Consider the following 1,002,285-nt stretch of genomic DNA (forward strand, 5'->3'; position numbering starts at 1 on the left):
CCTTCACAGACGCCTGTAACGGCAATCCAGCCGTAGTATGAGCGTGCTGAATCGTACCTCTGATCCAATGCGCAATAGTCTGCTTGGAAGCAGGACACCCAATCTTGTTGGGAGCATACAGGACAAACAAAGACTCTGTTTTCCGTATTCGAGCTGTTCCTAGCGACATAAATCTTCAAAGCCCTAACCACATCTAGAGACTTTGACTCAGTGAACGTGTCAGTAACTACTGGCACCACAATAGGTTGGTTTATGTGGAAAGATGAAACCACCTTTGGAAGAAAATGTTGACGAGTCCTCAACTCTGCCCTATCTTCATGGAAGATCAGGTAAGGGCTCTTGTGAGACAAGGCCCCCAATTCAGACACCTGCCGTGCGGATGCCAAAAGCATCACCACTTTCCAAGTGAGAACCTTCAACTCTCTCTTGTAGAGGCTCAAACCAATCCGATTTAAGGAACTGCAACACCACGTTAAGGTCCCATGGTGCCACTGGAGGCACAAATGGAGGCTGGATGTGCAAAACCCCTTTCACGAAGGTCTGAACAACTGGGAGATAGGCCAATTGTTTTTGGAAGAACACTGACAAGGCCGAAATCTGGACCTAGATTGATCCCAATCGGAGGCCCGCCTCCACACCAGCCTGCAGAAAATGGAGAAAATGTCCCAAATGAAACTCTTCCGTAGGAGCCTTCTTGGATTCACACCAAGACACATATTTTTTCCAAATACGGTGGCAATGTTTTGACGTTACTCCTTTCCTGGCCTGAATAAGGGTGGGGATGACTTCCTTGGGAATAGCCTTTTGGGCTAAGATCTGGCGCTCAACAGCCATGCCGTCAAACGTAGCCGCGGTAAGTCTTGATACACGCACAGCCCCTGCTGCAGCAGGTCCTCGCAAAAAGGAAGAGGCCGAGGATCTTCTATGAGCAACTCCTGAAGATCTGGGTACCAAGCCCTCCTTGGCCAGTCTGGGGCAATAAAGATTGCTCGAACTGTTGTTCTTCTTATGATCCTGAGCACTTTTGGGATCAGCGGAAGTGGAGGGAAGCCATACACCGACCGGAACACTCACTGGGCCACTAGCGCATCCACTGCTATTGCTTGAGGGTCTCTCGACCTGAAACAATATTTTTGAAGCTTCTTGTTGAGATGAGATGCCATCATGCCTACATGAGAAACTCCCCAAAGACTTGTCACCTCTGCGAAGACTTCTTGGTGGAGACCCCACTCTCCTGGATGGAGATCGTGTCTGCTGAGGAAGTCTGCTTCCCAGTTGTCTACTCCCGGAATGAAAAATTGCCGACAGAGCCTTTACATGTCTTTCTGCCCAGAGGAGGATCTTTGTCACCTCTGCCATTGCCGCTCTGCTTTTCGTTCCGCCCTGCCTGTTTATGTACGCGACTGCTGTTATATTGTCCGACTGGATCTGCACGGGATGATCTTGAAGAAGATGTACCGCTTGTTGAAGGCCGTTGTAAATGGCTCTCAATTCCAGCACGTTTATGTGAAGGCAGGCTTCCTGACCATTTTCCTTGGAAGCTTTCTCCCTGAGTGACAGCTCCCCAGCCTCGGAGACTTGCATCCGTGGTTACCAGGAGCCAGTCCTGAATCCCGAACCTGCATCCCTCTAGTAGGTGAGAACTGTGTAACCACCACAGGAGCGAAATCCTGGCTTTTGACGACAGGATTATCTTCCGGTGCATGTGTAGGTGGGATCCCAACCACTTGTCCAATAGGTCCCACTGGAATACTCTGGCATGGAACCTGCCAAACTGTATGGCCTCGTAGGCCGCCACCATCTTCCCCAACAACCGAATGCACTGATGGATCGACACATGATGGGTTCAATATTTGTATTACCATTTTCAGGATTTCCAGAGCCTTTTCCACCGGAAGAAATACTCTCTGAACTTCTGTGTCCAGAATCATCCAGAGAAAAGACAATCTTGTTGTCGGTTCCAACTGTGACTTTGGATAATTTATGATCCAACCGTGTTGTTGGAGTATTGACAGGGAGAGTGTGATGTTTTGTAACAACTGCTCCCTGGATCTCGCCTTTATCAGGAGATCGTCTAGATAAGGAATTATATTGACTCCTTTTTGACGCAGGAGAACCATCTCCGCCATCACCTTGGTGAATACCCTCGGCGCCGTGGAGAGACCGAAAGGTAACGTCTGGAATTGGTAATGGCAATCCTGAACCGCGAATCTCAGATAAGCCTGGTGAGGATAAATGGGAACATGCAGGTAAGCATCCTTTATGTCTACAGACACCATGTAGTCCCCCTCCTCCAGACTGGAAATCACTGCCCTCAGTGATTCCATTTTGAACTTGAATCGTTTCATGTAGAGATTCAGATTTTTTAGGTTTAGGATCGGTCTGACCGAGCCATCCGGCTTCGGAACTACAAAAAGGCTTGAATAAAACCCCTCCCCTTTTTGTGACAAAGGTACCAGGACTATGACCTGATCTTGACATAATTTTTGGATTGCCGCTGTTACTGCTTCCCTTTCTGGAAGAGAAGCTGGCAAGGTCAATTTGAAAAATCGGCATGGGGGAACGTCCTGAAACTCCAGCTTGTATCCCTGGGACACTATTTGTAACACCCAGGAATCCAGGCCAGACAGAATCCAACCTTGGCTGAACAGTTTGAGACGTGCCCCCACCCGAGCGGCCTCCCGCAAAGGAGCCCCAGCGTCATGCTGAAGATTTGGCAGAAGTAGGGGAAGACTTCTGCTCCTGGGAACCTGAAGCCGCTGTGGACTTCTTTCCCTTTCCCCTACCTGCAAAGAAGGGGGAACCTCTCGCTTTTTTGTATTTATTAGGCAGAAAGGACTGCATGTGCAGGTGATATCAAGAAAATAATTTATCAACAGGATAAACGATCGGGCGCTTATATGTGCTGTTGCTCAAAGCTGCTGCTATAAAATTGGGAAAGTCACACCCAAAAACAAATATAGACAAAGAAAACCAACTAGCAGCGCTAATAAAGAAATTAGTTGAATAGAAGGATTGAGTACTAATTAATGATATTTAATCAAACATAAAAACAATTCACTAACATAATCATCTACATAGATATAAAATCAAACATTACTAAAAAGGGGGTCACATTTATGGCTGCCTAATTTGTGTGTAGTCCGTTCCTGATTGGTATAGACCGGATAGCAGATAGATGAATAGTTGTCCCTGGACTGACAGCGCAGTCATAGGGTTGAAGGTTATTAACCACAATTAGCCGCTGGAGGTAATAGTCCCTTAAAATTGTAATTGCGGGTCCTCACTGCATCGCGGTATCCTCCTTGATTAGAAAGGGATAGTGGTAGTCCTGTTGTTAACAGTCAGCACAACGATTTTGCTCAGCACAATGTCCAGTCCTGGTCCGGACACACTAAGGCAGCAATTCTCATAAAGGTGGTGACCCCAATGGCTTGCTTGCTGACGCGTTTCGCTGCAGGTCCTGCTCCCGCCAGCCGCGCTGTACCTCAGCCGTCACTTTTCTTGATAGAAGATCTGTCTTCTACTCACCTGTCTTCTGGCTCTGTGAGGGGGGTGACGGCGTGCTGTGGGAGTGAGCATCTAGACACAGCTAGCGTTCAGTACCCTTCAGGAGCTAATGGTGTCCTGTCAGCCAGAAGCAGAGCCATGAAACTCTTCAGGAAGTTGGTTCCTACTTCTGCCCCCTCAGTCCCACGAAGCAGGGAGACTGTTGCCAGCAGTTCTCCCTGAAAATAAAAAAACCTAACAAGTCTTTTCAGAGAAACTCAGTAGAGCTCCTCAGAGTGCATCCAGTCTGCCTGGGCACATTTCTAAAACTGAGGTCTGGAGGAGGGGCATAGTGGGAGGAGCCAGTTCACACCCATTGAAAAGTCTTAAGAGTGCCCATAGCTCCTGCAGAACCGTCTATACCCCATGGTCATGAAGTGGAGCCCAGCATCCTCTAGGGCGTATGAGAAAAGGAGGTGATAGGCTGCCTCCCTGCATGATGTCACCAGCCTGAACCCGGAAACAACAGGCAGCATTTTGTAAACAGTAGGTGAGCTTTTATACAGTATTCACAGTGCTTTTAAAATATGGAAACCTGGAGTGATAATGAAGTTAGGGAGTTGTTGAGAATTAGAGGGGAGGCTGAAATCGCCAAGCAAATGACAGGCACTGTAAAGGATGCAATAACCTATAAAACACAGCTGAGACTATCACAAAGTCTCTACAGACATGTGCTCTGTCGGCCATTATTGCTGGGTAGATGCCAGAATCAAGTGGGCTAAGGGACCTTTTCCGTCAGGGGGAGGAGTCACGACACAAGGGGGAGGGGCTATGCCAGCAGGATAGTTCCTCTACTATCCACGCCACCAACTATTACCTTTAGTAATCAGGTGGCGAGCGAAGCGGAGCGAGCCACCGAGTGTACTTTTCGGGTACCCTGTTCGCACGTAGCTCCTCCCCCTGGTGACGTGTCTCCTCCACTAGGTATGTCAGAAGGTCCCTTCTCCCACTCCGATATAGAATCAACCATTGTTGCTGCACTGCTCAGAGCACTCCCCAGCCCCTCCTTTCACTGTGAAACGTCATATGTGAGACAGAAAAGTCCATTTAAAGTGACATCACCTGTTTTAAATGGGTGAACCTGGTAATAACCTGGCTCCAAAATGCAATGTGAAAGGTGTATAGCTTGTTCAGACCCGGGTCGGACGCGTGTTCAAAAGCCGTGTCCTTACCGGGTTTGCTATGTGAAAGCAGTATAACAGTCCAGGTTTTAAAGATATTTATGTGTACAGATGGTATAATCACACTGACTAAGACAAAATTATCTGCGCACTAGCAGGGATATCTTTAAAACCTGGACTGTTAGATATTTTGCTAACCACTGATATAAAAGACTTGATTAGTAGCTTATCTAATAGTTATAATAATCCTGTAAATTTGGTTAATCAAACTCTATTTTTTTTTTTTTTTTTATAAATTTCATCTAGATTGTAGTTGTTTTCTATTTTCCATGAGCATACCCTCCAACTGTACCTTCTTGGCATGTACAGTACCTTTTTTTTATGGTCTGTACCGATTTTTGGCTCTCCACACTTCCATTGAAAGTATAGGAAAATGGGCGTGGCCACGCCCCATTTTCGAATTTGTAGCGATTTATATGTATAAAATGTTGGAGGGTATCCATGAGTAGTCCTTGTAAGAGAGACTGGGGTACAGGTGCCCCTAGACTCGTGCCACTTTCAAATGCTGATAACCAGCCCATGGCTCTGAAATATTACAGCATGGGTTTTGTGCTACCTAATACAGAAGTGCATGTCCTTGTAGTTTACAGTCACAGCAGTTTGCTGTGCACGTGTACAGCCCACATCCAACTTCATCTATTGACCCTCCTCCACTGGCTTCCTCTATTGGTGCATCTTATTTGTGTTCTAAAAAAGTATTCCTAGATATAAACTTAAAGTGATAATGTGTACAAAATATGAGCAGACACTGTAGGCCTTATTCTAAATTGCATGTGGAATGATATAGCTTTTTTTAACATGCATATGCATCTTAAAGTACTGACAAGCCATTCTGATTCATATGCATCTCAGTCACTTTTCAATTGTGGCTGGCTGTGCATTACAGTATACAGGGCCGTAACTACGTGTCCACAGCAGCGCCGGGCAGCCAATACGGAAGGAGAGGGGACAGCTGCAGCGGCGCTTACTACCAATGAAATAGCGCTGCTGCGGCTCCAGTCCCCCTCCCTCCTCCTCCTTCTCCGCTGCCTCCGGAGCTGCCAGCACGAGGAGCCTGACTGCCAGAGGGAGAGATGGTAAGTATCTCTCTCTCTCTCTCTCTCTCTCTCTCTCTCTCTCTCTGTCTCTCTCTATCTTGTCTGCCTTTATGTGTAAAAAGGGGGACTGTGCCTGCCGCCATGTGTAAAAAGGGGGACTGGCTGCCATTATGTGTAAAAAGGGGGACTGTACCTGCCGCAATGTGTAAAAAGGGGGACTGGCTGCCGTTACGTTTAAAAAGGGGGACGCTGTCTGCCGCAATGTGTAAAAAGGGGGACTGGCTGCCGTTATGTGTAAAAAGGGGGACTGTGCCTGCCGCAATGTGTAAAAAGGGCGACTGGCTGCCGTTATGTGTAAAATGGGGGACTGTGCCTGCCGCAATGTGTAACAAGGGGGACTGGCTGCCGCTACGTTTGAAAAGGGGGACGCTGTCTGCCGCAATGTGTAAAAAGGGGGACTGGCTGCCGTTATGTGTAAAAAGGGGGACTGTGCCTGCCGCAATGTGTAAAAAGTAGTGATGTGCACCGGACATTTTTCGGGTTTTGTGTTTTGGTTTTGGATTCGGTTCCGCGGCCGTGTTTTGGATTCGGACGCGTTTTGGCAAAAACCTCCCTGAAAATTTTTTGTCGGATTCGGGTGTGTTTTGGATTAGTTTTTTTTTTACAAAAAACCCTCAAAAACAGCTTAAATCATAGAATTTGGGGGTCATTTTGATCCCATAGTATTATTAACCTCAATAACCATAATTTCCACTCATTTTCAGTCTATTCTGAACACCTCACACCTCACAATATTATTTTTAGTCCTAAAATTTGCACCGAGGTCGCTGGATGGCTAAGCTAAGCGACCCAAGTGGCCGACACAAACACCTGGCCCATCTAGGAGTGGCACTGCAGTGTCAGGCAGGATGGCACTTCAAAAAAATACTCCCCAAACAGCACATGATGCAAAGAAAAAAAGAGGCGCACCAAGGTCGCTGTGTGACTAAGCTAAGCGACCCAAGTGGCCGACACAAACACCTAGCCCATCTAGGAGTGGCACTGCAGTGTCAGGCAGAATGGCACTTCCAAAAAATTGTCCCCAAACAGCACATGATGCAAAGAAAAAAAGAGGCGCACCAAGGTCGCTGTGTGACTAAGCTAAGCGACACAAGTGGCCGACACAAACACCTGGCCCATCTAGGAGTGGCACTGCAGTGTCAGGCAGGATGGCACTTCAAAAAAATTGTCCCCAAACAGCACATGATGCAAAGAAAAAAAGAGGCGCACCAAGGTCGCTGTGTGACTAAGCTAAGCGACACAAGTGGTCGACACAAACACCTGGCCCATCTAGGAGTGGCACTGCAGTGTCAGGCAGGATGGCACTTCAAAAAAATTATCCCCAAACAGCACATGATGCAAAGAAAAATGAAAGAAAAAAGAGGTGCAAGATGGAATTGTCCTTGGGCCCTCCCACCCACCCTTATGCTGTATAAACAGGACATGCACACTTTAACGAACCCATCATTTCAGCGACAGGGTCTGCCACACGACTGTGACTGAAATGACTGGTTGGTTTGGGCCCCCACCAAAAAAAGAAGCAATCAATCTCTCCTTGCACAAACTGGCTCTACAGAGGCAAGATGTCCACCTCATCATCATCCTCCGATTCCTCACCCCTTTCACTGTGTACATCCCCCTCCTCACAGATTATTAATTCGTCCCCACTGGAATCCACCATCTCAGGTCCCTGTGTACTTTCTGGAGGCAATTGCTGCTGGTGAATGTCTCCACTGAGGAATTGATTATAATTCATTTTGATGAACATCATCTTCTCCACATTTTCTGGAAGTAACCTCGTACGCCGATTGCTGACAAGGTGAGCGGCTGCACTAAACACTCTTTCGGAGTACACACTGGAGGGAGGGCAACTTAGGTAGAATAAAGCCAGTTTCTGCAAGGTCCTCCAAATTGCCTCTTTTTCCTGCCAGTATACGTACGGACTGTCTGACGTGCCTACTTGGATGCGGTCTCTCATATAATCCTCCACCATTCTTTCAATGTTGAGAGAATCATATGCAGTGACAGTAGACGACATGTCAGTAATCGTTGGCAGGTCCTTCAGTCCGGATCAGATGTCAGCACTCGCTCCAGACTGCCCTGCATCACCGCCAGCGGGTGGGCTCGGAATTCTTAGCCTTTTCCTCGCACCCCCAGTTGCGGGAGAATGTGAAGGAGGAGATGTTGACGGGTCACGTTCCGCTTGACTTGACAATTTTCTCACCAGCAGGTCTTTGAACCTCTGCAGACTTGTGTCTGCCGGAAAGAGAGATACAACGTAGGTTTTAAATCTAGGATCGAGCACGGTGGCCAAAATGTAGTGCTCTGATTTTAACAGATTAACCACCCGTGAATCCTGGTTAAGCGAAATAAGGGCTCCATTCACAAGTCCCACATGCCTAACGGAATCGCTCTGTTTTAGCTCCTCCTTCAATGTCTCCAGCTGCTTCTGCAAAAGCCTGATGAGGGGAATGACCTGACTCAGGCTGGCAGTGTCTGAACTGACTTCACGTGTGGCAAGTTCAAAGGGTTGCAGAACCTTGCACAACGTTGAAATCATTCTCCACTGCGCTTGAGTCAGCTGCATTCCCCCTCCTTTGCCTATATCGTGGGCAGATGTATAGGCTTGAATGGCCTTTTGCTGCTCTTCCATCCTCTGAAGCATATAGAGGGTTGAATTCCACCTCGTTACCACCTCTTGCTTCAGATGATGGCAGGGCAGGTTCAGGAATGTTTGGTGGTGCTCCAGTCTTCGGCACGCGGTGGCTAAATGCCGAAAGTGGCCCGCAATTCTTCGGGCCACCGACAGCATCTCTTGCACGCCCCTGTCGTTTTTTAAATAATTCTGCACCACCAAATTCAATGTATGTGCAAAACATGGGACGTGCTGGAATTTGCCCACATGTAATGCACGCACAATATTGCTGGCGTTGTCCGATGTCACAAATCCCCAGGAGAGTCCAATTGGGGTAAGCCATTCTGCGATGATCTTCCTCAGTTTCTGTAAGAGGTTGTCAGCTGTGTGCCTCTTCTGGAAAGCGGTGATACAAAGCGTAGCCTGCCTAGGAACGAGTTGGCGTTTGCGAGATGCTGCTACTGGTGCCGCCGCTGCTGTTCTTGCTGCGGGAGGCAATACATCTACCCAGTGGGCTGTCACAGTCATATAGTCCTGAGTCTGCCCTGCTCCACTTGTCCACATGTCCGTGGTTAAGTGGACATTGGGTACAACTGCATTTTTTTGGACACTGGTGACTCTTTTTCTGAGGTCTGTGTACATTTTCGGTATCGCCTGCCTAGAGAAATGGATCCTAGATGGTATTTGGTACTGGGGACACAGTACCTCAATCAAGTCTCTAGTTGCCTCTGAATTAACGGTGGATACCGGAACCACGTTTCTCACCGCCCAGGCTGCCAAGGCCTGAGTTATCTGCTTTGCAGCAGGATGACTGCTGTGATATTTCATCTTCCTCGCAAAGGACTGTTGGACAGTCAATTGCTTACTGGAAGTAATACAAGTGGTCTTCCGACTTCCCCTCTGGGATGACGATCGACTCCCAGCAGCAACAACAGCAGCGCCAGCAGCAGTAGGCGTTACACTCAAGGATGCATCGGAGGAATCCCAGGCAGGAGAGGACTCGTCAGACTTGACAGTGACATGGCCTACAGGACAATTGGCTTTCCTGGGTAAGGAGGAAATTGACACTGAGGGAGTTGGTGGTGTGGTTTGCAGGAGCTTGGTTACAAGAGGAAGGGATTTAGTTGTCAGTGGACTCCTTCCGCTGTCACCCAAAGTTTTTGAACTTGTCACTGACTTCTGATGAATGCAGTCCAGGTGACGTATAAGGGAGGATGTTCCTAGGTGGTTAACGTCCTTACCCCTACTTATTACAGCTTGACAAAGGCAACACACGGCTTGATACCTGTTGTCCGCATTTGTGTTGAAATAATTCCACACCGAAGAGCTGATTTTTTTTTTGTATTTTGACCAGGCATGTCAATGGCCATATTCGTCCCACGGACAACAGGTGTCACCCCGGGTGCCTGACTTAAACAAACCACCTCACCATCAGAAACCTCCTTGTCAATTTCCTCCCCAGCGCCAGCAACACCCATATCCTCATCCTGGTGTACTTCAACAGTGACATCTTCAATTTGACTATCAGGAACTGAACTGCGGGTGCTCCTTCCAGCACTTGCAGGGGGCGTGCAAATGGTGGAAGGTGCTAGCTCTTCCCGTCCAGTGTTGGGAAGGTCAGGCATCGCAACCGACACAATTGGACTCTCCTTGGGTATTTGTGATTTAGAAGAACGCACAATTCTTTGCTGTGCTTTTGCCAGCTTAAGTCTTTTAATTTTTCTAGCGAGAGGATGAGTGCTTCCATCCTCATGTGAATCTGAACCACTAGCCATGAACATAGGCCAGGGCCTCAGCCGTTCCTTGCCACTCCGTGTCGTAAATGGCATATTGGCAAGTTTACGCTTCTCATCAGACGCTTTCAATTTAGATTTTTGGGTCATTTTACTGAACTTTTTTTGGGGGGATTTTACATGCTCTGTACTATGACATTGGGCATCGGCCTTGGCAGACGACGTTGATGGCATTTCATCGTCTCGGCCATGACTTGTGGCAGCAGCTTCAGCACGAGGTGGAAGTGGATCTTGATCTTTCCCTATTTTAACCTCCACATTTTTGTTCTCCATTTTTTAATGTGTGGAATTATATGCCAGTATCAATAGCAATGGCCTACTACTATATATACTGCGCACAACTGAAATGCACCACAGGTATTGATGGATAGTATACTTGACGACACAGAGGTAGGTAGAGCAGTGGCCTACTGTACCGTACTGCTATATATTATATACTGGTGGTCAGCAAACTGTGCAAAACTGAAATACACCACAGGTATGGATGGATAGTATACTTGACGACACAGAGGTAGGTACAGCAGTGGCCTACTGTACCGTAATGCTATATATTATATACTGGTGGTCAGCAAACTGTGCAAAAATGAAATGCACCACAGGTATGGATGGATAGTATACTTGACGACACAGAGGTAGGTACAGCAGTGGCCTACTGTACCGTAATGCTATATATTTTATACTGGTGGTCAGCAAACTGTGCAAAAATGAAATGCACCACAGGTATGGATGGATAGTATACTTGACGACACGGAGGTAGGTACAGCAGTGGCCTACTGTACCGTACTGCTATATATTATATACTGGTGGTCAGCAAACTGTGCAAAAATAAAATGCACCACAGGTATGGATGGATAGTATACTTGACGACACAGAGGTAGGTACAGCAGTGGCCTACTGTACCGTACAGCTATATATTATATACTGGTGGTCAGCAAACTGTGCAAAAATTAAATGCACCACAGGTATGGATGGATAGTATACTTGACGACACAGAGGTAGGTACAGCAGTGGCCTACTGTACCGTACTGCTATATATTATATACTGGTGGTCAGCAAACTGTGCAAAAATGAAATGCACCACAGGTATGGATGGATAGTATACTTGACGACACAGAGGTAGGTACAGCAGTGGCCTACTGTACCGTACTGCTATATATTATATACTGGTGGTCAGCAAACTGTGCAAAAATGAAATGCACCACAGGTATGGATGGATAGTATACTTGACGACACAGAGGTAGGTACAGCAGTGGCCTACTGTACCGTAATGCTATATATTATATACTGGTGGTCAGCAAACTGTGCAAAAATGAAATGCACCACAGGTATGGATGGATAGTATACTTGACGACACAGAGGTAGGTACAGCAGTGGCCTACTGTACCGTACTGCTATATATTATATACTGGTGGTCAGCAAACTGTGCAAAAATGAAATGCACCACAGGTATGTATGGATAGTAAACTTGACGACACAGAGGTAGGTACAGCAGTGGCCTACTGTACCGTACTGCTATATATTATATACTGGTGGTCAGCAAACTGTGCAAAAATGAAATGCACCACAGGTATGGATGGATAGTATACTTGACGACACAGAGGTAGGCACAGCAGTGGCCTTCTGTACAGTACTCCTATATATTATATACTGGTGGTCAGCAAAATTATGCACTGTACTCCTACTATATACTGTCTACAATGCAGCACAGATATGGAGTGTTTTTCAGGCAGACAACGTATACTGGTGGTCACTGGTCAGCAAAACTCTGCACTGTACTACTCCTCCTATATAATATTATACTGGTGGTCCCCAGTCCCCACAATAAAGCAGCACACTGAGCACAGATATGGAGTGTTTTTCAGGCAGACAACGTATACTGGTGGTCACTGTCAGCAAAACTCTGCACTGTACTCCTGCTATATATTCAGCTGCTCCCCAGTCCCCACAATTAAGCAGTGTGAGCACAGATATATGCAGCACACTGAGCACAGATAAGGAGCGTTTTTTTTCAGGCAGAGAACGGATAAAACTGGTGGTCACTGATCAGCAAAACTCTGCACTGTACTCCTCCTATATTATACAGCTGCTCCCCAGTCCTCCCCACAATTAAGCAATAAAGCACAATCAATCAAGTTCAACAATAAACGGAGAGGACGCCAGCCATGTCCTCTCCCTAACATTTCCAATGCACGAGTGAAAATGGCGGCGACGCGCGGCTGCTTATATAGAATCCGAATCTCGCGAGAATCCGACAGCGGGATGATGACGTTCGGGTGCGCTCAGGTTAACCGAGCCATACGGGAGAATCCGAGTATGCCTGGGACCAGTGTAAAATGGGTGAAGTTCGGGTGGGTTCTGTCAAAGTCAGAAAAATATCACGCTGCACGTTGCCATATATGCACTTCATGCGTGTGCACGCTGCATATTTAATCAAAATAATGTATTTTATAAGTTAATATTCCCCTGAGTTCAACAGGTATCAGTGGGTCTCAAGATGGCTCTTAGACCTTAGAGATTCCCCTTTGCATGTTAAAAGGGCTTCACATGTTCTTATGCATAGTTAAGCACAGGAATAGTAATTGAAGATTAATTGTATTCCGAATAAATTACACCTAAGAATAGTCAGTTTCTGTCCCGCAGACGGAATACAATAGCCTTTAATAACACTAAGCTTTGAGATTCAATGAGGAGGGCCAACACCTGTGTTTACGAATGGGGCTGGATTTGTCTCCAGAAGAATGATTGCTGGGATGTCATTGTCTCAACTGAAAGTGGACAGTGAGACAGTATTCGCCAAACAATAGCTTCCCACAAGACAGGAATTTGAAACAAGTGCATAACCAAGATCACATGGTCAGCTCTGCTCACTGATACAGCTAGCCCACATGCTGTGAAAGACACACACTTCCTGTGGTTGACACACCCCCACAGCTGGAATGCAGGTATGATATTATCCACTGGAAATCACAGGGCTCACTGACTCACTCAGAACCAAGCAAGCATCCAGAAGCATGGCTTGCTTATCACCAGGCTCCAAGCGAAAGGCTAAGTATTGTATACTCATGGCTTAATGGCATAGAATAGTTTAAATATGTGTTTGTGGTAAAGTAGTTGTGAAATGATTGGCATAGAATAGTTAGTTTGGAGATACAAATGGCTTAAGGTTAATGATGCTTGTGCAGTTGTGTGATTGTTGGGTGTTTGGGATGATACTCTATGAAATCTGTAATGAATTGGAACAGTAGACAATCTGTAGCATAGCATCTCTGGTATACATTTATGGATGGTGATTTATAACAGATTATAGTAGTTTTACATGATACATCATGCTGAAGGTTAGAAGTCAAAACATACTTCCTTTTGTTACTGTAGTCATGTGCTTGTAGCAATAGCAGGCCGATTCTGGAAGGATAGCATAGTCAGCATACCATATGCTCTGGTTATTGAGATACTGTGTTGGCTTGAAATTGTGAAAGGTGATTTAGATGGTTTGGAATTGTAAAATCAGAACATATGCATTGTGTTGAGGCTTGGACATTTTGGAATATAGTGGAGTCTTGTGTCTTCTGCTATGTGATTGTGGTGTAGCAGAGAGTGCCATGTGTTTGGACTTGCAAATCTAAAATGGCTGCTAGCATTCCCTTTTAAATCATATGTTACAGACTTTGGAATCATGGGAGTTTTTCCCAAAATGGAGTCTAGCATCTGTCCCATGCGGTATTGTAGGGACCATTGTGTTGTTGCTGGGTGTTGTGTATATAGGGACAGCCAGCCTGGGTGAGCTCAATTTTTCTCTCCACATAGGGTCTCAGCATTGACTAACTGCGCAGCGATTGTCTCTCACATGTGTAAATTCTCTGCAGACATATTGTCTCTTATTTAATGTTATAAGCCATTCTCTCTCTCCTTCCCCCTTAAATGTAATTGTATCTTTATTGTATTTTATGTGTAGTGATTCGGTTAGGTATTTTATGTTATCTTGGTAGTGTATAACTTGTATTGTATTATTCTTTTGCAATTGAACGTTCATTCATTTCCTTAAAAGGCGTTAGACCCTTAGACCGGTATTTGACTGTTTATTATATTGCTAAGGGGTTCTCTGAGCGTCACATACGCTCATACAGCTTTTAAACTAACAAGGTTACACTGTGTTGCATTTACACCTTATCACTGCACAAGGGTTTACAGTATAAGTACATTGTTTATGGTATAGTTATAAAGGTTTAACATTGTGAGCGTCAGCGCCGCTTGTGATCTCCTCGTGGTCCCGAGCGTCCGCTACGCTGATAGCGTATCATTACGTTAATCGGCAGCCCATAGCGTGCTTGCCTGTACGCACTAAGCCGTGAGCGAACGTGCCGCTCGTGCGTCTCATCCACGGCTAAGCGTTCGTTACGCTACGTGCGTACTCTTACGGTATTCCATACGCCAATTGCGTACTGTGTTCTTTAACCTTTTAGCGTGTTTTATACAAGGTATAGAATAGGCATTGTCAATTGAGGGCTCCTCCGGTCTTCACATATCTGCACTAGATAACTTTAGCAGACATTATCGATCAGCAAAAGGCGGGAAGGTGCTATCCCTCGCAGTGCTGACCAGATAAGCGTCTGCTTCACTTGGTAAGGAGTGCTGAGGGAATTCGGGAACTGGAAGGTAGGAACAGTACGTTATTGTCTTTGTAAATCTGGTTTTTATTTCTATTTGGTGCCAACTACACACGCAGATTGGATGGTGTCTGTTTAAATAGGTTTAAAAATGATTTTTAATCGCTCTGCATAGCGTGATACTAAAAGGAGCTGGCATAATGATTTTCTTTGTGACAAAAGGTCTGTCCCCCATTTTGTGTAACCCTCATGGAGGTGGAAAGGGGGAGGAGCAGCGGCCATTTTGGGAAGGTCAAATTTTTTTTTTCTAAAATGGCTGATTTTCAGGAAATAATCAGCCATCCATTGTCAAAAAGAAATCATCATTTAATGAGTTTTTTTTTATGCATTCGTTTAGTCCATATCATAGTCAATCATAAGTGGTTCAGATAGAGTTTAATAAAAAAAAAAAATTAATAATACATTAAATATTTGATTTAAGAAATACACAAATAAAACAAAGTAGTTTTTTTTTTTGGTCACTGTCTCTCTTCAAGAACCTGTTTTAACTCTGCTACTTGTAGGATGGCCATTGAAATGCAAATGAACCTGTGTGACTGATTTGTTGTTTTTTTTCTCTCCCAGCAGTGAAAGAAATCGCCTTTCATATGCAAATTAGAAGCACTGAATAAGGTCTCACATAAGTAATAATGATTGGTACATATATGTAATATCTATATGCGTGTGCTTACATCAATGTATGTTATTAGATTAAATTTAGAATTGCATTTTCATCTGTGTATTTTCACATCTCATTCTCCTGATTGCCACATAATTGATAACGTGCTGAGAAAGATTTGTTGCTATTGGTAGTTAAAGAGTAAAAATAATACATTAAGGGGTAATTTGTAAAACACACACACAGCTTTGCCTAAAATACAAGGAGAGACCTGTGTGGTGCTCGGTAGATGATTACAGTTAAAAATCATCTTCATTGATAAACGTGCTAATTGTATTTCTGTGAACATATCTGGCCAGCGCACACGTGTCTCTAACAAAAGGGTGAGACTAGCATGCGCGACGCAAGGGTCGACGCACGGAGCGTATATTACGCAACGGAGCGTCTGGGTACGCCCACCGAAACTCAAATCGCACAATAGCATTGTTTTAGTGGGGGCGGTATAGTATAGCCACGCGATAATAGCACAAATTGATTTCAGTTTCCAAAACTTAGTTTAAATACCTTACTTTACTGTAATGCCTCTGGGAGAGCTATCAGATTACGGGAAATGATTTTTCTGATCAGAAAACTATAAAATGATAGTGGGTTGAAAACGGTATGAGTGTATTGAACTCCTCTTGGTGAAGTCTTGGTGAAATCTTGGTGAAGTAAATCTTGGTGAAGTAAATCTTGGTGAAGTAAGTCTTGGTGAATCACGGTTGAATACGTGATGAGCACGGTCTAGGTGAAAACGTGCGACGGAGTGTGATAAAGTTTTCGTTGTATTACGCTCTGGCTGTTTTGGAGCACAGCAGGGAGACTCCAATGATCCTACAATTTATAGGCAACAAGTGTCTATAAGTGGTACGATTGGACCGCACGGTTGTATGTGTGACCAATAACGCAACATGATATGAGGTCATATATTAAATTGCCCCCATGCGTGTTGTAGGGAGCACATGCAAGTGTGATTTGTGTAGAAATAAGGAATTTTCGCTGGTAGGGCCTGCAACGATTACGTGGGTCTGCAAAAAGGGGCGGATTCGTTGTACTCGGAGCAGAAGAAGCTGGTGGTAGAGCTTGGAGAACTTCCACCGTAGACTTCTGTGTTTGGTGCATTTTAGGAAGTTTTTCTGTGTTAAAAAGGTCCACAATGGCAGCCAAGTGCACAACACAGGGACGTTCAGCAGTCAGGGTTCAGACTGAAGAGGCTCGCAGACCCCGAGGGTCTGCTCGGTTAGTAATGTGGGGGAGGTATGGTCCCCACACTGAGACCTTTTGTGACGAATGGACACGAATGACTGTGGGGGATAAAGCACCATTTCCTGGGATAGGTAGTTTTGACTCAGAGGTATTGCATAATTTAAGGTGAAGGATCTGTCTCATAAAATCCTGGAAACAACGAATTAGACATTATGATTGTTTACAGTTATGGCAACAGGAAAGTGAAATGCAAAGAAATTTAACTTACATATCTGACTCTCATCTTGGGAGGAGAGACATGGCAATGGAGAGGATTATGGCTGCAGAGAATGGCACGATGGGGTATGATAAACAGGCACTTAGCAACTGTATTATAGAGGATAAGACTAATTGTAATAAACGTAACGATGATAATTGTAATACTGTTAAATGTACAACTATTAACCCATGCAAGTTGCACCCCATGTTAAACTTCCCTCAGGATTACAAACAAGAAAGTGAGCCCAGCACGATGTCGGTACCTCTTCCAGAAGCCATCCTACAAGACATCCAGGTGGACGCGACCAAATCGGTAAAGGCAGTAATCAAACCCCCTAACGGAGGGTCAGGTGAGGTCGTGTCCACAGGTACGTATGGTGTTATACATCACGCACAAACAAATGTACCTCATATTGCAGAACCAACTCAGAATGACGTTATTGGACTTAATCCTGTCAGGGTAATTGCAGTACTAAATGGGAAAACTGACACTTCAGGAGTCACTCCTGTCAGGAACATCGCCATGCACTGCCCCTTTTCCCGAACAGAATTAAGAACAATTTTGTCTGAATTTCCTGACCCTAGGAAAGACTTAGTTGCATGTCAAAAGTATATTAGAGAGCTAGGAAATTCTGCAGAGCCAAATAACAAAGATTGGAGGACAGTTTTGAGGGCATGTTTACCCCCCGATGTCGACTCAGTGAAATTTATCGCTGACTGTAAACTAGATGAAGAAATACCACTAACAGACGAGTATAATCAGGATAATGTAAAGAGAATCAACTTACAGTTAGGAGTATATTTCCCTACAGTGGTAAAGTGGAATAAAATTTTTACAATAAGACAAAAAGAAGGTGAATCCACACCAGAGTATTTTCACCGGGCTCTGCAGGATATGGCTAGGTACACTGGTATAGATGACATTAAAACTAATGTACACCACAGAGAGGTAGCTGTGTCCGTATTAATGGACGGCTTAAAAGACACACTAAGAATCAGGGTACAAACCTCTCTACCTCACTGGAGAGGTATCTCGGTGGCTGCATTAAGAGAGTCCGCTATCGAGCATGACCGTAATATCCAAAGAACCAGGGAAGCACAGGGAGAGCGGTTGATGGTAATGAGCATCCAAGCACTAGAGGAGGCATCAAGTTGACCGAAACCCCAGGCCACTAGCACATGGAGGAAGCCAAGGATTTGTTATCTTTGTAAAAGAGAAGGGCATTATGCCAGCAACTGTAACAGCCCACATAAAGTCAGACCCCCTAGACAAGAACACGAGCAAAGTTATGACACATCAAATTATAATCAGGGATCATATAGGAAGAATTTTGGGCCACACCCATGATATGTAGTCAGGAAAGGTGATCATTAGGACTGAGGTAACGGTTAATAAATTGGGAGGTCATTCCCTGAAGACACAGGAATGACCGGGAAAAATTTGTAATGTATCTGTAAATGTTCTTTTCCCCATCTCTGACGGTCATCGGTAGGACTCAAACATTGCATAGCTACTTGGTCTTTGCAGAAGTCTACCAAACCCCAGCATGACCTACCCGCATCAATGTATCCTGGCCAGATACAAAGGGTGGAGTATGGAGGTGCTGGTGGGAGGGACTGAGCAAGGATACCATTGGACATGTAGATATGACAGCCTGATGATGAACGGCAGATCTGACAATGTTTTAAAATTTTTGAAAAAAATGTTGTTTTTTTCCTGTTGTTGTTTATTGTTGGTTTATGTAATATATATATGTATATGAATTGTTCTCTCTCTCTTTTGTTTTTTTTGTTTTCTCTCTTCTCACTCATGTTTTCATGTTTTAAAGATGGTATGTCACACATTAGTTGGACAAATGGTAATGCAAGATTTTTTGCTCCTTACAGAAAGATCGCTGGTTTGGAAGAAATATTGTATCACCGGAGTGTTCGGTTGGAAGACTGAGAGACAGCACCTTTGAGATGACAGCAGAACAAGAAGAACAACAAGACTAGAGAACTAATTATCGTAACAAGTTTCTCTCCCCCCCCCAAACTGTTTTTTTCTGTACCCCCATTACAAATTTCTCCTTTTCTCCTCCTGTAAGATGGACTTGCCCCAAGAGACTGTGATATGGATTTTCCTGTTGACCATGATGTTGACCAGAGCAGTCTGTTTCGGTGAGAGTACCAGTGAGGTCGAGAAAGGATCCAGAATGGGTTTCTGATGACTGAGACGGAGGTGTAAATTTCCAATAGCAACACAATCACCAAGCAAAGGCGAGTACCGGAAACGATCCAGCAGCCATGTTATTTATAGACATTGTGAAGGATTGTTAGCTGAAAAGAACTGTATCTGTAGACACTGTGACAGTAGAGTTGAGGATGGGTGCATCAAGAAATGTCAGTCCAGTTTTAACATTAACATGGACCGGCATCCATTGGGTGACTATCACTCATTAGTGGGTAAGGTGTTAAACCAAACAGACTGTTGGGTATGCTCTCAAGTACCTCAAGGCCATAGCAAATCAGGATTAGTACCATTCCCTTTAACTATAGGAGAGGTACTTGAGTTAAGTGGTGGGAGACCGGTGGACAAGAGATTTAATATCTCTAGTCCTCCTAGTTTGAAGCTCCACCAATATCATGTGGATAGATCCCTAGTATGTTTTAACATTTCCAATCCCCGAAAGCCGGGAAATTGGGAAGTGTCATGGAATAACCAAACCATGACCTTTTCATACAGAGCCGATAGAATGCCTACAGATACAGAACTTATACGCCACATAGCCGGTAGTGGAAAATATTTCCGATATAGGTATACCCTAGGAAGTAGGACCATGAGAGTTGGAGAGGTATCACCAGGATACTGTGCACATATCGTACAAACTGATACGTGTACTAAACAGATGGGAGAATTAGGGTTAGGAGATTTCATATGGAAAATGTGTAATCTGGTAATGTCCTACTCCGTCCCATATGTTCTCCCCGATGATGCATATTTCATATGCGGGAGGAAGGCGTATAAGTGGCTTGCCCCAAACTCAGAAGGGCTATGTTATATTGGAAAAGTACTGCCTGAGTAAATGACCGTATCCCACACTAAAATGAAGGACATTCACCGCAGTGCCCAAGCTCCTTATACTCACACTCATTACGAGCACATCGTTAAACGTCACATAATAGAAAGAACAGAGCATCCAGCCTCTGACCTGATCCATGAATCCACCGGGATTCAGGTTCTACTCGCGTTAGACATCACTTGCACCGCCAGAGGAGTGTTGAATTATAAATACATATAAGCGCTTGCAAATTTATTAGACAATATCACTGAAATGTATGATGACACATTCAGGTATACTGGGAGAGAGTTACAAGCCTACAAAACAGAACTGGTTCAGCATAGGATGATTCTCAATTATCTCACAGCTGTGACAGGCGGGTATTGTGTTACCGTAGCGACTCAGTATGGAATAAAGTGCTGCACATATATTACAAACAGCACCGAGGACCCGGTCGAGGTCATAGACAAAAAGATGGATGACATTTTGCAATTAAAATGGGAGTTCCGAAGGAAACACAATCTCACCCTTGCCGCTGTGGGTAATGAGCTGACCAGTTGGGTGTCATGGTTGAACCCACGAAATTGGTTCTCTGGTTTAGGAGAATGGGCTCAAGGAATTATAATGGATGTAGGGAAATTTCTTCTGTGTATCTTGGGTGTTGTCATATCGATTGGTTTGATATTCAGATGCGTTCGGGCTTTAACGAAGTGTAAACGAAGTACTAAGGTGATGAGTTTAAGGAGTGAGGACATTATAATTCCAATGGATTTGATTTATGACCCAACGATAGAGACAATGTTGTGATGAAAATGTGATTCCACGGTGCGTTTCTTTCACCCGTTTCTCCTTTGTTTCTCTCCAAGGTAAAAAGACATCCGCTTGGAAGAAGAATTTGACAACATTTTACACAGACAACTGATGGACTATGCCATAGACCAGGGATGGGGAACCTTCGGTCCTCCAGCTGTTGTTGAACTACACATCCCAGCATGCCCTGCAACAGTTTTAGCATGGCCGAATAGCAAAACTGTAGCAAGGCACGCTGGTATGTGTAGTTCAACAACAGCTGGAGGGCCGAAGGTTCCCCATCCCTGCCATAGACCCCCATATCCCTAGTACCTTTAATTTTACGCTAGCCCAACACTTTTGTAAGTCTATGGACATTGAGAAAGCTTTTTGCTTGCATTTTGGCAAAAGCCCAAAGAGACTACAGTCAACATGTACATCAAGACAAGACACCAGACAAGACTTCAATCAACAAATGTATATTAAACTCACATAGTTTATGACTGCATTTACCATAATTGTTCTTTATCTTCATCTCTACAACCTTCAGGTAATAACACACATAGTCGATAGGGAATATAGGCACAGATATCAGCACTCACATATTCCCCCATTCATGTATCATCAACTAAAATGTGCTCCCCCATTTTGTTGCAACCAAAAGCCGAAGAGAGCTCGGTAAAGTTTGACAGCCCATCCACAGACCCGTACCACGGGATAAGAAGGAATTCAAATGTATACTTCGCAATACCTCGAAGCTTGATTTTAAAACACATACGGCACGATGATACATGACCCCCCAAACATGGATTCATACACACATGCTTCTGCTATCTCACTAGGTCATACCCTTTTCCCACCTTCTTCTCTTCTCCCTTACCCAATCATAGAAATGTATTTACATATGACATATATTTTTCTCTTTTTGAAATGTTTTAGGAAGTGGCAGTTATTGGTGACTGCCAAAGGGTGGACTGTCAAAGTCAGAAAAATATCACGCTGCACGTTGCCATATATGCACTTCATGCATGTGCACGCTGCATATTTAATCAAAATAATGTATTTTATAAGTTAATATTCCCCTGAGTTCAACAGGTATCAGTGGGTCTCAAGATGGCTCTTAGACCTTAGAGATTCCCCTTTGCATGTTAAAAGGGCTTCACATGTTCTTATGCATAGTTAAGCACAGGAATAGTAATTGAAGATTAATTGTATTCCGAATAAATTACACCTAAGAATAGTCAGTTTCTGTCCCGCAGACGGAATACAATAGCCTTTAATTACACTAAGCTTTGAGATTCAATGAGGAGGGCCAACACCTGTGTTTACGAATGGGGCTGGATTTGTCTCCAGAAGAATGATTGCTGGGATGTCATTGTCTCAACTGAAAGTGGACAGTGAGACAGTATTCGCCAAACAATAGCTTCCCACAAGACAGGAATTTGAAACAAGTGCATAACCAAGATCACATGGTCAGCTCTGCTCACTGATACAGCTAGCCCACATGCTGTGAAAGACACACACTTCCTGTGGTTGACACACCCCCACAGCTGGAATGCAGGTATGATATTATCCACTGGAAATCACAGGGCTCACTGACTCACTCAGAACCAAGCAAGCATCCAGAAGCATGGCTTGCTTATCACCAGGCTCCAAGCGAAAGGCTAAGTATTGTATACTCATGGCTTAATGGCATAGAATAGTTTAAATATGTGTTTGTGGTAAAGTAGTTGTGAAATGATTGGCATAGAATAGTTAGTTTGGAGATACAAATGGCTTAAGGTTAATGATGCTTGTGCAGTTGTGTGATTGTTGGGTGTTTGGGATGATACTCTATGAAATCTGTAATGAATTGGAACAGTAGACAATCTGTAGCATAGCATCTCTGGTATACATTTATGGATGGTGATTTATAACAGATTATAGTAGTTTTACATGATACATCATGCTGAAGGTTAGAAGTCAAAACATACTTCCTTTTGTTACTGTAGTCATGTGCTTGTAGCAATAGCAGGCTGATTCTGGAAGGATAGCATAGTCAGCATACCATATGCTCTGGTTATTGAGATACTGTGTTGGCTTGAAATTGTGAAAGGTGATTTAGATGGTTTGGAATTGTAAAATCAGAACATATGCATTGTGTTGAGGCTTGGACATTTTGGAATATAGTGGAGTCTTGTGTCTTCTGCTATGTGATTGTGGTGTAGCAGAGAGTGCCATGTGTTTGGACTTGCAAATCTAAAATGGCTGCTAGCATTCCCTTTTAAATCATATGTTACAGACTTTGGAATCATGGGAGTTTTTCCCAAAATGGAGTCTAGCATCTGTCCCATGCGGTATTGTAGGGACCATTGTGTTGTTGCTGGGTGTTGTGTATATAGGGACAGCCAGCCTGGGTGAGCTCAATTTTTCTCTCCACATAGGGTCTCAGCATTGACTAACTGCGCAGCGATTGTCTCTCACATGTGTAAATTCTCTGCAGACATATTGTCTCTTATTTAATGTTATAAGCCATTCTCTCTCTCCTTCCCCCTTAAATGTAATTGTATCTTTATTGTATTTTATGTGTAGTGATTCGGTTAGGTATTTTATGTTATCTTGGTAGTGTATAACTTGTATTGTATTATTCTTTTGCAATTGAACGTTCATTCATTTCCTTAAAAGGCGTTAGACCCTTAGACCGGTATTTGACTGTTTATTATATTGCTAAGGGGTTCTCTGAGCGTCACATACGCTCATACAGCTTTTAAACTAACAAGGTTACACTGTGTTGCATTTACACCTTATCACTGCACAAGGGTTTACAGTATAAGTACATTGTTTATGGTATAGTTATAAAGGTTTAACATTGTGAGCGTCAGCGCCGCTTGTGATCTCCTCGTGGTCCCGAGCGTCCGCTACGCTGATAGCGTATCATTACGTTAATCGGCAGCCCATAGCGTGCTTGCCTGTACGCACTAAGCCGTGAGCGAACGTGCCGCTCGTGCGTCTCATCCACGGCTAAGCGTTCGTTACGCTACGTGCGTACTCTTACGGTATTCCATACGCCAATTGCGTACTGTGTTCTTTAACCTTTTAGCGTGTTTTATACAAGGTATAGAATAGGCATTGTCAGTTCGGTTTCCGAGGAACCGAACCCGCTCATCACTAGTAAAAAAGGGGACTGGCTGCCGTTATGTGTAAAAAGGGGATGCTGTCTGCCGTAATGTGTAAAAAGGGGACGCTGTCTGCCGTAATGTGTAAAAAAAGGGGACGCTGTCTGCCGTAATGTGTAAAAAGGGGGGGCGCTGTCTGCCATAATGTGTAAAAAGGGGATGCTGTCTGCCGCCATGTGTAAAAAGGGGGACTGGCTGCCGTTATGTGTAAAAAGGGGGACTTTGCCTGCCGCAATGTGTAAAAAGGGGGACAGGCTGCCGTTATGTGTAAAAAGGGGGACTGTGCCTGCCGCAATGTGTAAAAAGGGGGACTGGCTGCCGTTATGTGTAAAAAGGGGGACTGTGCCTGCCGTAATGTGTAAAAAGGGGGACGCTGTCTGCCGTAATGTGTAAAAATAGGATTTTGGTACTTACCAATAAATCCTTTTCTCCTAGTCCGTAGAGGATGCTGGGGACTCCAAAAGGACCATGGGGTATAGACGGGATCCGCAGGAGCTTGGGCACACTAAAAAGACTTAATCTGGGTGTGAACTGGCTCCTCCCTCTATGCCCCTCCTCCAGACCCCAGTTATAGGAACTGTGCCCAGGAGAGATGGACATTTCGAGGAAAGATTTTTGTTTAAACTAAGGGCTACAAAACTACCAGCCCACACCACAAACATACCGTACAACCGGAGTAGTGATGTGCACCGGAAATTTTTCGGGTTTTGGTTTTGGGTTCGGTTCCGCTGCCGTGTTTTGGATTCGGACGCGTTTTGGCAAAACCTTACCGAAAATTTTTTGTCGGATTCGGGTGTGTTTTGGATTCGGGTGTTTTTTTCAAAAAACCCTCAAAAACAGCTTAAATCATAGAATTTGGGGGTCATTTTGATCCCATAGTATTATTAACCTCAATAACCATAATTTCCACTCATTTTCAGTCTATTCTGAACACCTCACACCTCACAATATTATTTTTAGTCCTAAAATTTGCCCCGAGGTCGCTGGATGGCTAAGCTAAGCGACCCAAGTGGCCGACACAAACACCTGGCCCATCTAGGAGTGGCACTGCAGTGTCAGGCAGGATGGCCCTTCCAAAAAATACTCCCCAAACAGCACATGATGCAAAGAAAAAAAGAGGCGCACCAAGGTCGCTGTGTGACTAAGCTAAGCGACCCAAGTGGCCGACACAAACACCTGGCCCATCTAGGAGTGGCACTGCAGTGTCAGGCAGGATGGCCCTTCCAAAAAATACTCCCCAAACAGCACATGATGCAAAGAAAAAAAGAGGCGCACCAAGGTGGCTGTGTGACTAAGCTAAGCGACACAAGTGGCCGACACAAACACCTGGCCCATCTAGGAGTGGCACTGCAGTGTCAATCAAGACAGGATGGCCCTTCCAAAAAATACTCCCCAAACAGCACATGATGCAAAGAAAAAAAGAGGCGCACCAAGGTGGCTGTGTGACTAAGCTAAGCGACACAAGTGGCCGACACAAACACCTGGCCCATCTAGGAGTGGCACTGCAGTGTCAATCAAGACAGGATGGCCCTTCCAAAAAATACTCCCCAAACAGCACATGATGCAAAGAAAAAAAGAGGCGCACCAAGGTGGCTGTGTGACTAAGCTAAGCGACCCAAGTGGCCGACACAAACACCTGGCCCATCTAGGACCTGGTGGACACTGTCAGCGAACTGCTAAACTAGTCTAAAAAAAAGGCACCACAGGTATACAATGTAGATGGATGGATACTAGTATACTTTATGGATGACGAGTGACGACACAGAGGTAGGTACACAGCTGTGGCCTACCGTACTGCTATATACAGTATACTGGACCTGGTGGACACTGTCAGCGAACTGCTTTACTAGTCTAAAAAAAAGGCACCACAGGTATACAATGTAGATGGATGGATACTAGTATACTTTATGGATGACGAGTGACGACACAGAGGTAGGTACACAGCAGTGGCCTACCGTACTGCTATATACAGTATACTGGACCTGGTGGACACTGTCAGCGAACTGCTAAACTAGTCTAAAAAAAAGGCACCACAGGTATACAATGTAGATGGATGGATACTAGTATACTTTATGGATGACGAGTGACGACACAGAGGTAGGTACACAGCAGTGGCCTACCGTACTGCTATATACAGTATACTGGACCTGGTGGACACTGTCAGCGAACTGCTAAACTAGTCTAAAAAAAGGCACCACAGGTATACAATGTAGATGGATGGATACTAGTATACTTTATGGATGACGAGTGACGACACAGAGGTAGGTACACAGCAGTGGCCTACCGTACTGCTATATACAGTATATACTGGACCTGGTGGACACTGTCAGCAAACTGCTAAACTAAAATGCACCACAGGTATAGGAATGTAGATGGATAGTATACTTAATGGATGACGACACAGAGGTAGGTACAGCAGTGCACTCTGCACTGTACTCCTCCTATATATAATATTAATTATACTGGTGGTCCCCAGTCCCCACAATAAAGCAGCACACTGTGAACACAGATATGGAGTGTTTTTCAGGCAGACAAACGTATACTGGTGGTCACTGTCAGCAAAACTCTGCAATGTACTCCTGCTATAGCTGCTCCCCAGTCCCCACAATTAAGCAGTGTGAGCACTCAGCACAGATATATCATGCAGCACACTGAGCACAGATATGGTATGGAGCGTTTTTTTTTCAGGCAGAGAACGGATAAAAAAAAACTAAACTCTGCACTGTACTCCTCCTAACAGCTGCACCCCAATCCTCCCCACAATTATAGTAATAAACAAGCACAAGCAATCAAATCAACTGTCTTCTGAATTCTACTAAACGGAGAGGACGCCAGGCACGTCCTCTCCCTATCATCTCCAATGCACGTGTGAAAATGGCGGCGACGCGCGGCTGCTTATAGAATCCGAATCTCGCGAGAATCCGACAGCGGGATGATGACGTTCGGGCGCTCGGGTTAGCCGAGCAAGGTGGGAGGATCCGAGTCTGCTCGGACCCGTGTAAAAAAGGTAAAGCTCGGGGGGGTTCGGTTTCTCGGAAACCGAACCCGCTCATCACTGAACCGGAGTAACTTTAAACCAGATAACAGTATGCATTAACACCAGCAACAAGCTGCAACAAACAATACACAACCCGTGTATAGACCAATTTAACCAGCAAGAAAAACACTGCAAGTAATAGTCCGCACCGGGACGGGCGCCCAGCATCATCTACGGACTAGGAGAAAAGGATTTATCGGTAAGTACCAAAATCCTATTTGCTCTTACGTCCTAGAGGATGCTGGGGACTCCAAAAGGACCATGGGGATTATACCAAAGCTCCAGAACGGGTGGGAGAGTGCGGACGACTCTGCAGCACCGACTGAGCAAACGCCAGGTCCTCATCGGCCAGGGTATCAAACTTATAGAACTTAGCAAATGTGTTAGACCCCGACCAAGTAGCCGTTGTAGTAGTAGTTGTAACGCCGAAACGCCTCGGGTATCCGCCCAAGATGAGCCCACCTTCCTGGTAGAATGGGCTTTTACTGACTTTGGCACCGGTAGTCCGACCGAAGAGTGAGCCTGCTGGATCGTACTACAAATCCAGCGTGCAATAGTCTGTTTTGAAGCGGGATGTGACTGTACCAGGACAGGATGACCCTGAAGAAGGCTTCTTGCTTGTAGCAGGCCGTTGTAAATGGCTCTTAACTCGAGAATATTTATGTTTATTCATCTGTTGTCAGAAGTACCCAATCCTGGATACCGAATCGGCGTCCCCCTAGGAGGTGATGACCTTGTAGCCACCACAGGAGAGAAATTCTGGCTTCGGGAGATAAACTTATCTTCCGCTGAATGTGCAGGTGAGACCCGGACCATTTGCTCAGCAAGTCCCACTGAAACACCCGGGCGTGAAACCTGCCAAATGATATGGCTTCGTACGCCGCAACCATCTTCCCCAGAACCCGAGTACAATGATGGATCGACACACTCGTCGGCCTCAGAAGTTCCCTGACCATCGTCTGCAGTTCCAGAGCCTTTTCTTCTGGAAGAAATACCTTCTGTAAATCCGTGTCCAGAATCATGCCCAGAAAAGGAAGCCGAGTGGTCGGAATCAACTGGGATTTTGGCAAATTGAGTACCCAACCGTGCTGTCGCAGAACCGACAGTGACAACTCTACACTTCTCAGCAACCGTTCCTTGGACCTCGCCTTTATCAGGAGATCGTCCAAGTACGGGATAATTGAAACCCCTTGTTTGCGAAGAAGAACCATCATTTCCGCCATGACTTTGGAGAAAATCCTCGGAGCCGTGGAAAGCCCAAACGGCAACGTCTGAAATTGGTAATGAGAATCCTGTATCGCAAACCTGAGAAAAGCCTGATGAGGAGGATATATCGGCACATGTAAGTAGGCATCCTTTATGTCGACTGACGCCATAAAATCCCCCCCCTCCAGGCTGGCAATCACCGTTCGAAGGGATTCCATCTTGAACTTGAACACTTTCAAGTATGGATTGAGGGATTTTAGATTTAGAATTGGTCTGACCGAACCGTCCGGTTTCGGCACCACAAAGAGGCTCGAGTAGAACCCCTCCCCCCGCTGGGACGAGGGAACGGGAATAATGACATTCTGTAGACACAATTTTTGAATCGCTGCTAGCACCACCTCCCTGTCCGGAAGAACTACTGGTAATGCCGAAATGAAGAACCGGTGAGGGGGCATCTCCTGAAACTCCAGTTTGTATCCTTGAGACACGATCTCTAACACCCAAGTATCCAGGTCTGACTGAATCCAGACCTGACTGAATATCCGAAGACGGCCCCCCACCGGTCCGGACTACCCCAGGGAAGCCCCAGCGTCATGCGGTGGACTTGGTAGCAGCAGGGGAGGACTTTTGGTCCTGTGCGCCTGAGCCTGCAGGAGGTTTCCTTCCCCTTCCTCTACCCTTTGAAGCGAGGAAGGACTAACCTTTTCCACGCCTGTTTTTATTGTGACGAAAGGACTGCATTTGCTGATGTGGTGCCCTTTTCTGTTGTGTGGGCACATAAGGAAGAAAAGAGGACTTACCCGCAGTCGCGGTCGAGACCAGGTCCTCCAAGCCGTCCCCAAACAAGACAGTACCTTTGAAGGGTAGTGCTTCCATAGACCTCTTGGAGTCGGCATCAGCGTTCCATTGATGGATCCACAGGGCCCTCCTGGCAGATATCGACATGGCATTGGTTCTTGAACCCAAGAGACAGACATCCCTCGCCGTGTCCTTTAGGTAATCTGCAGCGTCCTTAATATAACCGAGAGTTAAAAGGACATTATCTTTGTCAAGGGTATCCATATCACTAGCTAAATTCTCAGCCCATTTAGCAATAGCACTACTCACCCATACCGACGCCACAGCGGGTCTGAGCAAAGCCCCCGAATTAGCGAAAAATGGACTTCAGACACGTCTCCAACTTGCGATCCGCCGGATCTTTGAGAGCTGCCGTGTCAGGAGACGGAAGTGCCACCTTCTTAGACAAACGGGATAGAGCTTTATCAACATTTGGAGATGTCTCCCATTTTTCCGTCATCAGAGGGGAAAGGATACGCCATGTAAATCCTCTTGGGAATCTGCCATTTCTTATCCGGCGACTCCCAAGCCTTTTCACAAAGAGTATTCATTTCATGAGAGGGGGGAAACTTCACCTCAGGTTTTTTTTCCTTGAACAAGCAAATCCTTGTTTCCTGTACCGCAGGTTCATCAGAAATGTGTAAAACATCTTTTATAGCCACAATCATGTACTGAATACTCTTAACTAACCGTGGATGTAAAACTGCCTCAGTGAAATCGACCTCGGAATCAGAGTCCGTGTCAGTATCTGTATCTACCACTTGAGTAAATGGCCTCTTATGGGACCGGGTGGGGTCTGTACCTGAGACAAAGCCTCTTCCATGGACTTTTTCCACACCTGCGTCTGTGACTCAGACTTATCTAACCTCTTTGATAAGGAAGCTGCATTGGAATTAATCGTATTGAGCAGTGCTAGCAAATCAGGTGTCGGCTGCGTCGACAGTCCCAATTCTAGCCCCGCATCCACACCCCCAATAACCTCCTCTGGTGAATAACATTCAGCCTCAGACATGCCGACACGTAGTACCGACACACCCCAACACACAGAACGTCCCAGCTAGGTGACAGGCCCACAATGAAGCCCAGAGAGAGGACACAGAGGGAGTATGCCAGCCCACACCCCAGCGCCCATATATCGACACAAACGATATATGTACCCAGCGCTGCCTTTGTTAAATTCAAGCACCACACTACGGCCCCCCTTTGGAAATGCCCTCCGTTACTTTGTAGAGAAGCGTGGAGGTCCCGGCAGCGTCTATCCCTCAGCCGTGTGTAGGGAGAAAATGGCGCCCGTGAGCTGTGGGATGAAGCTCTGCCCCCTTCCCGGCGGGCTTCGGCCCGCCAATTTCAAAATTGAAAGAAAATGCCGGCGGGGGTCTGTAAAGGGTGCCGAGGCACCTACAATCTCTTTATGCCGCCCTCAACTCCAGTAACATGCCACCCAGGGCGCCCCCCAGCGCCCTGCACCCAGTGAAATACCGTTGGTGATGTGTGTGGGGGCATGGAGCACAGCGTTGCCGCTGTGCTGTACCTTTACTGAAGTCTTCTGCCGTCCTGAAGTCTTCTGTTCTTCTCATACTCACCCGACTTCTGGCTTCCGGCTTCTGTGAGGGGGCGACGGCGTGGCTCCGGGAACAAGCAGCTAGGCGCACCATGTGATCGAACCCTCTGGAGCTAATGGTGTCCAGTAGCCGAGAAACAGAGCTCTTAAACTAAGAAGAAGTAGGTCTGCTTCTCTCCCCTCACTCCCACGCTGCAGGGAGCCTGTAGCCAGCAGGTCTCCCTGAAAATAAAAAACCTAACAAAAGTCTTTTTCTAGAGAAACTCAGTAGAGCTCCCCTAGTGTGCATCCAGTCACTCCTGGGCACAAAGTCTAACTGGGGTCTGGAGGAGGGGCATAGAGGGAGGAGCCAGTTCACACCCAGATTAAGTCTTTTTAGTGTGCCCAAGCTCCTGCGGATCCCGTCTATACCCCATGGTCCTTTTGGAGTCCCCAGCATCCTCTAGGACGTAAGAGAAAAGGGGACGCTCTCTGCCGTAATGTGTAAAAAGGGGGACTGTCTACTGTAATGTGTAAAAGGGGCTCTACCGGGTGTAGTAGCGCTACTGTGCAGAGTAATTTGAATAATGGAAACTACTGTGCACCGTAGTATGGATTGATATTATTTTGTGGCCACGCCCCTTCCCCATGAAGCCACGCCCTATATATTTTCCGCGCGCCTACGACGCTCACTGCCCCTATCTTGCATGGGGGGGCGCCAATGTCGTTTCTTGCACACAGCGCTAAAATGCCTAGTTACGGCACTGACAGTATAGTACAATATACTGTATATATCTCATATATAATTGCCCAGATCTGTCACTCTGTGACTGTGTGGCTAACACTGGGCAGAGTCACAACGCTGGGCGGAGTCAGAGTCACAGATCTGGACACATACTGTAGATGGGTAAATGAACAACCAGCCCAGGAACCACTTTCTCTGGCAGTAATCAAACAAAACATTAAGCAAACATTTTTTGTTTTCAGGTCAGACTAATTGGGTAACCCATCCAGGATCAGCAGAGTCCTCCCTGGGAGAGCATGTCTGTGAGGACTGCATCCAGTGCTGGCTTTCTGTCGGTCCCTGCTGTCGCTATCGGGGGGCTTAGGGCACCCATGGTGCCGCCCCTCGCAGAGGACAGGAAAACTCTGTCTTACGACGGAGATCCCTGTCCTCTTCCAACCACCGGCAGTGACGCGCCTCTGTTTTCACAAACGGAGGTCGTCCCACCCCCTCCCTGCCTCCAGAGGGCAGCACACTGTCAATCACTGACAGTCTGTTTGTTCCGCGGGACCGGGTCGCGCACGTGCAGAAGGGGTCCTGCTCGTGCGTTAAGTACCGAAAATAAATTGGTACTTTGCAAGGACGGGGACGCGGCTCCAACCACACGCCCTATACTGTATGTAAAGATAAGTAGATAGGTAGAATAGAGATTGCCATATATAGCAACCTACTGTGTATCGACCTATCTGATGGTCCAAACTAACGCATGGGAAAACCGAACGACCGCGGGGATGCGCATCACTCACCGTCGGTCCCTGCAACGCTAAATGATGCGAACGATAGATGGTTCTTTCTGTCTTAGCTACCTATAACTCTATATCTTCCTATATATCTACAATTAGCTATCGATATCTATCTATCTATCTATCTATCTATCTATCTATCTATCTATCTACCTACCTACCTTATAAAAATATATGTATTTATCTATTCTATCTTATTTATTTATTTATATCTTATTTATTTCTCTATTCTATCTTATAAAAATATTAATCTATTCTACCTAAACCTATAGTGCCTACCCGTGACCTCCCCGCTGCGCTGCCGAAACCTAAACCCCGCCGCCCGCCTCCCCCCTCTCCATAGCCTAATCCTAACCTCCCACTGCAGCCTAACCCTTCTCGTGGGTAAGTAAGAGGTGGTTTAAGCTTGCTATCACTGCCGCTTCCTTGGAAGCAGCAGGGATAGCTCCGCATGGTGATGCAGCAGGAGGTCCTGCTGTCACCATCGGGGGGCTTAGGGCACCCATGGTGCCGCTGAAGCCGCCCTCCCGCCGAGGACAGGAAAACTCCGTCTCACGACGGAGATCCCTGTCCTCTTCCCACCACCGGCGGTGACGCGCCTCTGTTTTCACAAATGGAGGTCGTCCCCACCCCCTCCCTGCCTCCAGAGGGCAGCAGACTGTCAATCACTGACAGTCTGTTTATTTGTTCCGCGGGACCGGGTCGCGCACGTGCAGAAGGGGTCCTGCTTGTGCGTTAAGTACCGAAAAATAAATCGGTACTTTGCAAGGACGGGGACGCGGCTCCAACCACATGCCCTATACTGTATGTAAAGATAAGTAGATAGGTAGAATAGAGATTGCCATCTATAGCAACCTACTGTGTATCGACCTATCTGATGGTCCAAACTAAAGCATGGGAAAACCGAACGACCGCGGGGACGCGCATCACTCACCGTCGGTGCCTGCAACGCTAAACGATGCGAACGATAGATGGTTCTTTCTGTCTTAGCTACCTATAACTCTATATCTTCCGATATATCTACAATTAGCTATCGATATCTATCTATCTATCTATCTACCTACCTAATAAAAATATATGTATTTTTCTATTCTATCTTATTTATTTCTCTATTCTATCTTATAAAAATATTAATCTATTCTACCTAAACCTATAGTGCCTACCCGTGACCTTCAGGCGGCGCTGCCGAAACCTAAACCCAGCCGCGCGCCTCCCTCCTACCCACAGCCTAACCCTAACCTCCCACTGCAGCCTAACCCTTCTCGTGGGTAAGTAAGAGGTGGTTGGAGTTGAGAGCCATTTACAACGGCCTTCTACAAGCAGTGCATCTTCTTCAAGATCAACCCGTACAGATCGAGTCGGATAAACCGTCAGGGTGGAACGAAAAGCAGAGCGGCGATGGCAGAGGTGACAAAGATCCTCCTCTGGGCAGAAAGACATGCAAGAGCTCTGTCGGCGATTTACATTCCGGGAGTGGACAACTGGGAAGCAGACTTCCTCAGCAGACACGAACTCCATCCAGGAGAATGGGGCCTCCACCAAGAAGTCTTCGTAGAGGTGACAAGTCTTTGGGGGGTTCCACAAGTAGACAGGATGGCATCTCGTCTCAACAAGAAGCTTCAGAGATATTGTTCCAGGTCGAGAGACCCGCAAGCAATAGCAGTGGATGCACTAGTGACCCAGTGGGTGTTTCGGTCGGTGTATGTTTTCCCTCCACTTCCACTAATTCCAAAAGTTCTCAAGATCATAAGAAGAACAAGGGTTCGAGCGATCCTCATTGTCCCAGACTGGCCAAGGAGGGCTTGGTATCCAGATCTTCAGGAGTTGCTTATAGAAGATCCTCGACCTCTTCCTCTTTGCGAGGACCTGCTGCAGCAGGGGCCGTGCGTGTATCAAGACTTACCGCGTCTACGTTTGACGGCATGGCTGTTGAGCGCCGGATCCTAGCCTGAAAGGGTATTCCCAAAGAAGTCATCCCCACTCTTTTTCAGGCCAGGAAAGGAGTAACGTCTAGACATTACCACCGTATTTGGAGAAAATATGTGTCTTGGTGTGAATCCAAGAAGGCTCCAATGGTGGAGTTTCAGTTAGGACGTTTTCTCCATTTTCTCCAGGCGGGTGTGGATGCGGGCCTAAGATTGGGTACAATCAAGGTCCAGATTTCGGCCTTGTCCGTTTTCTTTCAGAAACAATTGGCCTCCCTTCCAGAAGTTCAGACGTTCGTGAAAGGGGTTCTGCACATCCAACCTCCATTTGTGCCTCCGGTGGCACCATGGGATCTTAACGTGGTGTTGCAGTTCCTTTAATCCGATTGGTTTGAACCTCTCCTGGAGATAGAGTTGACGTTTCTCACTTGGAAAGTGGTCATGCTGTTGGCCTTGGCATCCGCAAGGAGGTTGTCTGAGTTAGGAGCCTTGTCTCACAAGAGCCCGTACTTGATCTTCCATGAAGATAGGGCTGAGTTAAGAACTCGTCAGCAATTTCTTCCAAAGGTGGTTTCTTCTTTCCATATTAACCAATCTATTGTAGTGCCAGTGGCTACTGACACATTTACTGGTTCAAAATCTCTGGATGTTGTCAGAGCTTTGAGAATTTATGTTGCAAGAACAGCTCGGATACGGAAAACAGAGGCTCTGTTTGTCCTGTATGCTCCGAACAAGATTGGGTGTCCTGCGTCTAAGCAGACTATTGCGCGCTGGATCAGAGGTACGATTCAACACGCTCATTCCACGGCAGGTTTGCCGGTACCGAATTCGGTGAATGCCCATTCTACAAGAAAGATGGGCTCATCCTGGGCGGCTGCCCAGGGGGTCTTGGCATTACAGCTTTTCCGAGCAGCTACTTGGTCAGGGTCAAAAACGTTTGCTAAATTTTACAAGTTTGACACCTTGGCCGATGAAGACCTAAAGTTTGGTCAATCGGTGCTGCAGGGTCATCCGCACTCTCCCGCCCGTACTGGAGCTTTGGTATAACCCCATGGTACTGAAGTGGACCCCAGCATCCTCTAGGACGTATGAGAAAACAGGATTTTAATACCTACTGGTAAATCCTTTTCTCCTAGTCCGTAGAGGATGCTAGGCACCCAGCCCAGTGCGTACTTTAACTGCAGTAATTCATTTATTATAGTTACACAGGTGTTGTGTTAAATTTATTTTCAGCATGTTGCTGCAATAGTTTATGCCCGTTGGCATGTCTTATGTTGAATGCCATGTTCTGCGGCATGGTTTAAGTGTGAGCTGGTATGAATCTCACCGTTGGCTTAAAAGTAAATCCTTTTCTCGAAATGTCCGTCTCCCTGGGCACAGTTCCTATACTGAGGTCTGGAGGAGGGGCATAGAGGGAGGAGCCAGTTCACACTCTGGAAAAGTCTTAAAGTGCCCATGGTCCCGCGGAACAGTCTATACCCCATGGTACTGAAGTGGACCCCAGCATCCTCTACGGACTAGGAGAAAAGGATTTACCGGTAGGTATTAAATCCTGTTTTTCCTATCCTTTCCCCGCAGACAGCAGGAAACGATATAAGATCTCTCCATTTGTATACCCCTCAATATATCGGTGGTCCAAGAATCTGCCGGCTCCTGGTGCAACCTTGCTAAAGGAGTCATCTGAGAGTAATAGGCGGCAGCAGGGGTTCTGCCTTGCCCGGCGCAGGTAGGTTGTTGTATACCGGTATTTCCGTGCCCCTTCCAGGTTTCGTGTCCACGACAGGGGCGGTAAATCCGTCACCAAGGGATCTCGAAGTTAGAGGTAGAGGTTCACCATCCTGGGATCAGTCTGATTGTAGGTCCTCCAACACACCCACCGCAGGTCGGTCCTCCCTCCCACCTGGGAGATCACAGGGTGGGCACGTCTGTGGTTTTTCTGGGAGGCCTGGGTATGCTTGGGTTAGGCTTCTCATCAATGTAGAGCCACTGTGGCTCATCTCTTTAATAGCAAGCACATCTAAGCACTGAGGCTTGGGTTCATATCCTGCTAGCGATCAATTTTCACCACGGGTTTGCCGGTTTCTGACGTCAAGAAAGTCGTACTGCAGGCAGCGTTCCAGATGCTTCTATCGTTCGGACTCTCTTCTGCCCCAACAGTGTTCATGAAGGTCACAGGATGGCCCTACTTCAGAGGCAGGGAGTGACGTTTGTTCCCTAGCTGGACAATCTACTGCTGAAGACCCTCCCTGCAGATCGGTTGTTTCTGAATATCCGGATGATCCAGTATCTTCTGATTCAACAAGGGTCTCCTTTATGCTCCTCGTACAGTTTCTGTTTTTAGGACTCAATACGGTCCATCAGAGGATTTTTCCTTCCTCAGGACCAGTCCCTCTCTCTTTAGTCACGTGCGGCGCTGAGAGAGGTCACCTACATCCTCCACTGAGCAGAGGACAAAAGTCTTCATTCCAGGGGTAGTCATACCACCAGGTCGGGCTCCCGGGTGAGTGGACATTCCTGGGAGTTTCGTCAGCTGATCGCTGTAGGTAGAAACCTCGGTTCGACCTCATGGCATTCCGACTGACTCTTCAACTGCCCCTTTACTACTCTCAATGAGAGTCCTGGCGGCAGTAGCCGGGGATGCCCTCACGGCTCCTTGAAACTTCTGGTTAGTCTATCTTTCCGCCTTTTCCTGTTACTGCCTCAATTTTCTGCAACGCATAAAGGGAGAATGTGCTCTAGTCCTCCCGGTGTCTCCAGTTTGGCCGCGCAGGACTTGGAAATCCACCCTGCACCTGTTGTCAGTAGAGGAGCCTTGGCTCCTACCTCTGCGGGACTGTCTACTTCAACATCAGTCTTACACAGGTTTCGTTTAACGGTTTGGCTGTTCACGAGACCTTCTCAGAAGGAAGGAGTTCCCTCGTTCAGTTTTACCTACTAGGCTCCAAATTCGGAAATCAGTTTCCTCGCCTCGCTATTACCACTTTTGGAAACTTTATGTGGCCTGGTGGGAATGACGAGGGTTTTTCCCTTCGGTTTTTCATTTAGCCACCTTCTTTGGTTTCTCCAGGTGGTTTTCTCGGCTGCGCTTCGACTAGGTTTACCTGAGTTTCAGGTCTCTGCTCTTTCGGTTTTCTTCCAAGGTAAATTAGCCTGGCTGACGGAAGTTCGGATTTTCTGTCAGGGAGTTCTCTAACTGCAGCCTCCCTTTCACCCTCCAGCGACACCAGGGGACCTCATACTGGTTCTCACTTTTTTACAGTCTCTGGGTTTTTTTTTTTGAATTTCCGGAGTCGGTGGAGAGGTTTTAGCTCACCTGGAAGGTGGTCCTTCTCCTGACTCTGACTTTGGCCAGATGGGTGTCGAAGCTTGGGTCTCTCTCTCTATCTCTCTTTCCCTCTTGTCGGCCTTCTTGCCTAATATTACATGAGGATACGGCAGAGCCACTTGTGTTTTCGGCCCTCTCGGCGGATTCACCGGATTCATGACCTTTTGATGTTGTCAGGGCGCTCAGACTCTGTTCAGAGGACTTCGGCTGTTCAACATTCTGCTTTCTTCTTTGTTCTGTACGATGCTCCCGTCCTGGATGGCCGGGGTCCCAGCAGATGTTGGCCCGTTGGATACATCTGACTACCGGACAGGCTTGTTTGGTGGTTGCTCGAGAGCCTCTGTCTTCCATTTCGGCGCACTCCACGCGCTCTGGGGGACCTTCGGGGGCGGCCGCCCACGGGGTTTCCGTGACTACTTTAAATTGCGATGCCGCTTGGTCGGGCCATCATACGTTTGTCACGTTTTACAAATTTGACACTTTTGTGGCCTCTGTGTCAGTTTGGCCGAATGGTTTTGCAGGACTCTCAGCGCTCTCCCTCCCGTCTTGGGAGCTCTGGGACGTCCCCATTGTATTTGCACTCCAGTGGCCCCTAGTGGATGAAGGAGAAATCCGGATTTTGGTACTTACCGATAAATCCCTTTCTCCGATTCCACAGGGGCCACTGGATGCCCACCCAGCGCTGTTTCCTCCTACTTCACTTATCGGGTTGCATGTCACTGTGTGATTGCGCGTATTGTTCATGTTCCCCTCTCACTATATTTACAGGTTTCCTTGGTGTTTTCCTGTTTAGTTGGCTTAGCGAACCTCCTCTACTTTAACGTTGGTCTTTTCCAGCTCTCCTCAGGCACAGTTTTAACTAGACTGGCTTGGAGGGGTGACATAGTAGGGGAGGAGCTAGTCACATGGTTATAAATATAAAGTGCCAGCTCCCAGTTACTGCCTACTATATCCCATTGTAGCTGAACTCCAGTGGCCCCTGTAGAATCGGAGAAAGGGATTTATCGGTAAGTACCAAAATCCTGATATTTTTACATACAATATAGGGCATGTGGTTGGAGCTGCACCCCCGTCCTTGCAAAGTACCGATTTATTTTCGGTACTTAACGCATGAGCAGGACCCCTTCTGCACTTGCGCGACCGGGTCCCGTGGAACAAACAGACTGTCAGTGTTTGACAGTCTGCTGCCCTCTGGAGGCAGGGAGGGGGTGGGGACGACCTCTGTTTGTGAAAACAGGCTCGTCACCGCCAGTGGTGGGAAGAGGACAGGGATCACTGTCGTAAGACTGAGTTTTCCTGTCCCCTGTGAGGGGCGGCTTCAGCGGCACCATGGGTGCCCTAAGCCCCCCGATGGTGACAGCAGGAGGCATTTGCTTGTAGCAGACGCCTCCTGCTGCATCACCATGCGGAGCTATCCCTGCTGCTTCCAAGGAAGTAGCACTGATAACAAACTCCAACCACCTCTTGCTTACCCACGAGAAGGGTTAGGCTGCGGTGGGAGATTAGGGTTAGGCTGCGGAGAGGGGGAAGGCGGGAGGCGGGGTTTAGGTTTCATCAGTGCCGCAGGGAGGTCAAGGTTAGGCACTAGGTTTAGGTAGAATAGATAAATATTTCTCCTTCATGCACTAGGGGACACTGGAGCACAGTTACAATGGATATAGTAGGCAGTAACTGGGAGCTGGCACTTTAAAACTCTAACACTGTGGCTAGCTCCTCCACTACTATGTCTCCCCTCCAAGCCAGTATTTGTTTTGTGCCCAAGGGAGCTGGTCACTCTTGGGTTTTTCTCTTAAGAATTTTTTTTGTTTTTTTGTTTTCTTTTCTTCACAGACTGGCAGCTCTGCCTCTGCCAGTCTGCACCGCGGGAATTGCCGCGGGGTCCCATTGCAGCTGCGTGCGGCTCGGAATGGGCCCTGGCTGAAGGAGACACTGAGCTCTCCGGAGCTGGCCGGACACCGCTGCGTGCTGCGCGTGTCGGGGCCGCTCTGTAGGCAGAAGATTCTGGCAGCACAGCAGCGGTAAGTATATGTGGCCGGACACCGCTGCGTGTGGCGCGTGTCGGGGCCACTCCAACAAGAACAGCAGCAGCAACGGTGAGTAACAAAGCTGTTCTTTATTCTTAGCACTCTGGTGGCTTTTATATTTTGTTTTGCTCATCAGACCGCACAGCTTCAAATGCACAGATGGGCTACCTTAATATACATTTTAGACATGTATGCAGGGCCCCCCTGCTCTTAGCTCTGGTCCCGGCGGCCGCGATTCACACACCCCGCTCGGATCCCTGCTCATCGCTGCTCACAAAGTCGACACGGGGATACCGCGGGAGGCGCAGAGCAAGTTTGAATCTGGCGCCTTTACGGGGACGGGGGGGGGGTGTAGCTTAGTCCCACTCAGCTTCACTTTACAAGGCTGCAGCGCGGAAAAGAGACGCAGAGGCTTCGTTTGTCCGGTCACAGTGAAAGAGTTACAGTGGGGACTGGGTGCACCTATGCTTTATTAGTGCTGCCTTACACTGCACAGTAGCGTGCAGGATAGATAGGGCTGATGTGGCTGCGCTTCTCCCTGCTCCCCCCCCCCCGCCTATTGCTGTGTTTGTGTGGGGGAGGGTGACTGGTGTTAGGTCCTGCCATGTGAGGATGGTGGGCCAGAGCCTTCTGCTCAGCCCTCATTAGAGCCTCAGAACACTCCTGCATGGACAACACAGCTCACAAAGGTTATGTCCCTGTTGACTGGGGAACTGAAGGCCTCTCGGGAAGATAGAGCGGCGGCCCGGTTCCGACAGCTTGTACCGGAGCCGGAACCAGCATGGGCTGTTTCCCTGGCAAAATCAGTTGAAGGGCTCTCTAGGGCTGTAATCCCTTCCCAAGCCCCGTCCTTTAGTCCCCCCCATCCCCACAGGCTTCTAAACAGAGATTGCTAGCCTCTGTGTTCCAGGATTCTGACGATGATATGCCTCAATTAGATGAGGCGGTGGTGGATATACAGGATACTGATGACGATCAGGTGTATGAGGACTCTGAACCAGTAGCTCAGGGTATAGAGGCTCTTATTACTGCTATTCGCTCAGTATTACAGGTGGAAGATACGGAGCAGGACGCCGTACGCCCTTCAAGGTTTGGCACCAACCAATGCTTGCCGGTGACCTTTCCAGTTTCGGAGGAGCTAGATGCTCTCATAACGGCAGCCTGGAAACATCCAGACGCGAAGTTTCAGATATCAAGGAAAATTTTGTCTTCCTATCCTTTTCCCGCATATAGCAGGAAGCGTTATGAGACCTTTCCGATTGTGGATCCTTCGGGGTCTCATCTGTCCAAGAAGACGGTTCTGCCGGTTCCTGGAGTGACTTCGCTTAAGGAGGTGTTGGATAGGAAGTTGGAATCCACCTTGAAGACTATTTACTTGGCGGCGGGGGTATTACATCGCCCGGCGCAAGTAGGTTGTTGGGTCAACAGGGCAATGGAAGCTTGGGCGGAGCAATTGTCTTCTGGAATTCGTGACGATTTGCCAGCGGATCAAATGATACAGTTGGCGGAACACATCCGTGAATCAGCCCTTTATCTTTGTGAGGCTTCCAAGGACATCTGTATTCTCTGAGCTAGGATTTCCGCTTTAGCAATTTCGGCCCGCAGAGCTCTCTGGCTGCGACAGTGGCAGGCGGATACAGAGTCCAAAAGGGCAGCAGAAGCATTGCCCTTTACGTAAAAGGTCCTGTTCGGTCTGGATGCCTGTATTTCTCAGGCCACTGGAGGTAAGTCGACTTATCTTCCTTCTGCTGCTCCAGCCCCTCGCAGGCCATATAGGGATCCCTCCTTTCGATCCTTTCGTGCCCCTTCCAGGTTTCGAGGCAAGGGGAGGAGCTTCCGCCTCCCGTGGCCATAGGGGTAGAGGCAGAGGTTCCACAGCCTCAACCCAGTCAGAGGTTAAGTCCTCCACCACTACTACCGCATGACGGGCTTCCCTCCCATCTGGGAGACCACATGGTGGGAGCTCGTCTGTGGGATTTCAGGGAGGTCTGGGTACAGATGCTTGGGTCAGGGATCTCATCATTGCGGTTACAAGCTCAATTTTCAGGCCCGACCGCCCCAGCGTTTTTTTACCACGGGTTTACCAGTTTCCGACAACAGAAGAGTTGCCTTGCAGGCAGCGGTCCAGAAGCTTCTATCCACAAAGGTACTGATCCCTGTTCCCTTTCATCATCGCAAACAGGGCTATTATTCAAGCCTGTTTCTTGTACCGAAGCCGGACGGCTCGGTCAGGCGAATCCTGAACTTGAAGGATCTCAATCCGTATTTGAGGGTATTCAAGTTCAAGATGGAGTCCCTCCAGTCTGTTATTGCATGGTTGGAACAAGACGAGTTTCTGGTGTCTTTAGACATCAAGGATGCATACTTACATGTTCCCATTTGGCCTTCTCATCAGGCTTTCCGTTTCCAGTTCCAGGCCCTTCCGTTCGGTCTCTCTTCTGCTCCCAGAGTGTTCACAAAGGTTATGGCGGACATGATGGCCCTACTTCGGAAGCAGGGTGTGATGATTGTCCCCTATCTGGACAATCTGCTCATAAAGGCACGCTCGGCAGACCTGTTACTTCAGAATATCCGGATAACGCTGGACCTTCTGATTCGGCACGGGTGGATCCTGAACTTCCCGAAGTCTCACTTATGCCCCTCACAATGGTTGCTGTTTTTGGGGATGATTCTCAACACGGTCCATCAGAGAACAAGATCCTGTCTCTGCAGATGCTGGTAAGGTTGGTACTCTGACACCGTCGGGTGTCTGTGTATCTGCATTCGCCTTCTGGGAAGGATGGTAGCGGCGTTCGAAGCTCTTCCGTACGGTCGCTTTCACTCTCGACCGTTCCAGCTGTGTCTTCTACATCAGTGGTCGGGATCTCATCTGTTCCTTCATCAGCGGGTGATGCTATCTCCAAAGGCACGGTCGTGGCTCCAGTCGGCGCATCTGTTGGAAGGAAGGCGGTTCGGCGTTTGGGATTGGACTCTCATCACCACAGACGCAAGTCTGCGAGGCTGGGGAGCAGTAACCCTTGAACATCGGTTTCAGGGGCGCTGGTCGATTCACGAATCCGCTCTCCCCATAAACATTCTCGAACTGCGGGCGGTATACAACGCTCTACTTCAAGCACATCACCTGCTGCGCGGTCGAGCGATCAGAGTTCATTCCAACAACGCCACGACGGTAGCATACACCAACCGTCAGGGCGGCACTCGCAGCCGTGCAGCGATGAGGGAGGTCACCAACATCCTTCTCTGGACGGAGGAGTATGCTCTGTCCTTCTCGGCGATATTCATTCCGGGAGTGGACAATAGGGAAGCCGATTACCTCAGTCGGCAGGACATCCACCCAAAAGAGCGGTCACTCCATCCCCAGGTGTTTTGTCAGCTGGTCCGCCGATGGGGAAGACCACAAATCGACCTCATGGCATCCCGCCTGACCATCCGCTGCCTCTGTATTACTCTCGAACAAGGGCCCCGGCGGCGGCGGGCGTGGATGCCCTCACGGCTCCTTGGAATTTCCGGTTCGTTTACCTCTTTCCTCCTTTCTCGTTGTTGCCTCGGGTTCTACAACGCATCAAGAGAGAAAACGCTCTGGTCCTCCTGGTGGCTCCAGATTGGCCTTACAGGGCTTGGCCCTACACCTGTTGTCAGTAGCTGAGCCTTGGCCCCTGCCACTACGGGACGATCTGCTACAACAGGGTCCTTTTCTTTATCCCGATTTATGCAGGCTACGTTTGACGGAGTGGGTGTTGAAAAGGCCATCTTGAAAAGGAAGGGGATTCCTCATACGGTTATACCTACTATGCTTTGGGATAGAAAGTCAGTCACATCGTCTCACTACTACCGCATTTGGAAGGCTTATGTAGCCTGGTGTGAACGTCGAGAGTTTTCTCCTTCAGTTTTTCGCTTGGCCCGCCTTCTCAGTTTTTTGCAGGCGGGTTTCTCGGCAGGACTATGACTGGGTTCACTAAAGGTGCAGGTCTCTGCTCTTTCAGTTTTCTTCCAGAAGAAATTATCTTTGCTGCCAGAGGTTCAGACTTTCTTTCAGGGGGTTCTACGGATACAGCCTCCTTTTCGCCCTCCAACAGCACCATGGGACCTCAATCTGGTCCTCTCTTTTCTGCAGTCTTCGTTGTTTGAGCCTCTGGAATTGGTGGAGATGAAATATCTCACATGGAAGGTGGTCCTTCTCCTGGCTCTGGCTTCAGCCAGACGGGTGTCGGAACTTGGGGCTCTCTCTTGTCGACCTCCTGTCCTGGTGTTTCAAGCAGATAGGGCCGAGCTCCGTACTCGCATGTCTTTTCTACCTAAGTTGGTGTCCGATTTTCACATCAATCAGCCACTTGTGGTTCCGGCCCCCTCGGTGGACTCTCCGGATTCGAGATCGTTGGACGTTGTCAGGACGCTCAAGATCTATGTGGATAGGACTTCGGCTGTTCGGAAGTCAGACTCATTATTTGTTCTACACAATGCTGCCCGCCATGGTTGGCCGGCTTCTAAGTAGGGATGTGCACCTGAAATTTTTCGGGTTTTGTGTTTTGGTTTTGGGTTCGGTTCCGTGGCCGTGTTTTGGGTTCGAACGCGTTTTGGCAAAACCTCACCGATTTTTTTTTTGTCGGATTCGGGTGTGTTTTGGATTCGGATGTTTTTTTCAAAAAACCCTAAAAAACAGCTTAAATCATAGAATTTGGGGGTCATTTTGATCCCATAGTATTATTAACCTCAATAACCATAATTTCCACTCATTTTCAGTCTATTCTGAACACCTCACACCTCACAATATTATTTTTAGTCCTAAAATTTGCACCGAGGTCGCTGGATGGCTAAGCTAAGTGACCCAAGTGGCCGACACAAACACCTGGCCCATCTAGGAGTGGCACTGCAGTGTCAGGCAGGATGACCCTTCCAAAAAATACTCCCCAAACAGCACATGACGCAAAGAAAAAAAGAGGCGCAATGAGGTAGCTGTGTGAGTAAGCTAAGCGACCCTAGTGGCCCGACACTAACACCTGGCCCATCTAGGAGTGGCATGCAGTGTCACGCAGGATGGCCCTTCTAAAAAATACTCCCCAAACAGCACATGACGCAAAGAAAAAAAAAAAGAGGCGCAATGAGGTAGCTGTGTGAGTAAGCTAAGCGACCCAAGTGGCCGACACAAACACCTGGCCCATCTAGGAGTGGCACTGCAGTGTCAGGCAGGATGACCCTTCCAAAAAATACTCCCCAAACAGCACATGACGCAAAGAAAAAAAGAGGCGCAATGAGGTAGCTGTGTGAGTAAGCTAAGCGACCCTAGTGGCCCGACACTAACACCTGGCCCATCTAGGAGTGGCATGCAGTGTCACGCAGGATGGCCCTTCCAAAAAATACTCCCCAAACAGCACATGACGCAAAGAAGAAAAAAAAGAGGCGCAATGAGGTAGCTGTGTGAGTAAGCTAAGCGACCCAAGTGGCCAACACAAACACCTGGCCCATCTAGGAGTGGCACTGCAGTGTCAGGCAGGATGACCCTTCCAAAAAATACTCCCCAAACAGCACATGACGCAAAGAAAAAAAGAGGCGCAATGAGGTAGCTGTGTGAGTAAGCTAAGCGACCCTAGTGGCCGACACAAACACCTGGCCCATCTAGGAGTGGCATGAAGTGTCACGCAGGATGGCCCTTCCAAAAAATACTCCCCAAACAGCACATGACGCAAAGAAGAAAAAAAAGAGGCGCAATGAGGTAGCTGTGTGAGTAAGCTAAGCGACCCTAGTGGCCGACACAAACACCTGGCCCATCTAGGAGTGGCACTGCAGTGTCACGCAGGATGGTCCTTCCAAAAAATACTCCCCAAACAGCACATGACGCAAAGAAGAAAAAAAAGAGGCGCAATGAGGTAGCTGTGTGAGTAAGCTAAGCGACCCTAGTGGCCGACACAAACACCTGGCCCATCTAGGAGTGGCACTGCAGTGTCACGCAGGATGGCCCTTCCAAAAAATACTCCCCAAACAGCACATGACGCAAAGAAGAAAAAAAAGAGGCGCAATGAGGTAGCTGTGTGAGTAAGCTAAGCGACCCTAGTGGCCGACAAAAACACCTGGCCCATCTAGGAGTGGCACTGCAGTGTCAGGCAGGATGGTCCTTCCAAAAAATACTCCCCAAACAGCACATGACGCAAAGAAGGAAAAAAGAGGTGCAAGATGGAATTGTCCTTGGGCCCTCCCACCCACCCTTATGTTGTATAAACAGGACATGCACACTTTAACCAACCCATCATTTCAGCGACAGGGTCTGCCACACGACTGTGACTGAAATGACTGGTTGGTTTGGGCCCCCACCAAAAAAGAAGCAATCAATCTCTCCTTGCACAAACTGGCTCTACAGAGGCAAGATGTCCACCTCATCATCATCGTCCGATTCATCACCCCTTTCACTGTGTACATCCCCCTCCTCACAGATTATTAATTCGTCCCCACTGGAATCCACCATCTAAGATCCCCGTGTACTTTCTGGAGGCAATTGCTGCTGGTGAATGTCTCCATGGAGTAATTGATTATAATTCATTTTAATGAACATCATCTTCTCCACATTTTCTGGAAGTAACCTCGTACGCCGATTGCTGACAAGGTGAGCGGCGGCACTAAACACTCTTTCGGAGTACACACTGGAGGGAGGGCAACTTAGGTAGAATAAAGCCAGTTTGTGCAAGGGCCTCCAAATTGCCTCTTTTCCCTGCCAGTATACGTACGGACTGTCTGACTTACCTACTTGGATGCGGTCACTCATATAATCCTCCACCATTCTTTCAATGGTGAGAGAATCATATGCAGTGACAGTAGACGACATGTCAGTAATCGTTGGCAGGTCCTTCAGTCCGGACCAGATGTCAGCATCAGCAGTCGCTCCAGACTGCCCTGCATCACCGCCAGCGGGTGGGCTCGGAATTCGTAGCCTTTTCCTCGCACCCCCAGTTGCGGGAGAATGTGAAGGAGGAGATGTTGACAGGTCGTGTTCCGCTTGACTTGACAATTTTCTCACCAGCAGTTCTTTGAACCCCTGCAGACTTGTGTCTGCCGGAAAGAGAGATCCAATGTAGGTTTTAAATCTAGGATCGAGCACGGTGGCCAAAATGTAGTGCTCTGATTTCAACAGATTGACCACACGTGAAACCTGGTTAAGCGAATGAAGGGCTCCATCCACAAGTCCCACATGCCTAGCGGAATCGCTCTGTTTTAGCTCCTCCTTCAATGCCTCCAGCTTCTTCTGCAAAAGCCTGATGAGGGGAATGACCTGACTCAGGCTGGCAGTGTCTGAACTGACTTCACGTGTGGCAAGTTCAAAGGGCAGCAGAACCTTGCACAACGTTGAAATCATTCTCCACTGCGCTTGAGACAGGTGCATTCCACCTCCTTTGCCTATATCGTGGGCAGATGTATAGGCTTGAATGGCCTTTTGCTGCTCCTCCATCCTCTGAAGCATATAGAGGGTTGAATTCCACCTCGTTACCACCTCTTGCTTCAGATGATGGCAGGGCAGGTTCAGGTTTTTTTGGTGGTGCTCCAGTCTTCTGTACGCAGTGCCTGCGCGCCGAAAGTGGCCCGCAATTCTTCTGGCCACCGACAGCATCTCTTGCACGCCCCTGTCGTTTTTTAAATAATTCTGCACCACCAAATTCAAGGTATGTGCAAAACATGGGACGTGCTGGAATTTGCCCAGATGTAATGCACGCACAATATTGCTGGCGTTGTCCGATGCCACAAATCCCCAGGAGAGTCCAATTGGGGTAAGCCATTCTGCGATGATCTTCCTCAGTTGCCGTAAGAGGTTTTCAGCTGTGTGCGTATTCTGGAAAGCGGTGATACAAAGCGTAGCCTGCCTAGGAACGAGTTGGCGTTTGCGAGATGCTGCTACTGGTGCCGCCGCTGCTGTTCTTGCAGCGGGAGGCAATACATCTACCCAGTGGGCTGTCACAGTCATGTAGTCCTGAGTCTGCCCTGCTCCACTTGTCCACATGTCCGTGGTTAAGTGGACATTGGGTACAACTGCATTTTTTAGGACACTGTGGAGTCTTTTTCTGACGTCCGTGTACATTCTCGGTATCAAAACAAAAAACTGCAACAAACGAGCGCCTAATCATCAAAATAAAAAGTGAAAACCAATACGTGTTTCATAGAATTAAATAATCACAATTTTATGTTCCTGATAGTCTGCGCTTGCCGGAATACTATGTGTAGTATTGTGGTGATAGCATAGAAAAAGAACAAACGGCTGCGCTGAATATCAGGAACGAAACATAATGTACAGAGAGCCAACGTAAAAAATAACAATGTTTATTAATAAAACATATAAAAAGATTAATTATCAAATAACCGGTGAATAATATATATAAATATATATAAGAACAATCACTAGACGTGAACTAGTGGTATATTGTAATAACTCAGCTTATTGGGGTGAAAAGTTCCGTGATTCACTTGTTAGATAGTTGATAAATACCAGGTGTGTTGGTAGGATCCTAATGAATTAAAAGTCCCTCAGTTGAAATTGATATTCAATACCTTTCCCAAATGGGCTGGTAAGAGCCGAGCGTCCTCGGCTTCAATGTCCTGCAATGCCCATATACGCTGTGCAGCGGAAAGGAATGGACCGTCTCTCTCACAACCCGGTCGTGGCGGCGTGTGCGCTGAAGCCGCTGAAGTCGGATGCTGTAGACGGAGGGTGCAGCGGGGACCAAGGAACACCTGGAAGATTTCACCTGAGCTGAGTGTGGATAGGGGCGGGTCCTAATTAATCTTTTTATATGTTTTATTAATAAACATTGTTATTTTTTACGTTGGCTCTCTGTACATTATGTTTCGTTCCTGATATTCAGCGCAGCCGTTTGTTCTTTTTTTACATTCTCGGTATCGCCTGCCTAGAGAAGTGGAACCTAGATGGTATTTGGTAATGGGGGCACACTACCTCAAGAAATTGTCTAGTTCCCTGTGAACTAACGGCGGATACCGGACGCACGTCTAACACCAACATAGTTGTCAAGGCCTCAGTTATCCGCTTTGCAACAGGATGACTGCTGTGATATTTCATCTTCCTCGCAAAGGACTGTTGGACAGTCAATTGCTTACTGGAAGTAGTACAAGTGGTCTTCCGACTTCCCCTCTGGGATGACGATCGACTCCCAGCAGCAACAACAGCAGCGCCAGCAGCAGTAGGCGTTACACTCAAGGATGCATCGGAGGAATCCCAGGCAGGAGAGGACTCGTCAGACTTGCCAGTGACATGGCCTGCAGGACTATTGGCTTTCCTGGGTAAGGAGGAAATTGACACTGAGGGAGTTGGTGGTGTGGTTTGCGCGAGCTTGGTTACAAGAGGAAGGGATTTACTGGTCAGTGGACTGCTACCGCTGTCGCCCAAAGTTTTTGAACTTGTCACTGACTTATTATGAATGCGCTGCAGGTGACGTATAAGGGAGGATGTTCCGAGGTGGTTAACGTCCTTACCCCTACTTATTACAGCTTGACAAAGGCAACACATGGCTTGACACCTGTTGTCCGCATTTCTGTTGAAATACTTCCACACTGAAGAGCTGATTTTTTTGGTATTTTCACCAGGCATGTCAATGGCCATATTCCTCCCACGGACAACAGGTGTCTCCCCGGGTGCCTGACTTAAACAAACCACCTCACCATCAGAATCCTCCTTGTCAATTTCCTCCCCAGCGCCAGCAACACCCATATCCTCATCCTGGTGTACTTCAACACTGACATCTTCAATTTCACTATCAGGAACTGGACTGCGGGTGCTCCTTTCAACACTTGCAGGGGGCGTGCAAATGGTGGAAGGCGCAAGCTCTTCCCGTCCAGTGTTGGGAAGGTCAGGCATCGCAACCGACACAATTGGACTCTCCTTTGGGATTTGTGATTTCGAAGAACGCACAGTTCTTTGCTGTGCTTTTGCCGCAAGTCTTTTTTTTTTCTAGCGAGAGGATGAGTGCTTCCATCCTCATGTGAAGCTGAACCACTAGCCATGAACATAGGCCAGGGCCTCAGCCGTTCCTTGCCACTCCGTGTCGTAAATGGCATATTGGCAAGTTTACGCTTCTCCTCAGACGCTTTTAATTTTGATTTTTGGGTCATTTTTTTACTGATCTTTTGTGTTTTGGATTTTACATGCTCTGTACTATGACATTGGGCATCGGCCTTGGCAGACGACGTTGATGGCATTTCATCGTCTCGGCCATGACTAGTGGCAGCAGCTTCAGCACGAGGTGGAAGTGGATCTTGATCTTTCCCTATTTTTTTAACCTCCACATTTTTGTTCTCTATATTTTGCGCACAACTAAAAGCCACCACAGGTATACAATGTAGATGGATGGATAGTATAGTATTACTTATACTTATGGACGACGAGTGACGACACAGAGGTAGGTACAGCCGTGGCCTACCGTACTGCTGCTTAGTGCTTATATATAAATATAATATACTGTATAACGGACCTGGTGGACAGTGTCAGCAGCAGACTGCTAAACTAGTATGAAGAAAGAAAAAAAAAAACACCACAGGTATACAATGTAGATGGATGGATAGTATTACTTATACTTATGGACGACGAGTGACGAGTCGACACAGAGGTAGGTACAGCCGTGGCCTACCGTACTGCTGCTTAGTGCTTAATTATATATATAATATACTGTATAACGGACCTGGTGGACACTGCAGTGTCAGCAGACTGCTAAACAAACTAGCATGAAGAAAGAAAAAAAAAACACCACAGTGTTTTTCAGGCAGACAAACGTATACTGGACTGGTGGTCACTGTCAGCAAAACTGTGCACTGTACTCCTGCTATAACTGCTCCCCAGTCCCCACAATTAGGCAGTGTGAGCAGTGCACTCAGCACAGATATATCATGCAGCAGTGCAGCACACTGAGTGAGCACAGATATGGTGGAGCGTTTTTTTTCAGGCAGAGAAACAACGGATTAAACTCAAAACCCTGCACTGTACTCCCTAACAGCTGCTCCCCGTCCCCAATCCTCCCCACAATTATAACTAACTAAGTTCTAATATAATACAACGGACTCGGAGAGGACGCCAGCCACGTCTACTCCCTATCAATCTCAATGCACGTGTGAAAATGGCGGCGACGCGCGGCTCCTTATATAGAATCCGAGTCTCGCGAGAATCCGACAGCGGGATGATGACGTTCGGGCGCGCTCGGGTTAACCGAGCAAGGCGGGAGGATCCGAGTCGCTCGGACCCGTGTAAAAAAAAGGTGAAGTTCGGGCGGGTTCGGATTCCGAGGAACCGAACCCGCTCATCACTACTTCTAAGCAGACTTTGTCCCGATGGATTCGGCTGACCATCAGACAGGCTTATTTGGCAGCTTCTCAGGAACCTCCGTCTTCAATTTTGGCGCACTCTATGCGTTCTGTGGGGCCCTCGTGGGTGGCTGCCCGCAGGGTCTCCATGACTACTCATTGTTGGGCGGCTACTTGGTCGGGCCGACATACGTTTGTCAAATTCTACAGGTTTGACACTTTTGCAGTCTCTGCATCGCAGTTTGGCCGAGCGGTCTTACTGGACTCTCAGCGCTCTACCTCCCATCTTGGGAGCTCTGGGACGTCCCCATTGTAACTGCGCTCCAGTGTCCCCTACTGGATGAAGGAGAAATCAGGATTTTGGTACTTACCGATAAATCCCTTTCTCCGATTCCACAGGGGACACTGGATTCCACAGGGGACACCCACAGGGGACCCACAGGGGACACCCACCCACAGGGGACACCCAGCGCTGTTTCCTCCTTTTTCGCTTCACGGTTTGCAGATCACTAGGTGACTGCTTGGTTGTTTCAGGTTAACCTTTTGTTTGGTTAGGTTTCCAGGTTTGTTTCGTGTTATCCTGGTTTACATGGCGGCGTTAACCTCCTCTACTTTAACGTTGGTTTATTCCAGCTCTCCTCGGGCACAGTTTTACGTAGACTGGCTTGGAGGGGGGACATAGTAGGGGTGGAGCTAGCCACAGTGTAAGAGTTTTAAAGTGCCAGCTCCCAATTACTGCCTACTATATCCATTGTAACTGTGCTCCAGTGTCCCCTAGTGGATGAAGGAGAAATATTTATCTATTCTACCTAAACCTAGTGCCTAACCTTGACCTCCCTGCAGCACTGCCGAAACCTAAACCCCGTCACCCGCCTCCCCCCTCTCCGCAGCCTAACCCTACTATATCCATTGTAACTGCGCTCCAGTGTCCCCTCTGGAATCGGAGAAAGGGATTTATCGGTAAGTACCAAAATCCTGATTTTTATAAGATAGAATAGATAAATAAATAAGATAGAAATAAATAAGATAGAATAGATAAATACATATATTTTTATAAGATAGGTAGGTAGATAGATTGATATCGATAGCTAATTGTAGATATATAGGAAGATATAGAGTTATAGGTAGCTAAGATAGAAAGAACCATATATCGTTTGCATTGTTTAGCGTTGCAGGCACCGACGGTGAGTGATGCGCATCCCCCCGGTCATTCGGTTTTCCGATGCATTAGTTTGGACCATCAGATAGGTAGATATACAGTAGGTTGCTATAGATAACACTCTCTATTCTACCTATCTACTTATCTTTAAATACAATAAAGGGCATGTGGTTGGAGCTGCGCCCGTACATATGGCTGCTGCCAGATAAGTCCACTGCAAGCGTTTTGTTTGTACATTGGTGTAAGATGTCTGTCCCAGCATGGCTGCAGGCACGGGGGGCTGAGGCACAGCGCTCTCCCTGGCCGGTGGTCAGCCCGGGGCACAGCTCTTCAGGCGCAGCCCCTCTCTGTGCAGCATGCTGAATTGGGGACTGCTCAGCTGCGTTACCTGGGGATCAGGAACCTGCGCCAGCCCGCTGACCCCGCAGCACACCACCCCTGCAGCAGCCGGGCACCGTACACCCTGTGTGGGGACAGCACCACCCCGGCTACCTACCTTCATGTCTTCCGCTCTTCAGTCCAACACCCAGAGCAGGTCTGAGGCGCAGCAGCTGAGAACATTACATGGTTCAAGCCATGGACCAGAGGTATGGACAACCCCGCACCCGCACCCGCCACTCCCCCACCCGCAGCACCCCCGCACCTGCCCCTCCCCCACCCACAGAACCCCCGCCCCCTTCACCATCGGACGCCCTTTCGTCGTGCAATATTTGGCCATTAACAAAACTAGAAATGCAGGTAATACTCCATATAATACAAATATTGAACACCAGAAATGCGTGCAGGGGTTAAAACGGCGTAGCCCTTTGCGAAGGTGTGAAGAGCACCCATAGGGCGCGATGAAGCACCTAGTAATACAATATAAGCTGCTACTATGTTCACCTTCCGTTCACATGCAGAGAGATCTGATGGGAGGCCCTGTCCCCTCCTCTCAAAGCTCTCAGTGGCTGCCTGATGCAGACACAGCTTCTCTTCTCCCACAGCGCTGTATGGATGTACGGGTCTGTACTCCCCTATCAGTGCCCACCCCCAAAAAACTCATACTGTACTGTACTCAGGCAAAACAGCCCTTCACTTTGATAAATCAACATAGTATAAGGATAGGCAGATGTTCATAGGCCAGTGTTGTGTGCTACTCTCCAAGATAGAATTTGCCAGCCAGCTCTTGAATCCTCACAGCATTGCCCGGGAAGCTGAGCAAATTTTATACTAAACTTTTTTGATAGTTTTTTTTTTTATCGCTATGATAATTTCGGTCAGTTGGGTTACTATACAGTATAGAACTGATTATGCTTTGTTTATTTAAACTGTTATCTACCATAGATTCACTACTGTAATCCACTCTAACAGAAATAGGACAGGTTATTACAAGTCATGACAACAACATGAAGGGACAGTATGTGTCCTTTCAATCATACATGGGTTGTCACTGCATGCTGCATTCATGGCTTATATTAACTCATGATTTAAAGACCTGAAGATTGGGGACTGCTCACTGAAACATAATTGTGCTGATTATTGTGGTGATGCAATGTGTATAACAGCCACCAGATGGCAATCTACAACTATAAAAAAACACCTATCAATAGCATTCTTTTACAGTAACGACATGTAGAGTAAAATGGGAGTCATTTACAAATACAAAAATGCTCTGGCACAGGCGTATATTTTGGCCTAATTCAGACCTGATCGTAGCATCAAATTTGTTAGCAGTTGGGCAAAACCATTTGCACTGCAGGTGTGGCAGATATAACATTTTCAGAGAGAGTTAGATTTGGGTGGGGTGTGTTCAAACTGAAATCTAAATTGCAGTGTAAAAATAAAGCAGCCAGTATTTACCCTGCACAGAAACAAAATACCCCCCCCCCCCAAAATCTAACTCTCTGCAAATGTTATATCTGCCCCCCCCCCCCCCCCCCCCCCCCTGCAGTGCACATGGTTTTACCCAACTGCTAACAAATTTGATGCTGTGATCAACTCGGAATTACCCCCCATGTGCACTGAAGGGGGGGGGGGGGGTTGATATAACGTGCAGAGAGAGTAAAGGTGTGTACACACGGTGAGATCCTTACTATGGCTGATTTTCACTTGCGATTTCCCCTGAACTCCCTGGAGCCCAGTTAGCACAGATTTTGACTAACTTTTCTTGAGATATGGACTATGTGTGCTTACGATTTTGGCTTATGGGGGTAATTCCAAGTTGATCGCAGCAGGAATTTTGTTAGCAGTTGGGCAAAACCATGTGCTCTGCAGGGGGGGCAGATATAACATGCGCAGAGAGAGTTAATTGTGCTGATTATTGTGGTGATGCAATGTGTATAATAGCCACCAGATGGCAATCTACAACTATAAAAAAACACCTATCAATAGCATTCTTTTACAGTAACGACATGTAGAGTAAAATGGGAGTCATTTACAAATACAAAAATGCTCTGGCACAGGCGTATATGTTGGCCTAATTCAGACCTGATCGTAGCATCAAATTTGTTAGCAGTTGGGCAAAACCATTTGCACTGCAGGTGTGGCAGATATAACATTTTCAGAGAGAGTTAGATTTGGGTGTGGTGTGTTCAATCTGCAATCTAAATTGCAGTGTAAAAATAAAGCAGCCAGTATTTACCCTGCACAGAAACAAAATAACCCACCCAAATTTTACTCTCTCTGCACATGTTATATCTGCCTCCCCTGCAGTGCACATGGTTTTGCCCAACTGCTAACAAAATTCCTGCTGCGATCAACTTGGAATTACCCCCTATGTGCGATTTTGGCTTATGTGAGATTTTGACTAAACTCATTATAATAGTGGGATGACATTACTGGGTTGGGGAAGTGTCTTTTTCTGTCAGCTAAATACTGTCAGCCATTTTAAAACAGTGCATTTTTGCTCTGTGGCTAGCAGTGCTTAAAGTGGTCCTAGAGAGGTGGTGGAACTCACCCCCCTTCCCACGGTGGCAATTCAACAAAGGTATTCCGCGCGCCGTAGACGCGCGCCGCAAAAAGGGGCGTGGTCTCAAAAAAGGGGCGTGTTACACAATAGTAATAACGCCCACAGTAGTAGCACCCCATAATACACATAATGCCTACAGCAGTAGCGCCTCTTATACAATGCCCACAGTGGTAGCGCCCCTTATATAGAGCCCATAGTAGTGGTGCCCCTTATGCAATGCTCGCAATAGCAGTGCCCCTTATGACCCCAGGAGTGATGCCCCTTATGAAGTGCCCCCTTTACAATGCCCTCATTAGTAGTGCCCCCAGTAGTAATGCCCTTAATGGTAATGCCCCAGTCGTTTAGCCCCTGTAGTTATGCCCCCTTGTAGTTTAGCCCCCAGTAGTAATGCCTCCAAGTAGTAATGCCCCCAGTAGTTTAACCCCTGTAGTTACGCCCCCAGTAGTAATGCCACTGTAGTTATGCCCCCAGTAGTAATGCCCTCCTGTATTTTGCCCCCTGTAGTTTGCACCCAGTAGTAATGTCTCCCAGTAGTAATGCCCCCAGTAGATGCCCCTCTGTAGTTTGCCCCCCAGTAGTAATGCCCCCCCAGTAGTAATGCCCTCCTGTAGTAATGTCCCCCAGTAGTAATGCTCCTCAGTAGTTTGCCCCCCAGTAGTAATGTCCCCCAGTAAATGCCCCCCAGTAGATGCCCCTCAGTAGCTTGCCCCCCAGTAGTAATGCCCTCCTGTAGTTTGCCCCCTTGTAGTAATGTCCCCCAGTAGTACTGCCCCTCGGTAGTCTGTCCCCCAGTAGTAATGCCCTTCTGTAGTTTGCCCCCTTGTAGTTTGCCCCCAGTAGTAATGTCCCCCAGTAAATGCCCCCCAGTAGTAATGACCCCAGTAGATGCCCCTCAGTAGTTTGCCCCCCAGTAGTAATGCCTTCGTAGTAATGACCTCTCAGTAGTTTGCCCCCCAGCTGCTACACAAATAAAAAAAATAAAAAAACACAGCACACACCATACTTACCAAGCCCCGCTCCGTGTCCGGCCACTGCAGTCCTCTCGCCGCCCGCTCCTCTGCACTATGAGAGAGACGTCATGACGTCTCTCCCATAGCGCGCACTGACTGAGCCGGAAGGCGGAGCTCAGTACTGAGCTCCTGCCTCCGGCTGCCGCTGTGCGGGAAGACGGGCGCCCGCTGGTAACACACTCTCAGTGGGCGCCCGTCATCTCCCTGCAGCGACGGGGACACATCGCCGGGTTAGGTGAGCCAGAGGAGGCGGAACTGCGTTCCGTCTCCAAGTGGAACTGACGGAACGCAGTTCCGCCCCGTTCCGGCTCACTTTAACCCCTGGTGGCTAGTTTAGTGAGGTTTACCTACTAAACGCTTCACATTGCTAGTGTGCTTTTCTTTATATCTTGCCTTGCCAGAACAAAGTGTTTTTGGACATGGATCACTACCAGCGTGTCAGAATCTTATATGCTCAGGCTGTGGCTGTGTGTGACATGGATAGAGTGCAGAGGAGGGAGAAGAGACGTGCTCGTCGATTCTGTTGGACCAAGCAGTGGCTGTTGCAGAGGGAATCTCTCTCACATGCCATTGTTGAGACAGATTCAGGAGAATAACACCGAGGACCACCGCAACTACCTGCGGATGGATGAGGAGATGTTCCAGGAGCTGCTGCGACTGGTGACACCCCTCATTCAGAAGCAGGATACCAACATGCGGCAGGCCATATCTGTGCAAGACCTGCTGGTGGCTACCCTGCGCTATGTGGCTACCAGGAGATCGCTGCAGGACCTGAAGTTCAGTACCCTGATCTCCCCGCAGGCTATGGGGCTCATCATTCCAGAGACCTGTTAGGCCTTATACACTGTCCTTAAAAAGGACTACTTTAAGGTAAGAACATGCTGTTTTTTTGTGTTTTAGTGTGGAATATATTCATTTGGCACTGTGAGGGCATATGTATAAGTGGCATTATACTGGGGCATATGTGTAACTGCCACTATACTGGGGCATATGTGTAACTGGCACTGTATCGTGGGCATGTGTAACTGGCACTGTACTGGGGCATATGTGTAACTGGCACTATACCGTGGGCATATGTGTAACTGGCACTGTATCGTGGGCATGTGTAACTGGCACTATACTGGGGCATATGTGGAACTGGCACTATACCGTGGGCATATGTGTAACTGGCACTATATCGTGGGCATATGTGTAACTGGCACTGTATCATGGGCATGTGTAACTGGCACTATACTGGGGCATATGTGGAACTGGCACTATACCGTGGGCATATGTGTAACTGACACTGTATCGTGGGCATATGAGTAACTGGCACTGTATCGTGGGCATCTGTAACTGGCACTATAATGGGGCATATGTGGAACTGACACTATACCGTGGGCATATGAGTAACTGGCACTGTATCGTGGGCATATGTGTAACTGGCACTGTATCGTGGGCATATGTGTAACTGGCAGTGCACTATTTGCCAGGATCCTGCACCACCAGTATTGTTACATCATCACTTATACACAAATTAGATAGTATTGTGTAACCCATACGTGTTCATGTGTTTGTGCTAAAAAGAAATGTACTTTGGAAAAAAAACTTTTTTTTTTCTCTAGTTTCCGACTAGGACTACGGAGGACTATTGGAAAGGAATTCCATGAGCAGTGGAACTTCCCCAGTTGTGGAGGTGCAATTGACGGGAAACATGTGCGCATCACACCTCCAAGCAAAATTGGATCCCTTTACTTTAACTATAAAGGGTACTTTAGTATGGTCTTAATGGCAATAGTAAATGCCGATTATGAATTCATTTATATTGATGTGGGGAAGAATGGCCAAGCCTCAGATGGGGGCTCCTTAAAGGACACCATATTTTATGAAAGGCTCTTATCCAATCAGCTGCATTTACCTGAGGCGGAGTCTTACAAAAACGGGATGAACTTTGTTTTCGTTGCTGATGAAGCCTTTGCTCTTCATGAGCATATCCTAAAGCCCTTCCGCAAAGAAGCCTCACCCATGAGAAGCGGATCTTTAACTATTGCCTGTCTCGGGCCCGGCGCATAGTGGAGAATGCATTCGGGATCCTGAGCAGGCGATTTCGAATCTTTAACTCTGCAAAAGATTTGTGGGTGGACAAGATTACCTGGGTTGTGTATGACTGTTGTGCTTTGCACAATTATCTTTGGCGAAAAAAAAACAATCAAGGCCTCAACCTGTTGCTGTTCCTGGTGGCAATCCACAGAACACAGGCTCTCTCATGTGGGATGGCATGGAAACTCCAGCTGGACACACCACCCAATCTTCCAATGCCAAGGCCAAAAAGGTCCGAGAAGAATACTTGGCCTATTTTAAAGGAGTGGGGACAGTGGACTGGCAGGAAGATGAAATTTAATAAATGTTCTTTTGAGATTAATGTCTGAATAAATTGTGTCTGCTACAAATGTTTTGTGGAGGTGTTTTATATTTGTAGATATAAATGTGGGATGTTGCCTATTAGTAATAAGTTAACCCTTGAACAAGGTATAGGGAATAAGGGGGATATTTACTAGTTTTGGAAAGAAATCCAAATGATGAAGCTCAAGTAACAGCCTTACAGCACAGACACAACCATGTCACAGGTTGATGACCAAAAATGAGTTATCTTTTTGGCTGGTACTTTATCTTCATCCCTTTAGGTAAGTGTAGCTAGAAGTTTGGGCAGCATATATTATGATACAGGGGGGTAAATTTACTAAGATTCGTATTTTCCCGTTTGAGGTCAAAGTTCAATCACGAATGACATCGAAAGTGTAAATATGCAACTTTTTGAATTGATTACGACTAATTTACTAAGCTGCCGTATTCTGCATTTTCGGGTTTTCCGATGTCGATGTCATTCGTTTTTTTTGGCAGTGTTTTACGTGAGTGACTTGTAAAACACTGCCGACTTTAATACAATGAATCTCGGCCGGATCTGAGAGATCCGTGCTGGGCTTCATTGTGCACCTTGTAAAAAAAAAAAAAAAAAAATGTTTAAATGTAAAAAAAAAATTGCGTGGGGTCCCCCCTCCTAAGGCAAACCAGCCTCGGGCTCTTTGAGCCGATCCTGGTTGCAGAAATATGGGGGAAAAATGGACAGGGGTTCCCCCATATTTAAACAACCAGCATCGGACTCTGCGCCTGGTCCTGGTTCCAAAAATACGGGGGACAAAAAGCGTAGGGTTCCCCGTATTTTTGAAACCAGCACCGGGCTCTACTAGCTGGACTAGTGAAGCCCAAGGCTGTCCCCCCCCATGTGTATATGGTGGTGTGTATGTATGTATTAAAGTTATACTTTCAAGGTGTGTGTGTATTGTCTTTATTGGGGTATTTTTTTAGTAGTAGTACTACAGGTACCAGCGGGCCTGGTTTTCCGCCGCATGCTGGTACTTGTGGTTCTCCAAGTACCAGCTTGCGGAGGAGGCTTGCTGGGACTTGTAGTACTGCTACTAAAAACAATATCATTCACTTTGAACAAAGGCTATCAGCCCCCCATCCGCAGCCCATTGGATGGGGGGGACAGCCTCGGGCTTCACCCCTGGCCCTTGGGTGGCTGGGGGGGGGACCCCTTGATTGAAGGGGTCCCCACTCCCCCAGGGTACCCCGGCCAGGGGTGACTAGTTGGATATTTGATGCCACGGCCGCAAGGCACTGTATAAAAGTGACCCCCGGCTGTGGCATTATCTGTCCAGCTAGTGGAGCCCGGTGCTGGTTTCAAAAATACGGGGGACCCCTACGCTTTTTGTCCCCCGTATTTTTGGAACCAGGACCAGGCGCAGAGCCCGGTGCTGGTTGCTTAAATATGGGGGAAACCCCTGTCAATTTTTTTCCCATATTTTTGCAACCAGGGCCGGCTCAAAGAGCCCGAGGCTGGTTTGGTTAAGGAGGGGGGACCCCACGCAATTTTTTTTGGAAAAATTATAACATTTCCCACCCCTTCCCACTGATAAACATGCACGGATCTCATGGATCCGTGCATGCCTATACAAACACGGGATAAAAAAGAAGGTCTGTTTTTTTTTAGCACTTTTTCACGATTTGTATTTTAGCACGGCAGTGTTTGGCTATTGTCGGCAGTGTTTGTGTTTTGCACTTTTTAGTAAATGACCGATTTCTAGCAAATTGCAGGCGTATTTGACCGATGGTGTATTGATTCATGATTTTTTCCTAGGACTTCCAAAATATTACGAATGCCCTCATCACTGCCGAGATTTTAGCTTAGTAAATTACCGAGATGACACTTTGAAGAAAAAACGGCATCTCGGTCAAAATCGGGACCTTAGTAAATATACCCCAGGGTGTATATTATACACACACAAATATATATATATATATATATATACATACATACATACACACACATACTGCCGGCATTCACTATTATGTGACAACCTGCTCCGGTGCCATATCAGTTTTTCAATATATCCATATAATGAAGACACTCATTGTTAATGCAAAATCCAGCGTATTAAGAACGATTACTTTCGGGGACTGCACCCCGTCATCAGGACCACACCAGTACAAGAGACTGTCTCATGTGCTGGTGTGGTCCTGATGACGGGGCGCAGACCTCGATATTATGCAACCTTAATACACAGGATTTTGCTTTCCCAATGTCTCCTGAGTGCCTCCATTATATGGAGTTATAGATAGATATAAAGTAGCTTATGGTCCTGTACTCCCATTAAACCCAAAAACTGTGCATGGTGCCTCCACAAACTATAATCATAGCATATCCAAAACTGTTTGGCACTCCCGGCTATAGAAATTGACACTTGACAGTGATAACTGATATCAATTGATTGAAACGTTGATACCAGATACCACAGTGTCAAGTGTCTTTTTTCTTTATCTGGGAGAGCAGCAAGGTGTTGGATATGATTTTATATATATATATATATATATATATATGTGTGGACAGGGAATGAGGTAATGAGGGCGACCACTGGTGCCAAATAATATAAAAAAAAAGTCAGGCAGTTTAGATTTAAAAAAGGAACAACATTTATTTATGAGATACTAAAACAAAACTCGGTACTAAAAAGGTGGGAGTCAATATAAGAAAAAACATACATAACAAACGTGTAAAACGCTCATAAAAAAGCTTCAATAAAAAAGGAGCATAAAAAATAGGACATAAAATCTATAGGAATAAAAGCAATTGAATTTAAAAGTAAAGAGGAGTAAATATCTTAACTTAGTGTTTGAGGTTAGATCAAGGTAGCACCCAACGCGTTTCGTCCTGTGTGGACTTCATCAAGGGGTGATTTGAGACTAGAGACAGTACTGCTATATATACTCAGTTTGTAGAGGAAGTGGTGCTTACATCACTTCCTGTGGTTAATTAGTTAACATATTCAAAAAACGGCTAAAAACAAGCTAGGACAGCAACAAATACTTATACACATCAGGGCAACATATCTTATGTGATATTGTTTAAAAAATATAAAGAAAACATGTGTAAGGCATGAAATACATCATACAGCCGTGACTTCCGGTCCGGGCACTGTATGACCTCACATCCGCCCCACTTCCGGTATCTAGTTCTGTAGAGTGCGCATGCGCACGTTCCTCGCAGCGGGACGCGTCCGTTCTAATGATGGTAGTCTTGGTTACGTTGGACCAGTTCAGCAGAGTGCGCCTGCGCGCGCTCCGTGTGGCGCGACGAGTCCGTTCTCATGCAGGGGATCCTTAATGCGGTGGACCCTATTCCTTTCATACTTGAAGCAGGAAACAACAACCTCCGTCTGTTAGTTCCTGCTAGTTATTGTTCCTATATGTTCTAAATTCATCGCAGCCATGTTGTTGAAGTCAGGATGCATTACTTGTGATACTTCACCCGGGTATATTTCATTCTATGATTTTAGTTCTCGGCTTTCGGATTGTCACAGCTCCATATTCAAGCATGGATGTATATAAGATAATAATAAAAGGTAGAATCAGCAGATATGGCACAATAAAACAGGGGGGATAAATATACAATGGATATAAGATGGATAAATAAATAAATAAATATAGGAGCACCACACATTACTAAGGGATCCTATCTATATATCACTTAGCTGGATGTCCAATATTTGTAATATATGGACCAATTAGAAGCTTCTACAGGTGGTCAGGAAGAAAAAAGAGACACAGAACAGAGGCTTAATTAAAATGCAAAAATATGCCCAAGGCTATTTTTTGGGGTAGAGAGCCCCAATAATAAACGTGTGGAAACAAGTGACATGTGAGCCAAATATGCAAATAAAGAACCAGGCGGAGTCCGTCATACCAGTATGTATACATAGCATGTAGAGCATCATTCCAAATACGTTCCAACATCTATATATTTACAACACCCGATGTTCTAAGGAGGTCTCCCATCCTTATACTGGCCGGGCCCAGCCTTGCTTAGCTTCCAAGATCGGACGGTGTCGGGCGTGCCCAAGGTGGTATGATTGTAATGGTGATGTGGAATGCTTTAAGATATGGGCTCAAACGTAGCCGTGTATACAAAGGGGGTACATTCAGTATCCCGCTCTGGATATATTTAGTAAGCTAGTAAGGAACCAGAGTTATAGACCATGTTTGTAGACACCAGATCGTGCTAACATACAGACGTAAAAGTCATTCCCGGAGAAAAAGGGGGAGGGAACTGGAAAATAATAGGGTAGGAGTATATGGTAAAGAACTTGAACCTTTTTTTTTGAGCGCGTCACTGGAACCCCTGATCTCCCCTGGAGGTCTCCCCGCCAGGTACTAGTCAGGTCCAAAAACACTGCTTGGCTTCCAAAGTAGGACGGGGTTGGGCATGTCCAGTGTGGTGTGATTGTGACATACTCAAAAAGACAGGGATATAAAATGAGAGGTGAGGGAGACGAGTAATCAAAGGCTGCTTACATTATAAGAAGGGTGCAATTTCGTATCCGTCATTGAATCCGTTTGGGTGTAGGGTGTTCAATTCATAGATCCAGAACATCTCCCTCCTAGAAAGGAGGTTCGAGAGATCACCGCCTCTTTCTCCCAGGGATACCATTTCAATGCCTTTATAAGTTAGTGACTCCGGGTCAGAATTGTGGCATTGATGGAAGTGCCTTGATACAGCGTGTGTTAAGACTTTGTTCCTTACATTTCTAATGTGTTCTTGGATGCGAAGTTTCAATGGCCTCTTAGTTTTCCCAACGTACTTCATTTTACACGGGCACTCAAGGAGATAAATCACTGATGTAGTGTTGCAGTTTATAAATTGTTTGATCCGGTATTCTTTGTTGGTGTTATTGTTGGAAAAGGATTTTCTATTCTGGTGGAGGTACCTGCAAATAGTACCATGCTAAAATGTGTGGGCAGTTTCAAGTGTGGCAGATGCAATATTTGCAGGTACCTCCACCAGAATAGAAAATCCTTTTCCAACAATAACACCAGCATCCAAGAACACATTAGAAATGTAAGGAACAAAGTCTTAACACACGATAGGATTTGGTTCCCTTTACCAAAGGTTGGAGGATATGGTCAAGATAACAGGACAAGTTGGATAGGCAGGAATTTGTTCCCGCCACTATCGGGCGCCCTGGGGGGCATTTACTATTCTTATGTATCTTTGGCAAGGCATACAAAACAGGTATTGCAGGATATTCTATAATCATGTATAAGTGTTCCTCCTCTGTGATGATACCCTTCGTTAAGTATAATGCCAAAAACACTTCTAACTTCTTTATTATACTCATACTTGGATTCCCTCGCAATTTTTGGTAAGTTTCCTTATCCATTAACTGACGTAATATTTCTCTATTGTAGTCCTCCAAGTTTAAAATCACAATGCTTCCCCCCTTATCCGCGGGTTTTATGACTATTTCTTTATTTCCGCGTAAGGTTTGGATGGCTTTCCTCTCATCTTTGGATAAATTATTTTTTCTATTAGGTTTGAACGTTACTTTTTCTAAATCTGCTTTCACTAGTTTCTCAAAAGACTCTATAAAGCTGCCCTTCTTATGTTTAGGGTAAAAGGTTGACTTTCTTTTAAATTTATGTCCTTCATTGATCCCTGTGCCGCTATCTTTTGGTTTTTCATCAAAAAACCTTTTTAATGTAAGCCGTCTTATAAATCTCTCTACATCTATAAAGACTTCAAACTTGTCGCACCTATTTGCCGGGGCAAACTTAAGGCCCTTTTCCAGAACAGATCTCTCATGTACATTCAATTCATATTTACTCAGATTGTGTATACTTGTAGTCTTCATACCTATCTCACATTCCTTATTACCTCTGTCTACCTCCTCCTGAGATAGGTATGAAGACTACAAGTATACACAATCTGAGTAAATATGAATTGAATGTACATGAGAGATCTGTTCTGGAAAAGGGCCTTAAGTTTGCCCCGGCAAATAGGTGCGACAAGTTTGAAGTCTTTATAGATGTAGAGAGATTTATAAGACGGCTTACATTAAAAAGGTTTTTTGATGAAAAACCAAAAGATAGCGGCACAGGGATCAATGAAGGACATAAATTTAAAAGAAAGTCAACCTTTTACCCTAAACATAAGAAGGGCAGCTTTATAGAGTCTTTTGAGAAACTAGTGAAAGCAGATTTAGAAAAAGTAACGTTCAAACCTAATAGAAAAAATAATTTATCCAAAGATGAGAGGAAAGCCATCCAAACCTTACGCGGAAATAAAGAAATAGTCATAAAACCCGCGGATAAGGGGGGAAGCATTGTGATTTTAAACTTGGAGGACTACAATAGAGAAATATTACGTCAGTTAATGGATAAGGAAACTTACCAAAAATTGCGAGGGAATCCAAGTATGAGTATAATAAAGAAGTTAGAAGTGTTTTTGGCATTATACTTAACGAAGGGTATCATCACAGAGGAGGAACACTTATACATGATGATAGAATATCCTGCAATACCTGTTTTGTATGCCTTGCCAAAGATACATAAGAATAGTAAATGCCCCCCAGGGCGCCCGATAGTGGCGGGAACAAATTCCTGCCTATCCAACTTGTCCTGTTATCTTGACCATATCCTCCAACCTTTGGTAAAGGGAACCAAATCCTATCTAAAGGACACTATATCAATCATTAATAGACTTATGACGGTTGACTGGCAACCTGGCTTTTTATTGGTGACAGCAGACGTGACGTCTCTGTACACTATTATAGATCATAAATTAGGACTAGAGGCTTTATCATTTTTCATGGAGAGGAGTAGAATGCCAGAGGAGAAGAGGAATTTTGTGTTGGAGGGAACATCACTCATCCTCCATAATAATTTCTTTTGGTACGATGATTCCTTCTATATGCAACAGACCGGTACGGCAATGGGTACCATGCTGGCTCCCAGTTATACGAATTTATTCATGGCCCATTGGGAGGAACAACAAGTATGGAATGGTCATGAACTGGGAGCCAGTCTGGTAGCCTGGAACCGGTATATAGATGACATAATTTTTGTCTGGAGTGGAGATCGGACTTCATTGGATACCTTCTGTAAACACCTTAATAATAATGTATCCAAGATAGAACTCACGTTCAATATTAGTGAAGTTGAAGTAAACTTTTTGGATCTAAGGGTGTATATTGAGGAAGATAGGATTAAAACGAGTAATTACACAAAAAGTACTGATTGTAACTCGTTTATCGATTTTTCCAGTAACCATCACAGAAACTGGCTTAAGAGTATCCCAATGAGCCAGTTCCATAGAATAAGGAGAAACTGTTCAGATGTAGAGGTTTATTGGGAACAAGCACGCATATTAGGTGATCAGTTTGAAGCAAAAGGTTATAACAAAGAAGTAATAGAAGTGGCTATGACTAAGAGTGGTGAAAGTAATCGGGCAGATATGCTTGAACAAACACCTAGAGACATAAACGCTTTTGAGACCAATGTTCCATTTATAACAGGATACAATAGTCAATACAGACAGGTGGAACAGATCATTAGGCGACATTGGTCTATCCTCAGTAAAGATGTTACATTGAAAAATTATGTATCTGATATTCCAAAATTTGTTTACAGAAGGGCTAAGAACGTGAAGGAAAATGTGGTAAGGAGTGTTAGTGTCCCTCCGAAGATGCTCACTAGAAACATTTCTAAGGGTTTCTTTAGGTGCGGCACATGTATTATGTGCCGCACGTGTGCGAGCAAGCAAAGTAAGATTGTCCAGTATAAATCAAATCAAACCGGGGCAATGTATACCATCAATGATTTCATTACCTGCAACACAAAAAATTGTGTATATTTGCTCGAATGCTCATGTGGTGATCAGTATGTGGGTCGTACAACCCGAATGCTGAAAACCCATTTGGCGGAGCATGTACGCAATATAAAAAAAGGGATGGAGACCCACAATGTGTCTTTACACTTTAAGAAAACCCATGAGTGCAACATTAAACATTTAGTTAATTTTTGTGGAATAAAAAGTGTAGTTCCGAGTTGGAGAACAAATGATGGTGAAATCAAACTGGCTAAGATAGAAATGCGTACTATATATGAAATGCAAACTTTAGACCCAAAAGGCCTAAATATCGATTTCGAAATGAAATGGTTTTTGCATTAAAACATTTTACATATATATTGATGTCAGAAAATATATCTGGATTTCATCTACTTTAATACTAACTAACTTTGTTTCCATTTTTTATGTGAATTCGTTGTACTGTTATGGAGATATAATGGAACAGAGAAACACTGGATCTCACATTAAGAAATATGGCTTCCGGTATTTGCGTTCCATACACATGGACGAAGTGACCCGCACTTCCGGGAGAAACGGAAGTCACGTGATATGCGGTTCACAGACACGCTGCGTCTCACCTAACAGGAAGGAGAACTCCGCAGCGCGTCCAGTAAGGAATCCATGTGCGGACCAGAAAGATACAAATAAAGCTTGTTGAACTCCGCATGGACCTGTGGGTAATGGAAGTGGGGTGGAAAGAGTCCATTTGAAAAGAAGGACATTAAATCCGGATTCGAACTATGGACAATATATGGAATAATGTGCAATCACTGATCCAGTTCTAGTTTTTGTTTTTATCAATTAATATGTAAAGTCATTTTTAGTAGTGTTTTCTTTAATAAGGAGGACGATGAATGTATATGAACCCATCTAGTGAAGGCGTATGTTAGATATGTGGAAAATATTTTAGATTTTGAGGCCAGGGTGTAAGTGTATGCACCAAAATAAGGGGATTGGCCAATACAGCGGGGAGTGGCAAGCAGGGGGTATAAATATCTGACTGTTGAGCCTTGTAGAACACCTTGAGGAAGGATCTAGAATCCGAAACGCGTCGGTGTGGTATTAGGGTATCCCAGGTCGCAAGGGCTCCTCCATTTACCTCCTACTGCCAAATGGGACCAACACTTGGTTTCATTGAAAACCTTTTTCTTTGCACAGAGCGGAAGTGTTTGGGACCTTGAGGTACTTGGAGGTGTGAGTAATTCCCAGCAGACCAAGGGAACTTTTTATTATTTTATTGTTTTTAGTATTTTTTCTGTTTTGTTTTGTATTTTATCTTTTTTAACGCTGTATGGATATATCTATATATGATACAATAAATTTGTGTACTTTTTGGATATCCACTGCTTTTATTTTCCACATATCTGCATAATACTGGTGTCTACCAGTGGAAATCTGTGGTCCCACCAACAGCAAAGAAACCTTTCAAGGAACATAGGGCGTTTTTGGAAGGTGAGTGCCCTTTTTGAGGGACGGGGATGTGATGTATCTTGATCCTGTGAAATAAATGCATACGAGGAGAATATTTAAAGAAACCTTTTGAGGAATATACCCCACCCTAAGGAGGTTAGTCAAAAGGTGCGAACCTTTGAACAACCGTGTGGTGGGAGAAGTCGGGTAACCGTTGCGACCTGAGAAGTCTGAATATAACCATTACGATCGGGATAAATTAATGGTTATTGATTGGTGACTTGTAGCGCTTGTGAACCACCCCACTTTCTGTGTTGTAGATTCCCAAAAGGAATCTTATGGCGTATCCTGTCCCGATCAAGGACAGGATACGGTGGGAATCCTCCCCAAGGGTGGACAAAGCGTTGACGCGCCTTTCCAAAAAGGTGGCGCTGCCGTCTCAGGATACCGCTGCCCTCAGGGATCCTGCTGATCGCAAGCAGGAAACTACCTTGAAGTCAATTTACACACATACCGGTACATAACTCAGGCCGGCAATAGCGTCGGCTTGGGTTTGTAGCACTGTAATAGCGTGGACCGATATCTTATCTGCTGATATGAATACGATGGATAAGGAAACTATTTTATTGACCCTGGGCCATATTAAGGATGCAGTCCTTTATATGAGAGAGGCTCAGAGGGATGTGGGCATACTGGGGTCCAGAGCGAACGCTATGGCGATTTCTGCCTGGCGAGCATTGTGGACCCGACAGTGGACGGGTGAGGCCGACTCGAAGCGGCATATGGAGGTTTTGCCTTACAAGGGTGAGGAATTGTTTGGGGAAGGTCTCGCGGACCTAGTTTCCACGGCTACTGCAGGTAAATCAACCTTTTTACCTTATGTTTCCTCACAGCCTAAGAAAGCGCCACATTATCAGATGCAGTCCTTTCGGTCGCATAAATCCAAGAGAGCTCGGGGATCTTCCTTTCTTGCCAGAGGTAAGGGCAAAGGGAAAAAGCTGCCAGCTACAGCCAGTTCCCAGGAACAAAAGTCCTCCCCAGCTTCTACTAAATCCACCGCATGACGCTGGGGCTCCGCGGGGGAAGTCCGCTCCTGTGGGGGCACGTCTTCGTCTTTTCAGCCAAGTCTGGGTTCACTCTCAGGTGGATCCCTGTGCAATAGACATTGTTTCCCAGGGGTACAAGCTGGAATTCGAATCGGTGCCTCCTCGCCGGTTTTTCAAATCGGCACTGCCGACTTCTTCCCCAGAGAGGGAGGTAGTTTTGGCAGCAATTCAAAAGTTGTGCCTTCAACAAGTGGTGGTCAAAGTTCCCCTGCTGCAGCAGGGGATGGGCTATTACTCAACCCTGTTTGTGGTCCCGAAACCGGACGGCTCGGTCAGACCCATTCTGAATTTAAAATCCTTAAACCTATACTTAAAGAGGTTCAAGTTCAAGATGGAATCGCTCAGAGCGGTCATCGCAAGTCTGGAAGGAGGAGATTATATGGTGTCCCTAGACATAAAGGATGCATACCTTCATGTTCCCATATATCAACCTCATCAGGGGTTCCTGAGGTTTGTGGTGCAGGATTGTCATTACCAATTTCAGACGTTGCCGTTTGGGCTTTCCACGGCCCCGAGGATTTTTACCAAATTAATGGCAGAGATGATGGTGCTCCTGCGCAAGCAGGGTGTCACAATTATCCCATACTTGAACGATCTCCTGATACAAGCGAGATCGAGAGAACAGTTGCTGGACAGAGTATCTCTCTCCCTGAGGGTGTTGCAACAACATGGTTGGATTCTCAATCTACCGAATTCACAGTTAGTTCCAACGACCCGACTGCCTTTATTAGGCATGATTCTGGACACGGAACAAAAGAGGGTCTTTCTCCCGATGGAAAAGGCCCAGGAACATCAGAGCTTGGTCAGGGACCTGTTAAAGCCAGACAGGGTGTCGGTACATCACTGCACTCGAGTTCTGGGAAAGATGGTGGCGTCTTACGAGGCCATTCCATTCGGCAGGTTCCATGCCAGGACTTTGCAGTGGGACCTTCTGGACAAGTGGTCCGGGTCACATCTACAGATTCATCAGATGATCCGCCTGTCCCCCAGGGCCAGGGTATCTCTCTTGTGGTGGCTGCAGAGTGCTCACCTTCTAGAGGGTCGCAGGTTCGGCATTCAGGACTGGGTTCTGGTGACCACGGATGCGAGCCTCCGAGGATGGGGAGCAGTCACACAGGGAAGAAACTTCCAAGGTCTGTGGTCAAGCCAGGAGACTTGTCTACACATCAACGTACTGGAATTAAGGCCCATATACAACGGCCTTCGTCAAGCGGAGACCTTACTTCGAGGTCTACCGGTTCTGATTCAGTCAGACAACATCACAGCAGTGGCTCATGTAAACCGCCAAGGCGGCACAAGGAGCAGAGTGGCAATGGCAGAAGCCTCAAAGATTCTTCGATGGGCGGAGAGTCATGTAAGCGCTCTGTCAGCAGTCTTCATTCCGGGAGTTGACAACTGGGAGGCAGACTTCCTAAGCAGACACGATCTGCATCCAGGAGAGTGGGGACTTCACCAGGAAGTCTTCGCAGAGATTGCAGGTCAGTGGGGACTGTCTCAAATAGACATGATGGCTTTACGCCTCAACAAGAAACTTCTGAGATATTGTGCCAGGTCAAGGGACCCTCAGACGGTGGCAGTGGATGCACTGGTGACACCGTGGGTGTTTCAGTCGGTCTATGTGTTCCCTCCTCTTCCTCTCATCTCAAAGATACTGAGAATCATAAGACGAAGAGGGATTCAGACAATTCTCATTGTTCCAGATTGGCCTCGAAGGTCCTGGTATCCGGTCCTGCAGGAAAGGCTCTTCCTCTCAGGGAAGACCTGTTACAACAAGGGCCCTGTCTGTTCCAGGACTTACCGCGACTGCGTTTGACGGCATGGCGGTTGAACACAGGATCCTAGCAGAAAAGGGCATTCCAGATGAGGTCATTCCTACTCTGATAAAGACAAGGAAGGAGGTGACATTGAAACATTATCACCGTATCTGGAGGAAGTATGTATCTTGGTGCGAAGCCAAGACTGCTCCTCCGGAAGAATTCCATCTGGGCCGTTTTCTCCACTTCCTGCAAACTGGAGTGAATATGGGCCTAAAGTTAGGCTCCATTAAGGTTCAGATTTCGGCCCTATCCATTTTCTTTCAAAAGGAATTGGCTTCTCTTCCAGAAGTCCAGACTTTCGTGAAAGGGGTGGTGCATATCCAGCCTCCTTTTGTGCCTCCGGTGGCACCATGGGACCTTAACATGGTGTTACGGTTTCTTAAGTCTCACTGGTTTGAACCTCTTACAGTTGAATTGAAGTATCTCAATTGGAAAGTGGTCATGTTATTGGCTTTGGCTTCGGCGCGGCGAGTGTCGGAGTTCACGGCTTGTCTCACAAAAGCCCTTATCTGATTTTTCATGTGGATAGAGCTGGGTTGCGGACTCGTCCTCAGTTTTTGCCTAAGGTGGTTTCTTATGAACCAACCGATTGTGGTGCCAGTGGCTACTAGGGACGTGGAGGATTCCGAGTCCCTGGATGTGGTCAGGGCATTGAAAATTTATGTGGCCAGAACGGCTCGGGTTAGGAAAACAGAGGCCCTGTTTATCCTGTATGCAGCCAACAAAGTTGGCGCTCCTGCGTCTAAGCAGACTATTGCTCGCTGGATCTGTAACACGATTCAGCAGGCTCATTCTACGGCTGGATTGCCGTTACCGAATTTGGTAAAGGCCCATTCCACAAGGAAGGTGGGCTCTTCTTTGGCGGCTGCCCGAGGCATCTCGGCATTACAACTTTGCCGAGCGGCGACTTGGTCGGGTTGAAACACTTTTGCAAAATTCTACAAGTTTGATACCCTGCAAGACTTGTATATAGTTGTTGCTTACATAAGGGTTACTGTTGACTGGTTCATGTATCCCATGTTATACGGTGTGGCTGGTATGAATCTTGCCCTTGGATTTCCAAAATCCTTTCCTCGTACTGTCCCGTCTCCTCTGGGCACAGTTTTTCTAACTGAGGTCTGGAGGAGGGGCATAGAGGGAGGAGCCAGTACACACCCATACCTAAAGTTCTTTTTTAGTGCCCATGTCTCCTGCGGAGCCCGTCTTTTCCCCAGCATCCTCTACGGACTAGGAGAAAAAGATTTACCGGTAGGTTTAAATCTTATTTTTCCATGTACAGTATAATGCACATGGGAGTAATGTAGCACACAGTGTATATGTGCTGGCGGGATGGTATCGAAATCCCGGCAGTCAGCATCCCGCTGCTCAAAATCCTGACAGGTCCCGGTATGTATTTTAACCATAACCCTAACCCACCCCTCGTGCAGCCTAACCCTGTCTCCCTCCCAGAACCTGACACTAATCTTGCCCCCTTCCTTCCACGCAGTCAAATCCTAACCCCAGTACTTATTTTTGGGATCCGTCGGGATTCCCTTGTTGGTTTTCTGACTTTAAGGATCCCGACTGATGGGAACCTGACTGCATCCCGTGTTGGCTGCTTGTGTCATTGGCACTGCTCCAGTCACAGGATCACATACTGGGTGTCTGCACTTTTAAATTCACCGCCATAAGCTTTCCCTGCAGTGATGGCTTTCACAGCCACCTCTGGCACAACACACACAGACCTGATTACACTTTTCAGTAAGTGTGGTGCCAGCGATAGTAACCTAAAGCTATGCCCATCACCCAGCCCCAGACTACCCCCAGGCACCCCCTGTAATATTGATACATTCTAAATACAGAAAGAAGCGAGAGAGATAGATAGATAGATAGATAGATAGATAGATAGATAGATAGATAGATAGATAGGGCTGAAAGTGATGAAGGGCCTTTTGTGTGATCAGTACTGTGGAAGTAAGCATGGGAGCCAGGGGACAGTTGGACGGAACAAGGTAGAGCATAGAAGGACTTACTGTAGCAAAGGAGGGGGGTAGGCAGAAGGAGCAACAGATCAGAACAGCAGACGGGGTGGTGCAGGCCAGAGCAAGGGCAGAATGAGGCAGAGTGGGGGGGGGGGGGGGGTGATGTGACTTAGATGTATAACATTTTATACATATATATACACAGATGTAGCCATGCTCAACTATCTTCCATGTGGCATGTAGTGTGAAAACTAGTTGCATTACATTTGCCTGCGCCTTGTCGCAGTGTGGTGTATTCAGTCACAGTGTAATGAATTAAGTCTTTGTAGGGTGCAATACTGGTGTTCGTCCACCATGTGTCACTTTTGAAAACCTTAATTGCGCATGTGTGAAGTCTCCATTGTAAAGTCAAAATATGTTTGTAGTTTAAGAACTACTTTTTTAGATGATCTCTACATTAATTAGAAATTTGAACACAGAAAATAATTGACTCAGCATCTCCAATGAACAGAAAGAAAAGCACGATCAGCGATAGAGTTGGGACACAGCACTATAAAATAAATTACAATGAGCAACATCACTATGTCACTGCAGGTGTCCATCACCTGTCTCCATAGCTCTGTTGGCATAGTGGTATCAACAATGGTTACCATGCCTGTGAGCTAGGGTTCAATTTCCACAAATTACATACTTGTATTGTATATCTGTGTAAAAATTAGCATCCACAGTTTTTTTCTAATTTTCCCAAAACAAGTTCTGTCATTCTGTGTATACAGACTCAGATATGCAACCAGATATACAGTCAAAATTAGAAAAAAAAAGTAGGTGCTACTTTTAACACAAATATGCAGTACAATTGTGACTTTACAAATTACGAGAGTCTTATCTTTATGAGACTGAGTTTACTGTACTTCTTCCTGGGCTCCATTGCTTTAATAGACAGCCTTCCCAATCCCACCCACCTGAGACTTGTGATTTCATGGTTTGGGTGTACTGCTTAGTACACCCAGAGCTGGTGTTACTGACATCTTTAAATGCAGAAAATCAGGCAAAGTTGGTGTGCAGAGGTGGAATGCGTTTTGCCTCCAATTACAACTGACAGAACGCAGTTCCGTTCCATTCCAACACACTATAACTCCTGGGCATGTGTGTGTGTGTGTGTGTGTGTGTGTGTGTGTGTGTGTGTGTTTCATTCACCCAGCACCTATCCACAGGAGAGACAAAATGAAGGACCCTGCACTTATCACCATCTTGACCACCTGGCCATGAACTATGTATACTCAGTACAATTTTTCTGGAAAAATAGGCTCAGAAACCATGGGTCTGGGGATTGAGCTATTAAAGGTGTGGAGCTATTAAAAAAAAGTGATATAGATAGACAGATAGATCGTTTTTAGAAAAGAAGGCATTTAAATTGGACTTTAAAATAAAACTTATCCTATGGAAAATACATTATGGCCCAAGACAGGTTCAGGAACCCAGCTCCTGATTATGTCATAGTTAACAAGAGGATCAGAAACCTCTCATTTCCTGCTGAAAAATAGCACTGTGTATACTAGCTGCTGTCCCCAGAGCTACCTAGGTTTTTTTTCTCACTCCCTCTCATTTTTTCTCCTGTATCTCCATTTTCTACTCTCTACCTTCAGCCCCCCCCCCCCCCCCCGTTATCCCTTCATCTCTTATTCCATTTCTCACTTCCCCTTTTTCTGCCTATTTCTTTCTCCCTCTGACACCCTTCTCCCTTTTGACTTATTCCAAACCCCTCATACTTTCTCTATCAATACTCTGCCTCTCTCTTTATCAGCAGTTGATTTTATATATATACTGTACTAGCTGAATACCCGTGATTTGCTACAGAATTTCAAGTATAATCACAAAGATTTTATTGTAAGAGACTCTGTAGTCTGTGTCTTATTTTCAGAACGGGATATACCTAAAGTAAACTGGTTAGATTATCACAGAAGATCAGCAATTAGACTTAAACAAGACATGCTCCGCCTGCCACTGCCAATCTGTCAAAAGGCTGCCACCGAGGAGAATAATCCGCCTCCTTTTCAGCCCCGTCCCGCCTCTGATGCTGCCCTGCTTACAAAGTGCTGTAAATGCTGGGTGACAGACTAAGCTCCGCCCACTGTATGTTAGATATGTGAGGTCTCCTTGCTTAGCTTCTCGCTCTCCTTATGGCTCCTCCTTTGAGGTAAACAGGTAAAAGATTTTTCCACAACACTTAAGGTCACTGGGACATTTTATTTTTCACCCCTTCTCACCCCCATGCTGTTGGGGGCTGAACTTGTACTGACACGGATCGGGAGTGTCCCTATTCATCTCAGAGACCCCTAAAACTATGGATTTTTATGTCACCCCATTCCCACCCCTAGGGGTGCTAGGAATGTCTTACCCCCACTGTATGTTTTTCCAGATTGTAAGTTATATGTGTACCAAGTTCTGTGTAAATTGCTCCAGGCTTTTCAGAGTTATGCTAGAACATACAATCAGCTTAGCGACCCGAAAACTATAGATTTAACACTAATGTCGGTCATGTTGGACATTTTATTTTTCACCCCCTCTCACACCCCATGCTGATGGGGGCTGAACTTGGCCTGAAAGGCATCAGTAGTGTCATTATTCATCTCAGTTACCACGAAAACTATGAATTTTTACATATCACCCCCTTCCCACCCTCACCCCTAGGGGTGCTAGTGGTGTCTTACCCCCACAGTATTTTTTCCCAGATTGTAAATCACATGTATACCAAGTTTGGTGTAAATTGCTCTAGGCATTACAGAGCTATGCTGGAACATATGTAACCCTACCCTCAATAACTTGAACGAGAGCTGTCTATGTATTCTATTAAGGGATGGTTACCTAATAGCTGTGCCTCCACTCAAGCTATGTGTAGTATTTAACTACCGTTAAGGCTTGCTTGAGAAAGCCTGATCTCTATCCTTAGGGGATGATTCCCTTATATCATAGATATATTATCTAATATACCTGTCTCTTTCTTCCAGGATCTTCAGATCAACTTCCAGACGGACCAGACACACATGGAAAGTATAACACTTTAATGACCAGTACCAAATGGATTAAGTATACATTAACATTTCATCAATTACACATTCCCCTTTAAGTCATTAATCCATGCTAACCCCCTGTCAATTAGGCCTATACACAGTACCTGCATGCAATACAACAAATCCTTTTTCTTTTCAAGACACCCTTAGGTGTTAGAGTGACCCGGGTACTCTTAATATGATAGTGCACTATAAGGGCCCATAACTTCCAAAAAATAACAGCAGTTAATACAGAATGTCTGACACTATGTTTTAGTATCAACTATCAGTTCTCCCTTCAGTTAAAGAGAAAGATGTTTGGCTCAGTCTACTTATGGTAGCGATTACTTTCTCCTATAAGGTTACTTATAGTTCCTCCTTGGCAGATAACAGAAAGTATCTATTTAGCTCATAAATAGTAACATCAACAGTTGATTACCAAGGAATCTGTATCCTTTCCTCAGTAAAAATGTTACCGTAGTTGTCCAGTATTAAACTAAACTCCTAAGAAGCTGGTATGATAAACCTTTGTTATGCTGCGTCCTTGTGTCCATTTGAAGTAGCTGATGCTTTCTATATTTCAGAGCATATATAGCTTTTCGATTCCTGCATGCCTCAAATTATTGTTGTCTCTTAGGATGAGTCTATATTAAATATATCTGCAAGAGATGGTTTCTCTTATCATAGTCACAGCGAGCTCAAATCCTTTAACTTTAAAACTAATAGTCTCTTACGTGTCAGTCCTTCTTACCGGTTCACGAATATACATATAACACAGTTGTATTAAAGTGCCACAAGCTAGTCCTTGAATCGGCATGATATTCTAATCCTTTGTGGCTAAGAGGCTTTAACATCCATCCAATGTCACTGTAGTATGGCTACCTTTAATGTCCTTGACTCTAATTCTGCTAATTCAGGGGCATAAATACACACATTAGGTGGCAGCTTTAGGGTGTTACTTTCTATTTAGCGCTGCGGAACAATGTCTCTGGCTCTCCTTTGACTGATGTGATGCTGATATATGGGGGAGCTTTAAAACTATTTATGAAGCGTTAAACAGTTCAAGTTTCACTCCACTCCTCCTGTTACCAGGGGCGGAACTGTGGGAGGCAGTGGAGTCGGCTGCCGCCGGGCTCCTGGCCACAAGGGGGCGCATCTCCTCCACTGTCTCCCGCAGCCTGAGAACTGCGCTGCTATTGCAGATGGAGGAGCTGTGTCAGTGACACGGAAGCTGCCTCCTGTAGAGAGAGATGGCACTGGCTGCAGCTAGGGGGAGCTCCAGAGCACAGCTCCTCCCGGGCCCTTAGTAAGCCAGCCGAGGGAAGCTCAGAACTCTCTGCTCCTCCATGCTCTGGATGATAGCCAAAGGTAGGCACTGTGTGGGGGGTGGGGGAGAGGTGTATTTGGGGGGGAAGTACTGTGTTTTGTGTGTGCTTGTTTTTAAGTGAGGTGTGTGTGTTTTTAAGGAAAGTTGTACATTCAAGTAAAAGAGGCATGTGTGATGTGTGTGTGAGAGTGGCATGTGTGTGAGAGGCATGTATGTGTATGTAAGTGAGAGGCATATGTGTGTGTGTGTGAGGCATGTGTATGTAAGTGGGAGGCATGTGTATGTAAGTGAGAGGCATGTGTGTGTGTGTGTGTGTGAGAGGCATGTGTATGTAAGGGGCCCTACACACTAGGCGATGCGCCACCAAGGTGCCCGACGGCCGATACGGCCGACGAGCGACCCGGCGGCGGGGGGGCAGTGACGGGGGGAGTGAAGTTTCTTCACTCCCCCCGTCACTCGGCTCCGTAGACTTGCAGGCAAATATGGACGATCTCGTCCATATTGGCCTGCATGCACAGCCGACATGGCCCCAGCGATGAACGAGCGCGGGGCCGCACATCGTTCATCGCTGGGGACTCCACACTGCACGATATGAACGATATCTCGTTCATTAATGAACAAGATCGTTCATATCGTGCAGTGAAATCGCTATGTGTGTAGGGCCTATAAGTGAGAGGCATGTGTATGTAAGTGAGAGGCATGTGTATATGAGAGGCACGTGTATGTGAGAGGCACTTGTGTGAGAGGTGTGTGTAAGTGAGAGGCACGTGTGTGAGAGGTGTGTGTAAGTGAGAGGCATGTGTATGTAAGTGAGAGGCGTGTGTGTTTAAGTGAGACGTGTGTGAGTGTTTAAGTGAATGAGGCGTTTGTGTTTTTTTTAATATATATCTAGTGTTCACGCTAGGTGTCTGCCCCTTTTTTAGACAGCTGAATCCCGCCCTGCCCGTTTTTGTGCGCCCTGCCGCCCCGCCGTTTGCTGCCTGCCGGACCCCTCCACGTCGGCCAGCCGTGCGCCGCCAGACCCGGTACGTACATGAGAGTCCCCCTGGGCTAAATTAACCTTGTTAGTATTTTGCAGCTGTAAACATTAATCTCAGTGCTCTCTACCTGGTGCAATGTATCTCAGTGCTCTCTACCTGGTGCAGTGTGCCTCAGTGCTCTCTACCTGGTGCAGTGTGCCTCAGTGCTCCCTACCTGGTGCAGTGTGCCTCAGTGCTCCCTACCTGGTGCAGTGTTCCTGAGTGCTCTCTACCTGGTGTAGTGTGCCTCAGTGCTCTCTACCTGGTGCAGTGTGCCTCAGTGCTCTCTACCTGGTGCAGTGTGCCTCAGTGCTCCCTACCTGGTGCAGTGTGCCTCAGTGCTCCCTACCTGGTGCAGTGTGCCTGAGTGCTCTCTACCTGGTGCAGTGTGCCTCAGTGCTATCTACCTGGTGTAGTGTGCCTCAGTGCTCTCTACCTGGTGCAGTGTGCCTCAGTGCTCTCTACCTGGTGCAGTGTGCCTCAGTGCTCCCTACCTGGTGCAGTGTGCCTCAGTGCTCCCTACCTGGTGCAGTGTGCCTCAGTGCTCCCTACCTGGTGCAGTGTGCCTCAGTGCTCCCTACCTGGTGCAGTGTGCCTGAGTGCTCTCTACCTGGTGCAGTGTGCCTCAGTGCTCTTTACCTGGTGCAGTGTGCCTCAGTGCTCTCTGCCTGGTGCAGTGTGCCTCAGTGCTCTCTACCTGGTGCAGTGTGCCTCAGTGCTCTCTACCTGGTGCAGTGTGCCTCAGTGCTCTCTACCTGGTGCAGTGTGCCTCAGTGCTCTTTACCTGGTGCAGTGTGCCTCAGTGCTCTCTGCCTGGTGCAGTGTGCCTCAGTGCTCTCTACCTGGTGCAGTGTGCCTCAGTGCTCTCTACCTGGTGCAGTGTGCCTCAGTGCTCTCTACCTGGTGCAGTGTGCCTCAGTGCTCTCTACCTGGTGCAGTGTGCCTCAGTGCTCTCTACCTGGTGCAGTGTGCCTCAGTGCTCTCTACCTGGTGCAGTGTGCCTCAGTGCTCTCTACCTGGTGCAATGTGTCTCAGTGCTCTCTACCTGGTGCAATGTATCTCAGTGCTCTCTACCTGGTGCATTGTGCCTCAGTGCTCTTTACCTGGTGCAATGTGTCTCAGTGCTCTCTACCTGGTGCAATGTGCCTCAGTGCTCCCTACCTGACGCAATGTGTATAATGTGCTCTATCTGACGCAATGTGTATAATGTGCTCTATCTGGCGCAATATGTATAACGTGCTCTACCTGGCGCAGTGTGTATAGGAGGTTCTAACTGGTGCAATGTGTATTAGGGGCACTACCTTCCCCACGAAACAACGCCCCTAGATTTTTGCTGCGCACCTTCGGTGCGCACTGTCCATGTTTTGGCCATAGGAATGGGAGCACCAAGCATTATAGTATGTACCTAAGTTTGCCCATCTAACTTAAAAATGTGCCCTCCCGAATGAAAAATGTGCCCTCCCCGTGATCAGCACCCTGCCCTAAAAAAAAATACCACAGTGAACACTAATTATATTGGCACACCGCTGCGCCAAAGCATCTCCATGGAGACCTGGCGGGTGAGGGAGCACTGTAGGTGTACTATAATGGTATGCTGGTGTCTGTTTTATTGTAATGACTGACTTGGAGTGCGTCCACTTTCTATGTGTATCTATATTACTATTGGGAAAGGTACCTGAGCACGCTGCTACTGTTCACCCTGGGTGCCGGATAGCTACATATGGTATGTGTGTGTATGTGTAGGGGGGCACCAAAATGTATCATGCCTCCGGGCGACTAGGACGAACTTACGCCACTGCCTGTTACATATATATACCCAGTGCTTTCTACCTTCTCCTTAGCACTATGATTAAGCCATACATGGAACTGTAATTATAGGTCACTCTGACTACTGTGACCCATTACTATCCTCCTGCTTAATAGCCATTATTGCGGCCTAGCCCTGGAGTCCTTAGTCCCAATATGAAATTGACTATGTACCATAGTCACCTATGGCTTGCTGTGCTTAGTGTAGGTGTAATATAAATGGCTGGATTATGCACTCACACTTCTACGATCTAGTGATGCTGCAGCAGGATGCTCCCCCGACTCCTCCCTTACACTTACAGCCACACAGAATGGAGCCTCTGCTGCTGGTCCTGGCTTCTTTGTTGTGGCTGTCAGAGTCTGTGCCGGTAATAGGTAGGAAGGAACCCTCTCTGTCTCCCTGTCATAGGTGCACCCTTCCAATACTGCTGGGTGAGTTGACTAGCGCTAATGCCGGGTTCTATGAACAGTGCTGAGTCTCAATGCTGCTGTCACCACCTTTACAGTAAGGAAGCCCTGTTCTGGCTACACACACTAAGCCCCCTCCGGCCGCCGCAATGTATACCGCTCAGCTCTAATGCGGGCGACGGCCGGAGCAGCAAAAAACTATGTCCTCTCACCAAGGGATATGCAGTCTCTCCCTCAGCTATACTCACAGCACCTCTCCACCCCTCTCTAGTAGTCACATGACCCACTCTGAGGTGATGCCCCGCCCACTGGCAATCACCCCACTAGGTGATTGACAGTTAGGAGCACAAGGACATTAACCCTTTAGATACACTGTGAAACCATAAAATAAGCCTTAATTGTATTCACCACTACATTTACATCAATGTACATACAATTACATATATGTGAACTGTATTATTTACCTCAAAACATGCATACAGTATTACAACATCCATTAACTTTTATATGAATAATATATATGCTTATACTCCATTTTAGTCACCATATTATAACTACCTCAGCATAAGTGTTGTTTAAACCCTAAATCAGGGTTACACATACATACACACATACATCCATTTTTACCTTCCACCCCCACCCCTAGGGGTATCTTTCCCCCTCAGTGTTTCTTTCAAGATTGTAAGTCATATGTGTACCAGGTTTGTAGTAAATTGCTCCAGACATTCCAGAGTTATGCTGGAACATACATACACACATCTGATTTTATATAGATACATATATATATATATATATATATATTATTTATATATATATATATATATATATATATATATATATATATATACATACACACATATATAGGACAGGGCACAACAGTTCGGGTGTCCCGGGCTAAAATGACCTGGGTTTAGTACTGGACAAAGAGGAAGCCCAGGGAGGTGTTGGGACACAGCAGGTTGTCATTCGGCCTTAGCACGACCGTTTTGGGACCCTGGGGTTTGGATGGAAGAGAGAGAGTGAGCGGGCTCCCATCCGTGCAGGTCCGGTTCATGTTTTGGAGCAGGTGCTCCCAGCAATCAGGCACACCTGTGCCACACTTTTATAAAGCTCATTAGGGCATGGGCTCAGGGCTCCTGATGCCAACAAGTGGCCAGGCGATAGAGGGCGGGCCAGTGGGTTAGAGACTGGGAGCCTGAGATTTTTGTACATGCTGTTTGTGGACTGGTGCCTGGTTAAGGTACCCTGCAAACTTGCTATGATAAAGACCTGTTTGCTGTGCTGTGAAAGTAAACAGATTGCTTTCCCATACAACTGTGTCAGCATCTTGTCTGGTGGAAGGTTGCTTTGTTACAAGATAGATAGATACACTAGATAGACTAGATAGTGTGTGCAGTATTCTTACACATGTTACATCCGCTGTGGTACTGGCTCAATGATGCTCAATGTTCCCAACATGAAGGGCCGCATTCACAGACTTGTAAAAGGATATTTATACTCTGCAAGGACAAAAGGTCACAAGTCACAGAGTAATTTCCGAAGTTTCATGTCCATTTATCACATTTATTCAAGGAACAAACAATCAAAGAAACAGTACATACCTATATAGTGTTGATCACCAAAGTGCTTACGATCGCGGCCACCCCCTCCCGTGAAGTGGTGTGATGACATCACTCAGGTACGCCGAAGCACTGACGTCGGAAATTCCTCCGTATCTTTTGACTTTTTGTCCTTGCCTGCTATAGCTATCCATATGTAAGTCTGTGAGCACTGCCCTGCATGTTGGGAATATATATACATACACACGATTGAGTCACATTATTATGACCACCAGCTAATAGACCACCGTGTGCAGCATGGACAGCAGCTAGATAGGCTGAACTGTAATTTTAGACACATCTCTGGTAGTCCCCTGGTTCATTTTGATGGTGAGCTTCTCCACTGTAGCGTGTCGGTCGTCCCACATGCACTTTCGTACCCAATGTTCACCTCTCACATCAATGGCACGTGGTGCTCCACAGTTTCATGACAGCAACAAGTGATATGTGTGCAGATTATATCTAAATTGAGAGTCAACTGACCTTAAGGCACCCCAAGATTTTCCAAATGTCACTATAAGAAACCAGCATGTCCTCCAAATACTGGTCCTATCCATGCCTCTCAGAACAGTAATATAAAATGGTGAATGTTTAATCAATTTTAATAGTCCTTTACAGGTGCATGAAAGGGAGGAGTTATTCTAGACAAAAAAATAGTATCCCCCCCCCCCCACCAGCACTTTGAAAAGGATCAGCAATAAGATTTGAATACTACATGATAATAGAAATACAGAGATTTCAGTTTGCATGTATTTGATAGTGTCTCTGTTCTGATGGTCCCTAGCGCTACATAGCACTCACTCTGAGTCATATAATTGCTTAGTGTTATACAAGGTGATAATAGCACATACGTAAATATATATAAACTGAGAGGTATTGTATCAAGTAATAAAATATACTATTTGTCTACTGATTCTCTTATTATATTTACTCTGAAATCCTTCCATTTGAGTTCCTTGACACGCTCATCTAGTTATCATCTAGTATCATATTGTCTTTTAAGGACCGTCTCTTATGATTCAAGCCTCCTGTTTATACTCCTCTCTAAACTTGCTATGATTTCTTTAAACTGAGCAGTATGGATGGTGTAATGGTTAACATTACTGCCTCACAGCACTGATGTCATGGGCTCAATTTCCACACTAACTGTGTGAGTTTACATATTTTCATCGTGCTTGCGTTGGTTTCCTCCTGGTCCCCGGTTTCCTCCCACAATCCAAAAATACAGTATACTTGTAGGTTAATTGGCTCCCCCAAAAAAAATGAACCCTAGTGTGTAAGTGTGTGCATGCACATGTGTTTAAAACAGACTAGATGGCGAAGTGGTTCTTTTCTGCCATCAAATTCTTTGTTTCTGTGTTTCCATCTGACCGCATGATATGTTGGAGATTCTTTTAGCATAATAGTTTCTGCTGGCATCATGATAAGCATTACAGTCAACTCATGTATGGTAATTTCTTATATGATACTTCACTCTTTAGCGTCCAGGAACTCGGTTACTCTGGATTTAAAATTATAACTTGTTATCATTCATCCCATACTATAAGAATGTCATCTATTTATCTTTATATTTCATTAGATGACCCATGAAGGGTCTATTATTCCATATGCAGTTCTCTTTCCATAGCTCCATAAAAAAGATTTTCATACAGTACTATGGGGGAAATTAAGTACCCATAGCAGTTCCTTTAGTCTTTAGGTAACATGCACTCTTGAATATAAAATTGTTTTTGTTAATCTAAAATCTATAAAAAAAAATGTGTTCTGTTTTTAGGATATGAAATTGTGGCAATTCAAAAAGTATTATTTAGCAACAATGCCAACAATGGGAATTATTACATTATTTTTTTTAATTTGTAAAATATGGAAGGTACAGTAGCTCTAATAGAAACTTTTAGAAGAATGACCATAGATTGTAGTACCATTTATACATACTGTACATATTGCTACTGAGTGATTTTTCTGCCACTAAAGTTTCTGCCACTATAGCTCTTACTGCAATTTATACAATGTTTGTGAATCTTAGGACAATAACAAAATATATGTAAAATTGGATTTTTAATATCTAAAAAATTAATTCCTTATCAGATATTATATTGCCATCTTAAGAAGAACTAAAAATGTCTTAAATCCCATTAGTAAATCCAGTGGTTGAATAATCTACCAAACTACAATACATGGAGTCATCCTTCAGTAACCACCAGGGTATATTTACTAAGCTCCCGATTTTGTTAGATTTTTTTTTTTTTTTTTAAGTGTCATCTCGGGAATTTACTAAACACAAATCTCGGCAGTGATGAGGGTTTTCGGAATGTATTTCACGACAGAGTTTAAAAATACGAATGAATACACCATCAGCCAAACACAGCTGTTTAGGTATTGAACACAGTAATTTACCAAGAATTCGTATTTGTGATTACCACCGTGAAAGGACCATTGCGTTTGTGAAAAATAGAGATTCGTAAAAAAAAATATGAAAATAAAGTAGACCTGCTTTTGAAAAGCGTGTTTAGATGTGTTTCATCTTAAACATAAATGACCCCTACGTTTTTGGCAATATAAAAACGAACATAAGCACATGATTACAATTCCACCCTCACAAATGCCTGTTGGCCTGTATTTATGTAAATGTATGTGTTCAGATGTATTCCTGACACTGCTCCATCATTTTCACATAAACCAGGGACATGAAACAGACGATGGTCAGCAGGTTGAATAGGCTCGGTGGATACTGCGCAGGCCTTTTTTGTTTATGTGGTATATTAACAGGCCATACAGTTGATCCAGACTACATATAATACCTATTAACCGTGTGTCTGACCTTTACAATTTGGACTTACATTCTGAAACAACACACTATCACTCTGTCTTAGGCTTGACCACACTCCTATGTTCAAGTTACCTTAAAATGGCAGCTTTCAGGCTGTGTGTCGATATCCTTTAAATCGCACAGACCACCTTTGCCAAAAGTGTAATTTGTTGAAGTGTAACAAATATACTCCTGTTTTTGAAAATATTACATGTGTAATGTGACTTAACATATTTTTTAAAATAATAGTACTGACCTCACTCACGTTATTGGTAAAAATATACACACATGTGTTGTCTGCATTGCAAAGCAACCTAGATTGAGCAATATGGTGGCAGAACCAGGAGTGTCAGTGGCATACAGTCATGTAAGCATTCTATGGGCTTGGTGGCATGCCCAATGTGCACAGGTGAGAGAGTTTTATCACACGTTGAGCATAATCCACCTAGGGCCAGACAGTATATTTGGAGTCATAGAGACTTATTCTAGCAAATAAGTAGGATGATGCTGATAAGGTACTTAATATTTTATGGCTAGAATTGGTACAACATATGTGGCCTATTCTAGGCAAGCCATTATGTAAAGACAGTAATTTTTGAATTTTGTGTGAGCAACATTGTCTAAATAATGACCTAAACAAAATATTATCTTTATAACTATATTTCCGTCGGACACAAATCAGGTAAGTCATGTTTAAACAAATCTGTTTATTAACTTTGTAAAACAAACACCGAATAGTTCTGTCAACCTGACATTGTTTACCCCCCTAAGCAGATTACACCTGCAGCAGCATACTTTATTTTTTTGTGACCCCTTTGAGCCGGCAGAGTCGAGGCCAGGCACATTAGACCTTCTTCTGCCTGATCTCCTTACTGGGGAGGTAACTGGCGTATTTATAGGGGTGGTTGTTCCTGAGCTGGTGCTCGCTTGTTGTGTATTTAATAAAGTTATATTGTGGCTGAGGTTAGTAAGTGTTATTGTGGCTGAGGTTAGTAAGTGTGGCGTTAAGTTGAGTATTGGAGGCCCTGTTGTTCTCAATTATTCTTCCTATGGTTACAGTAAGCCTATTGTTGGTTTCCAGCAGATTGAGGTAGTTTTGGTGCTGCCTCATTTGGTGATCCATAATACGGGCCCAAGTGTTCATCATGTGGCTGTTGTCAGCCCGCATTTGCTCCATACAAGTAGCTATTCTACTCATCTCTGTATTTTGTCTGCTCATAGTGCGACTGGTTCTAGGCAGGTAATGTGGCAGACTTGAGAGTTGTTAAGTTTGTCTGCGAAGACACTCTAAATTGTTCGACAGTTGTGTTGCCCAACTGTCCCAAAATGCCTGTTCTGGGTTTTGAGCCTGTGGTGTGGCTGGGCTCATTTGTGGTTGCGGAGGAGTTTGCAAATCTTATTTTTAAGTTTTGCCTAATTGTTTTTGGTAGAACAACATGCCAGAAATGGGTGTAGTATGGTATGCTGGCGGCCGGGCTCCCGGTGATCAGCATACCGGCGCTGGAAGCCCGACCGCCGGCATACCGACAGCGTGGCGAGCACAAATGAGCCCCTTGCGGGCACGGTGGCGCGCTACGTGCACCACGCTATCTATTCTCCCTCCAGGGGGATCGTGGACCCCCAAGAGGGAGAAAAAGTGTTGGTATGCCGGCTGTCAGGATTCCGGTGCCGGTATGCTGTGCGCCGGGATCCCAACAGCCGGCAACCTGAAGCCCACTCGCCAGAAACGTATTGATAACAATTCTTTATCTACATAAGCCACAATTCAACCTTACCATTACGGCATACCATATGTTGTATTTTGTTTGTGGTTTAGCTTGTGTAAAAAACAATAACCAAACAGGAAGCTATATTTTATTAAAAAAAAGAGCAATCCCTGTGGAAGTCAGATTACGCATAAATCACTATGTGGCTAGGTTATACTACATATATGATGGCAATACAGTGTGTAATCTTGTCTATCGGATTAGTTTGCATACTTGAGATAAATGTGATAGTGTACGCTTCAAATGTACACACATAAAAATAGCTAGATTTATTAAGGTGGTTTAAAGGCCTGGACATTTCCAAACCATCCTTCTTTTTTTTTTATGTAATTGGATTAACTGTGTGTGTGTGTGTGTGTGTGTGTGTGTGTGTGTGTGTGTGTGTGTGTGTGTGTGTGTGTGTGTTTATTAGCTAATTATGTGTAATGATCAGTGTGTTATTATGTGTTGCAATGTACATTTTTTAGGACTCACCAGCAAGATGAGGGAACTGTGGTTCCCGTGTTTGTGAAGAAGCCAACAAATCGAGCGGTGGCCTTGATGAGACTGTTGATATGCGTCACGTTGGCGGAGATGCAGTTTGTGGCGTCGGCAAATCTGGACGGTGTCTTTTATGTGCCACGTGTTTCCACGTGGCTGTTACGTGGCTTGTGCGCATTTGCGCAGTCGGGTGAGGGCGGGATGATCCTATGTGAAAAAATGTGTTATTAGTTTCTTTTTTCAGCCAATAAAGTGTAATTTCAAGATTACTTTACCTGCAACACCAGCAGCCTCATGTGCGATATTTGTGCTAGTAGTGTGGCGTGGTCTTTTTGATGCCACTGTAAAAAAAAAAAAAAAAAAAAGATTGAGGTTTGTACACACAAATATAATTGAAAATAACATAACAAACATTCACCATTTGTACATAATGAATGTCAAACACATACTGTACCTAACCCAAAACCAACACGGATATTACATTATGTCTATATTGTGTAATGCCACTTCTGCAAAATCTACAGAAACCACTGCAACACACATGGACACACGTGCATAGCTAACAATGACACACAGATGATTGTTACAATCACAATTTGGCGCACATACAATTAAAATACAATAACAGACTACATACCAAATGCAACATTCATTATCCAAATATGTATTTAGGTACACTAACACTATTATTAAAATAGCCAACCTGCACAAACAATAACCTCTTAGTACAAAACTTTACCAACATATTAAGCACATGGGCCCTCATTCCGAGGTGTTCACTCGCTAGCTGCTTTTAGCAGCTTTGCACACGCTAAGCCGCCGCCCTACTGGGAGTGTATTTTAGCATAGCAGAATTGCGAACGAAAGATTCGCAGAATTGCGAATAGAAATTTTTTAGTAGTTTCTGAGTAGCTCGAGACTTACTCTGCCACTGCGATCAGTTCAGTCAGTTTCGTTCCTGGTTTGACATCACAAACACACCCAGCGTTCGCCCAGACACTCCCCCGTTTCTCCAGACACTCCCGCGTTTTTGCCAGAAACGGCTGCGTTTTTTCGCACACACCCATAAAACGGCTAGTTTCCGCCCAGAAACACCCACTTCCTGTCAATCACACTCCGATCACCAGAACGAAGAGATTTCTTCGTTAAGCCGTGAGTAAAATACCAAACTTTTTAGCAAATTTACTTGGCGCAGGTGCACTGCGAACGTTGCGCATGCGCAGTTTGCGACTAATCGCACTGATGCGAAGAAAAATAACGAGCGAACAACTCGGAATGAGGGCCATAGTACATAAATGGGCAAAGTACATCACCTGGATAATTTTACAAATAACCTTCCCAAATCACGTATCTGATGAGGAATTGTTACTAAAGCAAATGGAAAGAGCAGCAGGAGTAGGAGACATAGTAGTGATGGGAGATTTTAACTATCCAGAGATAAACTGGAAAAATGATTCATGTGATACTGCTAGGGGCAATAAGTTTTTAAACACACTTAATGATAACTACTTAGTTCAACTAATTGAGGAACCAACTAGGTACAATGCAATCTTAGACCTGGTATTAACAAACAATGGGGATTTGGTATCAGGTATTATAGTAGGGGAAGCCCATAGGAAACAGCGACCACAATATGGTCACATTCAATATCAGTTTTCATAAACAGCCCTATACTGGCTCAACTAGGACTCTAAACTTTAGCAAAGCGTATTTTGAAAAGATGAGGGTATTTTTCAGGGATATTGAATGGGAAGGTTTGTTTTTAGGAAAAAATACTACTGAGAAATGGGAGGTACTAAAATTCCTGCTAGCTAAAAATACACTCAAATTTATTCCTACGAGCAGCAAAAAAAGGAATAAAAATCATAAACCGATGTGGCTTAACAAAAAGATAAAGGAACTTATGGGCAAGAAAAGGCGAGCATTTAAAAAATACAAATCTGACGGGGAAGCAGAGTCATTTCAGCACTATAAGGAATGTAACAAAATACGCAAAAAGGAAATAAGAGCGGCTAAAGTAGAAACTGAAAAACTAGTAGCAAAGGAAAGCAAAGCGAATCTCAAAAAATTCTTTAAATACATTAATAGCAAGAGATTAAAGAAGGAGAGTATAGGCCCTTTAAAAGACAAGTTGGGAGTCTTAAGCAAAAATGATAATGACATAGCGGACACACTAAATGAGTTTTTTTCAACAGTATTTACTAGAGAGGGCCCAATTCAGGGACTAACACATAATCTCAATAATGAGAATATCCCACTGATAGGTACTTATTTAATTATTTAGGAAGTAGTCTGTGACTGATTAAAACATTTAAAGATTAATAAGTCACCAGGTCCCGATGGTATTCACCCAAGGGTTCTAATGGAGCTTCACTCTGAACTTGCAAAACCGCTATTTTTGATCTTTAAGGATTCATTAATATCAGGTATGGTTCCCAAAGACTGGCGTATAGCGGAAGTAGTGCCTATATTCAAAAAGGGAAGTAAAGCTGAACCAGGTAATTATAGACCAGTTAGTCTTACATCTATAGTGGGGAAAGTATTGGAAGGTATTCTAAGAGATAGTATTCAGAAGTTCCTTGAAGTCAATAAGGTCATTAAAAGGAATCAACATGGGTTTATGAAGGACAGAACCTGTCAAACCAACTTACTTGGCTTTTCTGACACAGTAAGCGCAAACCTAGATCAGGGTAAAGAGGTGGATGTAATCTTTTTAGATTTTGCCAAAGCATTCGACACTGTACCACACATGAGACTTATCTACAAGCTACAAGAATCAGGGCTAGGAAGCACAATATGCACTTGGGTCAAAAACTGGTTAGATAATAGGGAGCAGCGCGTTGTGGTTAATGGATCTTTTTCATCTTTGTCAACTTGGACTGAAGTGCTAAGTGGTGTGCCGCAAGGCTCAGTATTAGGACTGCTATTGTTCAATATTTTCATTAACGACCTAACAGAAGGTCTAGAGAGCATGGTGTCAATTTTTCCTGGAGCTACAAAAGGTTCAAAGGCGGGCGACCAAACTAATTAAGGGTATGGAGACGCTGGAATACGAGGAAAGGCTTGCAAGACTAGGCATGTTTACACTGGAAAAGAGGAGATTAAGAGGGGACATGATCAACATTTACAAATATATAAGGGGACAATATACAGATCTTGCGCAGGACCTGTTTTTGGTTAGATCAACACAGAGAACTCGTGGACACTCGCTCAGGTTAGAAGAGAGGAGATTCCGCACAATACTTCGTAAAGGCTTTTTTACGGTAAGGACGATACGTGTTTGGAATTCCCTGCCTGAGGGAGTTGTAATGGCCGACTCAGTCAACACCTTTAAGAATGGGTTAGATAAATTCCTAATGGATAAGAATATACAGGGTTACGGGGCATAGTCACGCGCTATGGTTATTATAAAAAGAGGGGTAAAACGTAACGGCAGTCATCAACTTCAGTCAAAATTTTATACAAAATAATCGTGCATACGAGACCACAAATAGGTTGAACTCGATGGACAATTGTCTTTTTTCAACCTTAGATACTATGTTACTATGTTACATCCAGCAAAAAATACAAAAAAAATATATACATCATGTGCCCTTTATACAAAAAGGAAAACACATCTTTCTAAAGCAATTAAAGAGAAATGGTCCCCATGATCCACACCAAACATAGCAAAATAAGGTCCATTTCACAAGCAAAACAAACAAGCAAAGAACCTATTTTGCAGCATACATTCTAAACGTACTGGAACATTTACACAAACAATACTGATAGGCAGAGGTGTATCTAGGGGTCCGGGCGCCCCTGGCAAAGTAAGAGACTGGCGCCCCCATGTTTGAAAAAGGGAAGGATCATGTGCAAAAAGGGGCATGAGCTTGTGGGAAAGGGACATGACCACACAATAGTACTCCCAATTAAAATTACGTTTCACAGTAGTACAGTAGTAATCCTTGTCACACTGTGGAGAAATCAGCAGTGCCTGGCGCGACCGAGGGGCACCGCCCGGCAATGCCACCCGAAGCCAGGGGGTATAATCAAATATTAATGGCAATGAAAAGGTATCTATGCTCACTACCTAGTAGTGGTAATATAGTGATATATTAAGGATAGTATTCTAGTAGTTTATTTTGAGTTTCTTCACTGTGGTGCATTGCAGTGCCGAACACCGGTGCCAGCTCCTGGCTGTTGTGTGAACCACCCGCCCTGGCACTGCCACTACTAAGTGATTCCACCCCCTGACAAGGGTGGCAACACCAGAAAGCACCCCCTTCCTCAGCCAGTACACCTGGTGAGTGCCATCCTGGCCAATGGGTACTGTAGGTAACCTCCTGTCCCGAGCACATAGCCGTAGTCCCCATTCCCCTCCCAGCACATGGCCGTGGTCTCCATTCTGTTCCCAGCACACAGAAGTAGTCCCCATCCCCCTTCCAGCACATAGCCGTAGTCTCCAACCCCCTTCCAGCACATAGCCGTAGTCTCCGTCCCCCTTCCAGCAAATAGCTGTAGTCTCCATCCCTCTCTCAGCACATAGCCATAGTCTCCATCCATCTCCCAGCACACAGCCGTAGTCTCCATCCCCCTTCCCGCACATAGCCGTAGTCTCAGTCCCCTTCCAGCAAATAGCTGTAGTCTCCATCCCTCTCTCAGCACATAGCCATAGTCTCCCCTAGCACATAGCCATAGCCCCCATTCCAGCACATAGACATAGCACCTATCAACCTCCCTGCACATAGGCATAGTCTCCCCCCTCCCTGTACATAGCCATAGTCTCCCCCCTCCCTGCACATAGGCATAGTCTCCCCCCTCCCTGTACATAGCCATAGTCTCCCCCCTCCCTGCACATAGGCATAGTCTCCCCCCTCCCTGTACATAGCCATCGTCTCCCCCCTCCCTGCACATAGGCATAGTCTCCCTCCTCCCTTCACATAGGCATAGTCTTCCCCCTGCACATATACATTCTTCCTCCCTGCACATAGCCTTAGTCTCCCCTCCCTGCACATACTGTAGGCATAGTCTCCGCCCTCCGTGCACATAGACATAGTACCCCTCCTGCACATAGACATAGTCTCCCCCATCCCTGCACATATCCATAGTCTCCCCCCCTGCACATAGGCATAGTCTCTCCACTCACTGCACATAGCCATAGTCTCCCCCCTGCACATAGGCATAGTCTCCCCACTCCCTGCACATATCCACTTTCTCCCCCCCTGCACATAGGCATAGTCTCCCCCCTCCCTGCACATAACCATAGTCTCCCCTCCCTGCACATAGGCATAGTCTCCCCCCTCCCTGCACATAGGCATAGTCTCCCCCCTCCCTGCACATATCCATAGTCTCCCCTCCTGCACATAGGCATAGTCTCCCCTCCTGCACATAGGCATAGTCTCCCCACTCTCTGCACGCAGCTATAGTCTACCCTCCTGCACATAGGCATAGTCTCCCCTCCTGCACATAGGCATAGTCTCCCCACTCTCTGCACGCAGCTATAGTCTACCCTCCTGCACATAGGCATAGTCTCCCCTCCTGCACATAGGCATAGTCTCCCCACTCTCTGCACGCAGCTATAGTCTACCCTCCTGCACATAGGCATAGTCTCCCCTCCTGCACATAGGCATAGTCTCCCCTCCTGCACATAGGCATAGTCTCCCCTCCTGCACATAGGCATAGTCTCCCCACTCTCTGCACGCAGCTATAGTCTACCCTCCTGCACATAGGCATAGTCTCCCCTCCTGCACATAGGCATAGTCTCCCCACTCTCTGCACGCAGCTATAGTCTACCCTCCTGCACATAGGCATAGTCTCCCCCCTACCTGCACATATCCATAGTCTCCCCTCCTGCACATAGGCATAGTCTCCCCTCCTGCACATAGGCATAGTCTCCCCCCTACCTGCACATATCCATAGTCTCCCCCTCCTGCACATAGGCATAGTCTTACCCCTCCCTGCACATAGCCATAGTCTCCCCTCCCTGCACATAGCCATAGTCTCCCCCCTGCACATAGGCATAGTCTCCCCCCTACCTGCACATATCCATAGTCTCCCCCTTCTGCACATAGGCATAGTCTTACCCCTCCCTGCACATAGCCATAGTCTCCCCTCCCTGCACATAGGCATAGTCTCGTCTCCCCCCCTCCCTGCACATATCCATAGTCTCCCCCCCTGCACATAGGCATAGTCTCCCCACTCTCTGCACATAGCCATAGTATCCCCTCCTGCACATAGACATAGTCTCCCCCCTCCCTGCACATAGGCATAGTGTCCCCCCTCCCTGCACATATCCATAGTCTCCCCACCCTCACATAGGCATAGTCTCCCCACTCTCTGCACATATCGATAGTCTCCCCTCCTGCACATAGGCATAGTCTCCCCCCTCCCTACACATATCCATAGTCTCTCCCCCTGCACATAGGCATAGTTTCCTCTCCTGCACATAGGCATAGTCTCCCCACTCTCTGCACATAGCCACAGTCTCCCCTCCTGCACATAGGCATAGTCTCCCCCCTCCCTGCACATAGGCATAGTCTCCCCCCTCCCTTCACATAGGCATAGTCTCCCCCCTCCCTTCACATAGGCATAGTCTCCACCCTCCCTGCCCAATGTCTTCCCCCTCCCTGCATATAGTCCTCTCCCCTCAAAGAACATATCCGTAATATGTATACCTAGTGTGATGAGCTGGGCATCACCTGGGGTGAAGGATCGCACAGAAGGCAGGAACACCACACTTCCGAAAGTGAAAGTAAACTACAGCTCCCAGCAACCCTTGCTTGCAGGAGCTCCCAACAGCAAGGGTTGCTGGTAAGTGTAGTTTATTTTCACTTTCTTCACTAGTGCATTGCGGTGCTGAACACCGGTGCTTGTTCCTGAATACTGTGCGATCCTCCAGCACAGGAGATGCCACTACTAAGTGATTCCTCCCATTGGCTGAGGGTAGCACTGCCAGGCGGCGCCCCCTCCTTGGCTGACGCCCCTGGCGAGTGCCATCCTGGCCAATGGGTAGATACACCCCTGCTGATAGGCCCAATATTAAAAAATACACACAAAACAAGCATATGCAAAATATTCTGCTAAACAGTACTTTACTGATTTTAAATTTAAACATTTAATGAAAACAAAAGTTTGTTTTTAATATTTTACACAACTCACCATCCTGCCTGGGCCGATCTGAATCTCGTACATAAGTGGCACCAACCACTTCGGAAGGAATTAAGGTCTACACGGGCTCCTCCCACTCAGCATATGTTGCTATAAACGGATGGCCTCCCCCGGTTTGGTGGGCAGATTTTGCCTCCTTGGACATCTTTGACTTGAAACGACGCTTTATGTCGTAAAAGCGCTTACGACACGTGTCCTCGGTCCTTCTCATTACACCCTCACTGTTCACAGCTGCAACAACTTTCCCCCAAAGAACACTCTTTCTGCGAGATGTAACTTGGAGGATTCACAGCCAAAGAGCTGGCGATGATGGCGCATCAGCTCACGCACCAACGCAACATTTTCTGCGTAACTAAATTTAACATTGTGTCCCGTCTTCGTAGTGGTGCGTGGCTGCGGAGCAACAGCAACATCACTGTCACTCTCACTAGAGGCCGCAGCAGCAACCTCACCCTCCTTCTCAACCTCACTCTTCCCCTCCGCCTCACTAACCTCCTCCCTCTCACTAACACCCTCAGCCTCACTCACCTCCTCTCTCTCACTCACCCCCTCTGTCTCACTCAGCAACTCCACCTCACTCACCTCCTCCACCTCAGTGACCTCTGACTGTGACATATTAGACACAAACAACAATTAACAGTAAGAAAAAAAAACACTCCTCCACTACCACTACACACCACACACCAACCACACACAAACAAGGACAATAGACTGAAAAAAATTAGTGATGAGCGGATTCGGTTTTACTCGGTTTTACTCGGTTTTACTCGGTTCTCAAAACAGCATCTTATTGGCTCACGGATGTCACGTGTTTTGGATAGCCAATAAGATGCCGTTTTGAGAACCGAGTAAAACCGAGTAAAACCGAGTAAAACCGAACCTCGCTCATCACTAAAAAAAATATACAACCACAAAAAAGTAGACAAACTTTGAAAAAACCACACAACAATAATTACAAGATGACTTACAAACACAATACAGCACTCACCAATCAATTAAAGTCACCAAAACCACTATCCAACTCACCAACAGCACACACCACTACCTCTCACCTCTCCACTAGCTAAACCCACGAGGTCCGTCCGGTTTGGGGCATATTTATACTAAGCAGCAAAGACACTCCTCCATCACAAACCCAACCAATCACGTTCGAGTGACAAAAACGAAAGAAATTAAAAATACGCCCGTGAAAGTAAAACAAACACTGCCATGAATGCTAAGTATGAATCCGTAATAAAAATCTGGAAATTATGAACGAAAAGACACAAATCAGCCGTAAAAGCCATGTGTAAAATACGATTTTCATCGACATCGGAAAATACGAATAATCACACCTCGGCAGCTTAGTAAATTACATGCACTTTATTCAAAAAGTTGAAAAAAAGCACGACCGATAAAATTTGTGATGAAACTCCCTCCAGATCGTCACAAATACGAATCTTAGTAAATATACCCCCAGGCTTCTTTCACATAATGCTACCAATTCTGAATTACAAAATATCCCACCCTTTTCAGCTGCTCTTATATTGATCCCTTTATTTCTAACGCCCGAATTCTCATTTCGCAAATAGACTAATCCTCATTATTGATGTTCCTATAAAATAAAGGGCCTAATTCAGACCTGATCACAGCAGGAACATTTTTCTCTAATAGGCCAAACCATATGTAGTGCAGGTGGGGCAGATGTAACATGTGCAGAGAGAGTTTGATTTGGGTGGGTTGTGTTCAACCTGAAACCTAAATTGCAGTGTAAAAATAAAGCAGCCAGTATTTACCCTGCAGAGAAACAAAATAACCCACCCAAATCGAACTCTCTCTGCACGTGTTATATCTGCCCCACCTGCACTGCACATGGTTTTGCCCATTAGGAAAAACTTTGCTGCTGCGATCAGATCTGAATTAGGCCAAAAGCACTTAAATATGTAGTGACCTTTAGAAAAAAAAGTTTTAATATATTCTATTCTGCGCTGAGTAAAAATGACTTATTCACCACAACAATACAAATAAAAACACATTGATATAAATAACTCCCATATCATTCCTAAAAAAATGCATAAATTGTGTTCAAACTTACAGGAATTAAAATATATAAACAGTTTAAATTTATTTGGTCTAGATGCCAACACAAAGGTAAGACCAATTTGTAGTAACTTGTGCGGCGGGCTTCATGGGACAGGGCGTGGCTTCATATGATTGGGGCGTAGTCTCCTGGGGCCGGGCTAGCCATCCTGACCCCTGTTTTCATCATGCCGGAGGTCCGGGAGGAGCGGGCTGCACCCGGGGAGTGCTCCTGCTGCAGTGCCGGCTCCTACACAGTCACGGGAACCACATTGCTGCACTGTAATGTTACAGAGCAGCACCCAGCTCTTGTCACTAAACAGCAGTCGGCACTTTTGTGTCACCCCTCGGCGCACCCCCTTGTGACGCCACTGGTAACCGATACATTTTAGTTTTTAATTTGACTATTGATATGTTGAACATGTTATTGGCTACTTTCCAAGCATCTTCCATTTTTTAAGAAGTTCCAAACACTTGTTTGGGGAGGCTGCCTGCAAATACTAAGGATCCCCAGTGGCAAACGCAGGATTTGCATGGGGGGGTTTCCAGAACTGGGCGGAGCCAATCACAGGGGTGGGGACTGAGGTGACCCAGTATATGCTGGGTCCGTAAAACTAGTGTGTCTGTGTGTGTGTGTGTGTGTGTGTGTGTGTATATATATATATATATATATATACATACATATATCTACACGTATATATATATACATACATACATACACACACACACACACACACACACACACATACATATACACATATACATAGCATATTAAACATGCATATATATATATATATATATGTACACACATATATATACACATGTGTATATATATCATGTGTGTGTGTGTGTGTTTATATGTATGTATGTAAATACACGTGTATATATGTATGCACATGGATATATATGTACTATAATTAAAATAAAGTAAACTTTTATTGCACTTACAAGTGCCACCAGGAAGACAGCATGCTACAGAGGACGCTAGACAGTCATTAATAATACTCATGCAGCTAAAAAAAAAAAAAAAAAATTTTTTTTTTTGTGGAGGGGGGTTTCTGGGTGCTCGGAAACCCCCCCTGGGTGCGCCACTGATCCCCGCATTTTCAATTGCAAAAGTAGCCCCCATAGGTTTCGATTGGTGCTGCTAAATGCTGTTGGCCCCAGGAAACCAATGCCAGGTAACGTTAGATATTATAGCCTATGGGCTACACTTTGTAAAACTTCCTGGACCCTGGCACTGGTGGCTCGCACATGCCCACTCTGCAGACCTCGCATGCACAGTAGTGCAGACAGGTCAGGAAATTGGAAGTACAGTGATTGCATTAGCAATTATTTTACTTCTTACACATTGCAGGGGTGAGCTCTTAGCACAACCGCTGTCCTTGCATGGGATTTTCATATATCCCAGTGATCCTTCATTTCTTAAGCAGTGATAAAAATGATAATTATCAGGATAAATTCACAATAATTAATAAATATGCCCATATAAGAGTATATTCCATGCACCTTGCAGTTCACAGTGTGGATCAGCAGGTACACATTGTATATAACCCCATCGATCGAGTGCTATTAATATTCTCTAATTAAATACTACAAAATATACAGGTAACTGTTCAATTTTAATAATATTATTTGCCCTAAAAAGATGTTTTTATGCATTCGAAATACATTTTAATATTCAAGGAATTAGAAATAGATTTTTTTTCAGGCAGAGAGCGAAGAATTACTGAGCAGCAATTTCTGTATTATGTATTTTTTTTATATGAATTATCTAGGCGCTTCAGGGCTGGCAGAACTGTCACACTGGCGCTTCCACACTGTGGGAAATCTCAGTTAAACAACAGAGAGGACAAACACAATTGTTCAGTTATGAAAATATAGCTCCAGGGTGATGCAGCAAGATAAGTATTTAAACCGTCGTTCTGCAATATTGTTCAAGTTTTCCAAAGCAAATAAATTATAAAAATAGAAGAGAAAGTAGTTGCTGTCTGTAGATCTGCATATTCATAAAGTGTTACTGTCATTAACACCATGGAAGCAGCCATTTTGTCAGCAGCACCAAAATTCATCTAATCATTGGAGGGGATTTAATTGTTTTATCACACAGCTCCTGTCTAAAGTGACGCGTGCTATTCAATTGTGTGTGCCATTCTGAGTGAGCAGGGCCAGCTCCAGCTTTTTTTAATTTTTATTTATAAGCAAAGATCAATATTGGCGCCCCGTGATGGGATAAATTGTTCAAAGGGGCAGCGCGCCAAAGGAGCATGCCGCAAAAAGGGATGTGGCCCCACAAGATAGGGGCATAGACATACAATTGTACCCCCCTGTGTACAGGGAGATAGTGGGTGACTGAGGCAGGGATGACAGGGAGATAGTGGGTGACTGAGGCAGCAGTGACAGAGATAGTGGCTGATTGAGGCAGGGGTGACAGGGAGATAGTGGGTGACTGAGGCAAAGGTGACAGGTAGTGTGTGACTAAGGTAGGGGTGACAGGGAGATACTGGATGACTGAGGCAAGGGTGACAGGTAGTGGGTGACTAAGGTAGGGGTGACAGGGAGATAGTGGGTGACTGAGGCAAGGGTGACAGGTAGTGTGTGACTAAGGTAGGGGTGACAGGGAGATAGTGGATGACTGAGGTAAGGGTGACAGGTAGTAGGTGACTAAGGTAGAGGTGACAGGGAGATAGTGGGTGACTGAGGCAGGGATGACAGGGAGATAGTGGGTGACTGAGGCCAAGGTGACAGGTAGTGTGTGACTAAGGTAGGGGTGACAGGGAGATAGTGCGTGACTGTGGCAAAGGTGACAGGTAGTGTGTGACTAAGGTAGGGGTGACAGGGAGATACTGGATGACTGAGGCAAGGGTGACAGGTAGTGGGTGACTAAGGTAGGGGTGACATGGAGATAGTGGGTGACTGAGGCAAGGGTGACAGGTAGTGTGTGACTAAGGTAGGGGTGACAGGGAGATAGTGGATGACTGAGGCAAGGGTGACAGGTAGTGGGTGACTAAGGTAGGGGGTGACAGGGAGATAGTGGGTGACCCAGTGCCACTTAGCAGCATTAAACCCATACACTCCGGGTGCATGTGTCCTCACCTCAATGGATCCTACCCAGTTAATGGATGCTGCCCTGCCATGGGTCCTCATGCAATGCTCCTCAGCCCTGTGAGTGGAGAGTGCCCAGTGTCTATTCTGCCATTGGTGTCTAGGGAGTAGGGGAGCCGCCAGTGTCCTGTGAGTGGGGTTGCCGGTGCCCGGCGATTTACTGGGAGCGGCATTGCAGCGGTGTCCATGGAGTTGGATTGTGACAGTGCCCTTCGAGAATGTGCACCCTCCACAGTGTGGCCTCCTACGCGGCTGCGTACTCTTCGTAATGATAAGGCCGGCCCTGGGTGTGAGTACTGTGAGTAGAGATTTTGGGTGCCTCACCTGCATTGTCTTTTGGTCACCCTACTGCCTCTTTATGTGGCTAATCACCTGCAGTTTGGTGCGACATCTGCTATAAGCAATGAGCGCCCACAGCACTCGCACCCAGTTGCACAAAGAGTTAAATCACTTCCCTCACTTTAGACAGGAGCTGTGACCACAATGAAACAATTAAATCCCCCTCCACACACACACCTTCCCTCCAGCAACATGATAGCTTTATGCATTATGTCTTTGACACTAATTGCTGTGGCACACGCCTAAGACCGGGGGGGTGGGGGGATTTCTGAGTACCTAGAACACCCCTGATGTGCTGGATTTATTTTAGAGCTGAAGAGAACTGTGCCTCCATCTTAGACAAACCGTGATCCCCATCACAGCTGCAATTGCAGATCTGTCGCCGTTACAGAGTGTTCTGATCAACTCTTCATACAGAATGTCCAGGTTGAGCAGCTTCTGTGTATACTCTGTCACACCAGCTTCCGCCATCCTCATGGTGACGCCAGTCTGCTCTTAGGCCTGGGTATGTGTTTATGTATTGTAAAACGGGTACTGGAAATAAGGACTCTTAAGGCAGGTCTTCCGATTAAACAGTGTCTTTACTGGCATCAGACACTGTGCAAAGCATAGTATACACACAGGTACATACAGAAAGTAAATCAACAAACATAATAAGTCCTAGCACTCCTTCTGCTCAGCAATCCATCCGCCATGCTCTCCTGGCACAGCCAAAGTCATCAGTTTCTGCCACTATAAAGCGGCAGCCTACTACATCAGTGCACTGTGTAGTGAATTAATGGGACTTTTAAACCCTTCTCCTGCTTATGGCTTCCTGCTGGCTCTGGGTGAGAAGATGTAAGACTTGCAGCTGTATTTCCAAAAAGCCTGCAGTTCCAAATTATTAATGCAGGTGCAGAATGTGCAGGTCATGTTTTCCTCTCTCTTGAAGGGAGCTGATTCCACAGAAATGTGGGCACTTCTGGTGAGACACAAGCCCTCTCACCATAGTATGCAAGTATGTATTTTTGTGTCTATGTATGCCAACTTCCCCTAAAAAAATAGTTCTGCCTACCCAAACCTCCCAGTCCTTCTGTCCCAGTGGTCAAATCTAAAAAGGGCTTTTTAAAAAAGTGGTAATTGTTTCTGTTTTGTTCATATGTTTGTAAATCCAGTCATAAGGATACAGAGACATGTGAGTTCACTGCTGTGCTGTTTATTCCATCACCAACTCCAGACACACTGCACACTGGACCACCCACTTCCCAGCATCCCCCTGGTCCTAGGGACCATCACTGAAGATTCAGGCTTACACAGATTAGTAAGGGAGTGTCTACAAATATTAAGCATTCTAATACACTAACATCACATCCTCTTTTCTTTAAAGATAAGCCCTATACGCTTCAATGCAACAATTAACAACGTCATATTAAGAACATCATCTAACACGTTTCAATGAGTCTCTCAGGTCTGCGTATTTCCCTTTTGGGTCTTTCATACACAGTCTGTGTTTCATCGTCCATGTTGGACCTTTCTAGAATCGTGGTTGGTTCACCATTATCAGGATCATCATCAATGTCAGATGAAGGATATTCTTCAGTCATGTTGTCTTCATTATGGTTAGGTTGAGATCTTAAATCCACCCGATTTCTTATTACTTCCGTTCCACGCTCTGTACGTATAGTATAAGATCTTGGTGCTACTTGTGCTTGCACAATACCTTTCTGCACCCAAATACCTTTCTCGTGATCTCTGAGACGGACTTGGTCACCCGATTTTAGATCAGATAAGCTTTTTGTTCGTCTGTCATGGAACAGTTTCTGTTTCACCTGTTGACGTTCCTTACTCAGTCTGACCAACGCTGAGTTATGTGTATTAAGCAGTTCATCATGTATTGGGAGATTTGCTTTAATCCTCCTTCCCATCAGCATTTGTGCAGGAGAAAGTCCATTCTGTAAAGGTGTACTGCGGTAGATCAAAAGACTTTTGTAGAAATCTTCTTTACCTTCTTGAGCTTTTTTCATGAGACTCTTTACAGTTTTTACTGAACTTTCCATCAACTCATTTGAGCGTGTATAGTGGGGACTTGACGTAGTTTGGACAAATTCCCACTCATCTGCAAATTGTCTAAATTCAGCACTGGAAAACTGAGGACCATTGTCAGTGAACACTTCCATAGGAACACCATGCCTTGCAAAGATTGACTTCATGCAATTGATTACGGCTATACTAGTAGTTGTATGTCGTGTCTTCACCTCAGGGTAGTTAGAGTAATAATCAGTCACGACAATGTACGTTTTCCCATTACAATCAAACAAATCTGCGCCAACTTTCTGGTACAGTCTCTCTGGCACTGCGTGAGGACTCAGTGGCTCGACTTGTTGTTTCGGTCTATACGTAAGACATAATTCCCATGTAGCTGTAGTCTGTGCTATGTCTTGGTTCATTCTTGGCCAATACATAACTTCACGTGCTCTCCGCTTACATTTTTTCTTCTCCTAAGTGGCCTTCATGTATCTTGCACAGCATAGTTTTTCTTAGTCGTGCAAGTATGACAAACCTATTGCCTTTGTAAATAATACCATCGACAACTGTAAGGTCACTGCGGTACATCCAATAATCATGGATAGACAGCGGGCACGCATGTTTTTCTGCTGGCCAACCTTTCAGAATGATATCTTTCAACACTTTCATTGTGTCATCTGTCTCAGTTTCTTTCCTTATCTGTTCTTGTCTTGCAAGAGACACTGGTAGAGAAGCTACGATCAAATTAACATAGACTTCTATCTCTTCATCCAACAGACTTTTGGAACCTTCACTTTTGTCCACAGCACGAGAAAGTGTATCAGCAATGTACATGTATTTGCCGGGACAGTACAGCAAGTGTACATCATATTTATGTAGTCTGATAAGCATTTGTTGAATTCTCATGGGACAGTCATGTAATGATTTAGTCATGATAGCTACCAATGGCTTGTGGTCAGTTTCCACTGTTAATGTTTGACCATACACAAACTGATGAAATCACTCACATGCATATGTGATCGCTAGAAGTTCTTTTTCTATCTGAGCATACCTTGTTTCAGCACTTGTCAGTGCTCTTGATGCATAGATTACTGGTTGCCATGTATCCTCATGTTCTTGTAACAGCACTGAGCCTAGGCCAAATTGCGAAGCATCTGCTGAAATTCTTATTCTTTTCGCAGGATCAAAGAATTTTAGCACTGGTTGCTCTGTAATGATCTGTTTCAAGTTTTGCCAACTTTCTTCTTGTTCATGTGACCACATCCACTCGTTATCTTTGTCCAACAACCATCTAAGAGAGGCTGTTCATTCAGACAGTTGAAAAATAAACTTTCCTAAGTAAGTAATCATTCCTACGAATCTTATGACGTCGTCTTTGTTGTTAGGACGTTCCATATGGCTGATATTTTCCTTGGGTCTGGTTTTAAACCTTGATCCGAGACCACGTCGCCCATAAGAGTAAGTGTATTCACGCCAAAATCACATTTGTCCTTGTTTAGCTTTAGATTCACTTTCTTGACAAGTTCCATTACTTGTCTCAATCTAGAATCATGTTCTTCCTTTGTAGATCCCCAGACAATAATGTCATCCATCATTGTTTCAACACCTGGAATATGTTCAAAAATCATGTGTATCTTTTTGTGATATACTTCTGGAGCAGACAATATTCCATATGGTAGTTGAAGAAATCTGTATCGACCTTCTGGTGCATTAAATCAGGGCCGGCTCCAGGCCTACTAGCACCCTGTGCGAGAAAATGTAAAAGCGCCCCCTCCCATACTGTATGCGCGCGCTCCCGGAAAAGTGGGCGTGGTCTCTGAAAAAGTGGGCGGGGCCTCACAACTTCATATTATCACACTATAAATAAATATATTTTCACACCCCCTCTACGCACACAATTAGCAGCATTACACATAACAGCTACAGTAGTGTTCCTTACACACAATGTCTCCAGTATAGTGCCAGCTACACATAATGTCTACAGTAGTGCAGTGCCAGATAGACATGACATGCCCCGCAGCAGTGCCAGCTACACATGACATGCCCCCAGCAGTGCCAGCTACACGACATGCCCCCCAGCAGTGCCAGATAGACATGATATACCCCCAGCAGTGCCAGATAGACAGGACATGCCCTGCTGCAGTGCCATCTACACATGACATGCCCCCCAGCAGTGTCAGCTACACATGATAGTGTTCACTCTAGGATTTTTTTAGGGCAGGGGTGCTGATCACGGGAAGGGCACATTTTGCATTTGGGAGGGCACATATTTAAGTTAGAAGGGAAAAATTCTGTACATACTGTAATGCTTGTTGCTCCGTTCAAAATCATGGACCTTGCGCACCGAAGGCGCGCATCAAAAATTTAGGGGCGTTGCTTCGTGGGGAAGGGGCGCGGCCACATAATAGTGGCAATTCGCATTACACCACACAGTAGTGCAGCTGATACACATTGCACCAGGTAGAACCTCCTATACACACTGCGACAGGTAGAGCACGTTAAGACACTTTGTACCAGGCAGAGCACGTTAGACACTTTGCACCAGGCAGAGCACGTTAGACACTTTGCGCCAGGCAGAGCACGTTAGACACTTTGCGCCAGGCAGAGCACGTTAGACACTTTGCGCCAGGCAGAGCACGTTAGACACTTTGCACCAGGCAGAGCACGTTAGACACTTTGCGCCAGGTATTGCACTGAGACATGGGAACACTACATGATATGCCCCCCAGCCGTGCCAGCTAGACACGACATGCCCCCCAGCCGTGCCAGATGCACATGACATGCCCCCAGCAGTGCCAAATGCACATGACATGCCCCCCCAGCAGTGCCAAATGCACATGACATGCCCCCCCAGCAGTGCGAGAAACATAATTGCCCCCACAGTGCCAGATACATAAATGCCCCCCACAGTGCCAGATACATAAATGCCCCCCACAGTGCCAGATACATAAATGCCCCGCCCCCCACAGTGCCAGATACATAGATGCCCCCCACAGTGCCAGATACATAAATACCCCCCACAGTGCCAGATATATAAATGCCCCCCCACAGTGCCAGATATGCCCCCACAGTCCCAGATAGATAAATGACCCCACAGTGCCAGATACATTAATGCCCCCTCACAGTGCCAGATAAATGCCCCCACAGTGCCAGATACATTAATGCCCCCTCACAGTGCCAGATAAATGCCGCCATAGTGCCAGATACATCAATGCCCCCCCCCCCAGTGCCAGATATGCCCCCACAGACCCAGATAGATACATGACCCCACAGTGCCAGATACATTAATGCCCCCTCACAGTGCACAGATAAATGCCCCCACAGTGTCAGATAAATGCCCCCCCACAGTGCCAGATACATTAATGCCCCCCCACAGTGCCAGATAAATGAATGCCCCCCACAGTGCGAGATAAATGCCCCCCAGTGCCAGATAAATGTCCCCCACAGTGCCAGATACATTAATGCAACCCCCCCAGTGCTAGATATGCCCCCACAGTCCCAGATAGATACATGACCCCACAGTGCCAGAAATGCCCCCACAGTGCCAGATACATTAATGCCCCCTCACAGTGCACAGATAAATGCCCCCACAGTGCCAGCTAAATGCCCCCCCCCACAGTGCCAGATAAATGCCCCCCACTGTGCCACATATGCCCCCAGGCACCCCAGTACCTGCTGTGCCGAGGGAGGTGGAGTGCTGCTGTGCGCGCCGCTGTCTGACTGTGCGCGATGTGCGGCGCCGGTGTCTGACATCAGACGCCGGCGCCGCATAGCGCACACAGCGGGAGGACAGCAGAGGAGATCAGGGCCGGCTCCAGGCTCCGACATGGCGGCGCCCTTTAAGGGTGGCGCCCTGCGCGGCCGCTCGAGTCGAACATGCCTCGAGCCGGCCCTGCATTAAATGTACAAAGCTTTGAGCTGGCCTCATCTAGCTTCATTTGCCAGAATCCTGAAGATGCGTCCAATTTACTGAACCATTTTACTCCCGCAAATTGCGACATGATTTCATCTCTGGTTGGTAGTTTGAAATGTTCTCGTTTAATAGCTTTGTTTAAATCTCTGGGGTCTAGACATATTCTGAGTTGTCCATTTTTCTTTTCAACAATTACTAAGGAGCTTACCCATTCAGTAGGCTCATCAACTTTCTGTATCACACCCAAGGCTTCCATGCGATTTAACTCTTGTATCAGTTTTTCTCTCAGCGCAAACGGCACTTTTCTACAGGGGTGTGTCACTGAAGAAACTTGCATGTCTATATTTATTTTATGCTCTCCAGGCAAACAACATAGAATTTCAAACAAGTCTCTGTATTCTGTAAACATCGATTTGCAGTCATCTTCTACTTGTGATGTCACCATAAAACTTTATTTAGCAAGCTTAGTTTCTCACAGGAACTTAATCCTAAAATCGGTTGCACATTTTTATCCACAATCAGTAGAGATGTTTTAAACGGGTGTAGTATGGCTGACCGGCGGTCTCCTGACCGCCGGTCAGCTTACCGATGCCGGGATCCCGGCAGCATACCAACGCCGGGATCCCGGTGAGGAAGGGCGAGTGCAGCAAGCCCCTTGCGGTCTCGGTGGCGACCTACGGTCACCACGGGTTCTATTCCCACTCTATGGGTGTCGTGGACACCCATGAGTGGAAATAGTCCCTGTTGGTCGGCATGCCGACCATCGGGATAGTGGGGGTCGGGATGCTGGAGGAGGTCATGTGACCGTCGGTCTCCCGACCGTCGGTCACATGAATACCACCCATTTTAAACTGTTGTCCCTTATATTTCAGTGTCACTAAGCATGTACCTTTCACAGGAATTTCCTCCCCAGTGTACCCTGTAACTTTCACTTTGGCTGGATGAATTTTAGGTTTTACTCTAAAAGTCTTATAGTCTTGAAACGATATTAATTTAACCTGCGCACCAGTATCAAGCTTAAAGGGAATGGCAATCTCGTTCACAGTTAAAGGGACAATCGATTCTTTCTTATCTGCACTGCAAAGTTCAATGCAATCCACAAAGAATTCCTCTGTTTGTTTAACAGCATGCACATTGGTTGTTTCCCTTTTCATTTTACAGCATTTGGCAAAGTGATTAAGTTTACCACATTTCATGCAGGTTTTACCATAAGCAGGGCACATTTTAGGATTGTGAGCATTTCCACATCTACTACACATTTACTTATTAGCTTGTGGCTTAGACGGCTTCATTCTTGAGAATGGAGGTTTGCTTGGCTCTGTTGTCTGCACTACATGTACATCAGCATCAGCTTCCTTGTGTAACGTTTTGGCTTGAAATCTAGTTATTTCTGCAGATCTTCTAGAGCAGAGGTTCTCAAACTCGGTCCTCGGGAGCCCACACAGTGCATGTTTTGCAGGTCTCCTCACAGAATCGCAAGTGAAATAATTAGCTCCACCTGTGGACCTTTTAAAATGTGTCAGTGAGTAATTAATACACTTGTGCACCTGCTGGGTTACCTGCAAAACATGCACTGTGTGGGCTCCCGAGGACCGAGTTTGAGAACCTCTGTTCTAGAGAGACACTTCTCTGCAGCAGTTGTTAATTTTATGCCCTATAATAGTGACCTACAGTACTGTAGTTCATTTTCTGAACCATATTTAACCTTATTTCTCATACGTCCTAGAGGATGCTGGGGTCCACTTTAGTACCATGGGGTATAGACGGTTCCGCAGGAGCCATGGGCACTTTAAGACTTTTTCAGAGTGTGAACTGGCTCCTCCCTCTATGCCCATCCTCCAGACCTCAGTTTAGAAAATGTGCCCAGGCAGACTGGTCGCACTCTAGTGGAGCTCTACTGAGTTCTGCTGAAAGACTTTATTTAGGTTTTTTTATTTTACAGGGAGACTGCTGGCAACAGTCTCCCTGCTTCGTGGAACTTAGGGGGAAGAAGTAGGAACCAACTTCCTAAATAGTTTCATGGCTCTGCTTCTGCTGACAGGACACCATTAGCTCCTGAAGGGTTCTGAACACTAGCTGCGGCTATGCACTCACTCCCACAGCACGCCATCACCCCCCTAACAGAGCCAGAAGTCAGAAGACTGGTGAGTAGTGTTACCGGAGATCTGCAGAAAGGGACCTCCGGTCATCATGATGGCTTAAGGTACTGTGCAGCGAGCGGGAACGCTGCGCGAGCATGCTATCCATAACACAGAGCCCAGCAGGGCGCGGGGGGGGGGGGGGGGCACCCTGGGCAGCATGAAACCTACTCTCATTGGCAAAAGGTAGCATACGATGTTGTGGCACAGTCCTACACCCCCGCCAGTATAAAGATTAGAAATTAGCTCTATGGGGAAATGCGCCATTACAGGGGACGGAGCTTCTTCCTCAGGCAGCCAGCACACTGCTCAGCGCCATTTCTCCCACCTGCTGCAGGGAAAGAAACGCTGATCCTTCTCTCCACTTCTGAATCAAGTATCAGGGTGCAAAAAGGGGGGGAGAGTGTGTAATTCGGGTGCTCAGTCATATTATTGGCATTATATAAGCGCTTAAGGTCCCTGTGTACAAAGTATATGACACAGGGATTTGTTTCCTGGGCGCTGAGTTGTGAGCTGCCAATTCCCATTCTGTGTCCTTCTGACAGATTTTACTGTGGGTCTGTCCCCAATAAGCCCCGGAGTGTCTGTGGTGTGATTGTGCACGTGTGTGACATGTCTGAGGCAGGGAGCTCTTCCCCTGAGGGAGCCATTTTAGGGACACAGAGTTGTAATGTGGTGGCGCTAAAGAATTACGTGATAGTGTGAATCATATCAGTAAGAGATTGGATAAGTCTTAGTCTCATGCAGAAAACTGGAGAAAATCAGTGGAAGGGGATCAGTACTAAATGCCGCCGGCCAGAATCCTGGCGGTCGAAATACCGACGCCGGAATCCCGACCACACAATCCCGACAGGGGTGGCGAGCGGACCGCAGCCCCTTGCGGGGTCGCTTCGCTCGCCACTCTGCGGGCACGGTGCCTCGCTACGCTCGGCACACTATTATATTCTCCCTCTATGGGTGTCGTGGACACCCACGGAGGGAGAATATGTCGGGATTGTGGCGGTCAGGATTGTGGAGGTCGGGATTCCGGTGTCGGTATTTCGACCGCTGGGGTTCCGTCCGGCGACATCTTGACCGCATCCCAGTGGAAGATGTGATTTTTAATAGTTCTGCCTTTTCAACCACAGGGGACCCCTCTGGTTTACAAAAAAGATCTTTTGCACAAGTAGTACAAACTGATACCAACACGGACTCTGATTCCTTTGTTGACACTAGTGATTCCAGGGGAATAGATCCAAAGTTAGCGAAAAACATTCAATACATGTTTGTTGCTATAAAGGAGGTGTTAGAAGTTACGGAGCCCCCTCCTCTACCACAGGAGAAGGCTTATTTTAATAAAGAGAAGAAAATTAATGTAACTTTCCCTCCATCTCATGAGCTGAACAATCTCTTTGAGGGAGTCTGGACTAACCCTGAAAAGAAATCTCAGATTCCAAAAAGAATTCAGGCAGCTTACCCTTTTCCTGCAGAGGACAGGAAAAGGTGGGAATCACCCCCCATTTTAGACAGTGCCCTGTCACAGTTGACAAAAAAGGTGATTCTCCCTGCGCCTGGAACAAGCCGTTCACTAAAGGAGCCGGCAGACCGCAAGTTAGAGACTACGTTAAAATCTATTTTTGTGACCAATGGGACTCTACTCAGGCCTACCATTGCCTGTGCGTGGGTGAGTAGTGCTATTGAAAAGTGGTCAGAAAACTTGTCATCAGGCATTGACACAATAGATAGAGACGAGATACTCCTAACATTAGGTCATATCAAAGACGCTGCTGCATATATGCTGGAAGCCATGAAAGATATTGGCTTCTTGGGATCAAGAGCCGCTACCATGGCAATTTCGGCACGTAGGGCATTGTGGATTCGCCAATGGAATGCTGACGCAGATTCCAAAAGGAATATTGAGGCTCTCCCGTATAAAGGCGAGGCCTTGTTTGGAGATGGGCTGGATGCTTCAGTTTCTGCGGCTACCGCAGGTAAGTCAACATTTTGCCTAATGCTCCTGCGCCGGCGAAAAAGACACATCACTCTCAGATGCAGTCCTTTCGGCCCAATAAATACAAAAAGGGTAAAGGTTCCCCTTTCTGTGCGGATAAAGGAAGGGGAAAAGGTAAAAAGTCCACAGCGTCTCCAGGATCACAGGAGCAGAAATCAGTCTCTGCTTCTGCCAAAACTTTGGCATGACGCTGGGGCTCCCTTGCGGGAGTCCGCTCAAGTGGGGGCACGTCTGAAACTCTTCAGTCAGATTTGGGTGCAATCTGGCCTGGACCCGTGGGTCTTACAAATAGTGTCCCACGGGTACAAGCTGGAGCTTCAAGACATTCCCCCATGCCGATTTTTCAAATCGGCCTTACCAGTTTCTATCCCAGACAGGGAAGTGGTATCCGCAGCAATACAAAAATTGTGTCAGGATCAAGTGACTATCCTGGTTCCTTTGTCGCAACAGAGAGAAGGGTTTTATTCAAGCCTTTTCGTAGTTCTGAAGCCGGACGGCTCGGTCAGATCGATTCTAAATCTGAAAACACTGAATCTTTACCCTCAAAGTTTCAAATTCAAGATGGAATCTCTGCGGGCAGTGATTTCCAGTCTGGAGGAAAGGGACTTCATGGTGTCAGTGGACATAAAAGATGCCTACTTACATGTTCCTATTTATCCTCCGCATCAAGCTTATCTGAGATTTTCAGTGCAGGATTGTCATTACCAATTTCAGACGTTGCCGTTCGGACTCTCCACGGCACTGAGGGTGTTCACCAAGGTGATGGCGGAGATGATGGTCCTCCTTCGACAGCAAGGAGTCAATATAATTCCTTACCTGGATGATCTCCTGATAAAAGCGAGGTCCAGGGAAAGGTTGGTGCAAAATATTGCACTCTCCCTGACAGTACTTCAACAACACGGTTGGATCAGAAATTTTCCAAAGTCACAAATAGAACCGACGACAAGATTATCGTTTCTGGCGATGATACTGGATACAGAAGTACAGAGGGTATTTCTTCCAGTAGAAAAGGCTCTGGAAATCCAGAGAATGGTCAAACAAATTCCGAAACCAACAAGAGTGTCGATTCATCAATGCATTTGGTTGTTGGGGAAGATGGTAGTGGCCTACGAGGCCATACAGTTTGGCCGATTCCATGCCAGAGTATTCCAGTGGGACCTGTTGGATAAGTGGTCCGGATCCCATCTACACATGCATCAGAGGATAATCCTGTCATCCAAAGCCAGAATTTCACTCCTTTGGTGGCTGCACAGTTCTTACCTCCTGGAGGGATGCAGGTTCGGGATTCAGGACTGGGTCCTGGTAACCACGGATGCAAGTCTCCGAGGCTGGAGTCACACAGGGGGAAGGCTTCCAAGGAAGATGGTCAAGTCAAAAAGCCTGTCTTCACATAAACTTTCTGGAGTTGAGAGCCATTTACAACGGCCTTCTACAAGTGGTGCATCTTCTTCAAGATCTACCCATACAGATCCAGTCAGACAATGTAACAGCAGTTGCGTACATAAACCGTCAGGGCGGAACGAAAAGCAGAGCGGCAATGGCAGAGGTGACATGCAAGAGCTCTGTCGGCAATTTTCAATTGTCTTCCTCAGCAGACACGATCACCATCCAGGAGAATGGGGCCTCCACCAAGAAGTCTTCACAGAGGTGACAGGTCTTTGGGGAGTTCCTCAAGTAGACATGATGGCATCTCGTCTCAACAAGAAGCTTCAGAGATATTGTTCCAGGTCGAGAGACCCTCAAGCAATAGCAGTGGATGCATTGGTGACCCAGTGGGTGTTTCGGTCGGTGTATGTCTTCCCTCTGCTTCCACTGATAACAAAAGTTCTCAAAATCATAAGAAGAACAGGGGTTCGAGCGATCCTCATTGTCCCAGACTGGCCAAGGAGGGCTTGGTATCCAGATCTTCAGGAGTTGCTCATAGAAGATCCTTGGCCTCTTCCTCTTCACGAGGACCTGCTGCAGCAGGGGCCGTGCGTGTATAAAGACTTCCAGCGGCTATGTTTGACGGCATGGCTGTTGAGCGCCAGATCCTAGCCTGAAAGGGTATTCCCAAAGAAGTCATTCCCACTCTTATTCAGGCCAGGAAAGGGGTAACGTCTAAACATTACCACCGTATTTGGAGAAAATATGTGTCTTGGCGTGAAACCAAGAAGGCTCCAACGGAAGAGTTTCAGTTAGGACGTTTTCTCCATTTTCTTCAGGCGGGTGTGGATGCTGGCCTACGATTGGGTTCAATCAAGGTCCAGATTTAGGCCTTGTCCGTTTTCTTTCAGAAACAATTGGCTTCCCTTCCAGAAGTTCAGACGTTCGTGAAAGGGGTTCTGCACATCCAACCTCCATTTGTGCCTCCTGCGGTACCATGGGATCTTAACGTGGTGTTGCAGTTCCTTCAATCAGATTGGTTTGAACCTCTCCAGGAGATGGAGTTGAAGTTTCTCACTTGGAAAGTGGTCATGCTGTTGGCCTTGGCATCTGCAAGGAGGGTGTCTGAGTTAGGGGCCTTGTCCCACAAGAGCCCTTACTTGATATTCCATGAAGATAGAGCTAAGAACTCATCAGCAATTTCTTCCAAAGGTGGTTTCTTCTTTCTATGTAAACCAACCTATTGTGGTGCCAGTGGCTACTGACACCTTCGCTGGTTCGAAGTCTCTGGATGTGGTCAGAGCTTTGAGAATTTATGTCACAAGAACGGCTCAGATACGGAAAACAGAAGCTCTGTTTGTCCTGTATGCTCCGAACAAGATTGAGTGTCCTGCTTTTAAGCAGACGATTGTGCGCTGGATCAGAGGTACGATTCAACACGCTCATTCCACGGCAGGATTGCCAATGCCGAATTTGGTGAATGCCCATTCTACAAGAAAGGTGGGCGCATCCTGGGCAGCTGCCCCGGGGATCTTGGCATTACAACTTTGCCGAGCAGCTACTTGGTCAGGGACAAACACGTTTGTTAAGTTTTACAAGTTTGACACCTTGGCCGCTGATGACCTAAAGTTTGGTCAATCGGTTCTGCAGGGACATCCGCACTCTCCCGCCCGTACTGGAGCTTTAGTATAACCCCATGGTACTAAAGTGGACCCCAGCATCCTCTAGGACGTATGAGAAAACAGGATTTTTATACCTACCGGTAAATCCTTTTCTCCTAGTCCGTAGAGGATGCTGGGCACCCAGCCCAGTGCGTACTTTACCTGCAGTACTTATTTTGTTATAGTTTTACAAAGGTGTTGTGTTAAAATTGTTTTCAGCACATTGCTGTACTGTTCATGCTGGTTAGCATGTGTTGGGTTGAATGCCATGTTGTGCGGCATGGTTGAAGTGTGAGCTGGTGTGAATCTCACCATTAACTTAAAAGTAAATCCTTTTCTCGAATTGTCCGTCTCCCTGGGCACAGTTCCTATACTGAGGTCTGGAGGAGGGGCATAGAGGGAGGAGCCAGTTCACACTCGGAAAAAGTCTTAAAGTGCCCATGGCTCCTGCGGAACCGTCAATACCCCATGGCACTAAAGTGGACCCCAGCATCCTCTACGGACTAGGTGAAAAGGATTTACCGGTAGGTATAAAAATCCTGTTTTATTAGCCTTATTTAATGTTATGCCCCATAGTAGTGCCCTAGTTTCTTTTATGAATCGTAGTAGAGAATAAGTTCACCCTACAGTACTGAATGTCACATTTCAGAGCTGCCAGTACACATTATGCCACACAGTACCCCCAATTCACATTATTATATATAATGCTCCCCGTTCATATTGTGCCTCATTACAGTGCATCGGTTTACATTATATAACATTAAAATGCCCTACAGTTCATTTTATACCACACTACAATGAGCAGGTTCAGGGGCATACCTATATACAGTATATTACAGGCCCCAAGGAAAAAGTTTGTAAGGACCCCTACATACCACCCAATGGCGAAAAATGTATATACAGTAACACATGTAACTTTGACAGGGAAGATGGGCCCCTCTCAGCTCTGGGCCCCGTAGCAGCTGTACTGCCTGCACCTTTGGTACCTTGAGTATACTTACCTACCCCCTGTCGGGATTCTCAACATCGGGATGCCCGCTGGCATCCTGAACTCCAGTAAATTGTATGTATCCCCTTTACACAACACTTTGGCTTTATAATGGCCAATTAACTTTGGCTTAATGAGATTAGTTTTTTAAGGCATGTCAAAATAGTTCTCTTTTCACAATCAGAATATACATCAATTCAAAGAAAGTGAATGGTGACTGCACCTTAGGTAAAAGCATGGGCCCTCATTCCGAGTTGTTCGCTCGGTAAAAATCTTCGCATCGCAGCGATTTTCCGCTTAATGCGCATGCGCAATGTCCGCACTGCGACTGCGCCAAGTAAATTTGCTATGCACTTAGTAATTTTACTCACGGCTTTTTCATCGGTCTGGCGATCGTAATGTGATTGACAGGAAATGGGTGTTACTGGGCGGAAACAGGCCGTTTTATGGGCATGTGGGAAAAAACGCTACCGTTTCCGGAAAAAACGCAGGAGTGACCGGAGAAACGGAGGAGTGTCTGGGCGAACGCTGGGAGTGTTTGTGACGTCAAACCAGGAACGACAAGCACTGAACTGATCGCAGATGCCGAGTAAGTCTGAAGCTACTCAGAAACTGCTACGAGGTGTGTAATCGCAATATTGCGAATACATCGTTCGCAATTTTAAGATGCTAAGATTCACTCCCAGTAGGCGGCGGCTTAGCGTGAGCAACTCTGCTAAAATCGCCTTGCGAGCGAACAACTCGGAATGACCCCCATTGGGTTTAAATATTTAGGAAGTGTGTGAATAGTGGTAATGTCATATATGTACAGTACAGTGCAGATCAGTGATTGCATTGCAGTGTGTGTTTCTATTGCTGTGTGTGACGTACTCTAGGGAAATAATGTATAGTGTAGTCCGGATCAGTGATTACATTTCTGTATATGTATTTATTATAGTGTATAGGATATAATAGTGATAGGCAGGGCCATAACTAGCGGTGTGTGACCGGTGTGCAGCTGCGCAGAATGCAGGGCTCTGTGGGCGGCAACATCGCCACTCCGCGACTCTTGCTTCTGGCTAATAGTGTGCTTGGAATTGCACCCTGTGCCGCTGCAATACTACCTGTAGGGTGCCATTCCAAGCACCCTGCTAGACAGAAGCAAGGGTTGCGGAGTAGTGACGGTGCCATCCATATAGCCCTGCACTCTGTGCAGCCACACTGGTCACTCAGCCCTAGTTACGGCCCTACATATTGTTATTATATCCCATACATTGTAATAAACTGATGGAGGAGAGTGTCTGGCTCAGTCAAAAGTGCCATGTTCTCCCAGTGGCCCAACCTACCCCTGCCAGGTTATATATTACTGGCTAAAGCCCCTACATAGGTAGCTGGTTTTACACAAAGCACATGGTTGCTGTATTAAAGAAATGTTTTATTAAACATATTGCACCAATCCAATATGAAGACACATTACTCAGTTTTTCACATCCATGCTCCCAGAAGACATTGCAAAAACTGGACCCGCATCAAAATGATGGCTTACACTGGCTCTTCATGTTACTTAAGAATCCATATAGGTCTCAGGTTAAAGCATAGAAACATAGAATTTGACGAAGGATAAGAACCACTTGGCCCATCTAGTCTGCCCCTTTTTTTTTTTTACCATATTTTTTTCCTCAAATCTAATTTGATCCTCATTTCTTTGTAAGGATCTCCTTATGTCTATCCCATGCATATTTGAATTGCATTTGCTATAATGTCATAGCCTCTACCACGTCTGTTGGGAGGCTATTCTACTTGTCCACTACCCTTTCTGTGAAGTAATTTTTTCTCAAATTTCCCCTGAAACCCCCCCCCCCCCTCCCCTCCAGTGCATGTCCTCGTGTCCTATTGCTTCTCTTCATTTGGAGAATGCTCCGCTCCTGGACTTTGTAAAAACCTTTGATTTATTTGAAAGTTTCTATTATGTCCCCCCTTTCCCTTCTCTGCTCCAAACTGTACATATTGAGACTTCTCAGTCTTTGTGATGTAGGCCATGCACCATTTTAGTTGCTCTTCTTTGTACAGACTTTAATGTATTAATTTCCTTTTGAAGACGTGGCCTCCAGAATTGAACACAGTATTCTAGATGAGGCCGTACCAATGACCTATACAGTGGCATTATTACTTCTTTCTTTCTGCTGCTGATTCCTCTCCCAATGCAGCCAAGCATTTGAATAGCCTACCTCATTGCTTTGTTACATTGCTTACCTGCCTTTAAGTCACTTGAAATAGTGACACCTAGATCCCTTTCCTTCTCAGTAGTTTCCAGTATAGTGCTATTAATACAATATTTAGCCTTTGGATTTTTGAGACCCAAGTGCATGATTTTAATTTTTTTGGCATTAAATTGTAATTGCCACACTCTTGACCATTCCTCTAGTCTACCTAGATCCATACTTGCCTACTCTCCCGGAATGGCCGGGAGGCTCCCGAAAATCGTGTGACCCTCCCGGCCCCACGGAAGAGCAGGCAAGTCTCCCGGTTTTTCAGTACTCCCCTGCCCGGCCGCCCACTTTGAGAGTAAAGTGGGCGGTCCGGACAGTAGATGACGCGATTCTTGTTGAATCGCGTCATCATAGTCACGCCCCCTGCTGTAAAATGCCGGTTATAGCGGCATTACAGAGTGGGGGCGTGGCTTAAGCAGTGTCCCGCTGTAACCCCGCCCTCATTCTGCCTCTGCCCCTCCTCCACCACACCCCGTTACGCCTCCTCCTCTCATCATTGTTCAGCCCAGCCCCTCCACTGAGCCGTCCTGGCAGCTCTCTCCCGGAGAGAGCTGCCAAAAAGTAGGTAAGCATGCCTAGATCCTTAATCATTTGTTTTACCCCACCTGGTGTGTTGCATACCTTTGTGTCATCTGCAAAAAGACATACTTTCCCTTTAATGCCATATGCAATAAAGATATTAAAAAGCACTGGTCCAAGTACAGATCCCTGGGGTACTCCACTAGTAACATTTCCCTCCTGTGAATGCACTCCATTTACCACAACTCTGGCCCTCATTCCGAGTTGTTCACTCGCTAGCTACTTTTAGCAGCATTGCACACGCTAGGCCGCCGCCGTCTGGGAGTGTATCTTAGCTTAGCAGAATAGCGAACGAAAGAGTAGCAGAATTGTGATTAAATAATTATTAGCAGTTTCTGAGTAGCTCGAGACTTACTCCTACACTGCGATCAGCTCAGCCCGTTTCGTTCATGGTTTGACGTCACAAACACGCCCTGCGTTCGGCCAGCCACTCCCCCGTTTCTCCAGACACTCCCGCGTTTTATCCTGGCACGCCTGCGTTTTTCCGCACACTCCCAGAAAATGGTCAGTTTCCGCCCAGAAACACCCACTTCCTGTCAATCACACTCCGATCACTTCAACGATGAAAATTCTTTATTCGGACGTGAGTAAATCTACTAAGTTTTGTGCTAAAATACTTAGCGCACGCGCACTGCGTACCATGCGCATTCGCATTTTTGCCTTAATCGCTCCGTTGCGAAAATCAGCAACGAGCGAACAACTCGTAATGACCCCCTCTGTTTTCTATCCTGCAACCAAGATCCTATCCATTCAATAATCCTAGTATCCAATCCCAACCTTTCAAGTTTATTTAGCAGTCTGCGATGTGGAACAGTGTCAAAAGCCTTACTAAAGTCTAGATAAGCTACATCCACGGCTCCACCTTTATCCATCACTTTAGTATACTTTAGCATGATGAAGGCAGCGAGTCTCAGTTCTTCTCCCACTACGTCGGTTTCAGGAAAATAGAATCTCATCTTGCTTGGTCTTCCCACATTGGTATCTTCTAAGCTTTGCCTCCTTATTCTGGTGAGGGAGTGCTTCGTATAAACTTAACGTGGTAATACTTGTTATCACTCATCTGGACCTAAGAGGTAGAGATAGTTACTATATAGCAGGACTACTATCTCTGGTTGTTCAAGTCAAAGCCATATTTAATAGTCAAAGTGCTGCCTGACAGCAGTATGAGTAGCAAGTGGGGATATGTGAAGTGATTGCACGTTACTAGAAAATGGCTACCCCCAGCGGCGGATTGGCATGCCCGGACGCCGGACCGGATTCCATTTGGCCGGTCCGGTCATCCCCTCATTGGCTGCCCGCCACCCCAATGCAGGCCACCACCTGCTAGCCGTGATCGCGCCAGTGTTCACTGAAAGCTTCTGAGCATGCGCAGAAGCTCAGTGAAGCACTTTGAAAATGGGCGCCATCTGTGCTTCTGCGCATGCGCAACAACCCCTCTTCCCCATAATGCATAGTATTCAGAGCCATCAGTCACTACTGAAGGCTCCGCCTCCCGTAGAGCCACACCACGTGTCCCGCCACCCCTCCAGCCCGGGCCGTCACAGCAAGGAGCAAGCACAATTGACTCCTGGCTGCTACAGCTAGCACTGCAGGCACAGCACGAGTCAGCAACCAGCCAATTCTGGCTGCGTCACACACCAGTTGTGTGACAGTAAGTAAGTAATGTACAACTAACTGGTGCAATATGTATAACAACTAACTGGTGCAATGTGTATAATGTACTTTACCTGGTGCAATGTGTATAATGGGCTCTACCTGGTGCAATGTGTATAATGTGCTCTGGCTGGTGCAATATGTATAATGTGCTTTACCTGGTGCAATGTGTATAATGTGCTCTGCCTGGTGCAATATGTATAATGTGCTTTACCTGGTACAATGTGTATAATGTGCTTTACCTGGTGCAATGTGTATAATGTGCTTTACCTGGTGCAATGTGTATAATGTGCTCTGCCTGGCGCAAAGTATATAACGTGCTCTACCTGGTGCAATGTGTATAATGTGCTCTGCCTGGTGCAACGTTTATAATGTGCTCTGCCTGGCGCAAAGTGTATAATGTGCTCTGCCTGGCGCAAAGTGTATGTAGTGCTCTGCCTGGCGCAAAGTGTATAATGAATGTGCTTTACCTGGTGCAATGTGTATAATGTGCTCTGCCTGGTGCAATATGTATAATATGCTTTACCTGGTGCAATGTGTATAATGTGCTCTGCCTGGTGCAATATGTATAATATGCTTTACCTGGTGCAATGTGTATAATGTGCTCTGCCTGGTGCAATGTGTATAATGTGCTTTACTTGGTACAATGTGTATAATGTGCTTTACCTGGTGCAATGTGTATAATGTGTTTTACCTGGTCCAATGTGTATAATGTGCTCTGCCTGGCGCAAAGTATATAACGTGCTCTACCTGGTGCAATGTGTATAATGTGCTCTGCCTGGTGCAACATTTATAATGTGCTCTGCCTGGCGCAAAGTGTATAATGTGCTCTGCCTGGCGCAAAGTGTATGTAGTGCTCTGCCTGGCGCAAAGTGTATGTAGTGCTCTGCCTGGCGCAAAGTGTATAATGAATGTGCTTTACCTGGTGCAATGTGTATAATATGCTCTGCCTGGCGCAATGTGTATAATGTGCTCTGCCTGCCGCAAAGTGTATAACGTGCTATACCTGGCACAAAGTGTAAAACGTGCTCTATTTGGCGCAATATGTACAACATGCTCTAGCTGGCGCAGTGTGTATAAAATGTTCTACCTGGTGCAGTGTGTATAAGTGGAACCACTGTGTGGTGTAATGTGAATTGGCACTATTATATGGCCATGCCCCATCTCCATGAAGCCATGCCCCTAAAGGTTTCTGCGTGCCTAAAGCGCGCACTTTACATACGTGCCTATAATCAGGCCGTCTGAGCAGTAATCCTGCCCACTTGACAGACCCCACTCCCTCAACAGATCCCTCCCCCATTAGGGCTGCTTCCTTAAATTTCCAGGGCTGGTTTTCAATCCCAATCCACCCCTGGCAACCCCACATCTCTTAAGTAACCTCTTCTTACCCGCTGGAGATCTTAAATTCTGTATCAGGTCTTCCTTGTTTCCCACCCTCGACCTGAATCCTGGGAGTGTTGCTGGGTGATGGGTGTTCTATCAGGAGCTCTAGATGTCCCTAACTCATACTCTTCCCCCAATGCCTGTATTCTATTGTGTGTGTGAAATGCACATGTGGGAAACCCAGATAGATGGGCAGGGAGACATGGAACAGAGGCAAAAGCACCACAGCAGGCAGGTATCTGGAGCAGGGCTGGAGAGGCACCCTCAGTGGTGGAATGGGGGGACAAAGAGGAATGCATGTGGCAGAAGGCTGCTCACTCCTGCTACTTTTCTAGTTCCAGAAACAGGGAGAGAGCCTTTTCTGAGTATTGGTGTTTTTTCACAGCAAAAAAGTGCTGCAAGGCAGTTGGTCCATCTTGTTTAAAGCAAGTTTTGCAATATGAGGTCATTATGATGGGTATACTTTTTGACTTTTTTTCAGTTTACAGCAGGTGTGCAGACCGAGTTTATCTTCATGTGTTATTTACCATTACAGTTAGGGAGGCTAATCCCAGGATCGGCGGGATCCCAGGATTTAGGGCCAAATATGGCCGGGATTCAATCCCGGGATTGAAAGCTCCAATCCCGGGGATTGAGGAATCAGCGTTGGGCATCCTCAGGACATTCAGAGACGCTCCCTGGCTTCCACCTCCCGCCTCCTCAGCACATTGTGAGAGGTCACGCTGCGCCTTCACATGCCGCTGTGAGCTGCCAGGAGAGAGCAGAGGATGTTCCCCACCTGCCTGCCCCTGGTGTATGGTAAGTTATGTGTGCGTGGTGGGCGGGGCGAGGGGAGTGGCCACACAGGGAAACACCAATCTTGGGGATCCCGGGAATCCCGGGATTTACAGTTTTTCAATCCCGATGCCGAGATTGAAAAAATGGCCCGGGATTGGCCTCCCTAATTACAGTGATATATGACTTATAAAAGACACATTAGGAAATAAGCAGAGGTTTTTATCTTTTTAACAAAAATTAAACAGTCCAGGACAGACTCCTCCCTGTTCAGCAGCTGAAACCACAGCATCTGTGATGGCTGTAGGTGGTTTTGTAACCAAACCTTGTTTCCACACCTGCAAGTCTAATCAGCCATGACCATGCCCTAGGAAATAGAAAGGACTATTACTCTGGAGAATGAATAGTTTGGTTTGTCAGTATTTTCAATGTGCTTAAGAGACAAAAACATAGTGAACAATGCATTAAACCGGGGAATAGTACTTGTGGTTCATGTTTTTATTAGATCGGCCATATACTGTATAATGGGGATGTAGTTATGTGACCGGCACAATACCTCCCCCACGCAAACCTAACCCGTGTAATGTGTATGCGTTTTGCAGACCAATTCATAATTGATGCTGCTTGCAAAGCCAAACCTCCGTAATTATTATATTACTGTTTTTTGACTGAAAACTCAGTCTGAGTGAGATGTGTAGAGGCATGAAAAGTCCCAACTGCTTGCAGCTCAGAACAAACCACTGGTTTTCACATCAAACATCAAACCGCACAGCAAGAATCTGAATGGCAATTGTCTCACCTCTTAATTTTGTAGATGTCTGTATTCTTGTATTTTACACTGAATGGATTAAGAATTTAAAATCATTCTTTGACAGTGTAACTTAAACTTGAAAAGTATTAACCTGCACACACCCAGGAAAATGAACAGGGAAAACAGATAAATGTTTAAATTTTTTGAAACAATTCGATTTCTTAAGCAGTTCTTTTGCTTTTGAATACATCCTGAGGATCTACGAGTGTGTCTTCTCATAGCAGCTACAAATAGAAAAACTTCCTACTGTATAGTAGGCTTAATATACTATATGCAGAAATGTTGTAATTTCTTAAATAAGTATAGAAATGCAGTAAGCTTAAGTTTATCATCTCTAATACAGTATATGGAAGGACTCCAGATACTACAGATCCCCAGTAACAATAAGGGGGGTAATTCCAAGTTGATCGCAGCAAGAATTTTGTTAGCAGTTGGGCAAAACCATGTGCACTGCAGGGGAGATTAACAGATATAACATGTGCAGAAAGAGTTAGATTTGGGTGGGTTATTTTGTTTCTGTGCAGGGTAAATACTGGCTGCTTTATTTTTACACTGCAAATTAGATTGCAGATTGAACACACCCCACCCAAATCTAACTCTCTCTGCACATGTTATATCTGCCCCCCCTGCAGTGCACATGGTTTTGCCCAACTGCTAACAAAAATTCCTGCTGCGATCAACTTGGAATTACCCCCCATGTTTCCTTTTATAGGCATCATACTGCCATGACATGCAGTTGGAGCTATCTTGCCTGTCAGAACCACATCAGAAATGTATACAGTAACACACCTCCCAACAGCTTTTTTTGGGACTATCCCACTGTCCCACTCACGGGCCGCAGTGTCCTGCGGTGGGAGGGGGGGCCAGTTGGGAAGCACCTGTCACTTGCTGCTTGGCTGTAGAGCGGCGGTGAATAGACGCTGTGTGCATGCACAGAGAGACTGGGGGTGTACCAGCAGCTCACAGAGCGCTGGTCATGACCCCACAGTGATGGAAAAGGGTGGTGTGGCTCGTGATCCTGGCACTGTCACATAGCCACATCCCCTTTTGCGAGGCCACTGCTTTGACGCGCAGAATCCGTGGAGCATTACCCACCCAGCAATTAAACTGTGTATTGCATGGAGTGGATTTTCTTGCGCTGTACAGTTTGCCATCGCATGCTGTGACTGGGATCCCATGCTCATACATGCTGACACCCTGGCTGCCCCCTTCAGGAGGAGGCAGCCAGGTCGAGACAGTAGGCAGTAAGGCATGGTGGATGATGTAATGACTAATAGGGGCATAACTAGGGGCAGGATTGCATCGCCCACCCCTGCTATATAATGCAGAGGTTACCGGTATTAGAGGCAGGGCCGCAATGATACGATTTGTATCATCAGACCCCCAGATCGTGACAAATGCGGGAGGGTATGCTGCCGAATGCAGTGGGCTGCTGGGGTGGTACGGTTGGATGACACCTGGCCGGGAGTTTTTTTCACCACCTGATTTTCGGGAGAGTAGGCAAGTATGCTACAACAGCAATTTACATACTGCAACTGGTACGCCTGAATGCCGCACTATGAGCAAAGATGTACGAGGACACATCTGTACACAGGCTGCTCGATAACAAGTTATCAAAGTAGTGAGTTTCTAGGATCCACCATCAGGTAATCACCTTGCTGTTTGTCAACGGCTGGAGGCCTGCAGAGTGCAGACCAGAGGCGTCAATATGCTCCTTGACACCCGGTGTGGCGGGTAAAAAGGGGCTTCATGGGACAGGGGGGTGTCTTAAAGGGATGGGGGTGTGGCCTCTCATGGTGGGGGCGGGGGTTGCCGTCCTGACCCCCATTTTCATTATGCCAGAGGAGGAGCAGGCTGCCCCCAGGGAGTGCTCCTGCTGCAGTGCCTACACATTGACAGGAGCCGGGTTGCTGTACTGCCACTGAGCAGGAGACATCACTTTGGTGTCACCCTACGGCGCACTTAATATTTTAAAGTTGCAAAAAAGCAAAAGATAAAATTATTTATCTTACGTCCTAGAGGATGCTGGGGACTCCAAAAGGACCATGGGGTATAGACGGGATCCGCAGGAGACATGGGCACACTAAAAAGACTTTGACTGGGTGTGAACTGGCTCCTCCCTCTATGCCCCTCCTCCAGACCTCAGTTAGATTCTGTGCCCAGGAGTGACTGGACACACACTAGGGGAGCTCTACTTAGCTTCTCTGGAAAAGACTTATGTTAGGCTTTTTTATTTTCAGGGAGACCTGCTGGCTACAGGCTCCCTGCATCGTGGGACTGAGGGGAGAGAAGTCAGACCTACTTCTTCTTAGTTAAGGGCTCTGCTTCATAGGCTACTGGACACCATTAGCTCCAGAGAGTTCGATCACTTGGTGCGCCTAGCTGCTTGTTCCTGGAGCTGCGCCGTCACCCCCCTCACAGAAGCCAGAAGAAAGAAGCCCGGTGAGTATTAGAAGAACAGAAGACATCAGACGGCAGAAGACTTCAGTAACGGAGGTACAGCGCAGCCGTAGCGCTGCGCTCCATGCTCCCACACACATCACCAACGGCACTCGCAGGGTGCAGGGCGCGGGGGGGAGCGCCCTGGGCAGCAGTTACTGAGGGTCAATTTAACTGGCAGAAGGCATATTCGGTGCCCGGGCACCGTATACAATACCCCCGCCAGTATAATAACTTCAAATTTGAGAGGGACTACAGCGCGCCGGGAAGGGGCGGGGCTTAGCCGCACAGCTCACCAGCACCATTTTCTCTCTCCACAGCCGCTGCAGAGACGCTGGCCCGGACCTCCAAGCTCCTTCCAAGTAACAAGGGAGCAAAACGGGGGGGGGGGGGGCACAGGCAATTTGGTGCTTTATATGTGTTTATCTTACAGCGCCAACAACATATATTATCTGTTTGTAGTATATGGGCGCTGGGGTGTGAGCTGGCATACTCCCTCTGTGTTCTCTCTACAGTCTTCCCTGTGGGTCTGTCCCCTTTTTTTGTGGCCGGTGTGAGTGTGGGTGTGTCGGTACTGCGTGTCGACATGTCTGAGGCTGAGTGTTCCTCCCCGGAGGAAGTTACTGGGGGCGCAGAAAAAGATTTGGGAATGACTCTGTCGGCACAGCCGACTGCTGATTGGGCTAATATGTTGAGTACACTGAATGCAAATGTGGCATTATTGTCTAAGAGGCTAGATAAATCTGATTCTCAGACACAAGCATGGAGGAAATCCATGGAGGATGCTCTGTCTCAGGTACAGACCCCCTCAGGGTCACAAAAACGTTCATTTACCCAGATGACAGATACCGACACAGACTCTGATTCCAGTGTCGATTTCAATGAGGCTACTTTACATTCAAAGGTAGTTAAGAGTATTCAGTACATGATTGTGGCTATTAAAGATGTTTTGCACATTTCTGAGGAGCCCCCTGTTCCAGATAAGAGGGTTTGTTTGTATAATGGAAAAAAGCCTGAGGTGACGTTTCCCCCCTCTCATGAACTGAACGCTCTTTGTGAGAAGGCTTGGGAGTCGCCTGACAAAAGGTGGCAGATTCCCAAGATAATTTTTATGGCATATCCTTTCTCCTCTGACGACAGGGAGAAATGGGAGTCGTCTCCCAATGTGGACAAGGCTCTATCCCAATTGTCCAAAAAGGTGGTGCTCCGTCTCCTGACAAGGCTGCCCTCAAGGATCCAGCGGATCGCAAGCAGGAGACGACATTGAAGGCCATTTTCATTACTACTGGTGCCTTACTCAGACCTACTGTGGCGTTGGCATGGGTGAGTAGTGCTATTGCTAAGTGGGCTGATAATTTAGCTTCTGATATGGATACCCTTGATAAGGATAACATTCTTTTGGCTCTTGGTTATATCAAGGATGCTGCAGATTACCTAAAGGATGCCGCGAGGGATATTGGCCTCTTGGTATCAAGAGCCAATGCCATGGCGGTCTTGGCCAGGAGGGCGCTGTGGATTCATCAATGGAATGCTGATGCCGACTCCAAGAAAGCTATGGAAGCTCTTCCTTTTAAAGGTAGTGTCTTGTTTGGTGATGGCCTTGCTGACCTGGTGTCTACCGCTACTGCGGGTAAGTCATCTTTTCTTCCTTATGTTCCCACACAACAGAAAAAGGCACCCCATTATCAGATGCAGTCCTTTCGGCCTAATAAATACAAAAAAGGAAAGGGCTCGTCCTTCCTCGCTTCAAAGGGTAGAGGAAGGGGAAAGAGGTCACCTGCCGTGCCTGGCACCCAGGACCAAAAGTCCTCCCCCGCCTCTACCAAGTCCACCGCATGACGCTGGGGCTCCCCTGCGGGAGTCTGTGCCGGTGGGGGGCCGTCTCCGATTCTTCAGTCAGGTCTGGGTTCAATCGGCCCTGGATCCTTGGGTTTTAGACATAGTCTCCCAAGGGTACAAACTGGAGTTTCAGGAGATACCCCCCCCACGCTTTTTCATGTCGGCCTTGCCAGTTTCTCTTCCAGAAAGGGAAGTTGTAAATGCTGCAATACAAAAGCTGTGTCAACAGAGGGTCATTGTACCGGTTTCCCCGTCCCAACGGGGGGAAGGGTTCTATTCGAGCCTCTTTGTCGTGCCGAAGCCGGACGGCACGGGCAGACTGATTCTGAACCTAAAATCCCTCAATCCATACTTGAAAACTTTCAAGTTCAAGATGGAATCTCTTCGAGCTGTGATCTCCAGCCAAGAAGGGGGGATTTTATGGCGTCAGTCGACATAAAGGATGCCTACTTACACGTCCCGATATTTCCTCCTCATCAGACCTTCCTAAGATTTGCGGTGCAGGATTGTCATTACCAATTTCAGACGTTGCCGTTTGGGCTTTCCACGGCCCGAGGGTTTTTACCAAGGTAATGGCGGAAATGATGGTACTCCTTCGCAAGCAGGGGGTCATAATTATCCCGTACTTGGACGATCTCCTGATAAAGGCGAGATCAAAGGAATAGCTGCTAAGAAATGTGGAACTCTCCCTGTCGGTCCTGCGAAATCACGGTTGGAGTCTAAATTTGCCAAAGTCTCAGCTGATCCCCACAACTCGGCTGCCCTTCTTGGGCATGATCCTAGACACGGAACTACAGAGAGTATTTCTTCCGGCGTACAAAGCTCTGGAAATACAGACCATGGTCAAGGAGCTTCTGAGACTTCCAAGAGTGTCAATCCATCAATGCACTCGTGTGCTAGGGAAGATGGTTGCGGCTTACAAAGTCATTCCGTTTGGCAGGTTTCATGCCCGGGTGTTTCAGTGGGATCTGCTGAACAAATGGTCCGGGTCTCACCTGCACATGCACCGGAAAAAAAGTCTATCTTCCAGGGCCAGGATTTCTCTCCTGTGGTGGCTGCAAGGTTCTCACCTTCTAGAGGGACGCCGATTCGCAATCCAGGACTGGGTTCTGCTGACCACAGATGCAAGTCTCCGAGGCTGGGGTGCAGTCACACAAGGAAGAAATTTCCAGGGGAAATGGTCAAGCCAGGAATCTTGTCTCCACATAACTGTTCTCGAGTTAAGAGCCATTTACAACGGCCTCCTGCAAGCGAAGAACCTTCTTCAGGGTCTCCCTGTCCTGATCCAGTCGGACAACATAACAGCGGTGGTGTACGTAAACCGCCAAGGCGGAACAAGGAGCAGGGCGGCAATGGCGGAGGCCACAACAGTTCTCCGCTGGGCGGAACAGCACGTGAGCGCACTGTCAGCAGTCTTCCTTCTGGGCGTGGACAACTGGGAAGCAGACTTCCTCAGCAGACATGATCTCCATCCAGGAGAGTGGGCTCTTCATCAAGAGAAGTGACAAGGAGTTGGGGAATTCCTCAAATAGACATGATGGCGTCTCGCCTCAACAAGAAGCTTCCGAGGTATTGTTCCAGGTCAAGGGACGCCCTGGTAACTCCGTGGGTGTTTCAGTTGGTGTATGTGTTCCCTCCTCTTCATCTCATTCCAAGAGTGTTGAAGATTTTAAGACGAACAAGGATTCAGGGAATACTCGTTGTTCCAGATTGGCCACGGAGGGCCTGGTATCCGGATCTTCAGGAGTTACTAGTAGAAGATCCTTGGCCGCTTCCTCTAAGAGAGGACCTGTTCCTGCAGGGGCCATGCGTGTTTCCGGACTTATGGGGTAATTCCAAGTTGATCGCAGCAGGATTTTTGATAGCAATTGGGCAAAACCATGGGCACTGCAGGGGAGGCAGATATAACATGTGCAGAAAGAGTTAGAATTGGGTGGGTTATTTTATTTCTGTGCAAGGTAAATACTGGCTGCTTTATTTTACACTGCAATTTAGATTGCAGATTGAACACACCCCACCCAAATCTAACTCTCTCTGCACATGTTATATCTGCCTCCCCTGCAGTGCACATGGTTTTGCCCAATTGTTAACAAAAATCCTGCTGCGATCAACTTGGAATTACCCCCTTACCACGGCTGCGTTTGACGGCATGGAGGTTGAACACCAAATCCTAGCTCGTAAAGGTATTCCCGGGGAAGTCATCCCCACTTTCCTTAAGGCTAGAAAGGAGGTCACGGTGAAACATTATCACCGTATTTGGAGAAAATATGTGTTTGTGGTGTGAAACCAAAACAGCTCCTGCGGAGGAGTTTCATTTGGGTAATTTCCTCCATTTTTTGCAGGCAGGCGTGGATGCAGGCCTCAAATTGGGTTCCATCATAGTGCAGATTTCGGCTTTATCTATTTTCTTTCAAAAAGAGTTGGCCGCCCTTCCAGAGGTTCAGACTTTCGTGAAGGGAGTGCTGCATATCCATCCTCCGTTTGTGCCAGGCACCCATGGCACCGTGGGATCTTGAAGTGGTGTTACAGTTTCTTATGTCTCACTGGTTTGAACCTTTGCAAAAGGTTGAGTTAAAGTTTCTCACTTGGAAAGTGGTCATGCTTTGTCTCACAAGAGCCCATATTTGATTTTTCATTTGGATAGAGCGGAATTGAGGATTCGTCAATAATTTCTGCCGAAGGTGGTTTCTTCGTTTCACATAAATCAACCTATTGTGGTACCTGTGGCTACGGATGCTGTGGCAGTCCCGAAATCTCTTGATGTCGTAAGGGCTTTAAAGATTTATGTTGCCAGAACGGCTCCTGTTAGGAAAACGGAGGCTCTGTTTGTCCTGTATGCTTCCAACAAGATTGGAAATCCTGCTTCCAAGCAGACTATTACACGCTGGATTTGTAATACGATTCAGCACGCTCATTCTTCGGCTGGGTTGCCGTTGCCGAAGTCAGTAAAAGCCCATTCTACCATGAAGGTGGGCTCATCTTGGGCGGCTGCCGAGGGGTCTCGGCACTTCAACTTTGCCGAGCAGCTACGTGGTCGGGTTCAAACACTTTTGCTAAGTTCTATAAGTTTGATACCCTGGCTGAGGAGGACCTCATGTTTGCTCAATCGGTGCTGCAGAGTCGTCCGCACTCTCCCGCTGATTAGTAAAAAAAAAAGAGTCAAATTGTTGATTCCTAGACAGTCCTTAATTGCACTAAACTACACTGTACTAATACAGAATTTGTTACAGGTCACACCTTGGACCATACAAAATGTGTAGTTAAGTTCACATAACATAATTATGTACCAATTAGTACATTTCTCCAAACATAACACATGCAAAGTATTCATCACCTTGGCCAAGATATTACGTTAAAATTCACTCAGATCACAGCAGGGACGTGTGTTGAGGTAAATAGCTGAGGAGGCACTGGCTAGTACTAGAGCTGTTAGGATATTGGCCTTCATTCCGAGTTGTTCGCTCGCTAGCTGCTTTTAGCAGCATTGCACATGCTAGGCCGCCGCCCTCTGGGAGTGTATCTTAGCTTAGCAGAAGTGCGAACGAAAGATTAGCAGAACTGCTACTAAATAATTCTTAGCAGTTTCTGAGTAGCTCCGGACCTACTCACAGATTGCGATCAGCTCAGTCCGTTTAGTTCCTGGTTTGACGTCACAAACACGCCCTGCGTTCGGCCAGCCACTCCCCCGTTTCTCCAGACACTCCCGCATTTTTCCCTGACACGCCTGCGTTTTTTAGCTAACACCGGGAAAACGCTGAGTTGCCGCCCAGAAATGCCCCTTTCCTGTCAATCATTTACCGAACAGCAGTGCGACTGAAAAGCGCCGCAGAAGCCACAGCAAAACAGCTAAGTTTTGTGTTAAATAACTAAGCGCATGCGCCCTGCGTGCCTTACGCATGCGCAGTTTGCAACAAATCGCAGCATAGCGAAAATCGGCAACGAGCGAACAACTCGGAATGACCCCCATGGTGCACTCTGTGCCTGTCTCCTTCTACACAGCAGTATATGGGTGCATCCCCTAGTGTTAATTCCCTAGTGCCAAGAGTAACTCGGAGGCGGAGCTTTGTGATGTAATCCCTGCTCCTCCATCTTAGAGTGAGTGAGTAAGAGAGACTGAGTCCTGGTGTGTGCAAGCATGCAGAGCTGAGACTGGGAGCGGATCTCAGCTAGAGAGACTCACAACGTTCCATTGCATGTATCGCAGCTCCGAAAGTGATGCTGAGCTGGGCGCCGCATCTTCTCTACAGTGGAAGTCAGACTGCACAGCTGTGCAGTTCTCCATCCCTCACCACCGGAGACAACTCCTAATAAGTACCGCTACCACTGCTGTTACCTAGTATGAGATAAGGACCCGTAATTGCCATTATCAATATTACATCTGAGTCACCTGTGTTCACTGAATAAACCTGCTTTACTGTTTAAGTAATTAAGTGTGTGGACTGATGTCACTGCACCAGGGAATCCAATACACTCTGCCAACAGGTTATGGGCCCAGTCCTGCGCCCCAAACCCAATTGTGCCTGAAGATTAACCCCCTGAGTGCTTTTGAGTAATCACACAAAGTTTAAAGTGATATTTTATACAAATGCAGAAAGGATGTATAGCACAGGACACAGCATGAACTTTACTAAGCAGAAAGGTTCAGAGAACTATGCTACATGGAAGTTTGCCATGGAGATGCAGCTTAAGCAGAAAAAGTTGTGGAAGGTTACTATAGACCCAGGAGCAGGTCCAAACCCAGATGACGTAGACAGAGCCATCGGGACAATAGATTTAACTGTGGAGCATCATGTCTATTCAATAGTCAGTGGGAAAGTGTCAGCTGAGGACATGTAAACAGCCCTGCAAAATGCATTTGAAGATTAAGGTCTAATGAGAAGGATAAGTTTAAGACACATGCTATATGGAACGAAACTGAGTGCCTGCAAGGACATGAATTATTACATTGATAAGTTATTGTCGATAGCTCAGCAGTTGGCATCTGTGGGGCACAGGTGGACGAGGAGAAAGTGGCAATGGCTATGCTACAGAATCTGATGCCAGAATTTGATTTTTTGGTGGTTGTGTTAGACTCAAATGACACTAAACTGACAATGGAGATTGTACTGGCCAAGTTGCTGCAGTTCCAAGAACGTATTCCAGTGAAGACCATAGCTGAGGGTTCTGCCTTGATCAGAAAGGGCACAAAAAGCACAAATTAAAATGTTTTGTATGTCACAAGATAGGACATAAAGCTTCAGATTGCAGAATGAGAAATTCCAGTGGTGCGCAGAAGCAGCGTAACAAGCCAAATGAGTCAGCTCTGAATGCAGCAGACAGTCACAGGAAGGATTGCTAGTACATGGACTCAGGGGCCACTAGACATTTCAGTTGCAATAAGCATTGGTTCAATTCTTTAACACCGTGTGTTACCACTACAGTTACAGGGATTGGAAATAAGGTCCTTACTACATTACAACCTGGGACAATCACATTACGTTTAAGAATTGGAGGAGAGACAGTTGTTACAGATATCTAATATGTGTTGTACGTGCCTGATTTAGGAAGTAATCTCAATGCTATCAGTGTCCTAGAGAAAAAAGGCTATAAAGTCCAATTTCAGAAGGGCAAGAGTATGGTGCAGAATAAAAGAGAGACTGTTATTGCTTCATCAACCCGGTGCAAGCAACTATATGTCCTGGACACTGAGGAGTGTACTGCAATGATGGCTACTGATGAAATACAGTCAGTGCAGCTGTGGCACAAACGTTTGGGTCATCTATAATATGGCAACATCCAGGAACTGCTAGACAGAATAGTAACAGGGATCACCGTGAGCAACACTGAAAGACCCATGTAAAAGGTAAGCAAACTCGCAACCCATTTCCAAGGTCAGTTAATAGAGCAAAGACACCGTTAGCTCAAGTGCACACAGATGTGTGTGGTCCAATGGAGAAAGAATCAATCAGTGACTACAGGTATTTCCTGATTCTCATTGATGACGCCACAAGAATGACAAACGTGTACTTCCTTAAAGTGAAGTGAGCGACCCGCTAGATTGGCCTGCATGCAGGCCAATCTAGCACCAGCGATAGCGATGCGCGGGGCTGCGCATCGCTATCACTGTGAGGGGTACACACGGAGAGATCACTGCTTAAAATCTAAGCAATCTAGTCAGATTGCTTACATTTTAAGCAGCGATTGCTCCGTGAGTACCCCCCTATAGCCGTATTCCTTAGGAAATATGGCATAAAGCATCAGCTAACAATTGCTTACACACTGGAACAGAATGGCGTGAGTGGGCAAACCGCACAATTGTTGAAAGAGCGCTGACTATGCTAAGTGATGCTGGCCTGGAAAAGAAGTTTTGGGCAGAAGCAGTATCTACTGCAGTATAAAGAGTCGTGCACCTACAGTGGCCATCAAAGGTAAAACGCCACTGGAGGCGTGGTCCAGGAAAAAACCAAGTGTCAGATATCTTTGTGTCTTCAGGAGCAAAGCTTTTGCACATACAGATAGATCCACAGTAATCTTGACTTCTTTGCTGTGCTTAGGCACACCATGGTTTATTTACATAAACCCTTCATCTATTGTTCTCAACTGCAATACAATACAGAGAACAATACAGCAGGGGGGATTCAGTCATTACAGCAGAGGATTAAGTCCGACTGCCCAGTTTTAGTTAATCCTATTATTATTATTATTACATTTTATTTATAAGGCGCCACAAGTGTTTCGCAGCGCCGTACAAAGGACAGTACATGGAGACAAAACTTAGATTACAGTAAATAAATAACATAAATAGAGGAGCACCACACATTCTCAAGACATAATACAGCTAAGATGTAAGTATTGAGGGAGTGATCAACCTACTACTAGTGGCTGGTGGCCATAGATGGAGATGAGCCGTTAACAGCAGGAGAAAAAGTGGGTAAAGATGGTCGTTGAGTAGGGGAGAGCTGCGAGTGAAATGTGTTGAGACGAGGGCTTAGATAACAAAAGGAAAGAGGGCCCTGCTCTGAAGAGCTACCAATCTAGTAGGAAGGGTCGACAGACAGATAACAAGAGGTGCAAGCAAGCGGGAGGTAGCCTGATGGCAGTATGCAAGCAAAGCTAAGATGTTCACGGCATGAGGCAGGGGGATGGAGGTGCGGCCTCAGGACTGGGTTATGCATCGGGAGGGTATGCTTTGATGGTGGGTTTTTAGTGCCCATTTGAAGCTTTGCAAGGTTGGGGAGAGTCTAATGGAGCGGCGGAGTGCGTTCCACTGAAGGGGTGCAACACGGGCATAGTCTTGAACACGAGCATTTGAAGCAGTGACCAGGACGGTGGAGAGGCAACGGTCATTGGTCGACTGTAGGGGGCGGGAGGGAGTATGAAGGGAGAGGAGGTTGGAGATGTAGGGAGCAGTGGAATTAGAGATGGCCTTGTATGTGAGGGTGAGGTGTTTGAAGAGGATTCTGTAGGGGAATGGGAGCCATTGTAGATTTTGTCGAAGGGGAGTGGCAGATGTGGTGCAGCCAAGATAAACATGGACCCATCTGTATACCAAAGGAGAAAAGAAGAAAGCTAGATCAAAATCCATAGAATGTATAATGCTCGGATACTGCAAAGGATACAGACTTTGGGATGTTACAAGTAAACGTCTTCTTAAATCCAGAGATGAGGTATTCTATGAGACAGCACCACTAACTGGAGCAGTGGAGCAACAAAAAATATATCTTTGGATGTACAGGCAGAAAGCATGTCTGAATCTGACAGTGTCAAAGCAGACAACAAGTCAGGGAACAGAAGTTCCATGAGGAGCAACAAAGGTGTTCCAGCCAAGAAATACAGTGAGGAGTATGCAAACATAGCTTACTGTGAACCCCAAAACATACAGGGAGCAAAGTCAAGCAGTGATTTGACAGAGTGGAAGTCAGAAATTGATACAGAACTGCCAGCACTAAATGATAACAGTACATGGACTATGGTTGATAGACCAAGCGACTGTAAAACAATTTAAAACAAGTGAGTTTTCTGCAAGAAGCTGAACACAGATGGGACAGTAGCTCGTTACAAAGCCCATCTTGTTGCCAAGAGATATACCCAGAAGTATGGAATCGATTATGGAGAGATCTACTCACCAGTTGCAAGGTATAGCACCTTAAGGTTAGTGATTGCTATTACTACACTACTTGATCTACTGTTATATCAGCTAGACTTTGATTCTGCATTCCTGAATGGAGAGTTAGTTGAGGAAATGTATATGGAGCTGCCTGAACTCTATGAAATGGATATATTCCAAACTGGGAAAGTTTGTCTCTTGAAGAAGTCACTATACGGCCTTAAGCAAAGTGGTCATTGCTGGTATGTAAAGTTGGATGCAGCGTTACTAGAAATGAACTTTGTTAGGTCAGAGACTCATCACTGCCTATAGCACAAAACTAAGAAAAGTTTTTCATCATAGTTGTCTATGTGGATTATTTACTTTTGGCAGGTCAAGAAGATCACATCACTGATATCAAGCACCAGCTTAAACAAAGATTCAAATTAAAAGATCTAGGCCCTGAAAATCATCTATTAGGTATGAAAATTGTACAAAACCTGCAAGAGGGAACTGTCACAATTGACCAACAAACATACATTGAGGCAATAATTTCCAAATACGGAATGACTGATGCAAAACCAGTAAGTAATCCCATTGACAAAAGTACAAAGATGCTCAAGGCCATGTCACCAGGTAGCAAGAGGTAGATAGAGGAAATGCAAGAAATCCCTTATCAAAATGCTATTGGTAGTGTGTGATGTATGCAAGCATTGGGACACGACCTGACATCACAAATGCAGTGAGTCGGGCAAGCCAGTTCGCAAATAATCCTGGGAGACAACACTGTTTTGCAGTAAAGAGAATACTAAGGTACCTCAAAGGTACAAGTTCACTAAAGTTGAAATTTACAGACTTAAAGGTATTCTGTGATGCCGACTGGGGATCAGATGAGGATGATAGACATTTTTATACTGGATACCTGTTTGCACTGGCAGGTGCAGTCGTAAACTGGGCAAGTTGAAAACAACCCACAGTTGCTCTTTCTACAACAGAGGCAGAGTACATGGCCCTCACAGAAACTTCAAAAGAAGTGCTTTGGATAAGAGAGACTTTATGTGAATTAGGACTTCTTTACCACAGTGAGATCATCAACATAAAGTGTGATAATAAGGGAGCAATTGATCTTTCTTGTAGTACAAAGCATCATGGACGGCCTAAGCACATTGCTATAAGACATCACTTCATCCGTGAGTTGGTGGAAAACAAGACCCTCAATGTGGAATATGTTGCGAGTGAAGAATATTGCCAACATGTTGACAAAAGGACTGTCATCACACTTGTTACATGCATTCCTGATGGAATGTGAACTAAAATATGGTTACACAGTTACATAGTCAGTGAGGTTGAAAAGAGGCAAAATGCCCATCGGGTTCAACCTGTATTCTGCGTTAATCTGTTCATATTATAATGCGCCTGCTGAAGTAATGGTTTATTACCAATTGACAGTTATGATTCTTACCACTCCCAGATACTTCCAATTCCTCATTTTACCTGATACAATCTCAAGCATACATTTTAGCTTAGTATTTCCCTTGACGATTTGTTTTAATGGTGTCTTATCTATATTTACAAGTGCCTTTCTAGAATTACTCTTACTGACTGTTAATCTCCTCCCTCCCTTTCCACCCCATCATACTTAATACAGCCTTCCTCACTACTATCACTATTTGACCTAATAAGACTTTCTATACCCCTCCCCCTAATGTTAGTATCTTCCCTTATGCTATGGACATCATTTTCTATATACGTATTGCTGTGCAGTAATCATCAGTAGGTAATAAATTTGGAATATCTTGGGCAATACCCGTGTCAGTAATTCTGGCGTCAATACCCATGCAGATACCCTTGCCGGCTGATCTTTTGCTCCCCCCTACTCCTCCCCCAAATTGTTCACTACCCCCATCCTTACTGTTCTCTCTGTTTGTCCCATAGCTTCTAGCTAAACTCTCCCCCCAGGCTCCTAGTTTAAAAGCTCCTCCAACCTTCTAACCATCCTACCCCCAGCACCGCAGCCCCCTCCTCATTCAGGTGCAATCTATCACAACAAAAAAGATGGCGCCTGACTGAGAAGCCCGCCCAGTGTTCCAAGAACACAAACCCCTCCTTCCTACACCAGTCTCTAAGGCACACATTTACCTTCCTAATCTCCCTCTGCCTCCCTGGGCTAGCGCGTGGCACGGGTAATATTTCAGAGAATATTACCCTAGATGTCCTTGCCTTAATTTTCTTGCCTAATTCCCTATAGTCTTTCTTAAGGACATCCCACCTACCACTAACTTTGTCATTGGTGCCAACATGCACCAAGACCGCTGGGTCTCTTCCAGCCCCTCCCAACAATCTATCTACCCAGTTTGTGATGTGCCGTACCCGAGCACCCGGAAGACAACAGACTGTACGGTGATCACGGTCCCGGTAGCAGATTGACCTGTCTGTCCTCCTGATAATAGAATCCCCTACCACCACAATCTGACTATGTACCTCACTATCTTTTTTCCCATCAGTACCGGGGGGACCGCTCCTGTTTTTGCTAGTCTCCCCCTCCCCCTCTTCTTTCTTCTAACTGTGACCTGATCCTTCTCATCTACCAGTGTTCCTCCCTGCAACTCCTCCACCATTCTATCTAAACTTTTCTCAAGATTGTGAATGTCCCTCAGTCGCTTAACGGACTGCTCTAGATCAGTTACCTGGGCTTCCAGGGCAGCCGTTCTCTCACATTTCGCACAGATGTACCCGCACTCAGACTGTTGTGCCAGGTGCACATACAGTACATCATGTTGATTTATTCTTACTGTTTTGCTTCACATTATGTTTTCGGTTACAGGAATGACTTTATTGATTTGTTTGATAAAATGTCATGTTCTTTAAATTTGTGACCGGAGACAGTCCTAAGCGAGGGGGAGTGATAGGATATGGTGCGCTTTGTGCCTGTCTCCTTTTACACAGCAGTCTATGGGTGTATCCCCTAGTGTTAATTCCCTAGTGCCAAGAGTCACTCAGAGGCAGAGCTATGTGATGTAATCCCTGCTCCTGCATCTTAGAGTGAGTAAGAGAGATATTGGGGTAATTCAGACCCGATCGCTGCTGTGCATTTTCGCACAGCGGGCGATCAGGTCAGAACTGCGCATGCGTATGCAATGCAATTCACAGGCACGTCGGTCCGCAGTGAAGGGGAGCACCGGGCAGCGACGGGATAGTGCGAACAAAGCAACCGCACAGGTGATCGCAAGGTGACTGACAGGAAGAGGCCATTTGTGGGTGGCAACTGGCCGTTGTAGAGGAGTGTCCAGAAAAATGCTGGAGGATCCAGGCATTTGGAGGGAGGGTTTCAGACATCAGCTCTGGCCCCGATCATTGCAGCGGCTGAGTAAGTCCTGGGCTGTGCAGAGACTGCACAAACTTTTGTTTGTGCAGCTCCCTGCACATGCGATCGCACACCTGCACAGCGAATTCCCCCTACCCATGTAGGCGGTGACTACCTGATTGCAGGGATGCAAAAAATGCACCCTAGCGATCAGGTCTGAATTACCCCCCGAGTCCTGGAGTGTGTAAGCATGCAGAGCTGAGACCGGGAGTGGATCTCAGCTACAGAGACTCAGAGCGTTCCATTACATGTATCGTGACTCCGGAGCTGATGCTGAGCTGGGCTCAGCATTTTCTCTACAGTGGAAGTCAGACTGCACGGCTGTGCAGTCTGCCATCCCTCACCACCGGAGACAACTCCTGATAAGTACCGCTACCACTGCTGTTACCTTGTATGAGATAAGGGCCCCTAATTGCCTATATCAGTATTACATCTGAGTCACCTGTGTTCACTAAATAAATCTGCATTATTATTTAAGTAATTAAGTGTGTGGACTGACGTCACTGCACCAGGGAATCAAATACACTCTGCCAACAAGAGCCAGATTTACACAGAATATATGAGCCCAAGGGTTCACGTGGGCATTATACACATGTGCAGCAGCATGTCACTGAGTCACAGATGTACTATAATACAATTGCTAAATATATTATACACATATTATACCTCCCAAATGTCCTGATTTTGGTGGGACAGTCCCGTTTTTCTGGTGGTGGGGGCAGTTGGGAGACCCTCTGTCACTCACTACTTAGCAGAGCAGTAGAGAATAAATGCTGAGCACATACGCACAACTTCTATTCACTCGGAGAGAGGGACAGGGTGCATGCCAGCAGCTCATAGAGTGCTGGGCATCCCCCACAGTGGCAAAAACGTGGCCATGGCCTAGCGAGAAGTACCACTATCGTGGGCCACGTCCCCTAGCCGAGAGGCTATGCCCCCTAAATTTCGGCACAAAATTGTCCCTCCTCCCAGCCAGAAAATGTTGGGAGGCATGATATACATATAAATGAAGCAATGTAAATGAGTGGATTGTCCAATGATACATGGAGCCAAATGCATCAATCTACTTGGTTCACACAGGTAGGGATTCCCCAGATAGAACCTGCAGACTTCCCTTTCATCACTTTCATATGTTGGCATATCACTACTACAATTGATGACCCAAAAGTGCATGACAGTAAGGAACCACCCAATCTTAACAAAGGGAAGCTGTATTAAGCCTGGAGAAGTGATAAAGTGGAAGGTAATAACACACCAGCCAATCAGCTCATAACTGTCATTTTTCTTACCCAGGCTGTAACTTAACAGTTAGGAGCTGGTTGGCTGGCGCATTATCACCTTCCACTTTCCCAGGCTTAACACATCTTTGTGCCATCATAACGCCAGGCTATTGCATTCATTGATGCCAGGTATTAGACTTCCTTGCTCAGTGAAATTCATGGACTGGGGAAGCACTGGAGGGGGAAGTGATATATGATACACTGGGCAGGTTGGGAAGGAAGGGCAGTGAGATGGGATGAGAAGGGGAACACTAGGTTGGAGAAGGGGGGACACTGGGCTGAATGGGGGCACACTGTGACTGGTCTGACTGGGGGGTTCTATGTGTGGGGGGGGGGGGCACAGGCAGGGAGATGTGCCAGTGGGCTAGTTAGGGAGGGAAGGGGGTACACACTGGGATGGGAGGGGTGTAAGTGAGATGATGGGGCACACTAGGCTGGAGAATGGGAAGACATTGGAATGGGGGTGGTCAGTGAGGGGAGAGACCACTGGGGGGTGGGGGTGCACTGGGATAGGGAGATAGGAACATTGACCTGGTGCTGCTAATGCAGTAAATAGTTTACCTCCTTATAATCCCCCCAGGTCCAACAGGGGAGGGAGTCTCGTGGAGATCCAGCTGGTGTCACAGGCGGATCTCAGTGAGGGCAGCAAATCACAACCTACAGTATATTAGCATGGGAATTACATGTTTTCATGCAGAAAAAAATAGTCAAGATGAATACCTCTGCAAGTAGGGGTGTGCCATGCAGATAGCATTAGTGATGGCTGCCCTATAGATCAGCTCCTAATTATCCCTTTAACAAAATTGTAAAGGCAGTGGGCAATGTTATAGCAGTGATGAGGCGTGTAACTGGGGGTAGAGTAGTCATTTAGAAGATCTACTGGACACCATCTAAGCTAAGTGCTAGACTCTAGCATGATGGAAAAGAAAACATTGGACTACACACACTCTCCACACACCTGCAATTTGGCAGATTACTAGCTAAGTGCCAATAAAGCGGAAAGGAGGGAAGTTGCTAAGTGAAGGTAAATGGGGGCCAGTTATGTTTGAAATCAGGTCTAAGATTTTTACACTGACTAGTTCTTATTTCATGTATCCATTTTCTAATGTTTGTTGTTATTACACTACCATAGGTTCCCCGTGCCTCTTACAGTGTAATTGTAACTGGTCAATGTCATCTTTACCTCCTATTTAATATAAATGTGTTTAATTTGTGATCTCCTTAATGTACAGTGCTGTATAATATGTCATTGCTTTAGAAATAAAGTATAATAGTGACAATAAGTAACAGAATATATATATATATATATATATATAATCATAAATACTTTTAACCATTTTAAAAATATTGATGTAAAGCAATTGTAATGATATCTTATTAGTATTGTGCATTCAACATCGCCTTTAGAAAAAGGTCTGGAGACTGAGTATAAAACAATCACTTGTTTCAGTGACATCACTCCTATATATGAAGAACAGAAGAGGATACTGATCATAGGGATTAGCAGGCATGTCAGGCTCAATAAAAATATTATTGGTCCTATAGCCAGGTCCACCAAGACTTTTTTGTGGGTCCAGGTGTCCGCTGGAGAGGTCTTGGATAAGGCTGCTTGTTGCACATACACAACCATGACATACAGTATCATAAAGCAGGGGCATGATCGTAGCACTGTGAGAGGGCCTACAGAGGCCTGGGTACCACACCAGTTTTGCCCCAGCTGTATGCATGAATTCAGCTGAACTGTGTATTTAAGACAAAACATTTGGTCACACATTTCCGTGAACCTGTCACCGTTTCCTACACGTCCTACCATTCCTATCACTGCCTACTCACCGGTTGTCTCCACCCTGTTCTTAGGTATAGATGGCAACCTCGGCAAGATGGGTTGTATCAGACTCCCGTAGTTTATGGGAGTTCTGTGGTGTTAATGACATAATGGTCAACTAAGCTGGTGCAAAACATAAAGTAGTTGTTCAGCCCCCTGGCCTAGCCTGCCTCTATTTCAGCCTCAAGTGGGTTCCTACAATGCATGTTGCAAATATCAAAGATCAATAAAATATAGTCAGCTCTATCTGAACTCGTGGATAGAATCCCACTATACTGCTATTCAGAGGATTTCCCAAAAGCCTTCTCCAACCCAAAATTAGGGAAGTGCTAACTCTCTGTAAAAGGTAATGGAGTAGTACTGTATATGCAGTTTTACGTTCTGTTCTGTCCATTGTGTTATATATTATCGAGATGATTCAGAGTTGTACGTAAATCTGTTTTGTGGATAGATCTTATGGTTTCATGGGCAGCACATGCTCCATAACCTGGCTTACGTAACACTTAGCAACTATGGGGTGGGCAGTACGCATCACAGCAGCATCTCTCTGCTGGAGAGCAATGAGGCCTGGCCCATCGCTGAGAACATCAGAGCTCCTGGGGGGGTAGGGGTCGAGGGTGTAGAAGCACTGGGACCAGGTAGCAATCGTCATCTTGCTGCATGCAGGACCCTCATCACCATACCTGCCTTTTTTTGCCTCTGCCACCGGTCCCCCTGGAGCTGCGCTGGAGGAGAGTACCAGTTGGACCACCAATTGCCCTGTTTATCACTTTCCCATCACTGCCTATATGCTGTTTGCTGAATATGCTGTTCATTGTTTTGTACCATATGTTTTGGGGGTTTTCTCATACGTCCTAGAGGATACTGGGGTCCACTTCAGTACCATGGGGGTATAGATGGTTCCGCAGAAGCCATGGGCACTTTAAGACTTTTCAAAGGGTGTGAACTGGCTCCTCCCTCTATGCCCCTCCTCCAGACCTCAGTTTTAGAAATGTGCCCAGGCAGACTGGATGCACTCCAGGGGAGCTCTACTGAGTTTCTCTGAAAAGACTTATGTTAGGTTTTTTATTTTCAGGGAGAACTGCTGGCAACAGTCTCCCTGCTTTGTGGGACTGAGGGGGCAGAAGTAGGAACCAACTTCCTAAAGAGTTTCATGGCTCTGCTTCTGGCTGACAGGACACCATTAGCTCCTGAAGAGTACTGAACGCTAGTCGTGCCTAGATGCTCACTCCCACAGCACGTCGTCACCCCCCTTGCAGAGCCTGAAGACAGGTGAGTGTTAGAAGATAGATCTTCAATCAAGGTGACGGATAAAGGTACCGCGCGGCTGGTGGGAGCATAGCGTGCCATGCTGCCAACACAACACAGGCAATGCAGGGTGGGGGTGGGGTGCCCTGGGCAGCATGAGACCTTATTAAACTGGTATAAAGGGCATAAGATGCAATGGCACAGGCCTCCCCCTGCCAGTATAAATAATATTGTAAAAATCGCTGAGGAGAAACGCGCCATTGCGGGAGCGGAGCTTCCTCCTCAGTCAGCCAGCACACTGCTCAGCGCCATTTTCTCTCTCTCCTCAGGCTGCAGAGACAACGCTGGTCCTCCTCCACTACTGAATACAAGTATCAGGGTGCAAAACAGGGGGGGGCACAGTGAAATTGGTGCTTTACATTGTGTATTTACATATAAAAAAAGCGCTGTATGTAGGTGGGCATTTTATGTTTCACAGGCATTGTGTTACTGGCGCTGGGTTTGTGGGCTGGCTGCTCCTATCTGTGTCCTTCTGACAGATTTTACTGTGGCGGGTCTGTCTCCTATAAGTCCCAGAGTATCTGTGGTGTGTGTGTACACATGTGTGACATGTCTGAGGCAGGGAGTTCTTCCCCTGAGGGAGCCATTTTAGGGACACAGAGTTGTAATGTGGTGGCGCTGCCGACACACCACAAGCCTACATGGAGGAAAGAAATACGTGATAGTGTGAATCATATCAGTAGGAGATTAGATAAGTCTGAGTCTCATGCAGAAAGCTGGAGAAAATCTGTTGAAGATGTGATTTTTCAAGGTTCTGCTATCTCATCTGCAGGCGACCCCTCTGGGTCACATAAAAGACTGTTTGCAAACAGTGTACATACTGATACCGACACGGACTCTGATTCTTGTGTCGACGATAGTGATTCCAGGGAGGTAGATCCTAAGTTAGCAAAAAACATACAATATATGATTGTTGCTATAAAGGAGGTTTTAGAAGTTACGGAAGCTCCTGCTGTACCTCAAGAGAAGGCTTATTTCTATAAGGAAAAGAAATGTAAGGTAACTTTCCCTCCTTCCCACGAGCTCAATACCCTTTTTGAAGCAGTGTGGGTGAATCCTGAAAATAAATTTCGTATTCCCAAAAGGATTCAAATGGCTTATCCCTTTCCTTTAGAGGACAGGAAAAGATGGGAGTCACCCCCGGCGTTAGACAGTGCACTGTCAAGGGGGGTCATTCCGAGTTGTTCGCTCGTTATTTTTTTTTCGCAACGGAGCGATTAGTCGCGAATGTGCATGCGCAATGTCCGCAGTGCGACTGCGCCAAGTAAATTTGCTACGCAGTTAGGTATTTTACTCATGGTTTTTTCTTCGTTCTGGTGATCGTAATGTGATTGACAGGAAGTGGGTGTTTCTGGGCGGAAACTGGCCGTTTTATGGGTGTGTGCGAAAAAACGCTACCGTTTCTGGGAAAAACGCGGGAGTGGCTGAAGAAACGGAGGAGTGTCTGGGCGAACGCTGGGTGTGTTTGTGACGTCAAACCAGGAACGACAAGCACTGAACTGATCGCAGATGCCGAGTAAGTCTGAAGCTACTCAGAAACTGCTAAGAGGTGTGTAATCGCAATTTTGAGAATCTTTCGTTCGCAATTTTACTATGCTAAGATTCACTCCCAGTAGGCGGCGGCTTAGCGTGTTCAAAGCTGCTAAAAGCAGCTTGCGAGCGAACAACTCGGAATGACCCCCAAGGTTAACAAAAAAGATGATTCTCCCTGCACCTGGGACGGCTTCACTAAAGGAGCTGGCAGACCGCAAAATGGAGACCACGTTAAAATCTATTTATGTGGCCAATGGTACGCTGCTCAGACCCACAATTGCTTGCCCGTGGGTGAGTCGTGCTATTGAAAAATTGTCTGATAACTTGTCATCAGAAATTGACATGATTGATAGAGACGAGATACTCCTAACGTTAGGTAATATCAAAGACGCTGCAGCATATATGCTGGAAGCTATGAAGGAAATTGGACTCTTGGGTTCAACAGCCACTACCATGGCAGTATCGGCTCGGGGGGCGTTGTGGATTCGCCAGTGGAATGCTGATGCAGATTCCAAAAGAAATATGGAGGCTCTCCCGTATAAAGGTGAGGCCTTATTTGGTGATGGGCTGGATGCGTTAGTCTCGGCAGCTACCGTAGGTAAGTCGACATTCTTGCCTTATGCTCCTGCACCGGCGAAAAAGACACATCACTCTCACATGCAGTCCTTTTGGCCCAACAAATACAAAAAGGCCAAAGGTTCCCCCTTCTTTGCAGGTAGGGGAAGGGGAAAAGGAAAGAAATCCGCAGCGTCTCCAGGATCCCAGGAGCAGAAGTCAACCCCTACTTCTGCCAAATCTACAGCATGACGCTGGGGCTCCCTTGCGGGAGTCCGCTCGGGTGGGAGCATGTCTGAAACTCTTCAGTCAAATTTGGATTCAATCTGGCCTGGACCCTTGGGTCTTACAAATAGTATCCCAAGGGTACAAACTGGAGTTTCAAGACGTCCCCCCATGCCGATTTTTCAAATCGACCTTGCCAGCTTCTCTTCCAGAAAGAGAGGCGGTAACAACAGCAATTCAAAAACTATGTCAGGATCAGGTCATTATCCTGGTACCTTTGTCACAAAGAGGAGAAGGTTTTTATTCAAGCCTCTTCGTAGTTCCGAAGCCGGACGGCTCGGTCAGACGGATTTTAAACTAATAAATCTGAATCTCTACCTGAAAAGGTTCAAGTTCAAGATGGAATCCCTGAGGGCAGTGATTTCCAGTCTGGAGGAGGGGGACTTCATGGTGTCAGTAGACATAAAGGATGCTTACTTGCTTGTTCCCATTTATCCTCCTCACCAAACTTATCTGAGATTTGCAGTACAGGATTGCCATTACCAGTTCAAGACGTTGACGTTCGGTCTGTCCACGGCACCAAGGGTATTCATCAAGGTGATGGCGGAGATGATGGTCCTCCTTCGTCAAAAAGGAGTCAATATAATTCCTTATCTGGACGATCTCCTGATAAAAGCGAGATCCAGGGAACAGTTGGTGCGGAACATAGCACTCTCCCTGTCAATACTCCAACAACATGGTTGGATCAGAAATTTTCCAAAGTCGCAGTTGGAACCAACTACAAGATTGTCCTTTTTAGGGATGATTCAGACACAGAAGTACAGAGATTATTTCTTCCAGTGGAAAAGGCTCTGGAAATCCAGAAAATGGTCAAACAAATATTGAAACCAACAAGAGTGTTGATCCATCAATGCATTCGGTTGTTGGGGAAAATGGTAGCGGCCTACGAGGCCATACAGTTTGGCCGATTTCATGCCAGAGTATTCCAGTGGGACCTGTTGGACAAGTGGTCCAGATCACACCTACACATGCACCGGAAGATAATCCTGTCCTCCAAAGCCAGGATTTCGCTCCTGTGGTGGCTACACAGTTCTCACCTACTAGAGGGACGCAGGTGCGGGAATCAGGACTGGGTCCTGGTAACCACGGATGCAAGTCTCCGAGGCTGGGGAGCAGTCACACAGGGGGAAAGCTTCCAAAGAAAATGGTCAAGTCAGGAAGCCTGCCTTCACATAAACGTTCTGGAATTGAGAGCCATTTACAACGGCCTTGTACAAGCGGTACATCTTCTTCAAGATCATCCCATGCAGATCCAGTCGGACAATGTAACGGCAGTCGCATACATAAACAGGCAAGGCGGAACGAAAAGCAGAGCGGCAATGGCAGAGGTGACAAGGATTCTCCTCTGGGCAGAAAGACATGTAAGAGCTTTGTAGCTCTGTCAGCAATTTTCATTCCGGGAGTGGACAACTGCGAAGCAGACTTCCTCAGCAGACACGATCTCCATCCAAGAGAGTGGGGCCTCCACCAAGAAGTCTTCGCAGAGGTGACAAGTGTTTGGGGAGTTTATCAAGTAGACATGATGGCATCTCATCTAAACAAGAAGCTTCAGAGATATTGTTCCACGTCGAGAGACCCTTAAGCAATAGCAGTGGATGCACTGGTGACCCAGCGGGTGTTTCGGTCGGTATATGTGTTCCCTCCACTTCCACTGATTCCAAAAGTTCTCAAAATATTAATAAGAACAAGAGTTTGAGCAATCTTCATTGCCCCAGACTGGCCAGGGAGAGCTTGGTATCCAGATCTTCAGGAGTTGCTCATAGAAGATCCTCGACCTCTTCCTCCTCGAGAGGACCTACTACAGCAGGGGCCGTGTGTGTATCAGGACTTACCGCGACTATGTTTGACGGCATGGCTGTTGAGCGCCGGATCCTAGCCCAAAAGGGTATTCCCAAGGAAGTCATTCCCACTCTTATTCAGGCCAGGAAAGGAGTAACGCCCAAACATTACCACCGTATTTGGAGAAAATATGTGTCTTGGTGTGAATCCAAGAAGGCTCCTACGGAAGAGTTTGAATTGTGACATTTTCTCCATTTTCTCCAGGCTGGTGTGGATGCGGGCCTTAGATTGGGGTCAATCAAAGTCCAAATTTCGGCCTTATCAGTTTTATTTCAAAAACAATTGGCCTCCTTTCCAGAAGTTCAGACGTTCATGAAAGGGGTTCTGCACATCCAACCTCCATTTGTACTTCCAGTGGCACCATGGGACCTAAATGTGGTGTTGCAGTTCCTTCAATCGGATTGGTTTGAGCCTCTGCAGGAGATAGAATTGAAGTTTCTCACTTGGAAAGTGGTGATGCTTTTGGCATTGGCATCCGCAAGGCGGGTGTCTGAGTTGGGGGCCTTGTCTCACAAGAGCCCTTACCTGATCTTCCATGAAGATAGGACGGAGTTGAGAACTCACCAACATTTTCTTCCAAGGGTGGTTTCATCTTTCCACATAAACCAACCTATTGTGGTGCCAGTAGCTACTGACACTTTCGCTGAGTCAAAGTCTCTAGATGTGGTTAGTGCTTTGAAGATTTATGTCGCAAGAACAGCTCGGATGCGGAAAACAGAGTCTCTGTTTGTACTGTATGCTCCCAACAAGATTGGGTGTCCTGCTTCTAAGCAGACTATTCGCGCTGGATCAGAGGTACGATTCAGCACGCTCATTCTACGGATTGCCGATACCGAAGTCGGTGAAGGCCCATTCTACTAGGAAAGTGGGCTCATCCTGCCCGGGGGGTCTCGGCTGTACAACTTTGCCGAGCAGCTACTTGGTCAGAGTCAAACACATTTGCTAAATTTTATAAGTTTGACACTTTGGCCGATGGGGACCTCAAGTTTGGTCAATCGGTGCTGCAGGGTCATCCGCACTCTCCCGCCCATACTGGAGCTTTTGTATAACCCCATGGTCCATGGTACTGAAGTGGACCCCAGCATCCTCTAGGACGTATGAGAAAATAGGATTTTACTACCTACCGGTAAATCCTTTTCTCCTAGTCCGTAGAGGATGCTGGGCACCTGACCCAGTGCGTACTTTACCTGCAGTTTTGTTTATTATAGTTACACAAGTTGTGTTTCATTTGGTTTCAGCATGTTGCTGCAAATGGTTCATGCCTGTTGGCGTGTGTTATGTTGTATGCCATGTTGTGCGGTAGGTTTAGGTGTGAGCTGGTATGAATCTCACCATTAGTTTAAAAGTAAATCCTTTCCTCGAAATGTCCGTCTCCCTGGGCACAGTTCCTTTAACTGAGGTCTGGGGGAGGGGCATAGAGGGAGGAGCCATATCACACCCTTTGAAAAGTCTTAAAGTGCCCATGGCTCCTGCGGAACCATCTATACCCCATGGTACTGAAGAGGACCACAGCATCCTCTACGGACTAGAATTTACCGGTAGGTATTAAAATCCTATTTTTTGTTTTCTTTTTTTCAGTGTAATTCCACCCCACTGTATTGCTAGACCTGTGTGCAGGTTCTTTATCCAAGGTATATCAAACAAATACATGCATGCCATTTTTCCCATATGTGCCTTGGATCCTCCCACAGTGTAACCTTCGTAGTGCACCCTACATGGCTGCCCCACCTGGTACGCTCGTGGATGGGATGAAATACATGGACCTGACTGTTATGTTGGGATCCTACTCCTAGCATTTGGATGCTGCAACCACCCATTTTGTATAATCTGTTCAACCTTTTCCACCCTGGGTAATCCTACTTAGTGCGCCCAAGATGGCTGCCTCACCTGGTTCTTTGTGTGGGTGGGATTGACAACCTGTGGAAGTTATTACCCAAATTGTCTGTGCCAAACCCTGCAATTATGCTTATTGTGCTTTTTTATTCTTTTTATTGTTCTTAATTATTTCTGTGTAGTTTTATACTTGTAATTCTAAATCCTCTGTATTATGTATCAGGTTTTTTGATGTCTATAAAGCAACTTTAAGTCCTATGGAAAAAAGCTCTATATAAATACAACTATTTAATCAAGTGAGGGACGTATAGGAGCAAACGCATATAAGCGTCGCTTGGTTTGTGATATTGTTGAAATAGTTAGAGCTGTTGCTAGGCAAATTATTTTTCCCTGGGGAGGGTCAGTGTTGGGGTTAAGCCTATCAGAGTATATGAGGAGGTAACATTGGTAGGGTATATATACGTGATTTGAATATTCTATCTTCCTCTTTTGTCCTCGGAAGCCCACTCACCCTTTCCTTTTTTTTGGTCATCTTTGATTCAGCTGATCATTAGATTCTGATTTAAATTCATACTTCGGCGGGAGGGCGCTCTTGACCAGCGGCTACATGGGACATATGTGGTCGTTGAGGAGCACCTACCCTTTCCAAGGACGGCTGACGAGTCCTGCCCATTCGATGGCCATTTCTGGAGGAATGGTAACGCCATGCCATAGTGAGAGGTTCTGGTGCTTTCCCAATGCAGATTATGCCCCTAGTAGTGTAATACACAGTCTGATTACTGTGTTTTCTAGTGAAATGGATTTTATAACTATATGCTGTTAATCTCACCTTTGTACCTCTTACGTATGCTCTCTCTTAATTAAGCGAGGTGATAATGTCCAGACATATACAGCTAATCGAAGTACGGGTTGAAAACAGACTTTTCCATTTAATTTTTATAACAACAGCATGTAAATATACCTTCCAGTATTACTCATCACAACATTTAGACACTTTACAATTAATTAATTCAGAATTTGCATCACCATGTTATTTCGTAAATAAAGTAAAATAATAAAATTTTTATTTTACAGCAATGGTCGATCTCTTCAAAACTCCATCCTATTCCGGAAGAAAAGTTAGATTATGGACAGCACAAATATCAACAGTTAATAATTCCTTATAACTACAATTATGGTAAATAAATTAATTACCAGTAAATATTGTAATCAACAAAACTTCTCAATGTTTTCAGCTATATATTTTGTATCTTGAGTCTAGATCACCCCATATGACTGGTTTCTTAAATATCTATACTGTGTGATATCTACTGGCCATAACGTTGGTGCACATGAAGTCTCTTATTGATTATGCTTTGAAGAAGAAGGCTATTAGCAACAAATTCTCTTTTTAAAGTAGGACTATTCCAAATCCGCGTTCTGCTATCTTCCATCAGAATCTCTCTACTTAGGAATAAATGAGTGCCAACAAATAAACAAGACCAGCATGACGACTGAAACGTAGTCCAGATTAGTTGGCTTGTCACTTTCTCTCCTAGTATCTGTACTTTGTCTCCAGTTAACACTCTGACTTCTCAAAAGGTGCAATTAAAACAGAAATGTAAAATAACCTTTTATTTATTTTTGTTATCCACCTCAGGTGAATGAAGTTTCTGGGAGTAAACAGTAGAAGAAACTGACCGGAGAAACTCCACTTCTGATCACTAATTTCTGTGCTGACCCTGAGTCATAGGTAAGTATTTCTCAGTGTAGAGATAAAGTATTAATCTTTACTGACTGGATGTTATTTATTATAGAAGTGTAGAATCCAGTGTTGACAGTCAATTACAGTATAATTATACTTTCAATGTCACTTTATATTGCTCCCCTCTTGAACCCTGACGTTTAGCACTGGAACATAGTCCCTTCAAAGTGCCGCTCTTGCTTTCAGGAAAGCCCTTTATAACCTCTTCCTTTCTTATTAATACTGCCTTGCTCAGTGTCTTGCCTGACTCACTCAGCCTGTCACTGCTTACTATTCATTCCCCAAGCTGGGGTTTCAGAGGTGGCTCCGCCTAGGCTTTCTCACACGGGACCGGAGTCAGTCACTCACCCGCTTCACCTGCCCTCTGGGTGGGACTTCAGTCACACTCCTCTCTCCTTTCACTGAGGAGGATTGGCATAGAGCATCCTGTCACTCACGGTTTAGCCGCCTCCTCTCCCCCTTCACGTCACTGCTGAGCTCCGTTATGACTGCCAGTGTCGCAGTTCCCGCCGCTCCGTCTCCTCTGCTCCGCTTCACTCGATGGGTCTGCCAGCGGCCAGTCTCTCACGGCTTTCCAGCCGAACTCCGGTCTGTTTGTGCGGCTCCGTCTCTCTCCTGTCAGCAGCACCTTCACGTTACGAGACTACCTCAGCTCAGCCCAACGGTCTGTCTGTCATGCTCTTATATATGCTCCCAGGTTAGTACCCGGATCAGTCCCGCCACTTTCTCTCCGCACGCGCTGGCTCCCGTGTCCAGGATCATAGGGGACCAGAGCTCCCCCTCAGTAGTGCTTTTACAGTTCTTGGAGCCGCGAGCCCGTCCGACTCCTGGACTACCAACTGCTCTGTCTATCCCATTTATCCTCCATGAGGGTTAAAAATTGCTTCACATGTCTTTTGCCCTCTGTGAGGGTAACATAACCTTTTAATAAATTTAGTACAATACATTTTAATCACATAAAATGGTCATTTAATGAATTTAGTACAATACATTTTAATCACACGAACTGGTCATTAACTTCTCATATTACTTTACTAACAACAGGGTATTACAGTAGCATGAGGCATTTCAGTCGCCTCATGTTACATATAGTTCGGGCAATTACAGTCGCCACCATTTAAGTTGGGACATTTAAGTCGCCGCCATTGTTATGAAGTTATTTAGCAGGAGCTGGTCATCAAACATTTCTCCTTGCCATGCCTTACCTATAAGGGTCATTCCACTTAATAAATGCTTAATGACCTTTTAAACTTAAGCAGTGGTTATCCGTGTCATTATTGTGTTTGTGTCTTTTATTTAGTAATAAGCTGGCTTAGGTATGTTTATGCAAAGGTTAACCGCAATAAATAAATAGACGACTTATTATCTCCACTTGTGGCTGAGAGGATGTGACTGGGGGTAACTGGGTGTTTGCATGTAGGAAAACTGAGGCTGCATCTAGGCAAATACTGTAGGAGTGGTTGGGGTTTATTCATAGGTTAGCGTACACAGACATCTGGCTGATTTTCGATGGCTCTCTGGCACACGGGTTGGGGCTAATGCCACTGATAGTGACGCTTTCACAAGCGGATGGATGGCGGCAGGCAGACACATAGATGTATGCAACTCTAAATACAAATAGAGAACTGCATTTATTTCAGAGCATGCGGCCACATCGGTATATCTGCAGATTTTAGATGGCTCTCTGGCACACAGGGCATATCTGCTGCTGACTTGTGTTGTGTGCAGCTCAGATTCAGCCATATATGTATAGCTTATTTAGCAAAGGTCATCTTTTACACACAATAAAATTATTTCTTCCCTCAGTTGTGCAGCATCTCTTCTGTAATAAAGCCGAATAGTAATGCAGAATGGAAACACATTTGCTGTCTCCAGGGTGTGTGGGGGACACATTAGACACATAAGCAAGAAATTGGAAGAATGGCTGAATTGGTCATTGGGGTATACGGAAATTGATACATCATTTATTCACTAGTGGTTGTGTCTGCTTTAATGAAGTCATCTATTTATTCCATCTCTTGCTCATTTATGTGCCACACTGCATGTATCAAATTGATTGCGAACATGCTAATTGCTTGAAAACAAAATCAAATCAGTTTATTTCTATGATCATGGGGTTTCTTTGTATTCTGGGGTGAGAAATAATTGCATTACAATTATTAGCTGTTTTGCATGAGCTGATTGAATTGATGCATTTCTTTATAATACAGGGCATTAATCATACTTTGTGAAACTGCATGTACTCCCGAGTATAAAGACACAGTGTGCAATGTACGTCACATTATCTTACTGTATGTTATTGAGACATAATTATGAATATGTTGTGTCTGCAATTAGTGAGTGATTGGATATCTCTATTATTTCTGATACAAAATATGACAAAAATGACAGCACTCTATGTCAATAACGATAAGCTCAGGTGCAGGGTCCTGGTAATTGATACAAACACTCACTTCTTCCATAATAGAAAAAAGAATTAGACCAGCACTCACGTTTAGTAGGTGAAAAAAAAGGGTTTTTTTTATTCCTGACAAACCATCTGGAAATACCCACTGCTACAGTCCGCCCAACAGCTGTTTCAACGCTTCATGGTTTTCATCAGGGGCAATTGTCACCCTGCTCGGAGTCCTTTTAAGTAGCAGAGAGAGCGCCGAGAGTTTTGAAACCGGAAGTCCGTCACCGTGAGGCAGCGCGTCATAGCAGCTGCCTGATTGGCTACTTCCGCGCACGTGGGTTGCGTTGCCATAATCAACAAACCCGGCTTTCTCCTTAGTAACCCGCTCCGGCAGCGTGACGTAAGTGTAGTTCAGGCAGATCAGTATTCAGCGTACAGTGGCAGACAGGTGGAGTTGCTGCTGTCTAAGTCTCCAGCCATAGGCTTGTCCGTGGAGTAATTAACCCCACAGTGCGCCAACAGCATGGAGAAAAGACAGTTCAGAAATATAGATCAATAATCAATATAGATAAATTAAATAAAGGTGGACAAACTGTATTAACTTGCACAGCAAGGGTGTACCAGCACTCAGGGGATATAGTGCCTCAATCTCTATATGAAGTACAATGCCATTGCCTAATGAATCACAACAGTAAAAGTGGATGGTCACAAATATTATAATAATATAAATATTATAATAAGCCAACGTGAGAGACAATAATAATGAGTGCCGTGTAGTATCAAGAGCATAGAAGGAACGTCACCTGTGGGTCAAGAATTGTCCCTTGGTACAATACCCAGTATTCCCATGTTGTCTCCATGCATGGTACTAACTGGGCCCAACACTGCTTAATTGCCAAGTTCGGATGGGATCGGATGGTTTCCAGTGTGGTATGATTGTATCAGACAAATGTGCCCCTATGTAATTAATACACAGTGTGAAAGTGCCATCCCTCATCTCTCAATTATATCACGTCACAGTCCCGTGTAATAATGGACACCACCATTAATGCCAGTGTCTGGGAGACAGTAGGGAGGGGTGGGGAAGGCACACCAAGTTCCTTGATACAACATCCAGTATTCCCACCTTGTCTTCAAGTGTGGTACTGACTAGGCCCATCACTGCTTAATTGCCAAGATCAGACGGGATCGGATGGGATCCAGTGTGGTATGGTAGTATCAATCTCCATGGTATGTGGGATAGGAGTGCATTGAGAATTAGGAACCACTTGTTGTACGGAGAGATACAGGACAATCAAGGATCAGCAAGTGACAATTGATGAAGACATGTCATTAGTGATACAACATGACACACGGCGGTGTCTCTGAAAAATAAACCAAAAAGATTAGACTCTATACAGTAATGTGCAGAGTCAGAGGAAGCATCCTAGGCGGAATTCTTCATTGAGCCCATTGGGGGCCAATGTTTGTAATCTATCAATCCATTGATGTTCTCTCTGTAGTAGAATTTTATTGCGGTCACCACCCCTTTGGAGCGGTGGGATTTGGTCCAAAATGCAACACTTGAGTTGGTTGATAGTGTGTTTTGCTTCCCTAAAGTGTCTTGCCACAGGTAAATTTGAGAAGTCACTTGAGGCCCCACCTAGGGTGATGCTCTTCTTGATTGTGGAACGATGTTGGCTTAAGCGCTCCTTTAGCATTCTGCTAGTCTTTCCAACATAAAGCAGGTTGCACGGACATTTCAACACATAGACCACAAATTTACTGTTGCAGTCAAGTCTATGTTTAATGGTATAAGTCTTGTTATCCTGAGGGTTAATAAACCGATTGCCAAGTAGCAAGAAAGGACAGTTTGGACAACCTGTGCATTTATAAACCCCTGTTTTGGTAGTCAACCAGTGAGAAGGTGTATTCTTTTTTCTCTTAGAGAAATCTGTTACAACAAGCATGTCTTTCAAGTTAGGTCCTCGTTTATATGCAAATCGTGGTGGTTGCGTGATGGCTTTTGCCAGACTTGGATCTGTGCTAATAAGATGCCAATGTTCATGGATCTTGTTGCGAATGAATTTAGAGGCAGTGGTATACATACTGACAAAATTAAATCTGTCGTTGTCCCAGTTGGGGGAAGTGTCTTTACTAGATAGGAGTTCCTCTCTCCTTATCTGGCCAATCTTTGTAGTTAAAAGGGTACAGTAGCTCAGGAATTATATAAACTTGCCTGAACTGGAGTGTTTTCAGGGAATGCTTGAAGGTTTGGGGGCTAGAATATAGGTGGAGATGTACTAGGCAGTGAAAAGAGTGGAGAAGTGAGCCAGTGGAGAAGTTACCCATGGCAACCAATCAGCATTGAAATAACATTTATGTGGTGAAGTCAGCATACCAAAAGTCGGGATCCCGGCTGTGGCAATACCGATGCCGGGATCCCGACAGGGCCACCATACAGCCGCCAGTATACCAGCGAGGTAGGTGATTCCCCCTCTATGGGTGTCCACAACACCCATAGAGGGAGAATAGAACCTGTGGCGAGCATAGCTCACCACCAACACTGCAGCGTGGCAAGTGCAGCGAGCCCGCAAGGGGCTTCATTGTGCTTGCCCCCCTGCCGGCATGCCGACGCTCGGGATGCTGATGTCGGGATCCTGACGTTCAGCTTCCCGGCCGGTGGGATCTCATACTGATCCCACATTTATAATTTGCATACTATGAAATTATACAGAGCAGCTGATTGGTTACCATGGGCAACTTCTCCACTTGCTCACTTCTCCACTTATTACTGCTTAGTACATTCCCCTCTTAAGGTGCATACACATGGTGTAACCTTACGATTTTGACTATATAGTTAAAATCGTATGGAAAGTTAGTGCAAATCACACCGTTTGTACACAGCTTGCGATACCAATGCGTGCTCCCGTAGTGTCAGTATCGCAAGAAAAGATTGTGTACAATCTAGTACATAGTATAGTCAAAATTGTCACTTAGTCAAAATCTCAAGTAAAGATAGGCAACATCGGTGGTTCAGGGCTCAGGGGAGTTCAGGGGAAATCGCAAAGTCAAAATCGTAGACAATCAATATCTTACTGTGTGTATGCACCTTTAGGGCAGGATGTACTAACCTCTCCTGCTGCGGTATCAGGGGTATCTCTGCGATCCCCACCACTCCCCATTGTTTTCTCCTCTCACTGCGGTCCCTCTCATCACCGCTGCGTCCACTCAGTCCTGTGCTCTCCGTAGCACTTGTTCAGCAATGCGCTCCCCCTGTCCCTTCGCTGGCCCCGTATGCTCTAACGTACGGAGCCAGTAACCTCCCTGCGCGCAGGCAGGGAACAGGATCCGGCTTCCCACATGCCAGTGTGCGCATGTCAGGAAGCAGAGACTACTGCGCATGCACAACTGACAGTGGGAGCGCAGCGCTGAACAACCACTACAGAGAGATCAGTGGCCTCGGCGGACCGCAGTGACGCCTAGTGTGACGCTGAAACTGCAGGGAGTGTTGGGGAGTGCAGGGCAGTAGAAGGAAATCAGCACGTTGGGGAGCGCTACGGAGGGCGCAGGACTGAGTGGCAGCAGCGGTGATCAGGCGGACCGCAGTGAGAGGAGAAAACAACGGGGAGCGGTGGGGAGAGCCGGGCAGTGGGAGGAGATCAGTAACTGCCGAGAACACACAGGGAGCGCAGAGATAACACTGATACCGCAGCGGGAGAGGTTAGTACAACCCGTCCTTAATCTTGTTATGTGAGGGAGGACATTCAACAGATTGGGTGCAGGCTGAAAAAGTTCTGCAACTAGTAATCTTATCAGGTAATGTGTAGGCTATGCAACACAGAAGCAGATCTTGTGTCAGGGTGCAGAGGTATTCCTGGCGGTATGCGGTTTGCATACCGATGGACAGGATCCCGGCTGTCACAATACCGCCACTGGGATCCCGGCAGGGGCACCATACCGCCGCGGGAAAACCGGCGAGGTAGGTGATTCCCCCTCTGTGTGTGTCCACGACACCCACAGAGGGAGAATAGAACCTGTGGTAAGCGCAGCTAGCCTGCAAGGGGCTTCATTGTGCTCATCCCCCCTGCCGATGTTCTAATGACCGAGATCCCGACATCGGTATAATGACCGCCGGGATCCCGGTCCCCAGGATCACATACTGATCCCTTCCTGGTATGTGGGATGGTATCCCGTCTCTAGGTCTACCACTACTGGTCGACATGCATTAGGTCGACATAGTTTCTAGGTTGACATGGTTACTAGGTCGACATGCCAAAAAGGTTGACATTAGATTTTCACAATTTTTTATATTTTATTAACTTTTTCATACTTTACGATCCACGTGGACTACAGTTGGGAATAGTAACTTGTGCCGAGCGCAGTGGTAGCGGAGCCAGGCACCTTGCCTGAAGCATGCCAAGCGAAATGAGCCAAGCGAGGGGACACAGTGCACTAATTGGGGTTCCAAGTCACTGTACGGAGAAAACAACACCAATTTTTTATTAAAAAACTCATGTCGACCTTGCTCATGTCGACCTAATGCTTGTGTCAACCTATTTCAGGTGTCAACTTAGTTACTGTCGACCAATAGTGGTCGACCTAGACACTGTCGACCTAAGTGTGGTCGACCCTATGATCCACACCCTATGGGATTTGCTTCTCCTCCTTAATGAACCACATATTTCTTCCCCTTCTGTTCCTCAGACTTCTTTTGCTTCTATTCTCTATTATTTATCTCTGTCCTCTCTGCTCCATTACCCTCCTGCTTCTTCCTTTCCACTCTCATCCTCTCCTTTAGAGGCTCAATTATTAACATTATTTTTACTAAAATAATGTGAAAAAGGGTGTTTTCACACCCTTTTCACATTATTTTAGTATCACTCCAATGTATTAAAGGGCATTTGGATCCTGAAAAACTGCTCCAAACCTTTAATTCACTTTTATTTTAGTAATCCACATCACATTCCCCATACTTATGGAAGTCATTCAGACTCTATCGCACGCTGCCTTTTTTTGCAGCCGTGCGATCGGGTTTGAACAGCGCATGCGCGTGGATCGCAATGCGCAGGCGCTTCAGTCGCCAGCAACAGCCGTTTCCACAGAGCGATGGAACTAACGAAGAAAGCCTTTGCAGCGGCGAATGCAAGAAGATTGATAGGAAGAGTCCGTCCGGGGGAGTCAACTCACCGTTTTCAAGGAGTGTCCAGGAAAACACAGGTGTGCCCGGCTGTTTTCAGGGAGGGTTCCTGAGGTCAGCTTCTTCCAGGATCATCGCAGCGGCTGAGTAAGTCCTGGGCTGTGCAGAAACTGCACAAACTTTTGTTTGTGCAGCTGAATGCACAGCCGACCGCACCCCTGTACAGCGATTACCCCCTCCCCTGTAGGCGGGGATTACCTGGTCGCAGCAGTACAAAAAATAACCTCTGTGCGACCAGGTCTGAATTAGGCCTTATAATGGGAAATGCAATGTGGCCAAATTTACTAAAAAGGAATGTGAAAAAACACAGCAGTGTGCCCTGAGATAAGAAGGCTTTTGCGATAGGCAGGCATTTGCCCAGCTTTCTCTGCTGAGCGAGGACCCGGCTCCAGTGATCAGCTCTGTAATCAGAGTGTAAAAAGAAAAAAAAAGTTACATTTAAAAAAAAAAAACATATTACCAGTCCAGGGAGCCGGTGTCCGCTGCTCCGCTGGGCGTTGTCAGGCACCGGCCTGTCCTCCAAATGCTGCGCTCTGGCCTTGGTGCAGTAAAGTGATTCTGCAAAGTGGCAGTGCAATTTACAGCACTCGGAATCACTGCAGCGCACAGGATCCGGCGCCCGGCAGCCCAGCAGTGGCAGCGTGGACCAGCTTCCTGGAATGGTAAGTATATTATCCTGTGGGGAGGCGTGGTGCAGGGGGAAGAGTCGCGATGGGGGGGTCGACCGGCGGTAGGGGCGATGTCAGCGGGGGCAGCACATGCGCAGCAGGACATCGGGGTATTTTTTACGAAAAATACCCCGATAATGCTGCGGAGTGCAATCGCAGGGACAGAGCTTGCTCGCAATCTCTGTGCCTGCATGCGATAATTGATACATCCCTGCGATGTAATCAATTAATGCAAGGCGAGTTTGGGCGATTTTATCACTTAGGATGCGGATGATGATAAATAGGCCCCTTAGTCTCATTCGCTCTTATTTGTCCCTTTTTATTCTCTGCCTCCCTAATGTGAGACAGCTTTCTTTCCCAGTGAGACTCAGTATGATATACCAGCGGCTGGGATGCCGGCTGTCAGTATACCGAATAGCGGCATCTGTGCCACCAGTATGCCAGCAGCGGGATGAACGCTAGAAAGCCCCTTGTGGGCTCACTATACTCACCATGCTGCAGACACCCAAATCTTACTCTCTCTGCACATGTTACATCTGCCCCACCTGCAGTGCACATGATTTTGCCCAGTTGCTAACTTTTTTGGTTTGATAACAAACCTGAATTAGGCTCTATGTGTAGTGGGTCTATCAAAATAATGGGTGGTAGGTGGGGATTACTACTATAATACAGGGCTAAATGTGAGAGGTGTGGGGGCTATTAATGTAATATAAGGGTTTTACTATAACTTAGATTGAATATTAATGTAATGTGATTGTGGAATGTCCAGTTGGGTCTGCCCTCAGGTCCCGGCGTCACCAAGTGTGCCCACATGGTGTGGCACATCATCACAGGGCAATGTGACAGGCCAGTGAGGGCCCACTGCATCATCAATCCCAGAATACTATGTGGTGACTTATTTAACCCACCGCGTGTGGCCTGGAGAGGAGTAGTATTCCAGCTCCACCAGAGTAGGGGTTCCCTGCATCCAGAAGGAGCGGACAACGGAAGAGGCCCTGCCTTGGAGTCGTGGACATCCCATCAGAAGAGGAGGATATAGGTGTAAATGGCTGACCAGGTAAACACTCAGTGAGGCCCTTTTCTGTTTCATCTTACGTGGATTGTCAGAGCTAGGACATGGGGCATTGTTAGATTTGGTGATAGGCCTTGGGGCATTGGTACATTTCAGTGTAAGGCCAGTTAGGACCCAGTTAGAACCCTGATTTATGCATGAGCAGCCAGGTATTTGTGGGTAACACATTCTATGGTAGAGGGTTTTGCAGCCATGTTATTGGGCTGTTATCATTGTGTTTATTTATAGGTGCTGACTTCTGGACCATTCGACCCAGGACCATTGATCGGAATCGATGACCTGAAGGTGAGAGCAAGGGGATGCATTCAATATCCAGGCACCAGGATCACGACCGCCGGGATACCGACACCTATTCTTCTTCTCACGGCTGGGTTGCAAACTTGGAGGGGTATTCTTTTTTCAGGAGGGACAGGGCAAGCAAAAGAGGAGGAGGTGTACTGTATGTCTTTATGTTAAACCATCTCTTAAACCATACTTAAAGGAGGTTATTTATGAGGGGACTGGTGATAATGTGGAGTCACTATGAGTTGAAATCTCAAGTTGGGTTTTGATACAAAAAAAATGGTCATAGGCACGTGCTACAAACAGCTGGATTTTAGCATACATGAGGAAGAACAATTCTTGCAGCAAATTGAAAAGGCTGCGGGACTGGGGGACATCCTAGAGATTGGGGATTTTAATTATCCTGATATAAATTGGAGTAATGATTCATGTGTTAAAGCTAGGGACAACATGTTCTTAAATATGTTAAAGGATCACTACTTGTCTCAATTAGTTAACTAGAGGTAAAACTTCTCTGGATCTAGTAATTACAAATAATGTGGACAATATATCAAACACTAAAGTTGGGGAGACTTTGGGTAACAGTGATCACTATATGATTACATTTGACATCAGTTTCAAGAAACATAGCTATAAGGGTTCAACCAAAACATTTAACTTTAGGAAGGCTAACTTCAGTATGCTGAGATGTGCACTAAATGAAATTGACTGGGAAGTATTGTTTCACAGCAAGAACACTTTGGAAATATAGGATGCTTTAAAAGGGTTACTAGTTAGCAATATTCACAAATTGATTCCCATGGGCAGTAAACGCAGGTGTACCAAACTCAAACCAATGTGGCTTAATAAGATGGTAAAGGAAGAAATGGATAAAAAGAAGCATGCTTTCAAAGCATTTAAATCTAATGTAAAGAAGGAGTCATTCCAGTACTACAAGGAATGCAATAAAAGATGCAAAAAATCAATAAGAGCAGCTAAAATTTAAACAAAAAGCAAATCACTAAAGAGAGTAAAACCAATCCTAAAAAGTTTTTTAAATACATAAACAGTAAAAGATTAAAAAAGGAGAACATAGGTCCAATAAAAAATGGATTTGGAGTGTTGATAAATGATGACGAAATAAAAGCAGAAATACTGAACAAATTTTTTTCATCAGTGTTCACAAGAGAAGAACTGATGGTGGGAGTAGTGCATAATGATAGTGACTGCAATGATTTGTGGTTAGATACTTGTTTAAGTGAAGAAGAAGTAGTCTGGGAGAGACTAAGCAAAATTAAGATTAATAAATCACCAGTCCCTGATGGACTTCACCCGAGGGTTCTTATGGAGTTTAGGTCACAACTAGCAAGATCCCTATACTTGATTTTCAATTGTACAATTAGATCAGACATGGTACCAAAGGATTGGCGTATAGCTGAGGTAGTGCCATTATTTAAAAAAGGATCTAAAAATCATCCGGGTGACTACAGACCTGTTAGTTTGACATCTATAGTGGGTAAAATATTGGAAGGAATTCTAAGGGATAGCATACAGGAGTATCTGCAGACTGCTAAGATTATTAGCAAAAAGCAGCATGGGTTTGTGAGGGACAGATAATTTCAAACTAACTTATGTAGTTTCTATGAGGAAGTGAGCGACAATCTTGACCAGGGAAAAGCAGTGGATGTGGTCTACTTAGATTTTGCAAAAACCTTTGTTTTTTTGCCTCACAGGAGACTGATCATCAAATTAAGGGGTCTATTTACTAGAGATGAGCGGGTTCGGTTTCTTTGAATCCGAACCCGCACGAACTTCACTTTTTTTTTCACGGGTCCGAGCGACTCGGATCTTCCCGCCTTGCTCGGTTAACCCGAGCGCGCCCGAACGTCATCATGACGCTGTCGGATTCTCGCGAGACTCGGATTCTATATAAGGAGCCGCGCGTCGCCGCCATTTTCACACGTGCATTGAGATTGATAGGGAGAGGACGTGGCTGGCGTCCTCTCCATTAGAATAGATTAGAAGAGAGAGAGAGAGAGATTGTGCAGACAGAGTTTACCACAGTGACCAGTGCAGTTGTTGTTAAGTTAACTTTTATTTAATATATCCGTTCTCTGCTATATCCGTTCTCTGCCTGAAAAAAACGATACACAGCAGTCACACAGTGTGACTCAGTCTGTGTGCACTCAGCTCAGCCCAGTGTGCTGCACATCAATGTATAAAAGCTTATAATAATTGTGGGGGAGACTGGGGAGCACTGCAGGTTGTTATAGCAGGAGCCAGGAGTACATAATATTATATTAATTTAAAATTAAACAGTGCACACTTTTGCTGCAGGAGTGCCACTGCCAGTGTGACTAGTGGTGACCAGTGCCTGACCACCAGTATAGTAGTATATTGTTGTATACTATCTCTTTATCAACCAGTCTATATTAGCAGCAGACACAGTACAGTGCGGTAGTTCACTGCTGTGGCTACCTCTGTGTCGGCACTCGGCACTCGGCAGGCAGTCCGTCCATCCATAATTGTATAATTATATACCACCTAACCGTGGTATTTTTTTTTCTTTCTTTATACCGTCGTCATAGTCATACTAGTTGTTACGAGTATACTACTATCTCTTTATCAACCAGTGTACAGTGCGGTAGTTCACGGCTGTGGCTACCTCTGTGTCGGCAGTCGGCAGGCAGTCCGTCCATCCATAATTGTATTATAATATATACCACCTAACCGTGGTTTTTTTTTCATTCTTTATACCGTCATAGTCAGTCATACTAGTTGTTACGAGTATACTACTATCTCTTTATCAACCAGTGTACAGTGCGGTAGTTCACGGCTGTGGCTACCTCTGTGTCGGCAGTCGGCAGGCAGTCCGTCCATCCATAATTGTATTATAATATATACCACCTAACCGTGGTTTTTTTTTCATTCTTTATACCGTCATAGTGTCATACTAGTTGTTACGAGTATACTACTATCTCTTTATCAACCAGTGTACAGTGCGGTAGTTCACGGCTGTGGCTACCTCTGTGTCGGCAGTCGGCAGGCAGTCCGTCCATCCATAATTGTATTATAATATATACCACCTAACCGTGGTTTTTTTTTCATTCTTTATACCGTCATAGTCAGTCATACTAGTTGTTACGAGTATACTACTATCTCTTTATCAACCAGTGTACAGTGCGGTAGTTCACGGCTGTGGCTACCTCTGTGTCGGAACTCGGCAGGCAGTCCGTCCATCCATAATTGTATTACAATATATACCACCTAACCGTGGTTTTTTTTTCATTCTTTATACCGTCATAGTCAGTCATACTAGTTGTTACGAGTATACTACTATCTCTTTATCAACCAGTGTACAGTGCGGTAGTTCACGGCTGTGGCTACCTCTGTGTCGGCACTCGGCAGGCAGTCCGTCCAACCATAATTGTATTATAATATATACCACCTAACCGTGGTTTTTTTTTCATTCTTTATACCGTCGTCATACTAGTTGTTACGAGTATACTACTATCTCTTTATCAACCAGTGTACAGTGCGGTAGTTCACGGCTGTGGCTACCTCTGTGTCGGCACTCGGCAGGCAGTCCGTCCATCCATAATTGTATTATATACCACCTAACCGTGGTTTTTTTATACCACCTAACCGTGGCAGTCCGTCCATAATTGTATACTAGTATCCAATCCATCCATCTCCATTGTTTACCTGAGGTGCCTTTTAGTTCTGCCTATAAAATATGGAGAACAAAAAAGTTGAGGTTCCAAAATTAGGGAAAGATCAAGATCCACTTCCACCTCGTGCTGAAGCTGCTGCCACTAGTCATGGCCGAGACGATGAAATGCCAGCAACGTCGTCTGCCAAGGCCGATGCCCAATGTCATAGTACAGAGCATGTCAAATCCAAAACACCAAATATCAGAAAAAAAAGGACTCCAAAACCTAAAATAAAATTGTCGGAGGAGAAGCGTAAACTTGCCAATATGCCATTTACCACACGGAGTGGCAAGGAACGGCTGAGGCCCTGGCCTATGTTCATGGCTAGTGGTTCAGCTTCACATGAGGATGGAAGCACTCAGCCTCTCGCTAGAAAACTGAAAAGACTCAAGCTGGCAAAAGCACCGCAAAGAACTGTGCGTTCTTTGAAATCCCAAATCCACAAGGAGAGTCCAATTGTGTCGTTTGCGATGCCTGACCTTCCCAACACTGGACGTGAAGAGCATGCGCCTTCCACTATTTGCATGCCCCCTGCAAGTGCTGGAAGGAGCACCCGCAGTCCAGTTCCTGATAGTCAGATTGAAGATGTCAGTGTTGAAGTACACCAGGATGAGGAGGATATGGGTGTTGCTGGCGCTGGGGAGGAAATTGACCAGGAGGATTCTGATGGTGAGGTGGTTTGTTTAAGTCAGGCACCCGGGGAGACACCTGTTGTCCGTGGGAGGAATATGGCCGTTGACATGCCAGGTGAAAATACCAAAAAAATCAGCTCTTCGGTGTGGAGGTATTTCACCAGAAATGCGGACAACAGGTGTCAAGCCGTGTGTTCCCTTTGTCAAGCTGTAATAAGTAGGGGTAAGGACGTTAACCACCTCGGAACATCCTCCCTTATACGTCACCTGCAGCGCATTCATAATAAGTCAGTGACAAGTTCAAAAACTTTGGGTGACAGCGGAAGCAGTCCACTGACCAGTAAATCCCTTCCTCTTGTAACCAAGCTCACGCAAACCACCCCACCAACTCCCTCAGTGTCAATTTCCTCCTTCCCCAGGAATGCCAATAGTCCTGCAGGCCATGTCACTGGCAAGTCTGACGAGTCCTCTCCTGCCTGGGATTCCTCCGATGCATCCTTGCGTGTAACGCCTACTGCTGCTGGCGCTGCTGTTGTTGCCGCTGGGAGTCGATGGTCATCCCAGAGGGGAAGTCGTAAGCCCACTTGTACTACTTCCAGTAAGCAATTGACTGTTCAACAGTCCTTTGCGAGGAAGATGAAATATCACAGCAGTCATCCTACTGCAAAGCGGATAACTGAGTCCTTGACAACTATGTTGGTGTTAGACGTGCGTCCGGTATCCGCCGTTAGTTCACAGGGAACTAGGCAATTTATTGAGGCAGTGTGCCCCCGTTACCAAATACCATCTAGGTTCCACTTCTCTAGGCAGGCGATACCGAGAATGTACACGGACGTCAGAAAAAGACTCACCAGTGTCCTAAAAAATGCAGTTGTACCCAATGTCCACTTAACCACGGACATGTGGACAAGTGGAGCAGGGCAGGGTCAGGACTATATGACTGTGACAGCCCACTGGGTAGATGTATGGACTCCCGCCGCAAGAACAGCAGCGGCGGCACCAGTAGCAGCATCTCGCAAACGCCAACTCTTTCCTAGGCAGGCTACGCTTTGTATCACCGCTTTCCAGAATACGCACACAGCTGAAAACCTCTTACGGCAACTGAGGAAGATCATCGCGGAATGGCTTACCCCAATTGGACTCTCCTGTGGATTTGTGGCATCGGACAACGCCAGCAATATTGTGTGTGCATTAAATATGGGCAAATTCCAGCACGTCCCATGTTTTGCACATACCTTGAATTTGGTGGTGCAGAATTTTTTAAAAAACGACAGGGGCGTGCAAGAGATGCTGTCGGTGGCCAGAAAAATTGCGGGACACTTTCGGCGTACAGGCACCACGTACAGAAGACTGGAGCACCACCAAAAACTACTGAACCTGCCCTGCCATCATCTGAAGCAAGAAGTGGTAACGAGGTGGAATTCAACCCTCTATATGCTTCAGAGGTTGGAGGAGCAGCAAAAGGCCATTCAAGCCTATACAATTGAGCACGATATAGGAGATGGAATGCACCTGTCTCAAGTGCAGTGGAGAATGATTTCAACGTTGTGCAAGGTTCTGATGCCCTTTGAACTTGCCACACGTGAAGTCAGTTCAGACACTGCCAGCCTGAGTCAGGTCATTCCCCTCATCAGGCTTTTGCAGAAGAAGCTGGAGGCATTGAAGAAGGAGCTAACACGGAGCGATTCCGCTAGGCATGTGGGACTTGTGGATGCAGCCCTTAATTCGCTTAACAAGGATTCACGGGTGGTCAATCTGTTGAAATCAGAGCACTACATTTTGGCCACCGTGCTCGATCCTAGATTTAAAGCCTACCTTGGATCTCTCTTTCCGGCAGACACAAGTCTGCTGGGGTTGAAAGACCTGCTGGTGACAAAATTGTCAAGTCAAGCGGAACGCGACCTGTCAACATCTCCTCCTTCACATTCTCCCGCAACTGGGGGTGCGAGGAAAAGGCTCAGAATTCCGAGCCCACCCGCTGGCGGTGATGCAGGGCAGTCTGGAGCGACTGCTGATGCTGACATCTGGTCCGGACTGAAGGACCTGACAACGATTACGGACATGTCGTCTACTGTCACTGCATATGATTCTCTCAACATTGATAGAATGGTGGAGGATTATATGAGTGACCGCATCCAAGTAGGCACGTCACACAGTCCGTACTTATACTGGCAGGAAAAAGAGGCAATTTGGAGGCCCTTGCACAAACTGGCTTTATTCTACCTAAGTTGCCCTCCCACAAGTGTGTACTCCGAAAGAGTGTTTAGTGCCGCCGCTCACCTTGTCAGCAATCGGCGTACGAGGTTACATCCAGAAAATGTGGAGAAGATGATGTTCATTAAAATTAATTATAATCAATTCCTCCGCGGAGACATTGACCAGCAGCAATTGCCTCCACAAAGTACACAGGGAGCTGAGATGGTGGATTCCAGTGGGGACGAATTGATAATCTGTGAGGAGGGGGATGTACACGGTGATATATCGGAGGGTGAAGATGAGGTGGACATCTTGCCTCTGTAGAGCCAGTTTGTGCAAGGAGAGATTAATTGCTTCTTTTTTGGGGGGGGTCCAAACCAACCCGTCATATCAGTCACAGTCGTGTGGCAGACCCTGTCACTGAAATGATGGGTTGGTTAAAGTGTGCATGTCCTGTTTTGTTTATACAACATAAGGGTGGGTGGGAGGGCCCAAGGATAATTCCATCTTGCACCTCTTTTTTCTTTTCTTTTTCTTTGCATCATGTGCTGATTGGGGAGGGTTTTTTGGAAGGGACATCCTGCGTGACACTGCAGTGCCACTCCTAGATGGGCCCGGTGTTTGTGTCGGCCACTAGGGTCGCTAATCTTACTCACACAGCTACCTCATTGCGCCTCTTTTTTTCTTTGCGTCATGTGCTGTTTGGGGAGGGTTTTTTGGAAGGGACATCCTGCGTGACACTGCAGTGCCACTCCTAGATGTGCCCGGTGTTTGTGTCGGCCACTAGGGTCGCTAATCTTACTCACACAGTCAGCTACCTCATTGCGCCTCTTTTTTTCTTTGCGTCATGTGCTGTTTGGGGAGGGTTTTTTGGAAGGGCCATCCTGCGTGACACTGCAGTGCCACTCCTAGATGGGCCCGGTGTTTGTGTCGGCCACTAGGGTCGCTAATCTTACTCACACAGCTACCTCATTGCGCCTCTTTTTTTCTTTGCGTCATGTGCTGTTTGGGGAGGGTTTTTTGGAAGGGACATCCTGCGTGACACTGCAGTGCCACTCCTAGATGGGCCCGGTGTTTGTGTCGGCCACTAGGGTCGCTTATCTTACTCACACAGCGACCTCGGTGCAAATTTTAGGACTAAAAATAATATTGTGAGGTGTGAGGTATTCAGAATAGACTGAAAATGAGTGGAAATTATGGTTTTTGAGGTTAATAATACTTTGGGATCAAAATGACCCCCAAATTCTATGATTTAAGCTGTTTTTTAGTGTTTTTGGAAAAAAACACCCGAATCCAAAACACACCCGAATCCGACAAAAAAAATTCGGTGAGGTTTTGCCAAAACGCGTTCGAACCCAAAACACGGCCGCGGAACCGAACCCAAAACCAAAACACAAAACCCGAAAAATTTCAGGCGCTCATCTCTACTATTTACTAAGCCTTGGATGGAGATAAAGTCAACGGAGATAAAGTACCAGCCAATAAGCTCCTAACTGTCATTTTTCAAACCCAGTCTGTGACATGTCAGTTAGAAGCGGATTGGCTCGTACTTTATCTACATGGACTTTATCTCCATCTAAGGCTTAGTAAATAGACCCCTAAAGGAGCTTGGCCTAGGAAAAACTGTTTGTACATGGATAAGAAACTGGCTGGATAACAGGGTACAGTGAGTAGTGGTTAACGAGAAGTTCTCAAGTTGGGCAACAGTAGTCAGGGAATACCACAAGAGTCCGTACTCGGGTCACTACTGTTCAACATATTTATCAATGACCTGGAAATAGGCATGGAAAGTACAGTGTCAATCTTTGCAGATGATACTAAACTGTGTAGGGTAATTCATTCGGAAATAGATGTGGAGTCTCTACAGAATGACTTATCTAAACTTGAAATCTGGGCGTCTGAATGGAGAATGAGGTTCAATATAGAAAAATGCAAATTTATGCATTTTGGGACTAAAAACAAACTTGCATCCTACATATTAAATGGGGAAAGTCTAGGGGTAACTATATTGGAAAAAGATTTGGAGGTACTCATTGATTATAGGCTTAATAACCATTATACAATGTCAAAGCGCAGTAAAGAAGGCAAGTAAGGTGCTAGCATGCATAAAACGGGGAATTGAGACAAGGGATGAGAGTGTAATCCTGCCGCTGTACAAATCATTGGTACGTCCGCACCTGGAATATTGTGTTCAGTTTTGGGCACCACATTTTAAAAAAGATATCGGTGAACTCAAAAGGGTTCAAAGGTGAGCTACTAAACTGATTAAAGGGCTTCAGTGACTGGATTACGGAGAAAGGCTTACTAGGTTGAATATGTATACACTGGAAAAGAGGCGTCTAAGATGAGAAATTATTAATATCTTCAAATATGTAAAGGGACATTTTATCAGAGGAATTGTTTATTAAAAGAACTCTGTATAGGACACAAGGGCACTCGCTGTGGCTAGAGGAGAGAAAATGCCATACGCAACGTAGGAAAGGGTTCTTCACTGTTAGGGCAATAAGGATTTGGAATTCCCTGCCAGAGAAGGTGGTAATGGCGGACTCTGTAAATGCATTTAAAAACGGATTGGCTAAATTTCTGATTGAAAAAGATATCCAAGGTTATAACATTTAAAATATTGACATTGATAATCCAGGTGGAACATGATTTATAGTTGTTAAATAGACATAAAACATTACTTCAGCAGTTACATTATAATGAACTCAGCTTAATACAGAACACAGGTTGAACACGATGGATGTTTTGCGTCTATTCAACCTCACTTACTATGTCACTATGTTACTATGTTCCTCTTGGGGTGTCCACGACACCCTTGGAGGGAGAATAAATAGTGTCCGTGCATGCAGCATGGCGAGCGCAGCGAGCCCGCAAGGAGCTCTTTTACGCTCGCCCTGCTGCCAGCATTCCTGCGCCCAGCATCCCGTTGACAGGATTCTGAATGCCGGGATGACGGCTGCTGGTATATAGATACCAAGCCAAGAGGAAATAGTGTAAGAGGTAGTTACCCGACTACACCTGCATGGCAGCATGGGAATAATTTTCGCTCTCTTTCAGAAACACCAGAATCTCCACTGAGCTCCTATCTGGTGGAATACAATTCTCCTGAGACAGAAGTTTTGTCCATTTCCAACAGGTCCTCTGACTAATCCTTTGTTCCTCTTGCAGGACACCATAGTTCTACTTATAACCCCCTCCTGTGTATGATTTGATAATGATGCAATCAATGATAGCACAGTCCTTTATTATTAAAAATTGTTGTCTACTATTGTTGTCCAAATAGGGCAGCGAACTGTAGGCAGTGTGGGCACAGCCTCAGAGTGACAGGAGCCTCTCACACCACACACAGTGACTGTGCAGCACAAGTGTGCGCCCACTCTTCCGGATCCAGCTCTGTTGCAGGCAGTTCGGGACATGGCAGCAGCTCTGCTGGCCAGGATTCCCATGCCCTGCGCTTGCGTCCTCTGGTGGGGTGTGACGACCCTTGGGAGCGTGCATCGGCCATCGCTAGCAGCACACACACTGGGCGATATTGTAAACAATATCGCTCAGGAGGGTAAAAATTTGGGATTTTGTTTCCTGCATTCCCCTTTCTGATTACAGGATCCATATCCCAAGATACAGTAACTTTTGACTTTCCATGGTGGTCTGTAACAACACAGGATGCAACATGCATGTGGTTCTTGCCTAAAAGGAGTTCTCCCTGTCCCCTTCCTCAGAGCTAGTTCTGGCAAAAGAGATAGCAATGCCACCTGCGAAGAGGCTTTCATGGGCTCGTCTTTCAACTTTTCCTGCTTTTCAGTCTGCAGGGAGCATAGGAAAATATCTGATTTCCAACCATTTGGTCCAAGATTCTCAGAGTGTGTACACAGCAGCCAAATCAACAATCATTACAAAACCAGTGGGATTTGTTTCTCTGATGTGACCTGCTGCATGACATTTATTGGTCTCGATGAGCAATTTTCCTGCTGAAAATGTGTATATGGATTTAAAATAATCTGTCTCACATTATTGACAATAGATCTTGTTAACAAGTCACCTTTTTGGGCATGCGTATTTAAATCAGCATTGACTTGACATCTCTTGTGTCATCTGAACAGTGGCGGAACTACCACCAGTTGAAGCGGTGACTTGTACTGGGGCCTGCCACTGTCAAGGGGCCCAAAGCCAGCACGGTATGTAATGAGTCAAACTGATTCATTACATGCTGCTGTTGTGTGCTGCGGGCCACTGCCGCCTGTCGAGAAGAGCACAGGAACGCAGCAGCCGTAATGTGTAAAAAAGGGGACTCTGTCTGCCATAATGTGTAAAAAGAGGACGTTGTCTGCCGTAATGTGTAAAAAGGGGACGCTGTCTGCCGTAATGTGTAAAAAAAGGGGACTCTCTCTGCCATAATGTGTAAAAGGGGGCGCTGTCTGCCGTAATGTGTAAAAATAGGATGCTGTCTGCTGTTATGTGTAAAAAAGGGGACGCTGTCTGCCGTTATGTGTAAAAAAGGGGACTCTGTCTGCTGTAATGTGTAAAAAGGGGACACTGTCTGCCGTAATGTGTAAAAATGGGGACTGTCTGTTGTAATGTGTAAAAATGGGGACTCTGTCTGCCGTAATGTGTAAAAGGTGGACTCTGCCATAATGTTTAAAAAGGGGACGCTGTCTGCCGTAATGTGTAAAAAGGGGAATCTGTCCGCTGTAAGGTTTAAAAGGGGCTCTACCTGGTGTAGTGGCGCTACTGTGCTGCGTAATTTGAATAATGGAGACTACTGTGCACCGTTACATGAATTGGTATTATTTTGTGGCCACATCCCTTCCCCATGAAGCCACGCCCCTATATATTAGCGCGCGCCTACGACGCGCACTGCTACTCAGAACCTGCTAAGAATTTACTATTCGCAATTCTGCTAATCTTTCGTTCGCAATTCTGCTAAGCTAAGATACACTCCCAGAGGGCGGCAACCTAGCGTGTGCAATGCTGCTAAAATCTGCTAGCGAGCGAACAACTCGGAATGACCCCCATTGAGTAGCTCAAGACTTACTCCTACACTGCGATCAGCTCAGCGCGTTTCGTTCCTGATTTGTCTTCACAAACACGCCCTGCGTTCGGCCAGCCACTCCCCCGTTTCTCCAGACACTCCCGCGTTTTATCCTGGCACGCCTGCGTTTTTCCGCACACTCCCAGAAAACGGTCAGTTTCCGCCCAGAAACACCCACTTCCTGTCAATCACACTCCGATGACTTCAACGATGGAAATTCTTCATTCGGACGTGAGTAAATCCACTAAGTTTTGAGCTAAAATACTTAGCGCATGCGCACTGCGTACCATGCGCATGCGCATTTTCGCCTTAATCGCTCTGTTGCGAAAATCAGCAACGAGCGAAGAACTCGGAATGACCCCCTATGTGTGAAGTAATTAATGCTCAGATTTGTCAAGCTTTGGAGAGTTATAAATAGCACAGTGATAAAGTGCCAACCAATCAGCTCCTAACTGTCATTTTTCAAACACAGCCTGTAACATGGCAGTTAGGAGCTGATTGGATGGTACTTTATCACCGTGCTAGTTAACATTGTCCAAAGCTTGATAAATGGGCTCCTAAGGGCCTGATTTTGAGGTGGACGGATGTAGAACATCGGAAGCAAGTGCCCCATGTTCTACATCTGCGCATGCATTTAGACGCAATGTGCATGTGTCCTGATGCTTACCATTGGCTGACACGGCCTAATTCAGCATGGATCGCTGAACTGCAAAAATGCAAATTGGCCGATTATCGGAAGACTGAGCATACACTGCCAATGCATTTCATCTGCACGAAGGACGAATTGCGATTGCAATTGATTGACAGGAAGTGACTGTTTGTAGGAGGGTACATGGCATTTATAGGGAGTGGTTGGGAAAAGCAGGTGTGTCATGGCCGTTTCTGTGGCACATATCTGACGTCAGCTGCGATCGTTTGCAATTAAAAACATGGCGCAGGTGCGACTGCATCCACATTATTCTGACTAGCCATGAGACAACTGTCGATGGTACTCGGTTTCTGTGTATGGATCGCAATTCTGCAGCTGCATATGTGGACTTACAATTGCATTGGTGGGCGTCTTTTACCATTTCAGGGCAGCTCTTCACATTCGATTTTTAGCAGTAGCAGTTTTGAGATGATCACAATTTCGGTCTCAATAGCAATCCATGCTGAATTAGGCCCATAGATCAAATTTGCATGTCCCATAGGCATTCCTGGGTGGCGATGGGAGTGGGTAGCTGGTGTCGGCAGGTGTGTCAGGAGCATGCCAGTGTCAGGGACTGCATTAGACGCAGCACAGATCACTAATACAAGCAGGATGCATCTACTTATATCAGTTGCCTCCTGCTGCATTACCATATTTGTCACATTGCTGCTGCTTCCAGCAGCATTGCCATCTCTGTCCACATCTGAATAAGGCCCAATCATTTCATGACAATACACTTGAAATGTGACAAGATAGTGAGAGTTTATATTTATATTAAATGGTTAATAATATTATGTGAGAGTTTATATTTATATTAAATGGTTTTTAACATTATAATAAAAAAAAACCTTGGGTACTGCACTTTAAAACACTAATATAGCCTTAATATTATTTTTATAACTGTACAAATACTGTACAAATGCATCAAAGGTCTTTAAAAATACATTTTGAAGTTTACAACTGGAAGGTGCAATGTAGCACTGGTTTAAACACCACAACCTAACTTAACCAGAATGTGTATCACAAAATTACCAGTTTCATATAAATACAAGGTAATACAGATGGCGTTGCAACTTAATGATCGATATAATATATAAGACAGGTGCCTCTTTCTGAAAAATGTAATAGCAAACACATGCAAAATACATATAACAGATAAATGACAGCTGTTGTATATGAAACTTTAAAACAGAACCAAGTAATCAAGTTTAAAGTCGTACACAGATTAACCAGGACAATCATATGTGGCAAAAAAATTCTCTCCTGGGGCTTAAACATAAACTATCACAATTACCAACAAGTAGTGCTGGGATATGGGTGTAGCACGGTATACCGACGCTCGGGATCCCAGGCCCGGGATGGCAACCGCCGGAATGCCGGCAGCGGGATGAGCGAAAAAGAGCCCCTTGTGGGCTCGCTGTGCTCACCATGCTGCGGGCACGGTGGCATGCTATGCACGCCACGCTATTTATTCTCCCTCCAGGGGTGTCATGGACACCCCGAGAGGGAGAATAGTTGTCTGTATACAGGCTGTCAGGATCCCGGCACTGGTATGCTGAGTGCCGGGATCCCAACAGCCAATATATCGAGTGCCACCCCTGGGATACTGTGCTCAGTGGAGTCTGTATTGGAAGAGTGGGGGTAATTCAGCGTGTGTTCAAACTAAAATCTAAATTGCAGTGTAAAAATAAAGCAGCCAGTATTTACCCTGCACAGAAACAATATAACCCACCCAAATCTAAAGGGCCCTACACATTTAAAGATCCACCGCTGAGCTGCCCGATGGCGGATACGGCCGACGGGCGACCCGGCGGCGGGGGCGGGGGCAGTGAAGGGGGGAGTGAAGTTACTTCACTCCCCCTGTCACACGGCTCCATAGAAGTGCAGGCAAATATGGACGAGATCGTCCATATTGGCCTGCATGCACAGCCGACGGAGCGCGGGGCCGCGCATCGTTCATCGCTGGTTCCTCCACACTCAAAGATATGAACGTTGGGGGTAATTCCAAGTTGATCGCAGCAGGAATTTTGTTAGAAGTTGGGCAAAACCACGTGCACTGCAGGGGAAGCAGATATAACATGTGCAGAGTGAGTTAGATTTGGGTGGGTTATTTTGTTTCTGTGCAGGGTAAATACTGGCTGCTTTATTTTTACATTGCAAATTAGATTGCAGATTGAACACACCACACCCAAATCTAACTCTCTCTGCACATGTTAAATCTGCCTCCCCTGCAGTGCACATGGGGGGTCATTCCGAGTTGTTCGCTCGCTAGCAGATTTTAGCAGCATTGCACACGCTAGGCCACCGCTCTCTGGGAGTGTATCTTAGCTTAGCAGAATTGCGAATGAAAGATTAGCAGAACTGCGAATAGAAAATTCTTAGCAGTTTCTGAGTAGCTCGAGACTTACTCCTACACTGCGATCAGCTCAGCCCGTTTCGTTCCTGGTTTGACGTCACAAACACGCCCTGCGTTCGGCCAGCCACTCCCCCATTTCTCCAGACACTCCTACATTTTATCCTGGCACGCCTGCGTTTTTCCGCACACTCCCAGAAAACGGTCAGTTTCCGCCCAGAAACACCCACTTCCTGTCAATCACACTCCGATCACTTCAACGATGAAAATTCTTAGTTCAGACGTGAGTAAATCTACTAAGGGTGTGTACACACGGTGAGATAAATCTGTGAGATTTTGACTATATAGTCAAAATCTTATAAAAAGTTAGTGCATATCTCATGGTGCTAGGCAGCTTGCGATACAGAGTCGATCCCGATGCGCGCTCCCGTGGGGTCGGTATCGTAAGACTAGATAGACTGTGCAGGCAAGTCAATCTTGACTATCTAGTGTACTATCTAGTACAAAGTATAGTCAAAATTGGCACTTAGTCAAAATCGTACATAGACAAAATCTCAAGCACAGATAGTCAAAATCTGTACTACAGTATCTGTGCTATCTGGGCTCTGGGGGAGTTCAAGGGAAATCGCATAGTCAAAATCGAACATAGTAGGGATCTCACCATGTGTACACACCCTAAGTTTTGTGCTAAATTACTTAGCGCATGCCCAACTGCTAACACATTTGCTGCTGCGATCAACTCTGAATTACCCCCAATATGCACTTATTTCTTAATTAGTTATTTCTGTAACTCATAAAATAAGGTCTCTTACTCAGTTTAATTAATTATAGGTGCCTAATTGAGCAGTGATTCACACACTGCCAGCACTGAGAGAATATAATTATATGGTTAATGAGACCTGGATATCAACATTCAGTGAAAAATAAAATCACAGGCATAGCATATGCACTAGCTACAAATAACTCCAGTTGATACAAATGTAACTGATTTAATATTTGAAGGAGTGTAGTGTAGCAAATAATTTGTTACAACATTTGAAACACTTTGAATAGAGTGATAAAAGTTAACAGTTGAATTAATAAAAGCTATATTTTATAACTAGTGGTCAACTATCAAATTGGTATTTGACTAGAAGTAAATTTAGTATTGTCCGTGTGTGCCCGCAATAGGGAATACTTCCTCTCTTATACCACGTTCACACTGCCTTGAAAAATCCGAGTTATTGCATGTGAACGCGCAGTAATCCGGGTTTATGTGCAGTGTGAACGGGGATCCTGACAAATTCCCGGGTCGTCTGACCTGGTATTTCAACCCGGGAATAAAGAAGGGTTATTCCCGGGTCAATACTGGGTCAGGCGCAAGTGTGAACGGTGTTAAGTGTTCCCGTGTCTATGCGATCCGGGACACTTCAACACTATTGGAGCAGGCGGTGCTTGTAGATCATCTGATCTCCAAGCGCCAACCCGCATGTGACCCGGTGACGTCATCGACACAGCTGTATGCCGTGTCGGGGCTGCCAGTCTGAACGGGGCCTCAAGCGGGTTGCACCTGGGAAGGTCTCGTGCACGAGTCCCGGGTGCAACCCGCCATTTGACAGTGTGAACATGTATAGGATACACAGGTATATGATATGTTCAAACTTTATTCCTGGAGCACCTCCCGAATGATATATATTAAAAGATAATAAATAATTGGAAAGGATTTATGCACGATATAAAGAGCATATATTAAGACTGAAGGTGTCTGTGCAACCTCTTCTATCCCCACTATAATGTCTAACAAGAAAGAAAGTAAGTCTGTGGACGCTCCTGCATCATGCAGAGCATTCGCCAAAGATTTACCAGAGGGGGAAGCTGTGTATGATGGTCTGTGTACTATGGGGGTAATTCCAAGTTGATCGCAGCAGGATTTTTTTTAGCAGTTGGGCAAAATCATGTGCACTGCAGGGGAGGCAGATATAACATGTGCAGAGAGAGTTAGATTTGGGTGTGGTGTGTTCAATCTGCAATCTAATTTGCAGTGTAAAAATAAAGCAGCCAGTATTTACCCTGCACAGAAATAAAATAACCCACCCAAATCTAACTCTCTCTGCACATGTTATATCTGCCCCCCCTGCAGAGCACATGGTTTTGCCCAACTGCTAAAAAAATTCCTGCTGCGATCAACTTGGAATTACCCCCTATGTATCATACATCTCCCAATCAGTCCACAGCTCCTGTAACCAATCAGGAGCCACCCTGGGCTGCGTTCACAAACCTACTGGGTTCTCTGGTGGAACGCCTTACGCCCCCTATGGTTAATCCACCTTGGGCAGAAAATTTTATCAATCCTTGGTCAGACAAAAATCTACTCCAGGTCACTCTAGTGTCTCTGGATCATATAAGTGGGCTGCATCCTCCTCACAATCCACGAATCTCTCAGATGTTTCATCTGAAGAGGAGGGGTAGCATACTGTCCTGTGAGAGTCTGAATAAGGTGTTTCTGACAAGGATTCTCCATTGCAAATTGATGTTCCTGCCCTTGTGGCTGCTATTAAGCAAATCCTACAAATCATTGATGCTAAGGATTCCACTACTGTGGCTAAGAAAACTGATATGTTTAAATGGCAGAAGGTGATCTAAAATCTATTGCCCCATTCTGACCATTTGGTGGACATCATGCAGGAATCCTGGGATGGAAATCCCTTTGTCTAAATGGGCCTTGGCTCGCTATCCACTCCCTGCAGAGTTATGTAACATGTGGGAAAATTCACCACCGGTGGATTCTCATGTCACCCGCCTAGTGGTATCATCCACTCTGTCTGTCACCACTGTCACTTCCCTGAAGGAACCAACAAATAAGCGTGTGGAGGGATGCCTGAAATCTATTTACTCCCTTACAGGTGCTGTACATAGACCCACTATTGTGGCCTCTTGGGCTGCAAAAGGAATTAAAGCATGGGTTCAGGCATTAGAGGAAAAGCTGGCTGAGGATATACCTGACAATGCCAGACAATACCTGTCTCACATTACCACCGCCGCCTATTACGTTCAGGAGGCGTCCTCTGAGGCAGGTGTGTTGGCAGCCAAGGCATTGACTACGTGTGTCCTGGCTCGCTGTATTCTGTGGTTGAGGTAATGGAAAGTGGACCTAGACTCCAAAAAAACCTTGGAGGTACTCCCCTTTAAGGGGGACATTTTGTTTGGGGAAGACCTAACTAAAATTGTGTCTGAATTGATGGCTGCTATGACTGCCTTTCTCCTAAATGCTAATCCTTCTGCACAGAAGGCTAAAGGTACCACTTTTCAGCCTCAAGGGAAAGCAAAAGGTCAGGCATACCTGAGACAATCTTGTGCTCCCAAACCTCTAAGCCCAAGGCAAAAAAGTCCCAGGCTGCATGTCAGCCTGCTTCTAAACAAGACAAGCCTGCCACATGATGGCACGGGCCTCCCCCTGGGGGACCCCAGGGTGGAAAGTCGACTTCTGCAGTTCACCCAGGTCTGGTTAATGACCACTTTAGATGCATGGGTGTGAGAAGTCTCTCACAGGTATGCAGTCTTCTTCAAGAGACGTCCCCCTCGCCAGTTTTTCACCACGGTTATCCCTTCGGATCCAATAAAGGTGAAAGCTTTGCAAAAGGTTGTGAGTTCTCTACTGAAAAAATGATTGGTAGTGCCGGTTCCTCTGGCCCAGAGAGGCAGAGGTTACTACTAGACCCTGTTTCTAGTTCTGAAACCCAAATGGGTCTTTCCGGCCTGTACTCAACTTCAAATCACTGAACAAGTTTGTGACAGTGTCCAAGTTCTGTATGGAAACACTGCGCTCAATTATGCAGGCTATGGAACCCGTAGACTATACGCTTTCCCTGGATATACAGGATGCTTACCAGCATATACCTATTGTCACATCAGAGGTATCTGCGGTTTGCTATTGGCAACCTCCACTATCAGTTCCAGTTTGGACTGGCTACGGCTCCTTGGACCTTCACCAAGGTCATGGCCGTAATGACGACCCATCTCCGCCACCAGGGAGTCAGGATCTTGCCATATCTGATTCTGGCAAACTTCCACGATGTCCTCCTCAGTCATCTACAACTGACTCTAAGCTTCCTAGAAGCCCACGGGTGGCTCATTAATTGGAAGAAATCCTCGCTGGTCCCAGCTCAGAGCATGGTGCACCTGGGGGGCTCCTGTTTCTGTCTCCAGAAAAAGTCCTGAGACTTCAAGACAGGATAAGATGCTTGCTTTGTCACCTCAGAGTGTCGATACACTAGGCGATGCAAGTTCTTGGCCTGATGGTGTCGGCATTCAACATGGTAGATTATGCTGAATTTCATTCTCGGCCTCTGCAGAGGTTAATCCTTTTCAAGTTGGATGGCCTACCTCATCGGATCAGATCTCATATGATCACTTTGACTCTAGAGGTTCGTCTGTCACTGACCTGGTGGTTACAGGACCAGCAATTGAGCAGGGGCCGTTCCTTCTGGATCTCTGACTGGGTCCTGCTGACAATGGATGCCAGTCTGAGGGGCTGGGGTGCGGTGTTGGAGCAACACTGTTTTCAGGGTCACTGGACCAAGAAGGAGTCATTCCTCCCAATAAACATTATGGAGTTGCGGGCAGTGTTCAATGCAGTGACTCTTGAACTGCCTCTAGTACAGAACAGGCCAGTTCAAGTACGGTCAGACAATGCCACTATGGTGGCATACATAAACCATCAAGGCGACACTCGAAGCCGCATGGCTATGATGGAAGTGTCAAAAATCCTTCGTTGGGCATAACGCCATCTGCCAGCAATATCGGCAGTGTTCATTCTGGGCATCCTAAACTGGGAAGCGGACTTCCTCAGTCACCAGGACATGCACGCCAGAGAGTGGAGTCTTTATCCAGAAGTCTTTCATCTCCTAGTGGACAAGTGAGGCCTACCAGACGTAGACCGGATGGCGACTCGACACAATCACAAGGTTCTGGTCTTTGGATCAAGGACCAGGGATCGTCAAGCAGCGTTCGTGAACGCACTGGCAATTCAATGGAGCTTTCGGCTGCCCTACGTGTTCCCTCCAGTGTCACTCCTGCCCCGGGTCCTGCAGAAGTTCAAACAAGAAGGAGGATTTCTACTTCTAGTTGCTCCAGCATGGCCCAAACAGCATTGGTTCTCAGACCTGCAGAGTCTATCAACAGAGCATCCTCTTCTACTTCCTCAGCACCCAGACCTCCTCATACAGGGCCCTTGTCTTTATCCAGACCTGGCCAGGCTGGCTTTGATGGCGTGGCTCTGAGGCATCACTCCAGAAAGCCAAAGGATTCTCTGAGGCGGTCATACAAACTAAAATTTGTTACAAGCCCACAAACCGGCATCTACTCGGATTTATTACAGGGTCTGGAATTCTTACTTCACCTGGTGTACTGATAAGAATTATGATGCATACAGATTCAGAACTTCCAGAATTCTGGCTTTTCTGTAAAGAGTCCTGGACTTAGGCCTTTGTCTGGCCTCCCTCAAGGTTCACATATCTGCCTTGTCGGTATGGTTTCAGAGAAAAATTGTGTCTTTACCTGACGTTCATACATTCTCTCAGGGTGTCTTACGGATTCAGCCTCCCTATGTCCCTCCTGTGTCTCCATGGGATCTGTCTGTTGTCCTGAATGCCCTGCAAGAGTCTCCATTTGAACCTCTTGAGACGGTGAGCTTTAAATGGCTCACGGCCAAGGTCTTTTTTTTTACTGGCTATTGCCTCTACAAGAAGGGTGTCAGACTTAGGCGCATTGTCCTGTCGTCCACCCTTTCTAATATTTCATTGTGAACAGGCAGTTCTTAGAACTCGCCCAAGTTATTTACTTAAGGTGGTGTCATCTTTTCACCTTAACCAAGAGATTGTGGTTCCGGCCTTTATCTCTTTGGATTTGTCCTCTAAAGAGCGGTCTTTGGATGTGGTACAGGCTCTATGTATACATGTGGACAGGACTGCCCCTATCAAGAGTTCAGATTCCCTTTTTGTTTGGTTTGGTTTTCACAACTGTGGCTGGCCTGCGATTAAGCAAACCTTGGCCAGGGATTAGAATGGTGATTGCACGAGCTTATGCGCAGGCTGGTCTCCCAGCTCCTGCTGCTATTAATGCCCATTCTACTCGGTCTGTTGGACCTTTTTGGATGGCCTGTCATGGCACGTCTGCAGAACAATTGTGCAAGGCGGCTACATGGTTCTCTGTGGACATGTTTATTAGGTTCTATGCCTTTGATACTGTACTTTCGCCTCCCAGGGTGCTTCCTTTGGACGCCGGGTTCTCATACCCACTAAGGTGTGTCCCCTCCCTTGAGGAACTGCTTTAGAACATCCCCGATGTTTCCCTGTGAAAACCAATGTAACCTGCTGCAGAAAAGGAGAGTTATGGTAGACGTACCATTGTTAACTCTCTTTCTGCGAGGTACATTAGGTTCCACAGGGCATCCACCCTTATGCACCTAGCTTCTATGGGTTTGTATGGCATTAGCTGCTGGTCCCTTCTCCTGTCGTGAGAATGTGGTTCTATGTGACTAACATCTGCCTTCTCTCTTACCTGCTCCTGCATTGGACTGGTTAACGAAACTGAGCTCACAGTGCTTGGAGGTGGGGTTATAGAGGAGGACCCAATGCATCCTGGGACAGCCTAAAGCTTTAGCCTGTTGGTGCCTCTGGATCAAGAACCACTCTACACCCCCAATGTTTCCCTGTGGAACCCAATTAACTTCTCAGAAAGAGAGTTAACAATGGTAAGTCTGCCATAACTCTCTTTATGTATGTATTTTCATTTTAGATGTAAGAATTTCTTAAAATGTAATTGAATACTGTAGATGTAATCATGTTTAATATTACAGATATACTATTGTAACTGTGGAGGCATAGCTCTAATTGGGGATTACTAGAGCCCATAAAAAAGGAGAGGTTCTACGGTGCCCAGGCACCCAGCTTTCACAGCAGCAGAAAGTGGGCGGAGTGATACAGCTCAGGGTGATTTGTCCTGTCAGAGAAAAAGAGGGAAGGAGTGAAAAAAAGCATGTGGTGAGAACTAGGGAAGATAACTTAAGTGACAATTTTTACCTTCAAACCCATTCATATATAGTTGTTTTAAAAGAAAAAATTTAAATATTTTTAAAGTATTTAAATAATTATTTATTATGCACATCTGCAGAACGGATCTCCTAGTCAAAACACAGTGGTTAAACCAGAGGCAGGTCAGATAAGAGTTCAGGCAGCTGTTAGCATCCTCAATGACACTCTGCAGTAAATGAGCTTCCCAATATCGTCACCCAGAGACTGAAAGTTTATGCAGGCAGCATGCAGCATCACCTCCCATTCCACATGCAATCAGGTCTGAACTAGGCCCAGAGTCCGATGCCGCCCTGATTTCTACAACACTTGGGCCAATATTTACTAAGAATTCGAGTTTGTCCGATTTGTGTTTTTTTTTTCTAAGTCCCAATCCGGGAATTCACTAAGCACCAATCTCGGCAGTGTTTGGACTATTCGTAATGGTTTGATTTGCAAAGTTCAGAAATACGAATGAATAGACCATCGGTCAAATGCGGCTGTTATTTCATACAATACGGCCATTCACTATTCATTCGTATTTGGGTGTTAGTTTCTGAGTGCTCAAGTGCGGGGCTGTTTTTTTTCGAATCGTTAAAAAAAGTAGCAAAAAAATAGACCTGCTTTTTCCAGTCGAGTTTGGATAACCATGCACGGATCAGTGAGATCTGTGCATGGTTATCTATGGGAAAGGGTCTGTTTAGTGTAAAAACAGAAAAAAAAATTGCTTGGGGTCCCCCCTCCTAAGCATAACCAGCCTCGGGTTCTTTGAGCCGGTCCTGGTTGAAAAAATATGGGGGGGAAAATGACAGGGGTTCCCCCATATTTCTTCAACCAGCACCGGGCTCTGTGCCTGGTCCAGGTTCCAAAAATACGGGGGACAAAAAGCGTAGGGGTCCCCCGTATTTTTGAAACCAGCACCGGGCTCCACTAGCCAGGTACATAATGCCACAGCCGGGGGACACTTTTATACTGGTCCCTGCGGCCCTGGCATTACATACCCAACTAGTCACCCCTGGCCGGGGTACCCTGGAGGAGTGGGAACCCCTTAAATCAAGGGGTCCCCCCTCCAGCCACCCAAGGGCCAGGGGTGAAGCCCGAGGCTGTCCCCCCCATCCAAGGGCGGCGGATGGGGGGCTGATAGCCTTTTGAAAAAAATGTGAATATTGTTTTTAGTAGCAGTACTACAAGTCCCAGCAAGCCTCCCCCGCAAGCTGGTACTTGGAGAACCACAAGTACCAGCATGCGGTGCAAAATCGGGCCTGCTGGTACCTGTAGTACTACTACTAAAAAATACCCGAAAAAAACAGGACGCACACACCGTGAAAGTATAAGTTTATTACATACATGCACACCTCCATACATACATACTTATCTATGTTCCTACGAGGCTCAGTCCTCTTCTCCATGTAGAATCCTTGGGGTACCTGTGAATAAAATTATACTCACATAATTCAGGGAATCTTGTATTCTTTGTATAATCCACGTACTTGGCAAAACAAAAAAAACGGAAACCCGACCACGCACTGAAAGGGGCCCCATGTTTACACATGGGACCCCTTTCCCCAACTGCCAGGACCCCCCCTGACTCCTGTCAAAGAGGGTCCCTTCTGCCAATCAGGGAGCGCCACGTCGTAGCACCCTCCTGATTGGCTGTGTGCTCCTGTAGTGTCTGTCAGGCAGCACACGGCAGTGATACAATGTAGCGCCTATGCGCTCCATTGTAGCCAATGGTGGGAACTTTGCGGTTCTTTGTGACCGCAAAGTTCCCACCATTGGCTACAATGGAGCGCATAGGCGCTACATTGTATCTCTGCCGTGTGCTGCCTGACAGACACTACAGGAGCACACAGCCAATCAGGAGAGTGCCACGACGTGGCGCTCCCTGATTGGCAGAAGGGACCCTCTTTGACAGGAGTCAGGGGGGGGTCCTGGCAGTCGGGGAAAGGGGTCCCATGTGTAAACATGGGACCCCTTTCAGTGCGTGGTCGGGTTTCCGTTTTTTTGTTTTGCCAAGTACGTGGATTATTACAAAAGGACACGACACACAGGATTTAGCTGAGTATAATTTTATTTTCAGGTACCCTGGAATCGCCGTTGAGACGTGGGCCGAGTCGGCATGTGAACATAGGTAAGTATATGTGTGTCGGAATGTATGTAATAAAGTTGTACTTTCAAGGTGTGTGTGTCCTGTTTTTATTTGGGTATTTTTTTGCAGAAGAACTATAGGTACCAGTGGGCCCGTTTAACCCCCGCATGCTGGTACTTGTGGTTCTCCAAGTACCAGCTTGTGGGAGAGGCTTGCAGGGACTTGTAGTTCTTGTGCAAAAAACAATATTCTTTTTTTTTACACTTGGCTATCAGCCCCCAATCCGCTGCCCATGGATGGGGGGACAGCCTCGGGCTTCACCCCTGGCCCTTGGGTGGCTGGAGGGGGGGACCCCTTGATTTAAGGGGTCCCCACTCCTCCAGGGTACCCCGGCCAGAGGTGACTAGTTAGTGATTTAATGCCAGGGCCGCAGGGACCTATATAAAAGTGTCCCCCGGCTGTGGCATTATCTCTCTGACTAGTGGACCCCGGTGCTGGTTCAAAAAATATGGGGGACCCCTACTCTTTGTCCCCCGTATTTTTTGCACTAGGACCAGGCGCAGAGCCCGGTGCTGGTTGATCAAATATGGGGGAACCCCTGTCAATTTTTTCCCCATATTTTTTCAACCAGGACCGACTCAAAGAGCCCGAGGCTGTTATGCTTAGGAGGGGGAACCCCACGCAATTTTTTCCAGATTATTAAATACTTTAAAAAATTTTTTAAGGTACACAATGAAGCCCTGCACGGATCTCACAGATCCGGCTGGGATTCCTTGTGTTTTGTCAGGCAATGTTTTACTCATCACTCCCGTAAAACACTGCCTGATATTACGAAGCACATCGACATCGGAAAAAACGATTGTGCAAAACTCGGCAGCTTAGTGAATGATCGTATCAGGATTCAAAAAGTTGCAGTAAAATGCACCCGATACCATTCGAGTTCAAACACCCTTCAAAACGGCCAAAACACAAATCTTTGTAAATACAGTATATCCCCAGGTCTCCCATCCAGGTACTAACCAAGCCCTCTGTTCCTAACACTAACAGCAGATCCACCCTCTGTAACTTTCTTCCTGACAATGGGGTAATTCAGACCTGATCATAGCAGCAAATTTGTTAGCAGTGGGGCAAAACCACGTGCACTGCAGGGGGGGGCGCCGATATAACATTTGCAGAGGGAGTAGATTTGGGTGGGGTGTGTTCAAACTGAAATCTAAAATACAGTGTAAAAATAAAGCATCCAGTATTTACTCACATGGTTTTGCCCAGCTTCTAACAAATTTGCTGCTTGCTCCAAATTTTTCTACTTTGGAATCCATTGAATCTATCAACATGTCATCCAGCCATTAGTAGATACATCTGGTGTAATTTGACAATAAACGTGTAGTTGACCAGGAGACGGACTGGGCCTAGAGTTTGGCATGATATTTATCGTCCGATAAATTTTTATACTATTATACATGTCATTGTCGATTATAAGAATTTATCATTTTCACGCTGGCTCTGCTATATATTTTTACCAATTTTTGTGAACAATTTGTAGTTATATTGATACCACTTCCAGGTATACATTTTTCCTAGGGTATATCTGCACATAGGCGGTCATTCCGAGTTGATCGCTCGCTGCCGTTTTTCGCAGCATAGCGATCAGGATAAAAAATGGCTGTTCTGCGCATGTGTATGGGCCGCAGGGCGCATGCGCAAAGTAATTTCACACAAAACTAAGCAAATTTACACAGGGCCGAGCAACGCTTTTCAGTCGCTCTGATGATCGGTGAGTGATTGACAGGAAGTGGGTGTTTCTGGGCGGAAACTGACCGCTTTCCGGGAGTGTGCTAAAAAACGCAGGCGTGTCAGGCTAAAACGCAGGATTGGCTGGGGAAACGGGGGAGTGGCTGGCCAAACGCAGGGCGTGTTTGTTACGTCAAAGCAGGAACTAAACGGACAGAGGTGATCGCAATCTAGGAGTAGGTCTGGAGCTATTCTGAAACTGCAGGAAAAGATTTTCGAGCAGTTCTGCTAATCTTTCATTTGCACTTCTGCTAAGCTATGATACACTCCCAGAGGGCGGCGGCCTAGCGTGTGCACTGCTGCTAAAAGCAGCTAGCAAGCGATCAACTCAGAATGAGGGCCATTATTAATAACAAAAGTTAAATTTTATCTGTATTTTCTCAATATTTTTTCATTCAAGAGTGCGCCCAAAAGTGTCGTCTTCTTCTTGTTTTTCCTATTCAGCTTTATCACCATGCAATTTATCACATTCCAAGGCTTGATAAATCTGGTCTTAAATTTATTCTCCTCATGAGACCTTATTATGCTGCCTGTATTACTGTCCACATGTCTTTAGCTGACATCTTCCCATGTATAGTAATGTATGTAATGCATAGTTAATGCATAATGAGTAAAAGTATTTTTATACATATCTCCAGTCAGCGCTGTCATATTTATATGTGCTAAGTGACTCTGTGGATAGGCTGTGGGTGATGCTGGGGAGATGCTGTGGGTGACACTCGGGACTCGGGAGATGCAGTGGGTGACAGGCAGTGAGTGACACTTGGGAGAGGCAGTGGGCGACAAACAGTGGGTGATCCTGGGAGAGACAGTGGGTGATGCTGGGAAGAGGCAGTGTGTGACAGGCAGTGGGTGATCCTGGGAGAGACATTGGGTGATGCTGGGGAGAGGCAGTGGGTGATGCTGGGGAGAGCCGGTGGGTGATGCTGGGGAGGGGCAGTAGGTGATCCTGGGGAAAGGCAGTGGGTGATAGGCAGTAGGTGACACTGGTTATAGGCATTGGGTGACACTGAGGACAGGCAGTGGATGATGCTGGGAAAAAGCAGTGGGTGATCGGCATTGGATGACGCTGGGGAGAGGCAGTGGATGATGCTGGGGAGAGGCAGTGGGTGATGCTGGGGAGAGGTGGTGGGTGACACTGGGGAAAGGCAGTGGATAATAATGGGGAAAGGCAGTGGGTGACACTGGGGAGAAGCAGTGGGTGACAGACAGTAGGTGACACTGGGGAGAGTCAGTGTGTGACAGGCAGTGGGTAACACTGTGGAGAGTCAGTGGGTGACAGGCAATAGGTGACACTAGGGAGAGGTAGTGGGTGACACTGGGGAGAGGCAGTGTGTGATACTGGGGAGAAGCAGTAGGTGACACTGGGCAGAGGCAGTGGGTGATGCTGGGGAGAGGCAATGGGTGATGCTGGGGAGAGGTGGGGGGTGATGCTGGGGAGAGGAAATGGGTAATGCTGAGGAAAGGCTGTGGGTGATGCTGGGGAGAGGCAGTAGGTGACACTGGGGAGAAGCAGTGGGTGACAAACAGTAGGTCACACTGGGGAGAGGCAGTGGGTGACAGGCAGTGAGTGTCACTGGGCAGGAGTGGGTGACCCTGGGGAAAGGCAGTGGGTGACAGACAGTGGGTAACACTTGGGAGAGGCAGTGGGTGACAGGCAGTAGGCAACACTAGCGAGAGGTAGTGGGTGACACTGGGGAGAGGCAGTGGGTGACACTGGGGAGAAGCAGTGGATGATAGGCAGTGGGTGACACTGGAGAGAGGCAATGGGTGACAGGGAGTAGGTAACACTGGGGTGTAGCAGTGGGTGACATGCAGTGGATGACACTGGGGAGAGGCAGTGGATGACAGACAGTGGGTGACACTGGGAAGAGGCAGTGAGTGACATGCAGTGGGTGACACTGAGGATAGGCAGTGGGTAACATACAGTTGGTGATGTTGGGGAGAGGCAGTGGGTAATTACAGTACCTCTATTATTTATTCCAACAACTACCAACCTTTTTTGACTTAAGGCCATTCAGTCTGCTGGGTCTCCATGGATCCACCCCTGGTAGATTTCCAGGCTCCTTAGTGTCTGTGAGTGTGTATATATCCTTGCCTGTGGCTAGGTTACTGTACACCCCCCCCCCCCCCCCCCCCCCCCGCATAATTGCAAAAATCTGCTGCTGCCTCTGCTGCTTATTACACACACTGACTCAAAACACAAATACATAAAAGCAGCTGTCAACCTCCCCCAACTGCCCCACCGCCATGCTGCCAGCCTAGTCTGTGAGCTGCAGAGCCTGTCTGCCCGGAAAGACTGGAGAGACCATAGCCTGGCTAAACTCCTCCCCTATAACATCAGCTGACACTGGAGGCCCGCTCCCCACAGCCAGCTACCTGCAGCCTACAGCCAACTGGTCAGTCAACAGCTGATCACTGCCCGGCCACGCAAAGCAGCTGCAGTTACCATAGTGCCTGTGGTGGCCTAATGATATGTGTTAGGCCCTGCCCCCATGCAGAAGAGGGCATGGCTATAAATCACCGTGGTCCACCAGTAACTCCAGCACAACAGTCCGAGCCTGGTTCTGGGAAAAAAACAAAGATAGTTGTATTTGATGCAGAGAGAAAGCGTTATTGGAAGAAATCTCCCTGTCTTATTAATTTTGGGTGTGTGCAGTTACCTGTGCTAGGCAAAAGCTGTGTCTGTCTGTAGCCAAGGTAAATCTTATTAAAGTGGCTTATCAGGGTGTGTTAAGCTAGGCCAAAGTTTCTTACGCCATATCCTCAGATAGTAAAATGAAGGGAATCTTCTGGATTTTCACAGCAATGGTGGAGGCCCAGGTGGAAATCAACAAGTTGTTGCGGACAGAGCTAAGTCAGCTCCAACTGGGTGAATTGCCTTGGTACAGAAGATGACACCTTCAGATGATGTTGAGGTGTGTTTGTTGACAGCAACTCGGCTTAAGTGGCCACTAAAGGATTGTGTGGAAAAATTGTCTCCTTGTGTGATGGGCAAAGCACAGTGGGCCTATTTGGATATGCCCGAAGCCCAGGTGGCCAATTATCAGCAGCTAAAAGCCTCAATACTGGCCAGGACTGAGGCCCAGGTGGAACGCAACAGGATGTTGTGACCAGAGCTCAGTCAGCTCCAATAGCGTGTATCAGAGCTTGCTATAGCTGTTGACCAATATTATGCTCTGGGAAATGTTGCTCAGACCAGGGCTGTCTTAACAGCAGTGTAGGCCCCTGGGCACAACAATGGAGGTCATTCCGAGTTGTTCGCTCGCAAGGCGATTTTAGCAGAGTTGCTCACGCTAAGCCGCCGCCTACTGGGAGTGAATCTTAGCATCTTAAAATTGCGAACGACGTATTCGCAATATTGCGATTACACACCTCGTAGCAGTTTCTGAGTAGCTTCAGACTTACTCGGCATCTGCGATCAGTTCAGTGCTTGTCGTTCCTGGTTTGACGTCACAAACACACCCAGCCTTCGCCCAGACACTCCTCCGTTTCTCCAGCCACTCCTGCGTTTTTTCCGGAAACGGTAGCGTTTTTTCCCACACGCCCATAAAACGGCCTGTTTCCGCCCAGAAACACCCATTTCCTGTCAATCACATTACGATCGCCTGAGCGAAGAAAAAGACGTGAGTAAAAATCCTACCTTCATAGCAAATTTACTTGGCGCAGTCGCAGTGCGGACATTGCGCATGCGCACTAAGCGGAAAAACGCTGCGATGCGAAGAAATTTTCAGAGTGAACGACTCGGAATGACCTCCAATGCACTGGGCCCCCTACCCATCCTCCAGCGGAAGGGGTGGGGGGTGCTATCAGCGTAGTTTTGATGTCCCGCGGGCGGTAAAGGGTGTACTATCTTCCGCTCAGCGTGTAGAACCTGGAACAGTAATTTATGCTAATTACTCTTTTACTGCACAGATGGAGATAAACTGTAGAAGGGGGCATTGGGCTGAATTAAGAAGCCCTGGTACATGATTCCAGGGTGGTATGGGGTGTTTAATACGTTGGGGAGGGGTGGATAATGGAGTGGGCTTAATATTTATAATTATCCGGTGGGAGAGTAGCTTGCTTGACTGCAGACATCTCAGGTTCCTGAAAATATATTTCTTAGCTTTGAATGGGATAAAAAACTAGAGAGTCCCACCTTTCAGATGGTTCTGGGGACTTGGGGATCAGAGTTCAGGAGCCAAAGCAATTCACCAATGAAAATCTAAAACTACATATTAGGCGTGTGGAGCTGGAGCAGGGACCAGTTGCTTGAAGGCTGATATCTCTGGTTCTGGGCATAGTAGAGACAAACTGCCAGTGTCCACTAAAAGGGGAGAGTCACAGCTTTTGGCTTATACCCTCAGAAATACTTTAAGTCAGACAAAATCCTAGATATCAGGCTGGGAAGAACAATTAACAGGCTTGGTTGGGGACCACTGCTTTCAAGTCAGATATCTCCGGTTCCACAGGGCGAAATTTCAAAAATCAGATACCCCTGGAAAGAGGGGACCCTCAGCTATCAGCTTAGGGCCCTTATACTCCTGGGGCCCTTGGGCAAGAGCCCATTGAGCCCATACGAAAAGACGGCCCTGGCTCAGACAGAGGGAAAAGTTGTCAAGCCAGTCATTAGACCAAAACCTGCGATAAGTGTTGGCACAGACTGCAAGGTGACCCCAGAAGTGTGCTGTGAGTGTGGTGATCTTGGGCACTGTTGGAGGAATTGTCCAAAGGGCCAGGAACTGAAGGATGGTTCGGTGGGGCAACTAGGCCCATGTTCTCTGTGTGATCATATCTTCATCCATGGGTAGCACACAGCTGTTCCAGGTGTCTGTTTTGATGGGCAAAAGGCTGTGTGGACGGTGATGGATTCAGGCAGTGAAGTCACCACTGTATCCAGCACTATAGTTCCGGAAGACCTAACAGTGAGGCTGCCACCAGTAAAAGTTCTATATGTCAACAGGTACACTGAGGAGTATGACCATGTTTGTCTTCCTGATACAGAGAGGGAACAAACCGTGCAAGTAGTTACAGCAATAGCTCCAAAGCTGTCATACCCCCTTTATTCTGGGGCAAGACTTTCCCTGACCCGGGAAATTCTACTCAATTAGATTGGTCCGGATATGCCGTCAACTGAATTACCAGCCGTATGTCCAACCCTCCATGATTCTGTCACTCACACCCCGGTACCAGAGTGAGAAGTCAGAAAGCAGCAATATCTAGAGCCTGGGTGAAAGGCATTGGCAGCAATCAGACCATTGTTGCGTTCCAAACGATGGGAGGAAGAAGGCCTGGTCAGAGAAGACTGGAAGGAAATAGAGACCTTGCCAGCTAGTGAAGATGAATAGTCTCCTGTATTCAGTGCATTGGGGAATGCTTACAGATATGTTGTGAGAGTGAATGGAGTACGGGCGGCTGAGAGTACCAGCTAAGAGGCAACCATCATTTGTAATGGAAAGGGACCTGTTATATAGAGTAGCAGTGGTACAAGAGAAGATAGTTAAGCAGCTCTTGGTGCCACAGGTACATGTTACATTGTGTTGACAGTGGCCCATATATACTCTAACAGAGGGCATTTGAGAGAGGAGAAGACTCTCAAATGGGTGCTCCAGTGGTTTTACTGGCTGGGCATTCACATGGCTGTCAAGAGATACTGCAAAGCGTGCATAGTCTGCCAACCGACAGTTCCTAAATCCGATTACCGACATTCACGGGTATCTCTTCCTATAATACCAAGTCCTTTAGTGAGACAGGGATAGCAAAAGAGGAGTTACAGTACTTGAGCCTCCACATGCACACCCTATATTCAGTTGATAAGCTGCTTGTGCAATTACCCACCTGAGGGTGAATTGTGTGCACATGGGCAAGGCCCTTATGGGGTAATAGAGGTGTAGGACCAGTAAGTTGTCAAGTACGGTACTCAGGTAGGCTACAAACAGACATAGTTTGTCACCTTAACCGGTTAAAACCATGGGTGACTGGTTAACATGACCTTATATACACCAGTGCCGGAGGAGAGAGGTGTGTGCCTGTCACCCGGAAGTTGCGTTCCCAGTAAGTCAGCACAATGATGCCCATAGTTGCTAGTGCAACTGGGAATGGTTCCTCCTGCTTAGCTAGGAGCAGGAGGCAGCATTCCCGATTGCCATGGCAACCGCTGACAGCATTGTGATGACGTCACCAGGATTGTGACTTCCGGGTGATGGGTTACACACTCTTTTCACTTTCAATGATTGTTAGCTTTTGAATGTAATATTGACGACTATGAGGATTAGGATGCATAATGAGTTTAGCACGTATGCTCATTATATAAAAGCTTTTCTTAAATCAAAATTACTGTAGTGCCGTGCTTTATACTGGACTTGGGACCTGATGCAGATATGGACACAGATTGCTGCATTCGCATTTGTGACAGGCTGTCTCCCGATGCGTGCATAATTAGATTGTGGACGCATCGAACTAAGGTTGAGGCTGTGATGTAAAAAACACTCCTGGAATGCGCACCCCCCTCCCCCCAATGCCGCATCGCCGCCCCACAAATGCCCACAGCTGTCAATCACACTGTGTCAGCATCCTCCCTGGATGCAGCAGCAATGTGTAAGGTCACGCACACGCACTGCAGCCAGTGTGCGTGCGCAAACCACCTGAATGCAGCCGCTGCATACAGGCGCGGTCTGGCATTGTGGTTCTATCTATCTATCTATCTATATATTTATAGGGGTGTAGTATGTTATGCCGGCGGTCGGGCTTCCGGCGACCAGCATACCGGCACCGGAATCCCAACCGCTGGCATACCGACAGCTGAGCGAGTGCAAATGAGCCCCCTGCGGGCTCGCTGCGCTCACCACACTGCAGGCACGGTGGCGCTCTACGCGCGCCTCACTATCTATTCTCCCTCTAGGGGGGTCGTGGACCCCCAAGAGGGAGAAGAACTGTCGGTATGCTGGCGGTCGGGATTCTGGCGCCAGTATGCTGGTCGCCAAGAGCCCAACCGCCAGCAAAGTGAAGACCACCCTCTTTATAGCTGTGAGGCAGCACTCAAATCGCCTTGTAAATAATGACAAGATCCCCTGCTATAGCGTATCAATGTTTCAGAATCATTATTCTTTCTGAAACGTCTGAAATTATAATGATTCTGAAACATTGATAAGCTACAGTGGAGCATTTTGTCATTATTTACAAGGTGTTTAGAGTGTTGCCTCACAGCTATATGCATTTTTACTCTACTGCCAAGAGGTAACTTGAGGGCACCAAACACAGTATTCAGTTCATAGCAGGGGAGTGCCTGCTCAGTAATCTCTCTCTCTCTCTCTCTCTCTCTCTCTCTCTCTCTCGCTCTTTCTATACAATATGTACATCTATACAGTATATCTATATATTACTTAGTTGAAGGCTCAGACACTCCCTTTGACTTTTGTTTTGCATGCTAGAAGCAATTTGCTCTAAAACAGTTGCGATCTTTTCTCAATTATTTTTTTTTTACACATTGCCAGAATTGACATTTCAAGGTTAAAGTGTAGAAATTATTGAGAAGCAAATCACTGTTTCATTGTGAATAATAATATGGTTTTAATTGTAATCACTCCTTACATCAAAATAACTGGTATTCCTCCTTCTCCCTGCAGATTAGAATTTCATGCCTACTGAATTGTTTCTTGAATGAATGGACACATACAAGAAATCACTGGGGCATTCCAATATTTAAACGACATTATACACAGTACATGAAATAAGAGCATTGGTATGGAAAATGTATCCAGCATACAGATGGTAAAACATTTCCTTTAAAAGCGTTGTCCTATAAGGTCATTATGCCAAGAACAATTGCAGTGTCTCGCTAGTATTATGGCTCCTGGAAATCTCATATTTTTGTACTTCTTTCAGTCAGTAGCTCAGAGATTACTATTTAACCCTGGGGTAGAGCAATACTGTAGCTGGGATTAGTTTTAAAAATCATAAAGCATTGTGACCTGTAACTCCAATAGGCTCATTGCTTAACATGTGCCATGTGGAGAGTGTCTTTTATAAGTAACAATTGATACCAAACAATCATTTTTTCACTTGAAAGGGTCAATGTACATCAAATAGACATGCTTGCCCTGTAGGACAGGTTGTACTTAAAGTAAAAATTTAGCTAATGTGTACAATTATTTGCAGCTATGGCATATGGAATAACTGGCTTTCATATACGGAGGCCTTTATAAATACTAGAAACAGTAACTTGGAAATTGAATTCCATATTAGAAAGTGGTTTTGTTGCAGCTGCTGTCGCCTCACTGCACATTGAGCATATAGCTTATTCAGGTCCATTGCAAAGTTTCTCCAGCCATGGGCAAAGCTTAAGCCTACCACTCCCTCATTCCCACTTCCCAGCACCTCACACACTTTACTTTTGTATAATAAAAATTGTAATTCTTACCTGCTCCATTTCAGAAGCATGGATGTCTGATAAAGTGTTTTGTCCCTTTAAAATGCTGGGACTTCCTCAGGGGTCATGACCCCTGAGGAAGTCCCAGCATTTTAAAGGGACGAAACGCGTTGGAGAAATCACTGGTTCTCCGCTCTCCCATGTGATTCAGATAAGCATATATACTTTTATCAAATTATACGAGTCCACTCTGTATTTGTTTTTTGTCTCATTAAATGTGTAAAAAGATCTTACACTATCAGAAGTTTTTTTTCCCCCTTGGGAACGTTTGGTTTTAAGATACTCTGGTCCAATGGAGGGTGTTATGGATTCCATCTGGTAATACTGCACTTTGAAAAATGTGAGTTCTGCTTCAGAGTCTCATTAACAAAACCATACCCGGTGCTGCACCCCCCTTTTTTTGGTAAATAAGCACATTACTGGGTAGGGAGACATTCCTAGCCCCCCTGTTTTTCCATATTTTTGAACATAGCACAACAGCACTTTTATGCATGATTTTTGCACCTTCTTGCATGTAAGCACAGTGTCACTTTGAATTACAAACAGTGCACTTTATTGATACATTTATCTCCATCCTCCACATACGTATAACGTCACGTAACGTCTGACGATTATAAGAGGAGGAGAACACTGAGGAGAAGAAAACTGCTTTAAAGATATCTCTTACAAGCCATTATTTCCAGTTGATTCTGGTACGCATATTTGGTTGCTATTTAAGGATACTTTGAACAGATTTGATTTTGAACACTGAAGGTGCAGCTGATTTACCATCAAAAATATTTAATCTTAGTAGAAATTGGACTACCATTATTATATACTCGATTATAAGTCGACCCGAATATAAGCAGAGGCACCTAATTTTACCACAAAAAAATGGGAAAACTAATTGACTCGAGTATAAGCCTAGGGTGGGAAATGCTGGGTTTCAAGTTTGTTGATAGGGTCGTGCTCCCAGTGCCAGATATTCCCCCACAGTGCCAGGTACACACATGCCCCCAGTGCCAAACATGCCCCCCCAGTGCCAGGTACACATATACCCCCAGTGCCAGGTACACATATACATCCCAGTGCCAAAATGCTCCCCCAGTGCCAGGTAGAACTTCCCCTCCCCGATCCCCCGCTGTTTTGTGAAGGAGGGACACGGAGGGCACAGCGCGCGCCTCTCCTGTGTCCCTCGTGCGTTTCCGGCGGCAGCGGTGGGTCTGTTAAATGAAGTGCCGGTCGTGAGCCAATCAGAGCTCACGAACAGGTACTTCATTTAATAGACCCGCCGCTGCCGCCGGGGACGCAGGAGGGACACAGGAGAGGTGCATGCTGTGCCCTCCGTGTCCCTCCTTCCCAGGCAGCAGAGATCAGTGGCGGCTAGGGCGCCCCGCAGCCCTGCGCTCCACCAAGCGATCGCAGGGGCTGCGGGCACCTAGTTACGCCACTGGGTCCTAGAGCATCACTCGAGTATAAGCCGAGGGGGGGGCTTTTTCAGCACAAAAAATATGCTGAAAAACTCGGCTTATACTCGAGTATATACGGTAATTTGAAATCTGATTGCTGCCACTGTATAGAATTGGATTGTTTTTTTGCTTAATTTAGCCACGAGGTTTTAATGGTTATTAATCACACTTGAGTTCTTTTGAATATAAGGTTAGCGCTATTTGCACTTTATACACACACACACATATATATATATATATATACATATATACACACACACACACAGTGGGGCAAAAAAGTATTTGGACAGCCACCGATTGTGCAAGTTGACCCACTTAAAAAGATGAGAGAGGTCTGTAATTTCCATCATAGGTACATTTCAACTGTGAGAGAGAGAATCTGAAAAAAACCCCACAGGAAATCACATTGTATGATTTTTAAACAATTTACATGTATATTCTTGTGGAAAATAAATATTTGGACACCTACCAAGCAGCAAGATTTCTGTCTCTCATAGACCTGTTACTTCTTCTTTAAGAAGCTTTTCTATCCTCCACTTGTTACCTGTATTCATGGCACCTGTTTGAACTGATTATCTGTAATAAAGACACCTGTCCACACCCTCAAACAGTCAGGCTGCTACCTCTCCACCATGGCCAAGACGAGAGAGCTGTCTAAGGACACCAGGGACAATAATGTAGAGCTGCAAAAGGCTGGGATGAGCAATAGGCAAGCAGCTTGGTGAGAAGAGATCAACTGTTGGCGCAATTATTAAAAAATGGAAAAAATACAAGATCACTGACAATCTCCCTCGACCTGGGGCTCCATGCAAGATCTCACCTTGTGGGGTTTCAATGATCCCGAGAATGGTGAGGAATCAGCCCAGAACTACAAAGGGGGGACCTGGTCAATGACCTCAAGAGAGCTGGGACCACAGTCACAAAGATTACTATTAGTAACACACTACGTCGTCATGGATTGAAATCCTACAGCGCCCGAAAGGTCCCTAGCTTAAGCCAGCACATGTCCAGGACCGTCTAAAGTTTGCCAGTGACCATCTGGATGATCCAGAGGAGGATTGGGAGAACATAATGTGGTCAGATGAGAGCAAAATTGAACTTTTTGGTATAAACTCCACTCGCCTTGTTTGGAGAAGGAAGAATGATGAATGGCATCCCAAGAACACCATACCCACTGTGAAGCATGGGGGGTGGAAACATCATGCTTTGGTGCTGCTTTTCTGCAAAGGGGACAGGACGACTGATCTGTATTAAGGAGAGGATGAATGGGGCCATGTATCGTGAGAGTTTGGGCAAAAACCTCCTTCCCTCATTAAGAGCATTGAAGATGGAACGTGGCTGGGTCTTCCAGCATGACAATTATCCAAAACACCCCGCCCGGGCAACTAAGGAGTGGCTCCTTAAGAAGCATTTCAAGGTACTGGAGTGGCCTATCCAGTCTCCAGACCTCAATCCAATAGAAAATCTGTGGAGGAAGTTGAGAGTCCGTGTTGCCCGGCGACAGCCCCAAAACATGACAGATCTAGAGAAGAGTGGGCCAAAGAAGAGTGGAAGAGTGGGCCAAAATACCTACTACAGTGTGTGCAAACCTGGTCAAGAACTACAGGAAACGTTTGACCTCTGTAATTGCCAACTGAGGTTATATTACAAAGTATTTAGTTAAACTTTTTGATTGTCCAAATATTTATTTCAACTTGCACAATCAGTGGCTGTCCAAATACTTTTTTGCACCCCTGTATGTATATACAGTATATATATATATATATATATATATATATATATATACCAATTCTACTGTAACTATGGGTCTAATTCAGGTTGGATCACAAACCGTGATCTAACTGGAATTTGTGCATTCGCCCAGCAGGCGCATGCACATTGTTATGATTCCAGCACTCTGGTCTGAGGAGATTTTATAACAAGGACCTGAGCACTGGAACGAAATGCTGGGAAAGGAAGCGGGAATGGAAAATAGCCCCTGGCGCCCTAACTCCGTTGTCTCGCCCGTGCTGTCAGAAATCCCTTGCGAGACTATGGTTGCTTGAGCCCATGGCAGCCGCGTTTGAAGGGCGGATTACGTCTGCCCAACTCCGATGCCCCCTCAGGTCTTAATGGGAGACAAAGGGAAATCCGAGACAGGGTGATAACAAGGGGCCCTCTAACTCAGCAACAAGGCCAGGGGCTACAAGCTAACTTAAACTAGAATATGTGCGGAAAAAACGCCAGGGAAAAGGACAACCAAAATACCCACTTGTCCACTCTCCTACCCGGCACCGCCGAGTTCCGGAGAGGACTTGTGGAAGCGGAACCCTCCGCAAATGCTCCGAAAACAGAATAAAACAATAAAGCGGGCTGAGCCGCAGCACACGGCAGAGCCGCAACTCACGAACACCACACGAGATTCTCTGGCGACCGTGGCGGACACTAGAGGACCAGAGACTCCTTGGGATGAGATGACTACTCCACGATTCAGGAACTCTGAAGACAGGAATGACCGGACACAGCAGGACTGGAACAGACGTTCAGCAAACCTAAGCAGCATGCAGGAAGCTATTACCGGCATCTGTGTGAAGCACTGAGAAAGTATTTAACAAGGAGTCCTCCAATCAGATGTTTCCAAGCCGTATTATCAAACATGCCGTGCAGCTGCCAGGCTGCACGAGCAGACACAAGTGTGTGTGTGATTGATTAGATTGACCCTGCAACGGGGAACGCGGTCCGCCCGTGGCGTCCCCATTGCTAGGGTCCGGGGGGCTCAGCACGCCTGGCGTCCCTGCGTTGCTAGGGGGCCGGCGGCTAAGCGCGCATGGCGTCCCAGCGTTGCTAGGGACCCGGCGGCTAGCCCGCCCTGCGTCCCTAGTAGCTAGGCGCCGGGCCGCGGGGACATCGCGGACCCCGGCACCTAACACACATGGCCTGTCCTGTGCATGCGCGCGCATTTACTGTGGGTGCCCCGCAGTATTTGTCAATGCCTCTGCCTGATTGATGTCAATGCCTTTGCCTGACTGTCAGGCAGAGGCATTCACAGGGTGGCACGGCTCTGTTTCCAAGGCATTGCGGGGGCATTGAGGAGGCTGCGGCTTCTGAACTAGGGTGTGGCAGCGATGCGGGGATGGCGGCTTCAAAACGGCAGGAGGCTTCCCTAATTTCTGGGACTGCACACTAATTGCAGAGCGATCACAATTAGTGCAGGTCACAGATGGGGAGGCGGCGGTTTGCATATTGGGCGGCCTTGTCCTGCAATGGGCGGCCCCCAGCATGCGAGGCAAAAAATTGAAAATTCTGATAAAAAGCAGAATTTCCAATCCTTACAGAATAGGGTCCTATAGCCATACATCTAAATTGTTTTTTGTTTACATTTTTTATCATCTGACAATTTATTGGTACATTTCTTTTTAAACTCAAGTGAAAAAATGAATTTGTGGCTAAACAGTTTTGCTTACTGTATGGAGTATGCTTTACAAAGAGATATCTGTAAAATCTTTAGTGTAAGAAGACTGGACTGGCCATATGGCAAATGCCAGAAGGTTCAATGACCTGATGGGCCCGTCCGGCCTAGAAGCCTGCAGAGCAGCTTTGCTCGACCACACTGCACACAGAGTGCCAGGGGTTGGCCGAGCACCTCCACCTCCCGGAGCTCTGCTTGGCCGCCTGGCATACACAGACAAACCGGCGTGTTGCAAGGCCATGCTGAGACCACACCCCCTGTTATTCGCCCCTGTGGCATCTGAAATGCCAGGGCTCCTTTAGAGACTCTGTCACTAAATAAGGGTGCCATATTGTAAATCCATTTGCATTTCTCTTGTGTTACTTTGCTGCTGTGGTTATCATTTCTCCATGGGATTGAAAGTTGGCCTGTTGAAGTAAGACTTGTTGGGTCGTTTCTGTGTTTTGTCCTGAATTGTTCTGAAACACTGCAACCACCTCTGTGTCTATGTACGCAGCCGCTGAATCTCAATACTTTACCAAGTGCCAGCAGCAGCATTAGCATATTGTAGCTGTGTACAGATTTGCAGCTGTAAAAGCGTATATATCTGAATTAGGACCAATGTAAGACAAATGTAACCCATGTATGGTATAGTAACTGGAAATGGCATAAAGGATGAAATCTTGGAATTTGGGAATAGGCATGAAGACTCTGACAGATCTAGTGATAAAGAAAGGGAGTTGGTCGTATTCTTCTTTGAATCTGTCAGTGCTAAGTGTAGACACAGGGGTCTCTGGAACTCTCACAGGTGGGTCACAAACAGATTCTCTGTCCGTGATATTGGGCTCACTTCCAAGTGCTGCAGGTGATGGAGCCGGTGAGACTACAGGTTCAGGCACTCCCAGCAACTGGCATTTGTTGTGTTTATATAAAGCATCATTAGAATATGCAGAGATTAGACAGGATATTATTGACAAAGATGGTGAGAATATCATAGTTTCAGTAGCTAAAACACATTTACTAACAGGCATTTTTTTTATATCCATTTTTAAAAGTTAATAAATGTGTGAGTTAGTCCCTGAAGCACAATATTGATTTAGAATTATTTAAAATAGATTGAAATAGACCTTTAGAAAATGTACCCCATAGAGTTTTTGTAAGTATACACCAATGCCAATAACCCTTTTTCAATTTGTGCATATCTGGAATAAGTCTCAGTGAGAGCTCGAGGGGCAAATCAGGCTTTTTGTGTTGGATAGAGACTGCATCAACTGTGCTGAAAGGCATTAGCCAATATCATGACTGGAAGGTGTACATCAAAACAAGCAAAATATACGGGTTGGGTATAATATACCTGTGGTCGGAGTGACGGCAGTCAGAATACCGACCGCAGCATCCCGATGATTTAAATCTTGACAGGGGAAGGTAAGTATAACCAGATCTTACTTGCAACACTATCTGGTAGACCAAGTAGCGGCTTGACATCAAAGTGCACTACATGAAATTGCAACTAAAACTTGTAGAGTTAATCATGGCCACACCAATTGTCTTAATCCTCCGACTACCAAAAGCAATAAGATTCACCGTGTGGGTGTGGTTTACTTGTTGTTCAGGTTTCTACAGTGGAGATAGTCCTTTGACATGATGTTACACTTGGCACCAGTGTCAGTTTTGATTATGATGGCATTATGGATCTCTTTGTCAGGGATCGTTTTGGTAATTTCCCTATTCTTGGTTCTGAGGTCTACAATTTCACAACATTGTGGCTGGCGCAGTGTCTGGTGCAGACTCTATGGTGCTGACTCTGTGTTGTGGGCTATTTGGCTGTGGAATGCTGTCATCATTACTGGGGGGGGGGGTTGTGCACCATTTTGATAAATGGTTTGATTTGACACAAGTATTGCAGTGTTTGCTATATGCTGGACATTTGTGACACTCATAAGAATGGCATCCGCCACAATTCATAGATAGTTGTAATTGATGAGGGTGACTCTAGAGGTCTCTAGTTTATTCTTGGCCATCCTTTCCAAATACTTGTACTCCTAAATCTCTTTTAGTGGGTTAAGATTTTCACTGATTCATTTCTCTCATTCAGTGCTGGATAGTGATTGATGTCTATCATCAGTAAAGAGTTCCATTAGTTTTGTGGAACAGTAGAACAGTAGGCTTATACTACATTCCATTTCATAATGAAACTCTTATCCTTCCTGATAAAAGAGGGATGTTTAGAAAGTCTAAGGCCTCTTGGTTGAGTGTTTGATATAAATATATTTCTTATGTGATCATAGTTTGATCACCAAAGTAATGAGCTTCTCCAGTCTTAAGTATGATGTACAGAACGTGTCCTCCAATGTGCCTGGTTCTTCATATTCATCATCTTCTGTAAATAGTGAATCTAGCCTTTTTATGTGTTTTTTCCTGTGGTGTACATCCTGCCAATATAGGTATGCTGGGGCCACAAACTTAAGGCCAGCTACACATCAGCAAAAATGTCAATCACAGAGATTTCTCTTCACCTTGGACCAAGCCAGATTTCCAGTACATGCCAGGAAGATTTAATTAACAACGGAGTGATCACTGTTCCGTACTTCATTAATATGCATGGCGCTGCATGTTATGTCGTCCAGTTGGCTGTGCAGTGCCAACTGAAAGATGTTGCATGCGACCCGTAGGAGCAGCCAATTGCACATACACATCAGAGGATATGCATGATGTCAGCCTGATGAGTACCTACCCATAGGCATACAGTAACTGTAGCCAGGGTTGGACTGGCCCACAGGGGTACAGGGGAAACCACCAGTGGGCCCAACTGCCTGGGGGCCCACCCCCTCCTCTAGGGATCAGGTTCCAGACTGTGCTGTTACTAATCTAGTACTTTATCATGCATGCACTACAGTATTTACTGTTTATATTTATCTAGAGGACCAACCCATGCAAAATGGTTAGGCAAACCAATATGGCGGCTGGGCACACCACCTCTAGAGACTGGCCACACCCCTAAAAAAGGCCTCTATGGCTGTATTCCCCCGGTGGGCCCTACATGCCTCAGTCCGACCCTGACTGTAGCATATGCTCTAACGGTCTGTGCTTCCCCCCTTAATCGAGTTGTCATAGCTCAGGCTCTTATGCTGCCAAGTAAGAAGTGTGTATTACAATCCCAGTAAGTAATCAATCCATCTCAGTATTGCACTGGAGTGGATGATATTGTGAGTCATGAGAAGGAAGGAATTAGTGAGGAGTAGAAGCCACCGTTTCATATCATTTCTGTCTTTATTAGACAAGTAACAGCTAAAGAATATAAGAACATGTTATACTTCATCATAAAAACATTGTACCTTTGGTGTATGTAACCATCAATAAAGGAAAACACAATGGATTTTAAGAAGCATTCTGTAAACACTTAAGTTAGTCCTGTGAAAGCCATGGGCAGAACTGGTAAGTACAAGTATCATGCCAATAACAGCATTTCATGACATTTTCTGTAACAGTGTCAAGCTGAAAGTTGCTGACCACTGGGTTAAGAAGTTATTCAACTTTGTATATTTGTTGAGTCTCAACACATACCCTTTACTCTAAATTAACCTCCCTCAGTTTAAATATTATGCTATTCCTTCCTTTTTCTGCCTGTTTTGAACGAGGAGCCCTTCCATAGACCCTTACATCTTGCACCCATATGTCAGGTTATATTGTCTTTTCTCAAATTGTACTAACATCTGTGTCTGAAATTATGAAATATTCTGACTTTCCTTTGTACCCCACCCATTTCTTTGTAACCCAAACTTCAGTTTTGAAAAATCTCAGCAAAAATGTAATAAAAAAAAAAAGTTACTGACCATTCTGCTGCTAATGTTTGACTAAGGAGACTGTATGGCTGTATGCTTGCATTTCTGCACCTTTTGGCGAGCAAGGCTGACTAGAATGAGCGCTAACATTCAGTATATTTGTTCATGTATTGTATGCACTGTATAACATGTATCTGTACCACTCAGAAGACTAGAACATTCATACAGGGGGAAATATTAAGGTGATGATGACAGAGTGACAAGGCCCTGGCTAGTGCTAACGGTATCCGGACTCCAGGTCGACACCAAAAAGGTCGACACACCTGAGCTCGACACCAATTGGTCGACACACCTTAGGTCGACATAGACAAAAGGCTTTTTGGTGTCAACCTGGAGTCCCAGACCCTACCTAACACTACCATCTTCTCACTAGTGGGTATATTTGCTAAAAGTCGATTTTGATCAAATTAAAATCGATCAAAATCAATGTTGTACTTCCAGGGCTAAAACATACATGTATTAATATTTATAATTAATATAACAAAATCAGCTGATAGCAAATGTGTGTTTCAGACCCTGGAACCTAAAATCGATTGATATCGATTTGCTTCAATTTTCACAGATTTTAAAGCAATCAAACCCGAACTTAATAGTAAATATACCCCTAGCTGTCTGTAGGAATGGATGTAAAAAGACAAATAACATATGCACAGCATAAGTCATCAGGGGCAAACCCTGGATTTCTGGAAGGGGGTTTCCAAATGTTTGATTTTAGAGCGACTGTTGCCAGCCAGTGAAGGATGCATAATTAGCATGTAACAAGATATGGGCCCTCATTCCGAGTTGATCGGTCGCAAGGCGAATTTAGCAGAGTTACACACGCTAAGCCGCCGCCTACTGGGAGTGAATCTTAGCTTCTTAAAATTGCGACCGATGTATTCGCAATAATGCGATTACTAACTACTTAGCAGTTTCAGAGTAGCTCCAGACTTACTCTGCCTGTGCGATCATTTCAGTGCTTGTCGTTCCTGGTTGACGTCACAAACACACCCAGCGTTCGCCCAGGCACTCCCACCGTTTCTCTGGCCACTCCTGCGTTTTTTCCGGAAACGGTAGCGTTTTCAGCCACACGCCCCTGAAACGCCGTGTTTCCGCCCAGTAACACCCATTTCCTGTCAATCACATTACGATCGCCGGAGCGAAGAAAAAGCCGTGAGTAAAAATACTTTCTTCATAGTAAAGTTACTTGGCGCAGTCGCAGTGCGAACATTGCGCATGCGTACTAAGCGGATTTTCACTGCGATGCGATGAAAAATACCGAGCGAACAACTCGGAATGAGGGCCATAGTGTGCCCCAAATACAGTGCAGATTATGTAATACAGTACTTCAGACATATGCAGGCCCAATGATCATGGTAAGCCACTTACCAGAGTCTTTTATGATGATGGAGCACTGAGAACCACAGACAAACACACACAGCATACTTGTTATGGAAATATACAGCAGCTCTATTCCGCCCTTTATACTTCACGTAGTGGCCGCTGGCCAGGCTCTGGGAAGGAGGGTTTCCATGCAACTGGAAACCCCCCTGCGTTTGTCTATGGTCATGGAGTAAGGTGGTAAATTATAGCTAGAGTCCTGTGGTGGTCTTTTGGCTGCTGCCTACAGGTGACAAGGGGAGATAATCACGAGACCGCCTGTTGGGATCCCGGCGGTCAAAATGCCAATGCCGGAATCCCGACAGGCGGTGAAATGCTGCTGCAGGAATCCCAGTGCCACAGGCTTTTCTCCCTTTGTGGGGGTCCACGACACCCATAGAGGGAGAATATATCCAGTGGCGAGTGCAGCAAGCCATCGTGCCCGCAGTGTGGCGAGCGCAGCGAGCCCGCAACATGCTTTGTAGCACTAGCCTCACTGTCGTTATACTGGTGGCCGGGATTCCGCTGTCGGGATCATGATGCTGGCCGCCGGTAAAAGGTATGTATTCCGTGACAGGAGATGCTTTTTAGGAGAAACAAAACTTTTTGATTTGTGTTACTATTTAACTAAACTGTTCGGCTGCCATCAGAATTGTCAAAGACCTGGGAACATCGGTCTAACATGCCAAAAAGCTTGATTTTTATTATTAGAGAACCCTAAGTTGTGTTCAGTTTCATTTCCATGTGCAAACCATTCAGAATGCATACGTATATATACAAAGATCCATGTAAAATACATATAATGTTAAATGTTGCAGACGCTCACCTTACTTGTAGAGCCACCAGAACAAATACTACTGCTTTATTCCATTTCCAAATGAATATGTATGTATGTATGTATGTATTTATTCCATCTAACACTGCATGCTGTGCATAAAGGAAGGAATAAAGCAAATAATCAGAACACCTGAGCATCAGCTCTGCTTACACAGATGCAAATGATCATGCCTGGATCTTTAGGGGATTGTTTTGTTAAACTGCCAGGAAATAAAATGTTTTACAGTAAACTGAAGTGACTGTTGATTAAAGTCCTCAGTGTATTCATGTGAAAAGAGTAACCGTCAGAACACATTGCTGCTGGGGTTTCCTGCAGAGCTGCCTATCAGAAGGGGCACCATGGGCAGTGAGAACACTGGGAAATGGTACTGCTGCATAACTAGTGCAAAATAGTCCTCGCTCCTCTGTAAGTGGGACATCTCTAATTACTATGAATTTCTATTATGAAATCTGGTTTGTTAATATGTTCTATTTTTGTTCTCTTTATGCATTTCTGGATGTCTATTAAACACCTTAACTGGAAGTCATTTTCAACAAGCAACAGCCTGCTCAAGAGAATAAAGTTTATCACTAAATGTCTCAGATTAAAATATTTCAGATATTTCTATTTCCATCTAATGCTTGGCATACACAGGCAGATATCGTAGGCAGACACTGTGATATTGTATATTGGCCTTGATATCGGTGCTCCGCCCCCCGGGGAGGAAACATTTCCCTATCCCTTCCCATGTGAAGGAACATTGACCGATGCGGCTGACATGACACTTTCAACATATTGAATCGGAAGTACGTGATGGACGATCCAGCATGTCTGACCAATCCATATTACTGGTCACCCGCATACATGCTGCAATTATTTAGCTGTTCTGCTGATATTGGGCGGATCAGCCAGATAATTGTACTGTAGCTTGTATGCCCAACATTTGTTCTATTATTTATGTTTTATTATACATTTATTATATTAAAATTACCTGCAAGAAACTAATTATTTACTAAATGACTGGACAATGTAAAAATTTTATGGTTTTCCAGCAGGGTCAGGCTTGCTATCTGGCACTTCAGGCAAATGTCAGAAATGCTGATGGGTTAGTCTATCCACACAGAGAGACCGGGCTGACCAAGCAGCTCAGCCTCCTGGCACTCTGCTTGGCTGTCCAGCTCTCATAGACAGGGCTGGCCAAGCAGCTCCACCTCCCGATGCTCTGCTCGAGAAATGGAGGCGTGCCACAAGGCCAGGTATCCGTGACTCGTGGCAAATCCCCGTAAGCCGTAACCGCCCCCCCCCCCCCCCCCTTTTCTGACGCATGTGCCACAGCTGTAGTGCTTCCCTGGTTTCCAGCAGTAGACATCTGCAATCACCAATAGATGTAAGAAGATGGACTCTTATAATGTGGAAAAAAAATTTGCACAGATTGTATCACAAACCTAGATCAAAGATACTCCAGTCTCTAACCATTGTTAGAGGAGACCTTTTCCCCATTCCTTCCCATGTGAAGGAGCAGGGAAAATGTCCGTACGTCGGCTGCAACAGGGTTTCCAGCAGTAGATATCTGCTATCACCAATAGATGTAAAAGGATGGACTATAATAATGTAGAATATTTTTTTGCACAGATTGCATCACAAACCCAGTTCAGAGATAATCTAGTCTCTAAACATTGCGTGTAACTTTGTCAAGGTCAGCACTCACTTGGTCTGCCTATCAAAATGATTGCACCTCTCAGTATAAATCCCACTCAGTATTAATTTATAGCTTATGCCACCAGTTAGGGATGATTCAGGAGCTACATGCTCCAAAATGGAAGCCTTAAGTCCTCCTTACAACAACAATTAAGTACCAGTTATTATTGCCTAAATAATAACTTGTAGTACAAATGCAATATGTAGCAATACTTCCCAAACTTGTCCTCAAGGCACCCCAACAGTCCAGGTTTTAAGGATATCCATGCTGTGTGCACAAATGGTACAATCAAACTGACTGAGATGCTATTAAGTTACCTGTGCTTATCCTTAAAACCTGGACTGTTTCGGTGCCCGGAGGACGATGTTTGGGAATGTGGATTAGCCAAATCCACAGGCAAAATGGATCCAATAAGAATCACAGAGACCAATTTTATTAAATTAACATTAATATAAGAAAGATACTTGCAATGCTTAAAGTATATGCAAAAACAATTAATTAGAATAATATACAAAAATAATAATAATCATTTTATTTATATAGCGCTTTCTCTCCAAACAGGACTCAAGGTGCTTAGTCTCAGGCAAATGATTTTCTTATAAACAAAAAACATTAACAGTCTAAATTACATGAGTTAGCATGCGGGGAGACATAAGATGGAGCAATTGCCAATGTCAGATTGGTACCCAAGAATTGTACAAAGTTGCATATATGGTGTGTGCCCCCCCCCCCCCCCCCTTTTTTTTTTTTTTTTTTGCTTTGCTTTCTATGTCAATGTAAATTTGCCAAGAGACTGCTTGTCAACTCAACATTGTTTTGGTGGTGCTGGTAGTGGTGGTGGGGTATGGTTTCACTCAGCAGGCCAACCTCATGTTGATGAGAGCAGCAAGCCCGGAATGTATAAAAACCCATCATTTTACAATTATATATCTGTTGGATCATTTGCTAGCAGTCCTAATGGGCTATACATAAATCTTCCAGCCTCCACCTTACCAGGCGAAGGGGGATATTCAGTTTGCCCCAAAGAGACATCGGGAGTCTAACCCTGCAGCTGTACATTACGCATCATGGGCCAATCACAGGTCACACTGCTATTAATTACAAGAAGCACATGTAATAAACATAAATGGTTACATGGTGCCTAATATTTCACGATTAATAACATAATCATGACAGATTTATATTTAGATATGAGGGGATTGAACACCTTGTATATAACAAGATAACAATAATTATGTGCATAGCCCTGATGTAGAGTTGTGTGCAAGTCAGACGTAACTGCTCCCACATTGCATGCAGAACTAAATGCTGACATATATTCACCTGTATGCGAGTTGTACACATTTTGCATGTGCACTGCCCCGATCTGTACGCTTTGTTTGATAGCTCATCATCAGGGCACTTGGTGCAAATGATATGCCAGGAAATAGGTTCCTTTACACTTCTGTCCATTTCAGCAAAGTCTGCAATTCAATGGGCACACCTTTATTGCTTATGTGAGACTGCCCTGTTACAGTCCAGTTACACTCAGTGGGCGGAATTCAATTCTTTTCACCCCCCTTCCACACTCATTCTGTTTCTGCTGATAGGTGTGGTATAATCATTTCAGCTTGCTACCCCCATGGTAGCAAGGACGCCTAAACCTGATTACTATGGGTGTGATATGTGCGATAACCGTGGTTACTTTAGAAAGGAATTTTTTAATTGCTAAAAGTATATATCTTTATGTGGCCTGGGATATTCTTTTTCGTTTTGTCAACGCATATAATACAAACCACTGCATTATTCTCTCAAGTAAACCAATCGTATAAAAACTTAAAGGATCCGGTCTTTAGGTCAACAGTAAGTAGGTCGACACTGTCTAGGTCGACCACTATTGGTCAACAGTAAGTATGTCAACATGGTTTCTAGGTCGAGAGGGACTCTAGGTCAACATGTTCTATGTCAACATGACATAATGTCGACATGAGTTTTTCACTTTGTTTTCATTTTTAGAATTTTTTCATACTTTACGATCCACGTGGACTACAATTGGGAACGGTAACCTGCCTGAAGTGCGAGCCATGCGAGGGGACACAGTGCAGTAAGTGGAGTTCCCGATCACTGTACGGAGAAAACGACACCAAAAAAAAGTTTTAAAAAACCTCATGTCGACCTTTTTCATGTCGACCTAGTACATGTCGACCTAGAGTCCCTGTCGACCTAATTACTGTTGACCAATAGTGGTCGACCCAAACACTGTCGACCTAAATCTTATCTACAGTACCTAACATACCACACCCCTTTTGAGTTTACCTTAATCTAACTCTCCTGGCTGTGCAAAAGTCCAGCCAGAGGAAAAACAGTTGCTTTATTACCAGCCTGCCCCATTTTCACTTAATTAGCCATGCAAGCTCACAAACAGCTGTCAGTCTTCACTGCCTGACCGTCATACGGTCAGATGACCACAGGGAGGAACATGGAGTGGGGCAATGACATCGTAGGCTTCCTCTGACGGAGTCCTACAGTGATATAGCATACCCTCCAACATGACCCGCCCCACTAGGTACAAAATGCTCTGTTTCTGGACTTCCCTCTTAATTTATTATTGCCATCACCTGTGAAGAAACAGCTTTCTTATCATTTAACTAGTTCAACACAGGTGATGGAAATCATAAATTAAGAGGGAAGTCCAGAAACAGAGCATTTTGTACCTAGTGGGGCGGGTCATGTTGGAGGGTCTGATATAGCAGCCTCATGGTTAGTAAAACAAGTAGAGACAGAGGTAGTCCCAGTTATAAGAGGCAGCACCTGAGATGATATTTTCACTGTACATCCAAAATAAGTTACAGGTGGACCATGGGATTGCTCTCTGGAATGCAAATTTATTTATCAACTCTGCAAAAAACAGCAGGGTGCCATGCACTATATATTTCGTTTCATAAAAGACATCAGAATTTCTAATGGTTCTCATATAAGTCAATGTATTTTACTCAGCAAGTGCTTTAAAATATTTTGTGCTACATAGTAACATAGTTGCTGAGGTTGAATAAGGACAATTTGTCCATCGAGCTCAACCTGTTAGTGATCTCCTACACTGTGATATTTTTTAGAATAATTATAACTGTGGTGAATGTTTAGCCATTATGTCACTTCCTCCAACTTTTTTTTTTTTTACATTTATTTATGGGGGGGGGGGGTTGTTTAATTTTATTACTTTACCCACCATAACCCTGTATAGCCTTATCCATTAGGAATTTATCTATCCCATTCTTAAAATTAGTGACATTGGGGCAGATGTATTAACCTGGAGAAGGCATAAGGAAGTGATAAACCAGTGATATGTGCAAGGTGATACAGGCATCAGCCAATCAGATCCCAGGGCCGAAACTAGGGGGGGGCTAGGGGGGCAGGCGACCTGGGCGCCAGATTGGAGGGGGCGCCAAGACCCCCTAACACCCGCCGCGGCAATTACTTTTAAACCCCCTTCTCCCGAGTGCCCAGCTCGGGGGGCGGGGTTTCGCGGAATGACGCGATTGCGTCGTGACGTCACGGCGCAAACGCGTCATTCCACGAAACCCCGCCGGAGGAGGGAGAAGGGGGAGCCCGGAGCCGCGCAGACGAGGAGGGAGAGGCGGCTGAAGAGCGGCGAGAACCGCTTCAAATGTTAGTCAGCCCCTCTCCCTTCCTCTCTCTCCCTCCACCACCTGCCGCAATGTGTAAAATGGGGACCTGTGCCTGCCGCTATGTATAAAATGGGGACCTGTGCCTGCCGCTATGTGTAAAATGGGGACCTGTGCCTGCCGCTATGTGTAAAATGGGGACACTTGCCAGCGTACTGTGTAAAATGGGGACCTGTGCCTGCCGCTATGTGTAAAATGGGGACACTTGCCAGCGTACTGTGTAAAATGGGGACCTGTGCCTGCCGCTATGTGTAAAATGGGGACACTTGCCAGCGTACTGTGTAAAATGGGGACCTGTGCCTGCCGCAATGTGTAAAATGGGGACACTTGCCAGCGTACTGTGTAAAATGGGGACCTGTGCCTGCCGCAATGTGTAAAATGGGGACCTGTGCCTGCCGCAATGTGTAAAATGGGGACACTTGCCAGCGTACTGTGTAAAATGGGGACCTGTGCCTGCCGCAATGTGTAAAATGGGGACACTTGCCAGCGTACTGTGTAAAATGGGGACCTGTGCCTGCCGCTATGTGTAAAATGGGGACACTTGCCAGCGTACTGTGTAAAATGGGGACCTGTGCCTGCCGCTATGTGTAAAATGGGGACACTTGCCAGCGTACTGTGTAAAATGGGGACCTGTGCCTGCCGCAATGTGTAAAATGGGGACACTTGCCAGCGTACTGTGTAAAATGGGGACCTGTGCCTGCCGCTATGTGTAAAATGGGGACACTTGCCAGCGTACTGTGTAAAATGGGGACCTGTGCCTGCCGCAATGTGTAAAATGGGGACACTTGCCAGCGTACTGTGTAAAATGGGGACCTGTGCCTGCCGCAATGTGTAAAATGGGGACACTTGCCAGCGTACTGTGTAAAATGGGGACCTGTGCCTGCCGCTATGTGTAAAATGGGGACACTTGCCAGCGTACTGTGTAAAATGGGGACCCGTGCCTGCCGCAATGTGTAAAATGGGGACACTTGCCAGCGTACTGTGTAAAATGGGGACCTGTGCCTGCCGCTATGTGTAAAATGGGGACACTTGCCAGCGTACTGTGTAAAATGGGGACCTGTGCCTGCCGCAATGTGTAAAATGGGGACACTTTTTCCTGCCGCAATGTGTAAAATGGGGACACTTTTTCCTGCCGCAATGTGTAAAATGGGGACACCTGTCTGCCGCAATGTGTAAAATGGGGAATGGGGACACTTGCCTGTCGTACTGTGTAAAATGGGGACACTTTTTCCTGGATATGAAATTTATGTTAGAAAAGGCAGTTTTTCAGGTAAAAAAGTTCTGAAAAAGATATATATATATATATATATATATATATATAATACTTTTATTCATTTATTTTTTTAATTTTATTTTATTATTTTTATTTATTTATTGTAAAATGTTTTATTTATTTTTTTGCGGGGGGGGGCAGTGTCAAATGACTACTTTGCCCCGGGTGACAAAAATCCTAGTTTCGGCCCTGCTGATCCTAACTGTTAATTTACATATTAGAGCTGATTGGCTGGTGCCTTTATCACCTTGCACATATCACTGGTTTATCACTTCCTTATGCCTTCTCCAGGTTAATACATCTGCCCCTGAGTCCTCCATTACTACTCTCTCCGTTACGATTTTGTTACAAACATAGGGCCTAGTTCAGACCAAATTTGTTCTCTAATGTGTAAAACCATGGGGGTCATTTCGACGTCATTGCATGCTAGGATTTTTTGCTGTGCTGCGATCAGGTCAGAAATGTGCATGCGTATGCACCGCAATACACAGGCGTGTCATACGGGTACAAAGCGGATCATTGCTGAGTGATGGGTTTTACGAAGAATCCATTCGCACACGTGCTGATTGCAAAGAGATTGACAGGAAGAGGGCGTTTGTGGGTGGCAACTGACCGTTTTTTGGGAGTGGTTGGAAAAACACAGGCGTGTCCAAGCGTTTGCAGGGCGGGTGTCTGACATCAATTTCGGGCAAGAACAGGCTGAAGTGATTGCAGTGACTGAGTAAGTCCTGAGCTACTCTGAAACTGCACAAAACTTTTTTGTACCGCTCGGCTGCACATCCGATCGCACACTTGCAAGGTAAAAATACACTCTCCTATAGGCGGGGACTATCTGTTCGCAGCGCTGCAAAAAATACCTAGCGAGCGATCAACTCGAATGACCCCCCATGTGCGCTGCAGGGGAGGCAGATATAACATGTGCAGAGAGAGTTAGATTTAGGTGTGTTCAAACTGAAATCTAAATTGCAGTGTAAAAATAAAGCAGCCAGTATTTACTCTGCACAGAAACAAAATAACCCACTGAAATCTAATTCTCTCTGCACATGTTATATCTGCCTCCCCTGCAGTTTTCGCCCAACTGCTAACAAATTTCCTGCTATGATCAGGTCTGAACTACAAACCCCCCCCCCCCCCCCCCCCCCCAAGGTTTTGCCCATTACAGAACAATTTTGATGCTGCGATTAGGTCTGAATTAGGCCCATATTTTGAAATGTTATAAGAAGTCTTTTATTTTTGAAACGTGCTCTCCTTTGTGGCTATATTAAGGGTCAGTTACAAAGATACAAAAGTACTAGGCACTAATGTAAACCATATATTGTAGCAAGGCCGGATTAAGCCTTTGGGGTGCCCGGGGTACTTTAGACAGGGGGGCCCAGTGGAAGGAGCTGTATATAATTGTGCCCACACACTGAGTGATTTTACTGTCAATTTGGATGAAAACGATAAATCATAATGATTTATTGTAAAGTGCAAATCGTATATGTTCTCTTCTATCGATAACAATCTGATGCGTGTCCCCGCAGCTCGTATGATATATCCTCTGATCTTACCTGCTGCAGTCAAGATCTGCAATGTCGGTAAATGTCTGTAGAGATCGTACGATAAATCGTTCGTTAAAAAACACTATTTTCCAAAATTGTGAGTCGGGGCTGCCAGGGAGCTCCCAGGGCGATTTCAAGGAAAATCACAAACAATATTGCATCGTTTGTGAATTGCTCAGTGTGTGGGAACCATAAGATTGTGCTTACCACCAAACATGACCCATTCCAGCAGGGATACAATGATCTTTACATGGACTTCCCTCTTAATATATGATTGTAGTCACCTGTGTTGAACTATTTAATTGATAAGAAAGGTGTTTCAACACAGGTGATTGCAATCATAACTTAAGAAAAAGTCCAGGTAGAGAGCATTTTGTCCCTCCTGGAATGGGTCATGTTGGGATGTATGGATTGTGTATATTAAATTTAGCCCAATGGTGTATTTTTGATTTAAACTAAACACCTAATTAAAAGACAACTATTTTATAAAATGTAGTGGAAAAACGACAACTTAAGCAACCTTAAAATACACATAGAATTAAATTAAATCTAGAATTTATCTTGTCACATGCAAAATAACAGCAGCCTCTGTACTACTTACACACTGGGACAGGACTCAGGAGGACTCTGTGTGTCTCTCTCTTTCTCTCTAGACCCGCATTAGATAACAAGTTACACAGGATTCAGACACCAGGTGTGAAGAGTGCTGTAAGTGACACAGGGATCCCACCCTGTGTCACTTACAGCTCTATCCACCCTTGTATCTCTCCTCTGGTTGGGAAGACCAGTTTATGAAATAAACTTCATGAAAGATACTGTAGTTCATGAATTCTGATACTCCTGTGTCTCTGCCTGCACTGCATACTGTCCCACTCACATTCTGGTTGTCTGATTCTGCTGCTGCATAAGAAAGAAAACTAGTGATGTCAGTGTGCTCTGGGGGGGGGGGGCCTGACAGAGGGGGCCCCGGGGTACAGTATGCCCTGCATCCCCCCCTTAATTTGGCTGTGTATTGTAGAGTTACCCTTGTTAGCCCACCACAGTAGCTGTATGCCACTGGAGTAGTAACTAAATTGCTTAAGCACTCTATTGGTTTATTCCTATTTAACCCATTAACACCTTAAAATACTAACCCGGATTCAAACCATAAAGCATAATAAACCTAGCAGCACGTACCGCTTTAAAATAGCTTTACCAAATAAATGAACCAGATTAATTAACATACACATTATATATAGTTATAACTGAAATAAAGACACGGACACAGTAACAGATTGGTTTAAAGGTCACAGCTTTTTATTCAATAAAAATATATAATGAACCTAATAGGAAAGGTGGCCAGGAGACACTGCAATCTCAGTTCCAGCCTGATCCGTTTTCCTAAGCCCTAGGGGACAACTAAAGCGTCCCCCTACTGATGCACTTATGCGTCATGGACACTCACCTCCCGGACACTGTTTGAACGCTCCTGCACTAGAAGCGCCCAGGTAACCTGCACAGAGCAGGACAAACTTATCGAGTCATTTAGAGGGTAGGTGCCCCACAACAATGCCTTGTATCACAGAAAACCACTGAGATGCAGTGCTCTCCTGTCTTGCTGCGCCTCCCCTGAATGGGAAAAAAAGGAATAACAAAGCAGTGACGGACAAGGTTTCGGGTGGGAGGGCGAAACTCCAAACAACTGTGAAAAACAGAGGCTGTCTGCACAGGCCTTTTAAATAACCTTAATTAACAATTCACGCCCACTTAGCCCTAACTGCCTCAATAAAACGATTGACAGCCCTCCAGGAACAACTAATCTGCCTAGTAACAAACACTCAGCCAATCAGAAAAAAATAGGATTCTTATCTAGCCTCATGTCTATTCAGCTTTCATCTGCTTAACTCCACATAGTAAAACAAAACTCAGAAAAAGGACAAAGCTCTCTGGCAAGTGGTTAATTTAGCGTAGCCGTTGAAGTGTTTCATCTTTTATACTTTATCAAAGCCTTTTAGATAAAGTCTAGTAGATGAAACACATCAAAGGTCATGCTTAATGGGATTGCAATTGCTGGGACATGTCTCTGACTAAAGGGGGGTACTCACGGAGCGATCACTGCCTAGATTGCTTAGATTTTAAGCAGCGATCACTTCGTGTGTACCCCTCACAGCGATAGCGATGCGCAGCCCCGCACATCACTATCGCTGGTGCTAGATTGGCCTACATGCAGGCCAATCTAGCAGGTTGCTCACTTCACCCGCTGGGTGAAATGAGCCCCCCCCCCCCATCACCCCCCGCATGCTCAGCACACATTGCGCTGTACTGAGCACGGGCGAGAGATGTGTGCTGAGCAAACCGCTCAGCACACATCTCTCCCCAAATCGGCCTGTGAATACGGCCATTAAGGCTAAAGGCAGTACTGACGGGAAAGATGTGTGCTGAGCGATCTTAACACAGACCGCTCAGCACACATCTCTACCCCCACTCAGCACAGCGCGATGTGCTGAGCGAGGGGGGACGACAACGGCGGGCCACTCACTTCACACAGCGCTGAAGTGTGCAACCCGCTAGATTGAGCCTGCATGCAGGCTCAATCTAGCAGCGGTGATAGCGATGCGCAGGGCCATGCATCACTATCGTTGGGGGGCATACATATGACAGATCCGTACTTAAAATCTAAGCAATCTAGTCAAATTGCTTAGATTTTAAACACGGATCTCTCCGTGTGTACCCCCATTAACTTTCCCTCTCATCCTCACTGCAATTTGGAGCTTGAAGACTACAAATCTGTTGTGCTGGTCTCCAGCTGGACATCACTTTAGTGGGAGCTCACCTTGGGGTAGATGTATTGGGATCGGTATGGTATCCTGCTGCACGGGATACCAATGGTCAGTATACCGACATCGGCATCCTGAGTGGTGGAATCCCGGCAGGGGGCCAGCGCAACAAAGTCACTTGCGAGCTAAGTGGCGAGCTCACCACAGGTTCTATTCTGCCTATGGGTGTCGTGGACTTTATAACACAGTATGCTGATTGATGTCATGTGCAATAATTATTACTACCAGGGATTCTTTTATTTCTTATTGGCTATATTTTCTGTTGACTTACAGGTTCTCCTGTATGTGTCTCCATTTGAAATACATTTTACATCACTATTTCTGATTTAACTACAGTATCTGTCTGAGCTTTATGTCCATTTTCGGTGCGCTCCTGAACTATCACACTACACATACATACTGGGCACGACGACACAGTGATGCCTGACCTCCAGTCTGATGTACTACTGCACATGTGTTGCAGCCATCTTTTAGATCTTTCCTTAGTATAGAGGTACTGGCGGTCATTCCAACCCGTACGCACGCAGCGTTTTTTCCAGTGGTACTGCCGTATAATTCCAGTGATACTGCCGTATAATTCCAGTAGTACTGCCGTATAAGTCCAGTCCAGTGGTGCTGTCCTGTACTGTATATTATTTACTCCAAATAAAGGGGTTATTAATATTCAATCCAAATAATTTTCACAGGGTTGCCCTGTGTGGTGTAAAGGTACGCTCTCCTGTACAGCATATGCAAAAAAATAATGGAGAGAAAAAATTTGGAGGATAAAAATAGGGAAAGATCAAGAACCACTTCCTCCTAGTGTTTAAGCTGCTGCCACTAGTCATAACATAGAAAATGAAATGCCATCAACATCGTCTGCCAAGGCCGATGACCAACATCATAGTAGAGGGCATGTAAAATCCAAAAAGCCAAAGTTCAGTAAAAAGACACAAAAAACAAAATTTAAACGGTCTGAGGAGACACGTAAAACTGTCAATATGCTATTTACGACACTGAGCGGCAAGGAACGGCTAAGGCCCTGGCCTATGTTCAAGACTAGTGGTTCAGCTTCACATGACGATGGAAGCCCTCATCTTCCCGCTAGAAATATGAAAAGAGTTAAGCTGGCAAAAGCACAGCAAAGAACTGTGCGTTCTAAGATGGTATCATAAATCCCCAATATCATAAGTCCAAGTGTGTCTGCGGTTGCGATGCCTGACCTTCCCAACACTGGACGGGAAGAGGTGGCTCCTTCCACCATTTGCATGCCCTTTACAAGTGCTGGAAGTAGCACCCACAGTCCAGATTCTGATATTCAAATTGAAGATGTCACTGTTGAAATACACCAGGATGAGGATGTAGGTGTTGCTGGCGCTGAGGAGGAAGTTGATGATGAGGGTTCTGATGGTGAGGTGGTTTGTTTAAATCAGGCACTGGGGGAGACACCTGTTGTCCGTGGGATGAATAATCTCATTGTGATGCCTGGGCAAAATACCAAAAAAGCCACCTCTTCGGTGTGGAATTATTTCTCCACAAATCCGTACAACAGGTGTCAAGCCGTGTGTTGCCTCTGTCAATCTGTAATAAGTAGGGGTAAGGACGCTAACCACCTGGGAACATCCTCCCTTATACATCACCTGCTGCGTATTCATCAGAAGTCAGTGTCAAGTTGTGAAACTTTGGGTAAGAGCGTAAGCAGTCCACTGACACCTAAATCCCTTCTTCCTCTTGTACCCAAGCTCCTGCAAGCCACACCACCAACTCCCTCAACGTCAACTTCCTCCTCAGTCAGGAACGTCAGTAGTCCTGCAGGCCATGTCACTGGCAAGACTGAGGAGTCCTCTCCTAACCGGGATTCCTCCGGAGGATCCTTGAGTGGTACCCCTACTGCTGCTGTTGCTGCCGCTGCTGTTGTTGCTGCTGGGAGTCAATCGTCATTCGAGAGGGGAAGTCAGAAGACCACTTGTACTACTTCCAGTAAGCAATTGACTGTCCAACAGTCCTTTGTGAGGAAGATGAAATATGACAGCAGTCATCCTGTTGCAAAGCAGGTAACTGAGGCCTTGGCAGCTATGTTGGTGTTAGACATGCGTCCGGTATCTGCCATTAGTTCAGTAAGACTTAGAGAATTGATGGAGGTAGTGACCCCCGGTACCAAATTTCATCTAGGTTCCACTTCATTAGGCAGGAGATACCGAGAATGTACAGAGACGTCAGAAAAAGTGTCCTCTTTGTCCTAAAAAATGCAGTTGTACCCACTGTCCACTTAACCACGGACATGTGGAGAAGAGGAACAGGGCAGACTAAGGACTATATGACTGTGACAGCCCACTGCGTAGATGTATTGCCTCCCGCCTGAGCCGGCCCTAACCAATATGATGCTCTAGGCAAGATTTTGGCTGGTGCCCCCTAGCACCACAGCTGGTTCCGCCTCTGACCTTGCACCTCTTTCCCAGCACCATCACCACTCACCCATAGCAGTCCTTATTTTGGTGTTTGTACCCCCTATATTTTAAAAAGGAACATTTCGCACATTTGGCGCACAGCCCAAAAAGGGGTGTGTTTTTGCTGGCAAGGGGCATGGCCACATAATAGTAACCCCAATTCCAATTACACCACACAGTACTGCAACTTTATTCACATTTGATCATGCGATAGTGTCCATAATTCATATTACATCCCACAGTAGTATCACTTTACCTTATAAACATTACTCCTCACAGTAGAGCCCCTTATTCACATTACATCACACTGAATTGCTCCTTATTCACATTACACCACACCTTATTGCTCTTTATTCACATTAGACGACACAGTAGTGCCCTTTCTATATGCAATGCTACATAGTAGAGCACCTTATATACATAATGCCACACATTAGTAATTCATTTATACACATAATTCCACACAGTAATGCCCCTTACACATATGAGACACATTATTAATGTCCTTATAAACATAATGTGCCTTTCACATTATGACAACCTTTATTAATGCCCTTTTACACATAATGTCCCTTACACATATGCCGCACATTATTTATGCCCTTATACACATAATGACACACATAGTGCCCCTTACACATATGTTGCACATTATTAGTGCATTTTTGCATGACACACATAATGCTCCTTACACATATTCTGAACACTACTGCACAACCAACCCACTCACATGCACACAGCACTCACATAGCCACTAACACTGTGACCTCTGCCTCTGCTTGGATACAGATGTGTCATAAATCTTGCCTCAATGCTAACGCTGGGCACTTTTTTTTATGAAAATGCATCTTATTTGCATTGCTATGTGGCTAGGATGTACAAGCAGCTTCTGCCGATTAAAATGATATGCAGCATGCCTATATACTGTGTGAAACTGTGGCTGTATCTGCATATGAAATGCTACACAGAATATAGGCATGCTGCATATCATTTTAATCAGCAGAAGCTGCTGATGCCCCTAGGCATATCAAATGCCCTAAGCAATTGCCTAGTTTGCCTATGCCTATGGCCGGCTCTGCCTCCCGCAGCAACAACAGCAGCGGCACCAATAGCAGCATCTCGCAAATGCCAACTCGTTCCTAGGCAGGCTACGCTATGTATCACAGTTTTCCATAAGAGGCACACCGCTGACAACCTATTATGGAAACTTAGGGACATCATAGCACAATGGCTTACCCCAATTAGACTCTCCTGGGGATTTGTGACACTGGACAACTCCACCAATATTGTGCGTGCATTACATCTGGGCAAATTCCAGCACGTCCCATGTTTTGCACATACAATTAATTTTGTGGTGCATAATTTTTTGAAAAATGACAAGGACATGCAGGAGATGCTGTCGGTGGCCCGAAAAATTGCGGGCCACTTTCGACATTCACCCACTGCGTGCTGAAGACTGGAGCGCCAGCAAATACTCCTGAACCTGCCCTGCCATCACCTGAAGCAAGAGGTGGAATTCAACACTCTATATACTTCAGAGGATGGAGGAGCAGCAAAAGGCCATTCAAGCCTATAGATCCACCTACAATATAGGCAAAGGAGGGGGAATGCACCTGACTCAAGCGCAGCGGAGAATTATTTCTGTCTTGTGCAAGGTTCTCCAACCCTTCGAACTTGCCACACGTGAAGTCAGTTCAGACACTGCCAGCTTGAGTCAGGTCATTTTCCTCATCAGGCTTTTTCAGAAGCAGCTGGAGAAATTAAAGAAGGAGCTAAGACGGAGCGATTCCGCAAAGTATGTTGGACTTGTGGATGGAGCCCTTCATTCACTTTGCCAGGATTCAAGGGTAGTCAACCTGTTGAAATCAGAGCACTACATTTTAGCCACTGTGCTCGATCCTAGGCTTAAAGCCTACATTGTATCTCTCTTTCTGGCAGACACAAGTCTGCAGAAGTTCAAAGACCTGCTGGTGAGAAAATTGTCAACTCAAGCGGAACGTGACCTGTCAACAGCTCCTCCTTCATTTTCTCCCGCCACTGGGGCTGCGAAGAAAAGGATAAGATTTCCTACCCCAACCGCTGGTGATGCAGGGCAGTCAGAAGCCAGTGCTGACATCTGATCCAGACTGAAGGACCTGCCAACGATTACTGACATAGCAAGACACAGGCCCTCATTCCGAGTTGTTCGCTCGCAAGCTGCTTTTAGCAGCTTTGCACACGCTAAGCCGCCGCCTACTGGGAGTGAATCTTAGCTTATCAAAATTGTGATGAAAGATTCGCAATATTGCGGAAAGACTTCTCTGTGCAGTTTCTGAGTAGCTCGAGACTTACTCTTCCAGTGCGATCAGTTCAGTGCTTGTCGTTCCTGGTTTGACGTCACAAACACACCCAGCGTTCGCCCAGACACTCCTCCGTTTCTCCAGCCACTCCTGCGTTTTTCCCAGAAACGGTAGCGTTTTTTCAAACACTCCCATAAAACGGCCTGTTTCCGCCCAGAAACACCCACTTCCTGTCAATCACATTACGATCACCAGAACGAAGAAAAAACCTTGTAATTCCATGAGTAAAATACCTAACTGCATAGAAAATTTACTTGGCGCAGTCGCAGTGCGAACATTGCGCATGCGCAGTTAGCGGAAAATCGCTGCGATGCGAAGAAAATTACCGAGCGAACAACTCGGAATGACCACCACAGGGCGATCGGGCACAGGTCATAGGAATACAATCATGTGTATAAGAGAAAAACCAAAATTGGACAATTAATTACCCTTAGTAATGGGAAAGAGAAAATGTATAATATTTTCTCTTATTAGGTGCTGTCCTAGTTGGTGGTGCGCCCAGAGCCAGAAAGTACACAGACTGACAATGGGAGAAAAAGAAGGCTCTTGTGTGGGCGCACTCTTGTACATGGAAAAAATTCCTATAATGTATATTGAGGAATATTTAAACCATAACTTTTATTGATAATGTTTAAAACATAATTACCCATCTAAATGATCCATGAAAAATAAAGAATTGAAAAATGTTAAAATGTTTTGGTCTCTTTTTTCAAAGAGTAATTGGAAAGGTTGTAGACACTGGATAGTCATACCCCCATTTCCCCTGACCACAGTGGCGTAACTACTGCCCCCGCAGCCCTCGCGGTGGCATGGGGGCGCAGGGCTGCGGGGGCGCCGCCACTGATTTAGCGCAGATTGACATGCGGACGAGCGTCCGCATGTCAATCTGCGGTCTCCTCTCCCTCCTTCCCTCCGCTGCTGCCTGCTGTGATGGAGGGACACGGCGGGCACAGCGCGCGCCTCACCTGTTTCCCTCCTAGGTCTCCGGCGGGTCTAATAAAGGAAGTGCCGTTCGTGAGCTCTGATTGGCTCATGAACCGGCACTTCCTTTAACAGACCTGCCGGAGACCCAGGAGGGACACAGGAGAGGCGCGCTGTGCCCTCCGTGTCCCTCCATCACAAAACAGTGGGGGAGCGCGGGGGGGGGGGGGGGCGGCACTGGGGGAGCATATGCGGCACAGGGGGAGGGGGGCATATGTGGCACTGAGGGGGCATATGTGGCACTGGGGGGGTATTTGTGTACCTGGCATATGGGGGGGGCTATATTTGGCACTGGGGGCACGTGAGTACCTGGCACTGTGGGGGAATATCTGGCACTGGGGGCATATGTGGCACTAGGGGGGTATTTGTGTACCTGGCACATGGGGGGGCTATATTTGGCACTGTGGGCATGTGAGTACCTGGCACTGTGGGAGAATATCTGGCACTGGGGGCATATGTGGCACTGGGGGGGTATATGTGTACCTGGCACATGGGGGGTGGGGGTGGCTATATTTGGCACTGGGGGCATGTGAGTACCTGGCACTGTGGGGGAATATCTGGCACTGGGGCCATATGTGGTACTGGGAGCACAGCCCTAGCAACAAGCACTACCCCCTAGCAACGAGCATGACACCCAGTGCATGAAACCCCTGGCAACGAGCATGACACCCAGTGCATGAAACACCTGGCAACGAGCATGACACCCAGGGCATGAAACCCCTGGCAACGAGCATGACACCCTGAGCATGAAAACCCCTGGCACCGTGCATGGAACCAAGAGCATGAAAACCCTGGCAACGAGCAGGTAATTTAAAAGTAATTAGAAGCCTTACTGTAGGGCTTAATGTGTAATGGGCATTACGGTGTGTGGCATAATGTATCACGGACATTGCGGTGTGTGTCATAATGTGTCACAAGCATTACGGTGTGTGGCATACTATATCACGGGCATTGTGGTATGTGGTATAATGTCTCAGGGGCATTGCAGTGTGGCATAATGTATAACGGGCATTGCAGTGTGTGGCATAAGGTATAACGGGCATTGCGGTATGTGTCACAGGCATTACGGTGTATGGTATACTATATCACGGGCATTGTGATATGTGGTATAATGTCTCAGGGTATTGCAGTGTGTGGCATAATGTATCACGGACATTGCAGTGTGTGTCATAATGTGTCAGGCATTACGGTGTGTTGTATACTATATCACGGGCATTGTGGTATGTGGTATAATGTCTCAGGGTCATTGCAGTGTGTGTCATAATGTGTCACAGGCATTGTATGTGCTATAATGTATCAGGGGCATTGCAGTGTGTGGCATAATGTATCATGGACATTGCGGTGTGTGTCATAATGTGTCACAGACATTGTATGTGCTATAATGTATCAGGGGCAATGCAGTGTGTAGCATAATGTATAACGGGCGTTGCGATTCCTGTCATAATTTGTCACAGGCATTACGGTGTGTGGCATAATGTGTCGGGGGCATTACGGTGTGAGCATATTGTGTCATGTGCATTATTGTGTGTGGCATAATGTCTGAGGGCCATTACAGTATGTGGCATAATGTATACTGGGCATTACTATAAGGAGGAAAAATGACAAATAATGTAAGGGGCATGAATCAGGATTATTTTTCTTTCCTGTGGTGGCTAACGTCTGGGCGTGCAGGTTGCAAAACTGGGGTATAAGGTAGTCTTTTCCTGCAATGCCACTCCCCTTTATGCGAAGCAACTCCCATTTCAATTAAGCCACGCCCCTTTTTGCGCCGCATGCATGTTTGTCCCTTTACTAGTGCCAATTATGGGGGATAAGGGATTTGGGGGGAAGGGGGGGGCGCCGAAGAATTTTTTGGCTTGGGGGAGAAAAATTTCTAGTTACGCCACTGCCTGACCAGTACAGAATTTCTGTATTGATGGGACCGAGGAGTGGTCAAAAAATGTTATAAATACGTATTTATAACAATTTTTGACCACTCCTCGGTCCCATCAATACAGAAATTCTGTACTAGTCAGGGGTAATGGGGGTATGACAATCCAGTGTCTACAACCTTTCCAATTACTCTTTGAAAAAAGAGACCAGAACATTTTGACATTTTTCAATTCTTTATTTCTTATGGATCATTTAGATGGGTAATTATGTTTTAAACATTATCAATAAAAGTTATGTTTTAAATATTCCTCAATATACATTATAGGAATTTTTTCCTTGTACAAGAGTGCGCCCACACAAGAGCCTTCTTTTTCTCCCATTGTCAGCCAACGATTGCTGACATGTATACTGTCACTGCATATGATTCTGTCACCATTGAAAGAATGGTGGAGGATTATATGAGTGACAGCATCCAAGTAGGCATGTCAGACTGTCCGTATGTATCAGTGACGTGCGGTGAGGTCAGGGGCTGGGGAGGCACTGCAACCAACCCCCCCCCCCCCCCCCCCCCGCAAAAAAAAAAAAAATGCAGTTTCCCCCCCACCGCTAAAACCAGCACCAGGCAGAACCAGCTGGGGGGGGTAATGCCATAGCAGGGGAGACACTCAGTGTGGGGTCCCCCTGCCATGCCATTATACACCCCCCAGCCAGTCAGACCAGTGTTGGCATTCCTCGGAAAGTGGGGCCCCCAAAAAATGAAAATGGGGTCCCCCCTCCCGAGCAATAACCAGCACTGGGCTGATAGCCCAGTGCTATGCCCCGCACCCCTGGTGGCGGTGGGTGCGGGGTTCATTGTATGCTCTGTTCTTTACAGGTGGCCTACAGGTCCCAGCAAGCCTGCCCCAGCATGCTGGCACTTGGAGAACCACAAGTGCCAGCATGCCCGGACATAAATGGCCTGCTGGCACCTGCAGTCCACCTGTAAAGAATAGTAATATTGTTCATTACAGGTGACCTACAGGTCCCAGCAAGCCTGCCCCAGCATGCTGGCACTTGGAGGACCACAAGTGCCAGCATGCCCGGACATAAAGGGCCCGCTGGCACCCATAGTCCACCTGTAAAGAAAATATAAAAAAAAAACACAACACATACTTTAGAAAAAAACTTTATTAAACAGGGTCTTCACCTGGGGGCGGCGGCCTTTAAGCTCTTTTGCGTGGCCGCCGCCTTCCCAGGGCTTCTGGCATCTTCACCTGGGGGGGCGCCACCTCCCCAGGGCTTCTGGCGTCTACCTCCGGCGTCTTCACCTGGGAGGCGGCGGCCTGTAAGCTCTTTTGCATGGCCGCCGCCTTCCCAGGACTTCCAGCATCTTCACCTGGTGGGCGGCGGCTGCTAAGCTCTTTTGCATAGCTGCCGCCCATCCAGGACTTCCGGCGTCTTCGGTCTTCAGGAGCTCTTCTCAGCTCCTCCTCCGCCGTCGGACTGACAGCCGCTGCCTCGCGCTGACTTATATAAGTCAGCGGAGGGGGCAGGGCGATGACGCGGCGAGCCATGATTGGCTCGCGGCGGCCATCTTGAATTTCAAAAATGCTGCTGAGGCGCCATTTTTGAAATGGGTACCGCTTCCGCTGCCAAACTCTGCTGAACTGTAGGTAATGACGCCGCCGCTACCGTCGTCCGCATCACCGCCGCCAGCACCTCCGCCGCATCCCGCACCTCCGCCGCCCGCACCTCCGCCGCCACCGAGGCCCACACAGTGATTGACAGCGGATCCAGTGACGGATACGCTGGCCAATCACTGTGGCCTCACTGACAGGGAACGTGCTTTCATAGGTTGAAAGCACGTCCCTGTAGGAAAGCGGCACCACTAATGGTGCCGCTTTCCCATACAATTTCAATGGGCTTTTCCTGCCCATTGTTAGGCCCCACCCGCACCCGCCCCCCGCTCCCATATCTTTTATCAATCGGTACGGGAGGCACCACGATCGGTGCCTCCCAAACTGATTTAATCATGAGTAAAATAATAAAGAAGATACTTATGTGTCATAAGTATCTTCTTTGTATTATTTTACTCATTAATGACAGGGGAGGCACTGCCTCCCCTGACTGCACGTCCCTGGTATGTATACTGGCAGGAAAAAGAGGCAATTTGGAGGCCCCTGCACAAACTGGCTTTATTTTACCTAAGTTGCTCCCACTCCAGTGTGTATTCCGAAAGAGTGTTTAGTGCAGCCGGTCACCTTGTCAGCGATCGGCGTACGAGGTTACTTCAACAAAATGTGGAGAAGATAATGTACATCAAAATGAATTATAAATTCCTCCAGGAAGACCTTTACCAGCAATTGCCTCCAGAAAGTACACAGGGACCTGTGATGGTGGATTCCAGTGGGGACGAATTAATAATCTGTGAGGAGGATATATACACTGGAAGGGATGAGGAATCGGAGGATGAGGTCGACATCTTGCCTCAGTAGAGCCAGTTTGTGCAAGGAGAGATTGATTGCTTCATTTTTGAAGGGGGCCCAAACAAACCAGTCATTTCAGTCACAGTCATGTGGCAGACCCAGTCGCTGAAATGATTGGTTTGTTAAAGTGTGCATGTCCTGTTTATACAACATAAGGGTAGGTGGGAGGGCCCAAGGATAATTCCATCTTGCACCTATTTTTCTTCTTTGTATTATGTGCTGTTTGGGGACTAGTTTTTTAAAGTGCCATCCTGTCTGACACTGCCGTACAAGTCCAGGGGTACTGCCGTATAAGTCCAGGGGTACTTCTGTATAAGTCCAGTCCAGTGGTGCTGTCTTGTGTTGCATCAGTCCAGTGGTGGTGTCTTGTGCTGCCATAAGTCCAGTGGTGGTGTCCTGTGCTGCATATTATTTACTCCAAATAAAAGGGTTATATACATTACTTATATTTTTATTCAAATTAATTTTACAGGGTTTGCCCTGTGTGGTGTAGGGGTACGCAGTGGCAAACTCAGGATTTGCATGGGGGGGGGGGGGTGTTTCCAGAACTGGGTGGAGCCAAGCACTGGGGTGGGGACTGAGGTGACCCAGTATATGCTGGGTCCGTAAAACTAGTGTGTCTGTGTGTGTGTGTGTGTGTGTATATATATATATATATATATATCTACACACATATATATATATATATATACCGTATATATACACACACACACACATATATATATATATATATATATATACACATAGCATATTAAACATGCATACATATATATATATATATACATACATACAGTACACGTATATACGCATGTATATATATCATATGTGTGTGTGTTTATATGTATGTATATTAGTGATGTGCACCGGACATTTTTCGGGTTTTGTGTTTTGGTTTTGGATTCGGTTCCGCGGCCGTGTTTTGGATTCGGACGCGTTTTGGCAAAACCTCACCGAAATTTTTTTGTCGGATTCGGGTGTGTTTTGGATTCGGGTGTTTTTTTACAAAAAAACCTAAAAAAAACAGCTTAAATCATAGAATTTGGGGGTCATTTTGATCCCATAATTGTATTAACCTCAATAACCATAATTTCCACTCATTTCCAGTCTATTCTGAACACCTCACACCTCACAATATTATTTTTAGTCCTAAAATTTGCACCGAGGTCGCTGGATGCCTAAGCTAAGCGACACAAGTGGCCGACACAAACACCTGGCCCATCTAGGAGTGGCACAGCAGTGTCAGGCAGGATGGCACTTAAAAAAAATAGTCCCCAAACAGCACATGATGCAAAGAAAAAAAGAGGCGCACCAAGGTCGCTGTGTGAGTAAGCTAAGCGACACAAGTGGCCGACACAAACACCTGGCCCATCTAGGAGTGGCACTGCAGTGTCAGGCAGGATGGCACTTCAAAAAAATTGTCCCCAAACAGCAAATGATGCAAAGAAAAATTAAAGAAAAAAGAGGTGCAAGATGGAATTGTCCTTGGGCCCTCGGGCCCTCCCACCCACCCTTATGTTGTATAAACAGGACATGCACACTTTAACGAACCCATCATTTCAGCGACAGGGTCTGCTACACGACTGTGACTGAAATGACTGGTTGGTTTGGGCCCCCACCAAAAAAAGAAGCAATCAATCTCTCCTTGCACAAACTGGCTCTACAGAGGCAAGATGTCCACCTCATCATCATCCTCCGATTCCTCACCCCTTTCACTGTGTACATCCCCCTCCCCACAGATTATTAATTCGTCCCCACTGGAATCCACCATCTCAGGTCCCTGTGTACTTTGTGGAGGCAATTGCTGCTGGTGAATGTCTCCACGGAGGAATTGATTATAATTCATTTTGATGAACATCATCTTCTCCACATTTTCTGGAAGTAACCTCGCACGCCGATTGCTGACAAGGTGAGCGGCTGCACTAAACACTCTTTCGGAGTACACACTGGAGGGAGGGCAACTTAGGTAGAATAAAGCCAGTTTGTGCAAGGGCCTCCAAATTGCCTCTTTTTCCTGCCAGTATACGTACGGACTGTCTGACATGCCTACTTGGATGCGGTCACTCATATAATCCTCCACCATTCTTTCAATGGTGAGAGAATCATATGAAGTGACAGTAGACGACATGTCAGTAATCGTTGGCAGGTCCTTCAGTCCGGACCAGATGTCAGCACTCGCTCCAGACTGCCCTGCATCACCGCCAGCGGGTGGGCCCGGAATTCTTAGCCTTTTCCTTGCACCCCCAGTTGTGGGAGAATGTGAAGGAGGAGATGTTGACGGGTCACGTTCCGCTTGACTTGACAATTTTCTCACCAGCAGGTCTTTGAACCTCTGCAGACTTGTGTCTGCCGGAAAGAGAGATCCAACGTAGGTTTTAAATCTAGGATCGAGCACGGTGGCCAAAATGTAGTGCTCTGATTTCAACAGATTGACCACCTGTGAATCCTGGTTAAGCGAATTAAGGGCTCCATCCACAAGTCCCACATGCCTAGCGGAATCGCTCTGTTTTAGCTCCTCCTTCAATGTCTCCAGCTTCTTCTTCAAAAGCCTGATGAGGGGAATGACCTGACTCAGGCTGGCAGTGTCTGAACTGACTTCACGTGTGGCAAGTTTAAAGGGTTGCAGAACCTTGCACAACGTTGAAATCATTCTCCACTGCGCTTGGGTCAGGTGCATTCCCCCTCCTTTGCCTATATCATGGGCAGATGTATAGGCTTGAATGGCCTTTTACTGCTCCTCCATCCTCTGAAGCATATAGAGGGTTGAATTCCACCTTGTTACCACCTCTTGCTTCAGATGATGGCAGGGCAGGTTCAGGAATGTTTGGTGGTGCTCCAGTCTTCTGTACGCGGTGGCTGAATGCCGAAAGTGGCCCGCAATTCTTCGGGCCACCGACAGCATCTCTTGCACGCCCCTGTCGTTTTTTAAATAATTCTGCACCACCAAATTCAATGTATGTGCAAAACATGGGACGTGCTGGAATTTGCCCAGATGTAATGCACGCACAATATTGCTGGCGTTGTCCGATGTCACAAATCCCCAGGAGAGTCCAATTGGGGTAAGCCATTCTGCGATGATCTTCCTCAGTTTCCGTAAGAGGTTGTCAGCTGTGTGCCTCTTCTGGAAAGCGGTGATACAAAGCGTAGCCTGCCTAGGAACGAGTTGGCGTTTGCGAGATGCTGCTGTTCTTGCTGCGGGAGGCAATACATCTACCCAGTGGGCTGTCACAGTCATATAGTCCTGAGTCTGCCCTGCTCCACTTGTCCACATGTCCGTGGTTAAGTGGACATTGGGTACAACTGCATTTTTTAGGACACTGGTGAGTCTTTTTCTGAGGTCTGTGTACATTTTCGGTATCGCATGCCTAGAGAAATGGAACCTAGATGGTATTTGGTACCGGGGACACAGTACCTCAATCAAGTCTCTAGTTGCCTCTGAATTAACGGTGGATACCGGAACCACGTTTCTCACCGCCCAGGCTGCCAAGGCCTGAGTTATCTGCTTTGCAGCAGGATGACTGCTGTGATATTTCATCTTCCTCGCAAAGGACTGTTGGACAGTCAATTGCTTACTGGAAGTAGTACAAGTGGTCTTCCGACTTCCCCTCTGGGATGACGATCGACTCCCAGCAGCTACAACAGCAGCGCCAGCAGCAGTAGGCGTTACACTCAAGGATGCATCAGAGGAATCCCAGGCAGGAGAGGACTCGTCAGACTTGCCAGTGACATGGCCTGCAGGACTATTGGCTTTCCTGGGTAAGGAGGAAATTGACACTGAGGGAGTTGGTGGTGTGGTTTGTAGGAGCTTGGTTACAAGAGGAAGGGATTTAGTGGTCAGTGGACTGCTTCCGCTGTCACCCAAAGTTTTTGAACTTGTCACTGACTTATGATGAATGCACTGCAGGTGACGTATAAGGGAGGATGTTCCGAGGTGGTTAACGTCCTTACCCCTACTTATTACAGCTTGACAAAGGCAACACACTGCTTGACACCTGTTGTCCGCATTTGTGTTGAAATAATTCCACACCGAAGAGCTGATTTTTTTTGTATTTTGACCAGGCATGTTAATGGCCATATTCGTCCCACGGACAACAGGTGTCTCCCCGGGTGCCTGACATAAACAAACCACCTCACCATCAGAATCCTCATTGTCAATTTCCTCCCCAGCGCCAGCAACACCCATATCCTCATCCTGGTGTACTTCAACAGTGACATCTTCAATTTGACTATCAGGAACTGGACTGCGGGTGCTCCTTCCAGCACTTGCAGGGGGCGTGCAAATGGTGGAAGGCGCAAGCTCTTCCTGTCCAGTGTTGGGAAGGTCAGGCATCGCAACCGACACAATTAGACTCTCCTTGGGTATATGTGATTTAGAAGAACGCACAGTTCTTTGCTGTGCTTTTGCCAGCTTAAGTCTATTCATTTTTCTAGCGAGAGGATGAGTGCTTCCATCCTCATGTGAAGCTGAAGCACTAGCCATGAACATAGGCCAGGGCCTCAGCCGTTCCTTGCCACTCCGTGTCGTAAATGGCATATTGGCAAGTTTACACTTCTCCTCAGACGCTTTTAATTTTGATTTTTGGGTCATTTTACTGAACTTTTGTTTTTTGGATTGTACATGCTCTCTACTATGACATTGGGCATCGGCCTTGGCAGACGACGTTGATGGCATTTCATCGTCTCGGCCATGACTAGTGGCAGCAGCTTCAGCACGAGGTGGAAGTGGATCTTGATCTTTCCCTATTTTAACCTCCACATTTTTGTTCTCCATTTTTTAATGTGTGGAATTATATGCCAGTAACTATCAATAGCAATGGCCTACTACTATATATACTGCGCACAACTGAAATGCACCACAGGTATGGATGGATAGTATACTTGACGACACAGAGGTAGGTAGAGGAGTGGCCTTCCGTACCGTACTGCTATATATACTGGTGGTCACTGTCAGCAATCTGCATAACTAAAATGCACCACAGGTATAGAATGTAGATGGATAGTATACTTAATGATGACACAGAGGTAGGTACAGCAGTGGCCTTCCGTACCGTACTGCTATATATAGTATACTGGTGGTCACTGTGTCAGCAAACTGCAAAACTAAAATGCACCACAGGTATAGAATGTAGATGGATAGTATACTTAATGACGACACAGAGGTAGGTACAGCAGTAGCCTTCCGTACCGTACTGCTATATATAGTATACTGGTGGTCACTGTGTCAGCAAACTGCAAAACTAAAATGCACCACAGGTATAGAATGTAGATGGATAGTATACTTAATGACGACACAGAGGTAGGTACAGCAGTGGCCTTCTGTACCGTACTGCTATATATAGTATACTGGTGGTCACTGTGTCAGCAAACTGCAAAACTAAAATGCACCACAGGTATAGAATGTAGATGGATAGTATACTTAATGACGACACAGAGGTAGGTACAGCAGTGGCCTTCCGTACCGTACTGCTATATATAGTATACTGGTGGTCACTGTGTCAGCAAACTGCAAAACTAAAATGCACCACAGGTATAGAATGTAGAGGGATAGTATACTTAATGACGACACAGAGGTAGGTACAGCAGTGGCCTTCCGTACCGTACTGCTATATATAGTATACTGGTGGTCACTGTGTCAGCAAACTGCAAAACTAAAATGCACCACAGGTATTGAATGTAGATAGATAGTATACTTAATGACGACACAGAGGTAGGTACAGCAGTGGCCTTCCGTACCGTACTGCTATATATAGTATACTGGTGGTCACTGTGTCAGCAAACTGCAAAACTAAAATGCACCACAGGTATAGAATGTAGATGGATAGTATACTTAACGACGACACAGAGGTAGGTACAGCAGTGGCCTTCCGTACCGTACTGCTATATATAGTATACTGGTGGTCACTGTGTCAGCAAACTGCAAAACTAAAATGAACCACAGGTATAGAATGTAGATGGATAGTATACTTAATGACGACACAGAGGTAGGTATAGCAGTGGCCTTCCGTACCGTACTGCTATATATAGTATACTGGTGGTCACTGTGTCAGCAAACTGCAAAACTAAAATGCACCACAGGTATAGAATGTAGATGAATAGTATACTTAATGACGACACAGAGGTAGGTACAGCAGTGGCCTTCCGTACCGTACTGCTATATATAGTATACTGGTGGTCACTGTGTCAGCAAACTGCAAAACTAAAATGCACCACAGGTATAGAATGTAGATGGATAGTAGACTTAATGACAACACAGAGGTAGGTACAGCAGTGGCCTTCCGTACCGTACTGCTATATATAGTATACTGGTGGTCACTGTCTCAGCAAACTGCAAAACTTAAATGCACCACAGGTATAGAATGTAGATGGATAGTATACTTAATGATGACACAGAGGTAGGTACAGCAGTGGCCTTCCGTACCGTACTGCTATATATAGTATACTGGTGGTCACTGTGTCAGCAAACTGCAAAACTAAAATGCACCACAGGTATAGAATGTAGATGGATAGTATACTTAATGACGACACAGAGGTAGGTACAGCAGTGGCCTTCTGTACCGTACTGCTATATATAGTATACTGGTGGTCAGTGTGTCAGCAAACTGCAAAACTAAAATGCACCACAGGTATAGAATGTAGATGGATAGTATACTTAATGACGACACAGAGGTAGGTACAGTAGTGGCCTTCTGTACCGTACTGCTATATATACTGGTGGTCACTGTGTCAGCAAACTGCACAACTGAAATGCACCACAGGTATAGAATCTAGATGGATAGTATACTTAATGACGACACAGAGGTAGGTACAGCAGTGGCCTTCCGTACCGTACTGCTATATATAGTATACTGGTGGTCACTGCGTCAGCAAACTGCAAAACTAAAATGCACCACAGGTATAGAATGTAGATGGATAGTATACTTAATGACGACACAGAGGTAGGTACAGCAGTGGCCTTCCGTACCGTACTGCTATATATACTGGTGGTCACTGTGTCAGCAAACTGCACAACTGAAATGCACCACAGGTATAGAATCTAGATGGATAGTATACTTAATGACGACACAGAGGTAGGTACAGCAGTGGCCTACTGTACCGTAATGCTATATATTATATACTGGTGGTCACTGGTCAGCAAAACTCTGCACTGTACTCCTCCTATATAATATTATACTGGTGGTCTCCAGTCCCCACAATAAAGCAGCACACTGAGCACAGATATGGAGTGTTTTTCAGGCAGACAACGTATACTGGTGGTCACTGTCAGCAAAACTCTGCACTGTACTCCTGCTATATAATACAGCTGCTCCCCAGTCCCCACAATTAAGCAGTGTGAGCACAGATATATGCAGCACACTGAGCACAGATATGGAGCGTTTTTTTCAGGCAGAGAACGGATAACTGGTGGTCACTGATCAGCAAAACTCTGCACTGTACTCCTCCTATATTATACAGCTGCTCCCCAGCCCTCCCCACAATTAAGCAATAGTGCACATTCAAGTTCAACAATAACGGAGAGGACGCCAGCCACGTCCTCTCCCTAACATTTCCAATGCACGAGTGCTGCTTATATAGAATCCGAATCTCGCGAGAATCCGACAGCGGGATGATGACGTTCGGGCGCGCTTGGGTTAACCGAGCTATACGGGAGAATCCGAGTATGCCTCGGACCCGTGTAAAAAGGGTGAAGTTCGGGGGGGTTCGGTTTCCGAGAAACCGAACCCGCTCATCACTAATGTATATACATGTGTGTATATATGTATGCACATGGATATATATGTACTATAATTAAAATAAAGTAAACTTTTATTAAGCACTTACAAGTGCCACCAGGAAGACAGCAGGCTGCAGAGGACGCTAGACAGCCATTAATAATACTCATGCAGCTAAAGAAGAAAAAAAAACATTTTTTTTTGGTGGAGGGGGGTTTCTGGGTGCTCGGAAACCCCCCTGGGTGCGCCACTGGTCATGACCCAAATGACTAATTCTTATTGGATGCTTAGTGCTTACCAAAATAAACAAAACAATATTTAAATTTCTAAGAGCAATCAAAAAATAATGATGTATGTGTCAGTTGTAGATATGTTTGTATATGTAATGACAGCAATGCCACAAATTTTTTTTTTTTTTTTTGGTGGAGGGGGGTTTCTGGGTGCCCGGAAACCCCCCTGGGTGCGCCACTGGTACGCTTGCCTGTGCTGCACATAATAGCTTCAGTTAAAAGGGTTACTATTATTAAAATTACTTTTTACAGGCTTGTGTGTGTGTGTGTGTGTGTGTGTGTGTGTGTGTGTGTGTGTGTGTGTGTGTGTGTGTGTGTGTGTTTAGAGGTACGCTCTCCTGTGCCACCAATATTGTGCGTGTATTACATCTGGCCAAATTCCAGCACATCCCATGTTGTTTGTGCCGCACACTTGTGTCGCTTAGCTTAGTCATACAGCTACCTCATTGCACCTTCTTTTCCTCATTGCATGATGTGCTGTTTGGGGCCTAGTTTTTTTAAGTGCCATCCTGTCTGCCATTGCAGTGCCACTCCTAGATGGGCCAGGTGTTTGTGCCGCACACTTGTGTCACTTAGCTTAGCCATCCAGCTACCTAATTGCACCTCTTATTCTTCTTTGCATCATGTGCTGTTTGGGACTATTTTTTAAATCTGCCATCCTGTCTGCCACTGCATTGCCACTCCTAGATGGGCCAGGTGTTTGTGTCGCACACTTGTGTCGCTTAGCTTAGTCATCCAGCCACCTCATTGCAACCTTTTGGCTTAAAAACAATATTGTGAGGTGTTCAGAATAGACTGGAAATGAGTGGAAATGAATGTTATTGAGGTTAATAATACTGTAGGATCAAATTTACCTACAAATTCTGTGATTTTAGCTGTTTTTATGGGGTTTTTTCAAAAATCATCCAGATCCAAAACCAAAACATGAAAGGGTGGTTTTGGCAAAACCAGTCCAGATCCAAAACACGAGCATGGAACCAGAACCAAAACACGAAAAGTGCCCGCCGCACATCTGTAGTTTGTACGTAAAGTATGTAAAACGAATTGCTATTTGGTTAAAGTTGCAGCTGAGCATCTCTGGAGTACTCGGAGACTGATTCTGAGTCAGAGGTCTTTTGCTGCAGGCATGCATCTTATGATAATTCCTCCCACTTGCAGCACCAATCGGTTGTGTACACCTGCAGTTGACTACCTCCCAGAAATGGGCAATAAAAAAACCACTGTGCCTGCATCCAAGTTTGCTTACGCATCTCGGTGCCATAACAATTGGGATGCATGCACAGTGCCACTCAGATGCATGTGCAGAACTTAAAACATTGATCTACTTTGTGTATAAGGCAATGGCATTGCTCATGAATGGTGTGCCTTTTTACTGGTACTGCGATGCTTATAATATGCAAAAGGTAAAGAAATATACGGTATGCTACTCCTCTCGGAGCGTCTCAGTTGAGCTGGGCATCTCTCACCACGGAGGAGATGTACTAAACCTTGAAAAGTGATACATTTCAAGGTGATAAAGTACCAGCCAATCAGCTCCTAACTGCCATGTTACAGGCTGTGTTTGACAAATCTAGAGAATAATTTATGCACTGCATATAAAGTTGCAATGTATAAACAGAGGGCGTTAGGCTACGGCCGCACATAGCAGCCACTTAGCCTTAGGGTTTGGAAAATGTCAGTTAGGAGCTGGTTGGTTGGTACTTTATCACCGTGAAATGTATCACTTTTCAAGGCTTAAGGGCCCTATACATTCGGCGATCCGCCTCCGAGCTGCCCGACGACGGATACAGCCGACGGGTGACCCGGCGGCGGGGGGAGGTGATGGGGGGAGTGAAGTTTCTTCACTCCCCCACGTCACCCAGCTCCATAGCAATGCATGCTAATATGGATGAGATTGTCCATATTGGCCTGCATGCATAAGCGACGGGGCACCAACGATTAACGAGCACGGGGCCGCGCATCGTTCATCGTTGGTGCCTACACACTGCACGATACGAACGAGTTCTCGTTCATTAATGAACGAGGATGTTCTATCATGCAGTGTTATCTGTCAGTGTGTAGGGCCCTTTAGTTAGTACATCTGACCACATACGGAGTATAAGTGATATCTGTAAGTTTGCACTATCCACATGGGGGGTCATTCCGAGTTGTTCGCTCGCAAGCTGCTTTGAGCAGCTTTGCACACGCTAAGCCGCCGCCTACTGGGAGTGAATCTTAGCATATCAAAATTGCGAACGAAAGATTAGCAGAATTGCGAATAGACACTTCTTAGCAGTTTCTGAGTAGCTCCAGACTTACTCGGCATCTGCGATCAGTTCAGTGCTTGTCGTTCCTGGTTTGACGTCACAAACACACCCAGCGTTCGCCCAGACACTCCTCCGTTTCTCCAACCACTCCCGCGTTTTTCCCAGAAACTGTAGCGTTTTTTCACACACTCCCATAAAACGGCCTGTTTCCGCCCAGAAACACCCACTTCCTGTCAATCACACTCCGATCACCAGAACGAAGAAAAAACCTCGTAATGCCGTGAGTAAAATTCCTAACTGCATAGCAAATTTACTTGGCGCAGTCGCAGTGCGGACATTGCGCATGCGCATTAGCGACTAATCGCTCCGTTGCGAGAAAAAAATAACGAGCGAACAACTCGGAATGACCCCCATTATCCAATGTAAGCATTTCATTCATTTTAGACGCCAGAATATTGGGTGGCTGTCTCAAACTCACAACAGAGTAGACCAGCTTCATGGATCACTCCTACTTTCCCAGCTGCTTGATAAAATGATAAGCGGTGAATCTTATTGCTGTGGCCTCACCCATGTGACCAATGGAAGTATGGAGTACGAGGGGGAAGGCGCAACAGCCACCACATTTCCTGCCCAGAAAATCGTTACGTATTATCTCGTCATTCAACGTGATATTTTGTGTTTGCATATGGGCCCATAGTGAGGTACTTTCATACTTCTAGTCTGCATTCAGAAAGATATGCCTAACCATTCTGCTCCTCTCATCTTTGTGACAAAATGTAGCATCCATGCATCTTCCAGGATATTTACACCACACATCCACAATGTACACATACATATCAGCACAATAATGTAACAACAATAGATGCATGATGCCCCCAAAACGTAATTTATTACACTGTACGACCAAAGCACCTAATTTCAACAACGTGACATTGGTAACATAAGGTAATAGGTATATTTTTTTTTTACCTTGTATTAAAAAAATCTTAGAAACGTTAAGTAAAAAGAAAAGAGCTGTGTCATTGTATTTCTACATATTAAGCTGTTTTATACCATTCAAACAAAAAGTCTTCCATTACACTGTATGTATGAGGCAATTTACGGAAGACTTAGCACACCTACAATGCTAGACTTAACTTCTTGGTTAATTCTAGATATGCCCATAGGAGATGTGCTTAAGCTCATTAGTGGTTCTCAGAGGGGTTGGAAATAGTCCCGGCTGTACATTTCCGTCTATAAAAAGTCAGGATTCTGCATAAGTAGACCTTTCCCTTCTGATATGCTGGAAGGGTGATGGACGCCTCTTGTCAGAATGAATTTCAAGCAGAGATTGTTAGGACTGAGGTTTCTTTTTCTAATAAATATACTAGCTAAAAAGGAAATTCCTCCACCATGCACAGTGAATGGGCATTTTGACCTGACAGGTATAATTAGGAAAAGAGATGTGAATATAGGAGGAATATTTTCTGTGAATTATGTGGAATCACACCCAGATTTATCCTTCAGAAATGACCCGGAAAGGCTACAATGCAGTGGGTGAGTGTCATACTCTTATAGCTCAGTAGTTTAGTAACAGTACATTCTCTAGGCTTATAATATATATATATATATATATATATATATATACAAACACAAGGAACCACTGCACTCGCCATTCCCAGGGGTTGGGGTGCGGTGGGCTGTGACCACCAAACTCAAATATACCAAACAGAAAACCCTGCACTCTCCTAAGCAGCTTCATTCACCCTAATGCTTTAATATACATCTAAATAAACAATGGGGTTTTGGTTTATGAATTGTACAAATCATGTAAGCTTGCGGCCCACTCCACGGGACCCCATTTCACCGCAAGTATATATATATCTATATATATTTATCTTCACCATCTTAAAACTGCACCATACATAGTGCAGAGCTCTATTAATGCTGCAGCCTGTCTGAACTGTACTTCCTACAATTGGCTTTTTGTATATCACATCACTATTACAGTCACTTAAGCCACTTTACCTCATCAGAGGATACGTTTTTCATTCTTTAAACAATGATTTACTGGTTTTCCAGTTGTCTGGCCATTTAACCATTAAATAAATGTGCCAGCTAGCTTTTCACCAAGTGAAGGGTGCCTGTGGGTTGTCATCAGTCATTTACTGTGAGGCGAGCAGGGGATTCCTGAGTCCACACCTTGTAGACCTTGGTAAGAGCTACAACCTTACAACTAATGTGGCGCCACTGCGTCTGAAGAGAGGTTAGACTTACCTAACTGTAACATTTTCCTGCCCTCAGTATGCCAGGCTGCGCAGTGGGCCAGGGATATGCATAAAAAGTAAATAAATGTAAAAAAAAACACATATGTACAGCAACAACAAAATGTGAACTGTATAAATTACTAGTGCAAATCTTCTGCCCATGTCACCTGCAGCCCTTGGCTGTTGGCCTAGGACAGATGTCCCTTCTCTGGCTGAACATACATCATGCAGACAAAATGTCCAACGTTGCAGACTAACTGAACTGGTTAAATCTCCACTGAACAGTCCTACCTTACTGAAGACAAAGTGGGATTTGGGGTCACAACCACTGACAATTGTAGAACTCTAGGTATTATGAGTATGGGTGGATGAAAAGCATTACCTTCGCTCATTTGTTCTGATTTTTTAAGTATGGAAATCTAGAAAACAAAAACATAATAATCTGACACATTTTTTCTTTCCTCAGATTCTGTGTAAGAGACTTCCAGAGTGTACAAACAATGATATTTGCCATAGAAGAAATAAACAGAAATGAAATTAGCTACCAAACATCAGCTTGGGTTACAGAGTCTATGATACTTGTTATACTCACTTCCAGGCAACCCGGGCAGCTTTGTCCCTGACCACTGGTGCTGGTGACAGGCATTATACATGTGTTCAGTCTCCCTTAGTGCCAGTAATAATTGGAGGGTCTTGGTCTACCCAATCCATTGCTGCATCCAAAGTGGTGGGACTGTTCAACATTCCACTGGTATGCTTAACCTTTATCTTCACTGTTTATTATAGAAAGACAGAATTGCGGCAATGCTGAAGGCGAGCATATCTTTTAGCTCTCAGAGTAGATTGGGTGAGGGGTGCTGGGTGAGAAATGCTGTGGGTAAGGGGTGATGGGTGTTGCTGGTTGCTGCTGTGATCTGTGCTGCTGGGAGAGGGGTGCTGGGTCAGAGGCGAAACTAGCAGCTGCGCGAGGGAGCATCAGCTAAAGTATTGCCTAGGACATTTAATTGGTTAGGGCCGGCTCGCCTGCAGGAATAAAGACACGGGTAGATTAGGATGGTAAACCATTTTGGGAATTTCTGAAACAGCCCTTAATGTGGGGGTGGAGGGGTGTGGTCTGATGATAGGGGTATGTGGAAGAGTGTGATGCATATAAGGCATATAAGGTGATGGTGCAGGGGATCAAAAAGAGTACATGAGGGCAGACCAATAAATGAAAAAATTAGCGCTTGGAAACTGGATATTAAATCTATCACAATTTTAATGAATTGATTAAAAAATGATACTGTTGCAACAGATATTAAAAACACAGTGTGTTAAATTGAATTCGGGCATAGCATAGCACTGCAGAATTTAAAAAGTTCCATATACATTCTATATGGTGTAAACGTTGTTTGCCGGTACTCAAATAGGTCAATTTATCCCCAATAATGCTGCCACAGTCCAGGAACAATTGAAAGCGAATGGAAAGTTACCAACTGCTGTTGGATGAGACCTTACGTGGCTTGGTTCAAGGTGCTACTTGGTCCAATTTATTTGCTCAGGTCCAATAGTGCAGATGTCCAATTTGCAGATGATGAGGGTTCCTATATCAGACTTCTAGGCGTTTGGAGAGAATTGAAGAGACAGAGTCCAGCTAACCCACCTTAGGGTTGGGTTAGCTGGACTCTGTCTCTTCAATTCTCTCCAAACGCCTAGAAGTCTGATATAGGAACCCTCATCATCTGCGAATTGGACATCTGCACTATTGGACCTGAGCAAATAAATTGGACCAAGTAGCACCTTGAACCAAGCCACGTAAGGTCTCATCCAACAGCAGTTGGTAACTTTCCATTCGCTTTCAATTGTTCCTGGACTGTGGCAGCATTATTGGGGATAAATTGACCTATTTGAGTACCGGCAAACAATGTTTACACCATATAGAATGTATATGGAACTTTTTAAATTCTGCAGTGCTATGCTATGCCCGAATTCAATTTAACACACTGTGTTTTTAATATCTGTTGCAACAGTATCATTTTTTTAATCAATTCATTAAAATTGTGATAGATTTAATATCCAGTTTCCAAGAGCTAATTTTTTCATTTATTGTTGTTCCTATTGTGGGGCTTAACTAACCCGTTTTTTTTAGCTGCTCAAAGGAAAGCAACTCATTACTAGCGCCAAAGGTATTACAGGTTGAGTATCCCTTATCCAAAATGCTTGGGACCAGAGGTATTTTGGATATCGGATTTCTCCGTATTTTGGAATAATTGCATACCATAATGAGATATCATGGTGATGGGACCTAAATCTAAGCACAGAATGCATTTATGTTTCATATACACCTTGTACACACAGCCTGTAGGTCATTTTAGCCAATATTTTTTATAACTTTGTACATTAAACAAAGTGTGTCTACATTCACACAATTCATTTATGTTTCATATACACCTTAGTCACACAGCCTGAAGGTAATTTAATACAATATTTTTAATAACTTTGTGTATTAAACAAAGTTTGTGTACATTGAGTCATCAAAAAACAAAGGTTTCACTATCTCAGTCTCACTCAAAAATGTCCGTATTTCGGAATATTCCGTTTTCGGAATATTTGGATATGGGATACTCAACCTGTACTTGGTAATCCAATTTCTCACATGAGGGCAGAGGTTAGCAAAACAGCAACTGCTTGCGAATGCATGCTGGGGGCAGCCCAGCACAGGGCAAAGCCGGCTAGCATGCAAATGCCCGCCAGTGATGCAATTGCATTGTAATCGAAACCGCTGAACTAGGGATGCCCCCTGCCTGCGCAGCCTGGCTGTGAAGGCAAGCGCAGGGCGGCCATGTGATGTCAAAGGTCAGCCGCTGCAACGGCGCCCCGGACCACCCCGCTTATGATTCTGCCTGTCTATATATATATATATATAGGATGGAGCAGCCCGGCACTCCCTGAAAGTGTCAGTGACAGGCCCAGGTGCCCTCCAAGATAATGCAGCAATAAACAAAGAAAGATTGGCGGCACTCCAGGACTTCAAAGTAGTAATAGAGATGTGTATTAGAACATTACAAAATACAAACTGTCACAGTTTGTATTTTGTGATGTTCTAATACACATCTTTATTACTACTTTGAAGTCCTGGAGTGCCGCCGATCTTTCTTTGTTTATATATATATATATATATATATACTGTATAAATATATATATAAATGAACGGTGTACTGAACATTTTTTGTCGCTACAGGTCAGTTACTTTTCTACCTGTGCTTGTTTGAGTAACAAACATGAATAGCCAACATTTCTCCGCACAATACCTAGTAATTGAAGACAATGTCTATGGACAAACTGCAGGTAGCTTATTTAAAGATGAAGCCACAAAACTGGGCAGCTGTGTAGCGTTTACTGAAATGATTCCAGCCGTTACTCCTGGGAAGATCAGGCGGAGCGTGAGAAATATCTTGGCTTGCAAAGTGAAAGTTGTGCTGATAATTGCATCCGAATTTATAGTAGCAATAATTTTGCAGGAAGTAGTTTACCAAAACATAACGGGGATTCAGTGGATTGCTAGTGAGGCCTGGTCGACATCCAGCCTTGTCTATAGCAAGCAGACATATACACATTTTGGTGGGACCATAGGGTTTGCCATACGTAAAGGTGACATTGCTGGGCTAAGAAACTCTCTTTCTAATATTCATCTATCCGAGAAGAAACATAACCCTCTCATTGCAGATCTGTGGGAAGAAACCTTTAATTGTTCCATTGACAGTTCTGTTTATTCAGGTAAAGCACCATGCACAGGTCTTGAGGATGTAAGTGCTACCGGCGCCTTATATCTGGATGTGAAGAACCTTCGTATTGCATACAATGTGTATAAAGCCACTTATGCAGTTGCACATGCTTTGCACAATATGATAGCACCACTGGGATTTTTTTTTAAATTCAATAAAAAATTTTATTGGGTTTTACATTGATTTAACATTTAAACATTGCCCAGGGCAATACATAACAGACATACAAAATACAAACTAAAACAATAAAGCAAATAAAGAGCAATAAAATTAACAACAGGCTTACGGTTGTGTATAGAGCGCATATCGCGACGTGTGGACACGTATCCCAGTCAAAGTCATATATCAACAGAGCAGTGATGACCCATCGTTACTATATATTTTATCCACAGCGTATTACACGATGCCACGGTATTAACATTCGTTTGAACCTGGCCGGCCGCGGGCCACACACCCCACAGACCTCCCACAGCAGGCACTCATGACAGTTGATTAAATAATTCTAGGGCTCAGCAGTACTTATCCGTGAAATGAAATAGCGAGAGCTCATCCACTTTCCCCATACAGCAGTAAACTTTTTTTCCGCATTCCTGGCCAGGTATACAAATTTTTCATGTGTAACAGAAGTGTTAACCAGAGAAATCCAGGATTGTGGGGCTGGGGCTTCATTAGCCAACCACAGTCTGGCTATGCAAACCTTGGCCAAAGCACAGAGGTTCACAACATAGCGTCGACTGGGCGGATCCAGAACCTCCTCATCTATAGTCGCTAATATACAGGAGATAGGTGTAAGTACGGAAGAGGGGACACCTGTATTAACTATAGCACGCATAACCTCCTCCCAAAAAACCGACACCAAGGGACATAGCCAGATCATATGCCAAAAGTCTGCTCCCATACTACCACATTTGGGACATTTTGAGCTATGGGATCCCCCTATATGCGACAGCCTCACCGGGGTCATATATACCCTATGTAGCACAAACAACTGAATTTGCTGATACCGGGCAGATGAAGTTGAAAGCCGGCACGATCCCAGAGCACCCTCCCATATATCATCCGACAATGGACCCAGATCAGACTCCCACTTAATCTTAAGGGAGACAAGGGGGTCTATATGATGCATTTGAAGTAAACGGCCGTATATTTTGGAGACTAAATGTCCAGGTCCCACTGTTTTCAATAATAATTTGACCGGAGAATCAGTAAGCGCCGGAGGGCCATCAGGGAATTGGGCAGACATAGCATGTCGCAGTTGAAGGAAGCGAAAAAAATATGCAGAGGGGACATTAAATTCATGTTGAAGCTGTTGAAAGGATCTAAAAAACCCGTCAGTATATAAGTGTCCCAATGAGATCACTCCCCATGGTTCCCATACCCTCCTGACTTGAAGCTGACATAACTCGGGCAATCCATATTTATTGTCCAGTGGAGTGTCAGGGTCAGTGCCCTGTCCTTGCAGTATACGGTGTACCAGCCTCCAAATAGTAATATATTGTTTTATGAGTGGTAGTGCTGACATTTTGACGCTTCCACAGAGAAGCAGTCTCAATGGGGAACCACCTGGGTATTCCTGCAATACCAACTGTGAGTGTAGACTTGAAGTGTCAGAATCATTAACCTATTCCCAAAGATGTGCTAATTGTGCTGCAAAGTAATAAAAACGAAAATTGGGAAGAGCCAAACCCCCTGAAGTTTTGGACCTGGTCAAAGTATTAAGTTTCAACCGTGCCCGTTTACTAGCCCAGATCAGAGAAGATAGCAAACCATCAATTCGTTTAAAAATCTTCTGAGGGATGTATACAGGGGATTGTTGTAGAATATACAGGAGTTTGGGCTGGAAGACCATTTTCACCATGTTAACCCTCCCTGTAACTGTCAGGGGCAATTTCCCCCAGACCTTCACTTTAGTGCGAAGATAAGTTATTTGCGGTGTAACATTGAGGGAGGTAAATTTGTGAGGGTCATTAGATACCCATATGCCCAGATATTTAAAGGAGTTCACCCATCTTAATGGAAGAGTAATCAATGGGGAGACAGGGACCTCGCCCTGAAGTGGGATAATGGAGGATTTTTCCCAATTAATCAGGAGCCCAGAGTAACACCCAAACTTGTTAATCATTTCTAAAATCTTAGGCATAGACTCAGCATAGCGATCCACAAATAGCAGAACATCATCGGCATATAAAGCTATTTTCTCCTCCCTAGTGCCCACTTTATAACCAAAAATCTCAGAGTTCGCCCGTATAAGGCATGCAAGGGGTTCAATGGCCATAGCAAACAGGGTAGGGGACAGTGGGCACCCCTGACGTGTACCTCTAGACAAAGGGAAGGAATGTGATACAAAACCATTCACCGCCACTCTGGCCAGGGGAGAGGAATACATCAACCGAACAAATTTAATAAAGTTGGGGCCTATACCAAACTTGCGCATGATGCTCCACAAGTATTCCCACTCCACGGAATCAAAGGCCTTAGCGGCGTCCAATGATACAACTATGGAGGAGGGTGCCTCACGGGGGATCTGTAGATGGGTAAATAAACGTCTGAGGTTAATGGAGGTTGATTTATTGGGCATAAACCCTGTCTGATCGGGGTGTATAAGTTGCGTAATGACTTGATTCAGTCTACATGCCAGGACTTTGGCCAGAATTTTAATGTCGGTCGGTAAAAGGGAGATAGGTCGATAAGAATCAACCTTCCTGTGATCCTTGTCTGGCTTCGGAAGGACAATAATCAATGCCTCCGCCATAGATAATGGGAGGGATTCCTGTGTAAACATCTGATTATATAACTCAAGTAATTGGGGGACAAAAAAATCTAAGTGACGTTTATAGAGCTCAGACGGTATGCCGTCTAGTCCTGAAGCCTTCCCATTGGGAGCAGCATTGATAGCAGCCACAATCTCCTCAGGCGAAATCGGTGCCTCGAGGAAGTCGTGCGCCTCACAAGTCAGTAAGGGGATCTGTATAGACTGTAAATATTCATCTAACTGCATTGGGGTACAGTCTAATTTTGAGCTATATAATCGCCTATAATAGATCACAAATTCAGATGCAATCTGTGGAGTCTGCAATAAAATGGTACCATCTGAGGCCTCAATTTCAACCACGGTGTTAGAGGATCTCTCACCCCGTGCCAGAGAGGCTAAATACGACCCCGGCCTATCCCCAGAAGCATAAAAGGCATGGGAGGAGAAGAGGAGTCTATGCTGAGTCTTTTCCATGAGATATTCCCTCCATTCCCCCTGGGCTGACAACAATGCAGATTTGGAACTATCCAAACAATCCTGTAAATATTGTGCTTCTGCAGCAATACTTAGGGTCTCCAGTTCGGACTCCCGGTGCCTAAAAAAGGATTTTAGATTAGCCACTCGTTTAATTAAGGTTCCCCGCAAAAAGGCCTTAAACGCATCCCATAAATTAGAGATAGACTGCCCAGCCTTGTTTAACTCAAAAAATTCCCGCCATGCAGCCACCAACTCGGAGCCATCGCCCATATGTACAAGTCAGAACGGATTGAACTTCCACACAGTCTGGCCTCTGGAGCAGTTAAAATCCAAAATCAAAGTTAAAGGTGAGTGATCCGATATACCTCTAGTCTCATATCTACTATCCCGAACCCTGGGAACCAAGTCGCTCGAGAGAAGGGCCAGGTCAATCCTAGAGAACGAGGAATGGGAATGTGAGAAACATGAGTATTGTTTAACAGATGAATGTCTCAGTCTCCAGGGATCGACCAGGCCCAACCCCGACACAACATCAGCAAAGCCATTCCTTCCAGAGCATGGACCCGAGGGAGCAGTAGAGAATCTATCCATCGCTACATCTAATACATTATTGAAATCCCCCAGACAAACCACAGGTGTTCCCGGTGACAAGGCCATAAACCCTGCAGCTTTTTTTAGGACATCGGAGGAATACGGGGGAGGCACATATACGGCCAATAAAAGCAGAGGGGTACAATGAATTCTACATTTTAAAAACACATATCTCCCCCATGGATCCGATTGTACAGAGTCCAGCATAAAGGGGACGCTCCTCTTTACAAGGACAGAGACCCCCCGAGAGGCAGAAGTGTGTGTAGAGTGGAATGCCCAACCTACCCAAGGTCTCTTAATAGAAATGGTCCTACTGCCCACCAGGTGAGTCTCCATAAGACACACCACATCAGCAGCATACTGTTTAATTTGTCTAAGCACCAGAGATCGCTTAATTTTATCATTAAGTCCCCTCACATTCCACGACAACAGTTTAAGTCCAACCATGAGAAGTCGTAACAATAATAGGGGCCATAGCCCGCAGCCAGCCAGATCCACACTCGCGGCACACAATCGCAAGGTACCACCGCTCAATGAATAGATTCGTAAGCCACACATACACAAACTTCAAACATCCATACAAAAAATAACCATAGCCTTTAACTTCCCCTCTCCCCCCGCCCTGTACACTACTCCCAACCCGCAGCATACCTGGATCCCTAAACAGAACACTGACTCAGACCCAAAGCACACAACGAGTTATACTCTGGGTGGAGCCAAGAATATAATGGCCTTGAGAAAAGAGAAAACAAACACAAACAAAAACACTCTCAGCCATTAGACCAGATCACCCCTTAAAGTAGAAAAAAGAAGGGGCGAAATGTATAAAGTCTCCCCCCGGGACTTAAGTACATAATACTATTGGATATATTTGAACCACATATGTATATCCCTTCCCCCTCCCCCCAGCCTCCCCACCCCACGCCGCCCATCAATAGAGATATAATCAGCATATATGAGATGAAGAAATCGGGCAAAAAGGAATTATCTTTCCCTCTACTCCCTCATCCTCAAAAGCAGCACATAAGTAATCAACATTTCCATATCCTGCAGTCCCCCAGTAAATATACATATAATCATATCCTGTACGGGAAATTTCTTGCAACTAAAGTCTCAGTACGTAATCAAGGATCAGCAAGGGCCCGTCCCGCCGGGAAGCGTCTATCCAGCCACATCAACGCCTCACGAGGAGTCGCAAAAAATTTTGTTTCACCGTCAGCCACTACTCGCAGTCTTGATGGAAAGAGCATAGCGTATGGCAGGTCAAGTTCACGGAGCCTTCTCTTAACAGGCAGAAATTGAGCCCTATCCTTCTGCACCTCTACCACGAAATCCGGGAAGACTGATATCGGTGACCCGTTCCACTTTAAAGGGCCTTTCGTGCGAGCAAGCTTCAAAACAGTGTCCCGGTCACGGAAGTGGAGGAACTTGGCAATGAATGTACGGGGCGGAGCCCCCGGAGGTAATGGGCGCATCGGGACTCTGTGGGCACGTTCCACTGTGAAGTGGGGCGAGAATTCTTCGGATCCAAATGCATCCCTGAGCCAGTGTTCCAGAAATTCTTCAGGAGATGAGCCTTCCTCCTTCTCAGGCAGACCAATGAAGCGGACATTATTGCGCCGTAAGCGTCCCTCCATATCCGTTAGTTTTTTGCGCACATCAGTCATTTGAGACTCCAAAGTATCAGTGCGTCGTCCCAATGGGGTGATAGTATCCTCGACATTGGAGATGCGGGTTTCGGCCTCACCCACCCTCTACCTTACCCGTTGAAGGTCTTGATGGATAATGGAGAGGTCAGATTGCACCTGCCCAATTTTATCAGCCAAGCGGGCCTCACTAGCAGTCACGGCATCCAACACTCTCTGTAATGCAGCATCGGGCGGTTCAGACGAAGCAGAGCTGTGTGCAGGAGATGGGGGCGACGCATCCGACTGTATAGTCTCCCTCCTTTGCTGTTGAGGACCAGGATTGCGAACAAATTTCTCCATAGCGCCCGCCGCCGCATTCTGCTGGCGGCCTTTCACCATTTTGGATAACACCCTGCCGCAGCACTTGACCAGTTATATATCAAAGCAATGCCGGCAGAGAGAGGAAGCGCAGGCACTAGTACACTGTGAGAGGGCCAGAAAGTGCAGGAAAAAAATATATATATATAGAAGGACCAGTGTTCTTTGGTGTATCTCCGGATGTTTGCACGGAGGATTTTGAGAGCCATGGGCTGAGACAGGGAAGTAAGCAATTTCCCACCTGGACAGTCTCTGTCCCTTTAAGGCAGTGAGGCAGGTCCCACAATGATCCTGGGCCCGGCAGGGAATCACAGTTCCTGTGTTGTTTATGTATTTAGAAATATATACTTATAGTATCCAGGATAGAGGAAGGGGGAGAGAGGGTATCAATCCTGGCACTAACTCCCAGTATGAGCACCCCCTGTAGCAAGGAAAACCAACCCCTGTACCGTCATGGCGTGGGCAGCGTCTGCTCATATAGCGGTGAAGGTCCGGGGAGCGGTCCGCGGGCCAGCAGGATCAGGCACCGCGGGCTGGAGGGGGTACCGCTCCAAGGGTGTTCCAGATGTCCCCACAGTCGAGCGGAGCAATGCGCCGTGTGTCTCTGCTCCGTAGACCCGCTCGCCGCGGCCGCGGCAGGCGGCGGTCAGGGGTGACGGAGCCGAACTTCCGGTTGTTGAGGAAGTGTGAGCCCGCAGTGTCACGAGCGGCCTCAGCACTCACCAGGCCTCGCAGTAAATGGCTTCCAAACGGCCGGGGAAACAGCAGCGGTCGGTCCAGGGCACTCCAGGGGGGGCACCAGACATTCACCCAGCTCCAGTCCACAGAGCAGTCCCAGGGGGAAACACAGGATGCAATTGCAGGATATTTTGGCTGGAGAGTTGCACGATGTGTGTGCTACTCCATGCCCGTCCTGGCCACGCCCCAGCACCACTGGGATTTAGTGATTTTCTTACAAACAAGACATTAAAAAACACACTAACCCCATGGAAGATAGGTCATAAATCTGGATTATTTTGTGTGTAAAGTTTACCCTCTGTATAAGAAAAATAGCTGAAAACATCTGGGTGACAAGTGTGCCATTTGTTTCAGAGTTATTGTATACTGTAGTTTACATATGTATCCATGTACACCTATACTCAAATTGTGCCAAACAGCCCCATTTAGCGCCACAGACTTTGTGTCTTAGCTACGCCATGTATCCCAACAGAGACTTTTGCGACAAAAGTAAAATGCACGGGTGCCCTTTGTACTGAATATTGGCTGCTTTGGCATGTAGCCCACAGATGTTAGACAGCTTTCAGTTTGGACTGCCCACCCAGATCTGAATCTCTATGCACATGTTACATCTGCCCCACCTGCAGTGCAACATGGTTTTAGCCAGTTGCTTGCTGTTTTGCTTTACTAACAACATGAATTCATTCATTCATCATTCATTCATGTTACATTGTATATGTACCACTGTTTGCTAATGTTACACAGCTATTGGTGCACTGCATGTATGTGGATTCAGTGACTCAGGGATTATCACAGTAATATGTTGTTTATTTTCAAGAAGCATGATGCAGTCCCAAAGAGACATGAGAGGGTTAAGGTGTTATGCTTGAAAGGTGGGATAAGGTGCATATGACTCTCACATTATTGCTCCAAGATATTGAATTCTTCCATATATGAAACAAAAAGCAGCCTTTTGTGTGCATAAATTATATACAATATAATGAATGGTGAAATACGCAGTATTTCACATAATTGGAAAAGTTACTGTAAATCACTGAAGTGGTGGTTCACGTGTGACATTAGGCAGTAAATGGAGGAGACTCTTCACGTGTGACATTAGGCAGTAAATGGAGGAGACTCTTCACTTAGGTAATAAATGGAGGAGACTCTTCACGTGTGACATTAGGCAGTAAATGGAGGAGACTCTTCACGTGTGACATTAGGCAGTAAATGGAGGAGACTCTTCACGTGTGACATTAGGCAGTAAATGGAGGAGACTCTTCACTTAGGTAATAAATGGAGGAGACTCTTCACGTGTGACATTAGGCAGTAAATGGAGGAGATTCTTCACTTTTGCTAACCATGAGAAGTTTGGTCATGCTACAAATTGATCTAAATATTGTACAAACCTAAAACAGATTTTCAAAATGCAGTTGTGCATCTATTAAAGTGCAGTGCTGGGGAAATTGATAAATTCATCCCACAAATGTGCAATTCCCTACATAGTATAGATAATCCCATTGTTAATGGTTCAGTATTCAGGACTTGATGCAGACCATACTGATTCGGTATCAATGACTGATGGGGTGATTTCTGAGCATGTGGCACAAAGTGCGGAGTTAACGGCAGCCTGATTGACAGCTGGCATTTGACGGAAGAGACGGGGAGTGGCTCTGAAAATGGAGGCATGTCTTTTTTTGGGGGGGCATGCCGAAGCCAGGGATGGAAGCTTAGATGTTGTGGATATGCATATACCTCAGTCATTTCAAAGTAGCAGAGAAACATCACATAACCTGAAACATCAGAAAACAATTATCATTACATGTATTATTAAAAAGCGTATAACCATTATGCTCTTTTTTTCCAACACTCAGCTGTTTGGATACCTGAAACGTGTGAATTTTACCACCACTGCTGCTGGTGACAAAATAAGCTTTGACCGGAATGGAGATCCTTATCCATCCTATGACTTAGTCAACTGGCAAAAAAAAGACAATGGAACTTTATACTTTGCTGATGTGGGCGAATTCAATGGAGATGAACAGCTAAGGTTGAAAGAACATACTATTGTGTGGCAGGGAGAACAGAAAGAGGTAAATAAATGTACAGTAAGTCTGTCTATTTATTAAGTTCCATGTTTTATATGTGTATCTTGCCAAGCACAATAAAGACACACTCACGACTGAGAGATGATTTGCTGAAATACTACTGCTTGAGAGAGCAAAGTAATAATCTGTCAGTTGCAGCCACATATTTCCATAGACATAAGACATTCACAGTGGCATAAAGGACAACTTAAATAAAGCAAATACATAAATAAAGAAACAAAATATATAATAAAAAAAACAACAAAACACAAAAAGGATTTTAAACAATATGGTTGATTTTATGTTTGTCATTTTACATTTTGGTGTTTGTTTATGCTAAGATTGTAATATCTACTAGATATACCATATCCTACTAAGTACATACATTTTGAGCTTTGTGGGTAACAGGCTATTTACAGTGGTGCAAAGTTCCTTCGATATAATCTGTGCGTATCACTACTGCTTTGTCATTCCATGGTAGTTTGCACTATGGGGGTAATTCCAAGTTGATCGCAGCAGGAATTCTGTTAGCAACTGGGCAAAACCATGTGCACTGCATGGGGGGCAGATATAACATGTGCAGAGAGAGTTAGATTTGGGTGTGGTGTGTTCAATCTGCAATCTAATTTGCAGTGTAAAAATAAAGCAGCCAGTATTTACCCTGCACAGAAATGAAATAACCCACCCAAATCTAACTCTCTCTGCGGTTTTGCCCAACTGCTAAAAAATTTCCTGCTGCAATCAACTTGGAATTACCCCCTATATTTGTAAATTTATAGATGTATATGATTGGAGTTCAGGAGATGACAGATAAGTCAATCGGCTGTGTGGTGGTGACTGGGTACATATAAGGTCAACATTTGCTAGCAAATGTGGAATTAGGTGGATATTTTTAAGAGTCATTTTGAAAATCATCTTTAATTATTGTTTATGAGGTTATTGGCTATTGTTGGGGGTGTGGTTCATCAAATCGACAGTATCTAGGTCGACAATGTTTAGGTCGACCACTATAGGTCGACAGTCACTATATCGACATGGATGGAAGGTCGACAGGGTTTCTAGGTCGACATGTGCTAGGTCGACAGGTCTAAAGGTCGACATGATGATTTTTTCTGTGTGTCGATTTCTTCGTAGAGTGACCGGGATCCCAAATTAGTGCACCGCGTCCCCTCGCATGGCTCGCTTCGCTCGCCATGCTTCGGGCATGGTGCCTTCGCTCCGCTACCGCTTCGCTCGGCACACTTTACCGTTCCAATCGTAGTCCACGTGGATCGTTAAGTATGAAAAAATTCAAAAAAATATTTTTTTTTTTAAAAACTCATGTCGACCTTTAGACCTGTCGACCTAGCACATGTCGACCTAGAAACCCTGTCGACCTTCCATCCATGTCGACCTAGTGACTGTCGACCTAAACATTGTCGACCTAGATACTGTCGATCTTCAGACCGGATCCCATTGTTGGTTGTGAGGTTACTGGCTATTGTTGGTTGTGAGGTTATTGGCTATTGTTGGTTGTAAGGTTATTGGTTATTGTTGGTTGCAGGGGTGGAACTACCATTGGTGCAACAGGTACATTGCACTGGGGTTCCTGAGGACTAAGGGGCCCACTGCAGCTCAGACCAGCAATGAATTATTCCCTGACATGCCCCTCCCGACCATTTTGAGCAATGTCAGATGAATGGCACAGTGCAGAGTGCAGGGTGGGCCCCACTGCCTAAAGGACCTGCCCTTTACCTTAGGTAGGCAGGGCTGAACTTGAGTGCAGAGGAGTCCTGCCACCTATCAGTGCCGATGAGCACAGCCTCTAAGTAACAGACAGCTGTAATTTTTTTACTGATTTAGTGCTGTGAATTAAAGATAGCTCACAACTGGTGTAACTGGCACTGTCAGAGTCTGCCTGACCAAGTGCCAAACTGAGGAAAGCACAAGAAAAAGGGGCCCCTGTCGCAGACAGAGCAGAGGCCACTGTGTTCCTACCCCCACCAAGGTACATGCCCCCTGTTCTCCGCACCTTGCAGGACATTGTGCTTGACCCCTATCACCCTCTGCCTTTCCGTCACCCTCTGCCTGTCACCCACTGCCTCCCCATCACCATCTCCTTGTCACCATTTCCCAGGCTTGGTAAGGCGAACGCAGGCGTGTCCAGGCGTTTGGAGGGAAGATGCCTGATGTCAGAGCTGGGACCTTCATCGCTGGATCCGTCACACAAGTGATCGCAGCCCTTGGCAGTGTCAAGTTGATCGCACAAACAGCAAAAAGTTGCTACGTGCGATCAACTCGGAATGACCCCCTTTGTGTAGTAACTTGGTGGGAAACAGAAATCTGCTTAACTATTATAAGAGACTAAGTTATTACCTGATATAAAGCTGTTCTAACATTCCTGCACTGATAACCTTTTTAAAAAATATGCACTCACAGTCTGATGAGCTGTATGCAGGGCCGGACTGACCCACAGGGGTACAGGGGAAACCCCCGGTGGGCCCTACTGCCTGGGAGAGGGGGATAGGTTAATAGTGCCTACTACACTATCCCAGACCAACACCTGTGCAATGTAGTCAAGGCCTAATAGGGACAGGATCTAATAGAGGATTTGGGACCTAATGCCCAAGTCATTAGAGGTGAGTGAGTACTAACAATGACACAATTACCCCGTCAGGCTCTTTCCTGGTTCACTAACCTTGGCAGACATAATGGTTGACGTACAGAGATAGCTGTTTTTCAATTGATGCCCCTATGTGTTTGTAGTTCTCAAAAGGGGTCTATGTCACTCCTCGGCTGAGATCTATTTTGACTCACATTGGTTCATTAGTGTCGTTGGTCATCTTATGAGCAGCATAGGGGCAATTGTCAGCTCTTTTCCACACTAGTCCCCTTTCCTCCAGGACTGACATGTCTGGTGTCTTCTTCGCTTGACCCGTCATCTTCTTTTTCTTATTTGCATCTTTCCATCACTGCTTATCTTTCTCTTACTTCATCTTCAATATTTCTTCTTTGGGAGGTCCCCTCACCTTCTTCTCTGTTGATGAACTGGCTGTGAGTTGCTCGTGCTGTCTAATATAAGCCAGAGGGTTGAAGGCTATAATGTAGATCACAGCGGCCGCAGCCATCTCTGATAAGCCGAATAGAGACGAGTCCTGATTGCAAAATGTTGGCTGCTGATTGGACACACTTAGTTCTTTTTCGATTCAAGCATGCTATTACCGGGAATTGTACAGAAGGCGTAGAAGAAAATGATGGCCTCCAGTCATGGGTCCCTGCTACTTTCCCAGTGACAACATATATCTTCTCCAGGTAAGTATTTTCCAAGTCTTGATAGTCCTGCGCTAGGCAAAGTTCTTCATCAGCACTGCATACTTCCACATAAAGACAGAGTTCAATGCAATGAAGTCCTTAGCAAATTACATTAATTATTAGTTATCCTCTTCAGTATCTGATTCTAAAAACAGCCCTCAACAGCCAATGCTATCTTTACATGAAAGCGAAAACAAACCATACACATTTATACACAGTGGTCAAAGTGGACAGGTATACGGCGGTATGCTATATCGCCATTCTCCTATTGCTTCAGTAATAATACTGTGAAATTTAATTAATTAATTTTCCATATCACCACTTTTATATATAAGGAGATATAGAGGGCACATCGAGCAAACTGCTAAAACAGGTCCTAACCCATAGTGGAATCTGAGCATTACAACAGTAAGAAGGATACAGTCCAATGCAGTAATAGGCTATGATGCAGCCTAATATATGTCCACTGTATTTACAAGCTGGCATGATGGGCCTAATTCAGGGTTGATAGCAAAAGTAAAATCTTTCTCTAATGGCAGGGGCGCTTTAAGAGAGGAGGAGGCCCATGTTCAGCCTCGTCCATTCAGGCCCTCTCCTCTCTGCCGGCAGCACTGAGAGTCTGAGCTCTAGAGGGCTCATACTCTACTGCGCATGTGCAGATCTCTGGAAAAATGGTGCTAAGGCCATTTCCCTAGTGATTTCTCTAATGTGCATGTGCAGACCTTCCTTAAAAATGGCTGCTGCACGTCAACGCGGGACTCTGGAGGGGTGTTCAAAAAATGGGTCCAGCGAGTGTGCTTTGGGCCCCTCCTGGACTGAGGGACCCGTATGCACTGCACACACTGCTCCCATTATAAATATGCCATTGTCTAGTGGGCAAAACCATGTGCACTGTAAGTGGGGCAGATATAACATGTGCAGAGAGAGTTAGATTTGGGTGGGTTATATTGTTTCTGTGCTGGGTAAATACTGGCTGCTTTATTTTGACATTGCAATTTAGATTTCAGTTTGAACACACCCCACCCAAGTCTAACTCTCTCTGCACATTATATCTGCCCCACCTGCCGTGCACATAGTTTTGCCCAGTAGAGAAAAATGTTGCTTTTGCGATCAACCCTGAATTAGGCCCCATATGCAATAATTCAGAGCTGGATGCAGTTAGTATTACTACTGTATCTTTGGATGCAGCAGCAATGCGAAAATATGGTAATGCTGCAGACGTCATCTTGTGTTAATAGACGCCTCCTGCCGACTTCTGTGATCCGATGCTGCATCCGAAGACACAGCCATCGGATAACTTGCATGAACATCAGTCATCTGAGTAACCTTCAGATTACACAGGATGGCTGTGTAGATTGCCCCAGTTTCCATCTATGCCATGCAGTAGACTATTGGAATATTGGTTTAACCGCAGGTGCCAAAGGTTACCAATAACTCAACTAACTAGATTCATGCTTCATTTTGTTTCTAATCATTTTATGTTTTCTCTGCACATTCAATTAAACCTGTTTAATTCAATATACAATGGAAGCAGTTTGCCTTCGGATTTCTCATGCATCACTGGTTTTAATATAATGTGGCCTAGAAAGTAGCTCAGTGGTTCTACGGCATCACATTTCATAATGAGTTTTTAGAAAAAAAAGTGATAAAATTCTGACATAGCTTATATTTAGCAGACAGTAAAATATGAACATTTCTTATTTGTTTATTATCATCCACTCACAATATCCTGAGTAGCACAGCTTGATTCCAATGTCATTGTTAACATGCTCATTTTTATTTTATATTAAATTGAGAAAATAACAATTGTATCTAATGTGCACATCCAATATAAGCATTTGTTATTCATGTCTGTCACTTAGTTTGTTTTATAAATTGATAAAAAAAAGAAATTATATTGGTGAATGATCTATATTGAAATAAACTATTTTCTTAACAGAAGTTGTAAGCTAGAAGAAAAAAAATGAAGACAAAAAATTGCCAATGAATTTCATAGACTTTTCGCAGAAGTAAAGAAAAACAGAAAATATTGGATTAATATATTTTTGCAAGAGAACAAGCCAATGTCAACATTAGCCAGCTACATGTTGAAAATGGATGGTAGTGGAATCCTAACATTCAGAATGATGATGAATCTCAATGAGTATTTTAACTAGTGATGTGCACCAGACATTTTTCGGGCTTTGTGTTTTGGTTTTGGTTTTGGATTCGGTTCCGCGGTCGTGTTTTGGATTCGGACGCATTTTGGCAAAACCTCCCTGAAATTTTTTTTGTCGGATACGGGTGTGTTTTGGATTCGGGTGTTTTTTTTTACAAAAAACCCTCAAAAACAGCTTAAATCATAGAATTTAGGGGTCATTTTGATCCCATAGTATTATTAACCTCAATAACCATAATTTACACTCATTTTCAGTCTATTCTGAACACCTCACACCTCACAATATTATTTTTAGTCTTAAAATTTGCACCGAGGTCGCTGGATGGCTAAGCTAAGAGACCCAAGTGGCCGACACAAACACCTGGCCCATCTAGGAGTGGCACTGCAGTGTCAGGCAGGATGGCACTTCAAAAAAATTGTCCCCAAACAGCACATGATGCAAAGAAAAAAAGAGGCGCAGCAAGGTCGCTGTGTGACTAAGCTAAGCGACCCAAGTGGCCGACACAAACACCTGGCCCATCTAGGAGTGGCACTGCAGTGTCAGGCAGGATGGCACTTCAAAAAAATTGTCCCCAAACAGCACATGATGCAAAGAAAAAAAGATGCGCACCAAGGTCGCTGTGTGACTAAGCTAAGCGACACAAGTGGCCGACACAAACACCTGGCCCATCTAGGAGTGGCACTGCAGTGTCAGGCAGGATGGCACTTCAAAAAAATTGTCCCCAAACAGCACATGATGCAAAGAAAAATGAAAGAAAAAAGAGGTGCAAGATGGAATTGTCCTTGGGCCCTCCCACCCACCCTTATGTTGTATAAACAGGACATGCACACTGACAATGCTAAATTTCTTGTCGTATAAACAACCCTTTATGAAGCTAAGAACACTGTACGCTGTTTACTTAAGAAGTACCGTAATGGTACGCTATTGGCGTAGCGATCGCTCAGCCGTAGGCGAGACGCTCAAGCGTCACGTTCGCTCACGGCCCAGTGATCACAGAACACGTTATTGGTTATGTCTAGGGGAATGAATCGCTATGGCGTAGCATACGCTCGAGACCACGAGGAGGTCACCAGCGATGCAGACGCTCACAACACTATACCTTTATGTTAAAACCTTATACCAATGAAATACACTGAATACCTTAATGTGAGTACAGGGTGTAAGTGCAACCTTGTGTAACCTGACTATCTACAAAGCTGCTTGAGCGTCACCGACGCTCAAGTGAACACTTATCACTATAGAAAATACACAGATACTGGTTTAGGTTCCAAGGCCTATTAACTGTATTATGTATAATATACTTGTAAAAGGGGATAACAGTACATATGATACACTACAATATAACAGAGACTTCCTAACCACAGAAATACAAAAAGACAATACTACACTGACCTAAATGCAATATAATACAATACTATCTAATACAATACAATACTAGCCTAGTCTAGGGGAGATATGAGAGAACAGAACAGAGAGAGAGAGAGAGAGAGAGAGAGAGAGAGGGAGAGATGAGATGAGAGAAATTGGCTCACAGAAAGACAATGATAACGGAGAGAAACTTACGCACAAAGGGTATGATCGCCTGCGCCTCGATATCCAGCTCCCGGCTATCAGCAGATAACCGTTGATGAGAGAGTGAGAGCTGGATGTGGTCGGCCTGCCTATTTATGCCCCACACACAATGCAATCTCCTGGTCCTACAATCCCATTGTCCATTGGCCGAAGGAATTCGGCCCTGCATCATAACAAAAGGTCATAGGGTGATTCATACAGGTGGGCTGTGACGATTTCCAACAGCTCAGGTGGGTGGGAAACTGGGTTTCCCGCCGCATACCTGAGTATGTGTAAATAATAGAAATGGACATAAACTTCTTATGTCCATAACTATTCGCACGAGCGATTAATACGCTCCAAACCAACACCGGAATATTGCTAATTAAATACTCTTCCGATGGGTACCAAACACTGCTGTATGATTCCTGTTAGACCCTTCGTACGATATAAAGAGGGATTCCTCAGCTCTGGGACATTGTATTTTAACCAAACTTTCAGAATCTATCAAAGGGACCATGATCTATAAACTACATTAATTGTGAAAATATGTAACGAATGAGTCGCACGCTACGACCACATAAACTCTACCGTAAATACGCATACCGCGCCTGCGTGTGCACGCTATTGCGGGTATGCGCTTCCACGGGAGAGCGTACGCACGCGCAGCGCGGACCAGTGTGCGGTGCAAATATGGCAACGTGCATTGGGACATTTTTCTGACTTTGACAGTCCACCCTTTGGCAGTCAATAATAACTGCCACAAAACATTTAAGGAGAAAAAATGTAAGTCAGGGGTTAATTGATTTCCATGGTTGGGTAGGGGAGAAGAGTGGAGTAGGTGTGAAGAGGGTATGACCTAGTGAGAAAGTAGAAGCATGTGTGTATGAGTCCATGTTTGGATGGTCATGTATCATCGTGCCGTACGTGTGGTAAATCAAGCTTCGAGGTATTGCGAAGTATACATTTGAATTCCTTCTTGTCCTGTGGTACAGGTCTGTGGATGGGCTGTCAAACTCTACCGAGCTCATTTCGGCTGTGGTTGTAACAAAATGGGGATGCACATTTTAGTTGATGATACATGAATGGGGGAGGTATGTGGTTGCTGATATCTGTGCCTGTATTCCCTATCGTCTATGTGTGTCGTTACCTGAGGGTTGTAGAGATGAAGATAAAGAACACTTACGAAAAATGCAATGATATTCTATGTCAGGGAAATGTACATCTGTCGTCGAAGTTGTGTTCGGTATCTGTTGAGAGTCGTCTTCTTTGCGCTGTTTTGCTCCTTAGGCATGAGCAACAAGCTTTGTCAGTGCCATCAGATTTACAAAAATGTTGGGCTAGCGTGAGTTTAAAAATACTAGGGAAACTGGGGATCCATGGCAAAGTTCATCAAGTGTCCATATTTAAAGTTGTCAAATCTTCTTCTTTGGTCAATCCGTTGTCTGTATACATCTCGTCTCGTCAGCTTCCTCGTCCAAGGGGGTCTTTGTATCTGGGAGAAAAGCAGAAAAACAGGTGAAAGAAACGGACCGTATAATCGCATTTTCATCACATTCTGGTTTCTATCATTGGGTCATAAATCAAATCCAGGTTAATTACGGTTTCCTCACTCCTCAAGCTCATCACTTTTGTACTTTGTTTGCACCTCATTAAAGCCTGCCCGCATCTAAATATCAATCCAATCGATATAACGACACCCAAGATACATAGGAGAAACTTTCCAACATCCATTATGACTCCTTGAGCCCAGTCTCCCAAACCGGAGAACCAATTTCGCGGGTTCAACCATGACACCCAACCAGTCAGCTCATTACCTACAGCAGCAAGGGTGAGATTGTGTTTTCGACGAAATTCCCACTTTAATTGCAGAATATCGTCCATCTTTTGGTCTATGACCTCTACCGGATCCTCGGTGCTATTTGTGATATACGTGCAACACTTTATGCCGTACTGTGTTGCCAATGTAACACAATATCCGCCTGTTACTGCTGTAAGATAATTAAGAACCATCCTATGCTGAACTAGTTCTGTTTTGTAAGCTTGAAGTTCTCTTCCAGTGTATCTAAACGTGTCATCATACATTTCAGTGATATTATCTAACAAATTGGCGAGTGCGGAAATGTATTTATAATTCATCACTCCCCGAGCGGTACGAGTGAAATCTAACGCTACCAGAACCTGAATCCCGGTGGATTCATGGATAAGATCAGAGGCCGGATGCTCTAACCTTTCTGACAGTTGTCTTTTAACTCGGTGCTCGTAATGAGTGTGAGTATAAGGAGCTTGGGCACCACGGTGTATGTCCTTCATTTTGTCATGTGTAACAGTCATCACTTCAGGCAATACTTTTCCAATGTAACACAATCCTTCAGAGTTTGGGGCAAGCCACTTGTACGCCTTTCTCCCGCATATGAAATATGCATCATCGGGGAGAACATAAGGGACGGAGAAGGACATGACCATGTTACAAACCTTCCAGGTGAAATCTCCTGACCCTAATTCTTCCAACTGCTTAATGCACGTATCGGTTTGTACGATATGTGCACAGTATCCTGGTGATACCTCTCCAACTCTAGTAATCCTATTTCCTAAGGTATATCGATACCGGAAAGATTTTCCTCTACTGGCTATATGGCGTACGAGCTCTGTATCTGTAGGCATTCTATCTGCTCTGTGTGAAAAGGTCATGGTAAGGTTGCTCCATGACACTTCCCAATTTCCCGGTTTTCTGGGATTGGAGATGTTAAAACATAAGAGGGACCTATCCACATGGTATTGGTGGAGCTTCAAACTAGGAGGGCTGGAGATGTTAAACCTCCGGTCCACCGGTCTCCCACCACTTAGCTCAAGTACCTCCCCTAACGTTAAAGGAAATGGTACTAGCCCTGATTTGCTGTGACCCTGAGGTACTTGAGAGCATACCCAACAATCTGTTTGGTTTAACACGTTACCCACTAAGGAGTGATAGTCACTCAATGGATGCCGGTCTATATGGATATTAAAACTAGATTGGCATTTCTTTATGCATCCATCTTCAACCAGATTATCACAGAGCCTACAGATACAATTTTCTTCAGCTAACAATCCATCACAATTTCTTCTATCGGATCGTTTTCTGATACTCGCCTTTGCTTGTTGGTTTGGTTGATCTTGGAAAACTACGCCTCCATCATCATAATCGGAACCCATTCCAGAACCTCTCTCGACCTCTATGGTACTCTCGCCGGAACAGACTGCTCTGGTCAACATCATGGTTAACATCAAAATCCGGATCACAGTCTCTTGGGGCAAGTCCATCTTTGAGGAGGAAATAGAGAAGAATGAGAAGGGGGAAAAAGAAATTTTAAGGGAGAGGGGATGGGAAGTGGAGAAAAACAATAAAAGGGAGAGGGGAGTCGACAGCTGCTTTCGGTCTTCAAGGCTCAGGTGCCGCCTCAGTCCTCCTGGAACAGACACTCTAGTGATACAACCTCTACCGTCTGTTCCTTATCACGGGACTTCTCTGGATCAGCAACCTTCTTGCAGTGGGATGAATGGACCCAAGTCTCTCTCTCAGCAACCTTCAATGCTGTGGTGCTAGTCAATAAGACCTGGTATGGTCCTTCCCATCTATCAATAAGACAACCTGAGCGTAGAAAATTTCGTATCATTACATAATCCCCAGGTTCAATGTCATGACAATTACTATCTGGTAAATCAGGAATCACCAACTTCAGATTATCATTTTGATTCCTCAACTGTTTACTCATGTTAATCAAGTACTTTACAGTTACTTCATTGTTACATTTCAAATCATCCTGAGGGTTAATCATGACATGCGGTTGTCGACCAAACAAGATTTCAAAAGGAGACAGATTAAGAGGGGACCTGGGAGTGGTTCTGATGCTATACAAAACAATGGGTAAAGCTTCTGGCCACGTCAATCCTGTCTCTGCCATTACTTTACTCAATTTATTTTTAATAGTGCTGTTCACTCTTTCGACCTTTGCACTCGCCTGTGGACGGTACGGAGTGTGCAGCTTGCTATCAATTCCCATCAATTTACACATTCCTTGAAAGACATCACCTGTAAAATGGGTACCCCTATCACTTTCAATGATTCTAGGGATACCATATCTACATACAAATTCCTGCACAATTTTCTTAGCTGTAAACATAGCGGTATTTGTAGCTGCTGGAAAAGCTTCGACCCAATTCGAGAAAACATCTATACAGACAAGTACATATTTCAAATTTCGACATGGGGGTAATTGAATGAAGTCAATTTGTATTACCTGGAAAGGGCCGCCGGCAGGTGGGATATGGGATGGTTCTGTAGGTATTGCTTTTCCAATATTCTTTCTCAGACAGGTAAGGCATGACATTGCTCTTTTACTCGCATGAGAGGAGAATCCTGGGGCGCACCAGTATGCTCTTACCAATTTGCACATCCCCTCCTTGCCTAGATGAGTCAGCCCGTGAGCTGCTTCAGCCAGACATGGAAGGTATGCCCTGGGGGCCATTGGTTTACCATGTCCATCCGTCCAGAGCCCTGAGGACTCCTGGCCATATCCCTTTGCCTTCCAGACTGCTCTTTCCTGTGTGGAACACAGGTTCTGCATCTCACACAACTTCTGTGTGTTGATGGTATTAAATACCATCAACTGTGTGGTGTCTGTCCGTGTGGGGGTAGCAGCTGCAAGCTTTGCGGCTTCGTCTGCTCGGCTGTTACCAAGGGATACTGGGTCTTGGCTATATGTATGTGCTTTACATTTGATAACAGCCACTCTGTCGGGTTCCTGTATCGCTGTTAGAAGCCTTTTTATGTGAGCTGCATGCGCTATCGGTGTACCAGCCGCCGTCATGAAATTTCTGAGCCGCCATAGGGCTCCGAAATCATGGACTACCCCGAAGGCGTATCTAGAATCGGTGTAGATATTGGCTGATTTGCCCTTAGCCAATTCACATGCTCTGGTTAGGGCGACCAGTTCAGCAACCTGGGCTGAGTGAGGTGGGCCTAGCGGTTCCGCTTCTATGGTGTCTTGGTCATCTACGACTGCGTATCCAGTACACAAGTCTCCCGAGTCTGACTGTCTGTGACAACTACCGTCCGTGTAGAACGTGAGTTCTGCATCTTCTAGTGGATTGTCACTGATGTCAGGCCTTGCGGTAAAATTTTGGGTCAAATATTCCATACAATCATGTGTATCTTCCTTTGCATTAAATCCTCCTTCCCCATCACTCTCACCTTCCACCCTTTGTGTCTGACCAGGCACACCTGGGAGAAATGTTGCAGGGTTTAATGCACTGCATCTCCTTATGGTGATGTTTACGGGGGCCATTAATGCCAATTCCCATCTTGTAAACCTTGCTGATGAGACGTGTCTGGTTTGGGCAGAATTCAATAAGGCAGATACCGCATGCGGTGTATGGATTGTGAGATTGTGGCCTAGCACGACATCTTCGCTTTTCGTCACTAGCAATGCTATCGCCGCAACGCTACGCAAGCATGTGGGGAGGGATCGCGCTACCGTGTCTAGCTGAGCGCTGTAGTATGCAATTGGCCTGCTGGCATCACCGTGTTTTTGTGTTAGTACACCTGCTGCGCACCCAGCACTTTCTGTTCCGTATAGTTCAAAGGGTTTCCCATAGTCTGGCATACCTAGTGCTGGTGCCTGCGTTAGGCACTGTTTGAGTCTCTCAAATGCTGTTTCAGATTCGTCTGTATGCAAAATCCGATCAGGTTTGTTTGAAGAGACCATTTCCTGCAAAGGTAGCGCCAATATGGAAAACCCTGGGATCCAATTACGGCAATACCCACACATTCCTAAAAACGTCCTGATCTGTTGCTGGGTTTGTGGCAGTGTCATGTCTCTAATGGCTTGGATTCTATCAGCGGTCAGGTGTCTCAGTCCTTGTGTTAGACAGTGTCCCAAGTATTTTACCTTAGCTTGGCATAATTGCAACTTGTCTTTGGAGACCTTGTGACCTGTGTCTGAAAGATGAAACAGGAGCTGTTTCGTATCCTTCAGGGATGCCTCCAATGAATCAGAACACAGTAGTAGATCATCCACGTACTGTATCAACACTGATCCACTTTCCGGTTGGAAAGACTGTAAACAATCATGCAAAGCCTGAGAAAATATACTTGGACTATCTATGAAACCTTGGGGTAACCGAGTCCACGTGTATTGGACTCCTCTGTATGTGAATGCAAACAAATATTGGCTGTCAGGGTGCAGAGGTACCGAAAAGAAAGCGGAGCAGAGGTCAATAACAGTGAAAAATTTGGCAGTGGGAGGAATTTGCATTAGGATGACAGCTGGATTAGGCACTACGGGGAACTGACTCTCAACTATTTTGTTAATCCCCCTTAGATCCTGCACTAGCCTGTAACCCCTCCCCCCACTCTTTTTAACAGGGAAGATGGGACTATTTGCGGTGCTGGACGTTCTTACTAGAATGCCCTGTTGTAGCAAGCGCTCTATTACGGGAAAAACTCCTAACTCCACCTCTGGCTTCAGAGGATATTGTGGGATTTTTGGAGCTATCCTACCATCTTTTACTTGTACAACTACTGGAGCTACGTTTGCCATTAATCCAGTGTCCTGTCCATCTTTTGTCCAAAGTGACTCTGGTATCTGAGATATCATCTCTTCTACTTGGGATGGATTCCTATTTGTCATAATGGAATGTGACATTAATTTTGATGGGGAGTCTAACATGTCTCGTACTTCCTGAGCGTGATTCTCAGGAATGTCCAAGAATACACCTTCAGGGGTACAATAAATGACGCAACCCATTTTACACAGTAAGTCTCTCCCCAGGAGATTAGTTGGTGCCGATGCAGCCAGCAAAAAGGAATGCTTGGTATGCAAAGGCCCTATTGTAATCTCGGCTGGTTTGCTAACAGGGTAGTGCTGGACTACTCCTGTTACTCCCATGGCTGGAATTGTCCTACCAGTGGTTCTCATGCCCACTGTCGAATTTATCACTGACTTGGCCGCCCCTGTGTCTACAAGAAAGTTTAAAGTTTTACCAGCCACATTGATTGCAATCTCTGGTTCGCTTCCAAGACTGGCAATCAACTTAACTGGCTGCAGATTACAGGTATGGCCACACCCCTATTGGGTATGTTGACCTCCCTGAATCCCGCTGGCAGCAACTACTTGTGAGGGAGTTAGCTGGGAACTACCAGAGGCATGCCAATCTCTGTTCGGGGGATATCTTTTTGTTTCCCCTGTATGTGGCTCAAAACTCCGCCTCTGTGGACCCTGCTCCCAATGTCGTGTGTTGTGTTGTTGTCTAGGGGGTTGAAAAGATCTTTGTACATTCTTTGTTCTACATTCTCGTGCAAAGTGTCCCGGTCTGTTACAAGAAAAACATGTTATTACACTTGCCTTACCCACAGGATTCGGTGGTACATACGCAGGCTGCCTTGTGGTCAGCGCCTGTATACTTACGGACATCAACTTATCACTTTGCGACTCCCTGTGCCTAGTGATATTTCTGTCGTGATCAATAGCAGCCTCTCTCAAGGTGGACACTGACAGACCTCGCCAACATGGCTGCGTGGTCTGTACCCTAGCTTTTAATGTTTCTTTCAAACCATCCATCAGTACAGATACTGCTACTTCTCGATGGTTTGGGTTGGTCTTAATGTCTTCTATACCAGTGTACTTTGCCATTTCTAATAGTGCCCGGTGAAAATATTCTGTTGCCGTTTCGGACTCCTTTTGCTTAATGGAAAATATTTTATTCCATTTAACAACGGCAGGGAAATACTCTTTTAGCTGTAAATTTATCCTTTTTACATTATCCTTGTTGTACACGTCTGTAAGCGGTACATCTTTATCCAATGCACAATCAGCTAAAAACTGAGTTGCATCAACATTGGAAGGTAAACAAGCTCTTAGCAGTATCTGCCAATCCTTGTTGTTGGGTTCTACCGTGTTACCTAAATCCCTGATGTATTTTTGGCTAGCAACTAAATCCTTCCTGGGGTCAGGAAATTCGGACACTATTGTTCTTAATTCCATTCTGGAAAATGGAGTGTACATGGCAATGTTCCTTATGGGAGTGGCTCCAGACACATCTGTTTTTCCATTGGGAACTGCTATTACCCTTACAGGAGCAATTCTAACAGCCTCTTCCTGTGTAGATTCTACAGCTTGTTGTGGTACAATTGTTTCAGTGTAGTGCATGGTGCCGTACTTACCCGTTGACACGACCTCACCTATCCCTCCGCTAGGGGCTTTCACTAATCTCGTGGGTGTCGCTGTGCCTACTGTGGTCTCTGCTATGGTGGCTGCAAGAGAGAGAGCTGAAATTGTTGCTGAATCGTCTTCTTGATCACACTCCTGAGGAAGGTTCAAAACAGGGTACATCTTGCACGGGTTAATACTTGCATGAGTTATTTGGTTAACATCATTAACATTTACAGTGTTACTAAGAGTTTGTGTTTTACAACCCAGTGCGTTTCTCTCCGCAATCAACTTCTCTCCTGCAATGTATGGTGGAGGAGGAGCTGTGGCAATCAACTTCCTGACTGCCCCAGATCCCGCCGCCAGAGCCAAACCTCTCTGTATCTCACCTTCCTGGTGCCATAACTGTAAACAATCATGATGTTGAATTCGTCTCTTTGTTGATTTTACGAGACATATCCTCCTCCTTAAATTTTGTAACACTTCTGGACTAAAGCTACCTATTCTTGGGAATTTGTCCCTGTCTTGTACAGTCATTCTCTCCCATTCATCACATAAAGATTCGGTGTGAATTCCATATTTTTCACACATTACATATCGTGCCGACCCAACTGGTCGGTTCACAGAATCAACCTGAACCAGGGTTGATCGCCCCCTACCTGAACAAATGGCCCCCATAATCTGCAGGCGTTGCTTATTCCTCCTTGAATATCAAGGCTTTCAGCGAACCCTTACAAACAAACCAAGATGTCCTTGGGCAGGCCGGCGGTGGTGGTTTATCAAGTACCCCACTTACTTCTCGCCCACGTTGGCCTGTGCTGCAATCACTGTAGCCAGAGCTGCTGTACCCAACCTAGGGCCCCTGTGAACCTTTATTTACTGGAACATATGAGGGTTACCCGCAGGACACTTACTCTTTCCAGTAAAGTTGGGGTTGTTAGATAGTTCCTGAGTGACCAGCGAACTTCCCTTCCAAAAATAAAAAATTACACAAATCACGTCAGAATGTACAGATAGCGTTTGTGACCACTTTACTCTAATGGTATTAGGTCAGATTACTAACTACTGCACACAATAACGTGCGGTCCAATCGTTCAGTATACGAGCACTACTTGTCATGTACTGAAAGATCAATGGAATCTATGTTTCCGGCTGCGATTCCTTCAGCCAGAGCTTGTATGGCCTATATGGGTTCTGCACCAACACCCCAGGCGTTGTGCCACTGGACTTTTATAGCGGACCTTTTACCTTACGACCTCCTGGTCTTGTTACCTTATGACCTCCTGGTCTTGTTACCTTATGACCTCCTGGTCTTGTTACCTTATGGTCCGCTATACTCTAATGCTCAAATATTATTTAACCAGGGATGCCTCCCTGGCCACCGTATATGTCACTTACACGTATGTCCCTTGACGAGTACCCGGCTTTCCTTTTGGTTCCACCTTAAAGTTATATAAACTTTTGTATACAAAACACACTCACTCAACACATGTACACTTTGTTTCTATATCTATTTCTGCGCAGAAATTGTCTTTAGGCCAAAAGTGTTACCAATTAGGAGCAGGATCTGTTAAACTAAATTTCAGATTTTTCCAAAAATAGATTTGCGTTATTTACCGCGTCGCGTTATCTACCGCTGTGCGTTAATTATCGCCTTTGCGTTACTTCACTTTATCACAACTTGAGCTACGTGGGCGTAACCGGACGCTACGTTGCGTAATGTACGCTGCGTGCGTCTGCCTTTGGATTGCGTACGCTAGTCTTTGTTAGCGACACGTGTACGCAATGCAAAGATCCACCGTAACACAATATATTTTTATCAATGTAAATGATCCCTGATCATCTACCGCAATCCACACTGACTGCCTTGTATCTCAGACAAACCGTGTGTTTGTTCTATACTTTAACTATTACCTCTACTATGAAATAACAGCAAATCTCTTTTTAGCACTTTCTATCAACTATAAAATTGGCAAACAGGAATAGTGATATACGAAAATGAAACAGAAATGCAGATATATGTATGCGTGCGTGTATACGCAAGACAGAAGAGAAATAAAACAGTTTTAAAAGACACAAGCGTTTTGTTCTTACTTCCGGTTACCGGGTTCCTTCGGCACTCTTTATCTAAGCGAAGCAGACGCTTATCCCGCCAGCACTATGAGACAATCTCCCACCCTTTGCTGGGGGATAATGTCTGCTGATCTACCTAGTGCAGATGTGAGAAGTATAGGACGAGCCCGCAATTGACAATGCTAAATTCCTTGTCGTATAAACAACCCTTTATGAAGCTAAGAACACTGTACGCTGTTTACTTAAGAAGTACCGTAATGGTACGCTATTGGCGTAGCGATCGCTCAGCCGTAGGCGAGACGCTCAAGCGTCACGTTCGCTCACGGCCCAGTGATCACAGAACACGTTATTGGTTATGTCTAGGGGAATGAATCGCTATGGCGTAGCATACGCTCGAGACCACGAGGAGGTCACCAGCGATGCAGACGCTCACAACACTATACCTTTATGTTAAAACCTTATACCAATGAAATACACTGAATACCTTAATGTGAGTACAGGGTGTAAGTGCAACCTTGTGTAACCTGACTATCTACAAAGCTGCTTGAGCGTCACCGACGCTCAAGTGAACACTTATCACTATAGAAAATACACAGATACTGGTTTAGGTTCCAAGGCCTATTAACTGTATTATGTATAATATACTTGTAAAAGGGGATAACAGTACATATGATACACTACAATATAACAGAGACTTCCTAACCACAGAAATACAAAAAGACAATACTACACTGACCTAAATGCAATATAATACAATACTATCTAATACAATACAATACTAGCCTAGTCTAGGGGAGATATGAGAGAACAGAACAGAGAGAGAGAGAGAGAGAGAGAGGGAGAGATGAGATGAGAGAAATTGGCTCACAGAAAGACAATGATAACGGAGAGAAACTTACGCACAAAGGGTATGATCGCCTGCGCCTCGATATCCAGCTCCCGGCTATCAGCAGATAACCGTTGATGAGAGAGTGAGAGCTGGATGTGGTCGGCCTGCCTATTTATGCCCCACACACAATGCAATCTCCTGGTCCTACAATCCCATTGTCCATTGGCCGAAGGAATTCGGCCCTGCATCATAACAAAAGGTCATAGGGTGATTCATACAGGTGGGCTGTGACGATTTCCAACAGCTCAGGTGGGTGGGGAACTGGGTTTCCCGCCGCATACCTGAGTATGTGTAAATAATAGAAATGGACATAAACTTCTTATGTCCATAACTATTCGCACGAGCGATTAATACGCTCCAAACCAACACCGGAATATTGCTAATTAAATACTCTTCCGATGGGTACCAAACACTGCTGTATGATTCCTGTTAGACCCTTCGTACGATATAAAGAGGGATTCCTCAGCTCTGGGACATTGTATTTTAACCAAACTTTCAGAATCTATCAAAGGGACCATGATCTATAAACTACATTAATTGTGAAAATATGTAACGAATGAGTCGCACGCTACGACCACATAAACTCTACCGTAAATACGCATACCGCGCCTGCGTGTGCACGCTATTGCGGGTATGCGCTTCCACGGGAGAGCGTACGCACGCGCAGCGCGGACCAGTGTGCGGTGCAAATATGGCAACGTGCATTGGGACATTTTTCTGACTTTGACAACACTTTAACGAACCCATCATTTCAGCGACAGGGTCTGCCTGGGACTGTGACTGAAATGACTGGTTGGTTTGGGCCCCCACCAAAAAAAGAAGCAATCAATCTCTCCTTGCACAAACTGGCTCTACAGAGGCAAGATGTACACCTCATCATCATCCTCCGATTCCTCACTCCTTTCACTGTGTACATCCCCCTCCTCACAGATTATTAATTCGTCCCCACTGGAATCCACCATCTCAGGTCCCTGTGTACTTTCTGGAGGCAATTGCTGCTGGTGAATGTCTCCACGGAGGAATTGATTATAATTCATTTTGATGAACATCATCTTCTCCACATTTTCTGGAAGTAACCTCGTACGCCGATTGCTGACAAGGTGAGTGGCTGCACTAAACACTCTTTCGGAGTACACACTGGAGGGAGGGCAACTTAGGTAGAATAAAGCCAGTTTGTGCAAGGGCCTCCAAATTGCCTCTTTTTCCTGCCAGTATACGTACGGACTGTCTGACGTGCCTACTTGGATGCGGTCACTCATATAATCCTCCACCATTCTTTCAATGGTGAGAGAATCATATGCAGTGACAGTAGACGACATGTCAGTAATCGTTGGCAGGTCCTTCAGTCCGGACCAGATGTCAGCACTCGCTCCAGACTGCCCTGCATCACCGCCAGCGGGTGGGCTCGGAATTCTTAGCCTTTTCCTCGCACCCCCAGTTGCGGGAGAATGTGAAGGAGGAGATGTTGACGGGTCACGTTCCGCTTGACTTGACAATTTTCTCACCAGCAGGTCTTTGAACCTCTGCAGACTTGTGTCTGCCGGAAAGAGAGATACAACGTAGGTTTTAAATCTAGGATCGAGCACGGTGGCCAAAATGTAGTGCTCTGATTTCAACAGATTGACCACCCTTGAATCCTGGTTAAGCGAATTAAGGGCTCCATCCACAAGTCCCACATGCCTAGCGGAATCGCTCTGTTTTAGCTCCTCCTTCAATGTCTCCAGCTTCTTCTGCAAAAGCCTGATGAGGGGAATGACCTGACTCAGGCTGGCAGTGTCTGAACTGACTTCACGTGTGGCAAGTTCAAAGGGTTGCAGAATCTTGCACAACTTTGAAATCATTCTCCACTGCGCTTGATTCAGGTGCACTGCATTCCCCCTCCTTTGCCTATATTGTGGGCAGATGTATAGGCTTGAATGGCCTTTTGCTGCTCCTCCATCCTCTGAAGCATATAGAGGGTTGAATTCCACCTCGTTACCACCTTTTGCTTCAGATAATGGCAGGGCACCATCAGAATCCTCCTTGTCAATTTCCTCCCCAGCACCAGCAACACCCATATCCTCATCCTGGTGTACTTCAACAGTGACATCTTCAATTTGACTATCATGAACTGGATTGCGGGTGCTCCTTCCAGCACTTGCAGGGGGCGTGCAAATGGTGGAAGGCGCAAGCTCTTCCCGTCCAGTGTTGGGAAGGTCAGGCATCGCAACCGACACAATTGGACTCTCCTTGGGGATTTGTGATTTAGAAGAACGCACAGTTCTTTGCTGTGCTTTTGCCAGTTTAAGTCTTTTCATTTTTTGCAAGTTACGTTTCTCCTCAGACGCTTTCAATTTAGATTTTTGGGTCATTTTACTGAGTTTTTGTTTTTTGGATTTTACATGCTCTCTACTATGACATTGGGCATCGGCCTTGGCAGATGACGTTGATGGCATTTCATCGTCTCGGCCATGACTAGTGGCAGCAGCTTCAGCACGAGGTGGAAGTGGATCTTGATCTTTCCCTATTTTAACCTCCACATTTTTGTTCTCCATTTTTTAATGTGTGGAATTATATGCCAGTATCAATAGCAATGGCCTACTACTATATATAATGCGCACAACTGAAATGCACCACAGGTATGGATGGATAGTATACTTGACGACACAGAGGTAGGTACAGCAGTGGCCTACTGTACCGTAATGCTATATATTATATAGTGGTGGTCAGCAAACTGTGCAAAAATGAAATGCACCACAGGTATGGATGGATAGTATACTTGACGACACAGAGGTAGGTACAGCAGTGGCCTACTGTACCGTAATGCTATATATTATATACTAGTGGTCAGCAAACTGTGCAAAACTGAAATGCACCACAGGTATGGATGGATAGTATTAGAGATGAGCGGGTTCGGTTTCTCTGAAACCGAACCCGCACGAACTTCATGTTTTTTTCACGGGTCCGAGCAGACTCGGATCCTCCCGCCTTGCTCGGTTAACCCGAGCGCGCCCGAACGTCATCATGACGCTGTCGGATTCTCGCGAGACTCGGATTCTATATAAGGAGCCGCGCGTCGCCGCCATTTTCACACGTGCATTGAGATTGATAGGGAGAGGACGTGGCTGGCGTCCTCTCCATTAGAAATTAGATTAGAAGAGAGAGAGAGATTGTGCAGAGTCAGACAGAGTTTACCACAGTGACCAGTGCAGTTGTTGTTAGTTAACTTTTATTTATTTTAATATATCCGTTCTCTGCTATATCCGTTCTCTGCCTGAAAAAAAACGATACACAGCAGCAGCCAGTCACACAGTGTGACTCAGTCTGTGTGCACTCAGCTCAGCCCAGTGTGCTGCACATCAATGTATAAAAGGCAAAGCTTATAATAATTGTGGGGGAGACTGGGGAGCACTGCAGGTTGTTATAGCAGGAGCCCCCAGGAGTACATAATATTATATTAATTTAAAATTAAACAGTGCACACTTTTGCTGCAGGAGTGCCACTGCCAGTGTCACTAGTGGTGACCAGTGCCTAACCACCAGTATAGTAGTATATTGTTGTATGTATTGTATACTATCTCTTTATCAACCAGTCTATATTAGCAGCAGACACAGTACAGTGCGGTAGTTCACGGCTGTGGCTACCTCTGTGTCGGCAGTCGGAACTCGGCAGGCAGTCCGTCCATCCATAATTGTATTACAATATATACCACCTAACCGTGGTATTTTTTTTTCTTTCTTTATACCGTCGTCATAGTGTCATACTAGTTGTTACGAGTATACTACTATCTCTTTATCAACCAGTGTACAGTGCGGTAGTTCACGGCTGTGGCTACCTCTGTGTCGGCAGTCGGCAGGCAGTCCGTCCATCCATAATTGTATTATTATTATAATATATACCACCTAACCGTGGTTTTTTTTTCATTCTTTATACCGTCATAGTGTCATACTAGTTGTTACGAGTATACTACTATCTCTTTATCAACCAGTGTACAGTGCGGTAGTTCACGGCTGTGGCTACCTCTGTGTCGGCAGTCGGCAGGCAGTCCGTCCATCCATAATTGTATTATTATTATAATATATACCACCTAACCGTGGTTTTTTTTTCATTCTTTATACCGTCGTCATAGTGTCATACTAGTTGTTACGAGTATACTACTATCTCTTTATCAACCAGTGTACAGTGCGGTAGTTCACGGCTGTGGCTACCTCTGTGTCGGCAGTCGGCAGGCAGTCCGTCCATCCATAATTGTATTATTATTATAATATATACCACCTAACCGTGGTTTTTTTTTCATTCTTTATACCGTCGTCATAGTGTCATACTAGTTGTTACGAGTATACTACTATCTCTTTATCAACCAGTGTACAGTGCGGTAGTTCACGGCTGTGGCTACCTCTGTGTCGGCAGTCGGCAGGCAGTCCGTCCATCCATAATTGTATTATTATTATAATATATACCACCTAACCGTGGTTTTTTTTTCATTCTTTATACCGTCGTCATAGTGTCATACTAGTTGTTACGAGTATACTACTATCTCTTTATCAACCAGTGTACAGTGCGGTAGTTCACGGCTGTGGCTACCTCTGTGTCGGCAGTCGGCAGGCAGTCCGTCCATCCATAATTGTATTATTATTATAATATATACCACCTAACCGTGGTTTTTTTTTCATTCTTTATACCGTCATAGTGTCATACTAGTTGTTACGAGTATACTACTATCTCTTTATCAACCAGTGTACAGTGCGGTAGTTCACGGCTGTGGCTACCTCTGTGTCGGCAGTCGGCAGGCAGTCCGTCCATCCATAATTGTATTATTATTATAATATATACCACCTAACCGTGGTTTTTTTTTCATTCTTTATACCGTCATAGTGTCATACTAGTTGTTACGAGTATACTACTATCTCTTTATCAACCAGTGTACAGTGCGGTAGTTCACGGCTGTGGCTACCTCTGTGTCGGCAGTCGGCAGGCAGTCCGTCCATCCATAATTGTATTATTATTATAATATATACCACCTAACCGTGGTTTTTTTTTCATTCTTTATACCGTCGTCATAGTGTCATACTAGTTGTTACGAGTATACTACTATCTCTTTATCAACCAGTGTACAGTGCGGTAGTTCACGGCTGTGGCTACCTCTGTGTCGGCAGTCGGCAGGCAGTCCGTCCATCCATAATTGTATTATTATTATAATATATACCACCTAACCGTGGTTTTTTTTTCATTCTTTATACCGTCGTCATAGTGTCATACTAGTTGTTACGAGTATACTACTATCTCTTTATCAACCAGTGTACAGTGCGGTAGTTCACGGCTGTGGCTACCTCTGTGTCGGCAGTCGGCAGGCAGTCCGTCCATCCATAATTGTATTATTATTATAATATATACCACCTAACCGTGGTTTTTTTTTCATTCTTTATACCGTCGTCATAGTGTCATACTAGTTGTTACGAGTATACTACTATCTCTTTATCAACCAGTGTACAGTGCGGTAGTTCACGGCTGTGGCTACCTCTGTGTCGGCAGTCGGCAGGCAGTCCGTCCATCCATAATTGTATTATTATTATAATATATACCACCTAACCGTGGTTTTTTTTCCATTCTTTATACCGTCGTCATAGTGTCATACTAGTTGTTACGAGTATACTACTATCTCTTTATCAACCAGTGTACAGTGCGGTAGTTCACGGCTGTGGCTACCTCTGTGTCGGCAGTCGGCAGGCAGTCCGTCCATCCATAATTGTATTATTATTATAATATATACCACCTAACCGTGGTTTTTTTTTCATTCTTTATACCGTCGTCATAGTGTCATACTAGTTGTTACGAGTATACTACTATCTCTTTATCAACCAGTGTACAGTGCGGTAGTTCACGGCTGTGGCTACCTCTGTGTCGGCAGTCGGCAGGCAGTCCGTCCATCCATAATTGTATTATTATTATAATATATACCACCTAACCGTGGTTTTTTTTTCATTCTTTATACCGTCATAGTGTCATACTAGTTGTTACGAGTATACTACTATCTCTTTATCAACCAGTGTACAGTGCGGTAGTTCACGGCTGTGGCTACCTCTGTGTCGGCAGTCGGCAGGCAGTCCGTCCATCCATAATTGTATTATTATTATAATATATACCACCTAACCGTGGTTTTTTTTTCATTCTTTATACCGTCGTCATAGTGTCATACTAGTTGTTACGAGTATACTACTATCTCTTTATCAACCAGTGTACAGTGCGGTAGTTCACGGCTGTGGCTACCTCTGTGTCGGCAGTCGGCAGGCAGTCCGTCCATCCATAATTGTATTATTATTATAATATATACCACCTAACCGTGGTTTTTTTTTCATTCTTTATACCGTCGTCATAGTGTCATACTAGTTGTTACGAATATACTACTATCTCTTTATCAACCAGTGTACAGTGCGGTAGTTCACGGCTGTGGCTACCTCTGTGTCGGCAGTCGGCAGGCAGTCCGTCCATCCATAATTGTATTATTATTATAATATATACCACCTAACCGTGTTTTTTTTTTCATTCTTTATACCGTCGTCATAGTGTCATACTAGTTGTTACGAGTATACTACTATCTCTTTATCAACCAGTGTACAGTGCGGTAGTTCACGGCTGTGGCTACCTCTGTGTCGGCAGTCGGCAGGCAGTCCGTCCATCCATAATTGTATTATTATTATAATATATACCACCTAACCGTGGTTTTTTTTTCATTCTTTATACCGTCGTCATAGTGTCATACTAGTTGTTACGAGTATACTACTATCTCTTTATCAACCAGTGTACAGTGCGGTAGTTCACGGCTGTGGCTACCTCTGTGTCGGCAGTCGGCAGGCAGTCCGTCCATCCATAATTGTATTATTATTATAATATATACCACCTAACCGTGGTTTTTTTTTCATTCTTTATGCCGTCGTCATAGTGTCATACTAGTTGTTACGAGTATACTACTATCTCTTTATCAACCAGTGTACAGTGCGGTAGTTCACGGCTGTGGCTACCTCTGTGTCGGCAGTCGGCAGGCAGTCCGTCCATCCATAATTGTATTATTATTATAATATATACCACCTAACCGTGGTTTTTTTTTCATTCTTTATACCGTCGTCATAGTGTCATACTAGTTGTTACGAGTATACTACTATCTCTTTATCAACCAGTGTACAGTGCGGTAGTTCACGGCTGTGGCTACCTCTGTGTCGGCAGTCGGCAGGCAGTCCGTCCATCCATAATTGTATTATTATTATAATATATACCACCTAACCGTGGTTTTTTTTTCATTCTTTATACCGTCATAGTGTCATACTAGTTGTTACGAGTATACTACTATCTCTTTATCAACCAGTGTACAGTGCGGTAGTTCACGGCTGTGGCTACCTCTGTGTCGGCAGTCGGCAGGCAGTCCGTCCATCCATAATTGTATTATTATTATAATATATACCACCTAACCGTGGTTTTTTTTTCATTCTTTATACCGTCGTCATAGTGTCATACTAGTTGTTACGAGTATACTACTATCTCTTTATCAACCAGTGTACAGTGCGGTAGTTCACGGCTGTGGCTACCTCTGTGTCGGCAGTCGGCAGGTATCCAATACTAGTATCCAATCCATCCATCTCCATTGTTTACCTGAGGTGCCTTTTAGTTCTGCCTATAAAATATGGAGAACAAAAAAGTTGAGGTTCCAAAATTAGGGAAAGATCAAGATCCACTTCCACCTCGTGCTGAAGCTGCTGCCACTAGTCATGGCCGAGACGATGAAATGCCAGCAACGTCGTCTGCCAAGGCCGATGCCCAATGTCATAGTACAGAGCATGTCAAATCCAAAACACCAAATATCAGAAAAAAAAGGACTCCAAAACCTAAAATAAAATTGTCGGAGGAGAAGCGTAAACTTGCCAATATGCCATTTACCACACGGAGTGGCAAGGAACGGCTGAGGCCCTGGCCTATGTTCATGGCTAGTGGTTCAGCTTCACATGAGGATGGAAGCACTCAGCCTCTCGCTAGAAAACTGAAAAGACTCAAGCTGGCAAAAGCACCGCAAAGAACTGTGCGTTCTTCGAAATCCCAAATCCACAAGGAGAGTCCAATTGTGTCGGTTGCGATGCCTGACCTTCCCAACACTGGAGGTGAAGAGCATGCGCCTTCCACCATTTGCACGCCCCCTGCAAGTGCTGGAAGGAGCACCCGCAGTCCAGTTCCTGATAGTCAGATTGAAGATGTCAGTGTTGAAGTACACCAGGATGAGGAGGATATGGGTGTTGCTGGCGCTGGGGAGGAAATTGACCAGGAGGATTCTGATGGTGAGGTGGTTTGTTTAAGTCAGGCACCCGGGGAGACACCTGTTGTCCGTGGGAGGAATATGGCCGTTGACATGCCAGGTGAAAATACCAAAAAAATCAGCTCTTCGGTGTGGAGGTATTTCACCAGAAATGCGGACAACAGGTGTCAAGCCGTGTGTTCCCTTTGTCAAGCTGTAATAAGTAGGGGTAAGGACGTTAACCACCTCGGAACATCCTCCCTTATACGTCACCTGCAGCGCATTCATAATAAGTCAGTGACAAGTTCAAAAACTTTGGGTGACAGCGGAAGCAGTCCACTGACCAGTAAATCCCTTCCTCTTGTAACCAAGCTCACGCAAACCACCCCACCAACTCCCTCAGTGTCAATTTCCTCCTTCCCCAGGAATGCCAATAGTCCTGCAGGCCATGTCACTGGCAAGTCTGACGAGTCCTCTCCTGCCTGGGATTCCTCCGATGCATCCTTGCGTGTAACGCCTACTGCTGCTGGCGCTGCTGTTGTTGCCGCTGGGAGTCGATGGTCATCCCAGAGGGGAAGTCGTAAGCCCACTTGTACTACTTCCAGTAAGCAATTGACTGTTCAACAGTCCTTTGCGAGGAAGATGAAATATCACAGCAGTCATCCTACTGCAAAGCGGATAACTGAGGCCTTGGCATCCTGGGTGGTGAGAAACGTGGTTCCGGTATCCATCATTACTGCAGAGCCAACTAGAGACTTGTTGGAGGTACTGTGTCCCCGGTACCAAATACCATCTAGGTTCCATTTCTCTAGGCAGGCGATACCGAAAATGTACACAGACCTCAGAAAAAGAGTCACCAGTGTCCTAAAAAATGCAGCTGTACCCAATGTCCACTTAACCACGGACATGTGGACAAGTGGAGCAGGGCAGGGTCAGGACTATATGACTGTGACAGCCCACTGGGTAGATGTATGGACTCCCGCTGCAAGAACAGCAGCGGCGGCACCAGTAGCAGCATCTCGCAAACGCCAACTCTTTCCTAGGCAGGCTACGCTTTGTATCACCGCTTTCCAGAATACGCACACAGCTGAAAACCTCTTACGGCAACTGAGGAAGATCATCGCGGAATGGCTTACCCCAATTGGACTCTCCTGTGGATTTGTGGCATCGGACAACGCCAGCAATATTGTGTGTGCATTAAATCTGGGCCAATTCCAGCACGTCCCATGTTTTGCACATACCTTGAATTTGGTGGTGCAGAATTTTTTAAAAAACGACAGGGGCGTGCAAGAGATGCTGTCGGTGGCCAGAAGAATTGCGGGACACTTTCGGCGTACAGGCACCACGTACAGAAAACTGGAGCACCACCAAAAACTACTGAACCTGCCCTGCCATCATCTGAAGCAAGAAGTGGTAACGAGGTGGAATTCAACCCTCTATATGCTTCAGAGGTTGGAGGAGCAGCAAAAGGCCATTCAAGCCTATACAATTGAGCACGATATAGTAGGTGGAATGCACCTGTCTCAAGTGCAGTGGAGAATGATTTCAACGTTGTGCAAGGTTCTGATGCCCTTTGAACTTGCCACACGTGAAGTCAGTTCAGACACTGCCAGCCTGAGTCAGGTCATTCCCCTCATCAGGCTTTTGCAGAAGAAGCTGGAGGCATTGAAGAAGGAGCTAACACGGAGCGATTCCGCTAGGCATGTGGGACTTGTGGATGCAGCCCTTAATTCGCTTAACAAGGATTCACGGGTGGTCAATCTGTTGAAATCAGAGCACTACATTTTGGCCACCGTGCTCGATCCTAGATTTAAAGCCTACCTTGGATCTCTCTTTCCGGCAGACACAGGTCTGCTGGGGTTGAAAGACCTGCTGGTGACAAAATTGTCAAGTCAAGCGGAACGCGACCTGTCAACATCTCCTCCTTCACATTCTCCCGCAACTGGGGGTGCGAGGAAAAGGCTCAGAATTCCGAGCCCACCCGCTGGCGGTGATGCAGGGCAGTCTGGAGCGACTGCTGATGCTGACATCTGGTCCGGACTGAAGGACCTGACAACGATTACGGACATGTCGTCTACTGTCACTGCATATGATTCTCTCAACATTGATAGAATGGTGGAGGATTATATGAGTGACCGCATCCAAGTAGGCACGTCACACAGTCCGTACTTATACTGGCAGGAAAAAGAGGCAATTTGGAGGCCCTTGCACAAACTGGCTTTATTCTACCTAAGTTGCCCTCCCACAAGTGTGTACTCCGAAAGAGTGTTTAGTGCCGCCGCTCACCTTGTCAGCAATCGGCGTACGAGGTTACATCCAGAAAATGTGGAGAAGATGATGTTCATTAAAATGAATTATAATCAATTCCTCCGCGGAGACATTGACCAGCAGCAATTGCCTCCACAAAGTACACAGGGAGCTGAGATGGTGGATTCCAGTGGGGACGAATTGATAATCTGTGAGGAGGGGGATGTACACGGTGATATATCGGAGGGTGAAGATGAGGTGGACATCTTGCCTCTGTAGAGCCAGTTTGTGCAAGGAGAGATTAATTGCTTCTTTTTTGGGGGGGGTCCAAACCAACCCGTCATATCAGTCACAGTCGTGTGGCAGACCCTGTCACTGAAATGATGGGTTGGTTAAAGTGTGCATGTCCTGTTTTGTTTATACAACATAAGGGTGGGTGGGAGGGCCCAAGGATAATTCCATCTTGCACCTCTTTTTTCTTTTCTTTTTCTTTGCATCATGTGCTGATTGGGGAGGGTTTTTTGGAAGGGACATCCTGCGTGACACTGCAGTGCCACTCCTAGATGGGCCCGGTGTTTGTGTCGGCCACTAGGGTCGCTAATCTTACTCACACAGCTACCTCATTGCGCCTCTTTTTTTCTTTGCGTCATGTGCTGTTTGGGGAGGGTTTTTTGGAAGGGACATCCTGCGTGACACTGCAGTGCCACTCCTAGATGTGCCCGGTGTTTGTGTCGGCCACTAGGGTCGCTAATCTTACTCACACAGTCAGCTACCTCATTGCGCCTCTTTTTTTCTTTGCGTCATGTGCTGTTTGGGGAGGGTTTTTTGGAAGGGCCATCCTGCGTGACACTGCAGTGCCACTCCTAGATGGGCCCGGTGTTTGTGTCGGCCACTAGGGTCGCTTATCTTTCTCACACAGTCAGCTACCTCATTGCGCCTCTTTTTTTCTTTGCGTCATGTGCTGTTTGGGGAGGGTTTTTTGGAAGGGACATCCTGCGTGACACTGCAGTGCCACTCCTAGATGGGCCCGGTGTTTGTGTCGGCCACTAGGGTCGCTAATCTTACTCACACAGCTACCTCATTGCGCCTCTTTTTTTCTTTGCGTCATGTGCTGTTTGGGGAGGGTTTTTTGGAAGGGACATCCTGCGTGACACTGCAGTGCCACTCCTAGATGGGCCCGGTGTTTGTGTCGGCCACTAGGGTCGCTTCTCTTACTCACACAGCGACCTCGGTGCAAATTTTAGGACTAAAAATAATATTGTGAGGTGTGATGTGTTCAGAATAGGCTGAAAATGAGTGTAAATTATGTTTTTTGAGGTTAATAATACTTTGGGATCAAAATTACCCCCAAATTCTATGATTTAAGCTGTTTTTTAGGGTTTTTTGAAAAAAACACCCGAATCCAAAACACACCCGAATCCGACAAAAATAATTCGGTGAGGTTTTGCCAAAACGCGTTCGAACCCAAAACACGGCCGCGGAACCGAACCCAAAACCAAAACACAAAACCCGAAAAATTTCAGGCGCTCATCTCTAGATAGTATACTTGATGACACAGAGGTAGGTAGGGCAGTGGCCTTCTGTACCGTACTCCTATATATTATATACTGGTGGTCAGCAAAATTATGCACTGTACTCCTACTATATACTACAATGCAGCACAGATATGGAGCGTTTTTCAGGCAGAGAACGTATAATACTGGTGGTCACTGGTCAGCAAAACTCTGCACTGTACTCCTCCTATATAATACTGCTGGTACCCAGTCCCCACAATAAAGCAGTGTGAGCACAGATATATGCAGCACACTGAGCACAGATATGGAGCGTTTTCAGGCAGAGAACGTATAATACTGGTGGTCACTGGTCAGCAAAACTCTGCACTGTACTCCTCCTATATAATACTGCTGGTCCCCAGTCCCCACAATAAAGCAGTGTGAGCACAGATATATGCAGCACACTGAGCACAGATATGGAGCATTTTGCAGGCAGAGAACGTATAATACTGGTGGTCACTGGTCAGCAAAACTCTGCACTGTACTCCTCCTATATAATACTGCTGGTCCCCAGCCCCCACAATAAAGCAGTGTGAGCACAGATATATGCAGCACACTGAGCACAGATATGGAGCGTTTTTCAGGCAGACAACGTATAATACTGGTGGTCACTGGTCAGCAAAACTCTGCACTGTACTACTCCCAGTGGAGGTTCTTGCCACGGGCAAGCGGTACTTTTGCCCTGGGCGCCGCCTTCCGGAGGGCGCCGGCGCCATCCGGAGGGCGCTGCACCAGAACAAGATCCGCCACTGTGCCCCCCCGTAGTGCCCTGCTGTGCCCCCCCGCTTTGAAGGGAACCAGACGCGTAGAGTCTAGTTTCTCTTCATTGAGAGGACCTTAGTTGTGCGGTGCGCGATGACGTCATCGCGCACCGCACAGCAAAGGTCCTCTCCATGAAGGGAAACTAGACGCTACGGTCTAGTTTCCCTTCGTGTAGAGGACCTTTGCTGTGCGATGCGCGATGACGTCATCGCGCACCGCACAGCATAGTGGCACAGACAATAGGGGTCATAATTGACCTCTAGTGTCTATGCTGTTCTATGGGAGAGACGTAATAACGTTTCTCCCATAGATCGAAGAGAGGAGAGGAGAAGAGCGGCGCCGCCAGCGGAGGGGGTCTGCAGCTGTCTAGATCAGGAACGGGGATGGTAAGTATACTTTTTATTTATTTATTTATTTTCATTCAGCGTCGTGACCACGCCCCCAATTGAAGCCACGCCCCATATTTTGCCCGGGGCGCCACAAGTCTTAGAACCGGCCCTGACTCCTCCTATATAATACTGCTGGTCCCCAGTCCCCACAATAAAGCAGTGTGAGCACAGATATATGCAGCACACTGAGCACAGATATGGAGCGTCTTTCAGGCAGACAACGTATACTGGTGGTCACTGGTCACCAAAACTCTGCACTGTACTCCTCCTATATAATACTGCTGGTCCCCAGTCCCCACAATAAAGCAGTGTGAGCACAGATATATGCAGCACACTGAGCACAGATATGGAGCGTTTTTCAGGCAGACAACGTATACTGGTGGTCACTGGTCAGCAAAACTCTGCACTGTACTCCTCCTATATAATACTGCTGGTCCCCAGTCCCCACAATAAAGCAGTGTGAGCACAGATATATGCAGCACACTGAGCACAGATATGGAGCGTTTTTCAGGCAGAGAACGTATAATACTGGTGGTCACTGGTCAGCAAAACTCTGCACTGTACTCCTCCTATATAATACTGCTGGTCCCCAGTCCGCACAATAAAGCAGTGTGAGCACAGATATATGCAGCACACTGAGCACAGATATGGAGCATTTTGCAGGCAGAGAACGTATAATACTGGTGGTCACTGGTCAGTAAAACTCTGCACTGTACTCCTCCTATATAATACTGCTGGTCCCCAGTCCCCACAATAAAGCAGTGTGAGCACAGATATATGTAGCACACTGAGCACAGATATTGAGCGTTTTTCAGGCAGACAACGTATAATACTGTTGGTCACTGGTCAGCAAAACTCTGCACTGTACTCCTCCTATATAATACTGCTGGTCCCCAGTCCCCACAATAAAGCAGTTTGAGCACAGATATATGCAGCACACTGAGCACAGATATGGAGCGTTTTTCAGGCAGACAACGTATACTGGTGGTCACTGGTCAGCAAAACTCTGCACTGTACTCCTCCTATATAATACTGCTGGTCCCCAGTCCCCACAATAAAGCAGTGTGAGCACAGATATATGCAGCACACTGAGCACAGATATGGAGCATTTTTCAGGCAGACGACGTATACTGGTGGTCACTGGTCAGCAAAACTCTGCACTGTACTCCTCCTATATAATACTGCTGGTCCCCAGTCCCCACAATAAAGCAGTGTGATCACAGATATATGCAGCACACTGAGCACAGATATGGAGCGTTTTGCAGGCAGAGAACGTATAATACTGGTGGTCACTGGTCAGCAAAACTCTGCACTGTACTCCTCCTATATAATACTGCTGGTACCCAGTCCCCACAATAAAGCAGTGTGAGCACAGATATATGCAGCACACTGAGCACAGATATGGAGCATTTTTCAGGCAGACAACGTATAGTACTGGTGGTCACTGGTCAGCAAAACTCTGCACTGTACTCCTCCTATATAATACTGCTGGTCCCCAGTCCCCACAATAAAGCAGTGTGAGCACAGATATATGCAGCACACTGAGCACAGATATGGAGCGTTTTTCAGGCAGACAACGTATAATACTGGTGGTCACTGGTCAGCAAAACTCTGCACTGTACTCCTCCTATATAATACTGCTGGTCCCCAGTCCCAGTCCCCACAATAAAGCAGTGTGAGCACAGATATATGCAGCACACTGAGCACAGATAAGGAGCGTTTTTCAGGCAGACAACGTATACTGGTGGTCACTGGTCAGCAAAACTCTGCACTGTACTCCTCCTATATAATACTGCTGGTCCCCAGTCCCCACAATAAAGCAGTGTGAGCACAGATATATGCAGCACACTGAGCACAGATATGGAGCGTTTTTCAGGCAGAGAACGTATAATACTGGTGGTCACTGGTCAGCAAAACTCTGCACTGTACTCCTCCTATATAATACTGCTGGTCCCCAGTCCGCACAATAAAGCAGTGTGAGCACAGATATATGCAGCACACTGAGCACAGATATGGAGCGTTTTGCAGGCAGAGAACGTATAATACTGGTGGTCACTGGTCAGCAAAACTCTGCACTGTACTCCTCCTATATAATACTGCTGGTCCCCAGTCCCCACAATAAAGCAGTGTGAGCACAGATATATGTAGCACACTGAGCACAGATATTGAGCGTTTTTCAGGCAGACAACGTATAATACTGGTGGTCACTGGTCAGCAAAACTCTGCACTGTACTCCTCCTATATAATACTGCTGGTCCCCAGTCCCCACAATAAAGCAGTTTGAGCACAGATATATGCAGCACACTGAGCACAGATATGGAGCGTTTTTCAGGCAGACAACGTATACTGGTGGTCACTGGTCAGCAAAACTCTGCACTGTACTCCTCCTATATAATACTGCTGGTCCCCAGTCCCCACAATAAAGCAGTGTGAGCACAGATATATGCAGCACACTGAGCACAGATATGGAGCGTTTTTCAGGCAGACAACGTATACTGGTGGTCACTGGTCAGCAAAACTCTGCACTGTACTCCTCCTATATAATACTGCTGGTCCCCAGTCCCCACAATAAAGCAGTGTGAGCACAGATATATGCAGCACACTGAGCACAGATATGGAGCGTTTTTCAGGCAGAGAACGTATAATACTGGTGGTCACTGGTCAGCAAAACTCTGCACTGTACTCCTCCTATATAATACTGCTGGTCCCCAGTCCGCACAATAAAGCAGTGTGAGCACAGATATATGCAGCACACTGAGCACAGATATGGAGCGTTTTGCAGGCAGAGAACGTATAATACTGGTGGTCACTGGTCAGCAAAACTCTGCACTGTACTCCTCCTATATAATACTGCTGGTCCCCAGTCCCCACAATAAAGCAGTGTGAGCACAGATATATGTAGCACACTGAGCACAGATATTGAGCGTTTTTCAGGCAGACAACGTATAATACTGTTGGTCACTGGTCAGCAAAACTCTGCACTGTACTCCTCCTATATAATACTGCTGGTCCCCAGTCCCCACAATAAAGCAGTTTGAGCACAGATATATGCAGCACACTGAGCACAGATATGGAGCGTTTTTCAGGCAGACAACGTATACTGGTGGTCACTGGTCAGCAAAACTCTGCACTGTACTCCTCCTATATAATACTGCTGGTCCCCAGTCCCCACAATAAAGCAGTGTGAGCACAGATATATGCAGCACACTGAGCACAGATATGGAGCATTTTTCAGGCAGACGACGTATACTGGTGGTCACTGGTCAGCAAAACTCTGCACTGTACTCCTCCTATGTAATACTGCTGGTCCCCAGTCCCCACAATAAAGCAGTGTGATCACAGATATATGCAGCACACTGAGCACAGATATGGAGCGTTTTGCAGGCAGAGAACGTATAATACTGGTGGTCACTGGTCAGCAAAACTCTGCACTGTACTCCTCCTATATAATACTGCTGGTACCCAGTCCCCACAATAAAGCAGTGTGAGCACAGATATATGCAGCACACTGAGCACAGATATGGAGCATTTTTCAGGCAGACAACGTATAATACTGGTGGTCACTGGTCAGCAAAACTCTGCACTGTACTCCTCCTATATAATACTGCTGGTCCCCAGTCCCCACAATAAAGCAGTGTGAGCACAGATATATGCAGCACACTGAGCACAGATATGGAGCGTTTTTCAGGCAGACAACGTATAATACTGGTGGTCACTGGTCAGCAAAACTCTGCACTGTACTCCTCCTATATAATACTGCTGGTCCCCAGTCCCAGTCCCCACAATAAAGCAGTGTGAGCACAGATATATGCAGCACACTGAGCACAGATATGGAGCGTTTTTCAGGCAGACAACGTATACTGGTGGTCACTGGTCAGCAAAACTCTGCACTGTACTCCTCCTATATAATACTGCTGGTCCCCAGTCCCCACAATAAAGCAGTGTGAGCACAGATATATGCAGCACACTGAGCACAGATATGGAGCGTTTTTCAGGCAGAGAACGTATAATACTGGTGGTCACTGGTCAGCAAAACTCTGCACTGTACTCCTCCTATATAATACTGCTGGTCCCCAGTCCGCACAATAAAGCAGTGTGAGCACAGATATATGCAGCACACTGAGCACAGATATGGAGCGTTTTGCAGGCAGAGAACGTATAATACTGGTGGTCACTGGTCAGCAAAACTCTGCACTGTACTCCTCCTATATAATACTGCTGGTCCCCAGTCCCCACAATAAAGCAGTGTGAGCACAGATATATGTAGCACACTGAGCACAGATATTGAGCGTTTTTCAGGCAGACAACGTATAATACTGGTGGTCACTGGTCAGCAAAACTCTGCACTGTACTCCTCCTATATAATACTGCTGGTCCCCAGTCCCCACAATAAAGCAGTTTGAGCACAGATATATGCAGCATACTGAGCACAGATATGGAGCGTTTTTCAGGCAGACAACGTATACTGGTGGTCACTGGTCAGCAAAACTCTGCACTGTACTCCTCCTATATAATACTGCTGGTCCCCAGTCCCCACAATAAAGCAGTGTGAGCACAGATATATGCAGCACACTGAGCACAGATATGGAGCATTTTTCAGGCAGACGACGTATACTGGTGGTCACTGGTCAGCAAAACTCTGCACTGTACTCCTCCTATATAATACTGCTGGTCCCCAGTCCCCACAATAAAGCAGTGTGATCACAGATATATGCAGCACACTGAGCACAGATATGGAGCGTTTTGCAGGCAGAGAACGTATAATACTGGTGGTCACTGGTCAGCAAAACTCTGCACTGTACTCCTCCTATATAATACTGCTGGTACCCAGTCCCCACAATAAAGCAGTGTGAGCACAGATATATGCAGCACACTGAGCACAGATATGGAGCATTTTTCAGGCAGACAACGTATAATACTGGTGGTCACTGGTCAGCAAAACTCTGCACTGTACTCCTCCTATATAATACTGCTGGTCCCCAGTCCCCACAATAAAGCAGTGTGAGCACAGATATATGCAGCACACTGAGCACAGATATGGAGCGTTTTTCAGGCAGACAACGTATAATACTGGTGGTCACTAGTCAGCAAAACTCTGCACTGTACTCCTCCTATATAATACTGCTGGTCCCCAGTCCCAGTCCCCACAATAAAGCAGTGTGAGCACAGATATATGCAGCACACTGAGCACAGATATGGAGCGTTTTTCAGGCAGACAACGTATACTGGTGGTCACTGGTCAGCAAAACTCTGCACTGTACTCCTCCTATATAATACTGCTGGTCCCCAGTCCCCACAATAAAGCAGTGTGAGCACAGATATATGCAGCACACTGAGCACAGATATGGAGCGTTTTTCAGGCAGAGAACATATAATACTGGTGGTCACTGGTCAGCAAAACTCTGCACTGTACTCCTCCTATATAATACTGCTGGTCCCCAGTCCGCACAATAAAGCAGTGTGAGCACAGATATATGCAGCACACTGAGCACAGATATGGAGCGTTTTGCAGGCAGAGAACGTATAATACTGGTGGTCACTGGTCAGCAAAACTCTGCACTGTACTCCTCCTATATAATACTGCTGGTCCCCAGTCCCCACAATAAAGCAGTGTGAGCACAGATATATGTAGCACACTGAGCACAGATATTGAACGTTTTTCAGGCAGACAACGTATAATACTGGTGGTCACTGGTCAGCAAAACTCTGCACTGTACTCCTCCTATATAATACTGCTGGTCCCCAGTCCCCACAATAAAGCAGTTTGAGCACAGATATATGCAGCACACTGAGCACAGATATGGAGCGTTTTTCAGGCAGACAACGTATACTGGTGGTCACTGGTCAGCAAAACTCTGCACTGTACTCCTCCTATATAATACTGCTGGTCCCCAGTCCCCACAATAAAGCAGTGTGAGCACAGATATATGCAGCACACTGAGCACAGATATGGAGCATTTTTCAGGCAGACGACGTATACTGGTGGTCACTGGTCAGCAAAACTCTGCACTGTACTCCTCCTATATAATACTGCTGGTCCCCAGTCCCCACAATAAAGCAGTGTGATCACAGATATATGCAGCACACTGAGCACAGATATGGAGCGTTTTGCAGGCAGAGAACGTATAATACTGGTGGTCACTGGTCAGCAAAACTCTGCACTGTACTCCTCCTATATAATACTGCTGGTCCCCAGTCCCCACAATAAAGCAGTGTGAGCACAGATATATGCAGCACACTGAGCACAGATATGGAGCGTTTTTCAGGCAGACAACGTATAATACTGGTGGTCACTGGTCAGCAAAACTCTGCACTGTACTCCTCCTATATAATACTGCTGGTCCCCAGTCCCAGTCCCCACAATAAAGCAGTGTGAGCACAGATATATGCAGCACACTGAGCACAGATATGGAGCGTTTTTCAGGCAGACAACGTATACTGGTGGTCACTGGTCAGCAAAACTCTGCACTGTACTCCTCCTATATAATACTGCTGGTCCCCAGTCCCCACAATAAAGCAGTGTGAGCACAGATATATGCAGCACACTGAGCACAGATATGGAGCGTTTTTCAGGCAGAGAACGTATAATACTGGTGGTCACTGGTCAGCAAAACTCTGCACTGTACTCCTCCTATATAATACTGCTGGTCCCCAGTCCGCACAATAAAGCAGTGTGAGCACAGATATATGCAGCACACTGAGCACAGATATGGAGCGTTTTGCAGGCAGAGAACGTATAATACTGGTGGTCACTGGTCAGCAAAACTCTGCACTGTACTCCTCCTATATAATACTGCTGGTCCCCAGTCCCCACAATAAAGCAGTGTGAGCACAGATATATGTAGCACACTGAGCACAGATATTGAGCGTTTTTCAGGCAGACAACGTATAATACTGGTGGTCACTGGTCAGCAAAACTCTGCACTGTACTCCTCCTATATAATACTGCTGGTCCCCAGTCCCCACAATTAAGCAGTTTGAGCACAGATATATGCAGCACACTGAGCACAGATATGGAGCGTTTTTCAGGCAGACAACGTATACTGGTGGTCACTGGTCAGCAAAACTCTGCACTGTACTCCTCCTATATAATACTGCTGGTCCCCAGTCCCCACAATAAAGCAGTGTAAAACACAGATATATGCAGCACACTGAGCACAGATATGGAGCATTTTTCAGGCAGACGACGTATAATACTGGTGGTCACTGGTCAGCAAAACTCTGCACTGTACTCCTCCTATATAATACTGCTGGTCCCCAGTCCCCACAATAAAGCAGTGTGAGCACAGATATATGCAGCACACTGAGCACAGATATGGAGCGTTTTGCAGGCAGAGAACGTATAATACTGGTGGTCACTGGTCAGCAAAACTCTGCACTGTACTCCTCCTATATAATACTGCTGGTACCCAGTCCCCACAATAAAGCAGTGTGAGCACAGATATATGCAGCACACTGAGCACAGATATGTAGCATTTTTCAGGCAGACAACGTATAATACTGGTGGTCACTGGTCAGCAAAACTCTGCACTGTACTCCTCCTATATAATACTGCTGGTCCCCAGTCCCCACAATAAAGCAGTGTGAGCACAGATATATGCAGCACACTGGCACAGATATGGAGCGTTTTTCAGGCAGACAACGTATAATACTGGTGGTCACTGGTCAGCAAAACTCTGCACTGTACTCCTCCTATATAATACTGCTGGTCCCCAGTCCCCACAATAAAGCAGTGTGAACAGGGCCGGTGCTAGGGTGTCCGTCGCCCTCCTGCAAACAATAAATTTTCGCCCTTCCTCCCATATGGAATAAAGGGACAGTGCTCGCAAAAGGGGTGTGGTCTCACATGGAAGGGGCGTGGCCACATAATAGTATCCCCAATTCAAATTACGCCACACAGTATCACAATCGTATTCACATTATACCACACGTAGTGCCTGATTCATATTGCACCCGATAGTTGCGTACCCAATTCACATTACGATACACAGTAGTGCTCCTTATACACAATACCCACAGTAGTGTCCCTTATACAAATAACACCCGCAGTAGTAGTGTCACACAAAATGCCCACAATAATAGCGTGCCTGATACACAATGCTCACAGTAGTCGTGCCACACAGAACGCCCACAGTAGTAGTGCCACATAGAGCGCCCACAGTAGTCGTGCAGCACTGAGCGTCCACAGTAGTCGTGCCACACAGAGCGCCCACAGTAGTCGTGCCACATAGAGCGCCCACAGTAGTCGTGCAGCACTGAGCGCCCACAGTAGTCGTGCCACACAGAGCGGCCAGAGCAGTAGTGCCCCACAGAGCACCCACAGTAGACGTGCCACACATAATGCCCACAGCAGTAGTGATCCACAGAACGCCCACAGTACTAGTGCCACACAACGTCCACAGTAGTCATGCCACACATAATGTCCACAGTACTAGTGCCACACAGAATGCTCACAGAAGTAGTGCAACTATTAATGAACCTTACACTTAAGTAAACCGGAGGGGAGATAGAGGTGGTGAGTGGTACATACCGCACACAGATCCGTGGAGAGTGCTGCCGGCGCCACTGCCTAAAGTGCAGCGGGGAGGAGGGAGGGAGCCGGAGGGACCAAGCCGGAGCCGCGCTTCACGCTGCTGAGCTGGAGAGCACCACCTCTGTGCGGGAGAGTGCTGCCGGCGCCGCTGCCTAAAGTGCAGTGGGGAGGTGGGCAGGGCCGAAACCAGGAGTATTGTCACCTGGGGTAAGCCATTAACTTGTTGCCCCCCCCCCATTTAAGTGTGTGTGTGTGTGTGTGTGTGTGTGTGTGTGTGTGTGTGTGTGTGTGTGTGTGTGTGTGTATGTGTGTATAAAATCCACGAGTTCAAATGGGTAGCTAGGCATTTTCACTCTTTTTACTTCTATTTTTTATTTATTTGGGCTATGGATAAAGATAAAAAAAAAACTCTGTTATATCATCTGAGGTGGATTGTACCTGGGAGCCTGACACGGATGCTTCCCGGGTGCGACTCGCCTCAGGCCCTTTTCCCACCGCAGATTCCAACTTGGCATACTGCCGGGTTGGTGACATTGCCTGTGACGCAGCGGGGGCGGCACTTGGAGATCACATGATCTCCAAGCGCTGCCTGTACATACACTGTGAACAGGAACCGGGATGCATCGACCCGGCTCCCGTTTGCACAGCACAGTGTGCCGTGTTCAACCCTGTACAAATTGATTTGGTAGGTGTGGAAGAGCCCACATCTCACCAAAACAGAAGAAATTCCTATGTTTGGAGCACTCTTTTAATAATTGTATGTGTAAAAAGATGAAAACTGTCTATAATTTAAAACTTAGCTTTTATTTATCCAATACTCGACTAAAATATAATAACAGGGGTATACTAGAAATATCAATTGATTATTCCCCTTTTAAACAGTGGTAAAAATATATGAATAAATCAGGAAGAGCAAATGTTATCGTCTTACAATTTTATATTTTGCTTAAAATTAGGTCCTAAGAAAAAAAAAAAAAAAAAAAAAGAAAGATAGTAATCTATCAGACTTATCCAATAAACAGCAGTAATCACAAAAATTAATGAAAAAAATGAAAAAAATGATAGTAATCCATCAAAAATATCACATGAGCAGCATTTTTGGGATGATATTAGTAATATATAGTCTATACAATCAGAGAGATTATAGATAAGTTCAAATTCAATATCTCATATAAAATCAAATCTGATAATAGCTATTTAAGTTAACTCTGGCGGTATACATGCTAATATGCATGTGAGATCAAGTTCTCCCCATACTTCACACTGTCAATCTGTGTTTTAACATCCCTTCCATGTTTAGTTGGTTTTTGAGTATTCAGTTATTTAATTATAATCAGTCTGGTGCAGGGTAAACCAAGTTTTGCCATAACCTGTTTCTGAGTTCTTTACTCAGCTCTCTACCACTAGCACAGACACAACAATTTTTCTTAGATTGGATAGATCATTCTATGAAAAACGTTCCTTAGCTGTTTGTTTTCCTAATCTTGACTATCTCACCATATAAAATGTCTCAGTTTAAACTTCTCTCTGAATTAACATCCAAACGCAAAATAGATGATTTGGACAGTATTTTTTCCAGCTCTGTCAGCATTTCTGAACCAGAACCAAACTGGGAAGGGGACTTTCAAAAACTAAAAAGATTATTACAAAAACAAATCCGAACTAATTGGGACTTGACCAGTTTGGAGAATTACATCAAACATAAAATCGTCCCGAGGGGCTTACGCCCAAAAACCTTCCCGGCTTTTGAGTTAGCAACGGAGAACTTAAAACAGGATTGGGAAAAAGCTCTCCTGAAGTGTTCATCAGAACTGATTGGGATCCTCATCAAGCACGACCATTTGGCCCTGGAAGAATGCCAAAAAGAGATTAACATTCTAGGCAAAAAATTAGAAACCTGGGAACAAAACAAGAACTTCCAGAAATGCTTTGAGGATCAGAAAAAGGAACTGGAACAATACGAAGATACCATCATTGAGAGAAAGAGGACAAAGTTTGCACGAGACACAAGAGATTTTGTTAACAACAAAGTGTTCAGATGGCACAAGATATCAGATCAACAACCCAGAAGGCATAGAGAGGACTCCTATATATCATCAGAAATTGATTCCTCGGGCAGTGAAGATACAAGTGATCATACATCTTCAAGCACTGCTAGCCATAAAGGAGTTCTGGATCAAAGACTCTCTTTTTTAGAGGACGGCAGGGCACATCGGGGACAAGCCATAAGAGGAAGACGAGACGTGGCCGCAAGAAAAACCAAAAACAGACAGAGATGGGAATCACCCCCACCGGGGAGATATCCGATTCGAACGTACAAGAAAAAATGAGCGATATCGACTCACTTAATGTTATCAACCTCACTGAACGGATCCTTACAGAAGATCACATTAACATTTTTAGGAAGGGCCTATCCTTTTCACCCTCTAAGCCCTTTAATAGGTTTTTGTGGGAGAAAAACTTACGCCTCTTTGGAAGGAAACTTCTTTTAAAGAAGTTTTTCTCGATGAAATTAGATGACAATCTTTCTCTTCCACATTCCTCAGGTCGGGGAACAAGCTTAGATGAAGGGGATAATATTCCGTCATGGTCCTCTCAAGAAGAGGAAGCTTTGGAATCCCTTGAGGAACTATCCAGGAATGAATTACAATCCCTGGATAACTCCATCACTACCAGAAAAATTTGTAAAAAAAGATCAACATTCATCCCCCCGGAATCCATCAGCCCAGAAACCACGGTTTTCCTAAATCTGGTGTCCAGAGAATTCGATAATATCTATAAGAAATCTGGACATAACAGACGGACAGGAAACCTGAACCAGAAGGAAAGATCAACCCTAGCAGAGATAAAGGAATGGGATGATGTCATAATCAAACCCTCGGACAAAGGGGGCAACATTGTCCTGTGGCCCAAAGCCATGTATATGAGGGAAGCATTAAGACAGCTAAATGATACAACATGCTATCAAAAACTTATACTGAATCCCACCCAAAACTATATGGAGCTGTATAACAACATGATAAGCCGTGCCTTCACGAATGGTACTATCCTCAAGGAAGAACGTGATTTTCTGTACATGATTAATCCAAAAATCCCAACATTTTATCTACTCCCAAAGGTTCATAAGGATTTACAGGAACCGCCAGGACGCCCCATAGTGTCCGGAATAGGTGGACTTTCGGAAAAAGCCAGTATTTTTCTGGACACCCATCTCAGAACACATGTAACACAGCTAGCCTCGTACGTAAAAGACACACCTGATGTCCTGAGAAGACTGAATGATGTCCACTTAGAGTCCAGATATATTCTGGTCAGTATGGACGTCGAGTCTCTCTATACGTGCATATCCCATGATCTTGGGATAAAAGCAGTTGAATACTTCCTACGCATGGAAGGAATGGGTGATTTTCAACTTTTTTTGCTGAAATTATTAAAATTTGTATTGCACAGAAATTATTTTGTTTTCAATGACCGCTACTACCTCCAGGTTAGAGGGACGGCTATGGGGGCGGCTTGTGCGCCCACATATGCCAACCTCTTCCTGGGGTGGTGGGAAAGAGAACACGTTTTTTCTGACAGCAATGATCAACATACACAACATATCATCACCTGGCTGCGTTATATAGATGATGTTCTCGTCATCTGGGATGGCTCTGAAAGTGAACTATTTGATTTCCTGACAGATCTCAACAAGAACAACCTCAATCTGAGACTAACAATGAATTATAGCAGCCAGGAAATCTCTTTTCTTGATCTAAAAATCTATAGAGATGGAGGGAACATGTTAGCTACAGAACTACATCGAAAGGAGACTGCTACAAATAGCATTCTCCATAATTCAAGCTCACATTTCCCTCCTACCATAGCGAACATACCCAAAGGGGAGTTCCTAAGATTAAAGAGGAATTGTTCGGATGAGGTAACCTACCGACACAAAAGCGAGGAGGTGACGGCCCGTCTCAAGGAACGAGGCTATAGCAATAGATCTATTAAAAAGGCACGCAACTCCCTTTTGAGAACAACTAGAAATTCCCTTATCTTCCAAGAAAAGAAAGTGAAGGATCAAGACGACCTGAGATTTGTGGGAGATTTTTGTCAGGAGTGGAGACAACTTAAAGAAGGCATACAAAAACACTGGCATGTTTTGTTGTCTGACCCAGACTTAGCAACTAATCTGGGAGACAAGGTCTCAATGAGCTGGAGAAGGTCACCCAATTTAAAGGATTATTGGGTACAAAGTCATTACCAACGACTTCCTTCCGTCTCTCCTTCAGTAAGAGGCACATACCCATGTGGGACTTGCAGGGCCTGCGACTACATGAAGCCAATACAAGAAATCACAGATAAATTTGGTAACAAACACAGGATCTCTGATTACTTCAACTGCAAAACAACCAATGTGGTGTATTGCCTACAGTGTCTGTGTGGTAAAAGATATGTGGGAATAACCACACGTATGTTTAAACAGCGGATTTTGGAACATGCAGGAACAATTCGGAATGTGGATAGGGACATGCAGAACTTCCGACAAATAACTACGGTGGCCAGACATTTCCATCTCCATCGTAATGACAACGCCCATCGAATGCAAGCTTTTGGCCTGGAAAAAGTGAAACTTGGAATCAGAGGGGGTGATATAATGCAGGAATTACTCAAAAAGGAGAGCCAGTGGACCTACTTATTGGGAAGTTTAGCCCCATCAGGTCTCAACGAACACATAAATTATACGGTGTTCCTGTGACTATTTACATGTGATTTTGAGACACGTCATTTAGATCTTAAATGGCGCTACTGCGTGCGCTCTCTCTCTCTCTGCGCTCTATCTATCTCTCTTTCTCTGCCTTGTCTAATTTGACTTTTTCAAAGCCCCAACAAATTAGTGCTACCCAGGCCTGTAATACATACGTTTATTACATGCTATGTATCAGGCCAATCCTCACTATATTTGATCAACGTAATAACTGTAATAGCAAATTTAATTATTAGTATAGTTTAACAATATACAATTATCTTTTTATCTTTTTATTTTTAACTCACTCCCTTTTCGGTGCCCTCCTTGACTCACTTTTTCTTTTTGTCCCCTCCCTCTCTTTCCCAACGCATAATTTTAATACATAATTTTAATACTCTAATTATTATTTATATTCACTAGCATTCCTATTTATTTATTTATTTATTTATTTATTTATGATAACACATATGTTTCAGGTATGTTTGAATAACTACTTGGTACACTTCTTGATATTACTTAATAGGGTGATATTTCCATCACTAACCAGATTTTTTGTGTTTTCTCACAAGTGCACATTTAATTTTTGTTTTAATGTCACTTATCTTTGTCACTTTAGTTACACACATTCTATTCACGACATCACTATCATTAGGCCTCAATCACATCTGCTTGATGAATTTTGAGCAGACTTACATATAGGACTTTTAATTAATCACCTGCAGCCAAATCATTACACAATCAGGTTCTAAAACACTTACAAACAGACCATGTACATTCACGATACACATTAATTAAACAAGCCTCCCCTGCACCACAAACACCTATTTCCGATTATCTCACACACACTTTTTTTTTTCTCCCCTCCGTCATCCCTTCCCCATAACTTCATTTTTCCCTTCCCTTACTCTTCCCCCCCCCCTTTTTTTCCCCCCCCCCTCCCCTTTTTCCTATCGCCCCCTCCCCTTTTCCCCTTCCCCTTTCCCCCCCCCCCTTCTTTCTTCCTTTTCTTAATTCCCCCCTTTTTTCCCCCCCTTCTTTTCCCTCAACTTTAAACCGTCATTTGTCAGTGCAGAATTTTCATCTTATACTGACAATGACGGGAAAGCTTCAAGGCTATATCTATAAGGAGGATCATTTGACCAGGACAGTGCAAAGATACATGTCCTAGACATTTTCATTTCTAGACTAAGATTTGTTTCTTTTAATATACTCCTACTTATTTATGTCACTGTGTTACAGGTATCACCAGTAGGTGACTTATTTATGTCACTGTGTTACAGGTGTCACCATGTGACACCAGTAGTGAACGTACCCTGGTTTCGGGTTCACTGATCCCGGGGGAGTCAGGACCTCAGTTGCGAAAACATTTGATTATTATGTCTGTTACGATTATTTTTACTAGCATGATCATTAGGAGATATTTCCTCTCATTAATTAATTAATTTTTGCATCAATAAATTCATATAAAAAAATTATCTTTCTTAAATATATTGTTTATTCTTGATTTGTGTTTGTTTTTTGTTTTTTAATTTTCACCCTCTGTTGCAATATCTCAGTTTATATAATTTTGATTTGATCAACCATTATCCTTTTGTTAAATTCCGTTTTTTAATTTAATACTTATTCGATAATTTTGATTTAATATACCATATGCTTAGAATATTATTTTAATTGACACCACTATGACTTACGTATACTAATTACTTTGTGTGGAGCCTTAACAGGATAAGCATTGCCTGGTGAGAATCGTTGGACAAATTCATACCATAATTAGGCAATTAGGATCTCAGGAAAGTGATTGGCTGATGATCCCCTTTTTAAATGCACCATCTGAACACCACTATAGGCTGCCAGGTGAGCAAGCCCAGGTGGTGAAACGTACGTCAACTAACGGCCTCACGCACGGACTCCTCACTGCAGGGGGAGCCGTGACCAACAGCAGTGATCCAGAGCGGCTGAGCGGCAATGATTCATAGAGTCCGGGGAGATTGCGAGTGGTAATGTACAGTGACCTACGGGTCAGACTCACTCACCCGACACTCCCCACATCTTCTCTCTTCCTGTCAATTCTCATTTTCACGGACAGACACCTGGTCTCCGGTGGCGCATCCGGACCCTGCAAGGCAAGTGGCAACAGGGTCCGCCTAACACCACATACGGCTTCTCAGGTTGCCGTCCGCTGTTCTTTTTTCCACGGCACAACCCACGATCCCACTCTCATCTGTCCTCCGCTCTGATGATGAGGTCAGACAGCAGATGGGATCAGTGAACTGGAGTGCCGACTATCTTTCGCTTTCCAGAGGTTTAGTCTCACATTTGACCAGCTACAAGCATATATTCTTGATGAGATAATAGGTACCAACGTATTTAACAAATGTGGCAACAAGCAAGGCGCAACCATTATGGGAATGAATATCTGTGAGTTTGTCTCAATTTGTGCCTATTAAGATAATAATAACTGTTTTCCAGCAACAGCCAGTTTCTCATTTAGGAGTAGGTTTGGTATGTGCAATCTCATTTCACAACTAAAATGTTTTCAAATGATGTAATGTTATCAACACAATTGTGATCAGCTTGCTACTGTGGGCCTTTTCACTTTCGGACTCTGACTCAGACCCAAGTGGCGCATTTAGGACCTTGCAAGGCTTATAAGCATCAGGGCCCATCTAACACCACGACGGGGTCTCTAGCCAGTGTGCCAGCTTTACTTTTTCTGTGACGCAGTCGACGGTCCTACTCTCATTTTTCCTCCACTCATGGATGAGGTTAGACAGCAGATGGGACCAGCAGACTAGAGTGTCACTATCTAATTCCTTCTACTATCCATGTCAGCACAAATCAGTTTCTCCTTATCTGCATTTGTTATATAATTACCTGACAAACAACATTGGTGTGTCAGTTTCTTATTTAAAGATACAATTGAATCATTATGAAGACAGAGTGTCCAGTAAAATTCAATTGCAACTATGTATTTCCTAACAGACATGGAGAGTACTTTCTTTTGGCATGGAAGGGATGTTAAAACACAGATTGACAGTGTGAAGTATGGGGAGAACTTGATCTCACATGCATATTAGCATGTATACCGCCAGAGTTAACTTAAATAGCTATTATCAGATTTGATTTTATATGAGATATTGAATTTGAACTTATCTATAATCTCTCTGATTGTATAGACTATATATTACTAATATCATCCCAAAAATGCTGCTCATGTGATATTTTTGATGGATTACTATCATTTTTTTCATTTTTTTCATTAATTTTTGTGATTACTGCTGTTTATTGGATAAGTCTGATAGATTACTATCTTTCTTTTTTTCTTAGGACCTAATTTTAAGCAAAATATAAAATTGTAAGACGATAACATTTGCTCTTCCTGATTTATTCATATATTTTTACCACTGTTTAAAAGGGGAATAATCAATTGATATTTCTAGTATACCCCTGTTATTATATTTTAGTCGAGTATTGGATAAATAAAAGCTAAGTTTTAAATTATAGACAGTTTTCATCTTTTTACACATACAATTATTAAAAGAGTGCTCCAAACATAGGAATTTCTTCTGTTTTGGTGAGATGTGGGCTCTTCCACACCTACCAAATCAATTTGTATCTGGTACACTATTCCTGGGAGCACCTCCAACGTCAGAATAGCTGCCCATTATGGCTAAAATATATATTTTTTTCTGTTTAGTTGGTTTTTGAGTATTCAGTTATTTAATTATAATCAGTCTGGTGCAGGGTAAACCAAGTTGTGCCGTGTTCAACCCTGCAAGCTACCTGGAGTTGGAATACCAGGTCAATCGACCCGGATTATTCCAACTGGGCCCTTTTACATCAACCAGCAACATGGGTTATGCACGCTCATGTCCAATAACCCGTGTTCCTAGCTGGCGGTGTAAAAGGGGTATACAATAATAACCCATACATTGATACATACATGAAGTCACACACCTATACAAATACATGCTGTCACACACCTAAAAACATACACGCACACATACATATAATCACACACCTGTATACAGTAAGTACATATATAGTGACACATATACATACAGCATACTTGCCTACCCTCCCGGAATGGCCGGGAGGCTCCCGAAAAACGGGTGACCCTCCCGGCCCCCCGGAAGAGCAGGCAAGTCTCACGATTTACGGGGGTCACCCCCTGCCCGCCGCCCACTTAACGAGTAAAGTGGGCGGTCCGGGCAGGTGATGACGCGATTCTTGTTGAATCGCGTCATCGTAACCACGCCCCCTGCTGTATAATGCCGGTAATCGCGGCATTACACAGCAGGGGGCGTGGCTTAAACCGTGCCTTCGGAAGCCCCGCCCCCGATACGCATCTGCCTTGCCCCCGTTACGCCTCTGGCCCGCCCCCTGCACGGCATCTCAGGCTTGCCCCCCCCCTCCCCTGCTGAGCCGACGGGCTGCTCTCTCCCGGAGAGAGCAGCCCAGAAGTCTGCAACCCTGACATACAGTGACATACCAGCACACATACAGCTATGTAGTCACACACCTATTCACATACAGTCACACATAAGCAAACACATATACACACATATAGCAGTCACACACACAGTGGTGCCCTTCCCTGAGTCATACTCACTGTTTTGGCCATGCTGCTGATCACATTCCCTCCATTCTCCCATGCTGCTGGAAACATGGCACTGTGTAGTACAGTGCCGTCTAGCCCCGCCCCCTTTTCGGACCTTAAGTGTCTTCTTAGTTTAGTGTGCACTGGCATGATTAATGGCAGTGGGGGGAAGAGGGGGGTGGGGAAAGGCTGGGGTAACTTGTTGTCCCCTACCTCTGCCCCCTCAATCCTGTTCAACTGATCACTGCAAAGATGAAACTGAAAGTAAACTACAGCTCCCCGCAGCAAGGGCTGCTGGGAGATGTAGTTTATGTTCAGTTTCATCTCGACGGCTGCTGCATAGGGAAAGGACCTCTCTCCTATCAGGCGCCCAGGTGACGTGCCCCCTAGCCACGGCCATGAGGAGGTGGTGGAAGCTGGAGGGAGGGAGCCGGAGCCGCAATTCACATTGCCTGCGTCTGTCATACAGTGTGACAGACGCAGCAGCAACTAGGAGCCAGCAGCAACAGCAGAGCAGGGAGAGCGCCTCTTCCGACCAGCGCCTCCCTGCTTTGCAGGAGCTGCTGAGCGGTTAGCGCCGGCTCTGAGTGTGAGCACAGATATATGCAGCACACTGAGCACAGATATGGAGCGTTTTTCAGGCAGAGAACGTATAATACTGGTGGTCACTGGTCAGCAAAACTCTGCACTGTACTCCTCCTATATAATACTGCTGGTCCCCAGTCCCCACAATAAAGCAGTGTGAGCACAGATATATGCAGCACACTGAGCACAGATATGGAGCGTTTTTCAGGCAGACAACGTATAATACTGGTGGTCACTGGTCAGCAAAACTCTGCACTGTACTCCTCCTATATAATACTGCTGGTCCCCAGTCCCCACAATAAAGCAGTGTGAGCACAGATATATGCAGCACACTGAGTACAGATATGGAGCGTTTTTCAGGCAGACAACGTATAATACTGGTGGTCACTGGTCAGCAAAACTCTGCACTGTACTCCTCCTATATAATACTGCTGGTCCCCAGTCCCCACAATAAAGCAGTGTGAGCACACATATATGCAGCACACTGAGCACAGATATGGAGTGTTTTTCAGGCAGACAACGTATACTGGTGGTCACTGGTCAGCAAAACTCTGCACTGTACTCCTCCTATATAATACTGCTGGTCCCCAGTCCCCACAATAAAGCAGTGTGAGCACAGATATATGCAGCACACTGAGCACAGATATGGAGCGTTTTTCAGGCAGAGAACGTATAATACTGGTGGTCACTGGTCAGCAAAACTCTGCACTGTACTCCTCCTATATAATACTGCTGGTCCCCAGTCCCCACAATAAAGCAGTGTGAGCACAGATATATGCAGCACACTGAGCACAGATATGGAGCGTTTTTCAGGCAGACAACGTATAATACTGGTGGTCACTGGTCAGCAAAACTCTGCACTGTACTCCTCCTATATAATACTGCTGGTCCCCAGTCCCCACAATAAAGCAGTGTGAGCACAGATATATGCAGCACACTAAGCACAGATATGGAGTGTTTTTCAGGCAGACAACGTATACTGGTGGTCACTGGTCAGCAAAACTCTGCACTGTACTCCTCCTATATAATACTGCTGGTCCCCAGTCCCCACAATAAAGCAGTGTGAGCACAGATATATGCAGCACACTGAGCACAGATATGGAGCGTTTTTCAGGCAGAGAACGTATAATACTGGTGGTCACTGGTCAGCAAAACTCTGCACTGTACTCCTATATAATACTGCTGGTCCCCAGTCCCCACAATAAAGCAGTGTGAGCACAGATATATGCAGCACACTGAGCACAGATATGGAGCGTTTTTCATGCAGACAACGTATAATACTGGTGGTCACTGGTCAGCAAAACTCTGCACTGTACTCCTCCTATATAATACTGCTGGTCCCCAGTCCCCACAATAAAGCAGTGTGAGCACAGATATATGCAGCACACTGAGCACAGATATGGAGCGTTTTTCAGGCAGAGAATGTATAATACTAGTGGTCACTGGTCAGCAAAACTCTGCACTGTACTTCTCCTATATAATACTGCTGGTCCCCAGTCCCCACAATAAAGCAGTGTGAGCACAGATATATGCAGCACACTGAGCACAGATATGGAGCGTTTTGCAGGCAGAGAACGTATAATACTGGGGGTCACTGGTCAGCAAAACTCTGCACTGTACTCCTCCTATATAATACTGCTGGTCCCCAGTCCCCACAATAAAGCAGTGTGAGCACAGATATATGCAGCACACTGAGCACAGATATGGAGCGTTTTTCAGGCAGACAACGTATAATACTGGTGGTCACTGGTCAGCAAAACTCTGCACTGTACTCCTCCTATATAATACTGCTGGTCCCCAGTCCCCACAATAAAGCAGTGTGAGCACAGATATATGCAGCACACTGAGCACAGATATGGAGCGTTTTTCAGGCAGAGAACGTATAATACTGGTGGTCACTGGTCAGCAAAACTCTGCACTGTACTCCTCCTATATAATACTGCTGGTCCCCAGTCCCCACAATAAAGCAGTGTGAGCACAGATATATGCAGCACACTGAGCACAGATATGGAGCGTTTTTCAGGTAGACAACGTATACTGGTGGTCACTGGTCAGCAAAACTCTGCACTGTACTCCTCCTATATAATACTGCTGGTCCCCAGTCTCCACAATAAAGCAGTGTGAGCACAGATATATGCAGCACACTGAGCACAGATATGGAGCGTTTTTCAGGCAGACAACGTATACTGGTAGTCACTGGTCAGCAAAACTCTGCACTGTACTCCTCCTATATAATACTGCTGATCCCCAGTCCCCACAATAAAGCAGTGTGAGCACAGATATATGCAGCACGCTTAGCACGGATATGGAGCGTTTTTCAGGCAGACAACGTATACTGGTGGTCACTGGTCAGCAAAACTCTGCACTGTACTCCTCCTATATAATACTGCTGGTCCCCAGTCCCCACAATAAAGCAGTGTGAGCACAGATATATGCAGCACACTGAGCACAGATATGGAGCGTTTTTCAGGCAGACAACGTATACTGGTGGTCACTGGTAAGCAAAACTCTGCACTGTACTCCTCCTATATAATACTGCTGGTCCCCAGTCCCCACAATAAAGCAGTGTGAGCACAGATATATGCAGCACACTGAGCACAGATATGGAACTTTTTTCAGGCAGAGAACGTATAATACTAGTGGTCACTGGTCAGCAAAACTCTGCACTGTACTACTCCTATATAATACTGCTGGTCCCCAGTCCCCACAATAAAGCAGTGTGAGCACAGATATATGCAGCACACTGAGCACAGATATGGAGCGTTTTGCAGGCAGAGAACGTATAATACTGGTGGTCACTGGTCAGCAAAACTCTGCACTGTACTCCTCCTATATAATACTGCTGGTCCCCAGTCCCCACAATACAGCAGTGTGAGCACAGATATATGCAGCACACTGAGCACAGATATGGAGCGTTTTTCAGGCAGACAACGTATACTGGTGGTCACTGGTCAGCAAAACTCTGCACTGTACTCCTCCTATATAATACTGCTGGTCCCCAGTCCCCACAATAAAGCAGTGTGAGCACAGATATATGCAGCACACTGAGCACAGATATGGAGCGTTTTTCAGGCAGAGAACGTATAATACTGGTGGTCACTGGTCAGCAAAACTCTGCACTGTACTCCTCCTATATAATACTGCTGGTCCCCAGTCCCCACAATAAAGCAGTGTGAGCACAGATATATGCAGCACACTGAGCACAGATATGGAGCGTTTTTCAGGCAGACAACGTATAATACTGGTGGTCACTGGTCAGCAAAACTCTGCACTGTACTCCTCCTATATAATACTGCTGGTCCCCAGTCCCCACAATAAAGCAGTGTGAGCACAGATATATGCAGCACACTGAGCACAGATATGGAGCGTTTTTCAGGCAGAGAACGTATAATACTAGTGGTCACTGGTCAGCAAAACTCTGCATTGTACTTCTCCTATATAATACTGCTGGTCCCCAGTCCCCACAATAAAGCAGTGTGAGCACAGATATATGCAGCACACTGAGCACAGATATGGAGCGTTTTTCAGGCAGACAACGTATACTGGTGGTCACTGGTAAGCAAAACTCTGCACTGTACTCCTCCTATATAATACTGCTGGTCCCCAGTCCCCACAATAAAGCAGTGTGAGCACAGATATATGCAGCACACTGAGCACAGATATGGAACTTTTTTCAGGCAGAGAACGTATAATATTAGTGGTCACTGGTCAGCAAAACTCTGCACTGTACTACTCCTATATAATACTGCTGGTCCCCAGTCCCCACAATAAAGCAGTGTGAGCACAGATATATGCAGCACACTGAGCACAGATATGGAGCGTTTTGCAGGCAGAGAACGTATAATACTGGTGGTCACTGGTCAGCAAAACTCTGCACTGTACTCCTCCTATATAATACTGCTGGTCCCCAGTCCCCACAATACAGCAGTGTGAGCACAGATATATGCAGCACACTGAGCACAGATATGGAGCGTTTTTCAGGCAGACAACGTATACTGGTGGTCACTGGTCAGCAAAACTCTGCACTGTACTCCTCCTATATAATACTGCTGGTCCCCAGTCCCCACAATAAAGCAGTGTGAGCACAGATATATGCAGCACACTGAGCACAGATATGGAGCGTTTTTCAGGCAGACAACGTATAATACTGGTGGTCACTGGTCAGCAAAACTCTGCACTGTACTCCTCCTATATAATACTGCTGGTCCCCAGTCCCCACAATAAAGCAGTGTGAGCACAGATATATGCAGCACACTGAGCACAGATATGGAGCGTTTTTCAGGCAGACAACGTATAATACTGGTGGTCACTGGTCAGCAAAACTCTGCACTGTACTCCTCCTATATAATACTGCTGGTACCCAGTCCCCACAATAAAGCAGTGTGAGCACAGATATATGCAGCACACTGAGCACAGATATGGAGCGTTTTTCAGGCAGAGAACGTATAATACTAGTGGTCACTGGTCAGCAAAACTCTGCATTGTACTTCTCCTATATAATACTGCTGGTCCCCAGTCCCCACAATAAAGCAGTGTGAGCACAGATATATGCAGCACACTGAGCACAGATATGGAGCGTTTTTCAGGCAGACAACGTATACTGGTGGTCACTGGTCAGCAAAACTCTGCACTGTACTCCTCCTATATAATACTGCTGGTCCCCAGTCCCCACAATAAAGCAGTGTGAGCACAGATATATGCAGCACACTGAGCACAGATATGGAGCGTTTTTCAGGCAGACAACGTATAATACTGGTGGTCACTGGTCAGCAAAACTCTGCACTGTACTCCTCCTATAATACTGCTGGTCCCCAGAATAAAGATATTTGCACTGCAGCCCCCTGAAACAAAGTGAGAGGATGCCAGCCACGTCCTCTCACTATCATTTCCAATGCACGAGTGAAAAATGGCGGCGACGCGCGGCTCCTTATATAGAATCCGAATCTCGCGAGAATCCGACAGCGGGATGATGACGTTGGGCGCGCTTGGGTTATCCGAGCAAGGCGGGAGGATCCGAGTCTGCCTCGGACCAGTGTAAAAAGGGTGAAGTTCGGGGTGTTCGGATTCCGAGGAACCGAACCCTCTCATCACTAATATATATATATGTGTGTGTAAATTTCAGGTAGTGCATACATATTAGACGATTTGAACAAAATCATTGAAGATATCTTCAGACTGCACTGAAGATTTGATGAATGACGCACGGGAGCATGCGATAGTCCGTACACACTGGACAATGTGGACGATTTGTCATTCCGATTTGGAACAGAATTATAAATCGTACGATTGATCATCTAGTTTGTACCCTGCTTAAGTGATGGACAGTCTGCTGCCATTTAGGGGCAGGGCGGGCGACAACAGCTGCCGTTTACAAAGACAGAGTATTGTCTCCATTTTAGGGGAGTCTTGAGAGTGTTGAAGACAGACATTTCCTGGCATCTTCTTAGGAACTGCAGCAGCCAACTTGCACAACCCCAAGGGTCACGTAGCCAGCCAGTGGTGTTGCAGGTGCATCCTCGGATGCAGTGCATCTCACTAATGCATGTAGGAGGTGTTTACTTATATCTGACACCTCCTGCTGCATTACCATACTAGTACATCACTGCTGCTTTCACATAAGCAACAGCGATGTCACCTCCAACCACATTTGAATCAGACCCATAGAGGGGACAATGCACAGCTGAACATATGCCTATTTGTGGAGCATATTGTACAGATGTCTGCACTGCGTATGCTATAGAATTACTGTAAGTGTATGCAACTAAGGCAATGCTGAGACATGCGTATTTCAGTTGTAACTACACTTTTGAATAAAGGGACATAACTGGGTTGTGCACATGTTCTTTCTTACTGCTGCACTAGACATGCCAAATAGCCCCTCTCAACGCACAGGTCATGCCAAGTGTCTTTTTGCTCAAAGTGTGCATCTTATTCTCATAATTAAAATAACTGTGAGCATTTAAACTACAATGTTAGACTGCACTGATTCGTTTTTCTCAGTTTGTAGGGAACTGCAGATCCAAGGAAGTGACTGTGCAATCCCGTGTACTTCAAATGCAAATTCTGCAGTAGGAGTCTGTAGGAAATAGTCGCTTCCTGCATGCATTTGCAAGATCCAATTATTTTTACCCAAATCCTGACAACATATGAAGGAATCTGCTCCATTTGTGAGGCAAAACTTAGTAGAGATAGGGATGTTAACCATCTAGGCATCTCCTCCATGTTACGTCATTTGTGGGGCATTCAATGAAATTTATGATAGCAAGTAGTCCAGTATCAGCTACCAGAAGTTTGGACCAGCCCATGCAATCTCCACCACCAATATCCTCATCATCAACTTCCTAATTAGTGATCAGAGATAGTCCTTCCAAAAAATTGGTTTGTGGTGGCCCAAACAAACCAAGCACTTCAGCCACAAAAGTGTCAGTTCCTGTCGCTGAAATACTTGATTTGTTAAACTTTGCATGTCCTTTTTAATATCCAAATTAGGGTAGATGGTAAGGCCCAAGGTCAATTCCATTTTGCACCATTTTCTTTTTTGCTGTGTGACAATGTTTCATAGATGTACTATAAAATGCCATGTGTTTGTGCCACTGCTCTGTCGCTTAGTAATCAGCCAACTCACTGCAACCTTTGGCCAATATTACTGAAAAAATTATGAGCTGTGAGGTGAACAAAATTGACTGCAAATGTTATAAATGCTATTATGGTTAATAATACTGTTGGATCAAAAACAGGCCCAAAGTATGTGATTTTAGCTGTTTTTATCAGTAAAAAAAAAAAATACAGATCCAAAACCAAAACACGAGGGCAGTTTTGGCAAAACTAAAACCCAGCAACGAATTAAAACCAAAACCAAAATATGGGGGTCGGCGCACATTTCTAACAATAAGTGTTGAATTATGGAGATTGTAGATATCTGAACCAGAGACTATCAGTGTGGACATTTAGCCATAGAAAAGGACATCTGCAAGGTCAAACATTGGAAAATCACCAAGGGGATACTATGAGGAAATTGCAAATATATTATTCAGTGAACCTCTAGATATCTAAGAGCGAAAGTCAAAAAATTGCTGGCTCTTAGATACAGAATACCCAAAGATATTGGGTATAGTGTGCTCCCCACATTCTCATACACCCCCCCCCCCCCCCCCACCCCCTCAGCGTACTGCTCCAATTAGACCAGGATAATTTCCCTCCTTTTGTCCTTTTCCTGCAAAGGTGATCTCACCATGTACTTTCTTCTTAAAAAAAAACCCTTTTACTGCATACTTCCACCCCACCGTGTGGTATTCCTGTGAGGTGTGCCTCCACTGATTGCACACCCTGCCAGCAGCATCTAACACAGTGCACCCCAAATGGGGGCCTCTGAGGGTTCCTCTGTGGGCAGAATGTGCCTCGCGTTGATTGTTCATACAGGTTATATCATACGTCTACACAAGTGCCCGTTCTCCCATGTATGCATTGGGCCCATGTGTGGCTTACCTCCCAGTGTAACCTCTCTAGTGCGCTCAATATGGCTGCCTCATCTGGTACGCTTGTGGATGGGTTGAAAATACATGGACCTGATAGTATTGTTGGTACCCTACTCTGAATGTTAGGATGCTGCAATCACCACCATTTTGTGTAATTTCTTCTAGGGATGGACTATTCCACCCAGGGTAATCATACGTAGTGCGCTGAAGATGGCTGCCACACCTGGTACCCTGTGAGGGTGGAATACACAGCCCATGGAAGTTAATACCCAAAATGCCTACACCAATCATGCATTATTCTTTCTGTGTCTTTTTTGTCTGTGTGGTTTATCTTTTGATGTGTAATACTTAAATCTCTGTATTATGTGCATTGTTTGAGTTCTAGTTGGTGCCGCGGATGGCTGCCTCGGTGCTGCTCTGCCAAGCAGCCTTCGTTTTTAGTCTTACATGTATAATATGTTGTGTCTATCGTACAGTTGCAATGTGCAGTATGAACTCATATGTGTAATGTTTGTAATGTATGCTTTGTTTTTCCCCCTTCTTATGCCATGTATTCCCCCTTCATGTTGCTGCTTGGCGATGCATTGTACCACAAACAATTCCTAGTGTACGTGAGTACACCTGGCCAATAAAGCTGATTTTGATTCTGATTCTGAGAATTTGAGTGACTTGAGTCTCATAAGTATGGAAGACATCATCAATATTGAGAATGACAGAATCGTGAGTTCGTGAAGAAAGGGACTGTTGATATGGTTCACAAAGTAAATGAGAGGAGTCTGACTGATATCCTTTTCAAATAATGTTTTACTAGAATTACATAAGTAAATCAAGTTTAAAATAACAAATAATCACAATGCCTGTTGATTAAGAATGGTGATAACAATTGGACACATAGGTAATATACTGTAAATACAAGAGAATTTTTTTTTAAATATTACAGGAATAAAAACAGAAATGACCACTGTACATTCATGTACTCAAATGCCCTGGGTGATGGAGAGGGAAGGGGCACAACCAGGGGAACCAGCAGAGCCGCAATCCGGTTGGTGGAGCTGCGTAGAATGGATGACCATGGAATGGGGAGGATGAGAATATAATTTCATGTTCCATGGGCCAAACACTACAGTCATAGGCTGCAAAAAGAGGAACAAAGGAGTTCAACAAGAGGAATAGGTAGGAATGGGTACAAGGTATAGCTTATGGTAGGTAATATAAGAATAAGGGGGTAATGCTTGGATTGGAGCTGAAATGTTGGCGGTCGGGATGCCAGCAGTCAAAATACCGATCGCAGCCTAACCCTAACCCTTCCCGATGGTGCCTGACCCTAACCTTCCCTCCTCACAGCCTAACCCTAACACTCCCCAGTGGTGCCTAACCCTAACCTTCCCTCCTCACAGCCTAACCCTAACACTCCACGGTGGTGCCTATCCCTACCCCCCCCCCCCTCCACCACCACCACCACCACACACACACATTGCGGCCTAGCTCTAACCCTCCCCAGTGGTGCCTAACCCTAAACCCTCTCGCGTCAGCTTAAACCTAACCTCCCCTCCCCCACACAGCTTATCTCTCTGGCAACCAGGCATCCACTTGATTCGGATCCCAGATTGACCTGAGGAAGGCATGTCGGGAACGCAGGCGTGTCCAGGCGTTTTGAGGGCGGATGTCTGACGTCAAATCCGGGACCTGCATCGCTGAATCCGTCGCAAATGGTAAGTAGGTCTAGGGCTGGTCTTGTTTTACGTGAAACTTTTTTTGCACAAGCAGCCCTGCGATGCTAAAATACACTCCCCAATAGGTGGCGTCAGGTTGATCGCACGAGCAGCAGAAAGTTGCTAAGTGCGATCAACTCGGAATGACCCCCATAGGGGGGAGTGGTATTAGCACACTTTATGTGCACTGTGATCTGCTTCCCCTCCATGTATTACAGTGGTGGTGTGTGCAGTCGTTGCCAAGAACACTGCACTGTCCCTGGCTGTCGACTCTGACAGCCAGAGATTGTGCTTACAAAAACAAGATTTTTTTTTCAATACAGACCAGGGCATGCACACAATGTATGCAAGGGCAGGTCCGAGAGTGCTCTTCAGAATACAGGTCAGTTATCACTCTCCCACTTTGGCAGAGCTGCCAATAATACATGCCGCCAATGTATGGACCTGCATCAGCATGCTAACTCCAGATGTGGGGCTGCATTTCAGTCTCAAATTCTAATATAGGAGCCACATCAACTGCCAGTGAGTGCCGGTCGGTGATGTTTGGCAGCGTTTGGGGTAGCAGTTGTTATGGCTCTCCCATCTGAATTTTGGACTGTGCTGCAGCTCCACCTCTGGAGCCACCACTGGCTGCAATACTTTGTGTGGTGGATGAGGAAGTGTAATATAGGCAGTGATATGATAAATACCTTTTTAGTCCTGAGACGGAGTCTGAATGCTTCATTTAAAAGTGAAGATACCCCCAAACCACAGACTAAATGTATAAGGTGTTGGCACCTTAATGTAGTGGGGGTTGTCCTCGACCTACAAGTATTTCAGAATCTACAATGCTGACATCTGCAAGCCAGGGTGACTGCTATCTACTTGGAGGGGCACTGTGCTGAGTCTTTCCCCAGAAAGTTTAGTTTCACCCCTGGCTTATAACGTTGTCACAGTTGAGCCTATCTGTCTGTTGCCGGAGGTAGCATTCCCATCCTATACAAATGCATTACTAACAACTGTATATAGGTTGAGTACACTCAGAGCTGTCCCTAACCAATATGATGCCCTAGGCAAGATGTTGGCTGGTGCCCCCTAGCACCGCCGCTAGTTCTGCAGGAGATGCCAGGCATGAGTCAGCTTGCAGCTCTGCTAACGTTGGGCGCCTTTTGTTTATGCAAATGCATCTTATTTGCATTGATATGTGGCTAGGATGCACAAGCAGCTTCTGCTGATTAAAATGATATGCAGCATGCCTATATTCTGTGTGCAACTGCGGCTGTATCTGCATACGCAATGCTACATTACAGTGATTTCCAGGAATACACTGCAACGTAGCATTTTGTATGTAGATACAGCCGCAGTCACACACAGAATATAGGCATGCCGCATATCATTTATTCAGCAGAAGCTGCTGGTGCCCCTAAGCATACCAAATGCCCTAGGCATTTGCCTAGTTTGCCTATGCCTAAGGCCGACTCGTACACTTAAAAAGCCAAATATTGTAATTTTCAAGAGATGTTATGTCTACCAAAAAGACAACAAGCACTAATTCACACATTTACACAAGTAAAATTGGTATTTTCTAAATGAACAGCTCTTACTGCAGGTTGCCACATTCTAGGATCCCCTTGCCTTTAATGACATTACTAATCGTGTTTCTGATGCTCCATGCCGACATTCTACTGACCTGTATTTATATTGAGTGCCATGACCTGGTACTTGTCTGCACTCAGCAAACCCCTTCTTTTAAGATCCTTAATTACTGATGACAGTACTATTTATTTCCACCACATATTCGTAGGAAGCTGTAATGAATTCCTTGGAAGGATAGAGATGAGTTTTACAAAGAAAATACATTTGTCGCCGCTAAACACATACTGTCACAACTACAGGATTTTATTCTGTCAGACTACATCAGCCTTGACAGCTTGAAACCTGGCACTTCACAGCAAATCAGAGTTTCATTTGTGTAGGTTTTGTTTCAAATAACTGGCTTATTTTTGACATTTGCTTAAATCTTCACCTGATATTTTTCTCTAAATAATGAAATATCGACTATGTGTATCCTGGAGCAAAAAAGCAAGAATATAGTTTGTAGTTAAAGAATACTAGCATCAAAATATGTAATAAAACTAGCAAATGGGATCTCATAAAAAAGTGACAGACACTAGAACTTTGCCAGACACACTGCACAGCTCAATACTCTTTCATGTTGCACAAATGTTGGCATATTGCACTGAGCCATCTAAGAATGCTGAATGCACATGAACAGCCCGTATTAATGTGAGAGTGGCGGTGTGGTGTAGTGCCTGCTGCCGTGCAAGTGTAACTCTTTTCTTACCGCAAGTTGTCCTTCTCACCTTCCGACCACGGAACCTCTTCAGACCGGGAACCTTTCCTGGAACTTCAATGCGGCGATTCAGCCTTGGGGACCAGACAGCTAGGGGAAGAGAAACACTAGTCACTGAGTATCAACTCTTTCCGCGGCGAAGAAGAGGACACAATGGGGGTGGCAGCGACCTACAGAGGTTAGATGAATGTCATCGGTGGCCCTAAGGCCTCAGCCACCCAATCGTCACCTATTTGGCACTTGCGCACCAGGTGAAGGCGAGCCTCACTTGGCCTAGCATTGTCTCACGAACCGTCGCCCAACACGGACCAAGGCACACACAGAGGGGTACTCACACAGCCACTCTTGTCACCTGGGAAAATATGGAATGGTATCTATCTGTGTACAGGGTGCATAAGAAACACTTATCACATAAAGCACATCCCTTATTTCTGAGGGAAGAAGGTATCCTTCGTATGGAGACTTGAGAACTTCTCTGGTTTATTATTCTTCCTCTCGAAGTATCGTGCAGTGATCCCAATGTTCATAAAAGACAAAAGGCAAAGGAAACAAATGTGTAGAACAGTTTCACACCACTCTGAATATTTCCACAACTCAGAAAACAGAAGGGCGTACCCCACTCACACAGAAACAAGTGAGTGGAAACCCATAAAGGTATCTTTGGTAAATGGATGTCCTTATGATATTAAGGTACAAATCTCAGGAGCGTACCAAAACTCACACTGGAGGTATGGTGATAAATCATATAAAGGTATCTTTAGAATCTGTCAGATGCGTACCCCAACTTACACAATTTGCAGTTGAAACATATATATATAAAGGTATCTTTTATTTCTTAACACCAATAATATGCGTACCACAACTCACTGAGTATATGGATAGTCGACTCCTATCAAGGTATCTTTATCCGAAGTCACGTAAGTCCCAACACAACGTTAGTCCACATAGGATACACAGGAAAAATAAAAGAAGTTCCTCTTTGTATGTTTGAAAAGGGGGGAATTTATTTCCAAAATTCCAAAGTGCATGAGAAAGTCCTTACAGATAAATAAATAAAAAAAACACATCTTGATAAAGGTCCTGCTTAAGACCGAAACGCGTTGAACAAACAGTACTGTGAGTAGCCTTGGATGACTAAAGTTGGATCCGTTATTATTGCTGGAATTTTTATCTTTTTGTTTTTGTTTTTTTTATTTATCTGTAAGCACTTTCTCATGCACTTTGGAATTTTGGAAATAAATTCCCCCCTTTTCAAACATACAAAGAGGAACTTCTTTTATTTTTCCTGTGTATCCTATGTGGACTAACGTTGTGTTGGGACCTACGTGACTTCGGATAAAGATACCTTGATAGGAGTCGACTATCCATATACTCAGTGAGTTGTGGTACGCATATTATTGGTGTTAAGAAATAAAAGATACCTTTATATATATATGTTTCAACTGAAAATTGTGTAAGTTGGGGTACGCATCTGACAGATTCTAAAGATACCTTTATATGATTTATCACCATACCTCCAGTGTGAGTTTTGGTACGCTCCTGAGATTTGTACCTTAATATCATAAGGACATCCATTTACCAAAGATACCTTTATGGGTTTCCACTCACTTGTTTCTGTGTGAGTGGGGTACGCCCTTCTGTTTTCTGAGTTGTGGAAATATTCAGAGTGGTGTGAAACTGTTCTACACACTTGTTTCCTTTGCCTTTTGTCTTTTATGAACATTGGGATCACTGCACGATACTTCGAGAGGAAGAATAATAAACCAGAGAAGTTCTCAAGTCTCCATACGAAGGATACCTTCTTCCCTCAGAAATAAGGGATGTGCTTTATGTGATAAGTGTTTCTTATGCGCCCTGTACACAGATAGATACCATTCCATATTTTCCCATTGCATATTGTTTTTGTAAAAACCGGTGATTTTTACTTTGGTGTTTATAGTGGACGGGCAGCATTGCGCCACACAGGTGAACGGTTCAAAATCCCTTTTTGTGACTCTTGTCACCTGCCTGTTGCGGGTCTCTGGTCCTGGAGAGAAAATGACAGCAGCCTCCCTACAAACTGATAAATAGGCTAACAACTAACCTGGCCTATTTACTACAAACTCTACACCTGTCTCCAACTAATAGTACATACCCATACAAGGCGACAACAGTAATGATATACAACAAATTATGAGTTACTTTTGAGTCTGGTTTGGTGAATGGTCTAGCCGCTTCGTGCCGGCAGATAAATGCCTGCGCAAACTAGCTCCCTGTTGTGGATAGCTGCCCAATTCAGGCTAATGGGATGGTGGGGCGGGACCAACTCTCCACAGCCTCCCCGTTCCCAAACGGTGTGCATAAAGTGAGGGCCAGCCAGCTCTTCGCACCCAACCCGCAACAGGTCCTGAGCAAGCTGCCGCACAGCCCACTCGCTGCGGGGACCCAGCCGGAAAGGGGTCTGTACTGTATGGGCTTTCCCACTTCTGGGGTGGATCCCTACTATACACTCATGGGCCTAGTGCCCTCTACTGGAGGCTCAGGCCTAATGCCTGGGATCACCCATGGGCCTAGTGCCCGCCTACCTGAGCAACAGTGGTCCTGGCCTAATGCCAAGATCACTACCAGAAACCTAATTCTCCTAGCTTACCCGCAGGCGTAATGCCTGTATCTGTCTCTCAGGCCTAATGCCTGCCTAGCAGAGGTGTAACCTTGGCCTTGTGCCAAGATTACCGATATGTATGTGGCCCGTACTCCTAGCTACCCCTCCCTCAGGCCTATAGCCTGTATTGCACCACAGGCCTAGTGCCTGCCTAACAGAAGGAAAGTAACTTTGGCCTAATGCCAAGATTACTATATACAAAATGGTGGCCCCCTACTCCTAACTAGTGCTCAGGCCTATTGCCTGTCTGTGCCCACAGGCCTAATGCCTGGAAACCCGGTGGTCTAGGGGGACTTAAAGAAAGGATGTGAGGGCCCAAGGCCGCCTACCCGTATCGGTGGGAGAGGCTGCAGTGGGGAGCTTCGTCAGCTCTTTTGCTTCCCACACACTGCAGCACTCTCCGCCGGTCCTCCGCCGCCGGGTTCCGGGTTCCGCCTCTTCTGTCCTCTCGGCCGCCGGCTCTTCTTTTTTCTGCTGTGGGATCTTCTCCTTTCACCAGATCTTCTCTCGCCGCCGCGTCTTCTGCCGCTGCTGGATCTTCTTCCTCTTCTGGAGCTCTTCACTGCTCCTGCTCCGGCGCTCGACTGAGCTCTCCCGCTCCACAGAGTCTGTTATATGATGCTGGGAGGGGGCGGGGCTATGACGCGGAAAGCCCCGATTGGCTTGTCATGGCCCGTCTCTATTTGCTGCCCAGGCGCGTGCCCCGATTGGCTCACACCTGGCGCGCCACTCAAATGCTCGCGAACTGATTGGAGGGGTTTGAATCCCAACGGATGCAAGTCCCTCCGTACTGGGAACCCGACACTGCGCCGCATCCCGCCGTGACCTGACGCCTGCCAGGGGGGAACGGAGGTAAGGATCCTCCCTTCCCTCCCCAGCACGGTACCCACTTACATTGAGATGCATAAGGTCTCCTCACTAACCCAGCACAGGTCTTAATCATAGCGATGGGTTACATGGCAGATGTTGTTATTAGCAGTTGTTTCAAAGTCACATACTGTAAGTGATATATACAGGTAGCTACCAAGGGGATCCGGTCAGGATCCCGGAGGTCGGGATCCCAGCTGTCAAATGACCGGTGCCGGAATCTCGACACTGATCAGAATGTTGGCGCCGGCATCCCAAATAGGATCACAATGCCGGCGCCGGCACCCCAACAGTTGGGATGAGGGGCAAACGCAGGATTTAGTCAGGGGGGTTTCTGTGTTGACATAAAAGTTTGCCTCATCATTTATGGAGAGCAGTGCAGCCTGTAATTCCAACAAAAAAAAGTGTTGTAACATTTGAACCGTAATTGCTATTTCAAATCTGTTTGCAGCAATAAACTTTTAAGCAAATGCTGATGTTGTTTGACATGTTACACAACCCATTTCCAGTTGAAAAAACTGACTTAGATTCAAGATTGCCGATTTCAAGATGGCGCCCATGGTCAGTACATACCCTAAAAGATAGCCCACCTCACCCATACCTTACTGGAGTATTCAGTTTTTACGTTTCCTGCACAGATTTTGAAACAAAAGGGTTTACTGCGACTTATGAATCACCTTGAATATATATATATATATATATATATATATATATATATAAAAACTAAACCCCCATCATTTATTTATTGATGTTGTGAGGATAAGTGAGCTTGCTTTGGTGAGTGCTGAATTTTCTGTTTGTATATACTTAAGTAGGTGGCCATGGGCTACATGCACCCGACCGTATGAGTGGTGATGGCAGACACTACATCCCACTTCTGGGGTGGCGAGTGCTGTGGTTTTATAGTTGTTTGAATATTGCAGGGATAATCTTTGGTTAACTCTTATTAACTGTGGCCACAAGCTTTTTCATGCACCCCTATGTAAACGCCATTATCCTAAACCTGAGTCAGCTGTTCCTTAGTAATTTATCAGCCAGTGTCAGGTGACTAGTGTACCTTTAAAAGCCATAAGATATGTGGCAGGTACACATTAAACCAAGTAGGCATATTTGCAGTTATATTATGTGTGATACAGTTGCTAGGTTTTAATTTTTAAGACTCTGTGATAGTGTAGGACCTGCATGAAGGTGGGGTACCTTGGCGAGCGGTTTGCAGGCTTCTGTGCATTGGCCAATTCACTAACTAAACCCCATCATTTATTTATTGATGTTGTGAGGATAAGTGAGCTTGCTATGGTGAGAGCTGAACTTTCTGTTTGTATATATTTGGGTTGGTGGCCATGGGCTGCATGCACCCCACCCTATGAGTGGTGAGTTCAGACATTGCACCCCGCTTCTGGGGTGGCAAGTGCTGTGGTTTTATATTTGTGTGTATATTGCAGGGTTAATCTTTGGTTAACTCTTATTATCTGTGGCCACAAGCTTTTTCATGCACCACTATGTAAACTCCATTATCCTAAACCTGTGTCAGCTGTTCCTTAGTAATTTTGCAAACTCAAACGGCAGTTGTCAGCTGATATTGATTTTGGCTGAAATTGGCTGTATCACGAATGCTAGTAAATTTACTCCAATGAGTAAATATCATTCTTGTCTACTCCCAAACTTCAGCAAGATTTCCAGACTCTTGGAAGAGCTGGCTACCCTCTAGTATCCTGATCACTTCCCTAATGAATCGGTACATGATGAACCAGCTTTCCATAGTGCAATGACACATCAAGAAAAAGTCCTGTGATACACGGGTCCATGATGATGTGAACATGCTGGCACACTATCTGAACAGGTTAGCAGAGGGGAGGTAAAAAATGTTGGCAAGTATTGTATATAAAAATGGGATGGGGTGACTTGATGACACTATTTACAAGATGTATGATGACATGATTTTCAAGTCATATCCCCACATATTAACAGGCCAGTAGGCAGCCTTCCAGGAGCTTATCCTGTTCTCCCAAGTGTTCAGGAGATCTCCAATAATCTGGGAGCATTGTAGAATTGCCCCGGAGCACCGCACTCCTACAGTAGCTGAACCTCTCTGTCTGTCCCTCTCTGTATGTCTGTCCCGTCAGAGGCACCGTGTTGGTGACATCACTGTCAATGTGTCCCCGGCTGCCCTCTCTTCTGTATTCATCCATTGTGGGCTGTGGGTAGGCTCCTCCCGGCTCACCTCACCACACATAGTAGGTTGTGGGAAGTGGACTTGGATGTTGGAGCCGCTGAAGGAGGAGATATACTGTATACGCCCAGGTCCATGGAGGCTCTGAGTTATAGAGTATGTGTATGATACATTTTATGTAGTGTGTATGAGGCAATGAGCAATGTGTATGGCTATCAGGGGGTATGTGTGGCTATGGAGCAGTGTCTATGGCTATGGGGACAGGCTATTGGGGCAGTGTGTGTGTATGGGGACACTGTTTATGACTATGGGGCAGTGTGTGTGACTTGGTGGCAGGCCACAGGGCTATTGGGCACTGATGAGTGTGTGTGTGTGTGTGTGTGTGTGTGTGTGTGTGTGTGTGTGTGTGTGTGTGTGTGTGTGTGTCTGTGTGTGTGTGTGTGTGTGTAGGGGGTGAGGCCGAGGGGAGGGGGGGGGGTGCCAAAGGAAATTGTTGCCCTAGGCTTCACTTGATCTATAAGTAGCTCCGACTATAGCATATTTGAAAGATAAACCGAAATGAACACTTCCTTTGCACTGTTGCACTCAACCTTTAAAAATAATTGCAATGGATTTGTGGGCCAATATTGCAGCATGGGATGTAGGCTTGCTCAAACTATTCTGTCTCTTTATGTAATCCCAGACAGACTCAATGATGTTGAGGTCAGGGCTCTGTGGGGCCATATCATCAATTCCAGGACTCCTTGTTCTTCTTTATACTAAAGATAAATCTTAATGACATTGACTGTATGTTTGGGGTCGTTGTCCTGCTGCAGGATAAATTTGGAGCCAATCAGACACTTCCCTGATGGTATTGCACGATGAATAAGTACCTGTCTGTATTTCTCAGCATACACATAGGAAAAAGAATCTCATTACACTATTGTGTCATTAGTAAAGGTCAAACGTAACATAGCATGTTTTAAATACACAAGACACACTGGAGCTCTGAGATACTGTATATAAAGTTAGAATTTTGGGTTCATCATTCCCTGGGTCACAAACGAATGTGCCCGGCATGGCATGTGTTTTTATTTCTTTTCTCTTACTCTACTTTCTCGCCTCTTCCTCAGTCTCTCTGGCTCTTCCTTCCCCTTTCTTCCCTGTCACCCTCACCTGCCTCTTCCCCTTTCCCTGTTTATCTCTCCCTGCTCTTTACGAAGGGGGTAATTCAGAGTTGATTGCAGCAGCAAATTTGTTAGCAGTTGGGCAAAACCATGGTGGTCATTCCGAGTTGTTCGCTCGTTGCCGTTTTTCGCAACGCAACGATTAGTTGGAAAATGCGCATGTGCATGGTACGCAGCGCGCATGCGCTAAGTAATTTAACACAAAACTTGGTAGATTTACACAAGCTCGAGCAACGTTTTTTCAACGCTCGTAGTGTGATTGACAGGAAGTGGGTGTTTCTGGGTAGAAACTGGCCATTTTCAGGTAGTGTGCTAAAAAAACGCAGGCGTGCCAGGTAAAAACGCAGGAGTGGCTGGAGAAACGGGGGAGTGGCTGGCCGAACGCAGGGCGTGTTTGTGACGTCAAACCAGGAACTAAACGGACTGAGGTGATCGCAATCTAGGAGTAGGTCTGGAGCTACTCAGAAACTGCAGGGAATTATTTAGTAGCAATTCTGCTAATCTTTCGTTCGCTATTCTGCTAAACTAAGATACACTCCCAGAGGGCGGCGGCCTAGCGTGTGCAATGCTGCTAAAAGCAGCTAGCGAGCGAACAACTCGGAATGACCACCCATGTGCACTGCAGGTGTGGCAGATATAACGTTTGCAGAGAGAGTTAGATTTGGGTGGGTTATTTTGTTTCTGTGCAGGGTAAATACTGGCTGCTTTATTTTTACACTGCAATTTAGATTTCAGTTTGAACACACCCCACCCGAATCTACTCTCTCTGCACATGTTATATCTGCTCCCCCTGCAGTGAACAGACACAGCCACGCTGGCGGGCGCTCTGCTCTCCTCTCCTGACAGTTGAGACATGCTGCCGCCGGACTGAGCGGCAGCGTGTCTCAGTGACCGCTGGACCGGCCCAAGTGGCCATCGGCCCTTCTGGCATTTGCCAGAAGTGCCAGATGGCCAGTCCGGCCCTGGATGCCACATAGGTAGTGCTAAGCTGATTTTTAGCTAAGTACTTTGTGATGTCACAGAGGCACCGTCTACTTTCCTGTAGCTAAATGTATTGTGATGTCACAGATGTACTGTCTAGCTGCCAGCAGGTGAATGCATTGTGATGTCACAGAGGTACTGTCTAGCTGCTTGCAACTGAATGCATTGTGATGTCACAGAAGTAGTGTCAAACTGACTTTAGCTAAATGCATTGTGATGTCACAGAGGTAGTGTCAAGTTGAGTTTAGATAAATGCATCGTGATGTCAGAGACACTGTCACGCTGCCTGCAACTGAATGCATTGTGAAGTCATAGAGGCACTGTCAAGCTGCCTGCATCTGAATGCATTGTGAAGTCACAGAGGCACTGTCTAGACAACTGCAGCTGAATACATTGTGATGTAACAGAGGTACTGTCAAGCTGCCTACAGCTGAAATAATTATGATGTCACATAGGAACAGACTAGCTGCCTGCAGCTAAATGCATTGTGATGTCACAGAGGAACTGTATAGCTGTTTGCAGCTAAATGCATTGTGATATCACAAAGGTACTCTCTAGCTGCCTGCAGCTAAATTAATGTTGAGGTCATCGAGGCACAATCTAGCTGCTTGCAGCTGAATGCATTGTGATGTCACAAAGGTACTGTCCAGCTGCCTGCAGCTAAGTGCATTGTGAAGTCACAGAGGCCTTGCCCAGCTGCCTGCAGCTGAACAAATTGTAATGTCACAGAGGCACTGTCTAGCTGCCAGCAGGTAAATGCATTGTGATGTCACAGAGGAACAGTCTATCTGCCTGCAGCTGAATGTATTGAGAAGTCACAGAGGCACTGTCTAGCTGCCAGCAGGTAAATGCATTGTGATGTCACAGAGGAACAGTCTAGCCAACTGCAGCTGAATGCATTGTGACAGGGGCGGAACTGCCAGAGACAGTGGAGTCTGCTGCCCCTGGGCTCTAGCCCTAAAGGTGGCACCTCCTCCACTGTCCCCGGTTCTGTGCCCAAAGTTACTGCTGAAAGAGAGGAGCCAGTCAGTCGGCACCCCACCTCCTACAATGAAGAGGATGTTTGCAGAGGCATTACTATGTTGGTGCAGACGCTGCACCATTTACAACTAAAGAACTACATTTGTGACAGTGGACAGCGCGGCAGTATTATACAGAGCCAGCCCGCGGTGACTTTCACACGCGCTGCCTGCTGAGTGACAAGCGACCTGCAGGGAGAAAGGGGGCTTGCGGACAGAGAGAAGTGCCCCCGGTTTTTTTAGGAAATGCAGTGACGGCAAGGGTGAGGAAAGGGAGCTGCGCTATCTTGTAGAGATGAGCGGGTTCGGTTTCTCTGAATCCGAACCCGCACGAACTTCATGTTTTTTTTCACGGGTCCGAGCGACTCGGATCTTCCCGCCTTGCTCGGTTAACCCGAGCGCGCCCGAACGTCATCATGACGCTGGCGGATTCTCGCGAGACTCGGATTCTATATAAGGAGCCGCGCGTCGCCGCCATTTTCACACGTGCATTGAGATTGATAGGGAGAGGACGTGGCTGGCGTCCTCTCCATTTAGATTAGGAGAGAGAGAGAGAGATTGACCTGAGGCTGATACTGTAGAAGAGAGTGCAGAGTTTAGTGACTGACCACAGTGACCACCAGCAGTGCAGTTGTTTTATTTAATATATCCGTTCTCTGCCTGAAAAAAACGGTACACACAGTGACTCAGTCACATACCATATCTGTGTGCACTGCTCAGCCCAGTGTGCTGCATGCCTGCATCATCTATGTATATATTATATATCTGACTGTGCTCAGCTCACACAGCTTATAATTGTGGGGGAGACTGGGGAGCACTGCAGTGCCAGTTATAGGTTATAGCAGGAGCCAGGAGTACAAGACAGTCACATACCATATCTGTGTGCACTGCTCAGCCCAGTGTGCTGCATCATCTATGTATATATTATATATCTGACTGTGCTCAGCTCACACAGCTTATAATTGTGGGGGAGACTGGGGAGCACTGCAGTGCCAGTTATAGGTTATAGCAGGAGCCAGGAGTACATATTATATTAAAATTAAACAGTGCACACTTTTGCTGCAGGAGTGCCACTGCCAGTGTGACTGACCAGTGACCTGACCACACTGACCACCAGTATAGTTAGTAGTATAGTATACTATATTGTGATTGCCTGAAAAAGTTAAACACTCGTCGTGTGACTTCACTTGTGTGGTGTTTTTTTTTTTATTCTATAAAAAACTCATTCTGCTGACAGACAGTGTCCAGCAGGTCCGTCATTATATAATATATATACCTGTCCGGCTGCAGTAGTGATATATATATATTTTTTATATCATTATTTATCATCCAGTCGCAGCAGACACAGTACGGTAGTTCACGGCTGTAGCTACCTCTGTGTCGGCACTCGGCAGTCCATCCATAATTGTATACCACCTACCCGTGGTTTTTTTTTCTTTCTTCTTTATACATACATACTACTACATCTCTTTATCAACCAGTCTATATTAGCAGCAGACACAGTACAGTACGGTAGTTCACGGCTGTGGCTACCTCTGTGTCGGCACTCGGCAGTCCGTCCATAATTGTATACCACCTAACCGTGGTTTTTTTTTCTTTCTTCTTTATACATACATACTACGACATCTCTTTATCAACCAGTCTATATTAGCAGCAGACACAGTACAGTACGGTAGTTCACGGCTGTGGCTACCTCTGTGTCGGCACTCGGCAGTCCGTCCATAATTGTATACCACCTAACCGTGGTTTTTTTTTCTTTCTTCTTCATACATACATACATACTACGACATCTCTTTATCAACCAGTCTATATTAGCAGCAGACACAGTACAGTACGGTAGTTCACGGCTGTGGCTACCTCTGTGTCGGCACTCGGCAGTCCGTCCATAATTGTATACCACCTAACCGTGGTTTTTTTTTCTTTCTTCTTTATACATACATACTACGACATCTCTTTATCAACCAGTCTATATTAGCAGCAGACACAGTACAGTACGGTAGTTCACGGCTGTGGCTACCTCTGTGTCGGCACTCGGCAGTCCGTCCATAATTGTATACCACCTACCCGTGGTTTTTTTTTCTTTCTTCTTTATACATACATACTACTACATCTCTTTATCAACCAGTCTATATTAGCAGCAGACACAGTACAGTACGGTAGTTCACGGCTGTGGCTACCTCTGTGTCGGCACTCGGCAGTCCGTCCATAATTGTATACCACCTAACCGTGGTTTTTTTTTCTTTCTTCTTTATACATACATACTACGACATCTCTTTATCAACCAGTCTATATTAGCAGCAGACACAGTACAGTACGGTAGTTCACGGCTGTGGCTACCTCTGTGTCGGCACTCGGCAGTCCGTCCATAATTGTATACCACCTACCCGTGGTTTTTTTTTCTTTCTTCTTCATACATACATACTACGACATCTCTTTATCAACCAGTCTATATTAGCAGCAGACACAGTACAGTACGGTAGTTCACGGCTGTGGCTACCTCTGTGTCGGCACTCGGCAGTCCGTCCATAATTGTATACCACCTAACCGTGGTTTTTTTTTCTTTCTTCTTCATACATACATACTACGACATCTCTTTATCAACCAGTCTATATTAGCAGCAGACACAGTACAGTAGTTCACGGCTGTGGCTACCTCTGTGTCGGCACTCGGCAGTCCGTCCATAATTGTATACTAGTATCCATCCATCTCCATTGTTTACCTGAGGTGCCTTTTAGTTGTGCCTATTAAAATATGGAGAACAAAAATGTTGAGGTTCCAAAATTAGGGAAAGATCAAGATCCACTTCCACCTCGTGCTGAAGCTGCTGCCACTAGTCATGGCCGAGACGATGAAATGCCAGCAACGTCGTCTGCCAAGGCCGATGCCCAATGTCATAGTACAGAGCATGTCAAATCCAAAACACCAAATATCAGTAAAAAAAGGACTCCAAAACCTAAAATAAAATTGTCGGAGGAGAAGCGTAAACTTGCCAATATGCCATTTACCACACGGAGTGGCAAGGAACGGCTGAGGCCCTGGCCTATGTTCATGGCTAGTGGTTCAGCTTCACATGAGGATGGAAGCACTCAGCCTCTCGCTAGAAAAATGAAAAGACTCAAGCTGGCAAAAGCACAGCAAAGAACTGTGCATTCTTCGAAATCCCAAATCCACAAGGAGAGTCCAATTGTGTCGGTTGCGATGCCTGACCTTCCCAACACTGGACGTGAAGAGCATGCGCCTTCCACCATTTGCACGCCCCCTGCAAGTGCTGGAAGGAGCACCCGCAGTCCAGTTCCTGATAGTCAGATTGAAGATGTCAGTGTTGAAGTACACCAGGATGAGGAGGATATGGGTGTTGCTGGCGCTGGGGAGGAAATTGACCAGGAGGATTCTGATGGTGAGGTGGTTTGTTTAAGTCAGGCACCCGGGGAGACACCTGTTGTCGGTGGGAGGAATATGGCCGTTGACATGCCAGGTGAAAATACCAAAAAAATCAGCTCTTCGGTGTGGAGGTATTTCAACAGAAATGCGGACAACAGGTGTCAAGCCGTGTGTTCCCTTTGTCAAGCTGTAATAAGTAGGGGTAAGGATGTTAACCACCTCGGAACATCCTCCCTTATACGTCACCTGCAGCGCATTCATAATAAGACAGTGACAAGTTCAAAAACTTTGGGTGACAGCGGAAGCAGTCCACTGACCAGTAAATCCCTTCCTCTTGTAACCAAGCTCACGCAAACCACCCCACCAACTCCCTCAGTGTCAATTTCCTCCTTCCCCAGGAATGCCAATAGTCCTGCAGGCCATGTCACTGGCAATTCTGACGATTCCTCTCCTGCCTGGGATTCCTCCGATGCATCCTTGCGTGTAACGCCTACTGCTGCTGGCGCTGCTGTTGTTGCTGCTGGGAGTCGATGGTCATCCCAGAGGGGAAGTCGTAAGACCACTTTTACTACTTCCACCAAGCAATTGACTGTCCAACAGTCCTTTGCGAGGAAGATGAAATATCACAGCAGTCATCCTACTGCAAAGTGGATAACTGAGGCCTTGGCATCCTGGGTGGTGAGAACCGTGGTTCCGGTATCCATCATTACTGCAGAGCCAACTAGAGACTTGTTGGAGGTACTGTGTCCCCGGTACCAAATACCATCTAGGTTCCATTTCTCTAGGCAGGCGATACCGAAAATTTACACAGACCTCAGAAAAAGAGTCACCAGTGTCCTAAAAAATGCAGCTGTACCCAATGTCCACTTAACCACGGACATGTGGACAAGTGGAGCAGGGCAGGGTCAGGACTATATGACTGTGACAGCCCACTGGGTAGATGTATGGACTCCCGCCGCAAGAACAGCAGCGGCGGCACCAGTAGCAGCATCTCGCAAACGCCAACTTTTTCCTAGGCAGGCTACGCTTTGTATCACCGGTTTCCAGAATACGCACACAGCTGAAAACCTCTTACGGCAACTGAGGAAGATCATCGCGGAATGGCTTACCCCAATTGGACTCTCCTGTGGATTTGTGGCATCGGACAACGCCAGCAATATTGTGTGTGCATTAAATATGGGCAAATTCCAGCACGTCCCATGTTTTGCACATACCTTGAATTTGGTGGTGCAGAATTATTTAAAAAACGACAGGGGCGTGCAAGAGATGCTGTCGGTGGCCAGAAAAATTGCGGGACACTTTCGGCGTACAGGCACCACGTACAGAAGACTGGAGCACCACCAAAAACTACTGAACCTGCCCTGCCATCATCTGAAGCAAGAAGTGGTAACGAGGTGGAATTCAACCCTCTATATGCTTCAGAGGTTGGAGGAGCAGCAAAAGGCCATTCAAGCCTATACAATTGAGCACGATATAGGAGGTGGAATGCACCTGTCTCAAGCGCAGTGGAGAATGATTTCAACGTTGTGCAAGGTTCTGATGCCCTTTGAACTTGCCACACGTGAAGTCAGTTCAGACACTGCCAGCCTGAGTCAGGTCATTCCCCTCATCAGGCTTTTGCAGAAGAAGCTGGAGACATTGAAGGAGGAGCTAACACGGAGCGATTCCGCTAGGCATGTGGGACTTGTGGATGGAGTACTTAATTCGCTTAACAAGGATTCACGGGTGGTCAATCTGTTGAAATCAGAGCACTACATTTTGGCCACCGTGCTCGATCCTAGATTTAAAGCCTACCTTGGATCTCTCTTTCCGGCAGACACAAGTCTGCTGGGGTTGAAAGACCTGCTGGTGAGAAAATTGTCAAGTCAAGCGGAACGCGACCTGTCAACATCTCCTCCTTCACATTCTCCCGCAACTGGGGGTGCGAGGAAAAGGCTCAGAATTCCGAGCCCACCCGCTGGCGGTGATGCAGGGCAGTCTGGAGCGACTGCTGATGCTGACATCTGGTCCGGACTGAAGGACCTGACAACGATTACGGACATGTCGTCTACTGTCACTGCATATGATTCTCTCACCATTGAAAGAATGGTGGAGGATTATATGAGTGACCGCATCCAAGTAGGCACGTCACACAGTCCATACTTATACTGGCAGGAAAAAGAGGCAATTTGGAGGCCATTGCACAAACTGGCTTTATTCTACCTAAGTTGCCCTCCCACAAGTGTGTACTCCGAAAGAGTGTTTAGTGCCGCCGCTCACCTTGTCAGCAATCGGCGTACGAGGTTACATCCAGAAAATGTGGAGAAGATGATGTTCATTAAAATGAATTATAATCAATTCCTCCGCGGAGACATTGACCAGCAGCAATTGCCTCCACAAAGTACACAGGGAGCTGAGATGGTGGATTCCAGTGGGGACGAATTGATAATCTGTGAGGAGGGGGATGTACACGGTGATATATCGGAGGGTGATGATGAGGTGGACATCTTGCCTCTGTAGAGCCAGTTTGTGCAAGGAGAGATTAATTGCTTCTTTTTGGGGGGGGGTCCAAACCAACCCGTCATATCAGTCACAGTCGTGTGGCAGACCCTGTCACTGAAATGATGGGTTGGTTAAAGTGTGCATGTCCTGTTTTGTTTATACAACATAAGGGTGGGTGGGAGGGCCCAAGGACAATTCCATCTTGCACCTCTTTTTTCTTTTATTTTTCTTTGCGTCATGTGCTGTTTGGGGAGGGTTTTTTGGAAGGGACATCCTGCGTGACACTGCAGTGCCACTCCTAAATGGGCCCGGTGTTTGTGTCGGCCACTAGGGTCGCTAATCTTACTCACACAGTCAGCTACCTCATTGCGCCTCTTTTTTTCTTTGCGTCATGTGCTGATTGGGGAGGGTTTTTTGGAAGGGACATCCTGCGTGACACTGCAGTGCCACTCCTAAATGGGCCCGGTGTTTGTGTCGGCCACTAGGGTCGCTAATCTTACTCACACAGTCAGCTACCTCATTGCGCCTCTTTTTTTCTTTGCGTCATGTGCTGATTGGGGAGGGTTTTTTGGAAGGGACATCCTGCGTGACACTGCAGTGCCACTCCTAAATGGGCCCGGTGTTTGTGTCGGCCACTAGGGTCGCTAATCTTACTCACACAGTCAGCTACCTCATTGCGCCTCTTTTTTTCTTTGCGTCATGTGCTGATTGGGGAGGGTTTTTTGGAAGGGACATCCTGCGTGACACTGCAGTGCCACTCCTAAATGGGCCCGGTGTTTGTGTCGGCCACTAGGGTCGCTAATCTTACTCACACAGTCAGCTACCTCATTGCGCCTCTTTTTTTCTTTGCGTCATGTGCTGATTGGGGAGGGTTTTTTGGAAGGGACATCCTGCGTGACACTGCAGTGCCACTCCTAAATGGGCCCGGTGTTTGTGTCGGCCACTAGGGTCGCTAATCTTACTCACACAGTCAGCTACCTCATTGCGCCTCTTTTTTTCTTTGCGTCATGTGCTGATTGGGGAGGGTTTTTTGGAAGGGACATCCTGCGTGACACTGCAGTGCCACTCCTAAATGGGCCCGGTGTTTGTGTCGGCCACTAGGGTCGCTTATCTTACTCACACAGTCAGCTACCTCATTGCGCCTCTTTTTTTCTTTGCGTCATGTGCTGATTGGGGAGGGTTTTTTGGAAGGGACATCCTGCGTGACACTGCAGTGCCACTCCTAAATGGGCCCGGTGTTTGTGTCGGCCACTAGGGTCGCTAATCTTACTCACACAGTCAGCTACCTCATTGCGCCTCTTTTTTTCTTTGCGTCATGTGCTGATTGGGGAGGGTTTTTTGGAAGGGACATCCTGCGTGACACTGCAGTGCCACTCCTAAATGGGCCCGGTGTTTGTGTCGGCCACTAGGGTCGCTTATCTTACTCACACAGTCAGCTACCTCATTGCGCCTCTTTTTTTCTTTGCGTCATGTGCTGATTGGGGAGGGTTTTTTGGAAGGGACATCCTGCGTGACACTGCAGTGCCACTCCTAGATGGGCCAGGTGTTTGTGTCGGCCACTAGTGTCGCTTAGCTTAGTCATCCAGCGACCTTGGTGCAAATTTTAGGACTAAAAATAATATTGTTAGGTGTGAGGTATTCAGAATAGACTGAAAATGAGTGGAAATTATGGTTTTTGAGGTTAATAATAATATGGGATCAAAATGACCCCCAAATTCTATGATTTAAGCTGTTTTTTAGTGTTTTTTAAAAAAAACACCCGAATCCAAAACACACCCGAATCCGACAAAAAAAATTCGGTGAGGTTTTGCCAAAACGCGGTCGAACCCAAAACACGGCCGCGGAACCGAACCCAAAACCAAAACACAAAACCCGAAAAATTTCAGGCGCTCATCTCTACTATCTTGAGGTGCAGTGGCGGTACATGTGAGAGTGCCTGCGGCGTAGTCGGACGGAGGGTGTCCGGAGAGGCTATTTGTAGTGAGGGAGATCTCAGTCGCTGAAAGCAGTGCTGACACTATTAAGTCTGATGAGGCGCTGGGGTCCTGATTAGGAGGTGGAGGCGGACTGAGCCAGCGATCCTTCCCAGCGGGCGGTGCCCAGCCCCAATAAAGAGCCAAATCAAATGCAGTCAGCGGAGAAGGGAGCCAACCACATGCTCATGCTGTGCCTGAACTAGACCACAGATCTGGATTTGAGGACTGCAAACAGGTCTGTTAAGTCTTGCCACTTCTCACATATACAGTATCTCTGAAGAACCAATCAATATTGAAACAAGTCCTAGTCCTCTTACTAATATATAGAGACATAAAACTAACCCTCCACCTAGTGCCTAACCCTAACTCTCCTGTCCCACAGCCCAACCCTCCACTTATGTCTAACCCTCCCATCCCGCAGCCTAACCCTAACACTCCTGTCGGGATGCGGTTATGGTCAGCATACCGACGCGGGATCCCGAAGACTCACAATGCCACCAGCCACAATACCGGCTAACAGGGGTTAATCCCACTTGTGGGTGTCCACAACATCCATAGAGTGAGAATAGAACTGCAAGGGGCTTCGTTGAGCTCACCCCCCTGCCAGCATTCTGGCGGCTGGGATCCCGGTGTCAGTACGGTAACCGCCGGGATCCCGTGCGCCGGCCACATAACCCCAACCCCCTCCTGCAGCCTAACCCTCCAACTAGTGCCTAACCCTCCCGTTCCGCAACCTAATCCTAACCCTCCCCCTAGTGCCTAACCCTAACCTTCACATCCCGCAGACTAACCCTAATCCTCTCCCTAGTGCCTGACCCTAACCCTTCTGTCCCGCAGCCTAACACTATCCCTCCCCATTGTATTGAAAGACTAAGAGGCCCATTTATCAAAGATTGCATATGCAATGCGATATTGGTGCGATAGTAGCATCCAGGATCGCATTGCAATATGCAATTGTATCAGCTGAATAAATGATCCCATCCCTATGATGTGCTGTAAGGACTGCCAGGGCTTCTGTGCGTGACCCTGAGCCTGTGAGGACCAGAGCAGGCACACAGAGAGGAGGCCTGTGATTGTCTGTGTGGATGGGAGTTGTGACCCGGGAGAGCAGCAGATAAGCAGCAGGCGCTGCAGTGGGCAGTCATAAATGGTATGCCAAGAAAATGAATACAATTCTACTAAATGCAAGCCCTGGTCGCACAGTGTATTAATGTCTTTAAAGTAGATTAGATACACCTCCAGTGTATTTGGTAGCAATCATAAAGACATTATTACGCTAAAGCTGGGTACACACTAGACGATAAAGTGAATAATATGGCCATTATTGACACATCATTCACAATATCGCCTAGTGTGTAGGCACTGTGTGTATGCAGCGATGCACGCTCATGCGCTTCATCAGTGACATTGCCCACTGGCCATGTATGCATGCCCAATGGCATTATCGCCAGTGAGGGCCATGCTGCCGAATGCAGCATGGCCCCCAATAACCCATACCCGCTATTGCTCATCACTGGCAGCATCGGCAAATGTGTATGCACTTGCTGATGCCTGCCTGACCGCCAGGACCTGCCACACTTATGACTTATGACGTTGTCTAACATGTACCCAGCTTATCTTGCTCTTTAAATATATCATGGTGCTTGGGGAGGGGGAACCAAGATTGATCTAGCCTCCGGGGCAACTGGGATGAAGTTACGCCACTGCATTGTGATGTCACAGAGGTACTGTCAAGCTGACTTTACCTAAATGCATTGTGTGATGTCACAGAAGTAGTGTCAAGTTGACTTTAGATAAAAGCAGTGTGATGTTACAGAGACACTGTCCAGCAGTCTGTAACTGAATGCATTGTGATGTCACAGAGGTACTGTCTAGCTTACCTGCAGCTGAATGCATTGTGATGTCACAAAGGTACTGTCTAGCTGCCTGAAGATTAATGCATTGTGATGTCACAGAGGTAGTGTCAAACTGCCTGCAGCTGAATACATTTTGATGTCACTGAGGCACTACCTAGCTACCTGCAGCTTAATACATTGTGATGTCACAGAGGCACTGTCCAGCTGCCTGTGGTTAAATGCATTGTGATGTCAGAGAGGAACTGTATAGCTGTCTGCAGCTAAATGCATTGTGATGTCACAAAGGTACTCTCTAGCTGCCTGCAGCTAAATTAATTTTAATGTCGTTGAGGCACAATCTAGCTGCTTGCCGCTGAATGCATTGTGATGTCACAAAGGTACTGTACAGCTGCCTGTAGCTAAGTGCACTGTGAAGTCACAGAAGCACTGTCATGCTGCCTGCAGCTGAATGCATTGTGATGTCAGAGAGGCACTGTCATGCTGCCATCAGGTGAATGCATTGTGAGGTCACAGAGGAACAGTCCAGCTGCCTGCATCTGAAAGCATTGTGATGCCACAGAGGTAGTGTCAAGCTCACTGCAGCTGAATGCATTTTGATGTCACAGAGGTTGCCTGCAGCTGAATGCATTTTGATGTCACTGAGGAACTATCTAGTTGCCTGCAGATTAATGCATTGTGATGTCATAGAGGCACTGTCTAGAAGTTTACAGCTAAATACATAGTGATGTCAAAGAGGTAGTGTTAAGCTGATTTTAGCTAAACAGTCTTTGATGTCACAGAGTCACTGCCTAGCTGCCAGCAGCAGAGTCGGCCCTAACCAATATGATGCCCTAGGCAAGATTTTGAATGGTGCCCCCTAGCACTGCCGCTTGTTCCACCTCTGACTCTGCACCCTATCCCAGCACCATCACCCCTCACCCATAGCAGTCCTCATTTTTGGTGCTCCTACCCCCTATATTTTAAATAGGAACAGTGCACACATTCGGCGCACAGCCCAAAAAGGGGCATATTCTTGCTGGGAAGGGGCATGGCCACACAATAGTACCCCCAATTCAAATTACGCCACACAGCAGTGCAACTTTATTTACCCTATATCATGCGATAATGTAACTTATTCACGTTACATCACACAGTATTGCTCCTTATTCACATTAGACCACACAGCAGTGCCTTTTCTATACGTTACAACACAGAGTAAAGCACCTTATACACATAATGCCACACATCAGTAATATATTTATACACATAATCCCACACAGTAATGCCCCTGCAGCTGAATGCATTGTGGTGTCAGAGAGGCACTGTCATGCTGCCAGCAGGTGAATGCATTGTGATGTCACAGAGAAACAGTCCAGCTGCTTGCATCGAAAGCATTGTGATGCAACAGAGGTAGTGTCTAGCTGACTGCAGCTGAATGCATTTTGATGTCACAAAACTCCTCTCTAGCTGCCTGCAGCTCAAAGAATTGTGATGTCATAGAGGTATAATCTAGCGACTTGCAGCTGAATGCATTGTGATATCACAAAGGAACTATCTAGCTGCCTACAACTAAATGCATTGTGATGTCACAGAGGAACTGTCCAGCTGTCTGCGTTGAATGTATAGTGATGTCACAGAGGAACTATCTAACTGCCTGTAGCTGAATGCATTGTGATGTCACAGAGGAACTGTATAGCTGCCTGCAGCTAAATATATTGTGATGTCACAAAGGTACTCTCTAGCTGCCTGCAGCTGAATGAATTGTAATGTCATAGATGCACAATATAGCTGCTTGCAGCTGAATGCATTGTGATGTCAGAGACAGTGCCGTAACCAGCATTTTAGCGCTGTGTGCAAGGAACAGCATTGGCGCCCCCCCCCATGCAAGATAGGGGTAGTGTGCGCCGCAGGCGCGTGAAAAATATATAAGGGCGTGGCTTTGTGGGGAAGGGGCGTGGCCACAAACTAATACCAATTCATACTACGGTGCACGGTTGTCTCCATTATTCAAACTACACTGCACAGTAGCGCGACTACACCAGGTAGAGCCCCTTTTACACATTACGGCAGACAGCGTCCCCCTTTTTACACATTACGGCAGACAGCGTCCCCTTTTTACACATTACGGCAGACAGCGTCCCCCTTTTTACACATTACGGCAGGCAGCGTCCCCTTTTTACACATTACGGCAGACAGCGTCCCCCTTTTTACACATTACGGGAGACAGCGTCCTTTTTACACATTACGGCAGACAGCGTCCCCCTTTTTACACATTAATGCAGACAGCGTCCCCTTTTTTACACATTAAGGCAGACAGCATCCCTTTTTTACACATTACGGCAGATAGCATCCCCTTTTTACACATTACGGCAGACAGAGTCCTCTTTTTACACATTACAGCAGACAGCGTAGAGCGCAGAGTAGGGAGCAATGTTGGTGGGTGAGTGAGGGTAACAGAGAGGGTGTAGGGATCAGTGAGGGTAGGGAGTAGTGAGGGGAGCAGAGAGAGGGTGTAATGAACAGTGAGGGACATCAGTGTGGACTGTGGAGGCACTGAACAAAGTGTGTTCCCAACTTCCAGCTGTAACCATCCCACCCCCACCCCACTCTGTGACTCATCCCATGCTGCCTCTGCTCCTGTGCTGGACTTTTCCTCTGGCAGGCCATGTGAGCGACACTGCCGAGTGCAAGGTCGCACAGCAGTTCTCTCAAGGGCGCAGTCAGGAAGGGGGGATGCAGAGCCGCAGCGTTTGTGGCCACTCCCAATGCCGAGATGTGCTGCTGCAGTGAGCTGCTGGCTGCTCCTCTTCTCCGTTCTCCCGCTGCCGCTCCCAGAATGCCATGCGCACCCCCGGCTTGAAACGCCGGGAGGGAGGGCAGCGCAACGCGGCACTGCTGTTTCCAAATTTGTCTGACAGCGACGGGGGATGGCGGCGCCTACAGGGTAAATACTAATACCCTGCTTACCCGCTTCCTGTGTGTGCTAGCGGGTGCGCCCCCAGTGCACATGCGCTGTGTGCAACACACCGCTAGCACACACCTAGTTACGGCACTAGTCGGGGGTGCTACGGATAGAGAAAGGGGGGGGTTAGAGCTGTGAAGAGAGAGAGAGAGCAGGAGAAGGGAATGTGGGTGGGGGACAGGGGGGCGGGAATGCCGCGGATGGATGAGAGGGTTGGAGCTGTGAGGAGAGAGAGCCAGCAGGAGAGAGGAATCTGGGTGGGGGACAGTGGTGTTATGAATGGAGAAGGGGGGGGGGGGCGATTAGACATGTGAAGAGAGAGAGAGCAGGAGAGGGGAATCTGGGTGGGAGACAGAGGGTCGGGGTGCTACGGATGGAGAAGGGGGGTTAGGGGCTGTGAAGATATTTATTTGGGGGTGCATACGATTACACACATATATATGTGTTTATATATATATATATATATATATAGTACATGCATGCATACATACACACACACACACACACACACACACACACACACACACATATATCAATATACCATACACACATACATATATAACATACACACACACACACACACACACACACACCTACCCACTCACCAGTGCTGCCACCTTAATACACAACAGGGCAGCCAATTCGGGGGTCAGCGCACATTGCGCCTCCCTCACAAGTGCGCTGTGTGCAATGGCCACCCTGCACACACGTGGTTACGGCCCTGGTCAGAGATACAATTCACCTTCTTGCAACTAAATGCATTGTGATGTCACAGAGGCACGGCCCAGCTACCTGCAGCTGAATGCATTGTGATGCCACAGAGACTGCCTGCAGCTGAATGAATTGTAATGTCTTAGAGGCACAATCTAGCTGCTTGCAGCTGTATGTATTGTGATGTCACAGAGGCACTGTCATTCTGCCTGCATCTGAATGCATTGTAATGACTCTGAGGTACTGACTAGCTGCCAGCAGGTGAATGCATTGTGATGTCACAGAGGAACAGTCTAGCTGCCTGCAGCTTAATGCATTGTGATATCACAGAGGCAGTGTCAAGCTGACTTTAGCTAAATGCATTGTGATGTCACAGAGGTAATGTTAAGCTAATTTTAGCTAAACACTTTGTGATGTCACAGAGGCACTGTCATTCTGCCTGCATCTGAATGCATTGTGATTCCACAGAGGTACTGTCTAGCTGCCAGCAGGTGAATGGCTGCATTGTGATGTCACAGAGGAACAGTCTAGCTGCCTGTAACAAAATTCATTGTCATGTAACAAAGGCATTCAAGCTTCCTGCAACTGAATGAATTGTTATGTTACATAATCACTATCTAACTGCCTGCAGCTGAATCCATTGTGATGTCACAGAGGTACTGTCTAGCTGTCTGTACCTGAATGCATTGTATTGTCACAGAAGTAGTGTCAAGCTGACATTAGCTAAATGCATTGTGATGTTACAGAGGTAGTGTCAAGTTCACTTTAGATTAATGCATGTGATGTCATAGATGCACTACCTAGCTGTCTGTGGCTGAATGCATTGTGATGTCACATAGATATTGTCTAGCTGCCTGTAGCTGAATGTATTGTGAATACATTATGATGTCACAGAGGTACGGTCTGGAACTGAATGCATTCTGATGTCATAGAGGCTGCCTGCAGCTGAAAGAATTGTGATGTCACTTAGTAACAATCTAGCTTTGTGCAGCTAAATGCATTGTGATATCATCTAAGTTTTATACAGCTTATTTCAGCTAAATGTATTGTGATGTCACAGAGGCACTGTCCAGCTACCTGCAGCTGAATGCATTGTGATGTCATAGAGGATGCCTGCAGCTTAATGCATTGTAATTTCACTGAGGCACTATCTAGCTACCTGTAGCTGAATGAACTGTAATGTCTTATGCTGCTTTCAGATCGCAAATGCCGGATCCTACCCGGTAAGAGAAACGTGTCCTTACCGGGTGGGATCCGGCATTTGCTCTCCTCTGCTGGCTTTCCGACCCGGCAATATACCGTGTCGGTTGCCATAGCAGCGGGGGGCGCAGCAGCAGCAGGGGCGGGGGTGGAGGCGGCGCTGGGAGATGAGCTCATCTCCTGCGCCGCCTCTCCCTATGCTGTGAATGGGAACCGTGTCGCATCGAAATGGCTCCCATTCACACTGCGCCTGACCCGGTATTCACCCTTCTTTTTAACCGGGTTGAATTACCGGGTCAGGCGACCCGCTAATTCAGCAAAGGTGCTTTCACATCGCACACTGACCCGTTTCGACACAGCAATATTCCGTGTCGATACCGGGTTATTTGTGCGATGTGAAAGGGGTATTAGAGGCACAATCTAGCTGCTTGCAGTTTAATACATTGTGATGTCACACGGGTAATATCCAGCTTCTTGCAGCTTAATGCATTTTGATATCACAGAGGTACTGCCTAGCTGCCTGCAGCTGAATATATTGTGATGTTATAGAAGCACTGTCTGTCTGCCTGCTGAGCTGCCAGCGTGTAAATGCATTGTGATGTCACAGAGGTACTGTCTAGCTGTCTGCAGCTTAATGCATTGTGATGTCACAGCAGGGACGTGCAGTCAAGGGAGGCAGGGGAGGCAGTGCCTCCCCTGTCATTAATGAATACAATAATACAAAGAGATACTTATGACACATATTCTGTGTCATAAGAATCTGCTTTAGCGCTGATGTTATTTTAATAATTTTTTCCTTGTAAAAACCCTGTGTTAAATGTGTTTCAGAGGCACCGCTATCGGTGCCTCCGGCTGTCACTGTGAGAGAGCAGGGAGAGGGGGGCGGGGCCATGCGCTGGGCAGTGAAAGCCCGTTAAAAAACACAGCAGAAGCGGCACCTTACAGAAGTGCCGCTTTAGAGTGGGGCGTGCTTTCAGCTCATATGAAAGCACGCCCCCACCCCTTTCAGCTGCTGCCTGGCCGAGAATGCAGACATGTCACAGTCTGACATGTCTGCAGCAGCAGCAGTACCCGATGACCGCTCCCCCCCTACCCTCTTTGCATGGCCACTCCCTCCCCCTGCACCAGCCACCAATCTGTACTGCAGCAATACTCACATTCATCCTCCCCTCCTGAGGCTCCGCCCCTCACGTCGTAGGCCACGCCCCTTTCTCGATCTATTTGGGGAGATATGATTTCTCCCCAGCCAGTTCCGTGGGATGAACCAGGAAGGGAATATACAGAGACTGCAACCTGCTACCACAATCAAAGGTAAGGATCTGTGGGGGGAAGGGTGTTTATATATATATATATATATAATTTTGTGTGTGTGGGGGGGAGGGTAGTGATGTTTTGTGGGATTTACTTTTTATTTTCATCTACGCACACAGCGCCGGTGCTACCAGAGGCGTAACTTAATAGCAGACGCCCGGAGGTGGTAAAACATTATATTGCTCCCCCCCCCCATTGGCCCAGTTCAGTTATACATGCACAGGCACATATACACACGCAAACACACACACTTACATATATACAAATACACACCCAGCCACATATACCCACAGCCATATATACACAAACACACACACACACACACACACACACACACACACACGATACCACCGATACACACAAAGCTACATATCTACATACTCACAGCCACAGATACACACACACACAGCCACATTACACAAACACAGCAATATTTACACACACACACACACACACACACACACACACACACCCTGACACTCTCCGCCATCAGTTCCCTCTTCTCTCCTGTTGCCGGGCAGCCGTGGTGTCAGCATGTGGGAGCTGGAGCTGGGCAGCTGCTCTGTTTGGTGGGAGCCGGCCAGCCATGGTCCAGAAGCGGGAACTGGGCTACTGCTCTGTAGGGGGAGGGAGCCAGGCAGCCGGGGGTGTTATGCGGGAGCCGGCCGTGTCATGCGGGAGTTGGGCAGCCGAGGGTGATATACAGGAGCCCGGGCGTATCATGCGGGTGCCAGGCAGCCGGGGGTGTTATGCGGGAGCTGGGCAGCCGAGGGTGATATACAGGAGCCCGGGCGTATCATGCGGGTGCCAGGCAGCCGGGGGTGTTATGCGGGAGCTGGGCAGCCGATGGTGATATGCAGGAGCCCGGGCGTATCATGCGAGTGCCAGGCAGCCGGGGGTGGCTGGCGGGAGTTGGGCAGCCAGGTGTGTCATGTGGGAGCCGGGCACACAGGGTGTTTTGCGGGAGCCGGGTAACGGGTGTCATGCTGGACAGCCGCACTGTCACCAGAGGCAATGGAGAAGGTACGCCCTTCAGTGCTGGAGCCCGGCGGCAGCCGACTCCACTGCCTCCCGGACTTCCGCCACTGGGTGCTACCATTAGCCAGCTTTAGGCAGCTGCCTATGGGCACCAGCACTTGAAGGGCGGCGCTGAGTGGAACAAAAAAATGAAGGAAGTGACTGTTGACTGTGCAGTGCGCTCGCCGTGAGGGGGACCCATTCCTTGCTCACCCGGTGTCAGATCTGCCGTTAGAGCCACATATCCGGGGTTGTTCCCACCAGCACCTCCAGCGTTGCTCGCTCACTCCCCCGCCCCCGTCTGGGACCACAAACCGTGTAAGCAGGACACGGTGACGGAGCTGCTGGAGCCCGAGGAGGAGGCCGGGTGCCGGTGGCGTTTAGTATATTACTTATCATGCAGCCTGGGACCCGCCAGCAGGAGCCAGAGGCAGAACTTTACTTTGAGGATGACGGCTCAGGGTGCCATTGACTTCCTATAAGCCGGCGCCAGAGCACATCGCTGGGGCCAGCTAAGCTTACCATGTACTTGCAGGTGGCTCGCTGACCCCTTCCCAGGGACAAGTCGCCGCCTCTCTACAAAAGCTCCTCCGGCTCAGACACCTATCATCCGGTTGATGCGGAAGTCAGTGATTCCGCCCTTCACAGGATCAGCCACGGGGAGTGAACATTCCAGGAGCCCCATCAAAGGACACAGGAGGCCGGGGGCACCGAGACTGGCACTGCTGCTGCTACTACTTCAGGTAAGTCATTGTCACTGTCTCTACTTGCCTGATGTACAGTACACCCAGAGCAGCTTCTCTAGTACAGCCCCATGCCCTACATTATGCTGCACATCTGACGGCTCCCTATTGCCCTGATACACTGCGACTGCTCCCTATGTGTCCCTGATACGCCCCGACTGCTCCCTGTGTGTCCCTGATATGCCCCGACTGCTCCCTGTGTGTCCCTGATATGCCCCGACTGCTCCCTGTTTGTCCCTGATACGCCCTGACTGCCCCCGTGTGTCCCTGATACGCCCCAACTGCCCCCTGTGTGTCCCTGATGCACCCCGACTGCCCCCTGTGTGTCCCTGATGTGCCCCGACTGCCCCCTATGTGTGCCTGATACACTCCGACTGCTCCCTATGTGTCCCTGATATACCCCGACTGCCCCCTGTGTGTCCCTGATGTGCCCCAACTGCCCCCTATGTGTCCCTGATGCACTCGATTGACCCCTATGTGTGCCTGATGCGCCCCGATTGCCCCCTATGTGTCCCTGATGCACTCCGACTGCCCCCTATGTGTGCCTGATACACCCCGACTGCTCCATCTGTGTCCCTGATACGCCCCGACTGCCCCCTGTGTGTCCCTGATGCGCCCCGACTGCCCCCTGTGTGTCCCTGATGCGCCCCGACTGCCCCCTGTGTGTCCCTGATGCGCCCCGACTGCCCCCTGTGTGTCCCTGATGCGCCCCGACATTATGGCTGCAGTGCCTCACCAGCCACTGACCTCACCGCACGCCACTGTGTCACAGAGGTAGTGTCAAGCTGACTTTAGCTAAATACATAGTGATGTCACAGAGGTAGTGTCAAGCTGATTTGAGCTAAATACTTTGTGATGTCACAGAGGACCAGTCTAGCAGTCTGCAGCAAGATCCACTGTCATGTCACAGAGGCACTGTCAAACTGCCTACAATTGAATAAATTGTGATCTCACAGATGCACTATCTATCTGACTGCAGCTGAATGCATTGTGATGTCACAGAGGTACTATCTAGCTGCCTACATGTGGATGCATTGTTCTGTCACAGAAGTAGTGTCGATCTGACATTAGCTAAATGCATTGTGATTTCACAGTAGTGTAAAGTTAACTTTAGCTAAATGCATTGTGATGTTACAGAGGCACTATCTAGCTCTCTGTAGCTGAATGCATTGTGAGACTCACAAAGGTTTTGTCTAGATGACTAGCTGAATGTATTGTGATGTCACAAAGGTACTGTCTAGCTGTCAGCAGGTGAATACATTATGATGTCACAGATGTACTGTCTAGCTTCCTGGAGCTGAATGCATTGTGATGTCATAGAGGCTGCCTGCAGCTGAATGCATTGTGATGTCATCTAGGCACAATCCAGCTGCTTGCAGTTCAATGCATTGTATTGTTACAGAGGTACAGTGTAGGTGCTTGCAGCTTAATGCATTGTGATGTCAATGCATAGTGATGTTACGGAGGCACTGTAATGCTGCCTACACCTGAATGCATTGTAATGTCACAGAGATACTTTCTAGCTGCCAGCAGGTGAATGCATTGTGATGTCACAGAGGAACAGTCCAGCTACAGTACCTGCATCTGAAAGCAGGTAGTGTCTAGCTGCCTGTAGTCAAATGCATTGTGATGCCTCAAATGTACTCTCTAACCTGGAGCACAATTTAGCTGCTTGCAGCTGCATGCATTGTGATGTCACAGAGGAACTGTATAGCTGCCTGCAGCTAAATATATTGTGATGTCACAAAGGTACTCTCTAGCTGCCTGCAGCTGAATGAATTGTGATAGATGTACAATATAGCTTCTTGCAGCTGAATACATTGTGATGCCTCAAATGTACTCTCTAGCTTGGAGCACAATTTAGCTGCTTGCAGCTGCATGCATTGTGATGTCACAGGGGAACTGTATAGCTGCCTGCAGCTAAATATATTGTGATGTCACAAAGGTGCTGTCTAGCTGCCTGCAGCTGAATGAATTGTGATAGATGTACAATATAGCTTCTTGCAGCCGAATGCATTGTGATGTCACAGAGATACAATTCACCTTCTTACAACTAAGGAGGTCATTCTGAGTTGATCGCTCGCTAGCAACTTTTTGCAGCGCTGCGATCAGGTTAAATCTCGGCAAAACTGCGCATGCGTATTAGTGATGAGCGGGTTCGGTTTCTCGGAAACCGAACCCCCCCGAACTTCACCCTGTTTACACGGGTCCGAGCCATACTCGGATTCTCCCGTATGGCTCGGGTAACCTGAGCGCGCCCGAACGTCATCATCCCGCTGTCGGATTCTCGCGAGATTCGGATTCTATATAAGCAGCCGCGCGTTGCCGCCATTTTCACTCGGGCATTGGAAATGTTAGGGAGAGGACGTGGCTGGCGTCCTCTCCGTTATTGTTGAACTTGATTGTGCTGTGCACTATTGCTTAATTGTGGGGAGGGCTGGGGAGCAGCTGTATATAGGAGGAGTACAGTGCAGAGTTTTGCTGATCAGTGACCACCAGTTATCCGTTCTCTGCCTGAAAAAAACACTCCATATCTGTGCTCACAGTGTGCTGCATATATCTGTGCTCACACTGCTTAATTGTGGGGACTGGGGAGCAGCTATATTATATAGCAAGAGTACAGTGCAGAGTTTTGCTGACAGTGACCACCAGTATACGTTGTCTGCCTGAAAAACACTCCATATCTGTGCTCAGTGTGCTGCTTTATTGTGGGGACTGGGGACCACCAGTATAATATTATATAGGAGGAATACAGTGCAGAGTTTTGCTGACCAGTGACCACCAGTATATAATTGATAAAGCTAAATATTTATCGTGTATATAACCCTTTATGAGGTCTAAGAACAATGTACGCTATCTACGTAAGAAGTACCGTAAGGGTACGCAAGTTGCGTATCGATCGCTTAGCCGTGATCGAGACGCTCAGGCGTCACGTTCACTCACGGCCAAGAGATCGCAGGCAGGCAGACTATTGGCTGTTGACTTATCGTAATGATTCGCTATAGCGTAGCAGCGCTCGGGACCACGAGGAGATCACCAGCGATGCAGACGCTCACAACGTTAAACCTTTATATCTATACCTTTGGCAATGAAATACACAGCAAACCTTAGTGTAGAGACAAAGTGTAAGTGCAACCTTGTGTAACCTGATTAACTACAAAGCTGCTTGAGTGTCACCGATGCTCAGGGAGTACTTAACACTATAAAGAATACACAGATACCTGGGCTTAGGGTCCGAAACCTATTATGTGTATTATGACTATTATACTTGCAAAAGGAATCACAGTACAAAGCATACACTACAATATAACATAAACCAACTAACCAGATAACTACACGGGAAATACAATACAATACAATTCAAGTCTAATCAAGGAAAAATACGAGAGAAAGAGAAGAGAGGGAGAGAGAGAAATGGCTCACAGTAAGACAATATGATTACGGAGAGAACTTACGCACAAGGGGAACGATCGCATGCGCCTCGATATCCAGCTCCCGATTATCAGCAATGAGAACCGTTGAAGAGAGTGAAGTTGGATATGGTCGGCCTGCTATTTATGCCCCACACACAATACAATTCAATGGTCCCTACAATCTCATTGTTCATTGGACACAGGAATTCGGCTTCGCATTATAACAAAAGGTCATAGGTTGATTCATACAGGTGGGCTGTGACTATTTCCAACTGCTCAGGTGGGAGGGAAACTGGGTTTCCCGCCGCATGGGTAATAAAGTGCAAATAAAGTAAATGTTCATAAACTTCTTATGTCCATAACTATTCGCACGAGCGATTGATCTGCTTTAAACCAACACCGGAATATTTCTAATTAAATATTCTTCCGATGGATACTAAACACCACTGTATTACTCCTATCTGACCCTTCGTATCAAACAAAGAGGGATTCCTCTGTTCATAAACATTCTATATTAACCAAACTTTCAGAATCTATCAAAGGGACCATGATCTACAAAATACATTATTAGTGAAAATATGTAATGATTGAGTCGCACGCTATGATCGCATAAACTCTACCGTAAATACGCATACCATGCGCCTGCGGGTGCCCGCGACTGTGAGTATGCGCACGTACGGGAGAGCGTACGCACGCGCAGCACGGACCTGTGTGAGGTGCAAATATGGTAGTGTGCATAGAGATATTTTTCTGACTATGACAGTCCACCCTTTGGCAGTCAATAATAACTGCCACTTCCTGAAAACATTTCAAAAGGAGGTTAATTCATTTCCATGGTTGGGTAAGGGAGGAGAGAGGAGTAGGTGGGAAGAGGGTATGACCTAGTGAGATAGCAGAAGCATGTGTGTATGAGTCCATGTTTGGGGGGTCATGTATCATCGTGCCGTACGTGTTGTAAATCAAGCTTCGAGGTATTGCGAAGTATACATTTGAATTCCTTCTTATCCCGTGGTACAGGTCTGTGGATGGGCTGTCAAACTTTACCGAGGTCTTTTCGGATTTTGAACAAAATGGGGAGCACATTTTAGTTGATGATACATGAATGGGGGAATATGTGATTGCTGATATCTGTGCCTGTATTCCCTATACTATGTGTGTCATTACCTGAGGGTTGTAGAAATGAAGAAAAGACATAATTACGGTAAATGCGGTGGTATTCTATGTCAGGTTAATGTACATCTGTCGGTTGAAGTTTTGTTCGGTATCAGTTGAAAGTCGTCTTCTTTGCGCTGTTTTGCTCATTAAGCGTGAGCAATAAGCTTTGTCAATGCCATTAGATTTACAAAAAAATGTTGGGCTAGCGTAATTTTAAGAATTCTAGGGAAACTGGGGATCCATGGCAAAGTTCATCAAGTGTCCATATCTCAAGTGGTCAAAACTTCTTCTTTGGTCTATCCGTTGTCTGTATAGCGTCTCATCAACTTCCTCGTCCAAGGGGGTCTTGTTATCTTGGAGAAAAACCAGAAAAACAGGTGAAAGAAACGGACCGTAGAAATCGCATTTTCATCACATCATTGTTTCTATCGTTGGGTCGTAAATCAAATCCAGGTTAATTACAGTTTCCTCACTCCTCAAACTCATCACTCTGGTACTTTGTTTGCACCTCATTAAAGCCTGCCCGCATCTAAATATCAATCCAATCGATATAACGACACCTAAGATACATAGTAGAAACTTCCCAACATCCATTATGACTCCTTGAGCCCAGTCTCCTAAACCAGAGAACCAATTTCGCGGGTTCAACCATGACACCCAACCAGTCAGCTCATTACCTGCAGCAGCAAGAGTGAGATTGTGTTTTCGGCGAAATTCCCACTTTAATTGGAGAATATCGTCCATCTTTTGGTCTATGACCTCTACCGGATCCTCGGTGCTATTTGTGATATACGTGCAACACTTCACGCCGTACTGTGTTGCCAATGTAACACAATATCCGCCTGTCACTGCTGTGAGGTAATTAAGAACCATTCTATGCTGTACCAGTTCTGTTTTATAAGCTTGAAGTTCTCTTCCAGTGTATCTAAACGTGTCATCATACATTTCAGTGATATTATCTAACAAATTGGCGAGTGCGGAAATGTATCTATAATTCATCACTCCTCGAGCGGTGCGAGTGAAATCTAACGCCACCAGAACCTGAATCCCGGTGGATTCATGGATCAGATCAGAGGCCGGATGCTCTAACCTTTCTGACAGTTGTCTTTTAACGAGGTGCTCGTAATGAGTGTGAGTATAAGGAGCTTGGGCACCACGGTGTATGTCTTTCATTTTATCATGAGTTACAGTCATTACTTCAGGCAATACTCTTCCAATATAACACAATCCTTCAGAGTTTGGGGCAAGCCACTTGTACGCCTTTCTCCCGCATATGAAATATGCATCATCGGGGAGAACATATGGGACGGAGAAAGACATTACCATATTACACACCTTCCAGGTGAAATCTCCTAGCCCTAATTCTTCCATCTGCTTAATGCACGTATCAGGTTGTACGATATGTGCACAGTATCCTGGTGATACTTCTCCAACTCTAGTAATCCTATTTCCTAAGGTGTATCTATACCGGAAAGATTTTCCTCTACTGGCTATGTGGCGTACAAGCTCTGTATCTGTAGGCATTCTATCTGCTCTATGTGAAAAGGTCATGGTGTGGTTACTCCATGATACTTCCCAATTTCCCGGCTTTCTGGGATTGGAGATGTTAAAACATAATAGGGACCTATCCATGTGGTATTGGTGGAGCTTCAAACTAGGAGGGCTGGAGATATTAAACCTCCGGTCCACCGGTCTCCCACCATTTAACTCAAGTACCTCCCCTATCGTCAAAGGAAATGGTACTAGCCCTGATTTGCTATGACCCTGAGGTACTTGAGAGCATACCCAACAATCTGTTTTGTTTAATACATTACCCACTAAGGAGTGATAATCACTCAATGGATGTCGGTCCATATGGATATTAAAACTGGATTGGCATTTCTTAATGCACCCATCTTCAATGACATTGTTACAGAGCCTACAGATACAATTTTCTTCAGCTAACAATCCGTCACAATTTCTTCTATGGTCAATGCTATCGGATCGTTTTCTGATACTCGCCTTTGCTTGTTGGTTAGGTTGATCTTGGAAAACTACGCCTCCATCTTTATCATCAGAACTCATTCCAGAACCTCTATCGACCTCCATGGTACTCTCGCCGGAACAGACTGCTCTGGTCAACATCATGGTCAACAGGAAAATCCGGATCACAGTCTCTTGGGGCAAGTCCATCTTTGAGGAGGAGACGAAGAAGAATGAGAAGGAGGAAAAATACATTTGAGGGAGAGGGGATGGGAAGTGGAGAAAAACAATAAAAGGGAGTGGGGAGTCGACAACTGCTCTCGGTCTTCAAGGCTCAGGTGCCGCCTCAGTCCTCCTGGAACAGACACTCCAGTGATACAACCTCTACCGTCTGTTCCTTATCACGGGACTTCTCTGGATCAGCAACCTTCTTGCAGTGGGATGAATGGACCCAAGTCTCTCTCTCAGCAACCTTCAATGCTGTAGTGCTAGTCAATAAGACCTGGTATGGTCCTTCCCATCTGTCAATAAGGCAACCTGAGCGTAGAAAATTTCGTATCATTACATAATCCCCAGGTTCAATGTCATGACAACTACTATCAGGTAGATCAGGAATCACCAACTTTAGATTATCATTTTGATTCCTTAACTGTTTACTCATGTTAATCAAGTACTTTACAGTTACTTCATTGTTACATTTCAAATCATCCTGAGGGTTAATCATGACATGCGGTTGTCGACCAAATAAGATTTCAAAGGGGGACAGATTAAGAGGGGACCTGGGAGTGGTTCTGATACTGTACAATACAATGGGTAAAGCTTCTGGCCATGTCAATCCTGTCTCTGCCATCACTTTACTCAATTTATTTTTAATAGTGCTGTTCACTCTTTCGACCTTCGCACTCGCCTGTGGACGGTACGGAGTGTGCAGCTTGCTATCAATTCCCATCAACTTACACATTCCTTGAAAGACATCACCTGTAAAATGGGTACCCCTATCACTTTCGATTATTCTAGGGATACCATATCTACATACAAATTCCTGCACAATTTTCTTAGCTGTAAACATAGCGGTATTTGTAGCTGCAGGAAATGCTTCGACCCAATTCGAGAAAACATCTATACAAACAAGTACATATTTCAAATTCCGACAAGGGGGTAATTGAATGAAGTCAATTTGTATTACCTGGAAAGGGCCGCCGGCAGGTGGGATATGGGATGGTTCTGTAGGTATTGCCTTTCCAATATTCTTTCTCAGACAGGTAAGGCATGACATTGCTCTTTTACTCGCATGAGAGGAGAATCCTGGGGCGCACCAATAGGCTCTTACCAATTTGCACATTCCCTCCTTGCCTAGATGAGTCAGCCCGTGAGCTGCTTCAGCCAGACATGGAAGATATGCTCTGGGGGCCACTGGTTTACCATGTCCATCCGTCCAGAGTCCTGAGGACTCTTGGCCACATCCCTTTGCCTTCCAGACTGCCTTTTCCTGTGTGGAACACAAATTTTGCATTTTACACAACTTCTGTGTGTTGATGGTATTGAATACCATCAGTTGTGTGGTGTCTGTCTGTATGGGGGTAGCAGCTGCTAACTTAGCAGCTTCGTCTGCTCGGCTGTTACCAAGTGATACCGGGTCTTGGCTATATGTGTGTGCTTTACATTTGATAACAGCCACTCTGTCGGGTTCCTGTATCGCTGTTAGAAGCCTTTTTATGTGAGCTGCATGCGCTACCGGTGTACCAGCTGCCGTCATGAAATTTCTGAGGCGCCATAGGGCTCCGAAATCATGGACTACCCCGAATGCGTATCTAGAATCGGTGTAGATATTGGCTGACTTACCCTTAGCCAATTCACATGCTCTGGTTAGGGCGACCAGTTCAGCAACCTGGGCTGAGTGAGGTGGGCCTAGCGGTTCCGCTTCTATGGTGTCTTGGTCATCTACGACTGCGTATCCAGTACACAAGTCTCCCGAGTCTGACTGTCTGTGACAACTACCGTCCGTGTAGAACGTGAGTTCTGCATCTTCCAGTGGGTTGTCACTGATGTCAGGCCTTGCGGTAAAATTTTGGGTCAAATATTCCATACAATCATGTGTATCTTCCTTTGTATTAAATCCTCCTTCCCCAGCACTCTCACCTTCCACCCTTTGTGCCTGACCAAGCACACCTGGGAGATATGTTGCAGGATTTAATGCACTGCATCTCCTTATGGTGATGTTTACGGGGGCCATTAGTGCTAATTCCCATCTTGTAAACCTCGCTGATGAGACGTGTCTGGTTTGGGCAGAATTCAATAAGGCTGATACCGCATGTGGCGTATGGATTGTGAGGTTGTGGCCTAGCACGACATCTTCGCTTTTTGTCACTAGCAATGCTATCGCAGCAACGCTTCGCAAGCATGTGGGGAGGGATCGCGCTACCGTATCTAGCTGAGCGCTGTAGTATGCAACTGGCCTGCTGGCATCACCGTGTTTTTGGGTTAGTACGCCTGCCGCGCAACCAGCACTTTCTGTTCCGTATAGTTCAAAGGGTTTCCCATAGTCTGGCATACCTAGTGCTGGTGCCTGCGTTAGGCACTGTTTGAGTCTCTCAAATGCTGTTTCGGACTCGTCTGTATGCGAAATCCTATCAGGTTTGTTCGAGGAGACCATTTCCTGCAAAGGTAACGCTAAAATGGAAAACCCTGGGATCCAATTACGGCAATACCCACACATTCCTAAAAACGTTCTGATCTGTTGCTGGGTTTGTGGCAGGGTCATGTCTCTAATTGCTTGAATTCTATCAGCGGTCAGGTGTCTCAGTCCTTGTGTTAGACAGTGTCCCAAATATTTTACCTTAGTTTGGCATAATTGCAACTTGTCTTTGGACACCTTGTGTCCGGTGTCTGAAAGATGAAACAGGAGCTGTTTCGTATCCTTCAGAGATGCTTCCAGTGAATCTGAACACAGTAATAAATCGTCCACATACTGTATCAATACTGATCCACTGTCTGGTTGGAAAGACTGTAAACAATCACGCAAAGCCTGAGAAAATATACTTGGACTATCTATGAAACCTTGGGGCAATCGAGTCCACGTGTATTGGACTCCTCTGTATGTGAATGCAAACAAATATTGGCTGTCAGGGTGCAGAGGTACCGAAAAGAAAGCGGAGCAGAGGTCAATAACAGTGAAAAATTTGGCAGTGGGAGGGATTTGCATTAGGATGACAGCTGGATTTGGCACTACGGGGAACTGACTCTCAACTATTTTGTTAATCCCCCTTAGATCCTGCACTAGCCTGTAACCCCTCCCCCCACTCTTCTTAACATCGAAGATGGGACTATTGGCAGTGCTGGACGTTCTTACCAGAATGCCCTGTTGTAGCAAGCGCTCTATTACTGGGTAAACTCCTAACTCCACCTCTGGCTTCAGAGGATACTGTGGGATTTTTGGAGCTATCCTACCATCTTTTACTTGTACAACTACTGGAGCTACGTTTGCCATTAATCCAGTGTCCTGTCCGTCTTTTGTCCAAAGTGACTCTGGTATCTGAGATGTCATCTCTTCTACTTGGGATGGATTCCTATTTGTCATAATGGTATGTGACATTAATTTTGATGGGGAGTCTAACATGTCTCGCACTTCCTGAGCGTGTTTCTCAGGTATGTCCAAGAATACACCTTCAGGAGTACAATAAATGACGCACCCCATTTTACACAGTAAGTCTCTTCCCAGGAGATTGGTTGGTGCCGATGCAGCCAGCAAAAAGGAATGCTTGGTATGCAAAGGCCCTATTGTAATCTCGGCTGGTTTGCTAACAGGGTAGTGCTGGACTACTCCTGTTACTCCCATGGCTGGAATTGTCCTACCAGTGGTCCTCATGCCCACTGTCGAATTTATCACTGACTTGGCCGCCCCTGTGTCTACAAGAAAGTTTAAAGTTTTACCAGCTACATTAATTGCGACCTCGGGTTCACTTTCAAGGTTGGCAATCAATTTCACTGGCTGCAGATTACAGGTATGGCCACACCCCTATTGGGTATGGTGACCTCCCTGAATCCCGCTGGCAGCAACTATTTGTGAGGGAGATAGTTGGGAACTACCAGAGGCATGCCAGTCTCTGTTTGGGGGATATCTTTTTGTTTCCCCTGTATGTGGCTCATAACTCCGTTTCTGCGGACCTTGCTCCCAATGTCGTGTGTCGTGTCGTTGTCTAGGGGGTTGGTATGATCTTTGCGAATTTTTCGCTCTACAGTCTCGTGCATAGTGTCCCTGTCTTTGACAAGAATAACATGTTATCATAGTTGACTTACCCACAGGGTTGGATGGTACATACGCAGGCTGCTTTGTGGTCAGAGCCTGTATACTTACTGACATTAGCTTATCACTCTGCGACTCCCTGTGTCTGGTGATGTTTCGGTCGTGATCAATAGCAGCCTCTCTCAAAGTGGACACTGACAGACCTCGCCAACATGGTTGCGTGGTCTGTACCCTTGCCTTTAATGTTTCCTTCAAACCATCCATTAGTACAGATACTGCTACTTCTCGATGGTTTGGATTTGTCCTAATGTCCTCTATACCAGTGTACTTTGCCATTTCTAATAGTGCCCGGTGAAAATATTCTGCAGCTGTTTCTGACTCTTTTTGTTTAATGGAAAATATTTTGTTCCATTTAACAACTGCTGGGAAATGCTCCTTTAACTGTAAGTTTATCCTTCTTACGTTATCTTTGTTGTACACATCTGTAAGAGGTACATCCAGATCTAGTCCACAATCAGCTAAAAATTGAGCTGAGTCGACATTGGAGGGTAAACAAGCTTTTAGCAATATCTGCCAATCTTTATTATTGGGCTCTAAAGTGTTTCCTAAGTCTGTGATGTATTTTTGGCTGGCAACTAAATCTTTTCTAGGGTCAGGGAATTCAGACACTATGGTCCTTAATTCCATTCGGGAAAATGGGCTGTACATGGCAATGTTCCTTATGGGAGTGGCTCCTGATACATCTGTTTTCCCATTGAGGACTGCTATTACCCTAACAGGAGTAATTCTAACAACCTCATTCTGTGTAGATTCTACAGCTTGTGGTGAAATAGTCTCAGCATAATGCATGGTGCCGTACTTACCAGTTGATACGACCTCACCTATCCCTCCGCTAGGGGCCTTTACTAATCTCGTGGGTGTTGCTGTGCCTACTGTGGTCTCTGCTATGGTGGCTGCTAGAGAGAGCGCTGAAATCGTTGTCGCTTCGTCCTCTTGATCACACTCCTGAGGAAAGTTCAAAACAGGGTACAACTTGCACGGGTTAATACTTGCATGGGTTAATGGGTTAACATTATCATTAACATTTACACAGTTACTAAGTGATTTTGTGTTACACCTTAGTGCGTCTTTCTCCGTAATCAACTTCTCTCCTGATATATATGGTGGCGGCGGGGCCGTGGCAATCAGTTTTCTGTTAGAGCCAGATCCCGCCGCCTGAGCCAAACCTCTCTGTATCTCACCTTCCTGTTGCCACAACTGTAAATAATCATAATGCTGAACTCGTCTCTTTGTTGATTTTATGAGACATATCCTCCTCCTTAAATTTTGTAACACCTCTGGGCTGAAGCTACCTATTCTTGGGAATTTCTCCCGGTCTTGTACCGTCATTCTCTCCCATTCATCACATAAAACCTCTGTGTGACTTCCATATTTCTCACACATGATATACCTGGCCGACCCAATTGGTCGGACCACTGAATCAACCCGAACCGAGGTTGATCGCCCCCTACCTGAACAACTGGCCCCCATAACTCTGCAGGCGTTGCTTGCTCTACCTCTGATCTCTATATCAAGGTCTTCAGCGAACCCTTACAGAAAACCAGATTGTTCACAATAGGCTGACGGTGGCGGTTTACCGAGTACCCCACTCACTCGCCCACGCCGACCAATGCGACCTGATCACACCGATATGGTGCTGGCGCACTCGACCCAGGGCACCTATAAAAACCGTTGTTTACCGGAACATGCGAGGGTTATCCGCAGAACACTTACTCTTTCCAGTAAAGGTGAGGTTTGTCAGATAGTTCCTGAGTGACCAGCGAACTTCCCTTCTTGAAAAATAAAAAATTACACAAATCACGTCAGAATGTACAAATAGCGTTTGTGACCCCTTTACTCTAATGGTACTAGGTCAGATTACTAACTACTGTACACAATTACGTGCGGTCCAGTCGTTCAGTACACAAACAACTAAGCTTGTATACGGAAAGACCAATGGAATCGAAACTTACGACTGCGAATTCCTTCAGCCAGAGCTTGTACGGCCTATATGGGTCTTGCACCAACCCTTCTCTTGGTGTTGTGCCTCTGAACTGTATAGCGGACTTCCCTGTTTACTGTACCTGGACCTGCTGGTCTACTATGACCTCCTGGTCTTGTTCTGTACGACCTCCTGGTCTGACCTCCTGGTCTTGTTCTATACTGGTCCGCTATACTCTAATGCTCAAATATTATGTTTAACCAAGGATGCCTCCCTAGCCACCGTGCACGTCACTTACACGCGTGTACCTCACGAGTACTCGACTTTTCTTGTGGTTCAACCTTTAAGTTATATAAACTTATGTAATACAAAAACACTCACTCATCACATGTACACTTTTGCTTCTATTTCTATTTCTGCGCAGAAATTTTTCTTTAGCCCAGCTGTGTTACCAATTAGGAGCAGGATCTGTTAATTTAAATTTTGGATTTCCAAAAATAGACTTGCGTTATTTATCGCCTGTGGCGCTATTTACCGCTTTGCGTTACTTATCGCGTTGCGTTAAAAATCAACTTATCGTGACTTGAGCTACGTGGGCGTAACCGGACGCTCCGTTGCGTAATGTACGCTGCGTGCGTCTGCCTTTGGATTGCGTACACAAGTCTTTTGTTAGGGACACGTGTACGCAAAGCAAAGATCCACCGTAACACAATTTATATTTTTATCAATGTAGATGATCCCTGGTCATCTACCACACAACACACTGACTTCGCCTTATCTCCCAGGCAAAACTGTGTGTTTGTCTATCTTTTAACTATATTACCTTTACTCTTAAACTATGAAATAACGGCAAATCTTTTTTTAGCACTTCTATCGACTATAAAACTGGCAGACAGGAGAGTGATATACGAAAATGAAAAAGAAAAAGAAATGCAGATATATATGTGTGCGTGCGTGTGTACGCAAGACAGAAAAATACAGTTTTAAAAGACACTAGCGTTTTGTTCTTACCTCCGGTTCCCGGATTCCTTCAGCACTCTTTTATCTAAGCGAAGCAGACGCTTATCCCGTCAGCACTACGAGACAACCTCCCGCCCTTTGCTGAGGGATAATGTCTGCTGATCTACCTAGTGCAGATATGTGAAGGACAGGACGAGCCGCCAATTGATAAAGCTAAATATTTATTGTGTATATAACCCTTTATGAGGTCTAAGAACAATGTACGCTATCTACGTAAGAAGTACCGTAAGGGTACGCAAGTTGCGTATCGATCGCTTAGCCGTGATCGAGACGCTCAGGCGTCACGTTCACTCACGGCCAAGAGATCGCAGGCAGGCAGACTATTGGCTGTTGACTTATCGTAATGATTCGCTATAGCGTAGCAGCGCTCGGGACCACGAGGAGATCACCAGCGATGCAGACGCTCACAACGTTAAACCTTTATATCTATACCTTTGGCAATGAAATACACAGCAAACCTTAGTGTAGAGACAAAGTGTAAGTGCAACCTTGTGTAACCTGATTAACTACAAAGCTGCTTGAGTGTCACCGATGCTCAGGGAGTACTTAACACTATAAAGAATACACAGATACCTGGGCTTAGGGTCCGAAACCTATTATGTGTATTATGACTATTATACTTGCAAAAGGAATCACAGTACAAAGCATACACTACAATATAACATAAACCAACTAACCAGATAACTACACGGGAAATACAATACAATACAATTCAAGTCTAATCAAGGAAAAATACGAGAGAAAGAGAAGAGAGGGAGAGAGAGAAATGGCTCACAGTAAGACAATATGATTACGGAGAGAACTTACGCACAAGGGGAACGATCGCATGCGCCTCGATATCCAGCTCCCGATTATCAGCAATGAGAACCGTTGAAGAGAGTGAAGTTGGATATGGTCGGCCTGCTATTTATGCCCCACACACAATACAATTCAATGGTCCCTACAATCTCATTGTTCATTGGACACAGGAATTCGGCTTCGCATTATAACAAAAGGTCATAGGTTGATTCATACAGGTGGGCTGTGACTATTTCCAACTGCTCAGGTGGGAGGGAAACTGGGTTTCCCGCCGCATGGGTAATAAAGTGCAAATAAAGTAAATGTTCATAAACTTCTTATGTCCATAACTATTCGCACGAGCGATTGATCTGCTTTAAACCAACACCGGAATATTTCTAATTAAATATTCTTCCGATGGATACTAAACACCACTGTATTACTCCTATCTGACCCTTCGTATCAAACAAAGAGGGATTCCTCTGTTCATAAACATTCTATATTAACCAAACTTTCAGAATCTATCAAAGGGACCATGATCTACAAAATACATTATTAGTGAAAATATGTAATGATTGAGTCGCACGCTATGATCGCATAAACTCTACCGTAAATACGCATACCATGCGCCTGCGGGTGCCCGCGACTGTGAGTATGCGCACGTACGGGAGAGCGTACGCACGCGCAGCACGGACCTGTGTGAGGTGCAAATATGGTAGTGTGCATAGAGATATTTTTCTGACTTTGACATAATATATAGCATTACGGTACAGTAGGCCACTGCTGTACCTACCTCTGTGTCGTCATTCATTACGTATACTATCCATCTACATTCTATACCTGTGGTGCATTTTAGTTTTGCAGTTTGCTGACACAGTGACCACCAGTATACTATATATAGCAGTACGGAAGGCCACTGCTGTACCTACCTCTGTGTCGTCATTCATTAAGTATACTATCCATCTACATTCTATACCTGTGGTCAGTGGTGCAAGTAGAAAAAATGTCTTACGGGTACTGCAAAAAAATGGGTGTGGCCAAATGTCACATGGGGCGTGGTCAATGAAAATGGGGGCGTGATACACATATGGGGGAGGGGCAGATACACGTATGACCCCAATAGTGCCAGATACACGTTGCCCCACAGTGCCAGATATACATTGCCCCGCAGTGCCAGATACACATTGACTAACAGTGCCAGATACAGAAATGCCCCCAGAGTGCCAGATATACATTGCCTCACAGTGTCAGATACACGTTGCCCCACAGTGCCAGATATACATTGCCCCACAGTGCCAGATACACATTGCCCCACAGTGCCAGATACACAAATGCCCCCACTGTGTCAGATATACATTGCCCCCCGTGCCAGATACAGAAATGCCCCTACAGTGCCAGATATGCCCCCAGTGCCAGATATCCCCCAGTGCCAGGTATACATGCCCCCCCAGTGCCAGATATCCCCCAGTGCCAGGTATACATGCCCCCCCAGTGCCAGATATCCCCCAGTGCCAGGTATACATGCCCCCCTGTGCCAGATATCCCCCAGTGCCAGGTATATATGCCCCCAGTGCCAGATATCCCCCAGTGCCAGATAGAAATGCCCCCCCAGTGCCAGATATCCCCCAGTGCCAGGTATAACATGCCCCCCCCTTCCCTGCTCACCGCTGCCGCTGGCCGCTGCCGTCCTGTGTGAGGGAAGGAGAGCGCAGCCTGTGCCTCTCCTTCCCCTCAGTCTCCGGCGGGTGTCTCACAGTTTAATTCAGCGCCGATCCGCGAGCCAATCAGAGCTCGCACCGCTCACGGATCGGCGCTGAATTAAACTATGACACCCGCTGAATTAAACTATGACACCCGCTGAATTAAACTATGACATTAAACTATGACACCAGTGCCTCTCCTTCCCCTCAGTCTCCGGCGGGTGTCTCACAGTTTAATTCAGCGCCGATCCGTGAGCCAATCAGAGCTCGCACCGCGAGCTCTGATTGGCTCACGGATCGGCGCTGAATTAAACTATGACACCCGCCGGAGACTGAGGGGAAGGAGAGGCACAGGCTGCGCTCTCCTTCCCTCACATCAGCGGCGGTGCGAGGAGCGGCGGCCCGTCGGTGTGGGTACGGCGTACCCACGGCTAAATTCTTACGGGTACGCCGTACCCACCCGTACCCGCCCACTTGCACCACCGCCTGTGGTGCATTTTAGTTTTGCAGTTTGCTGACACAGTGACCACCAGTATACTATATATAGCAGTACGGTACGGAAGGCCACTGCTGTACCTACCTCTGTATCGTCATTCATTAAGTATACTATCCATCTACATTCTATACCTGTGGTGCATTTTAGTTTTGTAGTTTGCTGACACAGTGACCACCAGTATACTATATATAGCAGTACGGAAGGCCACTGCTGTACCTACCTCTGTGTCGTCATTAAGTATACTATCCATCTACATTCTATACCTGTGGTGCATTTTAGTTTTGCAGTTTGCTGACACAGTGACCACCAGTATACTATATATAGCAGTACGGAAGGCCACTGCTGTACCTACCTCTGTGTCGTCATTCATTAAGTATACTATCCATCTACATTCTATACCTGTGGTGCATTTTAGTTTTGCAGTTTGCTGACACAGTGATCACCAGTATACTATAGCAGTACGGAAGGCCACTGCTGAACCTACATCTGTGTCGTCATTCATTAAGTATACTATCCATCTACATTCTATACCTGTGGTGCATTTTAGTTTTGCAGTTTGCTGACACAGTGACCACCAGTATACTATATATAGCAGTATGGAAGGCCACTGCTGTACCTACCTCTGTGTCGTCATTCATTAAGTATACTATCCATCTACATTCTATTCCTGTGGTGCATTTTAGTTTTGCAGTTTGCTGACACAGTGACCACCAGTATACTATAGCAGTACGGAAGGCCACTGCTGTACCTACCTCTGTGTCGTCACTCATTAAGTATACTATCCATCTACATTCTATACCTGTGGTGCATTTTAGTTTTGCAGTTTGCTGACACAGTGACCACCAGTACACTATATATAGCAGTACGGAAGGCCACTGCTGTACCTACCTCTGTGTCGTCATTCATTAAGTATACTATTCATCTACATTCTATACCTGTGGTGCATTTTAGTTTTGCAGTTTGCTGACACAGTGACCACCAGTATACTATATAAAGCAGTATGGAAGGCCACTGCTGTACCTACCTCTGTGTCGTCATTCATTAAGTATACTATCCATCTACATTCTATACCTGTGGTGCATTTTAGTTTTGCAGTTTGCTGACACAGTGACCACCAGTATACTATATATAGCAGTACGGTACGGAAGGCCACTGCTGTACCTACCTCTGTGTCGTCATTCATTAAGTATACTATCCATCTACATTCTATACCTGTGGTGCATTTTAGTTTTGCAGTTTGCTGACACAGTGGCCACCAGTATACTATATATAGCAGTACAAAAGGCCACTGCTGTACCTACCTCTGTGTCGTCATTAAGTATACTATCCATCTACATTCTATACCTGTGGTGCATTTTAGTTTTGCAGTTTGCTGACACAGTGGCCACCAGTATACTATAGCAGTACGGAAGGCCACTGCTGTACCTACCTCTGTGTCGTCATTCATTAAGTATACTATCCATCTACATTCTATACCTGTGGTGCATTTTAGTTTTGCAGTTTGCTGACACAGTGACCACCAGTATACTATATATAGCAGTACGGAAGGCCACTGCTGTACCTACCTCTGTGTCGTCATTCATTAAGTATACTATCTATCTACATTCTATACCTGTGGTGCATTTTAGTTTTGCAGTTTGCTGACACAGTGACCACCAGTATACTATAGCAGTACGGAAGGCCACTGCTGTACCTACCTCTGTGTCGTCATTCATTAAGTATACTATCCATCTACATTCTATACCTGTGGTGCATTTTAGTTTTGCAGTATGCTGACACAGTGACCACCAGTATACTATATATAGCAGTACGGAAGGCCACTGCTGTACCTACCTCTGTGTCGTCATTCATTAAATATACTATTCATCTACATTCTATACCTGTGGTGCATTTTAGTTTTGCAGTTTGCTGACACAGTGACCACCAGTATACTATATATAGCAGTATGGAAGGCCACTGCTGTACCTACCTCTGTGTCGTCATTCATTAAGTATACTATCCATCTACATTCTATACCTGTGGTGCATTTTAGTTTTGCAGTTTGCTGACACAGTGACCACCAGTATACTATATATAGCAGTACGGTACGGAAGGCCACTGCTGTACCTACCTCTGTGTCGTCATTCATTAAGTATACTATCCATCTACATTCTATACCTGTGGTGCATTTTAGTTTTGCAGTTTGCTGACACAGTGACCACCAGTATACTATATATAGCAATACGGAAGGCCACTGCTGTACCTACCTCTGTGTCGCCATTCATTAAGTATACTATCCATCTACATTCTATACCTGTGGTGCATTTTAGTTTTGCAGTTTGCTGACACAGTGACCACCAGTATACTATAGCAGTACGGAAGGCCACTGCTGTACCTACCTCTGTGTCGTCATTCATCAAGTATACTATCCATCTACATTCTATACCTGTGGTGCATTTTAGTTTTGCAGTTTGCTGACACAGTGACCACCAGTATACTATATATAGCAGTACGAAAGGCCACTGCTGTACCTACCTCTGTGTCGTCATTCATTAAGTATACTATCCATCTACATTCTATACCTGTGGTACATTTTAGTTTTGCAGTATGCTGACACAGTGACCACCAGTATACTATATATAGCAGTATGGAAGGCCACTGCTGTACCTACCTCTGTGTCGTCATTCATTAAGTATACTATCCATCTACATTCTATACCTGTGGTGCATTTTAGTTTTGCAGTTTGCTGACACAGTGACCACCAGTATACTATATATAGCAGTACGGTACGGAAGGCCACTGCTGTACCTACCTCTGTGTCGTCATTCATTAAGTATACTATCCATCTACATTCTATACCTGTGGTGCATTTTAGTTTTGCAGTTTGCTGACACAGTGACCACCAGTATACTATAGCAGTACGGAAGGCCACTGCTGTACCTACCTCTGTGTCGTCACTCATTAAGTATACTATCCATCTACATTCTATACCTGTGGTGCATTTTAGTTTTGCAGTTTGCTGACACAGTGACCACCAGTATACTATATATAGCAGTACGGAAGGCCACTGCTGTACCTACCTCTGTGTCGTCATTCATTAAGTATACTATTCATCTACATTATATACCTGTGGTGCATTTTAGTTTTGCAGTTTGCTGACACAGTGACCACCAGTATACTATATATAGCAGTATGGAAGGCCACTGCTGTACCTACCTCTGTGTCGTCATTCATTAAGTATACTATCCATCTACATTCTATACCTGTGGTGCATTTTAGTTTTGCAGTTTGCTGACACAGTGACCACCAGTATACTATAGCAGTACGGAAGGCCACTGCTGTACCTACCTCTGTGTCGTTATTCATTAAGTATACTATCCATCTACATTCTATACCTGTGGTGCATTTTAGTTTTGCAGTTTGCTGACACAGTGGCCACCAGTATACTATATATAGCAGTACGGAAGGCCACTGCTGTACCTACCTCTGTGTCGTCATTAAGTATACTATCCATCTACATTCTATACCTGTGGTGCATTTTAGTTTTGCAGTTTGCTGACACAGTGGCCACCAGTATACTATATATAGCAGTACGGAAGGCCACTGCTGTACCTACCTCTGTGTCGTCATTCATTAAGTATACTATCTATCTACATTCTATACCTGTGGTGCATTTTAGTTTTGCAGTTTGCTGACACAGTGAGCACCAGTATACTATAGCAGTACGGAAGGCCACTGCTGTACCTACCTCTGTGTCGTCATTCATTAAGTATACTATCCATCTACATTCTATACCTGTGGTGCATTTTAGTTTTGCAGTATGCTGACACAGTGACCACCAGTATACTATATATAGCAGTACGGAAGGCCACTGCTGTACCTACCTCTGTGTCGTCATTCATCAAGTATACTATCCATCTACATTCTATACCTGTGGTGCATTTTAGTTTTGCAGTTTGCTGACACAGTGACCACCAGTATACTATATATAGCAGTACGAAAGGCCACTGCTGTACCTACCTCTGTGTCGTCATTCATTAAGTATACTATCCATCTACATTCTATACCTGTGGTGCATTTTAGTTTTGCAGTTTGCTGACACAGTGACCACCAGTATACTATATATAGCAGTACGGAAGGCCACTGCTGTACCTACCTCTGTGTCGTCATTCATTAAGTATACTATCCATCTACATTCTATACCTGTGGTGCATTTTAGTTTTGCAGTTTGCTGACACAGTGACCACCAGTATACTATATATAACAGTACGGTACGGAAGGCCACTGCTGTACCTACCTCTGTGTCATCATTCATTAAGTATACTATCCATCTACATTCTATACCTGTGGTGCATTTTAGTTTTGCAGTTTGCTGACACAGTGACCACCAGTATACTATATATAGCAGTACGAAAGGCCACTGCTGTACCTACCTCTGTGTCGTCATTCATTAAGTATACTATCCATCTACATTCTATACCTGTGGTGCATTTTAGTTTTGCAGTTTGCTGACACAGTGACCACCAGTATACTATATATAGCAGTACGGAAGGCCACTGCTGTACCTACCTCTGTGTCGTCATTCATTAAGTATACTATCCATCTACATTCTATACCTGTGGTGCATTTTAGTTTTGCAGTTTGCTGACACAGTGACCACCAGTATACTATATATAGCAGTACGGAAGGCCACTGCTGTACCTACCTCTGTGTCGTCATTCATTAAGTATACTATCCATCTACATTCTATACCTGTGGTGCATTTTAGTTTTGCAGTTTGCTGACACAGTGACCACCAGTATACTATATATAGCAGTACGGTACGGAAGGCCACTGCTGTACCTACCTCTGTGTCATCATTCATTAAGTATACTATCCATCTACATTCTATACCTGTGGTGCATTTTAGTTTTGCAGTTTGCTGACACAGTGACCACCAGTATACTATATATAGCAGTACGGAAGGCCACTGATGTACCTACCTCTGTGTCGTCATTCATTAAGTATACTATCCATCTACATTCTATACCTGTGGTGCATTTTAGTTTTGCAGTTTGCTGACACAGTGACTACCAGTATACTATAGCAGTACGGAAGGCCACTGCTGTACCTACCTCTGTGTCGTCATTCATTAAGTATACTATCCATCTACATTCTATACCTGTGGTGCATTTTAGTTTTGCAGTTTGCTGACACAGTGACCACCAGTATACTATATATAGCAGTACGGAAGGCCACTGCTGTACCTACCTCTGTGTCGTCATTCATTAAGTATACTATCCATCTACATTCTATACCTGTGGTGCATTTCAGTTTTGCAGTTTGCTGACACAGTGACCACCAGTATACTATATATAGCAGTACGGAAGGCCACTGCTGTACCTACCTCTGTGTCGTCATTCATTAAGTATACTATCCATCTACATTCTATACCTGTGGTGCATTTTAGTTTTGCAGTTTGCTGACACAGTGACCACCAGTATACTATATATAGCAGTACGGTACGGAAGGCCACTGCTGTACCTACCTCTGTGTCATCATTAATTAAGTATACTATCCATCTACATTCTATACCTGTGGTGCATTTTAGTTTTGCAGTTTGCTGACACAGTGACCACCAGTATACTATATATAGCAGTACGGAAGGCCACTGATGTACCTACCTCTGTGTCGTCATTCATTAAGTATACTATCCATCTCTTTTATCCGCCTCTTTTTTTCTTTGCATCATGTGCTGTATGGGGACTATTTTTTTGAAGTGCCATCCTGCCTGACACTGCAGTGCCACTCCTAGATGGGCCAGGTGTTTGTGTCGGCCACTTGTGTCGCTTAGCTTAGTCACACAGCGACCTTGGTGCGCCTCTTTTTTTCTTTGCATCATGTGCTGTTTGGGGACTATTTTTTTGAAGTGCCATCCTGCCTGACACTGCAGTGCCACTCCTAGATGGGCCAGGTGTTTGTGTCGGCCACTTGTGTCGCTTAGCTTAGTCTCACAGCGACCTTGGTGCGCCTCTTTTTTCTTTGCATCATGTGCTGTTTGGGGACAATTTTTTTGAAGTGCCATCCTGCCTGACACTGCAGTGCCACTCCTAGATGGGCCAGGTGTTTGTGTCGGCCACTTGTGTCGCTTAGCTTAGTCTCACAGCGACCTTGGTGCGCCTCTTTTTTTCTTTGCATCATGTGCTGTTTGGGGACAATTTTTTTGAAGTGCCATCCTGCCTGACACTGCAGTGCCACTCCTAGATGGGCCAGGTGTTTGTGTCGGCCACTTGTGTCGCTTAGCTTAGTCTCACAGCGACCTTGGTGCGCCTCTTTTTTCCTTTGCATCATGTGCTGTTTGGGGACTATTTTTTTGAAGTGCCATCCTGCCTGACACTGCAGTGCCACTCCTAGATGGGCCAGGTGTTTGTGTCGGCCACTTGTGTCGCTTAGCTTAGTCTCACAGCGACCTTGGTGCGCCTCTTTTTTTCTTTGCATCATGTGCTGTTTGGGGACTATTTTTTTGAAGTGCCATCCTGTCTGAAACTGCAGTGCCACTCCTAGATGGGCCAGGTGTTTGTGTCGGCCACTTGGGTCGCTTAGCTTAGCCATCCAGCGACCTTGGTGCACCTCTTTTTTTCTTTGCATCATGTGCTGTCTGGGGACTATTTTTTTTGAAGTGCCATCCTGTCTGACACTGCAGTGCCACTCCTAGATGGGCCAGGTGTTTGTGTCGGCCACTTGTGTCGCTTAGCTTAGCCATCCAGCGACCTCGGTGCAAATTTTAGGACTAAAAATAATATTGTGAGGTGTGAGGTGTTCAGAATAGACTGGAAATGAGTGGAAATTATGGTTATTGAGGTTTATAAAACTATGGGATCAAAATGACCCCCAAATTCTATGATTTAAGCTGTTTTTTAGGGTTTTTTGTAAAAAACACCCGAATCCAAAACACACCCGAATCCGACAAAAAATTTTCGCTGAGGTTTTGCCAAAACGCGTCCGAATCCAAAACACGGCCGCGGTACCAAATCCAAAACCAAAACACAAAACCCGAAAAATGTCCGGTGCACATCACTAAATTGCGTATGCACTGCATTGAGCAGGTGCATCGTACGGGTACAAAGAGGATCGGTGCTGGACGATGGATTTAATGAAGAATCCATTCGCACAGCCGATCGCAAGGCGATTGACAGAAAGAGGGCATTTGTGGGTGTCAACTGACTGTTTTCTGGGAGTGTTTGCAAGAACGCAGGTGTGTCCAAGCGTTTGCAGGGCGGGTGTCTTGACGTCAATTCCGGGACCCAAAAGACTGAAGTGATTGCAGCGGCTGAGTAAGTCCAGAGCTACTCAGAAACAAAAGTGTTCGCACACTTGCAAAGCTAAAATATACTCCCCCATAGGCGGCGACTATCTGATAGCAGCACTGCAAAAAGTTGCTAGCGAGTGATCAACTCGGAATGACCCCCTAAATACAATGTGACGTCACAGAGGCACGGTCCAGCTACTGTACCTGCAGCTGAATGCATTGTGATGCAACAGAGACTGCTTGTAGCTTAGGGGGTCATTCCGAGTTGATCGCTAGCTGCCGTTGTTCACAGCGCAGCGATCAGGCTAAAAATCGACATTTCTGCGCATGCGTATGCGCACGTGCGACGTACTGGTACAAAGCCCGTTGTGGTTGTGCACAGGTTCTTGCGAAGTTTTCAGTCGCACTGATGACCGCAAGAAGATTGACTGGAAGGGGGCATTTCTGGGTGTCAACTGGAGTGTTTACAAAAACGCAGGCGTGGCTGGGTGTTTGCTGGGCGGATGTAAGACGTCAAATCCGGACATGCAGAGGCTGAAGTGATCGCAAGTGCTGAGTAGGTTCAGAGCTACTCAGAGACTGCACAAACTGTTTTTGCAGAGCTCGGCTGCACAGGAGTTCGCACTTCTGCTAAGCAAAAATACACTCCCCAGTGGGCGGCGGCATATCGTTTGCACGGCTGCTAAAACTAGCTAGCGAGCGATCAACTCGGAATGACCCCCCTAATGCATTGTAATTTCACTAAGGCACAATCTAGCTGCCTGTAGCTGAATGAACTGTAATGTCTTAGAGGCACAATCTAGCTGCTTGCAGTTTTATGCATTGTGATGTCACAGAGGTACTGCGCCTAGCTGCCTGCAGTTGAAAATATTGTACTGTCACTGTAGTAGTGTCAAGCTGACATTAGATAAATGCATTGTGATGTCACAGATGCAGTATCTAGCTGTCTGTAGCTGAATGCATTGTGATGTCACAGAGGTACTGTCTAGTTGTCAGCAGGTGAATACATTATGATGTCACAGAGGTACAGTCTAGCTATCTGGAGCTGAATGCATTCTGATGTCACTGAGGAACTATACAGCTTATTTCAGCTAAATGTATTGTGATGTCACAGAGGCACTGTCCAGCTTCCTGCAGCTGAATGCATTGTGATGTCATAGAGGATGCCTGCAGCTTAATGCATTTTAATTTCACTGAGGCACTATCTAGCTGCCTGCAGCTGAATAAACTGTAATGTCTTAGAGGCACAATCTATCTGCTTGCAGTTTAATACATTGTGATGTCACACAGGTAATATCCAGCTTCTTGCAGCTTGATGCATTGTGATATCACGGAGGTACTGCCTAGCTGCCTGCAGCTGAATATTTTGTGATTTTAAAGAAGCACTGTATATCTGCCTGCTGCTGCATTGCTTTGTGATATTACATAGGCACTGTCATGCTGCCTGCATCTGAAAACATTGTGATGTCACAGAGGGTACTGTCTAGCTGCCAGCAGGTAAATGCATTGTGATGTCACAGAGGAACAGTCTAACAGTCTAGCTGCCTGCAGTTTAATGCATTGTGATGTCACAGAGGTAGTGTCAAGCTGACTTTAGCTAAATACAAAGTGATGTCACAAAGGTAGTGTCAAGCTGGATTTTAGTTAAATACTTTGTGATGTCAAAGAGGAACAGTCTAGCTGTCTCCAGCAAAATCCACTGTCATGTCACAGAGGCACTGTCAAGCTTCCTGCAACTGAATGAATTGTGATGTCACAGAGGTACTGTCTGCAGCTTAATGCATTGTAATTTCACTAAGGCATTACTAGCTGCCTGCAGCTGAATTAATTGTAATGTGTTAGAGGCACAATCTAGCTGCTTGCAGTTTAATGCATTGTGATGTCACAGAGGCACTGCCTAGCTGCCTCTAGCTGAAAATATTGTAATGTTATAAAAGCACTGTCTGCAGCTGTATTCATTGTGATGTCACAGAGGCACTGTCATAATACCTGTATCTGAATGCATGATGTCACAGAGGTACTGTCTAGCTGCCAGCAGGTGAATATATTGTGATGTCACAGAGGAACAGTTTAGCTTCCTACAGTGTAATGCATTGTGATGTCACAGAAGTAGTGTCAAGCTGACATTAGCTAAATACATTGTGATTTCACAGAGGTAGTGTCAAGTTGACTTTAGCTAAATACACAGTGACGTCACAGAGGTAGTGTTAAGCTTATTTTAGCTAAACAATTAGTGATGTCACAGAGGCACTGTCCATCTACCTGCAGCTGAATGCATTGTGATGTCACAGAGGCTGCCGGCAGCTTAATGCATTGTACTTGCACAGAGGTACTGCCTGCAGCTGAATATATTGTGATGTTATAGAAGCATTACCTATTTGCCTGCTGCTGTGTGCTTTGTGATGTCACAGCGGCACTGTCACGCTGCCTGCATCTGAATGTATTGTGATGTCACAGAGGTACTGCCTAGGTGCCTGCAGCTTAATGCATTGTGATATCATAGAGGTAGTGTCAAGCTGACTATAGCTAAATACATAGTGATGTCACAGAGGTAGTGTTAATCTGATTTTAGCTAAATAATTTGTGATGTCACAGAGGCACTGTCTAGCTGCCAGCAGCAAAATCCATTGTCATGTCACAGAGGCACTGTCATGCCGCCTGCAACTGAAAGAACTGTGATGTCACAGATGCACTATCTAGCTGAATGCATTATTCTGTCACAGAAGTAGTGTCAAGCTGACATGAGCTAAATGCATTGTGATGTTACAGAGGTAGTGTTAAGCTGACTTTAGCTAAATACATAGTGATGTCACAGAGGTAGTGTCAATCTGATTTTAGCTAAATACTTTGTGATGTCACAGAGGCACTGTCCAGCTGCCTGTAGCTAAATGCATTATGATGTCACAGAGGAACAGTCCAGCTGCCTGCATTTGAAAGCATTGTGATGTCACAGAGGAACAGTCCAGCTGCCTGCATTTGAAAGCATTGTGATGCCACAGAGGTAGTGCCTAGCTGCCTGCAGCTGAATACATTGTGATGTCACAGAAGCTGTCTGCAGCTGAATGCATTGTGATGTCACTGAGGAATTATCTAGTTACCTGCAGCTGAATGTATTGTGATGTCATGGAAGTAGTGTCAAGCTGACTATAACTAAATGCATTTTCATGTCGCAGAGGTTGAGTCAAGTTGACTTTAGATAAATGCATTGTAATGTCACAGAGGCGCTTTCTAGCAGCCTTTAGCTGAATGCATTTGTGATGTCACAGAGGTAGTGTCTAGCTGACAGCAGGTGAATGCATTGTGATGTCACAGAGGAACAGTCTACCTTCCTGCAGCTGAATGCATTGTGATGTCACAGAGGCTGCCTGCAGCTGAATTCATTGTGATGTCACTGAGGCACTATCTAGCTGCCTGTAGCGGAATACATTATGATGTAACAGAGGATCTCTATAGCTGTATATAGCCAAATGAATTGTGATGTCATTGAGGTACACTCTAGCTGCTTACAGCTGAATGAATTGTGATGTCACAGAGGTACTGTCAAGCTGCTTGTAGCTAAATGCAATGTGATGTCATAGAGGCACAATCTAGCTGCTTGTAGTTGAATGCATTGTGATGTCACAGAGGCACAATGTAGCTGCTTGCAGCTTAATGCATTGTGATGTCAATGCATAATGATGTTACGGTGGCACTGTCATGGTGCCTGCAGCTGAATGCATTGTAATGTCACAGAGGTTCTGTCTAGCTGACAGCAGGTGAATGTATTGTCATGTCACAGAGTAACAGTCTAGCTGCCTGCAGCAATATCCACTGTCATGTCATAGAGGCATTCTCAAACTGCTGACTGCTGAATGCATTGTACTGTCACAGATGTAGCATCAAGCTGACTTTTTCTATTACCTTCTTAACAGTAGTGTAGGCCCCTGGGCAAAGCAATGCACTGGGACCCGTACTCAGCCTCCAGCAGTAGGGGTGGGGGGGTGCTATCAGCAGCAGCTTAGATGTCCTGCACAGATGCTGGAAGATGGGGTGCAAGGGAGAATGCTAAAATGTAGAAGGGGGCATTGGGCTGAATGAATGGGTCCTGATACATGACTTCCATGGTGTTGGGGGTGGCTAGTGCAGTGGGATTACTATTCATCATTTGGGAGGGCAGCTTTCTCAGCTTTCAATGAGATAAAAAAAAAATAGAGATTTCCACCTTACAGGAGTTACTGGGGACTTGGGGATTAGAGTTCAGGAGCCAGAGCAATCCACCAATGAAAATATAAAACTGTATACCAGGCGTGTGAAGCTGGAGCAGGGACCAGCTGCTGGAAGGATGATATCTCTGGTTCTAGGAATACTAGAGACAAGCTGCCAGTATTCACCGAAAGGGGAGAGAACCAGACTTTGGAGAATACCCTCAGAAAAACTCTAAGTCAGGCAGAACCCAAGATATCTGGCTTGAAGGCAGATACCTCTGTTTCCCTAAGGCCGATTTTCAAAAATTTGGTACCCCTGGAAAAAGGAGATCCTCAGCTGTCAGCATAGGCCCCTTATACTCATAGGGCCCATGGGCAACAGCCCACTTAGCCCATATGAAAATGTGGCCCTGTGTCTCTCTCTTGTACTGTCAAACTTTTGTATCTGTAGTCCTTTTCTACTGTCGATCTTTTGTACCCATCGACCATTTACATGTTGACCTTTTTGTACCTGTCGATCTTTTGTACTCTCGACTTTTCAGTTGTCAATCTTTTGTACCTGTCGATCTTTTGTACTGTCGACCTTTCAGTTGTCAATCTTTTGTACCTGACAACCTTTGGTAATGTCATCCTCTCAATTGTCAATCTTACGTACCTGTTGATCGCTTGGCTGTCGATGTGCTGCTCAACCTCTTGACTGTCTAACACCATCCACCAGCCGTAAAACATACAGGAGGTCATTTCTGCCATAGTGCCCTTAGCATCAGGGCACATATATGATGGAACCCTCTGAAATCCTTGCCTATGCTATTGGAGTTAAAATAAATGTAAAATCAATACAAACAGTTGATTCAAATGATTAAAAGTGAAGAAGAAGGGGCGTGGCTTAGCTGCTGAGGAGAGTGGAGATACATGAAGAAAGCTCCTGCAGCATAAGCACTAAAATTACCTTTTTCCTGCACTTTCCTGTTCCCAGAAGGTATCTGGAGTCCCTTTACCCCTCTCTGAGCTACTCGGGTGCGTGCTGCGGAATCGGGGAGCAAATTCAGAGCTCCTGCGGATTGCGGCCCACCCGCTCCTCCCAGCCTGGGGACTAAATTTATGTCCGCTGCCGACGCTGACCCCCGGAGACGCGGACATACCCTCCGACCGCTGGTGACACCCGCTGGACTCCCCGCTGCTGCGGGCACTACCCAGGAGCGCTGCTGATACCCCAGCCCTGAATACAGACCCGGAGGAGGACGGTTCCCGGCCGGTGGGCCCGACGGAGCGGACTCGCAGCGGCCATCTTGCTGGACCCTCTCGAGGTCCCCGGCCGCCTCCTCTGCCGTACGACTGCCGGAGCCACTGCTGGGCGCCTACACACCGAGCGGGTGAGTCCTCACGCGGCCCGCTGCCTATCGCGGGACCCGCGCTCCCCACACTCTACCCCCGCGAGTTGCGGCCTAGTGGAGTTGGCGGCTAGTGACTCCCCGGCCTACCACGACACGGCGCCCTGGGCCGGACCCCTGGGAGACCCCCGCAACCTTACGGCACGGTGTCACCTGCCCTCTCTGCCTCCCCTCGCATTACATCCGGGGCCCTCTGCTCCCATTGGGATCCCGCTGCATACAATATCGGACTCTCCTTGCTTAAATACAACTGAGGCCGGGGGAAAGGAGATCTCCGCTACTGAGTCACATTTAAAACATCTCCCCACCATTGCTGTTACCCAGCCTGTTGCAAAGGTCCCTATCAACCACAGATATCCCCCGCTGCCCGGGATACCTTGCCCGGGTCCCTGCGGGCCCTCGGGACAAGCTAGGGGCCCGACCTGCATCATACATATCTGGCTGCCCATCGCACCCACTACGGTGCCTGCTCCTCAGGAGCCTGCGCCCACTTGACTGCCCCGGGCCCAGCGGATGACGACGGAGACAGCCACAGACCCACTTCACCGGTACGAGGATCGCCCCTACCCTGCCAGTCCACTGCTGGGGTGACCTGCATGCTATTACCAATCCATTCCTCTCTCGCCGCTTGGTGAGCCACACAGAGCTTATGGCTCCCTAAGCATAACGACCACGAAGTGACGGGGGGTCCTGCCTTTATTGCATTATTCTACTACGTTGATACGAAGCACTGTATTTACAATGTCACAAAAGAATCGCAAGAACTCTCAGACGCCTAAACCTAGTATCCTGCGAGCTTGGGAGAAGGCTGGATCTTCCACCCGGAACTCGCCGTCAACGGAGCATTCCTTTGACCCCACTGACGTTCCCACCTCTAACAGTCCACTATCCACCCAGGACATAGTGGCTATCGTTACGAAAACGATCCAGTCAGAAATGAGATCGGTTTTGACCGAGTTCAGGTCCGAAATAGCCGAACTGGGGTCTCGCACGGATGCACTGGAGCGCAAAGTTGACGACGTCTGCCAATTTCAAACGGTGGTTGAACAGGAACTTCTGGATATTCGGGCAGATATGGAAGCGTACAAGGACCACTTAGAAGATATGGACAACCGCAATCGTCGGAACAATATCCGAGTCCGCAACATCCCTGAAAGTGTGTCCTCTAGCTTTCTCCCCGAGTATCTGGAGAACCTTTTCTTACAACTGACTCCAGATGTCCCCGAAGCTCTTCTCCAGCTAGATCGAGCCCACAGGGCCCTCCGACCCAGACCGCCCCTGACTCAACCGCCACGTGACGTAATTATTCGCTTCCACTACTACGCCACTAAAGAGCGAATCATGCTGGCGACCAGAGGGCTACCGGTGGTCTCTTATGCCGGCTCCCAGTTACAACTGTTCCAGGACTTGGCTCCCTCCACCCTCAAAAAGCGCAGGGATCTCGCTCACGTAACCAAGGTGCTACGAGCCCATTCCATTAAATACAAGTGGGGCTTCCCTTTCCAACTGCAGATTACGCAAAACGGGAAGACCTTTACAGTCAAGACCCCATCGCAAGGAGCTGATTTACTTAAAACTTTTGGCATTTTTGAAGACCTCCCTGAGGCGACTCGAGACCAGGCAACATCCCTAACATCAAGCCCAAGGGCCCCTGCCCCGGAATGGTCCTCCACCTGAACGTCCTCAGACACTACGTGACGTAACCGTTGTTACGTGTGATATATGCGGTTTCTGAGTACTTTAATATTTCGATTTACTATATGTTCACATTTGTTCTTCGGGTTCCCCGTGTGGCCTGGTAGCTGTGCCGCCATGGGCGATGCGGTCCGCTTGATTACACGTGAGAGTCAAGTAGCTCTTTACCCCTAAAGATTGTTTTTATGTTTGTCCATGATTAACATGAGGTTTGATTGTTGTTAACCATAATTTCCTGGTAAAACTGATGCATGTTTAGTGACCGCTCTCTTACATGCTCTTTTTCGTCCCCTCATTCTGTTTCTATCATTCACACTATTCTCTCCTCTCATTAATGCAATTCTGCTAGCCTCCTTTACCCCCCCTGTCACTTGGTCGCTTCCATTATACCCTCTCTCCCCTTATGCTTCCTTTCACCCTACTCTTTGCTCTATCACAAGTCCACGTCCCCCACCGAAGGATGCGCCAGGACGGCGTCTATCCTTTTTGTGTCAAACCCGGCCCTATTATAGGAAAGGGTTTTTCCCCTCTGTATCCTTATACAGACATCTTTTCCCACCTCCTCTCTCTCTTTCCATCCTTTTCTCCCCTCCAACCCCATGGTCGGTTTGGACCCGTCCTGCCCCTCACTTTGCGTCGCTCACATTTCATCCCACCATGACCTTGAAAATTATCTCGGTTAATGCCAACGGCCTTAACTCCCCCACTAAACGAGCCATGGCCATCCAATTTTTCAATAGACAAAAGTCAGATATAGTACTGATCCAAGAGACCCACTTTAAACCTCCGCACCCCTCCATGTCCTGCAAACAATTCCCATACGTCTATTATTCGAACATGCCTGCCAAACGCAGGGGAACCGCTATTATGATCCGCCGAGGCCTCCCTCTAATTGTTCATGATACTATCTCAGATCCTCAGGGTCGCTACGTTATCCTATCATGCTCCTATAACCAAGCTCCTCTGATCCTGGCTTCCATTTATGCCCCTAATGCGCAGCAGGGTTTTCTTTTTACAGCCTTTTTTGACAGCCTTTCCCGCCTCCCTACGGGCATGACTATAATTGGTGGAGATTGCAATGTCACCTTGGACCCGCTCCACGACAGGTCTCGCCCCGGCCCTGCGACTTCTGCTCCCGCCAAACTGGCCAAGCGTCTACAAGCACAATTATCACTGTATAACTTATATGACGGATGGAGAACGTTGTACCCCTCAGCGAGAGGATTTACTCACTACTCCCCACCTCACGACCTCTATACTCGCATAGACTATGTGTTCGTCGACCGGGATACTACCCGCAAACTCCTTAGCGCCCAGACGATCCCCATCTCTTGGTCAGACCACTCAGCTGTTTTGCTTGAGATTTCATCTTCCTCACCCCCCACCACCCGCTACTGGCACCTGAATGAATCTCTCCTACTTAAGAAATGCACTATTGCTGACATTACCACCGCACTAGCTAATTATTATGCTGACAATGCGACCCCAGACATTCCTCCCTCCCTGATATGGGAAGCACACAAGGCCACCATTCGTGGCTACCTTATAAGCCTCTCGGCCGCCCAAAAGAAAATCGAAGCACAACGGATCCAAGCCTTAGAATCAGAGCTTGCCGCCCTGACCCTCCTGCATCAACGCCGTCCCAGAAAGAAAACATATTCCAAACTCCTAGCAGTTAAGGGCCAGCTGTCCCAGATTCTTACCAAAAAGGCAGTTAAGGCGCTCTTGTGGGCGCGTCAGAGGTTCTATGAGAAGTCAGACAAGGCCAACACTTTGCTAGCCCAGAAACTCAGAGCGAAACGTACTCAAAACCGCATTGTTTCGCTACGCTGTACGGATGGTTCTACCACATTTGACCCGACACGAATTTCGGGATTACTATACATCACTGTACAACCTCCCTTCCACATCGGATATCGATCCCTGCCACGTCTCTAAGATTCAAGAATATTTATCCACTTGCAAACTCCCTAAACTTTCCGACGTAGACGTGTCGACACTTAATGCCCCCATTTCCGCAGAAGAAATCTCAGTGGCAATTCAACAACTACGTCGCACCGCAGCCCCTGGCCCCGATGGCTTTACAGCCTTGTATTATAAAAAATTTACAACTCCTTTACTCCCCATGCTTCAATCTCTGTTTAACTCAGTCCTGGACGGAGGTTCATTCGATTCAGCCACCACTAGGGCCAACCTCATTCTCATCCCAAAGTCAGATAGAGACCCGCTGAAGATGAAGAACTACCGACCTATTTCGCTCTTAAATGTCGACCTAAAGCTCTTTGCCAAAATTCTGGCAAACAGACTGGCTCCATTTTTACCCTCACTCATTCACCCCGACCAGGTCGGCTTTATCCCCTCTAGACAGGCCGCAGATAGCACCAGGCGTCTCATCGACCTCATCCAGCTAGCACAAGATAAGTCTCTCCCGACTCTGGTCATGGCCCTCGACGCAGAAAAGGCCTTCGATTGGGTAGCCTGGCCATTCCTACAGCAGACGCTGCTCAATATGGGCCTACATGGCGCCTTCTATAAAGGCATTACATCGCTATATCAGAATCCCTCAGCCTCAATCTTAATTAATGGTCTCTCCTCTGATCCTCTGCCCATTCGCAACGGCACCCGACAGGGCTGTCCCCTTTCCCCCCTGCTTTTTGCCCTCATTATGGAACCATTGGCAGCTAAGATCAGGTTGAACCGTAACATATCCGGTATCATATCGGGAACCCAAAATAACAAAATTGCACTGTATGCCGATGACGTCATCCTCACCCTGACCGACCCGTCTGCCTCCCTCCCACATGTGATGGAGGAGATAGATACGTACAGTCGGTTGTCGAACTACAACATTAACTCGGACAAAACCGAAATTCTAGCCTTACATGTCGCAGATCCGGATCTTCGGCTTTTACAGGCTTCCTTCCCATGTGCCTGGCAAGCTGATAAACTCAAATACCTGGGCATCTATTTAACTAAGTCCTACTCTGGTCTCTACGCCGCCAATTTCCCCAGATTATTATCCTCTATTAAACATGACATGACCAAGTGGAACAAATACATTCTGTCCTGGTTTGGACGAATGACGGCAGTCAAGATGACTCTATTACCCCGCCTGTTATATCTATGGCAAACTCTCCCCGTACACGTTCCCACCTCCATCCTCAAAAACCTCCAGGCGGACCTTAACAGATTCATCTGGGCCGGGCGGAAGCCCAGAGTAAGGATGCGAATCCTTCAAAAACACCGCTTAGAGGGGGGCCTGGGAGTTCCTGACCTCCTTAAATACTATAGAGCTGCCCACTTAACCACGTGTGTCCTTTGGCACGATAACCCTGGACACAGAGTCTGGACACATCTGGAAGCTACTACACTACAGAGGTATTCCCCTTATAGTCTGCTCTGGTGTCGCCCGAATAGTCGCCCCACCGCCTCCTCTCTGTTGCCCACAGTGCGCTTTACTCTTTCCATCTGGGATCTTTGCTCACGACTCTATCGTCTACGCTCCTCCCATCCTCTGCTTACCCCTCTGTGGAACAATCCCGACTTTCCACCAGGGGAGAATCATCTGGCTTTTGAGTCATGGACCAGTCACAACGCACTCTTCCTTCTGGACATCGCCCCGCTACACACGTTCCCCACATATGCTGATCTGCAATCCCGCTTCTCCCTCCCGCGCTCAACCTTTTATCAATTCTTACAGATACGCCACTTTTTTAACTCTATCCCCAGATCGCCACCCATGGGAGGTAAGTCGAGCTTTGAATCCCTGTGTCGCACTTGTCGATCAACTAAGGGCTTGCTCTCAGCCATATACCAAATTTTGCTGGCTCACAACTCGCCCCCGAAAGAACCCCATGAAGCGGCTTGGGAGCGGGAGGTAGGTGAGGACCTGACGACAGATGAGTGGTCTGAGATCAGGCAAGAAATCTCCACGAGCTCCATTTCAGTCCGAATTAAGGAAAACGCCTATAAATTATATTATCGTTGGTACCTGGTGCCATCGCGTCTCCATTCAATCTACCCTTCCTCCTCAGATAGATGTTGGCGTCAATGTGGCCAACGCGGAACCCTGCTGCACATTTGGTGGAACTGCCCGTTGATTAGGGGATACTGGACTAGGGTCCATAGACTTATCTTCAACGTCCTTGGCCTGACAGTCCCGAGGTCACCTTTCTATTCCCTGCTCTCTCGCCCAATCCCTCACACCCCTCGCCACCAACAGAAACTAACTAAGCATATTCTAAATACGGCCAAATGCCAAATTGCGGCCAACTGGAAATCCATGTCACCCCCCACAATCCCTGCCACCATAAATGCTATCTGGCAAACCTATAGACTAGAACGTATCACTGCAGTTCTCCACGACACCCCAGACAACTTTACCGTCACGTGGTCACCCTGGACGACATTCTTTGGTGCTGAACCCCCGTTGGCTACCATATAACATATAACACATAACATATAACATATAACACATAAGATAATATAAGTCATCATGATACCCAATTCAGCCACCTGACGCATTGCCCAGGCGGCTGGGTCCGGCCGACCATCCCCCCCCCTCCCTAACTTTCTCCCCCTCCCCTTCTCTTCACCCCCTTTTCTATTATTATGTTTCCTTCTTGTTCTTCTTTTATAAGCTATATTGTTTCACTAAGAGATATTCCTTCACCCTTGACTACGGTACACAACCGATGCGCAACGCCACCTACTGGTGGTTCTCCGTACATAGGCATACATATTTGTTTGACCTACCGCACACCAGCTGTCATACCTAAGTTGATATTTTGCTACTGTCTTTTAACTATTGACTACGTTATGTGCCATTATGTGATACCTGTACTTCATACTTTACGAATATCTTGTTAAAAGTTAAAACTCAATAAAAACTTTTTCTCAAAAAAAAAAAAAAAAAGTGAAGAAGAAAAATAAGTGTCTAATAAATAAAAATGGCCATTTATTCTTTAAGTACTTTTAAAACACCACTATAACTCACTTTTATTCTATTTCTTGAAGAAACAATTAGATAAGCAGGTCACTTTCACAGTTGTGACAGGGACCAAGTTGTGTTCACCATTGACTGGTAGTTGACCATTGCGCACTCGCCTATCCATGGAAGTGTTAATCTACAGCACATCCCCTAGTAATTAAGGCAAACTTACCCCCATCAGGGTTGCATTGTGGGTTTGGAGGGGGTTTGGCGTCACAGAGAGTGAGCTTTGATAGAAGGAAGTTTGATAAGCCATCCTAGCTGGGCACCTGTCTGATTCTGTTGGTGGTGCTCTTCTTGCCTCCTACACCTCTTAGTGTGGTGAAGGGCCTCAATAAAAGAAACATAAAAGACATAACTTGCCATTTTGGGGAGAACCTCCCACAATGCAATGGGTTTTGGGCAGACTTATTTGTTTCTTAATTTGTCCAGATAGGTACAATATCTTACATATATATGTAGACTATGTCCACGGTCAGAGGCACCTCTGTTGTGTAGCTTTTTTTTTTTTTTTCCGTAAGTGCTGTGGCAGTGCAATGTCAGAGAAGTGATTCTGTAGAGGTGTAACATTCCTATGACGCCATCTTTTTTTTTTTTATTGTGTTTATTTATAATTTTTCAAGGTTGCATCCACAGTAGACAGTATATCACCAAGGCATAATAAAATAAATATTGGCACATAGCTTAGTAAAACAAGAACATTAAATGAAGCACATATGGAACAACCCAGCCATGGACATTGATATCAGCAAATCAGAAAGATTAGCCCCGATGTTCCTCGTTTTTGTATATAGGCTGCGAATGTGTACGCAATTGCTAATGCGTTTGCAATGGGCCTAATTCAGACCTGATTGTAGCAGCAAATTTGTTATCAGATGGGCAAAACCATGTGCACTGCAGGGGAGGCAGATATAACATGTGCAGAGAGAGTTAGATTTGGGTGGGGTGTGTTAAAACTGAAATCTAAATTGCAGTGTAAAAATAAAGCAGACAGTATTTGCCATGCACAGAAACAAAATAACCCACCCAAATCTAACTCTCTCTGCACATGTTATATCTGCCACACCTGCAGTGCACATGGTTTTGCCCATTTGCTAACAAATTTGCTGCTACGATCAGGTCTGAATTAGGCCCAATGACTCCTGTGGGCTTCTATTTTCCTTTCTTGGCTGAAGCGGCACTTGCTAAAATTGGCAGCTCTGAAGCCTTGAAAATCGCAATTGCATTTTCGTACAACTCTGAATCAGGCCAAGAGATGGGATGACAATGCATTCTGCAGGGTTGTCAGCATTGGCGTATCTATAATGGGTGCAGTGTGTGTGGGGCACACGGGCCCCGGAGTCCCACCCCGCACACACTGCACCCATTTGTTTAATACTTACCTCTCTGGAGTCCCCCATTGGAGCCATCCCTTCTCGGCAGCGCAATATAGTCTGAACACTAGGGGGAACAAACTCTATTGCGCCTGCTGAAAACTCCAGAAATGTGGCACGGCGGCCGCACGCGCATTAGGAAAACCTTCGGGAAAATGGCTGCAGCGCCGTGTTTCCGGAGGTCTGCACATGCGCAATAGAGTCTGTGCTCCGGAGAAGGATGGCACTGCCGGGGGACTCCGGAGAGGTAAGTATTAAAACCTTGTGCCTTGGTCAGAAAGGAGGGGGACCCTGACGCAGAAGGCTGCACACGAGCCTCCTCCTCTCTTAAAACACCCCTGGTTGTGGGGTGGTGCAGTACTAGGAAAACTGAAAAAAGTGTAGAGTGAGGCAAATATTTCACAGTTCCAGGCAACATCATTAATTACTAATAGTAACAAATGATTGCTTGATCTCCCCATCATACTGTACAAAATTATGGAATAAGTTTGTACAGTACAAATAAAAGATAATTACAATAAACAGTAAAAGTGGGTCACTCCACTCTGCCATTCGGGGAGATGAGATATAACTAGAATAAAAGTAATGTGATTCTTATTTTTTAAGACAGATGGATTCTAAGCACGGAATTACCCTGTCCATTTGCTACATATTTCATAGTTGAGCAAGTGTTTGCCCTGGGGAGCATCACAACTAATGTATCATGCCAATGAAAAAAAATGCAACTATAATTTAGATTCAGAAAGCACGTGAATCTCCCAGGATTATCAATTTACAGTATGTTTGTGACAATCTCTGTATTTGTGTTCCGCTGTCCTTTTGAAATGTATGTATTTATTAATGTAGCAAGACTACAGTAGATTGGAATAAAATGCCAAGAATCTGATAATGTAGCTTATTTCTGCGTTATCTAAAATTACATTTTCTTTTATCATTTTTTTTTTCACTTTGGTGGACCATAATAAAATATGTGTGGCATTGCTGTAATTACATATACAAACATATCTACATCTGACACATACATCATTATTTTTTTATTGCTCTTAGAAATGTAAATATTGTTTTGTTTATTTTGGTAAGCACTAAGCATCCAATAAGAATTAGTCATTTGGGTCATGACCGCAGCAGAAATCATGGAGGAAGGCGAGATTTGTCATGTATCGTGATTTGGTGGAATATTTGTGTTGGGAAGGCCAGCAAAGGTGGGTTAAATAAATTAAATGAGAGGGAGCACAGACCTGTCCAAGGCTTGTGAGGAACATAAAAGGAAAAGGTGCACTCATCTGTCTTAAGACAAATTAAAGCAATTACAGTATGTTGTTTGTAAGTTTAGTACCATATATGACACAGGAAACTGAGGCAGATGTGGAGGCAGCTTAAAGTGCTCTAAGAACAAAGATAAAGGTCCTGAGTGGTTGCTATTATGGATGATCAGAGGAGCAGATTACATGAGCCAGGTATAGATGGTACCTTAGAGCTGAGACAGCAGATCCGGTGGCTCTTCCTTCCTGTCTGGCAATGACTCCATGAACATGTCCACCTCAGGCTGTAGCAGAGAGTCTAGCCCCACAGTAAAATGACATAACTTCTTCACCAAACGCAGCCAAATCTCATCCTAAGCCTCTGCTCCACATTCTCTATGTACCACATCTGTGTCACCCTTGTCTGTGTACCCCTCCCCTTTAGATTGTTAGCTCTCACGAGCAGGGCCCTCTTCCCTCATGTGCTTATCCTTTGTCTTACTTTAATAATCTTCAACTGTACCACATCCAGCAGTCTTCTGCCACCTGATACTTATTCCAGTGTCATCTGCTGATGTAACTATGTTTATTTACCCTGTACTTGTCCTATACTGTCATCAACTGTAAGTTGCTGTTTCCTGTTTGATTATTTATGTACTGATAATGTCAATTATTATCTTAAAACACAAAGCTATACCACTAGAATCTCTATTACCGTGGAGCCGCTATGGCCGCTAGACTAATTACACACACTATGTACTAAGTACGCTATTTGCGTACTGAGTACCGTATTGATACGCTCGTAGCGTATCAGACGCCGTGCCGGGGGTACAACGTACACGCGGCGCGGACGCTCACACATTGATATACTGTAAACCTTATTAATGAAACAATGTAAGGATATGCTTATACTTTAAACCTTAGCAGCCAAGTACTGCCGCGATTTAATACCTTTAAACCTTAAGTAGCGCTGGCGGTATAAAGTACCCGCAGTGCGTACACCTTAACAATGCTTATACACTTTATACCGATTAATACGCTAAAAAGCCCTTTGCAGGAAAGTGAAAACACAACACCGGTTTGTGGTAAACCACTGGGCTCTAACACCGCAGTGGATTATTCAGAGAAAAGGGGTAAACAGATACTAGTTAGACACTACAGACTAACAAGGAAATCTAAACAGAATAACTGAGAATAATGGCTACAGAGAATATACATACGTGGGGAATCGTTCACAAGCGCGTCCTGGGCCAGTCCTCCGCTATCAGGTAGAAAACGTTCAGAGTCTTCTCACCGGCCAGGCAACAGTGGTCCTTTTATACACAACATGCATACACAATACAATGGTCACTGTAATCTCATTGTTCATTGGACACAGGGATATGTCTCTACATTACAGCAAAGGTCATAGGTGGATTTGAATAGGTAGGCGATGTCCTTCCCCAACTGCTCTGGTGGGAGGTATCCTCTGGATTCCCGCCGCATGTGTAATTTACAGCAAATACAGTTAATGTTCATATTCTACTTTTGTACATAACTATACGCAGGAGCAAGCGATCTTTTCCTTACTGACACCGGAATGTTACTCTTAAAATACCCTACAGCTGGATACTAGACATCACCTTCCAACCTTTATCTGACCCTTCCTAGCATGCAAAGATGAATTTCTCTGTCCAGGAACTGTTTGAACTAATATTACTCGCTGTCATGGTCTAGGGGAACTATATCTACAAAATGCACTATTTGGGTTAAATATGCTATGTTCTAATAGCACGCTACACGCTCACAAACTCCGCAGTAAATACACATATCATGCGCACGATCGCCGGAGCGACTCTTACACAACTTGCGGATATGTGCACGCACGGGGGACTGGGTGCATGAGCAGCGGGCATGTGCATGGGGTTAGTACAAGGCATATGAAAAACAATATTTTTCGACTTTGACAGTACTCTGTAATTGGGCGCTGCAGAACCCTTGTGGTGCCATATAAATAAAGGATAATAATAATAATAATAATAATAAATAACATGACAGCCTGGATAAATAAACTAATCAAGTCAATTAATTAAAGGGGGAAAGCGGATATAGATCCAGGGTAGGTCACTGTCTCACGAAGACAATGATCGCCATACATATGAGAGCAAATAGTAGCACAAAAGGAATATAGCAATATCAACACAGTAGTTTGCAATACAGTAAAGAATAAGCAATGAGCATTAACTCTAATAGCTAATCAGGATTCTTTAACTTACAGTAATTGCCACAACACATCTTTGGCTATGACTAAGGAAAACGTAGTTTCTCAGTTGTCTCAATATACTACAGATGTAGCCATCAAAATTGTTGCTATGATGCATTCGCACATGCGTATGCATCTTGGCAACGATTACACGCACCAGGATGCGAACAGTCGCACCTGCAATTGCAGAGTGTATTTGCTATAAATTGCAGGTGTGACTATTGGCATGTGCACATAAACGGGCACGTTAGTCACCCTAGCTAATTGCAGGTGCAAAAAGTCAAAGCTGCGATTAGTGTGGCTACATATGTATACTCTAAACACGTAGTGATCTTAGGAAAACACAGATATATGGTACAGTAATAGCAACACAGAATTAGCAAAAACTTCAAAGACTGATCAATATTTTACTATAATGTGCACACAAAAATCTGTTGTTGGAGTTCTCTGTTGCTGGATATAACCTATAACATGCATATACTGTATTTGTAATCCACAATAGGCAATAGTCATAGTCTTAGCATCTAGTGCTGTTCTTTCCTGATTCCAGAAAACAATAGCTTTGACTTCCCAATGATAAAGCACAATAAACACAGTTCCACTTTAAATATGGCAGTTGATTTCATCACTTTATAGTATCAATAGTTCAGTCCCAAAGTGCTCTTTAATCATCTAATAATTCATACAAAATGGTTGCCTGTCTTTAGGTACTGTTGGACTAGCATCTGAAGCAAGCTATATATCATGCTGTCTACACAATCTCAGTCGCTTGCACAACTCAGGATTCCACAGTATTTGAAGTATGTTTCTTAATATTCTTTCAATATCTCAATTATTCTCAGTATCTGTATCTGTCAGTAGTTCCCAATATCTCTCATACAGTATACTCTCTCAATGGAAATGTTACAGTTCTCAGTAGATTTGAAAGAATTCTCAGTAGCTCTGCAGGGATCAAAGCAAAGATACAAATGGAGTGCGCTGTCAACGGCAGCCTGTACAGGGAAGGTCAATTCCCTTATAAGAATGAGCAAAAAAATGTCTCTCTTTCACAACTTTTACTCACTCACAGCCTCCAAGGATCTCCAAGGATCTCAGCTATGGCTTGCAGTGCTGACACACTCTCCGACTCTAAGTCTCACCCTCTGCTGACCTTTCTCAGTGCCCTGGATTGTACCTTCATCCTACAAACCTTTCAGTGTAAACAATAATGACATCTGTTTTCAAGGAGAGGGATGCTAGTTTTACATTATGCAAGATATGTCATATGTAATATAAGTCAATGCAAAAATTGCAGTTGAAAAGTTTTGTGGTACTTCAAATGTTAAGTAAAATGGAACCTACTGTACTGCAAGGTAGTATGGGGTCTATACATGTAGATATGCGTATATAAAGTGTTACTTTTCACTATATATATAGTTGCTGCAATATTTACTGTAGCTTCGTTGAGTAGCAATTCATGTATATTTACTTTTCAGTAAGAAATACAGTGCTCCGGCGATCCTGTCTTCAGCTGCGGTCGTGTCTGAAAAGTATGGAGTCGAAGGCCGGTCCACTCAGCGTCTGAGCTCAGGAGAGGCTGTATTTTTTCTGATGGGATATAGAGAGGCAGGGCTAGAACAGGAGCCGGGCAGAAGACGGGGATGTAAGTAACTTCCCTGTCCTTTTCGTATTGTAGTATTATGCCAGCCTGACATAGCGAATCTGTACACAGCAGTGGAACAGAGAGCTGAGCTTTCCACTCTTTTATGAATCACCCCCCCCCCCCCATACAAAGCATATGCGATGCAGACACAGTGGGTGATTCAGAGCTGATCGTAATTTCAGATCGTAATTTCAGCACATCTGCGATCAGCTTCCCTGACATGCGGGGGGGTGGGTGGGGGGGTAGCGCCCAGCACAGGGCTAGTCCGCCCCAACATGTCAGGCCCTCCCCCCTTGCAGAAGTACAAAAGCATCGCACAGCGGCAAAGCTTTTGTATTTCAGGAGTAGCTCCCAGCCAGTGCACCTCCCAGCCAGCGCAGCTCCTGTGCGCTGGCAGGGAGCTACTCATCGCTGCCTGGGTCACAGTGGCTGCGTGTGATGTCACGCAGCTGCCACGCCCCCCCCAATGGTCCAAGCACGCCTGCAATGCCCATACCGCGCCCCTTAAATGGCGGCCAAATGCTGTCAGCCCACCCCCTCCTGCCCAGCGACCGCCTCTGCCTGTCAATCAGGCAGAGGCGATCGCTGGGCTAAGACAGCCGTCGGTTGTCTGGCATGCGCTGGCACACTGCGGCACCGGCGCATGCGCAGTTCAGATCTGATCGCTGCTGACATGCGGGGGGCGAGCTGTCTAGTTACAGCTCTGGATGGCAGTAGCCATGTGAGGTCTGCAGATGGGCTGATGAGAGGTGTACAGCTGGTCATGCAAAAACCTATCCTGAATATCAGGTATGGCATCTACTACTCAGAAAGTCATTGTTATTGCAGTGAATGTTGCAAATGATGCTGCCACCAGGATCTAATAGAGATGCCCGCTGATAGCATCTCTGATCCGCTGCTTGCGTACAATGACACACCATCAGTAACACCATTAATCATCTGAGCAAGGATATGGTTGATCAGAATGTCCATTGCAAATAAGCCGCTGGAGCCTTTACAGCTGTGTACAAATTCGCTGTCATTGGCTCGGACACACCCCTGAAATGATCACGACATACTGTACATGCATTTTTGAAGCCAACCTCCATTGCCTCCGACAAACGCTCACTACCTACAGTATCACTTACTTTGTGAATAAATCCTCACTGCATCTGATGCTGCTAACCAATCGCCGTAGGTGCACAATGCAACTCTGACGTATGCGCAGTCCAAAAACCATCGCTCAACGGCATAAATATAGGTATTACATCCACCCCTGGCTCAGGCCCAGAGTGAGCACTGCATTGGTTTGCATAGTATACCTTCTGTCGCAAGAGTGCCTGTGAATACTCAGAAAGTGAACGCTTGCAGCTGACATTGGAGTGACAGAACAAGGGAGGGATGGGGTAGGTGAAGATGTGTGCTATACATGCATTCTCCCTGTACCTCCAAAATACTCTCTCTAACATCCTCTCTCTGGGCAGGATGCACTAAAGCCAAAAATGTGGAGAAAACTCCGCTTTCAGAGTTTTGGCCACATTCCTGTATGTAATGCAATACATTTTGGAGCTTGGATCTCACTCTCTCCACTGGTATAGTTCCATCCTTATTCAGCATACTGTGATTCCTCCTATTTGGAAAAATGAGAGGTTTGCTTACACCTGCCTCACACGCTTTCTTTCCTCAAACGACCTACTTGATCCTCTTCAGTCAGGATTTCATTCACAACACTTCACTGAGGCTGCAATGACCAAGTGGTGAATTATTTGACTGCCACAAAATCAAAAGGCCATTACTCACTTCTAAGTCTCCTGGATCTCTCTGCTGCTTTTGACATTGTGGACCTCTCTTCACACAAACGCTACTTTGCCTAGGTCTTCAAGACACATCTATAGTATACCAGTCCTCATCTTACTTTTCAAATTGTACCTTCAGAGTTTGCTCAACAGATCCACCTACAGTACTCTGTGCTTCCTTCACAAGCTGGAGCATCACAAGGCTCAGTTCTAGGTCTTCTGCTATTCTCTATCTACTGTATATGACATCTCTTGGAAAACGAATAAACTAATTCGGCTTTCAATATCAACTCTATGCATTTGATACCCGAATCTACTTTTCCTCTCTAGATACTGTATTTCATTATCTGTCTTGGCCAGTGTCACTGACTGTCTCAACATTTAATCTTGGATGTCTGCCCTCTTGCCACCTAAAACTCAATCTCTCAAAAACGGGGCTAATATTATTTCCACTAGTCAGCAAAAGTTCTGAAACAGATATTTCTATCTCTGTTGAAAACACTATTTTGCAGCACGCTGCCTAGTTATCACTCATGATTAGGAGCTATTTTATAATCAATTCCTGTCACATAAATCTAAGAACTAATACATCCATATCTCACATAAGACACTGCAAAAACTTTAATGCAAGCACTCATTACCTCCCATATTGACTATTGCAGCCAAGGGGGTCATTCAGACCCGGCCACATCAGTGGCCCGCAGTGCAGGTTGCTGGTGACACACATTGCGGTTCGCATAATGTGATGGACAGTGGCGGGCATTGGGGGGCGGAGTTATGGCATTGTGGGGGCAGCACCAGGAACCGGGGGCGGGCTGGGACCGTTTTCGGAGCATCTGTATGATGTCACACGCAGCCACTCAAAAATAAAATGCCCGTTAACTGCCTAACAGCGCGCTGCGCTCCCAGGCGTCAACCTTAGAGCCGATGCCTCTGCAATCTAATTGCGGACACATTGGGGGGCGTCGTCACACATACTGTGAGGCCTGGCCTGTGCTGGGTGGCCCTCAGCATGTGCAGAGATGAACACAGATCTGGCTACATATGCAGTGATATTTGAAGGAAAAGGGGAGGGGGGGAGACCTGAGCACAGGTGTATCAATTAGGGTGTGAATCAATTGCTAAGAATATATTGTTCCACAGTGTAATATAAGTACCATTTTATCCAGTGGAATTCCAATAAGAAATGTCTCAGGTGAAGGTGCTCCCCTGAGAGTATGGTGAACGTATATACAAGAAGAAACTCTCTTATTCTGGGAACACTCTTATAGTTATAATATTTATTACTGTACTTTAAAAACAATAAGTATTGTAATCACATACAGATAGACAAACAAACATCACATATAACATATAGGGGGTAATTCCAAGTTGATCGCAGCAGGATTTTTTTTAGCAGTTGGGCAAAACCATGTGCACTGCAGGGGAGGCAGATGTAACATGTGCAGAGAGAGTTAGATTTGGGTGGGGTGTGTTCAATCTGCAATCTAATTTGCAGTGGAAAAATATAGCAGCCAGTATTTACCCTGCACAGAAATAAAATAACCCACCCAAATCTAACTCTCTCTGCACATGTTATATCTGCCTCCCCTGCAGTGCACATGGTTTTGCCCAACTGCTAAAAAAAATCCTGCTGTGATCAACTTGGAATTACCCCCATAGTTGTAGATAATAGCAGAGATAATAAATTCTCGTGCTGTAATAAATGCTTCAAATAGACAATGTGTAGTTTACTGATAATTCAGAAAGCTTGAGCGAAATAGTTATTTTTCAAAACTGGTAACATATTTTCAAGGTCTCATAGATAATTCCTATTGATACGGTAGGTAACACATTTCACAGTGTAGATACTGTATACAGCTGGTAAAGAATAATAATAACTCCAAAACAACAATCACCAATAATTCCGCACCACAGAATATCTCACAAAATTGCCAAATACTGTAGTTGATGATATCAGTCCTTAATGTCAAAGTTGCTGATTAATAACATGCAATGTGAGGGTATGTCGTGCAGGATAAAGGTAAAACTCCTTGCGTGAGTGGAGGGGTAGTATCAGGCAACCTTGTATTTTGACATTAATTGGGGCAGCTGCTGCTCACTGTGTGCAGGTGCATTTATAGTGAGTGAGCGTATCCCACAGTGTCACAGGGTTTGGAATGAGGATCATTTTGTGCTTCTGCTGTTGTAGTGTAACAACCTCAGCACAGGAAACTCAGTAGATCATTTCCCACAATGAGAGAGTGCCGACATAGAAGATGATAGAGTGTCAGAAAAGATATAGAATAAAGACACACGGGCTGCCCTCAAAGTATGCTGCTTCCCTGCATGTGCCACTGGTATTGGTGCAGGGTGAACGATACTCCTGTTGTGGTGTGTGTGGAAAGCAGAAAGGTCAGCGGCAGTGTTCCGTGTCCCAATGGATGGCCGGTCCCCGGTGCCTAATGGTGTTGCAGGGTCTCTAACCATGCCCCGCAGCACTTCTCACAGTGCTCTAAATGTTTTTTGCTTAGTGTGGGCCAGTGTAAGCCGATTCTTATAACGTCTCTGATGAAGTGACAAAACAAAAGAAAGATGCTCTTCAGGGTGTACAGGCCCCTACTCCTGATCCGGTAAAGTTGTTAAAGAGTTAAATGGAAGAACTCACAGTTGAAATGGCGGCAATGAATAGGGGGTTACAGAAACTTAGTAAGCACACTCCATCTGAAAGAGCTGATTCAAACTGGCGTACTGATAGAAGGAGATCGAGGAATGACTGGTGGGAGCCATTACAAGGAAGAGGTCATAGATCTACCGATAGGTTTGATTCACAGGGGCGTCCCATCTGTAGGAGATGCAATATCAGTGGACATGTGGAACAAGGTTGCCGCCAGGAAGAGTCTTTAAACGCCAATACTCCAAGGCCAGAGACCAACCCTCGGGTAGAACAAACACAATAGGTCCTACTCCAGAAGTATGGTGCCCGCAATATGTGGGGCAATGTTCCATTATTACCATACAGATTAATGGGATACAAGTACCAGCTATTTTGGACACAGTCTCCCAGGTAACAACTATACAGATGGGGGTTTACCAGCAACATTGTTAAGAGTTGGGAATCATACCACCACCAGCAACATGGCTCCGGCTTTTGGCCAGCAATGGACTGAGTATATTGTGCCAAGGATATTGTGAGTTCGACTTCAAGATAGGGCAAGCCACTCTCCTGAAACAAGGGTGTCTTATCACCAACGTGGAAGATCCAACCATTTCCTCTATCTTTGCAGGTATGAATGTGTTACAGAACTGCCCTGAGGAGTTAATTGTGGCTTTAAGAATCGAGTTATCCAACATGGCACCCATCTTTCAGCGAGCCTTACATAAAACGATACGAACTCTCCAAGGACAACAATGGTTCATTAACGCTGCAGGATAAGTAGGAAAAGTAAAGATGGCAGATCGGCGACCAGTGATCTTGCAACCCAATACAGAAACTATCGTGTGGGTTGAAGCTCGATGTAGCCCTCAAGGGAAGAATTATGATGCTATTATGGAACCTTGTATCGCTGCTCATCAGGATGAGATTGTAGTAGCGCGAGCTCTGGTTACAGTGGAAAGCGGACGAGTCCCTTTACGAATTCTTAATACCCATGACTATCCTGTTAGATTATTTCGTAATCAAACTGTGGCAAGATTGATGTGGGTGACTTTCCAGGACATCGCTGATGTAGTTTCTTCAACTACTCAGATGAATGTAATCTCCAAAGAAAATAAGGAAGAAGAGGACATGTCTTCCTGGTGGAGAAAAATTTAGATGGGAGAAGAAAACACCCCAGAGGAACTCAAGCAAGGAGTGTTAAAAATCATAAAAGAAAATTCTTTTACCTTTAGTAAACATTCAGCTGATTTCGAAATGCACCACCTATTAAAGAGCGACACAGACCCTTGGCTCCAGCATTATATCAACCAGTGAAACAAATGTTAGAGGAAATGAGGACTTCGGGAGTGATAAGAGAGAGTCACAGCCCATGGACAGCCCCAATAGTATTAGTGAGGAAGAGAGATGGAAACTTACATTTCTGTGTAGATTACAGAAAACCCAACCAAGTAACACACAAAGACGCTTACCTGTTACCAAGGATTGTAGAGTCCCTGACAGCACTAAAATCAGCCACTTTTTTCTCAACACTTGATTTAACCAGTGGCTACTGTCAAATTCAAATGGGGCCCGGTGACCGAGAGAAAACAGCTTTCACCACCCCTATGGGACTGTATGAATTTGAAAGAATGCCGTTCGGGCTTTGTAATGCGCCGGGGACTTTTCACAGACTTATGGAGCATTGTTTGGGATACAGGAACTTTGATATGGTGCTGCTGTATTTGGACGACATAATAGTCTTCTCTAGGAACTATCAAGGACACCTAACGCATCTCCACAAAGTCTTCCAACGGTTAGCCGAACACGGTCTAAAAGTAAAGCCATCAAAATGCCATCTCCTGAAGACCAGTGTACAATATTTGGGGCACATTGTAAGTGCTGAAGGAGTAACACCCGACCCAGAGAAAATTGCTGCAGTACAAGACTGGCCCATACCAACCACCTTGAGAGAAGTGAGGAAGTTTTCGTGTTTTATAGGATATTACCGGAGATTTGTGTAACGATTTGCTCACATTGCGGCCCCACTGCATGAATTACTTCGTGGCATGCTCAGGAGACATCAACATCAAGGTAGGCCAATAGTATGGACGACTGCTCAACAAGATGCTTTTGACAGGCTAAAGCTATTGCTAACTCAAATGCCCATATTGGCCTACCCTGATTACAGCCAACGCTTTCAACTTTATACAGATGCCAGCTATCAAGGGTTAGGAGCTGTTCTGTCCCAGAAGCAACAGGGAAAGGAGCAAGTCATCACTTATGCAAGTCGAAGTTTGCGAAAGACTGAACGTAATGATGCAAACTATAGCACTTTAAATATGAATTGTTGGCAATAGTGTGAGCGGTTACAGAAAAATTAAAGAATGACTTAGCCGCCACTCTGTTTATAGCTTTTATTGATAACAACCCACTTTTCCATCTGGCAATGGCTTAGGAGCATTAAAACAACGGTGGTACTCTTGACTGGACAATAATCAATTTATCATCAAGTACAAGAGTAGGAAAAGTAACCTCAATGCCAACGCCCTGTCATGGCTACCCTTCAGAACTGAAATCATTCATGAAGAAGATGACTGGGAGGATGTAGAAATGCAGAAATTTCAGGATCTTCTCATCCAACAACAATCCATAACCACAGGAGTGGATACGGTATACCATCGGGACATTCAGAATTCAGCAGAACCAGAACCAGAGGAGAAGTGGCATCAAATACAGCGAGAGAGTTCAATCTTAACTAAGCTAGAGGCCCTTTTGCTCTCTGGAAAGATGTTGAATAAGCTTGAGTGACAACTGACTGAACCAGAATTGCTTCGACCATGGAGGCAAAGGGATCATTTGAAGATATGGAAGGGACTCCTTGTCTGCTGCGGAATTAATCCGAAAACACACCATCCCGTCACTCAGATAGTGCTGCCTCATAAAGATAACAGCTTTGTACTTCAAGCATATAGCGATCAATCGGGACATTTTGGAGCAAAAGAATTGGAAGCTCAATTACGTAAAAGGTTTTTCTGGATAGGGATGCGAGATGACATAGAAAGATGGTGTGCAAACTGTTCATCTTGTATCATCCGCAAGCAGACCCCAGCTAATCAGAAAGCTCCACTTCATTCCATTGTGACTACCCATCCTCTGAAGCAGTGACGTGCGGTGAGGTCAATGACTGGGGAGGCACTGGCTAATAACAGAACTGGATTTACACAAACGTACAACTTGGGGTGAGTAGGGGATGTTCTTCCCTCTCCCCAATCCGCTAACCCTCCCTTCCCGTAGCCCAGCCCTAACCTCCCCTTATAGTGCCTAACCCTGATATGTGTGCCCTTTAGTACAGGATAGATAGGTTAAATAACCCTATATAAATAAACAGCCCCTCTCCCCTAGTACAAGGTTCCCTTTCTTTCTACTGGGCTCTCCCCCAGAAAGGCAGGTAAGGATCACCCCTGAGTAGAGCACATCGTGGGTATCTTTGGGTTTGACAGTTCATGCCATCCCATGCAGGAAGCAGACACTCTACATAGATTGCTGACATTCTGTACTAGCATGCCTGTCCAAGAGACAGTACTCGCACTGCAGCTTGCAACATCCCAGCACAGCCACACTAGCATAAGTAGGAAATACACCTCCCCGCCACGTCCCACCCAGACTCGGGTGACTGGTAATACTGGGGAGAGTGAGGAGGGTATTTATTTCTATACCACCACATGGGTTTCCCTTGCTGGTCCCTCACTCACCGCAGCTGTGGCTGCAGGGTGCCGGTAACCGGTGTACTAAGTCTAAACATTACAGGTGCCCAGGTTACCATGCTGATTGCTGACACTCAGTATGGCATTACAGAGACACTGCACACCCTGCCAGCAGGAGGAACACAGTCTGGTACACGCTGCTGCAGATGCCTTATTCACACATAGGCTATAGCTGAGACAGGGGAACCACTACTCGGCTCACTGGCCTTTAGGAATCCGTGGGATTTTTTACAAATTCTGGGGTAATGGGAGCCTAATACGAAGGGGTCAACAGCTGCCTTTCATATAATGTCAATATACTATTCACATCAATGAAACTCTTTACACAAATCCATTTCCTTATACCCTAAGTGGCAGGTAATTTTTTGGAAACCAATTTACCAGATAAGACATAAACGCTATCTTAGTAACTGAGCTACTATAAAAAAATATCTGGCTGGATGTAATGGAGTCCGAAGTCGCCGGAGGTACAAGTTGCTGGTCGATCACTGATGTTTTTTTTTTAAAGGGCAATCACAAGGCAAAACTATGCCTTGTAAGTAATTGCCTCTTTAATAAAACATCTGGAATCGGCCGGCATCCCGCACCTTCGGCGACCTCTGACTCCATTACATCCCGATGACAATTTGGTAACTAAGGGCAGCAAAATCTACACTCATTAATGACAAGAAGACTTACAACCAGAATCATTTAAAATAACTATAATCTATATCAAATCATATAGCATGACAACCACATTTACATGCTGCTTAATTAGGCAAGTACAGTATACAGTACTATGTAATATTAACCGATAAAGTGCCTGTAATTGTCTCAAGACATGTATGCAAATAATATGACCACATACACTATCTGACAAATAATATTTTTTACCTCCACTGGGGTCAGTGTTAACACACACACACTGCCAGACTACAGAGACACACACACAGACACTCATTAAGTTGAGACTACGCACTCTTCCTCCTTCCCCAGCCTGTCCGAGCTCCCTGTCACCTTAGAGCTGTCAATCTCTCTATGAGAGCAGCTGTCCACCCTGGGCCATCTACTCCATAAATCCCCATCCAAGATGTCTCACTGCCCATGGCTCCCAATGCACTGCTATCATGTTTTGGCCAGGGAGAGATCCACCGCAGCTGCCGCAGGAGAAGGGCATTGTGGAGAGTGTTCTTCATGCCTGCATGCACCATTGATTCACTGCTTGCAGGCTATATGCAGGGCAACACTGTGCGGCCACGGACAATGCTACCCGTGGTGCGTGGCTGGCATATTCGTCACTGTGCACATCAAGCTCCGCCCACTTCACATCCTTCTTTGCTCATGCGCATTTCAAATTGTAGATGTGGCTGGAGGGTTCTGTGGGATTGGGAGGGCTTTTCGGGGTAGCGGGAGACTGGTTGGTGGAACAGGAGTCTCCTGCAGTATGTGGGCACATTGACAATTATGAACTGAGTACAAACATAAGAAATGACACAATGAGTACTCCAGTGTACAGAACAACAAGTGAGGAGCCCCAGTGTCCATCTTCCTCACACTCCCAGCCAGAGCTGTGCTGCAGCAGTGTGTGTGAGAATCAATGAGGGAGGAACATACTTGGGTTACTGCTTATCAGAAACACATCCACAGGCAGCAGCTGAAGGCTGGAGCAGACAGTGACACACATCCTGCTCCTCCCATAGCTCCAACACTGACAGCAGCAGCCTGATCCTACTGTACATGGCTATAGCAGTGCTACCACTGCTATAGACATGTGAGATTGTGCACCCTGATAGCCTTACCCACAATCTGTAACACGACCAGCACCTGGAGAGGGAGGGGGGAGAGATCCGGACTCTGCACTGACAATGACAGCAGGAAACAGTTACTGCTCAGTGTTGCAGCTGCTGACCAATCAAATCTGCCTCACTGACAGGGGTGTGCTCTGAGGTGGGATGCAGGCACGCCCCTGTAACTGAGGCAGATCTGCTGCTGCCTCTCCTCTGTGTTTTTTCAATGGGCTTTTCCTGCCCTCTGTTTGGCTCCTCCCCCTGCCCCACCCCCCGCTCGGACACTTTATTATTGTCAGTGGGAGACAGCACTCTCAGCTGCCTCCCACCCACATTTGGCTGTGTTTTCACAGCAAATAGGATTAGAAAAATGCAAAGAGGATAATTATGACACAGAACATGTTATAAATATCTTCTTTGTATTATTTCAATCATTATGACAGGGAAGGCACTGCCTCCCCTGCCTCACCTGACTGCACATCCCTGCTCTGAAGCTAGTGTCCCTTGATCATATTAAATTGGAGCCTAGTTGAACTGGATACCAATATGCTCTTACCATTATAGATCATTACTCAAAATTTGCTGTGTTGCCGTTCCGGTACGAGATCTATTGGCAAAAACAACCACATAACTGCTTTGGAGAGCCATTGTTCATCCTTACAGGTTACCAATGAAAGCATATTAACTAACCAGGGGCCCGCTTTTGAGTCACACCTGTTTTGAGAATTAGTGAGTTGATCGCAGCATCAAATTTGTTCGCAGTTGGGCAAAACCATGTGCACTGCAGGAGGGGCAGATATAACATGTGCAGAGAGAGTTAGATTTGGGTGTGGCGTGTTCAAACTGATATCTAAATTGCAGTGTAAAAATAAAGCAGCCAGTATTTACCCTGCAGAGAAACAAAATAACCCACCCAAATCTAACTCTCTCTGCACATGTTATATCTGCCCCCCCTGCAGTGCACATGGTTTTGCCCAATTGCTAACAAACTTGCTGCTGCAATCAACTCAGAATTACCCCCTAGGTACGTTGTACGGGTGTAAGAAGTTGAGAACTACAGCATATCATCCCCAGTGCAATGGGTTATGTGAAAGGATGAACCAGTCGCTGATTAGCATGTTGAGGGCTATTCCATCGCCCGAGCATCAACAGTGGCCGATGTTACTACCAGAGATCTTCTTCCTGTACAACAATACCGAGCATAGCTCTACTGGGTACACTCCATACTATCTGCTATTTGGTCGGGAGGGCAAGTTGCCTGCAGATTTGAGGTTGGAGGTACCTCAAGAAATCGCCCAGGAAATAATTCCTCATACAGAATGGGTAATAGAGCATCAGCTACACTTTAAAACTGCACAGACAATTGTTAACCAGAGAATTGATCAAGTGCGGAAGCGACAGGCCAATTATTATAATGAGAATGCTTTGGCCGAGCCTCTGAATAAAGGCGATTGGGTCCTGAAGAAGAACAATCATCGCCACAGCAAGTTAGATAGTCATTGGGAGGCAACACCTTATCAAGTAATGGGGATTCCGCGACCTGAGGTCGCAGTCTCATATAACAAGAGAATGGACATTACTTATTAGTAGTACATCGCAACCAGTTAAGAAAATACACAACTTCAACTGCTAGTAACGAAAGGAATGAAGATTTAGAGGCAGAGGGGATGAGTTCACTCACTGAATCCTTTCCCGATGATTCTTTAAGGGGTATGATGAGTCTGTTCTGGCCTGTATTAGTCCCTGCTCAGCCTGGAACAGTCATTGTGACAGAGGAAGTATCATTTCCAGATACTGGAAAAGAGAGGCACAAGTTGTATGATTCTAGTTTACCATCACCTAATGTACCAGAATGTAATGAACCTGTGATAGATGATAAGAATGTCACTGAACCCACTTCTGTAATGAGAAGGTCAGAGAGAAGTACGCAAGGCATCCTACCTTCTAGGTACAGATGTTAAGTAGTTCATAGATATTATTGCCTTTGAAAGACATCATACTTAGATATTTACGTTTTTGAGTAATATGAAGAGTAAACTAATAATAGTTTGAAGTTATGCGTGAGGACACGCACAGTTAAAGTCAGGAGGTATGTGATATCCCGGCGTTAATGAGATAGGTTAATATAGTTATACACATTAGTATGTTATTAAAATTTATGTTGCCCTCAGAGGGAAAAGACTCTTATTTCATTTTGCCCTCACAGAGGGAAAATACTTTTATTAGATGTTGCTCTCGCAGAGGGAAAAGACTTGGAGCTCTTGACCCTCATGGAGAGTAAATGGTGCAGGCGAACAGGTCAGTGCTTGAAAAGTGGTATGTGTGCGTAGCCCCGGAGACTTTTCCACTATCCCAGTACAAAAGGGGGGCTCCCTGCGCTTGAGAAGAGTAAAAGGAGCACGTGGGGTGAGTGGGAAGGTGAGCCGCGAGGAGACGGAGGATATAAAAGGGGGAGAGCGGAGACCATTGGGGGAGTTCCTGAGGAGATGACAGGATGGAGAGGTGTGGCGCATTGAGTAATACAGCCTGGCTAATACCTCCTCTAGTGCCCGACGACAAGAGGAAACTATCTGCACCTACCCACCAGAGCCCTCCCGTGAACGCTGTATAGTGGAGGTTCCCGATCTCAGCTGCTGGATGAGGGGAGGCTGCAGAGGTGCAGAAGAGAGCACTATGACTGACTGGGGCAGTGTTGACTGATTGTTCCCACAAAAACGCCCTCAGGGAGGCGGACTACCAGAGTTGGACCAACCCGAACAGAGCAGCATTGACGCAAGAGGACTGAGTGAGTTGACAGTGGAGATAGGGAGGTGGCCCGGACATTCTATATATAGCCAGAGGTGGGCTCACATAGAGACTGACATAGAAGGTCCTCTCCCTGAAGGGGATTCCATCTACAATAGCATTTATTGAATAAATCTAACCCAAACAAGCTATTTAGACTGAATAAAATAGTCAGTTATCAGGCTAAGAAGATATATTTAATCAGCAGTATATTGCCCTGTGACTCCCTGAGAGACAGACTTACCGCTGCAGCAGTGCAGACACAATAACTAATAATGCTCTGAGACGTCCATTCAGCTATCTTGTCATATTGTCTCCAGCACAGAAAGTTGTAACTGCAAGTTGTAGCAAGCTAAATTGGACAGAGATAATTAGAACTAGTCCACTAGTCCCACCTAAGGAGTGATAGCACAATACAGTCTAGCCAGACTAATTACAGTTAAAGTCAGACAGTTGCATGTAGATTATCTCAGGATACATCTCAGCTGCCGAGACCCTTCGTTAGTGTTCAGTTTTGTCTAGATTTGATCTGCACCAGTTCACCTTATGGAATACAGGATGTAATTTTAATTCAAATCTAGAGGACCCAGTTGATATTATTCCTTACAGTACACAAAGGGTTAACGCTAACTGTATGGCACAATTGAGACTGTTAAGTGACAAGGACTCCATGTGCACCAACGCTCTGGCCATTAGAAACTGCGCAGTGTAGACTTTCATGGGAACTTAACATAATTTGCTATAGTGTATGGTATAGACATGATTGTATCTATTTACAGAATCTACTTTATGTAGCATTGTTTTCAGTTAAATTGTTACTTGTAACCGTGTCTAACTAGTTTTGTTAATGCTAGTAATTGTGTTGCATTGGATACAAGAGTGTTCTACTTTTTACAGACAGAGGAGACAATCGGTTGCTGTGCAATAAAACTATTTTTTTTCTGGTTGTTCAAGTAAATTGTTGCAGTATCCTGCTCACCTAATTGTTATTAATGTTAATATTTGCAATGGTAATGCCAATTCAAGGCAATTCAGGGTTCTTTGAACACAGATACTAAAGAAATAAAGTAAAGTGTCATTTTGAAGTACTATAACTATTGTCTGCAGTACATCCTTACTTACCCATCTGCGAAAAACCAAAAAGATTGAAAGTAAACAGGTACGGCTACAAGAATCTATAGTATACTTACCATCACACTGATATTATAATCTTTAAGAGGAGTTATAGCAGGATTTGGAATGATAAGATCTATACCGGAACACAAGCAGTACATGGATACAGTAGGTCTGTGTTATCTATTCTCATCTAATTTATCATTTTTTGGTGCTTTTGAGGTTAATGAAAAGACAAAATAAGTTCACATATCTGTTTTTGAAAAGGGTTCATTCTAACTCTCTATGAGCTGCCTTTTCTGTGTGTGCATGTTTGTCCAGAATAGGGCAAAGGTATAGCATTAAGACGTATACCCATAAAAGTGGGAAAGTGCACCAGAAATGTAAAACCAGATTAATCACACCCAGGGGCTGAGCGCAGTAAGAAACCTTTGGGCTCATTTATCAATGAGTGATAAATTTTACTGTGAGTGATAAATCGCACCAGCCAGTCAGCTCCTAACTGCCATTATTCAAACACAGCTGGTAACATGGAAATTAGGAGCTGACTGGCTGGTACAATTTATCACTAACAGTAAAATGTATCACTCATTGATAAATGAGCCCAAAGGTTTCTTACTGCGCTCAGCCCCTGGGTGTGATTAATCTGGTTTTACGTTTGTGGTGCACTTTCCCACTTTTATGGGTATATGTCTTAATGCTATACCTGTAGATAGATTTAAATAAACATGCAATAAAAGAATACTGGTGTTCTGGAATAAACACTTTACTTAGAATGATGCAAATGATTAAAACAATGTTACAATAGTGGTGATGCTGATGCCATTTACACTGAAAACATACTGTTACATAATAATTCTTGTGCAAAATGCTGTCTTGTCAGTCTAGTACCCCTTTCACATCTCCAAGGTAGGATCCGGCAATGGAGCCTCAGCGCTGGCTTCCCGACCTGGCAATATGCCGGGTCAGTTACCATAGCGGCAGGGGGTGGAGCCAGCAGTGAGGGCGGTGCTGGAAGATGAGGTCATCTCCACGCCGCCTCTCCCTATGTAGTAAATGGGTCGGAACCCGTTTACACTGCCACTGACCCGGTATTCAACCCGGGAATAACCCTTCTTATTACCTGGGTTGAATTATCGTGTTAGGCGACCTGGGAATATTCCAAGGCCCCTTTCACATCGCACACTGACCCGTGTCAACTCGGAAATATGCTGGGTCGATACCGGGTTATTTTTGCAATGTGAAGGGGTATAGGTAACTTGAATCAGAGTCCATTTTGTATCTCTATTTCTGCAATAGTATAATTGTCAATGCGGCAGGATATATCCGGTGTTTGGAGGCGGCGTCCCGCTCCCCTACAGTGTTAGTATACAGCACTTTAAATTGCGGCCGTTGTAAGGTGTTAACGTGGAGTAACGTAGTGTCCTCTTCAGGCCAGAGGACAGGACAGGGGCTATGAGTACTTGCCAAAGGCTCCGGGCTGACAGTTTAGCTGCAGGATCAGATCCTATGATATGTCTTTATTACAGGGCAGGGCTGTGGGCTGGAGCCGTGCGCCATGCCTGTCATTGCCTGGGGAGGGGATCCACCGGCTAGGGCTCATGAAAACCTTTTGTTAAGACCCCCTCCACTGCAGAGACTCACCTGGTTTCCTTCCGCTGCTTTGCTACCATTCTCATCGCTGGCCGTTGGTGCTGTGTTCTTCCTGCTTTCGAGTTCCTGTTCCCGCCATTTGTGTACTTGCAGCATATATTCTTCCGGGATTGTGGGTCATAAACTTTGAAAGTGCAAAATGCTATATGTCCGTGGGTGCTCCAATGCTTTTCTGCCTGTGCGGCCATCCTTTGGGAGATTGTGTATGATTGTCCAGAATAGGTATTGGGGGGGAGAATAATGATGCCCAGGTCATGTTGTTCTTTGGAATCTGTCAATTCTTATTCTCCATGTACTGTACACAGCATTTTATCGAACCTCCAGGTATTTACACTAGTTTCTGGACTAGGGTTGTCACAATATCCCTTTAATCAGGAACACATATGAATTACACAGGTTCTGTGGCTGACCAAATTCAAGTCTCCATTTCACTTGGTTTTAATCAGCATTTCACTTGGTTTTAATCAGCCACAGTACCAGTGTAATTTATAGGTGTGTCTTGAATTAAAGGGAAATTGTGATAACCCTGATTCTGGACTTACAACAGTCCCATGCTGGGTGCGGTGACATTGGGGTATATTTACTAACATTCGTAATTTTCGGAAAAAGGTCAAGTTCAATCACGAATGACATCGACAGTGTAAAATTGCAACTTTTTGAATTGATTACGACTAATTTACTAAGCTGCCGTATTTTGCCTTTTCGGGTTTTCCGATGTCGATGTCATTCGTGGTTTTTTTCTGTTTTTTACGGCAGTGATTAGCAAAACACTGCCGACTTTTTCAAAATGAATCTCGGCCGGATCTGTGTGATCCGTGCTGGGGTTCATTTTTTTTTTTTTTTTTAAATAAACACTGTAAAACTTAAAAAAAAATTGCGTGGGGTCCCCCCTCCTAAGCATAACCAGCCTCGGGCTCTTTGAGCCGATCCTGGTTGCAGAAATATGGGGAAAAAAATGACATGGGTTCCCCCATATTTAAGCAACCAGCATCGGGCTCTGCACCTGGTCCTGGTTCCAAAAATACGGGGGACAAAAAGAGTAGGGGTCCCCCGTATTTTTAAAACCAGCACCGGGCTCCACTAGCTGGACAGATAATGCCACAGCCGGGGGTCACTTTTATATAGTGCCCTGCGGCCGTGGCATAAAAAATCCAACTAGTCACCCCTGGCCGGGGTACCCTGGGGGAGTGGGGACCCCTTCAATCAAGGGGTTCCCCCCCAGCCACCCAAGGGCCAGGGGTGAAGCCCGAGGCTGTCCCCCCCATCCAATTGGCTGCGGATGGGGGGCTGATAGCCTTTTGTGAAAATGAAAAGATATTGTTTTTAGTAGCAGTACTACAAGGCCCAGCAAGCCTCCCTCGCATGCTGGTACTTGGAGAACCACAAGTACCAGCATGCAGCGGAAAAACGGGCCCGCTGGTACCTGTAGTACTACTACTAAAAAAATACCCAAAAAAGACAAGACACACACACCTTGAAAGTAAAGATTTATTACATACATCCACACAAACATACAAACATACTTACCTATGGCCCCACGCAGGTCGGTCCTCTTCTCCAGTAGAATCCAAGGGGTACCTGTTGAATAAATTATACTCACCAGCTCCAGGGTCCCAGGCTCCTCGTAGCATCCATTTGTAATCCACGTACTTGAATAAAATAAAAAAACGGACACCCGAGCCACGCACTGAAAGGGGACCCATGTTTGCACATGGGTCCCCTTTCCCCGACTGCCAGAAACCCACTCTGACTTCTGTCTAAGTGGGTTTCTTCAGCCAATCAGGGAGCGCCACGTTGTAGCACCCTCCTGATCGGCTGTGTGCTCCTGTACTGTCTGACAGGCGGCACACGGCAGTGTTACAATGTAGCGCCTATGCGCTCCATTGTAACCAATGGTGGGAACTTTCTGCTCAGCGGTGAGGTCACTTTCGGTCAACCGCAGGGCAGAAAGTTCCCACCATTGGTTACAATGGAGCGCATAGGCGCTACATTGTAACACTGCCGTGTGCCGCCTGTCAGTCAGTACAGGAGCACACAGCCGATCAGGAGGGTGCTACAACGTGGCGCTCCCTGATTGGCTGAAGAAACCCACTTAGACAGAAGTCAGAGTGGGTTTCTGGCAGTCGGGGAAAGGGGACCCATGTGCAAACATGGGTCCCCTTTCAGTGCGTGGCTCGGGTGTCCGTTTTTTTATTTTATTCAAGTACGTGGATTACAAATGGATGCTACGAGGAGCCTGGGACCCTGGAGCTGGTGAGTATAATTTATTCAACAGGTACCCCTTGGATTCTACTGGAGAAGAGGACCGACCTGCGTGGGGCCATAGGTAAGTATGTTTGTATGTTTGTGTGGATGTATGTAATAAATCTTTACTTTCAAGGTGTTTGTGTCTTGTCTTTTTTTGGGTATTTTTTTAGTAGTAGTACTACAGGTAACAGCGGGCCCGTTTTTCCGCCGCATGCTGGTACTTGTGGTTCTCCAAGTACCAGCATGCGGGGGAGGCTTGCTGGGCCTTGTAGTACTGCTACTAAAAACAATATCTTTTCATTTTCACAAAAGGCTATCAGCCCCCCATCCGCAGCCAATTGGATGGGGGGGACAGCCTCGGGCTTCACCCCTGGCCCTTGGGTGGCTGGGGGGGGGGGACCCCTTGATTGAAGGGGACCCCACTCCCCCAGGGTACCCCGGCCAGGGGTGACTAGTTGGATTTTTGATGCCACGGCCGCAGGGCACTATATAAAAGTGACCCCCCGGCTGTGGCATTATCTGTCCAGCTAGTGGAGCCCGGTGCTGGTTTTAAAAATACGGGGGACCCCTACTCTTTTTGTCCCCCGTATTTTTGGAACCAGGGCCAGGCGCAGAGCCCGATGCTGGTTGCTTAAATATGGGGGAACCCCTGTCAATTTTTTCCCCATATTTCTGCAACCAGGATCGGCTCAAAGAGCCCGAGGCTGGTTATGCTTAGGAGGGGGGACCCCACGCAATTTTTTTTAAGAAAATAACCACTTTCCCACTGATATACATGCACGGATCTCATGGATCCCTGCATGCCTATACAATCACGGATATAAAAAGCAGGTCTGTTTTTTTTAGCACTTTTTTACGAGTTGTAATTTTTCACGGCAGTGTTTTATTTTTTTTTGCTTTGCACTTCTTAGTAAATGACCGAGATTCATACTTAAACAGCCGCGTTTTGACCGATGGTGTATTCATTCGTAATTATTTTCATGGACTACCCAAAAATTACGAATGCCCTCATCACTGCCGTGATTTGAGTTTAGTAAATTACCGAGATGACACTTTGATGAAAAAACGGCATCTCGGTCAAAATCGGGACCTTAGTAAATATACCCCATTGAGAGCTGAATGGGACCTGGTACTGATGGGGGTGTGGGCAAATCTGGGAGGTTTGGCCACACCCACTCCAGAAAAAAATATACTATGGGAAGCGCTGTAAAGGGGGAATGTCCCTCACATCAGCTAACCTGGACACTAAAATCTATGAGATCTGTGCACTCTGCAACTTGTGTGCAACTCAGAATAATCCCCTTTATGTGGACAGACAAAATGATAAAATATGAAAGCTTTGGCAGATTGTTGGCTTGATGTCCTATTGAGGAAGACAGATCCTGACCATTACCTAATTCACACTTTTTCTTGGTTCTTAAAATAGAAAGAGAAGACCTTTAGCTGAATATGATGTTCCTGGCTTTTTGTTTACTCTGCATGGAAGCTCACTCCGGGGAACAGAGCTCTGCTATATCATAAAGAACAATCATGTGAAAATCACCAACCTAAATTACAAACATCTCAATGCCACTAACTGGGCTCTATTCAAGATAAAGGTCATTACTTTACTTACATTATTTACAAGGAGTTCTTGAGAAATCTATGGCTCTGCACACATGTATGTTTAAAGGGTATTTTACACATTGTGCAGAAAAGGGACAGAGATAATCTCAAATTCAGGCTCCAGATGATACTTCATATCCCAGAATGCCTTGTCACTCTATGCTCAAACAGTAGCCAGGGACCAGCTGGAGAACCGCAGATTCTAACCCAAGCTCCACGAAGAAAACAAGAATCAGATGTATTTTACTACATTTATGAGTATTAATAATCCTTCCTTTATGATCATTAATGTGTAATTATAGCCATAATTCAAGGAGTAATAGCCACCCTTTCAATTTACAGCTGGAAGCTCAACACTAAAGAAAAGATTCACTTTATTTCATATTATTGCATATCATTGCAACACAGCTGTAGGAAGTGCAGCTGTAGGACAGATGGTGCATTCGGGCACGCAGGAGTCTTACAGCATAGCATGAGCTCAGGAGTTTCATATGCAGCCTGTGCTTCCCTAACCTAAATAAGGCTGGGTACACACCAGGACGATGTGTATCCCAGTGACCCGAGGACTGGTGCAATACATTGCATGGCCATACACACTCACGATCTGGTGTACAACCATGCAATATACCGTTAGCCACTGGTGCCTCATTCACATGCTTGCCATCGTCAGCAGGGTTGGCCCATATGGCGGGCGGCGGGGTTGGCCCAAATGGCGGATGGGATGACTTAGCTGACAACGACCGGTAGTGGAGTACACACTCAGCAATATGGACAATATATATTGTTTCAATCTGCATCATCCAAAATGATGGCTTATGCAGTGGTGTCACTAGGGGGGGGGGGGTGCATGCTGCACCCCTGTGTCATCTTCGGGGGGTGACACAAAAAATAGGATTTTGGTTACCTACCGGTAAATCCTTTTCTCATAGTCCGTAGAGGATGCTGAGGTCCATATTAGTACCATGGGGTATAGATGGGTCCACCAGGAGCCATTGGCACTTTAAGAGTTTAATAGTGTGGGCTGGCTCCTCCCTCTATGCCCCTCCTACCAGACTCAGTCTAGAAACTGTGCCCGAGGAGACGACATACTTTGAGAGAAGGAATTACACAGATAGTGGCGAGATTCATACCAGCTCACACAAACATGAAAAACCGGCCAACATGCCGGAACAACTCAGCAACAGCTGAAACAGTAAATAACGCAGAACTTACCTAGGAACCAGGTAACACTGAACTATAAAACCAATGCAGGAAATGAAGCGCTGGGCGGGCGCCCAGCATCCTCTACAGACTACGAGAAAAGGATTTACCGGTAGGTAACAAAAATCCTATTTTCTCTAATGTCCTAGAGGATGCTGGGGTCCATATTAGTACCATGGGGATGTACCAAAGCTCCCTGTATGGGAGGGAGAGCGCGGAGGCTCCTGCAACACTGCCTGACCAAACTTGAGGCCATCAGAGGCCAGAGTATCGAACTTGTAAAACTTGGCAAACGTGTTCGATCCAGACCAAGTAGCTACTCGGCAGAGTTGAATCGCCGAGACACCCCGGACAGCCGCCCAGGAAGAGCCCACTTTACGAGTAGAGTGGGCCTTTATGGATTTCGGACATGGCAATCCTGTCGTGGAATAAGCATGCTGGATAGTGAACCTAATCCAGCGTGAAATCGACTGCTTAGAAGCAGGACATCCAAGTTTCTTTGGATCATAGAGGACAAACAGAGAGTCACTTTTCCTATAACGAGCCGTCCTCTTCATGTAAATCTTCAAAGACTTCACTACATCCAAGGCTTTTGAATTAATTGAGGAGTCAGTAGCCACTGGCACCACAATAGGCTGGTTGATGTGAAAAGCCGACACAACCTTAGGCAGGAACTGGGGACAAGTCCTAAGTTCCGCCCTGTCTTCATGGAAGATCAGATAGGGGCTTTTACAAGATAAAGCCCCCAATTCCGACACGCGTTGCGCAGAAGCCAAGGCCAACAAGGTGAGCGCCTTCCACGTGAGAAACTTGAGATCAGCCTCCTGTAGAGGCTCAAACCAAGCAGATTGTAGGAACTGCAACACCACATCCAGATCCCATGGAGCCGTAGGCGCCACAAAGGGAGGCTGAATGTGCAGAACCCCTTTCTAAAAAGTCTGAACCTCAGGAAGAACAGCCAATTGTTTTTGGAAGAAGATGGACAAAGCAGAGATCTGGACCTTGATGGAGCCCAGTCTCAGCCCCATATCCACCCCTGCTTGCAGAAGAAGGAGAAAACGACCAAGTTGAAACTCCACCGCCGGAAACTTCTTGGCCTCACACCAAGAAACATATTTCTTCCAAATGCGATGGTAATGCTTAGACGTTACCCCCTTCCTGGCCTGTATCAGGGTAGGAATGACCTCACTCGGGATACCCTTCCGAGCTAAGATCTGGCGTTCAACCGCCATGCCGTCAAACGAAGCCGCGGTAAGTCTTGATAAGTGAACAGCTCCTGCAGAAGCAGATCCTCCCGAAGAGGTAAAGGCCGTGGATCTTCTAGCAGAAGATACAGCAGGTCCGAGTACCAAGCCCTCCTTGGCCAGTACGGAGCAATGAGGATTGCCAGAACCTTCGTTCTTCTCACGAGTTGAAGAACTCTTGGTATCAGAGGAAGTAGAGGTAACACATACACTGACTTGAACACCCAAGGTGTCACCAGTGCGTCCACCGCCACTGCCTGTGGGTCTCTTGACCTGGAACAGTACCTCCGTAGCTTCTTGTTGAGGCGGGAGGCCATCATGTCTATGTGAGGAACCCCCCACCAACCGGTTACCTCCTCGAACACCTCCGGATGGAGGCCTCACTCCCCTGGATGGATATCGTGTCTGCTGAGGAAGTCTGCTTCCCAGTTGTCTACGCCAGGAATGAAGATTGCCGACATCACCACCGCATTCCTTTCTGCCCAGACGAGGACTTTCGACACCTCTGCCATGGCAGCTCTGCTCTTAGTTCCGCCTTGTCGGTTTATGTAGGCCACTGTGGTCACATTGTCCGACTGCACCTGAACAGCCCGCTCCTGTAGGAGGTGTGTTGCTTGTAGAAGGGCGTTGTAAACGGCCCTGAGTTCCAGGAGTTCCAGGATATTATTGGGAGAAGTGACTCTTGAGCCGACCATCGTCCTTGAAAGGTTCCCCCAGAGCGACCGCTCCCCAACCTCTTAGACTTGCATCTGTGGTCAACAGGATCCAGTGTTCCAGGAGTTCCAGGATATTATTGGGAGAAGTGACTCTTGAGCCGACCATCGTCCTTGAAAGGTTCCCCCAGAGCGACCGCTCCCCAACCTCTTAGACTTGCATCTGTGGTCAACAGGATCCAGTGTTGCAGGGCCGCCGGGTGCATAGCAACGGGGACGCCACAGGTGGACCGCGTTCCCCGTTGCTAAGAATACTTAATTAGGTTGCTCGTGCAGCAGGGCAGCTGCACGGCAACTAGTAATTAGGGTCTGGGGGCTGTTCCTGCTGGCCCTCCTGTTATTGACCAGCAGGGCCTTTTTATGTGAGCCAGCACACTGCAGCCCCGCCGGTGATAGCTTCTTGTATGCTGTTCCTGCCTTGCAGAACTCTGTTCCTGTCAGCCGTGTTTGGTGGATCTTGCTCCCTGCCCTTTTGTACTTTGGAGGTCCGAAGCCGGTCCTGGGAATCCTTCTAGTCCTTGCGAACCTGTTTGTCATCTGGGGTTCTCGCCCGGTTTCGTGAGTAGCGGCTTCTGCCGCGTGTTGCGGCCTATGCCGCTTAGTGTTTACTTTACTGTGAATTGGTGCATTTGCGGAGGTTTCCGCTTTCACTGTCCTCCCCGGAACTTGGCGGTGCCGTGTAGGGGAGTGGACAGTGGTTTCTTTGTAGTTCTTTTTCCTGTGGCGGCGTGCCGCACATACGTTTAGTTTTTAGGTAGTTTATAGCCCCTAGCGTGGTTGTTTCAGTTAGAGGTCCCCTTGTTATTACCCTGTCTCAGTTTACGCCTTGTTTCTCTTTAAGACCTGAGGGGGCATCGGAGTTGGGCAGACCTAATCCGCCCTTCAAACGCGGCTGCCATGGGCCCAAGAAACCATAGTCGTTCAGGCGTGAATTGATAACATGGGTAAGACAACGGAGGTAGGGTGCTATGGGCTATTTCCTTCCCATTTCCCAATCTCAGCATTCCGTCTTGGTGCTCAGGACTCACTACATAAGATCTCCCCTGTCCTGAGCATCAGGATCGTAACATTATCACCGGCCCACATAAAAAAAAAAAGGGGTTTAATTTTTTCCGTTGTATTGGTGGACCTAGAAATTCGGCCTCATGAATCCGGCAGGTTTAGGGCCAAACCCCAGTCAGCTTTTGGTTAAAAAAATACAGGAATTAACTCAGATGGTTCAGGACCTTACTCTTCGGGTGAGATCGCAGGAAGATCTTTTGCGAGCCTCCCCGAGTATGGTTCCAGAACCAAAGATGCATTTACCTGACCGTTTTTCGGGTAACCGAAAGGATTTTTTTAATTTTAAGGAAGCTTGTAAGCTTTATTTTCGTTTAAGGCCCCGTTCCTCGTCGGGATTGTGATGTCTCTACTTCAGGGTGATCCACAGACCTGGGCGTTTGGGCTAAGAGCGGATGATGCTGCTTTGTTATCAGTAGACGCCTTTTTTGAATCCTTAGGCCTCTTATATGACGACCCAGATAGAGAAGCATCAGCTGAGAGTCACCTGCGTGCCCTTAAGCAAGGCAAAAATCCAGCAGAGGTGTATTGTACCGAATTTCGCCGTTGGCCGAACGACTGTGGCTGGAATGACCCGGCCCTGCGCAGTCAGTTTCGCCTCGGACTGTCGGAAGTGATTAAAGACAGTCTCCTTCAGTACCCCGCTCCTGAGACTCTAGACAAACTCATGGAGCTCGCTATTAAAATTGATCGTCGTCTCCGAGAGCGGAGGGCTGAAAGAGGAACAACTTTTAGGCCTAATCCATGTGTATAGACTTTTCCTGAGGATGTCGAGGAGCCCATGCAAATGGGTCTCTCCCGGCTGTCCCCAGAGGAAAGAACCAGAAGGTTAAGTTCTGGTCTTTGTTTGTATTGTGGTGGTAAGGGACATATCGCACGTAACTGCCCGAACAAGCCGGGAAACGCTCTGACCAAGTGAATTGTGAGGGGGTTCACTTGGGTCTGCAGTTAATCTCCTCTAATAATTCTCTATTAGTTCCGGTAAAGATTTCCTTTGGCAGCCTCAGTTCGTTTGTGTCGGCCTTCGTCGACAGTGGAGCTGCAGGAAATTTTATGGATTTAGCTTGGGCTAAGGCTTTAGGCGTTCCACTGATACCCTTAGATAGACGTATCACCATGCACGGCTTGGATGGGGGTCCGCTTTCCAATGGGGTTATTACTCACCGCACACCTCCAGTATTGCTGACAGTGGGGGCCCTACATTCAGAAGAAATAGAATTTTACCTTACACATTGTCCGGCAGTTCCAGTAGTTTTGGGTCACCCCTGGTTTGCCTTTCATAATCCCACCATAGATTGGCGGTCTGGGGAGATTTCCCAATGGGGTCCTTTTTGTGTTAAGGAGTGTATTTCCCATCCTGTCCGGGTTGCGGCAGTTACCCCAGAACTTATTCCTCTGGAATATCAGGATTTTGCTGATGTGTTCTCCAAGGGTAATGCGGACGTTCTGCCTCCCCATCGGTCCTATGACTGCGCTATAGATTTAGTTCCCAGGGCCACTTTACCTAAGGGGAGATTATATGCCCTCTCCGGGCCAGAAACCACGGCTATGGATAATTATATCCAGGAAAGCCTGAAAAAAGGCTTCATTAGGCCTTCGAAATCTCCTTTGAGTGCAGGATTCTTTTTTGTTGAGAAAAAAGATGGGTCGCTCAGACCATGTATTGAGTTTCGGGCTCTGAATAATATTTCTGTTAAAAACACCTACCCTTTGCCTTTGATTTCAGTACTTTTTGATCAGTTACGCTCTGCCGTTATCTTCTCAAAAATCGATCTTAGAGGAGCTTACAATCTCATCCGAATAAGATCTGGGGATGAGTGGAAGACGGCTTTCAGCACACAGTCGGGTCATTATGAATACCTGGTGATGCCCTTTGGGCTGTCAAATGCTCCTGCAGTATTTCAAGACCTCATCAATGATGTTCTTCGTGACTTTCTTGGAAAGTTCGTTGTCGTTTATTTAGACGACATTTTGATTTATTCTGAGTCTATGGAACTACATATTACCCATGTGCGTCTGGTTCTTCAAAAACTACGGGAGAATCATTTATACGCAAAACTAGAGAAATGTGATTTTCACATCACGGAAGTGTCCTTCTTGGGGTATATTATTTCTCCCCAGGGATTTTTCATGGAACCGAAAAAACTCCAGGCCATCCTTAATTGGGCGCAACCCACAAATTTAAAAGCAATTCAGCGCTTTTTAGGGTTTGCAAACTATTATAGGCGGTTCATTCATACCTTTTCTGATTTGGTCGCTCCTATAGTAGCATTGACTAAAAAAGGAGCGGACCCTTCCAATTGGTCACCTGCAGCCGTGTCTGCCTTTCGGGCCTTAAAACAGGCCTTTGTCTCGGCTCCTGTTCTCAGGCACCCTAACCCGGAGCTCCCCTTTATAGTCGAGGTAGATGCCTCAGAGGTTGGATTGGGGGCTATCCTATCTCAGGAAGATCCGGAGTCTCAGGAATTACACCCTTGTGCCTTCATGTCCAGTAAATTCTCCTCCGCAGAATCCAACTATGACGTTGGTAATCGAGAATTGCTGGCAGTTAAATGGGCTTTCGAGGAGTGGAGGCATTGGCTGGAGGGAGCTAGGCATACTATTACAGTGTTTACTGACCATAAGAACCTGCAGTATATTGAGTCAGCTAAACAGCTTAATGTTCGGCAGGCACGTTGGGCATTTTTTTTTACTCGTTTCAGGTTTATTATCACCTTCAGGCCCGGTTCCAAAAATACTAAAGCTGATGCCCTGTCACGTTGTTTTCTTCCGGTTTACAATAACCATCCTGCTACTACCCCCATAGTTCCATCATCTGTCATCCGGGCAGGCCTCACACAGGATTTATTTACTCAGTTAGGCCAGCTTCAACAGCAGGCCCCTAAACCGACTCCTGCTGATCGTCTCTTTGTCCCTGAATTTCTGAGAGGCACTGTTTTAGCTGAGTTTCATGACAACAAAGTCTCTGGTCATCCAGGTATCACTAAGACCTTGGAGTTAGTCTCCCGCTCGGTGTGGTGGCCTAGTCTTTCTAAAGATGTAAGGGAATTTGTCCATTCCTGTTAGGTTTGTGCACGGCATAAGGTTCCTCGTTCATTGCCGATCGGGCAACTCGTACCTTTAGCCGTTTCTCTCAGGCCATGGTCACATATATCCATGGATTTAGTGGTGGACCTTCCTCTTTCAGCCGGATTTCGAGTCATTTGGGTGGTAGTAGATCGTTTTAGTAAGATGGCTCATTTCATTGCTCTTCCCCGATTACCCTCTGCTCATGGGTTGGCAGTCTTGTTTCTCCGTCATGTGTTCAGGCTCCATGGGTTGCCGAGGGATATTGTCTCTGATCGGGGTCCGCAATTCATTGCTCGTTTCTGGAAACGTTTTTGTGCCTCATTAAATATGAAACTCTCTTTAACATCTGGGTACCATCCACAATCTAACGGACAAACCGAACGAGTTAACCAGTCATTAAAACAGTATTTACGGTTGTATTCGGCCAAACTCCAGAATGATTGGTCTGAATTTCTTCCGTTAGCCGAATTTGCTTATAATAACTCTTGTCATTCTTCCACCAAGGAGTCCCCATTCTTTTCAGTCTTTGGCTTTCATCCTAGAGCCACCTCTTTTTTTCCTCATTCTCCAGTCTCCTCGTTCACCTTAACCTCCCATCTCAGAACAATTTGGAGAAAGGTGCACCTTGCCTTGAGAAAAGCTGCCTTCCGAGAAAAGAAATTTTCTGATAGGCTCCGACGTCCTTGCACTTTTAAGGTGGGAGATTAGGTATGGTTGTCAACTCGCAACATCAAGCTCCGACAACCTTCGGCTAGATTGGGACCCAAATTTATTGGAACATTCCTTATCATTAAGAAGGTCAACCCAGTTGCTTTTCGGCTACGCTTGCCGAGATCTCTCAAAATTGGCAATACTTTTCACTGTTCTCTTTTGAAACAGTATTTTTCTTCCAGGAGATTTCCTCGGAGGACTTCCCAGGGTAGATCTCCGGCGGATGTTCAGGGGCAACAAGAGTTCTTGGTGGAGAAGGTTTTAGATTCTAAGCTTTCTCGGGGTCGGCTCTATTTTTTTGGTCCACTGGAAAGGTTATGGCCCTGAAGAAAGATCTTGGGTGTTGGATAAAGATTTACATGCTCCCAAGCTGAAGAGGATTTTCTTTCAGGAGTTTCCTCAGAAACCTGGCTCTAGGGGTTCTTTAACCCCTCCTCAAGGGGGGGGGGGGTACTGTTAGGTGCGGCGGTCTTCGGCCGTGCCCTGACTGAGCAGCGGTCACGGCCGCCGCGCCTCTCTCCTTCCCTGTCCCCCGCACGGCGCCTAGCAACGCCAGGACGCCGTGCGCACGATAGCTGCCGGGTCCCTGGCAACGCAGGACGCCGTGCGTGCAGGGCCGTCGGGTGCATAGCAACGGGGACGCCACAGGTGGACCGCGTTCCCCGTTGCTAAGAATACTTAATTAGGTTGCTCGTGCAGCAGGGCAGCTGCACGGCAACTAGTAATTAGGGTCTGGGGGCTGTTCCTGCTGGCCCTCCTGTTATTGGCCAGCAGGGCCTTTTTATGTGAGCCAGCACACTGCAGCCCCGCCGGTGATAGCTTCTTGTATGCTGTTCCTGCCTTGCAGAACTCTGTTCCTGTCAGCCGTGTTTGGTGGATCTTGCTCCCTGCCCTTTTGTACTTTGGAGGTCCGAAGCCGGTCCTGGGAATCCTTCTAGTCCTTGCGAACCTGTTTGTCATCTGGGGTTCTCGCCCGGTTTCGTGAGTAGCGGCTTCTGCTGCGTGTTGCGGCCTATGCCGCTTAGTGTTTACTTTACTGTGAATTGGTGCATTTGCGGAGGTTTCCGCTTTCACTGTCCTCCCCGGAACTCGGCGGTGCCGTGTAGGGGAGTGGACAGTGGTTTCTTCGTAGTTCTTTTTCCTTTGGCAGCGTGCCGCACATACGTTTAGTTTTTAGGTAGTTTATAGCCCCTAGCGTGGTTGTTTCAGTTAGAGGTCCCCTTGTTATTACCCTGTCTCAGTTCACGCCTTGTCTCTCTTTAAGAACCGAGGGGGCATCGGAGTTGGGCAGACCTAATCCGCCCTTCAAACGCGGCTGCCATGGGCCCAAGAAACCATAGTCGTTCAGGCGTGAATTGATAACACGGGTAAGACAACGGAGGTAGGGTGCTAGGGGCTATTTCCTTCCCATTTCCCAATCTCAGCATTCCGTCTTGGTGCTCAGGACTCACTACATAAGATCTCCCCTGTCCTGAGCATCAGGATCGTAATACCGCCATCACCTTGGTGAAGATCCTTGGTGCTGTTGAGAGGCCAAACGGCAGCGCCTGGAGCTGATAGTGATCGTCCATCAGCGCAAACACGAGATAAGCTTGATGCCGCGCCCAAATTGGAATGTGGAGGTAAGCATCCTTGATGTCCAGGGACACCAGGAACACCCCCTCCGACAGCCCTGAAATGACAGCTCTCAGAGATTCCATCTTGAATTTGAACTCCTTGAGGTAAGGGTTCAAATACTTTAAATTTAGAATAGGCCGTACCGAACCATCCGAATTCGGTACCACAAAAAGGTTTGAATAATAACCCTTGTTCCGTTGTTGAAGAGGGACCTGAACAATGACCTCTGACACCACCAATTTCCTGATGGCCTCCAGAAGAATTGTCCTGTCCGCCAGCAGAGCTGGTAAGCCTGACTTGAAGAAACGGTGAGGCGGGTACTCTTGATACTCCAGTCTGTACCCCCTGGACACTATATCCAGAACCCAGGGGTCCAGACCCGACGACACCCAGACGTGGCTGAACTGCCTGAGTCTCGCCACCACCTGACCTTCCTCCAGGCCTAGCTGTCCACCGTCATGCGGAGGACTTAGGGGTATTAGAAGCGGGCTTCTGGGTCTGGGAACCTGCGGGAGTGGGTTTCTTTCCTTTGGCACGACCACCTCTGAAGAAGGTGTTCGAAGGCTTATTCTTTCTAGGCCTCGCGGCCCGAAAGGACTGTGACGTGTTAGGTGAAAAGGGCTTCTTCGTAGCCGGTGCAGCTGAGGGGAGAAAAGGAGACTTACCCGCGGTAGCCGTGGCAATCCTCGCATCCAGCGCCTCCCCAAATACAGCCTGACCTTTGTACGGAAGGCCTTCCACACACTTCCTGGATTCCGCGTCTGCAGACCAGTTGCGCAGCCAGAGACCTCTGCGAGCCGAGACTGACATGGAGGAGATCCCCGCAGCCATGGAACCCAGGTCCTTCATGGAATCCACCAGGAACCCTGCAGAATCCTGAATATTACGCAAAAACAAATCAACATCACCTTTGTCCAGCGTAGACGATTCCTCCTGCAGAGTGATCGACCACCTGGCAATAGCTTTAGCAATCCAAGCACAGGCTATAGTAGGCTGCAATATAGCCCCCGAAGCCGTGTAAATGGATTTCAGCGTAGCATCCACCTTGCGATCTGCAGGGTCCTTTAAGGCGGTACCTGTTTGGACAGCCTGGATACAGAGGCGTCGACTATTGGCGGGGACTCCCACCTCTTCCTATCTTCCTCTGGGAAGGAAAAAGCCACCAACACCCTCTTGGGAATCTGGAATTTCTTTTCCGGAGTTTCCCATGCCTTTTCAAAGATAGCATTCAATTCCTTGGATGCCGGGAAGGTGAGGGGGGGCTTCTTATTATCTGTGAAGAAGGCCTCCTCCACCTGTTCCGGAGCTGTGTCTGAAATGTGTAAAACATCCCTAACAGCCTCAATCATCAACTGCACTCCCTTGGCAAGTGATGCCGTCCCCCGCAACACCTCCCCATCACCGTCTGCAGCGTCAGAGTCGGTGTCCATGTCATCCTGCATAATTGCAAGCGCACGTTTATGAGAATGTACCGCCGGGGACCCCGAGGAGGCAGAATCAGACCATACCACCATAGAGTACTGGAGGACCTGAGTGGCGTGCTCAGTCCTAGCCACTCTATCAGAAATCTGGGCAATAGTCCCCCTCAGAGAGACTAACCATTCTGGCTCTCTAGCTGGGATCTGCGCTAAAACTGTGCAGTCCTGATTACATGGTATGGAGTCCTCCTGGGAGGACAAATCCTCTGCAGCATATGACACATTGTCCCTAGACATGTTACCACACACACACACAACACCCCACAAACACACAGGGTATTATGCAGGCAGAGTTTCCCCCCCAAGACAGGCAGAGAGACACAGAGATTGGAGCCAACCCACACACAGTGCTTTGTAGGCAAAGGGAGTCCCTTCCCAGCGCTAACTGTGCCCCTTAATAGGTAACACAGCCTATTATGCAGCCTCCCCTCCCTTCTACAGCCCCCAGGTACTGTACAGACTGCTGGAGAAAGCTCTGGAGGGACCTGGATCCAGTGGATAGCGACTGCATGCAGAGAAAATGGCGCTGAACGCTGCTGGGTCCGCTCTGAGGAGAAGCTCAGCCCCCTTCAATGGCGCCGGCTTCCCGCTCTCAAGAAGATTATACTGGCCTGGAGGATTTGGCTGACCTGGATCCGCAGACCCCGACATGCAGGAAACGACCAGTGCAGGGTACAGTGCTGGCCCAGGGCGCTCCCCCCCAGCGCCGCACAAGGTACCGCTGAGCCTTCCAGGAGCGTGGTTAAGACCGCGCTCCTAACCCTCTAGCCGCCCACTTCACACTGTCCGCCCGCTTGCAAGGGGGGACAGTGACTCACTCGCCATATTCAGCTCCTGAGGGGGTGGCGGCCAGCTGCCGGGGCGAGCGTTCCCCTGCGGCGGGGCGCGATCGGACCCATCTGGAGCTAGTGCCATCAGCGGGAGCAGTGGCTCAACACCCTGCGGGGTGGACACTGCCCCCCCCCCCTCAGTCCCACGTTGCAGGGAGGCTGTCGCCAACAGCCTCCCTGTAAAATAAAAAAACTGAAAAAGAAGAAATAAACTCTATTACTAAGAGAACTCTGTAGAGCTCCCCTAGCTGTGACCGGCTCCTCCGGGCACATTTTCTAAACTGAGTCTGGTAGGAGGGGCATAGAGGGAGGAGCCAGCCCACACTATTAAACTCTTAAAGTGCCAATGGCTCCTGGTGGACCCGTCTATACCCCATGGTACTAATATGGACCCCAGCATCCTCTAGGACGTCAGAGAAACACCGGCTTCTCATCAGTGACAGGAGCCGAGTGCTGCACTGTAACATTATGTGCAGCACTTGGCTCTTGTCACAGTGTAGGAGCTGGCACTGCAGACAGTCTCCTGGGGCAGCCCAGCATTTCCTGGGATGCTGGGCATGCACCCGCATACCTCCCAACTTTACCTCCCAACCCGATTTTAGTGGGTCAGTCACTTTTTTCGGGGCTGTCCCACCCACGGGCTGCAGTGTCCCGCGGTGGTGGGGGGCTGTTGTGAGGCTCACTGTCACTCGCTGATCTGCTGAAGAGCAGCGGTGAATAGACGCTGTGCGCATGCACACACAGCGTCTATTCACGGAGACAGATGGACTGAGGGCATACCAGCAGCTCACTGAACACTGGCCATGCCCCCATAGTGACAGAAATTGGCAGCGTGGCTTGCGCTCGTGGCATTACCGCAAATCCACGCCTCTATGCATGTACTCTAAGTGGTACTGCAGAATGTATTGGAGATATCTGCGTGGGTCTCCTGTTTCCAATTGCCCCCTATGGGGACTGCTATGTTGTGAAATTTACTAAGCTCTGGAATATGAATAGCGGTTATAAAAATTGTAATTATCAGATCTAAAACTGGATAATTACTAAATGGGACCCTAATTATCATAAGAGTGCAGGAAACAGCTTGCGTCGCTATCATAGAATTATTTGTTTTTATTATATTAATACAAGTGCATCTAAATACTGGCTCTCCTCCAGAGGCGTCACTGGTGAGTGCGGACCGTACCCGGGTATCACTCTTCCCGGGGGGTGACATCAAAATGCCGCCTCCTACCCAGTGACCGGGAGCCTGGTGCGGCACTGCGACATTATCATGCAGCACCCGGCTCCTATCACAGATGAGGAGCCGGCAGTGCAGGTCAAGTCTCCGGGGGCAGCTAGCATCTCTGACAATGCTGCCACTGCTTTCCTCTATAAAGTGCACATACTGTATGACGTACAAAAGGCTCACAGATAAAGTATAGGTTTCCTTTCATCTTGATCTCAGAGAATGTGTAAATGTTTAGTTTGCAGTGGGAAAACTCCCACACTTAGCTCTCCCTTTAGTTATTTTAAATATACTGTCCCACAATATGAAATTTCATTTTTGAAGTTGATCGCAATACAGATTCCATGAGTGCATCAGACTTGCATTTAGTTACACCACAATCTGTCCAGCTGTACCCAGCACCTCCCATTTCCAGGTGCAATTCCCCACATACTACACCTTGAAACTCTTTCTGTGCTATTCCCATATATAAGGGGCATTTGCGCCAATATAGGTGTATGATGTCATAAATCTGTTACTTTGCCAATCTGTGACTTTATACAAATTGCCTACAAACTATTTACGTTCGCCCGACAAGCTATGACAAACTGATTGGGGAATCTTTATACACCATCATTGTATCACCGTAACTTGCACCAGCTCGTCTGCCCATGGCCTCCTATGCCTGCGGCTGTGAATGCAGCCACTTGCTTTGACACAGCTGCAACACTACCATAGCGCATCCACTGAACAGGATTTCTAGCCACCTCCCGCCATTGCCCAGGAACACCCATCACTTTTCCTCCACAGTTATGATACAGACTAACCCAAAGGCGCCATTTTTTGCACATGTGCAGTTGTAAGTAATTGCGTAACTAAATGAACATCAGTATTGTGTGCGACCCAGAGTCAGGTCCAAAATGTTATGTGCTGCGGGCACCCGTTGGTGCGCCTTAAAAGGACTATGTACTCGCTGGTTTAAATAAAATACATTTAAATGCTTGTAAAATGAAAAAACCAAAAACATTCTACCAAATGAAACCAAAGATACAGTACTTGTGTTGAAACCAAAGTTACTTGTGCTTTTACCCGCTTGTAACCTGCGTTGAGATGTGATGCCTTATTTTTCTTTTCAGTACATTTGACCATTTACACAGATGGATTTAGTGTAAATCGATCTGAAAATTTGGTCATTAACATCCGTCGCTGCCCCAGTGGAGCTTACAATCCATAGTCCCTACCACATGTACACGCACACACATTCATGCTGGAGCTAATTTTGTTGGGAGCCAATTAACCTACCAGTATTTTTTTGAATTGTGGGAGCAAACCGTAGTACCTGGAGGAAACCCACGCAAGCACGGGGAAAATATACAAACTCTGCACAGTTAGGGTCATGGTGGAAATCGAACCCATGGCCGCGGTGCTGTGAGGCAGTAATGCTAACCATTACACCGTCCGTGTTGTCCCTTGTGATTTTAAGGAAGGGACTGAATGGAATGGAATATAAGGGACTATGGGGTATATGCAATTGCGGTCGAATTCCCAAAAATGTCGAAACACGGGACATTTCCCCCCCACAAAAAAATCAGACAATGCAATTCAGTACTTTCCGTCAAAAAAACGGACTTTCCAAATTCGACTTTTTGAAATTCGACATTTGTCAAATTCGACATTTCTGCAATGGTACAAATGCGGCAATTCGCCAAAAGTATATTCAGTTGAAGTTTGGAAATTCGACAACAGTGCTTTTAGACAGTAAATTCGTCATTTTCAATCTGCCACACTTTGGTGGCGGAATCTAATAAAAAAATTTAAATTTTTTGGTGTTTTTTTTTATTGGTAATAGCATATCTATTTATATTAGAAGGGATTAGGTACTTGGTTTGTCTATTTTGGAGGCACAAGTATTATTTATATATTTTTAAAAAATATATTGTTTTAAATGGAATGGTAAAAATCAGAAAAAAAATTGCGTGGGGTCCCCCCTCCAAAGCATAACCAGCCTCGGGCTCTTCGAGCCGGTCCTGGTTCTAAAAATCCGGGGGGAAAAATGACAGGGGATCCCCCGTATTTTTAAAACCAGCACCGGGCTCTGCGCCTGGTGCAAAAAATACGGGGGACAAAAAGAGTAGGGGTCCCCCGTATTTTTTACACCACATCGGGCTCCACTAGCTGGACAGATAATGCCACAGCCGGGGGTCACTTTTATACAGCGCCCTGCGGCCGTGGCATTAAATATCCAACTAGTCACCCCTGGCCGGGGTACCCTGGGGGAGTGGGGACCCCTTCAATCAAGGGGTCCCCCCCCCCCAGCCATCCAAGGGCCAGGGGGTGAAGCCCGAGGCTGTCCCCCCCATCCAAGGGCTGCGGATGGGGGGCTGATAGCCTTGAGAAAATTGAAAGAATATTGTTTTTTCCAGTAGTACTACAAGTCCCAGCAAGCCTCCCCCGCAAGCTGGTACTTGGAGAACCACAAGTACCAGCATGCGGGAGAAAAATGGGCCTGCTGGTACCTGTAGTTCTACTGAAAAAAAAAACCCAAATAAAAACAGGACACGCACACCGTGAAAGTAAAACTTTATTTCACACATGTCGGCACACACATACTTACCTATGTTCACACGCCGACCTCTGTCAACTTGTCCAAGTAGAATCCACGTGTACCTGTGAATAAAATTATACTCACCTGATCCAGTGTCCATATTATAACCCACGTACTTGGCAAAAAAAAAAAAAAACGAACACCCGGACCAAACGGACTGAAAGGGGTCCCATGTTTACACATGGGACCCCTTTCCCCGAATGCAGAGATTCCCCCGTGAATGCTGTCACAGAAAGGTCTCTTCAGCCAATCAGCGAGCGCAACGTCCTGGCACTCTGCTGATTGGCTATGCGCGTCTGAGCTGTCAGACAGCGCATCGCAAAGCCTCTCCATTATATTCAATGGTGGGAACTTTGCGGTCAGCGGTGAGGTCACCCGCGGTCAGCGGCTGACCGCGGGTAACCCCACCGCTGACCGCAAAGTTCCCACCATTGAAACTAATGGAGGGAGCTGTGCGATGCGCTGTCTGCCAGCAGACGCACATACAGCCAATCAGGTGAGTGCCACGAAGTAGCGCTTCCTGATTGGCTGAAGGGACCTTTCTGTGACAGCAGTCACGTGGGGTCCCGGCATTCGTGGAAAGGGGTCCCATGTGTAAACATGGGACCCCTTTCAGTCCGTTTGGTCCGGGTGTTCGTTTTGTTGTTTTGCCAAGTACGAGGATTATTTTAAAAGATCCGGACACTGGATTGAGGTGAGTATAATTTTATTCACAGGTACACCGTGGATTCTACTTGGACAAGTGGACCGAACGTCGTGTCAACATAGGTAAGTATGTGTGTGTGTCGACATGTTTGCAATAAAGTTGTACTTTCAAGGTGTGCGTGTCCTGTTTTTATTTGGGTATTTTTTTCCAGTAGAACTACAGGTACCAGTGGGCCCGTTTTTCTCCCGCATGCTGGTACTTGTGGTTCTCCAAGTACCAGCTTGCAGGGGAGGCTTGCTGGGACTTGTAGTACTACTGGAAAAAACAATATTCTTTCAATTTTCTCAGGGCTATCAGCCCCCCATCCGCAGCCCGTGGATGGGGGGGGGACAGCCTCGGGCTTCACCCCTGGCCCTTGGGTGGCTGGGGGGGGACCCCTTGATTGAAGGGGTCCCCACTCCCCCAGGGTACCCCGGCCAGGGGTGACTAGTTGTATATTTAATGCCACGGCCGCAGGGCGCTATATAAAAGTGACCCCCGGCTGTGGCATTATCTGTCCAGCTAATGGAGCCCGATGCTGTTGTAAAAAATACGGGGGACCCCTACTCTTTTTGTCCCCCGTAATTTTTGCACCAGCACCAGGCGCAGAGCCCGGTGCTGGTTTTAAAAATACGGGGGATCCCCTGTCATTTTCCCCCCCGGATTTTGGCAACCAGGACCGGCTCGAAGAGCCCGAGGCTGGTTATGCTTTGGAGGGGGGACCCCACGCAATTTTTTTCCGGGTTTTTTACCGTTTTTTTCTGTTTTTTAAAAATCGGATCAAAATCCGTCAAATCGGCCGTTTTTCGACAGCGGGACTGTCGAATCCGTTTTTTATTGAATGTGTTGAATTCCGGCACCCACTTGCCGGAATTCGACGGTCAAGTTGTGTCGAATTAAAAAACGGCCGAAAAATTGCCGAGATTCGCCGGTAATTGCATATACCCCTATGTGCATTTTCTGACCTGTAACAAATCATAAGGGATATACTGTTTTTATTGACATTGTCCTTCAGTGCCTCTGTGCCCATTTGTGATTTTGTTTTACTGTTGTTTGGGTGACACTATTATACTTGCGGGCTGTTTGGGCTGCTTATGAGCACTGTCTTATCAAAAATGATTGTTAGGAAGGTTCCATAGAAAGCTATGGGTGCTGCTTCTGCTGTTGGAAATGAAAGAACTTCCCCAGATATCAGAGTTATCTGCTATAGTCCCTCCATGTTACATTCAGGGGATCATTAACATTTTCGGGTACCCCTTTAAAACAGGTGTTTTTTGGGTAAATCCACAAATATTATTTGATAAATAGGCACCTTATATACTTGAAATTATATTTTATACTTTATAAGGAATACCACTATACATGTGAACTGTGCTTAATATACAGTCTACAAAGCTACAAAATATACATATTTTGTAGCTATTATGCCCTCAACCAAGACACAGAATTTCCATAATCTATTGTATATCGGGCTTGAAGACTGAAAAGAAGTGTGCTTTGATGTGATTACAAAACAGCAACTGGAGCACATTTAATTTGTGTAGAACTGCTGAAGCTTCATTTATTTCTGTTCATCTAATGGAGCTAACGTCAAAATAATAAAGACTTTGTACTGTACAAACTACAGAAATGTCAGAGCTCCCTATTCATAAATCATGGCTAAAACACGTATCAGTACAAAATATAGAAATGTAACAGTTCCACAAGTGTAAATCATGGTTACGGCACACAAATATATTACACACATATATACTGTATTACAGAAATCTAAGAGGCATATATGACAGTTGATGTAAAACATACTTGCCTACCTGACCCTCTCCATTAGGGAGAAAATGCTCTGTTCCTGGACTTTCCTGGTAATGTATGATTGCCATCGCCTGTGGTGAGCTAGTTAATTGATAAGAAAGGTGTTTCACCACAGGTGATGGCAATCATACATTACCAGGAAGAGCATTTTCTCCCTCATGGAGAGGGTCAGGTAGGCAAGTATGATGTAAAATCATACTGCATGTCATACTTGCCTACCTGACCCTCTCCAGGAGGGCGAAAATGCTCTGTTCCTGGACTTTCCTGGTAATGTATGATTGCCATCACCTGTGGTGAAACACCTTTCTTATCAATTAACTAGCTCACCACAGGTGATGGCAATCATACATTACCAGGAGAGTCCAGGAACAGGGCATTTTCTCCCTCATGGAGAGGGTCAGGTATGCAAGTATGCTGTATGTCCACCTCAGTGGACGTCATATAATACAAACTTATCCTGGCATGTATGCCTAACCCAGTAGTTCTCATACTCGGTCCTCAGGACCCCACACAGTTCACGTTTTGCAGGTGCACAGGTGTAGTCATTACTCATGGACACATTTTAAAACATCCACAGATGGAGCTCATTATTTCACTTGTGATTCTGTGAGAAGACCTGGAAAACATGGACAGTGAGGGATCCTGAGGACCGAGTTTGAGAACCAGTGGCCTAACCTAAATATTTTCCTCATATAACAGGCATATATGACAGATGATAGCCTTATCATTATTTTATCCTAACTTTTTTTTATGGAAATGTTTTCAAATGATCATAATTAGTAGCAGCTGTGGTAGTAGTAGCAGATGCTCTATTAATATTGTTTTTATTTTCTAAAGACCTCGAGAGAATCTAGCATCAGGGTTAGGTGCAGAGTAGTATAACACACACATGGAGGGAGTGGATCTCATGGATGTGGTGATGTACCCACACAAATGCAAAAACAGGATATGATACATTCAGATGTTCTTTCACTCTCTTGATGCGACTTAGCTGCTTTATTAATGTGACATGGCAGCTGCACCGAAGGTCTGGATTAATTGACAAGATTCAAAGGTTCCACTGCTTGAGCAGGATCCATTGCTCTATGGAGCAACATCGAAGCGGAAGACCAAGTGAGACACCAACTCCGTTGAAACACAGGACCCTGTCAAAGGCACCCACTGAAATCAGGTTAAAGTGGGAAATCACTGGCCAAAGCTTACAGATGCAAAACATACTACCAGGTGCCACAATGCAGTTTGTACAAGTAAAACTAAGTACAGCTGCATGCAGTGTCTTGAGCCTTTGTGTCCTGGTTGCTTCTCCAACTTTCATACTAATCATTAAAATTAGTCAAATTCAGTTCATAAAAAAGGCTAATGGGGACACACACGGTGCTATATGTGTTAGGTGAGATTTGAGCCTATACAATCTGTGCCATGCAATTTGGACTAAAGTGGGATATGCTATTTGAACTACATCCGATTTTGAATACACTACAATGTACTATGGCCCTCATTCCGAGTTGATCGCTCGCAAGGCGATTTTAGCAGAGTTGCTCACGCTAAGCCGCCGCCTACTGGGAGTGTATCTTAGCATCTTAAAATTGCGAACGATGTATTCGCAATATTGCGATTACAAACTACTTAGCAGTTTCTGAGTAGCTCCACACTTACTCGGCATCTGCGATCAGTTCAGTGCTTGTCGTTCCTGGTTTGACGTCACAAACACACCCAGCGTTCGCCCAGACACTCCCCCGTTTCCCCGGCCACTCCTGCGTTTTTTCTGGAAACGGTAGCGTTTTTTCCCGCACGCCCATAAAACGGCCTGTTTCCGCCCAGTAACACCCATTTCCTGTCAATCACACTACGATCGCCGGAGCGATGAAAAAGCCGTGAGTAAAAATACTATCTCCATTGTAAAATTACTTGGCGCAGTCGCAGTGCGAATATTGCGCATGCGTACTAAGCGGAATTTCACTGCGATGCGATGAAAAATACCGAGCGAACGACTCGGAATGAGGGCCAATGTCTGCTGTAGTACAAAAATACCTTCCTGCACAAACTATTTTGTCTTCAGATATGGACTAGACAGGAGCGCGCATTGCATCGCAAGGAACAATACACATGGTGCTATTTGAGATAGATGCAATGCTATTTGAACTAAAAAGATCAAATAGCATGCAATAATAGCACCGTGTGTGGGCACCATAACTTTCTACATATTAAGCAAAAGCAAAAAATAAATGAAAATATTTGTGATACAAATACTGAGGACATTTTTTGTTTCTGGATGAATATATCCATAACCAGGCATAAAAAAACATATTGCTTTCAACTTAGAGGATTTTTTTTGTTTCTGGAGAAAAAATACTGTAAGCGAATGATAAGAAGAAACTGGAACCGTATCAGACATTGGGGTAAATTTACTAAGGTGGGAGATTTTTTAGAACTGGTGATGTTGCCCATAGCAACCAATCGGATTATATCTATTATCTGCTAGAAGCAGCTAGATAAATGGTAAGTAGAATCTGATTGGTTGCCATGGGCAACATAACCAGTTCTAAAAATCTCCCACCTTAGTAAATTTACCCCATTGTATTTTTCATTTTACCTTTTTTGAAAGAATTTATTTTTTTCCATTTAAAAGACTGTTCCATGATATAAGGTCTGGTAGTAAATGTTAGACAACAGAACAATAACTCTAGACAGTTGGTAAGGAGGGGCATCTGAGAAATAAATGGAAATACAGAGAGGGTTATTTTCCAGCTTTGCCCAAAGGTACAACTCACCTAAAATCATAGCAACTAATTAGCTTTATGTGTCTGTTCTAAGTTAAACAATGAAACCAAATATTTGCTTGATATGTTATTAGATTTGCCCCTGTGGGGAACAGCATGTTCTTAAAACGTGTTCTAATGAAAAGTATCATTTACTCCTTTTTATTTGGTAATATTTTCTTCTCCTCTTTTTAATTTTTGAAATATTGATTTTATTGCTTACTCACTACTAGTTGGGATACCTGGTGTTGACCGGGTTGTAAAATGGACCTTGAAGTACATCTGCAGCCTTGTTTTTTTACATTGTCCTTGTCTATAACCCCATTCCATTGATCCTGAAAAGCATACCTCCCAACATGACCCTCTCCAGGAGGGACACAATACTCTGCTTCTGGACTTCCCTCCTAATGTATGACTGCCGGCACCTGTGTTGAACAGATTAATGGAAAAGAAAGGCGTTTCAGCACAGGTGATGGCAAGCATATATTCAGAGAAAAGTCCAGGAGCAGAGAATTGTGTCCCTCCTGGAGAGGGTCATGTTGGGAGGTATGTGAAAAGGACCCCACTGCTTGCTAACATGGGGGGTAATTTAGACTGGATCGCTGTAGCGACAGCGCCCGTAGCCTGAATCCCTTTGTGGGGTGCACACGCGCACCCCGGGAGCCCAGTGAGATGCTAACAGCATCTCTGGACTTCGATCACTTCCACCTGATTGACAGGCAGAGGCGGTTGTGGAGCGGGCGTGCCAATGGCATTAGAACGCAGTTGGCGGAGTATGGTCCGGACTGTTGCGGGGGCGGGCCGCGGCAGCTGCGTGATGTTGCTTGCAGCCTCTGTGACCCAGGACGCGGCGTGTAGCCCCCTGCCAGCGCGCAGTAGCTGCACAGGCAGGGAGCTACTCGCCGGGTGCAAAAGCATCGCCACTGTGCAATGCTTTTACACCTTTGCGAGGGGGGAGGGGGCAGAGCCAGACATGCAGGGTGGACTAGGCCTGTGCTGGGCATCCCCCCGAATGTCTGAGTAAATGATCATAGATGTGCTAAATTTAGCATATCTACGATCAGATCTGAATGACCCCCATTGTTTCATCCAAGAAAAGGACCTATCTAGCCATTTCTATGGAGTATATAGACACTGAGGTATAAACAATGTTGTTTGTTTTTCCATAAGGAGCTCGAATGAAAAGGCTGATGAAAGCCTCCACTCTTGAACAACTGTCCATGGCAAAAGCAAGGAGCTTGCAGGTCAATATCTGCTACCTTTAGACAGTGCAGACAGGTGTATTATCTGACTGTTTGGACGGCGGTATATCAGGAGCAGACTGACTTACAGAACAGACATCAGTATAGCTTCCACAATCATTGCGGTTTCAGAAATCACAGCAGAACAGAAATCCCTGCCGAGCAGAAATCTCAGCAGACCAACACTGGAGACACTGGCTAGCAACTGTCAGCATGGCCGTAACTAGGGGGGTGCTAGGGGGTCACGCGCCCCAGGTGCTGAAATGAGGGGGGGCGCTAGGTAGGCTGTTTCTGCAGCCAAAATTATCTGAGGGCACTGTGCGATGCTGGCTGCAGCGTTGAGGGAGGAGAGAAAGAGAGGTCAGAGACAGGAGTCTGGCCGGCGGGATTTAGCCCTGTGCACAGAGCGCGGGACTGATGAGGGCACGCTGGATGCAGTCAGTGACAGTGAATGAGTCACTGTCACTCACGCTGCAGCATGCTGCCAGCACTGAACTCTGCAGGCTCCTCTGACAGGGGAGCTTTAACAGAGACTGCATGTCTCCGGCAGCCCTGAGCACACAGCCCTCCCCCATGCCTGGGAACAGGGGGAGGAACACAGTGCAGCAGCATGGACTCTGACGGAGGGGGAGCCGGAGCCGACCTGTGACAGAGAGAGATTTACGAGGTATGTTTCTCTGCCTGGCAGACATCTCCCCCCCCCCCCCCTGTACAATGTGTGTGTGTGTGTGTGTGTGTGTGTGTGTCAGTTTGCATCTGGTCCCTATACTGTGTGTGTGTGTGTGTGTGTGTGTGTGTGTGTGTGTGTGTGTGTGTAAAGGATGTAACAGAGTGTGACAGTGTGTGTATATTATAGGCTTACCATCTTATCCCTTTAAACTGGGACACTCATGAATTACACAGGTTCTATGGCTGTCTAAAACCAGGTGAAATGCAAGCATGAATTAAGCCGAACCTGTGTAATTCATGAATATCCCAGGTTAAAGGGATACTATGGTAAGCCTAATATATTATGCATGAGAGTGTGACAGTGTGTGGCCCTGACGAAGTTCAAACCTAGACAAAAACCTAATCCTGGTCAAACTATACCACCATGCCAAAATTTGGTGGAGCTAGGTACAAACCTCTGGACTTGCATAAAGGACAAACACACACAATTTCTAGCTTATTATATAGATGAGTATGACAGTGTATGTATATTATGGATGAGAGTGTGACAGTGTGTGTATATTATCTACATGCTTACCATACTATCCCTTTAAACCGGGACACTCATCAATTACAGAGGTTCGGCTGATTAAAACCAGGTGAAATGAAGGCTTGAATTAAGCCAGCTACAGAATTTGCGTAATTCATTAGTGTCTCAGTTTAAAGGGATAGTATGGTAAGCCTAATATATTATGTATATGAGTGTGACCTTGATAGAGTTCAAACCTAGGCAAAAACCTAATCCTGGTCAAACTACACCACCATACCAAATCTGGTGGCAGTAGGTACTACACTCTGGCAGTGCAGACACACACACTTTCTTGATTATAAATGTAGATAATTACCATAAAAATATTTAATTTCCATCCAATAATTTCAATATTGTAATAAAATGTCACCAGAATGTGGTAATTATCCACCACACTTATTTTAGTAGGATATTGGGATTCTGGACCATCTCTAGCCCTAAGGCATAACTTTAGATGTGGGGTAAGGGTTTTTATGGATCTGCTCTGGGCCGGATTACAATTTATTAGATCACAGGTAAATGATGTTTTGAACCAACATAAAACTATTGCGTTAACCCCTAGGGTCAAAATATAGTTAATGCTTGGTTGGCGGTGCTCCCAGAAATTAGTTCAGGAAAAAATAAGATTTTAAACCTACCGGTAAATCTTTTTCTCCTAGTCCGTAGAGGATGCTGGGGACTCCGTAAGGACCATGGGGTATAGACGGGCTCCACAGGAGACATGGGCACTATAAAGAACTTTAGAATGGATGTGCACTGGCTCCTCCCTCTATGCCCCTCCTCCAGACCTCAGTTAGAGAAACTGTGCCCAGAGGAGACGGACAGTACGAGGAAAGGATTTTGTTAATCTAAGGGCAAGATTCATACCAGCCCACACCATCCACACCGTATAATCTGGAATATACGAACCAGTCAACAGTATGAAATAAACAGCATCAAAGACTGATCAAAACTGTGACATAACCCTTATGCAAGCAATAACTATATACAAGTCTTGCAGAATGTGCGCCCAGCATCCTCTACGAACTAGGAGAAAAAGATTTACCGGTAGGTTTAAAATCTTATTTTCTCTTACGTCCTAGAGGATGCTGGGGACTCCGTAAGGACCATGGGGATTATACCAAAGCTCCAAAACGGGCGGGAGAGTGCGGATGACTCTGCAGCACCGATTGAGCAAACATGAGGTCCTCATCAGCCAGGGTATCAAACTTGTAGAATTTTGCAAAGGTGTTTGAACCCGACCAAGTTGCCGCTCGGCAAAGCTGTAATGCCGAGACGCCTCGGGCAGCCGCCCAAGAAGAGCCCACCTTCCTAGTGGAATGGGCCTTTACCGAATTTGGTAACGGCAATCCAGCCGTAGAATGAGCCTGCTGAATCGTGTTACAGATCCAGCGAGCAATAGTCTGCTTAGAAGCAGGAGCGCCAACCTTGTTGGCTGCATACAGGACAAACAGTGCCTCTGTTTTCCTAACCCGAGCTGTTCTGGCTACATAAATTTTCAACGCACTGACCACATCAAGGGACTCGGAATCCTCCAAGTCCCACGTAGCCACAGGCACCACAATAGGTTGGTTCATATGAAAAGAGGAAACAACCTTAGGCAAAAATTGAGGACGAGTCCGCAACTCAGCTCTATCCACATGGAAAATCAGATAGGGGCTTTTATGAGACAAAGCCGCCAACTCAGACACTCGCCTTGCCGATGCCAAGGCCAACAACATGACCACCTTCCAAGTGAGATACTTTAATTCCACAGATTGAAGAGGCTCAAACTAGGGAGACTTAAGGAATCGTAACACCATGTTAAGGTCCCATGGTGCCACTGGAGGCACAAAAGGAGGCTGGATATGCAGCACTCCCTTCACAAAAGTCTGGACTTCTGGGAGAGAAGCCAATTCCTTCTGAAAGAAAATGGATAGGGCCGAAATCTGAACCTTAATGGAGCCTAATTTTAGGCCCATATTCACCCCAGTCTGTAGGAAGTGGAGAAAACGGCCCAGATGGAAATCTTCTGGAGGAGCATTCTTGGTTTCACACCAAGAGACATACTTCCTCCAGATACGGTGATAATGTTCCGCTGTCACCTCCTTCCTAGCCTTTATCAGAGTAGGGATGACCTAGTCCGGAATGCCCTTCCCTGCTAGGATCTGGCGTTCAACCGCCATGCCGTCAAACGCAGCTGCGGTAAGTCTTGGAACAGAAAGGGCCCCTGTTGCAACAGGTCCTCTCTGAGAGGAAGCGGCCACGGATCTTCTGTGAGCATTTCCTGCATATCCGGATACCAGGCCCTTCGAGGCCAATCTGGAACAATGAGAATTGTCTGTACTCCTTTTCGTCTAATGATTCTCAATACTTTTGAGATGAGAGGAAGAGGAGGGAACAAATAGACCGACTGAAACACCCACGGTGTCACCAGGGTGTCCACTGCTACTGCCTGAGGGTCCCTTGACCTGGCACAATACCTCGGAAGCTTTTTGTTGAGGCGTGACGCCATCATGTCTACTTGAGGAAGTCCCCAAAGACTTGCTATTTCTGCAAAGACTTCTTGATGAAGACCCCACTCTCCTGGATGGAGATCGTGTCTGCTGAGGAAGTCTGCTTCCCAGTTGTCCACTCCCGGAATGAATACCGCTGACAGAGTGCTTACGTGATTTTCCGCCCAGCGCAGAATCCTGGTGGCTTCCACCATTGCCACTCTGCTCCTTGTCCCGCCTTGGCGGTTTACATGAGCCACGGCTGTGACGTTGTCTGATTGAATCAGAACCGGTAGGTCGCAAAGAAGATTCTCCGCTTGACGGAGGCCGTTGTATATGGCCCTCAATTCCAGTACGTTGATGTGTAGACAAGCCTCCTGGCTTGACCACAGTCCCTGGAAGTTTCTTCCCAGTGTGACTGCTCCCCATCCTCGGAGGCTCGCGTCCGTAGTCACCAGAACCCATTCTTGAATGCCGAACCTGCGACCCTCTAGAAGGTGAGTACTCTGCAGCCACCACAAGAGAGATACCCTGGCCCTGGGGAACAGGCTGATCTTCTGATGAATATGTAGATGGGACCCGGACCACTTGTTCAGAAGGTCCCACTGAAAAGTCCTCGCATGGAACCTGCCGAAGGGAATGGCCTCGTAAGACGCCACCATCTTTCCCAGAACTCGAGTGCATTGATGGACCGACACCCTTTTCGGCTTCAACAGGTCCCTGACCAAACTCTGGAGTTCCTGGGCCTATTCCATCGGGAGAAAAACCCTTTTTTGTTCCGTGTCCAGAATCATGCCTAAGAAAGGCAATCGGGTCGTTGGAACCAACTGTGACTTTAGTAGATTGAGAATCCAGCCATGCTGCTACAACACCCTCAGGGAGAGTGACAGGTTGTTCAGCAACTGTTCTCTCGATCTCGCTTTTATCAGGAGATCATCCAAGTACAGGATAATTGTGACTCCCGGCTTGCGCAAGAGCACCATCATTTCCGCCATTACCTTGGTGAAAATCCTCGGGTCCGTGGAAAGTCCAAATGGCAACGTCTGGAATTGGTAATGACAATCCTGTACAGCAAACCTCAGGAACGCCTGATGAGGAGGATATATGGGGACATGAAGGTATGCATCCTTTATGTCCAGAGACACCATATAATCCCCCCCTTCCAGGCTGGCGATGACCGCTCTGAGCGATTCCATCTTGAATTTGAACCTGTTCAAGTAAAGGTTTAAGGATTTTAAATTCAGAATGGGTCTGACCGAACCGTCTGGTTTCGGGACCACAAACAGGGTTGAGTAGTACCCCGTCCCCTGTTGAAGCAGGGGAACTTTGACCACCACTTGTTGAAGACACAGTTTTTGAATTGCACTTAAAACTACCTCCCTCTCTGGGGAAGAAGCTGGTAGGGCTGAAAAGTCGAAGACGTGCCCCCACTGGGGCGGACTCCCTCAGCGGAGCCCCAGCGTCATGCGGTGGATTTAGTAGAAGCCGGGGAGGACTTCTGCTCCTGGGAACTAGCTGTAGCTGGCAGCTTTTTCCCTCTGCCCTTACCTCTGGCGAGAAAGGAAGATCCCCGTCCTCTTTTGGATTTATGCGACCGAAAGGACTGCATCTGATAATGTGGCGTTTTCTTTGGCTGTGAGGAAACATAAGGTAAAAAAGCGGATTTACCTGCGGTAGCTGTTGAAACCAGGTCCGTGAGACCTTCCCAAATAAGTCCTCACCCTTGTAAGGCAAAACCTCCATATGCCTCTTTGAGTCTGCATCACCCGTCCATTGGCGGGTCCACAGGGCTCGCCTAGCAGAAATCGCCATGGCGTTGGCTCTGGAACCCAGTAGGCCAACGTCTCTCTGAGCATCTCTCATATATAGGACAGCATCCTTTATATGACCCAAGGTCAGTAAAATGGTATCTTTATCCAGGGTATCAATGTCAGCAGACAAGGTATCTGTCCACGCTGCAACAGCGCTACAAATCCAAGCCGACGCTATCGCCGGTCTGAGCAAGGTACCAGTACGTGTATAAATTGACTTCAAGGTAGTCTCCTGCCTGCGATCAGCAGGATTCTTGAGGGCTGCGGTATCTTGCGACGGCAGCGCCACCTTTTTGGATAAGCGCGTTAACGCCTTGTCCACCCTGGGTGAGGATTCCCACCGTATCCTGTCCTTAGCCGGGAAAGGATACGCCATAAGAATCCTTTTGGGAATCTGCAGTTTCTTGTCTGGAGTTTCCCAAGTCCTTTCAAACAACTCATTTAACTCATGGGAAGGGGGGAAAGTAACCTTCGGTTTCTTTTCTTTAAACATGTGGACCCTCGTGTCAGGTACAGAGGGGTCATCTGAGATATGCAACACATCTTTTATTGCAATAATCATATAATGAATACTTTTTGCCAACTTTGGCAGCAACCTCGCATCATCGTAGTTGGCACTGGAGTCCGTGTCGATATCAGTGTCTGCTATTTGGGATAGTGGGCGCTTCTGAGACCCAGAAGGGCCCTGTGACATAGTACAAGGCAAGGATGGACTCCCTGCATTTTCCCTGGACTCCGCTTTGTCCAACCTTTTATGTAATAAATTCACATTTGCATTTAAAACATTCCACATATCCAACCAATCAGGTGTCGGCATTGCCGACGGAGACACCACACTCATTTGCTCCACCTCCTCCCTAGAAGAGCCTTCCGCTTCAGACATGCCGACACACGCGTACCGACACCCCCACACACTCAGGGAAATATCCAGTCTGGAGACAGTCCCCCAATAAGGCCCTTTGGAGAGACAGAGAGAGAGTATGCCAGCACACACCCAGCGCCAATGACCCTGGAAAACAATTTCCCAGACACACAGCGCTTTAATATTAATCAATATACCTTCACTGCCAAATTAAGTGCCCCCCCCCCTCTTTTTAAGCCCTCTGTCACCGTGTTCAGCAGGGGAGAATCCGGGAAGCCAGCTTCTCTGCAGTGTGCTGTGGAGAAAATGGCGCTGGTCAGTGCTGTGGAATCAAGCTCCGCCCCCTCAGTGGCGGGCTTCGGTCCCGCTCAAAAATACAATACTGGCGGGGGATTTGTACATATATTGCTTCCGCAGCCCATATATACTAAAATGCCAGCCTAGAGGTTTTATATTGCTGCCCAGGGCGCCCCCCCTGCACCCATCCGTGCCTCAGTGTGTGTTGTGTGTGGGAGCAATGGCGTTACCGCTGCGCGTTACCTCAGTGAAGATCAGAAGTCTTCTGCCGCCTGTGATGTCTTTTTTCTTCTAATACTCACCCGGCTTCTATCTTCCGGCTCTGCAAGGAGGACGGCGGCGCGGCTCTGGGACGAACGGCGAGGGTGAGACCTGCGTTCCGATCCCTCTGGAGCTAATGGTGTCCAGTAGCCTAAGAAGCAGAGCCTATCACTTAAGTAGGTCTGCTTCTCTCTCCTCAGTCCCACGATGCAGGGAGCCTGTTGCCAGCAGGGCTCCCTGAAAATAAAAAAACTAACAAAATTCTTTTAATCAGAGAAACTCAGGAGAGCTCCCCTGTAATGCACCCAATCTCCTCTGGGCACAGGATCTAACTGAGGTCTGGAGGAGGGGCATAGAGGGAGGAGTCAGTGCACACCCATTCTAAAGTTCTTTATAGTGCCCATGTCTCCTGCGGAGCCCGTCTATACCCCATGGTCCTTACGGACTCCCCAGCATCCTCTAGGACGTAAGAGAAACTATATTTGTTGGTATTCTGCATAGAAGCCAAAGACTGTTTGGTCTTTCTGGGGCACACTTTTTAATTACAATATAATGATGATATTGTTAAAGAATAAAACTTAACATTTATTGCTGTCCATTAAATATTGCAAATTACAGAATGATCAAAGATATATGTATACATAAACACAATAAAAAGTTATTAAATAGGTGACTCACAATGTCTCTCACAGTGACTCACAGCAAAGCTAAGTGCATCAGGGTGGGCGCCCTGTGGAACCCAGTGTACCTCGCAGAAAGAGATTTAACTATGGTAAGTCTACCATAAATCTTCTTTTCTGCAGCGGGGTACACTGTGTTCTACAGGGAATACATCGTGGATGTCCTAAAACAGTTCCTCATGGGAGAGGACTCACTGTATCGGGCACAAGAAGCCGGCGTTCAAAGAAAGCATCCTGGGAGGCGGAAGTATCAAAGGCATAGAACCTAATGAACGTGTTCACTGAGGATCACGTAGCCGCCTTGCACAATTGTTCAGCGGACCTGCCACGACAGGCCGCCCAAGAAGGTCCAACAGACCGAGTAGAATGGGCTTTGATAGCAGCAGGAGCTGGAAGACCAGCCTGTGCATACTGTATGCTTGTGTAATCAACATTCTAATCCATCTGGCCAAGGTTTGCTTATTCGCAGGCCAGCCACGTTTGTGAAAACCAAAAAGGCATCAGACCTCCTGAGAGAGGCAGTCCTCTCCACGTAAATACGGAGAACCCGTACCACATCCAAAGACTGGTCTTTGGAGGACAAACCAGAAGAGATAAAAGCCGGAACCACAATCTCTTGGTTAAGATGGAAAGATGACACCACCTTAGGTAGATAACTGGGACGAGTTCTGAGAACTGCCCGGTCACAGTGAAAAATCAGAAAGGGTGGACGACAGGACAAAGCGCCTAAGTCTGACACCCTCCTAGCAGAGGCAATATCCAGCAGAAACACGACATTAAGTGTAAGATATTTAAGGTCCACCGACTCAAGAGGTTCAAATGGAGACTCTTGTAGGGCATTCAAGACAACCAACAGATCCCATGGAGCCACAGGAGGGACATAGGGGATATGAATACGTAAAACGCCTTGAGTGAAAGTATGAGTGTCAGGAATAGACGCAATTTTTCTCTGAAACCACACCGACAAGGCAGAAATATGAACCTTGATGGAGGCCAACCGAAGGCCTAAGTCTAGGCCTTGTTGCAGAAAAGCCAAAAGTCTGGTAGTTCTGAAATTGTATGCATCGTAATTCTTAGCAGCACACCAGGTGAAGTAAGAATTCCAGACCCTGTAATAAATCCATGCAGAAGCCGGTTTGCAGGTCTTCAACATAGTTTGAATAACCGCCTCGGAGAATCCTTTGGCCCTCAGGAGCAAAGCTTCAAGAGCCATGCCGTCAAAGCCAGCCTGGCCAGGTCTGGATAGACACAAGGGCCCTGAATGAGGAGGTCTGGGCATTGAGGAAGTAGAAGAGGACGCTTGATCGATAGACCCTGCAGGTCTGAGAACCAATGTTGTCTGGGCCACACTGGAGCGACTAGAAGTAGTATTCCTCCTTCTCGCTTGAACTTCCGTAGTACCCGGGGCAGTAGTGACACTGGAGGGAACACGTATGGCAGCCAAAAGTTCCATGGAATTGCCAGTGCATCCACGAACGCTGCTCAAGGCTCCCTTGTACTTGACCCAAAGATCGGAACCTTGTGATTGTGTCGAGACGCCATCAGGTCTACATCTGGTAGGCCCCACTTGTCTACTAGGAGTTGAAAAACTTCCGGATGAAGACTCCATTCTCCGGGGTGAATGTCCTGAGAAAATACGCTTCCCAGTTGAGGACTCCGGGAATGAAACTGCTGATATTGCTGCCAGATGGCGTTACACCCAACAAAGGATTTTTGACACTTCCATCATTGCCACGCGGCTTTGAGTGCCGCCTTGATGATTTATGTATGCCACCATGGTGGCGTTGTCTGATTGTACTTGAACAGGCCTGTTCTGCACCAGAGGCAGGGCAAGAATCAAAACATTGAACACTGCCCGCAATTCCAGAATGTTTATCGGGAGGAGATATTCCTCCTTGGTCCACTTACCCTGAAGAGTGTTGCTCTAGCACCGCGCCCCAACCCCGCAGACTGGCGCCCGTAGTCAGTAGGACCGAGTTGGGGATCCAGAAGGGTCGGCCCCTGCTCAAGTGTTGGCCTTGTAGCCACCAGGACAGTGACAGACGAACCTCCGGAGTCAAGGAGATCATTTGAGACCTGATCCGATGAGGCAGGCCGTCCCATTTGGAAAGGATTAACCTATGCAGAGGGCTGGAATGAAATTGAGCGAACTCTACCATGTTGAAAGCCGACACCATGAGGCCTAGTACTTGCATTGCCGAGTGTATCAACACTCTTGGGTGAGAAAGGAAGTATCTGATCCTGTCCTGAAGTTTCAGGACTTTCTCTGGCGACAGAAACAGTCTTTGTGTGTCTGTGTGTGTCTAGCAGTGCCCCCAGGTGCACCATGCTCCAAGCAGGGACCAGCAAGGACTTTTTCCAGTTGATGAGCCACCTGTGAGCTTGTAGGAATTGGACCATCAGTTCCAGATGACTGAAGAGAACATCTTGGGAGTTCGCCAGGATCAGCAAGTCGTCCAGATACGGCAGGATCCTGATTCCCTGACGGCGGAGAAGGGCCGTCATCACGGCCATGACCTTGGTGAAGGTAATATAGGTTGCCAATAGCAAACTGCAGATATTGTTGATGTGATATGGCAATAGGTATATGCAGGTAAGCATCCTGTATGTCCAGGGATACCATACAGTCTTCGGATTCCATGGCCAGTACAATAGAGCGCAGAGGTTCCATACGGAATTTGGACACCCTCACAAATTTATTCAATGATTTGAGGTTGAGTATAGGCCAGAAGGACCCATTGGGTTTTGGAACTAGAAACAGGGTTGAATAGTATCCCCTGCCTCTCTGGGACAGAGATACTGGCACAACCACTCCTGTCTCCAGGAGGGATCGCACAACCAAGTGTAGAGCTTGCGCTTTCAACAGATCCGAAGGGATAACCTTCAAGCAGAACTGGTGAGGCGGACGTCTCTTGAAAGAGATTGCGTACCCATGAGAAACAACTTCCCGCACCCAGGCATCCGAAGTTGCCTTTAACCAGGCCTGGGCAAACTGCAGAAGTTGGCCTCCCACCCTGGGATCCCCCAGGGGGAGGCCCGCCCCGTCATGCAGCAGGCTTGTCGGGCGGCCCAGGATTGTTTAGGTTTGGGCTTACTGTCTTTGGAAGTACGAGCTTACCTTCTGATGAAACCGTTCTAATGCTATAACGGAGAAACATGTTAAGGAAATTGGCACTGGTGCTGAGAGTAAACTGATTGTTTTGGACTGTTGGCCTCCACTTGCTTCAGATATCCAGCTACACACGGGTGCATCACAGCCGTATGACAGGTGATCTCAGCCGGGGGCTGTCCTACCACATTTGGTTTGTTCTGGTTTCAGCAGACTGAGACCACATATCCAGCTTTGTTCCGGCTAAAGATACAGCTTGCGGTGTATAGCCACAGTCGTCGGCCGCTCCATTCAATAAGAAGCATCACGTTCCAGCCTGCGGTGAGGTGAGGTGAAAACATTGCACTGACCTTACCGGTCACTGTAATTTGTATAAACCCCATACCACGCCAGCAGTATAAAAGTGAAGTAGAGCGGCAAATGGTTAATACCGGATCCTGGTGAGTGCACACATCAGGATATTTTGGATCTAATGACTGCAGCTTTTGTATCCATTTAAACATCTGGACTCTCAATTATAGCAAACTTGCTATAGTCAGTGTATATATCCTTATACACAAAGAATTCCTAGGATATAAAAATAACTGGATATCAAGTAATTCTGGCCAAACTAGCCTATTAAGATACATAATACACTATATGGCTATGGACTGCCTATACATTTATGAACTTTAAGAATAATTTGGAGCCATACAGTTTATCAGTATCAATCGAGGTGTCTTTCAGCTTTTTTAAAGTGCCATACATGCATAATTTATGTATATAAATGTGATTATTTTTATCTATATTTACTTTTTAATATATCTAATAAATGTGATTGGAATTTAAGCGCTCTCTATTAAGTACCTTATGTTTGTATATTGAATATAGTTTAACCCTAGGCTATTAAGTGGGAGCAGCTTGTATAATTGCCTGGTGATTAGTATAATTCTTAGCCATTTATTGATGAATTGGTGATCTAACCACTAACTGTTGCGCCTGGATTTTTGTTCACTCACTGGTACACGTGGGAACATCAGAAAAACTCTGGTGTTTCCCCTGGTACCTGTGAGCACACAAAATATATATTTTTGTTGTCTAGGGTACGCCTGACCCTTTGATTTCCCTGGAGGTCGAAAGGAACTAAAAGTGGTACTCTTTGCCTTTGGTGCAGAATGATTAGTACTTGGGAGAAACGCAGTCTTAGCTGTCGCCAAGTCAGTCACAATCTTATTCAGATCAGATTCTTTCACACTAGTACTATCTCGAGGAGGCACCTAATGTTGGGTGAGGTAACCCCTGGTAATGCTCGATCTGACCCATCTGATCCTATGAGACAGGGAGACGCTCAGTGTTTTCCCTCTGGGAAAATGGCAGAATATCAGTCTATAAATAATTAAAGGCTGCAGGGTGCGGAATGATCAGTAGATTACCAACAGTCAGTATAGAGTTGCTCACTTGCTGACAGGACTTAACGGAGCAAATGGTAGTTACTGTCTCTGGATGACCTGAGAGGTTAGCTGATGGTATGGGGCAGATGTTTGTGGTAAATACCTGACCTGCAGCTGACTTCCCGACTGAAAGCTCTCCGGCTCCCTTCAGCGTTGGGCAGGTTGGCGTCTCTGCAGAGGCTAGTGTCTCAGAGCTCTCCCTGTGCAGCTCTGTCCCCGGAGGCGGCGGTTCCCCTCAGCGGTGGGCGGGCTGTCAGCTGTTTATGGCTCCCAGCTCTAGTTACTGCTGTGGCCCTCAGCCCAGTCCCCTGCTAAGTGGCGGACACCCCACTCTATGAATACGGTTCTCCTCAGTGGGCTCCGATCTAACCGCGGCACCTCACACTGCGATTAGTGCCGGTCTCCTCTCACGGCCCTGCTCTCCTCAGCACACCCACTCTCTGCTCCAACAGGCGTGAACCCCGCCTCGTGCTCTCGTGCTCTGCGCCGACCAATCAGCAGCCTGTCAGCCTTCCCGCTCTAAGGGCTGCGGAGCAAATCTCCTGGGTCCCTGTGTCCTCTGTGTTTGGGGTGGCCAGTGATGTCACCTGTTCAGCAGGAGGAGGGGAAATTAACCCCTTCAGAGTTCCTGAACCGGCACAGTGAAAGGGCTCATTTAGGGAGCATTTAGGGGTCTCACCCAGGTGGTCTCCCGACAATAGGTGATGGTGCCTATATATAAACTCCATAAGTTCAGATGACAAGGGATCCATTTCAGAGTGTCACACATATATATATATATATATATATATATTACCTACTATATACTGCCTACTATAGGTGAGCATGGGGGTATAATGATACAGGAGACACCTAAGGAAAAGCACTGATACAGCCGGATGATGAAACACAAGACCCGGAAGTTTGGGTACCTGCACAGTAGAGGCTGCTTGGACTGACACAAAACCCCTTCCCTCTTCAAACTATTAAGGAAGCTGCAGCTAACAACATGTGGTAAGGCCCCCATACACTTGAGCGATATTGTGCAGTTTGGCATGAAATCAACACCTTGGGCCGACGTATCGCGAGTGAGTGGACCACATCATGTGTAGTTCACTTCTGATTACGTTGCATGCGATCTAACATTAGCATATCATGAGTGAAGGTGCCCTGGACTCGCACTGTCGTGAGCCCAGGAGCTGCCAGTGGCTGGCGGGGAGTTGAAAGGGTATCGTATGCAGGGAGCACATACGATACCTCCTTGTAGTGTATGGGGGACTTCAGAAAATGAATCTTCCTACAAACACATTGGTCCCTAGTTCCTGTGTCTTCTATTTGCTAATAACCTGTTCCCAGACCTGGGTTGTTGCAAGACCTGATTATTGCCTGCGCCCTTATTGTGAATAACCTGTTACCAGATCCAGATTACAAAACCGAAAGACATTTGCTCTCGGTGCTAACGATAATATACTGCAAATCTGTGTGTATGTAGCAAATAAACCATAGGGGATTTGGTCATATTTTGATCAAAACATCAAGGGACCCCAATATTATGCAAGCCCCTAACCTACAGTAGCATATATGCTCAGCACACCATTACATTGCAGCTAAATGTACTCCCCTCCCAGCTACAGAGGGGAACATCTACACAGGTCTGGCTTGTTTTGTATACATATATGGCATTAATGTTGCCACTCAGCCGGTACCATGCACAATATGGGTAATCCAGAGCGTGGGCATATTTCTTTTCTGTTTTATATGCAGTTTACCCTGAACTTTCTGGACGCTTTTGTGGTTATTTTGTCACTGTATCTGACCTTCTACTATTTGAACCTGTAAAACCTGAAGCCATCTGGACAATGTGAGAAAGTTTACTTGCATACTGTTACCATACCATCCCTGATACTGGGATTTAATCTGAACAACTCTACAGGGTCAGTCTGGCACACTGGGGTACAGCAAAAATAATCAGTGGGTCCCATCCCTTCCTCTCAGGTTCCAGGCTGTGCACTCCTGTCACTCTATTAGAGGGTCAGTTACGTGGTAGATCATGATGTCTGGATGGCCAAACCTCTGCGGTGGCTGGCCACACCCCTTGAGCATGGGCCCCTAATGCATTCCCTATGTGGGTCCTTCATGCCTCAGTCCAACACTGTAACTCTGGTATTCAAGTGACACTATGGGGGTATTCAATTGTTTGAAAAGTCAGTTGGGTGTCTGTTTTTTCCTATCTAATAGACAGGAAAAAACAGACACCCAACCGACTTTTCAAACATTTGAATTCCTCCCTATATGTCTGATACATACTATCTTTCCCGATCTGTTAATCACTTGTACACAATGGAATAAGACATAAAGTTGTGGAATTATTAGTATAAAAACCCACAATTCCTTGAGGGTCCCAGAACAAGAACCAGAACACCACAAATCTTCTTACCTTATCACTTGTATCAACTTATCATGGAAAATAAAACAAACTTTACTAAAATACCAGATACAAAGAACAGCCTATATGATATATTTACTGACTGCTAAAGCCTTCTACAAAAGACAGAAGGGGAAACTCTGCCTACATCCATTCCCCTAATCACATTTACACAGTCATGTGGCGCATAGTGCTCTCTCTATGCCATTTACAAAAATATATTGTATGCTCTTAATGGTTCTCCCCAAAAAAGCACTGTATAATGATGAGATCGCATGGTTCTCCATCATACTCATCACTTTAATGACTGTTGAATTCCAAGCCTCCAGGGATGACAGGAGAATGAAGTGAAAAGGAAGAAGTCAGTATGAGACACACCGAAGGCGCAGCAGCCAATAAATGACTGTAACTTGAGTACAGCTCTTACCTGCTTTGTGCTTTCTCTACATCCTGACATCCTGAGGGATCTGGTATTAAATACAGATTATTCACTTAAGTGTTATGTATGCAGCCAGATCTATAAGATTTGAGTATACGTTCACTGCGAAAGATGTCAAACATAGTTTTAACGTATTTTAATGTTCTGACTTTCTAAAAAACCGATTTATCAAAGAGTTAAGAGATAATAATACCAAAACTGAATAACGCATTACTATATTATTACCTGCGGGAACTTGTTTTACAAAATAGTAGACATAAATCCCAAAACATTTTTTATTTGAGATCGCAAATAAATACACTTACACAAATAGGGAAAGTCAATATTTTTATTGCAATATATTTGCTAATGTGAGCAGACTGACAGAACTGCTCCTTTACAATGTACATGCATGTTACACTGAGAGATGTTATATGACGGCATGCATGTATTTCCCTGTATACATCCATGTTAACTTAAGAATTTAAAATGAAAAAGTCCAACAATATATTTACAGAGTTGCTGAAGGGAAGAGCAGCTTAACAGCTAAAGGAAGACAGACCTTTTAAGTGAGACAAAATGTTATCATACCGCTATATAATTTAATAGTGAGGGACATTCTAATAAAATCAAACATCTTGTAAACAACATTGAATTGAGGTCTTGGTACAAGTTACAATCTCAGTAGGAAATAGATTTCTGGTTCATCGGCTTTGCATGGCTCAGTCTGATATGTGTAGCGATCTATGCAAAACTGATCATTATGCCTATAGGTCTGGGAAGAACATGCACCTTCTGGTATACCTCTGCCTTCAAGGATGTCTCTGTTAAAGTTACTACAGTAACCTGCTATGTAAGAGCCAGTGGAATGTCTGTTTACAGGTTGATGAGATGCTGGTTTGTTCCGAAGAACTACCCCATTTGGAAGCAGGTTGACTTGTTTTAACTTATTGGCCTCTTGTTTTTCCTTGGCACGGTTAGCAATGTTTCTCACTCTACTTTGACTTCTGGATGATAGCTTCCGTGCAAGCGGTTTAGGTTTCTCCCACTCATCTTCCTCACAGAATGATGGCTTACTACAGTCCTCCTGATCAAAAGACATCAACTTACGCAACTGCTCAGTTAATGTGTCTGTGGACTGATGTCTACTTTTTGCATAACAGGTTTGGTCTTCAGCATTGCCAGATAGCAGAAAGTCCCTATTGATCCGTTTGTACTTGCTTTCAAAATTACAACAGATGTCCTCTGAAGTCAGATCTCCAAGACTTTTTGACTTACATGGACTAGGTTGCTTGGTTCCTTGGGTTGAACAAATATGGGAACGAGTGTGCTCGGGGATGTGAGAAGTTGCAAAGTTGGCTCTTTGAGCAATATACATTGGGTCCCTAGGTGCATACAAGCTCTGGACGTATTGGCCATGGTCGTCTCTATACAGCTTAGAGATTCCTTGTTGTTGTTTTAACTCACTGAACGAATTAGTGACACCCTGTGAGTGAACATTGCCATGCAATATATGATTTTTATATATTTTCTTTGAATTGCTATCATCATTGAAATTATTCTGGTAAGGCAAAGGGGAAGATCTCGGTTTAAATTCTTGCTCAAGAAATGTATGAGATACTCCTTGCAAACCCTGAGATATTTTCTGAACTTCAGTTGGACTGGTATTATAAAGATTTCCAGCTGGCTCTGAAGGAATTCTGTTGGGTGGATAGCTTGTATGACCGACTGAATCACAGTGCAAAATACTTTCCCAACTTGCCTGCCGAATCTTTGGCTTTAAGTCAGGATAGAGAACATTTGTGGGCTTTGGTTTTAATTCAGGATCGCGTGGATTGCATTGTGGCTTTTTTAAGTCACTTGCCAATATGTCATCTGCTCTAACAACATTTGCATCCATCAATGTATTATCACCGTCTGGTGAAAGGTCCTCTTCATTCACAATTGTGTATATAGAATATTCTGTTGTTTCTGGGCTAGAAAAAATAGTGGTCTCATCTTTTGAGTATAATAAGTTTTCCACATGTTCTGAAACTGATGAGTGCTTTTTAGGTGTTGAAATGATAGATGTGAAGATTTCGGAATATCCAGAAAAGTTTGTGTGATTATTTATACCATTTAAACTTGAAACACAAGTGAAACTTGTTTTGTCATTAGTGACTTCAAATTGACTAATTAATGCTGACATTGAGCTACCAAGCTCACTCTCATTTACAGAGGAAACCCCATTTATAATCTGAGAAATATTTTCAGAAATAGCTGTAGTAGATTGTAAATTATGTACATCAGTCAATATGGTGCTTGACAAATCTGTAACGGACAGTAATTCATTTTCATTGTATTTGGCTTGTTTTGCTGGCGATTCGTGTTGGAAAGATGAGTTTGATGATAATTTTTGTATAGAATATTTAACATTTGAGCTTTTATCTTTTATTTTATCCTTTTCGTCATCTGATTCACTTGTAATAGGAGCCTTAAATTCCTTGATATCATCATCACTTTGCTTTCCATAGTCAAAGTGTAAACTCCGCCATTTTTTATGTACAACATGTCCTTTGGCTGTGGCATTAGCCTGGCATGGATATCTGGGAAGACATGCAAGATTCTGGATATTTTCCGGCGATGGTTCGTTCATCACTGGCTTGTCTTGGAACTTACAATCCAGCTTTCCTGTTTATTTAAGAAAGCAAATAGTTAAAAATATGTTGCTTCCCATACTATAGTACTGAAAAATGGAGACTATTGGGAATGTTTATCAAAGTCCAAAGAGAGGTAAAGTGGGGAGAGATAAAGTACCAATCAGCCCCTAACTGACATTTTTCAAACAGCCTGTAACATGGCAGTAAGGAGCTGATTGGCTGGTACTGTTATCTCACTCCAAGTAAATCTCTCGCCAAGCTTTGATAAATATCCTCCTATTTTCTTCAGAGCCGGCCTTAGGCATAGGCAAACTAGGCAATTGCCTAGGGCATTTGGTATGCTTAGGGGCACCAGCAGCTTCTGCTGATTAAAATGATATGCGGCATGCCTATATTCTGTGTGTAGCATTTCGTATGCAGATACAGCCGCAGCCGCGCACAGAATATAGGCATGCTGCATATCATTTTAATCAGCAGAAGCTGCTTGTGCATCCTAGCCACATAGTGATGCAAATAAGATGCATTTTCATAAACAAAAGGCACCCGACGTTAGCAGAGCTGCCAGCTGACTCATGACAGGCATCTCTTGCAGAACTAGAGGTGGTGCTAGGGGGCACCAGACAAAATCTTGCCTAGGGCATCATATTGGTTAGGGCCGGCTCTGATTTTCTTTATAGACAAATGTATGGACAATGTTGGTAAAAAGATATAAGGACATAATTATGGCTATATGCAATGTGCAGACAACTTTTGGTATGAAATGAAAAGACATGATCCCACCATTCTGTTATTGCTTGAGTTTGTGCTGTGACTCTATTACATCCAGCACGTGATGTAATATTAGGGGAAAGTGATAGTAATGGCATACCACACTAAATACATTGTTACCTTTAGTAGTGTCCTAGTTAGAGTTGTAATAGAAAACACAATAAAACAGCTGTTAAAATAGATCAGAGACAGGCTTAACATAATAAAGTCCAGTTGTACAAAGAGAAAGTAACAATGACAATTAGACATCACATCAGCAGCTTATAAATCAATGGGTAGATTACACTAGCTTCTGTATGTAAAGGATGACAAGCTCTTATTGTAAACTGCTAAGCATTAGCAATGTGACAGTGACTCTTTTCCTTACAATCTTTATCCTGGTATACACTAATGGATATTCTTCAAAGTATAACAAAGAACATTAATTAAAAGACTAAATATTTTGCATTAATAGACGTAATAAAAATATGTATAGAGAAACATGCTGCCACAGTACATGTGTGAATTACGTAATATAACAAGAATTCATGAAGATAAAATAGATCTATGTAAATATTACAACAAGCCTTTCTCCTTGTAGCTATTTGGTGACTAAAATATGGCACCTAAAACATTTCCTGCTGCAATAATATACCCTGACGCTAGCTTTCACCGCTCACCTTTGTTGAATGTAGGATGTACAGCGTATCTCCATTATAAGTGTATGCTACCATGGAGCCTAGCTCCTTGTCTTTATAATGTCCAGACTCAGCATTATATACTACTATGATAAAGTACTATTTTTGCATTTGCTGGAAACTCTGGTGGTGTCACAACAAGGGTAACTGTTTGATCTGTGGTAATAAAAGGGTTGTGAGGACTAGATTTTTTTTTTATCAGCAGGGGTGGCAAAGAGCAGTAGAGAGCAGGATGGAGCAGCAGATAGAGAGAGGGTAGAGCTAGACAGAGTGAGGAGTGGGGCAGACCCGAGAGCAGGTGAACTGGCATATGCCGGGTCCCTTTACTAACATATATATATATATATATATATCTTATATCACGGATCACACTTCCAAATATAGTTATCTTCAAGTTGTGTCTTACTCCTGCAATACTCTTTTCAGAGAGAATCACAAGTGCCCTAATATGCATCAAGAGTTCTATTGCTCCAGCTTCTAAATATGATCTCTCTGTAAATCAAACTTTTTGGTAATATCCAGTAGCACTGCTCAACCACTGGGACTTTAGTTACAGCAGGATCGCCATCCACCATATAAGGACCTACACTGATATCTCTTTCTGCCCGGTTCGGTCATGCTGGGAGTGATTTGTGATGCCATGAGAGTATTAGTACAACAGCTTGCCAAAGGTGTCTAAGCCATTGGGTTTTCAAATAAAAATGGTCACTGCATATTCAGACCTTTAAAGAATAATAATAAGAATTTACTTACCGATAATTCTATTTCTCGTAGTCCGTAGTGGATGCTGGGACTCCGTCAGGACCATGGGGAATAGCGGCTCCGCAGGAGACAGGGCACAAAAGTAAAAGCTTTAGGATCAGGTGGTGTGCACTGGCTCCTCCCCCTATGACCCTCCTCCAAGCCTCAGTTAGGATACTGTGCCCGGACGAGCGTACACAATAAGGAAGGATTTTGAATCCCGGGTAAGACTCATACCAGCCACACCAATCACACTGTACAACCTGTGATCTGAACCCAGTTAACAGCATGATAACAGCGGAGCCTCTGAAAAGATGGCTCACAACAATAATAACCCGATTTTTGTAACAATAACTATGTACAAGTATTGCAGACAATCCGCACTTGGGATGGGCGCCCAGCATCCACTACGGACTACGAGAAATAGAATTATCGGTAAGTAAATTCTTATTTTCTCTGACGTCCTAGTGGATGCTGGGACTCCGTCAGGACCATGGGGATTATACCAAAGCTCCCAAACGGGCGGGAGAGTGCGGATGACTCTGCAGCACCGAATGAGAGAACTCCAGGTCCTCCTCAGCCAGGGTATCAAATTTGTAGAATTTTGCAAACGTGTTTTGCTCCTGACCAAGTAGCAGCTCGGCAAAGTTGTAAAGCCGAGACCCCTCGGGCAGCCGCCCAAGATGAGCCCACCTTCCTTGTGAAATGGGCATTTACATATTTTGGCTGTGGCAGGCCTGCCACAGAATGTGCAAGCTGAATTGTACTACACATCCAACTAGCAATCGTCTGCTTAGAAGCAAGAGCACCCAGTTTGTTGGGTGCATACAGGATAACAGCAAGTCAGTTTTCCTGACTCCAGCCGTCCTGGAAACCTATATTTTCAGGGCCCTGACAACATGTAGCAACTTGGAGTCCTCCAAGTCCCTAATAGCCGCAGGTACCACAATAAACTGGTTCAGGTGAAACGCTGACACCACCTTAGGGAGAAACTGGGGACGAGTCCGCAGCTCTGCCCTGTCCGAATGGACAATCAGATATGGGCTTTTGTGAGACAAAGCCACCAATTCTGACACTCGCCTGGCCGAGGCCAGGGCCAACCGCATGGTCACTTTTCATGTGAGATATTTCAAATCCACAGATTTGAGCGGTTTAAAATGTGATTTGAGGAATCCCAGAACTACGTTGAGATCCCACAGTGCCACTGGAGGCACAAAAGGGGGTTGTATATGCAGTACTCCCTTGACAAACTTCTGGACTTCAGGAAGTGAAGCCAATTCTTTCTGGAAGAAAATTGACAGGGCCGAAATTTGAACCTTAATGGACCCCAATTTGAGGCCCATAGACACTCCTGTTTGCAGGAAATGCAGGAATCGACCGAGTTGAAATTTCTTCGTGGGGCCTTCCTGGCCCACCCCACGCAACATATTTTCGCCACATGTGGTGATAATGTTGTGCGGTCACCTCCTTCCTGGCTTTGACCAGGGTAGGAATGACCTCTTCCGGAATGCCTTTTTCCCTTAGGATCCGGCGTTCCACCGCCATGCCGTCAAACGCAGCCGCGGTAAGTCTTGGAACAGACATGGTACTTGCTGAAGCAAGTCCCTTCTTAGCGGCAGAGGCCATGAGTCCTCTGTGAGCATTTCTTGAAGTTCCGGGTACCAAGTCCTTCTTGGCCAATCCGGAGCCACGAGTATAGTTCTTACTCCTCTACGTCTTATAATTCTCAGTACCTTGGGTATGATAAGCAGAGGAGGGAACACATACACCGACTGGTACACCCACTGTGTTACCAGAACGTCCACAGCTATTGCCTGAGGGTCTCTTGTGTTCAGGCGGGACGCCATCATGTCCACCTTTGGTCTTTCCCAACGGTTCACAATCATGTGGAAGACTTCCCGATGAAGTCCCCACTCTCCCGGGTGGAGGTCGTGCCTGCTGAGGAAGTCTGCTTCCCAGTTGTCCATTCCCGGAATGAACACTGCTGACAGTGTTATCCCATGATTTTCCGCCCAGCGAAGAATCTTTGCAGTTTCTGCCATTTCCCTCTTGCTTCTTGTGCCGCCCTGTCTGTTTACGTGGGCGACTGCCGTGATGTTGTCCCACTGGATCAATACCGGCTGACCTTGAAGCAGAGGTCTTGCTAAGCTTAGAGCATTGTTTTATGTGGAGAGAAGTCTCCAGACTTGATCACACTCCCTGGAAATTTTTTCCCTGTGTGACTGCTCCCCAGCCTCTCCAGCTGGCATCCGTGGTCACCAGGACCCAGTCCTGAATGCCGAATCTGCGGCCCTTTAGTAGATGAGCACTCTGCAGCCACCGCAGAAGAAACACCCTTGTCCTTGGAGACAGGGTTATCCGCTGATGCATCTGAAGATGCGATCCGGACCATTTTTCCAGCAGATCCCACTGAAAAGTTCTTGCGTGAAATCTGCCGAATGGAATCGCTTCGTAAGAAGCCACCATTTTTCCCAGGACCCTTGTGCAATGATGCACTGACACTTTTCCTGGTTTTAGGAGGTTCCTGACTAGCTCGGATAACTCCCTTGCTTTCTTCTCCGGGAGAAACACCCTTTTCTGGACTGTGTCCAGAATCATCCCTAGGAACAGCAAATTGTCGTCGGAAACAGCTGCGGTTTTGGAATATTTAGAATCCACCCATGCTGTCGTAGAACTACTTGAGATAGTGCTACTCCGACCTCCAACTGTTCTCTGGACCTTGCCCTTATTAGGATATCGTCCATTTTCTTTGAAGAAGAATCATAATTTCGGCCATTACCTTGGTAAAGACCCGGAGTGCCGTGGACAATCCAACCGGCATCGTCTGAAACTGATAGTGACAGTTCTGTACCACGAACCTGAGGTACCCTTAGTGAGAAGGGCAAATTGGGACATGAAGGAAGCATCCCTGATGTCCCGGGACACCATATAGTCCCCTTCTTCCTGGTTCGCTATCACTGCTCTGAGTGACTCCATCTTGATTTGAACCTTTGTATGTAAGTGTTCAAATATTTCAGATTTAGAATAGGTCTCACCGAGCCGTCTGGCTTCAGTACCACAATATAGTGTGGAATAATACCCCTTTCCTTGTTGTAGGAGGAGTACTTTGATTATCACCTGCTGGGAATACAGCTTGTGAATTGTTTCCTATACTGCCTCCCTGTCGGAGGGAGACGTTGGTAAAGCAGACTTCAGGAACCTGCGAGGGGGAGACGTCTCGAATTTCCAATCTTTACCCCTGGGATACTACTTGCAGGATCCAGGGGTCCTGTACGGCCCCAGCGTCATGCTGAGGACTTGGCAGAAGCGGTGGAAGGCTTCTGTTCCTGGGAATGGGCTGCCTGCTGCAGTCTTCTTCCCTTTCCTCTATCCCTGGGCAGATATGACTGGCCTTTTGCCCGCTTGCCCTTATGGGAACGAAAGGACTGAGGCTGAAAAGACGGTGTCTTTTTCTGCTGAGATGTGACTTAGGGTAAAAAAGGTGGATTTTCCAGCTGTTGCCGTGGCCACCAGGTCCGATGGACCGACCCCAAATAACTCCTCCCCTTTATACGGCAATACTTCCATGTGCCGTTTGGAATCTGCATCACCTGACCACTGTCGTGTCCATAAACATCTTTTGGCAGATATGGACATCGCACTTACTCTTGATGCCAGAGTGCAAATATCTCTCTGTGCTCTATAGTCAATAAAATACTGTCCCTGTCAAGGGTATCAATATTTTCAGTCAGGGAATCCGACCAAGCCACCCCAGCGCTGCACATCCAGGCTGAGGCGATAGCTGGTCGCAGTATAACACCAGTATGTGTGTATATACTTTTTAGGATATTTTCCAGCCTCCTATCAGCTGGCTCCTTGAGGGCGGCCGTATCTGGAGACGGTAACGCCACTTGTTTTGATAAGCGTGTGAGCGCCTTATCCACCCTAAGGGGTGTTTCCCAACGCGCCCTAACTTCTGGCGGGAAAGGGTATACCGCCAATAATTTTCTATCGAGGGAAATCCACGCATCATCACACACTTCATTTAATTTATCTGATTCAGGAAAAACTACATGTAGTTTTTTCACACCCACATAATACCCTTTTTTGTGGTACTTGTAGTATCAGAAATATGTAACACCTCCTTCATTGCCCTTAACATGTAACGTGTGGCCCTAAAGGAAAATACGTTTGTTTCTTCACCGTCGACACTGGAGTCAGTGTCCGTGTCTGTGTCTATGTCGACCGACTGAGGTAAATGGGCGTTTTAAAGCCCCTGACGGTGTTCTAGACGCCTGGACAGGTACTAATTTGTTTGCCGGCCGTCTCATGTTGTCAACCGACCTTGAAGCGTGTTGACATTATCACGTAATTCCTTAAATAAGCCATCCGTTCCGGTGTCGACTCCCTAGAGAGTGACATCCCCATTACAGGCAATTGCTCCGCCTCCTCACCAACATCGTCCTCATACATGTCGACACACACGTACCGACACACAGCACACACACAGGGAATGCTCTGATAGAGGACAGGACCCCACTAGCCCTTTGGGGAGACAGAGGGAGAGTTTGCCAGCACACACCAAAACGCTATAATTATACAGGGACAACCTCTTTATATAAGTGTTTTCCCTTATAGCATCTTAATATATAATCATATCGCCAAATAAGTGCCCCCCCTCTCTGTTTTAACCCTGTTTCTGTAGTGCAGTGCAGGGGAGAGCCTGGGAGCCTTCCCACCAGCAGTTCTGTGAGGGAAAATGGCGCTGTGTGCTGAGGAGATAGGCCCCGCCCCCTATTCCGGCGGGCTCTTCTCCCGGTTTTTCTGAGACCTGGCAGGGGTGAAATACATCCATATAGCCTCAGGGACTATATGTGATGTATTCTTTTTAGCCAGAAAAGGTATTAACATTGCTGCCCAGGGCGCCCCCCCCAGCGCCCTGCACCCTCAGTGACCGTTGGTGTGAAGTGTGCTGAGAGCAATGGCGCACAGCTGCAGTGCTGTGTGCTACCTCATGAAGACTGAAAAGCCTTCAGCCGCCGGTTTCTGGACCTCTTCTTACTTCGGCATCTGCAAGGGGGTCGGCGGCGCGGCTCCGGTGACCCATCCAGGCTGTACCTGTGATCGTCCCTCTGGAGCTAGTGTCCAGTAGCCTAAGAAGCAAATCCATCCTGCACGCAGGTGAGTTCACTTCTTCTCCCCTAGGTCCCTCGTTGCAGTGAGCCTGTTGCCAGCAGGACTCACTGAAAATAAGAAACCTATCAAAACTTTTACTCTAAGCAGCTCTTTATGAGAGCCACCTAGATTGCACCCTGCTCGGACGGGCACAAAAACCTAACTGAGGCTTGGAGGAGGGTCATAGGGGGAGGAGCCAGTGCACACCACCTGATCCTAAAGCTTTTACTTTTGTGCCCTGTCTCCTGCGGAGCCGCTATTCCCCATGGTCCTGACGGAGTCCCAGCATCCACTAGGACGTCAGAGAAAATAATAATAATAATAATGATGATGATGATAACAACAACAACAGCAAAAGTAAATACAAAGGAAGTTTATAACTAAGGTGTACTTTACTAAAGCGTCTAAAAATTAAAAGTGGAGGTTTTGCCCATAGCAACCAACAACGGTTTTCTATTGCTTTCCAGAAAATGTCAGAATCTGGTTGGTTGCTATGGGCAACACCTCCACTTGTCAGTTTTAGAAGCTTTAGTAACTCTACTCCTAGGAGGCATGTTGACAAGTGAAACGTTATTCTCTGTTACCTGAAGCTATGTCATTTATTTTGGTGTCTGATGTAGAAGGTTCAAAGGCCCCAAGAAGAAGTTTGTCCACTGGCATTGAAGCAGGTCGCGCCTGTAGGCTTCTGGAAGTCCTCCTCATTACAACATCTTTCTGCTTAGCACCAGACACCTCACAAGGAAGGTCTTTAATCTCCGTTGACTCTTGAAAGACCATCTTAGTCTTCTTTCTGCCTTTTGCAGGTGCACTGGCGGTGCGTCGCAAAATCCGGTCTCCGATTGATCGCTTCCGTATATGACCGTTGCACTCCACGGAACTGTGCTTTGTATTTTTATTGAAAAGCCCTTTTAGCCCAATAAACTGTCTATTCTGTAACCAGAAAACAAAAACATCATTAAACAAAGCTTTGTATTTAGATAATGTGGCAATAAGTGCAGATGAATGTAAGAGATGAAATGTTAAGACTGATTACAAATGAAATCACTATCGTCTGGCAAGTCCATGCATGTATAAACTGGAAAATGTCATGATCAGGATGGTGTTACTTCCACACAATGTCTAAGTATCAATAGGAAAGGTTAACAGAACACATGAACTATATGCATACTACATGTACTGTATGCATAATAATGTCACAACCACGCAGTTCCCAGCGGAATGTGCAATGACACAATGCGTTATCATGCGACGGGGTACTCAGAATATATGATGGGTACCTTCGTGGCTCCTAGAAAGTGCAATATAGTATAACTGGGATTGAGGATTAAAGGACTCCACTGAAATGGAAAGAAACGTACAATTTTAGCTCTTGCAACAACAGTATGCCAACATGCACATCACTGACGTTCTGTACAATAGCAATGAGTGGAAAGCCATAGCTGAATGATATAATATGCATCTGACAAATATTGTTTTAAAGTCAGCTTAGGCAGTTACATTCAATTGAAGTTCCACTCTGAAGAACAGTTACTAATATGTAACGCGCCAGTATAAAAGTTCTCTCAATTGATGAGCATAATATCTGCACAGTCTGCAGGAAATATCAAAGGCCTGTCATTAGCTGAGAAAAAGGTAATCTTCCTCATTGTTGTTAAGGAAGCACTTTCACATAATTGTCCAGAAAATTATTATTGTGCAGCTCAAAGATCCATCAAGTCTGAAGGATTAACACTATCCATGTAGATATCCCGATTTTACGGACCAATATAGATAGAGGTGAAGGAAATATAAAAATGAACTTAAAATCTTACCTTCCCATAGATCTCATTGATGGTGACATGAACAAATATGGATGCTTCTGTCAGACCATCCAGATAAACATGCCGGTATCCTGGTAGAGATTGAATAATGATATTACATGGTGCTTACAATTAAGACTGTTCGGAGAAGACCTGCTTATGTGATTATAGCGGACAGAAGTAAGGATAAATCACACTGCTGCGAGGTGTCTCAGTTTGCAAAGGAGAGAATTGCAGCAAGTAGACTTTATAATTCAAGGGAAAGGAAAAGGTGCATAAACAATAAAAAAAAAACACAAGTGCGTCTATTTACTGTAATGCTGAAAGACTGAGAAACCTTAAATATAAGACGCATCATATAAAATTGGAAATATTCAGATGCTAGTTAGACTTGGTGGAAAAAGCAGTTATAAAGGGGCAATTATCTGAATCTGCGCACCACGAACCCATCCATTCGGCCTAAGCACCGAATTACCAAATCTTCCCAATGTATCTATACAAAATCCCCTCCCCCTTAAAAAGTTAAAAACACCCCTTAAATGCCACATGCACCTGTTGCTGGTAAGCACAACATCAAAGGGACATAACTTGAAGTTCAACATCCCCCCTCAAGATCTTGAATCTTTTTTGTTCCAATAAGCTGCAGTTGTCAGGCCCGTATAAAGACTGGGGCTGGTAGCAAACACTTCTCAAGAATAAGAGCAATTGTGATTTTTGTGTAAAGGTGCATCCTGTTTTCAATGGTATTTTGTGAGCTAGGCCCAAGGCAATGTTCCCACACTGCACAACTGGCACTTTTTTTGTTTAGTGAGAGACGTAGGGTTTTATAAATTGTATGATTTTTCCTTATTCTTGGTGTAAGAAAACTTCATCTATTTTCACGTAATAATAATAAAATTTGCAGTGAGCTAGTTAAGACTAAAAAGTTGGCCTATGTTTCCTGTGTGTTTGCTGCTGCGTAGCCCCGTATACCCCAGGAGATGGCGATTCCACTGGTATTATTCCTTCACTCTATATATTTTATACCTTTGGACTCCTCGCAGTCTGATGTACCCATGGTACATTTTCCATTATATGATATTGGGGAGTATCCTTAATATTCTCAAACCTGATAAGATAATATTATGTACATAATCTGGTACAATAAGTGGCCACACTAGCCACTAAATATTCACCATCTGGGCCTCTCCCTTTATGCCTTCATGAACAGACTGAAACCCAACAAGTAAGATGGATACGGAAGATCAATTTTTCCATTACTTTGAAAATGGAGTAATATACATACAGTATGTTCTTTTCTATTTTATTTGATTCATATTTCTAGTTAAAGCTATTAATATCCTGGTGCAATAATCGTGGTGCAATAATCGTGGTGCAATATTCATGGTGCGATAATCATGGTGCAATATCCATTGTGCATACCAGGCAAGAGGCTGCTGAAGGCCACTGTCCTCTGTCCAACAAAATCCCGTCCAATTGGATCATGGTCCCATACTAAAAACCTCACAAGTGCTATTTCCGGCATGTGGACTGTAAAAGTGAGGATCTCCTCCCACACGGGATTGAAGCCTGAAAACACAACATAACATACAGTACTGTACAATCCACACTTTGCATTATGGGGAAGAAAAGGTGTGTGGATTGAGAGCTATTTTAATGTATATCTTTTTTTCAATAATCCCGATTTGTTTGTGTGTCACCATAGTGATTTAAATACGTTTACATAAACTGACAATGGGAGACTATAAAACAATGATGCAGATTTATTATTTGCTCTATAATGCAGTTGGATGTCATGCTAGCTAACAATGCAGACGCTAGTGCTGCTTTTCTGTGTACAGGGCTACTACATACTACAGATGTACTGAGGAATACAGCTACAGGGATACAGCAATATATTTTATACAAGGTAAAAAATGTACTCAACATAACCAATAAAGTGCATTGTACTAAAAGTTTAACTGGTATTGAAAACATGGAAAATGATGCAAGTATTGGTACAGTTTGTTCTCTTTCCGTCTCCATATTATCTGTCCAAGGAAGGCTGTTACTGGCATGTTTCTAGAGAAGACTCTGCTCACTTCATTTATATGCTGTATACTTCTAGCGTTAAGCAAGTAGCCTAAGTTATGATCAAACATTTTAACACTAAAGTCTTTCTTTTGAAACTTCAAACCACTGTGCCTAAATTATACATATTATCTTGTTACTTTTAATTAATGTGGAGGCAGCCATCTGTATCTAATGTTTTCATCCTCCTCAAACACATTCTGTAATTTAAAGTTAGAGAGGGAAAATTATAAAAAAAAAATGGCTGCAAAACTACTGCTGGAGCATAAAACCTAATTATATATGTTAAAGTGAACAATTAAGAGCTTCTACTGCACTTGCAGTCATGTTACATTGCTTCCGCATCTACATACAGCAAATCGTACTGCTAAGGCTTGTTAGCTGTGAGTTACCCAGTGGTTGAATGCATCAACTTAAGTGTTACCATAAATAATCAACCGTGGATCAAATGTGGTCAAGAACTGATCTGTTATGTTCCCGAACCACTGTGTTTATCTACGTGGCAATCACCGGGACTACAAGATATGGAATGCTTTGCAGATAACAATACTTTATTAGAGTCGTTGCTGCAAATAAAATCATTTGCAAAATGCATCCAGAAATACTCCACATGGTATGCAACAATTATAGTGTACCACTCATCTTGTATCTACAAAAACATACTAATAGGAGTTCTACTTCTACTATAATAATAAAAAAGAATTTACTCACCGGTAATTCTATTTCTCGTAGTCCGTAGTGGATGCTGGGTACTCCGTAAGGACCATGGGGTATAGACGGGCTCCGCAGGAGACTGGGCACTCTTAAAAGAAAGATTAGGTACTATATCTGGTGTGCACTGGCTCCTCCCTCTATGCCCCTCCTCCAGACCTCAGTTAGGGAAACTGTGCCCGGAAGAGCTGACATTACTAGGAAAGGATTTGGAATCCAGGGTAAGACTCATACCAGCCACACCAATCACACCGTACAACTTGTGATAACTATACCCAGTTAACAGTATGAACAATAACTGAGCCTCTCTCAACAGATGGCTCATACAATAACCCTTTAGTTAAGCAATAACTATATACATGTATTGCAGAGAGTCCGCACTTGGGACGTGCTCCCAGCATCCACTACGGACTACGAGAAATAGAATTACCGGTGAGTAAATTCTTATTTTCTCTGACGTCCTAGTGGATGCTGGGGACTCCGAAAGGACCATGGGGATTATACCTAAGCTCCCAAACGGGCGGGAGAGTGCGGATGACTCTGCAGCACCGAATGAGCAAACTCAAGGTCCTCCTCAGCCAGGGTATCAAACTTGTAGAATTTTGCAAAAGTGTTTGAACCCGACCAAGTAGCAGCTCGGCAAAGTTGTAAAGCCGAGACCCCTCGGGCAGCCGCCCAAGAAGAGCCCACCTTCCTCGTGGAATGGGCTTTTACTGATTTAGGATGCGGCAGTCCAGCCGCAGAATGTGCAAGCTGAATCGTGCTACAGATCCAGCGAGCAATAGTCTGCTTTGAAGCAGGAGCACCCAGCTTGTTGGGTGCATGCAGGATAAATAGCGAGTCAGTTGTTCTGACTCTAGCCGTCCTGGAAACATAACGTTTCAGGGCCCTGACTACGTCCAGCAACTTGGAATCCTCCAAGTCCCTAGTAGCCGCAGGCACCACAATAGGTTGGTTCAAATGAAACGATGATACCACCTTAGGGAGAAATTGGGGACGAGTCCTCCATTCTGCCCTTTCCATATGGAAGATCAGATATGGGCTTTTACATGACAAAGCCGCCAATTCTGACACACGCCTAGTCCAAGCTAAGGCCAAAAGCATGACCACTTTCCACGTGAAATATTTTAGCTCCACGGTCTTAAGTGGCTCAAACCAGTGGGATTTTAGGAATCCAACACACATTAAGATCCCAAGGAGCCACTGGAGGCACAAAAGGGGCTGAATATGCAGCACCCCTGTAACAATGTCCGAACTTCAGGCAGTGAAGCCAGTTCTTTTTGAGAGAAAAAGGGATAGGGCCGAAATCTTGGCCTTTATGGATCCTAATTTTAGGCCCATAGTCACTCCTGACTGTAGGAAGTGCAGGAATCGACCCCCCTGGAATTCCTCTGTAGGGCCTTCCCGGCCACACACCAAGCAACCTATTTTCGCCATATACAGTGAAAAAGTCTTGCTGTCACATCTTTCCTAGCCTTTATCAGCGTAGGAATAACTGCATCTGGAATGCCCTTTTCCGCTAGGATCCGGCGTTCAACCGCCATGCCGTCCAACGCAGCCGCGGTAAGTCTTGGATCAGACAGCGTCCCTGTTGCAACATGTCCTGACTGAGAGGCAGAGGCCATGGGTCCTCTGAGAGCATTTCTTGCAGTTCCGGGTACCGAGTCCTTCTTGGCCAATCCGGAGCAAAGAATATTGTTCACACTCCTCCGTTTATTACAATTCTCAGCCCTTGGGTCTGAGAGGAAGAGGAGGGAATATATAGACCGACTGGAACACCCACGGTGTTACTAGTGCGACCACAGCTATCGCCTGAGAGTCCCTTGACCCAGCGTAAAACCTTTTTTTATCTTTTTATTGAGGTGGGACGCCATGTAGTCCACCTGAGGCAGTTTCCATCAATTTGCAAAACTGTGTGAAGACTTCCTGATGAAGTCACCACTTTCCCGGGTGGAGGTCGTGTCCACTCCCGGAATAAACACTGCTGACAGTGCGCTTACTTGATTCTCCGCCCAGCAAAGAATTCTGGTGGCTTCTACCCTCGCCACCCTGCTCCTTGTGCCGCCCTGGCGGTTTACATAAGCCCCTGCGGTCTGACTGGATCAGAACCGGTTGGTCGCGAAGCAGGAACTCCGCTTGACTTAGGGCGTTGTATATGGCCCTTAGTTCCAGGATATTGATGTGAAGGCAAGTCTGTTGGCTTGACCACAAACCTTGGAATTTTCTTCCCTGTGTAACTTCCCCCCACCCTCGGAGGCTTGCATTCGTGGTCACCAGGACCCAGTCCTGAATGCCGAATCTGCGGCCCTCGAGAAGGTGAGCACTCCGCAGCCACCACAGTAGAGACACCCTGGCCCTGGGGGATAGGGTGATTAACCGATGCATCTGAAGATGTGATCCGGACCACTTGTCCAGTAAGTTCCATTGTCCTTGCATGGAACCAGCCGAAGGGGATGGCCTCGTATGATGCCATCATCCTTCCCAGGACTCGAGTGCAGTGAAGCACTGACACCTGTTTTGGTTTTCAATAGATTCCTGACCAGTGTCATGAGCTCCTGAGTTCTCTCTATCGGGAGATAAACCTTCTTCTGGTCTGTGTCTAGGATCATGCCTAGGCGAGGCAGATGAGCTGTAGGAACCAACTGCGACTTCGGAATATATAGAATCCAGTCGTGTTGCCGTTTCACTTCCAGAGAAGGTGATACGCTGTCCAGCAACTGCTCTCTTGATCTCGCTTTTATGAGGAGATCATCCAAGTATGTGATAATAGTGACACCTTGCTTCCGCAGGAGCACCATCATATCCGCCATTACCTTGGTGAAATTGGTAATGACAATCCCGTACCGCAATTCTGAGGTACGTCTGATGAGGTGGATAAATGGGGACACGAAGGTATGCATCCCTTATGTCCCGATTCATTTCAGGCTTGCAATGACCGCTCTTAGCGATTCCATCTTGAACCTGAACCTTTTCAGGTATATGTTCAGGGATTTTAATTCAATATGGGTCTAACCGAACCGTCTGGTTTCGGGATTATAACATGGTCGAATAATAACACCCTCTTGTTGAAGGAGGGGATCCTTGACCACCACCTGTTGAAGATACAATTTACGAATTGCAGTTAACACTGGCTCCCTCTCTTGGGGGGAAGCCCGCCGGGTCCTCGGTGAGGGGGCATCTTCTCACAGTCCAGCCTGTATCCCTGCGATACAATTTCTATTGCCCAGGGATCTAACAGGGAGTGAACCCACTTGTGGCTGAACTTACGAAGGCGTGTCCCCACCGGGCCTAGCTCCGCCTGTGGAGCCCCAGCGACATGCAGTGGATTTTTGTAGAGGCCGGGGAGGACTTCTGTTCCTGGGGACTAGCTGTGTTGTACAGCTTCTTTCCTCTGCCCCCGGCTCTGACAAGAAAGGACGCACCTCAGACTTTCTTGTTTCTTTATTCGAAAAGCTGCATTTAATAATGTCGTGCTTTCCTAGGCTGTGCAGGAATATAAGGCAAAATATCAGAATTACCAGCTATAGCTGTGGAGACCAGGCCCGAGAACCTTTCTCCACACAATCCTCAGCCTTCCATATGCCTCTTAAGTCGGCATCATCTGTCCAATGTATATTCTACAGGACACGTCAAGCAGAAATCGACATAGCTTTTGTCTCTAGGACCCAGTATACTCATGTCCCTTTGGGCATGCTTTATAATTATATATCTATCACTTAAGACAGCATCTTAAAATATTTATATGCATACTAGGGTCTCAATCTCTGCTGATAAGGTACCTGTCCACACTGCCACAGCGCTATAAACCCATGCCGACACAATCGCCGGTCTGGGTAGTATACTAGAATGTGCACACTATCTGCAGGATCCCTGAGAATAGCTAGTGCAAACAGGACATGCAAGGGGAAGATTCTCAACACATCCTGGCCCTAGTGGGGAAAGGATACAGCCTGAGAATTCTCTTGTGGGAAGCTGCCGTCTCTTGTCTGGAGATTCCCGCTCTTTTTCCTCATGAGAGGAGGGAAATTTACCTCAGCATTCTTCCCCTTAACATGTGTACTCTCGTGTCAGGGACAGATGAGTCATCAGTGATATGCAAATCATCTTTTATTCCAATAATCATATATTGAATATCTTTTAGCCCTCTTGGCTGTAACTTTACATTATCGTAGTCGACAGTGGAGTTAAACTCTGTGTCGATACTTTGTTATTTTGGATAGTGAACATAGAGAGACTCTGAAGGACTCTGTGACATAGGGACAGACCAGGGAAGATTTCCTTTCTGTTCCCTAACCTTTTGTGCAATAATTTTACCTCAGCACTTACACATATCCAAACAGGTCTCGGCGTTGTTGACGGAGACACCCTCCCACACACTTATCCGCTCTATCACCTCCTTAGAGGAGCCTTTTACCTCAGACATGTCGACACACGCGTACCGACACACCACACACACAGGGGATGCTCTATTTGAAGACAGTTCCCCCACCAGGCCCTTTGGAGAGACAGAGAGAGATTATGCCAGCACACACCACAGCGCTATATAATACAGGGATGTACACTATACTGAGTGATTTTTCCCCTATAGCAGCTTATATACACAGTTTTGCGCCTAAATTTATGTGCCCCCCCTCTCTTTTTTACCCTTTGTGTACCAGGATACTGCAGGGGAGAGCCTGGGGAGCTTCCTTCCAGCTGAGCTGTGAAGAGAAAATGGCGCCGGTGTGCTGAGGAAGAAGGCCCGGCCCCCTCAGCGGCGGGCTTCTGTCCTTTTATGTACTTTAATGGCGGGGGTTAATGCACATATACAGTTTATCAGACTGTATTATGTGCTTTTCGCCAAGTAAGGTAATCTAATTGCTGCCCAGGGCGCCCCCCCCCCAGCGCCCTGCACCCATCAGTGACCGGAGTGTGTGGTGTGCTAAGGGAGCAATGGCGCACAGCTGCAGTGCTGTGCGCTACCTTAATGAAGACCGGAGTCTTCAGCCGCCGATTTTCAACTTCTCTTCGTTCTTCTGGCTCTGCAAGGGGGGCGGCGGCGCGGCTCCGGGACCGGACGACCGAGGACTGGGCCTGTGTTCGATCCCTCTGGAGCTAATGGTGTCCAGTAGCCTTAGAAGCCCAAGCTAGCTGCAAGCAGGTAGGTTCGCTTCTCTCCCCTCAGTCCCACGTAGCAGTGAGTCTGTTGCCAGCAGATCTCACTGAAAATAAAAAACCTAACAAATACTTTCTTTTCTAGGAAGCTCAGGAGAGCCCCTAGGGTGCATCCAGCTCTGGCCGGGCACAGATACTAACTGAGGTCTGGAGGAGGGGCATAGAGGGAGGAGCCAGTGCACACCAGATATAGTACCTAATCTTTCTTTTAAGAGTGCCCAGTCTTCTGCGGAGCCCGTCTATACCCCATGGTCCTTACGGAGTACCCAGCATCCACTAGGACGTCAGAGAAAGTGAAAATAAATTGTGCAATGTGCTTAGCACATACACAGACTGGTAGCAGGTTCTCCTCCTGGGCAACACACAAATATAATAGGAAACACAAATAGCGATAACTGACCATTGTCATCAACCACACGAGTCTGTTCTTTGCAGCAGTCAACAGGCAGACCAATAATTTCCACTTCAACAAAAGGGTCAATGATCTGAAGAAACAATACACAACACAATAAACCAACATACAGTATGAGGAGTCATTATAGTGCAGTATTTCCTAACTCATTGTCATGCTGACTGTCTCATACACAACCACCTGCAGATTAATCATACAGCTATTTGAAAAATGAATGTGTTTTCTTTTCTAGTAACAAACAGGAAAGCTAGAAGAAGCCTTTTTATTGCAGTTACTTTTATGTGATATAGGATGGTAATATCAGATGTACAGTGTATAAGTATAACAAGGACTGATATGTATGTAAAACGTTTCATGTGTTATCAAATCAATGTTACATCCAACCTGTACAAAGGTAATCCAGAAACATGATGTCTGGTAACAGCAAGAGAAAAGGAAGATACATTGATGATTAGTTGTCAAAGTGGATATTTTCCAGAAGCTGCAGAAAGGTATCATAGTGACTATCTAATATACCCACAAAGAACATAAATACATGTAGAAAATAATCCTGCAGAAAATATTCTTATAGTTGGTAAGTAGTGATGTCACTCAATTCAAATATCCTCTATAATAAAAGGCTAAGACTGCTCCTCACCTCTATGGAGGGAATTTTATCATGTTTTGCATGATAGTGAAGACAACAAAGAAACAGAACCACGGCGCCGTCTAGAGATACTGCTATTCTTCTTGTTTGAAGGGACTAACATCCAAACAAATTCAATTCAAGAACGTCGGCCAAGGATTCCAGATCCACCCGTTATCTTCACTCCTCAATTTGGATACCTTTCAATGCATATAGGGCACTAATTTAAGGTCAGTGCTTGACGGGTTATCTCTGTCCTTGGTTTACATTTCCGTACAGATTAATAGGAGAAGAGTAGGAGTGTGAGACAAATATATAAAGAAACCTTTTGGTGCACATAGGGCACTATTCTAAGGTCAGTGCCTAAAAGGGTTCTTGCACTTCACTGCATATTGGTTGAAAGGATTGTGCCTCATTGCTTCATATCTTCCTCTCTTTGGGTATATTCTCCCTAATTGAGGAGTGAAGATAACGGGTGGATCTGGAATCCTTGACCAACGTCCTTGAATTGAATTTGTTTGGATGTTAGTCCCTTCAAACAAGAAGAATAGCAGTATATCTAGAGGGTGCCGTGGTTCTGTTTCTTTGTTGTCTTCATAAATTGTATGTGAGCTAGGTGAGCTCCGAGACAAAACCTGGCTGCAGTCTTTGTTTGGCGCAAGTAGAGAACCACCACTTTTTGTTTTGCATGATAGTGCCCACTAAATGTCGCCCGACGGAGCAATTCAGGTACTGCTTCATTCGGGCTGTTATGTTGTTCCCTCATTTTGATTGCTAATATCAAGTCTTTGAGAGATATAAAATGGAGCAGTTGCTCAAAGCAACCAATTACACCATTTTGTGCTGGATAAAGGACAGTTAGAAGCTGGTTGGTTGTTTTCGGCAACTTCTTCACTTTACCTCTCTCAAAAGTTTGATACATCTCTCTCTTAGTGAGCAGTGATGTCACTTGTGTCACATTACTTAAATGTTCCGTAATGAAAGCAGAACTGCCAGTGAAGATTAAACACCTTACCTTAGTCAAGGATCAACATCGCTCCATACAAGAACTTGCTCTGTCTCAAATTAAATCTTGTGAATTATAAGGAATATTGTACCTCGTACTGTAAAATAAAACAGATATGTGGGGATATATTTACTTAAGTGCAGAAATGGAGGTGCTGCCCATAGCAGCCAACCAGATTCAACTTATCACTAACTAGCACCTTCTAGAAGATAATAGCTAGAATCTGATTGGTTGCTCTGGGCAACATCTCCACTTCAAAAAACCCGCACTTTAGTAAAGATACCCCTAGAAATCATCTTGGAGTTCCACAACCTGTATAAAAACAATCGGCCTGAAGCCTCGTAATATTATGGTCATGGAAAACGCTGGTGGTTTCTAATATTATTACATTTTACACTACAGGGTACATTATTTCCAATGCATTTTCAATAGATTTATATAAAAATGGAGTATGTGCTGTTATAAATGATCCTCAGATTTCAGTTTGCACCTTTTCTATGACACTTTGTCATACTGGAAGAAATGAACATAAACTGCATTTATCTGTTACACCTGTTGATTCTGAGACATATTTCTGTATACAATTATGCTGACTTATAGAAAGCACAATAATAAAAAATTTTCAGTGATGTAGATAATCTAAGTTCTAATTTAATACTGCCAGCAAGAGGCAAGGATTCTCTTTTCAAGGGTGAACCATTACAGACCAGTGTTTTGGCACCACATATTGGGGAAGATATATCAACAGTGTAAAGAGTGGAGAAGTGGCTAAGCGGAGAAGTTGCCTTTGGCAACAAATCAACTTATACCTATTATTTTATAGCATGTACTGGATAAATACTACCTCAAAAATCATTGGTTGCTAAGGACAATCTCTAAACTTGTCCACTTCTGCACTCTTTACACTGCTTTATACTAGGGTGGCCAATCCTGGGCCATGTTTTCAATCCAGGGTATCGGGATTGAAAAATGGTCAATCCCGGGATACCTGGGATTGGCTTTTCCCTATGTGGCCGCCCCCTCGCCCCGCTCCGCGCACATAACTCACCGTATATCGCAGGCGGGCGGGTGGGAAACATTCTCTTCTCTCTCCCGGCGGCGGTCAGCAGCGGGTGACGGCGCAGAGTGACCTCTCACTGCACGTCACACTGCGCTGGGGAGCCGGGAGGAAGAAGCCGGGCAGCGTCTGGGAGTCCGAAGGACGCTCAACGCTGATCCCTCAATCCCCGGGACTGGAGCTTCCAATCCCGGGATTGAATCCCAGCGATTTTTGGGCCTAAATCCCAGGATCCTGCCGCTCCCGATCCTGGGATTGGCCTCTCTACTTGATACAGAAACCCCATTGTCTCATATATAACTTTAGAACACATATGAAGAGTCAGATTGAACCTCTACTGGATGTCAGGCTCACCTCCCCTCTGTCACCAAGCATTGAATCTGGAGGTTTTGGCAATTGCTGACCACTGATAATCTTTAGAATAAGCTGCTTTTTAGGGCCTGCAGGTAGTGGATCTCCAGAAAATGGATTAAACACACCTACAAGAGTATAAAAAAATATGAAAACATGTTATAAATTAACAAACATAAGAGTAAAGGCTGCAGTTGACATAAACACATTAGGAAATAAAATAACTGAAATAAAATAACTTCCTATTTAGCTCCCAGGTAATTCTCAGTTTGTGTACTTTATTCCTGTAAATTCAGAACATTCAACTGTCTAGCCCCAAACATATGTATTTTTCACAACAATGTGGTCTATTGGGGCTTTAGCATGGGAGACATGCCACTGTCTGATCCCCGGTAGAGTGGTTATGGTTACTGTGGTTGTATACAGGCTATGGATTGACAGACCAATTGTTACAGTATGTGCCTCCCACATGCACTGCATAACTAAACCTACTATCGGCTGGCGAGTACAAATATTATATATGCAAGTGCGCGACCAACAGCAGCAGGTAAGAGGAAGGTCAATTCCTCAAAAACTAAACAATAGATAGAGAGAAATGTGTACCAACGCTGGCTCCTGAGGAAGCTGGACTGTACCAGTGAAACGCGTTGAGCTTACTTTATTCAAATCTGGACTTCACTCTCCATTGGCCTGCTAAAGCCTTGTCACCCTTCGGCACATCCTTTGGACCTCGCTCCCATCACTGAATCAAATCACCTAAACCGGTCTAACCAGCACCCCTACAGCTACAAATGGACTTGCTCCAAGGCTGATGCTTACCAACGTGGGGACCCGGTAACTATTTATCTACAGTGAATTGCATAAAGGGAGGCTGTCCTAGCCTAGGAATGGACAAATTCTAATATAGGAGATTGTGAAACCCATGAAAGTTTTACCAGACAAAGATATATCTTAATTTTACTGCCATCTTGTGGCAAGAGGAATTCCTTCTTTTTAGCAATGTTATATATGATATATAAATAAATTGTTACTTTTTTACATAAGAACACACCATCCTTATTATTATTATTATTACTATTAATTTATTGTTAATGTATTTTTAATTTTATTATTGACTTGCACAGCCAGCGTTGGTACACATTTCTCTCTATCTATCGGCTGGCGAGTGCCCACTGTACCAATCACACAAACTTAAACATCATTATAATAATAAAGACACAGAAATGTTAAATTGTCAGATAAATGGTCAGCTGTTTTTTATTGAAAGATTAAATGAATAAATAATATGGTAGATGAGAAAGGATAGCCAAAATCAGTACAGCCCATCAATGCACAACTTAGGGGGAGATGTACTAAGCAGTGATAAAAGTGAAGAAGTGAGCCAGTTGCCCATGGCAACTAATCAGCATTGATGTAACATTTAGAATTTGCATACTATAAAAGTATACAGAGCAGCTCATTGGTTGCCATGGGCAACTTATGTCCCCTTCAAACATGCATTGCAGGTGGAGACCGGGCAGTGTACCCTTATCAATGTAGACAACCCATCCCATAAAAGTGGTGCTGTTGGCCCGTAGGGGTAATACAGTGAAGGAATGTGAGTGCAACCAATAAACTTGCACTCAGGCTGATGATCTGCCGTTCTTTCCGTCCAAAAAACCAACAAACCACCTAAAAGAACAACCGATCAAAAAAAGGAGGGGAGGAAGATTCAGCCGATCAAAGAGACCGGTGTCTTAAGGCCACAGGCATAAATAAAATACTTCAAACACACCCATTAAATAGTCATAGGCTATTAGATAACATGTTACCAGCACATACACCAGCCTCTTTGTCTAGCGGTTTAATTCAAATGAGGTTTATCAATCCTTCTATTCTTCTTGCAGCTGCACTGAGACATAGGACTGATTACTCTGATCATCATGCTGTAGTGAATAATGCGCCATGGTGTTATAGGACTTTGATAACAAGACACATTGGGGCTGATTCAGGTTGGATCGCAGTGTGCGATCCAACCGCAAAAAATGAGAAAAAGATGCGGGCGCATGCGCAGCGCCCATCCTGCACATGTTCTGGGGGGCCGAAAGAAAATGTTCTGGGGGGTCACAGAAAATGCGATTGCCTCAGCCTGTCAATCAAGCAGAGGCGGTCACAGGGGGGCAACGCTCCATTTCCAGGGAGGATACGGAGCGTTGCGGGGGTGGAGGCGTGTGATTTCGGCGGCTGTGTGACATTACACACAGCCACCACGATCGGAAACATGGCAACAGAAGGCATCCTTAATTTCTGCTTGTTGAAGGGGGGGATAATTAGCAGAATTTGCAGCCCTTACTGAATCAGGCCCATAGGGCGGTATTCAAATGATACATCACGCCCAATCCCCGTTATCACGCATATCACGCCCATAGTAATCAGGTTTAGCTGTGTAAATGGTTGGGAGCCCTTCAGCAGAAACAGAACGGGTGTGGAAGGGGGGGGGGGGGGTGTGAAAAGAATTGAATACCGCCCATAAAGTATGTGGATGTGGCAATCTTCCCTGTACGAATCCAACATTATAATTTACAGTAACTAAGGGAATTTCACACAAGATCGTATGAAACTTTATATTTACTGTTTGTAAATAGCATTAAAAAAGATATTTTAAAACGTAAAAAAACAAAAAGTTGAAAAACTATACAGGTAGTGTGCATTTTTCTTTCAGTGGTATACCATAAGAAAATAAGGTGTGTGTACAAATTTAATTTATTATACTAACAAAAAATTGCTGTATCCATTGTTTTCATAATAATATCTGTGAAGAGAGATTTTAATGACGACTTTCCATCATGTTACAAATGCCACATCACACAGAGGGCCTAATTCAGCATGGATTGTTCATCTGAGAAATTGCAGTTGTCTGCGAGTAGAAAGTCGCCGCCCTGACAGAAAGAAAAAACGCCCCATGCAAATTTGCGACTGCATCGCAGATCGCCATACACTCGCAGAAGTATACGCAAATCCTGAAACTTTGAAGTCTTTGTCGCCTGAACATATGTGATTAGGTCTGAGGCGGCAACCAATCTTCGACTGAGACAGGCTGGAAGTGGTCTTCGCTGACGTTAGAGACTCTCCCCAAAAAACGCCTACGCACACCTGCGTTTTTCTGACACACCCAGAAAATAAGGCAGAGGCGGTCGCTGGGCGGGAGGGGACTGGACGGCGGCGGTAAACCGCCATTTAGGGGGCACGGTCCGGCCAACGCAGGCGTGGCCAGACCGTTGGGGGGCAGGCCGCGGCGGCTGCATGATGTCATACGCAGCCGCTGCGACCCGGGGCAGCGAAGAGGTTCTCCCGGCCAGCCGCAGGAGCTGCGCTGGCCGGGAGTAACTCCTGAGATGCAAAAGCATTGCTGCTGTGCGATGCTTTTGCATTTCTGCGAGGGGGACGGCACTGACATGCGGGGCGGACTAGCCCCGTGCTGGGCGTCCCCCCGCATGTCTGTGCCTGATCGTAGCTGTGCTAAATTTAGCACAGCTACGATCAACTCGGAATGACCCCCATAAGACGGTGTCACATTATTTTGCAGTGTAATAAAATGTACAGGTTGATTTTATTAAACACTTAACATTAAGAGTAGAAATAGATGTACCACACTGATTAAACTTCTGCATCTACAAATGAAAAGAGTGTAATACCTTTGCACATCTGCTGAGGCTTAAGGACATATCCACAGTTGCCATTCACCTTGAATTTTGCACGATTTAATTCCATCATGCGTCCTTCTGTCTGGTAGTTGAGTGCCACTGTAGACAGAAAGAGTTCTGGGTAAATGTAGAGAACAGACACACGAGAGCAACGTATAGTATGTGCTAGGGCCGTAACTAGGTGTGTGCTGCAGGGTAGGGGCGTTGTTTGCGGCACTTGTCAATTATCTGTTTTCATTTCTTTCACTTGCAGCTTTCCCCCTTTTTGAAGCCCAGCATTTCCTGATTGCCACTGTCTCCTACCCTGACCACTTCTGTCACTAATACCTATACAACATTCATGAACTCAACTTGAGATTTCTATGTTATTCAGTCACTCTATCCTTTATTACATTTCAAGATGCTGACATACCCAGGATTCAAAGCTTACCTGTGGCATTGCAGTCAGACAATCTATTCATTGAGCTATCTGCCCTTGCATAGAAAGGTAGATAATTCTAAGCTAGAGAACAGTAGCAGATGTACATTACATAGTGTATATTTAAGAGTCTCTTTTGTTTAACTTATATCCTTCTAATCAGTCTGTTGACTAAATGATTTTAAGATCATATCTTGTGCTCATCATTAAGACAGTAAACAACAGAAGACCCACAGTAACCTCTGCAGTAATTAAAGCTTTTAGATGGATCACAGTGACCACAAACATGTATTATATGTATTTTCATTGTATATTTAATCTGTCATGGCTTCTGAGGGATCTTTGTACAGTGACGAAAGATAAATGTAATACGCACTTTTGACTTATTGAAAGTGTATATAGAGCTAGACAGAAAGGTTACTCAGGAACTACAAGCTACACCTGTTTCCAACAGAGTTCTGCTTGCAGTTTTCTCTTTCTTGTCCGTTTTGAGCATAGAAGGGGCACACCCACAACCCAATTCTTGGCAAGTGCACAGAACATGGGTGGTCATTAAGAGATGTTCGCTCGCTGCTGATTTTCGCAGCGCAGCGATTATGTGAAAAAATGGCAAAAATGCGCATGCGCTAAGTACTTTCACACAAAACTTAATAGATTTACACAAGCTCGAACGACGTTTTTTCATCGCTCGAGTGATCGTAGTGTGATTGACAGGAAGTGGGTGTTTCTGGGCGGAAACTGGCCGTTTTCAGGGAGTGTGCTAAAAAACGCAGGCGTGCCAGGTAAAAAAGCAGGAGTGGCTGGTGAAACGGGGGAGTGGTTGGCCGAACGCAGGGCGTGTTTGTGACGTCAAACCAGGAACTAAACGGACTGAGGTGATCTAGGAGTAGGTCTGGAGCTACTCAGAAACTGCAGCAAATTATTTAGTAGCAGTTCTGCTAATCTTTCGTTCGCAATTCTGCTAAGCTAAGATACACTCCCAGAGGGCGGCGGCCTAGCGTTTGCAATGCTGCTAAAAGCAGCTAGCGAGCGAACAACTCGGAATGACCACCATGGCTCTGTGCGACCATTAGCAGGTTTGTCAGGCTGGAAATGAACAAGGTGCCACCACTAAGTCCAGCCTTCTACAATTAGGACACACGCCCACATTCCCAGCCTCCAAACTTGCATGTACTCTCTTTTGCATCATTCATTAAGAATCAGGGTACATTGGTGTTATATTTATTATATTTCCCCTTTGTGTGTTTAAAATATTTTGCTCGCATGCATAAATACTGTTTATATTGTAAAAAGAAAAGGATTATTATGTTTGTTGAAATTAACCTAGAAAAGCACTGTCTTTACACCGTTGAAATCTGGTGATATGAGATGTTAATCCCGGGGTATCTCACCGCTAAACTGGCTGGAAGAACTGGTATCAGTGGTGTTCCAAAATTCTCACATACTCCACCAATGCGTTTCAACTGGTTCAGTCTTTGTCAAGGTGACCTTTTCCACGACAACTCGTACCGGGTGAAAGACACTGCACTGTCAGAGGCTTTAAAGAAACCTTTATAGGTTTTTTCTGGGGTATTTTGAAGTAAGCACACATGTGAGGAGCTTACTTTTGAACATCTCATATCACTGTTGTACTGTGCTGCATTTCATCTGTTTTTCTGGTCTCCCATTTGTGGTGAATTACCAACATTTTACGATTTTAAGTAATTTTACAATAAATTTATATGAACCTTCACACGTCCCTGCGTGTTTATGCTTAATACCGAGCCTAATACGAAGTCAGGAAGTGAATGAAGATGGAATGAAGACTAACTGAAAAAGAAACCGTTATATGGAAGAACGGCGTCTTTCAAAGTAAGCACGAATGTGAGCATTCATTTTAATAAAGTTCACACGAGATTTTCCACGACAACTCGTACCGGGTGAAAGACACTGCACTGTCAGAGGCTTTAAAGAAACCTTTATATGTTTTTTTCTGGGGTATTTTGAAGTAAGCACACATGTGAGGAGCTTACTTTTTCTCATACACCAGGGTGATCCTTTACAGATAGAAGCACACTCGTAAAACCACCAGAGTATAAGGAATCCTGGAAGAAGTCACCTCCCCATTACCCATTGACTCTGGGATCTTAAATTGACTCTCTGTACACCATCTGTGTGTTTTTTCTTTTACTTATTACCTCATGGACTCGGAACTATATGAGAACGATTCATAAGAAGTTTCTGGACTTTCCCAGCGTTCTCCTATGGACATTTGATCATTGCGACCAATCATCACGGTAACCGCATAGTGTTTGCGCCACCAGTGGGTAGAAAGATTGTTGGGAGGGGCTGGGAAAGACCCGGCGGTCTTGGTGCATGTTGGCACCAACAACAAAGTTAGTGGAAAGGTGGTATGTCCTTAAGAAAGATTATAGGGACTTAGGCCAGAAATTAAAGGCAAGGACATCTAAGGTAATATTCTCCGAAATATTATCTGTGCCACGCGCTAGCTCAGGAAGGTAAATGTGTGGCTTAGGGATTGGTGCAGGAAAGAGGGGTTTGTGTTTCTAGAACATCTGGCGGACTTCTCAGTCAGGAGCCATTTTTTTTGTCGCAATGAATTGCACCTGAATGAGGAGGGGCAGCAGTGCTGGGGGAAAGGATGGTTAGAAGGTTGGAAGAGCTTTTAAACTAGGTGCTGGGGGGGGGGGGGGAGGGTTTAGCTAGAAACTATGGGTCATACAGTGAGAATGGTGAGGATGGAGATAGTGAACGAAATTGGGGTGGACAAGGGGGGAGGGAAAGAGCAGCTGGCAAGGGTATTACCATGGGTACTAACAAGGGTATTACCAAAGGTATTGCCAAGACACTAACTAATGACAATTATGGGTCATAGAAAATGATGTCCCTAGCACAAGGGGAAATACTTATCTTAATTGTATGTATGTAAATGCTAGAAGCCTTACAGGTAAAAAGGGGGAACTAGAAGTCCTTGCAGCAAGCAAACAGTATGATATTATAGGCATTACTAAAACTGGTGGGACAAATCTCATGATTGGACAGTCAATTTAGAGGGTTATACGCTGTTCAGGAGAGACAGATTAAATAAACGGCGGGGGGGGGGGGGGTATGTCTTTATGTAAAGCAGTTTTTAAAACCTGATATACAGGAAGAAATTCACGAGGGGACTGTAAATATTGTTGAGACGTTATGGATAGAAATTGCATGCGGGGGGAAAGGGAACAAAAATGATAGTATTGAGGCTATGCTACAAGCCACCTGGTATTAATGTGTCTGATTAGGAAATTTTACTGAAGCAAATTGAAAAAGCAGCAGGAGTAGGAGACGTAATAGTGATGGGAGATTTGAACTTCCGGGGATAAATTGGACAAATTATTCATGTGATACTGCTAGGGGTAATATGTTTTTAAACACACTAAATGATAACTACTTTCTTCAACTAATCGAGGAACCAACTAGGTACAATACAATCTTAGACCTGGTATTAACTAACAATGGGGAATTGATATCAAATATTATAGTAGGGGAGCCCATGGGAAACAGCCACAACAATATGGTCACATTCAATATCAGTTTTTCATAAGCAGTCCTATATTGGCTCAACTAGGACTCTAAACTTTAGCAAAGCCAACTTTGACATGCTGAGGGAAGCTTTAAGGGACAATGAATGGGAAACTTTGTTTCAAGGAAAAAATACTATGGAGAAATGGGAGGTATTAAAATCAATGCTCAATAATACTACTTGCAAATTTATTCCCATGGGAGGCAAAGGACTAAAAATTCCAGACCAATGTGGCTTAACAAAAAGATTAAGCAACTAATGGGCAAAAAAGGCGAGCATTCAAAAAATACAAATCAGACGGGAATGCGGAGTCATTCCAGCACTAGAAGGATTGTAACAAAATATGCAAGAAAGAAATAAGAGTGACTAAAGTAGAAACTGAAAAGCTAGTAGCAAAGGAAAGCAAATCAAACCCACATTTTTTTTTAAATATAGTAAACAGCAAAAGATTAAAGAAGGAGAGTATAGGCCCTTTAAAGGACAAGCTGGGAGTCTTAATAAAAAACGATAATGACAAAGCGGACAAATTAAATGAGTTTTTTCATCGATATTTACAAGAGAGGACCAGATGCAGGGATTAACACACAATCTCAACAAAGATAATGTCCCAAACTAATTAAGGGGACAGAGATGCTGGAATATGAAGAAATGCTTACAAGGCTAGGCATGTTTACACTGGAAAAGAGGAGACTAAGAGGGGACATGATCAACATTTAAAAATATATAAGGGGACAATACACAGAGCTTGCAAGGGATCTGCTTTTGGTAAGAGCAACACAGAGGACACGAGGACACCTGCTTAAGTTAGAGGAGAGGAGATTTCGCACACAGAGGAGAAAAGTTTTTTTCACAGTAAGGACAATACGTGTTTGAAAATCCCTGCCTGAGAGAGTAGTAATGGCGGACTCGGTCAACACTTTGGCTAGATAAATTCCTAATGGATAATTATATACAGGGTTATGTATGCACTGTAGTTATTTAAAAAAAAAAAAGCGAGGAATAAACACAGTGGCCAACATTAGCAACAGATAAAATTAGTCCTAAAAATAATACAGCGTAGGAGACAACAAATAGGTTGAACTCGATGGACAAATTGTCTTTTTTCAACCTCAGAAACTATGTTACTATGCGTGCACTAGCAGTATCTTTAAATATATATATATATATATATATATATATATATACCACTTCATTCCCCCGGTGGGCCCTTCGTGTCCCAGTCCAAAACTGTGCAAAGTACAATAAAGCAGAACATATTGCTTAATTATTTTAAACAATATCAAGAAAACAACATGTTCTATAGTCAATGTTATAATATACACTTCATAAATAGAAACAGTACTAAATTGATGCACACCTAGCTGGATCCCAGCATTCCAATATGGTACTGGATTAAAGTTACTGGAGTCTATCCTGTATGCTGATGGATAGATCCTGGTGAGCTGCTTCTGGTTATACAACATGAACTGTTCTGACTTCTGCTGAACCACTTGGTGGGCTCTGGTCTCACTGAACGACAAGACATTTCCTGAAGACCCTGAAATGCAACCAAGAGTAGAATTAGAAATGGACATTTCAAGCAAAGAGGAAGTGAGTGCAGCTTACTTCTGCTGAGGGGACATATGTGAAAGGAGTACACATCATTAACAAAATCATGGCGCTCTAACTCTTCATTAAAATAACTGAAAAGGAAGCTTGAACTTGTTGGTTTTGTTATATTCAAATAATGTAATATAATATCAAATATAAATTAAATAATAACAAAGTGTAACAAGAACACTGGAATAGTGTTGGATGGCAGGTATATGTGCCCCAGGTTTCCTACCTGTGTGTGTTTTAATACCCCAGGTTTGACTGAGAGCTTTTTGGCTTTTAGTAAGAGCCGGTTAAGGTGTCCTGTAGTATGGATGTAAGAAAGGAGGGTGGGCTCCATCCATAAGACCAGTCCAGTTCTTAGGGCTTGTAGCATCAGAGCAGGCTACTAAGTGATTTCATCTGCATGAGGGTGTTAAAAAGCCTGATCAATAGGGCTCTCACACTGCCTGGGGAAAAGGGACTGCACAGTCTCTGTGAGAGAAAACCTGCTACTGGATACAAGTGAGCTATACTCTGTGACTTGTTGCGTATGGTTTTGTACTGTTAGTTAGGAGTGACTTATGTTTAGCTAATTGCCAGACAGCAAGATGTTTATTTTGATGTTTTTTATTTTATTTCTCTGCTTAATAAAACTGATGAGGCCAGTTGCACCAGAAACCTTGGACTTGTGTGATCTCTCAGCTGCTGTGGACTGCCATCTAGCCCAGGAGTTCCCCTAACCCTGTTACAAAAGTCCAAAATGCCATATGACAATAGGTTTATATTTACATATTAAATAACCATTTGGAGGAAAAACTAATGAAAAGTGAGTCGCTCTCAAGACAAAATTTGGTCAAGTTTGTGTCCTTTGTATCGCAAAAGCAGATAATAATAATAATAACAACAACAACAACAACACATTCAATTTACAATATAACAGAAATATTTCTATCCATAATATAATATACAAAAATAATCCTGGAACTTCTCACAAGTTGATAAAGGACTAAAGGACACGTACTAAGCAGTGATAAAAGTGGAGAAGGGAGCCGGTGGAGAAGTTGCCCATGGCAACCAATCAGCTGCTCTGTATACTTTTAAAGTATGCAAATTAGAAATGTTAGATCAATGCTGATTAGTTGCCTTGGGTAACTTCTCCACTGGCTCACTTCTCCACTTTTATCACTGCTTAGTACATGTCCCCCTTAAATACTCATCAGCGGAATATTCCTCTGATTAAACTGGCAGTGGACATGAGATCTGATTAGAAAAGGGTCTTTTTTATTTTGATATTTTCCTGGATATACCACTATCTCCTGAGCTCTTCTGGATATAGTCCTGCTGCTCTGGTGACAAGTGAGATACAGTCAGGTACATAAATATTGGGACATCGACACAATTCTCATATTTTGGGCTCTATACACCACCACAATGGATTTGAAATGAAACAAACAAGATGTGCTTTAACTGCATACTTTCCGCTTTAATTTGAGGATATTTACATCCAAATCAGGTGAACGGTGTAGGAATTACAACAGTTTCTATATGTGCCTCCCACTTTTTAAGGGACCAAAAGTAATGGGACAAACTAAACAATCCTAAATCAAACTTTCACTTTTTTTTTTTTTTTAAACAACGATTTCTTTATTATTTTAAGAAATTGGCATGACAGCGTATACAAGTACAAAGGGTACACCGATGAAGACATTGCAAGTAAATAGGTATAACAATATATCAGTTTTGACAGGGAAGAAGTGTAGATCCCACCTAAGGGAGTCAAAGGTAAAAGACAGAGGAAGTATAGTAACTAAACATATCCATCAATATATGGTAAAACTTTTCCTATGTGGAAGGGATATTTGACCAGAATGGACCCATCATTCGTAGTAAAACTAACGAACGTGTAGAAGTCTGGAAACATATCCCTTTGTAAATAACCGTGTCTAACTGAGCTTAGTTATAAAAGCCCACATCGCTGTTCCCAGCCCAAAAAAAAAGAAAACACATAGAGAAGTAAAATAAAAATAAAATAAAATAAATAAAGCAAAATAAGAGTAAGAGCTAGTAACAGATAAATTATTATCAGAGTAAAATTACAAACCAGGATATGGGGAGGGGTTGGAAGGGGGGTAGGGGGGAGTAGATATTCGCGACATCAGGTAGTTATCTTTAAGAGAGCTCTCTGTTAGACCTGAACCTAGACCGATACCAAACATATTATCATATTGGGTAGCATCCGTCGGGGGATTGAAGGATTAGGTCACGTGGCTGTATCTAAGTGAGGTTACGTAAGAGTTGCCATTCTGTGTTTTCGAAAATTGCCATAATGGTGTTTTGAGTGGAGAGATCTAAAGAAGAGATAAAAGATTCCCATTTCGAATGAAATTTCTCTACATTCTTATTTAAATCTGGGAAGGTATCTCTCCTATCAAAATACATCAATTGAAGCAATTTTTGTCTGACTTCCAATATGGATGGAGCAGTCTTGGATATCCAATGAACCAAGATGATCTTCTTGGCTACTGTGATTATAATCGATAGTAAAGGTAAAATGAATGGTTTACGAGTACCTAGGGTCCAACCCCTAAAATCAGCTAAAAGACAAGCAGAGGGATTTGGTAGGAGGTGGAGATTGAACAGAGAGTTTATGTAATTAATTAATTTGCACCAGAAGCGTTTGATCTTCCCACAAGTCCACATACAATGGAAGAAATCTGCTTTAGAGGCGCAGCATTTAAGACAGGAGCCATCATTTTCAGGGAACATGCGAGCCCTCTGAAACGGAGAAACATATGCTCTGTGTAGAGTTTTTAAATGTACTTCTTGTAAATATGAGGATTTCAAATGCTTCAGCGTGGTTTCGAAATGAATTACAATATCATCGGAAGTGTGTATTGTCCCTATATCAGATTGCCATGCTTTCAAAAGCTTAGACCATGCCAATGATGTAGAATCAGGGGAAAGAAGAGAATAAAGCATTTTAATATGGTAAGGCCTAGATTTTAGAGCCTTAAATAAACTGTTTAGAGGATCCGTAGAAAGAACAAAGCGCGTGGAGGGAGACAGGGACAATGCATAGTGTCTAGATTGTAAATACATAAAGAAGTTCCGATCAGAAAGTTGGTATGTAAGTTTTAGTTCTGAATAGGGGAGCAGGGGGCCTCCTGGGTCAAAGATTTGTGAAGTTAAAAATAGACCTTTCTGTTTCCAGTTCAGATATTCAGCATTTGTCAGTGAGGGAGGGAATGAGGGGTTTCCCCATAGTGGGACATAAGGAGATGAGAGGTGATTTCTGAGTAATTTTTTGTTAATGGACTTCCATGCCAAATAAACATCGTGAAACATTATGTTCTGTAAGATGGTGGGTGGGATGTCTCTTTGTTTAGAGTGAAGTAAGGCACTGGGAGCAAATGGAGAGAAGATGGCGCAATCCAATGCTAGGTCAGTGTAAGTGGAAGAATTCAATAACCAATCATTAATAACCCTGAATTGGACCGAGAGGAAGTATCTATGGAGATTGGGAGCATTCATTCCTCCTTTGGAGCGGGGAGATTGAAGTTTGTCTAGAGCAATTCTAGAGCGTTTTTGCTTCCATAAGAAGCGAGAAGTAAGACTGTCAAATTTAGAGAAGTCTGATTTGGAGAGTCCAATAGGGAGCATTTGCAGGGCATAGAAAATTTTCGGAAAAATAATACTTTTAACAATTGCTAGACGGCCAAGGAGGGAAAGGGGAAGGTTCATCCAGGACTCATATAGGGTCGATATCTTCGTTAGGATTGGGGAAAAGTTCAGTTTATATAAGGAAGAGAGGTCAGAGGGAATGTGGACACCCAGGTATTTAATACTGTCAACTTTAGTAAAATGGGATTGCTTTAAGAAAGAGGGAGGGTTGGTCAGTCGGGGACTAGATAAAGTAAGTAGTTCAGACTTGGCAATGTTAATTCTGAAGCCCGCCACACCCCCAAAAGAATGTATCAGAGACATTACGTTGGGGATTGTGGTTTCAGGTCGGGACAGAAATAGTAACATATCATCGGCGAAAAGAGCCGTCTTTAAAACAACATCACCAATTCGAACGCCTTCAATCAGTGAAGAGTTGCGGATAGAAACCACCAGGGGTTCAATTGCCAGCGCAAACAGCAAGGGAGAGAGTGGACATCCCTGTCTTGTGCCTTTATGTATGGTGAACGGAGTAGAGGAGTAACCATTACATATGAGTTGGGATTTTGGGGAGGTATATAAGGTTTTTAGTAGCAAGATAAATGAGGGAGGGTAACCAAATTTCTCTAGAGTCAAAAATAGATGAGGCCATGTTATAAGGTCAAAGGCCTTTTCTGCATCTAAAGTTAAAACTACATTGTGAGGGGAATCTCGAGTGTCAGTAACCAACAAATGTTGAATTGTAGCCAACACCCGTCTAACATTCCGGACAGAGTGACGTCCACAAATGAAACCTGTTTGATCAGGGTGTATGACATGTGGTAGAGAGAACTTCAATCTGTCGGCCAGGATTTTTGTTAAAATTTTGTAATCTAAATTTAGGAGGGAAATGGGACGGTATGATGCGGGGCTAGAAAGGTCTTTACCTTGTTTTGGGAGTACCTTGATGATGGCCGAATTAAAGTGAAGAGGAATCGTATTAGTGGCTATTATATGATTGTAGAAGGCAGTCAGATATGTGGCTATTCTTGGGGCTAGGTGTTTATAAAATTCTCCTGACAATCCGTCGGGACCAGGGGCCTTGGAGGGTTTTAATTTAGAAATCACCTGTTGAACTTCTTCACAAGTAATCGGGGACATCAAAGATGGAAAATCATCTGTTGAAAATTGTGGGAGATCTGGGAATTCCCAAGCCGAAGATAGGGATTGAGTGGCGAAAGGAGAAGAGGTTAAGGTAGGATGGGGAGAATACAGTTTTTCATAGTATACTTTCATTATATCTGATATTTGTTGAGGATCTGTGGTAAATGTTCCTTCAGCCGTCAATAGCGGGTGTACTGTCATGGGAGTGAAAGTGCCTTTTAAGAGATTCGTGAGCATTTTGCCCGTTTTATTGCCAAATTTGTGGAATTTATAGTCAATTTTAAATTTGTATTTATCGCCCATAGATGTTAATAGTTCATTAAAGTGCAATTTTTGTGTGAGATAGACGTGTTTATTAGCAGGGGATGGAGTCAGAGTATAGGACTGGTATGCATTTGTAAGGGCTTGTTGAGCAGATATATAGGACTGTGCATATTTTCTTTTAAGTGCTGAGGTATAAGAGAGAATTTCCCCACGTAACACCGCCTTAGAGGCCAACCAAAAGAGGGACGGGTCAGATTCTGCATGAGACTCATTATTATGAGAGTAATTATCCCAGGCAGCATCCAACATATCACCAAACCTGGAGGACGTCATCAAGTGAGATGGAAATCTCCATTGGGGGGGAGTTCTGTATGCAGGTCTTATGAGTAATGAGAACCAAATCAGGGCATGGTCAGAAATCGCTATTGATTCAATATCTGAGTCCGTGACATTTGGGAACAATTGGTGGGAAATAAAAGTGTAATCAATACGTGACAGAGTACCGTGTGCAGCGGAAAGGCAGGTATAATTCTTATCCGTCGGGTGCAGGGCTCTCCAAATATCTACTAAAGTTAGAGACGAACATAGGTGCGAGATACCTATTTTGGGGGGGTGAGGGGGGGCTCCAGAGGAGTATGAGCGGTCTAAATGGGGAGAAGTGATCAAGTTGAAATCCCCACACATTACTAGGTTATTATGGGCATGAGGAATGAGTTTAGAAATCAACTGTTGGAAAAATGCTTTGCTGTAAGCGTTGGGTGCGTATACATTGCAAAAGGTGTATGGGATATTATATAAAGTGAGTTCGACAAGGAGAAATCTACCATCAGGGTCTGCATCAACTCGTGTCACCTCAACTGGTATATTGCGTTTAGCAAGTATAACTACTCCACGTGCTTTGGAGGTAAATGGTGCGTCCGCAATCAGGGACCACTGAAGCATTTGAAGTTTAAGCGTTTCTATATGAGTGAGATGTGATTCCTGTAGGAAGATAATATCTATATTTTGTTTGTTCAAATAGTGAAGGATTTTACGTCTCTTCTGCGGAGAATTTATACCCCCAACATTAAGGGAGCCTATTGTGATTTCAGTCATTCAGGATATAAAACTTATTAATAATGAGTAGTTGAGAGCAATCAGTAATCGAAGAACTAGTACATGCATATCTACATGGAATGGGGAGAGGAGGGGGAGGGACATAGGTAAAACAAAACAAGATGAAGGCAAACCAAAACAGGCAATGAATGATGTCTGTATAATACAGACCGAAATCCGGTAAACAAATTGTTAATAACATTAATCACTAGTACTGTGGAGTGTCGACATAGTGCTCCTGCCGGCAACACCACTATGTATCATTAGTTATATGCATAGAGACCAATAATTAAAGGGCCGTGGCCATAACATCGAAATTATAAAAGAACATTTATGTCAGGCTTGTGTGTATAAACATAAAGCAGCAGCCAACTATAATAGGGGCAAAATGCAGGTATGTTATATTATCATTAAGGCAGACAGATTCCTTCTAGATATAGTCCTGCAATACAAAAAAAAAAAAAAAAGGAAAAATGTGACAATAGAACTGCGTCGTGGGCAACTAGCGCTTGCCACATCGCAGTGGAAAATCTGTCCTGCAGTGAGTCGTGCAATTGGGAAATCTCAAATCGACCATCTATCATGAACTTCGTCAGGGAAAGTAGATTTATGTAGAAGAAGTTAGGGGAGGAGTGTCTGAGATGTCCTCTTGAATTCCTGAGGCTTCATCATGAAGATAGGCCATGGCATCATCAGGAGAGGTAAAATCCATTGGTTTATCTCCCCCATAAATTCTGAGCTTTGCAGGGTACATCAATGAAAATTTACGTTTGTCCTGAACTAATTTAGAGCACACTGGATTAAAAGCTTTTCTAGCCCTGGTCAGCTCAGCAGAGAAATCCTGGAATATAAACAAACGAGAGTTTTCCCACATCACCGACCTCTGCTTACGGGAGGCTGTCCAGAAAGCAGTCTTGTGCAGATAATTAAGACAGCGAAATAGCGTGACCCGCGGACGGCTGTCGGGGGTGCGTGGGGGGGGGCCCACTCTGTGTACCCTCTCAATTACGAGATCCTTGCAGGTGTCAGAGATATCTAAAAGGGACGGCAGGGTGGTCTGTACAAATGTAGCTAGATCAGCACCTTTAATAGACTCAGGCAGGCCCACTAATCTAATATTGTTCCGCCGCGAGCGATTTTCTGCGTCCTCTAGACGGTTCCATAATTGGTGGTTCTCTTTCTGTAAGCGAAGAATGGAGCACTGAGCTGATGCCATATCATGGCTTAAAACTCCAATCTGATTATCGTGTACAGACACCTTGTGAGTGAGGTGCTGCAGCTGCTGTGTGATGTCAGCAACAGCTTTAGACAGCAAGGGGCCCATCGCGTTTGTAATTGCTGTGACCAGATCAGAATGTGTGATAGGGGCGTCTGGTGGGCGACTGACCTGATGAGGGTCCTTCTGAAATAATTCAGTGGCCGTCTTCTTAGCCGCGGGAGATGCCGGCGGGGTGCTGTTACTCGGCGCCATATTGGGATTGGCGCGCTTCTTCTCCTGTCTGGGCGGCTGCGGGAGGCCAGAGGACTTCGGCGCGGCTCCGGGAGCTAAGTATTTCTCCATATTATAGTGCCCGCTGGTGACACAGTGTGGGGGTCTCTGTTTGGAAGCCGTAAAAACGGCTTTTAAAAGCTATGTAGTGTCCCGCTGCACGGAGCGATGCTGAGAGCGCTCCTCACAGCATCAAGCCGGAACCGGAAGTCCTCAAACTTTCACTTTTTAATACTTTGTTGCAATTTTCCCTTTAGTTTTGTCTTCATCAAGTGAAATGCATGCTCAATCGGATTCAGGTGAAGTGATTGACTTGGCCATTGCATAACATTCCACTTATTTGCCTTAAAAAAACGTTTAGGTTGCTTTCGCAATATGCTTTGGGTCATTGTCCATCTGCACTGTGAAGCGCCGTCCAATGAGTTCTGAAGCATTTGACTGAATATGAGCAGATAATATTGCCTGAAACACTTCAGAATTCATCTTGCTGCTTTTGTCAGCAGTCACATTATCAATAAATACAAGGGAACCAGTTCCATTTGCAGCCATACATGCCCACGCCATGACACTACCACCACCACCATGCTTCACTGATGAGGTGGTATGTTTTGGATCATGAGTTCCTTTCCTTCTCCATACTCTTCTCTTCCCATCACTCTGGTACAAGTTGATCTTTGTCTCATCTGTCCATAGGATGTTATTCCAGAACTGTAAAGGCTTTTTTAGATGTTGTTTGGCAAACTCTAATCTGTTTTTGTGGCTCACCAATGGTTTACATCTTGTGGTGAACCCTCTATATTCACTCTTGTGAAGTCTTCTCTTGATTGTTGACTTTGACACATATACACCTACCTCCTGGAGAGTGTTATTGATCTGGGCAACTGTTGAGAAGAGGTTTTTCTTCACCAGGGAAATAATTCTTCTGTCATCCACCACAGTTGTGCGTGGTTTTCCGGGTCTTTTGGTGTTGCTGAGCTCTCCGGTGCATCCTTTCTTTTTAAGAATGTTCCAAACAGTTAATTTGGCCAAACCTAATGTTTTTGCTATCCTCTGATGGGTTTGTTTTGATTTTTCAGCCCAATGATGGCTTGCTACACTGATAGTGGCAGCTCTTTGGATCTCATATTGAGAGTCGACAGCAACAGATTCCAAATGCAAATGTCACATCTGGAATCTACTCCAGACCTTTTACCTGCTTAACTGATGATGAAATAACGAGGGAATAGCCCACTCCTGTCCATGAAACAGCTTTTGAGTCGACTGTCCCATTACTTTTGGTCCCTTAAAAAGTGGGAGGCACATATAGAAACCGTTGTAATTCCTACACCGTTCACCTGATTTGAATGTAAATACCCTCAAATTAAAGCGTAAAGTCTGCAGTTAAAGCACATCCTTTTTGTTTCATTTCAAACCCATTGTGGTGGTGTATAGTGCCCAAAATATGAGAATTGTGTCGATGTCCCAATATTTATGTACCTGACTGTACACACAATCCGTATTCACCTTTTGGATACAGTAACATTAATGGTGAGCATCTATTCACACAATCCTTATCCAGCATAAAACATTTGCTAGACACCCAGCCTCCTGGTCTCCAAATACCAGGCTGTGAAAGCACTTTGTACTGAATTACATTATTACTAACAATATTTTTAGGAGCTAGTATGATTTGAGAAGGGTGGTATTCATGTGACCGGCGGTCAGCAGATCGACGGTCACATGACCTCCCCCAAAATCCTTCCCCCTCACTATCCCGACGGTTGGCATGCCGACCAACAGGGACTATTTCCACTCGTGGGTGTCCAAGACACCCCCATAGAGTGGGAATAGAACCTGTGGCGACTGCAGGTCGCCACCGAGCCCACAGGGGGCTTGCTGCACTCGCCCCTCCCCGCTGGGATCCCGGCGTCGGTATGCTGACCAGCGGTCAGAAGACCACTGGTCAGCCATAGCACACCCATTTGAGAATAATAATAATAATAACAACCCCACATCATGGGCAGCACTGCTGGTGTAATGGCGTAATGGTGTAATTACTGTCTCACAGCACTAAGGTCTTGGGTTCGATTGCCACCTAACTGTGTAAAGTGTGTCCTATAGGCTGTATGCTACACTGGGGAAGGGACTTGTGAATTGCAAAATATTCTTTGCAATGCCCTGAAAAATAACTCATTATAAACAAAACAAAATTATGTACTCATTCTGAGCAGACTATGCATATGATAGACATAACCATGGGGGTGATTCCGAGTTGTTCGCTCACTAGCTGCTTTTAGCAGCATTGCACACGCTAAGCCGCCGCCCTCTGGGAGTGTATCTTAGCTTAGCAGAATTGCGAACGAAAGATTAGCAGTATTGCGAATAGAAATTTCTTAGCAGTTTCTGAGTAGCTCCAGACTTACTCAGCCATTGCGAACAGCTCAGTCCTTTTCGTTCCTGGTTTGACGTCACAAACACACCCAGCATTTGCCCAACCACTCCCCCGTTTCTCCAGCCACTCCTGCGTTTTGCAACTCGAACGCCTGCGTTTTTCCGCACACTCCCATAAAACGGCCAGTTTCCGCCCAGAAACACCCACTTCCTGTCAATCACACTACGATCAGCACAGCGATGAAAAAGCTTTGTTATGCCGTGAGTAAAATACCTAACTTTTGTGTAAAATAACTAAGCGCATGCGCTCTGCGAACCTTGCGCATGCGCAGTAAGCGACTAATCGCAGTATAGCGAAAAATCGGCAACGAGCTAACAACTCGGAATGACCCCCCATATGTATACTATTACTGTGAAACTCATCTCAGTGGATACTATAAAGGAGAGACTAATCCATTCAAGCGCAGAAGTGAGTGTTCTCTTTTCACATAAAAAGGGGAGATGGGGGAAGGGGGGGGCAGAGCAAGGATTAAATTATGTCAGTCCAAATGGAATGGTGGTTATCAATTTCCCAGATGTGTTGACATAAAACTATGCGGCATTGGTTGAAGGATTGGTTGACTGCCATCACTGGAGCCAAGTTTTTGCCCTATGTTTCTTTGGAGTTTTTATTTTTATTTTATTTACACATGGCGGTTTGAGATTTACCTTCTGAAATTTTTTTACAATCTTCTTCTCATGACCACAAAGAAAATGTGGTTAAGACAGAAATGTAACTTGAGTCCACATTACTCTATTCAGCTACCCTTTTTGCAAAATCCCAATTTTCAGAATGGTAAGGCTTCACAGGTCATTTCAAATTGGGAGACAGGTGGGCCCCATATGGCGAATCTATTGATTCACCATACGGACAATTTATTGATTCCTAATCGCATAAACCAATGTCCCACTCTGAAGCTGTTGTTAAATTTCATCATTGGCATTTTTGTTTTTTCTTCCCTACAGGCTCAAAATTTCTAAACTTGGAAACTATTCCTGGTGGGTGTTTGGGACATCTCCTTGGACACTTTAACATTGATACCCTCCTTTTCCAGGGGAGCCATTTTTTCATATTATAGATTTCTCAGAACCTCTGTGGGGCACTCCCCTTTACGGACAGACATGGCCCACTGGTTGGAACATTTTACTTCCTTATATACAGATGATCTCCTTGATATGTTATCGTAGTCTATTAATTTTTTACTGGCAGCCAAGTTTGCAGAAATGTATCTTAATATTTTCCACTGCTCGTACATTTCTCCCTCTATGGGATTACTAATAGGTATACTGAAGAGTTCTGCTTGCCCTAAATGTAATCAAACTTCTGCAGATCTTTATCATTGTCTATGGGCTTACTACTGACTATTTAACTAATTATGCTCCATTCACCCCGGAGTGGCCAATTTTTGGTCTTTCACCCCCAGATATTAGGGTTCGAACAGATGTTAGGCAACTGTTACTAATTTTATCAGCTGCCAATAAAACTAGTTTACAACTGTGGATCCAGAGCACTTCACCAACTCTTGAAATGTTTAAAGAAAAACACTTTTTTCATATGGATTGATTGGAGGCATTGCTTCAAAAAGAGAGAGGTTCTGCCATTTTCTACAAAAGTGGCTATTTTTAGATGTTTTCGTAACACTTTGTGGTATAAGACCCGCACTTTTATCCATGACCCCCAATTTCCTTTTGGGTTCGGTTCCAGATCAGTACAATGAGTTTATTATTATTATCTTGTCTCTCATGGTTTTCTGTTGCTATTGACTTTGATATACTTGTTTCTATATTGCAGTGTCCAAAGTTGAATGACATTATTGTCACATTTGAAGCTTCAATAAAAGAAAAATACCATAAATAATTATACTGTATTTAGTAAACTTGATTGCAAATATCTCTTGTCGCGCCACCTGAATCAGTTTTTGTTATAGGCTCGTAGTGTTGGTAGAACTACTGAATTAGAGTATAATACTAAAGCTGGGTCTTACGCTCAGGAGATCCAACTCTAGAACAGACTCTTTATACAATCCTACTGCAGAACTAACTGCAAATACATCCATTCTATGCATACACACTTGTCCAAATTTTCAGCAGACGCCTCATATCTGCTGAAATAATCTGCTGAAAGGATTGTATCACCACACACTCTTCCAATCTTTTAACACTATAGCTTGGAGACACGGTTAACCTGGGCTGGAATTCCTTGGAAAGTAGGTACCACCCCACGCCCCACACACAAAAAAAAAAAGAGGGATTTCCCCTCCTGAGAGACAACCAGCCTGGGCTGAAAGATATTATTTATATAATAAATAACATACATGTAATGTATGCTGAGTGGAGACTGAAGCATGCAAGGCTCAATTCAGTTTAGTGATCACATGAACAGTGCCTCAAATGTAGACATGGCTCTCTCATGCAATTTAAGGGTCTTCATTTGAAAAATCCATCATACCTATGTTGTGCTGAGAAGGACTCAATGTACTGAAAAGAATGGATACTGTGACTGGTTAACAGAGGAAAAGCACATGTTGATGCGTGTGTATTTTATATGTGACGTCATCGGTGACCTGATAAAGATAGAAAATCTGATACCGTAATACAGAACACCTAGTAAGATAACATGTGGCTCATGAAAAATGCTCCTATGACAGGCAATCTTATTGTATTGATAGCCTCTTACGTTTGTTACTCCCCTTTTGTACCATTAGTAAGATGTAATCAGGCTTGGACTGGCCCACAGGGGTACAGGGGAAACCACCGGTGGGCCCCACTGCCTGGGGGCCCTCTTCCTGCTCTAAGGATCAGGTTCCAGACTGTGCACTTGAATTATACATTATACATATGTTACCTTATACTGGACTATGGTGTATTTTCTACAGTGCATTGCTGTTATTAATCTGTTATTAATCTGGTACATTATCATGCATGCAGCAGCTGAATATACTGTATATATTTATGAAGGGGCCCAGATGTTGCACTCTCTAATGGTTAGTCAAACCAATGAGGTGGCTGGCCACACCCCCTCTGCAGACTGGCCACACCCCTAACATGGGCCCCTACCACTGCATTCCCCCGGTGGGCCCTACATGCCCCAGTCCAATACTGCATGCAATATACTGTCCATATTCAAAACACTGCAGCAGCATTTAATTTTTGAAAAGATTGATATAGCAAACTAGATGTCAATAAATGGCTGCAGTCATTCTATTAGCATCAAAAGCAAAATGTGACCTGATTATATTACATGTGCATATGACACTGACGCCTCTCCTCAGTACAGGAAATCGAAGTTATCAAAGAAAATGGGAGTACAGTATGCTAGGTCATACTGCCCTTTTACTTACAGAAGTGCAGACAGGTAATAATGCTACTTGTCTGCCTCATTATATAGGAGCATTAGACTAAAAATAATATTGTAAAAAGATTCTACAGTATGATGTGTGATGATCTGATGTAGCTTTATTGCTTTGTAAAGTGAAACAAGTATCGCCTATGTTCCAAGGTAATTTTGCCACTCTCTGAGTCCATGGCTAATCTACTAATGTTTTTTTAGTTTGAATAGAATATGCAACCATTGTGCTAGCAGCCACTTTCATTCATAAATATAAGCATTTCAGAGCAGTCATATGCCATAGGATTATTATCTACATTAAAGGAAAAAAGAGCACATAACTTGCGTCAGTACTAGCTTTGATTCTTCAGCATGCAGTGTCCTATAGTGCACAGAATTGTCTTCAGTCCATGCGCTAGAATGTGTCACTTTAGGGTTTGGTATGAAATGTTGGCATTCAGAAAGACGACACCAGAATGTCGACAAACAGCACAGCGTTTTTAGCATATTTCAAGGTGAACCCTAAACGCAGCATTACAGCGACCACAGCATATCCCTAACAGTAACATGGACTGTCAGCATACCGCAGCTAAAGCTTACATATACATACTACCGCAATACTGCCTGTATTGGACTCTTCTAGGTCTCTTGTGTTCTTAGGGCCTAATTCAGACCTGATCTCAGCAGCAAAATAGTTATCTAATGGGCAAAACCATATGGACTGCAGGGAGGGAGGGGGGGCAGATATAACATGTGCAGAGAAGGTTAGATTTGGGTGGGGTGTGCTCAAACTGAAATCTAAATTGCAGTGTAAAAATAAAGCAGCCAGTATTTACCCTGAACAGAAACAAAATAACCCACCCAAATCTAACTCTCTCTGCGCATGTTATATCTGCCTCCCCTGCAATGCACATGGTTTTGCCCATTAGAGAACAATTTTACTGCTGCAATCAGGTATGAATTAGGCCCTAACATTAGCAAGTGAAGCTGCTGCCAAAAAATGAAGAGATGCCCACCAGAACCATTGGCAATGTCATACACATTCACAGCCTATACGCAGCAATAAGGAACATAAGGATCGGTCTATGGCTACGCAGAATACACATAGCAGCAGCGACGCAGGCACCAGTTTTTGCACATACAAGCTTGCAGCTGACAGCAGATACATGCCCCCAAAATGGCCAAGACACGCCTGAGTTTTATCAAACCACTCCCCGTTAATACCTCCAAAGGCTCACTTCCTGTCAATGACTTCTCCATGAAATCTTCATTGCGAGCGAGATCGCAGCGGCACCTTGGTGCATGTGCATTGCAATCACAGCACATGCGCAGTCTGCTGATAATCACTCTTTTGCATGCACATGGGCCATTGCATACAAACATGAATCAGGCCCAAAAGCATCTTCCTATGACGTCTGACGTGTGCAACATCATTTAGGGAGCTGTATTTTAATAATAAATTCTGCCTCAATAAATCTATTAAAATAGTATAAACATAATCCAAGGAACATTTCTCCACACCTATATTAAGTATTCCCATAAGTATCTTCAAAAGGTCAGCTACAGTATGCATAGATACAGTAACTACATGTATAAGCTACTGAACCCATACATTCTATTCACCACACCTATAACAGAGCATGGGTAGGAAACAAAAGGTTTATGATCAAGCATGTAAAAAAGAAAAAGTGTTCCACACTGGTGCCGCCTAGTGCACCCAAAGCAGCTGTACTGGAGGGTGCCAACCTACTATGAGAGTTATATTATAGTGGAAATGAAGATGCAACACTATTAAAGGTAAACTGCTCCAAAATATAATGGTACGGTAATTACCAATGAAAATATATATTCGTTTTGGCTGCAGTTCCGAGGCTGGAGAGAGGGCAGATGGCCGGTGCTGGTGTGTCTGGGCAAGCTGCAGTCCTAATTTTTGGGGTCCAGAAGAGTCACTTCAGTGGAAAGTGCAAATGAGTGTTTTAAATGTTGAGTAGCTGCCTAACGTTTAGCTGGGGCAATCTCCCCCCAGTTTCCTCAGAAGCAATAGAATGTGCTTTCTTTAATGCCTATACAGTAGGTACACTCACATAACACAAGGAACAGCAATAGTTTGGTCATGTCAGTCTGAGCTCTGTCTGTGACACGGGGTGTTCAAGCTGTTTACATTTTGGTTGGGATGGAAATCACTTTGGAAATAATACTAATAATATGAGGGATGAATTTTAGCATAAGTGAGATTAATGAATGAATTGTACTGAACCCTGTGTATACCCTGTAGGATGGCTACTACGTCTGTTTCAGTTGCTTATAAATCCAGCTCTGCAGCTGTTCCATTCCCTTAGCATTTGTTTTGTAATTAAGATGTTGACTATGAAAGGACAGATTATGATTGATTTCTATACAAGTGCACATTGTTACATTCAGGTATTTCTAAATGCTCAGGGTTACATTGCGCTCCACTAGCTCAGCGTATCTTTGTTTGGGAGAGAAATTGCTTTTGTGCAAGCCTTTTAAGTACCGCTGCCTTCTAGTATGATATAAAAACTAAGCATTTGTGTTGCTTAGAAAGATAAAGCTGAATTGTTTGGATCTATGTCAGCAAAACATGCAATTATGATAAAAGCTCAAATCACAGACCACAACAACGGCAAAGCTTCTTTTGTATCCACAGAAAACACTTTAAATCCATATCAATCTACTCAAATGTAAATAGAATACCAGAAATTAACACAGCCAATTTTATCATAAAAAGAAATTGCAGTAAGACTAGCAGAGGTGGCCTCTGTAGCCCAACCAACGCTAAAGAAAACAGATTTCTCCTAACAGAATCTGTGGGTAATAGAATGAAAATATTAGAGTTATTCAGCTACAAATCACACACATCGGGCCTAATTCTGAGTCGCTGCCAGATTTACTACCTTGTGTCTGTCTATGCGAGTATCAGTGTGGCTTCATGAGTATGTATCGCTGCTCCCACTGTGTTCCCAGACACAGCCATGACTCCATCGCTCCATTTCCTAGGTGGAGAGTTGAGGGGGTGGAGGCGAGGAAACGGGGGCGGCATTATTAAAATGCCCTGGCAGGAGGCAACCCTATTTTCTGCGATCAAGCAGAAATTGCGGTGTGATCGCAAATTCTGCTTCATCAAGGGGGGCGAAGGTTAGCATGCTGAGTGGACTTGCCCTGCGATGGATGGCCCCCCACATGCGAACACGAGGATTGCAAATTCTGCTACTTGACTAGTACAAAGAAAAGGTTTTGTTCCGTAACAGGTAAGTATGACAGACTACGCCCCAACCAGGGTTGAGTCTGTGTACCAGCAATAAAGTTATTACCACATATTGAAATCATTCTGCCGGTGGTGCACCCAGAGTCAGTAAACTGAATGTAAAAAAAAGAAAAAAAGAAAGACTCTGTGTTGGGGCACTCTTGTATGAAAATTAATTGACGTTAAGACTTAACTTTTATTGTATTTCTACATAAAATAAATGTGACTAAGAAAGTAGTACAATAAGTAACCAATTAAATAGATAAATAAATAAATATATATAAACAATCTTGTTGTTTAAGCCTATGCACCAGTGAGAATTCTTCTGGAGCACGAGGGTTAGAGTACACAGTGCCTTAGTGAAATTTTATTTCAGATTCTGTCGGGTAACAACCTGTCTATCTACACATAATTGTAAGACTGGTTGCAGAATTTGCAGTCTTTACTGAATTGGGCCCCATGTGTCATATTCCCATATGCGACAGAAATACAATGCATGGTACCCTTTATAATGAAGCTGGCATTATATATGGCTACTGTGTACGATTTAGTGGCTAATCTGGGTACAAAGGCAAAAGACAGAGGTCCGATATGAGTGACCCACGCCTTGCGTCATGCATGATTATGCTTAATCCAATTATTCAATCATTCCCTGTTTTTTGCGCCCATTTTTGGGTGAAAACACATAAGATCCAGGACAAGTTCCCAGACCTATATGTTTTCATGCCCATGATCGCGAAAACGGGGCATTTTATCTGGGATTTTTTTTTACACCTGCTTAAGGTAGGTGAAAAAAAATTCCAGATTAGTGCCGGCATCGGGCTAATTGGATATCCCCCTATAAGTGAATTTATACGTTATGAATAAGACACAAAATTCAGGAAATAGGATGAAAGTACTGGAAGTGGCAGCACTTCCAGTTTTAGCAGTGTCTTGTGTAAGGTATGGTTTTAGCAGTGTCTTGTGTAAGGTATGGTCGTATTTTGGATGTTTTTTAGATGCATGTAACATGATCCTGAGACAGATTGAATGTGGGGAACAAAGGACAGATCAGAGTCAAGGATGACACCTAGGCAGCGAGCTTGTGGGGTAGGGTAGATAGTCGAGTTTTCAACAGTGATAGAGATATCAGGTTGGTACCTACTATTGGCCGGTGGAAATATAATTAACTCTGTCTTTGAAATATTCAGTTTGAGATGGCGAGATGTCATCCAGGATGAAATGGCAGAAAGGCATTCAGTGACATGGTCCAGTACAGATAGGAACAAGTCAGGGGAGGATAGGTAGATTTGAGTATCATCTGTGTACAGATGATACTGAAATCCAAAAGAGCTGATTAGTTTACCAAGAGATGAGGTATAGATAGAGAAAAGCAGAGGACCCAAGACTGAGCCTTGCGGTACTCCAACTGAAAGAGGTAGCAAAGAGGAGGTAGATTCAGAGAAGCGAACACTGAAGGAGCGATTAGATAGGTAGGATAGGAACCAAGAAAGGGCTGTGTCTTTAAGACCTAGGGATTGTAGTGTCTGTATGAGAAGAGAGTGGTCTACAATGTCAAATGCAGCAGATAGATCTAGAAGAATAAGTAGTGAGACTTCGTAGTGACCAAATCATTAACCACTTTAGTCAGTGCTGTCTCTGTGGAATGTTGGGAATGGAAGCCTGACTGAAGTGGGTCCAACAAAGTGTATGAGTTAAGAAAGTGTGTGAGTCGAGTGTAGGCAAGTCTCTCAAGTAGCTTAGAGAGACAAGGGAGCTGAGAGATAGGGCGGTAGTTTGAGAGAGCATTAGGGTCAGAATTTTGTTTTTTTTAAATGGGAGTAATCACTGCATGCTTGAAGAGTGAAGGAAAAATACCAGTAGAGAGAGAGAGAGATTACAGATGTTAGTTAAGGTAGGGATGAGCACCAGAGACAGAGCTTTACTTATTTGTGAGGGTAAAGGATCAAGAGGAGAGGTAGTAGAGAAGCAGGATGAGAAGAGTGATGAAACTTCATCTTCATTTGTGGGATCAAATGAAGAAAGAGTGCCAGAGGGTTCAGGTAAGGAACGCAGCAGGTCACTGGCTGCCGAAGAGCATACCATTTCATCTCGGATCTTATCAATCTTCTCCTTGAAGTAGGAAGCAAGATCTTGGGCCTCGATAGTGGCTGGTGGGGTAGGTGAGGGAGGATTCAGAAGTGATTTAAATGTATTAAAGAGTCGTTTGGGTCTAGAGGCTTGAGCAGAGATAAGAGTTTGGAAATATGTTTGTTTGGCAGTGTCCAGGGCATTTCTATAAGAATGGTAGACAGTCTTATATGTGAGGAAGTCACTTGAAATACGAGATTTACGCCACTGACGTTCAAGTTTCATGTGAGTTTTTGTAGTTGTCTTGTTAATTTGGAGTGCCATGGTTGACATCTAGGCCTACGTGGAGTGTGATGGGTAGCTGGAGCCACTTCATCAAGGGCTAATTCTAGAGTCTCATTCAGGTGTGATACAGCCATCTCAGGAGAGGTGAATGCAGAAATAGGTGAAAGCAGTTGGAGTGGAAAGTTCTTGAAGATTAATTGAGTTAATATTTCTGCGGGTTTGAGAAAGATTGGAGGACTTCAGCAATACAGGGTTTGAATTAACGGAGGAGAGCATGCAGGTGATAAGGTTGTGATCTGAGAGGGGGAAAGGAGTGTTAGTGAGTTCAGAGACGGAGCATAGTCTGGTGAATACTAGATCAAGGCAGTGTCCCTCCTGATAAGTAGAGGAGTCAGTCCATTGGGAGAGGCCAAGAGAGGAGGTTAGAGAGATAATGGTGGAGATGTCAGAGGATAGGAAGTGGGGGAGCCAGGCAGAAAAATCTTCCAAAAATTGTTTTGGACGCCCAGGTGGGCGGTAGATAGCTGCAACACGCAGAGAGAAAGGAGTGTAAACCCTAATGGAATGTACTTCAAATGATGTAAATGTGAGTGATGGAACCTGTGGTAGAACAGTGTATGTGAAAGATTGGGAAAGTAAAAGTCCAACTCCTCCTCCTTTATGGTTACCAGGCCTGGAGGTGTGTGTAAAGTGGAGACCACCATGTGCCAGTGCTGCAGGGGAGGCTGTGAGAGATTGTGTGTGCCAGGTTTCTGTTCTTACTCTCCTGTACTGACATGACCATGATACAATGACACGGCTTAGGTAATGATTATAATACAGTTCTATTACCCTTTATACTGTACAGACATAGAACAATACAACTACCTATAATGACTGCATCATTAGCATAATATAATTTTTTTTTTTTAGATTTAAAGGGTAATACAACACCCTGATAAGACATTATCACTAGGCATGATCGACAAACAGTTCAATTGAATTTCAATTAATCTTTATAAATGTTAATGCACACAGTATATTAGATAACAATTACTTGGGGGACATAGATTAGATTTAGATATAAGAAAGGAATTACTAAAAGTAAGTAGGACAGTGATAAATACTGGATCTACAGTATCATACACAATGCTCACCCACACAAGGATACAGTACACTGATGTGTCCAAAATATTTATTGACTTCTTTATACTGAGCCTTTCTTCTGTAACTTGAACACACTTACATACAGTTATATACCTCAATGAGGATAATCCAAGTGATTCGGGGTTGCAGAAAGCAGCTCCCCCCTGCTGAATTGTTGCATACAATACTATACTATACTGTGCAGACTTGTAAACAATGTAACGGAAGCACGGATTTCCTTCATAACAAAGTTCTTAATAATTTTTGGTATCTGGAAAAAACAGGCAAAGTGATATCATAAGGAGTTGAAATTGGGATTTAAACAATGGTCTCCAGCATGGTTCCTAGTGTTATAATTACATTAACCTCTGAGTTATTTGCCGGAATATTCTCCCTGCAGTTACTACAGTCACTTCCTATGACCCTTATCTGTTTATTTCTTTTCTTCTCCTCACATCACCTATCATGCATAGCCACAGCATTACATGCAGGTAAATGGTCCCCTTTCCCCAACTGGCCATTCATCAGACTTACTATACATTTGTGATGTTTTCTTAAGTGATTCATGGTTAGATATTTTACCAACTAAAATGTGTAACAATTCAACTGAGGGTGCTTAGGGGGTCATTCCGACCTGATCGCACGCTAGCTATTTTTTGCAGCGCTGCGATCAGGTCAAAACTTGTTGCAATGCGCAGGCACGTCGTACGGATACAAAGCGGATCGGTGCTGGGCGATGGATTTAATGAAGAATCCATTTGCACAGCCGTTCGCAAAAGAAGATTGACAGGAAGAAGGCGTTTATGGGTGTCAACTGACCGTTTTCAGGGAGTGGTTGGAAAAACGCAGGCATGTCCAAGTGTTTGCAGGGTGGGTGTCTGACGTCAATTCCGGGACCGGGCAGGCTGAAGTGATCGTAGCGGCTGAGTAAGTTCAGACCTACTCAGAAACTGCACAGAACTTTTTAGTACCGCTCGGCTGCACAAGCATTTGCACAATTGCAAAGCGAAAAAACACTTCCCCATAGGCAGCGACTATGTGATCGTAATGCTGCAAAAAATAGCTAGCGAGCGATCAACTCGGAATGACCCCCTTAATTTCCTACCCATAAACACCAGACTGCACATGTACTGAATGCGGTTTTATTGGGCATATAGGCAAGTGTGCAGAAAAGGTCTAGAGAGGTGTGGCTGCAGCACAGAAACAAAGCACACTGAGTATATCACAACTGACAACTGCTGTCATGACTAGAAGGTACAGACAGTCCTGTCTGATGGGGAAAGCACCCATATACCGTACACATATCCTGAAGACAAACATCTTTATAATATGCAATTTCATTCAGAAATCTCAACAATTCAGTATATCCCATTTCTACACCAACTGTGTGCAGCTATTTTGTTGGGTATACAAATCATAGTACCAAGCTCTTTGGCCTTTAATGAACTGCTTCAGATAACTAGAATATTAGTGTACATTAATCATGCACAGAACACATGAAGAATTTGGTATATAAAGACCCAAATATATAGAAGAATTCATGTACAGTCATGTAATTCATAGCCCATTTAATGAAAAATAAATGTAAATAAACCCAGCACATAATTACTGCATAAGTACAATGTAACTATCAATTAACTGATAAATAAATTACTGATAAATCTGTAATTTGCATACCCTCCCAAGTAATGAATAATGGTTTGTATTGCCAGTGATGGCTTTAAACTAACACTATTGACAACCCAGCAGGAAAACATTATTCCTATCATTAAAGATGAATTATCATTAAATAAAACAAAAGCTTATCTCACAGCACAGAGCTTGCAGTTATGAGCCACGTCTGTGAAACAGCAGCTTTTGTAGCAAATGTCACTCTACTGCTGTTTCATAAGCACAGAGAGAAACATTTGCTTTATTCCATCACTGATAAATAGTCAACATGACACATATATCATTATGTGCAATTTCCAGTACCCACATTACCCCAGCAACATTAGTGGCTGTAGACTGTTAGCTCATTTGTACAGAGCCTTCTATGTTTGTGAGAGTACCAAAGTATGTGTTCTTCTCTATGAAATATGTGCTTTACATACAGGTTTTATATATATATATATATATATATATATATGTGTAGTATGGTTTGCCGGCAGTCGGGGTGCCGGCGACCAGCATACCGGCGCCGGAATCCCGACAGCTGGGCGAGCACAAATGAGCCCCTTGCGGGCTCGCTGCGCTTGACACACTATCTATTCTCCTTTCAGGGGGGTCGTGGACCCCCAAAAGGGAGAAAAGATGTCGGTATGCCGGCAGTCAGGATTCCGGCGCCGGTATGGTGGTCGCCGGGAGCCCGGCCACTGGCAACCTGAAGACCACATATATATATATATATATATATATATATAGAGAGTGAAAGAATGGACCGGCACTCGTATAAACATTTCAATGGGCCCGGTGCCCTCCACAACAATCAAGTAAACACACATGCACAGAGAGGCGGCACTCACGGCTGTCAGTTTTCAAAGACAAAAGACGCCACGCAGGGGGCTTGTTTCAACGTTTCAATTCAATAGAATTTTCATCAGGAAACGTTGAAACAAGCCCCCTGCGTGGCGTCTTTTGTCTTTGAAAACTGCCAGCCGTGAGTGCCGCCTCTCTGTGCATGTATATATATATATATATATATAAAAAAATACATTTGTTAGCAGTTGGGCAAAACCATGTGCACTGCAGGGGAGGCAGATATAATATGTGCAGAGAGAGTTAGATTTGGGTGGCGTGTGTTCAAACTGAAATCTAAATTGCAGTGTAAAAGTAAAGCAGGCAGTATGTACCCTGCACAGAAACAATATAACCCATCCAAATCTAACTCTCTCTACAAATGTTATATCTGCCACACCTGCAGTGCACATGGTTTTGCCCAACTGCTAACAAATTTTGCTGCCATGATAAGGTCTGAATTAGGCCCTATGGGGGTAATTCTGAGTTGATCGCAGCAGCAAGTTTGTTAGCAATTGGGCAAAACCATGTGCATTGCAGGGGGGGGGGGGGGGCAGATATAACATTTGCAGAGCGAGTTAGATTTGGGTGGGTTATTTCATTTCTGTGCAGGGTACATACTGGCTGCTTTATTTTTACACTGCAATTTAGATTTCAGTTTGAATACACCCCACCCAAATCTAACTCTCTCTGCACATGTTATATCTGCCCCCCCTGCAGTGCACATGGTTTTGCCCAACTGCTAACAAATTTGCTGCTGCGATCAACTCAGAATTAGGCCCCTTGTGCGTCTTTTCTACGTACATTTAGCTTTCATTTATGTACAATGACATTTTATTATTTTAAGTGCATGCTTTAACATGCAATTAAATAGGTTTACATTTCAGTTACATATAAGCCTATTCTAGAGCGTGTATACACATTCTCTAACACTAGTGGCACTGCAAACCAGCAAAACCAATACACAACATGCATTTGCTATAGGCAAACGAGAGGGGTTTTGGTGGACCAGAAACCCCCCACCATCTGGCCAGTGGCTCAAATTATGACCACAATAGCAATAGTATATAATACAATTACTAGAGCTGACACCAGTGCAGTTTAAGTGACAGAGCAGAGCTGCTGCACATGCCCAGTGGTAGCAGATTCTTTATTGGACCAGAGAGTAGCTGGCAGGAAGAAGAGACAGAAGCCATACCATGAGTTGGAAGAATGTGTACTTTGAAAGTGCAGTTCTGTCTCGTGCTGGTTCTATTATGTTTGTTTGTGTATTTATTTATTTATTATGGGATGTTTAACCTTTTTCTGACCACTTCTGTTATTTACACTGCTTAAAAAAATAAAGGGAACACTTAAACAACACAATGTAACTCCAAGTCAATCACACTTCTGTGAAATAAAACTGTCCACTTAGGAAGCAACACTGATTGACAATCAATTTCACATGCTGTTGTGCAAATGGAATAGACAACAGGTGGAAATTATAGGCAATTAGCAAGACACCCCCCATAAAGGAGTTGTTCTGCAGGTGGGGACCACAGACCACTTCTCTGCTCCTATGCTTTCTGGCTGATGTTTTGGTCACTTTTGAAAGCTGACGGTGCTTTCACTCTAGTGGTAGCATGAGACGGAGTCTACAACCCACACAAGTGGCTCAGGTAGTGCAGCTCATCCAGGATGGCACATCAATGCGAGCTGTGGCAAGAAGGTTTGCTGTGTCTGTCAGCGTAGTGTCCAGAGCATGGAGGCGCTACCAGGAGACAGGCCAGTACATCAGGAGACGTGGAGGAGGCCGTAGGAGGGCAACAAACCAGCCGCAGGACCGCTACCTCCGCCTTTGTGCAAGGAGGAACAGGAGGAGCACTGCCAGAGCCCTGCAAAATGACCTCCAGCAAGCCACAAATGTGCATGTGTCTACTCAAACGATCAGAAACAGACTCCATGAGGGTGGTATGAGGGCCCAACGTCCACAGGTGGGCGTTGTGCTTACAGCCCAACACCGTGCAGGACGTTTGGCATTTGCCAGAGAACACCAATATTGGCAAATTCGCCACTGGCGCCCTGTGCTCTTCACAGATGAAAGCAGGTTCTCACTGAGCACATGTGACAGACGTGACAGAGTCTGGAGACGCCAAGGAGAACGTTCTGCTGCCTGCAACATCCTCCACCATGACCGGTTTGGCAGTGGGTCAGTAATGGTGTGGGGTGGCATTTCTTAGGGGGGCCGCGCAGCCCTCCATGTGCTCACCAGAGGTAGCCTGACTGCCATTAGGTACCTAGATGAGATCCTCAGACCCCTTGTGAGACCATATGCTGGTGCAGTTGGCCCTGGGTTCCTCCTAATGCAAGACAAGACCTCATGTGGCTGGAGTGTGTCAGCAGTTCCTGCAAGACGAAGGCATTGTGCTATGGACTGGCCCGCCTATTCCCCAGACCTGAATCCAATTGAGCACATCTGGGACATCATGTCTCGCTCCATCCACCAACGCCACGTTGCACCACAGACTGTCCAAGAGTTGGCGGATGCTTTAGTCCAGGTCTGGGAGAAGATCCCTCAGGAGACCATCCGCCACCTCATCAGGAGCATGCCCACGCGTTGTAGGGAGGTCATACAGGCACGTGGAGGCCACACACACTGCTGAGCTTCATTTTGACTTGTTTTAAGGACATTACATCAAAGTTGGATCAGCCTGTAGTGTGTTTTTCCATTTTAATTTTGAGTGTGACTCCAAATCCAGACCTCCATGGGTTAATAAATTTGATTTCCATTGATAATTTTTGTGTGATTTTGTTGTCAGCACATTCAACTATGTAAAGAACAAAGTATTTAATAAGAATATTTCATTCATTCAGATCTAGGATGTGTTATTTTAGTGTTCCCTTTATTTTTTTGAGCAGTGTATATTAGTTACATTTGTTTTATACAGCCTATGCCAGTGGTCTCCAACCTTATTTGGGGTGTGAGCTACTTTCGTAAAATAAAACCTCTGGAAGAGCTACCCGCTCCCCCAATGCGCACACATTCCTGTGAAAGTGGGTGTGGCCTCAAAAAGTGGGTGTGGTATCACAAATGGGTGTGGCCTCACAACAGTACTGCCCTCCCTGCGTAGTGCCAGATACACAAGTAATGCCCCCCACAGTAGTGCCAGATACACAAATAATGGCCACCAGACGTGACAGATAAACAAGTAATGCCCCCCCAGCCGTCTCAGGTACACAAATAATGCCCCTCAGCAGTTCCATACACAAATAATGCCACCCAGTAGTGCCAGAAACACAAATAATGCCCCTCAGCAGTGCCAGATACAAATATTGCCCACAATCCCCCCCCCCCCCCCCCCCCGCAGCAGCCATCGCTCACTTGTGTGTATCTGAGGGGAGGAGATGAGGAGAGCAATCTAGCACAGCCCATGGTGTGCCTCAGTCTCCTGATCCGTCCTCACTGTGCGGCCATTTGAAATATAGTGCGGACCGCCAGCCAATCAGGAGCCGGCGCACGAGCTCTGATTGGCTGACGGCTGGCACCATATTAATATGCACCCACTGCCGCCGCGAGCTACTTAAGAAGCGGTGCCGAGCTACCAGTCGCTCGCTGGCCTGTACTATAGATCATCTAGTTAATTACTAATATTGTATTCTATAAACTATCCAATGTATAAAAACACCAGGGTCTGTACTAGGTTATTTAATTTCTCCAGCACATGCTCCAATGTTCCTTAGAGCGGGAGAATGTGGATTGCATTTGGAACACCCCCCTCCAGAAATCCTGCGTTTGCCCATTTGCTACACATAGGGGGTATTCAATTAGTGCCGAAATCACGTCAATTTACGGCAATTGCCATTTTTGTCAGTTTTTGTGGGTATGCGCACTCCCGTGATTCACCCTATTCATATGCAAATTAGCTAAAACAGAATTGCCGTGAAAATTGGTGCCGAAAGTGAAAAGTGAAAAATTGGTAAATCTGTCCGTATCCCCTAAAAAAGCTAAACTAACATCGGATAACAGTATAAAAGTTTATTATTGGTTATAATAAAAGTATTTCTGGTACTTAATTAGGTCAAATGGCTGTTATATGCTTTTTTTTTTTTTTAAAGTAAAAAATTATAGAAAGCTATTTTTTTTCCAGCTAAATAAGTGCTCAAATTAAACTATACATAAAAATGGGTGTATGTTTATATTTGGATCATTTTATGGGACTTTTTAAAAAAGAGGAAACAGACCAATTACTCCCATCTGCAAGTCTAAAAACTTGTCCCACTCATAAAGCACCCCAATATATCTGTCCCATACCTTGTACCCCAATTTCCATTATTTGGCACTTTTTCACCGCAAAAATGAGATGTCATTTTCGTCCAATTAAAAATAAATAAAAACTTCTTAGTGCCTAATTAGTAATTCAGGGGTTTGTCCCAGGGGTTCAGAACCAAATCCCGACATTTTTTACTTAAAATAGGGCTTTTTCCCAAGTTTATCACCTGCTCTGAGTTGGGTGAATTGAACTTTGTAGTAAAATTACCGAAAAACATTTTCACGGATAGGTGTTTGGCAAAATTACTGCGAATATCGGTAATTTCGCATCTTTTTACCTCAAAACGCATTTTTGCCAGTAATACCCCCCTTAAAGATCATTTTGGTTATTAAGTCACTTCGGAAAATGATGTCATCATTGAATTACACGTATAAATATTCAGAAGAGACGAAGAAAGAATTACTTGGGCGACCAATGTCACATAACAGACAAGCTGGGGGTCTTTCTTGTGCACAGCCAGTCACTGATCTTTTTAATAGAGTTTAAGGGGCCAATTCAATTAGGGCTATGCAAACGTGATGTAAGGATGAAGTGCGGTACGCACAAATCCCATACATACAGTAGGCTTACAGTGTGCATTTTCCTGCATACCCATATGGGACTGTGAGGTAAAAAGTACAGTGATGGGGCAAAGTAGGGAGTCATTGCTGGTGTCACAGCAGCACATCGCCAGCATCACACGTACATATTGTAGCTTCTGATTGATTTTCCCCCCTAAGTTTGGCTCAGCATGATAGAATAATATTTTTACAGGCCGTTTTCTCTATAAATATTACACATAATATTACATGCAACACAACAAACATAAGGATCTATAAAAGTAGTCATGTGAGGTAGCATCTCACCATCATCCATAATGTCCTGTGCAGCCACTGAGTTTGTGTACACAACCAGATCAGACAGGGCCCGACATAACTTCATAGTCTTCCTCCGTCGCCCCAACCTAGTAAGATATATAAAAAAAAAATCTGTTATTAAATTGTTAAAATAAATATTGCATGAGTTATATAACAATAACAAAATTATAAGAACTGCACCCAACATACAACTGGAGCACAAAATATATCCGAGCTATTTCATGAGATGTCACAAGGTAGCTTAAATTCTTCCACGTACATTATAAGGCCACTTGAGTGTGTGTGTGTGCGCGTATGTGTGCGGGGGGGAAGGGGAGGGGGGGGGGAGGATTTCTTACATAATGGTGTATAATTAACCCAAAGAGTTAAACTTACTAAAACAGAAGGGGAAGTGTTTATGGGCCTACACACGGTGCGATTCTAGCTAAATGCCGATTTTGACTTTGTGATTTCCCTTGATCTCCCCGGAGCACAGAACCACCGATATTGATTGTACACACGGTGCGATTTTGGCTATGTACAATTTTGACTATATACAATTTTGGCTATACTAAAAACTAGATTGTACACTAGTCATAATTGACCTGCCTGCACAGTCTATTTTTTCTTGCGATGCTGACCTCGCGGGACAGCGCATCGGCATCGCAAGGTCTTTACACACGGTGCGGTATGCACTATGTTTTCTACTGATATAGACAATATAGTGCATATTGGTAGTTATATTCCACCGTGTGTATGCCCCTTCATAGCAACCAATCAGATCCTAGCTATACTCTGTATTGTACTGTATATTCTAGAAATCCATATCTACAGTATAATCCAATTGCTATGGACAACAGCTACACTTTCACTTTTCAGAATTTAGTTCAGAATCCTAAAGGGTCTATTACCTCAAGGAACCCCTTGCAATATCTGCAGTTGTTTGCTAGATATACTGTGTACATAAAGTATTCAACAGGAACCTCTCATGTGAGGTTTGTGTCTGTCCAACAACTACAAATAGAGTAGGGGTTAATTTGAAAAATGTATTTTTTGGTCCATTATACACAACACTGGAAAAATACAGTCAACCCAACTGGATCTAATCTTCTTTATTCCTTAGCCATGGTGCAATATTCCCTGCAATACAATATGCCCCATCTGTGTATAACCTTCTATGCGTCCGGTTTGTCCATACACGCAAGCCTGATACTTCTTCTTAGCACAAGTTTTACACATTGGAATTGACCCATGCGGTGATAATCTATACTCCTAAAAATAGTAGGGACATTGTAAGCACAGCTCATATGTATCTTAATAACTCATTTGATAGTATTCAGGAGGCGCTGACTCTTGCATGTCTGCCCAGCTCATTTTGGCTTCAGCCATCATTTTGGACATTAAGATGAGTATTTTATGGACTAGCTCTCTCTAATTGTACCGCCACCATGGTAGTATGTGTGCCAGAAAGGAATGCTTTACATGATTCTAGCTAAGAGATGAAAGAATGAACAATAGTCATGTGACTATAGTGTGATTGTGCATATGCATATATAATAATATATTTTATATATATTTATATAGGATTTTGCTCAGAAAAAAATTAAATAGCAGGAACATTAGGAATGAGGTTATTCATTATTGTAAAACTTGTTGCATGTGCATTTTAACTTTTTGTCTCAAAAGAAGTGTTCCATCATTGTAAATGAAAACTCAGACAAGCACATGCTGCGGTGCTTGTTAAGACCCTAAAATCCTTCCCATCTACCTGTTAAGTGCCAAATAAGGTAAAGCATAGTTCCCTTTTCACATATTTAATTTGGCGCACTATTCTGTAATAGGTGTAAATAAACATTGCAAGTGATTCATGCAGCAAGCCCTATTTTTATGTGCCAGGGGAAATATTTAAATTCTTTCTGGATGTTGATGATACAAAATATGTCCTACATAAACTTGCCTCATGTTGAATAAATGCCTAGACGCTATATTCCAGTATAAATTTAGCAGAGGGTAATCCTAAAGCAAGCATCAAGGACTTTTGTGGTATCCAGGGGCGTAGAGGGGGGTGGACGGGGGCACTCTGGTGACTGGTCCTGCCATGGACGAGTAGCCGCACCCCCTCCTGCAGAGAGCACCCGAGAAAGCGTGAACACGTCCCCTCAGCTGACCACGTCCCCTAGCATAGGGCCTGACATCTCTCTTGGCGGCCATGTTGGTACCTCTGAATGACATGGAATAAAATACAGTTTTCTAGTGTAGTCTCTTACCTGTAATGAGCATTTTCAAAGTCCTCTTCTCCACCAATCCAAGCACAAGTAAGCAGGATGCCATATGTAGCTTGGCTCCACCTACAGCAATCAGGAGGTAATGTATTGAATTTCCCTGCCCACCCCATTCATTTCCAATATTTCACAAGAGCTAGGAAAGAGTTACAGGGCAGAGCAGTTGTCAAGGAATACAGAGACAAAGCAGGACTGGTAAAAAATGATTGCTGAACACATCACATGGATTATGTGCTCATAACCTACAATACACCTGATGCCAGGCTTGTTCAGTACAAATACACAGTAATCAATTCTCATTCTCTACCAGTCAAGAGAGAGAGTAAGATGAATTAGAAGTGCAGGAGTGTAATGCATGTATGTGGTTTACAGGCGGCTGCAGGTAACAGGCAATTTCTCTGTGTCATTGATGAAACTGAATGCAAAATGCATGGACTAGCCTGCTGAGGTATTCCCTAAAATCACCTGAAGGTGAGAAATCAGTTACTCTCAGCTGACATGATAAGTATCCTGTGCACGTTATGGGGTTGCCTGGCAGGAATAGGTATTTCCCACCTGGTAATGGTTTTGCACACATTACTGTCATACCCACACACAGTTTTTGTCAGGAGAAAAATGGGTAAAAATGTAAAGAATCTCAGTTATGGCTTCCTGGCCTCTAGCACAAGAGACCATGGGGGTCATTCCGAGTTGATCGCTCGCTAGCAGTTTTTAGCAGCCGTGCAAACGCTATGCCGCCGCCCACTGGGAGTGTATTTTAGCTTAGCAGAAGTGCAAACGGTGGTATTGCACAGCGCCTGCGAAAAAAATTTGTGTAGTTTCAGAGTAGCTCAAAACCTACTCAGCGCTTGCGATCACTTCAGACTATTCAGTTCCGGATTTGACGTCACACACCCACCCAGCGTTCGCCCAGCCACGCCTGCGTTTTCCCTGGCAGGATTGCGTTTTTCCGAACACTCCCTGAAAACGGTCAGTTGCCACCCAGAAACGCCCACTTCATGTCAATCACTCTGCGGCAACCAGTGCGACTGAAATGCATCGCTAGACCCTGTGCAAAACTGCATCGTTCGTTGTGCCCTTACATTGCGCGTGCGCATTGCGCTGCATACATATGCGCAGAACTGCCATTTTTTAGCCTGATCGCTGCGCTGCGTACAAATGCAGCTAGCGATAAACTCGGAATGACCACCCTTATTATTAACTGGTCACATTAATTGCAAGTATGCGGACAGTCACTAAACAGTACACACAAAATAGTACATGCACTTTCATATGGATCTTTTCATATAGTTGGTGAACCCTACATCATTATACATTTACGTTATATTCACCACATGGTCATATGTAAGTCAGAGAGACCTTTACAGCCTACAAGAGATCAAATATCAGATTATACTGTATATATTTTGAGTAAGATAAGCCCTGCACTACTATGACCTGCAGCATGAGTGTCTAACACTGAGCTTGGATGGATGATAATGACAGGAACCAGACCTAGATCGGGGCACTGGTATGCAACTATTTTATTACATAACCAGCTGTTTGCTATGGATAAACACTTTTATTTTTTAGCATACACATTTATTTTAGACTGGATACTAATAATCATTTTGGTATGATAAGCAACCCTTGTATGTAACCTGATTGTATGGCAGATCAGAAAAGACAAAGACAGAAAGAGACACAAGACATGATATATTGGACAAGATGAAGGGGTTGGCGATGATTGCTAATAAATTGCTTCCCATACCTGTGTCTGGATTGGTGGTGACAGTAGAAAAGTGACTGTAACAATAATATATATTATATGCTGCTTACAATAGTGCAAGCTAGTGCTCTAAGCGACTGTGAATGATTTCCCTAGGATAATATACTTGGACGCACAAAGAGCCCACGTGCAATTAGTCTTAGGAGACGGGGGGAAGGAGGGGGGGTTGGGGGGTGATTCAGAGGTGGATGCACAAGAGTAGCTGTGAAATTATGCTAACAATACATGGGCAGAACGGATGGTGTAATGGTTAGCATTACTGCCTCACAGCACTGAGGTCATGGGTTCGATGCCCACCATGGCCCAAATTGTGTAGAGTTTGTATAATTTCCCCATGCTTGTTTGGGTTTCCTCCGGGTACTCTGGTTTCCTCCCACAATCCAAAACATATACTAGTAGGTTGTCTACCAGAAAATAAATTAACCCATATGTGTTTAGGACAGACTAGATGAGCCAAGTGGTTCTTATCGGACGTCAAATTCTATGTTTCTAAACATAGAAACATAGAATTTGATGGCAGATAAGAACCACTTCGCCCATCTAGTCTGCCCCTTTTTTATCCTTTAGGTAATCTCAACCCTTTTTGAACCTTAATTCTTTGTAAGGATATTCATATGCCTACCCCAAGCATGTTTAAATTGCTCTACAGTCTTAGCCTCTACCACCTCTGATGGGAGGCTATTCCACTTGTCCACTACTCTTTCTGAGAAGTAAGTTTTCCTTAAATTTCCCCTGAACCTGCCTCCCTCCAGTTTCAGTGTATGTCCTCGAGTTCTAATACTTCTCTTCCTTTGAAGAATGTTTCCCTCCTGAACTTTGTTAAGACCCTTGGTATATTGAAAGTTTCTATCATGTCCCCCCTTTCACTTCTCTCCTCCATACTATACATTAAGATCTTTTAGCCTTTCCGGGTAAGTTTTGTGATGTAGGCCATGCACCATTTTAGTTGCCCTTCTTTGTACACTCTCTAATGTATTTATATCCTTCTGGAGATATGGTGTACAGAACTGGACACAGTATTCAAGATGAGGCCGTACCAATGACCTATACAATGACCTAAGGGAAGCAGTTGATTTACTGACGGACACAATACCGACGGTCATAATCCCGACATGTTCAAAATGCCAACATGCATTTTTAAGGAATTTTTGACCAAAATCAGACTTGTTCATAATTTACCATCCCAGTGGACCTGAAGGGGGAATATAATAGTATGCCCGAAGCATGGTGAGCGCAGCAAGCCATGCGAGAGGACGCGTAACACTTAGAAGGTGTCCATGCCGACCTAGGTCGACATTGACACATACAAAAACAACATAGAAAAACTCATGTCGGTATTTTGAAATGTCGCCATTTCAAATGTCTGTATTCTGACTAGGTCGACATTTTGAACATGTCGACACAATGAATGTCGGCATTTTGACTGTTGGTCAATGGCTGTCGGTATTTTGTCCATTGGTAAATCATACTGAACCCATTACTAATGCAGCTGAGGAATCTTCACACAAATCTGCGCCCACCAATGGTGACTATCAGGATGCAAGTGCACAGGAAAAACACTGAACGCTGTCCACCTCTGACTTCCATCAAGCACTTGTGATTCTGGACTCTGCAGCAGCTTCATGGGCTACTATGGCTATTTTTATGCCCCTGACAGGAGGCTAGTGTACAGAAGAAACTCAATGGTGGGAGTAAACTTGCTTTAAACAAAATATGTAGGATTGCTAGTGTCTGGTAAATAGATGCCTTGGTGCAAGTAAAGAGTATATACATTTTTTTGACCTAAGCAGTAAGTTTGGTTTTGCTGCACACCGAAGACTGGAAATGAGGGTCAGTAATGTGGTGTTGACCTTCCTTCCAATCACATTTTTACTATGGCTGAACTCTGAAACCAATCAGTGCCTGTGCAGTGACCACACAACTTTGCCAACACCGCTGTCGGCTTGGAGGAGGATTGCCATTTTTTCTGTTTCTTTTTTATTTTTAGCAGCAATTACTTCCTCAAATCAGTCAGGTTGGAATAGTTTTTAGCAATTGCTGAGGTGACTTATTATGCATGTATTGGAGATGCCCGAATGAGCAAGATGATGACAGAGCTAGAAATGTAACAATAAATTATATGAAATGAAAACAAGAGACAATTGGAAAACACAATCATATCACATCTATGTGCCATATTTTTTTTTAGTTTGCTCAGTGGAAAATTGCACAATAGTTACATTAAACGTGTTTCCTATGATCTACCATCAAATTCCTGCAATAGAATGAAGACTTACAATGTATAAGAAGCATTTTCAGTATTTGTTGGGATTGCTCCCTAAAGAACTCCAATTGGCATGTCTTAATTAAAGGAAGGATAATAGTGAAGCACAGTGGGATCTTTAATAATTGACTCATATGTGAGGCATTGTGCTTTTCTAGATGAGTTGGATATCATATACTTGAATGTCTAAGGTCAACACTTTTACAGAGCTAATGATAGCGAACGAGAAGCATACATTATTAAATACATGTGCAGACATTCCAGTGACTACTGCAAAGGATTCCTGCCTTGCTGGCGGGGACTCTGACCTGTGCATCTGCCCTGACTCCCTTGGAGGGGAATCCTCCTCTTCATCCGTGCTGCAAGATTTGGACCTGGATTTTGAAGTTCTCTGAAGGATATATAAGGAACACATATTTACCATCTAGCTGTATGTGCCTGATTTGTTTTACTTCTAGAAACCATCTATTACAGTATATGTACAGTATATGCTACATATCTATTGGGTATGTATATGTCCATGATGTTTTACTTCTAGAAACTGTTACAGTATGTCACAGGAATAGATGGGAGTAATTGATTGCTACAATAACACTGATTAAAGTGGAAAACCATTTCATTGGATTCTATTTTCCAGGCTGATTAGTTTTGTTGCCCTTATACAGCCTGTGACTACAGACCTTCTGTGTAGATGCAATTACATCCAAAGAAGAACTTGAGGTAACTGTTGTTGTATCTAATGAAAATAACTAAATCTGCCTAGACCAGGTGTTCTTGAGTCCAGTCCTCAAGTACCATCGACTGGTCATGTTTTGTGGATTGCTTCAATCATGCACAGGTGAGTTAATCTATGTTGCTGGGTCAGTAATTACTGTATCCCACCTGCTTCCACAGACAGAAATCCTCAAAACAAGACTTTGAGGGTAGAGGTTGGGAACCACTGGCCTAGACAATAGAATTTGTAGGCAATGTTCTTCTTTAATATTTTCTCTTACAAACTTACTTTAAATAAGAACTTATGATAACAAAATAGCACACTTAAATAAAATGGCAAAAACACATCTGTTATTGCAAATCATAGACTAATACCAGACTGACCGATTGCAATCTGTCATGAGCAATGCAGTAGATGACTGAAGTACAGATATATTTTATTTTTTGTGACTTCATGCACCTATTTTTACGCATTTGCACCAGTTGGTGCAGGTACACTCACTGATTATGGCAACTGCAGCAGAACAACATTTCGTATATACGTTAAAAAGAAAAATAAGGTTTTGGACAGCAGGCAAATATGCGCAATGTCTTCAGTGTTGATTCCAGTTTATAAAGAACGTCAGTAACCCCCGATGCATCTCTGCACCAGATGATAGGCCAGCAAACAAATGAGGATATCTGACTTTATAGGGCAATAGTCTAGTACAGAGCACTTAAAGAGACATGCTAAAACATTATTAATGTTCAACTAAACTTAACAGTACAGCTTATTCTATTTTAATGAAAGCTTCTTTTTTTAATGTGAGATTAGTATCTCATGTACAGGGGCGGGATGAGATGGGTGGTAGGGGGGTGTCATGGCATGTGCCCCAACCCCTTTCACAGACCTGCATGCAGCATTTGTGGTCCGGGATTCAGTCAGCCGTGCAGTTTTCACATGGCCACAGGCAGCGTGTGAACGGTCAATGTTGCCACTATGCTCCCATTGATAAGTCCCAGGCCAGCACAGTCAATTATTTGAAGATATGATAGCAGCAGCCACAGAGCTTAAAAAAGCAGTCAGCCACCTCACAGTTTACAAAGTGATTTATTTCCCGCTGCCCTGAGAGGTCATAGAACGCTGGCAGCCACTGCTCCTGCTTCCTGGCAGCCACAGACTGCGACCCAATAACATGCCTATGATGGCCTGCAGGATGAGACACAGGCACCCACCCCTGCTGACATATGCAATGCTGCTCGCTGGGTCAAAGGACGGTAAGAACAAAATGGACGGGTAGCCTCCTAATGTAACGGGGGACAGGGGAGGGCTATTTATGTATTAGTGTGGAGGGGGTTCCTCACATATGTAAGAGGGGTGATCTGGGATGTTCATATTTTAGTATGGAGGTGGTTAGTAATTTAATTTAATGGGAGCAGAGCTGAACTATTACAGTAATGGTGGATGGGAATTATTAATTTATTGGTAAATGCTATTTAATAAAATAGTGGCGTCATACAATGCATATTAAAGGTAGGGAGAAGGAGGGCTATATATTACACATGAATACTAACTATTCAATGTCTGCGCTTTTTGAGATGGAGAAGTCTTTTTTTATTGAATGTGCATACTCTTAATACACAGTGGGAGCTATTTTGGTGAACGAGCCCTATATAATTAATGTGAATACAGGTTGAGTATCCCTTATCCAAAATGCTTGGGACCAGAGGTATTTTGGATATGGGATTTTTCCGTATTTTGGGATAATTGCATACCATAATGAGATATCATGGTGATGGGACCTATATCTAAGCACAGAATGCATTTATGTTACATATACACCTTATACACACAGCCTGAAGGTAATTTTAGCCAATATTTTTTATAACTTTGTGCATTAAACAAAGTGTGTCTACAGTCACACAATTCATTTATGTTTCATATACACCTTATACACACAGCCTGAAGGTCATTTAATACAATATTTTTAATAACTTTGTGTATTAAATAAAGTTTGTATACATTGAGCCATCAGAAAACAAAGGTTTCACTATCTCACTCTCACTCAAAAAATTCCGTATTTCAGAATATTCCGTATTTCGGAATATTTGGATATGGGATACTCAACCTGTACTATTAATAAAAGGCACTGCTTGCAGGATGGGAGTCCATATTAAATAGGGATGCTATTGAATTAATGTTGGGCTGGATACTGGGAGAGAGGCCAACACCCTCACTAGTTGTGCACATTCAGTGTTGCCTCTACAGCTGTATACTTTCATTCTGGCACACTTAGCACCCCATCCAAGTTGCCAGGTCTCTTTCAGTACCACAGGAGCAGTCAGAAGATGATGTACGTGCAACCACATTTACCCCGACCGCATTTACCAACACATCTGGTAATGATGCAGTCAGTTCTAGATCAGGTTATCATAGTGGGGCCTTTTTGGTACCACGTGCAGTTATTGCAGAATGTGTGGCCAGCAAACTGAAAGCCCCGGCCACTATTTATATAATTCTGCAAGCTTTAGCATAATATATACTCCATTAATTTATGCATTGAAACTAATCTAACCCTGTGTAATTTTTTTGCTGTTGCTCAATATACATCTATAGCCAGTCACATCTTTTAGCTCTGAGTAACTGTAAATGCCAAGTGTCATATCTTCTGTACAGTGTATTCTCACCTTGTGCTTCGAAATGTTACCCATAGATGACCTTTTGGATTTACTTCGGTCTTTTGACTCTGAATTCTGCACATTAAATAAGTAAAAATAAAAAATAAAATCTTAAGATAAATATTTCATCAATAAACTTGAATGTAATAGTCTTATTAATATAATTGCATTTCCCTAGTAGATCAGAAAAGAAGGTAGTACAGAACACTGACCACAAATCACGCAGGAAGCAGTGCGAATATATATTAACAGATACAGCAATTACTGAATGTATGGTCAGAGCATAAGTAGTTTAGAGGGATGGCACCATCGAACACTTGGCACGCCAATTGCCCCACCCACCGCTAACATTGTTACATAACATATATGGCAAAGTTAGCCGCTAATGACACTTTACGGCATGTGCTCCGTCTGTAGTCTATGAGCGCCTTCTAACACTCTGTCACACAGGCAAAGACGTGGGCACCCATTTTAGACTAAACCCTGAATTGATTAATTTTTATTTAAATGTAATCAGAAATCCAGATCAATATTTCATAAGCACCAATCACAGCTGACAGCAAAGACTGTAATCTATCGGTGTGGGGACAAATTATAATCACACACACTGCCAGGGAAGGAGTCCCAGGTTACAGGAAGGCTTACATTAGCCCTATAATTGCCTGTTCTGAGACGTAAACACAATCCTCGCTGAAAATAAAAACACTACTACTGTATTTGTAAGTATCCTCAGTTGCTATGGCTATGACTGAAGCTACACAGCAATTTGTCTAATTTTCAGTATAAGGATATTTTTTGTCAAAAAGAACTAAACGCATATTATGGCCGTAACACAATGCCACCACCAGTATCATCAACAAGCAAGACAGTGTCCAATGATGCTGCTGAATAGCTTTCAGTTCTTCCATCTATGACCCTTTTCACTTCTCTACCAAGGCATTTTTTTTTAAATTGCATAGAGGTGTAGGTATTTTCAAAATGGGGCATGGGTATTTTGGGGCAGATCTATTAATCAGTATTTGCGGGTAGGCTACTATATCACAAATTTTACCAAAGTGGTATTGTCAGTATCCCTCTCCGTCGGCCACCAATGACACATGCACCATATGGCAGCCACGCAGGTCATTAGCTGCGGAGGACCCAAAGCCCCCTTCCACAAAACTGCATCAGACTATCAATCACTGATGTCAATCATGCGTGCAATGCCGCAAGACCCACTCACGCATGCGCAAAGTACTGGAAATCGGTACTTTGCACAATTGTCTCAGGTGCAACAGCACATGAATGATCCACAATGAGAAGCTCTGTAAATAGCATTCTGAGACGTTCAGGGCCAGATAAGGGCCCTCATTCCGAGTTGATCGCTCACTACCATTTTTCGCAGCGCAGAGATCAAGTAAAACGGCAATTCTGCGCATGCGCATGGTACGCAGCGCGCATGCGCTAAGTACTTTCACACAAAACTTTGTAGTTTTACCCAAACTCGAGCAACGTTTTTCAGTCTCTCGAGTGTTCGTAGTATGATTGACAGGAAGTGGGTGTTTCTGGGCGGCAACTCAGCATTTTCAGGGAGTGTGCTAAAAAACACAGGCGTGCCAGGCAAAAACGCAGGAGTGGCTGGAGAAACGGGGGAGTGGCTGGCCGAACGCAGGGCGTGTTTGTGACGTCAAACCAGGAACTAAACACACTGCAGTCATCGCAAGATAGGAGTAGGTCTGGAGCTACTCAGAAACGGCATGACATTTTTCCAGTGCAGTTCTGCTAATCTTTCGTTCGCACTTCTGCTAACCTAAGATACACTCCCAGAGGGCGGCGGCTTAGCGTTTGCACTGCTGCTAAAAGCAGCTAGCGAGCGATCAACTCGGAATGAGGGCCAAAGACAATATGGGCATGAAGCTTATTGTGAGACAGGGAGAAGCTGTGACCAGTGCTGTGTGGGTGTGGCCAATGCCACCCCCACGTAGAATATATTATTATGCAACGAAAAATTAAAAGTCATTTGCTCCAATCGTGAATGACTAAGATTAAAATAAATTCAGCATTTAGGGGTACATTTACGAAGCAGTGATAAGAGCAGACAAGTGAGCCAGTGGAGATATTTCCCCATCAACCAATCAGCAGCTCTGTATCATTTTATAGTATGCAAATTATAGATGTTACTTCAGTGCTGATTGGTTGATGGGGAATTATCTCCACTGGCTCACTTCTCCGCTCTTATCACTGCTTAGTAAATGTACCCCTTAGTGCTATAAAAGTAAAACCGCTCAACTACTAGTCAAATGTCACAAGCAAGTTTTTGCCTGATAGCAAGTACAAAAAGAATAACCTAATGAATTTTAAAATGACAAACAATTCATAAGAAGGAATATATTTATCTAGAATCACCTAATTACAGCTGCAGGTGAGGTGTAAACAGCCCACATCCAGGTTTTTACATAGTTTGATGCTTTAAGCATTTGTTAATTTGCCAGTAGCAGTAAAAGCCAAACAAGAGAGACAGATGCTGTCTTTATCAGGCAATCTGATTTATACTGTAACAAAGCCCCTAGGACAGAGTCCAATGCTGAATACATTTACACTGCCAGGAAAACAGCTTCTGTCTGAGAACCAAAACAAACGTGTTTCATCTCCAACGTTCCTTGCACTACTAACATAACTAAGTTGACCTATATGGAAAGTAACAGCACCAACACAATGTCCCTCACAGTGTACTTATTTTATACATTTGGAATATGTGTTGTTCCCTATTTTAACAAATTATTTGATTGCCATGGCTGATCACAGTAGGTCTCAGTCACATTAATTAGCCTCTAGCGCAACTTTCAGTTTTATGCGTATTAAAAATAGGATGACTGGAACTGGTTGCTTGTTCCCACCATTGTATTGTTAAATGATAAAGCAGTATTATAATGTTAGAATGTAGCACTCCCTATGCGTTAATGCGCACTTCTAGCACAGTAGAGTGTATTGCTAAAAGAGAACACAAAACATGCATCAATTAAAAAATTCTAGTCACCAACCTAAACCAACATACATCTTTTCACTTATCTCATATTGGGGCAGATGTATTAACCAGGAGAAGGCATAAGGAAGTGATAAACCAGTGATAAAGCAGTGTTATGTGCTAGGTGATAACGCACCAGCCAATCAGCTCCTAACTGTTAATTTACATATGGGAGCTGACTGGCTGGTATGTTTATCACCTTGCACTTATCACTGGTTTATCACTTCCTTATACCTTCTCCAGGTTAATACATCTGCCCCAGTATCTCCTAACGTGACCTCTCCGCTTTGCACAAGACCTACACCTTTCATTCACACTCATTCCCTGCTGTCATTCACAGTTACAGGACCTTCTTTCTGGCTGCACCAACTCTGTAGAATCCCCTCTAATGCACAAGACTTTTTCGTTTTCTTAACTTTAAGTGCTCCCTGAAAACTTACCTCTTCTGGCAGCTTATCAAATCCCAGAACCACCCACATAACCTCCATAAGCTATCCTACCCAATTACATCCCCTCTAAACAGTCCACACACAACTTTACATACTGTAATTGTAACCTCTCTTTCTTCACTTTCACATCCTCCTGGCCCTAGACCAACACTGCTGCGTGACTGGATCATACAGCCCACGAAGGACCTCTGCTCCTGTCTGGACCAATACGCAAAAGGTAGCGCTATCTTTCTGTATCAATGCATATCTCCCAACATAGCCCTTTCCAGGACGGACAAAATGTTCTGTTCCTGGACTTCCCTTTTACTATATGATTACCATTACCTGTGTTGAACTGGTGAATAGATAAGAAAGGTGTTTCACCACATTGATGGCAATTATAGATGAAGAGGGAAGTCCAGGAACAGAGCATTTTGTCCCTCCTGGAAAGGGTCATGTTGGGAGGTATGTCAATCCTATTTCCCTGTAAAGTGTAAGCGTGCAAGCAGGGCCCTCTTACCTCTCTGTCTGTCTGTTATTATGCAGTCCTGTGTTGTTTCATTACTGTACTATGGGGGTCATTCCGACCCGATCGCTCGCTGCAGTTTATCGCGGCACAGCGATCTAGTCGGAACTGCGCATGTGCCAGCGCCACAGTGCGCCGGCACAGCAGTGCACCGGCGCATGCTGGGCGGCCGAAGACCGTTGTATTGTAGCGATCGCCTCTGTCTGATTGACAGGCAGAGGCAGTCGCTGGGCGGGAGGGGGGCTGGACGGCGGTGCGGTCCGGCCAACGCAGGCATGGCCGGACCGTTGGGGGGCGGGCCGCGGAGGCTGCGTGACGTCACACGCAGCCGCTGCAACCCGGGCAGCGAGGAGTTTCTCCCGGCCAGCCGCGTCACTGGCATGCGGAGCGGACTAGCCCTGTGCTGGGAGTCCCCCCGCATGTCTGAGTCCCTGATCAAAGCTGTGCTAAATTTAGCACAGCTACGATCAACTCGGAATGACCCCCTATACCTGTTTTGTTCCAAACTGTAAATTGAAATGGAATATGGTGGTGCTATATAAATACCTGTTACATAAATAAATAATAAATAAATAACTGCCTCACCAATCGTGTCTAAAGCTCACATTGGCTTTCGTGCAATGCTTTTTTGCCATTTTCACAGTGCATAGCTGAGAATTAACTCTAACAATGCTCTCCTGGCATTGATTTTTGTAATCTATATATTATTTGGATATAATAAAATTACAGTTGTGATCCAATCCTGGTATGTTGTTAAATTCTCCATGTCACAATTTAGAAAAGCTAATATGATGTTTACAATAAACCGCAAATAGCACGATTTTGATTTACCACCTGGGGAGAAAATACAAACACCACACAGATATGGCCCTGGTTGGAATCACTCCCATTACCTCAAAGCTAGCCTAATGCATTATTCAGCTGACATTGTGTTTTGCTAACCATTCAGGTACAAAAAACAAGAACTTTCATATTTTTATATTGTTATAAATGAAAACACCAATTAAGTAGATAAAATGCATATTGTATTTTGAGCTAGTGAAATAAATCATAATAATTAATATTTATCTGGTAGGACAAAGTAATAATTTATATCTTAACGGCTTTACTATAACTTGATGTAATTTTAATAGCTTTCATTGGATGGATTGTGTAGATGGTTATTTTGTTATGAACAATGATGACAGTGACAGATGTATAACTTTGTGTTTTAACATTGATAATTTAATTCCAGACTTAACAGCCTATGTATTAATAATCGTGGCGATAACGCAATTTTTAAAAGTCTGTATCGCGATGGACTTTTGCATTTTAAACTATGTTTCCCCTTCTATGTACTAAAGATAACTTGCAGGGACCGTGGAAGTGATAACCGCTGTCCCTGTGAGTTAGATCCCGGTTGCAGCAAAGGAGACTTTCACATATGGGAAATACTCCACCGTGGAATCGGACGCTGCGAACGCGCACAATGTCAGTTTACTGGAGCTGGAATGATGCCTTCTTCAGCCTTTCCACCAACAAATGCCACATATAGGAGAGTAGACAGAAAATGCTCAACCTTACTGCAAAATGTAAGCAATAGGCTAGAAGTGTTATTATTAGATAGATCAGCAGTATGACAGGAAGGGTGGGGAGCAAGAAAGTGGAAAAGCATCTTTAGATTCCACTGTAGTATGTAATCCACAGGGGTGTTATTGCATTACCTTATACAAGGGGAAATCCTATATTTATTTTTAATTCCTAGCAGTGGTGTCACTGCGGCCGGTGACAACCGGTAGTAGCCCCTCCCACGTGACAAAAAGGGGCATGGTCTCTTTGGAAGGGGTGTGACCTCACAGCATGCCCCTATTTTCATCATTCTGGGGGTGTATCTAGCATTCCCGGAGATGCTGTGCTGCCGGCTACTCGTCAGTGACAGAAACCGTGTGATGCACGATAATGTCACAGTGCAGTACCCAGCTCCCAGTCACTGAGGAAGAGCCAGCTTTTTGGTGTCACTACCTTGGTGGGTGACACATGGCGTGGTCCACACCCCCTAGCGACACCTCTGAATCCTAGTATTTTGTGTAAAGCTTATTTACAAGTTGTGTAGAGTGTGGCTCTGCAATGCTATTTTATGATCAAAGTGCACCCATTTGTACACCTAGGGAACACCCACGCCGTGTCTATGGAAAAACTCCTGTAAAATCAGTCTGCATGTCCTGTGAAATATTACACAAAAAAAGGATCTCACTAATTTATATTTATTTATTTTCAAGACAGTCAGTTCTTTAGGTAACTAACCATGGTCTTCTGCTGCCATGTTTTATCATCATCTACTTACTGTACAGAAATATCCATATCTAGTTACCAGTCCGTTAAAATGACAAAGCAACATACAGTAACAGTAATGTCAGCGCTGATCGGAGCAACAACTGATTTGCTCCACCGGGCGCCATGCATCTAGTAACTTCATTCAGAAACCCAGGTATGCGGCCAAGTTACACACACCCTCCTACTTGTTGCTTTAATAGGGAAGCAGGATCAACTAGTTTGTGGACAACTTTACTGATCTACCTTTTTACATGTTTTGCTGCGATTTTAACTTTTTTCTCCCCTTACATCAAAGTCAGCATCAGAGCCTTTGCATAAATATTGGTTTGTACATAAATAAATACACAAATAACACGGATTTGACTTGTGCAAATTTAAGATATTACAAAAGTTATTCAAGCATTTGGAAATAGCAGTGTTTGCTGAGTGATTTCAATTGAATAGGAAATACCTGTTTTAGATTAACATTCAGGCCCTCATGAGTTGCCTTGAGCAGTGCTCTCACGGTGAAGCTGTCAGGATCCTCCTTGTCCCTGATCTGAGATTCCTTTAGTAAGGATTCCAGCTTTTTCCTTATGAAGGACTCCACTTGGTGTTCTGTCGTTCCATTGCTCTGCACGGGATTAAAACAAAGCCTATTAACCTGTGGTTTTTGTTCAGTGCTCAAGGCCAATACGATATATGAAAATGTATCTACAGTATCAATGCCAGAAAGCGTGCACAGAAAGCTGAATTTGCTTTCACAGAAATAAACCACAAACACACCTCTGTAATATACTGCAGGAAATAACAACTGCTGCTGTGCACAACCAACTGTTCCATATTCCACTGGTTCCAAGACTCAGTCCTCAAGGCACTCTAAAGGTGTGTACACATAGTGAGATTTCTCCTTTTTCGATTGTGACTATATAGTCAAAGTCACAAGGAAAGTTAGTGGAAATCTCAAGGTGTTAGGCAGCTTGCGATACCGATTTGATCCCGATGCGCACTCCCGCGGGGTCGGTATCACAAGGCTAGATAGACTGTGCAGGAAAGTCAATCTTGACTATCTAGTGTACTATCTAGTACAAGGGTGTGGTATGAAAGGTAGATAGTAACTAGGTCGATCACTATTGGTCGACAGTAACTAGGTTGACAGGGTCTCTAGGTCGACATGGTCTAGGTCAACAGGTCAAAAGGTCGACATGAGTTTTTGATGTTTTTTTGGTGTCGTTTTCTTCGTAGAGTTACCGGGAACCCCAATTAGTGCACCGTGTCCCCTCATATGGCTCGCTTCGTTCGCCATGCTTCGGGCAAGGTGCCTCGCTCCGCTACCGCTTCGCTCAGATTACCGTACCAATCGTAGTCCATGTGGATCGTTAAGTATGAAAAGGTTCAAAAAAAGAAAATAATCGTGAAAAACTCATGTCGACCTTTTGACCTGTCGACGTAGAACATGTCGACCTAGAGACCCTGTCGACCTAGTTACTGTCGACCAATAGTGGTCGACCTAGACACTGTCGATCTAGTTACTGTCGACCTAGAGACCGGATCCCCTAGTACAAAGTATAGTCAAAATTGACACTTAGCCAAAATCGTACATAGACAAAATCTCAAATACAGATAGTCAAAATCTGTACTATCTGTGCTATCTGGGCTCTGGGGGAGTTCAAGGGAAATCGCATAGTCAAAATCGGGCATAGCAAGGATCTCCCCGTGTGTACACACCTTAAGAGTCCTGGTTTTAAGGCTATCCATGGCTGAGCACAGATGGTTAAAACAAATTCAGAGGTACTAATTAAGCCAACCTAAGCATGGATATCCTTAAAAACTGGACTGTTGGGGTGCCTTGAGGGCCGCGGTTGGGAACCACTGATATATCAACTAGATGCAACACATTGGCACTTTGTTTACTACAGGTAAATGCTTGGGACCAGAAGTGTTTTGGACATCGGATATTTCCATATTTTGGAATATTTGCATACCATAATGACATATCTTGGGGATGGAAACCAAATCTAAATGCAGAATACATTTATGTTTCATGTACAGTACACTTTATACATGTAGCCTGAAAGTAATTTTATACAAATTGAAAAATTTTGTGCAGGAAACAAAATTTATACACATTGAACTATCTGTAAACAAAGCTGTCTCTATCTCCATTTTGCTTAAAAAATATGTATTTGGATTTCAGAATATTTTGGATATCGGATATTCGGATATGGGAGACATAACTGTATTTTAGTCACCTAAATAAAATAATTTATTTCTAGGTATGATTTACATTTAGAGGTACAAATAAAAATATATGGAAATGATAAAACTACTGTACATACAGTACATGGCCGTTATAAAAAAAATTCTGCATATCTGCATTTATTGACCTGTGTCCACACGTGGCTGTATTCTTTATGCAGATTATTGCACTACAACGTTCAACAATAACAGCAGTATTGCCATGCAGAACAGTATGCAGTAAAAGCAAACACAAAGGGCCGTACAGCATGAGTTGAACGCAATTGGGCTGCACTTTGGATATGCAGAGTTTGGCCACATTTGTACTTTTGGTTTGATACTAATCATCATCATTAGGGCGCACTTGCATCAATCTATACTCGTGTCTGATAACAGGCATAACGCTTCCATCTACACCGCATAGCCTGCAGTTGTGTCACCAAGCCATCACCGAACATAGCCTAGGGGCCGGATGTAATTGCTTGCGAGGTGGCCAGATCTCAAAGACTCCGGCAGAACTCGTATACGTTTTTTTAAAGCAGCAAACATTTACAACGCAAAACCTGGTTGGTTTTGCCTTGTAAATGTTTGCTGCTATAAAAAAATGTACAAGTTCGGCTGTCTCGCTAGCCATTACATCCGACCCTATGTTTGAACGACCCATTACAGCACATATATACCTTTATCTGGCTATGACACTGCTTCACCCATACTTGAGTGCACTTGCCTAATTCGAACAGACACAAGATGTGTTTAGCAAAGGAGCAAATGTTCAAACGTACAACATGAGAAGAAATAGCTGATGTCACGCTGCCATAGTGTCCAATGTAGAGGGAACCACTCAGCAGACTCCTAAAAGGAAACATATCACGTGTATTTGTGCAGTTTACTGGTAATCCATCCCTCAGATAACAGACTATGGGTGCTCTGCAGTTTTCCTTTTAGTAACTGAAATGAAAATAAAATCCAAATCTATTGAGTTCCTGTGTGAGTGTCCCTGTGACTCCGCTAGGAAAAGGATGCATAGAATAATTGCCTTAGCTAGGTACACACTAAACTATTATTGGGCCGATTTGCCAATAATTGGAAGAATGACCAAAGTTATTGTATAGTGTGTGTACAAACAATCGTGTCGGCATTTCGCCAGTAATTCAGGAAAATCTTGCTCACACACACGAACAATAGATTTTCCGGTCTATCGTCCCAAACCAAAAATATCTGCCACAATCTCCAGATATTGGGGGTAATTCAGAGTTGATCGCAGCAAATTTGTTAGCAGTTGAGCAAAACCATGGGGGTAATTCCAAGTTGATCGCAGCAGGAATTTTTTTAGCAGTTGGGCAAAACCATGTGCAGTGCAGGGGGGGCAGATATAACATGTGCAGAGAGAGATAGATTTGGGTGTGGTGTGTTCAATCTGCAATCTAAATTGCAGTGTAAAAATAAAGCAGCCAGTATTTACCCTGCACAGAAACAAAATAACCCACCCAAATCTAACTCTCTCTGCACATGTTATATCGGGTGGTCTTCTGTATGCCGAATGTCGGGATACCGGCGCACAGTATACCGGCGCCGGAATCCCGACACCTATTCTCCCTCGTGGGGGTCCACGACCCCCCTGGAGGGAGAATAAAATAGTGTGGCGCGCCACCGTGCCCGCAGCGTGGCGAGCGCAGCGAGCCCGCAAGGGGCTCCTTTGCGCTCGCCACGCTGTCGGTATGCCGGCGGTCGGGCTCCCGGCGCCGGTATGCTGGTCGCCGGGAGCCCGAGCGCCGGCAAACCGTACTACACCCGTTATATCTGCCCCCCCTGCAGTGCACATGGTTTTGCCCAACTGCTAAAAAATAAGAATTTACTTACCGATAATTCTATTTCTCGTAGTCCGTAGTGGATGCTGGGGACTCCGTAAGGACCATGGGGAATAGCGGCTCCGCAGGAGACTGGGCACATCTAAAGAAAGCTTTAGGACTATCTGGTGTGCACTGGCTCCTCCCCCCATGACCCTCCTCCAAGCCTCAGTTAGGATACTGTGCCCGGACGAGCGTACACAATAAGGAAGGATTTTGAATCCCGGGTAAGACTCATACCAGCCACACCAATCACACCATACAACTTGTGATCTGAACCCAGTTAACAGCATGATAACAGAGGAGCCTCTAGAAAAGATGGCTCACTACAGCAATAACCCGATTTTTTGGTAACAATAACTATGGCCCTCATTCCGAGTTGTTCGCTCGGTATTTTTCATCGCATCGCAGTGAAAATCCGCTTAGTACGCATGCGCAATGTTCGCACTGCGACTGCGCCAAGTAACTTTACTATGAAGAAAGTATTTTTACTCACGGCTTTTTCTTCGCTCCGGCGATCGTAATGTGATTGACAGGAAATGGGTGTTACTGGGCGGAAACACGGCGTTTCAGGGGCGTGTGGCTGAAAACGCTACCGTTTCCGGAAAAAACGCAGGAGTGGCCGGAGAAACGGTGGGAGTGCCTGGGCGAACGCTGGGTGTGTTTGTGACGTCAACCAGGAACGACAAGCACTGAACTGATCGCACAGGCAGAGTAAGTCTGGAGCTACTCTGAAACTGCTAAGTAGTTAGTAATCGCAATATTGCGAATACATCGGTCGCAATTTTAAGAAGCTAAGATTCACTCCCAGTAGGCGGCGGCTTAGCGTGTGTAACTCTGCTAAATTCGCCTTGCGACCGATCAACTCGGAATGAGGGCCTATGTACCAGTATTGCAGACAATCCGCACTTGGGATGGGCGCCCAGCATCCACTACGGACTACGAGAAATAGAATTATCGGTAAGTAAATTCTTATTTTCTCTAACGTCCTAAGTGGATGCTGGGGACTCCGTAAGGACCATGGGGATTATACCAAAGCTCCCAAATGGGCGGGAGAGTGCGGATGACTCTGCAGCACCAATTGAGAGAACTCCAGGTCCTCCTCAGCCAGGGTATCAATTTTGTAGAATTTTACAAACGTATTTGCTCCTGACCAAGTAGCTGCTCGGCAAAGTTGTAAAGCCGAGACCCCTCGGGCAGCCGCCCAAGATGAGCCCACCTTCCTTGTGGAGTGGGCATTTACAGATTTTTGGCTGTGGCAGGCCTGCCACAGAATGTGCAAGCTGAATTGTACTACAAATCCAACGAGCAATAGTCTGCTTAGAAGCAGGAGCACCCAGCTTGTTGGGTGCATACAGGATAAACAGCGAGTCAGATTTTCTGACTCCAGCCGTCCTGGAAACATATATTTTCAGGGCCCTGACAACGTCTAGCAACTTGGAGTCCTCCAAGTCCCTAGTAGCCGCAGGCACCACAATAGGTTGGTTCAGGTGAAACGCTGAAACCACCTTAGGGAGAAACTGAGGACGAGTCCTCAATTCCGCCCTGTCCGAATGGAAAATCAGATAAGGGCTTTTACAGGATAAAGCCGCCAATTCTGACACGCGCCTGGCCCAGGCCAAGGCCAACAGCATGACCACTTTCCATGTGAGATATTTTAACTCCACAGATTTAAGTGGTTCAAACCAATGTGACTTTTGGAACCCAAAAAACTACATTGAGATCCCAAAGTGCCCCTGGAGGCACAAAAGGAGGCTGTATATGCAGTACCCCTTTTACAAACGTCTGAACTTCAGGGACTGAAGCTAGTTCTTTTTGGAAGAAAATTGACAGGGCCGAAATTTGAACCTTAATGGACCCCAATTTCAGGCCCATAGACACTCCTGTTTGCAGGAAATGTAGGAATCGACCCAGTTGAATTTCCTCCGTCGGGCCTTACTGGCCTCGCACCACGCAACATATTTTCGCCAAATGCGGTGATAATGTTTTGCGGTTACATCCTTCCTGGCTTTGATCAGGATAGGGATGACTTCATCCGGAATGCCTTTTTTCCTTCAGGATCCGGCGTTCAACCGCCATGCCGTCAAACGCAGCCGCGGTAAATCTTGGAACAGACAGGGTCCTTGTTGGAGCAGGTCCCTTCTTAGAGGTAGAGGCCACGGATCCTCCGTGAGCATCTCTTGAAGTTCCGGTTACCAAGTCCTTCTTGGCCAATCCGGAGCCACGAATATAGTGCTTACTCCTCTCCATCTTATCAATCTCAGTACCTTGGGTATGAGAGGCAGAGGAGGGAACACATACACTGACTGGTACACCCACGGTGTTACCAGAGCGTCTACAGCTATTGCCTGAGGGTCCCTTGACCTGGCGCAATACCTGTCTAGTTTTTCCCAACGGTTTATAATCATGTGGAAGTCTTCTGGGTGAAGTCCCCACTCTCCCGGGTGGAGGTCGTGCTGAGGAAGTCTGCTTCCCAGTTGTCCACTCCCGGAATGAATACTGCTGACAGTGCTATCACATGATTTTCCGCCCAGCGAAGAATCCTTGCAGCTTCTGCCATTGCCCTCCTGCTTCTTGTGCCACCCTGTCTGTTTACGTGGGTGACTGCCGTGATGTTGTCCGACTGGATCAACACCGGCTGACCTTGAAGCAGAGGTCTTGCTAAGCTTAGAGCATTGTAAATGGCCCTTAGCTTCAGGATATTTATGTGAAGTGATGTCTCCAGGCTTGACCATAAGCCCTGGATATTCCTTCCCTGTGTGACTGCTCCCCAGCCTCGCAGGCTGGCATCCGTGGTCACCAGGACCCAGTCCTGAATGCCGAATCTGCGGCCCTCTAGAAGATGAGCACTCTGCAACCACCACAGGAGGGACACCCTTGTCCTTGGTGACAGGGTTATCCGCTGATGCATCTGAAGATGCGACCCGGACCATTTGTCCAGCAGGTCCCACTGGAAAGTTCTTGCGTGGAATCTGCCGAATGGGATTGCTTCGTAGGAAGCCACCATTTTACCCAGAACCCTTGTGCATTGATGCACTGAGACTTGGCTCGGTTTTAGGAGGTTCCTGACTAGCTCGGATAACTCCCTGGCTTTCCCCTCCGGGAGAAACACCTTTTTCTGGACTGTGTCCAGGATCATCCCTAGGAACAGAAGACAAGTCGTCGGAACCAGCTGCGATTTTGGAATATTGAGAATCCAATCGTGCTGCCGCAACACTACCTGAGATAGTGCTACACCGACCTCCAACTGTTCCCTGGATCTTACCCTTATCAGGGAATCGTCCAAGTAAGGGATAACTAAAATTCCCTTCCTTCGAAGGAATATCATCATTTCGGCCATTACCTTGGTAAAGACCCGGGGTGCCGTGGACCATCCATACGGCAGCGTCTGAACTGATAGTGACAGTTCTGTACCATAAACCTGAGGTACCCTTGGTGAGAAGGGTAAATTTTGACATGAAGGTAAGCATCCTTGATGTCCCGAGACATCATGTAGTCCCCTTCTTCCAGGTTCGCAATTACTGCTCTGAGTGACTCAATCTTGAATTTGAACCTCTGTATGTAAGTGTTCAAAGATTTTAGATTTAGAATCGGTCTCACCGAGCCGTCCGGCTTCGGTACCACAACAGTGTGGAATAATACCCCGTTCCCTGTTGCAGGAGGGGTACCTTGATTATCACCTGCTGGGAATACAGCTTGTGAATGGCTTCCAAAACTGTCTCCCTGTCAGAAGGAGACATCGGTAAAGCAGACTTTAGGAAAACGGCGAGGGGGAGACGTCTCGAATTCTAATTTGTACCCCTGAGATATCACCTGATGGATCCAGGGGTCTACTTGCGAGTGAGCCCACTGCGCGCTGAAATTCATTGAGACGGGCCCCCTACCGTGCCTGATTCTGCTTGTAAAGCCCCAGCGTCATACTGAGGGTTTGGCAGAGGCGGGAGAGGGTTTCTGTTCCTGGGAACTGGCTGATTTCTGCAGCCTTTTTCCTCTCCCTCTGTCACGGGGCAGAAATGAGGAACATTTTGCCCGCTTGTCCACGAAAAGACTGCGCCTGATAATACGGCGTCTTCTCATGTTGAGAGGCGATCTGGGGTACAAACGTGGATTTCCCAGCTGTTGCCGTGGCCACCAGGTCTGAAAGACCGACCCCAAATAACTCCTCCCCTTATTAAGGCAATACTTCCAAATGCCGTTTGGAATACGCATCACCTGACCACTGACGTGTCCATAACCCTCTACTGGTAGAAATGGACAACGCACTTAGACTTGATGCCAGTCGGCAAATATTCCGCTGTGCATCACGCATATATAGAAATGCATCTTTTAAATGCTCTATAGGCAAAAATATACTGTCCCTATCTAGGGTATCAATATTTTCAGTCAGGGAATCCGACCACGCCAACCCAGCACTGCACATCCTGGCTGAGGCGATTGCTGGTCGCAGTATAACACCAGTATGTGTGTAAATACATTTTAGGATACCCTCCTGCTTTCTATCAGCAGGATCCTTAAGGGCGGCCATCTCAGGAGAGGGTAGAGCCCTTACAAGCGTGTGAGCGCTTTATCCACCCTAGGGGGTGTTTCCCAACGCACCCTAACCTCTGGCGGGAAAGGATATAATGCCAATAACATTTTAGAAATTATCAGTTGTTATCGGGGGAAAACCACGCATCATCACACACCTCATTTAATTTCTCAGATTCAGGAAAACTACAGGTAGTTTTTCCTCACCGAACATAATACCCCTTTTTGGTGGTACTCGTATTATCAGAAATGTGTAAAACATTTTTCATTGCCTCAATCATGTAACGTGTGGCCCTACTGGAAGTCACATTTGTCTCTTCACCGTCGACACTGGAGTCAGTATCCGTGTCGGCGTCTATATCTGCCATCTGAGGTAACGGGCGCTTTAGAGCCCCTGACGGCCTATGAGACGTCTGGACAGGCACAAGCTGAGTAGCCGGCTGTCTCATGTCAACCACTGTCTTTTATACAGAGCTGACACTGTCACGTAATTCCTTCCAACAGTTCATCCACTCAGGTGTCGACCCCCTAGGGGGTGACATCACTATTACAGGCAATCTGCTCCGTCTCCACATCATTTTTCTCCTCATACATGTCGACACAAACGTACCGACATACAGCACACACACAGGGAATGCTCTGATAGAGGACAGGACCCCACTAGCCCTTTGGGGAGACAGAGGGAGAGTTTGCCAGCACACACCAAAGCGCTATATATATACAGGGATAACCTTATATAAGTGTTTTTTCCCCTTATAGCTGCTGTATTGTTAATACTGCGCCTAATTAGTGCCCCCCTCTCTTTTTTAACCCTTTCTGTAGTGTAGTGACTGCAGGAGAGAGCCAGGGGAGCTTCCCTCCAATGGAGCTGTGAGGGAAAATGGCGCCAGTGTGCTGAGGAGATAGGCTCCGCCCCTTTTTCGCTGACTTTTCTCCTGCTTTTTTATGGATTCTGGCAGCGGTTAAAATTCATCCATATAGCCCTGGGGGCTATATGTGATGTATTTTCGCCAGCCAAGGTGTTTTTATTGCTGCTCAGGGCGCCCCCCCCTAGCGCCCTGCACCCTCAGTGACCGAAGTGTGAAGTGTGCTGAGGAGCAATGGCGCACAGCTGCAGTGCTGTGCGCTACCTTGGTGAAGACAGGATGTCTTCTGCCGCCGATTTTCCGGACCTCTTCTGTCTTCTGGCTCTGTAAGGGGGCCGGCGGCGCGGCTCTGGGACCCATCCATGGCTGGGCCTGTGATCGTCCCTCTGGAGCTAATGTCCAGTAGCCTAAGAAGCCCAATCCACTCTGCACGCAGGTGAGTTCGCTTCTTCTCCCCTTAGTCCCTCGATGCAGTGAGCCTGTTGCCAGCAGGTCTCACTGAAAATAAAAAACCTAAACTAAAACTTTCACTAAGAAGCTCAGGAGAGCCCCTAGTGTGCACCCTTCTCGTTCGGGCACAGAGATCTAACTGAGGCTTGGAGGAGGGTCATGGGGGGAGGAGCCAGTGCACACCAGATAGTCCTAAAGCTTTCTTTAGATGTGCCCAGTCTCCTGCGGAGCCGCTATTCCCCATGGTCCTTACGGAGTCCCCAGCATCCACTTAGGACGTTAGAGAAAATTTCCTGCTGCGATCAACTTGGAATTACCCCCCATGTGCACTGCAGGTGTGGCACATATAACATTTGCAGAGAGAGTTAGATATGGGCAGGGCTTAAAGTGGTCTTGGAGAGGTGGGGGAACTCACCTGCAATGCCGCAGAAAGGGTGTGGCCTCACAAGGAAGGGGCGTGGCCACACAAAAGTACCACCAATTCAAAATAATGCTTCACAGTAACACAATCTTATTCACATTGCCCGCCCCACATACTAGTGCCCTTTACACACACAATGCCCACAATAGCAGAGTCCCCCTTTTACACAGTACGGGAGGCGGAGCCCCCTTTTACACAGTACGGCAGACAGCGTCCCCTTTTACACAGTACGACAGGTAGAGCCCCTTCCAGGGGCAAACGCAGGATTTTATGAGGGGGTTTTCTATATATATATATATATATATATATATATATATACATACACACTCAGAGTCTTGAAAGTGCAAAAACAGACAAAAAGAGTGACATGGCAAGAGAGGGTGAGAGAGACATGGAGATAGAGACATTGCAAGAGAGAGAGAGACATGGCAAAAGAGAGAGAGATGAAGGGGAGACATGGCAAAATAGAGTGACATGGAGAGAGAGAGAGACATGGAGAGAGAGAGAGAGAGAGAGAGAGAGAGAGAGAGAGAGAGAGAGAGAATATCAGCAGCAGAAAGACTGGGCACCCAGAGCTGTGAATTGTGGCAGCAGTTACCTGGAGGTCTTCATGAGGAGGGCGAGTTGACTCTCCTACCAGACGCCCAGGGGTGTGCTATGGTTAGGATAAGGCCTCGGACCGTCATTCACTTGCAGACAGCGTTCCGGTGGAGGTGGGGAGGGCATTACAGGCCGCGGGTCACTAAGCTTAGGGGTGGGGTGGAATTTAAGCTGCTGCGCTGGCAGGGAGATGGGGAGTGGGCACGGACATTACTGGCCGCTGCTCAGCCTCACAGTTAACAGTTAACTCCGGCGGCTGCGGGAGGGGGGGGGGGGGGATCGGGCGTTACAGCCCGCGGCTCAGTCACACTCCAGCGGCTGTGGCAGCGGCAGAGGGGGGGAGAGAGGGCACTTTGAACCTGGCGCCGGCTGTGCGCCATTCACGGCTCCTGGACCGTCAGCTAATGAGAAGCTGCCACTTGGCAGCTTCTCATTGGCTGGCGGTCTGCGAGCCGTGATTGGCTCATGCCAGATTTAAAAAAAGCCTCACCTACTTCTAATTGGTGCTGCAGCCGGTCCGCGAGCCGTGATTGGCTGGCGGCCGCTGCCACCTTTACAATGGAACAGGGACATGATGCTGTGGCCGGGCGGAGGCAGAACTGGTTCCGCCTGCAATTAGAGGTGACGGAACGCAGTTCCGTCCTGTTCCGGCCCACTTTAACCACTGGATATGGGTGGGTTATTTTGTTACTGTGCAGGGTAAATACTGGCTGCTTTATTTTTACACTGCAATTTAGTTTCAGTTTGAACACACCTCACCCAAATCTAACTCTCTCTGCACATGTTATATCTACCCCCCCTGCAGTGCACATGGTTTTGCCTAACTGCTAACATATTTGCTGCTGCGATCAACTCTGAATTAGGCCCATTGAGCAGTATGTGTGCATTCTCAATAATCTGCCATATTTCCTGTTTTCCTGTCACTATGTCATCCACCTTGTGGGTGGATATATGCAAATGCAGTGTGATTTAGCAGAAAATTGGTAAATGAAAAAAAAAAAAGATTTGGTACCTACAATTTCCCGAAAAATTGTCCGATTGTCGGGCCTACCAGAAAAATCTGACAGTACCTAGCTTAACAATCAGGAATGACACATACAATATAATGGAGTAGTTTTGACACCAGGGCCGGGATGTAATGGGAGCCGAGTTTGAGCTGAGTTTGTAAAATGTCCGATTTTGCCATAAAAGTGGGCTTTTTTGCAAACCTGGGCAATTTAATAGTGTCCGAGTACATGCAAAGTTGGATGTTTTCTTCTCTTAAAGAGAGTGCCCGGTAAAAAGTTGGATCCAGAAGCTTTTCCCGTGTTAAACATACAACTTGGCCTATGTAATGGAGTCCGAGTTTGAAAATCTCACACAAAACAGCTCTACAAAATCAGACCTAAACAGACCTGTTTTTTTTGTGTGATCTGCATTTGTCAATGTTGAAAATCAACTTTAAGTACACAATTACAGTACATTTACAACAAATAAATATTTCTAAAATGATATCGTAAGGTCGGTACACACGGAGCGATTTTGACTATGAGCGATTTTGACTGAGCGATTTCCCTTCAACTGCCAGTAGGAGATTTTGACTAACTTTAACAGCGATTTTGAGTAAGTGTGCAAGCGATTTTGGATATGGGCGATTTTCCAGCGACATAGTCGAAATTGACTTGCCTGCACAGTCTATTTTTAATAGCGATAGCGACCTAGCGGGGACTCACATCGCTATCACTCGCTGTGTACACACAGATCGATATGTACTAACTTTCTTAGCGATTTTGACTGTATAGTCAACATCACTGAGCCACATCGCTCCGTGTGTACACACCTTAACCTTTAAATCAAACAAAAATATTTTAATCTCTCAAAATAGTCCATGTACTGTACATATAATTTTTTCATTTTTTTCCCTAGAAAATGCGTCTTAGACGCAAAACAATGCAATAGGAAGCACAAGCATCTCCTGCGGACTAAAATGATATGCAAAATGCAGAATGATGTGATAATACATACAAGCGCCCAGTAAAGGGACTTAATGGTGGTTCAGAGTCCTTCCACAGTCAATTTTCAATGTTAATATAACAAAGAAAAAAAGTGCATATAGTGATGTACCATTAAAACATTTAATATACAATCACATAGAATATGACAATCATTAAAACATAAAGTGCATGAAATCCAAAGTGCAGAGTGTCCAAAGTGCGTAATTACCAGCAGCAGGTAAGTTCAAGCATGAGGTTTTTTGTTCCACGGCAACTGCGGGTGTCACTTCCTCATCTGTGGAACAAAAAACCTCATGCTTGAACTTACCTGCTGCTGGTAATTACGCACTTTGGACACTCTGCACTTTGGATTTCATGCACTTTATGTTTTAATGATTGTCATATTCTATGTGATTGTATATTAAATGTTTTAATGGTACATCACTATATGCACTTTTTTTCTTTGTTATATTAACATTGAAAATTGACTGTGGAAGGACTCTGAACCACCATTAAGTCCCTTTACTGGGCGCTTGTATGTATTATCACATCATTCTGCATTTTGCTTGAGATTTTCTCTGGGTGGAGGTACATATGAGAGTTACCTCTGTGTGATTAGTACACTAACTAGCTGCCTTTCTCTAAGCGCACTGTGAATTATCTATCCTTCTGTATTCCTAAAATGATATGCAGCATGCCTATATTCTGTGTGTAATTGTGGCTGTATCTGCATATGAAATGTTATGGTACAGTGTTTTCCTGCCAAACACTGTAACATCATTTGGTATGCCGATACAGCCACAACAACACACAGAATATACTGTAGCATGCTGCATATCATTTTAATCATAATGTGTGTTGCTTCAATCATGAGACTTTGGAATGACAATAGGAAACTTGCTATCACACTGTGCAACTGTTATACTAACAGACGCTTTCCGGTTGGTCTGAAAAAGCCGAACACTTCCTGGTCTACAAATCCTGTGAGAAGTCTGATCTAATTTGCATTTGGAGTGTACAAGTCGCACATTGGCTAAGTTCCGGGAAAAAGTTGCCCCTTATAATGTCCGAGTTTGTCCGACTTTTTCCCAGATGCAAAACTTGGCTCCCATTGCATCCCAGCCATGTTCTGCTGCTGTTAGTTGGTCTTGGTCCAGCACTCAATTGGGAACTTAGGTACTCTTACAAAAGTACTTTTAATATGGCCTCCTTACAATGCAGCTAGACTCTGGCAAGTGACAGATCATGAAATCTCCCCTCATTTAGTGCGTTAATAACAGTCACCCAATGTTGCTTAAACTGGAAGACTGTATACAGTCTATGCCTGAGCACTCCTGTGCGATCTCCAGATGTGATGAAATTCTCCTTTCATCACATCCACTTATATTGCTCAGTTGGGTGTAGTATGATATACTGACATGCAGAATGTTGACATTATGTCGCAACTGCAATGTTGCAATGTTGCCATGTTCTGAGTGATGTTGACATATTCAGAATGCCTACAGATGAACATTCACAATGTTGATTCTGACATAATTACAATATTTTTTTTATTGTACATTGTGGAAGTCGACAGTCACAATGTCAACACTGATATTTAAATCAAAACTAACCATAAAACTATTTGCAGCCTCACATGATTTGCATGTGTCAACATTTTGACTGTCAACATTCACAATGCTGACATTTTGAACATGTTGACATTTGGAATGTCAACATCCTGACTGGAACCTTCTCATGCAGTCAAGCAGTTTTTAAACTCCCAGCATCTCCAGTCCTCCCAGAGAAAATGATCCTTGTTAGACCGTAGGAGTTATCCAATCGCCTGATGAGAGTAGCAACAGGATAGGAAAACCCTGGTGTACTACTCATTGAGATGTGGTTAGATACCTGTCATGTCCACATAACACAATGAAGGATGCTTACAGCGAAAAGTCCTAGTGGGAAAGAGGGTGGACTTGACTGTTGCTGTGTTATAACTATTTGACCACAGGCACTTTGCTTTATTTAGCCCACAGGTTCTCAAACTCGGTCCTCAGGACCCCAAACGGTCCATGTTTTGCAGGTCACCTGTTAATTTTTAAAATGTGACAGTTGGTGATGCACAGTGCACCTGCTGGGTGACATGGAAAACGTGAACCGTGTGGGGTCCTGAGGACCGAGTTTGAGAACCACTGATTTAGCCCCTAATATTCTGATAACAAACTGCAGTGACTATATGTATGCTACTTACAAAACAATTGCTCAGTTTGCACTCGTCTTCTATCTCATCTGCGCTGTCTTCGTCAGAGACCTCACCCTCCTCAGCATCTTCTGCCAGGTCATAAGGCAACTTTTTCCCCTTAAAAATATACAATGCAGTCATATTCTTAGATGAGTCAATAAAATATCTACAGGTAGAACAAATGCGGCATCAATGATTTGTTTGCCTTTGTTGAGTAAATAGTTCCTATCTCACATTCAATATCTACTTTATTGCCTGGAAGAGTATGACCAAGTTCAATCAGGTGTTGTACCACACAGTAACCATAGGATTAATGATTTGATTACAATGGAGCATATAACTTGTAATAACTTTGTAGTGCCCCTTTGAGGCCTACGAAGATTGTATTCATGCTGAGAATGGCTGCACCTCTAGGGGCAGACAAGATATAAATTGAGAGGCCTACTTGTACCTGACAATGGCATTATCTAAGAGATGGTACATTATATGGTGTTTAGCAGAAGACAGTGAGATACAGTACACTCCAATAGACTGATCACTGTAAGCAAAGGATTAAGGGTCAATTTTAGACAAAGTGCTTTAGAAACTGATGGTGTATCTTCACACATTCTAGGCCATATGTAATGCCGTAACATTTGGCCGGAGATGCGGGTTGCCGGCCGAACTTTGACGTTTTTTTTAAAGCAGTAATCATTTACAAAGCATGGTTTTGCCTTGTAAATGATTGCCGCTGTAAAAAAACATTTGAGTTCGACTGGCAACCCACACCTCCGGCCAAGTCGGAAGGTATTACATCCCGCCCTCTGTGTCTATGGTATATGTTAGTGTTTACTGTGCGTCATAACCTATTAGGGTTCTCCTGTGTTCCTATGTTAGCCACCTCTAGTGGCGATGCAGATGTTTAACTGGAGGGCAGCAGATACCGGTACATATTTATAGTAGCCTTGGAGTGCCGACTTTATTGTTTCTCTATCTCTTAATATATTTACTATTTATATAATACTCCCTAGATCGCTACATAACACTTGGTTTCTGTCACCCTGATTCTTATTTCAGTGTCATGTCTCCTGATGCATAAATGTTTATATACCATATACTTGTCCTACATTGTCTTGTACTGTAAATCACAGTTTTTTTGTTTTGCTTATTTGTTTATGTACTTGGTTGGGTGCTGCAGAACCCTTGTGTCACTATATACAGTAAATAAACGATGATAATTATATATATATATAAAATATTTGTTGATCTGTAAACATTTTGACTCCCCTTGATTTCAGCAGTCCTTCATCGGAATTAATTTTGCTACTAGCTATCCATCAGCCTGCTGGCCTAACATCAAATTCTGAAATATTCTTAGAAGGAGGTTTATCTAGCGCATACCTTGTCCCTGATTGTGAAAATATAAATATTGATAAATATTCTTAAATTGATAAAATTAATAGAAATATTTTATTATTTGAGATCAGCATTTACAATCTCAAAAAAAGATATACTGTATACACATAAATTTGTATAAAAAACAATGTTATTTTATATAAAAAGCAGTTAATAGAAGTAATTACAGCATGGTGACCTAATACCAGTATCTACAGTATACAGGGAAAAACACCGAAGGTGAACTACCTTCCCTGTACCTTTAAGGATTAAATATTCTGTTACATTTTTTTCCCCTGAGATTAATTGCAGACCTTTCATGAATTTATCACTATAAAAGCATCATGTTTCATGCTGTTGTATATTACAGTAACGATGCTCTTGTGTCAGTAATCTAGAATCTCCACCACAATATGGAGAATACTGTGCAGATAATTATATTTAAACCTTATATATTTCAGTATATGGTATCAATTATAAGAATGATTATTCTGTATTATGATGCTTCACAAAAGAGCATTGTTCCACATTAATCTTTACCTTTACTAGTATCTTTCCCTTTAGGCTCTGGGGGCTGGGAAGCTGTTTGCATTCTCCAAGTGGAACAGATGATAAGTCAAGTTTATCCCCAAATATTTCTTTTAAGTACTGAGCAATTTTCCTTTGTTGCTGAATATTGCAATGGTTTTCAATAGAGAGAATTACAGGGTACCTACAATAACAAAGAGGAAATACATTGTTTACTTCATAAGGACACATTAACCTCTAACTGAACTAAGACACAGTACTGACAACAGCCAAGGCCATCTTAATGTATGGGTATACTGGGCAGCTGCGATTCTAGGGCATACTTACCCGGACAGGAAACATTGCTGGCTACTTTGGGGGTGGAACCAGATTCTTACGACATTAGGCCTTGCTTCCACAATAACAAAATGCAGTGATTCAAGGGTCCGTTTTTCCCAGTGTTGGAGGAGTGTGTGGGGGTTATGTATTAACCCTATGAGAGAGGTAAAGTGGAGAAGTTACCCATACAACCAATCTACTTCTCACTGTCATTTTACAGACTGCGCTAGATAAATGACAGCTAGATGATGATTGGCTGCAATGGTCAACTTCTCTACTTTAGTTCTCTGAAATTTTTTGATACATCTCCCCCTGGTATTTGACATATAGTGTCCATTGAAGTGCAGCCTAAGCTTATGGGAAGTACTGTATATTAGAATGGTCTAACACTCTACATCAGGACCACTTCCATGCTTCATAAGCTACCCCAAGTGCATTAACACCAAACTCCTCGGTGTGGCCCTCTTCTTCACCATAGTTTGTAGTAAAGATTTTGCCGCATGCCACAATAAAGATTTTAATCTTCTGTACTAAATTTAAAAAAACAGTCAGTAATGTCAGAGTTACATTGTAGAACTGTCCATGGCATGAAGCCAGTTGCAGGGATGACTGATAGTGGATGGTAAAGGGCATGCATAGATTCCCATTCTGGGACTGGAATGCACTCCAGGCTTTTTTATACAGATAGAAGCATAGCACTGGTTTATGGATGCAGACGGTCCCTTTTCTAGAAAAGTGAGGAGAGACCACATACTCGTTTTTGACAAAGGCATGCTTGTTGATGGCCTCGACCACCTCTTTAAAAGGGATTTTTGAGGTGAGTGTATATCCATGGTGCACAACTGGCTCGCCATCTGGTCCATCCCAACAGTCAACTGTAGAAAGAAGAAAGAACTAGTAAGCAGGGCAGAGTAGGTTTAGGCAGGGCTGTAACAAGCCAATTGCCTTGTGCCAGTTACACAAAGATGCCAACTCCATTTTACAGGCAAAGCAAGAAAGAGAAAATGGTTTTGTTCACAGGAACACAGAAAATGCTACACATAGGGATGTCCGCCTTTTCAAAGAACCTGCCAAGCTACAGGATGCCTCTTGCTAACATACTCGTATGACAAATACAATTTCCCACTGCAACAATCCTGCGTCTAGTAATGTCATTCATTGAATAGTCTGAGACACACTGTACAGGAGGTGGCTGTCTTATACAAGTACATTCAGATGTGCTATTATTTTGTATTGAGAAGTGAGTGCAGATATGGGGTTGAAGAATCCTCCAAGGATGCAAGATGAATGTCTAGGACTTATCATGTGTACAGTATAATATGACCAGAGCACAGGGACAAGACAAGTGAGACTTGGTATATATGTCTGACAGAGTTCATTAAAAGACTTGGATGTAAAATAGGTATACTGGATGCTATAATCACATCCCAAATCACAGGCCAAATTAGCAGCCAACCTCTGCTGCATAGTAATACAGAATTGCAGAATGTTATATCTGTCTCATTACATCAAAAGACAAATCTTTACTCCTGTTACTGTATCTCTAACTAGTAATTCATAACATGGTATAGAATATATATTCACTGCAGATATGATTGCTTGCTGCCATTAATAGAATTCAACTATAGAGGTTTGTGCTAATTGTATTATTTGTTTATCTTCCCTTTTTTTAATCTAAACAGTTCGTTAATAACTGCTAATCGCCCTGTTTTAATACAACGTAATTATAATTCCTGTTTCTGAAATCTTTATACTGTACCTTGCAGCAAGACAAAACAACAACACACAATAGTAGTATTAGATGATTCATTAATGAAGCAACAAAGGAAATTATGATGCAATTACCCTAGATGCCTCAATTAGTAAGCAAAATTTAAACACCTAGAGAAAATAAAAGGTATGCAATACAAAAACCCCACAATATATGTTCCTTTGCTCAGCAACAACGACAACATACCTTCTATGCACCGGCAGCCATCTTGTAACACCCATGCGTACATGTCCACCTTAGACTGGGATAGAAGTTGGTCCCCAGTTAAGTAAGTATTATGTGATGATGCAATGTAGTAATTGCTCAGAGGCTGTTCCATATCCTGGTAAATTTCCCCATGCAGAGGGTTAAATATGTCACCAGCAGGGCTTCTCATAAAACTGGTAAAACCTTTATGCAGGAAGAATTGGAATGCTGTTATTTTCCTTGTATAACCGTAACAGATGTACTGTATTAAGTAATATAAAGATTTACATTTTGTAGAAAACACGTTGTTAAGGAATCTATTTTTTCCATTGAAACTTGATAAAAAGACAAGAAAAGATCCACTAACAAAGGTTAGTATGATTTATACATATGAAATGTATACTAAAACATATTGCAGCAGAACCATATTTCTTGGCTGCAGATATCAACTGAGGTAGCATTGTAGTTTCACTTTTTCCTCAGAAGTATATATTATTTTAGATTACATACATATTTACAATTTATTTTCCAAACAACGTCTATATATTTCCAAAATCGTCTATATATTCCCACCCCCCGCACAAGTACAAAAGCATCGCACAGCGTTGATGCTTCTGTACTGAAAGAGTAGCTCCCAGCCAACGCTGGCAGGGAGCTACTCGTCGCTGCCTGGGTCGCAGTGGCTGCGTGTGACGTCACGTTGTCGCCGCGGGTCCCCCCCCCCCCCAAAAGGTCCGGCCATGCCTGCTTGCCCGGACCACACCCCCTAAACGGCGGCCAAACACCAATCAGGCAGAGGCGATCGCAGGGCTAAGACAGCTGTTGGCTGTCTGCCATGCATCGGCGCACTGCGGTGCCGGAGCAGTTCAGACCTGATCGCTGCTGTGCGAAAACGCACAGCAGCGATCAGGTCTGAATTAGCCCCATATAAAAGACACAAGTTGTCAAACTCGGTCCTCAGGACCCCATACAGTTCATGTTTGCCAGGTCACCTCTGGATTTTTTAAATGTGACAGTTGGTGATACACAGTGCACCTGCCAGGTGACCTAGAAAACATGACCTGTGTGAGGTTCTGAGGACCAAGTCTGAGAACCACTGAACTATAACAACTGAGTGTACCAATAAGCACCTACTGACACATACATGTATATAAAATCGTGTCTCAAATCATGAAGAGTATGATAATAGGTAAAAGTACAGTATAACTTATTGCAGCTGCTATTCAAATGGTAATAATAATAATTATTATTATAATGTCGTTTTTTTTTATAAGTACTGCTTGCACACATAACGTGTTGGAGCAAGGAAAATTAACATGTAACACATATGAGGCATATGTATCAATTATCAGATTTCAAACCTGATCACTGTAATTTCTTAACACCGCTATTCGCAGCAATAAGAAATTAACATTTGCCAGGATGTATCAAAAACCATATACAGGGACTGTGGCTCAAAAGGAGCCTGTTTCTGCAACGTGATTGCCAATGTAATCATTTCCCTTCTATATCGGGACCCTGCAGCGCTACTGAGCATGTGTGGTCTGCTGGCCAGGCATGTGTGGCAGCCAGTGCCGGGGAGGGTTCTGGTGACATTTTTGGTGGAATGTGCCCTATAGGCTACAGCGGCTAATGCTATCTTCACATAGCATTAGCTCCAGTGACTAAACATATAAATATGACAGCTCTGCAGCCATCAAGAATGACCTGAAACTATTTCCCAAGATTAAACTAATTCTCTTGGTCAGAGCATAGGAATTTTTATTTGGCTATCAGTTATACCCATTTCACATCTCCAATGCCGGATCCCACCCGGGAATTAGAAACGGGTCCTTCCCGAGTGGGATCCGGCATTAGACCCTTGCAGCAGGCTTCCCGACCCGGCAATTTGCCGGGTCAGTTGCCATAGCGGCGGGGGGGCGGGGCCGGCAGTGGGGACGGCGCTGGGAGATGAGCTCATCTCCGCGCCGCCTCTCCCTATGTAGTGAACAGGTCCCGGGTCGCATCGACCTGGGAACCCGTTCACGCTGCCACTAACCCGGTATTCAACCCGGGAATAACCCTTCTTATAACCTGGGTTAAATTACCGGGTCGGGCAACCCCCGGGAATTCTCCATGGCCCCTTTCACATCGCACACTGACCTGTGTCGACCCGGCAATATGCCAGGTCGATACCGGGTTATTTGTGCAAAGTGAAAGGGGTATTACTTGCAGCATGCTCTCCAAAATCTGACCACAAACTGAACGCCAGCCTTAGACAGTTCCAAGAAGATTTCCCTAATGAAGAGGTCAGACATGGGGGTAAATTTACTAAGATGGGAGTTCTATTTAAGATGGGATGTTGCCCATAGCAACCAATCACATTCCAGGTATTATCTTCTAGAAGGTGCTAGATAAATGAGAAGTAGATTCTGCTTGGTTGCTATGGGCAACATCCCATCTTGAATAGAACTCCCATCTTAGTAAATTTACCCCACGGAATTTCCTGGTTAAAAATTAAAGCGTTTTGAACACTAATAGAGGGTCCACAATAGCAAAGAGGTGGTGGAGTAATTAGGTTGAGTGTAGATTGTACTGCAAAAGAATAATAAAGTAGAGATCCCTGAGGTCATCCATGCAACTAGAAAGAGCTTGAAATAATAATAATAATAATAATAATAATAATAATAATAATATCAGGCTTTATTTATTCTCCTGCTTTTTACTCAGAGAGGTCCTGTAATGTAGAGAACAGTAACTGAATGTCAGGGGTTGTTATGGGCATAAAAAAGTCATGCTATGTCCACTATGCAAATTGTGCCACGTATAATAGGAACCCTGATCTAAGTCAGTAGAGCCTACAGGTCACAACCCTCAGGCTATTCTCTCTAATACTATTTTCAGACAGAAAGGCAAATTCCCGGGCTTAGAAGTTCTAACCGGTAATTTGTGGAAAAACACGGGTCCTTTTTCTGTGTGAAAGGGTCATCCCGGGTTGAAATTCCCGGGACTTCGACCCAGGAATTTTCCAGAGTTGGAGACCCGGGAATTTGGACCCGGGTTGACCCTTTCACACAGACGAAATACCCGGGTTGATCAGCAAATTACCAAGTCGAAAATTATTGACTCGGTCATTTGCTTCTCTGTGTGAAAGGGGTGGTCAGACAGAGACCAGCAAAACTACGCGGAAGTGAAATGCCAGGTAATTGTGGGATTTCTGTCTGAAAAGGGTATAAGTGATGCTAGACAGACAAAATAAAGTTTGATACAGACCAATGCCAAGGCAGGCCGCTGAGCACTGAGGTCATGGGTTCGATTCCCACCATGGCCCTAACTGTGCAGAGTTTGTATATTCTCCCCGTACTTGCGTGGGTTTCCTCCGGTTTCCTCCCACAATTCAAAAATATACTGGTAGGTTAATTGGCTCCCAACAAAAATTAACCCTAGCGTGAATGTGTCTGTGTGTACATGTGATAGGGAATATAGGCCCTCATTCTGAGTTGTTCGCTCGATACTTTCTATCGCATCGGTGCGATTTTCCGCTAATTGCGCATGCGCAATGTTCGCACTGCGGCTGCGCCAAGTAAATTTGCTAAGAAGTTTGGTATTTTACTCACGGCATTACGAGGTTTTTTCTTCGTTCTGGTGATCGGAGTGTGATTGACAGGAAGTGGGTGTTTCTGGGCGGAAACTGGCCGTTTTATGGGAGTGTGTGAAAAAACGCTGCCGTTTCTGGGAAAAACGCGGGAGTGGCTGGAGAAACGGGGGAGTGCCTGGACGAACGCTGGGTGTGTTTGTGACGGCAAACCAGGAACGAAACTGACTGAACTGATCGCAGTGGCAGAGTAAGTGTCGAGCTACTCAGAAACTGCTAAGAAATTTCTATTCGCAATTTTGCGAATCTTTCGTTCGCAATTCTGCTAAGCTAAGATTCACTCCCAGAGGGCGGCGGCTTAGCGTGTGCACTGCTGCGAAAAGCGGCTAGCGAGCGAACAACTCGGAATGAGGGCCCTAGATTGTAAACTCCACTGGGGCAGGGACTGATGTGAATGGGCAAAAATATTCTCTATACAGCGTTGCAGAATATGTGTGCGCTATATAAATAACTGGTAATAAAAAATGATTGAGGGGTTAGTTTAGACTTGAGTCAATACTAAGGCTATGAATAGGTTAGGATTAAGACTATTGTGTTAATTTAGAGATTATATCAGCATATAGCAGCAAGCTTTAATGCCTCTACTGTCAGTCTCAATCAATAGGAAGTTTATTGCATTAGTAAATACTAATTGTTCTGTTTTTAATACAATTGGGCTCAGGGCATACACCTTTTTTTGTTTCTCTATTGAATATCTGTGTTGTAATAGAAAGATATACCATCCCAACCCTTCATAGGATGCTACAACTGTTTCACAATGTCAGTTAATATCTAACTAAAATGTTACACAGTATAATGGTCCATATTACTGTATATAAGGGTAAGACGCAGTATGTAAGTTGGTCAAGCGAAATCCACTCTTGCTGGGCAGTATATGTGCCATTACTGAAGTTGCTAAGTGGATAATGGAACCCAAGAATGTCCGTAGGCAGTTCTGGAATCCATACAAACATTTTGTAAGGGCTTCCACATACTGCCCATGAGCAGAAAATAGGATTTTAATTACCTACCGGTAAATCCTTTTCTCGTAGTCCGTAGAGGATGCTGGGGTCCAAATTAGTACCATGGGGTATAGATGGGTCCTTTGGGAGCCACTGGCACTTTAAGAGTTTAATAGTGTGGGCTGACCCCTCCCTCTATGCCCCTCCTACCAGACTCAGTCTAGAAACTGTGCCAGAGGAGACGGACATACTTCGAGAGAAGGAAATACACAGATAGTGGTGAGATTCAAACCAGCTCACACAGAACAAAAGGAAAGCCAAGCTAACCAACTTGGAATAATTCAGCAATGGCTGAACCAACAAAACTGAACCAAGTAACTATGCAGGAATACGAAGCACTGGGCGGGCACCCAGCATCCTCTACTGACTACGAGAAAAGGATTTACCGGTAGGTAACTAAAAAAATTTCTAACGTCCTAGAGGATGCTGGGGTCCAAATTAGTACCATGGGGATGTACCAAAGCTCCCAGTATGGGAGGGAGAGTGCTGAGGGTCCTGCAGAACAGATCGACCAAATTTTAGGTCCTCAGAGGCCAAAGTATCGAACTTGTAGAACTTAGCAAACGTGTTCGACCCTGACCAAATAGCTGCTCGGCAAAGCTTTAAAGCCGAGACACCCCGGGCAGCCGCCCAGGAAGAACCCACCTTACGAGTAGAGTGGGCCTGAACAGGATTTGGAATCGGCAATCGGCAATCCTGCCGTCGAATAAGCATGCTGGATAGTAAGCCTGATCCAGCGAGAAATCGTCTGCTTAGAAGCAGGACACCCAATCTTGTGGGGATCATAAAGGACAAATAGAGCGTCCGATTTCCTGTGACGAAAAGTTCTCTTCACATATATTTTCAAAGTCCGCACAACAACCAAGGACTTTGAGCTAACTGAGGTGTCAGTAGCCACTGGCACCACAATAGGTTGGTTGATATGAAAAGCCGACACAACCTTTGGAAGAAATTGCTGACGCGTTCTGAGCTCAGCTTTATCCTCATGGAAAATCAAGTAGGGGCTCTTGTGCGACAATGCCCCCAATTCCGACACACGTCTTGCAGATGCCAATGCCAACAGTGTGACCGCCTTCCAAGTAAGAAACTTTACGTCCACCTCCTGTAAAGGTTCGAACCAATCCGATTGTAGAAATTGCAGCACCACATTAAGATCCCAAGGCGCCGTAGGAGGCACAAAGGGTGGTTGGATGTGCAGAACTCCTTTCAAGAAAGTCTGAACCTCAGGGATAGCAACCAGTTGTTTCTGGAAGAAAATGGACTAGGCCGTAATCTGGACTTTGATTGAGCCCAAGCGTAGGTCCACATCCACACCTGCTTGCAGAAAGAGGAGAAAACGTCCCAGTTGAAACTCTACCGTAGGAAACTTCTTGGATTCACACCAAGAGACACACCCCCTTCCTAGCTTGGATCAGAGTAGAAATAACCTTGTTCGGAATGCCCTTCCAAGCTATGATCTGGCATTCAACCTCCATGCCGTCAAACGTAGCAGCGGTAAGTCTTGATAGGCGAACGTCCCCTGTTGTAGAAGGTCCTCGCAAAGAGGAAGAGGCCTCGGATCCTCCAGCAGTAATGCCAGAAGATTCGTGTACCAAGCCCTTCTTGACCAGTCCGGAGCAATGAGGATCGCCGGAATTCCTGATCTTTTTATTACTCTGAGAACCCTTGGGATGAGTGGAAGTGGAGGGAACACATACACTGACTGGAACACCCACGGAGTCACCAGGGTGTCCACTGCCACTGCTTGTGGGCCTCATGACCTGGAACAGTACCGCCGAAGCTTCTTGCTGAGGCGAGAGGCCATCATGTCTATTTGAGGTACACCCCATCAGCTTGTTACCTCTGCGAACACCTCCGGGTGGAGGCCTCATTCTCCTGGATGGAGATCGTGTCTGCTGAGGAAGTCCACTTCCCAGTTGCCCAGTCCCGGAATGAAGATCGCCGACAACGCCAGCGTGTGACTTTCTGTCCAGAGGAGGATTTTTGTTACCTCTGACATTGCAGCCCTGCTCTTCATTCCGCCCTGCCTGTTTATGTAGGACACTGCTGTGACGTTGTCCGACTTAACCTGAATGGCTCGATCTTGCAGAAGATGTGCCGCTTGGAGAAGTCCGTTGTGTCACGATCCGGGTATCTGGACGCCATTACTTACCCTTCAGATGCCTCCTAAGGCTGGCTCAGCGTTACAGGACCGGATCCCGCTGTTCCTGAGTTTCCACATGCAGAATGTCAGAGTGGTGATTTCATCAGCCGCGGCCTCCGCTGTGCCCGCGTGGTTAAATGTGCGCTTGTCAGTCTGGCGTCTCCTGTCTCCTGTGGCCGGCGTCGCCATTACTGTTTCAATTCTCACATGGATTACAAACCAAACTTCCCTCCAAGTGTCTGCATGGGCGCAGCCATCTTGGATTTTGTCATCTGATTATTTCCACCAATCTGCTGTCTGTATTGTTGATTTGCATAATTGCCTAGCCAACCCCTTCCTTGCTGCAGGTATAAGTATGCTGTGCCTGAGCAAGGAAGGCGTCAGTGCTTTGGTTGTCTAACCTAGTTCCAGTTTGTCTCTCTCCCGTGGTTGTCTTCCAGGTTCCAGCTCCTGTCTCCAGACTTCTGCTATAGAGACCCGCACCAGCATTCCATCTGCGGTGTAGCCTGACTCTCCGATCCATTCTGGACTCACCTGTTTCCAGCAAACAATCACCTGCTTCCAGCCCAGCTTCCAGCAGTGTATAGCTTCTCTTAAAGGGCCGGTGTCCTTTTCTGCAGTTTACCACTCTCCACCGGTATTATTATTTCACCGCTCTCAAACTCCAAACTTCATTATTATTTAATCGCTCTCAAGTTCGTTTATTATTTAACTGGTTCCAGCCAGTATCCACTCCGTACCAACAACAGTCTGGTTCCAGCCAGTATCCACAGCAGCCGTTTTACCTTCAGCAGCCCAGCCTTTCCTGGAACATCAGCTGGTACGATCCTGGATTCTCTCCATTGCTACAGTCAGGCCTGGTAAGGACTTTCCAACTAGAAGATTATAAGAACTGTCTCACACTACCAGTGCCTGTGGCCCTTGCCACCCTGTAGTACCCAGGAATTGTATTTATCCTCTGTTGACTTTTATGTTTCCTTTTACTGCTGCTGTGTTACGGAGTTTGTCATAATAAACATCATTGACTTTTATCCTGGTTGTCGTGGTCACGCCTTCGGGTAGTTATTCTACATGTTACTTACATGTCTAGGGGTCTGATACAACCTCCCAGGTTCCATTACATCTCAGCCCCTACAACTGAGGCTGCCTCCCGTCAGCTCAGGCCCTCAGTTGTGACAGTAAGCACTGACCTAATGAATCCAGCCGGAGACCAGGATCAAGCGGCCAGGCCGATGCAAGAACTGGCAGCCCGACTTGAACATCAGGAGGCTGCACAGGGCCACATCATCCGCTGTCTCCAGGATCTCTCTACACGGCTGGATGGGATTCAAACGACCCTCCGTGGACCTGGCACGTCCGGTGCGTCCACTACAGTAACACCAGCTGTAACCCCACCCACCTTACCCATTTCCAGTCCACATCTTCATCTTCCAACGCCAGCAAAATTTTATGGATCTCCAAGGTTCTGCAGGGGATTTCTCAATCAATGTGAAATCCACTTTGAGCTTCTACCTGGCAATTTCTTCAGTGACCGTACCAAAATTGCCTATATCATCTCCCTTCTCAGTGGCTCAGCCCTTGACTGGGCATCACCTTTATGGGAGAAGTCTGATCCCCTGCTATCCTCCTATACTGACTTTGTAGCTACATTCAGGCGCATCTTCGACGAGCCAGGCCGGAAAACATCTGCTTCATCTGAGATTCTCCGTTTACGCCAGGGAACACGTACTGTGGGAGAGTATCTTATACAGTTTAAAATCCTGGCATCCGAACTGGCATGGAACGACGAGGCCCTGTATGCTGCATTCTGGCATGGCTTATCAGAACGCATCAAGGATGAGTTAGCTACCAGAGACTTGCCCTCTAAGTTGGATGAGCTAATTTCTCTTTGCACGAAGGTTGATCTACGTTTCAGAGAGAGAGCAACCGAGCGAGGAAGATCATCTACTCCTAAATCTTCTGCTCCTCCTCCTCGTCAACCATCTCCATCCAAGGATGAGCCTATGCAAATTAGTCGTTCCCGTCTATCTCCCGCTGAGCGTCGAAGACGTCTCTCTGAGTCTCTCTGTCTCTACTGTGCAGCTCCGTCGCACACTATCAATGCCTGTCCCAAACGTCCGGGAAACTCCAGATCCTAGCTCGCCAAGGAGAGGGCCGGCTAGGAGTAATGATCTCCTCTCCATCTCCTCATGACTGTAACCTCCCAGTGTCGCTCCAAATTGCTCAACGTTACAGGAACGTCATTGCCCTCCTTGATTCCGGAGCAGCTGGGAATTTCATAACCGAAGCTTATGTTAAACGGTGGTCCCTACCCACCGAGAGACTGTCCTCGTCCATCTCTTTGACTGCCGTGGATGGCAGCAAGATTTTTGATGCAGTCATTTCCTTAAGGACTCTTCCAGTTCGTCTGAGAGTGGGAGTTCTTCATTCTGAGTATATTTCTTTTTTAGTGATTCCAAGAGCCACACATCCAGTGGTTTTAGGCCTTCCATGGCTCCGTCTCCACAACCCATCAATTGACTGGACGACTACGCAAATACTGGCATGGGGTCCCTCCTGTGCTGAGACTTGTTTAGCCAAAGTTCTTCCTGTTTGTTCTTCCTTCCCCAGGTCATCTGATGTTCCGCCTCCTCCATATCAAGACTTCACGGACGTGTTCAGTAAAGCCTCTGCTGATATCCTTCCTCCTCATAGAGAATGGGACTGTCCAATCGACCTCATTCCAGGGAAGGTTCCACCGCGAGGCCGAACTTATCCGTTGTCTCTGCCTGAGACACACTCCATGGAAGAGTACATCAAAGAGAACCTGGCGAAGGGTTTCATCCGACCATCTTCTTCTCCAGCCGGCGCAGGCTTCTTCTTCGTTAAGAAGAAAGACGGTGGTCTGCGACCGTGCATCGATTACAGAGGTCTGAACGACATTACCGTCAAGAACCGATACCCTTTACCCCTGATTACCGAGCTCTTTGATAGAGTTAGTGGTGCAACTATTTTCACAAAGCTGGACTTGAGGGGTGCCTACAATCTCATCCGAATCCGTGAGGGTGACGAGTGGAAGACCGCCTTTAACACCCGTGACGGACATTATGAGTACCTCGTCATGCCCTTCGGATTGAGCAACGCTCCAGCAGTCTTCCAGCACTTCGTGAATGAGATTTTCAGGGACATCTTGTACCGCCATGTCGTGGTTTATCTAGACGACATCCTCATCTTTGCTAAAAATCTCGAAGATCATCGTTTCTGGGTAAAAGAGGTTCTTTCCCGTCTCCGTGTCAATCACCTCTATTGTAAATTGGAGAAGTGTGTGTTTGAAGTTAAAACCATTCCGTTTCTAGGTTACATTGTGTCCGGTTCCGGACTAGAGATGGATCCTGAGAAACTCCAAGCAATCCAGAATTGGCCTATACCCTTAAGCCTCAAAGGGGTCCAGAGGTTCTTAGGGTTCGCCAATTATTATAGAAAATTTATACGAGACTTTTCCACCATCGTGGCGCCTATCACTGCATTAACCAAGAAAGGTGCTAATCCGTCCAAGTGGTCCGAGGAAGCTACACAGGCCTTTCACCTTCTGAAGCAACGGTTCATCTCTGCACCAGTTCTGAAACAGCCCGACACCGACTCTCCTTTTATTTTAGAGGTAGATGCCTCCTCCGTTGGAGTAGGAGCGGTGTTATCCCAGAGGGCCAAAGATGGACATCTACATCCTTGCAGTTTCTTCTCCCGGAAGTTCTCCCCAGCTGAGCGCAACTATGCCATTGGCGATCAGGAGTTGCTAGCCATCAAGCTCGCTCTGGAGGAGTGGAGATACCTGTTGGAGGGAGCTTCCCACTCAATCACCATACTTACCGACCACAAAAATCTTTTATATCTCAAAGGCGCACAATGTCTGAATCCTCGTCAGGCCAGATGGGCACTTTTCTTTTCTAGGTTTGACTTTAATCTCCAGTTCTGTCCGGGTTCTCAGAATCGTAAGGCCGATGCCCTTTCCGGCTCATGGGAGCAAGAAAATGAGTCCGAGTCTGCAGACAAGCATCCTATTATTAATCCGTTGGCATTCTCCACGGTAGGGATGGACTCTACGCCTCCACCAGGGAAAAGTTTTGTTAAGCCAGTTCTAAGGAAGAAGCTCATGCATTGGGCCCATGCTTCCCGTTTTGCTGGACATACAGGCATTCAGAAAACCCTTGAATTTATTTCTAGGTCCTACTGGTGGCCAACTCTGAAGAAGGACGTTATGGAATTTATTGTCTCCTGCCCAAAGTGTGCCCAACACAAAGTCTCCCGCCAGTCGCCTGCGGGGCAACTGGTTCCATTATCTGTTCCCCGTCGACCTTGGACCCATTTGTCGATGGACTTTGTTTCCGATCTACCTATCTGCAACAAGTTTAATACCATCTGGGTGGTAGTTGACCGGTTCACCAAGATGGCACATTTCATCCCTCTCACCGGTCTTCCGTCAGCTTCCAAGTTGGCTCAAGTGTTTATACAAGAGATCTTCCGACTTCACGGTCTTCCTGAAGAGATCATCTCGGATCGTGGAGTACAATTTGTAGCCAAATTTTGGCGAAGTTTGTGTCAAGCCCTCCAAGTCAAGTTAAAGTTTTCCACGGCTTACCATCCTCAGACCAATGGTCAAACCGAGAGGGTGAATCAGGACTTGGAGGCCTTCCTCCGTATATATGTGTCTTCCTCTCAAGATGACTGGGTTCAACTCCTTCCTTGGGCCGAGTTCAGCCACAACAATCAATACCATTCCTCATCTTCTTCTACACCATTCTTCATTAATTATGGATTCCACCCTAAAGTCCCAGAATTCCAACCGCTTGCCGCAACTTCTGTTCCAGCAGTGGATGTCACCTTGCGTCAGTTTTCAAATAACTGGAGGAACGTCCGCGCAGCCCTGCTTAAAGCCTCATTCAGGTATAAGAAGTTTGCCGATAGGAAGCGTAGAGCGGTTCCTGCTCTCAAGGTGGGTGATCGTGTGTGGCTGTCCACGAAGAATTTGAGGTTGAGAGTTCCCAGCATGAAATTTGCACCTCGCTACATCGGACCCTTCAAGATTGAACAAGTCATCAATCCTGTTGCCTACAGGTTACAGTTACCATCCTTCTTGAAAATACCCAGGACATTTCATGTTTCTTTGTTGAAACCGCTGATCCTGAATCGGTTTCATTCCGCACTTCCTCCAGCTCCCAAAGTTCAGACTCAACGGGGAGTCGAGTACGAGGTGGCCAAGATTTTGGACTCACGTTTCCGTTACGGTCAGTTACAATACCTCATTGACTGGAAGGGCTATGGTCCTGAAGAACGCTCTTGGACCAATGCCTCAGACGTCCATGCTCCTGCCTTGGTCCGAAATTTCCACGCAAAGTTTCCTTTAAAGCCTAAGAAGTGTCCTGGGGCCACTCCTAAAGGGGGGGGTGCTGTCACGATCCGGGTATCTGGACGCCATTACTTACCCTTCAGATGCCTCCTAAGGCTGGCTCAGCGTTCCAGGACCGGATCCCGCTGTTCCTGAGTTTCCACATGCAGAATGTCAGAGTGGTGATTTCATCAGCCGCGGCCTCCGCTGTGCCCGCGTGGTTAAATGTGCGCTTGTCAGTCTGGCGTCTCCTGTCTCCTGTGGCCGGCGTCGCCATTACTGTTTCAATTCTCACATGGATTACAAACCAAACTTCCCTCCAAGTGTCTGCATGGGCGCAGCCATCTTGGATTTTGTCATCTGATTATTTCCACCAATCTGCTGTCTGTATTGTTGATTTGCATAATTGCCTAGCCAACCCCTTCCTTGCTGCAGGTATAAGTATGCTGTGCCTGAGCAAGGAAGGCGTCAGTGCTTTGGTTGTCTAACCTAGTTCCAGTTTGTCTCTCTCCTGTGGTTGTCTTCCAGGTTCCAGCTCCTGTCTCCAGACTTCTGCTATAGAGACCCGCACCAGCATTCCATCTGCGGTGTAGCCTGACTCTCCGATCCATTCTGGACTCACCTGTTTCCAGCAAACAATCACCTGCTTCCAGCCCAGCTTCCAGCAGTGTATAGCTTCTCTTAAAGGGCCGGTGTCCTTTTCTGCAGTTTACCACTCTCCACCGGTATTATTATTTCACCGCTCTCAAACTCCAAACTTCATTATTATTTCATCGCTCTCAAGTTCGTTTATTATTTAACTGGTTCCAGCCAGTATCCACTCCGTACCAACAACAGTCTGGTTCCAGCCAGTATCCACAGCAGCCGTTTTACCTTCAGCAGCCCAGCCTTTCCTGGAACATCAGCTGGTACGATCATGGGTTCTCTCCATTGCTACAGTCAGGCCTGGTAAGGACTTTCCAACTAGAAGATTATAAGAACTGTCTCACACTACCAGTGCCTGTGGCCCTTGCCACCCTGTAGTACCCAGGAATTGTATTTATCCTCTGTTGACTTTTATGTTTCCTTTTACTGCTGCTGTGTTACGGAGTTTGTCATAATAAACATCATTGACTTTTATCCTGGTTGTCGTGGTCACGCCTTCGGGCAGTTATTCTACATGTTACTTACATGTCTAGGGGTCTGATACAACCTCCCAGGTTCCATTACATCTCAGCCCCTACAACTGAGGCTGCCTCCCGTCAGCTCAGGCCCTCAGTTGTGACACGTTGTATATGGCCCTTAGTTCCAGAATGTTTATTGGAAAGAGAGCTTCCTGACTTGACCACCTTCCTTGGAAGTTTTCCCCTTGGGTGACTGCTCCCCAACCTCTGAGGCTTGCATCCATGGTTAGAAGAATCCAATTCTGAATTCCGAACCTGCGGCCCTCGAGCAGGTGAGAAGTTTGCAGCCACCAGAGGAGTGAAATTCTGGCTTTCGGCGACAGGTATCCGCTGGTTTATGTGAAGATGTGATCCCAACCACTTGTCCAGGAGATCCAGCTGGAAGAACCTTGCATGGAATCTTCCATACTGTAGAGCCTCGTAGGAGGCTACCATCTTCCCCAGAAGGTGAATGCACTGATGAACCGATACCTGGGCTGGACGCAAGACATCCTGGACCATTGATTGGATCACCAACGCTTTCTTGTCGGTTCCAAATGTGACATTGGAAGATTCAGGATCCATCCATGATCCCGAAGTAGTTGAGTTGAGAATGCAATACTCTGCAACAGCTTCTCCTTGGAAGATGCTTTTATCAGCAGATCGTCCAGATATGGAATTATGTTCACTCCCTGTTTGCGGAGGAGGAGCATCATCTCCACCATGACCTTGGTGAACACGTTTGGTGCTGTGGAGAAGCCAAATGGTAATGTCTGGAACTGATAGTGACAGTCCTGTAGTGCAAACCGTAGATAGGCCTGGTGAGGCAGCCAGATAGGAAAGTGAAGGTACACATCCTTGATATCCAGGGATACTAGGAATTCCCCCTCCTCCAGACCTGAGATCACTGCTCTCAGAAACTCCATCTTGAATTGGAAAACCCACAAGTAAGGGTTCAATGACTTCAGGTTCAAAATAGGCCTTACCGAAGCGTCCGGTTTCGGTACCACAAACAGGTTTGAGTAATAACCCTCGGTTATTAGATGAGGTGGAACTGGAACAATGACATTTGTTTGTACCAATTTATGAATGGCTTCCTGTAGGATAGCACTTTCTGTCAGCGAAACTGGTAAGCATGATTTGAAGAATCTGTGAGGTGGGAGTTCCTGAAACTCCAGTCTGTACCCCTGGGCAACAATATCTGTCACCAGGGATCCAGGCAAGATGACACCCAGACGTGACTGAAATCTTTTAGTCTCACTCCCACCTGTCCGATCTCCAGGCTGGGAGGTCCACCGTCATGCTGAAGATTTTGAGGAAGCAGAACCTGGTTTCTGTTCCTGGGAACCTGTTGGAGCAGGTTCTCTGGACTTTCCCCGACCTCCTCTAAAGAAGGTGGTTTTTTTGGGGATTTTTTAAATTTAGTGGTCCGAAAGGACTGCAGTGCAGGCGTAGGATAAGACTTCCGAGCCGGTGCAGCTGCAGAGGGAAGAAAGGCTGCTTACCTGCAGTTGCCGTGGATATCCACGCATCCAGAGCTTCCACAAACAGGGCCTGACCTGTGAAGGGTAGGTTCCCCACACTTTTCTTGGATTCCGCATCCGCAGTCCATTGGCGTAGCCAGCGTCCGCTGTGTTCCGAGACTGCCATGGAAGTAGCCCTTTCATTAAGCAGGCCAATGTCCTTCATGGCCTCCACCATGAAACCTGCAGAATCCTGTATGTGACGTAAAAACAAGTCAATGTCACTTCTATCCATAGTATCTAAATCCTCAAGTAATGTGCCTGACTACTTTACTATAGCGTTAGAAATCCACGCACAAGCAATAGTGGGCCTTAATGCCATGCCTGTAGCCGTGTATAGTGATTTGAGCGTAGTCTCAATCTTGCGGTCAGCCGGCTCCTTTAAGGCGGCTGAACCGGGGACAGGTAAAACCACCTTTTTTTACAATCTACATACAGAAGTGTCAACCATCGGTGGGTTTTCCCACGTTTTCCTGTCCTCTTCAGGGAAAGGAAAAGCTATGAGAATTCTTTTAGGAATCTGGAATCTTTTCTCTAGGTTTTTCCAGGACTTTTCAAACAAGGAGTTTAACTCCTTAGAAGCAGGGAAGGTAAGCGAGGATTTCTTATTTAATGTAAAATAAGATTCTTCTTCTTGCTCAGGCACTTTCTCAGAAATATGCAACACATCCCTAATTGCTTCAATCATCAACTGCACCCCTTTAGCAAGGGATGCATCTCCCACCTGCATATCCCCATCACAGTCCCCAGTATCAGAGTCGGTATCAGTGTCAACTTGCATTATCTGGGCAAGTGTACTTTTTTTAGGGTATTTAGGTGGGTCCATAGTAGTAGGGGCTGAATACTTTAAGCCCTCCACAGATTTTTTTCAAAACCTGCGTCTCCCTTTCAGTATGGGACATCCTAGTTGAAATCTGGGATATCATTCCCCTTAAAGAGTCCACACATGGGGGTTCGGATTCAGAAGGCTGAGACAGTAAATTACAGTGCTGAGTACATGGAATAGACTCCTCAGGAGAAGATAAACACTCTGCAGCACAGGACATGGAGTCCTTAGACATGGTAATGTGGGGTATACACCCTTACACACAGGAAAATGTCAGACACAGTTTCCCCCAGAGTACCTTCAGAGAGACTCAGAGTATAAGGAACCAGCCACACAGTGCCCCTGTAGGCAATTATCATGATAAAAGCCCGGCGCTGACTAACTACCCTTAATAGAGTAGTGTATAACACCCTGGTACCATGAGGCAATGGAGTTATGTGGAGGGCAGCGCTCCCTGTCAGCGTCCTTGCAGGGAGAAAATGGCGCTGGTGAGTCCTGGATTCGCTCTGAGAGGAAGCCCAGCCCCCCGACATGGCGCGCGGCTTCCCGCACTAAATGTTTAAACTGGCCGGAGGTTTCCTGGAGCTAACAGTGGGATTAGCCCCTGTTAGCAGCGTGACCAGTGTAGGGTGATCCGCTCTGGCTCAGGACGCCCCTCACAGCGCCTACACAGAGTGTTGCTGAGCCTTCCTGGAGCGCAGCCTGTCAGTGCTGCGCTCCCACCCTTGTGCTGCCATACCCGCCGGCGACCCGCTAACCAGAACGCCGGCGCTGTACTCACCACTCTTCTTTCTTCTGGCTCTGTTAGGGGGTGGCGGCCGTGCTGCGGGAGTGAGCGGTCGCCTCGTGGGCTTGAGATCATCACCCTCAGGAGCTCAGTGTCCTGTCAGCGGAGTAGAGAACCATTAACTCTTTAGGAAGTTGGTTCCTACTCCCCCTGTTGTCAGCAGCCTCCCTGTAACCTAACTAACTCTAAAAAATAAAAAACTAAGAAAACTCCTAGAAGCTCCCCTAGCTGTGACCGGCTCCTTCGGGCACATTTTCTAAACTGAGTCTGGAAGGAGGGGCATAGAGAGAGGGGCCAGCCCACACTATTAAACTCTTAAACTGCCAGTGGCTCCCAAAGGACCCATCTATACCCCATGGTGCTAATTTGGACCCCAGCATCCTCTAGGACGTAAGAGAAATAGAGCATCTACCAATGGGGCTTTCACAAAGAAAATGGCCTCACCTGTGCTGTGGGCCAAGTGGGAGCTGAAGCCCCCACTCCAGAAATACAATTGTGACCTGTTGATGTTAATAAAATATTTGATAAATACTGTAGCTGTAAAATTAATAAGAACAAATGACATTATCGTCAGTTGATACAGTATAGAAAAGGAGGGCAAAACTTGTGAAATCTGACCTATTTTTCAAATTTGTACTGAAGGATACAGCCGAGAATGTAAAATAAAGTTAGTTTCCGAATTAATGTACCATCTGTGACCTTGTTTTTAGAACCTTAGGGCTTCTGCAATTAGTGCAGCATTCAAATAAAATAAGCCAATCATTTCCAATTCATTAGTTAATAAAAAGTTACAGAACATTCAACCGTTGAAAACTAATCCTTTAAAATATCATCTCCATCCAGGGTAACTATTATACACAAGCAGCCTAGCATATGTACGATGCCCCCAAGAGTATTAATGAATTTTAATTACAATATAAATACGATTTATGGCTTAAACTAGCAGGAGCTTAAAATTTAGATATCTTCCCAAATATGTTGTTGTTTTTTAGAATAAAAAACAAAAAGAACCAGCTATTTCCAGCTTCATCAAGGGTGGGTTTTGCTCTGGGGTGTAGGGGTGGAGCTGAGAGCAATGAGGTGACAATTAACAAGCCAACTATTGATAGCTACTGAAATAACTTGAATGATTGATATAGAATAGGGTTATACTTTGAGATATGGGGATTCATTAAAAGTTATTTTTGGATCCCTTTTAAAACCTGTTCAAACCGACTCAAATCATCCAGATATTCACTTGTGTTTGTCTAAAATCTGGTATTTACTAAAAGTCGTTTTTTTGGTCCAGTTTAAAGTTTGATGGTGATGTGAGACGGTTTTAAGAATCTAAATTCAGTTGGTTTTAGTTAAATAGAAGTTAGAAACCGATCCTAAACGGTCTCAAAATCGACTTAAAACCAAATTCAATTTCCTACTGCTCTCCTATTGGCCAAATATCACATGCACATTTAGACCCACAAACACCTTCATTCAGGTGGTGCTTTGCATACTGCAGGAAAATGCAGAGTATTACAGAGCTTTGAACTGCCATGATTACTACAGCCAGAGTGCAGCACATAGTTGTGTCCCTTCTTATAGGCATCATAATGAGGTTTCAGCCAATTACAATTGTTTTAGACAGACCTGCCTGCTTTAGATTAGTCTATTATTTCTTACATTTTTGGTCACTTTTGACCGACTGTTAGTCAATGAGAGATTTGAATACTGTAGGTGGTCTATGGAAAAGTGCTGATGGTTTGCTTGATGGTCTATTGTAGTCTAAAGTCAGTTTTTCAGACAACTTTGACTTTAGTATATCCATACCTCCCAACATTTGAACCACTGAAAACGGGACTCCTTAGTTCTGCATGCCGAAAAAGGGGTGTGTACTATGCAAAAGGGTGCATGATCGTGGGTAATGCCCCCCATTTTTCGTCACTAAAGGGGGCATGACCAGCGCTCTATGAGCTGCTGGCATGCCTCCTATCCCTCTGTCTCTATTGAATAGACGCTGTGCACATGCGCACAGCATCTATTCAACGCTGCTCTGCAAGGCAGAGCAGTGATTGACAGGAACCTCCCAACTGCCCCCCCCCCCCCCCCCCCCCCACACACACACACACACAACGGGACACTGCGGCCCACGGGTGGGACATCGGGACAGCTAAAAAAAAATGGGACTGTCCTGCGAAAATGGGGACAGGTGGGAGGTATGGTATATCCCCGATTTGCAAAATTGACTGAAAATCTAAATTTTAAAGTAGTTAATTTACCCCATGAGAATTCTATCCTCAAAAACTCTCATCTACAATATGTACTGAGGTCCTATGTTTCCTCTAAACTGAGTATTCTGTAAAATAAATTTTAATCCACTAAAATGGGGTATTGAGACAAAGGACAAGGATGTAATCCTGCCACTGCACAATTCATTGGTACGTCCGCACCTGGAATATTCAGTCTTGGGCACCATATTATAAAAAAGATATTGGGGAACTAGAAAGAGTCCAAAGGCGAGCTACTAAATTGATAAAAGGGTTAGAAACACTGGAGTACGAGGAAAGGCTTACTAGGTTAAATATGTATACACCAGAAAAGGAGCGTCTAAGAGGAGACATTATTAATATCTTCAAATATGTAAATCAGGGGTGGGGAACCTTTTTCTACCAAGGGCCATTTGGATATTTATAAAATCCTTCGGGGGCCATACAAAAATTCTCAACTTAAAAATTACCCTGCCCCCCAGTAGGTCTGCCCCTTAGAGGTACTGAGTGTGCGCGAGCCAAAAAATGGGTGTGGCCAATTAAAATGGGACGTGATACACATATGCCCCCAATAGTGCAGTGCCAGATACACGTCAGTGCTGTGCTAGAAACACAAATTTCCCACAGTGCCAGATCCACAAATGCCCCCACAGTGCCAGATCCACAAATGCCCCCACAGTGCCAGGTATACAAATGCCCCCACAGTGCCAGGTATACAAATGCCCCACAGTTCCAGGTATACAAATGCCCCTACAGTGCCAGGTATACAAATGCCCCCACAGTGCCAGGTCCACAAATGCCCCCACAGTGCCCCCCACCCCACTGTGCTGCTCATCGCTGCTGCTCCATCTGGCGGCGTGTCTTGGGTGTCAGGGGGTCAGGGCTGGGAGGAGAGCATGGCTATGTCGGGCGGCGGCGGCGTGTAGGACCTCAAACTAGCCGCCGGTTTATGAGCCAATCAGAGCTCTCGGACCGGCAGCGGCAGCTCCTGATTGGGTGCCGGTCCGCGAGCTCTGATTGGCTCACGAACCGGCGGCTGGTTTGAGATCTTACTTGCCGCTGCCGCCTAACATGTAGCTGCGCTCTCCTCCCTGACCTGACAGCTGAGACACGCGGCGTGTCTCACTGACACAAACGGGTGGGCCGGAACAAATGGCTTTGCGGGCCTTGTATGGCCCGCGATGCCGGAGGTTCTCCACCCCTGATGTAAAGGGTCATTACAGGGAGTTAGCAGGGGATTTGTTTATTAAAAGAACTCTGTATAGGACATGTGGGCACTCGCTGAGACTAGAGGAGAGAAAATTCCGTACACAACGTAGGAAAGGGTTCTTCACGGTAAGGGCAATAAAGAGTTGAAACTCCCTGCCGGAGAAAGTAATAATGGCAGACTCTGTAAATGCATTTAAAAACGGATTGGACAAATTTCTAACTGGAAAATGTATCCAGGGTTATAGCATTTAACATATTGACATTAATATCTGGGAGTGGTAAGAATCATAGTTGTCAATTGGTACTAAACCATAATTTCAGCAGGTGCATTATAATATGAACAGCGTAAAGGGGGGTACTCACGGAGCGATAATCTAAGCAATCTGACTAGATTGCTTATATTTTAAGCATGATCGCTCCGTGTGTACCCCCTACAGCGATGCAGGCCAATCTAGCAGGTCGCTCATTTCACCCGCTGGGTGAAATGAGCGGTCCTCCCGTCTCCCCTTGCAAGCTCAGCACACATCGCGCTGCGCTGAGCGGTGGGAGAGATGTGTGCTGAGCGGTTCGCTCAGCACACATCTCTCCCACATCGGCCAGTGGATACAGGCCTTAACACAGAATACAGGTTGAACCCAATGGCCATTTTGCCTCTTTTCAACCTCACTAACTACGTAACTACTGTATGTAACTCGATGCTGAAGTTCTGCACTGAAAACCTGTGCTAGGTGTAGCTCTGAAAACCCCCAAAACCCATTACCATACCTCCCAACTTTACTGTTCTGTGGAGCGGGACACTTGCGCGGCGAAGCCGTGCGTGTTCCAGAAAAAGAGGTGTGGCCTATGAAAAGGGGGCGTGGCTTCACGGAGGACCCGCGCTCGCGAGCCACGCCCCCATTTTTGTCACTGAGGGGGCATGCCCAGCGCTCTGTGAGCCGCTGGCATGCTCCCTCTCCCTCTGACTCCACTGAATAGACGCTGTGCGCATGCGCACAGCGTCTATTCACCGCTGCTCTGCTAAGCAGAGCAGCGATTGACAGAGCCTCCCAACTGACCTCCCCACCGCGGGACACTGCGGCCCGCGGGTGGGACAGCGGGACAGTCCCCAAAAAACGGGACTGTCCCGCGAAAATCGGGACAGTTGGGAGGTATGCATTACTGTATTTATTACTAAACAAGGTTAGTTTTAAAATTATTTTGGGGGGAATGTAATAAGGTGTGAGAATCAGGAAGTGAAACATTTTGTGAGAGTTCTCCGTTTTTTTTTAAGTTACAATCATTTACATGACAAAACCAGGTTTATTTTGCAATGTAAATGACTACCACTTTAAAAAAAACAACAAGAGAACTCTCACAAAATCTCTCACTTCCTCATTCTCACACCCTATTACATTCCCCCCTAATGTCTTGGTTTATTAGCTTAGAGAAGCAACAATGCAGAAGCCTATGAACTAATAATTTAACAGCAAACTAGAAATGTCTTACTGATTGTATCAGCATTTGTGCATCTCAGCTATTACTTTGTAACAAGGTTTAAAAATCTGTTATATAATCAACAGTTTGCAATGAACAAAAAGTGCACAAAAGCCACCAAGTAAATAAAATAAAAGGTATCAAACTCTGTTAGAAAACATATGTCAAAAAAAGCACCCCATAGATGAAAGACCCATTAATCTTTTAGTGGAGACAAATGTGTACTGTAAAGGATAACGTGAATCCTGAATGTGAAATGCACATAAAATGAAGCATTACAGTAAAACAGTGAAGTAAGTTTGACTTTCTACTAAAGAATCTGAAAAACTAAAGTGTAACACAGTAAAATTCACAGAGTGCCCTGTGTTTGAATCCTTCAATAGACAAAAACATGTGTTACCTATAAGACCGGAAGCCAGTCACACAGATTCATGAAGATTTTTTACTTCTCTGCACTTTCTCTTCTCCATCTTCCAACAATAATTTGGTTCAGACAGCAAGCTAAACATATATGGTTAATAATAAACACCTAATTTCTTTACAGAATAATATTTATCTCAATCATACGCAAATCATACCTTCTATTCCCAGCACATTTTGTTCCTTGTTTTCTTCTGACACTTCAAACTTCTGTATAATGTCAAGACAGTATTCTGTTGTCACATTATTCATCTGTATGGAAAAAATGACAGTACTGTTGTGAGATGTTCTCTTCTATAGTACACTGAGTGTTAATTCAGTGGAAAGTCTGGACCCAGGGCTATGGCAGAAATCCCTTTGATAAAGCTTGAGAGGCAGTGAACCATAAATAAACTGTCAGCAAAACAGTTATAAATATTGAATTTTAGTAGTTCTCCAAAAGATCTTACTTTTCATCTACAAAAGATGCAGTATATATATCGCATAAAACAAAGACCAGATGCCATGAGTGCATATTGATATTTTCAATGATTTTGCTGGATAAATCTACAGCGCAAAGGTAACCAAAGCTTTGAAATGAACACAATATACAGAATCGATACTCAACCATAAGCGGACAAATATAATATGAATAAACTACAGTAGGTACACATAGAGTTGGATTTAGTGGTGAGGGCGCCCCTAGGCAGGGCCGGTTCTAGCCCTTTTGGCGGCCCGGGTGGGAAATAGGGGCGTGGCTTCATACAGGGGGCGTGGTCAGTTACGCCCCCTATACAGTAGAGTAGCGCCGCTGAAAGAGAGAAAAGAAAATGAATACTTACTATCCCCGCTCCTGATTCCCGACCGCTGCAGACCTCCGCCGACGGCGCTCCTCTCCTCAGATCTGGCATAGACAGACACTAGAGGTCAATTATGACCCCTAGCGTCTGTGTCAGTCCCACAATACTGTGCGGTGCGCGATGACATCATCGCGCACCACACAGCAAAGGTCCTCTCCACGAAGGGAAACTAGACGCGTAGTGTCTAGTTCCCTTCACAGCGGGGGACACAGCGGGTAGCACAGCAGTAGCGGATCTTGCCATGGTGCGGCACCCCCCGGACGGCGGCAGCGCCCTCCAGAAGGCGGCGCCCCGGGCAATAGTCCTGCTTGCCCGTGGCAAGATCCGCTACTGCCCCTAGGCACAACAGTAATGGCCACCCCGCCTAATTTAAAAAAAAATTTATTGATTGTTTATAAGCTCCTCACATGATGATAGCCAATTTAATAGAATAACAAAGAAAAAGGCACTATCTACGACATTTCTTTATTTCTAATGATGTATACATATTTACTAAGTAGTACAGCTTACAGGGGAAGTCTGTGCGTGTCCTACCCGTGTACACTCCATTCAATATGACATATGGTACAGTACAGTGGAAATATTTTGCAGTTACAGGTACATTTCGGGTTGACAGTACCCATACAAGAATCCAAGTGTCGCCCCTAGGCACGTGCCTAATGTGCCTATTGGAGAATTTGTTACTGGGTACACATCTACCGGCACAGCGAGAAGAAGGGCTGTCCCCATAATTAACCTCATAATGAGTACTCTAGTTTATCTTTTATTGGGCAGAACTGTAACTTGTGTAATCACAGTCACTTTCAAGAGCAAACTATTATGTGGTAACACTGTATGCCATTTTGTAATGTACTTATTTTAACAGTCATTCCCTGACATGGATTAAGGGCAGTATTCAATTAGCTGCGCTAAATTTACAACGGATGAAAAATTGAGGTTGTCTCCGGGTTTAACGCTCAGGACAATTCAATTATACTCCCTTTTTCACCCGATAGCCAGGTTAACGCCAGTTAATGTAGTGTGTTAATGAGAGTTAATGCAGGTTAACAGCCATTTGCATGCAGAATCTGTGAAAAGTTCACAGATTCACATATTAACAGGGTCGCAGCATCCATTAGCCCACTAGTTATCAAGGATTTTTTTTTTTTGACCCGCTGAGGCAGTTGAAAACAATCCCTGATAACTCCTGGCTTCGGGGCTAATTGGATATCCCCGGGAGATCAATTAGCTAATTGAATCCTGGCCTAATCGTGCATAAAAAAACTGACACACAAAACAAATCAGTAACCCCAATTACAGAATGTGATTTCAACATTCAACATGGAAGACTAATGCACATACTGTATAAAAGCTGATGTAGAGGTAAGCACACCTGTGTGCAAATGCCCATAGAACATTCTTAAGGTGTGTACACGCTGGGCGATATTTATGGCTTTCTATTGAACGGCTGATATATCGCTGACAGTGTGTACCAACAATATATCGCTGGTCCGTTGGCCAGTGTGTACCATGATATGTCTGTGAACGTCGTCGTTCACAGACATAACGTGTCGGCCCTACAGATATATTGGTGCATTGTTCAGTGTGTACGGGCGGTCAGCCGACTGCCTGTACACTTCCTGCACTAGCCGGTGGTGACTGACGGCTCAAGTGGGCATGAACATGTAAATGGCCGCCCAGTTCGTGACATTAGTCATGACAGATCGGGCAGTGGGTATGCACAACACACTGCCTGATCCGCCAATAGCTTTATCTGCTTTTCCATTGAAATCCTGGGTCCAACCCGAAATTTGGAACACTGTTCCAAACTGGGTCAGACCCAAGATGTACCCCTTTTCCACCACCGCAACGATCCGAGTTATTATCAGATTGATGCCATTTACAGTGCACACAGGTGTCGTTGCCGGTGCTTGAAGATGACATCATCTCATTGCGACGGAACGCTGCTCTCCTCAGGCTGGAAATGGGTCCCCTGTCAGACGACAAGGGTAACTTGTTAAGGATAATAATAATAATAATAATAACTCATTTCCACTGCAGCCCACCCGGGACCTTCCTGGGTAAAGCCCTGCTAGTTAACCAGGAAGGATTCCCGGGTGACTGGACCCATATGCCTTGAGTCCTATTGGAGAAAGAGCGCTATATAAATAAAATTATTATTATTATTATTATTATTATATGGAGCCATTTCCACTGACAAAAATCCCGGGTTCATGTGTGCTCATGTGCAACAACCCGGGATTTTTGAGCCAGTGGAAAAGGTGACTGCTGCAATCTATTTGCATCATATATTTATTCGAAATTTGCAATCGACCCAAAGCAGGAAAGCAGATTCGCATTTGATTTTTGTTTTACTTAAATCCAAATGTTTGTGTTTATTTGAACTTGATTAGTACTTTAGTGTTGTATTTGCACTTGTATTTGAGTGTGTTTTAGCATTTACTATCACGCCACATTTCCTGGTGTAAACTTCACGAATGTACTCCTTTTATCTGCTGGCGCCATCTTTGTGCATACACTACTGTAATATGCTGCATAAAACTTTCCATCCGCTGCCCTCCACAGCTGAGCCTGGGCGCATCTTGAGGTATGTCCGGTGACTTGCAAAAATCTGTTTATAGACATTTTACACATTCTGCACCTGAGTGTTTTCATGGAAAATGGGGTAACTTTACATGACCCTTTTATAGTGTGCATTGTGAACTGGTAATGGAGCCCAGTGATTGAACTACGACATCTGGGCATAATGTGCAGCCACATGCATGATTGAATCAATGCAACAGAGCATGTGGGTGCAGCAATACTATTACATGTGATGTACTACATTATAGAGAAATAAATACTGCAGGTTTTTAAAAAATGGTGGAAAGAACACTGGTCATTTTATAGGTGGCATCACTTTAAGTATTTGGAGATGAGCGCAGCAGCCTGATGTCAGTGATATAGCTGCTGGATGTAGAGTGATATACCCTGCCCATATCTCGTTGGGCGAGTGTCTGTTTTCAAGCCATAACTTGATGAATCCTATGCAATTAATATAAATTCATACCACAGGTGTTAGGATGATTTTATTACATTAAGCCCTACCTCACAACGTGACATCCTCAGGCTATAATTAATTTGATGGCAGTTTAGTGCTCTTGACCTGACTAGATCACCCCCCTCTTGGGTCCCCTTAGTTCACTCGGTGTGAGCATTCTCCTTCTATCTCGCCCTACCCCAGTCCTCATTTTGCCCGTCACTCTTACTTTTGTCTCTTCCCCCTCCACTTCTCTTCTCCTCTTTTGTTTTTCTTTCTCCTTAATAACACATCATGCACAATCCGCAGTTTATAGTTGCCTCTGGATTTCTGTCTAACTATTCACAACATTTTGCTGAACCGTGTCCTTATTTCCCTTATTTGTTTAATGGATATGTTATACACTTATCTTTGTATTCATACTGTTTATCCTTACCTATGTCCCAAGAAGTACGTTTATACCTTTGGTAATTTCATATTTGATTTAAATGGTGCATTGTAGTGATACTTTACCGGCTTAACATATACAATTTTTATATAGAGCTAACTCTTTGGGGGCACATTTATCAGATGGCAAAATACCTATGACTGTTGAAAATGGGTTGAAAATCACTGGTGATACAGCTTTGCCCTATACATCAAAATGCCAGCATTTTTTTTGCCGTCGTGTGTGGGGAGGAACACAGTGTGTACCTAGCCCCCGCAGTCTCTTGGGAGTACCGCGGGCTGATGGGGTGCCCGTCTGCCCCCTGTGTAAAATGCCCTTTAAAAATGGCCACTGCTTAGCAGGAGACAGATGATAGAGATCATACTTGACCTCTACAATCTGTCAGTGACGTGGAAGTGTCGTGAACACTGGCACCATCGGGAGAAGATGCAGAAATGCATATTCTCCCATGAATCCCCTGACAATGAGCATGAAACCCTTAGCAACGAGCAGGAGACCCCTGGCAGTGAGCGGGAGACCACTGGCAACAAGCAGGAGACCCCTGACAATTAGCATGACACCCTTGGCAAGGAATAGGAGACCCTTGGCAATGGACAGGAGACCTTTGGCAACGATCAGGAGACCCCTAACAATGAGCATGAAACCCTTTGTAATGAGCATAAAATCCTTAGCAACGATCATAAAGCTCCTGACAATGAGCATGGGACCCCTGACAATGAGCAGGTATTTTAAAAGTAATTAGATGCCTTATTGAGGGGCATAATTGGTAAGGGGCATTATTGTGTGTGGGGCATTAAATGGTGTCAGGGGCATAACTGTGTGTGGCATAATGTGTAATAGGCATTACATGTGTGGCATATTGTGTAATGGGCATTACGGTGTGTGTGTGTGTGGCATATTGTGTAATGGGCATTACGGTGTGTGGCATAATGTGAAATGGGCATTATGGTGTGTGTCATTGTGTAATGGGCATTATGATGTGTGTCATTGTGTAATGGGAATTACGGGATGTGGCATAATGTAGAAAGGACATTACGGTGTGTGTTATATTGTATAAGGGGCATTACTATAAGGAGGAAAAACGGCAAATAATGCAAAGGACATGAATCAGGATTTTTTTCCCCTGTGGTGGCCAATGTCTGGGCATGCAGTTTCCAAAACTGGGGTATACGGTAGTATTTTCCTGCAAGGCGAGACCATGTCCCCTTTTTTGGTGTGTGAAAATTCTTTATTTTTGCCAAGGAAAATTAATTATTACAAAATAAACAACAGACATGTACGTGTATATGGGCATATGTGTATGTGTATACAGTACACACACACACACACACATATATATATATATATATATATACACATATATATATTTCTCCCCAAAGGAACGGCACTCTGAGACTTTTAATCAGCATCAACGTGTATTCAGGCAAGGGCAACGTTTTGGGGTGCAACCCCCTTTCTCAAGCCCAGCAACAACACATCCACGGAAAACTGTTGGTGGACTTGAGAAAGGGGGTTCACCCCGAAACGTTGCCCATATATATATATATATATATATATATATATAAATGGGGGGATAAGGGTACCGGCGACTTGTGTTGTTTAAAATGCAATAGTTAAAAATAGATTTAAAAGCCAAAAAATATATAATAATACAAACGAGCTTTAATATCACATAAAAGCGGATCAAAACATAAAATGTACTTCAAAATATTGATAAAAGCATATAAACATAAAAGGTCTTTGTAAAAGGTAAGGAATTCTGACTTAGCTTTTAAAAATAGGCAAGGGAGTCACCACAGGGAGCCCAACGCCCTTTGAAGAAGTCAGTTGTGACGAAACGCGTTGGGCTCCCTGTGGTGACTCCCTTGCCTATTTTTAAAAGCTAAGTCAGAATTCCTTACTTTTTACAAAGACCTTTTATGTTTATATGCTTTTATCAATATTTTGAAGTACATTTTATGTTTTGATCCGCTTTTATGTGATATTAAAGCTCGTTTGTATTATTATATATTTTTTGGCTTTTAAATCTATTTTTAACTATTGCATTTTAAACAACACAAGTCGCCGGTACCCTTATCCCCCCCTTTATATACTTTTCCCAGCAGTACTGTACCAGGATTGCACTCTTAGGGGTTGGCAGACACCTTTTAACAAGGTTACGTGTGTTTTTTAGCAATTTTATTATTTATGTTTTACTGAGAACCTACCTCACAAGTGGCGTGGTGTCGTTCCTTTCTACACATATATATATATATATATATATATATATATATATATATATATATATATAAGAAATGTATTTATTGGAAAAGCTGATTGTCGTTAATATTGTCCATAATAGTCCTTCTATAATAATCTCTGCACATCACGTTTTTAGCAGATACTCATATTTTCCTCATTGCACTTTATGTGACTCATTTGTCCAGTGGCCACACTCTCTTAGCAATAATTATGGATTCAGAAAAACACACCAAAGCCACCCACACAATTCTTATTGCCATCTTTCAATACATACATACAAAACTAAATACCATAAAATGCAAATAGCTTTTGCAACATGATATGAACTCAAAATATGTGATCACAGTGAAGCTTCCTACTGTAGGTGCAGTAATCTGTAAGTCTATTAAAGGATATGAGGGCATGAATGCAGTCACATGAAGCTTAAAAATGCTGTTCATAGAGCGTTATTGAGTTTATATAGTGAAATAAAATGACATGATATAGGTTAAGCTGTACTAATAAAATATTAGATCAATATAAGATTATACATACTGTATATACACACGATTGCACATTTTGCATTAGGAATTAAATTTCAGTTTCAAACCTTTTGTTCCTGTTTAAGAAACTGAGCAAGTTCATCCACTGTTACGTGATCTTTCTTGTCACTGTAACTTAGAAGGAGGAGGTACAGGTCTCTCCGTAATGACATCATCTTGTAAAACACAGAGAACTCCTCAAAGGTTAACGTGCCCTGATTTTCATCAGTGTCTGCTTCCTGCGAAACAAATGATTTCATATCAATATATAAACACACTCAGACCAGTCAATAATAAAAGAGAAAAACCTAATGACCAGGGGCCAGATGTAATGACGCCCAAGGTCAGCGGCCGTGCGGGATGCCGGCCGAACTGGGACGTCATTACATCCGGCCCCATATATCTTTTAATATGTAGATCAATCATCATTCTTTGCAGGTTGCTAGGAGCACCCCCTGTTACGTTGTGAACATCTTATTAAAATACATAATAAAGTGTGATAAAAATGAGGGGGGGGGGGGGGGTGTTAAATTAACACTGCAGGCATGTAGCTACCAGGCTAAGTGCCTGGAGCTATTTTTGATCCTGCCCTCCTGATGGTGTGAGCAGAAATTGTCATTGACTATTGCGGTACCAGCATCATGCTTGGCACTGAACCCAGGAGATGCAGAGTACCGAGACAAAGCCACAGACATTAGTTGCTGCAAGGTGCATCTCCTGAGTTAAGTGCGGGGTGCAACACAGTCAACTGAAGAGATCTGAGTAATTAACCCAGGAGTTATATCCCCACGATGCTAACTGAATTTCCCGCATTAACTCATATTACATGGTAAAAATATTAATAGCATCCAGCTTTGCCCAATTACTATTATTATCTTTTATTTACAGGGTGCCACAAGAGTTCCAAAAGCACTCAGGGGCAGATTTAGCAAATCTTGGAGAGAGATAATTTGGAGCTTGTTGCCCATGCTAACCAATCAGCTTTTAATTGTCATTGTATAGGCTGTTCTAGATAAATTACAGAAGCTGATTGTTTCCCCACTTTATCTCTCTCCAAGATTTAATACATATCCCCATAGTGTTAAAACATGCATAAGTAGAAAACAAAAGGGGGAGTTTAACCGGGGTAAAATCAGGCGCAAGAAGGGCTGCTGTGCTAATTTTGAGCAGCTGCCACACAAGCAAGACTAGTCAATCCTGCGATTAAAGAAACAACAAATAACAAACAAAATAGCAGCGCTAGAATAAAAAAATTAGATGTGAATTCAACACAACGATATATATCACTAGGAACAAATGGAGATGAATGGACTGAAAAGAAAAGGTACCAAATTATTTATTAACATGGATGATTAAAAGTGCACAGCATTGCCGAAGCAATATAAAATTGGTAAATGATAATAAAATCAATATACAGATCACCGGGGAGCTATTTTGTGTATGTCCGTTCCTTAATTAGTGTGGACGTCAGATGATTGGATCAGAATAAACATTGGAACTGGTGGCACAGTTCTGTTGGTGATAGTTACCACAATAATTACCGCTGGAGGAAAGGAGTCCTCTGAATAACGTCCCTTTATATGGATGGGATCTTTGGGGTCCTTAGTCCTCACCAGGTTGCGGATTCCTCACTGCTGAGTTGGTAATTGCGGTGTCATCAATGTGCTGGAATGGATCATCTGATCATCTGGTAGTAGTAGTTTTATTATCATTTACCAATTTTATATTGCTTCGGCAATGCTGTGCACTTTTAATCATCCATGTTAATAAATAATTTGGTACCTTTTCTTTTCAGTCCATTCATCTCCATTTGTTCCTAGTGATATATATCGTTGTGTTGAATTCACATCTAATTTTTTGATTCTAGCGCTGCTATTTTGTTTGTTATAAGTAGAAAACAGTACAGACAAAAACATAAATACTGTATAGAGATAACTAAAGTGTTTAGATGAGAGAATGACATAGAGAATACTAGTGGAAGAGCCCCATTCATGCAAAAGCTTCCAATCTAGAGAAGCAGACACAAATGGAGAGAGAGAAGTAGCAATGGTGAAAGCACAGATTGGAAATTTAGAAAGTGGGTAGGTTTAAATAAAGAGATTAATCTTAAATAAACATTCAAAGGCTGGGAGGCTTGAGGAAAGTCTTATTGGACGGGAGGCTTGAGGAAAGTCTTATTGGACATGGCATTTCAGAGGTTGAGAGCAGGACAAGACACATCCTGAAGATGAGATCGGGAGGAGGTGATCAAGGAGGGAAAAAAAAGACTGACGCGGTTACCAATGAGAGCCGTCCTTTGTGATGGAAGGACTTTTGGGTTTATGACCCGCTAGTCCATCTGAGTATAGGCAAACCTGCCACAGGAAACAATGGGAGGGATCTGACTGGATGCCACTCAGAAGGAATGTGAAAAAGAAACCCATAGGCTGGGTACACACTTGCCGATGTGCGCGCAATATATCGTCCGAACCAGCAGAGCAGATGATATATCGTATACATCAGCAAATGTGTATACCCTACATCGTTAACGATGTGCGCTCCAGCGGGTCATTAACGAGGTACAATATCTTTAGTTTTCAATTTGAAATCTAAAGATATTGTATGAGATGACATGAACCTGGATGTGGGTGCATGCCGTCACTGACGAGATGCAAACGGTGTGCATTAACGATTTTATTTGCGGGGGGGGATCTTGCGCGATGTCACTGACATCTGTAAGTGTGTACCCAGCCATAGGCTTCTACTGGGCAACGCCATCTAAAGCATTCCAGGGCTTGGTACCTATGGGAATGCAGCTAATACTCCAAAAACGACACTTTCAGAGCTTCGGCCACATTTTCAGGTTTAGTACATCCTGCCCCTCATGAGAGTGCTGAGTCGTGGAAGCCAATTGAGTGGAGGATTCTGAGGAGGTGATGAAGGGTATAAAATACAGCTGAAAGGTCAATAAATACAAGAATAAAGAAATAATTCTTGTATTTTGCTGTAAGGATGTCACTGGTAAACTTGATGAGGGTGTTTCTTTTGTGGAGTGAAGAGACTGAAAGTCAGATTGGAGTGTGAGGAGAGGAAGGTGGTTAAGTGGTTGTATACAACATGCTCAAGGAGCATGGATGCACAGGCAGAGGTATAATATTTATAGCAAAAAAATTTTTAAGGGTTTCTTAGGAATGGGTGAGACCAGGAAAGGGATAAATTGACTAGCTGGGCACAATGGGAGCAGGCAACAGGTGGGAGGCACTAGAGGAGGAGAGAGAGGATGGGGATGAGGAAGGGGAGGAGGTGAGTATGGTGCAGACACCTGAGACTCGAGTGGAAGAAGACAAGATCAGTAACTCTCAGGATGGGGGGAAGAGATGTCATGGCAGATCAGAGGGACAAGGTCACTTTCTGAGAAAGCAGATCACAGTATGGTGCAAAGGTTGCTGGAGAAATTGTCATAGACAAATAGTGGCCGTGGGAGCAACGGACTCAAGGGCAGAATTAAGTGAATGGTCATAGAGATGTTATAAATAAATGTAAAAAATAAAAATGATGAGGTGAAGTATCATCGTGTGTCACTTCTCAAATTGACAATGACAATAATGCCCAATATGATTATATGTCTGTATAATATAGCCACAATAAGATAATACAATCTTGGACAATCATGTTACTTGTCTATAACTTGTAGGTGTCTCTCCTTGTAATCATTTCTCTCATGCAGTCCCCGTACCTATTGTATGGAGAAATTCTATACAGGATTTCTATTTTGTTGTATGAAAGTAATTACTTTGTTCCGAAGCTGTGAGCAGACAAATATTAGTTTGATAATTCAGCTCTAACTGCTGTAAATTTGGTTGTGTTTAATAATGTGTTATTAAAAAATGTGAGCCTGTTTGAAATCAGTATTTAATGTTATAAAGAACTAATCATTTTGTTAATCATTTTAATACCTGCAACTACTGCGAAACCAACGTCAGTATGATTTCTGACATCCCTTGTTCTAAGATATATGTGAGAAGGCACTGAAAATACAGTGGGAAACATCTCTGGAATTGATGCACAGCTGGAGTCTGTCATTCTGTCATTTATGTATTCCAGTTTGAAAAAAACTATGATTGGTTACTATGCCCTCTTTCAGTTCTCCGCAATATACAGTGTAAAATATCCTTTTAAATAAAAATTCAGCCTATGGTGCAAACATTTAATTTCATCAACAAAGATATCCTGAGAACACCACAGAGAAGGATATCATTGCATGGCTGTAAGTGTTAGCACCGGGTGGCACGCGTCCCGGCCGTTGCTTAGGAGCTTGGATGCCGTGCCTCCCTCTGATCCCTGCCCAGCGCCTAACAACGCGCGGACATTGGGCGCACAGCCTTCTGGTCCCCGCCCGGCGCCTAGCAACAGGCTGACGCCGGGCGCTGTGAGCCGCTGGACTTCTAGCAGCGGGGACGCCAGAGGCATACAGCGTTCCTCGTTGCTGGGTAATTAGTAACTCAGCTGTAGCTCAATATACTGCAGCAGAGCAGCTGCATAGAGTTTATTAATTAAGACTCCTGGGTTTTATTGGTGCAGCACCATTTATATTCTCTTCCTGGCCTCTCCCAAATCGCTGGTGATAGTTCCTGGTCTGGTGAGAACCTGTCAGCTCCTGTGAGAACCTGTCAAGCCTATGATTCTGAGACCCTGCCTGACTGACTTCCTGATCTGACCCAGCAAGTCTAGTATTCAGGTTTTGGTGTGGAGTTCTCACACAGGCACTGTCTTGCCTGCATTTCTTTATTGTATCCACCTTGTTGCATTTTAATATAATTTGTATTTACAGTCTTGTTGCTCATAACATCCTGTGCATTGTTGCATGTGTATAGTGATTGTGTTTTGATAATATTCCAACCTTTGCATTGTTGCACTCACTCATTGGTGCATTCCACAGTCTGTGCCTCAGCACAGTAGTAAGGTTGTGTCAGGTGATGTCTCACCGTACTGCATTTACCCCTGCCCAGCCTCCGATAGTCACCTTGTATATACATAAAACCTAGGGGCATCTGAGTACGGGGTGGACCTAATTCACCCTGGAAAGGCAGATGCTATAAGTGAAGTCTTTGGCTGCAGGAGACTTAAAGAATGCTGGGCAGTGGGTAATTGCATGAGCATCATAAGGCGCCACCTATAAACCTACAAAACTGAGTGTAATCATAACAGCAAGGCACAAACAGCTCATCAGACCAGGCATGTTTGCATGTTCTCTGACGTGTAGAGCATATATAATGTACTACCGAGCACGGGATGGTGATATGGTCAAATAGATCTTTCTTCTACTGTACATGTTTTCATCTAACAGTCTAACACACAGGTGAAGCCAACCAAAAAGAGTATTCACCTCAGGGGTTAAAGGTTCTAGAGAGTTTATAACTAATGGGGCTCATTTTTCTATCATGTTATGTGTGCAGTCATTCCCTTTAAAAGCGAAGGTCAATGCTAATTGCTACATCATAGTTCTGAGTAATCATCTTTACCCATGCAGCAGCATTTCTTTTGTGATGTGTAGTGGCAGGGTGGGGAGTGTCTTCCAGGAAGGCACTGCCCAAATCCGCAAAGGATATGTGTGAGAATTGTTTCAAAAGCGTAACTACAATGCTGTCCATATTGAATGTCCTTCTTACTCACCAGTTCTGACTCAATCGAATATTTATGGGATATTCTGGGACAACATTGGAAGCACCTGCCATAATCATACACATTGTCAGTTGAGTGTCTTGCAGAAGAATCATGCTACACCAGGCTTTCATAAACTCGGTGCTCAAGGCACCCTAACAGTACAGGTTTTAAGGATGTCCATGCCTCTGCAGAAATGGTATAATCAAACTGACTGAAGCACTAATTAAGTCCGCTGGCTTTATGCATGGATATCTTTAAAACCTGGGCTGATAGAGTGCCATGAGAACCGAGTTTGTGAGACACTGTGCTACACAATTCCAGTCACTGGTAGACTCAGTCCCATATAGCATAATGTAGGTTCTCAAACTCTGTCCTCAAACAGTTCATGTTTTCCTTGTGTCCTCATAGAATCGCACATAAAATAATTAGCTCCAACTGTGGATCTTTTAAAATATGTCAGTGAGTAATGAATACACCTGTGCACCTGCTTTGTGGCCTAAAAATGTGAACTGTTGGGGTCCTGAGGACAGAGTTTGAGAACCACTGCGATATAGCATACATGCCAGGTGCTGACTTCCTGGCTGATCTCTGCCAATGAGTTACTGCATCTTGTTAGCAAAAAAAAGTCAAGTGTAGCAGTACAGGATATTCAGATCACGAGAACTAGACATATTTTCAGGGCAAACACTTATTTTCTAGAAATGAGACGGACGGGTTTTTGTGAAAATCAAAGTTCTATTTTGGAATGTCCACTCTTGATATTACCTAGCCAAATCCAACAGGCCCTCACCCCCATTATATGAAACAGGGAACCATATTACACTGAGGAGGCAGTATACAGTGCATCCGGAAAGTATTCACAGTGCTTCACTTTTTACACATTTTGTTATGTTACAGCCTTATTTCAAAATGGAATAAATAAATCCCCCCCCAAAAAAAATTCTACACACAATACCCCATTATGACAACATGAAAAAAGTTTTTGAGATTTTTGCAAATTTATTAAAAATAAAAAGCTAAGCAATCACATGTACATAAGTACATAAGTAGCCTTTGCCATGAAGCTAAAAATTGAGCTCAAGTGCATCCTGCTTCCACTGATCATCCTTGAGATATTCCTACAGCTTAATTGGAGTCCACCTGTGGTAAATTCAGTAGATTGGACATAATTTGGAAAGGCACACACCGGTCTACATAAGGTCCCACACTTGACAGTGCATGTCTGAGCACAAACCAAGCAAAGGAATTGTCTGTAGACCTCCGAGACAGGATTGTCTCAAGGCACAAATCTGGGGAAGGGTACAGAAAAATATCTGCTGCTTTGAAGGTCACCAATGAGCACAGTGGCCTCCATCATCCATAAATGGAAGAAGTTCGGAACCACCAGGACTCTTACTAGAGCTGGCCGGCCGTCTAAACTGAGTGATCGGGGGAGAAGGGCCCTAGTCAGGCAGGTGATCAAGAACCCGATGGTCACTCTGTAAGATCTACAGCATTCCTCTGTGGAGAGAGGAGAATCTTCCAGAAGGACAACCATCTCTGCAGCAATCCATCACTCAGGCCTATAGAGTGGCCAGACGGAAGACACTCCTTAGTAAAAAGCACATGGTAGCCCGCCTGGAGTTGGCCACAATGCACCTGAAGGACGCTCAGACCATGAGAAACAAAATACTCTTGTCTGATGAGACAAAGAGTGAACTCTTTGGCGTGAATGCCATGAGTCATGTTTGGAAGAAACCAGGCACCGCTCATCACCAGGCCAATACCATCCTTACAGTGAAGCATGGTGGTGGCAGCAGCATCATGCTGTGGGGATGTTTTTCAGTGGCAGGAACTGGGAGACTAGTCAGGATAGAAGGAAAGATGAATGCAGCAATGTACAGAGACATCCAGGATGAAAACCTGCTACAGAGTGCTCTTGACCTCAGACTGGGGTGACGGTTCATCTTTCAGCAGGACAACGACCCTAAGCACACAGCAAAGATATCAAAGAAGTGGCTTCAGGACAACTCTGTGAATGTCCTTGAGTGGCCCAGCCAGAACCCAAACTTGAATCCGATTGAACAGAGAGATCTGAAAATGTCTGTACGCCGACGTTTCCCATCCAACCTGATGGAGCTTGAGAGGTGCTGCAAAGAGGAATGGACGAAGCTGCCCAAAGATAGGTGTGCCAAGCTTGTGGCATCATATTCAAAAAGACTTGAGGCTGTACTTGCTGACAAAGGTGCATCAACAAATTAATGAGCAAAGGCTGTGAAGTTATTAACATGTGATTTCTTAGTTTTTTATTTTTAATAAATTTGCAAAAATCACAAAAAACTTTTTTCCCATTGTTATTATGGGGTATAGGCCCTCATTCCTAGTTGATCGCTCGCTAGCTGCTTTTAGCAGCAGCGCAAACGCTAGGCCGCCGCCCTCTGGGAGTGTATCTTAGCTTAGCAGAAGTGCAACCGAAAGGTTAGCAGTTCTGCTATAAAATATTTTCATGCAGTTTCTGAGCAGCTCGAAACTTACTCCTACCTTGCAATCAGTGCAGACTGTTTAGTTCCTGTTTTCACGTCACAAACACGCCCTGCGTTCGGCCAGCCACTCCCCCGTTTCCCCAGTCACGCCTGCGTGTTTACCTGTCACGCCTACGTTTTTTAGCACGCTCCCTGAAAACGGGCAGTTACCACCCAGAAACACCCACTTCCTGTCAATCACTCACCGATCAACACAGCGACAGAAAAGCGTCGCTCGACCTTGTGTAAAACTGCATAGTTTTGTGTGAAAGTACTTTGCGCGTGCGTACTGTGGCCCATACGCATGCGCAGAAATGCCGCTTTTTCACCTAATCGCCGCGCTGCGACCGAAAGCAGCTAGCTATCAACTCAGAATGAGGGCCATTGTGTGTAGAATTTTGAGGGGAAAAAATAAATTTATTCCATTTTGGAATAAGGCTGTAACATAACAAAATGTGGAAAAAGTGAAGCGCTATGAATGCTTTCCGGATGCACTGTATGCTGACCTCTCCTACAGAGCTGGGGGTTCACACCAAAGGTGAACCACACCTTGAAGATACAATACAATATTTACATAGAAACATAGAATTTGACGGCAGATAAGAACCACTTGGCCCATCTAGTCTGCCCCTTTTTTTTTTACCATATATTTATCTCAAACCTTATTTGATCCTTATTTCTTTGTAAGCACATCCTTATGCCTATCCCATGCATGTTTAAATTGCTCTACTGTCTTAGCCTCTACCACCTCTAATGGGAGGCTATTCCACTTGTCCACTACCCTTTCTGTGAAGTAATTTTTCCTCAAATTTCCCCTGAACCTCCCCCCCTCCAGTCTCAGTGCATGTCCTCGTGTCCTATTGCTTCTCTTCATTTGGAGAATGTTTCCCTCCTGGACTTTGTTAAAACCCTTGATATATTTGAAAGTTTCTATCATGTCCCTCCTTTCCCTTCTCTGCTCCAAGCTATACATATTGAGATTTGTTTAGTCTTTCTGGGTATGTTTTGTGATGTAGGCCATGCACCATTTTAGTTGCCCTTCTTTGTACAGTCTCTAATGTAATAATATCCTTTTGAAGATATGGCCTCCAGAATTGAACACAGTATTCTAGATGAGGCCGTACCAATGACCTATACAGTGGCATTATTACTTCTTTCTTTCTGCTGCTGATTCCTCTCCCAATGCAGCCAAGCATCTGACTAGCCTTCCTCATTGCTTTGTTACATTGCTTACCTGCCTTTAAGTCACCTGAAATAGTGACTCCTAAATCCCTTTCCTCCTCAGTAGTTTCCAGTATAGTGCCATTATTACTATATTTAGACTTTGGATTTTTGAGACCCAAGTGCATGATTTTGCATTTTCTGGCATTAAACTGTAATTGCCAAACTCTTGACCATTCCTCTAGTCTACCTAGATTCTCAATCATTTGTTTTACCCCACCTGGTGTGTCTACCCTGTTGCATACCTTTGTGTCATCTGCAAAAAGGCATACTTTCCCTTTAATGCCATTCGCAATGTCACCAATAAAGATATTAAAAAGCACTGGTCCAAGTACAGATCCCTGGGATACTCCACTGGTAACATTTCCCTCCTGTGAATGCACTCCATTTACCACAACTCTCTGTTTTTTCTCCTGCAACCAAGAGTCCAAGTTTATTGAGCTGTCTGCGATGTGGAACAGTGTCAAAAGTCTTACTAAAGTCTAGATAAGCTACATCCACGGCTAATTTCCTTCTCTGTGTTTCTGGACTACAAATCAGATTATATAACGTAGATATTAATAACATATGTATATATATATATATATATATATATATACTTAAACATATATGTAAACGTAAATATACTTTTTGTGTGGAAAATACATGGTGTGTGTGTGTGTGTGGGGGGGGGGTGATATTTTTCATATGTATAGCAGACTCTCTGTCTGCCACTCTACAGAAGGACACTACAGGCGATGAAATGGTTATGGATCAAAGGGTCGAATTAGATAAGGTCGACAGTCCATAGGTCGACCACTATTTGTCGACATGGGACAGGTTGACACCTTTAAATGTTGACATGAGTTTTTTTTATGTTTTTGGTATTGTTTTATCCGTAACATGACCAGGAACTCCAATTAGTGCACCACGTCCCCTTGCATGGGCAAGGTACCTCACTCCGCTACCACTGTGCTTGGCACAGGTTACTATTCTCAATCGTAGTCCACGTGGATGGTAAATAATGAAAAAGTTAAAAATAAAAAAGTCAACCTTTTCATGTGTCGACCTGTGGACCTTTTCACTGTGTCAACCTTTTACCCATGTTAACTTTGTCCATGTCAACCAATAGTGGTCGACCTATTGACTGTTGACCTACCATCCGGATACTGATGAAACAGCTTGCCTTCAGCTGCCAGAGAGATGTATATCATGTAACAATGCGAAAAAATCTCATTGTTTTAACACATTGGACAACTTACATCTTTCTTTTGGAATAATTCTAGGTTTTGTATGAAGAAAGCAACTAGTATTTTAGGTTTGGTGTCTCTTTAAGAAGGCTAAATGCACCATATCTAGAACACAAGGAAATGAGAGCATCAGCAGTTCTGTGAAAAACACACTCCTGAGCGCCAATAGACTAGATCACAGGTTCTCAAACTCGGTCCTCAGGACCCCACACAGTGCATGTTTTGCAGGTCTCCTCACAGAATCACAAGTGACATAATTAACTCCACCTGTGGACCTTTTAAAATGTGTCAGTGAGTAATTAATACACCTGTGCACTTGCTGGGTTACCTGCAAAACATGCACTGTGTGGGGTCCTGAGGACCGAGTTTGAGAACCCCTGGACTAGATCTTGTGGCCTGTTTTAGATTGTCCTTAGAGACGCAGTCACAGTAGTAATGTCATTATTATCTCTGCTTCAAGCATCTGCCTAAGAGGATTTGCTCTGGATTTACCAAACATTCGACAGAGGTTCTCTAATATATGCTTCTTTTTATGTAGGGTTTTAGGACAGGCTAATGATCAGGCTCTCTTGCTGAACGTAGCTTAACTGGAGCAAACAGTCCCATGCTTGAGACATTTTGCTGCATTTCAAACATTTACACATTTACTTTTTTCTCTAAATATTGCTTGATAGCCAAGGCATTGCCTGGAAATCCGAAGTTATATGTTCTTATACACGCATTTGTCTTCTAAACCATTGCTGTACTTATATTTATCCCAGGATTTGGTAATGGACAAACTAATACAAGGCAGCAGACAAGTGGAAGCAGTGAGGAGTCTATCCAATTAGAGGCGATATGCCAGCAAACACATGGGGGCTAATTCAGCTTTAGACGCCAATCTGTTGAAATCGCTATGGAGCTATTTCAGCGCATGCGCAAGGTCTAAAACTGCATTTTCTGTAAAACACAAAACACACTGTGTATAAATAAATGCATATATATATATATATATATATATAGAGAGAGAGAGAGAGAGAGAGAGAAAGAGAGAGACATATACTGTAGATGTATACACATACATACAGAAATTATTGTTTTGAAGGATAGCCAAGGGCGTAGCTACCATAGGTGCAGGCAGTGCAGCTGCTATGAGGCCCAGAGCTGAGACGGGCCCACCTTCCCTGTCACAGGTACATATGTAATATACATTTTTCACCATTGGGTGGTACGTATGGGTCCTTTCAAACTTTTTCCTTGGGCCTACAATATATCTAGGTATGCCCCCGGACTTTCTAATTGTAGTGTGGTATAAAATGAACTGGAGGGCATTTTAATGTTATATAATATGAACCGGGGTACTGTAATGAGGCACAATATGAATGGGGAGCACTATATATCATAATGGGAATTGGGGGTACTGTGCAGCATAATGTGTACTGGCAGCTCTGAAATGTGACATACTGTAGGGTGAACTTTACCACTATTGCGATTCATAAAAGAAACTAGGGCACTACTGTGGGGTATAATATTAAATAAGACTCTACTATGTTTGTTCTAGTGATAAATCAGTTGCGCCTTCAGTGTTTGTGAATAAAACTTTGTGAATCCTTTAGTGGTAGTAAAAGTATGCGTACCAGACATATGTAGAAAATTCGCTTTGTTTAAAAAGTCTTTGCATCTGGATGTTCTTTATTCGCACTGTCTCTCCATTCCCATCCGTCCGGTCATTGGTGTGGAGTTTGTACGTATATGCAAAAAGACAGTGTGTCAATGTGCTGCTCTTTATAAGAGTGACTAAGTGCTGTTTTTGTGCAAAATTAGCAATAAAGTGAATATGTGCAAAGAGAGGTGCTGTGAGTGCTTTGTAAAAAGCATATAAGCAATTAAAGATGAGTTTTGAAACTTGCAGTGTGCTGATTCCCTTTTTCCTTAGGTAATGTGCTTATATACCATTTTTTAAAAGGTGCAGCACCAAGTATCTCAGTGTTTCAATGAGAGATATGTAAATATGAGGCACTTACATCTATAATTGCAATGGATTAACAAGATGCTGCCATCATTCCGTCATCAGGTCTATAAACCTTTAAAAAAGTCCCATGTGGGAAGGAAAAGCCTCTGATAGTGCAGTATTATTTAAAAAAACATTTAATAATACATAAAACGACAGAAACACATAGATGGACTCGTACAATTTAAAAGTTCATATAAGCTTATCTGTATATTTCCTCAGATAGGAGCGGAGTGCCGGTGTATGCCCTGTCAATGTGCTGCTCTTTATAAGAGTGACTAAGTGCTGTTTTTGTGCAAAATTAGCAATAAAGTGAATATGTGCAAAGAGAGGTGCTGTGAGTGCTTTGTAAAAAGCATATAAGCAATTAAAGATGAGTTTTGAAACTTGCAGTGTTTCAATGAGAGATATGTAAATATGAGGCACTTACATCTATAATTGCAATGGATTAACAAGATGCTGCCATCATTCCGTCATCAGGTCTATAAACCTTTAAAAAAGTCCCATGTAGGAAGGAAAAGCCTCTGATAGTGCAGTATTATTTAAAAAAACATTTAATAATACATAAAACGACAGACACACATAGATGGACTCGTACAATTTAAAAGTTCATATAAGCTTATCTGTATATTTCCTCAGATAGGAGCGGAGTGCCGGTGTATGCCCACTGTCTTTTTGCATATACGTACAAACTCCACACCAATGACCGGACGGATGGGAATGGAGAGACAGTGCGAATAAAGAACATCCAGATGCAAAGACTTTTTAAACAAAGCGAATTTTCTACATATGTCTGGTACGCATACTTTTACTACCACTAAAGGATTCACAAAGTTTTATTCACAAACACTGAAGGCGCAACTGATTTATCACTAGAACAAATTTGAATACTAAGTTCCCTTGGGAATTGGACATTTTGAAATCTGGTTGCGACACCATTCATTTGGGAGTGTTACTAATAATACGGTTGTGCACTGTTACTTGTGTAATATATGATCTCCCAATTTAGGGATATCTGGTTATATTGTATTCAGGTTGTAGCGCTGTTTGCACCTTTTTGCACACAAGACTCTACTATGGTTTAGAAAATGAACTAGGGCACTATTATAGGGCATAAACTTAACAACTGCTGCAGAGAAGTGTCTCTCTAGAAGCATTGGGACGGGGGCCCCTTCAAAATGTTGCTATGGGGCCCACAAAGTTCTAGCTATATTGTTTCATACACTTCATGTCTGAATCAAGAGTCAAAGTGAACTTAAACTTAAAGATATGTTCCGCTTTGCTGTCTGAATTGAAACATTAAATCTAACCCAGATTTATCCAATAGTTATCCCATATGTGCTTCCTACAGAGTGTTTGATCAACATCCGTTCATGCTGCGTTCTCCATGGAATATGATGTGGACAAACCACTTTGAATATCATGCGGCCATAAAGATGACAGGTCCTCTGTACTGCTCTGCTGTTCACTCAAGCAGCTGCAGGTTGATACTGTGGGCCTGCAGACGCACCAGCATTGCGTACACATAAAACAAAAGGTATTTGTTTGCCCGTATGCAGAGCTGTGCGCATCTAGCAAAGTGCCCACCACTGTCCGTACACTTATTTTAGTACCCATGAATGTTATTATCATCATCATCATCATTGCACACTTGTGCTGGGCGTGGTTTAAAAGTCGACATTCATAATAACATCATTCTGTCAGTGCCAGCACACTGAATGTTGACATGTTGAGTATTCACAGTATACCATATACCTGTCAATATTCTGAGTGTCAACATTTCATAGAGTACCATACCCTCAATGGGAATACATATGGGATACCGTCAGACGGGATGCTGGCTGTCACTATACTGACAGTGGCATCCCGTCAGCTGCAAGGCTCACCACAGATTATATTCCCACTCGGGTGGTGGTGGGGACCCGAGTCGAAATAAAAGGCTGGGTTTGGGATTGCGACCGTCGGCATTTCGGGATCCTGACAGCTGGTATATTAACTGCATCCCCCTCAATGATACCTTCTAGCACATAAACTGTCTGAAAACATGCGTGTTTACGCTTACATCTATCATTAGATAGCCCTCAGTGGCATCAATACACCTTCTCTGACCTTCACCAACGTGCAAACGCCCTGTTACAGCCCAGTTATGCTTACTCTGTTCCAAGTGGTGATGCCACTGAAATGCTTACAACCCTGCATTGTCCATACTTCCATCTGCCTGTTTCCATAGCACGCGCAGTGCAACTAGATACAACAGGCATACATTCCACTCTGCATTGGTCCCCCAATCTCATAACACACAGTACTGTAGATGGAGGTCTTTGGTCTCATTAGACAGGCAGTGTGTTGTGATGAACAAGTGTTTTGGAGATGTCTGTTTTAAAATTCTGTATATGTGACTTTTCCACATTTTACTATATTGGTATAGTGGACAGGATCTTCCCTCCTATCTCAAATACAACATAAGTCATACGATCCATAATTTAATACTCACCATCAGAAAATATCTGATGTAAAGAAGTTCATAATCGATATTCCTACCTCACGTTCAGAATCGATATTGCTATCTTGTGGTCAGAATTGATCTTCCTATCTTGTGTTCAAAATCAATATTCCTATTTCGTGTTCAGAATCTATATTCCTATCTCTTGGTCAGAATCGATATTCCTACCTCGCGGACAGAATCAATAGTCCTACCTCGTGTTCAGAATTGATATTCCTATTTTGTGTTCAGAATCGATATTCCTATCTCGTGGTCAGAATTGATAATCCTATCTCGTGGTCAGAATTTATATTCCTATCTCATGGTCAGAATCAATATTCCTATCTAGTGGTCAGAATCGATATTTCTGTCTCATAGTCAGAATCAATATTCCTATATTGTGGTCAGAATCGATATTCCTGTCTCATGGTCAGAATTAATATTCCTACCTCGTGGTCAGAATCGATATTCCTAACGCGTGCTCACAATCGATATTCCTATCTTGTTCTGAGGCAGAATTGTAAACTTCCTCTGCTTACCTCACAATGGTTTCACATAAAATTGGGACAGTCTCAATTACCAGTGGCTGAAACTGGGAATCTCAAGAAAAGAATGAATTGCACGCAATACAAGACACATTGCAGGCAATTCAAGACATGAGGGTTTACATAATAGCATAAAATATAATAGCATAAAATAACATTGAGTCTGGCCTTATTTTTAATGCCGCAACCATTTAAAAGGCAACACCAGCATGTTGTGGCCTTTTAAATGACTGCTACTTTAAGAACACACCCAGACTCGCCGGAAATCTCACCACAGCACGCATCTCGCAGGCTATTACATTTAGCCCATGGGCTAGTTAGTACTGATATTATTAACATGTAGGCCTTACTATTAAACTATGGCCCACTTTATTTTGCCCCCCTAGGCCAAAGTTGACAGATCTCCCATTTAAAATGGGTCTGAGTAAAAGAAGAAAGCACTCGCATGCAGACAAAGCAAGAACCAACATAGCACATGTAAATGAGAAAGTATACTAACCTGGAACATCTGCCGGACTTTCCTGCGAGGCAAATTCACATTAAGCTTATGCATGAGCTGGTATATCTCTTCAATATTCAGTAAGCCATCCCTGTTCTTGTCAGCTTCTTCAAAGGTCTGTTTCACCCATGTACAGAGTCATTAAGGAAGTGTTGGAACTCAGAAATCTGCCCGCTTTTCTTACACTGAATCTCGTTTATTTTCACAGCTTGGTCAGTTTGCAGAGTATTGTTACATATAACCGCCTACAGCAGTGTTTCCCAACTCCAGTCCTTACAGAGCCCTTCCAGTGCATGTTTTCTTCTATACTCTGTGCTTGTGCACCAGTGTGCTCATTAATGACCGACAAATTGTAAAAGATTTACAGTAGGTACTAATTATTTTCTATGTGATTCTGTAAGTAAACCTGGAAAACAGGCAAAGTTACGTTTCCCTGAGTACTGGAGTTTGGAACCACTGACATTGAACGAGGCAATTGCTGACTAAACTCTTTATAAAGTGTCATTGTAGTCCATGACATTAAACTGTTGTAAAGGTTGATAAATGTTAAAATGCAATAGCCATGGCTAGATAATTGGATACTCCTATGGGGTACTGGGAAACTATAACCACTATTGTATGTGTATTTCAGATTGTTTATACAGATAACACATTCAGTCACTGCCATTCAGCTATGGAGAAGATTTATCCAAGGAACATATGCCTTTTTCTTTACTCAAAAGTTTTGCTAGAGGCTACAATAAGGATTGCCCCTGGATATAACTCTTCTATCTCAAGGGCCCTACACATTGACCGATACGCCACCGAGCTGCCCGACGGCGGATACGGCTGACAGGCGACCCGGCGGCAGGGGGTGCAGTGACGGGGGGAGTGAAGTTTCTTCACTCCCACCGTCACCCGGCTCCATAGCACTGCAGGCAAATATGGACGAGATCGTCCATATTGGCCTGCATGCACAGCCGGCGGGGCACCAGCGATGAACGAGCGCGGGGCCGCGCATCGTTCATCGCTGGTGTCTCCACACTCAAAGATATGAACGGTGACTCATATCGCCCAGTGTGTAGGGCCTATCAGGCAATTAACCTTTCAGTACAACAGTTCTAGTAACACAGGGATTAACTCCTGTTATCAAAATCCTACAACAGTTATAACAGACTATGGGGCACATGTGCTAAACCTTGGGGAGTGATAAAGTGAAGAGAGACAAAGTACCAGCCACTTAGCTAATGTCATTTTTTTCAAACCCAGCCTGTAACATGGAAGTTAGGAGCTGATTGGCTGAACTTTAACTGTCTCAAGGCCTATGCATCTGCCCTTAAGGACCTGAATCTGACTTGAGAGTAAAGTCAAAAAAATAAAACCATGGTGTATTGCAGGTGGGGAAGATTTAAAATGTGCAGAGAGATTTAGATTTGACAGGGCCATGTCCAAACTCAAAGCTGCCCAGCATTTGTGGGCTACATGCAAAAGCAGACAGTATTTACCCTGCATCTAGAAAATATAAACGTCTTTGCAACCCTTGCATTGCAACATGGTTTGTCCAGTCACACAGTGATTTGCTCTTTCCTTGCTTTAGTCCCACCTCAGGCCCTAAGAGCATTAAAAAATGTTTTGTTCTTTTGAATAAATATTTAATGCAAATATGTTTTATAATATTTTCAGATATATAAAAGGTTAGATCTATTGTTAAATCTGTACTTGTTTTATGAAAAAAAAAAAAAAATAGAACTTAAAGAGACTGGCCAGGCAGAGTATTGGTTAACTACTAGAAATGTTGCTTTAGACCAGAGGTTCTCAAACTCGGTCCTCGGGGGCACACACAGTGCATGTTTTGCAGGTAACCCAGCAGGTGCACAGGTGTATTAATTACTCACTGACACATTTTAAAAGGTCCATAGGTGGAGCTAATTATTTCACTTGCGATTCTGTGAGGAGACCTGCAAAACATGCACTGTGTGTGCCCCCGAGGACCGAGTTTGAGAACCTCTGCTTTAGACAATGTTGATTATTAATAATATTGCCAGGCTAGAGTCATCCTTTATTATTATTATTATTATTATTAGCAGTAGTAGTATTTATTAATTAAATTGTGCCTTAAGGCCCATACACACTTGCCGATAAAATGAGCGACGTCGCTCATTTTCCCCCTTCCTGAGCGACGTTGCTCATTTTATCAGCAAGTGTGTATGCCGCCAGCGACGACCGATGCGCGGCCCCGCGGGTCACCAACGATCGTCGCTGTCGCCAGTGCATGCATGCAGGATCTGGACTGTCGTCCACGACCTGCATGCAGGGCTGGCGGAGACGTGACGTCACTGAGCGATATAAGCGGTCATATCGCTCAGTGTGTACAGTCGGCCACCGACCGGCCGGTCCGGGAGGGGAAACATTAGACGACGTCGCTCACAGAGCGACATCGTCTAATGTGTACGGACCTTTACACTTTGCTTGTCCTGCTTAAATTAAAGAGATTGTATATTAGGGAGATGGACTCCTCTTTTGTAAACAGTCATCAATGTAGCACTCTATTCATACTCTCCATATTTATCTGATGAGTCATATTGTAGTTTCAACGCACAGTGACACACGCAACTAGTATTCTAGCAGCTAGTATGGTAGGTGTGTACTGAATGTAGCACTAGCCATTGGCAGTACGTCCAGTCCAATTAGGTCCCACATAAAATCGCCTGCCCAGTCATTCCTGCAATTCCTTCTCTGAAACAGCATAAGCAGGCAAGCATGAAAGTCTAAAGGGCTGAATCTCTACATAAGAGCTATGCTCACTAGTCACTTAATAAGAGTGTGATGGGGGTAATGGGTGTCCAAAATAAACCATTGCTTTAATTAAAACAACTTTATACTTTTAATGGAAGTGTCTTTGTGGCAGCGTGAGAGGTGACTCGGTGGTTGGCATTCATATCTTTCAGCACACTGGTAAGTTCCTTTAGTAATCTTTTAGGTTAAACAGTCCCTAGTGAGTGTTTGTCTGTGGTAGTGAACTAGAGCGTGATGTCCTGATCATAAGGCACTGCGTATAACAATATCATGGCAAAACAGTATAATGCTGGCTTAGAAATACAAAGCTATAGTAGTACTTGTCAATGCAGCATTTGCCAGAAAATGGACTCATAGAAAACATTATTTTCAGAATCAAACTATTTCAGAAAGATCATCAGCCGCAGACTTTTCTAATTACTTGATAGATTCTAATTACGTGATAGATAGGTACAACCCACCCCACCCCACCCCCCCAAAAAAGGTGTATGTAACAGTTTCCTAAATACAATTTGCTGTTATTTCCATTATTGCATAGAAACATTTTAAGGTCTTCAGCAAAGCCTTATAAATGTTTCATTAACGAGGCCTCCTCAACTGAATTAATAGCACTTATGAGTCCACTGGGAGATTTATCAATTGTGTGGAATGCAAATCCTAACAAACACATTCATATACATTCCTATAGATCGTGGGTGTCCGCATCAAGCACAAGACTTCTGGTTCATGCCAGTTTGTCTTTTCCAATGCTATATTTTTTTAAATAAAATAATATGTATATTAATAGTATAGAAACAGTTATCATGTAACGCAGAATGAATTACTCAAGCCGCATACACATGGGCCCTCATTCCGAGTTGTTCGCTCGCAAGGCGAATGTAGCAGAGTTACACACGCTAAGCCGCCGCCTACTGGGAGTGAATCTTAGCTTCTTAAAATTGCGACCGACGTACGCGCAATATTGCGATTACAAACGAGTTAGCAGTTTCAGAGTAGCTCCAGACTTACTCTGCCTGTGCGATCATTTCAGTGCTTGTCGTTCCTGGTTGTCGTCACAAACACACCCAGCGTTCGCCCAGGCACTCCCACCGTTTCCCCGGCCACTCCTGCGTTTTTTCCGGAAACGGTAGCGTTTTCAGCCACACGCCCCTGAAACGCCGTGTATCCGCCCAGTAACACCCATTTCCTGTCAATCACATTACGATCGCCGGAGCGAAGAAAAAGCCGTGAGTAAAAATACTTTCTTCATAGTAAAGTTACTTGGCGCAGTCGCAGTGCGAACATTGCGCATGCGTACTAAGCGGATTTTCACTGCGATGCGATGAAAAATACCGAGCGAACAACTCGGAATGAGGGCCATGGTGTGAAATAACCACCGATAGGGACTATATAGTCCATATCGGTAGAAAACAGAGTGCATATCGCACCATGGCCCTCATTCCGAGTTGATCGCTCGCAAGGCGAATTTAGCAGAGTTGCTCACGCTAAGCCTACGCCTACTGGGAGTGTATCTTAGCTTCTTAAAATTGCGACCGATGTATTCGCAATATTGCGATTACAAACTACTTAGCAGTTTCAGAGTAGCTTCAGACTTACTCGGCATCTGCGTTCAGTTCAGTGCTTGTCGTTCCTGGTTTGACGTCATAAACACACCCAGCGTTCGCCCAGACACTCCCCCGTTTCTCCGGCCACTCCTGCGTTTTTTCCGGAAACGGTAGCGTTTTTATCCACACGCCCCGAAAACGCTGTGTTTCCGCCCAGTAACACCCATTTCCTGTCAATCACACTACGTTCGCCAGAGCGAAGAAAAAGCCGTGAGTAAAAATACTATCTTCATTGTAAAATTACTTGGCGCAGTCGCAGTGCGAATATTGCGCATGCGTACTAAGCGGAATTTCACTGCGATGCGAAGAAAATTACCGAGCGATCAACTCGGAATGAGGGCCCATGTGTATACACCTTGCGATGCCGATGCGCGGTCCCGCAGGGTTGGCATCACAAGGAAAAAAATAAGAATTTACTTACCGATAATTCTATTTCTCGTAGTCCGTAGTGGATGCTGGGGACTCCGTCAGGACCATGGGGTTTAGCGGCTCCGCAGGAGACAGGGCACAATAATAAAAGCTTTAGGATCAGGTGGTGTGCACTGGCTCCTCCCCCTATGACCCTCCTCCAAGCCTCAGTTAGGATACTGTGCCCGGACGAGCGTGCATAATAAGGAAGGATATTGAATCCCGGGTAAGACTCATACCAGCCACACCAATCACACCGTACAACCTGTGATCTGAACCCAGTTAACAGTATGATAACAACGAAGGAGCCTCTGAAAAGATGGCTCACAACAAGAATAACCCGATTTTTGTAACAATAACTATGTACAAGTATTGCAGACAATCCGCACTTGGGATGGGCGCCCAGCATCCACTACGGACTACGAGAAATAGAATTATCGGTAAGTAAATTCTTATTTTCTCTAACGTCCTAAGTGGATGCTGGGGACTCCGTCAGGACCATGGGGATTATACCAAAGCTCCCAAACGGGCGGGAGAGTGCGGATGACTCTGCAGCACCGAATGAGAGAACTCCAGGTCCTCCTCAGTCAGGGTGTGCCCCTGACCAAGTAGCAGCTCGGCAAAGTTGTAAAGCCGAGACCCCTCGGGCAGCCGCCCAAGATGAGCCCACTTCCTTGTGGAATGGGCTTTTACTGATTTTGGCTGTGGCAAGCCTGCCACAGAATGTGCAAGCTGAATTGTACTACAAATCCAGCGAGCAATCGTCTGCTTAGAAGCAGGAACACCCATCTTGTTGGGTGCATACAGGCTAAACAGCGAGTCAGATTTTCTGACTCCAGTCGTCCTGGAAACATATATTTTCAGGGCCCTGACAACGTCAAGTAACTTGGAGTCCTCCAAGTCCCTAGTAGCCGCAGGTACCACAATAGGTTGGTTCATGTGAAAAACAGAAAACACCTTAAGGAGAAATTGAGGACGAGTCCTCAATTCTGCCCTGTCAGAATGAAAAATTAAGTAAGGGCTTTTATATGATAAAGCCGCCCATTCTGACACACGCCTGGCTGAAGCCAGGGCTAATAGAATCTTCACCTTCCATGTGAAATATTTTAATTCCACAGTGGTGAGTGGATCAAACCAATGTGACTTTAGGAAACTCAAAACAACATTGAGATCCCAAGGTGCCACTGGGGGCACAAAAGGAGGCTGTATATGCAGTACCCCTTTTACAAACGTCTGAACTTCAGGCACTGAAGCCAGTTCTTTCTGGAAGAAATTCGACAGGGTCGAAATTTGAACCTTAATGGACCCTAATTTTAGGCCCATAGACAGTCCTGTTTTCAGGAAATGTAGGAAACGACCCAGTTGGAATTCCTCTGTAGGGACCTTCTTGGCCTCACACCACGCAACATATTTTCGCCAAATGCGGTGAAAATGTTTTGCAGTTACATCCTTCCTGGCTTCGACCAGGGTAGGGATGACTTCATCTGGAATGCCCTTTCAGGATCCGGCGTTCAACTGCCATGCCGTCAAACGCAGCCGCGGTAAGTCTTGGAACAGACAAGGCCCCTGCTGGAGCAGGTCCTTTCTTAAAGGTAGAGGCCACGGTTCTTCCGTGAGCATCTCTTGAAGTTCCGGGTACCAAGTCCTTCTTGACCCATCCGGAACCACGAGTATCGTTCTTACTCATCTCCTTCTTATGATTCTCAGTACTTTTGGTATGAGATGCATAGGAGGGAACACATACCCTGACTGGTACACCCACAGTGTTACCAGAGCGTCCACCGCTATTGCCTGAGGGTCCCTTGACCTGGCGCAATATTTGTCTAGTTTTTTGTTCAGGCGGGACGCCATCATGTCCACCTTTGGTTTTCCCAACGGTTTACAATCATGTGGAAGACTTCCCGCTGAAGTCCCCACTCTCCCGGGTGGAGGTTATGCCTGCTGAGGAAGTCTGCTTCCCAGTTTTCCACTCCCGGAATTAACACTGCTGAGAGTGTTATCACATGATTTTTCGCCCAGCGAAGAATCCTTGCAGTTTCTGCCATTTCCCTCCTGCTTCATGTGCCGCCCTGTCTGTTTACGTGGGCGACTGCCGTGATGTTGTCCCACTGGATCAATACCGGCTGACCTTGAAGCAGAGGTCTTGCTAAGCTTAGAGCCTTGTAAATTGCCCTTAGCTCCAGTATATTTATGTGGAGAGAAGTCTCCAGACTTGATCACACTCCCTGGAAATTTTTTCCTTGTGTGACTGCTCCCCAGCCACTCAGGCTGGCATCCGTGGTCACCAGGACCCAGTCCTGAATGTCGAATCTGCGGCCCTTTCATAGATGAGCACTCTGCAGCCACCGCAGAAGAAAACACCCTTGTCCTTGGAGACAGGGTTATCCGCTGATGCATCTGAAGATGCGATCCGGACCATTTTCCCAGCAGATTCCACTGAAAGGTTCTTGCGTGAAATCTACCGAATGGGATCGCTTTGTAAGAAACCACCATTTTTCACAGGACCCTTGTGCAATGATGCACTGATACTTTTCCTGGTTTTAGGAGGTTCCTGACTAGCTCGGATAACTCCCTGGCCTTCTTCTCCGGGAGAAAACATCCTTTTCTGGACTGTGTCCAGAATCATTCCTAGGAACATTAGACGTGTCGTCGGAAAAAGCTGCGATTTTGGAATATTTAGAATCCACTCGAGCTGTCGTAGAACTACTTGAGATAGTGCTACTCCGACCGCCAACTGTTCTCTGGACCTTGCCCTTATCAGGAAAGCGTCCATATTTCTTTTAGGAAGAATCATCATTTCGGCCATTACCATGGTAAAGACCCGGGGTGCCGTGGACAATCCAAACGGCAGCTTCTGAACTGATAGTGACAGTTCTGTACCACGAACCTGAGATACCCTTGGTGAGAAGGGCAAAATTTGGACATGTAGGTAAGCGTCCCTGATATCCAGTGACACCATATCGTCCTGGTTCGCTATCACTGCTCTGAGTGACTCCATCTTGATTTGAACCCTTGTATGTAATTGTTCAAATCTTTTAGATCTCACCGAGCCGTTTGGCTTCAGTACCACAATATAGTGTGGAATAATACCCCTTCCCTTGTTGTAGGAGGGGTACTTTGATTATCACCTGCTGGGAATACAGCCTGTGAATTTTATTTTTTATTTTTTCCAATACTGCCTCCCTGTCGGAGGGAGACGTTGGTAAAGCAGACTTCAGGAACTTGTGAGGGGAAGACGTCTCGAATTTCCAATGTACACCTGGGATACTACGTGTAGGATCCAGGAGTCCACTTGCGAGTGAGCCCACTGCGTGCTGAAACTCTTGAGATGACCCCCCACCGCACCTGAGTCCGCTTGTATGGCCCCAGCGTCATGCTGCGGACTTGGCAGAAGCTGTGGAGGACTTCTGTTCCTGGGAATGGGCTGCCTGCTGCAGTCTTCTTCCCTTTCCTCTAACCCTGGGCAGATATGACTGGCCTTTTGCCCGCCTGCCTTTATGGGTACGAAAGGACTGAGACTGAAAAGACTGTGTCCTTTTCTGCTGAGATGTGACTTGGGGTAACAAAAGTGGATTTTCCAGCTGTTGCCATGGCCACCAGGTCCGATGGACCGCCCCTTTATACGGCAATACTTCCATGTGCCGTCTGGAATCTGCATCACCTGACCACTGTCGTGTCTATAAACATCGTCTGGCAGATATGGACATCACATCTACTCTTGATGCCAGAATGCAAATATCCCTCTGCGCATCTCGCATATATAGAAATGCATCCTTAAAATGCTCTATAGTCAATAAAATATTGTTCCTGTCAAGGGTATCAATATTTTCAGTCAGGAAATCCGACCAAGCCCCCCCAGCGCTGCACATCCAGGCTGAGGCGATTGCTGGTCGTAGTATAACACCAGTATGTGTGTATATACTTTTTAGGATATTTTTCAGCTTCCTATCAGCTGGCTCTTTGAGGGCGGCCGTATCTGGAGACGAACGCCACTTGTTTTTATAAGCGTGTGAGCGCCTTATCCACCCTAAGGTGTGTTTCCCAACTCGCCCTCACTTCTGGCGGGAAAGGGTATACCTCCAATAATTTTCTATCGGAGGAAACCCACGTATCATCACACACTTTAATTTATCTGATTCAGGAAAAACTACAAGTAGATTATTCCCACCCTACATAATACCCTTATTTGTGGTACTTGTAGTATCAGAAATATGTAACACCTCCTTCATTGCCCTTAACATGTAACGTGTGGCCCTAAAGGAAAATACGTTTGTTTCTTCACCGTCGACACTGAAGTCAGTGTCCGTGTGAGGTAAATGGGCGTTTTTACAAGCCCCTGACGGTGTCTGAGACGCCTGGACAGGTACTAATTTGTTTGCCGGCCGTCTCATGTCGTCAACCGACCTTGCATCGTGTTGACATTATCACGTAATTCCTAAATAAGCCATCCATTCCGGTGTCGACTCCCTAGAGAGTGAGATCACCAATACAGGCAATTTGCTCCGCCTCCTCACCAACATCGTCCTCCTACATGTCGACACACACGTACCGACACACAGCACACACACAGGGAATGCTCTGATAGAGGACAGGACCCCACTAGCCCTTTGGGGAGACAGAGGGAGAGTTTGCCAGCACACACCAAAAACGCTATAATTATACAGGGACAACCCCTTATACAAGTGTTTTCCCTTATAGCATTTTCACATATGTAATCATATCGCCAAATAAGTGCCCCCCCTCTCTGTTTTAACCCTGTTTCTGTAGTGCAGTGCAGGGGAGAGCCTGGGAGCCTTCCTCACAGCAGAGCTGAGCAGGAAAATGGCACCGTGTGCTGAGGAGAATAGGCCCTGCCCCCTAAAACGGCGGGCTCTTCTCCCGGAGTTTGTGAGATCTGGCAGGGGTTAAATACATCCATATAGCCTCAAGGGCTATATGTGATGTATTTTAGCCATAAAAAAGGTATAATACATTGCTGCCCAGGGCGCCCCCCCCAGCGCCCTGCACCCTCAGTGGTATGAAGTGTGCTGACAACAATGGCGCACAGCTGCAGTGCTGTGCGCTACCTTATGAAGACTGAAAGTCTTCTGCCGCCTGTTTCTGGACCTCTGGACCTCTTCAACTTCGGCATCTGCAAGGGGGGTCGGCGGCACGGCTCCGGGACGAACCCCAGGGTGAGACCTGTGTTCCGACTCCCTCTGGAGCTAATGGTGTCCAGTAGCCTAAGAAGCAAATCCATCCTGCACGCAGGTGAGTTTACTTCTCTCCCCTAAGTCCCTCGTAGCAGTGAGCCTGTTGCCAGCAGGACTCACTGAAAATAAAAAACCTAACTTAAACTTTTATTCTAAGCAGCTCAGGAGAGCCACCTAGATTGCACCCTTCTCGGCCGGGCACAAAAATCTAACTGAGGCTTGGAGGAGGGTCATAGGGGGAGGAGCCAGTGCACACCACCTGATCCTAAAGCTTTTATTATTGTGCCTTGTCTCCTGCGGAGCCGCTAAACCCCATGGTCCTGACGGAGTCCCCAGCATCCACTTAGGACGTTAGAGAAATAAGATTTTACTCACCGGTAAATCTATTTCTCGTAGTCCGTAGTGGATGCTGGGTACTCCGTAAGGACCATGGGGAATAGACGGGCTCCGCAGGAGACTGGGCACTCTAAAAGAAAGATTAGGTACTATCTGGTGTGCACTGGCTCCTCCCTCTATGCCCCTCCTCCAGACCTCAGTTAAGGAAACTGTGCCCGGAAGAGCTGACATTACTAGGAAAGGATTTGGAATCCAGGGTAAGACTCATACCAGCCACACCAATCACACTGTACAACTTGTGATAACTATACCCAGTTAACAGTATGAACAACAACTGAGCCTCATTTAACAGATGGCTCATAACAAAACCCTATAGTTAAGCAATAACTATATACATGTATTGCAGAAAGTCCGCAATTGGGACGGGCTCCCAGCATCCACTACGGACTACGAGAAATAGATTTACCGGTGAGTAAAATCTTATTTTCTCTGACGTCCTAGTGGATGCTGGGTACTCCGTAAGGACCATGGGGATTATACCAAAGCTCCCAAACGGGCGGGAGAGTGCGGATGACTCTGCAGCACCGAATGAGCAAACTCAAGGTCCTCCTCAGCCAGGGTATCAAACTTGTAGAATTTTGCAAAAGTGTTTGATCCCGACCAAGTAGCAGCTCGGCAAAGTTGTAAAGCCGAGACCCCTCGGGCAGCCGCCCAAGAAGAGCCCCCTTCCTCGTGGAATGGGCTTTTACTGATTTAGGATGCGGCAGTCCAGCCGCAGAATGAGCCTGCTGAATCGTGCTACAGATCCAGCGAGCAATAGTCTGCTTAGAAGCAGGAGCACCCAGCTTGTTGGGTGCATGCAGGATAAACAGCGAGTCGGTTTTCCTGACTCTAGCCGTCCTGGAAATATATATTTTCAGGGCCCGGACTACGTCCAGCAACTTGGAATCATCCAAGTCTCTAGTAGCCGCAGGCACCACAATAGGTTGGTTCAAATGAAACGCTGATACCACCTTAGGGAGAAATTGGGGACGAGTCCTCAATTCTGCCCTGTCCATATGGAAAATCAGATATGGGCTTTTACAGGACAAAGCCGCCAATTCTGACACACGCCTAGCTGAGGCCAAGGCCAACAGCATGACTACCTTCCACGTGAGATACTTCAACTCCACGGTCTGAAGTGGCTCAAACCAATGTGATTTTAGGAAATCCAACACTACGTTGAGATCCCAAGGTGCCACTGGAGGCACAAAAGGGGGCTGAATATGCAGCACTTCAGGCAGTGAAGCCAGTTCTTTTTTGAAAGAAAATAGACGGGGCCGAAATCTGGACTTTAATGGATCCCAATTTTAGGCCCATAGTCACTCCTGACTGTAGGAAGGGCAGAAATCGACCCAGCTGAAATTCCTCCGTTGGGGCCTTCATGGCCTCACACCAAGCAACATATTTTCGCCATATGCGGTGATAATGTTTTGCTGTCACATCCTTCCTAGCCTTTATCAGCGTAGGAATGACTTCAACCAGAATGCCCTTTTCCATTAGGATCCGGCGTTCAACCGCCATGCCGTCAAACGCAGCCGCGGTAAGTCTTGGAACAGACAGGGCCCCTGTTGTAGCAGGTCCTGTCGGAGCGGCAGAGGAAAAGGGTCCTCTGATATCATTTCTTGTAGTTCCGGGTACCAAGTTCTTCTTGGCCAATCCGGAACGATGAGTATAGTTCTTACTCCTCTCTTTCTTATTATCCTCAGCACCTTTGATATGAGAGGAAGAGGAGGGAACACATAAACCGACTGGTACACCCACGGTGTCACTAGAGCGTCCACAGCTATCGCCTGAGGGTCCCTTGACCTGGAGCAATATCTTTTTTTAGCTTTTTGTTGAGGCGGGACGCCATCATGTCCACCTGTGGCCTTTCCCAACGATTTACAATCAGCTGGAAGACTTCTGGATGAAGTCCCCACTCTCCCGGGTGGAGGTCGTGCCTGCTGAGGAAGTCTGCTTCCCAGTTGTCGACTCCCGGAATGAACACTGCTGACAGTGCTAGCATGTGATTCTCCGCCCATCTGAGAATCCTTGTGGCTTCCGCCATTGCCATCCTGCTTCTTGTGCCGCCCTGTCGGTTTACATGGGTGACAGCCGTGATGTTGTCTGACTGAATCAGCCCTGGCTGGTTTTGAAGCAGGGGTTCTGCTTGACTTAGGGCATTGTAAATGGCCCTTAGTTCCAGAATATTTATGTGTAGGGAAGTCTCCTGACTCGACCATTGTCCTTGGAAGTTTCTTCCCTGAGTGACTGCCCCCCAACCTCGGCGGCTTGCATCCGTGGTCACCAGGACCCAGTCCTGAATGCCGAATCTGCTGCCCTCGAGAAGAAGAGCACTCTGCAGCCACCACAGCAGAGACACCCTGGCCCTCGGGGACAGGGTGATCAGCCGATGCATCTGAAGATGCGATCCGGACCACTTGTCTAACAGATCCCACTGAAAGATCCTTGCATGGAATCTGCCGAAGGGAATTGCTTCGTAAGAAGCTACCATCTTTCCCAGGACTCGCGTGCAGTGATGCACCGACACCTGTTTTGGTTTCAGGAGGTCTCTGACCAGAGAGGACAACTCCTTGGCCTTCTCCTCCGGGAGAAACACCTTCTTCTGTTCTGTGTCCAGAATCATGCCCAAGAACAGCAGACGCGTCGTAGGAACCAGCTGCGACTTTGGGATATTCAGAATCCAGCCGTGCTGTTGCAGCACTTCCTGAGATAGTGCTACTCCGACCAACAACTGCTCCTTGGACCTTGCCTTTATAAGGAGATCGTCCAAGTATGGGATAATTATAACTCCCTTCTTTCGAAGGAGTATCATCATTTCGGCCATTACTTTGGTAAATACCCTCGGTGCCATGGACAGACCAAACGGCAACGTCTGGAATTGGTAATGGCAGTCCCGTACCACAAACCTGAGGTACTCCTGGTGAGGTGGGTAAATGGGGACATGTAGGTAAGCATCCTTGATGTCCAGTGACACCATAAAATCCCCCTCTTCCAGGCTTGCAATAACCGCCCTGAGCGATTCCATTTTGAACTTGAACTTCCTTATATAAGTGTTCAAGGATTTCAGATTTAGAATGGGTCTTACCGAACCGTCTGGTTTCGGTACCACAAACATTGTGGAATAGTAACCCCGTCCCTGCTGAAGGAGGGGAACTTTGATTATCACCTGCTGAAGGTACAGCTTGTGAATTACAGCCAGTACTACCTCCCTTTCCATGGGAGTAGTTGGCAAGGCTGATTTGAGGTAACGGCGAGGGGGAGACGTCTCGAACTCCAGCTTGTATCCCTGAGATACCACTTGTAGAACCCAGAGATCCACCTGTGAGCGAACCCACTGGTCGCTGAAGTTCCGGAGACGGGCCCCCACCGCACCTGGCTCCACCTGTGGAGCCCCAGCGTCATGCGGTGGACTTAGTGGAAGCAGGGGAGGATTTTTGTTCCTGGGAACTGGCTGTCTGGTGCAGCTTTTTCCCTCTACCCCTGCCTCTGGGCAGAAAGGACGCGCCTCTGACCCGCTTGCCTTTCTGAGGCCGAAAGGACTGTACTTGATAATACGGTGCTTTCTTAGGCTGTGAGGGAACCTGAGGTAAAAAAGTCGACTTCCCAACTGTTGCTGTGGATACGAGGTCCGAGAGACCGTCCCCAAACAATTCCTCACCCTTATAAGGCAAAACTTCCATGTGCCTTTTAGAATCTGCATCACCTGTCCACTGCCGAGTCCATAATACTCTCCTGGCAGAAATGGACATTGCATTAATTCTAGATGCCAGCCGGCAAATGTCCCTCTGTGCATCCCTCATATATAAGACTACGTCTTTAATATGCTCTATGGTTAGCAAAATAGTATCCCTGTCAAGGGAATCAATGTTATCTGACAGGGAATCAGACCAAGCTGCTGCAGCACTACACATCCATGCTGAAGCAATAGCAGGTCTCAGTATAGTACCTGAGTGTGTATATACAGACTTCAGGATAGCCTCCTGCTTTCTATCTGCAGGCTCCTTTGAGGCGGCCGTATCCGGAGACGGCAGTGCCACCTTTTTTGATAAGCGTGTGAGCACCTTGTCCACCCTAGGGGATGTTTCCCAACGCAACCTGTCCGTTGGCGGGAAAGGGTACGCCATTAGTAACCTCTTAGAAATCACTAATTTCTTATCTGGGGAACACCACGCTTCTTCACACAATTCATTTAACTCATCAGATGGGGGAAAAGTCACTGGCTGCTTTTTCTCCCCAAACATAATACCTTTTAGTGGTAACCGGGTTAATGTCAGAAATGTGCAACACATTTTTCATTGCCATAATCATGCATCGGATGGCCCTTGTGGATTGTACATTTGTCTCATCCTCGTCGACACTGGAGTCAGACTCCGTGTCGACATCTGTGTCTGCCATCTGAGGTAGCGGGCGTTTTTGAGCCCCTGATGGCCTCTGAGATGCTTGGGCAGGCGCGGGCTGAGATGCCGGCTGTCCCAAAACTGTTACGTCATCGAACCTTTTATGCAAGGAGTTGACACTGTCGGTTAAAACCTTCCACATATCCATCCACTCTGGTGTCGGCCCCGCAGTGGGCGACATCACACTTATCGGCACCTGCTCCGCCTCCACGTAAGCGTCCTCCTCAAACATGTCGACACAGCCGTACCGACACACCACACACACACAGGGAATGCTCTGACTGAGGACAGGACCCCACAAAGTCCTTTGGGGAGACAGAGAGAGAGTATGCCAGCACACACCAGAGCGCTATTTATAACAGAGGGATTTACACTAATACAAAGTGAAATTTCCCCTCAATAGCTGCTTATATTATCTTTTGCGCCTAAATTTATGTGACCCCCTCTCTTTTTTACCCTTCTCGTAGTGAATACTGCAGGGGAGAGCCTGGGGAGCGTCCTTCCAGCGGAGCTGTGAAGAGAAAATGGCGCTTGCTGTGCTGAGGAAGATAGCCCCGCCCCTTCAGCGGCGGGCTTCTCCCGCTTTTTTAATAATCTTTATGGCAGGGGATTAGGCACATATACAGTTTATAACTGTATTATGTGCATTTTGCCAACCAAGGTATACATATTGCAGCCCAGGGCGCCCCCCCCAGCGCCCTGCACCCACCAGTGACCGGAGCGTGTGGTGTGCTGTGGGAGCAATGGCGCACAGCTGCAGTGCTGTGCGCTACCTTATTGAAGACCGGAGTCTTCAGCCGCCGATTTTCTCCTGGAATCTTCCGTCTTCTGGCTCTGCAAGGGGGGCGGCAGCGCGGCTCCGGGAACGGACGATCGAGGTCGGGCCCTGTGTTCGATCCCTCTGGAGCTAATGGTGTCCAGTAGCCTTAGAAGCACAAGCTAGCTGCAAGCAGGTAGGTTTGCTTCTCTCCCCTCAGTCCCTCGTAGCAGTGAGTCTGTTGCCAGCAGATCTCACTGAAAATAAAAAACCTAACAAATACTTTCTTTTTTAGTGAGCTCAGGAGAGCCCACTAAGTGCATCCAGCTCTGGCCGGGCACAGATTCTAACTGAGGTCTGGAGGAGGGGCATAGAGGGAGGAGCCAGTGCACACCAGATAGTACCTAATCTTTCTTTTAGAGTGCCCAGTCTCCTGCGGAGCCCGTCTATTCCCCATGGTCCTTACGGAGTACCCAGCATCCACTAGGACGTCAGAGAAATAGACTGTGCAGGCATGCCAGTATTGACTATATCGGAGGTTCATGCCTCCGACCAGATTGCATAGTCAATATCGGCCGTAGTCTGCATTGCACTGTGTATATGCAGCTTAAGTTTAGCTCTAGCAATAGAAGGTTAAGCTGTTTAATGTTAATTGTTGCTCTACATCTAAAAATTCCAAGAGGGTTTGGTCCAAGCACTCTCATATCAAAAATACTGTATAAACAAATGCTATATTATGGGAGAGAATATCCAATACACGATCTAAAATACTGCTGCATATTCTAATATATACACACACACACACAAATACAGTGTTTTTTTTCTAAGATAAAAGACACTATGGGTAAGTTACATTAAGGTTACAGATATAAAAAAAAAGAAAAGAATTATATATGTGTGTGTGTGTGTGTGTGTGTGTGTGTGTGTGTGTGTGTGTGTGTGTGTGTGTGTGTGTGTGTGTGTGTGTGTGTGTGTGTATATATGCCAACAGTGCTTTAATATATTTTTGGCTGCATAACCCAACATGAAATAAAAATGAGAGTATTGAGATTGCAATGAATTCTCCACCCCCCTGTGAGTCTGCTGTCCCTGTATTACATTTTATCTGCACAATAGCAGCCGTCTTCCACCCCTATCTCCCTAAGCCTATTCCTCTGTGTCTCTTGTCAAGTTTGCCTGCCAGCTGGAACGGCAATGGGCTCAATTGAGGCAGCAGACTTCCAGCTGCTCATTTTATTCTCAGGGAGCTACAAGTTTAGGAGTATTACAGTATGTGATTATTAATGCATATTTCATAATAAACAAGAAAGAAATACGATGACTGACATGGTGAAGTATACAGGATGCAAAAGGCGTTACGAATAATGTAGTTTGCAGTTAACAAAATGGAAAAAAGTTTCTGTTGAAATAAAAGCTTAATATGTTTCCAATGTTTCAGGATCAGTAACTTAAGCAACCTTTAGTGTTGTAAAGAGAATCTCGGGATTACCGTTTTGTCTATTTTATTTATAGGGCCTGATTCAGACCTGACCGCAGGTCTGTGTCAGCATGCAGATTCACAATTATCATGAATCTGCGGCTGCGCAAAGGTCTGTTTTGAGCGTGCACAGAACGTGCCTTGCAATGTTGCTCTCATTTCCCCTCTGCTGCTGCCTGATTGACAGACAGCGGCGTTAAGGAGGTGGGGAGGGGGCATGTCTGCGTTCCTAGAATCGGGGGAGTGTCACCACCCTTTTTCTGAGAGGGGAGAGCCGGGGGTCTGTTTGTTACCACTCAGACTTCCTGTCCTCACAGCCCATGCTTCTGTCGGCCGTGGGAACTTACTCAGCTGGCCATCTGCGTGGAACATCGCGACCGATGTTGGATCCTAGCTTGCTACATCGGTCACAGTGCTGGGATCGCGGCAACATGCAGGAGGCATCTCTTCTACTGAGACATCTCCTGCATGCTACTCCTAGAGATGGGAGGGAAATACAATGCTGCTTGCATGCAGCATTGCATTTACGCCCCTCTCTGAGTCAGGCCCATAGACTATTGTGTCTAGAGCCGTCTGTTATAAAAACATAAACACTCTCCTTCTGTCAGTTTAATATGCAATAGGTTAGTGTTTCTGGGGCTGATTCAGAGGTGGACGCTGGCCCGATTTCTATGGAGTTGTCCAGTGTTTAGATGACTGGGAATGCGTCAGAAACAAAGTGCGCATGCGATACATCTGTGGCATCGGTCGAAGTGCCATGTAGCCACAGTCTGATTGACAGGCTACAGGTGTTTTAGGGTGGTGATGGTAAGTGTTGCAGAAAACTGGGGCTCTGTTTTTTGGGCGTCAAAGCCAGTGGCTGCAAACTCACAGTTTCACTGGCCTCGGCAGGGACGTTTTGCCAGACATCCTGAGTAACCTAGGGGTTACTCAGAAGTCAGTTGGGCCGGCCACTGTCATCTAAGGATAAGGATTAGCTGCCTGCTGTCTTCGGAAGCAGGCAGCGAATCTGAGAAGCCAGCAGTGGATGCCTTTTTACAAAACACGCCACCTGTGGAATTAGCATATACATCAGATCCGCTGCGGGTGACGGCGTAACACCAATCCGTACTGCGGGGGTCATTCAGATCTGATTGCTGCTGTGAGTTTGAGCAGATCCTAAGTGCGCATGTGTATGCACCGCAATGAGCACGCGCATCGGACAGCAGCAACAGGCATCGCCAGCCAGCAACGGGATGGTGCGAGAAAAAAAACGATCGCACGGGCGTTCACAAGGTGATTGACATGAAGAGGCTGTTTGTGGGTGGCAATTGACCGTTTACAGGGAGTGTCCAGAAATCGTTTTGAGGGAGGGTGTGTGATGTCAGCTCCGGCCCGATCAGCAGGATTCAATCGCACTGGAAGAGTAAGTCCTGGGCTGCGCAGAGGCTGCACAAACTGATTTTTAGCAGCTCTGCTACACATGCGATCGCACACTTGCTCGGCGAAAAAACACTCACCCTGTAGGCGGCAACTATCTGAACGAAGGACAGCTAAAAACGCAGCCCAGCGATCAGAATGACCTCCTGCGTCCAGTTCTGAATCAGGCCCTCAGACTGCACCATAGTGTACCACTTTCCTTTACACATCACTCCAGCACTTACAAGGCAGATGAGCTGAAACTTACTGAGGAAGCCAGCCAGGAGCTGAGAATAGAACAGTCTGAAGCTTGACATGGAAAGCAAAGAACACACAGAACACAAAGCACTATACTGTGTAATAAATAAAACAGGAGTATCCATTTAGGTGACAGGTTTTCTTCAAAATCTGCAAAATAATGTCCAGTTTTGCTCAATTCTAACCTAGGGATGAATAACCCGCAGCCCAGGATAGCGAGGTGGCCTAGACCTACCCATTCATACTTAGTGGTGCTACTATGACAGGGTAGGAAGGTGGGTGGAGCAACGTTCTTGCTTTTCATTGCAATTTCCTGGTGGCTGATTGTATATATTAATAGAGTGCTCTACAGTGACTATTACATAGAATAGTGGGGCAGATGTATTAACCTGGAGAAGGCATAAGGAAGTGATAAACCAGTGATGTGCGCAAGGTGATAAAGGCACCAGCCAATCAGCTCCAATATGTAAATTAACAGTTAGGATCTGATTGGCTGGTGCCTTTATCAGCTTGCGCACATCACTGGTTTATCACTTCCTTATGCCTTCTCCAGGTTAATACATCTGCCTCAGTGTGTGATAAGCATGAATAATGATGTGATGCTGAGGCCCATTGCTTGAGCTGCATCCAGGACTCAGGGTAGTTTGAATGAACCAACCTGCTAACATTTTAGGTTGATCCAATTAGGTGCAAGTTGGGTCCTGCGAACCATTCTCACAGCGAACTCGCACTGTAAATTACAATGACTAATTAGGTATTTGGAAGTTTTCAATTAACTTAACTGGGCCAATAATTACATGTCATTATTGGGTTAAAAAAAATTACCCCAAAATCAACTTTTGTTTTATGTACCCCAAATTTAATTACATTATTTATTTTAAAGAAAAAGAATACCTTTTTATCATTTTTTTTTAAAGTGGCCCCAAATTACCCCCAAATCACCTTTTTTCTACTTTTTTTGGGCCATTTTTTGTTTTATTAATTTGTCGTTAAATGAAAATGATTTGCTTTATATATATATATATATATATATATATATATATATTTTTTTTTTTTTTTTACTTATTTAAAAATATGATCAAATCAGCCATTTGACACCTTTTAAGAGCGTCCAGTACTTTCCCTATGTCCACTAACTATGATTCTGCTAATGAAAATGAGGGTTCCAGGAAGGTCTCCCTAATTTTTCATGCACTTCTCCCAGGTAGAACTTTGTAGAAAATTCGCACTCCCTGCCATAAGTACCGCAAATTTGTATTTCTAATTAGATGTCACATTTCTCGGGTGCGCACATTCATGCGAAGTCTGCGAGTTTCATGAAACAATCTCACACTCGCAGACTCGCACCTGATTGGATTGATAGAGAATGCTTGTCATATACAGATGTGTCCTCTTACATCTTTGCATAATGCGTGAGTGCTGTGTGACTCGATAGCGCTGTGCATCTTTTTTGAGTTTATATATGCGAAAATGCGTCTTCGACACAAAGTAATGTAATAGGACGCACAAGCAGCTCCTGCTGATTAAAATTATATGTAGCATGCCTATATTCTATGTGTGACTGAGACTGTATTTGCATACAAAATGCTACACTACAGTGTCTTCCTGGAAAACACTGTACCGTGGCATTTTGGATGCAGATAGAGCCGCAATTACACACAGAATATGGGCATGCTGCATATCATTTTAATTAGCAGAAGCTGTTGGTGCATCCTATTACATTACTTTGTGTCTAAAATGCAATTTCGTGGAGAAAAAAAATGCACAAAAAGAAGATCGTTGCTACCGGGTCCCGCCTTTAAGGGCTGTTTAGCGTGACTGCAGCAAGAATGTAAGAGGACACATCTGTACAAATTTCTGCATATATATATATTTGAGAGGTGCCATAAATATAATTGTAATGTACTGCATAGTATGCAAGACAACAAATATAAATAATAATATATACCATATATTCCAGATAAAACGATAAAGCAGTTGCAGATTTGCATGCAAGTTAAACTACAAGTATTTCCAAAGGATATTGATCATGTGTCCTTTGTCTCTTAGCTAGAGAATCTTCATCACTTATTCCAGCCATCAAATATTTTAATCCTGTAATCCATGTTCGCGCTTCCTCTGGGTTGGATGTGATCAGATCCAGAGACTCCATATGGTTGCCATGGTAAATGGTAAAACAACAAGTTGGGTCAAAGTTCCCTTCTGCATGGCGATGGAAGATTTCAGATTGCCTCCCCTCTGTGACTTTGTAAATTGAATCAATTATAACTGAAATGAGAAAGACAACATTAGGCTTTGGATGACATTTTCAGGAGATCTCTGTGTGTTGTTTGAAAAATATATCATCTTTAACAGAAAACGTTGCCTGCACTCCATCATTTAAAAGGTTGATTGTTTAGCAGAGTTAAATGTGTTGTAGCAGGGTGAGACAAACGCAGGATAATGATGTTCTAGCAGTGTGCCATAGACACAGGTTATTAACGTACCAGCAGGGTGAGCAAGTAACATTTGTTTCAATATGGTGAAAAAAGGCGTAGAATAGGTCAGCAGAAAGAGCGGATAGAAATCAAAATGTTCTGACAATAGAAGTACTGTATTATAGGTGTCCCATCAGGATGCAGGGAGCCAAAGTAAAAGGTACAGTATGCAGTCAGGACAAGAGGTTGAGCGTTAAAGTATGCCAGCCACATAGACTACAGTATGTACCAGATAGGGGTGCACAAAGTTGAGTAAACATTAGTAAGACTATGTAATGTCTATGCCTCATCACTGTAGAAGAACCACAAAGTAAGGTACAAGTAAGCTACTGTCAGCTACTTCTTAGTGCTCAGAGTGTGCACCAGCATCTTCTTTTTTTCTCCATGGTATTATAAATCCCAGCATGTACACAGTACAAAATATTTGATGCAACAGGGTGAGAGAAACTAAAAGCAAATGTTGCATATGTGCACTCTAAGGGCCTGATTCAGACCTGGATGCAGCCGCGCGGCCACTCGCAGCGGCCGCATCCAGGTGGTCTGCACATGTGCACCGGCCGTTGTGCACAACCTTACACATTGAATCCGCAATGTGATTGACAGGTGCAGGTGTTGCAGGGCCAGAGTTACAGCGGTGCGGGGGCGGCGACGGGAAAACGGGGGGTGCTCCAGGAGTGTTTTCAGGGTGGCTGCGTGACGTCACACGTATCTGCTCCAAAAACAAAAGGTCGCTGACTGCCTCACAGGGGTCAACCTTAAATCCGAGTCCTCCACAATCTAATTGCGGACGCATCGGGGATGGTCTCACACATGTTGGGCGGCCCCCAGCATGTGTAGAGATGAACGCAGATCTGGCTGCGTATGCAGCGATCTGCATTCATCTCTGAATAAACCCCTAATGGCAGGAGGAAGCGGGAGAATCACCATTAATCCCTATTCTCACTCCAGACCCTCTTCTACTTGTAAACATATTTTATTGATAGGTTCAAAAGGAAGTAATGCAAAATAAACATAATCTGTAATATTGCTACAACAGCATGTGTTTCACAAAACTGTAGGTCCCAGAATATCAGAACTAGAAATGAAGTTTTCATTTCAAGAATAACTTCAAAGCTTATTGGTACAAAATGGAATTACGAAGATTATTATGATTATTTAAAAGTACACACAGGTTACAGACAATTTCAGAGAAAATAAAACGGATAAAATCAAACTTCAGTTATCACCTCCAGATTAGATCAATGTTCAGAGTAAGACCACTCCTGATAGAGGTTGAGGGCATCCTTGTCATGTGGCTACCTTAAGCGAATGACACTCATTCATTTTTATCCCTCCAGCAAACTGCGTCTTGATACACACCCCAACTTTTGGGATTTAACCCTTCCAATACCAGAATTGATTGTTTGTCTGAAGTGTCCATGATGTATGACTAGCTCAGCCATATGACAGGAAACCTTTAGGAGTTAGTAATCTACAGGGGCACACAAATGCCTCTTTTGAAGAGGAAAAACATTCTCAGATTCCTTATCAGCATTTCCCTTTGTCTTCAAAAGAATTTGTACTCTGTACAGAGAGGGCATTTGTAAGTGAAAACATATACTTTCTTATAACCATACCAAATGGCTTGTGGCTTAAAGCAGACAGTGGCTAGTTAATTACAGGCTTGTAATTTATCAAACAGAATGAGAACATTTCTCATACATAATACAACATACAATTTGAACAATACCAAGGCTGTATATAACAGTGTCTAAGTTTGCCGGACATGCGGGTTTCCGGCCGAACTCCGATTCTTTTTTAAAGGGGCAGTCATTTAAAAGACAGTTGTTGGTTGAACTCTGACTTTTTTTTAAAGGGGCTATAATTTACAAGGCATGGTTTTGCCTTGTAAATGACTGCCCCTTTAAAAAAAAAAATCGGAGTTCGGCCGGCAACCTGCACGTCTAGTAAACTCAGAAGCTATAACATCCGGCCCATATCTTAATATGCCCATTATGCGCAAACAGCTCTTCCTGGAGCTCCAGGTGGTGTGAGACTCTGCTAGAACTGGGCCTCTTTTTTACCGAAGCTGTATCTTAGTAGCAACGTGATGCAATTAGGATGCACCAGAAGACTGCTGATTCATTTATGTTGCAAAAGACACCTGACACTAGCAGAGTTGCACAGGTCCTGGCGTCTCACTTGCGCCAGGCATCTAGTGTTGCATGGCATAGATGTATCAGGCCTTTTTACTTATTCCAGCAGTAAATATGTGGAAATTGCTGCTTCAGGATGATTACTGGGTCTGAGTGGTCGCATGAGTAAGCCCTTAAATAAATGAATGAACAGAATGATGAAGAACTAAAGGGTGAACTAAGTTCTTGTCCTGGGTTTGCTAAATAAACTATTAATTCACTTGCTGCTAAAATGTCACAGGAAAGAAATGCACGCACACAAAAAAATAAAATAATTGCAAATGTCTAAATGTAAAAGTTAAGGAGTTTATAGCAGACTTGCTGTTCCCTATGGTTAAACTCTGTGAAATGTAATTACAGAGCATGGATTGAACATCAAAGTAAGACTTATCATTCTTTATTTAAGAAAGGGTACCCTATTTTTAGATAATGACATACTCTGGGGACTTTTAATTTTATAGTGTCGTAAATCACATGAATTACCACAAAAATGTCTGTGGAAACGCTACCCATTCCATAGCAGAAATATATACTAAAAGAAGAAAAGGAGGGAAAATTAGGTCAAATCCAATTCATTACAGAAAACAAATGATAAAGGAATTTAAGAATTACAGAATAAGAAAAGTAGAAACATTTACTGTACAGATTATTGCACGACATACTACAGGTTGAGTCTCCCTTATCCAAAATGCTTGGGACCAGAAGTATTTTGGATTTTGGAATTTTCTGTATTTTGGAATAATTGCATAACATAATGAGATATCATGGTGATGGGACCTAAATCTAAGCACAGAATGCATTTATGTTTCATATACACCTTATACACACAGCCTGAAGGTCATTTTAGCCAATATTTTTTATAACTTTGTGCATTAAACAAAATGTGTGTACATTCACACAATTCATTTATGTTTCATATACACCTTATACACACAGCCTGAAGGTCATTTAATACAATATTTTTAATAACTTTGTGTATTAAACAAAGTTTGTGTACATTGAGCCATCAGAAACAAAGGTTTCACTATCTCACTCTCACTCAAAAAAGTCCATATTTCGGAATATTCTGTATTTCGGAATATTTGGATATGGGATATTCAACCTGTACTTCAATCTGTTTAACACTAACCGATGAGTAACATAATTAATGTCATGATTTAATTAACTACTGCTTGTTATCTCAAGATCTGGGGCTAGATGCATCATCGCTTGGAAAGTGATAAAATGGAGAGTGAAAAACTACCAGCCAATCAGCTCCTAACTGCCATTTTTCAAACACAGTCTGTGACATGGCAGGTAGGAGCTGATTGGCTGGTACTTTTTCACTCTCCATTTTATCACTTTCGAAGCGATGATGCATCTAGCCCCTGATGTTTAAGGCTGGGTACACATTATGAAACTATGAGATCTATCGTCCAACATATTGTCCTGAGGCGGATGGGAATGACCATCCTATAGTGTGGAAGGAATGTACGATGTGTTGCACATTGTGTAGTGTGTACACACATCAGCAAATACTATACAGGAGAAACCATTAATTGGATACAATCCTCTGACATGAAATATCATGCCATCATTCAGGAGATTGAAAAGTCTGTACAATGTATATTGTGTGTTATAGGATTTAGTTAAATTGGAACGGCCGTCGCATTGTTTGTTACTAGGGTGACCAGTCCCGGGATCGGCTGGATCCTGGGATTTAGGCCAAAAATCATCCGGGATTTAATCCAGGGATTGGAAGCTCCAATCGTGGGGATTGAGGGATCTTGCAGCCCTTTGATTTTTTGAGGCCGGCCTGCGTTAAGCATCCTCAGGACGGCTCTCTCCTCCTGGCTCCCCCTGCGCAGCGTGACGTGAAATGAGCATGTCTACTTTTTTATCTCATTTGTTTGATTTGGTTCACAACCTTTCAAGCACCATTGTAAGAGGTGTCTCATTCATCCCGCAATTTTTAGAAGGTCTATTTAACTAAATGCGGTAATAAACCTAATTTTAAACTGAAGTGAAAGAATATGATCTATGGCCACGATCAAGCAATTGCTATCAGGAATAAATGCTGAATGACCCAGCTAGCTGATTTACACATGGACTAACCCAGAATTGGGATTTTAAATTCACTACATTAAAAACCCAGAAATCCATGTAAAAATACATAAGTAGACATAATTTAATGATAATGGAAAGATATGTGACACAAAAAAAAAAAAAATATATATATACAGGTTGAGTATCCCATATCCAAATATCCGAAATACGGAATATTCCGAAATACGGACTTTTTTGAGCGAGAGTGAGATAGTGAAACTTTTGTTTTCTGATGGCTCAATGTACACAAACTTTCTTTAATACACACAGTTATTAAAAATATTGTATTAAATGACCTTCAGATTGTGTATATAAGTTGTATATGAAACATAAATGAATTGTGTGAATATAGACACACTTTGTTTAATGCACAAAGTTATAAAAAATATTGGCTAAAATTACCTTCAGGCTGTGTGTATAAGGTGCATATAAAACATAAATGCATTCTGTGCTTAGATTTAGGTCCCATTGCCATGATATCTCATTATGGTATGCAATTATTCCAAAATACGGAAAAATCCGATATCCAAAATACCTCTGATCCCAAGCATTTTGGATAAGGGATACCCAACCTGTATATATATATATATATATATATATATATATATATATATTGAAAGAGTAAAGCATTTTTTATTGTTTCTTATTTTCTCCTAAACAATGGTGATATTTTATGGGCACTGGGAAATCTTACATTAGGGGAGGCTATTATATTCGGTGAAACCTTATTGCTTTTGACCTTAAATAAATAGACCCCTCAGCCCTTGAGGTCTAGACATATTTGTCTTGCACTATATTACAGACAGTATATAGTAATTAGGGACCTGTATGTGCACTATATAAATACAATAAAAAATGGGGTAAATTCATTTGGCCAAATAAAAGACTTACTTTTAGCTTTCTCACTTTTCCTGGATGGTCTCCATCTGATACACGTACGATGTTCATCCAGGTAGAACAGACGGACCAGACCCTTTGTTCCACTTTTCAGTTTGATCATCTGTGTCCCAGACTGCATTACACTCATACATCTTTCAACTGCAAAAAAATAGAAGGTTCACAGATTAGGAGATCCAACATCTATAAATAAATGATGTTAATACAGAAAAATACACATTTGCAGTTTGATAAAATACAAAGGAGTCCCATGTGCTCAGTGTACAATGTTAGGCCTTTTCTACAATACAGTACTGGCTCTTCCTTCTGGTGTCTAGTACACAAGGCATGGAAAACATGTACTGTTAGCAGTCCCCAAGGATCAAATCCTAGAAACACTACACTACTGTACGTGATATTTGTTGAAAGAGGTGTGCGCTACTGTGTAGACTGAAGTCTTTCCGTTCTTTAGGGAGCCACCAAGATCACTACTGAGCATATGCAGGGGCCATCTTGTCCTTTTATTGTGTGAGCCTATGTGTTGTGACCTGGTGGGAAATCTCCTGCTTAGCTCCTATGAGAGGCCTGTGATTATACCTGCTATAAAGCTGCTCCAGCATCCCTGCACCGCTACCCGATTGCATTATACACTCACTGGCTGCTGAGCTGTATGACACCCCACTCTACTCAATCTGTGCTCCATCTCCAGTGTACATGTAATAGTGAGTATGGCAGTACCTGCTATCTCTCTATAAACCATCATCACTGGTTAAGTAACTGGGCAGGATATGGTTCGAGTCATCCACTGGTGTGTGCCCAGATAACTGTGCAATCTCAACGCCTGCACAAACATCATTTCCAACAATACTAGTTTAAGCATGTCAGTACTACATGCAGGTGTACCATCCTCCTAAACACAGACAATGGTAGCCACTAGACCATGCCCAGAGATGTTGCCTAGACTAGTACACATCAAGTATCACCAAAGAACCTGGCGCGTCCCTTAAATTACATAACCAGTCCAAGTATGTATGATTCTGTTTACACAGAGTTGAGGCCTATTTGTTTGGCACTTCCAGCAGGTATACCCACACTAACCGTACTAGCAGTAATATATCCTTTTAAAGAACAAAGTTACTCTAAACCCTTTTTCTAAATTTTCTATTGTATGTTCCTACTAACTAGAGGGAGGGATGTCCATCAATGTGTTCACCATCACTATTGCCATCAGAGCTTTACATCGATGGAATAATATCATTGCTGAATTAAACCACTGATGGGCATTAGATGCCTGGCATCACTACTGTAGGAAATGGTGGGCCAATTAGGGTGTAGGTTAAGTGCAACAACAGTGGTGGAGCGCTGTAACCGATGCGCCAGGAAAAAAAACATCAACTCATTTCTGCCATTGATGGTGGAGAACCATCAGAGTTATGCCATAGAAGTGGGTAGGCATGGTAACGGTTGCTAACAATCGATGGTCGATGGCCACCCATAAACCGAGGCAGATGTCTTCAATACTCTCCGCAATCTTATGTGAAAATCTTTTCCGTCTGAATTACAAAATTGGCTACATTTACAGTATTTAAAGCAGGGGCGTCCAAACTTTTTTTCTGGAATGCCGTATCAAGGAAATTACATTGGATAGAGGGTAACACATTTTTTTCTCACAGTTTGCCTCCCAGCTATTAGGAGTAAATCGTATTCTAAGAAACACTAAAACTAATGAAAATATCTTTAAATAAACATGAATTATATTGCAATTTTATTCACTGTGATGAAATGCTGTATTAATGCAAACAGTGGATCTGTGACCTGACTGCAGATGAGAGTCCCTGGTCTATATTCTCTCTTTGGGTGTGGATTATTAGATCTACACTAAAAAGGTCTACAGACAATAGGTCTACCAATAATGTTAGGCATGCATTAGGTCGACAGGGTCAAAAGGTCGACATGTAAAAGGTCGACAGGGTCAAACGGTCGACATAGTATAGGTAGACAGTAGAAAAGGTTGAAAGGGTCAAAAGGTCGACACAAAAAGGTAGACACAATTTTTATTTTATTTTTGGGTGTTTTTGGCACTTTTCTGCCACAAACAAGCCCTATTTGTGTACTGCGTTCCCTCGCATTTTCAGCCAAGCTTACTATTTCCAATCGTAGTCCACGTGGGTGGTAAAGTATGAAAAAGTTGGGGGGGAAAATGAAAAAACTAACAAAAAAAACTTGTCTACCATATGTGTATTGTTCATTGTCCTGTCGACCTTTTGACCCTGTCAACCTGTTTAACTGTCTACCTTTAACGTGTCAACCTTTTGACTCTGTCGACCTAATGCATGTGTACCTACTGACTGTAGACCTTTTTAGTGTAGATCCATAGTCTGGATACCATTTTCCTCAAATACTGTTCCTCAGAGAATTACTGTGGTCTGTATTCCAATATCCTCAGGTTATGGTATCTCTCTTCCTCCTAAGATACTGCTCCTTATTCCTATTCCCCTCAGATAATGGCCGTAGCCTCACTTTCTCCTTGCCCCCATCCTACAGGATTTTACTTATATTCCCCAGCGCCTGTACTCCCTCTGATGGCATAGTTCTTATACTACTCAGAAGCAATCCTCGTCTGCCCTGTGTCTGACTCTATGGCAGGGTGGCCTGGGGACCCCCCCACCCACCCACTAAGGTAGTGTTGCCTCAGCTCTGCTTACCTCACAAAACAGACTGGGTGCCGCTATCCTCACTCCTTGTGGTTGAGGTGCTAGGCTGTAGCGGCAGATCGAAGACTCCAAACTGCGGTCTGGTCATAGGGCCGCATTGGAGCCTGTGGCGGGCAGCAATCGGCCCACGGGCCATAGTTTGGATGCCCCTGATTTAGGGCGTGGTTAAGAGCACCTGTACTATAAACAGTTTAGTAATCATAGTTCTCTGTGCAAGTCTCTTTTTTACTGCTGTAGCAAGAGTAACAAAATTATTATAGATTTACTACGGGTGGTCTTCAGTATGCCAACTGACGGGATCCCGGCGCACAGTATACCGGCGCGGGGATCCCGACAGCCGGCATACCGCCACTTATTCTCCCTCGTGGGGGTCCACGACCCCCCTGGAGGGAGAATAAAATAGCGTGGCGTGGCAAGCGCAGCGAGGGGCTCATCTGCGCTCGCCACACTGTCGGTAAGCTGGCGGTCGGGCTCCCGGCGCCGGTTTGCTGGTCGCCGGGAGCCCAACCGCCGGCATACCATAGTGAACCCATTTACTACAATTGTAACCCAAAAGAGTTGGTGTTTATGTACTGCACAAACATAATGTCAGAAGTGAAATCTGATTTCCATTCCAAAAATAAGAGTTGCCCCTCTAACATATGCATATGCTCAGCCGCCAGTGAGAGGTTAGTGTTCTAGTCAAGTCGAGTTGTATATAACCCCTCCAACCGTAAATATCGCCAGCTTATCTGCAACTGGTGGACATGCTTTATTCCTCCCTCTGACTTGGATTGTTATTGTGACAGCTATCATACTTCATTTAAAGTGGAGGTGCAGACAGTTCATACCAGCAGGGCAGAGCTTTGTTCTTCAAATGTTACCTAACAATAACCACCACATCTATCTGATTCTGTCTGAAATCATGACAATAATATAAATAAAGCACAACAGACCAATGCTTACAGGAGCACAGAACACAACAATAATTTCGGGAAAAAGAAACTGCAATGGTAGTTTTGTGCTATTTATAAAACATTAATATGTATGTAACAGTGCACAGAGATAGCCGCTAACATATGCCATTTGTACTGGGAAGGGGGAGGGGGGGCGCTAACGACATTGCTTTGTTACAGTATACCTCCCTCCCCAATTTTCTATCCAAATTACTTGGCTAAATCAAACTATTTTGCATAATGTGTTTGGGATGGCTACCTAACTGAAATATAATTAGGAAGACACAAGAGATAACAGTGTTCCCGGAAGAGAGGTTATGTTAAAAGAATGAGGATGCGGTACAATCACAAATGTGTAAATACATTTGGAAACTGGTACAAGGACATCATTACCAAATATGCATTTTTCTTAACCTATCCCAACCTTAATCGTCCGCTGCCTGTATTGTATGATGATGATTGTGTGCACAATGAAATAAACACATAAACTGCCCCTTCCATGAAAACTTTTAACCATTATGGATTAGAGAATACAAAGGTAGACAAAATAAATGTAGACATTAAAACATAGGTTGGAGTGTGCCCTGCTCATGAAAGAGCTTTTATTCTAAATGGAAGTGGGCACAGCTTAAACAAGTGGTGATGCCTCCTGAATATCATGCTTCAAGAATCATGCCTATTTAAGAAAAGCCTGAAAGCAGACCACAGTCACCATTATTATTAATTAGGACTGCAGTCTGGCCCTTTACCAAGCTCTGATAAGTTTAGTATTTCAGAGCTCAGCCTCAATAGCTAACGCTAAAAAAGGTGTTAGCCTTTGTAGCCCAAAGGGGGCGAATTGCTTGAGAGGGATCTTTTGATTCCTATCGACGGCGTATACTCTCCTTCCATCCCACTATTCGCAGATTTGTCCTGTGTATGTCGGCAGCAAAGTGATAGCTAATACTTAGTGATGATCTCTTCCCCAAGTAAGGCTCTTGCTGGAGCAGCTGCCCTTGCAAGAGTATTTTGTCAAGAACACACTAAAAATCATTTTGTATTGCTGTAACACGCAGCGATAAGAAGTTATAGTTTGCATTTTTGGTTAAGTAACCCCCGAGACGGGAGGTAGTTACTGTATGTGACCGGTGGTCAGGAGGACGATGGTCACATAAACTCCCCCTACATCCCGATTCCTCACAATCCTGATGGTCGCCATGCCGATCTGAGACACTTTTAAAGGTGTATTAATATGGACTTTAAGGCTGTAGATGAGTCTGATCGAGCATGCTAGGTAATTACATAAGTTATTAGTGGTACCTGAGAAGTATTTTAGGAGTGAGAGGTAGAAGTGGAAGAGGTAAGGTGCAGGTCAATCAGAGGCATATCTACAAGATGTATCAAGTGGTGTTTTTTTGGGGGGGCTTTTTAAGTCAGGGTGAATTGATTCTTGAGGACTGGAGGAACAGATTTCAAAGTAGGCAGAAATAAGTTTTGCTAACACCTTGGGTAACAAAGGGGCATACTGTGGCAATATGCCTATGGTAGAGGCAACATGACTGATCGTAAGAAAATGAACCTAGTTCAGAGCAGCAAGCAACGCCTTCAAGCTATTCTTTGCTACTGCACTAATGCAAAAATCTCTGGGCGGTGACTGGGAGGTGGCAAGAAAGACGCACGGCGATGGTCTTATGGGCATGTCGCTGACGTGTTTGCATACACAGGTGCTTAATCACTACCATAGGGCTGGTGCAAGTTTCCATGGTGGTATGTAAAGATGCACCAGATGGAATAACAGCATTTACTGATACTGACAGCGGCCTCTTAGTCCTTGCACAGTCATGTCCACAGATGTGTAACAGGACAGGGCTGTGTAGCGGCATTTGCATAAAGTCGCAGACGGGAGACTGCCAATACGGCAGCTGTTGCCGCATTCACCTCTGGATAAAGCCCCATATGTAGAATAACACAGATGTCAGATTCAAGTGTGACACCAAGGAATCAGGCTTGAAAAAATAAGAATTTACTTACCGATAATTCTATTTCTCGTAGTCCGTAGTGGATGCTGGGGACTCCGTAAGGACCATGGGGAATAGCGGCTCCGCAGGAGACTGGGCACATCTAAAGAAAGCTTTAGGACTATCTGGTGTGCACTGGCTCCTCCCCCTATGACCCTCCTCCAAGCCTCAGTTAGGATACTGTGCCCGGACGAGCGTACACAATAAGGAAGGATTTTGAATCCCGGGTAAGACTCATACCAGCCACACCAATCACACTGTACAACTTGTGATCTGAACCCAGTTAACAGCATGATAACAGAGGAGCCTCTAGAAAAGATGGCTCACTACAGCAATAACCCGATTTTTTTTTTTTTTTTTTTGGTAATAATAACTATGTACCAGTATTGCAGACAATCCGCACTTGGGATGGGCGCCCAGCATCCACTACGGACTACGAGAAATAGAATTATCGGTAAGTAAATTCTTATTTTCTCTAACGTCCTAAGTGGATGCTGGGGACTCCGTAAGGACCATGGGGATTATACCAAAGCTCCCAAACGGGCGGGAGAGTGCGGATGACTCTGCAGCACCAATTGAGAGAACTCCAGGTCCTCCTCAGCCAGGGTATCAATTTTGTAGAATTTTACAAACGTATTTGCTCCTGACCAAGTAGCTGCTCGGCAAAGTTGTAAAGCCGAGACCCCTCGGGCAGCCGCCCAAGATGAGCCCACCTTCCTTGTGGAGTGGGCATTTACAGATTTTTGGCTGTGGCAGGCCTGCCACAGAATGTGCAAGCTGAATTGTACTACAAATCCAACGAGCAATAGTCTGCTTAGAAGCAGGAGCACCCAGCTTGTTGGGTGCATACAGGATAAACAGCGAGTCAGATTTTCTGACTCCAGCCGTCCTGGAAACATATATTTTCAGGGCCCTGACAACGTCTAGCAACTTGGAGTCCTCCAAGTCCCTAGTAGCCGCAGGCACCACAATAGGTTGGTTCAGGTGAAACGCTGAAACCACCTTAGGGAGAAACTGAGGACGAGTCCTCAATTCCGCCCTGTCCGAATGGAAAATCAGATAAGGGCTTTTACAGGATAAAGCCGCCAATTCTGACACGCGCCTGGCCCAGGCCAGGGCCAACAGCATGACCACTTTCCATGTGAGATATTTTAACTCCACAGATTTAAGTGGTTCAAACCAATGTGACTTTTGGAACCCAAAAAACTACATTGAGATCCCAAAGTGCCACTGGAGGCACAAAAGGAGGCTGTATATGCAGTACCCCTTTTACAAACGTCTGAACTTCAGGGACTGAAGCTAGTTCTTTTTGGAAGAAAATTGACAGGGCTGAAATTTGAACCTTAATGGACCCCAATTTCAGGCCCATAGACACTCCTGTTTGCAGGAAATGTAGGAATCGACTCAGTTGAATTTCCTCCGTCGGGCCTTACTGGCCTCGCACCACGCAACATATTTTCGCCAAATGCGGTGATAATGTTTTGCGGTTACATCCTTCCTGGCTTTGATCAGGATAGGGATGACTTCATCCGGAATGCCTTTTTTCCTTCAGGATCCGGCGTTCAACCGCCATGCCGTCAAACGCAGCCGCGGTAAGTCTTGGAACAGACAGGGTCCTTGTTGGAGCAGGTCCCTTCTTAGAGGTAGAGGCCAAGGATCCTCCGTGAGCATCTCTTGAAGTTCCGGTTACCAAGTCCTTCTTGGCCAATCCGGAGCCACGAATATAGTGCTTACTCCTCTCCATCTTATCAATCTCAGTACCTTGGGTATGAGAGGCAGAGGAGGGAACACATACACTGACTGGTACACCCACGGTGTTACCAGAGCGTCTACAGCTATTGCCTGAGGGTCCCTTGACCTGGCGCAATACCTGTCAAGTTTTTCCCAACGGTTTATAATCATGTGGAAGACTTCTGGGTGAAGTCCCCACTCTCCCGGGTGGAGGTCGTGCTGAGGAAGTCTGCTTCCCAGTTGTCCACTCCCGGAATGAACACTGCTGACAGTGCTATCACATGATTTTCCGCCCAGCGAAGAATCCTTGCAGCTTCTGCCATTGCCCTCCTGCTTCTTGTGCCACCCTGTCTGTTTACGTGGGTGACTGCCGTGATGTTGTCCGACTGGATCAACACCGACTGACCTTGAAGCAGAGGTCTTGCTAAGCTTAGAGCATTGTAAATGGCCCTTAGCTTCAGGATATTTATGTGAAGTGATGTCTCCAGGCTTGACCATAAGCCCTGGATATTCCTTCCCTGTGTGACTGCTCCCCAGCCTCGCAGGCTGGCATCCGTGGTCACCAGGACCCAGTCCTGAATGCCGAATCTGCGGCCCTCTAGAAGATGAGCACTCTGCAACCACCACAGGAGGGATACCCTTGTCCCTGGTGACAGGGTTATCCGCTGATGCATCTGAAGATGCGACCCGGACCATTTGTCCAGTAGGTTCCACTGGAAAGTCTTGCGTAGAATCTGCCGAATGGGATTGCTTCGTAGGAAGCCACCATTTTTACCCAGAACCCTTGTGCATTGATGCACTGAGACTTGGTTTGGTTTTAGGAGGTTCCTGACTAGCTCGGATAACTCCCTGGCTTTTTCCTCCGGGAGAAACACCTTCTTTCTGGACTGTGTCCAGGATCATCCCTAGGAACAGAAGACAAGTCGTCGGAACCAGCTGCGAATCTGGAATATTGAGAATCCAATCGTGCTGCCGCAACACTACCTGAGATAGTGCTACACCGATCTCCAACTGTTCCCTGGATCTTACCCTTATCAGGGAATCGTCCAAGTAAAGGATAACTAAAATTCCCTTCCTTCGAAGGAATATCATCATTTCGGTCATTACTTCAGTAAAGACCCGGGGTGCCGTGGACCCTCCCTACGGCAGCGTCTGAACTGATAGTGACAGTTCTGTACCATAACCTGAGATACCCTTGGTGAGAAGGGTAAATTTTGACATGAAGGTAAGCATCCTTGATGTCCCGAGACATCATGTAGTCCCCTTCTTCCAGGTTTGCAATCACTGCTCTGAGTGACTCAATTTTGAATTTGAACCTCTGTATGTAAGTGTTCAAAGATTTTAGATTTTAAAATCGGTCTCACCGAGCCGTCTGGCTTCGGTACCACAATAGTGTGGAATAATACCCCGTTCCCTGTTGCAGGAGGGGTACCTTAATTATCACCTGCTGGGAATACAGCTTGTGAATGGCTTCCAAAACTGCCTCCCTGTCAGCGGGAGACGTCGGTAAAACAGACTTTTGGAAAAGGCGAGGGGAATACGTCTCGAATTCCAATTTGTACCCCTGAAATATTACCTGAAGGATCCAGGGGTCTACTTGCGAGTGAGCCCACTGCGCACTGAAATTCACTGAGAACGGGCCCCCACCGTGCCTGAACTTGTAAAGCCCTAGCGTCATACTGAGGGCTTGGCAGAGGCGGAAAAGGGTTTCTGTTCCTGGGAACTGGCTGATCTCTGCAGCCATTTTCCTCTCCCTCTGTCACGAGCAGAAAAGAGGAACCCTTTTGTCCGCTTGCCAACCAGGACTGCGCCTGATAATACGGCGTCTTATTTTGAGAGGCGACCTAGGGTACATCCCCTTTTTTAAGGCAATACTTCCAAATGCCGTTTGGAATCCCTGACCACTTTACTGGTAGAATACAACGCACTTATACTTGATGCCAGTCGGCAAATATTCCGCTGTGCATCATGCATATATAGAAATGCATCTTTTAATTGCTCTATAGGCAATAATATACTGTCCTTATCTAGGATATCAATATTTCCAGTCAGGGAATCCGACCACGCCAACCCAGCACTGCACATCCAGGCTGAGGCGATTGCTGGTCGCAGTATAACACTAGTATGTGTGTAAATACATTTTAGGATACCCTCCTGCTTTTTATCAGCAGGATCCTTAAGGGCGGCCATCTCAAGAGAGGGTAGAGCCCTTGTTCTCACAAGCGTGTGAGCGCCTTATCCCCTGTAGGGGGTGTTTCCCAACGCACCCTAACCTCTGGCGGGAAAAGGTATACTGCCAATAACTTTTTAGAATTATCAATTGTTATCGGGGGGAAACCCACGCATCATCACACACCTCATTTTATTTTTCAGATTCAGGAAAACTACAGGAAGTTTTTCCTCACCAAACATAATACCCCTTTTTTTGGTGGTATTCATATTATCAGAAAAGTGTAAACATTTTCCATTGCATCAATCATGCAATGAGTGGCCCTATTGGAAATCACGGTTGTCTCTTCACCGTCGACACAGGAGTCAGTATCCGTGTCGGCGTCTGTATCTGAGGTAACGGGCGCTTTAGAGCCCCTGTATGAGACGTCTGGACATGCACAAGCTGAGTAGCCGGCTGTCTCATGTCAACCACTGTCTTTTATACAAAGCTGACACTGTCACGCAATTTCAACAGTACATCCACTCAGGTGTCGACCCCCTAGGGGGTGACAACACTATTACAGACACTCTACTCCGTCTCCACATCATTTTTCTCCTCCTACATGTCGACACAAACGTACCGACACACAGCACACACACAGGGAATGCTCTGATAGAGGACAGGACCCACTAGCCCTTTGGGGAAACAGAGGGAGAGTTTGCCAGCACACACCAGAGCGCTATATATATACAGGGATAACCTTATATAAGTGTTTTTCCCTTTATAGCTGCTGTATTGTTTATACTGCGCCTAATTTGTGCCCCCCTCTCTTTTTTAACCCCTTTCTGTAGTGTAGTGACTGCAGGGGAGAGCCAGGGAGCTTCCCTCCAACTGAGCTGTGAGGGAAAATGGCGCCAGTGTGCTGAGGAGATAGGCTCCGCCCCTTTCACGGCGTCCTTATCATCCGTTTTTCTGTATGTTTTGGCAGGGGTTAAATGCATCCATATAGCCCAGGAGTTATATGTGATGCATTTATTTTAGCCATATAAGGTTTTTATCGATTTATTGCGTCTCAGGGCGCTGCCCCCCCAGCGCCCTGCACCCTCAGTGACCGGAGTGTGAAGTGTGCTGAGAGCAATGGCGCACAGCTGCGGTGCTGTGCGCTACCTTATCTGAAGACAGGATCGTCTTCTGCCGCCGATTTCACCGGACCTCTTCGCTCTTCTGGCTCTGTAAGGGGGCCGGCGGCGCGGCTCCGGGACCCATCCAGGCTGAACCTGTGATCGTCCCTCTGGAGCTAATGTCCAGTAGCCTAAGAAACCCGATCCACTCTGCACGCAGGTGAGTCCGTTTCTTCTCCCCTTAGTCCCACGATGCAGTGAGCCTGTTGCCAGCAGGTCTCACTGAAAATAATAAACCTAAACTAAAACTTTCACAAAGAGCTCAGGAGAGCCCCTAGTGTGCACCCTTCTCGTCGGGCACAGAAATCTAACTGAGGCTTGGAGGAGGGTCATAGGGGGAGGAGCCAGTGCACACCAGATAGTCCTAAAGCTTTCTTTAGATGTGCCCAGTCTCCTGCGGAGCCGCTATTCCCCATGGTCCTTACGGAGTCCCCAGCATCCACTTAGGACGTTAGAGAAAGTGATATAATAATGGTGTTATTTAAAGTGAAGGAGTTTTGTAACTCTGGGAGAATGGCAGATACGTTCTGTTTTTGAAAGTGTGGGGCTTTATGTAGCATTTGGAAATTCATGTATAGATGACAGAAAGGCAGTTTGTTACAAGAGATTAGAAAGCTAAAGCTCAGAGGATGAGACATTGTCAGCAAACATGAGGTACTGGAGGCAAAATGAGAAAATAAGTTCTCCAAGACAGGCAGCAGGTCAAGGAGACAGCCTTGTGGGACCCTAGCAGCTGGAGTTTGAGTTGAGGGGAGGATGTACAAACACTAAAGGAATGGAAGAAGTGAACCAGGAAAGAAATATGCCATGAAGACCAACTGAGTGAAGAGTATGCAGGAGAAGTGTGTTTAAAGCAGCAGAGTTCCAGATAGATGACTTTGAATAAGCGAGACAAACTTTACTGTAAGGTGATCATTAATCAGTTTTGTCTGTGCAGTCTATGGGCAGTATCCAATTCTATTTACCCCCTTCTGTACCTGTTCTGTTTCTTCTGACGGGCGTGGTATAATAATTTCAGCTCGCTACCCTCTGGGTAGCGAGGGAGCCCAACCCTTTACGCAGCTCAACCTGATTACTATAGGCGTGATATGCGCGATAACGGGGATCACTTTAGAAAGGAGATTGGCTGTGATATATCATTTGAATACCACCCTATATATGGAGTGTTGGTGGTGAAAAGTCAATCTTGGGCTGAGAGGAGGGAAAGTGACATGTAGGTAGATTATTAACTGAAGTCACTTGAGTTTGAAGACAAACAGGAGCAGAGAAATGGGACTGTAGTTGGAGAGAGAGAGAGAGAGAGAGAGAGAGAGAGAGACGCTGGGTCAAGAGATGGTTTACTTAGAATTGGTGAGATGAGGAAGATGGAAATGTGCTAGATTGGGAGTGAAAAGGGTTGAAAGAAAAAGTAGTACAGTGAAAAGCTAAGATGAATGCAATTATATGGAGTATGTGGGCTTTGCCGTTAGGATTATTGAATAACGTAGATTTTGTCTTTGAAGCAGGTTGAAAAATCATGTGCTGTGAGGGAAAAAGAAGGAGGAGATACAGATGAGCAGAGAAGTGTGTTGAAGGCCACAGAGGTTTTGGGGGTTAGAAGCCTTGTTTGATATTACAGAAGTGAATTATGTTTGTTTGGTAAGTGAAAGAGCTATGTTATAAAATGAAAATATACGTTTTTAGCAAAGCAAGTCTGCTTTGGTGTGCTGGAGCACGTCTGCAGATAACAGGTCAGTGTGGTGATCAACGGTTGAGGTATGGTTTGTTGTAGATTATGTTGGTGATGTACCAAATAGTAAAGAGTGGAGAAGTTGTCCATAGCAACCATGAGCTTCTACCTATCATTTTATAGATTTTACTTGATAAATGCTTCCTCAAAGCTGATTGGTTGCTATGGGCACCTTCTACACTTGTCCACTTCTCTACCTTTTACACAGCGTTATATATCACCCCCTATATGTGGTGGGTGAAGCTGCATTGTCTAGGGCTGACGAACAGGTAGTTGTTTTAGCGAAAATATGAAAATAACAAGAGGACCAGGATGACTTTATTTAGGTGTCGCTGTGTGCATGTAAGTTTGGGTGCAGGGGAAGGTTACCATGAGGTAAGGTGAAAGGAAAGGAGGTTGTGGTCAGGGAGCGAGAAGGCCATGTTGAAAAGCTAACAGGTCACCAGCTTTATTCACTCATTCAGTAAATCACCTAAGCTTAGACCACTCAATCTTTTTGATCATTTGTTCACTTACGATCCTGGTTGTAGAGGTGCCATATCAATTATCTACTCCATGTTAGATACCTCGCTCACTGATTAGGCAGGGTCATTTGAACTTGCTTGGGAGAAGTATCTGACGTTTATGTGGGTGAGAAGGTATGGTTGCTCATTCATCAGCGAGTGGCTAGTGCTTCTATTAATACTAATATCTGGGAAAATACATAGAAAATATTCCTGCTGGTATTTGGTTCCCTACAAAGCTGCATTCAATGTACCCACTATATCTGACCTTGTTGGCAGCAATGCAAACACAAAGGAATCCTTCTATATGTATGGTGGGACTGTCCGTATATCTTAGACCTTTGAGATCTGGTCCTGTCCCTGGTAGAACGATCAACATTACACCCCTAAAGATACGCTGCATGTTCTGCTTTGTAAACAATGTAATACATTTTTCAGATACCACTGTAATGTGGCTAAGCTCATTGCCATGAATTGGAAGCAGCTTACTGTACAGTCTCTTCCTGCTATCACCAATACAATATGGTATATTACCTGTATGGAGTACACCGGGTAGGGTATTGGTGACCAGCGTTTGGAATCCCGCTGGTCACAATACCAACGCCGGGATTCCCAAGGTTTAGAATGCTGGCGAGGGCTGCACTCGCCATGCTGCACTCACATCACAGCAGGCTCGGTGGCGAGCTGCCCTTGCCACAGGTCATATTCCCACTCTATAGGTGTCATGGACACCCACCAGTGGGAATAGTCCCTGCTAGTTGCATTCCGACTGTCGGGATTTTGAGGGATCGGGGTGCAGATGTCGGTATTGTGACCGCCAGTCTCCTGACCGCCAGTCATATAACTACATCCCAGTACATCAAAGCTCTCCTCATGACGCTGTTGATGCATATCATGAGGTCTGGGAATGTCGGTTTATCCAACACATTTGTCCCATGCCTGGACTGATATAACTGGATTTTCTTTTGGAAGTCACTGACATGCTATTCCCTACAGGAATGACTTCTGATTTGTCTCTCTTTTCTCAAATATGTAATCTGAGGCTTGGGTTTGCCTTCAAGCCTTCAACTCCCTCCCCCTCTTACGTTCCACTCCGCCATCGCATTTCCCCCCACTCCCCTCCACTACCTGTTCTTACTGAAAATTAAAAATGAGATTGATAAACATTTCTTCAAATTGTATGCAAAACCTCTCTCATCTAAATTTATTGCTGGCTGTTCTCTGTTTGTCCCTGTCAGATACCAGATTTTCATTACATATTACTTTGTGTTTTGCTGTTTCTTATTGCTTACACCAGTGGTTCCCAGACTTTTTTGAATCACGTCGCCCTAGAGTATCAGATTTCTTTTCATGGCACCCTTAGGTCAAAAGTTTCTTATTGAGATATTTAGAAAGAGATATTAAAAAGAGGCTTATGGTAAGAACTTACTGCGAGGTACACTGGGCTCTACAAGGATTAACATCGGGGTGTAGAGTAGGATCTTGATCCGAGGCACCAACAGGCTCAAAGCTTTGACTGTTCCAAGATGCACAGCGCCGCCTCCTCTATAACCCCGCCTCCGTGCACAGGAGCTCAGTTTCGTTAACCAGCCCAATGCAGTAGCAGGTACCAGAGACAATCGCTCGTAGCCAAATATACCACACACTCACTACAGGAGAGGGTGTCAGCGGCTAATGCCACACCAACCAAAAGAAGCTAAGTGCGTCAGGGTGGGCGCCTTGTGGAGCCCAGTGTACCTCGCAGAAAGAGATTTAACAAAGGTAAGTTCTTAATGTCCTAAAGCAGTTCCTTATAGGAGGGGATGCACTGTAGCGGGCACAAGAACCCGGCGTCCAGAGGAAGCATCCTGGGAGGCGGAAGTATCGAAGGCATAGAACCTTATGAACGTGTTCACTGAGGACCACGTAGCAGCATTGCACAATTGTTCAAGGGTCGCACCACGGTGGGCCGCCCAAGAAGGTCCAACAGACCGAGTAGAATGGGCTATGATGGTAGCAGGAGCTGGAAGAGCAGCCTGTACATAAGCATGTGCAATCACCATTCTAATCCATCTGGCCAAGGACTGCTTGCTAGCAGGCCAGCCACGTTTGTGAAAACCAAAGAAGACAAACAGGTATATTCAATAACTGACGGAAGCTGCTGTCTTGTCGGAAAGACGGCGGATTCCGACAGTTTTAGGTCGGAAGGGGTTCAGATCTATTCATTACGGCCCCATTTATTCCGACAAATCGGAAAACCCGACTGAAGCCGCTGATCAACGTGCATTGTCGGAAGCGGGGCCAAACCCGACAGGTTTTAGCCCCGTTTCCGACAATCTCAATCCGACTTTAAATAAAGTCGGATTGAGATGAGTGAGTTGAGAGCAGGAGACGGGGGAGCAGCGGCTGCAGCAGCGTAACAACAGGAGGCTCACGGCTTGCTGGAGCTGGGTGGACGCTGCCGTCAGCCTCCTGTTGTTACGCTGCTGCAGCCGCTGCTCCCCCGTCTCCTTCTCTCCTCCCCCATCCGTTCCGTGTCCTCCGCTGCTCTCCCCCCCCCCCCCCGGCGCCGCAGACATCTCTCCTTCGCCCTGGCGCCGCAGACATCACCTCCTCCCGCCGCCGCAGACATCACCTCCTCCTGGCGCCACAGACAGCTCCCTTCCCCCGGAACCGCTGACAGTTACCCCCGCTGCTGACAGCAGCAGAAGCAGGACATGACAACGGGAGCGGCCGACAGTAGGATTTGGCCGCTCTTTTAAATAGGGGTTGTCGGGTCCATTCCGACAACTGCATGTCGGAATGGTCCCGACTCTTATTGAATATACCCCAAAGAGAGAATCAGATTTCCGAATGGAGGAAGCCCTCTTCACATAGATACGGAGAGCCCGTACCACATCCAAAGACCGTTCTTTGGAAGTCACCTCAGGAGAATTAAAGGCCGGAACCACAATCTACTGATTAAGGTGGAAGGAAGACACCACCTTAGGTAAATAACCCGGACGCGTTCTAAGAACCGCCCGGTCACGGTGAAAAATCAGATAGGGGGACTTACAGGATAAGGCACCCAAGTCCGAGACCCTTCTAGCTGAAGCGATAGCCAGCAAAAACAAAACCTTAAGGGAAAGCCACTGAAGGTCAGCAGATGCAAGAGGTTCAAACGGAGACTCTTGCAAGGCCTCCAGAACCACAAACAGATCTCAAGGGGCCACAGGTTGCACAAAAGAGGCTGAATCCGCAACACGCCCTGAGTGACTGCATGAGCATCAGATAGGGCAGCAATCTTTCTCTGAAACCAAACCGACAAGGCAGAAATGTGAACCATGAGGGAGGCCAGACGAAGGCCTAAGTCCAGGCCCTGTTATAGGAAGGCCAACAGTTTGGCCGTACTAAACTTGAAAACGTCATGATTGTGAGACGCGCACCAAGTAAAGTAAGCATTCCAGACCCTATGATAAATCCGAGCAGAAGACGGCTTATGGGCCTTCAACATAGTTTGAACGACTGACTCAGAAAAACCCATGGCCCTCAAGACGGAAGCTTCAAGAGCCACGCCGTCAAAGCCAGACGGCCAGGTCCTGGTAGACATAAGGACCCTGAACGAGGAGGTCCGGACGTTGTGGAAGTAGAAGGGGACGATCTAGCGAGAGGCCCTGTAGATCAGAGAACCAGTGCCGTCTGGGCCACACTGGAGCGATCAGAAGTAGGTTTCCTCCTTCTTGCTTGAACTTCCATATTACTCTGGGCAGCAGTGACACCAGAGGGAACACGTACGGCAGCCGAAAGTTCCATGGAATTGCCAGAGCGTCCACGAATGCTGCTTGAGGATCCCTTGTCCTTGCTCCGAAGACCGGAACCTTGTGATTGTGTCGAGAAGCCATCAGGTCCACATCTGGAAGGCCCCACATGTCCACGAGAAGTTTAAATACCTCTGGATGGAGGCTCCACTCTCCGGCATGTACGTCCTGACGACTGAGAAAGTCCGCTTCCCAGTTTAGGACCCCCGGAACGAACACTGCGGATATGGCCGGCAGGTGGCGTTCTGCCCATGGAAGAATCTGTGATACTTCCCTCATTGCCATGCGGCTCTGAGTGCTGCCTTGATGATTGATGTATGCCACCATGGTGGCGTTGTCCGATTGTACATGAACAGTTTTGTCCTGTATCAAATGCTGGGCCAGGTTTAGTGCATTGAACACTGCCCGCAGTTCCAGAATGTTTATCGAGAGTAAAGACTCCTCCTCGGTTCACCGACCCTGAAGGGAGTGTTGTTCCAACATCGCGCCCCAACCTCTCAGACTGGCATCCGTCGTCAGCAGAACCCAGTTGGATATCCAGAAGGGACGGCCCCTGCTCAATCGATGGTCCTGAAGCCACCAGCTCAGTGACAGGCGGACCTCCGGAGACAAGGAGATCATGTGAGATCTGATCCGGTGAGGCTGGCCATCCCACTTGGTCAGAATTAACTTCTGCAGAGGGCGAGAATGGAATTGAGCATACTCCACCATGTAGAAAGCCGACACCATGAGACCTAGCACTTGCATTGCCGAATGTATCGACACTTGAGGACGAGATAGGAAGCATCGAATCCTGTCCTGAAGCTTCAGGACTTTCTCCTGAGACAAGAACAACCGCTGGTTGTGAGTGTCCAATAACGCTCCCAGGTGCACCATGCTCCAAGCAGGAACCAGGGAGTATTTCTTCCAGTTGATTAGCCACCCGTGGGCTTTCATGAACTGGACCGTCAGATCTAGATGACACAGGAGAAGTTCTGGGGAATTTGCCAGGATCAACAAATCGTCCAAGTACGGTAGGATCCTGACCCCTTGACGGCAGAGTACAGCCGTCATTACCGCCATGACTTTGGTGAAAACTTGCGGAGCCGTTGTCAAACCAAAAGGTAACACCCGAAATTGGTAACAAAGGTTTCCCACCGCAAACCTCAGGTACTGCTGATGAGACACTGCAATAGGAATATGCAGGTAGGCTTTGGAGCCTGGGAACTATATGATCTCCCTGGACATACAGGATGTATGTCCAGGGAGACCATATAGTCCCCAGGCTCCAAAGCCAGAACAATAGAGCGCAGCGTTTCCATACGAAACTTGGAGACCCGCACATACTTGTTCAAGGACTTCAGATTAAGAATGGGCCGCGAGGACCCATTCGGTTTCAGGACTAGAAACAGCGGTGAATAGTACCCCTTGCCTCTCTGAGCCAGAGGCACCTGTACTACCACTCCTGTGGTCGGTGGGAATGTACCACCGAATGCAGAGTGTTTACCTTCACCGGGTCCAGAGGAACATCTGTCAGGCAAAAGCGATGAGGGGGACGATTCTTGAAGGGTACAGCGTAACCTCGAGTGACGACTTCCCTTACCCAGGCATCGGAAGTGGTCTTCAACCATTCCTGGGCAAAACCTAGAAGTCGGCCCCCCACCCTGGGATCCCCCAGAGGGAGGCCCGCCCCGTCATGCGGCAGGCTTGTCAGTTTTGGAAGCAGGCTGACGGGCAGCCCAGGCCCGCTTTGTTCTGGGCTTGGCAGGTTTGGAAGCATGAGCTTGCTTTGGGTACGCCTGACCTTTTGCTTTACCTGGAGGACGAAAAGACCAAGGAAAAGTACTTTTAGCCTTCTGCGTGGAAGGAGCCGTACTAGGTAGGCAAGCTGTTTTAGCAGTAGCCAGATCAGCCACAATCTTATTGAGGTCTTCTCCAAAGAGAATGTCTCCCTTGAAAGGAAACACCTCCAGGGTTTTCTTAGAATCCATATCCACCGACCAGGATCTCAACCAAAGGATACATCGAGCCAAGATGGACGTAGTGGCAGCCTTGGCCGCCAGCCCCCCAGCATTGGAGGTCGCCTCCTTAAGGTACAGAGAAGCTGTGGCAATGTATGAGAGACATTGTCGAGCATGCTGAGAAGCGTTGGAAGGCTGCTCCTGAGCCCACACCTCAACAGCTTCAGCAGCCCATGTTACTGCAATGGTTGGCCTATGCACAGCCCCCGTTAGGGTGTAAATCACTTTCAAACAACCCTCCACATCTCTATCCATCAGTTCCTTTAGAGAGGTGACGGTAGTTACTGGCAGAGCTGAGGAAACTACCATGCGTGCCACATGAGAATCTACAGGCAGAGGAGTTTCCCAATCTTTACACAGCTCCGCAGAGAGAGGATAGCGAGCCAACAGTCTCTTATGCAGTGTGAATTTTGTTCCCGGATTTTCCCAGGATTCCTGACGTATGTCAGCCAGGTGTTGAGAATGAGGTAAAACTTGTTTAACCACCTTCTTACGTTTAAATCTGTCCGGATTTTTAGATACAGCCACAGGCTCAGGTTCATCAGAGACCTGAAGAATGAGCCTAATAGCCTCAATCAAATCAGGGACATCCACCATTGACTTCCCTTCCCCATCAGAAGCATCAGAGTCAGTGTCTGTGGGGTCAGTATATGCACCATCCTCCTCAGAGGATGTGTCCGGAATAGCAGTGGATTGTGAGGAAGTAGCGGCCCGTTTAGAAGACGCCTTAGTCTTAGGTGGGCGAGAGTGAGACTTATGTTTAGTCAGCGATCGGTTCAAGTGCTGTAACTGTGTTGAGATTTGATCCGCCCATGGCGGATTGACTGCAGGGACCATAAACTGCTGCACTGGCATAGGAGGTCCCACAGGGGGCGTAAGTTTTGTTACCAGCGTATTTAACAACGTGGAAAAGGTAGCCCAAGGCGGGTCATTAGTTGCCCCCCGGTGCTACAGGCCCACCGGGGGGTAAGGAACCCCCGGAACCTGAACTCTCTGCTGCCATATTTTCCTCAAAAGTGTCTGCAGCATCACCACCACGGAATGTGGGAGAAGCCCCAGCTCCATTGCCCTTTGTAGCTGACATAATGATAAGCTCAATATCAGGCAACCTGGTACAATCTTAGCAGCGATATACCTAGCAAGAACTCCTGGAGTAGTGTGCCTGACTTATGTTCAGCACAAACTGGGAATCCAAGAGATATATGGTGACTATAAATCACAAAGAAAAATACACAGCAAGTATATCTTGTGAAATACCTATATCAATTAATAAACCTGACAGACTTAGCCCCCTCAGGTTACAGAATATAGTAGTAGCACGCTGAGTGAAATACACAAGATGGCAGCCCCGCAGCAGCTACATGCGCACACACACATATATAGTCACAAGCGTACAATGCACAAATTATACCAAACCATAAAACTGCACTGGACTAGCAATACAAAGTAATACTCAGTATAGCTATATATGTAAATAGTAGCTATAACACACAGTAGATACTGGATGTATATCACAGGGTGTTTGTACCACACATCCCTGAATGTATGCACTCTTTCTTAACTAATACTGTCCCAGTGACAGGTAGAATACTTAAGTGTCCTGTAAAATGCACAGCGCTGGCTAGCAGGCGGCTTTACAGAGGAGGATTTGCCCCAGCAGTCCCAGGAACAGCGCAGCTCCATGTGATGGCGGCTGACAGGGAGTGAGGGAGAGATATGCAGCTCCAGGGTGGGAACATTTACCCAAATGGCACCCTGGGGCTGTGGGAGGGGCAACAGGTCAGACCTGCTCCCCCTGCTGGCTTCCCCACCGAGAACTGCGGGCTGTCAAACATGGGTTTTTATAGGAGAAAAACCCCTACCTGTGCCCTGTGTCCCGGTGACTAGTGGAGCGGCTGCCCTTTACAGCGTCCACGCCAGCGCGCGCGCGGCCGCGCTGGATCGCGATAATAGCGGGCCAAAGAGACCCCTTACCTCCCTTTGTACCTGCGGCCATGCGATACCGGAGGGCAGCGGCAAGTGTGTGTGACTGACCAGAAGTACACCAGAGCCTCCGCTGTAGTTACCCGGCAATCAGGGCGCGGGAGTATACAGCGCCGCTGGGGGAGTGAACTGCAGCAGAGGATGTCTATCTGACATTCAGTAAAGCTGCAGCCCTTGAAGTCTTCAGATTTCTTCTTTCTTCTGAAATTAAGCTTATAATATGGGCTACAGGAGCAGCCCCCTGTTGATTGCCTGCTTACTGCATGGCACCAACTTACAAACTGAGCTCCTGTGCACGGAGGCGGGGTTATAGAGGTGGCGCTGTGCATCTTGGGAACAGTCAAAGCTTTGAGCCTGTTGGTGCCTCGGATCAAGATCCTACTCTGCACCCCGATGTTAATCCTTGTGGAGCCCAGTGTACCCCGCAGCAGAAATTGTGTTTATATGTCATCCTTAGGTTCAGTTATGTGATGAGGGACAGAATTCACTTCTGTTTGTCCACATATTTTATGATTGTCAATGGTTTTGCCTATTACATTGATCTCAAATAATTTGAATTGGTCCTGGACCGCCAACACAGGGCACCCCTGCAAGAGTCCCAAGGTACTCCAGGGTGCCACGGCACAGAGTTTGAGAACCACTGGCTTACACATTAAGAATGCTCTCTGTACATCGCTCTTTGTCGCCTGTGTTCACAGATACTTGTATGTACTGTGTGTTCTCCAATGACCAGTGTTACTTGTCTGTATTTTACTATAATAAGAGAGAATGGAAGAAAAATCTAGATTGTAAGAACCACTGGGGCAGAGACAGATATGAATGATTACATTTGCTCTGCAAATTGCTACATAATATGTAGGAGCTATATAAATAACTGCTAATGAATGGAAGGATAAGCAACCTCTCATGCTCCATCCAGTTAGAGCTTGCAGTTCAGTAACAGCTTCAGTGACAAATAAACTGTTTCTCTGCTGAATGGTACAAATCCAGGCAGCTATATGGGAATCTTAAAAAGAACATTCCTCACATATAGTATGGCAACAATACAGAAAATTTGGATTTCTACTCTGAGTAATGGGAAGGAAATCAGACTGTTGCATATATACATCCACTTCACTGAAACATAATTTCACCAATCCACCGTACCTACCACGGGATTGCTTCCCTGCTTCTTTCCCAAATTCTCATTTATACAACATCACTTCCACTCACAGTAATAAAGTCTCATGACGTAACCATTCTGTCAGTGTAATGAAAGGATAACATTTTATTTAGACCACAAATAAACCATTCTAAATATGCATAAAGCAACTATGCAGGCAATTGAAGGATAATCCCACAATCTATGAAGCAATGTTAGTTTCCTAGGAATGAGAGAGTGGGAAAGCCCTGTTGAAAGCTGATCGACAGGCAGATTATTAAGGAACACCAGCTTATAGTTCCATCTCACTTTCAGTCAATTCAATTAAAATCAGAGCTTTAAATGAATTCTAGTGCATTGCAGATGATGTGCTCCCTTTATCCCTGGCTATCTAAACACAATATACTGTATTACACATTTTCTCTTTTCAATGATCATTTGGCATTATATCTAGGAGTAAATGTATTTCACTTCTTGAGAGGAGAATTATGGATATGGCTAAATGTGTTTAGTATATCTGTTTTCTTTAAAATTAGACTAAAGGGGGAATTCAACTGTCCATGATAAATTTTCGCAGAAAAAAATGTGTATTATCGCGATTTTTGCCCAATGTTTTGCATTGGGCTATTCAATTATGCCCCTTTTTTGTGCAAACATGTTCCCATTTTATCGAAAAACACACAGGATCTGGGATAATAATAATAATAATAATAATAATTTTATTTATATAGCGCTCTTTCTCCAATAGGACTCAAGGCGCTTAACAGATACATAGCATAATATAGTACAGAAAATAATGAAGTACATTTTCATAAAATACAGAAGCATGAAGATACTAAAAGGGACATTATGGAAATGCTTGAGTAAACAGAAAAGTCTTGAGTCTACTTTTGAAGGATTCTATAGTTGGGGCCTCTCGCACTGTGCGGGGAAGTGAGTTCCATAGAGTCGGAGCCGCATGACTAAAAGCTCGACCCCCAGATGAATTACGGTAGATTCTAGGTACTGCTAAAAGTCCTTCATTTACAGATCACAGTAATCGAGTGGGGCAGTATGGGGTCAGAAGCTGTTTCAGGTACCTTGGGCCTTGGTCATGTAATGCTTTGAAACTCAGTAAGCCAATCTTGAAGATGATTCGCCATCGTACAGGCAGCCAGTGAAGGGAGTAGAGGATGGGTGTTATGTGGCTAGAACGGGGCTGGTTGCTTAATAGCCTGGCAGCTGTGTTTTGCACCAGCTGTAAGCGCTGCAATTCTTTTGCTGGTAGACCAAGGTAGAGGGCATTACAGTAGTCTAAACGAGATGATACAAATGCATGTATGACTTTTGGCATATCATCTGAGGGAATTAAGTGCTTGATTCTGGCTATGTTCCTCAGGTGAAAGAATGAGGATTTGATTGTGGCTGATATCTGATGTTTAAGTGTCAAGCCACCATCCAGGACAACGCCAAGATTCCGCACACAATCACTGGTCTGTAATTCTGAATCCCCGAGTGTAAGTCCAGTTGGTTGGCTATGCTGCAGTCTTGTCCTTTGATGTTGCGGTCGTATCATAAGGACCTCTGTTTTATCCGGGTTCAGTCGCAGCCAACTGGCACTCATCCACTCCTGTATTCAGCTAGACAGCCATTTAGGGTTGCTATTGGGTTATCAGTGCCCGGAGCAAAGGACAAGTACAGTTGTGTATCATCTGCATAGCAGTGGTAGACCAGGCCATGGCGCCTGATTATTTCGCCCAATGGGAGCATGTATACTGCAAAAAGCATGGGGGATAGTATAGAACCTTGTGGGACACCACATGGCAATGGCACTGGTGGTGATGAGTATAATCCAGATGATACTCTGTGATCTGCCTGTGAGAAATGATTTGAACCAGTTTAGGACTGTGCCATCTAGACCACAGAAATGTATCAGTCGCTCAATCAGAAGCCCATGGTCCACCGTATCAAATGCTGCCGTGAGATCCAGAAGGATTAATATTGAACAGTCACCTCTGTCTTTTGCAATCAGAAGATCATTTAACACACACACCAGGGCTGTTTCAGTGCTATGTCTTCTCCTGAATCCTGATTGAAATGGATCATAAATATCATTGTTTTGTCAGGCGGGTTTCCAGTTGATTTGCAACGACTTTCTCAATAACCTTTCCTAGGAAAGGAAGGTTTGATACCGGTCTGTAGTTTGTCATGCAGTCGGGATCTAAATTGGGTTTTTTAAGAAGCGGTCTAACAATTGCTTCCTTTAGTGGTCCAGGAAAAATGCCTGTCTGCAAAGAGCATTGAACAATTTTTGTAAAGACAGGACCAATTATATCCATACAACCTATTAGAAGCTTGGTTGAGGCTGGGTCCAGATCACAGGTGGTGGGACGCAAAATCTGAGCAATTTCAGCAGTGTCCTTTACATCCACTGGGTCAAAGCTGGTCCATGAAGGCAGGTAGCTTATATTGGCAGGCTTTGTAGTTTGGCACTCCTTTGATGGCACTGTGGAGATTCCAGCCCGGATGGTGGATATTTTATCTGCAAAGAAGTTTGCAAACTCGTTGCATCTTGCCTGGGAGAGGGTCTCATCAGTCTGCAGGCATGCTGGCTTGCAAAGCATCTCCACTGTGCGGAAAAGTTGAGCTGGCCTATTGTTTGCTGCTGTGATCTCATTTGACAGGAACTGTGCTTTCTTACGAGTGATTGACGATTGATATTCTTCGTTATGCTTTATTAGTTTTATTTTGTCATCCACTAGGTTAGTCTTCCTCCATCGTCTTTCCAGTCTACGCCCCCTTTTCTTGAGCTCACTAACACTATTGTCGAACCATGGAGCTTGACGTTGTGGTTTACGAGGTCTTAAACGCACAGGGGCGATAATATCAATTGCAGCCATAACATCCCTATTATAATAACGGACTAGGGAACAGGGAGCTTCACAGGCACCCAGTATAGCAGAGAGATCCAGATTTGCTGCAAGAGCCTGGGGAGTCATACCCCTCCTTGGACGATACCTGGTCAACTCCACGGGCAGAGATCTTATTTGAGGGGTTGCAACTGAGAACCAGAGGGAGTAGTGGTCTGACCAGATGACTGGGTTTATTTTTAGGTCAGTGACTTCTAATCCAATCTGAAAGACAAGGTCAAGAGTGTGACCACTTTTATGTGTGGCAGAGGGAATGACCTGTGTGAAGCCCAGACCATTAATTGTGCACACGAGGTCTTGGCCAAGGCGTGAGAGCTCATCATCCACCCATGCATTGAAATCCCAGAGGATGAGCCATCTTTGATGTTCCAGAACCAGGCCAGCAACAGTGTCTGCAATTTCTTGTAGAAATATCTTTCCATCTCCAGGTGGCCGGTAAATGAGAAGTACTCTGAAACCTAATCCTGTCGAACTCCGGGCAGCAATGCACTCAAATGAGCGAGTAGTTTCAATAGGGTGGACCCTAAGTTTAAGTTCTTTTTTGAAGCAGATAGCCACCCCGCCACCCCTGCGGTCCAGTCTTGGGTTGTGGATGACAGAGTAGTTTGTTGGTACTGCAGCCTCCAATATAGGTGCTGCATTTTCATCTAGCCAGGTCTCTGTAATACAGGCTAGATCTGCAGATTCAATAAGGTCAGCAATTGTTGCAGTCTTGTTTCTTATAGATCTGGCATTACAAAGGACTGACCTGATTGGGCATACCAGAGGGCCTTCAGTTTTCTTTATGTTAAGTGCAGAGGAGCTCTGGGTATGGGGGTCACAAAGTGAGAGTTGACAGTTCTGTCGTTCCAAACACAGGGCCAGCTTTTGGGTATCACTTCTATTTGATTGTTCTTTGAGTATGGGGGTGAGCAGGTGGGCAAAGGACTTAGATGGTCACTGGGGGAAATACATTTCCGGCCTGCTCGCTTCCCACGAATGCGCCTGTGTTTTCTTTTTAAAATGCCAAGGGATTGGAGAATAGAAGCCTGTGATGGTGTGATAGGAACTGCAGAACGTGGTGGGCGGAGTGAAAGAATGAAGCTGGAGCAATACGTATACATTTGGTCATCAATGACAGATTACCATAAGTTTGAGCTGCATATGATAATGAGAGAGGGAGAGAAAGCAGTGTTTTTTGGGTTTTTTTGTTCTTGTTTTTTTTCTTTTTTCCTTTTTGTGTTTTGTTTTCCCCCAATTCGGTATGTGATCCAAAATTATAATGGGATTATGAACAAAGTTATTGCTATAACCTATTGTGTATATTTGAAGCAAGTAATAAATAAAATAACTGCTGATTTAGTCAATTATCCTAGGATAGGCAGTCTTTTGGAAAGGTGTTAGAAGCCAATTCCTACTTTGTAGGTGTGAAAAGTCTCAGTGTGAGAGGCCTTTGAAGTAGATTTTTTTGTGTAGGTAGTGATAACGTGTCCTGGAAATGGATCCTGATTTTAAACAGTGAGCCTTCAGCAATTCAGAGCCTGAATATACTGATATTAGTAGATTAATGTAATAAGTCAGTTATTTGTTGCTCAGAGAACAGAGGTGGATGATGTCTAAGTGAGGGGCTGGATGTAGCCAAAGATAATAAGAATTTACTCACCGGTAATTCTATTTCTCATAGTCCGTAGTGGATGCTGGGGACTCCGTAAGGACCATGGGGATTAGCGGCTCCGCAGGAGACTGGGCACAACTACAAAGAAAGCTTTTAGACTACTGGTGTGCACTGGCTCCTCCCACTAAGACCCTCCTCCAGACCTCAGTTAGGATACTGTGCCCGGAAGAGCTGACACAATTAGGAAGGATTTTGAATCCCGGGTAAGACTCATACCAGCCACACCAATCACACCGTATAACTCGTGATACAATACCCAGTTAACAGCATGATAACAACTGAGCCTCTCAACAGATAGCTCAAAATAACCCTTTAGTTAAGCAATAACTATATACAAGTATTGCAGACAATTCGCACTTGGGATGGGCGCCCAGCATCCACTACGGACTATGAGAAATAGAATTACCGGTGAGTAAATTCTTATTTTCTCTAACGTCCTAAGTGGATGCTGGGGACTCCGTAAGGACCATGGGGATTATACCAAAGCTCCCAAATGGGCGGGAGAGTGCGGATGACTCTGCAGCACCGAATGAGAGAACTCAAGGACCTCCTCAGCCAGGGTATCAAATTTGTAGAATTTAGCAAACGTGTTTGCCCCTGACCAAGTAGCAGCTCGGCAAAGTTGAAGAGCGGAGACCCCTCGGGCAGCCGCCCAAGAAGAGCCCACTTTCCTTGTGGAATGGGCTTTTACCGATTTAGGATGCGGCAGTCCAGCCGCAGAATGTGCAAGCTGAATCGTACTACAGATCCAGCGAGCAATAGTCTGCTTAGTAGCAGGTGCACCCAACTTGTTGGGCGCATACAGGATAAAAAGCGAGTCAGTCTTCCTGACTCCAGCTGTCCTGGAAACATAAATTTTTAGGGCCCTGACTACATCCAACAACTTGGAAGCCTCCAAGTCATTCGTAGCCGCAGGCACCACGATAGGTTGGTTCAGATGAAAAGCTGATACCACTTTGGGGAGAAAGTGGGGACGAGTCCTCAATTCTGCCCTATCCATATGGAAAATCAGATAAGGGCTTTTACATGACAAAGCCGCCAATTCTGAAACCCGCCTGGCCGAAGCCAAGGCCAACAACATGACCACTTTCCACGTGAGATATTTTAAATCCACGGTTTTCAGTGGCTCAAATCAATGTGACTTTAGGAAATCCAACACCACGTTGAGATCCCAAGGTGCCACTGGAGGCACAAAAGGGTGCTGAATATGCAGCACTCCCTTAACAAAAGTCTGAACTTCAGGTAGTGAAGCCAATTCTCTCTGGAAGAAAAATGATAGAGCCGAAATCTGGACCTTAATGGAACCCAATTTAAGGCCCATAGTCACCCCTGACTGTAGGAAGTGCAGGAACCGGCCCAGCTGAAATTCTTCCGTTGGGGCCTTCCTGGCCTCACACCACGCAACATATTTTCGCCATATGCGGTGATAATGGTTCGCGGTTACTTCTTTCCTAGCTTTTATCAGCGTAGGAATGACTTCCTCCGGAATGCCCTTCAGGATCCGGTGTTCAACCGCCATGCCGTCAAACGCAGCCGCGGTAAGTCTTGGAACAGACAGGGCCCCTGCTGCAGCAGGTCCTGTCTGAGCGGTAGAGGCCATGGGTCCTCTGTCATCATTTCTTGAAGTTCCGGATACCACGCTCTTCTTGGCCAATCCGGAACAATGAGTATAGTTCTTACTCCTCTTCTCCTTATTATCCTCAGTACCTTTGGTATGAGAGGAAGAGGAAGGAACACATAAACCGATCGGTACACCCACGGTGTTACCAGAGCGTCCACAGCTATCGCCTGCGGGTCTCTTGACCTGGCGCAATATTTTTCTAGCTTTTTGTTTAGGCGGGACGCCATCATGTCCACCTGTGGTTTTTCCCACTGGTTTACAATCATTTGAAAGACTTCTGGATGAAGTCCCCACTCTCCCGGGTGGAGGTCGTGCCTGCTGAGGAAGTCTGCTTCCCAGTTGTCCACTCCCGGAATGAACACTGCTGACAGTGCTAACATGTGATTTTCCGCCCATCGGAGAATCCTTGTGGCTTCTGCCATCGCCGTCCTGCTTCTCGTGCCGCCCTGTCGATTTACATGGGCGACTGCCGTGATGTTGTCTGACTGGATCAGTACCGGCTGGTTTTGAAGCAGGGGTTTTGCCTGACTTAGGGCATTGTAAATGGCCCTTAGTTCCAGAATATTTATGTGCAGGGAAGTCTCCTGACTTGACCATAGTCCTTGGAAATTTCTTCCCTGTGTGACTGCTCCCCAGCCTCGAAGGCTGGCATCCGTGGTCACCAGGACCCAGTCCTGTATGCCGAATCTGCGGCCCTCTTGAAGATGAGCACTCTGCAGCCACCACAGCAGAGACACCCTTGTCCTTGGAGATAGGGTTATCAGACGATACATCTGAAGATGCGATCCGGACCACTTGTCCAACAGGTCCCACTGAAAGGTTCTTGCATGAAACCTGCCGAATGGAATCGCTTCGTAGGAAGCTACCATTTTTCCCAGGATCCGCGTGCAGTGATGCACCGACACCTGTTTTGGTTTTAGGAGGCCTCTGACTAGAGATGACAGCTCCTTGGCCTTCTCCTCTGGGAGAAACACTTTTCTCTGTTCTGTGTCAAGAACCATCCCTAGGAACAGCAGTCGTGTCGTAGGGACCAGCTGTGACTTTGGAATGTTTAGAATCCAGCCGTGCTGTTGTAGCACTTCCCGAGATAGTGCTACCCCTACCAACAACTGTTCTCTGGACCTCGCCTTTATCAGGAGATCGTCCAAGTACGGGATAATTAAAACTCCCTTCCTTCGAAGGAGTATCATCATTTCCGCCATTACCTTGGTAAAGACCCTCGGAGCCGTGGAGAGACCGAACGGCAACGTCTGGAATTGGTAATGACAATCTTGTACCACAAACCTGAGGTACTCCTGGTGAGGATGGTAAATGGGGACATGTAGGTAAGCATCCTTGATGTCCAGCGATACCATGTAATCTCCCTCGTCCAGGCTCGCAATAACCGCCCTGAGCGATTCCATCTTGAAATTGAATTTTTTGATATATGTGTTCAAGGATTTCAAATTTAAATGGGTCTCACCGAACCGTCCGGTTTCGGTACCACAAACATTGTGGAATAGTAACCCCTTCCTTGTTGAAGTAGGGGCACCTTTACTATCACTTGTTGTGAATACAGCTTTTGAATTGCCTGTAACACTGCCTCCCTGCCTGAGGGAGTGGTTGGCAAGGCAGATTTGAGGAAACGGCGGGGGGGAGACGTCTCGAATTCCAGTTTGTACCCCTGAGATACTATTTGAAGGATCCAGGGATCCACCCGTGAGCGAGCCCACTGCTTTCTGAAATGCTTGAGACGGGCCCCCACCGTACCTGGCTCTGCCTGTGGAGCCCCAGCGTCATGCTGTGGACTTTGAGGAAGCGGGGGAGGACTTTTGCTCCTGAGAACTGGCTGTATGCTGCAGCTTTTTCCCTCTACCTCTGCCTCTGGGCAGAAAGGACGCGCCTTTAACCCGCTTGCCCCTATTGGGCCGAAAGGACTGTACCTGATAATACGGTGCTTTCTTTGGTTGTGAGGGAACATGGGGCAAAAATGTAGACTTCCCAGCTGTTGCTGTGGAAACGAGGTCCGAGAGACCATCCCAGAACAATTCCTCACCCTTATAAGGCAGAACTTCCATGTGTCGTTTGGAATCTGCATCACCTGTCCACTGCCGAGTCCATAACCCTCTCCTGGCAGAAATGGACATTGCACTAATTTTGGATGCCAGCCGGCAAATATCCCTCTGTGCATCCCTCATGTATAAAAGTGCGTCTTTTATATGCTCTACGTTCAGCAAAATAGTGTCCCTGTCTAGGGTATCTATATTTTCTGACAGGGAATCTGACCACGCAGCAGCAGCGCTGCACATCCAGGCTGAAGCTATAGCCGGTCTCAGTATCACACCTGTGTGTGTGTATATATAGATTTCAGGATAGCCTCCTGCTTTCTATCAGCAGATTCCTTCAGGGCGGCCGTATCCGGAGACGGTAGTGCCACCTTCTTCGACAAGCGTGTGAGCGCTTTATCCATCCTAGGGGATGTTTCCCAGCGTGACCTATCCTCTGGCGGGAAAGGGTACGCCATTAGTAACCTTTTAGAAATTACCATCTTTTTATCAGGGGAAGCCCACGCTTCTTCACACACTTCATTTAACTCTTCAGATGGAGGAAAAGCTACTGGTAGTTTTTTCTCTCCAAACATTATACCCTTTTTTGTGGTACCGGGGGTAACATCAGAAATGTGCAACACATTTTTCATTGCCTCAATCATGTAACGTGTGGCCCTACTGGAAGTTACATTAGTCTCTTCGTCGTCGACACTGGAGTCAGTATCCGTGTCGACATCTGTGTCAACCATCTGAGGTAGCGGGCGTTTTAGAGCCCCTGATGGTTTTTGAGACGCCTGGGCAGGCACAGGCTGAGAAGCCGGCTGTCCCACATTAGGTATGTCGTCAAACCTTTTATGTAAGGAGTCGACACTATCACGTAATTCCTTCCACAGCACCATCCACTCAGGTGTCGACCCCGCAGGGGGTGACATCACATTTACAGGCATCTGCTCCGCCTCCACATAAGCCTCCTCATCAAACATGTCGACACAGCCGTATCGACACACCGCAAACACACAGGGAATGCTCTGACAGAGGACAGGACCCCACAAAGCCCTTTGGGGAGACAGAGAGAGAGTATGCCAGCACACACCAGAGCGCTATATAACACTGGGATCCCACTATCAATGAGTGTTTTCCCTATAGCTGCTTTTTTATATATATTACATATATATATATATCTATACTGTGCCTAAATTTAGTGCCCCCCCTCTCTTTTTTACCCTTCTGTAGTTTTCTCAGACTGCAGGGGAGAGCCAGGGAGCTTCCTTCCAGCGGAACTGTGAGGGAAAAATGGCGCCAGTGTGCTGAGGGAGAAGCCCCGCCCCCTTTTCGGCGGACTTTCTCCCGCTTTTTCTGTGATACTGGCAGGGGTAATTTTACATCTATATAGCCTCTGGGACTATATATGATGTATATTTTGCCAGCCAAGGTGTTATCTATTGCCCTCAGGGCGCCCCCCCCAACGCCCTGCACCCATCAGTGACCGAAGTATGAGGTGTACATGAGGAGCAATGGCGCACAGCTGCAGTGCTGTGCGCTACCTTGGTGAAGACTGAAGCCTTCTGCCGCCGATTTTCCGGACCTTCTTCGTGCTTCTGGCTCTGTAAGGGGGACGGCGGCGCGGCTCCGGGAACGAACACCAAGGTCGGGTCCTGCGGTCGATCCCTCTGGAGCTAATGGTGTCCAGTAGCCTAAGAAGCCCAAACTACCACCTGTTAGGTAGGTTCGCTTCTTCTCCCCTTAGTCCCTCGCTGCAGTGAGTCTGTTGCCAGCAGATCTCACTGAAAATAAAAAACCTAAATATACTTTCTTTCTAGGTGCTCAGGAGAGCCCCTAGCGTGCATCCAGCTCGGCCGGGCACAAGAATCTAACTGAGGTCTGGAGGAGGGTCTTAGTGGGAGGAGCCAGTGCACACCAGTAGTCTAAAAGCTTTCTTTGTAGTTGTGCCCAGTCTCCTGCGGAGCCGCTAATCCCCATGGTCCTTACGGAGTCCCCAGCATCCACTTAGGACGTTAGAGAAAGGTTGTAATACACAGTACCTTATCTGGGCAATGTCCAATGCAGAGTACAGCAGCTGCTAAACTAAAGGATTTCTCAGTGGAGATATGCAGAGGATTCAGTCCAGGATTCAATCCAGTGTGTATCTCAGCGCAGGAATGCAATCCGTTGTAGAGTAGTACAAGTTAAAGGTAAGTCCTTGGATATTTATGATGATTCATAGGTCAGTTGTGGTGAATTTAAGCTGTTTAATGGAGATGATCAGGAGCATACAAAAGGTGAGTCAGCCATCTTGGGTGCCAGTCACATTTGGAACCATCATTGCTAGCCTCTACTAGCCTTAATTATTATCTGTATCATAGCCTCAATTCCAACCTCCCTGACCCCTTCTTGCTGTATCATTGTGTTTATGACTATCCTATATATTAATGTAGCATGTTATTGTTTTCTTATTACTGTATAGCAGTGCAGATACCTTGTGGCACCCAATAAATAAGTTCATAATAATAATTAGCAATTTATACAATTTACACTATGGTCCTTATTCAGTAAGGATTGCAATTTCTGCTAAAAAGCAGTTGCTGTGATTAAATAGTTGCCGTCCACAAATATAGAAAAAACGCCCACTGCAGAAACTGCGAATGCATCCCAATATGCGGGCTGATCGCAAAACCATACGCAATTCCCGGAACATCAAAGATTTTTCCTGTCTGCGCCAAGAAAATGTCATCAACAATTCTTGCGACACAAGAGGCTGAAAGTGGTCATCGCTGACGTCAGAGGCCCTCCTTAAAAACGCCCAGAAACGCCAGCTTCCTGTCAGTCAAACAGCGACTGCATTGTGATCACATTGTGTATGCAATTTATGTTTGTAAATTTTACTTGCGCGTGTGCAGTCATTAATCGGCCAGATTGTGAGTCGCAAATTTTGCAATCCTTACTGAATGAGGTCCTATGTCAGCTGCATAGTCAAAGTGAATGTTTTATCACCGGGAGGAGATTTAGGGACTTATTTGGGTTTGATAGCAAACCAAAAAGCACACTCATGGGCAAAACCATGGTGCACTGTAGGTGGGGCAGATGTAACGGACATGGAATTAATAACAAAATCAATAATATCCTCATAACTTTGCTGAAATTAATAACATCAATACTTTGTTGTCCGCAGTTCCAAAATATATTATTATGCATCTTAATAGATAAACAAAGTTAACCTATTGAGGATCACCAAAACACATATGTGTAACTTGCGGGGTAAATTTACTAAGATGGGAGTTCTATTTAAGATGGGATGTTGCCCATAGCAACCAATCAGATTCCAGGTATTATCTTATAGAAGGTGCTAGATAAATGAGAAGTAGAAGCTGATTGGTTGCTATGGGCAACATCCCATCTTAAATAGAACTCCCATCTTAGTAAATTTACACATAACAATTAGTACTTAGAGGTATAATACTTGGTGTCTTTAAGAAGAAGAATATGTAATGCCGTAAAGAAGTAAAGGGAAAAAAAGAAAAGATAGAAAGAGTAGGGAAGAGAAAGAAAACGATGCGTGTCCGGATGGTCCACTAGTCTCTCAAGTATATTGAATTGGAGGATCTTGTAAAAAGATATTCTGCGTAGATTCTAATTATTTTCAGGGTGCTACGGCAATTTCATTGGAGAAATAATTATTCTTGTAACCCGGCCAAGATATAACTGCCTGGCCTTAGCTGCTACATCCAGATGCATCCACCATATGGATGTAGAGCTTAATGAGTGAACAAGATCTGTTGCAATCAAAGTGTAAACTAAACATCTACCGCAACTGTTCCGAGAACTGTCAAAAGCTCCTATTCTCATCATAATCCTTAGATATGGTGCAACACAAACCCACAACAACCTCTATTGTATTTGTAACATTTAATAAAATTACTTTGCTGACATATAATTTGTAGTACTGAGATCCTAATTACAAACCTAAGCAGCAATATTATACCACAAAAATCTATTAATATACAATTTGGTTTGAAATGCAAAGATTCAAACAGTGATAATGAAGGATACAGACCTACACATACTTGCCTACTTCTGAAACATAATTTCAGAGAGTTTGTTAAAATAACACCTACTGTAAGTATGCAATGTTAAAGTAGATGTGTACTGGTCTGTCTGGCACTCCAACTTTTATAGAAAGACACCAATGTGTTTACTAGACTTAAAACATAGACACAAATAGCAGCAAAATTTCTTATATAGTGCAGCAAACTCCGTTGTGCTTTACAAGTGTAAACAACAGTGATAAAATTAATTGTGTTAATATTTCTGCAGGTTTAAGGAGGATTGGAGGACTTCATTGACATTGAGTTTAAAGTACTGGAGGAGAGCATGCAGGTGATAAAGTTATGATCAGAAAGAGGGAAAAGAGTGTTAGTGATTTCAGAAACTGTGCCTGGTGAATACAAGATCAAGGCATGAGTAGAGAAGTCAGTCCATTGGGAGAGGCCAAGAGCGGAGGTTAAAGAGAGTAGTTTGGAGGCATGAGCGCAGATTCTGGTACTATCAATAGTGATATTGAAATCACCCATGATGATGGTGGACATGTCAGAAGATAGGAAGTGAGGGAGCCAAGCAGAATGATTTTGCTTGGGCTGCCCAGGTGGGCGATAGATAGCTGCAGAACACAGAGAGATAGGAGTGAAAATTCTGAAAGAATGTACTTTATTTAAATCACGTGAATGTGAGTGATGGAACCTGTAGTAGGACTGTGTATTTGAAAGATTGGGATAGTAATAATCCAACCCCACCTCCTTTACTGTTACTAGGCCTGGAGGTGTATGTGAAGTGGAGACCACCATGTGATAGTGCTGCAGGGGAGGTCGTGTCTAATTGTGTGAGCCATGTTTGCGTTTAGTAATTTGGAGGGTCAAGGGAGATATGCTATATTTATGAGGTTTGCAAGAAACGCTAGAGCCCAGAGGAAGCTCTACCATAGAGCGAAATGCGCATTGGTTAGCCGTGTGCCGCCGATGCTTGTCAAATGTTTAGCCTAATAATCACTTACTTGCACTGTATACCATGATACCGTATAGTATAGGAAGGAGACCCTATTACAGGAAGCCAGGCTGTGCGCGCACACCAAAATCTGTTAACTGTCCACGTATTATTTATAACGCATGGCTATGCTGAACAGCAGATAGCCGCATTAAGCAGGGTCAGCATAATCTTTTTCTGCAGCGCAACTGTTAATGAATTCAGGCATATTGCCTAATTTCTGTATATATCTTACTATCAAATGCGGTGCCTAAGTACATAAGATCATAAGCATTAGGAAATGCAGGGGAATATTTAGACCGAGTTAAAAGGACTCACATATCATTTGGGACATATCCCCCCCCCCCCCTTTTTAGGGATGATACCAGCAATTATAGGTGCATTTTGATTCCAAACATTATCACCAGTAAATATATGCAGATTAACTATTGACTTCTGTGGATCTTAACACAGTTTGTGTGTATCAGCAACAAAACAGCAGTCCCCGCAATAAACAGTGTGTGGAGTGTTAATAAAGATATACATATAAACTGTAGATTCCTGCAAATTCCATCATAGCTTGTGCGTATTAGCAATAAACAGCATTAACAAACAGTAGTCCCTGCAGCAAAGTGTTATGAGCCACGGCAGTGGCTCATTCCTGTTTTGCAGTTTTGTTCTGTATTTCATGTTATACTTCTGTTTATGTTCCCCGTGGGTGTCATGGGGTGCTCGGAGCTCACCCTTAAGGAGGGGATACTGTTATGAACCACAGGTAGTGGTTCATTCCTATTTTATGTTTATAAAGTTGTCTTGCAAGCCAGGATTTCCTGTTGCTCTGTTTTAGAATACTCTTGTCTGCTGCCGCTGGTGAGTCTGTGTAATTGCAGCTTGTTCCCTTGTGTTCAGCCTCACCTGGCTGCTAATTGCATCTGGTCAGTTTGGAATCATGCAACAAGGCAGCTGCATAGGATTATTAATTAGGCCTCTCTGTTATATGCTGGCTGTTTGCAATTCACAGATGCTGGTGATATTCCTGGGTTTTCAGTCTGCTTGAGTTCTGAGCTTGGTTCCTGCTAGTTCCTGAGCTTCCTGTGTCGATTCCTGTGTCGATTCCTGTGTCGATTCCTGTGTCAGTCCCTGTGTCGATTCCTATGTCTGATCCCGTGTCCTGCCGTGAGGCGTTCCTGTCCTGAGGTCCAGTACCTTTGCCTGTGCAAGTTTCTGGCTTCTTGGTGTCCACCGGTCTGTCGTTTGGGATTCTGCCTGTCCTCCAGTTCTGAGAGTCTGTGTCAGCAGCATTGGGAGTTCCTGTCCGTTTGCCAGTATTCGTACCGGTTCCGTGAGTAGCGGCACGGCCGCGTCCGTTGGCTTAGGCCGCTGTATTCCCTTATTATTTCTGTCACTGGTGTTTTGCAGAGGGTTCTGCTTATGCTGTCACCGCCGGTACACAAAAGTATTGTCGGCGTGTGGTCAGCATTTCCTTTGTTGTTCTTTTCCTTTGGCGGCAAGCCGCACATACTTTGGCTTTAGGTTTGTTAGTAGCCCCTGGCCTTGTTGTTTAGTCAGAGGGCCCCTTGTTATCACCCTGTCTCGGTTCACTCTTTGTCTCTCATTAAGACCTGAGGGGGCATCGAAGTTGGGCAGACGTAATCCGCCCTTCAAACGCGGCTGCCATGGGCTCAAGCAACCATAGTCTCGCAAGAGTGTACTGACAGCACGGGTGAGACAACGGAGATAGGGCGCCAGGGGCTATTCCCTTTCCATTCCCCTTTCCCAGCATTCCGTCCTGGTGCTCTGGACTCGCTTCATAACATCTCCCTTGTTCTGAGCACCAGGAACCTAACACAAAGAGGGTGTGGAGTGCCAATAAATATATACATATAAATTGTTGATTCCTGTAAATTCTATCATAGTTTGTGTGTACCAGGAATAAATAGCAGTCCCTGCAGTAATCAGTGTTTTGAATGCATATGATCCATGAGGAATTACAGAATATTGTGCAGATAAGCACAGGATCAGAGGTGATGGAAACACACTGGGATATCTAACATAATTAATATAAATAGACCGATTTACTATTTGGGACGTATCTCCCTGTTTGTGGGATAATGTCAGCAATTACAGGTGTGTAATCATATACACCTATATCACGCAATTGCATATACAGAAAACATTTGGGGCATTAATTTCAGGCACAGTTAATAAATCTGCATGTGTAAAGTCTGCACGAGTGCCCCAAGTACACATAAAGGGGCAGAATGTTAAGAACTTGAAATATAACACACATAGCAACATTTGTTGCCATCCTTTGCAGGTAATGCTGAATTGATACAGTAGAAATACCAAGGCTGTTACTAAACATTTGTTGCCATTTCCTGCATACTAGGTAATATCATACTGAAAATAATAGTCATCAGTACAAGAAAGTGAATGGACATATTATAAGCACTAAGGCTGTGATTTAAACGTCAAATTGAGGGTTATTCTTCCATATTTTGTGGTTAATCTGTGTGACTAATACATGATATAAGATATATAACAAGCAAAATACTATTCGGGTATAGGTGCAAGTATATATTGTATACAGAAATCCATGGTAAGGATGAGATTACACCATCACCTATAGTGGATATACACATAAATAATTGGGGCTATAAACATTGTACTCATCATAAGAGTATATTGAATATACAAGAAATAATAGGCGGCACACAATTTGGTTTTAAATATATTTTATTTTCACACAAGACAGAAATCTGTCTAATAAAGATTTTTCTTTCTTCACGTTTTTCTATTTCTATTGTTTTTAAATATTTCGCTTTAGTATGGCCGAATAATTAGGCCATAATAATATCATATGTGGAACATAAGTTAGGAATATTCCACGTGGATATTGGTTATTTTTGCTCGAGGACATGTACCCAGTAATGAATTTATGGAATTACTAAATTATTTGTAAATGGGATGGAGTGCACCCCAGGAAACTGATCTCTGTTGCAATTTTTCTTTTTCATATTTATGAGGTTAGCTGGATTTATATACTGCTACAAATCAGGTGAATGTGAGTGGGTCAATTGGCTGGGGTCTGTATTTGGTGAAATGCCACCAGCTAAATAAATAAGAGAGAGAGAGAGAGAGAGAAATATAGTTGTAGGAGGTTTGTGAATATTTTTTATGGTGACAAGTTGAGGGGTGTTACTGTCAAAGTATAAAGATGAGTAAGCAGCTAATGAATATTAATAAGATGGGATTGGGTTATTGAGGGAGGTGGCAATGTGTACAGAGGGGTGGGTTGAAGGGAGAATGGATGATGTAAATGCTTTGGAGAGAATACCATAGAGTGACGTTACTTAGTCTTAGAGCGTAATGAAGTTGCAATTGTTAACTTCAAATACATGTTTACTGGTTTTGTTCAGCTGGTCCTTTTCAAACACAGGGAGGAATGTAATAGGGTATGAGAATGTGACAATCATTGGCATGGCACAATCAACATCACTTCCTTCCTACATTCCCCCTTAGTGTTATGAACAATTTGTGTATGTGAACGCACACTGATCAGTGCAGCTGACCATAGATTGCATCTAAAGGAATATTATGGCTAAGTAGTACAGGCTACCAGTGAGGCAAATGATTAGCTGATGAAAGGTGATTATATACTGTAGATTACACTGTAGTTGACTATGCAAACACCAGCCCCCTATGCCTTCATTAACTATATCTCACTGAGCAAATTTGAAGTACAATTATTTACATTTGCATGCAAATCATGATAGTACAAATGTTGCTAAGCATAAACTGGTTGCATGGTGTTCACAGAGGACTGCAGAGTGATAGATATGTACATAGATTTGAAATTGCAAATTGACTTATTTTGTACCCTGAATTTATGTATCTGGTAAGCAGAGTGAACAATCTACTTGATGAAAATATACTAATGCTTTTGTATTCTGTATTACTTATAAGAGGTTCCATATTCCATATAAGTGGCCACAGGAAATCTTATTTGAAAGTGTTGGGTTTTTTTTTTGGTTTTTTTTCAACCAGCAATCATTTACACAGCAAAATCAACCTGGCTTTGCTGTGTAAATGATTGCCAGTTTAAAAAAAAAAAAAAAAACGCTCACAAAAGCTCTCACTTTCTGATTCTCACGTCCTATTACATTCACCCCATAGTCTCATTTGAATGTATATATCTCAGATTTGATTTCGTTTTTTTCAAGCATTATCTAATTTTCAATTGGTCAAAGCTGTGCTGTAGCTCATTATTTATCAGCTGTCTCACCAGCTCTATCATTTTCTTCTTTACCTCAGTAACTGATGCAAAACGGGTTACCTTGAGTACAGATTTCACTTTAGACCAGAGGTTCTCAAACTCGGTCCTCGGGGGCCCACACAGTGCATGTTTTGCAGGTCTCCTCACAGAATCGCAAGTGAAATAATTAGCTCCACCTGTGGACCTTTTAAAATGTGTCAGTGAGTAATTAATACACCTGTGCACCTGCTGGGTTACCTGCAAAACATGCACTGTGTGGGGTCCTGAGGACCGAGTTTGAGAACCTCTGCTTTAGACAAAACAAAGAAGTCACATGACACAAAGTCTGGTGAATATGGAAGGTGTTCTGGTACTGGAATCTGTTTCTCAGCCAAAAGCTGCTTCACAGAGAGAGCTGTGTGGGCTGGTGAGTTGTCCTGATGGAGGATGATGCCATTTTTCCACAATTCTGCCCTTTTCTTATGATTCTTTCCCTCAAAGTTACTATTTTGTAGTAATGTTGAATAACTGTTAATTAACTGGTGTTACTTTGATCTGCTTTCTTTATTCTAGGTGATAATGGTGTTTTCCAGTGCATGGACTGGCAATTTGATTCGTACTGGAAGATCCATGCTTCATCACAGGTAACAACTTTATCATAAAAATGCAAATCCACTTGAATTTGTTCCAAAATGTCTGTACACGTTCACTTTAAATTTTCTTTCTGCTTGGCAGTGTGAAGCTTTGGACCCATTAAAACACAAACCTTTGTCATGTTAAGATCTTGATGTAAAGTTGTCTAACAGTTTTTTTTTTTGCAATGTTTACTATTTCTGCTCTCATTCCAATACTGAGTCGGCGGTCAATTTGAACAATTTTCTAAAATGTTTCCACATTTTAGTTTGTTTTTGATGTGCAAGGTCTTCCGGGACATTCATTATCTTCAACATCCTCATGACTGTCACTAAATAATTTGTGCCACTCAAATAGACATGCATGTGACATAAAATCTACCCCGTAAACCTCGGTTAGCATATGGAAAGATTTGGTGGGTGTTTTGTTCAATTTAACCAAAAATTTTTAGTTAACATATTGCTCTACTTTTAACTAAGCATTTTACAATGCACATTAAAAACACAACTTCTGGACTTCCTGTTCCAGCTGCTGTATGTGAGGCAGCTGAGAGAGTGAGCTCTGCTTCAATCCACCTGCATCTTACCTTTTACAAGGCTTTTTAGCCTCCAAATCAGCTCTCCCGGCTCCCCCCCCCCCCCCCCCCCAGTGTGCCTTATACTTTGCCTGCTCTATGGACACGTTTTTGCTGCCACAGATGCCTTCTGGACAGCACAAGAAGCAGCGCAGGGTGGAATCCAAGATGGCTCTGGATGCTGATCAGCGGGACCTCCTGCCTGCAGGCTCATCCACAGACTTGCAATGGTTCTCTTCCCCAGTACCCTCACCAGATCACAGCAGCAGGGAATCAGTCTCTGAAGCCCCAGATTGTGGGGATAAGGTACTTCCTCCCCGTGATGCTCCTGTTACATATAATGATATGGTGAATGCTATCAGATCTGCCATTGGTCCTTTACTGAAAGCACAAACAGAGGACATCAACAGGTAGCTCTCTCAACTCACTCAGCGAGTCCTAGACTCAGAGCATAAACTGGGAGAGACATTTGCTGATGTGGCTGCTATGAAAACTACTGTTGCACGTCACACTAAATCTATTTACCACATACAAAACAAGATTGATGACCTGGAAAATAGATCCATCAAAACAATCTTCTTCGCATCATAGAATTGCCAGAATCCCTTAAAGGGCAAGAACTTTATGATTTCATCAGCACTACCTTACCTACACTATTGAATGTCCAGGACTCCTGTACGAATCTCATAGTTGAACGTGCACATAGGATAGGCCCTGCTCGCATCCAAGAGGGAGACAGACCACGTGCAGTTATCTTTAGAGTGCTGTATTATCTACACAAAGAAGCGTTATGGTTGGCGTCTCACAAATAAAGGAATATCTCTTGGCAGGGTCACAAGGTACTCATATTTCAAGATTACTCGGCCGAGTTGTCTAAGGCACGCAAGGTCTACTCCCCGATATGCTCCAAACTGGTACAGTCTAATCAAAAGATTGCCCTTCTGTATCCTGCCCGGTTACGCCTGTTTCATGGTGGTTCCTTTAAGGACTTTACATCTGCTCAGGATGCCGAGGCCTTTTTACTTGAGGAATCGGCTGATGAATCCCCATTCAAGTGATTTATATATCCTGTTTGTTTGCACTCATCGTATCTAAATTGTGCTCTGATTGTTTATTTTGGAACTCCCACGCCACTGCTTGGCTATTTCCTCGTTGACTAGTATTATGGTCACTTTCCTATGTGGCTTCTCCATTTATTGACTGCATATACCGTTCTTCACCAGCCATGTCCTTTGTAATCAGGAACCTTCCCACCTATCTCTGGTATGTGCACTGGATGTTTGCCGAGTTTGTAGCCGTACTGTTCACAGGCGATTGCCTAGGGGCTTTACATGTTCTATTTTGATACCTACCTTTATCTATTGAAACAGAGAAGTCGGTATACAATGGATATCGTTGCTCATTTTTCTATATCTTTTTTTTCATTTTCATGTTACTCTTTGTATTTTTCTGTGTGTGCCCCCCTTTTCTCCCTTGTGTGTCCTCCCCTCCCACCCGACAGGTATACATTCTGACAACAGGGATTACTAATACAGTGACCTTATTTATAATGGGAAGGATGGATATACATCAGGCATGTCCAAACTGCGGCCCTCCAGCTGTTGTGAAACTACATATCCCAGCATGCCCTGACACAGTTTTCCTGTCAGAGAATGCTAAATCTGTGTCAGAGCATGCTGGGATGTGTAGTTTCTCACAGCTGGAGGGCCGCAGTTTGGACATGCCTGATATACATGCTACAGTATGTCTACTGTTACTTATCATGGATGTCAATGATTAAGATTGGTAGCTGGAATGTGGGTGGGATAAATTCTCCTCAAAAACGCAAGAAAATTCTTATGTATCTTTCCAAATTGCATATAGTGTACAGAGGGAAAAAGTAGCAGGTGCACTATCTCACACTAGCTCAACCTGTAATAACCAGAGGCATTTAGCATATTCCTGGCCAGGGCTATGAGCTTACCCACCGCACCAAGGTAGCCTCTCATTGGGTAAGTCCCTAACACTAACTACAGGGGTTCAGGTCTGGGGGGCAGGACACCCCAAAGCCACCCAGCCATACAACCCCAGGGCACCGCAAGAGTAATACAAAGAGTTAAGTGGGTAGAAGAGGCTACTGCTGCATGTGTGAGTAATGTGAAGAGTGAAAGAAATTGGTGTGAAAGTGTTACATATATATAAAACAAACTATAAGTGCCATAGTGTATTAAAAGAAATGTTAGATTGCGGTGACCCAGGGGTGCCCATCCACAGCAGGTCCAGGGAACCCCGCACCCTAGAGAATCCCCCCAATACTGACTGCCATAGTAAACAAAATGTAGGAGTCTTACCTCTGTGTGCTCATTCCATATTTGCAGGCCAGAGTGCTGTACTTTCTATTTAAAATCAGTGAGGGGTGGGTGGGCAGGGTGCTAAATTAGGCATATAGACCTGGCTTTCCTACAAGAATCTCATTTAATTCTTGCCGAGGTTCGGAAACTCAATATGCTGCGGTGGAAGGTTCTGGCTTTGGTGTTCTTCTCATGGGTAATCATTTTGGTACGGCAACTCTTACCTATTGTTATACAGAATATTACTGTTAACCCCAATAGCCGTTATGTCCTTTGTCATGTTTGTATACTGTAATGTTTATGCACCCAATATTTATGATAGGAGCTTTTTCCATTCTTTGCTGACTCTGCCGACTCCTCACACTCATTTGCCGATAATCATGTGTGGAGATTTTAATCTCATCTCCTCAGCTCAACTTGATAAACAAATTCCTAGAGAACGAGGTGGAAAACCTCCCAAATTTGGAGTCCCAGTGTTGGCAAAGCAATTATACCTCTTGGATATTTGGAGGGCGTTACACCCAATTGATAGAGAGTTCACTTGTCTCTCGGCGGCACAAGGCACTATGTCCCGTATTGACTATATTTTAGCTTCGCACTCCCTTTTGTCCTATATACCCAAAGTTGAAATTGAACCAGTCTCCCTTTCAGACCACGCTGGTCCGAAAGGGAGACTGGTCTGGTCTGGGTGGAATTGTGTATAACACAAGAAAAAAAGACAAGTCACATCTTGGCGTTGCCCCTCTACTGTAGCCAGTTCCCCGACACTTAGACAATCTATCAATATTGCGTGGGAGGATATTCACCACCATAATGCTGCTTATTGTACGGCCGACCCATTTCTCTATTGGCAATCCTCCAAAGCCACTATTCGAGGCCATATTATATTGCTCACTGCCTCCTCTAAAAATAAATTTCTTCAAGAATATATACAGGCCCAGAGTAAGTTAACGGATGCTTTTCATCTCTATAAGGCAGCCCCAACTCGTACTAATAAACAATCTTACAGCGTAGCTAAGACTTTATTTGATGTTCTTTTTTCCAAAATGGAGGCATTCTATACATTTCACAGGGAATATCAGTTTCATAGGTTTGGGAACAAATCTAGTAAATTATTAACTAACTTATTGAGAGGCCAATGTCCCCCAGCCACCATTCATCCATTAAAGAAGCCTGATGGCTCTCTGTCCACCTCTAATGCACAAATTGCATCTATACTTACTACCTAATATACAGCATTATGTTCCTCCCCCCCTTCGACCTTATGCAATACCTCTGCCTTTTGGGCTAGTCTTCCCATCCCACAGATATCTGCTGACCACAGTAACTCTTTAACTGCCCCAATACAGAGCATGAAGTCAGAAGAGCAATCTCAGGCCTCAAAGTGGGCAAGGCTCCCGGCCAAGACGGTTTTACGTCTGACTATTATATGCTACTCTCCACGAAAATTTGACAGATACGCACAAAGGTTTTTAATACCATACTTTCCTCCGGAAAGATGTCAACATATGTCAATGCTGCAGTACTGCGTGTACTACCCAAACCGGGAAGGGACCTGTCTGATCCCGGTTCCTACCACCCTGTTTCCCTTCTTAATTTAGATTATAAACTCTTGACAAAAATTTTAGCTGACTGTTTGAAACTGATTTTACCCACAATGATATACTGGGATCAGAGGGGTTTCATCATAAGAGGAACCTAGTTGTGAACATACGTAGGGTCCTTGCAGTGGTAGTGGACTCCCAGTGTACCATATCAAACACACCAAGAGCCATACTTTCTTTGGATGCTGAGAAAGCATTTGACATGTTGCACTGGGACCACTTATACGATTCCTTGACACGCTTTGGATTCCCCATGAAATTTATCTCATTCCTCCGCACATTGTATACTGCTCTTTCTTCTCAAATAATATGCAATGGCTTGCTTTCAGATGGCTTCCCCATACTGAGGGGTACTAGGCAGGGTTGCCCACTTTCACCCCTCCTATTTTCCATGACCTTAGAGCCCTTGGCTATTGCTTTGATGCACTCACCCTTATATCAGGGTATTCAAATTAGGAATATTGATCTCCGTCTTGCTTTATTCGCAGATGATATGTTACTGTTTTTATCTAACCCTAGTCACCCCATTCCTATACCGTTTGATATCATAAAACAATTCAGTATGTTCTCAGGATATAAAGTCAACGTTAACAAATCTTTAATGTTGATCCTTAAAGGCCATTTTATGCCGCAGAGAGACTAACTGGACGCTATCAAAATAATGCCAACGCATTTAAAATATCTAGGTATTAATGTTCCTCACACAACTTCACTTTTGCATAAACTTAACTACACACCGATGCTACTTGCCTTAGCGAAATCACTGGATAATTGGCAAAACCTGCCTCTTTCTCTTCTGAGTAGAGTGGAGGTCATTAGGTCCATAATATTACCAAAAGTCACCGATACAATGCAAATGTTGCCCATTACTCTTTCCCTTTCGAGTATTACTGAAGCCACAAAATTGTTTAGGAAGTTTATCTGGCAAACTAAGAAACCCAGAATTTCGAAGATTAGACTCCAACTACCCAGACGTAAGGGTGGATTGGGATTTCCAGATCTCTTAAAATATTCCCGAGCACTTCTCTTCCGATATATTACAGATTGGTTCATGGAGAGAAGTGTTTTTACAATGTACGATCTTGATTGCACCTTATTTTATCCCTGTTACACACCCCTAAATCCCACCTTCCAGCAAACCTTTACCACCATACTTTTCTCAAAGATACCTATAACACGTGGTGGGCAGTAAATAAATCCCTCTATTGAGACCCAACCTATTCAGCCTGGTTACCCCTGTGGGGCAACCCTATGTTCACACCTAGCTTAGAGAACTCTTTTCTACAGTATATAGACTTCAACCTAAAGGACTCAGAAAAGTGACACAAGTATTTGACCCGGGAGGTCTGATACTGTCTTTTCAGATTTTGAAGGACACATATGATCTCTCCCAATCAGACATTACGTTTACTCATTATCTCCATCAAGAGCTGACTCGGTAATCTAGGATCCTCTGTCACCTTTGTTTAATTGTTTATCCAGGTCCTCTTTTAAGGCTAGGAATCTTTATAATTTGATTATAGAATCTCAGACATTGGGTACGTGGCAATCGATCACCCTAATGTGGCAGAAAGATATACCTACCTTACCATTGAATAACACACTGTTTAAATATATTGATAAGATAATGAGTACGGTTAGATCACCTGCATTGTAAGTGGTCCATTTCAAAACCACTTACAGGGATTACATTTCTCAAATACAAAGAAGCTTCTATGTCCCTAACGAATCCAGACTATGTTTGAAATGTTCGCAATCACCAGTTACTCTGTTTCAGAATTTCTGGTCGTGTAGATATGTACGTTTCTGGAATAAAATACTTGTATTTATAAATGTATCCTTCTCCCTCCCTGTTCCCCTTCTGTTTGCAGATTTTGATAATTGGCAGATTCCCCAGTCACACCGCTCTTTACTCCCTTTTTTAACAATTCTTGTGACAGTTGCTGAAAAGGTTATCTTACAGTCATGGACCTCCAAATCTTCTCTAAGGTACATGGTTTACTAATGAAAAACTTATACTTCGATCAGTTTTCAACTTCACCAAAAGCACAAGAAGGGGGTCCAAAGTTTTTTTAGAAAATGGGGACCATACATTGCTACTAGACCTTATTCACAGCAATTGCAAATTGAAACTATGTTCGCATGAGGACTCTTTCCCACTTCTAATGTACCCTATTAATATGCACGCTGTCAATGTTATATGATTGTAGAGTTCCGCTACGCTATAGCAGACTCTCACCTACCATGGGCCATGCATGTCTACTGCCCTGATGCTAGATGTTCTTTATTATTACTCAGTCCTTTTTACCCAATTCGATATTTCTGAGTTGTCTATTAAAACAGATACTTGTTGTCAGAATATCCCCCCCCCCCCTCACTTCTCTTTACTGTTTTTGACTTGAGTTATATTGTCTAGTCTGATGTTGGAACGACTTGCCTTTCTTTAACTGTGACACACGACTCAGTTTCATGGCTCACAATGTTTTATTAATGTGCAAAACTTCATGATATATGTTCTCTCCCATTATTAATGACGTTTGACACTTTCGCCCTCTGTAAATGTATCTTATGGTAGCGATTGATTTCTTCCATAGTACTTGCCTTTATACAGTGTGTACGCATGTACACCTGCTATGTTTTTTTCACAATGTCATTTCCTTTTGTAAAATGCCGAAAATCTTCAATAAATATATATTTAAAAATAAAACACAACTTCTTCGAATGCTGTGTGGCACCAAACTATCTGTGTGAGGGGTGAAACTTGCAAAACCATTTTGGGATAAGGGCAATGTTCCCCCTCTCCCTTTTAACTCACACAGTATGGTTTATTTTTTACAAGTACAGTCTCATTATTTAATAACCACAGCTTCATGACAGCTTCAGAACGGGGGTAAGGTTCAATCAGGGAGAGAGCTAGAGTCTTCAGGGAGATTGCTACTGTACTACATATATCAGGAAGTCTCCCGGACATTTAGAGAGAGTTGGCAAGTATAGACCTAACATGCACACTCTCCCTAACTGCCAGGGAAACGAGAGAGGGCAGATATCCAGTTTTTCTTTCCTTTTGTTTTTTTGTGTGTGTAAGGGACATACTTGTGATGCAAATCATGTTGTCATGCCCCCCATAAATTACCCCTTTGACATCCCCTTCAGGATCTTTTAGACAGGAGGGCCAAAAATTAGGTCACCATCATGCATCAGACAATTAACTGATGAATGAAGGCAGAGCTACGAATAACTGTTCAAAACTAACAGAGCAGTCCCATGAGGAGAGCTACATTACTGTATATAAATTTTAATTGAGATTATAATTTGTTTGGTAGCAGGCAATTTATGCATCTTTTAGTATACAGTATATGGAAACATTTTCTTATGAAAATTAAACAGCAGAAACATTTCTGGCACCATGCTCCCTTTCCCCTGGGTTTCCTGTTTCCTATCTAGACAATTTCCCTGTGCGAGAACTCTTCCCTATTGCTAGAAGCTGTAAACAATTAAATCCAGGGATATTTCCCTGCTGGGAAGTAACACCTTTCCTAGCAAACATGATCTTTCACTAACGCTACCTTTTCTAATGCTCCAGACTCCCACACAGTTTTATTCAGCTCCTTTGAGAAATTCAAATGCTCCCTAGTGCCTGGTGGCAGCTTCCACTGTGGCTAATGTTTCTTTTGCTCACTTAATGGACAGCTGCCTCACAGAGGTTCGATTCCCACCATGGCCCTAACTGTGTGGAGTTTGCATATTCTCCCCGTGTATGCGTGGGTTTCCTCCGGGTACTCCAGTTTCCTCCTACAATTCAAATATATACTGGTAGGTTATTTGGCTCCCAACAAAAATGAACCCTAGTGTGAATGTGTGTGCGTGTACATGTGATAGGGGTGGTAATCATGTGACCGCCGGTCAGCTGACTGACAGTCACATGACCTCCCCCACGAGCCTGACGGCTCACTTTCCCGATGGTCGACATGCCGACCAACAGGGACTATTTCCACTCGTGGGTGTCCACGACACCCATAGAGTGGGAATAGAACCCGTGGCGACTGCAGGTCGCCACCGAGCCCGCAGCGTGGCGAGCACAGCGAGCCCGCAAGGGGCTTGCTGCACTCGCCCCTCCCCGCCGGGATCCCGGCGTCGGTATGCTGCCGGGATCCCGGCGTCGGTAAGCTGACCGGCGGTCAGGAGACCGCCGGTCAGCCATACTACACCCTGTGATAGGGAATACAGGGGCAGATGTACTGAGCTTGGAGAAGTGATAAAGCAGTGATAAAGAAGTTTATAAGTGGAAGGTGATAACGCACCAGCAAATCAGCTCCTAACGGTCATTTTTCAAACCTGTAATGATTGGCTGGTGCATTATTACTTCTCCAGGCTTAATACATCTGCCCCAGTGATTGTAAACGCCTCTGGGGCAGAGACTGATGTGAATGGCAAAATATTCTCTGTAAAGTGCTGTGGAATATTTGTGCGCTATATAAATAACTGGTTATAAATAATAAATAAGTATGTTACAAGGAGGAAGGGAGCAGTGCAAGATCAGGAAGTTAGCATTAAGCTGTACAATAATTGTTACGTTGTGTGGAAGCAGCAAGGTGGACCAAAGCTTTAAGGAAAGAGAAACATTTCTTGTGTGTATTTGCAGATGGACAAATATCCAAAATCCATATAAACTGGTTGTCAATGAACGATTGATAATAGTGAAATATCATCAGTGAGCAGCAGGTAATGGTAGTGAAATGCCTGGAACATTGTGGGTGTATATACAGTAGAGGTGGGTCTGGAGAGTTTCACAAAGAATACACTTTCATACTAGTATCAGGCACAGTTAAAGATTCAGCTGACTAGTACAGTATATACATATATTTAGGGTGAACACTTCTCTTTTTGACGACTACTGATATACAGTGAGACCGCAACACAAAAGGTTACACTATACAAATTATAAATCTAGCACATTTTGAAAACCATAAGCCCTTTCTATGATTCTGCTTCTCCATACATGTACAGCTGAAGACATGGGCATACTGTATATGAGTGGCTGGCCAGACAAATTACTGCACCCTCGGCATATACTTTGTACTGAAAGTATAAGTAGAACAGGAGTGGATGGAACATAGCATCCAACTGCCATATTGACATGGGAGCCTGCCAGAACAATGCAGTCCCAATCGTGACAGAGCCCTCCAATCAGGTTATTTATGAACTATGATAAAAGGGGAACTCCCCCCACAAGTTTTACCATCATAAACCCTTATTTACAGCAAACCATTTTTTATCCAGTGTTTCTGCAGCACTAAAATGTAACACATTTTTTGTTAGCAAAATGTCAGATCCGTGAAAGCCCATGCTAACATTTTTTAATCTCACGTGTGTTTCTATTGTAGACTAGTAAATCTGCATTTAAGAAGTATGTTGTACAAAAATCAAGCATTTTGTAGAATAAATGCATAAACAGACAACTGCCAAAGCATGATGGGTTTTGTCAGATCACACACTACGATACCTCCATCACCATAATGTAATTACAGTGGTGGCAGGACAGGAATAAGGAAGAGAGGCATGACTGACACTCCATTGCATTGTTGGTATAAAGAATGATACCGCAGGCATACTCTATATCCCTATGCCAGTGTATATGCACACAATTGTAGGCAGTAGAAGGCGTTTGGATCTTTATAAGGTTGCACAAATTGACTCCTTACACAAATGACTTTGCAAGTGTTTCCAGATTTGTTATGTTTAAATGGTGCCATTTATCTACAATGGCCTATGGCCCTAATTCAAGGATGACCGCAAATGCAAACGCATTTTCAGTTGCCGATAATCGATACACTGCGCATGCGCAAAATTCGCACAGTGCATGTCCGCCACTATATTTGCTGTCGGAATAGAGGAAAAATCGACTCCGCTGCAAACTTGCACAGAAAAGCAACCCCTCCACTAAACAATGTAAAAAATGCATGGCAGAGGAGTGTCTGTGGGCAGTCTCCGCAAGTTTACAAATCTGGCCATGTAACATGGGCGTGTAGTGGGAGTATGTACCTGGGCCCAGGGCGGTGCACATGCATATCTGCAGATAGACAAGCAAAAAGTCAATGCAGATTCTGGGCAGGTATAGAGCTATGCACACTCTGCAAAGTCACTGTAATGGCAGCAAGAACATCGATGGTTGATGAGGTTGCTGCACAATTAGCAAATATTCGCACACAGCTGATATTGTTTAGTAAAATCACACACCGCTTGTGTGCTGCCTCATCATTTTAGCTTCAGGTTTTTGACCCTTATGTATTTAGAATTTTAGGTTTAAACTGGGCATAAACTATACAATTATCTGGCAGATCATCTGCCAGATTTGGCTGGTTGGAATGAAAAGCTGGTAATGGATGAGAGCAAATGACAATCAAGCTTTTGCTTCCAAACACTGGAAAATGGACATCTAAGAATTATACATTGCAAACAGACTTCAAGTCAGAGTCCTCTGTTTCATAAATGTACTTTAAGGAAATAAACACAACATTGCTCTATCAAAGGTTGACTATACAAACTTAAGGGGGGTACTCACGGGAGAGATGTGTGCTGAGCGATCTTAACACAGACCGCTCAGCACACATCTCTCACCCCGCTCAGCACAGCGCGATGTGCTGAGCGAGGGGGAAAGCCGACGGGGGGGCCGCTCACTTCACACAACGGTGAAGTCAGCGACCCGCTAGATTGAGCCTGCATGCAGCTCAATCTAGCATCGGCGATAGCGATGCGCGGGGCCGCGCATCGCTATCGCTGGAGGGCATACACACGGCAGATCCGTGCTTAAAATCTAAGCAATCTAGCAAGATTGCTTAGATTTTAAGCACGGATCTCTCCGTGTGTACCCCCCTTTAGTCTATCCTAAGAATAGAAAAACGTAAATATACCAAGGAGCAATCCATTCCAAATTCGTTTTATCTGCAAACCAGGTTAAAATAAATGTAAGCAACAACGTAAACCAGACAAATCAATAGGAATTAATGTAGCCTTGTATCTGAACAATTGTTCATACTGTATCTGTTGACTAAGACCAAAAATCGAGCGTCATATATGAGCACGGGAATGGGTGTGTTCGGTACAGTTTTTGCCGCCACCTGTCATTATAATATGTAATGTGGACAGACTCTATAATGAAACACATTGCTATGAAAAATACAGTCATTTACTAAGTGTAATAGAGTAATGATGTAATTACTGTAATTATACATGAATGTGATCACCAGTCACTGTTCTTGATTATCACACACGATGGCATTTCACTTATATAAGGCTAGATTAATACTCCCCTGTAGCTACTATAGAGACAGTAGCTAATACATCTTTGTGTCTACATGTGCACAATTCAAAGCCAACATAAATTTGTAAACAAAAACAACTGTAACAAAGCAGTTACGTGCAGTAGACAGACAGACAAATATCTAAGATAAAACATGTAATGATGTTATCAATACAGATTTAATTATTTGTCCAGTGCATATGCCTATATTGGGAGCTAATTTAAGCCATATCTTATGTTTACTAATTTCGTATAATGGACCCTATATTTACATTTTAACAGGATATGATTTTATAGTAAGAACAAACTATAATTGTGTTATACTGCCTGTAATTAATTCCATTCGGAAAAAAAAGAGGCCACTTTAGCCATTATAATGTTATCAACTCCTGTCTGTTATCACTTATCAGTCTTTTTTGTTCTACTTACTCACAGACCCATGCAATATTGTTATCTGTGGCATCACCGAAAAATGACTTGAATACTAATGTACATGATAAACAGAAAGAAAGAAAAATAGACAATATGACACTGTACAGAGACGGAATGCTACACATGAATAAAAATGCATTTTAAATTAAGTCAGGGCTAATCTCATTCTGTAATCACTTCAGCAAATGGAATTTTCCTGAGCTTAGATACGAATGTACACTCATTAGCAAAAATATGACTCAAGACTGTCAGAGAAGTTTAGTTTATTCTTCAGCAAGTGCATGGTTTGTCATAAAACGGATATTTCAATTTTGTAATTAATGAACTTAAGGCAGCAGCAGTTTAATTCATTTTGGCAGCATGGGCATGTAAAAAATGTTTCCTGTCGTTAAGAAAATGAGTATTGTCTTGTTTATGGAGAAGATATGCAGTTGTGCTTTATTTGTGCAAATTTTTATTCCCTGCTATTAAATATTATTAAATTACACATTTTTATATACAGTTAAATATACAATAATAATGTGACATGAACATAAAACCAATCAAATAAACAAACACGATGTCACACATAAAAGAAAACTGATAAAAAGAAATAAAAAAAACTCAACACATTTCATGCATTGACCCAGACAAGAAACCGAGGCATTAACTTTCATCAAGGTACTAACCCATTTGTGCCAGTCGGAATCCTTGTGAAGTAGCTACACTTCCTACCACATGGTACATCTCAGATGCCAGCAAGGAAGCCATTCGAGCTAAAGGAAAAGTCCAGATGTTTCTTGAGAGCTTCTATGTTAAGGCAGATGATAGTTATTGCACCTGACAAGATCTGCTTCCCATTGCAGAATAAATTTAAACAGATGAGCAGGATGCACTAAGCTGGAACTGGAGCAAAAGCTGTTTTGTCATCGTACATTCACAAAGCACTCTAATCCACTAAACAGGAGACTGCAGAACATGTAACCTAGTTCCCATCTATTCAAAAACAGGACTACAAAAAGTGTTAATGGTTCAGTCTAATAGAGCAGGCTTACAGCCGACGTAGTATTCCTCTGGTAGCAACCCAAGGGGCAGTCTTAAGTCTACAGACATGAAAACATTGCAATCATTAACATGATGTGAAAGGGTGAAAGCGCCAACATATTTATGCTTACTGAAGATGAAAATGGTGCCGGGATGTCAAAATAATACATCCATTCGCAGTAGAGTTAACTCAGTTTATAGGCAGTACCAACTATCTTCAATGCTGGATGGATATCAATTATTCATATGTAGCACTAAAATGAAATGACATCTTTTTGTTTGTGCTATTTACATTTTATAGAACACTTAAATTAACTGTAGAAACAAGTGTTTTGACAGTAACTGTATTAGGGTGCAGTGCCTTCAAGCAACCTGTAGGTGTCAAACACCTGTTCTATGAACATCATTCAATATACATATACAACATACAAATGGCGCAAGTTTAACTGGAACAAACAGCTCAACACAGTGCTTTCATGGTGTTCTTGTTTACAACATGATGCAATACAGTATATTTTCTCTGTGCTATTGGGGGTCATTCCGAGTTGATCGCTAGCTGCCATTGTTCGCAGCGCAGCGATCAGGCTAAAAATCGGTATTTCTGCGCATGCGAATGCACCGCAATGCGCACATGTGACATATGGGTACATAGACCTTTGTGGTTTTGCACAGGTTCTAGTGAAGCTTTCAGTCGCACGGCACAACGCAAGAAGATTGACAGGAAGGGGGCGTCTCTGGGTGTCAACTGACTGTTTTCAGGGAGTGTTTGGAAAAACGCAGGCGTGGCTGGGCGAACGCTGGGTGGGTGTGTGACGTCAAAAGCCAACCCTCCAATGTTAGAATCAACGCACACGAAGAGTAAGTCCAGGGCTGGTCTTGTTTTGCACAAAATGTTTTTGCAGGCGCTCTGCTGCACAGGCGTTCGCACTTCTGTAAAGCGAAAATACACTCCCCGGTCGGTGGCGACAATGCGTTTGCACGGCTGCTAAAAACTGCTAGCGAGCGATCAACTCGGAATGACCCCCATTGTGCAGAAAGTAGTGCTTGTTTCGGTTACTTTTATGCATTTGCATTGCCTCTACCGTCAGTGCACCACCTACTACCCTCCCAGCATCATGAAGGAAGATATTGCTAGTGTTACCTAGATACAACTCTACATCTGTATACAATGTTCATAAAAGAGCAGTAGTCTACACTAGGAATAATTCAAATTAAAGTACATTATACTTAACGTTATTCATTTACAAAACACTTATATTACTGTACAAAGGTATGCTCATTCATGTGCAAAATTAGTTTTCTAGGGCTTGTAACACTGAAACACTGAAAAGAAAACCTTGGAAACCATTTTTGGCTGTTTGCACTGAGAATCAGGCACTTAAAGTCTTCATGCACTAATGCTATAGGGCAAACAGCTGTTAATCTGTTGTCTACTTGTAAAAAGACAAAATACAACACTGAAAAAGTAAAGATAATATTACATACTCATCATCCTATTCAACCATAGTAGAAATGCCAAACAGCCCTTCTCTGCGTGTCAGGTCCTGCATGACTCAGCTTGCGCCGAGCAGCTTTGTCACTGAAACATGCGTCTTAGTCGCAATGCAACAAAACCGCTTCACGAGACGCAAGGATTAATTTAATATGCAACACTTATATATCTGTGTGCGACCAGTGCTCGAAGTGGGCCGGTATACAACGGTATGGCATACCGGCACTTCGAGCACTGACACCCCCCCCATATTTAAAATTCTGCGCTATCAAGCGCTGGAACCAGCAGCCAATCAGTTGGTTGCCGATCCGCGGGAGATTTCAAATGGTGTTGCCGTGATCATAGGGCCCGCAGTGCTGCCCCGGGCTTTCTCCTCTTCACCGCCCACATCCTACGCCGTTATAGCCCATGTCCTCTGCCACTGCCGCCCATGTCATCCTCCGCACCACTTCTCCTGGTCACCGTTGCTACCCAGGGCCTTCTCCTCACTGCCGCATTAGGCCCTGCCACCAGCACAGGAAAATGCCCGTGATTCGTGGGTCAGTGGGGAGGAGGTGGGGCTAAAAGATGTGATGTGTCATTTAGCCGCACCCATTCCACAACAGCGCTGCTATTCCGGTGGTTATCTCACCATCTTGCCAGCTTCGCTAGGAAGCAGATGGGGTGAGGGAGAAGCAGCATCTATTCCAGAGGGTGACAAGTATGTCGCAATGCGATGCAATTAGGACGCACCAGGAGACTGCTAATTTAATTGATATGTGACACTTGTATATCTGTGTGCGACTGAGTCCTGATTTATCTATTACTTCTTTCTGCCTATAGACATTTTTCAGATATTTTGCATTAAACAGAATTGCATGATGTCTTGCCGTCTATATATAAAAGATTGCTGTCATTCTTAGATTTTCACATTCAGCTATAATCTACGCAAATCATTGTAACAGTAATATCCTTTATCATCTTCCTGGCGAGTTGTATTACCACCAAAATAAAAATATTCAGAGCAGCAGAGAAAATAAGAATAAAATCTACTATTAACGTTGAATGATTTATTCATTCATCCATCATTTGACCAGTAACAAAATGCAATTTTGGCAATGAACATGTAGGGTACGATCTTTTATGCACACTACTTCTGACTTGGCATACTCTAGCACCTAGGTTGTATAATATGTGTACACCGTTAATCTAACATTTCCAGATGCAACTGCCATTAACAGGTAGCCTTGTATCCTTTCATTGGGCTAAATGTAATAGCCTGGTTTCGCCTTATAAAGGATACCCGCTTAAAAATACAGGCATTCTTGCACATAGTCCCGCAACCTCAGGTTTCTTGCAGGCTATTACATATAGCCCCTGGTATCTATAGACATTGGGGGTAAAAATATGATATTTATATGCTGTAACAAAAATATTTATGAGTGCAGAACACATGGATCTGCATGTTCACAGGGCTCTGTATGGAGGGTGGAGGATGGGGAGTAAAAGTTTGTATCTTCTGATGGTATCGGGGCGTTCCTACTTTAATACGATCTGGGCTTATACATGAGTTTTAAATTTCACCTCATGCAAAAACAAAACATTTAACAATATTCAAAGCATTTATTGGAGTAAAAGTGGGTGGCCAACAAGCCTCTCTCTTTACTAGTGCTCAGTAAGTGCCATTATTTAGGAATCGTCCAATACTGATTTTGTATCATCCAGGCATTGCTTTCAAACACACAAAAATGATACATTTAATGAAGACTGGGACTTTTATAACTATTTTTATTCAACTGTATAGGCAATGCTGCAAAAATAGAGGCATTTCCATTATACAGGGGCAGCTACAAATAGTGGAATATGGATGACTGCCTATGTAAATGCTAGGGAGACAAACTGTGCCTTTAACGCAATGGTTATTTATTATTTATTAATATGGCTCAAAGGTGAAATTCTGATAAGGTCATCAGTGCTTTAAAAAAAACACAATTTAATGCCTTGTTAGTGTGGTCCAATCAGAAGATAGTGCCCATGCACTATCCGTGGCCATGTATTACATATTTCTGGGTATACATTGTAAAATGCTTCCACAATTGTCATTTATGAATTGCAGAAGTAATAATGCACTGTGCAAATGTTCCTTGTCACTATGAATGACTGCACAGGTTTTATTGGGAAGTAAATTCATATACAACCAAAATGCAAATCCATTGCGTATGGAAGGAGTGAAAAAGCTGACAAGTGCATGTTGTGAGGAGTTGGATAGATCATGGCCATTCCTTGCTCAATACAAATCAGGCTTCTTGCTAAATGTAGAAATTAGTGCTGGGCAAATTAACACAATATTATCGCGTTAACGCCATAACTTAATAACGGCGTTAAAATTTTTATTGCGTTAATGCTGTCGGTGGGCTACATGTGTGCTGCAGAGCCATGTACAGAGCTGTTGCTGCTCCGTTCATCACCGGAAGCTGCCAGACTCGGAAGCAGCAAGTCACCAGACCCCCTTGATGCAGAAGCCGCCGGAAGCTGCCGGAAGAGGAAGCCGCCAGCCGCCACAACCGCTTGCGGTGGAAGCCGCTGGACCTGAAAGCCACCAGCCGCCATACCTGATTGCGGTGGAAGTCGCCAGCAGCCTTACCCGCTTGCAGTGAAAGCCGCTGGATCCACAAGCCGCCAGACTCGCTAGTGGTGGAAGCCGCTGGACCTGGAAGCCACCTGCCACCATACCCGATTGTGATGGAAGCCGCTGGATCCCACGCCGCCAGCCACTATAACTGATTGCGGTAGAAGCCTGATGAATCCCAAGCCGCCAGACCCGCTTGCGGCGGAAGCCGCCTGACCTGGAAGCTGCCATCTGCCAGACTGTGCTGTAATTCAGGGAGACTGGGCAGACTTTCTCTCGGACACTCAGCCTAGGGACACCAGATCTCCCACACACCTAGGTACGTGCACTTGGGGTTCTAGCAGGACAGGAAATATAATACAGTGACAGTGGTCTGCCAAATTTATGCACACTGGGTCTGATATTGCTTATATTAACAGGAGGGGTAGTGGATGGGATTGAAAGGCCTTCTACATAAACCCTTATTCGTTCATTAAGGACTCCCTGCTGAGCTATTATCTTCCCTTTTATTGCTGGGTTGCCTAATCTGGATGCCAAAGGTTTTATGTACATTGGGGCTGATATTGCTTATATTAACAGGAGAGGTAGTGGATGGGATTGAAAGCTTTGGACCTTCTACGTAAACCCTCCTTCGATCATTAAGGAGTCCCTGCTGAGCTATTATCCTTCCTTTTATTGCTGGGGTGGCTAATCTGCTGTAAAAAAAAAAAAAGTTTTTTTTTTAAACAAAATTTCTCACAGAAATGAGAAAAATGGAGAAAGGAACCGAAATCTTACGTGGACATTTTCATTTTAAATCTCTACCAGATGTCAGAGTTGATAAAATCAAAGTTAACCAAAGTTATCTGTACCCACTGCAAAGTTGAATTTTCTTATCACCGGAGTACTTCAAGTCTGAAGTATCACTTAAATGCAATACACAACGTTGATGCTAGCAAATCATCCACCCAAGCAAACAGTGGAGGGAGGCTTCGGCAGACTACGTTGGATACTGCGTATGGGAGAAGTATAGATAAACAAAAGCAAGAAAAGCTAACAAATAACATAGGGAAGTGGATAGCTACAAACTGCAAGCCGATTGGTATTGTGGAAGAAGTCGGTCTGAGGAACGTTCTTAGGATCGCAACGAATGACAGCACGTATGAGCCTCCCTTAAGACGCACCATCACAAGAAGAATACATGACTTGTATGAAAAGGAGAGGACTACAAAAGCAGCGGCGTTACAACGTTCACCACATGTTGCTCTCACTGGAGACTACTGGACATCGCTGGGTAACCATAATTACCTCGGAGTTACAGTGCATTATATTGATGAACAGTGGGAGCTACATTAACATGCTCTGACTGTAATGAAAACAGAGGAGAGACATTTTGCTGAAACGTGCACAGAACATTTTATTCAAGTTGCACAGGAGTGGAACAGTTCAGATAAAGTCGGCACACTTAGCACAGATAGTGCAAGAAATATGATTGCTGCTGCAAGACACCTCCTTTTTGAACATGTCCCCTGCACTGCGCACAGTCTCCAGCGTTCTGTCATAGTATCTCTGCAGAACAGTGCGTTTGACAATGCCCTGGCCAAATGCAGAAAAGTTGTAGGCCACTTTAAACACAGTCCAGCAAGTGCAGCAGAATTAGAACAACAAATTCAACATGAACAAAAGAAGGAGTCGCTTATACAAGATATTCCAACCAGATGGAATTCGACTCTGGACATGGTAAAAAGTGTCTGCAGAAACGAACAGCCATTGAGGGATGTCCTCACCACACACAACACCAAGATTGCCCTGCCAACTACAGCTGAAATGGACAAACTGCAGAGGCTGGAAAAGCTACTGGAGCCCTGAAGGTATATTTGACATGCATCATATATTTAATTTTCTCACTGTCCTGTCTGTGAAAAATATAGCATGAATGGGATGTAGCTAGGTAGGTAGGTTTAGGCACTAACTGGGGGGTAGGGTTAGGGCAGGGAGCAGGGAGGGCTGGGGTTAGGCTGCGTGGAGGGAGAGTTAGGGTTAGGCACCACCAGGGCAGTGTTAGGCACTAGGCAGGGAGGTGTCAAAGTCAGAAAAATATCACGATGCACACTGCCATATTTGCACCTCACACAGGTCTGCGCTGCGCATGCGTGCGCTCTTCCGTGCGTGCGCATACTCGCTGTTGCGGGCACCCGCGGGCGCGCGGTATGTGCATTTACGGTAGAGTTCATGTGTTCGTAGCGTGCGACTCAATCGTTACATATTTCCACTATATAATGTATTTTGTAGATCATGGTCCCTTTGATAGAATCTGAAAGTTTGGTTAATGTAGAATGTTCATGAACAGAGAAATCCCCCTTTGTTTGATACGAAGGGTCAGACAGGAGTAATACAGTGGTGTTTAGTATCCATCGGAAGAGTATTTAATTAGCAATATTCCGGTGTTGGTTTGAAGCGGATTAATCGCTCGTGCGAATAGTTATGGACATAAGAAGTTTATGTCCATTTACTATTATTTGCACTTACTTATCCATGCGGCGGGAAACCTAGTTTCCCACCCACCTGAGCAGTTGGAAATCGTCACAGCCCACCTGTATGAATCAACCTATGACCTTTTGTTATAATGCGAGGAGGAATTCCTGTGTCCAATGAACAATGAGATTGTAGGGACCATTGAATTGTATTGTGTGTGGGGCATAAATAGACAAGCCGATCACATCCAGCACTCACTCTTCAACGGTTATCATTGCTGAAAATCGGGAGCTGGATGTCCAGAGGCGCATGCGATCGTTTCCTTTGTGCGTAAGTTTTCTCCGCAATCATATTGTCTTTCTTGTTGTTATGGGCCATGTCTCTCTCTCTCTCTCTTCTCTTTCTCTCGTATTCTCTTAAAACGTAATAGTATTGTATTGTATTTCATGTGTAGTTATCTGGTTAGGTAGTCTATGTTATATTGTAGTGTGTGACTTGTATTGTATTATTCTTTTGCAAGTATAACATTCATAATATATATATTAGGCGTTGGACCCTAAGCACGGTATCTGTGTATTTCTTATAGTGTTAAGTATTCTCAGAGCGTCGCTGACGCTCAAACAGCTTTTTAGTTAATAAGGTTACACTGTGTTGCATCTACACCCTATCTCTACACTAAGGTTTTACAGCATATTACATTGTTTATGGTTTAGATATAAAGGTTTAACATTGTGAGCGTCAGCGCCGCTGGTGATCTCCTCGTGGTCCCGAGCGTCCGCTACGCTATAGCGAATCATTACGTTAGTCGGCAGCCAATAGCGTGCCTGCCTGTGATCTCTTGGCCGTGAGCGAACGTGACGCTTGAGCGTCTCGACCACGGCTAAGCGATTGTTACGCAACGAGCGTACCCTTACGGTACTCCATACGTAAATAGCGTACAGTGTTCTTAGACCTCATAAAGGGTTTTTATATAAGATAAATATTTAGCTTTATCAATTGGCGGCTCGTCCTGTCCTTCACATATCTCTGCTAGGTAATTTCAGCAGACATTATCCATCAGCAAAGGGCGGGAGATCATATTCTTCGCAGTGCTGACAGGATAAGCGTCTGCTTCGCTTAGTAAAGGGTGCTGAAGGAATCCGGGAACCGGAGGTAAGAACAACACGCTAGTATCTTTTAAAACTGTTTTATTTCTGTTTTGCGTACACACGCATATAGCTGCATTTCTTTTTCGTGTATTTTCATGTCACTCTCCTGTTTGCCATTTCACAATTGATAACGTGCTGAGAAAGATTTGTGCTATTGGTAGTTAAAGAGTAAAAACGATACATTAAGGGGTAATTTGTAAAACACATGCACAGCTTCGCCTGAGATACAAGGAAAGACCTGTGTGGTGCTTGGTAGATGATTACAGTTAAAGATCATCTACATTGATAAACGTGCTAATTGTATTTTTGTATGGCCAGCGTACACGTGTCTCTAACAAAAGGCTGAGACTCGCGAACGCAACACAAAGGCCGACGCACGCAGCGTATATTACGCAACGGAGCGTCTGGGTACGCCCACCGAAACTCAAATCGCACAATAGCATTGTTTTAGTGGGGGCGGTATAGCATAGCCACGTGATAATAGCACAAATTGATTTCAGTTTTTCCAAAAATTAGTTTAAATTAGTGATGAGCGGATTCGGTTTTACTCGGTTTTACTCGGTTTTACTCGGTTCTCAAAACAGCATCTTATTGGCTCACGGATGTCACGTGTTTTGGATAGCCAATAAGATGCCGTTTTGAGAACCGAGTAAAACCGAGTAAAACCGAGTAAAACCGAACCTCGCTCATCACTAGTTTAAATACCTTACTTTACTGTAATGCCTCTGGGGACAGCTATCAGACTACGGGAAATGATTTTTCTGATCAGAAAACTATAGAATGATAGTGGGTTGAAAACGGTATGAGTGTATTGAACTCCTCTTGGTGAAGTCTTTGTGAAATCTTGGTGAAGTAAGTCTTGGTGAATCACGGTCAAGGTGAATACGTGATGAGCATAGGTGTGCGCAGGGGGGGTGCCTGGTGCGCACAGGCACCCCCTAATGTCCGGCACCCCGATCTCACATGCCTGATGCAGCGATAGCCGAGCAGGCTGGTTACTGTCCCCTCTGCGCTGCACCCTGTACCCTATCAGGACTGCATTACTGACCGGACGCCTGGGTTAATCAAGGGTGCCACTGACACCGGCTTTCAAATTCCCAGCTCCACCTCCATGTACAAAAACAGTGCGATGTGACGTGATTACGTCATGCTGCTCGCACGCCCACCCATCACACCCGCCACACGCTCACCTCGCTCCTTCTATGCTATGCCAACGCCAGCCACTGATGAGGAGAAGCATGCAGCCAGCATTCCTCTTAGGAAGACAAATTCAATACTGGCAGACGGCTGGCAGCAGCATGGACACGTCACTTGTTTTTCCAGCAGCGTCAGTACTAGTCTGTAGCTGTCAGTGTCAGTTTAGTTACTGACTTGTAAGTAAGCTGCTGCAGCTTGCAGGGGAAAGAGAGGGAGAGCCAGACCAGGCTGAGGAGGAGCAGTGTAATTGTAGTGAGTGCCATCAGGGGTGTTTGTTTGGAGCACACCACAACATCTGACAATGCATCTGCTTTATTAGGATTGGTACAAAGGTGGATATTTTATATGCGTTGACCATCAATAGATGGTGCTAGACACGGCCAAAAGGCGATGCTAGACACACCCCTCCGACGGTGCACCCCCTAATAAAATGTGCTGCGCACGCCAGTGCTGATGAGCACGGTCTGAGTGAAAACGTGCAACAGAGTGTGATAAAGTTTTCGTTGTATTACGCTCTGGCTGTTTTGGAGCACAGTAGGGAGACTCCAATGATCCTACCATTTATGGGCAACAAGTGTCTATAAGTGGTACGATTGGACCGCACGGTTGTATGTGTGACCAATAACGCAACGTGATATGAGGTAGTATATCCATACGTAAATCTTGCCCTCATACGTGTTGTAGGGAGCACATGCAAGCGTGATTTGTGTAAAGAAGGGAATTTTCACTGGTCACAGGAAAATCTCTAGAGATAGGGCCTGCAACGGTTACACGTGTCTGCTAGAAGGCGGACCGGAGATACCCGGAGCAGAAGAAGTTCAGTGGAAGAGCTTTAAGGATTTCCAACGTAGACTGTGTTTGGGGCATTTTAGGAAGTTTTTCTGTGTTAAAAGAGGTCCACAATGGAAGCCAAGTGCACAACACAGGGACGTTCAGCAGTCAGGGTTCAGACTGCAGAGGCTTGCAGACCCCGAGGGTCTGCTCGGTTAGTAATGTGGGGGAGATATGGTCCCCACACTGAGACCTTTTGTGATGAATGGACACGAATGACTGCGGGGGATAAAGCACCATTTCCAGGGATAGGTAGTTTTGACTTAGAGGTATTGCATAATTTAAGGCGGAGGATCTGTCTCATAAAATCCTGGAAACAACGGGTTAAACATGATGATTGTTTGCAGTTATGGCTACAGGAAAGTGAAATGCAAAGAAATTTAACTTACATACCTAACTTTCATCTTGAGAGGAGAGACATGGCAATGGAGAGGATTATGGTTGCGGAGAAAGGCACAATGTTGTACGATAAAAAGGCACTTAGTAACTATATTAAGAATGAATGTAACAAACGTAATAAGGTTTATAAAAATGAAAGTGTTAAATGTACAACTATTAACCCATGCAAGTCGCACCCCTTGTTAAACTTTCCTCAGGAACACCAACAAGAAAGTGAGCCCAGCACAATGTCGGAGCCTTTTCCAGCAGCCATCACACAAGACATCCAGGTGGACGCGACCAAATCGGTAAAGACTGTAATCAAACCCCCTAACGGAGGGTCAGGTAAGGTCGTGTCCACAGGTACGTATGGTATTATACATCACGCACAAACAAATGTACCTCATATCGTGGAATCAAATCAGAATGACGTTACTGGACTTAATCCTGTCAGGGTAATTGCAGTACCAAATGGGAAAACTGACTCTTCAGGAGTCACTCCTGTCAGGAACATCGCCATGTACTGCCCCTTTTCCCGAACAGAATTAAGAACAATTCTGTCTGAATTTCCTGATCCCAGGAAAGACTTAGTTGCTTGTCAAAAATACATAAGAGTGCTAGGAAACACTGCAGAGCCAAATAACAAAGATTGGAGGACAGTTTTGAGGGCATGCTTACCCCCCGATGTTGATTCATTGAAATTTATCGCTGACTGTAAGCTAGATGAGGAAGTACCACTAACAGACAAGTATAACCAAGATAATGTAAAAAGAATCAATCTACAGTTAGGAGTATATTTTCCTACAGTAGTAAAGTGGAATAAAATCTTTACAATAAAACAAAAAGAAGGTGAATCCGCATCAGAGTATTTTCACCGGGCTCTGCAGGATATGGCTAGGTACACTGGTATAGATGACATTGAAACTAATGTACACCACAGAGAGGTAGCTGTGTCCGTATTAATGGACAGCTTAAAAGACACACTAAAAATCAGGGTACAAACCTCCATACCTCACTGGAGAGGCATCTCGGTGGCGGCATTAAGAGAGTCCGCTATCGAGCATGACCGCAATATCCAAAGAACCAGGGAAGCGCAGGGAGAACGGTTGATGGCAATGAGCATCCAAGCACTAGAGGAGGCATCAAGTCGACCAAAACCCAAGGCCCCTAGCACATGGAGGAAGCCAAGGATTTGTTATCATTGTAGAAGAGAAGGGCATTATGCCAGCAACTGTAATAACCCACATAAAGTCAGACCCCCTAGACCAAGAAATGAGCAAAATTATAACACACACAATTATAAACAGGGATCATATAGGAAGAATTTTGAGCCACACCCATAATGTGCAATCAGGAAAGGTGATCATTAGGACTGATGGTAAGCCTGAGGTTATAGTTAATAAATTGGGAGGTCATTCCCTGAAGACACAGGAATGACCGGGTGAAACGTTGTAAATGTATCTGTGAAATGATTCTTTTTCTCTCTCCCCATCTCTGACGATTATTGGTTGGATTCAAACATTGCATATATACTTGGTCTTTGCAGAAGTCTACCAAACCCCAGCATGACCTATCCGCATCAATGTATTCTGGCCAGATACAGACAGTGGAATATGGAAGTGCTGGGGGGAGGGACTGCGCAAGGAAACCATTGGACATGTAGATATGACAGCCTGATGATCTGACAATGTTTTAGAAAACGTTTATGTTTGAAAAATGTTTTTTTTCCCTGTTGTTGTTCTCTGTTGATTTATGTGATATATACATATATGAATTGTTCTCTCTCTCTTTTTTTTTGTTTTTTTGTTTTCTCTCTTCTTTCTCATGTTTTCATGTTTTAAAGATGGTATGTCACACCTCAGTTAGGCAAATGGTAATGCAAGATTTTTTGCTCCTTACAGAAAGTTCGCTGGTTTGGAAGGAATATTGCATCACCGGAATGTTCGTTTGGAAGACTGAGAGACAGCACCTTTGAGATGACAGCAGAACAAGAAGAACAACAAGACTAGAGAACTTAATTATCGTAGCAAGTTTCTCTCCCCCTCAAACTGTTTTCCCGTACCCCCATTACAAATTTCTTCTTTTCTCCTCCTGTAAGATGGACTTGCCCCAAGAGACTGTGATCCGGATTTTCCTGTTGACCATGATGTTGACCAGAGCAGTCTGTTCCGGCGAGAGTACCATGGAGGTCGAGAGAGGTTCTGGAATGGGTTCTGATGACAGAGATGGAGGCGTAGTTTTCCGAGAACAACATAATCAACAAGCAAAGGCGAGTATCAGAAAACGATCCGATAGCATTGACCATAGAAGGAATTGTGAAGGATTGTTAGCTGAAGAAAACTGTATCTGTAGGCTCTGTGACAACGTAGTCGAGGATGGGTGCATTAAGAAATGCCAATCCAGTTTTAATATCCACATGGACCGGCATCCATTGAGTGACTATCACTCCTTAGTGGGTAGTGTGTTAAATCAAACAGATTGTTGGGTATGCTCTCAAGTACCTCAAGGTCATAGCAAATCAGGACTAGTACCATTTCCTTTAACGATAGGGGAGGTACTTGAGCTAAGTGGTGGGAGGCCGGTGGACAGGAGGTTTAATATCTCCAGTCCTCCTAGTTTGAAGCTCCACCAATATCATGTGGATAGATCCCTCATATGTTTTAACATTTCCAATCCCCGAAAGCCGGGAAATTGGGAAGTGTCATGGAGTAACCAAACCATGACCTTTTCATATAGAGCAGATAGAATGCCGACAGATACAGAACTTATACGCCACATAGCCAGTAGAGGAAAATCTTTCCGATATAGGTATACCCTAGGAAATAGGATTACGAGAGTTGGAGAGGTATCACCAGGATACTGTGCACATATCGTACAAGCTGATACGTGTACTAGACAGATGGGAGAATTAGGATTAGGAGATTTCACATGGAAGATGTGTAATATGGTCATGTCCTACTCCGTCCCATATGTTCTCCCCGATGATGCATATTTCATATGCGGGAGGAAGGCGTATAAGTGGCTTGCCCCAAACTCGGAAGGATTGTGTTATATTGGAAAAGTATTGCCTGAAGTAATGACTGTATCACATGCCAAAATGAAAGATATACACCGTGTTGCCCAAGCTCCTTATACTCACACCCATTACGAGCACGTAGTTAAACGGCACCTGATAGAAAGAACAGAGCATCCGGCCTCTGACATGATCCATGAATCCACCGGGATTCAGTTTCTAATCGCGTTAGACATCACTCGCACCGCCAGAGGAGTGTTGAATTATAAATACATATCTGCGCTCGCAAATTTGTTAGACAATATCACAGAAATGTATGAAGACACGTTTAGGTATACTGGAAGAGAACTTCAAGCTTATAAAACAGAACTAGTTCAGCATAGAATGATTCTCAATTATCTCACAGCAGTGACAGGTGGATATTGTGTCACACTGGCAACGCAGTACGGCGTGAAATGTTGCACATATATTACAAATAGTACAGAGGACCCGGTCGAGGTCATAGACCAAAAGATGGACGATATTCTCCAACTGAAGTGGGAATTTCGCAGGAGACACAATCTCACCCTTGCTGCTGTGAGTAATGAGCTGACTGGTTGGGTGTCATGGTTGAACCCGCGAAATTGGTTCTCCGGTTTAGGAGAATGGGCTCAAGGAGTCATAATGGATGTAGGGAAGTTTCTCCTATGTATCTTAGGTGTTATCATAACGATTGGCTTGATATTTAGATGCGGTCAGGCTTTAACGAAGTGCAAACGAAGTACCAGGGTGATGAGTTTAAGGAGTGAGGAAATTGTAATTCCAATGGATTTGATTTATGACCCAAATGTAGAAACAATGATGTGATGAAAATGCGATTTCTACGGTCCGTTTCTTTCACCTGTTTTTCCGTTTTCTCCAAGGTAAAAAGACCCACTTGGACGAGGAATTTGATGAGCCGATATACAGACAACAGATGGATTAAAGAAGAAGTTTTGACAACCTTATACACAGATTTTTGATGAACTATGCCATAGATCCCCAGTTTCCCTAGAAATTTTAAAATTACGCTAGCCCAACACTTTTGTAAATCTATGGACATTGACAAAGCTTTTGCTCGCACCTTATGGGCAAAAGCACAAAGAAGACTGCATTCAACAGACACCGAACAAGACTTCAACCGACAAATGTTCATTTACCTGACATAGAATACCACTGCATTTACCGTAATTATGTCTTTTCTTCATCTCTACAACCTTCAGGTAATTACACACATAGTATAGGGAATACAGGCACAGATATCAGCAATCACATATTTCCCCATTCATGTATCATCAACTAAAATGTGCTCCCCATTTTGTTACAACCAAAATCCGAAAAGAGCTCGGTAAAGTTTGACAGCCCATCCACAGACCCGTACCGCGGGATAAGAAGGAATTCAAATGTATACTTCGCAATACCTCGAAGCTTGATTTAAAACACGTACGGCACGATGATACATGACCCCCAAACACGGATTCATACACACATGCTTCTGCTATCTCACTAGGTCATACCCTTTTCCTACCTTCTCCTCTCCTCCCCTACCCAACCATGTAAATGTATTAACCCCTGACATATATTTTTCTCTTTTTGAAATGTTTTAGGAAGTGGCAGTTATTGTTGACTGCCAAAGGGTGGACTGTCAAAGTCAGAAAAATATCACGATGCACACTGCCATATTTGCACCTCACACAGGTCTGCGCTGCGCATGCGTGCGCTCTCCCGTGCGTGCGCATACTCGCTGTTGCGGGAACCCGCGGGCGCGCGGTATGTGCATTTACGGTGGAGTTCATGTGTTCGTAGCGTGCGACTCAATCGTTACATATTTCCACTATATAATGTATTTTGTAGATCATGGTCCCTTTGATAGAATCTGAAAGTTTGGTTAATGTAGAATGTTCATGAACAGAGAAATCCCCCTTTGTTTGATACGAAGGGTCAGACAGGAGTAATACAGTGGTGTTTAGTATCCATCGGAAGAGTATTTAATTGGCAATATTCCGGTGTTGGTTTGAAGCGGATTAATCGCTCGTGCGAATAGTTATGGACATAAGAAGTTTATGTCCATTTACTATTATTTGCACTTACTTATCCATGCGGCGGGAAACCTAGTTTCCCACCCACCTGAGCAGTTGGAAATCGTCACAGCCCACCTGTATGAATCAACCTATGACCTTTTGTTATAATGCGAGGAGGAATTCCTGTGTCCAATGAACAATGAGATTGTAGGGACCATTGAATTGTATTGTGTGTGGGGCATAAATAGACAAGCCGATCACATCCAGCACTCACTCTTCAACGGTTATCATTGCTGAAAATCGGGAGCTGGATGTCCAGAGGCGCATGCGATCGTTTCCTTTGTGCGTAAGTTTTCTCCGCAATCATATTGTCTTTCTTGTTGTTATGGGCCATGTCTCTCTCTCTCTCTCTTCTCTTTCTCTCGTATTCTCTTAAAACGTAATAGTATTGTATTGTATTTCATGTGTAGTTATCTGGTTAGGTAGTCTATGTTATATTGTAGTGTGTGACTTGTATTGTATTATTCTTTTGCAAGTATAACATTCATAATATATATATTAGGCGTTGGACCCTAAGCACGGTATCTGTGTATTTCTTATAGTGTTAAGTATTCTCAGAGCGTCGCTGACGCTCAAACAGCTTTTTAGTTAATAAGGTTACACTGTGTTGCATCTACACCCTATCTCTACACTAAGGTTTTACAGCATATTACATTGTTTATGGTTTAGATAATAAGAATTTACTTACCGATAATTCTATTTCTCGGAGTCCGTAGTGGATGCTGGGGTTCCTGAAAGGACCATGGGGAATAGCGGCTCCGCAGGAGACAGGGCACAAAAAAGTAAAGCTTTTACCAGATCAGGTGGTGTGCACTGGCTCCTCCCCCTATGACCCTCCTCCAGACTCCAGTTAGGTACTGTGCCCGGACGAGCGTACACAATAAGGGAGGCAATTTGAATCCCGGGTAAGACTCATACCAGCCACACCAATCACACCGTACAACTTGTGATCTAAACCCAGTTAACAGTATGGTAACAGAAAGAGCCTCTTAAAGATGGCTCCTTAACAATATAACCCGAATTTGTTAACAATAACTATGTACAGTATTGCAGATAATCCGCACTTGGGATGGGCGCCCAGCATCCACTACGGACTCCGAGAAATAGAATTATCGGTAAGTAAATTCTTATTTTCTCTATCGTCCTAAGTGGATGCTGGGGTTCCTGAAAGGACCATGGGGATTATACCAAAGCTCCCAAACGGGCGGGAGAGTGCGGATGACTCTGCAGCACCGAATGAGAGAATTCCAAGTCCTCTTTTGCCAGGGTATCAAATTTGTAGAATTTTACAAACGTGTTTTCCCCCGACCACGTAGCTGCTCGGCAGAATTGTAATGCCGAGACCCCTCGGGCAGCCGCCCAAGATGAGCCCACCTTCCTTGTGGAATGGGCCTTAACAGATTTAGGCTGTGGCAGGCCTGCCACAGAATGAGCAAGTTGAATTGTGTTACAAATCCAACGAGCAATCGTCTGCTTAGAAGCAGGGGCACCCAACTTGTTGGGTGCATATAGTATCAACAGCGAGTCAGATTTTCTGACTTCAGCCGTCCTTGAAATGTATATTTTTAAGGCTCTGACAACGTCCAACAACTTGGAGTCCTCCAAGTCGCCAGTGGCCGCAGGCACCACAATAGGTTGGTTCAGGTGAAACGCTGATACCACCTTAGGGAGAAAATGCGGACGAGTCCTCAGTTCTGCCCTATCCGAATGGAAGATTAGATAAGGGCTTTTATAAGATAAAGCCGCCAATTCAGATACTCTCCTGGCGGAAGCCAGGGCCAGTAACATAGTCACTTTCCATGTGAGATATTTAAAATCCACCTTTTTCAATGGTTCAAACCAATGGGATTTGAGGAAATCTAAAACTACATTTAGATCCCACGGTGCCACCGGAGGCACCACAGGAGGCTGTATATGCAGTACTCCTTTAACAAAAGTCTGTACCTCAGGAACTGAGGCCAATTCTTTTTGGAAGAATATTGACAGGGCCGAAATTTGAACCTTAATAGATCTCAATTTGAGACCCATAGACAATCCTGATTGTAGGAAATGTAGGAAACGACCCAGTTGAAATTCCTCCGTCGGAACACTCCGATCCTCGCACCACGCGACATATTTTCGCCAAATGCGGTGATAATGTTTCGCGGTGACTTCCTTCCTTGCCTTAATCAAGGTAGGAATGACTTCTTCTGGAATGCCTTTCCCTTCTAGGATCTGGCGTTCAACCGCCATGCCGTCAAACGCAGCCGCGGTAAGTCTTGAAAGAGACAGGGACCCTGTTGTAGCAGGTCCCTTCTCAGAAGTAGAGGGCACGGGTCGTCCGTGACCAACTCTTGAAGTTCCGGGTACCAAGTCCTTCTTGGCCAATCCGGAGCCACTAGTATTGTTCTTACTCCTCCTCACCGTATAATCTTCAATACCTTTGGTATGAGAGGCAGAGGAGGAAACACATATACTGATTTGTACACCCAAGGTGTTACCAGTGCGTCCACAGCTATTGCCTGTGGATCTCTTGACCTGGCGCAATACTTGTCCAGTTTCTTGTTGAGGCGAGACGCCATCATGTCTACCATTGGTCTTTCCCAACAGTTTACTAGCATGTGGAAGACTTCTGGATGAAGACCCCCCTCTCCCGGGTGAATATCGTGTCTGCTGAGGAAGTCTGCTTCCCAGTTGTCCACGCCCGGGAAGAACACTGCTGACAGTGCTATTACGTGATTCTCCGCCCAGCGAAGAATCTTGGTAGCTTCTGCCATTGCACTCCTGCTTCTTGTGCCGCCCTGTCTGTTTACATGGGCGACCGCCGTGATGTTGTCCGACTGAATCAACACCGGTTTTCCTTGCAGGAGTGGTTCCGCCTGGCTTAGAGCATTTTAGATTGCTCTTAGTACCAGAATGTTTATGTGAAGAGACTTTTCCAGGTTCGTCCATACCCCCTGGAAGTTTCTTCCTTGTGTGACTGCTCCCCAACCTCTCAGGCTGGCGTCCGTGGTCACCAGGATCAAATCCTGTATGCCGAATCTGCGGCCCTCCAATAGATGAGCCTTTTGCAACCACCACAGAAGATATACCCTTGTCCTTGGCGACAGGGTTATTCGCAGGTGCATCTGAGGATGCGACCCTGACCATTTGTCCAACAGATCCCTTTGGAAAATTCTTGCATGGAATCTGCCGAATGGAATTGCTTCGTAAAAAGCCACCATTTTTCCCAGGACTCTTGTGCATTGATGTACAGACACCTTTCCTGGTTTTAGGAGGTTCCTGACAGGTCGGATAACTCCTTGGCTTTTTCCTCGGGAAGAAAAACCTTTTTCTGAACCGTGTCCAGAATCATCCCTAGGAACAGCAGACGTATCGTCGGAAAACAGCTGCGATTCTTGGAATATTTAGAATCCAGTCGTGCCGTCGAAGAACTACTTTAGATAGTGCTCTTCCGACCTCCAACTGTTCTCTGGAACTTGCCCTTTTTAGGTCGTGCAAGTAAGGGATAATTTAGATGCCTTTTTTCTTTGAAGAAACATCTTTTCGGCCATTACCTTGGTAAAAAGGCCCGGGGTGCCGTGGATAATTCAAACGGCATCGTCTGAAACTGATATTGACAGTTCTGTACCACGAACCAGAGGTACCCTTGATGAGAAGGACAAAATTTGGACATGGAGGTAATCCTTGATGTCCAGGGACACCATATAGTCCCCTTTTTTCCGGTTCGCTATCACTGCTCTGAGTGACTTTATCTCGATTTGAACCTTTTATGTAAGTGTTCAAAACATTTTAGATTTAGACTATGTGTCACCAAGCCGTCTGGCTTCAGTACCACAATATAGTGTGGAAAAATAATACCCTTTTCCTTGTCGTAGGAGGGGTACTTTGATTATCACCTGCTGGATATACAGCTTGTGAATTGTTTCCAATGCTGCCTCCCTGTCGGAGGGAGCCGTTGGTAAAGCAGACTTCAGGAACCTGCGAGGAGAAGATGTCTCGACTCTCCAATCTTTACCCCTGGGATAATACTCGTACGATCTAGGGGTCAACTTGCGAGTGATCCCACTGCGCCCTGAGACTCTTGAGACTACCCCCCCACCTTGAGTCCGCTTGCACGGCCCCAGCGTCATGCTGAGGACTTGGCAGACGCGGTGGAGGGCTTCTTTTCCTGGGAAAGGGCTGCCTGCTGCAGTCTACTTCCCTTACCTCTATGTCTGGGCAGATATGACTGGCCTTTTGCCTGCATGCCCTCATGGGAAAGGAAAGATTGAGGCTGAAAAGACGGTGTCTTTTTTAGCTGAGATGTAACTTGGGGTAAAAAAGGTTGGATTTCCCAGCTGTTGCTGTGGTCCCCAGGTCCGATGGACCGACCCCCAAATAACTCCTTCCCTTTATACAGCAATACTTCCATCTGCCGTATGGGATCTGTATCACCTGACCACTGTCGTGTCCCTGACATCTTCTGGGAGATATGGACAACGCACTTATCTTGATGCCAGAGAGCAAATATCCCTCTGTGCATCTCACATACATATATATAGAATGCATCCTATTAAATGCTGTACATGAATAAAATATTTTCAGTCAGGGAATCCGACCAAGCCAACCCAGCACTGCATCTCCAGGCTGATGGCGATCGCTGGTCGCAGTATAACCACCGTATGTGTGTATATACTTTTTAGGATATTTTTCCAGCTTCCTATCAGCTGGCTCCTTGAGGGCGGCCGTATCTGGAGACGGTAACGCCACTTGATAAGCGTGTGAGCGCCTTATCACCCTAAGGGGTGTTTCCCAACGTACCCTAATTTCTGGCGGGAAAGGGTATAACGCCAATATTTGCTATCGGGGTAACCCTACGCATCATCACACACTTCATTTTATTTTATCTGATTCAGGAAAAACTACAGGTAGTTTTTTCACTCCCACATAATACCCTTTCTTGTGGTACTTGTAGTATCAGAAACACGTAACACCTCCTTCATTGCCCTTAACGTGTGGCCCTAATGAGAAATACGTTTGTTTATTCACCGTCGACACTGTATTCAGTGTCCGTGTCTGTGTCTGTGTCGACCGACTGAGGTAAATGGGCGTTTTTTTTTAAAAACCCCTGACGGTGCTTCTGAGACGCCTGGACCGGTCCTAATAGATTGTCGGCCGTCTCATGTCGTCAACCGACCTTGCAGCGTGTTGACATTCTCACGTAATTCTCTAAATAAGCCATCCATTCCGGTGTCGACTCCCTAGAGAGTGACATCACCATTACAGGCAATTTCTCCGCCTCCTCACCAACATCGTCCTCATACATGTCGACACACACGTACCGACACACAGCACACACACCGGGAATGCTCTGACAGAGGACAGGACCCACTAGCCCTTTGGGGAGACAGAGGGAGAGTCTGCCAGCACACACCAAAAACGCTATAATTATATAGGGACAACCTTATATAAGTGTTTCTCCCTTATAGCATCTTTTATATATATACAATATCGCCAAAATCAGTGCCCCCCCTCTCTGTTTTAACCCTGTTTCTGTAGTGCAGTGCAGGGGAGAGCCTGGGAGCCTTCTCTCCAGCTTTTCTGTGAGAGAAAATGGCGCTGTGTGCTGAGGAGATAGGCCCCGCCCCTTTTTCGGCGGGCTCGTCTCCCGCTATTTTTGAAGTTAGGCAGGGGTTAAATATCTCCATATAGCCTCTGTGGGCTATATGTGAGGTATTTTTTTGCCTCTAATAAGGTTTTTATTTGCCTCTCAGAGCGCCCCCCCCAGCGCTCTGCACCCTCAGTGACTGTTGTGTGAAGTGTGCTGAGAGGAAAATGGCGCACAGCTGCAGTGCTGTGCGCTACCTTTATGAAGACTCAGGAGTCTTCAGCCGCCGATTTTGGACCTCTTCTCTCTTCAGCGTCTGCAAGGGGGCCGGCGGCGCGGCTCCGGTGACCATCCAGGCTGTACCTGTGATCGTCCCTCTGGAGCTAGTGTCCAGTAGCCAAGCAGCAAATCCACTCTGCACGCAGGTGAGTTCACTACTTCTCCCCTAAGTCCCTCGTTGCAGTGATCCTGTTGCCAGCAGGACTCACTGTAAAGTAAAAAACCTAAGCTAAACTTTCTCTAAGCAGCTCTTTAGGAGAGCCACCTAGATTGCACCCTTCTCGTTCGGGCACAAAATCTAACTGGAGTCTGGAGGAGGGTCATAGGGGGAGGAGCCAGTGCACACCACCTGATCTGGTAAAAGCTTTACTTTTTTGTGCCCTGTCTCCTGCGGAGCCGCTATTCCCCATGGTCCTTTCAGGAACCCCAGCATCCACTTAGGACGATAGAGAAATAAAGGTTTAACATTGTGAGCGTCAGCGCCGCTGGTGATCTCCTCGTGGTCCCGAGCGTCCGCTACGCTATAGCGAATCATTACGTTAGTCGGCAGCCAATAGCGTGCCTGCCTGTGATCTCTTGGCCGTGAGCGAACGTGACGCTTGAGCGTCTCGACCACGGCTAAGCGATTGTTACGCAACGAGCGTACCCTTACGGTACTCCATACGTAAATAGAGTACAGTGTTCTTAGACCTCATAAAGGGTTTTTATATAAGATAAATATTTAGCTTTATCAGAGGGTTAAGGGTAGAGAGAGAGTTAGTATACTTACCAGGGACTGTCGGGTATCTGGATTCCAGGATGTCGCTGTCGGTCTCTTGACCACCAGCATTTTCAGCGCCAGTCTCCCATACCCAACAAAATGGGTTTGATTTCTTTTTTTGCTGTTGCAGGTATGTGACTGAACTTTTGGGAGGAAAAAGGTATGTTTCATGCTCTGTGGTTCTGCCTGCTTTTTGCCATCTCTCTCGGGTCATGGAGAGTTCAGATGATGACCCTGCCTACGTGGTCAAATTTAAGTCTACATTCAGAACAGACCTGGAGACACGCAAAGAAAATGCCAACATTGCATATCTGAAGATTGCTACAGCATTGGACCCTAGAATCAAGGACCTCAAGTGTATAGCCAGAGCTGAGAGGGAGATGGTGTGGGCCTTAGTCACCAACTTACTAAAGGAACAGAGGTTTGTTGCAGAGAAACCTGTGGAAGCAACAACATCAGAGCCACCAAATAAAAAGTTAGCCCTATTGGCTGATTCATCAGAGTCTGATTCTGAACAGGAGGAAGATTCAGTTGAGAACAGTGTGCGTCGATACAGAGCGGAGCCCACCATCAGTACAGAGTCCTGTCCATTAGAGTGGTGGTCCAAACATGCAGGCTCACACAGCAGGCTGGCCTGCATTGCACAGAAGTACTTAGCCACACCTGCAACATCAGTACCCTGTGAAAGGTTGTTTTCTTTTGCTGGTCATATTGTACAGAAGAAGAGAGTTTCTTTATCATCTGAAAATGTAAATAACCTTGTGTGTCTTAGCAACTGGCTTGGTGCAGAGGAGTAAATAGGTTACACATCAAAAAGATATCTGTCCATTCTGTCTGTTGGGAACAAAAATCTGGGAATGTATGAGAGCAAATGACAATCAACCATTTCCTCCCAAGCACTGGAGAACAGACAATGGTCATTCAGACAAATTGATTATATCCGTTAGCTATAACAAATTTCTCCAAACAATTGTTTTTGTCCGTTTTCCAAATGGTTGATTGTCATTTGCTCTCATACATTACCAGATTTTTGCTCGACCACTTCACCTCACTCTAACAGGGACACTTGCTATTGAACATTGGAGCAGATGTACTGTGGGCCTAATTCAGACCTGATCACTAGGGTGCGTTTTTTGCATCCCTGCAATCAGGTAGTTGTCACCTACAGGGGGAGGGGGGAATACATCTGCCCGATAGACTGTTTATGCTGCTCGCTGATAAAACTATTTTTTTTCCTACTGGTACCTGTTCATAAAAACAAAAGAAAACAGATTTAGATTTATAAATGTTAACATTACATTAATGTTTTACTTTTAAAGTTGTGAGAAATATATTTTATTTTTAAAGTTTTTTTTAAATGCTACTGTGTAAAGGGAACAATGCAATTAATCGCAATTAATCTCAGAAAATCCTGCTATTAATCGCAATTAAAAATGTTAATCGTTGCCCAGCACTAGTAGAAATTACAGTTACTTTTGCTGGGAGATTATTTTAACATGAAAACGTGGTGGCAGGAGTGTTCTCTACTTTGCAAGACTCACTGGAAAAGGAGATGAATTTCCCACCACCTCTAAGTTCCCAGATATAGGATTTTGTTCCAATGTGTATAGTTGGATGCTTTTTTTGCACTTTCCACTTGCACAACATTTGTAGGAGTACTTTGACCAATGTAAATGAAAGCTTTAAACCCCCAAAGACTGTTTAGTGCATCAAACTAAGCAGACCTTTACTGTTGGAGAAACATAAAAAGATTTAGAGAAATACAGGGAGTAGTCCTAAAGTGGCAACAGGTTGTTATTTGAAATGTGCTTGGCAGACAAATGCACTTACGCGCATAAAGAAAATAAGAATTTACTTACCGATAATTCTATTTCTCGGAGTCCGTAGTGGATGCTGGGGTTCCTGAAAGGACCATGGGGAATAGCGGCTCCGCAGGAGACAGGGCACAAAAAGTAAAGCTTTAGGATCAGGTGGTGTGCACTGGCTCCTCCCCCTATGACCCTCCTCCAAGCCTCAGTTAGGTACTGTGCCCGGACGAGCGTACACAATAAGGAAGGATTTATGAATCCCGGGTAAGACTCATACCAGCCACACCAATCACACTGTACAACCTGTGATCTGAACCCAGTTAACAGTATGATAACAGCGGAGCCTCTGAAAAGATGGCTCACAACAATAATAACCCGATTTTTGTAACTATGTACAAGTAATGCAGATAATCCGCACTTGGGATGGGCGCCCAGCATCCACTACGGACTCCGAGAAATAGAATTATCGGTAAGTAAATTCTTATTTTCTCTATCGTCATAGTGGATGCTGGGGTTCCTGAAAGGACCATGGGGATTATACCAAAGCTCCCAAACGGGCGGGAGAGTGCGGATGACTCTGCAGCACCGAATGAGAGAACTCCAGGTCCTCCTTAGCCAGGGTATCAAATTTGTAGAATTTCACAAACGTGTTTGCCCCTGACTAAATAGCCGCTCGGCAAAGTTGTAAAGCCGAGACCCCTCGGGCAGCCGCCCAAGATGAGCCCACCTTCCTTGTGGAATGGGCATTTACATATTTTGGCTGTGGCAGGCCTGCCACAGAATGTGCAAGCTGAATTGTATTACACATCCAACTAGCAAAAGTCTGCTTAAAAGCAAGAGCACCCAGTTTGTTGGGTGCTTACAGGATAACAGCAAGTCAGTTTTCCTGACTCCAGCCGTCCTGGAACCTATATTTTCAGGGCCCTGACCACATCTAGCAACTTGGAGTCCTCCAAGTCCCTAGTAGGCGCAAGACACCACAATAAGCTGGTTCAGGTGAAACACTGACACCACCTTAGGGAGAGAACTGGGGACGAGTCCGCAGCTCTGCCCTGTCCGAATGGACAAACAGATATGGGCTTTTTTGAGAAAAAAACCACCAATTTGACACTCGCCTGGTCCAGGCCAGGTCCAAGAGCATGTTCACTTTTCATGTGAGATGCTTCAAATCCACAGATTTGACTGGTTTTAAACCAATGTGTTTTGAGGAATCCCAGAACTACGTTGAGATCCCACAGTGCCACTGGAGGCACAAAAGGGGGTTGTATATGCAATACTCCCTTGACAAACTTCTGGACTTCAGGAACTGAAGCCAATTCTTTCTGGAAGAAAAATCGACAGGGCCGAAATTTGAACCTTAATGGACCCCAATTTGAGGCTCATAGACACTCCTGTTTGCAAGAAATGCAGGAATCGACCGAGTTGAAATTTCTTCGTGGGGCCTTCCTGGCCTCACACCACGCAACATATTTTCGCCACATGTGGTGATAATGTTGTGCGGTCACCTCCTTTCTGGCTTTGACCAGGGTAGGAATGACCTCTTCCTGAATGCCTTTTCCCTTAGGATCCGGCGTTCCACCGCCATGCCGTCAAACGCAGCTGCGGTAAGTCTTGGAACAGACATGGTACTTGCTGAAACAAGTCCCTTCTTAGCGGCAGAGGCCATAAGTCCTCTGTGAGCATCTCTTGAAGTTCCGGGTACCAAGTCCTTCTTGGCCAATCCGGAGCCATGAGTATAGTTCTTACTCCTCTACGTCTTATAATTCTCAGTACCTTAGGTATGAAAAGCAGAGGATGGAACACATACACCGACTGGTACACCCACGGTGTTACCAGAACGTCCACAGCTATTGCCTGAGGGTCTCTTAACCTGGCGCAATACCTGTCCCGTTTTTTGTTCAGACGGGACGCCATCATGTCCACCTTTGGTAATTCCAAACGGTTTACAATTATGTGGAAAACTTCCCCATGAAGTTCCCACTCTGCCGGGTGGAGGTCGTGCCTACTGAGGAAGTCTGCTTCCCAGTTTCCATTCCCGGAATGAAACACTGCTGACAGTGCTATCACATGATTTTCCGCCCAGCGAAAAGTCCTTGCAGTTTTTGCCACTGCCCTCCTGCTTCTTGTGCCGCCCTGTCTATTTACGTGGGCGACTGCCGTGATGTTTTATCCCACTGGATCAATACCGGCTGACCTTGAAGCAGAGGTCTTGCTAAGCTTAGAGCATTATAAATTTACCCTTAGCTATATTTATGTGGAGAAAAATCTCCAGACTTGATCACACTCCCTGGAAATTTTTTCCTTGTGTGACTGCTCCCCAGCCTCTCGGGCTGGCCTCCGTGGTCACCAACATCCAAAACTGAATGCCGAATCTGCGGCCCTCTAGAAGATGAGCACTCTGTAACCACCACAGGAGAGACACCCTTGTCCTTGGATATAGGGTTATCCGCTGATGCATCTGAAGATGCGATCCGGACCATTTGTCCAGCAGATCCCACTGAAAAGTTCTTGCATGAAATCTGCCGACTGGAATTGCTTCGAAGGAAGTCACCATTTTTTTACCATGGCCCTTGTGCAATGATGCACTGATTTTAGGAGGTTCCTGACTAGCTCGGATAACTCCCTGGCTTTCTCTTCCGGGAGAACACCTTTTTCTGGACTGTGTCCAGAATCATCCCTAAGCACAGGAGACTTGTTGTCGGGATCAGCTGCGATTTTGGAATATTTAGAATCCACCCCTGCTGTTGTAACAGTATCCGAGATAGTGCTACTCCGACCTCCAACTGTTCCCTGGACTTTGCCCTTATCAGGAGATCGTCCAAGTAAGGGATAATTAAGACGCCTTTTCTTCGAAGAAGAACCATCATTTCGGCCATTACCTTGGTAAAGACCCGGGGTGCCGTAGACAATCCAAACGGCAGCGTCTGAAACTGATAGTGACAGTTCTGTACCACGAACCTGAGGTACCCTTAGTGATAAGGGCAAATTTGGGACATGGAGGTAAGCATCCCTGATGTCTCGGGACACCAGATAGTCCCCTTCTTCCCGGTTCGTTATCACTGCTCTGAGTGACTCCATCTTGATTTGAACCTTTGTAAGTGTTCAAATTTTTTTAGATTTAGAATAGGTCTCACCTAGCCTTCTGGCTTCAGTACCACAATATAGTGTGGAATAATACCCCCTTTTCTTGTTGTAGGAGGGGTAATTTAATTATCACCTGCTGGGAATACAGCTCGTGAATTTTTTCCCATACTGCCTCCTTGTCGGAGGGAGACCTTGGTAAAGCAGACTTCAGGAGCCTGCGCAGGGGAAACGTCTCGACATTCCAAACTGTACCCCTGGGATACTACTTGTAGGATCCAGGGGTCCTGTACGGTCTCAGCGTCATGCTGAGAGCTTGTCAGAAGCGGTGGAACGCTTCTGTTCCTGGGAATGGGCTGCCTGCTGCAGTCTTCTTCCCTTTCCTCTATCCCTGGGCAGATATGACTCTTATAGGGACGAAAGGACTGAAGCTGAAAAGACGGTGTCTTTTTCTGCAGAGATGTGACTTAGGGTAAAAACGGTAGATTTTCCAGCAGTTGCCGTGGCCACCAGGTCCGATGGACCGACCCCAAATAACTCCTCTTCCTTTATACGGCAATACACCTTTGTGCCGTTTGGAATCTGCATCACCTGACCACTGTCGTGTCCATAAACATCTTCTGGCAGATATGGACATCGCACTTACTCTTGATGCCAGAGTGCAAATATCCCTCTGTGCATCTCGCATATATAGAAATACATCCTTTAAATGCTCTATAGTCAATAAAATACTGTCCCTGTCAAGGGTATCAATATTTTTAGTCAGGGAATCCGACCAAGCCACCCCAGCTCTGCACATCCAGGCTGAGGCGATCGCTGGTCGCAGTATAACACCAGTATGTGTGTATATACTTTTTATGATATTTTTCCAGCCTCCTGTCAGCTGGCTCCTTGAGGACGGCCCTATCTATAGACGGTACCGCCACTTGTTCTGATAAGCGTGTGAGCGCCTTATCCACCCTAAGGGGTGTTTCCCAACGCGCCCTAACTTCTGGCGGGAAAGGGTATACCGCCCATATTTTCTATCGGGGGGAACCCACGCATCATCACACACTTCATTTAATTTATCTGATTCAGGAAAAACTACGGTAGTTTTTTCACATCCCACATAATACCCTCTTTTGTGGTACTTGTAGTATCAGAAATATGTAACACCTCCTTCATTGCCCTTAACGTGTGGCCCTAATAAGGAATACGTTTGTTTATTCACCGTCAACACTGGATTCAGTGTCCCTGTCTGTGTCTGTGTCGACCGACTAAAGTAAACGGGCGTTTTAAAACCCCTGACGGTGTTTTTGAGACGTCTGGACCGGTACTAATTGTTTGTCGGCCGTCTCATGTCGTCAACCGACCTTGGCGCGTGTTGACATTATCACGTAATTCCCTAAATAAGCCATCCATTCCGGTGTCGACTCCCTAGAGAGTGACATCACCATTACAGGCAATTGCTCCGCCTCCTCACCAACATCGTCCTCATACATGTCGACACACACGTACCGACACACAGCACACACACAGGGAATGCTCTGATAGAGGACAGGACCTACTAGCCCTTTGGAGAGACAGAGGGAGAGTTTGCCAGCACACACCAAAAACGCTATAATTATATAGGGACAACCTTATATAAGTGTTTTCCCTTATAGCATCTTTTTTATATATTTCTAACGCCAAATTAGTGCCCCCCCTCTCTGTTTTAACCCTGTTTCTGTAGTGCAGTGCAGGGGAGAGCCTGGGAGCCTTCCCTCCAGCCTTTCTGTGAGGGAAAATGGCGCTGTGTGCTGAGGAGATAGGCCCCGCCCCTTTTTCAGCGGCCTCGTCTCCCGCTCTTAACGGATTCTGGCAGGGGTTAAATATCTCCATATAGCCCCCGGAGGCTATATGTGAGGTATTTTTAGCCAAAAAAGGTTTTCATTTGCCTCCCAGGGCGCCCCCCTCCCAGCGCCCTGCACCCTCAGTGACTGCCGTGTGAAGTGTGCTGAGAGGAAAATGGCGCACAGCTGCAGTGCTGTGCGCTACCTTAAGAAGACTGAGGAGTCTTCTGCCGCCGATTCTGGACCTCTTCTCGTTTCAGCATCTGCAAGGGGGCCGGCGGCGAGGCTCCGGTGACCATCCAGGCTGTAACTGTGATCGTCCCTCTGGAGCTAATGTCCAGTAGCCAAGAAGCCAATCCATCCTGCACGCAGGTGAGTTCACTTCTTCTCCCCTAAGTCCCTCGTTGCAGTGATCCTGTTGCCAGCAGGACTCACTGTAAAATAAAAAACCTAAGCTAAACTTTTCTAAGCAGCTCTTTAGGAGAGCCACCTAGATTGCACCCTTCTCGGCCGGGCACAAAAATCTAACTGAGGCTTGGAGGAGGGTCATAGGGGGAGGAGCCAGTGCACACCACCTGATCCTAAAGCTTTACTTTTTGTGCCCTGTCTCCTGCGGAGCCGCTATTCCCCATGGTCCTTTCAGGAACCCCAGCATCCACTAGGACGATAGAGAAACAGTGTGGTAAATTATGCATTAATATAATAACATATCCAGTCAACATGTGTTGACACATTCTCTCAGTGAGCATTAATCACAGTGAGGGTCCTTCAGGACACACAGTGCAGCAGAAACATTCCCCAAAAGTATGTTATCTTTTCCTGTAAAGTACATGCAGTATAGTACACTGAGTATAAGTGTATATAGCCCATATTTAAAACCACAAAGAGCTAGGCAGCACCTATAAAACAAGTTTCACTTAAAATTTTAATGCTAATAATTATTTTTATAGTGCCAGCATATTCATTTGCACTTTACAATTGGGGACAAACAAAAATAAAACGGGACTAGGTATTAACAGATAGAGAGTGTCCTGCTCTCAATATCAAAGACATAAATTACTGAGGAGTATAGATCTCACAAGTTAATAAGTCGGGCAGTGGTGTAACTAGAACTTTTTCTCCCCCAAAGCCCAAAAAATTTATGGCGCCCCCCTTCCCAATTGCCATCAGAAAAGTAAACAATTTATACCACACACCACAATGCCTGTGTACAGTATGCCACACACTGGAATGGCTGTGACATTATATCACACACTGCAATGCCCGTTATACATTATGCCACACACCACAATGTCCGTGATACATTATGCCACACACTGCAATGCGCTTTACACATTATGCCCCACAGTAAGGCTTTTAATTACTTTTCAACTACCTGCTAGTTGCCAGGGGCTTCATTCTCTTGGTGTCATGCTCGTTGCAGGGGTTTCATGCGCTGGGTGTCATGTTCGTTGCCAGGGGTTTTAATGCTGTCGGTGTCATGGCCATTGCCAGGGGTTTGTAATGCTCATGCCAGGGGGTTTCATGCTGTTGGTATCACGCTCGTTGCTAATGGGTGTTAGGCTGCCACCAGCGCTACCCAGTGCTATGTGCTACCGGGTCCTGGCACTTCCTGGCTCTGTCAAATGCTCGAGGTCAAGTATGACCTCTAGCATCTGTCTCCGGCGCCCATTTTGGGAGGGACATTTAGCAGATTGACATGCAGACGGCTAGGCTGCATCTGCACTGAAGCAGCAGCGGCACCTCCGCAGTGGCTGCGGGGCCTGTAGTTACGCCACTGGAGTTGAGTTAAAAAGCAGCGTCCTTTATGAAAACAGTGCCATGACTTGCTGCTGCATGAGATTTGTTCACTTTAATGTCTACTTCTGCAAATTATCACATTACTATCTAAAATTATCGGGGCCAATTGAATATCCCCCTAAGTGGAGGAGAAAGTTATAGGAAAGTATAAAGAGAAAAAAGTGATTGCTGATTGTGATTTTTTTTTTTGATAAGTGGTTTCTTGTCTTGTATTTGTAAAGTAGATGTGCGTTTTCGATGTAGTCTTGTATTTTTTAAGTTCTTTGTTTATTTTTGTAGTGTGATTATGGGCCTAATTCAGACCTGATTGCTAGCAAGCGATTTGCTGCGATCGTATAGTCACCACCTACAGGGGGAGGCTATTTTAGCTGTGCAAGTGTGCGACCGCATGTGTAGCAGAGCTGTACAAACATATTTTGTGCAGTCTCTGCGCAGCCCAGGACTTGTTCAGCTGCTGCGATCACATCAGCCTGTCCGAGACTGGAATTGACGTCAGGAACCCTCCTTGCAAACGCATGGACACGCCTGCAATTTTCCAGACACTCCCTGAAAACGGTCAGTTGACACACACACAAACGCCTTCTTCCTGTCAATCTCCTTGCGATCGCCCGTGTGAACGGATTCGTCGCACAAACCCATCGCTGAGTGGCGATCCGCTTTGTAACGGTGCATACGCATGCGCAGTTTGGGCCTGATCGCCCGCTGTGCGAAAACGCACAGCAGCGATTAGGTCTGAATTACCCCTATGTGTTTGTAGTTTTTCTTTGTTTTATGTTATATTTTTGTTTATGTATTCTGTTAAAGACCAGTTGTGCCTGGTGAGAGACATAATAAACCTTCATAGTCCAACTGGATGTTATTCCTGTCAGTCATTTGTTGAAAGTCAAACTGAAATTTACCCAATGTTTCAACAAACACGCTGGTGGTTTTATGGTGGTTTTCAAAACTACAGCTTCATAAATCTAAGGGTTTCTATCTATTCTACCCTTTCTATGGTCTAAAACAAATCAAATCCTATTTCTGAAAAATGGCAGCAGAAACATTAATGTTCAGTTATTGTTTTACTCTTTATAATGAATTAACTGAAAGTGAAGACACCCATTTTTTACTTCCTAAGGCACCAGGGTTAAGTGCCGGTGAGCCAGCTCTCGCTATGCTTTTAAATGGGAGCTGGGTCACCTGTTTACACCGCCCCATTACCCGGGTCCTTCCCAGGTCCAACTCTGCTAGCTACCTAGGTTGGATTCCCAGGTCAATGAACCTGGGTTATATTTTGGGGACCCTTTTCATTGAGCCGCGACCTAGGTTATTGCAGCAGTGTTAAAGGGGTATTACTAAGCAATCCAGTGGTGACCCCCTTGTCCTGGTGGACTCAGAGCAAATGTCTTATTACTAGTAAGAAATACTTAGGAATGCATCTAGCAAATAAAACTGCAGTTTCCTATGCATGAAGATAAATAACAAATAGTGAGAATCCATCATACAGAATTAAAGAAATGCTGTTGTAAAGACCAATTTGGGCTACCTGTTTCTGCAATCCTCCAAAGTAAGAAGGCTTACTGCACTGGTCATAACATTAAAACAAATACAGTTTCAATGAAGCTGAGGGTTACCTGATACCCTTTTCCACTAAAAACTGGGTTATTGCTATGATAACTCGGGGGCGGCTCAGTGGAATCCAACCAGGGTACCTTGCAGGGATAGTACTTGGAAAGACCAGGGTAGCAGTGCAGTGTGAATGGGTTAGCCGGGGCCATGCAACCCGGGACCAGTACAGCACAGGAAGAGCTGAAGCTTGGAGATGATCTTATCTCCAAGTGCCGGCACTGTACATGTGGGCAGTACTGTTGCCAACCTGGCAATAAACCAGATGCTACCTGGCATTCTAAACTGAAAGGAGTGTAAATTACAAAGTCCAGACTAAACCATTCTCCATGATAATTCTACACAGGTCACAGACATAAAAAAAGCAACTTCTCAGCTCCTATACATGAATGAAGAGGTTTTAGTCTGTCAGCTGTAGTCATTGTTATAATCACGCACGTGCAATATACATCCAATTAAGATAGAGATATCTATTTTAATATTCACAGATGCTCCCAAGTGGATTCATAATTCTGTGCCTTCTGCACAGGAAAAACATGTTGAGTAAGCTCATAATGGAGTGTCATGGGCACCGATACGAGTAAAACTATATTTATATTTTTCTTTTACAGTATTTGCATTAATAATTAAAATAAAAAACAATCATACATTCATTATAATTTTTGTTTCTATAATACAAAGGGCTCTCATACTAGTTTCCAGATGTTTATTATTGCTTCTACACATCTCCAATTGGTACCCCATGCGGAGATTGGAGCTCCAGTAGTTCTGCCCTAGCTGGAGAGCTGTTCAAATTCCCTTCTAGCTATGAGGGGGGAAAAAATCTTACATTAGTTCCAAACAAATCATACTAAACTCAGATTTTTCAAATGCTATTGCCACAGACAGATATATGGCTAATTCTAAGTACTGCTCCCTGGGAACATCATTTGAATATTTATAATCAGCCAATCCTTTGGCAATATCTTAATATACTAAAGCATACAACATGGTCAGCTGTTCTTCAGACCAAACATCAGAATGAAGTAGACATTTGATCTAAGTGACTTTGCACCATGGAATGATTGTTGGCTCTAGATGTTATGGTCAAGAGGTTCAGTTGTTCTTCAGACCGAACACCAGAATGCAGTAGAAATTTGATAAAATTGACTTTGACCGTGGAATGGTTGTTGGCGCAAGATCAGTACAGTGAGGCGGAACACAGCAGTGAGGCATACCACGACTTAGAGTACTGGGCATAGCATTTTACCTGCACAACTGTGACTCTGAAGGCCCGTACACACTGGTCGATATATCGGCCGTTCTCTTGAACGGCCGATATATTGCGGGACCGTCGGCCAGTGTGTACGGCCGATACGTCTGTGAACTCCGTCGTTCACAGACGTATCGCGTCGGCCGCGCAGCACAGCCGACGGCCAATATGTCTACCGATATATTGGTGCGTTGCTGTGTGTGTACGGGGCGGTCGGCCGACCGCCCGTACACATGCTGCGGCGGCAGGTGGTGATTGACAGCTGAACTGGGCGGGCGTGTGTACACGCCCGCCCAGTTCATGACATCAGTCCCCGACGGATCGGGCAGTGTGTATGCTGAACACACTGCCCGATCCGTCCATAGATATATCTGCAGATCAATTGATCTGCAGATATATCTATTAGTGTGTACCCACCTTGACTCACAGCTCTGCAGACTATTTTCAGCTCCACTCAGCGCTTTCATATCTGCACTGAGCATCTGCTGCAGATACATGCAATTCCCCATTCTTCTCTCACTGCTGCACAGAGGGAGGGCCGGCTTCAGGGCTGCAAGCACCACCCCATTGACCTGCCGCCGCCGACTCCACATCCTGTGTCTGGAAACATGCTGAGTGAAAAAGGTGTGGGGGGGGGGCTTTCACATACTGAAGCTGTGGCATCAGGCGAACACTGAAGTAGATGGGTTTCTGAAGCAGAAGACTGCACCAGGTTCCGCTCCTGTCAGCTGAGAACAAAAAGTTAAGAATATAGTGGGCAGATGTCACCAAAATGAGACAGTTGAAGATGGGAAAAACGTTGCCCTGTCCAGAATAGCACACCATGTCACAAAGCAAAAAGCTTCCCAAACTGGTTCCACGAAAATGACACTGAGGTCAGTATACTCCAGTAGCAACTACAGCCACTAAATTTAATTCCTATAGAGGACCTTTGGGATATTGAGGAATGGCTGACTTGCAGCATGAATTTGTATGATGCTTTAATTTCAACATTAACCAGAAAGTACTAGAAAGATGTTCCTAAAATAATTGTCCAATGATGTACATTCCAATGTAATGCCCTTTTCTGACTTGTTAAGTGTCACATTTTAGTCACAGTGTTACCTGCTTCAGGTGATGACTGGATCCTACAGCTGTAACTCATGGCTTGAATCGAGGCTGAATGTAACTCTTTTTCATGGGAGTTGGGTAGCAGTGAGAACTGCAATTTGGCATGAATTACTGGTAGTAGATCACTGAGTGATTCTGTACTGGACCGGTTATTAACTGGAAAATTAAGCTGGACCGGACTGGTTACCGGCTGAAGAATTAAGCTGGACCGGACTGGTTACCGGCTGAAGAATTAAGCTTGACTGGACTGGTTACCGGATGAAAAATAGAGCTGGACCGGACTGGTTTCCGGCGGAAGAATAAAGCTGGACCGGACTAGTTACCGGCTGAAGAATTAAGCTGGAGTGGACTCATTACTGGCGGAAGAATAAAGCTTGACCGGACTGGTTACCGGCTGAAGAATAAAGCTGGACCAGACTGGTTACCGGCTGAAGAAAAAAGCTGGATCAGACTGATTACCGGCTGAATAATAAAGCTATACCAGACTGATTATCGGCTGAAGAATAAAGCTATACCAGACCGGTTATCGACTGAAGAATAAAACTGGACCGGACTAGTTACCGGCTGAAGAATAAAGCTGGACCGGACTAGTTACCGGCTGAAGAATTAAGATGGACCAGACTGGTTACCACCTTAAGAATTAAGCTGGACCGGACTGGTTACCGGCTGAAGAATTAAGCTGGAACGGACTAGTTAATGGCGGAAGAATAAAGCTGGACCGGACTGGTTACCGGCTGAAGAATAAAGCTGAACCGGACTGGTTACCGGCTGAAGAATAAAGCTGGACCGGATTGGTTACCGGCTGAAGAATAAAGCTGGACCGGATTGGTTACCGGCTGAAGAATAAAGCTGGACCGGACCGGTTACCGGCTGAAGAATTAAGCTGGGCCGGACTGCTTACCAGCTGAAGAATAAAGCTGGACAGGACTAGTTACCGGCTGAAGAATTAAGCTGGACTGGACTCGTTACCGGCTGAAGAATAAAGATGGATCAGACTGATTACCGGCTGAGTAATAAAGCTATACCAGACTGATTATCGGCTGAAGAATAAAGCTGGACCAGACTGGTCCAGCTTTATTCTTCAGCCGGTAACTAGTCTGGTCCAGCTTTATTCTTCAGCCGATAATCAGTCTGGTATAGCTTTATTACTCAGCCGGTAATCAGTCTGATCCATCTTTATTCTTCAGCCGGTAACGAGTCCAGTCCAGCTTAATTCTTCAGCCGGTAACTAGACTAGTTACCATCTGAAGAATAAAGCTGGATCGGACTGGTTACTGGCTTAAGAATAAAGCTGGACCAGTCTGGTTACCGGCTGAAGAATAAATCTGGACCGGACTAGTTACCGGCTGAAGAATTAAGCTAGAATAGACTCATTACCGCCAGAAGAATAAAGCTTGATCGGACTGGTTACCGGCTGAAGAATAAAGCTTGACCGGATTGGTTACCGTCTGAAGAATAAAGCTGGACCGGACTGGTTACCGGCTGAAGAATAAAGCTGGACCGGACCGGTTACCGGCTGAAGAATAAAGCTGGACCGGACTGGTTATTGGCTGAAGAATAAAGCTTGACCAGACTGGTTACCGGCTGAAGAATATAGCTGTACCGGATTGGTTACTGGCTGCAGAATTAAGCTGGATCTGGTATTGCTACACAGGAGGCGAAATTTAGGTTCTCTTGTCACACACACAATGTAACTAGTTGCAAAGGCCCTGGGTGCTTGTAAAGGTCCTCCTTTCATATCTGACCAGGAAGCAGCAGGGAGTGTCAGTGAGAATAGTCTCTCATTGGGCCCTGCCATCATGTGACCAGAGGAAAGATGGTGGACCCTATGCAGGAGACAGCGGGAATGCCAGCCCATCACCACTGGACACCAGACAGCGGAGCCCCGAGGGGACCCTGCAGAGGACCACCACAAGCTGGCAGATGCCAAATCCCCGCTCTCACAGGACTCGCCATTCCCACCACCAGACCTGCAGCATGAGCGGTAAGCGTTTAGGATGCCGGCGATGGCAGACCTCCTGCATACACAGCCTAGCTGCAGGGGGTTGTCTACAGTTGCTGCAACCACAATGAAATTGCAGTCGCAGCCGCTGGGCAGGCCATTGTGAATGCTGGACAGCCTTTCCCTACGATGGTCGGCCACCAGCATGCGAAAGAAAGGATTACAGATTCTGCTTTGTAGCGTAATGTGCAATCCGTACTGAATAACCCCCTACTGTCATGACTGTGGTTTTTGTGAACCCGGTGTGTTAGTGAAGTCTGTGCTGGTGACTGGACGACTATGTGTATATTTGGCTGGTCTGTAGAAGTAGTAAGGAGCAATCCCTGACCAGGGATCGAGCCCAGGCCTCTGCAGAGGGAGCAGTATCCTGACCATTGGATCACCAGGGACTTGGTGTTGATAGCAGGATGGTGAATGTATTGATGAGAATGAACTGGATATACTGTCACAGGAGTAAGTGTTTGTGTACTCAAGGTTACTATGAAATAGGTTCTCTGGAGTTACGCAAAACTGGGAGGAGAGTTGAAGACGTTGAACGGACTGGTTACCGGTGAGACTGAGAACTGCACTGTGAACCGGGTTGTGTAACGGTATACTGGAACGCAACTGTAATCCAGGCTGGTACCGGATATAACTGGAAACGCAACTGTAAGTAGAACAATGACTGTAGCTGTGACTTTAAGACGAGGCTGAAGAACTAAAGACTGTAGCTGTGACATTGAGACAAGTCTGAAGAATACTGCGGCTGTGGCTTTAAGACGAGATTGAAGAATACTGCAGCTGTGGCTTTAAGACGAGACTGAAGAATATTGCGGCTGTAGCTTTAAGACGAGACTGAAGAATACTGCGGCTGTGGCTTTAAGATGAGACTGTAGAATACTGCGACTGTGGCTTTAAGACGAGACTGAAGAATACTGCGGCTATGGCTTTAAGACAAGACTGAAGAATACTGTAGCTTTAAGACGAGACTGAAGAACACTGTGGCTGTGGTTTTAAGATGAGACTGTAGAATACTGCGCCTTTAAGACGAGACTGTAGAATACTGTGGCTTTAAGACGAGACTGAAGATTACTGCGGCTGTGGCTTTAAGACGAGACTGGTACTCGACCCAACTGGCAATACAACTGCAATTCAGACTGGGTAGCGAAAGAGCAGAGTTTTTACAGGAACCAAAGTACAAGAGTTACCTTTAGGGAGCTAAGCTTCTAAACTCACACAGAGCTGTGTGACACAAGGAACTGACCGAGTCTGCAACTCAAGTCTCCTGACTAGTACTTCCTGGTCCTTGGTGATTGGTGAGCAGAGTCAGGTGATTCAGTGAACAATACTTCACTTATTTTGGGATGATCATAAACCAATGTTTCTCCTCTTGAATGGGTGACGTTCTCAATAAAATTCACCAGATTTATGAAGAAACATGGAACAGAAAAATAGAACAAATATAGTATGTCAACCACACAACAATAATAATAAGTCCCAAACACTTTTTATCCGGTATCCCCTTAGTTCATGTGACGTATGGACTGAGAAGTCCTAGAGGGTGTACCGTACTCACACAGTAGGTAGCTACCAAGGACCCATAAAGGTATCTTTATGGTTTGGATCCCACCTTCTCACTGATGAATTCTAGGAGTATAGGTGCATACCCGAACTCACACTTCAAAGAATGTTGACAAACATATCAAGGTATCTTTGATCCCCCTTAACAAGTACATCGGGATGGCGTACCCCACTCACAATTGCAGGAGCTGCTACTCTCGTATCAAGGTATCTTTATATCAGATGTACTTCCGGGTAAAAAATTCCAATCCAATCCACATTTATAAAAAAGGGGTAACAATTTTATTAAAAAGACAAAAACAGTCCATAAAACACATAAAATGGAGGTACTCCTGCACAGCACCAGAGAAAACCATAGGTGTGTAGATGGAAAAATAGAGACGGGCGTTCCGGACTGCCCACTCACCACTACCCAGGTAGATCGAATTAAAAAAAAGGTGGATGTGCAGATGGTCCCCTCTGTATTAGGCCAACACGTTTCAATCCTGCTGGATCCTTCCTCAGGGCATACAGAGAGGGTCATCCATAGGGGTTTATATACCCCTATTCCTTAAATGGCAGGAAGTGATGTCATTTCCTTGTCCTGTTTACTGACATAAATAAACCTTTTAAAATACTGTTAGTAGTATCATATTTCATAATAATCCTCAGTAATTGTGCTTAAAAATGGTAATATCATATTAATATTCACTTCAGGAGCTCTAAAATAGATGAATTAAACAACCAGGAAGTGTACGCCGCGCCGGAAGTGCACGTGCGTTCCACCTCATGGTTTGCGTTTCAAATACCGGAAGTGACATATTCCGGTATTGGAACTGGTTTAACCCAAAAAGGGGACATCGCGTCAAGAGAGTGCTTGCGTTCCACAGCATCTCTTGCGTTCCAAATGCCGGAAGTACTGTATTCTGGCATAGGGACAACTTAAAATCATGTTAAAATATATAACAACAATTAGATCACACTAATGGTCAAAAAATATAAATTAAAGACATTATTCTTAATGCCTATAGGTCAATCTTACAAATTATAGGACAGAAATACATATGTATATACAGAATAAATTGCAAAAATAGCATGGATGAATGATGAATGAATATGTATAATGTCCCAAAAGTCCATATATGCACTTCCTCCATTGTGGTCTGTAGTCTTCAATTATCCGCATAAGTTCATCATGTATGAGTGATCCAAGGCCTTTGAAAACAAGAGAGAAATATCTGGTGGAAAAGCATGCTTTACATAAACCACTTCATTTCGAAGTCATTATTTAACCCGAAGGGAATGAGAGTCTTACATGAATAAATTAGACTCATTTCTGCTTTAGCTAATCTACTTGCAAGATCGTTACTCCTAATATTCGGAACAATGAGACGTATTCCATAAAAACCTGTTATGTGGGAGCTACAGCAATTGTGACATTCCTTGAAATGCAAGGACAAGGCGTGGGTTTTCAGACCTCTTTTCACATTTGCAGGTTATAAATTTGTTTATTTTGATTGTTTATTTGTTTATTTTGACTTCCCAGCAGTAGCTGTGGAGACCAGGTCCGACAGACCCTCCCCAAACAATTCCTCACCCTTGTAAGGTAAAACCTCCATGTGCCTTTTTGAGTCGGAATCACCTGTCCATTGCCGAGTCCACAGGACCCTTCTGGCAGAAATCGACATAGCATTTATTCTAGAACCCAGTAGACTAATGTCTCTTTGAGCATCTCTCATATATAGAACAGCGTCTTTTATATGCCCCAGGGTCAATAATATAGTATCCTTGTCTAAGGTATCAAGTTCCTCAGACAGGGTGTCCGTCCATGCTGCCACAGCACTACACACCCAGGCCGACGCGATCGTCGGCCTCAGTAAGGTACCTGAATGTGTATAAATGGACTTCAGGGTACCCTCCTGCTTTCTATCCGCAGCATCATTGAGGGTAGCCGTATCCTGTGACGGCAGGGCTACCTTCTTGGATAAGCGTGTTAAAGCTTTGTCCACCCTAGGGGAGGATTCCCAGCGTAGCCTGTCCGTTGGCGGGAAAGGATACGCCATAAGAATCCGTTTGGAAATCTGCAGTTTTTTATCTGGAGATTCCCAAGCCTTTTCACATAACTCATTTAGCTCATGTGAAGGGGGAAAGGTCACCACCTGCCTCTTTTCCCCATACATATGAACCCTCTTGTCAGGGACTGGGGTTTACTCTGTGATGTGCAACACATCCTTAATTGCTATAATCATATAACGGATGGATTTAGCCAATTTAGGCTGTAACTTTGCATCATCGTAATCGACACTGGAACCAGAATCCATGTCAGTATCTGTGTCAACAATTTGGGATAGTGGGCGCTTCTGAGACCCTGACGGCCTCTGCGACATAGGATCAGGCATGGGTTGAGACCCTGACTGTCCTGAGGCTTCAGCTTTTTCTAACCTTTTATGCAAGGAATTAACATTATCATTTAAAACCTTCCACATATCCATCCAATCAGGTGTCGGCGCCGTCGGCGGAGACACCACATTCATTTGCTCCCGCTCTGTTTCCACATAGCCTTCCTCGTCAAACATGTCGACACAAGCGTACCGACACACCACACACACAGGGAATGCCCTTTTTGAAGACAGTTCCCCCACAAGGCCCTTTGGAGAGACAGAGAGAGAGTATGCCAGCACACACCCCAGCGCTATAAACCCAGGAATAACACAGTAACTTAATGTTAACCCAGTAGCTGCTGTTTATATTGATTTTTGCGCCTAATTATGTGCCCCCCCCCCTCTCTTTTTACCCTCTTCTACCGTGTATCTGCAGGGGAGAGCCTGGGGAGCTTCCTCTCAGCGGAGCTGTGGAGAAAAAATGGCGCTGGTGAGTGCTGAGGAAGAAGCCCCGCCCCCTCGACGGCGGGCTTCTGTCCCGCTTAAATATGTATTTTCTTGGCGGGGGCTCATACAGATATACAGTGCCCAACTGTATATATGTTCACTTTTGCCAAAAAGAGGTCCAAATGCTGCCCAGGGCGCCCCCCTGCGCCCTGCACCCTTACAGTGATCGGAGTATGTGAGGTGTGTGGGAACAATGGCGCACAGCTGCAGTGCTGTGGGTTATCTCAGTGAAGACCGGAATCTTCTGCCGCCGATTTCGAAGTCTTCTTGCTTCTCATACTCACCCGGCTTCTGTCTTCCGGCTCTGCGAGGGGGACGGCGGCGCGGCTCTGGGATCGGACGACGAGGGTGAGATCCTGTGTACGATCCCTCTGGAGCTAATGGTGTCCAGTAGCCTAAGAAGCAGGACCTAGCTTCAGAGAGTAGGGCTGCTTCTCTCCCCTCTGTCCCACGATGCAGGGAGTCTGTTGCCAGCAGAGCTCCCTGAAAATAAAAAACCTAACAAAATACTTTCTTACAGCAAGCTCAGGAGAGCTCACTGAACAGCACCCAGCTCGTCTGGGCACAGATTCAAACGGAGGTCTGGTGGAGGGATATAGAGGGAGGAGCCAGAGCACACCAGAATCTAAATTCTTTCTTAAAGTGCCCATGTCTCCTGCGGAGCCCGTCTATTCCCCATGGTTCTTACGGAGTCCCCAGCATCCACTAGGACGTTAGAGAAAAGAAGCTTGGGATCACTGTGGGATATGATTAGATTTAATCATAATATAGTAATCTCTATCTATTGCTAGATTTTAGGTGTTTTACTTATAAAATATATAAAATAGCATACATTAATTGCAAGTCAGTTTTCTACTGTCACATCAAGTTACTTTACATGATACGGGTTGTGATTGTGATTTAAAAAGTAGGTCAAAAACTCTGCAAACAGGATGAAAGACAAGGGAACTTCAGACTGCATGCCATCTGGTTAGAGTCAGGATTTCTTTTCAATTACATTAAGGTGTGTTGACAATGCAGCAGAACACACAAATCATCATGGACACATCACACAGCTGCCCTTGTTTTGGAATCACACTCATTACATTTTCTGTGCAAAACAGCAATGTCATTCTTTCCTAGATATCTGTGTGTGCAGCTACTGGGCCTATTCTATCCAGATTTGTCTACATGTATATTTTAGTTTATCTCAAATTTGTCTGACTTCTAAATTTCAACATTAAGGTGTAAACATATATGATTAATGTTGTTGTTTCTGTAGTACAAAACTATTTATATAATAACCTCCAAAATTATATAATGATGTGTACACAGCACGTTCAAGCTTTGTATATGTGTATAATGCCATCACATTATGGGCCTGATTCAGAGGTGGACACAAAGCCGATGTTTGCGCAGTTGAGTGATTATTTGCTACTGCGCATTCCCAAAAAATACCCCAAACCCCTACGATGCATCCGTACCACTAAGTGTATGGCGATACTGATGTTGTGCATGGAGTCGCTGGCATTAGAACTGGCAGAGCAAAACTGTGAGCATTCCTGGACAGTAAACTGGGAAGTGGCCTGAAGTGAACACAAAAAGACCATCTCATGGGCGTGCTATGGGAGTGCCATGGGCATGTCACTGAACGTAGCTGTGCTCCCAAACGCAGTTCCACAACCACAGAGGCAGTGGCGTAAATTCATTCCAGTCACCTGGAGGCAAGATGGAGTTTGGTTCCCCCCTAAAAAATCCACACAATTTACAGAAATATATAAATAGCACTCTCAGCCGGTCTACAGGGACCGGAGCCCACAGTGAATTGGTGGAGCTCTAGCTACACTGTGTGACAACGGCTGGTGGGTAAGGGTCAGACTCACAAGATTCAGCTGTCTGCAGCCTGCAGATTCAGCGTTCACCAGCGAGTCCCATCTCACAGTCACTTGCTGCAGTGCAGGCTGAGCGCCCCCGTATAGAGGGAGCAGGGCAAAAATGACGCTAATTGCTGTAGTTTTAGCCCCATAATGGCATGGAAGTCTGGCCTCGCCACCCAAAGACCCTAGCTGCATCTCCTCTCCAGGCTTCTCCTGTAAAGGAGTTTATAAAAGTAGGTAAGCATGACACACTTATATATGTACAATAAGTGAGAAAGGGCGCCTCCCAGTGTAATAAAGAAAAGAAAAAGTTCAATGATATCTATGACACTAAGAGAATTTTGAAGAGTGATCTGATGTATTCCTTTGGTATGATTATATACACTGAAAAATGAGAATACAGGTAACATCATTTATGCAGCACTGTATGATAGTTGTCAACATGTTAAAACAATGTCCAGGGACATTTTATTAGCCACTTGCCTGGCTCTACCGTATGTGATGCAACCGCAGCCAGGGGTGTGTTGCCTGGCCAGGTCGCATCACATAAGGCCAGTAAGTCCCGCTGTGTGCCCCCTGTGTATGGAGGAAGTCTGTTCTGCGCAAGTGCAGAATGGGCCTCCTCCTGCTGCAGCACCCCCTTGGAAGTGATGTTGCAGTCCGTGACCGCCGACATCCATTCCGAAATCCTGCCCCAGAATGCTCTGCGAGCACATGCTCCAGGACTAAACATGTTGGGAGAGGAACATCATTCTTTTCCCTTACACATCTATGTTAATCTCTGTGTGTGCAAAGATCAGCTGCAGCTCTGCTGCAGGGGGCGTGTCCCATAAAGGGGGGGGGGGGGGGGGGGGGAACCTTGTGGAACAAGGGGGATTATGCTACCTCATCAAAAAATTTTATATACATATATATAATAAGAATTTACTTACCGATAATTCTATTTCTCATAGTCCGTAGTGGATGCTGGGGACTCCGTCAGGACCATGGGGAATAGCGGCTCCGCAGGAGACAGGGCACAAAAAGTAAGCTTTTAGGATCACATGGTGTGTACTGGCTCCTCCCCCTATGACCCTCCTCCAAGCCTCAGTTAGGTACTGTGCCCGGACGAGCGTACACAATAAGGAAGGATCTTGAATCCCGGGTAAGACTCATACCAGCCACACCAATCACACCGTACAACTTGTGATTTGAACCCAGTTAACAGTATGATAACAACGAAGAAGCCTCTGAAAAGATGGCTCACAACAATAATAACCCGATTTTTGTAACAATAACTATGTACAAGTATTGCAGACAATCCGCACTTGGGATGGGCGCCCAGCATCCACTACGGACTACGAGAAATAGAATTATCGGTAAGTAAATTCTTATTTTCTCTAACGTCCTAGTGGATGCTGGGGACTCCGTCAGGACCATGGGGATTATACCAAAGCTCCCAAACGGGCGGGAGAGTGCGGATGACTCTGCAGCACCGAATGAGAGAACTCCAGGTCCTCCTTAGCCAGAGTATCAAATTTGTAAAATTTTACAAACGTGTTCTCCCCTGACCACGTAGCTGCTCGGCAAAGTTGTAATGCCGAGACCCCTCGGGCAGCCGCCCAAGATGAGCCCACCTTCCTTGTGGAGTGGGCATTTACAGATTTAGGCTGTGGCAGGCCTGCCACAGAATGTGCAAGTTGGATTGTGCTACAGATCCAACGAGCAATCGTCTGCTTAGACGCAGGAGCACCCATCTTGTTGGGTGCATACAGGATAAACAGCGAGTCAGATTTTCTGACTCCAGCCGTCCTTGAAATATATATTTTCAATGCTCTGACAACGTCCAGCAACTTGGAGTCCTCCAAGTCGCTAGTAGCCGCAGGCACCACAATAGGCTGGTTCAAGTGAAAAGCCGAAACCACCTTAGGCAGAAACTGAGGACGCGTCCGCAGTTCTGCCCTGTCCGAATGGAAAATCAGATATGGGCTTTTGTACGATAAAGCCGCCAACTCTGATACTCTCCTGGCTGAAGCCAGGGCCAGTAGCATGGTTACTTTCCATGTAAGATACTTCAAATCTACCGATTTGAGCGGCTCAAACCAATGGGATTTGAGAAAATCCAAAACTACGTTGAGATCCCACGGTGCCACTGGAGGCACAATCGGGGGCTGTATATGTAGTACACCTTTGACAAAGGTTTGTACTTCAGGCACTGAAGCCAATTCTTTCTGGAAGAAAATCGATAAGGCCGAAATTTGAACCTTAATAGACCCCAATTTGAGGCCCATAGACAATCCTGCCTGCAGGAAATGTAGGAATCGACCCAATTGAAATTCCTCCGTTGGGGCCTTCTTGGCCTCACACCACGCAACATATTTTCTCCAAATGCGGTGATAATGTTGTGCGGTCACTTCCTTCCTGGCTTTAATCAAGGTAGGAATAACTTCCTCTGGAATGCCCTTTTCTTTTAGAATCCGGCGTTCAACCGCCATGCCGTCAAACGCAGTCGCGGTAAGTCTTGGAACATACAAGGTCCCTGCTGAAGCAGATCCCTTCTTAACGGTAGAGGCCACGGCTCTTCCGTGAGCATCTCTTGAAGTTCCGGGTACCAAGTCCTTCTCGGCCAATCCGGAGCCACGAGTATTGTTCTTACTCCCCGTAGCCGTATAATTCTCAGTACCTTTGGTATGAGAGGCAGAGGAGGAAACACATACACGGACTGGTACACCCACGGTGTTACCAGAGCGTCCACAGCTATTGCCTGAGGGTCTCTTGACCTGGCGCAATATCTGTCCAGTTTCTTGTTGAGGCGGGACGCCATCATGTCCACCTTTGGTTTTTCCCAACGGTTCACAATCATGTGGAAGACTTCTGGATGAAGTCCCCACTCTCCCGGGTGGAGGTCGTGTCTGCTGAGGAAGTCTGCTTCCCAGTTGTCCACTCCCGGAATGAACACTGCTGACAGTGCTATGACATGATTTTCTGCCCAGCGAAGAATCCTTGCAGCTTCTGTCATTGCTCTTCTGCTTCTCGTGCCGCCCTGTCTGTTTACGTGGGCGACTGCCGTGATGTTGTCCGACTGGATCAACACCGGCTGACCCTGAAGCAGCGGTTTTGCCAGGCTTAGAGCATTGTAAATCGCTCTTAGCTCCAGTATATTTATGTGAAGAGACGTCTCCAGGTTTGACCACACGCCCTGGAAGTTTCTTCCCTGTGTGACTGCTCCCCAGCCTCGTAGGCTGGCATCCGTAGTCACCAGGACCCAGTCCTGTATGCCGAATCTGCGGCCCTCTAACAGATGGGCACTCTGCAACCACCACAGAAGAGACACCCTTGTTCTTGGTGACACTGTTATCCGCTGATGCATGTGCAGATGCGATCCGGACCATTTGTCCAGCAGATCCCACTGAAATATTCGTGCGTGGAATCTGCCGAATGGAATTGCTTCGTAAGAAGCCACCATCTTTCCCAGGACTCTTGTGCATTGATGTACTGACACATTTCCTGGTTTTAGGAGGTTCCTGACAAGTTCGGATAACTCCCTTGCTTTCTCCTCCGGGAGAAACACCTTTTTCTGAACAGTGTCCAGAATCATTCCCAGGAACAGCAGACGTGTCGTCGGGGTCAATTGAGATTTTTGGAAGATTCAGAATCCACCCGTGTTGTTGAAGCACTACTTGGGTTAGTGCTACTCCGACTTCCAGCTGTTCTCTGGACCTTGCCCTTATCAGGAGATCGTCCAAGTAAGGGATAATTAATACGCCTTTTCTTCGTAGAAGAACCATCATTTCGGCCATTACCTTGGTAAAGACCCGAGGTGCCGTGGACAAACCAAACGGCAGCGTTTGAAACTGATAATGACAGTTTTGTATCACGAACCTGAGATACCCTTGGTGTGAAGGGTAAATTGGGACATGCAGATAAGCATCTTTTATGTCCAGGGACACCATGAAGTCCCCTTCTTCCAGATTCGCTATCACTGCTCTGAGTGACTCCATCTTGAACTTGAATTTCTGTATGTACAGGTTCAAGGATTTCAGATTTAGAATAGGTCTTACCGAACCGTCCGGCTTCGGTACCACAAATAGTGTGGAATAATACCCCTTTCCCTGTTGTAGGAGGGGTACCTTGACTATCACCTGCTGAGAATACAGCTTGTGAATGGCTTCCAATACCGTCGCCCTTTCTGAGGGAGACGTTGGTAAAGCAGACTTTAGGAACCGGCGAGGGGGAGACTTTTCGAATTCCAACTTGTAACCCTGAGATACTACCTGCAGGATCCAAGGGTCCACCTGTGAGCGCGCCCACTGTGTGCTGAAAATCTTTAGTCGACCCCCCACCGCCCCTGAGTCCGCTTGCACAGCCCCAGCGTCATGCTGAGGGCTTTGTAGAAGCCGGGGAGGGCTTCTGTTCGTGGGAAGTAGTTGCTTGCTGCAACCTCTTACCCCTTCCTTTGCCTCTGGGCAAATATGACTGTCCTTTTGCCCGCTTGTTCTTATAGGAACGAAAGGACTGCGGCTGAAAAGACGGTGTCTTTTTCTGTTGGGAGGTGACCTGAGGTAAAAAAGTGGATTTTCCGGCTGTTGCCGTGGCCACCAGATCCGATAGACCGACCCCAAATAATTCCTCTCCTTTATACGGCAATACTTCCATATGCCGTTTGGAATCCGCATCACCTGACCACTGTCGCGTCCATAAACTTCTTCTGGCAGATATGGACATCGCACTTACTCTCGATGCCAGAGTGCAAATATCCCTCTGAGCATCTCGCATATAAAGAAAAGCATCCTTTAATTGCTCTATAGTCAATAAAATACTGTCCCTATCCAGGGTATCAATATTTTCAGTCAGGGAATCCGACCACACCACCCCAGCACTGCACATCCAGGCTGAGGCTATTGCTGGTCGCAGTATAACACCAGTATGTGTGTATATACTCTTCAGGGTAGTTTCCAGCCTCCTATCAGCTGGATCCTTGAGGGCGGCCGTATCAGGAGACGGTAACGCCACTTGTTTTGATAAGCGTGTGAGCGCCTTATCCACCCTAGGGGGTGTTTCCCAGCGCGCCCTAACCTCTGGTGGGAAAGTGTATAATGCCAATAACTTCTTTGAAATTAGCAGTTTTCTATCGGGGTTAACCCACGCTTCATCACACACGTCATTCAATTCCTCTGATTCTGGAAAAGCTACAGGTAGTTTTTTCACACCCCACATAATACCCCCCTTTGAGGTACCTGCAGTATCAGAGATATGCAAAGCCTCCTTCATTGCCGTGATCATATAACGTGTGGCCCTATTGGAAAATACGTTTATTTCTTCACCGTCGACACTAGATTCATCTGTGTCGGTACCTGTGTCGACTGACTGAGGTAAGGGACGTTTTACAGCCCCTGACGGTGCCTGAGACGCCTGGACAGGTACTAACTGGTTTTCCGGCCGTCTCATGTCGTCAACTGACTTTTGCAGCGTGCTAACATTATCACGTAATTCCATAATTAAAGCCTCCATTCCGGTGTCGACTCCCTAGGGGGTGACATCACCATTACCGGCAATTGCTCCGCCTCCACACCAACATCGTCCTCATACATGTGGACACACACGTACAGACACACAGCAGACACACAGGGAATGCTCTTATCGAAGACAGGACCCCACTAGCCCTTTGGGGAGACAGAGGGAGAGTTTGCCAGCACACACCAAAGCGCTATAAAAATGTATATAAACAACCCTAAAAGGTGTTGTTTCTGTTATATGCGCTTAATATATAAAAATATCGCCAAAATATGCCCCCCTTCTCTGTTTTACCCTGTTTCTGTAGTGCAGTGCAGGGGAGAGTCCTGGGAGCCTTCCTCACAGCGGAGCTGAGCAGGAAAATGGCGCTGTGTGCTGAGGAGAATAGGCCCCGCCCCCTAAAACGGCGGGCTCTTCTCCCGGAGTTTGCGATATATGGCAGGGGTTAAATACATCCATATAGCCTCAAGGGCTATATGTGATGTATTTTAGCCATAGAAAAAGGTATTATACATTGCTGCCCAGGGCGCCCCCCCCAGCGCCCTGCACCCTCAGTGACCGCTGGTGTGAAGTGTGCCGACAACAATGGCGCACAGCTGCAGTGCTGTGCGCTACCTTATGAAGACTGAAAGTCTTCTGCCGCCTGTTTCCGGACCTCTGGACCTCTTCAACTTCGGCATCTGCAAGGGGGGTCGGCGGCACGGCTCCGGGACCGGACTCCATGGCTGGGCCTGTGTTCGATCCCTCTGGAGCTAATGGTATCCAGTAGCCTAAGAAGCAAATCCATCCTGCACGCAGGTGAGTTCACTTCTCTCCCCTAAGTCCCTCGTAGCAGTGAGCCTGTTGCCAGCAGGACTCACTGAAAATAAGAAACCTAAAAAACTTTTTCTAAGCAGCTCTTTATGAGAGCCACCTAGATTGCACCCTGCTCGGACGGGCACAAAAACCTAACTGAGGCTTGGAGGAGGGTCATAGGGGGAGGAGCCAGTACACACCATGTGATCCTAAAAGCTTACTTTTTGTGCCCTGTCTCCTGCGGAGCCGCTATTCCCCATGGTCCTGACGGAGTCCCCAGCATCCACTAGGACGTTAGAGAAATATATATAGTAAATAGTAGAAAGAAGGCAGCGGCACTCCGTTCACGCCTTGACAAAGGGATCTTAGGACCCCGAAACGTTGGTTGTAATGTGACCACTGTTACTCTTTGATTTAATACACGTTTGACCATTCACGCCTTGACAAAGGGATCTTAGGACCCCGAAACGTTGGATGTTATGTGACCACTGTTACTCTTTGATTTAATACACGTTTGACCATTCATCCTGACGGAGTGCCGCTGCCTTCTTTCTACTATTTACTGCATCATCTGTTGCGGAGGGCAACCGGATTTGCAACGTTTCAGTGGGAGTGCCGGGCATTTTTGCACTGTATATATATATATATATATATATATATATATATATATATATATATAGTATTTTTTTGGGGGGGAGTATATAATAATAATAATAATTATATATATATATATATATATATAGTGACACATGTGGAGGAGTACTTAACTGGGGGTGAGGGTGGGGGTTCTGCCAGGGGATCCCGTTACCACCAGGGTATGTGTGTATGGGGGAGGGTGACAATTCTGGGGATCTTATGCCACTAGGGGGAATATTTATGACAGGAAGTGGGAAGTAAAATTGCAGTGGGGGCCACCCCCTAAATATATTTTTTTTAAATAAAATATTGAAAAATATCTTTAAAAATACTTTTAAAACTTTATTACATTTAAATAAAAAATAAAGACAATTTCTGAGCAGTTTGAGGGAAAAAATTGGTCCGTTAAATGGTTAATGAGGTGAGCTTAAAGCATGCTATGCATGGTACAGTGTCATTGCAATTTAAATTATAACATGTTAACTGAACATGTTTATAATGTAGTTTTAACGTACATTAAATGTTTAGAGAGAGCGCTGTACTAAATGTAAAAAGACATAATGATGGCAGTTGGCTAGTACTGAAAATCAGGGACATTCTCAGGCACTAATCTTTAAAGTGTGGGACATCCTCCGGGAATTAGGCATGACTAGCAACCTACATACTATACTGGATCATTGCTACCCTATAAACATAAATGTGTCTGTTTCCTTTCTGCAGTTGCAGATTTTTGCTCCAACCACTCAGCTCCTGTCATGTGTTTGAAAAATGATTGGTTGGAGCATCATTTAAGATTATTTATTTAATTATTTATTAACAGTTTCTTATAAAGCGCAGCATATTCCGTTGCGCTTTACAATTAGAACAACAGTAATAGAACAAAACTGGGTAAAAACAGACAGACATAGAGGTAGGAAGGCCGTGCTCGCAAGCTTACAATCTATAGGGAAGTAGGCATTTATACACAAGGATAGATGCTACCTATTGCATAATGGTCCACCAGATTGCTAGGTTCTTAATGGGTTGTATGATATGATCACCCAGCAATGTTGGCCAAGTGACAGGAGGGTGTGAGAGTAAAGAAAAACAAGATATGTGATGTTATGTGTACTGTACAGAGAGAATGTAATTAGATAGTGAAGCACTGAAGGTTATGTGGGTGGGTCTGGAATTTGATAGGCTTGTCTGAAGAGGTGAGTTTTCAGGGAACGTTTAAAGGTTTGGAGACTAGAGGCAAGTCTTATTGTGCATGGGAGGGCATTCCACAGAGTGGGTGAAGCCCGGATAAAGTCCTGCAATTTTGAGTGTGAACAAGTAATGAGTGTGGATGAGAGACGTAGATTTCGTGCAGAGCGAGAGGTCGGGTAGGAAGATATACTGAGATTAGTGAAGAGATGTATGTAGGTGCAGTTTGGTTAATAGCCTTGCATGTCAGTAAAATAATTTTATATTTAATACAGTAGAATACCGGTAACCAATGGAGGGACTGACAGAGTGGACCTGCAGACGATGAACGTCTAGCAAGGAAGATTAACCTCGCAGCTGCATCCAAAATGGAATGTAGTGTTAAGAGCCTATGTTTGGGAAGATTAGTAACAAGTCATAACAAGAATATCACTCATTAAGTTTAGGCACTAGTAGCGGGGTTAGGGTGCAGTGGGGGGAAGGATATGGTTAGGTACCGAGGAGAAGGGGTTAGGGTTAAGCACTTGAAAGGGGAGGTTAGGGTTAGGCCACAAGTGTGAAGGGTTAGGTTTTATGCAGTAGGGAAGAGAGGGTTAGGGTTAGGCACCACCAGGGAGGGTTAGGGTTAAGCACCACCGGTGAGGGCTAGGGTTAGGCACCCACAAGGGAGGGTTAGGGTTAGAGTAAGGAACAGGGGAGGGTTAGGTTCATTTTGTAGGGGCTGTAGGGATTCTGAGGGCCGGGATGCCGCTGACGGGATTCTGACCGCCGGCATCCCGCCCATCAGGATTTCATACCAAATCCATGTGGACTGTACAGTGGGGATGTAATTGGATAGGGATGCTTATGAAGATTATGTGGGTGGTTCCGGAATTTGATAAGCGTGCCTCAAGAGGTGAGTTTTCAGGGGAAGCTTGAAGGTTTGGAGACTAGAGGAGAGTCTTATTGTGCGTGGTGGGCATTCCACAGAGTAGGCGTAGCACAAAGAAAGTCCTGCAATCGTGAATGGGGAAGAAAAAGTGAGTAATAAGTGTGGATGAGAGACATAGATCTTGTGAAGAGCAAAGCGGTTGGGCTGGTAGATATTTTGAGATAAGCGAAGTGATGTACATTGGTGTAGTTTTGTTAATGGCCTTGTGTTTGAATAAAAGTATTTTATATTAAATATGGTAAAATATAGGTAACGAATAGAGGAACTGGCAGAGTGGACCTGTAGACGATGAACGTCTAGCAAGTTCTCTCTTTAAAACTAAGCTATTTTACCTATTTTGCATGGCATGGGTGGAGGTAGTGCAAAAAAAGAAGGCTAAAACAGAAAGATTCTTTGAAATGTGAAGAGTTTTATTGTATGCCTCTCAACGGACATTCAGACTCAAATTCAAACCTCTTTATGTAACATCTTCTGGTATCTATGAATGGTTGAGGGTGATCCCTCAGTTTCAGTGTGACAACTGTAATTGTTTTCTTGTCTTTTCTTTTTTTTTTTACTTAATCTACTATTGTCAACTTTTCTCCATGTTTGGTGGCCATATGACTACTTGTTTGTGTTATATTCTTGTTCAATTGGCCTTCTGTATCCCTTTATGTTGGGCCTTGCTAACAATGAATATGCATGTATTTGTTTCTACTATGGTATTGTTCAATAATTTATAGATTGCTTTAATAAAAATATGTAAAAAGAAAAAAGGCTTGAGCAGAGATGAGAGTTTGGAAATATTTTGGTTTGGCAGTATCCAGGGCATTATGATAGAGTGGTAGATGGTCTTATTTGTGAGGAAGTTGATTGGAATACGAGATTTACGCCATTGATGTTCAACTTTACGTGAGAGTTTGGTAGGTGTCTTGTTAATTTAGAGGGCCATAGTTGACAACTAGGCCTACGTGGAGTGTGATGGGTAGCTGGAGTCATTTCATCAACGGTTATTTCTAGAGTCTGGTTCAGGTGTGATAAAGCCGTCTCAGGAGAAGTGAATGCAGAAATAAGTTAGAGCTGTTGTTGCAGAGAGGTAAAAAGTTCTTCAAAATGAAGTGTGTTAATATTTCTGTGGGTTTGAGGAGGTTTGGAGGACTTCAGTGACACTGAGATTGAAGTAATGGAGGAAAGTATGCAGGTGATAAGGTTGTGATCTGATAGAGGGAAAAACGAGATTTATGGTAAGAACTTACCGTTGTTAAATCACTTTCTGCGAGGTACACAGGGTTCCACAGTGAATAACATTGGGGTGTAGAGTAGGATCTTGATCCGAGGCACCAACAGGCTAAAAGCTTTGACTGTTCCCAGAATGCATAGCGGTGCCTCCTCTATAACCCCGCCTCTGTGCACCGGAGCTCAGTCCAACGCAGTAGCAGGTAAAAAGAGACGACAACCATTAGTAGCCACATACACCCCACATTCTCACGACAGGAGAAGGTGTCAGCGGCTAATGCCATACAAAACCAAAGAAGCTAAGTGCGTCAGGGTGGGTGCCCTGTGGAACACAGTGTACCTTGCAGAAAGAGATTTAACAACAGTAAGTTCTTACCATAAATCTTGTTTTCTGCAGCAGGGTACACTGGGCTCCACAGGGAATAACATCGGGGATGTCCTAAAGCAGTTCCTCATGGGAGGGGACACACTGTAGCGGGCACAAGAACCCGGCGTCCAAAGGAAGCATCCTGGGAGGCGGATGTAGCAAAGGCATAGAACCTTATGAAGGTGCTCACTGAGGACCATGTAGCCACCTTGCACAAATGTTCAAGGGTAGCACTACGGCGGGCCGCCCAAGAAGGTCCAACAGACCAAGTAGAATGGGCTTTGACGGTAGCAGGAGCTGAAAGGCCAGCCTGTACATATGCATGTGCAATCACCATTCTAATCCATCTGGCCAAGGTCTGCTTGTTAGCAGGCCAGCCACGTTTGTGAAAACCAAACAGTACAAAGAGAGAATCAGACTTCCTGATGGGAGCTGTCATCTTCACATAGATACATAGAGCCCGTACCACATCCAAAGACCGCTCTTTGGAAGACAATTCAAGAGTGACAAAGGCCAGAACCACAATCTCCTGATTAAGGTGGAAAGAAGACACCACCTTAGGTAGGTACCCGGGACGTGTCCTAAGAACCGCCCGGTCACGGCCAAAAATCCGATAGGTGGACCTACAAGACAAGGCACCCAAATCCGACAATTGCAGAGGCAATAGCCAGTACAAACAAAACCTTAAGGGAAAGCCACTTAAGGTCTGCAGATTCAAGAGGCTCAAACGGAAACTCTTGTAATGCCTCTAGAACCACCTACAAATCCCAAGGGGATGTAAGGAGGTTGAATCCGTAACACACCCTGAGTGAATGTATGAACATCAGGCAGAGTGGCAATTTTTCTCTGAAACCAAACCGACAAGGCAGAAACATGAACCTTGATGGAGGCCAGATGAAGGCCCAAGTCCTGGCCCTGTTCTAGAAAGGCCAAAAGTTTGGCCGTACTAAACTTGTAAACGTCATGATTGTTATATGCGCACCAAGCAAAGTAAGAATTCCAGACCATATGGTAAATCTGAGCAGAAGCCGGCTTACGGGCCTTCAAAATAGTCTGACTGACTGCTTCAAAAAAACCTTTGGCCCTTAGAACGGAATCTTCAAGAGCCACGCCGTCAAAGCCAGATGGGCCAAATCCTGGTAAACACAAGGGCCCTGAACGAGGAGGTCTGGTCGTTGTGGAAGCAGAAGAGGACGGTTTAACGAGAGACTCTGAAGGTCTAAGAACCAATGCCGTTTGGGCCACGCTGGAGCGATCAGAAGTTTTTACTCTGGGCAAGAGTGACACCGGAGGTAACACATATGGCAGCCGAAAGATCCATGGAATTGCCAGAGCGTCCAGGAACGCTGCTTGAGGATCCCTTGTCCTTGCTCCGAAGACGAGAACCTTGTGGTTGTGTCGAGACGCCATCAGGTCAACATCTGGGAGGCCCCACTTGTCCACTAGGATTTCAAATACTTCTGGATGGAGGCTCCACACTCCGGCATGTACGTCCTGACGACTGAGGAAGTCCGCTTCCCAGTTTAGGACCCCCGGAATGAACACTGCCGATATGGCTGGCAGATGGTGTTCTGTCCACTGAAGAATTCTTGATACTTTCCTCATTGCCATGTGGCTTCGAGTGCCGCCTTGATGATTTATGTACACCACCATGGTGATGTTGTCCGACTGTACTTGAACAGGTATGTTCTGTATTAAATGCTCGGCCAAGTTCAGAGCATTGAACACCGCCCGCAGTTCCAGAATGTTTATCTGGAGGAGAGACTCCTCCTCGGTCCACCGACCCTGAAGGGAGTGTTGCTCCAACACCGCACCCCAACCTCTCAGACTGGCATCCATCGTCAGAAGGACCCAGTTGGAGATCCAGGATGGACGACCCCCTGCTCAATCGTTGGTCCTGCAGCCGAGTGACAGATGGACCTCCGGAGACAAGGAGATCATGTGAGACCTAATCCGGTGCGGCAGGCCGTCCCACTTGGCAAGAATCAATTTCTGCAGGGGGCGGGAATGGAATTGAGCATACTCCACCATGTCGAAAGCTGACACCATGAGACCTAGCACTTGCATCGCCGAATGTATCGACACTTGTGGACGAGATAGAAAGCATTGAATCCTGTCCTGAAGTTTCAGGACCTTCTCCTGAGACAAGAACAACCGCCGGTTGTGAGTGTCCAACAACGCTCCCAGGTGCACCATGCTCTGAGCAGGGACCAGGGAAGATTTCTTCCAGTTGAAGAGCCACCCGTGGGCTTGCAGAAACTGGAGAGACATATCCAGATGGCGTAGGAGAATTTCTGGGGAATTCACCACGATCAACAAATCGTCCAGATACGGACGGTGGAGTACAGCCGTCATTACCGACATGACTTTCGTGAAGACTTGCGGGGCTGTGGTCAAACCAAAAGGTAATGGAGGTTGCCCCCAGCAAACCTCAGGTACTATTCATGCGACACTGCAATAGGAATATGCAGGTAAGCATCCTGAATGTCCAGGGAGACCATATAGTCCCTGGGCTCCAAGGCCAGAACAATAGAGCGAAGAGTTTCCATACGAAACTTGGAGACTCTCACAAATTTGTTCAAGGACTTGAGGTTGAGAATGGGCCGAGAGCACCCATTCGGTTTCGGGACTAGGAACAGCGGTAAATAGTACCCCTTGCCTCTCTGAGCCAGAAGCACCTGTACCACCACTCCTGTGTCCAGGAGGGACTGTACCACCAAATGTAGAGTTTTTACCTTCATCTCTAACAGGCAAAATCGATGAGGGGGACGATTCTTGAAGGATATGGCGTAACCGTGATGCCTGACCTTTTGCTTTACCTGAAGGACGAAAGAAGCGAAAGGAAGTACTCTTAACCTTCGATACCGAAGGAGCAGTACTAGGTAGACACGCTGTTTTAGCAGAAGCTAAGTCAGCAACTATCTTGTTGAGGTCCTCTCCAAAAAGAATGTCTCCATTAAAAGGGAGCACCTCCAGGGTTTTCTTTGAATCTAGATCCACAGACCAGGGTCGCAACCATAAAATCCGGCCAGCCAAAATGGACATAGTAGAAGCCTTGGCCGCCAGAATACCGGCATCAGAAGCCGCCTCCTTAATGTAATGAGAGGCTGTGACAATATATGAAAGGCATTGTCTAGCATTATCACAAATGTTGGAAGGCAGCTCTGCTTCCACCTCCCGGGCCCATGCATCAATAGCCTCTGCAGCCCATGTCGCTGCAATAGTGGGCCAATCGCTTTTAAACAACCCTCCACGCACTTATCCGTCGGTTCTTTCAGTTAAGTGACGGTAGTGACAGGCAGAGCTGAGGACACCACCAGCCGCACCACTTGCGAATCCACTGGCGGGGGTGCCAATTTTTACTTAGCTCCGCAGTGAGGGGATAGTGAGCCAGCATCTTCTTGTGAGGCGTGAATTTCTTTCCTGGATTTTCCCAGGATTCCTGACGTATGTCATTGTCAACTAAATGGTCAGAATGAGGTAAAACTTGTTTAATAACCTACTGACGTTTAAATCTGTCCGGTTTCTTAGAGGTAGCATCAGGCTCTGGGTCATCAATAATTTGAAGAATGAGCCTGATAGCCTCCAATAAGTCAGGAACATCCACCTGAGATTCCCGATTCCCCATCAGAAGTATCTGGATCAGTATCTGTGGGGTCAGTATATATGCCATCCTCATCAGACGAGGTGTCTGAGACGTGAGTGGACTGTGAGGAAGTAATGGCCCGCTTAGAGAACCCCTTCGTCTTAGGCGGGTGAGGGTTAGACTTCTGTTTAATCAGTGAGCGGTTCAATTGCTGTAACTGAGTGGACAGGTAATCTGCCAATGGCGGATTAACCGCGGGGACCATAAGCGGTTGTACCGGCACATGAGGTCCCATAGGGGGCGTAAGTCTAGTTACCAGCATACTTAATAACGTGGAGAAAGTAGCCCAAGGTGGATCCTTATAAACCCCCGTTGCTACAGTTCCACTGGGGGGCACGGAACCCCCAGAACCTGAACCCTCTGCTGCTATGTTTTCCTCTAATGTGTCTACAGCGTCACCGCCACGCAATGTGGGATCAGCCCCAGTTCCGTCGCCCATTGTAGCTGACATATCTGAAAGCACAGTTCATGGGCAGCCCAGTACAATATCAGCAGCCTAATACCTTAACAAGAACCCCATGTGCAGTGTATTAGCACAGACAGAGAATTAAGAAGGTATATGGTGACTGAAAATCAGTGAAAAATACACAGCAAGTATATCCTGTGAAACACCTATATTAAACAATAACCCTGACGCACTTAACCCCCTCAGGGTACAGAATATAGGGATAGCAATCTGAGTGAGATACATGAAATGGAAGTCACGCAGCAGCTGTATATGCACACACACAGTCACATGCAGGGACGGATTGGGAAACAAAAGCGGCCCTGGAAAAGTTTCTAGAAGTGGCCTCATGTGGGCGGCACCAAACCAACTGCAGGCGGAGCCAATACCAAAGTAGGCGGGATTACTTCAACATTGAATGTAGGCGGAGTTACACCAACAAAAGGCAGAGCATGTCAAATTAGCTGGACCTAACACATTAAAAGTTTAGAAAGTATTGTGTTGTAGCAGGAGTAGTTAAATTAAAACTGGGGTGACATTTAATCCTCTGCACACTCATATTTCAGTCCATCTCCTTCATTTGTCTCTGCTTCTAAGGGGTCAATTCAGTTCAACACGGATTGAATAGTGCTGGGAAGGAGCTCCTGGTGCTATTCAATTCAGAGCGATGCTGTCCCTGACTAGAGGATTACTTCTTGCACCCTTCTAAGGGTCCGAGCCGAAATTCAACAAAACTAGGTCTGCAGTGCTGCTTTGTGACCTAACGCTGTGCAAACAGCACCACGGCGAGGCAGTTTAGTCGGAGAATGCCCATTCTCGCGACTAAACACCTTATTTAGTCCAGAAATACGTGTATTCTCAGACTTAGCATCACGCTGCATTGAATAGCTCCAGAAGCTCCCTCCCGGTGCTATCCAATCCTCGTTGAATTGAATGAACCCCTTAGTCTATCTCCCCCACTAAGTCCATCTTCTGAATATGTTTGCTCTCTTAGTCCATCTTCTGCGTGCATCTCCTCCTCCCTCTCAGTCCATCTCCTGCATGTTTCTCCCAACCTCTCTTTTCTCATTTTCACACCTATATCGTTCTCCCTTATGCATGTTTCCTTCTGTCTATTCACTGACCACCTTCTGCCTTTCTCCTTCTGCACAGTTTCTGCCTCTCTCCCTTTTTATCTACCAAGCTTCGGCCAGTCACTTGATGCAGGGCTTCTGCGCCAATGGGACAGCCACAATTGGAAGCATGCAGCCACCCTGTTTAAATAGGGGGCACAGCTTACTGCTGTACCACCTGACCCTACCTTTACTGCATTTCCACTGGGTGAACAATTCTGAGCAATTCGCTTCCCCATGCTTTGCCATTTGATCCACTTTCTGCTGTCTGTTCCCTATCTGTGTGTATGCCTTCATCTATCAATCACCTGTCTGTCTTTCACCTTCTGTTAGCCTTCTTGTCTCCAGTTTCGTATGTGCAGTTTCTTCCCTATTCCTCTCCTCTTTGTGTGTTGTCTGTCCCTACCAGGGCTTAAAGTGGTTCTAGAGAGGTGGTGGAACTCATTTCCCCCGCCACTGACTCCCCTTGCATTAAGCAGAGGCAGGGGCGATGGTAGGGTGTTAGGCACCCCCCGTAAACTACAAATTTGTGCCCTAACCCCCATACTGTCTAAAGGAACAGTGCATGCAGAAGGCGTGTGTCACAAAAAAGGTGTGCGGCATCACATGGAAAGGGCGTGGCCACACAATAGTACCCCCAATACAAATTATGAAACACAGTAGCACACTCTTAGGGGGATATTCAATTGTTTGAAAAGTCAGCTGGGTGTCTGTTTTTTCTAATAGACAGACACCCAACCGACTTTTCAAACATTGAATTTCCCCCTTATTGTCATTACACTGTACATAGGCCCTCATTCCGAGTTGATCGCTCGCTAGCTAGTTTTAGCAGCCGTGCAAACGCATAGTCGCCGCCCACGGGGGAGTGTATTTTAACATAGCAGGAGTGCGATCGCTTGTGCAGCAGAGCGGCTGCAAACACATTTTATGCAAACTAAGACCAGCCCTGTAGTTACTTATTCTGTGCGATGATTGCTGCGACGAGTGACGTGGTATTGACGTTAGATACCCGCCCTGCAAACGCCTAACCACGCCTGCATTTTTCCAAACACTCCCAGAAAACGGTCAGTTGACACCCAGAAACTCCCACTTCCTGTCAATCTTCTTGCGACCGCCAGTGCGACTCAAAGCGTCGCTAGATCCTGTGCAAAAGCACGTCGGCTGTTGTACCCGTACGACGCGCGTGCACATTGCGGTGCATGCGCAGATCAGCCCCGTTTTGACATGATCGCTGCGCTGCGAAAATCCGTAGCGATCAACTCAGAATGACCCCCATAGTGCCTCTATTTCATGTTACACCACAGAGTAGTGCCCTATATTCACGCTATGCTACACCGTTGCTCCCCTTATACACATGCCCACAGTATCAGTACCGCTTATATACAAAATAATACCCAAGGTAACAGTGCCGCTTATACACATAATAATGGACACGGTATCAGTGCTGCTTACATACATAATAATAACCACAGTAACAGTGCCATTTGTACACATAATAATGCCAACGGTAGCAGTGCCGCTTATACACATAATGCCATGGTATCAGTGCCGCGTATATACATAATAATGACCACAGTATCAGTGCCGCTTATAAACACATAATGGCCATGGTATCAGTGCCGCTTATAAACACATAATGACCACAGTATCAGTGCCGCTTATAAACACAAATGACCACAGTATCAGTGCCGCTTCTAAACACATAATGACCACAGTATCAGTGCCGCTTATAAACACATAATGACCACAGTATCAGTGCCGCTTATAAACACATAATGACCACAGTATCAGTGCCGCTTCTAAACACATAATGACCACAGTATCAGTGCCGCTTATAAACAAATAATGACCACAGTATCAGTGCCGCTTATAAACACATAATGACCACAGTATCAGTGCCGCTTATAAACACATAATGACCACAGTATCAGTGCCGCTTATAAACACATAATGACCACAGTATCAGTGCCGCTTATAAACAAATAATGACCACAGTATCAGTGCCGCTTATAAACAAATAATGACCACAGTATCAGTGCCGCTTATAAACACATAATGTCCACGGTAGCAGTGCCGCTTATAAACACATAATGACCACAGTATCAGTGCCGCTTATAAACACATAATGACCACAGTATCAGTGCCGCTTATAAACACATAATGACCACAGTATCAGTGCCGCTTATAAACACATAATGACCACAGTATCAGTGCCGCTTATAAACACATAATGACCACAGTATCAGTGCCGCTTATAAACAAATAATGACCACAGTATCAGTGCCGCTTATAAACACATAATGACCACAGTATCAGTGCCGCTTATAAACACATAATGTCCACGGTAGCAGTGCCGCTTAAACACATAATAATGCCCACAGTAACAGTGCCACTTATACACATAATGGGCACAGTATCAGTGGCGCTTATACACATAATTAGCACGGTATCAGTACCGCTTGCATACATAATGCCCACGGTAGCAGTGCTGCTTATACACATAATGCCCACGGTAGCAGTGGCGCTTATACACATAATAATGGGCACTGTAGCAGTGCTGCTTATACACATGTCCACGGAAGCAGTGCCCCTTTTACAAATAATAAATGTCACCCACACCCCACTTGCCTCATCTCTCAGTGATGTTTGCTCTCAGTGCGCCACCAGCTCCTTATTCCCTCCGCAGTCCAGCACCACTGGAGGGGGACTGGGGGAGATGGGCTAAGGGTATAAGTCTAGCGCCACCTGCCCACCGTCCCTTTTATTTGTGTGGGAGCTGCGGCTACACTGCAGCGCTGCACTAAAGAATTCTCATGGCCGGCAAAGTGGGGTGGAGGAAATTGAACTGAGAGTATTCCTCTTCTGCATACTGTTACACCCCCCCCCCCCCCCATCCAGATCCATGTTACACTGACACTGCAGCTCTCAATCTTTAAAAAAAATGTCCTGCAAACTGCAGTACCTGATAGTGGTACATGGAGATCTGTCTGACTGCTGCAATCAGGGCAGGCTCCATGTCACCATTTCTTCCAGCTTCTTCCCCCTCCCTGCAGACAGGCTGGCATTACAGTCTGGTGGTGGCCGGGAGCGCAGTGCAGGCAGAGGTCAGAGTAGACTTATACCAGTGGCGGATCTAGACTTATAGGAGCAGGGCCAGTGCTAGGGTGTTCGGCGCCCCCCTGCAAACTATAAATTTGCGCCCTCTCTCCCATACTTCACAAAGGGACCGCGTGCCGGAGTTGACAGCGCATGCCAGGCACTGCTTCTGCATGGTGCCTGTGAGGCAGGTTGACCCGCATGGCGTGGAGGGGTGAGGCTCCTGTACCAGTGCTGTAACTAGACATTTTAGCGCAGTGTTCAAAAAACCAGCATCGGCGCCCCCTCCCCCCAAATATAAAACCGGGCCAATGCGCGCGCCAAAATATAGGAGCGTGGCTTTATGGTGAAGGGGCGTGTCCACATAGCTCCCTTTTACACAGTACGACAGGTAGGGTACCCTTTTACACATTAGGCAGGTATTTTACATGGGCCCTCATTCCGAGTTGTTCGCTCGGTAATTTTCTTCGCATCGCAGCGATTTTCCGCTAATTGCGCATGCGCGATGTTCGCACTGCGACTGCGCCAAGTAAATTTGCTAAGAAGTTTGGTATTTTACTCACGGCATTACGAGGTTTTTTCTTCGTTCTGGTGATCGTAATGTGATTGACAGGAAGTGGGTGTTTCTGGGCGGAAACTTGCCGTTTTATGGGAGTGTGTGAAAAAACGCTGCCGTTTCTGGGAAAAACGCGGGAGTGGCTGGAGAAACGGGGGAGTGCCTGGGCGAACGCTGGGTGTGTTTGTCACGTCAAACCAGGAACGAAACTGACTGAACTGATCGCAGTGGCAGAGTAAGTGTCGAGCTACTCAGAAACTGCTTAGAAATTTCTAATCGCAATTTTGAGAATCTTTCGTTCGCAATTTTGCTAAGCTAAGATTCACTCCCAGTAGGCGGCGGCTTAGCGTGTGCAATGCTGCTAAAAGCAGCTTGCGAGCGAACAACTCGGAATGAGGGCCATAGGCCCTCATTCCGAGTTGTTCGCTCGGAGATTTTCATCGCATCGCAGTGAGAATTCTCTTAGTGCGCATGCGCAATGTTCGCACTGCGACTGCGCCAAGTAACTTTACTATGATGAAAGTAAGTTTACTCACGGCATTTTCATCGCTCCGACGTTCGCATTGTGATTGACAGGAAATGGGTGTTACTGGGCGGATGCACGGCGTTTTAGGGGCGTGTGGCTGGAAACGCTACCGTTTCCGGAAAAAACGCAGGAGTGGCCGGAGAAACGGTGGGAGTGCCTGGGCGAACGCTGGGTGTGTTTATGACGTCAGCCAGGAACGAAAAGCACTGAACTGATCGCACAGGCAGAGTAAGTCTGAAGCTACTCAGAAACTGCTAACTCGTTTGTAATCGCAATATTGCGCGTACGTCGGTCGCAATTTTAAGAAGCTAAGATTCACTCCCAGTAGGCGGCGGCTTAGCGTGTGTAACTCTGCTACATTCGCCTTGCGAGCGAACAACTCGGAATGAGGGCCATAGTACGGCACGTAGAGTACCATTTTACACATTACAGCAGCAGTGTCCTGTTTTACACATTACAGCAGCAGAGTCCCGTTTTACACATTACAGCAGCAGAGTCACCCTTTGTTACATATTACAGTAACAGAGAGTGAGAGTGAGTGAGAGTGTGTGTGTGTGTGTGTGTGTGTGTGTGTGTGTGTGTGTGTGTGTGTGTGTGTGTGTCTCAAGTCACCTGTTAGGGCGATGCGGCATCCAGGACTACCAGGCACAGACACTCATTTACTGACACTCACAGTCCCCTCTCCAGTGCTCAGGCTGCAGTGGGTGTCACAGTAGAGGCAGCAGCGGCTCCTATACGGCACCAGGCGGCTTGAAGGAGCGCTCTCTCTCTCCACTTCAGAGGTGGTGGCAGCGGGTCTCCCTGGCGGCATCAATAGAGGCAGCGGCGGCTCCTATATGGGACCAGGTGGCTGAAGGTGCGCTCCCTCTCCACTTCAGAGGTGGTGGCGGAGCTCACAGCCAGAGGGTAACACCAAATGGCGCGCTCCCCATCGCTTATAGAGGCAGGCACCGGCTGGCAGCGGAAATTTTACTACTCCATCACTGACCAAAACAGCCGTTGGTAGGGGTGTGCTGCCAGATGGTGTGCCATCACTGCACTTGTGCTGTGGGCAAGGCATCATCGGCACACACCTAGTTACGGCCCTGACCTGTACAGACACAGAACACAGACAGGGGGGGTGACACGGTGACTGAGACAGAACACACAGAGGTGGGTGTGACACAGTGACAGAACACGGAGGGGTGTGACAAAGTGACAGAACACTGGGGGTGACAAAGTGACAGAACACAGGGGGTGACAAAGTGACAGAACACTGGGGGGGGGGGGTGGCACAGTGACAGAACACTGGGGGGTGACAAAGTGACAGAACACTGGGAGAGGAGGCACAGTGACAGGGCCCTGGGGGGGAAGCACAGTGACGGAACACTGGGGGGGGTGACACAATGACGGAACACTTTGGGGGTGACACTTCACAGAACACTGGGGGGGTGAAACACTTCTTCACAGAACACTGGGGGGGTGACGCTTCACAGAACACTGGGGGGTGACGCTTCACAGAACACTGGGGGGGGGTGACGCTTCACAGAACACTGGGGAGGGTGACGCTTCACAGAACACTGGGGGGGTGACGCTTCACAGAACACTGGGGGGTGACGCTTCACAGAACACTCGGGGGGGGGGGTTAACGCTTCACAGAACACTGGGGGGGTGACGCTTCACAGAACACTGGGGGGGTGACGACACTTCATAGAACACTGGGGGGGTGACGACACTTCATAGAACACTGGGGGGGTGACGACACTTCATAGAACACTGGGGGGGTGACGACACTTCACAGAACACTGGGGGGGTGACGACACTTCACAGAACACTGGGGGGGTGACAGTTCACAGAACACTGGGGGGTGACACTTCACAGAACACTGCGGGGGTGACTCTTTACAGAAGACGGAACACTGGGGGGGTGACACTTTACAGAACACGGAACACTGGGGGGGGTGACACTTCACAGAACTCTGGGGGGGTGACAAAGTGACAGAACACTGGGGGGGAGGCACAGTGACAGAACACTGGGGGGGTGACAAAGTGACAGAACACTGGGGGGAGGTACAGTGACAGAACACTGGGGGGTGACAAAGTGACAGAACACTGGGGGGGGGAGGCACAGTGACAGAACACTGGGGGGAAGGCACAATGACAGAACACTTGGGGGGAGGCACAGTGACAGAACACTGGGGGGGAGGCACAGTGACAGAACACTGGGGTGGGAGACACAGTGACAGAACACTTTGGGGGTGACACTAACATAAAGGGGGGGTGACACTTCACAGAACACCGGGGGGGGTGGGGGGTGGTGGGGGGTGAAACACCTCTTCACAGAACACTGGGGAAGGGGGGGGGGGGGTTACACTACACAGAACACTTGGGGGGGTGACACTTCACAGAACACGTGGGGGGGTGAAACACTTCTTCACAGAACACTGGGGAAGGGTGGGTTACACTTCACAGAACACTTGGGGGTGACACTTCACAGAACACGTGGGGGGGTGACACTTTACAGGACACGGAACACTGGGGGGGTGACACTTCACAGAACAGTGGGGGGCTGACAAAGTGATAGAACACTGGGTGGGAGGCACAGTGACAGAACACTGGGGGGGGGGAGGCACAGTGACAGAACACTGGGGGGGAGGCACAGTGACAGAACACTGGGGGGGAGGCACAGTGACAGAACACGGGGGGGAGGCACAGTGACAGAACTCTGGGGGGGAGGCACAGTGACAGAACACTGGGGGGGTGACACAATGACAGAACACTGGGGAGGGGGGTGACACAATGACAGAACACTGGGGAGGGGGGGTGACATTTTACAGAACACGGAACACTAGGGGGGTGACACTTCACGGAACACCGGGGGGTGACGCTTCACAGAACACTGGGGGGGGGGGGGGGGGGGAGTGACACTTCACAGGACACTGGGGGATGGGGGGGGTGACACTTCACAGACACACACACAGCCTATTACATCCCAGTCACACACACACACACACACACACACACACACACACACAGCCTGTTACCCACCAAGTTATCACACACACATCCTGTTACATCCCATTCACCACACACATTCACCCACCCCATTCCCTGGAGTCACCACCCTCCACACAAGCCCATATATGTATGTATGCATGCATACACACATATAAGTCAAATGTTACCTCCAGCACAGAGGGAGGCAAGCAGGGTACGGGCCACACAGACGATCACTTGACTAGGGGGCGTGGTCTAATCGCGGACCCCCCGTGGCCACGCCCCCTTTTAAGAAATTCCCCCATAGCAAGCTGCAGGCTGGAGCCCAGGGGAGGAGGTGGTGGCACAGGAGTAAGGATCTGCCCCACTGTGTGCAGCACCAGCCAAAGTCGGCCCTAGTCTGCATTATGGCTGGGGCCGGCTCTGCTGCAGGACCCACGGCTGCACAGTCTCTCCTCCCTAGAGAACCTGTGCTCTCTATAGCTGCCGCGACGCAGGGTGACACGTAGGGGGGGCGGAGCCACATATGAGAGGCGGCCCCTCACGCCACTCAGCCCACCGGGGACTTCCCCGGTAATAGCAATGGCCAATCCGGCCCTGGTCACATGTACAATGCAGAAATTATGACATGCAATAAAACTGCACTGGACAAGCAATACAAAGTAATACTAAGTACAGCTATACAATCAATAGATATATCAATGCACAGTAAATACTGGATGTATATCACAGGGTACTTGTACTATATAACCCTGACTAAATGCACTCTTTCTTAACTAACATTGGCCCTCATTCCGAGTTGTTCGCTCGCAAGCTGCTTTTAGCAGCTTTGCACACGCTAAGCCGCCGCCTACTGGGAGTGAATCTTAGCTTATCAAAATTGCGAACGAAAGATTAGCAAAATTGCGAATAGACACTTCTTAGCAGTTTCTGAGTAGCTCCACACTTACTCGGCATCTGCGATCAGTTCAGTGCTTGTCGTTCCTGGTTTGACGTGACACCCAGCGTTCGCCCAGACACTCCTCCGTTTCTTCAGCCACTCCCGCGTTTTTCCCAGAAACGGTAGCGTTTTTTCGCACACACCCATAAAACGGCCAGTTTCCGCCCAGAAACACCCACTTCCTGTCAATCACATTACGATCACCAGAACGAAGAAAAAACCTCGTAATGCCGTGAGTAAAATACCTAACTGCATAGCAAATTTACTTGGCGCAGTCGCACTGCGGACATTGCGCATGCGCATTAGCGACTAATCGCTCCGTTGCGAGAAAAAAATAACGAGCGAACAACTCGGAATGACCCCCATTGTCAGCAGACATGTAGAATACTTAAGTGTCCTGTAAAATGCACAGCGCTGGACATGCAGGTGGCTTTACAGAGGAGGATTTGCCCAAACAGTCCCAGGATCAGCTCAGTTTGTGGAAATGGCGCCCAGACGCTGACAGGGAGTGAGGGAGAGAGAGATGCAGCTCCAGGGTGGGAACATTTACTCTAAATGGCGCCCTGGGGCTGGGGGAGGGGCTACAGGTCAGAGCCTTATCCCCTTGCTTGACGTCACCACCGGGTACTGTGGGCCATATAACAAACGGTTTTTAATAAAACCGACCTGTGCCCTGCCCTGGTGGTCTAGTGGGGTCCCTGTACTGCCATAGTGTCCACGCCAGTGCGCGCGGCCTGCCTCCTACCGGCCGCGCCGGATCGCGGTTTCAAGCGGGTCCGGCCAGGGGGATCCTCTTACCTCCTCCCTAAGTGCGGCCACGCGATCCTGGAGAACTTCGGTGGTGTGTGTGTCTGACTGATGAAAACCGGAGCCTCTGCTGTAAGTACCCGGCAACCAGGGCGTGGGGTAACAGTGTCTCTGCTGCAGCCCTTGAAATCTTCAAATTTCACTTAAAAAAGCTCTTCTGAGGGCTACTTGGAGCAGCCCTGCCTGTTGTCTGCCTGAACTGCAGGCACCAACTACAAAACTGAGCTCCTTTGCACGGAGGCAGGGTTATAGAGGAGGCAGCAATATGCATTCTGGGAACAGTCAAAGCTTTTAGCCTGTTGGTGCCTCGGATCAAGATCCTACTCTACACCCCGATGTTATTCCCTGTGGAGCCCAGTGTACCCCGCTGCAGAAAGAGTGTTAGTGAATTCAGAAACTGAGCATAGTCTGGTGAATACTAGATCAAGGCAGTGTCCCTCCTGATGAGCAGAGGAGTCAGTCCATTGGGGAGGCCTAGAGAGGTGGTTAGAGAGAGTAGTTTGGAGGCATGAACAGCAGATTTTGGACTATCAATCGCAATATTGCAATCACCCATGATGATGGTGGAGATGTCAGAGGATAAGAAGTGATGGAGTCAGGCAGACAAATCTTCCAGAAATTGTTTGGGTTGCCAGGTGGGCGATAGATAGCTGCAACACGCAGAGAGTGTAAATCCTGATAGCATGTACTTCGAATTATGTAAATGTGAGTGATGGAACCAGTAGTAGAACTGTGCATGAGAAGGATTGGGAAAGTAATACTCCAACCCCACCTCCTTTTCTATTACCAGGCCTGGAGGTGTGTGAGGTTTCTGGATGTGTGAGCTATGTTTCTGTTATAGCCAGCAGATTGAAGTTGTTAGATATGAAGAGGTAATGGATGTATGTTAATTTGTTACAAACAGAGCGTGAATTCCATAATAGAAGTAATAATTCATTTCTATAAATGTATTCCAAGCACATTCCCTTTCATAAGGCTTAAGCTTTGAGTTCTTTGAAGTAGAGTTTCAGAATGCCCCCTTCAGATAATAGTTTAACCAGTGAAGTTAGCAAAGGAAACCACAGTTCAAGATATGTATTATGGATTTCAAGACAATCCTTCCAGTCTGCAAGAATGGGGCATCAGTTGTTCTGCTTCTTACTTCGCTAATTATGCAGTATAACCCCAACCTATTTGTTATGGATTTTACAATGTTTTGTCTGGCATGTAAAAGGTTTCTGTTGTGTGTTAGTTATCATATTTACAAAGAGAATTGTGTACTAACTCAAGCAAGTAACCATATTCTAATTACATTATACTGTACAGCATTAGTTGCATAACTGTCAGTACTGTGTGTGTTTTACCAGCCAGCAACACTGACACCACACACAAACTCATTTCCGACTATCTTCATTTGCATTATGCTTCAGAATGAATGTTTGCTACTGTATGTGCTACAGTACATACTTGCCTACTTTTGAAAATGGGTTTCAGGGAGACTGAAAGCAACACCTATAAGCGCAGTGTTAAAGTGGACGTGTACTGCTACATCTGAGAGTGTCATAAAAATGCAATGCATCCAAATGTAAACAGACTCTAAAGCTGTTAGTAAGATCTACATGATGAAGAAACTTGTGTTTTAGAAGTGATTCCATACAAGTGGCCACAAGAAACCTTATTTAAAAATACAGATGTAGCCACCCTCACCCATTGAAACCAATGGTGCGAACGCCTGCCGCAGCCATTCGCAGAAAGGCACGTTCGCATTATGCCATAATGTGTGCGCACATGCGTACGCATCACGGCAACGATGAGCGTGGTTACATCTGTACATGTAGCCATAGCGGAAATGGCACTGATGATCCCATTTGAGTGTATACTGGGAAATGGCACTAATCATCCCATTTGAATGTATTGTACATATATACAGTATCTCTGATTTTTTTTTTCTCTCACAAATATAACAGAATCTCCCTGACAATCAGGGAGTGTTGGCAAGTACAGATGTATCCTCACACATCTTTGCTGCAGTCACACCAAACAGCCCTTCTTGACACGCCAATCTTCTAGCTTCTTTTGGCTGAAAATGCGTCTTATTCACGACTAGGCGCATAAGAAGACTGTGCTGATTAATCTGTGTGCGACTGAGTCTCTGAGTCTGTACACAAAGTGCTACAATGTAGCAGTCGCAGTTTTTCCCCAATACTTTTTTCCAGTTCTGTTCTGCTCTGCATACAGACTCTGTCACACACAATATAAGTGTCATATATCAAATTAATCAACACAGTCTGCTTGTGCGTCCCAGCTACATTGCATTGCGAATAAGATGCATTTTTTCATCAAAAAAGATGCATAGGACCAGGTGGCTTACTCTCGCACTCGATGGCATATTGAGGCTGGAATATGAGGACACATATGAATGCTACAGTAGGCATTGTCTGACTGGGAATTCTGAGATATGGCCTCCTTAATAAGAATTCGCCCTGTATGTTAATCTCACAGTAGCCCCAGTAATGAGAAGCACAATATATAGTTTGCACACTGGGGAGAGCACAATCCTACAAAGATTGCTCTGTCCAGCCTTCTCCATAGGTGTAATAAAACAGGGGTAGGCAATGTGTAGCCTTCAAGTGGAACTGCACATCCCGACAGGGCCTGCAACAATTTTCTGTTAGGGCTTCCTAACACTGTGGCAGGGCATACTGGGATGTGTAGTCCCACAGCAGCTGAAGTGCTACAGGTTATCTAGCCCTGTGCTAAGAGACTGTTCTAGCAACTTCTGGCAGCAGAAATGATCAAGAAACAGGGGCTACATTAAAAGACTGCAAGGACTAGCAAATCTAAATTCAGCCTCATTGTCTGAGGGCCTTGTGAATTGTCATGCCCGCCAAAAACAGAAAGCAAAGATCACTGCTGTGCCAGAAAGGAGCAAAATGGTGCTAAAGTGGAGACCACAAAGTCACCTATAGGGTCATTCCACATAAGATCCCCCCCCGCCCCCCCCCCCCCCCCAATAAAAAAAAAAAGGAAATGTCTACCACCCATATCTCAGGTTTGGTTTATAGGAGAGGAGAAATACTATTTCTGCAAAATATTTTGAATGTCTGTGTTTCCGAAATATTGATTTTTCAATGTATTACACTATTTGCTATTCGTCACTTATTTATTCCAGTTTATTTTAAGTATCACAGGTGTTTATGAAGGAATCACCATGAAAATATAGACCCCTAAGTCCTAATAAAAAAATGCAAACTACTTCCACCAACAAAAATAAGCATGGTACTCTGTTTCATGGTGGAGAAAAAAATAAAGTTAACATCTGGATACTGTTGTACCGCATACATAATTTACACAAGAAACCATATGTTAAAAACAATACCAAAACTGAGGCAATGGGATAACCCTCCTATACAAAAACTGAAACTTAACAGAAACTGATGGGAAAGCGATTCCCTTTCCAAACCAAAACTTTCCAGAGAAATAAAGAGGGAGACAGACAGAAATATAGGGGGTCATTCCGAGTTGATCGCTCGCTGCCGATTTTCGCAGCGATCAGGTAAAAAAACGGCAAAACTGCGTATGCGTACGCAACACAATGCGCAGGTGCGTCGTACGGGTACAAAGAGGATCGGTGCTGGGTGATGGATTTAGCAAAGATTCCATTCGCACAGCCGAACGCAAGGTGATTGACAGAAAGAGGGCGTTTATGGGTGTCAAACGACCATTTTCTGGGAGTGTTTGGGAAAACGTAGGCGTGTCCAGGCGTTTGCAGGGCAGGTGTCTGACATCAATTCCGGCACCAAAAAGACTGAAGTGATCGCAAGGGCTGAGTAAGTCCAGAGCTACTCTGAAACTGCACAAAATGTTTTTGCTGCCCTCGGCTGCAAAGGCGTTCACACACTTGTAAAGCAAAAATACACTCTCCCGTGGGCGGCGACTATGTGTTTGCACGGCTTCTAAAAGTAGCTAGCGAACGATCAACTCGGAAAGACCGCTATAGTGCATATATGGTAGTCTTTATGCTGACTGCTATCTACTGAAAAAACACTGGATTACATAGATGGGACTTTACGGATACAGAAAAATAATTTTTTTCTCAGAACTGAAGTTTAAAATGCAGTAACCAGTGATTCTGGAGCCTCAGGGGGGTATTCAATTAGGGCTGTCTTTTTGCTGCACTTTTTGCTATTTTTTAGGGCGACTATTCAGCAGGAATGAAAAACATGAGGATCAGCGAATCCACGTTTTTTCGCACCTTCGCCGGGGAAAACGCAGGCCGTTTTTGTCGATTTTGAGGCATTTTTGTGTCAATGCCTTTTCGCAAAAAAAAAAGAAGTTAGAAGGCATTGGCGAAAATGTTTTAAAAACGTGCAAAAACGGCCTGCAATTGAATACACAGGGGGGTGAATTCGATAGCTCCAAAATTGTCAGAGCTAATTGAATACCCCCCTTTGTCTGCTACCATCATGAAAAGGTACTGCCTCTTAAGAATTTCAGAAACCATGCTGTAATCCATTCTTGTCTCACAAAAAAGAAACCAGAAAAAGCTCAAGAATTGTGTCACTGAAGTGGGCCAAAGAACATGGGAGTAGACAGGCCCGGCACTACCTGCTCAGCAAAGGGATTCAGAGCAGGTAGGCGCCAGGCTGGAGAGGCGCTCTCCCTGATCTGTAGCCTTGTGCCGCCGCTGCGCATGTCTCCCCTTGCTGCTGCTGCTGCACCTGCTGTCACACTGTATGAGAGGCACCAGCGCCGGCAGCTTCAAGCCTCCAGTCCTCCCCCAATTTATAGTGTTCGGCAGAAAGGGGACGGGGCTTCACTGCATGGAGGGGGAGGAGCTACATGGACCAGGCTGCCAGAGAGGGACAGCTGCAGCTTGTGAGGTACTATTCTGTAAGCTAGAGTGGAGGGAAATAGGTGAATGTGTACAGTATATGCATGTGTGTGAGTGTATGTGGGGTGTGAGGGGGAGGGAGTAGTGTGAGAAAACATAGCAGCCAGCAGAGGAGAGGGAGGTGTTACACAGAGCCTTCCCCCTCTCTCAGGTGCCATCTTACCCCCTCCTCCTGTTCCTACCCACCGCTCAGCACCCCCATCCTCTCCCAGAGAGAGAGAGAGAGAGAGAGAGAAAGGAGGTGGTGGTGGTAGTGGTGGGTTTGATCCTGCAGCTTATTAACATCCCTGTCTGGGGGCTGAGGATAAAATCCATGAAGCTGAATCTCAACAGGTGGCATCCCGGTTTAGGGGCAGGAGAGGGGGGTTAGGTTTAGGCACCAAACAGGGGGTTAGGGTCAGAGCGCTGGGGAGGGGGTAAATTAATATTAGGCAGTGGGGAGGGAGTGTTAGGTACCCCCGGGGAGGGTTATGGTCAGGCTGTGGGGGAGAGAGATTTAGGATCAGGCAGCAGGGACAGGGAGTTAGGATTAGGCAACTCCAGGGGGTGGTGGTTAGTGTTAGGATGCGGCCAGGGAGGGTTACAGTTAGCCACCCCCGGGGAGGGTTAGAGTCAGGCGGCGGGGGAGGGAGATTTAGGTTTAGGCAGCAGGGACGGGGAGTTAGGATAAGGTAATTCTGCGGAGTGGTTAGGCTGTGGTCAGGGAGGTTTAGGGGGTTGGGGAGAGGGGAGAACAGCCCTCACTTACCCATGTCGGTCTTCTCCTCATTGGTATCCCGGCGTCAGTATTATGAACGCTGGGATCCTGTCAGCCGGCATATCATACTGATTCCCATTCAGCAGGGCTAATAGGATGTGGCACTCCTACACTCATTATTTGGGCGAGGGGGTGGGGGTAGATTTAGCGATGTGCAGTGAGGTAAATGGCTGGGGAGGCACTGGATCTTATCAGAGACAGATTTTCACACACACACACACACACACACACATATATATGAACCCGAGGGCGCATGGGGGCATTATTCACAGGTGCAGTAGTATATATTGCTGGAAATTTGGTGAGTTTTGATCAGAGATGTGCATAAAAGATAGGCAGAGAGGCAGAGCCTCAGTATATTCCAGAGTTTTGACTATAAATTAGAATAATACAAAGAAGATATTTATAATATCTTCTTTGTATTTTTCATATCATTTTTATAGTCAAAACTCTGGAGTATACTGGAATATGACAGGAGAGGCTCTGCCTCCCCACCTATCTTTTCCGCACGTCACTGCATCCAATAGTGCAGTATGTCACAGTCTCTGTGTGTGACTCTGTGTGTGCAGTGGTGTACAGTGTGAGCAATAGGGAGGCAGTGTGTGTAATGGGTTATTGAGCTAGGGGGTCAGAAAGGTGTGAATGTTGGCACAGTGTACTGGGCTATCTGGTGCAGTGACGTCAGTCCACACACTTAGTGACTTAAACAGTAATACAGGTTTATTTAGTGTACACAGGTGACTCAGATGTAACACTGATATCGGTAATCAGGAGCCCATATATCACACGAGGTAACAGCATTAGGTAGTGGTACTTATCAGGAGATGTCTGTGGTGGTGAGGGATGGAGGACTGCACAGCCGTGCAGTCTGACTCCCACTGTAGAGAAGATGATGCAGCATGCACTGGAACACTGTGAGTCTCTGTAGCTGAGATCTGCTCCCAGTCTCAGCTCTGCACACTTGTACACAGGACTATGTCTCTCAGTCTCTGTGTCACACCCTCCTCACTCTCTATGAGATGGAGGAACAGGAACTGCATCATATAACTCCGCCTCCGAGTGACTCCTGGCACTAGAGGTCTAACACTAAGGGGTGCACCCATAGACTGGTACACAGAAGGAAACACAAGAAATGGTATATCCTGGGCGCCCCTTTTAAGTGGCTAAATGCAACAATATGAGTTGGCTGTCTAAAACAGACTATAAGGGTACCTCCACATCTAGGATAATAAGTACCAGTACCGAAACAATAAAAACATATGCATTTAATAAGACAAAATGTACATAGAAAGGGATAAAACAGTCCCAATGGTTCATAAAACAAAGCGTACCAGAATGGTAGCAAAGGAGCCGCAGGTGGTATAAACGGCAGGGTGGTCCAGACTTCACCCTGCTCTGGCTCCTAAGCTTACCAATGAAGTTCTGTCAGCAGTTGTTCTGGTTCCAGTGTGTCAGTGTCCAGTAGCCAACGTGTTTCGAGATATGCAATCTCTTCCTCAGGGCTTGATAGTCTTACTGGTTGCTCAGAAAGGCTTTTAAAGATGGTTGCTGACTACTTCCGGTTCGGAGGTTACCGGAACCGGAAGTGTGTGTCCGTCATTGGTATCAACATTCAAGCCTTAATTGTGGCAATATAATGTAATAATAAACTAAGAAAATAAACATGAATGGTGGTCCGTTTAAAATGAAGTGAATTTGAGACTTAGATACACACAGAAGCAGCGGCCGATTGGCCTGAAGTGACATACGCGGAGGTGCCGTGACCGGAAGTGAAGAATTCGGAGGTGTATATCTGTGATAGATATACTAACTAGTATTCAGTAACCAAATAATATAGTGATTGATTAAAAAAATGTTTAGCCGTGAGCTTGAAGATAAATGATTAAAAGTATCCCAACAGTAGCGGCCGAATGGCCGGAAGTGACCAAATGGAAGTGACGTAGTCCGGAAGTGAGGAGAACGGAAGTGGGGCATATTAGCTCTGTGAGGTGCCGATCGTAAGGCCGGAAGTGGGGCATGATGGTTATGATATATATATAAAAATAATGAGGAAATAAAGAAGGTTTAAATAATCAGGTGTGTGTCTATTGTAACCAGTGGCGGTTCTTGCCACGGGCAAGCAGGACTTTTGCCCGGGGCGCCGCCTTCCGGAGGGCGCTGGCGCCATCCGGAGGGCGCCGCACCGTGGCAAGATCCGCCACTGCTGCCCGCTGTGTCCCCCGTCCGCCTCCGCTGCCCGCTGCCGTCCCCGTCCTCGGCGCCTCCTGTGAAGGGAACTAGACGCTATGCGTCTAGTTTCCCTTCGTGGAGAGTAACTGCTGAGCGGTGCGCGATGACGTCATCGCGCACCGCACAGCAAAGGTCCTCTCCACGAAGGGAACTAGACGCATAGCGTCTAGTTTCTCTTCGTGGAGAGGACCTTTTGCTGTGCGGTGCGCGATGACGCCATCGCGCACCGCTCAGCATTCAAGCGGCGCTTTCAATGTACAGGGGGCGTGACTCACCACGCCCCCTGTATTAGGCCACGCCCCTTTCCTGCCCGGGGCGCTCTGCGCCCTTGAACCGGCCCTGATTGTAACCCGTGTCTATTAAGACTAGGCATAAATGAACTAGGACAATTAGGTGAAAAATGATAAAGGGTATTCCCCTTAAAACAGAATAAAGAACTCATAGCTATATAAGTGACTAGGTGTAAGTTTTGTTCAACACCAGAATGTATCACTAGCATTACCAGATAGTGAGAGAGTGGAGTTTAAATAACGTCTATGGTCATAGAACCATAATAGATAAATGCCATTCATATAATAACTGAATAACAAGGAAACATTGCAGAAAACTATAATATATGATTTTGTTGGTACTGATATGTTTTCTTTTATAAGTTCAGAAGGATTATATTCCATCTTAAGTAACTGGTTTTATTTTCCATCCAAATTGTCCAACTGTAGTAGGTCATGTTCGTATGTGAATCCATAGGATCAAGTCGTAGATCTCCCACATTTTCCATACAAATGAAAACAGAAGAAAGAGAAAAATAAGAAGAAGAATAGGAGGGCAATGTAGTATATATCAACAAAGCAGATAACTGATAGGAATGAAAAAACTGGACTAAAAGTTACAAAAACCATTTGAGTTCAAAGTCTTTGTTCAGTCCTTCTGGGCATAAGGACTGAAGTTTGTATATAAGTTTCATTTCGGCCTTCGCTAAGTTCCTTTCAATGTTTCTGTCACGCCAAGTGGATTTAATCTGTTGAAGTCCTACAAAAAAATTTATACAAGCGGAGGAACAATTATGTTCTAATTTACAGTGTTCCGACAGAATGTGCGCGAGAAGGCCATTCTTGATGTTGCGCAAATGTTTGCCTAGGGGTATATGCAATTCCGGGCGAATTGCGGCACTTTTTTGCCCGTTTTTAAATTCGACACAATTCGACCGTCGAATTCCGGCAGGTGGGTGCCGGAATTCGACATATTCAATAAAAAACGAATTCGACAGTCCCGCTGTCGAAAAACGGCCGTTTTGACGGATTTTGATTAGATTTTTAAAAATGTTAACAAAACTGGAAAAAACCCGGAAAAAAAATGCGTGGGGTCCCTCCTTCTAAGCATAACCAGCCTCGGGCTCTTTGAGCCGGTCCTGGTTGCCAAAATACGGGGGGGGGGGGGGGGGGAATGACAGGGGATCCCCCGTATTTTAACAACCAGCACCGGGCTCTGCGCCTGGTCCTGGTGCAAAAAATATGGGGGACAAAAACAGGAGGGGTCCCCCGTATTTTTTGGACCAGCACCGGGCTCCACTAGCTGGACAGATAATGCCACAGCCGGGGGTCACTTTTATACAGTGCCCTGCGGCCGTGGCATTAAAAACCCAACTAGTCACCCCTGGCCGGGGTACCCTGGAGGAGTGGGGACCCCTTCAATCAAGGGGTCCCCTCCCCAGCCACCCAAGGGCCAGGGGTGAAGCCCGAGGCTGTACCCCCCATCCAAGGGCTGCGAATGGGGGGCTGATAGCCTTGTTGAAAATGGAGGAATATTGTTTTTTTGCAGAAGAACTACAAGTCCCAGCAAGCCTCCCCCGCAAGCCGGTACTTGGAGAACCACAAGTACCAGCATGCGGGGGGGGGGGAACGGGCCCGCTGGTACCTGTAGTTCTACTGCAAAAAAAATACCCAAATAAAAACAGGACACAGACACCGTGAAAATACAACTTTATTTCACACATGCCGACACATACATACTTACCTATGTTGACATGCCGACTCTGGCCACGTCTCCAATGTCGACGTCCGGGGTACCTGAAAAAAAAATTATACTCACCTGATCCAGTGTCCGGTTCTTTTATTATAATCCACGTACTTGGCAGAAAGAAAAAAAAGCATACCCGCACCAGACGGACTGAAAGGTCCCTTCAGCCAATCAGGAAGCGCCACTTCGTGGCACTCTCCTGATTGGCTGTATGCGCGTTGGAGCTGTCAGACGCGCATCGCTCAGCTCCCTCCATTAGTTTCAATGGTGGGAACTTTGCGGTCAGCGGTGGGGTTATCGAATTTCAAAAAGTCGAATTTGGAATGGCCGTTTTTTTGGCGAAAAGTACTGTATTGCATTGTCGAATTTTTTTTGGGGGGGGAAATTATTTCGTTTTTCAACATTTTTTGGGGGAATTCGACCGCAATTGCATATACCCCCTAGTCTGGTTTTTAGCGCTCTGGATGTGCGTCCAATATATAACTTACCACAGGTACATTCCACAAGATAAATAACATAGCTGGTATGGCATGTGATAAAGTCTTTGATCTTAAAGGTGATTCCATTGGCTGTTACTTCAGTGTACTTTGAAGTTTCAGTCTTGATTTGTCTGCAGGGTGGGCAAAGTCCACATCTATGGAACCCATTGGTTCTGATAGGTTTACTGCTTTTTTGTGGTAGTGCACTTCGTACTAATTTATATTTTAAATTGGATGCTTTACGATATATGAAACTGGGTTTTTCGGAATAATGTCCTTTAATGTATTGTCCTTACAAAGTAAGTGCCAATGTTTCATAATAACAGATTCTATTTTCTTGTGTTGATGGTCATACCCCGTAATGAAAGACCATTGGGAATGATTGGAAATGTTGGTTTAATTTCTGTTCTGTTTACTTTTATGTATGAGAGATGTCCTGTTCATCTTCATAGTGTTGTCTTGAATCTTCTCCAGATTATCCGGACGATATCCCTTTTCAACGAAGGCACTCTTCAATTTGTTAATTTGAGAGAGGCAGACACTGTCCTCACTGCAGTTCCTAAGTATTCTTAAAAATTGGCTTTTTGGTATACCATTGAGCCAATTTTTATGCCATTCGGCCGCTACTGTTGGGATACTTTTAATCATTTATCTTCAAGCTCACGGCAAAACATTTTTTTAATCAATCACTATATTATTTGGTTACTGAATACTAGTTAGTATATCTATCACAGATATACACCTCCAAATTCTTCACTTCCGGTCATGGCACCTCCGCGTATGTCACTTCAGGCAATTGGCCGCTGCTTCTGTGTGTATTTAAGTCTCAAATTCACTTCATTTTAAACGGACCACCATTCATGTTTATTTTCTTAGTTTATTATTACATTATATTGCCACAATTAAGGCTCGAATGTTGATACCAATGACGGACACACACTTCCGGTTCCGGTAACCTCCGAACCGGAAGTAGTCAGCAACCATCTTTAAAAGCCTTTCTGAGCAACCAGTAAGACTATCAAGCCCTGAGGAAGAGATTGCATATCTCGAAACACGTTGGCTACTGGACACTGACACACTGGAACCAGAACAACTGCTGACAGAACTTCATTGGTAAGCTTAGGAGCCAGAGCAGGGTGAAGTCTGGACCACCCTGCCGTTTATACCACCTGCGGCTCCTTTGCTACCATTCTGGTACGCTTTGTTTTATGAACCATTGGGACTGTTTTATCCCTTTCTATGTACATTTTGTCTTATTAAATGCATATGTTTTTATTGTTTCGGTACTGGTACTTATTATCCTAGATGTGGAGGTACCCTTATAGTCTGTTTTAGACAGCCAACTCATATTGTTGCATTTAGCCACTTAAAAGGGGCGCCCAGGATATACCATTTCTTGTGTTTCTATATATGCTTTTCTTGGGGGGAGGAAGGAGAACCCCTAGGTACATCCAAGGCAGCCCACTTCCTTTCTAGCGCCCAACGAGTTCCTCCGACATTTTTAATTTTCATTTTGGTACCATGTTGGTCATTCCGAGTTGATCGCAGCCAGCAACTTTTTGCTGCTGCTGCGATCAACTAGCCCACGCCTATGGGGGAGTGTATTTTAGCTTAGCAGGGCTTTGATCGCTTGTGCAGCCCTGCTAAGCTAAAAAAATGTAACACAAAACAAGACCAGCCCTATACCTACTTACCCTGTGCGATGGATCCACCGATGATGGGCTTGGCTTTGACGTCACTCCTCTACCCTCCGTTCTCCTGGGCACGCCTGCCACTCCCTGAAAACGGCTCCAAACGGTCCGGATCCGCCCTCTTCCTGTCAATCTTCTTTGCGGTCCGTCCTGCGACCGCTTTCTTCTTAAGCCGCGACGTAACCCGGCAACCCCTGTCGCCGGGCAACATCGCGCACGCGCACTGCGGCCGTCGCGCATGCGCATTCCGCACCCGTTCGCACCGCAGCAATAAACCGCTGTGTGCGAATGGGTCGGAATGACCCCCCCATATCCTAACAGTGAACGGGGCAGTGTGACCTGTGGGGAGCAGTGAGATGTGAGGAGAGCACTGTGAGCTTTGGAAGTGGGGAGGGCAGTAAGATATGGAGGGAACTGACAAGGTGGGAGCTATGAAAGGGGTAATGAGAAGGCTATGGTGTGGCAAGGGATGTGGGAGTAAGAGACCTATAATTGTTGTGTTTTTTTAGAGGGGGGCGGCCAAAAATGTGCCTAGGGGGTGGCATGACCCCTAAATCCACTGCTGACTGCAGCCATTATGTATAAGTGGCACTACTACTGGGGACATTATGTGTATAAGCGGCACTACTACTGGGGGCATTATGTGTATAAGCTGCACTACTACTGGGAGCATTATGTGTATAAGCGGCACTAAAACTATGGCCATTATGTGTATAAGTGGCACTACTACTGTGGGCATTATCTGTGTAATAGGCACTACTAGGGGCACTATGTGTATAAGCGGCACTACTACTGTGTGCAATATGTGTATAAGCAGCATGACACGCGGGGTAATGTGAATAAGATTGTGCTACTGTGTGGCGTAATTTGAAATGGGGTTACTATTGTGTGTCCACGCCCCTTCCTTGTGAGACCACTCCCCTTTTTTGACGCACGATGGGAGGGCGCAAATATATAGTTTGCAAGGGGGCGTCGAATACCCTAGCACTGACTCTGAGAACAGATGTAAGATTAGTCGTTATGTGGAAGAAGTGGTATCAGAGCACGTTATTGTAGCTGATATCGCGCCTCTCCCATGTACTGTATGAATGTGTCAGTGTACCTCTGTCTATATCGGTACTGCTATCTATAAGATAGCATGCTGATATGCAGGGAAATGTTAGAACGCAGACACCTACAGCTATCAATTTCGACAGCTGCAGGAGTAGTCGCCCATAAACTACAGTACAGCAGGGATAACCCTGATCCCGGCTGTGGTGGCTGCCGGCTTCATGTGAGATCTCATGACAAAAGCAAGATCTCGTTTATGACCAGTAGAGCCGGCATGGGTTTAGACACAGCGCATAAGCACTAGGCTTGCTTGAGGGTAGGGGGGAAGGGATTTTTCACTCCACCACTTCAACAGACAATGGCCCTCATTCCGAGTTGTTCGCTCGCTAGCAGATTTTAGCAGCATTGCACACGCTAGGCCGCCGCCCTCTGGGAGTGTATCTTAGCATAGCAGAATTGCGAACGAAAGATTAGCAGAATTGCGAATAAATAATTCTTAGCAGTTTCTGAGTAGCTCGAGACTTCCTCCTACACTGCGATCAGCTCAGCCCGTTTCGTTCCTGGTTTGACGTTACAAACACGCCCTGCGTTCGGCCAGCCACTCCCCTGTTTCGCCAGACACTCCCGCGTTTTTCCCTGACACGCCTGCTTTTTTTAGCAAATGCCGGGAAAACGCTGAGTTGCCGCCCAGAAACGCCCCTTTCCTGTCAATCATTTACCGAACACCAGTGCGACTGAAAAGCGCCGTAGACGCTACAGCAAAACAGCTAAGTTTTGTGTAAAATAACTAAGCGCATGCGCTCTGCGTACCATGTGCATGCGCAGTTAGAGACTAATCGCAGCATAGCGAAAATCGGCAACGAGCGAACAACTCGGAATGACCCCCCCAACATGTTAATACTTCTTGTTGATATAGCTTACTGCTTTACCCTGGTAATGAGGCAAAGCAGGAAGTGCTATAGCAGCACAATCAGTGTCACTATAATATATCTCCCCCATGGTGAGGGTCAACTTCATGCTGTTATTAAGCCATGACAGGAACTACAGAATTCAATTGTCACACTGTAAAGAACAAACAGACATAGAGCCAGATTCAAATGTTCCCCCCGCTCCGTCCCGCGATCGTGCCTGACCGTAGCTATTCTAATGTGGCTGCGGACGGGCGCGATAAGTTAATTTCAGCTTGCTACCCACGGGGGGTAGCGAGCTGAAATGCACGTAAAAAGACCAGTTTGGGCACCCAAATGGGTCTTTTTACGATCACGCCTATTACTTTAGTCGGGTTTAGGTGCTTTGCTTGCCTAAACCCGACTGTAATGGGCGCGATCAGCGTGTTAAATGTGGGCATTTGATTATCGCCCCGCGATCTCCCATCACTTTAGACGGTAGATCAGGGGTGCATTATCATTTGAATCCCCCCACATTGGGTATATTATTCAATGTAATGAGGAGGAACAGGGTGTGCTGGTACACTTCATGAAACAAAACCAATCAATAAATGTGTTGTCCAGGTCTTCAAGAGATGATAAGTATTTTGTTCCTTTTATTCATGTTTTCTGTATAACGGAAGTGCCTACTATACAAGAAAGTACTGGAAGGCAGTATACACTGTCTGCTGATGCTTTAAGGAAAATTACAGATCATTACAACAGATTGCAAACAAGGGGAAAATAATGTGATTGTTGAATCAACTTCTGTTATGTTTAAATTTGTAAATACAATGCTAATTTTTATTTTGGTAGTAATGTATACCTTTCTTAAGTGCCTAAAAAAATTGCACCCCTCTCTGTTTGCTGTTTGTTTGTGACCCCTCTCCTTTTCTAGCACCTGATATAATTATCTCCAGGAATGATTGAGCAACTACCACTGTTTGTGCAAGCTCTCACACCCCCAGACAAAAGCAAAGAAATGAGATTCAAATAAGGTTTGAGGTAAAAGTATTGTAAAAAAAAGGGGAAGACTAGATGGGCCAAGTGGTTCTTGTCTGCCATCAAATTCTATGTTTCTATCATCTTAATGGAAGAGCAGTGAGTGATTCCAGGGTGACTGAGAATAGCCATCATGGAAAGAATCCACTCATCCCATTTAGGTGTTGAAGGATGTCTATGTTGTGCAAAAGAAATGTGTTTACTGGCCTTGACTGAAAGACCATACAATAACTTTTACATAAATGTGGAATATATGATCGTCTCGGAATAACAAGCAACCACAGGAAGCCTTTCAATAACATGAAATTTCGAACAGATATGAGATGTAGTTCTTTATAACAGTGGACTGAACTTGCAATATCTAGGATGAGAATTATATGCAGGACACAACATTCATGTCCTTAGATTTAAGTTTGCACCCAGCAAATTCAACTAAACTGTTTATAAATGATCATAAATGAACTGTGTTTCACCTGCAATTACTATAATTTATTTAGACTAATCTGCCCCTTGGAGAAGAAACAATGAACATCTTTACTGAGCATGTGTATCGTGCATAACGAGCTATCTTGTGCCCATGATAACAAAGTTATTTTATGTATATGTAGAACAGCCTGTGAGAAGACCCATCGCTGTAGGATTTGAACCAATGTGGTTGAAAAAAATTAAGAACTAATAAAACTGTCCCCAGCATCAGAGAATAATCCACTGTGCAGTGTGATCCTTTATGCCACATTCTCACACGCTAATATATTTAGTTGTTAAACCATTTGACCTACATTTCATTGAATAAAAGCTGTGTATTCCTTAATGTTAGCAGTACATACTGTATATTTTATTTTTTGTCCTAGGTAAGTTTGTTTTATTCTTAAGGTGCATACACACGGTGAGATTTTGTCTAGCTTCGATTTTGACTATGCGACATTGACTAAGTGTGCTTGCGATTTTGGCTACGGCCGATTTTGACTATACTTTAGTACTAGATAGTCAAAACTGCCTTGCCTGCACTTTCTATCTAACCTTGAGATACCGACTCCGTGGGACCGTGCATCAGTATCGCAAGCTGTGTATACATGGTGCGATATGCACTAACTTTCCTTGTGATTTTAACTATATAGCTACAGAACTCTCTCCTTAGGACTGACCCTCAGGGGGCATCGACAAGGGCTACGCTAAACCCTCCTTGTGCCTAACCCTAAACCTTCCTTGTGCCTAACCATCCGCACTCCTGGGCCCTAACCCCGATACTTACCTTCTGGATGTCGGCTTTCTGTGTTCGGGCGCTGGTCTCCTGAAAGGTGTCGGGATTCCGGCATCAATCACATTACCGTTGGCAACCCGACTACCAGGATGCCTAACACATCCCCCGTCAGGTCTTACCCCTGACACACTGGATGGGAAGAACTGGTCTAGACCAGACTTGAGTAGTAGGCAGCACATCTTTCTAAGCAATAAAGCAATTCAAATGTACTTAAAAGAAAATTAAAGACAATTTGGGACTTTTATTAAGATGAATCATTCGTCCAATAAGCTGTTCACAGGCAGTGACAAGACAAATTACAAAACTATTCTTATTCTTATTACTATTAACTGGATCTTCTTTAAAGAGGTAAAAGGCCAACAACATATTCAATTTGGTGTCAACTGATAGCAAGAATGTGTAATCACGAGGATAGTTTAATAAGTAAAGTAACAAGATCTCTCACATGGGTAATGTTCTCTATTTCCCTCACTACTGTATTTCATTCTAATTTTCTTCCAGGCCAGAGCCGGTAGACCACTGCTTACCCTCACGGACATTAGACTGCGCTTCATATCAGTTATACTGTTTCAACATCAGCCATAAGATGGGTGGGCTGGCGGAACAATGGTCAAACATTGAGGTGTATCGTGTGATCAGATATCTGCATAGAAAAGGGCACATCAACAGCTGAAAATTATCATCACCTTGTCAAGGTGTACGGTGATAACGTCATGTCACCATTGGGTCAATTCAATTCAGTGCGCTGTTATGTCGAAGAATGCCAGTACTACTCGCGCCTTAAACCGGGTCTTTATCCACAAAACAGGTATTCTCCTACTTAAGGGTCCCGCCGGGATGCTGTTTGCGCTGCGCTAAGGCACAAAACAGCATTGCGGCACTAGTTTTGTCGGATTTCTGCTAACACCTCAGAAGGAGAGCGAGCAGAAATCCTGTAGTTGGACTTAACAGCATGCTAAATTCAATCAACCCAATGTGAGGTTCCTCTCCCTTTTTTTGGCCGTGCACGAAGGGCCCCATCTGTGCAAGAGGGAATGTTGGAGGTACAGTGCATCCGGAAAGTATTCACAGCGCTTCACTTTTTCCACATTTTGTTATGTTACAGCCTTATTCCAATATGGAATAAATTAATTTTCCCCCCTCTTTTTTCCCTTTTTTCTACACACAATACCCATAATAACAACGTGAGAACATTTTTTTTGAGCTTTTTGCAAATTTATAAAAATAAAAAAAAAGAAATCACATGTACATAAGTATTCACAGCTTTTGCTCAATACAGTACTTTGTTGATGCACCTTTGGCAGCAATTACAGCCTCAAGTCTTTTTGATTATGATGCCACAAGCTTGGCACACCTATCTTTAGACATTCTTCTTTGCAGCACCTCTCAAGCTCCATCAGGTTGGATGGGAAGAGTCGGTGCACAGACATTTTCAGATCACTCCAGAGATGTTCAATCGGATTCAAGTCTGGGCTCTTGCTGGGCCACTCAAGGACATTCGCAGAGTTGTTCTGAAGCCACTCCTTTGATATCTTGGCTGTGTGCTTAGGGTCGTCCTGCTGAAAGATGAACCCTCGCCCCAGTCTGATGTTAAGAGCGCTCTGGAGCAGGTTTTCATCCAGGATGTCACTGTACATTGCTGCATTCATCTTTCCCTCTATCCTGACTAGTCTCCCAGTTCCTGCCGCTGAAAAACATCCCCACAGCATGATGCTGCCACCACCATGCTTCACTGTAGGGATGGTATTGGCCTGGTGACGAGCGGTGTCTGGTTTCCTCCAAACATTATGCATGGCATTCACGCCAAAGAGTTCAATCTTTGTCTCACCAGGCCAGAGAATTTTGTTTCTCATGGTCTGAGAGTCCTTCAGGTTCATTTTGGCAAACTCCAGGCGGGCCGGTTGTCCTTCTGGAAGGTTCTCCTCTCTCCACAGAGGAATGCTGTAGCTCTGATAGAGTGACCATCGGGTTCTTGGTCACCTCCCTGACTAGGGCCCTTCTCCCCCGATCGCTCAGTTTAGACGGCCGGCCAGCTCTAGGAAGAGTCCTGGTGGTTCCGAATTTCTCTAATTTATTGATGATGGAGGCCACTGTGCTCATTGGGACCTTCAAAGCAGCAGATATTTTTCTGTACCCTTCCCCAGATTTGTGCCTCAAGACAATCCTGTCTCGGAGGTCTACAGACAATTCCTTTCATTTTATGCTTGTTTTATGCGCTCAGACATGCACTGTCAAGTGTGGGAACTTATATAGGCAGGTGTGTGCCTTTCCAAATCCTCTCCAATCAACTGAATTAACCACAGATGGACTCCAGTTAAGCTGTAGGAACATCTCAAGCATGATCAGTGGAAACTGGATGCACCTGAGCTTAATAATGAGCTTCATGGCAAAGGCTGTGAATACTTATGTACATGTGATTTTTTTAGTTTTTTATCTTTAATAAATTTGCAAAAAAAGAAAAAAATTTTTTTTCATGTTTTCATTATGGGGTATTCTGTGTACAATTTTGAGGGAAAAAATTAATTTATTCCATTTTGGAATAAGGCTGTAACATAACAAAAAGTAGAAAAAGTGAAACGCTGTGAATACTTCCCGGATGCACTGCATACTATAATACCTCAATCAGTCTCCATGTTCTCCTTTGCATAAATCATAGGACTTATCATTACTTCATTGCAACTTTTTAGTTGAGAGAAAATGTCAGATGCAAAAAAACCCTGAAACAAATATATAGCATTCCATTAATGTTACATGCAAAAATAGGATTTTAATTACCTACTAGTAAATCCTTTTAACGTGGTCCGTAGAAGATGCTGGTGTCCACATTAGTACCATGGGGTATAGACGGGTCCGCTAGGAGCCATGGGCACTTTAAGACTTTGATAGTGTGGGGTGGCTCCTCCCTCTATGCCCCTCCTACCAGACTCAGTCTAGAAACTGTGCCCGAGGAGACGGACAACTTCGAGAGAAGGAATTTACACAGATAGTGGTGAGATTCACACCAGCTCACACATACAAGGCAAACCAAGCTAACCAGCTTGCAAACTCAGCAACAGCTGAACAACATTACTTAACCAAGTAACAACAGTATTAAACCAAGAACAAAGCAGTACTGAATGAACCGTAGCAGGATAACGAAGCGCTGGGCATGCGCCTAGCATCCTCTACGGACTACGAGAAAAGGATTTACCGGTAGGTAATTAAAATCCTATTTTCTCTTACATCTTAGAGGATGCTTGGGTCCACATTAGTACCATGGGGATGTATCAAAGCTCCCAGAACGGGAGGGAGAGCGCGTAGGCTCCTGCAGTACTGATTGACCAAACTTTAGGTCCTCAGAGGCCAAAGTATAAACTTGTAGAACTTAGCAAACGTGTTCGACCGTGACCAAGTAGCCGCTCGGCAAAGTTGTAAAGCCGAGACCCCCCCAGGCAGCCGCCCAGGAAGAACACATCTTACGAGTAGAGTGGGCCTTAACTGATTTTTGGACACGGCAATCATGCCGTAGAATACGCATGCTGGATAGTGAACCTGATCCAGCGAGAAATCGTCTGCTTAGAAGGAGGAGACCCAAGTTTCTTGGGATCATACAGGACAAACAGAGAGTCCGATTTTCTGTGAAGAGCAGTCCTCGCCACATCGATCTTCAAAGCCCTTACAACATCCAAGGACTTTGATGGAATTGAGGTGTCAGCAGACACTGGCACCACAATTGGTTGGTTGATAAGAAAAGCCGACACAACCTTCTGAAGGAACTGCTGACGCGTCCGGAGTTCCGCTCTATCCGCATGGAATATTAAGTAGGGGCTTTTAAAGACAAAGCCCCCAATTCCGACACACGTCTAGCAGAAGCCAAGGCCAACAACGTGACAGTTTTCCATGTAAGAAACCTGACCTCAGCGTCCTGTAGAGGCTCGAACCAATCCGATTGCAGGAAATGCAATACCACGTTAAGGTCCCAGGGTGCCATAGGCGGCACAAAGGGAGGCTGGATGTGCAGAACCCCTTTCAAGAACGTCTGAACCTCAGGGAGGGAAGCCAGTTATTCCTGGAAGAAAATGGGTAAGGCTGAAATCTGGACCTTAACGGATCCAAAACGCAGGCCCATATCCACACCTGCTTGCAGGAAGAGGAGAAACCTTCCAAGTTGAAACGCCACTGTAGGAAACTTCTTGGATTCACACCAAGACACATCCTTTTTCCAAATGCAATAGTAATGTTTAGACGTTACTCCTTTCCTAGCCTGTATCAGGGTAGGAATAACCTTGTTCAGAATGCCCTTCCGAGCTAAGATCTGGCGTTCAATCTCCATGCAATCAAACGTAGCCGTAGTAAGTTTTGATAAGCAAATGGCCCCTGATGCAGAAGGTCCTCTCAAAGAGGAAGAGGCCTCGGATCTTCCAGCAGTAACTGCAGAAGATCTGCATACGAAGCCCTTCTTGGCCAGTCCAGAGCAATGAAGATTGCCTGAACTTTTGTTCTCTTTATGAGTTTTAGAATCCTTGGGATGAGTGGAAGTGGAGGGAACATGTACACTGACTTGATCACTCACGGAGTTACCAGGGCGTCCACCGCCGCTGCTTGTGGGTCTCGTGACCTGGAACAGTACCTCCGAAGCTTCTTCTTGAGACGAGAGGCCATCATGTCTATTTGAGGTACACCCCAAAGACTTGTCACCTCCCTGAACACCTCCAGATGGAGGCCCCACTCTCCTGGATGGAGATCGTGCCTGCTAAGGAAGCCCGCTTCCCAGTTGTCCACTCCCGGAATGAAGATTGCTGACAGCGCTACAGCGTGCCTTTTGGGCCAGAGGAGGATTCTTGACACCTCTGATATCGAAGCTCTGCTCTTCGTTTCCGCCCTGTCGGTTTATGCAGGCCACCATCGTTACATTGTCCGATTGCACCTGAATGGCCTGATCTTGCAAAAGGTGTGCCACCTGTAGAAGACCATTGTACACGGCTCTTAGTTCCAGGATGTTTATTGGAAGAATGGATTCCAGACTTGACCACCACCTTCCTTGGAAGGTTTCCCCTTGGGTGACCACGCCCCAACCTCTGAGACTTGCATCCGTGGTTAGAAGGATCCAGTTCTGAACCCCGAACCTGCGCCCCTCTAGAAGGTGAGGCAGTTGTAGCCACCATAGGAGTGAGATCCTGGATTTCAGCGCCAGACGTATACTCTGGTGCATGTGTAGGTGAGAACCTGACCACTTGTCTAGGAGGTCCAGTTGGATCGTGCATAAAATCTTCCGTACTGTAGCGCCTCGTAGGAGGCAACCATCTTCCCCAGAAGTCAAATGCACTGATGGACCGATACCCAGGCAGGCTTCAAGACATCCTGGACCATCAATTGTATCACCAACGCTTCCTCCACCGGTAGAAATACCCTCTGCACCTGCGTGTCGAGGATCATCCATAGGAAAGACAACCTCCTTGTCGGGTCCAAATGTGACTTTGGAAGATTCAGGATCCATCCGTGATCCCTGAGCAGTCGAGTCGTGAGAGCAATGCTCTGCAACAACTTCTCCCTGGAGGACGCTTTTATCAGCAGATCGTCCAGGTATGGAATTATATTCACTCCCTGCCTGCGGAGAACCATCATCTCTGCCGTAATCTTGGTGAACACCCTCGGTGCCGTGGAGAGGCCAAATGGCAGTGCCTGGAAGTGATAGTGACAGTCCAACAGCGCAAATCTGAGATAAGCCTGGTGGGGCAGCCAAATCGGAATGTGGAGGTACGCATCCTTGATATCCAGGGATACCAGAAACTCTCCCTCCTCCAGACCTGAGATCACCGCTCTCAGAGATTCCTTTTTGAACTTGAATTCCATCAGATAAGGGTTTAACGATTTCAGGTTCAAAATCGGTCTGACCGAACCATCCGGTTTCGGTACCACAAATAGATTTGAATAGTAACCCTTGTTTTCCAGATGAGGTGGAACTGGAACAATGACATCTGACCTTTCCAATTTTTGAATGGCTTCCCGTAGGATAGCCCTTTCCGTCAGCAAAGCCGGCAAGCCTGATTTGAAGAATCTGTGAGGGGGGAGCTCTTGAAACTCCAGTCTGTACCCCTGGGACACAATATTCTGTACCCAGGGATAAAGTCCGGATGACACCCAGACGTGACTGAAACGTCTGAGTCTCGCTACCACCTGCACATTCTCTAGCCCGTGAGGTCGACCATCATACTGAGGAATTTGAGGAAACAAAGGCAGGCTTCTGTTCCTGGGAACCTGTGTGTGCAGGTTTTTTGGATTTTGCCCGACCACCACTGAAGAAAGTGGTAGGTGGCTTGGACTTTTTCGCTTTTGCGGCCCGAAAGGACTGCATTGAGGAATTAGAAAAGAGTTTCTTCGGCGTCTGAGTGGCTGAGGGAAGAAAGGTTGACTTACCAGCGGTTGCCGTGGAGATCCACGCATCCCATGCTTCCGCAAAGAGAGCCTGCCCTGTGAAGGGTAGGTTCTCCACACTTCTCCTGGATTCCACGTCTGCCGACCATTGGCGCAGTCAGAGTCCCCTGCATGCTGAGACAGCCATGGAAGATGTCCTTGCTTTCAGATGACCCAGGTCCTTCATGGCCTCCACCATGAAACCCGCAGAATCCTGTATGTTACGTAAAAACAATTCAATGTCACTTCTATCCATAGAATCTAAGTCCTCTAGTAATGTGCCTGACCACTTTACTATGGCTTTAGAAATCCATGCACAGGCAATAGTGGGCTTTAACGCCACTCCTGAAGCAGTGTATATGGATTTTAACGTAGTTTCAATCTTGCGGTCTGCCGGTTCTTTCAAAGCGGTAGACCCAGGAACAGGTAAAACCACCTTTTTAGACAATCTAGATACAGAAGCGTCTACTATAGGTGGGTTTTCCCACTTTTCCTATCATCCTCAGGGAAAGGAAAAGCCACAAGAACCCTCTTTGGGATCTGGAATTTTTTCCCTGGATTTTGCCAGGATTTTTCAAATAATGCATTTAATTCCCTAGATGCAGGGAAGGTCAGGGAGGCTTTCTTATTGTCTGTAAAGTATGCCTCCTCTACCTGCTCAGGTGGTTTGTCAGTAATGTGAAGCGTATACCTAGTAGCCTCAATCATGAGTTGCACCCCGCTTGCCAGGGGAGCCTCACTACCCCCCCTCCCCCGCGTATATCCGCATCACCCTCTGCCATGTCAGAGTCGGTGTCCATGTCGACTTGCATAATCTGAGCAGGCGCACATTTCTTTGGATATATACAAGGGGTTTTTGAGGTAGGGGGATCATAACCAGACAAAACCTTCACAGATTGTTTTAAAATCTGTGATTCAGTCTCATAATGCACAATCCTAGTAGAAATCTGGGATATCATTCCCTTAATAGAAGCCACCCACTGGGGTTCGGATTCGGAAGGCTGAGACAAAATATTACATTCCTGTGTACATGGAATGGATTCCTCTGGAGAAGATACATATTCTGCCGCACAAGACACAGAGTCCCAGGACATGGTAATGTGAGAATTTGCACACACATACACACAGGAAAATGTTAGACACAGTTTTCCCCAAGTTTTCTTCAGAGAGACACAGAGTAATGGAGCCAGCACCCACACAGCGCCCCAGAAGGCAGATACAGAATCTGTGCGTGGTGCTGACTGTGTAACCTTAATAGATTACACAGTGTGACTAAACACTCTCCCCCACCCTTCTACAACTCCCTGGTACCGCACAGGATAGCTGGAGTCGTGTGGAGGGTCAGCGTTCCCTGTCAGCGTCTCTCAGTGATTATCTGCAGGGAGGGAAATGGCGCTGGTGAGCTGCTGGCTCCGCTCTGAGGAGAAGCTCCGCCCCCTAACATGGCGCGTCTTCCCACACTTTGTAGGATTATACTGGCCTTAGGTATAGCGTCTAACAGCAGAACTAACGTCCCTGATAGCAATTGTGACCAGTTTTCAAGGGTACCTGCGCTGGCTCAGGGCGCCCTTCACAGCCCCGCACCGTGTGTACCGCTGAGCCTTCCGGAGCGCAGTGTCAGTACTGCGCTCCCACCCTGATGCCGCCATTTACACCGGTTCCCCGCTTGTCGGGTCGCCGGTGACACATTCACCACTGCAATCTTCTGACTCTGTTAGGGGGTGGCAGCATGCTGCGGTAGTGAGCGGTCGCCTTTGGGGCTAAAGATCATCACCCTCAGAAGCTTAATGTCCTGTCAGCGGAGATAGTGGCCATTAACCTCAGATGGTTGGACACTACTCCCCCCCTAAGTCCCACGAAGTAGGGAGGCTATTGCCAGCAGTCTCCTGTGCCTAACATCTTAATAAAATAATAAAACTAGAAAAGCCCCTAGGAGCTCCCCTAGCTGTGACCGGCTCCACCGGGCACATTTTCTAAACTGAGTCTGGTAGGAGGGGCATAGAGGGAGGAGCTAGCCCACACTATCAAAGTCTAAAAGTGCCCATGGCTCCTAGTGGACCCGTCTATACCCCATGGTACTAATGTGGACCCCAGCATCCTCCAGGACGTAAGAGATATAGAGTTTTATGGCTGTTGCGCAATTTATGGCTGTTGCACAAAATACTTGCATATACTTTAAGAAAAATTATATGTGATATGGTTCTCCTATATAACCACCAGATTGTCCATGTTTATGATGTACAGACATTTGATGCAGCAAACCACTGTTACTGGGACTGCTCCCTACTGACTGTAATACGGCCTAGGACCGGATTATAAGCAAGGTGGTACAGGATTGTGCCTGGGTGAGGGGGCGATGACATGTCTGTGGGCCGTGGGGTCCTGCTGGCATTTATATAAAATGCAGTGTCCCCGCATGACACTGTGTGCTAGGTACTAAGGGGTAAATGTACAATATCGGCACATATCGTGCAAGTTTCACTCTCCCGATTCGCCTCTTTACCGAGGTAAAGCTGGAAGCACAAGCGTCGAGATGTATTAACATCTCGGCTACTGAAGAGGGGGAGCGGAAACTCCCCCTCCAGCGATGCCTGTCAGCGGTCACAGCGCATCAGCCTAGTGCTGACGCGCTGTGTCTCCCTGCCGGCCAGATCACTGGGCGTGTGCGAGTTCTCGCAAGATATCACATGCAGTCCGGAGCCAGCACCCAGCACGGCTGTCATACATGGGGGAAGCGGTATAGCGCACATAAGTCCTTCATATAGTTTACCCTAAATTCCCAAACACACCAGCAAACACACAAGGGTAAATTTAGTCAGCATGAAATGTACCTAACAGTAAGTACTTGGATTGCGGGAGAAAAAGAGAGCACCTATTCGCACAAACAAGGGAAGCACAGACGACAAACTCCAATGGATATGGCTGCTTATCTCCCTACACACATATACACTGTCATGTACCAGGAATAAACGTACTCGTTACAGCTGCTGTAAAACAATTAGAATAAGACCAACTGTGCTGGATCTGCCAATGAAAACAAAAGGTACTGTAGATATGGAGTATAAAGGAGCGATCGATCTCATGTCTTTGGCCTTACCCCATGACAACATAATTGCATTTGGGAATTCTTTTAACAAGTGGGAATTTTTACACTGTTAACGTTGCTTCATAATGAATGATAACACCTTCACCATTACACACATATCAGTAGTCCGCTTTTCAAAGAGTCCATACAGTTATATTGGGTTCTATACTCAGGTGCTGACACTCTCCCTAACAGCTGCTCATACTACACCACTGGCAGCACCTTTATTAGGTTTTCCTGAAGGGACACCTATTTTAGATGTATATCTTGCATTTAGCATGGAGTACAAGTGTATAGTGCCAATAATAACGTTGATGACTGCTTTTGCATACGGAAAAAGTGAGGCGTGCAATGCGAATACATTAGAACATGCGTATAAACATATTAGCATTCCGCTTGTAGTCCATTCACATTCAGAATCTGGCCACAATCAGACCTGTGTGCGACTCAAAAACAAGCCCAGAGGATTCAGTATATACTATAGTAACCTACTTATAACGAAAATCTAGTATTACAGATCCTTCATTCAAAGGGTTGCCAGCATACAGTGACAGCTATGGCGGGTGTGGGATGGCAAGGGGCTGTGCCCTGATATGTAGCTAGTGATAGCTGTGAGGAAAGCAGCATGGGGCTGTGTCCTGTCAGCATACCTCCCAACTTTGATACTTTGTGGAGCGGGACACTCGCGCGGCGAAGCCGCGTGCGCTCCCGAAAAGGGGCGTGACATATGAAAGGGGGCGTGGCTTCGCGGGAGGACCCGCTATCGCGAGCCACGCCCCCCGTTTTCATCACTGAGGGGGCATGCCCAGCGATCTGTGAGCCGCTGGCACGCCCCCTCTCCCTCTGACTCCACTGAATAGACGCTGTGCGCGTGCGCACAGCGTCTATTCACCGCTGCTCTGCTAAGCAGAGCAGCGATTGACAGAGCCTCCCAACTGACCCCCCCACCGCGGGACACTGTGGCCCGCGGGTGGGACAGCGGGACAGTCCCCAAAAAACGGGACTGTCCCGTGAAAATCGGGACAGTTGGGAGGTATGCTGTCAGGCAGTCAGTGAGAAATTTGAAGGAAAGTGGTAAAGCCATGTGCTGACAAGTAGACAGTGACAGCTGTGAGAGGAAGCAGCCAGTGAAAACAGTGTTGTAACTTTTGAACCATAACTGCCATTTAAAATCTGTCTGCAGCAATAAACTTTTCAGCAGATTCTAAACATGCTGACATGTTACACGACCCCCTTTCCATTTGAAAAAAACTGACTTAGATTCAAGATAGCCGCTTTCAAGATGGCACCCATGTTCAGTACATACCCTAAAAGATAGTCCACCTCACCCATACCTTACTGTAGCATTCAGATTTCCCATTTCCTGCACAGTTTTTGAAACAAAAGAATGTACTGCGACTTTTGAATCACCCTTAACTTAGACTTGACCAGACTTGTAGGAAAGGTAGCATCCTATGACAATGCCACAATGAAAGTCATGGAGCTATTCAGTGCAAGCTTTCTACTCCTGGGGGGAAAAACTTATTATTTTGGCCAATTTTCCTATTTTTTGACAAAAGGAACTGCGATTTTGCTAATCAAGAATTTACTAAGGATTAATTCACATGGAAGTTGCATGTCAAATGCGAATTCGCACTAAAACTTGTGGTGAATCACCATTGATACAAACATTGTCAAAATAGCATTGGTATCAATGGAATTCGCAAATTTACTAAGAATCGACTTTGCAAAATCGCACCTCAGTGCACAAAATGAATGAAATGGGGATTGTTTTGAGTGTGATGACATATGAAAACCATTTTTTTGCCTAAGTCCCATCTAAAGCCCTACCAAAATCGCACAAATGCCACGCCTCAATGCACTACTTCCAAAAAGCAATATGTGAAAACCATTATAATTAAGACTAAACCAATCAGAATGCTAATAAAAGTCTACCAAGTTACCTGCAGCACTCACCTGCACTGAACCATGGATGAGGTAGGTTTTGGTGTAGCCAGGATCCAGTCAGTGATTTCATGTGGCCTACACCAGCTGACTGAAAGGGCCCAGGACAAACAAACAGAACAAAGGAACCAGCATGTCGGAATGTGTTTGGAGTAGAGATGAGCCGGTTCGGGTTTTACTCTGTATTTACTCAGATTTACTCGGTTCTCAAAACGGCATCTTATTGGCTATCCAAAACACGAGACATCCGTGAGCCAATAAGATGCCGTTTTGAGAACTGAGTAAATCCGAGTAAAACCGAGTAAAACCTAACCCGCTCACCTCTAGTTTGGAGATTTTGACGCTTTACAGCGACTTGTGGTGCGATTTGAGGTGAGACTTATAGTGTAAACTGAGACGTGGGTTGGTTTGTGCTGGCATGCGACTTCTGAGGCATTATATTGCAAATTTATTATCACTTATAGGCCTCATTCCGAGTTGATCGCTCGCTAGCTGCTTTTAGCAGCAGTGCACACACTAAGCCGCCGCCCTCTGGGAGTGTTTCTTAGCATAGCAGAATAGCGAACGAAAGGTTAACAGAACTGCTCGTGAAATTTTTCATGCAGTTTCTGAGCAGCTCCAGACCTACTCCTACCTTGCGATTACTTCAGTCAGTTTAGTTCCTGCTTTGACGTCACAAACACGCCCTGCGTTCGGCCAGCCACTCCCCCGTTTCCCCAGGCACGCCTGCATTTTCACGTGTCACGCCTGCGTTTTTTAGCACACTCCCGGAAAACGGTCAGTTACCACCCAGAAACACCCACTTCCTGTCAATCACTCACCGATCAGCGGAGCGACAGAAAAGCGCCGCTCACCCTTGTGTAAAACTGCATATTTTTGTGTGAAAGTACTTGGCGCGTGCGTACTGCGGCCCGTACATATGCACAGAAGTGCCAATTTTTAGCCTGATCGCTACGCTGCGAACAATGGCAGCTAGCGATCAACTCGGAATGAGGGCCATAGTGCATTCAAGTGCAACTGTGTAATGCGAAAACCCATGCAAAACCGCAAAATCGTCACAAATAGACAAAATCTTAGAACATACATCATCAAAAACACATCACGCAAGCCAAAACGCTTGTTAGTAAATGTGCGATTTTTGTTCCAGCGATAAGGGGCGGTTATGGGGGATTTGTGTACTCTCCCAAATATGATTCTGAGTAAATGTCCGCGTGGTTGTAAGTTTGATTCTATACACCTGTTAGCATTGGGTGTGGCTGAAATGTGCAAAACACACTATTTATAAGGGGTGTTTTAGGCATGTAGTGTATATCTTGATTTAACAGATCAGACCAAAGCTTAACAAAATTAACAAAATATATGCATGTCTTAATGTCTAACATCATAAACGCACACCATGGGCCTGAGTCAGTTTGATCTCGTATATAAAATTAATGTATTTATATAACAATAAAATTAGTGAATTATACTTTGATGTAGTTAAACCTCTCCAGGAGCGGGGCTTGTCAGCAAAGAACCTTACATGTATAATGTCAATGTAAGAGAAGAAGCTTGTTAAGACCGCAGTCTTCCTATCCTTTTGATGTGTTCTATTAAAAAAAAAAAAAAAAAAGATCTTTTATGAACTTTTGTAAAAAAAAAAAATCTAACCAATTCCAAATAGTATCAGACAAGAACGCCTTTCATGCTGAGAAGAATAAAAGTTCACCCTCTTGGATTTTTCACCAAAGAACACTGGGGCACAGAAAAAAAGAAGTTAAAGATATATCTTGACAAAAGCCATAGTGAAAGACGGCTAACCTCAGTTTTTTTAATTTCTCTAATACCAGAAGAACTTAAAGCATTAGCTGCAGGAAACAGGAGAGAACGATTCTAATTATGATTTTATTATGACAAATAGTTCATGTGGTTGCGTAACATTAATATCAGACAGAACTGTATGGTTTTATCATCAGAATGTGTAACCCTTCCTGTTTGCTGTCAGAGAACAGTGGCATGGAATAATAGATAATGTGTCACTGGTTCCTCTGCACCTGACTGACGCTTATTTAATAAAGTGAGAATCTGTTGTAAAACTCTATGCAACTGATCAATGGCATAACTAGGTCAATCTTAGCAAAACTCTATTAATACTTCTGTATGATAATCTGTTAGTGTATGGTCGCACAGAACGGCAGAATATATCATGCAATAGGATATAGTGATGATATATGTAAAAGAGCATCAGCATTGTGATTATGATGGTCCAGACTAGACTAAATGTATGCCTCCTTGTCCACAACAGCGGTCGGAAACCCGACCAAGGGCTGGTATTCCCACTCAGGTGGTGAGTGGTTCACACCACCACCCAAGGGAGAATAGAATAGTGTGGAGAGCGAATTTCGCCCCCGGGCCCGATGCGTCCCTGCTGGCATTCCGCCTGTCAGGATCCCGGCGTCGGTCTCCTGACTGCCGGGATCCAGACCGGCGGTAAAGCATACCGAACCCCATAGAACAATATGGATCAAATAAATAACAATCATTTCTTCAGACTTGTGTTAAAAGTAGACATTAAAAGGTTTGATTTGTCGCCCCTCCATGTAGCTCCACTCAGGACCCCTTAAGTTGCCTGAAATAGGGAGCTACCAGGAAAATATCATGTCTGGGTGAAATGTACTAACTCAGAATGTACGTACTTGAAAAATGGTAGCTGGAACCTGATTCTCCACTTTTCCACTTGTCCACTTTAGAAGGTTTTGATTCATCTCCTCCTCTGTGCTGAAACCAGCACTTCAAATATAGATGAATGGAAAGGTTATATCCTTTTATGACCCATTGCATGTTTCCAGTGTATTCTAGTGATGACACTGGTAAAGTACATAGATGAGGCCCTAAGTAACCCTGAAAAAATATGATTTGGTCATTTAGACCCAATGTCCATCCTAATGGACAACGATTTGTTAGCATTGTGGCTCATACACGAAAACACTGTGATTCATTCTAATTCAATATTTTGATACTCTAGCAACTCCAGTTACTGTTCACATAACGATTTTGCCGGAATTTGATTGATAAAGTATGTCGTTTTACTTGTAAAATGGGATACTCCCCTCATGACAATTTGGGTGCAGTCATCTTTCAAATTCGCAGTTACAAGCCGGTGCAGCCATCTGCCGGAAAATTTTCAGAGTATTTTGTACATTTAAATGGACATTGGGATTTGAATGGCAACCGTCATCACAATACAGTCTATGCAGTATGTTTTTTTAATAATATCTATTTATATGGACAAGGGGTCATGAAAGGATATCTACTGAAAAGGAAAGATGACCTGAATCATGGCTTGATACAGTTTTTCCTTTAGATAGCTTCAATGAGGTTTTCTACATTGGGGAATTCAGATCAGTAAAAGGTGAGTGGATTATTAATATTTTTTTTAAACAATGTGTTTATTGAAGTTCAGCACAGAACACCACATTAAAAAGAGAATGCAAACATCAAAGAATACAAAATTAAAAGGCACACAATCTGATGAGGTGGTATTCAGTTTGCCGGCTGTTGGGATCCCAGCGCTCAGTATACCGGCGCCAGAATCCCGACACCCGGCATACCGACACCTATTCTCCCTCTTGGGGGTCCACGACCCCCCTGGAGGGAGAATAAATAGAGTGGTACGCGTAGCGCGCCATCGTGCCCGCAGCGTGGCGAGTGCAGCAAGCCCACAAGGGGCTCATTTGCGCTCGCCCAGCTGTTGGTATGCCGGCGGTCGGGATCCCGGCGCCAGTATATTGGCCGCCTGTATCCCAGCCGCTGGCATACCATACTACACCCATCTGATAGCAGCATTTAAAAATGGACAACGACATATGCATTACTGTGAGATCCATTTTTTGTGGGTAGGCTATGTGAGTGGATTATTGAAAAGTAGACATCCCCATTATATTGTAACTTATTAGTTATTTGCATGCACAATCTTCAGTTAAAGTGTACCCACGTTCTGCACACAGTAGAGAAAGCGTCTGTGGCTTCACCAACTTTTTTATCACATCACCAGAATTAATATTACTGAGATCTGAGATGTATAGTCACTTGATCTTAGTGAAACTGATAGGCCACATCTTCATTATTATTATTATTATTATTATTATTGTTGTTATTTTTGTTATTATTACTACTACTACTACTACTACTACTACTACTACTACTACTACTACTACTACTACTACTACTACTACTAATAATAATAATAATAATAATAATATATTTTATTTATATACAGTAGTGCCAAAATGGTTCTGTAGTGATGTACACAGTGGATGAAATAAACAGCAATATTACATAACACATGGGTGATCAGACACCATAGTTACATACAAGAGTGTGCATGTACATGTGGTAGGGAATATAGATTGTAAGCCCAACTGGGAAAGTAACTGATGTGAAGGGCCAAATATTCTCTGTAAAGCGCTGTAGAATATGTGTGCTATATAAATAACTGCCAATAAATAAATTTCATACCAATTTTACAAGTACACAGATTTCAGAATTATAGTATATGGAGACAACAGAGGAAAAGAGTGCCCTGCTCGCAAAAACTTCAATCCAGAGTGCCCATGGTTGGGCACTGAGGGAGAAGGGAGCGGAGAATATAGGCATAAGAGGAGATGTGGCATACTTGCGCGAAGGTATGTGTTTTGAGGGTGCATATGAAAGTTAGGTGAGTGACTGGTAGAACAAGTAATATAGGTGCAGCACAAGAGAAATGGAGAAAGAGACTATGGGGGTCATTCCGAGTTGATCGCTAGCTGCATTCGTTCGCTATGCAACTATCAGGCAAAAAAACGGCACTTCTGCACATGCATATGCGGCGCAATGCGCACGTGCGCCGTACTATTGCAACGAGCGATGTAGTTTCACACAAGGTCTAGCGAAGCTTTTCAGTCGCACTGCTGGCCTCAGAGTGATTGACAGGAAGGGGGCGTTTCTGGGTGTCAACTGACCGTTTTCAGGGAGTGTTCGGAAAAAACGCAGGCGTGCCAGCAAAAACGCAGGCGTGGCTGGGCGAATGCAGGGTGTGTTTGTGACATCAAAACAGGAACTGAACTGTCTGAAGGGATCGCAAGCGCTGAGTAGGTCTGAAGCTACTCAGAAATTGCACAAAATTATTTTGTAGCCACTCTGCGATCCATTTGTTCGCACTTCTGCTAAGCTAAAATACACTCCCAGTGGGCGGCGGCATAGCGTTTGCACGGCTGCTAAAAACTGCTAGTGAGCAATCAACTCGGAATGACCCCCTATGGGCAGTATCCTATTAGCAGCAGTACTTTAGCACTCATAATAGGCTCGCCGCAGGCTATCCTATTAGCCCCGATGCTGGCATCCTTTTCCCCCGATGACGCCATTTATCAGGGATTATGCTGGGGCACCCAAAGCATAATCCGCGATAAAAGGCCGCCGAAGCCGCAATACACATGGGATCCGCAATAACAGATGGGACCGGGGGACATATTCCTAATCTCATATGTTTTCGTTCTATTGTGGGTCCAATTTCAGATGATCCAAACGTCCTCTAATTGGATAGTGCAATAATGACCATTGGTCATTAATTACGATATCCTGCCATTTTGATCATCCGAAATCGCATCAGGGCTAATAGGATACCGCCCTATGGGGGTAATTCAGAGTTGATCGCAGGAGCAAATTTATTAGCAGTTGGGCAAAACCATGTGCACTGCAGGGGGGGGCAGATGTAACATGTGCAGAGAGAGTTAGATTTGGGTGGGTTATTTTGTTTCTGTGCAGGGTAAATACTGGCTGCTTTATTTTTACACTGCAATTTAGATTCCAGTTTGAACACACCCCGCCCAAATCTAACTCTCTCTGTACATATATATGCCCCCCCCACTGCAGTGCACATGGTTTTGCCCAACTGCTAACAAATTTGCTGCTGCGATCAACTCAGAATTAGGCACTATGGGGGTCATTCCGAGTTGATCATAGCTGTACTAAATTTAGCACAGCTACAATCATTCACACTGACATGCGGGGGGACGCCCAGCACAGGGCTAGTCCGCCCCGCATGTCAATGCTGCCCCTTTCCCCACAGAAGTACAAAGGCATCGCACAGCGGCGATGCCTTTGCACTTCAAGAGTAGCTCCTGACCAGCGCAGCTTTAGCGTGCTGGCCGGGAGCTACTCGTCGCTCCCCAGCCCGCAGTGGCTGCGCGTGACGTCACGCAGCCGCCGCCGCCTGCCTTCCAATGGTCCGGCCACGCCTGCGTTTGCCAGACTGCGCCCCCCCTAAACGGCGGCTTAATGCAGCCGTCCAGCCCCGTCCCGCCCAGCGACCGCCTCAGAGGCAATCGCTAAGCAACCATGGCTGCCATACGCCGGCGCACTTCGGCGCCGGCGCATGCACAGTTCTGACCCGATCGCTGCGCTCCGACAAACTGCAGCGAGCGATCAGGTCGGAATGACCCCCTATGTGTAGATGCCAAATACACATTTGATTTTTGGGGGGTTTTCAAACAGTATAAGCCAAAGGCAAAAATTTGTCTATGAACTTATTTATCATATTTTAAGCTCCAATCCCAAAAACATAATAATCAACACTGTAGTTTATTCAACCAAGTCCTTCCACTGCCATCATACCAATCATATGCAAAACAATTCTGAGCTGGGTGATGATTAACTTTTTTTTTTAATTAGCTTTTTATGTAAAAGAAAATAAAAAATCATGGTATGCAGATTATCATAGCCATTTGTCAGAATGAGCACATGACATTACCATATAATAGAGCAGAACAAAATAACTCTCATATAGTAGCACCTTTGTTCTACTGTGCAAGAAAAGCCATACACAACATTTGGCAGGCTTTTGATCTCAGCTACCTCTTCTGCAAGTCTCTTATTCAATATTCCAGTGATCTTTGTCTCATGAACACACTTAAAAGAACTACAATACATGAACTGCATAGTGTTAAAGCTGAGGTTTTAGGAATTGCAAACACAATAGTGTAAGAGCCAAGCAGCAACAGAATGTAAAGCTGGTGCTTGTATGCTCAGAGAAATCCTGTGGGAAGTATTTACACATCACCAGCAATAACACAAGCTGGAATCCCATATATGCAATTAATGATGGTTGCACTTTGAAACTGTACTCTCATACTCTTGCCATGCACTAACAGTAAGGGCAGAATGTAATGACACACTAATCTATAGATTGGATAGTTCTACTTGCCAAACATAATTAACTACAAACATAATCCCATTTTAAAACCAAGACTTAAAGAGATCTAATACACTAGTACACCTGATCTAAAGGTTATACAATAAACAGTGCCATCCACAAACATACATTCTGAGATGTCATTAGTCAGTGACCGACTAGTGTAATATGGAACAGATATTGATGTTATCAGGAACTCCAGTATGCTTATTCAATATTAGCCAGTGTAAATAGCAGCAGACACATAAGTACGAGGCACTGCTGGTACAATGATTGCATAGCTGGTAGTACTGTACAATACTAAAAGAGAGCAGTGACATTAGTTTCAGCACCAAGGACAGCTCTCCCTGTAGTTTACACTCAATTCAAGCTCATAACATTCCTCAGCTTGTTTCATAGTACAGTAGGTGCATTTACATCATGCAGTACATAAACTTTCATTTCTTTACTCTCCATTGGGAGGTCTAATTCACTCAAAGAAAAGCCAATTTTTTTCATATCAACGAGACAAAAATATGTTATTGTTAGCGAATCTTTCCGACTTTTTGTATTTCATTATTATCCATACTGCTAATGTTTAACAGAGAAATAAAATGTTCAGGTAAATAACGTAAGTAAACAGGTAAATAACTCATCTATCACCATTAATAATACTTTCGCCTGGCAAAACAACATAATATAGAATGAACCTTTTAAAATAGCAAACACACATTGTTAAAATTATCATGCTTTCATTCTAAAAGAGAAGATAGTATTGAATAACAACCCTCTCACAAAATGAACAAAAAGCACATCTCTTACCTTTTTCTGGGCTTAAATTTTTGTATACTTCAAGGTCTGCCATTAAATATGTAACTATTACACATTATTGGCACACGAAATGCAGATGCTCCCTGGGTCCAAGCCTCTTCATTTTTCATATTTCCAACATCACACGAGAGAGAGAAAAGGTTTCCCTGAACGAACTGTGATTTGTCTGCGAGAATCCACAATCTGCCATTATATCAATCTAGTGATGTCAGATAGCATAACTTTCTCTAAAGTGGAATGTCTACATAGGAAGAAATCCAGGAAGCGTCTGCTGGGTTCAGCTGCTATTGTGGGAATGCACTGGCTGTGAGTACTTTTAGTATGAGACATGCATGCATAGTGGGGTGATTAAGAACCTTGAGGCATTAAATGTGCAAAATCCCTGTGCAGATTTCAAACGTAAAGGAGATCTTCTTACCTGAAGAGGTCAATCAGAAACTGATTAACACCATTTAACAAGAAAAAATGAAGAAGGCATATGCTTAATCTAAAAAATATTTTTAAAAAATAGCAACAATCCTCAGTGAATTGTCTCTCTCCACAAAAGGCACTATGTGAAGGTAATTGCTATTCTCATCAAATAGTCACTTAAGGACTTGATTACATTTATATTATTGTTCCAGGTCTGTGGGGAGCATGCACAATTGCTGGATCCCTCCTTGTAATGACAGATAACACACACAGAACCATTTGTGACAGGTCTGCCTAGAAAGTAAATATTGCATTTCTCTAAATGACATGTTGCACAGAATCTCAAGTATGGGGTAATAAGAGTCTAGCTATTTCTAGCATCCTTCTGAGACTTTTTTAATAATTTGCATTATAATATAGCTTTTGATAATCAGATACCATTCTTAAACATATTTTCCTACTGCCAGAGATAAAAAACAGGCACTACTGTTGGTAAGAAAATAGAAATGATTAAAGACTTTCAAACATGTTTTATGTTTAAAAATAAAACGGGCAGTTATTCCTGTTTTTCAAACAAATGACAGTTAGGAGCTGATTGGCTGGAGCACCATTTAACATTCATAACGAGTGATAACCAGAATATCACTTGTTGTTAAATCTGCCCCATAGTGTGGTATTACTACCACCCTTCATTGGTGCAAACCTATACAAACCAATGCAATGAGAAACATAAACTTGTCAAATAAAGACCAATATGTCCTTATATTCTGTCCTTTTTTAACTGTGCTAGACCAATATGCTGCCTGTATTAAACAGTCTATTCTAAATCGACTCACACAATATCAGGAATTTAGTAAATTCAGTTTACAGGCTCCAGTGATGACAGAGGGGATATTAGGAGTTAAGAACGGGACACATACTGTATGGAAACCTGACCATGTTACTTGGCACTTAGGCAGAAAAGCAGGACCATTGCATATAGTAGGAATACTAATAGTCTGATCTTAAGGCAGCCCGATGTTTACCGACACACTGTGTAAATTCCTCTTCAGACGATGATCTTCTGAGTGTTTGTTCTAAGACTGTACAGGTCATTGAGTAATAGTACTTCTGAGCTCCAACAAGCTCACTAGCACCTAACTCTCATTAGATTTAAACAATGTCCTATTGTTCTAAAGATCAATGTATACATTATTAAAAATAATAATAATATTAAGGTCTTTATATTACTAAAGATAATGGAGATACATGTGGGAATGTAGCATTTTCTTACAATACACTGTAGATTCGCAAACTATCTGTTGATTGGAAGAAATTTAAGTGAGCACCTAGCATACAATAGAGGGAAGATTCAATTAGCCGCGGGCTTATAGCCTCAAGCTTTAATGCCCAAAGCTATTCAATTAGGAGGCCATTTCCTCACACAACAACCCATAGATTCCTGGTTAATTGCCCGGAACTAAGGCCTAATGTGCTCGCATCAGCCAGGGTGAAGGCTGAAAGTCCTAATTACCACAGATGTCTGTTCACACCTAAGAAGGATGCACACTGAAATCTTGGTAAATGCAGCCTGCGGGCTAGCCGGGGGCTGCAATTGGATAGCCCTGTGTACTGATACAAGACTGCAGTAAGCACCGTGGCTATTTGAACCTAGGCTAGATTAATTTTTTAAATACACATATTTTATGATTATCTTATGAGCAGATGGAGCTTGGGGTGGTCATGTACGATGTGGAAACTATGTAGCACCACGTGCCATTGAAGTAAGAGGTTAACATCGGCTACGAAGGTGCATGAGGGCCAACCGACACGCTACAGTGGAGCAGCTGACCTTCAAAATGAACCTGGGGGCCAGATATGGTCTAAAACGGCAGTTCAGCCTGTATCGGTTACTCTGGCTATTAGCTGATGGTCATAATAATGTGACTCAACTGTATATAAATAAATAGATTTTTGCAACAATATTGTGTTTAACTGTTTTTGAAATTTGCACCAAACACCATTTTTCCATTGGCATTACAAACAGTGAATTGCATCTATCTAGTGCCGAGTCAGCGAATCATAAGAGAACTTTTGAGATTACAGGCATCACACTACCTTGCAAAAGGTCTGTTCTTGTACAATGATTTGCTCAGCATTACAACAACTGAAATCAGTTCACTTGAGCAGTTATATTAGCACCAACTGGATTATTCGGACAAATTAGAGCCTCTTTAGCAGGTAGGACACTAACCTCTTTAATTCTAATAGAATAACTTGTGTTTGAGGAATTATACAACATCATCGTTAATTTTGGTCGCAGCATATCAAAGAAAATCAATACTATGATCATTTTTGCAGAGTCACACAATGGGCTTAATTCAGGGCCTAATTCAGACCTGATCGTAACCGTGCAAAATTTTGCATGGCTACGATCAGCCACTCTGACATGCGGGGGGACACCGCATGTCTGGCCCTCCCCCCGCCGCACAGGTACAAAAGCATTGCATGGCGGCAATGCTTTTGTACCTGAAGAGTAGCTCCATACCAGCACAGCTCCTGTGCACTGGCAGGGAGCTACCCGCTGCTCTCCGGGTTGCAGCGGGTGCGTGTGACGTCAAATTTGCTGCTACGATCAGGTCTGAATTAGGCCCAATATCAGCACTGATTTAATACTCACAGGCAGTAACAAAATAGTCATACAAACGGAAATTAATTTACTAAACTCTTATACTTCATTGGTAACTAAGGCCCTCATTCTGACCTGGTCGCACGCAGACGGATTTTTGCCCTGCTGCGACCAGGTAATCGCCGCCTACAGGGGAGGGGGTAAATGCTGTGCGGGGAGCAAGCTGCACAAACAAAAGTTTTTGCAGTCTCCGCACAGCTCAGGACTTACTCAGCCGCTGCGTCGATCCGGTCTGGGGGTGATGTGAGGATCCCTCCCTGGAAACGTCCCGGCACATCTGCGTTCGGCCAAACACTCCTTCAAAATGGTGAGTTGATACCCCCAGCCGGCCTCTTCCTGTCAATCTTCTTGCATTTGCCGATGCGAACACTTTCCTCGTTCTTTTCGTTGCTGCCTGGCGACGTCCGTCACTGGGCTGCGACGCGCTTGCGCATTGCGGCCCGCACGCATGCGCTGTTGAGACCCAACCGCACATCTGCAAAAAACTGCAGCGTGCGATCGGGTCGGAATGACCCCCTAAGTTACCAATATTAGCACCAAAGTGATTAATGTTCATATACAGTACTATTTAGATAATGCAGGTCAAATATTGCCTAGACAGAACCTGCGCTGGATACATACTAGTAAAATTTATAACATTTACTTGGCATATGTAATGCTGGTGTGTGTATGCCATAAATATTAAATGATAGTATAGCAGTAAGATGCTTTATTAAATATATAAAAACATATTTCAGTCGCGCCAAACAGCCTCTCTTGGTGCGACAGGTCCAAATCAATCCGACTGTGCTGAAAATATGTGCATCTTATTTGCACAAATAAAACTGGAAGTGACAAAACTAGCTAGACTGCACTGATCAATCTGATGTGCGTCATTTGTACATCTGTGTGTGACTGAGTCTAAATCTGTGTACAAAGTGCTGCAATGCAGCAGCCGCAGCTTTTCCTCACACCAGTTCCGTTGTGCTTCATCTGCTACTCTCAATGTGTTTCAAACTAACTTCTGTGTGATTAAAGTCACAGCGCAGCGTTTCTAGTAAAATGTGAGTGGTGTTTCAATGCATCTGCAATGTGAATAAGTTGCAAAACTTTCAAGAAAATGATGGTACGCTACTCTCAGAGAGGCTGAATCGTGTCAGCATATCTCGCACCATATGGAGTATTGAGGCTAGATTTACAAGGGCACACCTGTACATTTTTTACATAAGAGCATAGTGTTCATGCCAGATTGGGGGCAGGGCATGGAGCTGCGGTGTGGAGAAGACATCCCTGCACGCACCTTCGCCGGGAACAGCTTCTTCAGTGGAGCACTACAATAAGGGCAGGGTGTATTTTGCCATTTAAAAATTGGACAGGGAGCGGCGCTGAAACAGCCTAGCGTGAGCATATATATTCCTAGCTTCAAACTATGACTTGTAATTTCCATTTCTAAACCAGCAACATCCGAGGCCCTGTTGTCTGTGCCACAGTGGTTATGACTGGGTCTTCATGTAGAGCAGTACGATCGAGGAAAAAAAAAGTAAATGATTGAGGAAATGTAACCTAGAGAGAAACTACAATCTAAAAAGATCAGCACAACATACGCACATATTAAGTACGACAATCTAGAAAACAAGTCCTATATAACTAGGAGCACAGCCAACTGACAGAGGAGTAGTATTCAAAGGGACTAGAGCTTGGACGACAAATGAGCTGCAGCTTGCAAGAACGATGTGAGGGGAAAGACTGAAGGGCCCTACACACTTACAGATCTCACTGCACGATATGAACGTTCTCGTTCATTAATGAATGGGAACTTGTTCATATTGTGCAGTGTGTAGGCACCAATGATTAACGATGCGCGGCCCCGCATTCGTTAATCGTTGGTGCCGGGTCGCTTATGCATGCAGGCCAATATGGATAATCTCGTCCATATTAGCATCCACTGCTATGGAGCCAGGTGACAGGGGGAGTGAAGAAACTTCACCCTCCCTCCCCGCCGCCAGGTCGCCCGTATCCACCGTCGGGCAGCTCGGCGGCGGATCGCCGAGTGTGTAGGGCCCATAACTGAGATCTCTGCGATAGATTTGCCATCTGAATCTTAAAAATGTGGCTTCCACCTTCTTATTACTTTTAATTTTTCGGTATGTGTGAATTACTTTTATAATGCCCTGCTTTATATCTGAGAATTCAGTCACTGCTTTTCAGTAAAGACCAGGGGCGGATTGGTCACCGGACTAATAGGGAAGATTCACAGCTGGCCAAAGTGCATGTGGGGCCTGTTCTGTTTGTTGACATGTGAGGGGTGGTGCTGCCACCTTGGTTACTTAGAATACCTATAGTGCTGATCATGTAAGGTCACTTCTACAATTTTTTCCAGGGTCACTTTCAGTCCCCAATCCACCCCTGCACGACTTTGAAAGAAAGTGCAATGGAAAATGCTAGCACTACATAAATGTTAACAAATAAATGAATATATAGATGTTACAGCCAAGAATTATAAAACCTCTTGGGGTCACTGGGCCTGTCAAACAGCATGGTGAATTTGAAACAAATTGTATTACCCAAAGCAATATTATACATTTATTTTTTTTCCCTTTGGGGGCCAGTTTGTTTTATTGTTTTCTGTGGGGGCCATTGTGTTTTATTTTTTTCTTGTGCAACGTTTTTCATCTGTGCTTGCATCTGAGTTGCACCGCGATGGTGTTCGTACAGAGTTGCAGTACCGAGTCAGACACCCGCACCAGGAAGTGTATTATGTGTTGGGCATTCCTGAGTGGTTACAGGTCGGTTGGCTAATCAGACGCAGCTATAACGTAGTATGGGTGTGTTGCTGAAAGTGGTTACGTATAAAGACATTGAATTGCTCACATTGGACGCCACACTCAGATGGATGACCTGCACCTAGCATAGGGCTGGTGAAAGTTACAATGGTGGAAAGTCACAATGGTGTGATCGATGGTGGCGTCTATGGACACACAAAGCATGATTGCAGCATCAGCAGACACTGTGCATATTTGGATGCACAGATGTACACCAGAGAAGGGCACTGTAGTAACATTAGTATAAAGTCACAGAGGCAACTGCAGCAAAAGATGCAACGAAGGCCGCAACTGTGCACAACTCAGAATCAGACTCTATGAGGAATTAAGTCCTGTCAACAGACTCCACCCCCAAACAGACCTCGCCCCCATTAGGGCTGCTTTCCTAAATTTTCCATCCCAAACCGTCCCTGGTCAACATTTAAAAGGTAGACAAGCCATAAAAAAAAATATTGTTTTTTCAGATTTCTGAATTATTTTGAAATAAGTGGAAAACTGTAAAAGTGAATGCAAGTTTTAGATGAGTGATGTGATGTACCTCTTCAGTAATGTTATTATCCCAGAGTGCACCACTCTTCACTTCTTACTTGTGAGGCTGCTGATTGCTGCTCCACGTTAAGTACAGGCTGGGAGTGTTGCACTGCACTACAATGTCACAGTCCAGTACAGTCTGACAGAGAGAAGAACTAGTGCAGACTCGATGAGCCAAGTGATTCTTATCTGCTGTCAAGTTTTGTTTCTATGTATAACATGATCTTTTTTGGAAGGCTATATGACCAGGAGTGGGTTAATACAGGAATGGAGTAATAGATTATGTCCATTCCTACATTCATTTAGAGTAGTGTTTCCCAACTCCTTATGGTGCATACACACGGTGAGATTTCGACTATTTTTGATTTTGACTATGCGATATTGACTATGTGCAATTTTGACTAAGTGCCAATTTAGACTATACTTTAGTACTAGATAGTCAAAATTGACTTGCCTGCACAGTCTACCTAGCCTCGCGATACCGACCCCACGGGACCGTGCATCGGGATCGCATCGGGATTGCAAGGTGGCTAACACCGTGCGATTTGCACTAACTTTCCTTGCATGTTTTACAGATCTCCTCAGTATCACATGTGAAATAATTAGTTGCACATGTGTATCTTTTAAACATGCCAGCCAGTGATGGATACAGCTGTGCAACCACTAGGACAGTGGTTCTCCAATTCGGTCCTCAGGACCCGACACAGTTCACATTTTCCAAGTCACCCAGCAGGAACACAGGTGTAGTCATTACTCACTGACACATTTTAAAAGGTCCATAAGTGGTGGTGGTATTATTTCACTGTGATTCTATGAAGAGTCATGTAAAATATGCACTGTTAAGCTGGCCACACATTTTAAGATTATCATTCCAATCTGTCAAACAATTGGCTGGTTGTAATGAACGGGAACAAATGCTAATCAGCTGTTTGCTCCCAAATGCCGCAAATTGAATGAAATGGACATTCGGACAAGTTGGTTAAATGAAACGGATTTGTCTGAATGAAGGTTTTTGTCTGTTTTCCAGCATTTGGGTGTAAATTGTTGATTATCGCTTGTTCCCATACATTACCAGACTTTTCTTAAAACTAGCCAACTAGTTAGCTGAATCTAATTAGAGAACAGAAGCTGCAAAATTATGTCTGTAAGAAGCATGCACACAAGAGCTACACACAAAATGGGGGTTATCAAGCTAAAAAGTGCAGAAAATTATAATAGAAGTTTGCTACAGAAAGGCAACTAAAGCGTAATAGATAGAAAAGTGACAGTAGATCCTGATGGCAGTCCAAACCCAGACTACATAGAGAGAGCCATGGGTAGCACTGGCTTAAATGTAGAGTATACTCTATCATCCATGGGAAGATGTAAACTAAAGACATGTGTACAGCAGTGCAGGCAGCACACCAAGATGAGAACAAAACATTTAAGACATATATTGTACAAAACAAAGTTATGTGAATGCAGCAGTATAAGTTATTAAATTGACAAATTTAAGTCCACTTATCAGCAACTAATATCAGTTGGAGTGGAAGTAAATGATTAAGAGATTGCTCTAGCAATACTATAGAACTTGAAAAGTTAAAAAATTAAGAAAATTCAAGTGCTACAAGATCACAGAGCATTTGAGTGCAAGCAAATGAATGTGAATCATGCGCAAAGCAAGAAATACAACAGCAAAGACAAATCAGCCCTGAGTGTTACAGCCACAGAAAAAAATTGCTGGTATATCAATTCAGGTGCAACAACACATTTCAGATGCAATGAAGAATGTTGTTAACCAAATGTAACCCTATCACAATCAAAGGGATTGGCAATCAAGTCCTTATACCTACAATAGTAGCAATTAAAGCACGCTTGAAAATTGGGAGTAGAGCAAAAATTACAGAACTCAAAGACGTGCATTATGTACCAGAAATGGGTACAAATCTTATAGCCATCAGTGTCTTGGAAAAGAGAGGCCACAGAGTTCACTTGGCTAAAGGAAAGTGTATTGTGTGAAAAAGAAAAAGGAATTGTCATAGCTACAGTCACAAGGTGTCAGCAACTCTACATCCTTAATATACAGCACTGTTACGCAATGATGACAACTGAGTCACAGTGACTAGAAATCTGGTAGAAGATTTAGTCACCTTGGATATGACAGAGTTCAGAAACTACAGAATGGGATGGTCAAAGGATTGTCAGTGACTAATGGTCCCTATACATTGGAGATCCCACCTATCCCCCGATGGCTGGGTCAAGGGATCAGGAACATTAAATATGTTTAAAAATCCCGATCTCTACCATTTTTAGAATCTGACATTTTTAACATGTTTAATTTCCCTGATTCACCGACAGATCGTCAATCATTGCTGGTCGCCAATCGGCAGATTCGACCAGCTGATCGGCGGAGCCGGCAGGTCGGGGAATCGGGGCATCGTGGCTGATTATGTATGGGGGCCTAACACAGAGAAACTTGTGCAAGCTGCATTGTGGGAAAACATAATAGTAATTTGCCAAGTCAGCAAAGCACCACTTGAGACAGTAGATACAGATGGGTGTGGTCCAATGGAAGTAAAGTCAGTGAGTGTATACAGATACTTTGTGAAGTTCATAGATGATCTAACAAGAATGATACACGTTTACTTCCTCAGAGAGAAATCTGCCAGACATCCACCATAACATGCCCCTAAAGCTAATACACCTTCAATACCCTATGACATCTAAACTGCCATTCAAACAAGAACACACCCCTAAATTTATTTACTCCTTCTGTCCCTGACTAAAGGGTTATGTGACCTCAGTTCTATTTGAGCCTGTGTTATCTTTTCGCTAGGAAGTGATCAGGATTCCAGATGGTGACCTACTCTTCCAGCAGTCAATAGGACACTACAAAACCTCAGAGCGCTACACTTGTCTACTCAGAGAGTAGTCAAGTGTAGTTTAAAAGAAATCTGTATATTTTACCGACAGACGGGATGATGGCTGTCAGTATACTGACAACGGCATCCCATCTGTCGGAAATCCCGGCAGCTCGCTACACTTCAGGCCCGGTGGCTCGCTTTGTTCGCCATAGGTTATATTCCTACTCAGCTGGTGGCATGGACCCACCAAACAGGAGGGAATACCCAGTGGAGATCAGTATTCCATCCGGCGGTATTTTGAACACCGGGATCCTGACATTTTAAGTGCATCTCATTTAAAGTACCTAGGGAGGATGTGTGCTATTCTGCTAAATCTACCTGTTTTAACCTGTATAATGTAATTCAAATAAACCATCATTTAATTTTACTATGCTACTAAAATAGCACCCAATCTGTCCCAAACAAAACAAAACAAAAAACATTTACTAGATAAAAAAGCATGGCACAGTTGACACATGACACAACATGAAATGCAGTCTGGTCACAAATATATAAAATTACAGCCAATGGCATACCAACATATTAATTCATACTTTCACTGCTTTTTCTATAGGCCCTTGTGATCTCTTACTTTAACACGCTTCACCTGTCCGTATTAAGCCATAAATATATTAATTGTTATATAATTCAGTGTTGTTTTACTGTGTGCTGACAGCTACAACCCAGCATGATACCTATTAAGTGCCTGGCACATAATTTCAGTTCTTTCTTTAAATATTCTACTTTTCACTTAGCTAGAAAAAAAAGGCATTTTCTGATAAAACTGACAAGCTGAAAAATTTACATGCATGTCAGGCCAAATTCAAAACAGCTCTCAGCCCAATTTAAACCAAAGATACCAAGTTGTTTGAATAGCTCATATCGTCATTGCAGGGGTTTGAGATGTTACCATGGTAACTGTGGCCTGCCATACTAAATCTGAATCAAAACCCTCTGAGCTGTCACTCAGGTATGGAAGTTAAACCACAAAACACAAATGGGAGCTATGTGAATAATTATTTCCCTTAGTTAATAATAAATAATAGAAAAGAAATAATATCTATTTATAGCTATCTATCTATCTATCTATCTATCTATCTATCTATCTATCTATCTATCTATCTATCTGCCCCATTTAAGAATGAACCCTTTTAGTACTTGCTAAAGGGATTATGTCCTCCTTTCAGTATTCAACAAACAGTGGTAAACTAAAGCTGTGAACACACTAGATGATTTGTGTACCCAGCGATATAGCGACGATGGGACCCGTTGGGGGCGCTGGCATAGGCAAGTGCATACACAACTGCAGATGTCAGCAGCGACGGCAGGGGTTATGCTGCATTTAGCAGTATGGCGCTCGCTGGCGATGTCAGACGATAGGATGTTGGTGACGACGTGCAGGAGTATGCACTGGAGTACATCACACTGAATGATGTAAAGATGTGTTGCTCCAATCCGTCGGAGTCAGTCACATCATACAAATTATTATGTAGTGTGTACCCGGCATAAGATTACCACGGTTTGTCACTGTATCGCTTATGCCATCAATAGTTGTTCCCCGCCAGTGTGCAGACTGGCCATCGATTCAGCTACCTGTCGCTGGCAGCTCGGGACACTGCTGAAGAGGGGGACATTGCTGTACCTCACCAGCAAGGTAGGTAATGCTGAATACCAACGGCATATTCATTAGTAGTATCACTGTGATACTAAACAAAATATGCCGCTGGTATTAAAACTGTTTATTAAATGGTGCCCTATATAGATGTAGCCAAGTTCATCTTTGCACGATGTGTACGCATCGTGGCACAGCTGGTGCGACTAGTGTGCCCGTGACTAGCACGCGCACGTCCACAGGAATTAATGGAGTGACATTTATGTGCATCAGAAAGATTTTAATCCATACATATCATATTGTAAGATGATCAGATATAATAGCCAACATTTCATTCTTGTTTAATCATGAAAGATGACATTCCAAAAGTGAAATCAGCAATATTAAAGAACAATTAAACCCACAGTGGACTTATTTAAAGTGGCATTTATCTCATTGGAAGTGCCGTCTACAATATTCATACATGAGCTTCTTCTACAGCCCTTACAAAAATAGCCAAAGCAAATCTGTAACAGCACCATGAGTAGTCAGCAGTCAAAATAGTCAGCAGTCAAAGGATTGAATAACCGCCCAATAAAAGGAAGAATAATCATCTGAAGTCAGTGGCTACAGGCAATGATTCATAGACACACGGCTGTGGTCTGAAATACCTGGAAATCACTATACATACAGGCTTAGGGTAGCAGCACAAAATGGCACTTGTTGGACTGAATTACATCTGCAGAAAGGGAAGTCTCCACTGTGGTAACCCTACAACATTTCATACTGATTTCACTGTGAGTAGCTTGTGTGAGCGATCTGACCTCAGTGTACATCTTCAATAACAATATGAAGTCTATAACTTCTAACTCAAGATACCATTTAAAGGGGATTGGTTGTAATTTCTCTCTATTACAATTTACATACAATGACCATCCAAGGAATGGTAACATGACATACCATGGACCATTGATACTGAATATATAGATAGCTGAATAATCACCTCTCTGTAAACAACAAACATCTTAAAGTCAGGACACAAACAGTGATTGTTCACAGACAAACTTTATCTCCAGTGATTCAGTATCAAATTCCATCTGTCTAATGAAAGTTACACAATGAAAAAATGATTGATTGATTGATTGATTGATTGATTTATTGATTGCTTTGGTTTTAGAGTACATTTGAAAATTTCCCGAAAGTTCATGAACAACCCTCAGAGTATGGAATCCAAGGAAATCAATACACATACAAGGTTTAAAGTAGGCTGACAAGACATGTACAAGTACAAGGCTGTACTGGAAAGGCTCAAGAGGTTGTCTGTCACTTTATTAAGAGGTGCTGCATCAGTGGAATGATGGTGAGTGTACCAAGTATTTCCACATTGCCTATAAACAATCAGCAGATCTGAAAACAAAACAAAAAAAAAAACACAGAAATTTTAAGTCATAACAAAACCCTCAGATTATCTCTTAAAAGACATGGCAAATGCAGACATGTAATATAAATACAATTAATATAAATAACGCACATGCTATTATAATAAGAAACATACACAATTATAAATAATGTGTACTAGTACATTTATTTAAAACTGAAAACAAATAATAGTACCCACACTGAAATGCACCATAGGTGGAGGAATGTCACCTGTTCCTAAGCAGAATTACAGTGACCAGTGATGAATACCAGCCCTAGAATACAGTCTGTGTCCTTTCCATCCCTATGTGCACTATAGCCAGTAGAAAGAAGCAGCATTGTAACAGGGTGGCAGTGCACCCGATGCCGGACCCGCCCCTAAACCCATCACACGTCACACCAAGGGGGGCGGGGCAGCTGGCTCTGAGAAGTAGGGCTCAGCCTCACAGACTGCAGGGTGCCTGCCAAGGTGGTCCAAGGCCATAACTCTACTGGTGTTGAAAGACACATGTAGGCGCTTTGGGGGAGTGACTATGCCTTCGACAGGACCCAGTGCAATGGTGCCGCTCCCACACCCCTAGTTACATCCCTGGAAACAAGTCCTGCGCACTAGAACTACAAGTAATGAATACACAGGTTGACTGTCAGCTACTGGAGCCAATTAAATACACTATGGGGGTCATTCCGAGTTGTTAGCTCGTTATTTTTTTCTCGCAACGGAGCGATTAGTCGCTAATGCGCATGCGCAATGTCCGCAGTGCGACTGCGCCAAGTAAATTTGCTATTAAGTTAGGTATTTTACTCACAGCATTACAAGGTTTTTTCTTCGTTTTGGTGATCGTAATGTGATTGACAGGAAGTGGGTGTTTCTAGGCGGAAACTGGCCGTTTTATGGGTGTGTGTGAAAAAACGCTACCGTTTCTGGGAAAAACGCGGGAGTGGCTGGAGAAACGGAGGAGTGTCTGAGCGAACGCTGGGTGTGTTTGTGACGTCAAACCAGGAACGACAAGCACTGAACTGATCGCACTGGAAGAGTAAGTCTCGAGCTACTCAGAAATTGCACAGAGAAGTCTTTTCGCAATATTGCGAATCTTTCGTTCGCAATTTTGATAAGCTAAGATTCACTCCCAGTAGGCGGCGGCTTAGCGTGTGCAAAGCTGCTAAAAGCAGCTTGCGAGCGAACAACTCGAAATGAGGGCCTATATTTGAATAAAATAATTCAAGGTTGACAAAACACCTTTGTTCCAGTTGCCTGATGTATTTGAAGTGTATCCAGTCACATTGTTAAACAGTCACATTTATGTGGGCTGACCAACATGACATAATGTAATACCTACTGTATAAAGGGAAAAATAAACAATCTTGCACATATCTGAATCTTGTCAGTAGAATTTTCTGGAAGAACAGGCCGAGAAAACTAGCATTTACCTTCTAAAACAAGAAAAGCTTTTAGATGAAGTCTAACGCAGCCTAATGCCTGGGTAGAATCTCCTCACAACAGGTGGCCCATGAGAGCTCTGTAGACTAAGAAATGTGCGCACTGCTGTGATCAGTCGTGGACATGAATTTTTATTTCCGGCAGTCAAACTAAACAATTGTCCAAACATAAAGTGACACGATTTTCTGCAAGTTTTCTACAAAATAAAACTATATAGGGTGCATTAAAACAAGTTTTAAAATTCTCAGACAAGTGTCCCATTTTATTTTATTAAAGTCACAATGTTCAGCCACTGGACCTGTGCATTCATTTGCTGTAAGCATTAAGTCACTGATAATATCAGCACTATGGGTCTGCAAACGTAAATCTGCGAGTCCGGCAGTACTGTAAGTGCGGCACATAGCTGCATTTACTCACAGGCGCAAGATATTTGCACCTAATTGAACTGACACAGTAAAGTAGATTAGTAATGATGATGGTACATGTCTCAAAACAGTTTTTACGCTGCATATCCTAAATATACCATCCTGTTAGTAACCATAGCATGTGTCAGCCATAACAAGCTCACCACAGAGTCAGGGCTTCTTAACAGCACTGCAGGCCCTGGGCAATGCAGTACACTGGTGACCCCTAAACGCCCATTCGGGATGCAGTTAAAATACTGGCTGTTGGGATCCCTGCGTTCAGGAGACCGACGCTGGAATCCCGACAGCCGGTGAAATACCACTGGACAGAATCCTGACCTCCACAGGGGATTCCCACTCAGTTGGTGGGTCCACTCTACCAACCGAGTGGGAATATAACCTGAAGCATGGCATCAGCCAACCCAAGAGAGGACTCTATGCCTCGCTGCTGGGATTCCAACAGACTGGATACCATTGTCCGTATACTGACAGCCGTCATCCCGTCTGTCGGTAAAACTTACTGGTTCCACCCATTCATGGGAAGAAATAAAAAAATAAAAAATATGAACTTCCTGCGGTCCTGTGCCATCTCTCTGCATGCTTCCATACAGTGAATGTCTGTCAGCACTCTGAATGGTGGATAGCTCTAGCCATCCATCAATCAGCATGCTGGCAGCCATTCACAGTCTGTCTACAGTCTGGGATGCAGGTAGAGCATGCGGCCTCACCGCTCTGATTGTGTAAACTACACCCACTCCTGTTTAAAGGCCTCGAGAATTGTTGAGTCCTTGGCAGCTACTTAGAACTACTAGAATTTTCATGCACTAATGCTGGAAATGTTACACAAGAGAAACAGGTCATTCCGGTGAACATGTCATATACCCTGAAATCAGAGGTGACTGCAGGATATGTGGGGATTAGTACAAGCGGATTCGGTCGAAAGGCCAGCGGTCAGGAGACAGACGCTGGAATCCTGACAGGCGGCATTCCGGAATCAACAGCAGCGAGTCCCCTCGTGGGCTCGCCGCGCTTCGGGCCTGCCCTGCCAGGAACCCGACAGCAGGTAAATTAACCGCATCCCGTACAAGCAACTGCACCCTAATACCCCTTTCACACAAAAATCCCTGATCAGAGACTGTTCACTGGATCAACCAATGTTGCATCTACCCATAACCCTTTCACACCGAGGCAATGACCCAGGCCGCATGTCAGTGTGAATTGTTCATCTCAGATTACAGCATGTGGCCCGGGTCCACGCCCTGGTCACAACCCGGGATTAATCATTCACACACGACCTGAGTATTTCTCGGGTCCTTGCCTTGGTGTGAAATGGGTATAATTAAAGTGTACTCATCTACAGGGAGGGACAAGACCTGTCTGTGACCACACAGTGAAGGGATTATGGGGGTAATTCCGAGTTGATCGTAGCTGTGCTAAATTTAGCACAGCTACGATCATTCACACTGACATGCGCAGAAGTGCAAAGGCATCGCACAGCGGCGATGCCTTTGCACTTCAAGAGTAGCTCCCGACCAGCGCAGCTTTAGCGTGCTGGCCGGGAGCTACTCGTCGCTCCCCGGCCCGCAGCAGCTACGTGTGACGTCATGCAGCCGCCATGGCCCGCCCCCCCCAACGGTCTGGTCACGCCTGCATTGGCCGGACCGCTCCTCCTAAATGGCGGCTTAACGCCGCCGTTCAGCCCCTCCCGCCCAGCGACTGCCTCTGTCTCAGAGGCGATCGCTAGGCAACGACGGCTGCCATGCGCCGGCGCACTGCGGCGCCGGCGCATGCGCAGTTCCAACCCGATCGCTGCGCTGCGACAAACTGCAGCGAGCGATCGGGTCGGAATGACACCCTATGTGCAGGAAAAGGGTTGCATGCATTTCTACAGATAGATTTAACACATAAGCAATGCTTTTGCCAATGACTATTTAGAGCAATGGAAACAGAATGGTTCAATGTGACCATTAGGCATCCATGTGTCTCAGCCCTAAGGAAAGTAACCTATGACACATCATTTCTCACCTGAAACAGCGTTTTTCAATCAAGGGTCCATCAATGACACAGCACACACATAGGAAATATAGAGTTTAAAGCACATTTTATACATTCATAGGGAAATATTTTAATTCTGTGTAAAATATATATAAACATGTAAGCAAGCCCTGTGCACATTTCAGCTGACAATGGGGTATATTTACTAAAGTGCAGGTTTTTTATAAGTGGACATGTTGCCAATGGGATCCGGTCTGAAGATCGACAGTGTCTAGGTCGACAATGTTTAGGTCGACCACTATAGGTCGACAGTCACTAGGTCGACATGGATGGAAGGTCGACAGGGTTTCTAGGTCGACATGTGCTAGGTCGACAGGTCTAAAGGTCGACATGAGTTTTTCGCATTTTTTTTCTTTTTTCATACTTAACGATCCACGTGGACTACGATTGGAACGGTAAAGTGTGCCGAGCGAAGCGAAGGCACCATGCCAGGGGACGCGGTGCACTAATTTGGGATCCCGGTCACTCTACGAAGAAAACGACACCAAAAAAAAAAAAAAAATCCTCATGTCAACCTTTAGACCTGTTGACCTAGCACATGTCGACCTAGAAACCCTGTCGACCTTCCATCCATGTCGACCTAGTGACTGTCGACATATAGTGGTCGACCTAAACATTGTCGACCTAGACACTGTCGATTTGATGAACCACACCCTTGCCAATAGCAACCAATCAGATTGTAGTTATCATTTATCTAGCACCTTCTAAAAGATAATAGCCATAATCTGATTGGTTGCTTTGGCAACATCTCCATTTTTAAAAGAAGTAATAATATACAGTTAGTTATTTCTCTCAAATGACTTACTTTCCAAATGTGTAATAAAAGCCTAGTCTCAAATACTGTTTGGAAAAATATGTATCAAAATGCATTTCTAAAATGATAATTTAAAGCACAAATGACAGAGTATCATGAAATATTGATGTGTATATGAATATTAATCAATAATTCTTTTCAATTTCAGATTGCCTCAAGCTATTGGTCTGTATATTGGTGTGTTTATTCCACAGATGCTGCATATATGTTCCAGTCGCACGTTTTGTCTTATGAACTACCCTGCTTTGACGTCATACTTGCACTTAGGAAGTCAGGTCATGCAAGTACATCACAGTACTGAAATTACATGGCGTCTGCTACAAATGAATTCATCTTTTACAGTAAGATGGAGTTAGAATCTTTTTTTTTTTTTTTTGCCACCAGCTCAATAGGCTACAGAATAGATGCAAATGAAACCTCAGCAGCTATAATATAATAAAACAGTAATAAATTGGACAGACTGACTAGTCAAATTAACTGCTTGCAATCAGTCACACCAGGCATTTAATACAGTGGGGTGAAATAAGATCAAATATATTGCATGCTGTACTCAATACTGTCAATGCAGCACTATTAATTTCATGGTCACTGGCTAATTAAACTATAAAGATGAGGACGTTGAACAACTGTTAGCTATATATATGCCCTCAAAATGTCCTTCTATATGGGATTACACACCATAAAAAGTATCGCAAAATGGGGGATCATAAAGGGCTCAATGATTCTACCTAGAGAGTATGGGATGTAGTTATGCTGACCGCCGGTCACAACACCTCCCCCTACATCCCGCCCCCTCAGAATCCTAGCGGTCGGCATTCCGACCAAGTGGAACTATTCACACTCGTGGGTGTCCACGATATTCATAGAGTGGGAATAGAACACAGAGCGTGGCGAGCGCAGCGAGACCGCAATGGGGCTTGTTTCGTTTGACCTCCGCCGTCATTCCGCTGCCGGGATCTCGGCGGCAGTATGCTGACCGGCGGTCTCCTGACCGCCGGTCACACATAACCAACCCATGTAGTACTGCTCTATCAATATCATTGTTTGCTTATAAGGCGCCATAACATTCCTCACCGCCGGAAGGTGGAATATCAAGTCATACAAAAATAACACACACCATAAACAGAGCAAGACACAAGATTGACAAAGGAGATACAGACAGAGGGAAAAGAAGGCCCTGCCTGAGAGAGTTTACAATGTACTAGAGGAGCATATATACAGACTAGATCGATGTTTTCTATTAGTTTTCAAAGAAAGTATACCGATGTAGCCACGCTCATTGTGGCTACATTTTAGCGCCCCATTCGCAACGGGTGACTTTCTCTGGCACTGGTCCTCCTATACTAAAAGATGCATTTCTGTTGGCCCAAAAATATCGGACATTTTCTAGTCTAAATACCGCGACACCTCGGATCCGATACGCTAAAGCCGGGAATAGAAGCACGCCATTACATTGCCCAAGTTCCAGGAAACAGTATAATAATTTTCCAGGCAGCATTATTGTCTCCCATTACATCCTGGCCAGTATCTCTGTGGACCTGTGAACAACACTGAGACAAGATGCACATGTTGCATTGATGTCACTAGTCCCTAGTGATGTGATAGGCTGCCTTCTCCTTAATATTGATTTGGCCACAAAACAGCTACTTCCACTATGTGTAGGAGTACATTCTTTAACACTAAAATCACCTATATATTTCTAAAGAGAGGTTTGTAGCGTTACAGCGGTCGTCATAAATCTACTGTACTTGCTTCTAATTTGCTTTTCATTTACCACAATTGCAAATAGGTGCAACACTTGCACTCAACTATAGTAAACAAAACTGCACAATGATGCAATTCCCCGCAAATCCCGTCATCAAGCCATTGGTCCACCTACTTCCCTTGAGGAGTGGGCTGGATCCTTGGAGTTTGGTCTACTTTTCTAGGAGTAAGCAGAGCATCCCGGAATTTGGGAGTCTCCAGTCCAGGACATTCCTGAAGCGTAGGCAAGTATGCCCATATGTAATGGTAGCCTGTTCCCCAAGTCTCTAAGGGGGATATTTACTAAGCAGTGAGAAGAGAAGAGAAGAGAAGAGAAGAGAAGAGAAGAGAAGAGAAGAGAAGAGAAGAGAAGAGAAGAGAAGTGAGCCAATGGAGAAGTTGCCCATGGCAACTAATCAGCACTGAAGTAACAGTTAAGATTTGCATACTATAAAATGATACAGAGCTGCTGATTGGTTGATGAGGCAACTTCTTCACTGGCTCACTTCTCTGCTCTGTTCACTGCTTAGTAAATGTCCCCCTAAAGCTCAGTTACTATGACTAACAAGTTCTTGGGGGCAATTTCATAGTAGCACTTTGTGGTACTTCCTCCCACAAAGTGAAATGTGTAACACCTAGCATTAGATGCATAATTTCTGCAGATAAAAAGCAGTAAATGGATATTATTTTTGAAAAAACATAAAGCTGCTTGTGGAAATTATTAGTGTTTGAATTCCAATGAATTATGAAAGCAAAAATTAAAGGACAGAATTTACCACTAGGCAAAAATAAGATTTTAAATCTACCGGTAAATCTTTTTCTCCTAGTCCATAGAGGATGCTGGGGACTCCGTAAGGACAATGGGGTATAGACTGGCTCCGCAGGAGACATGGGCACTATAAAGAACTTTAGATGGGTGTGCACTGGCTCCTCCCTCTATGCCCCTCCTCTAGACCTCAGTTAGAGAACTGTGCCCAGAGGAGACGGACAGTACGAGGTAAGGATTTTTGTTAATCTAAAGGGCAAGATTCATACCAGCCCACACCATGCAATATACGCAACCAGTCAACAGTATGAACAAAAACAGCATCAGCCAACGACTGATCTCAACTGTAACATAACCCTTATGTAAGCAATAACTATATACAAGCCTTGCAGAAATATGTCCGCACTGGGACGGGCGCCCAGCATCCTCTACGGACTAGGAGAAAAAGATTTACCGGTAGGTTTAAAATCTTATTTTCTCTTACGTCCTAGAGGATGCTGGGGACTCCGTAAGGACCATGGGGATTATACCAAAGCTCCAAAACGGGCGGGAGAGTGCGGATGACTCTGCAGCACCGATTGAGCAAACATGAGGTTCTCATCAGCAAGGGTATCAAACTTGTAGAATTTTGCAAAAGTGTTTGAACCCGACCAAGTCGCCGCTCGGCAAAGCTGTAATGCCGAGACGCCTCGGGCAGCCGCCCAAGAAGAGCCCACCTTCCTAGTGGAATGGGCCTTTACCGAATTTGGTAACGGCAATCCAGACGTAGAATGAGCCTGATGAATCGTGTTACAGATCCAGCGAGCAATAGTCTGCTTAGAAGCAGGAGCGCCAACCTTGTTGGCTGCATACAGGATAAACAGTCCCTCTGTTTTCCTAACCCAAGCCGTCCTGGCTACATAAATTTTTAAGGCCCTGACTACATCAAGGGACTTGGAATCCTCCAAGTCATCTGTAGCCACAGGTACCACAATAAGTTGGTTCATATGAAACGATGAAACCACTTTAGGCAAAAATTGAGGACGAGTCCTTAATTCCGCTCTATCCACATGGAAAATCAGATAGGGGCTTTCGTGAGACAAAGCCGCCAATTCGGACACCCACCTTGCAGATGCCAAGGCCAACAACATGAGATGCCAAAGCCACCTTCCAAGTGAGAAATTTTAATTCAACCGTTTGAAGAGGCTCAAACCAGTGAGATTTTAGGAACTGTAACACCACGTTAAGGTCCCATGGTACCACTGGAGGCACAAAAGGAGGCTGTATGTGCAGCACTCCCTTTATAAAAAAAGTCTGGACTTCTGGGAGAGAAGCCAATTCCTTCTGAAAGAAAATTGATAGGGCCGAAATCTGTACCTTAATGGAGCCTAATTTTAGGCCCATATCCACTCCTGTCTGTAGAAAGTGGAGAAAACGACCCAGATGGAACTCCTCAGTAGGAGCATTCTTGGCTTCACACCAAGATACATACTTTCTCCAGATACGGTGATAATGTTTCGCCGTCACCTCCTTCCTAGCCTTTATCAGAGTAGGGATGACTTCTTCTGGAATGCCTTTCCCAGCTAGGATTCGGTGTTCAACCGCCATGCCGTCAAACGTAACCGCGGTAAGTCTTGGAACACGCAGGGCCCCTGTTGCAACAGGTCCTCTATGAAAGGAAGAGGCCACGGATCTTCTGTTTGCATTTCCTGAAGATCTGAATACCAGGCCCTTCGAGACGCACGCTTTTTCGTCTTATGATTCTCAATATCTTTGAGATGAGTGGAAGAGGAGGGAACACATAGACCGACTGAAACACCCACGGTGTCACCAGGGCGTCTACTGCTACTGCCTGAGGGTCCCTTGACCTGGCACAATACCTCCGAAGCTTCTTGTTGAGGTTGACGCCATCATGTCTATTTGAGGAAATCCCCAACGACTTGTTATCTCTGCAAAAACTTCTTGATGAAGTCCCCACTCTCCTGGATGGAGATCGTGTCTGCTGAGGAAGTCTGCTTCCCAGTTGTCCACTCCCGGAATGAAGACTGCTGCCAAAGCGCTTATGTAATTTCCGCCCAGCGAAGAATCCTGGTGGCTTCCGCCATTGCCACTCTGCTCCTTGTCCCGCCTTGGCGGTTTACATGAGCCACGGCTGTGACGTTGTCCGATTGAATCAGAACCGGTAGGTCGCGAAGAAGATTCTCCGCTTGACGTAGGCCGTTGTATATGGCCCTCAATTCCAGTACGTTGATGTGTAGACGAGCCTCCTGGCTTGACCATAGTACCTGAAAGTTTTTTCCTTGTGTGACTGCTCCCCATCCTCGGAGGCTCGCGTCCGTGGTCACCAGAACCCAGTCCTGAATGCCGAACCTGCGACCCTCTAGAAGGTGAGCACTCCGTAGCCACCACAAGAGAGACACCCTGGCCCTGGGGGACTGGCTTATTTTCTGATGAATTTGAAGATGGGACCCGGACCACTTGTCCAGAAGGTCCCACTGAAACGTCCTCGCATGAAACCTGCCGAAGGGGATGGCCTCGTAGGTCGCCACCATTTTCCCCAGTACTCGAGTGCATTGATGGACTGACACTCTTTTCGGTTTTAACAGGTCTCTGACCATGTTCTGGAGTTCCTGGGCTTTTTCCATTGGGAGAAAAACCCTCCTTTGTTCCGTGTCCAGAATCATGCCTAAGGAAGATAGCCGAGTTGTTGGAACCAACTGTGACTTTGGTAGATTCAGAATCCAGCCATGTTGCTGCAGCACTCTCAGGGAGAGCGCCACGCTTTTCAGCAACTGATCTCTCGATCTCACTTTTATCAGGAGATCGTCCAAGTATGGGATAATTGTGACTCCCTGCCGGCGCAGGAGCACCATCATTTCCGCCATTACCTTGGTGAAAATCCTCGGGGCTGTGGAAAGCCCAAACGGCAACGTCTGAAACTGGTGATGACAGTCCTGTACAGCGAATCTCAGGTACGCCTGATGAGGGGGATATATGGGGACATGAAGGTATGCGTCCTTTATGTCCAGTGACACCATAAAATCCCCCCCTTCCAGGCTGGAGATAACTGCCCGGAGCGATTCCATCTTGAATTTGAACTTTTTCAAGTACAGGTTTAGGGATTTTAAATTTAGAATAGGTCTGACCGAGCCATCCGGTTTCGGGACCACAAATAGGGTTGAATAGTACCCCTTCCCCTGTTGAACTAGGGGAACCTCGACAACCACTTGTTGTTGACACAGTTTTTGAATTGCAGCTAAAACTATCTCCCTTTCTGGGGAAGAAGCTGGTAAAGCCGATTTGAAAAACCGGCGAGGAGCAACGTCTTCGAATTCCAGCTTGTAACCTTGGGATACAATTTCCATTGCCCAAGGATCCACGTCTGACTGAACCCAGACGTGGCTGAAGAGTCGAAGACGTGCCCCCACCGGCGCGGACTCCCTCAGTGGGGGCCCAACGTCATGCGGTGGCTTTAGTAGAAGCCGGGGAGGACTTCTACTCCTGGGAACTAGCCATAGCAGGCAGTCTTTTCCCTCTACCCTTACCTCTGGCGAGGAAGGAAGAGCCCCGACCTCTTCTGGACTTATGCGACCGAAAGGACTGCATCTGATATTGCGGCGTTTTCTTTTGCTGTGGGGAAACATAAGGTAAAAAAATAAGATTTTACACTTACTGGTAAATCTATTTCTCGTAGTCCGTAGAGGATGCTGGGACTCCGTAAGGACCATGGGGAATAGACGGGCTCCGCAGGAGGCATGGGCACTTTAAGAAAGACTTTGGACTCTGGGTGTGCACTGGCTCCTCCCTCTATGCCCCTCCTCCAGACCCCAGTTAGAGAAACTGTGCCGAGAGGAGATGGACAGTACGAGGAAAGGCTTTTTGGGAATCCCAGGGCAAGATTCATACCAGCCACACCAATCACACCGTATAACTTGTGATAACTCCCCAGTTAATAGTATGAACAAACAACATAGTCTCGGTCTAAACCGATGAAACTATAACATAACCCTTATGTAAGCAATAACTATATACAAGTCTTGCAGAAGAAGTTCGCACTTGGGACGGGCGCCCAGCATCCTCTACGGACTACGAGAAATAGATTTACCGGTAAGTGTAAAATCTTATTTTCTCTAACGTCCTAGAGGATGCTGGGACTCCGTAAGGACCATGGGGATTATACCAAAGCTCCCAAACGGGCGGGAGAGTGCGGATGACTCTGCAGCACCGATTGAGCAAACAGGAGGTCCTCCTCAGCCAGGGTATCAAATTTATAGAACTTTGCAAAGGTGTTTGACCCCGACCAAGTAGCTGCTCGGCACAACTGTAATGCCGAGACCCCTCGGGCAGCCGCCCAAGACGAGCCCACCTTCCTAGTGGAATGGGCTTTAACCGATTTAGGCAATGGCAATCCTGCCGTAGAATGCGCCTGCTGAATCGTGTTACAGATCCAGCGAGCAATAGTCTGCTTTGAAGCAGGCGCGCCAACTTTGTTGGCTGCATACAGAACAAACAGCGCTTCAGTTTTCCTAACCCTCGCTGTTCTGGCAACATAAATCTTCAAAGCCCTGACCACATCAAGGGACTCGGAATCCTCCAAGTCCCGTGTAGCCACAGGCACGACAATAGGTTGATTCATATGAAAAGAAGAGACCACTTTAGGCAGAAATTGAGGACAAATCCTCAATTCTGCCCTATCCACGTGGAAAACCAGATAGGGGCTTTTATGTGACAAAGCCGCTAATTCCGAGACACGCCTCGCAGAAGCCAAGGCCAACAACATGACCACTTTCCAAGTGAGATATTTCAACTCCACTGTTGTGAGTGGTTCAAACCAAGGTGACTTGAGGAAACTTAATACCACATTAAGATCCAACGGCGCCACCGGAGGTACAAAAGGAGGCTGAATATGCCGCACCCCCTTCACGAATGTCTGTACTTCAGGAAGAGAAGCCAATTCCTTTTGAAAGAAAATGGATAAGGCCGAAATTTGGACCTTTATGGACCCTAATTTTAGGCCCAAAGTCACTCCTGTTTGCAGGAAGTGAAGCAGACGACCCAAATGGAACTCCTCCGTAGGAGCAGTCCTGGCCTCACACCAAGAAACATATTTTCGCCATATACGGTGATAATGTTTCAGTGTTACGTCCTTCCTAGCCTTGATCAGGGTAGGAATGACCTCCTCCGGAACACCTTTTTTCGCTAGGATCCAGGGTGCAACCGCCATGCCATCAAACGCAGCCGCGGTAAGTCTTGGAACAGACAGGGCCCCTGCTGCAGCAGGTCCTGTCTTAGAGGAAGAGGCCACGGATCTTCTGTGAGCAACTCTTGCAGATCCGGATACCAAGTCCTTCGTGGCCAATCTGGAACAATGAGGATTGTTCTTACTCTTCTTAGTCTTATTATTCTCAACACCTTGGGTATGAGAGGTAGAGGAGGGAACACATAGACCGATCTGAACACCCAAGGTGTCACCAGAGCATCCACCGCTACTGCCTGAGGGTCTCTTGACCTGGCGCAATACCGCTTTAGCTTTTTGTTGAGACGGGACGCCATCATGTCTATCTGAGGCAGTCCCTACCGACCCACGATCTGTGCGAAGACTTCTTGATGAAGTCCCCACTCTCCCGGATGCAGGTTGTGCCTGCTGAGGAAGTCCGCTTCCCAGTTGTCCACCCCCGGGATGAATACAGCTGATAGGGCGCTTACATGGCCTTCCGCCCAGCGAAGAATCCTGGTCGCTTCTGCCATGGCTACTCTGCTCCTTGTGCCGCCTTGGCGGTTTACATAAGCCACTGCAGAGACATTGTCTGACTGAATCAGAACCGGTTTGTCCCGAAGCAATGCCTCCGCCTGGCGTAGGGCGTTCTATATGGCCCTCAACTCCAGGACGTTGATGTGGAGACAAGTCTCTAGATTTGACAAGAGACCTTGGAAATTTCTTCCCAGTGTGACTACTCCCCAACCTCGGAGGCTTGCGTCCGTGTTCACCAGGATCCAGTCCTGAATTCCGAACCTGCGGCCTTCTAGGAGGTGAGCACTGTGCAGCCACCACAGGAGATACCCTGGCTCTGGGAGACAGGGTAATCCTCTGATGCATTTGTAAATGGGACCCGGACCATTTGTCCAGTAGATCCCATCGAAAGGTCCTCGCATGGAACCTTCCGAAGGGGATGGCCTCGTACGATGCCACCATCTTCCCCAGGACACGCGTGCAGTGATGCACTGAAACCTTTTTTAGCTTTAATAGGTTCCTGACCAGGGCTATGAGCTCCTGAGCCTTTTCCATCGGAAGAAAAACCTTTTTCTGGTCTGTGCCTAGAATCAGACCCAGAAAGGTCAGGCGCGTTGTAGGGACTAGCTGGGACTTCGGTATATTGAGAATCCAGCCGTGCCCCTGCAACATCCTCACCGACAGCGACACGCTGTCCAGCAACTTCTCCCGAGATCTCGCCTTTATGAGGAGATCGTCCAAGTATGGGATAATTGTGACACCCTGCTTGCGCAGAAGCACCATCATTTCCGCCATTACCTTGGTGAAAATTCTCGGGGCTGTGGAAAGCCCAAACGGCAACGTCTGAAATTGGTAATGACAGTCCTGTACTGCAAATCTCAGGAACGCCTGGTGAGGAGGGAAAATCGGAACATGAAGGTATGCATCCTTTATGTCCAGGGACACCATCCAATCCCCCCCCCCCCCCCTCCAGGCTGGCGATGACCGCTCTGAGCGATTCCATCTTGAACTTGAACTTTTTCAAGTAAAGGTTCAGGGATTTTAGATTCAAAATGGGCCTGACCGAACCATCCGGTTTCGGGACCACAAACAGGGTTGAGTAATACCCCTTTCCTTGCTGGAGAAGAGGAACTTTGACTATCACCTGTTGAAGATACCATTTTTGAATTGCAGTCAACACTAACTCCCTCTCTGACGGGGAAGCTGGCAGAGCCGATTTGAAAAACCGGCGAGGAGGCACGTCTTCGAATTCCAGCCTGTATCCCTGAGAAACAATCTCTATAGCCCAGGGATCCACCTGTGAGTGAACCCAGACCTGGCTGAAAAATCGAAGACGTGCCCCCACTTGAGCTGACTCCCTCCAGGATGCCCCAGCGTCATGCGGTGGACTTTGCAGATGTAGGGGAGGACTTCTGCTCCTGGGAACTAGCTGCATGCAGCTTTTTTCCCTTGCCTTTTCCTCTGGCAAGGAAGGACGATCCCCGTACCTTCTTGCTTCTATTGGAACGAAAGGACTGCATTTGAGAATGAGGTGCCTTTTTAGTATGCTGCGGGGGCACATAAGGTAAGAAATTCGATTTACCGGCCGTAGCAGTAGAGACAAGGTCCGAGAGGCCTTCTCCAAACAACTCCCTCCCTTGTAAGGCAACGACTCCATATGCCGCTTTGAGTCGGCATCCCCCATCCACTGTCGGGTCCACAGGAGTCGCCAAGCAGAAATAGACATAGCATTTATTCTGGAGCTTAGTAAACAAATGTCTCTTTGAGCATCCCTCATATATAAAGCAGCATCTTTGATATGCTCTAGGGTCATTAGAATGGTATCCTTATCTAGGGTCTCAATCTCCGTAGACAAGGAATCTGTCCATGCTGCGACAGCACTACAAACCCAGGCCGATGCCATAGCCGGCCTAACAATAGTACCAGAATGTGTGTAAATGTGCTTCCATGGTAACCTCCTGCTTACGATCAGCAGGATCCTTGAGGGAAGCTGTATCCTGAGAAGGCAGTGCCACCTCCTTGGATAAGTGTGTCAGCGCCTTGTCTACCTTCGGCGAAGATTCCCATCGTATCCTGTCCTTTTGTGGAAAGGGATACGCTATAAGAATCCTTTTGGGAACTTGTAGTCTCCTATCTGGAGATTCCCAAGCCTTTTCGCACAAGTCGCTTAGTTCAAATGAGGACGGAAAAGTGACCTCAGGCTTTTTCCCTTTATACATGTGTACCCTAGTGTCAGGGACAGGGGGTTCCTCAGTGATATGCAAAACCTCTTTAATGGCAATATTCATGTAACGAATACCTTTCGCCACCTTTGGCTGTAATTTTGCATCCTCATAGTCGACACTAGAGTCAGTATCTGTGACGGTATCTGTGTCAGTGATCTGGGATATGGTGCGTTTTTGAGACCCCGAAGGTCCTGGTGCCACAGGGACAGGCATGGTCTGACTACCTGACTGATCCCTAGCTTCAGCCTTGTCTAATCGTTTATGCAGTAAATTTACATTTGCATTCAAGACATTCCACATATCCACCCAGTCCGATGTCGGCGTTGCCGACGGCGACCTGACCATCATGCACTCCCCCTCCTCCTTAGGTGAGCCTTCCTCGTCAAACATGTCGACACACACGTACCGACACACTTCACACACACAGGGAATCTCTTTTCTGAAGACAGGTTCCCCCTGAGGCCCCTTGGAGAGACAGAGAGAGAGAGTATGCCAGCACACACCCCAGCGCTATATAACCCTGGAGAAAAACACAGATTGTTTACCCAGTAGCGCTTAATGTATAAACGCCAATAATGTGCCCCGCCTCTACTTTAAAACCCCCTTTCACCGTGTGTCAAGCAGGGGAGAGTCCGGGCAGCTTCCTCTCAGCGGTGCTGTGGAGAGAAAATGGCGCTGGTGAGTGCTGAGGGAGAAGCCCCGCCCCCTCGGCGGCGGGCTTCTGTCCCGCTCAAACGTACTAAAAAATGGCGGGGGCTCTTTTATATACATGTACAGTGCCCACCTGTACATGTATATAGACTTTTGCCATAGGAGAGGTGTTTTATTGCTGCCCAGGGCGCCCCCCCTGCGCCCTGCACCCTTACAGTGACCGGACTGTGTGAGGTGTATGGGAGCAATGACGCACAGCTGCGGTGATGTGCGTTACCTCAGTGAAGCACCGAAGGCTTCTGCCGCCTGAGACGTCTTCTGTCTTCGTTTCTTCTGGCTCTGTGAGGAGAACGGCGGCGCGGCTCTGGGGTGAACGCCCAGGACGAACCTGTGTTCACTCCCTCTGGAGCTAATGGTGTCCAGTAGCCGAGGAAGCAGAGCCTATCATTTAAGTAGGTCTGCTCCTCTCTCCTCAGTCCCTCGATGCAGGGAGCCTGTTGCCAGCAGTGCTCCCTGAAAAAGAGAAAAAAATCCTAACAAAAATGCTTTCTAAGCAGGAAACTCAGGAGAGCTCCCTGCAGTGCACCCATTCTCCTCTGGGCACAGTCTAAAACTGGGGTCTGGAGGAGGGGCATAGAGGGAGGAGCCAGTGCACACCCAGAGTCCAAAGTCTTTCTTAAAGTGCCCATGCCTCCTGCGGAGCCCGTCTATTCCCCATGGTCCTTACGGAGTCCCAGCATCCTCTACGCACTACGAGAAATAGATTTACCAGTAAGTGTAAAATCTTATTTTTTTACCTTATGTTTCCCCACAGCAAAAGAAAACGCTGCAATATCAGATGCAGTCCTTTCGGTCGCATAAGTCCAGAAGAGGTCGGGGCTCTTCCTTCCTCGCCAGAGGTAAGGGTAGAGGGAAAAGACTGCCTGCTACGGCTAGTTCCCAGGAGTAGAAGTCCTCCCCGGCTTCTACTAAAGCCACCGCATGACGTTGGGCCCCCACTGAGGGAGTCCGCGCCGGTGGGGGCACGTCTTCGACTCTTCTGCAGTTTCTTGTCTGGAGTTTCCCAAGCCTTTTCAAATAACGCGTTCAGCTCATGAGATGGGAGAAAGGTTACCTCAGGTTTCTTTTCCTTAAACATGTATACCCTCTTGTCAGGGACAGAGGGGTCATCTGTGATATGTAAAACATCCTTTATTGCAATAATCATATAGTGAATACTTTTGGCCACCCTTGGGTGTAACCTCGCATCATCGTAGTCGACACTGGAGTCAGAATCCGTGTCGGTATCAGTGTCTGCTACTTGGGACAGGGGACGTTTCTGAGACCCTGAAGGGCCCTGTGACACAGTCAAAGCCATGGATTGACTCCCTGTTCTATCCCTGGACTCTGCTTTGTCCAATCTCTGATGTAATAAAGACACATTTGCATTTAAAACATTCAACATATCCAACCAATCAGGTGTCGGCGTTGCCGACGGAGACACCACAATCATCTGCTCCACCTCCTCCTTAGATGAGCCTTCCGCTTCAGACATGCCGACACACGCGTACCGACACCCCCACACACTCAGGGATATATCTATATGGAGACAGTTCCCCAATAAGGCCCTTTGGAGAGACAGAGAGAGAGTATGCCAGCACACACCCAGCGCCACCTGACACTGGAAACAAAATTCCCAGTTAAAACAGCGCTTTTATATAAATATATATATACACTCACTGCGCCAATTAATTGTGCCCCCCCCTCTTTTTTGCCCTCTGTCACCGTGTTCAGCAGGGAAGAGTCCGGGGAGCCAGCTTCTCTGCAGTGTGATGTGGAGAAAATGGGGCTGGTTAGTGCTGGAGGATCAAGCTCCGCCCCCTCAGCGGCGGGCTTCGGTCCCGCTCAAATTTCCAATTTAATATACTTCCTCCGCAGCATATATATATGTTAGCCAGTCTCTAGAGGTTTATTATTGCTGCCCAGGGCACCCCCCCTGCGTCCTGCACCCTTCAGTGCCCGCTGTGTATGTGTGTGTGTGTGTGTGTGTGTGTGTGGGAGCAATGGCGCGCAGCGTTACCGCTGCCCGTTACCTCAGAGAAGATCTGAAGTCTTCTGCCACCTTTTAAGTCTTCTTTCTTCTTATACTCACCCGGCTTCTATCTTCCGGCTCTGTGAGGAGGACGGCGGCGTGGCTCCGGGACGAACGGCGAGGGTGAGACCTGCGTTCCGACCCTCTGGAGCTAATGGTGTCCAGTAGCCTAAGAAGCAGAGCCTATCATTTAAGTAGGTCTGCTTCTCTCCCCTCAGTCCCACGATGCAGGGAGCGTGTTGCCAGTAGTGCTCCCTGAAAATAAAAAACCTAACAAAAGTCTTTTTCAGAGAAACTCAGGAGAGCTCCCCTGTAGTGCACCCAGTCTCCTCTGGGCACAGGATCCAACTGAGGTCTGGAGGAGGGGCATAGAGGGAGGAGCCAGTGTACACCCATCTAAAGTTCTTTATAGTGCCCATGTCTCCTGCGGAGCCCGTCTATACCCCATGGTCCTTACGGAGTCCCCAGCATCCTCTAGGACGTAAGAGAAATAGGCCTGTGCCATGTGAATGTTCTCAGTCAGCAGCAGCCCCTCCCCGGTCCCAGGAAATGCCTAATGGAGCATGAGAACCAGTGGATGCCCTAGCTTCCCACCCACTCTGTTGCCTCAGGAACCGTTCTCTAATTAATCTGATGTGCTGCATCATTATTTCTTTCCACATCTTTTGTCAGATTCACTGGATTTATGAGCTGGAGACTCATAATAGAGTTTCCTATTTATGAAGGTTGAACTGGTAGTAGAAGGTTCTGCTACTGATATGCTGAGATTTAATAAGCAGAGTATGAATATGCCCAAAACTATAGGAGAGCGATAGTGCCACCACATGCCACTTCAGCACACAGCTCTGGCCATTCGCTCTCTCTTAGAGGCCTATTTATCAAGCCTTTTTTTCTATTAAATTATGTAGAAATTGCAGTTTATGCATAATTTTATGTATCCTCGCTATGTGCTAAGGCCCAATGCAGAAGATTTCACAGAAATCTTCTAAAAAAGGCTAATTATCTCTGCAGACCAGTCTCCATTTGTCTTAATGTGGTACAGTCTGACACCTATGTACCAAATGTCAAAAAGCATAGCTTTTTGGAGTTTGGTTCCGTTGGTTAATCGATTTATGCCTATGGAGGCATTCTCACAGGAGAGAGATTGTAGTAACTCACTCCTGCAGATTCTGGGGGGGGATTTAGTGCCAGTTTTTCGGCTGCCCGAAAAAAACAGAACTATTTCGATCCAACTTAGTCAATTGACAACATTTACGCACGTTTCTGAATACATTTTCACCATGCCGTTTTACCTTTTGTTTTCAGCGAATCGGCATGGGCGAAAACGGGCCTCAAAAAATGGCAAAAACCCCCTGTCAATACGACAAAACACGTGGATCGACGGGAAATTCCCGTCGATCCACATGTTTTTTCACAATGGCGGCATTTTTGACAAGTCGAAAATGTGGCACTGAAACTGAATAGTGTGAATCCAAATTCACCCTAAAAACAGCGAAAAGTGCAGGTTTTTTCGACTTGTCGAAAAAATCTGCTCTAATTGCATACCCCCGTCTGTCGGTACATGCGCAGTGTTCAGAACTTAGGAGGAATTTTTATTTAAATTCGAAAGACTTCTTCGATATGCCCGGGATGTAACTCGCAGGGATAGCGATTATTAATACATAGGGCCTCTTGTGAAAACAATGAGACAGTCCCCTTTACCATTAATATCCGCTACTTGTCACTACAGAATGTTACGTAGTTTTCCCAGACTTCTGAGTGTAGTCATTATTCCCCATACTGCCCCCATCTTTACCCTTGGACCTCCCATTGGCAATTATATCCTACTTTCAACTGTTAATATGAAAGCCATCCTCATTCTCGTAAGGTAAAATATAGAATTCTATATATAAAAAGCTAGAGCTTCAGAATTTTAGCAGTGTTGTTAAATTAGCATATGTTCTTATTATAAAGAAGCAGTGAACCACTTTTTAACTAAATATAAATTGTATCTTTTTTTATATATAGATAACTGCATGCTATCACCTCTTTCCATTGAGCTGAGAGCACTTCATCCGTGAAAGGGTGGGGCTGCTGGATGGGTGGAGCTCAAGGATCCATCATTATAAACCTAGCCCAGAAAATATGTATTAAAGTTTATGAAGTGTAAGTTAATGGTTGCATAAAATTAATCCCTTTTAAATTGTGGTAATGCCTGAATAAATATTAGTCACACAATGCCTTTAATTCTTAGATGAACCTGCATCTTAGGTTTAATAGTCATTTACTAGACATATACAAAATCCTTAATACAGCAAATATAGGTATCTTGGCACACACAAACACACTTTTTTCCACCATACTGTATAATAAGTATGCATATTCACACATTGTACAATATAAGAGATGGGGCATTAAGGGAAAATGTATTAAGCTTGGAGAAGTGATAAAGCAGTGATAAATGTAAGGTGATAACGCACCAGCCAATGAGCTCCTAACTGTTTACATATTGGAACTGATTGGCTGCTGCGTTATCACCTTGCATTTATCACTACTTTATCACTTCTCCAGGCTTAAAACATCTGCCCCTAAGCCTGGAAAAGGGATAAAGCAGTTATAAGCGCAAGGTGATAACGCACCAGCCAGTCAGCTCCTGTCATTTTTCAAATCCGTAATGATTGGCTGGTGCGTTATCACATAGCACTTATCAGTTCCTTATCCCTTCTCCAGGTTTACACATCTGCACCTCTGTGTGCTATATAAAACTGTATTGGGGAGACTATTTTCTTTTATGCTACCGAACAATGAATGTTTGCAATGGCTGGTTTTTATTTTATTTCTCAATCCGTTTTAAAGGACTGTGGCAAAAATGTTAAAATCTGCACACAAAAAAATAAGAATTTACTTACCGATAATTCTATTTCTCATAGTCCGTAGTGGATGCTGGGGACTCCGTCAGGACCATGGGGAATAGCGGCTCCGCAGGAGACAGGGCACATCTAAAGAAAGCTTTTAGGATCACATGGTGTGTACTGGCTCCTCCCCCCATGACCCTCCTCCAAGCCTCAGTTAGGTACTGTGCCCGGACGAGCGTACACAATAAGGAAGGATCTTGAATCCCGGGTAAGACTCATACCAGCCACACCAATCACACTGTACAACTTGTGATCTGAACCCAGTTAACAGTATGATAACAAACGAAGTAGCCTCTGAAAAGATGGCTCACAACAATAATAATAACCCGATTTTTGTAACAATAACTATGTACAAGTATTGCAGACAATCCGCACTTGGGATGGGCGCCCAGCATCCACTACGGACTATGAGAAATAGAATTATCGGTAAGTAAATTCTTATTTTCTCTAACGTCCTAGTGGATGCTGGGGACTCCGTCAGGACCATGGGGATTATACCAAAGCTCCCAAACGGGCGGGAGAGTGCGGATGACTCTGCAGCACCGAATGAGAGAACTCCAGGTCCTCCTTAGCCAGAGTATCAAATTTGTAAAATTTTACAAACGTGTTCTCCCCTGACCACGTAGCTGCTCGGCAAAGTTGTAATGCGGAGACCCCTCGGGCAGCCGCCCAAGATGAGCCCACCTTCCTTGTGGAGTGGGCCTTTACAGATTTAGGCTGTGGCAGGCCTGCCACAGAATGTGCAAGTTGGATTGTGCTACAGATCCAACGCGCAATCGTCTGCTTAGACGCAGGAACACCCATCTTGTTGGGTGCATACAATATAAACAACGAGTCAGATTTTCTGACTCCAGCTGTCCTTGAAATATATATTTTTAATGCTCTGACAACGTCCAGTAACTTGGAGTCCTCCAAGTCGCTAGTAGCCGCAGGCACCACAATAGGCTGGTTCAAGTGAAAAGCCGAAACCACCTTAGGGAGAAAATGAGGACGTGTCCGCAGTTCTGCCCTGTCCGAATGGAAAATCAGATATGGCTTTTGTACGATAAAGCCGCCAACTCTGAAACTCTCCTGGCTGAAGCCAGGGCCAGTAGCATGGTTACTTTCCATGTAAGATACTTCAAATCTACAGATTTGAGAGGCTCAAACCAATGAGATTTGAGAAAATCCAAAACTACGTTTAGATCCCACGGTGCCACTGGGGGCACAATCGGGGGCTGTATATGTAGTACACCCTTGACAAAAGTTTGTACTTCAGGCACTGAAGCCAATTCCTTCTGGAAGAAGATTGATAAGGCCGAAATTTGAACTTTAATAGACCCCAATTTGAGGCCCATAGACAATCCTGCCTGCAGGAAATGTAAGAATCGACCCAATTGAAATTCTTCCGTTGGGGCCTTCTTGGCTTCACACCACGCAACATATTTTCTCCAAATGCGGTGATAATGTTGTGCGGTCACTTCCTTCCTAGCCTTAATCAAGGTAGGAATAACTTCCTCTGGAATGCCCTTTTCTTTTAGAATCCGGCGTTCAACCGCCATGCCGTCAAACGCAGTCGCGGTAAGTCTTGGAACATACAAGGTCCCTGCTGAAGCAGATCCCTTCTTAGAGGTAGAGGCCACGGATCCTCCGTGAGCATCTCTTGAAGTTCCGGATACCAAGTTCTTCTTGGCCAATCCGGAGCCACTAGTATTGTTCTTACTCCCCTTTTCCGAATAATTCTCAGTACCTTTGGTATGAGAGGCAGAGGAGGAAACACATACACTGACTGGTACACCCATGGTGTTACCAGAGCGTCCACAGCTATTGCCTGAGGGTCTCTTGACCTGGCGCAATATCTGTCCAGTTTTTTTGTTGAGGCGAGACGCCATCATATCCACCTTTGGTTTTTCCCAACGGTTCACAATCATGTGGAAAACTTCCGGATGAAGTCCCCACTCTCCCGGGTGAAGGTCGTGTCTGCTGAGGAAGTCTGCTTCCCAGTTGTCCACTCCCGGGATGAACACTGCTGACAGTGCTATGACATGATTTTCCGCCCAGCGAAGAATCCTTGCAGCTTCTGTCATTGCTCTTCTGCTTCTCGTGCCGCCTTGTCTGTTTACGTGGGCGACTGCCGTGATGTTGTCCGACTGGATCAACACCGGCTGACCCTGAAGCAGCGGTTTTGCCAAGCTTAGAGCATTGTATATCGCTCTTAGCTCCAGTATATTTATGTGAAGAGACGTCTCCAGGTCTGACCATACACCCTGGAAGTTTCTTCCCTGTGTGACTGCTCCCCAGCCCCGTAGGCTGGCATCCGTAGTCACCAGGACCCAGTCCTGTATGCCGAACCTGCGGCCCTCTAACAGATGGGCACTCTGCAACCACCACAGGAGAGACAACCTTGTTCTTGGTGACAGTGTTATCCGCTGATGCATGTGCAGATGCGATCCGGACCATTTGTCCAGCAGATCCCACTGAAATGTTCGTGCATGGAATCTGCCGAATGGAATTGCTTCGTAAGAAGCCACCATCTTTCCCAGGACTCTTGTGCATTGATGTACTGACACAGTTCCTGGTTTTAGGAGGTTCCTGACCTTCGGATAACTCCCTTGCTTTCTCCTCCGGGAGAAACACCTTTTTCTGAACTGTGTCCAGAATCATTCCCAGGAACAGCAGACGTGTTGTCGGGGTCAATTGAGATTTTGGAAGATTCAGAATCCACCCGTGTTGCTGAAGCACTACTTGGGTTAGTGCTACACCGACTTCCAGCTGTTCTCTGGACTTTGCCCTTATCAGGAGATCGTCCAAGTAAGGGATAATTAATACGCCTTTTCTTCGTAGAAGAACCATCATTTCGGTCATTACCTTGGTAAAGACCCGAGGGGCCGTGGACAAACCAAACGGCAGCGTTTGAAACTGATAATGACAGTCTTGTATCACGAACCTGAGATACCCTTGGTGTGAGGGGTAAATTGGGACATGCAGATAAGCATCTTTTATGTCCAGGGACACCATGAAGTCCCCTTCTTCCAGATTCGCTATCACTGCTCTGAGTGACTCCATCTTGAACTTGAATTTCTGTATGTACAGGTTCAAGGATTTCAGATTTAGAATAGGTCTTACCGAACCGTCCGGCTTCGTTACCACAAATAGTGTGGAATAATACCCCTTTCCCTGTTGTAGGAGGGGTACCTTGACTATCACCTGCTGAGAATACAGCTTGTGAATGGCTTCCAATACCGTCGTCCTTTCTGAGGGAGACGTTGGTAAAGCAGACTTTAGGAACCGGCGAGGGGGAGACCTTTCGAACTCCAACATGTAACCCTGAGATACTATCTGCAGGATCCACGGGTCCACCTGTGAGCGAGCCCACTGATTGCTGAAAATCTTTAGTCGACCCCCCACCGCTCCTGAGTCCGCTTGTAAAGCCCCAGCGTCATGCTGATGGCTTTGTAGAACCCGGGGCGGGCTTCTGGTCCTGGGCAGGGGCTGCTTGCTGCCCTCTCTTACCCTTTCCTCTGCCTCGCGGCAGATAAGACTGTCCTTTTGCTCGCTTGTTTTTATAGGAGCGAAAGGACTGCGGCTGAAAAGACGGTGTCTTTTTCTGTTGGGAGGGGGTCTGAGGTAAAAAAGTGGATTTGCCGGCAGTTGCCGTGGCCACCAGATCCGATAGACCGACCCCAAATAATTCCTCTCCTTTATATGGCAACACTTCCATATGCCTTTTGGAATCCGCATCACCTGACCACTGTCGCATCCATAAACTTCTTCTGGCAGATATGGACATCGCACTTACTCTTGATGCTAGAGTACAAATATCCCTCTGAGCATCTCGCATATAAAGAAACGCATCCTTTAATTGCTCTAGAGTCAATAAAATACTGTCCCTATCCAGGGTATCAATATTTTCAGTCAGGGAATCCAACCACACTACCCCAGCACTGCACATCCAGGCTGAGGCTATTGCCGGTCGCATTATAACACCAGTATGAGTGTATATACTTTTCAGGTTAGTTTCCAGCCTCCTATCCGCTGGATCCTTGAGGGCGGCCGTATCAGGAGACGGCAACGCCACTTGCTTTGATAAACGTGTGAGCGCCTTATCCACCCTAGGGGGTGTTTCCCAGCGCGTCCTAACCTCTGGTGGGAAAGGGTATAATGCCAATAACTTCTTAGAAATTAGCAGTTTTCTATCTGGGTTAACCCACGCTTCATCACACACGTCATTCAATTCCTCTGATTCTGGAAAAGCTACAGGTAGTTTTTTCACCCCCCACATAATACCCCTTTTTGAGGTACCAGCAGTATCAGAGATCTGCAAAGCCTCCTTCATTGCCGTGATCATATAACGTGTGGCCCTGTTGGAAAATACGTTTGTTTCTTCACCGTCGACACTAGATTCATCTGTGTCGGTACCCGTGTCGACTGACTGAGGTAAGGGACGTTTTACAGCCCCTGACGGTGTCTGAGACACCTGAGCCGGTACTGACTGGTTTTCCGGCCGTCTCATTTCGTCTACTGACTTTTGTAATGTACTAACATTATCACGTAATTCCATAACTAAAGCCATCCATTCCGGTGTCGACTCCCTAGGGGGTGACATCACCATTACCGGCAATTGCTCTGCCTCCACACCAACATCGTCCTCATACATGTCGACACACACGTACCGACACACAGCAGCCACACAGGGAATGCTCTAATCGAAGACAGGACCCCCTTAGCCCTTTGGGGAGACAGAGGGAGAGTTTGCCAGCACACACCAAAAGCGCTATAAATGTATATAAACAACCCTAAAAGGTGTTGTTTTTGTTATAAGCGCTTTTAATATATAAATATCGCCAATTTATGCCCCCCTTCTCTTTGTTACCCTGTTTCTGTAGTGCAGTGCAGGGGAGAGTCCTGGGAGCCTTCCTCACAGCGGAGCTGAGCAGGAAAATGGCGCTGAGTGCTGAGGAGAATAAGCTCCGCCCCTTTTCCGGCGGGCTTTTCTCCCGGGTTTTGAGAAATCTGGCCTGGGTTAAATACATACATATAGCCTTAATGGCTATATGTGATGTATTCTTTGCCACTAAAGGTATTTAATATTGCTGCCCAGGGCGCCCCCAGCAGCGCCCTGCACCCTCCGTGACTGGTCAGTGAGAAGTGTGTAGCAACAATGGCGCACAGCTGCCGTGCTGTGCGCTACCTTCATGAAGACTGAAGAGTCTTCTGCCGCCTGTTTCCGGACCTCCGATCTTCAGCATCTGTAAGGGGGGTCGGCGGCGCGGCTCCGGGACGAACCCCAGGATGACCTGTGTTCCGACTCCCTCTGAAGCTATGTCCAGTAGCCTAAGACTCCAATCCATCCTGCACGCAGGTGAGTTGAAAATCTCTCCCCTAAGTCCCTCGATGCAGTGAGCCTGTTGCCAGCAGGACTCACTGAGATTTAAAACCTAAAAAAACTTTTTCTAAGCAGCTCTTTAGGAGAGCCACCTAGATTGCACCCTGCTCGGACGGGCACAAAAACCTAACTGAGGCTTGGAGGAGGGTCATGGGGGGAGGAGCCAGTACACACCATGTGATCCTAAAAGCTTTTTTTAGATGTGCCCTGTCTCCTGCGGAGCCGCTATTCCCCATGGTCCTGACGGAGTCCCCAGCATCCACTAGGACGTTAGAGAAAAGGCATACATTGACTGTTGTTTTTTTTTCATATAAACTTTTATATAAAATTCTTATTTAATTGGTGATTCAGAAAAAAAATCATTATTTTTTTAATGACAACGGCAAACCGTAAATGCAATCAGAAAATGATTTATAGACAAAAAAATTAAAGTACTTGTTTGCGAAGATCAACATCAGCGGGGGAGAGGGATCCCCCAAAGTGAGGCACAATTTGCTGGTCTGCATTTTGTACCTTATGTTTCTACAAATCATATATTTGGAAGTAATTTCTTTTGCTTCTGATCATCCAGAAATCTGCTGAACTCCTACTTTCACAATGAGGGTGGAAAGAAATGCAAATAAGCATCTATTCATGCATCCATCAAGCACTGAGTGGGAATGCCAGATCAGTGAGATGACATTACCAGTGTCTACAGACTGACAGTTGGACACCTGAGGAAAGAGGCGGGATCAGCACTGTGAGTGACAGTGCCTATCAACCTCCTAACACTCATTTGCTCTCTCAGTATTCTACGCTCATATTTTATCTGTCAGTGGTTTTCAGATTATGCAAAGTGTACATTTTAAAAAGACATATATACTGGGTAATAGATCGTCTGAAAAACCAAATGAAATATTGTACAATTTACTTGCATACACAGCCATATTTACATAGTAATAAAAATCAGACTAAATGGACATTTTGTTTTATATAAGATTCAGAAAGTGAAATCTACGTTTAAAAAAAAAAATCAAACGTATTAATATTATAAAAATAACTTTTTTTAGAACATATTTTATTGAATGATTGTCATTCAGTATAACAGTCGTGCAAGAACATGAGACATATCATATTAAATAGGCATTTCCAAGGCATGGATAAAGGAATGTATGGCAGACAAGACAGTAGATCAACCAGAGTATTTGTATGAATAAGGAATAGTGGGGGTTATTCAGAGTTGATTGAAACGGCTACTGATCAACTCGCATGCTGGGGGCCCCCCAGCACAGGGCAAGGCCGCACAGCATGTATGGTCCACCTTGAGTTGTCATGTTACTATCCCTATTTACATTGCGATCGCATCGCAGATTCAGAAAATAGAGACTGACACCTGCCTGCGCAGCCTGGCTGCGTATGCAAGTGCACTGCCGCCATGTTTCTGATCGCAGGACACGCAGGTGATGTCATCGAGCTGCCCCAAAAACAGGCATGACAGGCCTGCATTTCCTGCTCCACTCACCCCCAACACTGCGTTGCCCCTTACCCCAACGCCAGGCGCCTGTCCATCCATATGCGATCACATATTTCCAGGAGGCAACTGCATAGTGAAGCGCCACGCATGTGCAGTGTCTGTTTGAAAAATCGCAGCCATAGCGACCAGGTCTCAGTAAGGCCCTGTAACTACAAAATACAGAGAAATGAAAAAGAAACCTCATACAGAAAAACTAAAAACTAATTTAGGGCCCGATTCAGAGTTGTACGCAAACCAGATGGTTTCCGTACAAATCTGATGGTGAGAGGAGTGCACATGCGCCAGAAATGCAGTGTGCATGTGCTGCGATGCAGCTTTGGCTACGGTCACAGTGTTGGAGAAGCTGCAGCTTGATTGACACGCTGCAGTCATTTGGGGGCAGGGAGGGTGGCTGTTTCAGAAAAGGGGGCATCGGCCTCGCTTTCTATGCGTGCCATGGTCTCAGTCCAGTCCATCATAAAAAATAAAGAGATCCTGGGTAGCAGCAAAGCAAAACCAGGTGGCTCCTGGGCTTTTCATTGAGCAAGTTGTGTTATTAGTGGCTGCAGGTAATTTATACCGCTTTCACACCAAGTTCCCGAGTCCAGCCCAGGTTACTGAACATGGGTTTCAACCTGTGTCACACCGGCTTGAAACCTGTTCACACCGTAGGCTGGACCCTGGTTAATGACAGAGCTCCTCCTCTGCTGGCACTTGGAGGCGACATCATCTCCAAGTGCATGTGAGACGGCTCTCCATACAGTGTTAAAGGGTCCTGGGTCGGATGACCTGGGTTACCCATTCACACTGCCCGTAATCCGGGTCGTCCGGTGACCAACCCAGGTCGCTACTCGGGGACCCTTTCAAGAGACGCGACCTGGGTTAACCCAGCAATAACCCGGGGCAAAGCAGCAGTGTAAAAGTGGTATTAGTGAGAAGTACAATAAAAAATTTTTTTGCACTCTTTCATATTTAAAAGTTTATTCTGTAGAAGACATTTAATAAGAAATAGATCCAAGCAGGAGTTACCTTTAACAAACAGAAGGATAAATTATTCAACTAGCTGTGTAATACAACAGTCATTTCTTTTTATATTACAACTAGCAGATAATATGAAATTGTTGTTCACATACTGAGGCTTTAGGCTCTATTGCTGTCCAGGCAGAGGGGTCTACTATGTGATACCGACGCTTGGTATCCCGGCGCCCAGCATACCGGCGCCGGGATCCCGAGCACCGGAATGCCAGCAGCGGGGCGAGCGCAAAAGAGCCCCTTGCGGGCTCACTGCACTTGCCACGCTGTGGGCACGGTGGCAGGCTACGCTATTTATTCTCCTTCCAGGGGTGTCGTGGACACCCCAAGAGGGAGAATAGTTGTCAGTATGCCGGCTGTCGGGATCCCAGTGTCGCTATGCTGAGTGCCAGGAATCCCGACAGCCGGCATATTGAATGCCTCCCCAGGCAGAGGCGTGCATACTGCAGGGTGTAGCGCGAAACAAGCACTAGGCTAGGTCAAATGAAATTAGCAACCGGCTTATCGGAAACAATTTCATTTGTGCAAATGATAGCATGTGGTGTCCTATCTTCCAAACGGCGATGATCCTGCATATCAGATGTAGAGATGGACTACAGCCATGCTTTACCTGGCCAAAATAAATGCATGATAATAAAAGTAGACAAAAGTGCACACTTATAGATCAGCTGCACCATCTGTACCTTGCATCTGTACCTAACAGCTTAGTCAGGTGAGCCATTTACCTCACCGCACGTCCCTGAGCAGCAGAGGTGTGATGGATGGCTGCTCAGACACCTGTTTTCTTCTACATAGTACAAAAGACATCTGAGAAGCTTCTCTGGACAGATTCCCATGTTTCATGTAGCAGTGTTTGTCTGTCAGAGCAAATCTGGCACATAAATATCTCATGATTACTTGCCAGACTGCCATTACCTGAGGACTGAATTACACCATCAAATCCTCCATTTGCCCTGCAGGTCTATAGATGAGTAATGCATGAAATGTGACTCTTTTCTCCATGTGTAGAGGTAACAATTTGTTATTGAAAATTGTTTCTAATTGTTTTTTGTGACAATTTTCACAAGCTGCACTTGCCCTTTTCTATTCTAGACATTACCAAATATAAGGGCACTGAGAGCTGAACAGGGACCGGGTATGGCCCATCCCCTCCCCCTCCAAAAAATATGGCACTGTGTGCTGCAAATAGGTGACTTTTGTTCCCCTCAGCAGCTGACCCAGGTCCCTCCAACAAGACAGGGCCCGAGTGTCCCAAATGTGGCTATGTCCTAGCCATGGCTTCATGACTCTCTGACATCTGCCAAATCTTCCATGTTATTTCACTTAGTACACAGATCAATGCCATGAAAAAAGTAAGACGTGTCTCTACATTAGCCACATGTTTAGCAGAATCTAAAATATACAGTTACAAGTAACAGAACATACCTGTGAAATGGAGGAGTGGGAATAGGGAAGATGGGGCAATGGAATAGTACAAGACAGAAATATGTAAAAGATGATGCATTCTAGTGGTCATGGATTTGCACAAAAGAAGCAAAGGGCATGTGCCATAACTACGCACACAGCTGTGTGTACCTGTTCTTGATATAAGTGTAACGTTAAGAGTCTAATTAGGTCCTGTGCAATTTTGCCCATTAACTAAAGGGCCCTATACACTGGCCGATGTGTGTGTCCGATATCGAGAAATTGTTCATATCTTCAAGTGTGTAGGCACCAACGATGAACGATGCGCAGCCCTGCGGTCGTTCATCGTTGGTGCTGGCTCGTTTATACCTGCAAGCCAATATGGACAATATCGTCAATATTAGCATGCAGGGCTATGGGGCTGGGTGACGGGGGGAGTGAAATCACACATCCACTCCCCCCCCCCTCCGCGCCAGGTTGGCCGTCGGCCGTATCGGCCATCGGGCACCTCGGCAGCAAATCGGCCATTGTGTAGGGCCCATAACACCTTTTAATGCTGCTATTTGCAGCAATAATATATAATGTAACAGCTTTTTAACATTTTGCTTAATGCATGGACATCTGTTCTTATAAGCAAACTATTCTTTTGTATCAGTGACAGATTCCACTTCAAGATTGTGTCCTGCCTGTGTATAATGTGCATGAGTGACCATAGTGATCATAGCTATGCTATTCCGAGCTTGGTAAATCGGACAAGATGTTGTTCCCTTAGAGAACTATGGGAGGTATTCAATTAGCTCCGACAATTTTAGAGCTATCGAATTCACCACTCTGCTTATTCAATTGCGGGCCATTTTTGTCTGTTTTTAAGGCATTTTTGTCAAAGCTTCTTCACTTCTTTTTTTTTTTAGTGAAAAGGCACTGACGAAAAAGGCCCATGTTTTCACCGGCGCAGGTGAGAAAAAATGTGGATTCGCCAATCCACATGTTTTTCGCTCCTGCTGGACTTTTTCACCCTAAAAACTGCAGTTTTTTCACCTAGGTGAAAAACTGCCCTAATTGTATACCCCTCTATGGGAACAGCAAAATTCATCTGTACTTTATCGAACACCGGATATAAATGCGATACAGCCACTTCCACATGATATTAATTTATTTGCAGTAGATTATTTATTTTTCCGATGTGTGCCATATGAATTGGCAATGGGGCATTCACACTGATTCAATTTCTTAGCAATTATGCATTTTGTCGCAGATATTGCTTATACTTTGGGAAATAGTCAATTCTTTTCACCCCCCTTCCACACCCATTCTGTTCCTGCTCTCGGGGGAGTGATATTATAATTTCAGCTCGCTACCCCCGGGGTAGCGAGGCACCCAACCCTTTACACAGCTAAACCTGATTACTATGGGCACGATATGCGCGATAACGGGGATCATTTTAGAAAGGATATTGGGCGTGACATATCATTTGAAAACCGCCCTTTATATCCACAGGACAAGGGCAGGGAGGAGGGGCTCATGTGCAGCTCCATGCAGGCCCCTTCCTCTCTCTGCAGCATTGTTGCAAGTAGACTCTAGCACTGCGCATGTACAAGTGTCTGGGAACATGGTGTCCGTGCCATGTTCCCGGTGATATTTGCACCATCGAGGGACTCAAGAGAGGTAAGTATACTAGATGGGTACACTATGGGCCCTCCTGGACCCACGGCCCGTATGTACTGCACACTCTGCTCCAATTATAGATACGCCACTGCCACAGGAATTAACAGTATAAAGAAAGTTTGATTCCAATTACAGATCTATAATGAAACTTATACAGTTGTGTTCAGTTTCAGGCCACTCTGAATTATATAAGGAAACAAAATGTAAAGAAGGGGAGCAGAAATTATAAAAGGTTAACACCAAAGATTAATAGGAAAGGCTAGGAAAGAAGAGAAAGGCATGGCATAACGAAGACAATTAAATTCAGACTGGTTTTTTTTCTTGAGGTGACGAGCACAGGTTTGTCCTAATAAACCTTTAATATGAAAATGTGCAGACGAGATGGACCAGTCAGACTTTATTTATCATCAGTATTCTATGTTTCCATGGTTATCATTGGTCTGACTTTCACATCACGCTCATCACAGAGCATTAATTATTCCATGTGAAGCATGACATTGTTTAAATAAACAGCTCTCTATTTTTCATTCATTCCATTAACTTCTTTCTACAGTAGACTGAAAATATATTTTGAATACATACTTTGACTCCATCAAAGTGCATATAATATATTGACTCTCAAATGATCTGCCTTTAAACTGTGGGATCCAGGGGTGCATAAACTGACAGATCCCAGTACCGTTCTTGCGGATTCTAAGGGGAGGCAAATCAATTAACCGCTAGACTTACAAGCAGAGTTTTAGCTCCCAGGTTAAGTGCCCAGAGCTATTCAATTACCACCTGCGGTAAACCTGTGACTATATCCAAGGGTGCACTTAATGCAAATTTCTGCTTGCACCCTTCTGAAGTGCAAACAAAAATTCATGCTAATTTGTGCTTCCTGGGCTAGTGGTGATATTGCCATGGGTGGTAACTGTATAACTCCAGTAACTTAAATTGGGAGCTATGTCTTACCGTGGGAAATAATTTAATAGCTCTGTGCACGTATCTCAAGAGCTAAAACCCCACAGTAACTACTGTAGGTAATTGAATCACCCTACAATGTGCTTCACATGTTGTGAGCAGTTCTGGATTACTTGTTAGGCGGATGGAGCAACTGCAACAGGGGCCCCGTACATGGGGTTCCACAACACAGTGGGGGTCATTCCGAGTTGTTCGTTCGTTGACGATTTTCGCTATATTGCGATTAGTCGCTTACTGCGCATGCGCAAGGTTCGCAGAGCACATGCGCTTAGTTATTTAACACAAAAGTTAGGTATTTTACTCACGGCATAACGAGGATTTTTCATCGTTCTGGTGATCCGAGTGTGATTGACAGGAAGTGGGTGTTTCTGGGCGGAAACTGGGCGTTTTATGGGAGTGTGCGGAAAAACGCTGACGTTTCTGGGAAAAACGCGGGAGTGGCTGGAGAAACGGGAGAGTGTCTGGGCGAACGCTGGGTGTGTTTGTGACGTCAAACCAGGAACTAAACTGACTGAACTGATCGCAGTGTAGTAGTAAGTCTCGAGCTACTCAGAAACTGCTAAGAAATTTCTATTTGCAATTCTGCTAATCTTTCGTTCGCAATTCTGCTATGCTAAGATACACTCCCAGACGGCGGCGGCTTAGCGTGTGCAATGCTGCTAAAAGCAGCTAGCGAGCGAACAACTCGGAATGAGGGCCAGTGTTGGGCTATCCTTAGTGTTTTTGTTTCGTGCCCAAGTCCTAGGAGCAGGTACCCAGCTGCACCTATTCCAGAACACAGTTTGACTCTTCTGAGTCTCCTAATCGTTACGTCACGTCAATTACACTAAAGGGACCCAAGAGCTGCTCTTTCTATCTACATACAGCTATGGTCGGAGGAGTTTGACGTCAACACATCATGGTGCAAATGGAGGGAGTAGAACACAGTGGCATGGTGCAAACTGGGTGTACTACAAGGAGGCATAGTTTGAACTGGTAGATTCTACAATGTGTGGCATAGAGTCTACTGGTAGGGCCCCCCACTAACCTTATTGCTGCCTTGTATGTGAGCATACAATTGCTTTCTCGCAGTCACCTCAAAGAACTCGGGTCCGCCAAGCCCCGAAACAATGATTTTTTCTCCATCATACCACAAATTAATATTGGGATATCCAGGAAGGTACAGTATGTAGGACTATTTTATTAAAAGAAACAAGATACAAATACCCTCAAAAAAAAATAATAAGATTTTAAACCTACCGGTAAATCTTTTTCTCGTAGTCCGTAGAGGATGCTGGGGACTCCGTAAGGACCATGGGGATAGACGGGCTCCGCAGGAGACATGGGCACTTTAAGAAAGACTTTAGATCTGGGTGTGCACTGGCTCCTCCCTCTATGCCCCTCCTTCAGACCTCAGTTAGAGAAACTGTGCCCAGAGGAGACGGACAGTATGAGGAAAGGATTTTTGTTAATCCAAGGGCAAGATTCATACCAGCCACACCAATCACACCGTATAACTTGTGATATACTACCCAGTTAACAGTATGAAAACAACATAGCATCAGTCAAAGACCGCTGAAAACTATAACATAACCCTTATGTAAGCAATAACTATATACAAGTCTTGCAGAAGTAGTCCGCACTTGGGACGGGCGCCCAGCATCCTCTACGGACTACGAGAAAAAGATTTACCGGTAGGTTTAAAATCTTATTTTCTCTTACGTCTTAGAGGATGCTGGGGACTCCGTAAGGACCATGGGGATGTCAAAGTCGAAAAATATCCTGATACATATGCCTTGTACTAACCCCTCATGCACATGCCCGCTGCACGTGCACACGCTCTGCCGTGCGTGCACATATCCGCAATTTGTGTAAGATCGCTCCAGCGATCACGCGCGGTGTATGCGCATTTACGGTAGAGTTTGTAAGCGTCTAGCGTGTGACTCGATCATAACATATTTAAGCCAAATAGCGTATATTGTAGCAAATATTCCCCTAGACAATGTCAGTAAGTATGTTTAGTTTAAACTGTTCCTGGACAGAGAGATTCCTCTTTGCATGATAGGAAGGGTCAGACAAAGGTTGAAAGGTGGTGTTTAGTATCCAGATGTAGGGTATTTTATGAGTAACATTCCGATGCTAGTTAGGAAAGGAGCGCTCGCTCCTGCGTATAGTTATGTACAAAAGTAGTTTATGGACATTTACTGTATTTGCTGTTCATTATCCATGCGGCGGGAATCCTGAGGATACCTCCCACCTGAGCAGTTGGAGAAAGACACAGCCCACCTGTTCAAACCCACCTATGACCTTTTGTTATAATGCAGAGACACATTCCTGTGTCCAATGAACAATGAGATTATAGGGACCATTGTATTGTTACTGTATGCTGTGTATATAAAGACCACCATTGCCTGTCCAGTCACTCACTCTCTCTGAAGGCTTTCTCTGTGAATGCTGAGGGCTGGATCCAGGACGCGCTTGCGAATCATCCCCACGTATGTATTATTCTCTGTTGCCATTTTGTTATCCATTTTGTTCGCCATTTGTTCTCATTGTGTTCTCATTCTGTCCGCTCTTGTTTGCGATCGTTCGCTATTGTTCATGTATATTCTGTTATTCTGTTTAGATTTCTCTGTTAGTTTGTAGTGTATAACTTGTACTGTGTTTCCCCTTTTTCTCTAAATCATCCACGGCAGTGTTAGAACTGCTGTGGTTTTAAATCCAAACCAGGTCTTGTGTTTTCACTGTTTATTGCTAAGGGCTTTTCTTAGTGACTCAATTGTTCTAACACCATACACATTGCTTAGAAGGTTCTAATCATTACATCTTTTCGGTACTTGGTTATTAAGGTTTAGAGTATAAGTATATCCTCACTGTGTTTCATTAGCAAGGTTTAAAAGGTTAACCACTGTGTGTGCGCCCGCTGTGTGTAATCCGTACACACAGCGCAGCGTGCGTACACCAAGTGCGTACCACGTGCAGGACTCTGTACGCTAATAGCGTGCAAAGTGCGTAGCACGTGGTCTAGCGGCCATTACGGCTTCACGGAATTGGTATATAGCTTCATGTTTAAAGGTAATATTTGACATTATCAATTGGGGGCATCGTCCGGGCCTCCTCATATCCACAGCCTAGCGGGACAAGGCAGACTTTATCCATCAGCAAAGGGTGGGAAGGACCGTACCAAGTCTTACTGACCAGCACAACAGCATTGAAGGTTGCCGAGAGGGAGACTTGGGTCCACTCGTCCCACTGTAAGAAGGTCGCTGACCCAGAGAAAGCCCGTGACAAAGAGCAGAGTGTGGAGGAAACCATATCACTGGAGTGTCTGTTCCGGGAAGGTTGAGAGGCAGGACTGTTGTCACGGCACTTGAGCACAGAGAACTACAGGATCAGAGGCGGTTGTCGCGCCAAGTTTTCTCTCCCTCCTAATTATTTTCTTTCCCCCATTACAACTCTTTCTTTCTCCTCCTGCAAGATGGACTTGCCCCAAGAGACTGCATTCTGCGTTTTCCTGTTGACCCTGTTGTTGACCAGAGCAGTCTGTTTCGGTGAGAGTACCAGAGAGGTCGAGAAAGGATCTGGAATGGGTTCTGATGACCAGGATGGATTTGTAGAATTCCGAGAGCAACACAATCACCGAGCAAAGGCGAGTATCAGAAAACGATCTGGTAGCCATGACACTAAGAGACATTGTGAAGGATTGTTAGCTGAAGAGAATTGTATCTGTAGGAATTGTGAAAATATAATTGAGGACGGGTGCATCCAGAGATGTCAGTCCAGCATTAATATCAACATGGACCGTCATCCATTGAGTGACTATCACTCATTAGTGGGTAAGGTTTTAAACCAAACGGAATGCTGGGTGTGCTCACAAGTACCTCAAGGTCATAGAAAGTCAGGACTAGTGCCATACGCTTTAACGATAGATGAGGTACTTGAATTAAGGGATGGGAGACCGGTGGACAAGAAATTTAATATTTCTAAGCCTCCTAGTTTGAAGCTCCACCAATATCATGTGGATAGGTCCTTAACATGTTTTAACATTTCCAATCCCCGAAAGCCGGGAAATTGGGAAGTGACATGGAACAACCAAACCATGACATTCTCACACAGAGCCGATAGAATGAACGTAGACTCAGAGCTTATACGCCAAATAGCCAGCGGTGGGAGATATTTTCAATATAAGTACACTCTAGGAAGTAGGACCATGCGAGTTGGAGAAGTATCACCAAAATACTGTGCGCATATCATACAGCCTGATACGTGTACTAGACAAATGAGAGAGTTAGGAATAGGATTTTTCACCTGGAAGGTTTGTAATATGGTGATGTCATATTCTGTCCCATATGTCCTCCTCGATGATGCATATTTCATAGGTGGGAGGGAGGCGTATAAGTGGCTTGCCCCAAACTCAGAGGGATTGTGTTACATTGGAAGAGTGTTGCCAGAAGTAATGACCATTACCCATGAAAAGATGAAAGACGTTCACCGCAATGCTCAAACTCCTTACACTCACACCCATTACGAACACATTGTAAAGAGACACCTTATAGATAGGACAGAGCATGCAGCCGCTGATTTGATCCACGAATCCACCGGGATTCAACTCCTACTCGCGCTAGATATCACCCGTACCGCCAGGGGAGTTATAAATTTTAGGTATATAACTGCGCTAGCGAACCTGATAGACAATATCACCGAGATGTATGATGACACCTTTAGGTATACTGGGAGAGAATTGCAAGCTTACAAAACGGAACTGATCCAGCACAGGATGGTTCTAAATTACATCACAGCGGTGACAGGCGGGTATTGTGTCACCCTAGCAACTCAGTATGGTGTAAAGTGCTGCACGTATATCACAAACAGCACTGACGACCCAACCGAGGTCATAGATCAAAAGATGGACGATATCTTGCAATTGAAGTGGGAGTTCCGAAGGAGGCACAACCTTACCCTTACTTCTGTGAGTAATGAACTGACCGGCTGGGTATCATGGTTGGACCCACGCAATTGGTTCTCAGGTTTAGGAGAATGGGCCCAAAATGTTATCGTTACTGTAGGGAAATTCCTCTTATGTATCCTAGGAGTTGTCATAATGATTGGATTGATATTCAGATGTGTACGGATTTTAATGAATTGCAAGCGTAGTACCAAATTGATGAGTTTGAGGAGCGACGGCATTGTAACAACAACTGGTTTAATTTATGACCCATCAATCGAGACAATGTTGTGATAAAATGTGATTCCACGGTCCGTTTCTTTCACCCGTTTCTCCTTTGTTTTTCTCCAAGGTAAAAAGACACCAACTCGGAAGAAGATTTTGATGACCCTTTATACAGACCACTGATGAACTTTTATACAGACATTTTGATGAACTTTTAGAGACTTTAACTTTATGGACACTTGAAAAACTTTGCTTGCCATATACAGCAAAGATACAGCAACCCTGACAAGACATCGACCAGACATCAACAAGACTTCAACAAGACATCCAAGGACAATCACATACCACATCATATGACTGCATTTATAACGCATGTTTCTTATCTTCATCTCTACGATCTTCAGGTAGTGACACACATAGTCGACAGGTAATATAGGCACATATATTAGCACTTACATATTTTCCCCTTCGTGTATCATCAATTAATGTGCACCCCATTTGTTGGAACTAAAAGCCGAAAAGAGCTCGGTAGAGTTTGTTAGCCCACTTACAGACCCTTAATACGGGATAAGAAGGATTCAATGTATACTTCGCAATACCTCGAAGCTTATTTTAGAACATGTACGGCACGATGATACATGACTCCTCAGACATAAATCTCATACATACATGCTTTTACTATCCCACTAGGTCATACATTTCCCACATTCTCCTCTCCTCCCCACACCCAATCATAAATAGGTATTTCACGGTATTATATATTTTTCTGCTTAATTGTTTAGATAGTGGCAGTTATTGTTGACTGCCAAAGGGTGGACTGTCAAAGTCGAAAAATATCCTGATACATATGCCTTGTACTAACCCCTCATGCACATGCCCGCTGCACGTGCACACGCTCTGCCGTGCGTGCACATATCCGCAATTTGCGTAAGATCGCTCCAGCGATCACGTGTGGTGTATGCGCATTTACGGTAGAGTTTGTAAGCGTCTAGCGTGTGACTCGATCATAACATATTTAAGCCAAATAGCGTATATTGTAGTAAATATTCCCCTAGACAATGTCAGTAAGTATGTTTAGTTTAAACTGTTCCTGGACAGAGAGATTCCTCTTTGCATGATAGGAAGGGTCAGACAAAGGTTGAAAGGTGGTGTTTAGTATCCAGCTGTAGGGTATTTTATGAGTAACATTCCGATGCTAGGTAGGAAAGGATCGCTCGCTCCTGCGTATAGTTATGTACAAAAGTAGTTTATGGACATTAACTGTATTTGCTGTTTATTATCCATGCGGCGGGAATCCTAAGGATACCTCCCACCTGAGCAGTTGGAGAAAGACACAGCCCACCTGTTCAAACCCACCTATGACCTTTTGTTATAATGCAGAGACACATTCCTGTGTCCAATGAACAATGAGATTATAGGGACCATTGTATTGTTACTGTATGCTGTGTATATAAAGACCACCATTGCCTGTCCAGTCACTCACTCTCTCTGAAGGCTTTCTCTGTGAATGCTGAGGGCTGGATCCAGGACACGCTTGCGAATCATCCCCACGTATGTATTATTTTCTGTAGCCATTTTGTTATCCATTTTGTTCGCCATTTGTTCTCATTGTGTTCTCATTCTGTCCGCTCTTGTTTGCGATCGTTCGCTATTGTTCATGTATATTCTGTTATTCTGTTTAGATTTCTCTGTTAGTTTGTAGTGTATATCTTGTACTGTGTTTCCCCTTTTTCTCTAAAAAGGGGAAAAGCAAACAGGAGGTCCTCCTCAGCCAGGGTATCAAACTTATAGAACTTTGCAAAGGTGTTTGAACTCGACCAAGTAGCGGCCCAAGACGAGCCCACCTTCCTAGTGGAATGGGCCTTGACCGATTTTGGTAACGGCAATCCAGCCGTAGAATGAGCCTGCTGAATCGTGTTACAGATCCAGCGAGCAATAGTCTGCTTTGAAGCAGGAGCGCCAACCTTGTTGGCTGCATACAAGACAAACAGTGCTTCTGTTTTTCTGACTCTAGCCGTTCTGGCCACGTAAATTTTCAAAGCCCTGACCACATCAAGGGACTCGGAATCCTCCAAGTCTCGTGTAGCCACAGGCACCACAATAGGTTGGTTCATATGAAAAGAGGACACCACCTTAGGCAACAATTGAGGACGGGTCCGCAATTCCGCTCTATCCATATGGAAAACTAGATAGGGGCTTTTATGAGTCAAAGCCGCCAATTCCGACACTCGCCTAGAAGAAGCCAAGCCTACCAACATGACCACTTTCCAAGTGAGATATTTTAACTCCACCGTTTTGTGGTTCAAACCAGTGCGACTTAAGGAAACTCAACACCACGTTAAGGTCCCAAGGCGCCACCGGAGGTACAAAAGGAGGCTGAATATGCAGCACTCCCTTCACAAAAGTCTGTACTTCTGGTAGAGAAGCCAATTCTTTTTGAAAGAAAATGGATAATGCCGAAATCTGAACCTTAATGGAGCCTAATTTTAGGCCCAAATTCACTCCAGTTTGTAGGAAGTGAAGGAAACAGCCCAGATGGAATTCTTCCGTAGGAGCCTTCCTGGCCTCACACCAAGCAACATATTTACGCCATATACGGTGATAATGTTGAGCTGTCACGTCCTTCCTAGCCTTTATCAGAGTAGGAATGACCTCATTCGGAATGCCCTTTTCGGCTAGGATCCGGCGTTCAGCCGACATGCCGTCAAACGCAGCCGCGGTAAGTCTTGGAACAGACAGGGCCCCTGTTGCAACAGGTCCTGTCTTAGAGAAAGAGGCCACGGATCTTCTGTGAGCATTTCCTGCAGATCCGGATACCAGGTCCTTCGTGGCCAATCTGGAACAATGAGGATTGTTCTCACTCCTCTTTTTCTTACTATTCTCAACACCTTGGGTATGAGAGGAAGAGGAGGAAATACATAGACCGATCGGAACACCCACTGTGTCACTAGGGCGTCTACAGCTACTGCCTGAGGGTCTCTTGACCTGGCGCAATACCTCTGTAGCTTTTTGTTGAGGCGGGACGCCATCATGTCTATCTGGGGCAGTCCCCACCGACTTGCAATCTGTGCGAAGACTTCCTGATGAAGTCCCCACTCTCCTGGATGCAGGTCGTGTCTGCTGAGGAAGTCTGCTTCCCAGTTGTCCACTCCCGGAATGAACACTGCTGACAGTGCGCTTACATGATTCTCCGCCCAGCGAAGAATTCTGGTGGCTTCCGCCATTGCCGCTCTGCTCCTTGTGCCGCCTTGGCGGTTTACATGAGCCACTGCGGTGATGTTGTCTGACTGGATCAGAACTGGTCGGTCGCGAAGTAATGTCTCCGCTTGCCGTAGGGCGTAGTATATGGCCCTTAGTTCCAGGATGTTGATGTGAAGACAAGTCTCCTGACTTGACCAAAGACCTTGGAAATTTCTTCCCTGTGTGACTGCTCCCCAACCTCAGAGGCTCGCATCCGTGGTCACCAGGATCCAGTCCTGAATGCCGAACCTGTGGCCCTCTAGAAGGTGAGCACTCTGCAGCCACCACAGGAAAGATACCCTGGCCCTGGGCGACAGGGTGATCAACTGATGAATCTGTAGATGTGACCCGGACCACTTGTCCAGTAAGTCCCATTGGAAGATCTTCGCATGGAACCTGCCGAAGGGAATGGCCTCGTATGATGCCACCATCTTTCCCAGGACTCGAGTGCAGTGATGCACTGACACCTGTTTTGGTTTCAATAGGTTCCTGACCAGAGTCATGAGTTCCTGGGCCTTTTCTATCGGAAGATAAACCCTTTTCTGGTCCGTATCCAGAATCATGCCCAAGAAAGTCAGACGAGTCGTAGGAACCAACTGCGACTTGGGGATATTGAGAATCCAGCCATGTTGCTGTAACACCTCCAGTGAAAGTGATACGCTGTTCAGCAACTGCTCTCTTGATCTCGCTTTTATGAGATCGTCCAAGTACGGGATAATTGTGACACCTTGCTTTCACAGGAGTACCATCATTTCCGCCATTACCTTGGTGAAAATTCTCGGGGCCGTGGAGAGACCAAACGGCAACGTATGAAATTGGTAATGACAATCCTGTACCGCAAATCTTAGGTACGCCTGATGAGGTGGATAAATGGGAACATGAAGGTATGCATCCTTTATGTCCAGAGATACCATAAAATCCCCCTTTCCAGGCTGGCGATGACCGCTCTTAGCGATTCCATCTTGAACTTGAACCTTTTCAAGTATAGGTTCAGGGATTTTAAATTTAATATGGGTCTGACCGAACCGTCCGGTTTCGGGACTACAAACAGGGTCGAGTAATATCCCCTTCCTTGTTGAAGCAGGGGAATCTTGACCACCACCTGTTGAAGATATAATTTGTGAATTGCATTTAACACTATCTCCCTTTCCTGGGGGAGAAGATGGTAGGACCGATTTGAAAAACCGGCGAGGAGGCACCTCTTTGAATTCCAGCTTGTAACCCTGAGAAACAATTTCTATTGCCCAGGGATCCACCTGCGAGTGAACCCAGATGTGGCTGAAAACTCGAAGACGTGCCCCCACTGGGGCGGACTCCTTTAGCGGAGCCCCAGCGTCATGCGGTGGATTTTGTAGAGGCCGGGGAGGACTTCTGTTCCTGGGAACTAGCTGTGTTGTGCAGCTTTTTTCCTCTGCCCTTACCTCTGGCAAGAAAGGACGCACCTCGTACTTTCTTGTTTCTTTGTGATCGAAAGGACTGCATTTGATAATGTGGCGCTTTCTTAGGCTGTGAGGGAATATAAGGCAAAAAAATTTATTTACCAGCTGTAGCTGTGGAGACCAGGTCCGAGAGACCTTCTCCAAACAATTCCTCACCCTTGTAAGGTAATACCTCCATATGCCTCTTTGAGTCGGCATCACCTGTCCATTGCCGGGTCCACAGGACTCGTCTAGCAGAAATCGACATAGCGTTGATTCTAGAACCCAGTAGACTAATGTCTCTTTGAGCATCTCTCATATATAGGACAGCATCTTTTATATGCCCTAGGGTCAATAAAATGGTATCCTTATCTAGGGTCTCAATTTCCGCTGATAAGGTATCTGTCCATGCTGCTACCGCGCTACAAACCCAGGCCGACGCAATCGCCGGTCTGAGTAAGGTGCCAGAATGTGTGTAAATGGACTTCAAGGTTACCTCCTGCTTGCGGTCCGCAGGATCCTTGAGGGTAGCCGTATCTTGGGGTGGTAGCACTACCTTTTTGGATAAGCGTGTCAATGCTTTATCCACCCTAGGGGAGGATTCCCACCGTATCCTGTCCGTTGGTGGGAAAGGATACGCCATAAGAATCCTTTTGGGAATCTGCAGTTTTTTGTCTGGAGATTCCCAAGCTTTTTCACATAATTCGTTCAACTCATGTGAGGGGGGAAAGGTTACCTCAGGTTTCTTTCCTTTATACATGTGTACCCTCGTGTCAGGGACAGGGGGTTCCTCTGTGATATGCAAAACATCTTTTATTGCAATAATCATATATCGAATACATTTAGCCAATTTTGGCTGCAACTTTGCATCATTGTAGTCGACACTGGAGTCAGAATCCGTGTCGGTATCAGTGTCAACAATTTGGGATAGTGGGCGCTTTTGAGACCCCGAAGGTCCCTGCGACATAGGGGCAGGCATGGGTTGAGTCCCTGGCTGTACCCTAGCTTCAGCTTTGTCTAATCTTTTGTGCAATAAATTTACATTAGCACTTAAAACATTCCACATATCCATCCAGTCAGGTGTCGGCGTTGTCGACGGAGACACCTCATTCATTTTTACCTCCTCCTCCTCCTGAAAGCCTTCTACCTCAGACATGTCGACACACGCGTACCGACACACCACACACTCAGGGAATCCTCTTATCTGAAGACTGTTCCCCCACAAGGCCCTTTGGAGAGACAGAGAGAGAGTATGCCAGCAAACACCCCAGCGCTATATGACCCAGGAAAAAAAACTATATAATTATATGTTTACCCAGTAGCGCTGTTTGTAATTTATAAATGCGCCAATTATGTGCCCCCCCCCTCTTCTTCAAAACCCTCTTTCACCGTGGATAAGCAGGGGAGAGTCCGGGGAGCTTCCTCTCAGCGCTGTGCTGTGGAGAAAATGGCGCTGGTGAGTGCTGAGGGAGAAGCCCCGCCCCCTCGGCGGCGGGCTTCTGTCCCTCTCAAATATACTGAAAACTGGCGGGGGCTCTTATATATATACAGTCGCCAGCTGTATATATACTATTTTTGCCAGAAAAGAGGTTTATATGCTGCCCCCCCTGCGCCCTGCACCCTTACAGTGACTGCCGTGCGTGAGGTGTATGGAGCAATGGCGCACAGCTTCACCGCTGTGCGTTACCTCAGTGAAGATCATGAAGTCTTCTGCCGCCTCTGAAGTCTTCTTTTCTTCTCATATTAACCCGGCTTCTATCTTCCGGCTCTGTGAGGAGGACGGGAGCGCGGCTCTGGGACGAACTCCAGGGTGAGACCTGTGTTCTGACTCCCTCTGGAGCTGATGGTGTCCAGTAGCCTAAGAAGCAGAGCCTTGAAACTCACAGAAGTAGGTCTGCTTCTCTCCCCTCAGTCCCTCGATGCAGGGAGTCTGTTGCCAGCAGGCTCCCTGAAAATAAAAAACCTAACAAATATACTTTCTGTCAGAAAGCTCAGGAGAGCTCCCTGAAAAGCACCCAGTCTCCACTGGGCACAGTAATCAACTGAGGTCTGGAGGAGGGGCATAGAGGGAGGAGCCAGTGCACACCCAGATCTAAAGTCTTTCTTAAAGTGCCCATGTCTCCTGCGGAGCCCGTCTATCCCCATGGTCCTTACGGAGTCCCCAGCATCCTCTAGGCCGTAAGAGAAAAAATAAAATTAGTCTTATTTTGTAAAATAACACAAACTTTTATATATGTAATTGGGACTCCTGTTCCTACACAATTGATGGCTATGACCTCCCAATGGTATAATTATTTTGCTCGAAAACCATGCACTAAGGAACCATGGGGGTAATTCTGAGTTGATCGCAGCAGGAACTTTGGTGGTCATTCCGAGTTGTTCGCTCGCTGCCGATTTTCGCAGCGCAGCGATCAAGTAAAAAATCGGCAATTCTGCGCATGCGTATGGTACGCAGCGCGCATGCGCTAAGTACTTTCACACAAAACTTTGTACTTTTACCCAAGCTCGAGCGACGTTTTTCAGTCGCTCGAGTGATCGTAGTATGATTGACAGGAAGTGGGTGTTTCTGGGCGGCAACTCAGCGTTTTCAGGGAGTGTGCTAAAAAACGCAGGCGTGCCAAGCAAAAACGCAGGAGTGGCTGGAGAAACGGGGGAGTGGCTGGCCGAACGCAGGGCGTGTTTGTGACGTCAAACCAGGAACTAAACAGACTGCATTCATCGCAAGATAGGAGTAGGTCTGGAGCTACTCAGAAACGGCATGACATTTTTTAGTAGCAATTCTGCTAATCTTTCGTTCGCAATTCTGCTAAGCTAAGATACACTCCCAGAGAGCGGCGACCTAGCGTGTGCAATGCTGCTAAAAGCAGCTAGCGAGCGAGAAACGCGGAATGAGGGCCTTTGTTAGCAGTTGGGCAAAACCATGTGCACTGCAGGGAAGGCAAATCTAACACGTGCAGAGAGAGTTAGATTTGGGTGTGGTGTGTTCAATCTGCAATCTAAATTGCAGTGTAAAAATAAAGCAGCCAGTATTTACCCTGCACAGAAACAGAAAAAAAACACCCAAATCTAACTCTCTCTGCACATGTTATATCTGCCTCCCCTGCAGTGCACATGGTTTTGCCCAACTGCTAACAATGGTGGTCATTCCGAGTTGTTCGCTCGTTATTTTTTTCTCGCAACGGAGCGATTAGTTGCTAATGCGCATGCGCAATGTCCGCAGTGCGACTGTGACAAGTAAATTTGCTATGCAGTTAGGAATTTTACTCACGGCATTACGAGGTTTTTTCTTCGTTCTGGTGATCGTAATGTGATTGACAGGAAGTGGGTGTTTCTGGGCGGAAACTGGCCGTTTTATGGGAGTGTGTGAAAAAACGCTACCGTTTCTGGGAAAAACGCGGGAGTGGCCGGAGAAACGGAGGAGTGTCTGGGCGAACGCTGGGTGTGTTTGTGACGTCAAACCAGGAATGATAAGCACTGAACTGATCGCACTGGAAGAGTAAGTCTCGAGCTACTCAGAAACTGCACAGAGAAGTCTTTTCGCAATATTGCGAATCTTTTGTTCGCAATTTTGATAAGCTAAGATTCACTCCCAGTAGGCGGCGGCTTAGCGTGTGCAATGCTGCTAAAAGCAGCTTGCGAGCGAACAACTCGGAATGAGGGCCAAAGTTCCTGCTGCGATCAACTCAGAAATACCCCCTATATCTGAAGTCATCAGTGGGATGCAGGTTGTCGAAAAAGATGGATGGTTCATCTGGGTATCTGCACCATCTGCTGCTGAAACAAGATTGAGCACTTCTTTGTACTGAACGTAAAAAAACAATAGAATACAGGAGTGATAACTCCAGACACAATGGTAAGAGATCAAGTAAAAACAGGGTTGAGTAAGGTGTGAGCTTCAAAGTCTGAGAGCCATAATCTAAGGTCAAGCAAAGAGTAACAAACAAATACTGTGTTAAGCCACACACTAAGCTGCTCTTGACAAACCTCAAACTGCAAAAAATGCCTCCACTTAGGGGGGTCATTCCAAGTCGTTCGCTCGCTAGCTATTTTTTGCAGTGGTGCAAACAGATAGTCGCCGCCTATAGGGGAGTTTATTTTGCTTTGCAAGCGTGTAGTTTTGTGCAGTTTCTGAGTAGCTCAGAACTTACTCAGCTGCTGCGATCACTTCAGCCTGTCAGGTCCCGGAATTGACGTCAGACACCCGCCCTGCAAACGCCTGGACACACCTGCGTTTTTCCAAACACTCCCAGAAACGGTCTGTTAACACCCACAAACGCCTTCTTCCTGTCAATATTCTTGCGATCGGCTGTGCGAACGGATTCTTCGTTAAATCAAATAGGTTAAACTTGATGGACAATTGTCTTTTTTCAACCTTAGATACTATGTTAGATACTATGTAAATCCATTGCTCAGCAACGATGCGCTTTATACCCGTACGACATGCCTGTGCATTGCGGTGCATATGTATGCGCAGTAGAGACCTGAGGCAGCGAAAAATCCTAGCGTGTGATCAGGTCAGAATAACCCCATAGATGAGGATAAAAGTGAAGTAGCCCTATCCAAAAAGAAACAAAACAGTTGTTCACATCCAAAATGCACACATCAGACCAGAGAAAATAGGCTATAATAAGTTTAAAGGAATAAAGTATTTAGGCTTTTTACTGGTAGGGTTATGGATCAATGGGTCAACCTGTATAAGGTCGACAGTGAATAGGCGACGTGGACATGGTCGTTTTTTGCGTAACATGACCAGGAACCCCAATTCGCTACTCGCTATGCTGCAGGTAAGGTGCCTCGCTCCACTACCGCTGACCTCAGCACAGGTTACTATTCCCAATCGTAGTTCATGCAGATGGTAAAGTATGAAAAAGTTAAAAATAAAAAATAAAATTGTAAAAAAGTCATGTCGACCTATTCATGTGTCGGCCTGTCTCATGTCGACCTTTTTACATCGTCTACCATTTTTCCATGTGGACCTTGTCCATATCAACCAATAGTGGCTGACCTTAGTACTGATGACCTACAATTCGGATACCTACTGGTAGCTAGCTACCCTTAAATGTAACTTTGCTGTGTTCTGGTGACTACTGTATACTGTGTGTTACCGGAACTGTACTTCAGTGATGAGCATGATGTTAGCCAACAATGGAAAACACAGTAGTCCTGCATCAGGTCTACTCCACAAACTATCTTCATGCTTCCATCATACAGCCTGCACACCCAATACAATATAATGCAGTCTATTAACAGCACATTGTAATACCATATAGTATACTATGGCACATAGGTAAATCATGGAGGAATACACGGTGAAGGAGTAGATTCTTGTACACAATGTTTACCATAGTTTAAATTTGGGTGGACCTACAGAACATTCAATATGAGAGTTGATTTTGAAAAACAAGCAGGGAATTAACTTTACGGGATACAGGTCGACACATGAAAATGTGTTTTTTACTTTTTTTATTTTTATTTTTTTACTTTTTCATACTTTACGATCCACGTGGACTACGATTGGGAATAGTAACCTGTGCCCAATGTAGCGGTAGCGGAGCGAGGCACCTTGCCTGAAGCATGTCGAGCGAAGCGAGCCATGCGAGGGGACACAGTGCACTGAGTGGGGTTCCCGGTAACTTTACGAAGAAAACGACACAAAAAAACAAATTTCAACCTTTTTCCATATCAACTTGCCGACCTTTTTCATTTGTCAACCTACTGCCTGTCGACCAACAGTGGTCGACTTAAATAGGGTCGACTCAACAAACCCATTTCAAACTTTACTATGCAATACAATACTCATATCTTATTTAGATATTATGGATCATTGACATTTAAAATAATCATTTTAATACATGTTTCTGTGTGAATATATTGTGTGTGCCAAGATATAGCAACAATGGGCAGATTCAGGTCTGATCGCTGCTGTGCATTTTCGCACAGCAAGCGATCAGCTATTAAATACGCATGCGTATGCACCGCAATGCACACATGCCTCAGCAAGCAACAACAGGTATCGCAGGTCATTGACAGGCTGGCGCGAAAATTCTAATCGCACAGCCATTCGCTGGCTGATTGACAGGAGGAAGCCGCTTGTGGGCAGTAATGGACCGTTTTCTGGGAGTGTCAGGGAAAACACAGGTGTGCCCAAGCATTTTCAGGGAGGGTGCGTGACGTCAGCTGCACACACAGGCAAAGAACAGCCACTGGTGAGAGAGGTACGACTGGATATGCAGCTGTTCGCTGACTGAGGGATTTTGTAGCTGTTCACCGCACACATGCGATCGCACCCTTGCATGGCGAATATACACTCCCCCTTGAGGCAGTGACTATCTGATCGCAGGGCTACAAGTTTTGCAGTCTAGTACCAGGTCTTAATCACTCCTAAAGTTCATTACAAAAAAAAAAAAAAGTACCATTATCTGCATGGTGAAAATGTCAGGCCTGGTCTATGATTTAAAAGTCCCGCGTTGTCATGACAAATAATACATGTACAGTCGCCACTGTGAATTGGTCAATTACGCTTTTTACACCATAAATGTAAATGTTTGCAGATGGGATGCATAGTAACTGTACCACAGCACAGGTGCATCAGTCACCCAGCTGAAGAGTTCCTTACACACAAATAATGTCTAGCATGTGACCTATAAATAAATACTAAGATGTTACAAAGGAACCTACAGGGCTCTTGCTCTGAGCTGCCAGGGCTTAAATGACCCTTGTTATAAACTCAGTACACCATAGATTCTTGTTATGAGTGTCAATCTTGAGCCATAATTCCGTCGTATCTTACCAAGTAATCCGGCTATTACCATACTTAATGTACGCATGTTCATTGGGTCCACAACTACATCGCTTCTTGCTGAGCAGACTAAACACATGGTCAGACCCAAATACACCCACATCTAAACTTATAGAAACCTTCAGACCGCAAATCTTCTCTTAGAGATGCATTTCATTTGCCGGCTGTTGGGATCCCAGCGGTCAGGATACCGACGTCGGAATCCCGCCAGCCGACAATGCCGCCAGTCGGAATCCCGGCCCAACAGGACTATTCCCAGTCGTGGGTGTCCACGATACCCAGGGAGTGGGAATACTGTAGATCCTGTGGCAAGCATAGCATGGCGAGGGCAGCGAGCCCGCAAGAGGACTTTCTGCGTTCACCCCACTGCCGGCACTCTGCCGGGCAGGATGCCGTTGTCAGGATATGGACAGCCGGCATCCCGTCTGCTGGTAAATCAAACTGAATTCTTTTCATGTACTGTAAAATGCTTCAAGCCAGTACAGTAATCTACTGTAAAAATTCAGTTACTTAAATTAAATAAATACTTTGTTCTATGCAACTCAAAATATTTGTACTTAATTGAAATTATATGGTACATGTTAATGGTGGCACTGGAATGGGACATTGGCCCTCATTCCGAGTTGTTCGCTCGGTATTTTTCATCGCATCGCAGTGAAAATCCGCTTAGTACGCATGCGCAAAGTTCGCACTGCGACTGCGCCAAGTAACTTTACTATGAAGAAAGTATTTTTACTCACGGCTTTTTCTTCGCTCCGGCGATCGTAATGTGATTGACAGGAAATGGGTGTTACTGGGCGGAAACACGGCGTTTCAGGGGCGTGTGGCTGAAAACGCTACCGTTTCCGGAAAAACCGCAGGAGTGGCCGGAGAAACGGTGGGAGTGCCTGGGCGAACGCTGGGTGTGTTTGTGACGTCAACCAGGAACGACAAGCACTGAACTGATCGCACAGGCAGAGTAAGTCTGAAGCTACTCAGAAACTGCTAAGTAGTTAGTAATCGCAATATTGCGAATACATCGGTCGCAATTTTAAGATGCTAAGATTCACTCCCAGTAGGCGGCGGCTTAGCGTGTGTAACTCTGCTAAATTCGCCTTGCGACCGATCAACTCGGAATGAGGGCCATTGCAATCTGCCAATATGTGCAGGTCTACATTATAAAGCATAACCTTAGCGCCACCTTGTGGTCAGTGTGTGGCAATTCATTTGAACGATTTGCGTTAATTACAAAGAATATGGGGGGTCATTCCGAGTTGTTCGCTCGCAAGCTGCTTTTAGCAGCTTTGCACACGCTAAGCCGCCGCCTACTGGGAGTGAATCTTAGCTTATCAAAATTGCGAACCAAAGATTAGCAGAATTGCGAATAGATACTTCTTAGCAGTTTCTGAGTAGCTCCAGACTTACTCGGCATCTGCGATCAGTTCAGTGCTTGTCGTTCCTGGTTTGACGTCACAAACACACCCAGCGTTCGCCCAGACACTCCTCCGTTTCTCCAGCCACTCCCGCGTTTTTCCCAGAAACGGTAGCGTTTTTCGCACACACCCATAAAACGGCCTGTTTCCGCCCAGAAACACCCACTTCCTATCAATCACATTACGATCACCAGAACGAAGAAAAAACCTTGTAATCCCGTGAGTAAAATACCTAACTGCATAGCAAATTTACTTGGCGCAGTCGCAGTGCGGACATTGCGCATGCGCATTAGCGACTAATCGCTCCGTTGCGAGAAAAAATTAACGAGCGAACAACTCGGAATGACCCCCATTTACAACACTAATAGACACACCTGTTGACTTTTCATTCCACAATTTTCAAAAACCTCTCACACATAAGACTCCTGTACTAAGCTGAGAGCAACTTGTCTTCTGTTATAATATCAGAATCTAAAATAATTATTATTAGAAGTAATATAAGTATACTAATAAAAAATGTATGCTGAAATTTGAACATTTATTCATGAATGTGAGAGGGGAAAGCCCAGAGTTATGTACAACCATTTGTGGTGTAGGCTTAAAAAGTTCAAAATAAAGCTTTAATGTGAAAGTCACCCAACAGCCCAAACAACAGAAGGGTACAGAGCAGAGGCTTTGTTAGTACACTGTGTGCAGGTCCAATTCCAAATCTCTAGGTCAGTTTTTTGATACCCGGTCCTCATGGAACCCTAACAGTGCAAGTTTTCCAGATCATTTAGCTGGCGCAATGGTGTGTTAAATGACTAACATAAGAGATCTACAGGTGGTACTACTTGAAAACATGCACTGTTAGGATTCCAAGAGGACCAAGTTTGAGAAACATTGCACTAGGTAACTGTACAACCCATACTGTCCAACCATAGAGGGCGATCATAAACCCTGTGAATGAAGCAGAGCCGCCTATTTCCAGCAGATCTGACACAATATATGAGATTTCACAATTCATCAGTAATTTGAGAAAATCACAAGCCAACTACAGCCCAGTTTTCTTGAAGAAACAATGCAACAGGTTATCCAAGAGTGGTTTATCTGTCTTTGGTAACTGTGTTTTATGTGGGAATGCAATAACTAGAAACCTATATACCCAACTTTGTGACTATATTGGGAGGCACTGCAGCACAGTGGTTACCACTACTACTTTATAGAGCTGTGGCTTAATGCCCTATCCTGACCAGGAACCTCTCTGTGTTACTGTAAGGTTCACTGGAGCAGAGACTGATGTGAATGTTTACATAATATTCCTGTAGAACACTGCATAATATTGTGGTGCTATATAAGCAAAGATTATTATTACAGGTTGAGTATCCCATATCCAAATATTCCAAAATACGGAATATTCCGAAATACAGAATTTTTTGAGTGAGAGTGAGATAGTGAAACTTTTTTTTCTGATGTCTCAATGTACACCAACTTTGTTTACTACACAAATTTATTACAAATATTGTACCTTCATGCTGTGTGTATAAGGTGTATATGAAACATAAATGAATTGTGTGAATGTACACACGCTTTGTTTAATGCAACAAGCTATTCAAAATATTGGCTAAAATGACCTTCAGGCTGTGTGTATAAGGTGTATATGTAACATAAATGCATCCTGTGCTTAGACTTAGGTCCCATCGCCATGATATCTCATTATGGTATGCAATTATTCCAAAATACGGAAAAATCCGATAAACAAAATACTTCTGGTCCCAAGCATTTTGGATATGGGATACTCAACCTGTAGTATTATTATTATTATTATTATTATTAATAATAATACAAATAATAATACATATATACAACCAATGAGAACAGGCCTGAACAATTCCTAGAAACCAACGCAAACATGGGGAGAATATACAAACTCCCACCTTAGTAAATTTACCCCTAAGTCTTTGGTGTGAACAGACATGTGTCTGGAGCGAGTTGTAAAATGGTAGATGCTAGAACCAAGTGGGCTAAAGGACCTCTGACGTCATAGATCCATCATAGATCCATGTTTGGATTGACCCGGGATACTCTCCCTGTCCCGATTCCTGCAAAATATACTTCATATGGTAATCACACTTTATGCTATAATTCAAACCCGATATACTAGTGTCAAATAGCAAGTTGATTTTAAATTAAAGTTCAGCTCCACAGAAACATTTTCACTTTTTTAGAACTTATTCACAGGACTGCAATCCAACATTGTAATAGTAATAGTTAGTAGTAGTAAGATATGTATAAGAGGTTTTCGAAAAAAGAAAAAAAAAAAAGAGTGAAAATCTACAATATCCCAATCCAAGCAGCATTTGTCACTCCAGTACTTTGTTAGGCACTCCAGAACCCTTGTGGCGCAATATAAATAAACAATAATAATAATATTACAAGTTATTTAATAATAAATGTTCTACATGGGCTACTGCTCATATGGAGCAAGCTAATACATTACACCTTCTGTTTAAAAGCTTTGACATGATGTTATTACAAGCAGCGTTGTCGGCAGTTATGTCACAGATGTTTAACACTTAAATTGTTTGTTGCTGATATTTTTCCACATGCTTATATTACATGCTAATAAATAAACAAATTTATCTGAATGTTGAATATGACTACAAAGTACTTTCTAATCACAAATCATTATCTCCCATTAAAAAAATCTATCTTCAATAACAAGATACTGTAGTTTTTTTTTAAAAGGTGATAATAATTTGCTGAACGAGTGACAGCCAGTCTGCAAAAGATTGGAAGAGTGTGTATGGTGACACGATCCTTCCAGCAGACCGTTTCATCAGATGCAGTTCGGAGATCTGCAGCAAAATTGGACAGGTGTGTATGCATAGATAGGGTTTTGTATCTACAACCTAGATCTCTATTAGGATTGTGTCAACAGTCTCGTCGTGAGTAGGATCCCCAGTGAGTAGGATCCCAAGTATGTCCCAGTGACTCATTTATGTGCAAATGGCCACCCATCTTATTGCAATTAACACATCTGAAAATATGGCAAACTTCACTCATATTTGCTTGCACTGTTTTGTTGGGTGTGAAACAATATCCCCGGCGGTCAGGATGCCGGCGGTCACATGACCGACACCGGCATCCTAACAATGAGAATGCCATCAGGAGATGGGGTAATTATTGTACCCCTCCTCTGTACTTAACTAACACTAACAAGCCTGGGGTGGCGGCTAGGGCAGCTAAGATTTGGGGGTTTCAGCTAGGGCTAAGACACCGGGGATGGCGGCTAGGGCTAAGACTCGGGGAAAGGGGGGTTGACCCCCCTCTAGTGCCTAACCCTAACCCCCAGACTCTAACCCAGGGGTGGGGAACCTCCGGCCAGCGGGCCGTATAAGGGCCACAAAGCTGTTTGTTCCGGCCCGCTGCTGTGTGTCAGCGAGACACGCCGCCCCTCAGTCCGGCGGCTGCATGTGTCAGCTGTCAGGACATGGAGGAGAGCGCAGTTATGTCCGGAGGCAGCAGTGGGTAGGATCTCAAACCAGCCGCCAGTTAGTAAGCAAATCAGAGCTTGCAGACCGGCAGCCAATCAGAAGCTACCACTGCCGGTCCACGAGCTCTGATTGGCTCTCAAAAACGGCGGCTGGTTTGAGGTCCTACATGCCGCCGCATGACATAGCTGCACTCTCCTCCCTGACAGATGACACACGCCACCGGACTAAGCATTAATGGTCAGGAGAGGCGCACGCTGCGCTCTCCTCCCCTGACACACAGCAGCAGCGGTGAGCAGCACAGTGGGGTGGGGGGGCATGTGTGGGGCAATCTGTATCTGGCACTGTGGGGCATTTGTGTATCTGGCACTGTGGGGCATTTGTGTATCTGGCACTGTGGGGCATTTGTGTATCTGGAACTGTGGGGCATATGTGTATCTGGCACTGCACTGGTATATGTGTATCTGGCACTGCACTATTGGGGGCATATGTGTATCACGTCCCATTTTAAGTGGCCACACCCATTTTTTGGCGCATAACTACTGGGGGAATACTACTGGGGGCACAACTACTGGGGGGGGGCAGGCTAATTTTTAAGTTGATCATTTTTGTATGGCCCCCGAAGTTATAAATATCCAAATGGCCCTTGGTAGAAAAAAAGGTTCCCCACCCCTGCCCTAACCCTAACAGTCACCTTGATACTTACCTTCGGGATGTCGGTGGTCGGTGATCCAGCCCCGGGATTCCGAGTGGTGTCGGGATTCCGGCATCAGTCACATGACCGCTGACATTACGAGTGCAGGGATGTTCACCACATCCCGTTTTGTTAAACTGAAACTATGGAGTACGCAGACCCATTATTCTACTATAACTGCAAACCATACCAGTCAGACTGACCTGGTGATTTTTCTAGCTCTATTCAGACTAGGGGTCTGCAAGCTGACCTTATATCAGTGCCATTTCCCTGGGAATTGTGCTACTTAAGAAAATCAATTATTATGGAGCAGGTAAAAAAATACAGTCTGCAATGGCTGCGTTTAGCCCGGGTGTGTATCATCTGACAACTACAGTAGCACACCAAACAGCTATCTGGCTACTTGACTACAACAGTGAAAATAACAAACTCCTCCAGCGTGGACACAAACTGAAAAATCATCCTGTCAGCCGGCCGACATATGGCCCTTTATGTGAGAAAAGTCCATAGGCTTTGCAGTCAGCTAATTAGAGGTAATACGCCTATTGCTAGTAACACACAGCATGCTGAGGCAGAAATGCTGCATATAGAACAACTGCAGCTCTAGATGACTAGGATCACTTCTGCACCAACAGCAATATTACCAATAACAAAAAAAACTGCAGAATTACAGCTTTGGAATTTAATTATTTTTCTCCTTAAAGTTACGTTTAAAAATGGGTTACATGCAATATGCGCTGGCATTGTAATCCATGCTGGGATTCCAGCATCAGTATTCCGATCAGTGTCAGGATTCCGAACGCCAGGATCCTGACCGCATCCCGTTTAGACAAAGCGTACACAGCCTTCATAACTGAAGTATTTAGTGTTTACATTTAGCGTTCACTTAAGCCTCAATAGTTTATCTTCAGAGTTAATGTTTAACGTTTACTAGAGCCTGTGAGTCACCTATAGATACCTCTAGTACAACAATGCCCTGTTGTGTCTACTCACGTATCGATTATTGCATCCGGAGCAGCCTGTTTTATCTTCCGAACAGTAAATGAAGGTTTACTGTGACAGAGATTTATGAGGCCCAATGTGTCTCCAACCAGACATTACTGTGAGAGCATTTAGCCCTGCAGCACAGATTTGGTTGTGTAGAGAATACTGCTTCAAACTCCTCTTACGAATGACATGACAAATTGTTGCTTAACAGGTGGTCAACTTCATTATCATATCCCCTCCAAACAACATGTGTTGACCTGGGTTGATGGTGTGAGAAGAAATAAGATGAGAAATAAAAAAATGAAGGCCTGGATCAGCCCACAACAAAAACTCCCAATCCTTGTTAATCTGGAGTACATGGAGTGCTAGGAAAAAGGCATACAAATTCAGGTTGATGTTTCTAGTTATTATGACTGACCATCCTTGGGTACTTACAGAGCCCTCCGGCAGAATGTAATGGAATCCGAGATTCCTCGAGGTGTGGGATGCCGACCGATCTTGGATGTTGTTTTAAAGGGGCAAACCCTTACAAGGCAAAACCATGCATTGTGATTGTCCCTTTAAAAAAATGTCCATGGTCGGCAGGCATCCCGCACCTCCCGCGATCTCGGACTCCATTACATCCCGCTGCTCATCAGAGTAAAACAGTCTGTGTATTTATATACAGTGATCCAAAATTGCGCTCTATGGGGGTGATTCCGAGTTGTTCGCTCGCAAGCTGCTTTTAGCAGCATTGCACATGCTAAGCCGCCGCCTACTGGGAGTGAATCTTAGCTTCTCAAAATTGCGAACGAAAGATTCGCAATATTGCGAAAAGACTTCTCTGTGCAGTTTCTGAGCAGCTCGAGACTTACTCTTCCAGTGCGATCAGTTCAGTGCTTGTCGTTCCTGGTTTGACGTCACAAACACACCCAGCGTTCGCCCAGACACCCCTCCGTTTCTCCAGCCACTCCCACGTTTTTCCCAGAATTGGTAGCGTTTTTTCAAACACTCCCATAAAACGGCCAGTTTCCGCCCAGAAACACCCACTTCCTGTCAATCACATTACGATCACCAGAACGAAAAAAAAACCTCGTAATGCCGTGAGTAAAATACCAAACTTCATAGCAAATTTACTTGGCGCAGTCGCAGTGCGAACATTGCGCATGCGCAATAAGCGGAAAGTCGCTGCGATGCGAAGAAAAATAAGAATTTACTCACCGGTAATTCTATTTCTCGTAGTCCGTAGTGGATGCTGGGGACTCCGTAAGGACCATGGGGATTAGCGGCTCCGCAGGAGACTGGGCACAACTATAAAGAAAGCTTTAGACTACTGATGTGCACTGGCTCCTCCCACTAAGACCCTCCTCCAGACTTCAGTTAGGATACTGTGCCCGGAAGAGCTGACACAATAAGGAAGGATTTTGAATCCCGGGTAAGACTCATACCAGCCACACCAATCACACCGTATAACTCGTGATACAATACCCAGTTAACAGTATGAGAACAACTGAGCCTCTCAACAGATGGCTCAACAATAACCCATTAGTTAAGCAATAACTATATACAAGTATTGCAGACAATCCGCACTTGGGATGGGCGCCCAGCATCCACTACGGACTACGAGAAATAGAATTACTGGTGAGTAAATTCTTATTTTCTCTAACGTCCTAAGTGGATGCTGGGGACTCCGTAAGGACCATGGGGATTATACCAAAGCTCCCAAACGGGCGGGAGAGTGCGGATGACTCTGCAACACCGAATGGGCAAACTCTAGGTCCTCCTCAGCCAGGGTGTCAAACTTGTAGAATTTAGCAAACGTGTTTGACCCCGACCAAGTAGCTGCTCGGCAAAGTTGAAGAGCCGAGACCCCTCGGGCAGCCGCCCAAGAAGAGCCCACCTTCCTCGTGGAATGGGCTTTCACTGATTTAGGATGCGGCAGTCCAGCCGCAGAATGTGCAAGCTGAATCGTACTACAGATCCAGCGAGCAATAGTCTGCTTTGAAGCAGGTGCACCCAACTTGTTGGGCGCATACAGGATAAAGAGCGAGTCAGTCTTTCTGACTCCAGCTGTCCTGGAACATAGATTTTCAGGGCCCTGACTACGTCCAAACACTTGGAAGCCTCCAAGTCCGTTGTAGCCGCAGGCACCACGATAGGTTGGTTCAGATGAAAAGCTGATACCACTTTGGGGAGAAACTGGGGACGAGTCCTCAATTCTGCCCTATCCATATGGAAAATTAGATAAGGGCTTTTACATGACAAAGCCGCCAATTCTGATACACGCTTGGCCGAAGCTAAGGCCAACAACATGACCACTTTCCACGTGAGATATTTCAAATCCACGGTTTTCAGTGGCTCAAACCAATGTGACTTTAGGAAATCCAACACCACGTTGAGATCCCAAGGTGCCACTGGAGGCACAAAAGGGGGCTGAATATGCAGCACTCCCTTAACAAAAGTCTGAACTTCAGGTAGTGAAGCCAGTTCTCTCTGGAAGAAAATCGATAGAGCCGAAATCTGGACCTTAATGGAACCCAATTTAAGGCCCATAGTCACCCCTGACTGTAGGAAGTGCAGGAAACGGCCCAGCTGAAATTCCTCCGTTGGGGCCTTCCTGGTCTCACACCACGCAACATATTTTCGCCATATGCGGTGATAATGGTTTGCGGTTACTTCTTTCCTAGCTTTAATCAGCGTAGGAATGACTTCCTCCGGAATGCCCTTTTCCTTCAGGATCCGGTGTTCAACCGCCATGCCGTCAAACGCAGCCGCGGTAAGTCTTGGAACAGACAGGGCCCCTGCTGCAGCAGGTCTTGTCTGAGCGGTAGAGGCCATGGGTCCTCTGAGATCATTTCTTGAAGTTCCGGGTACCAAGCTCTTCTTGGCCAATCCGGAACAATGAGTATAGTTCTTACTCCTCTTCTCGTTATTATCCTCAGTACCTTTGGTATGAGAGGAAGAGGAGGGAACACATAAACCGACCGGTACACCCACGGTGTCACTAGAGCGTCCACAGCTATCGCCTGCGGGTCCCTTGACCTGGCGCAGTACTTTTCTAGCTTTTTGTTGAGGCGGGACGCCATCATGTCCACCTGTGGCCTTTCCCAACGGTTTACAATCATTTGAAAGACTTCTGGATGAAGTCCCCACTCTCCCGGGTGGAGGTCGTGCCTGCTGAGGAAGTCTGCTTCCCAGTTGTCCACTCCCGGAATGAACACTGCTGACAGTGCTAACACGTGATTTTCCGCCCATCGGAGAATCCTTGTGGCTTCTGCCATTGCCGTCCTGCTTCTCGTGCCGCCCTGTCGGTTTACATGGGCGACCGCCGTGATGTTGTCTGACTGGATCAGTACCGGCTGTTTTTGAAGCAGGGTTTTTGCCTGACTTAGGGCATTGTAAATGGCCCTCAGTTCCAGAATATTTATGTGCAGGGAAGTCTCCTGACTTGACCATAGTCCTTGGAAGTTTCTTCCCTGTGTGACTGCCCCCCAGCCTCGAAGGCTGGCATCCGTGGTCACCAGGACCCAGTCCTGTATGCCGAATCTGCGGCCCTCTTGAAGATGTGCACTCTGCAGCCACCACAGCAGAGACACCCTTGTCCTTGGAGACAGGGTTATCAGCCGATGCATCTGAAGATGCGACCCGGACCACTTGTCCAACAGGTCCCACTGAAAGGTTCTTGCATGAAACCTGCCGAATGGAATTGCTTCGTAGGAAGCTACCATCTTTCCCAGGATCCTCGTGCAGTGATGCACCGACACCTGTTTTGTTTTTAACAGGCCTCTGCTAGAGATGACAGCTCCTTGGCCTTCTCCTCCGGGAGAAACACTTTTTTCTGTTCTGTGTCCAGAACCATCCCCAGGAACAGTAGACGTGTCGTAGGGACCAGCTGTGACTTTGGAATGTTTAGAATCCAGCCGTGCTGTAGTAGCACCTCCCGAGATAGTGCTACCCCGACCAACAACTGCTCTCTGGACCTCGCCTATATCAGGAGATCGTCCAAGTACGGGATAATTAAAACACCCTTCTTTCGAAGGAGTATCATCATTTCGGCCATTACCTTGGTAAAGACCCTCGGAGCCGTGGATAGACCGAACGGCAACGTCTGGAATTGGTAATGACAATCCTGTACCACAAATCTGAGGTACTCCTGGTGAGGATGGTAAATGGGGACATGCAGGTAAGCATCCTTGATGTCCAGTGATACCATGTAATCCCCCTCGTCCAGGCTTGCAATAACCGCCCTGAGCGATTCCATCTTGAACTTGAATTTTTTTATATATGTGTTCAAGGATTTCAAATTTAAAATGGGTCTCACCGAACTGTCCGGTTTCGGTACCACAAACATTGTGGAATAGTAACCCCGTCCTTGTTGAAGTAGGGGTACCTTTACTATCACTTGTTGTGAATACAGCTTGTGAATTGCCTGTAACACTGCCTCCCTGCCTGAGGGAGTGGTTGGCAAGGCAGATTTGAGGAAACGGCGGGGGGGAGACGTCTCGAACTCCAGCTTGTACCCCTGAGATACTATCTGAAAAATTCAGGGATCCACTCGTGAGTGAGCCCACTGATTGCTGAAATATTTGAGACGGGCCCCCACCGTACCTGGCTCCGCCTGTGGAGCCCCAGCGTCATGCTGTGGACTTAGAGGAAGCGGGGAGGACTTTTGCTCCTGGGAACTGGCTGTATGCTGCAGCTTTTTTCCCCTACCTCTGCCTCTGGGCAGAAAGGACGCGCCTTTAACCCGCTTGCCCCTATTGGGCCGAAAGGACTGTACCTGAAAATACGGTGCTTTCTTTGGCTGTGAGGGAACATGGGGTAAAAATGTAGACTTCCCAGCTGTTGCTGTGGAAACGAGGTCCGAGAGACCATCCCCGAACAACTCCTCACCCTTATAAGGCAGAACTTCCATGTGCCTTTTGGAATCTGCATCACCTGTCCACTGCCGAGTCCATAACCCTCTCCTGGCAGAAATGGACATTGCACTAATTTTTGATGCCAGCCGGCAAATATCCCTCTGTGCATCCCTCATGTATATAAGTGCGTCTTTTATATGCTCTACGGTTAGCAATATAGTGTCCCTGTCTAGGGTATCAATATTTTCTGACAGGGAATCTGACCACGCAGCTGCAGCACTGCACATCCATGCTGAAGCAATAGCTGGTCTCAGTATAACACCTGTGTGTGTATATATAGATTTCAGGATAGCCTCCTGCTTTCTATCAGCAGATTCCTTCAGGGCGGCCGTATCCGGAGACGGTAGTGCCACCTTCTTTGACAAGCGTGTGAGCGCTTTATCCACTCTAGGGGAAGTTTCCCAACGTGACCTATCCTCTGGCGGCAAAGGGTACGCCATTAGTAACCTCTTAGAAATTACCAGCTTCTTATCAGGGGAAGCCCACGCTTCTTCACACACTTCATTTAACTCCTCAGATGGAGGAAAAGCTACTGGTAGTTTTTTCTCTCCAAACATAATACCCTTTTTTGTGGTACCGGGGGTAACATCAGAAATGTGCAACACATTTTTCATTGCCTCAATCATGTAACGTGTGGCCCTACTGGAAGTTACATTAGTCTCATCGTCGTCGACACTGGAGTCAGTATCCGTGTCGACATCTGTGTCTGCCATCTGAGGTAGTGGGCGTTTTAGAGCCCCTGATGGCTTTTGAGACGCCTGGGCAGGCACAGGCTGAGAAGCCGGCTGTCCCACATTTGGTATGTCGTCGAACCTTTTATGCAAGGAGTCGACACTGTCACGTAATTCCTTCCACAGCACCATCCACTCAGGTGTCGACCCCGCAGGGGGCGACATCACATTTACAGGCATCTGCTCCGCCTCCACATAAGCCTCCTCCTCAAACATGTCGACACAGCCGTACCGACACACCGCAAACACACAGGGAATGCTCTGACAGGGGACAGGACCCCACAAAGCCCTTTGGGGAGACAGAGAGAGAGTATGCCAGCACACACCAGAGCGCTATATAACACAGGGATCCCACTATAAATGAGTGTTTTCCCTTATAGCTGCTTTTTATATATTTATATATCCTGCGCCTAAAATTTAGTGCCCCCCCTCTCTTTTTTACCCTTCTGTAGTGCAGGGGAGAGCCAGGGAGCTTCCTTCCAGCGGAGCTGTGAGGGAAAAATGGCGCCAGTGTGCTGAGGGAGATGGCCCCGCCCCTTTTTCGGCGGACTTCTCCCGCTTTTCCTGGAATACTGGCAGGGGTATTTTTACATCTATATAGCCTCTAGGACTATATATGATGTAGATTTGCCAGCCAAGGTGTCATATATTGCCCTCAGGGCGCCCCCCCCAGCGCCCTGCACCCATCAGTGACCGGAGTGTGAGGTGTACATGAGGAGCAATGGCGCACAGCTGCAGTGCTGTGCGCTACCTTGGTGAAGACCTAAGCCTTCTGCCGCCGATTTTCCGGACCTCTTCATGCTTCTGGCTCTGTATGGGGGACGGCGGCGCGGCTCCGGGAACGAACACCAAGGTCGGGTCCTGCGGTCGATCCCTCTGGAGCTAATGGTGTCCAGTAGCCTAAGAAGCCCAAACTGCCACCTGTTAGGTAGGTTCGCTTCTTCTCCCCTTAGTCCCTCGCTGCAGTGAGTCTGTTGCCAGCAGATCTCACTGTAAAATAAAAAACCTAACATATACTTTCTTTCTAGGAGCTCATGAGAGCCCCTAGTGTGCATCCAGCTCAGCCGGGCACAAGAATCTTAACTGAGGTCTGGAGGAGGGTCTTAGTGGGAGGAGCCAGTGCACACCAGTAGTTTAAAGCTTTCTTTATAGTTGTGCCCAGTCTCCTGCGGAGCCGCTAATCCCCATGGTCCTTACGGAGTCCCCAGCATCCACTTAGGACGTTAGAGAAATTACCGAGCGAACAACTCGGAATGACCACCTATGTTCGCAATTTTTCTTTTGCACCCAACTGGTTATGCTCCTTAGACTGCACAATGCAGACATTTGAATGTGTGGCTCCTATTAGAAACAAGTTTGTTTAGACCATGAAACACACTGAATGCTTCCCTGAGTGCCAAATGCAATTAATTACTTAATTTCTACCAATTTTTACAACTCTAGATGCATCAATGAGTTGAACTTCACACAATTAAATACACGTTCAAGATTCCCATTGTTAAAACTGGGACTGGTTTAGAAAGTTTGCATACATGGGTGCCTGCTGCAAGAAGAATAAATATAAAACTAAGTGATACCTTGACTCTAAGGTCTCAAAGTAACAGGTATTAATTTGTGTACCTTAGAATATTGTTTCCAATACTAGTACATCACATAGAAGCAAGCCTGAAAACGGAAACCATCCAATGACTCTATACCCCACTTCCACAGTTACTCACATTTGGAAGGATAGCATCAACGCATTGGCATTTCTATAATGGGTGCAATGTGTGTGGTGCACACAGGACCCTGGGTCCAGGGGGGCCTACACCGCACCCATTTAAATACTTACCTTACCGGAGTCCAGCGGCGCGCGCAGTGTTCACGGCGGAAATCGCCGCCAAAGTGGCCGCCGCACGTGCGCTCTAGCCAAATTGGTCTCCGGATCATGGCGGGCACCATATTTCTGGAGACCTGCGGATGCGCAGTAGACTCCGGCTCAATGCCGGAGTCTACAGCGCCGTTCAGAGGAAGGGGCCCACCCGGAGGTACACACGTGCTCCTTCCTCTGTAGAAACACCCCTGCATCAACGATGTGCTTTTATAACTGCTGCTTGCTCCATTCACTTGCATTTACTGTAATGAATAATTCTGGGAAGTTTAGGTGTGTACAAAAGACCTCCCAAACACTAGTAAAAACGCTACTAAAAACGCAACCACATTGCATTTGACATACTTTTTTAATGCCATTTGTACTTACCGTTAACTTATAACAAACTCCTATGCATGAGGTCATAAGTACACAGCCAGTGTTACACTACTCATTATCTGTCAATATTATAAAACCACAATTAGGTGAGGTGACAAAAAGTAACACCAGCGTGATGTCTATGATATAGACCCAGAAAATGTACGGTGCAGTGCCTGATTCTCTTATCTTACACAATACAATACACAGTCCTCAGTACAATGCGTACTACATGGCTGGAGAGATCCTGGTCACAGTGCGGAAGCAGTCTTTGCCGCATGCACAGAACAATGTAAATACAGAGCAACAGCAATTATATTTTTACATTTACTTTCTCATCAATATCTGGCATACAGAGTAAATGGGGCGTTGGTTTGGTGGCTTCTGACCAGATTTATGTCAATAGAGAAATTGCTAAACATAAGAAAAGTGTACTATTGTTTCCTAGGCGTTCCTACTAGGGCATAACTGCGAACAATTACACAATATTCAGCAGTATGACTAGTATTTAATGAGAGCATTGTCATATAATGCTTTATATACATTGTTTTCTGATTGTATTTAGCGGTACTCAGTATAGGCACCTATTTGGTGGTTTCATTTTCCATATTCATAACTAATTCCAGAAAGATGAATTCATCTATCTGTGAAATAATTTCCGAAATGATTAACATAGCATCTGAAGAGCTTTCCAGGGTATGGAGGCTACTATAAATCTTATATCAATTTGTAATATACAGAAAAGCAGCATGTTTATATATATATATATATATATATATATATATGTATATATATATATATGTACATATATATTTCACTTTTCTGTATTTACTTACATCACGGTCATGCTGAATCAAAAGCAGTACACTTGGAACAGGACTGTATTTTTGTTTCAAAATGTAAAAAAAGTATGAAAGTAGACTTTACCATGAAATGTCCCATTGTCTGTCAAGAAGTGTCTGCAGTACTGCAAGGGCCTCGTCTTCTCATGATTCTGGAAGCTCATTTTATACTTCTGTTGTGTTTACACGCAGATCCCTCTGCTGAGAAAGAAGAAAACAAATAACTTTTTACATTATGAAAAGAAATATTCTAGATCCACTGACTGTACCTTGGTATCTGGCTTATTGCAACATCATTGAATGACATAACAAATATTTTACTAATTCACTGTACTGCAACATGTAGAAGCACTAATTTGCAATAAAAATTGAGCATTCCTTATAATTATCTCACGTTTAAGTTTACAATTATACCAAGAGTCTTCCCATCAATTTATGTAACGGGTATTATGAGCATACACCAATACTTGAAAACACTACAGTACTATTGCCCTCACTCAGATGTGGTTGGAGGTGCTATATAGCAATAGCACTACTATGGTAATGCAGCAAGATGGGTTACGTTAACCTGCTGCATTACTGATCCAAACTGCATCCTAGGACCCAGTATCAGATCATCTCTGACACCACTGGCCGGCTGCATGACCTACGAGATCGCGCAAGCCAGCCGCCGTAGTGGCTGCCTAGAGGCCAGGAATCTCCGACAGAAAACCTGGCCTCGTCCCTCCACTGCAATAGCGGGGAAGCTGAGGCTGTGGCCGCCCCCTCCCCGCCACCAAATGACATCAGACTGTCAATCACTGACAGTCTGCGGATGATCTGTGTCCTTCGTCACAGCACCCATTTGCACATGCGCAGAACAGTTCCTGCATACGCGCAGTACTGATAATCGTTAGGACGCAGAACCACCAACCACATCTGAATGAGGTCCATTATGTGTTAGCACAAATGGTTCAAGCAACAGAAGCACATAGCAGTCACCACAATCACTGATCCTGTCTGGCATAGGTAGGACAGATTCTACTGCAATGCAAGTAGTGCTTGAGAAAGTCCCAGTGAATTGCGGGACGAAACGCGTTGACCAGAGCAGCAGTTGCTATCCTCCAGACTTCCTCCTACCACCTATTGAGCCCACCACAGCTCTGTACACAGATCTACTGGACTAAAGGTGGGTACACACTGGCCGATATATCGGCCGTTCTCTTGAACGGCCGATATATCGCGGGCCCGTCGGCCAGTGTGTACGGGCGATATGTCTGTGAACTCCGTCGTTCACAGACATATCGCGTCGGCCCCGCAGCACAGCCGACAGACAATATACCGATATATTGGCGCGTCGCTGTGTGTGTACAATACACATGCTGTGGCAGCCGGCGGTGACTGACAGCTGAACTGGGCAGCCGTGTGTACACGCCCGCCCAGTTCATGACGTCAGTTCCCGACGGATCGGGCAGTGTGTATGCTCAACACACTGCCCGATCCGTCCAATGATATATCTGCCGATCAATTGCGTGCATCACCATCGGGAGAAAGGGCCGTGCAGTGAAGATACATGTGGCTGATTGATTAGAGGCACCAGGAAGGGTAATTATACCAGTGTATAGTGCTTAGATAAACGAACTTATTAGCAAGGACGCCGAAAATTGCAGCACTACTATATACATCCAGCTCCGAGGTGCATATCAGCTACTAATGATACTATTTGTACACATACAGCCGCTGTGAACATTATTGTTACAAATCAACTAAAATACAGTATTTTCATTCTTTGAAGGAGAATAAAGTCTGGGAGTTTGCCAATAGTTACTATTTCCAAACAATTTTATACTATCATAGGAATCAAATTACTTGTTTTAATGTATACATAAGAAGAGAACAAATAATTGATATTATCACTCTCCTTTGAATTTTACCATTTTATTGTTGTTTATTGATGTATATTTTTGATGCATATTTCTGATTGTGACTGCACAATAAGTAGATTTATGGTAGACTTACCATAGTTACATAGTCAGTGAGGTTGAAAAGAGGCAAAATGTCCATCGGGTTAAACCTGTATTCTGTGTTAAACTGTTCATATTATAATAATGGGCCTGCTGGAGTAATGGTCTAGTACCAATTGACACCTATGAATCTTACCACTCCCAGATAATTTAATGTCAATATGTTAGATGCTATAGCCCTGGATACATTTTCCAGTTAGAAATTTGTCCAATCCGTTTTTAAATGCATTTACAGAGTCTGCAATTATTACCTTCTCCATGTTGTGTACGGAATTTTCTCTCCTCTAGCCTAAGCGAGTGCCCACGCGTCCTATACAGAGTTCTTTTAATTAACAAATCTGCTGCTAGCTCCTTGTAATGACCCTTTACATATTTGAAGATATTAATAATGTCTCCTCTTAGTCGCCTCTTTTCTAGTGTATACATATTTAACCTAGTAAGCCTTTCCTCGTACTCCAGTGTTTCTAACCCTTTAATCAATTTAGTAGCTCTTCATTGAACTTTTTCTAGTTTCCCGATATCTTTTTTATAATACGGTGCCCAGAACTGAACACAATATTCCAGGTGCGGACGTACCAATGATTTGTACAGTGGCAGGATTACATCCTCATCCCTTCTTTCAATGCCCTGTTTAATGCACCCAAGCACTTTACTTGCCTTCTTTGCTACAATTTGACATTGTGTACTGTTATTAAGCCTATTATCTATGAGAACCCCCAAATCTTTTTCCACCATAGTTACCCCTATATTTTCCCCATCTAGAGTGTAGGATGCAAGTGTGTTTTTTGTCCCAAAATGAATAACTTTGCATTTTTCTATATTGAACCTCACTCTCCATTTAGACGCCCAGGTTTGAAGTTTAAATACGTCATTCTGTAGAGACTCCACCTCGCCTTCTGAATTACCTTACACTGTTTAGTATCATCTGCAAAGATTGACACTGTACTTTCCAGGCCTATTCCTAGATCATTGATAAATATAGTGAATAGCAGTGGGCCATGAACGGACCCTTGTGGTATTCCGCTGACTACTGGTGCCCAGCTGGAGAACATCCCATTGACCACCACTCGTTGTACTCTGTCATCCAGCCAACTACTTATCCATCTACAAATAGTATATCCTAGGCCAAGTTCCCTTAATTTGTTGATCAGTCTCCTATGAGGCACTGTATCGAAGGCTTTTGCAAAATCTAAATACACCACGTCCACTGCTTTTCCCTGATCAAGATTCTCACTCACTTCCTCGTAGAAGCTAATTAAGTTGGTTTGACATGATCTGTCCCTTACAAATCCATGCTGACTTTTACTAATAAATTTAGTAGCCTGTAGGTACTCCTCTATGCTATCCCTCAAAATGCCTTCCAAAATTTTACCCACTATAGATGTTAAACTAACTGGTCTATAGTTTCCAGGATTACTTTTTGTTCCCTTTTTAAATAAAGGCACTACCTATGCGCCAATCTTTTTGGTACCATGCCTGATCTAAATGAACTATGGAAAATCAAGTATAGGGGTTTTGCTAGCTGTGACCTAAGCTCCCTAATAACCCTCGGATGAAAACCGTTTGGGCCTGGTGATTTATTAATCTTTACCTCGCTTACTCTCTCCAGGACTACTTCCTCACTTAAGCAAGCATCAAGCCACGAGTCATTACCTTCCCTGTTGCTGTGCACTACTGTCTCCGGCTCATCCTCCCTGGTGAATACAGAGGGAAAAAAGTTGTTCAATATTTCCGCTTTGTCGTAATTTATCAAAGCTCCCAATTCATCTTTTAATGGGCCTACGTTCTCCTTCTTTAACCTTTTGCTGTTTATATATTTCTAAAACTTTTTAGGATTGGTTTTACTCTCTATAGCAATTTGATTTTCATTTAGAATTTTAGCTGCTCTTATTACTTTTTTGCATATTTTATTGCATTCCTTGTAATACCGGAATGAATCCACCTCTCCATTAGATTTAAATATTTTGAAAGCACACCTCTTATTAGCCATTGCTTTCTTGACCTCCTTATTAAGCCACATTGGTTTGTGCTTAGTACTCCTGCGTTTACTGCTCATGGGAATGAATTTGTGAATATTGCTTTCAAGCAATCATTTTAAAGCATCCCACATTTCCGATGTGTCCTTGCCTTGAAACAAAATTTCACAGTCAATGTCGTTTAGCGCCCGTCTCAGCATACTGAAGTTAGCTTTTCTAAAGTTAAATGTTTTGGTTGTTCCCTTATAGCTATGTTTCTTGAAACTGATGTCGAATGTGATCATATAGTGATCACTGTTTCCCAAGGTCTCCCCAACTTTAGTGTTTGATATAATGTCCACATTATTGGTAATAACTAGGTCCAGAATAGTTTTACCTCTAGTTGGGTCCTCGACTAATTGAGTCAAGTATTGATCCTTTAATGTATTTAAGAACTTGCTGCTCCTAGTTTTTACACATGAATCGTTACTCCAATTTATATCAGGATAGTTAAAATCACCTAACACTAGGATGTCCCCCAATCCAGCAGCTCTTTCAATTTGTTGTAAAAGTTGATCCTAGTCATGAATGGTAATATCTGGTTGCTTGTAGCACATGCCAATGACTAGTTTCTTAGCGTCAATGCCCCAAGTTGTGATCTCAACCTATAGCGACTCCACGTTATCTCCAGCCTCCTCGTAAATACCATGTATTAAGATTGTATTAACCATAGTTAAATCTCTTTCTGTGAGGTACACTGGATTCCACAGGGAATAACCTCGGGGGTGTAGAGTTGGATCTTGATCCTAGGCACCAACAGGATAAAGCTTTGACTGTTCCCAGGATGCATTGCACCGCCTCCTCTATAACCCCGCCTCCAGGCACTGGAGCTCAGTTTCGTTAACCAGTCCAATGCAGTAGCAGGTAAAAGAGACGGTAGATGTTAGTCACATAGAACCACATTCTCACGACAAAAGAAGGGACTAGCGGCTAATGCCATACAAACCCAAAGAAGCTAAGTGCGTCAGGGTGGGTGACCTGTGGAATCGAGTGTACCTCGCAGAAAGAGATTTAACTATGGTAAGTCTACCATAAATCTCCTTTTCTGCAGCGGGGTACACTGGTATTCCACATGGCATAACATCGGGGATGTCCTAAAGCAGTTCCTCATGGGAGGGGACGCACTGTAGCGGGTACAAGAACCCGGCGTCCAAAGAAAGCATCCTGGGAGGCGGAAGTATTAACGGCTAAGAACCTGATGAACGTGTTCACTGAGGACCACGTAGCCATCTTGCACAATTGTTCAGCGGATGCAACACGGCGGGCCGCCCAAGAAGGTCCAACAGACTGAGTAGAATGGGCTTTGATAGCAGCAGGAGCTGGGAGACCAGCCTGCGCATAAGCTTGTGCAATCACCATTCTAATCCATCTGGCCAAGGTCTGCTTATTCGCAGGCCAGCCACGTTTGTGAAAACCAAAAAAGTACAAAAAGGGTATCTGACCTAGTGATGGAGGCAGTCCTCTCTACGTAAATACGGAGAGCCCGTACCACATCCAAAGACCGCTCTTTGGAGGACAAACCAGAAGAGATAAAGGGGGTCATTCCGAGATGATCGCTCGTTGCCGTTTTTCGCAGTGCAGTGAACAGGTTACTACTGCGCATGCGTATTCATCGCAATGTGCAGGCACGTCGTACAGCTACAAAGCGGATCGTTGCTGAGCGATGGATTTAACGAAGAATCCATTCGCACAGCCGATCGCAAGGAAATTGATAGAAAGAGGGCGTTTGTGGGTGTCAACTGACCGTTTTCTGGGAGTGGTGCGGCGAACGCAGGCATGTCCAGGCATTTGGAGGGCGGATGTCTGACGTCAATTTTGGGACCTGCAACTCTGGATTCATCGCACAGGGTAAGTAACTCTTACCCTCGTCTTGTTCTACACAAAACTTTTTTTGCATAGCAGGGCTGCACAAGCGATCACAGCCTTGCTATGCAATAATACACTCCCCCATAGGCGGAGTCTAGTTGATCGCACGGGCTGCAAAAAGTTGCAGTGTGCGATCAACTCGGAATGACCCTCAATGGCCGGAACCACAATCTCTTGGTTAAGATGAAAAGATGATACCACCTTAGGGAGATAACCAGGGCGAGGTCGAAGAACTGCCCAGTCACGGTGAAAAATCAGAAAGGGTGGACGACAGGACAAAGCGTCTAAGTCCGACACCCTCCTAGCAGAGGCAATAGCCAAAAAACACGACCTTAAGTGTAAGACATTTAAGATCCACAGACTCAAGAGGTTCGAATGGAGACTCTTGTCGGGCATTTAAGACAACAGGCAGATCCCATGGAGCCACAGGAGGGACATAGGGAGGCTGAATCCTTAAAACACCCTGAGTGAAAGTATGAACATAGGAAATAGACGTAATTTTCCTCTAAAACCATACCGACAAGGCAGATATATGAACCTTGAAGGAGGCCAGACAAAGGCCTAAGTCCAGGCCCTGTTGCAGCAAAGCCAAAAGTCTGGAAGTTTTGAAAGTATATGCATCATAATTCTTACCAGCACACCAGGTGAAGTAAGAATTCCAGACCCTATGATAAATCCATACAGAAGCCGGTTTACGGGCTTTCAACATAGTTTGAATAACCGCCTCAGAGAATTCCTTGGCCCTCAGGAGTGAAGCTTCAAGAGCTGCGCCATCAAAGCCAGTCTGGCCAGGTCCGGGTAGATACAAAGGCCCTGAATGAGGTCTGGGCGTTGAGGAAGTAGAAGAGGACGCTCTATCGAGAGATCCTGCAGGTCTGAGAACCAATGCCGACTGGGCCACGCTGGAGCGACTAGAAGTAGTATTCCTCTTTCTTGCTTGAACTTCTGCAGTACCCTGGGCAGGAGTGACACTGGAGGGAACACATACGGCAGCCGAAAGTTCCATGGAATTGCCAGTGCGTACACGAACGCTGCTTGAGGATCCCTTGTCCTTGATCCGAAGACCGGTACCTTGTGATTGTGTCGAGACGCAATCAGGTCTACATCTGGTAGCCCCACTTGTCCACTAGGAGTTGAAAAACTTCCGGATGAAGAGTCCACTCTCCGGCATGAACGTCCTGACGAATGAGGAAAACCGCTTCCCAGTTGAGGACTCCGGGAATGAACACTGCTGATATTGCTGGCAGATGGAGTTCCGCCCAATGGAGGATCTTTGATACTTCCAGCATTGCCATGCGGCTTCGAGTGCCGCCTTGATGATTTATGTACATCACCGTGACAGGCTCGTGCTTCCAAAACCACTAAGCCTAAATCTAAACAATCCTGGGCTGCCCGTCAGCCTGTTTCCAAACAAGACAAGCCTGCTGAATGACGGGGCTGGCCTCCCCAGAAGCAACTGTATCAGTGTCTGACGGATCAGCATAATCCCCATCCTCATCAGAAGAATTATCCGAAATATTAGTGGATTGTGAGGAAGAAATGGCCCTTTTAGATGACCCCTTGGCCCCAGAGGGGCATGGGGTAGACTTTTATCTAACCAAGGATTGATTTAATTGTTGTAACTGGGTAGACAGAGTTTCCGCCCAGGGTGGATTAACTACAGGGATAATATTGGCTGCAATGGCACAGGAGGTCCCACAGGGGGCGCAAGACGTGTCACAAGTGTACTCAGCATACTTGAGAATGCTGGCCAAGGTGGGTCTTGCTTAGCCACAGGTACTGCAGGTAGACTGGGTATATAGCACTCAGCGCCTGAAACCAGCAGCTAAAACTTCCCCCTCAGGTAAATCCGTGGCACCAGTACTGCAGGATGCAGAAGCGTCCGCGGATTTCCCGCCCTGTGTAGCAGACATTATAGGAAATGTAGCCGTAGGGCATAACGGTACAATATTGCCAGATAAACACAATATCTGCAAAAAAAACCTTGTTATGTGACAGTAAACACAGGACACAAAACAGAAGATTTAAGCTATATGAAGTGACTGAAACACACAGTAAAAATACCAAATTGTATATTCTGTGTAACACTATATATTTTTATATATATATATATATATATATATATATATATCTTAATATAGTAGAACTCGGAGTCTTTAAAGTAGAAAACGTGTATTAAAATTAACAGTCCAAACCAACGTTTCGGGGCTGGCCCCGAAACGTTGGTTTGGAGTGTTAATTTGAATACACGTTTTCTACTTTAAAGACTCAGAGTGCCGCAGTGTTTTTCCTTACTGGTAATTCTTCCTTTTGCTGGGGGCACCGGAGCAACCTATTTCCATGAAAGCGTAGTGCCGGTCCAAGCACTAGTGTATATATATATATATATATATATATATATATATATTAGGGTGCATCAAACGCCCCATGAATTTTTAAAAGTAAGAAAAATGATTTGTCCCCATGCTACATTTTTTTGAATTGTTAAGGATATATTGCAAACCATTCTGAGATGATATTTATGTGGCCCACCATGCCCCTGAAGATTAAAGATTTCTATTAAGTTCTATTTTTCTATTTATTTTATTTATTTCTATTTATTTCTATAAATTTCTATTTATTTTATCTGAAAAACAAATAATGATTTGATTAATGATTTGTGATTTGGATGGTAATAGCCATGATAGGCCCATGAGGCTTCATGCTGTTCCCTTTCTTTGTTATGTTCTTATATTCTTAAATCAATGTAAGACACGCATTCATGGCACACATACAAAAGTTGGCTTCGTTTTGCTAAAGTTAGTTGTTTTGTATAATACAATACAATACAATACAATACAGTACAATACAATACAATACAGACAATTTTTGGGTGGAGGTGGACCACCTAAATCAAATCATAAACAAAACAGGAAATCACATTGTATGATTTTTAAACAATTTATTTGTATATTCTTGTGGAAAATAAATATTTGGACAATCAAAAAGATTAACTCAATATTTTGTAATATAACCTCGGTTGGCAATTACAGAGGTCAAACGTTTCCTCAAGTTCTTGACCAGGTTTGCACATACTGTAGCAGGTATTTTGGCCCACTCTTCCATGCAGATCTTCTATAGATCTGTCATGTTTTGGGGCTGTCGCCGGGCAACACAGACTTTCTACTCCCTCCACAGATTTTCTATTGGGTTGAAGTCTGGAGACTGGCTAGGCCACTCCAGGACCTTGAAATGCTTCATATGGAGCCACTCCTTAGTTGCCCGGGTGGTGTGTTTGGGGTCATTGTCATGCTGGAAGACCCAGCCACGTTCCATCTTCAATGCTCTTACTGAGGGAAGGAGGTTTTTGCCCAAAATCTCACAATACATGGCCCCATTCATCCTCTTCTTAATATGGATCAGTTGTCCTGTCCCCTTTGCAAAAAAGCAGCCCCAAAGCGTGATGTTTCCACCCCCATGCTTCACAGTGGGTATGGTGTTCTTGGCCATTCATCATTCTTCTCCCTCCAAACACGGCGAGTGGAGTTTATACCAAAAAGTTTGATTTTGCTCTTATCTGACCACATTACATTCTCCCAATCCTCCTCTGGATCATCCAGATGGTCACTGGCAAACTTTAGACGGGCCTGGACATGTGCTGGCTTAAGCAGGGGGACCTTTCAGGCAATGCAGGATTTCAATCCATGACGACATAGTGTGTTACTTATGGTAACCTTTGTGACTGTGGTCCCAGCTCTCTTGAGGTCATTGACCAGGTCCCCCCGTGTAGTTCTGGGCTGATTCCTCACCGTTCTCAACATCATTGATACCCCACGAGGTGAGATCTTGCATAGAGCCCCAGGTGGAGGGAGATTGTCAGTGATCTTGTATTCCTTCCATTTTTTAATAATTGCGCCAACAGTTGATCTCTTCTCACCAAGCTGCTTGCCTATTGTCGAGTAGCTCATCCCAGCCTTGTGCAGCTCTACAATTTTGTCCGTGGTGTCCTTAGAGAGCTCTCTGGTCTTAGCCCTGGTGGAGAGGTAGCAGTCTGACTGTTTGAGGGTGTGGACAGGTTTCTTTTATATAGATAACCAGTTCAAACAGGTGCCATTAATACAGGTAACAAGTGGAGGATAGAAGAGCTTCTTAAAGAAGAAGTAACAGGTCTGTAAGAGCCAGAAATCTTGCTGCTTGGTAGGTGTACAAATATTTATTTTCCACAAGAATATACAAGTAAATTGTTTAAAAATCATACAATGTGATTTCCTGGTTTTTTTTTTCCAGATTCTGTCTCTCACAGTTGAAGTGCACCTATGATGGAAATTACAGACCTCCCTCATCTTTTTAAATGGGTCAACTTGCACAATCGGTGGCTGTCCAAATACTTTTTTGCCCCACTGTATATCTTTGATGTGATATAAGTAACAAGCATCCACAAGTGTAGTAATCATCTATTTATTGTCTTTTCTGTCAGCCTAACCAAACCTTTATTACGTGCAGCTGAGATAGATAAATGCACTCTTAAGGGCGCTACACATTGACCGGTACGCCGCCGAGCTGCCCAACGACGGATACGGCCGACGGGCGACCCGGTGGCAGGGGGGCAGTTACGGGGGGAGTGAAGTTTCTTCACTCCCCCCATCACCCGGCTCCATAGAAGTGCAGGCAAATATGGACAAGATCGTCCATATTGGCCTGCATGCACAGTCGACGGGGCACCAGCGATGAACGAGCATGGGGCCGTGCATCGTTCATCGATTGTGCCTCCACACTCAAAAATATGAACGGTATCTCGTTCATTAATGAACGAGATCGTTCATATCTTTGAGTGATATCGCACAGTGTGTAGGGCCTATAAGGAGGATATTCAATTGTTTGAAAAGTCAGTTGGGTGTCTGTTTTTTCCTATCTAATAGACAGGAAAAAATAGACACCCAACCGACTTTTCAAATTTGAATTCCCCCCTTAGAGTGTGAATATCTATTTCCATCTATGGGGTATATGAAATTCCGGGCGAATTGCGGCTTTTTTTCGCCCGTTTTTAAATTCGACACAATTCGACCGTCTAATTCCAGCCGGCGGGTGCCGGAATTCAACATATTCAATAAAAAACGGATTTGACAGTCCCGCTGTCGAAAAACGGACCAATTGACGGATAAGGTCGTCCTGGATTCGACTTTTTGGACGGCACAAAAATGGTTAAAAAACCCTAAAAAAAGTTGCGTGGGGTCCCCCCTCCTAAGCATAACCAGCCTCGGGCTCTTTGAGCCGGTCCTGGTTGTAAAAATACGGGTGGAAAATGGACAGGGGATCCCCCGTATTTTTAGAACCAGCACCGGGCTCTGCGTCCGGTCCTGGTACAAAAAATACGGGGGACAAAAAGCGTAGAGGTCCCCCGTATTTTTTACACCAGCACCGGGCTCCACTAGCTGGAGAGATAATGCCACAGCCGGGGGACACTTTTATACCGGTCCCTGCGGCCGTGGCATTAAATCCCCAACTAGTCACCCCTGGCCGGGGTATCCTGGAGTGGGGACCCCTTAAATCAAGGGGTCCCCCCCCCCACCTCCAGCCACCCAAGGGCCAGGCTGACCGCAGGTAACCTCACCGCTGACCGCAAAGTTCCCACCATTGAATATAATGGAGCGGCTTTGCGATGCGCTGTCTGCCAGCTCAGACGCGCATAGCCAATCAGGAGAGTGCCACGACGTGGCGCTCCCTGATTCGCTGAAGGGACCCTCTGTGACAGGAGTCACGGGGGGTCTCAGCATTCGGGGAAAGGGGTCCCATGTGTAAACATGGGACCCCTTTCAGTGCGTGGTTCGGGTATGCGGTTTGTTTTTTTGCCAAGTTCGTGGATTACAAAATAAGAACAGGACACACTGGATTTAGGTGAGTATAATTTTATTTTCAGGTACCCCGGATTCTACTTGGAGAAGTGGACAGAGGTCGGCGTGTCAACATAGGTAAGTATGTGTGTCGGCATGTATGTAATAAAGTTTTACTTTCACGGTGTGCGTGTCCTGTTTTTATTTGGGTATTTTTTTTGCAGTAGAACTACAGGTACCAGCGGGCCCGTTTCCCCCCCCCCCTGCATGCTGGTACTTGTGGTTCTCCTAGAACCAGCTTGCGGGGGAGGCTTGCTGGGACTTGTAGTTCTTCTGCAAACAATATTCTTTGATTTTACACAAGGCTATCAGCCCCCCATCCGCAGTCCATGGATGGGGGGGACAGCCTCGGGCTTCACCCCTGGCCCTTTGTGGCTGGAGGGGGGGACCCCTTGATTTAAGGGGTCCCCACTCCTCCAGGGTACCCAGCCAGGGGTGACTAGTTGGGGATTTAATGCCACGGCCGCAGGGACCGGTATAAAAGTGTCCTCCGGCTGTGGCATTATCTCTCCAGCTAGTGGAGCCCGGTGCTGGTGTAAAAAATACGGGGGACCCCTACGCTTTTTGTCCCCCGTATTTTTTGCACCAGGAGCAGAAGCAGAGCCCGGTGCTGGTTCTAAAAATACGGGGGATCCCCGGTCCATTTTTCCCCCGTATTTTTACGACCAGGACCGGCTCAAAGAGCCCGAGGCTGGTTATGCTTAGGAGGGGGGACCCCACACATTTTTTTTCCAGGATTTGAACCCATTCCCACCCCTTCCCACTGAAAACCATGCTCTCTCTATTTTAGTCAGTTAAAAAAAAAAATTATTTTAAAAAATATATAAATAATAGTTGTGTGTCCTAATAGACAAACCAAGTACCTAATCCCTTCTAATATAAATAGATATGCTATTAGCAATAAAAAAAAACACAAAAAAACATGTTTTTAATTTTTTTTATTAGATTCCACCAGCAAAATGAGGTGGAATGAAATTGACGAAATTACTGTCGAAAAGTACTGTTGTCGAATCGACATTCTTCAATTGAATATACTTTTGTTGAAAAGCCGCATTTTTACCATTGCAGACATGTCGAATTTGACAACTGTCGAATTTTAAAAAGTCGAATCTGAAAAGTCAGTTTTTTTGTTTAAAAGTACTGTATTGCATTGTCGAATATTTTTTTGTGTCGAAAATGCCCCGTTTTTCGACATCTGCGGCAATTCGACCGCAATTGCATATACCCCTATATTTGTAGAATTATTTATCACAGCGCAAGGAATGTCAGTTTGGGGCTGCCTTCTCTGAAATATATAGTGTTACATTGTGTATCTAACAACGTATTATGGAGGTAATCCAGAGTTGATCGCAGCAGCAAATTTATTAGCAATTGGGCAAAACCATGTGCACTGCAGGTGTGGCAGATATAACATTTGCAGAGAGAGTTAGATTTGGGTGGGTTATTTTGTTTCTGTGCACGGTAAATACTGGCTGCTTTATTTTTACACTGCAATTTAGATTTCAGTTTGAACACACCCCACCCAAATCTAACTCTCTCTGCACATGTTATATCTGCCCCCCCTGCAGTGCACATGGGCCCTCATTCCGAGTTGATCGGTCGCAAGGCGAATTTAGCAGAGTTACACACGCTAAGCCTACGCCTACTGGGAGTGTATCTTAGCTTCTTAAAATTGCGACCGATGTATTCGCAATATTGCGATTACACACTACTTTGCAGTTTCTGAGTAACTTCAACCTTACTCTGCCTGTGCGATCAGTTCAGTGCTTGTCGTTCCTGGTTTGACGTCACAAACGCACCCAGCGTTCGCTCAGACACTCCCCCGTTTCTCCAGCCACTCCTGCGTTTTTTCCGGAAACGGTAGCGTTTTCATCCACACGCCCATAAAACGCCGTGTTTCCGCCCAGTAACACCCATTTCCTGTCAATCACATTACGATCGCCGGAGCGATGAAAAAGCCGTGAGTAAAAATACTATCTTCATTGTTAAATTACTTGGCGCAGTCGCAGTGCGAATATTGCGCATGCGTACTAAGCGGATTTTCATTGCGATGCGATGAAAAATACAGAGCGAACGACTCGGAATGAGGGCCCTGGTTTTGCCCATCTGCTAACAAATTTGCTGCTGCGATCAACTCTGAATTAGGCCCTATGACAAGGCAGATTACAGAACAACTATAATAGCATCAATTCCCAACAGATATAACTTAATCCAATCCAGATTTCCTCAACAAAACTACTCTAATTAATCTAATGCAACCAAATCACATACAAACTGGCGTGCAAAGAATTCTTTATAAGGTATTAATTAACTGCATAAAGTAACATAGCATCTTTGTAGACCTGTCTAGTAATAAGCGCGCACACTGTGTGTCAATCAAACCATTTCCAAAAGAGCAATGTCATTGCTTGCCAATCAGATTGATGAATACATGCTGCATAAATAACACTGTCAGTTTGTCTTCAGTCTGATGATAAAAAATTTCCATCCAGAACAATCTGATTGTGATAAATTAGTTCATTGAATTGTTTTGTTTATCATACATACATTATGATTTTCAAACAATTCTATAACGTGAGGCTACCTAAAGCTGCATACACACAGTGCAATGAAGGCTTTTGGCCAGTATTGACTATATTGTGCCCGAAGGCATGACAATCAGTATCGTCCCCGCCTGCACACACTATATTTTCTTGCGATGCCGATCCTGTGGGACTGCGCATCGGCATCACAAGTGCATACACACGGTGCGATATGTACTATATTTCCATGCGATATGGACTATATAGTCCATATCGTAGGGAAAATCATGGAATGACGCGGTTGCGTCGTGATGTCACAACACAAATGTAATTCTACGAAACTCCACCTCCCGAGTGGAGTACGAGGGAGGAGGGGGAGCAGGGCTGGGTGTTCCCCCTGTAAATCTTCAGAGATAGCCAGTCTCTCCAGTGCAGCTGGCAACGGAGATTTTCCGGGCATGCAATTTAAGGGGTTAATTCTTCTAAGCATGGATTCTATTAACTTCTCAGTGGGGCCGATTTAATTGTTGGTCTAGATGCACCTGCAGCCAGGGAGACAAATTTCAGCTCGCAGCCTCCTGAGGTGCGAGCTGAAGTGTGCTTAAACTATGTGGTTTGGGTGCTCAAATGGGAGTTTAAGCGCACTAACTTGTACTTTAGACGGGTTTAGTGGCTTTCCGAGGCTAAACCCAAATCCAGTACTTGTGGGTGTTTATATCGGGCATGCGTGCCCAGCGAGGGCAACAACTGAATAGCCCCGACAGGCGCCCACAAAACAATTGATTTGGCCCCAGTATGTTTTGTTTGGAATATCAGCACAAATGCGATGAACTGCATCTCTATAACGTTGTCTCCACTAGCCTGAAGCGTTGTGGTGATGAAAGAAGGATCCATGCTTTTGTGCCGTTGTCTCTATAACCTCAACCTACGTACCATCTGCATGGTGTAATTGAAAATGTTCCTAAGAAAACTGGTGGTGTTTCACCCCTCTTTTAGCAGATAGCAATGACGCACAGCCAGGCATTCTGCTTCTGTAGTCCATAGAATATAATGAGTGCCAAAAATTCATTGAGAACCCACCTGAATTCGTCCTTGATTCAGATAATACATCATTTGATGCACTGCTGCCTGTCAGTGGGATTAAACAAATCTACCCAATCTCCATTCCACTCGAGCATCAAATAGCTGTTGACAGGCCTTGCACTTACCCCAGTTTGTCGTACACTGATCCACTTTGTATACAATTAAACAACTGCAGCCCTTTAACAATTCAGCAGTGCAGAGATTTTGCTAATGCGAGCACTGACACTTATTAAACGTTCAAAGTCCATCAGATCATGTCACAAAACCCATTATTTCATGAGTGATACACCTCATCAGTCTCTGTATACCTCCACCTTTTGCATAAAATCTACTGATGGTCAGAATAATTTGGCAGCTCATATCAGTATGAACATGGATTCAATTAATCTTTAATCTCTGTATAATTCTCATTCGTGAGAGTAAAAAAACAAATTACTGGTTGACAATATGGGGCTGATTTACAGAGTAAAACAAAAAATATTACTTTGACAAAACCAAGTACAGAAAGATTTAGAGGCATATTCAATTGGGAGCGATTTAAAAAAAAAATTAACACCACAAATTTTCCCGTAGGTGTAAAATTTTTGGCATTTAATTAGGTGTCGATTTTTTTTCCATGTGGTGGAAGATTTTATTCTGTTTTTGAGCACCTCCGGAGCAAGTCAAACTTATCCTAAAATTCATATTTTAAGGATAATTGTCAGGGCTTGCTTTGGAATCTTTTGGACACCTATATAAATATATATATATATATATATATATATATAGTCCAGAAAATGAACCCGCACTCGTTGCAATCATAAATACAGCATAATGGGTGCCTTCAGTGAATGGATGAATGAAATGAAACACAGGAAACTGCGGCACTCCAATGGTAAACCATGTATTGATTTACATCATCATAATAGCAAATGAAAGTGGCGGCAACGTTTCGGTACACGCAGGTACCGTTGTCAAGCCGCTTGCTAACTGGCTGTGGAAAACAAACAAGATAAGTAAAACAGCACTTACCTAAATACCAAACCCCCGGTGCTGAAGGAAGCCGGGTCCGGACGGCTTCCCGCGGCGTGTCCGTCCGCGGTGGTCGCCTCCGATGACGTCAGCGTGCAGGCGCCAGCGGGAGCCCAGAGACGCGTCATGCGTTGCCCAGGAAACCCGACGCCGGCCGCTGCGATGCGACGTAATTCTGATGGTGGAGGGTCTTGTATTAATGAACTCAATCAACCGCAATAACCCTGTTTCGTCGAAGTTGATTGAGTTCATTAATACAAGATCCTCCACCATCAGAATTACGTCGAATTACAGTACAACCTCCATCCATTATTTAGATGTTAAAGTGTCTATTGCAGATCACACACTACGGACTGAAGTTTTTTCCAAGCCGACAGATCGGAACACGCTATTGTGATCCTCCAGCTTCCATCCTAAACCACTGAAAAGAGGACTGCCTAAATCCCAAATGATTCGGGTGGCCAGAATTGCCAGTAGCCATGAGATAGCAGTAGCCAGCATTGATACTGTTATAGATAAGTTTGTGGCTAGGGGCTACAATTTAACAGCTTTGAATAAACAAAAAATGGAGGTTTTGGCATTAGATAGGAGGCAGTTGCTTGTTCCACAGGTCAAGGATAAGCAATCGGTAATCCCTTGGAAGCTGGAGTTTTCCACCTCCAGTCAGGTGGTACAGAGGGCTAGTCGAGCTCTGTGGCTTATAGTGGCTTCTGATAAAAACCTGCCATGTTTCAAATCTAAAAGACCTATGCCTTGCTTCACCAGAGGCCGCAATCTCAGGGACATGCTGGTCCACACGGACATTACGGGTTTTACAAAATCCATCCCCCCTCCACATTTTCTTTCTAAACAATCTGGTTGTTACAAATGTCTTCGGTGTACCACCTGTTCCCATATGCTTACGGGACCGTCATTTAAACATCCCCATACTTCCAAGACCATTTTCATTAAGCATACTTTGACATGCCTCTCTACCCACGTGATTTACATTATCATATGCCCGTGTAATTTGTACTACGTGGGCAAAACTATTCGCACAGTCCGGGAACGCATGGCTTTACATCGGTCATCTATTGCTAAAGCCATTGCAAGTGGTAGCTCCGATCAGCCAGTGGCCCGTCATTTTCAATTGACCGGTCACTCTTTAGCATCTCTAAAACACATGGTCATCGACCATGTTCCAGCCTCTCTTAGAGGGGGTGACCGCAATGGCAAGCTTCTTAAATGCGAAATGAAGTGGATTCACTATTTAAATACAACATCACCTGCGGGTTTAAATGAACGTTATAATTGGAACATTTTTCTATGATTTGTTCAGTATTATATAGTGATGAATCACATATATATTATTAGTTCAGCATCAGTTTTTTTATGTGCTGTAGTCCCAAATGGGTTCCTGAGTAGCGGGATTATTATTCACTTAATTGGCTACTGTTTCGTCTCCTGCTTTTTCACATATGTATGCTTTTTCACATATGTATGCGTACATGTTTTTGATCATGTCATTGTTTTGATTATGTCATTGTTTTGTTCCTTCAGGCGCTGGGGGAAGCCGGGGAGGCATCGCAGCGGCCGGCGTCGGGTTTCCTGGGCAACGCATGACGCGTCTCTGGGCTCCCGCTGGCGCCTGCACGCTGACGTCATCGGAGGCGACCACCGCGGACGGACACGCCGCGGGAAGCCGTCCGGACCCGGCTTCCTTCAGCACCGGGGGTTTGGTATTTAGGTAAGTGCTGTTTTACTTATCTTGTTTGTTTTCCACAGCCTGTTAGCAAGCGGCTTGACAACGGTACCTGCGTGTACCGAAACGTTGCCGCCACTTTCATTTGCTATTATGATGATGTAAATCAATACATGGTTTACCATTGGAGTGCCGCAGTTTCCTGTGTTTCATTTTATATATATATATATATATATATATATATATATATATATAAAAATAGGATTTTAATACCTACCGGTAAATCATTTTCTCTTAGTCCGTAGAGGATGCTGGGGACTCCGTAAGGACCATGGGGTATAGATGGGATCCGCAGGAGACATTGGCACACTATAAGACTTTGAATGGGTGTGAACTGGCTCCTCCCTCTATGCCCCGCCTCCAGACCTCAGTTAGAAAACTGTGCCCAGGGAGACGGACATTTCGAGGAAAGAATTTATTGTTTAAACACGGTGAGTGTCATACCAGCTCACACCTCGAACATACCGCAGAACGTGGCATTCAATAGAACACCAGCCAACAGCATGAAAAAATACACAGCCACATGCTGATAGAATATGTAACACAACCTGTGTGTCCACCCAACCAATAATAAGATACCGCATGCCATGGCATGAACAACGTCAGCAACAGCCTGACAGAAAAGAAACACCACAAGAGTGTAACCATAACCAAGAACTGCAGACACAGTACACACTGGGACGGGCGCCCAGCATCCTCTACGGACTAAGAGAAAAGGATTTACCGGTAGGTATTAAAATCCTATTTTCTCCTACGTCCTAGAGGATGCTGGGGACTCCGTAAGGACCATGGGGTTTATACCAAAGCTCCAGACCGGGCGGGAGAGTGCGGACGACTCTGCAGCACCGATTGAGCAAACATGAGGTCCCCATCAGCCAGGGTATCAAACTTGTAGAGCTTAGCAAAAGTGTTTGAATCTGATCAAGTTGAACCGCCGAGACTCCTCGGGCATCCGCCCAAGAAGAGCCCACCTACCTAGTAGAATGGGTTTCCAACGACTTCGGCAACAGCAATCCAGCTGTAGAACGAGCACGCCAAATATTATCACAGATCCAGCGTGTAACATACTGCATATACGCAGGCGCCCCAATCATGCTGGGAGTATACTGGACAAACTGAACCTCTGTTTCCCCAATCAGAGCCAAATTGGCGACCTAAATATTAAAAGCCCTGACTACATCGAGAGACTTTGAATCAGCCAATGCTTAAGTAACCACAGGCATCAAAATAGGCTGGTTTCTGCGAAACACAGAAACGACTTTTGGCAGAACTATTATCCGAGTTCTCAATTCCGCTCTATCCACATGGAAAATCAAACAGGGGCTCATGTGAGACAAAGCCGCTACTTCCGACACCCACCTTGCGGACGCCAAGGCCAATAGCATGATCACTTTCCAAGCGAGAAATTTTAACACAACCTTTCATAAAGGTTCCAATCAGCGTGACACAAGAAGACGCAACACCACGTCAAGGTACCACGGTGCCAATGGGGCACAAATGGAGGTTGGATGTGCAGTACTCCTTTCACGAAAGACTGAACTTCCGGAAAGGTGGCTAATTTTATTTATTTTTTTTAAAGAAAATGTATAAGGCCAAAACTGCACTGAAATGGAGCCTAACTTTAGGCCTGCATCCACACCTGCTTGCCAAGAATGAGAGCGACCCAGCTGAAAGTCCTCCGTAGGAGCCTTCTTGGATTCACACCAAGACACATACTTACGCCAAATACGGTGGTAAGGTTTTGCCGTTACTTCTTTTCTAGCCTGAAGAAGTATGGAAAACGACTTCACAGGGAATACCCTTTCGTGCTAGGATATGGCGTACAACCGCCACGCCGTCAAACGCAGCCGCGGTAAGTCCTGATACACGCCCGGATCTTGCTGTAACAGTTACTCCCGTAGAGGAAGAGGCCAGGGATCTTCTATGAGTAAATATTGAAGAACTGGATACCAAGCCCTCCTTGGCTAGACCGGAACAATGAGGATCGCCTGAACCTTTGTTCTTCTTACGTTTATCACCTTCAGAAAGAGTGAAAGCGGAGGGGGCACAAAGACCGACTGAAAACACCCAAGGTGTCACGAGGGCGTCCACTGCCATAGCTTGAGTGTCCCTTAACCTGGAACAATATCCCTGAGGTCTCTCGTTGAGGCGAGACGCCAACATGTCCAATTGAGGCACTTCTCAAAGACTTGTCACTTCTGTGAAAACTTCTCGATGACGACTGTATTTCTACCGTGTGGAGATCGCGTCTGCAGAGGAAATTCATTTCTCCGTCGTCTACATCCGGAACGAAGACTGCTAATATAGCATTTACCTGTCTTTTGCGGCTTCTGCCATTGCCGCTTTACTCCTTGTTCCGCCCTAGCGGCTTACTTACGCCACTGCTGTCAAGTCGTCCGACATAATTAACACGGGCAGATCACGAAGAATATGTTCGTTGAAAATAGCTCTTAATTCAAGAAAGCTTATTGCAGACAAGCTTCCCAGCTTGACCTTTTCCTCTGGAAATACTTCCCTTGGAAAGACTGCTCCCCAGCCTCGGAGATCTGCATGCATGGACACCAGGATCTAATCCTGGATCCCGAACCTTCGTCCCTCTAGGAAGTTAGACTGTGCAGACACCACAGGAGCGATATCCTGGCCATTAGGATTATATTCCGGTGCATGCGCAGGTGACACCCGGACAACATTCCCAACTGGTCCCGTGAAAACCACTCTGGCATTTGACCTGCTCACCGAAAAAGGCCTCTTAGGCCGCACCCATCTTCTTCATCAACAGAACATATTGATGGATTGTCACTGCAAATCTGATCCGACTCCGGATCCTCAGACCTCTTTCCACCGGAAAACACAGAACCACAACCGTTCAGTATCTACTCAGATACCCACCTCCGACATCCGTGTCATTGGGAACAACAGCCATTCCCTGTGTTGAAGAACAGTGAGAGAGAAACAACGATTTGGACCACTTGTTTCTTGACCTCGCCGTAATCAGGAGAGCGTCTCAGTACAAAATAACAATGGCTCTTACTATTGAAAGAAAACCATCATGCTGCCAACACTCCGGTGAAAAGGCAAAGACAATCCTGGATATCAACCCAGGTAGGCTGAATGCTGAGAAAAACGCATTTAAACCCTTTTTCTACCTTTACGTGCTGGAGCTCCCTGACCTGAGAGATTCCATCCTTTAGTTCAACTTCGTAAGTAGAAATCTTTGTTTGTTTGTTTTTTTAACAGTGACAGCAGGACAAAGTCCTGAACCCGACGCAACTCTGGTATGGCGTCGCGTACTACCTCGGGGAATCTGTAAGATCTATTTGAAAAATCAGTGAGGGGAATCATCTGTAAACTCCAGTATGTCCCCCTTTGGATTCTATTATTAACTCCAAGGTCCAAGTCCATTCCCGGACTGACGGAAGAGCATTAGACGAGTTCCCACCGGTGTGGGTTCCAGCCAGATAGACCCAGCGACATGCGGTGGATGTGGTAGAAACAGAAGACAATATCCGCTTCTGCGAACTTAACAAGGGTGCAGAGCTCTTACTTTTTCACCTTCCACTATCTGCACAGAAAGGGAAAAAAGAACGGTATCGAACCGGTTAAAATGACTGCATCCCACAAAAGAATGCGTCACCAACCGTTGTGAGGGAATCTAACTCACGAAGGTAGACTTACCAGTGGTATCCGGCAAGAGCAACTTAACTGAGGCATCCTCAAACAGCGGTACACCGTCACAGGGAAAAATAAGAATTTACTTACCGATAATTCTATTTCTCATAGTCCGTAGTGGATGCTGGGGACTCCGTAAGGACCATGGGGAATAGCGGCTCCGCAGGAGACTGGGCACATCTAAAGAAAGCTTTAGGACTATCTGGTGTGCACTGGCTCCTCCCCTATGACCCTCCTCCAAGCCTCAGTTAGGATACTGTGCCCGGACGAGCGTACACAATAAGGAAGGATTTTGAATCCCGGGTAAGACTCATACCAGCCACACCAATCACACCGTATAACCTGTGATCTGAACCCAGTTAACAGCATGATAACAGAGGAGCCTCTGAAAGATGGCTCACAACAATAATAACCCGATTTTTGTAACAATAACTATGTACAAGTATTGCAGACAATCCGCACTTGGGATGGGCGCCCAGCATCCACTACGGACTATGAGAAATAGAATTATCGGTAAGTAAATTCTTATTTTCTCTAACGTCCTAAGTGGATGCTGGGGACTCCGTAAGGACCATGGGGATTATACCAAAGCTCCCAAACGGGCGGGAGAGTGCGGATGACTCTGCAGCACCAAATGAGAGAACTCCAGGTCCTCCTCAGCCAGGATATCAATTTTGTATAATTTTACAAACGTATTTGCTCCTGACCAAGTAGCTGCTCGGCAAAGTTGTAAAGCCGAGACCCCTCGGGCAGCCGCCCAAGATGAGCCCACCTTCCTTGTGGAGTGGGCATTTACAGATTTTTGGCTGTGGCAGGCCTGCCACAGAATGTGCAAGCTGAATTGTACTACAAATCCAACGAGCAATAGTCTGCTTAGAAGCAGGAGCACCCAGCTTGTTGGGTGCATACAGGATTAACAGCGAGTCAGATTTCCTGACTCCAGCCCTCCTGGAAACATATATTTTTAGGGCCCTGACAACGTCTAGCAACTTGGAGTCCTCCAAGTCCCTAGTAGCCGCAGGCACCACAAATAGGTTGGTTCAGGTGAAACGCTGAAACCACCTTAGGGAGAAACTGAGGATGAGTCCTCAATTCCGCCCTGTCCGAATGGAACATCAGATAAGGGCTTTTTCAGGATAAAGCCGCCAATTCTGACACGCGCCTGGCCCCGGCCAGGGCCAACAGCATGACCACTTTCCATGTGAGATATTTTAACTCCACAGATTTAAGTGGTTCAAACCAATGTGACTTTTGGAACCCAAAACTACATTGAGATCCCAAAGTGCCACTGGAGGCACAAAAGGAGGCTGTATATGCAGTACCCCTTTTACAAACGTCTGAACTTCAGGGACTGAAGCTAGTTCTTTTTGGAAGAAAATTGACAGGGCCGAAATTTGAACCTTAATGGACCCCAATTTCAGGCCCATAGACACTCCTGTTTGCAGGAAATGTAGGAATCGACCCAGTTGAATTTCCACCGTCTGGCCTTACTGGCCTCGCACCACGCAACATATTTTCGCCAATTGCGGTGATAATGTTTTTGCGGTTACATCCTTCCTGGCTTTGATCAGGATAGGGATGACTTCATCCGGAATGCCTTTTTTCCTTCAGGATCCGGCGTTCAACCGCCATGCCGTCAAACGCAGCCGCGGTAAGTCTTGGAACAGACACGGTCCTTGCTGGAGCAGGTCCCTTCTTTGAGGTAGAGGCCACGGATCCTCCGTGAGCATCTCTTGAAGTTCCGGTTACCAAATCCTTCTTGGCCAATCCGGAGCCACGAATATAGTGCTTACTCCCCTCCATCTTATCAATCTCAGTACCTTGGGTATGAGAGGCAGAGGAGGGAACACATACCCTGACTGGTACACCCACGGTGTTACCAGAGCGTCTACAGCTATTGCCTGAGGGTCCCTGGACCTGGCGCAATACCTGTCGAGTTTTTCCCAACGGTTTATAATCATGTGGAAGACTTCTGGGTGAAGTCCCCACTCTCCCGGGTGGAGGTCGTGCTGAGGAAGTCTGCTTCCCAGTTGTCCACTCCCGGAATGAATACTGCTGACAGTGCTATCACATGATTTTCCGCCCAGCGAAGAATCCTTGCAGCTTCTGCCATTGCCCTCCTGCTTCTTGTGCCACCCTGTCTGTTTACGTGGGTGACTGCCGTGATGTTGTCCGACTGGATCAACACCGGCTGACCTTGAAGCAGAGGTCTTGCTACGCTTAGAGCATTGAAAATGTCCCTTAGCTTCAGGATATTTATGTGAAGTGATGCCTCCAGGCTTGACCATAAGTCCTGGATATTCCTTCCCTGTGTGACTGCTCCCCAGCCTCGCAGGCTGGCATCCGTGGTTACTAGGACCCAGTCCTGAATGCCGAATCTGCGGCCCTCTAGAAGATGAGCACTCTGCAACCACCACAGGAGGGACACCCTTGTCCTTGGTGACAGGGTTATCCGCTGATGCATCTGAAGATGCGACCCGGACCATTTGTCCAGCAGGTCCCACTGGAAAGTTCTTGCGTGGAATCTGCCGAATGGGATTGCTTCGTAGGAAGCCACCATTTTACCCAGAACCCTTGTGCATTGATGCACTGAGACTTGGCTCGGTTTTAGGAGGTTCCTGACTAGCTCGGATAACTCCCTGGCTTTCTCCTCCGGGAGAAACACCTTTTTCTGGACTGTGTCCAGGATCATCCCTAGGAACAGAAGACAAGTCGTCGGAACCAGCTGCGATTTTGGAATATTGAGAATCCAACCGTGCTGCAGCAACACTACCTGAGATAGTGCTACACCGACCTCCAACTGTTCCCTGGATCTTACCCTTATCAGGGAATCGTCCAAGTAAGGGATAACTAAAATTCCCTTCCTTTGAAGGAATATCATCATTTCGGCCATTACCTTGGTAAAGACCCGGGGTGCCGTGGACCATCCATACGGCAGCGTCTGAACTGATAGTGACAGTTCTGTACCATAAACCTGAGGTACCCTTGGTGAGAAGGGTAAATTTTGACATGAAGGTAAGCATCCTTGATGTCCCGAGACATCATGTAGTCCCCTTCCTCCAGGTTCGCAATCACTGCTCTGAGTGACTCAATCTTGAATTTGAACCTCTGTATGTAAGTGTTCAAAGATTTTAGATTTAGAATCGGTCTCACCGAGCCGTCCGGCTTCGGTACCACAACAGTGTGGAATAATACCCCGTTCCCTGTTGCAGGAGGGGTATCTTGATTATCACCTGCTGGGAATACAGCTTGTGAATGGCTTCCAAAACTGTCTCCCTGTCAGAAGGAGACATCGGTAAAGCCGACTTTAGGAAACGGCGAGGGGGAGACGTCTCGAATTCTAATTTGTACCCCTGAGATATCACCTGAAGGATCCAGGGGTCTACTTGCGAGTGAGCCCACTGCGCGCTGAAATTCATTGAGACGGGCCCCCCACCGTGCCTGATTCTGCTTGTAAAGCCCCAGCGTATACTGAGGGCTTGGCAGAGGCGGGAGAGGGTTTCTGTTCCTGGGAACTGGCTGATTTCTGCAGCCTTTTTCCTCTCCCTCTGTCACGGGGCAGAAATGAGAAACCTTTTGCCCGCTTATCCACGAAAAGACTGCGCCTGATAATACGGCGTCTTCTCATGTTGAGAGGCGACCTGGGGTACAAACGTGGATTTCCCAGCTGTTGCCGTGGCCACCAGGTCTGAAAGACCGACCCCAAATAACTCCTCCCCTTAATAAGGCAATACTTCCAAATGCCGTTTGGAATACGCATCACCTGACCACTGACGTGTCCATAACCCTCTACTGGTAGAAATGGACAACGCACTTAGACTTGATGCCAGTCGGCAAATATTCCGCTGTGCATCACGCATATATAGAAATGCATCTTTCAAATGCTCTATAGGCAAAAATATACTGTCCCTATCTAGGGTATCAATATTTTCAGTCAGGGAATCCGACCACGCCAACCCAGCACTGCACATCCAGGCTGAGGCGATTGCTGGTCGCAGTATAACACCAGTATGTGTGTAAATACATTTTAGGATACCCTCCTGCTTTCTATCAGCAGGATCCTTAAGGGCGGCCATCTCAGGAGAGGATAGAGCCCTTACAAGCGTGTGAGCGCTTTATCCACCCTAGGGGGTGTTTCCCAACGCACCCTAACCTCTGGCGGGAAAGGATATAATGCCAATAACATTTTAGAAATTATCAGTTGTTATCGGGGGAAACCCATGCATCATCACACACCTCATTTAATTTCTCAGATTCAGGAAAACTACAGGTAGTTTTTCCTCACCGAACATAATACCCCTTTTTGGTGGTACTCGTATTATCAGAAATGTGTAAAACATTTTTCATTGCCTCAATCATGTAACGTGTGGCCCTACTGGAAGTCACATTTGTCTCTTCACCGTCGACACTGGAGTCAGTATCCGTGTCGGCGTCTATATCTGCCATCTGAGGTAACGGGCGCTTTAGAGCCCCTGACGGCCTATGAGACGTCTGGACAGGCACAAGCTGAGTAGCCGGCTGTCTCATGTCAACCACTGTCTTTTATACAGAGCTGACACTGTCACGTAATTCCTTCCAACAGTTCATCCACTCAGGTGTCGACCCCCTAGGGGGTGACATCACTATTACAGGCAATCTGCTCCATCTCCACATCATTTTTCTCCTCATACATGTCGACACAAAAGTACCGACATACAGCACACACACAGGGAATGCTCTGATAGAGGACAGGACCCCACTAGCCCTTTGGGGAGACAGAGGGAGAGTTTGCCAGCACACACCAGAGCGCTATATATATACAGGGATAACCTTATATAAGTGTTTTTCCCCTTATAGCTGCTGTATAGTTAATACTGCGCCTAATTTGTGCCCCCCTCTCTTTTTTACCCTTTCTGTAGTGTAGTGACTGCAGGGGAGAGCCAGGGAGCTTCCCTCCAACGGAGCTGTGAGGGAAAATGGCGCCAGTGTGCTGAGAAGATAGGCTCCGCCCCCTTATCGTCGGCCTTATCTCCCGTTTTTTTATGTATTTTGGCAGGGGTTAAATGCATCCATATAGCCCAGGAGCTATATGTGATGCATTTTTTGCCATCCAAGGTGTTTATTATTGCGTCTCAGGGCGCCCCTCCCAGCGCCCTGCACCCTCAGTGACCGGAGTGTGAAGTGTGCTGAGGGCAATGGCGCACAGCTGCAGTGCTGTGCGCTACCTTGTTGAAGACAGGACGTCTTCTGCCGCCGATTTTCCGGACTTCTTCTGCCTTCTGGCTCTGTAAGGGGCCGGCGGCGCGGCTCTGGGACCCATCCAAGCTGGGCCTGTGATCGTCCCTCTGGAGCTAATGTCCAGTAGCCTAAGAAGCCCAATCCACTCTGCACGCAGGTGAGTTCGCTTCTTCTCCCCTTAGTCCCTCGATGCAGTGAGCCTGTTGCCAGCAGGTCTCACTGAAAATAAAAAACCTAAACTAAAACTTTCACTAAGAAGCTCAGGAGAGCCCCTAGTGTGCACCCTTCTCGTTCGGGCACAGAGATCTAACTGAGGCTTGGAGGAGGGTCATAGGGGGAGGAGCCAGTGCACACCAGATAGTCCTAAAGCTTTCTTTAGATGTGCCCAGTCTCCTGCGGAGCCGCTATTCCCCATGGTCCTTACGGAGTCCCCAGCATCCACTTAGGACGTTAGAGAAAACTCCAGTACCTCTCGGAGTCAGCCTCAGCATTCCCCCGGCCACACCTCCTGTAGACGCACGGCAGCCTGCGGCAATGTTATAGAGAAGACCCAACATAAGAAACATCCCCTCTCTCTCTAGGGTAATTCTATCGGATGCCTTTCCGAATACAAGCACTCCCCCATGCGCATGTAATGCAAATAACTTCAAAGCATATAAATAAAATATCACTTAGCTTCCTGTATACGATCCTTTGTGACAGGGCCCCGTGTCGACCAGGAGTTGACTTTCACAGTATTCTACCCGCGGCGGGAAAAGAATAAACACTCGGACTCCTCGTGAGGATCTGAAACCAACTCGTCACGGTCGACCTAGAGCTTTATCAACAGAGCGACCAGCACATGAGAAGGAATACTTTTACTTCAGCATTCATGAGAAATCGTAATATGAATAAACATATTGTAATACACATATACACACATATATATATCATACGTATAAGCAGATTGTCCGGAACCGCCAGGTCCCTAGTGACATTAATGTGTTCTGAATGTGTATGACCATGTACTGAATGCCCCAGTTGTGGATCTAACCATTAACCTTATGGTCGACAGAAAACCTAGTATTCGTCGACAGCAGTGAGTAGTAACCAGGCGAAATAACATACTTGCGACCCCGAGGGGTCCGAGGGAAGTATACATATATAATTTTAATCTCACTTCCACACAAATACTACCATGTCTGTGCTCGAGCTACAGGTCCATGGAACCGTACCATACATATACATATAAATATATATACAGGTATAAGTTAGTTACAGCATGTTAATTTACACCCAGTAATAACAGTTGGTGCCGACAGGGTCACCCACATACTACTGTGTCTCCCCTACAGTGTTTACTTTTGAAAAGAATACAACTACTGACCTGCTGACGCAGCATCTACTGAATCAAGTATCAACAGGAGTCGGTGATACCGACAGAGAGATTCCCAAAGCTGTTTGCGACAAAGTACTCACACATGTCGACACATGTGCACTAAAAAGCTATAGTGGATATATCTGACAGGGAAAACACAGACATATATGCACAACTCAATGATTACATGCCCATTATCTAATATAGTGCTCTATTTTATGCTATATTGCACTAACCACTGTGCCCCCTTCATTTTTTAACTGCTACTGTATACAGTGCTTTGGCGGGGACTGTGGAGAAAATGGCGCTGTATCATGCTGTGAGGGCTAAGCCACCCCCCCTTCTCAGCGCGCTTCAGCCCCGCTGTATATTAGCGTTTCATGCTGGCGGGGGTCCGTATACAGTGTCCAAGCACTGTATACATGCTTAGCCAGGCTACTTAGTGAGGTATATTGCTGCCCAGGGCGCCCCCCCCCCCCCCCGTGCCCTGCACCCTTGTAGTGCCGTTGGTGTGTGGGAGCAATGGCGCGCAGCGCGACCCTGCGCGGTACCTCTCTGAAGTCTTCTGCCGTCACTGAAGTCTTCTGTTCTTCTAATACTCACCCGGCTTCTTTCTTCTGGCTTCTGTGAGGGGGGTGACGGCGCGGCTCCGGGAACAAGCAGCTAGGTGCACCAAGTGATCGAACCCTCTGGAGCTAATGGTGTCCAGTAGCCTAAGAAGCAGAGCCCTTAACTCAGAAGAAGTGGGTCTGACTTCTCTCCCCTCAGTCCCACGAAGCAGAGAGCCTGTAGCCACTAGCCAGCAGGTCTTTCTGAAAATAAAAAACCTAACATAAAGTCTTTTCAGAGAAACTCAGTAGAGCTCCCCTAGTGTGTGTCCAGTCTCTCCTGGGCACAGAATCTAACTGAAGTCTGGAGGAGGGGCATAGAGGGAGGAGCCAGTTCACACCCATTCAAAGTCTTATAGTGTGCCCATGTCTCCTGCGGATCCAGTCTATACCCCATGGTCCTTACGGAGTCCCCAGTATCCTCTAGGACGTATGAGAAATATATATATATATTTATTTAGTAACAGTTTCTTACATAGCACATCATATTTCGTTGCACCTCGGAGAGTCGCTTCACACTCTAATAGGTCAATCATATTTTCAGAAATAAGTAAATTGGAACAATAAGCATTACTGTAGGTCTCAGCTCAGATTCACCCCACACACTTCCCATCAGCTAGACTGGGAAAAAGCTACATTTACCAAGCTTTGAAAAGAGTTTTTGTGGATAATTTCCAAATGCAAGAAGGTGTTCAACAGGGGTTGGGTATGTGTGACCGGCGGTCACCATACCGATGCCAGGATCCCGGCTGCGCTTGCCACAAGTTCGATTCCCACTCTATGGGGTAAATTTACTAAGATTCGTATTTTCCCGTTTGAGGTCAAAGTTCAATCACGAATGACATCGAAAGTGTAAATTTGCAACTTTTTGAATTGATTACGACTAATTTACTAAGCTGCCGTATTCTGCATTTTCGGGTTTTCCGATGTCGATGTCATTCGGTTTTTTTGGCAGTGTTTTACGTGAGTAACTTGTAAAACACTGCCGACTTTAATACAATGAATCTCGGCCGGATCTGAGAGATCCGTGCTGGGCTTCATTGTGCACCTTGTAAAAAAAAAAATGTTTAAATGTAAAAAAAAAATTGCGTGGGGTCCCCCCTCCTAAGGCAAACCAGCCTCGGGCTCTTTGAGCCGATCCTGGTTGCAGAAATATGGGGAAAAAATGGACAGGGGTTCCCCCATATTTAAACAACCAGCATCGGGCTCTGCGCCTGGTCCTGGTTCCAAAAATACGGGGGACAAAAAGCGTAGGGGTCCCCCGTATTTTTTAAACCAGCACCGGGCTCCACTAGCTGGACAGATAATGCCACAGCCGGGGGTCACTTTTATACAGTGCCTTGCGGCCGTGGCATCAAATATCCAACTAGTCACCCCTGGCCGGGGTACCCTGGGGGAGTGGGGACCCCTTCAATCAAGGGGTCCCCCCCCCCAGCCACCCAAGGGCCAGGGGTGAAGCCCGAGGCTGTCCCCCCCATCCAATGGGCTGCGGATGGGGGGCTGATAGCCTTTGTTCAAAGTGAATGATATTGTTTTTAGTAGCAGTACTACAAGGCCCAGCAAGCCTCCCCTGCAAGCTGGTACTTGGAGAACCACAAGTACCAGCATGCGGCGGAAAAATGGGCCCGCTGGTACCTGTAGTACTACTACTAAAAAAATACCCCAATAAAGACAACACACACACACCTTGAAAGTATAACTTTAATACATCCATCCACACCTCCATATACACATACTTACCTTATGTTCCCACGCAGGTCGGTCCTCTTCTCCAGTAGAATCCATGGTGTACCTGTTGAAAAAATTATACTCACATAATCCAGTGTCTTAGGCTCCTCGGTAAATCCTTTTGTAATCCACGTACTTGTAAAAATAAAAAAACGGATACCCGACCTCGCACTGAAAGGGGACCCATGTTTTCACATGGATCCCCTTTCCCCGAATGCCTGGAACCCCCTCTGACTTAAGTCCAAGAAGGTTCCATCAGCCAATCAGGGAGCGCCACGTTTGGCACCCTCCTGATTGGCTGTGTGCTCCTGTACTGTATGACAGGCGGCACACGGCAGTGTTACAATGTAGCGCCTATGCGCTCCATTGTAACCAATGGTGGGAACTTTCAGGTCAGCGGTGAGGTCACTTTCGGTCAACCGCTGACCAGAAAGTTCCCACCATTGGTTACAATGGAGCGCATAGGCGCTACATTGTAACACTGCCGTGTGCCGCCTGTCAGACAGTACAGGAGCACACAGCCGATCAGGAGAGTGCCACAACGTGGCGCTCCCTGATTGGCTGAAGAAACCCACTTAGACATCAGTCAGAGGGGGTTTCTGGCATTCGGGGAAAGGGGTCCCATGTGAAAACATGGGGCCCCTTTCAGTTCGTGGTCGGGTGTCCCGTTTTTTTATTTTTACAAGTACGTGGATTACAAATGGATTATCCTAGGAGCCCTCTACACTGGATTTGGTGAGTAGGATTTTTTCAACAGGTACACCATGGATTCTACTGGAGAAGAGGACCGACCCTCGTCTGAACATAAGGTAAGTATGTGTATATGGTGGTGTGTATGTATGTATTAAAGTTATACTTTCAAGGTGTGTGTGTATTGTCTTTATTGGGGTATTTTTTTAGTAGTAGTACTACAGGTACCAGCGGGCCTGGTTTTCCGCCGCATGCTGGTACTTGTGGTTCTCCAAGTACCAGCTTGCGGGGGAGGCTTGCTGGGACTTGTAGTACTGCTACTAAAAACAATATTCATTACTTTGAACAAAGGCTATCAGCCCCCCATCCGCAGCCCATTGGATGGGGGGGACAGCCTCAGGCTTCACCCCTGGCCCTTGGGTGGCTGGGGGGGGACCCCTTGATTGAAGGGCTCCCCACTCCCCCAGGGTACCCCGGCCAGGGGTGACTAGTTGGATATTTGATGCCACGGCCGCAAGGCACTGTATAAAAGTGACCCCCGGCTGTGGCACTATCTGTCCAGCTAGTGGAGCCCGGTGCTGGTTTCAAAAATACGGGGGACCCCTACGCTTTTTGTCCCCCGTATTTTTGGAACCAGGACCAGGCGCAGAGCCCGGTGCTGGTTGCTTAAATATGGGGGAACCCCTGTCAATTTTTTTCCCATATTTTTGCAACCAGGGCCGGCTCAAAGAGCCCGAGGCTGGTTTGGTTAAGGAGGGGGGACCCCACGCAATTTTTTTCTTAAAAATTATAACATTTCCCACCCCTTCCCACTGATAAACATGCACGGATCTCATGGATCCGTGCATGCCTATACAAACACGGGATAAAAAAGCAGGTCTGGGTTTTTTTAGCACTTTTCACGATTTGTATTTTAGCACGGCAGTGTTTGGCTATTGTCGGCAGTGTTTGTGTTTTGCACTTTTTAGTAAATGACCGATTTCTACCAAATTGCAGGCGTATTTGACCGATGGTGTATTGATTCGTGATTTTTTCCAAGGACTTCCAAAATATTACGAATGCCCTCATCACTGCCGTGATTTTTGCTTAGTAAATTACCGAGATGACACTTTGAAGAAAAAACGGCATCTCGGCCAAAATCGGGACCTTAGTAAATATACCCCTATGAGTTTCGTGGACACCCACGAGTGGGAATAGTCCCTGCTAGTCGGCATGATATAGATCCAATGCATGATCCAATGCATTTCATCTTAGTATGACCCTCCTAACTGCCATGTTACAGGCTCTGTTTGAAAAATGACAGGAGCTACTCCTGGTTGGTCTATAAAGAAACGGATCATTTCAAGTCCTGAGATAGAAGTCATTGTTAGCTCACTCCATAGGTCTGCAAACTTGGTCCTCATTACCCCACACAGTGCATGTTTTGCAGGTGCACAGGTGTATTAATTACTCACAGACACATTTTAAAAGGTCCGCAGGTGGAGCTAATTATTTAACTTGTGATTCTGTGAGGAGACCTGCAAAACATGCACTGTGTGGGGTAATGAGGATCGAGTTTACAGACCTATGACTCACTCCCTTTTACATTTTTTTTCTTTTTCCCTTTATTCTATGTAGTGTACATATTTTTATCCTGGAGTTGCAAAGCTCTCTTTTTGTTCTGTTTTCTTACTTTCTTTCTATTTCTTAGCTTTTCTATTCCCTCTTTATCGTTATGGTTATATATAGTATTTTCTACTTGGTTTAGCTGCAGCATTTGTAGTATGACAGTTTGTTAGTTTTGGCACCAATAGAATGTTGCTTATTTTATTGGAGTGTAAAGCTTCGATATGTTGTAATATGTTTTTTGTGTGATGAGGTGAATTTACTGTATGTCATTTTCCCTTCTGTATCTGACGTATTTCTATAAAAAATACTCAATAAAATTATTTGGGGAAAAAGAAAAATGACAGGAGCTAGTTGGTTGGTACTTTGGAGGATTTCAATTAGGCGCAAAAATTTACTGCTACAGTCATCAAGGAGTTCCTGTAGTATGTCCAACTGCTTGCATAGAGCTTTGACTCAGAAAGCATGTTGAGAAGCTTCTATGGTGTTGTAAGTCCCCTAGAGATGTGTTATATATAGATGGCATTACCCAGCAATGATAAGTATTTATTACATCGTGGCAAGCCTTCATACCCTCAGAAGTCTATACGGACAGAGGTAAGCAGCAGAGAAATCTTTGATTTTTTTCTGTGTTAAAAAGTTTGTTAATCAAGAAAAACCTTTTCTTCAGAGAAAACACAGAGCAAGGGCTTTCCTGAACTTAATGAAGAGACCATTTCTTTTCAAATAGAACCTTGTTTTATTTATTTTTTTATTTATTTTTACATCTTGGTGAACTCCAAAAGGTCTGTGGCTTTAAATGCTAAGTTAAGTTAAGTTGTGTTTATTATAATCACATAATTAGTATGCTCAGTGCATATGTTGATGTATTTAACGAAATTCAGCAATTAGATTTCTTACACCATTCTTCTGTATAAAACCAATTAAACTCAATAAGCTTGTACATGCAGTAAATCCATGAATAATGACAGCCAAAGTGCCCAAATCCATCACATATGGTGCTGTCTGGGTATTTAGGTCATGAACTTAAATAATGCTAACTACTTTATCTACACTATGTCATGCACTTAGCAGCTGTCCATGCAGGAAATGTGAAAATATAGCAATCATAACAGAACATGATTTAAATATAAACTTATATTTTATTCTTGGAAGGAAGCAAAACATTGATCTCAGTTAACTGAGTCACGCAGAAGGCTGGTAGCAAAGACTTATGCTGGGTACACACTAAAGGGATGTGTACCTGGATGAAATGGTGGCCGACAGGCTAACATATCGTTACCCCGGTACACATCAGAATGATGTAATGTCGATCCCTCTTTCTGTCCTTCATTAACTTGCACGGTGCCACATGCAATATGGCGCAGTTGGCTGTGCAGCATGGCCGATTGGATGAATTGCATGCAACCATGGGAACATGCAGATTGGCTGTACACACTGAGGGTCATTCCAAATTGTTCGCTCGCAAGCTGCTTTTAGCAGCTTTGCACATGCTAAGCCGCCGCCTACTGGGAGTGAATCTTAGCTTATCAAAATTGCGAACGAAAGATTAGCAGAATTGCGAATAGACACTTCTTAGCAGTTTCTGAGTAGCTCCACACTTACTCGGCATCTGCGATCAGTTCAGTGCTTGTCGTTCCTGGTTTGACGTTACAAACACACCCAGCGTTCGCCCAGACACTCCTCCGTTTCTCCAGCCACTCCCGCGTTTTTCACAGAAACTGTAGCGTTTTTTCGCACACACCCATAAAACGGCCAGTTTCCGCCCAGAAACACCCACTTCCTGTCAATCACATTACGATCACCATAACGAAGAAAAAACCTCGTAATGCCGTGAGTAAAAAACCTAACTGCATAGCAAATTTACTTGGCGCAGTCGCACTGCGGACATTGCACATGCGCATTAGCGACTAATCGCTCCGTTGCGAGTAAAAAATAACGAGCGAACAACTCGGAATGACCCCCCACTGTACGATCCAGCCAATATGTTGTTCCAATTCGTCCAGAAACGATATATTGGGCTGATATCTCTCCAGTGTGTACCCAGCTTTAAGCTGGGCATACGCTATTCAATTATCTGGCAGACCATCTGTCCAATTTGGATGGTTGGAATGAAAATCTGGTAATATATGGGAGAGAATAACAATGGACCATTTGCTCCCAAACAGTGGAAAATGGACATAATGGTCATTAAGACAAATTGCTTAAATTAAACGGATTTAATAAATTTGTCAGTTTTCCAGCAATTGTCATTTACTCCCATACCAGATTTCCATTTCAACCAGCCAGATTGGACAGATGGTCTGCCAGATAATTATTTATCACTAGTCAATTATACCCGTTACACTCGCAGAAAAATCCCGGGATATTGCACGTGAACGTGCATCATCCCGGGATTTTTGTGAGTGTGAATGGGTACAGGGACAATTACCCGGGACGAGCATCCCGGGATTTCAACTCAGGTCTCAACCTGGGTTGAATCTGGGACCGACACCCGTTCTCTGCATAGGAGAAGGTGGTGCTTGGAGAAGATTATCTCCAAGCACCGCCTCCGGTAGCATCAACGGTGACGTCACCGACCCGGCAATATGCCGGGGTTGGCCCGCTAATGTAAAAGGGTCATTCCCGGGAATGTGTCCTGGCAAATATACCGGGACACATTCCCGGGAATGACCCGCCCCTGTGAGTGTAAAAGGGGTATTAGATTGTCTGTGACCCTCAGCTGTACTATAACATATACTGAAAAGTGCTATGATTCAACAATAGTTGTCTAAGTATGATACACTGTAGGTTGTTATTATTATTATTATTATTAACATCATTATTATTATTATTATTATTATTATCAGTTTCTTATATAGCGCAGCATATTTCATTGCGTGAAACAACAGTGGTAGAACAAAACTTGGTAATAAAATACAGACAAAGAGGTAGGAAGGCCCTGCTCGCAAGCTTACAATCTATAGGGAAATAGGCATTGATACACAAGGATAGTGCTACATATTGCATTCTGGTCAAGCTAGATTGCATAGGTTTTAGATGGGCTGTATGATACAGCAATGTGTGCAAGGGTCAGGAGGATGTGAAAGTGAAGAAAGAGAAATATGTAAAGTTATGTGTGTGTACTGTATAGAGGGGATGTAATTCGGATAGCTTATAGAGGTCAGATGGGCTGTTCTGGTATTTTATAAGCTTGTATGAAGAGCTGAGTTTTCAGGGAACACTTGAAGGATTAGAAACTAGAAGAAAGTGTTATTGTGTGTGGGAGGGCATTCCACAGAGTGGGTGCAGCCCTTAAAAAGTCCTGTAGCCATGAATGGGAGCAGGTAGAGCGTGTAGATGAGAGACGCAGATCTTGTGAAGAGCGGAGAGGTCAGGTTAGGAGATATTTCGGGATAAGCAAAGAGATATATGTTAGTGTAGTTTGGTTATGTGTAAGTAAAAGTATTTTATATTGAATACAGTAAAAATAGGATTTTAATTACCTACCAGTAAATCCTTTTCTCGTAGTCCGTAGAGGATGCTGGGGTCCACATTAGTACCATGGGGTATAGACGGGTGCACTAGGAGCCATTGGCACTTCAAGAGTTTGAGAGTGTGGGATGGCTCCTCCGTTTATGCCCCTCCTACCAGACTCAGTTTAGAAACTGTGCCCGAGGAGACGGACATCTTCAAGAGAAGGATTTTACACAGATAGTGGCGAGATTCAAACCAGCTCACACACAAGGCAAACCAAGCTAACTAGCTTGAAGCATCAGCAACAGCTGAACAATATTACTTACCAAGTAACGAAACAGTACTTACCAAGAACTAAGCAGTACTGAACTAAGTAACCACTGCAGGATCACGAAGCGCTGGGCGGGCGCCCAGCATCCTCTATGGACTACAAGAAAAGGATTTACCGGTAGGTAATTAAAATCCTATTTTCTCTTGCGTCCTAGAGGATGCTGGGGTCCACATTAGTACCATGGGGATGTACCAAAGCTCCCAGAACGGGAGGAAGAGCGCGGAGGCTCCTGCAGAACTGATTGACCTAACCTCAGGTCCTCAGAGGCCAAAGTATCGAACTTGTAGAACTTTGCAAACCTGTTCGACCCAGACCAAGTAGCCGCTCGGCAAAGATGTAAAGCCGAGACACCCCGGGCAGCCGCCCAGGAAGAACCCACCTTACAAGTAGAGTGGGACTTAACAGACGTAAGACACGGCAATCCTGCCGCAGAATACGCATGATGGATAGTGAACCTGATCCAGCTAGAAATCGTCTGCTTAGAAGCAGGTCACCCAAGTTTCTTGGGATCATAAAGGACAAACAGAGAGTCCGATTTTCTGTGATGAGCAGTCCTCTTCACATAGATTTTCAGAGCCCTTACAACATCCAAGGACTTTGATGAAATTGAGGAGTCAGTAGCAACTGGCACCACAATAGGTTGGTTGATATGAAATGTAGACACAATCTTCGGAAGGAACTGCAGACATGTCCGGAGCTCAGCTCTATCTTCATGGAAGATCAAATATGGGCTTTTAAATGACAAAGCTCCCAAATCCGACACACGTCTAGCAGAAGCCAAGGCCAACAAAGTGACAGCCTTCCACGTGAGAAACTTGACCTCAACCTCCTGTAGAGGCTCAAACCAGTCCGACTGGAGGAACTGCAACACCATGTTAAGATTCCAGGGTGCCGAAGGGAGGCTGGATGTGCAGAACTCCCTTCAAAAAAGTCTGAACCTCAGGGAGGGCAGCCAACTGTTTCTGGAAGAAAATGGACAGGGCCGCAATCTGGACCTTTACGGATCCCAACCTCAGGCCCATATCCACAACTGCTTGCAGGAAGAGGAGAAAACGTCCCAGGTTCTTGGATTCACACCGAGATACATACTTTTTCCAAATGCGATGATAATGTTTAGACCTTACTCCTTTCCTAGCCTGTATCAGAGTAGGAATGACTTTGTTCGAAATGCCCTTCCGAGCTAGTATCTGGCGTTCAACCTCCATGCCATCAAACGTAGCCGCGGTAAGTCTTGATAAGCGAACGGCCCCTGCTGCAGCAGGTCCTCCCGAAGTGGAAGAGGCCTCGGCTCTTCTAGCAGTAGATCCAGAAGATCTGCGTACCAAGCCCTTCTTGGCCAGTCCGGAGCAATGAGGATTGCCTGAACTTTTGTTCTCCTTATGATTTTTAGAACTCTTGGAATGAGTGAAAGTGGAGGAAACACGTACACCAATTGGAACACCCATGGAGTCACTAGGGCGTCCACCGCCACGGCTTGCGGGTCCCTCGACCTGGAACAATACCGCCGAAGCATCTTGTTGAGATGAAAGGCCATCATATTTATTTGAGGTACACCCCAAAGACTTGTCACCTCCGTGAACACCTCCGGATGGAGGTGTCACGATCCGGGTATCTGGACGCCATTATTCGCCATTTAGATGTCTCCTGAGGCTGGCTCAGCGTTCCAGGGCCGGATCTCACCTGTGTTACTGATGTCCATGTTCTACATCTCCCTCCTGTCACTCTGAGACGCTGTTATAGTGGCATCACGTTTGGCGTCTCCAGCCTCTGCGGCCTCCGCCGCCGCTCCTGTGATTCCAGATTACTGATTGTCAGTGTGGCGTTTCATGTCTGCCACGATCCCCGCTGTCATCCATGTGGTTCCGGTGTGCAGGTTGCCAGTGTGACGTCTCCTGCCCTCCGTGGTCTGCGCCACCATTACTGCCGAATCTCCACATGGTTTCTCAAACTAACTTTCCCTCCAAGTGCTAACATGGGCGCAGCCATGTTGGTTTCAATCACATGCCTCAGTTTCCACCAATCCGCTGCTCATGGAATCTGCGTAATTGCCCAGCCAATGCCTGCCTTGCTGCAGGTATAAGTATCCTGTGCCTGGGCCAGGAAGAGGTCAGTGCTTTGGTTGTCAAACCTTGTTCCAGTCTCTCTCTCTCCTGTGATTGTTTCTCCAGGTTTCCAGCTCCTGTTACCAGCAGCCTCTAGAGACCCGCACCTGCTTTCCATCTTGCGGTGCAGCCTGACTCTGCAGTCCTCCGTGACTACTCCAGCTTCCAGCTACAAACCATCTGCTTCCAGCGATCAGCTTCCAGCAGTATCCAGCTTCCTTAAAGTGCCGGTGTTGTTCCAGCGGATACCTCCATATCAGCAGTATCCATAAACCATCGGTAACCACCTTTCATCTTTTCTGTATCCACGCTCCCTAGCTTCATCTCATCACCTGGCTGGTTCCATCCAGCATCCACTCCGTGCTTTCACCATCTGGCTGGTTCCATCCAGCATTCACAGCAGTCCTTTCAGCTACAGTGATCCAGCTCCAAGTATTACATCTGCTGACGTGTTCCTCGGTTATCCTCACTACTACAGACAGGCCTGGTAAGGACAATCCATCTATGGGACTTTAACATCCAATCCATATCCTACCAGTGCTCTGTGGCTCCAGCCAAGGTCTTAGTGATCCAGGAACTGTACCGTTATATCACTGCTTATTCTTTATTTTACTGCTGTGCATAATACAGAGTTTTTGTTAATAAAACTTTTATTGACTTTTAAACCCTGGTTGTCATGGTCACACCTTCGGGTGATCCTTCTTTACAAACACTTACATGTCCAGGGGTCTGATTAAACCCTCCAGGTTTAAGTTCATCCCAGCCCCTACAACTGAGGCTTCCTCCTGTCAGCCCAGACCCTCAGTTGTGACAGGAGGCCCGACTCTCCTGGATGTAGATCATGTCTGCTGAGGAAGTCCGCTTCCCAGTTGTCTACTCCCGGAATGAAGATTGCTGACAGCGTCAACGCGTGTTTTTCCGCCCAGAGGATGATTCTTGTTACCTCTGACATTGCAGCTTTTACTCTTCGTTCTGCCCTGTCGGTTTATGTAAGCCACTGTCGTTACATTGTCTGACTGCACTTGAATGGCCCGATTTCTCAGAAGATGGGCCGCTTGGAGAAGCCCGTTGTATACGGCTCTTAATTCCAGATTGTTTATCGGCAGGTGGGCTTCCAGACTTGACCACCTTCCTTGGAAGATTTCCCCTTGAGTGACTGCGCCCCAGCACCGGAGACTTGCATCCGTGGTTAGAAGGATCCAGTCTTGAATCCCGAACCTGCGGCCCTCTAGGAGGTGAGGTAATTGCAGCCACCAGAGGAGTGAGATCCTGGCCTTCGGCAACAGACGTATTCTCTGGTGCATGTGCAGATGACATCTCGACCATTTGTCCAGGAGATCCAGTTGGAAGGACCGAGCATGAAATCTCCCGTACTGCGGAGCCTCATAAGAGGCCACCATCGTTCCCAGAAGGCGAATGCACTGATGAACTGACACCCGGGCTGGCTTCAGGACATCCCAGACCATTGCATGTATCACCAACGCTTTTTCCTCTGGAAGAAACCCCCTCTGCACTTCCGTATCGAGGATCATTCCCAGAAATGACAACCTCCTGGTTGGTTCTAAATGTGATTTTGGAAGATTCAGGATCCAACCATGTTCCTTGAGAAGTTGGGTCATGAGAGCTGTAGACTGTAAAACCTTCTCCTTGGATGATGCCTTTATCAGCAGATCGTCTAGATATGGAATTATGTTCACCCCCTGTCTGCGGAGTAGAACCATCATTACCGCCATCACCTTGGTGAATACCCTCGGTGCTGTGGAGAGACCGAACTGCAGGGCCTGGAATTGGAAATGAGAGTCCAACAGTGCGAATCAGAGATAAGCTTGATGCGGCTGCCGAATCAGAATGTGGAGGTACGCATCCTTGATATCCAGGGATACCAGGAATTCCCCCTCCTCCAGACCTGACATCACCGCCCTTAGAGACTCCATTTTAAACTTGAAGTCCCTCAGAAAGAGGTTTAGTGATTTTAAGTTCAGAATGGGCCTGACCGAACCATCCGGTTTCGGTACCACGAAAAGGTTCAAATAGTAACCTTGTTTTGCATCTGGGGAGGAACTGGTACAATAACCTGTGCCTTCACCAACTTCTGGATGGCTCCCTGTAGGGTAGCCCTGTCTGCCGGCAAAGCAAGCCTGATTTGAAGAACCGGTGAGGAGGGAGACCCTGAAATTCCAGTCGGTACCCCTGGGACACAATATCTTGTACCCAGGGATCCAGGCCGGACGACACCCAGACGTGACTGAGATGGCAGAGTCTCGTCCCCACCGGCCCAACCTCGGGGCCGCGCGGTCCCCCGTCATGCTGAGGACTTTGGCGTACCTGAAGCAGGCTTCTGTTCCTGGGAACTCTCTGCAGCAGATTTCTTGGATTTTGGTCGACCTCCTCTAAAGAAGGTGTTGGGCGGTTTGGCCTTTCTTGTTTTAGTAACCCAAAAGGACTGTGATGCAGCTGAAGACACCGGTTTCTTCGTAGCAGGTGCAGCTGAGGGGAGAAAAGGTGACTTACCCGCTGTAGCCGTGGAGATCCACGCATCCAACGCTGCACCAAAGTAAGCCTGACATGTGTAGGGTAGGGTCTCCACACCTCTCCTGGATTCCGCATCAGCAGACCACTGGCGCAGCCACAGTCCTCGACGAGCTGAGACCGACATGGAAGATATTCCTGCAGCCATTGAACCAAGGTGTTTCATGGATTCCACCATAAATCCTGCAGAATCCTGAACGTTACGTAAAAACAATTCAACATCTCTTTTATCCATTGTATCCAAATCCTCAAGTAACGTACCTGACCACTGTACTATGGCTTTGGAAATCCATGCACAGGCAATAGTAGGACGTAGTATCGCCCCTGAAGCCGAGTATATGGATTTGAGCGTAGTATCAATTTTGCGATCAGCCGGTTCCTTTAAGGGGGTAGATCCTGGAACAGGTAAAACCACCTTTTTCGAGAGTCTGGATACAGACGCATTCACTATGGGTGGGTTTTCCCATTTTTTCCTATCCTCCTCAGGGAAGGGGAAAGCAACCAGAACCCTTCTAGGGATCTGGATTTTTTTCTCCGGGTTTTCCCACACTTTCTCAAAAAATAAGATTTTACTCACCGGTAAATCTATTTCTCGTAGTCCGTAGTGGATGCTGGGAGCTCCGTAAGGAACATGGGGAATAGCGGCTCCGCAGGAGACTGGGCACAACTAAAGAAAGCTTTAGGACTACCTGGTGTGCACTGGCTCCTCCCTCTATGACCCTCCTCCAGACCTCAGTTAGGATACTGTGCCCGGAAGAGCTGACACAATAAGGAAAGGATTTTGAATCCCGGGTAAGACTCATACCAGCCACACCAATCACACCGTATAACTCGTGATACTATACCCAGTTAACAGTATGAAATATAACTGAGCCTCTCAACAGATGGCTCAACAATAACCCTTTAGTTAAACAATAACTATATACAAATAATGCAGACAATCCGCACTTGGGACGGGCGCCCAGCATCCACTACGGACTACGAGAAATAGATTTACCGGTGAGTAAAATCTTATTTTCTCTGACGTCCTAGTGGATGCTGGGAACTCCGTAAGGACCATGGGGATTATACCAAAGCTCCCAAACGGGCGGGAGAGTGCGGATGACTCTGCAGCACCGAATGAGCGAACTCTAGGTCCTCCTCAGCCAGGGTATCAAACTTGTAGAATTTAGCAAATGTGTTTGACCCCGACCAAGTAGCTGCTCGGCAAAGTTGTAAAGCCGAGACCCCTCGGGCAGCCGCCCAAGAAGAGCCCACCTTCCTCGTGGAATGGGCTTTCACAGATTTAGGATGCGGCAGTCCAGCTGCAGAATGTACAAGTTGAATCGTGCTACAGATCCAGCGAGCAATAGTCTGCTTTGAAGCAGGTGCACCCAACTTGTTGGGCGCATGCAGGATAAATAGCGAGTCAGTCTTTCTGATTTCAGCTGTCCTGGAAACATAGATTTTCAGGGCCCGGACTACGTCCAGCAACTTGGAGTCCTCCAAGTCACGAGTAGCCGCAGGCACCACAATAGGCTGGTTCAAATGAAACGCTGAAACCACCTTTGGGAGAAATTGGGGACGAGTTCTCAATTCCGCCCTATCCATATGGAAAATCAGATAAGGGCTTTTACATGACAAAGCCGCCAATTCTGACACACGCCCTGGCCGAAGCCAAGGCCAACAGCATGACCACTTTCCACGTGAGATATTTTAGTTCTACGGTTTTAAGTGGTTCAAACCAATGCGACTTTAGGAAATTCAACACCACGTTGAGATCCCAAGGCGCCACTGGGGGCACAAAAGGGGGCTGAATATGCAGCACTCCCTTAACAAATGTCTGAACTTCAGGTAGTGAAGCCAGTTCTTTTTGGAAGAAAATCGATAGAGCCGAAATCTGGACCTTAATGTAACCCAATTTCAGGCCCATAGTCACCCCTGACTGTAGGAAGTGCAGAAATCGACCTAGCTGAAATTCCTCCGTTGGGGCCTTCCTGGCCTCACACCACGCAACATATTTCCGCCATATGCGGTGATAATGGTTTGCGGTCACTTCTTTCCTAGCTTTAATAAGCGTAGGGATAACTTCCTCCGGAATGCTCTTTTCCTTCAGGATCCGGCGTTCAACCGCCATGCCGTCAAACGCAGCCGCGGTAAGTCTTGGAACAGACAGGGCCCCTGCTGCAGCAGGTCCTGTCTGAGCGGCAGAGGCCATGGTTCCTCTGAGATCATTTCTTGAAGTTCTGGGTACCAAGCTCTTCTTGGCCAATCCGGAACAATGAGAATAGTTCTTACTCATCTCCTTCTTATTAGTCTCAGTACCTTGGGTATGAGAGGCAGAGGAGGGAACACATACACCGACCGGTACACCCACGGCGTTACCAGAGCGTCCACAGCTATCGCCTGAGGGTCCCTTGACCTGGCGCAATATCTTTTTAGCTTTTTGTTGAGGCGGGACGCCATCATGTCCACCTGTGGCCTTTCCCACCGGTGTACAATCATTTGGAAGACTTCTGGATGAAGTCCCCACTCTCCCGGGTGGAGGTTGTGTCTGCTGAGAAAGTCTGCTTCCCAGTTGTCCACTCCGGGAATGAACACTGCTGACAGTGCTAACACATGATTTTCCGCCCATCGGAGAATCCTTGTGGCTTCTGCCATTGCCATCCTGCTTCTTGTGCTGCCCTGTCGGTTTACATGGGCGACCGCCGTGATGTTGTCTGACTGGATCAGCACCGGCTGGTGTTGAAGCAGGGGTCTTGCCTGACTTAGGGCATTGTAAATGGCCCTTAGTTCCAGAATATTTATGTGTAGGGAAGCCTCCTGACTTGTCCATAGTCCCTGGAAGTTTCTTCCCTGTGTGACTGCCCCCCAACCTCGAAGGCTGGCATCCGTGGTCACCAGGGCCCAGTCCTGTATGCCGAATCTGCGGCCCTCTAGAAGATGAGCACTCTGCAGCCACCACAACAGCGACACCCTGGTCCTTGGAGACAGGGTTATCAGCCGATGCATCTGAAGATGCGATCCGGACCACTTGTCCAACAGATCCCACTGAAAGATCCTTGCATGGAACCTTCCGAATGGAATTGCTTCGTAAGAAGCCACCATCTTTCCCAGGACTCGCGTGCAGTGGTGCACCGACACCTGTTTTGGTTTTAGGAGGTCTCTGACTAGAGATGACAACTCCTTGGCCTTCTCCTCCGGGAGAAATACTTTTTTCTGTTCTGTGTCCAGAACCATCCCCAGGAACAGTAGACGCGTTGTAGGAACCAGCTGCGACTTTGGAATATTCAGGATCCAGCCGTGCTGTTGTAGCACTTCCCGAGCTAGTGCTACACCGATCAACAACTGTTCCCTGGACCTCGCCTTTATAAGGAGATCGTCCAAGTACGGGATAATTAAAACTCCCTTTCTCCGAAGGAGTATCATCATTTCGGCCATTACCTTGGTAAATACCCTCGGTGCCGTGGACAGACCAAACGGCAACGTCTGGAATTGGTAATGACAGTCCTGTACCACAAATCTGAGGTACTCCTGGTGAGGAGGGTAAATGGGGACATGCAGGTAAGCATCCTTGATGTCCAGTGATACCATGGAATCCCCCTCGTCCAGGCTCGCAATCACCGCCCTGAGTGATTCCATCTTGAACTTGAACCTTCTTATATAAGTGTTCAAGGATTTTAAATTTAAAATGGGTCTCACCGAACCGTCCGGTTTCGGTACCACAAACATTGTGGAATAGTAACCCCGTCCTTGTTGAAGGAGGGGTACCTTGATTATCACCTGCTGAGAATACAGCTTGTGAATCGCCTCCAGCACTGCCTCCCTGTCCGGGGGAGCTGTCGGCAAGGCAGATTTGAGGAAACGGCGAGGGGGAGACGTCTCGAATGCCAGCTTGTACCCCTGAGATACTACTTGTAGAATCCAGGGATCCACCCGTGAGCGAGCCCACTGGTCACTGAAGTTCTTGAGACGGGCCCCCACCGTACCTGGCTCCACCTGTGGAGCCCCAGCATCATACGGTGGACTTAGAGGAAGCGGGGGAGGACTTTTGTTCCTGGGAACTGGCTGTATGTTGCAGCTTTTTCCCTCTACCTCTGCCTCTGGGCAGAAAGGACGCGCCTCTAACCCGCTTGCCTTTCTGGGGCCGAAAGGACTGTACCTGATAATACTGTGCTTTCTTTGGCTGTGAGGGAACATGGGGTAAAAATGCTGACTTCTCAGCTGTCGCTGTGGAAACGAGGTCCGAGAGACCATCCCCAAACAACTCCTCACCCTTGTAAGGCAATACTTTCATGTGCCTTTTAGAATCTGCATCTCCTGTCCACTGCCGAGTCCACAATCCTCTCCTGGCAGAAATGGACATTGCGTTTATTTTAGATGCCAGCCGGCAAATATCCCTCTGTGCATCTCTCATGTACAAGACAGCGTCTTTAATATGCTCTACGGTTAGCAATATAGTGTCCCTGTCTAGGGTATCAATGTTTTCCGACAGGGAATCTGACCACGCAGCTGCAGCACTGCACATCCATGCTGAAGCAATAGCCGGTCTCAGTATAATACCTGAGTGTGTATATACAGACTTCAGGATAGCCTCCTGCTTTCTATCTGCAGGCTCCTTTAGGGCGGCCGTGTCCGGAGACGGTAGTGCCACCTTTTTTGACAGACGTGTGAGCGCTTTATCCACCCTAGGGGATGTCTCCCAACGTGACCTGTCCTCTGGCAGGAAAGGGTACGCCATTAGTAACTTTTTAGAAATTACCAGTTTCTTATCGGGGGAAGCCCACGCTTCTTCACACACTTCATTTAATTCATCAGATGGGGGGAAAACCACTGGTAGTTTTTTCTCCCCAAACATAATACCCTTTTTTGTGGTACCTGGGGTAATATCAGAAATATGCAACACATTTTTCATTGCCGTAATCATGTACCGGGTGGCTCTATTGGAATGTACACTAGTATCATCATCATCGACACTGGAGTCAGTATCCGTGTCGACATCTGTGTCTGCCATCTGAGGTAGCGGGCGTTTTAGAGCCCCTGATGGCTTTAGAGACGTCTGGGCAGGCACAGGCTGAGAAGCCGACTGTCCCACATCTGCTATGTCGTCAAACCTTTTATGTAAGAAGTCGACACTGTCGCATAATTCCTTCCACATAACCATCCACTCAGGTGTCGACCCCGCAGGGGGTGACATCACATTTATTGGCACCTGCTCCGCCTCCACATAAGCCTCCTCATCAAACATGTCGACACAGCCGTACCGACACACCGCACACACACAGGGAATGCTCTGACTGAGGACAGGACCCCACAAAGCCCTTTGGGGAGACAGAGAGAGAGTATGCCAGCACACACCAACAGCGCTATATAACACAGGGATTAACACTATAACTGAGTGATTTTTCCCAATAGCTGCTTGTATACACAATATTGCGCCTAAATTTAGTGCCCCCCCCCTCTCTTTTTTTACCCTATGTAGTCTGGAAACTGCAGGGGAGAGCCTGGGAGCGATCCTTCCAGCGGAGCTGTGAGGGAAAATGGCACCAGTGTGCTGAGGGAGATAGCCCCGCCCCTTTTTCGGCGGACTTCTCCCGCTTTTTTCTATGTATATCTGGCAGGGGTATTTTACACATATATAGTCTCTATGACTATATTATGTGTTATTTGCCAGCCAAGGTACTCAAATTGCAGCCCAGGGCGCCCCCCCCAGCGCCCTGCACCCATCAGTGACCGGAGTGTGAGGTGTGCATGGGAAGCAATGGCGCACAGCTGCAGTGCTGTGCGCTACCTTGATGAAGACCGAAGTCTTCTGCCACCGATTTCCAGGACCCTCTTCTTGCTTCTGGCTCTGTAAGGGGAACGGCGGCGCGGCTCCGGGACCGGACGACCGAGGCTGGGCCTGTGTTCGATCCCTCTGGAGCTAATGGTGTCCAGTAGCCTAGAAGCCCAAGCTAGCTGCAAGCAGGTAGGTTCGCTTCTCTCCCCTTAGTCCCTCGTAGCAGTGAGTCTGTTGCCAGCAGATCTCACTGAAAATAAAAAAACCTAAAATAAACTTTCTTTTTCTAAGAGCTCAGGAGAGCCCCTAGTGTGCATCCAGCTCAGCCGGGCACAAAATTCTAACTGAGGTCTGGAGGAGGGTCATAGAGGGAGGAGCCAGTGCACACCAGGTAGTCCTAAAGCTTTCTTTAGTTGTGCCCAGTCTCCTGCGGAGCCGCTATTCTCCATGGTCCTTACGGAGTTCCCAGCATCCACTAGGACGTCAGAGAAATAGCATTTCATTCTTTGGACGCAGGGAAGGTTAGCGAGGCTTTCTTATTGTCAGTGTAGTAAGTCTCCTCAACCTGCTCAGGTGTTGTATCAGCAATATTCAACACATCCCTGATAGCCTCTATCATCAACTGCACCCCTTTTGCAAGAGATGCGGCCCCCCTGAGCACGTCCCCATCACCATCTGCAGTGTCAGAATCGGAATCCGTGTCATCTTGCATAATCTGGGCAAGAGCACGTCTGTGGGAACCAACAGAGGGTGGCCCTGAGGAAACAGAACCGGACCAAACTGCCATAGAGTTCTGTAAAACCTGAGTTGCAGATTCATTCTGTGCAACCCTAGTAGAAATCTGAGTTATCATAGATTTGATATAGGATAACCATTCAGGCTCCCTTGCTGGTATCTGCGCTAAAACAGTGCAATCCTGATTACATGGAAAGAGATCATCCTGAGAGGACATATCCTCTGCAGCATATGACACAGAGTCCCTGGACATAGCTCAATGGAGACCACAGACACTCCCCACACACAAACAGGGGAGGCTAGACAGAGTTTCACCCCCAAGAATGGCAAGAGAGACACAGAGATTGGAGCCAACCCACACACAGCGCTTTCAATGGTATAGGGAGACCCCAACCAGCGCTGACTGTGCCCCTTAAAATGTTACACAGTCTTTACACAGCCCCCCCCCCCCTTCTACAACCCCCTGGTACCGTAAGAGATAGCTGGAGTTGCTCTGGAGGGACTGCTCTTTACTGACAGCGTTTCTGCAGGCAGGAAAATGGTGCTGAACGCTACTGGGTCCGCTCTGAGGAGAAGCTCCACCCCCTTAATGGCACTGTCTTCCCGCTCTTCTGGAGATTATACTGGCCAGAGGAATTGTGTTGGCAGCAATCCCGGGACCCTGACAGGCTTGAGAGGTCAGTGTAGGGTGTAGGCGCTGGCTCAGAGCGCCCCTGACAGCGCCGCACTATGTACCGCTGAGCCCCGAAGCACAGTTAGTACTGCACTCCATACCCTGTTGCCGCCATCTTCACACCGGCTCCCCGCTTGCTAGGGGGCCGGTGACTCATTCGCCACTGATCTTCTGGCTCTGTAAGGGGGTGGCGGCATGCTGCCGGGGTGAGCGATCCCCTGTGGTGGGGAACGTTCTATCCCCTCAGGAGCTCAGTGTCCTGTCAGCGGAGATAGTGGCTCAGACCCTGCAGGGCGGACACTACTCCCCCCCTTAGTCTCACGATGCAGGGAGGCTGTTGCCAGCAGCCTCCCTGTAAAATAATAAACTCTAAACAAAACTTTACTAAAGAAGCTCTGTAGAGCTCCCCCCTAGCTGTGACCAGCTCCTCTGGGCACATTTTCTAAACTGAGTCTGGTAGGAGGGGCATAGAGGGAGGAGCCAGCCCACACTCTCAAACTCTTAAAGTGCCAATGGCTCCTAGTGGACCCATCTATACCCCATGGTACTAATGTGGACCCCAGCATCCTCTAGGACATAAGAGAAATACCGGTGGAGGGACTGACAGAGGAGATCAGCTGACAATGAACATTTAGCGAAGAATCCATTCAAAATGGATTGTAGTGATGAAAGTCTGTTTTTTGGAACACCAGTACGGAGACTATTGGAATAATCAATGTGGGAGATAATGAGAGCATGAATTAGAGTTTTTGCAGTATCTTGTGTAAAATATGGTTGTATTTTTTTAAAATGTTTTTAGGTGTATGTCAACATGATTTAGAGACAGATTGAATGTGGGGAACAAAGGACAGCTCAGTATCAAGAATGAGCAGCGAGCTTGTTTGGTAGGGGTGATTGTCGAGTTATCAAACAGTGGCTTAATTTCTTTTTAGGTCAAAATATCTTTATTAGTTTAATAACAAAGAAAAAAACAAAACGAACAGGAGATTGATTTATTTATATAGCGCAAACATATTCCGCAGCACTTTGCAGAGAATATTTGTCCATTCACATCAGTCCCTGCCCCAGTGGAGCTTACAATCTATATTCCCTACCACATGTACAAGCACGCACATTCACGCTAGGGTTCATTTTATTTGGAGCCAATTAACCTGCCAGTATATTTTTGGATTGTGGGACGAAACCGGAGTACCCGGAGGAAACCCACTCAAGCACGGGAAGAATATACAAACTGAACACAGTTAGGGCCGAGGTGGGAATTGAACCCATGACGTCAGTGCTGTGAGGCAGTAATGCTACTATTACACCAGGAGAAGAAGAAACCAAATGCTAGACATAGTATACAAGACTTGATTTCTTTTTAAAAGGCCAATGCTTAAAATTACAATGTGAGGAATAGTATTTTGTACAAAATGGACAGCAAAAATGGATGCTGCATAGTGTAAACTGCATCTATATTTCAACATCTGTTCCATGTGTCTTTTTATGTGTATTAACGGTTTACTCTGCATAGTATCAATGATGTCAATGACAATCCCAAGAGGTCATTTGTATGCTAGGGGGTAATCACAAGGCAAAAGGAAGATGCAACCATTAGTAAAGACGAATTCTGCACATTTACCATATTAACCTATCCGAAGAAGGCTACTACTGATGGCCAAAAATAATATGATCCTGCCACTTGGCCTGTGCAGGGAACATCAGTATCTTTTACAATTTGGCTACAAACAGAACTGTAGAATCTTATGGAATGGATGCCTATCAATGTGGCTGGTGGAAGACTGTACAGAAGACCAAATAGTGACGACCATCTTCTAAATAGTTTTTTCTATAAGGCATTCACAAAAATGACACAATCAAGTTCAGTTGGATACTTGTTGAAAATGCTTGACATTTCCAAATTGCATGTAAAATGAACATGTTCATTTGCAGTACCTATTTCTAAGAAGCGGGATGCCCGTGCTGCAGTCCACAAACACAAGGACCAGCGCATGTGCACAAACGCCAGCGGGACAGGAAATGAGCACAAACACCGACTTTTAGGGACTGTATTAGCTGCAGCCCCTTGAAGCCAGGTAGAGCTGACAGATGGACAGGGGAATGGCTAACCGCAGTCTGGAAATCACTGCCCCCTGGGATTGCCTGTCTAGTGAATAATTAGCAGATATAGCTTCCAATGGGATACCACTGCTAGCGAAGCCAGTGCATAGACTCACGGGGGGTAACGGAAATTTACTGGAGGTTCAGCAGCCCTGCAGCCCCAAGCTAAAATCCATCACTGTTCATTTGTATTTTTGGAACAGCCATCTGATCTGCTAGATCTTGCAAATCTACTAACTTCTGTCTTAGAAGAGAAGATCATTCTAGTTATGCAAAATATCATCCCACCCTGACCCTCATGGTCATGGGAAAAATGTTACTCATTACTCCATTTGATATGATCTGTAAGCCAATTAAATAAAAACACTAATTAGATTTAGCCAAGACACCTCCCTCCATGGGTTCTGTAAGGAATGCTGAGATAACCTGCTGATAAGATTTCCTTCCCAGTTTCTAAAGGTGTTAGCAGCCAAATATTGTTGTTTGCATTGATTAGCATTAGGACCATGTAACTCCCAGATACTCGTTCAAAGGGGATGCCATCAGAATGCTGGCTGTTGGGATCCCAGCAGTCAATATACCGACGCCGGAATCCCAGCACCCTTTAGAATCCCGATGCCGGAACTCCGAAATGGGCCAGTAGACTGACTCCGATATCCCAACAGCTGGCATTCCGACCGTAAGTATAGCCGGCGGCTAAGGTGTAGGGCCGGGGGAGGGAGGTTAGGTTTAGACGCCAGACAGGGGGGTTAGGGTTAGGCTACGAGACAGGGGACGTGAGTAGATTAGGGTTAGGCTGCAGGGAGGGTCAGGCACCCCTGGGGGGTTACGGTCAGGCTGCGGGGAGGGAGGGTTAGGTTTAAGCAGGGGACTTAGGTTTGGCCACCTCTGGGAAGTGGTTAGGGTCAAGCACTAATGGGAGAGGTTAGGGACGGGTTAGGGTGCGGGATCAGAGAGTTATGGGAGACCACTGCACACTCACCCCTGTTGTTCTTTCCATCATCGGGATCCTGGCATCAGTATTATGATCGCAGGGATCCCGTCCGCAAGCAATTCATACTGAATCCGTTCAAAGTGGTGGACAGTTACATGTATACTTTTAGCTAAGACTTTGAATATTTAATAATGACTTTATATAGACAGTTAAGTCCATCTATATATTTGGACAATGACAATTTTTTTGTTATTTTAGCTGTTTACCAAAACGTATTATTATCATCTCTTATTTATATGACAGCACAAGGCGTTTACAGCGTCCATTAGAGAGTATATAAACAGCTAAGCAAAACATGAAAAAAAACCTTACAGTTTGAGACAATTTAAGGTATATACAGAAAACCAGGGGTTAGCTGTCATTAAAGGGAGTAGGGAGTATAAGATCACGTAAGTAAGAGAAGGAAAGGCCCTGCTCTTGCGAGCTTACAATCTCAAAGGTGAGGGTCTAACAGACCAGGGTGACACAGAAAGGGTAGACCATGAGCGTGGACAAGAGGGTTCGGAGGACAGTTGGCTGGGTTTGGTGAAGAAGTTCGTCTTGAGAGCCCGTTTGAAGTTTTGAGTTGGATGGGGAAAGGTAGAGAAATCCAGAGATAGGGAACACCACGTGCAAAATCTTGTAGATGGGACTGGGAGTAGATAATCAGTTGGCTGGAGAGTCGGCATGCATTAGCAGAGCAAAAAGGATGGGTGGGAGTGTAGAAAGAGATAAAGTCAGAGATGTAAGTGGGAGAAGAGTGGTTGAGGGCTTTGAAGGGATTGAGAAGCTTGAATTGGATTTTGAATATCAAGTGGAGCTTGTAATACCCCTTTCACACTGCCAATGCCGGATCCCACCCGGAAATTGGAAACTGGTCCTTCCCTGGTGGGATCCCGCATTGGCAGCTGCTGCAGGCTTCCCTGACCCAGCAATATGCCGGGCGGGTTGCCATAGCAGCAGGGGGCGGAGCTGGCGGCGGGGGTGGAGATGGCGTCGGGAGATGAGATCATCTCCGCGCTGCCTCTCCCTGTTGTAGTAAACAGGTTCTTGGACGCATCGACCCGGGAGCCCATTTACACAGCCACTGACCCGGTATTCAACCCGGGTATAACACTGCTTTATTCCCGGGTTGAATTGCCGGGTCAGGCGACCCGCAAATTCGGCTATGCCCCTTTCACACCGCACGCCGACCTAGCAATATTCCGGGTCGATACCGGGTTATTTGTGCGGTGTGAAAGGGGTATAAGATAGGGAAGGTGTACGTAGTACTGTCCATTTGGTGAGGAAGATGAGATGGGCAGCAGCATTGAGGATCGATTGGAGTGGAGAGAGGCGTATGTCAGAGAGGCCAGAAAGGGGGAGATTACAGTAGTCCAATCTGGAGATGACCAGTGAGTACACACGGAGCGATTCCGGCTCAGCACGATGTGTGCTGAGCCCGATGTGATCATAGCATACATCACAGTGGTTGTCTGTACACACACTGCGATGTGTGCTAGCCCGATCCTAACTAGACCGCAAGGCTCAATGAGTGTTATAGCATGGGTACTTAGGGCCTAATTCAGACCTTATCGTAGCAGAAAATTTGTTAGCAGATGGGCAAAACCATGTGCACTGCAGGGGGGGCAGATATAACATGTGCAGAGAGAGTTAGATTTGGGTGGGGTGTGTTCAAACTGAACTCTAAATTGCAGTGTAAAAATAAAGTAGCCAGTATTTACCCTGCACAGAAACAATATAACCCACCCAAATCTAATGGGCCCTACACACATACAGATCCGCTGTCGAGCTGCCCGACGGCGGATACGGCCAACAGGCGACCCGGCGGCGGGGGGGGGGAGGTGACCGGGGGAGTGAAGTTTCTTCACTCCCCCCGTCACCCGGCTCCATAGCACTGCACGCTAATATGGACAATCTCGTCCATATTGGCCTGTATGCATAAGCGACGGGGCACCAACAGTTAACGAGTGCGGGGCCGCGCATCGTTAATCGTTGGTGCCTACACACAGAACGATATGAACGAGTTCTCGTTCATTTATGAACGAGAACGTTCATATCGTTGTTTTATCTGCCAGTGTGTAGGGCCCATAAGTTTTTCTGCACATGTTATATCTGCCCCCCCCCCCCCCCCCTGCAGTGCACATGGTTTTTCCCATCTGCTAACAAATTTGCTGCTATGATCAGGTCTGAATTCGGCCCTTAATGTAGATGTACTAAGAGAAAGATCCCTGCGTTGCATGTTCCCGAGCAAAGAGGTGCACTCTAACCTATGAAGTAAATGGGTAAATGACTTCTACTGCTGTGTGTTGTAATGAGACATCCAGCACTAAGACGTTAAAGGAGTCAATTGTAAACTGAACTAACCTTTGCATTCAAAATTATTTGCTAGAAGGAACAAAGAGAAGAGACTGTATTTGACTAAAGTTACTATGTTTGTTCAATTATGAAATGGCTTGGCGCCCATTCAATTCAACACTGATAACTGTACACTGCTATGACTGCTGAACCTGCACTTTACAAATGTTGCCTTTATTGAAACTGCATGCTCAGGAATACCTTTCTGCTGTTTACCCACTCGATCTAAGGTGAGAGAGACTCAGCTATAGCTAGAGCTTGGTGGTTGAACCAAGGCTAGTAGAGAGGTCAGCATTATGGAGAAATATGCCAACATCAACCAGAAGAAACAGGGAGCTGCATAGTTCTGCACAAGTAGATCACAGGGTAACTTCTACAAGCAAACAATCTGTTTACCTGATATTTGGATATCTACTATGATAAGACTTGCATGACGTGAAATGCATAACATACTGTAATCATATGACAAAACCAATATTCTTATTTATGTAGGACAATAAAGGCATTGTACAGAGCTTGAAACCCTTGCCATTTTATTACCCTCTTATGTTCCCTTTCAGTTGTGGTTTTAACCCTGGGTCTCATATTCATGAATTACAGCTGGAAATACAGGACTAGTGTAGCACATGCATTGTCAAAGCAATACTACTATGCAGGCTATTCTAGCTGGATACTACTGTAATATTTTGAGGGTGGTGCCCACAAGGCATGGCGGCCCGTCCCCACATCACCCAGCACACATTGACATGAGGAGTCACCAGCGGATTACGTAAACTGTCCCAGCAGCATACCCACGTAAGCATCAGCTGCCAGAGAGGAGAAGGGGGCATCACATTCTGGCACATTCATGAGGATTGTGGGAAGTATTGTGAGAAAGGGTATGGGTCATTAGGTTGAGAAAACTTAGGTCGACAGTGTCACTAGTACCCCTTTCACATCGCACAAATAACCCGGTATCTACACGGCATATTGCCGTGTCGAAACGGGTCAGTGTGCGATGTGAAAGCTCCTTTGCTGAAATAGCGGGTCACCTGACACGGTAATTCAACCCGGTAAAAAAGACGGGTCAGGTGCAGTGTGAATGGGAGCCGTTCCGATGCGACACGGCTCCCATTCACAGCATAGTGAGAGGTGGCGCAGGAGATGAGCTCATCTCCCGGCGCCGCCTCCACCCCCGCCCCTGCTGCTGCTGCGCCCCCCGCTGCTATGGCAACCGACCCGGTATATTGCCGGGTCGGAAAGCCAGCAAAGGATCGCAAATGCCGGATCCCACCCGGTAAGGACACGTTTCTCTTACCGGGTGGGATCCGGCATTTGCGATCTGAAAGCAGCATTGGTCACAAGCACAGGAGAAAAAGAAAGACCATTAGTTGGCGCACATTTACAGAAAGGAAAAAATCTAAGATAAATATTAAAATATAACTTTTATTAAGAATAACTTCTTTCCACTTCTATGTTCGTTTCTTTTTTGTTTAATCGCTGTAACTAGCTTCCTGTCTGTGCATGCTAATAATAGCAATTGATGACTGGAGAATTCTTTCCAGTATCAAAACTGTTGCAACTAGTTTTCTGTCTGTGGTCTTTTAAAATCTTCTTCTAAATGGAATTGATACAGCTGTTGATCCTGGATATGTTATTTTAAGAAGGGTTCTTCTGTATCTGAATTGAGACAGAGTATGTCGAATGTGGATATTCTGATTGCTATATGTATGTTCTAACAAAATAATATATACAGATAGTGGCTGAGAGTTTATCGTGTTACTGAGAATTCTTTCTAACAAGCTACTACACATTTGGAGGTGGCACAATCAGCATATGTATGCATTTATATATGTTTTTCTAGAATGTGATTCAAGCAATAACAGCATAATCTGTGTTGTGCATATACAGATTTTTTTTCTTATGGTACATACAGAAAAGGACTCCTTTCTTTGCTTATAATCAGCTGGTAAAGAGAACTTGTTGTGCCAAATGAGATCAAGGGTTTCCCCTTTTTTCATAATAAATAGATAGACGTCTGCCTCTGTGTGAGACTTACATATCCTGATATCAATGACACTAGTAATCTCAATGGGGGTAATTCTGAGTTGATCGCAGCAGCAAGTTTGTTAGCAATTGGGCAAAACCATGGGGGTAATTCCAAGTTGATCGCAGCAGGACTTTTTTTTTAGCAGATGGGCAAAACCATGTGCACTGCAGGGGAGGCAGATATAACATGTGCAGAGAGAGTTAGATTTGGGCAGGTTATTTTATTTTTGTGCAGAGTAAATACTGGCTGCTTTATTTTTACACTGCAAATTAGATTTAATTTTGAACACACCACACCCAAATCTAACTCTCTCTGCACATGTTATATCTGCCCCCCCCCCCCCCCTGCAGTGCACATGGTTTTGCCCAACTGCTAACAAATTTGCTGCTGCGATCAACTCAGAATTAGGCCCAATACCCAGAGTGTTATAGAAATACACCCTCTATGGGAAGATAATGGGGGTCATTCCGAGTTGATCGCTAGCTGCCGTTGTTCGCAGCGATTAGGCTAAAATGCGGCACTTCTGTGCATGCATATAGGACGCGATGCGCACGCGCGACACACTTTCACAACAAATGATGCAGTTTCACAAAGTGTCTAGCGACGCTTTTCAATCGCACTGCTGGCCGCAGAGTGATTGACAGGAAGTGGGTGTTTCTGGGAGGTAACTGAGCGTTTTCGGGGAGTGTGTGTAAAAACGCAGGCGTGTCAGATACAAACGCAGGCATGCCTGGGGAAACGCAGGTGTGGCTGGCCAAACGCAGGGCGTGTTCGTGACGTCAAAACAGGAACTAAATAGTCTGAAGTAATCGCAAGCTAGGAGTAGATCTGGAGCTACTCAGAACCTGCTCGAAAAAATTTTTGTAGCCGCGCTGCGATCCTTTCGTTCGCACTTCTGCTAAGCTAAGATACTCTCGCAGAGGGCGGCGGCTTAGCGTTTGCACGGCTGCTAAAAGCAGCTAGCGAGCGATCAACTCGGAATGACCCCCAATATCCGTATCTTACAGGAATTCCTTCCTTGTCTATTATGTAACGACACGTGTTGGCACCTTCCAAATTCCATACCTTTGATATATCTCTTTTTTTAGAATTTCCAGTTTCAATTTCTGGACTCTCATTGGTGATTCCGTGAACCCTATTGGTCTTCACTGTCTAACGCCAACAGCAGATCCACTGTATATTCTTCTTTAACTTTACAATTTCTCTTTCTTATATGTTTCTGAACTCTCATCAACGATTCTGATACTGGTCACGGATTTATTTACTATCAAACCACACTGAAATTGCCCAATCTCGTCTGATCTTGGAAGTGATAAAGTGTCGGGCCGGACCAGTATCTGATGGGGGACCCCCAGAGAATATTCGGTGTAGTAGGTCTATGGGGAATAGCAATACAGTCTAACGTTGACAGCAGATTCAACTTTATCTTGCTTGCTCTTATCTTTTGTGTAATATCTCATACCACAATACTGCTAATAACAACTTGGGAGGATCACCAACCTAATGGGGTTGATCTCCCCTTAATCCAGAGAAACCCAACGACACTGCTGGGGAGTCCATACAGTTACAAACAAGAAATTATTTCCCAGTATTGTTTGATGATTAGTTACATGATAATCCGGAGGGCGCTCTTGTCTTACATCTCCAATAGAGAGTAACTATTAGAATCCTGCTGCATATTTGGCCATTTTGGCAAAAAAAAACAATATTTTTTTATAGGAGTATTATCCCCGTATTATGTGATCTACTTTACATTAGATGGGCATCTATGCAATATGAATGGTAGTTTCACGAACAACATGTGACCAATGTGTTTAGATTATTCTTAATAAAAGTTATATTTTAATATTTATCTTAGATTTTTTCCTTTCTGTAAATGAGTGCGCCAACTAAGGATCTTTCTCTTTCTCCTGTGCTTGTGACTAACAGTAGTACGCTACTGCACCCTTGGTGCACCACTAACAATTGAATGTGTGCAATTTCAGCTACATAAACATTTATAGTTGGTTTTGACTACTTCTGGTATTGATTTAAATTATATCTGTTCTCAGTGTGGAAACACCCTAGCAATACAATTAGAGTCACTAGGTCGACATGGTCATTAGGTCGACATGGAAAAAGGTCGACATTCGTTTTTTTTCCCTTTTCTGTGTCGTTTTCTTTGTAAAGTGACAGGGAACCCCAATTAGTGCACCGTGTTCGTTTGCCATGCTTCGGGCAGGTTAACGTTCCCAATTGTAGTCCACGTGGATCGTAAAGTATGAAAAAGTTCAAAGAATACAAATAATGTGAAAAACTCATGTCAACCTTTTCCCATGTCGACCTTGTTCATGTCGACCTAATGACCATGTCACCCTAGTGACCCTGTCGACCTAATGCATGTCGACCAACAGTGGTCGACCTAATGTCTGTCGACCTAATGACCGTAGGACGCGAGGAATAATCATGTGAACTGGGGAGGGGGGAGTGAACTGTGAACTTGAGGCAATAATATGTGGCATAATTATATGAACTGTGGGCATCAATTGTGGCAAAGTGATGTAAACTGGCGGTAGATGATTTCCAAGAAAGTGAAGCCGAGTAAGGCTGTAGTAGGTCAACGATACATTAATCAGTATTAAGTATAGCCCTCAAAAAGCATACTAGTTTTGAAGTACAGGTTGAGTATCCCTTATCCAATGCTTGGGATTAGAAGTATTTTGGATATCGGATTTTAGTAATGAGATATCATGGCGATGGGACCTAAATCTAAGCACAGAATACATTTATGTTTCATATACACCTGGGGGGTAATTCCAAGTTGATCGCAGCAGGACATTTTTTAGCAGTTGGGCAAAACCATGTGCACTGCAGGGGAGGCAGATATAACATGTGCAGAGAGAGTTAGATATGGGTGGGTTATTTTATTTCTGTGCAGGGTAATACTGGCTGCTTTATTTTTACACTGCAAATTAGATTGCAGATTGAACACACCACACCCAAATCTAACTCTCTCTGCACATGTTATATCTGCCTCCCCTGCAGTGCAATATGGTGTTGCCCATTAGAGAAAGATTTTGCTTCTTATTTATATTATATTTATATTTCTGCGTTTAGTTCCTTGATATTTATATTAAAGTTCTGTATTTTGTAAATTGAACAGTGTCTTTATAAATGACAAAAAACAAACAAACATAAACTTATCTATGTAATGGCTTATGTGTGAGTGTATTGGTGCCCACATACGGTGCTACTTGTGTAGGTGCGATTTGAGCCTATACAATGTGTGCTATGCGATTTGGACTAAGTGGTGTATGCTATTTGAACTACATCCAATTTTGAATACACTACAATGTACTATGGGGGTAATTCAGAGCTGATCGTAGCAGCAAATTTGTTAGCAGTTGGGAAAAACCATGGGGGTCATTCAGACCCGATCGCTGCTGTGCATTTTCGCATAGCAGCGATCGGGTCTGAACTGCACGTGTGCCGGGCGCCACAGTGCCCCGGCGCATGCCAGACAGCCGACGGCTGTCTTTAGCTAGCCATTGCCTCTGCCTGATTGACAGGCAGAGGCGATCACTGAGCAGGAGGGAGCGGGATGGTGGCGTTTGGCCACCGTTTAGGGGGCGCAGTCCGGGTAACGTAGGCGTGCCCGGACCATTGGGAGGGCGGGTCGTGGTGGCTGCGTGACATCACACACAGCCGCTGCAACCCGGGCAGCGACGAGTAGCTCCCTGCCAGCGCGCAGGAGCTGCATTGGCTGGGAGCTATTTTTCAAGTACAAAAGCATCGCCGCTGTGCGATGCTTTTGTACTTGTGCGACAGGGTAGGACCTGACATGCGGGGTGGGGTAGCCCTGTGCTGGGTATCCCCCCGCTTGTCAGTGGGACTGATTGTAGATGTGCTAAATTTAGCACATCTATGATCAACTCTGAATCATCCCCTATGTGCACTGCAGGGGTGGCAGATATAACATGTGCAGAGAGAGTTAGATTTGGGTGGGTTATTTTATTTCTGTGCAGGGTAAATACTGGATGCTTTATTTTTACACTGCAATTTAGATTTCAGTTTGAACACACCCCATCCAAATCTAACTCTCGCTGCATATCTGTCCCCCCTGCAGTGCACATGGTTTTGCCCAACTGCTAACAAATTTTCTGCTGCGATCAACTCAGAATTAGGCCCAATGGCTCTCATTCCGAGTTGATCGCTTGCTGCCATTTTTCGCAGCGCAGCGATCAAGTGAAAAAACAGCAATTCTGCGCATGCGCATGGTACGCAGCGCGCATGCGCTAAGTACTTTCACACAAAACTTTGTAGTTTTACCCAAGCTCGAGCGACGTTTTTCAGTCGCTTGAGTGTTCGTAGTATGATTGACAGGAGGTGGGTGTTTCTGGGCGGCAACTCGGCGTTTTCAGGGAGTGTGCTAAAAAACGCAGGCGTGCCAGGCAAAAACGCAGGAGTGGCTGGAGAAACGGGGGAGTGGCTGGCCGAACGCAGGGCGTGTTTGTGACGTCAAACCAGGAACTAAACAGACTGCAGTCATCGCAAGATAGGAGTAGGTCTGGAGTTACTCAGAAACAGCATGAAATTTTTCCTGTGCAGTTCTGCTAATCTTACGTTCGCACTTCTGCTATGCTAAGATACACTCCCAGAGGGCGGCGGCCTAGCGTTTGCATTGCTGCTAAAAGCAGCTAGCGAGTGATCAACTCGGAATGAGGGCCAATATGCGATGTAGTACAAAAATACCTGCTTACACATACTATTTTGCCTGGAGATGTGGACTAGACGGGACATGCATCGCATTGCAAGGGACAATACACACGGTGCGATTTGAACTATACGCGATGCTATCTGAACTAAAAAGATTATATAGCATGCGAGAATTGCACCGTGTATGGGCCCCATATAAACACAATGCTTAGATGTGGGACTGGCTGCAAATTCAAAGTGCACCAGTAAAATCTAGCCTGGGACAACAACCTGGTCAGAGATGGCTCTGGGTACCTCATACCTGATACCTTATTCAACATCATTTACAATGTGTTAGAGGTATTTTACCATATTTCATTTGGTAGGAATTTCTACCCAGACTCATAGGACTTAATAGATAACGTGATGGGATGACTTGTACTATAGGGTCCTCAACTTCTGGTTTTACTGCAATAGAGTTTGATTTTCCTGAGGGCCAGAATTGTGTGGAGGCATGCCAAGCTTCAGTACCCAGACCCTGTAGACCCCTGTGGGGTTATAAAATGATTAACTGTGCCATGCTGCAAAAAGTTTATCAAACCCCTTTTATTTTCAGCCATACCCGAAATCTACTACAGTCCAAAATTCTAAATCCCACATTGTTGGGTCCCCTACTGACATAATTTATTTATTTATTTATTTATTAACAGTTTCTTATATAGCGCAGCAAATTCCGTTGCGCTTTACAATTTGAAATAACAATAACAAACTGGGTGATAACAGTCATAGAGGTAGGAAGGCCCTGCTCGCAAGCTTACAATCTATAGAATGACATATATAGTATATATTATGTGTATATATAGATATATTATACAGATATATAACATAATATATATTTGTATGTGTCATTATCTCAGTAGGGGAACCAAAAATGTGGGATTTTGAATTTTGGATAAGGGATACTCAACCTGTACTAGGGCTATAAATACATGTAAATAGTTGTTGATTCAGGATATTGGATTTGCTTGATTCACACACATTATACTAGGGCACATACATAACACTTATCAGTGGCTAACTTATAACCAGGAGCACTCAACCAATTCTAATCAGAAGTGACATCTTTACACATAAACTCTTGTGCCTGCTTCATTGTCTTGTGAGAAATGGCTTTATCTCTGTAATACAGCTGTCCAGACAGAGTCGCGCTCTTTCTTAACAGCATCCCAGTGGGGTGTGGAGGGGGGAAGAGGCATGGGCATAATAATGGCCATTGCACAGTTCTACAATGTCATATGACTGGAAGATGATATGAATAGATCTTTAAAATGTTGCCTGGACCCCAGGTTTGCTTCTTAAGGGGCAAACCCATCATCTATTAATAAGACAGTAATTACCCTTGAAAATGCGCATGACACCGCATTCTAAGCATTCAATTGAAAGAGGTAAAAAAAAAATCCAGTCTGATTATTCACTTGTGTGGTATATAACATTTATAGAAACATATAACTTGGCATTAAGACACTATTACCTAAACTTTTTGTCCTTTTTTTTTTTATAGTAGTAATTTTTATCTAGGCAAAGGATGACTTACATATATACAGTAACTTTTGAATCCCATCAGAACAGATTTACGATTCTAGAAAATAATAACAAGATGACAAGATCAAAAGGGTATGAAGAGGATGAGGAAGATGCAAAGTTTGATCCAAATGTTCTCTAGCTGTATTTGTAGTCAACGTCACCATGCAATGTCTGAGTTTTTATATTATATAGTATTATGATCATGTATACCATTCTTAATAAAGAAAGAAAAAGAACAAAAAACGATATAGGTTACCTGTCTTCCTGTGGGTTTGAAACCATTGGTTGTAATGGAAACGTGTTTATATTGTTTATAATGTCACGTGGTTGGGATTGGATATACTTTCCTCATGTAGTAAATAAATTACTAACTCTGAATTCTTTCTGTAAAGAGGCAGCAGTCCATTTTAAAAATAAAGAAAAGTTTTTCTTTAAATGTGTTAAGGGATGGTGGATGGGGTGACAGCCAATGCTGCAGATACTCTTACGGGCTACATTGGACATTATGGTAAAGACTCTTCCATAGCCTGGAGTTAAAGGAATGCTAGGATCGATTATTCCCAATATTGCCCATTCAGGGGTCAGCGATAGTGACTGGTTAAGATTCGGCAATATACAGATGTGTCCGCATACATCTTTGCCAAAAGACCAAAAGAGGCTCTGTGGCGTGGCATTGTCGCGATGACAGCGTGCCTCCTCCACGCTATTGTTTAGCTAATATTAGCAAGAGCATACATACGCACGCTCCCACAAATGTCACCGACAAACACACTGCTGCAAATGGGTAACAGGAGTATAGCACCTTGCTACCAGTTCTGACTGACTACCACTGCCTCTCCTTGGTACGTAGGGCAGCAGGAACATCGCTTCCAGCTGCACGCGGCTGCACTGCGTTTCTCAATATATTGATAAGTGGGAGCATGTGATACACTGCGCCGGGAGTAGCAGCCTGCAATACATACACACAGGCAAAGATGTGTGAGGCACCCAGAATCTTTTGATCACACCACAGTTCTAAAGGCAGTGGAACCACTTTTGTATTTTTAATATACACTGAGAAGTTCACCAGGTGAAGATGTAAAAACTAAATACAAATTAACATTTAATAAATTAGGCAGTGTAAAGGGCCCTACACATTGAGCGATCTGCCACCGAGCTGCCCGACGGCGGATACGGCCGACGGGCGAACCGGCGGCGGGGGGGGGCAGTGACGGGGGGAGTGAAAATTCTTCACTCCCCCCCGTCACCCGGCCCCATAGAAGTGCAGGCAAATATGGACGAGATCGTCCATATTGGCCTGCATGCACAGACGAAGTGGGGCACCAGCGATGAACGAGCGCGGGGTCGCGCATCGTTCATCGCTGGTGCCTCCACACTCAAAGATATGAACGGTATCTCGTTCATTAATGAACAAGACCGTTCATATCTTTGAGTGATGTCGGCCAGTGTGTAGGGCCTATTAGTTTTCCAATCAACAATCAATATATTTATTTTACCAAGTCCAATAATTAATATAGACACAAAGGCTACAATGTATAGAGAGGCAGGTTTAATATTGCAGGTAGCTAATCTCACAGTGAAGCAGGCTATTCTTACTGTGAACCCATATATGCCTCAATAGGCAAAGACAATCAGATATTGTTTAATTGAAAGCTAAAAGTGTTTCCGCACATAACCGTTCTGCGTGATGACATGTGAGGCTGAGCACAATTCCTCACTTGTTGTCAGCAACTGAAATCATTTCATATTAGTTTTGTGTAAATATGTGTTTAGTTAATCTGTGTTTAAACAATGAAATCATTAATTAGCAATCTCATATATCCAGTCTTATTAAAGGAGAGGTATGAAAAATGAGACATCCAAAAAATGTAATGTATAGCAAACAAACCAGGAAATGAAAAATCTACTTTTCCCAAAAACATTTTCCAGGTTTAATAGGTACAAGGGTATTGATAATGACATGCTAAAGGCCCCATTCAATTAGGTTAGATACTTACAACACAAGGAAAGCCTACTTAACTACAAGCCCTTTTCTATGTGCTGCTAACAAGTGTTAACCCATAGATTCTAGGATAAAATCCCAAAGCTATAGGGTAACGCGGGATTATTCCGAGTTGGTCGCACATTTTGCTATTTTAGCAACAACTACGACCACTAAATTCACATGCACAGGGCAAAGCTGCCCCGCATTACGATTGCAATTCAATTGTGATCGCATCGTAAAAACCTCAAATAGAGGTTGATCCCTACATATGCAGCATGGCTGCGTATGCACGGGTACCACTGCCATGCTTCCAATTGCAGGAAACGCAGGTGACGTCATCGGCCGGGCACGAAAACAGCCCACGTTTCCTTCTCCCATCCCTCCTAATGCCGCTGCCTCCGAACGCCCGCCACCTGTCCACCAATATGTGATCGCATCCTCCCGGGCTGTGATTACATCGTGAAGGGTCGTGCACACGCATTGCAGCCGCTGCTTGTGCGCAGTGTCTGAAAAATCGCCCATTTGCGATTTTTGGAACACTGCGTCCATCTCTGAATAGCCCCCTCGTCCATCTCTGAATAGTCCCCTAAGGCCAGAGAGCCCTACTTACCATGGATTTCTGTGCGAGCCTCAGCATCCACGTTACATGCAACTTGTGGGCTTATTGCCATTGAATAGCCCCGGCCACTGCTACACGTTCCGTGTGCACAGTACAGAAGCGATTACGGCCACTTGTGTTCACCTATGCATCAGACCCAATGACAGCTAAAGGATGTAGATCTGGATTCTATGTAACATAATACCAGTACTGCAGATTTAAGTTAATGTTTCACCTTTAAACACTGGTGACAATTACAGGTTTTTCAGCTTTTGCAGCTGGGCTCTAGTGGTGACAGAAGGCAGATCTTAGGACAGGTACAGTGCAGGCAGCATCGCAGCATGGGAGCCGCAATCATAAGACCTCAGTTACAGTCTACCGCTTTTCTAATCTACTTATTTCTAGGATCTACAAAACAATGTATATGATGGTTTGTGCATTTCCCTGGGACTATAGAACAATCCCACATACTGTATCAGTCAGTATCAATGTATTTAAAAGATTCAGTTATCAAGGCCAGGTTTATATTTGACTCATCCTCTCAAAGGTTAAAGTGGAAACGTTATTCTGAATGAGGTTGCACCTTACACAAATCCCCTTCAAATCCTTTAGTCTCTCTTACATATTATACTGCTAACAGGGTATAGGAGATTATCGGGTGCGGATAGGCATCTAGTTGGCTACAGAAAAGTAAAAGGATTCTGTCGTGTCACTTCTATCAATTTATTGTACCAACGTCATTTCTAGATTCTCACATCACAAACAAAAATGTTGTTGACTTCCTATTATGGGATTTACATATACAATTTTGAGACCAGCAATGGAGAAATGTGTCTACAAAGGAGAGGTCAATTATGCAAATATATGACATGGTACAATATTTATAGGAGTTTTCAATATTCAAAGAACTTTAATTGGCTTCTGCAACTTTAATAAAGAGTTATACGTATTACTACGCTTTCTGCTAATATAGGGGGTTATTCAGCCCTGGTCGCTGCTGTGCGTTTTCGCACAGCGGGCGATCAGATCTGAACTGTACATGCGTATGCACCGAAATGCACCGGCGTGTCGGAGGACTGCACCTGGTATCGGTGCCTAGCGACGGGATGGTGCAAAAAAAGCAATCACACAGGCGATCCCAAGGTGATTGACAGGAAGTATGTGGGTGGCAACTGAGCGTTTTACAGGAGTGTCCGGAAAAACGCAGGAGGGACCAGGCGTTTTGAGGGAGGTCTGATGTCAGCTCCGGCCCCGATCAGCAGCAAATAATCACACTGGGAGAGTAAGTCCTGGGCTGAGCAGATACTGCACAAACTGATGTTTATGCAGCTCTGCTCATGAAGCGAACGCACACTGGCCCCTGTTTTCCCCTCCCCCTGTAGGCGGCGACTATCTCATCGCAGGGCAGCAAACACCACAGCCCTGCGATCAGGTCTGAATTACCCCCATAGTGGGGTAGATATGTTTTTTTCTTTACAGAGGGAATTACAAAGCTTTTTTTAAGTTCTCTGCATTGGACAGAATTGTATCCCAAGGTCACATTAAGACTGTATACTAGGCCAACTAAGATTAATACCTCTGCTTGACATAAAGAGGTCTTATATGTACATTATATTTCTAAAGATATGACTAATAAACACAAAAAGAAGCTAAGATTTGTCAGTGTGTTTAACGCAGGCTACAAGAGGTTATGCATAAGATCAGAGGGTGCAAAGAAGGGGATGGCGATACAGTACCTCCCTTGTGGACTCTGTGGTAACATATTCTGCTAATAGTCCCATCTGTAACCTCAAATGAGCCACATTAGAGGCTGGACAAAATAACAATGGCTTCCTACTGGTCTGTTCAGTCACATACTCAAAGTGGGTTATTTACTAAGCGTTGGGTTCTATGACCCTGGCACTTCTGAGCATGTTTTCGCCTGAAATTTAAAAGGACAATGCTGATATCAACTGTGGTTTGCTAATAAAATAATTGTCTTTTTCAATTTTGGGCATAAATATGATTGAAAGCGCTGAGTATTAGAACCTGCCACTTAGTAAATAAATCCCCAAGTCTGCACACAGTGTCTGGAGAGGCAAGAGGTGACAGTGGCCCTCATTCCGAGTTGTTCGCTCGCTAGCTGCTTTTAGCAGCATTGCACACGCTAGGCCGCCGCCCTCTGGGAGTGTATCTTAGCATAGCAGAATTGCGAACGAAAGATTAGCAAAACTGCTAAATATTTCTTTGCAGTTTCTGAGTAGCTCCAGACCTACTCACAGATTGCGATCAGCTCGGTCAGTTTAGTTCCTGGTTTGACGTCACAAACACGCCCTGCGTTCGGCAAGCCACTCCCCCGTTTCTCCAGACACTCCCGCGTTTTTCCCTGACACGCCTGCGTTTTTTAGCACACTCCCGGAAAACACTCAGTTACCACCCAGAAACGCCCCTTTCCTGTCAATCATTCACCGATCAGCAGTGCTACTGAAAATCGTCGTTCGAACACCAGCAAATCTACTAAGTTTTGTGTTAAATAACTTAGCGCATGCGCTCTGCGTACCATGCGCATGCGCAGTTAGCAACAAATCGCAGCATAGCAAAAATCAGCAACGAGCTAACAACTCGGAATGACCCCCTGTATCATATAGGGCAGTGGTTCTCACCGCGATCCTCAAGTACCCCCAACAGTTCATGTTTTCCAGGTCGCCTCACAGGAGTGCAAGTGAAATAATTTGCTCCACCTGTGGGTCTTTAAAAATGTGTCAGTGAGTAATGAATACACCTGCGCACAGCTAGGTGACCTGGAAAACATGAACTGTTGGGGGTACTTGAGGACCGAGGTTGAGAACCAGTGATATAGAGTACAGTAGATCATAAAAGTTATCTAAAAGTTGAAAAATGCCATGAAAAATGTACACTTAAGAGCTATAAAAAATTAACCCAAGATGAAGTCAACAGGACTTACTGGGATATTCAATTATCCACACATACTGTCGGGTGAAAAGTATCGTCGGGGGGGGGGCTATCTAATTAGCCCCGATAAGCCGGCGCGTGCTGCGGCTTATCGGGGGTTTTGTTTCCCCTGCCTCCGTCTGGTGAAGCAAAATCCCAGATAACAGCCCCGTTTTCATCCGAAAAAGGGGGTATTTCACCCGAAAACACACAGGTTTCACTGAACCTGTGTGTTTTCGGGTGAAAATGCACTTTGTTTAACGGACAATCAAATCGAATAGCCCGACCGCAAAACCCGAAGAAACATTGGGGGGTTTTACTCCCGATGTCTCTTCGGGGCTAATTGAATACCCCAGTTTTGACTTTAATTGTTAACATGAAACCGGGGAAGTTCTGGCAAGTTGCTACATTAAAACTAGGCAAATTAAACTTTTGTCATATGTGAATTAAGTTAATGATTGCCAACTGTTAGCAATCACTGTACAGTTCACTACATTTAGGTATATGCCCAAGAACCACTGGAGAAAGTTTACTTATCTGGGATCCCTTTAAGTTTATGGAGATTTACAGAGCAGCACTGGCTGTAATTTGTGTTCGGTCAAGTGGAATGGAAACTGCTTACACATGCGATCATCCTTTTCGACTAATAAAACTGGCACATGGGATAGAGTAAAGCATCTGTGTGATCTACACAAGCATGTGAAGGTTTGGTCTGAGAAGCTTTTTAGTGACACTTTAACAATAAGACGTGGCTGAATGCTTAATTCAATTCCCATAAAGCTTTTGTTCCTCCCTCAAAACAACACTTGCTGTGAATCTCTCCAGCATCAAATGTTTGCAGTGTCTACCCTCCTCCCAAACCATCTTAACTAGTGCATTTTATTATACAGCACCGTGCAGTCCAGCCATCAAAGGCACTAGCCACATATGTTATTAAGATCTAGAAAGCTCAAGCAACATGAACTTTAATGGAGGTCAATACTCTGCTGTAACATTAAACCTAAGCATGGTTAATGCTTAAAACCATACCACTTTAAATCACACATAAAGGCATTTTAATTGGAATCCCTGACCCTTGCGAGCCATTGTTTAATAATGCATTATGTCGCAGTACAGTGCACCCTTGTTCCACACAAGGGAACAGGACTCCAGTAACTTGATTCTCTTTGTAAAAACTGTGCTGTGTGAATTACCTGAGACCCACAGAAATCTGAAATCCTTATATTCATAATAGGACACAGAGAAAGAGGACAGTGAGGAGCTAAGGAAGGGTGGTATAAATAAGGAGTGTAATATTTACAGAGTACACAGGATGTGTTGACCCAAAGCAAGTCTGACACATTTACAGTAGCAAACAAATTAGACTACACAAACTGGACTAGCAGCAGCAGGGACACACTGGACTAGCAGCAGCAGGGACACACTGGACTAGCAGCAGCAGGGACACACTGGACTAGCAGCAGCAGCAGGGACACACTGGACTAGCAGCAGCAGGGACACACTGGACTAGTAGCAGCAGCAGGGACACACTGGACTAGCAGCAGCAGGGACACACTGGACTAGTAGCAGCAGCAGGGACACACTGGACTAGCAGCAGCAGCAGGAATACATTGGACTAGCAGCAGTAGGGACACACTGGACTAGCAGCAGCAGCAGGAACATACTGGACTGGCAGAAACAGGGACACACTGGACTAACAGCAGCAGGGACACACTGAACTGGTAGCAGCAGGGACACACTGAACTAACAGCAGCAGGGGCTCACAGGACTAACAGCAGCAGGGACACACTGGACTGGTAGCAGTAGGGACACACTGGACTAGCAGTAGGGATACATTGGACTAGCAGCAGCAGGGACACACTGGACTGGTAGCAGTAGGGACACACTGGACTAGCAGCAGCAGGGACACACTGGACTAGCAGTAGGGATACATTGGACTAGCAGCAGCAGGGACACACTGGACTAGCAGCAGCAGGAACATACAGGACTGGCAGAAACAGGGACACACTGGACTGGTAGCAGCAGGGACACATTGGACTGCACACTACACCTGTAGCAACAGTGACACACCGGACTGGTAGCAGCAGGGACACACTGGACTAGCAGCAGCAGGGGCACACTAATTGGACTAGCAGTAGCAGGGTAAGCATTATTTCCTGAGGCTAGTGAGTACACATTTAAAACAGTGACACCCAAAGATAAATGAAAAGTTAACACCAAGGGCTCTGGTTATGTAAAAGGTCTTATACAATTTATTCACGGTAAAATATGACATGACAGAATAATGCGCCTCACAACGTCTACACACAATACCTAAGGCACAACAGCACATCATCTACTGACAAGCATTACACTCCCTCTTATACTGCACAGTAGTTGTGTGTTTATTCCTGGCCACAAATATAACTACGTCCCTAAGGAACAAGTCTCCTAGAAAGTGACAGTTACTATCACACCGCAGATATGATGCATCATTACCTGTGTCTCCAGGTGTAGGCAGCAGGAGCAGTGCCCAGTACAGGTCTCAGCAGCAGCTGCAGGGACAGTCACATCCCCGTGCTGCGAGTCGCTCACAGCAGCCAGCAGCTACCGCCAATAGCACCAGCTATACTACAGTTTAAACACCGAGCCAGTGGAGGTGATACACAAGACCCGGAGCTGGAGTTCTCAGGACAGGAGCAACATCCTCACAGCAGTGCACAGGTGGTTCCACACCTTCCCGAAATCCAGGCACAGGCACTTTAGTCCAGTCCAGGTTATCATGTACTGTAAAACGACATGGACACATTGCTGCCTATGGTCTTTATTATTTCCTTACCTGTAGGATCAAACGCTACTATGCTGTAATAAGCCATATACTGTATATAGGCACGTTCTCTCACATGATAGCATTCTGTGCTAAATGTTTATAATTAAATGCACAGTTCAAATATCATCTGATTAGAATAATGGATAAATTATTTTAAAAGTGTAATTCTCCCCCTTTTACAGTAATCTGATATTCCAATAAACTGATCACCAGACAGGGAGATCACATACTAGTGAATCAACATTTGCCTTAATCGTGTATTTCTTTTTTTACGTTAATCCATTTTAATTCATCTGTTTTCTCTTAAGAGACAGCAGGAGCATAGGTGGTCATTCCGAGTTGATCGCAGCCAGCAACTTTTTGCTGCTGCTGTGATCAACTAGTACACACCTATGGGGGAGTGTATTTTAGCTTAGCAGGGCTGCGATCACTTGTGCAGCCCTGCTAAGCTTGAAAAATTTCAAGCAGAACTTGACCAGCCCTATACCTACTTACCCTGTGCGATGATCCCTGCGATGCTGAAGCTGCCTCTGACGTCAGACATCCGCCCTCCGTTGTTCTGGACACGCCTGCGTTTTCCAATCCACTCCCCGAAAACGGCTGCAAACGCTGTGGAGACGCCCAGGTCCGCCTTCTTCCTGTCCATCTTCTTTGCGGTCCGCTCTGCGACCGCTTTCTTCTCAAGATGCGACGTAACCCAGCGACCCCTGTCCGCTGCGTGCGAACGGGTCGGAATGACTCCAATAGTCCGATTTCTGCGCCTGGGATATACCAACGATGTCCCATTGTAATGTGGATAATTATACCCAGAGAAAAAGTGAAAGGCATGTACTGTGGCTGTGTTCATGTATGTAAATGCTGGACATTTATTCCTAGGAAAAGAATATTGTCAGGGATACACGTACTAGAAATTAATACGTTTTCCACCATATGAATTTGGTGCCATTAATGTCCTGTTTGTCACGTCCTATGGTAACACAGGGTCATTTTTGTATAATGAATGCCAAACACCTATGTGACATTTTCCTCTGGTGAGCAATTTCTTCTATTGTTATACAGAAGTGAAGATACATTATATGCAGCCATATCTTAAGTATGGTGGTACTTGCTCCAGGAAGGCAAGTATATGCCACCATTTATACCTGTCAAACTCATACACAGGCCACAGCACAGCCAATAAGGAACCCATGGGGCCACTTAGTCATTCATGTGAAAATGTCCTTCCTATGGCATTCTTTATCACCTTTCCACAATACTATAATACTTATCATGTACACTATCATTTCTAAATCTTCCTCTAGACAAGGTCAGCATCTCAGCGGTCACAATTCTGACCGTCACAATACCAGCGTCTGGATTCCAACGGGTGAAAATGCTGACAACTTTAAGCAGTAAGTACTAGTGTTAGGATTAGGCTTCAGGGAGGATAGCAAGAAACAAATTATCAAGTAATGAAAAAGGGATAGTTAGTCCCAATGCAAATGAATATTAAAACTGAAAAAAATGAGCGCTAATAAACTGGATATGTTTAAAATTACATACATTTATTATATATTCCACACAATTGATTGTTGCAACAACTATCTAAAAATATGATAATAAGGGCATATCAAAGCACTGCTTATATTTGATTGATTAAAATCATGAACATATGAGCTGGGACTTGTAGTTCATCTTAGGAGTGTATCCACAGTCCTGGGAAATAAAGATGGTGCGAAGATTATATTACCAGCTGTATTGGAAGATGCGAGACCTCTGATGGCTTGATTATGGACTCCACTTTGTCCTAGTGAAAGCTTCGGTCCACCGCAAATGTCCTCTTGGTCGCAATATTCCCTTTTTGGACTTCTAGGCTTATCTCCAATTGTAAAGATGAATCCAATAGTATGCCCAGCATACTATTGGTATAATACTGAATCCGCATGTACAGAGCATGTATTTTTTATGTCCAATGCTACATTACTACACCAACAAAGCAACATTTCTGAGTATTTTTTGTGATAGTCGGTACATCGGTGATTTATTTGTACCCCTTCTCTATAATTTGCGTGAACTGATTTCTTAATAATTCTTGCCCTGACACATTTGCAGACCTGGATTTTAACAGCCAGGTTCTACAGGCCCTCTGATAAACACACGTCTTGCAAAGACACATTTATTTTCTGTGAGAATCAGTACATGATTTAGCTTTGTTTTCTGCGGTCATTTTGACATACTATTTACATCTTTTCTGTATAATACAATAATAAATACTGTATATGCAATTTATAAGGGGGTATCTGTTTTATTTGTCCGTAAGTGACCATTATTCCTTGTCGCTTCCAGGAAAAACAGGCCCTTAATTCAGCACTGCACAAGTATTTAATATTATTTAACTAAAACTGAACTTGTTTAATACTAAGATACATCATTTTACACAATACAATATGCTTGTGATGACAAAAGATTCTGTCAACAGCGTGCCAAGATGAAACTAGCTTGTAAATCCACTACCAGGTCTTATTTCTTTCTGTCTTACATGCAATAAAACAGCCCACATTATTTGTCTGTTCAAAGTCTGCTGGGAACACTAATCTCAAGATTTACCTCCTACTACAGACCCCCCACCAATAGGAAGGCTGCCTTTCACCATTAGCACAACAATGGGCTTTGAATGACAACCAACTGTTACTGAAGGAAACTTCTGATGTTAATTGTTAACCAGAAAAGTGCCGGAATGAGATGTTTACACTTTAGCACTCTCTTCTACTGGAACTTCAACAATACATATATAGTATAATCTTGGAACCTGTGACTCCCCAGCTGCCATGCAACTACAGGTACCAGAATACCCTGACACCCCATCAATGGTTGGCAGATGTAGCTCCACAAAAGGCTGGGAGGGTTATGGATTGTCTGTCTCTGTAGTACCGTACTCAAGCATATGTATTACCTCAATAGCAATCTTGTTTATGTTCTATAAGAAAGGCTACACATCATCTAGACTATTACTTTGTACTTATCTGCAGTCCACGCAGATCACTAAAAATTCATTAATACTGAAAAATCTATTAATATGTGCTATCTATGTTTTGCTTCAAATACGTAATAGATTACCAGAAAAAAGCAAAACCAAAAATAGATTAAATGAAAAAAGGTTAACCAGTATAACAGAGGATACTAACTTGTAGCTAAGGGAGTAATGTAGGAAACAGTGAAATATAAGCCTGATGTAGTGTGTGACCGGCCAGCATCTTGTGTTACCACGTTTGATCTAGATCCACCAGCCTTAGCTGATGCCATAGAAACAGAAGGCTTTTATCAATGGACTCAGCAGGGATGTTTCTAGCCCTACAGTCATATAGTAACTAGAAACTTTATCTAAAAGTATTTGTCAAACTCAAGCTTGTGAGCAGCAGAGAGAAACTACAGAACAAAGGAGAGTAGGTTGGAAAAGATCTGGAGCATTTGAAGTATCAGACCTGCCAACTCACATAGGGGTCTATTTACTAATACCCCTTTCACACCGCAGCTATAACCCGGTAAATTGCAGTTTTTTAAGCCTTCCAAAACGGTTCTAGCTGCGGTGTGAAAGGGCCACTTTGAATTTACTGGTTACAGAATACTGGTATTATAAAACGGTTAAAAAGCAGGGTCCTACACGGTTCAGACCCGTTTCATTGTGCAGTGTGAAAGGCTCAGAAACAGTATTTCCAAGCCACAGAAGGTGATAGGCTGTCTCCATGCGTGATGTCACCGGGCGGAAGCAGGAAATAAATTGGAGGAAACACATGAGAGTGAAGAAGCGTTTTATTATACAGAATACAGTTTAAAATGGCAAATTGGAGTGATGAGGAGGTTAGGGAGCTGCTTAGGATCAGAGGGGACGAAGAAATATGTAGACAAATCACTGGGACAGTGAAGGATGCAGTAATCAACAAAAACATGATAAAGATGCTTGAAGCTGCTGGGTTCCATCGTACGACTAGCCAAATTATTAATAATTAATAAATAATTAATAATTATTAATAATGTGTGGGACAGAAAAGTCCATTTAAAATGACAACCACTGTTTTCTATGGGTGAAACGGGTTTAGTGTGAAAGGAACCAAAACGGTAATGAAATGGTAATATACTGGTTACAACATGCGATGTGAAGGGGGTTTAACTGCTCAGACCCGTTTTAAGAACCGTTTTAAAAGCAGGGTTCGCGATGTGAAAGCGGTATTAGTCTCGGATAGAGATAAAGTGGGCAGAGATAAAGCAGCAGCCAATCAGCTCTAACTGTTATTTTCCAAACACAGTCTGTGGCATGGCATTTAGGATCCGATTGGCTGGTACTTTATCTCCGTCGACTTTATCTCTTTATCCAAGGCTTAATAAACAGACTCCATAATCTCACCTTCTGACACAGTATGGGTTTGTGTCACTGTCGTCCAGCAAGTTCTACACAGCAAATTCATAACTGGAAAATGTGGACCTCGCAAAACTCATTCACATTATTATCATTATTTCTGTATATAATCGCCACCAATTACACAGTACTGTACAGAGAATATTTGTCATTGACATTAGTCCCTGCCCCATTACAGTTTACAGTCTACATTCCTTAACACACAGGGTCACACACATACACACCAGGATACATTAGTCAGCAGGCAGTAACCTACACAACTAGTATGTTCTTGGAGTGTGAGAGGAAACTGGAGTACCTGGGGAAGAACATACAAAGTGGCTAATTCAGATGTGGTTGGAGTGGCTATCGGAAGCAGCAGAAATAGCTCTGTATGATAATGCAGCAGGAGGCATCTATTACAAGTACATGCCTACTGCTGCAGTAGTGATCCAACCTGCATCCTAGGATGCAGCATCAGATCCCACCCACCATTAGGCGGCTTGAGGCACCCATGGGGACATGTAAGCCTCCCGTCGCAGAGAACTCAGAAAGCGTGAATCACAGGGAATTTCCCCAGTCTACCAGAGGGCCATCAACAACATTCTATCTATCTATCTATCTGTCTATCTATCTAGTTCTTGAAACAGCTACTGCTGAGCACACTCCTGAACTTCGACATAAGCATAAACCTAGAACTCCCTTTCCCTGGCATCCCGTATCGAGTCTGTATTCATCATCATGCTTCATGGATGAACGTTGCTTGAAATCTCCTATATATTTGCCTATATCTGTGACTCTGTGCTCGTAACGCTGGGCGGAGTCACAGAGCTGGGTGGAGTCAACTGCATCTGCTGCAGAGAGCTACCCCATACCCAGTGCCAGCAGCAGTCAGGTGCAAGACCCTACCTTACAGTATAGGAGGTGAGGATGGCCACTAGCTGCCGGCTGCTGTGCCTGTCCCCCCCCCCCCCCAATCACCTGTGACAGCGGGCTGTGTGCTGTGCAGTGCGGGTCCCGGAAAGGGGGCGGAGCTACGGCGGCACGAGGGGCGGAGCTACACGGAATAGAGGGGCGGAGCTACACGGGACCAGACAGCTGAACAGTGGTGGAATCAGCATTGCAGTGACGGCCAGCCAGACTTGGTAAGTGGAGGGTGAGAGAGAAATGTGTGTGTGTGTGTGTGTGTGTGTGTGTGTGTGTGTGTGTGTATATTGGCCCTCATTCCGAGTTGATCGCAGAGATTCATCGCATCGCAAATGTGCGAAAACTAAGTGTCTGCGCATGCGCAAAAGCGTGATTACGCATGCGCGAGCACATCCGTACGACATTGGTGCAAAAATACAAAAAAAAAACCCACACGTAACTGTCAAACGAAAACGAGGAGTGGCGTAGGCGTGGCGGAGGCGAGACTTCGCAATGCTCCGACATGGGCGTGAAAGTGGGCGTACAGTGTGGGAGTATGCAACTCGCAATGGGCGTGTTTTTCGCAATTAAACATTGTCGCTGTTAAAACTAACATAGGAAACCGTAGCAACCTTCACGCAGCAGCCGAGTAGGTCTGCAGTTACTCTACATTTGCGAAGTACTGTTACAAGTGTGTATGCAGTAATTAGCTGTTAATTGGAGAGCACATTCATCTGATGGCCAATTTCTTGTTAATTACTGCGCAGATGAAAGTTACCAACCAGCAATTGTCTGAACCCACATTACATGTTTATTCTACTCACATATAAATCTCACACACTGCCAAATAAGGTTGTTATTTGTGTTCAAGTTGGTGTGTAAACATTTGTTACAATTGTTTTAATGTGTGTAAGACTAACAAATACAAACAAGTGAAATTATTAATAAATTAATTTGAAAGCTGCAACATTTTTGCACCCACATAATGCAGCATACACTTTAATTTTGTCAGAAATGTAACATTAATATTTGTTTAGAATATCTGACACTGTTTTAAATGATGTCCTGTTGACCATAGATAAATCTAAAAAGTGTTGTGTCAGTTTACTTAATATGGACATTAAAGTGTGGTGCAAAGCATACCTGTATTTTTTGGTTGTTGCAATTTTTTGGGATAATTTGCAGATTGGTCTACAAGTGTCTATATGCTGACCTAATCTTTCTGGAACTAAGATTTACCTAATGCATTACCTTGAATAAACTGCACATTTTTAATTATTTTTTTTTTTATTACTGTAGTAATATTTAACAACATGAAAACAACATGGCTACACGTGAGTCTCACAGGCAGAGATGGACCAAGCAGCAAGCATATGGCACTGACAAATGATATAGCAGAACTCAGTACTCTGCAAAATTCAGCTTCTGACCAAATTATATTTTTTAAGCATAAATAAAACATATTACACACCCTTGCACACAAAAATGTGGACCCAACTGAGAAAGAATTATTATCCACCACACAAACACAACAATACATAGCACACTATTAAGAGGAAGATGGCTCTGGTGTTTATACAAAAAAACTCACAGGCTACAATACCTCCAAACATAAATAATACATTTCACTAAGAGGGAGTTATCCATTCTGGCCACACAAGCCAACTCCAAAATAACATAGAGGCAACATGAAAAACATGGGTGCTGCCCATCTGGAGAGACATCACTTTCTTTTTTTTCTCCCCGCCTGAGGCTGTTCTTCTTGGCTTGGTCTGCGGAGCGACCTTCGTTGGGCCTGCCCAGTTGGCTGTTCTTCCAGGGCAGGTGCAGGGGAGGGAGCCGATGTGGGTGGCTCTCTGCCACTGTGGGCAAGGGAGACAGCGATGGCCTGGAGCCCTTGCAAGATGTTATTTGCAAGGCTTTGGAATGAGGAGGCAAGTTGTTCTTGGCCCTGCCTGATCTCTGCCAGACCTTGGCAGAGTTGAGCAACACCTTGCTCAACACTGGTTCGGTGCTCAGTGAGCCGGACAGCTATCTGGCTTACCTCCCGGAGGACCCCGTCTTGAAACGCATTTAGGCTCTCACCATACCTAGCGATTTCAAGCAGGATCTCCGGGATAGCAGAGGGTTGGGTGGGGGGGCCAGTAGGAACCTGCAGAGGTGGGATTTGTGGGCCCACACTGGCAGACCCACTAGGTCCCTCCACCTCAGCCTCAGCCACATAACCCTCCTGTGACTCAAACTGATCACCCCCCTGTGCTGTGTTTTGTGGCAAGCAAATAGAAGAATGTGTGGGAAAAAAGTAAAATTTAAAATTATTTTTTGGTTTATAAATTCAGTTTAAATTGCAGACAAATACGTGTGTAAACTTACCTGGCAAGTCATGTCCCGTCAGGATCTCAGGCAGGTCCGTGTCCATATTAGACACCCCTTGGCCCTCCTCATAACTGACACAGGCCATCGCCATCTCCTCCAAGTCTGTAAACTCCACAGCGACAGATGGTCCTCCCCCTGTAGCCCTTGAGGCATTCCACTCCGCAGACCTCTTTGCCTTCAGGCGGGATTTGAAGTCGGCCCACCTACATATGTATTGTGAAAGAGGGGCAAAGTAGAGTCTTATTATTTGTGTATGTAAATATCTAGGACACATGTTCTGCTTCTGTTTGCTATACATAACATCACATGTCACTACATTTTTAAGTCAACTTAGCACAGAAAAAGGACTGGCTAGATGCACTTACCGTCGTCTAACTTCCTGCGATGTTCTGACGACAGAGCCAACTTCATTCACAGAATGTGTGATGTCCCTCCAGATGCGATCTTTTGTAGCAGCACCCATGTTTTTGGGGCCTCTATGTACTTTGGACATGGCCTGCGTGACCAAGACACGCAACTCCCTCTTAGTGAATGCTGGCTGTCTTTTCTTACGTCTGGAGGTAGCCTGTGAGGTTTCTTCCTGTTGCTCCTCACCATCTTCCTCCTCACTAGCAGCTTCTGTCTGTTGTGTTTGTGTGGCTAATGCTGATTCCTCCTCAGTTTGGCCAGTATGTGTGTGTGGCAGGGTATCCCCACTCAATTGTTGGGGCTCAGAAGCTGACATTTGCAGAGTACTAGGTCCTGCCTGTTCAGAATCCGCAGAGGCGTATTCCAACATCCGTTTCTGGCACTCTAGGCGTTTTTTCGCCAATGCCATCTGCTGCTGTGCAATGCGGTCCATCTCTGCTGCTAATTCCTCACGAGAAGCCATGTTGGAGATGACGTGTGTACGCCCAGGTGTGTGCCTATTTATACCTACGTGCGGCGCCTTCATTCACACAGGTGTACAGTATGGTAATCTTGCTAATGATTGCACTGCTTATTTAAGGGCCTAGTTTGCACGCTGTGAGTGTTGGTAGTTTGGAGTTTGTAGTATTTTGGATGTTGCAGTTTGGAGTTTGTTGGCCCGTGCGTGAAGGTGCTATTGTTCTTTTCTGAGTGAGTAATTGTCAAGCATACATTTTGACGTTTGTTCGCGTTTAGCATATAGACAGTATTGCATACTTTTTGCGAATTTCCGTTTGTGAGTAATCGTGCATTCGTCTTGTTGTTAAATGCAACTGTTTGTTGTAGCAATTTTTTTTTTGTTTATTAAATATTAAATGTTGTTAATCTATATTTTGAATGTAAATTTATAACACTAAACCTGTGCTTTAGTGTTTCTGTTTTGTGGACTAATGTAAAAATGTTGTTCTTACTGTCATTTTTGGTCTCTTGTAGGTGTCTTATTTTGGGAGATTTATCCCCTTTTTGGTTGTGTTGTTTAGTGTGCCCAAAAACACTAATTTACTGTTGTTTTCGGAGGAGCAGGTAAGTCCCCTTGGCCTGTGTTTGTGGCTGTTTGTGTTAATGGGCTCTATGTGTGCTTACTGTCATTTTTGGTCTCTTGTAGGTGTCTTATTGTGGGAGATTTATCCCCTTTTTGGTTGTGTTGTTTAGTGTGCCCAAAAACACTAATTTACTGTTGTTTTCGGAGGAGCAGGTAAGTCCCCTTGGCCTGTGTTTGTGGCTGTTTGTGTTTGTTCAAAGTGTTTTGCTTATGTTTGTCATCCATCTTTATAATAAATTAACTAATTTTTCCCAGGATTGTTCTGCAAAGTAGTGCTGTTCTTGCCTGTACTAGCTACTAAAGGGCTAAATTTTTATTGGAATCTATTTTAGATGTCGAACCTATTTATCGTTATTTATACTTAGGTGTTTGTTATGTCTTTGATGCTCTTATTATGTGTCTGTTTTGTTGGTTGACTTTTTTTTATTAGAAAAAACTATGTAGGTTTCACACTTTTAATTTTTGTTTTTCCTTTTTTGTCTCAATTTTAAATTGTTCCGGAATTGAACCCAGAAAAAATGTCGTATGCTCCTGGAGTAAGTTGACACCCCGTTTTTAGTATGGTTTTTTTTTTTTTTTTGGATTGCATTTGTCTTATTCAACATATCTTTTTAATGTTTTTAAAGTGTGTGATGTCAGTGTTTGTGGCAGCCGAAGCCCTCCCACCCCAACCCACGGCAGCACTCCCACCCCAACCGCCAGCCCCACAACCACAACCGGCTCCTCATCAACCAAGGCAACGGAGGCGTGCTAGGCCACCAATTTTCCGCACCCGTGTCCTACTTTTTGGGATGCCAGATTATGTTGTTGTGCGTAGATACAGGCTGCCACCACATCTAATCCTAGACACTCTCTCCATAATAGAGAGTGATCTGGAGTCTTCAATTCGGTATCCTACAGCAATACCACCATTGACACAATTCCTTGCTGTGTTACATTTTTTGGCCACAGGGTCTTTTCAACATGTTGTTGGAGACCTGGTTGGCATGTCGCAGGGCCAGTTCAGTAAGGTCCTGCGGCGTGTCAGCCAGGCTTTCATAAAGCGGGTTAAGCAATTTATTGCTATGCCTTTGGATGTTGGTGCCCTAGATGTGGTGAAGCGGCAATTTGAGGAAGGTGGTAGTCGCTTCCCACATGTTATTGGGGTTGTGGATGGCACACATGTAGCTATTGTGCCACCAAGACATAATGAAGAAATTTATAGAAACAGGAAACTGTTTCATTCTCTGAATGTAATGGTTGTTTGTGGGCCATCCCTCCAGATCCTTTCCCTGAATGCCAAGTTTCCCGGAAACTCGCATGATGCTTATGTCATTAGACAATCAGGGATATGGCACAGATTAAGATCAAGTCAACGAGCAGACATGTGGTTATTGGGTGAGTTGGCCAACATAATTTCCTGCCATTTTTAAACAATTTTAGGAATATACTCTTTCTAATTTTTACTTCTCCTCAAACAGGAGACCGTGGATATCCTTGCACCCCCTGGCTCATGACTCCTTACCGTAATCCCAGGCCAAGACCACAGACGGCATTTAACTCCGCGCTTACTGCCACTAGACAGCTGGTGGAGCGCATAATTGGGGTCCTTAAAGGCCGGTTTCGTGTGCTCCACCGCACTGGTGGCGACATCATGTATTCGCCGGAGATGGCAAGTAAACTAGTGGTCCTGTGCGCTATACTACATAACATCGCGGTAAGGAGTAGCGTAGAGCTTCCTCAGACAGAGGAATTGCCTGATGAGGAACCAGGGGTTGTCCGTTGCTTCGGTGGAGGGAGTGTTACACGGAGGGGAAGCCAAGTTAGGGCAAGCATTGTTGAAGAATATTTCAGGTATAGTGTTTTTTTATTTACTTTTTGAAATTAATCAAAAACACAGTATGCTTATGCTCATTTTGTAACGCAGAAATTTGGCTTGCTATTGTAAGGTCATTGTGTAATTATTCTGGTGTGTGGGAATCTCTAATTATGTTTTTCTAAAATAACCGTAAACAGGTTAAGCTTACAAAGTGTTATTTTCGAATATAATAATGTGATGTTGCTAAATAGTGTCCTTATTTGTTTTCTTTCATAAAATCCTGTTTTTTAAAAAAAAAAAACACAAACAAATGAAACTGAATGTTGACCACTTTGTGACTGTCCAGCTGAATTATCACACAAACTGTGGTGAGTACACAGATATTTTTAAAATTTATTAAAAAAGTGTGTATGTGTGTGTCTGTGTTTGTGTGGGTGTTTTAGTTGGTTGTGTGTTAAATTATTTTTTTCTTTTTTCTCTTCCGCGACTGCGTATTTCCGCTCGAGCGAAATTACCACTGTGCTCTTCACAGCATTGCAAAGATCAATAAAGTTAATTGAAATGACGGCATAGATTTTAGACAAATCACATGCTAACACACACTATAAATATATGCCCAAATAAGGAAAACGCCATTGCCATGATGCGTGCAGCACCTTTCACCAGGCGGGAGCTCCGCGTCCTGGTTGCGGTGATGGACCGCCGCGTAGGCCGCGTTGGTCGCTTTATCCCAAATCGGGTTAAGCGCGAGGCCTACGCGGAGGTCCGCCACCTACTGCGGTCTCGCGTCCGCAGCAGGCGGACCATCATCCAACTCGAGAGGAGATGGAGTGATCTCCGCAGGAGGACTCCTGAACTGTTGGCGGAGATCCGCCAGCAAATCCGGGAAATGCGTGCACGCAGTAAGTTACATTACATAACAGAGATTATTAGCATAAATTTTGCAAATTTACACTAAGTGGTAGTCTGTAATTGCAACACTGACTGAACAAATTTAATAAATATGACAGTGTGTGTGGTTAGGGCAAACAGTACTGACTGTAGCAAAGTGATTCAAAACAAGTGCATGTTGTCCAGAATTAATACCCAGGCTGGAAACTGTACAAAATAACTTGATCAGTGGTGTCTATATAATAAGGTGGCTTGAATAGTGATCTGGTGATGTTGCCTATACCAATCAATATGACTCAATGTAATAGATTCAGTAATGAGCATCAAAAAAGTTTAGTAGAATCATTTTGGTTGCTGTGGCCAACATGAAGAGTTTGAAAAATCTTATAAAAAAAAAAAAAAACCAAGCCCTGTGTCTTTTACATGGGACAGAACAGTGTAATTGACAAATGGTGTTTCTGAAATTTAACATGCTATCTAAAATATAACACATATATCATTATAGGACGACCACAACGGCAACCAGATGCAGGGAGGCAACATCAGGCCCCTTCTCAGCCCCCCTCCCCTTCTCACTCCCCCTCCCCTTCTCAATCCCCCTCCCCTTCTCACTCCCCCTCCCCTTCCCAGTCCCCCTCACCTTCCCAGTCCCCCTCAGCTTCCCAGTCCCCCTCAGCTTCCCAGTCCCCCTCAGCTTCCCAGTCCCCCTCAGCTTCACCGGCCCCCTCAGCTTCCCAGGCCCCCTCCCCTTTCCACTCCCCTTCTCAGCCCACCTCTCCTTCTCTTTCTGTGCCCCCTTCTCCTCCTTCCCAGTCCCCTTCTCCTTCTACTTCCAACTCCCCTTCTCAGCCACCCTCACCCTCTATTGGACAAACATTCTCTCCGCCCCCCTCGCCATCTCAATCAGACCCACCCTCAGAAATTACATCCCCAATCCCTCCTCCTTACCCCATCTCTCCTCCTTCCCCAATCCCTCCTCCTTCACCCATCCCTCCTCCTTCCCCCATCCCTCCTCCTTCCCCAATCCCTCCTCCTTCCCCATCCAGCTGCCTTCACCACCCAGTGAATGGGCAGAAGAAGCCCCTGATGGTCTCAGCGGTGAACATAATGTTGCTGAGGAAAGTAAGTGTTTTAACATTTCTAACATAAATATTACCTACTTACACTTACAATGTAAAAACATGCACTGTTGTACTGTTGAAAATCAGCTAGCATGGAAAACATTTTGAGTTATTATTGATGGTGTTCATGTTGCATTGTAATTTTTGTGAGTATCATTATATGTAGTGTTTCTGTGTGCAATGTTTTGTGTGTCCACTCTAGGTCAACACTCATTAGTTTGACAGGGTTGCCAGGACAACATGGTTTAATATGTGCTCAGTTTTCTGCCTAACATTTCTACCTGAGTGGAGTTTAGTATGTTGTTAGTCTTTTACACTTGTGCCTGTGTATTCATAATGTTTGCACTTTCAAATCACATGCTTCACTTTGTTAGCCAGCCGAACAACACAATGATTTGTGGTGTGAAAGTTACACTCACAAAATGCTTATTGTATTTTTCACAACCTGTTTGACCTTATTTAGTAAAGGCGGTTTTCAGGGATTGTGGGCATGCTAGGATATGTAGTCCTTCTGAAGATGTTGATATGCAGTGTGATGATGCAGGACCAAACCTCCTTAAATTTAATTCTCTTCACTACAGATGTGAATGAATGCCAACATGGTGTTACATTTACTAAGATGGTAGTTCTCTTTAACATGGGATGTTGCCCATAGCAACCAATAAGATTTTATTTGAAGTTTTTATGACCACTTTTACAAGATAACATGTTTAATTTGATTGGTTGCTATGGTCAACTTCGCATCTTAAATTGAACTCCCGTAGTAGTAAATGTACCCCATGGTGTGGTACACTTTCTTGTTTTAAAAAAAAAAACATTGCTGAGCAGGCTTGTGTGTTGTTATGCTACTGATTTATCCTTAAAGCAGCCATGATGTAGTCACTTAGGCATTAAAGCAGGCCTGTCCAAACTGCGGCCCTCCAGCTGGATAAAAACTACACATCCCAGCATGCCCTGACACAGCTTTGGCATTCTCTGACCACAAAACTGTGTCAAGGCATGCTGGTATATGTAGTTTCACAACAGCTGGAGGCCAGCAGTTTGTACATGCCTGCATTTAAGTGTGCTTTGTGCCTTGCTTGGATAATAAGTAATGTGATTAAGTTATTAATGTTTATGTTGCATCTTAATTTCAGATGTTGCAGTTGGAGATCCCACAAGTTTTGGGGGAATTATTGAAACCATGCGCCAACACCTGCATGGGTTAATTAATTGTCTGGATCAGTTACAAAAATTTGCATGATTTTTTTTTTGTTTAATACATTTATTGATTACAAAAAAATTACAAATAAAAACAAGTTGTTTAAAGTTAACCGGGTGTTGTGTTTATTAATGCAAAAAAGGATCAGCAGATTGGCAAGCAGAAATTGATTTCCTAAAACAGTTCACACATCTAACGTAAGATTAAAATAAAAAAAAAAGTTAGGAGATTATTGTGTTAATAAACATGTAAACACCTTCATTCACAAACAACACCTTAAAACCAAAAAAAAAAAAAAAAAACATCTATATTTATATTTTATACTTTTACATGTTGATGGCCAATTATGGCAACAAAGTGTTCTTCAGGTTTTTTTTGCTGACTTAATTGGTTTGGAACATTATCAATCATTACACTAATTGGATTCGTAATTGACGAGGGCTTGTGGACTTTACACTGAAAGGTGTAATTTCACTTAATAGAAAAAAAAAACATTGTCCCTCATTCCGAGTTGATCGCTCGCAAGGCGATTTTAGCAGAGTTACACACGCTAAGCCGCCGCCTACTGGGAGTGAATCTTAGCTTCTTAAAATTGCGACCGATGTATTCGCAATATTGCGATTACAAACTACTTAGCAGTTTCAGAGTAGCTTCAGACTTACTCGGCATCTGCGATCAGTTCAGTGCTTGTCGTTCCTGGTTTGACGTCATAAACACACCCAGCGTTCGCCCAGACACTCCTCCGTTTCTCCGGCCACTCCTGCGTTTTTTCCGGAAACGGTAGCGTTTTTAACCACACGCCCCTGAAACGCCGTGTTTCCGCCCAGTAACACCCATTTCCTGTCAATCACATTACGATCGCCGGAGCGAAGAAAAAGCCGTGAGTAAAAATACTATCTTCATTGTTAAATTACTTGGCGCAGTCGCAGTGCGAATATTGCGCATGCGTACTAAGCGGAATTTCACTGCGATGCGATGAAATATACCGAGCGAACGACTCGGAATGAGGGCCATTGTTGCGCGTTTTTCCTTTAAAGTGTGCACTTTTAAGGAAAAATGTGTAAATCTACTACAACTTAGTATTTTTACGATGAAGTATGTGTTAATGCGATGGTTTCGCATTGCTGCGATGGTTTCGCATTACTGCGATGTCATTTGGCGTACGCCCACTTTGTGTAATACTGCGTACGAATGTGCAAAAATACGTTGGGGGCGGATGTTCGCAAATTTACTACATTTACGCAACTTTGCGAATATGTTATGCGAACGAAAAACTTAGCGACCAACTCGGAATGACCTCCATAGTGTGTGTGTATATAGTGTGTGTGTATATGGGCCCTCATTCCGAGTTGATCGGTCGCAAGGCGAATTTAGCAGAGTTACACACGCTAAGCCGCCGCCTACTGGGAGTGTATCTTAGCATCTTAAAATTGCGACCGATGTATTCGCAATATTGCGCTCACAAACTACTTAGCAGTTTTAGAGTAGCTCCAGACTTACTCTGCCTGTGCGATCAGTTCAGTGCTTGTCGTTCCTGGTTTGACGTCACAAACACACCCAGCGTTCGCCCAACCACTCCCCCGTTTCTCCGGCCACTCCTGCGTTTTTTCCGGAAACGGTAGCGTTTTCAGCCACACGCCCATAAAACGCCGTGTTTCCGCCCAGTAACACCCATTTCCTGTCAATCACATTACGATCGCCGGAGCGAGGAAAAAGCCGTGAGTAAAAATACTATCTTCATAGCAAAGATACTTGGCGCAGTCGCAGTGCGAATATTGCGCATGCGCACTATGCGGAATTTCACTGCGATGCGATGAAAAATACCGAGCGAACGACTCGGAATGAGGGCCATAGTGTGTGTGTGTGTGTGTGTGTGTGTGTATATATGGTGGGGTGTGTGTGTTTGTACATATGTGTGAATTGTGTGTGTGTGAGGTATGTCTGTGTGTGCGCACTTTATGGACGCCACTGCTGGGGGGGCCATTACATGCAAGGACGCTACTAATATAGGGGGGCATTACGTATAAGGACGCTACTACTATAGGGGGGGCATTACATATAAGGACACTACTACTATAGGGGGGCATTACGTATAAGGACGCTACTACTATAGGGGGGGCATTACATATAAGGACGCTACTACTATAGGGGGGCATTACGTATAAGGACGCTACTACTATAGGGGGGCATTACGTATAAGGACGCTACTACTATAGGGGGGCATTACGTATAAGGATGCTACTACTATGGGGGGGCATTACGTATAAGGATGCTACTACTATAGGGGGGGCATTACGTATAAGGACGCTACTACTATGGGGGGGCATTACGTATAAGGACGCTACTACTATAGGGGGACATTACGTATAAGGAGGCTACTAATACTGGGGGGGGCATTACATATAAGGACGCTACTACTGGGGGGGCATTATGTATAAGGACTCTATTACTTCTGGGGGGCATTATGTATAAGGACGGTGCTACTACTACTGGGAGGGCATTACATGTAAGGACGCTACTACTATAGGGGGGGCATTACGTATAAGGACGCTACTACTATAGGGGGGGCATTACGTATAAGGACGCTACTACTATAGGGGGGGCATTACGTATAAGGACGCTATTACTATAGGGGGGGCATTACGTATAAGGACGCTACTACTATAGGGGGGGCATTACGTATAAGGACGCTACTACTATAGGGGGGGCATTACGTATAAGGACGCTACTACTATAGGGGGGGGCATTTCGTATAAGGACGCTACTACTATGGGGGGGCATTACGTATAAGGACGCTACTACTATGGGGGGGCATTACGTATAAGGACGCTACTAATACTGGGGGGCATTACGTATAAGGACGCTACTACTATGGGGGGCATTACGTATAAGGACGCTACTAATACTGGGGGGCATTACGTATAAGGACGCTACTACTATGGGGGGGCATTACGTATAAGGACGCTACTACTATAGGGGGGGCATTACGTATAAGGACGCTACTACTATAGGGGGCATTACGTATAAGGACGCTACTACTATGGGGGGGCATTACGTATAAGGACGCTACTACTATGGGGGGGCATTACATATAAGGACGCTACTAATACTGGGGGGCATTACGTATAAGGACGCTACTACTATGGGGGGGCATTACGTATAAGGACGCTACTAATACTGGGGGGCATTACGTATAAGGACGCTACTACTATGGGGGGGCATTACGTATAAGGACGCTACTAATACTGGGGGGCATTACATATAAGGACGCTACTACTGGGGGGCATTATGTATAAGGACGGTGCTACTACTACTGGAAGGGCATTACATGTAAGGATGCTACTACTACTGGGGGGGCATTATGTATAAGGACGGTACTACTACTGGGGGCACATCTCCTATATATTTGCCTTAGTCTGTGACTCTGTGCCTGTAACGCTGGGCGGAGTCACAGTGGCTGCATGCAGGGCAGGAACAGTCCCCTCCCTCGGTCCGCCCATCCCCGCCCCGTCTCCGCCCAGTGCCCTGTCTCTCTCCTCCCCGTACACTCCCTGTACGTACCCAGGTGATCCTGCAGCCCGGGAGCGGGGACTGTAAGCCGGACTCGCTGTCACTGCACAGTCCGGAGGCCCCCCCTCCCACAGCATTCACCCCACCCGCGGCGCACGGCTCTCCTTTCACCCGCGGCACACACCGCATCCCACCCGCGCTGCACGGCCCTCCTCCCACCCGCGCCGCACACCGCATCCCACCCGCGCCGCACGGACCTCCTTCCACCCGCGGCACACACCCCTCACCCAACCATTGCACTCCCGTCCCCTCCCCCACCTGCTGCACCCCCCACCCCTCCCCCACCCGCGGCACCCCCATACCACTTCTCCCCCCGCACCCTCCACCCCACACTCCCCTCCAACACCCGCAGCACTCCTGTCCCCTCCTGTAGCACCTCCCGCCCCTCCCCCACCCGCAGAACCCCCCCTACCCCTCCCCCACCCGTGGCACCCATAGCATCCACCACATCCGCGACACCCGCGGCGCACGGCCCTCCTTCCACCCACAGCATCCAACACATCAGCCCCCCACCCGCGGAACACGGCTCACGCCCCCCTCCCACCCGCACCACATGGCCCGCGGCACCCCGCACCCTCCCACCCGCGGTAACCACAGCATCCACCCCACCCGCGGCACACACCCCTCACCCAACCACTGCACTCCCGTCCCCTCCCCCACCTGCTGCACCCCCCACCCCTCCCCCACCCCCGCACCACCCCCATACCACTTCTCTCCCCGCACCCTCCACCCCACACTCCCCTCCAACACCTGCAGCACTCCCGTCCCCTCCTGTAGCACCTCCCGCCCCTCCCCCACCCGCAGAACCCCCCCTACCCCTCCCCCACCCGTGGCACCCATAGCATCCACCACATCCGCGGCGCACGGCCCTCCTTCCACCCACAGCATCCAACACATCAGCCCCCCACCCGCGGAACACGGCTCACGCCCCCCTCCCACCCGCACCACATGGCCCGCGGCACCCCGCACCCTCCCACCCGCGGTAACCACAGCATCCACCCCACCCGCGGCACACACCTCTCACCCAACCACTGCACTCCCGTCCCCACCCCCACCTGATGCACCCCCCACCCCTCCCCCACCCGCGGCACCCACAGCATCCACCACATCCGCGGCACACGTCCCTCCACCACCCGCAGCACTCCCGCCCCCTCCTGTAGCACCCCCCCCCTCATCCGCAGAACCCCCCCTACCCCTCCCCCACCCGTGGCACCCACCACATCCATCCCCCACCCGTAGCACCCACAACCCAAAAAACCCACCCTCTCTCTTCCCCACCCGCGGCACCCCCCCTACACCCATCTACCCCCCCTACACCCACGCACCATCCACCCCACCCGCCGAACCCACACCATCCACCACATCCGCCCCCCACCCGCGGTACTCCCCCCTCCTTCCCTCTGCACTCCCTCCCGCAACTGTAGCACCCCCCCTACCCCACCCACAGCACCTCCCCCCATACCCACCTCTCCTCCTCGCTACACCCACACCCCACCAGCCCCTCCCCCACCTGCAGCATCCACGACATCCGTCCCCCACCCGCGGCACACACCCCTCCCCCACCCGTAGCACCCACACCCCTCCCCCACCTGCAGCACCCCTGCACCTCCCCCCCCATACCCACCTCTCCCCTCCCCATGCTCCACCCCAACCGGCCCTCTCCCACCCGCGACACCCACAGCATCCACCACATACACCCCCCCTCCCACCCACAGCATCCACCACATCCACCCCCCACACACGTCCCTCCAACACCCACAGCACTCCCACCCCCTCCCCCATCCGTATCACCCACACCCGCATCACACCCCTCCCCTGCTGCAGCGCATCCGGACCCCCGCAGCCGCCACTCCTCCAACCACAGCACCTCCGGCCCCCACCCACACCTTCCCTAGAGCCGGATTAAGGGAGGGTCCCGGGGATACGTATCCCCGGGCCCCCCTTTCCAAAAGGGCCCCCTGCCACACCACAGATCGGATCTCTCTTCCGATCCGATCTGTAGTGCTGTAGAGATGTGACCTGTGTTCCAGGGCACATCAGAGCTCCGGTGCAGGGACCAGGTGTTTCCTTGCACCAGACTGGAAGTGGCGACAGGCAGCGGCGCTTCAAACTTGGCGCCGTTTTGCCAGCCAATCTGAAGCGCTGGCGGCGGGAGTTCTTTTCCCGCCCCGTCCGCCAGTCAATCATGGCTCGCAGGGCGCCGGCCAATCAGATTGTCTCGCCGGGTCATTGGCCCCGCCCACGCCATCTGACGTCAGATGCCGGGCGGGAGCCGAAGAAGACGACCGCGCGGAAGAGCGCAGAAGACACCGAGCGAGAGCCGAAGAGGGAGGCCGCGCTGAAGAGCGGTGAACAGCGGGATGGAGGGAGAAGAGGTCCGGTGCTCGCTGAAAAGGCCGGAAGACGCCGTGCTCCTGATGGAAGATGACCCGGACCAGGTGAGGCCTCAGTGAGGTGGTTTCTCACTCACCCCCCCTTTCCTCCCTAGACCGTCAGAGATCGGGCACTAGGCCCGTAGGTACAGTCAGGCCCTCCCGGCCTGTGGGTATGTAGTCGGGCCCTCTCGCCCCGTGGCCATTTATAGTCGGGCCCTCCCGGCCCGAGGGCGCATTTTGGGAATTAGGCCCCGTTAATAGGTGCATCCCCCACCCCTCTCTTCAATAGGAACCCCACTGTCTAAAGCACCCCGGGCCCCCCATGCTCTTAATCCGGCTCTGCCTTCCCCCATTCGCGAACCAACCACACCCTCCCCTTCCCCACCCGCAGCACCTCTTGACCACCTATCTACTGGCCTGTGTATGTTCAAAGGCGTGCAGGGGTTAACGGGGCGTAGCCCCAACCGACGGTGTGAAGAGTGCCCGTAGGGCGCAATGAATCACCTAGTATTATATATCAGCAGCTGTGGACCTACTAGCCTCATTATACCAGGCATGCTGGTGCTTGTAGTAACAAAACAATGGTAGAACAGATGGCGAAAACCTGGTATGTCTAATCTGGATACAATAAATCGCTCCCCTGTCAACAGTTGTTAAAAAATCTCCATCTGTTTGTGGGTAAAACATTGATTGTGTAATACTAGACGCTACCTGCAGTCAGATACCAATACCTGATCAATGCACACTGTTAAAGTCGAAAAATATTGTAATGCATGCCTCACGTACTAACCCCATGCACATGCCCGCTGCGCGTGCACTCAGTCTGCCGTGCGTGCACATATCCGCAATTTGCGTAAAGTAGCTTTCCACGGTCATACGCCTTAGCGCGTGGTATGCGCATTTACGGTAGAGATTGTGAGCGCGTAGAGGGTTATTAGAACATTACATATTTAACACAAATAGTGCATTTTGTACCCATAGTTCCCTTGCACCACGTCAGCGAGTATTAATAGTTTAAACAGTTCCTGGACTAAGAGATTTGCCTTTGCATGATAGGAAGGGTCAGATAAAGGTTGGAAGGTGATGTCTAGTATCCAGCTGTAGGGTATTTTGAGGGTAACATTCCGGTGTTAGTTAGAGAAAGATGGCATGTTCCTGCGTATAGTTATGTGCAAAAGTAGAATATGAACATTAACTGTATTTACTGTATATTATGTATGCGGCGGGAATCCAGAGGATACCACCCACAGGAGCAGTTGGGGAAAGACATCGCCCATCTATTCAAATCCACCTATGACCTCTTCTGTAATCTAAAGACACATCCTTGTGTCCAATGGACAATGAGATTACAGTGACCATTGTATTGTGTATGCATGTTGTGTATAAAAAGCCCATTGTTGCCTGGCCGGTCAGAAGACTCTGAACTCTATCTGTATGACCAGCGGAGGACCGGCCGGGTTGCGCTTGCGAACATTCTCACATATGTACATTCTCTGTAGCCATTATTCTGTTTAGTTTTATCTTGTTAGCCTGTAGTGTATGATTTGTACTGTTTACCTTTTGGAATTAATCCACTGTGGCCTTAGAACCCTGTGGTTGCAACTACAAATCAGTGTTGTGTCTTCACTTTCCTGCAAGGGTTTTAGAGTGTATTTATCTGTATAAAGTGTATAAGTATTGATAAGGTGTACGCACTGCGGTTACCTTATACCGTCAGCGCTACTTAAGGTTTAAGGTATAACATTGTTGCAGTACTTTGCTGCTAAGGGTTTAAAGTGTAATCATATCATTACATTGTATCATTAACAAGGTTTAAAAGTTATCAATTGTGTGTGCGCACGCTGTGTGTACTCTGTACACTCAGTGCGGCGTGTGTACGCCAAGTACGTACCACGTGCGGGACTCTGTACGCAAATAGCGTACAAAGTGCGTAGCACGTGTATTCAGTCTAGCGGCCATAGCGGCTCCACGGTAATAGCGTATCTAGAGGTATAGCTTTTCGGTCTAAGATAATATCGACATTATCAATTGGGAGCTCGTCCGGTTCTTCCTCATACCCGCAGCCTACCAAGTTTACGCAGACTTTATCTATCAGCAAAGGGCGGAAAGGTATCCCCTGTAAGCCTTCTCTTGGTCGTCGGATACACTAGTGCTGATTAGATAAGCGTCTGCCCTGCATGGTTTGAAGGAATGCTGGAGGGATCCGTAAGGTAAGAACGCAAAAGCTATTTTTAAAATCTGTAAATTTCTGTTTTGGCGCCAAATGCGCACACAACACACGCATACACCTGTATTTTGTACTTTGCATATCTGCTCGCATTATTGCCATAAGCATTGATTACTAGATTCATTTTGACCTGTACTGAGAAAATGTGTTGCTATTTAGTTAAAATATAGTTAATAGTTAAGGAAGTAAGTGTAAGACGCACACACAGCCTGGCCTAGTTGTAAAGGTTGATACAGAGGAAACTGTGTGTAGTGTTAAGTGAGCGATTATAGTTAAGTATCGCTTACATTTATAGAAGTGTGGGATTTGTAGTACTGCGGACGTACGGCCTTTGTACACGTGTCTCAGACAGAGTGCGGGACTGCGTACGCAGCGTAAAGGCATACACACGTGGCGTGTTCACGCAACGTGCGTAAAGGTACGCCCACTAAGTACAAATCACACAATAGCATTGTTTTAGTTTAAGCGCAAGACGGTAGCCACGCGATAATAGCACAAATTGATCAGTGTCCAATATTTAGTTTAAATACCTTTTTTACTGTATCACCTCTGGTACTAAGGCTGTTTTATCTGAATGAAAGTTAATTTTCTGTACAGAAAAACCAAAGTGTATATGAGTGAACGAGCGTGAGTGTGCAAACAATAAAGGTTTTGTGGACCCAGGGAATTCGGGATCCCGTAGGAGACCATACCAGGTGAGTGGACACTTGGTGGCGTGAGAGTAGCTTGCTCACGTTAACATTGATTAAGGTATAAAGGAGCAAGTAGTAGATAACAGCAGACCAAGAGGTCAGCAAAGTCAGAAAACCGCTGACAAAGTCAAGCAAAGCTCTGAAAACCGTGGCCTAAAAGGTCAGCGAGGTTTTTGTGTAGAGAGCGCAGCCCAGGGGGTTGGCGTAGTACCCATATAGGCCCGTTTTGAAACGCTCCGGCTGAGGTTTCGCAGCCTGAAAAACGATTCAATTGGTCATACAGCGGATAAGTAACAGTTACCTATACGCTGTGCGATTGTACCGCGCGTTAGTGGGTGCAATATTTAGCTCAACGTGATACCCTTTTACGACATTTGCGTAAAATCGCGGGATCATAGGCGCTAAGTGTAGCACACGCAACGTGATTTGTGTAACAGTTTTTTTTATTTAAAGGGAGTTTCGCTGGTCACTCAGGAAATCTCCAACGACCAATATTTACTGGTTAGGGTAAGTCACTCCCATACATTTCCAGTAAATAAAGGTTACACAGGGGCCCTAGGTTGGGTACGACCGGCGCTGACGACAGTGTTTAGGTGTATTGGCCAACGTGGGCGTGAGTGGGTGAGAGCACTCGTTGAACTTTCACTGTTGCCTTATCACCGAGTATTTTGTTTTTTTGTAGGAATTAGCTGAGAAGGCAATACCTGCAAAAGATGGGGGCCAGTTGCTCAAGTAAGGGACGATCAACCAGGGTTCAGGTTGATATTCCGCGGCCCAACGGGTCGGCGAGGTACATAATATGTGAGAAATATGGATCACACGCAGAGGTTTTATGCAATGAATGGGAACGTATGACTGCGGAAGATAGGGAACCATTCCCTAAGGTAGGCAGTTTTAATACAGAGGTGTTGCAGAATTTAAGGATTAGGATATGTCTGATAAAATCCTGAAAAGAAGTCAGACACTCAAACTGTTTACATTTATGGCAACGAGAGAGTGATATGCAAAGGGAACTAGCTCACGCAGCTGGTTCCAACCCTAGCAGGAAACTGATTGCAACTGCACCACCACCACTGTATATTACAGGGGAGAAAGTGGCTACAGACAATGGCATACTAATATATGATAAGAGTGAACTTGATAAATGTATTAATGCTAACCCGTGCAAGTTGTATCCCATCTTAAATTTCCCTCAGGACTGCGACCAAGAAGATGAGCCCAGCACGATATCGGCACTCTCTCTAGCAGCCACCATACAAGACACACAAGTGGGCACGGCCCAACCAGTAAGAACAGTAGCAAAGGCCCCTAGCGGAGGGACAGGTGAGGTCGTGTCCACAGGTAAGTACGGTACAGTACATTATGCAGAGACAATTGCACCTCACATTGTAGAAGCAACCCAGAATGATGTAATTGAACTAAATCCTGTCAGGGTGATCGCAGTCCCCAATGGGAAAACTGACGCTCAGGGAATCACTCCCGTCAGGAACATTGCTATGCATTGTCCTTGGTCCCGGACAGAATTGAGGACAATTATGTCTGAATTTCCCGATCCCAGAAAGGATCTAGCCGCATGTCAGAGGTTTATTAGAGAACTAGGTAACGCCACCGAACCCACAAACAAAGATTGGCGGACAGTGCTACGGGCATGTTTGCCCTCCAATATTGACCCTGTGAAATTCATTGCTGATTGTAAATTAGACGCAGAAGTACCTCTCACTGATGAGTACACTCAGGAGAATGTAAAACAGATCAATCTGCAGTTAGGGGTATATTTACCTACTGTTGTCAAGTGGAATAAAATCTTTTCCATAAGACAAAAAGAAGGTGAAGCTGCTTCTGAATATTTCCATCGAGCACTGCAGGAAATGGCTAGATACACTGGGGTCGAGGACATTAAGGAAAATGTACATCCTAGAGAGGTAGCTGTGTCCGTATTAATGGACGGCTTGAAAGAAACGTTGAGAACAAGGGTACAAACCACTCAACCTAACTGGAGAGGTATTTCGGTGGCTGCATTAAGAGAGTCCGCTATCGAGCATGATCGGAACATCATTAAGCACAGGGAGTCACAGGGGGATAAGCTGATGACCATAAGTATCAAAGCCCTGACAACGAAGCCACATCAGCCAAAACCCCAGACCCCTGATGGTAAGTCGTATGTAGTGAAATGTTATAATTGCAAGAGGGAAGGACATTACGCATTGAACTGTAATTATAAAAGCAACGTATATCGACCCCCTAGACCAGAACATGACTCACAGCATAACACACGTAATTGGGATCAGGGACCGCATAGGAGGAATTATGAGCCACATGCAGGGGAAACAAGGAGGTACCCACCTAGGAGGGACTGGCAGACCTCTGGAAATTCTCAGCTACCCCCCTCACATATTGTAGCTGCCAGCGCGCTGCGGGAGGGTCACAACATACAATAGGGGTTAGGCCACACCTGTAGTTTGCAGCCAGTGAAGTTGATTGCTAGCCTTGGAAATGAACCCGAGGTTACAGTTGATGTAGCTGGTAGATCACTACCTTTCCTTGTAGATACAGGGGCGGCCAGGTCAGTGTTAAATTCAACGGTAGGTATGAAAACCATGGGTAAAACAATTTCAGCAATGGGGGTAACAGGAGTAGTGCAACACTACCCTTTAAGTAGACCAGCGGAGATTACAATAGGGCCTTTGCAGACCAAGCACTCCTTTTTGCTAGCTGCATCGGCTCCGACTAATCTACTTGGGAGAGATTTATTGTGCAAGATGAGGTGTGTCATATATTGTACTCCTGGGGGTGTCTTCTTAGATATACCCGAGAATCACGTTCAGGAAGTGCAGGATATGTTAGATACCCCACAAAGGTTAATGTCACACTCTGCTGTTATAGACAGGTGTCCATCCAAGGTAGAGGAAATGATCTCCCAGATACCGGAATCCCTCTGGACCAAAGATGTACAAGACACTGGATTGATGGCAAATGTAGCTCCTGTAGTTGTGCAAGTAAAAGATGGTAGGATAGCTCCAAAAATCCCACAGTATCCTCTGAAGCCAGAGGTGGAATTAGGAGTGTACCCAGTCATAGAGCGCTTGCTACAACAGGGCATCCTGGTTAGGACGTCCAGCACTGCCAATAGTCCCATCTTCCCTGTGAAAAAGAGTGGGGGGAGGGGTTACAGGCTAGTGCATGATCTAAGGGGGATAAACAAGATAGTTGAGAGCCAATTCCCCGTAGTGTCAAATCCAGCTGTCATCCTCATGCAAATTCCCCCTACTGCGAAATTTTTCACTGTCATTGACCTCTGTTCTGCTTTCTTCTCGGTCCCTCTGCACCCTGACAGCCAATATTTGTTTGCATTTACATACAGGGGAGTACAGTACACCTGGACTCGCCTACCCCAAGGTTTCATCGACAGCCCAAGTATTTTCTCCCAGGCTTTGCATGACTGTTACAATCCTTTCAACCTGAGAGCGGATCAGTATTAATACAGTATGTAGATGACTTACTGCTGTGTTCAGATTCACTTGAGTCGTCCTTGAAAGACACGAAATAGCTTCTGTTTCACCTTTCTAATACGGGACACAAGGTTTCAAAGGATAAGTTACAGTTGTGCCAGACCAATGTGAAATATTTGGGACATTGCTTGACACAAGGACTGAGACACCTCACCGCTGATAGAATACAGGCGATTTGCGACATGACTCTGCCACAAACCCAGCAGCAGATCCGCACTTTCCTTGGAATGTGTGGATACTGACGAAACTGGATCCCAGGGTTCTCCATACTGGCTTTACCTTTGCAGGAAATGGTCTCCTCGAACAAACCAGATCGGATCTCTCACACAGATGAGTCCGAACTGGCATTTGAGAGACTTAAACAATGCCTATCACAGGCACCTGCATTAGGCATGCCAGATTATGGGAAACCTTTTGAGTTGTACGGTACGGAAAGTGCTGGGTGTGCGGCAGGTGTCCTAACCCAGAAACATAGTGATGTCAGCAGGCCAGTAGCTTACTACAGTGCACAGTTGGACATCGTAGCACGGTCTCTCCCCACATGCTTGCGAAGTGTTGCAGCGATAGCTTTGCTAGTGAGTAAAAGTGAAGATGTAGTGTTGGGACACAACCTGACCATCCATACACCTCATGCAGTATCAGCCTTGCTGAACTCTGCCCAAACCAGACATGTCTCATCAGCACGGTTTACACGGTGGGAATTAGCACTAATGGCAGCTGTAAACATCACCATAAAGAGATGCAGCGCACTAAATCCTGCAACTTATCTCCCAGGTGTGCCTGGACAGGCACAAAGGGTGGAGGATGAGAGTGATGGTGAAGGAGGATTTAGTACAGACACTGACACACATGATTGTATGGAATATCTGAACCAAACTTTCACTGCAAGACCCGACATTAGTGACAACCCACTGGAAGGCGTAGATTTTACTTTTTACGCTGACGGTAGTTGCCACAGACAGACGGACTCGGGAGACTTGTGTACTGGATACGCAGTCGTAGATGACAAAGGTATCATAGAAGCTGAACCCCTGGGCCCACCGCACTCAGCACAAGTTGCTGAGCTGGCTGCCCTAACCAGAGCGTGTGAATTGGCTAAGGGTAAGTCAGCCAATATATATACAGATTCTAGGTATGCCTTTGGAGTAGTGCATGATTTCGGGGCGCTATGGCGCCTCAGAAATTTCATGACGGCAGCTGGCACACCTGTAGCGCATGCATCCCATATAAAAAGGCTTCTAACAGCGATACAGGAACCTGACAGAGTGGCCGTTATCAAGTGCAAAGCCCACACTTACAGTCAAGACCCAGTGTCACTTGGTAACAGCCGGGCAGACGAAGCTGCTAAATCAGCAGCCAGCACCCCCATACAGATAGATATCACACAACTGATGGTATTCAATACCGTCAACACACAAAAATTAAGTGAAATGCTAAATTTGTGTTCTCCACAGGAAAAGGTCGTCTGGAGGTCAAAAGGATATGGCCAGGAGTCCTCAGGACTCTGGACAGATGGACAGGGTAAGCCAGTAGCCCCCAGAGCATATCTTCCAAGCCTAGCTGAGGCGGCACACGGTCTGACTCATCTGGGCAAAGAAGGTATGTGTAAGCTGGTGAGAGCCTACTGGTGTGCGCCAGGATTCTCTTCTCATGCGGGTAAGAGAGCAATGACATGTCTTATCTGCTTGAGGAAGAATATTGGAAAGTCAATACCAACAGAACCATCCCATATCCCGCCAACAGACGGCCCTTTTCAGGTAATACAAATTGATTTCACACAGTTGCCACCCTGCAGAAATTTAAAGTATGTGTTAGTTTGTATTGACGTGTTTTCAAATTGGGTAGAAGCGTTCCCCGCTGCCACAAATACTGCTACGTTCACTGCAAAGAAAATTGTGCAGGAATTTGTGTGCAGATATGGTATCCCTAGGATAATTGAAAGCGATAGGGGTACCCATTTTACAGGTGAAGTCTTTCAGGTTATGTGCAAACTGATGGGAATTAATAGTAAGCTGCATACTCCGTACCGCCCACAGGCGAGTGCGAAAGTGGAAAGAGTAAACAGCACTATTAAGACTAAGTTGAGCAAAGTAATGGCTGAAACTGGATTGTTATGGCCAGAAGCTTTGCCACTTGTATTGTACAGCATCAGAACCACTCCCAGGTCCCCCCTTAACCTATCACCCTTTGAGATTCTTTTTGGTCGACAACCCCATGTAATGATTGACCCCCAGGATGATTTGAAATGCAATAATGAGGTGACTGTAAAATATATGGTTAAGATGAGCCAGCAGTTGAGGAATCAAAATAGAAATCTAAAGCTGGTGATTCCTGACTTACCAAACAGTAATTGTCATGACATTGAACCTGGGGATTATGTAATGATTCGAAATTTTCTACGCTCAGGTTGCCTTATTGACCAGTGGGAAGGACCGTACCAAGTCTTACTGACCAGCACGACAGCATTAAAGGTTGCCGAGAGAGAGACTTGGGTCCACTCGTCCCACTGTAAGAAGGTCGCTGACCCAGAGAGAGCTCGTGACAAAGAGCAGAGTGTAGAGGAAATCGTATCACTGGAGTGCCTGTTCCGGGAAGGTTGAGAGGCAGGACTGTTGTCACGGCACCTGAGCACAGAGAACTACAAGACCAGAGGCGGTTGTCGCACCAAATTTCTTTTTCCTTTTTATTATTTTCTCCATCTCCCATTACCCTCCTTTCCCCCCTTCCTTGCTCCTTTTTCTCTCCCCTTAACAAGATGGACTTACCCCAAGAGACTGCATTCCGGGTTTTCCTGTTGACCCTGTTGTTGACCAGAGCAGTCTGTTTCGGTGAGAGTACCAGAGAGGTCGAGAAAGGATCTGGAATGGGTTCTGATGGACGGATTTGTAGAATTCCAAGAGCAATACATCCACCGAGCAAAGGCGAGTATCAGAAAACGATCTGGTAGTCAAGAAACTAGGAGGCACTGTGAAGGGTTATTGGCTGAGGAAAATTGTATTTGTAGAAACTGTGAAAACATAGTTGAGGACGGGTGCATCCAGAGATGTCAGTCCAGCCTTAATATCAACATGGACCGTCATCCATTGAGTGATTATCACTCATTAGTGGGTAAGGTTTTAAACCAAACAGAATGCTGGGTGTGCTCACAAGTACCTCAAGGTCAGAGCAAGTCAGGACTAGTACCGTATCCTTTAACAATAGATGAGGTACTTGAATTAAGGGGTGGGAGACCGGTGGACAAGAAATGTAATATTTCTAGGCCCCCTAGTTTGAAGCTCCACCAATATCATGTGGATAGATCCTTAGTATGTTTCAATATTTCCAATTCCCGAAAGCCGGGAAATTGGGAAGTGACATGGAATAACCAAACCATGGCATTTTCACACAGAGCCGACAGAATGCCCGTAGACTCTGAACTTATACGCCAAATAGCCGACGGTGGAAGGTATTTTCGGTACAGGTATACTCTAGGAAGTAGGACCATGCGGGTTGGAGAAGTATCACCAGGGTACTGTGCGCATATCATACAGCCTGATACGTGTACTGAACAGATGAGAGAGTTAGGGATAGGATTTTTCACTTGGAAGGTTTGCAATATGGTAATGTCATATTCTGTCCCATATGTTCTCCCCGATAATGCATATTTCATATGCGGGAGGAAGGCGTATAAGTGGCTTGCCCCAAACTCAGAGGGATTGTGTTACATTGGAAGAGTGTTGCCAGAAGTTATGACCATAACCCATAATAAGATGAAAGACGTTCACCGCAATGCTCAAGCTCCTTACACTCACACTCACTATGAACACATCGTTAAGAGACACCTTATAGATAGGACAGAGCACGCTGCCTCTGATTTGATCCACGAATCCACCGGGATTCAATTCCTACTCGCGTTAGATATCACCCGTACCGCCAGTGGAATTATAAATTATAGGAATATCCATGCGCTAGCGAACCTGATAGATAATATCACCGAGATGTATGATGACACCTTCAGATATACAGGGAGGGAGTTGCAAGCTTACAAAACGGAACTGATCCAGCACAGGATGGTTCTAAATTATATCACAGCGGTGACAGGCGGGTTCTGTGTCACCTTGGCAACTCAGTATGGTGTGAAGTGCTGCACGTACATTACAAACAGCACTGATGACCCAACCGAGGTCATAGATCAAAAGATGGACGATATCTTGCAATTGAAGTGGGAGTTCCGAAGGAGACACAACCTTACCCTTACTGCTGTGAGTAATGAACTGACCGGCTGCGTCTCATGGTTGAACCCACGCAATTGGTTCTCAGGTTTAGGAGAATGGGCTCAAAATGTTATCGTGAGTGTAGGAAAGTTTCTCCTTTGTATCCTGGGAGTTGTCATAATGATTGGTTTGATATTTAGGTGTGTTCGAATTTTAATGCGGCGCAAGCGCGGTACCAAAGTGATGAGTTTGAGGAGCGGGGGCATTGTTACAACAACTGATTTAATTTATGACCCATCAATAGAGACAATGTTGTGATAAGACGTGATTCCACGGTCCGTTTCTTTCACCCGTTTCTCCTTTGTTTTCTCTCAAGCAAAAATACATCCATTCGGAAAAGACTTTTGATGAACAATACATCCATTCGGAAAAGACTTTTGATGAACAATACATCCATCCAGAAAAGACTTTGATTAACACTTTCAGCAAAGATACACCCATCCGGACAAGACTTTAACCAACACCCAAGAACGATTGCACAAATGTTATGTGAATGTATTTGTGATACGTGTCTTATCTTCATCTCTACAACCTTCAGGTAGTGTCACACATAGTCGATAAGTAATACCCACATATTAGCATTCACATATTTTCCCCCTCCTCCATGTATCATCAACTAAATGTGCACCCCATTTGTTGGAACAAGAAGCCGAAAAGAGCTCGGTAGTGTTTGTTGGCCCACTTACAGACACTTAATACGGGATGAGAAGGATTTAATGTATACTTCGCAATACCTCGAAGCTTATCTAGAACATGTGCGGCACGATGATACATGCCCCTCAGACATGGATTTCATACATACATGCTTTTACTATCCCACTAGGTCATACATTTCCCGCCTACTCCTCTCCTCCTACCATCCAATTATTTTATGGATCATGTATTGTATATTTTTATCCAACCATCTGTAGATATTGTATTGTATATTTTTCTGTTTAATGTTTAGATAGTGGCAGTTATTGTTGACTGCCAAAGGGTGGACTGTCAAAGTCGAAAAATATTGTAATGCATGCCCCACGTACTAACCCCATGCACATGCCCGCTGCGCGTGCACTCAGTCTGCCGTGCGTGCACATATCCGCAATTTGCGTAAAGTAGCTTTCCACGGTCATACGCCTTAGCGCGTGGTATGCGCATTTACGGTAGAGATTGTGAGCGCGTAGAGGGTTATTAGAACATTACATATTTAACACAAATAGTGCATTTTGTACCCATAGCTCCCTTGCACCACGTCAGCGAGTATTAATAGTTTAAACAGTTCCTGGACTAAGAGATTCGCCTTTGCATGATAGGAAGGGTCAGATAAAGGTCTAAAGCACCCCGGGCCCCCCATGCTCTTAATCCGGCTCTGCCTTCCCCCATTCGCGAACCAACCACACCCTCCCCTTCCCCACCCGCAGCACCTCTTGACCACCTATCTACTGGCCTGTGTATGTTCAAAGGCGTGCAGGGGTTAACGGGGCGTAGCCCCAACCGACGGTGTGAAGAGCGCCCGTAGGGCGCAATGAATCACCTAGTATTATATATCAGCAGCTGTGGACCTACTAGCCTCATTATACCAGGCATGCTGGTGCTTGTAGTAACAAAACAATGGTAGAACAGATGGCAAAAACCTGGTATGTCTAATCTGGATACAATAAATCGCTCCCCTGTCAACAGTTGTTAAAAAATCTCCATCTGTTTGTGGGTAAAACATTGATTGTGTAATACTAGACGCTACCTGCAGTCAGATACCAATACCTGATCAATGCACACTGTTAAAGTCGAAAAATATTGTAATGCATGCCTCACGTACTAACCCCATGCACATGCCCGCTGCGCGTGCACTCAGTCTGCCGTGCGTGCACATATCCGCAATTTGCGTAAAGTAGCTTTCCACAGTCATACGCCTTAGCGCGTGGTATGCGCATTTACGGTAGAGATTGTGAGCGCGTAGAGGGTTATTAGAACATTACATATTTAACACAAATAGTGCATTTTGTACCCATAGTTCCCTTGCACCACGTCAGCGAGTATTAATAGTTTAAACAGTTCCTGGACTAAGAGATTCGCCTTTGCATGATAGGAAGGGTCAGATAAAGGTTGGAAGGTGATGTCTAGTATCCAGCTGTAGGGTATTTTGAGGGTAACATTCCGGTGTTAGTTAGAGAAAGATCGCATGTTCCTGCGTATAGTTATGTGCAAAAGTAGAATATGAACATTAACTGTATTTACTGTATATTATGTATGCGGCGGGAATCCAGAGGATACCACCCACAAGAGCAGTTGGGGAAAGACATCGCCCATCTATTCAAATCCACCTATGACCTCTTCTGTAATGTAAAGACACATCCTTGTGTCCAATGGACAATGAGATTACAGTGACCATTGTATTGTGTATGCATGTTGTGTATAAAAAGCCCATTGTTGCCTGGCCGGTCAGAAGACTCTGAACGCTATCTGTATGACCAGCGGAGGACCGGCCGGGTTGCGCTTGCGAACATTCTCACGTATGTACATTCTCTGTAGCCATTATTCTGTTTAGTTTTATTTTGTTAGCCTGTAGTGTATGATTTGTACTGTTTACCTTTTGGAATTAATCCACTGTGGTCTTAGAACCCTGTGGTTGCAACTACAAATCAGTGTTGAGTCTTCACTTTCCTGCAAGGGTTTTAGAGTGTATTTATCTGTATAAAGTGTATAAGTATTGATAAGGTGTACGCACTGCGGTTACTTTATACCGTCAGCGCTACTTAAGGTTTAAGGTATAACATCGTTGCAGTACTTTGCTGCTAAGGGTTTAAAGTGTAATCATATCATTACATTGTATCATTAACAAGGTTTAAAGGTTATCAATTGTGTGTGCGCACGCTGTGTGTACTCTGTACACTCAGCACGGCGTGTGTACGCCAAGTACGTACCACGTGCGGGACTCTGTACGCAAATAGCGTACAAAGTGTGTAGCATGTGTATTCAGTCTAGCGGCCATAGCGGCTCCACGGTAATAGCGTATCTAGAGGTATAGCTTTTCGGTCTAAGATAATATCGACATTATCAACTCAGTGAGGCTTGAATGAAGCAGTGCATAACATGCACACCGTAAAGTTTAGCCGCCAATAGAGATTTTGTGTACTGCGTCTCCCCATTGAGGAGTAAAGCCCACGTGATGTGGCACATACCTCATGATTGCCACTGCAACTGGACAAGTCAGTAGAACATTACCACCATATTATGGACTGTACCCCCAGAATTGGGACTGTTGGTAGGCTATAATGATCTCACCTACCTAGTTATTGCCAGCATACCAATTTGCGTTTTACAATTGAGAATAAGCAAACCATAATAAATAACAAGATTGTGTAATAGACAAATAAAGAGGGCCCTGTTCACAATCTTACACTCTATAGGATTCTTGCAGTACTCTCTGCTGATAAGTGCTGTTGTTGCTACTTCACCAGAATCAGGAATGAGAGAACACGTTAGGTACCCATGATACTAAATAGAACTCACATTTTAAAAATATGCCTACTTCACCCTAATTAGCCCTTTCATTAAAATAAAAACCATTGGGGGAATGTAATAGAGTGTGAGAATCAGAAAGTGAGAGATTTTGTGAGAGTTCTTCTGATTTTTTAAAGTGCCAGTGAGAGTCGTGGCCAGAACCTTGTGGGCCCCATAGCAACATTTTGAAGGGGCCCCCGTCCCAATGCTTCTAGAGAGACTCTTCTCTGCAGCAGTTGTTAATTTTATGCCCTATAATAGTGCCCTAGTTCATTTTCTGAACCATTGTAGAGCCTTATTTAATGTTTTGCCCGATAGTAGTGCCCTAGTTTCTTCTATGAATCGCAGTAGTGCTTAAGTTCACCCTATGTCACATTTCAGAGCTGCCACTACACATTATGTTGCACAGTACCCCCAATTCACATTATGATATATAGTGCTCCCCGTTCATATTGTGCCTCATTACAGTGCCCCGGTTCATATTATATAACATTAAAATGCCATCCAGTTCATTTTATACCACACTACAATGAGCAGGTCCAGGGGCATATCTAGATATATTGCAGGCCCCAAGGAAAAAGCTTGAAAGGTCCCCTACGTACCACTAATGGTGAAAAATGTATATAATACGTGTAACTTTGTCAGGAAAGGTGGGCTCCTCTCAGCTCTGGGCCTCATAGCAGCTGCACTGCCTGCACCTATGGTAGCTACGCCTTTGTGCCAATCTTTTATATGGCAAATCAGATTGATTTTGCCATGGAAATGATTGCCACTTATAAAATAGGACTCTCCCAAAATCTCTCACTTTCTGATTCTCGCACCCTATTACATTCCTCCCCTTTATGTTCAACAGTCTCCATCCATTGGACCTGCTCCAACATTAAATTAAAAGCATTTTCATTTACTAGATAGATATCCAACATAGAATTAAAAGCTTGTAAAGTATATTATATTCATTACATTTATAGAGCTGCTGCAAAACATTAAGAACCCCTACCAACCCCTACGCATACTTACCTACATTGTAAGTCTCCTCTCCGGGAGAAGCCCGGAGAGGAGACGCTGCATGTGTCTTCGGGGGGCGGAGCCGGACTGTGACATCACTAAGCCCCGCCCTCCACATAGGGAAATGCCGCGATTCGCGGGAAGGGGTCGGGGCTAAAATGACGCGATTTGCGTCATTTTAACCCCTTCTCCACCCGACGGACCCGCGGGAGGTTATCTCTCTATCCTGCTCGCATCACTAGGGTGCGAGCAGGATGCGGGAGACCTGCCCACTCTTCCGGGGGTGCGGGGGGCTACCCCAAAAAACGGGAGCCTCCCGCAGCTTCCGGGAGAGTAGGTAAGTATGCCCCTACGTAACATGTGATAACCTCATAACATATTGTCCTACGTAATATTTAAAAAAAACCTCCTGACACACACACACACACACACACACACACACACACACACACACACACACACACACACACTCTCTCTCTCTCTCTCTCTCTCTCTCTCTCTCTCTATCTCTCTTCTCCCTATTTCCAGTCTTAGAACTTTGCCAATTGTTACATGCATCAGGTTTTTACAGTATATCAACCAAATGTGCAGAAGGGAATGAAGGGAAGCAGTTGATAAAGGGGGAAAAACACAAGATAAACTGAGAGGGTTTGGGGTAGGGGTGAGAGGACACACATGTGACTTTTCTCAGGGTGGTTGTCAGCCTTTGGGAAACACAAAGGCATCGCCAGTCCATAGTAAGCTATGACACCACAAATTCAGGGCAACTTAGATCAGGGCCCAATGTCCCCACAGCCTACCCTTGAAATGCAAGCAATGAGTGTCATTCAGATCACAAAGGATCTGCAACATTATGCGCAAAGTAGTACAGTAGTTTGGTTATTTGCACATGCACAGAACCCGTACTGCGTATGCACTAACGGGTCTTGCGATGTAGAAAGCAGGACAACAGCAGTTTTGGACAGTCTGCTGCCGTTAGGTGGGCTTCGACGTTCTCTGTTTCCCAAAACGGATGTGTGTCCTTGCCATTTTGGGGGTCAGAAAGAGGCAGGATTTCTGTGGTTGCCCAGAAATTTACTGAAATCTGCAACAGGCAGCTTGCGTCCCCATAGGTGCCACGAACCTCCCAATGGTGAGCGAGTGAACCGATGCCTACATCCTAGGACGCAAGTAGGATCACTACTGCAGCAGGAGGCAGCTACTTGTAATAGTCGCATCCTGAGCAATTACCATACAGAGCTATCACTGCTGCTTCCAGCTCCAACCACATCTGAATCAGAACCAACAGTCAGACTGAGAGTACCTCACTGCACTGTTGAATTAGAAAAAAAAGTATATGTATATATATTTTATCTGAATTTCCAATAACATCTGTATGCTAAAGATATTCCAAGTACCTTCAACTGGGCATTGGGGGTCCTTCTGAGTTGTTCGCTCGCTAGCTACTTTTAGCAGCCGTGCAAACGCATAGTCGCCGCCCACGGGGGAGTGTATTTTCGCTTTGCAAGTGTGCGAACGTCTTTGTAGCCGAGCGCAGGAAAAACATTTTGTGCAGTTTCAGAGTAGCTCTGGACTTACTCAGCCCTTGCGATCACTTCAGGCTTTTTTTGTGCCAGAATTGATGTCAGACTCCCGCCCTGCAAACGCCTAGACACGCCTGCGTTTTCCCAAACACTCCCAGAAAACGGTCAGTTGCCACCCATAAACGCCCTCTTTCTGTCAATCACTTTGCGTTCGGCTGTGCGAAAGGAATCTTCGCTAAATCCATCGCCCAGCACCGATCTTCTTTGTACCCGTACGATGCGCCTGTGCATTGCGGTGCATACGCATGCGCAGCTTTGCCATTTTTTTACCTGATCGCTGCGTTGCGAAAATCGGCAGCGAGCGATCAACTCAGAATGACACCCATTGTCCTTTCAAATGGAAATTTTAGTTGGAACTAATAACATCTTACTGTTTTTAGACATCTGAACTGCTTGTATCCTGTTACTACCAGATATACAGTATTGGTCTGCATTTCCAATTGTAAAGCGCAACGGAATTTGCTGCGCTATATAAGAAACTGTTAAGTAAATAAATGAAGCGGTTAGTTGTAAGTTCGCTATCACCAAATAAGAAGTGTTGCAGCAGTGTGACCACACATACCCAGAAGTAACCGGTTCCAGGTTCTTATGTAGGAGCCTGCTTGTGGCAACTTAATCTCCTACAACAAAGTAGGAGGAATCAGTAACAAGCTGTTACTTAAGGTTATAGGCATTTTCTATACCGCTGGAGTGGGGAAGTAAGTTCATCCAGTCACTAAAATGATTAAATTAATCTGGACAGCAGACAGGGCACTAGGCTGGGGTCAAGAGGGTGATCCCATCCTGGGTAACAATATGATTACACAACAACCAGTTATATGACACCCCATATTTATGAGTATTTATTTGTGAGACATTAGAAAGCTCTGCAGTGCCCTACCTGACCGCTTATAAGTGCTAGTTGATATCAGGACAGTTTGTGGATACTATTGTATGTGTCATCGACTTTATGGCTCATTACAAAACCAGTGTCCTCTCATTCTTTATACCTGGGAAGGGAGGTGGTTGATAGACAGTCAAAAGGTTGACACCATAAGGTCGCAGGGTCAAAAGGTCGAATGACGTCTAATTATTTTGCCGGATGGTAGCATGTATAATGCAAATAGCATGGGAGATAGGTTAGAACACTAAGGAACACCACATGGTAGTGGCATGGGTGAGGATGAGTATACTCCTGAAGACACTCTCTGTGACCTGCCCATGAGAACTGATTTGAACAGCTAAAGACTGTGGCATCCATTCCGCAGACATTTTCAGTTGATCTATTAGAATCCCATGGTCCACAGTGTCAAATGTTGGATATTTGAAATAGTTTAACAATAAAACTTGGAAACCTGCCATCATCCATATAATAATTTTTGCTTAGATCCTGGCTATCTGTGCTGTATAGGGGGATATATTATTAAATACCCTGCCTGTAAAAAAAAAACTTAAAATGTGGAAATAAGGGTAATATACATAAAGGGGAGGAGGGGCAATGGACTTAGTAGTTCTTAAGTGAAACAGACGTGGATACAAGTGCAGTAACAGTGGCAGATGGGTAAGGGTGCTGGGCAAAAAGGATTGGAAAGAGGAGAACAGGAGTGGTGTAGTATGATGGTCGGGAGAAGACAGAACTATCGAGGACAAGATGTGAGGCCTTGTAGGATATATGCAAACATAGGGCAAATTATAGAGAATGCAAGAAGGGCTTGACTTGAGTTAGAGTGTAGAAAGGGGGGCATGACCTGAAGCAGAATCAATAAATAAGTGACATTACCTCACAGAGTCCATCAGCTCCAAGCAACATGGTCATGAAGGCAGTGCCGCACCAAGCAGTGCTATGCACAGTATTCAGGGGTGTAGCGAGGGTGGCTCCAGTGGAGCGCGAGCTCCGGGCGCCAGAAAAGTTAGAGGGCGCAGATGGGGCGCACACTGACTCATACTCAGAGACTAGGGGGTGAACAGGTCAGGCCAGTGTTGACAGCAGAAGACACTGACATCCAGCACATGCCGGAGCTCCGTCTCTCTGCTTGTAGCTGTGCAGCTGGGTTACTTTTGTCCTCCAGCCCTCACTGCTGCAGCACCTCTCTCTGCCCTGGATGCTGTAGCGCCTCTTTCTGCCCCAGCTGCTGCAGCACCACTTTCTGTCTCTGCTGCTGCAGACTTCTTTCTGCCCTGACTGTTGTAGCACCCCTCTCTGCCCCTGCTGCTGCAGAACCTCTCTCTACATTGATGCTGCAGCTCCTCTCTCTGCATTAGAAGCTGCAACATAACATATATAAATGGCTCTTTTGTGGTGTAACGTGTATAATGGGCTCTGCTGTGGCATAACGTGTATAATTGGCTCTACTGTGGCATAATGTGTATAAGGGGCTCTACTGTGGCATAATGTGTATAAATGGCTCTTCTGGGGTGTAACATGTATAAGCGTCTCTACTGTGTGATGTAAAGTGATTAACGGAAACTACTGTGCGGTATAATGTGAATTGGTACTATTCTGTTGTCACACCCCTTCCCCATAAATCCACAACCCTGTTTTAAACTAGGTGAGGGGGGGCAGTGCCCAAAGGAAGCTTTCGCCCTGAGCTCTACAAGGTCCTGTCACCAATTTAGAATTGTTTAATATTTTTTATTCTCAAATGTAACATGCCACCACATGTTGGCCAGGCGCCTCAATTCAGTGCAGGGGAGGGGGCGCCGAATCATACCCTTGCTCCAGGCACCATGGTGCCTAGCTACACCTCTAACAGTATTGCTTAGAAAGGAGGACCTTCTAAAACACTTGGTCATGCCAGGCCTTCTAGGAGTTGGCAGGCTGAGCCAGGTGCCCCCCCCCCTCCCCCTCCCCTTAACATAGTGATGGTATAGTGCAAACCTGGCCAACCTGTGGCTCTCCAGATGTTGTGAAACTACACATCCCAGCATGCCCTGCCAGTTTCAGCATTCCCTAATAGCAAAATTGTGGCAAGGCATGATGGGACTTGTAGTTTTTCTACAGCTGGAGAGCCACAGGTTGACCAGGCCTGGTATAGTAGATAGCATTACTCACAGCATTAGGAGTCATGAGTTCAATAACTGGTCTTGGCCAATCTGTGTTATTTGTATGTTCTTCCCATGTTTGCATAGGTTTCCTCCAGGTACTTTGGTTTCCTCCAAGACTCCAAAAATATATTACTAGGTTAACTGGATGCTGAAAAAAAAAGAACACTGGTGGTCATTCCGAGTTGTTCGCTATGCTGCGATTTGTTGCTAAATGCGCATGCGCATGGTACGCAGCGTGCATGCGCTTAGTTATTTTACTAAAAACTTAGCAGTTTTGCTGTTGTTTGTGCGGCGCTTTTCAGTCGCACTGCTGATCGGTGAGTGATTGACAGGAAAGGGGCGTTTCTGGGTGGTAACTGAGCGTTTTCCGGGAGTGTGCTAAAAAACGCAGGCATGTCAGAGAAAAACGCGGTAGTGTCTGGAGAAACGGGGGAGTGGCTGGCCGAACACAGGGCGTGTTTGTGACGTCAAACCAGCAACTAAACGGACCGAGCTGATCGCAATCTTGGAGTAGGTCTGGAGCTACTCAGAAACTGCAAAGAATTATTTAGTAGCAGTTCTGCTAATCTTTAGTTCGCTATTCTGGTAAGATACACTCCCAGAGGGCGGTGGCCTAGCGTTTGCAATGCTGCTAAAAGCAGCTAGCGAGCGAACAACTCGGAATGAGGGCCACTGTGTATGTGTGTCCATGTGCAAATGTGCACATGGAAAAAACATGTTGTAATTCAAGGGCTACAAACAAAATATTTTTTTTTTTCATGCAGAAAAAATAGTTGCATGCATTACACTAATACTAGACAGCTTTACTTTAACACTGCAAGTTACAGTTGAGTATGCCTAACCCCCAACTCTACATTTTACACTTGTCCCCTCTGCAGCTGAAAATGGTGTCCAAGGTGCAAAAATGTACCTTATAGCATTTACTGTAAAAGTGGCATATTAGACACCAAGGCAGTGTTTTCTTCCAGCACATTTATCGCAGTCAAAACACTGTGCTTAGGAATTTTCCAGTGATTACTACAAACCACTACTACAACATCAGCAAATGCGCCAGTTTGAAACCATTGATTCTATTGCACAGTATGTTGGCGGAAAAAGTGACATAAAAACGATAATGTGAAAACTGTTAATGCAACATCAGGCTGCATGTAGAAGATAGATCTTTCATGTATTCCATGAACTGTTTTTTTTTTGTTTGTTTGTTTTTTCCATTAACATTTTGCTAAGGCAATAACAAGAAAATTTTGGAATTGATGTAATGAAATGAAAGTGAATATACTGTATATGTATGTACAGTCCCTGAAAGAGACAACAGTTCTCTGAATGAGAGGTTTTGGTAGGATGAGGGAAGTTATAAATCACAATGACAAATCCTCTGCAGATGGCGGCAATTCCCAGTAGATAAACAGGAGCACTTCAATAAAGGGATTTCCCAAGTGATTCCCCAGTGTCCATTGAGACCTAACACAAACATATGGTCATCTGACATTAAGGACAAGACTTGCAAGTTTATCACCTGTCTGCAAATGTAAAAATGCAGTTCATTGCTGGAGCAGAACGAGATAATTTAAAATGCTATACATCTAAAAAAAAAAAAAAAAAAAAAAAATATGTGCACAATAATTTTCATATTGAATAAAATGACAATAATGTAAATAATAACATAGGGCTGTACTAGCATTAAGTAAGTAAAATTGACATGATGTATAAAAACACACAAAACATAACATGTATTAAACACACAACAGAAATGGGACTTTTATAGTTATCTACTAGTGGTACTTTTACATATGTGGACAGGTACTGTCCTATTGAACAAAGCTCTGCCATGTGAGATCAGTAGTGAAATGCACATAGGGGGTCATTTCGAGTTGATCGTAGCCCTGCAAAATTTTGCAGGGCTACGATCATGTCCATAGACATGCGGGGGGACGCCCAGCACAGGGCTATCCCGCCCCGCATGTCAGTGCCGGCCTCCCCCCGCAGTTGTGCAAAAGCATCGCACAGCGGCGATGCTTTTGCACTTTAGGAGTAGCTCCCGGCCAGCGCAGCTTTAGCGTGCTGGCCGGGAGCTACTCGTTGCTCCCCGGCCCGTAGCAGCTGCGTGTGATGTCACGCAGAAGCTGCGGACCACCCCCCCCCCCCGCACGGTCCGGCCACGCCTGCATTGGCCGGGCCGCGCCCACGAAACGGCGGCCAAACGCCACCGGTTCGTTCCCCCCCGCCCAGCGACTGCCTCTGCCTGTCAATCGTACTGCAGCGATGGTCTTCGGATGTCTGCCATGCGCCGGCGCCGCAGTGCATGCGCAGTTCTGACCCGATCGCACAGCTGCGATAAACTGCAGCGTTCGATCGGGTCAGAATGACCCCGATGGTCCACTCCATACACACCTCATAGTACAAACATTGGGACACCTTTCTAATTTAACGCTGACCTTGAGATTGAACATAGTATGAACTTTGAAGTAGGAAGTGTTTCTGGGCAATGTACCCATAAAGTAGGTCACTTAACTGAAAGGAGGCTCTTTATCTCTCTGCTCAGGTCTGGTCTCTGAGAGCAGGATTATATGGTCCCAATTTAATGAAAGAGTGAACAATGTGTTAAAAACCCATGCTCTCCATGTGTGTGTATTTAATCTGCTCAGATATATATATGTTCTTTAATCAAGTAAATTTTGTATATAGGAGTTGCCTTGTGTGTCTAAATGTATTAAGGTCAATAAATCAAATAAACTCCACAGTCATATTGACGTAGTATTACAGTATTATTTGTCTGATGTGGTTATTTAATTAAGTATGGTGTCAGTAACAGCTATTGTTAATACGTATCTTTAGGGCTGTAACACACACTCCAGTTTGTCCGGCTTTTTGCCATCCAGGAGAAACCGGCAGAGTCTGTCACACAGGACGGCTTTGAGCCGTGTGTGATGCTGTGCGCATGCGCAGTATTAGACACGGATTCAGAAAAAAACGTTGTGTGTGAAAGCTCCCCTTCACACACACGGTTTACTGGATGCAAAGACGGCCCGGCGCCGGCCCGGCAGCCGAACCTTCCAGTGGTGAGACCCGGCTGCAACCCGGCAGCCGGGCCGGGACCGTGCCGTGTGTAAGGACACATTGCGCTGCATGTGTCTTTACATCACGGCAGCGGTTTAAAGCCGGCCGGGTGTTTGCCGGGCGGCGCCAGCCGCCTCGTGTGTTTCGGCCCTTAGGCTCTGATTCCAGAAGATACATTAGTATGTGACCAGTGTGCTGTAGAAACAATGTCACAACTTGCTTCAGTATTTCTGAGCTAGTGGTAAAAAGTAGATAGTGAGGGAATCAGTTCAATCAGATCATATCAGAGAAATAATTTAATCTGGACAGATCCACCCTTTTAGCATAAAATATACAGTTATTTGTGTAGACACTCTAGCTGCTGGTTGGCACACCTCTATTTGTATGACATAATGTGTTATTGGGCATAAAGAGAACAATTATACGGAAGATGGTATTAATATTATATACCTACCTACTAGCTGAATACCCGTGCTTTGCTACAGAATTTAAGTATTTAAGTATTTCCGTGTGTATAACTTTAATTTTGAAGGACATCCTGGTAAACTAATTAGACTTACAGCAGGACATGCTCCGCTCGCCGCTGCCAATCTTTGTCAGGCTGCACCTCCGTGGATTGAACTGTCAAAACTGAGGAGAATAATCCACCTCCTTCTCTGCCCTGTCCCACCTCTGATGCTGCCCTGCTCAGTACTGTAAATGCTGGGACGACAGGCTAAGCTCCGCCCGCTGTATGTTAAATATGTAAGGTTTGCAGGGATAGGCTGACTCTATTGCAAAGGGCCTCCTTGCTTAGCTTCGCACTCTCCTTAGGGCTCCTCCTTTGAGGTAAAAAGGTAAAGATTTTTGCACAACACTTAAGGGCACTGGGAGAGCTGTCGGTACCAGTTACACAGCAGATAAGCAGTTGCTTACTATAAAGCTTTCCTATAATACATTTAAGAGTCAAAATCTCTCTCTCTTTTCCTCCTATTGCTCTCTGACAGGTTCAGCAATGTTTCGTTCAAGTGACAGGTTAACCTCTGATAATTGAGACACTATCTTCTCCTGACTGGAAATATGTTGGTTAAGTACTTCTTGTCACGCTCTGCGTAAGTTGGGGTTCCGACAAGAGTTTTGGCTGAAGGGACAGCTACCTGTGAGGAGTAAACGAGGTGGCTGAATGTAATTCCTCCTCATGGGGTGGAAGCCAAACTAAGTATTAACGTTGGCCGGAAGGCGTAAAGAAAAGGAGGACTTCGTAGGAAGATAACTGTAGTTTTAATAAGTAATCAGGCTGTACACGAATATTGGAGCAATTGAAGAAACTGGAAGAATTAGATTCTATGGTTAAATGACTTGAAGAGTGAAGCTGAAGAACTCAGGTAAAGAAGAACTGAAGACTGTGTTTTATGATTAAAAGACGAGGCTGAAGAACTTGGACTTTGAAGGAATGAAGACTGTGGTTTGTGATTGAAAGACGAGGCTGAAGAACTTGGAATTTGAAGAAATGAAGACTGTGGTTTGTGATTGAAAGACGAGGCTAAAGAACTTGGACTTTGAAGAAATGAAGACGTCTGCGGGAACCGCCGTTAGCACCTGGAGCTCCTCTACGACCTGGAACCCCGTGAGCTCTTCCACGAGTGGTAACGGACTTAGACAGCAGGACTGAGCAGCGTTTAGGTAACCGATGGATGAGAGCAACCAGGACCAGGGAACCAGAAGTAACCTGGGAGCACAGAGCTGGAGAACCTTTCACAAGGAGGTAACATGAAGCACTGGCACTCTCCCTCTGAGCCAGCCCCCTTTTGTAAGGGGAGAACACGCAGGATTGGCTGGACACAAATTGGGAACTTCATTGGTAATACTCTGGTCTCCAACATGGCTGCCCCCAGCACAGGAGACATACTTAGCTGTTAGCACACAGCTTTAGCCAGTTTCTGTCTCTGACACACTAAAGGACCTTACCGCAGCGATCCCCGCCGCAGCGCCTGGCTCTCCAGACCCTCGGCCCCGGCCCTTGGCAGCCGCACATCCGTCCAGAAGGACCTGCCGCCGCAGCCGCGCCAACCAGTGGGATGGTAACCCGCGGGAGCACCCGCTAGAGGTAAGGCTCCGGAGCCTGACAGTACCCCCCCTTTTTAGGGTGGGCTCTGAACACCGTTGTGCTTTCATCGGATTCTTGGTATGAAAGGCCCGGACTAATCTTGGAGCATGGACATCCTCTGGTCCATATCCCTTCCAATCAAGAAGATATTGGAGACGACCATATCCTTTACGACAGGCAAGGATCCTATGAACTTCAAATTCTTCTCCCTGAGCAGCTTGCACCTTGGGAGGTCTAGGGAGCGCAGCCCAAAAACGGTTCGGTATGAGAGGCTTCAGTAAGGAGATGTGAAATGCATTTGGGATCTTCAAGTACGGAGGCAACGTGACTTTGTATGCTACTGGATTCAATACTTTTTCAACAGGATATGGTCCAATGAATCTGGGGGCAAATTTCTTGGAAGGGACCTTGAGTCCTAAATTTCGAGTAGAAATCCAGACTTGATCACCCACTTTGAGACTAGGGACAGCCTTCCATTTTCAATCTGCAAAAAACTTGTATTTATTGGACGTGTTAAGCAGAGCCTCATGAACTTGTTTCCACAACTTAGTGAATTGCTGAAGGGCTAACTCTTCAGCAGGTACTTCGAGAGCTGGAAGAGATTGGAAAGCAGGAACACGTGGATGAAGTCCATAATTCACATAAAAGGATGTGGAATGAGTAGCGGAATGGTAGAGATTATTGTGAGCAAATTCAGCAAATGGAAGATAGTCCAGCCAATCGTCCTGAGAAGAAGACATGAAGAGTCGTAGGAAAGTCTCTAAGTCTTGGTTCACACTCTCAGTCTGGCCATCCATTTGGGAATGGTATGCAGAGGAGAAACTTAATCCCATTCCAAGAGCTGAACTCAGTGCGCTCCAGAATTTAGCCACAAACTGAGGCCCTCGATCACAAACTCTCTCTTGTGGAAGTCCATGTAACCGAAAGATGTCTGATGTGAACATTTTTGATAGTTGTGGAGCGGTTGGAAGAGCTGTGAGTGGGACAAAGTGCACCATTTTGGAAAATCGGTCCACAATGACCCAAATGATGTTTCGTCCTTTGGAGACAGGTAGGTCAGTTATAAAGTCCATGGAGATGTGTGTCCAGGGTTTTTGTGGAACCGATAGCGGATGAAGAACACCCGATGGTGATCCTCTTGGACTTTTATGTTGGGCGCACTTTGGGCAGGCAGCTATGAATTCCGAGACATCCGTCTTCAGATGAGGCCACCAATAGGAGCGTTGGATGAACTTAAGAGTCTTGAGGCTACCTGCGTGTCTCATACACGGTGAGGTATGAGCCCACGTGAGCAGTTTTTTCCGGAGTTCTGGTGCAACGTAGGTTTTTCCCGGTGGAGGAAGCGGAGTAGTACGAGTTGCAGCAAAAGAGGCAGGATCTAGGATGAATTGTCTGTCCGGGAGATCTGTAGACTCATCTGAACTCAATGAACGAGAGAGCGCATCTGCTTTCCGATTAAGAGACCCTGGACGATAACCGAGCTTGAAAGAAAAACGTGAGAAGAACAGTGCCCACCTGGCTTGCCGTGGGTTTAAACATTGGGCGGTCTGAAGATATAAAATATTTTTGTGATCTGTGGTTACTGAGATTGGGTGCTGAGCTCCTTCCAGTAAGTACCTCCACTCTTCAAAAGCAAGTTTTATGGCAAGCAATTCTTGTTCTCCAATGGCGTAGTTTTGTTCTGCCGGAGGGAATCTTCTGAAAAAATAAGCACAAGGATGAGCTTTCTGATCCTCGAAGTACTGGGATAAGACGGCCCCCACTCCTACTGAAGAAGCATCCACCTTCACCTGAAAAGGACGACTGAGATCAGGTTGCCGAAGGATAGGAGCAGACATGAAGGCCTCTTTTAGAAACGAAAAGGCTTTTAGTGCCTTAGGTGGCCAAGCTGCAGAATTAGACCCTTTTCTTGTTAGTGCTGTAATTGGGGCAATGATGGAGGAATAATCTTTAATAAACTTCCTATAGAAATTGGCAAAGCCTAAAAAACGCTGGATTCCCTTCAGAGTGGTAGGAAGGGTCCAATTTCTAATTGCTTGGACTTTGGCAGGATCCATCTGTAATTCCCTCCCGGAAATTATGTAACCTAAAAAAGGGATGGAGGGAATCTCAAACGTGCACTTCTCTAGTTTACAAAAGAGTCGAATTTCCCTTAGACGTCTCTAGACTTTTCTGACTTGTTCCCGATGGACTTTCAGATCTTTGGAAAATATTAGAATATCGTCCAGATACACAATCAGGCACTTATAGAGGAGATCTCAGAATAATTTGTTGACATAATTCTGGAAGACTGCTGGCGTATTGCATAAGCCAAAGGGCATCACCAGATATTCGTAATGCCCGTCCCGAGTATTGAACGCAGTCTTCCACTCGTCTCCTGTGCGAATGCGTATAAGGTTATAAGCTCCCCGCAGGTCCAATTTGGTGAAAATGGTAGCCCCCTTAACACGGTCAAATAGTTCGGGAATCAAGGGTAAGGGGTATCTGTTCTTAACTGTAATTTCATTGAGGCCCCACTGTCACAACGGAGGGCTGGTGCTGACCAGGGGGAAGCCTCTGTTGTAGGGGCTGAGGTATATGTGTACCTGGGAGGCAGTACAGGGTTCTTGGACATGCAGGGAACCTTTAGAACAAATGCCCGAAGGCGTGACCACGACAACAAGGGAAAGTTCAAAGGTTTTATTAAACACAGTTCAGAGGAATACTGATGACTTGGAACTGGTAATAGGAAACACAGTTCAGAGAAATACTTGGGATCGATGATGGAACACCGATTGTGACTTGGAATCGATGACGGAACACCGATGGTTACTTTGGGATCGTTGGTAAGCTTTGAGTGAAGCTGGGGTCCGCAGATAGAAATGCACTATTGTACTTAGAAGCACAGGTGAAGCATGAAGTGATGCTGGGGATCGCTGGAGAGAAGCTGGAGAATGGCTGCTGGGAAGCCGGAGTTCAGACACAGGTGAATCAGGGTAGACTGTAGAGGGTTAATCACTGGAGTGTCGGGTTACACTGCAGAGTATAATCACCAGGGAGTCAGGCTGTACTGCAGAGAAAGTCCATGGGAGAACTGCACACTGGAATCACTGAAGACAATTGAAGCACTGACATCTTTCCACCCCAGGAACAGGATATTTATACCTGCTGGGAAGCAGGGATTGGCTGGCTGATTATCCAGAGACCAGAGTGCAGCTGCTGTGTAATCAGGCTGAGAGCAGAGTGCAGCCGATAGGCTGAAAGGTAACATGTGATTAGGAAAACATGGCTGCACCCATGGTAGCTTTTGGAGGGAAAGATTGTTTGTAACTTGAATGTGAGCTTTAACCATGAAGCTGCCAGAATCACAGTAAAGAGATTTGAGACAATGAGATGCAGCGTGCTGCACACAGACAGTGCAGATGGAATCCAGGCTTGGAACACTGGGACAGTCTCAGGAGGCATTTGGAAGGTAAATACTGATAAGGAATTACCTAGATCGTGACAGCACCCCCTCCTTTAGGAGTGGCCCCAGGACACTTCTTATAAGTTCTTTACCTGAACAAATGGAAGGATCTAGAATGAATCCTGATGAACTTGAACTGGCTGGGACAAGAGGAGACTGTACCGGATCTATAGACGAGACCAAATTAAGTCCAGACAACCTTGAACCGGTTGAGACTGGCGGAGACTTTAGACCGACGGATAGGACCGGATTAGATCCGAAGGTATTGGAATCGGCTGGAACCGAAGGAGGCTGATCCGGACAGACGGATGGGACCGGATTGGGTTCAGAAAAGCTTGAACCGGCTGGGACCGGAGGAGTCTTCGGATTGATGGTTGAATCAGCTGGAACTGAAGGAGTCTTTGGACCTACGGATGGAACCGGATTGGGTCTAGAGATATCGGAATCGGCTGGAACCGAAGGAATCTTCAGACAGACGGATGGAACCGGATTGAGTCTAAAGACAGTTGAATCAGCTGGAACTGAAGGAGTCAGAATCCGGTTAGAACCGGAATGAGTGGTATCCGAGTGTTCAGTTAGACCATCCTGGACCTGGTCCATGCTGGATGCCAACAGGGTGGTGCTCTCTGAAGATGGCAAACAGGAGTTCATAACTGCATCTGTAGCACAAAAATTTCCATCTGGGAACTTGGCTCTGGATACTTCCCTTGGGACTGAAACTTTGGTGACCCCTCCTGGGGTTGATGAATCAGACACTTCTCTCAGGGTTGTTTTCTCCAGCACCCCTCCTGGGGTTGACAGATCAGAAACTCCTTTTTGAGAAGACTCATATGCCCCTACTAGAGCTTGAACATTGGATACCCCTCCTAGGGCTGTAGACACAGACGCCCCTCCTTGGGCTGTAGACACAGACGCCCCTCCTTGGGCTGTAGACACAGACGCCCCTCCTTGGGCTGTAGACACAGACGCCCCTCCTTGGACTGAGTAAAGAGCATCATCATTCCAGGAAAGTTCGGACGCTAGGATCTGGTACTGTACCAGATATTTACAGACTGTTCGTGTCCCCTGACGTAGCCGGAGGATATCAGAGGAGGCAGTGGTCACACGACCTGGTTCATCAAAGATGCGCCTGAAGGTTGTCACGAAATCTGCATATGAAGAGAGCAGGGCATCAGACTTCTCCCATAGAGGTGATACCCAATCGAGGGCGGAGCCACTGAGGAGGGAGATGATGTAAGCAACCTTGGTGCGGTCAGTTGGGAAACTGCCAGGCTGTAACTCAAAATATATCTCACACTGATTTAGGAAACCCCGACAGGCTTTTGGGGAACCATCAAACTTGGCAGGTGTCGGTAAATGGAGACAAGGAGCAGAAACGGGAATGGTGGGTGGGGATACCACCAAAGGTACTGCAGTCGGCACACTGGACGTCCCTGAACCACGGAGGGTTACTTGTATTCCATCCAGCCGAGAGGAGAGGTCCTGGAGACAGCGGATCACATGGCCCTGTGCAGTCTCCTGACGTTCAAGGCAGGCTGCAAGTTCTTGCATCGGCCTGGTCGCTTGGACCTGGTCTCCGGCCGGATCCATTAGGTCAGTGCTTACTGTCACAACTGAGGGCTGGTGCTGACCAGGGGGAAGCCTCTGTTGTAGGGGCTGAGGTATATGTGTACCTGGGAGGCAGTACAGGGTTCTTGGACATGCAGGGAACCTTTAGAACAAATGCCCGAAGGCGTGACCACGACAACAAGGGAAAGTTCAAAGGTTTTATTAAACACAGTTCAGAGGAATACTGATGACTTGGTACTGGTAATAGGAAACACAGTTCAGAGAAATACTTGGGATCTATGACGGAACACCGATTGTGACTTGGAATCGATGACGGAACACCGATGGTTACTTTGGGATCGTTGGTAAGCTTTGAGTGAAGCTGGGGTCCGCAGATAGAAATGCACTATTGTACTTAGAAGCACAGGTGAAGCATGAAGTGATGCTGGGGATCGCTGGAGAAGAAGCTGGAGAATGGCTGCTGGGAAGCCGGAGTTCAGACACAAGTGAATCAGGGTAGACTGTAGAGGGTTAATCACTGGAGTGTCGGGTTACACTGCAGAGTATAATCACCAGAGAGTCAGGCTGTACTGCAGAGAAAGTCCATGGGAGAACTGCACACTGGAATCACTGAAGACAATTGAAGCACTGACATCTTTCCACCCCAGGAACAGGATATTTATACCTGCTGGGAAGCAGGGATTGGCTGGCTGATTATCCAGAGACCAGAGTGCAGCTGCTGTGTAATCAGGCTGAGAGCAGAGTGCAGCTGATAGGCTGAAAGGTAACATGTGATTAGGAAAACATGGCTGCACCCATGGTAGCTTTTGGAGGGAAAGATTGTTTGTAACTTGAATGTGAGCTTTAACCATGAAGCTGCCAGAATCACAGTAAAGAGATTTGAGACAATGAGATGCAGCGTGCTGCACACAGACAGTGCAGATGGAATCCAGGCTTGGAACACTGGGACAGTCTCAGGAGGCATTTGGAAGGTAAATACTGATAAGGAATTACCTAGATCGTGATACCCAGTAGTCGATGCAAGGCCGTAGGCCACCGTTCTTCTTAACAAAAAAAACCCCTGCCCCGGCTGGAGAAGAGGAAGTGCGAAGGAACCCTTTGGCCAAATTCTCCTGTATGTACTCAGACATCGCTTGGGTTTCTGGGAGAGATAAAGTGTACGTTCGGCCTCTGGGAGGTGTTTTACCAGGCAGTAAATCGATAGGGCAATCTCAACTTCGGTGGGGAGGCAAGGTATCTGTCCCTTGCTTACTGAACACGTCCAGAAAGGGCTGATAGGCATCTGGGAGATCAGTGGAGTGTAGGGTAAAGAGTTGCTTGACGGTGGATAAACAGCTTTGAGAACACGACTCCCCCGAGGCGAGTACATCCATAGTTTGCCAATCCAAGCGGGGGTTGTGCTCCTGTGCTCCTGCAACCACGGGAATCCTAGGATTATTTTTTGAGAGGCTTTGGGAATTACCAGGAAAGAGATAACTTCAGAATGGAGAATACCAACTTTTCAGAGGAACTGTACGGTGGGTGATGATCCCTTCAGGGATATAACTTCCGTCAACTGAGGTGATAGAGATAGCTCACTCCAAACGAGTGGTTGGTATTTCAGACTGTCGGACTAAGGCGGAAGTAATGAAACTTTCTGCAGCTCCAGAATCCAAAAGTGCTGTAACATGAAAGGAGGTAGAGGGAAGTTCCAGACATACAGCCAACAGTGATTCCTTCCTGGTAAATTGGTTGGGGAATGCTCCCAGCTTAACCTCTTCTGCGTAAGCTAGGAGCGGGAGTTTCCCGGTCGTTGAATACAAAACTTAACAAAGCGGTCGGCCGCCCCACAATACATGCAGAGATTTCCCGGTCTGCGTCTTTGACGTTCCTCATTGGTGAAACGAGAACAGTTGACCTGCATGGGTTCTTCAGTAGACGGTGAGGATGGTCTAGGAGTGTGACAGGCCCGACATTTGGGTCGCTCGAACCTTGTTCTCTCAAGACAGCGCTCCTTGTATCTTAGATCAATCTAGTTACATAAAGAAATAAGCTGATCGAGCTTAACTGGCACATCCTGAGTGACCAGGTCATCTTTAATTTTGTCCGAGAGACCGTTCCAAAAGGCGGCAATGAGAGCCTCTTCATTCCAGCCCACTTCAGAAGACAGAGTACGGAATTGGATCACGTACTGGGCGATGGAACGGGTTCCCTGACGCAGACGCAGAATCTCCAAAGAGGCAGAGGTGGTCCGGCCTGGCTCGTCAAAGATTTTACGAAAAGTTACCATGAATTCCGGGTAATTCGAGAGTATGGGATCAGCTCTCTCCCATAAGGGTGAAGCCCAATCCAGAGCTGGTCCGGTCAGAAGTGAAATGATGTATGCAATTTTGGTCCGATCAGACGGAAAGTTAGATGACTGAAGCTCAAACTGGATTCGCATTGATTGAGAAACCCTCGGCATTGCTTTGGACTACCGTCAAATTTACTGGGTGGCGGTAGTTGTAAACGAGAAACTGGAATCGACACTAGAGGATTAGGTGCTGGCGGATTGGAAGATGGAACTGGAGTCCAAGATATGGAAATGGCTGTGTGAAGAGAATCCAAACGAGTGGACATATTCTGCATGAACTGTACAATCTGTGCCTGCATGGCCTCCTGTTTATTTAGACGAGACAGAATATCCACAGAGGCATCGCCCCCGGTAGCCTGCTCACTTGCCGGATCCATTGGGCCAGTGCTTACTGTCACACTCGGCGTAAGTTGGGGTTCCGACAACCGAGTTTTGGCTGAAGGGACAGCTACCTGTGAGGAGAGTAAACGAGGTGGCTGAATGTAATTCCTCCTCATGGGGTGGAAGCTAAACTAAGTGTTAACGTTGGCCGGAGGGCGTAAAGAAAAGGAGGACTTTGTAGGAAGATAACTGTAGTTTTAATAAGTAATCAGGCTGTACACGAATATTGGAGCAATTGAAGAAACTGGAAGAATTAGATTCTATGGTTAAATGACTTGAAGAGTGAAGCTGAAGAACTCAGGTAAAGAAGAACTGAAGACTGTGTTTTATGATTAAAAGACGAGGCTGAAGAACTTGGACTTTGAAGGAATGAAGACTGTGGTTTGTGATTGAAAGACGAGGCTGAAGAACTTGGACTTTGAAGAAATGAAGACGTCTGCGGGAACCGCCGTTAGCACCTGGAGCTCCTCTACGACCTGGAACCCCGTGAGCGCTTCCACGAGTGGCAACGGACTTAGACAGCAGGACTGAGCAGCGTTTAGGTAACCGATGGATGAGAGCAACCAGGACCAGGGAACCAGAAGTAACCTGGGAGCACAGAGCTGGAGAACCTTTCACAAGGAGGTAACATGAAGCACTGGCACTCTTCCTCTGAGCTAGCCCCCTTTTGTAAGGGGAGAACACGCAGGATTGGCTGGACACAGATTAGGAACTTCATTGGTAATACTCTGGTCTCCAACATGGCTGCCCCCAGCACAGGAGACATACTTAGCTGTTAGCACACAGCTTTAGCCAGTTTCTGTCTCTGACACACTATACTGTGTCACCACTAAAGGACCTTACCGCAGCGATCCCCGCCGCAGCGCCCGGCTCTCCAGACCCTCGGTCCCCGGCCCTTGGCAGCCGCACATCCGTCCAGAAGGACCTGCCGCCAGCAGCTCCCTGCCGCCGCAGCCGCGCCAACCAGTGGGATGGTAACCCGCGGAAGCACCCGCTAGAGGTAAGGCTCCGGAGCCTGACAGTAAACCTCATCTGAGGGGAGAATTATCTCACTAGCCATGCGCTATAGTAGGGAGGCAGAGGGAGATTAGGGAGGTAAATGTGTGGCTTAGAGACTGGTGTAGGATAGAAGGGTTTGTGTTCCTGGAACACTGTGCAGACTTCTCAGTCAGGCGCCATCCTTTTTTTCTGTGATGGATTGCACCTGAATGAAGAGGGGGCAGCAGTACTGGGGGGCAGGATGGTTAGATGGTTGGAGGAGCTTTTAAACTAGATGTCTGGGGGGAGGGAGTAGAAAGAAACTACGGGATCATTAGTGAGTAAGGATAATGGGGGTGGTGAAGGGGGGTGGGGAAGAACAGCTGGAATTGGAAAATCAGTGAATGCTAAAAGTAAGAAAGGAAAGGATACCAATGATTAGACAAATAGATAAGGGTATTACTAATCTAAAATGTATGCTTGCAAACGCAAGAAGCCTTTTAGGCAAAATCAGGGAATTAGAAATGTTTGTAATGAAGGAACAGTCCGATATTATAGGTATCACGGAGACATGGTGGGATGATTCTTATGATTGGGTAGCTAACTTGGAGGGTTATACTCTTTTCATTATGGGTTGAAATTTCTATGGGAAAGAAATGTACAAAAAAAACTTTTAAAAGGGACATGTTATATACCGCCTGATATCAGTGTGACTGAGGAAGCGCAACTTTTGAAGCAAATCGAGAAAACTCCAGGACTGGGGGAGGTCCTAATCATTGGGGACTTTAATTATCTGGACATAAATTGGGCCAGCGAATCATGTAATAAAACTAGGGGTAAAAGGTTCTTAAATATGTTAAAGGATAACTACTTGTCGCAAAGGCACCAACCAGAGTAGGGACTATACTGGATCTGGTACTTACTAACATCATGGAGATAATAGCGAATACGGCAGTAGGCGAGACCTTGGGAAACAGTGATCATAATATGATAACATTTGACATTAGCATTCAAAAGCAGCACTCTAAGGGTACAACTAAGACTCTTAACTTAAAAAAAAAGCAAATTTTAACATGATGAAAAACGCACTAAAGGACAAAGATTGGGGAACTTTGTTTCAGGGAAAGAACACTGCCGAAATGTCGAATGTTTTTAAAACGATGCTAGACAAATGTACCCATAAGTGCATCCCCTTGGGCAGTAAAAATAAGAGTATTAAATTCAAACCAATGTGGTTAACCTTCCTAGGGAGTTGCAATGGAGCATACACCTAAGGTGTATTTGATATGGGTCAAAAAAGATCCAAACATCCTAGGAAGGTTAAACAAAAAGGAAAAGGAAGAAATGGATAGCTTTCGAATCAGACGGGAAGGCGGAGTCATTCCAGTGCTACAAGGAATGTAACAAAAAATGCAAAAAGGAAAAGCAGAGAAAGAGCAGCTAAAATAGAAAACGAAAAGCAAATCGCTAAGGAGAGTAAAACTAACCCTAAAAAATTCTATAAGTACATAAATAGGAAGAGGCTAAAAAAAGAATATATAGGACCATTAAAAAGCGAACTGGGATTCCTGATAAATGACGACAAAGAAAAAGCTGAAATATCGAACAAATTTTCTAATTGGTGTTTACTATAGAGGACCAGATTGTGGGATTAGTAACAATAACAGTAATATTGATAAAGGCCCATTGCTTAATACTTATCTGTCTGAGGAAGTAGTCCGTGAACGATTAAAAAAAATGAAGACTACTAAATCTCCTGGTCCAGATGGCCTAATCCTAGGGTTCTGAAGGAGCTAAATGCTGAAATAGGAAGGCCACTGTATCTGATTATCACTGAGTCACTTAGATCAGGCATGGTATAGCGGATGTAGTCCCAATATTTAAAAAGGGTATTAAACTTCATCCTGGTAACTATAGACCGGTTAATCTGACATCAGTAGTGGGGAAACTACTGGAAAGTAAACTAAGGGTCAGCATACATGATTACTTGAACTCCCATGCTATTAATAAGAACCAGCAGGGTTTTGTGAGAAATAGGTCATGCTAAAATAATTTGATTAGCTTCTATGAGGTCGTAAGTGACAGTCTCGACCAGGGAAACGCAGTTGATGCAGTTTATCTAGATTTTGCAAAAGTAATTGGCTTGATAACAGGAAACAGCGAGTGGTAATTAATGGGATGTTTTCCACCTGGGGTAAAGTACTAAGTGGAATACCACAGGGTTCTGTGTTGGTGCCTCTATTGTTTAATATATTTATTAATGATTTAGAAGAAGGACTAGAAAGCACAGTGTACATTTTTGCAGACGATGCTAAAATATGTAGGGTAATCAAGTCAGATGTGGATGTGGAGTCTCTTCAGAGAGATTTATTTAAACTGGAAGTTTGGGCAATGAAATGGTGTATGAGGTTTAATGTGGAAAAATGTAAAGTTATGCACTTTGGGACTAAGAATAACATGCAACCTACCAATAAAATGGGGAAAATGATTTGATTTTAATTACCTACCGGTAAATCCTTTTCTCGTAGTCCGTAGAGCAGGCATGTCCAAACTGCGGCCCTCCAGCTGTTGAGAAACTACACATCCCAGCATGCCATGACACAGCATTAGCATTATCTGACAGCAAAACTGGGTCAGGGCATGCTGGGATATGTAGTTTCACAACAGCTGGAGGGCCGCAGTTTGGACATGCCTGCCGTAGAGGATACTGGGTCCACATAAGTACTATGGGGTATAGATGGGTCCACTAGGAGCCTTGGGCACTTCAAGAAATCAGTAGTGTGCACTGGCTCCTCCCTCTATGCCGCTCCTACCAGACTCAGTCTAGAAACTGTACCCGAGGAGACGGACATATCCTGAGGAAGGCTGTAACAGAACAGTGGTGAGATTAGAACCAGCATACACAAACAAGACGAAAGCCATGCTAACCAAACTGAACAAGAACAGCAACAGCTGAACAAACAACATTACGTAACGAAGTAACAGGGCAGGAAACACGAAGCACTGGGCGGGTGCCCAGTATCCTCTATGGCAGGCATTTCCAAACTACAGCCCTCCAGCTGTTGAGAAACTACACATCCCAGCATGCCCTGACACAGCTTTAGTATTCTCTGACAGCAAACGGTGTCAGGGCATGCTGGGATATGTAGTTTCACAACAGCTGGAGGGCCGCAGTTTGGACATGCCTGCTCTATGGACTACGAGAAAAGGATTTACTGGTAGGTAATTAAAATCCTATTTTCTCTTACGTCCTAGAGGATACTGGGGTTCACATTAGTACCATGGGGATGTACCAAAGCTCCCAAACTGGGTGGGAGAGTGCTGAGGTTCCTGCAGAACTGATTGACCAAACTGAAGGTCCTCAGAGGCCAAAGTATCGAACTTGTAGAACTTAGCAAACGTGTTTGATCCTGACCAAGTAGCTGCTCGGCAGAGATGTAAAGCCGAGACACCCCGGGCAGCCGCCCATGAAGAACCCACAGACCTAGTAGAGTGGGCCTGCACTTTAGGAACCGGCAATCCTGCCGATGAATGAGCCTGCTGGATAGTAAGCCTGATCCAGCAAGCAATAGACTGCTTTGAAGCAGGACACCCAATTTTCTTGGAATCATAGAGAACAAACAGCGAGTCAAATTTTCTGTGACGAGCTGTCCTCTTCACGTAGATCTTCAAAGCCCTCACAACATCCAGGGACTTTGAGGTAGCAGAGGTGTCAGTAAGCGCCGGAACCACAATAGGTTGATTGATATGAAACGCAGACACCACCTTAGGAAGAAATTGCTGACGAGTTCTGAGTTCAGCTCTATCCTCATGAAAAATCAAATAGGGGCTTTTATGAGACAACGCCCCCCAATTCGGACACACGCCTTGCGGTAGCCAAGGCCAACAGTGTAACAGTCTTCCACGTAAGAAACTTAATGTCAACCTCCTGTAAAGGTTCAAACCAGTCCGATTGCAGAAACTGCAACACCACGTTAAGATCCCAAGGTGCCGTGGGAGGCACAAAGGGCAGCTGGATGTGCATAACACCCTTCAAGAACGTCTGAACCTCAGGGAGGGAAGCCAATTGTTTGTGGAAGAAAATGGACAAGGCTGAAATCTGGACTTTCAAGGAGCCCAAACATAGGCCCACATCCATGCCTAACTGTAGCAAAAGGAGAAAACATCCCAGTTGAAATTCCGCTGCAGGAAATTTCCTTTTTTTCACACCACGAGACATTTTTTCCAAATACGGTGGTAATGTTTAGACGTTACCCCTTTCCTAGCTTGGATCAGGGTTGGAATAACCTTGTTCTAAATGCCTTTCCGGGATAAAAATCTGACGCTCAACTTCCATGCCGTCAAACGTAGCCACGGTAAGTCTTGATAGACAGCCCCTGTTGCAGAAGATCCTCTTGCAGAGGCAGAGGCCACGGGTCCTCCAGGACCAACTCCAGCAGATCCATGTACCAGGCCTTTCTCGGCCAATGTGGAGCAATGAGAATTGCTTGAACTTTTTCCTTTTATTCTTTTGAGAATTCTTGGGATCAGTGGAAGAAGTGGGAACACGTAAACCATCTGGTAAACCCAAGGAGTCACCAGAGCGTCCACCGCCACTGCTTGTAGGTTCCTCGACCTGGAACAATAGCGTAGCTTCTTGTTGAGACGAGAGGCCGTCATGTCTATCTGTGGAATTCCCCACCGACTTATCAAGGACTCGAACACCTGCGGGTGAAGGCTCCACTCTCCTGGGTGGAGGTCGTGTCTGCTGAGGAAGTCCATTTCCCAGTTGTCTACTCCTGGAATGAAGATTGCCGACAGCGCCACCGCGTGTCTTTCTGCCCAGAGGAGAATTTTTGTTACCTCCGACATTGCAGCTCTGCTCTTTGTTCCGCCCTGTTGGTTTATGTATGTTACTGCCGTCACATTGTCTGACTGAACCTGAATGGCTTGAGCTTGAAGAAGATGCGATGCCTGTAGAAGGGCGTTGTATATGGCCCTTAGTTCCAGAATGTTGATCGGAAGAATGGCTTTCTGACTTAACCATTTTCCTTGGAACTGTTCTCCTTGGGTGACTGCTCCCCAACCTCTGAGGCTTGCGTCCGTGGTTAGCAGAATCCAATTTTGAATCCCGAACCGTCAACCCTCGGTCAGGTGAGAAGTCTGGAGCCACCACAGAAGAGAAATCCTGGCTTTTGGCGACAGACTGGTGCATGTGAAAATGAGACCCGGACCATTTGTCCAACAGATCCAGCTGGAATGGCCTGGCATGAAACCTTCTGTACTCCAGAGCCTCGTAAGAGGCTACCATCTTCCCCCGAAGGCGATTGCACAGATGCACCGATATCCGGGTTGGTTTTAGGACATCCCGCACCATGGACTGGATTACCAATGCCTTTTCCAACGGAAGGAACACCCTTTGTTCCTCCAAATCCAGGATCATTCCTAGGAATGGAAGCCTCTGTGTTGGTTCAAGGTGGGATTTCGGCAGGTTCAGAATCCACCCTTGATCCTGGAGAAGTCTGGTTGAGAGGGCAAATGCTGTCCAACAACCTCTCTCTGGAAGGCGCTTTTATCAGCAGGTCATCCAGGTATAGTATTATGTTCACTCCCTGTTTGCGGAGAAGAAACATCATCTCTGCCATTACCTTGGTGAACACCCTCGGTGCCGTGGAGAGGCCAAATGGCAGGGCCTGAAACTGGTAGTGACAGTCCTGTAGTGCAAACCTTAGATACGCCTGATGATGTGGCCAAATCGGAATGTGAAGGTATGCATCCTTAATGTCAAGAGACACCAGGAATTCCCCCTCCTCCAGACCTGAGATCACCGCTCTCAGGGACTCCATCTTGAAGTTGAACACCCTTAAATATGGGTTCAGAGATTTGAGGTTGAGAATGGGCCTCACCGAACCGTCCGGTTTCGGTACCACAAACAGGTTGGAGTAATAACCCTTGTTTTGTAGTTGAAGTGGAACTGGGACAATGACCCGAGTCAGCACCAGTTTTTGAATTGCCGCCTGTAAAGTCACACTTGCTTCCGGAAAAGCTGGTAAGCCTGATTTGGTGGGAGTTCCTGAAGCTCCAGTCTGTATCCCTGGGCGATAAGGTCTGTGACCCAGGGGTCCTGGCAAGACATTGCCCAAACTTGACTGAAATAACGTAGCCGTGATCCCACCTGCCTGTCTTCCATCATGCTGAAGGCTTTGAGGAAGCAGACCCGGAGGTCTGTTCCTGAGAACCTGCAGCTGCTGGTTTCCTGGTTTTACCTCTATTACCTTTGAAGGTAGAAGAGGAACCCTTGGATTTGCCTTTGAATTTTGCGGTCCAAAAGGACTGCAGAGTTGGAGCAGTGTAAGTTTTCTAGCTGGGGGTGTAGCGGAAGGAAGGTACGTAGACTTACCCACCATAGCCTTGGATATTAGCTTATCCAGTTCATCCCCGAACAGGACCTCTCCTGTGAAAGGCAGATTTTCCACTCCTTTCCTGGAGTCCACATCCGTAGTCCACTGGTGTAGCCACAATACCGTGCGTGCTGACACTGCCATGGCAGTGGTGCGAGCCTTGAGCAAACCAAATTTCCTTTAAGGCCTCCACCATAAAATTAGCTGAATCTTGGATAGGCTGCAGGAGTAAAACAATGTCCCCCCTGGGTTAGGTATCCAAACTGTCAATTAGGTTACCTGACCATTTTGCGATGGCTCTGGTGATCCATGAACAAGCAATAGTGGGTCTCTGGGCCACCCCCACAGACATGTATCATGATTTGAGAGTGTTTTCAATTTTGCGGTAAGCTGTGTCCTTTAAGGATGCTGCCCCAGCCATCGGTAAGACAATCTTGCGTCGACAATCGGCGGGTTTTCCCATTTCTTTCTATCATTCAGGGGAAAATAAGATTTTAAACCTACCGGTAAATCTTTTTCTCGCAGTCCGTAGAGGATTCTGGGGACTCCGTAAGGACCATGGGGATAGACGGGCTCCGCAGGAGACATGGGCACTTTAAGAAAGAACTTTAGGTATGGGTGTGCACTGGCTCCTCCCTCTATGCCCCTCCTCCAGACCTCAGTTAGAGAAACTGTGCCCAGAGGAGACGGACAGTACGAGGAAAGGATTATTGTTAATCCAAGGGCAAGATTCATACCAGCCCACACCATTCACACCATATAACTTGTGATATACTAACCAGCTAACAGTATGAAAACAACATAGCATCAGTCCGAGACTGATGAAACTATAACATAACCCTTTAGTAAGCAAAACTATATACAAGTCTTGCAGAAGTTGTCCGCACTTGGGACGGGCGCCCAGCATCCTCTACGGACTACGAGAAAAAGATTTACCGGTAGGGTTAAAATCTTATTTTCTCTTACGTCCTAGAGGATGCTGGGGACTCCGTAAGGACCATGGGGATTATACCAAAGCTCCCAAACGGGCGGGAGAGTGCGGATGACTCTGCAGCACCGATTGAGCAAACAGGAGGTCCTCCTCAGCCAGGGTATCAAACTTATAGAACTTTGCAAAGGTGTTTGAACCCGACCAAGTAGCAGCTCGGCACAGCTGTAGTGCCGAGACCCCTCGGGCAGCCGCCCAAGAAGAGCCCACCTTCCTAGTGGAATGGGCCTTGACCGATTTTGGTAACGGCAATCCAGCCGTAGAATGAGCCTGCTGAATCGTGTTACAGATCCAGCGAGCAATAGTCTGCTTTGAAGCAGGAGCGCCAACCTTGTTGGCTGCATACAGGACAAACAGTGCTTCTGTTTTTCTGACTCTAGCCGTTCTGGCCACGTAAATTTTCAAAGCCCTGACCACATCAAGGGACTCTGAATCCTCCAAGTCTCGCGTAGCCACAGGCACCACAATAGGTTGGTTCATATGAACAGATGACACTACCTTAGGCAAAAATTGAGGACGGGTCCGCAATTCCGCTCTATCCATATGGAAAACCAGATAGAGGCTTTTATGAGACAAAGCCGCCAATTCCGACACTTGCCTAGCCGAAGCCAAGGCTAACAACATGACCACTTTCCAAGTGAGATATTTTAACTTCACCGTTTTAAGTGGTTCAAACCAGTGCGACTTAAGGAAACTCAACACCACATTAAGGACACAAGGCGCCACCGGAGGTACAAAAGGAGGCTGAATATGCAGCACTCCCTTCACAAAAGTCTGTACTTCTGGGAGAGAAGCCAATTCCTTCTGGAAAAAAATGGATAAGGCCGAAATCTGAACCTTAATGGAGCCTAATTTTAGGCCCAAATTCACTCCAGTTTGTAGGAAGTGAAGGAAACGGCCCAGATGGAATTCTTCCATAGGAGCATTCCTCGCCTCACACCAAGAAACATACTTTCGCCATATACGGTAATAATGCTTAGCTGTCACGTCCTTCCTAGCCTTTATCAGAGTAGAAATGACCTCATCCGGAATGCCCTTTTACGCTAGGATCCGGCGTTCAACCGCCATGCCGTCAAACACAGCCACGGTAAGTCTTGGAACAGACAGGGCCCCTGTTGCAACAGGTCCTGCCTTATAGGAAGAGGCCGCGGATCTTCTGTGAGCATCTCCTGCAGATCCGGATACCAGGCCCTTCGCGGCTAATCTGGAACAATGAGAATTGTCTGTACTCCTCTGTTTCTTATTATTCTCAACACCTTTGGGATGAGAGGAAGAGGAGGAAACACATAAACTGACTGGAACACCCACGGTGTCACTAGGGCATCCACAGGTACCGCCTGAGGGTCTCTTGACCTGGCGCAATACCTCTGCAGCTTTTTATTGAGGCGGGACGTCATCATGTCTATCTGGGGCAGTCCCCACTGACTTGCAATCTGTGTGAAGACTTCCTGATGAAGTCCCCACTCCCCTGGATGCAGGTCGTGCCTGCTGAGGAAGTCTGCTTCCCAGTTGTCCACTCCCAGAATGTACACTGCTAACAGTGCGCTTACATGATTTTCCGCCCAGCGAAGAATCCTGGTGGCTTCCGCTATTGCCACTCTGCTCCTTGTGCCGCCTTGGCGGTTTACATGAGCCACTGCGGTGATGTTGTCTGACTGAATCAGAACTGGTAGGTCGCGAAGTAAGGTCTCTGCTTGACGAAGGGCGTTGTATATGGCCCTCAGCTCCAGGACGTTGATGTGAAGACAAGTCTCTTGACTTGTCCAAAGTCCTTGGAAGTTTCTCCACTGTGTGACTGCTCCCCAACCTCGGAGGCTCGCGTCCGTGGTTACCAGAACCCAGTCCTGAATGCCGAACCTGCGGCCCTCTAGAAGGTGAGCACTCTGTAGCCACCACAGGAGAGATATCCTGGCCTTGGGGGACAGGGCGATCAACTGATGAATCTGTAGATGTGACCCGGACCACTTGTCCAGTAGGTCCCATTGGAAGGTCCTCGCATGGAACCTGCCGAAGGGAATGGCCTCGTACGATGCCACCATCTTTCCCAGGACTCGAGTGCAGTGATGCACTGACACCTGTTTTGGCTTCAATAGGTTCCTGACCAGGGTCATGAGTTCCTGACCCTTTTCTATCGGAAGATAAACCCTTTTCTGGTCCGTATCCAGAATCATGCCCAAGAAGGTCAGACGAGTCGTAGGAACCAACTGCGACTTCGAGATATTGAGAATCCAGCCGTGTTGCTGTAACACTTTCAGTGAAAGTGACACGTTGATCAGCAACTGCTCTCTTGATCTCGCTTTTATGAGGAGATCGTCCAAGTACGGGATAATTGTGACACCCTGCTTGCGCAGGAGCACCATCATTTCCGCCATTACCTTGGTGAAAATCCTCGGGGCCGTGGAAAGCCCAAACGGCAACGTCTGAAATTGGTAATGACAATCCTGTTCCACAAATCTCAGGCACGCCTGATGAGGTGGATATATGGGAACATGAAGGTATGCATCCTTTATGTCCAGGGATACCATAAAATCCCCCCCTTCCAGGCTGGCAATGACTGCTCTGAGCGATTCCAATTTGAACTTGAACCTTTTCAAGTATAGGTTCTAGAGATGAGCGCCTGAAATTTTTCGGGTTTTGTGTTTTGGTTTTGGGTTCGGTTCCGCGGCCGTGTTTTGGGTTCGAACGCGTTTTGGCAAAACCTCACCGAATTTTTTTTGTCGGATTCGGGTGTGTTTTGGATTCGGGTGTTTTTTTCAAAAAACACTAAAAAACAGCTTAAATCATAGAATTTGGGGGTCATTTTGATCCCAAAGTATTATTAACCTCAAAAACCATAATTTACACTCATTTTCAGTCTATTCTGAATACCTCACACCTCACAATATTATTTTTAGTCCTAAAATTTGCACCGAGGTCGCTGTGTGAGTAAGATAAGCGACCCTAGTGGCCGACACAAACACCGGGCCCATCTAGGAGTGGCACTGCAGTGTCACGCAGGATGTCCCTTCCAAAAAACCCTCCCCAAACAGCACATGACGCAAAGAAAAAAAGAGGCGCAATGAGGTAGCTGTGTGAGTAAGATTAGCGACCCTAGTGGCCGACACAAACACCGGGCCCATCTAGGAGTGGCACTGCAGTGTCACGCAGGATGGCCCTTCCAAAAACCCCTCCCCAAACAGCACATGACGCAAAGAAAAAAAGAGGCGCAATGAGGTAGCTGTGTGAGTAAGATTAGCGACCCTAGTGGCCGACACAAACACCGGGCCCATCTAGGAGTGGCACTGCAGTGTCACGCAGGATGTCCCTTCCAAAAAACCCTCCCCAAACAGCACATGACGCAAAGAAAAAAAGAGGCGCAATGAGGTAGCTGTGTGAGTAAGATTAGCGACCCTAGTGGCCGACACAAACACCGGGCCCATCTAGGAGTGGCACTGCAGTGTCACGCAGGATGTCCCTTCCAAAAAACCCTCCCCAAACAGCACATGACGCAAAGAAAAAAAGAGGCGCAATGAGGTAGCTGACTGTGTGAGTAAGATTAGCGACCCTAGTGGCCGACACAAACACCGGGCCCATTTAGGAGTGGCACTGCAGTGTCACGCAGGATGTCCCTTCCAAAAAACCCTCCCCAATCAGCACATGATGCAAAGAAAAAGAAAAGAAAAAAGAGGTGCAAGATGGAATTGTCCTTGGGCCCTCCCACCCACCCTTATGTTGTATAAACAAAACAGGACATGCACACTTTAACCAACCCATCATTTCAGTGACAGGGTCTGCCACACGACTGTGACTGATATGACGGGTTGGTTTGGACCCCCCCCAAAAAAGAAGCAATTAATCTCTCCTTGCACAAACTGGCTCTACAGAGGCAAGATGTCCACCTCATCATCACCCTCCGATATATCACCGTGTACATCCCCCTCCTCACAGATTATCAATTCGTCCCCACTGGAATCCACCATCTCAGCTCCCTGTGTACTTTGTGGAGGCAATTGCTGCTGGTCAATGTCTCCGCGGAGGAATTGATTATAATTCATTTTAATGAACATCATCTTCTCCACATTTTCTGGATGTAACCTCGTACGCCGATTGCTGACAAGGTGAGCGGCGGCACTAAACACTCTTTCGGAGTACACACTTGTGGGAGGGCAACTTAGGTAGAATAAAGCCAGTTTGTGCAAGGGCCTCCAAATTGCCTCTTTTTCCTGCCAGTATAAGTACGGACTGTGTGACGTGCCTACTTGGATGCGGTCACTCATATAATCCTCCACCATTCTATCAATGTTGAGAGAATCATATGCAGTGACAGTAGACGACATGTCCGTAATCGTTGTCAGGTCCTTCAGTCCGGACCAGATGTCAGCATCAGCAGTCGCTCCAGACTGCCCTGCATCACCGCCAGCGGGTGGGCTCGGAATTCTGAGCCTTTTCCTCGCACCCCCAGTTGCGGGAGAATGTGAAGGAGGAGATGTTGACAGGTCGCGTTCCGCTTGACTTGACAATTTTGTCACCAGCAGGTCTTTCAACCCCAGCAGACTTGTGTCTGCCGGAAAGAGAGATCCAAGGTAGGCTTTAAATCTAGGATCGAGCACGGTGGCCAAAATGTAGTGCTCTGATTTCAACAGATTGACCACCCGTGAATCCTTGTTAAGCGAATTAAGGGCTCCATCCACAAGTCCCACATGCCTAGCGGAATCGCTCCGTGTTAGCTCCTCCTTCAATGTCTCCAGCTTCTTCTGCAAAAGCCTGATGAGGGGAATGACCTGACTCAGGCTGGCAGTGTCTGAACTGACTTCACGTGTGGCAAGTTCAAAGGGCATCAGAACCTTGCACAACGTTGAAATCATTCTCCACTGCGCCTGAGACAGGTGCATTCCACCTACTATATCGTGCTCAATTGTATAGGCTTGAATGGCCTTTTGCTGCTCCTCCAATCTCTGAAGCATATAGAGGGTTGAATTCCACCTCGTTACCACTTCTTGCTTCAGATGATGGCAGGGCAGGTTCAGTAGTTTTTGGTGGTGCTCCAGTCTTCTGTACGTGGTGCCTGTACGCCGAAAGTGTCCCGCAATTCTTCTGGCCACCGACAGCATCTCTTGCACGCCCCTGTCGTTTTTTAAAAAATTCTGCACCACCAAATTCAAGGTATGTGCAAAACATGGGACGTGCTGGAATTGGCCCAGATTTAATGCACACACAATATTGCTGGCGTTGTCCGATGCCACAAATCCACAGGAGAGTCCAATTGGGGTAAGCCATTCCGCGATGATCTTCCTCAGTTGCCGTAAGAGGTTTTCAGCTGTGTGCGTATTCTGGAAACCGGTGATACAAAGCGTAGCCTGCCTAGGAAAGAGTTGGCGTTTGCGAGATGCTGCTACTGGTGCCGCCGCTGCTGTTCTTGCGGCGGGAGTCCATACATCTACCCAGTGGGCTGTCACAATCATATAGTCCTGACCCTGCCCTGCTCCACTTGTCCACATGTCCGTGGTTAAGTGGACATTGGGTACAGCTGCATTTTTTAGGACACTGGTGACTCTTTTTCTGAGGTCTGTGTACATTTTCGGTATCGCCTGCCTAGAGAAATGGAACCTAGATGGTATTTGGTACCGGGGACACAGTACCTCCAACAAGTCTCTAGTTGGCTCTGCAGTAATGATGGATACCGGAACCACGTTTCTCACCACCCAGGATGTCAAGGCCTCAGTTATCCGCTTTGCAGTAGGATGACTGCTGTGATATTTCATCTTCCTCGCAAAGGACTGTTGGACAGTCAATTGCTTGGTGGAAGTAGTAAAAGTGGTCTTACGACTTCCCCTCTGGGATGACCATCGACTCCCAGCAGCAACAACAGCAGCGCCAGCAGCAGTAGGCGTTACACGCAAGGATGCATCGGAGGAATCCCAGGCAGGAGAGGACTCGTCAGAATTGCCAGTGACATGGCCTGCAGGACTATTGGCATTCCTGGGGAAGGAGGAAATTGACACTGAGGGAGTTGGTGGGGTGGTTTGCGTGAGCTTGGTTACAAGAGGAAGGGATTTACTGGTCAGTGGACTGCTTCCGCTGTCGGCCCAAGTTTTTGAACTTGTCACTGACTTATTATGAATGCGCTGCAGGTGACGTATAAGGGAGGATGTTCCGAGGTGGTTAACGTCCTTACCCCTACTTATTACAGCTTGACAAAGGGAACACACGGCTTGACACCTGTTGTCCGCATTTCTGGTGAAATACTTCCACACCGAAGAGCTGATTTTTTTGGTATTTTCACCAGGCATGTCAACGGCCATATTCCTACCACGGACAACAGGTGTCTCCCCGGGTGCCTGACTTAAACAAACCACCTCACCATCAGAATCCTCCTGGTCAATTTCCTCCCCAGCGCCAGCAACACCCATATCCTCCTCATCCTGGTGTACTTCAACACTGACATCTTCAATCTGACTATCAGGAACTGGACTGCGGGTGCTCCTTCCATCACTTGCAGGGGGCGTGCAAATGGTGGAAGGCGCATGCTCTTCACGTCCAGTGTTGGGAAGGTCAGGCATCGCAACCGACACAATTGGAGTCGGACTCTCCTTGTGGATTTGGGATTTCGAAGAACGCACAGTTCTTTGCGGTGCTACTGCTTTTGCCAGCTTTAGTCTTTTCATTTTTCTAGCGAGAGGCTGAGTGCTTCCATCCTCATGTGAAGCTGAACCACTAGCCATGAACATAGGCCAGGGCCTCAGCCGTTTCTTGCCACTCCGTGTGGTAAATGGCATATTGGCAAGTTTACGCTTCTCCTCCGACAATTTTATTTTAGGTTTTGGAGTCCTTTTTTTACTGATATTTGGTGTTTTGGATTTGACATGCTCTGTACTATGACATTGGGCATCGGCCTTGGCAGACGACGTTGCTGGCATTTCATCATCTCGGCCATGACTAGTGGCAGCAGCTTCAGCACGAGGTGGAAGTGGATCTTGATCTTTCCCTAATTTTGGAACCTCAACATTTTTGTTCTCCATATTTTAATAGGCACAACTAAAAGGCACCTCAGGTAAACAATGGAGATGGATGGATTGGATACTAGTATACAATTATGGACGGGCTGCCGAGTGCCGACACAGAGGTAGCCACAGCCGTGAACTACCGCACTGTACTGTGTCTGCTGCTAATATAGACTGGTTGATAAAGAGATAGTATACTCGTAACTAGTATGTATGTATAAAGAAAGAAAAAAAAACCACGGTTAGGTGGTATATACAATTATGGACGGGCTGCCGAGTGCCGACACAGAGGTAGCCACAGCCGTGAACTACCGCACTGTACTGTGTCTGCTGCTAATATAGACTGGTTGATAAAGAGATAGTATACTCGTAACTAGTATGTATGTATAAAGAAAGAAAAAAAAACCACGGTTAGGTGGTATATACAATTATGGACGGGCTGCCGAGTGCCGACACAGAGGTAGCCACAGCCGTGAACTACCGCACTGTACTGTGTCTGCTGCTAATATATAGACTGGTTGATAAAGAGATAGTATACTCGTAACTAGTATGTATGTATAAAGAAAGAAAAAAAAACCACGGTTAGGTGGTATATACAATTATGGACGGGCTGCCGAGTGCCGACACAGAGGTAGCCACAGCCGTGAACTACCGCACTGTACTGTGTCTGCTGCTAATATAGACTGGTTGATAAAGAGATAGTATACTCGTAACTAGTATGTATGTATAAAGAAAGAAAAAAAAACCACGGTTAGGTGGTATATACAATTATGGACGGGCTGCCGAGTGCCGACACAGAGGTAGCCACAGCCGTGAACTACCGCACTGTACTGTGTCTGCTGCTAATATATAGACTGGTTGATAAAGAGATAGTATACTCGTAACTAGTATGTATGTATAAAGAAAGAAAAAAAAACCACGGTTAGGTGGTATATACAATTATGGACGGGCTGCCGAGTGCCGACACAGAGGTAGCCACAGCCGTGAACTACCGCACTGTACTGTGTCTGCTGCTAATATATAGACTGGTTGATAAAGAGATAGTATACTCGTAACTAGTATGTATGTATAAAGAAAGAAAAAAAAACCACGGTTAGGTGGTATATACAATTATGGACGGGCTGCCGAGTGCCGACACAGAGGTAGCCACAGCCGTGAACTACCGCACTGTACTGTGTCTGCTGCTAATATATAGACTGGTTGATAAAGAGATAGTATACTCGTAACTAGTATGTATGTATAAAGAAAGAAAAAAAAACCACGGTTAGGTGGTATATACAATTATGGACGGGCTGCCGAGTGCCGACACAGAGGTAGCCACAGCCGTGAACTACCGCACTGTACTGTGTCTGCTGCTAATATATAGACTGGTTGATAAAGAGATAGTATACTCGTAACTAGTATGTATGTATAAAGAAAGAAAAAAAAACCACGGTTAGGTGGTATATACAATTATGGACGGGCTGCCGAGTGCCGACACAGAGGTAGCCACAGCCGTGAACTACCGCACTGTACTGTGTCTGCTGCTAATATATAGACTGGTTGATAAAGAGATAGTATACTCGTAACTAGTATGTATGTATAAAGAAAGAAAAAAAAACCACGGTTAGGTGGTATATACAATTATGGACGGGCTGCCGAGTGCCGACACAGAGGTAGCCACAGCCGTGAACTACCGCACTGTACTGTGTCTGCTGCTAATATAGACTGGTTGATAAAGAGATAGTATACTCGTAACTAGTATGTATGTATAAAGAAAGAAAAAAAAACCACGGTTAGGTGGTATATACAATTATGGACGGGCTGCCGAGTGCCGACACAGAGGTAGCCACAGCCGTGAACTACCGCACTGTACTGTGTCTGCTGCTAATATAGACTGGTTGATAAAGAGATAGTATACTCGTAACTAGTATGACTATAAAGAAAGAAAAAAAAACCACGGTTAGGTGGTATATACAATTATGGACGGGCTGCCGAGTGCCGACACAGAGGTAGCCACAGCCGTGAACTACCGCACTGTACTGTGTCTGCTGCTAATATAGACTGGTTGATAAAGAGATAGTATACTCGTAACTAGTATGTATGTATAAAGAAAGAAAAAAAAAACACGGTTAGGTGGTATATACAATTATGGACGGGCTGCCGAGTGCCGACACAGAGGTAGCCACAGCCGTGAACTACCGCACTGTACTGTGTCTGCTGCTAATATATAGACTGGTTGATAAAGAGATAGTATACTCGTAACTAGTATGTATGTATAAAGAAAGAAAAAAAACCCACGGTTAGGTGGTATATACAATTATGGACGGGCTGCCGAGTGCCGACACAGAGGTAGCCACAGCCGTGAACTACCGCACTGTACTGTGTCTGCTGCTAATATATAGACTGGTTGATAAAGAGATAGTATACTCGTAACTAGTATGTATGTATAAAGAAAGAAAAAAAAACCACGGTTAGGTGGTATATACAATTATGGACGGGCTGCCGAGTGCCGACACAGAGGTAGCCACAGCCGTGAACTACCGCACTGTACTGTGTCTGCTGCTAATATAGACTGGTTGATAAAGAGATAGTATACTCGTAACTAGTATGTATGTATAAAGAAAGAAAAAAAAACCACGGTTAGGTGGTATATACAATTATGGACGGGCTGCCGAGTGCCGACACAGAGGTAGCCACAGCCGTGAACTACCGCACTGTACTGTGTCTGCTGCTAATATAGACTGGTTGATAAAGAGATAGTATACTCGTAACTAGTATGACTATAAAGAAAGAAAAAAAAACCACGGTTAGGTGGTATATACAATTATGGACGGGCTGCCGAGTGCCGACACAGAGGTAGCCACAGCCGTGAACTACCGCACTGTACTGTGTCTGCTGCTAATATAGACTGGTTGATAAAGAGATAGTATACTACTAATATTATATATACTGGTGGTCAGGTCACTGTGGTCACTAGTCACACTGGCAGTGGCACTCCTGCAGCAAAAGTGTGCACTGTTTAATTTTAATATAATATTATGTACTCCTGGCTCCTGCTATAACCTATAACTGGCACTGCAGTGCTCCCCAGTCTCCCCCACAATTATAAGCTGTGTGAGCTGAGCACAGTCAGATATATATATACATTGATGCAGCACACTGGGCTGAGCAGTGCACACAGATATGGTATGTGACTGAGTCACTGTGTGTATCGTTTTTTTCAGGCAGAGAACGGATATATTAAATAAAACAAACAACTGCACTGTCTGGTGGTCACTGTGGTCGTCAGTCACTAAACTCTGCACTCTCTTCTACAGTATCACAGCCTCAGGTCAATCTCTCTCTCTCTCTCTCAACCCTAATCTAAATGGAGAGGACGCCAGCCACGTCCTCTCCCTATCAATCTCAATGCACGTGTGAAAATGGCGGCGACGCGCGGCTCCTTATATAGAATCCGAGTCTCGCGAGAATCCGACAGCGTCATGATGACGTTCGGGCGCGCTCGGGTTAACCGAGCAAGGCGGGAGGATCCGAGTCTGCTCGGACCCGTGAAAAAAACATGAAGTTCGTGCGGGTTCGGATTCAGAGAAACCGAACCCGCTCATCTCTAATAGGTTCAGGGATTTTAAATTTAAAATGGGTCTGACCGAACCGTCCGGTTTCGGGACTACAAACAGGGTTGAGTAATATCCCCTCCCTTGTTGAAGTAGGGGAACCTTGACCACCACCTGTTGAAGATACAATTTGTGAATTGCATTTAACACTAACTCCCTTTCTGGGGGAGAAGCCGGCAGGGTCGATTTGAAAAACCGGCGAGGAGGCACCTCTTCGAATTCCAGCTTGTAACCCTGAGAAACAATTTCTATTGCCCGGGGATCCACCTGTGAGTGAACCCAGATGTGGCTGAAAAGTCGAAGACGTGCCCCCACTGGGGCGGACTCCCTTAGCGGAGCCCCAGCGTCATGCGGTGGATTTTGTAGAGGCCGGGGAGAACTTCTGTTCCTGGGAACTAGCTGTGTTGTGCAGCTTTTTTCCTCTGCCCTTACTTCTGGCAAGAAAGGACGCACCTCGTACTTTCTTGTTTCTCTGTGACCGAAAGGACTGCATTTGATAATGTAGCGCTTTCTTAGGCTGTGAGGGAATGTAAGGCAAAAAATTGGATTTACCAGCTGTAGCTGTGGAGACCAGGTCCGAGAGAACTTCTCCAAACAATTCCTCACCCTTGTAAGGTAAAACCTCCATATGCCTTTTTGAGTCGGCATCACCTGTCCATTGCCGGGTCCATAGGACTCGTCTAGCAGAAATCGACATAGCATTGACTCTAGAACCCAGTAAACCAATGTCTCTTTGAGCATCTCTCATATATAAGACAGCATCTTTTATATGTCCTAGGGTCAATAAGATGGTATCTTTATCCAGGGTCTCAATCTCCGCTGATAAGGTATCTGTCCACGCTGCTACAGCGCTACAAACCCAAGCCGACGCAATAGCCGGTCTGAGTAAAGTACCAGAATGTGTGTAAATGGACTTCAAAACAACCTCCTGCTTGCGATCAGCAGGATCCCTTAGGGTAGCCGTATCTTGGGATGGCAGCGCTACCTTTTTGGATAAGCGTGTCAACGCTTTGTCCACCCTAGGGGAGGATTGCCACCGTATCCTGTCCTTTGCCGGGAAAGGATACGCCATAAGAATCCTTTTGGGAATCTGCAGTTTTTTGTCTGGAGATTCCCACGCTTTTTCACACAACTCGCTCATGAGAAGGGGGAAAGGTTACCTCAGTTTTCTTCCCTTATACATGTGTACCCTCGTGTCAGGGACAGGGGGTTCCTCTGTGATACGCAAAACATATTTTATTGCAATAATCATATATCGAATACATTTAGACAATTTTGGCTGCAACTTTGCATCATCGTAGTCGACACTGGAGTCAGAATCCGTGTCGGTATCAGTGTCTACTATTTGGGATAGTGGGCGCTTTTGAGACCCCGAAGGTCCCTGCGACATAGGGACAGACATGGGTTGACTCCCTGGCTGTTCCCTAGCCTCAGCTTTATCTAATCTTTTGTGCAATAAATTCACATTAGCACTTAATACATTCCACATATCCATCCAGTCAGGAGTCGGCGTTGTCGACGGAGACACCACATGCATTTGCTCCACCTCCTCCCTAGGAGAGCCTTCTACCTCAGACATGTCGACACACGCGTACCGACACACCACACACACAGGGAATCCTCTTATCTGAAGACAGTTCCCCCACAAGGCCCTTTGGAGAGACAGAGAGAGAGTATGCCAGCACACACCCAGCGCTAATGACCCAGGAAAAAACATACAATATGTTTACCCAGATAGCGCTGTAATCTGTATATTGCGCCAATTATGTGCCCCCCCCCCTTCTTTAAAACCCTCTTTCACCGTGGATAAGCAGGGGAGAGTCCGGGGAGCTTCCTCTCAGCGCTGTGCTGTGGAGAAAATGGCGCTGGTGAGTGCTGAGGAAGAAGCCCCGCCCCCTCGGCGGCAGGCTTCTGTCCCACTCAAATATCGAAAAACCTGGCTGGGGCTCTTTATATATACAGTGCCCAGCTGTATATATACACATTTGTCAGAAAATAGGATTTTGGTACTTACCAGGTAAATCCTTTTCTTTGAATGCATAGGGGGCACTAGAGTACTCTAGGGATATGGACGGTTCCACAGGAACTAGGCACTGAATAAGTTAAAATTTGAGACTACTTCTCCCCTCCATATCCCAGAGTACCTCAGTGTTTTTTTACTGAGCCGAACAGGAGCTATAGAGGTTAATGGAGAATTACATATAACAAACGGACAACAATAAAGTTGACACATAACGTTACTGACAACTATCAGTTGACACCAACCCAATAAACATGCTAATTTGAACCAGTTGGTGAGAGTGTGTTACCATAAGATCCCCTGAACTTACCACAAGCCAGGAAAACTGCTCTGGGTGGGCGTCCAGTGCCCCCTATGGATTCAAAGAAAAGGATTTACCTGGTAAGTACCAAAATCCTATTTTCTTTTTCATCCACTAGGGGTCACTGGAGTACTCTAGGGACGTACCAAAGTTTCCCCCCTGGGCGGGAGAGCTGTTTGGCACCTGTAACACTAGACGGCCAAAGCTAGATGCTGATGCCGCAAAAGTATCAAACTTGTAAAAGCGCACAAACATGTGCACTGAAGACCATGTAGCCGCCCTGCAAAAGCTGTGTCGTAGAACTCCACGACCAGCTGCCCATGACATTCCCGGAGAACATGTGGAATGAGCTGTTACTGATGTAGGCGGCTGTAACCTAGCATGAAGGTAAGCCTGACGTATGGTCAGTTTTATCCATCTGGATAAGGTCTGCTTAGAAGGTGGCCAACCCATCTTGGCCGCATCATAGAGGATAACAACGTATCCGTCTTAGGAACTGTAGACGTTCGGAATACATAAACGCGTAATGCGCGTACCCCAACCAAAATTCCAGAATCTCCTGTTAACACAGGAACTACTATTGGATGATTGATGTGAAAAGAGGACCCTACTTTTGGTAGGAAAGCGGGATTCGTCCAAAGTTCCGCTCTGTCATTATGAAACACTAAATACGGTGGCTTGCATGACAAGGCACCCAAATCTGAAACCCGCCCTGCCGAAGCTAAGGCTAGGAGAGAAATTGTTTCCCAAGTGAGAAACTTAATATCCACTTGTTGTAAGGGTTCGAAATAAAAAGACTATAAGCAATCTAAAACCAGATTCAAGTCCCATGGCGCAGTAAGTGGAGTGAAATGGAGGCTGTAATTTGAGGACACCCTGGATAAAGGTGTGTACCGACGGCAATAGAGCCAATCTTCTTTGAAAATAAATTGACAACGCAGATATCTGCACCTTTAGTGTGGATAAACGCCGACCTCCATCTAACCCCATCTGTAGACATAACAAAAAAGACGGGATAACTTGAAAGATGATGTCGGAAACTTCCGAACTTCACACCAACGTATATAGGCACGCCAAACTCTGTAATAATGAGCTGCCGTAACTGGCTTACTAGCATGTAACATGGTTGGTATAACCTATTCTGGAATGCCCTCTCTTTTTAACAGGGCTGTCTCAACAGCCACTCCGTCAACGCAGCCGCACTAAATCGGAGAAAAAGAACGGACCCTGATGTAACAGGTCCGGACGCAGTGGGAGCGGCCAAGGAACGTCCGCGAGTAGACCGCGAAGATCCGAAACCAAGCTCTCCAAGGCCAATGAGGCGCCACTAGTATGACTGTGGCGGACTCTCTTTTGATCCGTTTCAGCAACAGAGGGAGCAGCGGAAAACGGTGGAACAGATACACGAGATTGTATGGCCACGTGATTGTGAGAGCATCCACCGCCACTGCCTTTGGATCTCTCATTCTGGACACGTACTGGGGCGTTTGATAATTGTGGCGAGTTGCCATCAGGTCCACTTGCAGGTAACCCCACCTCTGGACCAACATGCGAAACACTTCTGGATTGAATGCACATCCTGGATAAAAATCCCGACAGCTGAGATAATCCGCCTCCCAGTTGTCCACTCCCGGAATGAATACTGTCGACAAAATCACTTCGGCCCAATTGAGGATTCGAGCTACTTCCCGCATGGCCATGCGGCTTTTCATTCCTCCTTGTTTGTTGATGTATGCAACCGCCGTCGCGTTGTCTGACTGCACCTGAACAGTCTGAGCCTGCAGCATGTGCACTGCTTGTCGTAGCGCATTGTAAATTGCCCGGAGTTCCAGGACATTTATAGACAGCAATCTTTCGTGATCTGCCCAGAGACCCTGGAGCTGAAAATTTTGAACTACAGCTCCCCAACCTCTGAGACTCGCGTCCGCCGTGAGAATTATCCAATTCCAGGCGCCGAACCGTTTCCCTGCGGTTAGATTCTGTACTTTGAGCCACCAGAGTAGAGACACTCTGGCCTTTGGAGACAACCTCACCCTGCGGTGAATCTGCAGAAGCGAGCCCGACCATTGTGCGAGCACATCCAGTTAAAAAGGACGTGAGTGAAGTCTTCCGAACTGAAGCGCTTCGAAAACTGCCACCATTGTGTCTAATAGGCGAATGCACAAATGAACCGAGACTGTGCGTGGCTTAAGCACTAATTGTACCAGATGACGAATGACCTGTACTTCTGTTCGGGTAGGTAAATTCCTTGATTTACCATATCGAGAATCATACCTAGGAATTGAAGTCGATGAGACGGAATCATTCAGGAATTCGCGTAGACAATGGTAGAAAAAAAAGATTCCCACCCCCCACCTGGTCTGTGATCTATTCTCGTCTGGAACGTAGCCAACGTGGACGTTGTGTACCACTAGCGAAGCTGAAATGCAAGAACCAACTGCCAACATCACAGAAGCTGTAGGCAGCAAGAAGTGTAAGGTGGTCTTTATTTAGGGCAAACCTGAACTGGAGTGCCCTGCCACTACAGCCTTGTTACCTCAAACTCTTACCAAAGCAGGGCGAAGCAACAGCCGTACTACTGTGTAGGGTACACTCCGATAGGTAGTTAAACACCCATTGGAAATTGTTCAGCCTTCGCTGAGAACCTAACGTACTGGCCTGGTGCTATGAGGGCTGGCGGTGAATCGACCGCAACAATTTAGCTGAAAACAGTCAAATAAATGTATTTATTTTTTCCTCTCAGGCAGTACATGCGCCCGCATTTCCCCCCAAAGAGGACCGGTAAGGGTCTGTCTGTGCAGTCGTATTTGTCCGACACACTGTGTGACCGACTCTGCAGCGAAGCTGCTTGTTTGATTATGCATTAGACTTAGTGATCATGTACCCCGACCAGTAAGTACACCACGGAAGTAATCTGTGTATAAACCTGCATTACCGTGCATGTGGTTACCAGCAATAGTGAATCTTCCTGTAGAGACATGCTGTCAAAAACAATTAATAAATTAAATTCCTAACAACCCCCCCGTCCCCAGAGGCTGAGTGTTGTAGGGCAGCAACCTCCTGCAAAGAACCAGGAAGTAATGTTAAAAATGGTGTCCTACCATGTTTTCTTTTTATTTATTTATATATTACACCTGTTAAACCAGGATCTGAACCAGTGTCCATGTAATCACAAAGTTCACTGTGGGCGGGAAGCCTAACCACTTGGCTACAGAGCCACCTGTAAAAATAATAAGCAAAGCTGCTGTTTAAACATCAACTCTGGTGATGAAATGGTTGCTGTAGTGACTTGCAATCCAGATGGGACCTGAACCCACAATCCCTGGTTTAGGAGGGCAGTGTCCTATCCATTAGGCCACTGGGGATCTGGGGAGGTGAGGCCTGAACTCACAATGTTTGCAGTGCTCAACAGATACTGTTTAATAAGCACTGTGTGCCGACCAACTGCTTATTGCAAAATAGATTTTTAATGTCAGCATATTATATATATATATATATATATATATATATATATATACACATACACACACACACATATATACAACAATGTATATTCACACATACTCAGACCTTATAAATATATATATATACTTCATATATGCATACATACACACATATATATATTATATACCCATATACATATATCCAGATGGGTGTGGTTCATCAAATCGACAGTGTCTAGGTCGACAATGTTTAGGTTGACCACTATAGGTCGACAGTCACTAGGTCGACATGGATGGAAGGTCGACGGGGTTTCTAGGTCGACATGTGCTAGGTCGACAGGTCTAAAGGTCGACATGAGGATTTTTTTTTTCGTTTTCTTCGTAGAGTGACCGGGATCCCAAATTAGTGCACCGCTTCGCTCGCCATGCTTCGGGCATGGTGCCTTCGCTCCACTACCGCTTCGCTCGGCACACTTTACCGTTCCAATCGTAGTCCACGTGGATCATTAAGTATGAAAAAAATTTAAAAAAGAAAAAAATGTGAAAAACTCATGTCGACCTTTAGACCTGTCGACCTAGCACATGTTGACCTAGAAACCCTGTCGACCTTCCATCCATGTCGACCTAGTGACTGTCGACCTATAGTGGTCGACCTAAACATTGTCGACCTAGACACTGTCGATCTTCAGACCGGATCACATCCAGATATATCCTGATTCAGAGGTATAATAATTCTTAGAAGTCTGAAACTAAATGTGGCCACTCACAGGCTTAAAAAACCTGAGATGTCTGCTGCTTAACCGCAGCTTAGTTAATGGGTCCCGTATCCAGTCTGGTGTGGCTGTAGATTTAAAAATACCTACAGCACCTTGTATTCCCAGGTGGCTAACCAGGCCCAACACTGCTCAGCTTCCAAGATCAGATGAGATCTGCCGTATCCAATTGTGGTGTGGCTAAGTGAATTAAGCAAAGCTGCTGCAGGTGAGCCTGAACTCACAATGCTTGCAGTGCTCCACAGACACTGTTTTATAATCACTGTGTGCTGACCAATTGTATAACACATCTTACTTTACAACAGTGAACAAAGCCAGTATTTGGCTGACCACAGCCATGATTCAGATTTGCAGTCTTTGGGATAATATCATTATAAACAGTTATGATAAGAATAATAGTCTTTGCTGGTGTCTTACTCATTATACCGACAGACAATACAAAATAGAACTTGCGCGACTCAGTAAATAGCACTAAGGTGTCTTTACAAATATATATCTGGCCAAGTGCAGTACACGTCAGCAATATGCCTGGTTCCAAATTCCCCTTAACACCCCTGCGCCTTCAATGGAGGAGAGATGTAATACAGGAAATTCTGGAAAAACAACAGGAAAAATGGTTAAATATGCAGACTTATAATTATGTAAGCAGATTTAATAAACATACTATGTTGCATTCAAACCTGCACATATATGAGCAACATGTATCCTGTTTAACAAAGACTTAATAGCCTATTGTAATACATATGCAGCGCTGCTGTATTCTAGTAAACATACTTTCTTTTATCAGCAAGAGTTGAATCATGAGATTTTATCCAGTGACCCTGACATTTCTGTGTGCAGGGAACATCACTGTGGCATCAAAGTTACTCACAAGGCTATGAAGCCTGCCTTTTACAAAAACTCTCATTTGTGTGCACCCCCCCCCCCCTTCCTCCGTGTATCGTTCTCTATACACGGAGCCGGGCTATGGTGGAGAGGGAGCCGGAAGCGGCATCGAGGGCCGGGGAGCGCGCTGCATAGAGCCGTGCAGCGGCCTATGCATAAATCAACGTGGCCGGTGCGGCTCAGAGCGGCGGGGGACACAGCATAGACAGCGGCGCTGGAAACGGCAGCGGGCGGCGGCCACACACACACACAGTATCCCACACAGCGAGACGGCAGCGTGAGCTGGCCGCCCCGTTCAACATACCTGGACCCTGTGGTGAGGGCTATGACGGGGCTTCTCTGTAAGTTCCGTCCAGCCTTTACTGCAGGTTTTAGTCCTGCACGTGGTAGTGAGGGAGCTCTTTTTAGAGAGGTCCGACACCCACAGCTGCTTCAGCAGCTTCCACTATCCCGGACCCTTGCCTTTCTGGAAGGGGGGAAGGGTTGTGGAACATTGAAAAATCAAAAATAACTCCAATAATTGTGGAGAAACTCCACAGGCCTTGTTGCTAGGTGAGCACCGAAAAAACACTGAGGCACTCTGGGATATGGAGGGGAGAAGTAGTCTCAAATTTTAACTTATTCAGTGCCTAGTTCCTGTGGAACCGTCCATATCCCTAGAGTACTCCAGTGACCCCTAGTGGATGAAAAAGAAAAAGAGGTTTTATTGCTGCCCAGGGCGCCCCCCCTGCACCCTTACAGTGACTGCCGTTTGTGTGTGCTGTGTGGGAGCAATGGCGCACAGCTTTACTGCTGTGCGTTACCTCAGTGAAGATCTGAAGTCTTCTGCCGCCTCTGAAGTCTTCTTTCTTCTCATACTCACCCGGCTTCTATCTTCCGGCTCTGCGAGGAGGACGGCGGCGCGGCTCTGGGATGGACGGCGAGGGTGAGACCTGCGTACCGATCCCTCTGGAGCTAATGGTGTCCAGTAGCCAAAGAAACAGAGCCTAACATTAAAGCAGGTCTGTTTCTCTCCCCTCAGTCCCTCGATGCAGGGAGTCTGTTGCCAGCAGGCTCCCTGAAAATAAAAAACCTAACAAATATACTTTCTTTCAGGAAACTCAGGAGAGCTCGCTGTAATGCACCCAGTCTCCTCTGGGCACAGTAGTAAACTGAGGTCTGGAGGAGGGGCATAGACGGAGGAGCCAGTGCACACCCATACCTAAAGTTCTTTGTTAAAGTGCCCATGTCTCCTGCGGAGCCCGTCTATCCCCATGGTCCTTACGGAGTCCCCAGCATCCTCTAGGACGTAAGAGAAATGCAAATTATGTAATCAATCTTTTAGGGATCTGAAATTTCTTGTCAGGGTTAGGCCAAGTTTCTTCAAACAGGGCATTCAGTTCCTTAGATGCAGGAAAAGTAGGCGAGGATTTCTTTTTTACATTAAAAAAGGATTCCTCCTCCACCTCCGCCGTCTTGTCAGGAATGTGCAGGACATTTCTGATTGCCTCTATCAGGGTCTGTACGCCCTGTGACAAAACAGCATCCCCCCCGCTAGAATCCACCTCACCCTCCCCTGGATCTGATGTATCGTCATCAGTGTCATCCTCTAGATAGACTTATTTCTTAATTTGTAGTTAAATAATGCATGGGAGATACCGCACTATTCAGGTTGTGTAATATAACTGGCTGGCACTCCCCAGTATACTCATAGGTGTCAATTCTGTATTATAAATGCCACACTTTTATTTATTATCTAATTGGCAAGCAGATCACGTGCAATGACATTATTGAGTATTATAACTGCAATACATGGGCTGATATAAATCCCAGTTTAAGCCATACTGTGTCTTATAGAACACAGAGTGTAATAGAATGCCCTTAATGCCCCACAGTCCTATTGTGGGTGATGCCATTCTATATCTTGTGCAGCTAAGCATACATAATAATCAGATAATACAGAGATCTTAGTTGCGTATATCTGCAGATATAGGGTTAAGCTCCCAGGCCGAACGGCAAGGCGTCTCTCTCACTGGGGGTCCCTAATACTAGGCCCTAATACTAGGTGTGGGTCCGGGGTGCGGGGACCCCATCATGTCGGCACAGGCCGGCTACCCCAGGGCAGCACACAGGTGAAAATTAGTAAGGGTTAATAAAAAAAGCACATAAGTGCTATGTAAGTGAGGTGTGATTAAAATAATAAAAAAATATATACAATGTGACAGGGAAAAACATAAGTGTCAATAAAGTGTTAGGGTGTTCCAACCTGAAGCAGCCCAGCCATACCAACACAGGCAAAATTGCACCCCAAACTCACCCCATAAATAATAACAAATATGTCTGGGTCTAATAGCCCAGTGTAAGGCCATATGATAATGGCTCCTACAGCATCTGAGAGCCAGCTTAACTGAGACACCCCTAGCTTCTCCAATGGCACTCTGGAGTCAGCAATCCCTCCTAATGCTGACCCATCCATGCGTCTCTGATAAACAATGCACATTTATTGGCAAGCTGCTCAATCAGATTGTGATGTCACTCAGGTGCTAAAAAGGAGGGGTAATTCTGGGTAAGAGAAAAACGTTGAGCCTTAATAACACGTGGTATCTAGGGACATATTAATACAACCAATATTATACTTCAATGATATATAGTGAATGAGTACCTATATCAACTATAAGCCTGGGACCCAAGGCTCGAAAAAGCGATTTTAGAAATGCACGTCAGCATTTACATGCTCGTGTTCATAGAATTGCTGGCTCTGCAGAGTTCTGCACACAACTAATTACACCCACTTTCCGGAAAATCTTTTACACCAGAAATAAGGGTGGTGCAAGTTACAGCTGGCAGTGCCGTAACTAGTCATTTTAGCGCTGTGTGCAAGAAACGACAGTGGCGCCCCCCCCATGCAAGATAGGGGCAGTGCGCGCCGTAGGCGCGCGCAAAATTTATAGGGGCGTGGCTTTACGTGGAAGGGGCGTGGCCACAAAATAATAGCAATTCATACTACGGTGCACAGTAGTCTACATTATTCAAATTACGCTGCACAGTAGCGCCACTACACCAGGTAGAGCCCCTTTTATACATTACAGCAGACAGCGTCCCCCTTTTTACACATTACAGCAGACAGTCCCCCTTTTTACACATTGCGGCAGCCAGTCCCCCTTTTTACACATTGCGGCAGCCAGGACCCCTTTTTACACATTGCGGCAGCCAGGCCCCCTTTTTACACATTGCGGCAGCCAGTCCCCTTTTTTACAGCCAGTCCCCCTTTTTACACATTGCGGCAGCCATCCCCCTTTTTACACATTGCGGCAGATGGTGACCCCCTGAGAGAGAGAGAGAGAGAGAGAGAGAGAGACATACTTACCATCTCCCTGCTGGCAGTCAGGCTCCTCGTGCAGCTCCCTCGTTGCAGGCAGTGAGGTGAGAAGGAGGAGGAGGGAGGGGGAGCAGGGAGCCGCAGCAGCACTATGTCATTGGTAGTAAGCGCCGCTGCAGCATCCCCCTCTCCTTCCGTATTGGCTGCCCGGCGCTGCTGTAGATGCTGGGATGGAGGAACCGCATCCCAGCATCCACAGCAGCGCCGGGCAGCCAATACAGAAGGAGAGGGGGATGCTGCAGCGGCGCTTACTACCAATGACATAGCGCTGCTGCGGCTCCCTGCTCCCCCTCCCTCCTCCTCCTTCTCCGCTGCCCGGCGCTGGTCCTCTTCTCCCTCCACAGCGCGGCGCACAGCACACACAGCAGAGGCGGCATGTAATGAGTCAATTTGACTCATTACATGCCGCTGGCCGTGCGCCCTCAGGGCAACTGCGCTGTGTGCCAAGCCCACTTGGCACACACGTAGTTACGGCCCTGACAGCTGGATACATATGACAGCACCCACCTAGGGTCTAAAGCTAGTAGATAGTGTCATCATGCAAGAGAGCTTTACACATAGTTGGTATCCAAATACACGATACATGGGAAAAAGAAGCTGGACTAATTAGCCATTTCAGCCACTTCCATTGCTAGTACTGTAGTAGCAGCATGTCTACAGTTTTAAGAGCCTGCATAGTTAAAATGCTGTACGTAGCATAAGACCAGTGTCAAATACTGGAGCACACTATGTTGACATAGTAAAGGAGAGATTTATCAAAGTATAAAAATAGATTAAGTGAAGAGACAAAGTACCAACCAATCAGCTTGTAACTATCATGTCTGAAACACAGCCTGTAACATGGAAGTTAGGAGCTGATTGGTTGGTATTTTATCTCTCTCCAAGCTTTAATAATTCCTCCCCCAACTGTGGACTTATCGTAGCCAAACCACACAAGTGTGTGTGTGTGTGTGTGTGTGTGTGTGTGTGTGTGTGTGTGTGTGTGTGTGTGTGTGTATATATCATAATAGCATACTTACCTACATTTTGGCTGCTCTCTGCGGGAGAGAGCAGCCAGGTCAGCTCAGAGGGCGGGCAGGGGAGGCTGTGACGTCGTGGAGGGGGTGGGCCGGAGGTGGGACGGGGCGGAGAAAGGGCGGAGTCATGATGATGCCTCTTTTAAGCCACGCCCCCCACTCTGTAATGCCGCAATCACCGGCATTACACGGCAGGGGGCGTGGCTATGATGACGCGATTCAGCAAGAATCGCGTCATCAACTGCCCGGACCGCCCACTTTACACACTAAGTGGGCGGACGGGCAGGGGGGACCCCACGAATCGGGAGACTTGCCTGCTCTTTTGGGGGGCCGGGAGGGTCACCCGATTTTCGGGAGCCTCCCGGCCATTCCGGGAGAGTAGGCAAGTATGCATAATAGAAGTATGGGGTGAAGTTCATATTTTCATCACAACATTTTGCAGCCCAGCTGTAGGAGTCCCAGTACTCACATCCATGCGTCACAGATCACTGATGTGCAAGTAAAATCATGTGCACTCACTGCACGACTGAGACTGCTCTGGCTAACCTGTAATGGAACTTTTTAGATGTGGCTCCAAAACCAACATTTTAGACTCCTAGGTAGCGAGGAAAGTGTAAAAAAAACAAACAAACAAACACAAAAAAAATAAGATTTTACTCACCGGTAAATCTATTTCTCGTAGTCCGTAGTGGATGCTGGGGACTCCGTAAGGACCATGGGGAATAGACGAGCTCCGCAGGAGACTGGGCACTCTAAAGAAAGATTTAGTACTATCTGGTGTGCACTGGCTCCTCCCTCTATGCCCCTCCTCCAGACCTCAGTTAAGGAAACTGTGCCCGGAAGAGCTGACATTACAAGGAAAGGATTTTGGAATCCCGGGTAAGACTCATACCAGCCACACCAATCACACCGTATAACTTGTGATACACTTATCCAGTCAACAGTATGAACGACAACAGGGCATCAAACAATGGATGCCAACATAACATAACCCATTATTAAGCAATAACTATATACACGTATTGCAGAAAGTCCGCACTAGGGACGGGCGCCCAGCATCCACTACGGACTACGAGAAATAGATTTACCGGTGAGTAAAATCTTATTTTCTCTAACGTCCTAGTGGATGCTGGGGACTCCGTAAGGACCATGGGGATTATACCAAAGCTCCCAAACGGGCGGGAGAGTGCGGATGACTCTGCAGCACCGAATGGGCAAACTCAAGGTCCTCCTCAGCCAGGGTATCAAACTTGTAGAATTTTGCAAATGTGTTTGAACCCGACCAAGTAGCAGCTCGGCAAAGCTGTAATGCCGAGACCCCTCGGGCAGCCGCCCAAGAAGAGCCCACCTTCCTTGTGGAATGGGCTTTCACTGATTTTGGATGCGGCAATCCCGCCGCAGAATGAGCCTGCTGAATCGTGTTACAGATCCAGCGGGCAACGGTTTGCTTTGAAGCATGAGCACCCAACTTGTTGGGGGCATACAGGATAAACAGCGAGTCAGTTTTCCTGACTCCAGCCGTTCTGGCTACATAAAGCTTCAAAGCCCTGACTACATCTAGTAACCTGGAATCCTCCAAGTCACGAGTAGCCGCAGGCACTACAATAGGTTGGTTCAAATGAAAAGATGACACCACCTTTGGCAGAAATTGGGTACGAGTCCGTAATTCTGCCCTGTCCACATGGAAAACCAGATAGGGGCTTTTACACGACAAAGCCACCAATTCTGATACACGCCTAGCCGAAGCTAAGGCCAATAGCATGACCACTTTCCACGTGAGATACTTCAGCTCCACGGTCTTAAGTGGCTCAAACCAGTGGGATTTCAGGAAACCCAACACCACGTTGAGATCCCAAGGTTCCACTGGTGGCACAAAATATGCAGCACTCCCTTAACAAACGTCTGAACGTCAGGAAGAGAAGCCAGTTCCTTTTGAAAGAAAATGGATAGGGCCAAAATCTGGACCTTTATGGATCCCAACTTCAAGCCCATAGTCACTCCAGACTGTAGAAAGTGCAGAAATCTGCCCAGTTGGAATTCCTCTGTAGGGGCCTTCCTGGCCTCACACCAAGCAACATATTTTCGCCATATGCGGTGATAATGTTTTGCTGTCACGTCCTTCCTAGCCTTTATCAGCGTAGGAATAACTTCCTCCGGAATGCCTTTTTCCGCTAGGATACGGCGTTCAACCGACATGCCGTCAAACGCAGCCGCGGTAAGTCTTGGAACAGGCAGGGCCCCTGTTGCAACAGGTCCTGTCTGAGAGGCAGAGGCCATGGGTCCTCTGTGAGCATGTCTTGCAGTTCCGGGTACCAAGTCCTTCTTGGCCAATCCGGAACACTGAGTATTGTTCTCACTCCTCTTCTTCTTACGATTCTCAGCACCTTGGGTATGAGAGGAAGAGGAGGAAACACATAGACCGACTGGAACACCCACGGTGTTACCAGGGCGTCCACAGCTATCGCCTGAGGGTCCCTTGACCTGGCGCAATACCTTTGTAGCTTTTTGTTGAGACGGGACGCCATCATGTCTACCTGTGGCAGTTCCCATCGATTTGTAATCTGAGTGAAGACTTCGTGATGAAGTCCCCACTCTCCCGGGTGAAGGTCGTGCCTGCTGAGGAAGTCTGCTTCCCAGTTGTCCACCCCCGGAATGAACACTGCTGACAGTGCTTGCACGTGAATCTCCGCCCACCGAAGAATCCTGGTGGCTTCCGCCATCGCGACTCTGCTTCTTGTGCCGCCCTGGCGGTTTACATGAGCCACCGTGGTGATGTTGTCTGACTGAATCAGCACCGGTTGGTTGCGAAGCAGGAGCTCCGCTTGACTCAGGGTGTTGAATATGGCCCTTAGTTCCAGGATATTTGTGTGCAGACAAGCCTCCTGACTTGACCACAACCCTTGGAAGTTTCTTCCCTGAGTGACTGCCCCCCACCCTCGGAGGCTCGCATCCGTGGTCACCAGGACCCAATCCTGTATGCCGAACCTGCGGCCCTCGAGAAGTTGAGCACTCTGTAGCCACCACAGAAGAGACACCCTGGCCCTGGGGGACAGGGAGATCAGCCGATGCATCTGAAGATGCGATCCGGACCATTTGTCCAACAGATCCCATTGAAAGATCCTCGCATGGAACCTGCCGAAGGGAATGGCTTCGTACGATGCCACCATCTGTCCCAGGACTCGCGTGCAGCGATGCACCGACACCTATTTCGGTTTTAAGAGGTCTCTGATTAGAGTCACGAGCTCTTGAGCCTTCTCCGCCGGGAGAAACACCTTCTTCTGGTCTGTGTCCAGAATCATGCCCAGAAAGGGCAGACGCGTCGTAGGAATCAGCTGCGACTTTGGGATATTCAGAATCCAGCCATGCTGTTGCAACACTTCCTGAGAGTGCGCTACGCTGATCTGCAACTGCTCCCTGGACTTCGCCTTTATGAGGAGATCGTCCAAGTATGGGATAACTGTGACTCCTTGCTTTCTCAGGATCACCATCATTTCTGCCATTACCTTGGTAAATATTCTCGGTGCCGTGGAGAGCCCAAACGGCAACGTCTGGAATTGGTAATGACAGTCCTGTACCACAAATCTGAGGTACTCCTGATGAGGCGGATAAATGGGGACATGCAAGTAAGCATCCTTGATGTCCAGAGACACCATAAAATCCCCCTCTTCCAGGCTTGCAATGACCGCTCTGAGCGATTCCATTTTGAACTTGAATCTTTTCAGATAAATGTTCAGGGACTTTAAATTTAATATAGGTCTGACTGAACCGTCCGGTTTCGGTACCACAAACATTGTGGAATAGTATCCCTTTCCCTGTTGAAGAAGGGGAACCTTTACCACCACCTGCTGGAGAAATAGCTTGTGAATCGCCGCTACCACTACTTCCCTTTCTATGGGGGAAGCTGGCAGGGCCGATTTTAGGTAACGTTGAGGGGGCATCACCTCGAATTCCAGCTTGTATCCCTGAGACACAATCTGTATAGCCCAGGGATCCACCCGTGAGCGAACCCACTGGTGGCTGAAATGTCGGAGACGCGCCCCCACCGCTCCTGGCTCCACCCGTGGAGCCCCAGCGTCATGCGGTGGATTTAGTGGAAGCCGGGGAGGACTTCTGTTCCTGGGAACTAGCTGTAAGGAGCAGCTTTTTTCCTCTACCCCTGCCTCTAGCAAGAAAGGAAGCACCTCTGACCTTCTTGCTTCTTTGTGCGCGAAAGGACTGCATTTGGTAAAACGGTGCTTTCTTAGGTTGTGAGCGAATATATGGCAAAAAATTTGACTTCCCAGCAGTAGCTGTGGAAACCAGGTCCGAGAGACCGTCCCCAAACAATTCCTCACCCTTGTAAGGTAACACCTTCATGTGTTTTTTGGAGTCGGCATCACCTGTCCAGTGCCGAGTACACAGGACCCTCCTGGCAGACATTGACATTGCATTAATTCTAGAGCCCAGTAGGCAAATATCCCTCTGGGCATCCCTCATATATAGGACAGTGTCTTTTATATGCCCCAGGGTCAGCATAATGGTATCCCTGTCCAAGGTATCCATTTCCTCAGACAGATTATCTGTCCACGCTGCTACAGCACTACACATCCACGCCGACGCAATTGCCGGCCTCAGTAGAGTCCCTGAATGTGTATAAACAGATTTCAGGATACTTTCCTGCTTTCTATCTGCAGGATCCTTTAGGGCGGACGTATCCTGTGACGGCAGGGCCACCTTCTTAGATAAGCGTGTGAGAGCTTTATCTACCCTAGGGGAGGATTCCCAGCGCACCCTGTCCTCTGGCGGGAAAGGGTACGCCATAAGTAACCTTTTGGAAATCAGGACTTTCTTATCAGGGGAATCCCACGCTCTTTCACATAACTCATTTAACTCATGTGAAGGGGGAAAAGTCACCTCTTGCTTTTTCTCCCCATACATATAAACCCTCTTGTCAGGGACAGGGTTTACCTCTGATATGTGTAAAACAGCCTTCATCGCTGTAATCATGTAGCGGATAGCTTTTGTCATTTTCGGTTGCAATTTTGCATCATCGTCGTCGACACTGGAGTCAGAATCCGTGTCGACATCTTTGTCAACCATTTTGGATAGTGGGCGCTTTTGAGACCCTGAGGGCCTCTGCGCTGTAGGATTAGGCATGGGTTGAGACCCTGACTGGCCCAAGGTATCAGCTTTATCCAACCTTTTATGTAAGGAGTTTACATTATCATTTAACACCTTCCACATATCCATCCAATCAGGTGTCGGCACCGTCGGCGGCGACACGTCATTCAACTGCACTTGCTCTGCCTCCACATAGCCCTCTTCGTCAAAAATGTCGACACACGCGTACCGACACACCACACACACAGGGGAAGCTCTAAATGAGGACAGGACCCCCACAAGGCCGTTTGGAGAGACAGAGAGAGAGTATGCCAGCACACACCCCAGCGCTATATGACCCAGGAATCACACAGTAACTTAGTGTTTACCCAGTAGCTGCTGTATTATGATTAATGCGCCTAAATTTATGTGCCCCCCCCCCCTCTCTTTTTTACCTTTCTACCGTGATTCTGCAGGGGAGAGCCTGGGGAGCTTCCTCTCAGCGGAGCTGTGGAAGGAAAATGGCGCTGGTGAGTGCTGAGGAAGAAGGCCCCGCCCCCTCAGAGGCGGGCTTCTATCCCGCGATTTTGTGTAAAATTAATGGCGGGGGCTCATGCATATAACAGTGTCCAACTGTATATATGCAGCTTTCGCCAGGAGGTATCAATTGCTGCCCAGGGCGCCCCCCCCTGCGCCCTGCACCCTACAGTGACCGGAGTGTGTGGGTTAGTGTGGGCGCAATGGCGCACAGCTGCAGTGCTGTGCGCTACCTCATGTGAAGACAGGAGTCTTCTGCCGCCGATTTCGATGTCTTCTCTGCTTCTGCCGGCTTCTGTCTTCTGGCTCTGCGAGGGGGACGGCGGCGCAGCTCCGGGAACGGACGACAAGGTGTCAAAGTCGGAAAAATATCATGCTACACGTTGCCATATATTCACCTCATGCGCTTGCCCGCTGCACGTGCACATTCTCTCCCGTGCGTGCGGATACTCGCAGCTGCGTGATGGCGCCTCCTCGGCCATGCGCTCGAGCGCGTGGTATGTGCATTTACGGTAGAGTTTGTGTGCGTCTAGCAGGCGACTCAAACGTTAAATAATAAAACCAAATAGTATGTTTTATAGATAATGTTCCCCTTAATGATGACTGTAAGTTTGTTTAATGTAACTGGTCGCTGGACAGAGGAATTCCTCTTTGCATGGTACGAAGGGTCAGACAGGGTTTGAGCAGTGGTGTTTGGTACCTAACTAAAGAACATTTTATTAGAAACAATCCGGTGCTGGTTAGGTAAAGATTAATCGCTCCTGCGTATAGTTATGTCTATTAGTAGTTTCTGGACATTTACTATATTTGCGGTTCATTATCCATGCGGCGGGAATTCTCAGATTCCCTCCCACCTGAGCAGTTTGATATAGTCACAGCCCACCTGTTCAAACTAACCTATGACCTTTTGTTATGATGCGAGGAGACATTCCTGTGTCCAATGAACAATGAGATTGTAGGTCCCTTTGTAGTATACTGTACGCAGTGTATATAAGGACAGCCAGCCTGGCCAGCTCAGTCTTCTCTCCACAAACGGTTTTCATCTTGACTAACTCGGAGCTGGTACCAGGACTGCGCAGCGATCATTCCCCAGTGTGTGTAAGTTATTCTCTGTGACCATTCTAAATCTCTGACTGTATTTGCCATATTCTCTCTCTCTGCTATTGTATAAGATTGTGACGATATTGTATATTTATGTGTAGTTATTCTGCTTAGATATTGATGTTAGCCTGTAATGTATGAACTGTTAACTGTTTATTTCTTTTTTTACATAGCTAGATATTGTTAGTAAAGGTGTTGGAACCTTAGCAAGGTATTGTGTGTTTATTACATTGCTGAGAGTATTCAGAGTGTCTCAATCGCTCAAGAGGCTTTCATACAATAGAGGTTAATTAGCATTGCATTGTGCTCACATTACAAACCCAAGGTTTACAGTACAAACTCAATCTTTCACTGTGTTGCATACAAGGTTTACTGAGTGTCATCCCATGAGCGTCTGCGCCGCTCGTGTTCTCCTCGTGGTCACGAGCGTACGCTACGCTAGTAGCGTAGCATTACGGTAGTCGGCCGCCTATAGCGTGCTCGTCACCAAGGGTTAAGCTGTGAGCGAGCGTGTCGCATGTGCGTCTCGACCACGGATAAGCGTCTGCTACGCTAAGTGCGTACCCTTACGGTACCCCATACGCCAATTGCGTACTGAGTCTCTTACCCATTTATAGTGAATGTTATAAGATAAATAGTTAGCTTTATCAATTGGCGGCTCGTCCGTCCTCCACATATCCGCACCAGCGAACACAGACTTTATCTGTCAGCAAGGGTGGAAAGGCAGTATCCCTTCGTATCGGGATACAGTAGTGCTGGCTAGATAAGCGTCTGTTTCGCTACGCTGTAGGAGTGCTGGTGGAATCCGGAACCGGAAGGTAAGAACAGTACGCTATTGTCTTTTAAAACTGTTTATTTCTGTTTTGCGTACGCACACACGCACGCACGCACACACCTGTATTTCTTTTCATTTGTGTATTTTCACACCTCACTTTCTTGTTTGCCATTTCACAATTGATAACGTGCTGAGAAAGATTTGTTGCTATTGGTAGTTAAAAGTAAAATTAATACGTTAAGGAGTAATTTGTAAAACACGCACACGGCTTGCCTAAGATACAAGGAAGTTCGGTGTGGTGTTCAGTAAATGATTACAGTTAAAGATCATCTACATTGATATAAACGTGTTAATTGTATTTCTGTGGATATACCTGGCTTGCGTACATGTGTCTCTAACAAAGGGCGGGACTAGCGTACGCGACGCAAGGGCCGACGCACGGAGCGTATATTACGCAATGGAGCGTCTGGGTACGCCCACATAATACAAATCACACGATAGTATTGTTTTAGTTAGGCGATAAGGAGGCAAACGCGATAATAGCGCAAACCAATCTCAGTGTCCAAAATTTTAAGCTAATAGATCCTTCTCTAGTTGCAACTCCTCGGGATTAGCCTGCGATACTGAATGAAAGGGATTTCTGCGCAGAAACGAAAGTAAAGAGTATATGAGGTGAAAGAGTGTGTATACATATATATAAGTTTCTAAAATTTTGGGGTTGAACCACAGGAAATCATCGAGTTCTCGCGAGGTACATACGTGTAAGTGACGGCACGGTGGCTTGGGAGGTATCCCTTGTTAAACATTTAAAAAAAGAGCATTAGAGTATAGCAGACCAGGAGGTCTACTGTTACAGCAGACTAGGAAGTCCGCTATAGATAAAGAGTAAAGGAGCACAACACCAGAAAGGGTTGGTGCGGTACCCCTATAGGCCAGTAAGCTCTGGCTGAAGGAATTCGCAGCCACAATTTTCGATTCCACTGGTCGCTCCGCACATAAGATTAGTTGCTTATGTGCAGAACGATTGTACCGCACGTAATTGTGTGCATTAGTTAGTAACTTGACCCAGTACCATTTGCGTATGCTAGAGGGGTCATAAACGCTATTTGTACATTCTAACGTGATTTGTGTAATTTTTTTTATTTTAAGGGAGGTTCGCTGGTCACTCGGGAATTCTCTAACAACCAATAGTTACTGGGAAGGGTTAAGTGCTCTTCGGATCACACCCACATGTTCCAGTAAATAGAGGTTCAGGTCGCAGGGGCCCTAGGTTGAGTACGCCAGCGCTAAGGCAGTGTGTGGGCGTATTGGTCGACGTGGGCGAGTGAGTGGAGGTACTCGGTAAACTTCCGCCGCCGGCCTACCCCGGACATCTTGGTTTTTGTAAGGGTTCGCTGAAGACCCTGATTTGAAGGTCAGAGGTAGTGAAAGCAACACCTGCAAAGATGGGGGCCAGTTGTTCAGGTAGGGGGCGATCAACCTCGGTTCGGGTTGACTTACCTTGCCGACCCGATTGGTCGGTTTACTATGTAATGTGTGAGAAATACGGTTCACACACAGAGGTTTTGTGCGATGAATGGGAAAGAATGACTGTGCATGATGGGGAAAAGATCCCACGGGTAGGCAGTTTTAGTCCCGAGGTGTTACAAAAGCTAAGGAGAAGGATATGTCTCATTAAATCTGCAAAGAGACGGATCAAACATTATGATTATTTACAGTTATGGCAACAGGAAGGTAAAATACAAAGAGGATTGGCTCAAGCGGCTGGATCTAACCCTATCAGAAAACTGATAGCCACCGCGCCACCACCACCATACATAACGGGAGAGAAGGTGGTTACAGAGAATGGCACACTGGTGAATGATAAACATGCACTTAGTAACTGTATAAATGTTAAGAATAATGTAACCAAGATTGTTGATGCTAATATTAACCCGTGCAAGCTGTACCCTGTTTTAAACTTTCCCCAGGATTGTGACCAAGAGGATGAGCCAACAACAATATCGGCACTCTCTCTAGCAGCCACCATAGCAAAAACAACAGTGGGCACGTCCCAACCAGTAAGAGCAGTATCAAAGGCCCCTAGTGGAGGGACAGGTGAGGTCGTATCAACTGGTAAGTACGGCACCATACACTATGCTGAAACCATTTCACCACATGTTGTAGAATCTACTCAGAATGATGTTATTGAACTTAATCCCGTTAGGGTAATTGCAGTGCCAAATGGGAAAACTGACACTTCAGGAGTCACTCCTCTCAGACACATCGCCATGCACTGCCCCTTTTCCCGAATGGAATTAAGATCAATGGTGTCTGAATTCCCTGATCCTAGGAAAGATCTAGTTGCAAGCCAGGAATACATTAGAGAGCTAGGAAATACTGTGGAGCCCAATAACAAAGACTGACAGATATTGCTGAGGGCATGTTTACCCTCCAATGTCGACTCAGCGAGATTTATAGCTGACTGTAAATTAGATGAAGAGGTACCCCTTACGGACGTGTACAACCAAGATAATGTAAAGAGAATAAATTTACAGTTAAAAGAGTATTTTCCAGCTGTTGCCAAATGGAACAAAATTTTCTCCATCAAACAAAAAGAGGGAGAAACAGCTGCTGATTATTTTCATCGGGCACTACAGGAAATGGCTAAGTATACAGGCATAGAAGACATTAAGACAAATGTGAATCATAGAGAAGTAGCAGTATCTGTGTTAATGGATGGTTTAAAGGAAGTATTGAGGACGAGGGTACAGACCACCCAACCATGTTGGCGAGGTCTGTCGGTGGCTACTTTGAGAGAGGCCGCTATTGATCATGATCGGAATATCACCAGACACAGGGAGTCACAAAGTGATAAGTTAATGGATGTAAGTATACAGGCCCTGACCACAAGGCCACCTCAGTATAAGTCTCCGACCCCTGTGGGTAAGTCAAATGTGGTAACTTGTTATTACTGTCATAAAGAGGGACATTTTGCACGAGACTGTAGATCGAAAAATGCACAAAAATCATATCAACCCCCTAGACAACGACATGACACACGAAATTGGGATCAAGGACCGCAGAGACGGAGTTATGAGCCACACGCAGGGGAAACAAAAAGGTATCCCCCAAAAAGAGACTGGCAAGTTACTGATAGTTTCCATTTACCCCCTTCACAGGTAATAGCTGGCAGCGCAATGCAGGGAGGTCACCACGCACCATAGGGGCGGGGCCACACCTGTAATCTGCAGCCAGTAAAATTAATTGCGAGCCTTGGAAGTGAAACCGAGGTCACAATTGATGTAGCTGGTAAATCTCTAAATTTCCTTGTAGATACGGGGGCGGCCAAGTCAGTGATAAATTCGACCGTGGGCATGAGAACCACTGGTAAAACAATTCCAGCCATGGGAGTAACAGGAGTAGTACAGCACTACCCTTTAAGCAAACCTGCAGAGATTACGATAGGGCCTTTGCATACCAAGCATTCTTTTCTGCTGGCTGCATCGGCTCCGACTAATCTCCTAGGGAGAGATTTACTGTGCAAAATGGGATGCGTCATATACTGTACTCCTGAAGGTGTGTTCTTGGACATACCCGAAAACCACGCTCAGGAAGCGCAGGATATGCTAGACTCCCCAACAAGATTAATGTCACACACTGTTGTTGTAAATAGGTGTCCGTCCAAGGTAGAGGAAATGATTTCCCAAATACCGGAATCACTTTGGACCAAGGATGGACAAGACACTGGATTTATGGCAAATGTAGCCCCAGTAGATGTGCAAGTAAAAGATGGTAGGATAGCTCCAAAAAGCCCACAATACCCTCTGAAGCCAGAGGTGGAGTTAGGAGTTTACCCTGTAATAGAGCGCTTGCTACAACAGGGCATTCTGGTAAGAACGTCCAGCACTGCCAATAGTCCCATCTTCCCTGTTAAAAAGAGTGGGGGGAGGGGTTACAGATTAGTGCAGGATCTAAGAGGGATCAACAAAATAGTTGAGAGTCAATTCCCTGTAGTGCCAAATCCAGCTGTCATCCTTATGCAAATCCCTCCCACTGCCAAATTTTTCACTGTGATTGACCTCTGCTCCGCTTTCTTCTCGGTACCTCTGCACCCTGACAGCCAATACTTATTCGCATTTACATACAGAGGAGTTCAGTACACTTGGACTCGATTACCACAAGGTTTCATAGACAGTCCAAGTATTTTCTCACAGGCCCTGCATGATTGTTTACAGTCTTTCCAACCAGAGAGTGCATCAATATTGATACAGTATGTGGATGATTCACTGCTGTGTTCAGATTCACTGGAAGCGTCCCTGAGAGATACGAAACAACTCCTGTTTCATCTTTCAGACACAGGACACAAGGTTTCCAAGGACAAGTTACAATTATGCCAAACCCGTGTGAAGTATTTGGGACACTGTCTAACACAAGGACTGAGACACCTTACCGCTGATAGAATTCAAGCAATTCGTGACATGACCCTGCCACAAACCCAGCAACAGATTAGAACATTTTTAGGAATGTGTGGGTATTGCCGTAACTGGATCCCAGGTTTTTCCATACTAGCCCTACCTTTGCAGGAGATGGTCTCCTCAAACAAACCTGATCGGATTTTGCACACAGACGAGTCTGAGATGGCATTTGAGAGACTTAAACAGTGCCTAACGCAGGCACCGGCATTAGGTATGCCTGACTATGGGAAACCCTTTGAGCTGTACGGAACAGAGAGTGCTGGGTGCGCAGCAGGTGTCTTAACCCAGAAGCATGGTGATGCCAGCAGGCCGGTAGCCTACTATAGCGCTCAGCTAGATACGGTAGCGCGATCCCTCCCCACATGCTTGCGAAGCGTTGCAGCAATAGCATTGCTAGTCACAAAGAGCGA

General features: G+C 45.5%; 1 protein-coding gene, 2 long non-coding RNA genes and 2 pseudogenes across 3 annotated transcripts; 1 reads left to right on the forward strand and 4 right to left on the reverse strand.

The window, feature by feature from the left end:
• Positions 1-62,139: 62,139 nt before the first annotated feature.
• LOC134912590 (5S ribosomal RNA) lies at positions 62,140-62,258 on the reverse strand (annotated as a pseudogene).
• Positions 62,259-151,870: 89,612 nt separating this feature from the next.
• Positions 151,871-151,990, reverse strand: LOC134913132 (5S ribosomal RNA; annotated as a pseudogene).
• A 27,653-nt stretch (positions 151,991-179,643) lies between these two features.
• LOC134911329 (uncharacterized) lies at positions 179,644-185,869 on the reverse strand. Its single transcript, XR_010176485.1, has 2 exons — positions 185,764-185,869; positions 179,644-179,818 (listed from the first exon to the last, which is right to left on the reverse strand). It is a non-coding gene; the product is annotated as an uncharacterized LOC134911329 (long non-coding RNA).
• A 250,581-nt stretch (positions 185,870-436,450) lies between these two features.
• Positions 436,451-906,248, reverse strand: PLCH1 (phospholipase C eta 1). The gene is made up of 24 exons (XM_063916111.1): positions 906,136-906,248; positions 835,943-836,058; positions 602,763-602,909; positions 597,160-597,403; positions 576,489-576,618; positions 560,447-560,617; positions 553,469-553,562; positions 531,551-531,754; positions 530,348-530,468; positions 529,288-529,459; positions 527,383-527,490; positions 512,700-512,861; positions 505,987-506,052; positions 502,914-502,996; positions 496,302-496,399; positions 468,300-468,479; positions 462,954-463,061; positions 459,283-459,407; positions 456,229-456,313; positions 449,316-449,462; positions 447,906-447,985; positions 447,372-447,431; positions 446,679-447,024; positions 436,451-438,785 (listed from the first exon to the last, which is right to left on the reverse strand). Exons 2-24 carry the CDS (start codon positions 836,019-836,021, stop codon positions 436,789-436,791), a joined length of 5,007 nt encoding a protein of 1,668 aa, XP_063772181.1. The 5' UTR covers positions 836,022-836,058; positions 906,136-906,248; the 3' UTR covers positions 436,451-436,788.
• An 11,451-nt stretch (positions 906,249-917,699) lies between these two features.
• LOC134911330 (uncharacterized) lies at positions 917,700-920,732 on the forward strand. The gene is made up of 3 exons (XR_010176486.1): positions 917,700-917,775; positions 918,804-919,420; positions 920,556-920,732. It is a non-coding gene; the product is annotated as an uncharacterized LOC134911330 (long non-coding RNA).
• Positions 920,733-1,002,285: the final 81,553 nt, after the last annotated feature.

This window comes from Pseudophryne corroboree, chromosome 4 (genome assembly GCF_028390025.1).
Source record: "Pseudophryne corroboree isolate aPseCor3 chromosome 4, aPseCor3.hap2, whole genome shotgun sequence".
NCBI lineage: Eukaryota > Metazoa > Chordata > Amphibia > Anura > Myobatrachidae > Pseudophryne > Pseudophryne corroboree.

Bases quoted from the DNA above. Each gene is read 5' to 3' on its own strand.
- PLCH1 (XM_063916111.1), bottom strand. From the start codon at position 836,021: ATGAGCTTCCAGAATCATGAGAAGACGAGGCCCTTGCAGTACTGCAGA. The intron at 512,862-527,382 runs GTAAGTAGCATA...AATCCCGTGCAG, and splicing joins GCAAACTGAGCAATTGTTTT to AGCAATGGAACGACAGAACA. The intron at 506,053-512,699 runs GTATTTCCTATT...TTTAATGTGCAG, and splicing joins TGAATGTTAATCTAAAACAG to AATTCAGAGTCAAAAGACCG.